The sequence below is a fragment of the Giraffa tippelskirchi genome, chromosome 2, assembly GCF_054371585.1.
Source record: "Giraffa tippelskirchi isolate mGirTip1 chromosome 2, T2T-mGirTip1v1.2.pri, whole genome shotgun sequence".
Classification (NCBI taxonomy): domain Eukaryota; kingdom Metazoa; phylum Chordata; class Mammalia; order Artiodactyla; family Giraffidae; genus Giraffa; species Giraffa tippelskirchi.
Genome location: NC_137276.1, coordinates 93,370,815 through 94,456,329, shown reverse-complemented (window position 1 = coordinate 94,456,329; position 1,085,515 = coordinate 93,370,815). Strand labels below are relative to the sequence as shown.

At 43.4% G+C, this 1,085,515-nt stretch overlaps 2 protein-coding genes and 5 long non-coding RNA genes across 12 annotated transcripts; 2 read left to right on the top strand and 5 right to left on the bottom strand.

Moving 5' to 3' along the window:
* Positions 1-145,007: 145,007 nt before the first annotated feature.
* Positions 145,008-153,995, bottom strand: LOC145539826 (uncharacterized). The gene is made up of 4 exons (XR_014077983.1): positions 153,391-153,995; positions 151,181-151,259; positions 150,238-150,319; positions 145,008-149,458 (listed from the first exon to the last, which is right to left on the bottom strand). It is a non-coding gene; the product is annotated as an uncharacterized LOC145539826 (long non-coding RNA).
* A 111-nt stretch (positions 153,996-154,106) lies between these two features.
* Positions 154,107-858,403, top strand: CLSTN2 (calsyntenin 2). Its single transcript, XM_081573999.1, has 17 exons — positions 154,107-154,396; positions 414,812-414,934; positions 686,522-686,717; positions 688,104-688,312; positions 695,021-695,170; positions 733,323-733,508; positions 746,426-746,674; positions 757,485-757,606; positions 814,408-814,570; positions 830,409-830,575; positions 841,209-841,357; positions 846,924-847,141; positions 853,084-853,254; positions 853,748-853,893; positions 854,023-854,146; positions 855,683-855,867; positions 858,133-858,403. The coding sequence occupies exons 1-17, from the start codon at positions 154,291-154,293 to the stop codon at positions 858,334-858,336; spliced, it is 2,868 nt and encodes a 955-aa protein (XP_081430125.1). The 5' UTR covers positions 154,107-154,290; the 3' UTR covers positions 858,337-858,403.
* Positions 185,888-192,249, bottom strand: LOC145539824 (uncharacterized). 3 transcript variants are annotated; one of them, XR_014077981.1, is made up of 4 exons: positions 191,778-192,249; positions 189,352-190,746; positions 187,914-188,069; positions 185,888-187,220 (listed from the first exon to the last, which is right to left on the bottom strand). It is a non-coding gene; the product is annotated as an uncharacterized LOC145539824 (long non-coding RNA). The 3 variants fall into 3 exon arrangements; XR_014077979.1 differs by having other exon boundaries at positions 191,873-192,177; XR_014077980.1 differs by lacking the exons at positions 185,888-187,220; positions 187,914-188,069 and having other exon boundaries at positions 188,667-190,746; positions 191,873-192,177.
* Positions 210,890-217,883, bottom strand: LOC145539825 (uncharacterized). Its single transcript, XR_014077982.1, has 2 exons — positions 217,794-217,883; positions 210,890-211,555 (listed from the first exon to the last, which is right to left on the bottom strand). It is a non-coding gene; the product is annotated as an uncharacterized LOC145539825 (long non-coding RNA).
* On the bottom strand, positions 852,311-858,331 carry LOC145539823 (uncharacterized). 2 transcript variants are annotated; one of them, XR_014077977.1, is made up of 4 exons: positions 857,899-858,331; positions 854,495-854,578; positions 853,646-853,887; positions 852,311-853,333 (listed from the first exon to the last, which is right to left on the bottom strand). It is a non-coding gene; the product is annotated as an uncharacterized LOC145539823 (long non-coding RNA). The 2 variants fall into 2 exon arrangements; XR_014077978.1 differs by lacking the exons at positions 854,495-854,578; positions 857,899-858,331 and adding an exon at positions 854,003-854,144 and having other exon boundaries at positions 853,125-853,333.
* A 62,552-nt stretch (positions 858,404-920,955) lies between the features above and the next one.
* On the bottom strand, positions 920,956-951,533 carry LOC145539828 (uncharacterized). Its single transcript, XR_014077984.1, has 3 exons — positions 951,357-951,533; positions 925,362-925,445; positions 920,956-924,801 (listed from the first exon to the last, which is right to left on the bottom strand). It is a non-coding gene; the product is annotated as an uncharacterized LOC145539828 (long non-coding RNA).
* A 100-nt stretch (positions 951,534-951,633) lies between these two features.
* Positions 951,634-984,106, top strand: TRIM42 (tripartite motif containing 42). 3 transcript variants are annotated; one of them, XM_081574001.1, is made up of 6 exons: positions 951,634-952,141; positions 957,439-958,139; positions 962,884-963,707; positions 967,492-967,716; positions 982,360-982,460; positions 983,858-984,106. In XM_081574001.1, exons 1-6 carry the CDS (start codon positions 951,801-951,803, stop codon positions 983,949-983,951), a joined length of 2,286 nt encoding a protein of 761 aa, XP_081430127.1. In that variant the 5' UTR covers positions 951,634-951,800; the 3' UTR covers positions 983,952-984,106. The 3 variants fall into 3 exon arrangements, with proteins under 3 accessions (XP_081430127.1, XP_081430128.1, XP_081430129.1); XM_081574002.1 differs by having other exon boundaries at positions 982,360-982,467; XM_081574003.1 differs by lacking the exons at positions 982,360-982,460; positions 983,858-984,106 and adding an exon at positions 977,973-978,241.
* Positions 984,107-1,085,515: the final 101,409 nt, after the last annotated feature.

Genomic DNA, 1,085,515 nt, shown 5'->3' with positions numbered 1-1,085,515 from the left:
AGCAAATGAAGCAACAGACAAACAATTAATCTCAAAAATATACAAGCAACTTCTGCAGCTGAATTCCCGAAAAATAAATGACCCAATCAAAAAATGGGCCAAAGAACTAAACAGACATTTCTCCAAAGAAGACATACAGATGGCTAACAAACACATGAAAAGATGCTCAACATCACTCATTATTAGAGAAATGCAAATCAAAACCACAATGAGGTATCATTTCACACCAGTCAGAATGGCTGCTATCCAAAAGTCTACAAGCAATAAATGCTGGAGAGGGTGTGGAGAAAAGGGAACCCTCTTACACTGTTGGTGGGAATGCAAACTAGTACAGCCACTATGGAGAACAGTGTGGAGATTCCTTAAAAAACTGGGAATAGAACTGCCATATGACCCAGCAATCCCACTGCTGGGCATATACACCGAGGAAACCAGAATTGAAAGAGACGCGTGTACCCCAATGTTCATCGCAGCACTGTTTACAATAGCCAGGACATGGAAGCAACCTAGATGTCCATCAGCAGATGAATGGATAAGGAAGCTGTGGTACATATACACAATGGAATATTACTCAGCCATTAAAAAAAATACATTTGAACCGGTTCTACTGAGATGGATGAAACTGGAGCCCATTATACAGAGTGAAGTAAGCCAGAAAGAAAAACAACAATACAGTATACTAATGCATATATATGGAATCTGAAAGATGGTAACGATAACCCTATATGCGGGACAGAATGAGAGACACAGATGCATGGAACAATTTTATGGACTCTGAGGGAGAAGGTGAGGGTGGGCCGTTCTGGGAGAATGGCATTGAGACATGTGTATTGTCATATGTGAAACAGAGCACCATTCCATGTTCGATGCATGTGACAAGGGCTCGGGGCCGGGGCAGTGGGATGATCCAGAGGGATGGGAGGGGGAGGGAGGTGGGTGGGGGGTTCGGGAAGGGGAACACATGTAAACCCATGGCTGATTCTTGTCAATGTATGGCAAAAACTATTACAATATTGTAAAGTAATTAGCCCCCAAGTAAAATAAATAAATTTATAAAAAAAAAAAAAAATAAAGTAGTTATTGGTAGGTATATAATTATTGCCATTTTGTTATTTTCTGACTCTTCTTTGCTCCTTTCTTTTTTCTCTTTTCTTTCATGTTTTGCTGGTTTTCTTTAGTGCTATGTTGGCTTCATGGTGAAAGAATCTGCCTGCCAATGCAGGAGACACAGGAGACACCCATTTGATCCCTGGGTCAGGAAGATCCACTGGAGAAGGAAATGGCAATTCACTCCATTATTCTTGCCTGGAGAAACTCAAAGACAGAGGAGTCTTGCAGGCTACAGTCAGTGGAGTCACAAAGAGTCAAATGCCTGAACAATTTAGCACATGTTTAGATTTCCTCTTCATTTTCTTTGTGTACTTAGTCTAAGTACTTCTTCCTTGTGATTACCCTGAGGTTCACGTCTAACTTCCTGTGTAAATAGCAGTCTGTTTTAAGTTGACAGTAACTTCAGTTTGAAGATGTTCCAAAGCTTTATCTTTTTATTCCTCTCTACGTTTTATTCTTTTTTCTTAATATGTACAGTTTATTGAAGTATAGTTGATGCAAGCAAGGTGGTGCACAGCAAGGTGATTCAGTTATACATATACACATGTATTATTTTTGAAATTATTTTCCATTATAGATTATTAAAGATATTGACTATAGTTCCCCGTGCTATACAGTAATCCTTTGTTGCATATCTATTTTTAAATTAGAAATCTAGCATTCTATTCATACTAAGTCAAATAAGTGGAATCAAGGTGTCATAAATATTTCGGTTAGGCAAAAATTCATAAGATTGCTAAAATATATAATTATACATATTATTTACATATATACGTATACAAAAGCTATTCTACTAACATTGATAATGGCTTGAGAAAGAACATCAAAAAAAAAGCAGAGATGGAGAAATTGGAAAGCATAAACTAAATGAAATGGGAGCACTCAATGTGAAATAGAAAAATTGAAAGTAAAAGATCATGATATAGTCCAGTTGTTTTTAAACATGACTGCTCATTATAAGAGCTTCCCAGGTGGCTCAGTGGTAAAGAACCTGCCTGCCAATTCAGGAGATATAAGGGACACAGGTTCGATCCCTGGGTCAGGAAGATCGCCTGGAGGAGGGCATGGCAACACACTCCAGTATTCTTTCCTGGAGAATCCCATGGACAGAGGAGCCTGGCGGGCTACAGTCCATAGGGTCGCACAGAGTTGGACACAGCTGAAACAACTTAGCATGCACGCTCATTAAAAAGATTTAGTCTTGATTGAAGCCAGTGCTATCCTAGGATTTTTCATTACTTGAATCAATAAAGTCAGTTTTTGCCAAAAAAAAAAAAAAATCTGCAGCTCTGGAGGGAAAAATAAAGCAATACCTGGGCATTTGTATTTTCCAAAAAATTCCAAGATAATTCTGATATGCATCTAGATTTTAAAAAGTGATTGCAGGTTTCTCTATTAAATTGTAGTTTTGATGATACAAAGTTCTGTTATTTTCCTGTTGACCAGTCATGATACAATGGTATTAAGTGAGTAATAGTTACAGAATCACAATAGTAAAGATGTTTATCAGTTTTCCCAGTCAATAGCCAGTCAAAAAATAAAAGATAATCACAATTTCAAGCCATAATGGGAACATGGTTAACCTAACAATATAAAATAGTTACATACAATCTAGCGGTCAGGCAGAGTGATGTGGTAAGTGGCAGTGCGTACATGCACATGTTTTCTTCCACCTGCCAGTCTATGTCTTTTGGTGGTGCATTTGACCATATTACCATTTTCTTAATTGTGTGGGGTTTATTTTCTGTAGATCTTTTCCTTCTCTTGTGTTTCCTGCCTAGAGAAATTCCTTTAGCATTTGTTGTAAAGCTGGCTTAGTGGTGCTGAATTCTCTTAACTTTTGCTTGTCTGGAAAAATTTGATTTCTCCATCAAATCTGAATGAGAGTCTTGTTGGGTAGAGTATTCTTGGTTTAGGTTCTTGTCTTTCATCACTTTAAATATATTGTGCCATTCTTTTCTGGCTTGTAGAGTTTCTGTTGAGAAATTAGTTGATAGTCTGATGGGAATTCCCTTTTATGTTATTTGTTGTTTTTCCCTTGTTGCTTTTAATAGTTTATCCTTGTCTTTAATTTTTGTCAGTTTGATTACTATGTGTCTCAACGTGTTCCTCTTTGGGTTTATCCTACCTGGGACTCTCTGTGATTCCTGAACATGGTCAACTATTTCCTTTCCCATGTTAGGGAAGTTTTCAGCTATTATCTATTCAAATGTTTTCTCGGGTCCTTTTTCTCTCTCTTATCCTCCTGGGACCCCTATACTGGGAATGTTCATGCATTTAATGTTGTCCCAGAGGTCTCTTAGGCTGTTTTAATTTCTTTTCATTCTTTTTTCTACATTCTGTTCTGTGGCAGTGATGTCCACCATTCTGTCCTCCAGGTCATTTATCCATTCTTCTGCCTCAGTTATTCTGCTATTAATTCCTTTTAGTGTATTATTCATCTCTGTTTGTTTGGTATTTAGTTCTTCTAGGTCTTTGGTAAACACTTCTTGCATCTTCTCCATTGTTTGCCCAAGATCCTGGATCATGATCTTCACTATCATTATTCTGAACTCTTTTTCTGGAAATTTGCCTACTGCCACTTCATTGTGTTGTTTTTCTGGGGTTTTATTTTGTCACTTCATCTGGGACATAATTTTCTGCTTTTTCATTTTGATTAACTTTCTGTAATGTGGTTTTTGTTTTAGCCCTGTGGGGCTGTTGTTCTTCTTGCTTCATCTGCCTGCCCTCTGATGGAGGAGAATAAGAGGCCTGTGTAAGCTTCCAGATGGGAAGGACTGGCAGTGGGAAAAACTGGGTCTTGCTCTGTTGGGCAGAGCCTTGCTCAGAAAAGCTTTAATCCAATTATCTGCTGATGGGTAAGATTGCACTCTCTGCCTGGTAGTTTTTTGGCCTGAGGCAACCCAGCCCTGGGGTCTAAGGGCTCTATGGTAGGGTTAATGGTGATTTCCAAGGGGGCTTACTCCAAGGGGGAGCTTCCCAGACTGCTGCTGCCAGTGGCCCCATCTCTGCACCAATCCCCTGCTAACCCATGCCTCCAGAGGAGACCCTCTAATATTAGCATGTAGTTTTGATTCAGTCTCCTGTGAGGTCACTGCTCTTTTCCTCTGGATCTTGGTGCATGCACAATTTTGTTTGTGCCTTCCAGAGTCTCTGTTTCCTCCAGTCTTGTGAAAGTCCTATAATCAAATCCTGATGGACTTCAAGGTCAGACTCCCTGGGATTCCTAGTCCCTTTGTTGGATCCTTAGGCTGGGAAGATTGACATGGGGTTCAGAATGTTCACAATAGTGGAAGAATTTCTTTGGTATTATTGTTCTCCAGTTTATGGGTCACCCACCCAACAGGTATGGGATTTGATCTTATTGTGGTTATGCCCCTCCTATAGTCTTGCTGTAGCTTCTTTTTTGTCTTAGACATGGGGTATCTTTTTTTTGGTGGGTTCCAGCCTCCTCTTGTCAATGGTTGTTCTACAGCTAGTTGCAATGTTGGTGCTCATGCTGGAGGAGATGAATGCATGTCCTTCTACTCTGACATCTTGAACTGGAAGCAATCTGCATTTCATTCTTTGATAACACATTTAATGTGTTAAGAGATACACATTTTATGTATTTATTTTATGTGTCTATTTTATGTATTTATTTTATGTATCTCTCAGCTAATTTATTCAGTTACTTTTATACTTTTGTTTTTTAATTATGTTTGCTTTGCAAATGATAGATTCACTACCTTTATTATATATTTACCTTTTGCAGTGAGATTTTTACTTTCCTGTGTCTTATTATTATTAATTAGCACCATTTCTTTTCAGCTGAAAGGAGTTTCTTTGACATTTCTTATAAAGCCAATTTAGTGGTGGTAAATTCCTTTAGCTTTTGCTTATCTGAGGAAGTCTTGATCTCTTCTTCATTTTTTAGTGATAACCTTGCTGGGTAGAGAATTTTTGGTTGTAAGTTTTGTCCTTTCAACACTTAGAATACATCATGCCACTTCTTTCTGGCTGTTAAAGTTTCTGCTGAAAAATCTGCTGAGAGCTTTATGTGGTTTCCTTTGTACATAGTTGTTTTTCTCTTGCTGCTTTTAGGATTCTGTTTTTATCCTTAACTTTGACCATTTTAATTTTAAAGTGTCTTGGTGTGTATCTCCTTGAATTCATCTTATTTTAAATTATCTGGAATTTCTGGGCTTGGATGTCTTTTCCTTCCCAAGGTTAGAGAATTTTATAACCCTCATTTCTTCAAATAATTTTTCTGGCCCTTTATCTCCCTCTTCTCCTTCTGGGACCCCTATAATACAAGTTATTCTGCTTGATATTGTCCCAAAGGTCAATTCAGGTTTTTTCACTATTTAACTTTTTTTCAATTTGCTGCTCTGTCTGGATGAGTTCCATCGCTTTGTCTTCTAGCTTACTGGTTTGTTCTTCTACCTCATCCAATCTGCTGTTGAACCCTTCTACTGTATTTTTCAGGTCCATTATAACTTCTGTTTGATGTTTTCTTATAGTTTTCACCACTTTGTTGAAATTCTCACTGTGTCCCAATTTCAGTGAGTATTTTTATAACCATTATTTTGAACTCTTTCTCACGTAGATTGTTTATCTCTGTTTTGTTTAGGTCTTTTTCTGAGGTTTCTATCTTGTTCTTTTGATTGTAACATATTCCTCCGTCTCCTCATTTTTCCTAATTCTTTGTGCTTGTTTCTATGTATTAGTTAAGTTAGTTACCTCTCCTAGTCTTGAAGGAATGGTCTATGTAGACGTCTTGTGGGGCTTAGAAGCAGAATCCCACCAGGGCACCAGAGCCAGGCATTCATGGAAATCCCTTATTCAGGCTGCATGCAGCGTCTGGTTGTGGTGGGGACCATGGCTTCTGCGGCAGTGTCCTGCAGTGGTATGCTGGTGGGCAGGGCTGCCCTCCAGAACAGCTGTTAGCTCAGTCATGGCTGCTGCCAGGTGCAGGTGGGCAATCCCAGTGGAGACATGGGGTGATTCAGGCTCTCAGCAGAGTGTTCCCATTGATGCCAACAGGTTAGAAGGAATTCTCAAATGGCACCCACTGGTGCTTGCATTAGCATGGTAGCCTGAGATTGCAAAGATGGTTCCCATCAGTGTCTCGGTATCTTAACTGGATACTGAGAATCCTAACTGGCTCCTGCTAATCTGGCAGACATTTCAAGGTTATTAATTGGGCTCCTTTCTATCATCTATGAGCCTCTCAACCCAGAGTTTTTGTACTGTTTTTCTGATTGAGTGATTCTGTACACAAGCCCTTTAAGAGTGGAGTTTTCATCCCTTGTAGTTCTATAATTTTTCTGGATGTATTCCCCACTGGTTTTCAAAGCCAGTTGTTTTGGGGCTTGTCTTCCCTGTGCTGAATGTAAGGGTTTGGATATCTGATGTGGAGCTCAGGTCTCTCACTCCTCAGGGAAAGGGCCACACCATTGTGTTCCTTCCTGATTGTGGATTATCATGACTGGGGTGTGGTTTTTCCCTTGGTGAGTCTGTGTCTATGTTTCTTCCACCCATCTTAATGCTATCCTTTTACTCTTTGTTGTAGAAACTCTTTTCATGCAGCTTTTCAGGTCCTTTTCAAAAGGATTTATTCCATATGCAGCTGTGGGTTTGTTTTACCCATGGGAGGAGATGAGTTGAGGATCTTATGCCACCATCTCAAACCCTCAGTTTTCACTTTATTTCAAACAGTCTAGTCAAACTATTAGAGAGAGAGAGAGAGTGGATAAATATGATATAATTATGTGGCAAATATAATTTCATTATAGTTAAGGTTATATGGGTCTTCCTAATACAATTTGTTTTATTTTCTTTAGATGAATGTTTTCTAAGTAGAATGAAAAACAAAGAATGGTTAAAAGCCATCTGATGCTATACAAAGTAAAAGTAGGTAATGCTAATTGTCAATAAACATCCTAAATCAGGCATGCATATATTTTGAAACTGACACATTTTTTATTAGGCATTTCAGGTATTTTTGTTGATCCATCTGGCATCGAGTCACATTCTCAGCATTCACAGCTTTAGTTCTGAACAGTTTGCCCCAACCTATTTCTCATACCTGCTGTTTTCTGCCTCTTCATACCCTTGGCTGTGACCTGAAAGTTAATTCTCCTCTTTCTACCCTTTCCTTCCCTGGCTTTGAAGGTAGGTCCTTGGGAGAGCAGATCTAGCTCTTGAAGCTGACCATGTTGTCTCTGGTGGCGTTGGTAAACCTCCTCCAAGTTCCTTGGTAAAAGTTTTCCAATTCCATGGAGGGTTCCTGATGCTCAGACAAAGTTTGTATAAATGAAACAAAGTTTTCATGTGCTTATCTGTTATTTAAAACATAAAAGTGGTAGGTTTGATTTTTCATCAAACTTACAGTTCTAGGATGAACTGCCTTAAAAAACAGACCATGGAAGGGCGGTCCTAAGATGGTGGAGGAATAGGACGGAGAGAGGACTTTCTCTCCCACAAATTCACCAAAAGAACATTTAGACGCCGAGCAAATTCCACAAAACAACTTGTGAATGCTGGCAGAGGACATCAGACACACAGAAAGGCAGATCATAGTCTTTGAAAGGAGGTAGGACAAAATATAAAAGATAAAAAGAGAGACAAAAGAGGTAGGGACAGACATCCATCCCAGGAAGGGAGTCTTAAAAAAGAGAGAAGTTTCCAAACACCAGGGAACACTCTCTCTGGCGGGTCTGTGGCGAGCCTTGGAATCACAAAGGGCAAAATAACCGGGAGGAAAAATAAATAAATAATTTAAACCTGCGGTTTACTTACCTAACAGCAAATCCCAGGGGGGCGCAGCCCAGATGTGCGCATCCCCAATTAGCAACCGGGGGCTGGGCAGGGAGGGGCGGGCTGCATTGTTTTGGGTTAGGACTGAGCCTGAATGCCCCGCGGGCAATCTGAGGGAGCTAGGTTGAGACAGCAACTTAGACCGTGGGATAGCTTTCCCATGAAAAGACTTAACCTAAGACACCACCAGGCCCGCTCACAGAACAAAGGACTGAGCAGAGTAAACAGGCTGTGGACCAGCCCATCCCCAGCAGGAGACAGGCAGGGGAGGGCAGCGAGAGCCGGAAGGGTGGAATCAAGGCCCCAGAGAGGCATTCTATACCAAACTGTAAACACACCTCGCTGCTAACTAGGACTGCTTGGGACTCTGGAGGGTCGCAGCCAGCGATCAGCTCCCCAGGGGAGAGCATGGCACACCTGGGAAACTGCACCCATTGTACACCCAGAAAACCGAGCGGCTGGGACGGGGGAAGGGAAAAAGACGCAGCTCCTGACTGCGCTAGCCAAAAACCTGGTCACCGGAGCTGCTCGGACCTGGGAAGGGCACAAAACCCAGGCTCAACCAAATCTGCGCCATTGTGAAGTACCCGGGAACCAGAACCTGAGCGGCTTAGACCTGGGAAGTACAGGCAACCCCAGGGGGCGCTTCAGACATTTCCCGGCAGTGCAACATAGAGCCTGAGCAGTGTAGACTGGGAAAACACACACGCCATAAGTGGGGCAAACCCAGTGTGGCTGAAACATTGTGAGCACACGCCAGTGAGATTTGTTTGCAGTGTTCCTCCCTCCCCACAGCACGACTGAACAAGTGAGACTAAAAAAAAAAAAAAGTGACCACCACCGCCCCCCTTGTGTCAGGGCTGAAATTAGACACTGAAGAGACCAGCAAACAGAAGAAGCTAAAAGAAACAGAAGGAATCACTTTGGAAATGACAGATGCAACAGATTAAAACCTTGTAATTAGCACCGACTACATAGGAAGGGGCCTAGAGACCTTGAGAAGTACAAGCTGGACCAAGGAACTATCTGAAAATGAACTGACCCCATGCAGTCCATAACAGCTCCAGAGAAAGTCCGAGATATATTTTTACTAGTATCATTTTTAAAATTTTTAAAACTTTTTAAATTATCTTTTTGTTAATTGTTAAAATTTTATTTTATTTTCTTATTTTATTTTTATTTTAAGTCCCCTATTACTCCTTCAATTTTCATTTTTATAACCTACTATTACCTTGCAAAAAAAAAGACCCTATTTTTATTTTATTTTATTTTTTTTCTTTAAGACATTATTTTTAAAGTAAACTTCATATATATATATATTTTCTAATTTTTGTGACTTTGGTGGTTTTTTCTTTTTTTCTCTTTCTTTTCTTTCTCCTTTTTTAATATGGTATTTTTGAGAACCTAACCTCTACTCTAGATTTTTAATCTTTGCTTTTTAGTATTTGTTATCAACTTTGTATCTTCAAGAACCCAATCTTCAGCATCCATTTTTACTTGGGAACGAGATCACTGGCTTGATTGCTTTCTCCCCCTTTTAACTCTCCTTTTTCTTCACCAAGTTGCCTCCATCTCCCCACTCCCCCTTTTCTTCTCTACCCAACTCTGTGAATCTCTTTGTGTGTTCTGGGCTGTGCAGAACACTTAGAGAACTGATTACTGGCTGGATCTGTCTCTCCCCTTTTGATTCCCCCTTTTCTCCTCCTGGCCACCTCTGTCTCCTTCCTCCCTCTTCTCTTCCTTTTGTAACTCCATGAACATCTCTGAGAGATCCAGACGGTGGAGAGCACATAGGGAAGTGATTACTGGCTAGCTTGCTCTCTCCCCTTTTGATTCTCCTCTTCTCCTCCTGGCCACCTCTATCTCCCTCCTCCCTCTTCTCTTCTCCATGTAACTCTGTGAACCTCTCTGGGTGTCCCTCACTGTGGAGAAACCTTTCATCATTAACCTAGATGTTTTATCATTGGTGCTGTATAGATGGAGAAGTCTTGAGGCTACTGTAAGAATAAGACTGAAAACCAGAGACAGGAGACTTAAGACCAAATCTTGAGAACACCAGAGAACTCCTGAATCCAGGAAGCATTAATCGATAGGAGCTCATCAAACGCCTTCATACCTACACTGAAACCAAGCACCACCCAAGGGCCAACAAGTCCCAGAGTAAGATATACCACGCAAATTCTCCAGCAACACAAGAATATAGCCCTGAACTTCAACATACAGGCTGCTCAAAGTCACACCAAACCCACTGACATCTCAAAACTCATTACTGGACACTTCACTGCACTCCAGAGAGAAGAAATCAAGCTCCACCCACCAGAACACCGACACAAGCTTCCCCAACCAGGAAATCTTGACAAGCCACCCGTCTAACCCCATCCACAGTGAGGAACCTCCACAATAAAGAGGAACCATAAACTGCCAGAAAACAGAAAGGCCATCCCAAATACAGCAATATAAACAAGATGTAAAGGCAGAGAAACACCCAGCAGGTAAAGGAACAGGATAAATGCCCTCCAAATGAAACAAAAGAGCAAGAGATAGGCAATCTACCTGATAAAGAATTCCAAATAATGATAGTGAAAATGATCCAAAATCTGGAAAACAAATTGGAGTTACAGATAAATAACCTGGAGACAAGGATCGAGAAGATGCAAGAAAGGTTTAACAAGGATTTAGAAGAAATAAAAAAGAGTCATTATATAATGAATAATGCAATAAATGAGATCAAAAACACTCTGGAGGGAACCAACAGTAGAATAACGGAGGCAGAAAATAGGATAAGTGAGATAGAAGATAGAATGATAGAAATAAATGAAACAGAGAGGAAAAAAGAAAAAAGAATTAAAAGAAATAAAGACAACCTCAGGGACCTCTGGGACAATGTTAAACGCACCAACATACAAATCATAGGAGTCCCAGAAGAAGAAGACAAAAAGAAAGAGCATGAGAAAATACTCAAGGAGATAATAGTTGAAAACTTCCCTAAAGTGGGGAAGGAAATAATCACCCAAGTCCAGGAAACTCAGAGAGTCCCAAACAGGATAAACCCAAGACGAAATACCCCAAGACACATAATAATCAAATTAACAAAGATCAAACACAAAGAACAAATATTAAAAGCAGCAAGGGAAAAACAACAAATAACACACAAGGGGATTCCCATAAGGATAACAGGTGATCTTTCAATAGAAACTCTTCAGGCCAGAAGGGAATGGCAGGACATACTTAAAGTGATGAAAGAAAATAATCTACAGCCCAGATTACTGTATCCTGCAAGAGTCTCATTCAAATATGAAGGAGAAATCAAAAGCTTTACAGACAAGCAAAAGCTCATAGAATTCAGCACCACCAAACCAGCTCTCCAACAAATGCTAAAGGATCTTCTCTAGACAGGAAACACAGAAAGGGTGTATAATCTCGAACCCAAAACAATAAAATAAATGGCAATGGGATCATACTTATCAATAATTACCTTAAATGTAAGTGGGTTTAATGCCCCAACCAAAAGACAAAGCCTGGCTGAATGGATACAAAAACAAGACCCCTATATATGTTGTCTACAAGAGACCACCTCAAAACAACAGACACATACAGACTGAAAGTGAAGTGCTGGAAAAAGATTTTTCATGCAAATAGAGACCAAAAGAAAGCAGGAGTAGCAATACTCATATCAGATAAAATAGACTTTAAAACAAAGGTGGTGAAAAGAGACAAAGATGGACACTACATAATGATCAAAGGATCAATCCAAGAAGAAGATATAACAATTATAAATATATATGCACCCAACATAGGAGCACCGCAATATGTAAGACAAATGCTAACAAGTATGAAAGGGGAAATTAACAATAACACAATAATAGTGGGAGACTTTAATACCTCACTCACACCTATGGACAGATCAACTAAACAGAAAATTAACAAGGAAACACAAACTTTAAATGATACAATAGACCAGTTAGACCTAACTGATATCTATAAGTCATTTCACCCCAAAACAATGAATTTCACCTTTTTCTCAAGTGCACATGGAACCTTCTCCAGAATAGATCACATCCTGGGCCATAAATCTAGTCTTGGTAAATTCAAAAAAATTGAAATCATTCCAAGCATCTTTTCTGACCATGATGCAGTAAGATTAGATGTCAATTACAGGAGAAAAACAATTAAAAACTCCAGCATATGGAGGCCAAAGAACACACTGCTGAATGACCAACAAATCACAGAAGAAATCAAAAAAGAAATCAAAATATGCATAGAAACGAACGAAAATGAAAACACAACAACCCAAAACCTATGGGACACGGTAAAAGCGGTGCAAAGGGGAAGATTCATAGCAATACAGGCTCACCTCAAGAAACAAGAAAAAAGTCAAACAAATAACTTAAATCTACACCTAAAGCAACTAGAAAAGGAAGAAATGAAGAACCCCAGGGTTAGTAGAAGGAAAGAAATCTTAAAAATTAGGGCAGAAATAAATGCAAAAGAAACAAAAGAGACCATAGCAAAAATCAACAAAGCCAAAAGCTGGTTTTTCGAGAAGATAAATAAAATTGACAAGCCATTAGCCAGACTCATCAAGAAACAAAGGGAGAAGAATCAAATCAACAAAATTAGAAAAGAAAACAGAGAGATCACAACAGACAACACAGAAATACAAAGGATCATAAGAGACTATTATCAGCAACTATATGCAAATAAATTTGACAACTTAGAAGAAATGGATACATTCTTAGAAAAGTACGACTCCCCAAAACTGAACCAGGAAAAAAATAGAAAATCTCAACAGACCCATCACAAGCACGGAAATTGAAATGGTAATCAGAAATCTTCCAGCAAACAAAAGCCCAGGACCAGATGGCTTCACAGCTGAATTCTACCAAAAATTTAGAGAAGAGCTAACACCTATCCTACTCAAACTCTTCCAGAAAATTGCAGAGGAAGGTAAACTTCCAAACTCTTTCTATGAGGCCACCATCACCCTAATACCAAAACCTGACAAAGATGTTACAAAAAAAGAAAACTACAGGCCAATATCACTGATGAACATAGATATAAAAATCCTTAACAAAATTCTAGCAAACAGAATCCAACAACATATTAAAAAGATCATACATCATGACCAAGTGGGCTTTATCCCAGGGATGCAAGGATCCTTCAATATCCACAAATCAATCAATGTAATCCGCCACATCAACAAATTGAAAAATAAAAACCATATGATTATTTCAATAGATGCAGAGAAAGCCTTTGACAGAATTCAACATCCATTTATGATAGAAACCCTCCAAAAAGCAGGAATAGAAGGAACATAATAAAAGCTATATATGACAAACCCACAGCAAACATTATCCTAAATGGTGAAAAACTGAAAGCATTTCCCCTAAAATCAGGAACAAGACAAGGGTGCTCACTGTCACCACTACTATTCAACATAGTTTTGGAAGTTTTGGCCACAGCAATCAGAGCGGAAAAAGAAATAAAAGGAATCCAGATTGGAAAAGAAGAAGTAAAACTCTCACTGTTTGCAGATGACATGATCCTCTACATAGAAAACCCTAAAGACTCCACCAGAAAATTACTAGAGCTAATCAATGAATATAGTAAAGTTGCAGGATATAAAATTAACACACAGAAATCACTTGCATTCCTATACACTAACAACGAGAAAACAGAAAGAGAAATTAAGGAAACAATTCCATTCACCATCGCAACAAAAAGAATAAAATACTTAGGAATAAATCTACCTAAAGAAACAAAAGACTTATATATAGAAAACTATAAAACACTGGTGAAAGAAATCAAAAAGGACACGAATAGATGAAAAAATATACTGTGTTCATGGATCAGAAGAATCAATATAGTGAAAATGAGTATACTACCCAAAGCAATCTATAGATTCAACGCAACCCCTATCAAGCTTCCAGCGGTATTCTTCAGAGAACTAGAACAAATAATTTCACAATTTGTATGGAAATACAAGAAACCTCGAATAGCCATATCAATCTTGAGAAAGAAGAATGGAACTGAGGAACCAACCTGCCTGACTTCAGGCTCTACTACAAAGCCACAGTCATCAAGACAGTATGGTACTGGCACAAGGATAGAAATATAGATCAATGGAACAAAATAGAAAGCCCAGAGATAAATCCACGCACCTATGGACACCTTATCTTTGACAAAGGAGGCAAGAATATACAATGGAGAAAAGACAATTTCTTTAACATGTGGTGCTGGGAAAACTGGTCAACCACTTGTAAAAGAATGAAACTAGAACACTTTCTAACACCATACACAAAAATAAACTCAAAATGGATGAAAGATCTAAACGTAAGACCAGAAACTATAAAACTCCTAGAGGAAAACATAGGCAAAACACTCTCCGACATAAACCACAGCAGGATCCTCTATGATCCACCTCCCAGAATATTGGAAATAAAAGCAAAAATAAACAAATGGGACCTAATTAAAACTAAAAGCTTTTGCACAACAAAGGAAACTATAAGCAAGGTGAAAAGACAGCCTTCATAATGGGAGAAAATAATAGCAAACAAAGCAACGGACAAACAGTTAATCTCAAAAATATAGAAGCAACTGCTGCAGCTCAATTCCAGGAAAATAAACGACCCAATCAAAAAGTGGGCCAAAGAACTAAACAGACACTTCTCCAAAGAAGCCATACAGAGGGCTAACAAACACACGAAAAGATGCTCAACATCACTCATTATCAGAGAAATGCAAATCAAAACCACAATGAGGTACCATTTCACGCCCGTCAGAATGGCTGCTATCCAAAAGACTGCAAGCAATAAATGCTAGAGAGGGTGTGGAGAAAAGGGAACCCTCTTACACTGTTGGTGGGAATGCAAACTAGTACAGCCACTATGGAGAACAGTGTGGAGATTTCTCAAAAAACTGGAAATAGAACTGCCATATGACCCAGCAATCCCACTGCTGGGCATACACACTGAGGAAACCAGACTTGAAAGAGACGCGTGTACCCCAATGTTCATCGCAGCACTGTTTATAATAGCCAGGACATGGAAGCAGCCTAGATGCCCATCAGCAGATGAATGGATAAGGAAGCTGTGGTACATATACACAATGGAATATTACTCAGCCATTAGAAAGAATACATTCGAATCGGTTCTATTAAGATGGATGAAACTGGAGCCTATTATACAGAGTGAAGTAAGCCAGAAAGAAAAACACCAATACTAACACACATATATGGTATTTAGTCAATCGGTAAAGATAACCCTGTATGCGAGACATCAAAAGAGACACAGATAAATAGAACAGTATTATGGACTCTACGGGAGAGGGTGAGGGTGGGATAATAGGGAGAATGGCATGGAAGCATGTAAATTATCATATGTGAAACGAATCGCCAGTCCAGGTTCAATGCATGATACATGGTGCTCGGGGCTGGTGCACCGGAATGACCCAGAGGGATGGGATGGGGAGGGAGGTGGAAGGGGGTTTCTGGAAGAGGAAAACATGTACACCCACGGTGGATTCATGTCAATGTATGGCAAAACCAATACAATATTGTAAAGTTAAAAAATAGAAAATAAACTAATTTAAAAAAATACAGACCATGTGGCCTCCGTGAAAGCCTCAGGGGCCCTGGGTGGCACCTCAAGTAGAATGTAGACTGCTCTACAACAGATGGAAAAATGTACAGGTAGAGGCCCGGGGGCTGCCGGCTGGAGGACACATGGCCTGTCTAATGAAACACTGCAGCCCCAGAAAGCAGGCATAAGTTCCCAACACACACTTTGAAATCAAAAATCCCCATTGCAGGTCTTTGCAAGTATACACACTGATTTGTGACTAAGCTGCTTCCCACACAGGTAATGTCATGTAGCATGCTTTTGGATCAGCCGCAGTAGGAATTTCATTGTTTAAAAACTACGGACTGTCACAAGCAACTCAAGGCAGAAGCTAGTGAGAAACCAGACGGTGAACCCAGATATCTGACAGAGCCTCCTCTCAAACAGTTCAGTTTTCATGTCCAACTGAGGTCCTCCTGTTCCCGGAAATCTTTCCTGTCTTCTTTGATGACCAGGAGCCATTCTCAGGGCTTTTTGTCCCTTTTACACCCTGTCGCCCTTCCCTATGTCATGTCTTGCCCAGAGTGACCATTCTGTGATTTTTTCATCAGCTTAAGTGAGCTACCCTGGCTGTCTAAAACAGGACCTTCACCTTGCACAACCTCGGGGAATTCCATTCATTCAGAGTACAAAGCTGGGGAAAGAAAAGAGTGGCTAAAAGCCACGTGCAGAATGGTAGCCCTGTCCCTTGAGGGGTAACATATCACTTCCTGAATATTGTGAACAATATTGAAGTCTTTTACTCCATCAGTGGAGATCTCTCACTGGTTGACTGAAATGTCTTAGTATCTATCCATCAGCAAAGTCTAAACTAAATTAGACAAACACAATCTTCAAATGGACCCTAGGGCAAGGACAGCACATGTTCAGAGGTCATGAAGCCGGGGCCTGCAGTGCTCTGTTCTTTTTTTCCCGGCTGTGGCTGGCTGCGACCCTCCTGTCGGGAGCCACTGCCCTTCCAGAGACAGGCAGTCTTGTGTGAGACTCATCTAGTGTCATGCTACATGACCGTGTATCCACACAGGTGGGTACTCACTTCCTCCACCAGCGGTTCTAAGATAAGAAAGCTCACAGGTTGGTGACTCTTTGGGGAGGCGGTATAAATGGTCTCCAAGATTGAGATTGTTCTCTTAATAGCTGCATTTTAGAGAAAACCATGAGTCCCTGCTTAGAAAGCAAGGCCTGGGAGAGGATTCCTTCCCTCTAGAGTCTTTCATATTGAAGAAGGTTAACCTGACCCACCAGGACTGGCCTTAAACCCTCCTACATCTGCCCTCAAGAGGGACCCTGGGTCTTTCCTCAGGGAAAGAGACTTGAGAAGGGACCCTGTCCCTCACTTGCCCCTAGAAAAGCCAAATGGGACATTTCATTTATTACACGTTCTGTTAGTTTCCTGGGATGGCTTAAATAAACTACTACAAACTAGGTGGCTTACAGCTACAAAAATATATCTCCTTACAGTTCTGAAATCAAGCCCATGCTTCCTCTGAGGGCTCTAGGGAAGAATCCTTCCCTGCCCTCCTAGCTTCTGGTGGCTCTAGATGTTCCTTGCCTTGTGCCACATCACTCCAGTGTATGCCTCCATGGTCACATTGCCTCCTCCTCTGCATCTTTTGCTCTGTGTTTCTCTCTTATAAGAATGCATATGATAGAAATTAAGGTCCACCTAGCTAATCCAGAAATGCCCTTCTTGAGATCCTTAATTATTCACATCTTTGCCATATAAGGTAATAGTAACAGGTTTCAGGGATCACAGCACTCACACGTCTTTCTGGGGGTCCACCATTCTGCCCACTATAGATGGTTAGCTACAGGAGGGGTCAGCATCCTATCTGACTCACCACGAGGGAGCATGGGTCTGGCAGAGGAGAGTGCTCATCTGATGCCTGCAGAAAGGATGGATGAAATGCATGCAAAGAATGGCCATGAATCTTAAGAGGTGTCAGTGGCTGGAAGACTATGTAAGTTCTGCTCCAGTCCCTGTGCTTGACAGAGCAGCCTTCATTCTTGGTCACAGGCTTTGCAAACAGACATGGCTTGAATCTTTTGGAGCTCAAGCAGAGCAGCTGTATTACATTCCACAAGTCATAAATATTTGGGAAGCCATATCACTTCCTAGGAGAAGGAGATGGCCACCCACTCCAGTATTCTTGCCTGGAGAATCCCAGGGATGGAGGAGCCTGGTGGGCCGCCGTCTATGGGGTCGCACCGTGTAGGACACGACCGAAGCGACTTAGCAGAAGCAGCATATCGCTTCCTGCAGCAGCGGTGGTAAGCTGGCTGCGGTGGCTGCGGTAGCGGAACCGCCTTGAGCATCCTGAGCCTTGGGGCCAATAGTGAGGCGGCTGCGCAGTACAACCTAGAGCTCCGCCCCCTTGTGCCCATTCCTCCAACATCGAGGCCAACGAGAGTGAGGTGGTCCTGCAGTTCCAGAGGCTCTTCGCGCAGCTAGTTGGAGATGACGTGGAGGTAAGTGTCACAGAACTCATCAACATTCTCAACAGAGTCATGATCCGACATCCTGAAGACCGATGGTTTGGGTATTGACCCATGTCCCAGTATGGTTGTTGCTTGGTTTTGATTCTGGCTTAATTGAAAGGACATGCATGTGTAGGAATGGGATGGTTTTTTCTTCCCTGCAGGGTGATTGCTATAGGAGCCAACTACCTGTGACCACCTGAGGTGAATTAATGACTCCCCAGGAGGTGAGGCTGTATCTCTGGCCAGGGGGCTCCTAGGATGGTGACAGAGGGGATCCAGTTTGAGCTATTGGTCCTCTGGCTCCTGCCAGCAGTGGCTGTCTGGGAGGACATCCCCAGAATAAGTTAGATATAGCCAATAAAGTTAGGGTGATAATAGATGTCCCTTTGGTATTCTGGGAGAAGATTAAGCCTGAGGAGAAGTGAGTAGAACTACAGGGAAGATGGCATGGCTTGAGAACCAAGGCTAGGCTGGGAGAAGTTGACAGGCAATGAACGATTCCTGAATGGCCCAGAAAATAAAGTCTGACTCCCTCCGTTGCAATGCTGGGTCTCTTCTCTGCACACAGCCCCTGAGCAGGGTTGGGAATGCTAATTCAGGCTCCCTTTGTGTGGTCATTCTGAGCTGCTACTTGGAATCTATCATGGGCTTCCCAGATTTGCTGTGGGATCTCCTGAGGCCTGAACAGGGAGCGGGACAAAGGCCCCTCTACTTTAGTTTTCCCTTAGCTTATGTATAGTCCTCCCCCATCTGGAGAATTTCAGAATAAGCCTCTCACATCTTCTTCTACTTGTTTCACTTTCCCTTTCTCTTATTTACTAAGGGTGGGATTTCTGATTCCAGTTCCTATTTAAAGGGAGTTTCCCATATGCCATTTCTGTTCCCTTCCTTTCTTCCACAACAGTGGCTGACTGGAGGCTGAGAAACAGGGTTTATGAAGGAAAGGGTGAGAAGTACATTAGCTTAATGTTTTCTGAATTCCATCTTTGACTATTCAAAAAATTATTTATTTATTTTTGGCTTCTCTGGGTCTTACTTGCTGTGTGGACTTTCTCTAGTTGCAGTAATCAAGGGCTACTCTCTAGTTTTAGTGCACAGGCTTGTCCTTATGGTGGCTTCTCTTGTTGTAGAGCAGGGGCTCTAGGGTGTGAAGGCTCAGTAGTTGTGGTACATGGATTTTGTTGCCTCCCGGCATGTGGGATATTCCTGGACCAAGGATCAAACCCGCATCCTTCATATTGGCAGGTAGATTCTTAACCACTAGGCCACCAGGGAAGTCCTTGAATTTTTATTTTGTCTATGAGAGTGATTATGCAGCATGCATAGAATTGTGTCAACAATGTTTTCTTTCCTTGAGGAGCTCACCATTAACAAAAGAAGAAATAATCTAAATATTTAAAAAAAAATCACCAAACCTGTAAGGGAAACCAACAGCCAAAGCTATTCATCCTAATCAAGCAGGAGAGCAGAGTTCTGGAGGACCTGTATCACTTTTTTGGAGCATGGAATCTCCAGCATGGAATGGAACTTGGAGATGAAGACTCAAAAAAGAACAGTTGCTTCAGTGTCCTGGCTAAAGACCATATATTTGCAATATTGAAGTACATATAATAAGCAAAACTGTTTATTGGGGTTTCCTTGGTATCCCCTTATCAAGGGGAATCATTTGCTTCCCTTGTATTAGAATCATTATTACTACTGTTCACTGTATATTGTGTAATGTATATTGTCTTGCCTTTCCTAGCAAAGATTCTGGTTCTGCCTGTGGTTTCCTGTGGCTCAAAATTTGAAGTCTCACTTAAGCTAAAAAATATCTGACTTTTCCAAAGGAAATATAAACAAAACTCTGACTTCCAGTTATTGTAGTCATTTCTGCTGAGGACATACATTGACTCATCCTCCCAACCTTGAACTCTTAGATCTTTATGGTGCACCAGATTAACTGGTTTGCAGTTAAGTCAGCCAGTTATATATTCTTCACAGGCAAGGGTTTAGCTTTTAATCTGATGCCAGATCCATTTCATGCAGATTTAAGATGGTCCAGTGATTTCACTACCTTAAAGCTTGCACACAATTTGATTGATAACCCAGAGCTCAAATGTTGTCAATAGGGAAAAAAAAGGTCATTTGACAAATCAATTTTACCACTTGTTTAACTTTCTTATCATGAGTTCTCAATTTAACCACTGGAACTGGATCATTAAAAAAAAACTTTTCTTTAGATCATAACACCTGAGAGACCTAGCATACTCCTTCAAAATAAGTGTTGAATAGTCTTTTAATGTCTCCTATTATTTGCATTTATTTTAATATATTTTTGTGATCAAGAGCAATGCATGCACATTGTGAATGAAATTTAACTATGAAAGAGCACAAACAATGAAAAATCTGTTTGAAAGCACCAGAAAGAGACCCACAATGAGCATTTTGGTGAATATTCATCAGATTTTTTTTTCCTGTCAGGTTGAACTGTGTGAAATTGTCGATAGTCAATCATTTTTGGTTTACAAAATGGCAGTTTCAATGGTTCTACCTCATATAGACACATGCATAAAAACCTCCATACTTATTTCAAAACTCGATTATATTTGCCTAATATCTCTGGAATAATTCTCCATGTTTAAACATATCCTTAATGAAAGAATTGCATAGATTTTATTAAGTGAGTCCCACCATTTATTTAGTTTTTTATTTGATATTTGTGTTATTTCCTCTCCTCACTTTTAAAATTTCCTATTGTAAAGATTTCAATATTCTTATATGGCTGTTTTCTAAGAACAGATTTTTAGAAGTAGATTTTCTGGGGTAAAAAAATTGAATGCTTGAAATAACATCAATCGTTGTTGTTCAGTTGCTCAATTGTGTCCGGCTTTTTGCAACCCCATGGACTGCAACATGCCAGGCTTCCCTGTCCTTCACGATTTCCCAGAGTTTCCTCAAATGCATGTCCATTGAGTAGGTGGTGCTAGCCAACCATCTCATCCTCTGTCATCCCCTTCTCCTCCTATCCTCAATCTTCCCCAGCCTCAGGGTCTTTTCTAATGAGTCAGCTCTTTGCATCAGGTAGCCAGAATATTGGAGCTTCAGCTTCAGCATCAGTTCTTCCAATGAATATTCAGGGTTGATTTCCTTTAGGATTGACTGATGTGGTCTCCCTTGCTGTCCAAGGGACTCTCAAGAGTCTTCTCCAGCACCACAGTTCGAAAACATCAATTCTTCAGTGCTTAGCTTTCCTTATGGTCCAACTCTCACATCCATACATGACTACTGGAAAAACTATAGCTTTGATTATATGGGTCTTTGTTGGCAAAGGGATGTCTCTGCTTTTTAATATGCTGTCTGGGTTTGTCATAGCTTTTCTTCCAAGGAGCAAGCATCTTTTAATTTCGTGGCTGCAGTCCAAATATTGATGGTGGAGACCAAAAAAGGGAGGGGTAAGTCTTGGAAAGTGCATTAGACAGGACTTTCCACAGGCCTCAGTTTGAAACCTCACTCATCTAATAGCCTAACCTGATTTTCTCCTTTGGTGAATTGTGTTATATTGACCTTAAAGGTTGATGTAAAGATTAAATAAGATATATTATGCAAAGTACTGCCTTCTTGGCCTCTGAAAGCTCAGAGGACATTAGGTCCATTCATACTAAGGCTACTTAATGTAGACCATGATGATGTTTTGTCCAGAGTAACATTAACTTTAATGATGGCATGTCAGGCTTCATGGAGACCCATAGGGAGCCTAATACCTTCTCTTCTTCTTACTTATTTTCAGCTTCTTTTGTCCTAAATCTCAAATCTCAGAGGCCAAAAAATCTTTCTCTCTCTCTGCACTCTTTGGAAGATAAAACTTTTGCCTAAATTCTCCACCTCTAACATGAGAAGAAAAAACCAGGAAGTAGTTAAGTGTAGGATTCATAGCACAGGGTTGCCTGGGACCAAGTCCCAACTTGTCCACTCTGATGCTTTATGATCTCAGGCAGGTTATTTGACTGTTCTGTGCTCAGTTTCCCTCTTTGTTAGCAGGACTAACAATAACAGTCCCGAGATCACCAGGAGGAATTAACACAGGTAAAACACTGTGAAGAGTGCCTGGCACATAGTTTGCATCCAATAAATATCAGGTATTACCAGAAAGCAAGCTCTGGAAGTGCAGAGATTTTGACTACCTTGTTCACCTCCAGTCCCCCAGTATCTGCAACAGTGCCTGGTATGCAGGAGGCCCTCATTCACTTGTTGAACAAATGAACGGTTCTCTGAACCTCTTCATTGACAAAGTATGGCTGTGGATATTGTTCGTACCACTTTTGTTGTCGTTTAGGATACAGCCATTCTAGAGTTTGCTCCTGACTTCTTTCTCTGTGGGAGAAAACGCAAGTTTCTCAGGCATAAATATTTCATGTGACTTTAGCTGCAGAAGCACATTCCTTTAGTGCATACAGAGTCCCTCTGTGTCTGCAGGATCAGGCAGGTGCTTGCTCTATGCCACAAGTATTTATGGATCTGAATCACACAGCACAATGGCCAGGTGTTTTGCTGTGGAGCATCACATGGGAGAGTGATCTCCAGCCGTCAGAAACCTGGCTCTGAGTAGAGCGAACACACCACACACACACCCGCCCCCCAGGTTTCCTGCCCTCAGCTGGGGCTCCAGTCTAGTGAGAGGCACTTCTCACCATGAACCATGAATGATGATGAGAGAGGAAGAGAGTGGCAGAGAGAAATTACGGGAGGATGATGATGCTGAGTGACATCTCAGATCACTCAGCTCAACAGGTTTTTTGCCAAGCATGTGCCATACACCAGGCAGGGACTAGTCTCAGGAAAAAGCTTTGAATTAGACACAGGGGAAACGAGAAGACCATAAGCCACTCAAGGGCAGGGTCCCTCTTTCTTGTTAATCTCTGTATCCCAGGGTTGTCACAGGGTCCAGCTCAGAGAACTCAGTAAATGTTGAGTAAAGGTACCAATGGAAAATGAGTGCTCAGTTGTTGATGGGTTGCACGAGCCCTTCAAGCTGTCTGAGTAGAAGGAACAGCTGTCTCTAAGGGGTTAGAGCTTGAGCATACCCATGAGATGCCTGAAATGCAGGGCTCTAGAAGAAAAGTGACCTTGAATTACAATAAGTAATTTTTCTGCACCAAAATAATTGGAATGAATATCTTCTGAGAATAGAAGAATTTGAACTGGGGCTGTATGGCAGTCAGAAGAATAGGTGATGTGGACATGTAATGCCTGGAACCTGAAAATATTTTAGATAGTATCTGCAAAGGGATTTTGCAGATGTGATTAACTTAAAGATCTTGATATAAGGAGATTCAGTTCAGTTTAGTTCAATCGCTCAGTTCAGTTCAGTCGTGTCTGACTCTTTGCAACCCCATGGACTGCAGCACACCAGGCCTCCCTGTCCATCACCAACTCCCAGAGCTTGCTCAAACTCATGTTCATTGAGTCGGTGATGCCATCCAACCATCTCATCCTCTGTCTTCCCCTTCTCCTCCTTCCTTCAATCTTTCCCAGCATCAAGGTCTTTTCCAATGAGTCAGTTCTTTGCATCAGGTGGCCAAAGTGTTGGAGTTTCAGCATCAGTCCTTCCAATGAGTACTCAGGGTTGATTTCTTTTAGGATAGATTTGTTTGATCTCCTTGCTGTCCAAGGGACTCTCAAGAGCCTTCTACAGCACCACAATTCAAAAGTATCAATTCTTCAGTGCTCAGCTTTCTTTCTAGTCCAACTCTCACATCTGTATATGACTACCAGAAAAACCATAGCTTTGACTATATGCACCTTTGTTGGCAGAGTGATGTCTCCACTTTTTAATATACTGTTAGGTTTGTCATAGCTTTCCTCCCAAGGAGCAAGCATCTTGGTGGTAATTTGTTACAAATGTAGTAGACAAAAGCAGAACATGGAGAAGCATAGACTCTGAAGCTCGAGGAAGGAAGGAGATTGGAGACACAGGTTTGAAGCTTATCAGGGCATTGGGCAGAGGTAAGTGCTAAGGGGTGATTAGAAATGGGTATCAGGAGATGTGGGTGAAGCAATCAGTCCAGCCAGACTATAATGACCCTATCCTCATGATCAAGAATTTGAGCTCCAATCCTAAACCATTAGAGGGTTAGAAACAACACTTCTTTGCATGCTGGGGAAGGAGTAGGGTGAGAGAGCAATGGCCAAGGTCAGCAAGGATGCTACTGTGGATACCCAAACCATGGGGCTGCAGAGAGGAAGCCACTGGAAGGAGCAAACAGAAGTGATTTACTTTCAGATTCATCCTCCAGATGTATGGATACCAATTTTGAATAACCTCCCTGTGAGCATTATGATTAACAAGTCTTCTTAACTGATGCTGCATAGGCTGCCTCTACCAGCCAGGGAAGAGTCTGATAGCACCCAAGTTCTGCTGGGGCTCCAGGACCCAAACAGCACCTCACATTGGGCTCTGCTGTTTCTGGATGCCTGTGTGGAATGCTTGGGCTCCACACTTGATGATGGGCTCTGTCCTGCATCTGGCCATCTCCTCATCTGCATCTTTAAGCCACAGAGCCAGAAGAAGGTGAGCTAAGGGTCATTTCAGAGTCAAGCAGAGGGGTGGAGTGTTTCTGTAAAAATGTCTTCCCACACTGGCCCATCCGTGGATGGTGAAGAAAAGAGATGAGAGGAAGAGAGAAGGAAAAATTTAGCAAACGCCCCAGGAAAGGGCTGGACCACAGGTGAGGCTGTGCTAAGGAAGACATTCTCATTGGGTCAAACAGAGTCTGAATGATGGTGGTCAAATGCAATCCCTACAATGATAGAAGCGGAATTTTCCAAAAGCACCTCATTGCTGAAAAAGAAAATCACTGATGGTAGGAGAAAGACTACAGGGCATGGAATAACAAACTTTCTTTCCACTCCTGGCTCCTTTATTTATCTCACCTCCTCCACTCATTCATTCATCAAAGTAAATGAATGACCCACAGCATGTTGAAAAATGAAGGGGGGGTAAAGGCAAGGTCTAGATAGTGCTCTGAAGCATCCAAAGTTTGGTGGGGAAGAAAAAGAGAAAACTGCATTTTGGCAGGTATGCTCCAAGGACAAGTGAGGATGCCTACTCAATAAAGGACAGCAAGGAATAGCTTCTTGCAGGAGCTCATGGTTGAACAGTGTCTCAAAGGATGCATAAGAATCAGGCAGGCAGAGAAAAGAAGAAAGGATATACTAGATATCTCTGATTATGCAACATATTACCCCAAAACTTAGTGGAGTGAAACAACAGTGAACATTTGTGATCTTATACAGTTTCTGTGGGTCAGGAATTTAAGAGCAGCTTAGCTGGATTGTTCTGGCTTGTGGATTCTCATGAGGTTGCAGTCTTCAGAAGGCTTTGTCTGAGGCTGGAGGATCTGCTTCCAAGATGGGTCGTTCATATGGCTGTTGGCAGGAGGTTTCTGTGGCTTGAGAGTCCTCATAATGTGGCTTCACTGAGCATAAGTGATATGAGAGTGAGTCAGAATCTGCAATGTCTCTTATGACCTAGCTTCAAAATCTCCCTACTATCATTTCTGTTATATCCTCTTGGTTATACAATCAGCATTGTTCAATATGGGAAGAGATTACATGAGGGCATAACTGTCTGGGAGTGGGACTCTTTGGGATAGGCTGCCATGACTGGTATTTCAAGTTAGAGGACCAGCATGAGGAAAGCCATGGGGCTGAGATCAGCATGGAGTAGGTAAGGAACTAGAAGCTGTTTGCTTTAGGGACAAAGGGTATAATTCACAGGGGTGGAGAAGCAAAGGCCAGACCAAGGAGGATATTGATTGCATAGTCAGTGAGAGCTTGGTCTGTATTCTGTAGGTGGGGGGGATGGTCAGCAGGAGCTCATGTGGGAATTGGGAAGGTCATTCTAGTGGTCATGTAGAGAGAACAAGTTCAGAGACAGGGAGAAGAGCCAGAAAGCAACTGTGGTCATCTGTGTTAGAGCTGAAGGGACTCTCCCTGGGGACTAGGGGTGGACATGTGTGTCATACCTAAAACATGGCAAGATTTGGGGACTAGCTGAATGTATAATGGGAAGGATGGGTGAAGTCAAGATTTTTTCCCCCTCTTTCTGGTTGTCTAGGTAGCTGGAAGTGCCATTAACTGAGACTGGGGTCCCAGGGTGGGGTAGCAGAAGGGTCTGCTTTGAGGGTGTGGATTTTAAGAGGCTTCTGGGGGTATTCAGTGGTTTTTCCGAAGATATTTTGAGGCCAAAGAAAGCTTTCTGCATTGAATATATAAGACCTGTCAAACCCTGGCCGTAGAATGTAGAACTTTTAACTGAAACTTAATTAAAGTGAGTTCGGTTATTAATGGTTTGGACTTTGCTTGCTCAGGGTCTATACCCTATTCTAGGATTCATTGGAAAGCAGGGAGGGAGAGAAAGAGAGAAATAGAGAAGAAACAGCCTTTGTTGTGCACCTACAATGTATTCAGCACTGTGCTGAGCTTTTTCATGTGTATCATCTAATTTAAAATCCTTGCAGCAGCTTGAGAGCTTATGCTTGGTCAGACACTCTCTGAAGAATTTTATGTGTATTAAAACAATGAATTCTCAGAGTGAAACTGTGAAGGAGGTACTATTATATATAAAGAAACTGAGGTACAGAGAGGTTCAACAACTTGTCCTAGGTTTTTGTTAGGCAATTGTTACAAATAATGAACTAGAGTCTGAGAGTTTGAGTATTGTGGCCCAGGTCACACTGTGATAAATAACGGAGCTAGGATATGAGTGAGTGAATCAATGGTTTTACATCTACTCAACAAAAATACTGAGGTGTGAGGCAATGGCTTTCTGGGTTTTGCCCATGGCATCAAGGGAAAAAGAAAAGAGGAGTGAAGAAAGACCATGTGCACACACACACACACACACACACAGCCAAACAAACAAACAAACAAAAAAACCTATTAGAACTAATAACAGAATTTGGTAAAGTAGTAGGATAAAAAATTGATACACAGAAACCTGTTGTGTTTCCTTGCATACACTAATAACGAGCTAATGGAAAGAGAAAATAAAAAAGTAAAGCCATTTACATTTGTATCAAACACAATAAAATATCTAGGAATAAACTTAACTAAGGAGGCAAAAACTTATATACTAAAACTATAAGATACTCATGAAAGAAATGAAGAAGACACAAAAAAACTGAATAATATTGTCAAAATGACCATACTACCCAAAGCAATCTACAAGTTCAATGCAATCTCAATCTAAATACCAATGGCATTTTTCACAGAAATAGAAAAAAACCCTAAAATTTGTATGGAACTGTAAAAGACCCCCAAATAACCAAAGTAATCTTGAGAAAAAAGAACAAAGCTTGAAACATTAAGCTCTTTGATTTCAAATGATATTATGAAGATACAGTAATTAAAACAGTATGGATTGGCATAAAAATGACACATAGATCAATGGAATAGAACAGAGCCCAGAAATAAACCCACATGTGTAAGGTCAATTAATTTATGACAAAAGAATCAAATATATATAATGGGGGAAGAACAATTAATTACACTGGGAAAACTGAACAGCTACATGCAAAAGAATGACCACCATCTTATACCATATGACTTCCCTGGTGGCTCAGATGGTAAAGCATCTGCCTATAGTGTGGGAGACTCCGGTTTGATCCCTGGGTTGGGAAGATCCCCTGGAGAAGGAAATGGCAACCCATTCCAGTACTCTTGCCTGGAAAATCCCATGGACGGAGGACCCTGGTAGGCAAAGAGTTGAACATGACTGAGCAACTTTACTTTCACCTTCACTTGCTTCTATACCATACACAAAAACTAACTTGAAATATTTCAGATTAAAGACTTGACTATAAGACCTGAAAGCATAGAACTCCTAGAAGAAAACATAGGCAGTAAAGCTCTTCAACATCAGTCTTAGTGATGATTTTTTGGATTTGAATACCAAAAGCAAAAACAACAAAGGCAAAAATAAACAAGTGGTACTACAACAAAATCAAAAGCTCCTGCATAGCAAAGGAAACCATCAACAAAATGAAAAGGCAACCTGTGGAACTGGAGAAAATATTTGCAAACCATATACCTGATAAGGGTTTAATATCCAAATATATAATGAACTTATGCAACTCAATAGTTTAAAAAGAGAAAGAAGCAATCTGATTTAGAAATGGGCAGAGGACCTAAATTGACATTTTTCTGAAGATGACATACAGATGGGCAACAAGTACATGAAAAGATGCTCAGCATCACTAGCCACTAGGGAAATGTAAATCAAAACCATAGCAAGATAACACTTCACATTTAATTATTATCAAAAAGACAAAAAATTACAAGCATTGGAGTGGATGTGCAGAAAAGGGAATCCTTGTGCACTGTTAGTAGAATGTAAAGTGGTAAAGTCACTATGGAAAAGGTATAGAGGTCCCTCAAAAAAATTAAGAGTAGAACTACCACATGATCCAACAATTCCACTTCTGGGTATTTATATGAAGAAATACAAATACTAACTGGGAAAGATATGTGCATGCACATATTCATTGAAGCATCATTTGTAATAGCCAATCTACAGGAAAAAATTAGGTGTCTATCAATGGAAGAATGGATAAAGAAGTTGCAATATAGATACACTGTTTTTCAGCCATAGAAAAGAATGAAATTTTGTCATTTTTGACAACATGGATGGACCTCCAAGACATCATGCTAAATGAAATGTCAGTCAGAGAACAATAAATGCCATACAACTTCACTTATATGTGGTCTCTAAGAACAAAAAAATAAAAACAAAAACAAAAGGCTAAAATAAACAAACAACTTTCCCCATCATAGATGCAGAGAACAGGTTGATGTTTGCCAGAGTTGGGGTGTGTAAGGGGGTGAAATGGCTGAAGGAGATTAAAAGATACAAATATCCAGTTAGAAGATAAGTCCTGGAGATGTAATGTACATCACAGTGACTATAGTTAATACTACTGTATTGCATATTTGAAATACATGCTATATATATATATATATATATATATACACACACACACACATACACACACACATATACGTATATATGTATATATATATATATACATACATATATATGTATATATATACACACACACACACACACATATATATGTAAGCCAAATATATATATATATATATAAGCCAAAGGTGCATAAAATACTTTTTAATTTAAAAAATAATTTGTATACAGTAAAACTTTGCTTGTGTTTATCAACATGTAGCTTATAGTTAAAATTTCACGATATAGATATAAGACATAGGAATATAGAAGAGCTACATGAATCCAAAAACAATGAATGAGGCACAATGAAGAGGGTGGAAAGCTCAAACTTACCTGGGAAAGGTAGGTCCAGTGGGCTATGCCATGTGGGAACATGGTCTTGGTGTTGCTGGATCTTTCAGATTCTCATCTAAAAGTCTAGGTATTAAAGTGAAAAACAAATTAGTTGCTAACACTGCAGGCAGGAAAAATATGTTTGCGATTTCACTGGATCCTCAGATCACCAGTATGTCATCTCCACAAAGACCTCTTGGGCCACATTATGTGACAAGCCACTGGATAACTCCTATAAAATTAGATTGTCCCTCAAGCCAGCTCCACCCACTCTGGGGAGTTTTGGGGTGGTCCTTGCTGCAGTGCTTGGAGCCCGAGGGGGTTCTACTGCTGGCTGCCTCTGATCTCGGAGATCTTATTTGGTTTTATTCATTCAACCAGTATTTATGGAGCTGAGGTCAGCACAGAAGATACGATGGGAAATAGGACAGACACGCTCTATGGTTTTAGGAGCTTGGAGTGTCCTGGGAGGTGTGCACAACAGACAGCTATAAGCATATCATATAGTTCTCAGAATTCGGTAACAAGAAAGCTTCTTTAATGTTGCCTTTTCTCAAACTTAAGTGACCACAATAAATACAAGATAACTCATGATAAATGCCAAGAGTGAAAGGCAGAGGCAGGAGAGAGGAATGTAATGGGGGTTTGATCTGAGAGTGGTCAAAGAGGGTCTGGGGAGACCCATGTGCTGAGGAGGGAGAGCCTTCTGGGCAGAGGAGCATGTGTACAGGACCACATGAGGCTGAGGAACTTGATGATGGAGTGAAGGGCTGCACAGCAGGAGCCTGAGGAGAGAGCAGGAGAGAAAAAACAACTGACCTGGGGGCAGGGACCTGGTGCCCCCCCCCTCCTTGGAGGGCAAGGTGGGATTTCAGCAGGAGATACCTGATCTGATGAATGTGTCTCAAGGGCCCCCCTGATGCTGACTGTGGAGGAAACAAGTGAATGAAGAGGACATGGTAACCAAGGCACAGATAAGATAGGCTAGAGGAAGGACATGGGTGGGGCAGTGGAGAAGGATAAAAGTAGTCAGAGATATATTTGGAGGTAGAGCCAACTGGGCACAATGATTACAATATGTTTCAATTACATATTGCTGCCTGAGATAAGCCAAGTTCCTGGTGGAGAGTGACATTTGCTCTTCCTTTCTTAAATGTTCTGGATCACTCCCCTTTCCAGAGAGAAGCCCTCTCACCCTGCTGCACCCACAAGCCTCATCACATGAGGGCTCAGTGTCTGCAGACTAATATTTGCCTTCTGGATCTGGCTTTAAGCAAGCAGGTGGTTTCCAAATACTTAACCGTTCTCCCCTTTAGGCTGAGTTCTGGGTGTGGGGAACACCCCAGAGCTTTCCACTCAGGAGATTTGCCTCCAAGGAGAGTACTGATAGTAGTTAGGTCACTAAGTGTCTGGCACTGTTCTAAGAGTTTTGCATGCAGTTGATCAATGGAATCAGGTTCATTATTACCCCTATTTTGCAGATGAGAAGACAGACCCCCAGAGGGTGAAGTAACTTGCTCAAGGATGCAGCTGAACCCAGACAGTCCATTGCAAATCTATGCACTTAAGCCCTACTCTGCAAGTGTGAGCAAGCACAGATGTTTTCAGAGGGCTGTCATGTGTAACTTCATTCTGTGTTGCTGTGAAAGACTCAGGAAGTGATTCTGCCTGCATCTCCCCCATTGGTGCAGCTGGCAATGCTGTCAGAGGGGATTTGTCCTGGACATGCCCATCATGGCATCTGTGTGACCAGAGTCCTTCTCCAGCCAGTGGGGCTCTGCCCTACTTCTGGTGGAAGAAGCAATATGGTGTTGCACCTCCTGCAGAGGGAGGGGAGGGGTGGGCTGTTGACTGGACCAGCTTTCAGCCCTTGATCTGGGAGGAATCTGTTTATAAAGTGCCAAGAGCCCAGGGGTAATCAGAAATGAAGGGCTGGCCTAGCAATTGGGATAGTTGTGAGCTGAGCCCATCAGCAGCTTTACCTGGAGCTTTGCCTGGAGGGTACAAATGCATTTGGCCCATAAGTGACAAGAGGCTACAGGGGAATGTGCAGAGCCCAGTGAGGAAGATGGACAAGATAGTAGGAATGATGGCAGAGACACCACAACCACGCTTCCACACCTGAGTTTGCCTTCCCAAACATCCACTCTGAACAGCAATGCATTTTTCTGATAAGGAGTTTTCTTAGATGGCTTAAATGCCTTCAGAAGCATTTTCCTGATGAGACTGTGGGGGAACTAGCTTGTCCAGCAGTTGATGGGGACTTGCCAGCTGCTCTCAATTTGCATGTCCAGGGAAGCTGGTGGAGATGAAACCCCAGATTTGTAAGCAGAAGAAATCCAGGTCCCTGGTTAAGGGCTCCTGTGACAGTGACCTGTGTTTCCTCATTCCAATAGAGGAGGGACAGTTGGGATGCTTGGCCCATCTCTTCAAGCTCCCCAAATGCCATCTCTCCTGGGGACAGCATGCTTCGCTTCCTCTTTCAGGTTCTTAAATTTTTGAGATGCAAGCCAGTCTAGGACAGTGTTTTTTCAAGTGTATTCCAGAGAACCCTAGTCGTCTGAGGTTCTCCCCCTTCTTTCTCAACCTCCCCCCACCCCTGACTTGGTGTCTCAAGTTTAAACAAATTTGGGAGGCCTTGATGTTGGTTTGTCCTCAGAAATTCACAGGGCACATAAGCATGTCATATAGTTCTCAGAATTCCGTAACAAGGAAGCTTCTTTAATGTTGCCTTTTCTCGAACTTAAGTGACCACAAAAATATTTTTTCATATAATAGCTAGTAATAACCCCTGGGACCAGGATTCCATGGAATAGACTTTGGATATTTTCAAACAAGGAGATCTCAGGCATGTTCATTCAACATTCAACAGACTGCTTGCAGCTGAATTCCATCTCAGGCTTTGTGCCAGACACTGGAGCCACAAAAATGTCAGGCTCAGATCCTGTTCTTAGGGAGCTTGGTTGGGTGAAGGAGACAAGGGGACACAGAGAGCAGCCCCCAGGCCATCTTGAGGCGGTGAAAGCTCCCTGGAGAAGGGGATACCTGAGTCTCTAAGAACAAGGAGTATCCCACCAGACAAAGACCCAAGGCCAGTAGGAGTTGTTCTTGGCACAGAGCAGGCAATTAATACAAGCCACTCCAGTATTCTGGCCTGAAGAATTTCATGGACTGTATAGTCCTTGGGTTCGCGAAGAGTCGGACACGACTGAACCACTTTCACTTTCACTTTCTTTCACTTTCAATCCAGAATGAACTAATACTCAGTGTAGTTCAGTGTAGCACAATACTCAGTGTAGTAAATGCTTAGCCATCATTTTCTAGTTAAGGGAAGAAAACTATGGATTTTGGTTCTCAGCTAAAGCACCTTTAATGATTAAGCTATAGACATTTTTCAGGCTCATTTCCTTTGTAATTGAGAAACCGGTGATTTGGAAGAGCCATCTTGGACCCCTCTGCAAAACTTACTGACCTGTTTCTGACTTCACTGGAGCATGTGGAGTTGATGGTGCCAAGGATCAGTTTAGATAAGACTGGGCTGAGAACCTGGCACAAACCTGTCTGCCTGCCTTTGCAGAAAGTCAGCAGATGGAAGAAGAGGCTTATGCTTTCTGAATGATCATTAATAAGCCATTTAGAAACCATATCAATCCATTCTGCAGAGAAACAATGTCTTCCAAGTGTGGAGGATATAATGTAATATTTCTGGTGCCTACTATGCACCTAGCCCTGTCCTGGATGATTTCACACCCGTTTTCTCATTTCATCCTCCTAATGATCCTGGAAGAAGGGAGATACTATGTTCATTTTACTCAAGAAAAAAAACAAAACAAAACAAAATTAAAGTGACCAGCCAAGGGTGTGGCCAGGACGTTGAGGAATGTTGGAGGCCAGATCTAGGTGTCCATCACACTGTTTCATAGTGTCTCCTTCTTACACTGTGAGGGTAAACTTTCACCTTGTCTAAATGTGGTTTATTGGCTCCTTTATTAGCATTTAGTAGAGAACACAGAAAATATTAGGGTCCTTCAGTTCTCTTTTCATTTATCATATCCTGGAGGTGAGTGGTGTACCTTTATATTTAGCATGTTATTAAGGCTAATTATACCTCTGAATCAAATGAGATTGTTCAAATTAGATCGGAAATGATTAAGTGTGGCAGAGCCTGATTTTCTAGTAAGATGAGGACCCAAACAAGCCTAGATGTAGAATTGGGATTTTCATCAACTGGAAAGATGTAGGCACAGCTTTCACACCGGTGGGGGGCATGAAGCTGGATTCTCTTGCTGAGTCTCCCCTTGAAGAGCAGTCCAGAGTTGAAACATTCTCGCACTGTCCTTGGTGCTGAAACTGTTTTTCTCCCCTAAGTGGTGAGGAAGGACTCAGAAATCATATCATGGCTTAGCACCTTGGATAAGTTGGGCCCTTGTTTCTCTTCTAAAGTCACAGGCACCTTCTGGAAAAAGAAATTTAATCAAACCCTCCTGACCTCACCACATCATTCCAGCACACATCAGCATGGCTGAATGGCAGAAACAAGACCCTGGTTGAGTCTGGGGCTCCATGGGACCTCTCCCCATCATAAACTGCCTCCATACCTCCAGTATGAGCTCACAAGCTCATGAAGCTTGCTTCAAGTTGGGAGGCACAGACTCTGGGATATGGTTTACTGGTTTAATGTTTTTGTTTTTAGATGCAGACTATTTGGTTGAAAATCTTAAGTTCGTTCCCAGGATATAAAATAGATTAAAATCCCCTGCTTTTGTTGAAGTGGAGGAAGTGTTTGAAACTCTGGCCATATGGTCCTACCCCAATGAAGTCCCTCTTTTACATTATATAACTTTGGATTAGAATGAAAAAGCAGGACCCTTGAGGCAGGGAGTTTTGTTCACTGCTGTATCCTCAATACGTGGAAGAATGTTTGGTGTATCTTAGGTGTTCAATGAATATTTGTTCATAATTGAAACATGTAAGACTATTGGTGGCATTCCCTGGACCGTGACACAGTGAATATGATACCAGAATCCATGTCAGAAGATCAACTGATTATCACTTGAGAGTCCTCATGCTTCAATATACATACAAGGTAAGATTTGCCCCCATCCCTTGCTCATGTCTGCAGGTGGGGAGATGACTGAGACAAGGCTAGTTTATTTCCAGAAAGGGCACCTATTAACAGGAAAGCCATATGGAGCCTTATAATAGGAAATAAAGAGTGGAAATATTGACAAAAATACCAGTGATCTTTCTTTTTTTTTTCTTTTTTTTTCCAATAAATTTATTTATTTTAGTTGGGGGCTAATTACTTTACAATATTGTAGTAGTTTTTGCCATACATTGACATGAATCAGCCATGGGTTTACATGTGTTCCCCTTCCTGGGCTCCCCACCCACCTCCCTCCCCATCCCATCCCTCTGGGTTGTCCCATTGCCCCAGCCCTGAGCATTTGTCTCATGCATCAAACATGGAATGGTGTTCTGTTTCACATATGATAATATACATGTTTCAATGCTATTGTCCCAGAACGTCCCACCCTCACCTTCTCCCTCAGAGTCCATAAGACTGTTCTATGCATCTGTGTCTCTCATTCTGTCTCGCATATAGGGTTATCATTACCATCTTTCAAATTCCATATATATGCATTAGTATACTGTATTGTTGTTTTTCTTTCTGGCTTACTTCACTCTGTATAATAGGCTCCAGTTTCATCCATCTCAATAGAACCGATTCAAATGTGTTTTTTTTAATGGCTGAGTAATATTCCATTGTGTATATGTACCACAGCTTCCTTATCCATTCGTCTGCTGATGGACATCTAGGTTGCTTCCATGTCCTGGCTATTGTAAACAGTGCTGCGATGAACATTGGGGTACATGTGTCTCTTTCAATTCTGGTTGCTTCGGTGTGCATGCCCAGCAGTGGGATTGCTGAGTCATATGGCAGTTCTATTCCCAGTTTTTTAAGGAATCTCCACACTGTTCTCCATAGTGGCTGTACTAGTTTGCATTCCCACCAACAGTGTAAGAGGGTTCCCTTTTCTCCACACCCTCTCCAGCATTTATTGCTTGTAGACTTTTGGATAGCAGCCATTCTGACTGGTGTGAAATGGTACCTCATTGTGGTTTTGATTTGCATTTCTCTAATAATGAGTGACGTTGAGCACCTTTTCATGTGTTTGTTAGCCATCTGTATGTCTTCTTTGGAGAAATGTCTGTTTAGTTCTTTGGCCCATTTTTTGATTGGGTCGTTTATTTTTCGGGAATTCAGCTGCAGAAGTTGCTTGTATATTTTTGAGATTAATTGTTTGTCTGTTGCTTCGTTTGCTATTATTTTCTCCCATTCTGAAGGCTGTCTTTTCACCTTGCTTATAGTTTCCTTTGTTGTGCAAAAGCTTTTAATTTTAATTAGGTCCCATTTGTTTATTTTTGCTTGTATTTCCAATATTCTGGGAGGTGGGTCATGGAGGATCCTGCTGTGATTTATGTCGGAGAGTGTTTTGCCTATGTTTTCCTCTAGGAGTTTTATAGTTTCTGGTCTTACGTTTAGATCTTTCATCCATTTTGAGTTTATTTTTGTGTATGGTGTTAGGAAGTGTTCTAGTTTCATTCTTTTACAAGTGGTTGACCAGTTTTCCCAGCACCACTTGTTAAAGAGATTGTCTTTTCTCCATTGTATATTCTTGCCTCCTTTGTCGAAGACACGGTGTCCATAGGTGCGTGGATTTATCTCTGGGCTTTCTATTTTGTTCCATTGATCTATATTTCTATCTTTGTGCCAGTACCATACAGTCTTGATGACTGTGGCTTTGTAGTAGAGCCTGAAGTCAGGCAGGTTGATTCCTCCAGTTCCATTCTTCTTTCTCAAGATTGCTTTGGCTATTCGAGGTTTCTTATATTTCCATACAAATTGTGAAATGATTTGTTCTAGTTCTGTGAAAAATACCATTGGTACCTTGATAGGGATTGCATTGAATCTATAGATTGCTTTGGGTAGTATACTCATTTTCACTATATTAATTCTTCCAATCCATGAACACAGTATATTTCTCCATCTGTTTGTGTCCTCTTTGATTTCTTTCATCAGTGTTTTATAGTTTTCTATATATAAGTCTTTTGTTTCTTTAGGTAGATATATTCCTAAGTATTTTATTCTTTTTGTTGCAATGGTGAATGGTATTGTTTCCTTAATTTCTCTTTCTGTTTTCTCATTATTGGAGTATAGGAATGCAAGGGATTTCTGTGTGTTAATTTTATATCCTGCAACTTTACTATATTCATTGATTAACTCTAGTAATTTTCTGGTAGAATCTTTAGGGTTTTCTATATAGAGGATCATGTCATCTGCAAACAGTGAGAGTTTTGCTTCTTCTTTTCCTATCTGTATTCCTTTTATTTCTTTTTCCGCTCTGATTGCTGTGGCCAAAACTTCCAAAACTATGTTGAAGAGTAGTAGTGAAAGTGGGCATCCTTGCCTTGTTCCTGACTTTAGGGGAAATGCTTTCAATTTTTCACCATTGAGGATAATGTTTGCTGTGGGTTTGTCATATATAGCTTTTATTACGTTGAGGTATGTTCCTTCTATTCCTGCTTTCTGGAGGGTTTTTATCATAAATGGATGTTGAACTTTGTCAAAGGCTTTTTCTGCATCTATTGAGATATTCATATGGTTTTTGTCTTTCAATTTGTTAATGTGGTGTATTACATTGATTGATTTGCAGATGTTAAAGAAACCTTGCATTCCTGGGATAAAGCCCACTTGGTCATGATGTATGATCTTTTTAATATGTTGTTGGATTCTGTTTGCTAGAATTTTATTAAGGATTTTTGCATCTATGTTCATCAGTGATATTGGCCTGTAGTTTTCTTTTTTTGTAGCATCTTTGTCAGGTTTTGGAATTAGGGAGATGGTGGCCTCATAGAATGAGTTTGGAAGTTTACCATCCTCTGCAATTTTCTGGAAGAGTTTGAGTAGGATAGGTGTTAGCGCTTCTCTAAGTTTTTGGTAGAATTCTGCTGTGAAGCCGTCTGGTCCTGGGCTTTTGTTTGCTGGAAGATTTCTGATTACAGTTTCGATTTCCGTGCTTGTGATGGGTCTGTTAAGATCTTCTATTTCTTCCTGGTTCAGTTTTGGAAAGTTATACTTTTCTAAGAATTTGTCCATTTCTTCCAAGTTGTCCATTTTATTGGCGTATAGCTGTTGGTAGTAGTCTCTTATGATCCTTTGTATTTCTGTGTTGTCTGTTGTGATCTCTCCATTTTCATTTCTAATTTTGTTGATCTGATTCTTCTCCCTTTGTTTCTTGATGAGTCTGGCTAATGGCTTGTCAATTTTGTTTATCTTCTCGAAAAACCAGCTTTTAGTTTTGTTGATTTTTGCTATGGTCTCTTTTGTTTCTTTTGCATTTATTTCTGCCCTAATTTTTAAGATTTCTTTCCTTCTACTAACCCTGGGGTTCTTCATTTCTTCCTTCTCTAGTTGCTTTAGGTGTAGAGTTAGTTTATTTTTTTGATTTTTTTCTTGACCAGTGATCTTTCATATCTGTTGGGATCTTCTTAGGTGCTTAGCTCTCCACATGAATTTTCTCAGTTGAATCCTCAAAGTAGCCCTACTATTTTAGAAGGACAACATAATTCACAAGCCAACTGTCTATCAGTAGCATAGATCCCCTCGGGGCCTGCCAAGCTGTGAGTTTCCTGAGGGCAGGATCTAACTCTGACCTTGGTTGAGTTGTTGCTGTGTCTATGCACAAAATTGAGCTTCGGGAAGATCCACTTGCCTGAGATGAAAGATATGGCTGAGAGCAAGGGCAACTAGAGATAGGGAGCCCAGGGGAGAAGCTGTTCTTATTCCCAGCTTTGAGGATGCTATGGTAACATGGCAGCATGAGAAGAAAAAGAATGTGTATGTGTGAACATACATATGTACATATACATGTATATATACAAATACATACATGTATATTAATAATAAATACAAATGTGTTTTTTAAAGCTAGTTTTAAATAAATTGAAATTAATGCTTTGAAAGCTAGGATTTTCTTAAGTCAGCTTATTCCAGGTATAATTCAATACCGTGAAATCCACCCATTTTAAGTGTACACCTCAATTTTGACAAATTTATACAGTCATAACCAATATATTGGGCTACTGCAATCAATATATTGAGCAACTCTGTCACCTCGAAAGGTTCTGTGTGCCTCTTTGCATCCATCTCCTCTTCCCACCTCCAGCCTCTGGAAACTACAGATCTTCTACCTCTCCCTATAATTTTGTCTTTTTCAGAATGTTGAATAAATTGGATCATACACTATGAAGCATTTGTGTCTGGCTTTTAAACTCAGCATAATGCTTTTCAGATGCATCCATGTTGTTACATGTGTCAGTAGTTTGTTTCTTTTTATTGCTGCCATTTCTATTTTCTAGAAGAATTTGTGTAATTGGTATTATTTCTTCTTAAATCCTTTGGTAGAGTTTTTCAACAAAGCCACCTAGGCCAGAACAGTGTATTTTGAGAACAGGAGCTCATTGGATATTTTGGATACCTTGACTTTGGTGCATGTTCACTTTGCTCTTTCTTCCCTTACCTAGGAGGGACTGGGGTGTCCACATGTTCCCGGGAGACTGCCCCCCTTCCCCCCATGCTGCCGCCACTAACTGCTGCTGGTTGGGTTGTAGATCAGAGTGTGCAGGTGGGGGCGGGAGAAGAGGGAAAGGTGAAGATTCATCAGTGATTCGGGGAAGAAACTGGTGGGAGGAGTGAAATCTCAGGGAAACAGCATCCAGGGTTTCCAGGACAGAGATCAGAAAACAGGAAAACAACATGCCAACCTCCTCCCAGCCTGGTTACTGGGGAGAAAATCACTTCATCAAGGTCGCATTGCTGTTTGTTTACTATTTTCATCCTCCGTAGAAAGAGAAAAAGCAAGCTTTAGAAAGAGACTGCTTCTCCAGGAGATTTTCAAACTTGTGTCCAGACCAAAGTGGTCTGGACAAGCTTTAGAGAAATATCTGATTGGTTTTAAGGGTTTGGTGAGGCAAAACTTCCAGCTGCTTTGAAGTGTTCCTGGTGCTACATGAAACTTCTTTGTATTTAACCCCCCAGGCTCTTCCCAATGGAAACAGTGTGAATTTGATCAACCCTGGTCTCATGTCCTGAGGACAATTCCCTGTAGCTTCTTCCTGGCAAGTTTGTTGAGATCCAGGCACTTATAGAACCTTTCTTTAGCTAAGGCTTGAGAGGATATGGATTGAAAAAGGGACATACTCACAACAATACATAAACAACTTACCAGATGGCTCATATGGTAAAGAATCTGCCTACCAATGCAGGAGATTCGGGTTCAATCTCCGGGCTGGGAAGATCCCCTGGAGGAAGAAATGGCAATCCATTCCAATATTCTTGCCTGAAAAATTTCATGGACAAAGGAGCCTGGTGGGCTATAGTCCATGGGGTTTCAGAAAATTGGACATGACTGAGCAGCTGAACACACACACAACACATAGGGATGGTGTAAAGCATGGCTGTCACTGATGTTCTGATTATAATGTACTACTCTAGGAGACAGGGGCTTGGAAATATCAAAAGGAGGGTGCTAGACATAGATAAAGGCATACCACTAGGGCAAGTATTTCAGAGTGCCTCGACCAGATGCCCTTAGAAATTTCTCTGAGGAGCTTGACCTCACCCCCCATTCTTACCCTCATCCCTCACTTTGGTGCCCACATTATACCTTCTGCCATTAGCCTCCCACCCATTCTACTTTCCCAGCTCTGCAGTAGAGTATTCTGGGGCTTTTTTAGTGGGGGATTCATTCAAGTAAGCTGCTAACTCATTCACTCTTTTAACAATTGTTTATTGAGCAACTCCTGTTTGTTTGATCCATGCTCAGTAAGGTGTCCTAGCTTTGTGCTCCCATAGCACCATCAACTGATATCTAAGGTATCATCTCCGAGGTGCACGTGCCTGGCTGATGGGTGAGATACTAGTGATGAAACAGCAGCTCACAGTTCATACCCATTAGGATGGCTATTATAAAACAAACAAAGTAAAACAAAATACGTGTTGGCAAGGATGTGGAGAAATGGGAACACTTGTGCACTTCTGGTGGGAATGTAGAATGGTGAGCTATTGTGGAGCATATTATATCAGTTCCCCCCAAAATTTGATGTAGAATTACTATATGACCCAGCATATCCACTTCTGGGTATATACACAAGAGACTTGAAAACAGGGACTCAAACTGATATTTGTATATCCATGTTCATAGCAGCATTTTCACAGTAGCCAAAAGGTGGAAACAAGTGTCTTTCAACAAATGCACAGATAAACAAAGTGTGGCATACATGTACAATGGAATGTTAAAAGTGAAAGTGTTAGCTGATCAGTCATATACAACTGTTTGCGACCCCATAAACTGTAGCCTGTCAGTCTCCTCTATCCATGGAATTCTCCAGGCAAGAATATTGGAGTGGATAGCCATTTCCTTATCCAGGGGATCTTTCTGACCCAGGGATCGAACCTGGATCTCCTGTATTACAGACAGATTCTCTACCATGTGAGCCACCAGGGAAGCCCAGTGGAATGCTAGGCATTCTTTAAAAGGAAGGAAATTCTGACATGTGATACAGCATAGATAACGGTTGAAGACATTATGTTGAGTGCAAGAAGTCAGTCACAAAGGGACATATATTGTGATTCCAATTATATCCGGTGCTTAGAGGAGTCAAATTCATAGAGATAGAGCAATAGTTGCCAGGGGCTGAGGGGAGAGGCTAATGAGGAGTTATAGTTTAATGAGTACAGTTTCAGCTGGGAAAGGTGAAAGAGTTCTGGGGATATTTGGCAGTGATGGTTGTGCAACAAGGTAAATGTACTCAATGCCACTTCAAAATGGTACATTTCACGTTATGCACATTTTCACCACAATAATAAAAAAAAAAAACAATCAACTCAATCAACCTTCCTCCTGAACACAAGACAGAGTAAAGGCAAAGTTGCCAAGCCACTTCTACACGGTTGTTGGCAGGACACATGAGATAAGAGCTGCAAGGGTTCTTCGACTTTAGGTGCTGTCCAGATGTAAGGAAGTAATAAAATTTCCTGGGGAACAGTGCTTTTTGGGCACTGCAATTAATGAGAAAGCCGACATAAACTATATTATAAAAAAACTACATTATATAAAAAAGGAGGATTTCCTGGGTCATATAAGTAAAAATATCCACTGGCAGGAGCAGTTCATCTGGGCTCTGACTCGGTGTTTCTGTAGAATTTTCTTCTACTCTCATTCATTGTCAGCTTCTCCAACTTCAAGGTTACCCTCTTGTAGCTACATGACAGTTTTCTGAAAAACGATGTCTCCTGTGAGCTGAGAGAAGCAGAGAAGACAGATGCAGAAACACTGCTCTTGGACTCCTGCTAGTTTTCCATTTCTGGTTATAGACTTTTCTGGTTTCCAATTGCTTCTGACCCTTGAGTGTTGAGAGCTGACCCATGCCTTTAAGACAAATTGTCATTTTCTGTTTAATCCAGCCTCAGTGAGTTTCTGTTACTTGCAACCAAACAGTCTTAATGAACATGGTATTTGTTGTTGTTTAGTCACTAAGTCGTGTTTGACTCTTCGTGACCCCATGAACTGTAGTTCACCAGGCTCCTCTGTCCATGGGATTTGCCAGACAAGAATACTGGAGTGGGTTGCCTTGCCCTCCTCCAGGGGATCTTCCTGACCCAGGGATAGAACCCACATCTTCTGTATTGGCAGGCAGATTCTTTACCACTGAGCCACCAGGGAAGCCTGAACATGGTATTACTCCTTTAATTTATGCCTTGCCTTTTTTCATCCCTCTCCTCCCAGGCTTTCAAATGAGTTATCTCTATGACAGGAACCATGCTCAGGAGTCAGGCTACACTCAGAATCCCTCATTAACTCTGCTCCAGTGCCAAACCAGCTCATTATCTGCAGGCAAGCTTGGGTGCTTTGCCACAGTTACTAGGAGCTTTCAGGTCCCTCCTGAGCACAGCCCAACTGCCCTCCTGACTACTTTAAAGGGAGTACATTTGGAGATCAAGAGGTGACCCTTACTAACCTTGTCTCCCCAAACTTATGGTAAATACAGAGAGTACAAGAGCTGGGTCAGCCACTTCGTGCCCACTCCCAGGGCCCAGCAGGCAGTTGAGCTCACACTTGAACTTTAAGATGGATTGATGGTGAAGAGATGGCCTTACATTTCTGATTTTTCACTAGCAACTGTCCTCCATTACAAAAGAGATCCCTTGACATGATAAGAAGTTTCATTAGTTTAAAGTAATTGCTTACACTGTTCAATTTGCTCTGCTTAATTGCGCCTAAAAGGCAATAGAACTCAAGAAGGGACAAGTCATAAAAGTTGAGAATGTTCTCCAACTGGATCCTCTTATAAGCAAACATGAGTGACTTCTAGTTTATAAGAAGCTGAATGACATAGAGCCACATTGAGTTTCCATTTGGCCCCAAGGGTAATGGAAAAAAGGAGATGTCTGTTCTGAACAGAAGATAAACTTTTGGTTGCTTGCTGTGCTTCGTCACTTAGTCAATCTGGCTCTTTGTGACCCCATGGACTATAGCCTTCCAGGCTCCTCTGTCCATAGGGATTCTCCAGGCAAGAATACTGGATTGGGTTGCCATGCTCTCTTCTAGAGGATCTTCCCAACCCAGGGACCGAACCCAGGTCTCCTGCATTGCAGGCAGGTTCTTTACCATCTGAGCCACCAGGGAAGCCCTTTGGTTGCTTAGTCTCTTATTACTAAACAAAATTGTAGAACACATTGGGGACCTTCTTCTCTCAGAAAACAGAACAAAATAAATTTTAAACAAACAAACAAAAAACAACAGGCTCACCTTGCTGTTGTTCTGTTGATTCTTTATATTCTCTGGAACTGAAACTCTCTAAGGAAAGTGGTCCTCAGAAACACTGTCTATCTATCATCAATCATCTATCTATCTTTTTAATGTTTAATGAATTGAAGTGAATTAAGCACTTCCACTGAGCAGATTAGACATGGAGTTCTCCAGAAGGGGATAGGCATAAGTATTAGGAAAAGAGTGTGATGAATTTTTGCATGTTGAGTCCAAGAACTCTTGATCTCAAGATGTGATAAAGAGAAGAGATGTGTCTAGGAGCACAGGGGAAAATTATAAGTGCCTTCCTTGAATTGGAAGAAGAGAGCTGAGGCAGAGAGAAGATCTCCCAGAAGTCAGCCTCCAGGGGCTTTCAATGTTGTTACCTTGGGAAGATAATTAAAATAATAGTGTGGTGATGGCAGGGGGCAGGGTGGGATGGGAAGGGGAGTGATAGGGAAAATGATGTCTTTGAGAAGCATTAGAACAAGAAGAGCAATTTACAGCCTTTTTTTGTGCAGTCTGAATAACATCTCTTATTTTCTCTGCAAAAATGATAAAAGACAGGATTCAGGAAGTAAAAGGCCCAACCAGCCTAACCTTCTGCAAAGGTTCTGAGCTGTTGACAAAAGATCCCATGGTTGGAAATGGCTGAGGTGTCAGCATGAGCCCTCTCCCTCAAAGCCACCACATAGATGTTTGTTGGAAGAGGACAGATGACCATCTGCTTGTCATGGCCATGCTTTCCTAGGCAGAGAGGAAATAGATGAAAATGTCACTGGCCAGAGTCAGTGTCTACTTCAGCTGATGAGGTGGCCAGAGGGTATCTGCAGTCCCACACAGAGGCTCCAGCGGGGCTGCAACTTAGGATGAGGGCTTGGAAGGGGGCACATGTCACCACAGAGCCTCCTGAAACATGAAAGTCTGTGTTATGGGCTACAGGGATTTGTGGGTTGACTCAGATCTCTCCTCTTTCCGAATTAGCTAGCCATTCACAGGTAAGTATTTCCTGAGGAAGACAAGACTTCAATTTTGAATACAGGTCTGTTTGTATAATCTGTAATATCAGGGTAAAAAGGAGCCTATCTCATGGGGTTGATGTGAGGAATGAATAAAACAATCTCAAGACACAACACTTGGCGTTTATAGATACTCAACAACTTTGAGATTACTGTTGGTATTAATGTTAGTGTAAGTATCTAATATTTTCTCAAGACAGGAGAAACAGAAATCACTTGGAATCTTATTGAGCACAGGAATTTAACATAGGGAATTGGCTGTGCAACCAATAGAAGAGCTGAGGAGCCAAACGATGGGATAGTGAGGAATCCCAGGGTTTAGCAACACCAGGGCACTGCTGTCAGTGAGGTCTTGAACAGTGAGAAATGAGACAGTAAAGGAAGAGTCTGTGTCTCTGGAGCTGGGATCACAGGAAAAAGCTGTCAAGGTTGCTAACCCTTGCTGAGATGCCACCAGAGGTGAGGCAAGACATTCTTGCCACCCTCCAGTCTTCCGCTCATGCCTCCCATTGTCTGAACCTACCTGGGAACAGGCTGGCAAGAGGGCCTGGGAAATGCAATTCTATATGCACCAAGCAGAGAAGGCAAAGCAGTGGGAATGGATACGAGGGCAAACAAGCCAATGACCACTATTCTTCATGACGGCTGAAGAGCTGACTTGCTGTAGTCCTTGGAAGGTGGTCAAGACGGTCTTTAGTCTTTGAAGCTTTCTTTGCCCCTGGGCTTGTCCTCTGCTCGTTATTTCATGCTTGTCTTTCTCATTTAAGCCTACTCCCGGAGCAGGCTTTCTCTAGATGTCCATGATTGGCAATAGTTTCTTTAAACTGCCTCTCAGGGAATCTACACTGTAACATAGACCAAGACCATGAAATAAAGGAAGATACTCTAATGGCGACCTTTCAGGCTTTAGATGCATGAGGCATTTTTATTTCTGTTTGATTTTGTTTAGTCCCAGGGCCTTCATTTCTAGAATCCTGAGAATTACAACATAGAAGCTCTGTTTATGTACACACATTGTTTCGTTTGTCATCACAATCCTGTGATGTGGGTGGATAGGAATTGACTTCTCTATTTTTTTCAAAGAAAGCTCAGAGAGTTGAAGAAACATGTTCAGTGTGACACAGCTTTAACTGGTAGAGCAAGGATTTAAATCCAGGTTTCTCTGATTCCCAAGCCAGAAGCTTCCTCACTCTGCACAACGTCTTTCTCGAAGGAAAGAATGGATTCAAGGACAATGTCATTCATTGGAGTAGTTCATTCTTTCTCCTAGTGAAATGACTACTTTCAGTTCAGTTCAGTCACTCAGTCATGTCCGACTCTTTGCGACCCCATGAATCGTAGCATGCCAGGCCTCCCTGTCCATCACCAACTCCCGGAGTTTACCCAAACTCATGTCCATCGAGTCAGTGATGCCATCCAACCATCTCATCCTCTGTCGTCCCCTTCTCCTCCCGCCCTCAATCCTTCCCAGCATCAGGGTCTTTTCCAATGAGTCAACTCTTCGCATGAGGTGGCCAAAGTATTGGAGTTTCAGCTTCAACATCAGTCCTTCCAATGAACACCCAGGACTGATCTCCTTTAGGATGGACTGGTTGGATCTCCTTGCAGTCCAAGGGACTCTCAAGAGTCTTCTCTAACACCACAGTTCAAAAGCATCAATCCTTCAACACTCAGATTTCTTCACTGTCCAACTCTCACATCCATACATGACCACTGGAAAAACCATAGCCTTGACTAGATGGATCTTTGTTGGCAAAGTAATGTCTCTGCTTTTAAATATGCTATCTAGGTTGGTCATAACCTTCCTTCCAAGGAGTAAGCGTCTTTTAATTTCATGGCTACAATCACCATCAGCAGTGATTTTGGAGCCGCAAAAAATAAAGTCTGACACTGTTTCCCCATCTAGTTCCCATGAAGTGATGGGACCAGATGCCACGATCTTAGTTTTCTGAATGTTGAGCTTTAAGCCAACTTTTTCACTCTCCTCTGTCACTTTCATCAAGAGGCTTTTTAGTTCTTCTTCGCTTTCTGCCATAAGGGTGGTGTCATCTGCATATCTGAGGTTATTGATATTTCTCCCGGCAATCTTGATTCCAGCTTATGTTTCTTCCAGCCCAGCGTTTCTCATGATGTACTCTGCATAAAAGTTAAATAAGCAGGGTGACAATATACAGCCTTGACGTACTCCTTTTCCTATTTGAAATGACTACTTTATCACATGTTAAATCCTCATATACATGGGATGTGTTTCCGGGATTTTTTTTTTCTCCCCAGTATAAACTACTTATCTAACCCTGCATGAATATCGTGCTTCTTTAATTACTTTAGCTTTAGAGGCTATTATAATATATGGTGAAAATGTGCCCCTCTCGCTTTTTCTCTTCTTCCTCTCTTTCTCAACCTTTTTTTTTTTTTTTTGGCGGTTCTTGCATATTTTCTTTTCTAGGATAAACTTGAAATCTACTCATCAAATTCCAAAAAGAAATCTATTTGGGTTTTTGATTGGACTACATTGAATAGCAAATTAATTTGAGAAGAATTTTCATCTTTGCAATAGCAAACCTTTCTATGTAACAACTTGGGATATCTCTCCATTTACTCAATTCTTTTTCATGTCCTTTGATAAAATTTTATGGCTTTCTTCAAGCAAGTCTTGCACATTTCCTGTTAGATTTATTCCTGGATGTATTACAGTTTTCGTTGTGGATGTAAATAAGGTATTTCCTTCCATGACATTTGGTAATTGGCTATTACTAGTGTCGAGGAAGCTTCTGGCTGTTGTATGGTCTTGTATCCAATCACCTTCCGACACTCACTTGGTTTTTATGGCTCTTCAGTGCAATAACCTGAGTTTTCTAAGTAAAGAATCAGATTGTCTTCTCTGCTGTATTTAAGCTGTTCTTCTTTTTAATGCCTAATAACCCCACCAAACACTCTGTAATTTATCTCATTGCTTTTATATCCTGTCTTGAATTATTGTAATGTCTAGGTACTTTATTGCCTTTAGTAGACTGTCTAAGAATAAAGATTGTCTTATTTATCTTCATGCCATCTCTCCCCATTCCCTCAAGACCTTCGCATATTACTTGGCATAAAGTATATAGTACATGCTCAATAAATGTTTCTGTAATAATTAGTCATGCCTTGTAATGTAGTGAGTTATTCATATTAACTTCAGATTGGATCATGTGTTAAAATAACATTTTCTTTCAACTAACTTCATCTAACATGATTTCCTTATATCCTGAGGTCGTCTCCCTAATTCAGGAAATCAAACTGGAATCTCATTGCCCTGGGGAAGGGGGACCTCAGAGAACAACAGGGAATAGAGGTGTCAAATTCTTGGCCCTGGAATTGAAAATTCAGGCCCCCACAAAAAAGCAAGCTTTGTGGTTCTATGAAGTTTCATTCCCCTTCCTACTCAGTCCAACACACACACACACACACACACACACACACTCTCAAGCCCTAAAACTAGACAAAGGCTCGAAGGGCAGGCTCTGTGAAGTTGCCCCCAAGCCAACCAGAAGAACCCTGAGCCTGGAGCCCTATCTGAGCAGGGCCATCAGTGAGCCCAGGGAAGCCATGAGGCCTTTTGTGAATGAACAGAGGACACTGCCCCGGCAGAGGAGCTGTGCTGGTTATCCTCTCAGATGTGGCCAGAGACATCATCCTTCAGGGTCAATCAGCAGGTCAGTGTTGGTACACTAGCAGGAGTGATGCTGTCCTGGGCCCAGGGCTTTGCTAAGTCTCCATGCTACCCACCCGAAGTCAGCACTCTGCTTCCTACAGGCCAGAGAGGAGAGAGGAGCTGGACACCTAGAGGGCTGACTGTGACCTAGAAAGAAAAGCCCTCTTCCTCTCCACCCAGCCAGCCCTTGGCAAGCAGCCTGAAGAAACTTGCTCCACATCTCCCACTTGGTGGAAGCAGACGGGAAAAAATTATGTTAAAATTTACCTCTTGAGGGCAGACACTGGCTGAGTCCATGAAGGATGTTTTGAAAGATGGAATACAGGAGAAGAAGGGGACAACAGAGGATGAGATGGTTGGATGGCATCACCAACTTGACAGACATGAGTTTGAGCAAGCTCTGGGAGTTGCTGATGGACAGGGAAGCCTGGTGTGCTGCAGTCTATGGGGTCGCAAAGAGTCAGACACGACTGAGCAACTGAACAACAACAAATGAAGGATGTGCATCTGCTGGGTGGAGGTGTGGAGCAGAGCCTGCCCTGGAGATGCCGGTGGAGTGATGGCTTAGAGACGCATGACCAGAAGAAGCCCCTTCCTCCCCTCCTCCTCCAACTGGCCACCTGTCCCACCTTTCCTTCCTATGAGGTACAAGTTGGGGAATGGGGCTCCCAGCTGTCCTGCAAGTGCATTCATGGAAGCCTACTGCACTAATGGTTCCAGAACCTCAGTCTAACTAGCTCTTAATCTGGTGGAGGAATTAGTCACAGGGACCTGGACTTGGGTTTCGATGATCCTGGGAGCCCCCTTCTATGTACGGTCACATGGAAATTCAGAAGCAGGGCTGGAATGAACACCTGTGTAGTCTGGGGAGGTGAGATCAGCACCACTAGGGTGTTTCAAGCTGGACCACAGCCATGACTATGGTAACTTTAGAAAACCAGAGAATGTCTAAACTGGGAGGGCATTAGAGATGCTAAATCCAAATTGATTTTTGTACTGCTGGGGCTCCAAGAGAAGTAGTGGCAGGCCAGTGGTCCCAGAGATGATCAATATCACCTTACAAGCCACCCCTCCCCACCCAGCCACTATATCTTCCCACTCCTCTGGTCCACACCTCTAGGAAGAAGTTTAGGGAAGGGCAGTGCATTTCTGGGGAACATTGAGGGCAGGCATGGGGCCTTTGGGGGACAGGAAAGCTACAGGCATGGAGAAGAGGGGCCCAGAATCAGGAAACTGGGAGGGGGAAGAGCAAGTGTCACCAACTTGATGGTGGCAACAATGGCAACCTGAGCCAGGGGGTCAGAAACTGGGAGGGTGAGAGCAGGCTGGAGGTGGGGGAGGGGCAGGGGGGTCAAGAGGAGAGAACTAACCCTGCAGCACTAGTGAGACAAGTGTGTTTTTAGGGGTGACACTGGCAGATGACACGGTGCAGGCAGGCTGCCTTGGTGTCCCATTCAGGGCAGCCTCATGCCCTGTAAACCATGACCTTGCCCTGGAAGATGATCTGATTAACAGAGGAGCACCAAGGCGGTCATGCCTGAAACCAGCTTGCAGGGAACCCTTCTGGCCACCTTCCATATTTCCCGAAGGATTTCAAAATGGTTAGCTGGAGGATGAAATTCCCACTCTGGCGTATCGGGTGTCATCCAGGAGTGGGAAAGTATTATCCCCTACACATGCAGCCTCTACACACCCCTTACATCACACCAGGGGAGCTGCCAGCCTCCTGCTCCACATTTGAGTAGGGTTTGCCCATCTCCACCCATCAGAATCTCCTAATCCTCAGGACATCTCATTTCCCAGACACGTTTTCTGTATCAGTGGGTAGTGTAGACAGTATGTTTAAATATAAACATTTAAAATTTGTTATTTATTCTATACCTATTCCCAATAGGGATCTGAGCATCTTACCCATGCATTAGGGCAGTTAAGACAGAGATTTTATAAAGAGCTTGCTGCAAATACATCAAAGAAGGAAAGGAGAAACTTGCATTAGGAAATCAAAATGAGAGATAGGGTTCTCTAAATTTAGCTCAAACTCATGGCATCCCTAGGCAAAAGGGGAGCACTATTGTTTATTTAATACTATGTTGCTGAGAAAAGCAAGCCCCCTGGAAGTAACCATCTCCTGAAATGGGGTGATGTGCCATACAGGAGGGGACAGAAGTATCTCAGAGACAAACAAAGGCCTGAGATCCAGGTGTGACACTGGGCAAGGTCTTAGCTTCTTTGAGCCTGAGGTTTCTTATCTGGAAAATGAAGGCTATTATTGTAAACAGGGTGCCTGATTGGCACACTCGCTTTCCTGGCTCCTAATCCTGGGAGGAAATGTGCCGGGGGGACCTTGTATTATATAAGAATCAGAGGGTGGCAAAAGAGACAGTGCCATCTGGGCAACTCCGCCTCCTCTCTGGCCTCATGGCCCAACCATCTCTTGGAAGAACATGCCTCCCAAAGGAAAGAGAAACATCCTCCTGAGCCCTGGACGTGGGAACAGAAGAGAGTTCTCTGCCTAGGACTGCCGTTTCAAGCCCCTGGTGTTGCTGAAGTGGGGTGATTCTGTCTGCCTCTGCAGCTTGTCTGGGAGCAAAAAGCTGGCAGCACTAGAACTGTTGAAGGTGCCTCTGCTGCTTCAAAAGCCCAGACACGACTGCACACCTCTGCCTCTGGCCATGCTTTTCTGTCTGGACCATCCCACCATGTTCTGTGGGCTCCTGCTCCTGCTGTCACCTCTGCTGTAGAACCTGTGTCCTCGTGGGACCCGCTCTCTCATTTCCCTTTTCATACCAGGCCTCCTGGGGCACAAACCAAGATGGTGAGATGATTTCTGCCTGCTCACCTCTCCTTAAAACTGTCTCCCTCCCACCCTGGCAAGACTTCGCTCTCTGCTAAAGACACTGAGAAAAGGAACAGAAAAACAGATTCTCAGTAATGTAACACCAGTATTCATAATAATGACAGGGACCAGCATTTGCTGAATGCTCAGGTGTTCTAAGCATTATATAGGGATTGTCTCATTTTATCCTTGATGCAACTCAAATCTGTCTTCATTTTGCATAAAGAAAAAGGCTCAGAGAACTTCAACAACTTGCCCAGGGTCACACAGCTAATGCAAGATGGGACAGGAAATCAATTTATGAACCTAAAGTATTAACACTTCTCTCATCAATGTAGTGGTTACTCTAGGCTTTTTCTTTTGAGAACATTGCAAAAGAGCTCTCCTCTTTGTTCTGCAAAGGAATGTACTAATCATAAAAGTGGCTACTAGTGGAAGAGGTATTTTGTGTTGAGTAACTTCCTAGGGCCCTTGGATGACTTTGTGGATATTTAGCCTCTTTGTACTTCAGTTTCCTCATCTATAAAATGGGTATAGTAAGGCACACCAGAGAAGGCAATGGCACCCCACTCCAGTACTCTTGCCTGGAAAATCCCATGGAAGGAGGAGCCTGGTAGGCTGCAGTCCATGGGGTCGCGAAGAGTCGGACACGACTGAGGGACTTCATTTTCACTTTTCACTCTCATGCATTGGAGAAGGAAATGGCAACCCACTCCAGTATTCTTGCCTGGAGAATCCCGGGGACTGAGGAGCCTGGTGGGCTGCCGTCTATGGGGTCTCACAGAGTCGGACACAACTAAAGCAACTTAGCAGCAGCAGCAGCAGCAGTAGCAGTAGCAGTAATGCATACATACTTCAGGGGTTGTTGAGAGGTTTAAATTAGTTGCTGTGTGTAAAATGCTTAGAACAGTGCCTGGGACAAGGTAGGTGTGATGTGAATATGACTATTACCCCAGTCATTATTGTCTGGGTGGTGGTGTCCCTCTCCAGCCATGTTTGGAGGAGCAAGTCTTACAGGGGAAGCAGATGGGCTCTCAAGAGGAGAACAGCAGGTGTCATATGCATTCCTCTGTTCTGATTCCTCTGGGAAACCAGACCTTGGCTGCCACAGAGAGGAGCATCCAGGGAGCCCTGGCCAAGCGTGGGTGAGAAGACTCCTCCTGCCGGGCTACTTCTGTTATTTTGCAGCATCCTGGGATACAGGCCTCTTGTGGTTCTGATGCTGGGCCAGGCTGGATGCTATTTTCAGTAGCAAGAAAAGAGAAGGATTCTCTGGCATTCTTTGTGTCTGAGGGAGACGGACTGAATGGTTTACAGAACTGTCTGTTAGGTGTCACCTCTTATGTTCCCATGTTCTGTCTCATCACAACCTTGGGTTCTAAGTTGGATGATTTGGGGCCCTGTGGACAAGACATGTGATAAGGAAACATGGGCAAAGGAGAACCACTATTGATGTAGTACCATGAATACCCATCTTCACTGATTAGGTCCCTACTGCCCTGAGTTGGGATACCACACAGATCTGGTCCTTCTGGGACATTCTTTCAGTGGTACTTATATTTTCATAAATCTACAACCCAATCAGCAGCTTCTGGGGGTAGTCATTGGACCCCTGACTCCCACTGTGCACATGGCCTTGGGCATCACAGGGCACTGAGGACCCTTAGGAGGTTGAGGCTTCAGTGGCCATTGGCATCCCTGATCCTGGGGAGTCTGGGCCCTTCTCACAGATTTGTAATACCTCAGGACACTAAGAAAATGCAGATTGATTCAGTAGATATGGATTCAAGCCCATCAAAGTTTCCCGATACCCCTAACTAACCTAACTGTTGTTTTTCAGTGGCTGACTGATTCTTTGTGACCCCATGGAGGGCAGCACACCAGTCTTTTCTGTCCATCACAGTCTCTTTGAGTTTGCTCAAAGTCATGTCCATTGAGCCAGTGATGCCATCCAACCTTCTCATCCTCTACCGCCCCCTTCTCCTCCTAGTTAACCTAATTAGTGAGATCAGTTTGGGTTCAGCTACCATGGTGCCAGCTCTTTACCTATATTATTATTTAATTCAGGAAATGCTTTCTGCTCATTTACTATATGCCAAGTGCTGGTAGGGCTTAGCCTATGGAGGAGAATCAAAGAGACACTAATTCTGTCTCCTGGGAGCTGAGACCTGGAGGAGTGGGAGCCAGTGGGGAGACACCCCATCACTAAGTGAAGACAGAGACGTGAGGGGGCGGGAAGGATAGCACCATGTGTAAGGCACAGCACAGTGACCAGTGCTGCAGTCACTGCTGCTATGGTTATTATTATTTTTATTGTTATTGAAGTTGCTCAGATTAAGGAGTGACTAATTCTGTTGGCAGGAAGTCAGGAAAGATCACATAGAGGAGGTGAGACGTTGCAGAGTTTGAAAGTGAAAAGTCGTTCACCAGGCTGTCCTCAGGGCGAGGAGCGTTGCAAGCCTTGAGATCCCCATGTGCTCAAGGCCAGGGGTGAGGCTCAATGTGGAGTGGTCAGAGAGTCAAGCAGCCCCATGCTAGCCTGACCAGCTGATCTCCGGACTTCTCAGTCCTTCTCCTCCTCAGGCTTGTGGGTGGGAAATGGAAAGAGCTTCCCGCCTGCTTCCCTAGGAGATGCTGACATCCAGCCAGTCCCATGTGGGCTCCAGCACAGGTGAGCTGATAAGTCCCTATGCTGGGGCCATTCTGTTCCATCCGTGGTTCTGGCCAGCCGAGCCTGCAGCCCGCACTCAGCCAGCCTGGGGAGAGCTAACTGGCAGATGAGACATTGCAGGAGGCCAGGTATCCTCGCCCCTGGCTGTCCTCGATGCGGCGGCAGATGGCCTGCCTTCTCCAGCCCTTCAGAGACACCCCCTCGCAATTACCACTCCAAAGCTGCCATGCGCGAGGGTTAGCTTGGTGCTTCAAATGTGTGCCTGGAAGATTATGTAACCTGCTGGCAGAAGAAAGCCGCCACACTTGGAGAGTTTAGCAAGATTAAATGTGTCAACAGTCGGCTTTGAATATGAAATAATGCAAATGTCTCCTTAGTCTCGTTTGAATTAAAAAAAGTCAAGATTGGTTCATGTTCTGTCTAAAATCCTATAGATCGAGAGCACATTTAACTCATTCATTCATTCCACAAATGTAGACTGAGGGCTTACAATGTTCCAGACAAATGTGACACATGGAGAATCAAATATCACAAAGGATTCCTGCCCTCAAGGAGTTTACATTCTAGCAGGTGAGACAGACAATAAACACAGTAATTATATACATAGCCTAGTATGACAGAAGCTGGAAAATGTCATGGAATAAATTTTAAAATGAAAGCAGGGGAAAGGAGCTTGAGAGTGGGGATTGGGAGCAGTGCTGCACAACAGTAAGACAGTCAGGCAAGTTTTCCCTGGGAAAGTAAATATATTGATATATATTGTGTTTAGGTGACTTTTCACTCTCCTGGTTTCCCACCATAGTAGGTCTGAGGGAAGTGGCTAAAATTGCCCCAGGATGTCTTGAGATCTCTATCCCAGTCTTCCTGGGAACCTCATCTCAACAAGATGCACATGATCCCCACATAAGATGAACAAATGTCCCAGGTTATCTGGGATGGAGGGATTCCAAGGGCAAGGGAAATTCAGAGATAAAACCTAGGGAAATGGGGGTAAAGGGTGTCCCTAGCCCAGGCCAGTGCTTCAGTAGAATCTTACTTGTAATTTGGCCCAGTGAGCCCTCAGCCAGTCACACAGAGTGGACTGGCTGTCCAGGGCTCCAGCTTTGCCTTGGTGGTGGTGGTTTGGTCGCTTCAGCCATGTCTGACTTTTGCAACCCCATGGAATGTGGCCCTCCAGGTTCTTCTGTCCATGGAATTTCCCAGACAAGGACACTGGAGAGGGTTGTCATTCCCTTCTAGAGGGGATCTTCCCAACCCAGGGATTGAACCCTTGTTTCCTGTGTTGCAGGCAGATTCTTTACCACTGAGCCACCAGGGAAGCTCTTTAAATCACCCTGTGCCTACTTAAAAATGTTTTAAGTCCAATCATTTTGTTTGATAGATAAACTAGAACTCAGAGAGGCTGGGGATTTAATCAAGACCAAATGGAAGAAGAGCATTCTCCTTCCCTCCTATGATTTCTAACCCACCATGGGTGGGGCCCAGAGGAAGGAAAATGAGCACTCATTTCCAATGTGCTTTTGAGTGTCTCTAGGATAGTTTTGCTTGCAGACATTGTAGAACAGAAAACATTTGCCTCAAGTGAAGTTTGAATTCCAGTTGAGCTATTTCAAATCCTGAAAGATGATGCTGTGAAAGTGCTGCACTCAATATGTCAGCAAATCTGGAAAACTCAGCTGTAGTCACAGGACTGGAAAATGTCAATTTGCATTCCAATCCTAAAGAAAGGTAATGCCAAAGAATGCTCAAACTACTGCACAATTGCACTCATCTCACATGCTAGTAAAGTAATGCTCAAAATTTTCCAAGCCAGGCTTCAGCAATACGTGAACCGTGAACTTCCAGATGTTCAAGCTGGTTTTAGAAAAGGCAGAGGAACCAGAGATCAAATTGCCATCATTCGCTGGATCATCGAAAAGAGAGAGTTCCAGAAAAACATCTATTTCTGCTTTATTGACTATGCCAAAGCCTTTGACTGTGTGGATCACAATAAACTGTGGACAATTCTGAAAGAGATGGGAATACCAGACCACCTGACCTGCCTATTGAGAAACCTGCATGCAGGTCAGGAAGTAACAGTTAGAACTGGACATGGAACAACAGACTGGTTCCAAATAGGAAAAGGAGTACGTCAAGGCTGTATATTGTCACCCTGCTTATTTAACTTATATGTGGAGTACATCATGAGAAACGCTGGACTGGAAGAAGCACAAGCTGGAATCAAGATTGCCGGGAGAAATATCAATAACCTCAGATATGCAGATGACACCACCCTTATGGCAGAAAGTGAAGAGGAACTAAAGAGCCTCTTGATGAAAGTGAAAGAGGAGAGTGAAAAAGTTGGCTTAAAGCTCAACATACAGAAAACTAAGATCATGGCATCTGGTCCCGTCACTTCATGGGAAATAGATGGGGAAACAATGGAAACAGTGTCAGACTTCATTTTATTGGTCTCCAAAATCACTGCAGATGGTGATTGCAGCCATGAAATTAAAAGATGCTTACTCCTTGGAAGGAAAGTTATGACCAACCTAGACAACATATTAAAAAACAGAGACATTACTTTGCCAGCAAAGGTCCATCTAGTCAAGGCTATGGTTTTTCCAGTGGTCATGTATGGATGTGAGAGTTGGACGGTGAAGAAAGCTGAGCGCTGAAGAATTGATGCTTTTCAACTGTGGTATTGGAGAAGACTCTTGAGAGTCCCTTGGACTGCAAGGAGATCCAACCAGTCCATCCTAAAGGAAATTGGTCCTGGTTGTTCATTGGAAGGACTGATGTTAAAGCTGAAACTCCAATACTTTGGCCACCTGATGCAAAGAATTGACTCATTGGAAAAGACCCTGATGCTGGGAAGGATTGAGGGCAGGAGGAGAAGGGGACAACAGAGGATGAGATGGCTGGATGGCATCACTTACTTGATGGACATGTGTTTGGGTAAACTCCGGGAGTTGGTGATGGACAGGGAGGCCTGGCGTGCTGCTATTCATGGGATTGCAAAGAGTTGGACACAACTGAGCGACTGAACTGAACTGAACTGAAGTGAAGTTTGAATATTCCCAAGGATTTCTACTGTTGAATCTCCTGGGGGTGGACTGAATTCAGAGCTCCTCCAAGACAGGTATTGCCATGTGCTCCTGGCACAGAGCAGATGGCCTGGCCTCTGGTTAGGATGTCAGCTCACACCATATTGGTGTTAACATCATTTTCATCACCCAGGCACTTCAAATTCAGCTTGAGCAGAACCAAACTCAGCAATCTCCATCTCCCTCACCTCCTAAACTTGACCCTTCTCGCAAGCTCCCACTTCAGGAAAGGTCTCAGCATCCTCTAATCACCCAAACTGGAAGCCTGGCTGACTCTTCCTTCTCTCTTATGCCCACAGTCCATGAATCACTCAGTCCTACCCCTGCCACCTCCCAAGCCAGCCCCTTGTCCTCCTCCCCTTGGCCACTGCTCCAGTCCACCATCATCTGGCACTTGGCAAAGCCTTCTCATTGGTCTCCTTGTTGAGGGCTTCCCTGGTGGCTCAGATGATAAAGAATTCCCCTGCAATGTGGGAGACCTGGGTTCCATCCCTGGATTGGGAAGATCCCCTGGAGAAGGAAATGGCAACCCATTCTAGTATTCTTGCCAGGAGAATTCATGGACACAGGAGCCTGGCAGGCTACTGTCCATGGGGTCACAAAGAGTTGGACACGATTTAGCGACTAACACACACACTTGCTTTAATTGGACTCATTAAGTTAACATTCCTTAGGAGACTCTGTCATTCTGTTTTTTCTCACATCACTCCCTCTAGTGGACCCACCTTTTCATATTTCAAGGCTTAGTTGATGTCACCCTGCAAGAGAATTTTCTTGACCCTTCTAGTTAGAACTAGTGTGCTGTGCTACAAAATGTCCACTGATGCTCAACATCTCCCCTGGCTTTCAAAGCTTGTCCTTATATCATAGAGTCTGGAAATCTGGAAACTACATTATCCAGGTTCCTTTGCCAGCAGAGTTCTAGTTTAAATTCTTCAAATAGAAGGCTGGTGCACAGGATTTGGAAGTTAAAAGAAGAGGACAAGTCATTATTTACTTCCAGGAATGGCAGACCCATGCATGAGCAGATGGTGGCTTTGGGCCATTCTTTCTCTTTCTCATTTCCCGAAAGCCAGCATCAATTTTCCATTATCATTACTTCCCCAGATCTCCCATCAGTTTTATAAATATTGAATCTCTTGCAATAAATCTCTCCCTCTTGAAATACGGAGAGTTATTTCTATTTCCCTAATGGACATGTGTGGCTCAGGTGGTAAAGAATCTGCCTGCCAATGCAGGAGATGCAGTTTCAATCTAAGGGTTGGGAAGATTACCCTGGAGAAGGAAATGGCAACCCACTTCAGTATTCTTGCCTCGGAAATCCCGTGAGCAGAAGAGCCTGGTGGGCTACAGTCTATGGGGCCGCAAAGAGTTGGAAACCACTTAATGACTAAACAGCAACAATGGATATGTGTGCTCCTTACTTTCTTAGGTGCAATTAATCTTTACATATCCAGCACTTGGTCCAGGATCTAGCAGTTAGGATTCTGGATTCAGTGACGTGAAATGTGGGATTTTCCTTTGAGAAATAGAAGATTATTTATTTATTTATTTATTTGGTCACACCACAAGGTTTATGGGATCTTAGAAATGACCAGGGGTTGAACCCGAGCCCTCGGCAATGAGAGCAGGGAGTCCTAACCAGGAATGTCAAGGAATTCCAAGAAATAGAAGATTTTTATCTGTAAATAGATAAAGAGGATTCAGGATTCAAAGTGTGGTGTAGGAGCCTGATTGGCTACAGTCCATGGGGTTGCGCAGAGTCAGACATGGCTTAGTGACTAAACACACATGTTAACTTCTGATATATGTTGTCTGAGTCGATCCTCATATAGTCCCTCAATTGTAGGTATAAAGATTGTAGAAGCATAAGGATTCAGATATACGAGGATTCAGATGGTCTTCTCCAGATGATGTTTCATTTTTTTGGACTGAGATGCCAACAAACTAAATGAGATTATTACAAACCTCATGCCTAAGAAAGGAATTGGAAGCTTTAGCTAGAAAGAATTTGTTCTAAAAGCAGTTGGGGAATTCCTGCCTGAAAACCAGGATGGATTAAAGAAAGCTTGCATAGATTTGAGAGGAAAGATGAGAATGACCCCAGAAGAATGATTCCAGCATGTTAAGGCAAATTTCAAGATGAGATACTTTTCGCAAGCAAGAAAGTGGGCCTGGCACAGGTTTTTGAAGAAATGGGTCAGATAGCATGTGGAGTTATGGTTGGAAGGGAAGCCGAGTGTAGGAGACTCATGGCTGAGTGAGGTCCACATCAGATGTTGGACTGGTATCCTGAGTAAGAGCCTTGGTAGGGCCTGCTCACCACCATGTCCTAGTATTCAAGGTGGTTCCTGGCACACAGTAGGTCCTCTGTGGATATTTGTTGGATGAGTGACTGTTGAGAAGTTGCATCCTGGTGGACTTGAACATCTTAGAGAGGAAGTGACAAAGATAGGCAGGATATGTTTGGGTAATGCGTACTTTTGCCTCTGACTCTGACTTTCCCTTGCTCTGTGGGGCCATGCATGACAACTCAGGAGAAGGCTATGACCACAAACATCTGGCCCTGAAAACAAAGAAATAGGGAAATAAAGCAAAGCATCAGGACCCAGAAGCAATGTTAATCCTACCCATGGCAGAGAAGGAAAAGGGCAAGCTGAAGAGGCAGTGTATATACATTGTAAAACTCAGCCTGAAAAGAGTCAGGGAAGTCCAGAGGGAGATGAGATTCCAGAGGGCTATCCCACTGCTGCAGGAAAGGAGACAGTGGGAAGAAAACCTTGGAAGATGAGGAGAGGCAAAGGTTTGGAGAGGAAACTATGGCAGGAAGAGATGGTCTTCTCTAGATGTCTTAATAGCAGCTTCGGTGCCTGGCATTTCTGCAGCTGAGTCAGAAACTAAGGAGAAGGAAAAGGCCGTAATAGGCAGGCTTTACAAGGCCTGCAAGGGGGCAGAAGCAGCAGGAAATACAGGGAAGGACAGGAAATACTCAGGTACGGGTGACCGTCCCAAAGCGGAGTGGGGGTGTCAGGAAGCAGAGCTACACACACCTGGCTTGGGCAAGTTCCTGCTCACAGGAAGGAAGGGGCAGGCAGGACTGATGGCCTGTAGCAGCTCCAGGGCTGCGGGGAACAGAAGGCTCAAAGGGCCAACAGGAATTTGTACGTGCATGCTCAGTCACTTCAGCTATGTCCAACTCTTTGGAGCCTGCCAGGCTCCTCTGTCCATGGAATTCTCTAGGTAATACTAGAGTGGCTTTTGGAGGTTTTGTAAATATGGGCTAGATGCGGAGGTGATGGCACCTCAAAGAAGACCTGGAGGCAGGGGGATTGCACATGCCAGTCTTCCTGGCAATTCTAATGAGTCTGAGATGCAGAATATATTCTTTCTGTGTCTCCATTTGTTTGCTCTAACTCCTTTCCCCCAGAGGTCTGGCCTGCAGCAGAAACATGGGTTCTGAGAACATCGCATGGCTTGGCTAAATTTGGTGGGTGTATGGCTGGGGCTGGTTTATTCTTGTGTGCCCTATTGACTTTCAAACTCTTTGAAAAGTGGGATACATGAGTAATTTGGGGATTGGATAAATCCCATCTCCTTGTTGGCGGGTGGGAGGACACACCCATTCTGGATACACTAGGCGAAGAGCAGCTGTTCTGGGGGAGGGGGCGAGACACTCAGACTCCAGCTGGGGGAGCTCCACTGACCAAGACTCCAGGAATTCAAATCTGGGAGGAAAGGTGTTGATTTGCTGGGATTTTAATTTGCAAAAGGATGAGAACTACAATTTTGAACTCCAGTTTCTCTGCTAGAATTTAATAATGGAGAGGGCTCCAGAGAGCTCGAGTTCAGGGTATTTTTAAATTGCTCCTTGGGGTATTTTTATGCTATCATGTGGTGTTTGTGGTTGGGCTTCCTCTACCAAGCTATATCTGACAGCATGGCTTGAAATTTGAGATGGGAAATACAACTGGGGTGAATTTTTGGCCTTGACAGCAGTGGGGCCTTGGAGCGATTTTATTTAACACCCTGTTCTGACCATTTTGGAAGCTTCTGGGGGTAACAGCTGACTGCCCATTCCATGAGCCCTTGGTGAGTGATGCATGGCATGTCCGGAAGTTGTGAAGGTCCTGCTCCTCTGCTGGCCTCCCTCCCTGCAAGGATAGGTGTCTCTGGGCTGACTGTAGACTTGACTGTTTAGCCTATTCAGATAAGTGGGCAAACTCAGGGTGGAATTAGGGCAGAACCCTGATCCGGCCTGCCTCCTGTTTCCATAAAGAAGAGGCTTCCTCCTGTCATCTGCTGACTCTGTTGCATCAAGGACAGTGGAGCCGCTAACATTCAGAAGGACATGCATTGACCAGGAAGCAAAGTGGGAGTGTTCAGAGACTGCAGACTAATGCTTACAGCAAGAGACTAGCTCAAAGTGCCTCTGTGTGAATTTGAAAATGATGCCCCATCTGGGCAGGCAGGGACCAACAGAAACAGAGGTTGGTGAATAGATAACAGGTCACAAAGACAAACAACAAACATGCCCTTTCCACTTCCATAGGATGCTTGGTGAGCAGGACTGGGCCTAGACTTCAGTTCCCACGTGCCCTGGCAGGGAGCACTTTTGTGCAGTGTACAACCTGCACAACCTACACAACCACACACAGCTGCCCTACATACCCTTTCCTGTTCTTGCACTGCCAACCTCCAGTCACTAGGGCACTTACATTTGAGAGTCTCTACTTGGGAAGGAGTCCCTAGCTGAGGTCTGTCCCTGGCTCATACTGCTCTCTCTGTTCAACTTATTGGGACTTGTGCTCTTCAAGTCACAGAAGGGCAGTGAAGAAAGCAACCTCTCTACCCCAGTCTGTTCAGGGGGCTCTTGTGCTTTTGGGGTGAGTGGGCTCCTCTCTGACCCAAGAGTATAACCTCAGCAAGTCCCTTCCTAACCAGAAAGGGCAGGAGGTGTGAGAGGAATAATGTACCAAACTTCACTCTAATATCTAACGATAATGCTAGCTAATAATAATTGTCCCTTACATAATTCTTCCCAGGTGACTCAGTGGTAAAGAATCCACCTGTCAATGCAGAAGATGCAATTTCGATCCCTGGGTCAGGAAGATCCCCTGGAGAGGGAAATGGCAATCGACTCCAGTATTCTTGCCTGGGAAATCCTGTGGACAGAGAAGCCTGGTGGGCTACAGTCCATGGGGTTGCAAAGAGTCAGACATGACTTAGCGACTAAACAGCAGCAGCAGCAGCAGCAGTCCCTTATATAATATCAACATAGAGCCTCATGGTGTTCAAAGCCTTTTTTAAAGATAATTTTATATCATGGCCTCTGTCAGGAATGAACGACGTGTAAACCCTCACTTGGATCCATGAGAGAAATCAGTCTGGTCTCTGCCTGGACCCTATCACTGTCTGGGCTGTGAAATCCTGTTTGCATAACAGGGACAGCTCTGTAAGGGTGATGCAGAGGTGGGGACAGACCAGGGGAGATTAAAGCAGAATTTGAACCAGAATGTTATTCCAATGGTCATACCAAGCCTGCTCACATGTGATATGATCCCAGAAAGTTTCTTTAATTAAAGGCTTTGTGAGATGGACAGAAAAGTGTATTGAACACGATGGAGCAGGGCCCACACACAGAGGGGAGAAAGAAGTACTCATCATATACATAAACTATGAGAGATACGTGGTGATCTCTGATCACCATTTCTAAGCCTTGAAAGGAATATTTGGAGAACCCAGGGGCCAGCCTGGACTGGTCTTTCTCCAGAGGTCCTATTGATAACTGTGTGTCCCTGGGCTCCAGAGCCGCCCGCACTTTCCCCCTCCACACATTCAGGGCCAAGCTGTTGGGTTTTCTTTCAGCCAGCCTTCTGCATCCATCATGAGCACAGCCTCTAAAGAGGCTCTGCAACCCTCCCTTGAGCTTTGCGTGATTCGTCTTGGGTTTCATTTGGGAATCACTGCTAAGGCTGCAGCTTCTGCTTCTCTCTCTGCATGGTGTCCTGCTGCCAAGGCTTGCCAGGGACTGAGAGGTTTCCTGAGACCAGGACATTTGGTGCTAGAAGGGGGAAGGATCTGAGCAATCGGAGGCGGGTTGGTCACTCCACCTACTGCTGTGACTCTCCCTTCATCACAGCGTCTGTGTTCTCTGCTCCCTGATGAGAGTTCTTTGCTCACTCTAATGCCATGTTTTACTTTCTAGCCCTCGCCACCAGCCAGCAGCTAAGACCTGAGTGGGCTGTGTTACAGTGCTTGCCTGGGGATATTGAATGTAAGTTACCATAGATCATGAAACTGAGCTTTTCCCTTGCCATGTGTTCAGAGTCTATGGGGACACAAAGCCTTGCAGACTAAGGTTCTCCCTAGGGTCTGCAGGGTCCTGCCTGAAAGACTGGTTCAGGTGTGCCCTAGCTCTCACTTCAGCATCAGCCTCATCATGCTTACAAGTTGTGCTGCTATTTCTCTGGGTTAAAATCACATCTCTGCTGATTCCATGCAAGATTGGACTTTCTCTCTGTTTCACATTTATTCCAGGTCAAACATTCCGAGGTCAGCCTAAGAGTTGTGTCACTTTCCTCAGTTTCTCTCGTTTCCATGGTGCTCACATGGCCAACTTCCAAACCTCTAGGATGTTTTGGTTATTTTTTAATGTAAGTGAGATGAGAAAAGTCTGATCTGTTGCTGTGGCATCTACAGCCATACAGAACTATCCAGCTGTCACCATGTCACTTGACAAGGTGACTAAAATGCAATTAATAGGATCTGCCAGGAATCAAGTGGCAAATCCATGTGTATGGATTTGGCTGGGGGCTGGTGGAGGGGGACAGTGTGTGGATACCATCAACTCCAGGGAAAAGGTAATCTGTTTGCAATTCCAAGTCTCATTATTTCTTTATTTGCATTCAGTATCACAAAGTCATTCATGAGAAACACATTTTAAAAGCATCATTACTATAAAATTTGTTAAACTGACTGCAAACACTTTATCAGCAATATGTCCTGAAGGGTTTTTATTTTTTTCCTTTCTTTCTTTCTTTCTTCTTTTTTTGTTTTCTAACTGAAACATTTCACAGCTGCCTGGGTCCTAGGCTGGGTCATGAGTTAATAATGTCTCTACCTTGAAATGAACTTGGAATGTTGCTGCCTGTCTTGTGAATCAGGCAGCAGTGAACTTTTCCTTCCTTATGGCTGTGGCAGGAAGCATTGCATCATCATTATGAAGCTTTCTTTTTTACTTTATCTTGTGCCATCAAGTGTAATCAGAGGACCAGGGGTGCCTGAGCTCCTTGGAAGGAGATTTGAGGCATATAAACATTTGGTTTACTGGTCTTGGGGGAGCCCTGGTACTCCTTAAGCGAGGGAGTCATGCAGGCAGCAGAGATGCTATTGGAAAGAGAGACTTAAAAGGGGGAGAAACAGATTCCTGTTTAGCAGACAGTGCCCTGGAGTTAAAATAGCTTTGACCCTTGGTATATTCTGATAGTACCACTGTTTTTAGTTTAGGTTTATAAGCGTAGAATTCGAAATCGTGTTTGCCTCTTCCCAGGCATGTGGTTTGCAAGCAGAGTCCAGGGCACCCCAGAGGACCAGGAGTGACTTGTGCCTGGAACAGTTGCTTCCACATCAGAGAAAATAATCTTCAGATTAGTGCATCCATTAGATTCATGAGTTTGAATCCTAGTTACATGTCCTGTGTGATCTTAAACAACTTACTGAGCCTCTCAGCTGCATTTTCCTTACTTCCAAAATGGAGATAATAAGTCTCAATCTGGAGGCTCATAGCGAAGATGAAAAGCTAAGCCGTATAAAATTTGAGTAGTGGTTATTTACCAGTATTATTAGTTTCAGCTGTTTTTAAAGCTGCCACCTGAGAAGATGCTCACACTGTTAGGGATCAATGTATTGGGGTTTTAAGAGCTAGGGCCACCATTTCCCTGGTGGTCCAGAGGTTAAGACCCCCTTCCAGTGAAGGGGGGTTGCAGGTTCAATTCCTGGTCTGGGAGGTAAGATCCTATAGGCTGCAGGGCCACAAAACCAAAACACAATAGAATTAACATTGTAACAAATTCAATAAAGGCTTTAAAAATAGTCCACATCAAAAAAAAAAGAAAGGTTGGGGCTTGAAGAGCATCTTAGATTCGCTCACTATTGATGGGAACAGCCTCATCTATTCTGGTCTACGTGACAATCACAGAAGAGTATTAGCTTCTCCTTATGTTTGTATAATCACTCCAAATAAACTTTTCTAAACTCACATTTCTTACTCCAGTTTGTGGGTAGGACAAAACTGATTAGGCACTTAGGTTTTAAGAGAAAAGATTACTTTGGGGAAGAACATAGACATTTATAGGCCATTTGGAAAGCAGTCACAGCCGGAGAACAGCTAGCTTTACTCTTTGCCTGCAGTTTGAAGACAGGCCCTTGGGGATTGTGTTCCTTACACTCACAACCTTCATGGGGTTTGGAAATGGAACACTGGTGTTTAGCTGTCCTTTGGTTGGCGTGAAGGGGTGTGGGACCCCAGAGGCTCTGGGCTTGGTTGTAATTAGCAGCTATCCATGGAGACTGATCTCACCCCAGGGACCCTTGTGGGTGGAGGCAAACAGCTACAGTCTCAAGCTCATTATTTGGGTCCTAGTTGGGCTCATTGGTGGGCTGAATCTTTTTTTAAAATATGCTGAATCTTTGTTCTCAGGATCCTGGTTGCAATGCCATCTCCCAGGACAAGTGCTATCCTATGTGAGCTATTGTGCAAACTCTCAGAGGCCATGGCTCCTGCCATCAAAGAATTTTATGGGGGAGATGCATGTGTAGATATTTAATTACCTTTTAGCATGATAATGCTCTGAAAAAGGACATGTTATGTTAGAAGAGAGGGTTAAATAGGTCCTGAGGATTCAGAGAGACTCTTGGAAGATAAGGCTTTTGAAAGGTGGGTAGAATTTGCTAAGTGAAGAGAAAGAAAAAAATGTCACAAAAAGAAAACAGTATATGCACTTTTCAGGAGGTGGAGAAAGCACAGTGCATTTGATGACTGAAATTAACTTACTGTAGTTGAAGGACAAGTGTTTGCTGGGGTTTGGGGTGTTGAAGAAGCAAGATGCATACTAGAGAGTATAGACTTAAAAAAATATTCACAACCCAAAAGTTGAGAGGCATGCTTTATTCTGTGGAAATTTTTAGGACTTAAGCCCAGGAGGCAGCATCTCAAGTAGCCCCAAGAAAACTTCTTTGAGGAGGTGAGGGGATGAGCTAGGTTATATAGAAATTTTGCAACAAAGGGCAGGTAGTCTTAATGTCAAAAGATTATTGTTAATTAAAGAAAACCAGATCTCCCAAGTTAAGAAATTTAGTGCTTTTCTACATATGGGAAGATGCAAGAGTCTGGGCTCAGTGATATCATTCCTTTGATATATACCTCACCCATCTGGGGCCAGTGTTTTCACATCCTGTGCTTCCTTGAGGCTCACCTTAGGGAGTGGATGCAGTCTGATGGCTGCTTAATGGCGGGTATTCTTTTCCTTCCTTTGCTCCTTTAGGGCTCATTAGCTCACATTGGAGGGTGGCAATTGCTGATGATGGTGACATCTTTGTTTACTGATATGGCAGAAAATATTCCATTTCTCCAGAGGAAAGCCAGAGCCAAGTAGCCCACAGGAAAGGGCTTGGAGCTTATTTTGAAGAGCAGAGCCACCAAATGAGTTTATGAAGAAGAAAGATCAGATTTACAATAGAGAAAGTTCATTCTGTGGAATGGAGTGTGGATGTAGGTGAGACATGAGGTTGCCTTTAATTAGGGAAGTGACATTTAGCAATTGATAGTGAAGCAGAGGTGTACTCATAGGCTGAAGAAGATGAAGGAATCAAAAATAAGACCTAAGTTTCTAGACTAAACAATAGCTTAGAGAGGTTGATGACCTGGAATTCCTATTTGATTTTTTTTTTTTTGACTGCAATTCTCTGATAAAATGGTCTATAATTTTATTACATTCTTGAACATAATATAGTTATTTTAAAGCATGTATCTGATGACTTCAATATCCAGAGCACCTGTGGGGCTATTGATATGAACTATTTTTCTCTTGGATTTCACTGATTTGGTCTTGTTTCCTAGCATGATTGGTAATTTTCTTTATGTAATTCTGGACATTGTGTTTAAAAAGTTTTAGAAACTTGAGATGATGTTTTCTGCCTCCAAAGAAGAATGTGTTATTTTCATCATCACCATCTTCTTCTTCCTTTTTTTTTGAAACTTTAATGAGAATACTGAGCTCAAGAAAATGTTGTTTGAGGTATTAGGGGGCCAAGGGTTGGGGTGTACATGATATAACCAGAAAACATGATACATATAAACAAGATACATATGGTCATAGAACAAAAATTTTGTGCCTGGTATAGTTGAATCTCAGTCTTCTCATCACTCAGCAAGCATGCTGGGAATCCCACTGCTGATGGGGAAGAGATGTCCAGGCTCTGGACGTGGCAGAGTTTCCTATAACATATTTGTAGTTTGTAATGTATCTTCCTCTGAAATTTCTCATCACATTCACACTGCAGATTGGCTCTCTGGGCACCTCGACCAGAATGCAGGGTATCAGCCACCTCCAGATGGGCTGCGCACTCTGCCTGGGGTGTCAAATGTGCCATAAAGCCAGGGTTAAACTCCTCAGGGTTGGTGTGGACCTTGGTGGACTGGAGGTGGGGGGAGAAGCCATGGGGTCCCACCCTCCTACATGTGAGTTCAGCAGGTTGTGGGGCAGCAGCTCCACGTGACCCCAACCTGCTCTCGCCAGATTGGAAACAGAAAGAGAATAAATCTTCCTGCAAATAGATAGGATATAGCAAGATCACTTTGATTCAATGCAGGATTTTCTGCTTCTGTTTGTCCTTAATTATGAGACATAGCTTTTCTGGGGTCTCAAATGAAGCTCTGAGTGTTTACCAGGGCCTCACTTATTACAGGCCCCAAACCTCAATTTTTGTCTTGCAAGCACCATGAGGTTTCAACACTCCGTGCTTAGATTTTTACTGTCTTGGCAACTTCTTTCCACATGGTTTCTCTGTGTCTCATCCAACATGTAGCTTGGAAATTGTAAAATGACTCAAGGAGAAATTCAGATTCAAGATCAGCTTTATCTCTTTGTGGTTCTTTTTCTCCAGGATCTTGGGTTGCAAGTCCTGGATTTTGGGTGGTTTCTTTGTGGCAAATTCAACTCCAGTTTGTATCCATCCAGCCCAGTGAAGCTACTGGATGCTTTAGATCCCTGATTTTTTTTCCTGACTCTGTAGTCCCAGCTAGGAATTTATAAATGACTCAAGGAGAAAAAACTGCTGAATGCACGACTCACCACAAAGTATTTCCCTCAAGTATTGGATACTTTATTTATTCTCTGATGCCACCAAACACTATTTTTGGATTTTTATCTTCCTCTTACATTTTTTTTTCTTAGCCAGAGAATTAGTCTGATACAGTCTATTCAGTCTCAACTAGAAGTGTGAGTCTGGACTTAAATTTAATATATTTCTTAAATGTGTATCAATATAAAGCTAGATTCCAATTCTTATAGTAATAGGCTATACAAACAAAGCAGAATTGATGCTTTTGAACTGTGGTGTTGGAGAAGACTCTTGAGAGTCCCTTGGGCTGCAAGGAGATCCAATCAATCCATCCTAAAGGAGATCAATCCTGGATGTTTAAGGACTGATGTTGAAGCTGAAACTCCAATACTTTGGCCACCTCATGGGAAGAGTTGACTCATTGGAAAAGACCCTAATGCTGGGTAGGATTGGGGGCAGGAGGAGAAGGGGATGACAGAGGATGAGATGGTTGGATGGCATCACTGACTCGATGGACATGGGGTTGGGTAGACTCTGGGAGTTGGTGATGGACAGGGAGGCCTGGCGTGCTGCAATTCATGGGGTCACAAAGAGTCAGACACGACTGAGCGACTGAACTGAACTGATACAAACAAAACTCAAAACCAGTTAAGAAATTTAAACCTACTGAAAACTTGGCTAACAAATTTAACCAGCTTTAAAAAGTGATTGCAAACAGAACTAGCAACATTAATTAGTTAAATTAGTATTATAAGTGAGTGGATTAAGGTATGTGATTACCTGCAAATGTCAGATTTTAATTGTGCTGTGGGATGATTCAATTCTCCTCTTTTCTCTGTTCTAGCAACTAAATAACTTAAACTCCAATTTACCCCATGAGCCGTGACATTATTTGGTCTTCACTTTGCATAAACATTATATTTATGCATAGATTCAAATATGTTCTTTTCTTTGGGGCTCTGAGCATTTAGAATAGTGTTCTTTGGCACTAACACAATGATAGAAATGAACACAAACGTAGGCACTGAAATGGCAGCCCTGGCATCTGGGTGGTCATCTTGATATTTCAGGATGTATTTTGTTAATTTCTTAGATGATCATTCAAATGAAAATTGAAATTTGAAAAATTATCCTTGTTGAGGATTTGAAAACTCTATGAAAGTGGCCATGGACTCCAGCTCTTGAAAATGCTCAGCCATGGGTCCCAATTCTCCTATCCTGTTTTTTTTTTTTTTTCATTCTTTTCACACTCACAAGTCAGAAATGCACCTGGCCCAAGAGTCCCTCTCTGAAATCTCCATTGCCCTTTGCAAGTACTCCACACTCATGGAAACCTTCTCCACCACCAGCCCTTGGCCAGCACTCATTACTCCTCCTTCTTAGTAATAAAGAGAGAGTGACTGAGACACTGGTTTCTCTTCCTGAGAAAACTTGGGACTCAGGAATCTCCAGTGAGACAGGTCCAGCCTCAGTCTCAAGAATTAATAGGTGTGTGTTTGTGTATGTGCCTGAAAGAGAAAGAGTGTGTGTGTATAATGAGTTGTTGTTTGTCCTTTAAAATTCATCTGTTGAAGTCCTAACTCCCAGCACCCCAGAATATGACTATATTCGGAGACAGGGTCTTTAAAAGAAGTGATTAGATTAAATGAGGTCATTGAGATGGCCCTTACCCAATGTGGCTGGTTAATGATCTTTCTTTACATAGATAGATAGGTATACATATAGATATAGATATAGGTATTCGGCTGTGCCAGGTCTTAGTTGCGGAATGTAGGATCTTCGATCTTCGTTGTAGCATGTGGGTTCTTAGTTGCAGCATGTGAGATCTAGTTCTTTGACCAGGGATCAAACCTGTGTCCCCTGCCTTGGGAGCATGGAGTCTTAGTCGCTGGACCACCAAGGAAGTTTCTGGTTTAATGATCTTATAAGACGAGATTAGGAGAGACACATGGAGTGTCACAAGAGTCACAAGTATCTACAAGTCAAGGAGCGAAGCCTCAGAAGAAACAACTCTGCTGACACCTTGATCTTGGAATATCAGCCCCTGGAACTGTGAAAAAAAAATTAATTCCCGTTGTTTAAGCCGATTGGTCCCTGGCACTTTGTTATGGCAGCCCTAGAAACTACTAGAAAGGATGGGGAGGGAAGATGGGAGAGAAATAAAATGAAAGAGGAGACAAGCTCCGGGTCTGGCCAGAGTGTGGACATGACCTGGCAGCTGACAGGCACATCCCAGCCTGGCTGCTCCCCACTCAGCAAGGGTCTGTGCTTTCAGGCAGGACACTGCCTGGGGATTCAGGCTTTCATCTGGGGATCTGCTTCACCACGGCAGTGAGAGGCAGCAGCCACCTTACTTTCCCTTAGCTCGTGCCCTGCTTTCTGAGTTAGCTGACCATGGAGACTGAATAGACAGGAAGGCAAAGCCACAGGCCCATAAACAAGAGCAGGAAGGAGACCAGGAGGCCGGAAAAACCAGAACTGACTCAGATCTAGGTGCATTTTAAAAACCTTAACACACACACACATCTATTGAAGCAAATTTTCCACAGCTGGCAATCAGTGTGGGGTCGTGCAAAAGATGGAGTCATCATCTCAGCGTCAAAGAGACTTGAATTTAAATTCCAGTTCGGCCACTGACTTGTGGGTAACCTTGGACTAGACACAAACTCTCTGAATCTGTGCTTTTGAATTTGTAGAATGGAGACACTGACACCTCTTTCATGACATTATTCAAGAATTAAATGAGAAAAATATGTAGCCAGAGGCTTAGCCTAGTAGTGTCTGGCACATAGTAGGAACTCAGCTGCTGTAGAAATAAAGCCTTTCTTCCCACAGTCCTTAATGCAGTGGCCTCATTGTTTAGCAGCCACTGTAAAGTGTAAATAAAAGACACCAGAGGAAGGTGTGGAGTGCTGGGACGTGATACCATCTGCTGCGGAGAGCAGAAGCATGCGGGAAGCAGATGGGGCTAAGGATGTGGGGACACTTCTTCCTCAGAGCTGGTCCCAAAGGGCTCTGGAGCCCAGAGACTTGAGACAAAGCCAAGCAGACCCTTCCTACCCTTGCAGAAATGCCTCAGGGTAGGACGGAACCAGGGGGAGAGGGGAGGCCAGGGGCAGGCACCTGGGAAGCTGAAGGAGAAAGGTGGGGAGGCACTAAGGTGGGCTCAAAGGGCAAGGGGTGCCCTAGGGGAGGGGGTGTGACGTGGAGCCGCAGGTGGTGTTCTCCGTCTGGTTCCGGAGACCTGGCCACCAAGGGACATGGAACAACCACAGCAGACAGAAGCAGAGACTAGGCCAAGTTTTTCTGTCTCAGTCACTGCTTCTCATCAGGAAAGAGCACACATAAAAATTCACTCCAGGGAAAAACCTGTGTGAGCAAAAGCACCCAAGGCTTGACTCCCACCACAGTGCTTTCAGTGGAAGAAAAAGCAAACAGTCCCTGAGGTATGATGGATCCTTACATATATTTATTCTTTTTTAAATGCCTGTTTGACATGAGAGAGACTGGAAGAGTCAAGTCATCTCAACAAGGCCACAGGTTGCTGACTCTGAAATGGAAAAAGCTCCAACTTATGAATGGGACTCCTGATACAGAATACATATGTTGTTTATCAGAAATTCATATTTAACTCGGTGTACTGTAGTTTTACTTGCTAAATCTGGCCACCATACTAAATGTGACATGGTCAGCAAGAGGCAGAGCAAGGAAGAATACTCAGCCTTTACTGCACTGTGAATTATCAATGTGCCAAGCATTTTTCTCTTATTTTTTGGTAAGGTACAGGAAATGTTCTGTGTTTGCTTTTGTTTTTATTGAGTTAACACCGGGTTTACCTTACGTAAAATTTATGTGCTCAACATTATAGTTTTACTTCGGTATATAAGCATTTTTTAGAGACATATCTTTGGCAACCTAACTTTTTCTGGACTGTTTAGGATTTCTACTTTTTGAGTCAGTTTTGTTAATTTATATTTTCTTAGGAAATCATCCACCTTTGGCCTGGTTAAGTAATTACAGTGCATTGACTTAAAATTCTTAAGCCTTCTTATTGTTTGCAATTTTATCTTTTTGGTCATTCCTGGTGGATCTACTGCCTTTTTTCTTGCCAAAGGCATAACCTATCCATTGGCTGAAACTTCTTCCTAAGAACAAACCTTTTATCTTATTATTTTTGACCATAGAGTTTTCTTTTTTTTTCTATTTTGATAATTACTTTTTAAATTTTATTATTTCCTTCTATCTCATTTTGTTTTATGCTGAATTCTTTTTATTTTCTTGAATTAGGTTTTAGTTCATTATTTAAACATATCCTTGTTTCCTAACATAACAGTAGGGTTGCACATTTTCTACTAAATATCACTATTTGGCTTATTCCCACAAGGTTTTAGCATGTAATTTTCTCACTTATTTCTAAATAAAATCCAAGTTTTTATTTCTTCTTTAATTCAAGATGATTTAGAAAAGAAACTTCAAAATTTCCAAGTGGACTTTTGTTTATTTACTTTTTATGGGCTAAGTTTTTCTTGACATTTGCTAGTTTTATTTTACGATTTCTATTTATTTTGTAAGCAACTGATGTTTACCTTGGGTGCTAATATACAGAGTTCTAAGGTATTTTAAAAGAATCTACATTTTCTATTTGTTGAGTATTAAGCTCCATGTCTGTATGTATTAAGTCATTTGTTAATTGTTATTCAAGTCCTCTATAGATTTATTTCATATTTATCTCCTGGATTTTATAAGTTCTGAGACAAGGATATTAATATTTGTTAAGTTCAGTTCAATCGCTCAGCCGTGTCTGACTCTTTGCGACACCATGGACTGCAGCGCACCAGGCCTCCCCGTCCATCACCGACTCTTGGAGCTTGCTCAAACTCATGTCCATCTAGTTGGTGATGCCATCCAACCATTTCATCCTCTGTCATCCCCTTCTTCTCCTTCCTTCAGTCTTTCCCAGCATCAAGGTCTTTTCCAATGAGTTAGCCCTTCGAATCAGGTGGCCAAAGTATTGGAGTTTCAGCTTCAGCATCAGTCCTTCCAATGAACACTCAGGACTGATTTCCTTTAGGATGGACTGGTTGGATATCCTTGCAGTCTAAGGGACTTTCAAGAATCTTTTCCAACACCACAGTTCAAAAGCATTAATTCTTTGGTGCTCAACTTTCTTTATGGTTCAACTCTCACATCCATACATGACTACTGGAAAAACCATAGCTTTGACTAGATGGACCTTTGTTGGCAAAGTAATGTCTCTACTTTTTAGTACACTGTCTAAGTTGGTCATAGCTTTTCCTCCAAGGAGCAATCATCTTTTAATTTCATGGTTGCAGTCACCATTTGCAGAGATTTTGGAGCCCAAGAAAATAAAATCTGTCACTGTTTCCATTTTTCCCCCATCTGTTTGCCATGAAGTGATGGGAATGGATGCCATGGTCTTCGTTTTCTGAATATTGAGTTTTAAGCCAACTTTTTCACTCTCCTCTTTCACTTTCATCAAGAGGATCATTAGTTCCTCTTCACTTTCTGCCATAAGGGTGGTGTTATCTGTGTATCTGAGGTTATTGATATCTCACCCGGCCATCTTGATTCCAGCTTGTGCTTCATCCAGCCTGGCATTTCTCATAATGTACTCTGAATATAAGTTAAATAAGCAAGGTGACAAGAGCCTTGATGTACTCCTTTCCCAATTTGGAATCAGTCTGTTGTTCCATGTCTGGTTCTAACTGTTGCTTCTTGACCTGCATACAGGTTTCTCAGAAGACAGGTTAAGGTGGTCCGGTATTCCCAGCTCTTTAAGAATTTTCCACAGTTTGTCGCAATCCACACACAGGGGCGTCCCTGGTAGCTCAGTTGCTAAAGAATCCGCCTGTAATGCGGGAGACCTGGGTTCGATCTGTGGGTTGGGAAGATCCCCTGGAGAAGGGAAAGGTTACCCACTGCAGTATTCTGGCCTGGAGAATTCCATGGACTGTATAGTCCATGGAGTCAAAAAGAGCTGGACATGACTGAGCAACTTTCACTTCACTCACACACAGTCAAAGGCTTTAGCATAGTCAATGAAGCAGAAGTAGATGTTTTTCTGTAATTCTCTTGCTTTTTCTACGATCCAACGGATATTGGCAATTTGATCTCTGGTTCCTCTGCCTTTTCTAAATCCAGCTTGAATATCTGGAAGTTCTCGGTTCACATACTATTGAAGCTTAGCTTGGAGTTTCTTAATATGATTGTAGATTTGCCTAACTGTTGTATCTACAGGAGTTAGTACACATATATATGTATATACTTTATATACATATACGTAATATGCACCTTTATGGCAGAAAGTGAAAAAGAACTGAAGAGCCTCTTGATGAAGGTGAAAGAGGAGAGTGAAAAAGTTGGCTTAAAGCTCAACGTTCAGAAAACTAAGATCATGGCATCTGGTCCCATCCCTCCATGGGAAATAGATGGGGAAACAGTGGAAACAGTGTCAGACTTTATTTTTTTGGGCTCCAAAATCACTGCTGATGGTGATTGCAGCCATGAAATTAAAAGACGCTTACTCCTTGGAAGGAAGGTTATGGCCAACCTAGATAGCATATTTAAAAGCAGAGACATTACTTTGCCAACAAAAATACGTCTAGTCAAGGCTATGGTTTTTCCAGTGGTCATGTATGGATGTGAGAGTTGGACGGTGAAGAAAGCTGAGCGCCGAAGAATTGATGCTTTTGAACTGTGGTGTTGGAGAAGACTCTTGAGAGTCCCTTGGACTGCAAGGAGATCCAATCAATCCATCCTAGAAGAGATCAATCCTGGGTGTTCATTGGAAGGTCTGATGTTGAAGCTGAAACTCCAATACTTTGGGCACCTCATGCGAAGAGTTGACTCATTGGAAGAGACCCTAATGCTGGGTAGGATTGAGGGCGGGAGGAGAGGGGGACGACAGAGGATGAGATGGTTGGATGGCATCACCGACTCGATGGATATGGGTTTGGGTAGACTCCGGGAGTTGGTGATGGACAGAGAGGCCTGGCGTGCTGCAATTCATGGGGTCGCAAAGAGTCGGACACGACTGAGCGACTGAACTGAACTGAATATGTATATATATACATATATATTAATATTTATATTTGGCTGTGCCAGGTCTTAGTTGAAGCACACATGTGATCTTCATTGCAGCATGCAAACTCTTAGTTGTTGCATGTGGGATCTAGTTCCCTGACCGGAGATCGAACCTGAGCCCCCTACATTGGAAGTGCAGAGTCTTAGCCACTGGATCACCAGGGAAGACCCAGTGCTTTGCATATTTTAAAATTATGTTATTGGTGCATGCAAGCTTTTTGTGTCTCTAGAATATCTTGTGGATGTTACCTTTTATCATTAAAATATACTTATATTGTTTTACAGTAATTTTAGCCTCAAAATCCACTTTGTGTGACGTAAATATTGCCATGCCTGCTTTCTATTTGTTTGCACTCACCACTCTTCTTTTCATCCTTTCTCTGTCTTTTTTAGGTATATGCATAAAACATAAAATTAGAATTTTATTTTTCATTCACTCTTAGAGTCTTTGTTGTTTCTCTCAAAAAACAGCTTTACTGAAGTATAATTGATATACAATAGACATACATATTTAAAGTGCACAGTGTACATCCATGAAATAATCACCAAAATGATTGTTTTAAATGACTGCCTAATGATGTTTTAATAGGGACATTAAATACAGTGTCCATAATTGGAAAAAGGACATGCTTGGCCTTATTTTATCTTCTTATGTGCTTTTTGTGCTATTATATATTATTTGTTCTGTTGTTCCCTGATCAATTTTTAATTCATTGAGAAAGTTTTTATTTTTATTTAATATTTTTATTTCTGGTGATTTGGATGCCTTTCTACATGTGTCTCTCTTTTAATGGGTATATGTGTATATATATGTGTGTATGTGTGTGTGTTTTAGTTCTTCAGTTGTGTCCGATTCTTTGCAACCCCATGGACTGCAGCCTGCTAGGCTCTTCTGTTCGTGGAATTCTCCAGGCAAGAATACTGCAGCAGGTTGTCGTTTCTTTCTCCAGTGAATCTTCCTGACCCAGAGATCAAACCCAGGTCTCCTGCATTGGAGACAGATTCTTTACCATCTGAGCCACCAGGGAAGCCCACACATATATATATGTATATATACATATATACATAAAGTGTATATTCAAATCTGTACTTCTCTATCAATATACTAACTGTCCTCATTTTTTAAGAGAAGACTTTTTAGTATAGTTTCATTCAACTCAATTCCAGCCACATATTCCACATCAGAATGAAGCTGTTAGTATGTGTTTACTTCACCATTGTCTCTGTTCCTCCCCCACCAACTGGGTTTTGTTGGAATAGTTTGGAATTTGATTCCCAGCTTTTAGTTTTTATTTTGATAGAATATCCTGTATCTTTCAATCCCTTACATTCTTCTATTCTGACTTAGCCACCACTATCACTTACTCAGTCCTCCTGGCTGCTGTCCTTACCCCTTGTCTATCCCTTGCTCGTTGATGCTTCTGGTACCTGGCTCACTGATCCTCCTTCTCCACTCTCATCATCATTCTGAGGGCTTCATCATCCGCATTGGTGACCCAGACTACATCCTTAGGGCCTCACACCCTCCTCTCCTCTGATGGAGTGTTCTCAGATGCCATCACTGTCACCCTCCCAGGTGCCCATTCCCCAGACTGTCATAATCAGTAATTGAACTCTGTCTGCCATGGTGATGTCAACCTCCCTTTCACCCCACCTCCTCATCTTCCTTGTCTGGTTCTTCTGCTCAACCACTCCCCTTTCTGATCTCAGCAGTTTCTATTCTCCATGACCGTCTCCTATCCTTCTTTCCCTCCCCATCCAGCTTGGATTCCATGATTCAGCTCTATAGCCCCTTTGCACATCCTTTTAACCAACTTGTCCCTCACTCCTGGTAGTGAGTTGAATAATGGCCCTCTCAAAGGTACACCCATTTGGAATCTTCAAATGTGATCTTATTTAGAAAAAAGGAATCTTGGCTGATATAATTAAGGATCCTGGATTAAGGCAGCTTCTAAATCCAATGACAAGCACTATTTATAAGAGAGTTAGAAGAGGGAGTTAGAAGAGGGAGGCAGAAATCAGAAAGAGTGCTATGTCTACAAACCAAAGAAAACCAAGAATTGCCAAGGATTTCTGGCAGTCACCAGAAACTAGGAGAGAGGCATAGAGTGAATTCTCCTTCAGAGCCTCCAGAAGCATGCAACACTGCCAACCCCTTGATTTTAGACCTCTAGCCTATGGAACTGAGAGAAAGTAAATTTCTAGTGCTTTAAGCCATCATATTATTATGGCATCCCTAGGAAACTCATGCATTCTACTTAAGTAGTTGATTGGAAAAATCCTGAATTGCTTAAAACTGACTATAGTAATTCCTCTACACAATGAACGAGTTCCGTTCTGAGAGCGCATTCATAAGTTCAAAGTGTTCGTAAGTCCAGCGGAGTTAGCCTAGGTACCCAACTAACACAATTGGCTGTATAGTACTGTACTCTAAGATGCTTATAATACTTTTCACACGAATAATACATAAAAAACAGACAAAAATAAAGAAAGCATTTTAAATCTTATAGTACCTTGAAAAGTACGGTACAACAGCTGGCACACAGGAACTGGCACTGAGTGAGCAGGCAAGAAGAGTTACTGACCAGAGGAAGGAGAGGAGGTGGGAGATGGTATAAATGAAGGATCATCAGCAATAGGAGATGGAGGGCAAGCTTCAATTTCATTCAAGCCTGATGTGATTAGGTATAAGAACGTACATTCGCATCTTTAAAAGTTCGCAACCTGAAGGTTTATATGTACGGGACTTACTCTGTGTGCTTAGTCCTCACTTACATCGGTGCAGTCGGACAGTGCTGGGAAAACCTCATCAAGCTGTGGGGACTCCACACTTCATAGGTTCTCCTCCTACCTTCTTGGCATACCTCAGTCCCCATTGCTGGCTCCTCCTGGGCAAGAGAACCCAAAATGCCAGACTCATTTCTAACAACACTCTCTCCTAAGAGGTCCCAGTCACAGGCATCAGAAAAACAGACACTGAGGGTTCCCCTTTACTGTGTGAGATGCCAGATTCATATATTTAAAGATCTCCCTTGGATATCTAGTAGACATCTCAGATTTAACAGAAACAAACAGAAATTTTCCATTCCTCAAATTTGCTTTCGACTGTAACTGTCCTCATCTCAGTAAAATATCTCAAACTCGGGAATCATCCTTTATTCCTCTTTCTCACATATCCCGCATTCAAAATATCAACTTTACCTCCAAAATTTCTCCTAATTGAATCACATCATGGCCTCTCAATTTCTAAATCTCTGCTCCAAGACACAGCAATCTCTCCCCAAGACCATGGCAATGGTCTCTTGATTGATCCCTGGCCTTAGAACTTAGAAGTTTGATCATGATACTTCCTTCCCGAACTTCTTCCCCCTCCCATCCCCATGATACCTCTGGCCTTTCTGATTATATCTGGTGAGAAAATTCAGCTGTGGACTATGATCCCATAAGATCCTGCCTGCCTGTGGTAGTCAGAGTGTTCTAACTGCTGAAACAAATTTACCCCAGTTCTCAACAATGGCTCAAACTGAAACAGAGCAGGATCCTATGGTCCTTGTCCCACATGTCCTCTGCTTGTTTTTCGTCTGTGGAAAAACTTTAGCCAAAGAATAAGTTTAATGAAAGAAGTGAAAACGTGCAGAAACAAAAGAAAACAGTAAAAGGAGACCAAATAGCAGTTAAGCATAGTCAAGGACATTTTAGTTCCTTGTCAAGAGCTAGAGGCAATATTTTGAGCTGTAGGTAGTATCCTGTAAGCTATATCATAGACATTGAAGCCTCCACCAGGTTTAAGAAGTTAATTACATCACGATCAGACTGTAGCCATGGCATAAGCTGCTACAGTTCCAAGAATTGACCTCAAGGAAATGGTAACAAACTGACCCTGGAACTGAAGACTAACTGTACTTACAACAATCAAGATGACACTGGTCAGGGGCTTCCCTGGTGGTCTAGTGGATAAGGACCCACCTTCCAAGGGAGCGGACATGGGTTCTATCCCTAGTCTGGTAAGAGTCCACAGGTCTCAGAGCAACTAAGCCCATGTGCTGCAACTACTGAAGCCCAAGCACCTAGAGCCTGTTCTCTGCAACAAAGAAGCCACCGAAGTGAGAATCCCCTGTACCACAACTAGAGAGCAGTCCCCAGCCCACTGCAACTAGAGAACGCCATGCTCAGCAGTGAAAACCCAGTGCAGCCAAAAACAAAAAATGATGACACTGGTCACACCACCAATGAGCAATTTCAAGATGTCTGTCAGAGCTCTTGGTACTCTTTCTGCTTAAACCCCCCTTTCTCAGCCTGTAAAAGCTCTTGCCCATTGATTGTCAGTGGGAGGTGTCGGCATTTGAACAGGCATCTGCCCTCCCCAATGGTTGCCAGCATTCAAAATAAAGCAAATTTTCCTTTCCACCAACCTTGCCTTTTTATTGGCTTTTGAGTGGCAAACAGCCAGACCCCACTTTCAGTTACAAAACTGTGGAGATGTTTGTTTCTTGCTCATATACCAGCACTGATTGGTAAACTTCAGGGATGCAGGCTGCTGTCATCTTCAACTTGTACGTCTCTTTTGAAAGTCAGCCTGGGGGTCATTTTCATTCTAACTAGCTGGAAGAGGGGAAAAAAAGCAGGGAGGAGTGCATATGGGTAGCATTTATGGGGCAGAATTGAGTGTCACTTCAGTTCACATTGTACTTGCTGGAACTCTCATGATCACACACACTTTCCTAGGAGGCTGGAGGATTGATCTAATGTGTCCTGGAATAAGAACAAAACTAGATTTCAGTGAGTTGGTGATGATCTCTGCTCCACCGCCTCCCTGACTTTCTCTTCCTCCATTCCTGCCCATGTTCCCCATGCCCAGCCACCCATTCTGTCTGAATGAGCAGAACATATCATGATTATTTTTGTTACAAAGACTGTTTTTTTTTTCTGCTCAGAATGTTCTTCTCCTATAAGTATGCAAGGTTGTCTCCTCCTTAGAAGGGGTTTCCCTGTTAGCTCAGCTGATAAAGAATCCACCTGCCATGCAGGATTCTATTCCTGGGTCAGGAAGATCCACTGGAGAAGGGATAGGCTACCCACTCCGTATTCTTGGGCTTCCCTGGTGGCTCAGCTGGTAAAGAATCTGCTGGCAGTGTGGGAGAGACCTGGGCTCAGTTAACTCAAATGCCATGCCCAATTCTGCCAAAGCAGCACCAGCATATCAGTTCCTTCTCCCCTAGATCACCCCCATAAAATCTTCACAACATTGAGCATCTGATTAGCAGCTTCTAGAGGGCAGGGCCCTGTCTTGCTCGCCACTTTATGCTGGAACAAAATGAGGGCTTAACTTTTTTTTTTTTGCTAACTGCTACTCTTTGAATATTTCAGCCTGAGAGTTTTTTGTTCTAATTAAAAAAAAATTAGAGCACTCCCTCAAGTAATTTACTTAGAAATATACTTGGGTGGCATCCATTATGAGTCTTCTTAAGCTGAAAAAATTCTTTCTCTTCCCACATGAACGTGTGTATTCTTAGTCACTCAGTCATGTCTAACTCTTTGCGACCCCATGCACTGTAGCCTTCCAGGTTCCTCTGACCATGGGATTCTCTAGGCAAGAATACTGGCATGGGTAGCCATACCCTTTTGCAGAGGATCTTCCCGACCCAGGGATCGAACCCAGGTCTTCCGCATTGCAAGTGGATTCCTTACCATCTGAGCCACTAGGAAATACTTTATTGAACAGTGTAAGATTCTTGGATCACAATGCTTTCCTTGAAAAACTAAACATACATTTTTCCACTGTCTTCTAGTGTCCAAAGTTGCAGATGAGAAATCTGTTGTGCTCTGATTCTCTTGCCTTTGAAATGAAACTTCTTGCCATGTTTGGAAGCTTATAAGCCAATCTCTTTATTTTCAAAGTTTAGAAATTTTTTCAAGTGTATCTTTAAAAATTTGTATCGTTTTCAACTCAGAGTTTTTCCTTTTTTTTTTTTTTTACCTTTTTGCTCCTCTTAGATCTGTTCATTTATCTCTTTCTGAAACTATGCATTTTGCATCTTGAGTCTCCTGGATTTATCCTCCACATCTCTTATTCTCTTCACTCTTTTTTTCTTTATATTTTCTGCTTTTGTGTAGTGAGATCATTCTTCTACTTGATGTTTTTGATTACTAATTTAGTTTTCAGTTGAATCAGTTCTATTTTTTAGTTCATTTCATTTTTAAAGTTTGACATCTTTATTATAAATATATAGAAATACAACACAAAAATTAAAATGTTACTGGCATCATATGACTGTGACCTTGTGAGATCCCTTAATTTTCCTTCAGCTTATTTTTTTAGAATTTTCTACACTTTTTAAAATTTATTTTTATTGGCATGTAGTTGTTTACACTATTTTTTTCGTTCTGCAACTGTATTTTTCAATTCAGATGTTTTTAAAAAACCCAAATTCCTTTTTGGTTTTCTAGGTATATAGCTTTCTGCAGTTTCTATGAAATTCTCTTTAATTGTTCTTGTTTCTTTCACTAAAGTTAATCCTTGGGAAGAAGTCTGGCTCTTTGCTTGGCCCCTCTTTATGCTCTTCACTTAGACTCATTCATTCCATATCCTTGTCTGTGGGCATGGCTCCCTCCAGTACATGAGCAGTTCAGGCTGATGGTCTTGCATCAGTGGAGGATGGAAGAGCAAGGCAGAGGACATGAAGGACTGGTTTTCTCTCAGTGCTGAAGGCAGTGGCCTTTCTCTCTGTCTTTGGTAGCTCATGGTCGGTGTCTTGGGCCAGTGCATCCTGCTGGGCGGTCAGATGACTTCACCCAGACTTGGCCAGAAAGGACTCCACTTCCCTTATCACTGGATCCTACCTCCTCCAGGTGATTGAAGCAGGTCCCACAGAGCAGAAGTTGACCACCATCCAGTCCCCGGGAACCTGAAAACTCAGACATGTGTTGGCTCCTCTTTAAGACTTGGCATTAGGACCACTCCTACCTATGTGTCATTTTTGCTTCCTTGTTGAGTTCCTGCAGGGAACGTGGTGAGAGAGGGCATCAGAAATAAGAGCGTGAGCTGCTATTCCTCACATCTCCTCTGTCACCCTGCTTTATGTGTAACTGTGATCACCCTCCCTCTGTTGGCCTCACCCCTGCCCCCAGCTTCATTCCTGGGGCTGATGAGCTCAGGTCTGAGCAAAACCCAATGAGAACAAGGGCCTTCAGGGACCATAACTCTCTCACCTGGGGAGTGGGGTGGGATAAAGGGATTAGGGCAAGAAATGAAAGGGAGGAAAGATGGACACCATGCATTATCTACCTCTTAGGAGCACTGCGGTCTGACAAGTCTGAGAATGCCTCCTGCTTAGTGGACAGTATCCAAACAGGAACTGGGGGAATTAGGGCAGGACTAGGACACTTGGTTGGGCTTCTGCAGAGACCTCAAACCAGAGAGGTAGAGGGCGTCCCACATGATTCTCACTCTCTAGCCTACTTCCCAGGCAGGAACGTAGATGGGAAGCAGCATTTTTCAGAAGCAAACTTTCCTGGAGTGATCATTCTGCTATTCTGCATGGAGACCTATCACGTACCGTGTGGGAAGAAGATTGGCCAGGGACTCGGAATGTGAATCTCAGCCATCTCTCTTTTCAAGGAATGTAACGAACATAGCTTTCTGGTTGCTGGGTAGGAAATGTAATATATTTGGAAAGCAGGTTAGAGTTCATCTTGGAAGAATAAATTGATTCTTCTTTAGCATTTGTATGTCTTTAAGGCTTAGACATTCTTTAAAGTTATCAAAGAACAGGGCCATTGCTTCCTTCCAAACCATACTGATAAAAATCGAAAGTCAAGGAACCACATTTGTAATGCAAGCTGAAACAAACAGATGGTCTCCAGGACCTATCAACTCAGGCCCTGCTGGTATCACTGCTCTAAGTTAAATTAGCTGTTTAGCTGTTTGTCTTCTATGTGCCTGGATCTACGTTTTGTACTGAGAATACAGAGATGTTTAAGACACAAATTCCTTTTCTCCAGAGTCTCTCATATTGGAAAAGGGATATGAATTGGGGAAAGGCAAGAAAATAAAAAGAAAAGCAAGTAAATGAAATGATAAAGGGAAACATGAGATCTTCGAGGAGAAAAGGGGCCCCCAATCCAGCCTGGGATGAGGGTCAGGAGTGTTTCCACGGAGACGCTCTGAGCCACTTGTGTAAATTTAGCTGAATGAACCTGTGATACTATCTGCAGGTCAGAGGACAATCCAGACAAAGAGAATCTGAACAACCTCCCCACAATTCTGCCCTTGACCCCTCCACAGAGGCACCAGATGTGTCTGGCCAGTGTTTGAATTCTGTATAACCACAACTAGGGCCAAGGATCTTCATGGGCAACCAGGATGAATGGGCCAGAGGACAAAGGATAGAGTAGAGATGAAAAGCCAAGTGCTTAGAAGGCAGGGGCAGATCAAGAATGGCAGGCAGAGACAAGATTTCAGGGTTAGGAACTTGAAGGGAGCAGGCTAGAGTGGGAGCGGGTGTGTCTGCAACGCCAACCACCAGGAAGCTGAGACTCCACACTTTCTATACAAGTAGCAAGGTGACTAGGAAACTGACTGGGACCTGCAAAAGATGGAGGGGAGGACTTGAATGATAATTTCACCAAAAACTCCAAAACCTGGGATAACAGCTTCGTGTAAAAAACACCTTTAAGCATCAAGTTTCAAAAACTCCTTAAACTTGCAAAGACCCTGAAAGACCCTATGTGATCTTGAGTTTCCAGTACAAATTTCCAAATTTGAAAGATATTCCCATATTTTGGAGCTTTTGCTAGTGTCTTGGAGGGACCGGTCAATAGCTAAGAATCACAGAACTCAGGGCTCCTTCTCCTCCTTTTCACTTCTCTTAATGGCTTTATTGAGATGTAGTTGATGTTCAATAATCTGCATATATCTAAAGTGTAAACTTTGGTAAGCCTTGCCATACGCAGGCACCCATGAAAGCGTCACCACAATAAACTACAAAAGCTTCATTCTGCATCTTCCTGCCCGTCAGCTCCAGGCAGCCACTAGTCTACTTTCTGTTATTACATGTTCATTTACTAGAATTTTATATAAATATAGTCATACAATACATACTCTTTTTTTCTGTGTGGCTTCTTTCACTTAGCAAAACTATTTTGAGAGTCTTCCATATTCTATGTATCAAAAGTTCATTCTGTTTTATTTCTAAGTAGTATTCCACTGTACGGATATACCATAACTTGTTATCTGTTCACCTGATAACAAGGGCATCTGTTAAAGGGCATTTAGATCACTTCTACTTTGAGGCTATTACAAATCAATTTACTATGACGCACATAGTAGGTTTATTTGTAAAGCTAGGAGCACATGTAAGAGCACATGCTTTCTTCTCTCTTGGATAAATCCTGAAGAGTCCAATGACTGGATTACATGGTAAGTTAAGTTTTACTTCTTGCCAAAGTGTTTTCCAAAATGATTCTTCTGTTTACATTCCCACCAGTAGTGTATGAAACTTCTAGTTTCTTACCAATGCTTGCCATAGTGTATATATTTCATTTTAGTTATTTTAACAGCTCTGTGGTAGTATTTCATTGTGTGGTTGATATGCATTTCCTCATGATAAATGCTGTTGAGTTCCTTTTTATGTGTTTCTTAGCCACCCGTATAGCTTTTATGGTGAAGTGCCTGTTAAAAATTTTGTCCCTTTAAAATGTTGTATTGTTTTTTTTTTTAATTTAATATATTGTAGATACATGTACTTTATCAGACATATGATTTGCTTCTTTTCATTCTGTTAACAATGTCAGCAGAAGTTTTTATCTTGATGAAGTCCAATTTATTAATTTTTTCTGTTATAGACAGTGCTTTTGGTGTCATATCTAAGAAATATTTGTCTCAACCAAGGCATAAATCTTATTTTAAGAAGGTTATGGTGTTCTAGTCTGCTCAAAATTGAAGCTCAGATGCATTATTCACAGAAAATCCCAAGTCTCTGATTTACTCCTATTTTCTTTGAAACAAAAGCATCCTCTGGAGACTTGCTTCATAGTCTGTATCAGCCTATGGAGCTGTCACCCAGAATTATTACCTCCCAGAGGCTCTATTCTATTCCAGGTTATCAAGGGAAAATGTTCTCTCTTGAGGACTAGAATGGGGGCCTTCACGGGTCTTGCCTTCCTATGCTACAGAGGCCAAAACTCAGCCTCAGTGCACTGCTACTGAATCAAACCTCAGAGATAGAGTTTTGGGTGAAGTAGAAAAGAAGAGCTTTATTGCTTTGCCAGGCAAAAGGGGAACACAGAGGACTCCTGCCTCAAATACTGTGTGTCCCAACCTGGAAAGATTTGGTGAGGAGTTTTATAGCAATGGTTCAAGGGTGTGGTTGCTGATAAGATTAACATATGTGAGGGGGGCCTTCATGCCTTTAATCTAGTTTCTAGTTGTAGGGTAGTCTCTTGATGAGTTTCTCTGGTTTCCTTAATCTGGTCTTAGATGGTCTTCTTTGGAAGCGTCTTCCATTTGTTTGGGGATTTTAATTCTATAAAGAGCGTAAAGATACTGTGTGTATCCCTTCAGGTGAACCATGACCCCACCTCAAGGCTGCACTATTTTTTCTTGGCTGCTCCTCCAACTGTCTCTTCATCCTCTCCCTTTCCTGATTGGCAGCTGTTCCAAGCATCTGCCCTTTGGAACTCAGAAAAGGTCGGGAGGGGGGCTGAAACATTCTTCCTACTAACAAGAAATGGGAGACATAGAAAGGCTCCATGCCCAGGAGTCCCACAGGATCTTGTTGGTTTCACTGCCCCCTCCTACCCATCTCATGGTCTTGATCGGTAGGGAAATGTATCTCATAGCAGGGAGTGTGATATAGTCTACTGTACTTTGCCTCAGGTTTTCCTAGTATGTGTTTTGTTTTGTTTTTTCTAGATTCTAGGCATAGGAGGAGAAGAAGCACGCTCCCAGCAATACTCAGGCTCCTATATGAAACTGACTATGTCCCTAGAAAGGGAAAGGTGAACCACTATGACAGTACTGTTTTGTCAGTCTGCTCACAGAATCCTTCTTATGACCAGTGAAGGTAAGTGTTACTGTCCCCACTTCCTAACCTAGGGCATAGAGTCAGAGATGTAAAATAACCTAAGTTACCCTGAAAGTAAGTGGAAGAGTTGGGACTGGAACTTGTGTTGCAACAGAAGGGAAGGGGGCAGGGCACAACACTTACAGAATGACATAGCCCTAGGACATGACATAAACTGATTAGAACCAAATAGATCCAAGATGGATGAAGAGTTGACTTTCACTAGACCTTGAGCCTCAGTAAAAGTGTTAGTGAAAGTTAGTTGCTCAGTCATGTCTGACTCTTAGCAGGACTACAGCCTTCCAAACTCCTCTGTCCATGGACTTCTCCAGGCAAGAATACTGGAGTAGATTGCCATTCCCTTCTCCAGGGGATCTTCCCAATCCAGGAATCTAACCCAGGTCTCCTGCATTGCTCATTGTAGCACATCAGCAAGTTGAATGATACATCCACAGATGCCATGACAGTTCTAAGTCCATAAAGGTTAAAAACTGGGCAGTGGCCCAATTCCTGGAAATCTCTACCCCTTTCCCCAAAATTCTTTTCTGGATCATCGAAAAAGCAAGAGAGTTCCAGAAAAACATCTACTTCTGCTTTATTTGCTACGCGAAAGCCTTTGACTGTGTGGATCACAACAAACTGTGGAAAATTCTTAAATAGATGGGAATAGCAAACCACCTTACCTGCCTCCTGAGAAATCTGTATGCAGGTCAAGAAGCAGCAGTTAGAACCAGACATGGAACAACAGACTGGTTCAAATCAGGAAAGGAGTACGTCAAGGCTGTATATTGTCACCCTGCTTCTTTAAATTATATGCAGAATACATCATGGGAAATGCCAGGCTGGATGAAGCACAAGCTGGAATAAAGATTGCTGGGTGAAATATCAATCTCAGATACACAGATGACACCACACTTAGGGCAGAAAGTGAAGAAGAACAAAAGAGCCTATTGATCACAGTGAAAGAGGAAAGTGAAAAAGTTGGCTTAAAACTCAACATTCAGAAAACAAAGACCATGGCATCTAGTCCCATCACTTCATGGCAAATAGGTGGGAAACAATGGAAACAGTGACAGACTTTATTTTCTTGGGCTCCAAAATCACTGCAGATGGTGACTGTAGCCATAAAATTAAAAGACGCTTGCTCTTTGGAAGAAAAGCTATGACCAACCTAGACAGCCTATTGAAAAGCAGAGACATTACTTTGCTGACAAAGGTCCATCTAGTCAAAGCTATGGTTTTTCCAGTAGTCATGTATGGATGTGAGAGTTGGACTATAAAGAAAGCTGAGCACTGAAGAATTGATGCTTTTGAACTGTGTTGGAGAAGACTCTTGAGAGTCCCTTAGACTGCAAGGAGATTCAACTAGTCAATCCTAAAGGAAATCAACAGTGAATATTCATTGGAAGGACTCATGCTGAAGCTGAAACTTCAATACTTTGGCCATCTGATGTGAAGGGTGACTCATTGGAAAAGATCCTGATGCTGGGAAAGATTGAAGGCAGGAGGACAGGGGGACGACAGACGAAGAAGTAGTTGGATGGCATCGCAGACTCAATGGACATGAGTTTGAGCAAGCTCCGGGAGTTGGTGATGGACAGGGAGGCGTGGCTTGCTGCAGTCCATGGGGTCACAAAGAGTCGGACATGACTGAGCGACTGAACTGAACTTCCCCAAATGGCTAGAATACTCCTCCTACTCATTAGTGTATGAAATTACCCACCCCTATAAAAACTGACAATCCCATATCCTGGGACCACTCTTGCCTACTGAGATGGTCCACACTCTGTCTGTGGGGTGTGTTTCTAAGTAAGTTCACTTCTTACCTATCACTTTATCTCTCACTGAATTGTTTCTATGATGAGACAGTCAGAACATGGGCTTCATTAAGTCCTGAAACCAGGTGTGTGATCTCAATTGAAAGACCATGGGTTCAACTCAATTTGAGTTGCACAGTTTCAGAGTCATTCACCCACTCCCTCCAAAGTCTCCTTCTGGGCATGGTTTACGTGTTCAAGGGAGTGGGACCAATTTGCAGGCAATTCATTCAAAGGAAGGAATATTTATGTTAAACAGCTTCATGGGCAGGCCTCTGTTTCCTCAGTCCATGAGTGTGTCTCTGACTGGGATTCTGGGGGCTGTGTGAAGATGACTTGCTGCCACTCTCCTTCAGAGTCACAAAGCATACTGGGCTTTGGAGTCAGAGAACTAGGTTTAAATCCCAGTATCATAATTTCTTAGCTGAGTTAGCTTCACAATGTCTCTGATTGTTCACAGATAACAAATATTGTGAGGAAATCTCTGAGCCTCAGTTTCTAGTCATTTAGAAAGAAATTTGATATATAAAGTCCTGCTGCTTGGAGTAATGACTGATGAAAAGCTGTCTTGCGCTGCCAGTGAGGTCCAGGGATGCAGGCCCAGGTTGGTCCCGGCCATGCTGACATTTGCTGCCTGACTGGAAATATCCAAAATATCACCATTGGAGAGGGACTGTGAACAATTATTATGAGTTTTGAGTTCAGAGACAGAGGTTGAGAAAAATAAACCTTCTCACTCAAGGTGAGATTGTAAATGAGAATTCCCAAACCTAAGAGAAAATAAGAGAAAGGTGGACAATTGTGAGCTGAATTTCATCCAGGCAAAATAAATCTGACCATGGGAAAATTAATTTTAAAAAGGCATATTTCAGGTCCTCAAAGAGATAAAGAAATGACCTCCATGAATAAAAGACATTTATGGAATTAAATAGGCAAAATGAAACAGGACCAGTGGATATGAAAAAAAACTATTTGCAACCCTGGAAAAATAAATAAATGGAATATTAAAATATTGATGGAATCAACTTTAGATGGGAAAAAATTAGAAGAGAGTAGACAAATTAATTCAGAATATGGCAGAAAAAGATTAAAATGAAAAATCAGTTAGGAGACATGGAGAAACTGTAAAGTGAGTTAGATTTTCAGAAAAAAGAATAAAGGAAATGGTGGCATAATGAAGTGTGCATCTTAAAAATTAAAAGAATAAAACATAGGTATAAATCTTTATGACCTTGTATTAGGAAATATTTTCTTTTATGACACCAAAAGCACAAGCAACAAAACAAAAAAAATTGATAAAATAGATATCAACAAACTTGAAATTCTTTGTTCTGCAAATGACACCATCAAGAGAATGAAAAGACAATATTTTTTCCAATTATATATCTGATAAAGGACTTGTATCTTGAGTTTATAAAGAACTCCTACAACTCAATGATATAAGGACAAATTGTTGTCCTTGTCGTTCAGTTGTGTTCAACTCTTTTGTGACCCCATGGAGTGTAGGCCACCAAGCTCCTCTACCTATGGGATTTCCCAGGCAAGAATACTGGATGAATTGCCATTTCCTTCTCCAGGGGATCTTCCTGACCCAGGGATTGAACCAAAATCTCCTGCATTTGCAGGATTCTTCACACTGAGCCACCAGGGAAACCCCATAAGGACAAATAACCCAATTTAAAATGGGCAAAGGATCTAAACAGACGTTTGTCCAAAGAAGATATATAAATGACCAAAAGCACTTAAAAAGATGCTTCACAGCCTTAGCCATTAGGGAAATGGAACTCAAAGCCACAACGAGATACCACTTCACATCCACTAGCATGGCCAGGATTAAAAAGTCAGACAACAAATACTGTGAGAATGTGAAGAAATTGGAGCCCTCATACACTGCTAGTGGGAATGCAAAATACCACTTTGGGAAATAGTCCAAAGTTCCTCAACAGGGTAAATATAGAATTACCACATGATCTAGAAATTCCTCTCCTAGAAATACCCCAGTGATAAAAGCATTTGTCCATCCAATAACTTGTACCTGTTTATAGTAGCATTACTCATAATGATGCCAAAATGGAAACAACTCAAAAGTACATCATTGATCAAATAATAAATAAAATATGGCATATCCATGCAATGAAATATTACCTGGCACTAAAAAGAGATGAAGTGTTAACATGTTATAGCATCAATGAACCACGAAAACATACTAAGTAAAAGAAGCCAGTCACAAAAGACCACATATTGTATGATTCCATTTATAAGAAATGTCCAGGATAGGCAAATCCATAGAGACAGAAAATAGATTGCAGTGGCTTGGGACTGGGAGGGAGGGTTCTGGGGAAAATGGGGAGTGGCTGCTAATTGGTATGAGGTTTCTTTGTAGGGTGATGAAATATTCTAAAGCATATTGGTATGTTAAGGTGATGGTTGGACAACTCCATGGATACCTTATAAATCATTGAATTGTACATTTTGAATGGGTGAATTATATACGAATTGTATCTCAATAATTTTTTATTAAAAAATTAAAAGTAAAAACAAATAGAATTTAAAAAGTCTATAGCATGTAAACCAGTTAAGAGGAGAAAGGGAAAAATAAAGAAAAATGTATTAATTTAATAGATGGCAAGAAAGTCAAGAAAGGAAACTGAAAAAAGTAAATTTAAAAATTACCTGGTAATAACTAAATCTAAATAAATTAGATCCATTCATTCTAAATCTCATCATTCATAAGTTTTGCCTATCAAAAGAAAAAACAATGGATTGATTACAAATAATAATCAAACTTTTTGTTTTTCATTAAAGCATCCCAAATATAAAATCGTAGTGAATATCTACAAATAAAAAGGGAAAGCTATACCTGAAAATAGAAAGCAAGCAAGCTATGTAGCATTTCCAATATAAGAGAAAATCTAATTTAATGGAAACAGTGTTATTAGAAATAAAAAGAAAACCCCCATATAGGTCAAATATTCTAGCAAGAAAGTATAACAATCATGAACACGTATGCCATGATATAGTTATACAACGGAATATATCACAGAAATGAAAATGAATGAGCTAGATCTTAAATGTATCAACATTAATCAATTTAAAAATACATTGAGTGAAAAAACAAGATATATCTCAAAACATGGAGAATGACACTTTTATGTAAGTTCTAGAACATAGAACAATATAATATTGCAGATGAATAAATACACAGTCCATGATTTCATAATTTAATGACCTATTTGAATGAATGCTTCAATTCAACCACTGCTGCTTTAATACAGGAATTGCAGGGGTTGAAGGAAGTGATCCCCACCCCCATAGAATCTGAATTTGTACAACTTTTACCAATAACTTAATCAAACTGACAATTGGATTCAAATTTCAGAAGATGCATGGGATGCCTCCAACACACCTGGGCTGCTGCTCTGTGCTGGGAGTAGAAAGATGAATGAGCCCTAGCTCTTGTCATGAGGGACCTCTCAGCTCTCGGGGCTGAAGGAAAGGTCAACAAATGATAGAACAGATAGAAGATTGGAAAACTCTGAGAAAGCACACTGGTTCCTCTCTGTGAGCTCAGGGAAGACTTTCTGGAGAAAATGCCTTCTGCACAGTCTTAAAGGATGAATGTAGCTGTCTAGGTGAAGGTGGTGGGTGATGCTGACAGGAACAAAAACATGCAACCAGAGCAGCAAGGGGTGCATGGAACCCTCCACCACGCATACCATACCAAAGTTTGGTATTTCTGGTTTGGGCAGGAAGTACAAGGTGCAGATAGCAAAGGAGGAGGGGGTATCTGTTCAGAGGAATGGATAGAGCAGATCACCAAGCACCAGATACGCACGCCAGAGAACTAGAACCTCAACCTACAAGGCAAAGGGACTACTGCAGGTTTTTCCAGCAAGGTGTGGTTAGATTTGTCTTTTGGGATACCTCACTCAGGCAGCCAGATGGGGACTCAGACCAGGACACAGGAGGTGACTTCAGAAAATGGGAGAGATCTGAGGGAGAACCTGGTATTGGAGAAGTACAAATAAACTTGTTAGGATTTGGTGAGATTGGCAGGAGGCAAAGAAGAATCTGGAAATACGGCCCACTTGGGTGACAGCATCTAGAGATGGGTGACAGGGTGAAGACCATCATGAGTTCATTCTCTGATATTTCACAGTCTCGAAGGCCATGAGGAGATCCATCAACTCCCCTCATTCTCCTGACTACTAATTGTGCAATTTTTGGAGGTCAGTGACAAGAAGCAGGTGTGTGTGTATGTTGAGGGGGGAGTGATTTGTTAATGATTTCAGCTTGTGGCTTTTTGATATTTCCTTGTAGTAATTATCTTGATTTCACATAATCTATGACAAGGAACAGTGACACAAGAATTGCAGTGGGAAGTTAGGCATCACTGAATTGTATTGAAATAAGAGAATTGCTAACATGTAGCCCTGACATTTTAGCAGTATCAAATCTGATTTTGTCACATTTACAGGGCACCGTGAGCTGGGATCCAGAGGTGGTGTGTTATCATTGCCTAACATAGTGTTCCTTAATTATCAGCACTCTCACACTTCCTGCATAGCAGATTGGAATCGCTAGAAATAGCACAAACTTGAAAATTAACGTTTTTCTCTTAAATAATCAGGATGCTATATTTATAATTTTCATGGGATTGGAGTCTTAACAAAGGTAAACTAATTTCACACTCTAAGGTGAGATAGTGTTTTTTTTTCTCTTCTTTTTGTGTGATTCCCCCACCCCTTTCCAGGGTCTATTTTTTCAGTTTTTCAAAATTTCCATAGCAGGAATAATCCTATCCATTTCCCCCTCCCCCAAAGGGTGTTTCTGCACTTGGCTTGCCCTTGTGATAATTCACTGTGATGGCAAGGAACCCATCATGGAATGGAAAATTTGGCTTTTCTTTATAGTTACTCACCAGCCTGTGATATTAGCAACCAGTGATCACAGGGACTGCACAATTTTTAAACATCAACAAAAGTCAAAATGCTTTGTCTAGATTGCTGAGCTCTAAATCACATATAAACTACTGCCCACCAACTGGCAATTGAGTGGGAAAGGAACAGAAATGAGGAAGAAAATTAAACAAGGGATAATAGATGGGTGGGATTCTGTGTGGTCCTTGGGACAGAAGTGAAGTATATAGAATCAACACTTGGAGGTTCCCTCCTTCTATGGGTTCTCTTTCTTCCTCTGTACCTACCTTATCCTGCATCACAGACACACGATGCCCTTGGGCAGCCCCATGCAAGCCCACCTCCCCAGCATGTATCCTTGCTCCAGACTCTTTCTCTCACCACATCAAAACTGCCATCTTTATTTAAAGTGATACTTTCTGTCTTAAGAAGCAACCTACCTTTTGGAATGAATTTGTCTTTCATTACAAATGCCTGGTGTCCAGCATCCTAGTAATTCTTGAGTTACTGGCATTTTTCAAAAGTGTAAAGAAATAAAGTGTGTTTTTTCAAGTCCTGGGAAGAGGAAGGCATCCTGGAGCTTAGATGCCTTCTTATAGTTACAGAAGCTTTCTGGTAATCTGTGTGCAAGGCCAGCTTTGGAAGAATGCAAAGACTGCACTGTCAGCACCCTTCATGTCGCACTTACATGTTATACTTTTGGGTTAAGCTTCGCCATGAATGACAGGTTCTCTCTGGCAAAGACATTGTAAACTTGTGGCAAAGGATTGTAACTAACACATTTTTGTTTTTACACCATTGTTGCTGTGCACACTGCCTGTTGTGGGTCTTCAATAAATAGATGCTGACAATGAAAGAGAGAGAGTGAGAAAGAGAGCGAGACAAAGCAGTAGAGAATACCAGACAAAACCCAGAGTTTTTAGGATGGGAAGATACAGGATGTTTAAACAGAACATTGTTGAAAAGAAGGCACAAGAGACTAAGAAAATTGGAGAAAAAATGCAATGTAAAACAAAAGAGAAATTCAGAACTCTAGGTTCTTAGGTTTAGGGCAGGAGATCTTAGAGGGCACTGAAATCTGCTCACATCCTAAACCAGAATTCTGTGCCTGAACTGTGGAAGGCTCTGTCTATCTTGGGGGCTTTCCTGATGACTCAGATGGTAAAGACTCTGCCTGCAATGCAAGTGATCAGGGTTTGATTCCTGGGTTGGGAAGATCCCATGGAGAAGGGAATGGTGACTCACTTCAGTATTCTTGCCTAGAGAATTCCATGGACAGAGGAGCCTAGCAGGCTACAGTCCATGGGGTTGCAAAGTCGGACATGACTGAGCAACTCACACACACACACACACACACACACATCTGAATGTCTAGATCATTCAGAACTCAGCAAGGTGAATGGTCAAGGAGGGTCTCTATGAGGCTGGTAGACATTGTAGGTGCTGGTCCTTGGCCTGTGATATAAGAGCTTAACCCTGGGGAATCACAACTCTGAAGAGACTCTGTAGGAAAAATTACCCCAACTCACTTGGGGATGATCAACCTTTTCCACTCTCACGCTAGGTGCCGTGGGAATTCATTTCCTCCCAGATTCTGGGAGTGGGTGGGGCATTCAAGTGTGACCAATCACAGCATTGCATTTCTCTGGCCATTGTGAGTGGTCCAGGGGTGGGTGCAGGACCCAATCCCAATTCCAGAAAGTAGAACACAGCCTTGGCACTTGCTGGGGCTGTTGAGAAAGAAACCCAACTCCAAATGATATACATAACAAGGGTTGACTAGAAACTTTCAGCATAGAGTGAAGAGATTGGTGAATCCTCTCCTCAAAATACAACTAAAATATGTGGCCCAAACAATCATTTGAGACTTCTGAAAATTGACCAGAGATAAAGAGCATATTGAGAAGTGTTTATTCATGAAAAACCAACTGACCTTCAGGTATAAAGGCATCTTGTCTGGGACTGTTCTTATTCCTCATTATTTCCTTCTGTCTTAATTTGGTTGCCTAGGTGGTTCTACCAGGATGAGATGGGGTGTCAATACCAACAGCTTAATCACAGCTGGGAGAAATATTTGTAAATCATATATATGCAAATAATTTATGTTAAAATATATAAAGAAGTCTTATAAGTCAATAATGAGAAGATAAGCAAGCCAACTTAGAAATAGGTAAAAGGTTTTAAGTATACATTTTACCAAAAGAAATATACAAATGGCTAATGAGCATGGGAAAATGTGCTCAACATCATTAATCATTAGTGAAGTAGAATTTAAAATCACAGTGGGACCTGATTAAACTTAAAAGCTTTTGCACAGCAAAGGAAACTATAAGCAAGGTGAAAAGACAACCCTCAGAATAGGAGAAAATAATAGCAAATGAAACAACTGACAAAGGATTGAGTTCCAAAATACACAAGCAGCTCATACAACTCAATGCCAGAAAAACAAACAGCCCAATCAAAAAGTAGGAAAAAGACCTAAACAGACATTTCTCCAAAGAAGACATACAGATAGCTAGCAAACACATGAAAAGATGCTCAACATCGCTCATTATTAGAGACATGCAAATCAAAACTACAATGAGATATCACCTCACACCGGTCAGAAAGGCCATCATCAAAAAGTCTACAAACAATAAATTCTGGAGAGGGTGTGGAGAAAAGGGAATGCTCTTGCATTGTTGGTGGAAATGTAAATTGATACAGCCACTGTGGAAGATGGTATGGAGGTTCCTTAAAAAACTAGGAATAAAACAACCATATGAAAAAACAACAACAACAACAACAAAAAAAACCCCCACCATGTGACCCAGCAATCCACTCCTAGGCATATACCTAGAGGAAACCAAAATTGAAAAAGACACATGCATCCCATTGCTCACTGCAGCACTATTTACAATAGCTAGAACATGGAAACAACCTAGATGTCCATCGACAGATGAATGGATAAAGAAGTTGTGGTACATATATGCCATGGAATATTACTCAGTCATAAAAAGGAATGCATTTGAGTCAGTTCTGATGAGGTGGATGAACCTAGAACCTATTATACAGGGTGAAGTAAGTCAGAAAGAGAAAGAAATATCACATTCTAACACATATATACGGAATCTAGAAAAATGGTACTGAGGAATTTATTTACAGGGCAGCAACGGAGAAACAGACACAGAGAATAGACTTATGGACATGGGGAGAGGCGAGAGGGTGAGATGTATGGAAAGAGTAACATGGAAACTTACATTACTATATGAAAAATAGATAGCCAACGGGAATTTGCTGTATGGCTCAAGAGACTCAAACAGGGGCTCTGTATCAACCTAGAGGGGTGTGATGGGGAGGAAGATGGGAGGGAGGTTCAAAAGGGAAGGGATATATGTATATCTATGGAGGATTCATGTTGAGGTTTGACAGAAGAAAACAAAATTCTGTAAAGCAATTATCCTTCAATTTAAAAAAAAAAGAAAAACAAACAAAAAACCACAATGGGATATCATTGCCTATCCATCAGAATGTCCCAATCAAAAGTTGTGGAGAGAAAGAGCCTCATACATCTCTGGAGAACGAATGGATATGTATAGCCATTTTTGGAAAAGTTTGGCACTTTTTAAAAAGTTAAACATAAATTTATTATATCTGCAGTTCCACTCAGATATCTGACCAAGAGAAACACAAATGTATATCCATACAAAGACTTGTACCCAGAGTTTCATACCAACATTATTTACAATGGGGCTTTCCCATGTGGCTCAGGGGTAAAGAATCCACCTGCCAATGCAGGAGATGCAGGAAACTCAGGTTCAGCGCCTGGGTTGGGAAGGTCCCCTGGAGGAGGAAATGGCAACTCACTCCAGTATTCTTGCCAGGATAATCCCATGGACAGAGGAGCCTGGCGGGCTATAGTCCATGGGGTCGCAAAGGGTCTGACATGACAGAGCCACTGAACATGCACATTGGTTGTACAACTCTACAGATTTACTAAAAATCATTCAATTGTACAGCTGTAATAGGTGAATCTTACGGCATGCTATCTGAAAGTGAAAGTGAAGTCGTTCAGCTGTGTCCGACTCTTTGTGACAGTCCATGGAATTCTCCAGGCCAGAATACTGGAGTAGGCAGCCTTTTCCTTCTCCAAGGGATCTTCCCAATCCAGGGATTGAACCCAGGTCTTCCACATTGCAGGTGGATTCTTTACCAGCTGAGCCACCAGGGAAGCCCAAGAATACTGGAGTGGGTAGCCTATCCCTTCTCCAGTGGATCTTCCTGACCCAGGAATCAAACTTGGGTCTCCTGCATTGCAGGCGGATTCTTTGCTAACTGAACTACCAGGGAAGCCTGGTATGCTATCTACACATTAATAAATCTGTTTAAAAAAAGAAAAAGAAAAATGCCTAGTTTCACTAGTGTTTAGAGACATGCAAATTAAGGGACCTAACAAATAACCTTTGTGATCTATCATATGGCAAAATACTAAAGGGTTAAATTACATACCCCTGGTAAATACTTAGGAAGAAAGTTGGAATAATTATTTTAGCTTTTTTATAAAGAAATGTGAAAAACTATTATAATTAAAATGATCTATATTTTTTGGCTCTGTAATCCCACACCTAAAAAGATATCCCATAGGAATAAAGATACAGCATTCAAGTATATATTTTAAAGGATTTTGTTACAGCTTTATATTTAGCAGCAAATTCTTTTATAAAAAACCTGGAAACAAAATGATTAATGTGGAATGAATAAGTTGTGATGCATCCATACTGTGTCTGTAGAGTTCAATTACAGCTAATTTGAGGATAAAGTGGGTTGATGTGGGGGATGAGATAGGCACACAATGCTTGGGAGCCTGGAGGAGTGGGTCTACCTTGAGTTTTCAGGGACGACTCTCAGGACACCAGCGCAGAGCTGGCCCACCAAGGTTGCTGCTCTCTTTGTCACATCAGACAGTGACAGTGACTGACTGTATTAGTCTCCATTATTTGCTCCCCTTCCTACAAGAGTACTATACAGTTCCACTCCATTAACATAAAGCTTGGTCACATGACTTGCTTTAACCAATGAAATGTGAGTTGGAGTGATGCATGTCGGTTCTTTACTCAAAAACTAGCCGTTTAAAATGGAGTAAGGGGAAACTGTTATGAATTAAAAGTGACTTAAGAGAAATATCAGTGAAATATAACTCAAGGACCTTCTTTAGAACCTGATTAAACAAACAAAGTATTAAAAAGCCTTTTTTAAAAATCGAAAAGGAAAATCTGAATAAAAATTATTAGATGATATTCAACAAATGTTTATTTTGTAAGATAAATTAAGTATTGTGATTATTTTTTAAAATCCTCATCTGCTAAAAATATATGGTAAAGTATTTATAGGCAAAATGTGATGATATTTGGAATTTACTAAAAAGAAAAAATATTGCAGCTCTCACTAGAAAGAAAGGAAGAATGGAAGGAAAGAGGGGAGGAGGAAGAGAGGAAGGAGGCAGAGGTGTATTAGGTTTTTGTTGTTGCCATATAAATTATCACAAAGTCTTTACTGAATTTGTTTCAATATTGCTTGTTTTATGTTTTGGTATTTTTGGCCCCGAGGCATAAGACCACCAAGGGATCTTGTCTCCCCAACTAGGGATCAAACTCACTCCCCCTCCATTGGAAAGGGAATTCTTAACCATTGGACTACCAGTGAAGTCCCTTTGCCTCTATATTAAAGCCAGCAAAGTTGTGTTTCTCTGGTCATTCTTTCCTGTTATGTCTCTTTTTTTAACTACAGTCAAGAAAGTTTCTCTGATTTTAAGGATTCACATGATTAGGTTTGGCACATCTTTATTATTCAGGAAAATCTCCTCATTTCAGTGTACTTAACCTAGTCACACCCTCAAAATCCCTTTTGCCTTGGAAGGTAACATATTCCTAGAGGACAGAATGTGAACATCTTTGGGGGCATCTTTCTACCTACAGCAGGAAGGATTAATGAAAGAAGATTGGTGAAATGTAAATATTGATAATTGTTGAAGCTGGGTGATGGAAATATGAGAGTTCATTACATTTTTCTCACTTCTTTTGTGTATGTATGAAAATTTCCATAATAAAAGCCTACAAAGAATGAGTTAAGTCTATTGGGGCTGACTGCAGAGGATTTACATGATGAATTATAAGGTGCGAGAAGCAAACTTCAGAGAAGTGTAAGCAATATAACCCTAGTTTTATAAAATACACAGGGACTGAAATTTTATATATTTGTCTGCTTGCCCATCTTCTCTTTCTCCTTCTCTCCTTCCCTCCCTCCCTTTATTCCCTTCATCTTATTCATCTCTAATTAAATGAACCTGGAAAAAGCTCAGATAGGATATTCAGGTAAACTGTTAATATATTGGTTATATAAGATGTGTGTATTAGATTAAGAGAGAGGCAAGCACAACTCAGAGAACTCAATGAAACCAGTCATTTGATTTTAAAACTGAATATGTAAATCCATTTATGAAAATGTTATATATGAAAATGTGCATATGTATATAAAGATATATGAGTGATTGGTTATCAAAATCTAGTCATTGCATGGTAGAGGGATTTTAGGTAACTTTTATTTTGCCCTTATGCTTTTCTGTACAGTTTTGAAAATATTTCACAATAAACATATATTCTAAAAAATCAAAAGATACAGCAAAGTGATTTTAACTGTGTTAAATAAAGAAATGTGAAAGAGCATTATTAATATTCCTAGTGTCAGGGGCTTACCCTCTACCTCCTATTTGTTCTTCTCTCCTACCTCCTCAACAGAGGTGGAGCTGAAATTATAAACAGCATCACCAGCGAAGATGATTTCATGTAGTTTAGAGAAAGGAGTAGGGTATAATACCTCCAAACTTTAGACTGTGTGTTGTTGTTGGTCGTTTAGTTGCTAAGTCATGTCCAACTCTTGCGACCCCATGGACTGTAGCCTGCCAGGCTCCTCTGTCCATGGGATTCTCCAGGCAAGAATACTGGAGTAGGTTGCCATTTCCTTCTCCAGGGGATCTTCCCAACCCAGGATCGAACTCAGGTATCCTGTATTGCAGGCAGATTCTTTACCAACTGAGCTACGAGGGAAGCCCTTAGATGTAAACTTATTCAGCTAACCTATTAAAATGCAAGGACTATCTACTATCATGTTGACAAAAAATCAAAGCCATGTTTTAAAATCCATTTATCTGCTGCTTCTAAGAGTCATAAATAAAATGAATATAGAAAGTTTAAAATAAAGGATGGAAATAGCATATCATGCAAATGCTAGCCCAAAAAAAGATGTTCTATCAGACAAAATAGATTTTAAGGTGAAAGCATTAAGATGCTGCATGACAAATGATGTAATTCATCAAGATATAATAATTATGACCTCACGCTCCTAATAATAAGGCCTAAAAATAGGCAGGATTGCAAGGAGAAATGGATGGTCCCAAGTCCTAGTGAGAGGTATTAATACAGAGCTGTCACAGACTGATGGATCAAGAAAACAAAATTTAGAGGCTTTAGGGTCCTTGAATCCCATGCACAGAGGTGCAATGCTTTAGACTAAATGTTTGTGTCCCTCCAAATTTGTGTACTGAAACCTAATTCCCAATATAATCATATACAGAGGTGGGGTTTTTGGGAGGTGAGTAAGTCATGAAGATAGAGCCTTCATGAAAGCAATTGATGCCCTTATAATATAGACCCAGAGATTCCTCTCGCCTTCCTTGCCTTAATCTTGGATATTGGACCTTGGACTTGCCAGCCTGGAGAACAAATGAGAAATAAATGTGCATTTATTTCTATGGTTTGTGTCAATGGTATTTTCCTAATAGTAGATCAATGGATCAAAGCTCATAGAGATAGAAGGGGAGGGAGGAAAGAGGTCCAGTCACCTCCAGGGACATCTCAGTGAAGATCATATGAGCCTTAAATTTGATCTTTGCTCTCAGCTCATCCTAGTTGTGTTTCTGAAAAAATCTGTCACCCCACTGTCTTGGAAGGTCAGCCAAGTCTTTAAGGCCAAATCAAAGCCAATACAGACATTGGAATACAGATTGGAAAACATTATTTGCTAACCAGGTACATTTTATCCAATATATATAAGCTTTGGATCTGGGACAGATGAAAGAAATGTTTCATCTGAAAATGAAGGATTGAAAAAAAACAATATTAACATGAATAATGTTTACAATGTGCTGTTAACATTCCTTGTGAGTGAAATTCAAATGCTAGAGTGATTATTCACTCTACAAACAGCTTGCTTGCTTTGCAAATGGTTTGCCACCAGGCATGTTTGAGTAATGAGCTCCTCAGTGCATTCTGCACAGGGCTCCTGTTCCCAAGAGTACTCAGTGGCAACTCTGGGGCTGGAAAGGCACTCTTCACCTGGGGTACTCTGCTTCCTGCAGAAAGGAGCAGGCTAGTTTCCTGCAGCTGGGAATGGAACCATAGCCTGGGGTGAGACTTGTCACCAGGCTGCCCACTCCAGGTGGTGCTAGGGAGCCAGGAGCCACTGGCATTGCAGTTTCTTCTCCTGAATTAGATGGTTTTTGTTGTTTAGTCGCTAAGTTGTGCCTGAGTCTTTGTGACCCCATGGAATGTAGCCCACAGGCTCCTTTGTCCGTGGGCTTTCCCAGCCAAGAATACTGGAGTGGGTTACCATTTCCTTTTCCAAGGGATCTTCCTGATCCAGGGATTGAACCCAAGTCTCCTGCATTGGCAGGTAGGATTCTTTACCACTGAGCTACCTGGGAAACCCTAATTAGACAGTTACAGGGCTATAAACCCGCTGCAGTAAAGAAACTGGAGAGGGTTATGGTTATGATGCCAGCCTTGATGAGCAGGGCCAGGTCAAGGGGACGGGGGAGTTTGGAGTCTACTTTGGGCAAAAATCCCCTGAGAAAGTTGCAAGCTAGAGAGATTTTCAATAGGATGGACAACCCTATTGTCCATCCAACAAAATCAGTAACATTTTGTTACTGATTCAAGCTCACTCTGCTGGTCACGTGACAGGTCAATTAACTGAGAGACAAAATGTTGAGGCAAGGAATATGACTTTACAGAAAGCCCACTGATGAAGAAGATGGCAGACTAATGTCTCAAAATAACCATCTTATTGGGGTCTGGATACCAGGTTCCTTCAAAGAACAGAGAGGAAGGGCTGTGAGGAGGTCAAGTACAAAAGGCCATTAATCTTACAAATATCTCCTGGAATAGCAAGCCTTGGGGAGGGGATGTGTTAATTTCTTCCTTTCTGTAGCCATCTATAGGCAGACAGGGTCCTGGACAAAGGCATCTTGGCTTAACATGCAGGCAAAGGGATGGGGGTTTCCTGAGGCAGGTCATTATGTATGGACAGTATCCTTTTAGAGGACAAAAGCAATGGGAAGTGAAAGTTAAAGTAAAATAAACAGACCCAGCATGGAGTCAGTTCTTTCCTGTAACAACTTTAAAGATTTAAATTAAATGCCTAATACAGGCCTATTGTGGAAAAATGAGATAACACAGACAAGCAAAAAGAAATAAAATATCTTATAATTCTCTACCCAGAGATAGATATTTGCAATGAATGTTTTGGATTTCCTTTTAAACTTTTTTTCAATTACTATATATCTACATATGTGTGTGGTTTCTTAACAAAAGTAGGAGTAGTCAACATTAGATACTTATCCTATATAATGCCATATGTAATATATGATACTTCATTTCATGTAAGTACTGTATTTCATCCATCTCCTAATGTTGGACTTTTAATTTGTCCCAATTTTTACCTATTGTACTAAAGGCACTTGTACACCCATCTTGGTACATTTCTCTGTTTGCTTAGAATAAACCCCGAGAAGTGTTGTGTCCAGATCAAAGGGACAAGTCACCATAGAGGAGATTGACCAACTGATTCTTTCTCTACCAAGAATGGGACGATTCAGTTCCATTTCACCAGTCCTGTGCCTCAACATTTTTTTCTCTTTCCAGTTTGATAAGTGCAGAAGGTACCTTGTCTGTGTTCAAGTTTGCATTTATTCAATAGCTGGTAAGACTGTACCATTTCTGAGCCAAGGCCTCAGGATACCTTGAATGTTTAGCATGCTCTCTTGTACCTCTGTCATCAACAGAAGACTATATCCAGACATATGAGAGACACATGGAACAGAGTCAAATCACTCCAATTGCCCTGGAATAGCAAACAGCTAAGTGGTCCCCATAAGTGTGAGCAAGCCCAAGCAAGATAAAATTACAGTTATTGCAGACATAAGAGAAATGGATGCTTATTTCTGTGAACACTAAGGTTTGTGATTGTTTGTTATGTAGCATTATTACAGCAAAAATAACTGATACAACTGGTGATGGTTGCTGCAAGAAAATTGAGATGGGTTTATGAGATGAGTGCAGCTATGAGAAGAAGGATGGCTGAAGGATGCAGCAGAAGCAACGCATGCCCATTACACTGAGACATTAAGGACTTGTCTCTCTCATCTTCAGTTGTTGAGATTTTAGATGCAGAACCCGAAGGCAGCAATACTTCATTCAAAAGGAATGAATCCATAGGATGGCATTGCAGGTGATGCTGGAGGGAGACTAGTCTGGTCTTCTTTTGCAGACCAGATGGATTTTGTAGCCAGACTAGAGTTCTTCCAGGGCTCCTAAGAACATCACTGAGTGTGGGTAAAAATGAACAGTGAATGTGCTTTTAGCAGAAAGTCAGTGAATTATTTGAGAAAAGAGTTTTCTCTCTTCCCACCAAGGAATCTCTCCTCTTAATGGTTCTATCAATAGTGTCCCTTAAGAAAGACACACACTAAGTGACATCTTTATGGAAGCTGATTGCCAAGCTCAGTCCCAAGAGCTAGGTTCGGAGAGCTAGCTGGGATTAACAAGAGACATAATTACAATCCAGGGGAAAATCTCTTATTTGATTGTGTAAATGATGTTAGATTTCCATAGCAATTTACCTCTTTATTTTTTTCTCAATTACACAATACATTTCTTGGAAGAAATGGGATTAAATTGTAGCAAGAGACATTAACACCTGTAATATGGCCAGATTTCTTATTGTAATGGTCTTATTGTGAAAGGAATTTTGTACAGCACTGGTGAAGTCTTTCTCCCTTGAGGCTCTTAGTTCAGGCATTAGATCATGTTCAGGCATTGATCTAAGGCTGGGGGAACTGATTGGTCAGTTTGGTTTTCATCTTTTTTGGAAACAGAAAGATCAGAGAGGTTAAAATCCTGAAATCTCAATGCCTGCTGGTTCTTCCTCCTATCTGCACTTTGTTCAGCTGCATCAGGTTCTGGGTTTTCCTCTCTCTGACTCACACACCGGCCACCTAGACCTTTGTTGTTGTCCGTATTTTTACCACACCCCCTTCCCCAAGCCCTGTTTGGGAGCTGTGAGTGGTACAGTGGAAAGAACATGGGTCGAGGCTCAGACATCTAAGCACCCATCCACACACACTGGATCTGGGTTTTCCCTGGGCCAGGGATTGTACAAAGTACATGATTCAGAGCAGTATTTTGCCCTCATCCTAATGTGGGAGATAAATATAAACCAACCAACAAAAATATAGATAATGTGCTGTCAGGTAGGGATAAATGGTAGAAGTAAAGCAGAGTAAGGCATTAAAAATGAAGAATAGAAGATGGTACATGATTGATAAGGTGGTCGGGGGAGGTCTTTCTTAGCAGGTAATATTTGAGCAGAGACCAGAGTGAAGGGATTGATAATATGATGTGAGAATGAAGGAAAAGGCTAGTGCAAAGTCCTGAGGTTGGACTGTCCTGGGAGTATTTAAAAAACAGCAAGAAGGTCAATGTGATAGCTGAAAGAGTCAGATGGAGAGTGATCAGAGATGAGCCTGGAAAGCTAGACAGGGGCCAGGCCATCCAGGGCCTTGTAGGACACAGGCATTTCAGATGTCATTCTGAATGATGTGGGACTGAAACAGCCTAGCAGCATTCTGAGCTGGGAAGTTTACATGATCTGACTTACATTTGCAGGGATTTACAATGATACTCCAGGTGATGTGTGGAGTAGAATATAGGGCATGGGTGAGAGCAGGGAGAATGGTGAGGAGGCTAGGGCAGCAGTCCTGGTGGGCAACCTTGTTGGCTTGGTCAAGGCAGTTAACAGTCAAGCGATGACTCATTTTGATACTGAGTCTGAAATCAGGCACAGCTTCTTACAAGTTGTTTAACTTCCCTGAACTTCAATTCCTTCTTCTAAAAAAACTGAAGATGAGGACACTTCCTTTGTAATCATTTGGTTAACGGTGGGCTCTTGGTAACCTGTTGACTTTATAGCCCTCACTCTCTCTTTCAGATAATAGGCCTTTCCCCAAGAAGGAATTCTTACAGATAGCTTTAAGTTGTAGGTGTAGAGGCTTGAGTTAGTCTTCTTTATCTGTGAGTCAAAACCACCTTGGTCCTTACAAGGTCTCTCTGTTGTTTCATTTGCTTCTTTATTCTCCATTCTTCTTTCCTTTCAACCAATCATTCCTTCTAAATTGTTAAATGCAAAGTGAAAGTGAAAGTCACTCAGTTGTGTCCGACTCTTTGTGACCCCATGGACTATTCAGTCCATGGAATTCTCCAGGCCAGAATACTGGAGTGGGTAGCCTTTCCCTTCTCCAGAGGATCTTCCCAACCCAGGGATTGAACCTAGGCCTCCCACATTGCAGGCGAATTCTTTACCAGCTGAACCACAAGGGAAGCCCGTTTAATGCAATACCTTTTGTAAATGGCGTATTATCATTTTGTGCGCCTGTATTTTAAATTTACCTAAATGACAGTGTTTCATATATTTCAATTCTCCTTATTTTACTGAGTTCTGTGTTTTCCAGATCCATCCTTGTTGCCATGTACACATATGATCCATTGCTACTAACAGCTGACTGGTACGTATGTCAGGATGTGCATTCACTATGATATACCTAACCACTCTTCCACCCCCCTGGCAACAACTCAGCATCCTCATACTTGTGCACCTTGGATTGTGTGAGAATTTCTTGAGATATATAGAGAAGAAACAGGGTAGCTGGGTCATAGGTATTTCAATATCTAATTTAAATTAATATTACTAGACTTTTCCAGAACGGCTGCACCCCTCCCACCAGCAGTACACAGAAATTTCCATACTCCAGTCCCCTCCAGTACTTAGCATTATCCAGTTTTTCAATTTTACCAGTCACTAAGTATAAAGAGATAGTTCTTTGTTAATGAGTATTTCCCTAGTAAATAATGAGTTTAAGCATTTTGAGTTTTCTTTCCTATAAATTGCTAAATCGTATCTTTGGACATTCTTAATATGGGATTGCTATCTATATTGCTTTTGATTTATAGGAGCTTCTTGTGTACTATAAATAATTAATTCCCTTTTGATATTAAATGCCACAAATATGTGCTTTCATTCTGTCATTTAATAACTTTCCAAAATACCTTTCATTGAATTGAAAAATATTTGATTTTGACATGGTCAAATCCAGCTAATTTTGCTGCATGGTTTGTATTTTTGAAGCGTTATTTAGGAATTGCTATCCTACTTCTACATCTTGGAATGTGAAGTCAAGTGGGCCTTAGAAAGCATCACTACGAACAAAGCTAGTGGAGGTGATGGAATTCCAGTTGAGCTATTTCAAATCCTCAAAGGTGATGCTGTGAAAGTGCTGCACTCGATATGCCAGCAAATTTGGAAAACTCAGCAGTGGCCACAGGACTGGAAGAGGTCAGTCTTCGTTCCAATCCCAAAGAAAGGCAATGCCAAAGAATGCTCAAACTACCGCACAATTGCACTCATCTCACATGCTAGTAAAGTAATGCTCAAAATTCTCCAAGCCAGGCTTCAGCAATACGTGAACCGTGAACTTCCAGATGTTCAAGCTGGTTTTAGAAAAGGCAGAGGAACCAGAGATCAAATTGCCAATATCCGCTGGATCATCGAAAAAGCAAGAGAGTTCCAGAAAAACATCTATTTCTGCTTTATTGACTATGCCAAAGCCTTTGACTGCGTGGATCACAATAAACTGTGGAAAATTCTGAAAGAGATGGGAATACCAGATCATCTGACCTGTCTCTTGAGAAACCTATATGCAGGTCAGGAAACAACAGTTAGAACTGGACATGGAACAACAGACTGGTTCCAAATAGGAAAAGGAGTATGTCAAGGCTGTATATTGTCACCCTGCTTATTTAACTTATATGCAGAGTACATCATGAGAAACGCTGGGCTGGAAGAAACACAAGCTGGAATCAAGATTGCCGGGAGAAATACCAATAACCTCAGATATGCGGATGACACCACCCTTATGGCAGAAAGTGAAGAAGAACTAAAGAGCCTCTTGATGAAGGTGAAGGAGGAGAGTGAAAAAGTTGGCTTAAAGCTCAACGTTCAGAAAACGAAGATCATGGCATCTGGTCCCATCACTCCATGGGAAATAGATGGGGAAACAGTGGAAACAGTGTCAGACTTTACTTTTTTGGGCTCCAGAATCACTGCTGATGGTGACTGCAGCCATGAAATTAAAAGACGCTTACTACTTGGAAGGAAGGTTATGGCCAACCTAGATAGCATGTTTAAAAGCAGAGACATTACTTTGCCAACAAAAGTCCGTCTGGTCAAGACTATGGTTTTTCCACTGGTCATGTATGGATGTGAGAGTTGGACGGTGAAGAAAGCTGAGCGCCGCAGAATTGATGCTTTTGAACTGTGGTGTTGGAGAAGACTCTTGAGAGTTTCTTGGACTGCAAGGAGATCTAATCAATCCATCCTAAAAGAGATCAATCCTGGGTGTTCATTGGAAGGTCTGATGTTGAAGCTGAAACTCCAATACTTTGGCCACCTCATGCGAAGGGTTGACTCATTGGAAAAGACCCTAATGCTGGGTAGGATTGGGGGCGGGAGGAGAAGGGGACGACAGAGGATGAGATGGTTGGATGGCATCACCGACTCGATGAACATGGGTTTGGGTAGACTCCGGGAGTTGGTGATGGACAGAGAGGCCTGGCGTGCTGCAATTCATGGGGTCGCAGAGAGTCGGACACGACTGAGCGACTGAACTGAACTGATCCTACTTCTATGTCATAACAATATTCTAGTTGCTTAGATCTTTTATCTATGTGGAATAAAGTGACATTTAAATGGGAATCCAGCTTTATTTTTCTTATATTCCTTTTTTTAACACTATTATTAAACTAATATTTTCTTTCATTTATAGTGTTATTTTGTTATGCAAAACATATGATAATGGTATATCTTGGCTCTTTATTCTGCTCTATTGATCCATAATCTATTTGTAGAACAATGTCAGGCTGTTTTTATTACTATAGTTTTATAGTATATTTTATTATCTGATAAAGCACGTTTTTCCTTGTTATACTTCCTTATTAAGATTATCCTATTTAACCACAGGTTTTTATTCTTCCATAAGATTTATTGAGCTGTAACTTGTATACATCAACATTTACATATAGCTTTCAAAATTTAACATTTAACTGAATACTTGGGATCTTTCTATGTAACATTATATCTCGATAATTTGTATGGAAGAATAAAATTCCAGAATTAGTTAAGACAACTTTAATATGTAGAGTATTTTTCACTGCCCCAGAAAATTTCCCTGAGTTCTTCTGTTAATTCCACCCCCAACCATGATTATTTTCTGTTTTGTACTATCACCATTAGTTTTATGTGATTTAGAACTTTATATAAATGGAGTTAGTCTGCATTCTTTTGTATCTAGTGTTTTTGATTCATTGATGTAAATATTAGCACTTCATTCCTTTTTGCCGAGTTGATTTGTGTTTCATTTGTCTCTTGATAAACGCTTGGATTGTCTCTATTTTTATATATTATGTAAAAGTTTTTATAAACATTAATGTTGAAGTCTTTTTGTAGACATAGATTTTTGTTTCTTTTTGACAGATACTTAGGAGAAGAATTGCTGGGTCTTAGTGTAGGCTTATGTCTAACTTTATTAAGACTTGCCAAACTATCCTTTAAAATTAAGGTAGCATTTTACCTTCCACCAATAATGTCTGAGAGTTCCAGTTGCTCCACACCTTCACTGATATTTGTTTTTATCAGTTTTAGACAGAAGCTATACTAGTGGATACGAAATGTGTCTCATTGTGATTTTTAATTTGCATTTCCTTGATGACTGATGATGTTGAGCACACTTGCATGTGCTTATTGCCTAATTTTTTGTGAAGTGACTTTTCATATCCTTTGCCCACTTTTCTTCTTGAATTATCTTTTCATTGTTGACTTGTAGACATTCTCAGCACATCTTCCTCACTTCATTCTGTTGGATCTGAGCCTTTTGTCAGATAAATATACTATGAATATTTTTTCCAGTTTGTATTTTGCCTTTTCATTTCCTTAATGGTTATTTTTGATGAGCAAAAAAACCCAATATTAATTTTGTGGAAGCCTGATTTATCTTTTTTCCTTTTATGGTTGGTTCCTTTTGAGTTTCAATTTTAAAATCTTTACTTACTCTTGGTCACAAAGATATTACTGTATGTTCTATCTTACTCAAGAAAATTTATTCTTCTAGCTTTTACATTTAGGTCTAAATTCTCGTAAATTATTTTGTATGTGTAAGGATTTGCAGTAAAACGTACAAAATTGGTGAAGGAGAAATCTTTGAACTATTCCCAATCTTCAGAAAAGCGTTCAGTGTTTCGCCATCAAAAGTAATTATTAACTGTATGTTTTTTCACAGATGCCTTATATTTTTAAAAAATTACATTTGCTAATTGGTTATCACTGGTATAAAGAAACATGTAAAGAAATGATACCGACTTTAAGGGTTTAATTGCTGGATTGCCTTTAATCCAGCATTTTGCTAAGCTTCCCTATACTGTTCGATCCTGCTAGTGTTTCTAGTTAGATGTTTATAATATTTCTGAATAGTGATCATTTTCTCTTTTTTTCAAAGTCTTTTGTCTTCTTTCTCTTTTCCATTGGCCAGGACCCTTGTGCTCTGTTCATCAGTAGCACACAGTCATTTTATATTACCTGACACTTACTTCCTTGCCCCAGCTTCAAGCTTTCCTGTCCATGGATGAATTGAACAAGAAATTAACATTTGAGCCAAGCTGGGCCAATCAGATCCTATTTCCCAGGAATCTGGAATTGGAATTCAGAGTTGGTGGTCAGTCTCGGTTAGGGCAGGCAAATCAGAAAATGGTATAAACATTGTATGGAGGCAGAGACCAAAGTCACCTACACACAGAACAGTGAGAGAAGGGAAAAGATATGTCAAAGGAAGCAGTTTAAGAGACAGTACTGCTGGAGAGACAGACCAGCTGAGACAGACAGAAGAGGGATGGAAGCACACAAATACTCTTGAACACATGAAGAGGATAGAGGAGAGAGCTAATCCTGGAGACCAAAGACCCAAAGAGAAACCCACACTCACTCCTGTAGATTCCCATAGACACACATTCAGAGGGACAGACATACAGAGGCAAATAGAGATGTGGAGAAAAATGCAGAAACACACACAGCAGACATCGAGAAAGAGGGACATAAAGACAGACGGGAGTCCCAGACTTAGCAAGTCCATAGGTATCCACCAAGTCACAGAGGCAGAGACACTGCAGGTTCCTGGCCTCTGGCCTCAGGGTTTGCTGGCTGCAGCTCCCTGAGAAGCCTGTCTGAAATCTGTGCCCTCAGGCTTGTTGAGAGTCCTCTGAATCCTCTTAACAAAACCACTCTATGGAAGCTCACTTTAGAGGCTTCTCCCTGCAATGAAATGTACAATTCAGCCCAGAGGTCTCCTCGGCACTCCAGTTTTGCACAAACCTGATTGTACCTAGAAAGTTCAAAGACATGACAAACTTAACCCTTCCAATTTGGAACTCTTAATTATTCCCTCCAGAACACAGTGCCTTCCTGCCTTCCCAGAAACCTAGGAGCCCCTCAGCCTCTGCAGCCGCCCAGCACACAGCACCATCTTGTCATCTGTATCTCTAATCTGTCCACATTTCTCCATCTCCACAGTCCTCCTGATCTAGCACCATTTCTCTCACCTAGAGACACCATGGGAGCCTCCTAACTGATCTTCCTGTGTTCACTCTGCTCTCTCTCAACCACTCTTCACACAGCTGCTGGAAGTTTCTTCTTAATGTTTAAATTGTCTGGTGACATACGTCTGCTTAAAACTCTTTAAAAGCTTCCCATTTCATGTTGCACAAATTTCAGCACCTACCATGGTTTCAGGCCTCCATGACCTGCCCCTGTCCATTTCTGTTCTCATCTCACATGGCCCTCCCTCAGTCACTGGACTCCATCTCGACCCACCAATCTCACATTGACCTCAGGGCTTTTGCACATGCTGAGTGTTGCCTGAAATGACACTTACCAGGGCCAGCTTCTTATCATTTAGGTTTTAAGTGTCCTCTCCCTAGAGACATTGGCGAGATGATTTACCATCTATGCAAGATCATCTAAAATAGCCCCTAGCCCCTTTCTTCTACAGTTTGATATTTTCCTTCATGGGACTTATCTTTACCTTTGCTGTGCTGTGCTTAGTCGCTCAGTTGTGTCTGACTCTTTGTGACACCATGGGCTGTAGCCCCCCAGCCTCCTCTGTCCATGGGGATTCTCCAAGCAAGAATACTGGAGTGGATTGCCACGCCCTCCTCCAGGGGATCTTCCCAACCCAGGGATTGAACCCAGCTCTCCCGCATTGCAGGCGGATTCTTTACAGTCTGAGCCACCAGGGAAGCATCTTTACCTTTACTGCTGCTGCTGCTGCTTATGCTAAGTTGCTTCAGTCGTGTCCGACTCTGTGCGACCCCATAGACAGCAACCCACCAGCCTCCCCCGTCCCTGGGATTCTCCAGGCAAGAACACTGGAGTGGGTTGCCATTTCCTTCTCCAGTGCATGAAAGTGAAAAGTGAAAGTGAAGTCACTCAGTCGTGTCCAACTCTTAGCGACCCCATGGACTGTAGCTTACCAGGCTCCTCCGTCCATGGGATTTTCCAAGCAAGAGTACTGGAGTGGGGTGCCATTGCCTTCTCCGTACCTTCACTGCTCTATTTATTCTGAGTGTGTGAGTTTCTTTCTGCTCTCATCATCCAAGAAGTCCATGAGGAGAGGGACTGCTATCTCAATCATATGGTCCTCACACAGTGCCTGACACATAGGAGTATTACAACAAGTATTTGATGCATGAATAAGTGAAGGAGGGAAGAAAAAAAGTTTGAAGGAAGAAGCCCTAAGATGGAAAGTGTGGTAGTGAATGAGGATTGAGTGGTTGTGAAGTTAGTCCTGGCCAACACCCATTACCTGTGACACTACAGGTCAGCTCCAGCAAGGCTGGGTCATGGAGGTAGTGAGCACAGCAGACGTAGCACTCCATGAGGAGTCTGGAAGAACCCCCTCTAGGCCCAGTTGGTCCCTGTGTTTGCACTGGATGATGCCTGTGGTCACTGCTAGGTCCTAGCCCTGAACATCCTCTATGGTCCTTTCAGGTCTGAAAGAACATGTTGTATCTTTTAGAATTATACACTGTGGAGATGGTGCTTGACACTCAGCTTCCTCATCTCTGTGCTGGGACCACCCCTGGGCAGAGCAGAGTCTGCCAGTGCCAACCCTCCGATCCCACAAAGGCCTTAGAGCCCCAGCTGCCCTGTGGGGCCCTCTCTGCTGCCAGTTCGGGTGCCTGCATGGTCATCTCTGAGGATCCCACCATGGCTGGTCATCTTGTGCCACAAAGTCTCCCAGACTGACTCTCTCCTTGAGACATTTATCCTTCCTCTTGGGGCAAAGATGCAAAGAGGCTGGTGTTGAGACTGTCAATGATGAAGTCATTTTCTGTTTTCCTCCTCTTTTAATTTGACTCTATTTGCAGACTTCATGTGAACAGAACAGTATTTAGTCCTTCATGAAAAGATGAAGCTGCACCCATTGGATGTGGTGGAGCTCCCTCCTTCCAAGTCTATCTTGCCAGTGGGCTCTTCCCCTCCTGCAGGTCCTTGACCCTTGAGGGCAGGAAGGTTCCAAGCACCCTTCAGCTGGGAGTGATTTATCCTCCTCTGAACCCCAAACAACTTGCCCTCTGAAGTCCTGAGATCACACTGGCAAGGGTGGCGTGTTAGGGGGTGTCTGTCTACCCCACAATGGCCTCCTGTTTGGACAGAGTGCCACCCACTGCCACAGGGGAGGGGTCATGGTTACACCATGTGACTCGTCTCCACCCGACAGCTGATTGGACCAGGCTGGACACCTGACCCTAATCAGGCTAACTGGGTTCTCTGTCCTGGAAATCCTACCTTGGGTCCGAAAGGCATTGACTTCAAGTGTTTCGAGGAGTGACTGGAAGCCAGTCATGTGGGGCAGCCATCTGTGCTGCAGTGTGGTGGCCACAGGCAAAGAATGAGGGGGTGGTGGGCAGGGTGAGCTGCCCCTAGTCTCTGCTGTCAGCCCTTGGGGAGGCTCAGCTGCTCTGCCCTTTCCTGGGTCCTTGAGTCACCTCTGTATCTTTATCATGAACACTTCCACGGCCTACATCTGTTACCAGTTGTAGCTAACTTGGGTAGGTTTCTGCTACTTCTGATCACACAGATATTTGTGTTACTATAGTCGCCTCATCTTTCCTCTGAGTGGTAAGCTTCCGGAGGGCAGGAACCTGCTTCTACACATCTTTGCACCCTCGTGGTGCCTGCTTCAGTGTGATGTGTGCAGTAGGGATTCAATTACAAATTTGTCAAATAAATGACCGTGTGTGTCCCACCTATGAAAGAGAACCACATGCCTCAATTCCAAGAAATAGTGACTATTCCTGGAAGTGCTTAGTATTTAAACAATGGATATTTAAGAAAGTTATTCTTTTAATGCAAATTTGGGCAATCTTGTCTTGTAAGTAACAGTTTTTGTCAGAAACCTCTGCTTCAGAGGGCTTCCCTGGTGGCTCAGATGGTAAAGAATCTGCCTGCCATGCAGGAGAACTGTGTTTGATCCATGGATCAGGAAAATCCCCAGGAGAAGGGAATGGCAACCCACTCCAGTATTCTTGCCTGGATAATCCCATGGACAGAGGAGCCTGGTGGGCTACAGTCCATGGGGTTGCAAAGAGTCAGACACAACTGAGTGACTAAGACTTTCACTTTTTCCCCTTCAGAAACTTCCTTGGCTCTCATTGCCTGCTAAATTATATTCACAGTCCTGGAGCTGCACTCCAGACCCCTCAGAACATGGTCAGTGGTTTACGTACACACTCTGTGCTGCAGTCACATCAGAGCTCTCCCGAGTCCCTCTGCTCTCTACTGTGCTCAGGCCTCTTACTCCTTCAATGTTTTCCCCTTGATTTCATTCTAAAAACTCTTAACTTTTTATTGGAGACCAGTCTAGAACCTCAGTACCTCTTTTTTAAGGCCTTTTCTGATTGATACCAATTCGACCTGCTCTGTCTCCCTCCAGAGCTTCTCAAAGCAGCAGACAAAAGACCACAACAGAGAGGGAAATATAAATGCTGGGATATGAGTTCAAAGAATTGAAGGACAAGAGGTGATTCAGGCCACAAACAAAATATTCCATCAATTACATAATTTCAACAAACTCTTCCTAGGAACTTGGAATATGCAGGCACGTGCCAGTTGGAAGTTTTTCTTAATGTTCCAGTGGCCCCTCCCTCCACAACTGTTGACATGGACAATTAGTCTTTCCTCAATCTTCTGTAAAAGGATAGAGAAATACAGCTCCAAGTGGCCTTTGCTCACCAGATTGAAGCACATTCATCCATTTTTGTAAAGACATTCTGGAACTTTCAATAAATAAGAGCTTTGAGAGTTTAAGCGTGGGAGACCATGGGGACACAGAGCTGACCTCCTAAGCCTATCAGGGAGGACTCCCTGGAGGAGGTAAACTGAGTTAACTTTGAAAATTCTGGTTGAATTGGTTTCCTGACAAGCTACAAGCTGCTTTTGTAGTCTTCTGATCTCACCTTTCCTCTCCTCCTAAGCCTGGAGAGGTGACTGAAGTTTGGATGGTTCTCCTGCAGACCCTTTAGAGACCAAAAATACCCTGGTGACTCTGATGTGAATTACTAACTCTTCTGTACTTTATTTGCTAAAGAGTAGCATCATCTCCTCATTTATTCCTGGTGCTAATTCAGACTTTCAGCAATTGAAGTTGTTGAAGGTGAGGAGTCACTGGACCCAGGGTGACACTTGGCCAGGATCAGCATTTGCTGTTTTCTCTATTCAGCACCTGAATGCAGCTGGCAAAAATCCATGCCACATGGATAATGCCTGCTCCACAAGTCTCTCTGGGTCATAGAAAGCTCTATAATATTCACTTTTTAGAAATCAAAGACTTCTTTTCAGGTAACGCATCAAGATTTACAGTACTGTGGACAAAATTAGGCATCTGATTAGGAATTCAATGCATGACAATCTATCTTCCTCCCAGAGAGATGTTGTTGCACAAATCAGAAAATCATAGCCTGGCTGTATAATCAGCAACATTCCATTCTAGAAAGCATAGTCTAGCTGGAATGATAAGGTCTATTGAAGCTATGGATGGCATTTCCCAAGGTATCCAAATAGCTACACTTTCTGGGAACCCTGGTGGCTTTTCCAAAAGTATCTGAAAATTTTCTAGTCAGCTCTGTTCCTCACTATGGAGCGGATACAGCCAAGGTCATAGGTTCATTTCAACAAGGGACAGTTTTCTTCATTTTCTACAGCTATATTTTCCATCTCTGCTTCAGTGAATAGATTCACTGAATCTATTCCATGTTAAAGAAACAAAGATAAATTTATGAAACATATATTCTGGCTCCAATCTTATTTCTCAGATCCTTTATAGCCAAGCAGAAGCAATAAATTCTTATAGTGTTTACCATAATTACTGTTTATTGCACACCTACTCTTTGTTCTGTTTACCATAACTACTGTTTATTCCATATTTGCTCTCTGCCAAACACACTTTTACCTGATTTTACTTAATCACAATCCCATATGATTAGGAACAGTGCCCCTATTTCTAGGTTAAAAAATGAAGGTTCAGAAGTCAAGAAGATTTTTTAAGGTGCTGCTGCAAGGGGTGGGGAATTTCCAGCCCAGTCTGTTCCTTTATGGAGCCACTACAGTGGTTCTCTCCAAGGGCATCAGCGACTGTAGCTAAATGCAATGGAAAGTTTTCCTTCCTTACCTCAGCTGACCTCTCTGCAGCATTTCCAACAGGCAACTTCTGTGGCCCCACAGCTTTCAAGTTTCCCTCCATCTCCTCTGAATGCTCCTTCTGTCTCCTGAGTGACGTTCCTAATCTCTTCACCTCTTAATGTTGGTGTTCCCAGGAGTTTTGTGCTGGGTCCTCTTCTCTTCTCACAGTGTCCACACCTGGGGATGGTCTGATACATTCCTGTGGCTTCAATAGTCACCTACCTGACAGCTGCCCACTCTTCAGAAATGCTCCATCTCTAGCTTGGTGCTCTCTTTTCTGTCTCAGACCTGTAGCTGCCACCACCCACTGGACATCAGTGGGTCCTGGGTGCCCTGCAGGCACCTCAAATTCAGTACACCCCAAAGAGGACTTGTGACACAGCAATCCAAAAGGACGATCAGGATTAATCTCATCACTGTGGACCCCAGGCACTGGGTCCCTTTCCTCATCCACACAGCCCTGGGTGGCCCACTCCCCACTGGCTAACCCCTTCTACATGTGCCTTAAGCCGCCTGGAAAGACCTCATCTCTGAATGGTCCCTTCACCTCCTTCCTTGTGCCAATAACGGACTTTCCTCCAAGGACCTGGTTTCCTCAGAAATCTTCTCAAGTGGAGACTGTCTTTTCTCTGTCAGAGCCTAGATTTGAGTTAGATGTCCTTCTCGCTCCTGATTGATGTATCCTAATCATCCTTTCTTCCTTCTTCCAGTTTGCCTTGCCTATCATCTGATTTGTTGCAATTATATACTGTCCTTTTACTCTTCTTCAGATATCAGTTATCCATCTGGCTCACAATATTTATCTTCTGCATGTGCCATCACCTTTGGTGACTTTGACTTTCGTGCAATGAGGCATCCAATTTCGTGAACCCTTAGTTGCTTACCTGCCTCAATTCCACTGAGATCGTCCTCCACTCCACCTCATCTTCCACTCCCATGGACACACTGAAGACCTTCTGTGAGTAATGATCGTAACCTCAAAGTCTTAGCCTAGAGCTTAGCAAACTCTTACCCCTGCCAACTTTCCCATCCGTTTCCTTTCCTGACTTCACCCCAGCAATTCTTTGACTCCCTGGGATCCTAACATGGAGCCCAGACACATTTTTACTATCTCTCACCCCTGTTTCCCTTATTTTCAAATTTAAATTTCATCACTATTTATTCTTGAATACACCCTTGCTTCTCATTCCTCTCATTGCACTCCCCTGAAAAGAATCTGATTCCTGTTGGTTAAAGTCAACTTTCTACCAATTCTACAGATGCATCTTAGAAGTTAACACAGCTGGTGAAAAACGTCAGGTATCGTTTTGAATTCATCATCGCAGATCTCAAGTAGGTCCCCAGATGTAGACAATGTTTCATACATTTCCTCTGTTCTCAAACTTCTGGCATCTCCTTACTTTCAGTCTGTAATTTTGCTTCTTCTTTCACTGATAAAACAGAAAAAATGAGAAGAAGATGGCTCCAAGTTTCCATCAGAACATCCACAACCTTTGCCTCTAAAGTCTCAGCCATTCCACTTAGGACAATGGAGGTATCCCTTTTGCTCCTGTCTGACGCCAACCATTCCACCTGAATCTGAGTTTTTCTCCTGGACTTTTCCAGTCTCTCTCTCTTAAAATATCAAAGTTCCCTTCCCTATCGGCTCATTCTTAATAGCATGCAAGCATGCGCCGTTTTAACAACAAAACCTCCTCTCTTCTGCCCAGTTGATCCCTTTAGCAGCAAAGCTCTTTGAAAAAGTGTATAGTTACTGTCTCCATGACCCTACCTCCCATTTTTATTTTTGAGCCCACTTCAAAGAGCTTTTGTCTTCACCATTTTTCCTAATTCCACTCTTGCTGAGATCCATGACATCCATGTTCCCAAATCTAAGATCCAGTCTCTGTCTTGGCATTCATCTCTTAGTAGCATTTGCACTGTCAGTCACTCCATCTTTCTTGAAGCCCTTTCTCCTCTTGACATCCAGGATACTGGAGTGGACTTCTCTCCTGAAATCTGGGCTCTGGCTATCTATCTGATAGCTCCATTTGCATGTCTAATTAGCATTCAAAACTGAACAGGATTGTTGATCTCCACCCAATCCATGTCTGAATCTTGGCTCAGTCACATAGGAGTTGTGAGATATTGGAAAAAAATATTCAGTATTTCTGTGCCGCAGTATCTTATTTGTAAACAAGGCAGAAAATATCACCTACTTGATAATATTTGCAATAATGAATGGCTCAGGTGGTATAGAATCTACCTGCAGTGTAGGAGACATGAGTTCAATCCTTGGGTCAGAAAGATCCCCTTGAGAAGGGAATGGCTACCCACTCCAGTATTCTTGCCTGAAGAATTCCATAGACAGAGGAGCTTGGCAGGCTATAGTCCACAGGGTCACAAAGAGTTGGACACAGCTGAGTGATCAACACTTGCACTACTTTTCAAGGATTACATTAGGTAATAACATGAAAAGCATTGATCTTAATCCTGGTATACAGTAAGTGCTCAATAAATGATAGTTCTTAAGTCCTGATCCCATCCTGGTGTCTCCTCTTGGGTATTCTTCATTCACAGAATTGACATCAACCAGTCATTCAACTCAGAACCTTGAATCAACTCACTCTTGATTCCTTCCTATTCCTAACCTCTCATATCAATTAATAACCAAGAACTCTCAAGTCTACTTTTTAAATGTTTCTCAATGCCCCCTTTCCTCCATTCCTGCTGCCCCTTCTCAGCTCCTCTCTTGTCTGGCTGTGGCTTCCTATTGGTTCTCAAGTCTTTTCTCCCCCTGCAGCCAGACTGAAGTGATTTAAAATGCTTCTCTGCTCATATCATTCCTCTTCGATTTCTCCAGTGACTTTAGAAAAAAGATCTGAATTGCTCAGCATCACTGTGCCTTACCAATATAATACAAGTCACTTCAGTTTGGCCTAGGCTCCCTTTTCAAGCTTCCTGGCTCATCCCTCCTTACCTAATCTTCTCTGAATCCAAGGTTCAGTTTTTCTGAACCATTTGTTATCTTCAAAACGTGCCATGATTTCTTATCTCAAGGCTTTTGTGATATATGCAGTACCTTTTTTTCTAGAACACCATGCTACCCACTCACCCTGCCTCTTTACCTGGCTACACATACATGAGGGCTCAGTCCAGATATTTCCAAATGTAAGAGGCTAGGATGATTTTCCTGTTCTGAGGTGACTGCCTGCTCTTGCTAGTGCTTGCACTAATTCCCATACTTTGCTTATTATTTCCTGTTTCAATTATCTGTTTCCTCACCAGACTTTGAGCTCCTGGAGGGAGGGACCTCATACTCAAAACCCTTAAAGGAATACATCTTTAATCCTTTGACCTTGGAATACTGTCACGTTTCTTGATATTTTAGGTGTGCTCTTAATTGGATGGAGCGTGCTCAGTTGTGTCTGACTCTTTGCAACCTTGTGGACTGCAGCCCTCCAGGCTCCTCTGTCCATGGGGTTTCACAGGCAAGAATACTGGAGTGAGTTACCATTTCCCATTCTAATCAGATGGAGTACACATGTACTTTAAAGTGTGCCTGAGCATTAGTTCTTTTGATATTTGTAATGAGACTATAGGATTCTGTGGTCTCAAAGATTCTTCAGTAATTCTAAAATGCCAGGAAGGACTCCCTGGCTATGTGGGGCCAGGGTGTCAACCACCAGAATGAAAAGGTTGAAGATGCTGGGGGATTCTGAGACCACACCTACTCAGTCTAAGATAACTGAGCAAGAGACTTTCTTTCCAGTTTTCCATCTACTTTAGAAACAATGCAGACACTGTCTAAATGGAAAGTATTTTCTTTGGAGAATGTCTAATATTCATTTTCCATCCCAGTTTCTCAGAATAATGAAGAAGACAAAATAAAACAGTTAAATGGTGCCACTCCCAAAAGACCACTTGCTCCAGTTCATAATCCTGCTTCTGCCACCCTTTAGCAAACAGGACTTCCTACAGCAACACCCCCGTTGGTGTGTTAACAAGGCCTCATGCTCAGCAATGGATGCTACTGCCGGCCTTGCTGACTGTTACAACTGTTGAGCAGTTGTCAGGTATTTAGATGAACCTCATGCCAGGGACACACACTCAGTCATGAGTTTTTAGAGAAATTAGTTTATCTATTCCTGATGCCTCTGTGGACAAAAACTGCTCCTGCCATATCAGTAAACAAAAGATGTTGTAGCCATCAAGCTAGCAGTCACTGCAGACCCGACTTGTGCCTACTGAGGGGATTCAAGATGGACAAAAACAGGATACGAAAGTGCCTATCAAAAGAATGATTTCATTGAGCCCAGACTCTTGCATTTGTCCATGCAGAGAAAAGCACTTAACTCGTTAATTTGGGGTGTCTGGTTTCTTTAATTAATGATAATCTTTGATGTTGCGACTACGTGGTTTTTGTGCAAAACTCTTGTGTATCCTGGCTCCTCCCTTTCCTCTTGGAAGCAGTCCCTCAGAGTTATCTGAGAGGCTGCCTCCTAGGCTTGAGTCCTCAGAAAGTCCACCAAACAAAATAAGATATAATTCTCAACTTTAGGTGGTGCATTTATTTTAACTACTACGTCTTACTGGGTCAACACTACTCCATGCTGGGTCTCTGTGCTAAGCAGTAGTAACATAAAGAGGGACAGGATGCAGCCTCTGGCCTTAAGGAACTCACCATCTAGAGGAGGAGACAGCAAGGGCAACAGTGTGGGATGTGACATGGTAGAGGGAAGGAAGGCCAGGTGTAGGAGTAGAGAAGCAAGATATCTAATTGACTTGAAGCATCAGAGATGTCTGGAAGAATCCGAAGGAGGTGAATTTCAAGATGTATTAAATAGTCTGGCAAAAAAAAAAAAAAAAATGGGAGGGGAGTTGATGAGAGAGCATTAGGGTTAGAGAAAAAAAAGTAAAGGCATGTGTGGATGTCTGATATGAGAAGGGATGGCACCAGAGATGTGCAGCTCCTATGCATTTTCCTGGGGTGTGACAGTGGGTGTGAAGCGGGAGAAAGGGAGAAAGAGTGGTGGCAGCGGCCACAACGTGAAGACCTTGCATAAGGCAGGGAGTCCTCTGGCATCCAAGAGCCTTCCCTTTACTGAAATTCTAGAACACACACATGCCTGGCAATATTGGGAGCTGGAATATTGCTCAATGTGATATAGGGGATGAAGATACTAAAGGATTCTGAAATCATCTCTATCTGTTCTAAAGTATCCAGGCAGCTGATCACACTTGTTCCTTTTTCCGCTGTGTTGTTTGAAAACCATGTAGACACTATTGAACAGAAAGTTATGGAATATCCATTCTGTAGAGGTTTGCTTGAATTATGAAGGCACTGGGGATCCATTGAAGATTATTAAGCAAGGAAGTAAACCGGTTTATGTAGTCTTGTAAAGAGGTCAGTCTGCAGGGGTAGAGAGGATGCATTTGAGGGCAGGGGCAGGAGTCTTCATGGACCATCTGCAAGTAATGGAAAAGTCCTGATGCCTTCACATTTCTTCAGCAGGCATGTGCAGGATGTCCAGCAGCCACATCCAGCATCATGGCTGCAGCCAGTGCTGGATGGCAGAGGGTGAGGTATCCCTCTCGAGTTCCACCAGAAGCAGACTGCAGCCCTTCCTGCTTGGGCAGTTTGTCTACCCAGTCACCCACTTCAGCCCCCATCCTCATGGTGACCTTGCCCTGCATCCTGACTGCCCCACCTCTGGCCCAATCCAGCTTGCTCCAGACCCAAGCTCCTTACTGTCCTGCCTTTCTCTTGCTTGTTCTGTTTCTGACACTGGCACCAGTCTCCACTCATCTTCCCACACTAGAAGCCCCGTCTGGATTTTTCCCTCCATGGTCTACATCCCACCAACCTTGGAGTTCTGTCGATTTTACTTACTGAATATTTTTGGACTCCATTGCCCTCAGTCCCAGCATTTGTTTCCCATGGACTGAGTTACAGCCAGAGATTCCTAGTTATTCAGCCGCTATAGGCTCTGTCTGTTAGGAGCTTGTCAATAATGCCTTTCTGAGGTGCCCTTCTGATTCCTCTTATTTCTCTACACCAAGTGAGTCCTATTCCCCTTTTAAGGCAAACTAGGAATTGAACCCTGCAAGAAACCCGACTGGGCCAGGGGACCTTCATGTTCCAACAGCCTCTTGGCTTCCTTTCTCATAGCACTCTCCAATGGCAGTGTAATTGGCTTCACTCTTCTCTTTATACATTCCCACAGGACAGGATTCTGTTGCATTTGTTCCTGTGAGGTCTAAAGAACATGGAGGCTTGACACCAGTCTTAGTAGACACTTATATATCTGCTGAAGAAATAAATGAAACAGTAGGCAACATTACTGAATCCTAGTGCCTGGTCTGGGCTTACTTGACTTAGATGGTCTCTTTGGGCTTCATATTACCCCTATCAGGGAGGTGTTATTACACTTATCCTCCTTTATAGGTGGGAAAATAGAGGTTTACAAGTGTCAGAGCCGGGATGTAATCCCAAGAAGACTTACCCTGGAGCTTGTGTTCTTTATCATAATTAAAATCATCCAATACCATACTGAAGAGAGCTGAGATCCCTAGGGCCATTATCACTGCGGAACAATTGCCCTCTGGAAATGAAATTTGGGGGATCCAATGGATTCAGGGGATTTTCCTGGTTGGCCTTCAACAGCTGGGGAACTGAGTGAATTTTTAATCCACTCCCTGCCTTACTCCTGGGCTACAAGTCTGACTGCTCTTCAGACCATAGCCAGCCACGTCTCACCTTTCCTCTTCCCTCCGCCTCTGGTCTGGGGATGGGAGTGTTGAATTACCTTTTCCTTCCAAGCTGCCTCAGATGTAACTTGCTGGGGACTCAGGGTGAATAGTGTGGAAACAAACCCTAAAACCTGACACGTCCCAAAGCCTGACCTTGCTGAGGTCAGGGAGCTTCTCTCCACAGCCTGGCTCACCCTGCTCTCCAGCTGGAGCCATCAATCCACCCTGCCCCAAGGCGAGGGAGGTGGAGGTACTTCTCCATCTTTCATCCTGCTCTTGGCTTAGCTCAGCTCAGGCCTGGGACACAGCAAGAAGCTCAATAAATACTTGCTGAATTCATTTGAAAACCATCCTGCAAGCAGAGACCAGTGATTTACTGTCTAGCCTGCTGGGGGATGTTCCAGCCATTCCCAAAAGGAGGGTTTTGTGTGAGATGTCCACTGCCTCTGCCTCCCTTACCAGGGAGGGTAAACTCCCCATGAGACCCAGAAGATTAATACAAGAAAAAAGTCATCATAATACCTTTATTGTTCCTATTGAAGCCATTTTCACACGTGGCAGTCTGTTAAGAAGCAGGATTGACTCATGTTTAATTCCACATCAGAGAATCAAATCTCAGTTTTTGTAAAGGTTTGGGCATCCTGAAAAAAATTGTGTGTGTGTGTGTGTGTGTGTGCATCTTGAGTATTTCAGGGCTAAAGGGATTAACTTCTCTGGGAGCACACAATTCTTAGGGGGTTTTGAGGATATAAGTTTAAGACTGTGATATCTGAAATATGATTCTCTGTTCAAGATCTAATTGATGGTCATCTTACAGACACTTGTAATTCAGTCCCCTTAATTGTAAAAATTTTTGAAAAGCAATAAGAAGAATAATTTCCAAGAAGAGGAAAGATTCCCAATATCTGTCCTCTTTAGCTTCCTCTGGAGTGAACTGCATTAGCCATGACCTTGTCTGCAGGTAGAGGAAGAGGCCAGCTGCTCACACTGCCGATTTGTAGACTTCTATTTATTTCCAAGCTGCCAAGTGGCTTGGGTAGAGCACTGGACTCAAAGGGAGGCAGGACTTTACAGTTGGGAGGGCGGAGCGCCTAGAGCTTGGCAAAGAGTACTCTGCTGGACCAGGCCAGGAGGCACTTGGCAAACGAAAGGATCTGATGGCCAGCAAAGCACATCATGGTCTGAGGACAGAGGCACGGTGTGGATTCCAAACTGCCTACCTCCAAGGACTTGGGTGGAAATGGCCAAATCAGACACTTGTCAAGCACAGCCAGCATGTAAGCAATTTAATTTGGAGATCTCTGTCCAGGCGACAGGAGCACAGCTTGACCAGAATTCCCATCTCTCTCTCTCTCTCTTTTTTTTCTTCGAGTTATCAGTTTTTGTAGGATATGTGCCCCAGTCTCTGAAACCCAGAAGACTATGTTTCATTGCTCAGAACCACAAATGTATCTCTTTTCAGAAGTCCATTTTCATTTCCCTCAACACAGTATCCAATTTTATTTTTGTTAAAAGTAAAAAATCTGTGCCTCTCGCCGATGCCTTTGCCATCTATGGAAGCATATTTTCCTCCTTATTCTTTGGACAGGTGCGAGATTTTGAGTTTCTCACCAGCTGGGGCCATCTCCACTCCACAGGAGTGCAGGTCATCTGGAGGGAAAGGTCTTGGTATGAATCGAGTCAAGTTGCCTCATGGGTTTTCTCAGCACCCACTCCATTCTATTCTTCTCTCATCTCAACAGCGCCTGGAGAGGCTTCCACCTACTCCCCACCAATCTCATCCTGTGCAAAAATCCCAGGTGGAAATAAACTAAGAGTTTCAGCAGAACGGCTATGATATGACTCAAAATAATGTGCTGCTTTGGCTATTTTCAGGTTTATAAGACAATTTGTTTTCCTAAGACCCCACTTTGTAGCTGGATGAGAGGTATTTGGAGAGGCAGCACTTGAGGGGATAATCCAGAACCGGAATCTCAATGTCTCTCAATCCTTTCTTGGATTGAAAACCCAACTGGCAGGAGGAAATCTTGGATCTGTAGATGGGAGCTACATGTGAGATGCCTTTGTTGCTCCTGTGGCCACAGTAGCAGTACACCTCTGAATGGTATATGGCTGCTTTCCTTGGTATTTTAAGAAACTGTCTGTTGTGGGCTCTAGTTAATCATAATTTTCCCCACAATTTAGTGAAAATTGGCAGGCAAAGATGGTCTCCTTTTTCATAGCCTTGATTACATGTTGAGCCCGATTCCAGGACATTAGCCCCTGGGGTCTGGAATCTTGGATTCTGAAAGGAAATTCTCTTCTGAGTCAGCCTCAGTTGCAAATGGTCCTGCCCCAGCTTTCCTACCTGCGTTGTTTGTTTTTGCCTCTAAAACCTCATCCAGGACTCAGCTTGCTCTCAGTTCAACCAGGAGTCCTGCCTGTGCTGGAAGCCTCTCTTCCATGAACTGGTGACAGCAACACAGCACACAGCTGTGAAAACACAACGGTGGGGGGTGGGGTGGTGGTGGAGACCTGCTGGACTTGGGAAATCTCTCTCTCGGAAAGTGACAAAACAGAGACTAAATCAAGAACATGCCCATACTTGTCCCCGACCTGAGTGTGACAAATTAGGCCGCAGAGAGCAATGGGCTTTTTAGACAGCACTCCACACACGTGTCCTGGGGAGCCACCAACAGTTGTCTCAAATACCCTTTGAGATATATTTGGAAGGCAGATTTTTCCAAGTCCCACGTGTCCTGCTTTGTGATCACCCACTGTGCCACTTACTCCAGCGTCCTCCTGGTCCTCCTGCTTCCTGGGGAAATGGAGACTGCTGGTGAGAAACAGAGAGTCCTTCTGCCACCCTGCGCTGACCCAAAGTCAGCTGCCCTGACAAAGCAAAACCTGCTGACTCCCTTCCTAAAACTAACTGAGGGAGGGGGGAGTGTCTGTAATGTGGGCATAGCTGGGGAAGGAAGGCAGGGTTTAGGAGCCTTGATTCCTGTCTTCTGATGCTCAGCTTCTCCCTGGGGACCCCTGGCAAGTCACTGCTGCCATCACCACCGTGGCCTCAGGTGGTGCCATTCTCTGTCTAAATTTTAATGACTTGCAGCTTTTTGCTTATTTCCCTGTGGGCAGCATCTGGTAACAGGCAGGAATATTTAACCAAGACTCCACTACAAGCTCCTGAATAAGACTAGGGAAATAAGAACACACAGTAACTGGCAGCGCAATCCATCTAGGTGTCCCACGAGATGCCTCCTGAACAACCTCCCATAGCCAGATGCCATCCCCACCTCCCACCCTGGTCAGCACACCGAAATCCCTCCTCTTCAGGCTCTTCTATGGACTCTGCTCCTCTTCAGTCCCTGTTTCTTTTTCCAAGATAGAGTATCTTGTCAGAAGAGTGTCTGTTTCCAAGGGGAATGTCCTCCACTCTCCTTCTCAGGTTTCCTGGTCCCTGACCCTCATTATCAAAATCCAACACACATTCCTAGCCTCTCCTGCAAACACCCAGCAGTGGGGTGGATTGGGGGGAGGTGGAGGTGAAAGGTAGGTGAAATCAATACGTCATGCCCTCCTCCAAGTGGTCTGGCCAAATAGAAGTATTGGTCTGACCAAAAAGTTCGTTTGTGTCTATCGAAAGCTGGTATGGAAAAACCCAAACACACTTTTTTTTGCCAATCCAGTGGTAAGCAGAAAGTAGCGTGGTAAACAGAAGTGCTAAGATTTGGAATACTAGCCCATCTCTCCTCTCCTCTCTGGTCGAATTGTTACATACCAACCTCCTTTGGGGGAGTGCCTGGATAAAGGATGGAAGGCTCCTGGTGAAAGCCAAACATTCTCACACAGGATGTGTCATGTATGTATTCAATCATTAGCGATGCTTCTATGTCTCATATTCTTTTGTCATGATGTGAGAGCCTTGTGGGGAAGAGCCATGAGTCATTTAAATTTTATTTTTAATTTTTGGAGGACAGAGGAGCTTGGCATGCTGCAGTCCACAGGATCGCAAAGAGTTAGACACGACTTAGTGACTGAAAAACAACAACAAATTGAAAGAGCTCTTGACAAACACTGCCAAGGGAGTCAAGACCAGCAGGGATAATTCTGTGATGTCCTGTCTGGGACCTGTGGCCTGGAAAGAAGACAAGTTTAGACCACAAAGATGTTTAACAATTACACTTTAATAATTTAAATTGTAGATACCACCCACAGTATCTAATGAAAAGAATAATGTCTTGAGTGCCACCTGTGTGTCTGGCCTGTGTTCGATGCTGGGGATAAAAATGAAAAGACTTGGCTCCTGGCTTCAGGGGGCTTCTAGCTCCAAAGGAAAGCCAATCCTGGTTTTTATCACAATCACCTCTGTGCTTTGCATTGTAATTTTGTCATATATGAATCCATTCTTAAGATATATAATTTTCCTTTTGGCCTAGGTTTGAAGTTTTATATGAACTGAATAATGCCACATATAGTCAGTCCTGTGTGCCTGACTTTTCTTGCTTGGCACGATGTTTTTAGGATTTATCCATGTTTTTCAAAGGTATAGCAGTGGTTTGTTCATTTTCATTGTCTTATTATATTCCACTGAATGAAGATGTCACAATGTATCTATCTTTTCTTCTGTGGATTGATGTTTGGACTACTTCCAGTTTGAAACTATCACAGAGTGATAATAAACACACTCCTGGGTTCTACGTGTACAAGAGTTTCTCTAGGCTAAATGTCTGGGAGTGGTTCTCTTAGGTCATGGGATATATATATCTTAAATTTTATACCTAACACTTTGTCAAAGAATTGTGACACTTTCTACCTCCACCAATAGGATAAGATAGTTCCCATTGCTTCACATTGTCATCAATGTTAGGTACTATCAGGCTTTTAATCTTGGACAATCTGGGTTTGTAATTCTCATAATAAGTAAGGATCTACATATAGTTGGGATTTTAGACCTTAGTCACTAAGAAATACCACAAATATCTTCTTACAGCTGAGGCTCCTATTTCACTCTCTTTATGGTACTAGATGAATACATGCTTTTAATTTAGTGTAATCACAGTTATTAATCATTTCCTTTGTGGTTAGTACTTCCTATGTATTGTTTAAAAAAAACCTCCTCTAGTTCAAGGTCATGAAGCTAGTCTCCCATATTATCTTTTAAATATAATTTTGCCTTTCATGTAGTGTTTTTTTATGTACTTGGAGTTGGTGTGTCCCTTTACAATTTATGGAAAGGCATTATGTCCTCATTGGTATCCAATATTGTTTTACCCATATTTACGTGGGTGTGTTTGTGCATGCTAAGTCACTTCAGTGCTGTCCAACTCTTTGTGACCCTTTGGACTATAGCCCACTAGGCTCCACTGTCCATGGGATTCTCCAGGAAGAATACTGGAGTAGGTTGTCATGCCCTCCTCCAAGTCATCTTCCTGAGCCAGGGATCAAACCAACCTCTCTATGACTCTCTAGGCAGGTTCTTTATCACTAGCACCACCTGGGAAGCCCATTTGCACAGGTATGTTTCTTCATACGCAATTCTACTCCACTAGACTGTTTGTCTCTATCTTAATTACCATAGCTTTGTAATATATTTTGATACAAGATAAGGCAAGTTCTACCAACAAGTTATGCAATTGTCTTGGGCTTTTTTGGCCATTATTATGAATATATTTTAGATTAGGTTGTAAAGCTCCATAAAAATCAAGAGAGAAATAATTCTTTTTGGATTTTTAAACTTAGATATAATTGACATGTAACACTGTGTAAGTTTAAGGTGTACAATGTGTTGGTTTGATACATTCATATATTGTGATCTGATTACCATAATAATGCTGGCTAACACCTCTCTGGCATCACATACTTATAATTTCTTTCTTGTATTGAGAACAATTAAAATCTAGTCTCTTAGCAACTTTGAAGTTTATATCACAGCATTGTCAGCTGTAATTGGTACACTGTGCATTAGATCTACAGAACTTGTTCCTCTACTAGTTGCAAGTCTGTAGCCTTAAACCACATCTTCCCAGTATCCCCACTTCCTTGTCCCTGGCAATCACCATTCCACTTTGTCTTCATGAGCCTGGCTTTTTTTTCAATCCTACATATAAATTATATCATATGACATTTGTCTTTCTCTGTCTGACTTAACTCACTTACATAATGCCCTTATGGTTCATGTTGTTGCTAATGTTAGGATTTCCTTTTTTGTCATGGCTGAGTAATATTTCTTTGTATATAGTATATATCATATCTTTAAAAAATTGAAACTTGAATCACCATATAATCTAGGAATTCCATTCCTGGGTATATATTGAAGGACTTGAAATCAATATTTTGAAGAGATATTTAAACCCCCATGTTCATTGTAGCAGGGCTTAGCAGGTGGCCCAGTGGTAAAGAATCCTCCTGCCAATGGAGGAGACACAGGAGACAAGGGTTCGCTCCCTGGGTTGGGAAGATCCCCTGGAATAGGAAATGGCAACCTGCTCCAGTATTCTTGACTGGAAAATTCCATGGACAAGGAAGCCTGGCGGGCTAGAGTCTATGAAGTCACAGAGTCAGATACAACTGAGCGCACACACAGGCACCTTCATTGTAGCATTATTTGAAAAAATGTAAGAGTTCATTAATGGATAAATGGATAAAGAAAATGTGAGATATATATATTATATATTGATATATTACCAGCATTTCTGAGTTCTTATGAGGATTACATTGAATTGGTATGTTCGTTTGGAGAGAAACATCTTTAAAATAAAAAAAAATACTTTGATCTCATAACTTGCTATCTCCAGACATTTATTTAGATCTGTTTAATGTTTCTTGATAATGTTTTATCATATTATCTGTAGAGATCTTTTACTGTAATTATTTTTGAGTTTTTTTTTTTTTGATGTTTCTATTTTAAAATGATTATTTTTGGCTGCTATATAGCAAGGCACATGATTTGTGCATATTATTTTTATATCCCATAACCTTGCTAGAGGCTCTTAATGATTCTAATGATTTTTCTATAGAGTCTTTTACTTTCCACATTCACAGTTTTATAATCTGCAGATAGTAAGACTTTGTTTCTTTTTATCCTCAATCTTTTTACCTTCTTTTTCTTCTTTCTTTTTAAATCATGCTCACTAAAGCCTCCAGTACTAAACTGGACAAAAGAGATAAGAGTAGCGTCCTTGCCTCATACCCAGTCACAGAAGAAAAAGCTTTCAAAGTTTAATACTTAAATATGACTTTTAACATGACTAATATGTACATTACTATATAACATATAGATTTATATATAGTACACATATAGGGATATTTACACAGATATACATACATTCATATTAAAAGATGAGGAAGTTTCCATCTATTCATAGTTTTCTGAGACTTTCTAAAAATCATGAATATATATTGAATCTTAAAAACACCTTTTTGCATCTTTTGAATTAGCATCCATTTATTTCTTTAAATATGTTAATGTGTGAATTACATTACTCTATTTTCTAAAATTAAATGAACCATGTGTCTCTGAAATAAGTCCCAATTTTTAATACTCTGTTAGGTCAGCTTGATAATTCTCTTTTTTGGGGAAGGAAAGTATTTCCATCTCTGTTCATGAAGGGGTTTATCTTATAATTTTTTTTTCTTCTGTACTGTCAGGTTTGGTTATCAAGATGATGTAAACTCACAAAGAAACTTGGAGCCATTCTTTCCTTTTTTAGAATTTAGGAAATTTTATTTAAGATTGGAATTATGGGTTTCTTAAATGTTTATTAAAATGTTAGCCTAGTGTTTTTATGAGAGATTTAAACTACTGGATCACTTCCTATATTGTTTGAGTCAATATTCTTGTTTTTTTATTGTATTGGTATTATAGATAATATTTATATTGTTAATATGTATTTAAATTATTATTCAGCCTTTCAAACCTTTTGAAAGAGTCTACAATACCTCAATGAGAATTCATATATTAATATTTCACCTAGATTCACCGCTAACATTTTGACTCATTTGTGCTTTACTGCTTCCTTTTTCTGTCTCACTGTCTCCATCTCTCCTTCACACGCAGACACATAACGCTATATATATACAAAATCACATATTTTTCTGTGCCATTTAAGAGTTAGTTGTATTATAGCTATATTTCACCTTTAAGTATTTCACCAAGTAGTGTTTTCTTATTACCATTCTTAGGTAATTTGCAATTGATATTACTCTCTTAACTGACATGCAATCTATATTCATATTTCCTCTAAAGTTCCAATTGTGTAATTTATAGGCTTTAAAAAAAATGTTTATTGACCTATATTCCAAAAAAACAGCACATATTACATTTTCATTTCTCCTTCATTTCTTTTAGTCACCTATACACAAGAATAATTCCCAAACCTGTTAAAAAAAAATCTATCATAACATTGACATTTTGAAGACAACTCTCAATTTTTTAAGAATGTATTTATTTACCGGAGTTTTAAAATGTATCATCATCAGTTTAGTTCAGTTCAGTTCTTTCACTCAGTTGTGTCCGACTCTTTGTGATCCCATGGACTGCAGCATGCCAGTCCTCCCTGTCCATCACCAACACCCGGAGTTTACTCAAACTCATGTCCATTGAGTTAGTGATGCCATCCAACCATCTCATCCTCTGTCATCCCGTTCTGCTCCCACCTTCAATCTTTCCCAGCATCAGGGTCTTTTCCAACGAGTCAGTTCTTCACATCAGGGGGCCAAAGTCCTGGAGTTTCAGCTTCAGCATCAGTCCTTCCAGTGAACACCCAGGACTGATCTCCTTCAGGATGGACTGGTTGGATCTCCTTGCAGTCCAAGGGACTCTCAAGAGTCTTCTCCAACACCACAGTTCAAAAGCATCAACTCTTTGGTGCTCAGCTTTTTTTACAGTCCAATGCTCACATCCATACATGACTACTGGAAAAACCATAGCCTTGACAAGAAGGACCTTTGTTGGCAAAGTAATGTCCCTGCTTTTTAATATGCTGTCTAGCTCTGTCATAGCTTTCCTTCCAAGGAGCAAGTGTCTTTTAATTTCATGGCTCCAGTCACCATCTTCAGTGATTTTGGAGCCCAAGAAAATAAAGTCAGCCACTGTTTCCCCATCTATTTGCCATGAAGTGATGGGACCAGATGCCATGATCTTAGTTTTCTGAAGGTTGAGTTTTAAGCCAAATTTTTCACTCTCCTCTTTCACTTTCATCAAGAGGCTCTTTAGTTCTTCTTCACTTTCTGCCATAAGGGTGGTGTCATCCGCGTATCTGAGGTTAGTGATATTTCTCCCAGCAATCTTGATTCCAGCTTGTGCTTCATCCAGCCCAGCGTTTCTCATGATGTACTCTGCATATAAGTTAAATAAGCAGGGTGACAATATACAGCCTTGACGTACTCCTTTTCCTATTTGGAACCAGTCTGTTGTTCCACGTCCTGTTCTAACTGCTACTTCCTGTATACAGGAAACCTGCATACAGGTTTCTCAAGAGGCAGGTCAGGTGGTCTGGTATTCCCATCTCTTTCAGAATTGTCCACAGTTTATTGTGATCCACACAGTCAAAGGCTTTGGCATAGTCAATAAAGCGGAAATAGATGTTTTTCTGGAACTCTCTTGCTTTTTCGATGATCCAACAGATGGTGGCAATTTGATATCTGGTTTCTCTGCCTTCTCTACATCCAGCTTGAACATCTGGAAGTTCACGGTTCATGTATTGCTGAAGCCTGACTTGGATTAATTTGAGCATTACTTTGTTAGTGTATGAGATGAGTGTAATTGTGCGGTAGTTTGAGCATTCTTTGGCATTGCCTTTCTTTGGAATTGAAATGAAAACAGACCTTTCCAGTCCTGTGGACACTGCTGAGTTTTCCAAATTTGCTGGCATATCGAGTGCAGCACTTTCACAGCATCATCTTTTAGGATTTGAAATAGCTCAACTGGAATTCCATCACCTCCACTGGCTTTGTTTGTAGTGATGCTTCCTAAGGCCCACTTGACTTCACATTCCAGGATGTCTGGCTCTAGATGAGTGATCATACCATTGTGATTATCTGGGTCATGAAGATCTTTTTTGTACAGTTCTTCTGTGTATTCTTGCCATCTCTTCTTAATATCTTCTGCTTCTGTTAGGTCCATACCTTTTCTGTCCTTTATTGTGCCCATCTTTGCATGTTTCAGAGACTGAGACTGAACTGTTTGAGTGTCTCCTGTGGAGGTATGGGTCAGCAGTGGACTGCTGCAGAGGCAGGGGCTCTTGGGTATGGCTAGGTGCAGCAGACTTGGCTATGGCATAAGCCGTCTTGAAGGAGGTCGCCATTAACTCTACCATAGAGCTGCCAGAACTTACACAGGACTGGGGAAATAAACTCTTGGAGGGCACAAACAGAACCTTGTGCACACCAGGACCCAGGAGAAAGGAGCAGTGATCCCACAAGAGACTGACCCAGACTTGCCCGTGAGTGTCCAGGAGTCTCTGGCAGAGGCGTGGGTCAGTGGTGGCCTGCTGCAGGGTTGGGGGCACTGAGTGTAGCAGTGGGTGCATGGGACTTTTGAAGGAGGTCACCATTATCTGCATCATCTCCATCATAGTTTGGTCCCAGGTAAATAGCAGGGAGGGAACACAGCTCCAACCATCAACAGAAAATTGGATTAAAGATTTACTGAGCATGGGCCCAGCCCGTCAGAACAAGACCCAGCTTCCCCCTCAGTCAGTCTCTCCCATCAGGAAGCTTCCATAAACCCTTATTCTTCTCCATCAGAGGGAAGACAGACTGAAAACCATAAGCACAGAAAACTAACCAATCTGATCACATGGACCACAGCCTTGTCTAACTCAATAAAACTATCAGCACAAATAATTCATAATATCATCTTATTGTCTTTTTTAATGTCTATAGCACATGTGGTTTTGCCCTCATTTTCATTTTTAATATTGTTCATATGTATTTTTCTTTCTTTGTTTCCTGGATTAATCAGGGCAGAGTTTTGCCTATTTCAGTAATTTTTAATTTTCTTTTTGAAAACTGAAATATAGTTAAGTATGTTAGTTTCAGGTATACTTCATAGTGATTTGTTATCTGCATACAATAAGTCTAGTACCTGTCCATATAGTTATTACAATATTATTGACAATACCATTTGTTACATCCCTGTCTTATCTATTGTATAACTGTAAGTTTGTAATGCTTAATCCCCTTTACCTGTTTCACCCACTACCTTTATCCCTTTCCCTTCTGTGAACCACACATTTGTTCTCTGTATCTATGAGTCGGTTTTCTTTTTGTTTGTTTTTTTAGATTTCACATATAAGTGAGATCATATGGTATTTGTCTTTCTCTGTATGACTTATTTCACTGAGCTTGGCATCTTCTAGATCCATCCTTATTGTCACAAATGGCAAGGTTCCATATATAGCGAGAGAGAAAGAGAGACAGAGTCTGATCTGACCTGTTATTCTGGGCCACTGTTTCCTTATTAGTACTCTGTTTGGTTGATCTGTCCACTGATGTACGCTGCCGTGCTGTGCTCAGTCAAATCCGACTCTTTGAGACCCCAGGGACTGTAGCCCACCTCTGTCCATGGGATTTTCCAGGCAAGAAAACTGGGGTGGCTTGCCATTTCCTACTCCAGAGGAATTTTCCTGACCCAGGGATCAAACCAAGTCTTCTGGGTCTCCTGCATTGGCAGGTGGATTCTTTATCACTGAGTCACCAGAGAAGGCCCTCCATTCATGTATATGAGATGTTAAAAATGCCTACTGATATTATGTTACCGTCAATTTCTCCCTTTATCTTTGTTAACATGTGCTTTATGTATTTAGGTGCTCCTAAATGGGTCCATACATGTTTAAAATTGTTAACTCTTGTTGGATTGTTCTCCTTATCACTACGTAATGTCCTTCTTTGTCCAATCTTTGTTTTAAAGTCTATTTTGGGTAATTCCCTGGTGGTATAGGACTTGGTGCTTTCCCTTGTTGTAGAACTAAAATCCCACAAGCCACACAGCATGGCCAAAAACTTAAAAAAAATAAAAAGATAAAAATAAATAAGAGACAAATATTATATGATATCATTTATACCTGGAATCTTAAAAAAGAGAGATATAAAAATAAAAAAAAACTAAAGTCTATTGTATCTTAATAAGTATTGCTACCCAGCTTTCTTTTTGTTTCCATTTGCAAGGAATGTTTATTTTATTTCACTTTAATCTATCCCTCAGTTTCAACTTGTGAGGGTTTTTAGGTCTGAAATGATTCTCCTGTAGGCAGCATATATATGGGTTTTGTTTTCTTCATCTATTCAGCCACCCTATGTCTTTTGATTGGAACATTTAGTTTTTTAATATTTAAAGCAATTATTGATAAGTATGAACTTATTGTCATTTTTTTTCACTGTTCATTGGTTATATTTGTAGATTTTTGTTCCTATCTTCTCTTCCTCTCTTTCCTTGTGATTTGAGGATTATCTTTAGTGTTATGTTTTGATTCCTTTCTTGTTTTTTTGTATGTATATCTATTACAGTTTTTTGCATTTTGGTTATTAGGAGGTTCATCTTTAACAACATCTATGTCTGTGTGTATATGATTATTTTAAGTTGATGCTCTCAAGTTCTTAAGGAGAAAAGGAAAGATATGTCCATTTGAATGCAGAGTTCCAAAGAATAGCAAGGAGAGATAAGAAAGCCTTCCTCAGTGATCAGTGCTAAGAAATAGAGGAAAGTAACAGAATGGGAAAGACTAGAGCTCTCTTCAGGAAAATTAGAGATACCAAGGTAACATTTCATATGAAGATGGGCTCAATAAAGGACAGAAATGGTATGGACCTAACAGAAGCAGAAGATATTAAGAAGAGGTGGCAAGAAGAACTGTACAAAAAAGATCTTCATGACCCAGATAATCGCAATGGTGTAATCACTCACCTACAGCCAGACATCGTGGAATGTGAAGTCAAGTGGGCCTTAGGAAGTATCACTATGAACAAAGCTGGTGGAGGTGAAGGAATTCCAGCTGAGCTATTTCAAATCCTAAAGGATGATGCTGTGAAAGTGTTGCACTCAATATGCCAGCAAATTTGGAAAACTCAGCAGTGTCCACAGGACTGAAAAAGGTCCATTTTCATTTCAATTCCAAAGAAAGGCAATACCAAAGAACGTTCAAACTACTGCACAATTGAACTCATCTCAAACGCTAGCAAAGTAATGCTCAAAATTCTCCAAGCCAGGCTTCAGCAATACGTGAACCGTGAACTTCAAGATGTTCAAGCTGGATTTAGAAAAGACAAAGGAAGCTGATATCAAATTGCCACCATCCGTTGCATCATCGAAAAAGCAAGAGAGTTCCAGAAATATCTATTTCTGCCTTATTGGCTATGCCAAAGCCTTTGACTGGGTGGATCACAATAAACTGTGGAAAATTCTGAAAGAGATGGGAATACCAGACCACCTGACCTGCCTCTTGAGAAACCTGAATGCAGGTTTCCTGTATACAGGAAGTAACAGTTAGAACAGGACGTGGAACAACAGACTGGTTCCAAATAGGAAAAGGAGTACGTCAAGGCTGTATATTGTCACCCTGCTTATTTAACTTATATGCAGAGTACATCATGAGAAATGCTGGGCTGGATGAAGCACAAGCTGGAATCAAGATTGCTGGGAGAAATATCACTAACCTCAGATACGCGGATGACATCACCCTTATGGCAGAAAGTGAAGAAGAACTAAAGAGCCTCTTGATGAAAGTGAAAGAGGAGAGTGAAAAATTTGGCTTAAAACTCAACCTTCAGAAAACTAAGATCATGGCATCTGGTCCCATCACTTCATGGCAAATAGATGGGGAAACAGTGGCTGACTTTATTTTCTTGGGCTCCAAAATCACTGAAGATGGTGACTGGAGCCATGAAATTAAAAGACACTTGCTCCTTGGAAGGAAAGCTATGACAGAGCTAGACAGCATATTAAAAAGCAGGGACATTACTTTGCCAACAAAGGTCCCTCTAGTCAAGGCTATGGTTTTTCCAGTAGTCATGTATGGATGTGAGCATTGGACTGTAAAGAAAGCTGAGCACGGAAGAATTAATGCTTTTGAACTGTGGTGTTGGAGAAGACTCTTGAGAGTCCCTTGGACTGCAAGGAGATCCAACCAGTCCATCCTGAAGGAGATCAGTCCTGGGTGTTCACTGGAAGGAGTGACATTGAAGCTGAAACTCCAGTACTTTGGCCACCTGATGCAAAGAGCTGACTCATTTGAAAAGACCCTGATCCTGGGAAAGATTGAGGGCAGGAGGAGAACGGGATGACAGAGGATGAGATGGTTGGATGGCTTCACCGACTCAATGGACATGAGTTTGAGTAAACTCCGGGGGGTTGGTGATGGACAGGGAGGCGTGGCGTGCTACAGTCCATGGGGTCACAAAGAGTCAGACACGTTTGAGCGACTGAACTGAACTCTTAAGTTTAAACACATTCTAACCACCCTGAATTTTTACTGCTCCCTTCCAACGTTTAATGTTTTCAACATCATATTTTATATTTTTTGTTTTGCATATTCCCAGAAAACTAAAGGAGATCAGTCCTGGGTGTTCATTGGAAGGATTGATTTTGAAACTGAAACTTCAATATTTTGGCCACCTGATGTGAAGAGCTGACTCATTTGAAAAGACCCTGATGTTGGGAAAGCTTGAAGGCAGGAGGAGAAGGGGACGACAGAGAATGAGATGGTTAGATGGCATCACCAACTCAATGGACATGAGTTTGGGTAAACTCTGGGAGTTGGTGTTGGACAGGGAGCCCTGGTGTGCTGTGGTTCACGGTGTCACAAACAGTTGGACATGACTGAGCGACTGAACTGAACTGAACTGAGAGAACTAAGATCGTGCATCCGGTTCCATCACTTCATGGCAAATAGATGGGGAAATAATGGAAGCAGTGAGAGACTTAATTTTCTTGGGCTCCAAAATCACTGCACATGGCAACTGCAGCCATGAAATTAAAAGACGCCTGCTCCTTGGAAGGAAAGCTATGAGAAACCTAGATAGCCTATTAAAAAGCAGAGACATTGGTTTGCCGACCAAGGTCCATCTAGTCAAAACAACTGTTTTTCCAGGAGTCATGTATGGATGTGAGAGTTGGACTATAAAGAAAGCCGAGCACCAAAGAATTGATGCTTTTGAACTGTGGTGTTGGAGAAGACTCTTAAGAGTCCCTTGAACTGCAAGGAGTCAAGGAGTCAATCCTAGAGGAAATCAGTCCTGAATTTTCATTGGGAGGACTGATGTTGAAGCTGAAACTTCAATACTTTGGCCACCTGATGCGAAGAACTAACTCTTTGGAAAAGACCCTGATGCTGGGAAAGATTGAAGGCAGGAGGAGGAGGGGATGACAGAGGATGAGATGGTTGGATGGCATCACTGAGTCAATGGACATGAGTTTGAATAAGTTCCAGGAGTTGGTGACGAACAGGGAGGCCTGGCGTGCTGCAGTCCATGGGGTTGCAAAGAGTCAGACCTGACTGAGCAACTGAACTGAACTAACAACTTACGGGCAGCAGATGATTTTATCACTTTTGTCTCTTAATCTTCCTCCTAGCTTTATAATTGATTCATCTACTACCTTTACTGTGTGTTTGACTTTACCATTGAGATTTGGGGGGGGGTAATTTTTATATTTCTAGTTGTAGTTTTCTCTTTTTTCCTTGGAGAAGTCCCTTTAACATTTCTTGTTAAGTTGATTTAGTGGTGCTTAACACTTAACTTTCTCTTGTCTATAAAATCTTGATCTCTCCTTCAAATCTGAATGATAGCCTTACTGGGTAGAGTATTCTTAATTGTAGGTTTTTATCTCTCATCACTTTGACTATATTGTATCACTCCTTCTGGTCTGAAAAGTGTCTGCTGAAAAGTCAGCTGATAGCCTTATGGGAGTTCTCTTGTAAGAAAATAATTGCTTTTCCCTAGCTTTTAAGATTCTTTCTTTATCTTTAATTTTTGCCTGTATTTATAGTGTGTCTTCTTGTGGACCTCTTTGAAGTCATCCTGTTTGGAATTTTCTGTGTTTCCTGGACCTGGATGTCTCTTTCTTTCCCCTAGTTAGGTTTTTTTTTAAGCTATTATCTCTCAAATAGGTTTTCTCCCCCTTTCTCTCTCTCTTCTCCTTCTGGGATACCCTATAATATGACTGTTAGTACACTTAATGTTGTGCCAGGGGTCTCTAAACTGTCCTCCTTCTTTTTTCTGTTCAGTTTGGGTGATTTCCACTACTTTGTCTTCCAGTTCACTGCTCTGTTCCTCTGGTTCATTTATTCTATCATTGATTCCTCCTAGTGTAGTTTTTATTTCAGTTATTTTATTATTCAATTTTGTTTGGTTCTTCTTTGTATTTTCTTGGAGAAGGAAATGGCAATCCACTCCAGTATTCTTGCCTGGAGAATTACATGCATAGAGGAGCCTGGCAGGCTAGTCTCACTTGTTCATCCATTCTTTTTCTGAGTTCGCTGAACATTTTTTTTATCATTACCGCGAGCTCTTTGTTGGGTAAACTGCTTATCTCCACTCTGTTTACTTCTTTTTCTGAGGTTTAGTCTTGTTCCTTCATTCGAAACATATTCCTCTGCCAGCAGCTTCCTCTTACACCTCCCAAATTCTGAGACTTGATGTTTACTTGATTGTGGCCTCTGCTGTCACCCCAGAGGATGGATCCTTGTATGTCCCACCAGTGCTGCACAGACTTCTCTGCTGTCCAGTGAGCCAAGTTTTGCTCTTCCCAGTGATGTTTGGATCTCAGTCCAGGCAAAGATATAAGTGACACTTCTTTGGATACTTTAACCTACCCAAGGGATAGAGGTTATTTCCTGTATATGCAATTCCTATATTCTTCTCTTTCATGCTCATCAGCCAATTCCAATTCATTACTCTAGTTCCCTGTTAATAATTCCTTGTATTAAATTTTCTGCATTCAAATCACTGAGAGGATTCTATCTCCTAATGGGATCCTGAGCAATACATAAGCTATTATTGCCCAGTATTTTAGTCCTATTTCCTTCAAATTTAGCATTGCCCTTGTTACTTTACCATGTGAATTTTGGTTTATATTTAAACTAGTATTTATCAACACCTTTCTTCCCCACTTGTCTTATTTCCTGTTACTGATGTAACAAACTCCACAAACTTAGAGGCTTAGAACAAGACAAATTCACTATGTTATAGATCTGTAGTTCAGAAGTACAGAATGAGTCTCAACTGGACCCACAACAAGGTTTTAGCAGACCTGCATTCCCATCTAGAAGCTCTAGGGAGAATCCCATTTTCTTGTCCTTCCCGGCTTCTAAAAGATGCCCACATTCCTTGACTGGTGGCTCTCTTCCTTTACTTTCAGTGTTAGTATGTTAGGCCAAGACTTTACCACGCTCTCATTTCTCCGATCTCTTCTTCTGTCTTCCTCTTCCACATTTAAGGATGATTGTGATTACAGTGGGCCCCCACAGATAATCCAGGGTAATCTCTCTATTTTAAAGCTGATTGGCAACCTTAATTCCATCTACTACCTTAATTCCCCTTTGCCATGTAAGGTAATATATTTGCAGATTCCAAGGATTAGGATATGGTCATCCTTGGGGGCATTATTCTGCCTACCACACCATTTCTTCTTATAACTCAGAGATTCCATTTTGGATTATTTCCCTGTTCCTTTGCAACTTTATGTTCATGTGAATAATTCTGGTGATAAATTAATTTTTGTCTGAAAAAGGCATTGTTTTATTTTCATTTTTGAGTAACAATTTTGACAGTACTCTTCTTTCAACATTGTGTGTCCTGGCTCCCACTATTGCTACAGAAAGGTCAGCATCAAATTGCCGTTTATTTGTAGGTAATCTCTCTTTGTGTATAGTGTTCTCAGGTTTTACTTTGATGTATTTTGGTATAGATTTTTTTAAGTACTTATCCTTTTTAAAATTGATTCGAATTTCTGAACTAAAGACTTGATGACTCTCAACAATTCTGGAATGTTTTCAGAAACTATTTATTTTTATATTGTCTTTTCCTTTTTTTTCTCTTGGCCTCTTCTGGAACTCTGCATCTATCTCTCATGTCTTTTGACCTTTTTTTTTAATGTATTTTACTCATAATTTCTCTGGCCTGAATTTTGAGTAATTATTTGCATCTATTTTGAAGTTCCAAATCTCTCTCTTCAGATATATATAATTTGTTGTTTAATTTGTTCTTTTTGTTTTATATCTCAGTAATCACACATTTTTATTTCTAGAGGTGTATTTTGTTCTTTCTAAAAGAAAAATTATTCATTAATGGTTTCCTCTCTGTTCTTTTCAAGCTTTTAAGAATATTTCTTTAGGTATATTAAACGTATTTAGATTTTTATGTCTCTAAATTTCAACATTTGGTTTCTGTGTATTTGCTTTTCCTACCTATGTGCTGGTTTATAATCATATATGTATACGTAGTTTTTTAATCTTTTGCTGTTGATTTTATTCCAGACTTTACCTGTGGTAATTCTTTGAGGGCTACACAAAATTTTATTCCTCAGTATATTTTTTCTACCAGTTACAGGTGATACTGGGGCTTCCCTGCTGGCTCAGAGGTAAAAAGTCTGTGGTGCAGGAGACTGCCTGCAATGCAAGAGATGAGGTTTAATTCCTGGGTCAAGAAGATTCCCTGGAGAAAGAAATGGCAACCCACTTTAGTATTCTTATCTAGGAAATCCCATGGACAGAGGAGTCTTGAAAACAAATCAAACATTAAACAGAAAACCTTTTTTAAGAACACAAATACATGAAAGGGCTGGTTTGTATCTATGGATGCTCAGGAGAGATTTTTCTCACTTATCTTGGTTTAGTCAGACAAGGGTTTAGTCAGACAAGTGTCCTTGCTGTCCCTTTCTGTAAGGTTTATTCCTCAGCCTCATAGTAAAGGTGTAGCCTCTTAAAGTGGAATATAGACTTCGGGTTCTGAACATCATAGGACCGGCAGACATTAAAGGTCTACGCGGCTGGCAAAATCACCAGGGCAGAGCCAGATTTGTGGCTCACATACTTCCCAGGGTTTCACATTTCACTGAATTTTTTATTTTGCAGAATCCTTATTTTTGTGTCAGCTCAGTAGTATATTTAAAACTTTTCTGATTTGCCTATTATTTTTATATCTAATCTATCATATTGTTGAAAATGGAAACTTACATCTTGTATTTTATTCTTGCCATGACATATTTGGTTTTCGCATTTGTTATTTCTACTTAATTTAATTTAACTGCTAATTAATATTCTATTGAATGAATATATCATAATTGAACACATTTTCTGTTGAAGGATATTTCTAGTTTTCTATTTTCATAATCTTGGAAAAATACTGCAATGAACACATATATACATGTTTTCACGTGCATGTGTGTATTTTTAAAATATATAACTAACAGTGATGGCTAGATGTTATGGGTGGAATTGTATCCCCCCCACCACCAAAAAGTCTCCCTTACTCTCAGTACTCAGAATCTGAACTTATTTTGAACTAGTGTCCTTGCAGATACAATTAGTTCAGTTAGGATGAAGTCATACTGGAGTAGGGTGGGCTCCTAATCCACTATGACTGGTGTTCTTGTAAGTAAACCACCATGTGAAGACACAGAGACACAAGAAGGCCACGTGACAACAGAGGCAAAGATTACAGTGATGCTGCCACAGTCAAGGAACAGGGTTACCAGAAACCGAAAGAGGCAAGTGGAGGACCTTCCCCTAGAGGCATTAGGGAGAACATAACTGACACCTTGATTTCAGATTCTGGCCTCCAGAAGAGTGATGGAATAACTTTGTCTAAGCCAGCCAGCTTGTGGTACTTTGCTACAGTAGCCCTCTGCAACTAACCCGGATCCCAGAGTATGTTTGAGTATTTAGTTTTAGTAGGTTCTGCCCAGTGCTTTCTAATGTGCAATTACACTCCCACTATCAGTGTATAAATATTACCATTGCTCTTCAATCTCACCAGTGTATGGTTTTATTGGACTTTAACAACTTTACTAAATTGGTAAGTGTGAAATAGTACAAAACGCCACATCTGGGTAGCGTCTAAACAACAGAAATTTATTTCTCCCAGTTCTGGAAGTCAGAAGTCCAAGATCAGGGTGCCAGCATGGTTGGGTGAGGGCCTTCTGCTGAGTTGCCATCTTCTCTCTGTATCCTCAATGGCCAAAAGAGCCAGGGGTGTCTGTGGGATCTCTTTTCTAAGGGCATCAATTGCACTTATGAGGGTGGAGTCTAATCACCTAATAATAACCTAACCACCTCCCAAAGACCCCAAATCCTAAAATCATCATCTTTGAGGTTAGGTTTCAATACTAATTTGGGGGGAAGGCAAACATTCAGATCACAGCAGTATCGTTTTATCATTTTTAATTTCTGTTTCCCTGATAACCTATGGTATTGAGCATCTTTAGTGTGTTAATTTGCCTTTCAGATTTATTTTTCTATAAATTGCCAGTTTATAAATTCCCCCTCATTTCTTAATTGCTTAGTTCATTCTTATTGATTTGCAGAAATTCTTCATATATTCTGATACCAATCTTTTATTAGTAATAAGGATTGCAAATATCAATTTTCACCTCATGGTTTCACATTTCATTTTACTTAGGGCTTTTAATGAACAAAGGTTCCTAATTTCAAAGTACTGAATACATCAGTACTTTTCTTCATGACTTGTGCTTTTTGTTTTGTGCTTAGGAAATTCTTCCCTACTTTTAAGCTATAAAAATACTCTCCTAAACTTTCTTTTAAAATTTATAATTTTGCATTTTTCAGATGAAGCCTTTGTTCCGTCTGAAGATCTTTCATTGCCGCTGATTGACTCATCATCTCTCCTTTACCTCACTGACTTCAAAGAATATATTGTTTTGTACACATGTTGATCTTTTTTTTTTAAGATTTTTTTTTTTTTTTTGATGTGGACCACTTTCACAGTCTTCATTGAATTTGTTCCAATACAGTTTCTGCTCTATTTTTTGGTTTTTTGCTGCAAGGCATGTGGGATCCCATCCCCCACTCCACCCCATGACCAGGGATCAAACCTGAACTCCACCCTCCACACTGGCAAGTGAAGTCCCAACCACTGGACCACCAGGGAAGTCCTGTGTTGATCTATTTCTAGGCTCTCTCTGTTTTTCCATTTCTGTTTGTCTATTGCATCGCACAATCCTAAGTACTATTATTGACCATTTTCTAACTTTTTGTGTTTGATGTTCAGTTGAAAAAAATCTTCAGATTTTCTCTTTCCCAACAAAAGCATTAAAGACTATTCCTTCTAAATATCATGTTAGCTTCTTTCTCTAAGTGTTAATATTTAGGAAATATGTTGTATTTTCACTATTTTTAAATTTCTAAATGTTTTTAAATTTTAATTTTCTTTTAGATCCATTAGCCATTTAGAAATTTCCCCCTAGATTTCTAAAGATGTGAGCATTTAAAAGCATGTTTATTATTAATTATATTTTAGCATAATGGTAAAAAATATTGTCTACACAATATAGATTTCTTAATATTTGCTGACATTTACTTTGTAAATATCCAATTTATGCTCTTTAATTGTTCACTGCTAGGTTTAAATTTGTTCATTAGAGAAGAATTTCTGACAGTATTGTTCACATTTTCTTTATTCTTACTAAATTTTAAATGTTTGACCTACAAATTACAAAATGAAGAACATTAGCATCTTTTAATTGTGAATTCATGAATGTTCTTATAATTCTGTAAGATTTTGCTTTATATATTTTGAGATTATGTTAATAAGTACATAGAATATTAGAACTATTATATTTTCCTGACAAATTTAACATTTTATCTTTATGTAATGATCCTCATTATTTTTAGTAATAAGGACTGTTTTAGTTATTTGTTCTGTATTTTTTAATTGAATGAAAGATTCTTCAAATTCTATAGTGCTTTACAATTTTCAGAAGTTTCATACACATTATTTCATATAATCCCATAATAATCCTTTTTTCCTGCCTACCCCTGTATTGTCCCTCCCCACTTCCTTCTAGCTCTGTGAGTCTGCTTTTTTTTTTATTCACTAGTTAGTTGTATTTTTTAGATTCCACATATAAGTAATATCATACAGTATTTGTCTTTGTTTGACTTATTTCATTTAGCATAATGCCTCCAAGTCCAACCATATTGCAGTAAATGGCAAAATTTCATTCTTTTTATGGCTGAGTAGTATTCCATTGTGCGTGCGTGTGTGTGCACGCACGCGCACACATGAACACACACACATACATATACACATTGTATGTGTTTATCCATTCATCTATTGGTCAACACTTAGTTTGCTTCCATATCTTCACAATTGTGAATGGTGCTGTTATGAACATTGGGGTGCATGTATCTTTCTGAATTTTTTTTTCTTTTTTAGGTATAAACCCAAGAATGGAATTGCTGGGTCATATGGTAGTTCTACTTCTGGTTTTTTGAAAACCCTCCATACTTCTTAATACACACATATAGCTATAAATACATATACTCTGATTTTCAACTTTTTAAAGGTGTTTTCCTTGTAAACAGTTTATGGCAGCATTTTAAAAATACCTACTTTTGAACCTCTATTAACAGGTAAGTTTAGTCCTCATACTTAGTAGTGGTATATTGGGATTTATCATATCAGTTAACTTTGTTCTAAAAAAATCTGCCTTTCTACACTTATTTCTTTTTTATTCCTTGGCTCTCACTTATTGGATTGATCATGTTTTCCTCAATCCCTTTTTCTCCTTAACATTTTTGGAAGTTATTTGTTCTATACCTTATTTTTAACTGCTTATCCTTAATGCTTTAACAAGCATTGTTGTTCAGTGGCTAAGTTGTGTATGACTCTTTGCGACCCCATGGACTATAGCATGCCAGGCTTCCCTGGCCCCCACCATCTCCTGGAGTTTGCTCAAATTCATGTCCATTGACTTGACGATGCCACCCAACCATCTCAGCCTCTGTTGCCCCCTTCTCCTCCTGCCCTCAATCTTTCCCAGCATCAGGGTCTTTTCAAATGAGTCAGCTCTTCGCATCAGGTGGCCAAAGTATTGGAGCTTCAGCATCAGTCCTTCCAACAAATATTCAGAGTTCATTTCCTTTATGATTTACTGGTTTGATCTCCTGCATCAAAGGGACTCTCAAGAGTCTTTTCCAGCACCACAGTTTGAGAGCATCAGTTCTTTGGCACTCAGACTTCTTTATGGTCCAACTCTCACATCCATACATGACTACTGGAAAAACCATAGCTTTGACTAGATGGACCTTTGTTGGCAAAGTGATGTCTCTGTTTTTTAAAATGCTGTCTAGGTTTGTCATAGCTTTCCTTCCAAGGAGCAAGCATCTTTTAATTTCATGGTTGCAATCGCCATCTGCAGTGATTTTGCAGCCTCAAAAAATAACATCTATCACTGTTTCCACTTTTTCTCCCATCTATTTGTCATGAAGTGATGGGACTGGATGCCATGATCTTAGTTTTTTCAATGTTGAGTTTTAAGCCAGGTTTTTCACTCTCCTCTTTCACCTTCATCAAGAGGCTCATTAGTTCCTCTTTGCTCTCTGCCATTAGAGTGGTACCATCTGCATATCTGAGGCTGTTGATAATCTTGATTCCAGTTTGTGATTCATCCAGCCAATATATTGAATGATGTACTCTGCATATAAGTTAAATAAGCAGGGTGACAATATACAGCCTACACGTGCTCCTTTCCCAATTTTGAACCAGTCTATTGCTCCATGTCCAGTTCTAACTATTGCTTCTTGACCTGCATACAGGTTTCTCAAGAGACAGGTAAGATGGTCTGATATTCCCACCTCTTTAGGGATTTAACAAGCATACTTGTGAACAAAAAACATTTTAATTCTGAACTTTCTATGCTGGTTTGCATGTTATTTTTGCCTAGTATTTTGCTGTTATTTTGTTTTTAGGTCACTCAGATTACTCATTAACTTTTTTTGTTTCATTGCTTAGGTCTTATTTAGATATATCCACATATTTTTTACTGTACACTCTTCCTTCTTCTGTCTTAGAGTTTCCTTCTATAAGAGACAGCTGATGACCTAGCATTGGGTGCCTGAAAGCATCTTGGTTTCATATTTATTTTTCAACAACAGCTCGGCTATTTAAAGAATTTATTAATTACAGGCATGTTTTAATCACTTTGAAGATACAGGCATCTGATCAGTTTCTATGAAGAGTTTAAAGGAAGCCCTAATCTCTGTTTGTAAAGTACAATTTCATATTCGTGTATATGAATCATGTTACATAAATCTTCAAAATCCTTAATCATTGTTTGCACATTTGCTCTTTGTAAAGCTCTCTCTCTTTTTCCTGCCCTCCCTTCCTCCCTCTCTCCCTCCCCTGCTCCAGGTAGCTGCAGTATTAAATCAACCTTTAGTCCAATTTTAGCAAAATGAATTTACTTTGGATTTTAGTAGTCTGATTTAAGAGTATTCACCTCCAAACTCTAAATCCAAAAAACAGCTTGATATTTTTTACAATAAAGTCAGCTTCCAACATTCAGTTGCTCATGGATGAAAGCAGGAAGGGAACCACGCTTTGCCATTTAGGAAAAGCATTGGGTTTTTAATGTCCTTCAATTCCTCTGCTGGCAAATATATACCGTTTATCATGTGCTACCACATGACACTGCTTTTTGACATTCCCAGATGCTGTAGAACATCATGTGAAGGTGCTATAATATATCCTGTCCCCTTTGGACACATGATTCACTACACATTACCATGCCAACCTGGAAAAGAATTTCTTAAATATTGAGAAATATGAAAGACATAAAACTTTAAAATTACTTGGGTGAAATGATTTCCTTGGAGCAGTCTAGCAAGCTTGGATGGCTGTGAATGAGAAAGAGCCGGCATAGGTAGCCCCTTTCCCTGAACCAGGAAAATAAAGAAGTGCTTACCCTTTCACTTCTCTCTTACTAGGACCTCTCCACTGGGCTGTTGGTGTGGAAGGCACTTCCTGGCTCCTGGTCTGGTCGGCTCCAGGCATTTTAAGCACTGATGTTTGTATACTTATTAACTCCCATGTAATTGGACATGGTCTAGATGAAGCTCTGGATGAGGAGTCAAGAAAACTAGAATCTACCCCAGGCTGTGTGACTTTAAGCCAACAGTGTAACCTCTCTGGGTTTCCATTACCTTCTGTATAAAATGAAAACAATACTTTCACCACACACCCATCAGCATACTCTCTTACTCTTTACCAACATCCCCACCAGTGAGAATGTTTTGAGTTTTCCAGCATGAGGCTGACAGAGCAGGTAGATTTAGATATAGCACACCTGAACTGGTCTGGCAGGGCATGTGAACTGGTGCTTCCTGTGCCAGTGGGTCTGGTGGGTCTGGCACTGATGTGGTCTCATGGGCGTCCATATATGTTCACCCTTTTCCTGCATAGATAACACCAGATACTGAAGAGTCAGAAAAAAACCCACCAAAAGCAGGAGTGGTTCTGGGTGAGTACCCACTCTCACTAGGGATTGGTTTCATTTACTGCATCTCTACCATTTGGCAGGGAAAGAATTCACCTATTCACCTCTTTACAATTCATTTAACCCTAAAAATAGTCTTGTTACATTAGGTCACATATTGCACCTCCATCTGTAGATGAGGAAACTAGGCTCAAACAGAATAAGCAGTTTTCTTGAGTCATATTTAGTTAGATAATAGTAGAGCTAGGTTTGGAATCTAGGCTTGTGCAATTTTAGAAATCATTCTTTTTCCATTAAGCCCCATTGTTTCCTTTTCTTGGCCTCTACAAATCTCAACTTTTGAGCTACAGAATGGGACTAATTACACATTACTCACAGGACTTACCTCACCACCTTTTCCTTTTCCCAGTCTTTGTTGTAGGGACCAAGTTAGAATAAGTATGTTTTAGTTACTCTTGACGCATTACAAACCACCCCAAAACTTAGTGGCATAAACAACTGTTACCAAGCAAAGATGCACTGCCTTATAGGCATAGAATATGGCATCAGCTTTTGAGAAAAGAACTTTTACTGAGAGATCAATCAGCAAGGAGACAGAAGACAAGGTTCTCAAATCTATCCTGATGTGGGGTTCCAGGGTGAAATTTAAGGAGTTAGGGGAATTTCAAACTTGGATGCTGTTTGGCTCATCTTGAATTAGTCCCTAAAAGCTACTTGTTGGTTGGTACCTGGTTTCCTTATTGAAGGACTTCCTGCTTCATAAAGACCTTTGGTGGCAACATCTTTGAGTTCTGCAGACTGAAGATTCTTGGTTCTGGGCTCATCCTCGAGATAGGGGTTTCTGTCTTGCACATTCACAGTTCTGTCTCTATAAAATAAGTCAAGATTTGATTAACAGCAACCTATTTAAGGAGGCAAAACCAGGGTAAGCTGGGCAATATTTTACATGCTGTTTCACAACAATTTTGTTACATACACTATTGGTTTCTGTGGGTCAGGAATATAGACAGGGTATAGTGGAAACGATTTGACTCTGTTTCATGATGTCCCAGGCTTTAGGTGGAAAGATTCAAACAGCTGATGGTGACTCAGCACCTAGGAAGTGGAATTACCTGGAGGTTCTGGGATGATGCAAATTTTGGACTCAGCTGGAGCTGTCAGGGCACTTACATGTGGCCTCCTCACGTGGCCTGGTACCTTCACAACGTGGCTGGCAGCCTCAGGTCATTGGACTTTGCCAATGGAGATTATACGTTCCAAAAGTGAGCAGCCCGGCGAACAACGCAGAATCTTCATCGCCCTTATGATCTAGTCTGGGAGGTCACAGAACATCGCTTCTGCCAAATTCTATCTGAGGAAGCAGTCACAAGCCTGTTCAGGTTCAAGGAGAAAAAATATAGATCCATCTGACAATGGGAGAAGTCACTGAATTTTCCGGCTTTTTTTTTTTTTTTAAACACCGCAGGGTATAAAGGTCCAAGGAAAGTATAAGAGAGTGTGCTAGAATAATTCCTTGGTATAATCAATGACATCTTTGTTTTTAGTCAGGCACTCTGCCTCACCAAGCATAGAACATTCATGTCTAAACAATGTCGAACATGAACTGGATTTGGTCGTGAACAAGCTTGTCTCGCTTTCTCTTGAAGATAAATGCGTAAACTTTAAAAAGCTCCATTGGCAGAGGCAGTGTCTGCAGGAGCACTAAAGCATCTGAGAGGTGTTGAAAATTCAGTAACCTGTCCAGTTGCTTGTGGGTAATGAAGACCCCAGCCTTGCCTGCCAACATGGGGGAGGGGAGCAATAAATGACTCCAGTTTTTTAAGAATCAGGTTTTTGACCTTTCTTTTAAAGTTAAGTATTTTTAGTTAAATTCAATTTAGGTCATGTAGAAAGCCGCAGTTTAATTTTCTTTTTAAAAATAAGTTTCCATAAGCTGGTATAATTTATTTTCCTCAATCAACCAGTTTAAACTATTCAGGGGCTGTGTTTTGGTGCTTAATTGGGCAAAGCATTAATGACCCTAGTGAAAATGAGAGGGAATGGCTGTGTTTATGTCAGGCCTGTTCCCGTTAGATTCTATTTTCTGAAACAGTAGAGTTATTTATTTATTAAAAACTATTGACCCAAATAAATTGTCTGAGATTCATTACCGCTTTGCCAGGTGGGGCCCTGGGCTTGGAGCTTAAAGTGACCAAAGCCTTACATCATCTTCTCACCAATTTTGAGCAAGATCTGTAAAAGAACACACCGCAATAGTTAGTCAAGAGTAAAGGGGGCGGCCTCAACAAATTCAGAGACTTGTATCACTCCTTTGGTTTCTGTTGGTTACTTAAACAATTGTTTAATATTCAGAAATGATGGTAGATAAAGATCTTTTTAAAAGCTGAATTCCTGAAGCTACCCTTCTGATTTGAAACTACTTTTAAAAAAATTTATTTTAATAGTTGATTTACAATGTGTTAATTTCTGCTGTACAGCAAAGTGATTCAGATATATATATTTTTTCATATATGGTTTATAATAATTTTTTCCATTATGGTTTATCACAGGATATTGAATATAGTTCTTTGTGCTGTAGAGTAGGGCCTTGTTGTATTTCCATTCTACATATAATATTTTGCATCTACTAATCCTAAACTCCCAATCCTTCCCTCCCCCTTAGGAACACAAGTCTGTTCTCTATGTTTGTGAGTCTTTGAAATTACTTTTTGTTGCTTACTTATCCTACATGCTTCTCTCAAAACAATAATGTGTGAGACAAAGAATTTCTACTAGGAAGACATTAATTCATATCCTGCACAATTAAGTTAATGTAGATAAGTTACTTGAACTTTCTTAGACAGTAACCCGGCCAGAACAAAGTAGGAAAATAACACCTGTTGTTGCAAGGATTAAATTAAGTATGGCATGCAAAACCCCCATTGCAAAGCCTGGCACGGAGTGAACTGGAACGTATTAACTGTTGGGTTATATTATTTACTTTTTGTATCTGCAATGGCTCAGCATAGGCAGAGGGCATAGCTGTGCTCCATACAGATGATGTGGGCTCAAGGCTCTTGTGGCCTGAGAATTTCCAAGGCTGAACTTACTCACCTTCATCCCTTCCATGCCGGGTCGTTGGTGCCTTTCTTGCAAAAGACATAACTCAGGTTTATGACTGGCATTTCAGAGACTTGGGAAGTAAGGATAAAATGGAGACATTTTTACAATTATTGGATGTTGACTATGTGCCAACACATAGTCAACATACTAAGAGTTCTACATATATTTTCTCATTTACTTCTTGTGATGACCTACTTATGAAGTAGGTGTGAAAGTGAAAAAGTCACTCAGTTGTGTCCAACTCTTTGCGACCCATGGACTGCACAGTCCATGGAATTTTCTAGGCCAGAATACTGGAGTGGGTAGCCTTTCTTTTCTCCAAGGGATCCTCCCAACCCAGGGATTGAACCCAGGTCTCCCACATTACAGGTGGATTCTTTACCAGCTGAGCCACAAGGGAAATGCTCCTTAATCAACCACCCCATGGAGAAGGCAATGGCACCCCACTCCAGTACTCTTGCCTTGAGAATCCCATGGACAGAGGAGCCTGGTAGGCTGCAGTCCATCGGGTCACGAAGAGCCAGACACGACTGAGCGACTTCACTTTCACTTTTCACTTTCATGCATTGGAGAAGGAAATGGCAACCCACTCCAGTGTTCTTGCCTGGAGAATCCCAGGAACGGGGGAGCCTGGTGGGCTGCCGTCTATGGGGTCGCACAGAGTCGGACATGACTGAAGCGACTTAGCAGCAGCAGCAGTAGCAGCAACCACCCCAAAATGTAGTGGCTGAATGCAACCATTGATTATTTTTCATGAGTCAGCTGGGCAGCTCTGATGTGGGTCAGGATTGGCTGGTCTTGGCTGGGCTTGCTCATGTGTCTGCGTTCAGCTTGTGGGTCAGTTGCTGACTAGTCTAGGACGACCTTGGCTGGATGGATAGCTCAGCTGCACTCTGTGTGGTCTCTAACCCTCCAGCAGGTCACCTCTTGGTTGACCTGGAAGAGGAAGAGAAAACATGCATGGTTGCTGTCCTACTGGCCAAAGCAAACCATGTGGAGAATATATCCAAAGGGAATGAATTCAGGGGGGATATAAACAAACAGGGGCCATTAGTGCACTGGAGATCTTCTCCACCCAGGGATAGAACTGGTGTCTCCTGCACTGGCAGGCAGATTCTTTACCGCTGAGTCACCTGGGAAGCCCTGGGTGGAGAATAAAGGGAAGAAAGTGAGACACATCTATATTCTTTCTCTATTTGCTGGCCTCCCTGATTTTGCCTGGGTCAACTTTTCCTTCTTCTCCATGCCATCCTTTCTGGATCCCACGTCTGCAAAGGGCAACAGCCTGGTGTGGGCCTGAGGTATTTTTTAGCCCTTTGACCTTGGACAAGGAAGTTTGCTCCATTTACTCCAGTGTGAAAGGAGAGTAACAGCACAGACGTGGGTTGTGCAGGTTAAAGGAGATGTGCAGACGAAGCACCCTTCCTGGGTTGAGGCTTCCTGCAGCCAATGTGATTCATGGCTGCACCCTAAACACCTCTCAGTGCCTGGAAATGCAGAAGAGTCCATCTGCACAACAGCAGTAGCTCTGGGTGAGCTGCCAGGTCGGGTGCAAAGTGACTGAGCAGCATGAGGGCTGTTAATGGGTTTTATGGCTTTGTTGAGTACCCCAAACCACAGTTATTAATTATAGGATGCTGTTTAGACACCGTTGCAGCATATACATTTTGTTAATTGATTTGTATAGGCTCATATCTAGCAACATTAAGAATGTGCCTAACACAAAGCATTGTAATTGCCTTTTACTGCCTTCTTTGGCTTCTCACACAGAAACAAAGACTTTAAAGAGAAGACGGACAACTCTCCTGGGTCTTTGGATGATCTAACATCTAATTTAGTGTCCAGTGTCAGGGTGACATTACCTGTCTAGGTGCTCAGTAAAAGGGATGAATCAATGAATAAATAACTTTTGGTTCTCTCTGGATTTCTCTACGTCCTTATTTGAACCCTGACCTGTGTGTGATATTGGCACTGCATACATGTATGCGAACATGGTCAAGGATTTATTGTGAGCCATTAATTAGTGTTTATGGAGTACCTCTTTGAAACCTCTGTGGCCTGGGGGTGGGGAGGGTCGTCAGGAGTGCATGGCCCTTGCACTCTGGGAACTGTCAATTACTCACGAGGTGTTACAAGGCATGACGTCAGGTGGCCTGGTCTTAAGATACGTGGAATGAAACAGAAAGGTGGTAACTTCTTGCCTGGGCACCATACTGCAGCGAAGTTTCTGTCCCACTGTAGCCTCGGGAGGCCCAGCGCCCCAAGTCTGCCTTCTGTGATCTGGTCCATCAGCCTCCGAGAGCCTTGGCTGTCCCTGCCTCTCAAGATGGTGCGGACTCTGGCCACTGCCCTTCCGGTCCGCGGTGATGCACACGGCTCGGCCACTCCGACCAGCACTCGCAGCCCGCGCGTTCTCCAACTCTAGCGTGGGCCGGGCGCCCTCCCCAGACCAGGCAGCATAGAACGTCCAGAGTCCCGGCCAAGGGCAGGACTCGCAGCAACGCCCCCGCGTCTCTCGGCGCGGATGTCAGCTCCAAGGGCGTGGCGGGGCCCGGCGCCCTGAGTCCCCGCGGGCGACGCTCAGGCTCTCGGGAACCACTTCTGAGGCAGCCAGTCATCCCTCGAGGCAGTTATTTGCGAGCCGGAGCGAGAAGGGTGCGGGGCCAGAGGGCTCCCCGCAGCCGCCCACCTGGCCCTCTGGGAGCCAAGTCCTGCCTGGAGCAGGAAAACTGGAGCAGGAGCGCCCCGAAAGCTCGAGGACGGCGGGGAAAGTTGGGGGCCGGGGGCGCAGAGCCGCGAGCTCACTGCCGCCGCCGGTGTCCGCGCCTCATGAATATGCAGGAGCCGCCTCCCCCCGTCCGTGACGTCACGGGCCGTCCCGGGGTGAGCGCCGGAGCCGCTCCGGGTCCGTGCCAGTGAGCGCGGCTGCTGCCGGCGAGCGGGCGAGCGGCGCGGCAGTGGACACCGGAGACCGAGCGCGGCGCCTCCTGAAGCGCACCCAGCGGCAGGGCGAGGCGGCCTGCGGCCCGGCGCGCACAGGGAAGGGAGAGCCGGGGCGGGCAGTAGGCGGCGGCGGCAGCTCAGAGGCGGCGGCGGCGAGGATGCTGACTGGGAGGCTGTGCTGGGTGCCGCTCCTGCTGGCGCTGGGCGTGGGGAGCGGCAGCGGCGGCGGGGACAGCGGACGGCGCCGCCTCCTCGCGGCTAAAGGTGGGTGCTGGGGAACTTTCTTCGTCTTCGAGGAGGAAAGCAGGGCGGGCTTGAGAGTGTAAGCAGCAGGGACCCGGGCTCACGCTGGATTTGCACACCCTTCCTTGCCGCAGCTTCCCGGCGTCCGTGCGCCCAGGATGCCCGAAGTGAGCGCCCTGCGCCGTAGACTAGATAGATTTTACCTGCGGACGCCGACCCAACCCCTGGGCGGGGCCTAGGGACCCTGGGGAAGGCGAGGTCTGGGGAGTCGGGATAAGTTTTGGGGTTGTCTGCCCCGGGGTGGGAGCGTAGTGGCTGAGTCGCGGGCTCCGGCCGGGGGACGGCTCGAGCAGGGCGCTGGTGCGGCGCGGAGAGGCAGTTGTCTGCTCCAGCCCAGAGGGAGGAATCAGCGGCGGCGCCTCTAAGGAGAGAGCAGGGCTTGTCTCCCAACTTGGGGATGGGGTAGAAACTTGTGGGCTCCAGAGAAGGTTCCCCCTGGCCGGCCTCAGGCTACCCCAGGGCGGCTCTGGCTCCCCTGGGAACGCGCGCCCTCGGGGTGGGCCGCCGAGTCCAGGTGAAGTGCGCAATGTGATGTTCCGCACAGCCTCTGCGACTGTGCTTCGGCATCCGAGCGCAGAACCTGGTGACCTCCCTCCCCGCTACTCTGGTTCGCTTGGAGTTTTGACCTCTCGGCTCCTCTTGCCTGGGAGGAAGCAAGATGCGGGCGAACGCCTGGCGCGGTCGAGAGGCTGTAGGCTGGCGAACCGCGGAATTTGCTGCCTTGGAGTGCGAGGAGGAGCGCTGGGGTGGGGGCGACCGGAGGGTGAACTGAAAACGGAAGGTCACGTGCTTGCTGGACGGTGGTGGGAGAGGCAAGAGAGGAGCAGAGCGAGGGCTGGGTGGCGGTGGGCGCCGGAGAGGCAGTTCTGGGCGGGGGCGTCCAGCTTTGTGGTAACTTGTTGATTCTCTGCGCTTTAACTGGGAGGGCGTGCGCTTGGTTTAATGGTTGTGGTCAAATTTGCCCGTTAACCATCTCGGGGAGGACCGTGGTCATTGACCGTCGACAGAGGAAGGAGGAGTTTGCTCCAGTAGATAAAGAGACGCCCTATTAGAGGCAATCTGATTTGCAAGCTGGCTTTGCACTGTGGCTTCCACTTGGCTTAAGAGGGAATGTTTTCTGTGTTTAATTACCTTTGGAGGGTGGGGAGAGTACGAGGCAGACAGTTCGCCGCCTGAGAACCTCGGAAATGCCTCTCCCGCAACTTGAGAGTGATACAATTGAGAAGGATAGTAGAGTTTCTGTTCATCCTGTAACCTTTGAGTTTTGTGGTGACATGGTTTTTGGTGACATGATTTTATAAGAGGCATCCTATTTCTTTTCATCCCATCCCCCACCCCCATCCTTGAGAAGTAGTTTCTCTTGGCGGAAGACAGCGGAAAACTGATGATGAAAATGCCTCAAACATGTGGCAAAGGTAAAGGAATGTGTAAAGAAGTCGCCTATCACCCCGAGAGACTGTTGTTTTTGTGAAAACGGAATTAATGAAGTTCCAAAGCTTTTGCTCTCGTTCCCTAATATAAAAACTTTGTTAAACAGGCGGATGATATCTATTGAATTTTTTCGTCACTTTGTAGCAGAGCAAATGGTGTATGGATGAGCAGATGTCTGCAAACAGGGGGCCTCACAGCAAGTGAAGAAAGAAGGGAAAACTTGTTTGAGAAGAAGACCTGGTATGCTAATGCATCGCAGGGTTCCCAGATTAGAATGGAAAACGGTACAGATAAAAGAGAAAGATTGAAAAGAAAAAAAAAAAATCCAGACTCTCAATGATTCACGCTCATATGAATAATTATGTGCATTTTAACCAACACTTTTCATCTTCCCCACTTAGAACATATTCATTTCGTGCTGAAAACAAGCCATTTGTCTTTCTGGAGTAAAAAGTTGATTGGTCTGCTGAGTGCGAGTTGCTTTCTGAATCCCCCGTCTTCCTTCTTTCTCTTTCTTACCACTGGGGGGCTGCAAAGGGCGTTGTTAGCTGCATTTTTTTTTTTTTTTTAAAGACAAGTGTGTAATACTCGATCAAAACAGAGACACTTACTATGACACTTCAGTTGGGAAGTACAGGGCTGACTTTCCTTATCACAATGCACATGCAGTTTACGTTTCCAAATTTCAAATCATCTCTGAAGAATGTTTGAGACACTGAAGGTTATGCTTTGTATATGATGCATCCTGCCACTGACTTTGCAGTTTCTAACGTTCATGTTGTTATTATTCCCTATTACTAAAGAGGAGAAAAGTCAGGAAGGCATGCAAAGAAGATTGAATGAAAAATACCCTTCTTCTCCCATACAGTTCCGAATTCATGTGTGGAGGAAGATTGGGAGTGGGGTGTCAGGCTTCCTGGTAGACTTGAATACATCCTCTGGACAACTGTCTGGAAGCACATCTTCCCGGTATGGGCTCCTGTATGATGATGTGTTTGAGGCACACAGCTGGTTCTGCCTTTGTGTTTCTTGCTTCTTGCCTATAGGAAATTGAGCAGCTAAGCCCTGAGAACCGTTCTTGCAAGATCTCTGCAATTTCAGTGCAAACGTATTCCCGACTTCAGAAATAATACAGTGGCCAGGGAGCTATTATAACCCCTTCCTTTTACTCTTCTGTATCTTGGCTATTCAAAATAAGCAAACACTTGCAGGACGCCGTGAAAAACCAGATTCTATGCAAAGCTGAGAGGGCATTGTGGAGCCAAGGAGTCTCTGGGGCAGAGAAAGGCATATCTTATTCAGGGAAAAAAGACAATACAATAAACATCTTAAGATTTGTGTCAAATTTGGTGCTTTATCAGTGGTCTCAGGTCTCATGGGCCTGGTACGCAAACCCTTTTCAGTTCTCAACATCCAGGCATTGGTTGTTCAGAACAATACTTGAGTATGTGCTTTGCTTAGTTGCTCAGTTGTGTCTGACTCTTTGTGACCCCATGGACTGCAGCCCACCAGGCTCCTCCATCCATGGGGATTCTCAAAAAAATAGAAGGCTGTTTTTCATTTTCCAAGAATACTGGAGTGTGTTGCCATGCCCTCCTCCAGGGGATCTTCCTAACCCAGGGTTCTCCTGCATTTCAGGTGGATTGTTTACCATCTGAGCCACCAGGGAAGCCCAAGAATTCTGGAGAGGGTAGCCTATCCCTTGTCCAGGAGATCTTCCCAACTCAGGAATTGAACCAGGGTCTCCTGCATTACTGGCAGATTCTTTACAAGCTGAGCTACCAGGGAAACACATACTTGAGTATAGACCATCAGTAATAACTGATGTTGTGTCTGCCTATGTTTTCAGAGCCTGGCTCAGTGCTTTGCAGGGTTCTTAGAAAATATAAGAAGACCACCCCCATTCCCATCTCACTACTGCCTTGCTTTGAGAGCTTTGATCTGGTTGAAGAGGCAAGATTTTTATGTGAAAACTTTAAGAGAATGACAGCAGGCTGAGTTTGTACCAAGTGTGGTACTGTACGATGGGTACGCAGACAAGGGAGATGTGGGTAGGAAGGGGCTTGCAAGTGCAGCATTTGGTAATAAAGAGGGGAGAGGACAGAGCGGAATTGTAGCAGGAGTGGTATAATCGTAGTAATTGCAGCTTGTGGAACCTCTCCTTAGTGGAACAGGCACTCTGCTAATCTCTTTACCTGGACTGTCTCTCATATTTACATGCCATGCAGGACTGATGTTGGTAGCCCACCTCACAGAGAAGAATATGACTTGCCGCGACCACCAGTGAAGGTTGTGACACTGGGGTGAGAATGAGAAGGCTCACCACGCCCAGTGTCCCCTGACTATTCATCACGTATTCTCCCCTTTGGGTTTAAAGGTAGATCTAGCGGCCATGGAGAAGCTGACTATCTCTCTGAGATCCCCAGGAGCCCTATGGTCCTGCTCACAGCAGGAGAGTCCAGGGCTATTGTCTCGAGGGGCCTGTCAAGAGGTGAAGGGAGTGGGCCTTGTTCTTACCCACAGAAACCTGCTTTGAGCAGCAGCCTCATCCTCCGTCTCACAGAGTCAAAAACCATCCCTGTCTATTCCAAAGTGCACGTGCAGAACATCCTACAGGGGCGAAAGTGCTGTGGGATTTTTATGGTGAATTGTCCTGTGTCATCTCTGGGAAAGTAGCATGTGACTTCTAGTGATGTGACAGTAGTTTCCCCAACAGCTGAAGCACAGTGACAAAACGTCCCCAGCAGTGCATCAGAGGGCACATGCTGACCTGCACTTGTCCCAGAGTACCTGTGGTTCTTGGGCCAGGATGTGCTCATTACTGCCCTGGGCCCTTTGGATTATGTCTTTGGGCTGTAAGGTCACCTTCCTCATCCTGATTCCTTCTGTGACTCAAGACATGGCCAGGGCTGGACATGGTCTCCCCTGGGAGCCTCCCCTGCCTGGTCCCCCAATCTGGTCCCCCAGGCTGCAGTTCTCCCTCTGGAGTACCTGTGCTCCTTGTGTGGTCCATCACCACCCTGTAAGCCCTGAGAGCTGGAATCTCATCCTGATTCTGCCTGCATCTCTGAGGTTATCCTTCTGCCTGGCCTCTGAAATATCAGCTGAACAATCAGCAATGATTGGCTTAGTGAATCCACCTGTTTGCGGTTGCAATGGTATTGTTTCACAGACATTTTGGATATTTTCGTTTTTCTCCTGTCCTGTAGGAAGGAAAATTTGAGCTTAGTAACCAGAGAAACCTGGGTTCTAATCCTGGCCCTACCCCTTCCCAGTTAGATAATCTTGGGCAAATCGGTTAATCCCTTTGAACTTCAATTTCTTTATCTACAAAATGGGGACACAAAGATCTGCCTTGCCAAATAGTTGACAGGATAGTGTTTAGAAATCACTTAGTGCAGTTCATGGCATGTAAACAGCATTAAATATACGGTGACTATAATTCCTGATCATTTAAACACTGGGTTCTAGCATCTGAGATTCTCCCTTTCTGAATGACTTCTTGGCAGTTCAGTAGGTTTGTTCATACCTTCTCTCCATTCAAACTCTGTTTTCTCTGTCTCTGTCCATATATGTGGACATAGTGATATATAAATATGTGTACACAGAGACATTTGACTTGAATTGTGAAAATACTACTCTATAAATGCCTTTGAGGCTGGGACCCATATCTCATCTCATTAATCTCTAAAGCCCTGCAATTAATGCAGGGTGAGCTCTGAGGAAGGACTCAGCAATGTATGTTATCTAAATAAATAAACATTTCTCAATGCCGGTGCTGAAGGTACGGGATTCTGGTCTCTGTTGTGATTTGGGTTGTTAAGAGACGTCCCCTGACCAGTGAATATTTTCCTCCCAGCCTTGCTGTCCCAGGAAACAGAGAAGCATTCTTGTTTGTTTGTTTGTTTGTTTAAGACATTGACAGTTTCTGTGATGGTGCATGTTTATGTGGAAAGGGGTAACTGAAGCTGTGATAACCAAATGACAATTTGAGACAGATTATTATTTTATAATTTATTATTTAGCCCACCACTAATTGGAGCCTGTGGAAATTGGAATGGTGGGTTTGTGGATGGATCATGAGAAGACTGAGCTGGGGGAAGCATGCTGAACTGAAGACACAGGCACTGAATAGGACAGGTTTGCTGTCTTAGTCAGTTGGAGCTCCTGTAAAAAAAATACAATAGATTGGGTGGCTTATAAACAACAGAAATTGATTTCTATGGTTCTGAAGGAAGGAAGTCCAAGATCAGGGTGCTGGCATGATTGGGTTCTGGTGAGAGTTCTCTTCTGGGTTACAAACTGCCAACTTCTCATTGTGTCTGATGTGTGGAATGCAGAGATAGGAAGCAAGTTTTCTCATGACTCTTATAAGGGCACTAATCCCATTCATGAGGGCCCCACCCTCAAGACCTCTTCTAATCCTAGTATGCTGCTGCTGCTAAGTCGCTTCAGTCGTGTCCAACTCTGTGCGACCCCATAGACGGCAGCCCACCAGGCTCCGCCGTCCCTGGGATTCTCCAGGCAAGAACGCTGGAGTGGGCTGCCATTTCCTTCTCCGGTGCATGAAAGGGAAAAGTGAAAGTGAAGTTGCTCAGTTGTGTCCGACTCTTAGCGACCCCATGGACTGTAGCCTACCAGACTTCTCCATCCATGGGATTTTCCAGGTGAGAGTACTGGAGTGGGGTGCCATTGCCTTCTCCTCTAGTATGCTACGATTTGGGTTTTAAGGAGAGGGTCTCCCAAAGACCTTCTCTCCTAATACCATCACATTGAGGGGTAGGGTTTCAACAGTACATTTTGGGAGAACACTGACATTCATCTGTGCCATTCCGTCAGGGAGCAATAGGCAGAAGGCAAAAGAGGGCAGTGATCAGAGGAGAATGCCTGAGAGAGTGAGGCCAACCCAAACATGCACTGGGCCCATTTTTAGCCATATCAGCCAATAGCTAGCTATTTCTCAGTCTCCTGTTATTCTGTGAGGGGAACAAAAAGATAAAGCAAGTTTCAGATGTCAGAGAGCTCACACCCAGTCTAGGGCAAACATCACACGTGACACAAACTATTGGAGAGCTCTATAGCTTCTGGGGAGAGGTCAGACTGTGCATGAAAGACCTTGAAAAGGTCTTTCAGGAAAGACAGAAATTGGCAAGGATAGGAGAAATGAAGAAAGAGTTATGGATTACATGAAAGAGGTCTTAATGGGTGAGTAGGCCTTTAGTAAGAAGATGGGGTTGGGGGATAGGACAAGTAGATGCAAAGAAAGAATGTCCATGTTGGTACACAGGCAGGAGTGAGGAGGGAGCCCAGCCATGGAAAAATATATTTCTGCACAGAGATTACAGAGCTAATAAAGGAATGAGTGTTTATTGAATGCATACCCTGTTCCAGGCACTATTTTAAGCCCTTTGCATGTGACAGTTGGTTTGATCTTAACCCCAATTGGATTGATCTACCAATGATACAGTTAGAATTACTATCCTGTATTTACAGAGGAGAAAACTGAGACTCAGAGAAGGGAAGTAACTTGCCCAAGGTCCCACGGCTTAGTGGTCATGGGACTGAGATGTGAACCCAGAACAGTGTGGCAGACATGGACTTCCATGTCACATGAGCGTACCTAGCAGCGTGATGTGTCTTCAGTCAGAGGAAAGCTCTGAGTGGGGCCAGAGAGGCTCTGCTGCCCTGGAAGGCATCTCCTCACAGTCTGAGAGCATTTGAGTTTCACTACAAAATTGCTGAAAGAATTGTTTTTCTGGAAGCCTCACTCTCTGGTTGACCTCCCCATCAAGAGTGAGCATAGCCTCTCTCTTCTCACCCGGGCAGCTGGAAGCCTTCCTCCATCCTCCCGCCCCGCCCCCATCATGCTTGGCCTCAAGCAGAGAAGGCAGCTGTCTGCATTGCATGGTCCATTGGCTGGGTCTCTTGGGCCAGGAAGGCCCCGCAGGACTCGTTCATTTGGGTTAATTATGGCCCTCCTCTGACTCCTGTTTTTTAAATAGCCAGGGTCAAAGAAAGCTACCACAGACATTTTCAAGTGTATTAGATATACTTGAAGCCTGGACTTGGGAGAATGAGGAGGTGAGTGTGGCAAGGCTGGGAGAGATGGTGTAGATGGAGTAGCAGGTAACCTGACTGCTCCTAAAGCCACCCTTCCTTCTGCTGTCATGGCTGGATTTTACACAATCAGTTGTCTTTTTCACAAGTACCCATTTTACACATTGGTAAATGAACATCATAGAATATGTTCATCCCAGCCCTCTAGGTCATCACAGAGCACTGAGCTGAGCTCCCTGTACTATATATATATAGAGTGGCTTCCCACTAGCTGTTTTACACATGGTATTGAAAACACTCTGTTCTACAGATGAATCAGGAGAACTCTAACCACACCAAGATGTGTGAGGGAATCAGGTGCAGCAGATGCTGTTGGAATTTTCACTGAGAAAGCCTGTAAACGCTACTCTCATTGCTTCTAAAAATGCTTAATTGGCTGAAATTTAACTTAAGTTATGCTGTTTTAAAAAAAATGCCCACAACACATCATTTTTGGTGACTTCTGCCACTTTGCATTTCCATGCTGTCTGTTGTATTGTAGAGTTAAACAAATCTCCAGTCTTCCAAGTATGTGCAACAGGAAATCATTGTGGAGAAGGCAGGAAAGGCATTTTCTCCCAGTCTCCTGATGTGGATTCACTGATCAGTGTGAGGCTCAGGACACATCACTCAGCCCTCTGATATCTGCTTCTTCCTGTGCCAAAAGGACACGATGGCATCTCCTTCCTTTATTCAAGAAAGTTATGAGTATCCATTTGCTAAGGACTCTGAATGCCCTTTGGAAGGATAAAGTGTCTAAGCAAATAAGGTGATCAGATTTAAGAGATTGTCTGTGAGACTTCAGGGCTCAAACTCCCCTCAAACAAAGCCCTACATCTTTCTTCCTTTATACTGTCTTATCAGTTCAATTAATGATATTTTCAGAAGTCTGAATTTAGAGTTAAGACTCTTCCTTGTTCTTTCACGTTTAGTCTGCATATGGTGCACAGCGGGTGGTCACCGTGCTTATGCAGCAGTTGCAGGCCCATAAATTTTCAGGGTAGAACCAGTCAAAACTGTTAATATGATGTCAAGTTGATGTGTCGCTTTCCAATTTGCATGTATAACTGCATTGCAGCAAATTAATTACAACAGATAAATGTTAATCTAATGCATGTCTCCTTGTAATTAATGAAATATAACCATTATATGGTTATATGATTTATTATTTTAATTTGTAAAATGCTGAATTCTCCTATAAAGTTAGATACAGTAAGAGGAGAAGCTGGCCCATATAAAGCATTAGGAAAAATAATCACATTTCTATAAATTAATCACCCTCTAAAAGGATATAGTTCATTAACACCATGAACTGAAAGTGTTAGATGTAAATTAGATTAACCTTTTTAGTGACACTTCCATTTATATTGCATATTCTCTTCAAACCCTAAGCACTTTACATATATTAATTCAATTAACCCTCCACAGACCCTTGTTAAGTAAGTATGTATATTAAAGTTGGAAAGGACGAGAAATGAAACCCTTCAAAGATATTGAAGTTCTGGCCTTAAAGTGCATTATTTGTGATTTCCTCTGCATCAGTACAGTTTGCGCTAGACTTCTGTAGCTTGAGAACATGGCTAGGTATTCAGGCTCTCTTGGGTTGTCAGCAAACACTTAGCATGTCAATCCACACCTGAAGCCAGAGATACTTCTGCCTGATGCTCAGGCTAGATGCTCTGAGGAAGCTTCTCCCTATTTCACAGAAGGCACCCCAGCACCCCTGGGTTTGGGTGTGGACAGGGCAGCCGCAAGTGGGTGTGGGTAACGGGAAGTTAGTGCCCCATTGGGGCGTGGAGGGTCATCTTGCCCTGGGCCCCTGCAGCTCCTCCTTTTCATTCTGCCTTTGACCGTCTGATTGCTGAGGTCGGGATAGTGAACAAAACCTTGAGAGGCTATCAGGAGAAGAAAGAAGGAGGGTCAGGTGGATGGGAATGGACCCAGACTTTTCATGTGGGATCTCTACTCAGACCTGTCAGGTTGGGGGCCAAGATCGCTGTCCTTTTACCAGCTAGGGTGGAGAGTGAGAGTGTGAGAGGAGTCCCTCTCAATCCAGCTAAAAGCCTGCTTTTCAAGGAAAGATTGCTGAGTGAGGACTTGGGTCTCTGTAGCAGCTTGTCACCTGCTCCGTCCCTCTCTCATGGGACCATGGAGATTGCACAAAGGGGAGAGGGAGCAAGGCTTGTAGTATAAACACTTATGAAGAATCAGGGGAGGGACTTCCCTGGTGGTCTAGTGGTGAAGACTTCACCTTCCAGTGCAGGGGGTTCAGTTTGATCCCTGGCTAGGGAGCTAAGATCCCACATGCCTTGCTGCCAAAAAACCAAAACATAAAACAGGAGCAATGTTGTAACAAATTCAAGAAAGACTTTAAAAATGGTTCACGTCAAAAAAAAAAAAAAAACAAATAAGAAGAAAAGGAATCAGGGGAGGAGGCTCTGTATGCATTTCCCTAACTTGATTGACTGTGTGTTGGATGTGTTTGGTGGTTTGTGGTTCTGAATGTTTGTTTTTCCAACTCGTTCTGCTTCTGAGTTCTCCAACCCGCAAGTGCTCTCCTAGGGACAGATTTTCACTCTGTTCCACAAACCCTTTGAAAGGCAATGTGTTTCAGATAACAACAGGCTGCCCTGGAGCTAGGGGTTCCAGACCTATCAAGGATAATGTTAATCCGAAGGAACGTATCACTGATGGTTAGACGTCACATAGAATGTGGGAGAACAATGTTGGAAAGTGTGACCGCTTCTCCCTGTTTCTGGAGTTCATATACTCTGCTGCTCATGCAAGGACAGAACCCACCCACTCCAGTCCTAGAATCTCAGTTCATAGTGCTCTGCTGGCTCTTCTTGGCACACTTATCTGCTGCAAAACGCTCAAAATTCTCTCCACCATACCCTGTATGGGAGGGACTCTCAGCCAAGAGCTAAAACAAGACATCACTTGGGAAATTCACAGAAATGCTAGGCAATGCGAGAAGATACTGAGTTTGCAGTTTATTGTATTAAGTTTATTCCTTCCTACTTTCCTTTCTTCCTTCCTTCATCTTCATTTTTTCCTTTCTTGTGTATTTTTGTTTGTTTGTGGAAGCGTGTGTTGTCATTTGGAACAGGGAAGGAGGCTAATCAGAGATTTATAGAGTTAAAAAGAATTTTACATTCAAGACCTAGATTTCACTTTCTTTTTATTGGCTGTTTTTTTTTTTCCCCAAAAGCAAACCAATGATTTTGGTTTTATTGCACCATCATCAGAATTATCAAGATGGTTGTATCTTGTATATTAATTTAAAAATGATATTTAAGTCTTTTTAGTGGTTTATTCCTCTTTTGACTAGAGATCATGAATAAAATATTTTCTTCTTGAAGAGCCCCCTGCCTCTCCTCTACCCATCTGCCAGTACTTAAATTCCAGCCCTTTTTCGTGGAGGAACTCAAGTCAGACACTGGCCAAGAATATTTGCTTGAAGGTGTTTTCCTGGAGTTTTGCTTTCAGATGCATCCCACCTCTTGTCTTAGAGCCCATGAGGGAGAAGGGGCAGGCTGATGAAATTGTTGGGTCACCTTCAGCATCCTTCTCATCCACTGTTTTCCCTCCTGAGATATCTCTTCCTGCTCCCTAGTTTCCACCAGGATCTCTCTCTTCAAGACCTTGGAGGCACCAAGGACTGCTTTTAGAGGTAAGGTTTGGCTGCTCCCTGGAAGCCACTCCTTAAAATACCGCCAGTATTAATGAGACTCATCTTCCTCCTAATCTTAAAATCTGTTTTCTCAGTCCAGTGGAAAATGTTAATAGAAATATCTTTTGAAGACTTGGCTACTTCTGTGGATCAGAACCATCTAATCTTACTAAAGACAGAGGGCTCACTGTGCAGTCACAGCTTCAAACAAGTCACCTGTTCATACTCCCAACCAAATGGGCTCTGATAGAGGGAATTTGGAGCTGCCACTGCCCCTGTCTCAAGTCTCCTAGACCTGATGCCCTGATGCTTTACTTACATCATCTTATCAGAGAGGAAACACTCAGACTTTCCTGTAAGCTAAGGTAATGGGACATGATGCATGATCTCACTTGGTGATGTGTACATTTAGAAAGAGGGAACACAGCTCCACCCCTAGGGTTAAGCATTTGCACACTGGCGGCATTTGGGGCAGCATGGCAGGCTGGCTGGAGGCTGTGGGGGACGTGTGAGACAGATGGGTCTCTGTCATGGCGCTCAAACCGTATTAGAGTGATTTAGCTCCTGTGCTCAAATTGTGGAAGCCCTCCAGGGATGAGTCTATTTGACTCATCTTATGTCATTCAAAAGCTGGCCGTGGCGGATACAGATCCTTAAAAAGCTGGGCTCCTGCCCGTGCTGACTGCCAGCTCTACTGGGTCTTGATGGCTTTTCACTCTTAGGTCCTGGCGTGGAGACACTATGGTGGTTAGTGTGTGTGGTTTCCATGGCTGTGGGTGAAGACGTGCACTTGAACATCCTTTCTCCCCAGAACTAAGGCAACCTTGATTTCTGGGAAACTCAAGCCCTGCCAATCCCCAGCCAACCCACCTGAACACTTAAGTAGGTACCCCAAGAGGCAAGGGAGGGAGTCAACGTCCATTGAAACGCAAGAGCCTCAGGTATGCAGATAGGGGTGCTCAGACTCAACTACAGAAGCACTGCCTGAATATGGTCATCCAGCCCAGTGTCTCCCCTCCATTAGCCGCAAGGACTCAACCTAGTTCTCTAGCTTGATTGCATCTGCTTAAAGTCAGGACAAGGTATCTCCTGAGCAGCAGCCAGCACACCTGACTCAGCAGTCTAAGCGCCCTGATTCTTCTCTGTCTGTTTTTCTCCATGTGTTCTTCAGTGCCCTGGACTGTTTTTATCTCTGGTCCTTGCTTCTTGTGACAGGCACCAACTATACCCCTGACTCTTTCTACTGCAGCCACCTCAGGACGGAAGGTGAGGCTAGGGGTGGTGGGGAGGCAGGGTGTCACTGCTCAGAGAGCACTTGGTAATTTGCAGTCTCCTGGCCTGACTGTACTTCTCTATCCCTCCAGCTCGTGGACTGATTCCTCTTTAATCCAATTCTATGCAGCCCTTGTCACACCCAGTCCATCACCCCCTGGTCAGAAGTCCTCTGTGTCACTTCATCACTTTCAGGGTAATGTCTACCCCTTGTGTACACTCAGATGTTCAGTCATATCCCACTCTGTGCGACCCCATGGACTGTAGCCCTCCAGGCTCCTCTGTCCTTGGGATTCTCCAGGCAAGAATACTGGAGTGGGTAGCCATTTTTTCCTCCAAGGGATCTTTCCTACCCAGGGACTGAGTTTGTATCTCTTGTGTCTCCTGCATTGGCAGACCAAGCCCTACTTTCCCTGGCTTACCCCAGAAGGCCTTTCTTTATTGGGTGCCCACCTGTTCCTGGGCTAGAAGGTGTGCTTATGTGCACAGGGCCCAGCTCCTAGTGCATTGCCTAAGCGACTGGATGAGTGAATCTTCTCTCACATTTTCTCCTCATGCTTCAGCCTGACCTGAGGAAGGAACTCAGTTCCCTGCCTCCTGGGCCTTCTTGTGCCTCTGTGCCAGTGTACACACTCTGCTCTATCTGCTTCTGCCTTGCCTGGCAGCCTGGTACCTCCTCTAAGATGCATCCCTGGGCTCTCCTGGAGGGGATTCTTACCACTCCCAACCCCCGCGTCCATTGCATAGCCCCCATATGTACTTTCACTGTGGCACTTAGCAGCTTGCCCACCTGCTTGCTCCTAAACTGTCTGATCCTTGAAGTCAGGGTCTGTGATGTCCTCAGCCTGTGTCCTCAGAAGTTTAGGGTCTAGCACAGGTAGGTGGGTAGGTGATGGCTGGAGTTCCCTAGAACCCAGCTCATTGCTTTGTGGGGATACAGGGCTGCAGCCCACCAGGCTCCTCTGTCCATGGGATTCTCCAGGCAAGAATACTGGAGTGGGATGCCATACCCTCCTCCAGGGGATCTTCTCTACCCAGGGAATGAACCTGAGTGTCCTGCGGCTCCTGCAGTGCAGACAGATTCTTTACCACTGATCCCCCGGGGATGCCCAACCATCAGCTACTGCAGGTCTGATGCTCTGCCCAGCGCACTCTCCTGTGTCTGTCAGTGGATCCTCCTTACTCCTGTCAGTATCCTCTTAAGCCCTAGATTGTAGAAGTCCTACATGTATAAAGCATGCCTCCTTTTCCAAAACAGATCATTAAAAGTGATTTACAGTTGATGATATCAGATGCATATGTATTGAGAGGCAAGGATGAGTTTTTAGTTGGAAAAGCTTTGTCATCAATGAGAGTGAGGTGGCTCCATTTGATAAGGCCCATGGAGTTCTGCCCCCAACAGGGAAGTGGGTGAGCAGGAAGAGATGCTGACTTCTGGCTGGGCTGAGATTCCCAGGATGCACACCTAGTTCACCAAAGATGAGCAAGTGGAATCTGTCAGAGTCAAAACATTTACTTCTGTATCTAAGGATATGCTGGTTCAGTTCTGAGCATTAAGGCTTTGATACTCTGCACAGGGAAACACCCAAATCCAGTGCTTCTGAGGCTGGTGTTGGGAGGGGAAGCTCCTGAGGTGCTTCTGGTGATGTGGACGGTGCGGGGGGGAGGGTGGGGTGGGCAGGAGGCTAATGGCCCTGCCTCTGACCTTGAAACCCTCATTCTCCTTGTGTGCTCTGTCACTCAGTGGGGTCTGACTCTGCGACCCCCTACTTCCCCGCCCCCACCCATGGACTGTAGCCTGCTAGGCTCCTCTGACTGTAAAATTCCCTAGACAAGAATACTGGAGTATGTTGACATTTCTTTCTCCAGGGGATCTTCCTCACCCAAGAATCCAACCTGTGTCTCCTGCATTGGCAGGAGGATTCCTTACCAACTGTCCTGGGAAGCTCCAAGTTTTTCTGTCAGTTATGCTGCTGGATCAGGGTCCTGGACAGGACAGAGCTGCCCCTTTCCCATGACTCTGGCTCAAGGGAAAACAACATTACCCTCGAGCTAGTAAGACTGGAGCTTGGACGCAACTGAGTTCGACTAAAGGGTCAGGGCACGTAACAGGGAAATAAGCAGAGAGGAACATGAATCTGGACCACTGGTTTGCATTGCTTCAGAACCAATGGCTCCTTTTTACAACACATATTTTGTAGTTCTCCCATTATTATCCTGAAATGAAATCTGTTGATATCATTGCTTGCTTGTATACTTAATTTAACAAATCAGTGTAATGCCTTAGCTGAAATATAAAGAAACCAAAAGGAAAATAATGTATTATAAAATAACATATGATGCTTGCACCTAGCTTATGCTAGAGGAGATAGTGAATTAGATGCTTGCTGTGAATTCCACAGCTACAAATGCAGATGGATCCAGGTGTGTTGTATCAGCAAGTCAGATACCATGGTCAGTGTTGGGGGAATGCGCTGTTAAGAAATGGTGACATTCTTCTGGTGAAGTTCTGAACAAGACAGTGTACTCTGGTCTTAATGCATAGGATGGTTATATTCCTGAGAAACTTAGAGTTTATTAAAGCTACACAAAGAATATTTAGCTGACTCATTCTAGTGCCATTAGTATAAAGAAGAGAACAGTGGAACTCTAGATGGCATGCTGGGGCCGAGAGGTGCCTGGGAGATACACGCCCCCCGCAACACACACACATACACACACACACACACACACACACACACACACACACAGAGGCTGGTAAGTTTCTGCTTCTAAGCTGGATTCCGTATATGCTTGCAGGTGAAATTACCTTCAAGCATAGACAACTTCTGGAACTGTAGTCTTTCTGGGGACCTTTTGGGACATGAGGGAAAATGTCACCAATTGGAAGACAACTGAAAGAGGTTGTCCCATTTCACAGGAAGACTTTTTGAAGCATAAGGTCTTTCCAGGGGGCATGTTGGAAGACCACATCATCCGTGTGCTGGAGCATCATTTAAGGGGATAGACCAGTGGAAGAGAGGACCGCTACTTTGCCTAAGACGGAGAAAGGCTGGGAGCAGGTGACATGTTGGGGGTGACACAGGTTGCATATGAGATGGTTCAGGGCCTTGGACCTCTGAGGCTGATGATTCTGGGGGCCATTTCCAGAATGTACATCTTTCTGGGATAATAGTGTAAATTAACTTTCCCATCAGTGAGAAAGCTTACTCATGGGCTCCCTCTTGCATCCATAGCACTGAATACCAACTTTTTGGGAGAACATATTTTGCTTTAGGTATGGAGACATGTCTTCTTCTTTTTCTTCTCCTGCTTCTCTTTCTCACAAGCAGAAGAGTAGGGGAAAAAGAGGAGGACAGGGGAGCAGACCACACTGGGCCCCTTCTTCAGGAGACTGGAATGCCTTGCCTTTTCAGGGGGAGCAGAAGGTCTGTGGATCAGATAGGAGATCAGAGTTTCAAAATGCATTGGACTAAGTCTTATTAATTGAATTAAAAGATATAGAACTGGGCTAGAGTCTCTTTAAGGCATTTGCTATCCAGTGGGAAGGAGGAACTTGACAGTACTGTTGGGGGCAAAAATAACAGCGTTTCATGTTCATATCTGGATGGATTAAATGCTAACAAACTGCCTAGAGTATTTATTATGGTCAATGCTAATATTTCAGAGATAAAACGTTGTCCTCTTGGGTGGAAAATTCTTCCCTAGTGTTCTCATTGATAATTTAGAGGGAAGAGCGTTTTTGTTTTGTTTTAATCCCTAGGTGTCTGTTTATTTTTTCTCCCTTCCTTCACATCAGCTTGAAGGTGCTCCTAAGAGAGAGGCTGAATTGCCAAAGAGAGTTTCAATAACTTTGAGATGAAAGTGCATTTTAATATTTTGATTTAATGGGAAATGGTATATCCCCATAATAAGTAGTTCAGTGACATTTGGTAGTTCTGTAATATTTGACTTGGAGTTGAGTTTGGAAAAATTTCAGCCCAACAGTAACTTCAGGGCACTAAGGGCTGTATGTCTTTCTGAAATGAGAAGACCTGGTTGACATTCTGATTCTAAAATCAACATCATCTCTTATGCGTCACCATATTTTCAATTATAATGGACCATGGGCCTTGCATTTAAAAGCCTTTTCCCTGCAAGCTCCCAGCACTGACTCACCTGGGAAGGGAGAGTGCTCACACTCACTCTTCCAACTTAACTTACTAAAATTCTTCCTTCTGCAAGGCTCTTTGGTTTTTTTCTCTCCACATTGGCTCCTTGGAGATTCTTTTAGAAAGTGGAGTCTTTTTTAACTTCATGGAGAATTTACATCCTGAGTCACCTGAAATGGTTGAACTTGGTTGGAAAAAGTAAAATGGCAGGAAGAGCCTCAGGTTGTATGAAATTGCTCTGACAGCCAGACAAAAGTATTTCTAACAAAATTTGGGGAGTAAAAGAGATGTCTAGGGCATGGTGTTCTGGTATCTTGGGATAATTCAGGTTCAGGATAATTCAGACCCTCTCTACGTTTATTTCTCATTTCAGCATTAGCTCACTCTTGAAGGAAAGCAATGCACTAAATAGATTATATCAAGAATCCGATATATCACTTGTAGGCAGCAATTCAGTTCAGAGGTTGCATTCAGGTAGTTCTAGGATGCAATGATTTTGTGGACTATTGTGGGTTTTTGCTTTTAATTTTTTAAATTTTTAAAAAATAAATTTGTTTTTGTAACTTTGTTGTTGTTTAGTTGCTAAGTCATGTCTGACTCTTTGTGACCCCATAGACTGTATGTAGCCTGCCAGGCTCCTTTGTCCATGGAATTTTCCAGGCAAGAATACTGGAGTGGGTTGCATTTTCTTCTCTAGGGGACCTTTCCCACCCAAGGATCAAACCCACATTTCCTACATTGGCAAGCAAAAGCAGACTGGTTCTTTACCACTGAGACATCAGGGAAGCCCCCCTGCCCCTGGCCCACTTTCTTTTCTTTTTTAGTGGAGGCAAATTTTATATATCATATAAATCACCTAGAGTGTATATTTCAATGATTGCTTAAATAAATTTACCAAGTGACGCAGCAGTCATCATCGATCAGTTTTGAAACATTCCTGTGACCCCAGTAAGATCCCTCACACCTGTTTACTCTGTGCAGTTTCTGTTGTTTCTTTGTTTTGCCAGGAGGCTCAGGAGCAGACCTCCTTCTATCAGAGGGTAGTCACAAAACCAGGTCCGTGACGGCCCTGTATTCTACCCGTAGTCAGCCCAGGATGGGGAAAGGCTGGCTCTTTCACCCTGTCCCCACCACCCAGCTGGGCTAGGGGAATAGAATAGCTGTCAGGTTCAGTGGGGCCTGCTACCAGTAACTTAGAATTAGGGACCTCCTGCCCAGAGGGGATGTGAACTCCAGACTGGACCACACAGCAGATCTCAACCCTGCCCGCTTCCGGTGTACACTGGCAACAGACTCAGTAACGTGCAGGTCGGGTGGAGACTAGTCAGTAGCCACAAGGTGTGTGTGGCCACTGAGGGTGCCCTGCCCACATTCCCTCTGCTCCTGCCACTTTCATGGATTCAGGCCCACTTTTCAGCAGTAATGGCCCTATGCCCGTGTGCTCTCACTAGCCAGAAGACTCTCCTCTGCCCTTGTGTGGGCCGGGCCAGGTCAGAAGACTCAAGGAATTAACACCCCCAGGAATGGTCCTCCGCCAGTGACTGACAGGAGGTAGTGGATCAATAACCCCACTCCCTAGTCCCTCAGATGGGAGAACATCACAGCCTCTCACATGGTCCCTCAGGGGTCCCTATGAGATCTGGGTTCCACTTGTCCAGCTTCCACTCTTTCTTCCTGAGTCACTTCTCTCCTCCACTGGTCTTTTTGAGATCATCTCCAAATAAACTGTGCATGCATGCTCAGTCGAGTCCCACTCTTTGTGACCCCATGGACTGTAGCCCACCAAGCTCCTCTGTCCATGAGATTCTCCAGTCAGGAATACTGGAGGGGATTGCCATGCCCTCCTCCAGGGGATCTTCCCAACCCAGGGATTGAACCCAAGTCTCTTATGTCTCCTGAATTTTCAAGTGGATTCTTTACCACTAGCACCACCTGAGAAGTCTCCAGATAAACCACCTGCACTCAAATCCTTGTCTCAGGAGGGGTCTGCTCCTGAGGGAACCCAAACAGACAGAAGGAGTGAACAAGAGAAAGCATTTTATAGGGAGCATTTGTGTGCTCTCTGTGGACTTCCCTGCTGTTCTCTATAATAAATCTGACAGGATCTGAATGCTGGGATTCCTTTGCACATTTAGTCAGAATGGCTTGGTAGCTGTGAGGTCTCCTGGGGCATTTGGAGGCCTATGTGATCCCTGACTGGTATTTCCCCTCACTGAACTTGGGGCATTCCCATGCTGTACTTCACCTGGTGTTCGATCCAACCCAGGGTGAAGAGGTTTCCCTGCAGTGAGGCTGTGTGCTGGGCTCTACAGCCCAGCAACCCTGGACCTGGTTGGGGTGGGCGGCTCTTTCTTGGAGAGCAGAGGCCTGGAACTCTGAAGGTCCCTTGAGGGCAAGGTTGCCCCAGCTCCTTAAGATCTGGGCTAAGGTAGATTCCCATGCCCCACCCCGGGGGGAATGAGTTAAATTAGGCTGATGCCCACAGCAGACATCATCCCCACATCTGGGGCAACATCTGGTGCTTCTGATCGCAGCCAGATTTCTCGAGAGTCTATTTTCAGCATTCTCACAGAGCACCTATGAGTGAATTTGCAAAGCAGTTACCTCTGTCTGCAGCGCTTCCTTCACTGATGTGGAGCAGCCGGCAGAGCTGAAAATCTCTCTTCTCCACCCACCCTGGCTTGCCCGTGTGTCTGGATGACTACGGTCATTCTGTCATTTCAGGGAAGGCAGAGAAAAATCTGGTGGATACAAATTCTGCCCTTTCTCTGAGAGACTTAGTGCACTGAGCCACTGTCGGCTAAGTGGGTTGACAAGAATTAGTCCATCCGCTTAGCTTCAGTCACATGGCTCGGCTCAAAGGTATGCAGTTTGGTGTTTTTTTATTTTTTTGACAGCCAGATGACTTTATTTTAGGGTCAGTGTTCTCAGCATATAAATATATGTAAATAGGCCATTTCAGGTACTGAAGACAACACCTGATTATTTTAAAAGTTGTCTTAATTCTGGGTGATAGACTGGTTCATGGTGTGTGAATGGTGTGTAAATCTTGATTTGGTATATTGGTCTTGATTATGTTACTTAGAAACAATGGGAACTTGGAAACTTCTCTGAGGGTCAGATTTCTCATCTTTACGATGCCTATAGTAAATCCTACCTTGAGACACTGTTGGAAAAATAATGTAAGCCAAGAACATAAAAACTTGGCGTAGAAGTGGCTGGTGTTCTGATTATCTATTGCTACCTAGCAAGCTGTGTGCTGTGCTTAGTCGCTCAGTTGTGTCCAACTCTTTGCAACCCCATGGACTATAGCCCTCCAGGCTCCTCTGTCCGTGGGGATTCTCCAGGCAAGAATACTGCAGTGGGTTGCCTTGCCCTCCTCCAGGGTCTCTCTCCAACCCAGGGATTGAACCCAAGCCTCCTGCATTGCAGGCAGATTCTTTACTGTCTGAGCCACCAGGAAAGCCCACCTAGCAAACCACTCCTAACTAATCCATAGTAGATTTACGATGCTGTGTTAGTTTCAGGTGTAGAGCAAAGAGAATGTTATACATATACATATATCCTTCTCTTTCAGATTCATTTCCCATATAGGTTGTTAAGAATAAGAATATTGAATAGCGTTCCTTGTGCTATACAGTAGATCCTTGTTAGTTATCTGTTTTATATATAGTAGTGTATATATGTGAGTTCCAATGTATTCTCATAGAGCCTGTGGCTTAGGAATTTACACATAGGGGTGGGGGTGGGGGGTTAACTTGTCAATGCTGTGTGATGACGGTGGCCTTGAATGACCAGGTCTTGGTTGGGATCACCTGAAGGTTTCTTCACTCCCGAGTGCCTAGGCTGGGATGACTCTGGACTGGATTTAGCTGGAGCTGCTGACCAGAGGCTGCACATGGTTCAGCTTGCTCCCTGCAGGAAGGATAGGCACACTTCTTACCAGTACACAGAAAAGAAGCTGCACAGCCTCCTATGAACCAGCTGCATCCCTTTCCTATGTCATCTGGAAATAGGTCCTACTCACCTCAGGGGTTCTCTCACTAGATGATGACTTGCATTTTCACCTTCACTCTCTTTTCCTTGACCTTGGCTTTAGCTAGAGTCATCTCTACTCTCTCACGCCCGGAGGGAGAGGACGGAGGACACTCATTTCCCAGGCATCAGGTCCTGAGCCCACACTACGAGGTGGACAGCATGCACAGTGGGATCTCTGGAGGAAAGATGGGGCCCCGAAGGAGATGCTACCCACAGGCTAGAGGGAAGAAGGTGATGGAGTAGCCAGACCTTAAGCATAGTTACACCCATCAACTCGGGTCAGCTCTTCCTCCAGGGACTCTGTGAGGTAGATCTGATAACTCCCCCACTTTATAGGTGAAGAAGCAGAGTCTCTGAAAACTCTCAATAAGTCCCTAAACTATGGTGTTTGGGTCTTAAGCTGGATCTGTGACTTCTGAGTCTCAGCTCTTAGTATCACTCAGCCTCCCACTTGGTGACACTCTCCATGTTTTGTTCTCTATTTATTGTGCATTCATCCCTTTCCCTGACTCCATTCTCTACTCACTGAGGGCAAAAGCATGTCTTCTCCTCTTACATCCCCCTGCTGTGCACTTGGGAGTCCCTCAGAAAATTGCACTGGGGCCAGGCAGAGAGGCAGTCATGACTTCCAGGAGGCCCCCTGGCGATCCTCTGTCTTATGAGCCCCACCAGCTGGCCACCGGTGGACTGAGTGCAGCAAAAGCATTGTTGTTTATGGTCTAGTCTTCAAAGGAAATTTTCTTCTCATTTATTGTTGAAGTATTGATTTTGAAATTGAAACACAGAAGGTCTACTAAAGGGATGTCCCATTTGGAATGCGCTCTCTTTTTTTTCCCGTTTTCAGGTTAAAGGCAATAACCAGGAAACAAATAGAAAGGAAACCCTCCAAAGAATTCGTGAATGGCTTTGACAGGTTAAAGCTGCTGGATAAATGTGGAATTTACATGACAAAAACCTGAGCACAATGCTGATTGTCAATCACCAGTAATAAGATTCCCTGAAAAGCTCAAGATCTTAATTAAAAAAAAAATCACTTAATTTATTTTTGTTGGTAAGTGTCCTTTTGCCTTAGGAACTTCTCGGGCTGGAATAGTACTTTTCGTAAACTTCACTTCACCAAGGCTGGGTCTGTTTCAGCCCTGACCCCGAAACACCAGCTCCTCTTCCTGGTTGAACAGGCTGTATGGAGAACAGAAGTCTTGGCTGAGGGACTTCCCTTGTGATCTAGTGTCTAGGACTCCACACTCCCAATGCAGGGGGCCCAGGTTCGATCCCTGGTCAGGGCACTAGATCCCACATGCTGCCACTAAAAGCTCCTTTGTGCCGCAACAAAGACCTGGTGCAGGCAAATAAATAAATATTAAAAAAAAAAAGTCTTGGGTGAATGTCGGATTGGAGAGACATAAGAAGATCTAAGAATTGATGCTTTTGAACTGTGGTATTGGAGAAGACTCTTGAGAGTCCCTTGGACTGCAAGGAGATCCAACCAGTCCATCCTAAAGGAGATCGGTCCTGGGTGTTCATTGGAAGGACTGATGTTGAAGCTGAAACTCCAATACTTTGGCCACCTGATGTGAAGAGTTGACTCATTTGAAAAGACCCTGATCCTGGGAAAGATTGAGGACAGGAGGAGAAGGGGACGACAGAGGATGAGATGGTTGGATGGCATCACCGACTCAATGGACATGGGTTTGAGTAGACTCCGGGAGTTGGTGATGGACAGGGAGGCCTGGCGTGCTGCGGTTCATGGGGTCGCAAAGAGTTGGACACGAGTGAGTGACTGAACTGAACTGAAGAAGATCTAAATTTTGATGGGGGAAACCAACAAGCTGAGAGATTAAAATAGTCAGTGATGATTCTGGGGAGAAGGGCAGCACAGACGTTGAAATAGACTGGAGAGTCAGGCTGGTGGAGGTGATGGGGGGAGGTGATGAGTGCTCTGAGCAGGAGGCCCTCCCTGCCTTGGAGCTGCCCAGCTCTCCAGCCTCATCTCTGGCCAGGGCCTGGTACTTTAAGGTCAGGGGTGGAACCAGGTATTTGCCCCTCCAGGCAAAGCTACTTCCTCCCCTGAAGGGTGTTGGAATGCTCTCGCCTCCTCCCCATGCACAGCCTCTATCCCAGACTTCCACAGAGGAGAGAGATCAAGTCTCCTCATTGGGGACTTTTCTGGGACACTTTGCCTTTCTCCCACAGTCATATCCTGGCTCTAGGAGTGAGAAGTGTTAGTCGCTCAGTCTGTCTGGCTCTTTGCGATCTGATGGACTGTAGCCCCCAGGCTCCTCTGTCCATGGATTTCTCCAGGCAAGAATACTGGAGTGGATAGCCATTCACTTTTCCGGGGGATCTTCCCCATCCAAGGATTGAACCCAGATCTCCTGAATTGCAGGCAGATTCTTTACCGTCTGAGCAGGGAAGCCTATGCTGATTCTAATCTGTACTCAAATAGAAGCTTGCTGTTTGTTTGTTTTGTTTTGTTTTAATTTGAAAATATGGATTTGCCTACCAGATAGTGAGGCCTATAAAGGACCACCACTCAACTCTTAATATATCCCTGTTCCCCAGTACCTGGTAACTGACAAACTGTTGACTGGGTGGGTGAGTGGACAAAGGAATGTGTGACTTGTTGATTCAATGAGATGCTTTGGTGTGGGGGCCTCTGAGAGTTCTGGAGAGGGCAAATGATGTCAGGGAAAGACCCAAAGTCAGCAGAGTGTGTGTGCTGTGTCAGACACAGCTGAGACCAGGCTACCTGCCATGGGTGCTATCTGAAGGCCTGGAGAGTACAGAAACCCCCTTTCTAGTGGTGAGCCTCACTGCCCTGGACTAGAGGGACTAGGCTGGCACGGGAAACATCCTCAGGCACTCAGGGTCTCAGGAACCCCATGGGAGACCATGTGTCAGACTCTTCAGAGTTATGGACTTTCTTTGTTTTTCTGATTCTTTTCTCCTGCTGAGTCACTGCCTGGGAGGGAGCTGCTGTCCACCTGCCGATGGGGAACCTGTGATTGATATTGATCTACACTACAGATGCAGCCAGGGCCATATGGAAATAGGGCTTAGCCAGAGTGCCCAGGCTGCTTGTGTTCCTTCTCAGGGAGCATCTGGGGCCAACTGTCACTCAGAAGGCTGGTCAGAGCAAATACCTGCCCCTGTCTGATTTGGAATCTGGATGCAGCATTGCCCCTGGACAGGACTGTGGCCTCTGGAACCCTTGCTGCATAATGATGTCTCCTGGGAGGCTGGGGGGTGGGGACTGTCAGTGAGGACTGAGAATGTTGCTGGTCCACTCTTGGGAGGGCTTATTGGCCACATGGGGTATTTGCCCCTTGTCCAGCACTTGTCTAGGAGGTGTGGAAGCAAGTGATGTGTGCTCACACCATCTTAGCTTTCTCTTTCTGCTGTCCCTGTTGTCCCTTCTTCTGGCTCAGTTATTACTTTTCTCCTTTGGCACAGTATGCATTTCTATACAAAAGACTGAAATCCACTGTAGAACGAGGTGGGGCAATCACCCCACCTAGATAAAATAATACACGTGAATTCTGCCCAAGTGGTCATGATGAACTTGAAGACATGATATATAATATATATATATAAAATGAATGTATACATATTTATATATACATAAATATAATAAAATATATAATAAAAATATATAAATTGTACATACACACACACTCTTAGGTCATAATTTACTTGATAGGCTGGGGAAATGGGCATTAGGAAAGGGAGATCCATTAAGAACCTGCAGAGATGCACACTTGGCAACTCTGTGCTCCTCCTAAGGGATCAGTATGTGTCCCCGTAGAGTCAGGATTAGACAATAATGTAACACAAACCCAACACATCTGGGAAAATAGATACTCCGTGGAGCATTGTGTCCTCATGCCATGTCTGCACAGGTATACCATGTCTCATCAATTCCAAGCTGACGATTGTTCTTTCCAATAGTAACATCTCTGAAATCAAGATGGGTCTTCGGATGGATGGTGTTGTAGATATGATGAAATGTGGTAAGTGACTGTGACATTCCTTTGCCTGTTTGCTGTCAGATCTGTCCTGTTGCTGGGCTCTGTAGGGAGGGCACCATGATCCCCAGTTGCCTTGCCAATTGCTTCTGCCTCGGGACAACCCATGGGAGACCATGGTGGAAGACTGGAGAACGTGGAGAAGGGAGAAGCCAGAGAGTTCTTCCCTCTGCTTATTGTCCTTGGCAGTCTCCCTGCTGCTGCACAGTTCCTGTCCCTGCCGATGGCCCCACCAAGATTCCAGGTTCTGTCATGTGGCTCCAGCCCCTGGGCTCTGGTGACCTTGCCACCTCTGTTTGCCCCTTCCAGACCTGAGTGGTAGTGGCTTCCTGTCTTGCCACTTGCTATTTAGTTTCTTTGTTCTCCGTCACTCAGGTAACTGATTCTCTGCATTAAATTTCCTCTTTTTGAATTATGTAGTCATTGGTTTCCTGGTTAGACCCTGACTGACACAAAGATGCAACATCACATGATTAACCATCAAGGAGCCATGATTACTCTTCCCCAGATCCCCACATTCTCCTGAACCTGGTCAAGTTCAGGTCACCAGGGGCCCCTCTGATGCCAATCTCAGAAGATACTTTGAGATCTACGGTATTTGGCAGTGTAGCATCCCTCTGTATTGAATCTCCCCTTTTCCCATGATTTAGAACATCCACCCCTCCTTCTCTTTGCCTCGTGAATTTCCTCAGTCTCCTGTGCTCAGTCATCTCTTTTGCAAGTCCTGTATTGTCAGGTTCTGCAAAGTCCAGGGTCATCCCTCTGCCCTTTACCTGCTCACACCTGTGGCTTAAGATGCACTCTCTCCACAGCATGGAACTGTCTCCCAAGCTGCAGACACAGAATTCCACTCTCCTCTAGCCAAAGCATGTGGCCTTCACATCCTTCAAAATCGAAGTGTTCTTGGCTGCACTCACCATCTTCACTCCTGACCCCATGCCAGCTCATCTTCCTGTGTTCACTGTCTTAAGGGATACAGCCTCATTCATTCTGGTATCTGTACGGGAATCATCAGGGGGTCACTGTGGACCCTTCTCTTCACTTTACCTCCTCAGTCCAGCTGCTTTCCAAACTCTATGTCTGGTGGTGAGTATAATTGTTTAACTAGCTATCTTGGACGTGGGTAGGTAACTTCTTTGATTTGTAGCATTTGCTGATATTCCCATAGTGGCTGTAATTGCAGGCTACCACTGTGACATCACTGAATGTGGACTTGGGAAGGGATGTGCACAGTCAGTTTTTGTGAGCTATTCTGAGCCAGCTCTGCAGCCACCCTCTTATCCCCATCTTCTCTGTCAGCCTCGTCAAGCCCCTGTTGATATGTCTTCCCTCATGCAGGCATCCTTCCCCAGATTGGAGCGTATCAACCCCCAACTAGAAAGCTTTGAGAGTTTCCCATGGCTTAGAAGAATATCAGAGGCAGAGTCTGCTTGGCCTTGATTCTGGAGGACATGGCCATCTCTCCACCCTTAGGTCTCCTCCCAGCCTTAACACTGACCTTGAACCCCCAAGGAGCCAGGATACACCTGCTGGCTCTCTTGACATTTTGCTTTCCTTTTCCTTACCGTCCATAATTTTACCTGTTTTGGGTGTTCAGCCATCTTAGAATATTTGCTTGGGCTATATGTGACAGTGACCATGGAAGAAGCCATGGGGTGAGTCAGTTTTGTACCTGGGGCTCTCAGATTTGTATAAGGGGCAGATCTCAGTGTGTCAATCATTTTAGGCACCTGCAAAGATGCTTATGAAATAAGTGACAGTTTAGAGGGTCACATCTTTGGGAAATTATTAAAGAAGTCTTAAAAACCTGAAGATTCTTTTGGATGTATTGGGTTGGCCAACCCAGTATATTACATTAGAGAAAACAGGTTCAAATACATAGCTATCCCTTTGCCCAATGGCTAACCCTTTCTTCTAGAAATAACACGAATTGGCTGAATATCTCCCTGGACTGGGCATTGGCAATATAGGGAAGAGCAGGACCTGGCTGACCCTCACAGACTCATGAGTGACCATGGAGTCCCAGTACTTCTGTCTTCTGTCCATTTAGAGGTGTCAGGGAAAGGCTTCTGGAATTGGTCTCAGCCAAGGGTAGTTAGTGCTTTGGTCTCATCTTTCTCTTTAAAAATGGAACCCAAATCTCCCCAACCTTACCACCCATCTCTTGTTTTTGTTGTTGCTCAGTCGTGTCCGACTCTTTGCAACACCACAGGGCTCTTGTTTTGTTGGCATTTTGATTAAATTAGATGACTCTGAAAAGCTGACTGCATAAGAACATGATATGACATTATTATTCATTTATGTCATCATGGGGTGTGTGTGTGTGTGTCCCTGCTCTCTCCGTCATTCCTGGATGTTATGGTCCAGTGGGTGGGAGAGACAGGAGGTATAAACAAAGGGAAAGACCCCACCTCTGCCTTTACATGGCTTACACTCAAAATGTGGATAGAAATGGAGTGCTAACAAAATAGAAAATGCAAGTAGGTGACAACATATGGTGTTCTTCGGTTGGTTCTCTAGGTTTCCTAAAAGGAAGGAACATGGATTCAAGTTCCAGAATGGCAATTTGCCTTAAAGACACATCTACATTTTCACAGATGGGAGGGTTAGAGAAATGCAATCTGGTTCTTATCCTTATAGTAGGGCTTGCTTTTTCAAGGAATAGGAGAGACTAGATGTGTCCTTGAATGTTATTTTCTTTTATAATTAAAAAAATACATTCTTCTTTTAGAAAATTAAGGAAAAGCATAAAAAATAGTAACAACATTTACAATTTTACATTCAAAGTTTAAAAATTACTGTATTTACCATCACTCAGAGATAATCCTCAAGGTATTTCTGAGATTTTTCTGTGCATATTTTTGCATAGTTTAATTCATATCATATATACCATTTATATCTTACATTTTTAACTTAATATTATCACATAAGCATTTTTCCAGGTTATTAAAAATGCCTCATAAACATTGCCTTTAATGGCTACATGGTGTTTCAATATGTGAGTATACCGTAATTTATTTGAGCAGTCATTTTGTCAGATATATTAGTGGTTTCTATTTTTGTTGTTGTTGTTTAAAATAATTCTGTAGTGAAAATTTTGTATCTCTTTTTGTGTCCTTAAGGTACAATTCTAGAAGAGGTATCCAAGGATAAGGACATATTAAGGTCCCTTATATATTTAGCCAAACTGCTTTCCAAGAGGGGCTTATGGTTTATCTTCCTATTTATATCACTTTATTTCCCTAGCCTCTATTATCATTTTCTTAACAGGTATAAAAACTACACATACTTCAAGTGTACAGTTTGATCAGTTTTGACATACATAGGCACCTATGAAGCCATCCCCACAACCAAGACAATGAACAAATCTATCGCTTTCAAAAGTTTCTTTTTGCCCCTGCAGAATTCTCCTCTGTTTGCCCTTCCCCACCTTGCTCCCACCCCATGTAAAATTGTAAATGTGTGCACGCATGCTAAGTCGCTTCAGTCGTGTCTGGCTCTGCAACGCTATGGACTATATAGCTCGCCAGGCTCTTATGTCCATGGAATTCTCCGGCAAGAATACTGGAGTGGGTAGCCATGCCCTCCTTCAGGGGATCTTCCCAATTCAGGGATTGAACCCATATCTTTTAATGTCTTCTGAATTGGCAGGCGGGTCTTTACCACTAGGGAAGCACCACCTGGGAAGCCCTCCCACCCCACAGACAACCACTATTCTGCTTCCTATCATTCTAGGTCCATTTATTTTATATAAATGGAATTATGCAAAATCTACTCTTCTTTTTGTCTGGCTGTTTTTTACTTGGCATAATGATTTTGAGATTCTTCTATTGTAGCATGTATTAATAGTTTATTACTTTTTATTGCTGAATAGTATTCCATTGTATGGGTAGACCAACATTAGTTTATCCATTCAACTGATGGACATCTGGGTTGTTTCCAAATAAAGCTGCTGTGAACATTCATATATCAGCTATTTGTGAACATATGTTTTGCCTTCTGTTGTGCACATACCTGGAAATGAAATAGATGAGTTGTATGGCAGTTACATGTTTAACTAATTGGTGTCTTTCATTAGTAGTAATTATCTCGTAGGGCAAAATGTTGATGCATTATAATGATGATAATGATAATACTTATGATTATAATTATTATTTGCTGTTGTCCAGTAACTAAGTCATGTCCGACTCTTTGTGACTCCATGGACTGTAGCCCCCAGTGGAAGGCTTCACCTTCACCTTCCATGGTGAAGGATACCTTGTCCTTCACCATCTCCTGGGAGTTTGCTCAAACTCATAACCTTTGAGTGGTGATGCCATCCATTCATCTCATCCCTTTTTTGTCCCCTTTTCCTCCTGCCTTCAATCTTTCCCAGCATCAGGCTCTTTTCCAGTGAGTCGGCTCTTTGCTTCAGGTGGCCAAGGTATTGGAGCTTTGGCTTCAGCATTTGTCCTTCCAATGAATATTCAGGATTCATTTCTTTTAGGATTGACTGGTTTGATCGTCTTGCTGTCCAAGGGGCTCTCAAGAGTCTTCTCCAGTATCACAATTTGAAAACATCAATTCCTTGGCACTCAGCCTTCTTTATGGTCCAACTGTCACATCCATACATGACTACTGGAAAAACCATAGCTTTTATTATATGAATCTTTGTCAGCAAAGTGATGTCTCTGCTTTTTAATGTGCTATCTAGGTTTGTCATAGCTTTTCTTCCAAGGAGCAAGCGTCTTCATATCATGGCTGCAATCACTGTCTGTAGTGATTTTGGAGCCCAAGGAAATAAAATCTGTCCCTGTTTTAACTGTCTCACTGAACACTGCACTTGTTCCCTGTCAAAGCTGAGGTCGAGGAGGAGTGGAAATGAGGAGGGAGACAGAGACCTCCTTCTTGTCACTCTTTTAGGTGTTCAGCAGAGAGTGACCACGGGGGATCCTCTGTGCACAAAGTGGTTTCTAAACCCCTGCTTCTCACACTGGGTCTGTAGCCCTGTCTCTGCTCATTATACCCCAGCCCCCTCCCCTTTTCCTCAGAAGAGTAGACTCATGTCCTTCTGCCTTTGATTGGCATGTTCTGCTTTGATTCAACTTTCTCCCTCTTTACAATACTTTGTGTGGAAACGACATAGTCCTCTACCAATCACATCATCTCCTTTCTCTCTTCTGCACTCACTACCCTTCCTAGTATTAAGGGGAGAGTAGAAGTGGTAGGTGAGGGACTGTGGAAGAAACTGCACTGCAGGAGTGACTGGGAATTCCATGAAGCCAGTCTGGTCTTTCCTGCTTGCCGTCCTTGGCTGGGAGAGACAAGATATTCAACAAAGAATTGTTGAACAAACGAATACATGAATTTGCATAAGGGGAAAACTAAGTGTCATCAGTGATCAGAGGACAGAATGATCAAGTCTACTTATTTGGGGCAATCAGAGAAGGTTTCTGGAAGCATATGGTACACAGAATGCAATACAAGATAAAATATGAAATGTTAGATTGTATGCTTCAGAAAGCATTAGTAGGGGTGGGGAATTGCACACGCCATGACATTGAAAGCTTATACATACATATGGGCTAGAATTATATCCATTTTTCTGGTGAGCCACCGAGACTTGGAGATTAGAGGAAACCTGCCCAAGGTCTCAGGAGAAGGCAATGGCACCCCACTCCAGTACTCTTGCCTGGAAAATCCCACGGACGAAGGAGCCTGGTGGTCAGCAGTCCATGGGGTCGCGAAGGGTTGGACACGACTGAACAACTTTACTTTCACTTTTCACTTTCATGCATTGGAGAAGGAAATGGCAACCCACTCCAGTATTCTTGCCTGGAGAATCCCAGGGACGGGGGAGCCTGGTGGGCTGCCATCTATGGGATCGCACAGAGTTGGACACGACTGAAGCGACTTAGCAGCAGCAGCAGCCCAAGGTCTCAGCTAATGTAAGTGAGTTGACAGTGCACACAGCCTTGAGGGGCTGGGGTGGGCCTTGAAACAGCAAGAGAAAGGGTGAGATTGTTTTCGTCCTTTAAGTGGTATGAGACACTTGCTCCTAGTCCACTGGTCCTGCAGACGTGAACCCTTGTCCTCTGCTGGCTGTGGCCAGAAGGGCCTGAAGGCCTCTTCTGCCCTTCCTCCCAGGAGCACAGTATGTAGTGAGGTATGGGCTGAGACTGTCCACTTTGCCCATTGTGGCAGCCCCAGGATGCCAACTCTTGCATGGCCTGTCTTGGGGCCTTGCACCCCAGCATCTCTGGGTTTGCTCATGAGCTGGGAAGATGGACAGAGATTGTCTCCATGCTCGTCTGTCCTCATCTTTCTCTGAGCCACCCGCCACGTTGATCCTAGAGAGAGAAGATCCTAGAGAGAATTTCTGATGCGTCTGATAAGGACTCCTGTTGAGTTCCATCTACTATTGTTTTAGGGTTTGTTTCTTTGGGAACTACAGTCATATCCAGAAGACCTTTGCTTTCTGCTTTGCATTCTGGCCTGTGGGAAGGAAACTGTCTGTGGTGCGTGAGTCTCTTGGCACAAGTTGTCAGGGAGCTCTTCCTGGACAGTGTCTTGGGCTGGGAACTGGAGCTGACTCACCCTTAAGAAGCCCGTCCCAGGCTGAATGCAGTGTTTGGCACATGGTAGCAGCTTAATGGCTATGGGAGTGAATAGTCTTGTATGCTGGCTTGGATGACATCACCAGGGCAGAGGTTCCCAAACTTTCTCAGTTCAGGACTTTTTTCCCACAGCACCCCCTGCGCAAAAAAACACCGACCAGTTCTGCTTATTAAATTGAATTGTCCCCCAAATTTAATAACTATTTATTCCCTAACAATTTAGTGCCTTCAAGGTGCCACACAACGTCTCAGGCCATAGACTCACACTGGACACTGCCATCCTCCTGTCTTGGTCCACATTGATTTTTACACAGTTTCTGCCTTTTATCACAATAATCCTGAAATTCATAGTTCACAAAGATGGCATCATGAAAGGAAGGCAGCCATCTAACGTTGAAACTGAAATGCCTCAAGCTGGTTGTTTGTGTGGCACCTGGCAGATGTCACACGTTTAGAAAAATCTAAAACATCCAGGGGCATCTCTGGGAGGTTGTGGTGGCTCCTCAGGGTGCCTTGGCACACGGTTTGGGAACCACAGCTGCAGCATCACTGTCCTCTCTCAGCTCACCCTGGTGTCGGGTGGATGCTAACAGTGTCCTTTGTCTCAGGGCTGGAGCCCTGCAGGAACTGCTCTCAAGTGCCTCCTGGTCTAAGGGGAGGAAGATCCTCATAGAGTCTAATCTGGACCAGTTCGGGGTCAGGGCAGTTGTTCTCCATGGCAGAGGAAGAGCCCGTTTCATCTAAGAAAGTGCATGATTACAGGACGAGAAAGGGTGGTGTGGGACATGGTGTTGAGCATGTGTTCCAACCGACCCGGAGAGCCAGAGAACGCTTGGGTGGAGGTGATATCTGAGCTTGGGCTCAAAGCAAGAGCTGGAGGAGGCATTCCAGGAGAAGGGGCTGCTGTCTTGAAGCAGACTATAGGGCAGAGCCAGCCAGAAGGAGCTCCAGGAGGGTGATGGGGTGGGGAGGGATGGTCTGCATTTCCTGGCCAGGATGCCGTCTGATGGGGAGTGAGACACAGGCTCATGCCTTGAAGGGCAGACTCCTGTGTCCTCTCCCCTGTCCTGCAGGCTGTGCGGCCCCAAACCTTTCCTGGGATGCTTTGTCTTCTCTCTTTCTTCCTTTTCTTTAAACAAACGAGAAAGCCATTTTAACAAACGTTAGAAACTGCTGTTTCCAGGAGGGTTGACTCCGCTTTACAGCCACACGTCTCTGGCTCATGGCAGCGGCCTCCCTTTTCTTCTCTCGGGAACGACCTGCTTTGTCCTTCAGAACCACGAGTTGACAAATGCCATCTGATGCTTCTCCTGGGCACCTCCATTCATCTTGATGGCAGGCTTCAGACGACACCACCATGGTGGATATTTTCTACTTTGAGACTTTCTTCAGTGATTTTGTTTTGCATGCTTCCACTTTTACTGACACCTTCTCTAGGTCTCTAGCAAGTTTACATGGTATCATTTAGTAAAGAATATATTCTTCTGCAATTTGGTTCAATGGCTGTTTAAAAGAATGAATAAAATGAATGAATGAAATGAGCTCTATCATTTGCTCAAGTTTGGTTCTGCAGGTGGGGCAATGATTGATCCTCTGACAATGACACTGTCTGAACCCACCTCTCTGCCTTTGTATCTGGGGCAGTACCTCTCTCAAACTTGTCTGTGACCTGGAAAAGAGGGGCATGTGGACTTGTGAGCGAGCCATGGGTCCTTTGCAGCTCTGAGCAGAAGCCAAGCTGATCTGCTTCTCCTCTCATCGGGTGTGGGAGCAGCTCCCATCACACCTGGGGCTGGGGCCTCTGCTTATGGTCTTGGGGCCTCTGCTTTGCTGAGTGCTGAGGAGGGAGGTGGGTGGGTACAGGGCAGTGCTTCATCCAGATTGGAGGCAGGGTGGCCTGTTCTGGTTTATGGTATCAAGACAGGGAGGCAAACACAGGCCTTTCTCAGGGCTGGCCCAGCCCTCTTGAACTAGGTAAGGCACCAGATTCCAGCTTTTTTCCATCAGGGACCTGCCTGCCCTCTGGCAGGGAGGGTAGAGCCCTCCCACAGTGTCCTGCTCCTTCCACATGCCGCCCCCGCGTCCCACTGAAGTCCCAGGATGCTCCTACGGTATTCTGCAGTGTGCCCTTCTCTTACTGCCTCTGTAAATCCCGTGTCCCGCTCATGCTGCTGCTCTCTTTCATAATCAACTTGCCTTGACCACCTGTTGGATGGTGGTATGATGGCTGACCCACTGAGCTGGCGTTCTGCTGTTTACTTCCTCTGGAAGGTGCTGGCACTTTATCTGCACTGGCTCCTCAGACCAGGAGCATGGACCAGGTAGTGGAAGGGTGCCCTGGGCTCTGACTTCCTGTGACCAAAAGACAGAGGGAGACCTGGACTCTGGGGGGCCAGCGTTGCCATCCGAGTCGGTCTTGGCTCTGGGTAGGGATGATATCGAATTCCAATCTTAGCCCTGCTGTGTCTGGGGGAACTGCGGCAGCCTCCTACTCAGGCCATAGCACTGTTATCCCCTCACAATCTCTAACCCCCTTTACCTCTGCAGCCATAAACTTTGTCCGCAAACCCACATCCCAGTGTGCCATTCTTTGTTTGCATCCCTTCAGCTGCTCTAATCATATCGAGGGTGGAGTCCAAGCTCCTTAACTGCATCTCTGGTCCTTTATGAAGTAGCCCCAGCCCAACACTGGACCCTGGGAGTGTCATTCCCACACATACACCATGACTGCTATTACCTCCTGCTCTGCTGACACTGTTTCCTCTGCCTGGGATGGCCGTTTGTCCCCTCCCCACTCACATAGCCTGCTAATTCCTATTCATCTATTCAGATTCACCAGGCAAGGGCTCACTCATTCTGGAAAGCCCTCCCAGGGTGCTGCAGCCCTCCCAGGGGCCTTCTCTCTGGGCTGGCACAGAACCCTGCAGTTCCTTGGAGCATGGACCACACTGAACTGTCATAGTTTATTAATTTGTCTAGATCTTACTAGAGCATGGGATCCTTGAATCAGTGACTACAGTCCTCAAAGGTATATGTGTGTTTGTTGATGGACTGAATGAGTGAAGGGAAGATGCCCAGAGTCAGGCATGTGGTTTGATTTTTGGGTGTCTGTTTGTGCTTGGGGCCTGCCAGAAGCAAAGGACTGAGAAAGGTTACTAGTTATAGTGAGATAGGGAGTCTGCCCCCAAGTCAGGTTCCCAGACTGTCCGCACTGAGAATCCAGAATATAAATCAGGAGAGGAGAATGTGAAGGGGCATGGATGTGTTTTAAGTACACTGAGGGTGGAGGAAGCCTGCAGCTCTTTAAGCTTCAGCCTGATAAATGCCACCATCCCTGGTAATGGCCTTGGCAGGGCTTGTTTCAGGCTGGTGCTCCTGAACACCTTCCCCTGATCATGGCGGCAGTCAGGGACTGGCTGGATTACCCAGGGATGTTGGATGAAGGGGATGGATTTCTGGAAGAGAAGAACAAGGACTACTCTTGAGGGATCTTGTGAGTGGGAGGCCTCCTGCCATTCCTCTCCCTTCTTCTGTGGCTGGTCCAACAACAACCTGCAAGATGGTCTTGTCTTTTGAAGCTTTGAAATCACACCCATTAAGATGTGGATAACTTTTCAGTTGGTTATGCCTCTACCTGAGCTCTTAGGTATTGAGGTCAGATCAGCTGTCAGCAGTGGCCACTGTCATCTTCCATCTGCATCACAACACCCAGGCGTCCAAGGAAAGACCACCAGAGAATGGTCGTGGCTGCCACCCACATGTGTCCTTCAGGAACAAGCCAAGGGAATTTGGCCCATGAGGCTCAAGGTGGCTACAGGACAAAACCTCATACATTCTCTGGAAGCCTAATTGTATTTCCTTTGTATAATTGTGTTTCCAAAACTGTGGATGCCTTTCCCTCTTCCCTCCTGCTTTAGGAAAAGCTGTTTTGTTATTAAAAGTGGCTGCCAATTTATTCTTTGCCTAAAAATGAGAACTCCCAGTTTTCCAGGAATATTATACTCCAATTGTGTTTTGGATATTTTGAAGTTGTAGCAAAGAGCTGTTTAAAAATGATGAAATCACTCCATGTTTTTACACATTGGACTAATATTAACATGTGAGAACACGCATGCAGTCACTATCTGTTTGTCAGATGGTCTGTTTGTCAAGTGGGCCTGCTCGTTCTGTGAAAGTGAAGAGAATCACATGAGATGATTCACACCTCTTAGGGCCCAGGGTCTCAATATTCTGGTTCTCTAGAAATGGAGTGAACACAGGGTGTTGGGTGTGCTGAAATGTTTTGTAACATAAAAGCCATACCATGTTACCCTTGGCAAGTTGTATAATCTCTTCTTCTGTAACGTGAGTAACAATAAGCCTAGTTTGTTGTGAAAATAAAATAATGATGTCTATATCTATATAGGTATCACACATATATACATATATCTGTATATATGTGTATATACATAAAGATATATACACACATATATCTGTATAGCAGCAAATGTTATTAAATATTTGGTATAATCAAAGTACTTAATGATTGATAATTTGGTTTAAAATAGATTGAGAAACATAAATGGGTCTCTCCACTTGGGTGGCATTGTATGCCTTCTTGAACATATGAAGTCTTTGAAGAATTTAGCACTCACATTGGAGGCCATGGGGACCAAAGAATTAACTGGAAGCCACAAAGTAAACTGGAGGTTAGCATTAACTTGAAATCCACACTTGTAAGAACTGGATTCCTTGGGATTATGGAATATTAGTTAATGAAATTCTGGGGATAACAGAGGGTTAATCTTCAAACTTGTTCTCTTCTGCAGTCCCTTTAGGATGTTACCAAAGTTTCAAGAAAAATAATCCATTGAGGACCCTTGGCATAAACATTATGATCCTCATGACCACAGTCTTCTGAGAGCTCCGTTAACTTATTTCTTTTCTCTTCTTCTTAAACGGAAGACAGAAGGTAACTTTTTTATGACTTTGTGTTCTGGTTAGTTTGGATCTTGAAGTATTCCAGAAACTCAATATGTGGAATATATGGCTGTATAAAGTCAGGGAAAAGTATAAAAAGAAATTAAATATATTTTAAGAAACTCCAATGAAAAATTATTGACCTTTTAATTCAAATTCATGTTGCTAAGTCTGTTCTCTAGCAGCAGCAAAAGACATAAACTCTTTTTATTTGTTCATAACTTTGAGCTATAAAAAAGATCATTATTAACATTTTTTTCTCATATGGTAGTATAGCCTTTAAGTTTAAGAGCTTGGAAAAGTAAGAACATGCAGAGTATTAAAGTCATCATGAAATTGTATAGAGCTTTGTATATACTGCTCTTTTTACTCCTTCAAACATGTTCTTATGCATTTTCTTATGTGAGACTCTCACAACCTGCCTGTGAGATGGGCAGGGAGGGTTTGTATATTCCCATTCGTCAGAGCTGGATACCAAGCCATGAGAGTTAAATGACTTGCCCAAGGTCACCTAACTAGTAAATGTCAGGGCCACTACCAAAAACAAGGGCTCCTGAGTTGTCAGTCACTGCCAAGTCCTGTCTATTCTGCCATCAGATAGCTCTTACTCCTTCTAGTCTCATTGTCCTAGCCTGGCCCAGTTATTAATTCTTGGGAAGGCTGCATCTTCCTCCTAGTTGAACTACATCCCAACCCACCCGATCTCTTGGTCATTTTCTTATTCTGTGGTAGACCTTGAGGGCCACCCCTGTGTTACAGCCAGATGTCTTTTGCAAGAGCATCTTCATCACCACTGGAGAATCTTCCTGGGCTTCCTGTTGCCCACCGCATAATCATATCCTCCTGCCCCCACCTGTCTTTCTGTCCTGCCTCTGCCTTCTCTGTTAGGCCTCTCAGCTGCAGCCTGCCTGAGTGATTGTCCTCACTTGGGTCCTGGCTGCTTCGCTCTCCTGTGGCATACGTGATGTACAGTCCACCTGCACCACCACGCTATGGATCTGTGCCTCTGGGCATAGAGGCAGATAAGACTTTCCCAAACAAACCATCATCCACTTGCCCCAGATTCAAGGATCTCTCCTCCCTTGATCTCTGTGTACTCACATTGTAGAATTGATTGACTGTCTCCTGCAATGCTGTAGGCTGGCTTTGTTCCCCTTATAGAGCAACTTGAAGGCAAGAACCTTGGTATAGATTACCTAAAGCATGGGATGCCAGCCTTTAAGTCAGACCAGGTCACTCAGTCCCTCTTCAGCCATGGGAATTTCAGGCAGTCATTGGGTCTTTACTGGAGTCATCTGCAGGGCTTCCATAAAAGGAGGTCTGTATCCCGCTCTGAGATCGTCCTGTAGGTTGGGCTGGAGTGTGGCCAGGGAGGGCATCAGGATCCTAAAAGGCCCTCAGATGACTCTGATGAGCAGCACGGGTTGAGAGTCACTGATTAACTCTGAGCAGATAGACTGGGGCTTCCCTGGTGGGTCAGATGGTAAAGAATCTGCCTACTACACAGGAGACCAGGGTTTAATCCCTGGGTTGGGAAAATCCCCCGGAGAAGGGAATGGCTACCCACTCCAGTATTCTTGCCTAGAGAATTCCATGGACAGAGGAGCCTGGCGGGCTACGGTTTGTGAGGTCACAAAGAGTCAGACATGACTGAGTCACACACACACACAGACACACACACACACACACAGACACAGACACAGACACAGACACACACACACACACACACACACACGGATAAAACACCTCTTGCCCAGAGTTCCTGGCATTGCAGGCAACTGCATGTGTAAAGCATCTGGCGTGAGGTGCTCTTTTTATGCTGCCGGTACATGGAGGTCATAACAACAATGATTCAACGTTGTAGACTCCACAGCACCTCACACCCTGGCCTGAACAAGGCGTGTGCTCAAAGCCCAGTTCTAAAGTATAAAATATGAGAACAGTGTGTGCTTTGTGACAGCAGTGTGATGTGTCAGTAACCTCTGGTGACCATTTTGGTGACAGCGCTTGTCGCAAGTGGCCTAGTGAGGCTCATCCTGAACACAGCTACACTTGGCCCCTGTTGGCTGCATCTGCAGGATTTGCACACAACCCTCTCCCTCCGAAAGCCGCAATCTTTCAGCAAGAGCTGAAATCTTGCAATCCTACTGGGCCGGCAGGAGTTTACAGGTTCTGATGCTGTGGTTTCTGAGGGGAATTGCGGCCTGTCTCTTTACCAAGTTGTGATGGGCCAGTGGCTGAGAGAGGATGCTCATTTTAGAAATAGTTCTTAAACATAATGATGGGAAAAAGCTTTCCGGAAAAGCTAAAAGAACAATGACAAGCTCCATCAAACCCCTGCCTCTTGCCCCATGTCAGATGCATCGCACAACATTATGGAGGGCCAGTGGTCTCTGTAAAAACCCTGGGCAGTCAACGGCTGCCTTTAATGGCAAATTTTTGCCTTGAGGACATCAATCAAGGGGAAGATTGTGGTTTAGAATTATCAGGCTTTCTTCCTGGCATGCATATGCTCTTCTCGGGGCTGAATAGCTATTAGTAGTCCTTCCTGAAGCCAGAGAAAAAGAATGACCACTGAAGATTTGGGCTCTTATTAAATGAAATGCTTATAGAATAAATACACCCCTGATTAGGAGGGGTGCTGAGGAGCCTCAGTACTCTGCAGGGCTTGAGAGGAATGAGATGAGAGGCCTCATAAAAGAGCAGTCAATTATTTTAAAGATGAGTTGGCATCTTTTAATTCCTCACCAGATAATGAAATATCTATTTGAGCCTGAGGCCATTGTATCATTTCTGGTGTGTTCAACAAAATTTATTCAACAGTCATTTATTGAGTGCTCCTCTGTGCCAGGCCCTGGGCTGGGGCCTGGAGACACTTAGAGGAATGAGCTACAGTTGCTGGCTGTGGAGAGATGACTGTCTCCTGGGGATGAAGAGCAGCACGGGGCTGCCTGGAGGAGGTTGTGGCCTCAGCCAGGCTTGAAGGAAGGGGAGGGGTTATACCCAGTGGGGAGTAAGAGGTCTCTGTCCTGGTGAGCTGGGCTCACCCAAGGACACAGCTGTGCCTTCACAGGCGGGCAGGTGCTCTGGGTTCTGAGCCCACCCATGGCTGCAGAGTGTAGACCTGGCCCACCGTTAGCCGCCTGGACAGGACTGAGCCTCCTCCATCACTGGGCAGTGGACCAGGAGGACAGGAGACACACATCCCAGCCCCAGCTCTGCTTCATGCCTGCTTATGACTTCAGTCAACGAGGCTCTAGTGTCACCATCACCATCTGTGCAGCCTCCGATCATCTCCTAATCGCTGACCTTGGGGGCTGAAGAGGGTCGGACACCTTCTGTGTCTGCAGGGGCTTCCTGGAGGAAAGGGCCTGATGTGCCCTGAGGGATGCAGGTGGTGCAGGTTGGAAGGTCCTCATTTATTGGGAGTCACGTGATTATGAGCATCTTTCCGAGGATTTGAGTTCCCCATAAGTTCTAAGTCTAGTGAGAGGAAAGAGTGCAGCCATGGATCCCAACTGTGGGCTGCATAGTCAGCTCTGTCAGTTGCTGACAGTGCCACCCAGCTCCTCCTCAGAGCCCAGCTTTCTCCTCAGTAAAATGAGGTCAATCTCAGTTACTGTAGGGTTTATGAAGATTTTATAAGACTATCAATGCAAGCCCTTAGCAGAAGGTCCCCCCCCCCGCCCCATTGCCATCTCTCAGTAAATTGTGGTTAGTAGCATCCATTATCCTGTGACAAATCCCATGGTGCAGGGGGTGCCTGATGGGGAATTTGGAGGTGATGATGGAGGTACCCCCAACTGCCTCTATCAGGGACAGTGTAAGGATTGTAGAACCACTGCTTTCTTCTGCCTCAGCCCTCAGTTAACTCCCAGCAGTGGTTGTTGGATGAATGACTGGATGAATGAATGAATAAATAAAAATCCAGAACTGGCCATCTGGTATTTTCTGCTAGGAAACATTGCTAGCACATCTGTCTTTATTGTTAGAAATCAACAGTTCCTTTCTTCTACCTTGAGGAAGGAAAAGGACTCCTGCAGAATTTTGTCTATGAGTGAGATGTTGGATAGTTGGGTCCTTGATCAGATTGGTGGGAAAGGGAACACATACTTATTCAGTGCTTGCTGTGAGCTGGGCATTGGAGACTTTCCTGATGGACACCAGGGGCAGGACCTTGAAGGCAGGGTCCCTTGATTCTGAGGCTGCAGCCCTGAGTTGGGTGCTCTAGTGGGGCGTGGCCTGCCTGGAGCCACGCCCACACCTCTGCCAGGTGTCCACATCAGACTCCGAGGACTGGTGGCCTCCTCTTAGGCGATGATTTCAGGAGGGGACATCTGTCCTACCTAAAGACATGGTGTTGGGGGCAACGAGGTAAAGGACTTGTCCTCAGGAGCAAAGGGTTTATCAGATAGCCTGTGACACCTGAAATTGAGCTGTGGGCAGGGGGAAACCAGGAACGTGGAGTTCCCAGCCCTGCTTGGCTGGGAAAGTGACATTTCCAGAAAGCTGATATTACTCACTGGCAGGTTTCTGGGAAAGGATGGAGCCTGTGGTTATGTTGGGAGGAAGAGCTCAGCTTGGAATATGTGCGATCAGGTGCTGGGACTGGCAGAAAGCGGCTGGATTGTCCAAGACACTCAGTTTTTGTTGTTCCTGTCACAAGTGGCTGATTTTGTGGCTCTGCCCAAACCAAGGTGCTTGTTTTGTTGTTGTTCAGTTGCTCAGTCGTGTCTTACTCTTTGCAACCCCATGGGCTACAGTACACCAAGCTTCCCTATCCTTTACTATTTCCTGGAGTTTGCTCAAACTCATGGCCATTGAGTCGATGATGCCATCCTCTATCACCATCTCATCCTCTATCGTTCCCCTCTCCTCCTGCCCTCAATCTTTCCCAGCATCAGGGTCTTTTCCAATGAGTAGGCTCTTTGCATCATGTGGACAAAACATTGGAGCTTCAGCTTCAGCATCAGTCCTTTCAATGAATATTCAGGGTTGATTTCCTTTAGGATGGACTGGTTTGATCTCCTTGCAGTCCAAGGGACTCTCAAGAATCTTCTCCAACACCACAGTTTGAAAGCATCAATTCTGCAGCGCTCAGCCTTCTTTGTGGTCCAACTCTCACATCCATCCATGACTACTGGAAATACTTGGGAGAAAGCAATTTGATATAAACATTTTGAGGAAGCTTTGCAAAGCCATGAAGCTGCAGGTTTGGGGCTTGAAGATGATGCTGTCCATCCTATGAGAACTGGTTTGGGAAGGGGAATCACAGATCAAGGACTCAAATTTCTGGTCCTCTGGATGAAACCAAGATACTTTCAGGTCCCAAAGACATTGTCAGCTGTCCCGCTCGGGGTGGGGAGAGGTGACACACCCAAGCTGTTTCCTGCTTCCTCGGAGGTCAGTGGGTGATCTCCACAGAGCCCCCCAAGGTGGAGAGGAGGTTTCTGGGGAAGAACAGCAGCATCCTGCAGTGACAGCATTTGTGCTCTTGCTAAATGTTTTACAGCATGTATTGCACTGAGTAAATTGAAACTGGGCAGAAAGGCTTTTAGCCTATTCATCAATCCAAGTGAACCCCTGTTAAGAGGTAGAAATGAGCTCTTATGGGGATAATAGTTATAAGAAAACAAAGTACGATAATATTCTTCTCTTTCCAAATGACATATAAAATCAGTTGCTCATGAGCCCAACTTCTCCTGCTGTAATTTATTCTGGGAGACCAGGCCTGGTGGGGGAGGGGCTGGGCAGGTTGCATGCTGGCTGCCGGGGTACAGAGGCCCCAGATACTTGTCTTAGAGAGGTGAACTGAGGAGGGAGGCTTAGAGGGTGTGCTGGGCACAGGGGTTCAATAGGCCCAAGAGTGCAGGGCTCTAAGGAGAAGATGCGGCTCTGCCTCCTCTGAGCACTGGCCCAATTCATGCTGTGGCTCATTTAATCCCCAGGGTCCTGAGTCTGCAGAGGAGGAAGCTGAGACTCTGGGTGACAAGTGTTTCCTGAAAAGCCTCTCAGCTGCCTAGAAACAGGCTGGAAGTGATCACTTGGCCCTTGGGCCTGGAACTAGAGCTTTTAGGAGCCCTAATGAGGGTGGGGGACAGACAGAGCCTCCAGTGTAGGAAGTGCAGGAGTTGAGGGTGGGGCTGAGGAAGTCTGCTAGGCTGCACTTGGCAACAGGAAGGAGGTGGAGAGAGAGATTCAGAGGGAGCCATGCCCTGGGGTGGGGAGAGGGGAGGGCTATGCTTGACTGTGAACTCCCTCAGGGCAGAAACCACAGCTATGGTGGGCCCTCTGGCCCTGGGGAGCACAGAGTGGGTGCTTGTTAAGTGTTCATGAGCCGAAGAGTGATGCTGTTATTCTCAGTATTAATTGCAAATATGAAATGGCACCCTGAGTAGAGGTCATTCAGTTGAATCAGAACTAAGCGACTGATGGAGACTTTCCAAAGTAACACTCAGGAGATCTTGATTCTAAGAAAGGACCTGTGACATCAGACCCTTAGGTGTGGTAATAGGAGTGAAAAGCTTCAGACTTCTCAAAACGCAAGGTCATGCAGACCAGGTACCGGGTCTTGGTCATCCATGGATTCCAGCATCCAGGCCAGACACAGAGCATGGGGCTCCATGAGTGCTCGTCCAGTGAGTGGATGGATAAATGGACCATTCCCCCATCACTCTTCCATAGTGGGTGCATCCTCAGTGAGTCAGAAGGCCTTGTATCACATGTGTGGGCCCTCCTCCCTGGTCCCTGGTAAGCCAGCTGAATCATTTGCTACAGTCTTTGCAACAGGCACAACCAAAGGTCTTCATCAAGCTCTCATAGGGTGTCAGGCACTTGCTGAGGGCTTTGGACATCTGGCACCATGTAATCCTCACGACCCAGTTAGGAGGCGGTGGTTAGGATGCAGAGACTGAGACTTGGGGTAGTGTTAAACTGACTTTTCCATGGAGCCGTGGAATGAGTTCACATCAAAAGGCTGAGGAATACATGACAATACATGGAATAAATGACCGTGACCGCTCCATGTACATTATGGATGTTTTATAATTTATCCCGGACTGTCGTCAAATATTTCTGCAGAGCAGTCAGCTGACAGCCCCACCTGGAAACTGCAGTGAGAGTGTGTTCTGCTGCTCTTTGGTCAAGAGGCTTTCCAGTGACAGTGCTGTTAGCTGCCTCCCTCTCTGGAACCACCCAGAGATGAAGGCTCAGCCAGGATGGACCACACCATCTAAATTTGCCACAAATCTGAATATTAAGGTGAGAATTACTAACAGCTACCACTTAAAGGAACAAGTGCTGTGCTTGGGGCGCTGGGCCAGGTGCACAGACGTGGAGTCCCACAGAATCCTTGAAACAATGCAGGGAGAGGTAATGCTGTCCTCAGTGTATGGAGGCTTGGGGAGCGTCAACAACTCGTCCAAGGCCGCTCAGCCAGTGGTGACAGAGCCAGGATTCCAATGGAGTCTGTCTGAGCCTAAAGCCCCTGCCTTTTCCACCTACCCCCACCCCAATGTGCCCACCAGCAGGCCTGTGATGGATTCACCCAGCAGGCAGATGGCTGGGGCGGGAGAAAGAGACATATGGTCTCAGGTCCTGTCCAGCATGCAGGCTGCCGTGAACAGGTCACCTCACCTCACCAGGCCTCTTTTTCCACATCTGTAGTATGGGTACATGCAGTCATGCTAAGTCGTGTCTGACTCTGTAACCCCATGGACTGTAGTCTGCCAGGCTCCTCTGTACATAGGATTTTTCAGGCAAGAATACTGCAGCGGGTTGCCATTTCCTTCTCCAGGGGATCTTCCTGACGGGAGATTGAACCCGCATCTCTTGCATTTTCAGGCAAGTTCTTTACCACTGCACCACCTGGGAAGCCCCTGTTTGTAGTACAAAGGGAGCTAAATATGCTTTGGGTTGATGACTCTGGGGGTGCGAATCTGTAGCTATATGTCTGTTGAAGCGCCTGCATATGCCTTGGCGAGTTAGAGGCTTAAAACCCTCCCCAGCAGACATACTTCCTAGAATGCAAATATGCAGTCTGCTCCTTTGGAGACCTCCAGTAATGAAGTGCCCGCCCCCTCCATCTGCCTTATCTTCCTGCTCCAGCCTCTTACCTCCTGGGCCTGGGGCCTGGGAAGGACCAGCAGTTGCTTGCAAATAGGAATCAGTGGGAGAGAAAGGACAAAACCTTCCACCCTCCAGGGCCTGACTGGCAGCACTAACACTGTGATTTGTAGGTGAGAATGGGAGTTGGTGTGTTTCCTGCTGTTTTTTCTCTTCTTCCTGCATCCTTACCTGATAGCTATTCACACCACAATTCCTAAAAACAAAGGGCTGGGCAGTGCTTCAGAGCCCCGTGGGCAAGCCCACAGGAGGTCTGGACAGGGATGGGACAGGGACCGAAGAAAGAAGGGACCACTGAGGAAACCAGCTCCCAGTGGGCAGAACCCCATTGCTGACAACACTGGGGCCCCAGCCACCACAAGACCTGAGACTCACCATCTGCCCTCTTTTCTCTTGTTCCTTTCAGAATCCCACAGTGGTCTTGAGCACAATGATGGTGTTAGTCATAAGCAATGTCAACTGGTGTGGATTTTTATACCTGTGCCTTTTCCCCTCACCTGTGACTCTCTAAGGCACCTGCTAGATTAATGTTCTGGTATCAGGATTACCAAACTCCAAGGGCATCCTTCTAATTCACAGGCTCTACAGCCTTTTGGGGATTGTCCTTGCCTTGTGCCGACTTTTTATCAGGTCTGTTTGGCCTGGAGACTGGGAGCCATGCGCCCAACCAGGCAGCCTGGGCACTGCAGGAAAGCCACTACCCAGCAGAGAACAGACCTGCAGTTGCTTCTGTGTACTGGTCAGGGAAGGGGTCAGTCATATTATTGTTTACTCTTAACCTGCTGAGAAAAATAAAGCTTTGGATTGGAGGTTATGTTCCCATACTCTTTGCTCAGCGTGTTCCCAGTGTTTCCCTGGCTGACCTGTTTCCATGACATGTGGTGACCCAAGGGGCAGGGGCACTGATAGTTCTCCTTTTGACAGTGGGAGGGGCTGGTTCTGAGGAAGACCCCCAGACATAGTATCAGCTCTATGTTGAGTTCAAACTCCAAAGGAAGGGCTGGTGTCAAGTTGAGGGAGTACTGAAAGGGACCCTTTTCTCAACAGAGCAGAAAAGCAGAAAAAAGCAAGGGACCCTCTGAGCTCATCTATTCAATTGTTCCAAAAACTTGAGTCCAATGAAATGCAATACCTACTGTTGCCAGGTGCTCAGCCGGGTCTTTTCCACACAACTGGGGAAAACTGTTTTCTCAGGAGCTACTTGTGAATTTGTTTTTGAAATGTTGCTCTGGGGCCACTATTTCCTTTCTCACTAAAAACTCCCTGAGTGCAGGAGCCACAGAGAGTCAGAGAGAGAGTGAACTCATGAACTTAAAGATTATAGGTTTAGATTCTGCTAAATAACTTACTAAAGGTAGAAAACAAGAAAGGCAGAAATCAAGAGTTACTATGTTTGAAAATACAAAATGTTGTACAGAAAAAGTGAGACATCTGTATGATTTAGCTGGGAATGACATTTGCACAATAATAATCATGTAAACACTGAATAGAGGGCGACAGAGGATAAGATGGTTGGATGGCATCACTGACTCAATGGACCTGAGTTTGAGCAAGCTCCGGGAGATGGTGAAGGACAGGGAAACCTGGTGTGCTGCAGTCCATGGGGTTGCAGAGTCAGACGTGACTTAGTGACTGAACAACATTACCCACTTGTCCAAGCCATCCTTTAGTTATATTCTTTGACTCTTGTCTTTTCCTCTCACTCCGCATCCCATCCATCAGGAAATTCTGTGAGTTCTGCTTTGAAAATGCATCCACGATCCATCCAGTTCTCCACCCCACCAGTCACCACCTTGGTCCAGGCCATCATCATCCCTCTCCTGGATTGCTAAAGTAGTCTCCTGACATTTCCCTGCTCCCACCTGGGACCTACAGTCTGCAAAAGGAAATCTTAAAACTCAAATGCCTTCTAGGGGTGCCTAGAGCAGAACCTAAAGTTCACACAATGATTAGCAAGGTCCTGTGTGACCTGCCCACCTGTCTGGCTTCATTGCCTGTCATTCTGTTCCTAGTTCACTGTGCTTCAACCACGTTGCCCTTCTTAAGGCTCCTGACCACTTTAAGCTTGCTCCTGCCTCAGGCCCTTTGCACTTGCAGTTCTCTGCTAGACTCGTCCCCTAGATAATCATGTGCTTTTTTTCAAATAGATCTCAGCTTCCATGGAAGCTCGTTGGACAGGCTTTCCATGGCTATCATGTATAAAATGGCAGTGCTTCTCCCCCACATCAAGGTCTCTCCCCTTCTGCTTTATATTTCTTAAGAATGGTTTCCATTTCTATGCTATATTACAAATATATTTATCTTTCTCTTTGACAATCATCTCCATGAGAGCATTTGTCATCTCAATCCGCTGATACAGCCACAGTGCCAGCACACACTAGGCATTTGGTAGATATTTGTTGACCATCCCAGTGAGTGAATTGTGCACCCACTGTGGGAAGAGCATTTCCAGGGACTATAGGATATAAAGGCATTAGACTTGTGCTGTGCAAATGATTCGTAACACCCAGTGACCACGGGTAGTGACCCTTACTAACTTCCAGTGTTATAGCCACGCGTTTTGGGAAACAAACTCACTCAGAAGGACAATGCAGGTAATGGAGTGCAGTTTATTACACCGGCGGGCCCAAGGCAGAGTCTCCTCTTAGCCAAGGACCTCGACCAGCATTTGTGAAAATCTTTTATACCCCATGTGTACGTGTCCGAACTCACCACCCCAAATTCCTTGAGACTTACATAAACAAAGGAAGGGTAAATATAATCACAATAATCTAATCATTTAGGTGTTATGTGTTCAAACAGTTAAACAATTGGCCAATAATCAATAAGCCCGAGGTTACACTCCGATAGGTACAGAAAATTTACGGCCTGTCCAGAGACAGGGGTGATTAGCGTATGTTTTCTCTTAGGTGATGAGTAACCTGGATACGATCTTCAAGGTTCCCCTGTCCGGAGGGGGTCTTATCCTTCTATTGTCGTTTCCACAGGCACTAAGCACAGAGTTCAGAGTCCATTAGAGAGGTGGCTGAACATGATCAGCACGAACAGGCCTAAGATGGAGTCCAGGCCCTATGAATTCCTTCTTCACCAGCAGCAGTTGTGGATGTATAGAAGCCTTCTTAGTTGCCTTTTGTAACTCTCACCTGGATCTCTGGAATGAACAGTGTGTGGTGCTATGGAGGGTGGGGCAGAAAATAGAGCCAAGAATATCCTGCCATTGAGAAACCTTTATGTGTATGTTTGATAGGGCAGATCAAAGTGATCTCTGTCTGTGGGTCACCTGCACATATTGGAATCTTACTGTTATTTCTCTGTGGCATCATCTCTTTTCTTTCAAGCTTTCTGGAAAATGTCATGTTCTCAGCTGACTTTCCGAGATAGTTTGCCTGTGTGCATGGAAGTGATACAGCCCCCACTCCCGACTGACCTCTTTGTGAAAATGTAGTGATATTTAACAAATATTTTTGAGCATCTGCTGTATTCATAGTTCTGTTCTAGGAAATAGAGTTGTAGATGGAATTAGCCTCTTTATAGGGGCTAAAATGACCCATGGAAAAGAGCATACGTCTATGTGGGTTTAATGCCCTTTGAAAGTATATTCTTCCCCGATAACTTTTATCATTGCCTATGCTTCAGGGTGGCTATGTTAAGTTCCCATTAATTGGACTTTCTTCTTCAACAAATGGAATACTAGACATTAATTAATGGTCACTGACTATTCCTCAGCTCAATTTTCTGGCTATATATAATTAGAATTAAATGGTGAGAGAGATCAGGCAGACTAAAAAGAACAAAAGAATCTGGGCTTCCAAATTGTGTCCCTGCATTTGCTAAATCAACTTCAATTTGTTGCACAAAGATGTTTGGGCTGCTTTGTGAACGAAGATGGTTGCCTTTTCAGAGAGAATCTTTGCTCTTCCCAGTCATCCATGTTGACTTTGGACATTTTCATGGCCTGGAGAGCCCATGTCTTGCCTCAGCTCATCTTGCAAGGTAAGCAGATGAAAAAGTAACTTTCTAAGGAAGGGCTTCCCTGTTGGCTCAGACAGTAAAGAATCTGCCTGCAATATAGGAGACCCGGGTTCAATCCCTGGGTTGGAAAGATCCCCTGGAGAAGGAAATGGCAACCCACTCCAGTATTCTTGCCTGGAGAATTCCATGGACAGAGGAGCCTGGTGGGCTACAGTCCATGGGATGACAAAGAGTTGGACACGACTAAGTGACTAACACTTACTTACTTAGGCTGGGACTCACAGGTGGAGACGACAATTCTGTCTCCAAAGCTGCTGCCCCCTGGCCCCTCCCTCTCTTGCTGGTCAATATCTGGCCTCAGTATTAAAACGTGGCCTGTAGGAGAGTTGCCATGATTTGTGTATTCCTTTCCTGCTATTGGCAGAGCAAAAAATAGGCCCTGAGTGATGAGGAGCTTGCTAATTTAGCCAATAATAACTTGTTTTCTATTTAGGAGAAGTTGAGTATACTGTGGGCAGCTTTTCCTAACCAAATTTTAAGTGTTCATCAGCAAATTAAAATATACTGCTAATTTCTTGTCTCTTTGTGTGTTTGTTTCTGGTTGAGTTTTTTTTTTGGGGGGGAGTATTATTGTTTTAATTTTTATTTATTTATTTTAATTTTTGTTGAAATATAGTTGATTTGCAGTGTTGTGGTACTTTCAGGTGTACAGTAAAGTGATTCAGTTATATATACAGGGAATCTTCTCAACCCAGGGACTGAACCCAGGTCTCCTACATACATTGCAGACAGATTCTTTTAACATCTATGCCACCAGGGAAGCCCGTATACATACATATATACATATGCATATATATACACACACACGTATATACATGCATATTCTTTTTTTACATTCTCTTCCATTATAGGTTAGTACAAGATGTTGAGTATAGTTTGCTATGCTATGCTGTAGGTCCTTGGTATTGATTTTATATATAGTAGTGTAAATCTGTTAATCCCAAACTCCTAATTTATCCCTCTCCCCTTCCCCTATGGCAACCCTAAATTTGTTTTTGTGTCTGTGTGTCTATTTCTGTTCTGTAAATAAGTTCATTTGTATCCTTTTTCTAGATTCCACATCTAAGCGATGTCACATGGTATCTTTCTGTCTTACTACATTTAGTATGATAATCTCAAGGTCCATCCATGTTGTTGCAAATGGCATTATTTCATTCTTTTTTATGAATGAGTAATAGTTCATTGTATGTATATACCACATCTTCTTTATCCATTCATCTGTCAGTGGACACTTAGGTTGTTTCCATGTCTTGCCGATTGTAAATAGTGCTGCTGTTATTAATATTGAGGTCCATGTTATCTTTTTGAATTATGATTTTCTCAGTATGTATGCCCAGGAATTGGATTGTAGGGTCGTATGGTAGTTCTGTTTTACAAACAGAAGTCCAGGACCAGATGGCTTCACAGCTGAATTCTGTCAAACATTCAGATAAAAGTTAACACCTATCCTTCCAAAACTATTCAAAAAAATTGCAGAAGAAGGAACACTTCCAAACTAATTCTATGAGACCGCTATCACCCTGATACCATAAGCAGACAAAGATACCACACAAAAAAGAAAATTACAGGCCAGTATCTCTGATGAACATAGACATGGAAATCTTCAGCAGAATACTAGCAAACCAAATCCAACAATACATTAAAAGGATCATACACCATGATCAAGTGAGGTTTATCCCTGGGGTGCAAGGATTTTTCAATATCTGCAAATCAATCAATGTGATACACCTCATTACCAGAAGAATAAAAGCCATATAATCATCTCAATAGATGCAGAAAAAGCTTTTGATAAAACGCAACATCCATTTATGATAAAAAAAAAACTCTCCAGAAAGTGGGCATAGAGAAAACATACCTCAAAATATTTGTTGTTATTATTGCCATATATGACAAAACTCCAGCCAACATCATACTCAACAGTGAAAAGCTGAAAGCATTCCTTCTACGACCAGGAACAAGGCCAGAATGTCCACTCTTGCCACTTCTATTCAGCACAGTTTTGGAAGTCCTAGCCACATCAATTAGAGAAGAAAAAGAAAGGAATCCACATTGGAAAAGAAGAAGTACAACTGTCACTATTTATAGATGACATGATGCTATACATACTAAATCCTAAAGATGCCACCAGAAAACTACTAACACTCATCAGTGAATTTGATTAAGTTGCAGGATACATAATTAATACACAGAAATCTGTTGTGTTTCTACTCTAACAATGAAAGATCAGAAAGAGAAATTAAAGAAATAATCCCATGTACCATTGCACCAAAAAGAATTAAATAACTAGAACAAAACTTATCTAAGGAGGCAAAAGACTACTACAAAAACTCTGATTATTTTATTTTTAGATTATGAGTGGCCTAATGAACTTATCATATGCTCCGGTTACACTTGAGAGAAATCTTTTGGTCTTGGTTTTTAATGTGTTTATACTTGTGAATGACAGTGTATCATAGTAATATTAAAACATCATAATTTTTTTTTAATTTAAAAGCTTTCATAGGTTCCTAAGTGCTTCCCTGGTGGCTCAGCCAGCACAGCATCTGCCTGTAATGCGGGAGACTCAGGTTTGATCCCTGGGTTAGGAGGATCCCTGGAGAAGGAAATGGCAACCCGCTCCAGTACTCTTGCCTGGAAAATCCTATGGATGGAGGAGGCTGGTAGGCTACAGTCCATGGGGTCGCAAAGAGTCGGACACGACTGAGTGACTTCACTTCCTCACTAAGTGAATGTACTATCCTTGGTATTTTAATACTTATGTGGGGACTTATTTCTGCTGAAAGAATATTGTTGAGAGTTAGAAATGCCAGGAGATCTTTTAATAATGCTTGGAAGGGCTTCTTTATTTGATATCTGCAACCTAACAAGCTTTCATAGATCTGAGAAATAGCTGTGCACCAGGGTAAAGACTGCCAACCTTGCCCCACCATTGGGTGATGGGATCTCAAATGTAACCCGTTAGTGAGTAGTCATCCATTTATAGTTCATTGCGTAGCTACTAAAGTCCATCTGTGACTTTAGTAGCAATGTAATTAAATCATTGCATTTAATGTATTGTAATGTAATTACATCACGGCTAAAGATTAAAAGTAGATTTTGCTTCATCCTATGAAGAAGAAATGTGCCTACAACAAAGGCACAAGAGAAAAAAAATCATTAAGGACTCAATAAAAATTAATAGGAACTAGGCATAACCAGATACTATTGAGATAAGTTGATTAACGTTATTAGGCAGATACCAGATTTTGGTTGAAAGAAAAATATGTATTTTGCTGGTTCCCTAGTAAAAAATACACTAGAGCATCATGAAAACTTAAGAAACAAAAGCAGCCAATAAAAACCTCAGAGGTGAGCTCTTTCTGATATAAAGTCTGCCTCTAATCTCCTATTTTTTCCTCTGATGTTACTGAAAGGACTTGGGGTTGGTTATGGCATGATCTGTTTTGATCAGTGAAACTTGATTATGTGTGTGTTACTCACCTTTCATAAGCAGCCACTCATGTGGAAATCTGTTTACAAAAAAGAGTGGTCTGAAAAAAAAAAAAGATGGGAAGGGTGGTTTTCATCTGATTTAATATAATCTAACCACATTAAAATCTTAATTAGGAAAGAGGTTTTAAGCTGTGGGTCTCATCTGGAGAAATATGCCTTAAAGCACTCCTAAGAGAGAAATGAGCTTTTCCCTTAATTCAGTATCATAACTTGATTCACATATTCATTCCAAGGCCTTGAAATAATCCCCTGTTTTAACCCTACAGCCACAAAAATCCACATGTGATTATATTAAGAACTTGAGGGACAGGAGAAATTATTGCATATTACTAAGACTATTTTCCTTTGGATTTCTAAAAATACAGAATTTTACATGTAGAGTTCATTTTTACTAAATCTTCACATGCCTATGTGACTTAAATTTCTTGCAGAGTCAAAATGCCACTTTTCTTTTGCTGCATTATAGTATTAAATGGTAATAATTTAGTATATAATTTTTAATGTATTTTACAGTCAACTCCCAGATTACTTAGAAGATACTGTGTATCGTGTTTTGTTTTGTGTAAAGTGCTTCACATTTTAAATGGGAGCTTACCCAATCAATAGCATGTTATTAACTTTGCATATTTGTAATAACATGAAATTAAGATCCAGCAGTCTAATGCTTCTGAAAATGAATATATAAAGCAGTATTATTTCTTAATCATTTGTAATTTGATTCAGCCTCCCCAAATGGTCTCCCTTCATTACATTTCTTTTTTTCCTCTCTGGATTCTCTCTCAGAGCCAAAAGTAAAACTCACTGGAGTCACCCCATATATTAATCCATCTCTTTAATGAGCCAAGTGATGGTTATTGATGATAATGGCATGGTCAGAAATCCTCGTCATGGATTGAGCAGAGAGCAGGAGGTACCTGGTGGGGAAATGTGTTTGAGGAAGTAGTGGGGACAAAGGTTGGCAGGTATCCAGTGCATGGTAACCGAGGAGACTAATACACTGTGATCTAACCCAATAGCACAGATTCTTACCCTGGGACTATTCTCCAGGACAATCTGTAGTTATGGAGGCTACAGATGGTCAGAGTCCCTCACAAATGAGGAGTAGCATCAAAGATGCTATTCCAAGACAGTAGAGTGTCATCTACCAAAAGAGACACAAAGAGATGTGTCTGGTCACTCTGCTCGCATTTCCCCTTCAGCCATTCCAATTTCAGTTTTGTAGTCATGTACCATCTATGCTGGGCTTCCCCGGTGGCTCAGAGGTAAAGAATCAGCCTGCAATGCGCAGGAGTTGTGGGAGATGCACATTTGATCCCTGGGTCAGGAAGATTCCCTGGAGGAGAGCATGGCAACCCACTCCAGTATTCTTGCTTGGAGAATCCCATGGACAAAGGAGCCTGTCAGGCCACAGTCCATGGGGTCACAAAGAGTCAAACATGACTGAAGTGACTGAGCATGCATGTAGCATTGATGCTGTTCTCTACCACTAGCTCACTCCAGTGGGCCCTTCTTTCTTGTATTGCTGGACCTCACAGCAGCATTTAAATATAGATGACCACCTCTTCCTCCCTGAAGTGCTGCCTGCTAGGGCCCCAGACTTTGCATTCCTCTTCCTTTCCACACTCCTCCATGGAGTAAACTTTCCCCTTTCCAACTCCTCTGACCATTTCACATGGCATTTCCTTAGGTTCTCTCCATGGTGCTCTTCTCAGCCCTCCCTGTACCACCTCATCCCATCCATTCCTGTGGTAAGACATCAATATAATCATTACATGAAAGTTTCCAAAAGCTGCACTTTAACTCCAGCCTTCCATCTCTAATTCTCTGCTTGATATTTCCACTTGGGTCCCAGTTGAATATCTCAAGCGTTTTCCTTTTCGTGTTTGCACCATATCCTTGCTCCAGTCAAAAAACTTTTCAAAAAACATTCCAAACAAGCAACAATGCCATCAGCTTTGCCTCCAAAATGTGTTCCAAGTGTGCCCACTTCTGATCACCTCCACTGCCACTGCCGCTGCTGCTGCTAAGTCGCTTCAGTTGTGTCCGACTCTGTGTGACCCAATAGATGGCAGCCCACCAGGCTCCCCCGTCCCTGGAATTCTCCAGGCAAGAACACTGGAGTGGGTTGCCATTTCCTTCTCCAATGCATGAAAGTGAAAAGTGAAAGTGAAGTCGCTCAGTCGTATCCGACTCTTGGCGACCCCATAGACTACAGCCTACCAGGCTCCTCTGTCCATGGGAGTTTCCAGGCAAGAGTACTGGCGTGGATTGTCATTGCCTTCTCTGTCCACTGCCACAACCAAGTATAAATCACTGTATTCTGCCACTTTCACCTGCATCACCTGTTACCTGGTCTCCTGCTTCTGATTTCCACACCCTCTCAACGATTCATTGTTGTTGAGTCACTAAATCATGTCTGACTCTTTGCAATCCCATGGGCTGTAGCCTGCCAGGCTCTTCTGTCTATAGGATTTCCCAGGCAAGAATACTGGGGTGGGTTGCTATTTCCTTCTCTAGGGGATCTTCCCAGGTGAGGGATTGAACCGTGTCTCCTGCATTGACAGGTGGATTCTTTACCAATGAGCCTCCAGAGAAGCCCCTGACAACCATTATCTGTAGGTAATTGTCCACTCAACAGGTTTTTTGGGGGGCTGTGCTCAGTGACATGTGGGATCTTAGTTCCCTGACCAGGGATCGGACCCGTGCCTCCTGAAATGGAAGTGTGGAATCTTAATCAATGGACTGCCAGGGTACTGGCGACAACAGAAGCCACCTGCAACAGGGACTGCCCACAACAGAAACCCAGGCAAATCACACAAATGTGAGTGTGTTTCCTCAATAATACTGGAGAGGAACACATGTCCGATCTACCTCCCAGGGTGAGGATGACATGAGAGGAGAGATGTTGAGGAGTTGGAAGGGCTGAAGTGCTACATGACCCCCAGGTGATTCTCTACTACACTACACTTGGGTGACCGGGCTTGAGGTTGCACTGTCCAATGTGCTAGCCACTGGTCATGTGTGGCTGTCTTAAATTTTTTTTGAAGAAGAATAAGATCATCTCACATTACTGCTTAAAACTCTCCAGCGGCTGCCTGCTGTACTCTGCCTAAAGTCCAAACTCAGCTGAGATAAATGAGGCTCACAAGGGCAGAGTGGAGCAGACTGAGCTTAGCATGAGGAACTGACCATTTCTGGGAAGGAACATCCCAAATAAAGTGATATGGAACAGAAATAGAGCTTTTTGAGCTTTATTTCTTGTAAAAACCTTCCCAGATGGTAAAGAATCTGCCTGCAATACAGAAGACTGGCTTTGATTCCTGGATTGGGAAGATCCCCTGGAGGAGAGAATGGCTGCCCACTCAAGTATTCTTGCCTAGAGAATTCCGTGGACAAGGAGCCTACTGGGCTACAGTCCATGGGGTAGCAAAGAGTCGGATAAGACTGAGTGACTAACACTTTCTTAGGTATTCCTCCCAGCTTTACATCAGTCAATCATTAGATAAACAGGCCTTCTATGTTGTTCTCTAGATTGAGATTTCTAACCAAGAATCCATGAGTGTGTACCTCCTGAAACTCTTGACATTGTTTGCAAAATTGTGTGTGTGTGTGTGTGTGTGTGTATGTGATTGTGTTTATTTTCTCCTGTGCATTTTTTTTCCTGGAGGGAAAATCCACTACTTTCATCAGCTTCTAGAAGAGGTCTATAGCTGTCACTAAAAGTAGCTTATTTAAATATAGTGACTTAGGGATATTGTTGTTTAGTTGCTAAGTTGTGTCCAACTCTTTGCGACCCCATGGACTGCAGGCAGTCAGGCTCCTCTGTCCATGGAATTCTCCACGCAAGAATATTGGAGTGAGTTGCTGTTTCCTTCTCCAGGGGATCTTCCTGACCCAGGAATCAAACCTGTGTCTCCTGCATTGGTAGGTGGATTCTTTACCACCAGGGAAGCCAACTTAAGGACAGAGTTAGGGAAAAAAGGTAGTAGAATCTTGGTTGCCCTGAGGTTCATTTAGGTGTCTGTATTTGGGGCCTAACTGCCCTGAGGTCAAGCTTGTGTCATCCAGTAGGACTTCTGTGATGAAGTAAATGTTATACATCTGTGTCATTCAGTATGACAGCTCCTAGTAACTTGTTCACTTGAAATGTGACTAGTGCATCTGAGGAACTGAACTTTTATATTTATCTAATTTTAATTAATTTAAATTAAGAGAGCCACATATGGCTAGTGGCTAGCACATTGGACCGTGCCACCTCAAGCCTGATTGTCCAAGTGAAGTAGACATGAATGAATCACTCAGGTGTCATGCAGCACTTCAGGCCTTTCAACTCCTCAACATCTCTCCTCTCGTGTCATCCTCACCCTGGAGGTAGATGTGTTCCTCTCTGATATTATTGAGGAAACACACTGACATTTGCCTGATTTGCCTGGGTTTCTAAGAGATGACTGAATTTTTATAGAGTAAGTTCCAGAATGTATTGAAAAATTTACAGTAAGTTATTACATGTGCATAAAGGCTTCTGTTATGAATCATTACTATAATTATTAAAAATAACAACTAGCCTTTATTACATGTCTTTATTGGATAGTTACATATTCCTGGGCATTATGTTGTGCTAATTAGTTTTCACCCACCTCTTTGATGGGGCCCAGAGAGGTTCAGATCTTGCCCACTGTAAATGGCAGAGCTGAGCATCTAACCTTGGGTTGTCACACTCCTGTAGGCAGCCTCAGGCCCCCTGTTCCCCTTCACTTGACCCTCGGTCTAGCAGACAATGGGGATGTTCTGTTCACCCTGCTGCCCTGTTTGTGGAGCACGTGGCGCTTTCTGTCAGGTCTAGTAATGGAGACTGGTTCTCCTCCCAGACTGGTTCCCCTCCCCTTTAGCCCAGGCTATTTAGAGCCTGATAAACTTGCTCTGTTGCTCTGGGCAGGACTCCCTCTCCCTGTGTTTCTTTATGAAGTTGTGCATTTCTGTGTTGCTTGATTGTGCTCATCTCTGCCCTTAGCAGCAGGTCAGTGTTGAGGCATTCTTGTCTGGGTGTAAGGAGTGATAATTCTCTTGTGATTAACACAACTCTGGCATCAGAACACGGAGCACCAGAGAGCTGGGTTTGTCAGCAGCATCTGTTGCACGCTCAGGGGCTGACTATGGGGTGGTGTTACTGGACCATATTTGAAAGGTGACAGAGATGCTGGAGAAACAGAGTTGCTTTGAGAGATAGGTGTCTGCCAAAAAAATAAAAAAGATACATCTGATTATCCTCAGTGACTGTACTTATGTACATTCCTTGACTTAAGAATAGATCATACATGCCTATTATCTAGCTTGAAGTTGTTGAAAAGAGCCCCCTTGGCATAGCAATCCTAAGAAGAGAAATCACCTTTAGTGATGTCAGTTCCTCTATCTTTTGGAGAGCCAAGTATTTTTTAATAATCCAGCAACCTGAAAGTATAGCTGCCTTTTCTTTTCTGCTTATAACATTTGCAAAGATCTTAAGCAATTGCTGTGCCCGGTGCCGGGCTCTTACAAACTGCTGGTGGCGGGTACTTTGGCAGTATGGATTAACTGGTTCTTAAAATGTTGCTACCCCTCTGAAGCCATAGAAATTTACCCTAAGGAATGAATATGAGACATGGGCATACACTTATGTTTAAAATGTTAATTATGACATTATCTAGTAACAGCAAACACTGGATGATAAGGAAAGTGGAACCACTAAAAATAGTCAATAAAATTCATTATTCCCATATTTTAGCTCAGCTCCCGTGTAGTTCCACCTTTCTCACCATCCAAGGTCTCTTTGCAAGGGCTGCGTGTCATTTTGTCATTGGATTGGAACTTATATTTTATAGATAGCTGAGACAGAAAAGGAAAAGCACTTCTTTAATACAATTTTTCTGCAAACCAGCAAACAGGATGGAGATGTCACTGCTGGTGGTGGAGTTTACGAGCGGTAGAAGGTTAGCAGGTCTCTTGCCTCCAGCACCCTCGATCCTCCTGGTGAGGCTTGTTGACATGCCAGGCACACACAAAAAACAAGTTGCACACCTTGAGGGCAGCAGGAAAGTCACCAAACCCCTCTGAGTTCAGTGTTTGAGCTGCAGAAACTGGAATTAATTAAGGGTTTTCATTTTGTCCTTGGAAACCTGTCCTACCTGTGTGGCAACTACAGTTGTTCCTGGACTTGTACTGCACTAGTAATCTATAATATACTCTAGTATTTACCTGAATCAGTTCAGTTCAGTCACTCAGTCATGTCCAACTCTTTGCAACCCCATGGACTGCAGCACACCAGGCTTCCCAGTCCATCACCAACTCCCAGAGCTTACTCAAACTTATGTCCATCCAGTTGGTGATGCCATCCAACCTTCTCATCCTCTGTCATCCCCTTCTTTTCCTGACTTCAATCTTTCCTAGCATCAGGGTCTTTTCAAATGAGTCAGTGCTTCGCATCAGGTGGCCAAAGTATTGAAGTTTCAGCTTCAGCATCAGTCCTTCCAGTGAATATTCAGGACTGATTTCCTTTAGAATTGACTGGTTGGATCTCCTTGCAGTCCAAGGGACTCTCAAGAGTCTTCTCCAACACCTCGGTCCAAAAGCATCAGTTCTTCGGTGCTCAGCTTTCTTTATAGTCCAACTCTCTCATCCATACATGAGTACTGGAAAAACCATAGCTTTGACTAGATGGACCTTTGTTGGCAAAGTAATGTCTCTGCTTTTTAATAGGCTGTCTAGCTTGGTCATAGCTTCTCTTCCGAGAAGCAAATGTCTTTTAATTTCATGGCTTTAGTCACCATCTGTAGTGATTTTGGAGCCCAAGAAAATAAAGTCTGTCACTGTTTCCATTGTTTCCCCATCTATTTGCCTTGAAGTGATGGGACGAGATGCCATGACCTTAGTTTTCTGAATGTTAAGTTTTAAACCAACTTTCTCACTCTCCTCTTTCACTTTCATCAAGAGGCTCTTTAGTTCTTCTTCACTTTCTGCCATAAGGGTAGAGTCTTGATTCTCTTTTCTCTAAGTTGGGTTAGATTCCATCTTAGCACTGAGAGGGTGATGCTAGCCAGCTCCCAGCTTTTCTAGCTGTATTAACATTGTAGAACTGGCATTTTTCTAAAGACATCTGAATAGGAATGTTTTTTGGTGGCCTAGGGGCGTTTGCTGAGGAGGATGGAACTGCTGTAGCTCCTGCCTTTGCCACCCTGCTCCATTTTCCTCTCAAGGAAGCACTGACTTAGAGCCACCAGCTGGTGTGAGAAGCATTCCCTTCATCTTATTTGTCCCAATTAGACTCTGCCTTTCGTTAAAAATGGGCTTCCCTGGTGGCTCAGCTGGTAAAGAATACGCCTGTAGTGCAGGAGACCTGGTTTGATCCCTGGGTTGGGAAAATCACCTGGAGAAGGGAAAGGCTACCCACACCAGTATTCTGGCCTGGAGAATTCCATGGACTGTATAGTCCATGGGGTCGCAAAGAGTTGAACTTGACTGACCGACTTTCACTTTCATTAAAAACAAGTAACAGAGAAACAAGAGGGGAAAAAAAGAAAAACAAATCATGCTAGTCTTCAAAAAGATGGGCAGTCTTCAGCTGGGTGAAATTTTAAAGTACATTGCAGTATTGAGAGCAAAGTCCTAACATAATGAAAGGAACCTCCAAATATCGTGACTCCACCCAAGGGCCATATGCCATACTATTTGTGGGGTTTAAGTACATGGTCAGTTTTCACTTCTCAAAAGTTTATTGAGCACAGATACACACTACTGTATTTAAGATAATAGGACCTTTGTATAGCACAGAGAACTATATTTAATATCTTGTAATATCCTGTAATATGAAGAATCTGAAATTCAGTTATATATATACATAAAATATATAAACATATATGTATATACAACTGAATCACTTTGCTGTACACCTGAAGCATTGTAAATCAACTATACTTCAATAAGAAAGAAAATATTAAAAAATAAAGATAAACATAAAATCTTTCTCCCCAAAGTTTATTAAGCATCTACTATATGTTGCTTGTGGAGAGGGCAATGGCACCCCACTCCAGTACTCTTGCCTGGAGAGTCCCATGGATGGAGGAGCCTGGCAGGCTGTAGTCCATGGGGTCGCAAAGAGTCAGACACGACTGAGCGACTTCACTTTCCCTTTTCACTTTCATGCATTGGAGAAGGAAATGGCAACCACTCCAGTGTTCTTGCCTGGAGAATCCCAGGGACGGCGGAGCCTGGTGGGCTGCTGTCTATGGGGTCGCAGAGAGTCGGACATGACTGAAGCGACTTAGCAGCAGCAGCAGCATATGTTGATTGCTCTGCTAGGTCATGAGATACAAGGATGAATAAGATGTAGTCCTTTCCACAAGGATTTCATAGTTCCACCAAACTATGGAAGCATGGAGGAGGAGCAGCTAACCTGGCCTGTTTGTGGGATTTGGCAGGTTTCTTAGAGAGGCAAGGTGATCCTGTAATAGGGGCCTGGGCATGGAAAGCATGTCCAAGCATAGAAAGTTTCAAGCATCATCAGAGTTTCAAGCATGGTGTGGCTTGAATCCTGGATACTAAGTATTATCCTTGTGCAGATGGAAGTCTGCTGCTGTTTGGTGGGGACTTGCCTGCATTTGGAGATTTTCATATGAATAAAGGTCATGAATAAACATCTACTTCTGCTTTATTGACTACACCAAAGCCTTTGACTGTGTGGATCACAACAAACTGTGGAAAATTCTTAAAGAGATGGGAATACCAGACCACCTTACCTGCCTCCTGAGAAATCTGTATGCAGGTGAAGAAGCAACAGATAGAACCGGACATGGAATGATGGACTGGTTCCAAATTGGCAAAGGAGTATGTCAAGGCTGTATATTGTCACCCTGATTTTATAAATTATATGCAGAGTACATCATGAGAAATTCCAGGCTGGATGAAGCCCAAGCTGGAATCAAGATTGCTGGGAGAAATATCAATAACCTCATATATGCAGATGACACCACCTTTATGGCAGAACTGAAGAGCCTCTTGATGAAAGTAAAAGAGGAGAGGGAAAAAGCTGGCTTAAAACTCAGCATTCAAAAAACTAAGATCATGGCATCCAGTCCCATCACTTCATGGCCAATAGATGGTGAAACAATGGAAACAGTGACAGACTTTATTTTCTTGGGCTCCAAAATCACTACACATGGTGACTACTGCCATGAAATTAAAAGACATTTGCTTCTTGGAAGAGAAGCTATGACCAACCTAGACAGCCTATTAAAAAGTACGAACAGTACTTTGCCAACAAAAGTCCATCTAGTCAAAGCTATGGTTTTTCCAGTTCTCACGTATGGATGTGAGGGTTGAACCGTAAAGAAGGCTGAGTGCTGAAGAATTGATGCTTTTGAACTGTGTTGTTGCAGAAGAGTCTTGAGAGTCCCTTGGACTGCAAGGAGATCCAACCAGTCAATCCTAAAGGAAATCAGTCCTGAATATTCATTGGAAGGACTGATGCTGAAGCTGAAATTTCAATACTTTGGCCACCTGATATGAAGAACTGACTCATTTGAAAAGACCCTGATGCCAGGAAAGATTGAAGGCAGGAGGAGAAGGGGATGACAGAGGATGAGAAGGTTGGATGGCATCACCAACCTGATGGACATGAGTTTGAAGAAGCTCTGGTAGTTGGTAATGGCCAGGGAAGCCTAACATGCTGCAGTCCATGGGGTCACAAAGAGTTAGACACAGCTGAGCGACTGAACTGAACTGAATGGTCGCGATGCTGCTTTTCCGTGTCGCATCACAAACTCACGCTTCCTCTTCTGCTCAGTTTTCTCCCATGCTCTGAGGCTGTGGTTTTCCTCTCCTCCTGCCTATTTGAGGGTTTTCACTCCTGTGTGGTTTTCTGCTCCTCACTTGCAGAATGCCTCTGCCCAACCCTTGTGCTCCTTCCCTCCTCGTGGCCTGTTACTGAGCTCTCTCACTCCCCATGCTCTGAATCTCCCTCTGCTCTGTCTGCTCTCATTTCTCTTGCCTGAAGTAAAGGCTACTTTCTCCAGGAACCAGAGTTCTTAGGACCTATGCAGGTGAGCATGTCCCTGAACCTCCTGAGCCTTCTGGTTTCTTAGCTCTAAAAGGGGGAAGTGAGAATCAGTTGGGATCATGTATTCACCAGTTCTGCACGGAGCCTTACTATATCTGAGGGGCCAGCAAGTGACAATCTCTCTCTCTCTCCTTTTTTTTTAAGAGAAGAAATTTAGGCCTTTAATAATTATAATTAAAACATAATTTTAAAAAAGCTTATAAACAGCAATACCACATTTCCTCCCCACTTCATAGTGATGGGATTGTAGCTGGTAGAGGATGCAATGACTCAGAATCAAAAATGAAAACAAAAACTAAGTCAAACCCTGGAACAACCCACACTGTCAATGGCTTTCCATATGGAATTCAAACAAGTAGTCAAATGTCAACCACTTGTGGAGAACACCACAGAGTTCCTTGGGTTTTCATAGTGGTTTTCTTTTGAAGGTAAAATAAAATAGGGCACAGATAAAGTTGTACTGGACCAACTTTCCACTGCAAAGTATCACCACAAAGCTTTTCCCACCCACCCTCCAGTCCATGGTTTTTCCCATTTTCCTCCTTTCTAAAAGGTTCCTGCCAGCAACAGTGTAATCCATGTGCAGGGCAATGAGGAGATATAATGAATGAGATATAAAGATATATAAAGAATGAGTTTTTAAAGTGTCACTTTATGTACAAATTCGGAAATCATTTTGCCCTTCCATATTTTTTTTTCCTTACAAATTGCCTGATTTCCAAGCCAGAGGGCTGAACTATAAACTGCGTTCACCCTTGAACTGGTAAGCAGAAATGTCCACATCTGGGGATCCTTTTGTTGGTTGCATGCATTAGCAGGCTGCAAGGCATTTTCGCTAACCCTTGTGCTGTTACTTTAACATTCACTGTTATTATCATTGGAATCCTTTTTTAAAATACCCTATGGGAGTATAAATGCCATGGATGTGTTCATTAAGAAGCATTGTTTGTCCTGTAAGTTGCATTTAAATATCAATAGGTTTGGGCCTGATAAAATACCAGGAGAAGGCCAGGCTACTGCCATAATATGTTGCATGGTAACAGAAGGGTGACCACTCCATGGAATATTATGACCATGCTGAGAAAATAAAAAGCTGGTTCAAAATAAAATATGCAAGAGTATTTGCAGATTTTTGTGCTTCTAGGATTCATCCCCCTTACTTTGTATTTATCCATAGGTCTGGAAATGTGCCTGATTTAAATTGTCTGACACCTTCAGAATTATACCCTTTGCAATTGTCTTGCTAAATCAAAGACGTTACCCACTATGTAAAAGATGAGCCTAGCCTTTTACTGCCAAGTTCCTGGTCTATCAATAAATAATGAAATGCTTCATAAAGAGAAGAAGGCTCACTACCGGGAGGTCCAAGCTGAAGGCCCTACCTGGATGAGTTAGAGGCAAACAGGTAGCTGCTGTGTGAAACAGGTGAGCTGAGGAAGGTGCCAGACAGAATGCCCTTGGAGTTCTCACTGGAATGGTTTAGCTCACATTTCCCCCAAACATGCCATGGTGACCATTGTTGGCACACAGAACGGCCTTAAATGAGTGTAGCGATAAACTGGTTTTATGTTAATAGCTGTGTCTTTATTTTAATATTGTCTTAAAGCATAGCTAGCATATCAAACTCATGATATAAAGTTCTCTTTTAAAATAAAATTATTTAAATGAACAATGTGGCTCTATTTAAAGAAATATTTTAAGTAAACGATACTACAGGTGGCACATGGCTATAGTAGAAATCATGAGAGTGTTATGCAAATGATGGTATTCTGGAAAATGTTGGTTTTAGCTTGTTTAGGTAAATACGGGTGTCATGTTGATGGAAATCCTGGCAAGCACATATTGTCCTTTTGGGGCAATATATTGCATAATTGGATGTACTGCTATTTTATATGTGGCTAATTTCAGAAGCTAAAACAACCATATCTATTAAATGCTATTTTATTTGATTAATAAAAATGCTAGATTGTTTTAGGATTGAATAAATATAAAATGCTAATTGGATATAAAATGCTCATTTATGTGATCGTAGGCATTGCCATAAAATTATAAGGCAGTTATTACTGTTTAATATTGCCTTAATTAGAAGTGCTCTTCCAAAAGTTAGAAGACAATAAGCTTCTCCCCATAGCAGTTCCTGAGGAATCAATGATGTTGCAATGAGATTAGAAATCAAAATAAAACAGGGGGAATTTCTTTTTCCCAAGAGGGCATAGGGCGATGTTAAGCTGTACTTTTGGAGGCCAGTGTTTAAATAGACTGCCATTGTTAGATTTAACTTATTTATAGAATGTCCACTATGTGCCATGCTGTTAGGTCTCTGGGGAAGTGATGATGGTAATGTGAGGGAGAATTGTTTCAGGAGCAAATAATGAAAAAACTAACTCAAACTGGCTCAAACAACAGACAAAAGATTTATAATTTCACACAATGAAAAGCCTAGGGGTAGAGTTCAGGCATGGCAATATCCAGGTGCTCAGGAAATGTTATTGGGACATGGCTTCCTCCATCTCTCTGCTCTACTTTCTTCTTAACTCGCCAAGATTCTGTCCACTGTGGTGGCCCCTAACAGTATGAGCTCCACTTGAGAGAAGAATCTCAGAGCACACTAGCATCTATCAGCGCTCAAGACCACATGTAGTGCAGAAGAGTCATTGTTTCTCCTCTCCCACTTCCACTGTTGCTTGTTGCTCTACCTCAGGGTGCTCATGTACCGTTTAAGGTCTCTGCTCTTGCATCTTCTCTTCTTACAGTATTGCTTCTCTTCCCAAGCCCATCTTCAAGTCCTCTGTAAGGGAGGAAGACTGATGGCCTGTGCCTGAGATTGGGAAACAGTTCCTGATGTTGTGTGGTTGGGCATGGTTTGGCAGCAAAACTGGTGAAAGGCTGTGGTGCAGCCCTTCTTTCTATCTTTTTCTCCAATAGAGAGAACTAGTCTAGTCTTTCCTCCTTTTCCAAGAATACCTCATGGATAATTTAAGCCAAATCCTTCTTCTGGGCCTGGGGGTCTCCCTTCCTCTGTTTGTTTCTACCTGCAGAGGTTCTGGAACATACTCGTTCCAAGATTCTGATCCATGTGACTCTAGAGCCACGTGGCATCTGCCTTACGTCCCAGCTCAGCCTGCACCACAGACCTCTGTACTGGGGGACCCTGTGGTTCCCATTATTGCTGGTTCTTCTCCTGACCTGAAAAGGATAAGAGGGGTAAGTGATGCTAGTACCCAGCTAATCCTGACTCTGTGGATAATGAGCAATTGGGCACCAAAACCTCACTTTAACCCCCAACACGCCCTCTACTGAAGGGCCTTTTGCACGAATATGTCCCCACCTCTCCCACCCCAGCAAAAAAAAAGAAACTCATGTACTGTGCCTGCACCTTCGTGAGTGTTAATTTATTCACACTGATTGATTTATTAACACAAATTCCCTAAACAGTGGACACAGTTGTGGGCTTTATGGACAAGCGTATCTTGGTTTAAACCCTGACTTTGCAACAAACCAATTATGTGGTTTTGGACCAATTTATGTCTTAGTTTCCTCACCTGTTAAATGAGATTAAAAATGCTGGCCTGGTGGTGTTGGGAGAAATTGACAAAAGTGTGTGACGAGTGAGTGGTAAATGCAGGCTGCTGCACAAAGAGACTTGTGGATGGTGCTGGGAATCTGTAGAAGAAGGACTTGTCTCCACAGGCTGCTTGCTGGGGCTTCCTGGGCAACTAAGGACTTCTGTGGTGAGATCTTCCCTGGGATTTCAGGAAGGTCTCCCAGTGGAATTCCGGCTTAGCCTGGCTTAGTCCCCAGGGATGCTGGCCCATCTGACCGTTGTACCTGCCAGAATCCAGATGAAGAGCAAAGCTCACTCACAGATGTTTGGGCAGACGCAGAACTTTTGTGCTATTCCTGAAACCATCCAAATCTTGGGATTGGACTCTGTGTCTTCCTGTAGAGAAGTGCATTTGCCTCCCAGAAGTTTCAGCTTGCTTTTACCCAGTCCCACCTAAAGGGCTTCCTTGGTGGCTCAGATGGTAAAGAATCCACCTGCAATGCAGGGGGTCTGGGTTTGTTCCCTGGATCAGGAAGATACCCTGGAAAGGTCTGCAACCCACTCCAGTATTCTTGCCTGGAGAATCCCATGGACAGAGGAGCCTGGCAGGCTACAGTCCACCAGGTCGCAAAGAGTCAGACATGACTGAGCAACTAAACACTTTCACTTTCTTTTTCATCTTTGATTTGGCTTAGGAACTGCCAGTAACCTCTCCTTGTGTTTCTGTAATGTTCCATACTTTTCATCATACTTTCACATCTGCATTACCTGATCCTTACACCACCTTGGTAGATACTATACCATTTGACAGCTGAGGAAATTGAAACGTGATGTCTTACTTTAGATCTCCTAATTTCTGATCTCATGTTTACTATATTACTCTGAGTCACACATCTGGTATTCTGTCTTTATTATTCCTACATGGAGACGATGTTTTATGAAGTCTTAACACTTTTATTATTCTGCCCTAGTTGAGATTTTGGACTGTAAGCAAACCTTCCAGAATATGCAGTGCTCTTGAGAGGACTGATTCTCCTTGTCTCCCGCTTGCTAACCACCCTTCCCCCAGCCTCTGCTCCTATTCAATGCTTATATGATATTAACACCAGGTGCATCCTTTCTGCATATTTTTTATTGCTTACTTGAGACTTTGGGATTAGAGAAGTTGATTAGGCAGCCAATAGCATTTAGTGAGAATATACTCTGTCCCATACTCTGCTATGAAGTGAAGATATTATCAGAATTATGAGATGTTTTCTTTGCCACTGGGGAGTTTACAAGAGAGATAGATAGTCCCTTCCATATGATTTCTTCCTCTTCTTTCCTTCTTTGGGATCCTGATATCCTTCCTAAATGACTGTGGTCTCAGGCTCAAGACTTTGGCTTGGAACCAAAAGAACACCATTCATTACTGGTGTCCTGACCTTTGTCTCTCTAACATTTGTGGGATGCCTGTTCTTAGCTGTGCCTCTGACTTTGAGGAGCTTTTGGCGGGGATTTGGAGACTTGAAGGCTGATGCTTCAACTATCCAGGCTGAGGTCCTTCTTGCAGTGAGCATTCAGGGATGGGTTAGAGGGATTACATTTCTTTGCATAACTTCTGCTTCCTCTCTTGACCTACAAGGAAGAAGAGGGGTAAGTGATGCTAGTACTCAGCTAATCCTGAGTTTATGGATAATGAGCAAATGGGCACCAAAACTTCTGGGACCCCAAATTACCCACTTGCCCATGAACGGAGATATTTCTTTGGGAAATTGGTTGTCATTTCCAGCCTCCACACCTCACAGAATAGCATATTTCCCATGTGTCAAGTTAAATATGCTATTGTTTATTCTGATTTTCCCTTTCTCTTGGGAACCAAGCAGGAAGGGGCTTGTGCCTGGGGCTTTGTCAACCAGGGAGCCACATGGCAGTTTTATGGACTTTGCACCTTGCTACATCAGCTGACTTTTCTCTTCTCTCTTGCTTATGATCCCTTGAATTTTTCTTCTCTGAATTGTCTGAGGTTCTGACATCCTGATTTGGCTTCTTTGTACAGAACTCGGCCACTTTTCCACATGCTTCATCCCAGGTTGACTATGGGAAGAGCTGTGTGAAGAAGGAGCTTGAAGTCTCAGCAGATCATTGATGTCTGTCATGGGCATAACAAGGAAAAGTAGCCATACATGCTATCTGTGTTAAGGTATGAAGGGGGATGGAAAATCTCTGGCTACAGTTTTCTAACCTGCAGCAGTGTAGGTGGTAGATAGGCACTTTTTATAGATGGCAGTGTCTGGCAGTCATCAATATTCCATTGCACTTGTAACCCAGATTTTTACAACTGGACCTTAGATATACAGAACTGGATTAATCATAGTTCTTTTCATGACACACTGTTATCACTCACTCTCTTTTATTTATTAAAAATATAATAAACACTATGAACTCACAACTCTAACCAAGAATTGTATATTACCATAACTTACACCTGCCCACGTGCTCCTCCCCTACCTCAGCTGTATGCCTCCATTACCCCAGAGAGGTGACCGTGATTCTGAAGGTTGAGTTTATTACTTCCTTGTTTATTTTTTTAAGTTTTTAAAATCACACATGATGCCTAAACTCCAAACTGTTTGGTTTTACTTGTATTGAACTTTTTATAAAAGCATGTTACTGGATATTGTCTCTGGGACTTTTTTTTCCAGCCAACTTTAAGATGTTACTGTGTGTATCTATATTTCAGTGTGACGTGTGCGTACTTTATTTGTCCATTTTCCTGTTGATGGCCTGTAGGGGGGTGACTGTCCAAATTTACAGGATGATTCCAGATTGCTTTTCAAAACACTTGCATCATTTTATAACCCTGCTGACAGTGTGTAAAATAGCCACATTACACTGCATTTTCTTGAACACTGAGTATTGACTGCTTTCTTATTTTTCCATTGAACAAATGTAAAATGAAATCTTGTGACCTTGATTTCCAGTTTCTTGATTGCTGCTAAGGCCTAGCATTTCTTCATATGTTATTAGCTGTAAGTGTTTTTGCTTCTGTGAAAATTCCTGGTAATGTTTGTTGCTCATTCTCCTGTTGGGTTGTTTGTATTTTTTTAAATTTTTTTGTAGATACTTTTTATAATAACACTAGCCCTTTGTTGGCTGTCTAGTCCACTGATACCTTCTCTGGGTTGTAATTTGTCCTTTTTCTTTCTTTGAGTTATCTTTTGATGAACAAAAGTTTTTCATTTTGATGAAGTCATATGTATCAATTTTTCTTTTATTGCTAGAACTTTCTTAATCTTGTTTAAGAAATCATTTTCTGTTCCCCAAACAGAAAGATAGATAGCTAAACACACACACACAGTGTTGATTTTGTGAATGATGAGTTAGAGATCCAGTTTCAATTTTTACAAATGGAGAGCTACATTTTCCAGCTCTGTTGACTGAATTATACCCTCCTTTCCCCTGTATGTTCATGTCTCTTTTATACATTAAAGTATTAAAGTTCCACATATGTGAAGATCTCTTCCTGGGCCCTCTGTTCTGGTTTATTATTTTGGTCATTTTTCTACTCCTTTATCAACACCCTTCTGTCTTAGTTATCACACCGCTATATTTAATCTCTGTAGTCTTTGTATGTGGTACGTTTTTTCATTGTATCCTTTTGCAAGTGTGGTGGGGGCTGTGCCTTGTCTATTTCTCCTTAATATACATTTAGAGTCAGTTTGTCAAATCCCTTAAAAAAGGTTGCTGTTGTTTTTGAATGGAGTTGCATCAAATTTATAGGCCATTTTGGAGAATACTGACATCTCCTTAATGATGAAAACGTTCTTTCCATGAATGTGGTATATGTCTCAAAAGAAGGAAAAACCTGGAGATAATAGTTTTCTCAGGATCCTGAAAGTACAGGGAACACGTTTAGATCACAGTGACCCTTCTTTCTTCTTGCCAGTTAGAGGTTTTTATGGTCTTATACTGAAAAACACGTTTATGGCCATCTGGTTTAAAGTTTTCTCTCCTGTTCCCAGGGAGATAGATTGTGAAAATTAAGATAAAACCATGTCTGTAGAGTGCCTGGTGCATTGCCTGGCCCAGGGCGATATCTCAGTAATGGGAACAGAGTATGCTGCCAGGAAATGAGGCTCCCTGAGCTTAGAAATCATGCAGACCTGGCTTTGCATCTTTGCATCTACCAGCTAAAAGACCTAGGTCAGGGACCTCATGTCTCCTAGCATCAGTTTCCTTTATGGAAACTGGGCTAGTAGAGTTCATAACACAGGGCTCTGGAAACGTTCTATAAGGTGTGCAGTTCAGGGTTTGGCACTTGGCAAAGATGGGAGGTCAATAAAGAGTGCTTCCTTCCCCTGAATTATGGTCAGACTAGTGGCTCAGATGGTAAAGAATCTGCCTGCAATTCAGGAGACCTGGGTTTGACCCCTGGGTTGGGAAGATCCCCTGGAGAAGGGAACGGCTACCCAATCCAGTATTCTTGCCTGAAGAATCCCATGGACAGAGGGGCCTGGCAGGCTGCAGTCCATGGGGTTGCAAGAGTCAGACAGCACTGAGCGACTAACACTTTCGCTTTCAGGACATTGACCATCCTCCTTTAGCTTTGGGAACTGCAGGGGCCCTTCCCATTAGGGTTCTGCCATCTGCTTTGCCCTGGCCCAGAGGGGTCTCAGAAGCTGGAAGCCCTATTTCCTCAACTGATGTTCTGATTTATATTCTAGTCACATACAGAGGCAACACCAGATCTAAATAGGTTTCTGGAAACCTTGAGGCCAAGTTTCAAACGAAATTGCCTCTGATGGGAAGAGCAGGAGCTTCAGACTCAGCTTTTCTCTTCCCCAGGACCTTGTGGTTTTTGTGTTCTGAAGCCTGCGGTGGCCCCATTACATTTGCCTGGCCCCATGGCCTGCCCTGCCTGGGGCAGACATGCTGCTGTGCCTGCCCTTCGGAGAGGAGCTGTCTCCAGGCATCAGCCACCTGGGGCAGTCTCCATGGTGATGGCCTGAGGAGCCCTGACGTTTTCTGATCCTGACTTCTGGGGAACCTCAGCATGGGGAATAGATCTGCATCCTGTACCTGCCTGCCTCAGGCCCCAGGGCTTTTCCCCAAACTGTGCAGCTCTATAAGGAGGAAGCTGAGTCTTGACTGGGGCCCTTGTGGTTATCAGCTTCCTTAGAGAAAAGCAGCTGTTCTGGGCACCTGAAATGGACCTCAGATGTGCTGGCCGGGATGGGCTGGGCTAAGATAGTGTGTGTGATATATCCTGGTGAGCTCTGATGCTGTTGCTGACAACCCTTAACCAAATTGGATACAGACACGTTTGTTATTTATTTCACTTTCATTAAATAGAGGAAAAAGTGCAGCCAGAAAAATAGATGTTTGCAACTTACCATGAGAATTCTATGGATGGAATTTTAAAAATTCCAGATCTTCCCTTTTCTCTGAGCTCTCTGTTGTCACACAAATGAAAGGTAACAGACAGCACATCTAATGAGAGTTGACAATGTGTTGATCACTGTGATGGGCACTTTATATAATCATCTCCTTTAAGCTTCACTGCAGTGCTGCAGGGACAGCGATGGTTAACAACAGAACTGCATTGCAGATAAGGGGCTGAGCCCCAGATGTTGCTGTTTGGATTCAATAAGCCCAAGTAGAGACAGGTGCTAATATACAGTGGCACTCATCAGATAGTACCCATCCCTTGGGTAGTAGTGGAGATTTGACACCTCATTAGCTTGGGTGACCTTAAGGAAGCGATTTAGTGACTACTTACCTTAGAAAGGGCTTCCCTGGTGGCTCAGTTGGTAAAGAATCTGCAATGCAGAAGACCTGGGTTTGATCCCTGGGTCGGGAGGATCCCCAGGAGAAGGAAATGTCAATCCACTCGAGTATTCTTGCCTGGGAAATCTTGTGGACACAGGAACCTGATGGACTATGGTCCGTGGGGTCTCAAAAGAGTCGGACACGACTGAGTGACTAAACCACCACAGGTGAGATCATACGGTATACCTTAGAAGGCTGTTGTGATAAATAAATATAATGAATTAATGAAATTAGTAAACGTATGAAATGTTAAGATAGTGCCTGGCACATAGTATACATTCATTTAATGCTTGCTATAAATTAAATAATATGTAGTAAGTCATAATCATCAGTAATTAATATAATTGTGAATAATGTTATCAAATATTGGAATTGTTGTCTCATTTTATCTGTGTCTCAAACCATAAAACAGGGGTTGACCAAATGGAAAGGATCAGATAAGAGACTTAACAAAGTGTCAGGGTCCAGATGAGTTTTGTTCCTTCTAGAGTCTATAGATGGTCCTGTTTCAGCCGTCGTCACTGGATAATGGCAGTGCAAAGCATCTCTAAGAGCTGAGCTGTTTTCATGTGATCTCTGGGCCCTAGGAAGGGGTGACACTTCCTCTGGTGGAGCAGCCTGGGCTTCTCATCTTGCTTTTCCTTAACCAACATTATCTCTTCTTTCTTCACTTTCCCATCTTGTGCTCTCTCATCATGCCTGGGAGATAGGAAAAGCCGCTTCATGAGTCCTCATCCCTCTCTTTCCATCTTCCACGCTGACCGAGGTCTTGTGAGCCTAGGAGTTCAGTATTAGGACCTTTATACCAGGGTTCTGCAGTTGTTGGCATGTTTCTTGATTCTGGGGCAGAGATGGTTGGAGAAGCACACAGATGAATACTTCAAACTATCCTCCTGACTCACTTAAAAAAGCACACAGGGACTTCCCAGGCAGTCAGGTGGTTAAGACTTTGCCTTCCAATGCAGGAGGCGCGGGTTTGATCCCTGATGGGGGAGCTAAGATCCCATATGTCTTGTGGCCAAAAATCAAAACATAAAACAGAAGCAATATTGTAACAAGTTCTGTGAAGACTTTAAAAATGGTCCACATCAAAAAGAAATCTTAAAAAGCATACAGTGTTGGCTCATTTGTTCCTGTTTTATACATGCAGAAACTGAAGCTCAAAGGTGTTAGTAAGCTCACTTACCAAGCATACCATTTACTCATCCAGTATGTGACTCAGTAAGTAACCTCAGAGGAAGATGAGGTTCAACCCAGGTCTCTTGAAGGTCAAAACATAGTTCTACTTTAATTACATGTGTGTTAGACCTGTTCAATGTTTTCCACATGTTTTTCTCATGACTCTTTTTTCACCCTGCACATTAGTGTGACTGCCTACTCATCTTGTCTTCTGCTGTGTCCAGTTTGCTGTTAAATACACCTGATGAATTCTTGATACATTGCATATTACAGTTCTAAAATACGTTTAAATTTTTTTTATTACACATTCCAATTTCGGTTGCAGTTCTTCATTTTTTCATTCATTTTGTTCATCTTTTCTTCTATTTTAAACATGTTAATCACAACTATTTTTAAAGTCCTTATCTGCTAACTCAATATTGGGATAGTACATTGGTCTATTTCTGTGATCTTTCTTCCCTTGATTGTTGGTCAATTTTTCTTGCCTCTTCATATGTCCTGTAATTTTTTATTGTATGCTGGTCATTGAATGTAGAAAACTGTAGAAGCTCTAAAATTATTTTCTACCAGAAAGGACTTCCCTTTCTTTGTTAGGTAGATAAGGTGAGAAAATGATGACTTCAATCCAGTAAAACATACACATTCATATATAATGCATCAATCAGTGCTCAGTGCCTCTTTGATATTTCCATAGTCAGGCAGTTTCCCTCATGGTAAAGATGAAGCTACAGTTTCTCTTATGCCAAATAATTAAACAAGTACCTTCATTAATATACACTCTTCTTGCTTATTCACATAATTAAAGACAAAGAGTCAATCAGTTGGAAGGTGGCTTTCTTAATGTAAGCAGATGACTGATCTGACCTTGATTTCCATTTATGACAAGTGCCATGTGGAGAGCCCTCCAGGGGAGGGCAGACCCTGATGGGGTAGGATGTGGGAGAAGTCAGTAGAAATTCACCTCTGGCCATCTGGATCCCAATAGGGAAACCCCATCTAGCAGTCAGTGTTAAGAGCCACTCATAGGGGCAGCAGGAAGGGTGAACCTTTAGAATTATTTGGGAGGTCTTTCTCTAGAGACTTTCTCTGAGGTTGGGGCCCTCTCAGGGACCAAATTTCTTGCCTTCATGCCCTTCTAGTAATTCACTAGCATGATGAAGCTCTTCATCTGGGAACGAACACTTCAGGAAGATGTTCAAACTGAAAAAGAAGAAATTTTTTTTAGCAGGAAGAACTGGTTTGTAGCCTCTCCAACTAATACATGTAAAACAAAATATGATGGGCTTCTTGTAATAATTTGATTATGAAGTGAAAAGAAGAAGTGAAAGTGTTAGTCACTCAGTCGTGTCTGACTCTTTGCAACCCCATGAACTGTAGCCTGCCAGACTCCTCTGTCCCTAGAATTCTCCTGGCAAGAATACTGAAGTGGGTAGCCCTTCCCTTTGCCAGGGGATCTTCCTAACCCAGGAATCGAACCCGGGTTTCTTGCATTGAAGGCAGATTCTTTACTGTCTGAGCCACCAGGGAAGCTGACCTTTGGTTGATTCACTAAAGACCCATTCAATTTATTTGTTGGGACTCCATAGTTTCTTTTTGGCTGCTGAGCAAAATATTGAAATCCAAAACTCTCCTGCATCCCGGAGCAGGCACTGTTGTTCAGTCTTCACAGCATGGCCATCTAACATTCCCCTTCTATTGACGCACTGAAACCAACAGTTGTGATTCATAAAGGAGTATCATTACATCAGGTAGCCCCCACCTCCTAAGGGCATTGGAGAAGGCTGTGGAAGAGAGAATGGTAACCAGTAGCCAGCCCTGGGTATTACCACAACTGGGAAAGGTGGCCCCAAGAACCCAAGAGTAGGGGAGCTAAACCCTACAGACATTGGCCTGGGGATGGTGGTAGCTCTGGGTAGAATAGTCCTGAGGAGGACAGTCGGTTCAGTCAGTTCAGTCACTCAGTCATGTCTGAGTCTCTGTGACCCCATGAACTGCAGCACGCCAGGCCTGCCTGTCCATCACCAACTCCCAGAGTCCACCCAAACCCATGTCCATTGAGTCGGTGATGCCATCCAACCATCTCATCCTCTGTCATCCCCTTCTCCTGCCCTCAATCTTTCCCAGCATTAGGGTCTTTTCCAATGAATCAGCTCTTCGCATGAGGTGGCCAAAGTATTGGAGTTTCAGCTTCAATATCAGTCCTTCCAATGAACACTCAGGACTGATCTCCTTTAGGATGGACTGGTTGGATCTCCTTGCAGTCCAAGGGACTCAGTGCCCCATAATTCCATGGCTATCACTGTGACCACCGATACCCTCATGTCAGGCAGGGTCTTGGTCTTAAACTACATGCATGGGCTGGTTTTTGTCCCCCTCCTCACTCCAGATCCTCCCAGGATCTGTGTTGTGATTATTGGTTCCCATGTTCACAGTGTTTCCTATTTGTTCTCTAGCTTCTCTCCCTGTCTTTTGTGTTAATCCAACCTCTGGCTACATTTTCTCTGGGTCCCCACGTAGTCCTGCCAGGCTCCTGACCTCCTTTCACCCTTTGCCCAACAGGATTCATGCACGGAGGCCCCCACATGCCCTTTTTTGTGTCTCCTTTCACTCCAGTAAACCTTTGAACTGACAGCCTAATACATGCTTATCCCACACTGTGTGCTGTGAAAGTAAAACAGTGAAATGCTGAAATTCTAAAATTCAAAATGCTGCTGAACAGCTCCATTCTACCTGAGGAGACACAAGTTTCTCAGTTCCTTAAAAGATGGGGCTTTATTTATTTATTTATTATTTGTATAGATTTTTAAAACATGTTATTCTTGGAGTATAAGTGGTTTACAATGTTGTGTTCGTTTCTAATGCACAGCACCATGTATTGGATATATGTATACATATATCCTCTCCCTCTTGATTCTCTCTCGCACCCCACCCCCGATCCCACCCCTCTAGGTCATCATGGAGCACTGAGCTGAACTCCCTGTGCTGTACAGCAGCTTTCCACCAGCTATCTATTTTACACATGGTCATGTATATGGAGGCTTCTTAGTGGCTCAGTAGCAAAGAATCTGCCTGCCAATGCAAGAGTTGTGGGTTCTATCCCTGAGTCGGGAAGATCCCCTGGAGGAGGAAATGGCAACCCACTCCAGTATTCTTGCCTGGGAAATCCCATGGACAGAGGAGCTTGGTGGGCTATAGTTCATGGGGTCACAGAGAGTCAGACACGGCTTAGTGACTAAACAACAACAAAGTGTATGTTTGTCAATACTGCTCTTCCAATTCGTCCCACCCTCCCCTTCCCTGCCTGTGTCCACATGTCCATTCTGTATATCTGTGACTCTGTTTCTGCCCTGCAAATAGGTTCATCTATACTATTTTCTAGATTTCATACATATACATTAATATGCGAAATTTGTTTTTCTCTTTCTGATTTACTTCACTTTTTATGACAAACTCTAGGTCCATTCACATCACTCCAGATGACCCAATTTTGTTCTTTTTTATGGCTGAGTAATATTACATTGTGTGTAAGTACCATATCTTCTTTCTCCATTCAGCTGTTCTTGGACATTGAGGCTGCTTCCATGTCCTAGCTATTGTAAATAGTGCTACGATGAGCATTGGGGTTGTTGTTTAGTCTCTAAGTCATGTCCAAGTCTTTTGTGACCCTATGAACTATAGCCTGCCAGGCTCCTCTGTCCATGGGATTTCCCAGGTAAGAATACCAAAATGCGTTGCCATTTCCTTCTCCAGGGGATCTTCCCAATCCAGGGATTGAAACTGTGTCTCCTGCTTGGCAGGTGGATTCTTAACCACTAAGCCACCAGGGAAGTGAACATTGGGGTACATGTGTCTTTTTGAATTATGGTTTTCTCAGGGTTTATGGAGCTGTATTTAATTATGTGCTAAATGGTGTGGTGCTGATAAGTGCTGGAGAAAATCTGATGAGGGAAAATTGAATATAGTTTGAAATGGGAGAAGAAGTAGATCTTGATCTGGCGGGGGTGTCTTCCCTGAGTGTTGGACTTTGACCAATGTCATCACCAACTGGCAAGGTGGCTGGCAAACAGCTATAGTAAAAGAAATGACATGATAAACAGAGTTGTAGGTGTGCCCACTGACACATACCAGAATGGTGATCACTCACAGCCTCTGTTGTTAACAGCTTTGTTGGAGCAATATTGTATATTTGATTTAGCCTGGAGTTAACAATATCTAAGTTCATTCAAGCTACTGCTACTACCATTAGCAAAATGATGGTTCAGGAGCCAGAATTGATATATTGACATTCAATATAACAGACACATTCTTGGAAAAGCAGCTCCCAATGCAATCCCTGTGGAGCTTTCATGGTTTCTCAGTGGGGTTTCCATGGATCTCTGGGTCTTAATGAGAATGTGGTATTCATGAGCAGATTAAGAAGGCTGACTGATAGCTTTAAATCAAATCAGACATTTTTCTTGTGAGATATTTTGTTTTCTTCTTTCTGAAAAATTCAAATTGCAGGAAAAAGACTCTTGGCCACAGATTTCATAATAATCTTTGTTCCACAAATCTAAAATACTCTTATGAAAAATTCAAAGCCTGGTTTCTTAAAAACCTACCAGGCTTTCTTCAGTATGTGGATCCTCTAGCTGGGAAGACTTTCCTTAGTTCCTACGCAGATGTCCATAGAAGAAGTTGTTCTCCAAGTCTCCGGAGCCTTAGCAGACATCATGCTGCTGCTGCTGCTTAGTCGCTAAGCTGTGTCTGATTCTTTGCAACTCCATGGACTGTAGCCTGCCAGGGTCCTCTGTCCATGGGATTTCCCAGGCAACAATCGAGAGTGGGTTGCCATTTCCCTCTCCAGGGGATCTTGCTGACCCAGGGATCTAACCCACGTCTGCTGCTTGGGTGGCGAATTCTTTACCACTGAGCCACCTGGGAAGCCTGCAGGCACCATGGGATACATTTATATCTCTCTGGCTGGCTGTAGAGCGCCTCACCATGTTTGCTGCATACCATTTCTCCCCTGAATAAGATACACAGTAGGCTGATGTTTTCTAATCAGGCATGGTCCACTTGATTTCCTCTTGAATTTATATCTTCACTACCTCTTCCCAGGTGTGTGACACTTTCTATTCTGTGAACATTTTGTGCCTCAGTTTCCCCACTTGTCACATGGGAATGATGGGAGTATTGTGAGGCTGATAAGCATTGATAGGAGTATTGTGAGGCTTGTATTTAATTTTTAAGCACAGTTAGGAATGATAATAAATACTAGCCATATCATAAGGACTAGGGTAAGATGAATAAAGGACCCATCTGAGGGGTAAAACTTATGGAGACACACACACACACACACACACACACACACATTAAACCTTGGAAATAAAGCTTAATACTATTTCAGTGCTACATTTTAGAAAATCAAAATTAATGCTAAAATCCAGGATTTAAAATGTCAAGTGTTTAAATAGGTATAAGATTGGTATTACTGATTTTTTCTTTTGACTCCAGTACAGCTGGGAATGGCCCTGGTATGTAATTATACATCTATATATCTGTGCCTGTTCCTGCCCTTTTTTTCCTGTTTGGCCCACCATGAAGCCTCTCTTCCTCCATCATCCACTAGGGGATCTGAAAGTGAAATAGAATGGAGTGGAGGGATTGTTCATCTTGCAGGATGGTTCCCCCAAGCCATCGGGCTTGCTGAAGAAATAGCATTTAGAAAAGCATAGGTGTGTCCAGGAGGATGCAGGGCTGAGCTGGGACTGAATAGTTCAAAGTGTAAGTCCTGGCCAGGGTGTGGGGTGGAAACAAGACACGAGGAAGCAGAAGAGGTAGGTGTTCTGGCGGCTGGTGTGGTTAGCACAGCCTGAGTGGTACCCAGAAGGCCACTGGCCCTGGCTGCCCTCTCAGGGAGTAGCCTTTTCCCTCCCCCATCCCATCCCATCCCATCCCATCTCATCCCATCTTCTTTTTGAGTTTATGGTAATCCAAGTAGAGAAGTATGGAGTCCCATCATATATGAATTTAATTCCTTCATTTATTCATGCTTCCAGCAATTTTGGAAAAGCAGAGAAAGATCAGTTGAGTTAGTGCTGGGGATTCCACCATTCCACTCCAAGCAGGTGGGCTACAGAGTGAGCAGATCTAGGGGCAGCAGGAGGCTCAGCCTGGCCTAGGTTCCCAAGTACCCCCCATGGTGTGAGAACCTTGCAGAGCCAAATGTGTCCTTGTGTTTGTGGACCTGTGTGTGCATATGGGAGGCTGTACTCTGTGGTAACTCTCAGTGAACCGGTAACCACTCCCTTTGGCTTCAACGCAAGAACCAGTGACCTTGCCCTGTAGTGGAGGAAGGATGCTGGCTGGTTCTGTATGCCGTCTGGACAGATTAAGGAATTTCCTGTTAATCCAGCTTCTGGAAATGAATCCAGGTTCATTTCCTCATGCTTCCCTAAATTATCCTACCATTCTCCTAGATCTTCTTTCACCCTCTGCACACAAGGAATCATACACAGAACCTTACCTGCCTGACCATCCATGAGTTTCATAGCATATGCTGTGTGCTTAGAACCTAGCATTGGGGGAGATGCAAGTTTTGTTTTAAGCATTCATCTACTCATTTACCTGCTGGTAGTTACTGAGTAAAGACTCTTGGGCAGAGACTATGTCAGCCTCATGGATGCCAAGCCTAGTAGGATACTATCTGAGCTTTAGGAGCTCATGTTTCAGCGGGGAATGACCACATGTAAATAGCTGCTTCTGGCACAGGGCAGATAGTGTTGGAAGCATGATTCTGTGGGGTGATGGCCCTTCTTTCCCAGGTCCTTGTGTTTGCCCCATGAGTGTCCCATGCTTCTTTAAGGGAGCAGTTATGAGCCATCCAGCTGTCCCAAGAGCTACAACCTTGTCTTGTCAGTGGCCGGTTTATCATGCCCCTGGCATCCTTTTCCCTTCAGCTGGTGTTCCAAGGCTCAGCTCACTTCCCGCTCCTGCAGTGTGCATCTCATGACATTTTCAGCCTCCTGTGAACTCCTTCCATGCTGTTCTGAGTGAGGAGGTGCAGCCTGGTGGGTGAGGCACCCCAAGATGTTTGTGGGACCTGGAAGGCCATGTAATATATAGATAGCTGTTCTTATAACTTATAGGGGTCCCCAGGGCTCAGGGGCTTCCCCGGTGGCTCAGACGGTAAAGAATCCACCTGCAATGCAGGAGACCTGAGTTTGATCCTCGGGTTGGGAAGCTACCCTGGAGAAGGGCATGGCTACTCACTCCAGTATTCTTGCCTGGAGAATCCCAATGGACAGAGGATCCAGGTGGGCTGCAGTCCATGCGGTCATAAAGAGTCAAATACGACTGAGCGACTAAGCACAGCACAGGGTTCTGGGCCGAATTTGGCAGGCTGTCCATGGCACTTGCTGTCGGCTTTCTTCAAATCTGCCAGGATCAGAGCCAGTGCTTTGCCTCCATCAGGACGTCGAGAGTTTCAGAGTTAACAGAATTTTCCCAATGATATGAACAAGCAGTGGATTACAGTTTGTCTGCAAAAGACATCAGAGAGTTCAGCTCAGTTCAGTTCAGTCACTCAGTCGTGTCCGACTTTTGCGACCCCATGAATTGCAGCACGCCAGGCCTCCCTGTCCATCACCAACTCCCGGAGTCTACCCAAACCCATGTCCATCGAGTCAGGGATGCCATCCAACCATCTCATCCTCTGTCGTCCCCTTCTCCTCCTGCCCCCAATCCTACCCAGCATTAGGGTCTTTTCCAATGAGTCAACTCTTCGCATGAGATGGCCAAAGTATTGGAGTTTCAGCTTCAACATCAGTTCTTCCAATGAACACCCAGGATTGATCTCCTTTAGGATGGATTGATTGGATCTCCTTGCAGTCCAAGGGACTCTCAAGGGGCTTCTGCAACACCACAGTTCAAAAGCATCAATTATTCAGCGCTCAGCTTTCTTCACCGTCCAACTCTCACATCCATACATGACCACTGGAAAAACCATAGCCTTGACTAGACGGACTTTTATTGGCAAAGTAATGTCTCTGTTTTTAAATATGCTATCTAGGTTAGCCATAACCTTCCCTCCAAGGAGTAAGCGTCTTTTAATTTCATGGCTGCAATCACCATCAGCAGTGATTTTGGAGCCCCCCAAAATAAAGTCTGTCACTGTTTCCACTGTTTCCCCATCTATTTCCCATGAAGTGATGGGACCAGATGCCATGATCTTAGTTTTCCGAACGTTGAGCTTTAAGCCAACTTTTTCACTCTCCTCTTTCACTTTCATCAAGAGGCTCCTTAGTTCTTCCTCACTTTCTGCCATAAGGGTGGTGTCATCTGCATATCTGAGGTTATTGATATTTCTCCTGGAAGTCTTGATTCCAGCTTGTGTTTCTTCCAGCCCAGCGTTTCTCATGATGTACTCTGCATATAAGTTAAATAAGCAGGGTGACAATATAGAGCCTTGACGTACTCCTTTTCTATTTGGAACCAGTCTGTTGTTCCATGTCCTGTTCTAACTGTTGCTTCCTGACCTGCATACAGGTTTCTCAAGAGACAGGTCAGATGGTCTGGTATTCCCATCTCTTTCAGAATTTTCCACAGTTTATTGTGATCCACACAGTCAAAGGCTTTGGCATAGTCAATAAAGCAGAAATAGATGTTTTTCTGGAACTCTCTAGCTTTTTTGATGATCCAGCAGATGTTGGCAATTTGATCTCTGGTTCCTCTGCCTTTTCTAAAACCAGCTTGAACATCTGGAAGTTCACGGTTCACGTATTGCTGAAGCCTGGCTTGGAGAATTTTGAGCATTACTTTACTAGCATGTGAGATGAGTGCAATTGTGCGGTAGTTTGAGCATTCTTTGGCATTACCTTTCTTTGGGATTGGAACGAAAGCTGACCTTTTCCAGTCCTGTGGCCACTGCTGAGTTTTCCAAATTTGCTGGCATATTGAGTGCAGCACTTTCACAGCATCATCTTTGGGGATTTGAAATAGCTCAACTGGAATTCCATCACCTCCACTAGCTTTTTTTGTAGTGATATTTTCTAAGGCCCACTTGACTTCACATTCCAGGATGTCTGGCTCTAGGTGAGTGATCACACCATCGTGGTTATCTGGGTTGTGAAGATCTTTTTTGTACAGTTCTTCTGTGTATTCTTGCCACCTCTTCTTAATACCTTCTGCTTCCGTTAGGTCCATACCATTTCTGTCCTTTATCAAGCCTATCTTTGCATGAAATGTTCCCTTGGTATCTCTAGTTTTTTTGAAGAGATCTCTGGTCTTTCCCAATCTGTTGTTTTCCTCTGTTTCTTTGCATTGATCGCTGAGGAAGGCTTTCTTATCTCTCCTTGCTATTCTTTGGAACTCTGCATTCAAATGGGTATATCTTTCCTTTTCTCCTTTGTTTTTCGCTTCTCTTCTCTTCCCAGCTATTTGCAAGGCCTCCTCAGACAGCCATTTTGCTTTTTTGCATTTCTCTTCCATGGGGATTGTCTTGATCCATGTCTCCTATACAATGTCACAAACCTCTATCTATAGTTCGTCAGGCACTCTGTCTATTGGATCTAGTCTCTTAAATCTATTTGTCACTTCTACTGTATACTCACAAGGGATTTGATCTAGGTCATACCTGAATGGACTTGTGGTTTTCCTACTTTCTTCAATTTAAGTCTGAATTTGGCAATAAGCAGTTCATGATCTGAGCTACAGTCTGCTCCCGGTCTTGTTTTTGCTGACTGTATAGAGCTTCTCCATCTTTGGCTGCAAAGAATATAATCAATCTGATTTCGGTGTTGAGTGGGTAGTGTTAACTGATGCCTGGCCATGCTATTAGTGATGGGACAGTGTAGCTAGCTGGCTGTGATTCTGCCCAGCCACTGGCTTGGTGGTCTAAGGCCATATTCTGTGTTCTGCTGAAACATCTGGGAGAAACATGGATGATGCAGTCAGTCACCCCAGAAATTGATTCAAATGACATTTGTTTGCAGATTTGCCCAAATATTTAATTGTTTGGCATACATAAAATTTTTTTTAATGACTTTGTTGGCAGTGTACAAATGCAAGCCTGTTGACTTCATTTTTGCATCAATGTAAATATTTTCCTTTACCAATATTTAACTAATGTGCTGTGTTACAGATAGCTGAACAAATATGAAATATGTCATGGACTTCTGCTGAACAAATTCTAGCTGTGACATTGAAGAAAGGTTCATTTCTCTCCAGTGTTTACAGGAGGAATATGTTCTTATCTATTATGCTTATCCAGCCACACTGTTTTCTGTTCTGTCTTAAGGTTCTGTTTTCTAATGATCCGTCTCGATCTTAAAACTGACCTAGTTGAGTCATTGCTTGCTTTGGAAAGATTTCTTTTTATTCCTTTTTATAGTGTATGTAATTCATGTGCATGGTACAAAAAAAGTTCAGATAAACAGATCTAAAAAACAATTTAAAATCATCAATAATCCCATCACCCAGAAATAATGACTGCAAACATCTTGTTTGGTGTTTATCTGTTCAGAGGTATTTATTTGCCATTCGCTCAGTAAATATTTTTTGAATTCCTATTTTGTACTCAATACACAGGAAATCATCCTCTATATATTTTTTGAGGCCCACTTATTTCTTCTAAGCATGTACATCTTCTCAAGTCAATAAATGTGTGTTTACATCATCTTTTATTTTTTTTAATTAGTTTATTTTCTATTTTTTAACTTTACAATATTGCATTTGTTTTGCCATACATTGACATGAATCCACCATGGGTGTACAAGTTTTCCCCCTCCAGAACCCCCCTTCCACCTCCCTCCCCATCCCATCCCTCCAGGTCATCCCAGTGCACCAGCCCCCAAGCACCCTGTATCATGCATTGAACCTGGACTGGCGATTCGTTTCACATATGATAATTCCCATGCTTCCATGCCATTCTCCCATATCATCCCACCCTCGCCCTCTCCCATAGAGTCCATAATACTGTTCTGTTTATCTGTGTCTCTTTTGATGTCTCTCATACAGGGTTATCTTTACCGATTGACTAAATACCATATATATGTGCTAGTATACTGTATTGGTGTTTTTCTTTCTGACTTACTGTATAATAGGCTCCAGTTTCATCCACCTCATTAGAACTGATTCGACTGTATTCTTTTGAATGGCTGAGTAATATTCCATTGTGTATATGTACCATAGCTTCCTTATCCATTCGTCTGCTGATGGGCATCTAGGCTGCTTCCATGTCCTGGCTATTGTAAACAGTGCTGCGATGAACATTGGGGTACACGTATCTCTTTCAAGTCTGGTTTCCTCAGTATGTATGCCCAGCAGTGGGATTGCTGGGTCATATGGTAGTTCTATTTCCAGTTTTTTGAGGAATCTCCACACTGTTCTCCATAGTGGCTGTACTAGTTTGCATTCCCACCAACAGTGTAAGAGGGTTCCCTTTTCTCCACACCCTCTCTAGCATTTATTGCTTGTAGTCTTTTGGATAGCAGCCATTCTGATGGGCATGAAATGGTACCTCATTGTGGTTTTGATTTGCATTTCTCTAATAATGAGTGATGTTGAGCATCTTTTCATGTGTTTGTTAGCCATCTGTACGTCTTCTTTGGAGAAGTATCTGTTTAGCTCTTTGGTCTAAGTGCATATCGATATATTCTGTTATTTTAAAATTTAAGTTATTGTAAGTTTCTATTGTTATAAACATTGCTGCCACAAAGATTCATGTCAATATTTCTTGGCACGCTTATCTGATTATTTTGAAAAGATTTTCATATTTGTATTTATATCCAAGTTATAAAAGAAGGTGTAGAATCTGCCCTGCTCCCCTCCACCTCCCTGCACACAAGTGGGCCCATATGCTTGAGTCTCTGGTAATGAAGTTGCTATCTCAGCAATGCAGTCTCACTTGTGCTGTTGTACCTGCCCAGACTCAGCTTCCTGAGGTTTGCATTTGATCATCCTTCAGTTTCAATTTAAATGTGACATTCTCAGAAAATCTTTGCTGACTCCCCATTAAGTTAGTTCTGTATTATTATTGCAGCCACCCCCAGCCCTTCCAGAGTGTCTGTACTTCTCCTGTCTTATTAAGATCCCTGAAGACAGGGATCCTGTTGTTGGGCTGTCTTTCTAACCAATTAGTATGGCGCTTGGTTGGATTCAAGTATTTTTTGGATGAGTGAAAGTACTTGTCTATGCTTGTCTTACATTTTTCTTTGATTTTCACTTCCATCTTTTGGGAGATTTCTGTGCTCTGCCGCCCAGTTAGGAGGCTTTGCATTTCTTTGTGTTGGTATAGAGACTTTTTCTAAGATTAGAAGATATTGGTTCACATGTGTGAAAATTCTAGTGGTGGGATGGGCTGCAGATATGGCTGGAATTTTGTGCTCTATGATGGTTCCCAGATACCCATCTTCCCATTTCCAGGCCTGTAACCTGGCCTCATTCTCTGGCAGGTATTCTCGGGAGGGCGGTGACTCTCAGTTGCTCTTTTGCTCTTTCCTGAGAAGTCCATCAAACATGGGTGGAGGATTCTGAGTGGCCTGACTAGGGTCCCAAGCCCTTCCCTGAACTGTCAGTGGGCCCTAGGAGGTGAGATCCTGTGAGCCTGGGGTCCCACTGGGAAATGGAAGGAAAGTCAGGATGATAAAGTTGCCCATTATCACTGTCCTCTCCACTGCACTCTTAAGATGTCATGTGGTCCTCAGCATGTCCAACTTCTCAGGATCTTACTTTGTGGCTATTGTTGACACTATTCATGCAGAGCATTAGAAAAATAGTGCTGGTTTGATTGTTGTGAAGACCTGATGAAATAGTGGATATGAAAGCACTTTAGTGTTTATAAAACGATTTGAAAAAGGAAGGGGCTCTAAAAACATTGTAAATTTGGACATCCCTTTGGCTTTGCCCCAGAGGTGCAGCTGGGTGGCCTGTGTGTCCCAGAGGTGTCCCCTGGAAGAGGGATCTGCGCTCAGAGAACCCGGTCCCGTCCCCGTCTCCCCACAGTTAGAGCCTGAGCTCTAGCCCAGGCCTCCTCAGACCCTCTTGGACAGAGTCAGAGACCCTCTCTGGGCTGGAGCCCCGGCACTGCTAATAGGGCAGCAGGTTAGAGTGCAACATTTCCAGGGATCAGCTGTCCCCTGATTGGTGGGATGGTTGTATTAGAGTTAGGTCTGTTACAGCTACTCTGCTGGCATTTTATTGGGTGTCTGGTGTTAGGAAGGCGGTCCCAGCAGAGCTGAGGAGCCAGTGATAGAGCACGAGGAAAGGGCCATCCTCCACTCCCAGATGTGCCTACCTGCAGCCTTGACCTACAGACCACCTGTTCCTCCAACTCCATTTCACTCTTCCTCAGACCATGGATCTGCCCATTACTTGCAATGTGACTTCAGACCCACTGCTGAATCTCTCTGAACCTTGGAATCCATCCTCTGTAAAGCCACCCCAATGGTGCACTTTAAAATGAGATAAAACATGGATGCCACCTGGCTCCAGGCTTAGCATAGACTGTATGTTTGCTTATCACTCATGATCTGCCTGGCTTGGTCCGATGACTCCCACAGAACTGTTTGGCTCTGATGGTATGCCAGAATATAACCCTGATCCTTCCTGAACCCTTGAACCCCTGGGGCCACTTTCTCTGGCCACCGCCACCCTCACACTGGGGTTTCACAGAGCCCTTCCAGGAGGGGTGAGTGTCTGGAGAAGTGGGATCTAAGGGCTCAGGTGGCCAGGGCAGTGGGGGTGGCCTGAGAGGGGACTATGAGGGAGAGGACCCCAGATCTGGGATGCAGAACCATCCTGGTCAAGAGATTGAGGCCAGAAATGCCTCTGGGGGAGCTGAGGGGCATTACTGTCCATCAACGGAGGAAACCCGAGGTGCTACTTTGGCTGGAAGGCAGATGGAAGCACAGTGGGAGATGTGATGACACTCAGCCCAGCAGAAGATGTGCCAGGGCACCTAGCCCATCACATTGCCTCTATGCACCATCTGCACTAAGGATGCCACAGCCTCCTGTGTTCTCATAGTACAGAGCCTGTCCAGAGTGGGTGCTCAGAAAGCAAGTGCTTATAGAAACAATGATGAGAGATAGGAAGGAGGAAGAGAGAGAAACAAGGGAGAGAACAACTGAATGAGAAGGTCTGCTGAGAGCAAGGGGGTGGTGTCGGAGGGAGAAGAGGTAAGAATGAACTAAGTGCATCAATAAAACCATAAAGAAGGCTGAGCTCCAAAGAATTGGTGCTTTTGAACTGTGGTGCTGGAGAAGATTCTTGAGAGTCCCTTGGACAGCACGGAGATCAAACCAGTCCATTCTAAAGGAAATCAGTCCTGAATATTCACCAGAAGGACTGATGCTGAAGCTCCAATACTTTGGCCACCTGATGCAAAGAGTCGACTCATTAGAAAAGACCCTGATGCTGGGAAAGATTGAAGGCAGGAGGAGAAGGGGACGACAGAGGATGAAATGGTTGAATGGCATAACCGACTCGATGGACATGAGTTTGAGCAAGCTCCGGGAGATGGTGATGGACAGAGAAGCCTGGTGTGCTGCAGTGCATGGGGTCACAAAGAGTCGGGTACAACTGAGCAACTGAACAACAAAAGGATGCATCAGAAAACATGATGCACACATCCTTTTCCCTTTCAGGACAAGCTATCTGAGGCAGGCTGTTCAGAGCTTGAGGGACCACTCAGCCATGCCGCTCAAGTCCCTGGTGTTCTCTTTCTCCCTTCAACTGCTGACCGTGTACTTGCTGTCTTTGGGGTCTCAAGACTACTGCCTCAGCTCCAGATACTCATCAGGGTTAGGGGGATGTAGAAGGAAGGGGCAGCTGAAGGGAGGAGGGGGTAACCAGCTGCATTGGTCCATATTTTCAGGAAAGGAAAAACTTTTTCGGACACCCAAGCAGACATCTGTTTCTAACTCATTGGATGGAACTGTGTCTCCTGACAATCTCCAGCTGCAAGAAAGGCAAGTCACTAGCTTTTGCTGCCTCTGTGATAAGACAGTTGGGTCAGAAGGGTTGGAAAAAGTGTGGGGTGAGCGACAGCCAGTGCCCTTGATCCCACGCGCTTACCCCGGATGACTGAGTGGCTGCAGGCTGAATTAATCCAGTGAAGGAGGTTAGGAGGCAAGAGGCACTTTAGAGGGAAACTGATGAGCCTGAAATTCCAAAGTGCATCTCTATAGAAGCAAAGCTGGCCTTGGAAATGCAGCCTGGAGGTGGGGCTGGGCATAGAGTCTTGGAGGTTGGCCATCATAACTGCACAACCGTTGGTGAACACGGAAAGATTGCTGTCCTGATCCAGGTGGCAGGAAGGCGACAAGTCAGGGTTATCAGGAGTTAGCAGGAGTCAAGTGGATGGATGGTTCAGGCATGGCTGTGGGAGGGGAGCCGTGTCAGGAGAGCATCACTGGGGAGTATGGCAGGCCCTGAGTCAGGAGGCAAGCCGTGTCACTTCAGGCAGCCTCTTTGGAGTTGATAAATCTAATTCTGGGTGAGGGAAAACAGTTGAAGGGGCTCTGGGCCTCGGGGTTGAGGCCAGAGTCTGCAGGCTGTGCTGTCCATGGACCCAGCCCATGGGAGGTGCTGAGATGGTGGGAAAAGGCATCTGAGCTCTGATGGCTTTGAATGAGAGACCTAGATGCTTCACCCAGCTCTGTGTTTGGGCTCACAAGGATCTGGAGGGTGTCACTGAGTGTGGGAATAGAAAGAAGTGCATGGAAATGGGTGGGTGATATGGAAATAAGGGCTTTGGGTGCCAACTATTGAAATATCTTCTTTTCCTGAGGCTTTTGCAACCCAAATATATATAAACTGCCTATGTGAACACACCGTGGCACATGACAGACAATCTGATGCTTGGGTCTAAAGTTTTAATTTAAGAAAATTTAATTGCAAAACACTAAAAATAATCAGAAATATAAATAGCAGAGCAGGCCTGTCATCATCACCAAACTCAAAATTGTGAACTGGAAAGAGTATGAGATGCTGTAGAAAATGGACCAGTTGGAAAAATAAGCTGAGTCTCCCAGACATCCCCAACCTGTGCCAGGGGTCAGGGGGTCGGGGCAGGGTCCACGTGTGCCTGAATCACTACAGCCTCCTTCCAGCTGCCCAGCCAGAGTTCAACCCTGGGCCTCATCTCCCTCCTCAAGTATTCCTGGGTGCTCCTGTGATACAGATGTTTATACCAGCCGGTGCCCGTCACCCCTTGCTCCCTCTACCAGCATCCAGGACCAGCCAGTGCTCTGCCCTTTTGCTGATGGGGAGCTGCTTCCTTCTCTCTGCTGTTATGTCCCTGGTGGCCTTTCCCTCCCCCACAGCTGAGAGAACCTTGGGTGCCCTCCTGAATCATCAGATGTTATCAGGATGGGGCTATGACCAGGGCAGTGTCGCAGGGGGCAGGGGTGGCAGTGAGACTTGTAAAATGACCCAAGAAGAGGAGGGGCCTGTGCAGGTGGGATGTGGGTGGTCCACTGGGAATCCAGGGCTTAGGGAGGTAGCCTTGGGGGTCTGCGATGGCAAGGAGGATGTGGTTTTAAATAGGGGTTCAGGATGGTCTCAGTGAGAAGCTGACATTGAGCAAAGACATGAAGCAGGTGAGGGAGGGAGGGAGCTACATGGATGTGGGAGAAGACTATCGGGCTGTATAAAGGCCACAGTAGCACATGTGCCGGAGAAGGCAATGGCACCCCACTCCAGTACTCTTGCCTGGAAAATCCCATGGACGGAGGAGCCTGCTAGGCTACAGCCCATGGGGTCAGACACGACTGAGCGACTTCCCTTTCACTTTTCCCTTTCATGCACTGGAGAAGGAAATGGCAATCCACTCCAGTATTCTTGCCTGGAGAATCCCAGGGACGGCGGAGCCTGGTGGGCTGCTGTCTATGGGGTCGCACAGAGTCGGACACAACTGAAGCGACTTAGCAGCAGCAGCAGCAGCACATGTGCCTGGCATGTGTCTGAGGGACAGTGAGGAGGCTGCTGGGACTAGAGGAGAGTGAAGGATGGGGGAAGAGAGGAAATGAAGTCAGAGGTCTGGTGGAGATGGAGGGTGGGCTTCTGCAGGGCCGTGCAATCATTGTGTAGGGACTTTGCGTTTCCCTCTGAGTGAGATAAAGGTCATTGCAGGAGTTTAAGTAGAGGAATGACATGACCTGACTTAGATAACAAATGAACACTTGGGCTGCTGTGTGTCAAAAATCATGAAGGGTCCACTTCCAAGCTAACAGATTTACCTGCCACAGTCTCATAGATGTTGGAAGACACAAGCCTCCCAATCAGAGATGAAGGGTTTTATTACTCACAGGATAGCAGGCAGCATGGCTCCTGCCTCTTGTTCACATCCGCTCCCTGAGTTGTACTGGGGCCATTTGGTGGATGGCGTGCACACAGTAGGTCTGCGTCACAGCTGAGGAATCCCACATTTAGAAACCCATAGTCTTATGAGGGGTTATTGAGCAAAGCGTCACCAAGTTTGTCCTGGAGTGAGACAGCATCTTTATTATCTTGTTCAGAAGACAGTCTGCCCTCTGTCTAGGGAGGAGGTACTGTCTCTGTCCTCTGAAGTCTGTTTCTATAACCATCCTTGAAAAGATAGTCCAGGACAAACAGTGTCACAAAACACATGGAATTAGCATGAAGAATTACCACCTTCCTCCGCTGTCTGGTGACAGTAAACTAAGAGATGGGAAAGCCAGAGGACCCAGAAAGAGGATGTTGCTTGGAAAAAGATGATAGTGTTTGGACAGGGTCATAGCAGTGCAGGCTGTGCGAAATAAAAGCCAGATTCCTGGTAGATAGTGCAGGTAGAGTCACAGGATTTCTTGACAGGTCTGGTGAGGTCTGTGAGAGAAGAAAGAGATCAGGAGGACTCCAAGGTTTGGGGGTGGAGCAATGGAAGGATGAAATTTCTGTCAACCCAGCAGGGAACATGGTGGGAGGAATCTGGCGGGAGGACCAGACGTTCTGGTCATGATGTGTGTGATTTGCCTATTGGTAAATGGCTCTGAGAGCAAGGCTAGAGACTGAGCCCAGAGACCACTGAACTGACCTGTCTGCCTTGCTGTTCTGATCAGGAGGGAGGACTCCAGGCAGAAGATGCTCTTAGTGGCTGGTTCAGCTTTCCGGTCACCTATCCTCTTGAGCCTTGGAGTAGACTTCCCGTTTCAGTTCCCCGTCTGACCCCTGCAGGGCTGTGCCAGGAGGTTGCAGAGCAGGGTACCACATCAGTCTAGGAGGAAGGGTGTCTGGGAAGGTGTGCTGATGCTGTGTGGGGTCTGGGGGATGTGGGCTGTTAGCCGGGGGCAGCAGTGGGGAGGGTTCCCTGTACAGGGAGTGACATGGACAGAGGCTTGGAGGGGAATGAGAGCTTGAGTCTTCCAACAGTTTCAGGATCCAGAGACTTCCCCCAGCTCTCAGGCACACATGGAGGGCTGTGCACCCTCCAGAAGCCCATAGAGACTCAAGGCACAGGGTCAGGAGTGGGGAGTGGAGTTCCATCAGCCCCTGGAGTTGAATGTCAAGCTATGCCTTCCTAGGAAGGAGGAGGATGGCAGTGTTCCAGAGGCAACCAAGTGGAGAGGAGATCTGGACTGTGATGTTCTTCATTGCTAGAGCCAATCGCACAAGCAAGGCTGGCCACAGGACTGAGTTGGGCCTTTTCTTCTACCTTCAAGTGATACAGACAAGTATCCCTCCAAGGGAGCCTGTTCCAGGGCCTGGGAGTACTTTTATTGTCTCATCCTATTTTTAAACATGAAGCCTATGCCAGAGATTTCTTTTCCCAAATGAGCCCAACTGTGTGGGGAGAGGCTTATCTTGGTTGGTACCTTTGCAGATCAACCAGTGTATGTATATATGCTTCCCAGATGGCTCAAGCAGTAAAGAATCTGCCTGCAATGCAGGAGACTCAGCAGACGCAGGTTCAATCCCTGGATCAGAAAGATCCCCTGGAGGAAGAAATGGCAACCCACTCCAGTATTCTTGCCTGGAGAATCCTATGAACAGAGAACCTTGGCAGGCTATAATCCATGGGGTTGCAAAGAGTCAGACATGACTGAGCAGAAAATTTAGTGTATATATGTAAAATATATCAGTGATAAAGAATTTGCCTGCCAATGTAGGAGATGTGACTTTGATCCCTGGGTTGGGAGGATACCCTGGAGAAGGAAGTGGCAAGCCACTCCAGCATTCTTGCCTGGGAAATCCCATGGACAGAGGAGCCTGGTGGGCTCTAGTCTATGGGGTCACAAAGAGTTAGACACAGCTAAGCAACTGAGCACACACACATAATATATATATCATATATACTTATATACACACTATATATATAATGTATATATATAATATATATACACAGTGTTTATATTTGTTTTTGTGTTTGTTTTCTTCCTTAAGAAAGGAAGGAATAGAATGGTTTGTCCTTGAAGAATTGACCTATGATTATAAATTATAATCTCAGGATACTCCTTTCCCCACATTTTTAAAGAAAAACATTTTCTGATATTCCATTGTAGCTGCTGAACAGTCAGCTGTGGTCGCATCAGATGTGTGTCTGGAAGATGCTCTAATCTGGTGTGATGCATCCATTCATAGGTGTCTAATCCCCAGATGAAAACCCACTTGCAGCTGTGACATGATGCTTCCCTCCCCGAGCCCTCAGTCTGAGGGGGTGCGTTTTGCAGTAATTGTGGGAACGGTGGTATTTATAGCAGACTTTGCTGAAGAAAGTACCTCTCCTGGGAGGGGTTGGGGGTTGCCTGTGATAAGAAACTTGTACGAAGCTGGGAGGCGTTTGATTGGAGTCAGTTAAAGGAGTGCCCTTTTCTAAGGCTGCAGCCTGCTCTGTGGGCAGAGTGAAGGATGCCTTGGGGAGCTGTGGGTCCCTAAGAATCAGTATGCTCTGGTGGCTTTCTGGGCAAGAATGTGGAGGGGAACAGGAAGAAGAAAGAGTCTGAGGTCAGCTAAGGGTCAAGGCTGAGCTCCACACTTCCCACCTGCGTGGCTTTAAGTGGCTATTTCCATCTGTGTCTGGAGTTCTCCCCCAGTTTGTGTGTCAGCAGTGGCCCTTCCAAGTTGGGAAGGTGTCACAGGGGCTCATTCTTGTCTTAACATTCTTTGGTCAGCTGTATATCACTCCAAGTAAGGAGACTGCTGCTGCTAAGTCACTTCAGTCGTGTCCGACTCTGTGCAACCCCATAGATGGCAGCCCACCAGGCTCCGCCGTCCCTGGGATTCTACAGGCAAGAACACTGGAGTGGGTTGCCATTTCCTTCTCCAATGCATGAAAGGGAAAAGTGAAAGTGAAGTCGCTCAGTTGTGTCCGACTCTTAGCAACCCCATGGGCTGCAGCCTACCAGGCTCCTCCGTCCATGGGATTTTCCAGGCAAGAGTACTGGAGTGGGGTGCCATTGCCTTCTCCGAAGTAAGGAGATACCTGAGTAGAAAGTGTATGTTGATGATGGAGACACAGCTTGAGGGCAGGTTCTGCTGCCTGTACCGTCCCCTTCCCACTGGATGGCTACCCTTAGCCCTGCCTTAAAGGAACTCTCATCCCCACTGTGCACACACTGTGCCACATGTACCGCACACAGCCTGGCACTTGGTAGGTAATGCTCAATGATGAGTACTCAGTGATAAGTACCACATCATATGAGACCCTCAGCTTTCAGGGTCTTTTATGTTATGCATGTTTTAAGTACTTATTGCACTGATGTACATACAAGGTGCCGCATCTTCCCAGTTAATGAATTGTTACGTGTCTGTGAAACCTTGAGCCTCTCTGGCTCCTCTCTTCCTATTGCTTTATGAGGGGTCTGATCTGATGATCCTGGGGGGAGGGGGTGTCTCTCCATCTTTGATGGTTTGGTTTCCTCTGTGTAGAGCCACTCAGAGGACTCTTCCCTGGTCATGAAGGAGAAAGATCAGTCCAGCTTGCTTCCTGAGCTTCAACCCATCGATATAGAAGAGAGACTATGTGACAGTTAATTTTATATTTCAACTCGGTGGAGCCACAATGCCCAGATTTTTGATCCAACATTAATCTGGATGTTTCTCTGAGGGTGTTTTTCAATGAGATTAACGTATAAGTTGGTGGACTCTGAGTAAAGTAGATTGCTCTCCTTAGTGTGCTGGGCCTCATCCCATCAGTTGAAGGCCTACCTAGAAGAAAAGACCAACATCCCCTGAGCAAGAAGAATTCTGCACAAATGGCCTTCAAATCTGAACTGGCCCTTCCCTGGGACTTCAGCCTGCTATCTCACCCCCAGATTTTGGACTTGTCAGTCTCCATAATCCCGTGAACCAATTCTGTGTCTATCTATCTGTGTGTGTGTGTGTGTGTGTGTGTTAGTCGCTCAGTTGTGTCCGACTCTTTCCGACCCCGTGGACTGTAGCCTGCCAGGCTTGTCTGTCCATGGGATTCTCCAAGCAGGAATACTGGAGTGGAGAGCCATTCCCTTCTCTAGGGGATCTTCCCAGCCCAGGAATCAAGCCCAGGTCTCTTACATTGCAGGCGGATTCTTTACCATCTGAGCCACAGGGAAGTCCCTGTCTGTACACACACACACACACACGCCCCTTATTTACTCTGGAGAAATCTGACTAATACAGATGGCTTGGCTGGTTCTTTAAAAAAAGTAAGACAGTTCTTAAATACATATTCCCAGGCAAAGCAGTTTGAGCTTCATCTTGTTTTTACTGCAAGTCACTGAAGAGTTTAAAACGAAAGAAGGCCATTTATGATTGGATTTATATATTAGAAGGATGCTCAGAGGGTTAGACAGTGGGTGGGGAGCCTAGGGGCTGGGGAACCAGTGTATTTATCCAGGTAGGAAATGACGAATTTGGTAGCAGATGTGGGAATGCAGAAGAGGTCTGGAGTGGGGAGATATTTAGCGAGAGGAACTAATAGGGATCAGAACCCATTGCATTGGGGATGAAGGGAAAGTCAGGGTGGGTCTGGTTCCTGGGTATCTTGGGGATGCCACTGCCTGATGGTACAGAAAAAGGATTGAGCTGGGGTAGTAGGTGGAGGAAGATGATGGGTTTTCTGGGGGGCATGTCAAATTGTGCTCCCTTATCCTGAGGGAGATGCCCAGGGAGCACGGGTTTGGGAGATGTCACAGCTTGGGGGGCTGAAACCCTATGGAGGATGTAGCGCTTGTCTATGTTGCTCCCAGAGCATCATTTGCATGGGACACCTGTCTGAGCGCCTTGCCCACCTCTTTCAGTTTAGTTCTCCCAAGGGCCAAACACAAAGAGCCAGTTAATGCTGAGGGGGAAATTCAATACCCGTCGCCAGAACTTAGCAAAGGCATTAAACACCATCTGATGCCAGCCAAGTAAAACAAATGAAAAAAGGCTCTGAGACAACCCCACCCTAGAGGGAGGCAGTGTCTTGCTTGTGCTGGAAGGAGTAGGGGAAGGGTTTTCCATGTGGGCACACATGTGTACTCAGGTAGGACCCTCATTCGTGTACACACATGCATTTATGAATAACTGAGTCTCTGTAAACCAGCCATCAAGTAGCTCATTTTAACTTCACAGACCCCTCTCTCTGCCCTCTTTGACAGCTGTTTTGTTCCACGGACACATGAGGAGAGTGAGGGCCCCTGCCTGCAGACAGGCTCAGAGTGCTGTGATGGGGGTTGGGAGGTAGCAGCTCTGGCCCTAGTCTTCCCCCTTGGGTGCCCTGTGGGCTGCATCCCTCCCAGATGTCAGCTCCAAGGTCAGCAGGCTTTCTGTTGTGACTGGGAGCCACGTCCCTCCTCCCTCAGGCTGGCCGGCCTCTGAGGCAGGACTCTGACACTGGGGTTATAAATGTTTCTGTCTGGGTGCATTATCTAAATTGTTATGTATCACCCTGGGTAATGGCAAAAGTAAAAACCGCTGTTAGCTCAGTGAATAAATCCTCGATGTTGATCAATCATCGCGTGGCGTCGACTCTTCTAATAGGCACAATTTACATGGAGACTTGGCAGCCTGCTCCGTCTTCTAATTGCAGATGGAAAACGGATGCCGATCTCTGCTGTGCCGTAAAAATGTAAACTATAAATGACTTAAACGCTTGCGTGCTCCCTTCTCCACCCAGCACTCATTTCCACCTCGTATTTAGATACAAATTGGAGGAAAAAACTACTCTCCTGTGACATAATAACTTTTATGACCCGGGGCTCCCAGCTTCTCCCATCTGATGCCCTCAATCCTTCTTGGAGCCATGGTTTCACCGGGTGTCTCTCCACGGGGAAAGCATCGTTTGTAGCTACACAGACAGTCCCCTGCCTCTTAAGTACTTTGATATTGTTGCATACTGTTAAGTACTCTGAGTTTCTGCCCCTGTGCTCATTAATGTTCCTGGGGGCTGAAGGGATTGAAATCTTCCAGAAGAACTGAACTCCAGCACAGAGCCCTGAGAAGAAGTGGATTCTAGTGGTGGCTGTGGTGATGATGGGCTGAAAGCGAGTCAGGAGAGCCAGGCTTTTTTCTTTCTACACTTAGCTCTGGGACACCTGCAAGCCCTGTTCTGTTAGAAAATTCCCCATCAGAGGTATATACCTGATGTTTTAGTAGAGGCTGTGTGGGCTGTGTGTACATGAGTGTGTCTCTGTGTTTTGGGGCTAGGTTCTGTATTCCAAGAACACTAAGGGTGTTCATGGGACTTTTCTGGGATGATTTGAGGGAGCCCCGTGAAGTCCTCTCTTCTTATGGGTCCAAATACTTTCTGTCACCCACATGCCACTGTACCTGCTATTCTACCCATAAGGAATGCATTTCTTAGGGATTTAAGGCAAGAAGACCCCTTTTTACATCCAGAATGGAGTTCTCCCTTGTTGATACATTAGTTCAGGGACTTCCCTGGTGGTCCAGTGGTTAAGAATCCACCTGCCAATGCAGGGGACACAGGTTCAATCCCTGGTTTGGGGACAATCCCTCATGCCTCAGAATAGTGAAGCCCATGTACCACAACTACTGAAGCCCAGGCACCTAGGGCCTCGCTGTGCAATGAGAGAAGCCGCTGCAATGAGAAGTCCACGAACTGCAACGAAGAGTAGCCCTTGTTTGCTGCGACTGGAGAATTCCAGCATCAAAGACCTAGCGCAGCCAAAAATAATAAATAAAATTTTAAACAAAAATAGATTAGTTCAGATTACAGTATGGAGCCATTGATCGTTAAAACCATTTTTAGAAGGCCATCCAACACACTTCTGGGGAGAAGCACAAAACCAGAGCCAGAGTGCAGTGTAGCCAGTCAGTGGGCGGAGCTGGGACCCAGGCACTGAGCTTCAGAAGATGTAGCCTGAACAGATGCTAAGGGAACGTGGTGCATGGTGGTCTGTAATGATGGGTGAGGATCCAGAGCAAGGCTCAACAGAGCTCACACCCCCGACCTGAGAACTGTGCTGCCTCTGGTCTTTCCTTCTTGGCTTGGGACTGGTTCTCTTCCTGAAATGCAACTACAATGAAGCTCAGACGGAAATCTCTCTAATACAGGAAACTTGGTGTTGTTTTCTTGAGTCTGAAAGAAAAATTGCTGTTTGGCCCTGGACTGGCCCCTTGCTTTCTCTGAGCCTGTGTCGCCTTTTGTAATGTGGAGAGCAGACTGGATGGTCCTCTGAGGGTGGAGCTGCTCTGGGTCCCTGATACTCTGGAGCATTGGCCTCCCCATCTGGGGGCCACCTCAAGCCCTCAACAGGTCCCGGGCCCATGTGTGACTTTGGGGGGGACACTGCCCTGGCTTCACAGGGCAAAGGAGCCTGCTGGTACAGCTTTCAGTGGCATGAACTGCATCTGCTGCCCTGGGAGGTGCTCAAGCTGGGCACCAGGGCACCCTCATGGGGGCAGGGGTCCCAGGGAAATGCTGACTCCTTGTTTACCAGGCGGCTCTCCAGGGACACTGTGTATCTCACCCCACCCTGCTCCTCTTAGGCACTGATGCTTCCTGGTAGGAGTCTGGTCCCAAGGGAAGAGAGCTCAGACTGGAATTGCTGAGCCAGCCTCCACCTGGCCCCAGACCTGGGGTTCTGGGCCCTGCTCGGGGCTTTGGTGCTACCCTCCTCCCTGACTCACAGTGACAGGGAGGGTCCTCTGGGGATTGATGGGGATTGGAGGCCATCAGCAGAGGTTAAGCACTCAGCCTCTGAAGCCAAACTACCTGGGTTCAAACCGCGGCTCCATTCATCATAGACTATAACCAGTCTGGGATTCAGTTTCCTCATCTGCAAAATGGGGATAAGTAAGGATACCTACTATGATGAAGATGATTCAGTGAGGGAGTCCATGCAAAGCTCTCAGCACGCATCCTGATACAGCATTAGTGTTCATTAAACTCCAGCTATTTTCAGGCCATTTACTAATAAGATGTGTCAAGTCTGAGCATGGAGATGGCTTCCATGCTCAGTGTTCTACATGTGGGCATCCCACAGCACAAGGGGCCTCCTGCCCAGGGTCCCACCCTTTGTCCTCCCCTGTGTCAGTCCCTCACACGTGTGGGCAGCCTGGGGAGTCTGCCCCGGGAGATGTGGACAGAACCGCAGGCAGGGCCTACCTCAGCCACGTGTCCTTTTCCCCGTGCAACAAGGTTTTTTTTCCTGGAGATCACCAGTGGATTGAATAACTTTTCTGCAGCCCTCTGGCATCTTCAGCCTGGCCCCAGTGGAGGGTTGGTCACTAGCAGATGTTCTCTGGTGTAGACAGCAGGCTGGGCTAGAGGGTACCCAAACCTCACATAGCGGGGTCTGTGTGATGGCTTCTTGTCACTACAGGGCTATTCATTTTAAGTCTCACAGTGGTGCTGCGGGTGAAGGAGACACAAACATTGCACATAGAGATGCAAAGATCCAAATCTCAGCCCTGTGGCCTCGAGGCAGTTACTTGGGCTTTTTGGGACTCAGTGTTGTCATCTATAAAATGGGGATGACAACCCTTATCTTGCAGGATTGTTTTCTGTCTCAAGATGCTACATGTAAAGCATCTGACATATATTTGCTGCTCAGTAAATAGTGGTTGCTATTTTTGTTAAATGAATATATCCAAGGCCAGGGATTTGGCCCTTTAGAATATACTCTGGTGATCACTTACAAAATTATTTGAATTAGGCTAAGAATTTTAATGCTGGGAGAAACCTACTCAAATGCTTGCATTTGGCAGATGAGAAATTAAGGACCACAAAGGGCTGGTCCTTTGCCTCGGATCTACCCAGTCAGGAACCTTGCTGTTTCTCAAATTCTTTCCCTTCAGCTGTGTATGATTTGTCAGTAAACAGGAACTTTGAAACTGAACACAGTGTTGTTCCTTAAGTCATTTAATTTCGTTTCCACTTACTATGTGGGGTACATAAGAATTTTGATCAACAAAATTTTATTCATGGGGATGCTGACCCAAACTAAAGCTGTGTCCATCCAGTACTAGGTCTTAAAGTACACCCACAAAAATGGGGGTGTGTGTGCAGAGAGAGGATTCATTTTTTTCCAAGTGTTTACTTTGTAAGGCAGAGGTTGGGATTCGGCTCCTCCTCTGCAGGTCTCCAGCCATGTGACTGCGGCAAGGTGCTCATTCCATCTGAGACTCAGCTTCCCCATTGGAGATGAAAACAAACAAATAGCACATCTGTGCAGGTTTTGTTATCCTTGCTATTGCAGATGGTTATTTCTGACCTCCCACTGCCTCCCAATGGATGTCGGTGGGTGGTGACGAGGAAGGGTTAAATCATTCTTCATGAGCAGAGTAAGAGGAGAAGGAGAGGGTGACGAGAGCTGTGTGAGGAAGATGTAAAAGATGTGTTCAGTGTGATGTATGATGCAGGCCTCTCTGACATCTGCAGTAATGTCCGTCTTGCTGGGTGTCCTTCCTGAGGATGGGTTTGCTTTACTGGGATAAAGATGGAGTTGATTGTGGGATGGACATGGAAGCAACTCACAGGTCATGCAAGAGGGAAAGGATGCATGGCTCAGAGCGAGGTGCTCGTGGGAACAGAGGCGGTACCTCCATGGAGTTTCTGGGGTCAAGGACAGTGGTCGTGGTTGTTGTTGATAATAGTGAAGGGCGGACTTCCCTGGTGGTACAGTGGATAGGAATCTGCCTGTCAGTGCAGGGGACATGGGTTCAATCCCTGGTTCGGGAAGATCCCACATGCCGCGGAGCAGCTGAGCCCGTCAGCCAAACTATCGAAACCCACGCACCCTAGAGTCCACAAGCTGCAGCGACTGAGCCCGTGTGCCGTAGAGCCTGTGCTCCACAATAAGAGAAGTCATCAAAATGAGAAGCCCACGCACCACAGTTAGAGAGTAGTCCCTTCTCTCCATAACTAGAGAAAGCCCTTATGCAGCAACAAAGACCCAGTGCACCCTAAATAAATATTTTTAAAAAACAGTGAAGGGCATCCCTCTCCCTGCCCCCTCCAGGCAGCCCATCCTGCTTCCTAGGCAGGGGTGATGGGTGCTGTCCGTAGACCAGCTCGTCTCCAGCATCTCCCCTCACCCCCTGCATCTCCCTGGTGATGGGCGGGAGGAGATCGAGTCCCTCACCCCACTGGCAGGGTGTCGATGAGCCCTCTTGGATGAATTCAAGCCTCGGCATTTCAGTATTCTTGACATGAGGATATATCGCTATGGAAAATATTGGAGTTGGAAACTATTAAAGTGTTTTCTGAAGTCAGGCTGCGGACCACAGATTTATAGGGAAGGGTTTTGTTAGGGGGGAAAGTGCCGAGAGCATAAAAGCCAGCCATACCCAATATCTTTCCCAGACAGAAATGATATTTCAGTAGGTAAAATAAATAGTATATGGAAGTGCTTGCAAATACATCACCGCGCCCTTTATGCCCTGTGTGGGGTGTGTATCTGCAAAATGTGTCCCAAGGCTCAGAAAGCAGAAAAAGAACTAAACAGACAAAAAAATTTGCCTTCCCATAAAGGGCCATCTTTCCTCTGCTTCGTCTCCGTGTCACAGAGTGTTACCAGCTTTGAGGAATGGAACTGCCACTTGTTTCTTGTTGGATTGGTCGCTGAGACAGGAGGAGGGTGGCTGGAATTGACGTTCCTGCCCCTTAGGGCCCTGAGCCAGCGCCCTACTGCAAGGTGACCCTCGGAGCCTGGGTGGGACCTCTGTCCCTATGGTTCCCCTTCCTTCACTCACTCACTGTTCCCTGCAGGAGTGTCTGAGATCCAGAGCTGGCTCATTGTTTTACAGATGGGTACCAGGGACCCTCAGAAAGGTGAGGAGGCCCCCATCTCATTCCCTACTCCACACCGCCCTGCTTGGGGAGCCTCCCTGCCTCCTGGCCAAGAGCCTAGATTCCTGAGTCAGACCTGTGACAGTGACCTTGGGAGCCCCAGCACACAGCACCCCCCGGGATGACCTCCCCCTGCTGAACGGTGGCCCAGGCATCACAGGTTAGATTCGGTACCACGATGAGGCTTCCTGTTCAGCTGCATGTTTCAGGAGAACCTGGAAAAACAAACGTAGATCCTTCTCCTGTAGCTTTCAGCCTAGGGGCTTCATCAGAGCCCATCTGAGCCTACAGGCCAGGTGGAGGAGCCCGAGACACAGCTTTGCCTTAGATGTAGCAGTGGGTTCCCTAATGTCCACCCAGAACCCCAGAAAAGAAAGTGAAAGTGTAGTTGCTCAGTTGTGTCTGATTCTTTGCGACCCCATGGACCATAGCCTGCCAGGCTCCTCTGTCCATGGGATTCTCCAGGCAAGAATACTGGAGTGGGTTGCCATTCCCTTCTCCAGGGGATCTTCCCAACCTAGGGATTGGACCCAGGTCTCCCGCATTGCAGGTGGCTTCTTTACTGTCTGAGCCACCAGGGAAGTCCCCCAAAGTGGCTTTAACTGGAAATGGGATCTTTGCAGGTATAACTCGTTAAGGTGAGGTTCTGCTGTGTTACACTGGGGCCTAAATCCACCCACTGGCATCTTAATGAGGAGAGAATGTAGAGACACAGGGCAGGCAGCCCAAGTTGAGATGGGGAGCCCCCAGAAGCTGGAAGAGGCAAGGAGGGGACCTTCCCTAGGGTCTTCTGCCTTCAGAAGCCCCAGCCAACACCTTGATCTGGGGCTTCTGGCCTCTAAAACTGTGAGAGAATGAGTTTCTAACCCACCCAGTGTCTGGCAGTTTGTTCCCGCAGCCCTGGAATCTCCGCAGGTAGAGAGGGACTGCTCCTGGATCTGCCTCTTTGAAGAAAGCAGATGGGATGTGGGGGTTTAGCTGAAGGGTAGAGTTTAAGGAAATGAGAATGTTTCAGAATGGGTTTTCTATATCAGAGGCTGTGTTAGTCAAGGTTCTCCAGAGAAACAGAACTGATAGGATGTGTGTACACACACACCTCACACATGGAAAGATTTGTTTTGAGAAATTGGCTCATGCAAAGATGGAGACTGAAAAGTCCCACAGTCTACTGTTTGCAAGCAGAAGACCCAGGAAAGCTGGGGGTATAGTTGAGTCTGAATCTGAAGCCTGAGAACCAGGAGCTCAGATTGCAAAAGTTCCATGTCCCAGCTCTAGCAACCAGGTGGGAGGGGACACCTCCCTCCTTCCTCTGCCTTTTTTTTATCAAGTCTATTTTTTTCTTTCTTTTTTTCCTATTTTGTTCTATCCATGCCCTCAGTGGAGTGATTGATGCCCACTTGTGTGTGTGCTAAGCCAGTTCAGTCATGTCTCTTTGCCAACCTATGGACTATAACCCACCAGGCTTTTCTGTCCATGGGATTCTCCAGGCAAGAACACTGGAGTGGGTTGCCATTCCGTCCTCCAATGAGTCTTCCCAAGGAGGGATGAAACCCGTTCTCTTAGGTCTGCCTGCATTGGTAGGTGGGTTCTTTAACACTAGTGCCACCTCAGAGGCCCACTTGCACTGAGGGCAAATGACTTCTCAGTCCACTGATTTAATGCCAATTTCATCTGAAAACACCCTCCCAGACACACTCAGAAATAGTGTTTGAAAGCTTTCTGGGCACCCTGAGGTCCAGTCAAACTGACACACAGAATTAGCCATTTTAGGAGCTGCAGCTAAGTTGAGCATGGGCCCTGCAGAGTGAGTGGTGGGGCTCCCGTATCACATTTTAAAAGCCCCACCAACAGTTATGGGGCAGCAGACTATTCAGGATGCTGAGTTGAGGTCTTCCTTCTGAAACTGTGCAATGAGTTCAGTGGATCACTTCCATATTCATGCTGTTTTATCTTAAAATTGATTCCATCTCCTCTTTTCTCTGCCTCCTCCCCAAACTTCCCGGATCTGGAACATTCTCATTCTGAGACTCCAGTACATTCTCTCAGGCTTTTCTAGAGGTTTCTCTCCATCTGTCTGGAGTGCGAGTGGAGTTGGTCTGCAGTAAATATAGAAAGGAAATGTTAATTTTTGAAGATAAATGAATTCTCTCCTCTGTTGTTTTTTCCCCTGCATTTTTACATTTTAAGTATGGCAGAAATAATGAGTTTTGCGATTCAAAGTCTGGTGTCCATATGGTATGTAAGTGTTCTTAACATTCACAGTTGAATTTAGGTCTGTAAAGGATGCCGGGGGAAAAGAGAACACCCATGAGGATGTCAGGCCCACAAGTGCCCCACATGTTGACTTTTAACTTTATTGTTTGAAATTTGAAGTCATCCTCATAAAAGCATCATCAGGCCTTTAGAATAGTCTTCCCCAAACTATCTGACTCAATGAATTAAGAACTCGGTAGGGAATTTAGGCTTGGATAATATCTGTATGTAAGAAATGCACAGATACAAAACACACAGATGAGACGTGCTGTATGCCGATGTGTAAATATTGTAAATTTTGAAGTTAAATTTCCCCCAGAGCTTTGGCGTTTGTGTTATTTTCATCTCTTGTGTTGGGATCATTAACATTTGATTCATCTAGGATTCCCCCTTATTTCTGCTCCCCATCTGCTGCTCCCTCTGCATCACCTGGTTAGTCTAACACTGAGCTCTCCAAAGACCCAGGTTGGAGACCTCAATGAATTTCAAAGTTTCCAGAATGCAGCAGATAGAGTTCCCAAAGGCCAAGTTCAGAGAAGCCAAAGCTATTTCCGAGAGGTCACAGCCTCAACTGCTTCTTTTAGCACTTCACCTTGGCCCTGCATTTTCTGTTTTTTTGTTCAGTGATAAAACACACTGTCCATCATTGCATCTGGCACCACTAAGAATTGTCAGGAGCTGTGCGCTGGCAAAAACAGCAGAGTGGGGTGCAGCAACAGAGCTGGGCTGAAGTCATGCTTTCCTGTCCGGAGGGCTTGCTGAGTACTGGGCACATACTAGCTGCATGCCATACCCCATGTCACCTCATCCACTTGTGGGGTAGATAATATTACAGAGATGGGACTGGAGAGTTAGGTCACTTCCCCAGTGTTAGGCCTCTGGTTAGAGGTACCATACATGCCCCACAATGACTGCTCACAGAGTCCCTGTGCTTTCCTCTTTCCCTCATACTCTCTTTCTCTTTTAAAATTTTTTGAATTAACTTTTTATTGGAGTAGACTTAATTTGCAATGTGGTGTTCCTTTCTGCTATATAGCAAAGTGAATCACGCATACGTATGTAAATATCCACTCTCTTCTAGACTCCATTCCCATATAAATCATTACGGAGCACAGAACAGTGTTCTTTGTGCTATACAGTAGGTCCTTATTAGTTATCTATTAGTTTATATATAGTAGTGTGTATATATCAATCTCAGTCTCCCAATTTATCCCTTCCCCCTTTACCATAAGTTTTTTTCCCACATCTGTGACTCAATATCTGTTTTGGTTCATTTGTACCAATTTTTTAGGTTCCACATATAGATGATATAGTATAATATTTGTCTTTCTCTGTCTGACTTACTTCACTCAGTATGGCAATCTCTAGATCCACCCATTGTTACTGCAAGTGGCATTGATTCATTCTTTTTTAAGGCTGAGTAATATTCCATGGTATGTCTATTCTTTACTCTTTCCTCTATTGATGGATATTTAGGTTGCTTCTATGTCCTGGGTATTTCTTTTTTCTGGCTATTTTAAATGGTATCTTTTCGATTTATGGTTTTCTCCAGATATATGCCTAGGAGTTAGATTGCTGGTATGGTAACTCTATTTTTAGTTTTTAAGGACCATCCATACTGATTTCCATAGTGACTGTACCAATTTGCATTACCACTAACAGTGTAGGGGGAGTTCCCTTTTCTCCACACTCTCTCCAGCATTTATTGTTTATAGATTTTTAGGTAATGGCCATTCTAACTGGTGTGAGGTGATTATCTCACTGTAGTTTTGATTTGCATTTCTCACCAATACTGACTCTTGAAAGCTGGGTGTATGCTGAGCTGCATCATTGGGGACTAAGAAGTAGACAGAAGTGGAGAGTGTGGGCCACACTTGCAGCCTCCATTTCCCCTGTCTTCTAATGGATCCAGGAGATCTCCTCTCAGCAGGCAGGTGGAAGACTCAGAGAACATGAGGCTGAAGAGGCGGTGGAGACTCACCTCCTACATTCTTCCGTTGAGGAAACGGCCCCAGAGTGGGAGGACACAGGGCTAGACGGGTGTCTGACACTGTGTTCCTTCCTACCCCTCTTCAGTCTTTTTATAAGAAAAATAGTCTTGTCCCCTCGCTGGAGATGATGTAACTGAAATCTACACTCCTGAATTCACTTTTGGAATTTTTCATTAAAACTGCATGCCAACAACGTTTTCTCTAAGGACCCCGAATGGCAGATAAATGGCATCTTCCTCCTATGTCCCCTTGGTGGGACACGAGATTACAGTCAGAGAAACAAGGTTAAGGGCTCTGCAGCATAAATTAGGCTCAGGATGAGCAGCCCCGGATGAATGGTGGGTGCATTTCCTCCCATTTCCTTCCTTTTTCATGTCAGCCCTTCTGCTGTGGAGATGTCAGCTTGACACTGCCTCTTCTAGCTTTTATTCATCTTGGAACAACTTGACAGCCCCATGTCAAAAGGTTAGGACACCCTTCTGCCAAAGACCTCAACAGCTACGCCTGAATCTTTTTAAAGGCCTCAAATAAATCCAGGTAAAAGACTGACATTCTTAGGAAGCCAGTGGTGGTGGTGGTGGTGGGGTCATGCTTTGCTTTGGTTTCATTTTGCTATAAATCAAACTGAATTTTATATGTGGTATCTGGAGAGAAGACAGTCTTGGACTAGGAAGATGGGCAGAGCCTTGTTTTGTCCTTTTTGGCTATTTGCTAATGAGCAACATACAGTTCTCAATGGATTGGGGTGGGGTATACCACCATTTCCCTGGGGTGGTGGAGATGTGGGCTATCCAAGTCCTGGTGGCCACCTGGAAGGGTCCTGGGGAGGAGTCCCTACTACATCAACTCTTGCTGTCCTAAGTGAGGAGATTAATGGTTTGGATAAAAGTTCTGAGTTAGGACAGATATCCTTTGCTATCCGACATCTTGAACTTTGCTGTCTAACTTTTGGGAACCAAATCAGTTCAGATAATTAAGTGTGCATCTATATTCGAGAGAAGCATATAAGTAAATGGGAGAAATATCTAAGTGTGTGAGTTCGAAGATCAAGGGATATTTGTAGTTTCCTAATTCCAGGCAGCTCATGACAACAAGGATGGCATCCATAGGTTGGAACTTGGTGTAATAGAGAGGAGACAGACTCAAGAAGCTGTTTGTTAGAGCTGGGTCTTCACTGCTACTACAAAGTGGAGTGGTGTCATCCAAAACTGACCTTGGGAAGAAATCAGGTGGCTGGCAGCTTGCATGATTTGAGATTGCCCTGGGGAAGATTCCTATGTCTTCAAGTAATTTTCTGCTCAGCCTGAATGATCTGTCTAAACTTAGAGAGGCAAAGCTGGCTTTCAACCCAGGCAGTCTGCTTCTATTCTCTGTGCCCGCAGCCACTGCACAATTGACTGGGGACCTTGGATGAGTTCCTTCTCTTTCTGGGTCTCAAGAGCCCTCTGTAAAATGCGGAGGTTAGATTCCAGGAGCTCCAGACTGCTCGACTGTCCTGGCGCTCTGTAGCTGAGGGGACAATGTGGCACACTGCCCTGAGCCCAGAGCAAGCGCAAGTAGGTGGGAGGGATCCTTTGACCTCATTCTCCCTCAACCCAGACTAAAGGAGAGTGCTGCCCCTGGAAATACTGCGTGGGGCTTGTCCTGAAAATTATGTCTGTGCAAAATGAACAGGCTTGCTGGGGCAAATGGGCCCATAAATATATTCAGTGGAAAAATTAATTTGTGAAACAAATATTTTCCATGTAGCCTTTTTGTGAGTCTGTGTCAGATTTATTCTTGTTCTCCTGCTCTGTCTTTGCTCCCACCAAGCTTAGGTTCCAGGGCCAGTGAGTACCATTTCTGGGTAGTTCACAGGAGGTGTAGGTGGCAGAAGTGTGGGCACACCTGTCTGCTTCCTGCCAGCTGGGCATCAGGTGTGGTACAGGGTCTGCAGTAGCTCAGGACCCAGGAGACCTGGCCTCCAGCCCCACATCTACATATGTATGATGTTGGGCTAGTGGTATGGTCTCCTTGCTCCTCATGTTCCCCATTTACCAAGTCAAAGGTAATGAAATACTCCTCTGGGTTAGTTTTTGAGAATGAGTTGGTATGTGTGTGTGAGCAAAGTGAAAAGTGCTGTTAAGATGGCAGAGAGAGCCTGGCCCTTGGTCCAGTAGAATCTGGCTGCAACACTTAACAGCCAGTAAGCCAGCATGAGTCCCTTTACCTCTCTGAGCCTTGGTTTCTTTATTTGTATGATTGGAATCATGACCCCTACTCTAGAGAGCTGTTTCCATATTAAAAAAGAAATAGGCCTGGCACCTGGCAGATAGCATATAAAAATTATAAATATGCTCTGGGACACAGATGAAGAGAACACTGAGGCTGCACAGACCTCCTTTGTAGACAAAAGGGATGTAGCATGGTGGCGGGGTCAGCCTAACCGCATCAGGGACCAGGCAGCAGTCTGTCGTTGTGCTCTTAAAGACAGTGGCTTCACAGTGATAGCCAGAGCAGCTTTATTCAACACCCACCTTGGGCCAGGTGCTGGGCTTCAGAAAAGAGCCTTCCTTTTCTGCTGTAACTTTCCTGGGATGCCAGGCATGATATTCCCCACCCCCACCCCCCATTTCAGTGATGCATTTGTCTGTCTTCTCCAGAGGCCATGAGCATATTCTTAAAGTGCATGCAAAACACCCAATAATTTAGTGTGAGAGCAGAAAATAAGCACAAATACTGCTTATCATTCTGCATGCCTCCTTTGCTCAGCCCCAATACCACTGATGAAACGGGCAGCCATCAGTTTAATAAATAGTTGAGTAGACTGAAAAAAAAAGAGAATATTCCTCAGGGCTCTTGGGATCTTAGATGAGGCAGGAAATATCTGAAATTGTGTTTTATGCCTGTGCAAAATTCCCTTTTTGTGTGTGTGCATGTGTATACTGGGTGAAATGCTGCATTTTACCAGGGAGAGGGTTCATGGCACTCTTCATATTCTTAAAGGGCTGAAGCTCAAAAGGTTGCAGCCTATTAATCTACTGAGTCACTATTTTTTTTAGACAGGAGGAGGTTGAAATAATTAGTTGTATCTTGATAAACAGAAGAAAATGTCTCTCATTGCCCTTTAACAGCTTGAAAGGGTGCAAACTTTCAAGACTTCAATGAATGTTTTCAATTAATGTTGAGTAAATTTGCATTTTGTAAATGTGATCAAGTGTGTATTACTCTATATTATAACATTTTGAGATTCTGACAGAAAGCACAAATTCAGAGCATGGGGGTTAACACTGACAATCTCAAGTCAACTCTCTATTTGTTTTAGAGATGGCTTTGCAGCACATAGAAATTAATAAGTAATTTTTTTGGTGACAGCCTGAGGCAACTGACTGAATGCTTAAATCCAAGTCTCTGCCATTTGGAAAGGAACAAATGATTTTTGTAGAGGTTGTCTCTAGCAATGAGGGAGAGGGAGGTGCTATGGGGGAGCATCTAATGGGAATTCTCATATTTTAGTCATTAACCTAGAACTGGGATGTCACCATCCGGTCAGAGAAGGAGGAAGTAAAAATCTCAGAGGCCACAGGAGTCTCAAATGCCAAATTGAGATCAAAGTTTGAAATAAGGCTGACCCTCCCTACAGAGGCTCCCTGTGCTGTTTCCTTGGGAAGGATCCCCATCCTGCCATAAGGCATCCCATGTGGATAGTATGTCTGCAAGTGCTGACTCCAGGGGCCTTTCAGGCTTAGGGAAGCCTGCCCTGCCTTCCTCTCCTTCATCAAAACATTTCGTTCAGCTGGAATTCTAGCCTCTGGAGGTCCAAGAGAGTGAGGAGCATGGAGGAAGGGCAAGGAGCAGGGAGGAAGGGCAATGTTTTTAGAGTTTGATATCCATTGATATCAATCAACTCCCCCCCTCAATCTCTTCATTCAGTAATTCATTTATTCTAGAGGTAGAGACATACATGAAATTAAAGGATGCTTTCTCCTTGGAAGAAAAGCTATGACAAATCTAGGTAGCATATTACAAAGCAGACATCACTTTGTCAACAAAAGTTCATATAGTCAAAGCTATGTTTTTTTCAGTAGTCATATGCAGATGAGAGTTGGACCATAAAGAAGCCTGAGCACTGAAGAACTTATGCTTTCAAACTGTGGTGCTGAAGACTCTTGAGAGTCCCTTGGACAGTAAGGAGATCAAGCCAGTCAGTCCTAAAGGAAATCAACCCTGAATATTCATTGGAAGAACTGATGCTGAAGGTGGAGCTCCAATACTTTGGCCACCTGATGTGAGGAGCCTACTTGTTGGGAAAGACTCTGATGCTGGGAAAGGTTGAGGGCAGGAGGAGAAGGGGGCAACAGAGAGTGAGATGGTTGGATGGCATCACCAAATCAATGGACATGAGTTTGAGCAAACTCCGGGAGACGGGTGAAGGACAGGGAAGTCTGTGGGGCTGGGCAGAGCCAGACATGACTTAGCGACTGAACAACAATTCTTACCTGGTTTAGGAATTATTGACACATGAAAGACATCATTTTCTGCCTAATCATACATGTTGAAATTTTTTAATGAAGAAAAAATTTCCCTGAGGAATTTTCAATTCTGGCCAGCTTAGATGCTAGTCCTATGGTCTATGTCAGTGAAGGAACTTTTACTGAATCTCTGCCTCCTTTGCAATTCTCATCTATCTCAAGACTAGAAGAGGAAAAAAAATAAAAAAAGATAGGAAGAAGGCTTATAGATCCCAGTGGCACTTTGTCAAAGGAATCACTAAGTACATAGGATGGCCCATTAGTTGGAATGCCTTTCTTCCATGATACTGTAAGCTTTTTATGAAGTATACAGGGTGAGAGCCTCCTAGAAGACCTTCATTCCCCCCGCTCTCTGCCCCTGCCGGTCATTCCCAACACAGCAGCGCTGTGAACACAGAGGGGACAGAGCATGGGCGAGAGGGCGGACTTTGGATTGGGGCTTTGAGTCCCAGCTCTAAATCTTACTAGCTGTGGGAAATTGCTCCATCTTGGATAATAACAGAGCCTGCCTCCCAGGGCTGTTCTGTGGGTTAAGTGAGAGGATCCACCACCCTCTGCCTGCCTCCTCAACCTCCTCCTGAGCTCCCTGCCTGGGGTCCAGTCATATCTGTTTCCTATTCATCCCTGGAAAGTACCACCTTAAGACAGCTCCTTTCTGCTTCATACATCTTCTCCCCAACTCACCTCTCCAATTGCGTGGGTGCGACATGCTTTTACATCTTTCCCATCTCAGCTGGACGGCCCCTGCCCTGAAACACAGCGTTGGACCAGGCCCCCATCCTAGGCTCACAAAGTAGCTTGGTCTTTGGCCTTGGTGCATTTATCACCACTTGTAATTATACATTTGTGTTTTCTTTGATCGAAATCTGTCTCTCCCAGTAAATTCTGAGCTCCAAAAGACTGGGGACAGCTTTGTTTGTCTGTTTTGCTTCCTAGTGCTTGGCCTGGGACTCAACACCAACTATATGCTGGATAGTATCTACTGAATGAGTGGCTGAACATTTACCTTCTGAAGCCCTGGCAAGCATATACATTCCACTTATGTTTTGTTTCACTTTTCAGAATGGTTTCCATTCCATTACAGGCATAACTCTTCTTATTACATTTTGCTTTATTGCACTTTGAAGATAGATATTTCTTTTTTTTTTTTTTCTTTTACAAATTGAAGTTTTCTGGCAGTTCTTTGTTGAGCAAGTCTGTGGGCGCCATTTTTCCAACAGCATCTGCTCACGTTATGTCTCTGTGTTGCCTTTTGGTAATTCTCAAAATATTTCAAACTTTTTATTGGTATTATACTTGTACAGTGATCTGTGATCACTGGTCTTGGATGTTGGTATTGTAACTTGCAGATAATGGGTAGAATTTTTTAGCAATAAAATATTTTTAATCAAGGTATGTGGTTTTTTTTTTAAGACATACTTAATAGACAAGAATAGTGTAAATATAACTTTCATATGCACTGAGAAACCAAAATATTTGTATGAGTCCCTTTATTGAGATATTTGCTTTATTGCCAGAGAAGGCAATGGCACCCCACTCCAGTACTCTTGCCTGGACAATCCTATGGACGGAGGAGCCTGGTAGGCTGCAGTCCATGGGGTCACGAAGAGTTGGACACGACTGAGCAACTTCACTTTCACTTTTCACTTTCATGCATTGAAGAAGGAAATGGCAACCCACTCCAGTGTTCTTGCCTGGAGAATCCCAGGAACGGGGGAGCCTGGTGGGCTGCTGTCTATGGGGTCACACAGAGTCGGACACGACTGAAGCGACTTAGCAGCAGCAGCAGCAGCAGCTTTATTGCAGTGGTCTGAAGCTGAACCTGTAGTATCTCTGAGATATGCTTGTATCTAAAACCTTCCCAGTCCAGCCCCAAATCCATAGGGTGATTTACACTGACTTTAATTAGAATCAGCTCTGAGACAGCTTGGCTCAAGTCTAGAAGAATCCCATGGCCTTGTCAAGTGTTTGCCCTGAAGATTCAGATGGCATACTTATTAATAAATCTGAAGTAAGTGGGAATTAATGTTCAAGCTGGTTTTAGAAAAGGCAGCGGAACCAGAGATCAAATTGCCAACATCCGCTGGATCATCGAAAAACCAAGAAAGTTCCAGAAAAACATCTATTTCTGCTTTATTCACTATGCCAAAGCCTTTGACTGTATGGATCTCAATAAACTGTGGAATATTCTGAAAGAGATGGGACTACCAGACCACCTGACCTGCCTCTTGGGAAACCTGTATGCAGGTCAGAAAGCAACAGTTCGAACTGAACATGGAACAACAGACTGGTTCCAAATAGGAAAAAGAGTACGTCAAGCTTGTATATTGTCACCCTGCTTACTTAACTTGTATGCAGAGTACATCATGAGAAACGCTAGGCTGGAAGAAGCACAAGCTGGAATCAAGATTGCCAGGAGAAATATCAATAACCTCAGATATGCAGATGACACCACCCTTATGGCAGAAAGTGAAGAAGAACTAAAGAGCCTCTTGATGAAAGTGACAGAGGAGAGTGAAAAAGTTAGCTTAAAGCTCAACATTCAGAAAACTAAGATCATGGCATCTGGTCCCATCACTTCATGGGAAATAGATGGGGAAACAGTGGAATCAGTGTCAGACTTTATTTTGGGGGGCTCCAAAATCACTGCAGATGGTGATTGCAGCCATGAAATTAAAAGATGCTTACTCCTTGGAAGGAAAGTTATGGCCAACCTAAATAGCATATTAGAAAGCACAGACATTACTTTGCCAAAAAAGGTCCGTCTAGTCAAGGCTGTGATTTTTCCAATAGTCATGTATGGATGTGAGAGTTGGACTGTGAAGAAAGCTAAGTGCCGAAGAATTGATGCTTTTGAACTGTGGTGTTGGAGAAGACTCTTCAGAGTCCCTTGGACTGCAAGGAGATCCAACCAGTCCATCCTAAAGGAGATCAGTCCTGGGTGTTCATTGGAAGGACTGATATTGAAGCTGAAACTCCAATACTCTGGCCACCTCATGCGAAGAGTTGACTCATTGGAAAAGACCCTGATGCTGGGAAGGATTGGGGGCAGGAGGAGAAGGGGATGACAGAGGATGAGATGGCTGGATGTCATCACCGACTCAATGGATATGAGTTTGAGTAAACTCCTGGAGTTGGTGCTGGACAGGGAGGCCTGGTGTGCTGTGATTCATGGGGCTGCAAAGAGTTGGACACGACTGAGCGACTGAACTGAACTGAATGATATCCTGGGATACATATCAAAATACAGGTATGTACGTAAAAATTCCAACCTACTATAGAGCACAGGGAACCCTACTCAATATTCTGTAATGACCTATATGGGAAAATAATCTGAAAAAGAGTAGATATATGTATATGTATAACTGATCCACTTTGCTGTGCAGCAGAAACTAACACAACATCATTAATCAACTATACTCCAATAAAAATTAATTTTTAAGAAAGTCCAAATCTGAGCACAACTAAGATATTTGGAAATATTTAGATTTTTACTTTAAAATTCTACTTTTTTTTTCTCCTATTGTGCGTGAAGTGGACTTAGTATTAATGTCCAAATTGCAATATCACATCGAATGCTCTGTCCACCTCCATTATCCTTTTTTTTTAAAGTTTTTATTGAATTTGCTGCAATATTGTTTCTGTTTTATATTTTGGATCTTTGACCATGAGGCATGTGTAATCCTAGCTCCCTGACCAGGGATCAAACCTGCACCTCTGCATTGGGAGGTGACGTCTTAACCACTGCACCACCAGGGAAGCCCCTCACCCCCATTATTCTGATCATGTCAGCAAGGACACTAGATCTGTTTTTACAGGAGGTTGAGGATCAGGTAAAATGCAAGACATTCTGTCACTCATCAGAATGTTTCCAGCATTTAGCATGTTGTCATTAATTTTGACCTACATTTTAGATCATATTTATTTATAAATGAGAGTAATTTAATCTAATTCTTAAACATTGTGTACACTGTGAGAGGTAAAGGGCAATAATATTTTTGGATTAAAATGTATATGATAACTATAAAGAAGTACAAAATACAGAAATGTATAAAGAAAATAAAAGTTTTACATAATCCCTGCACCCTAAGATAATTACAGTTTGCATTTTGGAGTATATAATTTTAGCCTTTTCTCTTGTGTCATATGTATACACTTATATACCAATTTGCAATTATACAGTACGTATAATTTTGTAACATCTTTTTTCTGAAAATGAATATTTTAGGGACACATTTTGCCAATCTTAATTATTGTTTTCACACTTTTAAAAAACTTTTTGAGATTGGAAAACTTCAAACAGATACGACCAGAAACACACCACTGTTATTAACCTTCACGTACCTGTTTCTCAGTTTCAACACTTTTGATTCATCTACCATGGAGGTATTTTTAAGGAGCTCTTAACCATCATATCCTTTCTTTCATCAAAATATGAACCTGGATCTCTAAAAGATAAGGGTTTGTCTTATTAAATGCATACGCACAGTGTCATTGTCTTACTGAAAAATTAATAGTAATTCCTTATTACCATGAAACGTCATTTACTGTTCAAGTTTTCCCAGTTGACTTATAAAAAATTTTTACAGTTCATTTTGTTTGAATAAGGTCCAAATAAAGTCCATACTTTGCATTTGGCTGATATGTCTCAAAAGTGTCTTTTAATTTAAAACTTCCCCTGCGTACATGTGTGCCCCGCCTTTTTTGTTGCAGTTTATATGTTAATTTTTTTCTGTAGAGTTTCCCACAGTCTGAAACTATGTCCCTATGGTATCCTTATAACATGTTCCTTTCTCCTCTTTATTTCTTGTAAATTGCTAGTTAGCTCTAGAACTTTGCTAGGTTCTGGCTTGAAATTTTGGCAAGATACCCTCGTGTGGCATAGCAAATATCCATCAGATGGTATGTAATGTCTGATTGTCCTTAATTTTGTGGTGTTGGTAGTCATTAATTATTATTGCCTAAGTAATTATTTCAGTGGGGACTGTGGAACAGTGATATTCCAGTTTATTAGTCAAAATACTTTTATTAAGATAAGTTTCTCTTTAGTAACTGTTTGGCAGGTTTAAAGTGAGGAGCTGGTTTCCTTAATCTTCCTTACTCAAAGGTAGCTAATGTGTGTTTTATGTTCTGTGAACACATGATGGAGGCACATTTGATGTGCTTTTCAGTAATAATTCAGATAATAATGTTTCAGTTAGCATTATTATTAATACTCAAATTGTGCCATCTGTGGTCAGTGCATCACCCTCCCTTCCCTCTCTTAGTCTCCTAGCTTCCCTGGAGACATTTCTAGAACAGGGACTGTTTTTCATCTGTAAGTCAAGCACCTCCCAATGTAACACCCCTCACCTCTTATATCCGTGATGTTCCAGCTCCAGGCCTCCCTCCAGACTCATTTCCTCCTCCTCCCATGGCAACACAGAGATGTTAGGCAGCAGAAGAACAGCCAGAAAGATGAAATCCAGATACATGTATTCTCTGCTGGGGAGAAAGTCTCACCATGACTGAGATGAGGAGCAAGATAGAGGCTCTGCCAGACAGAAAGTCATATTAACTAAGAGAACCAAAAGCCACCTGGACCTGACCACATCAGGTGAGCAATTGCCTCCAGGTCACACCTTCAGTCAGACCCCATTTCCTTAGGAAACAGATACTCCCCCAAGATTTCTTTTTGCAGAGAAGATACAGGAATCTGGATTTTCAGCATAGCACTTTCAGATTGGCGCTGCATTCCCTGCCAAGAAGATATCTTCACAGCCAAACAGCCTCTGCTTAATGTCCTTGCCCACCAGGCAAGCAGGGGAAGGGATGACTGAGGCGGTCTTCAATGCCAGTTCCTACCTGAGGAGGCTCCATGAGTGGGAGTCTTAGCAAGTTGGCACCTGGGCTGTCTTTCAGCACTGGTTTGTCTCTCTCAGAGGAACTATGTAAATGGAAACCAGACCCACTGCCATTGAAAAGATAGCTTCAGGCTGGTGCCTGGGTTCCCAGAGACACAGTACCATAGTCTTTGATGACATCCTTGCTTTTTGTCCTGGCAATATACATAGGCTGCACGTGGCTCCTCTTGTTCATCTCCTGTCCCAGACCTAGAATTAGACATTTTTCTAAAGAGTCTTTATTGGAAAATGTTTTTTAGGTAGTAGGGATGCCATTGCTGCTAGGTTTTTCACTGTTTCTCGTCTTTTCATTAGCTAGAGCTTGAGGAAATGTATTTAGTTAAACTCTATGAAATTGTCATGTTATTGGTTAAAGTGATCCAATATTGGCAATTTCACATGGCTTAACCTATTTTTAGAGGAAGCACATTATGAGTCCAAACTGATCTGTTCCAGTGAATTTGTCTTTACTTAACTTCATTGATTCTGACAGTCTGAGCCACTTATCCCCAGATATCTGGTGAGGCTAGTTCCTGCTAACTGCTCTTCTTCTCTTAAGGGTTTCTGGGCAAGTGTTGATTTTGAACTTCCTTCCTCCCTCCCTTCCTTCTTTCATTCCATCCTTGTGTAATGACTGCAAATCTGTCCCTTGCATCCACCATAATTTGATCCATTTCCTTTTCCTAAATATTTTAATTCCATTTTTTCTCTTTATAAATATGGCTGTGGTGAATATGTTTGAATATAAATCTTTCTTGTGTTATTCTTTCTTTTTTTAAAGAATAGTTTGTTTATTTATGACTGCGTTGATTCTTGATTGCTTCTTATGGCTTTTCTCTAGTTGCAGAGAGCAGGGGCTACTTTCTAGTTGTGGTGCATGGGCTTCTCACTGTGGTGGCTTCTCTTGTTGTGGAGTGTGGGCCCTAGGGTGTGGCACATTAGTTGTGTGGCTCGGTAGTTGGGGCACACGGGCTTAGTTGCTCTGTGACGTATGGAATCTTCCCGGACCAGAGATCAAACTCATGTCCCCTGAATTGACAGGTAGATTCTTAACCACTGGACCACCAGGGAAGTACTCTTGTGTATTTCTGATTATGTCCTTAATATGAACTCTTTTGTCCGTGGGATTATCTAGGCAAGAATACTGGAGTGGGTTGCCATTTCCTTCTCCAGGGGATCTTCCCCATCTAGGGGTCAAACCCACATCTCTTCTGTCTCCTGCATTGGCAGGCAGGTTCTTTACCACTGGCGCTGGCAGACTGCAGTCTATGGGGTCGCAAAGAGTCAGACACAACTGAAGCAACTTAGCACACACACAAGATGAGCTCTTAGAATGTGGAATTTCTGGGTCAAGAGGTAGAGGCCTTTTAAGGCTCTTGGGTACATTTTGCCAACTTACTTTCCTCTCCTGCTTCCACCACTGGAAGGTTTTTGGTCCAGATCTTCATTCCTAGTGGCATGTATATTTCTAGTTTGTATGTCCATCTTTTGCACATGAATACTTGTGTTATTTACTGTTGTACTAACAATAGTAAAAAAAAAAAAAGCATGTGACTCTATTTGTAAATAAATTAGTGTTTTAGTTTATAACCATGCGTGGCATTCCTATAGCTAATTCAGATTTAGGGCCTATCTTAGAAACACTATTGATTTCTTTTTCCACAACATGCCCTATATCTCTCCCCTGCCACCAGGTAATTTGTGGGGTTGAAAACAACTTGACAACTGGGATTCTAAGGGGGAGGAAAATTCTGTTTTATGTGTGTAGATGTATATTACATGTGTTTGGACATATATAGAAAGTAAATGCATATGTATGTTATAAAGTATTTAATTTATTAAATAAGTAGGAACAGATAAATAATACCAACTAGATTAAAAGATAACAATAAAAACTTCTAAATGTCAAAAATATCAAACTATGCCTAAATTATTTGGAGTTAGATAAATTAGGGCTTTCCTTCTTTTATTTTAAGCTGTCTTAAGAAATCAAAGCTCCAGTATTCAATCAATATTCCTTGTCCAATAAAATTCATTATTTGTCTCCTGTAAGCCAGGCATTGTAGGTGAGCTTACACACTTCATACCATTGCTTTCTAAGCTGCTAAAGCTGCCGGATTTTGCACTCGCCTGGTCAGTTTCTCCTGTGCCTTGCACATGAACTGTTTTCCATAGCTGTGCCTTCCTCACCTCATTCCCTTTGGTATCTTTCCTATGCTTTGCTCTCCTGAGCACAGCTGAGGCAGTCCTGGCTGAGGCAGGCTGTAGTCCTCAATCTAACTTCTCTGTACCATTTGTCATAGAAACACAATAGAAGTTGTAGTCTACATCTTTGGGTGCCAGTGTGCAAAGAAAAGAACAGCCTGAACTCTTTCAAGGTGCCAGAGCATACATTACATATGTTAAATAGAGTCAGCTCATCCAACAGAACCATTACAATGTGCAGATTTCCACTCCTGGTATTATTTTCATATGCTCTCTCTGTGCCTGGGAGGTGGGAAGAGGAAGGCTAGTGATTAATGTGCCCACACTTGCCCGTGTTAGTATTCCTCCGCAAGCAACCCAGTCTGACCTTATGCAGATGCTACCAGGGCTCTGGTTTTTTTATTCGGTGCTGATGTCTTCTCCCATTGGCGAAAAGAAAGTTCGAGTGGCCAAGCAGTTTGAAGAGATTAAAGAAAATGGACCCCTTCTTTAGAAATGTGCTTTTACTTCTCATTTAGTTTGAACCCGGTGGTGAAAGGAAACGAATCAAGTCTTGCCTTGGAGGCTGTTGATAATGCAGTGCGGTGACAGTCCCGATGAGGGGGAGAGAGTATTTTTCATGATTACAAGGTGGAGCGTGCAGGATCTGGCTGTTAGACAGGCCTAGCCATGAATCAGTCATGTCTGGCATGATGAGGGGATGAGGGAAGAAAATGGGGCTTTGTCATCCAACTCCTGTTGCCAATAGCGGTGATAAATGAAGGAACTGAGCACCCTCCAAATCAGGCAGCCCGTGTGGAGAAGAGGCAACGTAATAAAGATTGGAGATACCTTTCTTTGTGCTTCTGTGAGCTCTCCGTGTGATATATCAGCCCTGCCATTTATCACGTTACATCCGTAGAGCAGTGGGGTGACATAAGAGCTCATCTTTATCATCTTGAGATAGACAAGATGTGGCCGTGACTTTAATTAACAGACTCACAGCAAGTTTATTTAGAGTCTCTTCCCAAGGCTGTGTAAGTACTGTCTGTGAGGGTCGCTAGGCCACGTGGAGCTAGCTGTGGCTGAGAAGGCCATCTGCTTTGCATGAAGGACTGTCTGGTTCATATATGATATGCTCAGTCACTTCAATTATGTCTGATTCTTTGTGACCCTATACACTGTTACCTGCCAGGCTCCTCTGTCCATGGGATTCTCCAGGCAAGAATACTGGAGTGGGTTGCCATTTCCTTCTCCAGGAGATCTTCCCGACTCAGGGATCAAATCCGCATCTCCTGTGTCTCTTGCATTACAGGAGGATTCTTTACCCACTGAAACACCTGGGAAATGAACTCTCTGGAAAATGAACTCTCATATATAGAGAGTTCATTTTACAGAAAAAAAAGAAGATTCCAGGAAAGTTCTGCTCTCTCCAGGAGGTCGGAGCCTATAAGAACTCAGTTCCATTTTAGACAAGATCTTTGTAGAAGGCAGTCCCGGAGGAAATACAGCTTTCCTTTTATACTATGTGGGGAAGGGTAGGTGGTACAGGAGGAAAGATGGGAAACCAGGTCTTGTCTGAGGTTTCATCACGTGCGAGTCCTCGGCTCTTCTGCCCCTGGCCTGTCTCTTTATAGCCAGCTCCTTTCAGTGCTTACATTTTGCCTAAAATCCTTGAAAACCTCAGTCTCTCTTGCTTCCACACTTTTGTACACATCGTTCCCTCTGCCTGAACAATGTTTCCTCCACCTTCTGGGTCTGACCATCTCCCACAAGGTTTTTAAAGCATCTCTGTGTCATTGTAGACCATCAATGCTATTGCTTCCCTCTATTCATCAGGCAAGCACCAGCTCAGTGGCAGGGGTCCTGTCTGTCTGGGTATCTGTTGTGTCTCAGCATCCCCAGCCTAGATTATGCAGAGCTGGACAGAGAAACCTTTGCTAAAGGAGGGAGACAGACTGAGCTGTTTGGTCATGATCCCTCCTGCTTCGTCACACCCTAGTCCTGAGTCTTTATTTTATTTTAACATAAAAGCCTTATTGAAATAGAATTCACAAGTCATAGAATTCACCCATTTAAAAAGTGGTATTAAGTGATTTTTATTATACTCACCGAGTTGTGCAGTCATCACCACAATCAATTTTAGAACAATTTTATCAACAAAACCCCATGCATATTAGCAGTCAATACACAGTTAAGTTCATTTGCTTCATTATGCATTTGAAACTAAAAAGAACCCCATACCCATTAGCAGGCCCCCTGCTACTTCCCCAGCCCCTGCCTCCCCTGACCCCTGCATACACTAACCCACTTTCTTCCTTTGTGGATTTTCCTATTTTGGCCATTTCATAAAAATTGAATTATACTGTCTATGGTCTTTTGTGTCTGTGTCTTTTACTTAGCACAACATCATTCAGGTTCATCTGTGTTGTGGGATGTCTCAGGACTTCATTCCTTTTATTGCCAAGTAACATTCCATTGTGTAGATATATCACCTTTTATTTATCCATTCATGGGTCCATGGGTCCCAGCTGCAATTTTTTTTTTTTTTTTTTATTTATTCTAGTTGGGGGCCAATCACTCTACAATATTGCAATAGTTTTTGCCATACACTGACATGAATCAGCCATGGGTTTACATGTGTTCCCCTTCTTGGACCCCCCACCCACCTCCCTCCCCATCCCATCCCTCTGGGTCATCCCATTGCCCCGGCCCTGAGCCCTTGTCTCATGCATCGAACATGGAAAGGTGTTCTGTTTCACATATGATAATATACATGTTTCAATGCTATTCTCCCAGAACGTCCCACCCTCACCTTCTCCCTCAGAGTCCATAAAATTGTTCTATGCATCTGTGTCTCTTATTCTGTCTCACATATAGGGTTATCGTTACCATCTATCAAATTCCATATATATGCATTAGTATACTGTATTGTTGTTTTTCCCAGCTGCAATTCTTAATGATAGCTCTGCGGCCACCTCCTCCAGGAAGCCTTTCCTGGCTCGTCTCTGACACAGTTCTGGGACAGTTTCCTTTCTGCATCAACCACTTGAGGAGGACACTGTGACAGCTAGGACTCATCTGTCATTTCTGCATGCTTAGCAACCAGCCGCCCTTGGTGTTGCCCCCTCCAGCTGTCCCTTCTGAGTGATTTTTTTCACATCTGCCTACCTTCTATGTTATTTTTATTGAGAAATTTATAAAATAAAGGAAAAGGCAAGAATATTTGGTAAATGTCTGTGTTGCTTCCATCCAGACTGCTGCATCATCTCATATTTTCTTCAAGTCACTTTGTCTCTCCTGAATAAAAAAAAAAAGGATTTAAAACTTTGAGTAATTTATATCCCCTTTGACCATCAGTCTTGGCCATACTCCTCCCTCTCCCTTTCTGTGGAAAACATCATCCTGTTAGTTTTGTGTGTCTATTCAGTTATATACATTTAATCATGAAAAATATCAGTAGTCATCTTTAGGGTATATTTTAAGTTTTTTTTAAAATGATGCCACAGCGTATATATTGAGTCCATAACATTGTTTTCATTTTAGCCTAACTCTCTATGTTGATATATAGATTCATAGTTCCTTCTTTCTAACTGCCATATAGTATTCCACCTGTACTTTGCATTTACATAATATTTTCTGTTAACAAGTTCACTTCTTATGGAAATTAATTTAAGAAGGAAACTGTGTCACCTCTATAAATGGAAAATGATTATTGCTTGCCTTAGATAAAGTTACAAGGAAATAAAGAAAAGCATCGCTATTAAGTATAAAGTATAAAAAATTGACCAGAAGAATATTGTTCCCATGGTGACTGCACAGGAGTGGGGAGAGAATAAAGCTAAGAATCATGATCTAAAAGGACACACATTTGTCTGAAATATTAGCATTATTTATTTAAATGAAAGCTGATAGGGCTAGCCTTAAATATTGATATAAGGAAATTAAAAATATACATAGCCTTTAAAATTAAAATAACACTCTCCAGGGTAACCCCTGCTGTCAGCTTGTATGCCATGGCTGTACATGGAAATTGCTTTGGGAAATATGGCTTAGTTCAGCGTTAAATGATCAAATGAATGAAGACATCCAAGAATGAGTAGTCTATAGTGGAATTTCCGGTGTCATGCCCACAACCCACGGGTGATTTGTGGTGAGCATGAAGGCTTCCTCAACCTCCACACAGAATGGCCCTCAGACTTGGCTGCTGCTGCTGCTGCTGCTGCGTCGCTTCAGTCGTGTCCGACTCTGTGCGACCCCATAGACGGCAGCCCAACAGGCTCCCCTGTCCCTGGGATTCTCCAGGAAAGAACACTGGAGTGGGTTGCCATTTCCTTCTCCAGTGCATGAAAGTGAAAAGTGAAAGTGAAGTCACTCAGTCCTGTCCGACTCTTAGCGACCCCATGCACTGCAGCCCACCAGGCTCTTCTGTCCATGGGATTTTCCAGGCAAGAGTACTGGCGTGGGGTGCCATTGCCTTCTCCTCAGACTTGGCTAGTGTCCTGCTAACAGGAATGGCAACCAACCTGAAGTAGCACTTATAGGAGCAAGCACTGTTGCATGTTCTTCTCATATATTAGCTTATTTCTCATGACAACTCTAATAGATAGATACTCTCATGATCCTCCTTGTTGTACAAATAAGGAAACAGACAAAGAGGGGTTAAATAGATTGCCTCGGATCACACAGCTAGGGAGCAGCGGAGCTGGCTGTGGGATTGGGAAGGGGGACACTGGGCTCTGGATCCTTCTCTCTGCTCCATGGGGCTTCTGTCCCGTTAGTGGAGCCACGTGAACCCCTCTTCTGGGGGTGGTCCTGTGGTTAAGGCCTCAGTGCAGGTTGGAGAGGGTGCCGGCAAACTTAGCATCCACACCTGCTGGGGCCAACGCCCTCCAGGGGCCTCAGCCCGCCAGCCTGGAGACAATGGCCAGACTCAGCTCCCACCCACCACTCTGGCTCTCCCAGATACACATCTCCTGGTCTCTGGCCCCACCTATTTCACGTCTCTGTTCCCTCCTCGTCTGACCAGCGGCACCTCTCTGGCCAGCACTGCCCCATCTCTTGGGAAAGCCCAGACAGGTGGTACTGGCTGGAACTCGAGTTTGAGCCAGAGAAACAGTCAAGGGGACCTGGCAACATGGAGAACAGGGAGTTAACTCTGACTGAGGCATAGAGGGCATCTCCACGGAGGACACAGTGAACAGCAGGCCCTGCAGAGGGCCAGCTCTGAAGAGGAATAAATCGCCTTCAACTCGCCCCTCTCTGGGTGGCCTTTGACTGACTTCTTTGTCTTCCTGAAGGCTGTTGCCAAGGAAATCCTGAAATTTCACAGTAAAACCAAGAAAACCGTCTTTTAAGGCAAGTTTTCTAGTCCCAGGTGCATAAAATCAATGTGTGATAAACAGTTTTAGCCTCTCTTTTTAAACCATCAATTATAATCTCCAGAATAAGAGTGATTATTTCCAGAAGGAGAGACCAAAACCAGCCCTTTATCAAATGCTCGTAGGGACTACATGTTTTACCTTTGCTATCTTATTTCATTGTTTCAGTCTCTCTAAGGGGGGGGGGGGGTGCCTTACCTCTCTGAAGGGTCGGATGCTGCGTGTAGGGGGCCAGGTGAGGGGCCCAGGGCACAGAGCTGAGAACCCTGGGCCGTGGTCTCCATGACTCCAAAGCTTCCTGTCAATTGCTTTGGTTTGGGAGGAGCCCAGTGGGATCCCAGTGGCTAGATGTGAACTTAAAAGGGTCATGGGGGGACTTCCCTGGCAGTCCAGTGGTTTAGACTCCATGTTCCCAATACAAGGGACACAGTTTCAATGCCTGGATGGGTAACAAAGATTCCACATGCTGCACAGCGAGCCCAGAAAAACAAAGGGGAAAAAAAAGTCTTGGGAAGGCAGGCAGACTGTGCCCCAGCTCAAAGTCTTAAGACAGTGGTGATAGTAGTGACCCTGGGACGGTGAGCCACCCACCTGGCATTCTCCAGGTTCAAACACCACCTGTGGTCCAATCACCTGCTAAAGCTGTATTACTTACTGAGTCTTGTACTAAATATGTCAGGGGCCTCTGGTGAGAGGGAGCAGGCATAAAGAAGAGAGTGGAAGGAACGGCAGGAGCAGCACAGGCTTGAAGGTTACAGCCCGGCTGTGATTAAGGGTCTGTGGTAAGGCGACCGCCCAGAGCTGGGCCCACAAGTTTTCTCCTTCTATCTGAAGTCAAAGCGCGGGAGCTTGTTAGCCCCTTCCTGTCCCTTCAGGCCTGTCTCCACTGTCTCTGCCCCATCCTGAGCCCTAGGGGACTGAGCTCTGGAGGTGGTTCCTCCAAGTGCCCTTCCCTCTGGCTTCTGGCCGAGTTTGGGGAAGAAGTTACCTCTGTAACTTACCCAGGCCTCCATGTCCCCATTGGTCAAAGGGGGAGGATACCAGTCTCTACCTCAGAGTTTTGAAGATTAAATGAGATCACCTGTGTACACTGTTAGCACAGTGACTGATCCACAGTAAAGTCTCGACTGTATGGCTTTCTCAGCCTTACACTAGATGACCTGGGCTGAGTCAGCAAAGACCTTTGCGTCTTTGTTCTCAACCTGTGCATGGAGGTGAATAGTATCTCCCAGACTTGCCGTGTGGGTTGAGTAGGACATGGAGACCCACTTGAGGGATTAACTGAAAAGAGTTAAGGAAAGAATTCTTTACTACATGAACCATATGGAATTGCCAGTGATTTGGCCATTTCTGACCTACAGACAGCAGTTTCACGTGGTTCCTAAGTGTGAGCAGTGTTAAAGGGGTGTCACTGTTGAGGAAGGGTGAAGCACCCAGGCCTAGCAACATTACAGCCATAGCACCCCAGCTGCAGGGGTTGGGGGACAGTGGTCAGCAGCAGCGGTTACTGGGCCCTACCAAGAGCTGTGACTGTTGAGACAGGCCAGCCCCCAGCAGTGGAGACCCTCTGTAAAAGAGCAGGGACCACACTGGGACCAACAAAGGGACAGAGAAACGAACACCCCTGCTGCTCACTCCTGTTGCCATTTCTGAATTCCCCTGGCACCTCCCTTTGGTTAAACCCAACCAGACAAAGGGCACTGGGGGCATGGATGAATCAAACCATAGACCTCAGCCTCCCGGACATGAAGGAGAGGTGGAGAATGGGTCTGCGGGCAGGAGAGGGGAGTCACCAGCTTCCGTACTTCTGTTCAGGTGAGAGCCCGACAGTGGGTGGCTGCTTCCTTATCATCCTTATCCCTACTATTGTTGGGGGGATTGAAGATCAGTCACAGTGAACAGGGATGCAGTAAAAATCAAAGAAAGAAAAGCACTGGACCAAACGCAAGGAAAATCCACACAGAGAGGCCTTTAGAGATTGTCTTGGATTTCACACAGGATTTGGCACTCCCTGGCTAGGACCCAAGGCCAAGGGAGGCAGGAAACACAGCATCTAATCCTCATTCAAAGCCCAGGCCCAGCTGATGGTGTGAACAGTTTCAAGGTCTTCAGTAGAACTGGACTTTAAATGGCAAATTGCTCCAGAGAGAGGCTGTCAAGAAAAGCCATCAATCTTAGGGCCTCTGCAGTTTGCACAAGTTTGCAGACCTTCAGGACTTTTTCTGATGAATGGAAAACGACTGGACCAGATAAAATATCACAGACTTTTATGTGCATGTGTGCTCAGTAACGGCCGACTCTTTGCAACCCCATGAACTGCAGCCAGCCAGGCTCCTCTGTCCATGGAATTTTCCAGGCAAGAGTACTGGAGTGGGTTGCCATTTCCTCCTCCAGGAGATATTCCTGACCCAATGATTGAATACACGTCTCTTGTGTCTCCTGCATTGGCAGGTGGATTCTTTACCAATGTGCCACCTGGGAGGTCAACACTATAGGCTTTTATGAAGCCCCATTACAATCAAAGTTGAAAACCCTTCCTGCCTTTGGTCAGTGTCTGATCCATCCTTGGCATGGCCGCTGGGACTCTTCCTAAAAGTGCCCTCATCATTCATCCATACCCATACTGTACAGTTGCTGGGCCCTGACCAACAGGCAGGGGAAGAGGGAGGAGCAGTGAGCTGTCTGTGGGCTCCAGGAGCCATCAGAGGGCTTAGTTCACACTTGTGTTTCTCCATCTGTACTCTTAGACGTGGCACTCCCTTCTTGTAAGGACCATGTGATCATTTCCAGAGAACAGTACACCTGGTATAACCTGAAAAGCTTCAAGAGTATTGAAGCCCAGGTCTCACCTCATTTACATCAGAGATGGTGATGCCATTGACTGGAGGGTGGCTTGGGTTCTGGGACTGTTGTAGACACTCCCCAGGTGACTCTAGTGTGTACCCAGCATGAGGATCACGGTCTTCAAGCAGGGATGCTCTTGAGCTGCATCAGAAACCCCTACAGGGCTTGGAAACCTGGATTGTGTGGCCCCATCCCGAGAGTTGCTGGTTGAGTAGATCTGAGGTGGAGACTGAGAATTTCTCTAAAGTTCCAGGCAAAGCTGATGCTGCTTGTCTGGGGACCACATGGTAGAACTACTACCTTAGTGGAAACTGAGGTTTTGAGAGTTTAAAGGATTTTCTTGAGGTCAAATGACGCTCGGTGGACAGAGAACTGAAGTCTGTCTGTCCCTCTTCGGGCCTGGCTGGTTGAGCCTATGCAGTGGGCCAATATTTTCTTCAAATATTTCTGGTGTCAGGTTATCACAGGAGCCAAACCTGCTCCCCATCCCATTCTAGATTTAGTCTTTTAAGTCTGTGTTTACTAGACTTACCAGATCAGAATAATCCCGGTGTAGGGGAGAGTGGGAAGGGAAGCACTTGTTTAAAATATTTATTTCTAGCCAGCTGTGTCTCCCACCACCATGAAGTGGATTTGGAAACATCCCCTAAGGGAAGCATTGGCCTTCCTGAACTTCTCTTTGAAAGTGTTGCCTTTCCCTTCCCCTGCTTGGAAGATCCTTGACGTGGGCTTGGAGCCTAACAAACCTGGGTTCCAAGCACAGCTTGTCAATTCATAGGCTGTGTGGTCCGAGACATGTGACCTAACCTCTCTGAGCTCACTTTCTTTCTCTGACAGCCCCACTTCTATTGCAGGAAATGGGGAAGATAAAATAGCATGCCCTGGGTGTGGGCACAGCACCTCATTTCTGCCCCCCACACCAGGCTGTGTGGTAGGGACAGACATAGCTGCCACCAGGAAAGCACAGCCAACCATGGCCTGTAAGAGTGAGCAGTGACCCCTCCTATGGGTGGGGCTCACAGTCAGGTCTCCCAGTACATCCACATGGGCTCCCTGTCACTCCTGGGTGCAGGGAAGATGGGCATTGAACACAGCCGGCCCTGTGCCAGAGGCTGACCCTCCCAATCAGCAGCCCTGCTGTGCCCTTGCTGTGCCTCTGCCATCCTTTGGGCCCTGGGTAGGAGGTAATTTCACACCCCTGACTCTCTGTACCCCTGTGATGGATGTGTGTAAGTGACCTTGGCCTCTCAGCCACCATTGGCACACACGATGATGTAATTGAATTTGTGTATACTGTAAATTTTATTAGAGGAAAGCAATCTAGTTCCAATTCTTATTCTCTAGAGTTACTGGATTGTATCGAGGATAAACCAGCTGCTCAGCTGGGTAGGGACAGAGGTCGGGGCCGTGGTTACTCTCTCACTGGCCTTCTCTGGGTGTGATAAGCACAAGTGTAAGCCAGTGCCAAGAACACTAGATGCCTCTAATGTGGCAGGGAGCCCAAAGGGAAGGTGCCATCTGAGAACTGCTCATAACAGGGACTCCACAGGGAGGAGTCCTTCCTCCTGTCTGACCCGCTGCCTCCGTCTGCCCCATTCACCATGGCCCATCTCTCTTTCGCTTACTCCTCATGGTTCTGCCTCAATTCCTATCCCTCAGAGCCTCACAGCTTTGGGCAAACAACTAGCTCACCTCCATGAGCCTCAGTTTCTTCATCTGTGAAATGGATTCAATAATACTTGTCTCAGAGGGATGTGGTAGGAGAGAGTGAGATGATTGCTTTCAAGTGCTTGGACATAGTCAGAGTTAATGAACCTGAGGAACTTCTCCATCCTGGAAACCCTTCTTGGGTGATTGAATGGCTTCTCTGCAGACACAGGTATTCTAACTATCTGCTCAGAAGGAGGCTTGAGACTGATCCCAGTGGATCACAGTTGGTTCTCTGCCTGGCTGGAAATTCCCAGAACACAGGACAGGGTGGTGAGTGACCACAAGGGGCTGGTGGTAACCAACGGTACCATAGTGCTCATGGGAGGGAGAGATACAGTCAGCAAAGGCTTCCTGGAGGAGTTGAGGGTAAGCAGGGCCTTTATGTAGAAAATAAATTTATGGTTACCAGAGGGTGTGGGGGGGGGGATAAACTGGAATATTGGGATTGACATTTACACATTACTGTATGTAAAAGGTTAACTAATAAGGACCTACCTGCTGTATAGCACAGGGAACTCTAGTCTTACTCTGTAATGATCTATATGGGAAAAGAATCTAAAATAGTGGATATTCCCAGGTGGCCCTAGTGGTAAAGAATCTGCTTGCCAATGCAGGAGATGAGGGAGATGCAAGACCTGGGTTGGGAAGATCCCCTGGAGTAGGAAATGGCAACCCACTCCAGCATTCTTGCCTTGGAAACTCCCACTGATAGAGAAGACTGGTGGTTATAGCCCGTGGGGTTTCAAATAGTTGGACATGACTTAGTGACTGAGTGTGCACGCCCCCATGGGTCTGTCTGTAGGAGGCCCTGAACACTGTGTGTGTGTGTTTGTGCACGCACGCATGTTCATCATGGACAAATTTATTGGCAGAGCTTGATTCACAGAATTCTTGAGTAGCAGGGACTAAGCTCACCCTGAATTTGATTTCCACTCAACTTCTCAGAAACCTGGCTATTTCTGGAACACACCTGGGAAATGCCTGTAGGTTTATGGACTGTTGTTTCTGAACTTGACAGAAAAATTGGCTTTGATTTTGTTGAAGGTTTTCTGTTTTATTAATGTTGGGTTTTCCCTCTAGATAGGAAGGCAGTGATGTGTAAACCTCCATTTTCATCATTTTTTTTTCTCTCAGATTTCATTCTACTTCATCACCCGATGCCTGCTATCTCAGGCTTCCCAGAGATGGATGACAGTGTCCAGAAACCATTTTCTTATTCTTTTTATTGTGTTTGCTTAAACCCTGGCTCAGAGGGGCCTTCCTCTCCCTTGAGGAGGCCCTGGGTTTTCACCTGATGTTGAGCCACCATCACACAGCAAACAAGTTCTATGGATCTTTTAAGATTGCAGCATTTAAGCAGGCCTTTGGAAGTAGACAAAGGTATGTGTTCATGAGGAAAGGCTTGGTGGAGGAAGAGGAGCTTAGATTTCGGAAACACAGAGCTCTGTTTAAATCTTGTATTGCTTCTTACTAACGGTGAGACCCTGGGCAGGTTAACCTACCCCCCTAAGCCTTGGTTTCTGTATTTGCAATGAGGAAATACAAATACTTGCCTGCAGGCTTATAAGGGGGAAGGTTAAAATGAATGGTAAAACAAAAATATCCAGTATAGTACCTGACACATAGTAGATGCTCAGTAAATGAGGCCTTTTTCCTTTTGATACCTTAGATGAGAAAACATAAACTGCAGACAGAAATGGCAACCCACTCCAGTATTTATGCCTGGGAAATCCCATGGACAGAGGAGCCTGGCGGGCTAGAGTCCACAGGGTTGCAGAAAAGTTGAACGTGACTGAGCGACTGAACAACAACACCCCCTTTTCCTTTTTGTAACCATAAGTTTGTTTTCTATGTCTGTGAGTCTGTTGTCTGTTTCATAAATAAGTTCATTTGTGCCATATTTTAGATTCTACATACAAATGATATCACATGGTATTTATCTTTCTCTGACTGACTGACTTCATTTAGTATGATGATTTCTCGGTCCATTCGTGTTGCTACAAATTCATTCTTTTTTATGGCTGAGTAATATTTTATTGCATATATATATATACATATATATATATATGTATATATGTATGCCACATCTTTATCAATTCATCTCTTGGGAGCTGACTGTGGCTCAGATCATGAACTCCTTATTGCCAAATTCAGACTTAAGTTGAAGAAAGTAGGGAAAACCACTAGACCATTCAGGTATGACCTAAATCAAATCCCTAACGATTATACAGTGGAAATGAGAAATAGATTTAAGGGACTAGATCTGATAGACAGAGTGCCTGATGAACTATGGACAGAGGTTCATGACATTGTACAGGAGACAGGGATCAAGACCATCCCCATGAAAAAGAAATGCATAAAAGCAAAATGGCTGGCTGAGGAGGCCTTACAAATAGCTGTGAAAAGGAGAGAAGCCAAAAGCAAAGGACAAAAGGAAAGATATATCTATTTGAATGCAGAGTTCCAAAGAATAGCAAGGAGAGATAAGAAAGCCTTCCTCAATGATCAGTGCAAAGAAATAGAGGAAAACAATAAAATGGGGAAGACTGAGATCTCTTCAAGGAAATTAGAGATACCAAGGGAACGTTTCATGCAAAGATGGGCTCAATAAAGGACAGAAATGGTATGGACCTAACAGAAGCAGAAGATATTAAGAAGAGGTGGCCAGAATACAAAGAAAAACTGTACAGAAATAATCTTCACGACTCAGATAATCACGATGGTGTGATCATTCACCTAGAGCCAGACTTTATTTTTGGGGGCTCCAAAATCACTGCAGATGGTGACTGCAGTCATGAAATTAAAAGATGCTTACTCCTTGGAAGAAAAGTTATGACCAACCTAGAGCATATTAAGAAGCAGAGACGTTACTTTGCCAACCTAGGCCCTTCTATTCAAGCCTATGGGTTTTCCAGTAGTCATGTATGGATGTGAGAGTTGGACTATAAAGAAAGCTGAGCGCCGAAGAATTGATGCTTTTGAACTGTGGTGTTGGAGAAGACTCTTGAGAGTCCCTTGGACTGCAAGGAGATCCAACCAGTCCATCCTAAAGGAAATTGGTCCTGGGTGTTCATTGGAAGGACTGATGTTGAAGCTGAAACTCCAATACTTTGGCCACCTGATGCGAGGAACTGACTCATTTGAAAAGACCCTGATGCTGGGAAAGATTGAAGGCGAGAGAAGAGGACGACAGAGGATGAGATGGTTGGATGGCATCACTAACTCAATGGACATCAGTTTGAGTAAACTCCAGGAGTTGGTAATGGACAGGGAGGCCTGGCTTGCTGCAGTCCATGGAGTCACAAAGAGTCAGACATGACTGAGTGACTGAACTGAACTGATGCCACATCTTTATCCATTCATCTGTCGATGGACATTTAGGTTGCTTCCATGTCTTTGCTATTGTGAATAGTGCTGCAATGAAACTAGGATTGCACATATCTTTTCAAGTTAGAGTTTTCTCTGGATGTACACTTAACATTGTGCATTCTTGAGGTAGAGAGTGACATGTTAATATTCAGAGTTAGAGTTCTGGCATTGAGAAAAATGCTTTGTATACAGTAGGTGCTCAATAATTAGTTGTCGACTGCTGAGTGGATGAATATTTGGTTGTATGGCCAAGGCTCAGTTAGAGTATCACCTCCTCCAGGAAGCCTTTCCTTACCCTGCCAAGCCCCTCTCTGCCTGCAGAGCCCCTATGCACTCTCTGTTGTAGACCATGCCCCATGGGGTTGGCCTTGTCTGTCTCTGGCCTGTCAGCCCCCACCCTCCTGCATTGCAGTCTTCCTGAGGGCAGTTCCACTCCATACAACCTGATTCATGGAACAAGTGGGTCAAATCAATGCCCACAGACATGGGTTGAAAAGATAGAATGCTACTCCTAAATGGGGAAAATTTGCAGAACTTGGAGGCCCTTAAGAGCTGCAAATAGGACTATTTAATTGCAGTGTAATTACAGGCAAGTAAGCTGTGGACCGAAACCCAAATAAGTGGCGAATGGGTCATATTTGGAGAAATTCAGGCTAGTTAGTAACGAACTACTTGTAAAAAAAAAAATGTGAACTATTCTGTAGCCTTGAACAAGGCTGGGTTCTTAGGACAGTGCCTTGGAAATCATTTAGGGAAGTGCTGCTGTTTTATGGATGTTGAAAGCATGACACCAAAGCCCAAGATCACTTGGCTGGAACTTGAAACACAGGGTAAGGCCTAAGATCCTGACTCTTGAATCCTCCTTCCTAGAATCCCCCCTCATGCCAGAGCCTCTTCCTGGAACAGGGGGTTTCCATGCCCTGCCCCCCAACTCTGCAGCTTCAACAACAGTTTCTCTAGGACACACTGGCCTGCTCATCTCCATACCATGCACTTTATATGCATTGGCTCATGGAGCCTCCTAATTCATGGGACAGATGTCTCCATTTCACAGAGGAAGAAATTGAGGCCCACAAGCATAATATGGACCATCCAAGGTCACTTAGCTGTAGCTGGTGGTGCTGAGATTTGAGCTAAGGGCTCCTGGCTCCTGAATTAATGCCTTTCTCATGGTGCCATGTTGAAAAGAATTGCTGGAAGCAGCCCACATGTAGGAGCCACATGGGAACATTTGCAACAGCATCTGTTCCATAGCTGAGCAGATCAAGTTAGAAAGAAATGGGCACTTTTCATGCCCTCCTCAGCCTTCCCTGACAGTAGCAATGCCTTTTCTTCCCAGATCCCTTTGGTCACTGATGCCATCAAACTGAATTTTTTAGCATAGAAATGTTACATTCCAGGAGCTGATACTCTAGCATAATATTTCTAGAAAAGTTAATTGTCTCATTAGTCATATTTGCATTCTGTTTTAATTGCATCTTGAGAGCAAATGTATTCATTTTCCCCCTATGTTATAGTTCTCTCTTTAATGGTCTTTTAACACAGCAGAGATCAGAACACACAAAGAATATCTTGCTTTCTTAAAATATCCCACCTTCCAAAAATGTAGGGCCCGATTTTCACTGCAGCTGTAAGCTAATTATCAGATACAAAATATGGATCACAACTAATTAATCAGGATCTGACCTTCTTTAGAAGCCGTAGATTCCTATAAACTAGGTTACCATTACTAAAGACATGGAGATTTAAATAGGAATTCAAGAACTGCAGTAACAAGTGGGTATGAAATGTTTATATTTCTAACAAATGGCAAAGGCAAGAGATCATTTTCCTAGGCTTATGTCTGGTGAAATTTTCCAGAAACCCACTGTCCGCAGAGCCTTATTAGTGGGACATAGATAATGAAACAGCCATTTCATTAGCATTCTAGAATCTTCTATTTGAAAATAAGGATGGCTGCTTTCAGTTTTCAGATTTTCAAAAAATGGACACTGTATACCTGCTGTTTACAAGAGCTCTGTGCTGCACGAGGTGAAAGACTGTGAGGCAGCTAAGCCAGCCTCCTTGCCCTAGAGGGGTCCATTTAAGTAGGTGGAAATGAGGTGTGGTCCCAAATTCCAGGCAGGGATCCCTGAAATCCCACGAGGGCAGCTGGCGGTGAAAGCATCCAGGAAGCGCACTCGCCTAGCCTAGTGACAATGAAGCTGGGTTTGATGGGTCATGAGGATTTCATTAGATGGAAGAGAGGGTGGAGGAAGCATCTCGGGTGGGAGAAGATGTTGAAAGGGAGATGGCAAGACACACGTTTAAGGAATAGAGGAACAGTATTAAGATTCAAGTGTCTATCACCAAGGTCTTCATGGTGGCATTGTGACTGTGCAGAAAACAGGTGCAGATTGCAAGAAACGTTCACACATGTTTATTGTCCTGGGCAAGGATGCTGTAACTTGTGGTCATCTTCACAAGAAGGCCAGCGATTCCTCTAAAGTTTAGGCTCTCTGGCCTAGAGGACAGTTTTTGTGAACTGAGCATTTGGGGAGCAGGAAGAAAAATGCAGAAATGCATTTTAGGGACTTCCCTGGTGGTCCAGTGATTAAAACTTTGCCTTCCAATGCAGGAGGTGCAGATTAGATTTCTGGTGGGGGAGCTAAGATCCCACATGCCTCAAGGCCAAAAAACCAAAACATAAAACAGAAGCAATATTATAACAAATTCAATAAAGACTTTAAAAATGGAAAGAAAAAGAAGAAGAAGAAAAAAAAAAAGAAATGCATGTTTCAGCAGAACTTGGTGGGCCTTGAGGCCATGGTTCCACACCTGGACTTTTTGGGACTCAGCTGGGGTAGGAGGCAGGATGGGGTAGAGGTGAGAGAAGTGGGAGCTGGGCAGAGGCTGAAAAAAGCGGAGAGGCCAGAGGGAGGTTGTGCTTCTAGAAGGACAAACAAGGGCCTGGGCCAGGGAGAGGAGGCTACCAGAAAGGAGAGCTGGAGAAGACTGGACAAGCTGTGGAAGACAAGGTGAAAGGCTTTGGTGTCAGAGGAAAAGCAGGTAGACATGCAGAAGCAGGGAGTGATGGTGGTGTGTGAGCTCTGGGGCCAGACCGCCAAGTTCCAACTAAGTTCTGCTGCTTTCCACCCCTGCCACTTGGGGCAGCTTACCTAACCTTCCATACCTCAGTTGCCTTAGCTGTGATACTGGCTCCTCCCTCAGAGTTGTGCAGGCAAGCATCAAGTGGACAGAGAAGCACCAGGTACCTGGACCAGCCATGATGAGAGCCCAGGGAGCCTGGGCTCTCATCCTCTGGATGCCAGCAGCTCCATGCGGGCAGGGCTTCAGTGCTCATGCACTGCTGTCTCCCTAGGGCCTGAAACCATGCCTGGGACACAGATGTGTATCCAAAAAGTGTGTTCACTGCTGAATAGATGACTCATGGTGATGTACCAGGAGCTGGGACACAAGGCATTCTCTTGCTGGAGGTACGTGTGATTCTGAGCAGGGGCTAAGTGAAAGCCACACAAGAGGGTCCTAGGGGACCATGTGACCTCACCCCAGCCTCCTCCTCAGGACTGTGTGTCAAGCCCTTGCACACTTGCCATCATGTCCAGTCCTCCTGGTAGCCTCCTCTGAGCATGACAGGATAGATATGATCATCCCCATTTTTCATGGGAGAGGCTGAGGTCTGGGCAGTGAAGGAACTGGCTTGGAGGCAGCTGGGTGGGCTGCTCCTTGGCCTTGGGTCTTCCCATCCCATGCTGCTTTTTGGATCCTCAATCTGTGATTTCCCAAGTTGCAACGGAAGCGTTTAGTTTACTAAAAAAATGTCCAAAGAGAGTGCCAATAGTAAACAACAAAAATTAGGGACTCATAGTAATGCAGAAAGAGCTTATTCAGGATCTAAATGTTTCACGGAATGATGGGGTTAAGAATAACATTGTCACAGGCGGAACTCGAGAGGAGCTGGCATCGTGCCTCAGCCCTGCCCCAGCAACTCTGTGGCTTTTGACAAACTGCTTCATCTCGCTGAGCCTCGGTCTCCTCATCCATAAAATGAGGATAATGAGACTCCTTCACGGCTGTTAGGAGAACTAAATAACATGTTTATAAATAACTCGGCAAGGTTCTTGGCATATAAGAAGAGCTCAATAAAGGGTTATTATCCTTCTTTCTTCTATTATTATGCCTTATTTGTGCAGATAGCCTGGCTTTGAGGGAATAATATATGTACTGTTGTGAAAGCTGAAAGGCTAGTCCTCTAGCTGTAGGAAAGAAATATGGCAGTGAGGGTCAGCTGTGATATTCCTGGAGAGGCGGGGTGTGAGGATGGGGTGTGTGGATGGAGGAACCTGGGTCAGGAGAGGAAGGCTGTTTAGGACTATAACCAGGGCTGCCTGGCTGCTTACCTGCCAAATTGTTGAGGACTTACCTTGATAAAATCCCCAAAGTCCTTTTAGGAGTGAACTCAGCAAGGGCAGCCTGGGCTTTCCCAGACATGGGGAAACCCTGTATCTCAGGGGTCCCGGCTCTGGCTGTTTGAGTGACTGAGCCTCGCAATGGCAGGGCCAGATGAGATAGCTAATGTGATGGGGCCTCAAGAATGCCTGGTCCAGAGGAAGTGCTTCCCATCTGGCAGTTAGAGTGAGCCCTTTGGAGTCTGAGCCCACCACCAGTGGGCTGCCCTCTGTGGGTAATGAGATTTGTCATTGCCCTGGGTAACTGTTAACCACAGTGGTGAGCAACACAGGGAAACATTTGGGTTTCACAGGCATACATACTGAGTTCTGGGTCTGAGTTTCATGGTGTGCCATTCCTGTCACTCATTCAACATTTTCTGAGCATCTGTTAGGGCCAAACCTGTGCCAAGGGAACCTGGAAAGGATGAACCTTGATCCCTGCCTTCAGTGAATTTCCAGCCTGGAGGACAGAGGAGGAAACAGACCAGGACTGGACACTGACACTAGACTAGTGCTTTGGCAAAAGGAAGTTCTGAGCAGAAGGAAACAGGAGGAGACACCCCCTTATTCTGCCTGGGGGCCAAGAAGTCTTCCCTGAGGGAATCCCAAGCTTTCCCCCAAGATTCCAGCCGTCTCAATTTACATGAAAATAGTAAGGCTGATCATTTTCTCAAAGTGAGCTTTTCTGGATCAAATTCTATTTTGTAAGCAATGCAACAGTTAAACCTTCAAAGAGAAGAATTAAAAGGCAGGCAGATAAATGCATGTGAATGGACAGTTTCCTTTATCTGGAACATCAGTCAGTTATTAACACAGGTCCACAAATCCACTCAGCACCCATGCTCTGTAACATGGAAATGAGAAGCTCACTGCAGAGATTCAGTTTGCACACTCCCTTTTGGATGTTCCTGAATTTATAAGTAGCGGATGTCTCCAGATCTCCCCAGGGGGCCCAGGAGGTGTGGGATTCCATGGCTGTAGACAGCACACAGGAACCTGGCTACCCTCATCACAGCCCAACTTCTCTCCAGATCTGAGGCAGGTATTCTTCTAGAGCAGAAGGTGGGAAGTCCCCTGCACCACTCTTCTGAGCTGGAACCCCCTCCAAGAGTACTTTCACCACCCTTCCTTTAAGACCTGAATAAAGCCTGCCTTTCCAAGAAATCCCATCCAGACTGTTGTAGCCTACTGGGATTTGAGACTGCCCTATTCTGCACCAGGCAGATGGGAATGGACTGAATGGACTATGCTGCCAAGGACTGAATGGACTATGCTGTGTCTTGCCCCATTGTTTTGCATCCGCTGTTCTCTCTGCCTGAAACTCTGTTGGCACCCATGATGGTTCTTCAAGACTCACCAAAGTGCCCAGAAGCCTGTGCTCACTGGTCCCGACATTGATCACACAGTATTTTTAAATGATTGTGTATGCAGCAGCTTCCCTTACAGACTGAGAGTTCTTGCCTATTAGCAGTCCTCAAGCTGTAGGAATTGCTACCCCATAATTATGACAAGTGGTAAAGAACCTGCCTGCGAATGCAAGAGATGGTAAGAGACACGGTTTTGATCCCTGGGTCAGGAAGATCCCCTGGAGAAGAAAATGGCAACCCACTCCAGTATTTGCCTGGAGAATCCCATGGACAGAGGAGCCTGTCGGGCTATAGTCCATAGGGTCACACAGATTTGGACACAACTGAAGTGACTTATCATGCATGCAATTATGACAATAGCAACAACAATAATAATAGTTGTTATTATCATTAATAATGATAGTGATGAAGTATAGAGAAGAAATTCCAAGTGAGGGCTCATCAAGAGATGAGTCCGGCATTTGGGAAAAGCCACGAGAATGGTGGGTGTGTATTGGGAGTCCCAGGCACCCAGTTTGCAAAATGCTGGGTGCAATGACCTAGTCCCCTCTAAACATGTGAACACTCTTGTTTGAGAAGCACCTTCTATCTGGTTCTAAGTTACCAACCCCAGCAAGTCTCAGGTAGCCGGGAAAAGGAGCATTCTCCAAGGGGAAAACTTCCTACTCTATAGACAATCATGCCCCTCACCCCCTGCCAGGTATTATACTGAGGGATTAAATTCTCTCCATAAGCAGCTCAAATACAATTATAAAGAACACATACACGTGATATGGGTTTTAATTGCAAAGACAAATCAAGCCCCACCATCCTCTCGTGTGGCCACTGAAGGATCATTTAATCTATTGCTTGGTTCCATGTGGGCAGACTTCAGGAAAACAAATAATAAATACTTGTAATTGCTGCTTTGAGGCCCTCTCTGGCTGAGCAGGCAGGACTGCAGACTGTGCAGTCTTCCCTTTTCCCTTGCCCTGCCTTGGCTCAGCCTCACCTTTCCTCCCACAGCTGTCACAAGTCGTCGTAAGACTAAACTCTGTGCTTACAACCCTCGCCCCCAGGTCCCCCTCATTGTAAAGTCATCCTGTGCTAGTTGGATTGGAAGATGGTGTCTGGTCCCAACTCTGCCATGACCTTGGGTGGATCACTTCTTCTCTCTGGGCCTGTTTCCTTGCCTATAACCTCATCTATAAGGCTTTCTTTTTTATTTTTAAATTGAACTTCCAATCCCAAAGAAAGGCAATGCCAAAGAATGCTCAAACTACCACACAATTGCACTCATCTCACATGCTAGTAAAGTAATGCTCAAAATTCTCCAAGCCAGGCTTCAGCAATACGTGAACCGTGACCTTCCAGATGTTCAGGCTGGTTTTAGAAAAGGCAGAGGAACCAGAGATCAAATTGCCAATATCCGCTGGATCATCGAAAAAGCAAGAGAGTTCCAGAAAAACATCTATTTCTGCTTTATTGACTATGCCAAAGCCTTTGACTGTGTGGATCACAATAAACTGTGGAAAATTCTTCAAGAGATGGGAATACCAGACCACCTGACCTGTCTCTTGAGAAACCTATATGCAGGTCAGGAAGCAACAGTTAGAACTGGACATGGAACAACAGACTGGTTCCAAATAGGAAAAGGAGTACGTCAAGGCTGTATATTGTCACCCTGCTTATTTAACTTATATGCAGAGTACATCATGAGAAACGCTGGGCTGGAAGAAACACAAGCTGGAATCAAGATTGCCGGGAGAAATATCAATAACCTCAGATATGCGGATGACACCACCCTTATGGCAGAAAGTGAAGAAGAACTAAAGAGCCTCTTGATGAAAGTGAAAGAGGAGAGTGAAAAAGTTGGCTTAAAGCTCAACGTTCAGAAAACTAAGATCATGGCATCTGGTCCCATCACTTCGTGGGAAATAGATGGGGAAACAGTGGAAATAGTGTCAGACTTTATTTTTTTGTGCTCCAGAATCACTGCTGATGGTGATTGCAGCCATGAAATTAAAAGACGCTTACTCTTTGGAAGGAAGGTTATGGCCCACCTAGATAGCATATTTAAAAGCAGAGACATTACTTTGCCAACAAAAGTCCGTCTAGTCAAGGCTATGGTTTTTCCAGTGGTCATGTATGGATGTGAGAGTTGGACGGTGAAGAAAGCTGAGCACTGAAGAATTGATGCTTTTGAACTGTGGTGTTGGAGAAGACTCTTGCGAGTCCCTTGGACTGCAAGGAGATCCAATCAATCCATCCTAAAAGAGATCAATCCTGGGTGTTCATTGGAAGGTCTGATGTTGAAGATGAAACTCCAATACTTTGGCCACCTCATGCGAAGGGTTGACTCATTGGAAAAGACCCTGATGCTGGGTAGGATTGGGGGCGGGAGGAGAAGGGGACGACAGAGGATGAGATGGTTGGATGGCATCACCGACTCAATGGACATGGGTTTGGGTAGACTCCGGGAGTTGATGATGGACAGGGAGGCCTGGCGTGCTGCAATTCATGGAGTCACAAAGAGTCGGACACGACTGAGTGACTGAACTGAACTGAACTGAACTGATTTATAATATTGTGGTAGTTTCAGGTATACAGCTGTAAATGGGAATCTCTCACCCTTTTTATGGCTGAGTAATATTCCATTGTATATGTACTATATCTTTATGCATTCATTTGTCATATTAGGGTGCTTCCATGTCTTGGCTAGTATAAATAATGCTGCTTTGAACATTGGGGTGCATATGCCTTTTTGAATTAGAGTTTTCATCTTTTGGGGGTATATGCTCTATTTTTAGTTTTTTAAAGAACCTGCATCCTGTTATCCATAGTAGCTGCACCAACTTACATGTCTGCTGTTGCTGCTGCTGCTAAGTCACTTCAGTCATGTCCGACTCTGTGCGACCCCATAGATGGCAGCCTACCAGCCTCCTCTGTCCCTGGGATTTTCCAGGCAAGAATACTGGAATAGGTTGCCATTTCCTTCTCCCATGCATGCATGCATGCTAAGTCGCTTCAGTCGTGTCCGACTTTGTGCGACCCCATAGACAGCAGCCCACCAGGCTCCTCTGTCCACAGAATTCTCTAAGCAAGAATACTGGAGTGGGTTGCCATTTCCTTCTCCAAACTTGCATGTCTACTAACAGTGTAGGAGGATTCCCTTCCCTCCACACCCTCTCCAGCATTTATTACTTGTAGACTTCTTGATCATGGCCATTCTGACCAGTGTGAGGTCATACCTCATTGTGTTTTTGATTTGCATTTCTCTAATAATTATACCACCAGAGTTTTTAAACATGTGTTTATACCATAGACCTCTTGAGGAGTCTGTTGAAACATATAAACTCCTTCTCAGAGTCATGGTTTTTAATTAGTAAAGTAAAATATATTGGATTATAAAGGGAACTAATATTGAAATAGCTATCAAAGATTTATAAATTGTGATGGTGTAATATATATGCTTATTTATTAACACATTAAGTGACAAAATCTAGTTGTGAGTATAATACCTATCCTAATTCTCAAGTACCAATGGATGTAAATGATATTCTGATATGTCTGTGATAACTGTGATAGGACACACAAGCACCTGTGATTTCTATTAGTCACAAAGTCCCAGGTCCCAGTCCACAGCTAGGACTGCTGGGGTCTGCTGCCTACATGCACAATGAAGAAAATCCTGAACTGCTGTGAGATTAGTGAGGATAAAGATGTAAATATTTCCTATTCAAATTTTAGGCACCCCCTGAATTGTACCCACAAATGCCAGTAGTGACCCCTGGACTTCATGGTTTCTCTGGGCTCTTTCAATCATAGCACTTTACTGGTGTCAGACTCTGCCAAAGGTAGGCCATGTCCTTCCAGCTTGATCCCCAAGCTAGAGGAGAAAAGGGGTGATGGAACCCTCCCAGCCCCATGTTAACTGAGCACCTGCCACATACTGGATGTCATCCTAAACCTATAGTTAGGGCTGGGTAAAGTCCTCCCTCATCTTAGGAGGAAGTGTTATAAATAAATCATATAAAAGATAAATACATAAACGGAGGTTCAAAACCCTCAATGAACTTCTACCAGAAGCTTGCTCTACAATAGGAATATCTCAGCCACTACCATGTTCTCCTGCCATGTCTGGTCACCCTTTGAAGAAGTGCCATCCTGCACCATCATTCCTGCCCTGGATATGTTCCCTCTCTGAACCTCGGATTCTTTTTCAGTGAAGGGGGCTGAGAACTACTCCATAGGGTTGAATGACAAACACTATTAGGTAGAAATACACCTGCAGTGATATGGGCACTGGTCCCGTGTGGACAAGTCTAGCCATGGCCTCTGGATGCTGGAAGTCTTGCATCTGGAACACGTGTGTCCTGAGACTCCCCAGGGCCTTTGCTCCTGCTGGTCTGGAAGATGGAGCACCACCATTCATCACCTTGCACCCTAAGCAGTGATGGAGCATGAACAAGGTACACAGCACTCTGGGAGGTGTCCTCCCAATATCGCTAAGGGAGGACTTCCAAGGCCCTGTTAGTAAAGGCCTTATCTCTAACTGTTGGAAACTCTTTACATCCCTCCCCAGCCCTAGAAAAGTCCACTGATGATTGTTTGCATTCCCAGTTGCTGAATAAAGATTTTGGGAATTATCTTTCTTACGCAAAACATTTTGGATATCATTTCTGATTTTATTGTTTATTATCTCAGAAGCTTCAGGCTGGTTGCTTAACCTCACCATGCTTCTGGTTAGTCCTCTCTGAAAAGTGAAATAAATTATCTTTCCTGCTGATGGAACTGTAAATGGGAATCTCTCATTCTTTATACGGCTGGGTAATATTTCATTGTAAATGTACTATATCTTTGTAGTACAAAGATATGTTGCAAAAAATGTACTGTGTTGCAGGATTAACCAGGAAAATCAAAGCAAAATGAAACCTAATCACATGGAAAGAAAAAAAGAAAGTTTCTTAAACAACTTTTGGGTACAAATGAAAATCAAAATCACAATTACAGGCTATTAATAGAGCAACACTATATACCAAAACTTATGGAATGTGACCAAAGCTATCCTTCAAAGCACATCTATAGCCTTAAATGCTTAATAATAAATGAGAAAGAATGAAAATAGATAAAGCATTCAGTACAAGTTAAAAAGGAGAAATCTAAGGAAATTAGGGAGCAATAAACCATAAATATAGTAGAAATTAATGTATTAGAAAAATTGAAAAACATTAGAATTTATAACTGAATCTAAAAGCTAATTCTTTGAAGAAACCAATAGTATAGACATGTTCTTCTTAGATATAATCAAGAAAATAAGAGAGAAAGCACAAATACAGAAGATTTAAGATGAGAAATGGAATATAACCATGACTATAGAGTTGGGCCAGGGCTTCCCTGATAGCACAGTTTACCAACTGAGAATCTACCTGCAATGCAGGAGACCCCAGTTCAATTCCTGGGTTGAGAGGATCTGCTGGAGAAGGCATGGGCTACCCACTCGAGTATTCTTGGGCTTCCCTTGTGGCTCAGCTGGTAAAGAATTTGCCTGCAATGTGAGAGATGTGGATTCGATCCCTGGGTTGGGAAGATCCCCTGGAGAAGGGAAAGGCTACCCACTCCAGTATTCTGGCCTGGAGAATTCCATGGACTGTGTAGTCCATGGGGTCGCAAAGAGTTGGGCACAACTGAGTAACTTTCACTTAATGTATTAGAAAAATTGAAAAACCTTAGAATTTATAAGTGAGTCTAGAAGCTGATTCTTTGAAGAAACCAATAAAACAGACAGGCTCTTCTTAGATATAATCAATAAAATAAGAGAGCAAGTGCAAATGCAGAAGATTTAAGATGAGAAATGGAATATAACCATGATTATAGAATAGATTAAATTAGAAGGCCATAAAACCTGCAGCTCTAAGCTAAATTATTAGGAAGATTCTGAAGTATTTGGCATTCTGCGAAAATGTATATGATCAGATTTGACTCAATAAGTTAACTTGGCTAATAGCCATGGAAGCAATTTAAAATGATGTTTAATGAATTATCAAGAAAAATACAGAAGTTTTCAGAGAAGGGTCAAAACAGACTGAGTCAGGGTTTTACTGGAGCAGGTGCATGAATGGGCAAGACAAGGAGCAGGACATGGTCAGGGGCACAGAGATCAGAATGAAGTCAGGTGGTCAAGGCCAAGGGCAGGTATGTGGGAGGTGAGGGCAGGTGAGTCAGGGTCTGGGACAGATTGGATCTAGAGACCTATCCAAAGTGTGCTACTTTTGAGGCTCAGATCTGGCCATCTGGGTCCTACCCTTATCTTCATGGTCATCCTGAGAGAGAGCCCTCACCAACTCCTCACCCCTGAGTTTTGTGACTATCGATGGGAAAGGGTTTTGAAAAGCTTGAGCACTTGTACTGATGCAGTTTTAACAGTAATTTGAGGGAAAGGCCTACTCTTATCATGGTCAAGAAATTGATTCCTACAAAGCCATTGTGTTGATAACTTCAAGACTTGCAGGTGCTTCCTATGGACTTGAATATTTTATCCTGAGAGGCCATGCCAAGAGGGCTGGGGGCAGAGGGAGATGCTCCGGGAAGCAAATCTTTTTCTGAGTCACCATCTAAACTTAACTGGCCTCCCAAACTCTCCTTATAGTCTATCTGGAACCAGAAGGTCAGAAGATGTTGGGAGTTTAAAGGTTCAGTTCCCAGAGACCATTAAATGCATCATCATGCTTTGCTTCATTCATATAAAGCATGATGTTGGCAAATACAGCCTTGGGAGTGAGGGGCACCAGACCCATGAGTGACAAAATGCTGTGTGGGAATGCTAGATCTTAACTGACTGCTTTTACTATCCCATGGAAGTTGACCTATGAGGGTTAACTTTCTCTCTCCACCATGGCTGAACAGATCATTTAAGATTAATTCTTCCTTTTTCCATGGAAGAATTGTTCAGCCATGGTGGAGAGAGAAAGTTAACCCTCATAGGTCAACTTAATGGTTTTTAATTTCCCATGATTTGCCACCCATGTTACACTCACTGTTCTACATAACACTCGCCATCACTAACTGATATGCAAATATTCTTATCCCCACTCAACAGAATGGGTCAATGAAGGAATGAAATAACTTGCCAGTGCTCTTTGAGCTAGAAAGTACCAGAGATGAGACTTACACCTTGATTTTAAGATCCTTGACTTTCCTTCTCCATCGTCCAACAATTTTTCAGATAGGCCCAAGCCCAGAAAGAATCTTTTCTAAAATGCTCCATCCTGTTCTCCACGGCACCTGTCAAGAGTCCCAGAGCAGCCTGTTTATCTTCATGAACAGATGGGAGCTGGAAATGCAGTCTCCCACTTTCTGCTTCTGCAAGGAGGCTACACAGCCTCTGTCCTAATGTGTTTCCAGGGCTGTCTCTCTAATCTTTCTCTGATGCCTGAAGTATTGTTTGCAGGCACCCAACTTTTGTTGCATAATGAGAGAAAAGGCTAAGGGAGAATATGATCTTTTGAAAGAAGATAAGCAGATGTATATTAACATAGAAGTGTGGCTGATTTAGGAGATACTTTCTGGGAAGAAGGGCTAGACAGGAAAGTCAATAGGGCTGAACGCACCAAAACTTTTGTGCAGGAATGTTTCCATCAGAAAGGAAGAAACAAAAACAGGAGAGGCTGAAGATTGTCAAGACGGAGTCTTTCCAGGCTCTTGCTACCTGCGGGAAACAACCCTCTACTTAGGCTTCTGGCACATTAAACCAAAGCAGTAGGTTGTTGGTTTATGTTAGTCTGTGACCATTGTGACCTCCATATCCTCTTCTAATGCACCAATTCATCACATTCATTGTCCTTCACCCACAGGCACTCACAGATGCGTAGGAGTCAGAAAAGGATGACAAGGAGGCAGGCTGTGCATGGCTATTCTTTCTCTTTCTGTGACAGCCACCCTGGACCAATTATTAGCAGCGCTCCTATTACTCACATTTCCACATAAAGGAGTTTGGTAATTTATCATCTGTTTATTTTAATCAGAGCAAGAGATGTCTGGAGTGGATTTCATCAATCTTGGGGGAGGAGAGGTTTGACCCTTGACTCTCCCTGTACCCCTAGCCTGTGACTTCATGAGGGATTAAACAGGTTAGTGTAGGGTAATAGGAAGGTGTCTTACTAGCTCAGAGCAGGCGCAGTGATGCTCCACAAGTTCACTGGGTCTTGGCCTCCTCCTCTCTAAACTGAGGACGTAGTCGCCAGCTTGTAGGATGGTTCTGAAGACCATTGAGTAAAGCTCCCAGTGCAGGGCCATCACATGGTTCAGGCTGAATGGCCATGGGTTCCTTATTTCTCTTGGTTTTTGTTTTTAGAAGTGACTGCTGTCATTCCCTGTAGCTATCAATTTTTTTTTTTCTAATTTATTTTTATTGAAGTAGTTTCAGGTGTATAGCAAAGTGATTCAGTTATACATGTGTATATTTTTTTCAGATTCTTTTCCCTTATAGATTATTACAGAATATTGAGTATAGTCTCCTATGCTATACAGTAGATCCTTGTTGGTTATCTGTTTTTATATAGTAGTGTGTATGTGTTAATCCCAAACTCCTAATCAAATTCTCACTCAGTTATCCGGCTCTGTTGATGGAGTGATGCTCAACCTTCATCTGCTTCCCATAATTTCAGATAGATAATGTCCCTGGGGTCTCTGAAGTCCTACATAGCTGATGCTGCTTCAGTCTGGAGGAAGAAATTGCCACATTGAGACCCTCTTTGTGGCAAGCATGTTACATAAATGATTTTATTTGAATCTCCAGAAAGTCCAGGAAAGTAGGCATCACACTTATTTGAGAGAGGAAAAGATGGAGTCTCAGAAAGTTAAATGATTTCCCAATGATCACACAGAGCTACAAAGGATGGATGTAAATTTGAGTGTGCCTGACATGGAATTCTGGATCTCAGGTGCTGTCATCCCCCCTGATCACAAGGGCTCCCCTGTGGGTAGCCATTTGAGGAAGGACATTTCCCTGGGAGAAATGGGGCTGCTTCCATTGTTTTGATGTTGGTATCTTTGCCTCATTGGCTTCAGAAAATGGAATTCTTGAAATAATGAGTCTCTTTACTTCATCCCACCGCTGCACTAAAAAGATGAAAATTAGTGATGTCTGTTATCTTCTCTCCAACATGAATGCTCTGCCCTCTTGGCAGAGGTTGTGTCTGTGCAATCTGGACACTGTTTGTATGAGACTTTGGTTCTATTCCAGGCTCTGGGCACTGTGGACACAGCTCTATCTCTCTCAGACTCCCAAGCCCAGGGTAGTGGCAGACATGTACAATCAGGTACTCCTTGGAAGATGATTTAAAGTGAGGCAGAGAGTCTGGTTCAGAGCAGGGCCAAACTTGTTTAGTTATGCAGGAGGCAGGGTTTGTCCTGGGCATACGCACTGTTTTTGTGGGATCCATTTCAGCCAAGCGGACAGTGGTCCTGAAGTTTGGAAGAAAGTGCCTGGGGTCGCCTTTGTTTTTGACTGCCTCGTATAAGGGCTTCCCTGGTGGCTCAGCTGGTAAAGAATCCATCTGCAATGCAGGAGGCCTGGGTTCGATCCCTGGGTTGGGAAGATCCCCTTGAGAAGGGAATGGCTCCCCACTCCAGTATTCTGACCTGGAGAATTCCATGGACTGTGTAGTCCATGGGGTCGCAAAGAGTCAGACACAACCAAGCAACTTTCACTTTTTGCTATAAATACCAGGAATCCAGACAATTCACTTAACCTCTCTGGGCCTTGGGATCTTCATCTGCAAATAGACTCAAGGAAGCCTTTCAGAGTTAAGCCCAGATAAACTGATACCGGGAGCTTCTTGGCACTGTGGCTAGCATGTGGTAGACTGTCCTCAGGTTCCATATGGACTGTTCATGTCGAGTTTATGTCTCTGTTCTTCTTTGCATCCAGATGGACTTTCAGATTCCCTGAGTACTTGGATTTTAAATGCATTTGGGAGCAGTATGCTTCGTTTCTCTTTCCACTGAGGAACGGTGCATATTTGTTGAGTTGAAGGCTACCTTCAATTGAAGGCTACCTTGTGATATGTTGCTTTCTGGGCAGACTTTAGCTAGAACATGACCTTTTTAAGTTATCTTGATGGAATGACTGATTTCTGATGATGACCAGTTCTGATGGGATGTCTAATTCCTGATGGAGCTGTTAAGGAAATGTGAGGTAGCTAGGAGAAAAACTTCACGGTCTTATGAGGACAAAAATGAAGCTGCAAATAAATGAAAGGAAAAAAAAAGTTCTTGGATGATAAGAGTCAATGTTTAAAATGTAAATTCTTCCACTATTAATCATTAAATTCTAAGCAATCCCAACCAGTAGTCTAAAACTGGTTTGGTTGCTTAGGTGGGAAGACTTTCAACAATGATACAAGAGTTTATTTAGAACAGAGGTTGGCAAACCAGGGCTGACTGCCAGCCCACTGTTGTTCTTGTAAATAAAGTTTTATTGGAACACAGCCTCACTCAAAACTTTTTTCCATATGACCTGTGACTGCTTTCCAGCTACAAAGGCAGAGTTGAGTAGTTACTATACAAAGACTGCACAGCCCACGAAATGCCTAAAATATTTACTGTTTAAGAAAAAGTTTGCAAACTTCTGATCCAGTAAATTAAACACATAAAAATATCTATTTAAATATAAGAAAAGATGGATATGAGCAGACCAGCCTTACCAGATTTCAGAGTGCTTGATAAATACACACTACTTAAATCAGTTTGGTATTGACATATGAATAGAAAATTGTTCAGTGTTATGAAAGAGCGCAGAAATAGGTCCAAATATTGGTAAAACTTACATTGAGTGTTAGATAAGATGACATTTAAAGTCAGCAGGAAAAGATGAACTATTCAGTAAACTGTTTGGTATCTAGAAAAAAGGAAAAATCTCAATAATTTGTTTATGCCTTATATGAAAGAAATTGTAGATGAATGCAACGTTTAATAATAATCAGTGGAATCATTTAAAGCTAAAAGGAAACAATGGTACAAAAGAAAGTAAGTTGATATATTTTACTTGAAGATTTTTTTTGAAGCCTTCCCAGTAAATTTACTAGAGCAAAGCCAAAAAACACTTGAAAAACAAGGCAAAATATCCTTGCTATGACCAACAGAGGTTGTAAGCAAAGAATGCCAACAAATCAATGAGGAAATAATAAAACAGTCTAATCGGCAAAGAGCATCAACAGACAGTTCCTACATAGACAATGAAGAAGTGAAAAAATTCAAATAAACAGATGGAAAAATGCTCATTCTTCTCCTGATTGAAGATGTGTAAGGTACAACAACTCTGATGTATCTTAATTTACCTGTCAGATTAGCAGCTTGGCAAAGATATAAGAAGTGTCAAGGGTGTCTGGAAACAGATATTTGCATACAGAGTTTGGAAAGAGCAATTGCAATCTCACTCTAGGGTAATTGGACTGCTCTTACGAGCATTGCAAATTCATCTACACTTTGACCTGTGTTGCCACATTTAGAAGTTTATACTATAGATATCATCAAACACACAAAGCTACTTGAAAAAGGAGATTCACTGCACATTGTTTGTATCAAAAAAAAAAACAAAAAACAGGAAACTACCTAAATATCCATCATTAAGGTTTCATTGTGTCAATGTTTCTCAAACTGAGTAATGCATCCGTTCTGTTTAAGGTAAAAATAAATTCTCAGAAACGTGTTCTATTGAATTTAATTATTTTTATTATGTTGTTGTTCAGTCGCTAAGTCTTGTCTGACTCTTTGTGACCCCATGGACTGTAGCCTGCCAGGCTGCTCTGGCCTCTACTATCTCCTGGAGTTTGCTCAAATTCATGTCTATTGAGTGGGTGATGCCATCCAACCATCTCATCCTCTGCCGTCCCTTCTCCTTTTGCCTTCAATCTTTCCCAGCATCATGGTCTTTTCCAGTGAGTTAGCTCTTCCAATCAGGTGGTCGAAGTATTAGAGCTTCAGTTTCAGCAAGTCCTTCTGATGAATATTAAGGGCTGATTTCCTTTAGGATTGACTGGTTTGATTTTCTTGCAGACCAAGGGACGGTCAAGTCTTCTTCAACACCACAATTTGAAAGAATCAGTGCTTCAGTGCTCAGCCTTCTTTATGGTCCAATTCTCACATCCATACATGACTACTGGAAAAACCATAGCTTTGAATATGCTGCTACTGCTGCTTTAGTCATTTCAGTCATGTCGGACTTGGTGTGACTCAATGGATTGCAGCTTGCCAGGCTCCTCTGTCTATGGAATTCTCTATCAAGAGTACTAGCATGGTTGCCATGCCCTCCTCCAGGGTGTCTTCTTGACCCAGTGATCAAACCTGAGTCTCCTGCATTGCAGGCAGATTCTTAACTGCTGAGCTGCCAGGGAAGCCCCAACTTTGACTACACAGACCTTAATTATGAGGTTTCTCTAAAATGTGGAACTATTGAACTAAGTATAAACCTCATACATTTATAGTTCTTATTATCATATAAGTTAAAAATGTTTATGAGTTTTCTTAATTTTATAAGATGTCTGTATTCTCCTAAAACTGAATGTTGAGTGTATTAACAGTGGGTTGTGTACATACACATTCAGTTTTGTATATAAAATCTGTACTTTCGGTTCAATAATATTAATAAAAGGAAGGCCTGTTTACATAAATAGGCTTTTAAATTATATAAATACATTTTGGCTTTGCTTGTGAGTTCAGGCTATTCAGATCCATGATTAATCAGAACCTTCAAATGCCAGTTTTAATGAGCTGTCAGTGATAATCCTGTGAAGCTATCCAGTTTATTTGAAGATAAGGTTAGCATCCTGGCTTATTGAAATGTATGTTAAATAGTAATAAATCTAATTATCACTGGAACTGAGACCTTAAACATTCTTCCTGGGGTATTTACTGTCATGCTTACTGCTAATGAGTGGGAGGCGGGGCTGTGTATACTTGCACGCACGCAGACTTCTGCAGCCCATGTGAATTGCGGTTTTGCATGATATACACACAAAAGGACTCAAGTTCCCCACCATTTTTCTCTTTTCGACTTACTTTGACATCCTTATTTCCACAGACTGCTATGATGTCATTTGACCTTCATTTGCAATGACCCTGCGACTCAAACAACGGGGCTACATCTTTGGGCAGTTTTTGGTTAAAAGGTAGCCATCCAGGTGATCCCAAACATGGCTTTGACTCCTTGACTTCGGAGATTCCATCAAAATGAAAATGCATAATCACCAAAGTCTGAGCTCCTACCCACCAGGCTCACTGTAAGGTGGTGAAATCTCAGAGTTACAGAGAAGTTGCTGGAGAAGGTGGTAAGAGGAGAAGTAGTAGTCCCAGCTCCAAAGTCGTAGTCACGGTTACCATATGGGACGTCTCTCCTGGGAGCCTGTGGTGTGCATGTTGAAACTGTGCCTGAGCTTTGGAGCAGGGACAACTCAGGCTTGGATCTGTGCTCAGCCACTGACTCACCAGCTGACTGATTTGGGGCTTGCAGAATGGTGAGTTCCAGAGCTGGCATTGGAGCACCTGGACCCACAGCTGAGGGTTACCAACTTCTTTCTGCCAGGCCCTAATTGACCCCTCCTCCTCACCCATGATGCTGCCCAGCACCTCATCAGTCAGAGTCCCCTGAGGCAGTGGTCAGGGCCATGGAGGGAGAGAGATGCCAGGCTTGCTTCAAAGATCTGGCCCAGGCATCTCTGGATGGTCAAGTAGATGTTGGCAGAGAGCAGTTAAGCATTTAAAATCTTTACATCAGATGTTTTCATGCACTTCCCTGCCGAAAAGTGCAAGGGGTACTTGGTTTAACTGTGGTTATTTACGGCCTGAAGCAAGTGGATGGCTGTTCGCTAGAAGCCAAGGGTTTTATTTCTTACTCCTGTTTTCCATTTCTGGGATTTATGGTCCTTGGGTCTGGCAGAACTCGCCTGAAAAGCTGTGAACTCAGTCCACCCCTGCCTAGCCCCACTCTCTGCAGGCTCTCTGAGGGTACAGGCATGAGGCCCCAGTGCTGGGGATGCTGCCGGTGGAGGCTGGTCAGGCAGGTTATCCTCCTCTATTTTTGGCACAGGAAACACCAGCCCCAAAGTTCTCAGCATAAAAACTGAGGTCAAAGCTGCAACTTGCTGTTGTTTTTGTTTTTTTTTTCTTTATTCATCTGCCATATGACCTTTGATTTTCCTTAGGTAAAATGTGTAATTTCAAAGAATTGCCCACTTCTGCTCAGGGCTATTATCACCGATTTTTGTCTTGATTCTTTGGCTCTTTAGCATCTGAGAGAGATTTTGTCACCTGGCCTACCTACCCCTGCTTATGAGGGTGTTGCACAGCAGGCCCAGTTGGGAGTGTGCCTTGGCCTGGGCGGTGACTGAAGATGTTCTTCCCTTCTGGGAAGCTCCTGGACCACCTGGTGGAAATGGTAACTGTTACTGGCACATTGGAGGTGCTTCATAGGTAACTGCTCAGGGCGTGGGGAGTAAGTGGTCCCTGATTGTCTGGGTTTGTCCACAGAAATGCAGTTCTGCCTCCCTGCCCAAATTGGCACATTAAGCTCTGTTCCTAGGGGTGTAAATACAGTAATAATAACCTTAGTAATACTTAGTGCAACTGAGCATGTTCTCTGTACCAACTTCTAAGGCTCACAACAACCTTGTAAGAGAGGTTCTCTTATTACTCCCATTTTACAGATGAAGAAATAGAGGCCCAGAGAGATTAAGTGATTTGCACAAGGTCACAACTAGTTAGTTGCAGATGAAGACTCAGTTCCAGTTGACTCTCGAACCTGCACTCGTGGCCTATATGAGATGTAGTCTTATTGCAGGAAATAATAGGGGTTCTGCTCTCACCCCTGTTGAAGTCCCTTCTCTAGCTTCCCAGTCAGAGGCTCTCTCTGCCCTGAACCTCCTGCCTGGAGCCCTCACTTGCCCCAAATCTCATCCTGGTACTTTTTCATGGAACATATCTTGTCTCTCCCCTGCATGGTCACCATCCTGAGGCAGAGGCCAACTCTGGGAGCAGCAGTCACACTCAGCAAAATGCCTTCACTAGTATCCTGATGCCGGTTATTTCCTCCTCCTTTTTATCAGCAACACCAGACAGAAGTTGATCATTTTTATTTGCCTTTTCTTGATCCTCTGTACATTATGCTGATTATTTTATACGCTGTGGCTTTCATCTGTTTTTTTTTTTTCCTTCTACTTTCTTTGGGTTCAGTTTACTCCTCTTGTACCTGTTTTAAGAAAAAGGGTATTTTAGCATATTAATTTCTTCACTTAGGGCTGTGTTTTTTCATCTAAATATTCCTTCCACTGAATGCTGCATGGGTTGATGTGTACTTTTCATGTCCTTGAATTTGGAATATTTTCTCTTTGTGTCATATCTTCTTTTTTGATGCATAGGTTATTTAGAAGTGTATGTCTTAACTTCCAAATAAGTGGGTTATTTTTTGGGTTTACCTTTTGATGACTGATTTCTGTTTAAAGGCTAATGCTGTTATATCCAAACAGAAACACCCTCCCGTTTATCACTCCTGACCCTTGGGCAGGAGCTTACTCCTCCTCTCAGCTCCTACCCCCATCCTGCTCAGGGAGTGTCAGTGTCTCCATTTCACAGATGAAGATCACTTGATGTCACACAGTTATTATATGCGAGCTCCAGTTGGAGGGCAGAGAGAGGAAGGCAGTCCACTGAAACCCAGTTCTTCCTGGTTCTGAAGTTTAGTTCTGCCACCGTCTCATCTCCAGTTCACAGTCACAGGGAATGTGAACAAATAAAGGCTTTGGCGTTGGTAGAGGGATTGGGGGTCCATGTCATCATCCCTCGGGTGGGCACCAGCTTCTTCTGGCCTGCACTTATTTTATGTCCTGCCTTGCACTCATTTTCACTAATTAAAGTTCTCCCTTTAGATTGCCCGGGTGACTTTTGACAAACTCATGTTCTGGCCACCAGCTCTCCTCATTTCAGCCACCCAGTCAGGCTCCTACAATCAGAGTAGCAAAAAACGAGTTATAAAAATGCAAAAATAGCTTGGAGGGAAGGGTCTGCCCCAGGATGTGAGTGACATGTCATTTGAGCAGCCAGTGGATGTCAGCGCCTGCCTCCCACACCCCACCTGATGAGCAGGCCTGCTGGCAAGCAGCTCCTTTATGATTCCATCATAAAACAAGTCCATCAGGGTGGTTCATCCTTAGTAAATATTAAGGAGAAAAATGAGGACTCTGGTCATTATTTGGCACTCAGGCTTTCATTATTGTATTGTCCCCTGGCCTGTTTTTTCTCTGCCCTCCTGGACGTAATCTCTTTGGTGTCAAATTATCCAAGGAAACTGAAGAGAGAATTTGCTTCTTCACATGTCCTTTCTAGAAATCATCAATAAGTAACAAACAAACTCGAGAGTTTCTAGAGCCTTCTGTTCTATAATGAGGTCATTTGAGCTCCAAGTAGTGAGAGGGTAAGTTCTTTAAGAAGAAATGCAAAGAAGATATAGTCCAGATATTCTGAGTGTTAGGGATCTAACCTGCCTGTTGTCAGTTCTTAAAAAACTTGTAAATGATGGCGTTCAATGCTGTATTCACAAATTGGCCAGGAGCTGGGGCAGGCTTGGGGCAGTTGATCCCAGCCACAGGGCTATCCCCGGGGAAGACAGCCCTGAATGCCATGGAATCTTCACTCGCTTGGCATGAGCTAGATGGCCAGTTTAGTTTGTGGTGAGTGTGTATGGGATGGGAAGGACTGTTCATTTTTTATTAAAATAACATATTTCCCTTATACAAAAATATGCATATTCACTCTGGATAACCCTGTTATAATCTCATCATTTACAATCACTTTAAATTTCTTGAGTATTTTTTTTTCAAATATTTCTCAAAGATAACCTATACTTGTAAAAATAAAAACAGATCTTACAGTATGCATTTTCTTTGAATCTTACATTTTCAAGTAAGTGTATACGGGAGATATATTTCTGTGTCAGTGAATAGTCTAGTATAGTGGTTAATGGTTGCATGGTATTTCATTGTCTGATGGTACCACAACTTGTTTAACCAATGTTGTTGTTTGGGCTCCTTTCCTTTCTTTTCATTTTGCTGTATACAGTGCTGCAATTAACAACCTCTGAGTTAATTTGATATGTACACCTTTAATCTTTCTAACCCTGGGATAAATTCCTAGAAGGACTGTTGGGCCTAATGCTAGGCCTTCCTTTCTAATGCTTTTGATCTGCACTGCCTAAGAGCATTGCACTAGAACCGAACCCATTATGTTCTCACTCCCATAGTGGAGACAAAGCCAGCCTCTGTACCCCAACACCAAATTGAATCTCAGAGGCAGAGTTTTGGGTGAAGTAGAAAAGAATAGCTTTATTGCTTTGCCAGGCAAAGGGGACCACAGCAGGCTAATGCCTTCAAAACTGTGTGTCCCAACCTGGAGGATGTGGTGAGGACTTTCACAGTAATGGTTCAAAGGGCATGATCAGCTTGTGGACATTCTTCTGATGATTGGTGGTGAGGTAAGGGGGAATCAGCGTCATCACCTTCTGGTTTCAAACGGTTTGGGGTCTGAGTGCTTGTGGGCAGCATACGGTTAACTTCTCTTACCTGGTGGGGGTTTCAGTATCTGGATGCGTGCTAAGTTGCTTCAGTCTTGTCAGACTCTTTGAGACCCTATGGACTGTAGCCTATCAGGCTCCTCTGTCCGTGGGCTTCTCCAGGCAATAATACTGGAGTGGGTTGCCATGCCCTCCTCCAGGGAATCTTTCCAACTTGGGGATCAAACCCGTGTGTCTTACCTCTCCTGCATTGGCAGGAGGGCACTTAACCACTCGCGCCACCTGGGAAGCCCAACTTCTCAAAGATATTGTTGTGTATCCTTTGGGGTGGAACCGGGACCTGCCCCAAGGCTTCACTATTGTTTCTTTTGACTATTCCTCCCTTGTCCTCACATCCCCTCCCTTCCCTAATTAGCAAATGTTTCAACCTGCTCACTGGAACTCAGGGAAGGTTGTCAAGGCTGAATGAGGTCTTTTCCCTATAATCAAGAAATAGGGAGGTACAGAAAGGCTTTTGTGCCCAGGAACCCCACAGGGTTGTGCTCGGTGTCAATAGTTTAAACATGAGGACTCTCTATGTCTATTCCCAATACAGGACACAGCAGACAAACTAGGTGAATATTCCCAGGACTGGAGGTTTGTGTGTCCTGAGCACAGCTTCATGATAGCACCTAACACTAAATGAGAATCATTTGCTTACTCTTTTGTCTCTTCCGCTGGACTAAAAGCCCCTGGAGTGAAAGATTCTTATTAATTCTTTCAACCCCAACCCCTCGTACCTAGTGGGAGCTCAGTAAATATTATTTCATTCATTCACTTAATAAATATTTGTTGAGTACCAACTCTCTTCTGGGTGTTCTTCTAGGCCCTAGGGAAACCTCTGTGAGTGAAGCAGATAAACATCCCTGTTATTATGGAGCATTTGTAGACCTGAGCTGTGTGGTCCATGACTGCCTGCTCGCCACCAATGGTTTCTCTGCCCTTCCAGGCCCAACTTCTCTCTGAAGTCTTCCCTGACCCCGCTGGGCTTCCTGTGAACTCAACAGCAGTGAATGCCTGCATGATTTATTTGACATTTTGTTTGTGCAGTGTGAATTGTTTTCTATATTTTTATGGCTCATAGCCTCCCTGGCCGAACTGAGGACACCTTGAAGGGTAAGGAGGCCGTGAAAATGGAGGCCACAGTTTCTGCATCCATGGGTTCATGGCGCCAAATGCTGCCTTGCCCGGAGCTGATTTACAGGGTGATGCTCTGCCCTCCCAGCCAGGCACTGTGCTTTGAAGCTGCTGGTTACACCTCTTCTCTACTCTGGCTCCCCAGGACTGACACTTGAATTGCATTTTTCATCTCTGAACTTTAAGGACAACTAACTCAAAGATGACTAGGAAAGGGAAATTCTCTCAGTGAAATAGGAGCATCTACATTGTCAGCTCAAAGTTCTCTTAGACAGTCATGGCTAGAGCTGGATTTCTGGTCCTATTTGTGTTCTGGGTCTGTTCTGTCCTAATAGTTATCTGCTGACTCTTCATTCTTTGCCAAGATGTCCTGTCCTCTGATCTGTTTCAGGCCATCCCGGGCTGGCTGACTGGCTTCCTCATAGATAGCTCTCATACATATCAACTTCTCCATCTTTCTGTGAGCACCTGGTAAATGTTCCTTCCTTAAAGCAAGGTTCTTAAAGAGCCTAAGAGTTCTACCAGTGTTTCTATGCACTAGTTATTTCTATGTCTGTTGGTACCATGCAGAAGTTTTCACATGTAAGAGATAGGGGAAGCTTGCTCTTCTCAGTGGAAGCAGGCCCTGCTAATGCCCTGAGCAGAAGGCCTGCCCTGCACAGCTGGTGCGGCCTTCCTACAAAACCCCATCAGGCCTTCAGTGGGAGGGGTTTGGTCAGCATTCCCTTCATTGGGAGGTGAGAAAAAAACTGCTCAAATCCTATGACTTGAAAATACTCAACCCTAGAACCTCCTCCATCCACTGCCCACGCAGCCCTTTCTTCCCATGCCCTTTCATCCAACATCAAATGTCCACCTGCTATCACTGCCAGTGTTTGGTATGGCTGGGTCACTCCTCTGCTGGAATTAAACTCATTGACAGTTTATGTGTGGTGTCTCCTAGAATCCAGTCCAGATTGTGATATGAAAGCCTGTAGCTCCATCTCAGGCGAAGTGGATGAAACTAGAGGGAAATGAATCAAATATGAGAAGTCACTGGCATTGGTGAAGAAATTCCCCTGCAAAAGGTCATTTGAGAAGCTTAATTGGGGATGACAAGGGAGGAGAGGAAGGACAGAAGACAAAAGGGAAACCCGTCTCCCCTCCACATGCCCCGTCCTGCTTCAGATAAATGTTAGGAAATGCTCAGAGCAGCTCTCCAGTGATAGACTTTGCATCTGTGGTTGACGTATTTTCTCAATGAGGTAGTAAGTGCAGAGGCACTAAACTAGCTTCTGCTGGTGGACTGTTTACGATTACAGAATTGGGAATTTGAACCGGAAGCTGTCCAGTGCACAGTGTGTGTCACTAAGGTCTGGGGGAGACGGTTGAGGCAGAGCTGACCCATTTTTTGCCAACGTGGAGCCAAGTGTGATACAATATACTGCTAGTAGTAGTAGAAAATTAAAGGTGACTTTTCAGTCCAGGATTGCGAGCCGACAGCAGCTTGGGGAGCTCCATGTAACGAGTATATTGTCTCCAACAAGGGGCCTTGATGACTGATAGGTGAAAAGCTGTGCCGCAGCCTCGAATTATTATGCTCAATCACAAAAGAGGGTGGGGGTGACAGCATAGTGATGGATTAGTGCTGTCTGTGGGGTTAATGGTGAGTTTTCCTCCTGCTAGTGGTCTGTAAAGAGAGCAAAGAAAAGGGAAATGATGCAGGGGGGAAAATCAATAGTATTAGCAGGGTCATGATAATAAATGCAGTCGTTTATTTCTAGGGTGGTTTTTATTGAACTGGTTATGAACTTGATACTTTTTCCTTTCAGTTTATAACTTGGTTGGAGAAAATGAGAATTGGGGGAAAAGAAATCCAACTTCCTGGTAGACATAGCAGCTATGTTGGGTTGAGTAAGTCTGCAGTTTTTGTAGTCTTTGAGAAGGAGAACTGAGGAATGAATGTTTGTGTGGATGGAGGCTCCAGGGATGCTGGGGGGAAGAGGGTGATCTTTGATGTTAGACCTGTTTTTGCATCCTGGTTCTGCCTGTTATTAGCTGCATGACTATTGGTCAGTTACTTCATCTGTAAAAAGGGATAAGTATATCTCCCTAGCCAAGGTGGTTATGAGGCTCAAATAGCATCATGTGTATTTGTAAAGGTGTCTCAGCTCCTGGTAGGAAACAGCTACACTCAGTAAATAAACTGTGGCTCTGGTTTGCTAATGCCATCACCGTCTTGGTATTCTTATTTTGTTATAGTCACACAGGTCAATGGTCTCAGCCATAGGCCAAGAAGGAAATGTGTGGCATATTTGATTTTTGAGTCTGTTGATTAACAATAATCATATTAGTCTCACTTTGAAGGAGCAAGCTCAAGTCTCTAAAAGATATAGAAACCTCATCTAAAAGATAATAATAAGCCTTGGAAATACTCACGCAGAAATGAAAGGCTCAGCTATCATGGGCGCTATAGAAAACATTACCTGGGTGGATGAAAAGGAGGAATGAGTCTATAAATAGATACTTTTTTTCCAATATGAAGTTCAAAAAGTTATTTTTAAAAAGCTAGGAAAAAATCTGAGGAAGAATACATTGGTTTTCATGTTTAGCCTTTTGGACCAATGTATATAAGCTTGATTATCCTTGATTATTTGGTAGGGAGGAATTAATATATACCTATTTTGTGGCAGATGTATTCACATACATTATTTTCACAATTCAGTGATAGGAGCTATTTTATCCACATCTTATAGATGAGGAAATTGAAAATAAAATATTTAACATAGACTCAAGTTGCATTGCTGGAGTGAGGCCAGGGTTCACACTCCACATGATCCTCCTGCTGCCTCATGGAAAGGAGAAGATGTTGGCACCTGGAACATCTTCTTGAAACTTCTTCCCCTCCCAGGCCCAGTGGGTGCCCCTTCCTTATGCTCTGACAGTAGTTGGGTCTCTGCCACCACCCTGAGGTAGGAAGAGGGCAGGGTACAGCTTTAAAAGAATGACAGCCATTGAGGATATTACATAAACTGGTTAAAACCACCTAGGTCCTAGACGGTGGGTGATTGGCTTCCACTAGACCTTGAATCTCAGTATATGATCACTGAAATACATCAGCAAGCTAAATGACACACCCATAGGCACCATGACAGTTCTAAGGCTGACCACAAAAGGCTAAAAAGTGAGCAGTGGCTCAATTACTGGAAATCCCCTCTCCTTCTTCAAAATAGTTGGAATAGGCCTCCCTCTCATTTGCCTGTGAAATTACCTACCCCATAAAAATATGACAACCCTGTACCCTGGTGCCTCTTGCCTCTGAGATGGCCTACACTCTGTCTATGCTGTGTGTATCTCCCTGAATAAACCTTCTTTCGCTTTACTGTGTCTTGCTCTTGAATTCTTTCCTGAGTGAAGCCAAGAACTCACACTTGATGGCCATTCCAGGGACTCGCCTGAGACCTGGGTGGTGACCATCCTCTCCTCTCACACCCTTCCTTTCTTTCCTGCAACAACCCCATTTAACTCACTGTACTGTACTCATTTCTTCACTAGACTTTATCTCTAGAGTGAATTCCAAAATTTCAAAAAACTGAGTACTCTTCACCTCTGAACCTCCAAGACCTTCCTGTGAGTGGCTGGCACATCATGGGTGCCTAAGAAATGTTTGAATGATGTTAGAAGATAATCCCCATATGCCTGGGTCTCAGCCTTTTCCTTTGAGCCGCAGTGAGTCTCAGCCTCATCTGTTCAGGGTCCTGCTTGGGCTCATGCTTTTCCCAATTCCACCTCCTTTCCCTGGTCCATGGGTTTTACTCATCAAGACTAAAGCTCTCCCAGACTGACTCCTGAGGTCTTCCAGGATCCTCCGCTTCTCCAAACCCAGCTTTTCTCTGATGCTTCCATCCACAGTGTTGCCCCCTTCATCGACTTTGACAGCCCCACCTGCAGCTCGAATTCTTGGCTATGTTTGCTCATCTGCTACTGATGACAGTACTGCCCCAGACACCTTCCAATCAGTGTTCTCCCAGGGGCTGGAGCTCTGTGAACCCACCTGGATGAAGCACCCCAAGGTTTGCCATAAGAATGAGGTGATTACAAGGTGCGTAACAAGGATAAGTGCAGTCGTTGTTGAACTTGAGATTTTGTGCCCCAATGCAGTCAAGCCAAAAAAACAGAAACATCAAAGTTTGGAGCAGAGAATGTTTTTTTTGCAAGGGAAAAGCAAGGAGTATGAGTGGCTCATGTGCAAAAGGTACAAATTCCTTGATGGTTTTCAGGGAAGAGTTTTTATAGGGAGAATTTAGGGGAGGAAGCAGGCTGCAAAGTGTGTGACTTTTCTGACTGGTAGAAAAATTCAAAAATATATTGTTACATGTATCCCTTGTGAAGGAAATGGGACTCTGCTTTATTGCTGCACTATTGTTTCTTGATTTCTTTTCCTTTGTTTCTGCATTCCCTCACCTCCCTAATGAGGAGCTGTTTGAATCTGCCCTTTGAAATTCCAGGAAGGGATAGGAGTCTGAAGCCCTTTTCCTACAAACAAGAAACAAGAGATAAGGAAAGACTTTCATACCTAGGAGGGCTCCACAAGATCCTGCTAGTAATGCGGGAAGTTTCAGTTTACTTCTGTCACTTATCAGCTATGGGACCCCTAATTCTCTAAGCCTCTTTCCCCTCCTCTCTACAATAGGGCTAAAGATACATATTATGTAGTTAAGTTTACCAAAGCACAGGCTGGTTTCTGGCATTGTGAGGAGGCTGTTTTCGGAAGAGTTACTGAAGTGGAGATGGAGGCTGACTTACCTCCCCTGTGCTCATCTTCACAACATACACAGCGATTCTAAAGATGTCTTAAACATGCTATTTCTTTGTGGAGTGTGGATCTCCAAGAGAAAAGAAGATGCTTCTGTTGATGACAGCCTAGGACAAGAGGTGAACCTGTGTGAGAAAGTGATGGTTCTCTGTGAAAAAAGACACCCCAAGTGGGGGAGTTTTGTCCTATAGCGACATTTTCCATTTGGGTTTGTTTCCTCCTCTTAGGGCAAATCCCTCACAGCTGTCAAGATACTGCTAAACATGAAGGACAAAGAAAAGAGAATACCAAAGTATTGAAAGCGTGGGTCAATTTCATGTGTTCTTTTTTCTTGGCAACGAGGTTGATGTTCCTCCTTTCTCAAGTTTGCTATTAGTATTCTGCGTGGAAAGTTAAACACTTGAAATGGATAGAGATTACCTGCCAATGCTTTCCCTGTGAATCAGATTGAAAATACAAACTGTGACAGGAGGCAGAAACATTGATTTTATTTAGTAGGGAATAGGGAGAGGAAACTGCTGGCTTTGTGGCTGCAGCCCCAGGCAGTGGTAGGTCATCCAGACAAACTCCTTAGCTCCCTTCTCCTGGCCCCACCCTGACTCCTGTCCTCCCCTTCCAGCCACTTCTTTCTTTCTCCTTCCCATTTCCAAGCTGCTCCAGCCACCTCTATCTCCCTTAGCAGCACTTTTTATTTTTTTTTTTTTTATTTTTTATTTTTTTTTATAAATTTATTTATTTTACTTGGGGGCTAATTACTTTACAATATTGTAATAGTTTTTGCCATACATTGACAAGAATCAGCCATGGGTTTACATGTGTTCCCCTTCCCGAACCCCCCACCCACCTCCCTCCCCCTCCCATCCCTCTGGATCATCCCACTGCCCCGGCCCCGAGCCCTTGTCACATGCATCGAACATGGAATGGTGCTCTGTTTCACATATGACAATACACATGTCTCAATGCCATTCTCCCAGAACGTCCCACCCTCACCTTCTCCCTCAGAGTCCATAAAATTGTTCCATGCATCTGTGTCTCTCATTCTGTCCCGCATATAGGGTTATCGTTACCATCTTTCAGATTCCATATATATGCATTAGTATACTGTATTGTTGTTTTTCTTTCTGGCTTACTTCACTCTGTATAATGGGCTCCAGTTTCATCCATCTCAGTAGAACCGGTTCAAATGTATTTTTTTTAATGGCTGAGTAATATTCCATTGTGTATATGTACCACAGCTTCCTTATCCATTCGTCTGCTGATGGACATCTAGGTTGCTTCCATGTCCTGGCTATTGTAAACAGTGCTGCGATGAACATTGGGGTTCACGCATCTCTTTCAATTCTGGTTTCCTCCGTGTGTATGCCCAGCAGTGGGATTGCTGGGTCATATGGGAGTTCTATTCCCAGTTTTTTAAGGAATCTCCACACTGTTCTCCATAGTGGCTGTACTAGTTTGCATTCCCACCAACAGTGTAAGAGGGTTCCCTTTTCTCCACACCCTCTCTAGCATTTATTGCTTGTAGACTTTTGGATAGCAGCCATTCTGACTGGTGTGAAATGATACCTCATTGTGGTTTTGATTTGCATTTCTCTAATAATGAGTGATGTTGAGCATCTTTTCATGTGTTTGTTAGCCATCTGTATGTCTTCTTTGGAGAAATGTCTGTTTAGTTCTTTGGCCCATTTTTTGATTGGGTCGTTTATTTTTCTGGAATTCAGCTGCAGAAGTTGCTTGTATATTTTTGAGATTAATTGTTTGTCTGTTGCTTCATTTGCTATTATTTTCTCCCATTCTGAAGGCTGTCTTTTCACCTTGCTTATAGTTTCCTTTGTTGTGCAAAAGCTTTTAATTTTAATTAGGTCCCATTTGTTTATTTTTGCCTGTATTTCCAATATTCTGGAAGGTGGGTCATGGAGGATCCTGCTGTGATTTATGTCGGAGAGTGTTTTGCCTATGTTTTTCTCTAGGAGTTTTATAGTTTCTGGTCTTACATTTAGATCTTTAATCCATTTTGAGTTTACTTTTGTGTATGGTGTTAGGAAGTGTTCTAGTTTCATTCTTTTACAAGTGGTTGACCAGTTTTCCCAGCACCACTTGTTAAAGAGATTGTCTTTTCTCCATTGTATATTCTTGCCTCCTTTGTCGAAGATAAGGTGTCTCCTTTTCAAGATGGTAAGCTGTGTGTTGAATGTGATCTATTTTGTTTACCACTCTATGCCTAGGACCCGGCACAGTGATAAATCCACTATGTTGCTATTTGATTAATTTGTATCAAATAAATGGCAGAAAAAAAGGATAGAGGGATGGATGGATGGATGAATGAATGGATGGTTGGTTGAATGAATGGCTGAAAGAATAAAATTAAGCCTTCCCAAACAGCAACCATGGTCATTCAGTGACATCTAGATATCTGCCTTTCTTTTCCTCTCCAACCAAGCTTTGTCCTCCAGTCTTTCGTCACTTTTGGACTCTTTGATCCTGAGTGTCTTTGTATTTCCAGGGGCAGAAACCTGGTTCTTGTGTTGAGTGGTACATGATGAGTCTGTGTTTTCAGTGTAGGGTTTTTAGCACAGCTGTCCTAAGGAGTTCTTGCTCAGTACAGAGATGCTACCCAATTCTAGTGGTAACACTGGCTAAGAGGCCTCTGTGTACAGGACACAGCCATGGGTGATGAACAGGAGGAAGAATATCAGCATTCATGTATCCTAAGCTCTGTGATCTTTGTTGAGGATTTCTTTCTTCCTCCCTTCCTCCCTTTCTCTTTCTTTCTGTCTTTCTTTCTTTCTCTTCCTTCCTTCCCTCCCTCCCTCACACTTCCTTCTTTCCCTTCTTTCTTTCTTCCTTTCTTGCCTTGATCCTCTGGCTCCATTCAGTACTCATCAAAGGTGAACTTGATACTTATATTTCTAATGTGTCACATAAGCTAGAGGTCAATGGAAGTTGTTCTTCATTACATTTAGAAAGTTCTTACCAAAGAGAAGTAATAAGTTCTCTTGATGTGGAAGTGTAGAAACCAAGCCTGCGGACAAGTGTTACAGAATATGCTGCTGTTTTTAAGGCTATTTTACTCAATTCTCAGGTTCAAGGAGACCATATTTGAAGGTTCTCTGATGTTCTACACAACACTGATGTAGGATACAGTGTATTGCTGAACTTGAACAAGTTCCAGAAACAGAGTTTTTAGGGGCTTGAGGGAAGCCTAAAGGCAGACTTCCCATCAGACCTTTGAATCCCCCTCCAACATCTGCAATAAGTGTTTTCCATCCCTGCCTACCACCTTCCAATGACAGGGAATGCAATGCCCTCCTAATGAAGCCCTGTTGATGTTGGAATTAGGTAGGACTCAATGAATGTGTATGTGTGAGTGAGTGTAAGTGTGTAGATGTGAGTGTAAGTGCGCTTATACACACTTTGTGTAATCCATGAGTTTGTTTCCAGTGTGTATGGCTGCATCTCCCACCGTTTACCCGCATGCCCCCCCACCATTTCCAAAGAGAAACAGAATCTTTCTAGGATTGTCAGATATTTTCGATTCTTAGAGCCTGCCTCCTCCAGTACAGTTAATTGAGGGCTGAATCTGTTAGCAAATGTTATGCATTCTTCATCCAGGGTCTCTGTGGACACCTCATTTCCTGCCTTATAGAAAAGAAATCAACAAACATATGGGTGTCATTGCTGTTACATTGTTGTGCTGAAGGAAAAATGATGGATCAAAGCATTTTGTTCTACTCAGCACAAGAAGTCTTTTCCTGCCAGCAACTGGAAAGTGTTTCTGTCTCCCAGGCACAGTCCTTCTGACCAGCATTCAGTCCACTTACTTTCTTCCTTACATCAGTGCAGATAGGGCCATGTTATGAGCTGTATTCAACAATTTAGAGACATTGCTTACTGTGCTATCTACTGGGACCACCCTGGCCTGATGTGGGGAGGAGTCAGTGGGCTGTGGGCATCTTTCATGAGAATCCAAATCCTCTGGGGTCAGCTACTCTCCCCAGAGAGTTGATATGACCAGTGGTCTGTGGCTGGGTGCTGGGGTCCATCTGATGAGAGACTCAGGTGTCACTGTGATATACCTGCTTCCTAGCATCTTGATTGCTTCCTTTGATGCTTTCTCCCTCCTTTGCTGCACCCAGGATCTCACACAAGCTTGAGTGGCTATAGGCTTAATAGAAGTTGGTTTAGAGACTGAAAACTTGGCCCCTGCAGATACCCTAGAATTTGTAGCCACAGGGGAGGTTTTGAACTTTGATCTCCTTTGTAACTCAGTTGTGTATCTTCCAGATCCTGTGCTTGTACAAGTCCAAGATCAATCATGTTGGATAGAACCAGCTACAGTACAGGTCATTTGGGATAACTCCTAGAGATCCCCTCAGATGAGCATTGAGCCCTCAGTGAGACGTATGAAGTTTTTAAATATGTTCATTCAACTGCAAATCTGTTTTGGGGCTCCCCCCCCACCTAATTCATAAAAATATCATAATAGACTTTGCTGATAACCCTGTCGACATTTGACATGTTATGCCAACGGCAGGAATGTCAAAAGAATATCCTCTGGTATGACCAGGCCCAGAGTAGGTGTGGTCCCTCTGAAATACTGTCTGGAGAAGATTGTTGAGGCTGTATCTCTGTGCAGTGACAAGGAATGCTGGGATTGACTAGCAATGTCTGCTGTGGGTGTGTGGCAGCCGAGTGGTAGTATGTGTGCTCATGCTCACGCCCAGTCGCTTCAGTCTTGTCTGACTCTTTGCCACCCCATGGACTGTAGCCCACCAGGCTCCTCTGTTCATGGGATTCTCCGGGTTGCCACGCCCGCCTCCAGGGGATCTTCCCAACCTGGGGATCGAACCCACGTCTCTTGTGTCTCCTGCATCCCCTGCACTGCAGGAGGATTCTTTACTGCTGAGCCATCCCAGAAGCCCAGCATGTGTGCTGAATTTAGTGTAATGCATGGAACATAGGCTGTGGAGCTATACTTCTTTCACTCACATCCTAGCTCAGGTACTTCCTACAATTGTATGATCTTAAGCAAATCACTTAAACCTTCTGTGCTTTAGTATCTTCATCTGTAAATTGAGGATACTGACAGTACCTACCTCATAGGGCTTTCCCATTGATTGAATCAATGTGAGTCAAAAGTGATTGCATGTGATTGAATCAAATGTGAATCGAATGTGATTGAATCACATGTGTCAAGTACTTAGAATGGTTCCTGGGCACAGAGTAAGTGCAAAATAAGTATTTGCTATTATTGTAATTATTAATGCATATCCCTGACCATACATCCAATAAAAAAATTAAGGTTAACCTGATGTATTTATCACCAAAAGTCCATTTGGGGTCCTTAGGATTTCTGTTTTTCAGTGCTTATAAATCTCTATAAGATATTTTCTACAATCTTCTTGGACATTACTGTGTACTGCATGACATGTATTTTTAGATTCATGCTTTCTCATTTCTTAAAAATTAAGACTTTTACCATTACTTGATCTTTAGGCATTGCTTTCATTCTATTATTGCACAGCTGTCTTTGACAGATCCTGGTGACATATGCAGTGTCACTGTGTATCAGGAACAGTTTTAAGAGCTTCTCTTTTGTTGTCTTATTTACTCCTCATAACGGTCTTTTCAAGTCGACACTGTGATCGTCTCCATTTTACAAATGAGAACACTTAAATGGCTTGGAGATTTTCAAATATATCTACGGTTTAGGGAACTTCAATATCTTGCCTGAGACTGCTCAGATGGCAAATGGCAAAACCTGAATTCAAACTCAGATCATTGGCTCATGTGAAAGGTGAATTGAAGACCTTTTGTTTGGTGGAGATTTTTGAAGTGGAAGGAAGAGGATCCCAGCTGATATCTGAAACGGGGTTTGGAAGCTGGGGGTGAAGTTCTGGATCAGGAGCCAGTGTCACTGAAGACCAAGCAGATAGGAGTTGGCATGCTCATTTTCTCTTTATTGAGTTTAAGGGAAGGGGGTAGAAAGAAGACCTTGATTTAGATTAAGTTTCTTCAATAGGTCAAGGGACAGGTAATTGAGATTAAGATAGAGTCCAGATAGATGGATGGTCAAGTTATCAAGCAAGCCCTAATAAGCCAATTAGAGATTAAAAATATGAATTATGCACATGCTTTTAAATGAATTTATATTTTTTATATCCTAGTTCAATTTGTGGGCTTCCCTGGTGGCTCAGTGGTAAAGATTCCTCCTGCAATGCAGGAGACACAGGAGATGTGGGTTCAATCCCTGGGTTGGAATATCCCCTGGAGGAGGGCCTGGCAACCCACTCCAGTATTCTTGTGGGGAAAATCCCATGGACAGGAAATTTATATTATCCCCTGCCTTTATAGCTGTCTCTTAGTGTCCTGCATTAGAAGGGTCCATTTCTCTACCTCCGAGAATCATTCTTTCAGGATGTGTTCACCCTTCTACCCACCCAAGACTTCATCCATCCAGGTATCTCTGAGTTGGTAGTTGTGTTGTGGGTAAAGAGGTGAAGAAGATAGACTTGCTGTTTGAAGAATGCATGTTCAAAGTTAAGAAAGAAAAGAAAATAGGTAAACATACCTGCACAGTAAGGTGAGGCTTATATGGAGACCACCATTAATTTATGTAAGGTTCCCAAGGAAACACCTAACCCAAGCAGAAATGGGGGAAGAAAGTCACTGAAGGTGTCTCAGAAGAGGTGAGTTTTGAGTTAACCAGGTAAGGTTAAGTTCTTTGTAGGTGGCAAGGCAGGGAGGTATAGTGATGTGTGAAATATTTGGAAACTTCAAAATGCTGGTGTGGTTAGAGTGTAAATTTCAAGAGTGGCAGGACCACAGGAAAAGACTCAGACCATACCCCTGTAAGTCTCAGAGTCCAGGTTAAGGAGTCTAGATTTTAAGGAATTTGGAGCTATTGTTCTCCATGGGTTGGATGTAAGGCTGAAGGCAAGAGAGCTTGTTTTCTCATCAGCCCTTTGTTATGCTCTGACATCTCAGACACATTGGGTTTTGGGGGCCCGTTATTCTTTTTCTCCTAAGAAAATCGGATGCAAATAGAATCTCTTGGTTAAAATAAGATTTAGAACACTTTTATCACAGAAGAGATGGTGCGACCATAAACGTCTTGGTCCCACAGGCAACATTTTCTATTAGAAGCGGAAGATTTAACAGATGTCCATTATCTGAGAATGAGATTTGTTCTGATAATGGCCAGACAATGAGTTCAAGACACAGTTTATAATCTAGAGTCTCCTTTATTCTTGTACAGAGCAGATAGATCAAGGTTCACTTTTATGTGACACCTGGACATGACATAACTTGTTGGGGGAGACACTTTTCTCAAAGTCTTATATTTTTTAATCTAGAATACAGCTGAGCCCACACCCCCATCCCATTTCCCATTTATGTCCACCAAGTCTACATTGACATTCAAGGTAATTTGAACTGACCTTCCCAGAATTATAACTGCAGAAAAACAAAAAAAGCCAGCTTTCCAGGGCAGCTGTCACTTGGCCCCTTCTTATTACTTCCCCAACACCAAATCTTTCACCCAGTGTCTCTGAGGTGCCAGGGAGAACTTCACTACCAGGGTGACAGGGTCTGCCACAATGGATGTGGTGATGTCATGCCTCATCCCTGGGGCTCCCCCTGGGCTGCTGGAGAGACCCTCACACCTTGCAATAGGTTATCTGAGGCAAGACCCACAATCGGGAATTCATGGATGCTTTCCCATTCTTCTATTCTCTCAGCCTTTTTAGTCTGTGTCCAAGCTTCCTGAGGCCTATCAGCTTAGAGGCTACTCATGTACCACTCAGCCTGAACTCAGTGGTCCCCTCTCACCCCCTTACTTTCTGTTCCACTTGCTCAGACCTCTTGGGAGTTTTACTTGGGGCTTGTTTTCCTACATGTGACCTTGTGCACCTTTCAGAAATAAAGCACAGCCCTTCTGCTCTTTTGCGGTTTACCTCTGGCTTCCCTTCTTGTCCAAGGTTCAGATTTGACCTTGGACTACATGGTCCCAGGGCTTCCCTGATAGTTCAGTTGGTAAAGAATCCACTTGCAATGTGGGAGACCTGGGTTCAATCCCTGGGTTGGGAAGATCCCCTGGAAAAGAGAATGGCTACCCACTCCAGTATTCTGGCCTGGAGAATTCCATGGACTGTATAATCCATGGGGTCGCAAAAAGTTGGACACAACTGAGTGACTTTCACTTTAGGTGGTCTCTGAGTGCCCTGATTGAACACTTAGGTGGTTCCCCTAAGTGCAGGCCTTTGAGTCTAGGCCCCAACCCTGACATCTCCAGGAAGACTCTGTCCCAGGCCAGCCCTCTGCTGTGCCCAGTGGAGAACGGGACATATTCATGAAGCAAGCTCAAAACACCCAAGACATTGAGAGAGCAGTGAAGAAGGTTACTTGGTTCTGGCAGTCTTCCTTTTCATCTTCTTTATATCAATCGATCTACTCCATCCAGGATCAATGAGAAAAGACAGGGATGTTATCAAAGAATGAGCAAATGCAGGTCATATGCTTCCTGGTGTCTAGTGTAGGGTCAGGAGATATGAGGGAAGAATGAGGTTAGGTCCTGACACCTTTGCTCTGGGAACTTGACCCCTGTTGGAGACATAGCACAAACACACAGACCATAAGTAGGGCACAGTGAATTCTCTTGGAAGGAGAAGTCAAGATCAGCAGAGAAGTCTTCCTGAAGGACCCCTGGATGAATATGACCCTTGAAGGGCAAGGCAAGGGGCAAATTCGCCTAGGGAGAGGGGAGAATTCTAAGGGGAGCAATTTGGGCTCTGTGGCAGGCTAGGCATAATATGGGTAAGAAAAGCAGGAAAAGAGGTGGGAGAGCAGAGGTTCAGGGGGTGCGGAACTGAGCTTTGTAGTAGGAAGTTGGAGGCTCTCATGTGCCAGGTTGGGAGTGTGAACCAATTGGGAGCATTGAAGGATGGAGGCTGAGCAAGCTGGTGAAGGAATCTCCATGATGCTGGACTCTTCCTGATGGGCTGTAGTGGGTTTGTCATCAGCTCTGGTGCCTTGGGCAAGTTTTTCATTCAGAGCCAGTCATTGTTTCTTGATTTTAAATGTGGGCTGATGACAGTGACCCATTGTGGCAATTGTGAGGATTGCTGTGGATGAACTTTAGGAACAGCCTGGTGCCCAGCAGATAGTTGTTGTTCAGTCAATAAGTCGTGTCAACTCTTTGCGACCCTATGGACTGCAGCACGCCAGGCTTCCCTGTCCTTCACTATTTCTCAGAGTTTGCTCAAACTCATGTCCATTGAGTTGGTAATGTCATCCAACCATCTCATCCTCTGTTACCCTTTTTTCCTCTTGCCCTCAATCTTTCCCAGCATCAGGGTCTTTTCCAATGAGTCGGCTCTTTGCACCTGGTGGCCAAGGTATTGGAGCTTCAGCTTCAGCATTAGTCCTTCCAATGAATATTCAAGGTTGATTTCCTTTAGGATTGACTGATTTGATCTCCTTGCTGTCCAAGAGACTCTCAAGAGTCTTCTCCAGCACCACAGTTTGAAAGCATCAATTCTTCAGCACTCAGCCTTCTCTAGGGTCCAGCTTTCATGTCTGTACATGACTAATGGACAAACCATAACTTTGACTAGACAGACCTTTGTTGGCAAAGTGACATCTCTGCTTTTTAATATGCTGTCTAAGTTGTCTTAGTTTATCTTCCGAGGAGCAAGTGTCTTTCAATTTCATGGCTGCAGTCACCATCCAGAGTGATTTTAGAGCCCAAGAAAATAAAATAAAATCTGCCACTGTTTTCATTTTTCCCCCCTCTATTTGTCATGAAGTGATGGGACTGGATGCCATGATCTTCGTTTTTTGAGTGTTGAGTTTTAAGCCAGCTTTTTCACTCTCCTCTTTCACTTTCATCAAGAGGCTCTTTAGTTCTTCACTTTCTGCTATTAGGGTAGTATCATCTACATATCTGGGGTTCTTGATATTTCCCCTGGCAATATTGATTGTGGTTTGTGCTTCATCCAGCATGACATTTCACATGATGTACTCTGCATATAAGTTAAATAAGCAGGTAACAGTATACAGCCTTGGCATACTCCTTTCCCAATTTGGAACCAGTCTGTTGTTTCATGTCTGGTTCAAGCTGTTGCTTCTTGACCTGCATGCAGGTTTCTCAGGAGACAGGTAAGGTTGTCTGGTATTCCCATCTCTTTAATAACTAACAGATAGTTAGTGTTCCATAAACAATTGGTGTGAAATAGACTGTGTACAGAGTGGCTGGCAGGGACCAGACATACCCAGGGCACCACCAGGCTGGATTGAAGGAGACACCTTTGTGATGAGACTTCAACAGAAAGTCTTCAGTTTGAAAAAATGGTGTAGAATCTAGAGACAAAAGAAAATCTAAAAGATGTGGTATACTTATGCTATGGAATATTACTCAGTCATAAAAAGAATGTAATAATGTCATTTGCAGCAACATGGATGGACCTAGAGATTATCATACTATGTGAAGTAAGTCAGACAAAGACAGATATCATCTGATATCGCTTATATGTGGAATCTGAAATATGCACAAGTGGACTTATTTATAAACAGAAAAATACTCACAGACATAGAAAACAAACTTACACTCATCAAAAGGGACAAGGAAATAGGGGAGGGATAAATTAGGAGTTTGGGATTAGAAGATACAAACTACTATGTATAAAATAAAGTCCTACTATATAGCACAGAGGAGTATACTATATCCAATATCTTTTAATAAATCATCATGGAAAAGAATATGAAAAAAAGATATATATGTTTGTTGTGTTGTGCTGTGTTTAGTCGCTCAGTAGTGTCTGACTCTTTGCGACCCCGTGGACTGCAGCCTGCCAGGCTCCTCTGTCTATGGGGATTTTCCAGGCAAGAATACTGTCACTTTGCTGTATATGGAAAACTGACACAATATTGTAAATAAACTATACTTCAAAAAAATAAAAATAAAAAGGGAAATCTCCTTGACTGTACTCTCAGAAGGCTGGCTTCCCAGGAGCTGGAGCAGTGAACAGGTTTTCCCCTGTTTCAGCCACTGTCTGTGTCAGTCCCCAGCTGTCCTTGAGGGAAGGCATTCCTGGTAAACACCCTGGCCTGCTGGGGCAGTATGTGACAATCAGAGAAAAAACCTGAGCATTTCATTTCCAAAATCTGTTTACAGTTTGAAGACATTTTGAAACTGTTTCTGTTGACTTGCTGCACTTCCTATGAAATTATTTTCCTAAATCACTCTGTGAATGGAAGCATTTTCCTCACTTTTTATTGTTGAAATGTAACACACATGGTCCCTCCATGACTCCAGGTCTTCTGTGGTTTCTCTGAGCCAAGCACAAAGCCTCAGAAACAAACACAAAAAGAAAAATATCCCATGAGAGATTCTGTTGATTATGTGCTTAAAAGTTTTGTTTCAAGAACGCACACGGTCCATCATGACTCCAGGTCTTCTGTGGTTCCTCTGAGCCAAGCACAAAGCCTTGAAAACAAACACAAAAGGAAAATTATCCCATGAGAGATTCTGTTGATTATGTGCTTAAAATTTTTGTTACACTTTCAAGTTCTGTTATGAATGGGAACAAGAGCCCCTGTTCACCTTTCCTTTATGCCTCATCACACAATCCTGTGATTTCCATTTGTTTTGTCTATTCCTAGTTCTCAGTCAGTGCCCAGCACATAGTAGGTACTCAGTAAATGTTGGATAAATAAATAGTGATGCAGTCGTTCTAGCTGGAAGTGCTTTGCTATCACCCATGGAACATTTAAAGACAGCGTGCCCTGGGCTTCCATCTTGACCCCTAATCACCCTGCTGGGTCAGACTCACATTCTGACATGGGTGAGACTTTGAGGCTCCTGAGAGCGCAGTGTGCCTCTCAACCCTCCTGGCCCTATTTAGCAATGTTTAGAGCTGAGGTGTAGTTTTGCTGTCTGGTTCACTGAGGAATCTTCCCAGAACCCATCCCCCTGGGAACATACTTTTAGAAAAGCTGGGTGATCCCGCTGAGAAAAGCATGCACCTTGATAAGAGAATAAGGGTGACACTGATGCCCTATGTTGCTCGAGCCCAGGGCAGTAGTTCATGACAAGAAACTGTTGTTCACTTAGCATGTGCTTGGTATTTACACACATTATTCCTTTCTTCCTGACAGGAACCTTAATGGGAAGTGTCATTGCTTTTCTCATGGGGAATCATGCCTTCAGGAGGCTGAGGGTCTTGCCTAAGGTCTCAGAGCTGGAAGGCAGAGTGGGCTTCCCCTACAACCCCCCACCAGGATGTCTCATCTGGGGCCAGTGCTTACATTCAGTGCTCCAGGCTGGCCGGGCTGGGTGACAGAGGCAGAGATGAAGTCACTTTGCAGAGAGCAGTGGGCTGAGAGTCAGATGACCTATGTCTATTCCAGTCTCTGTGGCATCAAGCAAGTTAATTACTACACAAGGGGATTGCATCTACAGTGAAAGCTCTGCTCGCTGTGAGCTTACTGTGTGTTTACTGTCCCTGGGGTGCAGAGAGGGGACTGTGCACCAGAGTAAAGATAATCCTGAGAGAGCCTCCATCAGCCCCCTCGCCCCCACGCAGCTCCACAGTGTGACTCTGACCATCACCTGGGAAGGGTGAGTTGGGCACTGCCTGGTGGGTGGATGCTTCTCCTAGCAGGGGTCCTCCTCTCTGAGTAGGCTGGAGGGGGCCAAGGGCCAGGAATGAGGGATAACTGGACACCACTCTGCCCTTCTGGAGGCCACCAGATCCATCCGTCCTCCCCACGGTGTGTCTGTATCATCGGGACCACTGGGAGGATTTAAGCCATTTGTTACCCAAGGTTTTCAAATGGGACCTTCAGAACCGGAGAGAAAGAGACAGAGAGATAGAGAGAGGGAGAATGGATACAGGTCACAGGCTCATGTGTCCATTCTACCTGACTCCCTCAGTCACAGCCTAGCCAGGCCTCCTCAGTGAAGGGATGAAGGGACATTGCCCCCCATGGTTGCTCACTGAACCGTTGTTTCACAGATACTATTATTACTACAGTTCAGTTCAGTTCCGACTCTTTGCGACCCCATGAACTGCAGCACACCAGCCCTCCCTGTCCATCACCAACTCCCTGAGTCCAACCAAACTCATGTCCATTGAGTTGGTGATGCCATCCAGCCATCTCATCCTCTGTTGTCTGTCCCCTTCTCCTCCTGCCTTCAATCTTTCCCAGCATCAGGGTCTTTTCAAATGAGTCAGCTCTTTGCATCAGGTGGCCAAAGTATTGGAGTTTCAGCTTCAACATCAGTCCTTCCAATGAACACCCAGGACTGATCTCCTTTAGGATGGACTGGTTGGATCTCCTTGCAGTCCAAGGGACTCTCAAGAATCTTCTCCAACCCACAGTTCAAAAGCATCAATTCTTCGGTGCTCAGCTTTCTTTATAGTCCAACTCTCACATCCATACATGACACTGGAAAAACCATAGCCTTGACTAGATGAACCTTTGTTGACAAAATAATGTCTCTGCTTTTTAATATGCTGTCTAGGTTGGTCATAACTTTCCTTCCAAGGAGTAAGCGTCTTTTAATTTCATGGCTGAAATCACCATCTGCAGTGATTTTGGAGCCCCCCAAAATAAAGTCTGACACTGTTTCCACTGTTTCCCCATCTATTTGCCATGAAGTGATGGGACCGGATGCCATGATCTTAGTTTTCTGAATGTTGAGCTTTAAGCCAGCTTTTTCACTCTCTTCTTTCACTTTCTTCAAGAGGCTCTTTAGTTCTTCACTTTCTGCCATAAGGGTGGTGTCATCTGCATATCTAAGGTTATTGATATTTCTCCCAGCAATCTTGATTCCAGCTTGTGCTTCTTCCAGCTCAGTGTTTCTCATGATGTACTCTGCATATAAGTTAAATAAGCAGGGTGACAATATACAACCTTGATATACTCATTTTCCTGTTTGGAACCAGTCTGTTATTCCAAGATGGACGGGTCATGGTGGAGAGGTCTGACAGAATGTGGTCCACTGGAGAAAGGAATGGCAAACCACTTCAATATTCTTGCCTTGAGAACCCCATGAACAGCATGAAAACGCAAAAAATAGGACACTGAAAGATGAACTCCCCAGGTCGGTAGGTGCCAATTATACTATTGGAGATCAGTGGAGAAATAACTCCAGAAAGAATGAAGGGATGGAGCCAAAGCAAAAACAACACCCAGTTGTGGATGTGACTGGTGGTAGAAGCAAGGTCCGATGCTGTAAAGAGCAATATTGCATAGGAACCTGGAATGTTAGGTCCATGAATCAAGGCAAATTGGAAGTGGTCAAACAGGAGATGGCAAGAGTGAACATTGACATTCTAGGAATCAGCGAAGTAAGATGGACTGGAATGGGTGAATTTAACTTAGATGACTATTATATTTACTACTATGGGCAGAAATCCCTTAGAAGAAATGGAGTAGCCATCATAGTCTACAAGAGAGTCCAAAATGCAGTACTTGGATGCAGTCTTCGTTTCCAAGGCAAATCATTCAGTATCACGGTAATCCAAGTCTATGCTTTGTCCAGTAACACTGAAGAAGCTGAAGTTGAACGGTTCTATGAAGACCTACAAGACCTTTTAGAACTAACACCCGAAAAAGATGTCCTTTTCATTATAGGGGACTGGAATGCAAAAGTAGGAAGTCAAGAAATACCTGGAGTAACAGGCAAATTTGGCCTTGGAGTACAGAATGCAACAGGTCAAAGGCTAATAGAGTTTTGCCAAGAGAACGCACTGGTCATAGCAAACACCCTCTTCCAATAACAAAAGAGAAGACTCTACACATGGACATCACCAGATGGTCAACACTGAAATCAGATTGATTATTACTTAAGTCTAGGTAAAACCAGAGTGTACTTAAAGTCAAGTAAGTGACAGTAGAAGTAATAAGTAACAGTGCCAGGCCAGCCAGCCAAGGGGACCCAGCTCCAGTCCACACCCTCTTTGGCCTGAAGGTGTCCTCTCTGCCTCCCTCTTTTCAGTCTCCTCTTTTAACCTCTCTGCCACTGACCCCCAGGCTCTTTTCCCACCTCCTTCCCTCTTATCCTCAAACAACAGAGTCCAGTGAAGTTCCCACTGATTCTCTGGATTGTGCACATCTCATATCCTTAGGTGTCGAGTCTCATTGTCTCCCAAGGCCAATAACTGAGGGTCTGGGGTGCAGGGTGGGCTCTGATTCAGCATCCACAGAGGCCAAGGGAGGGGCACAGATCTGGTCATTTTAAGGGTGGGCTGGGAAGAAATCATGATAATCTTCCATTCTCACTCTCCCCTTGAGAAGAAGTATTTCCCAACAAGCAGTGTGCAAAAGGATTTGGAATGGTACAGGCTGAATGTGGCTGATTTATAGTTCTGTGTTGATTTCATCAAATATTAAAATACATGCAAGGAACATGTCAAGTCAATTATTTCTCAGATACAAGTAATAATATCTTAAGACAAGAATAACTCAATAAAGTGAGTTGATAAGTCAATAATAAGAACATGAGCAAATAGAAGTACAAAGAGTGTCCAGATAGGGCAAGAACCTGAGAAGGGAATCTGGGTGGATCTTAAGTGTTGGGGACATTGCCCAGGGGGATCCACTACAGAATGTGTAGTTCCTTCTGAAGCCAGCCCATCTGCTCCATAGGAGAAATTCAAACAATTACCTGAGCTTGGACTGCATTTTCCATCGCTAATACTATTCTTATAAAAGAGACACCAGCTCTCAACCCCCAACACCAGGACAGAGGAGAAGCAGAAGCATCTGCTGCATGAACTTGACAGTCACTCATAAAACCTCTTCCCAATCCAGTGGGGTAGAGAACGGAGGACCTTGTCCAAGGTCACAGAATCAGACAGACCCAGAGTCAAGCATCAAACCCGCATCTATCTGACTTCAGAGTCCATGTTCTTTCTCTTCCTTTCCAAGAGGACCTTCAGACTTTATGAAGTCTACGACTTGAATTAAGGGTATTTTAATTTCTCTCCATGCCCTTTGAAAAATAAAATTGACCTATTTTCCTGGGGCTGGCTGATTCCTTTAGCTCTCCCAGACATTTTAATTAGCATCGATTCCATGTATTCAAGGAAATGAGTTTTTATTTCAAATGGTGTAGGAGCCTCTGCAGGGAAGAAGGGGAAAACAGGTTAGCAAATGAACTGTTCCGTGCTCAAAACTCTAATTTAAAAAAGCAACATCTTAAGTGCTGAAATTAAGGGACTAGGGTGCTGTGCAGTATTAATACTATATCCTTCAGTCTGTGGCAGCAATGACAACAAACATTGGAAAAAGTCAGAAAAAACTCCCCACTGTAAAGTCTATGTCCCCAAGTTGTAATGTCCAGATGCTCCCTTTGAGTATGGAAATTGGCCACGTTCTGAGGTCTTGTGAGCACACTGTCTTTTCCTTGTGGCAGGTTTCATGTGTAGCAAACTAACTTTGCGTGAATGATGTTCTAATACATCAATGATTCGACTGCAGCCAGGACTTCAGAGTCATTGCCAGGACTGGTGTGACTTTCAGTGCTCTTTTGAGGCCTTGAAGTTCCTTCAGTTAAGACCAAGATGGATTCTTAAAACTAAAGCAGATTTTATTGACTGCATGAGGTCACCACATTATGGGAGGCAGGCGGTGTCCTCAACCCTATGTGAGATTGTATGAGCTCAGTTTCTCTGTCCCTTTCCAATTGAGTTCTGTCCCTTCTCCCAACATCACATCAAAGCTGCTTGCATATTAAGAGTATTTGGGAGTTGGAGCAGTCATGGTGGAATTAATGGAATACATGGAATTTGCAACATTGCCTTTTGTTCTGAAGGTTCTTCATGAATGACCACCACCCAGGGAGGACGGTCTCTGAAACTGTCTTGTCATGTGGCCCTGCTCCTTAATTTGGTGCTGCAGGGTGCTTGATTGTGCTCCCTGATGTCCTTAAGTTAAACATGAAACATTCTTTAGATCTCATAGTTGAGGGCAGGAGGAGACAGAGGATGAGATGGTTAGGTGGCATATTGACTCAGTGGATGAGTTTGAGCAAACTCAAGGTGAAGGTCAGGAAAGCCTGGTGTGCTGCAGTCCATGGGGTCACAAAGAATTGGATACAACTGAGTGATGGAGCAACAATAACAATCTCCTCCTAATAGGGATGGTGTGTGTAGACGGGGAAGCCCAGTGTTACTGGAGAATGGACAGAACCAGTGGGCTGTTAACAACTATTCTACTCCTGAAAGTGTCTGCTGATGGAGAGCAAGTGACATGCATTTTCAGCCTTACACAATTATTAGCATCAAGCCTTGGCATGATTATTAATAGTTTTCCTCTTCAGCTGCAAACACCCCCGTTCTCAGAAAGAAGACAGAGATGTTGTCTGGTGTCCTGGTTGTGAGGCACTGGTCATGCTATCCTCAAATTTCTGCAGAAACAGTGGCTGGGGACCATGTCAGTGATTGGTAACAAACATCTGTGTCTCTTTAGTGCTATGTGTTTTCCAAGGGCAGCGACAGCCACTTGCAACCCTGTAAATTAGCTTTAGGACTTGGAAATAATTGAGCTATAAGCTGGCACCCACACTGTTGGTGAGTGGGTTGCTGTTGATTTGTCTGTGATGGCTCTTGTTTCTAACGCTTGTGCAGTTGTGTCAAGCTGCTCTCCTAGGAGATAAAGCACAATGGGTAGATGAGGAAATTTAAGGACACTGGATGACAATTTAGTCAACTTCTTGAAAAAACAAAAGCGCCTTTCCCAGAGAATAGATTCTAAGAGAAAGCCATTTGATTTTACCAAATGACTCCAAAGTGTAGTTTCAGAGTTCTCAGAGCGCATCATATTTCCTCCTGCCATCCTGCTTCTGAAATCTCATTTTCTCTATGCTGTCCAGTGGTTTCCTACCATCTCCAGCTCCCCAAATAGCTCAGGGCATAACTGATTCTGCTGCCTCTCCTGCCCCTTTCAAACTGGTGCTATCTAATGAACATGCTGTTTTACTTAGAAGTTTCCCAGCTTTCTCGGTGGAAGGTTTCTGATATCCCAAGTGACATTAATGGCTTACAGGACATTGTGTGTGCACACATGCATACTCAGTTGCTTCAGTCGTGTCCAACTCTTTGCGATCCTATGGACTTTAGCCTACCAGGCTCCATTGTCCACGGGATTCTCCAGGCAAGAATACTGGAGTGGGTTGACATGCGCCCCTCCAGGGGATCTTCCTGACCCAGGGATCAGAGCCGCGTCTCTTGCATTGCAGACAGATTCTTTACCCTCTGAGCCAGCTGGGAAGCCCTATAGGATGTTACATCTCCTCAAAGCTTTTGTGATGTGCTGGAGGATAAATGGCATAAGGGAAGGAATGAAGCTCTGCTGGTAGACTGTGACATTGGTGGTAGGGTGCTGGGAGAGGGTCTTAGGCAGAAATACCTTCCTGGTATTCTGCTCTTCTGATGAATGACTGGCTCCCATCCCATGGCTTCTTCTGGGGGTGATAGGTTGTGGGAAGTCTTCTAAGTCTTGACCCAGGACCATATCAGTTAGGATCACTAGCTGATGTGTGTCTCAGTGCTGAAGGAGGTCCACCAAAGCCTCCTTTGAAAATGCCCAGAGATAGATATGGCCCGTGTTGGACACTGGGCAGGGGACTCAGGCCCTTGACTCAGAGTTGGTCTTGTTTCATCTCACAAGAGATCTGTGGTCTCTTAGCCTGGACTGGTCTGCTGTGCTGTGGAGAAAACAGAAGAGACAGTTCTAATTCTCCTGGACTTGGTATTCTGTTGGAAGAGGCAAGAAGTGAGAAGGGTAATGAGCAGGGTAAACAGAGCCAGGGTGTGAGTGCAGGACACTGAGGTTCTAGCCCTTCCTCTGGGATTAACCCTGGGCAGTCTAGTTCCTGGTTAAACTTGGGCAGTTCATCTTCTTTCTCTGAGCCATGCTTTCTTCATTTATTAGAGGGGAGTTTGGATCAGCTGAGGTCTCAGATTTCTTCCAACCCCAATATTGGGTGTATTATAGTTTTAGCATCTCAAATGAATGGATACTTTCTGAGTACCTATAATGTGCCAGGGACTCTATGTATATTTTTCTAATATGAATAACAACTATGCTATTAAATAGAGTATTGCATATACATTATTACATATAATAACAACTTTATTATCACCTTCCCTTTACACATAAAGATGACAAGTCTCAGAAGGTTTGGGTGGTTGCATTTACAGTGAATGAAAGTCACTCCAAACTTTGGGTTTAAATGACTTTCTAAGATTAGAGTGACTTCCTGTTTCCAAGCCCAGCAGTCCTTTTTTCTCTCTACTCCATCTTTAAACTGGACAGATATACCCACTCTCTGATCTCAACTTTTTGCTTTTCTGCTTAGGGGCTTCTTTGCTCAGCCTTACTTAGGGGACTGCCATTTCTGTTGGAATTACCAGTGTCATAATAATGATCATAGCAGCTAATATTCTTCAGCCTTTACTATGTGCCCTTGAGCAGCTTATGGTCAAATTGAGATAAGACATGCTAATGTGAAATATGTAGGTAAAACCACACAAATTATTCAAAACAATACATAGTTGCACATACACTTTCAAATTCTTGAAAAGAATTAGATGGGGTGGGCCAGAGGGCCCACACAGACCCCCTATTCCCATCTATCCTCAATTCCAGTGCAATTACAGAGCTGGAAGGCATTGTGTTTAAAGTTCATAGATGGGATTCACTGACTACTTTGTGTGGTTGTACATTTTCATTGTCACAGGTGTTGGAGGTTTTCAGGAAGTGATTTAAGACCAGGAAATAAAGAATGTAATTATGTCCCCCAAATGCAAATGGGCAGCTTTGATTACATTGGATGGGAGTTCTAGTATTTTTATTCTTCATGTAAAATCCAATGAAACTTTATTTCCTGCTATTCCTCTTAGAGAAATGAATTTCTCAAATGCTTTGCACATGCAATGATATAAGATATTTAGAGGACCATTTCTGAAAACACCATTGGGAAGAGACTATAAACTGAATAAATTTGCCTATTCAGCTTAAAGGCCAATAATGGTGAAGAGCATAGGGAGAAGAAGTAGAGACCAGTGGGAACTTTATTCTGTGCAAGGGTAAGAGCCAATAGGAAGTTTTAAGAACTCCACAAAGCAAACCACAGTCAGGTTTACAGCTTGGTAGGTACGGACTTCTGCAAACTCCTGTTGTTTTTACAACCACACTTGGCCTTCCATAATCTAAACTGGTATTTTCTACCAACTTCCAAAAATATGGTACAATCTGCAAAGTTAGAATAAGCCTTTTCTGCACCATTAAATCCTAACATTTCACATTTCCAAGTATTTGGCTACTAACACAGCATTACTTTTAATGAGAAATCTCAAAGCTGATTTCTCGCCAGCTGTCACTGTTGAATTGCTTGATGTTAAATCCTTCAGCAGGACATAGGGAGAGAGAGAAAGAGCTATTGCGTGACATTAATGATTTAATCAAAATATGTTTGTTTGGAAATGTATTGACACTGCATATTTACTATTTTGAAGGCAATAAATTTTTTTTCTCCTGGAGATTCTATTCATTCCTCTGGCTTTGGAGAAAATTACAAAATACCAAAAAACATATAATCCTCTTTGGATGTAGTTCACTGTTTCATAGTAGACATGAAGTCCCTTGATTTTTTCCTATCTGGCTTCTAAAGAACTTACTCCATGGTCCTAAATTACTTAGCTATAAACTATATGCTCCTAAAAGTATTATGATTTATTATTATTATTTTATTTTATACAGAAGCTTTAGGAAAACCCACTCCGTAGCAGGGGGAGAGGTGAAATTCACTGGACTGCCATGTCAAAAAGAAAAGAGCAAACACTTTCTGGGGTAGATCACAAACCTAGGGTTAAACCAGATTCAAGTGATACTTAGAGGTGAGATCATATGTACACACTTGAGGCAAGAAGAGTCCAATGTTGGGACAATTAGCTGAGTGAGAGGTGAGCCAGATGCCAGAGCCCAGAGAAGGACACAAGAACTGCTGGCCCATGCATGGCTCAGACAGTCTCATCCAATAGCGGCTTTCTTCCCTTGGGCAGATTTGAATGATCTGTGCTAGCTTTTAAGGAGCTCTCCTGAAAGTCCCAAGCTTGCCTGGTGGCTCAGTGGTAAATAATCCTCCTGCCACTGCAGGAGACACAGGTTAGATCCATGGGTCAGGAAGATCCCTTAGAGGAGGAAATGACAACCTGCTCCAGTATTCTTGTCTGGAAGATTCCATGGACAGAGGAGCCTGGTGGGCTACAGTCCATGGGGTTGCAAAGAAACAGACATGAATTAGCAACTGAACAACAGCAAAAACAACATCCTGCAAGTCCCGCTAAATTTGTTTTCCAGGACTGCAGTAACAAATTACTGTGAACTTGATGGCTTAAAACAACAGAGATTTGTTCTCTCATACTCTGGAGGCTAGAAGTCTATAATCAAAGTGTCTGTAGATCTGGGGTCCTTCAAGGCTCTAGGGAACAATCCTTTCTTGCTTTTGGTTACTCCAGGCAGTCCTTGGTTTGTGGCTGCATCGCTCTCATCTCTGACTCCTGCACCTGGCCTTTTCTTCTCTGTGTGCCTCTCCTCGGTGTGTCCTTATAAGGACACTTTAGGTTTAGGGTCCATTTGGATAATTCAGGATTGTCTTATGTCTAGATCCTTAACTCAATTACATGGCAAAGACCCCTTTTCCAAATAAGGTCACAGTCACAGGGTCCTAAAAGTGTCAAAGTGTTAGTTGCTCAGTCGTGTCTGACTCTTTGTGACCACATGAACTGTAGCCCACCAGTCTCCTCTGTCCCTGGAATTCTCTAGACAAGAATACTGGAGTGGGTTGACATTCCCTTCTCCAAGGGATCTTCCTGACCCAAGGATCGAACTCGGGTTTCCTGCATTGCAGACAGATTCTTTACCATCTGAGCCACCAGGGATTCCTCACAGGGTCCTTGACACGGCCATATCTTTGAGGACGTATTCAATCCACTATACTCACCAGATTGCTGCTTCCATTTCAACTGCAAGAACTGGGCCCACGGCCATCCCTGTCTGCGAGCGAGGGTGAGAGATGCACGTTTTTAGCTGTCTAAAGCATTTCTGTCATGGATTTCTCACAGTGTGATACCTCATGTTCAATTAGAGCTGGCAGAGCAGATGAAATCTGTTTGCCAACCTAGAATAAAATGACCGTCTCAGGTTAAGGGGTGAGGTGAACACAGGAACCACAGGTGGATTGAGGAGACGGGGGAGTTCTGTTGGCAGGACTCTGGGACACCCTGTGAGGAGATGTTCCTGAGGCAGTAGCATGCTGCTCTTGCTCCTAATTTCTTTGGCAATCAGATCTTGCAGGGACCTGTCTAAAGGCTGAAAGTGTTGGACTTTTCCCCTCAGGTGTCCTTTCAGCCAACCCAAAGCTTCCGTGAGCTCTGCTCTTTTGTTGGTCATTTCAAGCCAGACCACACATGTCATGTAGAGGTCTCTGAGGTGACCAAGTAGCCAACTTCAGGACATTGGAAAGTAGGGCAGGGTGCAGATTGAGAGACATGTTGCAGAGAATCCCGCCTCTAATTCTAAGCAGAAACTTTATTAATCATACTGTGCATTGCCCAGCAAGATTTCCTGTAAGTGGGAGGTAATTTCTTCATAAAGACAACAAAATCTCCACTGGAAGCCGGTGTCTTCCCATGACCCAGATGGCTCCTTTGTTATTTCACGTTCTTAATGATACTGGTGTTAGAAGCTGGGAAATAGAAACCTCAGCTCCACCCAGCTGGAGGTGGAGAACTTGGAAAGAGAACTCTAAAGATAGGAATCAGAACTGAGGTACATGCAATTATAGGAAGAATTAGTAGGTGTAATTGTTACAAAATGACCAGTCATTGAAAAGAGCAGTGGAGTCAAGTTGGGGTTCCGTATCTAAGGTCTAAAACATACTGTGAGATCAACAATTTACCCAATTCTTTTGACTCTCAGGTTCCTCACCTATCAGATAGGGATATTACTATCTTTGTTGTGAATATTTGACATGAAGTATGAAAATCACGTAACTCATTGCCTGAAAGAGAATAGATACTCCGTTAAAGGTGGCAGCTGACATTATGATTTCACAATCCTTTGAAGGCAGACCTCTCCTGGGCCTGACCATGCTCACAGAGTCCAGACATCAGTCATAGCTCAGATTGGGGTCTTCAGCAGCTGGATGGAATGCCTGGAGAAATCTCCTTTTGACAAGATGCTGGCTGTCCCTTTAGCCAAGCCAGGGATTGCTAATTTCTGCATTGCCTTCACGCTGCCTTCACACACCTGCTGCAAAGCTGAGTAAATGATGCACAGCTGGCTTACTGTGAGTAAAGGGGAGGCAGCCACATCCTCCACAGTGAGCTCTCAGGGGAAACAGGAAGTCTCTGGTCATAATTTTCCCTCAACCTCCCCCTGTTGCCACAGTGCCTCTAGCTCTATCATCACAGGCTCTTTGTGGCATCTTGTAGACATTATACATTTATCTTTCCATCAGCAGCATGGATAAGTGACTTATACATTCACCTCCTTTTGAAGAAAGCATCTTAGCTGTGATCTCAGAATCTTAGTTACAAGACATCAAATGAAGTCTGAACCAGGAAGTATACTCAGCCATGTCTAGATTGTCAAAAATAATATACAGTGTCATATGCTGGAGGGGGTGTGGGAGATATTCTTTCCTCTTGTTTTCCATGGCTTTGCTGAAGTCTTTGAGAATCACAGTCAATGGGGCAGGCCTTTATAGAGCACCTACTGTGTACTCAGTCCCAGTTGGACTCTCAAGGAGTTTTTGAACTAGTTGGGGAGGGAAGATAAATACAAGCAAAAAGACTTCACAATACCAAGACCTTGCAGCCATAGAGAACAGAATACCTGCCAGTCCTTGAAAAACTGTGGTACAAACAGTATTCTGATCTCCAGGGAGCTGGAGCATGATGGATGGAGTTGGTGGCAGGAACCGTGGAAGCCGATTAGAACTTTATCTTCACCTTGTTCTTATCAGGGAACAAGGAGATACTTGTTCACAGTAAAGACTGGTCATTTTAGCCAGAATGGAAGGAAGTATACCACTTTAATCAGGATATTGCCAACTTGTGCAATTCACTCTCATGTGGTTGGTAAGGATATCTTTCACCCTGCTGACTGCAACCGAGATAAGGGTCTAATGGCCCCCTTCAAAGGATAACCTGGCTTCTTCCAGAGATAGTCCCTCCCTTCTGTCCTTTTCTTTACAGAAACACAAGCTAGGGGCATGGGAGAAAGAGAGAAACTCTCTGCGTTGTACCACCTACACTTGGAGGGTCATTGTTCTCCAATGGAGAGCTGCCAGCTGTAGACATTTCTCTTCTGTTCTTAGCACAAATGTGACAAAAGACCTAGGATTCTTTCATTGTTTCCAACTAAGAAATGGCTGGCAGAGAGGATCCCCCCCGCTTTTCTTGCTTCCCACCCCAAGCCTGCTGGCTTCACAGTAGAGCAGGGTCGTTTGGACTGATCTTAACAGCCACATCATTTACACAACATGTAATAATTCTGCTCATACCAAATACACATTGATTGATCCCCAAGAGAATTGTTGTTCATAATTCAGGAAAAGCCCAAAGCCAGGACAAAAAAAAAAAAAAAAAGAAGCTGTTGCTCAAACAGAAAACAAAAGGCAAAACCTGAATTTCTGGTGGTGACATGGAATCTTTTTCCAGGGCAAAGACTTGGGTGACTGAGAAAGAGGTACTCTATTCAAAGCTCAAGATAGTTCCAGGTTTAGGTTAAGCAGTGACTAAGAGCAGTTAAGAATTAGTGAGATAAGTAACACTTTTATTCAGACACTTATTTCTTTAAATTCATCCTCTTAAGATGCAGCATCTTTAAATACTCTGATCTCTCTGACTTAGCTATTTTACTAAAGTTCTTGATGAAGTGCATTCAGGCACCTGTTAATAACCATGCTCCTGACACACCCTGGTCGAACATCAGATTTTTGTCAAAGTTCATGCCCCAAGTATGAACAGAGCTCCTGGAATGAAGGCATTGTATCCTAAGTCAGCTGGAAACTCTCTCAACCCAAACATTGGAGGGTCCCACACGTGACACACATTTTGGTACTTTTTGTAATAGGTGGTCATGGATGGTAACTGCCATTCCTCCTCATCCAGGCCTGCAGTCCCCTAGACCAGGAGAGAACATGTTACATTTCTCCCAAGCCACTGAGCTTCGTGCTCTCCTGTCCTCAGAGCACAGTGAAAGGTTTGATCCCTGGCATCAACATCAGGCTGATTTCATAGAGTCGCTCATCAGACAGATATTTGCTGAACATCTATTCTGTGCCAGGCTTCTTCCATGAAATGGGTGCCTTCCCCAGGAGTGGCAGGCTATGTTGATGCTGTTTGACCAGACCCCTGGTACCCTGGTTTCCTGCTAGCCCAAGACTGGAGGATGTAGCAGGCCTCATATACTCCTGGCATTGACCTCTGTGTCGGGGGACAAGACCTGCTTTCCCTCATTCTTTGACATCTGTACCACCCCCGAGCGAGGGCTACTGTGGGTCCATTGGTTGCCATGCAGCACATAGGGTCCCCTTTGAACACAGATCCTACCCTGCGATCTAAGAGATGGTGGGGCCTGAGTCCCATCTCCTTCCGTGTAACCCTCAGCACCCCCACCCCACTCAGTCTGTGGGGGCCAAGGTGGCAGGCCTGGGGTCACCTACAGAGCATCTGCAGAACACGGTCACTACCTTGGGGAAAACCAGCGGGGGATCCTGTCTTTCCATGTGTATGGCAGGCATTGGAGGCTGCCTTCCCATATCAGATCTGGTCTCTAGAGCCTCCACCTATTCTTTCTCATAACATGATACAACCCTAAGCAACACACCTTGCAGATAGACAGGTTCTCCAAGTGATAGATGACCGGGCCCATTTCTGCTCGGGAGAGAGGTCCGCCTGGGACCCACCCACATCATCCCTGGCACGCACTTCTTCCAGCGAGTCAATTCCAGGAAACCTTTTCAAAGCCTGCTGGAACTCCCGCAGGAAAGGGCAGGTTTGATCCGAAAGAGCTTTCTTCCCATGGCAAAGAGAGCCCAGAATTGTGTCCTGGTCCTCCATTTGGACCGTGCCGGCTGGACACCTGTCATTCTGGAGGGCTGCCTCCCTGACTCCCAGGACGGAGCAGGAGGTCTGGCTTAGTTGTCCCTGTGTCCTGTGTCCTGGGCACAGTACCACATTCTAGTTTCTTCCTGGGATTCTAAAAAACAAGGTCCCTCTCCAGGATGGCCCACAAGGAGATGGGAGGGTCAGTTAAGTCTCCCCAAACCATCACACTGTGGTGGACAGTGCCCAAGGCCCTGTATAATTTATACAGAAGAAAGGCCACTTTCAAAACGGACTTAGATAGCAAAATTTCAGAATGGGCATTTAGAACACTGTCATGAAAAATAGAATTAAAAAGTATAGAAGCATGCTCACTTTCTCTTATATTTAGTAAAAATGGTGTTATGCCTGTGCCTGTGTGCTAAGTGAAGTGTTGAGTATTTTTCCCCAACTCTCTTGTTGAGGGATGGGGGAGGGGAGGCTTTTAAGTGGGAACTCACTTTGTTCAATTAGGGATGTGACAACTTTGCCTTTTTTACACTTTTACTTTCTCAGTGTCGTGAAGTGATGAGAAAGGGTCTGTCTAAAAGGACTAGCACTCTAGATGGAGTCTTTTACCGAGTCCTGGAACAGCTGTGAAAAGACAAGCGAGAGAACAACTAGAATTTCTGCATGGTCTCCAGGGCACTTCCACAGTGATGCGGTTCTTGGTAAAAGCATCTGTCTGGAGGGTCCCCACATCCCGCCATGGCTCCCCCAAAGTAGCCTGTCCTTTGGACTCTTTGGTTTTGACTCTCTACTCTCTTATCAGAGTCTTCCCTACCCTTTTCCTCTAACACAGGAGGTGGCTTTTTCCCTGGACCCTCTTCCCTAGCTCTCCTGAAGTCTCCCTCCTTCAGAGGGGAGGAGCTCTGGGTGTCCCTGTTGTTCTGGGACATCTGAGGACAGCTCCAGGGAAGGGTCTCCTGGGGCCAGTTTTCAGGGGAGTGTTCCCTGTGCCCAGTATGAGTGCAGACTCACCTGGTGCCTTAAGCAAGGACTCTTAGGTCAGACATATGCATATTCATCTCTCCAGGGTGACAGGAATATTCTGAGTACACCTGTATCTAAACCCTCCAGCAGGAGGAAACTTCCCTGCTTGTCTCATTAGCCAGTGGCTCCTCTTTAGGGGGCATCGCTGAAGTCCTAAGGCAGGGGAGGGTTTGGGTCCTCACCCCTTCACCTTGGAGCAGAACCCAAGGAAGGATACAGGAGCCAGAACACTCTCTAAGTTTGCTCCCCTTGTTACCCCAAGAGGAAAGGATTCATCATTCTATTGGGAATTAATAAAATGATTTTTTTTCTCCTTGTTCTTTTAATACAAAAATGCAAGAACATCGGCATTCTTCTCCCATTCCATAGCTCAGAAAAAGGAAGTTCAAAAGAGTTAAGGAACTTCCCTGAGGACAGACAACTGAGCTGAGCCCACCATTCCCATTACGCTGCTATACCAGACCAGTGAAGGATGGATAAGGGTGCCCTGAGAGAAAAGGGTGTGCATGTATGTTGTGTTCCAGGCACTGGATGTTTCTCTCCAGTTTGCAGAAAATATAGAAATGGATTCTCCACGTGGGATCTTCTTCTGAAATGTTAATGTTGATTCTTTCAGTAATTATGCACATATGGGTAGAACTACCATATCAACAAGTCAGGAAGTTGACATGGGCCATCTCAAACCTTCCATCTTAGCGCTCATGGAGAAATTGGAGGGTGTTTGGCAATAACTATGTTTGCTCTTTAAAGTTTTAAACTTCAGTACTTAATATCATATTATGTGTGATTATTTAAAAATCACAGCCTCCATCATACCTGCCCAAGCTTTAGGGAGGAAGCTCTTTAGAGATTCTTGGAGCCAATGGAACCTGGGCAGCTGCCACAGTAGCAGTGAGGCTAAGCCACCCTCCACCACCCACCCCTCTCCAGCATCCCTTTTCCAGACAGTTCTCTCTCCTGCCAGCCCAGTGCTGCCCCTGAGATTGAAGTCCGATCTCTTCTTGCAAGGAACCCTCACCTGAATACACTTACCAGGTATCACCCTCTTTGGACATACGCACTTTAAAAGATAGGCCCAGAAAGGGAAGCCCTTCAGCCAAAGGGAAAAGGAAGGGACCAGCATTGGTTGTATTCCTACTGGATGCCAGGGAGAGCTCCCCTTATGCCTCTCATCCTGGGGACAGCTCTATGAGCTGGGGATCATGATATCATGATCCCATTTTAAAGGTGGGGACAGTGTGCCTCAGAGGGGTCCAGTAACTTACTCAAGCCAGGCAGCTGTGAAGTGTTAAAGCTCAGATTTGAACACAAAAGATGAGGACAGGTGGGATTCCAAAAGTAGAATCCCAGGCATTGTGGTTCATGGCTAAGGGCATTGGGTTCTGGGCACATGGACCTTTCTTGGCTCTCGGCACATTGCATATGGACGTGACTGCTTGCTGTCTCTTCCTTGTCCAAATAGGACAGGAAACCATGGCACCACTGTCTCGTCCCTGCTGTGAGCTTGCTAGCCTCAGGGGGGCGCTCTCTACTGCCCCAGAAAGTCAGGTGTTTCTGAGACAACTGAACTCCTGGCAGGCTGTCTCTTCTTCCCGGGAAAGTCTAGGGCTCATACTTGGGGGAAGTCTTAGGGAGACCTGTGCCCTGAGGAGCCTTGATTTGTTCTCATAAGAGAAGGGCTCCTGCCTGACCAAGGAGATATTTGGCTCCAGATTAGGAAGAAGTGGGTGGAGAGGCTCCTTCTTACTGGCTCTGGAGGTGAGTGGTGAGTGTGATGGGGCCATGAGCCTTTTCTGAAAAGATGGCTCCTTGGTCTTTCCAAGGCTATTAAAGTTTAGGGAATTCCCCATGGTGGTTCTACTCTATTAAAACACTGACTTCGGTGTAGCTCTTCAGAAGGGCTGGGAAAATTCTGAGGGAACTAAGGAAGTTCCCAGGGTGGTGGAAAGGCCCCCTGTCTCCAGAAGAAGAATTTCTGGCAGCATAGAGACAGGAACCAAAGGCTCAGCTTAGAGCAAAAGTGACAGTGAAGACTTGGGTTTCATGTGACCTAGTCATGAGGCCATGCTTGGTTCTGACTTTGAGATCAACACCCACAGGACCTAGGGAAGCCATGCTTTTCTCTGGGGCTCCTTTTCCTCTGTAATAACTGAAAGGAATTTGTTAAAGCTTTCCAGGTTTCCTCCCAGTTTGGCCATTTGATCACAATAATCCCTCTAAATCCCTTGTTTTGCTAACCCCCATCCGATTCCCAGAACCGTGATTCTCAGACTTGTGTATGCCAATTTTATGTCCAGGTTTTCTAAAATATTTGTTTATGTTAAAGGGCTGGAAATTTTAAGTCATGCTCACCACTCATCTTCAAATCTGCAAATATCAAAATAATTCCACCTTAATAATGACTTTATTTTGGGGGGCTCCAAAATCACTGCAGATGGTGACTGCAGCCATGAAATTAAAAGACGCTTACTCCTTGGAAGGAAAGTTATGACCAACATAGACAGCATATTAAAAAGCAGAGACATTACTTTGTCAACAAAGGTCCGTCTAGTCAAGGCTATGGTTTTTCCAGTAGTCATGTATGAATGTGAGAGTTGGACAATAAAGGAAGCTGAGCACCGAAGAATTGATGCTTTTGAAGTGTGGTGTTGGAGAAGACTCTTGAGAGTCCCTTGGACTGCAAGGAGATCCAACCAGTCCATCCTAAAGGAGATCAGTCCTGGGTGTTCATTGGAAGGTCTGATGTTGAAGCTGAAACTCCAATACTTTGGCCACCTGATGCAAAGAGCTGACTCATTTGAAAAGACCCTGATGCTGGGAAAAATTGAGGGCAGGAGGAGAATGGGATGACAGAGGATGAGATGGCTGGATGGCATCACCAACTCAATGGACATGAGTTTGGGTAAACTCCTGGAGTTGGTGATGGACAGGGAAGCCTGGTGTCCTGCGGTTCATGGGGTCGCAAAGAGTCGGACACGACTGAGTGACTGAACTGAACTAATGTTTTTGAAAATGTTTTTTCCACCTTAATATTCAGGTTTTACCTTGAATTTCTCAATTCTTTTATTTTGAAAAGCATGGTACTTAGATGAGTCTGTGCTTCCTTGGGCTATTTAATCAGGATGAGCTTCTTGAGTTCCAAATTGATGTTAAGATGATTAGCCTCTTCTCTAAAGAGTTGCCCACTCCTGACCACTCATACAGGAAGTGCAAAAGATCAGGGAATGGGCCATTTTGCAAGCGTAACCTCAGAGCATATTTGCACAATAATATCTTGGCAATAAGCAAAGAGGGAAATGTAAACATTAAACACAATGGGGTACCATGTTACTGAATTAAGAACTTAATTTCTACACTTCAGTGGAGAGAAGAGAACTTTAATTCTACGGTCAGGACTTTTCGTTTTGCTATTCCTCCAAATGCTTTTATTTGTTCTTATTAAAGAAAAATTAAAAAGCTAACTGTGAATGTTCTAAAATTATTCCCTTGGAAGGTAAATGTATTGCTGCAACCACTGGGATGATGATAATATGATGATGATGGTTTCTATCATAAATATAGGAAAACCAGTGTTCCTCAAGGTTCACCGACCTCAATCATGCAGGCAGGAAGGACTTGACTTACTCTCAGTCCTGAGTTCTCCCTGATGCCCCTCAGCCTCTGGTAACGCTGGCTTCCCAGCCAGACAGTGACCCTCTGGAAGGCCAGGTGATGGCTTCTCGCCTTGCTCCTCGGCCAACTCCTAGACCAGGATAGAATTACAGACTGTACTCTCAGAAGGTCCTGGGATCCTCAACCCCGTTCTCCTCAAGGGATTAAGTTGCATCTTCAAGGCTTAGCCTGTCACTTCCCATCCCATGGGCTTTCTTTCTGAGCTCCACGGAGGGACAGTGATTCTGCTGGATAGTCTGAAATAGTTTTGTGCCCAGAGATGACATCTCTCTTTTTATTCTGTTATCCCTGTCCCCACAGGCGCAGACCCTGTCCTGTCCCATGTGTCATTTCTTCTTGCTCTGCCCTCCGTGTTTTGTTGTTCATCTCCTCCTGACAGGTCCCCCAGTCCACGGGGATGAGCTCATGGAGGTGGGCTCAGGAAGACTCCATCTTTGTTAGCCAAGTCGGAGAGATGACCTCTCCAGTGAAAACTTGGGTCACCAGGGACTTGGGGCGGTCCCTTAAGCAGAGGTTGCTTTGAGACAAGTCTGAAGCCATGTGGTAGAGGAAAGGAGTCCCTGTTTAGGTCTGAGCCAGGATGTCTCAGCATGGAAAGCACCACCACCTCTACAGAGAAGACACCCCCTTCCCTCCCTGAGGGCTTCCTTCTTACCTAGGCTCAGCTCTCTCTCTTCTTTTCCCTACCTCCTGATTCAACAACACATCAGTCTGCAAGGCCTTGCTTAGCACCTATACTCATGTGTTCCTGGAATCTACGAGATGAGAAAAATGGCTCATCCCTTCAAGAAGTCAAAATAAGGTTTAAAGACAAGGTACATGTATTGGAGCAGCTAGCAAGAAGCAGCATAATAGTTTATGGAGTTCTTGCTCTGCACTAGCAGCCACTGTACTAAGGGCTTATGTGCACTCTCTTATTTGCTTAATCCTTAGAACATCCCTTGGAGAAGAAAATGGCAACCCACTCCAGTACTCTTGCCTAGAGAATCCTGTGGATGGAGGAGCCTGGTGGGCTGCTGTCCATAGGGTTACACAGAGTCGGACACGACTGAAGCGACTTAGCATGCATGCATGCATTGGAGAAGGAAATGGCAACCCACTCCAGTGTTCTTTCCTGGAGAATCCCAGAGACAGAGGAGTCTGGTGGGCTGCTGTCTATGGGGTCACACAGAGTCAGACACGACTGAAGCAACTTAGCATGCATGCATAGAACATCCCTGGAATGTTGCTGTATAGATGAGGAAACAAACTGAGGTTTAGAGAGTGCAAGTAACTTACTCATGGCCATGCAGCTGGTGAGATGCAAAATTTCGCTTCAAACCAAAGTCTGACCCCCAGGCCTGTGCCCTTTTTTTCATAAGTGTCTTTTTAAATTAACGTATAGTTGCTGTATAATATTATATAAGTTACAGGTATAAAATAGTGATGCACAGTTGTTAAAGGTTATACTCCATTTATAGTTATTATAGAAATTGGCTATATTCCATGGATTGTACAAAAGTACTTACAGCTTATTTTATACCTCATAGTTTGTACCTCTAACTTCCCTACCCATATGTTGCCCCTCTTCCTCTGTCTTCTCGCTGGTAACCACAAGTTTGTTCTCTATATCTGTTAGCTGGCTTCTTTTTTGTTATATTCACTGGTTTGTTGTACTTTTTAGATTCCACATATAAGTGATATCATGCAGTATTTATCTTTCTTTGCCTGACTTATTTCACTTAGCATAGTGCCCTCCAAGTCATCTAATTTGCTGCAAGTGAGAAATTTTCATTCTTTTTTGTGGCTGAGTATGTGTTCCATTGTACATATGTACCACATCTTCTTTATCATCTGTCGATGGGCAGTAAGGTTGCTTCCATATCTTGGCTATTGTAAATAGGGCAGCTATGTACATTTGGGTGCATGTAGCTTTTTGAATTAGTGTTTTTGTTGTTGTTGTTGTTTTTCAGATATATACCTAAGAGTAGTATTGCTGGGTCATATGGTAGTTCTACTTCTGGTGTTTTGAGGAACCTCCATAATGTTTTCCACAGTGGCTTCGTCAATTTACATTCCCGCCAGCAGCATACAGGGATCCCCTTTTCTCCACATCCTCTCTAAGGCCTGCATGGATTAACCCTCACTATGCAAAAGTATGTGCAAAACTAGGAATAAAGATGCTGAGTGTCACTGGCCTGGCTCAGCTCAAAATCCATGAAAGAAATGGGAGGAATCCTTAGCTTGTTGAATCCACTGTCTTTCTTGAAAACAGAATCTGCTTTCCTTTCCTGCTTAAGAAGAAGATAAAGCACCATTTTGATGGGATATTCACCTCTGTTCTGAGAGGAGTGGCAAAGAAAAGAGAAAGTTTACTCTAATGGCTTATCTTCTAAGAGATTTTAGGAATACTTGTATTTTTAAAGCTTATTTTGCTTTTGAAATCACCAGTGAAGCAAAGTAACAGGGAAGAGGAGCAAATATGAAAAGCATGTTTTTCACTGTGCTCCAAATAATTGCTTTTCCTCTGAATTTCTTGGTGTGATATATACATCTTTGAAAACTACAATAATAAGGAGTCTTATAAATCACAGGAACACATCTTCATGGAGAAATTTCAAGGAGAATGTGGTGGAGGTGCAGACAGCCACATACTGTTTACTATGTACAGTGTCATAACTTCCTTTGTAAACTCAGTAATCAGGAGAGTCTTTCATCCCTCTATTAAGTAGAGCTTCTCATGGATGCATATAGACCTGGGAAAGTGTTGGGTTCTAAGCAAAGGCAAGAGAAACTTGGGCTAAGATTGCATGTCTGACTGAGCAAGCATCATGACAGAAAGGCAGCTGTCTGCTCTTTAGGGCTCTGGGCAGAGCCTACTTATTGATGCTATGGAAGAATCATGGAATAAAGTTTCTCTTTGCAAACATGCTTTTGGAGCCAGAACATGAGAAAAACAGACCATAAAAAAAATCCCTTTGAACCTACTGTATAGACAAGGAACACTACTCAATGTTACGTGGCAGCCTGGATGGGAGGGGAGTTTGGGGGAGAATGGATATTTGTGTATGTATGGCTGAGTCACTTTGCTGTCCACCTGAAAATATCACAACATTGTTAATGGGCTATACTCCAATATAAAATAAAAAGTAAGAAATATCCCTTTGAGGCTGATTTTCACTTAACCAAAGTGAAGTACAAATGCTTATCACAGAAAATGGCTCATAATCTGTTGGTGGTAATTTTCTGGAAAGGCTGTGAGATGCCAACTCCACCCTTCTGATGTCTGCCTCAGAGTCCTGCTGGAGCTGGCTGTGCCAGCATGGGGAATGCAATTGTTAAGCAGTCTGAATTTTGGGAGTCAGTTCTTAAACCACTGGTGGCTTGAAACTGGCCAAGATTGGAGTTTTTATACTGTGGAAATAGGTCAACACTACAGATGGAGAGTTTTGCTTTTGTTTTCTGGAGGGCTGGTTTCCTAGCACACCTGTGTGCCAGCTGATATCAAATTCAGAATATCCAGCAGCACCCCGACTATGCTCCTCAGAGGTCTGTTGAGACCCTGTGAACCTGGGGGTCCAGCTGCAGAGAACCTGCAGGCTGGCTGCAGACCCTGACTGTCTCCCTCAGTGATACAGGCTGTGGGTCTTCACTCTAGCTGCTGGTGGGAGCTGCCCCCCAGTCAGCATGGCCAGCGGGGCTCCCACTGCATTCACCTAAGCTCCTGTCTCAGGGCTGTGCATTCTGGTGCCCTGATTCCAACTCGCAGTGCTGCACCATTTACACAGATGGGAGTGGAACTGCAGGGGTTAGAGTTTCAGTCATACACTTCCGCTAACCTGGGGTCAAATTTTTCAAAGTTTCCTGTTGGTGGTGGTGGTTTAGTCTCTAAGTTGTGTCTGACTCTTGCGACCCTATGTATTGTAGCCTGCCAGGCTCCTCTGTCCATGGGATTCTCCAGGCAAGAATACTGGAGTGGGTAGCCATTTCCTTTTCCAGGGGATCTTCCTGACCCAGGAATCAAATCCAGGTCTCCTGCATTGTAGGCAGATCCCTGAAAGTTTCCTGAAAAACATCTTATTTCCCTTTATAGTAACCCTCCAAGTTAAGTTGGGCATGACCATGCCTCTCTTTCAGTTAAGAACAATAAGGCAAAGAGTGATTGGATGGAGAGATTGTGCAAAATTATGCTATTCATTGGTAGTAGTGCAGGACTCAGATTGAGCCAAGAGTTTAATTTTAAAAATAAAATGAATGAAGAAATTGTGTGTTTATCATATATGAATCATGACATAAAATGTGAGAAGTTATTTACAACCCTGGGAAGGTACCAGCTGCATGGGATAGCTGTGGAAGGTCACGCCAGGGAATGGGGGATTTTCTGGAGCCCTGCTCTTGGGCCCCATGATGGCCTATAGTCACTTACAGCTGCCTCTGAGCAGATGTTGCTAGTTACAGTCCATCCAGTTCTCCTTGCTGGCCTTCAGGATAAAGCCCAGATCTCTAGCCCCTGCCCACAATGCTCCACATATACCCTCTCTGGCAGATCTCATGTCAATTTTCCTTGTCTCGGGAGTCCCTGTCTCAGTGGCTGTACTCATCACTTCTCCTGCCTCGTCCCCAGCTCTACTGAACTGCTTTAGAACTTGGCATCCATTGGTTCTTTGGTAAAGAAACTCCCTACTAGACTTGTCCTCACCTGTATGCTGGGTTAGGTCTGCCCAATGGTGCTATGAGGTGGCTCAGTGGTAAAGAATCTGCCTGTCGATGCAGGAGATATGTGTTCGATCCCTGGGTCTGGAAGATCCCCTGGAGGAGGAAATGTCTACCCACTCCAGTATTCTTGCCTGGAGAATCCCATGGACAGAGGAACCTGGCAGGCTGCAGTCCATGGGATCGCAGAGTCAGACATGACTAATCATGAACGCTACTATGTTGTAAGGACGGTGAGCTCTTAAGTGTCTAACTTATGGTGCTCCCACTGCCCCCTGCATCTGTCATGACCCTCATCTCGTAGCACCCTGTCTTCTCTCTCTTCTGTTTGTGTCCATCCTGTAAGCTCTGGGGAACAGGCTTGAATGAGGCTGGTCTCTAAAGCTTCATCCCCCAGCCCAAGCTACTCAGTACATGTTGTGTTGGGATAATAAAGAGATGGTCTTAGACAAAGGGGTAATAACTGTTACAATAAGATCCATCTGATTTCCATGAGAAAGCTTGTGCAGTCAAGTGAATACATCCCTCCATAGGACTACCAGATTATAAGGATCTTGGAGGTAGGATATCGTATGTCTATCATTTCTGTTCCTGGTGCCTGACACACAGTAGGTGTACCATTCAAGTATTTGTTGAATGAACCAAAATAGTGAATGAATAACAAATGGGTTGCTATTGTTCACCATCATGGCAGCACAAAGACCGTTACTCTCTGCCCACAGTTCCTCCATCTAATATTAACATGTTTAATTTTCCTTGATGCCGGATGCCAGCTCTTCCAGGAGCCATCCCTGGATCCTTCTCAGGGAAAACAGCTGCAGCTTCTCACCTGCTCTGATGGAACTTATACCTTGACTTTTCCAGACCCACTTCTGGGTCTGCGTACTATTTGTTTTCCTTCTTTATAATAAAGAAAGTGTTAACTGGTTTGGCCAACACATCTTCGTTTCCAGTAGGCCTTCTGAGGATGATATCAGTTGTTCCCAGAAGGGAGGAAGCATTTTGCAGTTGAGGAAACTGAGGCTCCTAGAGTTGCAAGGCTCATTTGAAATCACATACTGTGAGCAAGTGAGAGGTGGACCTGGAAACAGCTCCATTCTTCAGCCCCTAAGCGTATTTCTTTTCTTTTTTTTAAAAAAAATTATTTTATATTGAAGTATAGGTGGTTTACAATGTTGTTTTAGTTTCAAGTGTGCAGCAGAATGAATCAGTTATACATATACATATAGCTACTCTTCTTAGATTCTTTTCTTACATAGGTTATTACCGAATATTGAGTAGTGTTTCCTGTGCTATACAGTAGATCTTTGTGCCTATTTATTTTCTTTCTGCAATTCTGTTTTTGTCTTCCCAGTTACAGGGATTCTTTAGTGGGGTGCAGGACATTTCCCTAAAACATGCATGACTTTTTTCTGTGTGTGTTTACAGTTTTAAAAGGTATAAAGTTATGACTGCTGGGCAGTTTCATCCCTTGCTTCTTTGGGGGTGTCACATATTACCTGGACCCCCAACCGTTCCTCTGCTCACCAGGCTAGAAAGAGAGCTCATTCTTCACTTCACTGGTGCAGAGATGGAAGAGGAAAGTAAGAATAGAAGGTCATCCACAAAGAGCAAGCAGAAAAAGTCCCTGCTTCTGATTAAATTTTGCTCCCCAAACAGGCTTGTCCCCTTCTGATCTCTGCACCTTGGCAGGACAGCCTGGGGCAAAAGATTTTTGTGTTTTGTATTCTTTTCAAGGGAAGACACTGGAGTCATACCCTCTTTGGTCCCCAGGGTGTCATTCCTGAAGAGTTGGGTTGAAACAATAAAGACATCTTTACCAAGAAGCTGTTCGCGTTGTATTGTTCTCAATGAATGGTCACTTGTTAGAGATTTTCACTCTTCAGGAAAGATAAAGTAGCTTTGCAGATTTGATCAGAAATCTGCATGGAGGAACTTGTTAAAGTGACTAAGACTGATCCTGTTGGTTACACTGACAAGGTCTAGAAGCAGCCAGCTTCCTGCATTTTTCTGTGGGATATGTAAACCCAGTGTCATTGCTGGACCGGAAGCCTGCGTTCCCCTGTCACGGGCAGTCATGCCTTCTAGTTCAGTGGACGGAGTGTCTGATGTGTGGGTGCTTAATGCCAGGGACGTGAGCTTTCCTTGCCCCTGGAAGACCAACCTGTTACATTGGAAGAACAATTGAGTGGGAAATCCTGGTGTTTGCCAGCCCCAGCCCCATGGTCCCCACCTCCTGAGACTTCTCGTCTGCAGATCCACTAATCTATTATTGACCTAATACTGGCTTGACCAGAAACTTTGTTCAGGTTTTTCCATATCATTGTAAGAAAAATCTGAACAAAGTTTTTGGCCAACCCAATATTTTTCTTCAGAGGCACTTACTTTTTTTAATTCAAATTTATTTATTTTTTTCCAAGCAGTGGAAAATGGAACTGATTGCCATTTCCCTCTCCAGGGCATCTTCCCAACCCAGGGATCGAACACGAGTCTCCTATATGTGTCTCCTGCATTGCAGGCAGATTCTTTACCACTGAGCCACCAGGGAAGCCTTTTTTTATTCAAAGTTATTTTAAAGAGGAACTTTCTGTTTGGGCCATGAGTGGAAAATTAATACCACTCACTATAAATCCATGAAAGTAAATATGGTGAAATCAAAGCAATAGTATTAAATTCTAGCCAGACACTGGTGTGCAAGAGGTTGAAAGCATTAGGACTGCTCAAAGCCAAAGAGAGGGCAGACAAGTTTTCAGACATGTGGCCATCAGACAGACTTGATTGATTCTGAAGTGAACAAAGACCAATTTTCTCCCTTCCAGCAGGGCCAAGCACAGGGTGAGATAAGTGCAGTTCCTGAGCACATAATTAAGGAGGCACTTGATCCCAGGGATGGCCCTGCACTTACGGCAATGCAGGGAGGGAGCACCTCCTTAAATTTTGCCCCTTGGCTCCCTCACTTTGCCTTACTCTGGTCTTAGCCTTCTGTGAGTGGGCATCATTCATCATCTGGACCCCTTACCACTTAAATTTGTTCCTGGAGCACCAGCCACAGATGTGGGAAACACTGACTCCTTCCAACCTCCTATGCTATCAGAAGAGAGTTGGGGTGAGTGTGTTTGTGCTCAGGTAACTCTTAGCTGTGGTTAAACCCTTTGCTAAGACTTCACTCATGCCTGCCAGATGCACAGAGTGATTTCATCCGGTTTTCCAGCCTCTATCATTTTGCCCCTTTTGGAACCTGGGTGCTCTTTGCTTTTGGTCCTTCTGACATCACTCCTTTGGCCCTGACTCCCCCGCTTCTTCCCACTCTGGAGCCCCAAGCAGGCAGGGGAATGGTGCTGCTAGGATGGTCCTGAGTTTACACTATGCTGTTCGTGTGTCTGAAATGCCTTTCTCAGTCTGCTTCCTTCTCAGCCCTCAGAGCCCTGCTCAGCGGTCCCCGCTCCCTGACTGGGTGTTCCTCTGCCATCACACGATGAAAAGTGACCCTTGCTCAGTCCACTTCTGCTCTTCTGTACTGGGTGTTACATCATGGGGGCCTTTGCAGCCTGGGAGTCCTTGAATGTGGAGATGTGTCTTACACGGTGCCAATAACCAGGGCTCAGTCCAGCACAGGAACTGGGGCACAGGCTCTAGAATCAGACAGTGGGGGTTCTGTGTGCTCACCCCACCTACACCCCCTGAAGCCTGATTTTCCCCTCCCATAACACAGAGCTAGCAGTGCCTCTGCCAGGGAAGTGATGAAGATGTCATGAGGCAAAACAGGCAGATCCCTTGACCCAGAGCCTGCCCATGATAGCACCCTTGACTGCTAGTTCCCCGGAAAGGGGCTCATTGAAGAAGTGGGACTCTGGTTAGTGTAGGGAGAGGCTGCAGAGACCCACATTCTGTAAACCACACTTATCACTGCCCCTTCTCCTTTTGATGGGAATTTTATTATCAACTCCATAGGTCCATGCTTCTAACTCGTCAAAGAACTTTCATTGACATAGATTCATAGGATGAGCAGAGCAGCTCCGGGACAGGAAAACAAGATGGGACATACCCATGTTACAAAAGAAAAAAATCAGGGAGGTGAGGCGACTTGCCCAAAATCGCAAAGAGAGCTGGGGCAGAGTCAGGCCTGGGCCTCTGTTCTCCTAACTGGGTTCCATATTCCTTGCATTTGGTCCCTTTGCCTCTAGGAAACCTTATTATTGAGATGTCCTGCTGCTAATTGTCTCCTTCTTAGGCCATGTTATGGGCTGAATTGGTGGTAGTTTAGTCTCTAAATCATGTCTGACTCTTTGTGACCCCATGGATTGTAGCCCACCAGGCTCTTCTGTCCATGGGATTCCCCAGGCAAAAATACTAGAGTGGGTTGCCATTTCCTTCTCCAGGGGATCTTCCGGACCCAGGGATTGAACCTACTTCTCCTGCATTGCAAGCAGGTTCTTTACTGCTGAGCCACCAAGGAATCACATGGGCTGAATTTTTTCCCTCCAAATTCATGTGTTGAACTCCTAATCAACTGCATCAAACGTTTGGGCCTTTAAATTGGTATAAAGGTTAACTGATGTCATATGGGTGGGCTGTAATCCAGTGTTGATGGTGTTCTTCTAAAAAGAGGAGATTAGGATATAGACAGAGAGACAACCACGAGGAGATACAGCAAAAAGATGTCCATTTGCAAGTCAAGGAGATAAGCCTTGGAAGAAACCAAAACTGCCAGCACCTTGATCCTAGGACTTCTAGTCTCCAGAACTGTGAGATTTCTGTTGTTTAAGCCATCGAGTTTTGTTATGGCAGCCCAAGCTAACAAATACAGTCACATGTTGGAACTGAAAGACAATAAATAAAGAATGGGCCACCTGGGCAAGGGGAATGATGGAAAAACTTGGAAGAACTTCCCAGTTCCAGAGAAGACCCTTGAGCCATCATTTGGTCTCACCGCTGCTGGGACTTTCTGATGTTGTTCCTAAGCTAAATGCTCTGGAGCACCTGGCAGTGCTGAGGCCTGGGGAGGACACTGTAGGTTTTCTCTCAGAGTTGACAGTGGTTAGAAGAGGCAAAATGGACATAATTCAGTGGAGTAATCTGGGTCTTGTCTTGGAACTTAGGCCAGGTAAAAGGACGGAGGGGTGGTGGGCCTCAGAATAAGGTCTGTCGGGAAGTTTGTGTGAGGATGCACATGGTTCAATTTCAGATACCCCAGGTTAGAATTCAGACACTGGCAGGTTACGTAACCTCTTCAAGGCTCAGGTTCCTTATCTTTAGAAGATGGACAATATGTTCTCTCCTAAGACAGAAGTAGGGGTCATATCTGGGGTAGAGAAGAGGCAGTGGTGCAGTTGTTGTCATCATTTCATTTGCTGAGTTCCTCTGATGGTCCCCTTGCATTTCCGGAACACCAAGTAGGAGGCTGGGGCTGAAGGTAGAGAACCAGACCCACAGCAGAGCCACAGGTGGCCACAGCGGAGAAGACAGCAAGGAGCCCAAGAGGGCATGAGGAAGGGAGAGACAGGACCTAGCTCTCCACTAGTTGTGGGGCCAGAAGGAGTCAGATGTTGGCTCAGAAAGTGGGGCGGGGTGTCACAGCTCAGAGTTTTCACAGCTCATGCTCACATTTCTTCCCTTCCCACTGCCTGTCTCTCTGTACTGCTTCCTCCTGGATCAGGAGCAGAAAACTTGTGCTAGGATTCCCTGGCCCACACTCAGCAGAACCCCAGGACTGAGTCAACCCAGGGCAGTGAGTCCTTAGTGATGAGCACCATTGTGTGCCTCGAGCTCTCTTTGTGATTTTGGGCAAGTCGTTTCATCTCTGTGATTTTCCCGTTTGTAAAATGGGTATGTCTCCTCCACCTTCCTCTCCTGTCCCAGAGCTGCTCTGCTCATCCTGTAAATCCATGATTATCAAAACTCTATGAGAAGCTAAAAACATTGGACCTGTGTGGTTGATAATAAATTTTTCACTAAAAGGAGAAGAGGTGATGATAAGTATAGTTTACAGGAAACTGGTCTCTGCTGCCTCTCCCTACTCGAAGCAGATAGCACCTCTTCAGTGAGCCCCTTTCCAGTGGAGCGAGCAGTCGTGGGAGCTGTCATGGGCAGGCTCAGGCTCGGTTTTGCTTCATGACATCTTTTGTTTGTTTGTTTGTTTGTTTGTTTGTTTTGTAAATTGAGGTATCTTTGCTTTACAGTGCTGTGTTTCTGCTGTACAGCAAAGTGAATCAGCTATACATATACATACATCTCCTTTTTCAGATTTCCTTCCCATTTAGGTTATCAGAGCTCATTGAGTAGAGTTCCCTATGCTATGCAGTTGGTTTTCATTAGTTATCTATTTTACACATAATAGTGTATATGTGTCAATCCCAATCTCCCATTTCATCCTACCTCCCCTTCCCCCTTGGTATCCATACATTTGTTCTCTATGTCTGTGTCTGTCATACATAATGAAGTAATTCAGGAAGAGAAAAGCAAATATCATATATTAGTGCATATATGTGGTACAGATGAACTTATTTGCAGAGCTTCATGACATCTTCATCATTTCCCTGGCAGAGACACTGCCAGCTCTGTGTTACAGGTGGGGATAAGAAGGCTCTGGGAGTGTAGTGTGGAGGTGGGCAGGGCATGTCTAGCTCTAGACACTGAGAAGTGGGAGGAGCGAGAAACCTGGGTCCCTCCTGTCACCCCAGAGAGATGGGTGAGGTGTCCAGACAGGACACAGTTCAGTGAAGCAGTGGGTGCAAACCAGACAGCACACAGTAAATGTTGGGTTTATATAAGCCACGTGAGTGCAGTTAGTTGCTGGAACACATGGGCAGCAGGCATTCTGCATCTCAGAGAGAGTGTTGCCTTTGGAGTTTTCAGACACCACGTGGTGCTGAGTGGAAGGATGGTCCCATAGCCTCGATTTGCTGGTACATAAAATGGATGCCTTCAGGGCTTCTTCTCTGCACTTCCACACGTTCTCAGGGGAAGTGCTCTTCCCATTCAGGGTTGGAGAATTCCTTGGTAGGAGGACTGTCCCCAGCAGGGGAAGGCCCAGCCCTTCAAATCGGCCCTGGAAGAGTGAAACCTGGGCATTCAGGGCAAGGACGATGCTGCCAGCCCAAGTGGGCCAGCACAGTAATCCTGTGGCTCATATCACCTTCCCTCCTGAGAAAACAAATTGGTGAGAAAATACTTAAGTCTGCTGGTTGAAGTTAACACCAACTTTAGAGAGAGTAAATAAACACAGCTGTAATAACACAATGACACAACCATAATGTAGTTGTTCAGTCACTAAGTTGTTCGGACACTGTCTGACTCTTAGCGATCCCATGGACTGCAGCACGCCAGACTCTACTGTCCTCCACTGTCTCCCAGAGTGTGCTCAAGTTCATGTCCATTGAGTCGGTGATGCTGTCTAACTGAGAACACAACCATAATGGGGGTTGTTAATTGTAGTTTGGATTCATTCAGGAGCAGTATTAAAGCCAAGCATGAGGCATCCCAGTGGCTCTCTTGCTGTCTTGCAGAGGACACTTCTTCACACCCCTCAAAATGCTTAGGTGTGATTACAGTGCTGATGTCCATGAGTGTGCACTCACCTTCAGCGCAGATTTTGTGGCCAGAGAATGCCTCTCCCCACTGCATCAGCTTGTCAGTGCATCCTTAACAGGATGAATCTATTAGCTGTGCAGGGCTGGCATTTATGAGACAAGCCTGGACAGCTCCTCTTCACTTCAAAACCAGCAAAACACACTGGATGGGTGTGAGGGGCAGAACGTTGGGTCCAGAACAGAAACTGGACTCCTGATTGATTCACAACATAACTATGATATTGTATGATAAAGAATGCCTTTACTCCCAAGAAAGGGCTTCCTTGGAAATTCCCATGAAGAGCCCTCTTGAGCACTCCGCCCTGCCCCACATTAGCTCCCCAATGGGCTGAAAACATAATTAATGGTGCAAGGAGAGTGTGCATAACTTGGGGTCATTGGGAGGCAAGTGTCTGTCTGAAGTGTGTAAAGCCATTGGCACAGCATGCTCTGCAGAGGGCCCCAGAGAGAAAGGTGCATACACCACTCATGTTTGGTCTCCTAGTACAGGGTCCACACACTTTTTCTGTAAAGAGCCAGATGTTTTAGGCTTTGTGACCCTTAGTTCTGTCACACATTGTTTTTAAATGATGACCACAGTAGGTTTACTGAACATCCATTATTTTATATAGATACAAAATTTAAGAAATAGAAAAAAAATTCCTTGTGATAAGAACTCTTAGGACTTATTCTCTTAACAGCTTTCATATGCAACATACAACAGAGTTAATTATATTTATCATGTTGTACATCATGGTACTTATTTTTATCTTAAAACAGAAAGTTTGTACTTTCTGATCATCTTTATCCTATTCCATGTCCACTCACCCCCTGCCTCTGGTAACCACAAATCTGATCCCTTTTTCTTATGAGTTTGTTTGTCTTTGAGGAATAATTGACCTATGACTGTATGTTAGTTCCTGTTACATAACATAGTAATTGAATATTTCTTGTGGTTGGTTGCTGTTGCTACTGCTGCTGCTTTTTCTTCTTCTATTTTACTTCATCATCCTCTTCCTCTTTCTCTTGTTCTTTTACAATTCATTGAAAATGCAGATACTATTCTTAGCTTATAGGCTGTGAAAAACCAGGCCACAGACTGGGTATGACCATTGGGAGGTAGTTTGCCCATCCTTGTCATAGAGGTTGGTGAGCCAGTCAGTTCATGAGCCTCAGAGGTGGGGGACACAGCCTGATGGAGCCTGTGTGGAAGTCACTCAGGCATTGCATTGCTGAGCACCTTCTGCATGCCAGGCACTGTTGTAGGACACATGGAATATGCCAGTGGACAAAGTAAACAAGGACCTCTGCCCTGTGAGGTCACATTGTAGTGGGGAGAGAGAGACAATGAAAAAACATAAGTATGTAGGAGGGTGATAAGTGCTAAGAAGTAAATATAAATAGAAAAGTAGGAACTGCTAGAGGAAGGAGGTAGGGGAAGAGAGGGATTGGGTCTCCCTTCTTTCAAAATCCTTCTTGACCAGTTCTTAGTTGTATGATTTTGGGTGATTTTGTTCACCTCTCTGAGTCTCAAATTTTCTTTTCTATAAAATGAGGGTAACCTTCAAGGGCACTTGTGGGGACTAGATGAACCTATGAAGCACAGAACCACAGCAGGAGACATTTAATACAAACTTCCCAATACCATCATCTTCCTTATGATATTATAAGTTGTATTAGTAGTCATAGTGATGGTGGTATTAGTAGTGCCTAGAGCACTAGTTGCTAAGATCCCAGAACATCTGTCCATTATGTCAAGGCTGCCAAACAATTGTGGTGATGGTTGGAAGGCCCATGAAGTCATCAAGTCCAAAGTTTTCATTTTACTGATGAAGACCCTTCGAGAGAAAGGTCACCCAGTAGATCTTAGAGTTCTTTCTACTCCTAGCCCAGGGCACATCAGACCACTTCACTCTTATGCTAATGACCTCTCTTCAGAGTTATCCCCCACCAGGCAGGGTCTCTGGAAGTCATACACTCCAATGCCTTCACCTCAGTGGTAATCCTGACCATGACATGTGCCAGATATAAGACCTTGTGCAAGTAACTTAGTTTCTTTGTGCTTCATTTTCTTCATTGTAAAAGGGGGATAATAATATAACAAATAGCATGTGGTTAGTGGGAAGTTTAAATGTGGTGCTATTTGTAACACTCTTAAAGCAGTGCCTGGAGCATGGTAAGTGCATTGTGTTTGTTAAGTGCTACATAGAAAATAAGATGAATGACACCAAGAGTGAGTGGTCAGGGATGGCTTCTCTAAGGAGATGGCACTTGATCTGAGATCTGAAGGCTAGGATACTGACTATGAAAAGATAGAGGGAATAACATCGCAGAAAGAAGGAACAGCACATAAAAAAAGACCCTGGGTAAAAACTGTTCAGTGTTTTGAAAAATAAGCCTACTCATACTTTGGGTTGGGTGGACAATGAGACAGAGGGAAGCCAGGGTCAAATCAGGGAGTGCCTCATAGCAGCTGATCTTTGATGTTACTGTATGAAGCTAGCAGGGTTCTAAGCAGACTACTACAGAGGTGTTGAAATGTAGTGAGCAGTGATGAATGCAGGGAGATCAGAGTCTCTCTACTGCAATAGCCCAGGCAAGCGGATGCTAGTTGTTGTTTAGTTGCTAAGTCATGTCCGACTCTTTGTGACCCCCTGAATTGTAGCCCACCAGGTTCCTCTGCTGTGGTGTTTCTGAGGCAAGAATATTGGAGTGGATTGCCATTTCCTACTCCAGGGGATCTTCCTGAACCAGGGATCAAACCCATGTCTCCTGCATTGCAGGCAGAGTCTTTATCACTGAGCCATCTGGGAAGCCCCATGCAAGTGCCTTGCAGTGGGGTAAAAGCAGTAAGAGATGATAAGAAATGGATAAATTTATGGAAATTTTTGAGGGTAGAGCCACAGGGGTTACTGATGAATGAGATATGCAGGCAGCATGAAAAGAGAAGTAAAGTATGACTCCCCAGTGTTTCCTGCATCTCGCACATTGGGATCAGGAAGATCCCCTGGAGGAGGAAATGGCAACCCACTCCAGTATTTTCACCTGGGAAATTCCTTGGACAGAAGAGCCTGGCAGACCATACTCCATGGAGTCACAAAGAGTCAGATACGACCAAACAACTGAGCATGCACGCATGCACCCCAGTGTTTGGCGTGAACAACTGAGTGGATAGTGTTGCCAGTAACTGGCATAGAGAAGACTGGGAAAGGATCAGATTTAATAGAGGCCATCAGACCATCACTCAGGCCATCTAATCCTGAGCATGTTGAGATGACATTGATACATCCAAGTGGAGCCGTTGGCAGAGTTGGGAGTTAAATACTCAAGTCTGAAGGTCAAGCCTGGGGATGAAATGTTAGCATCACCAGCACATAGGAGGTAAAGTTTCCTGCAGGGTGAGAACATGCAGGAAGTGGGTGCATATAGAGAAGAGGGCCAAGGACAACACTAAATCCAGGAGAGAGGACTCAGAGGAGGGAGCAGCAGCCATGAAGTAGGAGGAAGCCCAAGAGCATGTAGTGACCTAGAGGAGACCATGATTCAGTGTGATCTTTTCTGACGCTGAATAAGGTGAGGCTCAAGAACTATTCAATTCAGCAGGACAGAGGTGACCTGTGACTATGGAGGAATGGCCTCAGTAAAGCAGTGGAGACAACCCAGCTGGAGTGGGTTTGAGGTCAGATGAGAGGGAAGATGTGAGAACCATGAGCATTGTCAACTCTTTTGAGAAAGTTTGCATGAATAGACACATGGAAATGAGGCAGTGTCTGAAGTGGGGAGTGGAATTGAAGGGTGAGGAATGTTTCAGAGAGTCAATGTCAAGGCATGGTGAGGACAAAATTGACTATTTGGGAGAAAGAGGACACTTGGAGGCACAAAAACTTTGAGTGGAAAAGAGGGACATGTCTAAGGTCTACAGAGAGAGCATGATCTTAGGAACAGGGAGGTTTTTACTGTGATAGGAGGGAAAGCAGAGTATGTGAGAACAGATGCCAGTGAGCTAGAGTTTAGAAGTGGGAATATGAGGTTGTTCCTTGATTTCATCTGTTTTCTTCATGAAATATGAGGCAGACTTAACAGCTGAGAGAGAGTGTTGAAGTTTTTAGGTAGAGAGAGGAAGGTGTGAAATAATCAGAAGGGGAACAAGACAGTGAATTTACTGGGGAAAGGCTATAGCACTGTCCATGGTTCTGACTACCTACTGGAAATTTGGACTCATAGTCTAAGCTAGAGCTGTTTACTTGTTCTTCTCTAAGCACTTCTAAGTGGGTGCAGGATCTGAGAAGGGGATTTTTGAGTTAAACTAGGATTGGCTTGAGAACCCCATGAACAGTATGAAAAGCAAGAAGATAGGACACTGAAAGATGAACTCTGCAGGCCGGTAGGTGCCCAATATGCTACTGGAGATCAGTGGAGAAATAACTCCAGAAAGAATGAAGAGATGGGGTCAAAGCAAAAACAACAACCAGTTGTGGATGTGATTGGTGATGGAAGTAAAGTCCGATGCTGTAAAGAGCAAAATTGCGTATGAACCTGGAATGTTAGGTCCATGAATCAAGGCAAATTGGAAGTGGTCAAACAGGAGATGGCAAGAGTGAACATCGATGTTTTAGGAATCAGCGAACTAAAATGGACTAGAAGGAGCGAATTTAACTCAGATGACCATTATATCTACTACTGTGGGCAAGAATCCCATAGAAGAAATGGGGTAGCCATCATAGTCAACAAAAGAGTCCAAAATGTGGCCACAGGACTGGAAAAGGTCCATTTTCATTCCAATCCCAAAGAAAGGCAATGCCAAAGAATGTCCATACTACCACACAAATTTCTCTCATCTTGCATGCTAACAAAGTAATGCTCAAAATTCTCCAAGCCAGGCTTCAACAGTACGTGGACCAAGAACTTCCAGATGTTCAAGCTGGATTTAGAAAAGGCAGAGGAACCAGAGATCAAATTGCCAACATCCTTTGGATCATCAAAAAAGCTAGAGAATTCCAGAGAAACATATACTTCTGCTTTATTGACTATGCCAAAGCCTTTGACTGTGTGGATCACATCAGACTGTGGAAAATTTTTAAAGAGATGAGAATACCAGACTGCCTTACCTGCCTCCTGAGAAATCTGTATGCAGGTCAAGAAGCAACACTTAGAACTGAACATGGAACAGCAGACCAGTTCCAAATTGGGAAAGAAGTGTGTCAATGCTGTATTTTGTCACCCCACTTATTTAACTTGTATGCATAGTACATCATGAGAAACGCTGGGCTGAATGAAGCATAAGCTGAAATCAAGATTGCTGGGAGAAATATCAATAACCTCATATATGCAGATGACACCATCCTTATGGCAGAAAGCGAAGAAGAACTAAGAGCCTCTTGATGAAAGTGAAAGAAGAGAGTGAAAAAGTTGGCTTAAAGCTCAACATTCAGAAAACTAAGATCATGGCATCCGGTCCCATCACTTCATGGCTACTAGTTGGGAAAACAATGGAAACAGTGACAGACTTTATTTTTGGGGGCTCCAGAATCACTGCAGATGGTGATGGCAGCCATGAAATTAAAAGACACTTGCTCCTTGAAGGAAAGCTATGACCAACCTAAACAGCATATTAAAAAGCAGAGACATTGCTTTGCCAACAAAGGTTTGTCTAGTCAAAGCTATGGTTTTTCCAGTCATCATGTATGGATGTGAGAGTTGGGCTATAAAGAAAGCTGAACATCAAAGAACTGATGCTTTTGAACTGTGATGTTGGAGAAAACTCTTGAGAGTCCCTTGGACAGCAAGGAGATCCAACCAGTCCATTCTAAAGGAAATCAGTCCTGAATATTCATTGGAACGACTGATGCTGAAGCTGAAACTCCAATACTTTGGCCACCTGATGCAAAGAACTGACTTCATTGGAAAAGACCTTGATGCTGGGAAAGATTGAAGGCAGGAGCAGAAGGGGTCGACAGATGATGAGATGGTTGGATGGCATCACAGACTCAGTGGACATGAGTTTGAGTTAACTCCGGGAGTCTGTGATGGACAGGGAATCCTGGCGCGTTGTAGTCCATGGGGTCGCAAAGAGTCAGACATGACTGAGAAACTGAACTGAAATGCAGATTGGAGTAGGGCAGGTAAGGAAGAAGGAAATAGAGCCAAGGAGTTAGGCAGGTTTGTGAGGGAGGGATTATGGTGCTTGCCAATGGGTTCTAAACAGAATAAAGATGGAAATGAGAATGTGGGCATATGGTTGAGAGCAACAAAGTGTCAGAGTCAGTGGGTCAATGTAGGTCCCTGTGGGGGGTCAAATAATTGTTAAGGCATTTATGCCAAAGTGAATGAGTAGGAGGGGTGGGAGGTGATAGTCAGGAATGGATGATAAATAGAAATTTTGTAGTTAATTCAGTGATTGATGATGATGTATGACCTTAGGATTGAGTGCCCGAGGTGTGAGGAGGCAAAAGATTGAGTCAAGGAGGTCAAGGAACTCAGAGGCCATTGTAATGGACAAGACCATTCCCATAGATGTTGCGGTCCACCCACATAAAGGCAGGGAAGCAGGTCTGAAGTCATTGGTGAGTGATAGGGCACGAGATGACTGGGGACTTGGCTGATGACAGCAGTGTGATGATATGCTTCAAATGAGCTGGCGGTTTTGAATGAGGAGGTCTGTGACAGAGTTTGAAAGTGGCAATGGAGAACCAAAAAGAAGCTTCCCTCTTCCAGACCCCGAGCTGTGAAAAATTAGCCTCTACCACTAGAAAGTCCTGTAGAAAGACCCTAAGGCCTTCTGGGTTTCCATTAGAATAAGAAGGTGAAGGAACTATCCAAAGCTGAGGATTGAAGTGGGTTTGCTTTCGATATCATCTGAGTTCTACAGGGACTGGCCAGTGTTTTTGAGGATCAGGAAGGGACTCTGGGTGGAATAAGGGGAGCAATGGGCTAGTATGGTCTCTTCATCACTTACTTCTCCTTCTAATCCTTTTGCAAATTTTTTTTCTTATTACCTGATTTCTGAAAATTGAGGATCTGATTTTTTTTTAATTAGTTTATTTTCTGTTTTTTAACTTTACAATATTGTATTTGTTTTGCCATACATTGACATGAATCCACCATGGGTGTACATGTTTTCCCCTTTCAGAACGCCCCTTCCACCTCCCTCCCCATCCCATCCCTCCGGGTCATCAGAAAAGGGAACCCTCTTACACTGTTGGTGGGAATGCAAACTAGTACAGCCACTATGGAGAAGAGTGTGGAGATTCTTCAAAAAACTGGGAATAGAACTGCCATATGACCCAGCAATCCCACTGCTGGGCATACACCCTGAAGAAACCAGACTTGAAAGAAGATCTGATTTTTAACTTCATTCATCCATTCATGCATTTGTTGTTCAGTCACTAAGTCATGTCTGGCTCTTTGCAACCCCATGGAGTGTAGCCCACCAGACTCCTCTGTCCATGGGATTTTCCAGGCAAAAATACTGGAGTGGGTTGCCATGCCCTCTTCCAGGGGATCTTCCCAACCCAGGGATGGAATCCGTGTCTCTTATGTCTCCTGCATTGGCAAGCGGGTTCTTTACCACTAGCGCCACCTGGAAAGTCCTTCACGTATGCTTGCATGCCTTCATTTTAATGAGAGCCTCAGCTGTGCTGGGGACACAGAAATGGTCATATCTGGATCCTGCACAATATAGTGGATCCCTGACATTGTGTAGAGATACACAAGTAGGCTGGCATTTGTCAGGAGGAGCAAGTACTCTGTTCCTGGCAATGGTTGCTGCTAAGTCGCTTCAGTCGTGTCCGACTCTGTGCGACCCCATAGACGGCAGCCCACCAGGCCCCGCCGTCCCTGGGATTCTCCAGGCAAGAACACCGGAGTGGGTTGCCATTTCCTTCTTCAGTGCATGAAAGGGAAAAGTGAAAGTGAAGTCGCTCAGTCATGTCTGACTCTTAGCGACCCCATGGGCTGTAGCCTACCCAGCTCCTCCGTCCATGGAATTTTCCAGGCAAGAGGACTGGAGTGGGGTGCCATTGCCTTCTCCGCCTGGCAATGGTTAAAATAGTGCAATTAGCAAATTGTTGAATTTTTTAAAAAATTCAGAGCAGTTTCAGAGTTATCATGATAGTGTCGCTCTTCTTCACTTGCATACCAGGATGCATTCCTGAGTGGGGGAAATCAGGGTGATGTTAGGGACAGAGGGCTGGGGTGTATGGGAGTGCCCCGCAGTATTATTTCAACCGTGGAAGGCAGTAATAATCTGAGGAAGCCTCCTAGGGTCCAGATCCCAGGTCCCGTACTTACTAGTCATTTGACCTACTCCAGATTGCTTAACCTGTCTAAGCCTCTGCTTCCTCATCTGTAACATGGGAATATTAATATTCCTATTGATAGACTTGTCATGAGGACTAACTAAGTTGTAATGTCTATAAAACTCTAAGGATAGGATTAGTCCTGTACAAAGGAAGGTCTCAAAACATGGTAGGTCTAATTATTACTGTTATTAACATGCTGCAGTCTATATTCTGAGTCAGGTGCATGACTGTGGGAAAGATTTTGAAAACCACTGGCAAGGGCAGTGCACAAACAGATTACTGTAATGCAAATGACTGAACAAAATGTCGGAGGAATTGAAGTAGGATGAGCAGACTGTCAGGAATCATGGCTCTCAGATCCCTCCTGAGTCTAATTCCCTAGTCAAGAAATTATTTCCCTAACACTTATGAATGAAAAGAGCCAGGCTAATATCAAGGGCTTGAGGAGACTAGGGAGAGATAAGAATAGGACTGTTGGGTTATCGTGAGCATTAAATGAATTAATATTCATAAAGCAGTTAGGAGAGTCCCGGGCAAAGCGTAAGGGCTATCTAAGTGTTCCTGTTGTTACTTTTCTTTCTGGTCATTTATGAGTCTAGAAATTTTGTTTCATCTCAGATCCTGGGAATACACACTGTAAATCCAAGCATCAGTTCCATTTAATAGTAATAGTAATAATAATAAATAATCATCATAAAACATTTAAAACTGATTATGTCTTAGAATTAAGAAGCAAATACATTATAATAGAATCTTTGTTTAATGGATAATGGATCGATTGCAGGGGTTCTTTGTCTGTGCTTTATGAACTGTCTGAAAATTTATGCACTGTCTGAAAACTTATGCAAACATTTGCAAAAACATTAATTTGTATGTTTTGCTAGGTTGAAGGTCTATAGCTTTCATCAGATATTTAAAAAAATCCGTGTCCCCAAAATAGATTAGGAAACATTGAGCTCTCCCAAATAAAATAGAATTTCATTTGCAAAAAAAAAAGAAAATCAATTTAAGTAGACTTGCCACAAGTCCAGCTCTTGGGCAAGTGAGGAGACATTCATTCAGGCAATTCCCACCAACTGTGGGCCTGACTGCTCTGTGGCTGATACTGCAGGTAATGAAACAATGCATTAAATATGGTTTCTGCTTTCAGAGATGACATCAGACAGCATCCTGGCAGGAAACAGATGGCACATTCAAATTAGGTAGTTCGAAGAAAGGCTAACAAAAGGATTATTTACAAGCGTATGGGCCGGATGATGTGAACAAAAAAAGATAGTGTGGTACCCTGGTCTAGACATGGTGAGGTATGTGACCACCTTCAGACTTGAAGGAGAGGGACTCACTGCTGGCCCTGAAGATAAAGTTGGGCAGGGAGGATCTCCTAAAAGCTGTGACCTTCCTTTCAGTGGAGGGACTTGGCCACATTTCAGGGACCTAGGGAGTGATTGCTAGGACAGTAAATGTCCCAATCTCTCCCATCCCTTCCTCAATCCCTGCAGCAACCCCTATGGCTGAACCCAACCACAAGGGGGCAGGCAGGGAAGCTCACTGATATGATCTATTTTATTATTATTATTATTATTTTATAAATTTATTCATTTTAATTGGAAGCTAATTACTTTACAATATTGTAGTGGTTTTGCCAGACATTAACATGAATCAGCCACGGGTGTACATGTGTTCCCCATCCTGATGTGATCTATTGTCTCACGGAGAACAGAGCTGGGCAGAGAAAGAAAGGTCCATCTGGAGGGGAAGCTGAAGATGTCCACAGGGATCTTGTTGGGAAGATGAGACAGTGGACAGTGGATCATGTGAGATTACTGAGTGGATCATGTGAGATTAACACATAAAATCATCAGAAATGCAGACACCGTGCATAATTAAATTCTCAGCAGGAGAAGTATTAATAGATACTGTCTCCACAGTCAGAAGGTTTGAAAACATGAAGTCATCATATTTTATGGAATGTGAATCTTATATCTAAATACTGTGATCCTAGAAACAGAGTAGCCATGTCATTTTTCCCTGACAGCAGCACAGAGCTGATCCAATTTGAGTGTTTGTCAAATTGAATTGATTCCTATGACTTTAAAGGGCTTCCCAGGTGGCCTGAATCTGGCCACCAGGTGGTACAGAATCTGCCTGCCAATGCAGGAGATGCAGGTTCAATCCCTGAGTTGGGAAGATCCCCTGAAGAAGGAAGGCAACCCACTCCAGTGTTCTTCCCTGGGAAATCCAATGGACAGAGGAGCCTGGCGGGCTACATTCCATGGGGTCGCAAAGGAGTCGGACATGGGCTTCAGTAGTTGTGGCTACCTGGACTCTAGAGCACAGGCTTAATAGTTGTGGTACATGGGCTTAGTTGCTCCCCAGCATGTGAGATCTTCCCGGACCAGGGGTTGAACCTGTGTCTCCTGCATTGGCATGCGGATTCTTTACCACTGAGCCACCAGGGAATCCTAGTTTTCCCACTTTTTAAGCAGGGATTATACCTACCTCATAGGGAAGTGATGAAGATTCAAGGAGACGAAGCCCATACAGGGTCTGGTAAACAATAATTGATGCTCTTGTTACTGAATGGTAGGGAAGGACCATACTTTCCTTCTCTATCTGCAGCATCTGGCCAGCACTGGCTCAGAAAAGGTGCTCAGTCAATTGTTGACAAGAGAAAAGGTATATGAATGACTGGGTCTTCAGTGGGTTGGTGTTCTGGAACCCCTAAACAGGTACCACATCAGCTGAACCTGGTATGTTGAAGCTCGGCACTGTTTATCCATGAGCCCCATTCATCACTTCTGACTTGCGCACACCAGCACAGCAAGTGATGCATCACCCAGCCTCTTATCACGTCTGGGAAGCCCACTCTCATGTAAATGCAACACAGACTCCATTCATCAAGGGGATGGCATGTTCTCCTGGTAAACTCGGCTGCCTAATATACAGTGAACACAAGTTCCGCAGCATACTGAGCAGCCTGAGCCAGGCACCCATTGGGATGGATGCTGAGTGTGGCCTGCTGACATCCAGGAGATAAAAGTCCTACGTGTCATAATGTGATCCTCTCTCACACGGGTTTCCAGACGAAGACCAGGGCGAGAATATAGAGGTAGAGCGAAGATTTCACAGCCAGAGAGATGCAATCAGCTTTCATGCTCCCCTCACAACATACACTTAGAGATGTATGAGGCTCAAACAACCCTGGTGAGCCTCAGTTGCTATCTTTGCCTCCTGCGAGTGGCAATAATAGACTTGCTGTGTAAGGAGTGCCCCCCTACATTTTTTAGGGGGCTGCTGAGGGAAATTCTGCTGATGCTCAGACAAAGTATTAGATGCACATGCCATGAAACCCTCCCTGAAGCCCTGCCAGAAATCAAAGATTCCTTTACAGAAGGTTGCCTGGGGGTATAATAAAGGAACATCATGTTTTTCCTTATTCATTCCTTCAATAAGCATTTACAATTGCAATCTATATGCCACATTGTGGGGCAGGGGTGGGAGACACCAATAAAATAGTGCCTGCTCATAGGGGCTCTGGAGAAGGCAATGGCACCCCACTCCAGTACTCTTGCCTGGAAAATCCCATGGACGGAGGAGCCTGGTAGGCTACAGTCCATGGGGTCGCTAAGAGTCGGACACGACTGAGCGACTTCACTTTCACTTTTCCCTTTCATGCACTGGAGAAGGAAATGGCAACCCACTCCAGTATTCTTGCCTGGAGAATCCCAGGGACAGCAGAGCCTGGTGGGCTGCCGTCTATGGGGTCGCACAGAGTGGGACATGACTGAAGCGACTTAGCAGCATAGGGGCTCACTTTCTAATGATAAAGGAACAAACATGAAACACACATGGTGAGGAGGTGAGTGTTATGATGGAAGGAGGCAGGGGGACAGGGAGGAGGGGTCCTGATCCAGCCAGCAGGAAGCTGGAGGGGGAGATGCTTTGCTAGATGCTGATTTTATATTTTGTAGCTTTATTTTCAAGAAGTTTTGGCACTTGCAATTTTGTGGCCCAGTTCAAAGCAATGTTTGAATTCTGTGATTAACTGTTTTCAGCATGGAGAGTCCTTTTATACCCTGTCTAGCCTCTTAATTTTATGCCTGTTGATTTGATTGGACGAGTTCATTCCCATAGACATACTTTGATACTGCATCCCCCAGGAAATGCACATCAGGGGCAGGCTTTCTGGACTAAAGCAGATCTTTCCACTTCCTTCCTCCATGAAGGAAAACGTGGCTTCTGTTCCTCTGTTGAGTCACAACCACTTTGTCCCTCACAACTTGATAGATCTGGGACTGGCAGTTAGTGAATCAAAGGTGAAGTCTAAGAGTGCCTGGTTCTATTTTTTTGGCAGCATATCATAAGTTTTTTGCTCAGGACCATATTTTGTCCTTTCAAATCCAAATTTACCAGGTTACTGAGACTGAGTTTCTTCAACGAATTTTTTTTTAATGCAACGGTCCTCTTAGGTCATTTTTTTGGCTCAGCAAATGTTTTCTTTTTTTATATCTATTTGTTGCTTCTATACTGTGTACTGTACTGGTGTTTTCTTTTTTTTTTTTTAATAAATTTATTTATTTTAGTTGGGGGCTAATTACTTTACAATATTGTAGTGGTTTTTGCCATACATTGACATGAATCATGGTGTTTTCTTTTGGAATGCAAGTTACATGTGTGTTTGATGATTGTAGCTGTCTATATATATCATTTTCTCCATCCTGACTTTTATCTTTTTGTCTTTTCTTTCTGTATTCTAAGGGAAGTTGTCAAGTTTGTGGTTCACATCCAGAGTTGTCACAGCCTCTTAGAGGCAACAGGTTGTCTTGGCTCTTTTTGACAATTTTTAGCCTGATGTTAACTAGCCTGATGTTTTGGTGTTGTCTTTAATTCTGCTTCTGCCTGGAAATGGTAGAGGTATGAGATAACGGGGAGAGGTGTAGGTGATGGCTGGATGGTGAGAGGTCTTGTATCCTGTTGATGATGGGGAATCATTCAAGGGTTTTGTACAGGGCATGGCCCAGTGATTTTGCCTACTAGTAAGCTCACTCTGGCATTTGTGTAGAGGAAGATGGACTGGAAGGGAAGAAACAGAGGTAAGAACAAAGCACAGAGAAGGCCCTAAAATTGCTCTTCAGTGGACCAGTGTCTTCTGAACTGGCAAGATGGGGAATTAATGTAGACACAGGTAGTGATGTTTAAAACATTGAAGACTAAATAGATCATTGAGGCTATACTTGTATGTGATTTAAAAGCAGGTGATACAACACCCCCAAAGTAATAAGCTTCTCTCAGAGATGAATTAAGATTCAGTCTGGCAATTACATTAAGTTTTCTGATAGATAGCTCACAGGGAGAGCTGCATTTTTGATACATATCGCTATTCTGCATGGCAGGCTCATATAAAACTTATCATGTTGGTTGAAGTTTAACAGGAGGAAAGAGTGTAAAAGACACTTCAGTTTAAGAGGAAATGCCTTCCTTTGACTTCTATGATTTTTACTAGGAGCACTTAAAGAATTCTTTTTCCTTCTGCGTTTAAAGGTGAATAATAAATATATCCATATATCCCTTCCTTCTTAGTTTTTCAAGCTAATACAGGTAACCTCACTTAGAATACATAAATCTAAAAGTACTTTTTAGGGACTTCCCTGGTGGTCCAGTGGTTAAAAATCCACTTGCAATGCAAGGAACGTGGTTTCAATCCTGGGGAACTGAAGTCACACATGCCATGGAGCAGCTAAGCCTGCTCACTGCAGCTACTGAACCCACGTACTCTGGAGCCCATGTGCCATAACTAGAGAGCCTGAGGGTCACAATGAGTTTCTAAGGCTGCAATGAAGGTCGCATATGCCATAATTCAGACCTGAAACAGCCAAATAAATAAATAAATAAAAGTACTCTGTAAACCAACTTCATATCCCTATGCAGGAAAAGAAAAGAAAGTAATTCTCCCATGCTGTGAAATGCAGAGGAGAGGAGGCATGGAAAGGAAAAATGCCTGGACCCTGGGCTTTGGTAGACCCAACTTCTGGTCTCGGTTCTCTCTCTCTCTAGGTGTGGGAAGTTGTTTAGTGTGTCTGAAGTTCAGTTTCCTGTCTGGACATTGAGCACCTTAGGCTGCCTTGAGGATTGAAAGAGATGACATGTGAAAGTACAGCACAAAATAGGTGCTCCAGTGAAGTGAGCTCTTTTAAAACATTTTTATAGTTCTTAAAGTTGAAATACATGATTGATACCAACAGACTTCTCAGATAGTTCTTATAAGAGCAACTCAACTCAACAGCTAGAAAATGATTAGTTCCTTGTAATTGCATCTGTGTCCCTGTGGAGATAGCTACAGCCCCTAGTCCTTCCCAGGGAAGTCTCATTTTGAAGATACTCTAGTAAAAAGTATATTCAGTGTCTTTGGAAAATGATAGATTTTTGTCATCATTTTAAAGGATTTTAAAATGGAGATTTGAGGGTAACTTCTTAAAATGTTTGCTAAATTGAGCAAGTTGTTGACCTGGAGACCACGCAGATGTCTTATTCTTCAGTGGAATCATAGACAAGGTCTTGGTCTATACCTCGTCTACTGTGTTTATAGCCAAGGTATTTTTAGAGAGACCTGGGGTCAGCTGACACTTGGCAAATCAGTAACTGGTTAGAAGCGTGGCCAAGATTATGTTTGGAAAGACCTAGGTCACTCCCACATCTGAAGGTTGACTCCTGGAGAGGGGCAAAGGTGGGGTAACCAGGAGTTCACTGACAGGTTCAAGAACATGCACAGATGCTGCTAGGAGATCAGTCAGATTACACAGTACTGAAGAAACCTTGGGAGGTTGGAAGCCAGGTACTCCATGCATGGCATTCAGCACAGCATAGAAAACCTTGGCTATTCTCCCTGGAAATGTGGGAATAGTATGTGTTCTCACTAGAAGAGCCACAGCCCACCATGGAGGCAATAGGACACTTACGGCTGCAATTTGAACCTCAGGTGGCTAGAGCTATGATGGGATGTCCTTCTCCCCATGTCCCTTGGGTAACTGGTTGCAGTTAGAGTGGAAAGAGCAACTGACTTGAAATTAAAGCCCTCACCTGACCTGGAGCCCCATGTCCATCATATAGCTTTACTGCCTCTGAATCTCAGTTTCCTCAGTTAATCATATAGTGGTGAGCACAGAAGACATCTTTATTTTCCCCTCTTGCTTGTATTCACTTACCCGGAAGGTGTTTTCCTTCTGAAAGTAGAAGTCTCTCCCCTAGAGCCCCAGAGCTCTCACAGCCCATCTGTCTCAGTCTCCTGTTTGGATGGCTCTCTGCTCCCTGGCCAACATCAGACTGGATTGCTCTTCTCCAGTCAGGACAGTTCAGCTCCACCCCAGACAACCGACTTCTTGGGAGAAGCAACCATTCACGAACGAGGCTCATCAGACCCTCCAAAAGGTCTGGAGAGCTGACTCAAGACATACTCCTTAAAATAATATTTTCTTAGAAACCTGGACTGTGCTAAACCTGAGAAAGCTTAGGTCTCTAATCAGACCTCTTGGGCAGAGGGAGTTATCACTTGGGCATCAGCTTAGGAAAAGATAGTTTGACCTTTACAAACATCATCTTTATGGATTTCTCCCAATGTAACACAGAGGGCACCAGATAACACGTTGTGTGACGCAGGTCATCAGTGCCAAGCTGAACTGGGGCAAAGACGGGAGGGCAGGGAGCAGCTGTCACTCAGTGCCCAAGATGCATGCACTGTCATTCCACTAATCCATCAGGAAACATATGTGTCAAAGCTCCAAAACACATAAATACCTGCAGCAAACCCTAGGTAATGGCTTGTGAAGAGTTTCCCAAGCTAGGTTGCAAAAAATAGAAGGTTGGAAGGTACATTTAAGAACATTTTAGCATGGAGAACACATGGAATTTCTTGTGCCAGGTGTGATCCCTTTGCAAACAAGAATGGGTTCAAGAAAGGTTTAGATAGCATTTTCATGAGAGTGTGGGAGTAGTCCTCATAATAACAACAGTCCAACGTGATGCTTTTAAAAAGATATATCGGGCATATACTTCCTTGGAGTTATACAATGCCTATTTGCATATAAAAGACTCTGAGACCTGTAGTAAAGATACTTGTTTGATTTTGTTTCATTCAGAGTTTCCTGAACTTATTGATTCTGAAACCTTTCTGATGTCCTTCATCACACTCCTCCCCTGTTTGGGGTCACATAGTTGGGAAACCTGGAGAGTTTTCACTACAGTTTTCCTCTGTGTTGCCCTTGTGGCCATACTCAGAGGTGGGGTTTAGAGCTGAATGGAGAATGAGGTTGATATGATATATCCTTCTGACGTGTTTCTAGTCTCACATTCTCTAAACGTAGGTGACTTTGGGTAGGAGAAATTCATGAGCACCTAAACTTCTAGGAACATCAAAGAAAAGCATCTTGGAAGGGGGATGAAAGCAGATATGACAGGATTGTATGGATAGCCCAGGGCATTGTCTCACCCTACCCTGAGAGCAGAGCCATAGCAGAGTAACCAAGATCACACTTGGAGCAGGAAGATTTAGCTTTTTGACAAATGGGCTTGTTAATCTGGTGGTGTATGTATCTCAATGTTTTTCTTCTTCTTCCTTCCTTTCTTCTTCTTCTTCTTTTTTGATAGCCTAAGTTTATAAAATAAATGACCTGTGTTGTATGAGCCTCTTTCTCTCCAGAGCCCCTCCATTTTAGGAGCCTGGCTTAAATCCTTATCTCTAAAATCATATAACCCCAAACCAAATTCTATTTCTGCTTTTCGCCTTGAGAGCACTGGTGAATGCAGGCATGCATGCAGGAGATTTATGTCTCTATCTTGGAGCATTAATATGGGTAAGTCATTTATGTACCTTGGACTTAAGAAGATTCGAAGGTTTTAGATCCAGAGAGACAGAGTGAGGGTCACTGTCATTCTTAATGAACAGTTCCTTCAAAGCTTATCAAATAGAGTGAGGCTGATTATGTCTTATAAGCTGAGCTTCCCTGAAATGATTTTGATGGATAACAGTGCTCTAGTAATTAAAAATATATATCACTATTCATCATCAAACCCCAGTAGGACCTTGGATTCCTATTGAAAATAGACAAATCTCCCCCTCGAGTCTTGCTGGCTTGCAGCTGGCACTAAAGTGATAATGTGGGAAGAAGACCGGCTTTGGAATTCCGCAGAATCGGTGTCACGACTTAATAGTTGTGCTTTAGAGAAAGTTACTTAGCCTTTCTAAATGTGAAGATCCACATGTGTAAAATGAGGACAGTGGTATTTATCTTAAGGGAATTGTATGGATTAAGTAAGATGACAATTAGTGCCTTGCTTTGTCGATGAGAGGTGTGACATTCGAAATATACTAGTTATTTTTGTTGCTACTGTCATTATCATTATTTGGTCCCTTGGCCACACCTCCTAACTTTAGCCCAGGAGGAAACTTGACCGTGGATGTGGCAAAAAACACGGGTTTTAGGGGTGAAATCTGTGTGACTTTGAGAAAAATCACTTGGCCTCTCTGAGCTTTAGCTTGTCCATCTAGAAGACATGGTGACTCTAAACCTCTCAACTGCCATGCAAAGTTTTTGGAAGAATTGGATGTAAAAACTTAGCGAACCCCATGAGCATAGACCTGGCTGACAAGCGACTACTCTTCTTACTTTGCACTTGGAAAAAGGGGAGTTGTGGGCCAATAGAGCCAGGGTAGCTGGGTTTAATGTCAGATACAAACTGTGGAGATTGAATAGCAGAAAATATGACAGGTCACTGAAAAGATAGCTGAATTCAGTTTCTAAATGATATGGCTAAAAAAATGTAGAACTGTTTGATACTCTGTACTTTTCTTTTTATCATAACCATAACCTGCTACTTCTATCTTATATTGAAGGCTGAAGATGCAATTTATTCAATAAATACTTATTTAGAACCAACAAATTGCCAGGATTTGGGCTAGGTACTGAGGGTGCATTGATTTATTCTGAATAAATCATTGATGAGGTTGTTGTTGTTGTTCAGCCACTACGGTGTGTCCAATTCTTTGCAACCCCATGAACTGCAGCATGCCAGGCTTCCCTGTCCTTTACCTTCTCCTGGAATTTGCTCAAACTGATGTCCATTGAGTCTGTGAGTCCATTGAACCATCTCATCCTCTGCCACCCCCTTTTCCTCCTGCCCTCAATTTTTCCCAGTATCAGGATCTTTTTCAAAGAGTTGGGTCTTCACATCAGGTGGCCAAAGTATTGGAGCTTCAACTTCAGTATCAGTCCTTCTGATGAATATTCAGGGTTGATTTCCTTTAGGATTGACTGGCTTGATCTCCTTGCTGTCCAAGGGACTCTCAAGAGTCTTCTCCAGCACCACAGTTCGAAAGCATCAATTCTTTGGTGCTCAGCTTTCTTTATGGTCCAACTCTCATTTCCATGCATGACTACTGGAAAAATGATAGCTTTGACTATATGGACCTTTGTCGGCAAAGTGATGTCTCTGCTTTTTAATACACTGTCTAGGTTTGCCATAGCTTTTCTTCCTAGGAGCAAGCATCTGAATTGCATGGCTGTAGTCACAGTCTGCAGTGATTTTGGAGTCCCAGAAAATAAATGTCTGTCACTGTTACCACTTTTTCACCATCTATTTGCCGTGAAGTGATGGGACCAGATGCCATGATCTTTGTTTTTTCAATGCTGAGTTTTAAGCCAGCTTTTTCACTCTCCTCTTGCACCTTCATCAAGAGGCTCTTTAGTTCCTCTTTGCTTTCTGCCATAAGAGTGGTGTCATCTGCATATCGGAGGATGAGGGCTAGCTCTCTAATCAGGGGCAAGAGGAAATTCATCTTCCTTTTGTCCTAGCCTCAACAGGGCTCACGAGCCTAGTGATATGAAATCACTTAGATGAGCTGGGGTCCTTTGCAGATATCAAATTACTGTAGTAGACTTGGTCTTTTTTTCTGTTTCATATACATGCTATCTGGTTGTCTGAAAAGTTCCCACCATCCCCACCCTCTCAAGCCATGTCCCACTTATGCATCCTCTTGGGTGAAGCTCAAGGGTCACTGCCTCCATGAAGCCTTCTTGGACCATAGTCTAGGTCAGATGTCCCTCTACCAGAATCTGAATTACTTCCCTGTGCTCCCTTCTAACATTTTTAGTGCCCACTACTCTGTGTCATCTGGCAAGGGAACCTCTTTCTCCTAGACTATAAGCTCTTGATGGCAAAGACTGTCCCTAGCCCAAGAACTGTAATGTGTTAGGGGCAGTGCTGATGTGATCTGGATGTGTGTGGCATAGCGTACTTGCAAATCACAAAGAGATGTAATAATGGTAGCTGTTATTACAACTATGCCAATATTTACATAAAGCTTTGCAGTTTACAAAGCACTGCCTCGGTCTTTCTTCACTGAGTTCTCACCCAACACAAGGCAGACAACTTGAGTAGAACAGAATAATCTGCTTGTCTGTCCCCTGCCCTGCAGACAAACAATTGAGGAGGGACTGATAGGGTGGACTGTGGTGTTTCAGGGCTGGAATTCAAATTCAGTTCTGTGCGGTTCCAAATCCTTTTGTCTCCTCTTGTTGTTGTTCAGTCGCTCAGTTGTGTCTGACTCTTTGTGACCCCATGGACTGCAGCACTCCAGGCTTCCCTGTCCTTAACTATCTCCTATCTCCCAGAGTTTGCCCAAACTCATGTCCATTGAGTTGGTGATGCCATCCAACCATCTCATCCTCTGTTGCCCTCTTTTCCTCTTGCCCTCAATCTTTCCCAGCATCAGAGTATTGCATCAGGTCAGCTCTTTGCATCAGGTGGCCAAAGTATTGAAGCTTCACTATTGCCATTTGTTTGTTAATTTTCTTGCTTAACAGACATATGCACTTGGAAACACAAATTCCAGTAGACAGTGCAGCAAGTGCTGGACCACCAGTAAAGGGTCCACTAGCTGGCAGCTCTCCTTCCCTTAAATTACTTACCTTTGCCTAATTTCCTGAGACCTGGCATCTCTCCACAAAAGTCTAACATAATACAATAGTGTTTGGCTTGTGAATATTGCAAATACCCAAAATGCAGAGAGCAGATTTCTCCTGAGACTCTGTGCTTGAAGGGAGGACAGAGTGCTATGTGACAAGGGACAGGACAGAAGAGGAAACCAGCTTTACTGCCTCCAAAGTGCTGCTTCCCATGCATGGGTCCTTTGCTCGGTTAGACCACCTATCTGGTCCTTGTCCAGCAAATGGGGACCCCATGCATCAACTGGGCCAGTATAGGAATGAGCATCCTTCCTGGGTCAGACTCACCTGAGGTAGGTGCATTGTCCAGGTGCCCTGAGGCAACATGGCTGGTGATGTGCTGAGATCAAGGCTGAGTGAAACCAGGTAGACTTGAGAACCTGTCTGAACTTCAACTCTGAATGACATGTTCATTTTGGGAGGCCCTGGAAAATATGTCAACACCTACTCCTGGAGCCTGGCAGCCCCTGGATGCATATGAATGGCTTTCTCTTTGAACCCTTCAATCTCTGGTCTATCCTCTACTCTCATCCTGGTCAGTATGGCCATATGAGGTCCTTCTCTGCTCCTGGTTCACCCAGGACTTGTAGAAAAGGTAGAAGAATGTGCAAAATTGGAAGAATACATGGGCCTCTTTCTGGTTCTGAGTGACTTTTTTTGTGATGGCTCCAAATCAAAGTCCATTTTGAGAGGCTTTGTTGGAATTTTCTTAAGTCCTTTCACTCAGGCACGGAAAGAGCATTAAGGACACAGAAGATCCAGGTCCAATTTCAGCTCCATCGTTTACTATCAGTATGAGATTGGGCAAGTTAATTGCTTTTCTTCTGCACTTGGGTTTTCTTTTTATAGAATATGAATCACCATAGTTGTCTGGATTAGGGATGAGTCAAGTGCCTACCACATGGTAGGTGCTCAGTATATGGCTGCTTTCTAGATGAAAGGAGGAGAGCATGTCAGGATAGAGCAGAGTCTGGGGATATAGAGAACCACGGCCAGGGGTCGAGTCTCAGCTCAGTTCTGACCACCCCACAACTCAGGCGAAGTACTGAACATATCTCAGAATCTCACAAAGGCAGTGTTGTTGTTGTTATTTTGATCCACATTGAAATAACACTTGCCCTTCATTTCTCCAAAGGTTTTTCTGAAGTCCAAATGACTTCTTCCAACTCATGAGTTGGCTTTCTGCCTCTACAGTGACAATGGCTGAGTCTATGACCTGAGGGTGGGCACCAAGAGAACGGAGGAGTGGGGACGAAGAAGACAAGGGGCTGGCCTCTGCTTCCTACCTGCCTTCAGCTTGCCAGCGTTGCATACTGACCTATCTGGTTCAGTAGTTTGTAGCCCTGTACTGCACATTGCAGTCACCTTGGGAGCTTTAAAAACTACTCAGGCCTGGATCTTACCTTCTCTCAGAGATGCTGATGTGAGTGGTCTGGGGTGCAGCCTGGGCATCTGGATTTTTTAAAACTCCCCAGGTGATGCTAATGTGTAATGAGGGATGAAAGCCTTTGCTTTGAGGGCAAGCAGATCTAAAGAAATGTAAGTGGCAGCCCATATTTAACTGGCTCTAACTCTGTCCGCGTGTATGGAATACTTGCTTTAAGGCGAGTTCATTACTCTGTGTAATAGCAACCACTCAAAAATCTTACTGGATTAGATTGAGTTGGACATACTCTTGACTCATGTTCAAGTCATTAGAACCAGACTCTCGTCCTGTACCCAGTGACTTGTCCCAAATGATCACCATTATGTCAAGACTGATCTGGCCACTGGCCACTTCCTTCCTTCAATTCTGTGTCTGAAAGTCAGTACAGAAGAAGGTCTAGCTGAGGACAAACTATTTACTGAGTACCTACAAAAGTTATTAAACCTTCAGATGTATTGAAATCACCCATAGGTCTTGTTAACAAATGCTAAGCACCATCTTAGAGTTTTTGATTCAGTGGATTTGAAGTAGCATCAAGAATCTGCATTTCTAACAAGTTCCCAGGTGATGCTCCTTGTCTAGGGACCACACTTGGAGAACCCCTGGTTAAGGCAGCCTCGGTTCGTTTTATTATTTATATCTAATCTCTCCAAACTCTGTGAATAGATAGGCACAACCACCTCCATTTCAGAAAGCTTAGAGAGCCAAGCAACTTGTTGAGAGGCACACCTTTCAAGTGGCAGGATCAGGCTTGGAACCCAGCGCTGCCTAACTGCCGAGTCTGCCTCTCTCCACCTACCTCTGGGCCTCCTCCAGTCTGTCATTCGCTTCCTGCAATGATCTCAACATGTTCCAGGCAACATGGAAGTGACAGGGGACTCCTCCCTAACTAACTTCAAACCTTTCTGTAGTCTGCATCAAGAAAAGAAACTCAGAGAGCCACTCCAGGTATTCAGCAAAGCAATAGCAATAGGAGACAACCAGGGACCCAGCGCCTGAAGGCTCCTTTCCACAGAATAGCTCCGGGGATGGGGAGGGCTGTGGGTTGCCAGGGTCAGGAAGGGCTCGTGGAGGAGGAGGAAGGAAAGTGGATCCTAAAGGACATGAGGTTCTCCGTTCTGCACCTGCTTCATTGTGGCTTTCATCACAAGATGAGGCTTAGAGTACCTGGGGTCTCTGCTCCAGTTTAATACCTGGTCCCTGGACTGTGTCCCCGCACCTGCCTCCTGCCTGCTGGGTGGAGTCCTGATGCTGGGGTCCCTCCAGGCCTGGTGCTCCATGCCTGTGCTTTGACCAGGTGGACTGTTTGCTATCAGCAGAACTGGGCAGTGCCAGGGTCCATGCTGGAGCTCCCCTGGAGAAGTCACAGGAGGAGTGACAGGGACAAGGTCATCACAGGGGCTGCTTTAGAGGAAGCGTGACTGATGCTGTGTCTTCCGGAAGTCACTATGGTTGAATTTCTGGGAAGTGGCTTGTCTTAGGAGAATATTGGCAGTGATAACATGTGGGAGAACCACTAGCCTGGCCAGCACAAGGAACAGCCACTAACAGAATCCCCCATGAGCCCTCAAAGGTGGTCGCTAGGCTAGAGTGCATGCACAGTCCCAGAAGTGGGGTTGGTCAGCTCCTAGCCACTTCTGCTGCCTGGAAACCCAGCTGCTAGCCCTGCTCACACTTAGCAGTGCCCCTCACATAACATATATTCTGTGCACAAGTAATGGGGCTTCACCCACATGCCCTGAGGATGAGGAGTGGTCTCTATGCTCCATCCAGCTTCACTGACACAAAGGACCTTCTCTTGACTCATTGGTGTGAGTTCTGTTGCTCCAAGAGCCGTGCTTCCTCCAAGAAGGGGGTTCTTGTCCTGAGGAGTTTCCAACCTTGCTCCCTTAATTAATGGAGAAACCAAGAGGCAGAAGAGTTGTTCCATGGGGGCAGAACAAGACAGGGCTTGTGTTCTAAAGTCCACTTGATGGCCCTGAGGTTCTGGACACCTCACTTCCTTCTTCTCAGACTCTTTTGCCTCATTTGTCTGATGAATAGAATCATTTGTGACTTGTCTAAGGAGGTGGATAGGTTCAAGGGTCCTCATCCTTCAATAAATCTTGGCATCCAGGTGTGTATTTGCAAAATCCCTATTTGGCTCCTATGACTTCCTGTGTGTAGACATTGAGAACAGAGTTCATGGTTTTGTTGATGATGTCATCAGGACTATGGAAGTAGTTGTTGGGAACACTGGACACCTAAGAGCATGAAGGCTGCTCGCAGAGGACCCCCAACCTACGGTGAGGCGCTTGAGGACCACACTACTATCCAGGCTGCCCAGTCTGGGGAACCTCTCAGCCAGAAGTGTCTGCCCCAGGGGTTTGAGGGAGCTGGATGACCATGACAGAAGCCGGGGAGTTGTCCCAAGCCTAGCCCCCAGCTAAACCCACACCAGATGCCAGGGACCCCTAGGTTCCATCTCCATGAATTACAGAAAGTGTCAGGAGTGACCAAGTAATACACTTGGATTTCTGTGATGCTTTTTCTTCTTATTTTCAAACTCCTTTTCATGTGCTAAGAATTGCCATCATCTTGTCTTTGTCTCTGGATATTCCTGCCCAAGTAATAACTGCTCTAATGCTGTGGGGCCCTTGTGTGACCTGGAGAGAAGTCCTGAGAGGCATGGAGTAGCATTCTGGTTTCGCCTGTTGGGATCTCAGGTAATAAGTACCTTATCTCTTTGGGCCTCAGTTTCCCCAACTGTAATATGGGAATAACACCTGCCCCACTCACTTCATGGGAAGCCAAAGGTGATGATGATGCCTTTGAAAGGGAACTGGAATCTTTCAGGCAACTTTAAACTCTGCAAATGTAAGGAGCACCCGATCAACCTGGACTTGAATGCACTTCCATTTTTTGCTAGTGTTAGTCACTCAGTCGTGTCCAGTTCTTTGCAAACCCATGACCTATAGCCCGACAGGCTCCTCCTTCCGTGGAATTCTCCAGGCAAGAATACTGAAGTGACTAGCCATTCTCTTCTCTAGGGCATCTTCCTGATCCAGGGATCCTACCTGGGTCTTCTGCATTGCAGGCAGATTCTTTACTGTCTGAGCCACCAGAGAAGCCCTCACCTTTTGCTAATATTATGACAAATGTGCTCCCAGAGTCCCATTTTCTCATTGGTCTGATAAAGATAATAATTTCCTCATTACAACAGGACTGTTAAGCCACTATGAATTAAGATAATGTGTGTATAGGCTCTAACAAGTGCCTGGCATATAAGTTACAAACCCAAAACAGCAGCAGCTGTTATGATTGTCTTCATTAGACTGATTATAATCTTCGTAGATAGGAATTCAGATATTTTTGCCAGGTAGACCCAATTCTTTCATGGAATTCCCTCCCCTCCCCTTTCACTATAATGGTTCTTAGTTGTGGTTCTGGAGAAGACTCTTGAGAGTCCCTTGGACAGCAAGGAGATCAAACCAGGCAATTCTAAAGGAAATCAATCCTGAATATTCATTGGAAGGACTGATGTCAATGCTCCAATTCTTTGGCCATTTGATGCTAAGCACCAAATCATTGGAAAAGACCCTGATGCTGGGAAAGATTGAAGGTAGAAGGAGAAGTGGATGATAGAGGATGAGATGGTTGGATGACATCATCTACCCAATGGACATGAGTTTGAACAAACTCTGGGAGATAGTGAAGGACAAGGAAGCCTGGCCTGCTGCAGTCCATGGGGTGGCAAAGAGTCAGACATGACTGAGCAACTGAGCAACAACAACAAAGTACATCTGTTTAAATCTAGAATCAGCCTTGTTAAGCCTTAATGGGCCCTGGGCGAAGAGCATCTTCTAGAGGTCCATAGCTCACTCTCTCTGAAGTTCACCCCACTCTGTTATTTAGGGGAAGATGTTTCTGCATGCTGGCTGAGCCCATCACCCCACGAGGCAGGACAGACTCTGGTCAGAAAGCTTAATGATTTGTGTAGGAATTTAGGATGCTCTGATAGCAAACCTTCAATCACTTCTTTACCTGAGATCTTTGAGGAAAGTGAGCAGAAAGACTTGTTATGATTCCAGCTTTCCTAACCCATGAAGGCACGTGGAGGGTGCTGTGCTCATTAGCATGCCTGCCGTCTCCCTCCCAGAGTGCCTTTGTGCTGCCTGTCAGCTTCTGCTTGGTAGATATTAAACACTGTGAAGGCAAATGATATCATGACTGACAACTTAATAGATGTCTTTTTCAGCTGGATGTGCTCCCCAGCGCTCTAGCCAGATAAAATTAACAGAAGCCTTCAAGACCATTCTTTTGAGGCTAGACTTGGGAGAGAGTCTTGCTAGCAAGAGCCTCCTCGTTCACTTGAAAGGCAAAGAATTCAGTCTGATTGGAGACTAGGGGCTTGGATGCTTGTCAGCGGGGCTGCTGGCTGTCTTGCAGGAGAATCAATATTTCCTCAGGTCTTTCTAACAACAGGTAAAAATTATGAGAGTTGGAGAGAAATATGATCCCTGTTAATGTGAGCAGGCCCCCAAATGAGGATTGATGTTTAAAGTCATCCCTTTAGGAGATGGTTCAATTATTCTGATTACATTGAACATTCTTAAAATGTCTCTTTTTTTTAAGATTATTTTCAGAGTCCATAAAACCAAAAATCCTAAAGTAGTATGGTTCAGATTTACCAGATTAGCTCAAAGTGTTATTTGTTCTTGAAGATAGTGATGCTGGGCTCTTTCTTTCTTTTTTAACTTTATTGGAGCATATCTTTTTTAAAGCTTTATTGGTTTGGAAATATGCACACACCCATGATACCAGCATCACAGCCAAGGTACTGAATATATCTATCATCTCCAAAAACTTCCTTATGTTCTTTTGTGGGGTTTTTTTTTTGTAAGAACATTAAAATCAATATCTATCATATAAGCATGTTTTAAAATGTACAATACTGTACTGTTAACTATTGGTACTATGTTGCGCAGCCAATCTCTAGTTCTAGAGATTAGTCATGTTGCATAATGGAAACTTTCTACCCGTTGAAAAACAAATGCCCCTCCCTACTCCCTATAGCCCCTGGAAACCACCATTCTATTTTCTCCTTCTGTGTATTTGACTAATTTAGACACATCATGTAAGTAATAATCATGCAGTATTTGTCCTTCTCTAACTGGTTTATTTCACTTAGTGTAATGTCCTCTAGGTTCACTCATGGTATCACAAATAGCAAGATTGCCTTCCTTTTAAAGGCTGCATCGTAAGGGATAAAGAAGATGCACTAGGCTCCTCTTTTACATCCCCAGCCCCACGCTAGCTTGCATCATGCTAAACCATTTTTATTCACCCAATAGGCTGTATATTCACCTTCTCTGGGTCTTTACTTGTGACCTTTTTTTTTTGGCCTGAAACAGCTTTCCTTTCTGTGGGGACTTGATAACTCCTTGTCATCTTTGAAGAGTCATTTCAACTAATTTCTCCCATGAATAAGGTTCACAACTCCAGTTTTCCCCCAAGAAAAACATTTCCCGCCCTTGTACCCTTGCTGCTCCATGTCTACTCCTTGGCAGCTTTGTCATCTTAGAAAAGTTGCATTATGGCATTGTTCTTTACACTGTGCTTTCCTTTAGATCAGAGAGCAGACCTTTACTAAACCTCTTAATCCAGCCTCCAGTGGAGCATCCAACACATGATGTCAGCTCAGTAAATGTTTATTCAAAACTCTAGACCTTTAGAAGTATGGGTAAATGGGAAGAGTTTAGGCTCTGACATGAGACAGCCTTGATTTTGAAGCTGTACAACTCAGATTGGGACTTTAATCTACTATCTTTTAATTAAGATCACACACCTGGTCTCAAGACTTAATGAGACTCAGGTTCTTTATGTCTTATGGCAGAAAGAACTCAGTGAGAAACGATTTAGTTAGAGAGATACACATTCCATAGACAGAATGTAGTTGGTTTCAAAGGTGAGAGTGGCCGTACGGTGTGGGGTCATCTCAGAAGGTGAGAGGCTCCGAAATGTGGTATGGTTAGTTTTTATGGGCTGGGTAATTCATAGGCTAATGAATGGGAATAGTATTCCAACTATTTCTGGGAAAGGGCAGAGATTTCCAGGAGTTGGGCCACTGCTCACATTTTACTTTTTATGGTCAGCCTTGGAACTGTCATGGCACTTGTGGTCGTGTCATTTAGCATACACTAATGTATTACAATGAGTGCATAATGAGGCTCAAGGACTAGTGGAAGTTGAATCTTACGCCATCTTGGACCTAGTTGATTCTAACCAGCCTATGTCATATCCTCAAGGGCTATATTCTTTTAGAGCTTGTGCCCTGCCTTCTTCTCTCCTGTGTCAATTTCACCTTCCTTCCTGGCCCATAAGAACAGGGCAGGGAGCACAGGGAAAGACTCAGCATTTCTGAGCCTAATACCTCTTGATCCGTAGAAGGGAGAAAATGATTGCTAAAGGTGTGGGGTTTCTAGGAGAAATGAATGGCATGGGCCAGGTGCTCTGCACAGCACATACAGGCTGTGTAAAACATTTGCTGGAAGGATCATAGCTTCTCAAGGCAGTTCTCAGAGAGAAGTTCTTCAAATGGTCCAGCAAGGCTGAATCTGTGGAATAAGTACATAGGCTCTCAAGGGACTACTTAGAAGAAATCTCTCTGAACGGTCTGAGCAGATGCTAGTGTGTGGTGGGAAATACAGCTTTCCTTTCCACTAGCTGAGGCTCATGATCAAACAGCCTGCCCAGGGCTGCCCCAGCCCCCTATCCAAGGACCACATTGGCAAATTCTAACACATTTCCAACTTTGTCTGCATGCTCTGTTCAGCCTTCTGCAGTTAAACAAGTTCCAGGCAAGATTCCAGTGCCTCTTCCAAGCACAGGAGGGTTTCTTGGATTCAAAGAATATCATTCCTGGAGCTGGCAGGATGATCTTTCTGATACATCTCACCCATGTGGGACAGATGGCATTACAGAACATTCTATCTGATGAAAACCATTGCCCATGAGTGAGATGGTACAGCTTTCACGATGGCCTGCCATTTCAAAACACTTTCCCGCAAGAAGCCTTCTTTGTTTCTGGGAACTGGTTAGAGGGACTCGAATGTGTGGGGAAGATCCCCTGGAGAAGGAAATGGCAACCCACTCCAGTACTCTCGCCTGGAAAATTCCAAGGATGGAGGAGCCTGATGGGCTACAGTCCATGTGGTTGGAAAGTGTCGTACACGACGGAGTGACTTCACTTTCTCTCACTTTCTTTCTTAAGTTGATAACTTACAATAACTGGGATGCCCAAAAGTTGCTGAACACACAATAAGGGAAGAAGAATTTAACTGTAGTTAAATGCAGTGTGCAACGCAGGTTGGCTTTATTAGGAAAGGGGTATTATAGAAACATCAAAAACTCAGCAGAGCGTTGTCAGGATGGTGCTGAAAAGCCGAAGGGTGAGATCGCTCAGGCAAAGCGAGAGAGTGAGTTGCAGCGCCAGGAAAGTGAAATGTCAGGGTTTCGCCAAGCAGGCCGTGCCGTGGAGACAAATGGACCAGCATTTCTCCTCGAAAGCTCCTTCAGGTTTTGCTAAATAAAGCAGGTGGGTAATTCAGAGGAAGTTCAACTGGGGGAAATGAAAATTCAAAAGAAATTGTGTTGTACCTCCACAGTGGCAGCGGTAATCTGGTAAACATTTTACTGGCAACACACAGATGAAAATTTCTTAATCCAAAAGAGTGATGGAGCTGAGAGGAAAAGAGTTTCTGTGTGCTGGGAGGAACAGCGAGAGAGACACTGCTGGTCAGCTGGGATGTTTATGTCGGTCTTGAATCTGAGGCTTTAGCCACAGTGACATCCTTTTCGGCCATTTTCTCCATCCCTCCAGTGATAGGATCACCTGGGGATGCAGAACAAGTCCTCAGGCACCTGGCATTTATTCATCAACATTTCCCTCAAACCTACTATGTCCGAAACTCTGTTTCGAGTGCTGGAGGCGCAGAGACAAACACTTGGCACTATGAAAGGAACCTGCTGATTGTCAGTCTGCTGAGGGAATTAATGATTAAATGGATGGAGGGATGGATGGAAGAGTGAGAGTGTATGGTACTCCCCCACCCTAGCAGAGGCCAGGGTCTAATAGATGGAAACAAGGAAGTTCAGCTAAACTATTTCCAGGTAACTCAGATAGGAGTCTGTGCAGGACCCAGTGAGTGCCCCAGGGTGGGGGCTGCTCACCTTGGGCAGTCAGAGAGCGTGTCCCTGAGAAGGATGGACGGCGTCCTGAGGCACCACCTTCCAAGACGACCCTCCTGTCCCCAGGCCCCCCTTCAGTGAGCCCTAGCATCTAGGAATAGTTCTCCGCTGGGCTCTTGGCTTGACTGCTTGCATGGTTTACCCCTTTCTCACACATTCAGTCTCTTTCTGGCCACTCCCGAGTAACTGACCCTGGTGTCTGCCCAAGGCGTTGACCCACACTTCCCATGGATGTGACAGAGTCCCCAGCAAGATGACAAGGGGGTAATGTGCTCGCTTAACAATCATCCTGTGTCAACTTCCCTGGTGGCCCAGTGACTAAGACTCTCCACTCTCAATGCAGGGGACGTAGATTCAGTCCCCAGTCAGGGAACAAGATCCCATGTGCCACAGCTAAGAGTTTGAATGTTGTGATTAACAATCCTGTGTGCCACAACTAAGACCTGGTACAGCCAAATAAATAAATAGATACAAGTAAATATTTTTTAAAAATCATCTTGTGTTAGGAGACAGTGAATGTAGCTCATTCTAGAATCACCTAGAACTCACAAAGGGAATCACAGTAGAAACAAACAAAAGAGTGATAAAGGACAGGATTAAAGAGGGGCGGAGGGTCCATCACTGCTCATGTCCACTATATGAGCAGTGGCTCCTTACCACCCACTCTGGTCCTCTGAGAGTTGCCAGGCTGCCTAGAACCCTGTGAGGACCACACAGGGTCTGCTCTTTCCAGCTGGAGGCTGAGTAGGAAGGTAAAGACAGTGAGTATTGTCACAGGCCAGTGAGGAGTGCTCAGAGAACTCTCACTTAGCTGGAGAGGTGGGGGTGGACATCTCCTTTTGCCTAAAGCCTTTAATTGCTAATGACTTTGAATGGGATTTGTTAAAGTGATTCTTTGTGTTCAAGCCTCCTTTTGTTCAGAGTCATTACTCACTGTGGTTCCTCTGGATACTTGAGACAGCCCAGCCTGGCATATTCCTCACCATGGCACTTTATAAATGTTCATGCTGATTAGAACTTTTATTTTTCATAATGACCCTCTAATGTAATGATAGCACAAGTAATAGTCCATATCTAATGGCTTCTTGTCCAAAGGCTAAGGGAATTCATTTCATGTATTTAGTGCCAAAACTCCTAAAAGAAAACTGTTTAAGCTGTTGCTTTCACTTATGTGTTTTTATGAACCTCTGGATAAAAAAGGGAATGGCTTATCTAGAAAGCTGGGAGAAAAGAAAGATGTTTAGGTCACTTCTGATGCCTTTTGGATGATCTACACATTGTTTACTTATCACAGAGTTGCTAAGAAATATTAGGATGTAGGCCAATGACTGGATGAGGAGACTCTGAACGGAAAGCTGGGAGGTTTACAATACTTGGGTCTATTTTGGACACAGTGGCACTAGGCCACTGGACCCTTGGTGGTCCATAAACAGGCCATGGGTACAGCTGGTTGCTAGTGGGCAGGAGTTTATTGTGGGGGTGGGAATAGAGTTTTCTCCAAGTAGAGAGAGAAGAGCTCAGAAACCCACTAAGCAATTCTAGAAGACTAAGACCCTCCCTCTCAGGCAGTCTGACTGAGAAAAATGGAGGCTTCCCATTTCTCACCAGGCTGTCCCGCACACCATCAGCCTTTTCTTTCATCCTGAGCCCTTCACCCCTTAGGGATGCATACTCCTGGTATTCCTCCTCCCCGGCTGTGTTTTCTGTATGTAGTCCCCAAAATCTGCTCTCAGTAGTGTCTTGAGAGTGAGTAAGTGTAGCTCAAGGGTCCCCTCTCCCAGGGTACATGCACTTTAAGTGTGCAATGAAACACTTTGCGTGCAGGAAAATGGATTGCAGACTGGGAGAGAGCTTGGTCTGAGGAAGCTTTCGTGTCACTGAAATCATCTTGCAGATAAGGAGGCATGTCTTCTACTTCACCCATGACAAAGCTTGACAGATACAATACTAGGCACCCAGTTAATTTAGTGTCAGATAAGCAACAGATGATTTTTTAGCAGAAGTGTGTCCCAAAGACTGTATGGCATAATGATACTAAATTAATCATTTGCTGTCTGTTTGAAGTTCAAATTTAACTGGACTTCCTGTATTTTTATTTAAGTTAGATAATCTCATCCATGAGTCCTAGGAAGTTCAATATCACAGTAATCCAAGTCTATGCCCCAACCAGTTATGCCGAAGAAGCTGAAGTTGAATGGTTCTATTGTTATAGCCACGCGTTCCGGGAAACAAGCTCACTCAGAAGGACGATGCAGATAGTGAAGTGCAGTTTATTACACCGGCAGGCCCAAGGCAGAGTATCCTCTTAGCCAAGGACCCCGACTAGCATTTGTGAAAATGTTTTATACCCCATTATGTGTTCAAACAATCAATTATCAATAAGCCCGAGGTGACAGAAAAAATTTATGACCTGTCCGGAGGTAAGGGGATTAGTGTATGTTTTCTTTTAGGTGATGAGTAACCTGCATACAATCTTTAAGATTCCCCTGTCCGGAGGGGGTCTTATCCTTTTATTGTCGTTTCCACAGGCACTAAGCACAGAGTTCAGAGTCCATTAGAGAGGTGGCCGAACATGATCAGCACAAACCGGCCTAAGATGGAGTCCAAGCTCCATGAATTCCTTCTTCACTATGAAGACCTACTTGACCTTCTAGAACTAACACCAAAAACAAAGATATTCTTTTCATCGTAGGGGATTGGAATGCAAAAGTAGGAAGTCAAGAGATACCTGGAGTAACAGGCAAGTTTGGCCTTGCAGTACAAAATGAAGTAGGGCAAAGGCGAACAGAGTTTTGCCAAGAGAATGCGCTGGTCATAGTAAACACTGTCTTCCAAAAATACAAGAGATGACTCTGCACATGGACATCACCAGATGGTCAATACCAAAATAAGATTGATTATATTCTTTGCAGCCAAAGGTGGAGAAGCTCTATACAATCAGCAAAAACAAGATCGGGAGCTGACTGTGGCTCAGATCATGAACACCTTATTGCAAAATTCAGACTTAAATTGAATAAAGTGGGGAAAACCACTAGGCCATTCAAGTATGACCTAAATCAAATCCCTTACAATTATACTGTGGAAGTGACAAATAGATTCAAGGGATTAGATCTGATAGAGTGCCTGAAGAACTATGGATGGAAGTTCGTAACGTTGTATACGAGGTGGTGATCAAAACCATCCCCAAGAAAAAGAAATGCAAAAAGGCAAGATGGTTGTCTGAGGAGGCCTTTATGAATAGCTGAGAAAAGAAGAGAAGCCAAAGGCTAAAGAGAAAAGAAAAGATATACTCATCTGAATGCAGAGTTCCAAAGAAGAGCAAGGAGAGATAAGAAAGCCTTCCTAACTGACCAATGCAAAGAATTAGAGGAAAACAATAGAGTGGGAAAGACTAGAGATCTTTTCAAGAAAATTAGAGATACTAAGGGAACATTTCATGCAAAGATGGGCACAATAAAGGACAGAAAGGATATGGTCCTAACAGAAACAGAAGATATCAGGAAGACGTAGCAAGAATGACCCAGATAATCGTGATGGTGTGATCACTCACCTAGAGCCAGACATCCTGGAATGTGAAGTCAAGTGGCCTTAGGAAGCATCACTACATACAAAGCTAGTGGAGGTGATGGAATTCCAGCTGAGCTATTTCAGATCCTAAAAGATGATGCTGTTAAAGTGCTGCACTCAATGTACCAGCAAATCTGGAAAACTCAGCAGTGGCCACAGGACTGGAAAAGGTCCGTTTTCATTCCAATCCCGAAGAAAGGCAATGCCAAAAAAAATGTTAAAACTACCACACAATTGCTTTCATTTCACACATTAGCAAAGTAATGCTCAAAATTCTCCAAGCGAGGCTTCAACAGTACGTGATCTGAGAACTTCTAGATGTTCAAGGTGGATTTAGAAAAGGCAAAGGAGCCAGAGATCAAGTTTCCAACATCTGTTGGAGCATACAAAAAGCAAGAGAATTCCAGAAGAAAACATCTATTTCTGCTTCATTGACTATGCTAAAGCCTTTGACTGTGTGGATTACAGCAAACTGTGGAAAATTCTTCAAAAGATGGGAATACAAGATCACCTTACCTGCCTCCTGTATGCAGGTCAAGAAGCAATAGAACCAGACATGGAACAATGGACTGCTTCCAAATTGGGAAAGGAGTACATCAACGCTGTATATTGTCATCCAGCTTATTTAACTTATATGCAGAGTACATCATGTGAAATGCCAAGCTGGATGAAGCACAAGCCAGAATCAAAATTGCAGGGAGAAATATCAATAACCTCAGATATGCAGATGACACCACCCTTATGGCAGTAAGTGAAGAGGAACTAAAGAGCCTCTTGATGAAGGTGAAAGAACAGAGTGAAAAAGCTGGCTTAAAACTCAGCATTCAAAAAATGAAGACCATGGCATCCCGTCCCAACACTTCATGGCAAATAGATGGGGAATTTTCTTGAGCTCCAGAATCACTGCAGATAGTGACTGCAGCCATGAAATTAAAAGATTCTTGCTCCTTGGAAGAAAAGCTGTGACAAACCTAGACAGCATATGAAAAAGCAGAGACATCCCTTTGCCAACAAAGGTCTGTATAGTCAAAGCTATGATTTTTCCAGTAGTCATGTACAGATATGAGAGTTGGACCATAAAGAAGGCTGAGCACAGAAGAATTGATGCTTTTGAACTGTGGTGTTGGAGAAGACTCTTGAGAGTCCCTTGGACTGCAAGGAGATCCAACCAATCCATCCTAAAGAAAATCAATCCTGAATATTCATTGGAAGGACTGATGCTGAAGCCCAAGTGCCGATACTTTGGCCACCTGATACAAAGAGCTGACTCATTAGGAAAGACTATGATGCTGGGAAAGACTGAAGGCAGGAGGAGAAGGGGACAATAGAGGATGAAATGGTTGGATGACATCACCGAGTCAATGCACATGCATTTGAGCAAGCTCCAGGAGATGGCAAAGGACAGGGAAGCCTAGAGTGCTGCAGTCCATGGGGTCACAAAGAGTTGGACACAATTGAGGGACTGAACAGCAATGAATCCTAGACTTGGTACCATCCCCTGGGGTCCTGACTGTGGCTTAGATGAGACCCCATCCTAGCAACAGAGGTACAGGTGAATATACATAGTGGTCTAGCCCACTTGTGCCTGGGCTGATCTGAACATGCTGCTTCCACCTTCATCCAACTGCTTATCTCAGTGAAGAGAAGGTCCTCCTGGTCTATTGTAAGCCCAGGCTCTGATCAGGGAGGGGCACTTGCTTGGTAGGAATGAACATGGCAGTGAACAAACATAAGGTGTAAAATCAGAACTGAGTTCAAATCCAACTGTAGAACTTTGGTCTGGGGGTACTCTCTCCATGTCTGAACTTCTCATCTGTAAAACGGAGATAATATCTACCTCTCAGGTTGTCATGAGTTTCCAAAGTGAGATATGGAAAGCAGCTGTGTAGTGAACCCCATGTTGTTTCACCCAGACTCCTCTTCAGTAAAGTACCAGTTGCCCCAACTTCTAGGAGAATTATTGACAGAAATAGCTTCCAGCTGTCAGCCCCTTCAGGCCCTGCCTTAGCTACAAAGCATCATGTTCCTTCCTGGGAATGGCCCCCATGCAGTAACTGATGGATGCAAGAGTGTGAAGGCCTGTCTATTTCAGCTCAACCCAGGACAATGCAGAAAGGGCCATTAAAGCTCTAGAGCATCACTGAAGGGGGTCACTGAGCCTGCATCACTTTCCCCTCTGCCCTTCCTACTTCTCTTCATTCTCTTCCACATCTGTGACCCCAAGGCCACTGCTAACAAAATATGCTGCGCAGTAAACTATGTCTTAGAGTCTACTTCCCTGGAAACCCCTCCTGCCACAGCCTGGTACCATTCCTGGCACATAGCATAGGTGCTCAACTCATGGAAACATGGATGGCAAGAGCCCAAGAATGGCAACAGCAGAGTCAGATGTACAACTATATACATGGATCTAGTTTTACATGGCAGCTCCTGCGCCTTCTTAGAAAGGGCTTCCTTGCTGGTGGTGATGTCATTTGACATTAGATTGTGATCAGTGCAAGGCCCATGACTGCCTCCATGCCTTTCTTGGTGGCTGACATGGGCTTGGAAACACAGAGGTGCTCAATAAATGTTTGGGCAACATTTAGCCACTTGGCTTCAGAAGATTTGAAGGAATAGGCATCTTTTTTGGGAAAGTCATTTACAGATATGAATAGCTTTAGGAGAGTGTGTAGAAGAGACACATGAGTGGGTGTGGCACGGGAATGTGGAGTTTGAGGATACCTTTGGTCCACAAAACAAGGTCATGAGGCAAGAGTGATGGATTGCCCAGAGACTCGGGAATAGATGGGAGAGAAGCTCTGGGCTATAGGCATGGCTGGAGAGAGAGCAGAAGTCAGAGGCATATGGAGGTTATAGAATGAGAAGCCCTGGGCCAGGCTCAGGAGTGTGATCTTTATTTACAGGGTGAGCTACTAGAAGGAGGGGAGCTCCTTTATTTACAGGAGCTACTAGAAGGAGGGGAGCAGGGGGTGGTGTGAACCAACCTGCATTTTACAGGTCACTCTGCCCACAATAGGGAGAATGCTTAAGGGACCAGGGTTTGGCCTAGGTTGTGGAGGTGGAAAGCAGACACACAGGAGTCACTTCTGTGAGGGACATTATATATAATATGTACAGTAAAAGATGGATTAACAGATGAAAGAGAAGGGAGCCACAGAGGTAGGTATGCAGAGTTTTGACCTTCTATCACCACTCTACCTACCCAGTTCATCATGTAAGACCCAGCTGAGCTCCAGCTCCATCTCCTGGAGGTCATTACTGAGCTCCCCTTCCTCTGAAGTTTCTACAAAATTACATCTGAGTCCCCCAATCACATAGTTAGTTCTGAACCCTGTTCTCATTTTCTTATGTCATTAGGAACTTCTCCAAGAAGAAGCCACCCTTATCATCCTAAGCACACCTGATTGTCTCTTTTTAATTCTTTCTCACATTGACCAGCTGTGCTTCTCTCAGTTTTTCCCTGTGTAATTCTCTCTTCTTGGAATGTTTTGTCTCTTTTAACTGTCAGATCTCAGCTCACCTGTCTCTGTTGAAGAGTGGTCCCTCCAACAACTTCAAATAGGTCACTTCCCTTGACGTGTATCCTCATGGGATCCTGTATTTGTCCTTCTCGGCACTGATCCCAATTTAATTACCAATGTACTTCCTTAGTTTTGTCCCTCCAATACCTAGCATCGTCCCTCCCACATACAATAGTTACTCATCAAGCAGATATTTGTTGAATGAAACTGTTCCTTATTGCTTCTGTCATGTACATGGGCAATCAGTGTTCATATTCCATTAGTCCAGCCCCCATGTGTGGCTGGAAACCATTTGAAAGTTATTTTCAGGGGGATGACTCTACTGTCTCTTTCAGCCCCCAGGATGAAGCAGCCATCATATCATAAAGCTACGTTTCATAGCTTGTTCTCTTTCCTTGTGCTATAGGAACTGCCATTTTCTCCCACTCCATGCTCAATAGAGTTAGAGGCAATCTACATACCCAACGTAGATTCATAAATGCTTCATGAATCCAGCAGGTATTGAAAGAGAGCCTGGTAGGTACATCCCCTGGGGACAGTCCCTGGAGCCACTGAGTGTCCCCATTGGCACTGACTCCAGCTCAGATGTTCCCGAAGGAATCGGATCCACCTGTGACTGGGGCCATGAGGACTGTGGAGCTTGGGTGCCTGCTTGGTGTATGTGGCATGTCCAAGAGCCTGGTTTATGAGGATTTCAGAACTGCATGCCAGCACATGGTGTGGGGCTTGTTAAACTCCTGCACAGGAAGAGACAAGGTCTCAGCCTCCACTGCTGGGGAAGGGGGGCAGGTCCTGACACCTTGTTACCTCCATGGCCCCTCTCAACTTTGTTTCTGGATCCTGTCCCTCAGCCTGTGTAGACAGAAGCTGCTTTATAAAGCTGTAGGGGTGGAGCAACAGGTGTGCCCGTTGGCACAGGGAAGACAAGGGGCTGCCAGACCCCTATAAACACAAATCACCCTACATAAAAGCAGGGGATGCTCTGCCTTTGCTTGTGTCAATCTTCAGGCCTGGAGCCACCTCCCTGTGGAGGGAAAATGGCCAGAGCTCTGGCCTGGGGCTTCAGCAGTCTGCTTAGCAGCCGTGCGGAGCAGGCCTGCCCCCTCCAGTGCTGGGGTGACCCCTGTCTGCTAGCCTCTGCCAGCTCAGGCTGTGGTTGCTGTGGAAAGAGCTGTGAGGGCTGGGCATACCTGTGTGTGTTTGGGATTAGGGGTTAAAGAGGAAATCAAGGGTGGTCCGATGGTCCTCAGTTCCACTGCAGGGAGCACAGGTTTAATCCCTGGTCTGGAAACTAAGATCCCACAGGCTGTGCAGCACAGCCACATGAATAAATAAATATAAATAAAAAGCAAAAAAAAGAAGTCAAAGCACAGGTGAATCAGAGAAGTCATTCTCAAAATCATCACCTCGCCCCTGAATTCCTCCTCTGAGAGCCATATCCTCTGGAGGTTAAAAGGCCTTTGGAGTTCTCAGATTCTCTCTAGATGAAAATGAGAGCCTGAAGATGAAGAAAGTCTTAGCGTCACCCACCAATGGTGCCAGGTGATGGTGGGGGCAGGGCAGTGGGGAGAGCAGGTAGAGTGCTGGGATGTCAGAACACTTCTGGGAGGGAGCTGACCTGAGCCAGGAAAGGGCTGGACAGCAGGGGCTTCCTGTCAGAAACTTCCCTCACTGTGTCTACAAGTCTGTTCTCTACATCTGTGTATTCATTCCTTCCCTGCAAACAGGTTCATTGGCACCATTTTTCTAGATTCCATATTTATGCATTAATAGAAGGAGAGGGTGGAACAAATTGAGAGAGTAGCATTGACATATATACACTGCTGCTGCTGCTGCTGCTAAGTCGCTTCAGTCGCGTCCGACTCTGTGCGACCCCATAGACGGCAGCCCACCAGGCTCCACCGTCCCTGGGATTCTCCAGGCAAGAATACAGGAGTGAATTGCTATTTCCTTCTCCAATGCATGAAAGTGGAAAGTGAAAGTGAAGCCGCTCAGTCGTGTCCGACCCTTCGCGATCCGGTGGACTGCAGCCCATCAGGCTCCTCCGCCCGTGGGATTTTCCAGGCAAGAGTACTGGAGTGGGGTGCCATTGCCTTCTCCGATATATACACTACCGTGTGTAAAATAGATAGCTAGTGGAAAACTGTGCTGTGTAGCACGGAGAGCTCACCTTGGTGCTCTGCAATGACCTAGAAGGGTGGGATGGGGGGAGGGGTGGGAGGCTCAACGGGGGGGATATATATATATATATGTATATAAATATATCGTTATGACTGATCCACACTGTTGTATAGCAGAAACCCAACATGACTTTGTAAAGCTATTTTCCTCCAATTAAATAATTAATTAAAAAAGAAAGATATTTCCTTGGAGCCACTGACAGTCCTGATGGTTCCAGTTTATTCACTGATTGGGCATGTATTTATCAGAGCCTATCCTGGGCCAGACATTGTCTCAGCTCAGAAGAAACAGTGGAGGGCAAAACAGACAGGGCACCCTTCCTGGAGAGGGCAGACAATCACAGAGTCTTGCAGAAGGTGATGCTGGGTGTGATTTCTGTGATGGAAAGACTAAAGGATGGGTTGTTGGGGCAGGGAGAGATAGTTGGGATGAAGTCGTCAGGAAGGGGCTCTTTGAGGTGATAGGGAGGAGCTAGTCGTGCTGTTGGGGCAAGGTATTCCACACAGTGGGAAGAGCAAGTACCTCAGGTAGGACTCAGTTTGGTAAATTTAAGTAATAAAAAGGAAACCACTGTGGGTGGGGCATAGAGGGGGAGAAAAGGTTATGGGAGATGAGTCAGGACTGGCCCTGATAGATCATGGGAGGAAACTGGAGCTTTATTCCAAGTGTGATGGGCCGCTTTGAGAGGATTTCAGCAGAAATAGCCAGGCCTGCTTTATTATCAGGTTTTCTTTTTGAAACCATCACTCCAGAAGCTCTTTGGAAAAGGGTTTATAGGGGAGAAGAGTGAAAACACAGAGATAAAGTTGAGAGTTCTTGCAGAGGCTCAGGCAAAGGATGGTATTGGCTGGGGATAGGATCACGGCAGGTAGAAGGAAGAGAGGTCCCATCCACATTCTAATATATTGGTGTAGAAATGGCAGAACTTGCTGATGGATTCTGTATGTATATGAAAGGACTATTGGTTAGGAGAAGGCAGGAATCAAGGCACCTCCTGGGGTTTCAGCTTGAGCATCTATAATGGTGCCATTTTCTGAGATGGTGCCCATTCGGTAAGGGGCATGTCTGGGGAAGAAATTAAAAGTTGTTTCCTGTTTTCAAGTGGCAGCCAGAGGGAAGGGCTTCCTGGACATCTGAATGGAAATGGTCAATTCTACCTGGTAAGGGGCTCATCTTTCAGACATGAGCAAGTAACAGATTCAGAAGCTGAACATCCTTGCCCTTCCTTTCTCACAAAACCAGGGGCTAGGAATTGAATATCTGGCCACATCTTCCATTGGTTGTTCCTATGGAGTGTGGGGCCGCTGGGGAACACTAAGTGTCCTGGAAGACGTAGGTCTGCTCTCACTGCTGACTTTGGCTTGAGGAGGAAGCCCAAAGGCTTTGGCTTTGTATAGTCCCACATAGACTACAGGACAGTATGAGACACTTTCATCCAACCTTTTCTTTCCTTTCTCCTGTGCTGGGAATACATTTGTACTAAGGTCAAATCTACATGTTCCCTTATAAAATTCTTGCACACTGAGTCCCATCTTGGGTCTCGGTATCTGTTTCTTGGAGGGCCTGGACCAGCACACCTTGCTGACTTCAGAAGAGACAAGGGTCATATGCCGACAGGGCAGCAGTGGATTGAGTTCTTGGAAATGTACAATGGGAGGAAGCATCACTGTTGGGAAATTCAATCCTCATTTTTAAAAAAGGATATGAGAAAGTGATATTGGGAATTAATGTATAACTTTTAAAAATAAATCTCTCCATTTTCATTAATATGCAGCACTGTGAATAACACACTATCAATAGCATGATGCCCATCTTAAATTCTGCACAATTAATTGCATTTATCATTCTGTACTCATAAGAATCTTGTAGACTTTCCCAACCCTAAATCACTTCATTGCTCATACATTTATGTGCTTTGTTACAGATAATATGTGTGTCTTGTTCCCCACCAAATATTCTGTGACAGTTAGATTTCATAAGTCAGAGTTCCTCCTAGGACCTTCCTTTCTCAATTCCCTTGAATTCTCTTTTCATACTGAACTGTTCTAGGCTGTTGTTTATCTTCTGCCAATTTCCTTTATCTACCTGTCCATCAATCTGCTTTGTTTTTCTTTATTTTTTCCTTGTTTAGTTGTCCCCAGAAGTAATGTCAGTGTATGTAGAAACCAACATTCTCTTGATCAACCAAAGTTATTCAGAAGTTGTTATTGTTGTTCAGTTGCCCAGTCATGTTCAACTCTTTGTGACCCCATGGACTGCAGCACGCCAGGTCTCCCTGTCCCTCACCGTCTCCCGAAATTTGCCCAAGTTCATGTCCATTGCATTGGTGATGCCATCCAGCCATCTCATCCTCTGATACCCTCTTCTCCTTCTGCCCTCAATATTTCCAAGCATCAGGGACTTTTCCAGGGAGTCAGCTGTTCACATCAGGTGATCAAAATACTGGATCTTCAGCTTCAGCATCAGCCCTTCCAATGAATATTCAGGGTTGATTTCTTTTCAGATTGACTGGTTTGATCTCCTTGCTGTCCAGGGGACTCTCAGGAGTCTTCTGCAGCACCACAGTTTGAAGATATCAATTCTTTGGTGCCCTGCCTTCTTTATGGTCCAGCTCTCACAACCATATATGACCACTGGGAAGACCATAGCCTTGACTACATAGACCTTTGTCAGCAAAGTGATGTCTCTGCTTTTCAACACATTGTCTAGGTTTTTCATAGCTTTCCTGCCATGAATCAATCATCTTCTGATTTCATGGCTGCCGTCACTGTGTGCAGTGATTTTAGAGCCCAAGAACAGGAAATCTGTCACTGCTCCCACCTTTGCCCCTTCTATTTGCCATGAAGTAATGGGGCTGGATGCCATGATCTTAGCTTTTTTAACCCGGCTTTTTCACTCTCCTTCTTCACCCTCATCAAGAAGTTCTTTTATTCTTCTTCACTTTCTGCCATTAGGGTGGTATCATCTGCATATCTGAGGTTGTTGATATTTCTCCCATCTATCTTGATCCAGCTTGTAACAGACCCAGCCTGGCATTTCTCATGATGTGCTCATCATATAGGTTAAACAAACAAGGTGACAGCAGACAGCCCTGTCGTACTCCTTTCTCAATCCTAAACCAATCAGTTGTTCCATACAGGATTCTAACTGTTGCTTCTTGACCCATGTACAGGTTTCTCAGGAGACAAGTAAGATGGTCTGATATTTCCTTCTCTTTAAGAGATTTTCAGAGTTTGTTACGATCCACACAGCCAAAGGCTTTAGCGTAGTCGATGAAACAGAGGTAGATGTTTTTCTGGAATTCCCTTGCTTTCCCTATGATCCAGCAAATGTTGGAAATTTCATCTCTGGTTCCTCTGCCTTTTCTAAACCCGGCTTGGACATGTGGAAGTTCTTGGTTCAGGTAATACTGAAGCCTAGCATGCAAGAGTGTAAACATGACCTTACTAGTATGAGAGACTAGTGCAATTGTTTTGGTTTTTGAATGTTTGGTTTGAACATTCTTTGGATGAGGATTGACCTTTACCAGTCCTGTGGTCACTGCTGGGTCTTCTAGATTTGCTGACATATTGAATGCAACGCTTTGATAGCATCAACTTTTAGAGTTTTTAATAGCTCTACTGGAATTCCATTGCATCCACTAGCTTTATTGACAGCAGTGTTTCTTAAGGCCCACTTGACTTCACACTCCAGAATGTCTGGCTCTGGGTGACTGACCACACCATCATGGTTATCCGCTTCATTAAGATCTTTTCTGTTTGATTCTTCTGTGTATTCTCTCTATCTCTTCTTGATCTTGTCTACATCTGCTAGGTTTCTACCATCTCTGTCCATTATTGTGCCCATCTTTTGGTGAGATGTTCCCTTGATATTTCCAATTTCCCTGAAGAGATCTCTAGTCTTTCCCCTTCTGTTTTTTTCCCCTATTTTTATGCATTGTTCATCAAAGAAGTAAATTGTTCATATTCAGAAGTAAATATGTTCAAACTAGAAGTCTTGGTTAAGAAAATATATAATTGTGAAGGAATAGTGATTCCATGTAGAGTGCTACATGGGTCTTTGTGCAGATAATTGACACTAAGAGCATATTCATTCATTGATCTTGTAATTACATTTGTTGGGTACCTGCCACATACCAGATCCTCAGGGTACTTGGAAATCATCAGATCAGAAATCCCTTACATTTCTTTTGAGAAGGGTGCCTTAAACATTGAGAGACTCTTCCAGTTGCCAAAGACCTGTTCTACTTACCTCCAGGAGAAATTGATACCTTAGTAGTGGAGTTACTCTCTAAAATTGCTGAGATCATGATTTCTCTATTGAGATACAATGATTGCCTCCCCAACTCTCTGAAAATTCGGAGTCCAGATTTATTTCAGAAATTCATCATGATGTGTTTAACCTTTGATGCCTTTTACAGGAATGATTTATGAAGTTTGTTTCTTTTTATGGCAGTTTCTCCAACTATGTTGCAAGTGATATAAGGATTGTAATTTCAGACAGTTATTCTCTTGACAGCATGAGCTCAAGTTCATACAGCAAGAGAGGTTGCTCCTCTTTCTTTTTTTCAGAAAAATCAGAGGCTTTGTTACTTCCATTGCATTGCAACAATTGGTGTGCAAACTGCTGAGTCAACCTGTTGCTTGTCTTTCAGAACCAGAGAAAAGATTAATCTTGTCACCATGTTAATGGACTTTCCCCCAACTAAGTTGAATATAAGAATTGATTATGTGAATCTGTCCTTGACAACTTCAGGTATTCTTTCTTCCTTCCCTCAACTCTGTCTCTTTGTTCTCTCTCCCCTCAGTTCCTCTGATCACACCTTTTATTCTTATATGAGTAGCAGGTTCTATGTTTTAAGTCCACTGCCAGGTCTCACAGCCAACTCTTTGGTCTCAGAACACTGCAACATTATTTTTATTTATTTATTTACTTTTAAATTTAGACTGCACTGAGTCTTCACTGCAGCACATGGGCTTTCTCTAGTTGGGGTGTGCTGACTTAGTTGCCCTGTGGCATGTGGGATCTTGGTTCCTCCACCAGGGATCAAACTAGTGTCCCCTGCATTGAAAACCAGATTCTTAACCACTGGACCACCCAGGGAAGCCTCCACTGTAACATTCTTAAATATCATTAACAGCCCCTGAGCTTTAGTTTTTGTGGATCACACCTATTACTATTTATTTCATTAGTAATTAGAGGTAATAAAATCTAACATATATATCTTTATTAATTCAGTTAAAATAATTTAAAAACCTATCACATATTGATGAAAATGGCATACTTTTTATTAAAAGAGAATGACATCATCCAAAATTTTAAAATAATGAGAGTACCATTGTTTTACATTTTTGCAAATGTCTGGCTTTTTAGAAGACAGATAAATTCTCATATCTGTTTCCAGATTTAATCTGTTATGGAACCTTTTATATAGCCTCTGGAAAACTGCAGAGAGAGTGAAAGAAAAGATAGCAAATAGTATCTCAGTACTGCATGAAAATAGGTTTGACCTTGTGAATCTCAAAAAGAGTCTCAGGGACCCCTCAGAGCTCCTGAGCTATACTTCAAGGACTGATGTACTAGGGTTAGAAATACAGGCATCTTTCCTCACCATCTGGTAGTGGAAAGGCACAAAATGGTATTTACAGCCTGGTTTAGTTGTTGATGTGCTAGGGATAGGCAGGGAGCTATGGGAGGACAAGGAGAGAGCTAATTCAGTTTGGTGGTGTTTTTCAGGTTGGAGAGGAACAGGGAGTCAGAAAATGCTTTCCTAAGTCAGTGGTGCCTGAGCTGAGCAGATAATTAAATTTGAATGCAAATAGACCACCTTGTCTGATACCTTGATATTCAGGGCTGATCATGAGAGTGACCTAGGGCATTTGGCTTGTGGCTTTATGGTGATTGTGTGTTTGGTGATGGTGGAAAGGAGGCTTTTCTTTCCTATCCTCTACCTCTGGTATTCCACAACTTCCTGGGAAGGAGCCAGAGCTGGAGAAATGCAGATAACTATCCACATAAATAAGAAGTGAAATTGACCTGCCAATGCTTTCTTTCAGAAGCACTGAGAAGGAGGTGAGCATTTTGCAGTGAATATACTGTAAACCAGATAATTGCCATTCATTGTTCTGAACATCTTGGGATCAAAGGCATGAAATGGAATTTGCAATAAAAATGTATCGCACATTTGCTACCCTCTAGAACGAAGTTGATAGCAAAAGCCACAAAGGTTTTATTTATTAGTTTTCCAGTAGAGAAAGAAGAATTTGGTGTTTCTATCTGAGGTTAAAAGGAATTTGCACTGCTGTATCCAATCTTCTCACTCATTTTGAATATAACATTTTAAAAGATTCTTCAGTGAGTATGATGGTTGTTTTATGTTTCCATTTGGCTGGGTGATAATACCTAGTTATTCAATGAAACACTCATCTAGGTGTTGCTGTGAAGGCAGTTTGGAGATGTGGTTAATGTCTACAGGCAGTTGATTTTAAGTACAGGAGACGATCCTCAATAATGTGGGTGGGCCTCATCCAATCAGATGAAAGGCTTTAAGAGCATTCTGCCTCAAGTGTGTGTGTGTGTGTGTGTGCACGTGTTAGTTGCTCAATCATGTCTGACTCTTTGAGACCCATGTACTGTAGCTCGCCAGGCTCCTCTGTCCATGCAATTCTCCAGGCAAGAATACTGGAGTGGGTAGCTATTTCCTTCTCCAGAGGATCTTCCCAACACAGGGATTAAACCCAGGTCTCCTACACTGAAGGCAGATTCTTTACTGTCTGAGCCACCAGGGAAGCCCAAGACTGGCTCAAGACTGTAGCATCAACTCCTGATTGAGCTTCCAGCCTGCAGGCCTACCTCATGGCTTTCAGACTTTCCAGTTTCCACAATTGTGTGAGCCAATTTCTTTATAAGTATATGTATACATACATAGGCTTCCCTTGTGGCTCAGCTGGTAAAGAAGCAGCCTGCAATGCGGGGGACCTGGGTTTGATCCCTGGGTTGGAAAGATCCCCTGGAGAAGGGAAAGGCCACCCACTCCAGTATTCTGGCCTGGAGAATTCCATGAACTGTATAATCCATTGGGTAACAAAGAGTCAGACACGACTGAGCAACTTTCACTTTCACTTCACTTTCATATACATACATACATGTATATATATATATATATGCACATGTGTATATATCTGTATATGTATGTGTATATCTCTACCTCTTTATCTATCTCTATCTCTCTGTCTCTCACTGGTTCTATGTCTCTGGAGAACTCTGGCTATTCTGGAGAACTCTCTGTCTACTCAGAGCACTTGGTCCAAGACTTAACCCCCAGGGTTGGAATGGAAACAAATATGTGCTGCTGCATTGACCTCTGGTTGGAAGAGGAATGACCCAGGAAATGGGAACCTCAGTTCTTCCATTAGAGACCACGGCCTTGTATGATTTCCTGAAGCTTCCTGAGCCTCCATAACATCATCTATGAGATGACATCCTTGCAGCCTTCACAGGGGCAGTTGGAAGGATTTAATGAGATCACAGCTATAAAGTCTGGCACACAGTAGGCCCTCCAGAATGGCCATTCCTGATTGGTTACATGGTGGTTGTGGTTGAACAATGGCAATTACAGAAAGAGTTGTAGACAGTTATATTTAGTAGCATCAATTCCAAAGTAAGTTACAGGCTAGTTTTAGGGGTTAGAGATGCTTAAAATGCAGTGAAGGATGAGATATTGAAGTAATAACAATCTTGGGGAATTATAGATATAACAATTTAGTGCACACTTCAGTCCAATAATGTTGTTCAGTAGGTAAGACATTTTGTGTGGAAAAGCGAGTTGGCTTTAGCAATTGATGGGAACATTAAACCTTCACCGTCTCTTCCCCCTATCTTCGTGATCTCGGGTGGCCTCAGCCTGCAGCGGCTTGAAGCAGGGTTTTGGTTTTCAGCTAGAGACTGAGGTCAGATTGGGGTGATGAGGGCACCAAATGTTAGCCATTAGACCAGTGGTCAGTGAAAAGGCCCTGGCCCTTCAGTTTTGCAGGAAAGAATTCTCATGAAGATGGAAAGCAGTGAAACAAGTAAAGTGTTTATTAGGAGGAAAATAAGGCAGTAAATGTGGATAGACACACAGTGGACTCAGAGTCTCACCCTTGTGGTAATTTAATTCACTTATATGGAGCATTTCCTCTGGGTTTTCTCTGACTAATCATTTTGATTTTCCTGGTTCTGAGTCCATACATGGTATACCTCAGGATCCTCCCATGTATACCGGAGCATCTCTCAGCCAAGATGGATTCCACCAAAGAGGCCTATGGGTTGGTAGGCTTAGCATCATTCCCCTTTTGACCTTCAAGGAACTTTCTAGTTGGGAGGGTTTCCTTGACTTTGAGAATTAGAAATTTGTGGTCTCTTATCTCTTATCTGAGCAGGGCCCAGCCTTCTCCCTCAATTGCCTTGCTATTGATATTTTGGAGTTTCTGTCCATAGGGAATGAACTCCAGCCACTTACCCCTGGGTTGGGGGGCATCTTCTGCCTGCCACATTCCTATTCTAAAAGATTATTTTCTTGATTGGGCTCCCAATCGTCTTCTGAGACTTAATCTAATCTTCCCAGCCCACCACTAGACTTATTGGGTAATTAGGACATTGCCTGTCTGGGGGCATGCTGGGTCCTGTGTGGGTCTTGACAGGCTGTGGGTGTTGAGATTTAGAATCAAAAGGGCCTCTGCTGGGAATATTTAAGATGCTCATCTCCACTGAGTCAGCTCTGATCTGGCACTTTGTTTTACCTTCCTCCTGATAAATGGAATATTGCCTGCCATATCAGTAAACAAAGGATGTCATAGTCTTCAGCAATTGCAGCCCTCCATCTTGAGCCAGCAAGCCCTAAGGGAGCTCAGGAAGGAAAGAGTACCTGCCATCTAACAGCTATCAGACTGCAGCCACCTCCCTAAGGTCCTCCCTGGGAAACTCAGGATAAGAAGGCACAGGACACTGGCCCCAGATAGCTGAGGTGCATATCAAAGGAATGATGTCAGCGAGTCTAGACTCCTGCATTCTTCTATACATAGAAGAGCGCTAAATTCCTTAACTTGAGATATGTGGTTTAATTAATCATCTTTAATTGAGAGTAATCTTCTGATGCTCTGACTACCTGCCCTTTGTTGCAAAACTCCTATGTTTCCTGGCTTTCCCCCTTGCCTCCTGGGAGCAATTCTCTCAGGGTTACTTGACTGGATAGTATTTTTATTTTTATTTTTTGGCTACACCACATAGCCTGTGGGATCTTAGTTCCCCAACCAGGAGCTGAACCCTTGTCCCTTACATTGGAAGTGCAGAGTCTTAACCACTGGACCACGAAGGAAGTGCCTTTCAGGGTTACTTGAGATGCTGCCTCCTGGTCTTGATGTCCTAAAAATTCCCGCAGAATGAAACATAATTCTGAACTTTTAAGTTGTGAATAAGTTTTTAGTCAACATTCCCAATAACCCTGTGAGATTCGCATTACCTCCATTTTATAAAGGAGGGCAAACAGAGGTCTAGGAAGATTGAAAGAATTGACTAACATAACCTGTTGGTTACATAGTGTCAGGACCGTGGCATGAAGCCCAGAACTCCTTGAACCCAATCTCAAGGTCTGTCTTAGGGCAAGCTTTGGGTAATTGGCTAATATTTGGATGGCTTCTTTAGAGACAACTGAAAAATCTCACTTTTGTGAGATTCTACAATTCTCCTGTACACACAGACGTTGCTAGCCTTTCTCCTGATCCTCATGCCAGTATGCACTGGAATAGTGGTATATGGGTCATCCTCAGGCTGGGGCAATTTAGTTCATGACTTTGAGATAACCCACACTCTAAACAATTGAGTATTTATGGATAGCAAATGACAGATGGAAAGAAAGAAAAAACAGGAATGGTGGATACATGTATGGAAAGGTGGACAGAAGGAAAGTGAAACCATGAGGTGGCATCTTCAGGGGTAGGGGGACTATGAGGAGCTCCAGTCCTTCATGTCTCAGCACAGAAAGAATTCAGTGAGAGGCGAGATGATAGATAAGAAGTGATTTATTAGAATAGGACGCTTGTGAGGCTTACAGGTAGGTGAGCAAAAGGGTGCCATGCCTTGAGAACTTAGTGGGCTACAGTTTTATGATCAAAGGAAGAGTGGGGAGAGGGAAGAAACCACCTTCTTCCTCATTCTTGAGTAGATGTCATGCTTCCATCATCAGCCCCTCTCCCAGATGGTTAAAGGAGTTATTTTGTCCCTGATCCATGATCAAGCCAAGACTGTCATGGCACTGTGGAAAAATTATTTCAGGTCTCAGTACAATGAGGGTCTTTGACTTTGAAATGTCACCTTTCCATAAATTATTGGTTTTTTTATGTGTACAGAGAGCATATCCTAGGGGTCCTTACCTTACTGACCTTACTGGGCAGGATGTGGGTCTTATGCCACCATTGTTTTACTATTTGGGGCATGTCTCTTGCTTCTTTTGCAGAGTTTTGTTGCTAAGCAAGCAAGCTTGGTGTTGTGGTTAAACAAACCTGCTTTCTTGAATAATCATTAACTTACAGGGGTTTCCCATACTTTTTTTTTTTTCTACTTTGATCTTCTAATGAGGTTAACTATTAAATGATCTGCTTTGTCCCTTTACTCTGTCCCTATCAAAAGGAGAGAGGAAGGGAAGAAAAGCACTGGTCCATTCTCACTGATTGCACCCATCAAGTAGATAAGGATTAATGACTCAACCATCTCTCCCTCACTTTTTCAACCCAATTAAAACAGTGTAACTTAAGATTCATCTTCTGTGAATCTTGCCATGTGTGAGTCACACACATGGGATTTGCATTTAAAACTCTCTAATTGGTACCTCTAGCAAGAGATATATATTGCCACTAATTAAGTGATGGCAAATGTCACCCTGTTTTGAGAGACACACCCTCTTTCTATTTGGGTAATGTCAGAATACCTGCTCATTGGGACTAAAGTGCTGCTAATTGCTTTAGGCTTGGAGGTGCTGGGAAAGCAAAGGAATGCTGACTTCATTGGTCAAGGTGCTGGGCATTGTGCCAGGACCTGTGGACATCATTGTAACTAGGATGCTCCCTCTCCATGAATTGGGGGAAGGAGAGGCAAGGAACCAGCTAATGGCAATGCAGCAGTCCTATAACCTGAGAGCGGGCAGTGCAGGAGGATGAGGGGTTCAGAGGAGGACCGCTGGAGGAGGCGGGGCTGGTGTTACATCTGGCAGGATGAACAGACAGGAGCCAGGAGAAAGGAGTGTGAGGAGAGGGGTAGTCAACACCATGAGGGCAAAGCCGTGGGTCATGGAGGGAGCCCGAGTCTTTGGGTGGCTTCCGTGATCTTGTGGTTGGAGGACAGGAGAACTGCTGATGGACCTGAGGCAGGGAAGCACAGGACCAGATGTGCCCTTAGGCAGGCTTACCTCCACCGAGACAGAGATCCTATCCCACCCTCACTCCCAAGCAAGGAATAAAAATACTTTTTGAAATGCTATGACATTTATTGTAGTTAGGAATCATTTTATTGTAAGAACAGACACCCACTCAAACTAGTACAAATTTTCAAAAACGATGGTTGGGGGAGGAATTACTGAAAGGCTTCACTTGGCAGCCTAAGACACCCTGCAGCAGGCTGGCAAGTTAGTGAAGGTGTGATGAGCAGGTCCTGGACTGGAGAACAGGAGTGGGGAGCAGCCTGTATATCCCCTGCAGCCTCTTAGGGTACTTCTCTTCTCTCTGTATGTTGGCTCCCAGATCCTCTGTCTCCTGGCTGATTAGCTTTCTTGGATTTTAATAGCTTTCCAGCTCCTTCTAAATGTTGGGTTGGGTGATCACTACATGAACACCAGCCCCAACTCCTTATGAACTTTCACCTCAAGTGCCCATTACCAAACACATTATAGTTTCTCACCCTCTTAAATGAAATTTTAAAGATCCAATTAATTGGCCCAGCCTACTCTACTCACGGATTCTCTGGTCTAGGCAGCTCTACCAGGGGATGAAGTCAGAAGGGGAAATTGGACATAACAAGCAAAAGAACAGTCTGTCATTAGAGTGACCTGTTTACTAAGATGTAGTTAAACTCACTGGAGCATTTTGCAAGCAGTATGGTATGTTTTTACTCACAATTCACTTTTACCCAGGGAAAAGCATTGTAGTTCTGAGGTTCAAGGAGCCTAGCAATGGGCAGAGGGTCAACTATAGGGTATAAGTAGGAAGAATCAAATAATGAATCATCAGCCACTTGGCGCTGGGGCTTGGATTAAGTGTTAGTGCAGTGTTTCAGAGGTGGAAGCAGAGAAACAAGAGCCAAGGAGTATTCTCAGGGTGCGTCTGTGCTCTAGTTAAAGGTGCATGGGGGGAGGGGAAGCGAGACCTAATTTCTGTGTAAATGGAGCAGAAATATCACACTGATGTTTCCTCTATATAGATGCAAAGATGCAGGCATTTTCCAGAGGCTGAAACGTTGTGGAAAGGACAGGGTTCAACCTTGAGAGGAGTTGTACAGCCAACAGGAACGTTGTCTTATGAAGAACTGATAAGAAGTCAGTTCTGAAGTTACAACCAAATGGAGCAAAGCGTGTGCTGACTGTCCTCGGTCTGTTGAAACACAAAGGCAAAACATTTGTCAGGGAAGGGAAGAGATTAAATAGGAAATTATGGCCAAGTCACCAGTGTCAGTATCTATTACTTCTTTCTGGAAAAGAGATGGTTCTCCAGTGTAGCTTGAAGACAGAGTTTGGAGGCAGTTCCTGGATGATTGTGTGCAAGACAGTAATCCCTAGTTGATGTAGATGATATCCATCAGTCCCACCTCTTGGCTGGCCTTGCCCCTCAAACTATAGTCTCCAACCAAATGTAACTATTCATATTCCTCCCTCCACCCACTCCGCATGGTGTAGCAGGTGCTTTACCATTGAGTCCTTGCCCATGCAATGTTCCTTTGCTTGGAACCCTCCATATCCCGTACCCCTGCTTAATTCCTCCTGCTTTTGACTTCAAATCTGCTTTCTCCAGGAGTTAATTCTGGATTACCATGGTTGGATGAGTGCTTCTCCTCTTTTTTTCCATAGCATTCTTCTTTTCCTCTTCTTACCTACCTCTTACTATCCTGGTATCCTGGTATCGCGGATCCTTTTCCACTCTGAGAGTCCCTTGAGGATAAAGACTTTGTTGTTGTCCCATATTTATTGAAGTATAATTTACACACAATACAATTCACTCATTTTAAATATGCATATTGGTAAGTTTCAACAAGGCACACAGAGGTGTAACCATCACCACAATTGAGATACAGAGTAGTTCCATCATCCCAGAAAGTTCCTTGTACTCCTTGGCAAACGGACTCTAGCAATTACTGATCTGTTATCTGTCCCAATACTTTGGCATTTTCTATGGTATGCAGTCTTTTGTGTCTGACTTCTTTCATTTCACCAGTGAAATACTTTGGAGATTCACCTATTTTGTCATCTGGATCAGTTGTTGATTTCTTTTCATTGCTGAGTAGGTGTCCATTATATGGATATATTGCAATTTGTTTATCCATTCGCTAGTTGATGGCCACTTTAGTTTCCACTTTCGCACTATTCTGAACAAAAAGTCTATGAACGTTTACCTGCAAGGGTTTTTATGTAATTTATGTTTTCATTTCTCTTGGGTAAATACTAGGAATGGAGTTGCTGAGCCATTTTATAAGAAATTGCTAAACTGTTTTCAAAGTGATTTCATTATTTTACATTCTTACCAGCAATGGGTGAGTTTCAATTGCTTTATATCTTCATCACAACTTGGTATTGTCAATCTCATTTTAACCATTCTATCAGTGACATGGTGATACCCCCCAGTGGCTTTAGCTTACGTATCTCAGATAACTATTAATGCTGAATATCTCTTCTCATTCTTATTTGCTGTTTATGTATTTGCTCTGGTGACAAGTGTGTTCAAATTTTTGCCCTTTTGAAGACAGATTATTCATCTTTGTTTTGTATGAGTTCTTTTTAAATTTTAGATACAAGTCCTTTATGAGATATGCTTATTTAATGTTGTCTCCTATTTCTTTTATAAAGTTGAATGAATCAGTTTTATCTTTTATAATTCATACTTGCTTTTGTCCCTTCTAATAAATCTTTGCCTAACCTAAGGACACTCAGGGTTTTTTTCCTATACTTTCTTTTAAAGGTTTTGTAATTTTAACTCCTACATTTAAGACCATGATCTATCTAGAGACAGTTTTTGTGTATGATGTGTAGTAAGTAGGATTGAAGGGTTTTTTATTTTTATTTTTTTTTGCTTATGGATATCCAAAACAGCATTTAATGAAAGGATTATCTTCTCCCCCATTGAATTATCTTGGAACTTTGTCAGAAGTTAATTGACCATATGTATGTATGTCTGTTTCTTTACTCTTCAGTCTTTCTTTTGTTCTGTATGTCTATCTTTATGTTAGTATCACACTGTCTTGATTAGAGTAGCTTTACAAAAAATCTTAAAATCAAGTAGTTTAAGTCCTCTAATATTGCTCTTCTTTTCAAAATTGTTTTGACTATATCAGGTCTTTTTCATATAAATTTTAGGATTAGCTGCTTATCCATTTTAAAAATTCTGCTATTATTTTGACTTGGGTTGCATTGACACTTACAGATCAAGTAGAACAGAGTTTACGTCTTAACTGTATCAAGTTTACTAAATCGTGAACATTGCCTATCTTACCACTAAGACCTCTCCAGGTCTTCATTAAATTCTCTCAGCAATATCTTAGTGTTTTCAATGTATAGATCTTGCATGTATTTTGTGAAAGTTTTTTAGTATTTTGTGAAAGTTATTTCTAAATGTTTGTGTTTTTTCATGCTATAATATTCATATTTTTAAATTTAAACTTCCAACTGTTTATTTCTAATACATAGAAATACAATTGATTTTTATAGATCAACTTTCTATCCTGTGACTTTCATAAACTCATATATTAGTTCTAGTGGCACTTTTGTAGATTCCATAGAATTTGCTTCACTGATGAGCGTGTTCTCTGAGAATAAAAACAATTTTACTTTTTCATTTCCAAACCAAGTGGGAAAACATTCACTCTTTAATTATTATGATGTTAGCTATAGGTTTTTATAAAAATTGTTGAGCTAAGTAAGTTTCTTTCTACTGCTTATTTGCCAGTGGCTTTAGTTATAAATGGATGTTGAATTTTGTCAAATGCTTTTTTCAGTGACATTTTTCCCCATTTTGCTGCCAATGACTGTTTGCACATTTTAAGTACTCCATAGATATTTGTTGAATGAATGAAGCTGGGCTAAATACCTCTGAAGTGTTAGGTACATCTCAGCCACTCAGAGCATGAGATGAGCTAGGGGGACTTAAGAGTATTTAAATGCCTTGTTGTACTAGGGGTACTAGATTTGTCTAAATGATCATGCAGTTTTTCACAATATTCCAATGAAGTAAGTGTCTCTATTTTACAAATGAGGGATAAGTAATATACGGAAAGATTAAAATCTGTAATATTGTCAGGATGTGGGGAAGAATTCCTGTGTTTCGTTACTTGACAAAAATAAAAAAAGACAATCATTAAGTTCAGAACACCAAAAATATACAAAGGAGGCTGGTTCCAAATATGATGCAAGTTAAAATGGAGGACAACTCAGCCATTTGATGGAATAAATGAATCAAAAATCCATCTGGTCTGGATATAAGGAATGGTGTTCTTGAATTGACAGTTGGACCTCTAAGAAGGAAAAGTAATCCTTGCCCGATAGTTGGATTAGCCATGACCTGTATCCTCATAATCAAAATAATGTCAATTTTGCGTACTGATTTGCAACCCTGAGGATTTGATCTATACACAAAACAAAGATTTCATTTGGGTTACTCATCAAGATGCAAATGTTTATCAATGTTGACAAAACAGAAGTTGAGATAGATCTGAAGGAAGTCAGAAAGTAGGAGAGGAATGAAGAAATTTTTGGACAACAAACCTTCCTATTTTCTAAAAATGGAACGTTTAGACCCCTCTGAGACTCAGTTCCTCACCTGTACAATGATATGAAGGGGTATCTAGAGGGGTTGTTGGGAAGACTAAAGAACGTATCTTAAATGCCTAATGTGTGGTAGGAACTTAACTAACATTAGTAGTGATAAAGAGGAAAATCCTCATTAATGAGGAAGAAGTGTCAACTTCTCAACATTAGGGTCTGTAAAGCACCTTTCCTGTAGACATTGTCACTGCCCAAAGAGCAGGGGTGAATCTGAGTGAGGAAACGTCAGGGGCTATGTATCCAGCCCAGGACACCTGAATGACATGACAGCCCTGTGGGTGGCGTCATCATCCCCACTTTACAACTGAGGGAGTTGAGATACTGAGTGGCCAATGGACTTGCAGGGGATCAGCCCTCAAGTGACTAAGCCAGGGCTGAAACCCAGCAACTATGACTCTAGATTCTGTTGTCTGCCACTGAGCCGAGTGGCACGTGAATCTGAAGCATTGGGTGAGCTCTTGGCATATCTTTTGTACACATTTCTAATGAATAGGCCCCTGGGTTTAATTAAAGGAAAAAAAGATTAATTATTTTTCCCAACAATTGCAAATTATTTACATTTCATTTGTGTTGATGGCTAATAAAAGAGCAGAGGAGCATGGGGACAGCCCAGAGTGGCTGTAATTCTTCCAGAGTCCATAATGAAGCGCTGGTTTGAATGCCAATGTGTGAGCATGGATGAGCCCGCTGACACATTAAGACCTGTTCTAGGCAGAGGGGCTCTCTTCCCTGGGCTTGACTCAGTCTTCAGAAATAGGTTTCAGGGATTTATTGTCTCACAGTGCTAGGCCAAAAGTCTGAAATCAGATTGTCAGCAGGACCGTGCTTGTTCTGAAAGTCTCCCTTGTAGCTTTCGGTAGTTCCTCGGGTGTGGAAGCACAGCTTCAGTCTTCATATGGTGATCTCCCTGTGTGTATGTCTGTCCCTCTCTGTGTGCAGATTTCCCCCTTTCATAAGGACACCAATCATTTTGGATTAGAGCCCACCCTAATAACCTCATTTTACTTGATTATCTCTATATAAAGACCCTATCTTCAAGTAAGGTCACATTCCAAGGTACTGGAGGTTAAGAATACAATGTTTTGGGAGGATATACCTCAACTACTAACATATTTTAAATGTATTAATTGTATATTATATAGTGTATCATTCAGCTGGTCAAATTATTGAAGAGCAACTTCAAATGCTAGGTGATTTAGATAATTTAGATAGACTCAATCTTTCATTGATCAGAAAATATTCAAATGTGTGCTATATTTTCACACATATTTTGGTACTTATCCATATATATGTATATAAAGTTCAGTGATAACTCCTAATGATGGATCAGATAAGGTCAAGGTAAAAAATCCCAGTACACAGTTGTAATCTGCTATTTTGTTGATTGATAAACAAGCTTTAACTCTGAAACATCTATGAATAGATAGTAGCACTTGAGAAATAAAGCTTTGGGTCAATTATTTACAATATCTATACTAAGCATCTGCATGCTTCCCTGGTGGCTCAGACGGTAAAGAATCTGCCGGCAATGTGGGAGATCCAGGTTTGATCCCTGGGTTGGAAAGATCCCCTGGGAAGAAAATGGTAACACACTCCATATTCTTGCCTGGAGAATTCCATGGACAGAGGAGCCTGGCAGGCTACAGTCCGTGGGTTGGATAGTCACAAAGAGTTGAACGTGACTGAGTGACTAACACATATACACACACATGCTAGGCATCTAGAAATAGAAATAATGGGATTTTAGCAAATTCATAATATTATTATGGATTAGTTATTCAAATGATGATATTAAAAGTCAGTTTTTGTTTTATTGTTTCCATTGTTTTCCAGTGAACAAGCACAAGCCATGGATTGAGACTTCATATCACGGAGTCATAACAGAGAACAACGACACAGTCATTCTGGACCCACCATTGGTCGCCCTGGATAAAGATGCACCGGTTCCTTTTGCAGGTGAGATGATGGCTTAGCATGGTTGGGCTCCACTCACTTGAGACATGTGTCGAGAAACCTCCACGAAGATTTTTTTGCTGTTGTCACTACCTGTGCCTTTCACAGATGAGTTTGTGCTTTCAAAGCTGGGCGTTTCTTCTGATTCCTGGTGTAAATTCTGTACCTCCTTATGGTTTCTCTCCTTGGTGTTGCCTCCAATGCAAGACCCTTATATCTTCTTCTTCTGAGAGATGGTGTATGATATATTGCTGAAGAGGTCCCTGGAGTTGGAAAAGTTGGGCCATCAAGGTCCATAGGGGAATTTTCTCTCTAGAAAGATGACTCATACACATGAGAAGATGTGTGACCCACTGTCCCCACTATTCATGATCATGGGCAGTTGAAGACTTGTAACTTGGTGGATTGACAAGAGAAAAAGGAAAGAAAAAAGTATCAAGAGTTATTTGTTAAGGGTCATGTCCTTGAGCTTCAAAATGGGTGTCCCATTTGGAGAAGGAATCTGGAGGTGGGGCATTTTGTCCTTGCAGCTTGTAGCTAAAGTGTCATCTCAGTGTCATCAAGATGACCACTACTTCCTCCTCTAACCTCCTGCAAGGGCCAAGTCCCCAGAAGGGTGTGTAAAGAAGATGGCTATGTTTCATGTTTCCATAGATTTTGGCAAAGAAAAGGGGATGAGTGATGGCAGGGGTAGGAGGGGTTGGACAAAGAATTTCTGAAAAGGCCTACATCATGAGTGATATTGTTAACATTTTATAACTGTCAGGAGGAAGACAGGAAATTTAATGAAGGTTTTCAAGATTTCTGGAAGATTGCTTTATGATAGATGGGTGCCAACCTGAGGTTTTCACCATGATGAAGTCTATTTTTTCTGACAGTTTGTCTGTTACTTTATGAGCTACTTGGGCAGAAAAAATTGGCTCTTTCACATTTCTAAGAGATAAGCTTTGTGAAGGCCTTTTTTTTCATTACAGAACATTTTATAAAGTAAGGAATGAGGGGTGAGTAGAATAGGGAAATGCAGCCTTATGTGAAGATAAAGCCATAAGCATTCTTGCAGAGCATGGGGGAGACTCTCAGAAGAAGGCTTCATCTTTATTTTATGCAGGATGATAGCCACAAAGAGTACCTAACTGTGACTTCCATAGTGTTTAGAGTTGGGGCATTTCCATATATTTTCCAGCCATTCTCAGAGGTCCCAACTCAACCAAATGCCACTTGGCAGTGTAAATCCCAAACTGTCTTTTCCACAAAAGATGAAATGTCTTCCCCAGACCTTCTTTGCCAGCCCTGGGAATATTCCAACTCATCACCTTCTTGGACATAACTAAACTATATTGGGGTTAATCAGCCATTCTCACCAAACCTCTGGAAACAAACACTAGCAAAATTGTTTGGGATTTGGGCATGTTTGAACTGGCATGTGATGTGTGCTTTAAAAAATGAAATAGAGACAACATTTAGAAGTTGAGATATTTTGCATAAAACTGCAGGATTCTGGTTTATCTTGATGAGTCAGATCTGAAGTATCTGAAGTACTGAGTCGTGGCTTCCCTGGTTAGACAGAGTATGTACAGGTCCTTTATTCATCTTTCCATTCAAGTGTGTGAACCCTGTTTAAGACATAAGAGAGAAAACTAATGACTTATTAAATGAGAAGTATATGGATGCTGTTAAGTCACTGTAGTGTAGTGAGGCTTACACTTAAAAAGATGAAGGATGTGTCTGAGTATTCATTGTGTCTGCATCAGTGTAACCCTATTCTCATCCAGTAGTGAACTAGGAAACTGAGGTTGTTGATTAAGCTGTTCTACAGTAAAGTTATAGACTCTATAATGGAAAGACCAAAGTGGGAAAATTTTTTTTCAAGCAAATTTGGTATTGGGAAGTTTGGGTTTACAATGACTTACCTTCCTTGGTTGTTGACCTGAAGGACACTTAATCATTTCACCTAAAGATTAACCAAAGGATTTTCTTCAATTCTAAATCCATCAAATACTCTAAACTTGGAGTTGAATTCTAACCATTAAATGTGACCACAGGTTTCCTGACACTTCTTGAAAGTAAGGTTGGCTTCTAAGTGAAGCCCTGAGTAATCTCTCTGAAGACAATCCCTATACTCCTCTTGATATTTACAGCTGAATTAAAAAAAAAAAAATCTAGCTTAACACATCAAAAATATAATCTTCCAAGCTCTTAAGAGTAAAAAAATCAAGGTGCTTTTTAGAATGGTCAAAGCTATTTTTCTCAGTATTATTTATGATCGGCTCTAAGACAGGACACAGACACTAACCATCCATCTATGCTGCAGGCGTTTATTTTAAAACATTTATCTTAAAAAGAAAATGCTGAAGATTTATTTCAGATTCCTATCATTCTCATAAAATTGAAAAATTCGTATCTACCAGCTGCATCACTTCCCGAAGTCACCTGCAGCTCTCGGTGCCCCTTCTCAGCTGCTCTGGTGTTGTGTGTCAGGTTTCCCACCCTCACCCCAGTGGTCTTTATTTCCACTTAGCCAGTGAGATGAGCTATAAGCTCACGGGGGGATGGTTCCAACCATGTCACTTTTGCTCTGTCTTGCTTCTCTTGAGATGTCCCCCCTTTAAAAAAAGTTTTTTAATAGAAATTTCCTATGTAAGGTACCATTTATTTAAATAAAAATCATGATTGCATTTTGTGGATAAACACAAAGTCCAGGGATATAAAATAGCTTTTACTGTGTATCTCCTGATTATGACAATCATGTTTATTATAGAACATGTGAACATTTCTTACTCCCAGAGAGAGCCTCTGTAACATTATCACATATTTCCTTCCAGTCATTGTTCTACTTTGTTTTAATCTAAAAATTTTGATCACACTTCATATTCAATATTATTTTTCCTGCTAAACTAAGGAATATATACCATTTTATTAAGTACTCTTCTGTAACTCATTAAATGGCTGCATGATTTCTGACTCAATGAATATTCTATAGTTTACCATTATTTTATTTTTTCCAACTTTATTGAGATATAATTGACATATAACGTGTAAGTTTAAGGCATACAACATGTTGCCTTGATACAGTTACATGTTGCAAAATGATTACCCCCACATATTGTTAACTAACATCTCCATCATCTCACATAATTACCACTTATTTTTGTGGTGAGAATATTTAAGGTCTACTGTCTTAGCAATTTTCAAGTATATAATTCAGTATTGTTAACTTTAATCACCATACTGTGATCCATTAGATCCCCCAAGTTTATGACTGGAAGTTTGTACGCTTTGACGGGCATCTCCCTATTTCCTCACTCCCAAGCCCTTTTAACCACCATTCTGCTCTGTTTCTATGAGTTCAACTTTTTTAGTTTCCACATATAAGTGAGATCTCAGTATTTGTCATTCTGTCTGACTTATTTCACTGAGCGTTACTGCTCTCAAGGTCCATCCATATTGTCACAAATGGACAATGTCTTTCCTTCATGGCTGAATAATGTCTGTATATATTTCTTTATTCATTCATCCATTGACTGACAGGTAGTTTCTATATCTTGGCTATTGTGAATAATGTTGCAATGAACCTGGGAGTACAGATACCTCTTCAAGACTCTGAGTTCATTTCCTTAGGATATATAACCATAAGTGAGATTGCTAGATCATATGGTAGTTCAGGTTTTTAATTTTTTGAGGAACCTCCATACTGTTTTCTGTGATGGTTATACCAATTTACAGTCCCATCAACTGTACTTTAGGGGTTCTTTTTCTCCACATCCTCACCAGCACTCATTAACTCTTGTCTTCTTGATGATGGTCATTCTAACTGGTATGAGAGGATGGACAATTTGTCTATTTCTGGTCTTATTACAACATGTGTCTGCATTTCTGATTCTATCACTTGGATGGATTTCAGGATTAGAATTAATTGGTCAAATATTTTAAAGTTCTGAAACACATTAAATTGCTTTCCGGAAAAGTTGAATGCACTTGCAGTCACATTCACACAAATCTCTCATTCCCTGACCCTACATGCCTCATTCTAATGGTGTGGAATCTTATTTCATGGCAATAAGATGCAATCACCAATTACGTAGTCTCAGTCTTTTTTTTTTTTTTAATTGTTTATTTATTTGGCTGCTTCAGGCCTTAGTTGCAGCACATAGGATCTTTTGTTGTGGTATGTGTGATCTAGTTCCCTGACCAAGGTTCGAACCCAGGCCCCCTGCGTTGGGAGCATGAAGTCTTAGCAATTGGCCACCAGGGCAGTCCCAGTAGTCTCACTCTTTTCATTCGTTGAATAAATACATAAGCTTCCCAGGATTGTTGTGTTGGTTAAATTTAAAGAATGTTGCAATGATTCAAGTTATAGTAAAACTTTTGTTGATCTGAGTTTCCTTTTCATAATGCTTGTCTTCCTTTCATAGAGGAGATCACTAACTCATAGGGAGCCTGAGAAAATTGCTCAGTGTCCCAGAGTAGGCCAGCCATGGGGCTGGGAGTTGAGTGTGGGACTCTCATCCTTGCTGTGAGTTCCCTTTCCCTGTGATATTTCTGTTTGATCCCTGCCCCAGCTGATTAGCAGAGACACTCTCTCTCAGTCAATGAAACCTCTCTCAGACCTCAGTCAAGTCCATTAGTCCTGACTCAGTTCTCAACCTGGTGTCTAAGCTCAGCAGATCAACCTGGTGTCTAAGCTCAGTGGACACAATCTTAGAGAATCAGATACAGAAGAATCCTTGAGTCATAATGAAAATTCTGTCCACTGCACGGCAAAAAAAAATGATAATGAAAGCAAGCTGGGCACACCGTGAACTTAATAATTTCTGCATGAGCCCCACTGAGGCCTGTTAGGAAACTGTGGAGACTTTTAAATTTGAAGGGAATTAGATTGCCTTTCAGAGATAATAGAACTGCTCATTTGTCTACATTGGGCCAGTCTGGACTTGCCTTTTGTGAGGATAGGGCTGCAGAGAATGATCAGGCATAATTGGCTGGCTTCTCAGCCTGGGTGACTCTCTGAAGGCTGCCCAGAAAATTGCCTGGGATTTGATTTGGCCTGGTTTGATTAGCCGGTTATAGCAGAAGACACCTTTTCCTCCATATTTGTCTCTCTGGGTCCTCCTTGTTCTGCTCAGCATCTACCAATCTATCTCCCTCCTTGTCTTTGGACCCACCCAGGGCCCTTGTTCATGCTTTGGACTCCACAGCTGCCTGATGGCAGAGACCCTTCTTGGGGGTCTGTACAGCAGTGGTGTCTTATGATGATAAAGGAATCCTACTTGTGAACAGTCCCAGGCTCTGATCAGACACACATGGATTCACAGTTTGGCTCTGCCATTGACAAGATGTATGATCTCAGATAAGGAACTGAACTCCTCTGAGGGGTAACTTGTTTATATTTAATAAAATAGGGGTAAACACAGTACCTGGGGCTTCCCAGGTAGCTCATTGGTAAAGAATCTGCCTGCCAATGCAGGAGATGCAGGTTTGATCGCTGAGTTGGGAAGATGCCCTGGAGAAGGAAATGGCAACTCCTCCATTATTCTGGCCTGGGAAATCCCATGGACAGAGGAGCCTGGCGGGCTACAGTTCACTGGGTTACAAGAACCAGACACGTTTTAGTGACTGAATGACAACGAACATAGTACCTACTCCTGGGTTAATATGTGGATTAAATAAGATACTAATACCAAGTGCCAAGAGCACTAGCAGCCAAAGGATGCCCAGTGTATCATGGTTCCGATAATCCTAGCAATGGTAGTACTGAGAGTAATCAAGAGTAACAATACTTCTCACAATCATCAATAAGTTGTGTTTTATTCACTTTAGCTTGATTACAATGAGGTGATATAATCGGTGGTGCTGATATTAAGGAAAGAAGAAGAAAAGCAAGTTCAGGGATTTTTGGAAGGCTTGCTGTAGTCACCCACTTGTACCATCAAGCTATGCTGCCTGGATCGTCTGGTTATGTGGCAACCAGTTAACTAATGCTGGGGGAAAGCATTTATGAATTGTGTGGGACTCTGGAAATTTTAGTTGAAAAGTAATATTCTTGTGTTCTAACTATCATTTATCCCTGTGGAATAACCTATTAGTTGCGGACTGTGTACTCTTTTGTTATAAATGCACACGCGCACACACACACACACACACACACACAGGTGTGTGTGTGCAGGGTGCTCCATGCACAGAATTACATCCAAGCCTTTCACCAACCTTGTGGAACAAGTAGGTCAGCTATTATGATTTTGTTTTGCAAATAAGGGCATTGAGACTTGGAAAAATTAAGTAATTGCTCTAGGTTGCCAAGCTAAGCCCCGCCACTCAATTCCAGACCCTCAGACTCCAAGTCCTGCCTCCTTTCCCCTCTGCCAATTTTCCAGTGTGTGAGGCATATCTCACTGGCAGTACAAGATTCCCATGGTACCTGGACATACTGTTAAAGAAAGTTGAATTCCGTGTTAAGTCATTACCATTTAAGTTCTTTTTTGAATCTTTCTGAATCTATCAAGGAGAAAGGTGCAGTTGGGAGGATCAAAATGTCTTTAGCACCCTCAAGTACTTGCTAATCTGTCTTTTTTGACAAAGACAGAGCAAGCTCCATCCCATAGCACTCCACGGGCAACCATGTTGTGCTAGAATTTTAATAACATTCTGTTCTATTTTATTTAGATTATGCTCTATTTGAGGCACGTATTGCTGGCTTTTTACTTTTCTTTCTAAATACATTTGCTGAAGTTTTAAAGCCCCAATTTAAAGAAAAAGTATAAGTAAATAAGTATTTAGGTAGTTTATGGCAGCAGCAAAAACTGTGAAAGAAGTCTGGCTCAGTACCACATGGGATACTGTGGAACAGCCACATCTGGGCCTCACTGCCCCATCCAGCAACCTCAGGACTACCTGCACCGGACACAGCCATCTTCAGTTTGTCCCACCCCGCAACTCTCTGAGCTCTTGTCCAAGCAGTAGAGGGGCCATCTATGTCAGCCTCACTGTGGATGTGCCTTTGTGTTCCAAGTTGGTTGGTGTACGGGGTTATTCCTGAGGACCAGAGGCTGGTGTCCCATCCTGTTCTCTGAGCATCACTTGGTCTCAACCAGAGCTCAGTGCAGAGCAGGCCAGGCAGAGAATTGGGTTCCGACTTAGCTCTGAAATCTACAATGTGGGCTGTTGCCTTGGACCTCACAGAGTTGGAACCTAGCATAAACAGGAAACAGAAGAATATGGACCAGCATCTATGCATTCAAATACTGAACATCTTAGGCTTCCCTGGTAGCTCAGCTGGTAGAGAATCTGCCTGCTATGCAGGAGACCCCAGGTTGATTCCTGGGTCGGGAAGATCAGCTGGAGAAGGGATAGGCTACCCACTCCAGTATTCCTGGGCTTCCCTGGTGGCTCAGCTCGTAAAGAATCTGCCTGCAATGCAGGAGACCTGGGTTTGATCCCTGGGTTGGGAAGATCCCCTGGAGAAGGAGATAGTATTGGGCTTCCTTGGTGACTCAGATACTGAAGAATCTACCTGCAGTGTGGGAGACCCAGGTTCAATCCCTGGGTCGGGAAGATCCCCTGGAGAAGAGAATGGCTACCCATTCTAGTATTCTTGTCTGGAGAATCCAATAGACAGAGAAGCCTGACAGGCTGCAGGAATAACCTGAACAGACTTTTTGGCCAACCCAATACATGTGAATAAAATAAAAATAAAGAACAAAAGAAAAAGAATAAAAAAGAATAAAACAGTATACCCATACTTCTAAAACCCTGCCAGACTATTTTTATTCATGTCTAGATACATAGTTCTTATTCATCTGGAGTATATACGGTTCAGTCTTTGTGGTTTTTTTCTTTTCACTGAACATTTTCCAAGCAGATTGAAACATATTCAAAAATACTAACGTGTAGGCATAATTATATATAATATGACCATATCATGGTTTACTTCACCTTTCTACTATGTTTTGTATATTTGAGTTGTTTACACGATTTTTCCATTAAAAAAATAACACTGCCATGGGCAAGTTTGTTTAAAACACCTTTCTTATATAAACATAGGAGTCAGGATTTTATGTTTATGGTTTAGTTCATAGATTGTGACAAAAAAACAGATATGTTCTATTTTCAGTGACAGATTTGAGCTTGTGTTGTCAAATGTTTTTGCTGATATAATCTGTGATTGCCCAATTTCCAAGCAAATGGCAGGTTCAGATTAGACATAGACAGGGAAGTAAGGGCTAGACAGGAGTCCCATACCTGTCTGCAGCCTGTGGCGAGTCCTTGGTCCCATCTCCATAGTCCTCAGGCCTTCATCCCTATGGTGAATTCTCCCCCTCACTATAGTGATTATGATCTGAAAGTTTCCAGTTGTAGGTCAGCTGTGATTTGAGAACAATACAGGAGTTATTTGAAAGCTGAAAAAAAGTGAGGGTGCATCAACCAGTCAATAAACCAGAAGATCTGGTCAAGTTGATGCTGTGATCATGGGGGAGATGGGATGGGGGTGACTATGGAAAGGTTCATGTGTAGTCCCCAGAAGCAGAAAAGCTTATCAGACTGCATCTATGCTCCTGATTCTGCTGCTCCTGGAGGGGTTTGCCAGGCATACTGGGAGAAAGAAAGACCTGATGCATCCATCACTCTGGAGTTAAAGTGTTGTTTGTCTCTGCTCCTTGGTTCTCTTTGTTCTACCCACTTGGTAGTTGCCAGCTTTGACAGTGATTGATCCAGAATTGGGGGCATAATGGGGGTCCTTTCTTGGTCATCCCTTCACAGGTGCTGCATTCATTCCAGTTTTCTCCTTTCATGCATTTTCTGTCTCTCTTCTGTCTGCTGAGGGCTGAGCGCTTCAGGAGGCAGATCTTAGCTCCATAGGGGTGGACAGGGGCCATCATATCATCCTCAGATGCCAGGAGACTGGGATACGAAGCCCTCGCCTCACTGAGCTGAGAACACAGCACCCCTAGTGCCATACTTTGTAGGGTGAAGCCACTCAGCCCAAGGGAAACTAAGGAGCTTCCCTGGATTTCTGTTCCCCATGACTTTGGGGTCTTTGTCCTGAATTGTTTCTCTCAGTTGTGACAAAGCCTTCCACTTTTTTCTTCTTGTTAATTATTCTCTTTCTTTGTCCACCCTAAACTGAAGCTGTCTGTGTGTCCCCTGCCATGTGGCCTTTTGTGGTTATTGGTTTTAACTTGTTTCATGTTGCAGGCTATGTATCTGCTCAGCCTTGGTAAGTTTCAGATGGCCCATCTCATCTTAAAGATTCTACTGGTCAGTTTTCCTCTATCACACTCTGTGCTTAATCCTGGTATCCCAGGCCTCTCCACGGGAGCCTGGTTGGACTAGGTTCTTGGGCAGCAGCTGGAGACCCTATGATGTGGTCACACAAGCTCTCCTGGTGTTAGAGGGTCAAGGATAGCTGGAGGAGGAACTCGAGCCAGAATACAGGGGAAGGAGCATAGGAGCAAGGGGGTGGTCAGTCAAGGAGGAAGAAGGGGATGACAACAGGGACTGGACTTCATGGTCTGACTGGAAGTAGGAAACAATCTACCAGTGACCCTGACCTTCTAGATGAGAAAACTGGCGAGGTTGTGTTCCAGGTAAAACTAACACTTATGGGGGAACCAGTGGATACTGTGGGGTGTTCTCCATCAATAAGACTAAATAGTAAGGGACATTCAGGGAGAAAAACGATGCTGGCTTAGCTGGGGCTGCAAGTTTCCTAGGTTGTGGGACTTCTGTTGCCAAAACTGAGAAGGTCCTGATAAAATGGAGTGAGTTAGTCACCCCAATAGGAGGGAGGTGGAGTCCCAGGTTGGAAAACTTGCATGCTGGCCCTAGGAGAGATCTTGAGAAAAGCCCTTGGTTGTGAGAATTTCAAATTTCCTGGATTCTGAATTAATGACAATATACTAAAACAAGATGAAAAGTGAATAATGAAATCAGTAACAATAGCAGAGCTATTGCCATCCATATGGTAACTGTGCCAGTTAGAAACAGGTGCCCTTTCTTTCAGATAGACACTGTCCTGCACCAGAGCACATGACTTAGCAAGTAGAGGAAGGGGTGGATTTTAACCGTAAATTGTCCCCTTGATCATACATCCTCATATAGGAAATAGCTTGCACACAGCACTGAAAGTTAAGTAACATTTATTTATTTATTTTATGGGGAGGTTTTGGGTATTTTGAGTGGGTAGGGGACTGCATCGGGTCTTAGTTACAGCATGAGGGATCTTTCATTGCAGGGTGAAGACTCCTCTATAGTTGAGGCATGCAGGCTCAGTAGTAGTGGCAGGTTGTGGGCTTAGTTGCCCTTTGGCATGTGAGATCTTAGTTCCCCAATCAGGTATCAAACCCATGTCCCCTGCATTGGCAGGCAGATTCTTAACCACTGGACCACCAGGGAAGTCCCTTACCTAACACTTATTGAGCCCACACTACATTTCAGGCACTGTAGTAGATATTTTACACACACTGTATTATTTACTTTTTACAGCAATTCTCTGAAATAGGCATTCTCCTTATCCCTATTTTATAGAAGGAGAGACTGAAGTTAAATCAGATTGTATGATTTGCTCAGACACAGTAATAAAGGTGAAGTTGTAATTCCAAATGGTGAAGTTGATATCTCAGTAAAGTTTTGCTGTCCAACAGCCACTATAAAACTTAGGAGCATCGAACAAGAGCCATTAACTCTTTCTCATGGGTCTACTTATTGACTGGGCAGCTCTGCTCATCTGAGTCAAACTCAGCTGATCTCAGCTGGACTCACTCGGGTATCCATGGACAGCTGGTGGGTAGACTGTAGGCTGGCTGGGCTAGGATGGCCTTGGCTGGGATGACACCATTCTCTGCCATGTAATCTTCCAGCACACTGGCTTAGCACGTCAGCAGGCTGGCCAGAGCATATATATTCCTGTTATGATTGAAGAAACTTTTTGACAGTTTGTTACTGTCCCAGTAGCTAAACAAGTCATGTGGTTAATCCCAGAGTAGGAGCAGACTACCGTAGGGCCTGGAGAGGTGACAACTTAGGGTCACCAGTGCAGTCATTCTCTCCCTACCCTTAGGCTACAATTATCCACATCCCTTCTTCATGCAAAATATGCTCACTGCATCCTGGAACTCCCAAAAGTGGAATCCAATCAGGTGTCTGGCTTGAAGCCCAAGATTTTGTGATCCTCATCAAGTCTGGATGTAGCTCCTCTTGATCCAGAGACTTGTGAACTAGAAAGATCTCTTCCCTCACAAAGCCTCCAGGGAAAGGCAAACCTCAGTAAACTTCTCATCAAAGGGGGGAGAAATGGAGGCACACAGCCATCACTTGACTTACCTGTAGCAATCTTGATATTCCTGCCAGAAAAATAGTGCCAGATTCCCCCATTCTGAGGGTGAGTCTTTTCTGTAGGAGGGCTCCTCAGTTCACTGTTCTCTACTGCTCCCTGCGAACCACTGTTCTCTTTCACCATCATTTAGTTCTGCTCTATCCCATGACTAGTGGACTCAGTGGAAGTGGCCACAGTGCCCCTAAGGTGAAGGTCCTGGCCTCAGTCCCTGGGGACACTCTTAGCTTCATTCATCTCCATGTAAGTGTCCCTGACTCTGTCCAGCTCAACCAAAGACAATGGGCCAAACCTAACTCCAAAGTTAGGGTCTCCTTATATAATAAATCAGTAGACACACAAAATAAAAACAAAGCCTTTTTTGTCTGCTGGAGAAACAATTCAGAAGACACAGGTATCCACCAAGCTTCAAGCCCAAAGATATCTGAGCATAAAGGACTCCCAATCTATGGCCTTATTGACAAGCATGATATCACAAGTTTATGGTACTTTCACACTCACTGTCCCTGGTGGCTAGATTCCAGGCCATATGACCCAGCCCCCTTGCCTGACTGTGATTGGACACGGGGTGGACACTTGACTGTAGCTGGCCAATGAATCAGCTGGTTCCATCCTGTGACCTGCTACCTGAATAGAAAAGACCACGTGGGCCAGTTGGCTTCTGTTTGCATGCTGAGGTGCCATGCTAGAGGGTGGGGGTTGCAGGTAAACCTTCTGTGACACATGCAAATCACAGTATAAGAGCTTGGTCAGCAGACTGAGAGGAGGCAGCTGTCCCAGAGAGAAACAGATGTGACCAGAGGGAATGGAGTCTAAGTGGTCCCTGATGGGAACTGTGGCCTCAGTTCCCAAGTGGTCCTGGTGTCCTGGTGATCTTGCTGTACTTGTATTTCCACTCTCTGCCCTGATATAACTGAGTATGTCTCTGTCTTTGAAAACCAGAGGCCAAATAAAAACCACTTGTCAATGTGGTTTTCTATGTTGAGGGCACAGGGCATTGTTTGAGCTACAGGAGAGAAAAGAGCCCAAGACAGTTAGGATAAGGGTACAGCATAGAGAGGAATGAACTGGGAATTTGAAAACAGTGAAGAAATCCTCTTAAAAAGCTGTAACCAGTGATCATCACGGTGAAATCAATGATGATTGAAAACTAGCTCCAACAGTCTGTAATTGGACTATTTAATAGCCAAGCTTAGACAAGTTAATACTGATTCTAATCCCTTTTCTAGAAGCTATTTCTGCAGCTTATGACAGTGGCCATATTGAATAGGCCTGGAATTGAGCCCCATCACAAATATTAATTATGAACATGGATTTGTAAGGTCAGTGGTTTGACTTTAACAGGAATCGGGGGCCTATGAATGCAAATCTTAAATGTCTTAGCTTGTTTTGAGATTCCAAATCAAAGAACAGGAGCACAAGCAGGCATTTATAGTTCAGTGCTTTTGCGTTGGCACAGTGTCCAGCGTGAGATCACGGAATACCTTGGCGTGAGTTCAGAGCTCGATTTTATGATCTTGTAGCTGCCTGTAATCACAGATGAGGCATCGAAGGCCAGCTGTCCTCCATGAACCTTGACAGTCTGTATAAACTAATTAGTTTTTTATGAGCCATCCTTTTAGAGGTTTGGAGAGAGGGCCTATTAAGTCAAGTTCAATATGATCTACAAACTTAAAAAATTATCATTATTTATCTAAGTTCCTGCTGAGCACCATGGTAAATGACATCCCTGGCAATGGTCAGCTTGGGTGGCTGTTGACTTTATTAAAATACAAATACTTTGTGTTTTTTTTTAAATAGAAAGGAGAATCTCAGTGTGGCAGGAGTTCTTTTTGCTCATTAATGATACTAAGAGCAAAATTTCAAGGTCAGGGAAGAGTTAAAAAAAAACCCGTATTTGAAGAGTGTGGGCATATTCGCAAAGCTGCCGCCTGGCTCATTTTGCTGAAGGTTGCAAGGGTAAAAACATGACACTCTTTGGACCCAAGTTCAGTGTCCAGGAACACCCCTTGGCCCTTTGCCTTTTTTCATGTCTCTCCTAGAGTCCTTAAGATGCCAAATGTAACAGTCATTGCTGCCTGCCCCTCTGCCATGTCTCTATCTGGGCTATCTTTGGGCCATCCTTCTTGGTGCTGTTCCCTGTTCCTATGGTATCTGCCCTGGACTAGCCATACCATTTGAGGTGTATTCTACCTTGACCTCCACCAGCGGGTGCTCCATCACCCCCCACCTATGGATGCTTGTTACTCTAGCACTGTCCTCAGGGGTCCACTATATTGTTGATGGGCCCATGTAATAGGGCTTCATCACCTCCCCTCATCACCTCTCTCCCAGCCCAGGAAGAAGTAGCATTTCTCCTCTTCTGGTCCACTTGTGCTTAGGGTTCCCACAGAAACATTGTTTGGACTCCTAGTGTTGACATCTCTTTCTGTTTTACTACAAAATCTTCCCTTCTCAGAGATGGAGGGTTCACGTGCAGGCCAGAGATGTGCTATGGCACATAACCTTCCACTCCAGTCTGCCCCTGATTCTGCCCTCTGCCATCTGACTTCTGTCTCATTTATAGTGATTTTTTACTTCTGTCACAAGCTCAGATATCCCTGCCTGCTGTCTGGTTTCCACTGAGTGTCTCCACTCACCCCCCTTCTCATGTCCACATCTAATCCATCAGACATGACTTAAATGTCTGAACTTAATTTACAAAGAGGGTCCTGGGACAAATGCAGCCCAGTGTGTACAGGCAGAGAGCAGGGGAATGGTGAGAGGGGTCTTATAATTCTGAATGCCCATATCAGGATCACCCCTCTGTCAGGGCTCCTACATCATGAGAAATAGACTCTTGTCTTCTGAGTGGTATCCTCATGGCCCCAGGGTCATGTAGTTCTCTCCTCTGCCATGGTACTTGCCACAATGGGCTGTGATTGTATTCATGAGCCTGCTTGGTCGTGAGCAGCTGTGTCTCAGTCCATTCTGTGTCCTTAGTACCTGACACTGAGTAGGTGTTCAGTGAAAGTCTGTGGAATGAATGAACGGCAGAGTCATATTACATCACATGCTTAAATTGATCTAACATCCTCTATTATTGCTTTGGACACATTTGCTCCTGGGCTCATCTTGGGCTCTGTTGTGCTTTCAATGCAATCTCTTTCAATATCTGCTCCTTACACCAGAGCTTCTGTTAGGTCCATGCCATTTCTATCCTTTATTGTGGACAGGAGCAGAAGATTTTAAGAAGAGGTGGAAAGAATACACAGAAGAACTGTATGAAAAAGATCTTCATGACCCAGATACCACGATGGTGTGATCACTCACCTGGAGCCAGATATCCTGGAATGAGAAGTCAAGTGGGCCTTAGAAAGCATCACTATGAACAAAGCCAGTGGAGGTGATGAAATTCCAGTTGAGCTATTTCAAATCCTAAAAGATGATGCTGTGAAAGTGGTGCACTCAGCCAGCCGCAGCCAAGTCGCTTCAGTCGTGTCCGACTCTGTGCGACCCCATGGACTGCAGCCCACCAGGCTCCTCCGTCCCTGGGATTCTCCAGGCAAGAACACTGGAGTGGCTTGCCATTTCCTTCTCCAATGCATGAAAGTGAAAAGTGAAAGTGAAGTCGCTCAGTCGTGTCCGACTCCTAGCGAACCCATGGACTGCAGCCTACCAGGCTCCTTCCTCCATGGGATTTTCCAGGCAAGAACACTGCAGTGGGTTGCCATTTCCTTTTCCATTGCATGCATGCATGCTAAATCGCTTCAGTCGTGTCCAACTCTGTGCGACCCCATGGACAGCAGCCCACCAGGATCCTCCATCCACAGGATTCTCCAGGCAAGAATACTGGAGTGGGGTGCCATTTCCTGCTCCAAATATGTGCACTCAATATGCCAGCAAATTTGGAAAACTCAGCAGTGGCCACAGGACTGGAAAAGGTCAGTTTTCATTCCAATCCCAAAGAAAGGCAATGCCAAAGAATGTTCAAACTGCTGCACAATTGCACTCATCTCACACGCTAGCAAAGTAATGCTCAAAATTCTCCAAGCCTGGCTTCAACAGTATGTGAACCGTAATTTCCAGATGTTCAAGCTGGATTTAGAAAAGGCAGAGGAACCAGAGATCAAACTGCCAACATGTGTGGGATCATTGAAAAAGCAACAGAGTTCCAGAAAAACATCTACTTCTTTATTGACTACGCCAAAACCTTTGACTGTGTGAGTCACAACAAACTGTGAAAATTCTTAAAGAGATGGGAATACCAGACCACCTCACCTGCCTCCTGAGAAATCTGTATGCAGGTCAAGAAGCAACAGTTAGAACTGGACCTGGAACAACAGACTGGTTCCAAATCAGGAAAGGAGTATGTCAAGGCTGTATATTGTCACCCTGCTTATTTAACTTATATGCAGAGTACATCCTGAGAAATTCTGTGCTGGATGAAGCACAAGCTGGAATCAAGATTGCCGGGAGAAATATCAATAACCTCAGATATGCAGATGACACTACCCTTATGGCAGAAAGTGAAGAAGAACTAAAGAGCCTCTTGATGAAAGTGAAAGAGGAGAGTGAAAAAGTTGGCTTAAAACTCAACATTCAGAAAATAAGATCATGGCATCTGGTTCCATCACTTCATGGCAAATAGATGAGGAAACAATGGAAACAGTGTCAGACTTTATTTTTCTGGGCTCCAAAATCACTGAAGATGGTGACTGCAGCCATGAAATTAAAAGACTCTTGCTCCTTGGAAGAAAAGTTACGACCAACCTAAACAGCATATTAAAAAGCAGAGACGTTACTTTGCTGACAAAAGTCCATCTAGTCAAAGGTATGGTTTTTCCAGTAGTCATCTTTGAATGTGAGAATTGGACTATAAAGAAAGCTGAGCACCGAAGAATTGATACTTTTGAACTGCAGTGTTGGAGAAGACTCTTGAGAGTCCCTTGGGCTGTAAGGAGATCCAACCAGTCCATCCTAAAGGAGATCAATCCTGAATATTCATTGGAAGGACTGATGCTGAAGCTGAAACTCCAACACTTTGACCCCCTGATGTGAGGAACTGACTCATTGGTAAAGACCCTGATGCTGGGAAAGATTGAAGGCAGGAGGAGAAGGGGACGACAGAGGATGGCATCACTGACTCCATGGACATGAGTTTGAGTAAGCTCTGGGAGTTGGTGATGGACAGGGAAGACTGGCATGCTGCAGTCCATGGGGTTTCAAAGAGGACACGAATGAGCTACTTAACTATACCAAAGCAGGCTTGTTTATCCCTATGTTCTGGCACATAATCTAACTTAGAGGTTCTTGGGAAATATTTGCTGATTTGAGTTGAAAGGACCAAGTGGCTTGCAACCTACTGCTAAGCAGCATAGGTGTAGGGATATAGTATCATCATTTTGCCACTAAAGAGGATAAGGCTGACTCCTGGTGGCCCTCTGGTTTACTTTGGAGAAAAGTCACCCACCTTGTGTGTTGCCCAGATTGCTACACCCACACCCATAGAACCAGTGAAGGAAGAGCTCTGGCTCAGGTGAATCTGAACTAGAGGGAACTGTGACGATCCAAAAAGAGCCTTTGTGCCAGTGGAGGGTTACCTTGCCTAAGGGAAGATGTAGCTACTACTCAGGCCTGGCTAATTTGTTTTAAGTTCATTGTTTAAATTAAATGCTTTATTTTGAGGTTGTAAAGAATAACACAGGAAGATCCTGTGTACACCACCCAGTTTCCCACAGTGATAACTTCATGGAACGATAACACAATATCACAACCAAGGGATTGGTATTGGTAATCAAGATACAAAGCATTTCGTTCATCACAAGGATCTTTCATGTTGTCCACCTATAACTTCAGTGACTTTCCTCCACCCAGTCCCTCCTTAACTCCTGGCAACATGATTATGTTCCCATTTCGATACTTTTGTTATTTTGAGTATACTGAGTATTTTGTATATATTGAATCACAGAGTAGGCAACCTTTCAGAGTTGATGCCTTTTTCACTCAACATTATTCCCTGAAAGTCCATCTAGGTTGTTGCCTGTATCAATCATCTATCCTTCCTTTTCATTGCCAGGTGGAATTTAATGAGATAAATGTACTAGTTTGGGTCATACTCAGTGTTTATTTAACTGTTCACCCACTGAAGGACATCTGGGTTGTTTCCAGTTTTGAACTATTATAAATATGGAGCTGCTATAAACATTTGCATACAAATTTTTGTGTGAACACGAGTCATCACTTCTCTGGGATAAATGTCAGAGAGTGCAATTGCTAGGTGGTATGGTAGTCACATGTTTAGTTTCTTAAGAAACTGCCAAAGCATCTTCCAAAGTGGCTGGACCTTTTTATTTTCCCACCAGCAATGTATGAGTGGTCCAGTTTCTCTGTATCTTCACTGACACTGGATATTATCACTGTTATGTTATTATAATCATTCAGATAGACTATGCAGTGTTACTTCATTGTGGTTTTAATTTGCATTTCTCTAATGGCTATCGATATTAAACATCTTTTCACGTCCTTATTTGCTGTGTGTATGTCCTCCATGAATTGTTTCTTCATATCTTTTGTCCATTTTCTAATTGGATTGTTTGTGTTTTTACTATTGAGGGTTTCATTTTAACACTGAGCTTTGAAAATTCTTTACATATTCTAAAAACATGTCTTTTGTCAGATATCTGGTTTATAAATATTTTTTCTCATTATGTAGTTTGCTTTTTCATCCTCTTAACAAGGTCTTTCTCTGAACAAAAGCTTTAAATTTTCATGAAGTCCAATTTTTATTGTAGGGATTGTGTTTTGGGTGTCCAGGTTAAGAACTATTTGCATAGCTCTAGATTCTAAAGATAGTCTCTGATGTGTTTTCCTAAAAGTTTTATAGCTTTACATTTTATGTTTAAATGCATAATCCATTATGAGTTAATTTTTGTGTAAAATAAAACACTTAGGTTGAGATTCCTGCCCCCCCACCATGGATGTATAATTGCTTCTACATCATTTGTTGAAAGTATTTTCCTCCATTAAATTCCTCTTGGACATTTGTCAAAAATCAGGTGGGCATGGTTGCGTGTATCTGTTTTTGGGTTTTCTCTTCTATTTCATTAATTTGGATGTTGTTCCATAAAAATTATGCAGTCTTAAGTATTGTAAATATATAGTAAGTCTTAAAATTGGGTAGATTCCCTGTTTATTTATATTAATTTCAATTCCTTTAGCTTTCCATATCAACTTTATTTTTTAATCAGAGGAAAATTGTCTTGCAGTGTTGTGTTGGTTTCTGTTGCACAACAATGCGAATCAGTCATAATTATATATTTATGACATAAATATATATATTTATATATTTATGACATAAATATATATATATATATATATATATTTATGACTGATTTGCATTTTGTGTATACATCAGTTCAGTCACTCAGTCATGTCCGACTTTTTGCGACTCCATGGACTGCAGCACGCCAGGCTTCCCTGTCCATCATCAACTCCCGGAGTTTACTCAGACTCACGTCCATTGAGTCGGTGATGCCATCCAACCATCTCGTTCTCTGTCATCTGTCCCCTTCTCCTCCCACCTCCAATCTTTCCCAGCATCAGGGTCTTTTCCAATGACTCACTTCTTTGCATCAGGTGGCCAAAGTATTGGAGTGTGAGTGTATATATATATATAAATATATCCCCTCCATCTTGAGCCTCCTGCACTGTCCATATAAATGTTAGAATAATTTTGTCTACATCTACGAAAAATCCTGCTGATACTTGATAGGAATTGAGTTAAACCTGCATATCAATTTTGGGAAAATTGACATCTTTACTAAGTTGAGTCTTCCAATCCATGAACTTGGTATGTATCTCCATTTGTTTAACTTTTCTTTGATTTCCTTCAGCAGTGTTGTGTAGTTTTTAGCATACAAATCCTATACATGTTTAGTTAGATTTATACCCAAATATTTCATTTTTACAGTGACTGTAAATGGTATTATATTTTTCATTTTATTGTTTATATATTCATTGCTGTTGTATAGAAATGCAGTTGCTTTCATATATTTGTCTTTATGTTTTGTGTCCTGCAACTTTGATGAACTTCTACATAGACAAACATGTAATCTGTAATTAGGAACAGGTCTGTTTCCTTTTATTGCCTTACTGCACTAACTAGAGATGAGAGATTTTCTTGCCTCGTTCTAGATCCTAGGGGAAAGCATTCACTCTTTGACCAATAAGTATAGTATAACCGAAAAGGTTTTTGTAGATTTTCCTTATCAAGTTGAGGCAGATTTTTATTCCAAAGTTTCTGAGAGTTTTCTTTATCATAAATGGGCTTTGATTTTTGTCAATTTTTTTCTAATATGGATTGTTATGAATGTGTGCTTTTTTTTTCTTCAGTTTGTTAGTATGGTGATGATGTTGATTGATTTTCATGTATGAATCTACTTTGCATCTGTAAAGTAAATCAAGTTTACTTATAGTGTATAATTCTACTTATGGACTGCTGTATTGTACTTGCTAATATTTTATTAAGGATTTTTTTCATCCATATTCATGAGGGATATAAGTCTGTCATCTTCTTTATTTGTATTGCTATTATCTGGTTTTATAGCAGGGTAATATTAGTTTCATAAAATGAATTGGGAAATATTTTCTCCCTTCTATTTGCTGGATGAGATTGTGTAGCATTGGTGTTAATTCTTTTGTAAATATTTGATAGAGTCCTCCAGTGAAAATGCTTTCTAGAGAGTTTTACAATTATAAATTGTTTTCTTAGTAGTTATATGGCTATTCAAATTATCTATTTTATATTGTGTGACTAGTTATAGATTATGTTTTTCAAGGAATTGGTTTATTTTATATAAGTTGACAGATGTATATGTGTGGAGTATTGTTTTTAGTATCCTGTTATCTAATTCATACTCATATTTCTCTTCAAATTGAACCTTTTGCCTTTTCTTATCTGTTGATATCTATGTGACACTGTGATTATATATACTAATTCATTCTTGATATTGAAAGTTTATGTCTTCACTCTTTTTTTCTTTGTCAGACTTGCTAGAATTTTATCGTTTCTTGATCCTTTTGAAGAACCAACTCTTTATTTCACTGATTTTTCTCTATACTTTTTCTATTTTCATTTTATTGACTGTGTTCCTGTCTTAATATTTCCTTCATCTGCTTGTTTGGATTTATTTTGCTATTCTTTAGCTAGACTTTTGAGGTGAGAGTGTACTTTATTGATTTTAGATTGTTTCTCTTATCTAATGTATGCATCAAGTATTATCTGTTTTCCTCTCAGCACTGCTTTACCTGTGCCTTGCAAGTCTTGATGTATTTTTATTTAGTTTGATGTATTAGTTTTATTTACATTGAGACCTCCTCTTTGAGCCGTAAGTTATTTAGAAGTGTGTTGCTAAGTTTCCCAATGTTTGGAGATTTTTCTGTTATCTTTCTGTTGTTCATTTCTTCTTTGGTTCCTTTTTGATCCGAGAGCATACTTTGTATGATTTTAATTTAAGAAAGTTCGAGGCTAGTTTTATGGCTCAGGATATATCTCCGTATATGTTCTCTGGGCAATTGAAAAGAACATATAGTTTGCTCTTATTGGGTGAAGTGTTCAAAAATGTCAATTGGATCCTATTGATTGATAGTGTTGCTGATTTTTTTCTATATCCTAACTGGTTTTCTGTCCAGTTCTATCAGTTATTGAGATAGACTGTAGAGAGCTTCAGCTTCTCTATTTTTCCTTTCAGTTTTATCACTTTTTGTTTGATACATTTTGCACCTCTGTTGTCTATTGCATACATATTTAGAATTGCTATGTCTTCATGCTGGGTTGCCCCTTTAATCATTATATAGGGTCACTCTCTGCCTCTAGCATTTCTTTCCCTCTTAAGTTAACTCTGTCTGACATTAATATTGCCACTCTGCTTTGCTTTGATGAATGTTCTCATGCTACATCTTTTTCTACTGTTTTATTTTCAATCTGCCTCTTTCGTTATATTTAAAGTGAATTTCTCATAGACAATGTGTTGGGCATTTATTGGTCCAATCTGTTTAATTTACTCTCCCAATCTCTGTCTTTTAATTGATGTATTCACACCATTTATATTTAGTGTAATTATTGACAGTTTTAGGTTTTAAGTCTGCCATTTTATTTGCTGTTTTCTGTGTGTTCTTTTTGTGTTCCTGTTTTTTGTCCTCTCTTCCAGTTAGTTACTTGTATATGTTTCAAATTTCATTTTGATATATTTATAGTATTTTGAGTGTATCTTTTCATATAGTTTTTTTTGTTGTTCTTGGTTGCTCTGGCTAATATATATATATATATATATATATATATATATACCTAATTTATCACAAGTCTACTTGTGTCGTTATTTTATCAGTTCAAATGGCATACAGAAGCCTTATCTCCACTTATGTCTCTTTACTCTCCCCTGTTTATAATTGTCTTAAATATTTTACATGCATTTAGAATCACATCAGATAATGTTATGATTTTTGCTTAACTGTCCAATATAATTTATAAAATTCAGGAAAGGCTATTATATTTACCTGGATTTTTGTTTATCACGTTCTTATTTCTTTTTTTCTTTTTTTCAAAAACTTACTTTAGCCAGTTTTTCAGAATAGGTGTTCTGATGACCAATTCTCTTAGTTTTTCTTCCTCTTAGAGTATCTTTATTTCCCCTTCATTCCTGAAGCATATTTTCATTGAATATCAAATTCCAGGTTGACAATTACTTTCTTTCAGCACTTGAATAACATTGTTCTTCTTCCTTCTGACTTGCTTGGTTTCTGGTTAAAATTCCTTAGTCATTCTAACAGCTTTTCTCTTATACATAAAGTGTTGTGTTAACTACTTTCCATATTTTTTCTTATATTTTCAGAAGTTTAGTTATATCACCTTAGGTTGGACTTCTTTTGAGTTTATCTTGTTGGACATTCACTCAACTTCTTGAATCTATAGGTTTGTGTCTCTTGTACGAAAGGGGAGTTTTCAGCCCCCAACATTTTTTGGGCCACACTGCGTGGCATGCAGGATCTTAGTTCCCCAACCAGGGATCAAATCCATGCCCCCTGCAGTGGAAGCATGGAGTCTTAACCACTGGAGTGCCAGGGAAATTCCAAGTCATTATTTTTTTGAATGTTTTTTCACCACTGCTCTCTTTTTCCAGAACTCCAGTGACATGAATGTTAGATCTTCCATTGTAGGGCCCCACAGGCCCCTGAAGCTCTCTCTTTCTCTCTCTCTCTTTTTTAAGTGCATTTTCCCTCTGTTGCTCAGGTTAGGCATTTCTATTTTTCTCTCTTCCAGTGCATTGATTTCTTCCTCCATTCTTCTGATAAGCCCATCCAGTGAACTTTTTAATTCACTGGGTTTTTCCATTCTAAAATTTCCGTTTGGTCCTTCTTTATATCTACTGTTTTTTTACTGAGGTTTTCTAATTCCTTGTTTAGGCTTTCTACTTTATTTTGATTCATGCATGTCTATAATTTGCCTTTCAAGCATTTCCATCACGCCTGCTCTAAAGTCTTTGTCAAATAAGTCTCATAGGTCCTTTTTCTCAGCAGTACTATCTATCGATGTTCTGTTTTTCATTCAGTTTGGGGTTTTCTTAGCGTTTTCCTATTGAAACCTTAAACATTTTAAATTATTCTCTGAGACTCTAGATCTTATATATACCGTTTGTTTTAATTGGTTTTTTCTGACAGTGAGCAAAGGAGGAGGATGGGCACTATATCCTTAGTGCCATCTGGAGGTAAGAGTCTAGAGAGTCTTGGCTTTCATTGATACCTGCGGGTGCAGTCTCATTACTACCAAGTTGGGCCGGGAACTCCAGCTTCCCACATCATCTCCAGTGATACTGCAATGGAGATGGCCTCATTACAGTGGGGCAATGATGAAAGACCTCACTTTTTCCTAAGTTTATTCTGACAGTGGGGAGCTGGGAGGGCTCCTCATTACTGCCAGGTGAGGGTGGACACCCAGGCTCCCCACATGGTCTTCACTGACACTGTAGGATAGTCCTTGTTACTGACTGTTGAAGATGGAAGTCCCTGGTTCCTACTTGATCTTCTCTGACAATGTTTCAGCCAGGATGTTGGGTACTTCAGTGTAGCCTCATGAGAGGGGTGGTCTAGGATCCCTACTGAGCCTTTTTTGGCATAGGTAGAGGTGAGGTCACAGTTTTTTATGTAGCATTTATCTGAGTAGAGTGGTACTTGTTCAAAGGTTATCTATTTTGCTAGATAGCTCTGTTTTCTGGTCCTTTGGCTAGAGAAAGTAAACTTTTGTTCAGAGGTTGTTTTTTTTCCTGTGTATATTGGCATTTCGGAATTGCAGCCTTCTTCAGCTCCAGTTTTGGGATATATGAGGCGAAATGAAAACCCAGGGAACTCATTATCATGCTGTTTCTCTGCTCCTGAGCTCCCTAACTGACTGGTTTGTCTTATTCTCTCCAACTTTCAGAATCTTCCTAAGTTTTATATATATATACCCATATATGTATACATGCACATATGTATATATCTCTATGATATGTATTCTAGGATCTTTATGCTTAGTGGGAAAAACAGGAAAAAGTCTAATATTTTTCATCTACATATGTAACCTCAAGTCTACCAAGTTTTGTCATTTTCCAAAAGAAGCCAGAAATCCAGAATTTTGTGTGAAATTTCCAAAACATTTTTTAAAAAGTAAATAATTCAGTTTTGTCTATAGAGCACTGTGTGGACATACAATCTACAGATGAAACATCACTGCTAGCTAAATTTTTTCAAAGACCACCATTTTGTGACCTCTAGTTTTAGGCTACCCAGGCAATGAGGGATGATGGACTGTGAGTTTGGTACACTTGGAGGTCTGCACACTGCCAAAGAAGGGTGTTTGTCCTATCCCACATTTGTTCCTTGATTCATTCATAAGAAAATTTTGAGTGTCTATTGCACGTGAATTACAGTGGTGAATGAGCCAGTCAGGGGCTTCTCACCATGGAGCTTACATGCGCAAACAAAACACACCTTCCTATAGTGGACATCATGATGGAGAAAAGATTTTCATAAAGAGATGTGACTCTGTGGGCAGCCTCTTAGGTGAACCATCTCTCTAATAGTTAATCCTAGTGAATTTCTTCAGGAATCCAAAGTTATCTTTCTTATTATTTAAGAGAAATACTTGGGGGCAGCCACACTGGCTCCAGTAACAGTGAAAAGAGAGGGAACAAGTGTCTCCTAGCTATCAAGGTGCCCTGACCTGGAAACTGGCCATAGTCAGAGATACCAGAGCTTTCCCAAACTTCATGGTGGTTTGGGGAAAAAATATCCGGAGTCACACTAATGAAAGTCAAGGAAACAGGAGGGCTGACATCTGGATGTAGGGCATGAGTTACCACTGCATGGATTGGGAGGGGCTAGAGACGGAAGTGAAAATTAAGAACAGCTGTCTCAGCATGCACTTGTCTGGTCAAACCAGGGGCTGGAATGGAGTGGGTACCACCTGCCATTTCCAGGGTAGAAAGGAGAGAGGACTGAACCCAAGAAGGCACCATTACAAACTCTTTTGACCTTTTTTGGTCATTAGGGTGGATACAAGATTCGTCTTGCCTCCGAAAATGCTTATGTGTCTTCAAGTTCCCTGAAATCCCAAACAGCATAAACACCCATGGTGGGGTGGAAACAGAGAGGCAGCCTGAATAGCACAAGCTGTCCCACTCACATGTATTGTACAGTATTATATTTATATTTCTGCACACACAGATTTTGTGGTGAAGCCGAAGTTTAAAAACCCCAGCATTGAACTTTCTGTTTACATTCATGTCTGAACATTATCTGTGATCCCAATGACAGCGTCGTTATTTTCTTATGAAAAAAAATTACTTCTTTCCTCTTACACTTGGGCCTTTCCATCTCAAAACCTTGAAATCTTCAGAGCTCTTTGGCAATTCCGTATTTTTTATGAGTTTCAGCCGTAAAAGAAGTTGACTTACTCGGCTAGGAAAAGGATGATAAATACTAATTGAATTTTATTTTGCAGAATCCTGCAGCTGGAGATAAGGAAGCTTAAAGACATGATGAAAACAAACAAAGAGCACATAGTTTGTCTTCCTGCACAGCAAATACAACCCCACCTGACTCGCAAGAACTCTCCCTTTCCTCCAAATGTGAAGAGTCCCCAGCCTCAGCCTCAGCCAAGGCAGCTGTCTCCACTAGGGAATGATTGTTCATTGGCATTTACAGCAAACTGCAGAGGGGAGCAAGCTTGCTGGAAATAGCCTGGTGTCATACAGTCAGGTCTCATAAAAATCATAGCGGTTGCCTGCCTACTATGTGCTTGGCACTTTACTGACAAACTTACATACATGATTTCATTTACGTTTTCCAGTCATGTGAACTTGTAAATCTGGCACTATTTTTACTTTAAAGATAAGGAAACTCAGTCTAAGAAAGATTATGTGACTTGTTGAGATCACACAGCCAGGTACATCTTAGAGCCAGAATTCACATAAGCTGGCATCATTTGTTCAGGTCATTGGTTCTTCACTGGGGCAATTTTTGCCACCCAGGAGACACTCAGCAACATTCAGAGATATTTTTTGGTTTTCTTAATGGGATGGAGGGTTGCTATGGCATCTAGTGGATAGAGACCAAGGATGCTGCTAAACATCCTACAGTAAACCTGAGAGCTCCCCACACCAAAGAATTATTTGACCCAAAGCATCAGGTCATAGTGTTGAGACTGCGAAACCCTAGTCTGGAAGGCAGGAAGCTTCAGTGTTAGATTCTATTCTGCATCTAGCTCAGAATTTAACTTTGGAAAAGTTACTTCCTCTCTTTGAGCCTCAATTTTCTTGTGTGTAAATCAAAGGGAACAGACTATTAGACCGAATTACCTCTAAGATATTTCCAGCTTTCACACACTACAGATCCTGAAAAACTTTAGAATTTTACTTGTGGTTCTTGAAGTAGTCTTAAAAATGCCTGTCAAATGGACTGAGGCTTTAAGCAAAAGTAAGGAGAGTTTTTGATGGCCTTGGTACATTATATAGTGTGGATGCTTTATGCGTTCTACAGTAGAAAAAACTGTCTTCACCTTATTGTAGCTGGGTCTTCATTGATGATCCTGTTAAATTTTGACTTCTTACCATAATTAAGTTGCCCATTCTATGCCAACTAGTGATTGTGTCACCATGGCTGGCCCAGCTTTGTGTTTCATGGTATGTTGGTGCCTTTGGGGAAGACACAGCAGCTAACAGTGGGACTAAGGTATTCATGCTACCAACAACTGTCTGTATTATGGACACACACACACACTGTGGCAACCACAAGAATGGCTGAGCCCTTAACATGAACAGACCACATAAACCCTACCATGGCTCAGTTCTCCTGGACTGACCCAGCTGGCCAGTAGAGGTCAGAGGAAAAAATTACTCCAAGGCCAAAAAATTATTGCTTTGCCAGCATGCTATACACATATACACCTACATATGCACAGATTTACCCACACATTTGGCAAAGGATTAAGCCTTTCAACCACTTCACTTGTGTTTATTTTATGAGGATTTAACTTCAGTGTTTTATAATTGTGGAGAGCAGACCTTCAGTGTTTTAAAGATTCATTGCTAATGCTTTTGTGAAGGTCAGTGAAAGAAAGACAGGGATTTGTTTAAATTTTAGAGAAGAGGGCATTTGAGAATTGGTAAATTAAATTCTTGGAGAAGGCAATGGCACCCCACTCCAGTACTCGTGCCTGGAAAATCCCATGGACGGAGGAGCCTGGTAGGCTGCAGTCCATGGGGTCGCTAAGAGTCAGACACGACTGAGCAGCTTCACTTTCACTTTTCACTTTCATGCATTGGAGAAGGAAATGGCAACCCACTCCAGTGTTCTTGCCTGGAGAATCCCAGGGACGGCGGAGCCTGGTGGGCTGCCATCTATGGGGTCGCACAGAGTCGGACACGACTGAAGCGACTTAGCAGCAGCAACAGCAGCTCTACCTGAACTAGCAACTCCTTGAGGGAAGATCCTTGGCTAGCTTGTGTTAGTATCCCCTGCACCTGGCCCAGGGAATCCCTGAGGAATGGATGAAGTCATGCACAGCTGAATGGCATGCCCAAGAGCCTGTAGACCGAGGGTGGCAAACTCCCTGAGAGTGAGGGATAATCAAGTGTGGCTCCACAGGTGGCAGGGAACCTGAAAGTTAAAGCAGAGAAAAGTAGATGGGAGACTTCTAGAGAGTGAGGGGAAAGTCAGAATGCCTTTATCTGGTGAGAAAAGTCAGAGTTTTGGTGTACAGAAGCTTATCTGAGTTTTCACCTGCTACTTAACAAAAGATCACAAATTACTGCCTTAAAACAATGTCTACTTATAATCTCAGTTTCCTAGAGTCAGGACTCTGGACGTGGTATGGCTAGGTCCTCCGGTCAGGGTCTCACCCAGCAGAGTCCACGGTGTCGGTTTGACTGTATTCTCACCCAGAGCTAGGGTCTTCCTCCAGCTCCCTGGTTGTTGGCAGAATTCAGCTTCTTGTGGCTGTAGGACTGATGTCCCTGCTTTCTTGCTGGCTGCCAGCCAGGAGATGTTCTCGGCTCCTAAAAGTTGTTGTAAGTAATGTAATATATGCCAGGCTTTTTACATTGATTATTTCATTTAACCCTCTAAACCAGAGGTCAGCAAACTTTCTTACAGAGCCCAGTAGTAAATATTTTAGGCATTGCAGATCAACAAGCAACATCAAACCTATTAGTTAGGTACTTAATATAACCATTTAAAGTATAACTATTTAAAGATATAAGAGGCATTCTTACCCTGCAGGCTATAAAAAGCAAGCTGGCTGAATTTACTAGTGTGTCTGCTCCTTGCTCTTAATAATCTCATTAGGCTAAAGTTAATACTCATCCCCTAGATGAGTAAATGGAGACACAGGGGCTTCAGATCATTGCCTGACTGTCAGCTTCCAGATAGGTCTGGTTCTGGTTCCCAGACCTAATCAATCCATCTGGTTCTCCAAGAGCTAATCAAAACCCGCATGTGCAATGATTTATCTTCTGCTCATCTTCCATCTGGATGCTAACTCCCTCCCTTTCTCTCAATCCCCACATGGCCAACAGGGCCAGAGGTGGAGAATCCATCTACCACAAACAAGCCGTGTGGTCTTTGTGGCTGGCCAGGCTTAGTTCATCAGAGTAACTCTTCATCTAATCATCCATTCCCTTACTTGAACATCAGAATCAACAACAGATCTAAAACTTATATTTCATGGGTTTCATCCCTGAAGAGTTCAACTCAGTAGGTCTAAAGTGGCCCTGAGGATCAGAATTGTCTTGAGACCTTCCAGGAAACTTGATGCAGAGTCACATTTAAAAACCACCAAATAGACCAGTGCTTCTGATCAGCTGGGTGCTTTTCAAACTTGAAGCCACTCAGGCCCCAGGTGGTTATTGTCACCAGGGATAATGGGGACACACTGACATCTTTTCTCCCAATCTCTTTCCATCCCAGAGTCCCCACACTTGCCTGAAGCTGGCCTTCCCAGAGATGTGGTCAGTGGGTCTGGGTGAGCTCTTGACAGACAGATGGCTGACAAGCACTGCAGGTGAATCTGATGGTCTCCAAAGTTGTTTTCCAGAGACCTGCCGGGATGAATGAACAAAACACATGTACCTGGCCGTTAGGTGGATGCAGCAGAGTTCACCTCCAGCAGTCACTTAGTTAGACTTAAAAGACATTTCATTCAGCTCAGACAATGAGTGTTAGAAATTGCAAAGGTCTTTTAAATTTAGTGGCACTGAACCCAAACACAGTGCACAAATAGAGTTCAAGTTCTGGCTGAAGGGCATTATGCATGTTAGGATTGGAGCAGTGGGTGGTTCATTCTGGGTACTTCCTAGGAGGCCTGTAGTATAGGCACAAAGGCAGTTCAGTGCCGAGGAGTCTATATTCTACGTGTAGCCTGGTGCTTCTTCACATGGAGCTTCATTCTAGGTATGAGCTGTACAAGCCAGGCCCAGGTTTGTCCTTGGGCAAGATCATCATGAAAGCCAAGATGTCCATGTTCTTTCTAAATAGAGCTTGGTTGTAGTATGGTGCAGAAGTGTGTACATATTTTAAAATCTCAGTCCCTGTGAAATCTTATGAATGATAGAGAATTTAGTACCCTGAAAAATGCTGAGAGAATTTCACATAAGTTTTCAGGGACTCTTGAAGCCCCTAAACCACTCCATCCTTAGATTCCAGATAATAACCCCCAAACAAAGCAGAGAGTCTTTTTTTTTTTTAATTAGTTTATTTTCTATTTTTTAACTTTACAATATTGTATTTGTTTTGCCATACATTGACATGAATCCACCATGGGTGTACATGTTTTCCCCTTCCAGAACCCCCCTTCCACCTCCCTCCCCATCCCATCCCTGCGGGTCATCCCGGTGCACCAGCCCCGAGCACCCTGTATCATGCATTGAACCTGGACTGGCGATTCGTTTCACATATGATAATTCCCATGCTTCAATGCCATTCTCCCATATCATCCCGCCCTTGCCCTCTCCCACAGAGTCCATAATACTGTTCTATTTATCTGTGTCTCTTTTGATGTCTCACATACAGGATTATCTTTACCGATGACTAAATACCATATACATGTGTTAGTATACTGTATTGGTGTTTTTCTTTCTGGCTTACTTCACTCTGTATAATAGGCTCCAGTTTCATCCAACTTATTAGAACTGATTCGACTGTATTCTTTTCAGTGGCTGAGTAATATTCCATTGTGTATTATGTACCACAGCTTCCTTATCCATTCATCTGCTGATGGGCATCTAGACTGCTTCCATGTCCTGGCTATTATAAACAGTGAGCAGAGAGTCTTAGGAGAGGAAGAGAGTGGACCCTTATTTAAAGCAATTAGCTTGTCAACGTTAGCATGCCATACATTTCCAAGTTTATTTCTAAATCTGTGAAATGGGAGTGTTCTTAATATCTACAGGATAATAGTTAAAAATAAAAACCAAAATGTATCGTGAATGTGAAAGCATCTGGAAGCATTAAAGAGGCTATTCTGAAATGCAAGATCTTGTTATTTGCTTTTAAAAAAAGTGTGTCCGGTTCTAAGGCATCTGAGTTATTCTTCAGTCTCATTAAGGCATTGTATGAATGTGCTCAAACATTTAAAAATGCATCAAAGACAGAACATTTCTCAAAGATTGAATTGAATTGAACAAATACCAGTATTATTTTAAATATTTTTGTTTATGTATTTGGCTGCACTGGGTCTTAGTTGTAGCATGCGGGATCTTTTAGTTGTGGCACGTGGGATCTAGATCCTAGATTGCGGATTGAACCTGGGTCCCATGCTTTGGGAGCGTGGAGTCTGAACCATTGGATCAAGAAGGAAATCCCGAACAAATATTATTGAGTCCCTCTCTGGTCTCTAGTCTAGAATACCCACTCCTCTACCACCTGGCTCTTCTTTTCAGCACCTGTACTGTCTTCAGGCCATAACTGAGGCATCATCTCCTCTGCTAAGCACTCCCAGCCCCTTCCCCCCAGCCCATTGCCCCATCACCCGATACTTCCCTCTACAGGACCTTGGAACTGCTTATTCATCTAGCTCTCTCCTCTCCCAACAGGGACCACCCTGAAGTCGGGGAGGGTGACCAACTTGCCTTTTGATCCCCGTACCTGCACAGAGCAAAAATGTTTGTTAAATGAAAGGGAAATGCTGCTGCTGCTAAGTCGCTTCAGTCGTGTCCGACTCTGTGTGACCCCATAGACGGCAGCCCACCAGGCTCCCCCGTCCCTGGGATTTTCCAGGCAAGAACACTGGAGTGGGTTGCCATTTCCTTCTCCAATGCATGAAAGTGAAAAGTGAAAGTGAAGTCGCTCAGTCGTGTCCGACTCTTAGCGACCCCATGGACTGCAGCCTAGCAGGCTCCTCTGTCCATGGGATTTTCCAGGCAAGAGGACTGGAGTGGGGTGCCATTGCTTTCTCCACAAAGGGAAATAAATGAGTTTAAAGTCCTGTCCTTGTTCCTTGAGGTGAGCATAACAAAAGCCCTGCCCTCTAAACATTTACTCAGAGAGAAAGCTGACATGAGAGATGCCCTCAACTGCACTGTGGCCTTTAAAGAGTGATATGGCCTCAGTTCAGCTTCATCATGGAAGGTAGTTCTTGAAATGGCCATTGAAAGACAACTGAGTCCCAGAGGCTCATTCAAAACGAGACTGGAAGCCAGGAGCAGAGACACAGGGGGAGAAAGATGTGGTCTTTACCTTTGCTTGGAGCACAGGCTTTTCATACAGCGGAAGTGGGAGCCACAGCCAAGAAAAAACAACAGAACAAAGACATGGAGCACATTCACTGCCAGCCAGGGAGTTTGTACTCAGTGGGGAGCCAGGAAGGTTTTCAATTGACAGGACTGGAATAGAGGCATGGGAAGTCAAAAATCTTGGCCACTACAAGAGTTGCTGCGAATACTCTATACATTTTGGTGTTGCGAAACTAATTGTTTATGCAAAAAACTATTCATTGAGCACCTACTATGTGGTCAGCTCTGTTCTAGAAACTTAGGATTTATATTAGTGAACCACAAAGAGCCCCGTGCCCCTGTAAAGCTCACATCGTAGCGGAGGTGAGAAAAAGACAATAAACAACAGAGCAAATATGCTAATTATATAGTGTTGCTGTTTAGTCGCTAAGTCATGTCTGACTCTTTTACAAGCCCGCCAGGCTCCTCTGTCCAAGGGATTTCCCAGGCAAGAATACTGGGGTGGATTGACGTCCCCTTTTCCAGGGGATCTTCCCAACTCAGGGATCGAACTCACATCTCCTGCATTGCAGGCGGATTCTTTACTGCCTGAGCCACCAGGGAAGCCCAAATTATACAGTAAGTTGGATAGAAAAATGAAAAGGGAAAGAATCCTGAGAAAGCAGAGCAGGGAGATGGAGATTGGGAGTGTCAGGTGGCCTCACTGTGAGAGTGATATTGAAGGGAAGAAGGGGATGTGCCCTGTGTCATGGAGCGGCATGTATTTCAGGCAGAGGGAATTATTAGTACAGAGCCCTGGAGATGGGAGCCTGCCTGACTATTTAAGGAAAGGCTGGAGGTCAGAAAGATGATGAAGGTGAGGAAGATCAAGCATAGCTTGTAGTCATGGTGAGAACTTTGGCTTTTTTTTTGTTTGTTTGTTTGAGTGACGTGGGAGCCATTTCAGGCTTTGGAGCAGAGGAGTATAATGAACTGATATACCTTCTGGTAAGATCTCTTTGGCTGCTGCATTGAGAACAGATTGTAGAAGAACATGGGTAGTATCTGGAAGGCCAGGCAGGAGGCCACTGCAATAATCCAGCTGGGAATGCTGGTGGCTTCTAACAGGAGGTAAGAAATAGTGGGATTTATTTTTGCGGGGTGGGTATGCTTTGAATGTAGAGCTAGCAGAATTTCCTGATGTGTTATATGCCAAGTGAGAGAAATCTAGGAATCTAAGACGGCACTAAGTTTTCAGGCCCAAACTGGAAGGATGGAGGTGCCATTGCCTGAGCTGGGAAAGACTGGGTGGAGTGGATTCGGGAAGCAATACTGGGCATTCACTTTAGAATATTCCACTGCTATGTCTTCTAGCCACTAAGTGGAGATGTGAAGTAAGCAATTGGATACCCAAATTTGGGGTTTGGGAGAAAGGTCTGACTGGGGAAATAAATTAAGAATTGTTGGTATACAGCTAGTCTTTTAAGCCATGGGCTGTTAAGATGTTCAAGAGAAGAAATGGAATAAGCACAGGAGACTGAGAAGAAATGGCCAGTGCATTAGGAAAAAACCAAGAGAATAAAGTATCTGGAGATAAAGTGAAGAAATTGTGGAGGAGCATGGATGAGACTGGGAAGATGCTCCCAAACCAGCTCCTTTTGTTTCTGGGAATGGGATTATATTTCCCACACTCCCCTGAAATTAGATGCATCCAAGTGACTGAGTTCTGGATAGTGAAATGTGGGTGGAAGTGATGTATGCTACCTCCAGGCCTGGCCACTAACATCTTCTGCTCCCTTAGAGCAGCAGAGGACCATGGCCTCAGGGGAGAGTAGAGACTGTGGATGGGAGGATCTAGGCCCCTAATGACTCTGTGGAACAACACCCCCAGCCCTGTACACATACGAGCCACACCCTTTGGGATGTATCACTGGTGAGAAATGACCCTTTATGATTTTTAGCCACGGAGATTTAGGAATTGGTTGTTACAGCATTTAGTATCTCTGACAAAGAGACTGATCACATGGTCAAGGAAGATGAGTGAGGACTGAGAAAGGGTCCTCCCATGAAACAACATGGAGGTCTTTGATGACCTTGAGAAGGGTAGTCTCAGGGGAGAGTGAAGGACAGTCTGATTGGAGTTGGTCCAATAGAAAAAAAAGGAAAGAAATTGATGACCATGAGTTCAGACGTGCTCTCTGTTGGAGAAAGAGGGGTCGGGAAAAGGATTGTTTTAATATGGGAGAAATAAGCACACCCTGTGCCATTTGTTGGTGGAAAATGTCAGCTCTTTGCTGAGACGGTGGTGCAATTTGGCCCATGGCCCGTGCCTCTGCCGCTCACCTGGGAGAGTTATTTGTTTCCGCCTGAATAGCAAATGATATCGTTTTGAAAGGCCTCGTGGTGTCTGATTGATTTGTTAGGTAACCTGACAGCCTTAATGGACTTTTCTGACAAGACAATGGCTTCTCCTGGCAGTGCTTGTCTTGGAGAGGATCCAGGGATGGTAATGAACAGCATTACGCTCAAAGACAGAGGATGAAGAGGAGGAGGAGAAGGAGGAAGAGGAGGAGCAGGGGGCGGGGAGAGGGATGGGAAGGGAGAAGGAGGCAGAGGAGGAGGAAGAGGGAAACACTGAAAAGATTTTACTTAACATGGAACCTGAACTTAACGTGGGAAGGAAATAAGCTCCCAGGTTCTGCCTAACTGGCAGAAGCTGGCGGAGGGAACGAAGACATGAGAGAAGGGTCTTGGTTAGTAGGAGGCAGCCAGGACCACCCTATGAGAATAGAGGATACTTCCTTTTGCAATTAATCTCCATGGATCTCCCCTGGCTCTCCATTTCTCAAAAGAAGGTGTCCTTCGGGCTGCAGTGTGGCATGTTAGAAGGCTTGACTTTAAATTCCCGCTTCATCACTTTCTGCCTGTCTGATCTCGAGTAAGTCACTTAACTTTTCAAATCTTCAATTTCCCCTTCTGAAGTATGGAGATTGTAATATCCGAAAGAACTTCTGGCATGAGGCAGGGATCTATAAGTAGGGGAACTATGTGGTGGTCCAGAGAAGATGAACTAATGGATTATCATCCTGTTCTTTCTCTCCAACCTTGCCCAGGTTACTGAGCCTCTCTGTGCCTTCCTCTCCTATCCATATATGAAGGTCATCATAATACCTATGCCCCAGATTGGAGGGGGTTATTAATGAGTGAATACATAGAAAAGAGTGTCTGGTGGTGCATCCTAACTTCTTAATGAATTAGTTCTTAGAATTATTTGCACATGTGTGTGGTTTTGTGTTAATTTGGAAAAAGACACATTCCTTGTCTGGTTGGTTGTGCTTAACATGGCACCTGGGCAGAACCTGGGAATGTGGCAAAGGATCTGAAACTTGCAGATCTGTTACTTCTGAATAACAGTGCCTGTCACTCGAGGTATGTCCAAATGTCCTTTCCTGGGGGAAACTAGATATGCTGATGGGTCTCCCCATCATCTGAGGGGCCAACATGAGCCACCATGAGGTTATTGCAGCACCGGGGTCTTATTACCCTGGTCACTGCCCTACAGGCAGCCAAGCTGTAGTAGTGTTCCTGATGGGTCAGTCCTGCTTGTCCCCAGCTCTGGCTCTATGAGGCATTGGAAGGGACTGATAATACCTAATGACAGTGCATTGACGATGATATTATTGATCTGCTAATGATTCTTGGGGGCTCAAAATATGGTGGGGGTGGGGGAGTCAGGAGGTGTGTGAGAAAAGACCAGAAATTTTCTATGAGATGTGACTTCTGTCCTGCCCATGACAGGGTAAACATTATCATGTGCATCTTAAAAGCTGAGAAAAGTGGGAACTTCCCTGGTGGTCTAATGATAAAGAATCCACCTTCCAATGCAGGGGACGTGGGTTTGATCCCTGTCAAGGAACTAAGATCCTGCATGCCATGGGGCAACTTAGCCTTCGTGCCACAGCTACTGAACCCATGCACTGCAACAAAAAGCTCACATGCTGCAACTAACACCTGGCACAGCCAAATAAATAAATAAAATAAATTGGGCTCTTAAAAAAAAAAGTTAAGAAAAGTAAAAGTCAGAGAGACTGTAAAGTGCCCAAGATCACATAAGTATCCCAAGGTATGTGCTGGGCTCTGAACCCAAGTCCCGCTGACACCCAAATATTATGTTTTTTAAATTTCTTTTTCATTATTCCCATGTATGGTTAAACTCAGTTCAAATGCTTATGGAGCTCACAATGAGTCCTTGATGCCAGAAGGCAGAACATATATGAATGCAGAAGATATTACGCCCACCATGAGGCGTGCTGAGTGTAGGCCAAGAAGGCACGTTGTACTCAGGGAGCCCCTGAGCACACAATGAATGGTCAGGTGAGCCAAGCCATAGAGCAGTGTGTGCTTGTGTGCTTTTGTGCTTGTTCTTAGTCACTTAGTCATCTCTGACTATTTTCGACCCCATGGACTGTAGTCTGCCAGGATCCTCTGTCCATGAGAGTTTTCCAGGCAAGAATACTGGTATGGGTTGCCATCCTCCAGGGGATCTTCCCAACCCAGAGATCAAGCCCAGGTCTCCTGCATTGCAGGCGGATTCTTTATTGTCCGAGGCACTAGGGAAGCTGTAAAGCAGAGATTTCAGAGAAAAGTGATTGCAGGTACCTCCTGGGTCACAAAGGTGGGGTTAATCAGAGCCATATTAAACTGAGGTTGGAAAGCAGATAAGGTGAGGAAGTCCACAGAAGGAGGGGGGAGAAGGCTGAAGATTGGGTGTCCTTGCTGTTCAGACTTGACTGCACAAAGCTGTGCTCTATGCATGCTCAGACACCCCTAGGGCTTGGTCAGTACAGGAGCTCATCAGTCAAAGCACTGCCTCTGCCACTCCATGACAACTAAGCACCCACCACATGCAGGCACCATGGCTGGGGCTGGAGCACAGAGGACAATGAGGCAAGGTCCCTGCCCTAAGGAGCTCTTACTCCCCGATCAATGCAAACAGCCAGGCCTCACAAAGCTCCAGATCAGAAATGCCAACTGGTCAGCCTAAGGGGGTAGATGGAATGTGTGCTGTGCCCCGGGGGGCTGGAAGCTCTATCTTCTGTTCCGGAAAAAAATGCACCAGAATGCACAGGAGCAAGAGATTTTATAATCAATACAACTTTGAATCTGCTCCTACTTAAAGAAGAATAGAAAGGAAATAATTTGCAAACTAAAGAACGTTTGCTTTTATTAGTAACAAATCACTGTCTGTGGAAATACTGCTGCTGGGATTCACAGCTGTAAACAACTCCAAATTAGTCTGTTCACGGGAGTAGGAAAGGGTGGGGGCAGGGTGGGTTATCCATAGTGGAGTCGGGGTGTTGAGGGAGGCAGGGAGGTAATCCACAGGACACCTTCTCCAGGTGGAAACCTGAGCTCAGCAGGAGTGGATGTCTGGAGGGAAAGGCACGCTCTGGTGGATGGGGCCGCCCTTCCCCAGCTTAGGAGCAGAGGCTAAGGGGGAGACGAAGGCTGAGTGGCAGGGCAGGGATTCAGCAAAGTATCCCTAAAGGAACTGCTGGAGGAATTGCGGCCCCAGCCATCAGAAAATGAGCTTGAAGCACGCCAGGCGGGATCTGGCTTTGTGAATATCCATCTGCTCTTATCAAAGAGGAGGACACCTGACAGTAAAAGCCAAACCTGACTCATCTTCCAGACCCGAATTAGCTCCCCAAACCAATTCTTCAGGGCTTTTTCTTTTAAATAATGAAGGATCCCATAAATGTACTACTAAGTGGATTCCGAGCAGCCCAGGAGAGAGGGTGAGATCAGGTTTAAAATCTCCCAGGGAACCTCCTCACAGACTTGCCAAGGAGACATCCCTACTTGCTGTTAGCATCTCCAGTTAGGGATGGGTTTTTCTCTTTGGAATGCTGGTGGAGTGCTGTCCAGGGTCCTTCCAGGCAAATCTCAGGGCTCAGCAGGCACTGGTTAGCCTGAAATGGCAGATGTGGGTCCACAACACAGTTGCCTGACCCAGGAATTCCTAGTCCTGGGAGATGTCAGAGCCTGCCCTGGCCTGAGCTTGCCATGAGCAGCTGAGATTGGTTCTCGCCTTCTTCTGTTCCTCCTTCTTTATTCATCCCCAGGATCACTGAGTGACCAGAGCCCTCCTCAGTGGAGATGGAAGGTTGGGAGATTCCCAGACCTTTTCTTAGACCTCCCTTAACCTCCTTTTTCTCCATGTCCTATTTCCAACTTCTTGGATGTCTGCGTTTTAAGTAATAACCTAGCAAACAGTAAAGAGAAGGGTTTGAGAGCAGGTCCTCCTCGCCAGGAATGTTTGTGCTTTTCAAAGAGTTAGTGTTCCAGAATCACCATGTGAACCTCAGTAAGAACCTTCATCTCTATAAATGCCAGTTGTTAATTTGTAGGAGAAAGGATTTGGTCTAGGTCCCCATGCTTCCCATTCTATCATTATATTTTCATGTCTTGGTGGCATGATTTCAGCCAGCAGAGAAAACTTTCTGTGACCTTGAATTCGGACTACATCAGCCTCTCCTTTTTGTCTTTAAGTGGGGATAATGATAATGCCTTCCTTGGTGAGTTGTTTCAAAAATTAAAGAAGATGACATTGGGAACATGATCCATAAATTCAGAAGGTCAAAACACCTGTGAGGACTGAGGTTGATGGTAGTTTTAAAAATAATCTAGAACAGAGTAGATCAAGCATCCTGGGATTGAAGAAATCCTCCTGGATACCCCTTAATGCACTTGATTATTTGTTTAAATATTTATTCGTTTGGATGTGCTGGGTCTTAGTTTTGGCACTCAGATTCTTCAGTCTTCGTTGTGGTATGTGGGAGCTTTAGCTGCAGCATGCAAACTCTTAGGGATCTAGTTCCTTGACCAGGAGTCAAACACAGGCCTCCGGCATTGGGAGTGTGGAATCTTAGCCATTGGACCACCAGGGAAGTCCTGATGCACTTGTTTTTGTTTAAATATTTATTTGGTTGCACTGGGTCTAAGTTGTGGCACTCAGGACCTTCGATCTTTGTTGTGGCATGAGGGATCTTTAGTTGAAGCGTGTGAATTCTTAGTTGTAGCATGTGAGATCTAGTTCCCTGACCAAAGATCAAACCCAGGCCCCCTGCATTGGGACCTCAGAGTCTTGGCCGCTGGACCATCAGGGAAGTCCTGATGCACTTGTTTTATTGGTGCATGGGATACATTTCTAGGAGTCGAATTTGTGGGTCAAATGTGTACACTGTTCGTATTCTTGGTACCCAGTGCAGAACTGGCTTCCAGAAAGGAACTGACTTACCAAAAGTTAAGAAACAAACTACTCTCTCTTCTGTTTTGCCCCTTTGATAAGCAAAACTGCAGTTTTGTTTTGCATTTTGTTGATTACTGAGGACTTTGAACATTTACAAAATGTTTATGGGTGTTTTGTCTTGTAAGTTTTATATTCATATATATTTGTAAATGAAGTGATTATTGCTTCCCTATTAAAATGCAAAATATCCAGCTCTAATTTCCTCTTTTTAATAGTAATCCACTGCTATATTTTTGTAAGAAATATTACTCTTTTGTGCTTTTAAATCTTGATTAGTTTGTTTTGGATATACATTTTAAACTGTGTTAGTCAAATCCATTGATGTCTGCTTTTGTGATTTTTTTTCCCATTAATTTTTGCTCTAAGCAAAAAGAAAGAAAAAAAGGTTCTTCATCCAAATATCCAAACAATACTAATACATTTTCACCCCAAGGTTATACATGGCTTATTTTTAAATTAACTCTTTAAACTACAGGTTTCCCCCACTATCCAAAGGTAGAGCATTTCTTTGAAGCCTTTCATAAGCCAAAATGGCATAATGCAAAGAGCAATTCTTAGGACATATCTTGCTAACAGATGTGCAAAATAAATCAAGATAAATTACAGATGCTCACTGACATAGCTCAAAGTTATGGTGCCTTGATGTTGAGGCACTGAGTCTAGTTTCCTGGGAAAGAGCTTGGTGGTGTCATTCTGGTCCAAGTGCATAAAGGCTCCCTGCAAAACAAACCCTAGACACTATTTTCACTTTTCACTCTTTTTTGTTATTGTTGTTGCAAAAGTGAAAGCCCTCTTTGTATTTCTTTCAGTTAGCAAATCAAGTGCTAATGTAGGTCTTCCAAAAAAGCAAAGTGGCATAAAGCAAACTTTTGAAAAGCAGAGATACCTGTATTTGAAATTTGTTTTGATGTAGGATTGATGAGATTCTAACTTAATTCTTTATGAAATGGGGACTTTCCTGGTGGTCCAGTGGTTAAGAATCCGCCTTGCAATGCAGAGGATGTGGGTTCCATCATTGGTCAGGGAATTAAGATCCCACATGCTGCAAGGCAGCTAAGCCCATGTGCCACAACTACTGAGTTTGCACACAGAAACTAGAGAGAAACCTGTGCTTTACAAGATTCCCATGTCACGAATAAGACCTGATACAGCCAAATAAATATATAAATAATATTTTTAAAAATTTCTTATGGGAAAAAGTATTTTACTAATTGTCTTAAAATAATTTTATTAATTATTTATTAATAATAATTTCATTAATCCCCGATTTAGTAAATTTATCTGACTGTATCCAGAAAAAGTTTCTTTTTACTGATTATGGAATAAAATAAGATCTTTTAACCTTACAACTATGGTGAATCTTTTGTTTGTTTGTTTCAGCTTTTTTTTTCATTTTAGCCAGGAAGAATTTACAATATCTTTGTTTACTGATTCTGTTTCTCCCCAATACAGGTAATGCTTAGGACCTCTGCCCTCTGCATGTTATGTGTTCTGATATTGTCGTATGTTGCTTTGGCATTTACCTGCCTTCTTAGATATCTTCCTGTTTTATTTATTTTTTTCATCACTGACAGTTTTCCAGTGTTCATTTTGCTTTTCTGTGCTATGAATACAAATTTTCATTATGATCCTACATTTTGGGGTTCTGTTGCAATTCTCTTATATTTTACTCATCCTGTTTTAATGAACTCTGCTGGGTTTTCACATTATTTGTTATCTTTTAACCCAGTTCTGCACCTAAAGACCTTGTGACTTCAAGTGAGCTGTGTAACTTCTCTTTGCTTCTCAGCGGGTGATTAGGAGAATAAAATGAATCAATACTCATAAAGAGGTTGTAACCATGCCTGGCACACAGAAAGGGTTCAATTACTCTTACCTATTATTATCAATACCCACCACCACTTTCTGGTTATTTTACACTCTGAAAGTATGCAATGGATAGAAAATGACAATTCCCAGTGTGAACTGCCCCCCAAGTTTCTTTGTATCTTTGTGACCATCACAGCACCTTCCTAGGAGAACCATTTATTTAGAAAAATATAACACTGCGATTTCATCTACTCCACACCCATTTCTTGCTCTCAGATTTTTAAAACTCTGGGGCTTCAACTATCTATTGATTAAAAACCATGATGTATGTCTCTTGGTAGCTGTCAGCAGGAGTGGGGGTGGAGAGTTGAGGGTGTTGCCTGGAGGAGAACCTTCTGCTTATCAAACCAAGAACTACTTAGTAAAACAAAGATGGCTTAGTCTTTGGGTAGATACTGATTTTGCATTTCTGGATGGGAACTACATGGGGGGCTGAGTGGACTCTTGGATCAGCAGGTCGTTTCCTTTCATCCACAGAGCTTTGGTGGCCATTAATGGATCTTTTTTCATGTTCATTTTATTGGTGAGCAAGAGGACTTTCCTCTCAATTCTGGCAGGAGGTTAACTGCCAGGGCCAGATTTGAGTGCTTTTATGAGGAGTGATCCTTGCTGTGTCTTCATACATACTTCCGTGGGGGTACTGAGGGAGACTGCACCAGCTGTTGCTAATCAGGGACCCTTCCAGAAGGTAGTTGCCTGAAGTACAACAACATCTGTATTGCTATCTGAACCTGAAGTTCCCCAGGCTGAGCTAGCAGAGCACCCTGGTATTTAGTGGTGGAGAAGGTGACCAGGCCCCTGCTCACCACTCTCTCCTGGGGGCTAGAAGCTGGAAAGGAGCAGTGGCATAAAGAGGCCAGCATGATGAGAGGCAGTGGACTCTTAGTTCAAGTGGTGGAGGAAGAGGGCTTTTCAGCGGTTCAACCTTGAAGTGGTTCTAACTTTTTAAGTGTAACTTGAAGCCTTAATGAATGGAGTTCTTACATAGATTTCAAGGGTTTTCTAAGTACCTGCTGCTGCTGCTGCTGCTGCTGCTAAGTTGCTTCAGTCGTGTCCGACTCTGTGAGACCCCATAGATGGCAGCCACCAGGCTCCCCTGTCCCTGGGATTCTCCAGGCAAGAACACTGAAGTGGGTTGCCATTTCCTTCTCCAATGCATGAAAGTGAAAAGTGAAAAGGAAGTCGCTCAGTCGTGTCTGACTCTTAGCGACCCCTTGGACTGAAGCCCACCAGGCTCCTCCGGCCATGGGATTCTAAGTACCTACAGGGCTGCAAATCAGAGGCCATTCAGGTATTCATTCATTTCCTCCCTTTTTCATATTTATTAAGCTTCTGCCACGTGCTAAGTGCTGAAGATACAGTGGTGAACAAGACAGAACCTTCTCTGTCTCCTGTGAGAAAATCCATCCTTCACTGCATACCTATCATGTCACCCTCTCTTCCTAAAATTTATTTTGGCTGTGCTGGGTCTTTATTACAGCACATAAACTTTTCTTCTCTAGTTGTGGCACTTGGGCTTAGTTGTCCCACAGCATGTGAGATCTTAGTTCCCTGACCAGAGGTCGAACCTGCATCTCCTGTATTGCAAGGTGGAATCTTAACCACTGGACTACCAGGGAAGTCCCTCATCCTCTTTTATTAGGCGCCTTACATGTATCACCACCACATCTGTGTAATAACTCTGGGAGGTTGCTACCATGTCTCTGTTTCACAAATGAAGACCTGGGACAAAGGAACTTGCTGGTTGTGTCAGTGGAGAAACAGGATTTGACCATCTATTTACCTGACTCTAAAGCCCTTACCTCATGCTCCCTAAATCCACCAATCCCCAAATCCTGTGAATGATGAGAATATGTTTGCGAGGATGTGACTTGAAACAGAGCCATGATGTTCACATTGATAGAAGCAGCAGTAGCTGGAGAATGCGGTACAGCTGGATGCTAAGAAACATCTGGAAATATTACTCATTCTTAGGCAGGTGTTTGGCATCAAGGAGCCAGTCAACTGGCATGACACACACCCAGCAGGAAAGAGGCTTTCTCGCCTGGAGGATAGACTTCTGTAGTCTGAGAGAAATGTTCAGTTTTGCTCTTGTAATCCTCAGGGAAATTGTGCAGTAGCCTGAGCTGAGGTCGTAGAGGATCAAGAAGACATCAAGTTGCTTCTCTTCTGGATAATTCATCGCAGTGAAGCCATCCGTGTCCTGACCTGTCTTTGCCCCATTCCTCAGGGAAAGTGTCACTTTTCTGGATGTTTCTTCTTGAGTAGATCTTGGTATGGGCCCTGTCCATGCAGTGGGCTCAATGGAGACGAGTATTTATAGAAATCTGCAGAATAAACCTATTTATTGATATAACAATTGGGGTGAAAATGGTGGAAAAGGGAAGGTTTTATGAGAAAAAAAATACATAAGATATCTATGAAGCTAAGAATACCACAGCTTCCTAGGAAGCGTCAAGTCTCCAAATTCATAATACCCTGCCCCTCCCCCACTCCCAGTACTTCATCAACAGTAACCAGAGCCTCTGTTGCCTATATCAATATGAGCATAACTTTTAGAAGAGTTGAAAGAGGTTGCCTCATTCCCTGATCAGACAGAGCCAGGCTCCTGTGCAGGCTTTGCCTGGTGGAACCAGAATCTGACTGTCAGCAAGTTGGGGCCTCATCTCAGGCCCGTCACTCACCAGCAGTGACAGTGTGGCTCTGGTACATCAGTCCTCTCCCTGGCCTCAGTTTCCTCCTCTATAAATTCAGCAATTCAGTTTAGATTATTTTAAAGAAACTTTCAGCTCTGTTATTTAAGATACATTCTAGAGTAATTGTTTTGCAGGGATGAGCAATCTGTTCTCAATTATCTATTACCAGTAGAGAAAAGGAGAGGTCCCAAACAACATAAGATATGCTAGGTAATTCATATATATCCATTTAATCCTCACAAGAAAAAAACTTTTGTTGTAATACCTACAGTGGAACAGTGGAGCTGAGTTATCATACAGATTTAATTTACCTAAATGAAAGCAGATGTGAATTGTGAGAGAGGACCTGGCTTTATCTCACCTCTACATCCCCTGCCCCCCACCCTGTTCCCCAGCTCTCCCTCAGCCTTTCAAACTGGACCTTCACCTCCAGTAATCAGGAAAATATGGGAAAATAAAAAGAAAAAATATGGGATCTTTCAGGTTTCCAAGTGCCTGATGCTCATAATTCACAGAGGATGTAAGGTTTTGTTTTTTTTTTTTTATTTTTCAAGTAATTTTGATTGTGCTTAATTTTCAGTTCTCAGCATGCCTGTTGACTTTTGATTCTTAATTTGCATAGATTTCCCCTGCATCACCCTTATTAGCTATCAGATGAAAAGACTGATGATCAGGGGTTAAGGATCTAGTGAGCAACCAGGACTCAAGTGCAGTGACACCAATGATGAGACCCCTTCCCTGTCCCCAGCTTTCTGCATGGCTGAGCAGAATCAACCACGGACATTGGACTCCTCAGGAACGTGATGGGTGTGTGCTGTGGGCATTCCTCTGAATAATCACTCAGTTATGCTTAGCTTTCTTATGCATTATTTTAATCATTTTCAGCAGATATTCTCTTTCTGCATATGGTTTAGTTCTATCCACCATTAAAATGAGTTTGCAGGCCTAGGGGAGTTGGTGACTAATGACAGAAAAGCAGCCATCTGTGTCCTGTGCAAGAATGGAATATGAGTTACAGGTTAACATTTTTCATTTGCCACTGGTAATCTACAAAGCAATTAATCTGCATACAGATAATTACAGGTTGATTTGGTTGTACCTCTTCGAAATCCAGACTGTGATGTATATAAGTAGAAAGCTTATGTGTTGTGTTCTGAGGACCACCCAGAGCCACCCAGCCTGGAAACTGCCTTTAACTAGCTGGAAGTTCCACCTCTTATCTGCTTATAATTCTTCAGTGAATCCCTGCTGACTTTGGCTGAAGTCTAAACTCTTTAACATGACCCATAAGTCCTTCCAGTATCTGCATTCTCTCTGTATCTTTAGCTTCATTTCCCTCTGTTCCCCTTACCTCCCAGCAGCCTAACATACTTATTTCATATCTGCAAATAGACTGCCCTTCTGTTCACTCCAGACCTTGCCACATAATATTGCTTACGCCAAGGATCCTCATCCACCACTCTCTGATCCCCCACCCCACATCTCAGCCCTCAGTCTTTGGGAAGCTAGTTCTGATGCCTTCTGCCTGGGCTTTGTGCTCTCCACACTCTCTATTGTAGTCCCTGATTCCTCTACTATAAGCTCCTTGAGGGTAGAAACCTGTCTGTCTTTCCACCATGCTGTCTCCCCACACTGCCAGTGCACAGGGGTACTCCATGGCTATTGATAAATGAATGAACCATCCAACCAATCAACCATCAACCAAGGCTAAACTTCAAATTCTCTAACTAGAAGAAATAGTTTCTTAGTCATTGACATGAAAAAAAAAACAATCCTTTCATTTTTATAACCTCATAGCCATCAGCAAATTTTCCTTTCATTTTTAATACCAGAAGTAGTGCATTAATATATTCTCCTTTTTAAAAAAATAAAAAGAACAAAGAAGAGAAACATTGCAAATGAGGCTAAATTCCTCTTACATACCATTTCCAGTCCCAGACTCCTCAACTATTTTTCATATTATTTTTCCTGACCTGTGTGTGTGTGTTTGCAGGTTTGTATTCATGCACCCACATACCCTCCAAAATGTACAGTATTAAATGGAAACATCTCTTTGCAGCTTGCTTTTGGAAATGTATCAGTTCAGTCACTCACTCGTGTCCGACTCTTTGCGACCCCATGAATCGCAGCACGCCAGGCCTCCCTGTCCATCACCAACTCCCGGAGTTTACCCAAACCCATGTCCATCGAGTCAGTGATGCCATCCAGCCATCTCATCCTCTGTCGTCCCCTTCTCCTCCTGCCCCCAAATCCTTCCCAGCATTAGGGTCTTTTCCAATGAGTCAACTCTTCGCATGAGGTGGCCAAAGTATTGGAGTTTCAGCTTCAACATCAGTCCTTCCAATGAACACCCAGGACTGATCTCCTTTAGGATGGACTGGTTGGATCTCCTTGCAGTCCAAGGGACTCTTAAGAGTCTTCTCCAACACCACAGTTCAAAAGCATCAATTCTTCGGCGCTCAGCTTTCTTCACCGTTCAAATCTCACATCCATACATGACCACTGGAAAACCCATAGCCTTGACTAGATGGACCTTTGCTGTCAGAGTAATGTCTCTGCTTTTAAATATGCTATCTAGGTTGGTCATAAACTTCCTTCCAAGGAGTAAGCGTCTTTTAATTTCATGGCTGCAATCACCATCAGCAGTGATTTTGGAGCCCCCCAAAATAAAGTCTGACACTGTTTCCACTGTTTCCCCATCTATTTCCTATGAAGTGATGGGACCAGATGCCATGATCTTAGTTTTCTGAACGTTGAGCTTTAAGCCAACTTTGTCACTCTCCTCTTTCACTTTCATCAAGAGGCTCCTTAGTTCTTCTTCACTTTCTGCCATAAGGGTGGTGTCATCTGCATATCTGAGGTTATTGATATTTCTCCCGGCAATCTTGATTCCAGCTTGTGTTTCTTCCAGCCCAGTGTTTCTCATGATGTACTCTGCGTATAAGTTAAATCAGCAGGGTAACAATATACAGCCTTGACATACTCCTTTTCCTATTTGGAACCAGTCTGTTGTTCCATGTCCAGTTCTAACTGTTGCTTCCTGACCTGCATACAGGTTTCTCAAGAGACAAGTCAGATGGTCTGGTATTCCCATCTCTTTCAGAATTTTCCACAGTTTATTGTGATCCACACAGTCAAAGGCTTTGGCATAGTCAATAAAGCAGAAATAGATGTTTTTCTGGAACTCTCTTGCTTTTTCGATGATCCAGCAGATGTTGGCAATTTGATCTCTGGTTCCTCTGCCTTTTCTAAAACCAGCTTGAACATCTGGAAGTTCATGGTTCACGTATTGCTGAAGGCTGGCTTGGAGAATTTTGAGCATTACTTTACTAGCATGTGAGATGAGTGCATCAGTTCAGTTCAGTTCAGTCGCTCAGTTGTGTCCGACTCTTTGCGACCCCATGATTTGCAGCACACCAGGCCTCCCTGTCCATCACCAACTCCTGGAGTCTACCCAAACCCATGTCCATCGAGTCAGTGATGCCATCCAACCATCTCATCCTCTGTCTTCCCCTTCTTCTCCTGCCCCCAGTCCTACCCAGCATTAGGGTCTCTTCCAATGAGTCAACTCTTCGCATGAGGTGGCCAAAGTATTGGAGTTTCAGCTTCAACATCAGTCCTTCCAATGAACACCCAGGATTGATCTCCTTTAGGATGGATTGATTGGATCTCCTTGCAGATGAGTGCATAATATGTTGTAAATTTGGCTTTAGCACCCTTAGCTCTGATTCATTCATTTTAGAGGCTATCAGGATTTCCCAACATGGATAGAAAAGTTTATTTAGTTACTCTCCTATTGTCCATTAACATCTAAGTATGTTGTAATCCTGGGATCTTTAAGAGAGAGAGACATCAGGGATCATATGATCAGATCTTCTCTAGAACCTGGAGTCCCTCCAGTAGCATCCCTGGTCAGACATCTCCTGCTGTTGCTCAGATTTTGTAAGAAACAGAATGCTCAGTACTAAAGAAGGCAACCCTAACTAGAATTTGTTCCCACAGTAAATAAAGATCTTCCCCCTTGTAATTCCCACCCTTCTTTCTCAGTTCTGTCCTCTGGAACCACAACCACTAAGTGTACCTCCTCCCCATTGCCATACTTGCCCTCTGAATGTGTGATGGGAACTGGTATATCTCCCACTAACAGTCTTCTTAGACTTTGCCAAATCCTCTGCCCTTTGATTTCTAGACTCTGTGAACATCAGGCAGCCTCCTGAAGGCAGACAGTTTGGGAAATCCTCTCTCAAAGTGTCACTCTTAGGAGGGAATGCAGCATGCTAGATAAAGCCAAACCAGCTCTGACCTCTTTGGGATTATCCTCCCCCTTCATCTCACCACTAGATTTGTGTTATGTCACCTGGTATCTGCATAGCTTCAGGCCCCAAAGAATGAGGAGGCAGGATGAGCAGATTTGGTCTTGGGAATGAGTACCTGATGACCTTGGGTGAGACCTGTTCCCCTGGAATGCAGGCCTGGGGGAGTGGGGAGGGACAAGAGGATGCTGATTGCCTTTAGAAAATGCCAATGAGCAAAGGGGACAGAGAGCATAATCTCTCCCACAGATCATTTTACTTGGCATGAGCCATGGAGGAAGTCAGTTCCAAGGCAGTAGTGATGCCTACTGATTCTTATTGGAGTGAAATGAGGAGCACCTGCCCCCTGATGCCCAGAGATGCCCAGAATACCAGGCAGGAGCACTGTCCTGGGTAGTAACTATTGGTGCCCAGTGTCATCTCCTCTCTGTTTGGTCCAGGAGAACATCTAGTCGACCCTCATTCACCTAGTCTAAGGTTTGACCTGGTGATGTGAAAGTAGGGCCCCTGGTGGAATTAGCAGGAGGAGTCTCATTTCTTTCACAAAGAGTTAGTATTGGCTGCATGAAGATCAGATCTCAAATCCAGCTCTGCTCTCTATCACCCAGTTCGCTTTGGTTGCAAGCAACAGAAACAGACCCTTCTGGCTGAAGCAGAAGAGGATTTATTGGAAGAATATGAGAGCAGAAGGAACTCACATACCCTCCGTGAGTTCTCAGAGAGAAGGTTGAGGATCCAAATTTAATTCCCATCCTGGAGACAATCTATTCAAGATTTGGTGATCCAGAAAGTTCAGTCGGCCTGGCAGTTTGGTTTATGGTTCCAATCTAAAATAAAGAACAGTGACTATAAGACATCCCAAGATAGCATTTCTAAGCCTATCTTAGATAATGTTATCCAAGCCCCAGCTTTCTTATCTGTTATATATTTTTTAAAAAAGAGAGAGATGAACATGCCCACCTACTTTGAAAGGGCTTTCAAAGTGCCCAGCACAGAGTAGGTGGTCAACATTCTTTAACTTCAAGATATCCCAGGGCTAGAGTCAGAGCTTGCATCCTTTCCAAATAGTCTGAGACAACATTTACCAGCTTGTCTGACCTCTTTCTGACACATTCTCATTGCTTGCAGGTCTTCAGTAAAGAATTCCCCAATTATTTAAATGTAATTTTCAAGGATCCCGTCCAGAGATCGAGGGAAAATTCCCACCTCAAGTGATTGCTCATGTGGCAGACAGCTTTGAGACCAGGGAGAGTATAGCATAGGAGAAAATTCAATAACTGCATAATTTAATGAAAGCAATCTTTCTTTTACTGTCTGAAGCCTTATCTGTTTTCTTACACTTTGGAAAATCACAGACACCATGTATTTTGGAAGTCTTTATACAGCATAATAAAATTAGACTATTTTATGTGCATTAATCTGAATGTATCAAATTTTTATCAAGCAACCAAAATAACAAACACTTATGGATTGTGCATTATGATGTAAATCTAGGACAGAAAGATGAATATTTTAGTAACTCACTTAGTCTTTGCAATGACAGGGACATGGATCCCCTGGTAGAAATAAGAGGTAGGAGGATTCTCTTTCCACCCTCGCTCTTCTGTGCCACTGTTAGCTTTGATGATCAGAAAAGCTGCCCCTCACTTTGCCTTCCTTCCCCCGCCCTCTTCCTCTTCTGGCCTCATCCTTTTCCTTCATTCTTTCCTTCACTCCTCTTACACCATTCACCTCCCATTCTCTTCATTCCCTTTCTCTTTCCCTGTTTGCCCCAACTTCTTTCTGTGCCAATCACAAACTCTCCCTGGCCTTCAAGTCCCACCACTACAGGCTTGTCCTTTGGGATAAAACAGTTTCCTCTGTAAAATGCAAGAAGCACACAGAACAGGAGGTGGACAACTAGTTCTTAGCCAGACACCCTTTAACCATAACAGTTTGATGTCTTTATCTCCATGATAGGCTTCCCAGCTGGTGCTAGTGGTAAAGAATCTGCCTACCAGTGCAGGAGATGCAAGAGACTTGGGGTTGATCCCTGGGTCAGGAAGATCCCTGGAGAAGGAAATGACTACCCACTCCAGTATGTTTGCCTGGAAAATTCCATGGACAGAGGATCCTGGCAGGCTATAGTACATGGGGCTGCAAAGAGTAGGACATGACTGAGCACGCACACATACACATCCCCAGAAAGGTTGTCTCTATGCAAGAGGTATCAAAGGTTTGAGAGAAAGAAACCCTGGATGTAGATTTGGGGAGGAGTGGGGATGCTCGCTTGGCTCTTAACCACCTGTATTACCTCAGGAAACCTGAGACTCATTGTTCCTGTTGGCATTTAGCACAATGCCAGGCATAGAACAAACATGCCATCAATTAAGAGGAGAGTCTGGTGATAATCATGCACAAGTAACATAACCTCTCTGTGCCCCAGTTTTTAAATTTGAAATATCAAGATAACAGTGCTGCTATCCAAACTGCATTATTGGTAGATTTAATAAGTACTTTGTATGAAAAGCTTAAAACAGTGCTTAGTATATAACAATGTGAATTATAACAATGTGTGGCACCCAGTGTAAAGTAGGTATATCAGTCTGGGTTTGGTCAGGAAAATTGCAAATACATCTAGTGTTTCCAACAGGAAGGGATTTCATAGAGGGGATTAGAAGATATAAGGTCTTTAGAGGAGCTGTGGGGTAAAAAAAAGGGAAAGCCACCACTAGCATTTAGGAACTCAGGGATTGCAGCACCGGCAGAGGTGATTTGCAGGACGATGCACAATGTTCCTGGCATCAGTCCATCCATCTCTGCTGGAAAGCCCATATGTCTGCCCACCCCCCATGGCTTTAGGAGCAATAAGGTTCTACTCCTCCTCTACCTTCAAATCCTCCAATATGTGCCTCTCTTTACAAAGATAGAAATCTATTACCTGCTGGTTAAGATTCAAGGAAATCTACTTTTCAGAACTCTAGGCCTGTGATGCAGGACAAAACACAGAGGAGAGAAAGTGATGTTAAGTTGTTCATAACACTCAGGCAGCGTGGGGATGATACCTAGGGTTGATATAAGGAGCACATGAGGTTTAGAGTGTAAGAGCATTTTGTCAACTTCAAACTTCCATGCTAGTATTAGATTTTGATGGTAATGGGAGTGAAGTGGGAGGAATATGCCCTGGCAATGAATCCAAGACTAGATAAGAAAACCTGGGAAACCAACTGACAGTGGAGTGTAAGTATATCCATAGATAATTTGACACATTCAAGACTTTACCATGCGCCAGGCTCTAGTATAAAGGCTTTACAGGCACTAACTTACTTAATCCTACAAAAGCCCATGTGGGAGGTACTATTATTACATTTTACAGATGAGGAACTATGGTCCAGAGAAGTAACTTGCAAGCAAGTAACTTGCCCGATGTCATATTGCTAGTAAATAGGATTTGAATCCCAGCTGGGATGATCTCCTGGAGAAGGAAATAGCAACCCACTCCAGTTATTCTTGCCAGGGGTCAGTTTCTTAACTGCCAGGTAACAGAGAAAGGAGAGGATGTTGAGTTGGAGTTGGCTGACTTCATAATTACCTAGGAGCTGGCTCTGGTTGGAACTGAGGGTCTATTATGCACCAGTTTGGTTTCTATATCCTTAGAGAAAGGTTATTTTAAAAAGCACGCGTTGTTATTTTGCTCTTCTAAAAACAATTTGGGACCAAGGTTGGGAATGTTTTCTCTGATCAAAAATAATTTGACAAGCCAAACTAAGCCACTTTGTCCCAAGACGGCTGTCCATGAAGCAGAGTTATAATTTGCCCTAAGAATTGACTTTTCCTACTAGAATTCATTCCCATTCAGCCCATAGTGGCACCTCCCCTATGGTTTGCTGAGATCCAGGAAAAACTGATCATCGTTAAATAGTCACCATTAAAATACAGTTTTGTTAATTACTTTGTACCTGACAAAAATTAAAAAATAGGAAAATGCAAAAAGCAAAATGAATCTTGCTCTACAATATTTTCTGTACCTTTTCAAGATCTGAAAGGAATAGAAACGGTTGCCGTCTTGAGAGAGGGTTTTGGCCCTAGGACTTGAATGTAGCACATTTCTTCTAATCGCCTCCCCTCACCTTTGGTTTTCTCCCAGTCAGATGCTTCTAAAGCAAATAAAAAAATCCATATTTGCTTTAGAAAGCAAGAACATTCTTGTTGGGATAGAAAATGAAACTTATTTAAGAAATGTCAAATACAGAGGAAGCTTGGAAATTATGTTTTAAATTTTAAATATCTCTGAAGCAGAAAGGAAGGAAGAAACCAAATCATGTTTTGCTTCAGCTCCAAAGCATATTAGCAACTCTCATGGCCTTGGAATGAACCAGACCCTTCTCAAAGTCTTAATTAATGACTCAGGATAGAAGAATTGATCCATTTTCTGAATGCCCCAAGCAGAGAGATGACCATTTATAGGACCTTTGGTCATTTTTCAAGAGTTCATCACGGAGCTGGAACTCAGGAAATGAAAACAAAACTAAATAAATGCTGATAAGAAACATAACAGTTATTATTTTGTAAAAATGGAATGTCTGCATAACTAAGCTCTCATCAGCAGAAATTTCCCAGTTCTTGTCAGCAAAACGACCACCACTGTTAGCTGAGAGAGTTCAGTACCATCTGAGCCACCAGGGCTTCCCAGGCTCAGATGGTAAAGGATCCATCTGCAATGCAGGAGACCCAGGTTCAGTCCCTGGGTCTGGAAGAGCCCCTGGAGAAGGGAATGGTTACCCACTCCAGTATTCTTGCCCGAGAATTCCATGGATAGAGGAGCCTGGCAGGCTACAGTCAATTGAGTTGCAAAGAGTCAAATGCGGCTGAGCGATTAACGCTCTCCAGTATTTGGGAACAAAATTCTTCAGTCATTAAAGTTGCTAATGTTCTGCCTGCATTCATCCATGCTGTGTCAGCAAAGATGGAACCTCACAGATCTCCTTAGTTGCAAAGCTGTTAGGGATCTGGGGGTGGCGCTCTCGATCCCATCCAGGCATTCATAAACATTTGTTCATTTATTTATTGTTTTAACTATTTAAAAATATTTATTTACTTACTTGGCTGCTTTGGGTCTTAGTTGTAGCACACAGGATTTTCACTGTGTCATGGGGAATCTTTTGTTGAAGTCCACAGACTCTCTAGTTGAGGCACTCAAGTTTAGTTGCTGCATGGCATGTGGAATCTCATTTCCCCAGACAGTGATAGAACCACATACCCTACATTGCAAGGCGGATTCTTAACCGCTGGACCACCAGGGAAGTCCGTTTGCTCATTATTTAGTTCTTACTTTTGGGGTTGGAAAGACCTACCCCAGGACCAAATAGAATGTGAATTCAAGTGAGGCAGCAGTGTATAAGACAGAGGGGCCCTGCGATCGTGCTGAGCTGAAGACAGTCTGCTCTCAGGGAAAGTGGACCAAACATTTGTTGCCTTGTTGGCCCAGATTGCTAGCTCTCCTAATTTTTCAGAGGAATCTGAGTTGATGCATATAAACTTCCTGAATTTTACATATCAGTAAGTAGTTCACATTTTTTGAAATACTGAGCAGGTCAAGCAAGCATGTCTTCAGGCCAAATTAGCCCACAGGAGCTTTCTCCCCAGAAATCTTTTAAGGTGGGTGGCAGTTTTACCAAATAGCCCAAGCCTCATGACACCTGGAATAAAGACAGTGTTTGAGGTGAATCTGTTGTAGGAAATGATGACTTGCATTTGCTCCTAAAAACAGAGTATGTAGAGGCTCTTGGGGGATGAGGATATAGTAACAGGCTTCACCAACATGGTCATATGCAGCAGGATTAAATGTTGCAATCATCTGAACCATCTCTGTGAACCACAGGAGCAGCGATGGCAGAGTGGTGACAGATGGGGACCCAACCTGGGTGGAGCAGGAAAGCCCAATTGGCAGCATTTAGTTTGCACACAGGATTTTCGTAGATAGTGCCTGAACCTATTTTTTATTTTAATAGTTGAGAGTTTAAAAAAAATACCACCGATGCATCAACTCCAGCCACACTGTAGTCCATTTGGGTAGCACCATAGCAACCATCATACACAAGTTGCAGGGATGATGGACTCTCGGATGGCTGGGTGCATTCACCTCTGAAGAGTGGAGAGTACAGCCTTTCCTAAAGAGTGCAAATGGAGACAGGGGCACACAGGTCTCACATGTGTGCCAAGGACTCGGGAGTTTCTCATCTCTTGAAAGCCCTTATCTGGCCTGCCTTCCAGAAGAGCGCTCAGAGGACCTCTGGGCTCACACATGAGTTGCGCATGAGTGAGCTTTAATTAAAGCTCAGGGCTTTAAAAGCTCCAGGTTTCCCAAAGGTAACTTTTCAAACCACAGTTCCTTCCTTCTGAGGATTCTGAGCTCCTGAAGAAAACAGGGTGGCTTTTTATCTAGGAGCAATCTTGTTTCTAGGGTTCTTTTTCTTGGTGTATTTTATTTAATGTTTTATGGATGCTGCTCACTTTTCCCTCAGAGCAAGTCTTCTCATGGTGTCCTGGATGCTGGTAAATACAGTGAGAAGGAGTCCATGGTGCCTTGATGGAGGGGCAGTGTCCAGTCCTTCCAGACTGGCCAGTGGATTCAGCTCAGGCCTCAGGGCAGCTGGGATCCTGCACATCTGCTTGGTAAAGTAACTCATCAAGAAAGTACCTGCTTGATTGTCGGTGGGAATGCAAATTGATAACAGCTACTATGGAGAGCAGTATGGAGATTCCTTAAAAAACTGGGAATAAAACTACCATATGACCCAGTAATCCCACTACTGGGCATATACCCTGAGGAAACCATAATTGAAAAAACCACATGTACCCCAGTATTCACTGCAGCACTACTTATAACAGCTAGGACATGGAAGCAACCTGGATGTCCGTCGACAGATGAATGGATAAAGTAGTTGTGGTACATATATACAGTGGAATATTCAGTTCAGTTCAGTTCAGTCACTCAGTTGTGTCCAACTCTTTGCGACCCCATGAATCGCAGCACGCCAGGCCTCCCTGTCCATCACCAACTCTTGGAGTTTACCCAAACCCATGTCCATCGAGTCAGTGATGCCATCCAACCATCTCATCTGTCGTCCCCTTCTCCTCCTGCCCCCAATCCTTCCCAGCATTAGGGTCTTTTCCAATGAGTCAACTCTTTGCATGAGGTGGCCAAAGTATTGGAGTGGAATATTACTCAGCTTTAAAAAGGAATGCATTTGAATTGGTTCTAATGAGGTGGATGAACTTAGAGCCTATTATACAAAGTGAAGTGTAAGTCAGAAGGAGAAAGACAAATATTGTATATTAATGCAAATGTATGGAATTGAGAAAGATGGTACTGATGAACCCATCCACAGGGCAGGAATGAAGATGCAGACATGGAGAACAGAGTTTTGGACACAGTTGGGGAGAAAGAAGGTGGGATGATTTGTGAGAGCAGCATTGAAACATATATATTACCATATGTAAAGTAGATAGCCAGTGGGAATTTGCTGTATGACACAGGGAACCCAAAGCCAGTGTCCTGTGAAAACCTAGAGGGTAGGGTAGGGAGGGAGATGGGAGGCAGGTTCAGGAAGGGGGGGACATATGTATCCCTATGGCTGATTCATGTTGATATATAGCAGAAAACATCACAGTATTTTAATTATCCTCCAATTAAAAATTAAATTAAATTAAACAAAAAGAAAATACCTGGAAACCTGGCTTTATAAAAGCTTCTTGGCAGAACTTGGCACCTCCCTGGGAATGTTCTATGTCAGGTAGGCAGGAATGTCTCTGAAATATGGCATGGCACTGTCACATCTGCTGCTAACCTATGGCATTGTTTTGTTTTTCATTTATAGAAATTTTATTTTTAAATTTAAAATTTTACTTTATATTGGAATACAGTTGATTTACAATGTTGTGTTAGTTTCAAGTATACAGCCAAGTGATTCAGCTATTCATATACATACATCCATTCTTTTTCACAAGATTATTACAGGGTATTGAGTAGAGTCCCTGTGCTATACAGTAGGTCTTTGTTGCTTATCTATCTTATAGTATTGTGTGTATGTTCATCCCAAGCTCCTGATTTATCCCTCTCTACTTGCCCCCTGCCACAGCATTTTCCTTTTGGTAATTGTAAGTTTGTTTTCTAAGTCTGTGAATCTGCTTCTGTTTTGTAAATAAGTTCATTTGTATCATATTTTTAGATTCACATATAAGTGATATCATATGGTATTTGTTTTTCTGTCTGACTTACTTCACTTTTTGATAATCTCTAGGTCCATTCATGTTGCTACAAAAGGCTTTATTTCATTCTCTTTTATGGCTGAGTAATATTCCATTGTATATGTGTACTACATTTTCTTATCCATTCATCTGTTGATAGACCTAGATAGGTCGCATCCATGTCTTAGCTATTGCAAATAGTGCTGCAATGTATACTGAGGGGCATGTATCTCTTTTAATTATGGTTTTCTCTGGATATATGTCCAAGAGTGGGATTGTGAGATCATATGGTAGCTCTGTTTTTAGTTTTTAAGGAACCTCCATACTGTTCTCCGTAGAGGTTGTACCAATTTACATTTCCACCAACAGTGTAGGAGGGTTCCCTTTCCTCAAAATCCTCTCCAGCATTTCTCATTTGTAGACATTTTTGATGATGGCCATTCTGATTGGTGTGAGATGACACCTCATTGTAGTTTTAATTTGCATTTCTCTAATAATTAGTGATACTGAGCATCGTCTCATGTGCTTTTGGCTGTGTATATGTCCCCTTTAGAGAAATGTCTATTTTGATCTTCTGTCCATTGTTTGATTGAGTTGCAGGTTTTGTGCTCCATGCTGTTCTGAGATCTTTGGCCATATTTGCTCATTCCACATCACTGCAACCTCGGGCAGTGGGCACTTTTATTGACCTTATTTTATAGGTTTGGGGATGGAAGACATAAGGACTCAGGTATGTTGTCAACATCTGTAAGTGTCAGAGTCAGGTAGTTTGGCTCCAGATGCTATGCTATCCTGCCTCTCATGGTTTTCCTACTATCAAGAAGATAACACCCAGATAAAAGCAATCAAATGCATCAGTTCAGCTTTAAGCATCTGAAGGGGCACAGACTGCTGTGTCACCTGTTGCAGGAGTCCTCAGAGACCCACAGGCTGCCCACAGTGCCTTCTGGCAGAGCTGGCTCACCTTCCAAATGTCATCTTCCTATGCTCATCATGCTGTACGTGTGTCATGATGTATTTGTTCACCAGTCTGTCATACTGGAGGGAGCAGGGAGTACAGGTTCCCTGGGAGAATAGAACTGTGGACATTAGCAGGACCACATGTGGAATTTGGCCTCTTCTCTTCTTACTTGAGCCCCATGGTTAGTCAACAGACAGCTTCCAATTTTAGCCTTAAATTGGTCTAGATGTCTTTAGCTTTGGAACCAAACATCCTTGCCTGGACGGCGTAGCAAGTGCCCCTCCCCGCTATGTCAATGACTATTAACTCCATCACTCATGAAGAAGATTCTGGGTGCATTCAGAGACAAACTTGCCAAGAGCCATTTCCATTCAATTCAGTAGAAATGTCTTCAATAGAAATACATCATGGAGATACGTGAGCAGAATTGGTGTCTGCTTCCATAATGTTTTCCATCTAATTGAAAATCAATAAGCAAAAGCCAACACATGAACTCATAGGAGAGAAAGAACAGAACAAGACCAAATATCATTTTGTGCTGATCTGTAATAGAGACAAGGCAATTTCCATCCAGGGAAAGATAGGAGGATGATATTTACAGATTCCTCTGTGTGCCCAGACTGCCTGCCCAGCACATTGACCTACATGGTGTCCTTGGATCCACACAAACAGCTGGTGAGGTCAATATTATTATCTGCATTAGTAGATTTGGCCTCTGGGGCCAGGAAGGGCAGAAAGTAAACAGAGGTGCTGGCTCTGTGGGACTATGGGTTTGGGACTGTAAGAAAACCATATTGAGAGCAGGTGGAGCTCAGGGGACAGGTAAGGAGTTAGCCAGGCTCTGGACACACATGAACCCAGTCCCATACTGGGTCTGACTTCAAATGTACCACCAATCAAAGCAGACATCAAGAGCCAAACCTATTCTTTGTATCTCAACAATGTTAGGCCTTTACCGTTTGCTGAGAAAATGTTTTATATTATTGAAAGAATGAATTAACAATATCATTTGAGGGCTCTTCTGGCTTGAAACATGAAGGATACTCAGAAGGATAACAAATTTAAACTCCTGATTGCTGTCCTCAAGTCTTTGCCTATGACTTTAACTCTCAATTATTACTCTAGATACTCCTCAGATTGTGCCTGCAGCAAAGAACTAAACATCTCATCAGAATGTGGGGCAAATGCTTGAGACCTGGAATGTTGGGAGGCAGGAGGACAGGCTAGATTTGTAGCCCCTGAGGGTCTCATTCTGATGCCAGCACATCTTGGGAATCTTCCCAGGTGGCGCTAGTGGTAAAGAATTTGCCTGCAAATGCAGGAGACATAAGAGACCCAGGTTCAATCCCTGTCTTGGGAAAATTACTTGGAGGAGGGCATGGCAACCCACTCCAGTATTCTTGCCTGGGAAATCTCATGGACAGAGGAGCCTCGTGGGGTCCTCTGGGGTTGCAGAGTTGGACACGACTGAAGTGACTTAGCATGCACTACATCCTTTGGGGGTTGATGAGGAACTGTGCTGAAGGTTGGCTGGCACCTGTGTTGAGATCCAGGGTCTGCAAGACTCACAAGGCAGCCAGAACTGGAACCCCAGCACTGCAGCTCCCCAAACCAGAATTTATCAGTGCTCTGGAGCTGATCCAACACTGAGAAATTGCCTCTCCACCCTAAACACACAAAGGCTGATGTGAAAACCAGAGGGCCAGCAAGACTTATAGTCATGCAGAAGATGAGTCTCCACATGTAAACATCTTACATCTCTTGTGTCTTTTAATCCTTGCTATAATCTTAAGCGATGCTGTCATTTTTATCCCAATGATATAGATTGGAACACTAAGGCCCAGAGAAATAAGATAACTTGCTCAAAGCAGACCCACTTAGAAAGTGGAAGGGTTAAGAATCAAGCCCAGGCAATCTGGCTTGAAAATCTTTCTTCTTAACCACTGTCCTCTGCTGAGTTGCAGTCATGTTGACCAAGAAATGTCCTATTCACTCTGGGTCAGAGGTGACTTCTATGTGGATCTGACACTAGATGCATGGAGAAATCATTAATAGGAAGAAGCAAAGGTGCGCTCCCAGCACCAGAGCTGGCCTCTGGAGTCTTTTGCCAGTCTTTGGACAAAACTCAAGAGACCCTTGAGTGTTGGGGCACTAACTCATCACTTTCTGAGAAACTTCCTCTTTCCAAAGAGGGATCCTCAGAAGGTCTCTCTGCACTGAGCATTTTACCTTATTGACATCCTCCTTCCTGGGCAGGTGTGTTATTTCCTGTCTACCACAGTCAGGTAGAATCATCATGTAGACTCACTGGAAATATTGAGAGGCTGAGATGCCCTCTCTCCTGGACCTCCTTCTACTGTGATAAAATAAATGCTCCTAATTCATGAGGGGCTTCACTCATAGCTCAGTTGGTAAAGAATCTGCCTGCAATGCAGGAGACCTGGGTTTGATTCCTGGGTTGGGAAGATCCCATGGAGAAGGAAATGGCAACCCACTCCAATATTCTTGCCTGGAGAATTCCATGGACAGAGGAGCCTGGCAGGCTACAGTCCATGGGGTCTCAAGAGTCGGACACAGCTTAGTGACTAAACCACCACCAATTCTTGATTGGAAGCCTTGGTGATTGCTTCCAAGGCTTTCATTCCCCCCATCCCCCCACCTCGTCACACCTGTTGCTATGGCTGTTTTATTCCAAATGCCACCACGTTCAGTGTGGACTCTTTGAAAGAGACCTGCCAGCCTCTGCAGCCAGGAAGATTCTGGAAATGTATGTTATTCCTGAGCATTCTGTAAGGTCATGTCCAAGGATCCATTAGCTCAGAGGAGTGGGGTGATTAGGTGGGGCCCCTTGGGCTGGTTCCCTTACTGTGAGTGATTCCTACATGGGCTCTGGATTCATTTATCTACATATCTGTTTCTTCCTAGAAGAAGCATAGAGACCCAGTTACCAGTCTGGGCTTGAAAACTCATATAATCTGAATTCAAGCATCAACCTGCTCCTTCCGATCTGGGTGAACTTGGGAAAATTATTGAACCGTGGTAACTCTCAGTGTTCTCATCTGTGGAAGGAAGTAACGATGAGGCCTAGTTCTCTGTATTGTTTTGAGGGTTAAAATGAGATAATACCTGAAAATATTCACCATTCCTAGACCTCAAGCAATAATAGTTACTATTTTTAGTCATTCAACCCACATTCAGTGGGCACTTACTATGTAGGGGGTGGAGATACATCAGGGACATAATGGGAAGCCCCCAGGCAGGAATCAAGGAACTCAGCTTTCCTCAAAGTGGGACTCAGAGCACTTTTGTCTGGGTAAAGCTTCACAAGAAAATGAGGTCTCCTGGTCCGATAGGCTAAAAAAAAAAAAAAAAAATCCTGATTATAATGGTATAATCAGTCATTGTAACTGTGTAACCTTACAATAATCTGTAGATCTCCCATGCACAGCCTCTTATCAAAGGATCTGAGTGGTCCTGTGATAAAGATGCCTGCTTAACTTTGATTAAATCAGCATTCCCCAAACTCATATGACCACAAAACCTTTGTTTGCTAATTCCTATTAGACTGACTGCCTGTGTTCTATGTTCTGAGAAAGACAAAAAGGAAAATACTGGCTAGAGATGACTGAAAAAGAAACTCTAATGTATGATGAGAAATAATAGAGTTTGTTCTTCCACCAAGAAGCCCAAGCAAGGGGCTACTTGCAAAGAATGACACTTCTCCTTGTGGCCTCACCATATCCTTCCCTGACAGAGTCAGTCCTGTGGAGATGTATAAGGCAAGACTTGAGCTCTAAATGCTAAACTACCCTCCTCTTGTAGAGGAGTCTGTAAATCTTTGACTGGTGTTTGCCCTCTTTGGAATAAATTACTAATTGATTTCTAAAGATTGCTGTTTGCAAATTAAATTACACTTCCCTTATACATTATATAAGGAAGCATAAACCAGTCACCTCTGCTGGGCATACACCCCCCTCCTTGAGTTCCTAGGGTGTGATTACATTACTTCAATTGCACTGCTTCTGTTCAACTCAAGCTACATGAATTGTTTCTCTTGCTTGTTTAATTGCCCATGTCTTATTACAGAGAGAATTTATTGTTTTAGTGCAGCGTAAAGTTCAAATATTTTATGCAAGATGAATATGGCCACTGACATTTTTATTCCCTTTTCAAGTTCACACGCACAGAAATCATATTGGAAACTTTTCAAAACATTTGTGACCAATACCACAAAGTGTCAGAACCACCAGAAGGTGATTGTTTTAAAAAAGGAAAGACTCTAGAGCATATGTTTCCTTCTTTAACATCGCAAGGAATTTCACTAACTGACATTGACACAAGCTCATGAAGAAGTTCCCCTAGGTATGAAAAAGCATTTGAAAGCACATTGGGATTGAACTATTGATATTTACCTGAGTCTCCAGAGCATGATGCTAAGTGAAAAAGCCAATCCCAAGAGGCTATACTGCATGATTCCATTTTGTAACATTTTTGTTGAGTATTTATTTATTTTGGCTGTGATGGGTCTTAGTTGAAGCGTGCAGGATCCTAAGTTGTGGCATGTGAATTCTTAGTTATGACACGTGAGATCTAGTTCCCTGACCGGGGATCAAACCTGGGCCCCCTGCGTTGGGAGCTTGGAGTCTTAACCAGTGGACCACCAAGGAAGTCCTATTCTATAATATTTTTGAGTTGCAAATTATTGAAATGGAAAAGAGCTTAGTGGTTGGGAAGATTAAGGAGGGAGTGGAAAAGGAGGATAGTAGGTTGCTTCAGCCTCTTAGCCATTGTGAATAGTGTGGCAGTGAATGTAAGAGGGCAAATATCTCTTGGAGATCCTGATTTCAATTCTTTGAATAAATATCCAGAGGTGAAATGGCTAAATCATATAGTAGTTCTATTTTTAATGTTTTGAGGAGCCTCCACACTATTTTCCATAACAGCTGAACCATTTTACATTCTCATCAGCAGTGCACAAGTGTTCCCATTTTTCTACATCCTTGCTGACACTGACTATTTTGTTTGTTTATTGTTTGTTTGTTTTGGTTTTTCTGATAGTGGCTATCCTAACAGGTGTAAAGTGATAATTGTCATGATTTTTATTTGCATTTCCCTAATGATTAATGATGTTGAGCATCTTTTTATATACTTGGCAATTTGGCAAGTATATTGGCAATTTGTCTTCTTTGCAGAAATATCCTTTGCCTATTTCTTAATCAAGTTATTTTAATTTTTGCTATTGAGTTGTCGAAGTTCCTTATACTTTTTGAATATTAACCCCTTAGCAGATATATTATTTGCAGATACTTTCTCCCATTCCATAGGTTACCTTTTGAGTCTGCCAATTGTCTCCTTTTCTATACAGGTTTTTAGTTTGAGGTAGTCTCACTTGTCTGATTTTTCTTTTGTTGCCTATGCTTTTGGTGTTGTATCTGAGAAATCACTGTGAAGACCAATCTTGTAAAGCTATTGCCCTACATTTTTTTCTAGGAATTTTTAAAGTTTCAGATCTTATGCTTAAGTCCAATCCATTTTAAGTTGATTCTTATTTATACTGTAAGATAAAGGTTCAATTTTATTTTTTGTGCATGTAGATATTCAGTTTTCCCAGCACCATTTGCTCAAGATACTATTCTTTCCCTATTGTGTAGTCTTGGCACCCTTGTCAAAGATTTTTTGATTGTATGTGCGTAGATTAGTTCTGGGCTCTCTCTTTTGTTTCACTGCTATGTGTGTATGTAAATATATATATATATATGTATATATATATATAATATATATATGTCAATACAATTCTATTTTGATTGCTGTAGCTTTATATATGTTTTGAAGTAAGAAAATTTGAAGCCTCTAGCTTTTTTCTTCTTTCTCAAGATTATTTTGGCTGTTTGAGATATTTTTGTGTTTCCATATGAATTTTTGGATTTTTTCTATTTCTGCAAAGAGTAACATTGAAATTTTAATAGAAATTGCATTGAATCTATAGATTGCTTTGGATAGTATGGACATTTTAATATTAAGTCTTCCAATTCATGAACATAGGACATCTTCTCATTCGTTTGTATCTCCTTTAATTTCTCTCATCAGTGTTTACAGTTTTTCATACATGTATGGAAACATGTATGATTTTTACATGTTGGTTTTATAACCTGCAACTTTACTGAATTTGTTTATTAATTCTAACCATTTTTTTGTGGAATAGTTAGGCTTTTCTACATATAAGACCATGTTGTCTGCAAATAGGGACAGTTTTATTTCTTTTTATCTGATTTATATCCATCTATTCGTTTTTCTTACCTATTTGCCCTGGGTAGAACTTCTAAGACTGTTGAATAGAAATGATGAGAGTGGACATCCTGTTCTTATTCCTGATCTTAGAGAAGAAGCTTTCAGGGTGCTTTTTTTTTGCCTTTGATTATGATGTCAGTTGTGGTCTTTTCATATATCTTTATTATATTGAGGCAATTTCCTTTTATTCCAAATTTGTTCTATGTTTTATCATGAAGAAGTGTTGAATTTAAAAAAAATTTCCTACATCTATCGAGATGATCATGTGCTATTTTATTCTTCATTCTCTTTAAGTGGTGCATCACATCAACTGATTTTTTCATATATTGAAGCATCCCTGCATCCTAGGGATAAATCCCTTTTGGTCTTGGTGTGTGCTCCTTTTAATATATTATTGAACTCAATCTGCTAGTATATTGTTGACGATTTTTGCATCTGTATTCATCAGAGATACCAGCCTGTAGTTTTCTTTTCTTGAAGTGTCTTTTTTTCTGGCTTTAGCATCAAGATAATGCTGGCCTCAAAATATTAGTGTTCCCTCTTTATCAGTTTTTTGGAAAAATTTGAGAATGATTGGCATAAATTTGGGAGAATTCTCGAGGGAAGCCATCCTGGGCTTTTGTTGGAGGTTTTTGATTACTGGCTCAATCTCCTTACTACTCATAGGTAGGTTCATATTTTCTAGTTCTTCATAATGTAGTCTTGGTAAATTGTATGTTTCTATGAATCTGTCCATTTTTAATAGGGTATCCATTTTTTTGTTGTTGTATAATTGTTCATAGCAGTCTTTTGTAATTCTTTTTATTTCTGTGGCATCAGTTGAAATGCCTCCTCTTTCCAATTTTATTTATTTGAATCTTTTCTTCTAAGTTAGTCTAGCTAAAGATTTGTCAATTTTGTTGATATTTTAAAAAATCCAGCTCTCAGTTTTATTGATTTTTTTTCCTATTGCGTTTCTATTTTCTATTTCATTTATTTCTATACTACTCTGTATCATTTCTTTCTTTCTCCTAACTTTGGGCTTATTCTCCTTTTTATAGCTTCTTGAAGTGTACATTTATGTTGTTTAGTTGAGATTTTCTTCTTTTTTAATATAGGTGTTTATCACTAACCTTCTCTATTAATACTGCTTCTGCTGCATCTCCTTAGTTTTCACATGTTGCATTTTTATTTTCATTTGTCTCAGGATATTTTCTAATTTCTCTTTTGATTTTTTCTGACCCAGTGGTTGTTCAAGTATGTGTTGTTTAATTTCCACATATTTGTGAAATTTTTGATCTTCTGCCTTTGATTTCTAGTTTTATCCCGTTGTGCTCAGAAAACATTTCAATCTTATTAAATTTATTAAGGCTTTTTTGTGGTCTAAAACAATGATATATCCTGGAGAATGTCCTATGTGCACTTGAGAAGAATATGTATTCTGCTTCTATTGCGAGAAATATTCTTTATGTGTCTGTTAAGTCTACTTGGTCTGTAGTGTTGTTCAAGTCTCTTGTTTTTTTATTGATCTTCTGTCTGGATGTTCCATCCATTATCAAAAGTGGGGTATTGAAGTCTCCTACTATTATTGATTACTGTCCACTTCTTCCTTCAATTCTGTCATGGTTTATTTCACATACTTGGGTGCTCTGTTGTTGGGTTCATATATATTTATAATTGTTATATCTTCTTGATGAATTGTCCTTTTATCATTATATAGTGTCCTTCTCTATCTCTTGTGACAGTTTTGACTTAAAGTCTGTTTTGTCTGATATAAGTGTGGCCATCCCTGTTCTCTTTTGTTTGACATTTATGTCAAATGTCTTTTACCTCCTTTTATTTTCATTATGAAAAGTGAAAGTATTAGTCACTCAGTTGTGTCTGACTCTTTGTGACCCCATGAACTGCAGCCCACCAGGCTCCTCTGTCCATGGAATTCTCCAGGCAAGAATACTGGAATGGGTAGCCATTCCCTTCTCCATGGTATCTTCCCAATCCAGGGATTGAACCTGGGTCTCTCACATTGCAGGTAGATTCTGAGCCACCAGGGAAGCCCTCATTTTCATTATATGGGTCCTTAATCCTATAGTAAATGTCTTGTAGACAGCATATAGTTGGATCTTGTTTTGTTTAATCCATTCAGCCAGTCTATGTCTTTTGATTAGAAGTTTAAACTATATTTGAAATAGTTAGTGATAGGGAAGTACTTACTTTGCCATTTTGTTCGTTGTTTTCTGTCTGTCTTATAGCAATTTTGTCCCCCCTTTCCTCTCTTGCTATCTTCCTTTGTATTCTGTTGATTTTTTGTGTAGACATGCTTTGATTCCTTTCTCATTTTCTTTTGTGTATCATCTATAGGTATTTTTCTTTGTGGTTACCATGGGTCATACATAAAACGTTTTACAGTCATAACAGCTGGTTTTGCACTCACTTGGAATACTGTATCCTTTTAACTGATTTCTGGTTTTCTCACAAAGGGGATTCATTCATGTTTTGTTGCTGGGTCAGTGTCTCCATGGGAGAAGGAGGCTCTGAGGGTTCCATTCCACAACCTTTTTCCCTAGCATCCTAAGTTGTTTTCCTTTGACAAAACAAAAAACATACTGATGCTACTTATGTGGTTATTCAAGAGAACTAAAAATCGTCCAGGTGTTTAAGAAGTAAGTAAACAAGGAAGTGAAGGAGGAAGTGGGGAAACTGCCATGCTCACTCTGAAAGCCTTAAAATACTGTACCTACTTTTGCCTTCTCCAGAAATTCCTCCAGGGCTCCTCTAGACCCAGCTTTCCAGCTTACTCTTTATCAATATCTTCTCTTACAAAGGCAAACTAAGATCTTGCTCTGTAAGAGGTAAAGCTCTAATGAGGAAGAATTTCTTTTTGCACTATGTGTGCATAGACAGAAACTTCTGCTGACGAGTTGTCTCACACTTGTTCCCTCTCCCATGATTGTCACTCTGAATAGGATGTGAGATGGGAGCTCAACCTAATTTTTTGTTTTTGATGTTGTTGTTGTTCAGTTTCTCAGTCGTACCCAGCTCTTTGTAACCTCATGGATTACAGCATGCCAGGCTTCCCTTCACTATCTCTTGGAGCCTACCCAAACTCGTTTCCATTGTTGTCCCCTTCTCCTCCTGCCTTCAATCTTTCCCAGCATCAGGGTCTTTTCTAATGAGTTGGCTCTTCGCATCAGGGGGCCAAAGTATTGGAGCTTCAGCAGCAGTCCTTCCAATGAATATTCAGGGTTGCTTTCCTTTAGGATGGACTGGTTGGATCTCCTTGCAGTCCAAGGGACTCTCAAGAGTCTTCTCCAATACCACAGTTCAAAAGCATCAATTCTTTGACACTCAGCTTTCTTTATAGTCCAACTCTCACATCCATACATAACTACTGGAAAAACCATAGCTTTGACTAGACGGACCTTTGTTGGCAAAGGAACATCACTGCTTTTTAATATGCTTTCTAGGTTTGTTTTTGATACATAGCTATTATAGAATCAATTGCACTGGATTGAAATTATTGCTTTTCTATCTTCTCTAATAGTCTCTGAGCATCTTGGAGGATGTGTCTGATTCATCTCCTTGCCCCCATAGTAAAGCTCAGTAAATTAAATGCTCATCTAGTGTTTCCTGGATCAGTGAGACGGATGGATGGACAGATGGGGCACTGATGAAGTATCAGGCCTCAGTGAGCAGGGGCAGGGGTAGTTTTGACATTGATTTCTGATGTATGGAACAATACGTCCTGACAGCACTGATATGAGGCAAATGTATTTGCTGAGAAGGTTGCACACAGTAATATTGTGTGGTCCAATACATAGCAAGCCTAAGTGCAAAGAAAGAGATCAAACCCATGGGTACTTTAGACTTACTTGTAATACCCTGAATAAATTTAGTTCAGTCCTTGAAGTATATCTCAAGTAGTAAATACAGCTATTTCAGAAACCACCTTTGGTCATTTGTAGAGGGAACTCCTCCCAAACCACTCTTAGGATATTGTGGTCTCTCCGGGGTCTCTCCTATTTATATGAGAACAAAGAGCCTTATGGGTTCTCAAGAGACTTCATTACCAGGACAGCCTGTCAGTTCCTAAAGGCAAAGAGATAGCTGAAACTTGGCTTTTAATAGAGGAATCATTTTCTAATTTTTTATAAGTCAAATACTATATCTCTACAATGAAATATATATTGTAGATCCTTCCTAATTCAGACCTTTCTCATCTCCATAACAATGGAGTCCCATGGTGAACATTGGGGAAAAGAATTATTATCCAGAGGTAGAGGAGACTATTATTAACAAGAAACAAGGATCTTAACTGCTTTTAGGGGAGGCTCTCACTGTCCCTGGTGGTATCACCCAAGAGTCCTTCCCGCCTGAAGTAGACACTCTTTCTCTTCCTGGCTCCAGAGTTGTTAATATCCTCCCAATCCCCTTCAGCCCTGGATGGGCTCCATGATTCCATAAATCCCACCTTTCTAAATTCTAAACATCTACATCTATTCCCATCATAAAAAGGATATTAAAAAAAGCTTTATGACTTTTTAAAAAGTGCAGATTGTCTCATGAACAGTGAATTAACTATCACAAACCATCACATCCACTGGAAAACATAAGAAGAGAAAACTTCAGGTCAAGGCAAGTCTGAAATATCCTTAAGTGATGGTGCTCTTAAACTAGTTTACCCAGTATAGCTCCTCTGAAGTCTAGAGAAGTACTGCACACTGAAGTATTCAATAAAAGCCTGCATTTCTCTCAACAGTCCTGAGTTCAAGTTTTGTCCATATTCTGTCACTCAACTCTATTATCTCTTCATTGTTCATCTTCTCTAAATATGATTGAGGATCAATTCTAGGAGATACTGAATTGTAAGATCTATTTAAGTAGGAATTTTAACATTTTAGCCCATTTTTGAATTGCCAATTTGGACATGATGCCTCGAGTGCAATTCTCACTCCATTGTGCTTAGTCACTCAACCGTGTCTGACTCTTTGCAACCCCACGGACTGTAGCCCACCAGGCTCCTCTGCCCATGGGGATTCTCTAGGCAAGAATACTGGAGTGGGTTGCCATGCTCTCCTCCAGGGTATCTTCCCAACCCAGGGATCAAACCCAGGCCTCCCACATTGCAAGCAGATTCTTTACCATCTAAGCCACCCCATTAGCCTGTGCTGAATGAAAGGTTTTGGATTAATTCAAGTTCTATAGCATAGTGGTTAGGTACACAGATTTGAAAGTCAGACTTACTATGTTCAAATCCAAGATCTGCCTTTTTTTAGCTGTGCGGTCTTAAACAAATTTGTGCCAGGGTTTTCTCATTTGAAAAATAAGGAAAATTATGGTACTGGATTATTGGTACTGTATATCATTGGATTACTTTGAGAGTTGAATGAGTGAATATATTGTAAGTGTTTATAACAGTGTCTAGAGCCAAGTACATATTTACAAACAAATATCATTCATTTTATTATTGAAAGCTGTGATGTAGCTTGTGGGACAGAAATATATAGACTGTTTCAATCCTTACTGGTAAACCTTACTGGCACTACAAACCTAGTCAAGTTACTTTCCCTCTTTGATTCCCAATTCTCTTATCTGTAAAATAAGAATAATCAGGTCTAGCCATACAGCTGTTGGAAATATTACAGAAGGTAATCCAAGTGCCATTCTTGACAACTATGTTATGCTGGTCTCTCTTGGTCCCCCTTGCCTCATCATGGGTGCCCTTTCCCTTCTCCCTCATGGTCTCCCTACTCTGACCATCTCTCCCCTTAGAGTCTTCCTAAGCCCTCTGTTCTTACTGTAGGCATTCCCCGTGTGTGGTCTCCTCTCTGCCATCCCTTTGATCACATCTCCTACAGGATGATGTTCCAAATTCCTACCCTCTGCCCAGATCTCTCCATAATTTTCAGTCCCATATACCTACCTACTAAACATCTTCACTAGTCTATTCCACAGACACTCAGAGTCAAAGACTAACCTCACTTTGTCTCCACTAAACCTGAATGTTGCTAAAAATGGCACAAACACTCACCCTGTTACTCAGCTGGAAACTTGAGTGTCTTTACTCTCTCTCACCACTGACATTTCAACATCCCCCAAGCTCCACCAGCTCTCCTTCTATAATTCTTCCTTCTAGCACTACCTCCTCTCGCTGACCACTGACTCTTCCTGATCGGCCTCTCCTTTGTATTGCACCCCACCCTCCACATCTTCAGTCTTATACATTTTCCACAGTGAAACCTTAGTAAAATTTCTTTAGATTCTTAAAAATCCATGCATTATTTCTTTCTGATTTAAAAGGCTTCAGTGAAACCCATTGCCTTAAGAACTGAGCCCACCTCCTTCAGAGGTTGCAAAGGTCTTTGATAATCTGGCTCCAGATTCTCCCTCACCCATTACCCACCATTTGCTTTTCAGACTAATTCTTTGGTTTGGCAGTCAGATTGCTTTAGCCTCCTGCCTCTTAACCTTTGAACATTGTTCACTCTGCCCCTCTTCCTTCACTTTGTTGATTCTACATCCTCCAAGACTTCAAGTGTCAGTAGAGGCTTATCTTCTTCCAGAAAGTTGCTCTGAGCCCCTTCTCCTGGTGCGTGTAAGGTGCCCTCCTCCAAGCGCACACCATGCCCCGTGGTATCTCTGTGCCAGCATGCATATAGGTAGGCTGCCTGTTTACATCTTCCTCCCCACTGGATTATGAGCTCTCTGAGAACAGGAACACTGCATAATTTATCCTGTGTTTATTTATATTGCTGCTGCTGCTTAGTCACTTCACTAAGGTCTGACTCTGTGCGACCCTATGGACTGTAGCTGGCCAGCCTCATCTGTCTATGGAAATCTCCAGGCAAGAGTACTGAAGTGGATTGCCCTGCCCTCCTCCAGGGAATCTCCTCAACTCAGGGATCGAACCCAGGTCTCCTGCATTGCAGGCAGATTCTTTACCACTGAGTCACCAGGGAAGTCCATGTTTATTTATACTACATGGTATATGGTAGTCATTCGGTAAAGATAAATGAATAAAAAGAACTGACAGATGTTAGTTGACATTTCCCTCTATAGAGCTCATCTAACAAAGAGTTGGATATGAAGGGGCAAAAAGTCTCCTTGCCGTAAATAGTCTGAAACTCTTCTTCACCCTTTTAGTAGCTGTGATATTCATCCCAGACACCCAGAATCCAAAGATTTTTTTGTCTCTCATCGAAATGTTCTGCATCCAGGTGGCTAGTAGAAAGTCCATTAGCTTGAAGCATCCTTTCTTACCTTTCCCTCCCTTCCACATTCCCTCTTTCAGAGAGTAATATTTGGTGCTCTAGAATAGGAAGGACAAGCTGTAGCCTGAGGGCCAAATTCAGCTCACCACCTGTTTTTGTAAATAAAGTTTTATTGCAACTCAGCCACCCTTGTTCATTCATATGCTGTTTATGACTGCTTTAATGCCACCATGGCAGAGTTGAGTAGTCGTAACAGAGACCATATGGCTTGCAAAGTCTAGAACATTTACTCCCTGGACCTTTACAAAAAAAAGTTTGCTTTAGAGTTTTGCTTGAGAGCATCTGGGCCCATTTAGCTCTGGGCTGAGATTAAAATATGCAAGGCATAACCCAAGAAAGGGTCATGGTCTTAAATCCAACTTCCATGACTGGGAGGCATTCCTAATACTTTTCCTGTGATAAAGCTTTTTGTTTGTCTAAGTACTTTCATATTCATTAAGGAAAAGGTCTTCAAATCCAAGTATTACTGCTCCCAGGTGAGGCCCCTGTGCCTGCTCTGCGGCCTACACTTTGGGTTGTGAGGCGGTGGTGCATAGGCTCTGCTTGTGCCTACAGTTGATTCACTATTCAGTGGTGTAAACTGGAGCAAATAAGGTACTTAACCCCTTGGGCCTTGTTTTCCTCCTCTGTGAAATGTGTTTAATGAAAGTAACATCAATTGCCAAGGTTATAGTGGAGAGTAGATGGGACGTGGGAAACTATTACTGCAGTGTTTTTTTTAATTTAAAATGCTTAATAAATGTCAACTGTTACGATTTTCTTCAGTTGTGTTCTAGGACTGTAGCAAAAAATTCCAAGGAGATCTCCTGAATATTGGACTTCCCTCCTTAAAAGGAATAACTTAGCTCTCTAGGAACAACCAGATTTCCTAAAACTTTCTTGTTTGCGTGAAATTGGCTATATATCTCAGTGCTCATGTGGGAAGATCAAAACTGGCATCCATCGTTATCCATTCTGATGTCATTCAGCCAATGTCCCCAGCAGTGGGCTTTTTCCCTGCCCTGATCCTTCTTGCTCTTTTGCTTTATCATACTGTTCCCCCAAGTTCACATTCTCTCACTCCACCTCTCAGCCTCCTTCTCAAAGACCAGCTGCCATGCCACTTCCTACAGGAAGTCATCCAGGACTATGGTCCCCACTCAGAGTGTTATCCTCTTACTCAGAGCTCATACAGCCCCAGGACAAACAACTGCTCTGTCTGTGAGAACTGCCTCCTCAGCCTTTATTTAACTGCATGACTCATTGAACATCCCTGAGCCTCAATTTTATCAACTATGAAATAGGAAGAATCTTTATCTTTTAAGTTTGTTGTAAGGCTTAACTATAATTTGTTTCTAGTACATGGTTTGCTTTTAGCGCATGACTTTTTGCACATAGCTGGGCACCTGGACTGATAGGTGTGAATTGCCCCAGATAGCAGTGCTGCTCTCAGTAGGGGATGGCCTCAGGGGGCTGGCTGGGGGTCCTGACACTCCCCCATCTGTTCTTTCCACCTTTTCCTCTCCCTAAAGACTTTCTGGGTTAGCATATAACCCCACCCTCACCCTCAAGAAGAAAGGTGGTGGTAAAGCAGAGTCTCAGTGCTTCTGGGAACAGAAACGGATCATTCTGTTTGGAGAGACATTTAAATGCATGCTCAGTGAACACAGTAGGAACAATAAATCAGAACTTGAGATATGTTCAGTGCCATGCAGGTCTATGGACCCACCTGTTGGTTTGTGTGGCATTAGTTAATCTTCTGATCTGCTGTGACTGGCAGAGGGCTAGTCTTACCTTTCCGCTGCACTCTGGTGAGGAGTCTTTGCTGCCTACCTAGTCTGTGCCAGCAGGTTCAGAGGTGGGAGAGGTAGAGGCCCCAAGGGGAAGATTCAGACCATCCTTGGGGTTCCTAAGCCTCCTCCCAAGTGTGTAGACTAATGCATTCCCAATCCATGAGTGAATGGGAGGTTTGTCTTCATCCAAGGTTTGAACCTTGCTTGGAGCTAGGTGATTAAAGAAGGTGAAGACACTTTACTTGCTGGAAGGAAAAGAATGGAGAAGAATAAAATACTTGGGAAAATTCTGAGAAAAGGAAATTTTAGAGAAAAGCCACAGATATGAAGAGGAGATAGCAGTGAAGAGTAATATATATCTATCTACTTACCTATCTATCTAACGTCTACCTAATTTTCCATCTCTTTTCTTATCTGCCCATGCTTTCTTTTCTTTACTTGTTAAACATCTGAAACATATTTATAATATTTGCTTTAATGTTCTTGACTATTAATTTTCTGTTTCTATTAATAATCTTTCTATCAACAGATTATTCTCCATATATATTTTTCTACTTCTTTTGCATGTCTGGTAAATTTTTACTGGATACTGGACATTGTGAATTTTATGGTTTTGAGCTGTGGCATGTTTTTGATACCTTTAAATATATTCAGACTTCATTCTGGAATGCAGTTAAGTTTCTTGGAATCACTTTTAGCTTTTCAAGCCTAGCTTTTCAGCCTCATTAGGTGGGACCAGATCAGCTGTTCGTCTAGGGATAATTTGTCCTCATTACCCAGGCATTATTCCATGCCTCTTGCATTACAAGGTTTTCCCTCACTGGGTGATAGGAACACAAGCTATTCCTAGCACCAAGCTCCAGGGATTATTCTGTCTGCTTTTTTTTTTTTAGTAGTAGTTCCCCACCCCCCCAGCCTTGGTAGTTTTCTCATGCTTCTCTTCCCTCAGAAATCACTATGCAGTGTTGTCTGTTGTACAATACCTGAAAACCACTGTGTTTTATATCTTGTCCCAGTGTTCTAGTTTTTTAAGGCTGTAGGTTCTTATTATTCCATCATGGTGGGAAGTGGAATTTCTATTAGATACTATTTTTATCCTTGTTTTATGGATGGTGAATCTGAGGCATGAAGAGTTTGAATAATTTGCCCAAGCTTGCATGGTTAACAATTGGAATAGACAGAGATTTGAAGTCATGTTCTTAAATCTGAGGCACTGCTTCCTCAAAAGTATTTCTGTAAATCAAGTCAAAATTCTTACCAATTATAATTTGTATTTCCTTATTACAGAAGAAGGAAATAAGCATGTGTTTTCACATAAATCATCCAGCATTCAAAGAAACCGGCCCATTCTTTTCATCCATGTGCTCAGAGCAGCTAAGCATGGTGCTTCTTCAGGCATCACCCCAATGCTGTATTTGCATACTGTCTCAGTTCTGTGGACAGAAGACATTTCTCTTGACCCTTTGGGGCCACAGGATAGATTGCTAGAGCCTCCATTTGTGACAGATTCTTGTATTGAAAAGAAATAGAATCTGACTTTTCACTGCTATCTGGAAAATTCCTGTTTTCAGAGCACAAACCATTTAACCAAACAGTAAAGAGATTATGGTTCACTCTCTATGCTGAATTATGCATGGTTTTCAGCTAGGTAAAGTTCTCTGTGTTCTATTTTAAGAATATTTTCTGCACAGAGTAGAAAAAAAAATCTATACTGTCCAGAAGCAACTATTTTTGATGTATTTTACTTCTACTAGGGAAAAGAAATAATAAGTCTGAACGTCCACTTTCCTTGCATTGTGTTTTGTAATTGGTAATAAGAGATATCTCTTCATTTTAGAAGTGGAACTTTCCCTTCATGTTCCAAGACATTAAAGGGAAAAAAAATAGAAGCAAATTTGGCCCAAGTTTTAAAACATCTATTGCAGCATACTCATTATGACATTTTTTAGAATTAGGCTGACTAATCTTGCTTAATACATGAGAAGTGTTTGCTGTTAAGCACTGTGCCTTCTCAGAACACCATGTCAAAACCATTTTAATTTGAGTTAGGGGTGATTAAAAAATGTCAGCTTTAAAAGGACTATTTCAAGAATGCCTCAGAGCCTTGGATTCAGCTACAAAGAAATTTGTAATGCATTGAAATAATAGAATGACTAAGGCAAGGACTTAAATTCCAGAGTTTTAATTCAGCATTCATGGTGTAAAGTACAATGGATGTAAATCTAAAAGGGAAATCAGATTCCCCAGCTGAATTAAAGACATTCATTTGGGGGAGGGGGTGAAATCAAAGTGGAAAAAAAATCTGTACATTTCTCAAAAGTACTCTGCCTCTCATCATTGATCCCAGCAATCTTTGTCACAGTTAGATTGCAGGAATGCCCTAATAATTGTAGTTTTTGCTGCCAGTCTCTTCAAATGCTGACTGTAAGGGTGGGGTGGGGTGGTTGGTGGCATGAAAAGCAAAATGAGATAACTTCACAGTTTTGATTTAGCCCAAACCTGCTACTTAGTTTTTCTTCAGTGGTTTTCAGATATTGTATAAGGTTGGAGAATAGACACACCCACATATGAATACACACACAATACGTATGTTAGCTCTATTTATCAGAGTTAGGGTGCCATCAGATATCAGATGCACCATTATTTGTACTACTAAGAAAGGGAAAACACTGCTAGGTAAACTATGGCATATTTTCCTAATAATTTGAAAAAAATTTATTTCATACTTTTTGAAAGACTTATTAAAACAAATAATAGACTGTTATCCCTTGTATGCATACTTCAAAATGATAATATAGGTGAAATTAAATGATTGAGGAACCTTCAAATCATCTTTATATGTAGAGGCTGAGGTTTCTAATGACATGTCATTTAGAGTTGTCCAATCCAGTTTTTACATACAATATTATGCCATTAGAGCATTGCTCATTCAGCATTTTTAAAAAGTGCCTCATTATTATATCCAGCACTTTCTCCAAGTGCTACAAGCCATTCTGCAAATTTTGATATGTATATGCTGGCAGTGAAAACTACAACTTGACTATAGCCTGGCCAGAAAGTGTGAGATGCCATAAAGTCACTGATTTTAAAATTAATTGAGATTTCAATGATGATAAAATATAAAAACTATGCATCCTAGAAAACATGAAATGCTATATATATTTATATATATTTCTGTATATGCATATAAATATGTGTGTGTATGTATGTATATATAATACACACATAGATATATAAACATTTATAAAAGAAACAAAAGATTTCCTGTTTTCTAGGAACTCACACCAGAGAATAGGTTGCCTTTATTTCTTTCCTGTGCAGAACATTCCATCTGTGCACTTACTCTGGCCTTGGCATTTCCATAGCCCTGGCCCCAGCTTCAGCCATAGTTCTATATTAATTACATCTGGATACCTTGCTGTTTTTATGGCAATACTTACAGAGAAAGTTATCATAAACAAATAAAGTAAACATGAGTGGATACATGACATTTTGGGGAAAGAATGAGGTTTAGAAACAAAAAGACAAGATTGAGCCCCACTGAGCTAACCCTTATGACTATACAGTAGAAGTGAGAAATAGATTTAAGGGACTAGATCTGATAGACAGAGTGTCTGATGAACTATGGATGGAGGTTCGTGACATTGTACAGGAGACAGGGAGCAAGACCATCCCCAAGAAAAAGAAATGCAAAAAAGCAAAATGGCTGCCTGAGGAGGCCTTACAAATAGCTGTGAAAAGAAGAGAGGCGAAAGGCAAAGGAGAAAAAGAGAGATATACCCATTTGAATGCAGAGTTCCAAAGAATAGCAAGGAGAGATAAGAAAGCCTTCCTCAGCAATCAATGCAAAGAAATAGAGGAAAACAATAGAATGGGAAAGACTAGAGATCTCTTCAAGAAAATTAGAGATACCAAGGGAACATTTCATGCAAAGATGGGCTCAATAAAGGACAGAAATGGTAGGGACCTAACAGAAGCAGAAGATATTAAGAAGAGGTGGCAAGAATACACAAAGAACTGTACAAAGAAGATCTTCACGACCCAGATAATCAGGAAGGTATGATCACTCACACTCACCTAGAGCTGGACATCCTGGAATGTGAAGTCAAGTGGGCCTTAGGAAGCATCACTACGAACAAAGCTAGTGGAGGTGATGGAATTCCAGTTGAGCTATTTCAAATCCAAAAGATGATGCTGTGAAAGTGCTGCACTCAATATGTCAGCAAATTTGGAAAACTCAGCAGTGGCCACAGGACTGGAAAAGTTCAGTTTTCGTTCCAATCCCAAAGAAAGGCAACACCAAAGAATGCTCAAACTGCTGCACAATTGCACTCATCTCACACGCTAGTAAAGTAATGCTCAAAATTCTCCAAGCCAGGCTTCAGCAATACATGAACTGTGAACTTCCAGATGTTCAAGCTGGTTTTAGAAAAGGCAGAGCAACCAGAGATCAAATTGCCAACATCCGCTGGATCATCAAAAAAGCAAGAGAGTTCCAAAAAAAAACATCTATTTCTGCTTTATTGACTATGCCAAAGTCTTTGACTATGTGGATCACAATAAACTGGAAAATTCTGAAAGAGATGGGAATACCAGACCACCTGACCTGCCTCTTGAAAAATCTGTGTGCAGGTCAGGAAGCAACAGTTAGAGGTGGACATGAAACAACAGACTGGTTCCAAATAGGAAAAGGAGTATGTCAAGGCTGTATATTGTCACTGTGCTTATTTAACTTATATGCAGAGTACATGATGAGAAATTCTGTGCTGGATGAAGCACAAGCTGGAATCAAGATTGCTGGGAGAAATATCAATAACCTCAGATATGCAGATGACACCACCCTTATGGCAGAAAGTGAAGAACTAAAGAGCCTCTTGATGAAAGTGAAAGAGGAGAGTGAAAAAGTTGGCTTAAAGCTCAACATTCAGAAAATTTAAGATCATGGCATCCAGTCCCATCACTTCATGGCAGATAGATGGGGAAACAGTAGAAACAGTGGCTGACTTTATTTTTCCAGGCTCCAAAATCACTGCAGATGGTGACTGCAGCCATGAAATTAAAAGACACTTACTCCTTGGAAGAAAAGTTGTGACCAACCTAGACAGCATATTAAAAAGCAGAGACATTACTTTGCCAACAAAGGTCCTTCTAGTCAAGGCTATGGTTTTTCCAGTGGTCATGTATGGATGTGAGAGTTGGACTATAAAGAAAGCTGAGCACAGAAGAATTGATGCTTTTGATCTGTGGTATTGGAGAAGACTCTTGAGAGTCCCTTGTGCTGCAAGGAGATCCAACCAGTCCATCCTAAAGGAGATCAGTCCTGGGTGTTCACTGGAAGGACTGATGTTGAAGCTGAAACTCCAGTACTTTGGCCACCTGATGTGAAGAACTGACTCATTTGAAAAGACCCTGATGCTGGGAAAGATTGAGGGCAGGAGGAGAAGGGGAAGACAGAGGATGAGATGGTTGGATGGCATCACCAACACAATGGACATGAGTTTCTTAAACTCTGGGAGTTGGTGATGGACAGAAGGCCTGACGTGCTGTGGTTCATAGGGTCGCAAAGAGTCGGGCACGACTGAGCAACTGATCTGAAGTGAGCTATAATGTTTACCAGCTGAGACCTTAGCTAAGTTACATATCCTCCTTCAACCTCATTTCCTCATCTGCAAATGATGGTGCTATCATTACCAACTTGGCAAGTTTGATGAGTATGCAGATAAGATAACATTGATAGAGCTATAAAATGATACACATATGAATCTCACTTATACATATCCTGTGTACCAAGAAGTGAAGACTGCTGATGGTAGATAATCCTTAACTTCACTTCTAGAAAAGCAAAAGAATAGAGAGCTAGAGAGCAGCTTCGAAAGATTGAAGTAATAGGACTGAACAGGGCATAAGGGCTGTTTTGAAGCTGGAATAGACAAGGAGGGCAAAGTTCTTTTGTAGCAGTAAGGTTCTGTTACTCTATACTCACCCTCTCCAACAGAGAACCCTCCTGCTCATAGATGACATACTGACCATCATCTCGGAGCCTCAGAGTGGAGGAAGTGGTATGTGTCCCCAGTCATCAGGTGTAATGTACCAATATTCCAGGGATGGGGAGTTGTAACTGTTGACAATGTGACAAAACATGAAAAATGATAATGCTTGAAATCAGCTGTAGAAATTATGATTTTTAAGTTATTTTCTTGTGTTTGGTTTCTCATTATTTTTAACAAGGTAGTTTTAAAAAAGCAATGTTAAGAGTGCCATCTCATGGTTGTGATTTATATCCATTTTGTCTAGTAGTGCCTGCCTGTTCCTGTCACCTATACTCAGGATAGTAAGTAGGTTTTATATCTACCATCATCTGCAAGCAATTGGCAGTGACTTCTGGGAGTACTCTGTTGTAAAATAGTCTCAGGCCATGTCCATGTTCAGCAAGTAAGTGTTCTGTAAGGACTTAAATTTTAGTATCTGTCATGGATGAGGAAGAGGATAATGGAGTCAGTGTTCCACGAATCCACTGACCCTTGCCTGTGCTCCAGGTCACTTGTTCAAATCTGTAGATTGGAATAAACATTTAAGAGTCAACTGAGGAAGAAGTTAATCCTGCACTTAATTCTCATCCTGGTATTAATGTCCTATAACTGTTCCTAGGCATCTTTCCCTGATTCTTCTGCCACAAGTGATTCGATTATGTCTTCATTCATTCATTTAACAAATTTTGTTGGGTGCTCATTGTGATCAGATCCTACTGTGCTAGGATCTGAGGATAGATCAGTGAATGAGACAGATGGAATCCTGTTGTAAGAAAGAAGGTGTTCAACAAGCACACATGCTATTTAATACTGCTCCCTTGGGAATTCCCTGACAGTCTAATGGTTACTACTCTGAGCTTCCACTTCAGGGGGCATGGGTTTGATCCCTGGTCAAGGAACTAAGATTCCACATGCCAAGCACAGCCCCACCCCCAAAATACTGCTCTCTTACCTGCTACAGAGGAGGAAACTTGTATAGTATATTATGAATACATAAAAATAGGGGAACCTGACCTATTCCACGAAGCAATGAAAGTTTCCTTGAAAAAAATGTTGTCGTTTTTAAATGCATCTTTAATATTTTTGAAACCTGTCTATGAGACATATGAACAGAATATTAAGAACATTTGTAATATAGTATTGGTAAAGGCGGCCATGGGGCTATCATGGGCCAACTTCTGAGAGTATTTTTTATTCAAGTTGACTTTACATTTTGGGCCTGGTGTGCCTTATTCCAAATGTCCATTCTCTGTGCTCTGACCTCCAGGAGACCAGAGAAGTTAACTTTTCCCTACATGATGTAGGAACACAACCCCCACCACAGTGTCTTCCCACTTGGCTGGACACTAAGGGTTTTTATGGACCTTGAGGGATTTTGACACTCAGCCATCACCTTCCCACGGGGAAACTTACAAGCAGTGCACACTCACAGGACCCTGAGCTTTATGAGAGGACATGACTCTCATTCCCCAGACTGACATGTCTGGCATTCACAGGGGCAGTGGGGCCTGTCGGAGTCCTTACTGCCCAACAGCCTGTGGAGGAAAAACACTCCTTTCCCAAATGATTCTCTCCCAGAGGACCGCTGTAGTGCCTCCATGTTCATCCTGGATGAAAGACCTGGGCTAACCCAGGTAGCCCTCATTCTGGACTCACATTTGGGAACACACAATAATTTCCAGAGTTATCTGTACTTTTTATGTGCTTGATTTTGTCAACACACAGTTCTTTCTTTTCTCCCTGACTCACTGTTAAGCTCTGATTCTTCTAGAACCCTTGCCAAGCCAGTGCAGCCCACTGCACTTTTTCCTTTGTTGATCCTCAAAAGCACATGTTTGCTTATGGCATAAATTCTGTTTTCCAAAATACACCCCTGGGGCAGAGGTCTTCTTGATTCCCATTGTTCAGCTCATCTCCATCACACTAGAGTGTAGCACAGAGCCAGCAACACATGAGGTGTATGTGACAAAGCCTACTGGGAATAGATAGAAACAGCAGTGTGCTTTGGCCTTCACTTCCCAAGTCAGGGTGGGATTGCTCACTACCAAAGGTGCAATATTTTGATCCAGACTTTGTACTCTTGCCTGGAAAATCCCATGGACGGAGGAGCCTGGTAGGCTACAGTCCATGGGGTCGCTAAGAGTCGGACACGACTGAGCGACTTCACTTTCACTTTTCCCTTTCATGCACTGGAGAAGGAAATGGCAACCCACTCCAGTGTTCTTGCCTGGAGAATCCCAGGGACGGCGGAGCCTGCTGGGCTGCCATCTATGGGGTCGCACAGAGTCGGACACGACTGAGGTGACTTAGCAGTTAGGAGGAAAGCCCTTGATGTGTAAATGATCAACTAGTGCTGTGCTTCCCACAAGTGGGTCATGAATTGTGTCAGTGTCCCAAGGCATCCTAGATTATGATGCCCTCATGTGTCTGTGATTAAAGAGTGGAGGAGGGTTTTGGTGAACATGGGGTGGAGAAGACACAGGACCTGTGGCACGTGTCAATACATGTGAATGATTGAAAAGAAGTGCGTGCTCTATGGATACCTACTTGTTTCCCATGTCAGTAGAGTGAAAGTGCCCCATATGGGTTGTGTGTGGCTGAGACACACAGGTAATCTCTACTGTATACGTGCAGAGTCCCCACAGATTCCCTGGTCTCCACCTTTACCGGGAGTGCTGAGAAACTGCACTGTAGACTCTGGGAGAGGGAAGGGAGTTTTCTTTTTTTGTTTGTTTGTGTTTATGTTTCATTAGTCTTACAGTTCTAGGTTGATGTAAATTGTGATCAATTCTCTGTAACACTTGCTCCTACAGAATGTTCATTTTGTATTATATTTTTAAAAGTTCTGTAGCCCAATAAATTCTGAAGCATCGGGTTCAAAAACATGATGGTGTGTCATGCTGCAGGACTGCTGAGCTGTGCTCTCAGGAAGCAGGGGTGGAAGCGTCTCCACACTGACCTCACCATGGACCCTCTTCCTCACAGTGTCTTGGGTTCTCGAAACCTACTTTGGGAAGCACTGATCTATTTGGCCTACTATGCATGTCATTTGTCTCCTAACTTGACAAGTACACGTTACAGGAGTGGCAAAGTGCTGTGTACTTGGCTTTTAGTCCTCAAGACAGAGGGCACAGTAGATATTTAGGGATTGTTGGTCTTTCTTTTCTGTTTTAAAAAAAAAATTTATCAGAGTTTATATTTGCTTAACAATGCTGTGTTATTATCTGCTGTACAGAAAAGTGAATCAGCTATACATGTACATATGTCCCCTCTTTTTTGAATTTCCTTCCCATTTAGGTAACCACAGAGCACTGAGTTCAGTTCCCTGTGCAATATAGTAGGTTCTCATTAGTTATCTATTTTATATGTGTATCAATAGTGTATATATGTCAATCCCAATCTCCCAATTCATCCCATTTCTCCCTTTCTCCCCTAGTATCCATATGTTTCTTCCATATGTCTGTCTCTATTTCTGCTTTGTAAATAAGATTGTTTATACCAATTTAGGGAGTGTCTATTGAATGAATAAGTAACTTGATAAAAATATGCCTGTGAGAAAGTCAATAGATGTAAGTTCCAGGGTAAAACATATTCCATCAATGTGGTTCTAATCCAATGCAGTGCACATGTGCAGGTCACTGCTTTTGTGCCAGACACTGTGCTAGGCATAGTGAATATAAACATGAAGGAAACTCAGCCATGTCCCTGAGAAGCTCAAAGCCTTGAAGGAGAGACAGGCATTTAAATAAAGAAATCACCCAACTGTGGATAAATTGGACAGATGATGGATGTATGAGGCTTGGAGATTGCAAAGGAAAAGGAATATTTAACCCTTTACCTTCATGATGACTAAAGCGGATTTTGGAAGGATAACAGTGAGATTACCAGGTTGACAAGAAGAGGGGTGGGTAATGCAGGGAGAGGGTCCATGCTGGTCCAGGGCTTCCAAAAGGGAAAATCTAATGACTGACAAGTACTGGAGTTGAGATTATCCTCAGTCACAGTGTGTACTTCCTTGCTTCTCTAGAGGCAGTACAGCTCTGCAGGGACATGGTTTCACCCTGATTCTGGAAAGTGCTACACTCCCTGACTCCAGGGATCCGTGGTGGCTTTGAACAGTGGCCTCGCTGTTTGTGAACTCTCGCTCAATTGCTGTCCTTCTGGGACTGAGGAAGGCTGCTGTAGAGTGTGGGCCCTGCTCTAGCACGTGGCTGATGGCGTCTACTGAGGGATGTATATCCACAACATACTTATTTGCTTAAAATCTTCTTATTATGCAGTACAGATATGTGTATCTTTTTTTTTTCAGCTTACAATCAATAAACTGTGAATCTGTGACTATAAATAAGACAACTTGTAAAAATACATTTATGTTGATACTTCCAACTTAAAATTTATTTTGCTTTTACTTTAGTTTATTTATGAGCCAGGAACGGCACTGATGGAGAATCTGTTTCTACACTAATAACACTAAAATAGATTTAGATGCCTATCAGATGGAAGTTGAGTATCATTTTTAATTATGATTAAGGTGACATTCTATTATTTTCCCCAGGAGATTCATGAATTTTCACTTTGCATGAATTGTTAATTGAATTCACCTCCTGCCCCTTCAATCAGAGGATATCCCTGCTCAGTGGTTCTGAGTGGCCAGTTGCTAATGGGGGAACTTTCACTGCCATGAGTTCAAAGCATCATTCCAGATGCCTTTCCCCAACACAGCCTTTCTGAGCCAGAAGGAAGAATCAGAACTATGTGGTTTTGATTAGGTAGCTGTGCACACCTTGATGATTTACTTCATCTTTCTAAGCCTGGGTCTCCTCAACTCAACATTGGCCATGATACCCACGTCCCCAGATGAGGATTTCATGAAACATGTTGTAAAATGTGTTGCAAAATGCCTGGTACATAGTAAATGCACTTAACACTGGTATTGGTGGTATTCTTATGATAATGATGATATTATTATTATTATGGAACCCACATCTTCTGCATTGGCAGGTGGATTCTTTACCACTAGCACCACCTGGGAAACCCCATATTATAGTATAGTAAAGAATACAGCTGCAATGCAGGAGACCTGGGTTTGATCCCTGAGTCAGGAAGATCCTTTGGAGAAGGGAATGGCTACCCACTCCAGTATTCTTGTATGGAAAATTCCATGGACATAGGAGCCTGGTGGTCTACAGTCCATGGGGTCGCAAGTCAGACACGACTGAGCTTTCACACTTTCACTTTTTTCCCCATAGATATTATATTGTATTATACCTATTACTGAGCATCCCAGGTGATGCTAATGGTAAAGAACCCACCTGCCAGTGCAGGAGACACAAGAAATGCGGGTTCAGTCCCTGGGTCAGGAAGATCCCCTGAAGGAGGGCATGGAAACCCACTCCAGTATTCTTGCCTGGAGAATCCCATGGACAGAGGAGCCTGGTGGGCTACAGTCCCTGGGGCAGAGAGTGACGGGCATCTCAGGGCAGGGAGGAGGGTGAATTTAGGGAATTCCAGGAGGGGGTGTTGGGCTCCTTAGCAGTCATCCAGGGGTATTGCTTATGCCCTGGGGACACTCACTTGTTTCTGAGAGGCAGTAAACATAGTAAGCAGAGCATGGGCTGTGAATTCAGATAGACCTGGGATCCAATCCTAGGGTTATTATTAAAATGGGAATAATAGTGCTATTTCCAGTTACTGAGGGACTGTGAGTAATGAATGAAAGCATCATGAACATTTTTGGCACCTGAGAGTTCCCTAGTGGTGGTTAGGATTCAGTGCTTTCACTGCCAGGGCTTGAGTTCAATTCCTGGTCAGGGAACTAAGATCCTGCAACCTGTCTGATGCTGAAAAAACAAAACAAATTCTTGGTGCCAAATACCCTGGGACTGTACTTATAAAATGATACCTGAAAATGTAGAGTGGGGAACTCGTCCACCATGACAGGCTTTTGAAGATTCCCCTTCTAACCAGGAAGGAATGCGCTTGAGATCTTAGTTGGTTTTCAGAAAAATGAGTGGTTGATCATGAATGGCCCTTGACACTGACCTTGGGTCATGACTTGGCTGTCAGTGATATCTGTTCTGTGCATGCTCAGTCACTTTAGCCATGTCCGACTCTTTGTGACTCCATGGAGTATAGCCAACCAGGCTCCTCTGTCTATGGAATTCTCCATACAAGATTACTGGAGTGGGTTGCCATGCCCTTCTGCAAGGGATCTTCCTGACCCAGGGATTGAGCCCACATCTTCTACATCTCCTGCATTGCAGGTGATTCTTTACCCACTAAACCACCTGGGATGCCTGGTATCTGCCCCACAGGGGCCTATTTTTAACCACATGTCTCCTTTGTGGCCCATGTTGAGAACCCAGTCACTCAACAATTAGGACTTCACTCTTAACAGGGTGACCAACTTATTTGATTTTCTTGGGACTTTCCCAGTAAGTAAGTTTCCCACTTACTCCTTGGGAGAAAATTTATGACCAACCTAGACAGCATGTTAAAAAGCAGAGACGTTACTTTGCCAACAAAGGTCCGTCTAGTCAAGGCTATGGTATTTCCAGTACTCATGTATGGATTTGAGAGTTGGACTATAAAAAAGCTGAGTGCTGAAGAATTGATGCTTTTGAACTGTGGTGTTGGAGAAGACTCTTGAGAGTCCCTTGGACTGCAAGGAGATCCAACCAGTCCATCCTAAAGGAAATCAACCTTAAATATTCATTGGAAGGACTGATGCTGAAGCTGAACCTCCAATACTTTGGCCACCTGATGCAAAGAACTGACTCATTGGAAAAGACCCTGATGGTGGGAAAGATTGAAGGCAGAAAGAGAAGGGGACGACAGAGGATGAGATGGTTGGATGACATCACCAACTCAATGGACATGAGTTTGAGTAAGCTCCAGGAGCTGGTGATGGACAGGGAGGCCTGGCATGCTGTGGTCCATGAGGTCACAAATAGTCGGACACGACTGAGCAACTGAACTGAACTTCCCAGTTTTAGCACAAAAAGTCCTGCGTACTGGGAAATTATTTAGTTCCAGGAAAACTAGAAGGCTCATGCCCCTACTTGTCACCCTACAGATGAGAGGTGACCTTTGGAAAGCCCTGGTATCCTTGTAGTGTTCAGAACTACACTTGTGTTAAGCTACCTTCCTCCTAAACCTAAAAAATCAGTGTCAAACCTGTATATTAGACAGATTTCTTTCATTTAAAAAACAAGCATGAGAACACAGAACACCTGGGTCTCAAGAGTAAAACAAAATGATGTGATTTATGTCCTCTGCTGCTATTCTCCCCTCCTAATGGTTTCTGGTGTGCTTGCTGGCTTTTTTTTGAATGGGTATTATTTAAGTGGAAAATGCAGGCATTTGAGTGTGTAGAGGGCCATGGGGCACCTGGGCAGTGAGACGCCTCCTCTCCTTAAACCCTCCTCAGACAAAACCTTTGCCCCTTTGTGTGACAGATGAAGACACAGTCCCACCACCCTGGCCGGCCTCCCACACCCCAGCCCAACTAGGCCCCACAGGACCCACCGTCCCTGCATTCAGAGCTTGGTAAACACACTGACTCCTAGGCCACACCCACAGAGACTCTGTTTTAATTAAGCCCAGTTTGGGCCAGGCCTCAGGATTCCTTCGAAGTCCCCTGAGGTGATTCTAACATGTTGCCAGTACTGCCAGGACACGTTTCTAATCAAACAGGATGTACAAGCAGTAGGGGTTCCGGACATCAGCACATTTCAGACCCTCTACTTTCCAGGCATCTAAGGCACAAATTGATGGTCATGTGAGGGGCGAACCTCAGAGACCTGTCTGTGGGTGTCTGAGAGGAGATGAGAAGCAGTGATGTCCATTCCCTGGGCAGAACGAAGCATCTGATTTGATATACACAGAAAATTTGGGTATATGTTAAACCAAAGGGGCCATTTTGAAGTGAAGACACAAGTGAGGACTTCCTTGATAGTCTAGTGGTTAACAATCTGCTTTGCAGTGTAGGGGATATGGGTTTGATTCCTGGTCAAGGAACTAAGATCTCACATGCCTCAGGGCAACTAAGTCCAAGCATCCCAACTACTGAGATGGTGTGCTCCAGAGCCCAGGCACCACAACTAGAGAGTCCCTGCACTGCAATGAAAGATCCCACATGCAGCAACTAAGACCCCACACAACCAAATAAAATTTTTTTTTTTTAAAAAAGGACACAAACTGTACTGCCTGGGGCCTCTGTGGGGGAGTGCACTAGTCAAGAACAAGGCATCTTGTTCTGATTCCTGCAGGCAGCAATGGCTGAGTCTGCAGAGCAGAAGTGGACCCAAGCCCAGAGGAGGAGGAAAGGGTGGCAAGTCTGGGCAGAGATGGAGGAGACTAAGAATCTTCCTGAAATGCTGCATTAAGTGGCCTTGCTCTCCAGCTCATATGAGGCTCACTCGGAGAACTTCAGCAATAGTACCTGGGAAGACCTCCATCAGCAGTCAGAAGAGGGACAGCTGAAATGCTGGGATGGAAAGTTAGGGCTGAGGCTCCTGGGACACTCAGATATCAGTTCAGCTCCCATCTGGTAACAGCAATTCCACCTGTGCACACTACTGCAGGATCTGCACACGAATAAAAGGAAAACCTCTTCAACTGAGGGCTTCCATAATGCATTTGAAGATCAGTTTATGATCATTGTCTACACACAGGAGAGAGAAGGAGGTACATTGCACAGATTTGGAGGGCAAGTTTCAACTTCGGTTTCCCACTCCCACCAAGTAACTGTATGACCCTGGACAGGTCACTTTCCCTCCCTGTGCCTCTATTGAGCCAATTTTGAAATCAGAGATGTGGATCAGATGATTTCTAGGAGACAGCTTAGTACTGACTCTTTAGATATTCATGCTTTTTTTAGCTCAATGTCTGTATTCATCAGGGTTGTCCAGAGAAACAGAACCTGGGGGAAGGGGGGCGGGGTGTGTGAATGCATTGATTCATGCAGTCGTGGAGGCTAAGAAGTCTTATGATCTGCTGTCTTCAAGCTGAAGATTCAGAAAGGCTGGAGGGTTAATTCAGTTCAAGTCTGAAGGCCTGAGAACCAGAGGAGCTGGTGGGGTAAAACCCAGTCCAAGAGTCGAAGAGGATGAAAAGAAATGTCCCAGCTTAATCAGCGATGCAGAAAAAAAGGGGACAAATTCATCTTTCCTCTGCCTTTTGGCCTAAACAGCTCTAAAGTGTTGCGAGAAACCCACCCAGCTTGGGGAAGGCAATCTACTCTATTGAGTCCTCCACCAATTCAAATAACCATCACCTCTGAAAACGTGCTCACAGAAACCCCCAGAAATAATCTGGGTACCCCATAGTCCATCAAGATGACACATGAAATTAACTACCACAGGGAATTCCCTGGTAGTTCAGTAGTTAAGGGAATGGGTTGAAACTAAGATCCCACAAACCACAGGGCAATACGGCCAAAAAAGAGAAATTAACCATGGATCACACAGTAAATATGGAAAGAGAGAGAGGTCCTGAGGAAGGATTTACCCATGAGGTCTTTGATTCCTCATTACCAGCCACAGTCGCCCTCCCCTACTCCGCTCTCCTAAGCACATCCCTACAACTCTGGGAGCCACAGAGGGGCGGAGATACCAGTCAGCTTGTGCAAGTCCAGCCCTACCTCTGTTAAGATGTCACTTCCATGGACAGAACCTCAAGAGAGAGAGACTGTCCTGCCTCCTAAGTTATTTCTTTGTTCAGACAAGTCCAGCTGAAAATCTGAGCTCCAGTGAAGATAAATTGACACAGACAAATGTTCCAGCCAGAGCAATTGCCCTGCAGCTCACATAAGAAAGTTTAGTTGACGTGCCCAGCCTTTAGACTGAGAAGTCTAACAAGGCCAAGGGTTGAGCAGAGGGCTTATCAGGCACCGTATTGCTGTGGGGGCTGGGATTCTCAGGAGGGAATGGGTAAGGGAGTCAAGGGCTGTGTGTTCTGGTCTAACTAGCTGACATGACCTGGTGGGAGATAATAACACATGACTTCCGTATTGGGTACCTATAATGTCCCAGGTACAGTACTGGTACTTTGCAGATTTTTTCCAATGTCTTCCAAACCTTAGGACATTATTATCTCCATTTTACAGATGAGAAAATTAAGGTTTGGTGGTTTAGTTGCTAAGTCCTGACTGACTTGCGACCCCATGGACTGTAGCCTACTAGGCTTCTCTGTCCATGGGATTCTCCAGGCAAGAATACTGGAGTGGGTTTCTATGGGTTTCTAAAGGGAGAGTTCCTTTGTGCCACAAGTGGTCTGGCATGAAAGCCTATTTCCTTTCCTGTCTTACATGCTAAATGCTAGGTACGCTTATCACTCACCATTCCTGGAAACTGCTGTAATTCATGAGTCCCAGCTAAGATAACTTGGGAGTACAGGAGGTTAGAGGTGTCAGGGAGGAGTTTGAAAAGGCCCGAGTTTAGGACAGTCACCAGGGAGCCTCGCTCAGCAGGGCAGCAGGCTGGCAGCAGCACCAGTACCAACCCAGCCACGCCTCCTGGCTTATGGCCTGTGGCTGGCAGGGAGAGCACAGAACATCAGCAGTATGACTTCGGATGCTAGCTGAGAATCAGGTCAATTTAAGAAACAGCAAGAGCTCCTTTCAAAAGGTGCCTGCTTAATTAAAAAAACAAAAAGAAAAACAACACTTTTATTTGCTTTTATTTTATGCTGAATTTATTCCTGAGCCATAAGTTTTTCTTATTCTTGTTGTTGTCGTTTATTTGCTAAGTTGTGTCCGACTTTTTTGTGACCCCATGGACTTTAGCTGGACAGGCTCCTCTGTCCATGGGATTTTCTAAGCAAGAATAATAGAGTGGGTTGCCAGTTCCTTCTCCAGGGGATCTTCCCAACCCAGGGATTGAACTCTCGTCTTCTGCATTGGTAGGTGGATTCTTTACCACTGAACCATGAGGGAAGCCCTCTTTTGGGGTATCTTTTTCTTATTACATTTTTTTGGCTGTGTCACACTGCATGTGGGATCTTAGTTCCCCAATCAGAGACAGAACCTGCACTTCCTGCATTGGAAGCTGAGTCTTAACCACTGGACTTCTGGGAAAGTCCCAAGGTATTTTTTCTTCCATGAAGCCTCCTCTTGATGTTTAGGGACAATCTGTTCTTCTTTAATAACAAGCGTCTCAATGTTGTGGCAGAGCTCATGTAGGGCTAATCCAACCGTGAGTTTTATACATACGGTAGCTTTGGTCACCTGAATGTTCTCAATGACCAGACAATCTACCTCCAAACCTTTAAGTTTATCATCACTCTTTGTACTTTTAAGCCTGTGCAGCAAACGGAACTCTTTTGGGGCCACTGACCCTGTGTCTGACCCCACTGTTTCACCTGGACACATCTGCCAGATCCGCCATTGTAAGGATAGAATAGCATCCATTGCTCCTGTAAAGTGACATCTTATAGATACTTGGTGGCTTATTGGATATACAAACATGATGGCCTGGGCAGTCACATGGGTGTTCATAAAGTGGACATAAAAATTTGAATCTCTTGATTGACATGATTTTGTAAGATGTTCTTGATTAAGCAAATACCAATCCAGTTTCAGAGATCAACTCAGTTGGCTTACACAAAGAGCCTGCTTCATTTTTTATCGGAAACTTGGAACTAATCCGTGCTGTGGTGGGATGTATTAAAATAAGACTGACAACACACTGGGAAGACAGACATTACTCAAGAAGCAAACATTCAGGGCCGGCAGCAAGCCTGTCTGTGCTGTGTGCTTAGTCTCTCAGTCATGTCCAACTCTTTGTGACCCCCTGGACTGTAGCCCACCAGGCTCCTCTGTCCATGGGGATTCTCTAGGCAAGAATACTGGACAGGGTCACCATGCCCTCCTCCAGGGGATCTTCTCAACCCAGGGATTGAACCCAGGTCTCCTTCATTGCAGGTGGATCCTTTACTGTCTGAACCACCAGGGAAACCTGTCTGACCATCCCGTATTCTCTCAGCGCAGTACTGAGAGAGCTGGATCTGCTTCGTCATTCCAGGAGCCCACACTCCTCCAGGGCCCCCCAAAGAATATGGCAAACTGACAGTGGAAGGGGAGTCCATCATTGGAGAATATACTAGAGATTTCCATGTTAGAAGGTTTCAACTGAGAGTCACAACTACTTGGCTGTGCCTTTCTGGGCAGCTGGGACTTAGGCTCCATGAAGTTTTCATAGAGAAAAAAATGAGAAAAATCTATTTTAATTACATTTTAGAAGTCAAATTTACATAATCGTTTGACATAATATCATTTGTTTCAGGCTTCCCTGGAGTGGCATGGGAGCCGCTGTCCCTGTAAGGGACTCAGCGCCTGGGATTGTGGCCAGACTTTTCTCTGCACTGGGGAGGGGTGGGTAGAGCCAGGGTGCGCTCAGTTGCAATGGGATGGGCCCCCGGTCAGGGATAATTAGGCCGAATGGTTGTGAAAACCCACCCAGGGGGAGAAAAGAAAGAAAAGCCATCTCTTTAATTAATCACTCTTTTCCCCAAACTTGTGAGTAAAACACTAAAATTAAAATCCATTTTCATAATATAGTCTTCATTAATGTGAAATGTGGTTTTAGGCAGACCTTAATTCAAAGCCTGCTTTTTCAGTGGAAAAGAATATTGCTTTTTGGTGACCTTTAATAAATCCAGAGCTGACGATATGGAATTATAAAAGATTTCTTAAGAATTCCGAGAAGAGCCTTTTCTCCCACGGGCTTGGTTCTTCGTGTGGCAGGTGTGTTCACGCTGTGACATTGTGCCAAGCACATGTTGACTATGACTCCTGCAGGCTGCACGCGTGTGGGGATGCCTGGGCGCTCGGTCCTCTCTGTGAGTGCCAGTACCACATCCTTCCTGGCTGGCTTTCTCTGAGTCCTGCCTGCTGGGCATTCAGGCACTGTCTGTGGAAGGAGGGAAGGAAGGAGGGAAGGAAGGGAAGGAGGGAGGGAAGGAAAGAAGGCAGGAAAGGAGGGAAGGGAAAGAAGGAAGAAGGAAGGAAAGAGTTACATTACCAAAGAGTAACTTCATTGTTCTCAATACTAAAATTTGGCATCTCCTTTGGGGCAAGGCCATTGAGTTTTTGACATTTATAAAATTTTTTGAGCAAGAATCATCATAAGTACCTTCTTCCATTAAAATTTGCTCTGGCCTATGTTATTTATTCAGCATCTGTTTCTATACTTTTTCAGTTTGCCGATTATTAAATGAGTGTTTTGTGACTAAGAGTCTGAAGAGCTAATTTGCTTTCTTCAAAATGTTGGCAGGTAAAGCTAAAAACGTTTCATGAAATTTGGAGACATCTTTATATTAGCTTGGTGCTGGACACGTGGTTCCTTGACTAGGGTGGCAAGGGGAGAGGAAGGTCACCAAGAGCAGCTGCTAATTCCCTCCCCATTTCCCGCTGCCTCCCCCTTTCCCTCCCTCTCTTTCCTCCCTCCTCCCTTCCCCTCTATGCCTCTCTCGTTCCTCCCTCCTCCCTTCCTCCCTGGAGAGTTACTGAGCACCCTCCCTGAGCCAAGCCCCTGATCTGTGCTGTCAACAGTACACTGTATACACAATGAAGAGCTTCCAGCTCCCACCTTCACAAAGCTCTGTCAAGTGAGGAAAACAAAGAAGTAAACCAACAGCACAAAGGCCTGAGCCTAGTACCCGGAGGCAGTGGCATCTATGTCATGCCTGGGAGAAGGAGTGAGAGTTGCCAAGGTGGAGAAGGGGGAGGTGGGAAGGAGGTGGTTTCAGTGCAGGGTACCACACTCAAAGCCTAGAGGCAGACAGCCGTGGCACACCCGGGACTGCGGTGTGCTTGCTTTGGCATCTGCTCGAGGTCTGAAGACAGCAGTGGGGAGATAGGGCTACGTTCTAACTAGTCACAGATGCCACATGAAGAAATTCATGCCTAAGCACTGTGGAGAGGCCCTGAAGAGTGTTGAGCAAGGGAGTGACACAATGAGACATGGGTTTTATTTGTAGAGAAGACCTTGGAAACAGAACTGAGGGGAGCAGGGGCAGATGAGGGTCGAGCAGAGATGAGATTAGGAGTCAGGTTCAGTGGACAGTGAGGGGAAAAGAAGGAGCAGATTCTAGAATAAAGCCCAAGGTTTGAAATCCAATCCTGTGTAAAGATGTGAGCTCACATGTCTACCCTTGTCAGAGGTCCCGTGGTAGCACTCAGAGACCCTCACTGCGTGAAGCATGGTCCACAGACCACCAGCATGGGCCTCCAATGGGGGACCTCAGTCCCCACCAATTCTGCATTTGAACAAGCTCTCTGGGTCATCAGGATCATGTGGAAGCTGGAGATTCATGTCTGCAGAGGATCGTGGGAAGGAGCACAACTCTGTAAGGCACAGGCATTTAGGAAAGTGTGGCGTACAGATGCACCCTGTAGAGCTGATTATGTTGTTCAGGGAAGTAGCAGCTTTAGGCTCAGAGACTTGAAGAGATACATGGGCAGCTGAGGAAGGGTCAGGCTTGATCTAGGCCATTTTATGAAAGCCAGTGATGGCTGGATCTGCTGGCCTGTGTGTCTCCAGAGGGCCAGGGAGATCCAGCCAGCATGCTAACATCAATCCCTTGATCTCCCCCACCCCCAAACTAAACTCTCTTGTTGTTGTTGTTCAGTCACTCGGTCGTGTGCAACTCTTTGACCCCATGGCCTGCAGCACGCCAGGCTTCCCTGTCTTTCACTATCTCCCAGAGCTTGCTCAAACTCACGACCATTGAATTGGTGATGCCATCCAACCATCTCATCCTCTGTCATCCCCTTCTCTTCCTGCCTTCAATCTTTCCCAGCATCAGGGTCTTTTTCCAGTGATTTGGCTCTTTGCCTTAGGTAGCCAAAGTATTGGAACTTCAGCTTCAGCAACAGTCCTTCCAATGAATATTCAGGGTTGATTTCCTTTAGGATTGACTGGTTTGTTCTCCTTGCAGTCCAAGGGAGTCTCAAGAGTCTTCTCCAACACCATAGTTCAAAAGCATCAATTCTCAGCACTCAGACTTCTTTATGGTCCAATTCTCACATCTATATATGACTACTGGAAAAACCATAGCTTTGACTAGACAGACCTTTGTTGTCAAAGTGATTTCTCTGCTAAACTATCTCATTGTCCACCAAATGTGTGTTCCCGCCTAAGACTGTTTTCATGTGTGTGAGTCTGATCACCAGGATCCTTCTGACTCACAGTGTAGTCCAGGTACATCAGGCAAGGGACGGGGGAAACCCTACCCTAGGTCAAGGCAGAGGGATGGATGGAGAGCAAAAGGCCGTTTCGAGATCACAGTTACAGTTGCAAAGACAGAATCAGTGAATCTTAGGCATGGGCAAGATGTAGGCGTAAGAAGGGGGCTAGCTGGTAGGCTGTAGCCCATGGGGTCGCTAAGAGTCGGATATGACTGAGCGACTTCACTTTCACTTTTCCCTTTCATGCACTGGAGAAGGAAATGGCAACCCACTCCAGTATTCTTGCCTGAAGAATCCCAGGGACGGTGGAGCCTGGTGGGCTGCCGTCTATGGGGTCGCACAGAGTCGGACACGACTGAAGCGACTTAGCAGCAGCAGCAGCAGCCAAGGTTAGCACTTGAGCTCTGCCAAGGTCACTGCCAAGCCCTTCACTGGCTGGGAGCATGCCGCATGGGAGTTACCTCCATGGTGACTTGCAGGAGCTGTCTCCCTACCCAGGAAAGCTATCTTTAGCTGCTCTGAGCTCGAGGGCACCATGCATGTGGTACCCAAGGAGTTGATGCCCCTAATTAGTGGCAGTGATTGGCATCACTAATTTGTTTATGACATTACATAATCAAATTTATGTAATTGCTCTTTTATAACTCACTTAAAAAATTCGAAACAGCACAGTGCAGAGAGGGAGAGGATGAGCAGGGGTGTCTGATAGGTTGGCATTCCTGCCTTTCCTCCCAGGGCAAAGTGTGTGCTCTAAGAGAGAACACAGGAGGAACAGGAAGCAGAAGGGCTGTTTCCAGATCTGCCAGAATCAGGGATGGCTCCCTTCTCAGGGTCAGACCTTAGTTGAATTCTTTTCATTACAAGGAGATAGGGCGTTCAGGATCCCGGGAGACAGGGTCCCACCAAGAGTTTCAGTCTTTGCTTTTTTTCTCGCATCCTCCAGACATGACCATTGCCATCACCCCCTGACAGATGTGAGAATCTTTGATTGAATGACTCCTGGAATTGGAATCCCTATGCTTGATCACAGGAGGCAGGGCCGAGCAGGCCTTTGTTGGAGGTAGTTGGGTAACTCTTCACCGCCGTCAGGGAGCCCCATTCTGCCTCCTTTGGAACTACCCTTGGGGCAGAAATTGTGAATCCCTTACTTCATTTGGGCACATCTCTCCCCAGTTTTCTCTAAAAATCATAAAATAGGTAAGGAAGGGTTCTTTACAAGATATTTGCAGACTTCCTATAGTCGCACCTCTCATTGCAAATTCATGACAGATCTAAGAAGAGATGCAGATCCTTGCAAACTTTATGCAAGAGGTGGAAATAATCTTCTTGGCTTCCAGCAAGAAGGAAAAATTATTGCATATAGGGGTGAGGAGGTCTTGGGCCCCATGGGGAGGAATTTTATGAGTTTCCCATAACTAATTTATAAGAGTTTCTCAATCTAGGACTCACTGTGGCTTCAGGAATTCCATAACTATCTGAAATAATTGTGGGTACAATTTTTGTATGTGTGTATTTGTATGTTTTTATGGGAATCATATCAGGTAATTCATAAAATTGTAAAGGCTATGATTTAAAGTAGCTTAAGAACTTAGAGTTTTGGGGGTTTTTTTTTCTTGTTTTTTTTTTTTAAGTTTAAGAAAATCCTTCAGATATGGCCCATGTGGTCCTCATGTCATCCTTGTGAATGAAGCAGAGTGGAGACCATTATCTTCAGCTTATCACGAGGAAACTGAGGCATAGAGGTGTTCAGTGCTCACTGGCCACATGCCTCTTGGTTTTTGGAAATTGTACATATAACCTAAGTTCTGACTCCTGTTCCTTCGATTCCAGCACAAACTTTAAGAACAGAAATTATCAACTCCAAGTAACTCAGGACAGCTGGACACTTGGAAACTTAAGATTGTTAAAGTCTGAAAAACTGTGTGTTCACGTCAGATCTCTGCCAACCCAAATATTCCCTTTCCCTACATTTTGCTGATACGAAGTTATATGCAATGACAAAGCTTTTTCTAGGTCAAAGTTAACCGTGGGTATAACAGCTAAAGATAAGAGAGTCCTTCCCACCAAAATGTCCACAAAGCCTCCTTGCCACAGTCCTCTGCTGGGTGTTGGGATTCTTATCTCAAAATGTAGATGCTTACCTCTCTTTTGATGCAGGTGAACATTAAAGTTCATTTTGAGCCACACTTCTCCAAAAAGCAACCTTAAGAATACTTTGTTTTTGGACATAGAGAACAGACTAATGGCTGCTAAGAGGGAGGGGGTTAGGGGAGAGGTGGAGTGGGAGGTTGGGGTCAGCAGATGTAAGCTTTTATATGTAGAATGGATAAACAATGAGGTCCTACTGTATGGCACAGGGAACTGTATTCAATATCCTGTGGTAAACCTGAATATGGAAAATATAATTATCTACGTGTAACGGAATCACTTTGCTGTACAGCAGTAATTAACACAACATTGTAAATCAACTAGACTTCAATTAAAAAAAAAAGAATGCTGTATTTTAAATTCACGAGCAAACTAATTCCTAGAGGAAAATGTGTATTTGAATGGTTGCAACCTGTTCCAATACGTGAATGGAAATCTGATACTGCACCTCTCCAAGCTCTACGGGATAAGTGTCATCACATCAGTCTCACTGGGCTATTTGTACAGACTGAGTGACATGAAATGAGAGCATGCCATCACTCTGAGTAGTGGTCATTTGCATTGGCGCTCTTCAGAATAAGTTTCAGGTTGGTAGTTCCATTCTCTGTCTTCCCTGCTTGACATCATAGAAAAGCATGTGCTGGACCTGACATTCTAGGAAAGGCGTGTTTCTCCAGGCTTTGCAGTACTTATCTTTTCAACTTGGTTGTCCTTGGGTTAAAATTTTCTTTTTTCTTTTTGTATTTATAAATAGATTTTTTTCTGAATGTTAGAAAGTAGCCAATATAACAATAATTATATTTTCTTCTTCTTTCAAATTGTAATTTTCCAACTTAATTAAAATGGCAACTTTATCAACTAGTCAGTTTCCAAATAAAAATGGAATTTTTTTCTTGAGACTATTCACTTTCTTGAGACTATTCAATATTCACTTTGATGAGATATTTTCCAATAATGACTTTTGAGAATGTTTTAGTATATTGCTTTTTTTCCATATCCCCTCTTATGTTTTCCCACCCAATAAAAGTTCTTCTTTCTCTTTGAATAAATTCCTTTTCTTGTGGACTGAGAATCAAAATCTCTACTTCCCCCAAATTATACTATTGTTCTAACTTTATTACACTTAATCACTTCCTCTGGATGGAAATGAACTCATTAAAATGTTCTAATCATTAATAAAGATGATATTTCTCTATTTAATTGGAATTTTATTTCCTCTCAATGCTTTAGAGTTTTTTTTTCCTATATTGCATTTGTTTTAGAAGTCATTGACTTGTCATTATTTTCATTATTACTTTTTCTACTCATTTGAGACTTCCATTTGATTCAGTCCAACAGAAAGCCAAAGAAACATCAATAACTAAAATATCATCAGCACTATTGCATGACATTTGTAATGCACTGCTTATTTGTTTTTAATTTGCATTCTGATGTGAGAAGTGGGTGTCTTTCCAAGCAAGGCCACACCAGACGTGTAACTCCATGCTGCATACTGGAAGTTGGACATCACACCCCCAGGGTGTGATGGGGTGGCAAGCTTGATGCATGGGGGGCTTCTGAGAGCAATATATGTAGTGTAGAAAGGCATATAGTGGATGCTTAAAAAATGAATGTATTCATGGAACTGAATTCTGTGTTCACTGGAACGGTTGAAGAAGCGTGTAGAGGATCAGTTTCAAACTTTGAAAACAGACATTCATCAGACTAAGGAAAGGCTCCATAAGAACTGAGCATGTGCTCCATAAACAGCCCTCCATGCACAGTTGCAAGTGGGAAAGTCTCTGGGGATCACTTAAGAGCGTAAAATGATTTAATAAGGGAAAGTGTTAAGTGATAAGTAGAAAACCATGATCTAGTGGTCAAGACATGATCAACAGTAACACAGTTTGCCTGTGTAATGAGGAAGGTCTTGTTTACTTGGAGAAAAGATGAGAAAGATTTACGGTAGATCATAAGTGTCATGATAGTAACTTCTTGTATTTTAACTGTGTTGTTATTAAATTGTTTATAAAGAAGAAAATTAAAATAGCTGGTAGTCTCCCTGGCAAGGGATGGCAAGCATTGTTGGTATTCCAGCCTTTTTCAGTGCTCTGTGTGTAGCAGTGCATATGTGTGTGTTTGTTATAAGATCACATTCTATGTACAGTTATTTTTCTGTATATTAAATATTCCCATGGCATTAAAAATGTATTGAAAATGTGCTTTTAAATGGCTGCAAACTGTTCTGACATATAGATGTGTCACAATTTAATTAACAGTTCTCCTGCTCCTGGGCATGTAGGTTGTTTCCAAACCTTTGCAGATAGAAACATAAATATTTTAAAAAGTATTGCAGTCATCACTCTCGTGCCAAAATATCACTCTCTATTTCAGATTCTTTCCTTAAGATGAAGTCCCCATAGACAAATGGCTAGGTCAAAGGTTATAAACATTTCTAAGACTCTCTCCACATCTATTCTTTTCGGGTTTGTCATTTTATTTTTCCACTAACAGTATCCAGGTATTCTCCCTTTCATAGATTCTGCCAGCATTGACTATTATTATATATTTTTTTCCTATGCTGGTCACAAAGTGATCTCATCTTTGTTTTTCTTTCATTATTGATTGAGCACTTTCCCCAATGCTTAATCACATTTTTAATTTCCTCTTTTACACATGCTCGGTTTGTAACTTTTCATTGTGTTATGCCTTTGTGTTAGGCTGGCTTTAGTAAAGTTATTTAAACAAACCTTGAGATTAGGAAAAGAAAGCCCAGCGTGGAGACCTTTATCTATCTACTTGCTAATTTCACCTGGCAGTGACTTCCTCACTAATGTTTGTAGCTGAAATGATTATTTCAGTGCTTTGTGCTTAGGTCAAATATTTATACATAAGGTTTTTATTTGACAGCTAATCCATGGCTCAGCTTTGGGAAAGCATGATTTCTTCCATGTGGCCATAGATAATATTAATAGATGAGGTCATTTCCAGTTCATTTGTCTTTTCGTTTTTTCTTCTTCTGGCTCTCTTTAGTCAAATCCTTGGAAAAGCTGCAAATGCACACAATGAGAATGAAAAGTCATGTTTCTGATAGGAAGTTTGTCATTTCCCATTTGCTGCTGAGATATGTATTCTTTTCAAACCTGAAGTGAGGATGAATTTTCCTACTTACTAAATTCCATTACTTCCTCCCAATTCATCTTTTTCTCCTTCTTTTAAGGTCTTTTGTGGAAACTTCCATCTTAATATCTTTGAGCTTTGAGTTTTCTACGGGGTGCAAGACCTCTTTGCGTTTTAACAAAATATTGGAAATTTCCATTCTTCTGACATTTGCCGTGTGATTACCAGAAGCTGTCTGATGACAAGGAGTGCTTAAGAAGGGTCTTCTGTTGTTTATCCATCCAATATATCATAGTTTACATAAGGTTCTACTGTATAGCACAGGGAACTATATTCAATATCCTGTGATAGGCCATAATGGAAAAGAATATTTTAAAAAGAATATCTATGTGTGTATAACTGAGTCACTTTGCTGTACAGCAGAGATTGACACAACATTGTAAATCAACTATATTTCAATTAAAATATAGATACAATTTTTAAAAACTAACAACAAAGAGGGTTTTCTGTATAATTAATTATCTTTCTTTTCAAAAGAAAGAAAGTGAAGTCGCTCAGTTGTGTCCAACTCTTTGCGACCCCATGGACTGTAGCCTACCAGGCTTCTCCGTCCATGGGATTTTCCAGGCAAGGATACTGGGATGCTATAACTGGTCCACAATATCAGCTTTCTCATTGATGAAAATCATGATACGTATATAATGTCATGACTGTCTGTGTAGGGAGATGTAAGCCGCTGTGGACATGTCTTCGGTAGTAAACAGATAACCTCACACATGTGATGTCGGTATCATACTATTGACACACATTTGGGTCAGTCCCTTCGGTAATTGTGTAATAGCTCCATGTATCTTTATAGCTTACCTTGGCCAATGGAATGTCTTCAGAGCTTCCTCTGCTAGTTGTCATTGTTATTGGAAGTTATCTCAAGATCAACCATATACCCAAGCTAATTGGGATAATGCTATAAGAATTATAGATTTTAGAGTTGCTCTGTTCTGCCTGATAAGCTGTGTGACCTTGGTAAGTGTCTTAACCTCTCTGAGGCATGGTTTTGAAAAAAGAGATTAGAGTAAAAACTTTGCAGGATAATTGTGTTTATTATATACACTGTGTTTCTGTGAATGTTTATTTGCAGATAAAATGATCCAGCAAAGTATGAAAAATGTGTTTGTATGTGTTTGGAAATGATGTCGCAGACTATGAAAAATGTAGTGTGGCATTAAGAGGGGCTGATGGCTGGGATGAAGGCAAATGGTGATCAGATTCAGCCTGTGAATATTGAGGCTAGCCTTTGAGAGGAAGAAAGACACATCTTTCCATCCCTCATTCGGACAATGAGACATTTAGATTAACTATTCATTGATGGTTCCAAGAAGGAGAAACTTACTTGAAGGAAAATTTAAAGCTGAACTTGATAGTCTGAGAACATTCAAAGCTACAGTTTACAGACATTCATTACAAATGCCACACTGAGTATTTTCCTTCCATATTTCATGCTCATACAGACTCCGTATTCATCTTTCATGGATTCCATATTTGCGAGTTCACCTACTTGCTAAACATTATTTGTAATCCCAATAAGCAGTAGTCACAATGCCTTTAAAGTCATTCGTGGGTATGTGCAAAGTGGCAAAAGCTTGAGTTGCCCAGTGCACCAGTTTCCAGCTGAGGCGGAACAGCATGACGCTTTGCCTTTGTGTTTCAGCTCATCTTGTTAACAAATGTCCTTTCCATGGTCGATTTAGTGCTGAGTGTTATTGCATTTTTTGTGCTTTTTTGTTGGTAATTTTGCTGTTTAAAATGGCCTCTGGGACTTCCCTGGTAGTCCAGTGGTTAAGCTTCTGTGCTTCTACTGCAGGGGGCATGGGTTCAATCCCTGGTAGGGGAACTAAGATCTCACACGCAGTGCAGCATGGCCAAAAAAAAAAAAAAAAACAACAACTAAAATGGCCTCTTCCATAGTGTTGAAATGCTGTCTAGTGTCCCTGAGCACAAAGTGTTAGTGATGTGCTTTATGGAGAAAATACTTGGGTTAGATGAGCTTCATTCAGGCGTGAGTTCTAGAGCTGCTGGTCATGAGTTCAACGTTAATGAATCAATGATGTATATTAAATACGGTGTCTTTAAACAGAAACAGGTCTAAAATAAGCTTACATGTTTATCAGTTGAAAATGTTATGACCAGAGGATCTCAGGAACCTAATCCTGTATTTCTCCCCTAGGGCAATGATTCAGTATTCACTACTTCAGCATTTTTGGTGGCTTCATGGGCTATAACTATACGGCAGATGACAAGAATCAACTATGGTTGGTGATGATTCCCCTTGAGGGGTGATCCCCTTGCACTGCCTTCCCCTGACCTGCCAGCAAGAGATCTATCATCTCTAGCCTGTGAAGGAAGTGCCCCAGGAGCCTCGGACAGAAGGAGAAGAAAGTGAGAACTTCTCAGGGATTTCTAGGCACCTAAAAGCTGGAGAAGGCAATGGCAACCCACTCCAGTACTCTTGCCTGGCAAATCCCATGGATGGAGGAGCCTTGTAGGCTGCAGTCCATGGGGTCACTGAGTCAGACACGACTGAGCGACTTCACTTTCACTTTTCACTTTCATGCATTGGAGAAGGAAATGGCAACCCACCCCACTGTTCTTGCCTGGAGAATCCCACAGACGGGGGAGCCTGGTGGGCTGCTGTCTATGGGGTCGCACAGAGTCGGACACAACTGAAGTGACTTAGCAGCAGCAGAAAAAGCTGGCAGTTCTCCTTGAACAAGGCTATTAACTGAGAACTAAGCCAGTGGGGGAGATCCAAGTGAACAGGCCAGCTTCCACATGCATTTGTGGGAAGCTCTCTCTGTGTCAGACTAGATGCTGAGATGACAAAGGTGACTTAGAGCCCTGCTCCTGAGGAGCTGGCTGTCTTTGGTCCCTACCTCTCCATCCCAACACTGATCAAAGAATTGGGGGTGTGTGCTGAGCTGCCATGTAATCCATCACCATTGTAGTCCACTTAATCTTCATCTCCACCATAACTGTATGAGGAGATACTATTATTTAATACTACTGTCACTTTTTAGAGTGGGTACCTGAGGTCAGATAACTTGCCTAAGGGTTTTTTAATTAATTTTATTGGATTATAGATAGTAAAGAAACTGCGTACAATGTAGGAGACCTGGATTTGATCCCTGGGTCAGAAAGATCCCCGGAGAAAGGAATTACAACCCACTCCAGTATTCTTGCCTGGGAAATCTCATAGACAGAGGAACCTGGTGGGCCACACAGAGTCCAGGGGTCCGCAAAGAGTCAGACACAACTAAGTGACTGACACTTTCACTTTTCATAGTTGCTTTATAGTGTTGTGTTGGTTTCTACTGTACAGCAAAGTGAATCAGCTATATGTATACATATATCCTCTTTTTTTTCTGGATTTCCTTCCCATCTAGGTCACCACCGAGCATTGAGTAGAGGTTCTCATTAGTTAACTATTTTATATATAGTATCAATCGTGTTTCTATGTCTATCCCAATCTCCCAATTTATCCTACTCCCCCCTTCTCCCTTGCTATCCATCTTGTTCTTTATGTCTGTGTCTCTATTTCTGCTTTGCAAATAAGATCATCTATACCATCTTTCTAGATTCCACATATATGCATTAATATACAACATTTATTTTTCTCTTTCTGACTTACTACACCCTGTATGACAGTCTCTAGTACGGAGCTTCCTTAAAAAACTAAAGATAGAACTACCATATGACCCAGCAATCCCACTGCTGGGCATATATCCAGAGAAAGACATAATTCAAAAAGACACATGTACCCCATTGTTCATTGCAGCAATATTTACAATAGCCAGGATGTAGAAACAACCTAAATGTCCATCAACAGAGGAATGAATAAAGAGGATGTGGTACAAACATACAATGTAATACTGTTGCTGTTTGCTGTTTCGTCACTAAGTCATGGCAGACTCTTTGCAACCTCCTGGACTGTAACCCACCAACCAGTCTCCTCTGTCCATCGAGTTGTCCAGGAATACTAGTTGTCCAGAATACTAGAGTGGATTGCCTTCTCCAGGGGATCTTCCTAACCCAGGGATCGAACTTACATCTCCTGCATTGGCAGGAGGATTATTTACCACTGAGCCACCAGAGGAAGCCCAATTTAACACTACTCAGCCATAAAAAGGAATTAAGTTGGGTCATTTGTAGAGGTATGAATGGAACTTGCCTGAATTTACACAGTACGTGATGACAGCTGCAGGAATTTGGTCCAAACAGTGGAGCTGCAGACACCCAGGTCTTCAAATGCTGGTCTTCACTACCCTTCCTGGTTAGGGGATGGGTGTGGAAACAAAGACAGTTCCAGGTAAAGGTGCTCTCTACTGGGGGTGCTCCCAGGGGCTGAGGGAACCCTAGGCCAGCGTTACCTCCAGAGTCTCAGATAGTAGTAAGAGAAAGTGTGAACTCAGAGCTTCTCAACAGAGTGGGGAGGGCTCAGAGAATCAGTGCCACTGCACAGCCTCCATGAGGTCAAACTCTAAACCACAGCTGTGCGTGGGCCATCTGAGGCTCCTTAAGGCCAGCCTGCAAGAAAACAAGCTTTCATCAAAAAAAAGGCAATCACTCTGGCTAACCCATCTCCACTGAGTGTGATTAAGTGCCGTTTGAATGCACTTTCCATCGACATTGACTTTTAAGAGTGATTCTCCTGCTGCAGATAGGAAATAAAAACTGGTTTTATCTGGAAGAAAGAGAAAGCCATCAATGCTTTGAGTTTTCTTCTGTAAGGGCTAGATTTTCTTCCTTCTTCCCACTCCCACACAGAGCTCCTGAAGAGGGAAGTAAGTCAGCAAGATTGTTCCACATCAAAGAGATCATCAGGGCTAGAGGCCCAGGAAAATTAGGCAGATAGAGGCATCTATGCAGGTCTGTTTTCCCTCCTGTGAGCCTCAGCTATAAATTCAGAAAGCTCTCCTGCGTCAGGAAAGCTAGGCTCTAGGGTTCTCAGGCCCCTGGCGAGGTGGGCATAGCTGGTGCAGATACCAATACTGCATTGCCTCTGCTTAGCCAGCTACAACAGATCCCCGTGACTCATGGGTGTTCCAAACAAATCTTCCAGTACTGCACCTGACACCTTTCAATAGCCTAATGCCAGAAACAGGGGCACTGGACTTCTGAGGGTGACTTAATCCATCACCCGACTATCTGGTCCCTCTCTCTGCACTCACTGTTGGCTTGCTGACCCCACAAACCTTTTGTCCTTTCATTTTCCCAGTTTCTAGAGGGAACACAGAGAAGATATGGTTCCCTGAGTAGATGCTCCTCAACTTTTAGTCTTGTAAGTGAATGGAACCGATAAGACATGTAAAGGAAAAGCAGTAGAAATCACACCCCAACAGTGAGATCCAAAACAACCACAGAAAACTTGAAAAAATATTGAGTGTGTTTATATAAAGTAGTTTTGATGTTCTAATAAAACAAAGAGAATATCTTTCAACTTTTTTCCACTTAAAGTGTAAGAAATGTTTGCCTTCGCCCACACATGCATGCCTAAAGAACGATTCCTATTCACAGCTCCTAGAGGACAATTTGAAGATATATCCATTGGTATCCTGTTTACATGTTGCTGCTGCTGCTAAGTTGCTCCAGTCCTGTCTGACTCTGTGTGACCCCATAGATGGCAGCCCACCAGGCTCCTCTGTCCCTGGGATTCTCCAGGCAAGAATACTCGATTAGGTTGCCATTTCCTTCTCCAATGCATGCATGCATGCTAATTCGCTTCCAACTCTGTGCGACCCCATGGACAGCAGCCCACCAGGCTCCTCTGTCCATGGGATTCTCTAGGCAAGAACACTGGAGTGGGTTGCCATTTCCTTCTCCCTTCTGTTTACATACTGGTTGCTTAAACCCATCATTTGGTTTAAGTAGGTTGTTCTGCTTCGAGTAGAGGATGAATAAATGAAAATGCGTCTGAATTTCCATTGCTCAGTTTTCGTTTCATTATCTTGTTTGTGCTGGCACTGAAGGTCTGACAGTTTATTGTGGGGCTGTTGGTCACTGTATAGGATGTTGACTAGTCTGACAAGTGAACATCCTTCATAGTAAATTTCAGTTCAGTTCAGTCGCTCAGTCGTGTCCAACTCTTTGTGACCCCATGAATCACAGCACGCCAGGCCTCCCTGTCCATCACTAACTCCTGGAGTCTACCCAAACCCATGTCCATCAAGTCGGTGATGCCATCCAACCATCTCATCCTCTGTCGTCCCCTTCTCCTCCTGCCCCCAATCCTTCCCAGAATTAGGGTCTTTTCCAATGAGTCAACTCTTCGCATGAGGTGGCCAAAGTGTTGGTGTTTCAGCTTCAACATCAGTCTTTCCAGTGAACACCCAGGACTGATCTCTTTTAGGATGGACTGGTTGGATCTTCTTGCAGTCCAAGGGACTCTCAAGAGTCTTCTCCAACACCACAGTTCAAAAGCATCAATTCTTTGGCGCTCAGCTTTCTTCACCATCCAACTTTCACATGCATACATGACTATTGGAAAAACCATAGCCTTGACTAGACGGACCTTTGTTGACAAAGTAATGTCTCTGCTTTTAAATATGGTATCTAGGTCGGTCATAACCTTCCTTCCAAGGAGTAAGCGTCTTTTAATTTTATGGCTGCAATCACCATCAGCAGTGATTTTGGAGCCCAAAAAAATAAAGTCTGACACTGTTTCCACTGTTTCCCCATCTATTTCCCATGAAGTGATGGGACCAGATGCCATGATCTTAGTTTTCTGAACGTTGAGCTTTAAGCCAACGTTTTCACTCTCCTCTTTCACTTTCATCAAGAGGCTCTTTAGTTCTTCTGCCATAAGGGTGGTGTCATCTGCGTATCTGAGGTTATTGATATTTCTCCCGGCAATCTTGATTCCAGCTTGTGTTTCTTCCAGCCCAGCGTTTCTCATGATGTACTCTGCATATAAGTTAAATAAGCAGGGTGACAATATGCAGCCTTGACGTACTCCTTTTCCTATTTGGAACCAATCTGTTGTTCCATGTCCAGTTCTAACTGTTGCTTCCTGACCTGCATACAGGTTTCTCAAGAGACAGGTCAGATGGTCTGGTATTCCCATCTCTTTCAGAATCTTCCACAGTTTATTGTGATCCACACAGTCAAAGGCTTTGGCATAGTCAATAAAGCAGAAATAGATGTTTTTCTGGACCTCTCTTGCTTTTTCGATGATCCACCGGTAAGTTTAAATAGACCCATTTCCCAGGTCCACTGGTTATCCGTCCGACTGTGGATGCTATGGCCGATTCATGTTGATGTATAGCAAAAAGCATCACAATATTGTAAAGTAATTATCCTCCAATTAAAATTATTTAATTAAAAAAAACAATGATCTGTCTTTAGCTCTATGGAAAGCAAGAAGAGAACCATGGCTTTTTATGTGCCATCTCTGATTATTAGTTATTGTCTGGATCATTGTACTGGAAAGAATTCCAAGTCTGAAACTGGCTCAGTAGGGAACAGTATCATGATCAATTAGTGATGTTTACCATGAGTGCATGTAGAGAGAACTGGGACAATGGACACCCATGTTTTGCATCCCTGGATTAGAGCTGCAACATTTGAAACCAACCATAATGGGGAATCCTAGGAAGATGGAAGATCGGCCAGGTACCTCTCAGGGCATCAAGTTGAGTAGGGAGGAGATTGTGTATCCTTTTGTCTGTTACAGCACTGGGATCCCCCTTTCAAGATTCCAAGGCTCTTCTGAGCATCTGTCACTCTCCAGAAGTCTCTGATCGTTCGTTAGCAAGGAGGATGAGAATACAGCCTAAGGAGCAAATATAGATAAATGAGATTTGGAGCACACCCAGCTCCACGTTGCTCCTCTGTGTAAGTATTTTCTGATGTTACAGAATGCCTCTGCCCTTGCCTAAGCACCTCTGTCCATAGGATGCTATCCCCACGTCTGCTGCACATGTCTGTGCTTCAGAACAAGACGAAATCCTATGGGTATTGAGGAAGCACTGTAGGTCAGGGAGAAAAGGTGAACCTGGCTGAAGCAGAAAGAGTCAAGCAATAACGATCACCTAAAGAAGCTGAGAGTGTATGGATGCATCCTTTGATCGATAGGAGCGTACCTACATTCTCCAGGTTCAAGCTGCTTAAAATCACTATGCTGCCTCCTTCTGATAGAAGTCCAGGTGGTCTGCCACACCCCAGGCTAGCAGACATGTAAGTAGAAGAAACCTGTGAAAGTACAAGGGAAAGCTTCAGTGATTGCTAGCTTGCTTGGTCTGAGGGAAGTCATTGCCATCTTTTTGATACCTCAGTTTCACACTGCACTGAGCTTTGGAGGCATGGGAATTCTGGTTTGGCTCAGAAGCCCCAGCGTAGGAACAGTATGGTGTGGATAAAGGCTTTGGAAAACAGCACAGAAGACGGGATTCCTGGAAGGTGTAGTTTTTCTTGGACTCTGATTGATTCTGTGAAATGAAATTACACCAAACTGATATCCATTAGCTCCTGTCACATATGCATATCATTTGTCCTTGAGAAACATACAACATAAAAACGGGGAATGAATTGGAGGCAGAGGGAAGGAGAGGGAAGTGATATGTGATGTCAAGCTTTGAACTTGGTGGTGTAAAGGTTCACTGGCATGCCCTGTGGATGCCTTCCAGGAAGCCCCCTCATGTAGCTTACTGTCTAATAAGAACACAATGACCTGAGACCCAACCAGGAGGGACCTAGGTCTCTGGGTCTTCAGAGGAGGGGCTCTCACCCATCAGAGGGCTGGGCCAAGAATGGACAGTGAAAGGGGCACTGGTTATGCTTTTATGCATTTATTCCTTAGCCCTTTAACCAACCTTTCATTCATGGGGTTTAGAAAACCCATGAGCATTGGGGTCACAGAGATGAACAGACGCAGTTCTCCCCATCAGGGAGTTCAGGGAGTGCATGTAGTCAGGCACATGATGATAGTGTTATGGGTGCTAGGATGGATCTGATGGGCCAAAAGGTGGGCAGGCTGGACTGGCTGCTCCATGAGGCACTTCAGGGCACATTGCAGAATGGCACCTCTTCTGGACAGACATCACCCACAGACATGTGGCTTGACAAGCAGAAGCTTCATTGTGGAAATTAGAAAGAGCCCCAGTCTTCTGACTGAATCTGTACCCAGCCATGGTGTTGCCTTAGCCTGTGAACAATGGGAGCACTCAGGCACTCTTTGTGCAGTGTGCAACCTGCGCTACTGTACGTAGTGTCCCAGTGGCAGTGGACTAGAAGCACACTGCCTATGTCTTGACTTGATGTTGTGTAAACCTAAGCAGCACACTTGAGCTCTCAAAGTCTCATTGTCTGTGAGCGCAGAATGGAAACCATAATATGCACCTACCTTGATTACTGTGTGTGCGTTAGTGTATATGCTGGTACTCTGGGCCCTGGAAGGCTCTACACAGATGTTAAATATTATTAATCAGTTGAGATCTGCCTATTGATTTATGGACCAGGGGAATCTTTACTAAATCTAGCGGTGGGTAAACCTTACATTCACTACCTCTACTTGCTTCTCTCCTCTCCCTTTCCCTGCCCCCATCTCTGTCTCTCCCTCACACTCACACCTACCTGCCACCATCAGTTCTGCCAGTTCACAGGCTTACTGTCTGCTTGCTGAGAGACCCATATCTTTGTTTTTAGAGTTTCAGTCAAGAGGCAGGTTTTCTATGGAGTCATAGAGTCACGTACAACTTAGCAGTGTCCTTAAGTCCCTAGCTTCCTTAGTTTTTACAGAAAGGATTTTTTTAAGAGGACATAGAAAACAAACAGTCAGGAAGGGTTGGTTTCCAATAGCGAGATTGGAAAGCATTATTGGGACAAATGAACCGAGCTGCGTATTTGCATTAATTAAATTGACCATAAACCCAGCTTAATGTTTTATTTCACCTTTCTCCTGGCATGATGGTGCCAGAGTGTTTTGGAACTCAGATACATACCCGCTGGCAGGGATGCTGAAAGATCAGCAATAATCAATGTTTGTAATCAAAGAAGATTAAACTCCATACTAATTAACGGGAATCTAATGATGGACACTCTTGTGGGGCAGAGTGGTCCAAACCTGCAGTGTGTTCACAGACATGGAGGTAATTAAACAGTGGACCCTTCTGGAAGGAAAAGCTTTCATTATTATTGAGTTCAACACTACACATAGCGCAGTTTTCTTACCGATAGGGAATCAAACCAGGTGTTGTAGGAAATGGAGACCTGCTGACAAGCAGCTCCTGACCTGCATCACCAGTATGCTTCTGGCCCCACAGGAACTTGGGGTAGTATTAAGAGAAGGGGCTTGCTTACTCCTAAGTTCAAATCCCAGCTGTGTGATCCCAGGAAAATTACTTGACCTCTCTGTTTCCTCATTTGTAAAATGGTAATAGTAATGATAATAGTAATTATACATGTGTCAGACAGGTTTTATGAGGATTTGATGAGTTCAAAGTGGTAAAGATAGAAAGATGGAACACAAAGGGGAGGAAGTGCTGGATGGTTTCATGAGCAAATGCTCATTACTGGACCCTGATCTTTACAGACAGGGGCACGTTTAAGCTCAAAGTCGATATATGAGGTGCGTGTTATTAAGCCCATCTTCACTGATGAACATGCCAAAGAAACTGGGAAACAGTGAATACCAGAACTGCTTGCATGCCCTAGTGAGTGAGGATTGCTGCCTCCCATTTACCAAGAGGACTAACCACATGTTCTCAACAAGGCACTGTTCATTCATTGCCTGCATCCTTACTTATAGTACTTGGGACCTTCTGACACAGGTAAGATGGAGACTCAAGAAGGTCAGGCAAGAGTTTGTGCCACAGCTGGACTTGCGCCCAGAGGTACCCGGCTCCCCTCTGCCAGGGGGTGTCTGCAGAAGGGAGGAGGCTAAAGGGAAGATGACTGGCACCCACTTTCTTTGTCAGCTGCCCTTGTGACAAAATGAGACAGGATCCTTGCTTGGAATGTGCCCGTGGTCTGGTTGTGAGGATGGAATTCAAAATCAGAGAACGGAAGAATGTGTGTGACCCACTATCAGTTTTGTGTCAACCCCTGTGGCCCTCACCTGAGCAATGCACACTTTGGAATATAAAGAACAGGATCCTCTACTGTGAAGCCAGGCTGTGTGGGTGCAGAAGGGGCAGAGGTACTGGGGTGCAGGGATCCACCTGGTCCACCTTGAGTGTCTGTGGATCTGTGATTGGAAATCCTGGTCCAGAAGGTGGCAAGTGCTACAGGGACCCAGCATTTCCAGATGATTTTATTATAGCCTACACAATGGTTGGATCTTCATTTTACTTGAAAAGCACATTCATATGGTCCAGTGGCTAAGATTCCACGCTCCCAATGCAAGGGGTCCAGGTTCGATCCCTGGTCAGGAAACTAAATCCCACATGCTGCAACTAAAAAGAAAAAAAAAAAAATCCAAGCGCTGCAACCTGGAGCAGCTAAATGAATGAATATTAAAAAAAAAAAAAAAAAGGAAAGAAAAGCACATTCATTACCTGGCTGCTGCTAGCAGAATTCTAGAACCTGCAGTTCAGAGTGGTCCCAAGGGAGGGCTTACAGCTCCTTCCCCAACATTACTCATCTCCAGCAGACCCAGTAAGACATCTGCCTTTGACCTCTCATCCCAGCACAGGGAAAATTTAGCACCCTTGCAACAAAGTCATAATTTAAGAGAAATTACTCCCTGATATCCTCATGCCAGATAATTCTTTCCCAGCATCTCTGGGTGATTTCCTTCCCAGAGAGCAGCATAATCACTTTGTACTGGCTCACCAAACAGCCGATGGCTTGGTGCATCATTGCTGCCAATCGTATGGATTTAGAACGCCTTTGCTTTCTGCAATCATTTACCCCCAAATCTCTTGGAGGTCACCTCCGCTCATCAGGGCCCTGACACCCAAAACAGCATAAGCCCCAGTGCCAGCTAAGTCCAAGCAGGGAAGAGCAAGTGGCAGGATAGGCGGGGTGCTTCTGTCTGCTCACCTCCCTTCCAGACAGCCCATTGATTTCATCAAAGGATCTGCCAGTTTTATAGTGTGTGAAGCTGCTCACTAGGTCTGACTCATTTCAAAAGAAAATCTTGTGACATTGGAACTAAATGTGCTGATGTAATACAGACTCACAAATGTGTGTGCGTTCCCAGCTGAGGCAAGACATGTTTACTCAAACCAGTGAACCCTTAGCTTCTAGAATCAAAGTACACACAGAAACCAACTCTGCATTCTGCAGTCTCCTTTCCTGCTCGTCATGATAATAGCACAATGTTTAATGCAGCTACCCTGCTTTGGTTTTTTTGCTTACACTTTGATCCATAAAAGCCTTTGGAGTGATGTAGGATAAGAAAATTTAAGAGGTTTTTGAACAAGTTAAATCCAGAGCCACAACCCAGCTCCTCCAAGTCTAGCTGAGAGATCTTGGGAAAGTTATTTCACATTGCTGGCTTCAGTTTCTTCCCCTCCCTTGTGAGACAGAGTGACAATTTAATCAATATGCATAGGACATGTAAAAGGTCAGCAATTAAGACCTCACAGGGTGTGTGAAAAGAAATAAGATCCTGAAAGGATGTGCACAGTGTCCAGAACACGAGAGCCACTCAATACGATTAGTATCATTGGCATGACTATTTAAAATGTAATATTATGTATTTTGCATTTCATTGTATTGATCACCAGATGGGAAAATCATAGAATGTTTAAGGAAGGTTGTGATTGGCAACGTTCCTTTTTGTCTCGGTTCATTTGAAAACCTTGAGGGAAAAGCTCTTACACACATGGACCCAGGTATTTTGGGGCTCAGACCCCCACCCCATGCCCCCCTTGGCTCTATCGCTCCCCTGTCATGAATGGCATATTCAGGTAAAGACAGAAAGCACAGGAGATGAAGGAGTGAGCTCACACTTTGAGGGCAAACTTCCTGTAAAATGACTACACCACTGAAATCAGACTTCTGATCTTTGAATTCCTTCTGGTTGGAGAATATACTCACTTCTCTCTTTTCCTTAAAAATCTTGATCATCCATGATGCTGCAACTTGTGTTCATTCATGCAACCTTCACAGAAATGTTATAGCTAAGGCAACTGAAGCCTCATAGGTATATGTAGCCTCAGGATGACTTCCACATTCATATTTTTTCCTGTGCTAAGTCGCTTCAATCATGTCTAACTCTTTGCAGACCTATAGACTACAGCCTGCCAGGCTCCTCTGTCCATGGGATTCTCCAGGCAAGAATACTGGAGTGAGTCGCCATTTCCTTCTCCAGGGCATCTTCCCAACCCAGGGATCAAACCCATGTCTCTTATGTCTCCTGCATTGGCACTCCAGTTCTTTACCACTAGCACCACCTGGGAAGTCCATATTTCCCATATCACATAGAAAAAGGATAATATTTTTATAAATTTATAAAAATTATAGGGCTGACAATATCAAGGTGCAGAGGAAAAATCTGAAAGCTGTTGGGAGAATGTAAAACAGCTGCCATTTCAGAGCCCCCGGCCTGGTATAAAGTCAGTTCCAACCTTCCAGATGCTCACTATTGGTTTCCCATACCGCCAGACTGGGCCCTCCTCACAAAACCCCAGAAACGATCCCTCTGGATAACTCACCTGCTCTACTGACTCCTGGTGGTGGAGTCAGAGCACTGGCTCTGAACAAATGTTGAAATACTGATAATTTAGTTGTAGGAAGGTGTTTTACTTTTTAATTTATTTTATTAAATTATAGCAGATTTACAGTGTGTTAATTTCTACTGTGCAGCAGTGATTCAGTTGTGCATATATACATTCTTTTTTGTATTCTTTTCCATTAGGAAGATGTTTTGTAGATATGTAGTCACCTCACTCTCTCTTTGCAACATCTGTGACTTGGATGGGGGGTAGGGGTGGGTCTGGATTAATTCCAAAAGGGAGGTGGAGCTAGAGCCGCTCACGAAGACTCAAAGGATGTCTGACAGTTGAACTCACAATGCCACGGCCCTGCAGCATGCTCAGGGGACTGGTGTTAAGCAAAGGTTAAAGTGTAGCCCCACCCACTTCCAGGGCATAGCCAGCAGAAGTCTGCACACTTCCCCTCAGAGACCCCTGTCCTTTTGGCACTTGCTCGTTGACACTGAGCTGAACACACGAGGCTTGGGGGCCTTTGGGCCCCTCGCACAGGGGAACAAACCACGCATGCACCAAGGAGAGGCCATGCAGGTTAATACGGGCTTTCTTCCTAGATAAGGAATGTCAGGGAATAGGGAGCCTTGGTCCTGCTTCTCCTGAGCAGTTAAAACTCTGACCGAGGGCAACTTAGACCCAGACTCTGGCTCATCAGAGAGGCTGGGACAATCTCCCAGGGTCTGCTTGATGCTACCCCAGCTCTGTCCATTCAGCCAATTTCAATAGTAATCATTCATGTAAATTTGCCTTATTAGGGCTTACTCTGTAAAATTACCAAGCATGGGCCACATCTTGATATAGTAATAGGAGAGAAAGGCAGACCATTGTGTTCACAGGCTCTGAAACACCTGGATGGCCAGGATGTTGGGAGAGTTGAAACAGGGCAGGTATGTCAGGCATGTCTGCCCCAGGTCCTGGGATGGGATGCAGTGTGGATGGTTCCCAGGGCTACCGGAAGTAACTTATTCAGAGGGTGAGTGTGGCCCTCTTTAAGGAGGCAAGTCAGAGATTTGGGCCTGTGAGACAGTGGTCTCATCAGATCTTGGGAGTGAGGCAAAGTTGTTGGGGATCAGGGGGTAAAGGGTGTGGATAGCAAAACAGAGGGTAAGATGAGCTAGGGGAGGTGGGTCAGAATTTAGGCTGGAAACTGGGGAAGTTTCAGATACTTGCCTTTATGAGGCAGCGACTTTTGTAGAGCGTGGAGGTTGGTGTGCCCAGGTAGCCAGAGCAGGCAGCTGGTACCTTCCTTGGCTTTGTCTCTCGGTGGCCAGCAGCTGAGTCTCTTGGGAGGACTGCCTTTGGGCTCCTGGAAGTGCTTTGCCTGTTGACAGAGAGAGGGAGGTGCCTGGAAATCTGTGCATCTCCCCCCCAGGCACCCTGTACCAGTGACTGTCTACAGAAGTATGAAAGTCCAGCCCCCTTGCCTCAGGTCAGGACAATTCTGAGCTGTATCATATACTCCAGAGACCCCTGCTGGATCCGGATCCGAGTGAAGTCACCCTCCGTGGCACTCTGCGTGAAATCACATCCTCGCCTGATTTCCTCCTTTCCCGGCCAGCCAGCCCACTTTCTTGTAGGTCTCCCTTGGGAGGATTTCTTAATGAACCACTTAACACAAGAACCTCTGTCTCAGGGTCTGCTTCTCAGGAGCCCCCTTAGGAGGTATCTGACTCGTGTCCATGATGGCACATCACTTCCTCACCAGCCCACACTCAGTCTACGTATGAGTAGGATTTGCAGTGGAGCAAAGACCAGAAGTGGGAAGAGAACCACCTCGTAGCTGAGTGCTACCTCAGTCTGGGCTTCCCCTGAGACAAGGATGGAGGTGGTTTATTGGGGGGGGAGGTGACCCCAGGAAGCTCAAGTACAGGAGTGGGGGACCTAGGACAGAGGGAAGAAAACCAGTGAATGGAGCATAGCACACAGGCTCCTGTGGCAGGTTCTACCCCACCTGGCAACCCTCATAGATATTGATTTGGCCAAAAAATTTATTTGGGTTTTCCCATACCATCTCTGAACAAACTTTTTCGCCAACCCAGTATAATGAGAATGACCAATCACCCAAGTCTGCCAGACTGACCCAGCGTTAGCACTGAAAGTCTCACATCCCTAGAATCTCCTCAGCTCCTTGCAGACCAGGATGGCCACTGATGTCACAGGAATATACACCAAAGAATGCAGAGATTGAAGCATTTATTGACACAAGTCCCTCACTGGTTGAGCATTGCCTTTGGGGATCGGCACTTCTGGGCTGCCCCACATAAGCAATTGAGCAAGCTATCGATATTGTGACACAGGAGAAATCCCTCAGGCAGAGAAGCTGGGAGATGCAGGCCATTGAGGTAAGAAGCCATCTGCATACACTGAACAGTCCGTGGAGCTGCAGGTGAATTCAGATGTGGGCCAGGAGGATGTGGGTGGAAGCATCAGTAAAGTCAGTTGCCAGTACCTGTGATCTTAGGTGTGGAACTCTGCAAGGTAGGACCAATGAGGTAACTTGCAGGTCTGAGGAGTTAAGTTGCTTCCCCTGAGGTCACTGGCTTTGTTCTGGTAGCAAGAGGTGTCCAACCTCAGAGCCTACTCACCTTGCCTTTCACCTGTGGTTTCCAGTCATCTAGTTATCCTCTATCCATCTCCAGCTGCATCTAGCTTGAGACACATCCCTTCTAAATAGCTCGGCAGACAGCTGCTACAAAGAGAGGCTACTGAACGCCATCCTAGAATTGAGTTAGTAATAACTCACCTTGAAAAATAACAAGGTTAAGGCTGAAGAATGCTCTATTTAATTCTGTTGTAATTAAGAGAACTTTTCTGCATTGCATGCTGCATAATTGAATTATACCACCGATTAATTTTTTTAAATAATTATTTGTAGATTTGTTTCCCTTACCAGCACACTTTTTTTTAACTAATATACTTTGCCACTTAATAAAGTAGATAGATGCTGGGGGAGAGATGGTAGAGGAGATATTGTTTGTGTTCAGTGGTTCCATCATTACTATTGATTGCTCAGCCTTATTATTCACTTCAAAGACATGGCAATTAATAAAAATGGAAATGAAGGAATATCCATGTTCCATGAGGCTTTATTAAAAGAGGAAATAAACAATACATGTAGACAAGGAATGATTCTTTGTTGGCCATGACAACGATGCTTGCAGAGGAAGAATGAACCTGCATCTTAAGCAGCTGAGCCTCTCTCTGCAGGTGCTGGTAAAATATCAGGTCTGAGGCCTGTCCCACTGGAAACCAGGCCCCCTGACCAGTCTGTGGCCCGCTGAAATAAGGCAGAGGCTGAAATAAGGTGGAGGGTGTGATCTGGGTGGTCTGAGATGGCCCTTCCCTGAGCTCCTGCATCTACTTGGTATTCAAGATGGGTGACTCTAAATTGGATTATAATAAGTCATCCTTGAGATCCCTGGAGGGTCTTGGCCTGAATAATGAGGTGAGATGAGTGGGAGCGGCCCCAGGTACTCATAGACATTACCCTGAAGTCTGGCCCTGCTCTCCCTGCCCTCCTTGCCTTCATGCAAACACCACTGCTCCCAGTGGCTTCTCTCAGCCGCTCCTCATCCAGGAAGCCTGCCTTCACTGCATCCAGACCCGTGGCTGCTCACCCTCCAGGCCTGGCCTGCAGCTGAGGCTCTCTGCATGGCCCATGGCTGTCTCAGTCAGTCCATGAACTTTGTGAGCATCAGCCCTAGGCCTCTTCACTGCCATACTGGGCCCCAGTGCAGTGCCAGGAGCAGCCTGCAGGCTCCAGGGAGCTTATCTGTGCATATTTATAATGACCTCTTTGCCAATGCCTCCAAAGGTGTTTTTTTTTTTTTCCATTGGAGGTATAATTTACATTAAGTTCACTAATCTTGCAGGCACACAAGGATTATGTTTTCCATGTCTATGCCAGCATGTAGCCATTGTACAGATAAAGGTATGGAACCCTTATAGCACCCCAGAAAGCCCCCTCTTGCCTCCCACCCCCAGGGTAACCATGCTTGTGATTTTATCACCACTGATCAGCTTTGCCTGTTGGCAGCCTTTATAGAAGCAGAATCACGCAGCAGGGACTATGTCTGGCTTCTTTCCCTCCGTTATGTCTGTGAGGCTCATCTTGATGGCATTTAGTGTGCCCTGAGCTCATCCCCTGCAGGGCTCCCCTGTTTGATCCTGCTAGGGGACCCCCTATTGTGGAAGACAGGGACAAGCCAGGGCTGCAGACAGAGCTCCCACTAGCTGCTGCGGGTGCAGCACTGGAGCTCAGGGCATGGGGACAATGGCCAGGTCACTGCTGGGTGACCAGCCTGTGGGCTGAAGCTGCCACAGGCCCTGGCTCTCTGAGAAGAGGCTGTTCAGTGTATCCTCCCAGGAACTGGGCAGGGAGATAATCAGAGGAAGATGGAGCCATCGTGATGAATATGGGCAGACGGCTGTGCCCTCAGGAAACCTCTGATTTGCTCTGCCGATCAGATCACTGCCTCTGAAGGAACCCGCCTTCCTGTTCACTGTAGCAAAGCAGCTATGTTTTCACTCAGGTCCAGCTGGGTGAATTTGGGAAAGCAGGTGACCATCTGCCTATCTGAAGTGGACATGAGCCTCTCAGAGCCAGCAGACTGCCTGGTACACGGCATGTGCTCAGTTAACGTTGGTGCCAAATGACCAAAGGAGGGGGAGAATAGACCGTCCTGCTTTGAGGTGATGATCAGTCCTCCTTCCTCATACTGCCATGGGGGATCTACACCCATCAAGCCTTCTTGCCCTGTTTCAGAGGTGAGCAGGCCTTGCTAGAGCAATGAAGGCCATGACCTGACAGTGAACCCAGCGCCAGCCTGACTCCACATTCGCGTCAGCCCCCAGGCAGTCTGCTCCCAGAGCCACGGTCCTGCTCTATTCATCCCTGTACCTGCAGCCCCAGCACAGGGTCAGGCCAGAGCAGGGAGCTCAGGAAATTGTGTGGGCCTCAAACTAAAATATTCATGTCTTCTCTTAAATAACAGGAAGCTTTAGCAAGGAAGAAGGCACGTCCAAAGTAGGTGACATTCTGAAATTCCTGAATCTTACATAATCATATATGTGCAAAAAGAAATAAATATCATTTCATCAGGTCCTGGGCTTTTTTGTACAGAATCACAATAATAGGTAAGTGGGAAAATTGAGGGACTGGATTTATTTGCAATGACAGAGGCATAAAATGACTGGTGGAATGAGTAGGAGATACCTGAAAGGTATAAGAAAAAGGGACAGCCAAAGGTAGGGGTCAACTGAGAGGAGAATTTGTGAGTTAGGAGGGTGAGGAAAGTAACTAGGAAGTGCCTGCCGTGTCTGTGAGGAACTGAGAAGGAGAATGTTCAGAATGTTTTGCTGTGCGTTATGGAGGAACTCTCCTTGGATGACTTCCGAGACATCTCAGAAGAGACTTGCTTTTCTGTTCAGTTGTTCTGGGTGTAGAACTAGGGCATCTTCTAGTGCGCCATGATGCAATGTGCGCTGGAGGAGGTGGGCGGCGGTGGGGGGAGGGGAAGCAGGTGGCTTTATGTAGATATGACATACCTGGAGATCATAGCTGAGGTGCCCCGGGGGCAGGAGAGTCCAGGTTGCATCGAGGGACTTTGAGAATGGATGCTAGTGACTGAACATGTCCAGGGTTGGCCCCAGTCTTCATAAAAATGAGGGCTTTGGTACATTTAACTTGATTTGTGATGGTAAATAACTTTCATGCATTCAAAAGCCAGTTAGGCTTAATTGGTAGAGTCCTCTGGGGAATGTATGGAGAAGGATTTTGAGGCAGAATCTGAGCTCAGTAAGAAAGTGTCATGATTGACATAATTGGCTAGGCAGCATCTGTCCTGGATGCCGTGGAGAGGACAGTGGCCCGGGTTTAGAGTTTCCCTAAGGCTCAAGGTCAAATTGTGAGTGTAAGTTCGTGTGCGGTGGATATAGCCTCACAAGGGGAAGGGCAGCGTCATGAAATATTTAAAATCTCATTCAAAGAGTATGTTGTATAGAGTAGGAATTCTGTAAATGCTTTTGAGTGAATTCTTAAATGCATGTAGGTGCCTGGAATGTTGTTGCTATTTAGTCACTAAGTTGTGTCTGACTCTTTGCGACCCCATGGACTGTCAGGCTCCATGGTCCATGGGATTCTCCAGGCAAGAATACTGAAGTGGGTTACCATTTCCCTCTCCAGGGCATCTTCCCAACCCAAGGATTGAGCCCACTTCTCCTGCATTGGTAGGCAGCTTCTTTACCACGGAGCCACCTGGGAACCCTGGGTGCCTCAAATACTAGAACATAGTAGGAATGAATTCTTTTCATTTTAACAAATACTGATTTGGTGCCAATAAAGTAACAGGTACAGTGAAAGATAGCAGAAAGGAGAGTGTTCCTGCCCTCAGTGAGCTCTTGGACTTTGACGACCTTTCAGAAATGAAAAAATAAAACAAACATGAAGTTCACCATGATCACATCAGCCTCAGGGCAACTGGTGTTGGGAAAATGTATCTTGGTAGCTGCTCACTGTAGGTGGAGCAGGTTTGGGGTTCTGTGATCACCACTCTTTTCTGTCCATATCTCTAATTCCAGAAACATGGGGAGATACTTCCTGTTACCTGCTTAGTTTGCTCTGAGAAATACTCCCATTCACAGTCCACTCATTGAGCTTTTATGGAAAAAACAATCTTTGATTTTAAAATCTTGACAGTCTGATTCCTCAACCCATAACTGATTAGAAGCACAAATTTTGAGGTTGCGAGTAAGGAGTGGAGAATTTTAGAGGGAGCCCTCTGATCAAGGTTAGAAAAGAAACTCAAAAGAGACAGCCAGAGACAAGCCTGGGAACCACAAGCAGAAAAGAGGACATGAAACCAAATGAAAGCCCAACCTTAGGGGAACCACCCACCCCTCTCAACCACTGGCCCTCCAGGCACACACTGCTGCATCAGACTGGCTAACTGGTCCAAGGAGGACACAAGCATGAGGACAAGGATGCTTCTTACAGGAGGCAAGCAACTGGCCATGTCAATCTCAAAGAAATAAAGCTCAACAGTGGCATTATTTAGGCAATAAGCACACCAGCCAGAAACTATATCCTACTTGACAAGGGATGATGGAGATGCAATGCTAAGTTAGATCCCTCATACACATTCCCCCAAGCATCATGGAGAGGGCCTCACCCCCAAGTGGGCAGGTGCAGACAGGTGGCACAATGGCTGCGGTGGGCCCACAGGGTCTGGGTGGGCCAGAAAGCATGTGGTGCCCATAGGACTGCAGACTTCCATGTGATGAGGAGGAGGGCTAGGTGAAGAAGAACTTCTGATTCTCCAAGAAGCCGGACATCAGGGCTTCTTGGGAAATCTCCCAAGTTTAAAATATTAGCCACTAATTCAGTTTTTTAAAAGCACTCTATGGACCAATGAGAAGGGAATGGCAACCCACTCCAGTATTCTTGTGAGCCTGGGAAATACCATGGACATGGGAGCCTGGTGGGCTATAGTCCATAGGGTCACAAAGAGGTAGACGTGACTTAGCAACTAAACAACAACAACAACATGGACCAAAGAACCTTGCCTGTGACCTTTTGTTTTCTTTTTTCCCAAATTCCTTCTCCCCCATCCCCTTCCCCATGTGTGATCTCCATCTGCTTGAAGGGGTATTATTCTGTGTATACCAGTGTGATTTGCTGAAGTTCCCAGAGCTGGTGGGCAGAGGAACTGAAAACTGCAACTAGGTCTGTGTTAAAAGGGATTTACTTTATTTTCCTGGGCTCCAAAATCACTGCAGATGGTGACTGCAATCATGAAATTAAAAGACGCTTGCTCCTTGGAAGAAAAGCTATGACAAACCTAGACAGCATATTAAAAAGCAGAGACATTACTTTACCGACAAATGTCTGTATAGTCAAAGCTATGGTTTTTCCAGTAGTCATGTACAGATATGAGAATTGGACCATAAAGAAAGCTGAATGCCAAAGAATTGATGCTTTTGAACTGTGGTGTTGGAGAAGACTCTTGAGACTCCCTTGGACAGCAAGGAGATCAAGCCAGTCAATCCTAAAGGAAATCAGTCTTGAATATTCATTGGAAGGACTGATACTGAAACTGAAGCTCCAATACTTTGGCCACCTGATGTGAAGAACTGACTCATTGGGAAAGACCCTGATGCTGGGAAAGATTGAGGGCAGGAGGAGAAGGGGACGACAGAGGATGAGATGGTTGGATGCCATCACCAACTCAATGGACATGAGTTTGAGCAAGCTCCAGGAGTTGGTGATGAACAGGGAGGCCTGACATGTTGTAGTCCATGGTGTTGCCAAGAGTCAGATACGACTGAGTGCTTGAACTGAGTGACACTTCTTTCACTGTGCTGTTTGTATAGTGTGTGCGTTGCTTTAAAGTGTCAGGCATCTTTACTTTTATCATTTGCAGCCCATCCTCACCAAGCTGAGGGTGGGTTCCATTGCAAGTCTCTGAGCTGCTGTTTCCAGAGGGGAAGTGATGATCACTCCTCAAAATGGCTTTCCCCCTAAAACTGAGCTGTCGTCTCCCAGAGAAATGACATAAAGAGACGCTCAGCTGCAGGTGAGGTACAGTCCTGAACTAATGGTGTCAAACCTCTGACTTTCCTATCAAGTGGATACACTTGGGCTAACCCTTTGTTCTTTATATAGACAGATGATAGATGATAGAGAGATGGATAGGGAGATAGAGATAGATATGGACACAGAGTAGAAAGATAGATTTAGATAGATTTCAAAATACAGAAGGTTCTAAAGACTAACACAGCTAAACTCTGTTTTCCTACTAACCAGCTTAAGAAATAAAACATCACCAATTCAGGTGAAGCCCTATGTGCCTCTCTCTGACCAAATCTTTCAGATTTAGTCAGCAGAAAGTTGGTGTTTATCATTTCCATGCATCCTCCTCTTTCCAAGAGCCAAAGTCTATGTATGTTTCTAGGTTACACACGTTTATGCAGATACTGGTACACATGTACACTCACACATGTATACCATATATATACACATGTGTTCATGCACCCACATCCACATATAGGGTTTCCACTTTTCCTTACAGGAGATTCATGCTTCACTTTCTGCCTCAGATCTTGTCTGGTCTCTTCAGTGAGCCTGTGGGGTTAGTGGGCAGATTGCATTTTCTCACTTTTTGGAAGAGAAATAAGGACTTCAAGAGGGGGTAGGAGATGGGCAGGAGCTCACAGGTGGCAGAACCAGACTTGTACCTGGGCTTCCTCTGCTTAGCTCTAGGGCACCCCCCACCCCCGCCCCTGCCACCAACTCTAGCACCCACAGCAGGGTCTCTGCCTTGCTCTGGGTCACTCAGTCACAGGCAAAGTTGGATGAGTCCGAACAGAAAAGTCATTTCTTCACCGACTGAAAATAGCAAGTCTCAGTTGAAATTTGTCTTTCCAATTTATGTAGTACACTCTTTTTCCCTTTTAACTTCTCTCATTAATTGATAATGTTCCCTGCCCAATCAGTTTCTTTGATTACTCCCCTTTTTAAACCTTAGAGCTGGGAGCTGGATGGGTTGCATTAAGTTATGACTTATTTAGGAAATTGATATTGGCATTTTCTGCATGACTTGCCTTTCTTCAGTGAGTTACTTTGCTCTAATTCTCTGTGAGAAGCTCCAACTGTAAAGGAGATACAGGCTAATTAAAAATTGGAAGCTGGTAAATTTCACCTTGGGCAGCTCAAGCTTGTGCTTTTGGCAGGAGCTGATGCAATTATTGATCAAATAAAATTGTCATCCAAAAGAACATATCTTTTTTTGCTTTAAAAGAGAAAGCAGCGGGATATTTATTATTGAAATCAAGGTTTTACCAAAGATGCAGTAATGACAGATGAAAACCGGGTAGGCTTTTGTCAAAATGAGTTACATATATTTTAAAATTTAAATGCTATTAGATTTCTTTAAGTGAAAGAATAGATTGGACTTCTAATTTATTGTTGGGCTAAAAAGCACCATACTGGGCCCACCATAATTACTCAGTAAATGCTTGTCAAGTTGAACTGAATTGAAAAGACCTCAAGACACAATTACCCTTAACCAGGCTTTTAAGATAACAGAAATTGTAGGCCTATTCCTCCTATATAATGTTAATGGAGTCCTAAAGAAAATATGAGTGATTTTTTTCCCTTAGAAAATCACATTATTTATACACTGCAGGGGACTGTGGGGATCAAGTTATCAAATCAGGGGTACGTGTTACCAACTGTGGATTTCTTACCACAAGATCAATTTGCCTTGGCTGCACCTGCCTCGGGTGTCCCCTTTCTGTGCAAAGACAAGCTCCAGAAGCACAAGTCCTCTCAAAGCCAGTGCAAACCTCTGCCCGAAACAGTTCATGCCGGAGGCTTTGTTCTCCAGTAAGCTGCAGGTCATACTTCTCAATGTAGAGACACCTCTGTCAAAAGCCTGTGTTTGCTGGTCTGGTGGCAGAACCTGTCCAAGCTCAGCTGGCTCAGCCAGGACGGAGGGATGGACAGAGCTTGGGACCAGTGGAAGGTGAAGGCAGGACGAGCTTTGTCCTCGAAGCTGCCAATCCTGACTGGCAACCCCCACGTCCCTCCCTTCCTGGAGAAAGCTGAGTGAGACAAAGGCTTACTGATTCCAGGTGACAAGATGAGGGCTGAGTGGCTTGCAAGAGGGAAGGGAAGAAAAGCCCATACAAAGGAACACCCTCCAGATGGTCACCACTGTGTGCAAACTGGGGCCCAGGGATACTTCCTGTGATATTGAATATATTCTCATATTGTCCAGTATTGCATCCACTAGCCACATGTGACTGGTGAGCACCTGAAATATGGCCCGTGAGATTGAGAAACTGATTTTTTTGCATTTATTTCTTTTTATTTAATTTTTATTATTGATTATGTGGTGGCTCAGTGGTAAAGAATCTGCCTGCCAACACAGGAAACGAAAGTTTGATCCCTGGGTCGAGAAAATTCCCTGGAGAAGGAAATGACAACCCACTCCAGTATTCTCACCTGGGAAATCCCATGGACAGAGGAGCCTGGTGGGCTATAGTCCATGGGGTCACTAAGAGTCAGACACGACTCAGCGACTAAACAACAACAATGTGTGCTTTCAAGTTGCCAGCCCAGAGGGTGGAAGAGGGTGTCATTGCCTCAGTGGCTCTGTCTCTTGTTGCTTCAGCGGGTATTATATCCCAGAGGGTCTGTCAGCCTACATGGATGCAGGAGGTTCCTAAAGGAACCCCCTCTGCCCCCCGCCCAGCACTACTGCTCCATCAGAGGGGCTGGAGGTACAAAGGAGGGGCTCTGGCTGGTGTAGCAGAGGCAGGAGTTGCTTGAGGCTATTTACAACAGACCTGTGGACTGTAGACTGCCAAGCTCCTCTGTCCATGGAATTCTCCAGGCAAGAATACTGAAGTGGGTTGCCATTCCCTTCTCCAGGGGATCTTCCCAACCCAGGGATCAAACTTGGGTCTCCTGCATTGTAGGCAGATTCTTTACCATCTGAGCCACAAAGGAAACCCAGTGCCTACAGCAGTTGTTCTCAAATCAGCACGAGCACCAGGAGCTCCAGGAAGGCTTGTTAAAACAGATTGCTGGTGGCCAGCCTGGGGGCTTCTGATACCCATGCTGCTGGCCACATTACCAGATCCCTGGGCTCAAGTCAAAGCTGGACCAGAGTTGGAACTGAGGTGACCAGCCACCCGGTTTGCCTGACACCGCGAACATGAGACTTTTAGTGTTCAAATCAGAACAGTCCTAGAGAAGCCAGACAGGGTGATCACCCTCATTGGAGGCATCTTGGCACTTGGCCACCTGTTCCTCAGTGACTTTGCCAAGTGGGAAGTTTAAGCCCAGTCCTGCTTGCCTCTCAGGGCGGCTGTGGTGTGTGATGCCTAGGAAATTATAGCATTGGGCTTTAAGATATGCTGCTTCTCCAATGGCAGAGGGTGCAGGGAGCCTCTGGAGCAAGAAACTTGATCTGATCCCCAGCCTCTGAGCAGCATCCAGAAGTGTAGCCCTGGCAAAGAAATGAGCCCCACTGTCTAGGTCCAGATCCTCCTGGGTAAGGCTGGGAGGTAAGGCTCCTGTGGTATCAACCAGGGTGGGGAGCTCTGCAGGGAGCCTTTGATTCCCACCTGGTGGTAGGTTTATTTCCTTGTTAGGTGTGATGTTTTCAAGGAGAGACTCTCTGGACCATTTCTTCTTCCAAATCAATTAAATATTTTTATTTATTTATTTATTAGTTTATTTTCTATGTTTTAAATTTACAATATTGTATTTGTTTTGCCATACATTGACATGAATCACCATGGGTGTACATGTTTTCCCCTTCCAGAACTCCCTTCCACCTCCCTCCCCATCCCATCCCTCTGGGTCATCCCAGTGGACCAGCCCCGAGCACCCTGTATCATGTGTTGAATCTGGACTGGAGATTCCTTTCACATATGATAATTTACATGCTTCAGTGCCATTCTCCCATATCCTCCCGCCCTCGCCTTCTCCCATAGAGTCCATAATACTGTTCTATTTATCTGTGTCTATTTTGATATCTCGCTTACAGGGTTATCTTTACCGATTGACTAAATGCCATATATATGTGTTAGTATAATGTACTGGTGTTTTTCTTTCTGGCTTACTTCACTCTGTATAATAGGCTCCAGTTTCATCCACCTCATTAGAAGTGATTCGACTGTATTCGTTTTAATGGCTGAGTAATATTCCATTGTGTATATGTACCACAGCTTCCTTATCCATTCATCTGCTGATGGGCATCTAGGCTGCTTCCATGTCCTGGCTATTATAAACAGTGCTGTGATGAACATTGGGGTACACGTGTCTCTTTCAATTCTGGTTTCCTCAGTGTGTATGCCCAGCAGTGGGATTGCTGGGTCATATGGCAGTTCTATTTCCAGTTTTTTGAGGAATCTCCACACTGTTCTCCATAGTGGCTGTACTAGTTTGCATTCCCACCAACAGTGTAAGAGGGTTCCCTTTTCTCCACACCCTCTCCAGCATTTATTGCTTGTAGTCTTTTGGATAGCAGCCATTCTGACGGGTGTGAAATGGTACCTCATTGTGGTTTTGATTTGCATTTCGCTGATAATGAGGGATGTTGAGCATCTTTTCATGTGTTTGTTAGCCCTCTGTATGGCTTCTTTGGAAAAGTGTCTGTTTAGTTCTTTGGCCCACTTTTTGATTAGGTCGTTTATTTTTCTGGAATTGAGCTACAGGAGTTGCTTGTATATTTTTGAGATTAATTGTTTGTCCATTGCTTCATTTGCTATTTTTTCTCCCATTCCAATGGCTGTCTTTTCACCTTGCTTATAGTTTCCTTTGTTGTGCAAAAGCTTTTAATTTTAATTAGGTCCCATTTGTTTATTTTTGCTTTTATTTCCAATATTCTGGGAGGTGGGTCATAGAGGATCCTGCTGTGTTTTATGTCGGAGAGTGTTTTGCCTATGTTTTCCTCTAGGAGTTATATAGTTTCTGGTCTTACGTTTAGATCTTTAATCCATTTTGAGTTTATTTTTGTGTATGATGTTATAAAGTGTTCTAGTTTCATTCTTTTACAAGTGGTTGACCAGTTTTCCCAGCACCACTTGTTAAAGAGATTGTCTTTTCTCCATTGTATATTCTTGCCTCCTTTGTCAAAGATAAGGTGTCCATAGGTGCATGGATTTATCTCTGGGATTTCTATTTTGTTCCATTGATCTATATTTCTGTCCTTGTGGCAGTACCATACTGTCTTGATGACTGTGGCTTTGTAGTAGAGCCTGAAGTCAGGCAGGTTGATTCCTCCAGTTCCATTCTTCTTTCTAAAGATTGCTTTGGCTATTCGAGGTTTTTTGTACTTCCATACAAATTGTGAAGTTATTTGTTCTAGTTCTCTGAAGAATACCATTGGAAGCTTGATAGGGATTGCATTGAATCTTTAGATTGCTTTGGGTAGTATACTTACTTTCACTATATTGATTCTTCCGATCCATGAACACGGTATATTTCTCCATCTATTTGTGTCCTCTTTGATTTCTTTCACCAGTGTTTTATAGTTTTCTATATATAGGTCTTTCGTTTCTTTAGGTAGATATATTCATAAGTATTTTATTCTTTTCATTGTGATGGTGAATGGAATTGTTTCCTTAATTTCTCTTTCTGTTTTCTCGTTGTTAATGTATAGGAATGCAAGGGATTTCTGTGTGTTAATTTTATATCCTGCAACTTTACTGTATTCATTGATTAGCTCTAGTAGTCTTCTGGTGGAGTCATTAGGGTTTTCTATGTAGAGGATCATGTTATCTGCAAACAGTGAGAGTCTTATTTCTTCTTTTCCAATCTGGATTCCTTTTATTTCTTTTTCTGCTCTGATTGCTGTGGCCAAAACTTCCAAAACTATGTTGAATAGTAGTGGTGAGAGTGGGCACCCTTGTCTTGTTCCTGATTTTAGGGGAAATGCTTTCAGTTTTTCCCCGTTTAGGATAATGTTTGCCGTGTGTTTGTCATATATAGCTTTTATTATGTTGAGGTATGTTCCTTCTAGTCCTGCTTTTGGAAGGGTTTTTATCATAAATGGATGTTGAATTTTGTCAAAGGCTTTCTCTGCATGTTGAAATAATCATATGGTTTTTATTTTTCAATTTGTTGATGTGTTGGATTACATTGATTGATTTGCGGGTATTGAAGAATCCTTGCATCCCTGGGATAAAGCCCACTCGGTCATGATGTATGATCTTTTTAATATGTTGTTGGATTCTGTTTGCTAGGATTTTGTCAAGGATTTTTGCATCTATGTTCATCAGTGATATTGGCCTGTAGTTTTCTTTTTTTTGTAGCATCTTTGTCAGGTTTTGGTATTAGGGTGATGGTGGCCTCATAGAAAGAGTTTGGAAGTTTACCTTCCTGTGCAATTTTCTGGAAGAGTTTGAGTAGGATAGGTGTTAGCTCTTCTCTAAATTTTTGGTAGAATTCAGCTGTGAAGCCATCTGGTCCTGGACTTTTGTTTGCTGGAAGATTTCTCAGCACAGTTTCAATTTCCGTGCTTGTGATGGGTCTGTTGATATTTTCTATTTCTTTCTGGTTCAATTTTGGAAGTTGTACTTTTCTAAGAATTTATCCATTTCTTCCAAGTTGTCCAATTTATTTGCATATAGTTGCTGATAATAGTCTCTTATGATCGTTTGTATTTCTGTGTTGTCTCTTGTGATCTCTCCGTTTTCATTTCTAATTTTGTTGATTTGATTCTTCTCCCTTTGTTTCTTGATGAGTCTGGCTAATGGCTTGTCAATTTTATGTATCTTCTCAAAGAACCAGCTTTTGGCTTTGTTAATTTTTGCTATGGTCTCTTTTGTTTCTTTTGCATTTATTTCTGCCCTAATTTTTAAGATTTCTTTCCTTCTACTAACCCTGGGGTTCTTCATTTCTTCCTTTTCTAGTTGCTTTAGGTGTAGAGTTAGGTTATTTATTTGACTTTTTTCTTGTTTCTTGAGGTGAGCCTGTATTGCTATGAATCTTCCCCTTAGCACTGCTTTTACCGTGTCCCATAGTTTTTGGGTTGTTGTGGTTTCATTTTCGTTCATTTCTATGCATATTTTGATTTCTTCTGTGATTTGTTGCTTATTCAGCAGTGTGTTGTTCAGCCTCCATATGTTGGAGTTTTTAATTGTTTTTCTCCTCTAATTGACATCTAATCTTACTTCATTGTGGTCAGAAAAGATGCTTGGAATGATTTCAATTTTTTTGAATTTACCAAGACTAGATTTATGGCCCATGATGTGATCTATGTGACCCCAAGACACATAATAATCAAACTAACAAAGATCAAACACAAAGAACAAATAGTAAAAGCAGCAAGGGAAAAACAACAAATAACACACAAGGGGATTCCCATAAGGATAACAGCTGATCTTTCAATAGAAACTCTTCAGACCAGAAGAGAATGTCAGGACATACTTAAAGTGATGAAAGGAAATAATCTACAGCCCAAATTACTGTTCCCAGCAAGGATCTCATTCAAATACAAAGGAGAAGTCAAAAGCTTTACAGACAAGCAAAAGCTCAGAGAATTCAGCACCACCAAACCAGCTCTCCAACAAATGCTAAGGACCTTCTCTAGACAGGAAACACAGAAAGGGTGTATAATCTCGAACCCAAAACAATAAAGTAAATGGCAGTGGGATCATCAGTTCAGTTTAGTCGCTCAGTTGTGTCCGACTCTTTGTGACCCCATGAAGTGCAGCACGCCAGGCCTCTCTGTCCATCACCAACTCCCGGAGTCTACCCAAACCCATGTCCATCGAGTCAGTGATGCCATCCAACCATCTCATCCTCTGTCATCCCCTTCTCCTCTTTCCCCTAATCCTATCCAGCATTAGGGTCTTTTCCAATGAGTCAACTCTTCGCATGAGATGGCCAAAGTATTGGAGTTTCAGCTTCAACATCAGTCCTTCCAATAAACACCCAGGATTGATCTCCTTTAGGATGGATAGATTGGATCTCCTTGCAGTCCAAGGGACTCTCAAGAGTCTTCTCCAACACCACAGTTCAAAAGCATCAATTCTGCGGCGCTCAGCTTTCTTCACTGTCCAACTCTCACGTCCATACATGACCACTGGAAAAACCATAGCCTTGACTAGATGGACTTTTGTTGGCAAAGTAATGTCTCTGCTTTTAAATATGCTATCTAGGTTGGAAAAAACCCTCCTTCCAAGGAGTAAGCATCTTTTAGTTTCATGGCTGCAATCACCATCAGCAGTGATTTTGGAGCCCAAAAAAATAAAGTCTGACACTGTTTCCACTGTTTCCCCATCTATTTCCCATGAAGTGATGGGACTAGATGCCATGATCTTAGTTTTCTGAACGTTGAGCTTCAAGCCAACTTTTTCACTCTCCTCTTTCACTTTCATCAAGAGGTTCTTTAGTTCTTCTTCACTTTCTGCCATAAGGGTGGTGTCATCCGCATATCTGAGGTTATTGATATTTCTCCCGGCAATCTTGATTCCAGCTTGTGTTTCTTCCAGCCCAGCGTTTCTCATGATGTACCCTTCATATAAGTTAAATAAGCAGGGTGACAATATACAGCCTTGACATACTCCTTTTCCTATTTGGAACCAGTCTGTTGTTCCATGTCCGTTCTAACTGTTGCTTCCTGACCTGCATACAGGTTTCTCAAGAGACAGGTCAGATGGTCTGGTATTCCCATCTCTTTCAGAATTTTCCACAGTTTATTGTGATCCACACAGTCAATGGCTTTGGCATAGTCAATAAAGCAGAAATAGATGTTTTTCTGGAACTCTCTTGCTTTTTCGATGATCCAGCAGATATTGGCAATTTGATCTCTGGTTTCTCTGCCTTTTCTAAAACCAGCTTGAACATCTGGAAGTTCATGGTTCACGTATTGCTGAAGCCTGGCTTGGAGAATTTTGAGCATTACTTTACTGGCATGTGAGATGAGTGCAATTGTGCGGTAATTTGAGCATTCTTTGGCATTGCCTTTCTTTGGGACTGGAACGAAAACTGACCTTTTCCAGTCCTGTGGCCACTGCTGAGTTTTCCATATTTGCTGGCATATCAAGTGCAGCACTTTCACAGCACCATCTTTGAGGATTTGAAATAGCTCAACTGGAATTCCATCACCTCCACTAGCTTTGTTCATAGTGATGCTGTCTAAGGCCTGCTTGACTTCACATTCCAGGATGTCTGGCTCTAGGTGAGTGATCACACCATTGTGATGATCTGTGTCGTGAAGATCTTTTTTGTACAGTTCTTCTGTGTATTCTCGCCACCTCTTCTTAATATCTTCTGCTTCTGTTAGGTCCATACCATTTCTGTCCTTTATCTAGCCCATCTTTGCATGAAATGTTCCTTTGGTATCTCTAATTTTCTTGAAGAGATCTCTAGTCTTTCCCAATCTGTTGTTTTCCTCTATTTCTTTGCGTTGATCGCTGAGGAAGGCTTTCTTATCTCTCCTTGCTATTCTTTGGAACTCTGCATTCAGATGGGAATATCTTTTCTTTTCTCCTTTGCTTTTCACTTCTCTTCTCTTCCCAGTTATCTGCAAGTCCTCCTCAGACAGCCATTTTGCTTTTTTGCATTTCTTTTCCATGGAGATTTTCTTGATCCCTGTCTCCTGTACAATGTCACGAACCTCTGCTTATCAATAATTACCTTAAATGTAAATGGGTTGAATGCCCCAACCAAAAGACAAAGACTGGCTGAATGGATACAAAAACAAGACCCCTCTTTATGTTGTCTACAAGAGACCCACCTCGAAACAAGGGACACATACAGACTGGAAGTGAAGGGCTGGAAAAAGATATTTCATGCAAATAGAGACCAAAAGAAAGCAGGAGTAGCAATACTCATATCAGATAAAATAGACTTTAAAACAAAGGTGGTGGAAAGAGACAAATAAGGACACCACATAATGATCAAAGGATCAATCCAGGAAGAAGATATAACAATTATAAATATATATGCACCCAATATAGGAGCACTGCAACATGTAAGGCAAATGCTAACAAGTACAAAAGGGGAAATCAACAATAATAGTGGGAGACTTTAATACCCTACTCACACCTATGGACAGATCAACTAAACAGAAAATTAACAAGGAAACACAAACTTTAAATGATACAGTAGACCAGTTAGACCTAATTGATATCTATAGGTCATTTCACCCCAAAACAATGAATTTCACCTTTTTCTCAAGCGCACATGGAACCTTCTCCTAATCAATTAAATATTAATTGTCATCTCTGTTCAATCCTGTATAGATGTTTGATTGGAAGGGGGTGAAGAGGATCAGCAAAGCTTGATTCCTGCTCTAGAATGTCCCTGGCCAGTTGGTAAGGAAAGAATGGTTTGTGGACACCCATCCCTAGTTCCCAATCACAGACAAACATGTATGCACGGCCTCTCCCTCTTATTCTATTTTCTGTCTACCCTTGGGCTTGATGGAGTGTTTGTCCGCCTCCCTGCCCAGCCATAGACTGTGAGCACCATGAGGGCCGGGACCATATTACCTGTCTCCCAGATTCCCAGGCTCAGCTCAGAGCCTGACAGGGAGCTGCCAATTGGAAGCTGTTCAGCCAGAAGAGAAACTGAATGGTAGCCAGGGAGGCAGCAGGGGACAGGAGGAGGTGAGGCAGGCCCTGGAGCAACGTGAAAGGTAGGCTTTTTAGAGGCAAGTTGGTAAGAGAGTGCTCTTGGCTGTGAAACAGTATCATCAGGGCACAGACACTGGAGAGACCCTAGAAAGTATGGGTGACAGGGAGTGGCCCAGCCTGGCTGGAGTGAGGGATCAGGCTGGTCAGCAGAGGGGAAAGAGAGTGGCCCAATCCAAGGAGCAGATAATGAAGGGCCTTAACAGCCCAGCTGAGAAGTGGGCTGTTAGATCATGTATTCAACTGGAATATAATGGTAAACAAAGTTTTCTGAGAATTAAGGACAATACGATCTTTCTGACTTCCTGATTTTTCCAAGATGTTGTGTGATTTGTTAAGGTGGCCTTAGTAGCTAAATAGTACAGTTAAGGAAACATTACTAAGCAGTACAAAGCAGTGAATTAATTTTTAATATTTATTGATTTATTTGGTCATGTCAGGTCTTAGTTGTAGCACTTGGAACCTTCGCTGTGTCATGCAGGATCTTGCACTGTGGCACATGGACTTTCTAGTTCTATCTCAGGCTCAGCAGTTGTAATGTGTGGGCTCCAGAGTGCTTGGGCTCAGTAGTGGTGGCCTGTGAGCTTAGTTGCTACACAGCATGTGGGATCTTAGTTCCACAACCAGGGATTGAACCTGCAACCCTTGCATGCCAGGAGTATTCTTAACCACTTGACCACACGGAAGTCTCCAAAGCAGTGAGTCATTGATAGACCCAACAACATGGATGGATCTCAAAATCATTGATATACTGAGTCAAAGAAGCTAGGCCATAAATAAAGAGGAAGGCATCCTGTAAGATTCCATTAATATCATTTATACAAAATTCTAGAAAATGAAAACTAATCTCTTAGGACAGTAAGCAGATCAGTGTTTGCCTGGGATGGGAGCAGAGGGCTGGGTTAATTACAAAGGGGCATGAAGAAATGTGGAGAGCTGATGAAATGCTTGTTATCTTGATTGAAATGATGGTTTCACAGTGTATACACATACACTTTAAATGTGTGCAGTTTCTTGCACTTCAATTATGTTTCACTAAGTTTTTTTTTTTTAAAGGTTATCCACCACAACAGCGTTAGTGGAGAAAACATAGTATATTTTCTTAAGTAAAATAGAATACTTTATATATGTCAATCTTACAATTCTCTCAAGCAACCCAGTGATGTAGGTATTAAATTCCCATTTCACAAATTCTGAACTGAGGCTCAAAGATGTTCAGTGACTTACTCAGGGTCACACAGCTTGTGAGTAATGGGCGGAGCCAGAATTCCAACACATGTCTATCTGATCTCCAGATCACTGTGCCATGTTCTGTATCTGTGCCTCTCAAACTAGATTCTCCATCTGAAAGCTTCCCCCGTGCTCAGGAGGAGAGGGATGAACTGATGAATCAAACAGCGCTTCCAAAACCTCTGAGGACACTGCATCTCATCTTTCAGAATGGGTTTGGTTTGGGGGTGGGGTAATCTTACATAATGATTATCACAGTGATTTTAGCTCAAATTTTTAACCCAACCACTGATTGCTAATCATTTCCTCTTCTAAATAGGCAAGGCATAGCCTTCATGTGAAAAGCAATCAGCATAACAGAAACAAAGAGTCAGAGATGGGTGTGGGCCACTTACGTTTCAGATATAACCCCACTGTAATCTTTGAATGATTAATCATGAACATGTATCATATAAAAATAGAAGTGAAATGTTGAGGAAAGTGAGAAAGGGGAGTAGAAAGAAATGCAGAAGGAAGAAGGAAGGAGGGAGAGAGAAGAGGAAGAAGAGATGGAGGAAAATTTCTCTACTTGGGGATGTACGTCTAGATCAGTGCATAGTCAACTTATTCTCCTGGCCCTTCTGCTCTCACCCAAGATGCTTGGCACTAAGAAGTGATGATCACACCAACTCCCTGGGATCCTCAGAGACCCAGCTCTTTGGAGAAAAATTCTATTGCAATCACTGAACACCATTTCCTGGATGTTTAGGAAAGAGTCTTCAATGGTGCCTAAGAAAAAAATGCAGCTGATTGGGACCCTTTGATTTCCTGAGTTTTTTCGTGGCATTCAGCCTCCTCAGTCCAGGACATAATTTCTGAGGTTTGTATATTGGATTGAGGAAATGCCGATCGATTGTTTTGATTTTCTTTCTCACTGTGCTCCAGTTAGCAGCCTGTGCTTACACCAACACCACTGACTAATTAGTGCTCCCAATGCCATCATCGATGCTGTGGAAGGTCCCATTAGCACCTTCTGAGGGATTTACATGAAAATGACTGTGAACCGGACTTGGACACTAATGAATTAATCTATTAGTGAGGAAACTCCAATCTCTTCTGAGCAGGTAGGGGCATTCTCCACAGCTGGATTCTTTCCATCCATCCTTCATACCCACCTCCCCAACCCTGACAGCCTCCCCAGACACTTCTCCTCTCCCACCCTGTTCTTCCTCACTTGGGTCAATGCTGCTGCTAGTACATTACTGCCCTGAGCACACTCTGCTGAAGTCCTCTGGAATCTCCACTGGTTGCTCCTTGAGAAAGACCATAGTTACTTCCTTTGTATCCACAGGACCCAAGAAAAAGTAGCCCCAAGATAGTCAGTATAAGTGTCCACTGTGGGCCAGGTAGGCCCCAAGGACTTTACCTGTATCCAGTCCTCTAATCTTCAGAATTCTATGAAATGAGTTGTAGTATTATTACTTTATATATAGTAATGTGTATATGGGGCTTCCCAGGTGGCTCAGTGGTAAAGAATCAGCCTGCCAAGCAGGAGACATGGATTCAATCCCTGGGTCAGGAATATCCCCTGGAGAAGCAAATGGCAACCCACTCCAGTATTCTTGCTGGAGAATCCCCATGGACAGAGGAGCCTGGCAGGCTACAGTCCATGGGGTTGCAAAGAGTTGGACATGACTGAGCAACTAAACAGCAGCACAGATCTATTGACAGGTGAACTGAGGCACAGAACAATTCAATTACTTGTCGAGGGTCACACAGCTAGGACACAGAGGTGCTGAGGTTCAAACCCAGAGAGTCTGCTATAGAATCCAATTTCAAAAAGTTTGTTGGCATACCTTGACTTGTATTTTTAGAAACTGAGATCTTTTTTCAGATACCTATTAACAGTTAATATCTGGACCAAAAACTTAAGCTGAAGGAATGGCACCTATGGGGGCCATAGCCTAATTCTATAGCTCAGTCCCAGCTGTTGCCAACCAGGTCTCTGTCCTATTTCAGACCCTTTCCTCATGGTCTTCAGAGTCAAGGTCAAATGCTTGACTAAATCTTTACCCTCTCTTCAATGACTGGCGCATCATAAGTGACTTAATTGACATTTGTTAAATGAATGAATGAAGAAATAAGCACATGCATGCACCAAAACATATACCTGTTTAAGGACAGAATTTAGCAGTTGTTGCCTTTCTAAAATCACAGCCCTGCCAACTTGCTCTTGAACTAAAGATATAACCCTGTCAATAGTCTCAATATATGTTTCTTACACATCAGACAAGATTTAAGGACCTAAAACATAGGATTTTATCAGGATCTCATATATGCTAAATGATGACAAATTTTCATATTGAGTCAGGCAAAATTGTGTTTTCAGGTAGAAATGGGGCTTGAGAAGCATGTAAAATAGTCTCTGAAGCCTCTTTGACCAGACTACTAGATGCTGAACAGACATTTTTAAGACTTTTAAAACCAGACTTTATGTAGAAGGTGGAGAAATAAAGATCAAAAGTCCCTTAAGTGCTCTAATTTTGCTAATAGGCATCAGAAAAGACTTTCATTATCTTTTTGCATGTTTAAGATAATGAAGGATTCTGGAATTGGCTACAAACTCCCATTTTATGAATTTTTTTGAGCCTGGTTTGGTGTGGGGTTGAGTTCATCTTGCAGTCATTTACAGAGCCATTCCCATAAGTCAGGCACTGCAGTCAGTCCTGGGTGGGGATTAGGGTGGGGGAGGGAGCTGGTCATAGAGTGAGCTTTCAAGGCAGCTGAGAGAACAGAGTCCTGCCCTCAGGGAGTTTCCTATCCCTGGGAGGGAGCATTAATGTAGCAGGAGGAGCCTGCAAGTTGTCTCTCTGGAGAGTGTTCTTTGATGTAAACACAGAAGACCCAGTTCAGTCCTCTCAGAGGGGTGGTCTTCCAAGTGAGGGTGAGGGACAGGTGGAGAGATTGTTGCAAATGAAGAGAAAGAGAAGCGAAGAAAGGGGCATCCCCATGTCTTTTGAGAAGTTCATGGTCCATTGGGGAAAACAGACCCTAATGCAACCAACCATAGTGCAACAGACAGATAACATAGGGAAAGTTCTTCCCTGATTGAGATCCTGGCAGGGTGCTGGCTTCCTGGCTCCCCTTCCGCTTGAGAGTGTGGTATGGATAATGCAATGTGTAGTCATATCTGATTCACACTTCCTCCTCTGTCGTCAAACCACCTTTAGCCTCTACTCCTCTAGCTGATGACCCCCACTCCATACCTTACTGTGAAATAGAAGCCATTGGAAGACAGCTTTCACATTTTCCTACCCTTCAATGGAGGCAAGTCCTTCCTCCTCTTGGGGTCAATCCATCACCTGACCTGCAATGATACTCTTTTTCATACCCCTCAGTAAGGTACCACTCCCATCAGAATACAAACAGGCTCAAGTATCTGATACTAAAGGAAAAAATTAAATCCCTCTTTTTTCTTCACCTTCAGCTGCATCCAACGATCTCTGCTACCCTCCCCAGGAAAGTACTGCTCATTTCTCTGCACCCCAGTTTCCTCATCATTCCTCATAAAAAGAGCCTATCGTAATCATCCCATAGGGTCGCTGAAACATTAAATCAGCAAATCCATATGAAGTATATAGAGAGGGCCCAGCCTGGGATGAGTTTTCACTGTTAACAGTTATTAAACTCCAACAAGTTGCCTGTACTAACTTCTTGACCTCTTCATTTTATTAGTCTTCACTCCCCTCTGGTCTGTCCTTCCCTCCTAATGTGCAGCTGAAGTGGCTTTTGTCAAGGTCACCAGTAGATGAGATGAAGCTCAATCAGATGACCACTCCCCTGTCTGCTCCCTGTTGGACCCCACATCATTCCACAATGCCTGCTGCCCTCTCCTGTTGGAAACACTTCTCCCTTGGACTCTGGGACTCCGTGGTTTTTCTAGAAGCTCCTGCTCCATTGCTCTGCTGCCTCCTTCCACTAGGTAGACAGATATTTGAGTCTTTGACATACTGTTTTGGCCTGTCTACCCTCTCCAGGTCAGACCTCTCATGAACACTAGACCCGCATATTCCCCTGCTCACTGGTCTCTGCTCCTCTGTGTCCCAGTCACCTTGAATCTCCTGTCAAAAGCAGAGCTCTGCCCCCCCCCACCACCTCAGATGGTCATCCCTCCATCCTCTCCATCTCAAACACAAGCTCCAACCCCTCAGACTCACAGCCAGGGCTGAGTCCTCCATGCCCATCCACATCCATGGCCACATCGACCCCACCAGGAGGACCCCATGAACCTCCCCACTGGTCTCTGCTCCAGCTCTTGTCCCTCCTCAGTACATTCTTCTTTCAAAGCTGGGGGGTCTTCTTAAAGCAAATTCCAGATCATGTTTCTCTCTTGTTTAGTTCAACTCAAAGACTTCCCAGTGCCCTGAAGATAAAAACCATCCCTTCCCCCAGGGACTGCCAGAGTCCTGCCTCCTGTGCCCTTCTCCTGCTGATTTTGCCCTTACACAGGACACTCAAGCCCTGTGGTCTCTCTCTGTTCCTCCAACAGTGGGGTCTTTGCCCTTGCTGCTCCCTTCCTGGGATGCTGTTGCTCTGTCCATCAGCTCTCAGCTGCTTTCTTCCTGTTATGAGCATCTTAGCCAAAATATCTCTTACTCAGTTAAGCCTTCTGGGTGATACAAGTTAGCCATGCCATTGATGTTAATTTCTTTTCTATCTCCCCTTCTAAAATAGAGCCCTACACACAACATGAAGAACAATATCTGCCTTGAACACAACTGTGTCCTGAGCATCTTACATCATGCTGGCTATGCACTAACTCCTTCACATGTCTTTGTTGAAGAATGAACCAATTAACAACCCTGCCCACCTGCTACAGCATCTGTCTCAGCTTACCCCAGCATTCCCGAGTGCCTGTTAGAACAAGTGCTACACAGAAAAGAGAATCATACAGGATGCAGAGTCCAAAGACTTGGGTGTACAGTGTAAATTCATTTCCCAACCTTTATTAGTCAAGTGACATTAAGCAAGTTACTTAACCTCTCTCAGGTTCAATTTCATCATCTGCCAAATGAAGGTGAGGATAACGATATATCACTGCCAGTGTTGTGGACAGAGCTGTACACAGGAAGGTGTCTGACTATGCTTTATAAAATTATAGACTACTTTCAGTACTGTGTATTTCAACTAGTAACAGAGCTTGCAGGTAGCTATTGTCATTTTCATTTGTAGCTGATGGCGAAGGAGGGACGTGAGTCTGGGGACCAATTTTCATCCCCACCCACGATGTGTGAGTGTATCAAACCCTGTCATCAATGAGCTTTCATTTTCTCTCTCCTTCCCTCGTTTCTCTCTGAAACTTTATATCAACACATAGCTTTATATGTATGATTTTGCCAGTTTTCTAGGAAAAAAATATACCTTGTTTTTCTTTATATTTATTTTGTCATAAGCAAAGATGTACATGTATTTATTGACTGTTTATAGTTCTACTATAAATTGCCTATTTGTTTTCTTTGTCCATTTAGGGAGAAGCATATTGAACTTCTCTTTATAAATTTGGAATAAGTTTGTATATTAGGGATTCTAGTGTTTTATCAATTACATATGTTAAAATATTTCCCCTATCTTTTAAATTTATCTTTTAACTTTGTTTAGCATAGTTGTTCCTTTACAGAAAGACTTGTAAAAAATAATAAAAGGATTTACCCTCGTTTTTGTCCAATATTTAGGTACTTGTGTTATTTCCATATAAACCTTTGATCTATCTGAAATTTATTTTGGTTTGAAAAGTGATATAAAGATATGACTTTTTTTGGCCACACTATGCAATATCTGTGAGATTTTATTTCATTTTTTTACACCAGTATACACACTCATTTATTTTTTAAAAAGAAACACGGGAAAGATAAACTAGCAACTAATGAAAATAATTACCTAAAGGAATTGGTTAGGAATGGGGTGGAAGCATAGGCATGAAAGCTAGGCTAATCTGAGTATATTTTTTATATAGTTTTGGACTCTAGCCCACCAGGCTCCTCGGTCCATGGATTTCTCCAGGCATGAATACTGGAGAGGGTAGCCATTCCCTTCTCCAGGGGATCTTCCCAACCCAGGAATCAAACCTGGGTCTCCAGCATTTCAGACAGATTCTTTGCCATCTGAGCCATCAATTCAGTTCAGTTCAGTTTAGTCACTCAGTCATGTCCAACTCTTTGTGACCCCATGCTCTGCAGCACACAAGGCCTCCCTGTCCATCACCAACTCCTGGAGCTTGCTCAAACTCATGTCCATTGGGTCGGTGATGTCATCCAACCATCTCATCCTCTGTCGTCCCCCTTCTGCTCCTGACTTCAATCACTCCCAGCATCAGGGTCTTTCCCAAAGAGTCAGTTCTTTGCACTAGGTTGCCAAAGTATTGGAGCTTTAGGTTCAGCATCAGTCCTTCCAATTAATATCCAGGACTGGTTTCCTTTAGAATTGACTGGTTTGATTTCCTTGCAGTCCAAGGGAGTCTCAAGAGTCTTCTCCAACCCCACAGTTCAAAAGCATCAATTCTTTGGCACTCAGCTTTCTTCATAGTCCAACTCTCACATCCATACATGACTACTGGAAAAACCATAGCCTTGACTAGATGGACCTTTGTGGACAAAGTAATGTCTCTGCTTTTTAATAAGCTGTCTAGGTTTGTCATAGCTTTTCTTCCAAGGAGCAAGTGTCTTTTAATTTCATGGCTGCAGTCACTATCCGCAGTGATTTTGGAGCCCAGGAAAATAAAGTCTCTCACTGTTTCCATTGTTTCCCCCATCTATTTGCCATGAAGTGATGGGACTGGATGCCATGATCTTAGTTTTTTGAATGTTGAGTTTTAAGCCAGCTTTTTCACTCTCCTCTTTCACTTTCATCAAGAGGCTCTTTAGTTCTTCTTCACTTTCTGCCGTAAGGGTGGTGTCATCTTTATATCTGAGGTTATTGATATTTCTCCTGGAAATCTTGATTCCACCTTGTGCTTCATCCAGCACAACATTTTGCATAATGTACTCTGCATAAAAGTAAATAAACAGGATGACAATATATAGCCTTGACATCCTGCTTTCCCAATTTGGAACCAGTCCTTTGTTCCATGTCCAGTTCTAACTGTTGCTTCTTGATCTGCATACAAATTTCTCAGGAGGCAGTTAAGGTGGTCTGGTGTTCCCATCTCTTGAAGAATTTTCCACAGTTTGTTGTGATCCACACAGTCAATGGCTTTGGCATAGTCAGTAGAGCAGAAGTAGATATTTTTCTGGAACTCTCTTGCTTTTTCGATGATCCAGCAGATGTTGGCAATTTGCTGTCTGGTTCCTCTGCCTTTTCTAAATCTGGCTTGAACATCTGGAAGTTCTTGGTTCATGTACTGTGAAGGCAGAGCTGAGGGGGATCCTTGGACAGGACCCCTCATGCTCATTGTTCTCTGGACCTCTTTACATGCTTTAAAAATTATTGAGGACCATGAAGCACTTATTTATGTATGTTCTATCTATTAGCACTTATATTATTAGAATGAAAATTGACCTATTTTAGTTATACTTATTTATTCATTCCCAGTGGCTCAATGGTAAAGAATCTGCCCTACAATGCAGGAGACGCAGGAGACATGGGTTCGATCTCTGGGTCGGGAAGATCCCTTGAAGGAGGAATTGGCAACCCACACCAATATCCTTGCCTGGAGAATCCCACGGACAGAGGAGCCCTTGGGGTCCCAAAGAGTTGGACGTGACTGGGCAACTGAGCACACTTATTCATTCATCGGTAATCAACCCATTAGATGTGAACATAAATAACATCTTTTCTGAAAACTAACTATATGATCCCAAACAAAGTGAATCCAGTGAGAAGAGTGTCATTGATTTTGATTTACCTGATGGTGAATCTTTAGGATCTAGCTTAGTAGAAGACAGCAGAATTCTCATTGCTGCTTTTCCATTTGATCTGTTATAATATTATATCTTGTGTAGCTTTTGTAAAACTTCACTGTATATTCATGAGTTATGAAAAATAAAAAAGACAAAAACATCTTCATGAAATTATGAAAACAGTTTTGAATTCACAGGTTCTTCCTCCAAGGGGCCACAGGCAAACCCAGGGGCCCTGGATTGCACTTGAAGAATTTCCCTTTTGGAGACAAGAAGGTCAAGGATGTGGGACTGGCTAACTTGCTAGGTGTTGGACTTCTGCTCTGCAAGCAAGGGACCTACTCCTTTTCCTGGAGGATACCCCCTACTTTCTGCCCAACAGGGCAAATGGGGAATGTATAGACACAATCCCAGCACAGAGGTGCAATTTCCTCCAACTCTTATAGGAGTTGTTTTGGCATAGAACCTTTGCTATCAGTGTATACAGATTCCTGCAAAAGAGGTCTGTTTTAAAAGCAAATACATTTTTAAGAAGGAATATGTGAAAATACTCCATGCATGGACTGGCCTTTGTTTTCCATCAACAACAGAGTTTCTATGCTATTATAGAGAACAGCATTAACATTTATTTGATTAAAAAGCCAGTAGGCCCACATCTTAATATTTGGAACATTGTGATCATTTAAGGCTTGGTTGGTTTTTGCTAGCTTTTGTTGTTTTTTTTTTCCCTCTCTGAAAGCAAAAAGAGAAAAAGACTCCCATACTTACAGCCATAACTCTGTTATTGCAAGACTGGATGAGCTGTCAGAAGGCCCCTGACATTGGAGACCGCTTGTTAGCTGTGCTGACATACGGGGGCCATATTTATAAGCTACATAATTGAATAAAGATGGGTTTAGAGATGGAAAAAAAGAATGCCAGTGAAAATGGTGAATAACTGTATTCATTTGGCTCCCTTGGGATTGGGCTTGTTTTCTGCTTCCTTGCTATTAATGAAAAGAAATCCAATTTGTTCTACATGGTGAGGTTTGTAATTTAGATGCTTATTAATTCTGCCTTTGCATAGGAGCTCTTTGAAAAATATGGTCTTCAAAGCAGTTACTCTCAAAGGCCAACAAACCTTCACTGAAAACAAACCAAACACATGTGGCTAAAATGTTTTCTGTGTTAACACAAACTTCTGGAGTACCTGCCATGTGAAAAACCCTGATCTAGGTGTTGAGGTGGTTGTAGATATAGAAAGAGTGCCCCACAGTCCACATGGGGGGTGAGACAGGTGTACAGATCAGACAAGGGAGGGTTCCTCTCTGGGAGGCTGGGTGGTAGGGTGGGGTGGGAGTGGTGGCTTGAGGGAGGATGGTTTGGGCCCAGTGTGGAACCAGGAGGGCTAAGATGCCAAATGAGGATGCCAGCATTCTGGCATGGGCCAAGGGTGTGCCTGCCTCAACGAGGCTGTCGGTCTCAGAAATGATGTAGGATTGTGATTCCTTGGCCACTGCTGAGTCCCCAGGCTTTGTCCAGGCCTGTGATGTACACAGCAGGAGAGGCTGAAGCAAGAGGAAGGTCTCTATCATCAACCAGTATGTGATCTTGTTGAGGATACTGATGAGCACAGGGGGCACGAGGACAGGAAAGCCTAGGGCCTTCTTGGATGAATTCAGGCCTCAGGTAGGCAGTTTATGCTCTAAGTGTTCATAAGAGGAAACAAGAATGTGATCACGTATAAGACTTCCCTGGTAGTCCAGTGGCTAAGACTCTGTGCTCCTAATGCAGAGGCCCTGATTCAATCCCTGGTCAGGGAATTAGATCCCACACACTGCAGCTAGGACTAGGTACAGAGAAATAAATAAATAAAAATAAATAAATATTTTAAAAAGAGTGTCAGCTTGTTTGAGTTTAGCCACTCATATAGCAGTATTTCTCGAGTGCATGCATGTGGCATGCTAAGTCGCTTCAGTTGTATCCAATTCTCTGCGACCCAATGGACTGTAGCCTGCCAGGCTCCTCTGTCCATAGCATTTTCCAGGCAAGAGTACTGGAGTTGGTTGCCATGCCCTCCTCCAGGGGATCTTCCCAACCCAGGGATTGAACCCTCGTCTCTTACGTCTCCTGCATTCACAGGTGGATTCTTTACCACTAGCTCTTGAGTGCATATTTGGTGCCCAGCCTACCACTAGGCTTGGAGAACTGGAAGAGATTATCTGTGCTCCCCCTCCTTCAGGGACGGACGTCTTCTTCTCCTATGAGCCTAGGAGGATGCTGGGTACACAGTAGGTGCTCAATTAGTATGTTACTGACCTGAATCCAAAAGAAAGGTCAGACTCTGGTCTCATCTATCCCGTTGCCCAACCTCACCATCTTTGACAAGTCATTAGCTCCTTTGGACCGGAGAAGGCAATGGCACCCCACTCCAGTACTCTTGCCTGGAAAATCCCATGGACGGAGGAGCCTGGTAGGCTACAGTCCATGGGGTCGCTAAGAGTTGGACACGACTGAGCGACTTCACTTTCACTTTTCCCTTTCATGCACTGGAGAAGGAAATGGCAATCCACTCCACTATTCTTTCCTGGAGAATCCCAGGGACGGCGGAGCCTGATGGGCTGCCGTCTATGGGGTCGCACAGAGTCGGACACGACTGAAGCGACTTAGCAGCAGCAGCAGCAGCTCCTTTGGACAATTTTCCATTTATAAAAGAGGGATAATCTCTGTAACGATCCTTCCAGAATTTTTTCCAAGTGCAAATATAATAACATCCTCCAAGCATAGCGCTTCCTGCAGTTTACAAAACACGCTTACTTCCAATTTTTTTTTTTTATAATGGCATAAATTTGTGGTTTAAAATTTTTTTTTCTACAAATAAGCACTTACTTATTTATTTATTTTGGCTGTGCCACACAGCTTACAGGATCTAGTCTCCCAGCTAGGAATCAAACCTGGGCCACTGCAATGGAAGCACAGAATCCTAACCACTGGACTGCCAGGGAATCACCTTCCAAATTTTAAAGTGAATCCAGTCTATGCATGAGACAGGGTGCTCGGGGCTAGTGCACTGGTATGACCCAGAGGGATGGGATAGGGAGGGAGGTGGGAGGGGGGGTTAGGATGGGGAACACATGTACACCCGTGGCGGATTCATGTCAATGTATGGCAAAACCACTACAATGTTGTAAAGAAATTAGCCTCCAGTTAAAATAAATAAATTTATATTAAAAAGAAAGAAAGTCAGTTGTTGCAGACAAGGTAGGTGTCTAGGGATCTCTGCAGAAGCCATCAGAGCAAACTTGAGCCTGAAGGGACCATTCAGTGTCCCAGCCTGGCCCTGGGTCATTGTAACCTGAAACTACCTTACAATGGCCCTGGGCCATTGTAACTATCTTAGATGTTCTAAAGGAGGGAACACTGACCTGCGTGCTAGGAAGTGTCAGCCCTCTCTGGCTGGATGTGTGAGGAGACCAGCCACCATCAAGACCCCCACTCTGACCTTACATGAGGTCACTGTCACAGGGCGGGGCTTGTGGCCCTGGCACTGAGAATCCACAATCTCGGGGGAAGTAAAGTCTACAGCAGTGCATGCTACTCTTTCTCTTTGATTTTAAATGTTACTTCTATCTCTGAGTTTCCTTTTCTTTATCTTTGAAATGATCAGAAATGATCCTCATTAGGGGAATTGTGTGGATTAAATGGCCAATATATGTAAAATTCAGAAAAGGATATAGGCAAGCTAGGTGGTTACCTTGGAAATTGACAGTGAGAAGATTAAATGGCTCCCGACTGTAACTACATAAAACTTCATTTTTTTAAAAATTTTCTGATAACTGTGGCCAACCTCAAAGCCCTGCATGCTTCTTTCTTCATCCCTAATAATCTTCCAAAATGCCAAGTTCAGTTCCAAATGGAGTCCTTTGCTGACAGTGGGACTCTGACTTGAGCTGCAGTTGAAAGTCTGGCTGCTACCACTGGCTCTATGTGGCCATGGTGATGGAGAGAGAGGATGCCTCTAATCTACTTGAGCCAGCTCAGGGGTAGGGGGTGGTAGAGAGTGGTGTGGGAAGAAAGCCAACTTTGCATCCAGGCAGACCCAAATCCTCATCCCAACCCCACCACTTGGTAGGTATGTCATCTATGTATGTGGGCAAGAGGCTAACCTCCCTATATCCTCAGGTAAGAAGAGCTGGCAATGTTCTTTTCATGCCTATTGTTATAAATCCAAGGAAAAATTATCTCTATCAAGTGCCTGGTGCCCCACATGTCTGTAAATAGTAGGTGATGCGTGATGGTCTGCTTCTCCCTGCAAGGTAAATTCAGATGAGCGCCCACACACGCGCGCGCACACACACACACACACACACACACACACTGTATGCAATGCTCCCTCCCTCCTCATTTCCGATACTGATCAAGGGGCAGCCTCTGCTCTGTGGTGAGGACCCTATAGACAGATCCAAGCTGTCACCACAAAAACCAGGGTCAGAAGGGGCTTCATTTGTATAGTAATAGCTTGTTATGCTCATTTCCAACAGGAGTTGAGTTAGAAATCACATCTCTTATTGCTTCCAAAAACCTGAAACAGGTTCATTTTTTGAACTTTTTATTTTATATTGGAATGTAGTCAATTAACAATGTTGTGATAGTTTCAGGTGGACAGCAAAGTGATCCAGCCATACATATACATGTATCCATTCTCTCCCAAACTCCCCTCCCATCCCAGCTGCCACATAACTTTGAGCAGAGTTCCCTGTGCTGTACAGTAAGTCCTTGTTGGTTATCCATTTTAAATACAGCAGTGTGTGTGTACACGTTCATCCCAAACTCCCTAACTATCCCTTCTCCCTATCCTTCCCCGCCGGCAGCCCTAGGTTTGTTCTCTAAGTCTGTGAGTCTGTTTTGGACACAAGTTCCTTTAAACTGTGTTGTCTCTAGGAAATATACAACTAAAACCAACACAACATTGTAAATTAACTCTGCTCCAATAAGTTATTTTTTTTTAATATCAAAAAAATAAAAATAAAATCCTTTAGTCACTGTGTTTGCAAGTGTGGTGGGATGAAGGCATTTTGGGACCCTTGCTTCCAAAGAGGAGGTAGACTGCTCCTCCTATTTCCTTTACATTAGTAGTCCCCAACCTTTTTGGCACCAGGGACAGCTTTCATGAGAGAAAATTTTTCCACGGACCAGGGGGTGGGGAGTGGGTGTCCGCATGATTTACATTTACTGTGCCCTTAATTCTATTACCTTTACATCAGCGCCACCTCAGATAATCAGACATTAGATTCCAGAGGTTGGGGACCCCTGCTTTACATCACCCCAAGCTTGGCCAGATGCCGTGGGAGGAGAGGGGAAGGGGAGCACAGTACAGTCAGGGCACGGGAAGAGATAAATGAGCCCTCAAGCAGTGCCCAGAGCCAAGAGGGCCTTGGTGAACCAGCCTCACCATTCCAGAAAGCCACATGTGTATCAGCCAGTGCAGGGCAACACACTGTCAGGGCCAAAGAAGAACTCGGCAGGCCTTCAACCAAGCCCGTGCAGCCATGACTACCAGATTCATGAAAAATATTTTAGGAGAATGAAAGGCTTCCAATATTTTGACAAGTTAAAAAAAAAAAAAAGCAAGCCAGGGAAATGTCTGTGTAGTCTGATCATGGGTTAGTTTTTTCTTTTGGTTTTTTTAATGCATAGAACAAAGCCTGCCAGGATAGACACCATACTGATGGATGACTTTTTAGTTATTCCTTTATGCTTTTCTGTCTTTCCAAGGATGTTTGCAGTGAGCATATGTTACTTTTACAATCAGGCAGGGAATGGTGCTTTGAAGCATCCATCTCTTGGCTTTGACTAGAGCGGGTGGTGTAGACAGTAGTCGTCCCTGCCCCCACCGGTGGCTCACGCTGTGCCCCTCCCCACCACAGAAAGTTCTCCTCCTCCAGAGCCTATTCATCTTTCACCCAGTCTCTGCCAGACTGCCCTTGCCAAATAGACTCACAGCACGCTATCTGTGCACCGCCTTGATTTCACAGGCATCCCAGTGTGTTCGGGATCAATGCAAAGTGCCCAGGACAGTTCTGTGCACCCAGCCGGTGCTCATCAATACTCTGAATCAATGACCCACCTGCCATGTAGAATCTCTCCTGTTCTAATTGTTTCCCTTTGTTACAAACACCCACCATGACCTCTCCAATTAGGAGATATATTCTTCCCCACAGCATCATCCCTCTAAGAGGATGGCAACGTGTTCGTGCTTTAGTACCATGGACTCGTGGCTACATTGACCGCTCATCCTGGCTCCACCTCTTTGTGGTCTTGGGCAAATTGCTGAACCTCCTGAGTCTCTGTTTCCACCTCTGTCAAGTGGAAGCAAAATACAGTCTGATTTGCAGGACTTGAGAATGAGAGAAAAATGAATGTTATGAGAGCAATGCCTGCCCCACACATTTTTGTCTCCCACCCCTGTGTATTTACCTAGATTTATGGGTTACCCCCGGTTTCTTCACCTGCTCCAGACCCACAGCCCTATTGCTGCTTGGCCTCTGGTCTCAGCACCCACAGAAAGTGGCTTTTCCAGCAAACTGATGTCTCTGTTGCAGAAGCAGTTTTCTGCCTATTCAAGGCAGTTTCATCTTCACCAGATTTCTGGTGCTTTGGGATCCATTTTTGTTTTTCTTTTTATAAGAATTTATTTTCTCATTGGTGTTGTTTGAGTACTCAGAGTCCCTTGCCCTGTGGGACGTCTCCCCGGTCGTCTCCAACGAGCCAGTGTGAACCCCCCCACAGGATCCGTTACATCTTTCCTCTCGCCCTCGTTGCTCTTCTTTCTGGGGACTCCTGGCTCCTGTGTTTCCCTGATCCCTTCAGCAGGGCATATAGACTGTGCCTCTTGACAACCCTGCATCCGTGCCTCACTTCTCCATGCTGTGCAAACAGAAGGGTGAGGCTGATCATCTCTAAACAGTCCCCTCAGGACTAGGCATAGAAGTGTGAGGTTACACAGTAAGTGCTCACCTCTGCTTAGTCACATCCATGGAACCATGCCTGACTCAGGGAAAAGCACGGAGTGAGTGCCCATTAAAAGTTTGTTGACTGAATATTTGTTCTTTTAAATGGGTTCATTGTGTCTTGCTCCTTCATCCGTCCCAGTATTCCCTCTGTCTTATTGAAACCAACTTCTCTAAAATGGCCAGACCCTAGTTTGGGAATGTTATGCTTTCCTCCATCACTCATGGGAACAAAGGTGTCTCAGCCATTTCTACTTCGTGAAGCTTCTGGTATATTGAAAAATAGAGCAATGACAAACCCATTAGAAACACCGTGATACAATGCTGTCTGGCACAGTGCTATGTGCTAAATCACTTCAATCGTGTTTGACTCTTTGTGACCCCACGGACTGTAATCCACCAGAGTTCTCTGTCTATGGGATATGCTAGGCAAGAAAACTGGAGTGGGTTGCCATTTCCTTTTCCAGGGGATTTTCCCAACCCAGTGATTGAACCCTCATCTCTTAAGTCTCCTGTATTGGAGGCGGGTTCTTTACCACTAGTGCCACCTGAGAAGCCCACTGTCAAAGATTACATTGAGAGTTATGTAGTGACTGCTTCCTATGGAGTTTCTCGAGGTGTCCCTTTAACATGGTCCACAGGTGTAACCATGCAGACCAGACATCAAGTCTCTTTATGAGGCTCTTCTTGAAGGTGAGGAGTGGACCAAAGGAACCTCCCTCAACAGCCCATAATAAACCTCCCCTTCCACACTTGGCTAAACTTTGAGCCTGTAAACTCCATCTTGAGCCTCCTGGCATCACTGGAAGGCTACAGAACCCTCAGTTCTGGAACACTGATGGTACCAATACCAACTCAGGAGCCAACAAGATAGAGCTGGTGGATGAGCACAGGCTTCAGGGCCAGAGGGCCTCAGGTGCCCACCTGCTCTCCTCAGGTAGGTGTCAGGACCCAGGCAAGTCACTCACTATGGCAAAGGTGTAAGAATCACCCACTCAGAGACAGCTGGTCACCAGGTGAGGACACACCGGGCTGGCTCATAGTAGGCTCATCATATATGACCCTATGGTTATCAATCCTTTGCAGGCTCTCCTGGAATGCATGCCGCATCCTGATAGATAAATGTGGTCCTGATGGAGGAGCCTGCATCTCCTCTGGGAGAGCCTACCTACTTAATTTTGGCAAGCACATTTTTGCAGTGAATGAACGCAATCCAAATCATTGTGTGAGGTGCTAAAATCAGATTAGTCGGCCTCTCCCAAGGGAACTGGTGAATTTTTCAAAACCACCCTGCTCATTTCTCAGCCAGCCGAAAGTGCCACGCATTCCGTGTTGACAGAAACCTCTCATCGTATGGCACCAAATTATTAAATAATGTTTAGCATTTCAGAAGCATAGCCCTCACTCCAGTTTTGTGCTAAGCCATCCAGGATTCTCAGAAAATCAGTATGCACGTCATATCCCTTCTCTCCCTCCCCCATCTCGCTGCTTCCCTAAGCACCACCCTAACATAGATGTAAAAGCGAATTCTCTGCTAAAAATTGGTTCTTAACTGAATTGGCCTGTAGCCTATGCAGAATAGGCGATTTGCATCCTGATTTAACTGGCTGTGTGATCTTTGAGCCATGGTTGCGTTCGGCATTCATTCATGTATATTCAGTAAATATTAATTGAGCACATGCTATGTATTTGGCTCTATTTCGAGTGCTGGGGATAGAGCAGTGGATAGATCAGCCTGGCCCCTGCCCTCACAGAACTTAGAGTCAGACACTAAATACATGATTAAGGAGCTGGTTATTTGAATTGTCATCTTGACAAGTGAGGCAAAGCAGAAGTAGTGGGTACAGGGAGTGCCTAACTGGGGCTCCAAGGGAAGGCTTATCTGAGGGAGGCCTGCTTAGGCCCAAACTGAAGATTGAATAGGCGGTGGGGGCAAGGTGGCCATGAACATACCTGTGAAGGGTCAGAGGCAACGAGATGCTTAGGACACACGGGTACTGGGAAGATGTCTGGGCCGCCTGCTGCTCCCAGGGGCAGTGGTGCCAGGTGAGGCTAGTGAGAGGCGGCCTCAGGTTACTGAAAGGTTGTTGCAGAACCACGAAGAGACACTGGGATTCTTGGCCTCCGGAGGAGAAGAATTCAATCTGGGGCCAGAGACAAGGCTTGATTGCTCAGAGCTTTTGTGTAATAAAGTTTTATTAAAGTATAAAGGAGATAGAGAAAGCTTCTGACATAGGCATCAGAAGGGGGCAGAAAGAATACTCACTTGCTAGTGTTAGCAATGGAATTATATACTCTCTAATTAGTTATTACACTGAATCAAAAGAACCTCTGGAGGTTGTAAAGACCTCACTAGACCTACTCTCATAATTTACATTTTAAGATAACAGGATTAGCCAGAAGGTTTTTTCCAGAGACTTTACTCAACCAGGATACATTGTTGTTATATAATCTTAAGGAATGTAGAGGAGAAAAAATGTCTGTCCTTTCTTCCTCCTTGAGAATTCCAGACCCCTCTCTCCGTGGGGACCCCTAGACTTCTTATCAACCTGCCTAGGAAATGACTCTCTCATTCCTCAGGCCTGGCAGGCCCTGAGCAGGACTGTGGTGTGCACTGGTGGATTACCCCTGGTGCTGAGACAGGAGAAGGTGGGAAAGACCCTGGGCACTGGGTGTCTGAAGAGGGCGAGGAGGCAAGTGGCCCAGATGGCTCAGGGATGGAGCAGGATGAGGGGGAGCTCTGGGAACTAGTCTTACCATAAATGTCACAATACTCTGGAGGGCTACTCTTCTGAACAGGACATAGCCAGTGTTAAGGTAGACAGGCCAGAGGATGCAGGACCTGGACATGCCAACAGACCTGTTGGGCATAGTAGGATCCCTCTGTGATCAGGGCATTCAGTCAAGGATTTCAGGTCACAGCTATAACAGCTGGCAGCCACAAGAATCTCCCCACAGGCCCAGCCAGAAATTATCCCCCGGGGACTAAGTCTTTCCTCAGCCCCTCCGCTCTTTCCTTGTCCCTTGAATGTCTGCACCATGCCCTGGCACTTGGCCCTGTCCTCCCACTTCTTTAGGCCTGGGTTTTGCACCCCCCCCCCCCCGCAACCATGCACATGCAAACACACAGGCCCAATTCTCCCAGGACACAAGCCTGGGTGTTGGACTGATGCTTTTGAGTGTTGCTGTTTGTGGCATGGTCGTTTTGCTGGGCCCCTCAGCCCTGACTTGCCATTATCACCTCCAGAGAAGGTCTAGCCTTGGGGCTCTAAACCTCCATGCTCTCTCCCCTTCCTCCTCCTGCTCCACCTTCATCTCCTTCCAACTTGGCCTTCCTCCCCTTACTGCTACAGCTGCAGAAGCTCAGGTCTGAACATCTGTCCCCTGAACTACTAGAGGGGTCCTCCCCACTATTCACCTCTCTCCTGCCTGGTCCCATCCCATCTAAATTCAGTCCTGCGGCCAGAGATGTGTTTATGTTTGGTCGTTGACTCTTAAAGATTTCTGTGAACGCTCAGGTTGTCCTGTAGGCCTGGGCAGGTCTGGCTGGCCCCCAGCTCCCTAGCCCTTTTCCGCCCCTCCCTAGAACTACCACTGACTTGTTTCATACACTGGTTAGTTTCCCAGGCTCTGGTGAGCCTTCATGCTACTGTAGCTGCTTGCTGTTCTTCTTTCTGGAAAGACCCCACCTACTTCCTGTAGAAGCAGGCTCCCCTACTTGTCCTTCAACACTCTTTTCAGGATTTGGTCCCCTCTGTGAGATCGTCCTCAGTGTCTGCAGACACAACTGAGGGGTCACTTCTGGGCTGCTGCCATGCTCTCTGCCCTCCCTAACTGTGGGGTGAACTCACTGATTCCAGTGGCCTTTTTCCAGCTATCCTTCCCTTAGTGGCTTAGCCTGGGATCTCCTCTCCTACCCAGTGCTATTCCAGTACTTTGTTCTCCAATTATTCTATTACCTGCTATTCAAGCTGCAGTGGATATGAGATTATATAAGAAAAGCATTTAGAACATTGTCTTTCACAGAGCAAGCACTAAATAAATGTGAGCTAGTACTATCATGTTTTAGCACTGTCTTATGTATTGTTTTTTAGTCTTTAATTCATTGATCCATTAGTTCAATGACTGTTAATTGAGCACCTGGTACAAACCAGCCTCTATGTTAGTTGCTACGGATTCAGGAAGAAACAAAAACAGATAGAGATTCTGCCTTCCTGAAGCATCCCAGCCTGAGGGAAGAGTCTGAGCAATGGCTCTCGGGAGCAGGGAGCATGGCTGATCAGAGCTTGGAGGGAGGCCAGTCTTCCCAGAGCACAGACAGGAAGGAACAGGTGAGCAAGATGTGGCCGCAGGTCAATCGAGTCTTCATTTTAAAAACAGAGTTACCATATGACCCAGCAATCCCACTCTTGGGCATATATCTGGAAAAGATGAAAACTCTAATTCGAAAAGATGCCTGCACCCCAATGTTCATAGCAGTACTATTCAGAATAACCAAGACATAGAAGTGTCCTAAGTATCTATCAACAGATGAATGGATAAAGAAGATGCATATATATTCAGTCATAAAAAAGAATGAAATAAGTCAAAGACAAATATCAAATGATATCATATATATAGAATCTAAAAAATGATACAAATGAACTTATTTACAAAACAGAAACAGATTCACAGACATAGAAGACAAACATAGTTGTGCTGTGCTTAGTCACTCAGTTGTGTCCGACTCTTTGTGACCCCATGGACTGTAGCCTGGTAGGCTCCTCTGTCCATGGGGATTCTCCAGACAAGCATACTGGAGTGCATTGCCATATTCTCCTTCAGGGGATCTTCCCAACCCAGGGATAGAACCCAGGTCTTCTGCATTGCAGGCAGGTTCTTTACCATCTGAGCTACCAGGGAAGCCCAAACTTATAGTTATCAAAGGGGAAAGGTGAGGCAGAGGGATAAATTAGGAGTTTGGGATTAGCATATACACACTACTATGTATAAAATAGATACCAAGAACCTACTGCATAGCACAGAGAACTATATTCAATATCTTGTGATAACATATCATGAAAAAGAATCCAAAAATATATATGTGAATATAAGCATGTATATTAATATATTTGTGTAGAATTACTGTACATCTGAAACTAACACAACGTTGTAAATCCACTCTAGGTAGAAAAGTGCTCCATAGCCAGCCAGCCAGTATGTGCTCAGTTGTGTCTGACTCTTTGTGACCCCATGGACTGTAACCTCCACCAGGCTCCTCTGTCCATGGAATTTTCCAGGCAAGAATACTAGAGTATTGCCATTCCCTACTCCAGAGAATCTTCCCCACCCAGGGATCAAACCCACATCTCTTGCATCTCCTGCACTGGCAGGCAGATTCTTTATCAACTGCTCCACTTGTGAAATCCACTATACTTCAATTAAAAAAAAGATTAGTGGGAAGCTGTTGAATTGGGGTTGGTGTGACCAGACTTGCTTGTCCCAGAACTAGGGACCTTGAAAATACCTAACAAAATTGTTTGAGTAAATAGATGACAACATCTAAAGTGCATGAATATATACTATGTTCTAGATACTATCCTCAGAGAAGGCAATGGCACCCCACTCCAGTACTCTTGCCTGGAAAATCTCATGGACGGAGGAGCCTAGTAAGCTACAGTCCATGAGGTCGCTAAGAGTCGGACATGACTGAGCAACTTCACTTTCACTTTTCTCTTTCATGCATTGGAGAAGGAAATGGCAACCCACTCCAGTATTCTTGCCTGGAGAATCCCAGGGACAGTGGAGCCTGGTGGGCTGCCGTCTATGGAGTCACACAGAGTCGGACACGACTGTAGCGACTTAGCAGCAGCAGCAGATACTATCCTAAGGGCTTTAAATGTAATAACACATATAATCCCCACTAGAACCCTATGAAGTAAATGCTATTTTAATCATTTGTGTTCAGCGGATGAGGAGAGAAAGAGACACAGAGTTCAGTGACTTGCCCGAGTCCCATAGCTAGTGAGAGTGGGTCAGGATTTCTACCCAGGCCCAGGACCCAACCCTGGGCTCTGTGGACAGGAAGATGGAGGAGCAAGCTTGTACTAACAAACCATCCAGGAAATGAAAAGCCTTATCTAAAGTTGTATCTCTAATACTGAAGATTATTCCAGTTATTTTTCTACACGTGCATCCAATGTTCTCCGTTCTCATTAGTGGCACCTAATTAGCAGTAATCCAATTAAGCCTGGTTCTGCTTTCTGTGGTTTATCTGAACCCACAGGGCTTTCCTTTCTCCCTGCAGTCTGTGCCTGTCATCTCCAAATGCTGAGAAGCAAGGTAGACATTTATTTTTAATGAGAGGGCCAAGAGTTTCATTAGGACATGAATCTGAGCTCTCCTCCTGGTCGCTGTTTGCTCTGTGCTAGTTTTGCTAACAAGTAATTGGTTTCAGATCGCTAGGTGGGCATTACTTTACAAATTGGGATCCCAGTTACCCAGAAATAAACGATTTCCTGCTTCCGGCGGGGCCACTTATTCTGTGTACGGTGACCTTCCTCCAACAGGCTGCCTGAGGAGCCATCACTCGGCGATTCCCCCCAGCACTGGGCCCCTGACCTGCTGTTTCATGGTCACGTATGAGGTGTTTGACTTTCCTTCTCTTTATTTGTCTTTAAAGTCTTTCTCCCTGAGGGAAATAGACACACTGTTTTGACAGCCATGTTATCCCCTTCAGTCTGCAATACTTTCTGGGTTTGAACTGTGAGCTGGTTTGAGGCTGTCTCTGTGCCTTGGGAACGTGCAAGACAACCCTAAACCCTCTTTTAAAATAATGAGATCTATGGAAACTGACCACCTTTGGGTCCCACCTCCTCTCAGATGGGCCTTGTCAAGAGTCAGGACAAGCCAGCCAGTTGCAGTCAGCAGTGAAGTCACCTCTAAAACCACAATGAAATTGTAATTAATTGAGGTCAAGGGGAAAATGGATGGGGTAGGGGGGTCGTTATTTCAGAGGAACACTGTTTGGTTTGCCTTGGTTTTAGAGCCTGACAACAAGTATGTGAGAGAAATAGAACTGGGAACTTGCATTTGTTTTAAAAATTGAGAGCAAAACCCCTCAAAGGGTGACATTTTCAGCAATTGGATTCTTTGTTAGCTTGTCTCCAAAGGTCTCCACCCTAATCCTGGGCAATTTTATTTTGTGTTATTGGTTTATGTGTTAATTTTTTTTTAACATAAACATTGGAAAGAAATAACGCAAAGCCTCTGGTGGGAGTGGGGGTGGAGGGGGGAGGAAGTTCAGGCAATTACAATGAATGAATGAAACAATGTGCCAATTGTGGTGCTAGGTGCTGGGGTTATAAAGATGGATGAATCAGATTCCATCACCATCTGGAAACTGGTTCTTTAGCAGAAGAGACAGAAAAACAAGTGCAACATGTCATTTTACAGCTCTTCATTGAATCCCTTTATGTGTCAGATGCTATGTGTTGTGGATGTCTCATTGCTTGATCTTCATGATCACCCTGAAAATGAAGGACTACTAGTTCTTTTTACAACTAAGTAGACTGGGGCTCAGAGTGGTCGGCCAGAGTTACTGAATGCAGGGCTTTCTAAGTCTAAGGTCCATTGCTCTTTCCTCATTCCAGTGTAGACTCCATGCCCTAAGGGGAGGACACAGCTTCTCTGTCAGGGGAGGGTCCTCCTGAAAACTCCATAGAAGAGATGGCAGTTCAGTGGAGCAGAGTGTCATTTTGAATTATATGACAAATTACTGCTGAGAGATGCTGAGAGCAGAGGCGAGCAGAGAACGCCTGGAGGAGGCAGCAGCTGTGGTCAGCGCTTTAGAAGAAGCACAAATGGATTATAAAGTTGTAGCAAAGGAGCATAATGATTCCAGGAATAGGACAACTCAGAGATTGACAGGGTAGCTTTCACAATTTCAGGTGCATCAGTACCAGCTACTCAGGGACTCTATACTCACAATGTGAAGTGTGTCATTTGTAAAGAGTCTAGACCTCATAATGGCTTTGTGATACAAAGCACAATGCCCCCATCTCCAGATCCCAGCAAATACACCAGAAGCTTCCTCGGTAAGGTCCTCAGCCCTTTGGGAAGTTACCTCTGCCAGTTTGGGAATGTCAAGGGCAGCTCAAAGTGGAGATAGAAATAGGCCCTGCCTTCTGAGGTTGCCTTCTTTGATCTAACTCCATCCCAGTCCTTGGGTGACCACAGGACCAAGGAACTAGAGTATGCAGTACAGACAACCTGGTTCAATGCAAGGGAATGCTGTGGGCTGTACCATGACCTGTAGGGCACACATTACATCGGCAAGTGACAGGCTCTGGACATTTCCTGAGTATGGTCTCATGGGATCCCTACAACCACACCATGAAGTGAGATTTCTTTTTCCTTGCTTCCATCTTCCCTTTAAATTAAATAGCTATCCTTAAGACCAAGCTTTTAGGAGGAATTTGGATAAGAAGGAAATCTTATGATGTTGATTCAAAGCCCCTAAATTATTCATGATACATGAAAAACCCTAGGCTTCCTGACATGGAGGTTCCCTTAGCTGCTGCCCTGGCATTCCTCATGGGATGGCTGTTCACCTGCAAGACTCCTGGGATGGGGAAGAGGTCAGGTTATCCCTTGGAACCATGATTTTGCACATATTCTTTCTTATGCCTTCTACCTGTCTTTACCTCCTTAATTTGGATGAGAATTGTCTGTTGTTAAGCCTAATCCATATGGCTATTCCCCTGGAGACTGCAGAGGACTATCCATGTATCCATGTTCCTGTGTTGTTGCTTTTTTTAATAAGCCAGTTTAGAAAAACTAATAAGCAACAACAAAAATGGGGCTTTTTGTATAAAAATCTGGATTTCTAACCTTTGGGTAAACCTAGAACTTCTAGGAACTGGGGCATGGATCCCTGACAGGAAACCATCATGGTGAGTTAGTAATGGTCACCTCCTTAGAAAGGAGCTTACAGTTTCACGTTTAGTCCCACCTCTCCCTGTTTTTCTTACATGAGGCTTACTTTCTGGTTTTGTACCAGGCCTGGCCCTTGAGGGCATTGGAATAACTGTTAATATCTCTGTAAAATGTCTGTCTTCCCAAAGGAAGTACATCTGTGTTCCTTAGTGCAAGACCTCTGCTCACTCATGGACACCCTCTAGCACAAAGCCAGCACCAAGAAATATCCCTTAGGGAAATTGAGCTTGAACCAAGCTTCTCTTTATCTCAGTCAGATGAGAGCATTCCATCACTTTCTAGCCTCAGCCAAGGAACTACTAGTACAGTGACCCAGAAGTTGTGGATGCTTCCTGGTGAGGGCATGATGTGGAGAGCAGAGAGCACTGCTGATAAGGGACAGGGTGAAGACAAAGGAGACCTGCCTTTACTCACATCCCTGATCCTGCCTTGAACCCCAGGAACCACCAGTTGCACCAACCAAGTTCAGAAATATGGAAAGCCTTCCCTGAATGAAACAAATGAAAGCCTTGAAACAGGCCCCTGCCAGAGTCCAGTTCTGAATGACACCTGTGATTTCTCAGCTGATCATGAACCCCGTTATTGGGAAAGGTGTACGCCAACAGGATTTGCTTGGAAGAAATCACGTCAGATCTAATTAATGACTCCAGAGTCATCACCTCTGATTTAAAGCCCCATAGACCAGTCCACATTAATTGGATTTGATAGTATTTGCTATTTTAACTGGTAGGCAAATTATGAAAATATTTATTTGTTCATGTAGACGCTGTTATCCCTCACTACTGGGGCTTTTTTGCCTTCCTCATGTGCCAAATGTGAGACCGTCCATTGTTCCCTTGTTCAAGTCCTTCAGTTATTAAACTGGTTTTCAATTATTAAAGGGCAATTAAAAGGTTCCAATGTCCTGGGGGGTACTCCAGGGAGTGGTTGTTTCCTGAAAATGAAGCATCCTCCTTGCAACTTGGCTTCTGAGGGACCCAGGGACCACATCTGTCTGAGCAAAAGTCTCAAGTCAGAGCTGACGTCTTTCATCAAGGTCACAATCCAAGTCAGTTTCCCAAGTCTGTGCAATGGGCTCAGCGTGGTACAGAGTCTGGGTAGAAGGTAGAGAGGATAAAAAGTGGAGAATGTTTGGTCACTACCTCCATGATGACTTCTGTCTCACTGAGGTGTAGGAGGGGAGCTTGGCAGAGGGAGAAAGAGGTAGGTTGGGCTTGCAAAGGAGCGTGCAACTACCCCAGCCCTGGAGGAATTAGGTGTTTTTAGACTCACTTACTCATTTCATGGGCATTTGCTATGTTCCAGCTGTGTGTCAGGCTCTGTTGAGTTGTCACCAGTGTGATAGTATTAATAAATGAAACCCAGCTATGAGCTTCACAGCCTGGTCTGGGGGTAGACAAATTAACATATGATTACAATTCTGTGTGAGCAATAGTGTCAAGGAGAGAAGCCCTTTCTAGAGGACAGCACAGGGAATGGGATCTCACCTGGCCTGATTCATGACCCCAGATCTTAGGTCCTAAAGGAGAACCACAGCCCTGCCAGCTGCAATGATGATAGCTGTTTGAGCTTGGATGAGCTTCAGACTCATAGAATTGTGATCAAGTCTGAATTCAGCAGCATATGTCAGATGCCAAGCATGGTGTTGGTGCAAGTAGCATTTGTTAAATGGTGCCTGTACTTTTACAATTTTTTATTGTCTTTTCTGTGGATCCACTTCTTCAACCCACACTATCTTCTCTTCTCAACATCTCCTGGTGTCTGTGTCACCCATTTTGCCTCTCGATCACATGCCATTTTAATCATTGGTTAGTTCCACTGGTATGTCAGCTCCCTGATGCCAGGGACTATATCTCAGGTCTCCCAGAGCTGTGTGGGACAAAAGCAGGTGTTCACTGAATACCAGCTGGGGAGTGATTGACAGGGGCTCACACATTTCCCTGGGGTGGTGGTGACATGTGATCAGAAGCCATAATTGCCTTGGAGGCAAATGATATTCTAATCTGCCACTGTGTTTGTGGAGTTAATATTTCATTTCATATAGTTAGTGGAGGCATCGTGAAATTGTTATACCACTCAACTTTTGAAGAGACACCTCATATTAATCTCATCAAACTACTCCAAGTTTTAAACTCACTGTGAATGCAAATAAAGACTTCCATGGAAAAATGCAGAGTAGGCTGTCAGCATGATGATGGGAAAATTGTCTCACTTTAGGGATAACTTGAGGAAATCAAGAAAATAAGTTCTTAGTGCTAGTCAGAGTCATTAAATAAAGTGAATTATTAGAGGCATTTCCGTTTGAGAGTTTCAATGATTTCCCTGATTAGTGGATCCTCTGGGAAGAATGTGTCTTTGTAATGAAGCTGAGCCTTTAAAAAATAAACAAACAAACAAAGAAAACAATCTCCATGAATTATATCCAAGAAGTGGTGAGTGGACCAGATGGCTCATTTACCAACAGGTTTGTTGCTTTTTGTATCATCCTTGGAAAGTGCAGGTGGTAAAGTATAAAGAATCTTCTGGGAGGGCACATCTAATAAGCCACCTCAGTGTTTGGAAGCAGCAGTTTTATGGCTTTCTGATGCAACTGGGCTTCCCAGGTGGCTTGGTGGTAAAGAATCCGCCTGCCAGTGCAAGAGACACAGGTGTGATCACTGGGTCAGGAAGATCCCCTGGAGGAGAAAATGGCAATACACTCCAGTATTCTTGCCTGGGAAATCCCATTGACAGAGGACCCTGGCGGGCTACCATCCATGGAGCCTCAAAAGAGTCAGATACTACTGAGCAACTAAACAACAATGATGCAACCAAAACTAAGAGGTGAGGTGACAGAGGCCAGAGACCTCTGCTGGCTGCCCTGCAGCCCAGTGGCCTCAGGCCCCCAATTCAAGAATAAGACTCACAACTCACTGTGTCAGGAGTCACCACGTCTTCAGAGTTTTTCTTTTCCTCACATCAAAATATGGAAACTCTCTGCTCTGATTTTTTTTCAAGGACACAAGGAGGTTCACCTGAGACAGTTGCAGGTGACACCTTGGGAACTAACTGAGTCTCTCAATACTCAAAAGGCTCGTTAAGAAAGAACTTATTTACAAAACAGAAACAGACTTGCAGACATAGAAACAAACTCTTGGTTACCAAAGAGGAAAGGGAATGGGGGTGGGATAAATTAGGAGTTTGGGATTAGCAGATACAAACTATTGTATATAAAAGAGATAAACAACATGGCCCTACTATGTAGTACAGATAAGTGGTCAATGTCATATCATAAACCATAGTGGAAAAGAATATGAAAAAGAATATATGTATTCTTCAGTTAGTCAGTTCAGTCAGTTCAGTCACTCAGTCGAGTCCGACTCTTTGTGACCCTATGAACTGCAGCACGCCAGGCCTCCCAGTCCCATCACCAACTCCCGGAGTCCACCCAAACCCATGTCCATTGAGTCGGTGATGCCATCCAACCATCTCATCCTCTGTCATCCCCTTCTCCTCCTGCCCTCAATCTTTCCCAGCATCAGGGTCTTTTCAAGTGAGTCAACTCTTTGTATCAGGTGGCCAAAGTATTGGAGTTTCAGCTTCAACATCAGTCTTTCCAATGAACACCCAGGACTGATCTCCTTTAGGATCGACTGGTTGGATCTCCTTGCAGTCCAATGGACTCTCAAGAGTCTTGTCCAACACCACAGTTGAAAAGCATCAATTCTGCACTCAGCTTTCTTTATAGTCCAGCTCTCACATCCATACATGACTACTGGAAAAACCATAGCCTTGACTTGATGGACCTTTGTTGACAAAGTAATGTCTCTGCTTTTTAATATGCTGTCTAGGTTGGTTATAACTTTCCTTCCAAGGAGTAAGCATCTTTTAATTTCATGGCTGCAATCACCATCTGCAGTGATTTTGGAGCCCCCAAAAATAAAATCAGCCACTGTTCCACTGTTTCCCCATCTATTTGCCATGAAGCGATGGGACCAGATGTCATGATCTTAGTTTTCTGAGTGTTGAGCTTTAAGCCAACGTTTTCACTCTCCTCTTTCACTTTCATCAAGAGGCTCTTTAGTTCTTCTTCACTTCCTGCCACAAGGGTGGTGTCATCTGCATATATGAGGTTATTGATATATCTCCCGGCAGTCTTGATTCCAGCTTGTGCTTCTTCCAGCCCAGCATTTCTCATGATGTACTCTGCATATAAGTTAAATAAGCAGGGTGACAATATACAGCCTTGACGTACTCCTTTTCCTATTTGGAACCAGTCTGTTGTTCCATGTCCAGTTCTAACTGTTGCTTCCTGACCTGCATACAGGTTTCTCAAGAGGCAGGTCAAGTGGTCTGGTATTCCTATCTCTTTCAGAGTTTTCCACAGTTTATTGTGATCCACACAGTCAAAAGTTTTGGCATAGTCAATAAAGCAGAAATAGATGTTTTTTCTGGAGTTCTCTTGCTTTTTCAATGATTCAGTGGATGTCGACAATTTGATCTCTGGTTCCTCTGCCTTTTCTTTTTTTTTTCTGTTATTTATTTATTTATTTTTCTTTTTAATTGGAGGTTAATTACTTTACAATATTGTGGTGGATTTGCCATACATTCACATGAATCAGCCATGGGTGTACATGTGTTCCCCATCCTGACCCTCCCTCCCACCTCCCTCTCCATTTCATCTCTCAGGGTCATCCCAGTGCACCAGCCCTGAGCACCTGCCTCATGTATTGAACTTAGACTGGTGATCTATTTCACATATGTTAGTATACATGTTTCAATGCTATTCTCTCAAATCACCCCATTCTTGCCTTCTCCTACAGAGTCCAACAGTCTGTTCTTTACATCTGTGTCTCTTTTGCTGTCTCGCATATAGGGTCATCGTTACCATCTTTCTAAATTCCATATTTATGCGTTAATATACTGTATTGGTGTTTCTTTCTGACTTACTTCGCTCTGTATAACAGGCTCCAGTTTCATCCACCTCATTAGAACTGACTCAAATGTGTTCTTTTTAATAACTGAGTAATATTCCCTTGTGTATATGTACCACAGCTTTCTTATCCATTCATCTGCCAATGGATATCTAGGTTGCTTCCAAATCCTAGCTATTATAGATGAGGACAAACTCAGAGACCTCTGGGACAATGTCAAACGCCCCAACATTCGAATCATAGGAGTCCCAGAAGAAGAAGACAAAAAGAAAGGCCATGAGAAAATACTTGATGAGATAATAGTTGAAAACTTCCCTAAAATGGGGAAGGAAATAACCACCCAAGTCCAAGAAACCCAGAGAGCCCCAAACAGGATAAACCCAAGGCGAAACACCCAAAGACACATATTAATCAAACTAACAAAGATCAAACACAAAGAACAAATATTAAAAGCAGCAAGGGAAAAACAACAATTAACCCACAAGGGGATCCCCACAAAGATAACAGCTGATCTTTCAATAGGAACTCTTCAAGACAGAAGGGAATGGCAGGACATACTTAAAGCGATGAAAGAAAATAATCTACAGCCCAGATTACTGTACCCAGCAAGGATCTCATTCAAATATGAAGGAGAAATCAAAAGCTTTACAAACAAGCAACAGCTGAGAGAATTCAGCACCACCAAACCAGCTCTTCAACAAATGCTAAAGGATCTTCTCTAGACAGGAAACACAGAAAAGGTTTATAAACTCGAACCCAAAACAACAAAGTAAATGGCAACAGGATCATACTTATCAATAATTACCTTAAATGTAAATGAGTGGAATGCCCCAACCAAAAGACAAAGACTGGCTGCTGCTGCTGCTGCTAAGTCGGTTCAGTCGTGTCCGACTCTGTGCAACCCCATAGACGGCCGCCCACCAGGCTCTCCCGTCCCTGGGATTCTCCAGGCAAGAACACTGGAGTGGGTTGCCATTTCCTTCTCCAATGCTCGAAAGTGAAAAGTGAAAGTGAAGTCGCTCAGTGTTATCTAACTCTTCGTGACCCCATGGACTGCAGCGTACCAGGCTCCTCCGTCCATGGGATTTTCCAGGAAAGAGTACTGGCTGAATGGATACAAAAACAAGACCCCTATATATGCTGTCTACAAGAGACCCACCTCAAACCTAGGGACACATACAGACTGAAAGTGAAGGGCTGGAAAAAGATATTTCATGCAAATGGAGACCAAAAGAAAGCAGGAGTAGCAATACTCATATCAGATAAAATAGACTTTGAAATAAAGGCTATGAAAAGACACAAAGAAGGAAACTACACAATGATCAAAGGATCAATCCAAGAAGAAGATACAACAATTATAAATATATATGCACCTGACATAGGAGCACTACAATATGTAAGGCAAATGCTAACAAATATGAAAGGGAAAATTAACAGTAACACAATAATAGTGGGAGACTTTAATACCCCACTCACACCTAAGGATAGATCAACTAAACAGAAAATTAGCAAGGAAACACAAACTTTAAATGATACAATGGACCAGTTAGACCTCTGCCTTTTCTAAAACCACCTTGAACATCTGGAAGTTCACGGTTCACGTATTGCTGAAGCCTGGCTTGGAGAATTTTGAGCATTACTTTACTAGTGTGTAAGATGAGTGCAATTGTGCGGTAGTTTGAGCATTCTTTGGCATTGCCTTTCTTTGAAATTGGAGTGAAAACTGACCTTTTCCAGTCCTGTGGCCACTGCTGAGTTTTCCAAATTTGCTGACATATTGAGTGCAGCACTTTCACAGCATCATCTTTTAGGATTTGAAATAGCTCAACTGGAATTCCATCACCTCCACTAGCTTTGTTCGTAGTGATGCTTCCTAAGACCCACTTGACTTCACATTCCAAGATGTCTTGCTCTAGGTGAGTGATCACACTATCATGGTTATCTGGGTCATGAAGATGTTTTTTTGTATAATTCTTCTGTGTATTCTTGCCACCTCTTCTTAATATCTTCTGCTTCTGTTAGGTCCATAACATTTCTGTCCTATATTAAGCCCATCTTTGCATGAAATGTTCCCTTGATAGCTCTAATTTTCTTGAAGAGCTCTCTAGTCTTTCCCATTCTATTGTTCTCCTCTATTTGTTTGTATTGATTGCTGAGGAAGGCTTTCCTATCTCTCCTTGCTATTCTTTGGAACTCTGCATTCAAATGGGTGTATCTTTCCTTTTCTCCTTTGCTTTTCGCCTCTCTTCTTTTCACAGCTGTTTGTAAGGCCTCCTCAGACAGCCGTTTTGCTTTTTTTGCATTTCTTTTTCTTGAGGATGGTCTTGATCCCTGTCTCCAGTACAATGTCACGAACCTCCGTCCATAGTTCATCAGGCACTCTGTCTATCAGATCTAGTCCCTTAAATCTATTTCTCACTTCAACTGTATATTCTTATATATACATGTATATACACACACATATGTAGCTGTATCACCTTGCTATATACCTGAAACTAACACATATTATGAATCAACTACACTTCTATTAAATGAATAAATAAGAGCTTGTTAAGGTTACCTGATTCCATGTCCAGTTGTTAGAGAAGTGAGAAATACCAAAATTCATATTAAAGATGCAGCTAGATCCTCCCTCACATTTCATGGCAGACTTGTTAGTTTCATAGGAAGCCTCACAGTTTTGTACTTCTTGTTATCAAGGCTCCTAGAAACTGGAACCGCCCCCCACCCCAGCTATAGTAATATCCATGCCAAACATAGCACTGAGGGAGTCTAACCCACTTGGTCCCCTTCTGTAAGGACATAATAGCTAGAGGCCAGCTGGGATGGCATAGATGACTGGGAGGATCCCAGGGAATTTAGTCAGTAAAAGTAATAATAATGATAATAATACCTAACATGAAGTATGGATTCATTGCTTGCTTCATGCAATTCAGGGCCACCTTGATGTGCAGACTGTGCACACACTGTGCACACACCCTCCAGGGCTGTGCAGCTCATTACTCTGTGACTGTGGGGCAATGAATATTAGCAACATAGGGCAAGGACTGTTGCAGCCCCCGTGTTAGATGAGGACCATGAAGCACAGGAAAATGAAGTGATCTCTCCAAATTCACTCACCTTGTGAGTGATGGAGCTTTGTGTACTGGCTCTGGAGGCCATGCTCTTAGCACCTATGCTATGTCATCTCTCAGGAAATCTCACAGGAATAGTGCTCTCCTGGAAAATCTCAGGTGCCTTGGGCAGAGACAGACATTTGGTCCAATGACCAGCCAATGCCATTTGACAGAAAACAGGGGTAAAGAGGGGGCTTGGGAGGCTAAGTGGTGAGATGAACCCCAAGTGTGGTAGAGCAGAGGGCAGAGTCAGGTACAGCAAAGACAAAGCAGGTGCATCACGAATCCCATTTCCTAACAAAGGATGGGGTCAGGATGCTAGGTTTCTGCAGAAGCTGACTCATGGTACCCAGCAGGGCAAAGCAGTTACTGAAGAACCCCCCTGGGATGCTCATTCCTAGGGAATTAACAACGGTCCCTCAGGTCTCAGGCTGTGACCTGAAAGTGATTACTTGTGAAAACTTTGCTACTGCTGAAAGCTGATTATTTTCTTCATGCTGGAGTTCCAGAGAATTATTGTGATGCAAAAAAGAGTCCAAGGACCCGAGGCCCCTCCTCAGAGCCACCATTCCCTGCTTGGGGAGCTGAGACATGTCATTTAATAAAAACAGATTGAGTGTCTACTCTGCACCTAGCTGAAGAGGAAATGAAAGAAAAAATAAAGTAGAAGATTTGAACCTGTCCCTCTGCTCTGCTGTCGTCAGCATGGATACTAGGCTAAGGACAGTTTGCTGAGATGCCAAGGTGGCCCCTGGTGGCACTTGGATCTGTGTGCTACTCTCTTCTCATGCTGGGGGAGAGTGAGAGAGAGAATCAGGTCCCCAACCATGCCACATGTGTCTTCATCCTCAGGGCCATGGTCATAAGTCCCCTCCTAGTCGAGCTACAATGGCCAGAGAAACGCCATGCACCAATTTACTTAAGTCACTAGGCTGCCCCTGTGGGGCTGGAGCTGGGGTGGCTGTACATCAAATCGTGATCTAATTAGGAAGAGGGGTGGGGACATGGATACTGGGAAGGCATCCAACAACAGTGTCCAGCACAAGTACTGTGACCGAGGTTTGTCACAAAGAATAAAAGGATGACACGTGAAAAGTTCTGAGCTTGCACCTTAGCGTGATTGTAGATCACTTTAATAATAAGCACAGGCACAAACCCTTCTAGGAATTTCTGTCTCCTCTTCAAGTAATAATCGCTTTGCTCTTTTGAAACATGCCCCAGGCACAGCACTATGCTGACGCTTTGGAGAAGTGGCATCTGAGCCACTTCCCCTTAGAGAAAAGGCCATTCTCACTGCAAACACTTTGTGGCTGCTTTATGGCTTTTATACTTTATTGCAAGTGCATTCCCAACAGTCTCTGAATGCTGTGTTCTAGTGTCCTAAACAGGCATCCTTGTCCTGCCGTGAGATGCCTTCTCACGTGAAGTGTCATCTCAGGGTATGATGTACGTCCAGGGTCTGACCACAGGCAACCGTGTGTTGCATCTTCCCTCAGCCCAGCTGCTCTGACAGCCCCTTGTCATTGGGTTCCCTGCAGCAGCTCTGCATGGTGCAAGCCAGCCAGGCTATCCCGGGGATGGGTGGAGGAATAGGGTTACCAGGACAACCTCTCACTGGGAGTGCATCACAGATTGGGGGACCTTGTCAGAACTCACTCCGATTTATAGTTTCCAGGTAGAGGGTAGGGAGACCAAATAAGAGGAACACAGAAAAGGGAGTCCCAGCCATGGGTTCAAAACTGAAAGTGATGGCCCTATTGCCTTCTTTCAAAGGAAAGAGGGTATGATAGGGTTGCTGGAAAATAATGGAGTGATAAATGACATGGTCTTGATTTGATGATTTTAGATGCAGGCATCACATGCTTCAGGGTACACTGTTGGTGCTGAGTAGACACCTCAGGCCTAACCATGCAAAGTCAGACTGGCCGTGGTCCTAAGAGAGCTGGGTGCCCACCAGACCCGACTTCCACATAAGTAATACCCATACTTCATTTTTATCTGAGAGGACTCAATTTATGTATCTTCTAGATTATACCAGATTCAGGAGCATCTCATTATTAGCTGGAGCTCTGAACTAGGTCAAGTAGGAAAAGACCATTTGGGGGAATGCAATTGTAGCCTTAAGTCACTCCAGAAATGCAAGAATAGATGGCAGGCTTGTGAGAAGGCAGAAACAGAAGGTAAATGTAGTCACTAAGAAACTGAGTTGCTTACGTTTGCTTTTCTATTTGATGGGAGGTTAGCAGGGGCAATGGAGAAATCATATCTACTGAATGCCAAGAGCAAGGCTTCACCAAATAGCCCCATACAAAGGATGCTGGGAAATTGCAGGTTGTCCCCTTATCTTCTGGGGGCTGTGAAGCTGAAGTCAATGGGCTTGGTTACAACAGATAAAGGGCAAGGGTGTCTAGATGACTGATGGCGAGTGATTGTGGTGAGCGATTATGGGAAAGGCTGGCTTCCCTGACTGTATGGTATACCTTGGGCAGAACACAGCTTATTCCTGGAATAGGGGCCTTGGGGTTTTCAAGATGAGTCTAGAAAGGACATATCCTGGGACTCTGCATAGCCTTGGACCCGAGGTCAGCCCAAACTCACGCTCAAGCCTCCACATCCTGCCTCTCTCCTCTCTGCCAGTACCTTCGATACATGTTACCCAGTGAGGTCAACCTCCTACATAATTACCTGCAAAGCCAGGTGGGGGGTCTGGCCCAGCCAGTTGGTGAGCATGTGTGCCTCAGCCCCAAACTTGCCTCCCCTTCCTTCTCTCTGCTTCCTTCTAGGCAGCTCCTACCAGTGGCCTGTGCCATCCAGCCTGTGCCACCTCCTCTGTGCTGGCTTCCTACACCCTCAGGTGTGGACTCCACTCATGACCTCTGGGGACCCTAGAAGCTAATAACTTAGCATCCCTTCAAACCAATAGTCCTTAAAATGTTGCACTTTTAATAAAGAGTGAGGCTGTGGGAGGGGGTGCACATCCCCCTGAGAAACCGAGGCCTCGGATAACCAGAGCCTTCAGATAACGAGAGCCTTCAGATAATCAGCACATCCTTCCAAGAAGGTGGTTAGGAGATACCAGTGCTCCTTCAGCCCCATACCACCCCCAGAGGTGATCAAGTTGTTCTCCCTGGAAAGAGTTCTGGGAAATACATATTTTTCCCACTTCTGCTATTTCAGTGTCCAATTCAAACTGGCTTTCAAGGGGCCATTACTGTTCCCAGCTTCTGGGGGAATCTAGGGACTATGCAGGTGCTGCAAGATTGTCCAGCACAGGATCGGCACCTGGAGCAGAGGGGCTCAACTAGCGTCTAACTCTAGAGCAGACCCGAGGGCCCTGGCCAGCACCTTCCATCACCTTCTGTGCATCTATCTCTCCAGGCTGCAGGCCCCTCCAGGAGAAAGGAAGCACTAGGACAGGGTTAATTCACAGGGTAGTGTCTTACTCATAAGTAAGTTCCCAGAACAGGGACTTTGTTATTGAAGAGAAAGAGACGGAAATTCAATGCTGGGTAGAGGCAGGACTTCCTTTGGTCTGTGTTTTACATTGCTGGTTTCCATCAGGCTGAAGTAGTCTAGCTACAAATTCTCAGCCGAATACTGAGATGTGAACACACACTGGATCGTGTTCTGCGTACCACTTAGGAGTGATGGACTGAAGAACATGCTGAACACTTATCCCCATGGCAAGCTCCATGCTAAGGGTTGGTAATACAGTTTCTGATTAAAGAACTTGAGTCTAGTGGAGGACATGAACAAGAAAACAGTCAGTGAGATGCAGAGTGATAAATGCCAAGATCATCTCCAGGGGTTGTAGAAATATAGAGGAGAAGCCCCAAGCCAGCCTGAGGGTGGAGGGAGTCAGGGGAATTTTCTAGAGCAGATGACAGTAAACCAAGTCTTGTCTTTTAAAGGGAACCTTTTTGTTATTTCTTGTTGAACCTTAAAAAAATTTTTTTTTTATTAAAAATAAGTCAGCAAAAAGATTTGTCCAGATGCAGGTTTTGAAAGACTCAGAGTGAGTGAGAGAGAAGGTGATGTGTGTCTCAGACTCACACACCCACCAGGATGCTATCATCACTCTTGGAATCTCTAAGTCCCAGGTGGAAAACCACTAAGGGATGTCTGGATTACAAAGTTCCAATGGAATCAATGAATCAAAACTAAATCCCTTATTTGCAAACCAGTATCCCTGTCATGCAAAGTCCTGTTTCCCAGAGCCAAAGTTTCTCACTCTCAGAAAACCATGTACATTATCTGAATTAAAATCAAAGGGAGAAATAAAAAGCACACTTCATGCTGGGTTGATTTTCTCTAATAATCTGATCCCTGCCCCTTTTGGGGTGGGAAGTTATTGCAGCCATAAATATTTGTAGTTCTTTATCTGATGTATTATATTTGTTAACATCACCACAGGGTAGATGCTGCGCTTAAAAAAATAAGAATATTGAATGGTGGGACTAAAGAGAGAAAACCAGGAAGGAGGATGGGAATCTTCTCTTGAGCAGACTTCCCCAGCAGTAGGTTCTAGTGGAGGAAAGTCTGGACCACTGGTCGGGGAACTTGGTTTCCAGTTCTGATGCCAGTTAGGACTGTGCCTGGGGATAGGAGCACTTAAACCTCTATGGTCGACCTGTCTCCTCTTCCACAAGATGTTTGGGGGAGACTATAATAGACTAACAGAGAAGGCAATGGCACCCTACTCCAGTACTCTTGCCTGGAAAATCCCATGGATGGAGGAGCCTGGTAGGCTGCAGTCCATGGGGTCGCTAAGAGTCGGACACGACTGAGCGACTTTACTTTCACTTTTCACTTTCCTGCATTGGAGAAGGAAATGGCAACCCACTCCAGTATTCTTGCCTGGAGAATCCCAGGGACAGCAGAGCCTGGTGGGCTGCCGTCTATGGGGTCGCGCAGAGTCGGACACGACTGAAGCAACTTAGCAGCAGCAGCAGCATAATAGACTAATAGATGTCAAAAGATTTCAGAAAGCAGTGAGTTCCACACATGCACATTTCAACAAAGGGCACAGATGCTAAGAAAGCTGTCCGCTTCCTCTTCACCCTCATGAACAATGTTCTTGACACTGTTTTCTCTCTGATCTCCCCATCAACAAGGCTCCACCAAACATGGATTCAAATCCCAGATCTGTGATTTGGAGCAAGTTGCTTGGCTTCTCTTATATTCAGTCCCTTTATCTGTTCAATGAAGAGAATCACTGTTCAGTTAAAGATAAAGTCTGTAGAATGAAACCAGAAGTGGAGAGTACAAAATGGCAGTTATGTGCTCAAAGGTAGACCTCTGAAGACTCATGATACCTAAGGAAGAAGCCCAAAAGATGAGAAAGAGGAAAGAAAAGGAATCAGGAATGACTCTTCCTCAGGCACAACAGGAGTCATGTCCAGCACATGTTGATGTACACAGTGACCAGACTGAAGTGTTAATCTGAGTACACTGTACTGCATTCATTCAATATTTGTTCCAGAAGATACATACAAGAATGTTCTTCATGGAACTTAAAATGAAAACCTGGAGAATAAATGAATTCCCTCTGTATAAAAACACATATGAATGCAATAAAACCCACTCAAGGGTCCGGCAATGCAGGGTGATCATGGTTGCTGGATGATGATCTTCTGACAACAAAGATTGACTGGTAGAAACAAAGTTAGCAGGAAGCTTTTTTCCAAAGCTTAAACTCCCCATGGATGTGATTATATTTGGTAGGAATAGCTTTTCAGGACTTCCCTGGTGGTCCAATGGCTGAGACTCCGCGCTCCCAATGCAGGTGGCCCAGGTTCAATCCCTGGTTGGGGAACTAGATCCCACATGCTGCAACTCAAGGGTTTGCATGCTGCAACTAAGACTTGGTACAGTCAAATAAGTGAATAAATAAAAATAAATATTTTCTTTAAAAAAGAATAACTTTTAAATTACATCATACATTTTAAAGACAAAAAAAGATAAAGTCTGTAAGATAGGTTTATAAATGGTAGCTGTTGTTATGACATGTGGATTTTACTCTATTAGGATACTTTCAGCAAATAATAAAGAAACCCAACTCAACTGGAAAAAAAAAAAAACTAGCAGAAGAAAAGTGTATTTCTCATGTAATAAGAAGTCTGGGGTCAGGACATAACCAGGATGAATTGAGTATCAATCAACTCAGTGACATCACCAAAGATCCAAATTCCAATGTTGGCTTCCAAAGGCTAGTCCCTTGCTTTTCTTCAAAGATGCCTGCAACAATTCTCAGAATCTTATGCCCACTCAACAGTGTTCACAGGCCATACCCAGAAGTGGATGTCCTCCTGATATCAATAGACTAGGAAATCTACCAATAAGGAAAATAGGTGGATCTCTAAGGAACAGCCAGATAAGAGCCTGTGCCCTACCCTCTTGAATAAGGCTTAAGGCTAAAGATATGATCTCATAGACTTCAAATCTCTCTCATACTACTTAGAAAAGGACTGCACACATTAGGCCTTTGCTAAAGTGTTACTTCTAATTAAAAACAGTGAAACACTCCATTATTTAAAAACTATCATGCTTATAGTATTTATTCTTTATGTAGAAAGCTGTCAACTATGGTATAATTTCTAAAAGCAAGAAAGAAAAGGAAACAAGTTAATTGTTTTACAATAGAGGGATGGTTTGATAATCAATAATGCACCCCTCTAATTCTGAAGTATTAAAAATGATTTTAGATAACATATAAAACTTCTCTATAATGTATAAAAGTGAAAGTGAAGTCGCTCAATTGTGTCCGACTCTTTGCAACCCCATGGACTGTTGCCTACCACTCTTCTCCATCCATGGGATTGTCCAGGCAAGAGTACTGGAGTGGATTGCCATTTCCTTCTCCAGAGGATCTTCCCGACCCAGGGATCGAACCCAGGTCTCCCGCATTGTAGGCAGACACTTTACCGTCTGAGCCACCAGGGAAGCCCCTATAATGTATAGTGAGTAAATAAAAATGCATATACATGACATTGTTTCTACTAAGGAAACAAACATAGTTGTAAAATACAAGTATGTATAGGAAAAAACAAAATCCACTAGAAGAAATCAGACCAAAATATTGGCAGTGATTTTTATAGCATATGGGGACCTGATGGACTGGTTTTCTTTTTTCCCTACAATGTTCAAAATTTCTTTTTTTTTAATTTATTTATTTATCTATTTTTAACTTTACAATATTGTATTGGTTTTGCCATACACTGACATGATTCACGTCTTTACACTTTTAACAGAGAGAAAAATAATTTTAAAAAATAATGGTGCTTAGCCTGACCACAGAGAATGCCTTCTTAACATGGATCTGCATATATATTTACATCTCTCTATTCTGTCAAAATCAATGTGAAAAGTCAACTCAGACTATGTGGAAAAGTCTCTGCATCTCATGCATTTTTAACAGATTTATTGAAACAAGTGAGAGATGAGGGAGAGGACCTCTTTGCCCTGAGAACAGGTTATATAAACAAGAAGTGATATTGTGGTGACAGTGACCACAGAAATGCAGGTTAGGAGACCCTTCTGAGACTTCAAACATGTCATGAAAATGCTGGAAACTTGGGAAGCCACAGTTATTATATGTGACAAATTAAAGAGGATTGACATGCATCTTTATTAAGACATTTATTTCAATTACAAAGAGATTAAAGAGCTGAGGCTGCCTCCAAGACAAGAAGTTTGATGAGATGGATCAGAAAGCATGAGATGAGGTTTCCAGAGAACCAGTTTTATGTCTAAATGGACAGTGCAGTTCACTTCACAATGGATGAGTTGCTCATGAAAGACCCCCTCCCTTCTCCAAATGCCTCATCTATAACTTATTACTGAATCAGTTTTTAAGAAGCCAAATGTGTGCTTTTATTCCTTACAGTCCTACCCCACAATGAAATGTTAGCCACAGAAAGAAGTACCCTTTTAATGCATTGTAACAAACTCTGTGTGTGTCAGAATTTCACCCAGCACGTTTCATATCCAAACTCTCCCCTGCTGCTTGGCATCATACCTGAAATGCCACCATTATCGCTTTACTCTTTGACCCTTGAATAACCACTCATTTCTTAAGATTCCTCAAACAATGCTCTCCTTCTGGGGTGTAAAGCTTTATTTGACTATCAGAGCAGCTCATAGATTAGAAGAGGACCATCAGTAACAACACTAATCATTAAGGAAAGCATCTAGATATGAAGTTGGAGAGGCAAAACAAGAGGAGGAAGTAGGCCCCAAAAGGCAATATCATCACAACATTGCATGTCTTGTGCCTGAAGCATCCAAATATCGTGTTCTCATTGATTGTTGCTGTGAATTACCTAAATCTTCCATGAAACTGAGAAACAGGGAACTTTGTATATTGAGCATTTCCCATATATCATTGCATCATCCCAGCTTTTCTTCATTTTCAGAATAAAATCAGCTCTAATTAGTTAAGGAACTTAGATGTTTTCATGTTAATGCATAGCAGATTTTGGCAAGAAGTCGAGAGCCTGGGAGACAGAATTCTCCAAAAGCTACCACCGGACTCTGACCAGTTGCCAGTTTTATCCAGACAAGTCTTGCCGTGCTGCTGGCCGTGGTACTGAATGCTGTGAATTTACACCAGTTATGAGGCACCAAAGGAACCGAAGCTTTGGTCCTCCTTAGAAGGACAGTAGCTTTCTTTTTGCTTCTGCACCTTCAGACAAAACTCTCTCTTTGACCTGTGCAATTTGTTGTGACATTTTCCCAAAGTGCTCTCTACAACCACATTTGCTTTAGACATCAATTTAAAGAGGGAAAGGTCAACTTTTTCGATGTGAAATATTTTATATGTGACCTTTTGTCTGTCATTGCTATTAATACAGAGTGTTTGCCCTGAAGAGTAACTAAAAATGCAGTCAAATAAGATTATCTATTGCATAGAAAAAATAACATCTCATTAAAGAGACAGTGTATATAGCTCTTGGCAAACAAGTGAGTATCATTAAAGCAATGCTAGAAAGCACACAGCAAAGAGAATGAGTTTACCTTGTCTCATTCCTAAATGAGCCAGGACTCATTCTTATGGGAAAAACTGAGAATCATTAGAATTGAAGTCAGGCTTACTGATATCTAATCAAAATCTGATGCTCTATCGTTCACTGTGGTAACAAAGGCTCTTTTTGCCCTTCACAACATAGCCATCATTGTGCCCTCCAGAGGGACAATAACAGGCATGGTAACCTCAGACATTCACAACCTGCCCCTGTTGCTGGGGCAACAGGTGCAACTTATGAAATGCCTTCATGCAGAAGAACGGAAAGCCTCTTTGAACTCATGTAGGATCCGTGCATTGCTGGTCTCAAATTCGGGGTGCAGGTCTTCTGTAGCCAAACCTCCTGCATACTTCTCCCCAATTTTAGAAGATGGAACCTGTGAAAATTCTATACACACTGCTTGCTGTGCTCAAGAGAATATGGGTTTCCGAGTCTAACAGATTTCTGTTCGTGTACTGGCTCCACTGACAAACAGCTGTGCCATCTTTGGCAAGTCATTCTACCTTCATTCACTTCAGATTTCTAATCTATAAAGTGGACATAACTGTAGATACTACCCTCTAGTGTTTCTGTGGGGATTGATAGAAATTAGTACCATGCACTCAATAAATGTTGGTTTACTTGCCAATCCAGGGAATACTATGGGATCTGAGAATTCAGTGTAGCATGTTAACTTCTTGCTATTGTTTTCAGACATATTTAGTCACAGGCCCATTTGTTTAGTGAAACTGTGAGGGTGGGAGACCTGGGGCTCCAGCACCTCAGGCCAGGTGTACTCAACCTCAGAACTCTGAGACGATCCCACGAGTCCGTGAGAATCATGGGTTTCTGAAGGATGGTGTATCAATTGCTCTGGGTACTCACTGTGCCTTCTTTCCACCTATACTGGCCTTGTGACTGGGTTAGATTCTTCAGAAAGAAACTAGGTGTCTTCTATAGTTTTTAGCCCTAAACTAGAAAGTTCCAGGAGGTGGACCCTATTTCCAACCAAATGAGTGTAGACAGACTTTTCCTAGCATCCTGGAAAGTAAATACATGGCATCTGTGTTTTGATCTTCTGCACAGTTCCCAGGGTGGGACTGCACATCCCATATTCAGGGCATAGGCCATACCTTTAAACCAAGTCCTGTTCATTCGTCAAAACCCAGGGCAAATTGACCCTCCAAAGAGAAGTTTCACTGAGCTTCCCAGTCTACACAGGCTCTTCTTTGAGTGAGCTTCTCACTGGATTGTAAAACATCTGGGACTTGGGGGACATCATATCTTTGGCTGTTTCTTCACAGTTATCAACTCCTCTATTTTTCATTTTGCCTACACTAGAAGAAAGCCCTAGGGAGCTCAGTATATACACGATGGACAGAAGAGAACTAAGACATTTCCTCACAGTACTGTTCATTATATTGTTTGTATTTGGGAAGACTCCCCTGAAACATGGGATGCTAGGAATTCTGTTGAGAAAATAGAACAGTGGATTGGTTAAGTCAGTGGACTCTGGAGTTGAATTCTCTAGATTCAGCCTCTGGGTCTGTCACTGGGTGGCTTGGCACAAGTTATCTAACATCTCCCTGCCTCAGTTTTCTCATGTGTAAAATTTAAATAATAGTATTAATAGTTCTTTCCTCACAGGGTCATTATGAGCATTCAATAAATTAGAATATGTAAAGACATCAGAACAGTGCCTTGTGTGCATTAAGTGTTCCATAAACTTCTCACTGACATTTTACAGTGTTTTATAATGAAATGAGTTAGTATGGGATTATCAAAGAACACTGGACTGACAGTCAGGAGCTATGTCCTAGTCTTAGGTCTCCCATCCACTTGATGTGTGATTTTAGTCAAGTTACCATTGCTCTTTGGGCCTTTCTCACAATTATATTATCAGTGGGTTGAAGAAGATCATCTATAAGGCCTCCTGTCATCTATATCTTTTATTTATTTATGTTTTTGTTAAAGTAAAATTGATTTATGATATTATATCAATTTCAGGTATACAACATAGTGATTGAATATTTTTGTAGATTATACCCCACTTAAAGTTATTATAAAATATTGGCTCTGTGCTGTATAATAAATCCTTATATCTTATTTATTTTATACATAGTAGTAGTTGGTACTTCTTAATCCTGTATCCCTGTCTTCCCCTTTCCCCTCACTCCCTCCCCACTTGTAACCACTAGTTTGTTCTCTATGTCTATGAGTCTGTATCTGTTTTGTTATATCTATTCATTTGTTTTGTTTTTTTAGATTCCACCTAAAAGTGATATTATACAGCACTTGTCTTCTCTGTCTGATATCTATATATACCATATCCTGTGATCCATTCATCTATTTATGAACATTTAGCTTGCTTCCACATTTTAGCTTTATTTCAGTTCAGTTCAGTCACTCAGTCGTGTCCGACTCTTTGCGACCCCACGAATCACAGCATACCAGGCCTCCCTGTCCATCACCAACTCCTGGAGTTTACCCAAACCCATGTCCATCGAGTCAGTGATGCCATCCAACCATCTCATCCTCTGTCGTCCCCTTCTCCTCCTGCCCCCAGTCCTACCCAGCATTAGGGTCTTTTCCAATGAGTCAACTCTTCGCATGAGGTGGCCAAAGTATTGGAGTTTCAGCTTCAACATCAGTCCTTCCAATGAACACCCAGGACTGATCTCCTTTAGGATGGACTGGTTGTAAGCTAAATAAGCTATGAGCTTTGGGGTTTATATATCTTTATGAGTTATTGTTTTTGTTTTCATCAGATACATATCCAAGAGTAGAATTGCTAGATCATGTTGTTGTTGTTCAGTTGCCCAGTCATGTCCAACTCTTTGCTACCCCATGGATTGCAGCACGCCAGGCTTCCCTGTCCTTCACCATCTCCCAGAGCTTGATCAAACTCATGTCCATTGAGTCAGTGATGCCATCCAACCATTTCATCCGCTTTCATCCCCTTCTCCTCCTGCCTTCAATCTTTCCCAGCATCAGGGTCTTTTCTAATGAGTCAGCTCTTCATATCAAGTGGCTAGAGAATTGGAGCTTCAGCTTCAGCATCAGTCCTTCTAGTAAATATTCAGGATTGATTTCCATTAGGATTGACTGGTTTGATCTCCTTGCAGTCCAAGGGACTCAAGAGTCTTCTCCAACACCACAGCTCAAAAGCATCAATTCTTCAGTGTTCAGCCTTCTTTATGGTCCAACTCTCACATCCATACATGACTATTGGAAAAACCATAGCTTTGACTATTCGGACCTTTGTCAGCAAAGTAATTGTCCTATTTTTGCTTTTAGAGGAACTTCCATACCATTTTCCATAATGCTGCACCAGTTTATATTCTCACCAATAGGGTACTAGTATTCCATTTCTCTGTATCCTTGCCAACATTTGTTATTTGTGGTCTTTTTGAGAATAGCCATTCTGACAGGTGTGAGATGATATCTCATAATGGTTTTGATTTTAATTTCTCTGGTGATCAGTAATGCTGAGCATCTGTTCATGTGCCTATTGACAATCTTATTTGGAAAAATATCTATTCAGGTATTCTGCTTATTTTTCAATTGGGTTGTTTGGGTTTCTTTTTATATTTATTTGTGTGAGCTGTTTACAGATTTGGATTCATAGGACATATCATTTGCAAATATTTTCTCCAATGCAGTAGGCTGTATTTTCATTTTATCAATGGTTTTCTTTGCTGTGCAAAAGCTTTTAAGTTCATTTAGGTCCCATTTGTTTATTTTTGCTTTTGTTTCCTTTGTCTGAAGAGACTGATCTAAAAAAATATTGCTACAACTTATGTGAAAGGATATTCTGCCTGTATTTTCTTCTACAAGTTTATAGTTTCCAGTCTTACATTTAGGCCTTAAACCCATTTTGGCTTATTTTTGTATATGGTGTGAGAAAATATTCTAATTTAATTCTTTTACATGTAACTTCCCAGTTTTTCCAGCATGACTTATTGAAGAGACTATCTATTCTCCATTGTATATACTTGCCTCTTTTGTCATACTTTATTTGACCATGTGTATGCGGGTTTATTTCTGGATTCTCTATTCTGTTCTATTGATCTATGTGCTTGTTTTTGTTTCAGTGCCATACTAGTTTGATGACTATAGCTTTGTAGTGTAGTCTGAAGTCAAGGAGCATGGTAAGCCCAGCTTTATTCCTTTTTTCCCCCAAGACTGATATTCAGATCTCATGTGTTTTCATACAAATTTTAGGACTATATGTCATGAGTATTTTAATAGAGATTGCATTAAATATATAGAGTAGCATGGACATTTTAACAATATTAATTCTTCCAATCCATGAACATGGGATACCTTGAAAGATCTTAGTTTAATTGAGCTTTTCTATTATTTTGTGGTCTATTATTTATTTCCTCTCTGATATTTATTACTTCCTTTTTCTGCTGATTTGGGGCTTTATTTCTTCTTCTTTTTCAAAATCCTTTAGATGGGAGGTAAGGTTGTTATTTGAGATTTTTCTTATCTCAAATAAGAAAAGGTAGCCCTGTATCACTATAAACTTTACTCTTAAAACTGCTTTTGCTATGTCCCATAGACCTTGGAAAGTTGTGTTTTTATTTTCACTTGTCTCAAGATATTTTTTGATTCCCCCTTAATTTATTCACTGGCCTTTATTTTTAGTAGCATGCTGTGTAGTCGCCAGTGTTTTTCCAATTTTTCTTCCTGTAATTTATTTCTAGTTTCATAATGTTGTAGTCAGAAAAAAATGGTTGACATGATTTTTGTCCTTCTAATTATGTTGAGACTTGCTTTGTGGCCTAGCATTTGATCTATCCTGGAGAACATTGCATGTGCACTTGAAAAGATTGTGTGTTCTGCTTTTCTGGGATGGAATGTCCTATAGATATCTATGGATATCTATAAGTCCACCTGGTCTAAAATGTCATTTAAGGCCACTGTTTCCTTAATTTCTGTAAGGATCATTTGTCCATTGATGTAAGTGTTAAAAGTTCCCTACTATTATTGTATTATGGTCAATTTCTCCATTTATGTCTATGAATATTTGCTTTATATATTTAGGTGCTCCTATATTGGGTACATATATTTTAATGAGTGTTACATCCTCTTCTTGTACTGATCCCTTTATCGTTACATATTATCCTTCTTTATATTTCACTATAGACAGTTTTAAAGTCTACTTTATCTGATATGAGTATTGCTACATCAGTTTTCTTTTCATTTCTGTTTGCATGAAATATCTTTTTCTGTCCCTTCATTTTCAGCTTGTGTGCCTCTTTAGATATAAACTGAGTCTGTTGTAGGTAGCATATACATTGGTCTTGGTTTTTTAATTCAATCAGCCACCCTGTGTTTTTTGGTTGAAGCATTTAGTCCATTGACATTTAACGTAATTATTGATAGGTATGTAGTTATTGCTTTTGTTGTTTATTTTTTGGGTGTTTTTATAGTTATTCTCTATTCTTTTCTTCTTTTAGTTTTGTGATTTGATGATTTTCTTTAATGGTATGCTTGTGTTTGTTTCTCTCTGGTTTGTGTTGATATTGCATGTTTTTGATTTGTGGCTACTATGGTGGGGGGTGGGGTCATATATGGGCTTCCCTGGTGGCTCAGGCAGTAAAAAATGGCCGGCAATGCAGGAGACCTGGGTTCACTCCCTGGGTTGGGAAGATACCCTTGAGATGGAAATGGCAACCCCAGTATTCTTGCCTGGAGAAGTCCATGGACATAAAAGTTGAGATATAACTGTATCTACTTGTTTTAAACCAATAGTCCTTTAAGTTCAAACACATTCTAGAAGATATACATAAGATACACATTTTTTATTCCTGTTGTCCACCTTTTATGTTTTTGATGTCATGTTTTACATCTTCTTATCTGTCCCTTAACTGTTTGTTGTAGTTTATAATTCATTTTATATTTTTTGTTTTTTTAATCTTTATACTTGCCTATTTAATTGGTTAATCCATAGCCTTTCCTATATATTTGCCTTTACTAGTGGCAAATTTGTATAGATTTTTACTTCTTGTTGTAGCCTTTCCTTTTCCACTTAGGGAAGACCCTTTAACACCTTTTTTAAGGTCAGTTTGGTATTGATATACACTTTCAGTTTTTCCTTATCTGAAAAGTTCTTTTTGTCTCCTTCAATTCTGAATGCTAACCTTGCTGTACAGAGTATCCTAAGTTGTAGCTTTTCCCCTTCAGCACTTTAAATATACATTCCACTCCCTTCTGGTGTGCAGTTTCTCCAGAAAAATCAGTTGATAGCCTTATGGGGGTCCTTTGTGTATGACTCTGTTTTTCTCTTGCTACTTTACAATTCTCTCTTCCTCTTTAAATTTGCCATTTTATTTATGATATGTCTTGGTGTGAGTTTCTTGGATTAATCTTGTTTGAGACTTTCTGCGTTCTGAACATGGAAATCTGTTTTTTCTTCAGGTTCAGGAATTTTCCAGCCATAGTTTCATCAAATACATTTTCTACTCCTTTCTCTCTGTTCTCTCTCTGGGAACCCTACAATGAAAATATTAGTATGCTTGATGTTATCCCAGAGGTCCCTTAAACTGTTCTTTCTTTTATAATTTGTTTTTCTTTTTGCTGTTCTGAGTGGGTGATTTCCATTATTCTATCTTGCACATTTCTTATGCATTCTATTTTATAAATCACTCTGCTCATGATTCCTTCTAGTATGTTTTCATTTCAGTTATTGTATTCTTCATTTCTGACTGATTCTTTTTATATTTGCTAGTTCCTTGTTAAAATTCTTGCTGTGTTCATTTATTCTTTTCCCAAGTTCAGTTAGCATTCTTATTACTGATGTTTGAATTTTTTACCTGTTAAATTATTTATCTCTGTTTCATTTGTTGTTTTTTCGGGTTTTTTCTTGTTCTTTCATTTGAAACAAACCCTTCTCATGTTTGTTTGACTTTCTCTGTCTTTATGAATTTAGGTGAAACAGTTACCTACCTTGGTCTTGAAGGTGTATCCTTATGTGGGATTATCGATATGCAGTATATATGTGCCCAGTGGCTTTGCTGGGAGAGCTTGATCTGAAGTGAGCATGTGTCACATCTTCCCTCTCAGTGTGCTGGCAGCTACCACCTAGGTAGGAAATAGGGCTGCAGACGGAAGGGCTAGAGCCAGTATGAGCTGTGAGCCAGGCTTCTATGCTCAGTGACTGTCACTGCTCTACTGGGGGCAGGGGCAGTATCCAAAGTGCTGGTGCAGAAGCCCTGAGGGTCAGATCCAAGGTGGTTCCATTCCCTCTAACTGTACTCTCCCACCACCGCCAACAATGGCACCTCCACTCTAGTGGAGATCAGTGCCAGAGCAAGAGGAGCTGGAGTGGGCACCTAGTGCATGCTGAAGTGTTGGCTGGCATGGTCCTAGCAAACCAGCCAAAGCCCCAGGCTGTTTCCAGTTCTCTGCCTCTGTGTACTTGCCAGAAACAGCTGCCCTCACCCCATTCAGATGCAGGGCCAGGTCCAAGCTGGCTCTGACCCCCCAAGTGCATACTCTCCTTGGCAGTAGCAGTCTTCTCCATTCGTGTGACACTGAACCAAAGTAATAGGGGCTGGAGCAGGAACTTAGTGCTGTCTGGGGTGCATGCTGGTGACATTTCAGACTGGCCAGAACCCCAAGCCATTTTTAATCTACTTCCTCCACCTTACTTCCAGGAATAAGCTAGTGTGTATGCATATTCTTCATAAGCAGAGTCTTGGCTTCTTACAGCTGTCCAGTAAGACCCACTGGTTTTCAAACCAGCAAAAGGGACTTATCTTTCCAGTGTCAGACCCAAGGCTGGGGTGCCAAATATATGGTTTGAACTTCTCACTCTCCAAGGAGGATCTCCAAGTCTGTGATATCCTCCTTCCCCCCTGTGTCCCCTGCTAGGACCCCCAGGTTCTGATCTGATCACGTCTCCCTTAATACCCAGTTCCCTATAGATCTTTCTCTAAAATCTTAGTTGTAGAGGAGACTTTCTGGCAGTCTCAAGTTTGTTTTCCACAAGAATTGCTCCACTTGAATATGAATTTTAGGTGTATTCATGCAGGGAGGTGAGCTCTGTCTGCATCCCCCTTCTTGGCTGTGTTGACCTCCCTTCCAATATCTATTTTTTAAAAAATTTTAACTGTGGTCAAACATATGTAACATAATATTTACCATCTTAACCATTTTAGGTGCACAGCACAGTGGCATTAACATTCTCATTGTTTACAGCCATCACACCATCCATCTCCAAAATTCTAAATCTTGAAAAATTGAAACTCTGTTGCCATTGATCAATTATTCCTCATTCCCTATTTATACCAGGCCTGAGTAACCACCATTCTACTTTCTTGAATCTAGGATTTTAAATACTCTAGATACCGCATGTAAGTGTAATAATGCAATATTTGTTCTTTTCTGACTAGTTTATTTTATTTCAGGTTAAATACATATTTAAAGGTTAATCCTTTAAGGTTAAGGTTAAGAAATAAAGGTTAATCCACACTGTATCACATGTCAAAATTTTCTTCTCATTTAAGGCTGCATAATATTCCACTGTGTGTATGCACCACATTTTGTTTATCCATTCATCCACTGATAAACATTTGGGTTACTTTCACCTTTTGGCTACCTATGAATAATGCTACAGTGGACATTAATGCATAATTATCTCTTTGATTTCCAACTTTCAGTAATTTTTGGCATATACCCAAAAATGGAATTGCTGGATCATATGGTAATTCTATTTTTAGTTTTTTGAGAACCCACAATATTGTTTTCACTAGCAACTGTGCCATTTTATATTACCACAAAACAGTACTTGAGAGTTCCAATTTCTTCACCTCCTCAAAGCATTTGTTATTTCCTGGGTTAGGTTTTTTTTTTTTTTTTAAGTGGCTACCCTAAAGATTGTGAGGTGTCTTCTATATCTTCTGACTTTGTGACTTTCTGCTTGACATGGCAGAAATGGACTGGTTATGGGTTCTGCTGCCCAGCACATTGCTTGGGTCCTTCTTCCCATGTCAGTTTCCTATGCTAGGTACTCTGTATTCACAGAGCAATCTCCCAATCTTCCCTGAAAGGATTGTGATTGGGGCTTATAAATATACGTGACACACCTTGAATTAAAAAAAGAAATTGAGCCCAACCTCATAAAAAATCAGCCTCTTCCTTTGATTTCATAGGCATAAGCACTCTGGGTCATATTTATGGGGTTAAAATCCAAGCTCTGATCGATGGTTTCTCATCTGCTTCCTGTATTCATGGCATGGCCCAAGAAAAGCCAGCATGGGAAAATCTATGACTGGATGCCACTGAAATATAAATGTTCCCTCATTTCTAATGGATGCTGAAGAATGAAGTTTATATCATTACACCTACCATAAAATATTAAATGTAAGTAATTCAATGTTACCCAGAGGCCAGAGCCAAGTTGGAGCATTTTCCTTCCCCTGTTCAGGGATGAATGGCCCTGAGTACCCTGCCTGGCTCCCAAATACTGGTGAGTTCCTGCACCTTTACTGTTCACAGCTAGAAGCTGCCTTTCTTAGGGTCCCATGATGCTTGGTACTGCCGGGAATGATTGATAGAGAGCCAGGTCTGCACCCAACATTTTTGTCTTCTGGGATAAAGAGCCAAAGGGGCTGCTCCTCTTCCTGACCTCTTCAACTAAAAAGAAGATTCCCAATGTCTGATGAGACTTAAGGATAGGCTGTGTCATATGCTCTTTGTACCCTGAAATCCTGCCCCCTCAACCCATATGGTCTCATTGCAACCACAGTGGACAGGTTAGTGCACACTGCCAGAATCCCTTCATCCACTGGAGCACCCACCTCACGCTCAGACACAGCCCAGAAATGTGGGAAAGGTCCTGTTCCCAGTAACAACTCCCCACTAGTGGAGCAGAGGGTGGGATGGTTGATTAACATCTCAGCTGCTCCTCCTTTAGAGGGACAGTCTCGATGTGCATTCTACATGATTCTCAAAGGGTCCCCAAAGGGTTGAGTCTTATTTTGCCCACAGCAGTAACTTGTCCAGTTCTGACCCTTTCCAAGGTTCCTTATCTTGTTTTCCTTGCCCCATCACTCCACTTTCCTGCGAAACCTCCCAAGTAAATTACCTGATCCAAGTCCTTGTCTCAGGTTCTGCTTTCTGAGGACCCATTCAGGACACAATATGAGGAGGATTTATGGAAGAAGTGAACTTTGAGGCTTAGGAGCTGACAAAAAAACCAAATATCTCTAAAAGTCAGAGTCTATGAAAAGAACTGGGCTTCAGTTGTGCATCTTGTTCTCTATACATCTTCCCCAGACTGTCCAGGTCAGGCCACAGTTGTGCAGGCCGGGTATCATACAAGAGCACTTAACACAGGAGTTTGAAAGTTGGCACTTGGTCTGCTCTGCCCCATACTGGGAAAGGGACCCTCATGTTCACAGAGCCCTTGTTCCGTGAGCATCAACCATCCCACCCTCTGCTCACAGAGCCCAGTGAGCCCTTGTTCTGCTCACCAGGCCACGCCCTCAAGTGCTGGGCTGCATCCAGCAGAATAAAAGTTTCCTGTTTCTTAACAGGATACTGATCACTCATTCTCTAGGTCTTGTGGCTTCAGTTGGCATCTACACCAAGAAGGTACCTTTTTCCATTCCACATAAGGTTCTGCCCTGTGTCTGACTACTTTTATCCACACACCTGACACTGTAACCAAGGCAGTCTCTCTCCCGTGTTCCATATGACATTTTATCATTTTATTTCTGCATCTACCCTCGGCTGATACTGACTTTGTCCCTCACTTTTCTCCCAAAAGGTACTCCCATGTTCTGCAGTGTTTGTCTTCCTGTCTCCACTTGTTCTATAAGCTTCCAAGCTGACTTGGGTCACTACAGTGCTTATTAGGATTCATCCATTTGTTCATATGTTTATTCTTCAAGAATGTATTCAGTGTTTTTTAATAAATACTTGGCTCTGGGTCTGCAGACATGAAGCAATCTAACCCCTGTTCTGGGGAAAGACAGACAGACAGAAACAGAACAGTTGACAGTGCAGTGACAGAAGTGCACAGGGGCTCTGTGAGCATGAGGGTCCCTTTCCTAGCCTGGGGCGGAGCAGTGACAGATAGCTGTCCTCACATGAGGCAGAGGTGGAGGGTGGGAGATGTGGAGAACATTCCAAGAGAGAATAGCAAGTTCAAGGACAAGGAGAAAAGAAAAGTCCACAAGGGCCTTTGTTGGAGTATAAACTGGAGATAGAGAAAACAGAGAGATGAGGCTGAACTGCGGTGGGGGGATGGTAGGTGCAGGTGGTAAGCAAAGTCCTGCCTAACAGGATAAACCCAGTAAGGTGCTGATAGTAATCAACCCTGTAAGGTTTGGAGAGACACCCCAGGTGCTCAGCAAGAGCTTCACCCTTGCTTCTATTTTACGAATAATAAAACTTCAATTGATTTTCCCCCCCAAATCTACCTGTGTTCCTAGATGGTAAGCATGTAGAGTTGGAGTTCATTGGACTGGGATGAACACTTGGCCATAATGAGTGGATGAGAAATGTCATGGATGTGGACTTAGTCTTCTCAACTTGGAAGATGCTGAGTCATGAGGATCGGAGGCTGTGATTATCCCTGTTGATCCCTGTCCCTTTCACACAGTAGATTTTCTGGTCTACGCTCCTCCTAGGTGAATTCCATTGTCTTTTCTGCTGTGAAAGTCTATAGGAAGAGACTCCTTTCCCTCCTGGACACAGGCATGAGACAGGAGCAAGAAGAGAGGCAGGCAGGGGGTTAGCAGTGGGCTGGGAGGACAGGGACCTATTCCTATTTGTTTGCTCAAGATCTTAGCATGACCTTGTAAAATGTAGGGAACCTCAGATGAGCAGGAAAAAAATGTGAGGTCATTGTGTCTTACTGGCCTTTATTCAAAGCCAGATTCAAGCTCAGGTAACTCATCAATCTTCTCTGAACCTCAGATCTCCTTCTCACGGGAGTTCATGGTCCTTGCCTTCCTGGGCTGTTTGGACAATGAAAGGGACAAAACAGAGTGCCTGGCCCAGAGCCTGGTTCTGATGGTGACCCCTGTTGAAGTTTATTAGATGTTGGTGCCTTCCTCTCTCTCCCTCCTTTAAGGATCTCTTTCCACTTCTCTCAGCCTCCTTTTCTTTTTCTTTTTTTTTCTTTTCTTTTTATTGATTGATTGATTGAACTCACCAAGCAGCATGCAGGATCTTAGTTCCCCAACAAAGGATCGAACCCATGCCCCCTTTAGTGGAAGTGCAGAGTCTTAACCACTGGACCACCAGGAAAGGCCCTCACCCTCCCTTTGTAAATATACAAGCTCTATGCCAAGATATGTCAGCATCATCCTACTCATTCGTCTCTCTACAGGTTAATCTACTGTGTCACCACCAGTGAGGATACCCTGAATCAGTGCTCTGATTGTGCACTATTTTTGCTAATAATTTGCCATGTGACTGTTGGCAAGTCACATTTCTTGCCTGGGCCTCAGCATGTCCATCTGTAGAATGGATGAGTGGATCAGATAGTTTCTGAGAGTCCTCCCAGCTCCAACATTATATGACATTATGATTCCATGGCTATACACTGTCCTGGAACTAAAGCTCAAATGCTTTATTTAGCATAGCATGTGAGCTCTCACCAGGACCCTTGCCCCATGGTTTGACTACAGTCTTACTCATATCATCCCTGGTTTTCTCTTTTCCGCTATCCAATCCCTTGCTTTCTCACCCCAGTAGAATTCTCTGCTCCCACTTAGGACCCCTATCACACTAGGTGTTTCCTCCTCACTCAATCTGTTTCATTGCAGCAATTAACAGTATTGAGTAGAGAGGAGACATGCAATATTTTTTTTCTGTTGTGTTCATTTGGAATTTTATTCTGAATATTACTGCAGGGAAGACAAAGAAAGCCTGAGCTTATAATCAGAGATATGGTTGCTGAGTTCACTAGACCGAGCAGTCTACACAGTTGTTAGGGCAGAAACACTGGCCCCAGAAGTACCTACAGCTCCACATTCAACCTGCTGTTGAGACTGTTATGAGCAGATGACATGAAAATCACACATGGATTCTGGGTCTGGATATGTCACTTTGATCAAGGGTGGGCAGACTGGAGTTGTGGACAGTGTAACAGAAGAAGGCAGAGGTAGAAGCCTCATTTCAACTTTATCTTAAGTCACCATATGCCCTTGAGTCCCACTGCTTAACTTCTTGGATCTCAGTTTCCTCATCTGCCAAGTGAAGGTGCTCTTATCTCTGGAGGGTGCCCTGATTGAGACATTGCACACAGAGATCCCTTGGGAAAAACAGCCAAGTGCTACCCCCAAAGAGGGACAAACAGTATCTGAAGTCCCTGCTTGTCCCCCGTTACAGAAAGGCTTTGTATAATGAGCAAAACCTATCATCCACCCCAGCCACTGAGAAATGACTCATTCTCATGGATGTCCTGAATAAATGGAGGAAGTATAGCAGCTCTAAAATATAAAAATGCAGAAGCAGGCTGGTGGCCTCATTTGTCACTGCCCACCTGCAAGTTTCTGCTTTGTGTTACTCATGCATTTACTACCCTACGTTCATTCACTGAGTGCATCACAACATGTGCTGAAGCCCTGCTCTGTGCCAGGCCCTGGACTAGGCGGTGTAGGCATGAATGGAAGGCCAAGGCCCTACCTTAGACCACCTCCCAGCCACATGGGGAGGCCCAGCCAAAGCATGTGCAATATGTTCTGATCAGGGACAGAATGAAGGGGTGGGAGACCAAGAGAAGGATCACTAAATCATCCAGAGGAATCCAGAGAGGTTCACAGAGGAGACAGAAGTTAAGAGGAGTCTTACAGGAAGGGTGAGGCACTTGCAGAAGGGCACGGGGAGCCGGCAGGTGGCAGGGGAGATGAGCCTTGAGTTTGGGCTGAATGTCAGTAATAGGCAGAAGGTGTAGGGAAAGTGTAGGAATGGACCAGCATGCAAGTGTAAAGCCAAGCCAGCAGTCTGCCTGTTGACCCTGGAAGTCAACCTTTCCTTTACCCCAGAGCTTCAGGGATGTGCCATCATTGATACTACTTGGTGCTACCTTGTGGGCAGGTGGGCACAGGGCCTGGGTGTCCAGGGAAGTTGCTTATGTCCAGGAGACAGAGTCGGACATGACTGAAGTGACTTAGCAGCAGCAGCAGCAGCAGAGGAGTGGCCACAGGAGCTTCTTTTTCATTCATCTATTTATTTATTTTGGTTGTGCTGGGTCTTCATTGCTGCACACAGGCTTTCTCTAGTTGTGGTGTGCGGACTTCTCACTGTGATTTCTCTTGTTGCAGAGCAGGGGTTATAGGGCATGTGGGCTCAGTAGTTGTGGTGCACAGGTTTAGTTGCCCAGAGGCAAGTGGAATCTTCCCAGACCTTCTGTATGGAACTGTTGTTGAGTGTCTTGCCCTGTGAGTAGTAAGTTACATCCTAGTTTTGATTAAAATCCAAGTGTGGGGTAGGCAGCCTGCCTCTGGCCACATAAGACCTTTGGACCTGGTGACCCATTTGGTGGCTATGGCTGGAAATGGAGCAAGGCACATGGCAGACTCATCTGTTAAAGACTGTTAACTATGAAGTTAGTGGCAGTTAAAGAGAGAATAAACTTCAGCACAACCTTCCAATTCTTAGAAAGGATCAACTACCACAGGTAGCAGGTGGGGAGAAGTTGTCAAGGGAACTCAGAGCAGTGTGTCCTTGCTCAGAAGATGAAGAAGGCAAAGAAAGCCCCATTGAGACTTGAAGTGGCTTTTTTTCTGACATGAATCAAAGGACTCCATGCATTCTTCTGTTCTGAGGCCCTCTCTTCTTCTGCAGGCCTGGGTCCACTGTGCTTGAACACAGAAGCCTGGGGACTGCCCTGGTGGTCCAGTGCAAGAGGCATGGGTTTGATCTCTGGTCAGGGAAATAAGATCCCACATGCCATGTGGCATGGCCAAATAATAATAATAATAATTTTAAAAGCTTCCTTAAAAAAACAAAGAAACTCTGTCTGGTTACCCCTGATTGAGACAGCCAGAGTCTCAAAGAGAGTTAAAGACAGGGTATATCAGATCAGAAATCTTCGAGACTGCATTTCTGACTGGTTATCATTATGTGTAATAAAGACAGAAGGGAGAACATTATTATGTCAAAAGTTCTTTTCAAATGGCTGTTGATTCCCACCATGCTGACATTAATTCAGTCAGACACCTAAAATTGGGTGGCCATGAGCTTCAGGAAGTCAGTTCTTCCAGGAAGAGGGAGAAAATGAATTTGCAAAAGACTTGACTATGAGTCTGTGTGTGTGTTTGTGTCTGTGTGCCTGTGTGTGATTTGTATGTGTGTCTGTATACGTGTGTGTGGATGTCTGTGTGTGTGATTTGTGTGTGTATCTGTGTGTGTGTATGATGTATATGTGTGTCTGTGTGTGTGTGTCTCTGTGTGTGTATGATGTATATGTGTGTCTGTGTGTGTCTCTGTGTATGTGTTTGTGTATGTGTGTCTGTGTGTATGTGAAGAGCAAAGAGCGGGAGGCTCAGAACGGCCTCCTCTTCTCTGACCTTTACAGTGCTCAGAACTGAGGCTCCAGGCCACACCAGAGTCTAAGTTAAGCTAGACACTAGATAGCAAAAAAACTGCTCTTTCGTCCTTTCCAGAGTCACGGTTGGGCCTTTGGAAGCAACAGTGTAAGATTCAATGAGTCAATGACTGCTTTTTTGATTCTGATGATTCTGTTGTCAATCAGTGGACTTATCTGTAGGTTAAATACTGTTGAATTAACCAGCACAAGAGTTACTGATGACCAATAATAGCTTCTCCCACTTACTAACTGTGCATTGGGAATCGTGAAGGCCCTTTGAACATTTTACCTCATATAATCCTTATAAATAACTAAAAAGAATAGACATTTGTTTCCCCATTTTACAGAGATAGATAGAAAGATAGATAGATAGAAACTGAGGCTCAGTTTCTGTCTTTGTAAGCTTGCAAAGCAGGTATTGGAGACTGGATTTGAATTCAAGAATAATCCCTTGCTCAGCTTTTCTGGAGCCTGGTGTGTGAGAAGAAGAAGTAGATGAGGGGTGGCCTGCAGCTGGAGATGAGTCATGAAAGGTTATTCTAGAGGAATCATTCTAGGGGGCTTGGCCTTCCTTCTTTCTAGTTTCCAGATTCTGCCTCTGGACTGGCCCCTCCCGGGCATCCCCTGAAATGTGGACAAGTCCATGGAATGGCAGAGCTCTCCCCCTGCTCAGGACTCATAGGCACAGAGTCCCCACCAAACAAGGTAGGGCTAGGAACTGACTCTCTGCCAATCTCACAGTCCCCCCAGCTTTCATCGGCCTGTCAGAGCCAGTGTAGGCATGCCAAGATTTCGCTGAAAACCACCTGCTCTCAATGTATTAAAAGCTGAAGTACTGAGGAGGGGGACGTCTTTTGTGTTTTCTTAATGGAGCCATTTGCTGCTGTTCTTTGTGAATTGTGCTGCAGAAAATCAGCTGCGAGAGACTTTGACTGGCAGCTTTCACTGAACGATGGGCTGATGGGGCTTCTGTTGTTGTTTAGTGGCTAAGTCATGTCTGACTCATTGCAACCCCATGAACTGCAGCATGCCAAGCTTCTCTCCTGCTGCTGCTGCTGCTAAGTCGCTTCAGTCGTGTCCGACTCTGTGCGACCCCACAGATGGCAGCCCACCAGGCTCTCCCGTCCCTGGGGTTCTCCAGGCAAGAACACTGGAGTGGATTGCCATTTCCTTCTCCAGTGCATGAAAGTGAAAAGTGAAAGTGAAGTCGCTCAGTCGTGTCTGACTCCCAGCGACCCCATGGACTGCAGCCTACCAGGCTCCCCTGTCCACGGGATTTTCCAGGCAAGAGTACTGGAGTGGGGTGCCATTGCCCTCTCCACCAGGCTTCTCTGTTCTTCACTATCTCCCTGAGTTTGCTCAAATTCATGTCCATTGAGTCAGTGATGCCATCCAAACATCTCATCCTCTGTCACCTCCTTCTCCTCTTGCCCTCAATCTTTCCCAACATCAGGGTATTTTCCAATGAGTCAGCTCTTCCCATCAGGTGGCCAAAGTATTGGAGCTTCAGCTTTAGCATCAGTTCTTCCAATGAATATTTAGGATTAATTTCCTTCAGGATTGACTTGTTTGATCTCCTTGCTGTCCAAGGGACTCTTGAGAGTCTTCTCCAGCACCACAGTTTGGAAGCATCAATTCTTTGGTGCTCAGCCTTCCTTATGGTCCAACTCTCACATCCATGCATGACTACTGGAAAAACCATAGCTTTGAATATATGGACCTTTGTTGGCAGTGATGTCTCTGCTTTTTAATACATTGTCTAGGTTTTCATAGCTATTCTTCCAAGGAGCAAACATCTTTTAATTTCATAGCTGCAATCACTGTCTGTATTGATTTTGGAGCATATGAGTACACTCCATTATCATGAACCAGATTGCACAGCTTCACAAGCAAGGAAGGGGCTGGTGGTCCTGGCAATATCACCCTCCATCACCCCCTGGATGAACAGTTGAGAAAAGTATGGAGCAGCTGCCATTTTTCAATCAGCAGCCATGTTACAGTCTCCAGAAGTGCTGCTGCCCATTGGGGCTCAGCTGGCCAGATCCTGCATCCAAATTTAGGAATGTAGGGCTTCCTTCTGGGGAGCTGCCATTCATCTCTGTCTACTCTAGGGCCCAGTTACTGCCCTTTCTGTACTGGCAGATGTATTAATGTCCAAAGGCTACTGTAACAAACACAAACCAAATGGCATAAACAACAGAAATTTATTGTCTCCAAGTTCTAGAAACTGGAAGCCTGATATCAAGGGGTTTTTGTTCCTCCTGAGAGCTGTGTGGGAAGATCTAAGTCTTCCCTATGGTTTTTGGTGGTCTCCTTGGTTTATAGGTGACGTTCTCCCTGGGTCTTCATATCATCTTCCCTCTGTACATGTCTCATCTGTGTCCAAATTTCCTATTTTATTAAGGATGTGGACATGTTGGATTGGGCTTCCCAGGTGGCGCTAGTGTTAAAGAACCTGCCTGCCGGTGCGGGAAACATTAGAGGCGTGGGTTTGATCCCTGGGTTGGGAAGATCCCCTGGAGGAGGGCATGGGTACCTACCCCAGTATTCTTGCCTGAAGAATTCCATGAACAGAGAAGCCTGGTGGGCTATGGTCCATAGGGTCACAAAGTCAGACATGACTGAAGCAATTTAGCATGCAAACGTGTTGGATTAGGGCCCACCTTAATGCCTTCATCTTAATTTGATCTTCTATAAATACTCTATTTCCAAATAAGGTCACATTCACAGGTGCCGGAGGTTAGGACTTCCAACATCTTTGAGGGGGACACAGTCAACCCATTAACAGCCAAGATGCTGCCTTAGTGTCTGAATCTGCATGGGAGCTATGGATACATAGGCTGCCAAGGTGATGGAGAGATACTCAGGGTGTGGGACAGCCTTGTCTGAATTGCAGAATAGAATCCTCTTCACTCTGAGATCTTGAGCTCCGGACCAGCCCATGAAGAAAGCATCTGTGCTTGGAGGGAATGGAGCCTGAGCCTCCACCAGCTGACATTCTATCTGCATTTTTCTTTTCAGAAGTAGCTGGACACTAGTTGAGCTCTTACTCTTGGCCTAGAACTGGTTCAAGGGATTTATATATGTTAACTGATTTAACACTTATTATTTCCTTAGGAGGTGGATACTAGCATGAGACCTGTTTTATAGATAGCAAGTGACTTTCCTGGCTCACTAATGTGACAGAATTGGGATGAAAACTCAGGCACTCTGACTGCAGGATCCAAACCTTTAATCCTGAACTCTTGATAATGCAGATTTTAACCACCTCCTCCTCCCTACACTACCCCCTGACCCAGAGATTCTGATTTAGCAAATATGAGATGGAGCTCAGGAATCTGAATTTTAAGAGTACCTGTAGTGATCCTGCTGCAGAGTCTACAGTTTATACGTGGATTAACAGTGTCCTCCTGTTTCCATGGAAATGACTTTGTTAGAAAAGGTCGTTCATCTACAGACCTTGGAGTAGCAAGGGTAAGCACCATCGTTTTCCTCCCTCTTCTCTGACTGCTATCTCTCTCCTCTCAGGCACATGGTAACGGGTCTCCATACACCACCACTCCACCTTCCTCCACACAGCAGCCCAAGGAATCTATTTGCAAGGCAAACCTGAGGCCACAGATCTGTCTGTGACCATGTAGCTCCTAGAATAAAACTTGTATCCACAACACTGCCACAGGCCCTCCGGGAGCCATTCCTGCTCGTGCTTGGGTTTAAGTTCCATCTCTGCCAATGGAGCAAGTATTTTAAGCCCTCTATGCCTCATCTATAAAGCAGAAATGTTTAATAACATCACTTCACAAGGTGGCAGCCAGAATGGAACATTGCGATGCATGGAACATGGCCATGCACAGAACATGTCCAGTTCCACTCCTAGCCTCTAGGTGGCGAGCAGTCAGAGGCAGCTTTCTGGGTAAGTGCACTCTTGGAATGTTCAGCATTGCATGACTCTTAAGAGTTCTTAACTTGTGGGACTCTAGAAGGATGTGCAATAATTGTGCAAAGACTAGTGTTCTTTACTGCACAGACCTGGCACTAGCTCCAGAGGAGCTTTTGATATCCGAGACTCGGGAGGACACACACCTAGTAGAACAAATGGGGGAAGGGTGGACCATCCTTCCTCCAGGCCTAAAGGTTCTTAGTGTACAGATGCCCCTTCCTCCCCATCCTCAACCTGGTCAGCTGCTCTGTTAATCTGATGTGCACGGTGCTTGTCTGCTTTTCCCAAACAGATAGTGGGGCATATGAGCTTTTAGCTAACGAGGTGGGGGCAGAGATGAGGGTTCTGGGCTCCTGACACAGACCCGCATGCACTGCTCCTTTAGGAGGGAATGGGGATATGTCACGCTATGCAGTGGCTTCTCTCGGCAAAGCTGCCCTGTGTCAGCAGCCATGACTAGCAGCACCGTGCCATCTGCTTCTCGGACAGTGGCTTGTGGGTTTGAGGAGGACAGTCCACATTTGAATGTGGCCCTTGGAACATTAGTACCTTGTCTGTATCGTAAGGGGCTAAATTGAAGCATCTCAAGATTTTTCTTTTTCCATTTGGATTATTTTTGAAATCCGAGGAAGAGCCCTGGCCCTAGGATCAATGTTCTGTGCTGGCCAGCTATGCTTCTCTCTCTCACTTTCTCCTTCTCTCTCTCTCCGAACCCCCTACCACCTCATTATTCAGGGAAAATGTATTATGAAGACCAGAAGAGACCCTTTGGAATTACAGTGAGGTCTGTAAAGAGTAATTACAGGAATTTAGTTTGCTAGTTAATAGCTCTTAGAATCTTAAAGCTACAAAGGATCATCTAGCTCAGTGGTTTCCAAAGCTCACTGTACATGAGCATCACCTGGGGAACTTTAAAAAGATGCCAGTTCCCAGGTCACAAACTAGACCTGCCAAATGAGATCCCTGGGACTGGAGCCTGTGAATCTTTGCACTCAGCCTGGCATCATGCTTCCACAGCCTTGGGGGCCTTGAAATGTAGCTGAGAAGTTTTCATCATTAGCTGAACTGCACATGTCCTGTGGTTCCCTTACATAGAGTAGAAGCCCTAGACCACTCAGATATTCAAACTATGCAAGACAAGTACTTGGGGCATATGTTACTTTACAAATGTTATTCTAGCAGCTGCACTGAGGTTGATTATAAACCCATCTGGCCGTGGTTTCCTCCCCTCTGGACATTAGCCCTGGTCTAAGCAACAGCACTGCATTATGCAGGAGAAAGAGCCGAAGTTTTGGAGGTTGGACTTGGTTCAGACACTGGCTCCATCACTTACTAATTGTCTTGGCAAGGTACATATGTCCCCCAGTTTCCTTTCCTGAAAATAAGGGTAAACAGGTCCAACCTTGAAGGATTTCTATAATAATTAAAATAGATGGTGGTTATGAAGTGTTGTTGTTGTTGTTGTTCAGTTGCCAAGTCGTGTCCGACTCTTTGTGACCCCGTGGACTGCAGCACGCCAGGCCTCCCTGTCCCTCAGCATCTCTAGGAGTTTGCCCAAGTTTATGTCCATTGAATCAGTGATATCGTCCAACCATCTCATCCTCCATCACCCCCTTCTCCTCCTGCCCTCAATCTTTCCCAGCATCAGAGTCTTTTCCAATAAGTCAGTTATTTGCACCAGGTGGCCAAAGTATTGGAGTTTCAGCTTCAGCATCTGTCCTTCCAATGAATATTCAGAATTGATTTCCTTTAGGTTCGACTGGTTTGATCTCCTTGCTGTCCAAGGAGCTCTTCCAGCACCACAGTTTAAAAGCATCAATTCTTCGGTGCTCTGCCTTCTTTATAGTCCAACTCTCACATACATACATGACTACTGGAAAGACCGTAGCTTTAACTATATGGACCTTTGTCCATAAAGTGATGTCTTTGCTTTTTAATATACTGTCTAGGTTTGTCATAGCTGTTATGAAGTGAGTAGTGTGTAAAACAGCATCAGGATTCAAGTCTCACTCCCTTGGTTATGGCTTGAATGTGTCCCTTTAAGATCTTGTTGAAACTAGTACTTGCCTAGCAGATGTCTTCCTAAAGCATGCTTTTCATCGTAGTCCAGATTACCTTGTAAAGTACACCTGACTTTCAGGAGCTCTAATTTACTTCTGCATAATACACATATATCACCTTCCCCTGTATGTGGAACATTGTAATAATCTACGCTGAATAGATTTGGAAATGAGTGAATTAAAACAGTTAAAAACTTACAGAATATTCCTAATTTATATTTTTAAAAATGTAAAAAGAAAATAATAAAAGTATGTACACAAATAGAATGATTGTATATGCAAAGAGAAGGTTGTACAGCATAGTATTCATAGTAGCCTGGTGGGGTACAATTGTAGAGGATTCTCATTTCCTTTTTGCTTTTTAATAAACTTAATTTTTTAGAGTAGTTTTAGATTTACAGAAAACTTTCACATGATAGTACAGAGAATTCCCATAAACCTCACACTCAGTTTGCCTCATTATCAGCATCTCACATTAAGATGGTACATTTGTTACAATTAATGAACCGGTATTGATAGATTCTAATTAACTAAAGTCCATACTTTATTCAGATTTTCTCACTTTTTTACTGAATGTTCTTTTTTGCTGCAGGATCCCATCCAGCACATCAAAATTACATTCAGTCATCCTGTCTCCTCGGGCTCCTCTTGGCTGAGACGGTTTCTCAGACTGTCCTTGTTTTTGGTGACCTTGACAGTTTCGAGGTAGACTGATCAGATATATTGAAGAATGCCCCTTGATGGGTCTTTGTGTCACGTTTTTCTCATGATTAGACTGGGGCTAAGGGTATTGTGGAGGAAGATCTCAGAGCCATTTTCATCACATTGTCTCATGGGCACATACTGTCAACCTGACTCACCACTGTTGATGCTGACCTTGATCACCCGACTGAGGTTGCGTTTGTCAGGTTTCTCCACCATAAATGCAGTTGTACCCCCACTTTCTGTACTATACTCTTTTGTTTACTCTTCCATATACTCTGAAGTTTTTTTCTTTCAATGATCATATCAGTAATTACTTAGATAATCAGGGAGAAAAAATATATTTTTGTTTCGGAAAAAGTCTCATAAAACTTTCATCCTTTCTCTATATATTGTGATGGCTTGATTTTCACACTATTGCTCCTGATTCCTCCAGAAGACCCTGCAGGGAGTGGTCTGGTCACAGCCTCGGTTCCTCCTGAGTATGACCCTGACCTTGACCCTGGCTGACCACCTCACGGAGAGTGTATCGTGCAATGTAACTTCTGATGATGCCATGTGAGCAGCCCCATAAATCAACCAGGAACTTTATCCTCACTGTAAAATTAAAGAGGACTTTCAGCTGTAGCTTCTCCTTGCTGCCCAAGGTAAACAGGGCGTAAATCTTGCTGAAGGAGAAGTTCTTATCCAGCCACCTGAAAACATCCCAGCAGCTTGGAAGACAACCTGCTTCTCAACTCTGTCCTTTCAGAACACCCATTCCCTGCCCCAGGCCAGGCAGATTGTGTTCAATTTTCAGTGGGATAAATGAGTGAATTGTAGCAGTTTCCTCCCTCCTCTCATCCCTGGCTTTTTGTCAAAGAAGCAAAGGAGAGTGATGCATGAAAATGAGACAGCTTTTCCTATGATACCAGTTTCCTGGCCACCTGGAGCAGCCACGCTGTCCTGAAATTTACTCTTCTTGTTTTTTGTTTGTTTGTTTTGTGAAGGAAACAGTTCTCCAGAGTGAGTCTGAGAGCAGGTGGCTGATTTCTCTGCTTTAAAAGGAGCCTGATGCAGAAGGCAAAGTTCAGAAAGGACACTGTTGGGGCTGGGTTCCCCAGGATGGTTGACCAGTGAAGTTAGCTTTGTTTATTTAACACCTAAAGGAGAAGAAAAGAGTCTTCAGTCATACCTTGTCCTGGCCTGTCTTCCTGGACCAGGTAGCATTTCTTTGGGAATATGGAAAATTCTCAGCAAATTTCATAGCTCTGTGTGGTTGCTGTTTTCTCACATAGAGGTTCTCGACCTTGGCACTACTGACACTGTGGACAGAATAATTCTTTGTTTAGAGGACTGTCCTGTGCATTTAGGATGTAGCAGCATCCTTGGTTGCCACCCACAAGAGGACAGTAGCACCATTCTCCCAAGTTGTGACAAACGAAAATGTCTTCAGACATGGCCAAATGTCCCCTGAGGGGAAATCACCCTCCACTAAGAACCACTATTGTAAAGGGCTGGGTATCTGTCTAGGTCCTGTACAGTGGAATGCATTTACACCTCTTGGTTATGCTTGTGTTTCTGCTTGAGGACTAGGAGATACAGGTACTTCCTGCCTGTATAGGGCAAATGACTTGCTAACCATTAACTGCAGAAAGTACAAGGGTTTGCAACCAGGAAGGTAGTCCCCATCATGGTTCCTGTTCCAGTTATCTACTGTCATATAACAAAGCACCCTAACCTTAGTGCAATAAAACAGTAACCATTTCTGTATGCCATGGTCTTTAGGAGGGGACTTTTTCCCCTGCTCTTGATGTCTGGGGCCCTCAGCAGGAAGATTCGAAGGCTATGAGGGGCTTAACACCTGGGACCTAGAATCATCCAAGGCTGTCTTCACTTACATGACTTTTAGTTGATACTGGCTGTCATCTGGAACTAAGCTGGGACTGTAGCCAGTGTATGTTCTTGTGACCTCTCCATGTGATCTGGGTTTCCTTACAACATGGCAGCCTCAGGGCACTCAGATGCTTATGTGGTGTCTTGGGGTTCCAAAAGTGACTATCAAAAGAGGAGCAGGGGGAAACTGTCTTGCCTTTTATGACCAGGTGTTGGAACTCACATACTGCAGCTTCTACTGTGATCAGAAGCACTCCCAGATGGCAGGTATGTGTGAAGAGCATATGGGCAGGGTATATTATCTGCCCAAGTTCCCTCCCTGACTTTATCTTCCTAAAAGAGGGTGTTTCCCTCACCCCATCCCATGGGCCCTGACTCCTGACTCTCTTCTCTCAGGCTTTCTCCTCTCTTTTATTTCATCATAGAGGCTCCCCCATAACCAAAAAGATTGAGTTGAAATTACCCTCCAGATCAGCTAGAAAGGATAATACTGGGGTTTTGTTTGGTTTATTCCCTCTCAATATCTCCAGTGGCTGTGAGAACCTTTTGATCTTCAATTCTAGATGTCCTAAGAATAGCTAACTCCATTTCACCTTGAAAAAGCTCATTTTAAGGCAAAAGCCACCAGCATTGGTTGCTGTGAGGTTAGCTCGATAAAGAATTATGAGACTGGTATACTTGAAATAAGATTGCACACAAATCTTTGCGTTTAAGAGACTATTCTAAAGAGTGAACTTATGTCTTCCAGAGTCCAGCAATACACAGTGCACACACTGGGTTCTTAGTGTTTACTGAATAACTGTTTCTGACCTCGGTGACCAGGCATTTTATTGAATTTAGTATTGTCTATATCAGAGGCTTGTGATATTTTCCTTAAGCCTGGAAGATCTAGACAAAAGAGAAACAGAATATAAAGTTTTACTTTTATTTAATCCTCATGCAAATCCTGGTTGCACTGAGTAATTCACATAATTATTCTGAAATAATATAACTTGAAAGAGTTTCTAAGCTGTGCTGTGCTTAGTCACTTGGTCGTGTTCAACCCTTTGAGACCCCATGGACTGTAGCTCACCAGGCTCCTCGGCCCATGGGATTCTCCCAGCCAGAAAACTGGAGTGGGTAGCCATTTCCTTCTCCAGGGTATCTTCATGACCCAGGAACTGAACCCAGGTCTCCTGCATTGCAGGTAGATTCTTTACCATCTGAGTTGCCAGGTGGCCATAGCTAAATTTTTGCCTATGGTAATCTTGAGCTGATGCTACAAATAGTCTGGCATTGCTGATGTACATGCAACTCATTGTTTGTTCCTGGCTGAGGACTCCCTGGTTTGATTGTTCAACTGTCCTTTACTGCCTGCTGTGTGCTTAGACTCATCCTAAGTGGCAGGCATGAGTGGCTATCCAAAAGAAGGCAGACATCAAGTCTTAGGGCACTTTTAGCTTTGTTTATCTGCTATATTTTTTTTACAGTTGGTTATGATTAGCATATTCTTCCTTCTCCAGCCTCCTCTATTCCCATTCTTTGCCTTGCCTGGTTTATCAGTCTGCTATAGTTTTGGTAATCCTGTTTAACAAGCCACCTCACTTCTTGTTGGCATACAAAAGTAAGCATTTACCATTATCTGGAGTTCGGCTGATTTAAGCTGAGTTCAATTAAGATAGGGTTCAAGTTTGCTTTACACATATCTCATGGCTGGGCCTGAAGCTAGCTAAGACATATTTTCATGACAAAGGCAAGAGCACAGAAAGAAAATCTCACTCTGCAAGTGTATTTTAAGCCTCTGCTCATATCATGTCTACTAACGTGTGTGTGTGTATGTGCTAAGTTGCTTCACTCGTGTCCAACTCTGTGACCCTGTGGATGGTAGCCTACCAGGGTCCTCTGTCCATGGGATTCTCCAGGCAAGAATACTGGAGTGGATTGCCATGCCCTCTTCCAGGGGATCTTCCTGACCCAGGGATTGAATCTTTATGTCTCCTACATTGGCAGGCGGGTCCTTTACCACTAGTGCCACCTGGGAAGCCTATCTACTAACTTACCAGTGACCAAAACAAGTCATATTCTCAGCCCAAAGTCAAGTTGCATACCAGTAGACTCCTCCCAGGAGATAGGGGGAAAGTGCTTGAATATTTATTAAGCACACCCAGTACTTCTTCTACAAGAGCCATACTCTTTCTGGCCTCTGGACCTTAGTATGCCATCACCTGGACCTGAATACTCTTCCATTGGAGGTTGAAATATCCGATTCCCTGACTCATCTTTTGAGGTTCCAGGCCAGAGCCACCTCCTCTAGGACACCTTCCCTGATAACACACTTGGGCTTCTGGACTCTTCTCCAGGTTCCCGTAATATCCTGCACATCCTGAACCAAGTGGATGTATCTGTTGGTCTCTATCACCCCCACCATTCCATTCATGAGTGTTAAACCACATCTGAGTCACCATTCTTTCCCCAGCATACAGCACAGACTCAGAAGTTGGTCCTGTTTTTTGTTTGTTCTTATATTTTATGTATGTATTTATTTATTTTTGACTGTGTTGGGTCTTCACTGATGCAAGGGCTTTTTTTCTAGTTGTGAAGAGTTGGGGCTACTTTTCATTGTGGTACTCAGGCTTCTCATTGTAGTGGCTTCTCTTGTTGAGGAGCATGGGCTCTAGGGCGCACGGGCTTCAGCAGCTGTGGCATGTGGGCTCAGTAGTTGCAGCTCCTGGGCTCTAGAATACAGGCTCAATAGTTGTGGACACGGGCTTCGTTGCTCTATGGCATGTGGGATCTTCCCGAACCAGGGATTGAACCCATGTCTTCTACATTGGCAGACTGATCCTTTACCACTGAGGCACAAGGAAAGCCAAGGCTCAAAGGACTTAAAAAGCAAAGGCACACTGTATCTGTGGCATTGGATGAAGGCTTGTGATCTTTCTACACTGACAGCTCTCGGGAAGAAACACAGATAGAACTGGGGTTTCAACATTTCCAAGGGGGAGGGCCATTTGGAGTGAACTATCCAAGCTGTCTGGGCACATCTAACTGTGTCCAACAAGTGCCATCTGCTTTGGAGGCATGTGGAGACTGGGAAATCAGTGTAGATTGTGTGGCTTAGGTTCTGTTCTGGAGGGCATGAGATCCTCACTTGCCCGTTTTGAATTTTGTTCCTCCTATCCTGACTTAGATGGGGAGTGGGTCTGATTAGCTGCCAGTTTGCTCCCCAAGGAGTAGGCTTGGAGAATTTGAGGCCAAGAGGCATTGGGTAGATATGGGCTGTTTTATGCAGGATCTGTCATCGATTTGCCATTGATGTTCCTGTGTTGATTTTTTGTTGTTGTTGGTAAAGGTTGTGGAGCTGGGAATGTGGAGCAGAAGGCTGTGCATGTGGTTAAAGGCAGTAACATATGTGGCCATCGCTCATCTCTGTTTGGAATTTTCCAGAGGCAGTAAGGAGGGTGAAGGGGACAGACTTACAAGCTTTCAACCCTCTTCAACTTCTTCAGAATGAGGTTGGAAATGGGAATTTCTATGTTTCCCAGGTGGTGCTTTAAAGTCACAGCTGTTCTTCATTTAAAGAAATCCAAAGCCTTTCTCTGTGAAGGATCAATTTGAAGGTAACGCAATTATCTGCATTTGCTGGTTCAATATGGTGCTCTTAGATGTAATAACCCATCATCTCAGCTTTCTGAAACAACGCATGGCTTCCCAGGCTGGGTCTCCATCCAAAGAAGTGAGTGGAGACGTTCAAAAGCCTCTTCCAAATCAGTACACAGAATATGAGTGATCAGAGGGAATGGCAGAGCCCCAAACCCTGCTACCTCTTCTTGTGTCATTTTTCATCCCCCTAGGCATACAAATGTTCAGATGAGTCTCACCATCTCAAAGGTATTTTTTTCCATGCCAGTTGAATTGCCATGAAATTCATCAGACAGATATTGCATTGTTTATTCAAGTTTATAATTTCTTGGTAGCCAAATCCATGCAGCTACCCTGCATATAATGGCCTAAACAAGTTCTTTTGGGTATTCTTATTTAGGAACAGGCCTCAGGGAGCTATTCTAAGAACATAGGGGATAGAGGTACAGGGCCTGTCTGGCACCTTCATCTCATTTTCAGTGACCCACACTGCTCATTGCTCCCATTTGACTTACTCTATATCCACAGCCCTGGGCTGTGCTTTACCTGCCCACTTCCCAATTCTGCCCACTCAGATCTTCTGGGCAGCATCCCCTGCTAGTCCAAGGGCATTGGACAGAGAAGTTATTCAAAAAATGTGTAGGATTGAATTATGAGAATTAAGTACACTTAGGAACAAAAGTCCAATATGCAGAAACTCTGAATTGAGCCATTTTCAATCCTATTTATCTAAAATTGGGGTTGAAAACTCTTTGAATCTGTTTGTATAGTCAGCCTTTCACTTTCTGTAATGACTCTTAGCCACTGACTTTATCCTATAGCATCTTACGGTACTCACCAGCAAAAAGTGAGATAATAACAACCTTCATTGTGGCTGTGAGGTTTATGGGTAATGGATAGAGAATGAAATGCATGTGACCCTCATTATATGATCTGGAATCTGAAATAAAGGTTAAAATTTATCTATCTACCAATCTATAACTACCAATCCACTTAACCTGCCTCAGCTAATATCAGACTTCCCTGTACTAGTCCCTAGGTTATCATATTTTTATTTTCTTCTAATATATAAATAGTAAACACTGAAAGAACATCTTTTCTAACATTTTTTTATAACTTTTCTCTCCTGAGAGAGATTTCACAGCTCTACCAAAGTTTTGCTTTATTTTCTTTCAAGGGGCCCAGATTCTGTTTTCTTCTGAGAATGATACACACATTTTGAACAGAGTTATTTTCTTGATGCTTTTCTCACAAAGTACCATTGAGTAAAATGTGTCATTTGAAGTCTCCTAATTGACCGGAAAAAAAAAAAAACACAACCCTAAAATAAACACACAAAAATATTTTGCTCTTGAACTTTTCCGTGTTGAACAGGAGAGATTGAATCATTCCAATGATGTGAAATTTGAGTGAGCTGGAGATCCCAGGCAGGTTTAGCTTAATCTTGAGTCCACTGTGGCTTTGTTCAGTAGATATTTACAGGATGGTACTACAGAGTCTACCATATTGGTGAGCTGTCATTTTCCTGCCATCCTAAATCAGAGAGTAAACAAAGGTGAGTCACTTGTGATGGACTTACTACCTCGTCATGGTTCCTCTGTTGTTTGGTGAAGCAAACATCTGATTAATCACTAAAACACAGACCACAGCACTTCTTTACTGCTGCTCTGTGTAGATAAGATCTCCATGAATCATTTCTTCTCTCAAAGCAAGAGAGAGTTAGCAGTCATAGCAAATATACTTTTATGATCTCCAGGTAATGCTTCCTTCAATCTGCCTCTCAGCAATCATTATTAAAAGGGTCAATGGTGTGTGCTTGTTTTCATATGAGTTTTTATCAAATGCTCATAGACCTACTGCATATCTACTAAGGTGCTCTCTCCTGAATTGCTTCTTCAGGGAAAAATAGCATAGAGATGGAAACTTTGGAGAATTTATATGTAGAATCTCTTCATTGCACTTGATGGAGAAAAAAATATTAGATTTTGACCCTAGAGCCAAGTCCCATCTACTAATTCTGGCAGCATAAAGAGGTGAGTTGAGAAGGATCTGCTGCTTAATACTGACTCAGTACAGAGGATACTGCAATGAATTGGGATTGACTGTCACTTGGGTGAAAATTTTCACTTATGAGCAAAATTTGCACCTACTACAATTCTCACTTCATACTGTTTCACTGTTTTAAAAGTTAAACACAAATAAAAAGTTGTTCAACAAGTTGTCTCATGGAAGATAGAATTGAAGTAATTAAAATTCTCCTTCATCTTTACAATCACTGGGTTATTGTTGCTGGGTTTTTTTTTTTTGTAATCTTTCACATGCATGTAGAACTCTATAGTACCTTTGTACTTGAGGGACACTCACTGCTCTAACCAAGTTTGGACTGTTCTGTCCCACTTAGAGGGCTTCCCAAGTGTCTCAGTGGTAAAGAATCCACCTGCCAATGCAGGAGACAGATTGGATCTGTGAGCTGGGAAGATCCCCTGGAGAAGGAAATGACAATCCACTTTAGTATTCTTGCCTGGGAAAGCCTATGGACAGAGAAGCCTGTGGGCTACAGTCCATGGGGTTTCAAAGAGTTGGCCATGACTGACCAACTGAGCACACGTGTCATTGGGTAGAAAGGGAGACTCATGGCACAGGCATTGGGTATTGGATCTGCCTCTTAGACTTGCAAACCTAACCAGTTGTGGTCAAGTTCTCAAGCTTTGGCCCCTGGAAAAGTTCCTCTTGAAATGGTTGTAACCAAGATGTGATGTGGCTGTAATTCTTTGGCTTCAAACTCTCAGATAGAAACTAATTCATTCAGTCTTATCCCACAGGCCTGGACAGGCTGAACTTCTGAATGAAATGAACCCTGATGCCCCAAACCAAGGTTTTTAACTTTTAAAATTAAATTTAAATCTGTTTCAAGTTATAAGGGCATTTTCTTTCTCTGACCACCTTTATATCCATGCTCCCACTTAGGGTCAATCAGTAAAGACTGTCTTACTTGCCTTGCATTCTCACTTTTCTGTGTCTGGGTCCTTGTCAGCCAGAGCACTTTTCCTGCCAACCAGGCTTCAGCACTTGTCTGCTCTCAAGAAAGGATTTGCTGTTAGTCATTTACATCTCAGCTTGAGTTTCACTGTTTTTCTTTCTCTCGGAAAATAAAGTTTGAAATTTCTGTAAGGAGTGAAAGACCCTTATTACAGGAAGGGCCCCCATGTACTCTTGCTAGCTTTCCTTCCATGGCTGTGTTTCTCTCTCCAGCAAGACTCTGAAGATACACAGGTTCAGGGGGAATGAGCAGCCACACGTATCCCCATCTATCACTCTGCACTGCTGGCTGGCTTGCAAACAGAGGACAAGCATTCTGTATCCCAGTATCTCTCTCCAAAGCTTCCTCTGACTCTCTCCACCCCCTCACTTTCCTGACATGTCTCATAAGACTGAGGGGTTCATTTCGATGACAGTTTTTGAAACTTTGCCAGAAGTATAGGAAGGAGAGCCAAGAGTCAGGCAGTGGCTGAGGGCTAATGAACCTCTTTCTGCACATAGGCACCCTGCCATCCCCAGGGGAAATGAGCTGGCTGCAACGGCAAGTGAGGTCCTCCCTCTTGGCTTGGCGGCAGCTTAAGAAAAAAGATAATAACTTTGGAAAGCTGAAAGGAGCACATCCAAGAAAAGCAAATCTTTCTTAAATGATGCCAAGAACACTCACATTAATCTCAGAAGGTAATAACAGCTAAAGAAGTGTCACTCATGTAAAATGAATTTGCAGGAACTTCACTGGCCATCCAGTGGTTAAGACACTGCACTTCCACTGTAGGGGGTGTTGATCCTTGGTTGGGGAACTAAGATCCCGCATAGCTAGCTACAGATTTCCGCCTTCAACACAAAGCTTTGGGTTTCTGAAAGTCTGGTGGTGAGGGACCAGCTCTCATGCAGAAAAACAGGATACAGGGCAGGGAGAGAATGACTTGTGAGAGCCCCTGTGTGTTACAAGTTTCCAAAAGTAAAACATTGAAGGACACATTAAGTAATGAGTGTATAAGTGACATAGTGCCAGCTCAAAGTCTTAACAGTGGCTGCTCTGTATGATTCTGTTTCATTTACTCATGTACTGCTTGCTTGCTAGCAACTTCTTGGGTTCTCTCCTCCCAGATGTTTTCACAAGATACTTTTAAGTTCATGTTAATCTTTGCAAGTGGTATGCACAGAATGAGGCACTTATTTTGCTTTCTTCCTTCATCTAAGTAATCCATGACTTTCTGCCTTAGATTCCAAGTTATTGAAGCCTGGGGCTCTCGGTAGTTCTAAAGAGTGAGCGATTAGCTGTTCAAGATGGAGAAAATCATTGAGTAAAGTTATCATAATGCTGATTAGGTGTTTGACAAACACTGAACCCTAACTAATCCCCACCCACCTTCTCCTGCCAACACCTGAGTAGTTTATTTTCTCAGATCCCACAGAAAGCTTAGTCTTGATTGACCCAGCATCCCTTGTTTTACCCCTAACCTAAGAGGATTAGTGCTGGTGGAAGAAGGGTTCGCAGGATGCTTCAGGGGCAGAGAGAGGGGCCAGTAACCAGGATAAGGGAAAACTGCCCAGAGAGTGGGGCAACATAAATAAATATGGAAGTATGATTAGAAGAGGCTAGACAAGCTTGTCGAAAAACACTTCTCAGTATGAAGGGTGGAAAGAGAGAGAGAATGTATCAGAGTTTTATTTAACTTTTCAACGAGGGAACCAGCAAGATGAGAAAATCAGTACAAAAGAAAAATGAGCACTGGGATTTTATATAACTTGTGAAATAAAAAGGAATGCTGAAAAGAGATAGATAAATTAGATGCAAAGCCAGGTAATTCCTGCAGGGCCATGAAACTATAACATAACTTTTCAGTTTCTTTTCTACCAGCATCTCTTTCTTATCAGAAAACTAATGTTTTCTATATGTTAACCTTTATCCTTTGTAGAATACAAAATACTCCGTCCAAATCAATAGTAAGCAGTAAGAAAAACACAGCCAAGTCCTCCCAGAGCAAAGGTTAGTAAACCATATTTATAAAGGCTCAGAGAGTAAATATTCTAGACTTTGTAACTATTGTAACTACTCAGTTCTGCTCTCATAGCACAATAGTTAAATAAATAGTTTAACTAGACAGTAGTTAAATAAATGGGCATGGATGGGTTTCAATAAAATTTTATTTGTAAAACCAAGTAGCTCTCTAGATCTGGCCCACAAGCCATGGAATCCTCTCCATGATGACCTTAAAAGATCGCATAATCATCGATGAACTTACTTTCAATCAGAAAACTGACATTTTGGTGTTTTTTTCTTAACAGGTTTCAAGTAAAAGAAACAACAGATGCAAAGGCATAGGGCATGAGCTCACACATTGTATTGGGAACTATGACCAAGTTAAAATTCCTGGAACACTGATAGGGTGTATTAGGAATTGTTGTTGTTTTAGTCGCTAAGTCATATCCAACTCTTTGTGACCCCATGGACTGTAGCCCACCAGGCTCATCTGTCCATGGGATTTCCCAGGTGAGAATACTGGAGTGGGTTACGATTTCCTTCTCCAGGGGATCTTCCCAACCCAGGGATCAAACCCTGGTCTTCTGCATTGGCAGGCAGATTCTTTACCTCTGAGCAACCTGGGAAGCCCATATTAAAAATAAAGCTGGATTATTAAGGAAAAAAATCAGCCATAATTTTACCCATAGTTATAAGTATACCTGAGTAATACACCTGGGCAAGGAAGAGAGCCAGACCTGGTTCTAATCCCAGTGAGTGACCTGTGAAGGTTGAGTGAACCTTACTAAATCTCAGTTTTCCTGCTTCAAAAATAAGGATAATATTGAGCCCATCAGAGGTTGCTGTGACAGTTAAAAGAAACAATGCATGTCCTAATACTCAACAAATGATAGGTTTTAATTATAAAATCATCATTGATATTCTTTATTAATCAAAGCCAATGGGATGTCCTAGGGCTACAGTTGAATTATTTGTTGGGAAGGATAGCTGCTGGGCTCATGAAGGAGGAATGGCAAGTCCTATTGCTCCCTTCCTTGCCATTTAAGGTATTCAGTATTTGAGGCTTTGTCCTAGACCAACTCAAATTCTCCCTTCAATATCCCTTTCCTGGAATTCCTATAAAGAATCTCCTTACACTGCCTCCCCACCCTTTTTAGCAATTCATAAGCAACAGCGCTCTGGGGACAATAACTTTATAAACAAGCCCAGTGAGTGTACTTTGAGCAATGCTGCTGGGTTACCAGCTGTATTTGCATTCAGACAATGGATGTGCTAATTAAGAATGATTCCAACCCATTTGTTAAAGCCCTAAGAGATTCTCTAAGAAATATAGCAGCCCTTTTTGCTTGTGGCCCTGTCAACAGCCTCCAGCACTTACTCAAAGCCACTCTTTAAAACTACCTATTATTAGCTTTTTTGTTTGTTTGTTTGTTTTGCTAATTGGGACCAGTTATCTCCTTCAAAGCAGAGGAGTTCATGTCTTCCCACCCAACCTCCTGGCAACCTCACCCCCACCCCATCTTTTCAGGGAGCTACCTCTGTCTCATTGAGGTTGCTAGTAATATCTGATCTCTGTTTGCAGCTCTAACACTTGCTCACATTGCCTAAATGAAATATTAACAAATAATGATGATAAAATATTTGCTCCAGACCAATTATGTATTTCTTTGAAATGTCTAAATAGTAATGTGCATGTGTGCGCGCTAAATCATGTCAAACTCTTTTGAGACTTTTAGCCCGCCAGGCTCCTCTGTCCATGGGATTCTCCAGGCAAGAATACTGGAGTGAGTTGCCATGCCCTCCTCCAGGAGATTTTCCAGACCCAGGGATTGAACTGTCATCTCCTGTGTCTCCTGCATTGGCAGGTGGGTTCTTTACAACTAGTGCCACCTGGGAAGCCCCCACTGTTAGACTAATGGTACAGATGCCACACAGTGCTGTCCATCTTTGCCTGGGTTCAAGCCAACAGGCTGCCTAGTGATCCAGGGCAGAGGAACAGCCCCAGTGCTGAGTCCACATCAGACTGCAGACTCTGAACCACAAGAGTGGACCTAAGGCAGTTCTAAGGATGAGCCCACTGGAAAATGGTCAGCCTGGGCCACCAGCCTCCTATTCATCCCTCACACTTGACCACTCAGGAGGAGTGTGCTGGCTTGTTGTGAAATGGCTCCTTGTATTTGGAGAGTAGCTGGGCACATAGCCTTGCTATCTAGGAGATAAGGGAGGTGGAGAGGGTGAGGCTGAAAATAGTTAGGAAAGACCGTCCTGAAAATGGCAACGGATGCTCATACCTGACTGCATCCAGTCTCCAGGTCATGTTGTCACCCTAGTTCCATGGATCAGGGCAGAACTTTGAGCCACAGGTGGATGCTGGACTTCCATCCGGGAGTGTTTGTGTACCTAGCTTTGTAAGATTACTTATCATGTGTGGTTAAAGACACTTTATGCCCTTTAATTGTACAGAAACTTTACAGCCTTTGTAGTCAATGGTACCCGCCACAGTGCCATCTTTGTGACAACATGTAAACTTCATTTTCATGTCATTCTATGTGTGATTGCCCCCACATCAGCCCACCCTGCCCAGTGTTCTAGCACTTTGGATGGTGCTGCTGGGGGAAGAGGCTTTCTGCCTGCTTTGCATGCTCCCTGACTCCCCCACCGTGCCCCAGCCCCTTGGGCATCTCCTGAGATTCTGTGAGGGTCTGCTTTCAAAGGAAGCAGTCCCAGCCTGCGCTGTAGCTCCAGGTGTGTCGTGTTTTAATGTGGTGGGGTGAATCTGGAGTGGCCCATGGTTGGTAGGAATCAAGTACATAAAGTTACCCCTTTTAACTTTCTTCTGCAAGAGAGTCTTGAAGAGAGACTTTGCTTTCTCACCCACTTCCCCTTGCATGTCTTCCTCACCATCTTCACAGTTACTTTGCTAGGCTGCACCTCAGGTGGGGGGCTGCCCGCTGCACAGGTGTACTGCTCACGGGCAGATGCTCTTCATCTTGGGCGTCTCTTCAAACCCTGTCACATGCTCAAGCCTGTGCCACACTCTGAGGTGTCTGAGGTTGTATACACCTGGTCCCCACCAGTCCTGGTGAGGTCCAGAGTGAGTTAGGAAGGAGAGGCCGCACACCTCTCACTGTGTTATCAGAAGAACACCTAAGCTAACATGTAGGTCTGAGGTGTTTTACAGTGAGAAGGGGCTTTGCTACCCAATTGTGTGTGGACGTAAGAACTACCCATCTTAGAATGGCATTATTAATTTCAAAATGGCACCTCTTATTTTCTTTCTTTAAACTTAAATATGAACCTTCACTCTCCTGAATAAGCAGTTTGACTCAGAGAATTCATCTCTTTTCACATGCTTGTTTTGATTCTTTAGGCCTCTCTTTGTTGATCTGTAAAATGGGCATATTAATATCAGTCACAGAGGATTGTTGTGAAGCTAAAATGAGAAAATACCCCTCCCATCCCCACCTCAAATGGTAAAGAATTTGCCTGCAGAGTAGGAGACCCAGGTTTGATCCCTGGGTCAGGAAGATCCCCTGGAGAAGGAAATGGCAAGCCACTCCTGTATTCTTACCTGGAGAATCCCAGGAACAGGGGAGCCTAGTGGGCTACAGTCCATGGGGTCGCAAAGTGTCGGACACAATTGATCGACTTTCACTTTCACACATCCCCACCAGTGGTCATGGAGCACCAGTTGTGTGTTCCTCTTGCTGCTTGGACACCTCCTCCAGGAAGCCTTCCAGGCCTCAGGCTGGGCTGGGAGCCTTGAGTATGTGGCCCTGTAGCACAGAGATTTTTATTAGTGTTGTCACTTGGCATTTGCCTAGTTGTCCCAGGATGGTCCCTTCATGTGAGGGAGGCAGGCACAGACAGGGATGCGGAGCCTGGGCAGAGAAGAGGCAGCGGGAGATGCTGCTTGCAGGGGTCAGAGCTCACCTGAGGCTCGATCGTCTACCTCATCCTGTCCTTTTTTCACGTGCCTTTAGAATGAGATTCTTGGAAGGGGATATTTGGGACTCAGACTGTCTTACACAGGGCACAGAGGACTGTGGTTCAGGGACATATAGGTACCATCATTTCCAGCCCAGCTAAGGATCACCAGGATGCTCCAGGGGCTCAGACTTCTCCGTCTGAGCCATTAAATCCAGTGCTGAGCCAACTAGTCTTGTCAACTTAATACTGAGGAAAGTATGATGCGTTTCTGGATTGCATGGCAGAAATGCAGGCTTTTTTATGGATTCTGACAGTCCATTAGCCAATAGTGAGGGGTGAAGTATGAAGTGCCCTCGAGAGAATGTCTCTTCCTGTTACAGCATGAGCCAGGCTGATGCTGAGGGAGCCTGCTCTCACCACACCCACATGGGCTAAGATGTCTTTGATCCTCCAGCAGACCAAGGGCAGGCTAGGGCTCCCCATGCTGTGTGTCAGGAGGTGGCCCATCAGCAGGTCTCCTCTGCTGAGTATTCTGTGAAGCCTGGGTCCTTGGTCTCTCACAGTGTCAAGCAGACATGGCCAACCCCATACCACCTCCCCTTGGAAAAACTTCCTAGAAGTTTCCTGGCTTTAGGGAGCAGTGAGAGCTCCTAGAAGGGGCTCTGAGCTGAAAGTCCACAGCCTGGCTGGTCTCTGGTCCCAGTTTGTGGCTGAATAGTTGGTGACCTTGATAGAGGACTGTGCTTTTGAGGAGGATTTTTCATCTATTAAAAACTGTCACCTATAAAATGGCGAAAATAGCCTATCTTCCTGTAATATTACTATTTAAAGATCATTCCCTTAATGAATATGAAAGCACTTAGAAAAGCATAAGCCAATATCAAAAGTAAGGCATTAAGAATGCCTTTTGGCCATGGAAATGATTTGAGACTGTGACCCTTTCTTAGATCATGTCTTGTATATTTGAACCTCTGCACAGAGATGGAAGGGACCCAGAAGATTATTTTAGATTAATATTATTCTAGTTCCCAACCCTGGCGGCTCTTGGGAGCTTTTTCAAAAGTACCATTCCTCTACCACCACCTCCCAACCCATCACTCCAACCCTCCAACTCTCACATTTTGATCCTATTAGTCTGGAGGTGGGATAACAACATGAGTGGACTTTAAATGCCACAGATGTTGTGCACCTGGGGAGGGAAAGACTGGCTTGGTTCAGCCCCTGGGTTTGGAGGTACTGATGCAGTGAATTTGGGAGCAGTGGAACCCCCTGCACAGGTACACAGGAGGCAGTCACCAGGGGGTAAAAAAAAAGAAAACACAAGCTCTCCCAGGCAGGCCAGAAACCAAACCCTCTGACATCCAGGCATCTACACCTAGCAGCAGAAATCCTGTCAATCAAATATATCATCTTCAAGTCTGCAGTCACCCTACCACCACCCTCCTCAACAACATCTGCCACGAATATTGCTCTGGGAATTAGTGCCATTGCAGGAGATGGTGGTTTATTTGCTGGTGTTTGTGCGTAAAACAGCCTGTTGTCCTGTTCTCCCTCTGGACTCAGCTCTTCAGGGCAGGAGCTGAATGTCCTCATCTCTGCATCCCCCAGCAGAGGAAATCAAACCAGAAAAAAACATTTGGTGGGCGAATGAGTGAGAGATTAAGTGGACGAACAAAAGCATCTGAAGTGCTCAAACACAAGGCTTAAATTTAAACCTTGAACATCATATAATGAAACCATTTCCACACTCAACTAGCTCTTCTGTCCTAAATTTTAATTAAGTCAGCATAAAAATAATTTTGATAGTTAGCCAGGGCTGCACTGGTGCTAAACATTATGTGTACTCACATTAAGGAAGGAAAAGGAAAAAGAAATGGGGTTTTTGATTCTCTGCCTAACTCGCAATAAACCATTTATGGTGTTAATTGTTTATAATAACTTAATGGCATAATTACTCCCATGTAGATTGCTGGGAATAATGAAAACACAGAAACATCACAAATCTTCTGAACCAGGTTTAAAAAGAAGGCTAGCATCACCTTTTATCAGTTGGGTGAGATTGGTCATCTTGCTTATTAACCTCTGACCCTCAGCAGTCTCATCTCTAAATATCTATCTTACTGAGTTAGGACAGTCAAGACATAACAGGCTTCAGTTCAGTTCAGTTCAGTTGCTCAGTCATGTCCGACTCTTTGTGGCCCCATGAATCGCAGCACGCCAGGCCTCCCTGTACATCACCAACTCCCGGAGTTTACCCAAACTCATGTCCATCGAGTCAGTGATGCCATCCAACCATCTCATCCTCTGTCGTCCCCTTCTCCTCCTGCCCACAATCTTTCCCAGCATTAGGGTCTTTTCCAATGAGTCAACCTTCGCATGAGGTGGCCAAAGTATTGGAGTTTCAGCTTCAACATCAGTCCCTCCAATGAACACCCAGGACTAATCTCCTTTAGGATGGACTGGTTGGATCTTCTTGCAGTCCAAGGGACTCTCAAGAGTCTTCTCCAACACCGCAGTTCAAAGGCATCAATTTTTCGGCGCTCAGCTTTCTTCACCATCCAACTCTCATATCCATACATGACCACTGGAAAAACCATAGCCTTGACTAGATGGACCTTTGTTGGCAAAGTAATGTCTCTGCTTTTAAATATGGTATCTAGGTTGGTCATAACCTTCCTTCCAAGGAGTAAGCGTCTTTTAATTTCATGGCTGCAATCACCATCAGCAGTGATTTTGGAGCCCAAAAAAATAAAGTCTGACTCCGGTTAAATTCTACCAGTCACTTGGCCCCAACCTAACAGCAAGGGAGGCTTAGAAATGTGCAGTAAATGTCTACTACCACCCTTGGGCAGTAAAGCCCCATGTATGTTAGTTTTCCCTCATTGTGCTCCTGGGAACACATTTATAATTTAGAAAAGAGGAGCAGAGGATGGGAAAACCACTGATCTGGAAATCAAGGCCTCAGTCCTCCTATAACCCTTCCTTTCCTTTTTCCTCCATTCCCTCATTCATCAGAAAATATTTATTTGGCTCCTCAAGGTGCCAGGCAGCTGTAGATAGAGTTGAAGGCAGCCTCTGCCTTCATGGCACTAATATTCTGTCAGAGGGGCTTAAGGGAGGCATGGGACAAGAAACAGACAAACAAGTGAAAAACTGGAGTAGATACATGTATATGTATGGCCTAGTCCCTTTGCTGTCTACCTGAAACTATCACAACATTCTTAATAGGCTATTGTTGTTATTCAGTTGCTAAGTTGGGTCCGAGTCTTTTGCGACCCCATGGACTGCAGCACACTGGGCTTCCCTGTCCTCCACTGTCTCCTGGAGCTTGCTCAAACTCACATCCACTTAGTCAGTGATGCCATCCAACCATCTCATCCTCTGTTGTCCCCCTTTCCTTTTGATCTCAATCTTTCCCAGCATCAGAGTCTTTTCCAATGAGTTGGCTCTTTGCATCACGTGGCCAAATCATTGGAGCTTCAGCTTCAGCACCAGTCCTTCCAATGCATATTCAAAGTTAATAGGCTATACTCCAATGTAAAATAAAAAGTTTAAAGAAAATAAGTGAAAAACTGACTGACTAAATTGAGTAAATTCTTCTAGTAATCAGTGCTATGATACATTACAACTGATTGATGTGATCATAAGTACCTGGAAAGAAGAGAAGTGAGGAGGCTTTTGAGAGGAGAGTGACCAAGAAATGCCTCTCAGAGTAGTTGTCATTTGAACAGAAACCCAAACATCTGACTAGCCATCCACACTAAATCCTTCACCGAGAAATGAGGATATGGTATCAGAGCCGGAAAAGAAGCATGTGACTTCTGGAATGGTGGAGTGAGGAGCTTGGCAAATGCTCTCACTCTCCTCAAAAAGGAGTATAACAAACAATAATAAAAAAAAAGTTTTAATTTTAATTTAAAAAGGAAAAATGATAAAAAATGTTAAAGACATTAAAACTAAAAAAATTATAAATAACAACCATTTCTGGACTCTAGAAATTGACCAAAGGCAAACAAAAGGTTGGGGAACTATCATGAACAAGTTTATGTCAATAAATTAGATAACTTCAGTGATGGAAAAATCTCTAAAAAGACGCAAATAATTAAAACGGACTCAAAAAGAAATATAAGATCTTAATAAACCTCTAGCAAGCAAATATATTGAGTTAGTAATGAAATATATTCCCACAAAGAAAGCCCAGGCCCAGCTGATTTCACTGGTGAATCCATCCCATCACATATTTAAAGAAGATAACACCAGACCTTCACAAACGCTTCAGGAACTAAAGGAGGAGGAGACACTTCTCACCTCATTTTATTGGGCCAAAGTCAGACAAAGACATAAGAAAACCACAGACCAACATCTCTCATGAACATAAGTAAGTGTTAGTAACTCAGTCCTGTCTGACTCTTTGCAACCCCATGAACTGTAGCCCACCAGGCTCCTCTGTCCATGAAATTCTCCAGGCAAGAATGCTGGAATAGGTTCCCAAAATATAGATGCAAACATTCTCAAAATATGACAAATCAAATCCAGCCACACATAAAAAAGATTATACATCATGACTAAGTGGAATTTATCCTGGGAATCAAAGGCTGAGTTAGTGTCCAAAAACCAATCCAATTAATATACTACATCATCTTACTAGAACAGGAAAAAATGGCAAGGACAAAGGCCACATGATCATCTCAATAGATACAAAAAAAGCATGTGAAAAAATTCAACATCCACTCAAACTAAAAATAGAAAAAGTTCTTTAACCTAATAAAGAGAATTTACAAAACATTATAACTCTTATTATATTTTATGATGAAAGACTGACAGCTTTTCCCACAAAATGGAGACAAGAATGTCTGCTCTCAACACTTCTATTAATATTCAGCATTGAACTGATGCTTCTAAGTCAGTGAAATAAGACAACAATAATACAAAAGATATTAAAAACATTCAGATTGGAAAAGAAGAAGTAAAAATTGTCCTTATTCACAAACAGCACGAACCTGGATGTAGAAAATCCTACAAAATCAATAAAATTCTACTAGAACTAATGAATGAATTTAGCAAGTCACAGATACAAGATCAATATTAAAAAATCAATTATATTTTTATATACCAAAAATGAACACTACAAAAGTGAAAATAAAATGATTCCATTCAAAATAGCATCAAAATTGATAAAATATCTAGGAACAAATTTAACAAAAGAAGTGTAAGACTTTCACACTGCAAATTATTTTTTAAATTGATGAGAAAAAAATAAGAAATATCAAAATAAAGGGAGAGATATTCCAAGTTGATGAATTGGGAGATTAACTATTATTATGTGGCGTGCATGTGTGCTAAGTCACTTCAGTCATGTCTGACTCTGCGATTCTATGGATTGCAGCCCAACAGGCTGCTCTGTCCATGGGATTCTCCAGACAATACTGGAGTTGCCATGCCCTCCTCCAGGGGATCTTCTCAACCCAGGGATCAAACTCACACCTCTTACATCTCCTGCATTAGTAGGCGTGTTCTTTACCACTAGCACCACCTGGGAAGCCCTATTACAGAGGCAGTTCTCCAGGAATGAATCCATATATTCAATGCAATCCCTATCAAAATCTCAGCAGGCTTATTTTTGCAGAAATTGACAAGCTGATCAAAGGACTCAGACTAGCCAAAACAACTTTGAAAGAGATGAACAAAGTTGGGAGAGTTAGACTTTATGACTTCAAAATTTACTATAAATCTCATGATCCTAAATTAGGCAAAGAATTCTGAGATATGACACCAAAGGTATGACCCATAAAAACATAGATAAATTGGACTTTATCAAAATTTTAAAAGTTTGTGCTTCATGAGACACTACAAAGAATATGAAAAGATAAGCGATAGACTTGGAAAAAAAATTTGCAAATCATATATGTGATAAAGGGTTGGAATTCAGAATATATAAACTTTGATTTATGAGTTGGCATAGTAAGAGATTAACAACAATAATAATAAAATAGAACAATTAGAGCAGACAGAATGAAAACCACAATCACAGTAAACTAACCAAACTGATCACAGGGACCACAGCCTTGTATAACTCAGTGAAACTATGAGCCATGCCCCAGGGCCACCAAGTTGAATGGGATGGGAATGGCAAACCACTTCAGTATTCTTGCCTTGAGAACCCCATGAACAGCATAAACAGGCAAAAAGATAGGACACTGAAAGATGAACTGCTCAGGTCAGTAGGTGCCCAATATGCTACTGGAGATCAGTGGAGAAATAACTACAGAAAGAATGCAGAGATGAAGCCAAAGCAAAAACAACACCCAGTTGTGGATGTGACTGGTGATGGAAGTAAAGTCCAATGCTGTAAAGAGCAATATTGCATAGGAACCTGGAATGTTAGGTCCATGAGTCAAGGCAAATTGGAAGTGGTCAAACAGGAGATGGTAAGAGTGAACATTGATATTTTAGGAATCAGCGAACTAAAATGGACTGGAATGGGTGAATTTAACTCAGATGACCATTATATCTACTACTGTGGGCAGGAATCCCTTGGAAGAAATGGAGGAGCCATCACAGTCAACAAAAGAGTCCAAAATGCAGTACTTGGATGCCGTCTCAAAAACGACAGAATGACCTCTGTTCATCTTCAAGGCAAACCATTCAGTATTACAGTAATCCAAGTATATGACCCGACTAGTAACACTGAAGAAGCTGAAGTTAAATGGTTCTATGAAGACATACAAGACCTTTTAGAACTAACACCCAAAAAAGATGTCCTTTTTGTTATAGGGGGCTGGAATGCAAAAGTAGAAAGTGAAGATATAACTGGAGTAACAGGCAAATTTGGTCTTGGAGTACAAAACGAAGCAGGACAAAGGCTAACAGAGATTTGCCAAGAAAATGCACTGGTCAGAGCAAACACCCTCTTCCAACAACACAAGAGAAGACTCTACACATGGACATCACCAGATGGTCAATACCAAAATCAGATTGATTATATTCTTTGCAGCCAAAGATGGAGAAACTCTATACAGTCAGCAAAAACAAGGCCAGGAGCTGACTGTGGCTCAGATCATTCAGACTTAAATTGAAGAAATTAGGGAAAACCACTAGACCATGCAGGTATGACCTAAATCAAATCCCTTACGATTATATAGTGGAAGTGGCAAATAGATTCAAGGGATTAGATCTGATAGGCAGAGTGCCTGAAGAACTGGGTGGAGGTTCATAACATTGTACAGGAGGTGGTGATCAAAATCATCCCCAAGAAAAAGAAATGCAAAAAGGCAAAATGGTTGTTTGAGGAGGCCTTACAAATAGCTGAGAAAAGCAGAGAAGCTAAAGGCAAAGAAGAAAAGGAAAGATATATCCATTTGAATGCAGAGTTCCAAAGAATAGCAAGGAGAGATAAGAAAGCCTTCCTCAGTGATCAAGGAAAAGAAATTGAGGAAAATAACAGAATGGGAAAGACTAGAGATCTCTTCAAGAAAACTAGAGATACCAAGGGAATATTTCATGCAAAGTTGGGCACAATTAAGGACAGAAACAGTATGGAACTAACAGAAGGAGAAGATATTAAGAAGAGGTGACAAGAATACACAGAACTTTACAAAAAAGATCTTCATGACCCAGATAACCACAATGGTGTGATCACTCATCTAGAGCCAGACATCCTAGAGTGTGAAGTCAAGTGGGCCTTTGGAAGCATCACAACGAATAAAGCTAGTGGAGGTGATGGAATTCCAGTTGAGCTATTTCAAATCCTAAATGATGATGCTCTGAAAGTGCTGCACTCAATATGCTAGCAAATTTGGAAAACTCAGCAGTGGCCACAGAACTGGAAAAGGTCAGTTTTCATTCTAATCCCGAAGAAAGGCAATGCCAAAGAATGTTCAAACTACCGCACAATTGCACTCATCTCACACACTAGCAAAATAATGCTCAAAATTCTCCAAGCCAGGCTTCAACAGTACATAAACCAAGAATTTCCAGATGTTCAAGCTGAATTTAGAAAAAGGCAGAGGAGCCAGAGATCAAATTGCCAACATCCTTTGGATCATAGAAAAAGCAAGAGAATTCCAGAGAAACATCTATTTCTGCTTTATTGGCTACACCAAAGCCTTTGTGTGGATCACAACAAACTATGTAAAATCCTTCAAGAGATGGGAATACCAGACCACCTGACCCACCTCCTGAGAAATCTGTATGCAGGTCAGGTAGCAACAGTTAGAACTGGACATGAAACAACAGACTATTTCCAAATCGGGAAAGGAGTACGTCCAGGCTGTATATTGTCACCCTGTTTATTTATGACACCACACTTTGGCAGAAAGTGAAGAAGAACTAAAGAGCCTCTTGATGAAAGTGAAAGAGGAGAGTGAAAAAGTTGGCTTAAAGCTCAACATTCAGAAAACTAAGATCGTGATATCTGGTCCCATCACTTCATGGCAAATAGATGGAGAAACAGTGGAAATAGAGAGAGGCTTTATTTCCTTGGGCTCTAAAATCACTGTAGATGAGGACCACAGCCATGAAATTAATAGATGCTTGCTCCTTGGAAGAAAAGGTATGACAAACCTAGACAGCATATTAAAAAGCAGATACATTACTTTGCCAACAAAGGCCCATCTAGTCAAAGCTATGGTTTTTCCATTAGTCATGTATGGATGTGAGAGTTGGACTATAAAGAAAGCTGAGTGCTGAAGAATTGATGCTTTTGAAATGTGGTGTTGGAGAAGACTCTTGAGAGTCCCTTGGACTGAAAGGAAATTCAGTCAGTCAATCCTAAGGGAAATAAGTCCTGAATAATCATTGGAAGGACTGATGCTGAAGCTGAAACTCCAATACTCTGGCCATCTGATGCCAAAAACTGACTCATTGGAAAAGACCCTGATGCTGGGAAAGATTAAAGGCAGGAGGAGAAGGGGACGACAGAGGATGAGATGGTTGGATGTCATCACTGACTCAATGGACATGAGTTTGAGTAAGCTCCAGGAGTTGGTGATGGACCAAGAAGCCTGGTGTGCTGCAGTGCATGAGGTTGCAAAGCATCAGACACAAGTGAGCAACTGTACTGAACTGAACTGATTCTAGTAAAAGCTATATATGTAATCCCTCTCCAAATATCTTCTTTTTAGGGAGGGCCACCCCACACAGTTTGTAGGATTCCAGTTCTTAGACTAGGAATCGAACCCACATCCTAAACAGTAAAAGTAGGGAGTCCTAACCACTGGACTGCCAGGGAATCTCCTCAGAATATCTTACTGTGGTGTACTCTCCCTCTTCTTGTGATAATGTGATATGATAAATTGCCCACATGATGAGAGGAAGTGAGGTGAATGATGTACGCACCGTGACACAGTGTTAGGCTGCTACTGACCTTCTGATGTTACATCAGAAAGAGGATTATCTGCTTAGGGCAATGCTGAGTAATCAAGCCATGATGATGTCCAAGGTTGGGTGTCTGGAACAGAGAATGTCGATGGAGATCCCAGACAGAGTGGGATGTATGAGATATTATCATGCTACTCAAAATGGTGCACAATTTTAAATGATTGAATTGTTCATTTCTGGATTTTTTCCATCTAACATTTTCAAGCCATGGTTGACAGCACGTAACTGAAACCGTGGATAAGTGAGGACTACTATATTTGAGTTTTTCTCTTACAGCCTCTGGGACCAGCTGGCACCTGGGAAAAGTGGAAGATGCCATGACCTGATTGCTAGGAATGACCCTGATACTCACACTGACCAATGCAGAGCAGAGGCAGTACTGGGATGGGGCTGGACAGCATGTGTAGGAGGGTAGGGAGAGCCAAACTCACATGACTGGTGTGACCATATGCAGCCAGAAAGAAATATTCTAGGTCACTCTACACTCAAAAGAGCGCTTGCCAGGATGGCCTGACAGTGGGCCTGGTGGTTAAGAACTTGGATGCTGAGGCCACCACCCAGATTCCAGCCCTCTCATTCAGGGCCAGGTTACCCAGGAGGGATATCAAGGGGTGCTTCAGGCACCAGCAAAGAGGGGAACACACAAAAGGGAGAGTAGTCCAGCTCTAGAGATGTGTATCCAGAACTTTAGAATTCTAAAACTCCGTCATCTACATTGGTTTTGTGTCAATGTTTTATTTATATTTTGAATTGGGAAGATTGTGGCTGTGGCGCATTTTTAATGCACGAAGCTCCAAAAGTGCTCACCCCTGTCCTGGCTCTACCGCTTAGTAAATGTGTAGCACTGGGTATAGTGGGGAACCTCTGCTTCCTCATTTGTCAAACTGGAATGGTATCACTACCTCCTAGGATGTTTGATGAATTTGGTAAGCCTATAAGTTCTGAGCATGGGAACTGGAGAAAACCAGAACTGTCATTACTCCTGTCTGGGCACAGGAGGCAGTTGTCATGGTTACTTGTGGCATCACTAGGGTAAAGGAGGGAATTAAGTAAGATCTAAGACTCTCCAGAATCTAAAAATCTCCAGAACCTGAAATCTAAACCATGGAGGGCTTTGGATGCCTATTTGACATAGAAAATAGTAAATATGTGAAGCTCATTACCCAAGTTGGAGGTGAGAAGGGCCACCAGTGGAATGTAAATACATTCATTCATTCATGTGCTCAGTGTGGCTTCTCTGAGCCCCCAAGCTGAGCCAGTCATGGAGCCCTGAGAGCACAGAGGAAGGACCCCTGAGTTAGCTGAGGATGGAGGATGGAGTGGTCAAGAGGGCCTCCTAGGCCAGGTTGCCTGGCAGTTTTAATGGATGTGTAGAGGGCTAAGTACAGGGTCTCTTGCTCATCAGAGTCCTCCTCTCCTGCCTTGCTCTGTGCCCTGCCCTCTGGCTTCCAGCTGGTTCAGTCACTGGGGCCATGCAGGAGCTCAAGGAAAGGAAAGAGAGAGATACCAGGTTATTCATTGCCCAGATACCCTCCCTGCTTGGCCACTGCCAGCGGATGTGCACTTGATCAAGGACCAGAGGTCCCGTCAGATGGCCTGATCATCACAGCCTCTGGTTTCAGACCTCTGAGACCACTTCCTCACCCTGACCCAGGCCCCCGGTGCTGTCTGTGTCCCTGGCTGCTGCTCCAGTCTCTGTGCTTTCTCTCTGTCTGAACGTCGTCTCCCTGGTCAGTAGTCCCTTTGCCCACTTCTCTTTCCTCCTGGGACTGTGGCTATTAGGTAGAGATGAGATGGAGAGGGAGGTAAAGAGAAACCTACATCAAGTGAAAAGACAAAAGCTGGCCTTGGGCCCTGCAAAGCCCTCTGCATGGGAGGCTGGTGGGTGGTTCTACTGGAGAAGAAATCAGGAACTCCATACAGAGAAGCTAACTGTATGAAGAAAAGTTCATACAGTTATGAAATTTTGAGGTGCTAAAGCTAAGGAAGTTGGAGTATATTTGAAGGTAATGCTAACCACTAAAGGATTTTCAACACTGGGGTAGCATGATCAGCTTAGCTTTATAGAAAGAACTTTCTGGTGACCTTATGAAGGTTGAACTGGAGGGGAGACAGTTAGGAGGCTACTGTAATAGTCCAGGTAAACTATAAGGTGAGACAAAGGCACTTTGATGAGATGAAGAGGAGGTGGGAGTATGGGGATTAATTACATGTGAAGTGTGAGGGATAGAGGAAAGGGGAAAATCTAGGAAACTTTCTGAATTTCTGGATCAAAACACTTGGTAGATGGTAATTCCATTTATCAAGATATTAAAAATAAAAGAAAATTTTTAAAAAATTTATTTATCTATTTTTTTTTACTTTACAATATTGCATTGGTTTTGCCATACATTGACATGAATCCACCATGGGTGCACATGTGTTCCCCTTCCAGAACCCCCCTCCCACCTCCCTCCCCATCCCATCCCTCTGGATCATCCCGGTGCACCAGCCCCGAGCACCCCGTATCCTGCATCGAACCTGGACTGGCGATTCGTTTCACATATGATAATTTACATGCTTCAATGCCATTCTCCCATATCATCCCACCCTCGCCCTCTCCCATAGAGTCCAAATACTGTTCTATACATCTGTGTCTCTTTTGCTGTCTTGCATACAGGATTATCTTTACCGATTTACTAAATTCCATATATATGCGTTAGTATACTGTATTGGTGTTTTTCTTTCTGGCTTACTTCACTCTGTATAATAGGCTCCAGTTTCATCCACCTCATTAGAACTGATTCGAATGTATTCTTTTTAATGGCTGAGTAATATTCCATTGTGTATATTCTTTTAAAAAAATTTTATTTATTTTTGGCTGTGCTGAGTCTTCATTGCTGCACACAGATTTTCTCTAGTTGTGGCAAGCAGGGGCTATTCTTCACTGCAGTGGCTTCTCTTGTTGCAGACTATAGGCTCTCGGGTGTGCCAGCTCAGTAGTTGTGGAACATGGGCTTAGCTGCCCCATGACCTGTGGAATCTTCCTGATGTGTGAGTGTGCTCAGTTGCTTCAGTCGTGTCCAACTCTTGGCAACCCTATGAACTGAAGCCTGCCAGTGTCCTCTGTCCATGGAATTCTTCAGGCAGGAATACTGGAGTGGGTATCCATGTCTTTCTCCCTTCTCCAGAGGATCTTCTCAACCCAGGGATCGAACCCACATCTCTTGCATCTTCTGCATTGCAGACAGATTCTTTTTTTTTTATTAATTTATTTATTTTAATTGGAGGCTAATTACTTTACAACATTGTCGTGGTTTTTACCATACACTGACATGAATCAGCCACGGGTGTCCCCCATCCTGAACCTCCCTCCCACCTCCCTCCCCATCCCATCCCTCTGGGTTGTCCCAGTACACTGGCTTTTCGTGCCCTGTTTCATGCATCGAACTTGGACTGGTGATCTGTTTCACATATGATAATATACATCTTTCAATGCTATTCTCTCAAATCATCCCACCCTTGCCTTCTCCCACCGAGTCCAAAAGTCTGTTCTTTATATCTGTGTCTCTTTTGTTGTCTCACATATAGGGTCATCGTTACCATCTTTCTAAATTCCATATATATGCGTTAGTATACTGTATTGGTGTTTTTCTTTCTGACCTACTTCACTCTGTATAATAGGCTCGTTTCATCCACCTCATTAGAACTGACTCAAATGTGATCTTTTTAATAGCTGAGTGATATTCCATTGTGTATATGTACCACAGCTTTCTTATGAGTTCATCTGCTGATGGACATCTATGTTGCTTCCATGTCCTAGCTATTGTAAACAGTGCTGCAATAAACATTGGGGTACATGTATCTCTTTCAATTCTGGTTTCCTCAGTGTATATGCCTAGCAGTGGGATTTCAGGGTCATATGGCAGTTCTATTTCCAGTTTTTTAAGGAATCTCCACACTGTTCTCCATGGTGGCTGTACTAGTTTGCATTCCCACCAACAGTGTAAGAGGGTTCCCTTTTCTCTGCACCCTCTTCCAGCATTTATTGTTTGTAGACTTCTTGATAGCAGCCATTCTGATAGGCGTGAGATGGTACCTCACTGTGGTTTTGATTTGCATTTCTCTGATAATGAGTGATGTTGAGCATCTTTTCATTTGTTTGTTAGCTATCTGTATATCTTCTTTGGGGAAATGTCTGTTGAGTTCTTTGGCCCACTTTTTGATTGGGTCGTTTGTTTTTCTGGTATTTAGCTACGTGAGCTGCTTATATATTTTTGATGCTAATTCTTTATCAGTTGCTTCATTTGCTATTATTTTCTCCCATTCTGAAGGCTGTCTTTCCACCTTGATTATAGTTTCCTTTGTTGTGCAAAAACTTTTAAATTTAATTAGGTCCCATTTGTTTGTTTTCGCTTTTATTTCCATTACTCTGGGAGGTGGGTCATAGAGGATCCTGCAAGCAGATTCTTTACCACTGAGTCACTGGGGAAGCCCGAAATCTTCCTGGACTGGGGATCAAACCAGTGTCCCTTGCTTTAGCAGGCAGACTGTTAACCACTAGACCACCAGGGAAGTCCCAAAGAAGTTTTAAGTGAAAGAGAACACCTTAAAAATTCTTTAAAAAATAATTGAGATTTTTTTTTTTGTAGATGGTATAGTTGTTCCTGAAGGAAAGGCTGAAAGAAGCACCATATAGAAAATGAGTGACTTCTCTCCCCAAAGGGAAAAAAGTATGAGGTCAAACTCCATACATACCACTTAGCAGCTGGGTGGCCCTATCCCTTGTGGTGCACTTCTCTGACCCTCCATGTTCTCTTCTGTGAACCTTCTGTGCTGGGTGGTGGTGAGAGTGAGTTCAGTTCAGTTCAGTCATGTCTGACTCTTTGCGACCCCATGGACTGGAGCACACCGGGCCTCCCTGTCCATCACCAACTCCCGTAGTTTACTCAAACTCATGTCCATTGAGTCAGTGATGCCATCCAACCATCTCATCCTCTGTCGTCCCCTTCTCCTCCTGCCTTCAATCTTTTCTGGCATCAGGGTGTTTTCAAATGAGTCAGTTCTTCACAGCAGGTGGCCAAAGCAGGTGAGAGTGAAAGAGGCTAATTAGCAGATAAAGTACCTTTGATGTGGTAGATAGTAAATACATGTGTACAGGAGCTTCCACCAGGGAACTGAAGTATATAGGAAGGGCTCCTGAAGGAGAAGGCTCCATGGGACTAAAACTGGCCTTGGAGGTAGATGACTTTGGGGGATGTGCAAAGAAAGAGGCAGGGCCACTGTGGTTCCATGAGAAGAGGCTCAAATGTGGGAATAACCCAGTAGAAGGACACAAGCCAGCCTGGCTGGAAGAGACAGTGTTACCAGAAGGAAGGATGGGACCCAGAACTATCCTAGAGACCCTATTGGAAGACCCAATTTTTGGCCTGAATCAAGCCCCATCCCTCAATGTGTCAGAGCAGAGTCTCATCTTTCCTGCTGGTTCCAAGTGGCCTTTAATTCTCAATCTGTGCTTGTCCCTGCCTGTGCGTGAAGGCCCTCAAGATGACCCATGTTAGTTGTCAAAAAGCTGTTCCAGCACCCAGCATGGACTCAGGTCACTAAATTTCACCTCCACCGTCCTTCTGCCTCTGTCTCACCTACGATCAGAGAGCAAAGGAATTGCCATCTTTCTCCACAGTGCCCACCACCTGCTATTCATTCACTGGGAAAATTTAAGATGTAGTACATATATACAATGGAATATTACTCAGCATGAAAAGGAATGATATTGGGTCATTTGTAGAGATGTGAGTGGACCTAGAGACTCTTGCAGAGTGATGTAAGTCAGAAAGAGAAAAACAAATACTGTATATTGTGGCATATATGTGAAATTCAGAAAAATGGTACAGCTGCAGGGCAGGAATAGAGTCACAGACATAGAGAATGGACGTGTGGACATGGAGAGGGGGATGGGGGTTTGGGGGAATGGGAAGAATGGGATTGATCTATATACACTACTATGTGTAAAGTGGATAGCTAATGGGAACCTGCTATACAGAACAGGAAACTCAAATCAGTGCTCTGTGGTGACCTAGAGGGGTAGGAGGGAAGTTCAAGAGGAAGGGGACATATGTATGCAAATAGCTGATTCACTTTGTTGTACAGCAGAAACTAACACAATGTTGGAAAGCAACTATACTCCAATTTTAAAAAAGAATTATTTTTTTATAGCTTTAGCATTCATTGATTATCTTACAGTGTTCTATGGAAGCATTAAGTGAAAAGAACAATCTGGAAAGCAGAAGGAAAGGTGGGTGACTCCTTTTTTTTTTTTAAATGAAGTACAACATGACCTTTATTAAACACTTGGATACTCTTAAATACATTTAAGATATTTAAGAGATTAAATTTTCCATGCTTATTACAGTTCCTTAAAAAGCAAATTAAGATTCATATAGTCTTTAGAACCGAGGTGTTGCAGATTTCTCCCACTAGATCTGATTTCATCCATTAAATCTCTATGGCATGGAGGATCAATCTAGAAAACACAACATTTGCTTTCAGTGATTCCTCAAAAAACTGGGAATAGAACTGCCATATGACCCAGTAATACCACTGCTGAGAATACACCCTGAGGAAGCAGAATCGAAAGAGACTCATGTATCCCAATGTTCATTGCAGCACTATTTACAATAGCTAGGACATGGAAGCAAACCAGATGTCTATCGGCAGATGAATGGATAAGGTAGTTGTGGTACATATACACAATAGAATATTACTCAGCTATGAAAAGGAATGCGTTTGAGCCAGTTCTAATGAGGTGGATGAACCTGGAGCCTGTGGTATGGAGTGAAGTAAGTGAGAAAGACAAACACTGCATATTAACGCATATATATGGAATTTAGAAAGACAGTACTGACTATCCTACATGCAGGGCAGCAAAGGAGACACAGACGTAAAGAACAAACTTTTGGACTCAGTAGAGAAGGCGAGAGTGGGATGATTTGAGAGAATAGCATTGAAACATGTACATTACTATATGTAAAACAGATAACCAATGTGAGTTCAATGCATGAAGCAGGGCACCCAAAGCCAGTACCCTGGGACAACCCGGAGGGTTAGGGTGGTGAGGGAGCTAGGAGGGGGGTTCAGGATGGGGGGCGGGCACATGCACACCTGTGGCCAATTCATGTTGATGTATGGCAAAAACTGTCACAATATTGTAAAGGAATTATCCTCCAATTAAAATAAATTAACTAAAAAAAAGAAATGTAAGCCACATACTCAACCTCTTGACCCATAAAAGAATGTAATTTATTGTGTAGATTTCCAGAGTTAGCCTGCCCCTCTCACAGCACAGTGGAGGCATTTTGATTGACAGTTGTCTCTTCTCCTCTAGGAGAGTGTTGACTTTGCCATCCCATCTGGGTCATAGTACCCCCTTCCCACCTTAAGCAGAGGTTCAGTAGTAGTTTTTCAGTAAATGAATGAATTTCTGGCTAGACTGTGACTCCAGCATTACCCAGCAACACTTAAGACCCATCGCTGAGATGAAAAACCGTAACTAGCAAATTCATCAATTGGATTCTAGGCACTTCCATTGTTACAGCTTCCTATTAAACTGTCTTGTGTAAAATTCATCAGTAACCATTGTAAGTCAATACCGATTCAGTGAGAGAGATTTTCACATCATGGATCTGTATGAACTTCATACTTGCATTTCGCATTGGGCAGCAGAGGAATGCCAGCTATGGGGCTTTCCTGCCTCTAACGTCAAGTAATTAACCCTAGGATCCAGCAGAAGTCACCAGCAATGATCCATAATGGAAGATCTGTACTAGTTAGAGCCCTGCCTGGCCAATGTACTTTCCATCCTTTTGGTCCAGAACTTGAATCAGATCAGTTGACAGTCTGACTTGCATTGCTCAGTGTGGTATTTGCTTGTTTGTTTTAAAAAACTAACTAATTAATTAATTTTGGCTGCACTGGGTCTTTGTTGCTACATGAAGGCTTCTCATTACAGTGGCTTCTCTCGTCGCAGAGCACAGGCTCTAGAGCACAGGCTCGGTTGTTATGGCGCATGGGCTTAGTCGCTCTGAGGCATGTTGGATCTCCTCAGACCGAGGGTTGAACCCACATCTCCAGTGTTGGCAGATGGATTCTTAACCACCTGACCTCCAAGGAAGCCCCTGCTTGTTTGTTTTTAATTAAAAAAAAATGATTGGCTTTTAATATTTAAAAATCAGGAGATATCTTATAAAAATCTGCAAAGCATCTGTAGATGTCAACATCTACAGTTGACATCTCAGTCTTTGCTTGTCCAGAACCAATGGGAGCTAAATACAGTCCAACCACTTTGGACCCGGCATCAGCACTCCTATGGCCAACCTCCCCCTTGTCATTCTTAACTCGGCCTGCCTCACTCACTTCTGTTACCCAGCCTTGTATTACTACCACCAGGAATTGAAATCCCTAATTGCAGGTGGTTGAGGATCAAGGCTGGAGATGGACACACAGGCCTCGCCATGGGAAGCACCACGTGAAGCTGCAAGTAGGGCCCCATGTAAGTTGTTTCTAGGGGTCACTTTTTGTTACAGATGTATACGGTATATTAAAAGCTGAAACTACGTATTTATCCTAGGAGTGAATAGGACTACTGCCATAGGATTGTGAGAACGTGTCTTCGGTCTGAGAGTCCCCTACTCCAGGAAGAGTTGATTTCCATGTCTTGTCTAGAAGCACCCCATCAATCATGAGAACTAACCAGGGTGACTGAACTAACAGGGGACAAGACATGTGTTTGGATTGTCTAAAGAAGCCCTGGGATGGTCCAGGGCAGGCTTCTCCACCCTGGCTCTGTATTAGAATGCCCAGTCTGACTCAGCTGCTCTCAGGGGAGGCCTGGGACCCACATATGTTTTGATAAAAAGTCCCTCGGTGATTCTTATGGGCAGTCGTGGTAGAGAATCACTGATCCCAAGGAAGTCTGTCTTCTTAAGGTCAGTAATCATGGGACTGAAACACAGTCCTAGGTTGAAAGCTTGGGGGTTTTGCCTGCCCTGCCAGACCAAAGACCCAAGATGATTTGGTGTTATAGCCTTCTCCCAGCACAGTGCCTGGCATATGGTAGATACTCGGTTTATACTTATGGAAGGAAGAAAGAAAGAGAGGGAAACAAGGCATTATCATGGAAAGCTTATGATCCAGCTTGGCTCTGATTTTGTGTTTCTAGAATATTGTTGCCATGTCAGGTTTGAGGAGGAAGACCTCAATATGACTACACTAACTTGAGAGAACTGTGTTTACTCAGCATGCTCTCGCCCTGGGCAGTCTGGAGTCAAGCTTACATGGGAAGGACATGTAGTTGGAAAAAGAGAATCCTTCATACTTACAGAAGAATAAATACATGTTTTAGAGATGAGCTGACTTCTTCTGATACCCACCTCCCAGCAGGGACCATGCTGAACCCATGAGCACAAGATGTTTCTTCCATGAGAAGAAACATCCTAGTACCACCCCTCCCCAACCAAACAGACACCCCACACCACCTCCAGTCACTTGGCTGGGAAACCACGGTGACTCTAGATAACAAACACCCATCTGAAAGTCTGCGATTTCCACAAGTTTGTGCATCTCATAAAAATTTAAACACCTGCTAAGTGAAAACAATACCTTTTGCAGGAATTTTCTCACTTCTCAGAGGTGACATATTCCACCCAGCAATTCCCCTGGCACCGAGGCTGCTAAAAGACAAAGAGGGCCCGGTATGACGTGCCTTCTACAAGTCCTGGCAGGGATCTCTGGAGCCAGGGGTCTGCCAGGGCTTTGGGAAGCAGAGAGCTCAGCCACAGGAAGCATGTAGCTTGATCTTTGAAGTCAGGAGTGGCTGGGCCTGGAAGACATGGCCCTAGAAAATTGTGGCAAAAAAACAAAATTTACAAGAGGATTAAAGAGAGAACATGCTCACCTGGAACATAGGGAGTTAGGGGGTGGCTGACAAGGAGCTGTCGTAAAGACTAGATACATGCTAGACATTCTGTGCACAAACTAGTTTTGCAGACCGCACCAACCTTTGGTGGCAGTGGAGCCTCCATACCAGTAACAAATAACATACTGTCACACCATCTGATGTGAAGAGCCAACTCATTGAAAAAGACCCTGATGCTGGGAAATATTGAGGGTAGGAAGAGAAGGTGGCGACAGAGGATGAGATGGTTGGATGGCATCACCGATTCGATGGACATAAGTTTGAGCAACATGACATTTAGGCTGTTCAAGACACTGGCACAATGCAGGCTTCAGACCATGCAAAGTCCTGCAGTTTCCAGGTCTCATATGAACTTCCTAGGTCATCCCACATTCCTCCCTGGTGTGGGTTGAATTGTGTCCCTTCAAAATTCTTTCACTGAAGTCCTATGCCCCAGTACCTCAGACTGTGACCTTATATGGGAGGAGGATATTTGCCAATATGATTAGGTACGATGAGGTCATCCTGGGGTAGGTAGGCCCCTAGTCCAATGTGACTGCTGTCCTGATAAAAAAGGGGAATTTGGACATGGACACACAGAAGTGAAAGTGGAGATTGGGGTGAAGCCAGAAATTCACAGAAAGCTGAGAGAGAGATGTGGGTAGATTCTCCCTCACAGCCCTCAGAAAAAAACAACTCTGCCAACACCTTACTCTCAGACTTCTAGCTTCCAGATCTGTGAGGCAATGAATATTTGTTGTTGAAGCCACCCAGTTTGTGGAGCAACTTGGCCCAATGAATACACTCTCCAACCCTTGCTTTCATCGGGGACACCAAGTGGTCACCCTGGAACCTTCCTGTAAATCATCCTGATGCCTACCCTCCAGTGAGTCACCTATGTCCAGGTATGTTGAGTCCAGTCTAAGCTTGGACTAAAGCCTCAATGCCCATCATCCAATATAATCCATCCTAAAGAAAGCCTGAGAAAGAACTTGTATCTTTACTTTCAGCTGAGTAACTGCACATCAGCTGAGTAATGGGACCATAAAGAAGGATGAGCACCAAAGAATTGATGTTTTCAAACTGTGGTGTTGGAGAAGACTCTTGACAGTTGCTTGGACATCAAGGAGATCAAATCAGTTATTCCTAAAGAAAATCAACCCTGAATATTCATTGGAATGACTGATGCTGAAGGTGAAGCTCTAATACTTTGACCATCTGATGCAATGAGCCGACTCATTGGAAAAGACCCTGATGCTGGGCAAGATTGAAGGCAAAAGGAGGAGGGGATGACAGAGAATGAGATGGTTGGATGGCATCACGGACTCAATGGACATGAATTTGAGCAAACTCTGGGAGATAGTGAAGGGCAGGGGAGCCTGGCATGCTGCAGTTCCTGGAGTCGCAAAGAGTCGGACTCAACTTAGCAACTGAACAACTAACAACTACCTCTCAGGAAAAGTATAGGACTCAGGTAGAACCACACATTTTCATCAATTTCAGGATTTCTCTATCAAACCAGTTAGGGTACAATGGCTGAGTAGCATATGCTCAGCAAATCTGTGCTCAAGGAGCTTCACATTAAACAGTAGTACTGCCACTAAGTGGGCAAGCTGTCCACATCAACCCTAACCCTAGAAGGACACCCACGATGTCCACCTCACCCTTCCTGGAGCGCTTGTAATACATTGATGCTTCACGATGGGCCTTGGGTGGAGAACAGAGAGACCAAGCCAGTAACAGCTGCATGGCAAGGGGGTTTGTAACTGGGGGATCTGAGTGGAGCAAGGGCATAGGATGAATGTGGAGAAAGATGTACAGCAGGTGAAGATATAACCAGCCTGGGAAATCCAGCTTGGGGAGGGAGGAACAGGAGCTCAGTTTACTACTGTTCCTCCTGGAATCCCACACTTAAACACGCATGCCTGTGTCCCTGGCCATAATACTTTCATAGTTTCCAGCATGAAATCCAATCTTCCCTAAAGGTACCCTGTGAAGTGCTAGTTGCAGGAGATGCTCTATAAAAAGATATTAATAGTTCCAAGGATGCATAGTCTTAGGAACACCATTTCTCTTAGAAATCCCCAGTACAAATTAGCATATTAAAGTCTCTGAGAAGCCTTGGAGTGAAGAAACCTGTTTTAACCCAACAATTTCCAAACATAGGTCGTAGCATAAAGGAAACTATAAGTGTATGTAATATCCATTTAAAAACAGCAGAATATATTTTAGCAAACATGATCATAAGACTACTTTAATATTAATAATATGAGAGAGAATTTCACTGAAACATTGAGGACTGTTTGTTTTTTATTCTTGGGAGAAGCTCAGCTCAGTCATAGAGAAATATGACCTCTTTCCCTGTGACTGCTCTGTGAGTGCCCACCGGCATGAAAACATGCCCAATGTGAGCAGCCACACTTGGAAAGCGATCAGCTTTCTCCTTCACTGCGCTCCCACGTAAGGTCCATTCTGCACCCTATGTGCTGTCTATTGAGAGGAGACTCAGAGACCAACAGCTCAGAGGGAATCTCTTCAGCTTTTTCTCTTTTGAGCCATGGGGCTGTGCATCCAGGGTGTGCAACCGCCTTTAGTGGGAAGAGCTCTCTGAGTGTGCAGAGTGCTGGCAGTCAGGACTGTTGGCTCAGGAAGGAGCCAACTGTTGCCTATTTAGGGCAATAGGAGCAGTCACTCTGACCTACACACACTGTCATGAGTGGGCTCTGACAGTGGGGAATGGTAGGGGTGTGATCATGTCTTTGAAGAGTGAAGTGGAGCCTCACTCCCCAATCTGCCCAAGGGAAAGGGGTCAAACTGAAGAGGCTGAGGCTCCTGTCAGCACTGGGGCGCTAAATGGGCCACTCTCTGGAGCCCTCCCTCTGGACTGGCCATCTCACGTGCCCCCAGCTATTTTCCTTCCCAATTTCTCAGGCTCTAGACCCTTCTCTCCATCTTCTCTGCAGGCTTCCTGCGGCCGGACCCCATCCTTGGGCCCGGACGGCCTTCAGTGCCACTAGCAACCTCCCTGTCCAGCTGCTTGCCCCTCCGCTCCTCTGCAAAGAAGTCCTTCAGGGCAGCCTCCTTCATCCATCAGACTCCTTCAAGGCCCACTAACTGTAGGATGTGCCACAGCCCTGCCCACTGGCTCTCACATCGCAGCCCTTTGTGACCTGGCCTTTAGTTGCTGTGTAATTCTGTGCCTTAAATCCTAGCAGAGGAACCAGGTCAGTCAACTTGTCTGTTCTATGCCTTCCCCTGCTCCCCCTCTTCCTCTTCATCCTCCCTGCCCCTCCTCTTCCTCCTCCTCTCAGACTATGCACATCCTATCCTTCTCCACAGCCCACCTGAAGTTCCACATCCTGCCTGGTGTGTCTTTAGAGTGAACTCTGATAGGACCCATTATTAAACACTATATGAGTGTTCACCTTCCTCTCCGTGTTGTTAACTGTTTTATAGATCTCCTCCCCAGCCACCCCAAATAAGCCTCTCTACTGGAAGTTTCTTTGCTGTTTCCTTGATTTCTGTTCTTTGGATTTGCTGGTTCTTTGAAAACACTGATTAAATGGATCAGTTCAGTTCAGTTCAGTTCGGTCGTGTCTGACTCTTTGCGACCCCATGAACCGCAGCACGCTAGGCCTCCCTGTCCATCACCAACTCCCAGAGTTTACCCAGACCCATGTCCATTGAGTCAGTGATGCCATCTAACCATCTCATCCTCTGTTGTCCCCTTCTGCTCCTGCCTTCAATCTTTCCTAACATCAGGGTCTTTTCAAATGAGTCAGCTCTTCGCATCAGATGGCCAAAATATTGGAGTTTCAGCTTCAAAATTAGTCCTTCCAATGAACACCCAGGACTGATCTCCTTTAGGATGGACTGGTTGGACCTCCTTGCAGTCCAAGGGACTCTCAAGAGTCTTCTCCAACACCACAGTTCAAAAGCATCAATTCTTCAGCACTCAGCTTTCTTTATAGTCCAACTCTCACATCCGTACATGACTACTGGAAAAACCATAGCCTTGACTAGACGAACTTTTGTTGACAAAGTAATGTCCCTGCTTTTTAATATGCTGTCTAGGTTGGTAAACCTCTGCTAATGATGAGCAGGTTAAAAAGAAGACATAACCTATAGCAAGAAGAAAAGAGGGGACAGCAGATAGTACATGATAATCCAATGGTATTAAAAATGACTATGACAATAAATTTGAAAATATAACCAACATAAACAAATTTCTAATATGGCTTTTCAAATTGATATAAAAATAAATGGAGAACAATCATATAACACTTAAATAAAAGGAGCCAATAATTGTCATAGTCAGATGCCTGTTTCCTACCAGCTTTGCTGTCAGCTCCCTGGTAACTCCTTGATTGCATCAGAAGGTATATCGGTATCGCCTGACTGAGGTTGGCCATCCTATCCTTCCCAGTACTCTGGGGAGGGTTAGGAGAAGGCCAGCTGCTCCCAGACAACTCTGTTGCTCTAATGGTTTCCTCTGGCCACCCCAGCCTAACGTAAAGCTTCTGTGTCTTTTGCAGAATTTCAGATAAGGCCTTTAGCCTTCCAGTTCCCTTTGCCCATCTAGAAGCAGGATGACCATTCTGAATCTTTTTTTTTTTTAATTGAAGTATAATTGACCTACACCACTATGTTAGTTCCAGGTACGCAACATAATGATTCAGTATTTCTGTACATCACAAAATGATCTATCCCCACAATAAGTTTGATTACCATCTGTTGTCATACAAAGAGATTATGCAATTATTGACTATATTGCAAACCACACTGTACATTTCCCTGTGACTCATTTATTTTGCGACTGGAAATGTGTATCTTTTAATCTCCCTTACTTTTTTCTCTCATCCTCCCACCTCCTTCCCTTCTGGCAACCAACTGTTTGTTTCCTTATCTATGAGTCTGTTTCTGTTTTGTTGTGTTTGTTCATTTGTTTTGTTTCTTAGATTCCACATACAAGTGACCTTATATGGTATTTGTCATTCTTTGACTATTTCTCCCTCCAGGTTCATCCATGTTGTCAAAAATGGAAATACTTAATTCTTTTTTATGTCTGAGTAGTATTCTATTATAGATATACACACACACACGCCTTCATCCATTCATCTATTGATGAGCACATAGGTTGCTTCCATATCTTGGATATTACAAATAATATTGCAAAGAATACAGTGTTTCTGTTTTTCAACGGAAAACAGAAATGAGTGTTTCTGTTTTCAAATGAGGGTTTTTGTTTTCTTCAGAAAAATAGAAGTGAAGTTGCTAGTTCATATGGAATTTCTATTTTAAGTTTTTGGTAAATCGCTATATTGTTTTCCATCATGGCTGCACCAGTTGACATGACCACCAACAGTTCCCTTTCCCCTATCTCTGGTGGTTCTGAATCTTGACATCTTGACTCTCTAGTGAACTGAATGAATGAGCTCTAGTCCTTGCTGGTCACAATGCGGTTGAGCGCCCGATGGAGAGCAGCTGCCCTGGTGCAGGTTTCACTGGGGTGCGTTAAAGAGGGCAGCCTGGGGGGGGAGGTGCAAATTGAGGGCGAGAGGAAAGAAAGGGAAAAGGGGAGGAAAGAGGGCTTCTGTCTGATCCTGGGGTGCTCTAGTCAGAGAAATTTGCTTGGGAGCCGGTTGCCATCGGGTGACAGTCTTGGGAACCTGTGCCCCAGCAGTGACTAATGTGGCTGGAGAGGCCCTGATGGTCTTTGTTCTTAGGGACTCAAGACTTTGGCATATGCACTGGAGACAAATGAGCTCTATCTTCTTATCTATTTTGTTTTATTGCCTGATTATCCTAGTTTTATAGTTTGTAGATTATATTCTTCATCTTCACTTTGCTCTTCAGTTTCTTATATGTTAATTATTCTCAACTGATGTAGGATTTAATGACTTTCTTTTATCTTGCTTATACTTTTATCCCTGGCTTATATTTTATCTACCAGTTCTCTCATCATATTCAACTTTTATTTTGAGCTTTATCTTTATGTTGTTCTTTTTTATTTTAGCCTTGTTATTTGCCTTTCATGCTGTTTTAAAATGGCTTTTGCCTTGATTCATCTCTTTTGTTGATAGCCTACTGTTACTTTATGTCTTGTATGCTCTTTAATTACCAAATGGTAAGTTTGAGAAAAGTCTTGAAAGAACCAGATGTGAGGGTTTGTCCGGTGTCTCAGAAAGGACACCTTGAGTGGTCAGAAACAGCAAGCCACTCATGCTGTCTCCAGTACAAAGAAGGCTTGTTGAAAGGATATGGGCTCATACCAAAGAAACAAAGTGCAGTAAGGATATTCAAGCCTTATTAGAAATGGAAAATTATCATCAACAGCTGTCTTCTCTGCCTGTCTCTCATTATGGGGTCCCTTGTTCCTCCCTCTCTGCTCCTCTCTTTCGTATGTCCTCTTCCAACAGTTCAGATCTGCTTTCCCAAAGGGCCAACCCCAGCCCCCAGCTCAAGTCTGCATGACTTATAGTCCAGAACCTATCACCATAGAACTGACTCAGTCACTATCAGTCAGTTCCAAACACCCGGAAGAGACACTCTGATTGGGCAGTTCAGCTTGGCTAAGTTTTCAACTTCTGTCTCTTGCCCCACCGCTACATGCATCAGCCATCAGGATGGTGGCAAGTAGTACTCAAGACTGTACTTTCTAGGCTGTAGCAGGCAGGTTCCCTGCCCAAAGGCCATGATGGATAAGGAAGGGAGAGAGCCTGGATGCTTTTTTCCTTATAAATGATTCCACAGAGGGACTTCCTTGGTTGTCCAGTGGTTAAGACTTTGCCTTCCAATGCAGGGGGTAAGGGTTTGATCCTTGGGTGGAGACCTAAGATCCACTTTCCTCTCAGCCAAAATATAAAACAGAAACCCTACTATAACAAATTCAGTAAAGACTTTAAAAATGGTCCACATCAAAAAAAAAAATCTTTAAAAATAAATAAATGATTCCACTGAAACATGACAACCTCACCCCAAAAGTGCCCCCTACCCCCATTCTGCATCATCCCTCTATCTTGTCTTGTCTGGCCAGCTGTACAGTGGAATGCCTATCAGATTGACCACCTTGAGAGACAGCATGTAACAATGAAGTAATAATGATTTTATTTATAGTCCTTTTATGGAAGTTCTTGACAATTTATTTTTTTAAGTCAGCAATTCCTCCAAATTTTGGAAACATGGACAAGGATTTTCATTTCCTCTTGAAAGAAATCTAGTCAGAGGCACAAAACCTAGTTAAGCACCTTCAACCAACTCTGGAGGGCTTTTTATGGTGACCCTAGCCTCCTGCCCAACCCCCTCAAGACACCCCCTGGTTGGGCTCCCCTGCCTGGGCCTCTTCAGCCACCCCTGTGGCAGACTCTTCATTTATTTAACAAACTTACTCTGAGCACACTGTGTGCTGGATTCCCATCAGCTCACATGGGGCTTGTGACATTGAACAGGATACACATATGACAGTCATGGCTGGACTGCATGTCCTTCAAGGACCTTCTTTCCCTCTGCCTCCCCAGGGTCCCCACACAGGACCAAGTGGACCTGAAGGGCAGCCGAGCAAAAGTGTGTTTGTGGGCTTTGCAGCTCAGAAAGCAGAGAGTATCAGCCTCCTGGTTTGATTTCTGTATCAGTTTCCAAGGACTGCTATAGCAAAATGCCATGAGCTGGGTGGCTTAAACCAAGAGAAACTTACTGTCTCAGGGTTCTGGAAGCTAGAAGTCCAAAATCTGGTGTCAGCAGGGCCTGCTTGCTCCAGTCTCTAGGGAGGGTTCCTTCTTTGTCTCTTCCAGCTGCTGGTGTTTGCTGGCGGTCCTCATGTTCCTTGGCTTATGGCTGCATCACTCTAGTCACGTGGTCCTCTTCTGTGTGTTCGCATCATCTTTATGTGCATGTCTGTCTCTGCCTTGGAATTTCCCCCTTTCTAAGCACACCATCATATTGGACTGGAACTCACCCTAATGACCTCATTTTAACTTGATTACATCTGTAAAGACCCTAATTATAGATACAGTCCCATTCTGAAGTTAAGGCTTCAACATGCTTTTCAGTGGAGGGATACAATTCAACACTCAGTTGTTTCTATGGCTGATTCTGTCACCCACTAAGTGTATAGCCTTGGAAATCACTCAGTCTCTCTTCAGCTCAACCACCTCCTACTATATATCTAGATAGATATAAGCCTAACACCAAGGTCATTGCAAGGTCTAAATGAAATTCTGTGTGTAACGCATACAGCATGATGCCTGGCTCATCCTAGGTGGGACTTCTCATTGTTATGGAGTTACATTTATTGATCACACAGTTCCTCCACTCAGAGCTGACTCTGTAGTTTTGATTCCACAGTGAGGAGAGTCTGAGAGTGACAGGCCATCAGGAGCCTCCCAGATTGTCCAGCTAGGTGTCCCCAGCAAGAGCACAGTGCCGACCCAAGGTTGGTAATGTATCAGAGTTTGTTGAATTGAACAACTGGACCTTGCCATTTTAAAACAACATCACTGAGGCCACCTTTGCCACAAAGCCTACTGAGTAACAGAAAACAAGAGGGCTTTAAAGAATAAATTTAGGGTCAGACCAGAAAGCCTTGAATTAGAAAACATGTCTATACTTACCTCTCTGACTCTTCTCGTGCTACTGATCACATCCTCACTGTATTCAGACTCCCTTTCTCTTCCTTAAGAAGAGGCTAGCACACTCCTACCTCAGGGCCTTTGCACTGCTGTTTCTTCTACCCCAAATGCCCTATATATCTACCCTCCACCCTTCTTCCCTGTCTCCCAATATGTCTGACAAATTTCTTCTCATTTTTTACTCACCTAGCATCCTCCCTACATGCAGTTACTTTCTTGTTCATTCCCATCCTAACATTAAACCCAGTGTGTAACCACATCATCAGCCTTGTACTCATTTGATACCTATCTTTTCCATTGTTTTCCATTGTTCCAAGTTCATATGCCTGACACACAGTAAGACCAAACAAACCAAAGGAGAAAGAAGTTTACTGAATGAGAAGGTACCAGCTGAGAGGATGGGAAACTTCAGTTTGTCTCAGATCCATCTTACTGGCTGGCTGGGGTGTGAGTTTTTTAAAAACAAAAGGAAGGAAATGGAGGGGGTATCTTGGGCTGTGTGATTGGCTGGCACACAGCTCTCCGATTCATGCATGGTGAGGTAACCAGGTGATATTTGGGGAGTCAACATCATCAACCTTCTGGGGCTAACTGGTCTGAGCTCTACGTGCTTGTGGTCAGCAGTTTCCATCTGGTGGTAGTCTGACTTCTGTAAAAAAACAACTCAGGAATGCCTATCAGAGACTGTTATCTATGTCCATCAAGGAGGAAGTAAAGATTCTGTGAGTCTGCAGTATGGCTGATCTGAGGTTTAAACTGTTGCCCATTCTTCTCGCCCAACTGCTATTTTTTGTTACTGCATATTCACATGCTTACAATCACTCACTCTTAAAAAAAAATTAGAGTATAGCTGCTTTACAATGCTGTGTTAGTTTCTGCTGTACAACAAAGTGAATCAGCTACATGTATACATCCCTCTTGGACCTCCCTGCCACCCTACCCCAATTCCACTCTTCTAGGTCACCACAGAGCACCAAGCTGAGCTCCCTGTGCTATGCAGCAGGTTCCCACTAGCTATCTATTTTACACTTGGTAGTGTATACAGGTGGAGAAGGCAATGGCACCCCACTCCAGTACTCTTGCCTGGAAAATCCCATGGACGGAGGAGCCTAATGGGCTACAGTCCATGGCGTTGCTAAGAGTCGGACACGACTGAGTGACTTCACTTTCACTTTTCACTTTCATGCATTGGAGAAGGAAATGGCAACCCACTCCAGTATTCTTGCCTGGAGAATCCCAGGGACAGGGGAGCCTGGTGGGCTGCCGTCTGTGGGGTCACACAGAGTCAGACACAACTAAAGCGACTTAGCAGCAGCAGCAGCAGCAGCAGTGTATACAGGTCAATTCCAATCCTTCAGTTCATTCCACTCCCACTCCCCTGTCTCATGTCCATATATCCATTCTCAACATCTACACCTCTATTCCTACCCTTCAAATAGGTTCATCTGTAGCATTTTTCTAGATTCCATATATATGTGTTAATATATGATATTTGTTTTTTTTTTCTGACTTCACTCTGTATGACAGGCTCTAGGTTCATCCACATCACTACAACTGACTCAAATCCACCCCTTTTTATGGCTGAGTAATATTCCATTGTATATATATACCATATCTTCTTTATCCATTCATCTGTCAATGGATATCTAGGATGCTTCCATGTCCTGGCCATTGTAAATAGTGCTGCTATGAACTTTGAGGTACATGTGTCTTTTTGAATTACAGTTTTCTCAGGGTATATGTCCAGTAGTGGGATTGCTGGGTCACATGGTAGTTCTATTTTTAGTTTTTTAAGGAGCCTCCATTGGAGAAGGCAATGGCACCCCACTCCAGTACTCTTGCCTGGAAAATCCCATGGACGGAAAATCCCATAGGCTGCAGTCCACGGGGTCACAAAGAGTCTAACACGACTGAGCGACTTCACTTTCACTTTTCACCTTCATGCATTGGAGAAGGAAATGGCAACCCACTCCAGTGTTCTCGCCTGGAGAATCCGAGGGATGGGGGAGCCTGGTGGGCTGCCGTCTATGCCGTCACACAGAGTTGGACATGACTGAAGCAACTTAGCAGCAGCAGCAGCAAGGAGCCTCCATACTGTTATTCATAGCCTTTAGCCAGTCTTCTGAGACTCAGGAGAGGCCTAGGAAACTAAAGCTTTCCAACAAACAAGAGGTGGGGGGCACGGTGGTGGGGGTGAGTAGAGATCTGGCCCTGGGAAGCCTCCAGAGGGTCCTGCTAGGTTTCAGTCACCCCTTTTCTTTGATGCTCTTCATTCCTGGGGGAAACAGGCTGGGGACAAGGAGAGAGGGAATAACATTTTAAACAGAGAGGTTAATCATAAATTTGGCAGAGGAACTTGGTTTCAAGGAGACTTAGTTTTACCATTAGACCAGATTCAAGATTACAAGGTCCTGCCCAGTTTATTATCCATGGGTTACTGCCACCTAGCTCAGACTGTGCTCATAGTGGTTGCTGGGGACTCTTTTGTGGATCTCTAACAGATGGAAACAGTATTTACTCTAGATAACATGTGGCCCCATAAGGCCAAGGGATGCTGATCATCCAGGGAAAATGAGTAACTCATAGTCTCTACTTTCAACTGAGTGATTCAGTCGATATGATTTGCCAAGGAAGTCTGCTTGTTTTCATGGAAGTTAACAAGCACCCCTGCAACCAGCACCATCTTCGTCAATATCCATGGACTATGCTCTACTTCATTCCTTTTGGGGCCCAATTTACTAGGATAACCCTGCTAAAAACCTCCTGCTACAGAAAAGTAATATGAAAAACAGGAAGCAGCAGAGGTTGTTATTCTTTGCATAAACTTCAAGCATGCTTCACATAGGCCCTGTGAGAAATGAGATGATTCTGTGCCCTCAGGAGGAGAAATGGAGGGGCTCCAACTAAAAGGCTTCAGGGGTTTTCCCCTATATGACAATCAGATGACCAGAAAGTGGATTCTTCAGTTCCAGGAGGGAGGTCACCACAACCAAGTCTCCAGGCATCACTACACTTCATGCACTTTGAAAACTGGGATGTTTGTGGCAAGCTAGAGACTGAGCTTCTGATCCTAACAGAGGATCAGAACCTGGGGAAAGTGGGAATAGCCGATAATGTGGTCTTTAAATCATAACAATCAAAACACATGAGAGATGCTGAGTGTGAAAATAGACTTTTTTGAGTTGTTTCACAAAAGAAATGATCAGATCATGTCACAGTAACTGCTTAAGCAATTTGAAAGGTGCTGGTGCAAGTCAATTTTGATGTCTATGATGGATAGTCAGTAATTTATTTCTCTGCATTATTCCAGAAAGGATGACAGGTAAATTAACACCAAGACATCTTGGCTGGTGCCAGAGACACAAGGAAAAGCGCAAGGGAATATGGAAGTTTTTCTTGTCTTCTTGATGAACTCTAAATCATCTTTCTAGCCCAATTTAGATGCCCCCTCCTCCAGGAAGCCTTCCCCATCCTTACTGTTGACTAGCTTGTCTCTGTTGTACTTCTCAGACGCTATATTAAATGGGTGGGCCTGTGTCTATTTCCTCACTATGCGAGTAACACTGTCAAACTGGAAATCATACCTAAGCAGCACTTTCTGTTTGTGAATTATTGTGTTGCTTATCAAACTGTAGTAATGGTTAAAATCTCCTTTATAAATAAATTTAGTCACTAAGTCATGTCCAATTCTTTGCAACCCTGTGGACTATATAGCCCACCAGGCTCCTCTGTCCATGGGATTTTCCAGGTAAGAATATTGGAGTGGGTTGCCATTTTCTTTTCTAAGAGATCTTCCCAACCCAGGGATTGAACCCTCATCTCCCTCTTTGGCAGGCAGATTTTTTTTACACTGAGCCACCAGTGTGTTCTCCTTATAAATAAATTTAAGTAAAAATGAGCAAATCTAATTGAAATTATGAAGTAAAAATGTTGTAAGTCTTTGTGGATTATAGACAAAAATCACAAAGGTGATACTTGGGAAACTGAGGTTGAGAAACATTAAAATAAAGGCCTGAATCTTTCTTTGGTCTAAAACTTCACACGGCTATGTGCATATAGCTCCTCTTCCTAAGAAGATGTCAGCTTATATTCTATTTCTTTTGCCTTTTCTGCAGTGTCTGGAATATAACAGGTGCTTGTTAATTATTCCTAGTATCCCATGCATGAGTGTGATTGGCTAGGAGAGTAACAAGTGACAAAAGATGTAAGTAGTTGTACCCTAATCTTATCCTGGTAGTTCTAAGCCAAATGCCATTCACCAAGCAGGAGGAGGATGAAAAACTATGGCTGATAATTTTGTGCAGAAATGTGCAATGCAGACTTCCTAATCGATAAAAACAAAGGTAATTCTGAGTATCTGCAGAAATGACTCCTTCTGTCAATTTTATTTTACTGGGGTGTGCAGAATTTTGGATTTCATTGGAGATAGTATAATTATGTGACCTTTGCTGCTGGCAGCAAGGGAATTAAATTCTCCTGGGTCTTCTATAAATAACTCCTACCTAGAGAAGGAGGAATTCCATTTCTCTTTCCATTTCTCTGTAGCTTAAAAAAGTGAACTACATCCACATATGTTTGCATGGAAGGTATGAAGAAGCAAAGGGGTATTTACTATACAATGAGATAGATCATGAAGCTGTAATTTATCTTGCATTGGCCCAAGGGGAAAATGAAGCATCCTATTAACATTGCTGGTCCGTGTGACTCACAATCAGCAAATTAGAGCCAGAGCACAGCACCGATAATACAAATATCTGTGTGCAGCAAAGGAAAATGTCAAAGCAGAGTTTGGCTCTGCTGGAAATGGGTTACATTTAGAATGCATTAGCTCCTGACACCCAGGGCCCGGGCAATATACAACTCTCTCAAGTTATTTACTGTAAACTTGGAAGCAGCCAACCTTTCACATTTGCATTGGCTTTCTGTTGCCAGGAAAAAGGGGAAAAAAAAACAGTACATGAAAAGAAAATGAGAGAGATGTTTCAAGTCAGTTCACTGAAAGGCTGGTTTACTGGAGTGCACGTCCTGTCCATGAACTTGGAATGGCTTGGCCATGGTGGCTGCCATCCTGCAGAGCATGCTCAGACCTCACATTGCATCCCTGCTCCCTCTGATTCCTTGGGGATTGATGGTTTTATTTTGCCCCAGAATTAGAAAATGAAGCAGCTGAAGTTGGGAGTTACAAGCCTTAATTATCTTCCCTGGCCTTTTCTTCAGGAACCTCAAATTGATTTTCAAATTTCTCTTCTGAGTTTGATTTAACATTTTAATCTGCCTGCCTTCTGTGGGGGCTTTGCCGGCACTATTGATGACAAGGAAATGAAGAATTAGCCAACCACATCAGAGGCACTTGTTATCAGCCAGGCAGCCGTGGTCTTGATGAGCAGTATCCAGGGGGTCATTGGGTCCTTGTGTAAGAAGGTCCTTCATCTCCCAGCCACCTTGATCAGAATGAAAGCTGGAGTCATGCCTGACAGGCAGTGGCCTCTGAACTTTGGTTTTAAGCTGTGAAGCTGTCCCCCAGGAGGCTGACTTATTAGCTCCCAGAATTGATAGAACAGTAAAAAGAGTCCATATACTTCTGTAATATTGATTGGGCTGCCATTTCTCTTTTTCTGCAGCTGGAAATATGGATTTTCCTGACACTTGCCTTAACTTGAATTAAACATTTAAAATATGCCTCTGCCCCTTTGGGGTTCCCCACCTGAACACTTGGGAACTTCAGTACCAGATATGGATTATGGGCAGAACTTGTCAAGAAGTGAAAATGTGAGGTCTTGTACACCTGCAGTAGTTTGTCAGGTTTCAGAGGCCTTGCTGTACAAGGAAGCAGCTTGATGTGGAGACTGAGCACCGGAGCTAGGAAACACATGGGATCAGATCCCACAGTGACTTGAACAGGTCATCCAGTTGCTCTGTGCCTCAGTTGACTCATCCATCAAATGGGATGAATACCTACTGACAGTGGGGTTGCTGGTAAGGTGATGGTTCCTACTGGCAGCTTGCCCATTGACTAGACCTGAATTTCGGAAGGATGCAACGGTGTATCCAGCTAAGAAGAAGCAAGCCATGGGGCAAGCTTATTGATAGCATCAGGCGTTAGAGGAGCCCTGGCACCTGGAAGGACAGCCCACCAGAGATGTCTTATAGGACAGAGCCCCAGACACAAACTGGGATCTGAGGTAGGGGCTAAACAGACTTTGAAATGATCAGATAAAAGAGAAAGGGGCTTAGTAACTGGCTAAGAGAAACCTGGAGGCAGGGTCCTAGTGATGACCTTGCTGGGATATTTCTGACACCAGATGGTGACTTCTGAGGCTCTTTCTCTCCTGGGAGGACAAAATCCAAAGGAAATGATTTTGCCAGCTTTAGTACAAACGTGCCACCACTGATGTGAGCAGTTGCCAACACCTACTGTATACTTTTTCCATGCCAGCATCCTGTAAAGTGCTTCCTGCACTTTGCTTTGTTGATTTATAGTTTACAAAGCCCAATATAGTAGGTTCTGTTATTATTCTCATTGTATGGATGAGAAGATTGAGGTTTAGAAAAGTCCATACATTTTGGCCATGTTCACAGAGTTAGGAATGTTGGAACTGGTACTTGAAGCCAAGTCATCCTGATTCCAATGATTCTTAACCATCATCCCATTTTTTCCTATGAGTTGATCAAGACTTTGACATCCAATAGATATTCCCTGAACACCTATATTAAGCCAGGTCTTAAGCTAGGCAGTAAAGTCAGGAAGATAAGTATAGATTCTTACTTCCGGAAGCTCCAAAGGGAAAAAAAAAAAGATGTGTGGAAGCAATTCATAATGCAGAAAGTGCAGGGAGCCTGGGAAGCATGGGGCATGGAGTAGGGGCACCAAGGAGGTGATGACCATCTCAGCTTGATAAGTCAGAGCAGGCTCCTCAAAGGAGATAACTGGGTTTTGAAGCTTGTGTAGGAGTTCTCCCAGTAGATACTTATAAGGGAAAGTTCTCTGTTAGTTGACCAAGAGCAACTTGGATGGCCCTTTTTCCTAGGAATAAAGGCTGCTGATGGTAATATCGGCTGCTTACTAACCTCTCAAATGTGCAGCTTGCAAGCCTTTCTGTTTCCACAGGTTTCTGTTTGCAGATAATCTGCAGAAGCCTGCTTGTTGGGATATTTTTGTTCCTTGATTTCCAGATTAAAAAGCTTGTGCATTAGTTTGCCATTTGGCTTTCTGATATCCTAACCTTCAACCAGCAATTTCTGAGCAGAGCTTCTCTCTACCTGAAGTGGCCCTTGCCAAGCAAGTCGGGAGTTGCCAGATAAGCATGACACCTTTTCTCAGAATGTTAATTCTACTCAAAGAGACACGGATAAACAACATTAATTTCATAGTCAAAGGTATTTATTTATTTAGTATTTGCCTGTGCTGGGTCTTAGTTGTGGCCTGCAGAATCTTTTTAGTTGCATCATGCATGCCATAACAAAGATCTTGAGTACCACAATTAAGATCTGGTTCAGGGAAATAATAAATAAATAAATACCTTTGACTAAGAATAAATATCTTTGAATGTGTGGCATCTTGAGTTTGTGGCATGCGGGATCTAGTTCCCTGACCAGGAATCGAACCCAGGCCCCCTGCATTGGGAGCATGGAGTCTTAACCACTTGACCGCCAGAGAAGTCTTAAAGATATTTGGATATTTTACAGAGTGAATTGCAAAATTAGCATGACTCTTAAGAAATAATACATTAGCTTTGTTAGAAACATCACAGTTAACACAGGCCACTTTTTGGCATAGCATTAGTGAAATGGCTGGATGGGATTAGGATTAAGTTTGTCAGTTTCTGGCAGTCAATCCTCTTCTAGCCCCAAAGCCTCCCTCCTCCTTGTAGAAAGGATGAGGTGTCCATTCCCTACTGTAAAACCCAGTAGGACCTGCTCTTTCATTAAGATGAGCACCATGGTTGTTCTTCATGCTTCACCAGCAATGGCTGAATTCTTACAGCAGTTTAATGTCTTGCTTGAAATTAAAATAATGGGAGACAAAACCGTAAGAAACCCACGATAGGCTGTGTCAAGTCATAAACCTGCAATGTTGCGAAAGCACAGTAGCAAGAAATCACTGGTGATGTGAAGGGAGCAAAATAAATATCAGCTGAGTTTTTAATTAACCGCCTCTAAATAATGAACATGAGCAAATTAGACTCACTTTGAATAGCAAAATACCAATGTAATGTGAATATTGCTTTGATGGAGAGCATGGCGTCTTTGATGGAGAGGTATAAATCAGGCAGCAGCTCTCACTAGCATCTCCTAAGAACCATGTACCTTTCAACCCGTGTCAGCTTTGTGCCCGGTGGACAAGTGTCAGCAGTCATTTTTGCCTCTGGGCCTATTGGGGAGAGGGGAAGCGGAAGGAGCCAGATACAGAGGCTTTTCCCCACCTCTAGGTTCTATCCAAGTACTGCATTTCGGAAGCTTTTGTTGACCATGATGGCTACTCCTTTTCTTCTAAGGGATTCCTACCCACAGTCGTAGATATAATGGTCATCTGAGTTAAATTCACCCATTCCAGTCCATCTTAGTTCCCTGATTCCTAGAATGTCGGCGTTCACTCTTGTCATCTCCTGTTTGACCACTTCCAATTTGCCTTGATTCATGGACCTAACATTCGAGGTTCCTATGCAATATTGCTCTTTACAGCATCGGACTTTGCTTCTATCACCAGTCACATCCACAGCTGGGTATCGTTTTTGCTTTGGCTCCATCCCATCATTCTTTCTCGAGTTATTTCTCCACTGATCTCCAGTAGCTTATAGGGCACTTACCAACCTGGGGAGTTCATCTTTCAGTGTCCTATCTTTTTGCCTTTTCATGCTGTTCATGGGGTTCTCAAGGCAAGAATACTGAAGTGGTTTGCCATGCCCTTCTCCAGTGGACCACATTCTGTCAGACATCTCCACCATGACCCATCCGTCTGGGATGGCCCCAATGGTTTGAAGGCAAACCATTCAATATCATGGTAATCCAAGTCTATGCCCCAACCAATAATGCTGAAGAAGCTGAACTTAAACAGTTCTATGAAGACCTACAAGACCTTTTAGAACTAACACCCAAAAAAGATGTCCTTTTCATTATAGGGGACTGGAATACAAAAGTAGGAAGTCAGGAAACACCTGGTGTAACAGGCAAATTTGGCCTTGGAGTACAGAATTAAGCAGGGCAAGAGTTTTGCCAAGAGAACGCACTGGTCATAGCAAACACCCTCTTCCAACAACACAAGAGAAGACTCTACACGTGGACATCACCAGATGGTCAACACCGAAATCAGATTGATTATATTCTTTGCAGCCAAAGATGGAGAAGCTCTATACAGTCAGCAAAAACAAGAACAGGAGCTGACTGTGGCTCAGATCATGAACTCCTTATTGCCAAATTCAGACTTAAATTGAAGCAAGTAGGGAAAACCACTAGACCATTCAGGTATGACCTAGATCAAATCCCTTATGATTATAGAGTGGAAGTGAGAAATAGATTTAAGGGACTAGATCTGATAGACAGAGTGCCTGATGAACTATGGACAGAGGTTCGTGACATTGTACAGGAGACAAGGATCAAGACCATCCCCATGGAAAAGAAATGCAAAAAAGCAAAATGGCTGTCTGAGGAGGCCTTACAAATAGCTTGGAAAAGAAGAGAACCAAAAAGCAAAGGAGAAAAGGAAAGATATTCCCATCTGAATGCAGAGTTCCAAAGAATAGCAAGGAGAGATAAGAAAGCCTTCCTCAGCGATCAATGCAAAGAAATAGAGGGAAACAACAAAATGGGAAAGACTAGAGATCTCTTCAAGAAAATTAGAGATACCAAGGGAACATTTCATGCAAAGATGGGCTCGAAAAAAGACAGAAATGGTAGGGACCTAACAGAAGCAGAAGATATTAAGAAGAGGTGGCAAGAATACACAGAAGAACTGTACAAAAAAGATCTTCACAACCCAGATAATCACGATGGTGTGATCACTTATCTAGAGCCAGACATCCTGGAATGTGAAGTCAAGTGGGCCTTAGAAAGCATCACTACAAACAAAGCTAGTGGAGCTGATGGAATTCCAGTTGAACTATTTCAAATCCTCAAAGATGATGCAGTGAAAGTGCTGCACTCAATATGCCAGCAAATCTGGAAAACTCAGCAGTGGCCACAGGACTGGAAAAGGTCAGTTTTCATTCCAATCCCAAAGAAAGGCAATGCCAAAGAATGCTCAAACTACTGCACAATTGCACTCATCTTACACACTAGTAAAGTAATGCTCAAAATTCTCAAAGCCAAGCTTCAGCAATACGTGAACCGTGAACTTCCAGATTTTCAAGCTGGATTTAGAAAAGGCAGAGGAACCAGAGATCAAATTGCCAACATCCATTGAATCATGGAAAAGGCAAGAGACTTCTAGGAAAACATCTACTTCTCCTTTATTGACTATAGCAAAACCTTTGACTGTGTGGATCACAATAAACTGTGGAAAATTCTGAAAGAGATGGGAATACCAGACCATCTGACCTATCTCTTGAGAAACCTGTATGCAGGTCAGGAAGCAACATTTAGAACTGGACATGGAACAACAGACTGGTTCCAAATAGGAAAAGGAGAACGTCAAGGCTGTATATTGTCACCCTGCTTATTTAACTTCTATGCAGAGTACATCATGAGAAACGCAGCGTACATCATGAGAAACGCTGGGCTGGAAGAAACACAAGCTGGAATCAAGATTGCCAGGAGAAATATCAATAACCTCAGACATGCAGATGACACCACCCTTATGGCAGAAAGTGAGAACTAAAGAACCTCTTGATAAAAGTGAAAGAAGAGAGTGAAAAAGTTGGCTTAAAGCTCAACATTCAGAAAACTAAGATCATGGCATCTGGTCCCATCATTTCATGGGAAATAGATGGGGAAACAATGGAAACAGTGTCAGACTTTATTTTTTTGGGCTCCAAAATCACTGCTGATGGTGATTCCAGCCATGAAATTAAAAGACGCTTACTCCTTGGAAGGAAGGTTATGATCAACCTAGATAGCATATTTAGAAGCAGAGACATTACTTTGCCAACAAAGGTCTGTCTAGTCAAGGCTATGGTTTTTCCAGTGGTCATGTATGGATGTGAGAGTTGGATGGTGATAAAAGCTGAGCACCAAAGAATTGATGCTTTTGAACTGTGGTGTTGGAGAAGGCTCTTTAGAGTCCCTTGGACTGCAAGAAGATCCAACCAGTCCATCCTAAAGGAGATCAGTCCTGGGTGTTCATTGGAAGGACTGACGTTGAAGCTGAAACTCCAATACTTTGGCCACCTCATGCGAAGAGTTGACTCATTGGAAAAGACCCTAATGCTGGGAAGGATTGGAGGCAGGAGGAGAAGGGGATGATGGAGGATGAGATGGCTGGATGGCATCACCAACTCGATGGACATGGGTTTGGGTAAACTCCGGGAGTCGGTGATGGACAGGGAGGCCTGGCGTGCTCGATTCATGGGGTGGCAAAGAGTCAGACACGACTGAGTGATTGAACTGAACTGAACTAGGTTCTATAATAATAATTATTACTATACTATTGAGAAGACAATGTGAGCAGAGGTGAACTCTGTAGTATCTGAATGTAAATGTTGGCTTATGATTACTCTGTGATGTTGGGGAAGTTTCTTAAGCCCTCTGTGCTCCAGTCTTCTCATTTCTGCTGGCACAAAGAGTTGCTCTAAAGTGACTGGCACTGTACCTGGCACAAAAGAAGCACCCAAGAACAACTGAGTAGCTAGAGTAGACTTCCCACCTTGTTCCTGATTTCAGGAAGAAAGGATTTGTTATTTCACCATTAGCGTGATGTGTCATAGATGCCCATTAGCAGTTTGAAAAAGTTTCTTCTACTTCTAATTTACTTAGAGACTACATTTCCTATGGATACTGAATTTTGACAAATTGTTTTGTCTATTGAAAAATGACCATGTGGTTTTTCTCCTTTATTCTGTTAATAAGTTTGGGTGAATTACACTGACTGAACCTTGCATTTCTAGTATACGTTCTACTTAGTCATAATCCTTTTTTAGAGTTGGATGAAATTTGCTAGGATATTGTTAAGGATTTTTGTGTCTGTGTTCATGACAGAGGTCTGTCATTTCCCTTACTTATAATGTCTGTTTCAGGTTTTGGTGTTGGGATAACATCAATCTCTTAAAAAGAGACAGTGTTCCCTCCTCTTTTATTTTCTAAAAACAAGCCATGTGTAATTGGTGTTATTTCTTCTTTGGATATATGATAGAACTTATTAATGAAACAATCCAGGACTGGAGTTTTCCTTGTGGGAAGACGTTTTTACAAAAATTCCAAATTACTTAACATTTGATTAAATGTGGTAATAATAGGGTTTTTAAAATACACTTTCTGTGGATTACTTTGCTCCTCTTTTCCTGGCTTCTTGATATCAGATCTTTTTCTTTTATTATATATGCACTTAAAGCTATATTTCTCTCTGAGCACAGATTTATCTGTTACGCACACATTCTGATATATTGGTTTTATATTACCTTCAGTTTTAATTTTTTACTAATATCGCTTTCCATTTCTTCTTTGATTCATGTACTGCCTAATTGTGTATTGTTCGATTTCCACATGTGTGGGGTTTCTCTAGATCTCTTATTGTTAAATGTTAGTGGTTTCCAATTTAATGCTATTGTGATCAGAGAACAGACTCTAAGATTTCAACCTTTTTGTTTGATTGGGTCATTTTATGGCCCAGAGTATGCTCTTTGTCAGAATAACTTGTGAGGTTGAACTGAATGTGTATTCCACAGTTGGGTGCAGTTCGGTAAGTATCAGCTGGGACAAGGCAGTTGGTAGTGTTATTTAGATTACCTATGACTTTATTCATCATATTTGTTTTGTTGTTCTGTCAATTACTAAAACTCTCCTACACTGCTGTGAAATTGTCTATTTCTCCCTTTAATTCTGTCCATTTTTGCTTCATGTGTTTTGAGGATAATAATTCGGTGCATATGTTTTACTATCATTGTCTCTTCCCTTTATAATTATAAAGTGTTTTTCTTTAGCACTAACCTCTGTTTGCCATCAGTTTCATCTGCTATTTGTTTAGCTGCTCCAGCCTTCCTATACTTGCTATTTATGTTGGATTCTTTCTCAGTCATCTCTTTTGACCTATCTGTGTTTTTATACTTGGAGTGCATCTATTATAGATAGCATGCCTATTGTTGGGTCTTGAATTTTTATCCATTCCAATAACCTCTTTTTATTGGAATAGTTAACATAATTATTGATATGATTAGAGTTACCACTAGCGCCACCTGGGAAGCCCAGAATTAAGACTACCCTGCAAAGGTTCTCTCCATGTCTACACTTCTCAAGGAGAAATTAGGTGCTTGTTGCTTTGTTTTCTCAGTTCCCAGATCACTCTGACCTTGATCCTGCACTCATTTGCAAACATGGTTTTTAGCAATGACTATTACCCCTAATGGAGAAGGCAATGGCACCCCACTCCAGTACTCTTGCCTGGAAAATCCCATGGACGGAGGAGCCTGGTAGGCTACAGTCCATGGGGTCGCTAAGAGTCGGACACTACTGAGCAACTTCACTTTCACTTTTCCCATTCATGCGCTGCAGAAGGAAATGGCAACCCACTCCAGTATTCTTGCCTGGAGAATCCCAGGGACAGCGGAGCCTGGTGGGCTGCCGTCTATGGGGTCGCACAGAGTCGGACATGACTGAAGCAACTTAGCAGCAGCAGCAGAGTCAAATCTACCGTTTTATTACTTTTATTCTGTTTAGCCTCTGATGTTTGTTTCTCTATTGCTCCTTTCCTGTCTTCTTTGAGATTATTTTAATATTCTTATAATTTCATTTATCTATTGAGTTTTCTGCGATGTCTTTTTTCTTTCTTTTAGTGATTAGTTTCTCTTTATATATATCTCTATAAATTTTCACAGTCTTCCTACAATTATATTTTATAACTTTGTGTAAATTGCAGAAAGCCTGCAACCATATAGGTTCATTCACAAGGCCTTTCCTGCCATCCTTATAAACCGTAGAAACAATGTTATAATTTTACATTAAACAATAGTTTAAAATACATACTTTAAGCTAGTTCAATGGTTCGTGAACCGTGAACTTCCAGATGTTCAAGCTGGATTTAGAAAAGGCAGAGGAACCAGAGATCAAATTGCCAACATCCATTGAATCATGGAAAAGGCAAGAGACTTCTAGAAAAACATCTACTTCTCCTTTATTGACTATAGCAAAACCTTTGGCTGTGTGGATCACAATAAACTGTGGAAAATTCTTAAAGAGGTGGGAACACCAGACCACCTGACCTGCTCCTGAGAAATCTGTATGCAGGTCAGGAAGCAACAGTTAGAACTGGACATGGAACAACAGACTGGTTCCAGGTCGGGAAAGGAGTACGTCAAGGCTGTATATTGTCACCCTGCTTATTTAATTTATATGCAGAGTACATCATGAGAAATGCTGGGCTGTATGAAGCACAAGCTGGAATTAAGATTGCTGGGAGAAATATCAATAACCTCAGATATGCAGATGACACCACACTTATAGCAGAAAGTGAAGAAGAACTAAAGAGCTTCTTGATGAAAGTCAGAGAGGAGAGTGAAAAATTTGGTTTAAAACTCAACATTCAGAAAATTAAGATCACGGTGTCCAGTCGCATCACTTCATGACAAACAGATGGGGAAACAATGGAAACAGTGAGAGACTTTATATTCTTGGGCTCCAAAATCACTGCAGATGGTGATTGCAGCCATGAAATTAAAAAGTGCTTGCTCCTTGGAAGAAAAGTTATGACCAACCTAGACAGCACGTTAAAAAGTAGATGCATTACTTTGCCAACAAAGGTCTCTCTAGTCAAAGCTATGATTTTTCCAGTAGTCATGTATGGATGTGAGAGTTGGACTGTAAAGAAAGCTGAGTGCCAAAGAATTGATGTTTTTGAACTGTGGTGTTGGAGAAGACTCTTGGGAGTTCCTTGGATTGCAAGGAGATCCAACGAGTCCATCCTGAAGGAAATAAGTCCTGAATATTCACTGGAAGAACTGAGGCTGAAACCAAAACTCCAATACTTTGGCCACCTGATGTGAAGAACTAACTCATTTGAAAAGACCCTGTTGCTGGGAAAGATTGAAGGCAGGAGAAGGGGACGACAGAGGATGAGGCGGTTGGATGGCATCACCAACTCAATGGACATGAGTTTGAGAAAACTCCAATAGTTGGTGATGGACAGGGAGGCCTGGCATGCTGCAGTCCATAGGGTTGCAAAGAGTCGGACACAGCTGAGCAACTGAACTGAACTGAAGCTAATTAAGAAGAAAGAATTGTCTTTTAGATACTTACAATTCCTATTGATCGTCCTTTATCCCTGAAGACCCATGTTTCCTTAGTATCATTTCTCTTTTAGCAGAAAAAAAATTCCTTCAATATTTCTAGTAGCTCCAGTCTAGTGGAGAAGAACTAACATGTTTTCATTTCACCTTCTTTCTTGAAGGCTATTTTTGTTTGCTGAAAAATTAGAGACTGATAGATCCTTTTTCTCTAGTTTTTTAAAGATGTTGTTCTTCTATCTTCTAGTTTTCATGGTTTATGCTGCTGCTGCTGCTGCTAAGTCGCTTCAGTCATGTCTGACTCTATGCGACCCCATAGACAGCAGCCCACCAGGCTCCGCCATCCCTGGGATTCTCCAGGCAAGAACACTGGAGTGGGTTGCCATTTCCTTCTCCAGTGCATGAAAGGGAAAAGTGAAAGTAAAGTTGCTCAGTCGTGTCCGACTCTTAGCGACCCCATGGACTGTAGCCTACCAGGCTCCTCCATCCATGGGATTTTCCAGGCAAGAGTACTGGAGTGGGGTGCCATTGCCTTCTCTACATGGTTTATGATCAGCCCACAAGCATTCTAATTATTGTTCCCTTGTATATGTCATTCATCTGTGGCTGCTTTCTCTTTCTCTTTGGCTTTGATGTGCACAGGTGTGATTTCACTCATATTTAGTCCTCTTGGGATTTATTGGCCTCTTTAACATGTAAATATATGCCATTCACCAAATGTGGAAAGTTTTTCAGCCATTATTTCTTTGAATATTATTTTTGCCTCATTCTCTCTCTCCTCTCTTTCCTGAGACCCCAGTTACCTGTTATGTTAGCCTTTTTTGTATCACTCCATACATCCCTGAGGTTTTATTTTTCTCCAATATTTTTTTCTTTTTCTACTTCAGATTTCCCACAGGTCACCAAAGCACTGTTCCTTTCCTTCCAAGCTTTGTTCTCTCTTTCCTTCAGATTGGCTATTTTCATACTGAGCTGTCATGCACTCACTGACCTGTCCTTCTATCATCTGCATTCTGCCATGAAATCCATCCAATGAATATTTTATTTCAAATATTATCTCTTCTAGTTATAGAATTCGTTTTTGATTTTTTTCTATATTTGTCTTTTCATTCATTACAAGCATGTTTTCTTTTATAGCCTTACACATCTTATAAGAACTTAATGTACTTGTTTGAAAATACAAATATCTGAGTCATCTAGAGATTTGGCCCCTGCTTTTGAGAAAGGGTCACATCTTCCTGGCTGTTCATGTGTCAAGTAAGTTTGGATTGCATCCTAGACTTTTTGAATGTTATTTCAAGAAGGCCGTAGATTGTGATATCCCTTCAAAAAATGATGATATTTTGTTTAATAGACAGTTTACTTAGTTCCACCCAAACTGTGAACTCTCTTTTGCCTGCTGTGGGCAGCAGTTCAGATCTCATTGCAGATGGCTTTCAGTCTGTCCCCAGCGTGCATCGTTCTGGGGTCAACTGGTAGGGTTTAAGCATGGAATTTGGGCTTTCCCTTCCCTGCCTTGCTCCTCTCTAAGATTCTCCCTCCTACTCTAGCAGGTCTGTGTACTTGACCAGACTTTCTTCTATTAGAGTTTCAGCTCCCCCTGCACCACCAGGGCCACAGTTGCTCCCAAGGCACAGGATCAAAACAGAAAACTCATGAATGCACTTAGTAATGCAGAAATACACACTGAAAAGTGGTTAAGATTAAATTTTAGGTTATATGTATTTTACACCAATTTTTTTAAAATGATTTTAAACCATAAAAAAAAAAAATCACACAGTGTGTGTAGCTTCCTCTAATTTCTACTCCCCTCCAGTATCTACCTGTTTCGAATCATTCTCCAGACCATTAGGTTTTTTGGGGGGGTTGGGGAGGAAGGGTGGTATTTTCCAAGGATTATGGATGTTCCTGTGAGAGAGTCTCTGTTCGGAGTCTTCTCATCTCCCTTTATGTCCCTTTGCTTGTAGCTTTTACAATCTCAAGTGTTCTATCCTTTTACTCACAGGGAAAGGAGCACAATGCATTAAATTTGTGTGAATCTGAATTATTATAATTAGGAAAAGTACAGTCAGAATATTGACATAGTATCACTTTTACAATATATATTTATTATTTTATAAAATTATTATTTAGTATTAATGACTAGTGTAATATTAAATTTGTTTTATAAAAATAAAATTTTCTTTATAAAGGGCGATGCATTTTGAATTCTAGTGATTAAATAAATTGTAAACTAGAAGCTTATTGTCAAAAGACTTCTACCTTAGGTGGTAATTAGTATTAAAACCATTTATCAGTGCATACATCTGAATTTATAAAAGTGACCACTGTGCTATTATTTAAATTTTTACTGTCATTAAAATTTCAAATTTTTTTGTCCTATAACAATGCCATCCAAGCAGTGATTAAGATGCAATGCTAATTCAAAGCCTGACAATGAACACTTTGGGAACTTGAGCTAAATTTGGATTTATCATCTGAAGAAGGCCAAATGGGCTGTTTTTTAAGAGGGAGCATTCTCCTAAATGTTAGGAGTCATGCTAAGAAGCAAAAATCAGTTTTAAAGCAGAACAGTTCTACAGTTACTGTAGAGTGAATCTCTCTACATTTATTTTTATGGGAAAATTAGCCTTTAATGATGTATATTATTAATAATGTAGAGCAGCATTGTCCAACAGAAGCATAATTCAAACAAATACATGATATATGTTTTCTAGTAGCCTCACTGAAACAGTAAAAAGAAGCGGGTGAAATTGGTTTTACTAATATACATTATATAACCCAAAATATCTAATATAATCATTTTGATATGTTAGCAAATAGAAAATTATTGAGAAATTTTACATTCTATTTTTCATTAAAAAGATCTTTTTCCACAGTGAAAACTATGAAGTGTTCAAGAAGTCATTCTTTGAAGAGAAACTTTCATCCTGTGTCTATCCAAGTTCTAAAAGATACTGCAGATAAAAAAATTTCAGAATAAAGGAGGCGGGGAAAATAAAAACTGAGCTTGAACCTCTGACTGGTTCAATCTTGAGGCCATGTCTGAGCCCTCTGTCTGGACACTGAGAAAAAGGGGACAGAAAGAGATTCCAAAGATTTTAGCCGTCAGCATGATTCTACCAGTTCTATTTGAATGTTAGGTCTTCCTCTGATTAATTGAAGAGGCTGCCATATTCAGCCCTTATATCTTGAGAACTCATTAGCACTTATTAACCTCAAACATCTTTAAATATTTGGTCTGATATATAGCTTCTATTTCTGAAACTCAGTTGTGAGCCCCAGGAGAGTAAGGACAGAGTCTTGGGGTTCTGGGGACATCAGCACCTAGTAAGTTTCACTTCTGACAGCAAGTAGGTGCTTACAGAAATTTTGTTGATGGTGATAATTGGACAGTAGTGAAAGGCCATTATATTTGTATGTGACTTTTTCAATTTCCGGGGTGCTTCAACATCCATTTTATTTTCTGTAAGGGAAAAGAAGGAGTTAACATCACCTTGAGATAAGGCTCAAGGTGAAGGCTCACTGTGAAGTGTGTCTGACTCACCTGTCAGTTCAGTTCAGTCACTCAGACATGTCCAACTTTGCAGCACGCCAGGTTTCTCTGTCCATCACTAACTCCCAGAGTTTGCTCACACTTCTGTCCATTGAGTCAGTGATGCCATCCAGCCATCTCATCTTGTCATCTCTTTTCCTATACCTTCAGTCTTTTCCAGCATCAGAGTATTTTCCAGTGAGTCAGCTCTTCGCAACAGGTGACCAAAGTATTGAAGTTTCGGCTTCAGCATCAGTCCTTCCAATGAATATTCAGGGCTGATTTCCTTTAGGATGGACTGGTTGGATCTCCTTGCAGTCCAAGGGACTCTCCAGAGTCTTTTCCAACACCACAGTTCAAAAGCATCAATTCTTTGGTGCTCAGCTTTCTTTATGATCCAACTCTCACATCCATACATGACTACTGGAAAAACCATAGCTTTGACTATATGCATCTTTGTCAGCAAAGTAATGTCTCAGTTTTTTAATATGCTGTCTAGGTTTGTCATAGATTTCTTCCAAGAAGCAAGAGTCTTTTAATTTCATGGATGCAGTCACCATCTGCAGTGATTTTGAAGCCCAAGAATATAAAATCTCTCACTGTTTCCATTGTTTCCCATCTATTTGCCATGAAGTGATGGGACTGGATGCTATGATCTTAGTTTTTTGAATGTTGAGTTTTAAGCCAGCTTTTTCACTCTTCTCTTTCACTTTCTTCAAGAGGCTCCTGAGTTACCCTTCATTTTCTGCCATAAGCGTGGTGTCATCTGCATACCTGGGTTTGTTGATATATCTCCCAGCAATCTTGATTCCAACTTGTGCTTCATCCTGTCAGCATTTTGCATGAGGTACTCTGCATAGAAGTTAATAAGCAAGGTGACAATAAACAGCCTTGACATATTCCTTTCCCAATTTGGAACCAGTCTATTGTTCCATGTCTGGTTGTAACTGTTGCTTCTTGACCTGCATACAGATTTCTCAGGAGGCAGGTCAGGTGGTCTGGTATTCCCATCTCTTGAAGAATTTTCTACAGTTTGTTACAATCCACACAGTCAAAAAGGCTTTGGCATAGTCAATAAAGCAGAAGTAGATGTTTTTTTCTGGAATTCTCTTGCTTTTTCTATGATCCAATGATGTTGATAATTTGATCTCTGGTTCCTCTGCCTTTTCTAAATCCAGCTTGAACATTGGAAGTTCTTGGTTCACGTACTGTTGAAGCCTAGCTTGGAGAATTTTGAGCATTACTTTGCTAGCATGCAAGAGAGAGAAATTTGTGTGGTAGTTTGAACATTCTTTGGCATTGTCTTTCTTTGGGATTGAAATGAAAACTGACCTTTTCCAGTCCTGTGGCCACTGCTGAGTTTTCCAAATTTGCTGGCATATAGAGTACAGCACTTTCAGAGCATCATCTTTTAGGATTTGAAATAGCTCGACTGGAATTCCATCACCTCCACTGGCTTTGTATGTAGTGATGCTTCCTAAGGCCCACTAGACCTCACATTCCAGCATGTCTGGCTCTAGATGAGTGATCACACCATCGTAGTTATCTGAGTTGTGAAGATCTTTTTTGTATAGTTCTTCTGTGGATTCTTGTCAGCTTTCCTTAACATCTTCTGCTTCTGTTAGATCCATACCATTTCTGTCATTTATTGTGCCCATCTTTGCATGAAATATTCCCTTGGTATCTCTAATTTTCTTGAAGAGATCTCTGGTCTTTCCCATTCTATTGTTTTCCTCTATTTCTTTGCATTGATCACAGAGTAAGGCTTTCTCTTCTCTCCTTGCTGTTCTTTGGAAGTCTGCATTCAGATGGGTATATCTTTCCTTTTCACCTTTGCCTTTAGCTCTCTGCTTTTCTCAGCTATTTGTAAGGCCTCCTTGACAACCATTTTGCCCTTTTGCATTTCTTTTGGGGATGGTTTTGATCACTACCTCCTGTAAAATGTTACAAACCTCTGTCCAGAGTTCTTCAGGCACTCTGTCTTTCAGATCTAATCCCTTGAATCTGTTTGTCACTTCCCCTCTATAATCATAAGGGATTTAATTTAGGTCATACCTGAATGGTCTAGTGGTTTTCCCTACTTTGTTCAATTTAAGTCTGAATTTTGCAATAAGGAGTTCATGATCTGAGCCACAGTCAGCTCCTGGTCTTGTTTTTGCTGACTGTATAGAGCATCTCCATATTTGGCTGTAAAGAATATAATCAATCTGATTTCAGTATTGACCATCTGATGATGTCTATGTGTAGAGTCATCTCTTGTGTTATTGGAAGATGGTGTTTGCTATGACAAGTGCATTCTCTTGGAAAAACTCTGTTAGCCTTTGTCCTGCTTCTTTCTGTACTCCAAGGCCAAATTTGCCTGTTACTCTAGGTATCTCTTGATGTCCTGCTTTTGCATTCCAGTCCCCTATGATGAAAAGGACATCTTTTTTTGGTGTTAGTTCTAGAAGGTTTTGTAGGTCTTCACCTGTATCCAACAGGTATGTGCAAACAAGATCCCTTCATTTTTATATAAGTTTCTATACCCTTATTTTACAGTCCTCATTCCCACTGGCAGTGGGAAAGGTACTTATCCCCATCCTGTAATTGCATCTAGGCCAGTATTTTTTGATACACTCAAAAATTAAACACTCTGTTGTAAATATTAAAAATCCAGCCACTATAAACAGTCACTGTCCTGGTCAATGAGGTTTTCTTGCTCATTCCCTCCTCCTGCCATCTGTCCACATCTGATCTGAATTGTGGACACCTCAGGATCAACCAGTGAGGTCAGCAGAAGGACTGGGCATTACTAACATTGGTAAGATCACACAGTGGAACTAGGAAAGAGTCCATCTGATATGGCCTGCCATCCCTTTCTGTTGCCTCCCTCATTCAGCTGTGATGAGAATTCCATTCTATAGCTTTTCACAAATCACTCAACCCAGTTGATGCCATCGTAAATTCTCAGCTTCAGAAAGAAAAAAGTACTATTCTGATTCTAATATGGTGGCCATTTGGAGGGAAATTGCTGTATTCCCATTTCACAAATGGAGAGATGTAGGTATAGGAAAGATTAACTTTCTATAAATTTTAGAGAAGACAAGTGAAGAGTCAGGGTTTGAATCTAGGTTTACCTTACCCTTAGGCACTGATCCTTCTGCTGGGAAAAGCAGCACCAAAACCTTTGCAAAGAGAAAGACACTGCCATGTCTACCGAACAGGGTCTTGTCTCAGCAGAGGCTGAAAGGTTTTCCTTCTTGTAGTTATGGTGGTGGCCACATGACAACTATGACTAATCCTGGAAGTATTTAGGAGAGAGATTGACTGATCCATCATCATTTATGTTCTCACAACACCCAGAACAGACAGCAACTGCAGCTTCAACAGTACACTGTCGCACTCATCTCTTTGTATGTCTGCCTCCTTCTCCTGTACTCAAAGACAGAGCTGGTCTCTGGTTCATCTAAACCTCCCATCCCTGGCCAGGCTGGTCAGCACACAGAGAGAAGTGGGCTACTTGTTTTCACTGTGAAGTGAAAGTCGCTCTGTCATGTCCGACTCTTTGTGACCCCATGGACTATACAGCACATGGAATTCTCCAGGCCAGAATACTGGAGTGGGTAGCCTTTCCCTTCTCCAGGGGATCTTCCCAACCCAGGTCTCCCTCATTGCAAGCAGATTCTTTACAAGCTTAGCCACCAGGGAAGCCCAAGGATTCTGGAGTGGGTAGCCTATCCCTTCTCCAGTGGATCTTCCTGACCCAGGAATCAAACCAGGGTCTCCTGCATTGCAGGTGGATTCTTTACCAACTGAGCCACTAGGGAAGCTGTAGCCCTAAATAAATATCTGGCTCACTATAAATACCCCATAAATGTGAGCTAGAGTAAATTTTATAAATTATTATTATTCATTTTCTTCTTACTATATTTTTTTATACCTGGGGAAGATTTGATGAGTGAATGATAACTACAGCATGTTTTTGTACTTGGAAGTCCTTCACCTCCAGACCATGGGCTCCAACCAGACAAATGGTTGCCTGACATCTCTCCAAACACTTTGTGACCCAGTTGTGACTCACTGAACCCTGGGGATCACTCCAAATCTCTTAGCATATATGTTGGTTGCTACACCATTTATTCTTTCAACAATATTGTTGAAGAAGGAAAAGATGCATTAACTTCATTGGTTTTTCAGCAACAACATAACCGCTGTGTTAATCTTTCAAAAGGGGGATTTTGATTTAGCACAAAGCTTTAGGAAATGAAAATGACTTTTGAAATAAGAGAGTATATTTTATTTTTGCTCAATATTGAGTAGGTAACTGTAAATGATGACATTCCCCCACCACCACCTTTGGTTTCTAATAGAAACAAAGTAAGTTGCCAATATGCTTCTAGCTGCTACAGGTCTTCAGGCAGGATTTATTATAATTGTAATAATAAAAAGTAGGTAGACTTTTATGCTTTCCAAAGTTCTTTCACATTTAGGGTATCAGTGCATCCTCACTGAACGTTCAGGATCAGGCATGGCTATATCCTCAGTTGTGAAGAGGAACTTGGGATACACTCAAGGTCATACAGCTGAGAAGAGCCGAGCTGGGGCTCAGAGCAAGGCCATCTGCCTGTGTTGGTTGATCTGAGATCTTCCTGCCACCGAGGTACATGAGGGGGCAGCCAAGTTCAAGGATACTCCATTGAACCTTTCCCTTCAACTTTTCACTTTTGGAAATTTCAAGTTTTTATTTGAAGTCTGAGGGCTTAAAAATCAACCTTTTTTTTAACGTATAAATTCATCCCTAACTTGATATTCTGGGCATGATTACCGCTTGGTGTGATTAGCATTTGTCCTGTCCCTTTTTTATTACACCTTAAGTGACTACAGGTGGCTCCACATAGAGGTGTGGAGTACACTTTAAGAAACCCTTCTGCCCAGCCCTCAGGTGGTGTGGTTAGTATTCCCTGCCTGCCGAGTGTGTGTACTGGGAGGACAGAGCATGCAGCTCAGAGCAGATGGTTCCATCCTCCACTGGCAGGGACCTCACCAATCTGAAGCAGAAGCCTTGACAAGATCTATCATTTTCCTCAAACCTGGGGTCATGAACCTGGCCTGATGTTTGTTCCAACAATTCTATCTGCGTGCTTGGGGTGCAGTGTTTCTTAAGAAGATGCTATGGCCATTTCAGGTGAGACTGTTCTCAGTGGTAGAAGACTGGCCCGCTCAGGACAGGGCATTTAGCACCTTTACCTGCGTACATGCTCAGTCGCTCAGTCATGTCTGGCTCTTTGGAACCCATGTACTGTAGCCTGCTAGGCTCCACTGTTCACTGGATTTTCCAGGCAAGAATACTAGAGCTAGTTGCCAACCCCTTCTCCAGGAGATCTTCCCACCCCAGGGATCAAATTTGTGTCTCCTGTGTCTCCTGCATTGGCAGGCAGGTTCTTTACCAAACGAGCCACCAGGAAAGCCCTTAGCACCCTTGACTCCTGCCCGGTAAAGGCCATTAGCAACCTCCTGTCGCTGTGATGAGCAAAATCAGACAGACACACAAACCCTACCTCCTCAAAATCTCTCCCCATGAGGCAGGACTGGCCCTGGATGAGATTTTGCAGATTCATAGGATGCAGTCATTGGCCAACAATATCCAGGAAAGTTGTTAAGCTGTGACTGATAAGTGTAAAGTACTTCAAGGAGCCAGACTGTTGGCTTGTTAGGCAAATGTTCCTTTTTTTTTTTAACTTTTATTTGCTTTTGGCTGTGCTGGGTCTTCATTACTGCACATGGGGCTTTCTCTAATTACAGCAAGCAGAGGCTACTCTCCAGTTGTGGTGTGCAGGCTTCTCATTGTGGTGGCTTCTCTCGTTGTGGAGCACAGACACTGGTGCATTCGGGCTTCAGTAGTTGTGGCCCAGAGGCTTAGTTGCTTCATGGCATGTGGAGTATTCCCGGACCAAGGGTCAAACCCGTGTCCCCTGCATTGGGAGGTGTATTCTTAACCTCTAGACCATGAGGGAAGCCCCTAGACTGTTTTTAATGACGCATGTGACACACATTGAAAATATTTATGATGGTGAAATGAACTCCACATTTGGCCTCTTCCATTCTCAAACATGAACAGGGAGACTGCCAGAGGGTGTGGCTTTTCTTCAATATAATAACAGTGGTAAGCACTGACGTATATATAGTACTTACTTCATAGCAGGCACTGTTAAGTGCCTTGCATGTTTTAACTCATTTAATCCTTCCAACAGCCAAGAATGTTGTGAATAACTGTTACTAATATCATGCCAATTCATAGATGAGAAAGCAGTCACAGAGAGATAAGTGACTTGCCCAAGGTCACACATGTAGATAATGGAGGATTTGAGTCGAGCCTGTCTGGCTCCAGAGCCAGATGTTAACCATCCATGCTTGAATGAAGATGTGGAAATGAAGCCCCACCCCTAGCACCTTGTTGATATCAAGGTCTGCCTGGTTCTTCTAATTACAAATCCCGTAGCTGTGCAATGCAGAGAAAACTTAGTTGCTCTGAGATCAGGAGTTTTCTGACAGGTGGTGGGTCATGTTGTGAGTACCAGGAATAGAATATGGAATCATGATCTGGCTGGCAACTATGGTTGGTAAATGATAAATGTTTGGTTTCATGACCACTTTATACTCTTAAACATTGCTAATGACACTTTGGGCTATATCTACTGATATTTACTATATTCGAAACAAAAATTGAGAAGCTTCCAAATGCTAATTTATTAACTTATTTTTTAAAAAATCACAATAATAAACTCATCACAGGTTAACATATATAACTGATTTGGCCCAAAAAATAAATTTTCCAAAACAAAATTAGTGTGAAGAGTGGCACCATGCACATTTTTGCAGTCTCTTCAATGTCTGCTTCAATAGAGGACAGCTTGACCCTCATAACTTCTCTCCCTTCAATCTGTTGTGATATGCTGTGTAGGTTAAAGTATGTGAAGAAAAAAATAGGGCCTCACTCAGGTATATAGTTGGAAAAGGGAGGAGTATTGTAATCTTTTCAGATAATTGTAGCTATTTTTCTCTGATACCTCACCAGAACGCTGTAAGTAATAACTTCTTTTTAAAATTATTTATTTATTTCGGCTGCACTGGGTCTTCATTGCTGCAAGCAGGCTTTCTCTAGTTGCCACGTGCAGGGGCTACTTTCTAGTTGTGGTGTGTGAGCTTCTCATTGTGGTGTCTTCTGTTGTTGTGGCCCGAAGTCTCTAGAGAGTGGGCTCAGTAGTTGTGGTATATAAGCTTAGTTGCTCTGAGGCATGTGAGATCGTCCCAGACCAGGGATCGAACCCATAACCCCTTACATTAATAGGCAGACTCTCAACCACTGGACCACCAGAGAAGTCCCAGTAATAGTTTATTAAAGTTTAGCTACCATAAAGAATCTGAAATCACATCGATGAACTTACTATATACTGCTGTATTAAAATCCATTGGTCCATTTCACACTTTGAATGAATCTTTTACTCATACATTCTGCATAACAATATGCATTGGTCATTTAGGAGATATTGATTTCAGGTTAAGTAGATCTTTCAAAAGTTTACATATTTCATTATACCCTATCAACTTTTACATTCCTTAATACCATTACTCATTTCATTAGAAAAGTATTAAAGCATTGGTAAATTGTCACACTGTCTGTGGCAGACACCGATTTTCCAAAATTGAAGTCTCAAATTTATCACTGGTAACAAGAGGAGAGTGAAAAAGTTGGCTTAAAGCTCAACGTTCAGAAAACTAAGATCATGGCATCTGGTCCCATCACTTCATGGCAAATAGATGGGGAAACAGTGGAAACAGTGTCAGACTTTATTTTTTGGGCTCCAAAATCACTGCTGATGGTGATTGCAGCCATGAAATTAAAAGACGCTTACTCCTTGGAAGGAAGGTTATGGCCAATCTAGATAGCATATTTAAAAGCAGAGACATTACTTGCCAACAAAAGTCCATCTAGTCAAGGCTATGGTTTTTCCAGTGGTCATGTATGGATATGAGAGTTGGACGGTGAAGAAAGCTGAGCGCCGCAGAATTGATGCTTTTGAACTGTGGTGTTGGAGAAGACTCTTGAGAGTCCCTTGGACTGCAAGGAGATCCAACCAGTCCATCCTAAAGGAGATCAGTCCTGGGTGTTCATTGGAAGGACTGATGTTGAAGCTGAAACTCCAATACTTTGGCCACCTCATGTGAAGAGTTGACTCATTGGAAAAGACCCTAATGCTGGGTAGGATTGAGGGCAGGAAGAGAAGGGGACGACAGAGGATGAGATGGTTGGATGGCATCACCGACTCGATGGACATGGGTTTGGGTAGACTCCGGGAGTTGATGATGGACAGAGAGGCCTGGCGTGCTGCAATTCATGGGGTCGCAAAGAGTCGGACACGACTGAGCGACTGAACTGAACTGAACTGAACCACTATGATGAGTTATTTTCCTTGAAGTGACAGACTTACTTTAAAAGAAAGTCTGCCACACACTCATTTGAATAAACATAGTTTGTCTGTCAGTCATTCTTTCAAGTAAAAGTAGCATCTCCTATGAAAACATCCTAGTTTAGCTCCCACTCAACTTAAATCACACGGATGCTTTTCCTACCAAACTTTGCTGTACAAAGATGCTTTATGAGTACTTTCCATTTTGTTATGCAGAATATTAAAATACATGTACTCAAGGATTGAGATTTATGAAAATTGGTAATATTTACTGCATCATTAAAGACATTCTTAAGTGAAATTGGACTTCTTCCTTTATTTTTACAGTTGACTACCTGTCACATAGAATGCAATCAGGCGCTACTAAGGCATCAGCACTTTTATTCACCATTGCTTTTTTACCATCAGTGCAAATATCAACAGGGAAAAAGTCACATAATATCTTAGTGTTAATATGATGATGGTTTTGATGTTGAGGACCTTATAGAAAGGGCCTTAGGGACCCAAGGGGTGTACAGATCACACTTCGAAAACCCCTCTCCTAGAACATCATACCCACTCAGTGATAAGCAACATGAAAGGACAGAGGGCACAGGATTCAAAGGGTCTAGACCTCAGTTCCTGATCCACTCCTTACTATCAAAGAGACCTTGGGTCAACCACTTAATCTCTCTGAGGCTCAGTCTTTGCACCTGAAAAATAAAATCAACCCAATCTGTTGGTCAAGGGTATTCAAGGGTATGAAGAAAATATATTCTAAAAATCAGTTTCATTAATTCATTCATTCATCAATTTCATCTGTTTTTTCATTCATTCATTTTCCCCAGAATCTTATGGGAGGAATTAAGAGATTGTTTTTTCTCAAGAGATAACTACACCAATTTCTGCTGATGTGTCATATGGTGTGTTACTGCAGAGGAAAAGGTATTTGTGAGAAAGAGGCAGGTGATGAGGGGCTGGAGCCACATGACAACCGCCCCCCCCGACACTGCAGGGGCTCCTCTACTGGTCTGGCCCCTCCAGGGGCTCTTGGTGAAGCAGAGTTCAACCACCTTAGGCCACAGCTAATGCCCCATGCTGCTGGCCCCATATCACCACAGAGTCCATTGCTGATCCCAACTGCCTGTGCATCTGTGCATTGAATTCCCACACACAGGTCACACACCAACTGTCCCACCCAGGAAAGCAGATTGGAAAGCAAGATTTTAAAAGTGATATTTTTTACATGGAAGCCATTAGGTCTGATCTTGTAAGTACATCACCCTCCTACTACTGTGCTTTATTAGTAGCAACAAATTCTGGTGATAGGCCTCACAAAAGATCAAGACAGCCTAATGTGTCACTCACAGATGTTAGGAACTGCAATTTTAAATATGCTTCTTCCTCAGGACTCTGTCCCAGCACATTCCTGTCTTTCAGTCTCTCTTTCAACTTGCTGTGTTTTTAATTTGCTTTGGATGTGATTCTAAGTAAAGAAAAATTAAAATTTTCAATTATTAGCATAATTTCTACCATTTATCTTTATACTATGCAATGGCAGTTTCAAATGCAAATAGAAGAGCAGTTAACTGCTATGCAGCATCTCTGAAAATTACAGAATTTGCATGTCCTAGCTCAGGTATGCATACGTATTTTATTCTTCACCAGAGCAGTGTGAATGCTACGCAAGCAATACTCAACTGTTTTCATTTCACTTCTTCATATGCATATATTCTACCAACGTTCTGTACCTTTGGCTTGCTGGTAGTAAGGATGGTGTGAAAAGAAAAGGAATAATGGATGGTTTTATCTTTACTCTCTGTCATCCTTTTCAGCCTAAGTGATTGGCTACTACAGGGAAGAACATAGTAAGAGAGGATATGACAAGGTTCTTTGGTCACTTGCCTTCATTCTGTGTTCAATATTGGTTTAAACAGAAAGGGTAGCCTCATAGGGTTATCAGCTCCCTGCCTAGTGGATTACTCAGTTGTAGATGTCACATGCTCACCTTATTCTCGCTGAGGTTCCTGAATCTCCTTCTCCACATCATGGGTCCACGAGAATATTCTGCTCGTGGTGTATCCTGTCCACTAGATACGAATGGGGAGCAATGAATAGGGAGCACCTCCATTGCTCAAGAAAGACTCCATTGTCCCATCAGATTTCATTTACAAAACCCAAGTTCAAAGATAACATTATTAAGAATTTCAGTGTGGCAACAGCAGAGATTTCAACCATCCTCAGGGCCCGCTTGAGCACACAGCCCCTGAGTGCCTCTCCAGTTGCAAATCCGTGAAGCTGGCCCTGCCCCATTGCTTCTACTCCTGCCACACAGGTCTCTGCAGTCCCTTCCTGCTGAAGGACACTCCCATGTGTTACCGCCCTGCTTGAAACTCAGTTCACTCTCCTGTGGCCTGGGTGTCTCCCTTTTTCTCTTCCTGTAATCTCAGCTCAGCTATCACATCTAGCTTAGACCTCCCTGCCCAGTCTGCCCAGGTCAGGACTCTCAGCACCTCCTTCAATGCACATATCACCATCACCATCCTTCCTGACAGCGGGTAATCATCCAATTCCTTAACTTCCTCCTACACTGGACTGCTATCAGCTTATAGGCCAGGACTGGGTGGGGTTTGATCATCACTATTTCATCAGTGCTGGGAGCATAGTTCCTAATAAATATTTATCAGATGGATGAATGGATGAATAAATGAATGAATGCTTTTGCAGCCAGAACACAAGAGTCAGATGAAGAGGTAGGATCCATGAGGGTGATGTGTTTCACTAGGGTGAATTCTAGTTTTTGTTCAAAGGAGGCTAAGTCTCATCTCAGTCTGAGCTGGTGCAGACTAGTGAGCATGGCATAGCCCTTGTGAACTTCACTATCTCTTCTAGGAGGCAATGAGGACTCGAGGATTGGGTATCTTTATGCCTTAAGGGAGAGATCCCCAACCTCTGGGCCACAGCCAGTGCCTCTTGTCAGATCAGTGGTGACATTGGATTAGAAATGGGGTGCACAATAAATGCAATGACTTAAATCATCCTGAAACCATCCCCCCCACATCCCCAATCTGTGGAAAAATCATCTTCCACGAAATCAATTCCTGGTACCAAAAACACTGGGGACAACTGCCTTAAGGTATCCAAGTTGTTTTCTTCGTGTCTCCAGGTCCAGCACAGTGCCCTGCACTTACTCTGTTCTCAAAAAATACTGGTTCTATTGAGTTGAATTGAGCTGCATTTGGTTCCATGAAAACATGTGGCCCTGAGGTTTACTTTTCTCAGCCTCCCTTTGTGTCTGGATCTCTCCCTCCTCCTTTGCCTTTTCCTCCTTCCTCTCCTTTCTTCTGGTTCAGAATTTCTGAGCCTTGAGGACTACTCTAGATGAGATCGAGTGTCTCCAACAGAGAATTGCCCTCATTTACATTCAGTTTAGTTGGACTCTTCAAAGAGAAAGGATCCAATGAGTCTTAGAATTGTGGCAGTAGTTGGGAATGTCAGAGAATACCTTAGAACTAATCTGGGCACATTTACCGCTAGTATTCCTGTAACTGGCATTGATCTTGAGATAGAATCTCAAGGCAGGCATGTCAGAAGTCCATCCCTTCAAGCCCAGCCAATTCAGAGCAGAAATGAAACTTGAGGATGGGAAGAAACCCCTTCTCCCTCCTTGAAGGCTGTAGACCTAGTCTTGTCCAAGAGGCAGTGCAGTGACAGAATGGGAAGCAGCCTTCTTGTTAGAACCTGGCCCACAAGCTGTCTGTCTTGTTCATTATTCCATGACTACATTTGAGAAATGGCCAGGAGGGAATGTAGTGAAAATGGAGTGTTCATAATGAAATTGAAGATCGATGAAATAATAAAAAACAAAAGCCTAAAGGTAAAATTGGTATTGATTGACCATCTCAGAAAACATTGTTAGTAAGAGATCAGGGCATGCTTCCTCTATGTAAAATGGGGGCTTTCTCTCCCGAGTGAGGCTTGAACAGGATTTTAGAATGTTACCGGAAGCAATTCCTGTGGTGGTCTTCTGAGAAGGCTGCTTGGAGATGGTACAGTGAAGCAGAAAGGGTGTGGAGTTAGGACTCAGCCATACCTGGGGTTTATACCAACTTTCACTCTGTGACCTTGAGCAAGCAATAACTTCTCTGATCCTTTTTGTTGTTAATTTGTACAAATTGGTATAAAACGTCTGCCTTGTGGGTTTGCTGGGATGATTAAACCAGATCACCTGGGTGGAGGTACAAAGCTGGATGCCTGGGCAGAGCAGACATGCAGTCATGTTATCCCTTCTTCTCATGGTGTCTGTTCTTTGGAGCAGCTGGGCAGGTGCTTGGTCACTCTGAATGTGAAGACCCCATTAAAGTATATACAGTGGGCACCTCACCCTGGTCCCAGCAGTGCAGCTGGGACAATGTCAGACCAGGGTTGGGGCATGCCAGGTAGATGCTCTGCCTGCGACATCATCTCCTGGGTGCTTTTACTGATGACACAGTTGAAACCCAGTGAGTCAACATAATTTGACTAAATCAGTTAGTAAGTAGCAAACCTAGAACATGATTCAGGCCCTTGGGCTCAAGCCTACATTTTATTCAACCAGCAGCCTGGACCCCTTGATGCCCGTGTCACATGATGCTCATCCAGCTCTTTGCACTATGAATGGTCCTTCTGGACATCTACACATTGTCTCCCCAACAAGTCTGTAAGCTCCCTCAACACAGGGAGAGAATGTGTCTCAAACCTTTAGTACTTTCCAGAACACTTACTACAGGGCTCACAGTCAAGGTTCAAGAAATCAACATTCACCAATAGAGGTAAAGAAGATATTTTCATGGCTTTATCGTTTTAATGCAGAGAAAAAGGTATAATACATATGAACCCAGCTGGGGGAGAGAAATGCATTCATTTTACAACACAGCCAGTTCTTTAAGAAAGTGGTTTCTCAGGCTCCACGGGGATTCTGAAACTCACATAGACTCACCTCCACTGTTTGGAGAGAAGATGGCAAATTTGGAGTGGTGTCTGTCCCAGTCCCCACAGAGAAGTAGTGGGTGAGAGACGTGAAGGGGAATGCAGCAATGTGGGGTGCTTAAACCAGGAGTAAAGAACAGAGCAGAGCAGTGCTGCTCACGTTTACTGAGCAAACAGGTCACCTGTGGACCCTAATTAAGTTAGCAGATGCAAACTGTTGTATATAGGATAGATAAAAAACAAGGTCCAACTAGAGCGCAGGGAACTATATTCAATATCCTGTGATAAACTGTAATGCAAAAGAATATAAAAAAGAATATATATGCATATATACATATGTATAAGTAAGTCACTTGGCTGTACAGCAGAAATTAACACAACATTGTAAATCAACTATACTTCAAAAATAAAAACAATATCATGGACATACTAAAAAAAATAAAAATAAAAAAGATACAGCTCCTGACTCAGGAGGTCCAGGGTCCAGGTCCTAGGAGTCTGTAATCCTAACAAGCTCCCCAGGGATGCCCAGGTCACTGCTTCACAGAGCACACTTTCAAGAATCGAGGATGTTGTCACAGAACAAAAGACAGTGAAAGCTTTGGCCTTTTTCTCCTTTCCTCTGCAGTCAGTTGTCTTTTGACTGTGGTCAAATTCCTTAATCTCATACTGGGCAGAGGGCAGGTGAGAAGCCTGCCAGGAAAACTGGCAAACTATGATGAACAGCCAGCTCCCCTGCATGATGACCACCCTCCCCACCCCCTTGCTTTTTCTGCCAGCTGCCCTGGATGGGGGACATCCCAGTGTTACCATCCCAGAAAAGAACAAGTTGGGCTGGCTCCCTAAAGGCTGCTTCCGGCTTGACAATTATCTGCAGTGGAGGGAAATGGCCTAGGGCTTTTGGGTTTGTAAGTCTGGTCCAGTCAAAGCTCTGTGTGCAGTCTGGCCGTTCTTAAGACACTTGCTCTCTCCTTCTGTCCTCCTGCAGGAGAAATCTGTGCATTCAAGATACATGGCCAGGAGTTGCCCTTTGAGGCCGTGGTACTCAACAAGACGTCCGGAGAAGGCCGGCTCCGTGCCAAGAGCCCCATCGACTGTGAGCTGCAGAAGGAGTACACGTTCATCATCCAGGCCTATGACTGTGGCACGGGGCCCCGGGAGACAGCCTGGAAGAAGTCTCACAAGTGAGTGACCTGATGGAGCTCCCTACCTCCCTCCCCTGCCTGCCTGTCTGTTTCGATATGCATGCATGTCACTCCTTGAAGCTCCAGCTTGCCAGACCACTGGCTAGGTCCACAGGCCCCTGCAGGCATCAGCGTGGGTCACTTTCTACCCTTGGAATACTCTACCCCTCTGCTTCACATGCAGACACTCCAATTTTACTATCAGGACTGAGGTCAGTTGTCACTTCCTCTAGGAAGCTTTCCATGATCCAACCTATCCCTGCAGAATGGTTGGGACCTTTCCCTGGATTTCTGCCAGGCCATATGCTTCTGTCTGTCACAGCGCCTTTCATTTTGGGGTTATAGAGTGTGAAAGTGGTAGTCACTTAGTTGTGTCCAACTCTTTGCAACCCCATGGACTGTAGCCCACCAGGCTCCTCTGTCCATGAAATTCTCCAGGCAAGAATACTGGAGTGCATTGCTATTTCATTCTCCAGGATATCTTCCTGACCCAGGGATCGACCCCTGGTCTCTTGCATTGCAGGCAGATTCTTTACCATCTGAGCCACCAAGGAAGCCTCATTTGGAGTTATAACTCTCTCAAATTGGGTCAGAATAAGAGTGGCTCAATACTTTGCCCACCTGATGCGAAGAACTGACTCATTGGAAAAGACCCTGATTCTGGGAAAGATTGAAGGCAGGAGGAGAAGGGGACAATAGGGGATGAGATGGTTGGATGGCATCACCGACTTGATGGACATGAGTCTGAGCAAGGTACGGGAGTTGGTGATGGACAGGGAAGCCTGGTGTGCTACCGTCCATGGGGTCACAAAGAGTTGGACACCACTGAGCAACTGAACTGAACTGAAGAGTGGCTCAATTCTTACTGAGTGGAGTGTGAATAGACAAATGAGCTAGAGAGATGCAAGGATTCCTAACCTCCAGGATCTAATGCCTGGTGATCTGAGGTGGAGCCAATGTAATAATAATAGAAATAAAGTGCACAATAAATGGAATGTGATTGAATCATCCTGAAATCATCCCCTCCCCACCCCCGGTCCATGGAAAAACTATCTTCCGTGAAATTGGTCCCTGGTGCCAAAAAGCTTGGAGACCACTGAATTCTAGAGGAAATATGAGCCCTAAGGCTGGGTAAAAAGGAAGGTCAAAGAAGCTGGGTGAAGGATATCTCTCTGGGGTGAATGCATCTCAAAGGATTGGAGCAGGACAGGCAGAGGCATCTCAGTGGAGGGGGGAACAGAGCCCTCAGACAACAGCCACCCCAATTATCATATGATTTCTCCACTCTCTTGGCTTTGGGACCTGAATCAATGCCCATGGGAAGTGCAGGAGTCTGGTATGATTCTTTCATTACTGTCATCTCTTCCTTCCTGTGTGTTGTCCTAGGGCCGTGGTCCATATCCAGGTGAAGGATGTCAATGAGTTTGCTCCCACCTTCAAAGAGCCGGCCTACAAGGCTATCGTGACGGAGGGCAAGATCTACGACAGCATCCTGCAAGTAGAGGCCATCGATGAAGACTGCTCCCCCCAGTACAGCCAGATTTGCAACTATGAAATCGTCACGACTGATGTGCCTTTTGCCATTGACAGGAATGGTGAGTGTCCTTAGAGGACCCCAGTGGATGGGAACAGGGAACAGCTCTACCCCCCACCCCTCTGAAGGCCAAGTTCAGGCTTTGAATGTACTTGGCCAGGTGATGCCTCCCTGCCACCCCTGATCTAGGCTCTGTACCCAGAACGTGAGTACACTCCCTGCACTAGAAGGGATGACTTCACATAATTAGCAGCCCAGCCAGGTCTAAAGTGAAAGTGTTAGTCGCTCAGTTGTGGTCCGACTCTTTGTGACCTGGTGGACTGTAGCCTGCCAGGCTCCTCTATCCATGGAATTCTCCAGGCAAGAATACTGGAGTGGGTTCCAATTCTCTTCTCCAAAACACCCCAAGACACCTCGTAAACCTCTTTAGTGAATAGTCTATAGAACTCACGATGCCGTATAGCTGGATGCTGAAGACAGGTTGGTTTTCTGGTAGAATTTTCCTGTTGTCATTCAAGTGTGAGCCATACCATCAACTCAGCCACATCTTAGCTTCCTGTATAACAAACTGTAACATCACTTCTGCACCCAAACGGTCTGCTCCCAAAGAGACGCTAAAAAAACAGGTGGAGATTTTGGAAACACCTTCTAAGCTGTAGATTTTCTAATCTGTAGGAATCTTTAAAGCTCTTGCCAATTTTTGGGGGGTTTTGGTTTTGTTTTTTAATTTTTATTATAGTTGCTTTATGATGTTGTATTAGTTTCTGCTGCACAGCAAAGTGAATCCCCTGCACATGTACATATATCCCCTCTTTTTTGGATTTCTTTCCCATTTAGGTCAGAGCATTGAGTAGAGTTCCCTGTGCTATACAGTAGGCTCTCATTAGTTATCTCATTAGTAGTGTATATATGTCAATCCCAATCTCCCTAATCATCCCACCCTCCCTTCCCCTCTTGGTATCCATATTTTTTTCTCTGCATTTGTGCCTCTATTTCTGCTTTGCAAATAGTTCATCTATGCCATTTTTCTAGGTTCCACATGTATGAATTAATATGCAGTATTTGTTTTTCTCTTTCTGACTTACTTTACTCTGTGTAACAGTCTCTAGGTCCATCCATGTCTCTGCAAACAGTACAGTTCCATCACTTTTGTGGTTGAGTAATATTCAATTGTATATATGTGCCACACCATCTTTATCCATTCTTGCCAATGTTTTTTTAGAATTTCCACCCTAGTTGGAACGAGGAATGAAAGACCCCTCCCACTACACCCCAATCTCAAACTAAACTTAGAAAGCCATTTGGATATTTCCCCATCACCATTATTTTAAAAACTCATTCCAGTATAAACACCATAAGCAGAGGCCCAGGCAGCTCAGCCCACTTCAACTCTCAATAATTTGATATTAATCAAATGATAATTATTTGCCAAGTATGTCCTTTCATTATTAGCATGAGTGTGTGGTTATATGTATATTATCCTCATTTTATTTCAAACAGGATTTAACTGCTCAAAGATGTAAACTTTGTATAACCTGAGGTTCATCCACTCTGTCAATGTTTATTAAGTGCAAGGCACAGTCTGGAAACTGAGAATAGGGAGACAGGGGAAGTCAAAGCATAAGCGGGCCTGTCCACATGGAGCTTACCATCTAGCAAAATAAAAATAAAAACTAGAAAGGCAGCATCAGGGATGAGGGTGGTGCACAAAGCATGCCCTGAACCAGACCCAGGGGTAGGCAGTGACTTAGCCCTGAGCCTCCTGGTAGCCAGTGCCTAGAGAGAAATACCATCAGTCACCTGCTTGCAAATCTTCGGTGCTTCCCAGGCTTCCTGATGACCAGGAGAAACATACCCTGTAACAGAGTGCTGTACATCCTGGGAACTGTTGCAGATTCCCTCATCCTTGGCCTCCAGGATTTTATCATCTGTCTCGAAAGATGAAATCAATATTCATAAAGCAGATAACATGATAATAGAGGCATTTTATTTTATAAGATGCTCAAGCACATGGCCAGTGTCAGTCACACACCTGGGCATCACTCACTAGAGGTTAATTCTGTGGGATACAAAATCAGTGCATGAGAAAATAAAGGAGAAAATACTGTACCGTAATTAAAGTTTGGCTCAGGATTAAGAAGCAGGTAATTTCATTTGTAGAGCCTGCCAGAACTGCTCTGGATAGCTTTTCCAACAAGGCCCTGTGACGTAGCTGATCTGTCCCCACCACACACACACAGGCCCTCACACCCTACTGTATAAAATATGGAATAACGCTTTGCATTTTTCTGGTCTCCTATGATCAGCTGTGCAGTCTATGACTCTGAGAGCTCTGGAACTGGGAGAGTGACAAGTCCTTGCTGTAGAGCTGGACTGGATCGGGGGAGGGCATCCAGAACGAGTGGTCAAGCTGCCCTTGGCCTCCTGCCTTAGTTCTGGAGAGCCACAGCCCCGGGAGAGAGGAGATGCTAATTCCTTTATCAGAGGGTAAACTGCCCCAGCCATGAAGATAATTACTCACCTTGATGAGCCATTTCACTAACATATGCCAATTTATTTCCCTGGCTGTCTCATTAAAAGTGAGTAATGGTCCTTCGCCAGGCCTCTGCCTCCAACGTTGGTTTACAGCCTGAGATGTAGTGGAGAGCAGGCACTCCCAGGGATTGTGGGCCCTTGACGGCAAGGTTTACAAAAGCAGTTCTCCAGTAATGAAGGCAGGACCTCAGGGCAGATGCAGAAGCAGCTCCCATTCTAATGAGCTTTCCAGTTGGCCCTTATCCGTCACTTCTCCCAGCGACCTTCCCAGCTCCTTGAAGAAGTTCTTCACATGCACATTAGAAGAAGTACTGCTGAATTGGGGTCCACTCATTCAGGCCCCAGGACTTTAGGGAGATGGCTCCTGGGCCCTCACACCTGCCAGACTCTTTGCTTGTGGGGGAAAGAAGGCGAGCAGGGCATCAGGGAGGAGAGATGACATTACGTGGAAGTGGCTTGACCCATCTGAACGCAAGAATCAACCTCTTCCAACCAAGGGTCCTTGGCCTCCCTTTCCTTGAATTCCTCCCCTGAAATATCATGGCAATAGTAGTGAGGCCTCAAGGAGAGGCAGTGCCTGTGGATGATGTTATTGGGGTACCTGGCATAGAGAGTGTTCCATTCATGACACCATGATTATCAGATACTTGCCTGGGTGACTAGGACATGAAGGTTACTCACTCCCCATGGATTTTCAAGCTGAAATTATGAGCAGGTAACTAAGTTGGTGGCATTGCCACCTCTTGGGATACTCTGGATCCATTTCAGATGGCTTCCAGCTCCCCTGTATCTTATAGCACTTGACTAGTCTCTCTCAGATTGGTAGGTCCTAGATCCTCACTTCCATTGAACTGATGGAAAAACTGATTCCTAAAGAGTAAAGAGCTGGCAGAATGGGGACTGGAGCCAGGTCCCCTGAATGGTGGTCCCAAAGCTTTTTCACCAGTGATATTATCACTGTCCTCAGTGATATTTGACAGGAATGTATGGCAATGATACTTAAGTTCAAAAATACAAAGTTTCATCTTAATCCTCTGCCCACCACTGTGAGAGAGAGAGGAAGAAGGAGATCCTTGATAAATTACTTAAACTTGATGTCAGATCCTCATTGTAAAATGGGAATTAAATACTGTGCCTGAGGGACTTCCCCGGTGGTCTAGTTATTAAGAATCAGCCTTCCAGTGCCGGAGACACGGGTTCAATCCCTGGTCAGGGAACTAAGATCCCACATGTTGTGGGGCAGCTAATCCTGCACAGCACAGCTAGAGAAGCCCACATCAGCCACAAGTAGAGAAAGCCCGAGCACCACAGTGAAGACCCAGCGCAGCCAAAATAAACACTGCCTGTGTAAGAGGGCGGATCTCACAAGGCGTTCCTCAGACTGTCAGCACAGAGCAAGCACTCAACCCGGGGTGGGGATGACCGCACGGGGAGCTGCAGGGCTCACCAGGACGCCCGCCTCCACTTAGCAGGCTTTCATACCTTCCAAGTGGGCCAAGTCTCCACTGAGCCCTCCGCAGGCCACCCTGGAGAATCAGGGCCCTTGGCCACCTAAGAGTGAGATGTGAGCCCGAGTCTGCTAATCTCCAAGTATGTGAACATACTTCTCTTCCACCGGAATGGAAGAGGAACTGCACGCCCCTGGTGGGAAACTGGGCCGCACAGAAAAGTATGAAGAAGTCACTTTTGTAATCCCACCAAAGAGAACTACCACTGACATTTTGCCAGCACTTTTTCTATGAAGTTTGGAAACAAAAGTAAGGTCACAGTTTCCCTTTTTCACTTATCATTCGATTGTATGGATTTTTTGCATCCATAAAACACTTTATAATGAATACTTGACTGTGAACAGCAGTCCATCGAAGCAGAGATTCAGGCTTAGCTTGTCTCCTGACTATTAGGCATCCAGTTTCTTTACTCTTTTTCAATGTTTTAATAATAAATAATGCTTAGGTGAACATATTTGTTCATTTGCAATTTGTATCATTTTCCTAGAGTCAGTTTTTCGATGCTTGGCTAAAAGGTATGAGCAGTTGCAAAGTGACCAACCTGTGTAGCTTTCCAAAACGGCTGCTCCAATTTAAATTCCGGCAGAAGGAGGGTGTAGGTCACTGCACTTGTCTCATTGCATCTGCCACCCCAGCTGAGTTTTCAAAAAATACTTTCACTGTGACACATGGTAGATACTGATAGTTCTTTGAGAGTTAGCTTCCCAGGTTCATTTGGAACAGAGAAGTACACACAGAGATCAGTGCCCACCTGGGGTAACTGTGGACTCAGGTCTCCTGAGAAGATGCCACTAGGAGAAATCATTAACAAGTTGGGAGAATAATAACAATTGTCACAAAAGCAAAAGGATGGTTTTTTGTGATCTTGCAAAAATTTTTTTAAAGTGTCACTTAGCCAAATACAACCCTTCCTCCACAACCATCGGCAACAGTATTATACTCTCATGTTTACCTAATACTTCAAATCCTATCCTCTGAAGCCCATTCTCCCTTGTGTGAAGCTGGTGGTGGTAGAGAAAGCAAATTAGTTTCTCAGACAGTTTCATTAAGACTTCTTACCCAAGTGGAGCTGTGGTAAATTGAGCCAAAGATTGCGGTCTTGTGTGTTTATTTTTCTCCCACAATCAATAGTGTTGGTCTGCTGAATGTCACACGGCCTGTAAACCTTGAGCCTTCCTCTTCTACAAGGTGTATATCTTTTGAGAGCCATTTAACTTTAAAGAAAGAGAAAGTTAAAACTTTTTGTTCAAAATTCAATTTGATGTTGCTGAAGCATATTCTCGTGGTCCTATTACAGTGCTTCCACCTGGCAGAAGTACTCCCTTGTGATGGCTATAACCATGAACTAGTTTGTTAACAGAAGCCAAAGAGAACATTACTAAACCCACACTGAGCCCTTTCACACATGCGCAGGGCCCTGAGCTGAGACTGAAACAAATATATACCTGAGTCACACAGTCGTAGAGAACAGACTAGTAGTTGCAGAGGGGGAAGGGATGTGGGGGAGGAAAGGACTGGGAGTTTGGGATGAGCAGATGCAAACTAGTACATATAGGATGGATAAATAACATGGTCCTAGTGTATAGCACAGGGAACTATATTCAATATCCTATGATAAACCATAATGGAAAAGAACATGTAAAAGAATATGTATGTATAACTGAATCACTTTGCTGTATAGCAGAAATTAACACAGCATTGCAAATCAACTATACTTTAATAATTTTTTTAAAAAATTCAACAAAGGTGCACAGAAATTGTATACCTGAGTCAGTGATTCCATGTTTGTGTATTTGCTTGTTGATTTGTTTTTTAATTTCCATCTTCTTGATTTTGCTTCTAGCAAAGTATGATGATATCATTTGAGTTCTAATTTGCTGTCAACTCTAATTTTCATTGGAAAAGAAAAGCCAGAATGAAATTATTCTTCTAAAAGGAAGACTTTAATCTCTGGGAATCAAAAAGTTAAAAGAATTAAATGCACATCAGGCCTGATTCATTTTTGAAAACAAAATTGTATTTCAGCAAAAATAGTCAAATAACAGCTTGCTCATTAATTGTCAAATATTTCTGAACCATTGTATCAAACCCATAGGAACAAAAACACACAAATGGCTCAGAAACAACATCTGATCTCTCTTGGATAAGAAAAATGTCTTTGCCACCGGGGCAAGGAATCTATTATTCTGTGTAGCTTTTAGAAGAGAGGTCACACATTTTCTCTTATTGATTTTGCTTCCTATTTGGTAGCAAAATAATGTGAGAAGAGGCAGCGAATGTTCCTGGCAAAGAGCCCAGATGTTTAAAAAAATACATGTTGAGAAGTTTCTGAATTCCGTCTTTTTCCCAGAGATTTCGTGTAACGTGAGCACACGACACCCTATGTTAGGGACATAGCCACATGGGCACAGTTTAGCGTGGTATTCTGACAACCCCATACTTAATACAACCAGTTGGATTCCAGATGTGTGCACAGAATTCCCTACCAGTTCTGTCCCACAGCTGGAGTGGCTCCAGCCAGCAATTTCTAGGAGTCTGCCACTCCTAAGGTTCAAACAGGCCACGTGTGGAAGCCACGCTCCCTACGTGCCCTAGCTTTTATAAAGGGATAGGAAAAAGGGGACATTTTATTCTGGTAAAGGCTGGAGGAGGGCAGAAGGGATTTTGAAGAACTGCAACTTGGTTCACTTGATCTGAAATTATTTTCAATGTCCCTGTGTCCTCAGGCAACGTCAGAAACACGGAGAAGCTGAGCTATGACAAGCAGCACCAGTATGAGATCCTAGTAACCGCCTACGACTGTGGACAGAAGCCGGCAGCGCAGGACACCCTGGTGCAGGTGGACGTGAAGCCAGTTTGCAAGCCTGGCTGGCAAGGTGGGCCTGCTCTTGTCAGTCTTGTTGGCTGAAGGCAGCTTGGCTGTGTGTCTCAGAGGGGCTGCACCTGCCTTCTGATCATCACAATGTATCACTAGAGGAGTTTGTAAAGCACAGGCACTCTGCTGTGAGAAATAGAGTAGTCTATTTGTTCTCACAACTCCTGGGTGATATATTACCCCCATTTTACAGCTCAGAATGTCCAAGGCAACTCATCTAATTCATGTGCCCAGTTTGTCCAAGGTGCCCTTTCTCAAGTCTTATGACATCTTCCAATCAATAGTAATTATCCGACAGTGCTCAGGAGAAAGTGCCGGAAAGCCTACACACTTTATGTAAGGATGCAGAGTACACATAGTGCGTTTCAAGTTTTGACCACCGCTCAGCACCCAGAGAAGGTTGCGTGTTCCTTGGGCTTGCACGGAGGACATACAGGCAGAGGTTGGAGATCCAGAATGCAGCTTCTGTGTTAGCAGGTTTCTAAACTATTGGATCTGGCAATGGAGACACAATAGCCTTAAAAGGATGAGGATTTTTGTTTAGATCTTTTAGGATGCAAAGACAGAAGATTCAGCTTACTCTTAGGTGATGGTGATATAGCAATGAATGAAGGAGAAATAAGGATGGGAAGGCTAGTGCACAGAAGGAGCTCACAGAGGACTGAACAGTTTATGGAGTAACAAGAGTTCTAGTGGTAACATCAGTAGTTCAGCCGGCTGGGCAGGGATGCTGGAATCATCTCTGTACTGCCTTTGGTTGCTGCTGCTGCTGCAGCTTCTGCTTACTGATAACTCATGGTGTTCCATGGACTTCTCTGCCTTGTGGCCTTTATCTGTTGCCTTCCCTTCACACGGCTTTAAAGCCCCTGTTACATTCTACCTCTTTCTCTATCTATGTCTGTCTGTATCTTTCATTGTTCACCTTCCTGGTCCCATCAGTTAGTCAGTTTAGTCACTCAGTCCTGTCTGACTCTTTGCAACCCTATGGACTGCAGCACGCCAGGCTTCCCTGTCCTTCACCATCTCCCGGAGCTTTCTCAAACTCATGTCCATCGAGTCGGTGATGCCATCCAACCATCTTGTCCTCTGTTAGCCCCTTCTCCTCCCATCTTCAATCTTCCCCGGCATCAAGGTCTTTTCCGATGAGTCAGTTCTTTGCATCAGGTGGCCAGAGTATTGGAGTTTCAGCTTCAGCATCAGTCGCTCCAATGAATATTCAGGGCTGATTTCCTTTAGGATGGACTGGTTGGATCTCCTTGCAGTCCAAGGGACTCTCAAGAGTCTTCTCCAACACCACAGTTCAAAAGCATCAATTTTTCGGCGCTCAACTTTCTTTATAGTCCAACTCTCACATCCATACATGATTACTGGAAAAACCATAGCTTTGACTAGCCGGACTTTTGTTGGTAAAGTAATAGCTCTGAGTTTTAATATGCTGTCTAGGTTGGTCATAGCTTTTCTTCCAAGGAGTAAGCATCATTTAATTTCATGGCTGCAATCACCATCTGCAGTGATTTTGGAGCCCAAGAATATAAAGTCTCTCACTGTTTCTGTTATTTCCCCATCTATTTACCATGAAGTGATGAGACCAGATGCCATGATCTTAGTTTTCTGAATTTTGAGTTTTAAGCCAATTTTTTCATTCTCCTCTTTCACTTTCATCAAGAGGCTCTTTAGAAGAAAAAAAAAAAAGAGGCTCTTTAGTTCTTCTTTGCTTTCTGCCATAAGGGTGGTATCATCTGCATATCTAAGGTTATTGATATTTCTCCCAGCAATCTTGATTCCAGCTTGTTCTTCATCCAGCCTAGCATTTCACATGATGTACTCTGCATATAAGTTAAATGAGCTGGGTGACAATATACAGCCTTGACATACTCCTTTCCTGATTTGGAACTAGTCTGTTGTTCCATGTCCAGTTCTAGCTGTTGCTTCTTGACCTGCATACAGATTTCTCAAGAGGCAAGTAAGGTGGTCTGATAGTCCCATCTCTAAGAATTTTTCACAGTTTCTTGTGATGCACACAGTCAAAGGCTTTGGTGTAGTCAATAAAGCAGAAGTATATGTTTTTCTGGAATTCTCTTGCTTTATTTATGATCTAACAGATGTTGGCAATTTGATCTCTGGTTCCTCTGCCTTTTCTAAATCCAGCTTGAACATCCAGAAGTTCACAGTTCATGTACTATGGAAGCCTGACTTGGAGAACTTTGAGCATTACTTTGCTAGTGTGTGAGATGAGTGCAATTGTGCAGTAGTTTGAACATTCTTTGGCATTGCCTTTCTTTAGGATTGGAATGAAAACTGACCTTTTCCAGTCCTGTGGCCACTGCTGAGTTTTCCATATTTGTTGGCATAATGAGTACAGCACTTTTACAGCATCATCTTTTAGGATTTGAAATAGCTCAACTGGAATTCCATCACCTCCACTAGTTTTGTTCATAGTGATGCTTCCTAAGCCCCACTTGACTTCACATTCCAGTATCTCAGGCTCTAGGTGAGTGATCGCACCATCATGGTTACCTGGGTCATGAAAGTCTTTTTTGTATAGTTCTGTGTATTCTTGCTTCCTTTTCCTTAACATCTTCTGCTTCTGTTAAATCCATACCATTTCTATCCTTTATTGTTCTCATCTTTGCATGAAATGTTCCCTTGGTATCTGTAATTTTCTTGAAGAGATCTCTAGTCTTTCCCATTCTGTTATTTTCCTCTATTTCTTTGCACTAATCACTGAGGAAGTCTTTCTTATCTCTCTTTGTTATTCTTTGGAACTCTGCATTCAAATGGATATATCTTTCCTTTCCTCCTTTGCATTTAGCTTCTCTTCTTTTCTCAGCTATTTGTGATGCTGCTGCTGCTGCTGCTGCTAAGTCGCTTCAGTCGTGTCCAACTCTGTGCGACCCCATAGAAGGCAGCCCACCAGGCTCCGCCTTCCCTGGGATTCTCCAGGCAAGAATACTGGAGTGGGTTGCCATTTCCTTCTCCAGTGCATGAAAGGGGAAAGTGAAAGTGAAGTTGCTCAGTCGTGTCCGACTCTTAGTGACCCCATGGACTATAGCCTACCAGGCTCCTCCGTCCATGGGATTTTCCAGGCAAGAGTACTGGAATGGGTTGCCATTGGCTTCTCCAGCTATTTGTAAACCCTCCTCAAACAACCATTTTGCCTTTTTGCATTTCTTTTTCTTGGGGATGGTCTTGATTACTACCTCCTGTACAATGTCACGAACTTCCGTCCATAGTTCTTCAGGCACACAGTCTGTCAGATCTAATCCCTTGAATCTATTTGTCACTTCCACTGTATAATTGTAAGGGATTTGATTTAAGTAATACCTGAATGGTCTAGTGGTTTTCCCTACTTTCTTCAATTTAAGTCTGAATTTTGCAATAAGGAGTTCATGGTCTGAGCCACAGTCACTATCCTATCCACAAAAGATAGGACACTGAAAGATGAACTCCCCAGGTCGGTAGGTGCCCAATATGCTATGGGAGATCAGTGGAGAAATAACTCCAGAAAGAATGGAGACAGAGCCAAACCAAAAACAACACCCAGTTGTGGATGTGACTGGTGATGGAAGTAATGTCCAATGCTGTAAAGAGCAGTACTGCATAGGAACCTGGAATGTTAGGTCCGTGAATCAAGGCAAATTGGAAGTGATCAAACAGGAGATGGCAAGTGTGAACATCAGCATTTTAGGAATCAGTGAACTAAAATGGACTGGAATGGGTGAATTTAACTAGATGACCATTATATCTACTACTGTGGGCAAGAATCCCTTAGAAGAAAGGGAGTAGCCTTCATAGTCAACAAAAGAGTCCGAAATGCAGTACTTGGATGCAATCTCAAAAACAACAGAATGATCTCTGTTCACTTCCAAGGCAAACCATTCAGTATCACAGTAATCCAAGTCTATACCCCAACCAGTAATACTGAAGAAGCTGAAGTTGAATGGTTCTATGAAGACCTACAAGACCTCCTAGAACTAACACCCAAAAAAGATGTCCTCCTTTTCATCATAGGGGACTGGAATGCAAAAGTAGGATGTCAAGAGATAACCTGGAGTAACAGACAAATTTGGCCTTGGAGTACAAAACAAAGCAGATCAAAGGTTAACAGAGTTTTGCTCTGAGAATGCACTAATCCCATCATTTCATGGCAAATAGATGGGGAAAAATGGTAACAGTGGCAGATTTTATTTTCTTGGGCTACAAAATCACTAAGGACAGTGCCTGCAGCCATGAAATTAAAAGTAGCTGGCTCCTTGGTAGGAAAGCTATGACAAACCTAGACAACACATTAAAAAGCAGTGACATCACTTTGCCAACAAAGATGCGTATAGTCAAAGCTATGGTTTTTCCAGTAATCATGTATGGATGTGAGAGTTGGACCATAAAGAAGGCTGAGCGCCAAAGAATTGATGCTTTTGAACTGTGGTGCTAGAGAAGACTCTTGAGAGTCCCTTGGACTCCAAGTAGAACAAACCAGTCAATCCTAAAGGAAAGCAACCATAAATATTCGTTGGACAGACTGATGCTGAAACTGAAGCTCCAATACTTTGGCCACCTGATGCGAAGAGCTGACTCGCTGGAAAAGACTCTGATGCTGGGAAAAATTGAGGGCAAGAGGAGAAGGGGATGACAGAGGATGAGATGGTTAGATGGTATCACTGACTCAATAGACATGAGTTTGAGCAAGCTTTGGGAGATGGTGAAGGACAGGGAAGTCTGGCATGCTGCAGTCCATGGGGTTGCAAAGAGTCGGACATGTTTTGGTGACTGAACAACAAGAGAAAGGGTGTGATCAGCTGTGTTTTTCATTCATGTCCCTATCAGGCAGGCTGATGCCAGACCACTGGTCAGACTTTGAATGGCTGCCTTTTAGTCAGGCATTCAGTCCTAATCCAGTTCAGCCGGCCAGCCTGGCGGGACCTCATGGTACAAAGCAAGGACACCTGAGGACCACCTGAATCTCTGCCCTCAGACTTCCCCTGCACAACCTTATCTCCCTTAATCTTGCAGCTAGAAAGATGGAGGGGTAATTAAATCCACCCTTGGAGAGAGCCAGAATCATTAGCTCTTGAACAAAGTTTGCTGTTTTTTAGTCACTCAGTCGTGTCTGACTCTTCTGTGACCCCATAGACTGTAGCCCACCAGGCTCTTCTGTCTATAGGGTTTCCCAGGCAAGAATACTGGATTGGGTTGCCATCTCCTTCTCCAAGGGGTCTTCCCAACCCAAAGATCAAACCCCCATGTCTCCTGCATTGGCAGGCGGATTCGTTGCCACTGAGCCACAAGGGCAGCCCCTTTAAACAAAGTAAAAAAGATGAAATGCTCAGTAAGAGGAGACACAGGTGAGATACATGAGATGTAAGGAGCGTGGTGGGTCATCTCGGTGTCCGTCTATTTAGGATCAAGCCAGAGGCAGAGAAAAGAGTACCAACCAGAGTGGGAAACTGTGTGTTCTCAACCTCAGGAGGCCTGAGCTCTGGTTGAGTGTAATTTACTAGACCCTTAGGATCCTGAGGACAGGATTCTGTCTCTCCTGTTCATAGTAGAATTTCTCAGGCTTAACACATGTCTGGCCCCAATGGTAGGTGCTCAAGAAATGGGCCTTGAATGAATGAATGAGTGAATGGAAAGCTATTTGAGTAAAGAACTTGCCTTGTTTTATTTTGACATGTAACAACTAGCCCCAGTGAAAGTCTTGCTTTTGAAAAGAAAGCCTAGAGAGAATATAAAAGATTTCTAAGCCTGGACCACGTTCTCAATGGGATTTTAAGTGAGGAAGGCAAAACCCAAAGCCATATCTGGAGAATGATCCCAATCTGTTTTGTCTTTGATAAATGAGATACCTACAGATTTGGAATCACATTTCTGTACTTAAATTTAAATGTAATTTCCAAACAGAGTTTGTACTTATTTCAGTGTTCAATGTATGCAAATAAATCATGTTGATAATGTTTTGTTCTGTATATGAAAAATCTGTGGGGCCCCTACCTTGGGGCACAAGGCTATTTTCCGCTCTTGACAAGGAGGCCAAGGAGGCAAGGATGCCATCCATGTGTTGGTGTGTCTGCAGGACCCAGCACAGGGCCAGGCACAAGGCAGGTGATTGGCAAGCATTGAGTGGATGAATGAATGGTGGAAAATGTAACTTTGTGTGGAACAAAGACAAGAAGGAAGCAGCACCTCCCTGTATCAGTTCACCATGCCAAGCAAAGTGATGTAAACAGATGTAACATTAGGACCAATGACTTGATGATGGCTCCCTGCCTGAGTCTGCCAGCTTTGGGTGGCTGATGCTGATTCTGCATCACTCCCCTCTTCCCTCAAGCTTACTCGCTGTGGACAGCATTAGGTCTATCTCCCCAGCCATCACCCCAGCAGGCCAACAGATCACAGACAGGCACTCCTGGTTTTTTGATATGTGTGGCAGTGGTCAAAATCAAAATGCTTTCCTGGAATTCCTATCCCAGCCCCCAGACCGAGAGCAGAATCTTGCCTCCTTCTACCATACTGGCCCACTTTACTCCTCCACGGGGGCAAACTCCATCTCTGACCGCCCCCCACTTGGGGCCAGTTCTCTCTTCTACTGGCTAGGGCTGCCTGGGAACTGGAAGTACTCCTTTCTCCAGGGAAGAGCATCACCACTTGTCCCAGATATATGTCTCCTGTCCAGCCCCTTCTCCCAGCTTTTTAGAGCAAACTGGAGTGAGCCATGTTTTACCAGGTTGGTTTTGTTTTGTTTTACTGATCACAGATGAAGCAGGCTGTCCCTCAATGGGGGAGGCCTTCCGTTCCTAAGGGAAAGGGCTGGCTCTTCCTGAAGCAGGTGTAGGGGTGGAAGCTGCACTGTAGGAGGCTATTCAGGGCCCAGTGAGCAGTATCGGGAAGCCAGTCTGGCTTGTGGAGTGGGTGGGGACTAGGGAGAAATGGGGAGTGAGTTTGGAGTGATCAGGGGGTGGGAGGGTTGACAGTCAAGATTTTGGATGCCAGGGTGACGAGCTGTGATGAGCCCCAAGCCCCTGGGACCCAGCTCTGAGTGAGGGATCTGCAGATATGTGCCAGGCGTAACTGCCCAGAAGAACAAGCTCCTCCCTGGGCTGGCTTCTGGCAAGCAGCAAGGGCTACCAAGCAAACACAATTTGGCAGTTCAAATTCTTGTACCTGTTTGAAGTCATTTCCCTCCAGGCAGGAGGGGACTGCAGCATACTGAAAGCAATCCATCATGCTCAGAGCCTTCTGTCTCCCCTGGACCACTCTCTCCCAATCTGCCCTTGAAGCCTTACTGTGCTTAGCTTCTCCCTGGGAGCTGTCCTGGGGAAGACAGGGACCTGCTCACAGTTAGAGCCCTCCCTTCCTCCCAGACCCCAGTGATGCCCTAGGGCCCTGGACCATTTATCCGTCACCATAACCCCTTCTGGGAATGTAGGGCTGAAGCTTTCCCAAGGTGATGCTGGCCTTACCCAGCTGTATACGAAGGACCTCCCATCCCCTGGCTTTGCTTCCACCTACCTTTTATACCTTGGCTGAGGCATCATCTGCTTGAGCTACAATATTCCATTCTCTGACTTTCTTCTGTGGGTGAATCTTGTCTTCCCAGAAATGATATGGGCTCTGTCTGTGGGACTTCCCACAGACACTCACTGAATTTTCCATCCATCCCCTAAATGTAAACTTGCTTACCACCAACACTCACCAGTGGCAGAGCAAGACTTAACAGAGGCTCAGCTGACAGCAAGGGAGGAAGGCTTGGCATCCAGAAATGACCCCAGGATACTGGGGGCATGTGTCTTGCTCTTACATTTTGTCTTCTCTGCTGTATTCTGAGATTGTAATTCTGAAAAGGTGTTAGGGGTCAGCTCGCTCTGCAGGGATAGGTGGAGATTTGCCTGAGGTTGTGTTACTCCCATTTCTCAGCTACTCAGGGAAGAAAAGGGTCCTCAAAGCTTCACTTAGACTAGTGCAGATGGAAGGGAAAACTAAATCTCTGTGCTTTGTCCTGAGCTCAGAGAACTCAGAGGGGCCTGATAGCAGCTCATATTCATGGAGGTGAACGATTCTAATAGGAACCAGGAAAACAGTGTGCCTGCCACACATACACTGAAGACGAGCTTGTGCCTTTCATGCCAGGCATCTGGACTTGCAGTCTTCTTAGGGTCTCTTTCCCTTCTGCCAAGCAGTTGTTCGTGCCCACACCTGAGGACTTCAGGAAACATCTGCATCTATCCATGGGTCAGAGCACCACAGAGGATGCAGTGCCCTCAGAGGCTCTCAGGGTGATGGGGGCAGTAACAGCAATGGACTTTGAGAAGGTCCTGCTGACCTCCCCTTATAGGAGCCACAGACTGTGTCCTGAGGAGCATTTGCAGTTCAGTTGCTGATTGAGGGTTTTGTTTGTTTAACTTTGACATTACGTGATGGACTATCATCTCTTCCTTTTTATTGTTAAAGATTTATTTATTTTTCCTCATGCTGGGTCTTCGTTGCTATGCAGAGGTTTTCTCTAGTTGCGGAGAGTGGGGGGCTACTGTTCGCTGCAGTGCTTGGGCTTCTCATTGTGGTGGCTTGCTCTTGAAGCACAGGCTCTAGGGATGGAGACTTCAGTTGTTGAGGCTTTCAGGCTCAGTTGCTCTACCACATGTGGGATCTCCCTGGACTCGGGATCAAACCCATGTCCCCTGGACTGGCAGGCGGATTCTTAACCACTAGACCACCAGTGAAGCCCCACATCCCTTCTCTGTCCCTCCCTTTATTGTTCTTTATAATCCCTTGGCCCATGTCTCTCTACATTTCAAGCTGAAAGTATCGTCCACACAGCACTTACTTAGGACATTTTCCTTTTTATTGTTGCAAGTCAGATTTTGTATTTATTACTTGCTCCTGCCAGCTGAAACCCAAAGTTCAGTCTGCTACTGTCCCCTTTATGCAAAATGGTGGCTTTCTTGATGGCTCAGACAGTAAAGAATCTATCTGCCTGCCATGCAGGAGACTCAAGTTTGATCCCTGGGTTGGAGAGATCCCCTGGAGAAGGGAATAGCAACCCACTCCAGTATTCTTGCCTGGAGAATCCCATGGATAGAGGAGCCTGGCGGGCTACAGTCCATGGGGTCGCGAAGAGTCAGACACAACTGAGCGAATAACATTTTTACTTTTTCACTTTATGCAAAACAGCTCCCCTCTGAAGAGAACCACTGTACGCTTCCCTTCTAGGCCTTCACCCTTTCTTCCCAGGCATGTTGCTGACCAGGCATCCAGCCATTTTGTATCTGAAGTTCCCACATCAAATCAGCTTTCCAGACTCCAGCCCCCGCAGAATTTGCCTGCTTCATCCCTGAGCACCATCCCACGGCAGCCAATTACACCTCACCCAGTATCAGTTCACCCAGCGCCGGCGGTTCCTAGATCTTCTCCCTCGGGCCCAATTCCGGCTCCTTTTACCTTTACCTTCACAGTAAGGTGTCCTATCTAAATGGATAGAAAAGGAGATGGCCATCTCTTCTCTGTTCTTTTGGGATTGACTAATTCTCCAGGTGCATCAAACTGTCAAGGTGTTTCTGCTGCTGCTGCTAAGTTGCGTCAGTCGTGTCCGGCTCTGTGCGACCCCATAGACAGCAGCCCACCAGGCTCCGCCGTCCCTGGGATTCTCCAGGCAAGAACACTGGAGTGGGTTGCCATTTCCTTCTCCAGTGCATGAAACGGAAAAGTGAAAGTGAAGTCGCTCAGTCGTGTCCGACTCTTAGCGACCCCATGGACTGTAGCCTACCAGGCTCCTCCATCCATGGGATTTTCCAAGCAAGAGTATGGAGTGGGGTGCCATTGCCTTCTCTGCGAGGTATTTCTACCATTCCACAAATCAGGGCTTCATTAAGAAGGAGATGGATGTCACTTAGAGAAGTGCTTCTCACGTCTGAGTGTGCGCATGAGCACCTGGGGGCTGGGCGCAATCCAGATTCTGACTCAGTAAGTCTGGGGTAGACCTGGATGTTCCTGGTCCGTGGCTTTCGCTTGGAGTCAGATGGTCAGGCAGAAAATATTACTGAACACCTAGAGGATGTCTAAGATTCTTATGTTGAAAAGACAGCAGCCTGAAAGCTGTTGGATGAGATTCATTTTCCCTTAGTTATTTGCATTGTGAGACAACTGAAATTGACACACACATGACCTAGTAGGAGATATTCTGCAATAAATTCAGTCCCCCTTTATTGAAGGCCCATGGTGTGCTGCAGGCTGGGGATATAGAGGAAAGAGACCTACTAGGATTCATAGTATAGAAGGCAATAAGAGGGACACAATTTCTCCTGGAGGGACCATTGGGGACATGAAGGAGAGACACTTAACTTTGCAGAGGCCGTGGAGGAGATGTACCTGGGGTAGATCTTGAAGGATAGTCGTTTCAGCACAGAGAAGAAGAGTGTTCTAGATGAGGGAGCAGGTGTCAGGAAGGTGGGGGAGAGCATGATATGGCCTGGGCATGGGGGAGAAGACTGGACAGGCCAATGGGGACCAGATCAGGAGGGGGACTTCCTATGTTACCCCAAGGGCAATGGGAAGCCTAGAGGCTCCACCAGACATGATGAAGGGGATACTGAAGCAGAAACAGTGCTTGGCTGACCATGTAAATGGTGGCTGGGATGCAGAAACTGGGGCAGGGAGACCACCTGAAAAGATTATTATTCCTGAGTATACTAAGTAGAACACTTCTAGAAAAATATCTAAAGTCATATATTTATTCCAAAACCAATCAAAATACTGAGCAGCAAAGGAGGTTCGATTTTCAGGCAAATCCCATGAGACTCCATAGGCAGGGGGACAAGGCTGGCAGTCAGGCATGTCTAGGGTAGAAAAGATGCCTGCTAAGCCTTGTCACATATATATTCTGTCCCCTCTGCATCTGTCCACTTCCCTGCCACCTTGCCATGTAGAACAATTCCCAGGTCCCAGGGGTCAGCTGGCTTCACCCTCTGCCTTGCAAAAGTCAGATCAGTTATTGATCAAGTATAGCAAAGAGCTGACTTAGATTTTACCAGTTGAGAGGCATTGATTTTGAATCATAAAGTGATAAGCTCACAAAAGTGCCCAGATTTGCTTAGAGAAACAGAAACAGATGGGGTTCAGAAGTTGGAGATGTGTCCACTGGAGGATTTATGGCGATGTCAGGCTTGTTGCAGGCTGATTCAGAGGGCATTTCCAGAAAGACAGAGGAAAGGACAGCTCCTTGCCCTCTGTTCCCTCCTTCATTGTCCTGCCAGGAGGTCCAACATTCCACTACGAGGTACCAACTTTTTGTTCTAAAAGATTGTCAAAAAACAAAACTCAGTGTAGTAAATATGAAGATCTAGTTGTTTTATTCAATAATTTATGAGTCAGGCAGCATCCCAACTACTGTTCTCAGAGGTTGTACAAAATGGAGAATTTTTATAGAAGGAGGGAGGGGCAAGGAAGTTATGAGCACATGAAGAGAAAGAATTGTTCCAGGTCATGTCACCTTCTTTGAGGGGAAAGGCAGGGGTCTATTGTTCAGGTTATCTCTTCTTCCTTTGGGGGATGAAAAGGGTCCCTCTGGCAAATCACTGGTGCTGATCAGAAAATTCCAGGTTGGCCAATTAAGATTATATCCCTGTATATATGTTGTGCACCTGAAACTAATATAATATTGTAAATCAACTATACTTTAGAAGAAAAAAAGAAAGAGGGAGGGAGAGAGGGAGGGATGGAGGAAGAAAGGAAAGAAGGAATGAGGCAAAGGGAGAAAGAGAGAAAAAAGGGATTACATGCCTGGGGAAGGTCAAAACCTCAGTCAGTTCAGGTATTAAATCTAGGTTTGGTATTAGGGCTTTAGCACAAGCAGTGCCCTTTTGAGTCTGTGATTTTCCCTTTAATAATTCCCTGTTTTTGGTCAGATGCTCAGTCTGAGAGATCAAAAGTTCAGGCATAAACACCACTCTCGCCTATTGCTCCGCAGTTCTCACAGCCTTGTTGATCCTTGGTGTGGTATCCACAGTTCATGATGTCTTTGCTTAATCCCTGTGACATTCACAGGCCATGGTTCTAGCTTCATGATCCTTAAGTTGATCAGTCTCCTCATTTTCTTTTTTCTGATGTTCTAGTTTTAGGGAGATCATTTGCTCAGTGGTTAGCAACTGCAAACATGCATTTAAGACTTTCAGGAAAATAAAACACACTAGAGTATTACTGTGATTATAATAAGCTGGTTAATTCATAATGTTCAGAGTGCACTTTAGAGCCATGGTCTCCAGGACCCAAACCAATCAAAGAAAGACCCCACTGAAGCAGTCACCCTTTTAAGCCAAGTGGTTTGTTCGGTAATTTTATGTAACTAAGTTTCAACTTCCCTAAAGTGTCAGTCCCGGTATAGTGCAGACAACTTGTTCAGCTGTTTGAATAAAATAGGATAAAAGCCTATTCTATTATCAAGAACGATCTTGACCAGAGAGCCTAAGGATCTTTGCTGGGCAGCTAGTGCTTTTGCCACAGAATCTGCAATGTCTCCAAGAGTTAAGGAGAGATTTATTATTATATCTCATTTGTATTTACTCCTAACCGAGAGATGGATTTATTCTCTGCCTTTATCTGCTCAATCCAGGGGTCAGTGAGGTTTTTAGTGCATGTGGAAAGAGAATCTCCTTTGTCATTTTAGCAGATGAAAGAAAACCAAGTTTTAGTTTTAAGTAAATATTAAAGCATATTTTAAAATCCATATAATATCAATTCAATTTTAGCCAGCTTGATTGATTATAAAAGGTAAAATTCTTGCTTTTTCTCTTTCTCTTCAACTTTTTATATGCATTTAGTTTGTCTTTCATAACCAGAAGTTCTAGTTTAGGCAAAATTACTTTCACTTCCCTTAACAGGTATGCATTTCCATACCTCATATCTTTTCTTAACCAAGAAACACATACTACTTTCCTTGCATACAAAATTGTGTCCCTTATTATTACTAATAACTTCACATATGTTGATTAGGATTCTTAACCCTTAGAAACCTTAATTTTTAGTGAAAACTAAAGAAGTAAGTGATTGTAAACCACATGTCAGACAAGCATTTTATTTTAGATTGGCAAATTTACAAATATATTTCATTTCTAGAAACATGTCTTTTTTTCACAGTACAGTCTTTCAGTGTGATACAGAACACGTTTACTAATAGAACCAAATTTATCTTGAGTTTCTCTGCAATCGAAAGCCAAAAGTAGGTAAACATGTTCAGTAATAACTATTTCATGACTCTCTTATTTTAAATGATCTAGATATGTAACAAATTTCTATCATTTAACTTAAGAAAATTCAAAATTTTCAAGATACCAAAAAGATTTTGGAGGCTATTCTTAAGTACATATACAATAAAATATAAAATTGCTGTATAAATTCTTATCCTGTTTTACACCTACATAACTTATTTGCTGGGCTTCCCTGGTGGCTCAGCTGGTAAAGAATTCACCTGCAATGCAGGAGAACTGGGTTTGATTCCTGGGAAGTTCCCTGGAGAAGGGAAAGAGGATTATCCAGTATTCTGATCTGGAGAATTCCATGGACTGTATAGTTGTCGCAAAGAATAGGACACGACTGAGTGACTTTCACTTTCACTTCAACTCATTTGCTGCCATCAATTATGTCTAAATCACCCACCAAAAACTTCATGACAAAATCAGCCATTGTCCTGAGTTATTTTAATTTTTGCTGACAAATTTTGTGACTAAGAAACATGAATTTGACTAGTAAACCTGGGAAGAATAAGTTATCTGTATTATATTCACTATTGATAACTTTAAAGACAGATCTGTTTAAATTAAACCAACCAACTTAAAATAGCTTTTATTTGCTGAAAATTATCCCAAATCATGTGCACTTGAAAAATATTTGAGTTTCTGTTATATATCTGAGAACTTCAGAATGACCAATTCGTACAAGCACTTGCCTTCAAACCAACTAAATGGCGCTCTTTTACAGATTAATATTGGTGATACCCCCCCAAAGGTGGGGAAACATAACAAATCTACAACATACATATAATATAGACACACAAACATAGAGCTGCAGAGAGCTTATAGCCCAGTTTCCAAATACGTGTTCTCTCTGTCTCTGTCTCTCTCCCTTTTTGTCTCTCTTATTTCTTCTGGTGAGAAACTCTCTATTAAGTTTGCATTTCAAAGAATGGCTCTTTGGTCCTAAAGAAGATAGGGGTAGGGAATTTACATCACAAAGGCACAGATTAAGTGCAGGACAATTCTGTGTCCAATGTCCTAATTTTTTAAAGCATTTTGAGAGGAATAGGTGAGGGTTAGGGGTTGACAAGACCAAAAAAAAAAGGGTCCTGCAGTGATTTGCAACATATAGACAGTTGTTTTCAATTCCTTGAAGAACTGAGGTGTAGCTTTTGTTTTAGGTACCATTTATGTCTTTAATTTTTTCACAGGTTTTGCAATAAGTCTTTCAATGAAGCTATTTTGGAATTTCAAAAATTTTTGAAGACTTCTGCATACCTATCAAAATAGATATCCCATTCTGTTTGTATGATTTTGGAGCCCTAGCTTTTATGTAGGGTTTTTTAGTGATCTATCTATCCCTCATAATGGCCATTGTAATTCCTCTGAGAGATGACAGCAATCTGGTAGATCCCTGGCTACAAATGGAGTTTAGCCCACATTTCTATCCAGCTATCTCTAGTCACAAATGGAGCATAACCTACATTTCTGTTTGGTCATATTTTGGAACCCCCAAGCTGATGGCTACTGAACCCAGCTCTCAGGACACAAAACAAGCTTAGCAAGATTTTGCCATTCTTCAAAATATCTACAGCTTCTGGAATCACAGTTCTCAGATATAAAATAAGAAGGTATGCCAGAAGGTGGCACACTCAAGTTTTGGATATAAAGGATCTCATTAGCAATTAGCCTTTATCTACACAATCAATACAAAACAAGACAAACATGTTCATGTTAACATAACCAAGAGATGACTCTGTATCCTGGCTACAAGAAGGCCCTGTATGCAACAGCAACAATTCCCCTGGAGGCTTGGGGAAAGGACTGAACCAGCAGACCCCAAGGACTGAGGCATTGAGGATTGATTCCAAACAAAACGGAGAACTGCAACTGTTACCAGCAGTTCCCAACATGGAATTTGGAGAATTCCAAGCAAATGTGGAATTGCACACTAAACCTTCATCAGTTCCCAATGCGGAATCTGGAAACAGAATCAAGGGCTGGGGTTTTCCACTCAAAAATCTGAAAATTGTAGTCTGGAAAGGCTAAGGTCTTGGCTCCAGGCAGAGTCATCTGCTAGCTTTATTGGCTCCAGGCAGAATCATTTACCAGCTCAAGCTGACTTGCCTTATAAAGGAAAGCCAATTATACTGGGAGCTTGAGAGCAAAGTGACTGAGAAGAACTTACCAATGGCCCTCCGAAACGGTGAGAAAGAGGGTGAACTTAAAAGTGTTCACAGGGCACCATGCCTGTGTTTCCTGCTGTCCCCAGATGCCATTGAAAGTTTGCTTCAGTCCCACTACTGCCATCAAATCTGTTAAAAAACAGAATGCCACCAAGTAAATGTGAAAATCTAATTGGTTTTATTCAATAATTCATGAATCAAACAGCATCTCGTCTAGTACCTAGACAGATGCTCCAAGGAGTTGTACAAAATGGAAGGTTTTTATAGAAGGAGGGTGGAGCAAGGAGGCTATTAGCAGAAAAAACAGAGACAGAATAGTTTCAGACCAGCTCACTTTCCTGGGGGGAAAGGGCAAGAGTCTACCATGAAGATTGCTTCTTTCTTTGGGGGATGGAGAGATCTCACATGACAGAGTACCCTGTTAGTGCTGCCAGACTGCCCGATTAAGATTGCATTTCTTGACAAGATTGGAACTGCAATTAGGTCAAATATTAAATCTAGGTTTGATATCCTGGGGCCTTAGCCTAGTGATGCCATTTAGACTCTGTGGTTTTCTTCTTTAAGAGGATAATCCCCACTTAAATTGCAAATGCCAAATGTCACTATTAAGCCAGGATTCACCAAATCTAGTCGACCTGATTTTGTGAAAAGGTGAGCTACAAAAATGGTGAGCACATCTTAAATGGTTGAAAAAAATCAAAAGATGAGTAATATTTTGTGGCACAAGAAAATTACATGAAATTTAAATTTTAGTGCCCATAAATAAAGTTTTTGGCATACAGTACACTCATTCATTTACGTATTATCTCATGGCAGCTTTTGCACTACAACAGCAGGGCTGAGGAGTTTCATGGGGACCAGATGGCCCTCAAAGCCAAAATATTTACTATCTGGCCCTTTCCATAAAATGTTTGCTGACACTTGCATGGAGCTATTATTGTCCGTTGACACCTTAGTTAGTAGTAGTTTATCAGAGTATCTAGGGCAGCCTAGAAAAAATAGAGCAACAAATGAACACATTTAGACAGAGGCAAAGAAGTATTGATACAAAAGTCCAAAGCAACGTTCACCACACAGAAGTGCAGTGCGGTGCTTAGTCGCTCAGTTGCGTCCAACTCTTTGCGACCCCATGGACTGCAGCCCTCCACGCTTCTCTGTCCATGGGATTCTCCAGGCAAGAATACTGGAGTGGGTTGCCATGCCCTTCTCCAGAGGATCTTCCCAACACAGGAATCAAATCCAGGTCTCCTGCATTGCAGGCAGATTCTTTACCATCTGAGCTACTAGGGAAGCTCTCACCAGAAGACAGAGAAGCAATTCTAGCCCATTTCACAGATGAGGAAAACTTGGGCCAAGAGAGATTGACTGACTTGCCCAGAACCTCACAGCTAATAGATGGCAGAGATGGAATTCACATTCGTGTCAGTCTATCCCAGAGGGACTAAGGTGTCAGGAGGAAGGAGGAGAATAGAACAAGGAGGTTGGGAATTTCCAACGCGGCAGCTTTATACAAAGGGCATCTGAGAAAACTGTTCAAGAGACACATACGTCCTTTGGTAATATATGTAATCTCTTTATCACCTTATCTACAAAATGATGATGAGACTTACCTTGAAGGAGCAGCTCGAGTTCAATGAAGCAATATATAGTTTGCATCTAAACGGTGCCCAGTATTCTTTTCCTCCCTTCTCCATGCCTGACGCTTTTCACATTTCCTTAACTGAGCCTCATCCAATGCCCTGTTCCCTTGAGATTGCAGTTCATATGAGAATAAGCCCCATAAATAGATACCATTTGTCTGAGCCTCAGGTTGCCTCTGGTGATCTCATGTGCCAGAGAAACCCAATGTGAGCCTAAGACCTGGGTGTTAGGTTTCAAACCAAAAGATGCTGGCCCCAAGCTCAGCTTCTCACACCAGAGTAGGACAATGCCTTCTCCTGTCAGAGACATAAGCCTGAAGATTATCCACCATCTACCCTTCTGCTCAACAGGACAGAACTTGGCTTTATTTGAGGTTCATCCCAGGGGCTCAGCTCTTTCGTCCTCTGTGCCCTCCCTTCATTGTCCTCCTGACTCTCCTCTTTATCAGGATTCTCTACCACCCCCCACCCCACATCCCTGCAGAGGAGAAGATGATCGGGGCACAGGGATGCAGAAGTTAGGTACAAAAACAGTGCAGACAGAGTTAGATGGGGATGGGAAGGGCTTCATCAACACTTAGCTCCATCATAATTTGCAGGCTTTGCTGAAGCCCCTTCCCTGGCTAGCTTGGGTTTCCTCAACTATAAATTAAGAATCATGACCCTTGGCTCAAGGGCTCTTCTGTATGATTTAGGAAGACCACAAGAGGCTCTATGTGTAGAAGTGCTTTGCAAAATTTAAATCATCAGGCAAATAATGTTGTGATCAAAATTGATAAAATAGATACTCTCATACAAATAGGTACAGACGCATGCACACACTGAAATCCATAGAGTGGGTAAGGCTGTGTGGCATAAGCACCATGTCCTTGATTTTGAAGGCTAAGACTAGAACCGAAGGGAAACAGTGAGGTGGGGTGGGAAGAACACAGTCTATGGGGGCTGAGAAACCAGGTCTCAGTCCCAGCTCAGCTCCAACCCAGTCTTCAACCTTGAGAAAGTCACTCCTGCCTGGCTGGGCTTCCCCCAAGTGTAAAGGGCACAACAATGCTTTCTTGTAAGTATGAGATGAACGGTTATGGGTGCAATACCATGCTCAGAACCACACGTGACAGGGCTTAATGAACAGCAGCTCTTTTTTTAGTTTCCTTTATTTCAATTCTTAAGATCACAATGGAACATTTTGCCCCCAACACCAGTAATTAGAATTCCACTAACCCCGGGACTGTGGTTGTTGAGTCAGCTGAGATCTGCCAGGTGCACCTCTGTGCTCCCAGAGGGGCTTCGTGGGGCTCTCCTGCTCTGTGAAGAATGACCTGTTGGGACACCGCTGACACAGTCAGTCCTTAAGATGCAAGATAGTTCTGAACAGGATGCTGATTTACCTACTCAGTGACTTCTTCTTTATTTGGCCACGCTGTGCAGCCTGCATGTGGCATCTTAGGCTCCCAACCAGGGATTGAACGCTAGCCCACTGCAGAGAAAGTGCAGAGTCTTAACCACTAGACCACCAGGGAAGTCCCTCCATGACTTTTTAATGCACTTAAAGACCTGCTGGATAAGTGTGCGCACCCGAAAACCCGGCTCCCCCAGGCTCCATGTGAGCCTGGGGGGAAATGAGCCCCAAGGTTTCTGGGTCCATAATCTCAAGCCTGAGGGGGAGGGGTGAGTGGACTGCACTCCCCACAAGCAGCACTCAGCCACAATAATAGTCACTGCTGACCGAGCACTTCCTGTGTGCCGTGTGTGGCTGAGGCAGGTACTCGTGTACCCAGTCACTCTTCATCACACCCTGAAAGCTGTGTTTTTCCCATTTTGCAGATGAGGACTTGGAGGTTGAGACTCTTGCCAGCCAGCTAGTAATATCCCGGACCAGCCTGCAAACCCAGTCCTGTCTGCCTGCAGACACAGGACCACTGCTCATTCAGCTGCAGTGTCTCAAAGCAAAGGAAGACACTGGCCTCCTTGGGAGACCTTTGGAAGAGAGCTGTCTTGGGGACAGTCCCACAGTTGGAACCCTTTCCTCATGTTATAAAGAAAATGTGTTGTTAGGCAGTAGGGCACCATGAGAGAGGACGATGGCTTGCCAGGTAGCAGTGGGGAGAGTGCCACTCCTGCCATACAAGCCTACAGGTGATGCCTGCCTTTGTTCAGGAGGGCAGCGCATCTCTAGGCCTTCTTGGATGACCCCTTAGACCCTAAAAAGGGGATGGACTTACCCAAGGACATCCAGATGCTGAGAGGTGTAACCAGGGCTGGTATAGGTCTCCTGACTCAGTGCCCCAGCCCACCACCCCATCTCTCCATGGATCTGGTCTGCCCCAAAGCCACTTGTAATCAGCCAACTCCCTCTTCCATGGACAGTTCTTTTAAATACTTGCAGGCAACTTGAATTTCTCCCTGAAGGGAGTCAACAGAGGATGGGGCTTGGGAGGGCTGCTCCAAAGCCAGAAAGATCTGGGTTCAAATCCAGGTTCCATCACATCTTGGCTCAGGGACATTGGGCAGGTCACTTACCTCTTTGAGCCCTTGGATGTGGTGTCTGCAAATTGAGACTAAGAACAGCACTTGTCTCAGAGGGTGGTCCCAAGGCAGAACTATGTGCAGCTCTCAGGAGCATCTCCGTGTGAACTACAAGGGAGATGAGGAAACAGAGGCCTCTAGGAATCAGGCCAGCTAGTTGGTGCCATTTGCTGGGGGTGTGCTCTCAGGCAGGTCATTTCACATCTCAGCCTCAGTTATACCATCGGTGAAATGGCCCTCCTCCTTTTGGAGGGCCTGCTCCCTTTCTCAGTTGGATACCAGGCAGACTGATAGCACTTATAAAAAGCCCAGCCAAGAGTTTACTAAGTGGTGGTTTCCTTCTTGCTCTGTGTTACTGAAATGCATCATCAGCCTAGCACTGATATTTGTCATCTGAATATCAACCAGACACTTGGTTCTCATTATGAATGTGACCACAGCCAACCACTCACCTCTCCTTGCCACGCTTATCCTCATCTCTAACGGGGGCAGAATAATGCCAGCAACCCCTCTCTGCATCCTCATCATGTGGCTCTTGGTGGACTGAGCAACAGGCTGGAGAGCTAGAAGTCCACGCTGGACTCACAGAGTGAAGCGTGTAGTGACCCTGGAGATGCCAGGACAGTGGCCTAGAGCACTAACTCCGCTCCAGCCACGCAGAGGGGTGGCTGAGGTCCCAGCGCAAAAGAGATGTTCTCAGTGCTTCCATTAAACACAGGGAGCTTCCCCCAGGGCCCACCCTGAGCCAGGTGGATGGGGCACCCTGGGGCTGCGAGCTGGAAGAGGGATGAGAGCAAGCAGGTGACCAGATCCTGAATATATGATTCCAATCCAGGGAAGTCAGAGCAGGAACCGGGGCCCAGAGCCTGGAAGACCAGAGAGCAGGGGTGCCTAAGCATTTGGCAATGGACGAAGTGGCACTGAAGCTGTATTGAGGGGCCAGTACAATTTGCCAGGTGCCCCAAGGGGTTAGGGATGGACTCTGTGATGGGAAGAGGCAGGGAGGAGTGCTCCAGCAGAGCCTGGTCCTTCAGAGTTGCACCTGCCAGCCATGGGTTCTCGTTCATGTCCAACTCAACATTTCTCGCTCTGTGAGCGAGGGGAGACGAGTTTGAGTTGCAGATAAGAGTGTGGAGAAAACTCGGCATTTCCCGGTTTGTTTCCATGACAGATGCAGTCAGATTTCCAAAGCGGACAGTGAATGAAGTAGACAGAACTTTACAGAGAGATTCTGCTGGGCTGTGGGTGTACCAGCCAGACTTCACTGGAGCCCAAAGGAGCATGGTGGGCCTCAGCAGGTGGGAGGGGGTCCCTTCTCCCTCCCTTCCCTTGGAGCCGAGTCAGTCGCTGAGGTCTGGGGCCTTCAGAGCATCCGCAGTTGGGATCCTCAGCCAGGAAGCTGGTCACCCTGGTCAGGAGGGCAGGGCGAGGCATGGACACATGGGCCCGGAGCAACGTGGAAGCTCAAGGGCTCTTGGGGAGGGGCGGTGCTTGGAGCTCCCCTGTCAGACTGTGGCCAATGTGGGGTATCTGTCTGGGGCTGTAGAAACTAGCACACTCTGAGGATGATGAATTTCTGATAACCTCGTTGATGGAAATAAGTATCTAGAGTTCAGTGTGACCTCATTTTCAGCCTGTCTAAGACACATGGGATGTTAAGCCTTGTTTCAGCAATGAGTCATTTGCAGGAGGCCAGAAGCCCCTCTCTCTCTCCCAGTACCGGGTCTGTCTCTGGCCCAAGACCCTGCATCCCTGGGTGACAGCAGCCAGTAGCACTTGGCAGCAGGCGTTGGCAAGGAGCAGAGCAGGGCCCATCTACCCTCTGAGGTCTGGTGAAAGGTAGCCACACGGGGACTGACTCACCCACCTTCTTCCAGGCTCCAGGCTCCAGGCCCAGAAGCAAACAGTAACAGCATGTCACTCCCTGCCAACCACCAAGGCTTTTGCTGTTCAGGCTCTCAGTGCCCCATGGATTTGTAACACCCTTCATGCCTGAATGCAAAACAAAGCACCCCATGCCTAGTGTGTGGGTGGTACTCAGACCTGCCAACAGGAGCTCTGTGGCAAAGGGAAGCAGCAGGTTGTCTGTCTGCCCAAGTGGCCAAGGGAGAGGGATGGTTTTCAAGCAGCATTTACAAGTTCTGTATGATAAGTAGCAATCGGACCACTGCAACTTTTTAATATAAATATATTTTAAATTATAAAGTGTTTCCTGCTCATTTGAAAAGAATTTTTTAATATATATATTTAAATTTTATTTATTTATGGCTGTGCTGGGCCTTGTTTGCTGAGTGGGCTTTTTTCTAGTTGCAGTGAGTGGAGGCTCCTCTTTGTTGCCGTATGCAGTCTTCTCATTATGGTGGCTTCATTTGTTGTGGAGCAGAGGCTCTCGGGTGCGCCAGCTTCAGTAGTTGCAGCTCCCAGGCTCTAGAGTTGTGGCACATGGGCTTAATTGCTCCATGGCATGTGGAATCTTCCTGGACCAGGGATTGAACTTGGGTCTCTTACATTGGCAGGCATACTCTTTACCATTAGCACCACTTGGGAAGCCCTTGAAAAGAAACTCTTTTAAGATAATAATTACAATAAAAGTTCCCCATGATCCAATGAATGCAGTATTATTAATATTACAGTATACTTTTCTCCCTTCATACATAGTCATTTGAACTTTGCGTGTTTTCCACTTAACTTTGTGCCACATGTATTATCCCACTTCATGAAACCATACCACCCTCTCATCAGCTGCGTAACATTCTTTCAAAGAAGGTCAAGTGTGCCTGATGGGGTTCTTGAAGTCAAATGGGGCAATGTGATTGTCCAGCTTTAGCTCGGTTCTGCTTTTCTGTGTATCTGTGCAAAAATCTTTGTCTGCATTTTGGATTACTCTCTCAGGAGTATTATCACCTGGGCCAAAGCATATGGTCATTTTGAGGCCCAAGATATGTTTTTCTGAGCATCAGTCTAATCATCTGTGATGACTCCCACTGCCCATACATGTGAGGGACACCTCTCCCCACTCCTGGGCACTTGGACTCTGGTTTCCAGTGTATTTGATGGACTCTGCAGATTTGTGCCATATTTTCCAAAGAGATGATAATTTGATTCCAATTTTAGAAAGTCACTCATTGAAATGAAAAACCCTGCAGTCTTCTAATATCACCTGGAGTTGTGGTCCTTTTGTTTAAAAAAGTAAATTGTGCAACCATGTGCCACTGATCTATCGATTAAAGAGATTTACGTGACTGGAGTCTGAAAAGTTTACATAAGCCATCTTTACAAAAAGACTGAAAGTGTGTGCTTGAAAAACCATATGCTTGCATTGTAAATGCTTTTCAAGGCTATAAAAGTAAAGATTCTTGAAGAATAGCTACTCCATCTTGTACCAATAATGCATTCATCCCAAGATAAGAAAATTGCCTGGAAAATGCTCATGTTTATTGGACATAAGAGAGAAGAGTTTCTATAAATCCAAGAGAAAGTACCCTGGTTGGTTGAGTTAATGATTTCCCCCTTGGGAGACTTGTCTTCCAGAATGGCTGCTCCTAAATTGCCTGGTTTCTGCACCTTTCCAGCATCAATTCTACTGGACATGTTTCTGCATGTGAGCTGAGAATCTCTGGGAATGAAAAGGGTGGGAATTAAGAGTAGCCAAATTTGGTGTGGGGCCCTGGTTTTTGAAAACCATATGGTTCACGTCTATGGCAGCACTGACAATCCTGGAGAGTGTGGAGCCAGGGTGAAAGGTGGAGGGACCCAAGCTTTAAAGAAGTGGCGCCCACATCAGCAAGCTCAGAGGCTTGTTGGAAAACTAAGGTGCTCACAAGGGCATCAGAGAACCAGTGAATGGATTCCCTGCTAGCATGCAAACAGCCAGGGGCTGACCAGATTGGGGTGCAGTGCCAAGGGGGCCTGTGTCAGGCATGGGAGCAGAACAGACCCCGCCCAAGTGCTGTGGGCAGATCTGGAGAAACAGTGAACAGAGTGAACCCCAAAACCAGCCCAGCAGAAGAGCGGCAACATCCTCAATTCAGAGAGGCTGGAAGGAGCAGGAGAATCCAAAAATAAAGACAACAAGAAGAAAGTCTGACCAGAGCAAAGGGTCAGGAGAATTCCCAGACACCTTCCACGAAGCAACCATAGCATTCATTCCCCAGATACTTAGTGAGAACCAGCCATGTTCCAGGAACTGTACCAACCACTGGAGATTTCAAATCTAAGCAAAAGAGACAGACCCGCTCTTGTGGAACGTGTGATGGTAGATGGAGATGGAGGTGAGGGGTGAGAGTTTCAGGTGGAAAATAATCACAGAAGTAAATGAACAGCTTAGGCTACTGTTCACAATCAGTCACGTGGCCAACCCCAAAATCACCAGGGAAGGGAAGTGTACTCCTTCCACCGGAGGAGGGTGTCAATGAAAATAGTCAATAAACAATCAATAATAACAATAGAAAAGAGTTTTATTTGAGTCAAACTGAAGACTAAACCAGAAGCCGGGTTCCTAGATTTCTCTGAGAAACAGCTCCAGAGAAGCAGAGTTTTCATCACAGTTTTGTATCTTGTCAGAACAAAGAATATTAAACAAGTCATGGTTACATTTCTTTAAGGTTTCCAAAAAAAAAAAAAAAAAACCAGACCAGCATGTACACAGCAAGTCAGTATGGCTTTGGCATCTGGGAAGGGAGTCTTATCATCAAAGGAGTACCAGCATTGGTGTACCAGGTAGAGGGGCATTTAATCCTTATTTTTAACATGGACATTGTTTGCTTCTGGCCAGCATGCCCTTTGCTTTCATAATTAAAGCAGATGTATACTGTGTGTTTGATAGGCCACAAACAGGCTATTTTAGTTAGCATAAACTTCGAGTTACCTCACGTGTAAACCAAAGTGACTTCCCTGTATCTCAATATATGAAAAAGTGTTTTATCAATCACATGGTCAGGAGGTATAATCTAATGCCTCACAACTGGAAGTGGCTCTCTCTCCACTGAGAGCCCTGGTTCCTGCATCTGCAATTCTTCTGGAATCGGAACCCACACAATGTGAAGAAAAAAAAGAATGCTTGTTCTAAGCTCATTTGGTGTGAACTCCTACTCTGCTGGGTCAGCTTTCAGGCAGCAAACAGATCTCCCTGTGGGCATCCTGCATAGGGAACAGAAATCCCTTCTCAGGCCCCTCCCTGACTGTTGGCACTCATGAACGTGGGGAGAGATGGAGTGGGAGTTTAACGCCCAATATTGTTTTGGCTGAAGCTCCAGTACTTTGGCCACCTGATGCAAAGAGTTGATTCAGTGGAAAAGACCCTGATGCTGGAAAAATTGAAGGCAGGAGGAGAAGGGAACGTCAGAGGATGAGGTGGATGGATGGCATCACTGACTCAATGGGCATGAGTGTGAGCAAGGCCTTCACTGGGAGATGGTAATGGACAGGGAAGCCTGATGTGCTGCAGTCCATGGGGTTGCAAAGAGTTGAACACAACTTAGCGACTAAACAGCAAATTGTTTTGGCTGGTCATTTCCAAGTCTGTCTCTGCATCCAGATCACTTGGGGGAGGGGGGGGTTGGTTAAAATGACAGATTCCAGGGCTTCCTCCTCAAAAACCTTCTACTGGAATCTGCCAAGGTGAGACCCAAAAGGATGTCTTGAGAACTTTTACAGGTGATTCTCCTGAAGCCAGCCCTGACACTGAATCTGTGTATAGACAAGAATTTGGGGAGCACAGTGTGAGCTCCATGTAGATGAGGTAAATTGCAAGGCCTGTGAGTTGAGGAGGAGAGAGCACAGTCTAGGTTGGAGCAATCATGGAGGATTTCCTGAAAGAAGAATTGGATATATTGTGGTTAGGCAATGTTAACCATTGTAGATTAGAAGGTCAAAAAGAGAGGTAAAATAGGAAACTGTTCTAGTGATTGGTCCAGGTGAGAAGCAATGATGGCTGTAAAACTGGAGTGGACTGGGACATGGAAGCAACCTAGATGTCCATCAGCAGATGAATGGATAAGAAAGTTGTGGTACGTGTACGTAATGGAATATTACTCAGCTGTTAAAAAGAACACATTTGAGTCAGTTCTAATGAGGTGGATGAAACTGGAGCCTATTATACAGAGTGAAGTAAGTCAGAAAGAAAAACACCAATACAGTATATTAACACATATATATGGAATTTAGAAAGATCTTAACAATGATCCTATATGCAAGACAGCAAAAGAGACACAGATATAAAGAACAGACTTCTGGACTCTGTGGGAGAAGGTGGGGTTGGGATGATTTGAGAGAATAGCATTGAAACGTGTATATTACCATATGTGAAATAGATGACCAGTCTAAGTTCAATGCATGAAACAGGGCACTTAAAGCCGGTGCACTAGGAAAACCCGGAGAGATGGGATGGGGAGGGAGGTGAGAGGGGGGTTTAGGATGGGGGACACATGTATACCCTTGGCTGATTCATGTCAATGTATGGCAAAAACCACCACAATATTGTAAAGTAATTAGCCTCAATTAAGATAAATAAATTAATTTTTTTAAAAGAATTTAAAAAAAACCTGGAGTGGAAAGAGTTTGATCTCAGGAGTCATCTAAAATTCAGAAGCAGAAGGGCGTTAGTAGCCCTGTAGATGTATAGGGTAAAATGTTACAGTGCTCTGAAGTATTGCCTTCTAGATTTGAAGTCTTTGGATGTAAGTTTTAGGAAATAGATAGGATATTATCTAAAGTATTGCTTCTGGACTGAATCTAAGCTCATGTTGCTCACTGCCTGACAGGTCAATAAATCAAGGGACAAGTTGTTGAGGCAAGGAATAACAACTTTATAAGAAAGTCAGCAACCAAGAAGATGGTCGACTGGTGTCCCAAACAACTATTTTATCAGAGTTAGAATTCAGGCTGCTGTTATACTAAAAGGAGAGGTGGTGGTGGGGGTGGTTGGTTGTTGCAAACACCTTGGTGTTGGAATCCTTTGTTCTTGCAGCTATCCATGTAGGTCAGGTCATGATGCTTCTACAGACCTCCAATAAGACAAATGTTATTCTCTGTTCTGCAACTTCTTATCTCTATATAAGTGGAAAACTTTTATATTCTTAAAGGTTAGAGCACTGAAAATAGGTTATCATGTATATTTCAGGGTATAAGCAGAATTCTTGTAGCCAAAAACTAATAAAAGAAACATCTAATAGACAGTCAGGTTTGTTCTTCCCTATTGTACTTCTCAAATCACCTATGGTGAAGGATTGTTTTTTTTTCCCAATCATCATGGACCTTAATTTTATAAAAACAATAAGAAACAAATTTCTAGAAAAATGAATAAATAGCAAAGACATTCAAAATATAAGACAATTTTTAAAGTATTATTAGATTCGATAAACATAAAATCACCCTGTCAAATTGCTATAAAATTTTTTTAAATGTTATGCTGGATTTCTGTGGCAGACCTATAACAAGCAACTCCAAGGGCACACCCGTGTATAGACCACAGTGAGTAGCATTGTCCCAGAATCCGTTGTTTCCTTTGCCCTCCACAAAATCAGAAATGGTTTAGGCTTGGGATTCCCAGATGGCACAGTGGTAAGGAATCTGCCTGGCAAAGCAGGAGACCCTAGAGATGTGGGTTTGATCCCTGGATCAGGAAGATCCCCTGGAGTAGGAAATGGCAACCCACTCCAGCATTCTTGCCTGAGAAATCCCCTGGACAGGGGAGCCTGGTGGGCTACAGTCCATGGGATTGCAAAGAGTTGGACACAAATGAGCATGCACATGCAACATGAAAATCTTTTCAATTTAATCTGATCATAAGCATCTTTATATGATCCTTACTTACCTCACGGTACTGGTTTTCCTGGTTGACAATAACAGGCCAGGGAAGAGGGTATGACAGAAGCCCCAGACTTTGTCAAGAAGCTATTGGGCAGGAAACTATCTGCAGTTGCCCAGATGCTTCCAGAATAAGGCCTGAAAGTGTCCACCCACATGCCTGACTTTGAAATCGCCCAGGTGATGATGTGAGGGTTTTCTCAGACCGAGGATTTGGTAATCAAGGTGGTGACTTGGGATGAAATTAAACCCCTTCTATCATCAGGAAAGTAAAGACAACTTCACAGGCAGGACAAAATTCGAGGACAAATTACTGGTTGTCTCATTTGACATTTATTGAGACGTCTTGGGGGACTAAAAAGGTTGCAAATACATGAGAGTTTCCAAAATTGGAGTCGCATGTAAGTGCAGTTTCATCATCATACACACTCATCCACAGACACTCAGGCTGAAGTGTGTATGTATGTGTGTACACACAAACACACGCACACACGCGCACACACACACAGCAGCTACATCTAGGATCCTCCCGTTTTAATGCCTGGAAGTCTAGCTTCCCTGCATTAGGCAGCCAAATTAGAATGTGTGTGTGTGTCAGTGTGTGTGTTTTGATTTTCATATATCTAATCATTCGCTCATTTCTTATTTATTGAGCACCAGTTATGTGCCAGGCCCTGCAGAGTGATGTAAAAGTTATGTTCCAGTACATGAATAAATAATACATAATTCTCAGTGGGGAAGACCAGGCAGGAGTTGGGTCGAGGTAGGGGTCATCACCAAGATGAGACCCAGACAACCTCCTTTACAAAGTCACATGTGATTTGGGACCTGGAGAAAGAGAAGGACCAGCCACAGGGGTGGCAAGGACTGAGCACCAGGCAAAGGGCTGCTCCGAGTTGTACCCCCTGATCTGAACTGTGGGTATTTTTTTTCTCTCCCTCCTTCTGTTTTGTAGTTAATTAAGATCTCTCTTTTTAGTAAGAATTAAAAGGTAATAAAATGCTCTTGTGAAGATAAGTATAGTAAATGGAAAGGGGTCAGTAATGAAGGAAGGGAGAGAATTCCTTATATCTGTAATTGAGTTCAGAGAGTTTGTGTTTTCTTTCTTTTGAAAGTGTGCCTGCGTGTAATTGTTTTTAATTGGGGAAGGGAAAAATCACATAATTTAATGCTTAAAAAGAGATGTACGTCTTATGTATTGGGCCCAGGCTAAGTAGTTCGCATTTATCATCTGATATAAACCCTTTCAACAGCTGTGAAATAGGTGATAATATCACCAGTGTTTGCATGAGTAAACTTAGACGGGGAAGCAACTGACTGGCCCCCCAGTACATGGTACCAATAGGTAGACCTAGGACTTATACCTAAGTCTGACCCCAAAGCCTGGGCTCCTCTCTTTGGGATAGTTAATTAATATTCCCATTCTACAGATGAAGAAACTGAGGCTCAGAAACATTAAGGGACACGCCCAAGGTTATTCAGCTGGAAAGCCAGCTATTGGGATCAAAATGATTTTCAAGACAGGGACTGCCGAGTGTTACACCAAGCCTGGGGCCCTTCTGTACATGAAGCTGGTCTTGGAGCCAGGACTGAATGCCCAGTCTCTGACTCCTTCCAGCTAAATGTCCCATCTCGTGCTTATAGACCCACAACAGCAGTAGAGAAAATGCTAAAAGAAAATGAACTCAGAAAAGCCAGCAATCCTTTTGGAGGTTGAGTTTTGGAGTCCAGTAGGCCTGGCACAAGTCCTGGCTTTACCACTTGTATGATCTAACCTAATCTCCACACCAGTTCCATGGAGTATAGTTGTAATTTCTCCCCATTTTACAGACAAGGAGTGCAATAGCTGGCAGGCAGAGGAGGCTGGCATCTGACTCCTTCTCCCTCATGTCTATACTCCATTGTCTAAGCATCACTATGGCTTTAACCAAAGTCAGGCTAGGATTCTGAGGACTTCACTCCAGGAGCCCTGGGGGGAGAGGAGACAGGAGGAGAGCCTCAGAAGCTGGCTCTTTTCACTCTTTTATGAAAAAGCTCACTACCTGGCCCAGCACTCAAGTCCCTTGTAATCTGGCCCCAAAGTTGCTTTCTGGCCCATCTCACATCAGGCCTCCTAGATGCCCACTCCTGGCCTTACATTTGTCTCCACTTGCTGAGTCCCGCCAGGCAGCTGAGTGGGGTGCACCATTCATATCATTTTCCATCTCTGTAGCCCTGCTTGTTGTTGTACAGCCCCAAGGCCATGGTGGTGACACCCTTGAATTCTCTGTGCCCACTGTGTGCCCCACATCCGGCAGTGCTGTGTTAACCATGCCTTCTACTGCCTGCATCCTGATGCTTTGACAACCAGGGCCTGGCTGAGCCTGGCAGGACTGCCCCCTCAATCAGCTAATTCCTAGAGAGAACGAACAACTTACCCTTTGGCTTTTCAGGCGCTGACCAACCAACCCAGAACCTACATCCCACCCACCTCTTTTTTCAGGGTCTCACACTCCAGCCAACATTTACTTGTACTAATCACCCCAGGGCCAGTTACCATACAGCTAGGGACAGCTCCATGCCCCAGAAGCCACTGAAATTATACAAACTAGGTGATTCTAAGGCTGCTTACCTTGCCTGACCTCTTCCTTCCATGCAAACCATAACACGGGCTCTTGCCCATGGTTTTCTCCTCTCCCTCCGCCTCCTAACTATCCCTGGTGATTCTCCATGCATCCCCAGTGGTGGGGGACCCCTCCTCCTCTATTTGGGACTTGTGAGTATAACAACTCTTTCAATGGCAATTGTATCCTGATCTGTTGGCCTTATCACACTTAAATAATAATACAACCTATGCTAAAACAAAGTCCAGGTCACTTCCTCCAGTAAGCCTCCTTTGTTCACTCTAGTCAGTATAACTTATCTCTTCTTTGTTCTCTGGGCTCTGCTTTTTGTCCCTCTGTCTGCCTTAAAGCTGGCTGTGTGTCTGTCACTGCCCTTACCTGACTGTCAGTGCCTTCGAGTTAGGGCTCATGAGTTACACTTTTCTGTCTCTCATGCCTGGGGCTCTGCCTGGCCCATAGTAGGTGGTCAGTAAATGCACAGCATCAGAATAATGATAAGAATGATACAAGACTGATGATAGGAGCAGTAGCTCTCTGTTCCTGGTGCTTTGGGTTTGTTATTATTGTTGCTTTGTTGCTAAGTCATGTCAGACTCTGCAACTCCATGGACTGTAGCCCACCAGGCTCCTCTCTCCATGGGATTCTCCAGGCAAGAATACTGGACTGGGTTGCTATGCCTTCCTCCAGGTGATCTTCCTGACCCAGGGATAGAATCTGCATCTCCTGCTAGGCTAGAAAATTCTTTACCACTGAGCCACCAGGGAAGCCCTGTGCTTTGCATACCTTTTCTCCAATTCCCAAAGCAACTCTTCAAGATAGATTTATGTAATCACCATTCTTCGGATGTGAAAATGAAGCTCAGAGAGGTTCAGTGATTTACCCAGGGCCACACAGCCAAAAAGTGGCTGAGTCATGATTCAGACCTGAGTCTGTCCAACTGCAGAATTAACACTCTTGAATTTAGCAGAATTGAACTGAAGTTAATTTCCCCATTGTGTGACCCTGTCAGTGGTGACCCTCTGTGTGGCTTGATCGTGAGGTGGCAATCGGAGATATTTTAGTGTTCTTCACACCAGACCTAATCTAGCTGCTAAGTGACATTTCCAAAGCACAGTCTGGATTCTTCATACCCTCACTAAACACCCATTTATAGCTCTTCACTGGTCCTAAGATGAAACCCAAACCTCTTAGCCAGCATTTATCCTCTGACCTCCACTTACCTCTCCAGCCCATCTCTACCTCTTCACTCACCGCCAGCTCAGGTGCACTGGATGCCAGTGAAGACAAAGATGCTCCCTGTTAAGCATGTATACTGCCTGAGCTTCTCTCCCAGTAGGAAAGGAAGTCCCTGAGTGCCAAATCAAAGTCACCCATCCCTGGAAGAAAGACTTGAAAGACACCAGGTGGTTGACACCTACAGAGTCTGGTTAGAATACCAGCTGCCTGAACAGTCCCTGATCAGGACAACCCCTTTCCTATCCCTCCCCTTCCCCAGCATCCCCACATCCAGCCATTTATTTTGTATGAATGCAGAAATTTCCTGGACAACCTGATGCTTCTTCCTCTGCTAGGAGCTTAGACCAGGAAGAGCTGGAGGCCCTTGAACATACGCAGTTAAGGAAAAAGAAGCATCAGACACACTTGTGTCTTTCCCTTCCATCCTTCTGTGTCACTTCGGAGTACAGAGTTGGAACAATTTACTGAGTGTCTTGAATTACAAGAGCCCATAAAGCCTGTGCTTTCCAGAAGTCTCAGCTTAGCTTTTTTCCACCTCCAGGCATCTAATAAGGGAGTTCTAAGTAGTTAATCTTTTCCTAATGAGAAAATATATGTTCCCCAATTTAGCAGGAGTTATAATACATTCATCCCATTTCTAAATCTTTAATCCCCTGAGAGGGAATTTAATTCCTGAAGGCATTCCAGGGTAACCTTTCCAGGAATGCTTATGATGTCACTGAGCCCGAGTATTAAAACAATAGGTGGTCTACTTCTTTTCTCTTTATTTAAGAAAAAAAAATGAACAACAGTTCATTAACTAGTCTCTAGATCTTTCATGAATTGAAATGATTTTCTTTCCAAAACGATTTTGTTTCCAGGTGGGATAGTTCAGAGAAGTTTATGAAGCTTGTGAACCAAAATGGGATGTTTCTATCATGAGGTGTCAGGGGAAAGGTCGCTCTGTTGGACCCTTAGCCTTCAATGCATACGTCAAGCCCGTGAGGAGGTATAAGTATCTCAGATCTACAGATGAGGCCACAGAGGCCCAAAGATAACTGCTTCGCAAAGGTCACATGACCTGAATTTGAGTGAGATGAGATTCAAACCCAGATTTCTTCAAGTCTTCGGTGTCAAAGCAGCCCCTCGACCCCTACAACTGCCCCCAAGTCCAAGCATTGATGAAACTGACAATATTCCTTGATCCTTTACCATCATCAGAGATTATCATTTAAAAAAATAATTTATCAGTGTAAATTGAATATTCAAAAATGAATCTGTAAAAATCTCCATTCTCAGTCCCAGAAAATCCTCAGAATCATAGAGGAATTATTGTAAAAGAACTATATAGCCTTGAGAAAGTCACACCAACTCTCAGCCACAGTTTTGCCATATGCACTATTAAGATAGTAACACCCATTCTCTGGGTCACTGGGAGGATTAAATGAAAGAACAGGTGTCAAAGCACTTAGCATCTTGTAGATGCTAATAATTGTATGTCCTCTTATTTCCTGCAATAAATGTTATTGAATATATGATCAATTAACAACATTAATACTATATCTGATGAATGTGTCCATTGTGTTTGAGGCTGAAATGATTCAGCATTTACTCTCCCCAAATCCTGGGTGGTAGGTGCTACTTTTATTCAGGCTCAAGGTGGGTAAGTGGTTTACTTGGAGTCTACACAGGAAGTGAGAAGGCTGGAATCTGAATCCAGGCACCCTGAATTTACAGGTCATAATTTAGTCATCCTGCCATCTATCCTCCAGAAAATGAAAAGGAATAGATATTTCATGTGGCAAACACTGAGTTTGATGACTTGCCTTTTGCTCTCTTAAACCCTCACCCTTTCTTGGAAAATGAAAGATGTCTGTGGGAAGCTCACACAAGTGAGCTTCCCACTATGTCAAGGATGCTACACTCAGAAAGCTTCATTGATTTCTTTTATGATATGGTTGCAGTTTGCCTGCTCTCCATAAACCCTCAAAAACGAGCCTCATGAGATCACAAAAGCTACTGGAAGGTGTGATGTTCTTCAAGTTCTTTTCTGCCTGATTTCTCCTTGGAGAGGGCCTTTCCCCCTTAACCAAAGGCAGAAAAAGGACTGAAAACTTTGCTAGGACTCTGTCTCCGCTGTTCAGTTCAGTTCAGTCGCTCAGTCGTGTCCAACTTTTTGCAACCCCATGTACTGCAGCACACCAGGCTCCTCTTCACCAACTTCCAAAGTTTGCTCAAACTCATGTCCATCAAGTCAGTGATGCCATCCAAACATCTCATCCTCTGTTATCCCCTTCTCTTCCTGCCTTCAATCTTTCCCAACATCAGGGTCTTTTCCAATGAGTCAGCTCTTCGCATCAGGTGGCCAAAGTATTGGAGTTTCAGCTTCAGCGTCAGTCCTTCCAATGAATATTCAAGACCGATTTCCTTTAAGATTGACTGGTTTGATCTCCTTGCTGTCCAAGGGACTCACAAGAGTCTTCTCCAACACCATAGTTCAAAAGCATCAATTCTTTGGCACTCAGCTTTCTTTATGGTCCAACTCTCACATCATACATGACTACTGGAAAGACCATAGCTTTGATTAGATGGACCTTTGTTGGCAAAGTAATGTCTCTGCTTTTCGATATGCTGTCTAGGTTTGTCATACCTTTTCTTCCAAGGAGCAAGCATCTTTTAATTTCATGGCTGCAGTCACCAACTGCAATGATTTTGGAGCCCAAGAAAATAAAGCCTATCACTATTTCCATGATTTCCCCATCTATTTGCCATGAAGTGATGGGACTGGATGCCATGATCTTGGTTTTTTGAATGTTGAGCTTTAAGCCAACTTTTTCACTCTCCTCTTTCACTTTCATCAAGAGGCTCTTTAGTTCCTCTTCTCTTTCTGCCATAAGGGTGGTGTCACCTGCATATCTGAGGTTATTGATATTTCTCCCAGCAATCTTGATTCCAGCTTGTGCTTCATCCAACCTGGCATTTCACATGATGTACTCTGCAAATAAGTTAAATAAGCAGGGTGACAATATACAGCCTTGTTATTTATTTTCTCCAGTACTTACACTCCTTCTAAAAAGACTTGAGCTGGAATTTCTCATCAAAGATAAGCACTAACATATCTGGATGAGAAAGAGATGCCCACGGCCCCCACAGAACACCAATACCAGGGATGTCTTGGGCTTCTCCAACAGAAGAGGCTTTCTGAAGCAGATGTTGTGAGGAATCTCTCACCCACTAGCAGGAGAGACTCAAGAACTGGTGATGTAGGGCCATACCATGAGCACCCTGCACAGAACCATTTCTCTGATCTTTTTAAATTGCATCTCTAAAGAGAAGGATGATGCAGAGAGACAGGAGTGAGGAAGGGAAGGAGAGCAGCCTCCTCTTTGATACCATGTCTTGTTACTGGGAAGAGATTCTTCCATTATCATTTCTGGACCAATTGCCTTACTGAGAACAAAGAAAAGCAAACACCTGATGGCTTCTGTTGGAGTGGTTGTTTCTGTAGGATGAGAGTAGGGCCAGACAGGGGAAGTACCAGAGAAGCTACAAATAGGCTATGGGTTCTGTCTGTGCCTCAAGAAAGGCTGCCATGGCTGAAGTCAAGGTTAGGTCTCTGCGGCTCCCCAGATCCACCTGGAAAATATTTCCTGGGCTCAGAGCTTGGTGTGGAGGGATCAAAAATAAACTCACAATTCCTGCCTTTAAAGAGTTCCTAGTTACAAGAAGGGGAAGGCACACAAATGGATCATTCCAATGATATCCTAAAAGATCCATTCATGCTTCCTACCACTGTCTAGTGAGTATCTGCCCTGTGCTGGGCATTGTGCAGCATGATGGGGATTCAGAGTTACCGTCAGCTTGGACTCTACCATTGAGGATGCTGTGAGGGAGCAGAGAAGGGTTTCTATCCAGACTGAAGATATCCTGAAAGTTATGTGGTGGACATAACAGACAGAAAGGAATAGGAAGGGAACTCCATGCAGAAGAAATTGTGTGACTGAGTGCACAATGGTATGCAACATTTTGAGCCTAGGTTGAGACGAGCCTGGTCATGTGTGGACCGCTGCTTACAGCCCTGTGACTTTCAGATGTATCAGGCAAAAAGCCCTCCTGTCTGCCAGTGATTTGTCCTTTAGGTTGACCTTGGGGCCACATGGGCTATAGCAACTCCATGGTCTTATCCTCCAGGAGGTAATGGGCCATTCCAGACACAGCTCCTGGGGGCTCTGAGTAAAGACATATAATTGGGTGTATTCTCTTTTACCTATAGTCATTGTCATCTAAACATCCTTTCAATGGGAAGGAAATCCAAAAAGGAGTGAAAATATATATATATATATATGTATGGCTGATGCACTTTGCTGTTCAGTGGAAATACTGTAAAGCAAGTATATTCCAATAAAATTTAATTTAAAAACAAACAAACAAAAATCATCTCATAGCAAGTTCCCTGGTGATAAACCTCACAACGTGGTGTTAAATCTTTGCTCATGACTCCAAAAAATACATTAAAGGGTGTTTGGTTAACGTGGGGGTTCAGAGCTAAACCCAGATTGCTGGGTTATGTGGAATGTGCAGGGGGTGTGAGCATCTCCTTTCCTCTCTGGGGAAGGAATAGCAAGGATTGGAGCCCTGCTGCATGCCAGGCCCACATGGTTGCACCTAGTCCTCACCCCCACACTGTGGTCCCCACTTTGCTGATAAGGTGCCTGAGGCTTGAACCTTCACTAACCTGCCCAAAAACTTTCTGACCTGATGGAGTCAAGCCAAGATCGTTGCTGCCTTTACTTCAAACAAGCTTCTCTGAGGCTCCCCATGGGCTTTCATCCTTGACCTTCAGGCGTCAGCTCAGACAGGAACTCTCTCCATCTAAACAAGTTCCTCTCTGCCACCACTTTTCTTTTCATAGCACTTACCCTCCGTGATAGGGCAGCATGGCATATTCATCGCTTGTCTCTCTCTTAGCTCCACAAGGCAGGGACCCCTTCTAACTCCCTCACTGCTGTATCTGTGATGCTCTAAGCAAAGCTGGGTACATAAGAAGCTCAAACACCTACTTGCTCACTGAACAAAGCCATCTGTCTCTAAGCCCAGCCCTTTCACTCCGCTGGCTTCCTCAAGGTGGCGGCCAGTGGCCAGTGGGCGTTATCAGGGAGCCCCTTGGTAGCTGATGAATGATCCTAAATGCAAGACTTTGAGTTTCCCAAGGGTGAGGCAGGCAGTCCATAGATTTTCATTTTTACCTTGGCATAAGGATACCGTCTAGGGACTTCCCTGGTGGTTCAGTGGTTAAGACTGCCTTCCAATGCATGTGGTACAGGTTCAATCCCTGGTCCAGGAGCTAAAATCCCACATGCCTCCAGACCAAAAAACCAAAACATAAAATAGAAGCAATATTGTAACAAATTCAACAAAGACTTTTAAAAAATGGTTCACATAAAAAACTTTTTAAAAAAGAGGTACCATCTAGCAACGTGACAAACGTTTGAGAGTCATATATAATGTTATCCACAACTCATGTTCCTTGATGATTCAGACTTCTACCCACAAGTCTGGTTCAGGCCTACATAGACTTCTCAGGCAGGCATCATTGTCAGCAAGCGCTGTTGCCAGTCACCATGAGCATGGCCTTGCCTAGGGCTGACTCTCCACTATTGTCGTTTCAATCAGTTCATGTGTACACGCACTCTCAGTGTTTATTTTTGTTGATTGCTCTTTTTTGTGTGGTGTCATTTTGATTGTGATTTTGTTCCTCTCCAACACTTTGATGTCTCTCAGTTATTTTCCCACTAAGATGCAGGGATAAGACCTACTTAAGTCACAGTCCTGAAAGGGAGTGAATCCTTGTGCCTAACCCCATGGCCTCATGGAATCCTGAATTACCTTGGTCTCTTTTTTTGTTTGTTTGCTTGTGGCAAGGTGTATGCATTCCTGAAAATCACCTTGCTGGGAAAAATGGGACAAGGGACTCAACAGTCAAAAACATCATCAGTGATGCATAAAAAGAGACAAAGGGACTTCCCTGGTGGTCCAGTGGTTGGGAGCTCACCTGCCAAGGCAGGGGACACAGGCTTGATCCCTGGTCCTAGAAGATCCCACATGTGCCCCACGGCAATAAGCCAGTGCACCACAACCACTGAGCCAAAGTTCTAGAGCCTGTGCTCTGCAACAAGAGAAGCCACTGCGGTGAGAAGCCTGCATACGGCAACTAGAGAGTAGACACCACCCCTTCACCACAACTAGAGAAAGCCCATGCACAGGAACAAAGGCCCAGCATAGTCAAAAATAATAATAAAATAAATTAAAAGCCAACCATATTTGAAAAAAAGAGACAAAAAAAAAACACTAGCAGTTTTACATAGGTTAAATGGTTAAGAAATATATAAGTACTACAATAAATACAGTACTTTACCTTGAAGAGACCTGAGGTTTGCTTGTGGTGGTGGATATAGGAAGGGCTGAAGCCGATGCATTATTGTAAAGAGGGTTTTCTGAATGACATAGAAAGTTGTAACTGCGTTGCAGGCAGGTGTGACTCAGTACACATGGCGAGTGGAGTAGCTAGTAGACGTTTTGAGGTCTGTACATGTGTCTGTTTTGTGCCTTCCTATGTGGCTTAGCTCAGCTAGGCTTGGATTTCTGAATTCACCTAGTATTTCTTAGGGACAAAATCTTGCATAAGCACATGTGAAATCCCTGTTATCCTCGAATCATTTCCTAATGTATCAGTTGTGGTGGTTTAGTCGCTAAGTCGTGTCCGGCTCTTGTGAACCCATGGACTGTAGCCTGCTAGGCCTATCCTTTGTCCATGGGATTCTCCAGGCAAGAAGACTGAAGTGGATTGCCATTTCCTTCTTCAAAGGTATCAACTGTGTTGGAACAAATGCACATTTTCAAAGCACATGTTACAGCAGAACTGTCTGCACCTGACTGACGGTCACTCTTTCCTTGTTTACTCAGACTGGACCAAGAGGATTGAGTACCAGCCTGGCTCAGGGAGCATGCCCCTGTTCCCCAGCATCCACCTGGAGACGTGCGACGGGGCCGTGTCCTCCATCCAGATCACCACAGAGCTGCAGACCAACTACATTGGGAAGGGCTGCGACCGTGAGACCTACTCTGAGAAGTCCCTTCAGAAATTATGTGGTAGGCTTCCCCGTTCGGGTTATTTTTTAATTCATTGTTTTAAACAATATATACAAAGCATATCTTACTATATTATGAAGGAATCAGCCCCTCCCCACTGCACTGTACATGTAACCCCTGGATGAATATTCAGTTCAGTTCAGTTCAGTCGCTCAGTCATGTCTGACTCTTTGCGACCCCATGAATCGCAGCATGCCAGGCCTCCCTGTCCATCACCAACTCCCGGAGTTTACCCAAACTCATGTCCATCGAGTCGGTGATGCCATCCAGCCATCTCATCCTCTGTCAAGTTTACTTATTATGGTTAAATCAGCAATGCCCAACCTTTTGGCACCCGGGACCGGTTTCACAGAAGACAGTTTTTTTAAGTTTTTTATTTTGTATTGCTGCTGTTGCTGCTGCTGCTATGTCGCTTCAGTCGTGTCTGACTCTGTGCGACCCCACAGACGGCAGCCCACCAGGCTCCCCCATCCCTGGGATTCTCCAGGCAAGAACACTGGAGTGGGTTGCCATTTCCTTCTCCAATGCAGGAAAGTGAAAAGTGAAAGTGAAGTCGTTCAGTCGTGTACGACTCTTAGCGACTCCATAGACTGCAGCCCACCAGGCTCCTCCGTCCTTGGGATTGTCCAGGCAAGAGTACTGGAGTGGGTTGCCATTGCCTTCTCCAATTTTGTTCTGGGGTATAGCCAATTAACAGGCTTCCCAGGTGGTGCTAGTGGTAAAGAACCCACCTGCCAATGCAGGATACCTAAGAGATGGGAGTTTGGTCCTTGGGTCCAAAAGATCCCCTGGAGGAGAGTATGGCAAGTCACTCCAGTATTCTTGCCTGGAGAATTCCATGGACAGAAGCCTGGTGGGCTATGGTCCACAGGGTTGCAAAGATTCGGACACGACTAAAGCAACTGAGTACACATGCACACACACAGAGCTGATTAATAAACAATGTTGTGATAGTTTCTGGTGGACAGCAAAGGGACTCAGCCATACATATATACATATCCCTTCTCCTCCAAACTCCCCTCCCATCCTGGCTGCCACATAACATTGAGCAGAGTTCCCTGTGCTATACAGTAGGTCCTTGTTGGTTATCAATTTTAAATATAGCGATGTGTACATATCCATCCCAAACTCTCTAAATCCCTTTTCCCCTTCCTTCCCCACCGCCCCCCACCAGCAACCATAAGTTTGTTCTCTAAGACTATGAACCTCTTCCTGTTTTGTTAGTAACTTCATTTGTATCATGCCTTTTTAGATTCGTGGAAGACAATTTTCCACAAACTGCAAGTGGGGGTGGTTTTGGGATGATTCAAGCGCATTACATTTACTGTGCACTTTATTTCTGTTATTATTACATCAGCTCCACCCCAGATCATCAGGCATTAGATCCCAGAGGTTGGGGACCCCTGGGTTAAAGGGCTGGAAGGCACAGCTTTCAGCACCAACCATACCTGATCAGACCCCACCATGTACGAACTCTAAGGCTGTGGGCAAGTGCTGTGACAAAGCCTCAATTCTTCATCAGTAACATAGGGATGTTATGTTCCTGTGTACGCACACAGGCACACACGTGTAGACACAAGCATCAGGTGTGGAAGAGCACCTAGCATGGGACCTGAAGGAACACGGCTCCCTTGTACTGTGTTGATTTCAGAGAGGTGCCTTCCCAGGGGCCAATGTGAAGGGTGGTGCCAGCCTCTTAGGGAGAGGTGGGTCTCCTCCTCCAGGACCAGCTATGGAACACGACGGCTTACTGCAAATGAAAATGCTGGACCTATGATCCAAAATTATGAAGACTTTTAAGGCAGAAACAGCAAAGCACGAAACCAAGCTGGGGGCCCCGTGTGACTCTTCAGGTCACATGCTGGTGAAGCCAGGCCTGGATGCCCATGTTGGAGAAGAGCTGGGCTGGGAGGAGAGATGGGGAACGTGAAGGATCCAAGTATGGGGTACAGAGGGCTGACTGTCAGTGGGCTGAGAGATGGTGCCCCAAGAAAGAAGCAGGCTGGAACAGGGAGCCTGGCAGATGCAGGTTCTACCCGATGAAGCTTAGCTTTAACTGAGCACCTGCTGTGTGCACCTCACAAGTGTGTGTGTGTTAGTTGCTCAGTCATGTCCGACTCTTTGCGACCCTATGGACTGTAGCCCACCACACTCCTCTGTCCATGCGATTCTCCAGGTAAGAAAGCTGGAGTGGGTTGCCATTCCCTTCTCCAGTGTGCTTCACATGCCCTACCGTAATTCACACTGAGGAGGGTCTTATTCATCCAGTTTTAAATGTGGACAATTAGAAGCCCAGAGAGGAAAATTTTTTTTAAGGTCACACAAGGAGTGACAGAGCCAGACTTTGAAAGTAGGTCTATGGGAGGGAAGGGCTTTTTGGCTCTGGATCTGTAATGCTGGGTCAGGCCTCTGGAGCTGGCATGGAAATCTCTCAAGTCAACTGCAGAATAAGACACAGTGTGGCGGGAATGGTCCCACGTGCTTGGTAAACCAGACCGTGGGTGTGTTGATGGGCCTCTTTCCTCCCCACCATGTATATTTCATTTCTTTCTTGATCTCTCCAAGACTATTCAGGCCCTCACACAGACTCTCCAGCTGGACTGTCGGCAGCTCCAGAAAGAGCTTAGTCTTAAGACGGGGCCTGTACTTGGGGGTAACTCCACCTCCCAAGGAAGATGTGACTTCCTGAACACAGCCTGCAGCCCCTCCTGGGGAACCCTCTACTAACTGTCTTTGGAGCAGTTTTCCTCCCTCACCATTGACACACAGACACATGCACACACACTTATGTGCACATACACACAAAGTGCAAATACACATGTACACACGTACAGACACACACACATTCACACACAGGTGCACACAAGTACACACAGGCACACAAAGTGCACACATGCACACAAGTACACACACATTCACACAGACACACAAAGGGGGCACAGGCACACACACATGCACACTTAAATGCACAGTGCACACAAGCACACACATGCACACACAGGTACACACACAGGCACACAATGAACACACAGGTACATACACAGGCACACACTCACACCTTCAGGCACGCAGCTCTTGCCCAAGGACCAAGTGACAATTTGAGAACCAAATGTGCAGTATGCCCTGCTTAGGTATCACAGGGCCCCATTTATCATGTTGCCAGGCTGGAAGGAGGGCCCATGGGAAGGCAGGTTTTCCTAGAATGATGCAGGAGATTGGGGAAAACAGCACAACCTAAGTATTCCAAACAGCTCTTGTAAAAATGGCCATCAGAAGCCCGCAGTACTGAGAAAGCTGCCTGCGGTGCTCTTTGCTCCACACACAGAGAAGCTGTCTCCGCCAACATCTCATTTTGAATGAATATCCCATCTCGCTCCCCGTGCACCTGAATTATAAGTCGGCTCAACCCCATGCCACCGCAGGTTACAGTCATTTCCTCAACTCCTCCAGGTTAGGAGATGATGGAGTCAACTTGTTAAAGATCAGATGAGCCCAAGGGCACACACAGGTGATTTGATTCTGAATGTTGCTGGGGGGAGAACAGGAAATGGAGAGAAGGAGAGGATTTTTCAAGGGAAGAAACTTTAGAGCAAAATTGCATCTGGTTGTTAATATAGCTCACTCCTCTGGGTTGCCAGCCTCGCCTGGCAGGAAGGCAGGTTAATTCAGTCAGGAAAGCATTTACCCTGAGATGCAAGCTTATCTGGTACTGGGAGCGACCCTTTGTCAAGCTCAGCTGGCAAAAAATCTGCCTGCCATGTGGGAGACCTGGGTTCGATCCCTGGGTTGGGAAGATCCCCTGGAGAAGGGAAAGGCTACCCACTCCAGTATTCTGGCCTGGAGAATTCCACGGACTGTATAGTCCTCACTTTCACTTCCCGGTGTGCACTTCTGGGAACCCCGAGTGAGCCTGACGGGGCGGGTCCATTCCTGCCTCCAGATCAGGAGTCTGCCTCTTGAATCTACAGAGGAGAAAAGGCAGAAGCAAATAAGTGAGACACATGCCCATCTGTGTTAGGTCTACTTCCTCGGGCCGCACACTCCCTCCAGACTGTGAGGGAAAGGCAGACCAGATCTCTTCTAAAGCAGAGCCTGGGTTGTGATTCCTGACTCATGTGGGGCTCCTTAGGTTCTGAAGACAAGCTTCTCTGTGTTTTCCCTAGCTCGTAGACAAGCTGCTGGCAGGGTTTCCCAGCCAGAGGGCTACCCTGACACTTTAAGCCCCAGTGTTCATGCATTTTTCATTCTACATATCTTCATTGACTTTGGGTGGTAACAGGGAGACCAATTAGGATGTTATGGCCATAGTCTAAGCAAGCGATAATGATTTCTGAACTAGGGGAGTGGTGGTAGGGATGAACCTAAGACAGATTTAGGAGGCAAAATCAGTAAGAGTCAACCATTGATTAGCTGTCAAGCAGTGAAAAACAAGGAATCTTAGAAGATTCTAATGTGAACATCTAACTGGATGAGAATGCCACCAACCAGAGCTAGAAATTCCAGGCAAGGGTGGATTTGAGGGACAGTGATGACAAATACCTGTGGAACAGCCAGGTGTGGGTGCCCGGCTCTAGAATGAATCCCCACCCTCCCGAGCTCCCGAGGACCTGCCACCATCCCACTGGTCCATTGTTAGAGCCCATTTCTTCCCAGTGTGCTGCCTCTTCTGGGCCAGAGTACCCCATTTGTCCCCATCCCCAGCTCATTCCCATCCCTATGCCTTTGTTCATGATTGTTTTTCCTGCTAGAACCTCTCTCTCCTTTACCGTTCCAAACCCTTTCCTTAAGTCAATTTTTGCCTGCCATCTCTGCTACCAGAAGCAGTGCTGGAGGGCTCCTGGGTGCTTTTGAATTCTGGCATTGATTCTGTGACACTGTCCTTGTGAGGTAGCCCAGGCAAGGCTGTCTCCCCCTCTGAGAGAGGTCTGATCAGTGCCCACCCGCTTCCTCTTCCTGCAGCATCATTCACAAGGAGCAATGATGGCATCCCTGAATAAGGAGCCATCAGACAACAGCCGAGCAGAGCCACTGTCAGGAAGTACCTGGCAGGCGTGATAGCACCAGAAGAAAGCCTCTTTGTTTCCAAGGGAGCACCAGACGTCAGCCATATTGCTGTCTGAGGTTTGCGCGCTGAGACTTTGAAAAAAATGATGCAAGGTCCTGCACCTGTGTCCCTTTCCACTTGTAGGAACAAATTTAGCCTAACACGGTCCCCCACTGACCTTCCTGAATGTGAAGCCAGGTCTCGTGGGGAAGTTGGACAATCACTTCCTCTGGATTCAGAAATTCAAGATGAAGGACTCTGCCATCTCAGTCCCAGGCTTTCCCAAGGGGAAGTGTCACACAACTGCTTTGAGAATGAAATGTACGATGAGGCCCCAGTGAGGCTTCCTGACCAAATTCAATTTGACATTAACCCGAGCCTAAGAAAAGGCCTGCTTCCATGCCCCTGAGTCACTGCATATTACAATAAGCAGCAAAGCAGTTTGTGACACACGTGTCTGTCGGAGCCCTGAGGCCGGGACTGCTTCTTCCTGAAACCACAGTCTCCTGGCATCTGTCCAGCACCTCCCCATATGACACCTGGGGTCAGCTGCTCTGTGTGTGGACTCAAGAGCTCCGAGGACAGGTCCTGTTGAAGGAAAGGCTGCAGTGTGACAGCCTGCTGTTAAATCAAGAAATGGGTCCATCAGACCAGCTCAGATAATCAGACAGTGAGCTGTTCTCAGAGTTGATACACTTGTGAGCACAGGAGATTTTCATAGAGAATCTGTTCATTCATTCATTCTTTTTTTTTAAGTCAGGTTCAGCTTTCTTGCTTATTTAATTTATTTACTGATTTTGACTGTACTGTATCTCTTTTGCTGCTAGGCTTTCTATAGTTGGGACAAGTGGGGGCTACTGATTAGTTGCAGTTCATGGGCTTCTCATTTGTGGTGGCTTCTCTTGTTGCAGAGCACAGGCTCCAGAGTATGCGGGCTTCAGTGGTTGTAGCACACGGGCTTAGCTGACTCACAGCAGTGTGATCTTGCCAGACCTGGGATCAAACCCATGTCCCCTACATTGGCAGGCAGATTCTTCACTACTGGACCACCAGGGAGGTCCTCATTTGCTTATTTCTAATTCAGCAACTATTTGTTCAGTGTCCAAATGCTTTCATTCATGAGGTTATCTAGAAGTTAATAAGACCACTTAACAGTTCAAGGTAAAGACAGTCATGTAAAAAATTTAGTCCATAGCTTTCTACTACACTAGGCAGCTTAACAGAGCCTGTCCTCACTAAGAATCACAATTCAAGGTTTTATACCCTCAGGATAGCCCCACTATGGGAAACCATTGTCAATTCCTCCAAGATTCTTCTAAAGAGCCAGAGTGTCCAAGAAGGACAGCACCAGTTCCCCAGTCATAACCAGTTCTTCCATTCTCAGAGCTGAATTGGGCCTTTGACTCTAAGGAAAATTGATGCACACATGTTGGGAATCCACTTAAATCACTATTCATACATGAGCAAGGGTTGCACACACTGAGAAATGGGTAATGACAGTAGGCAGTGGGCTTCTTTCTGGTTGTGACTTCTTTAAAGTCAATGAAGTAGCCACCATATAGCATGCCCTTCTATTCTGGGGAGAAGGATTTTGCCTGCAGTGGCCTTGCCCAGGCTGATCAGCAACTGGGTATACATGGCCCTGCCCCAATAGTATGGCTGACCATCTTCATCCAAAGCTCAGCTTGCTTCGCCTGGAGATTCCAAGGCCTTTGAAGAAGCACTTTGTCTAGGATTCCAGAGGTGGAAGGGTAATCTGATGGTAGGATCAACAGGCTGTGAGCTTTGGAAAGGACATCAAGAAGTCCTCCACCTCCATCCTGAAGGTATGCAGATAGAAAAGTGGTTATGGTAGCCACTGCTGTCAGTCACTCATGCAGTATCAGTCAGGACAGGGCAAGTGAGGCTGTAGTAACAAATGATTCCAAAGTCGGTCGGCTTAAAATAACAAAAGTTAATTTCCATTCCTACCACATGTCCTTCTTGGATTGACTGTGGCTCTGTACCATGTTGGTTTCCCACCAGGATCCAGGCTAACAGAATAGCCTCTATCTAGAATATTGTTGATCTCATGGCAGATGGAAAAAATACATGTGGTGAACCTTGGACTGGCTCATAAAGTTTCTGCCCTAAAGTGGCACATATCATTTGCATTCACATTTTCTTGGTCAGAGCAAGTCACACAGCCAACTGTGATCAGTGAGTCACTGAAGCACGTTAAGAACAGAAGAATGCTTTCTACCATCATGCAGTTAATGCAGTTCAAGTATGGCCTTTGTCAAGAGGGCCTCCCTGGCTTCCACCAAGACTTTCTACCAATGAACTATTCCACCCACCAAAAATAAAAGACTTTCCATTGGGTCTCTAGAGGTAGGGCCATTGCTGCATGGTTCATTGCTGTATTCCCACCACAGTGCCTGGCATAACTAAGACATTATATAAGCATGTAATGAAAAAATATGGATTTGATGTTGCTAATCATAGAAGATGCTACAGAATGAGGCCTGTGTCCTTGACTCCAATGGTTCCTCTCCCCTGAGATCCTCCCCTTCCCTCCATCCCTTTCTGCATCCCATTGTGGACCATAAGGAGGCATGACTGAGGCTCCATGTCTGTCACCATGGCCAGAGGCCCACTGTGAAATGCTGAGAGCACTCTGCCTTCACCAAGGCCATCCTTGGTGAAGAACAGCACACAAACCCTACAGTTAAGAGGTCTAGGGACTTCCCTGGTGGTCCAGTGGCTAAGATTCCCTGCTCCCAATGCAGGGGGTCTGGCTTCAATTCCTGGTCAGGGAACTAGATCCCACATGCCACAACTAAAGACCCCATGTGCCAGAACTAAGACCCAGTGCAGCCAAATAAATAAGTAAACATTAGAAAAGACCAGATGGTGACCCCCGCCCCCAGGCTCCATGTGGGTTCTCACTCCACTGTGTGTCCTGAAACCTGCCTGATTCACCCCTGTCTTTATCTACTTGCTGGCTCGGTGAGGCTTCTCCACCTTGATAGGGCTCAGAGACCTCAAAGCAGACTTCATTTCTGGTTACAATCCCCTTACACTCAGGCCACAGTTTCTGTGCACCAGACCAGTATGAGCTCTCAGCAGCCCAGTGGGTCCCAGGGATCTTTGCATCTTAAATATACCCCAATATGCAGACCATGCCACACTCTCTTTGCAAGTTATGCATCCTGTTTACCCACTGCTTTCCGTGGGATACCCTGGGGAGAGGAGAGAGAACTTTAGGACAAAAGAAATCTCTCTCATTTTATTTAAGTGCACCAGAAAATGAAATTGTTGCTCAGTCGCTAAGTCATGTCTGACTCTGCAATCCCATGGACTATAGCCCACTAGACTCTGCCCATGGAGTCTCCAAGAAAGGATACTGGAATGGGTTGCCATGTCCTCCTCCATGGGATCTTCTTGACCCAGGGATCGAACCCGAGCCTCTTGCATTGGCAGGTGTATTCCTTACCACTGAGCCACCTGGGAAGCCCCTAGAAAATGAAATACAATCAGTTAAGTCTGTGGAAGTCTGCACCATCTAGTGAAACACAGTGTCATGCTTTCCTGAAGGCAACATCTGTGGGCTGGGCAGAGTGACATGCTGTTTCCCTCATCAGGGATGACATCAATGGTCTTGCCAGGGCACGTGCCTTTCTGTGGACAGCCACCTGTACAGGGAGATGGGGTCCTGGGAGCTGGGCTGAGCTTGGCAGGACACTGTGCTGTATGGTAGAAAGAATATCACCAGGTGTCTGACAGCTGGGCCTGCCTCTAACTAGCTGTGTGGCTTTGTGATCCTGGTCAAGTTATTTCCCCTTTCTGGACCTCAGTTTCCATGTTTGTAAATGTATAGGAGGTTGGGAGTGGGTAATTGGGGAAAATGGGATTAACAGATGTACACTACCATATGTAAAGTTGATAACAGCAGGGTTTTACAGTATAGCAAAGGGAGCTATATTCACTATCTTATAATAAACTATAATGGAGAAGAATCAAAAAAAGTGTATAGATACATACATATATATATGTAACCAAATCACTTTGCTATACACCTGAAACTAACACAATATTACAAATCACTATACTTCCTTTTTTTTTTAATGTGCAGGAGATGATAAGATATTCCTCCAGGTTGATTGAGGTGGTGCAGTGGGGAGTGTAGGCTTTGGGGCTGGAAAGTTCTGATGATGGGTCCACTCACTCGCTGGCTGTGATCCTGGGCCTGCTGGGCCTCGGATTTCTTACTATAAACTGGAATCACAATAATATCCACCACTTAGATGAATAACTAAAAAAAAAGCATTGAATACTTAACTCAAGTCTGGACCCACTCAGTGTCCAATAAAATGTTCCAAGGAAAATAAGAATAAATGTCTGTTGAGAGTATAATTCAAAAGATGTATGCACCCCTATATTCATAGCAGCACTACAGCCATCTCTAGGAACATGGAGGGACCGAAAGATTGTCACACTAAGTAAAGTAAGTCAGACAGAGAAGGACAAATATCATATGATATCACTTATATGTGGAATCTAACACAAAGAAACTTATCTACAAAACAGGAACAGACTCACAGACATAGAAAACAGACTTGCACTTAAACCAAGGAGTAGAGGGTGTGGAGAAGGGATAGAGTGGGAGTTTGGGTTTAGCAGAAATAAACTATTACGTATAAGATGGATAAGCAAGATCCTACTGTATAGCACAGGGAACTATATTCGATATCTTGCGATAAACCATAATGGAAAAGAATATAAAAAATAATGTATACATATAGATAACTGAATCATTTTGCTATACAGCACAAACTAACATAACATTGTAAATCAATGTCAAAAAAAATAATAAAGGTCTGTAACTATGAAAAGTAAAGTTCCCTAAATACACATACATAAAATGACGTGTAACCAATTGTTCCTCCTAACTTTTTCTTTCTGTTTTCTCTCCATCACCCTCCACCTCATCCTTGCTCTAAACCTCCCTCCCTCTATCCAAACTTGCTTTGGGGAAAATTAGCAATCAGCTCCTTCACTAGCCTAAATGACTAGTGAATTCTGCAGGAACACTGGCTCCTTAGCAACAGCAAGGTCCTCAATCAAAAGGGAAGCTCAAGAGGTGGAGCTTTGAGCTATGTCAGTGTCATCCTGGTTCCCTGGTGTGGTGGCGAAGCTGACCTTGATAACGGCCAAACACACATCCCTGTATTGGGCCCTGCCAGATTGTGTTGGGAGCACTGGCTTGAGCTAGAAGTCAGGAGCCCTGCATGATCAGCCTGCATCTCCCTGGCCACCTGAAATTTAAGGAATGACACACATTCTGTGTGAGCCCTAGTCACCAGCTGTTATCCTGGACAAATCCTGGTGTCCGAACCAACTCATTTATGGGACAGAGAAGTTGTTACCAGGTTGCATTATTCTGAGAGATTCTAGGAAAATGAACTTATCCCAAAGACCACGTATGTCCCACTCCCCAACTATCCCCAAATCTTTACCTACCACTTCCTTGGTAGATTTCTTTCTTTCAAATACCTGGGGACGTTCATAGCCCTGAAGGCTTTGCTAGTCATTAAAATGTTAGTGTGAACTAGCTTATCAGATAAGTAAAATGGATATCAAATAAGGCTCTAGGAGTATGGATGAGAACAAATAAAATTTCTTTTTTAATATTTATTTACTTGGCTGCACCGGGTTTTAGTTGTGTCATGCAAGTTTAGTTGTGGCATGTGGGATCTAGTCCCTGACCAGGGATTGAACCCTGGCCCCCTTGCATTGTGATCACCGAGTCTTAGCCTCTGGACCACCAGGGAAATCCCAACAAGTAAATATTGATGAGAGATGCAGGGTATGGACTAGAGGCTGGATGAATAAGCTCAGTGGGTATTGAGTAGGGGCCAGAAGCATCTCACAGAGGTACTCTGCAGAAGGAAAGGCAGTTATAAACATTAATGGAGCACCTACTATGTGTCAGGCATGCTACCAGGCAAAAGCCCTAAGAAACATGCTTGTTAGTAACAGACTGCCCACGATTCCCCTTGATAAGCATAGCTGCAGCTGCTAAGTCGCTTCAGTCTTGTCCGACTCTGTGCAGCCCCATAGACGGCAGCCCACCAGGCTCCTCTGTCCATGGGATTTTCCAGGCAAGAGTACTGGAGTGGGGTGCCACTGCCGCAGGGTGACTGTGAATTAAGAGACTGGAATCTCCACCCCCTACATCTCAGACACTGTAGTTCCCCGGAGGCCTCTCCTAAGGTGAGCTTCTCACCAGCTAAGCAGAGCAGCTGGCTCTAAGGATACAAATGTTTCACGCAGCCAACCTTCAGTTGCAAACTAATAGGTATGTGTTCCAAGGTTAGAGAGAAAACTGGCTGGGTGAAACATTTTCAAAGTACATTGGTTTCTAATATGGCACCTTTCTGAGGAATTTTCAAGGGTCATTTCAACTCTAGGGGATGTTTGTGGTGGCCGAGGCTGGAACGCAGTCCCCAGGTGAGATGAGTCTCTGATATACAGAATTCAGAAGTCCAGTGATCCCTGACAAATGGTAGGTTATATACACATAACTGCTGTCCATTAAACCCATTTATGACCGCCTGGTTGGTACTGTGCCAAGAGGGAGCCTCACACACCTGGTCCCGTGCACCAGGCACACCCTGGACTCCCTGGTTCTTGTTCCCTGGTATTAGGAAGCCCTCAACCTTCCCCGTCCCCTGTGTACTGAGCTCTGCTCCTCTGCAGAGCATAAGGGTGCCAAGAACACTGCTGGCAGCACCTGAGCTTCAGGGAAAAGGCCACGGCAGCCCAGTTACCCACCTAGCTGTGTCATTCTACCTTCTGGGCCAGCTCCTCTGGCTCACTCAGCTCCACCCTCCACAAAGCTGTTGGTGTAATTCTTCCAAAACACAAATCTGCCTATCGCACTGCTACTGCCTCAGGTTATCCTTAGCCTGGAGTCGTAGTGGTAGCAGAAATCATAACTCTAATAATAACGATGGAGTTATAGCTAACGTAGAGTGAGCTCCACTCATGGTGTGCCAAGCACAATGTCAAGCCAGGATGCAGTCTCTCATCCAGTCCCCACGACACCTTGGAGGGCAGGTGGCAGAGAAGGGGTTGGAGGGTCAGAAAGGTGAAGTCTCTGCTCACAGTCACGAGGCTAGAAAGTCAGGCCACCACCAGGCGTCAGATTTAAGTTCTGCCAACTTCGGAACCCGTGTTCTCAACCCCTATACCATTTGGCCTAAACAAATGATTGGAAAAAAGTGTGATGAGTGCAGAGTGATTCACACTCCTCTTGGAATCTGGTTGTGTGTCCTCTATCACAACCCTGATCTCCCTGCATCCCAGGTGTCCATCAATTTGTGGGGACCAAGCTCCTCCAGGTCAGGGACTGCGCTGATTCACTTTTACTTTGCCAGCACCCAGGAGGGGTCTTGGCACCTGGTCGGTGCTCAATAAATGGCTGACGGGTTAATGAATGGATAAGTGCGTGAATGAATCCATCAATTGGAATCAAGCCCTGGCCTTCTCCAGGAACCTTGCCTGCTTATCGAAGCCCCCAGGGTAATCTCATTTCTCTAAATTCCTTCAGCACTTTTTTTCTTGTATAATGGTTAATTGCACTCTGTTTTCCCACATGCAATACTTTTGTCTGTAAGTTACTGATGCCTCCCCAAGCCACCATAGGCAACTTGGGCAAGGATGGCATTTAACCCTTCTTTTCCCAAGTCACCTAGCTCAGGGCTGAGCTCTTAGCTCTGGGTGAGTACGCAGATTAATTCATTGTGAACCTGAGAGCAGAAAACAGAACATGAGGACACCTGGCCTGGGAGGAATAACCCGTTGTTCTTTCTGTCCCCACCCCCTGTAGGAGCCTCCTCTGGCATCATTGACCTCTTGCCATCCCCCAGTGCTGCCACCAACTGGACCACAGGACTGCTGGTGGACAGCAGTGAAATGATCTTCAAGTTCGATGGCAGGCAGGGTGCCAAGATCCCTGATGGAGTTGTGCCCAAGAACCTGACCGACCAGTTCACTATCACCATGTGGATGAAGCACGGCCCCAGCCCTGGCGTGAGAGCCGAGAAGGAAACCATCCTCTGCAACTCGGATAAAACCGGTGAGCCTCGCATCCAGCTCTCCTCGCAGCTGTCCATTATGTCCCAGCTGGTCAGGCATGGCCACGGCCACCAAGAGTGTGAGAGAAAAACAGGAGTATGAGAGGAGACCTGGGAAAATATTCTGGTCTCTGGTTTTCCGCCTGCTGACTTCCTGGGCTTGGGGTAGGGCAAGACTACAAATGGGAGGTAGGGTACAGACACAAAAGAATCGAAAAGGTGGCATTGGTGGTTTTCAGACTGGGTTCTTCAGAACCTCAGCCTCCCCAGAAGTAACTTAGGGCTGCTAGACCAGGGGTTGAGGGTGAGGGAGGAGATTTCATCTTTAATTCAAGCAAAGCAGCTCCACCTTCACTGTATTATATATAGGCATATTTCCATTAAGATCATTTTCAATGAAAGGGTCCTGCTAACTTACAACAGTAGTTTGAAAATCACTGCTGTGCATAATAAGGATAGCTAAGTCTTGTTAGCTATTTTTCAGCATGCTAAGTATGTATAAGGGGATTCACAGCTTGCTCCACCACTTATTGGCTGTGTAATCTTGAGCAAGTTGTTTAACCTCTCTGTGCCTCAATTTCCCAGTCTATAAAACATGCATTTTATTAATAGTATTAATAGTATGATCTACCTCATAGGACCCCACGTCCAAGGTAAGAGAAACCCAGGTAAGACGGTGGGCACTGAGAGAGGGGATCAGGGGGCAGACAGGCTGAAACTACAATCACGGACAACTAGCCAATCTGATCACATGGACCACAGCCTTGTCTAACTCAATGAAACTAAGCCATTACGTGTGGGGCCACCCAAGATGGACAGGTCATGGTGGAGAGGTCTGACAGAATGTGGTCCACTGGAGAAGGGAATGGCAAACCACTTCAGTATTCTTGCCTTCAGAACCCCATGAACAGTATAAAAAGGCAAAAAGATAGGACACTGAAAGATGAACTCCCCAGGTCGGTAGGTGCCCAAATATGCTACTGGAGATCAGTGGAGGAATAACTACAAAAAGAATGAAGGGATGGAGCCAAAGCAAAAACAACACCCAGTTGTGGATGTGACTGGTGACAGAAGCAAGATTCGATGCTGTAAAGAGCAATATTGCATAGGAACCTGGAATGTTACGTCCATGAATCAGGGCAAATTGGAAGTGGCCAAACAGGAGATGACAAGAGTAAACATCGACATTCTAGGAATCAGTGAACTAAGATGGACTGGAATGGGTGAATTTAACTCAGATGACCATAATATCTACTACTGTGGGCAGGAATCCCCTAGAAGAAATGGAGTAGACATCATAGTCAACAAAAGAGTCCAAAATGCAGTACTCGGATGCAATCTCAAAAATGACAGAATGATCTCTGTTCGTTTCCAAGGCAAACCATTCAATATCACGGTAATTCAACTCTACGCCCCGACCAGTAACGCTGAAGAAGCTGAAGTTGAACAGTTCTATGAAAACCTACAAGACCTTCTAGAACTAACACCCCCAAAAGATGTCCTTTTCATTATAGGGGACTGGAATGCAAAAGTAGGAAGTCAAGAAACACCTGGAATAACAGGCAAATTTGGCCTTGGAGTACAGAATGAAGCAGGGCAAAGGCTAATAGAGTTCTGCCGAGAGAATGCACTGGTCATAGCGAACACCCTCTTCCAAAAACACAAGAGAAGGCTCTACACATGGACATCACCAGATGGCCAACACTGAAATCAGATTGATTATATTCTTTGCAGCCAAAGATGGAGAAGCTCTATACAGTCAGCAAAAACAAGACCAGGAGCTGACTGTGGCTCAGATCATGAACTCCTTATTGCCAAATTCAGACTGAAACTGAAGAAAGTAGAGAAAACCACTAGACCATTCAGGTATGAACTAAATCAAATCCCTTCTGAATATACAGTAGAAGTGAGAAATAGATTTAAAGGACTAGATCTGATAGACAGAATACCTGATGAACTATGGATGGAGGTTCGTGACATTGTACAGGAGACAGGAATCAAGACCATCCCCAAGAAAAAGAAATGAAAACAAGCAGAATAGCTGTCTGAGGAGGTCTTACAAATAGCTGTGAAAAGATGGGAAGTGAAAAGCAAAGGAGAAAAGGAAAGATATACCGATCTAAATGCAGAGTTCCAAAGAATAGCAAGGAGAGATAAGAAAGCCTTCCTCAGCAATCAGTGCAAAGAAATAGAGGAAAACAATAGAATGGGAAAGACTAGAGATCTCTTCAAGAAAATTAGAGATACCAAGGGAACATTTCATGCAAAGATGGGCTCAATAAAGGACAGAAATGGTATGGACCTAACAGAAGCAGAAGAGATTAAGAAGAGGTGGCAAGAATACACAGAAGAACAGTACAAAAAAGATCTTCATGACCTAGATAATCATGATAGTGTGATCAGTCACCTAGAGCCAGACATCCTGGAATGTGAAGTCAAGTGGGCCTTAGAAAGCATCACTACGAACAAAGCTAGTGGAGGTGATGGAATTCCAGTTGAGCTATTTCAAATCCTCAAAGGTGATGCTGTGAAAGTGCTGCACTCAATATGTCAGCAAATATGGAAAACTCAGCAGTGGCCACAGGACTGGAAAAGTTCAGTTTTCATTCCAATCCCAAAGAAAGGCAATGCCAAAGAATGCTCAAACTACCGCACAATTGCACTCATCTCACATGCTAGCAAAGTAATGCCCAAAATTCTCCAAGCCAGGCTTCAGCAATATGTGAACCACGAACTTCCAGATGTTCAAGCTGGTTTTAGAAAAGGCAGAGGAACCAGAGATCAAACTGCCAATATCTGCTGGATCATCGAAAAAGCAAGAGAGTTCCAGAAAAACATCTATTTCTGCTTTATTGGCTACGCCAAAGCCTTTGACTCTGTGGATCACAATAAACTGTGGAAAATTCTTCAAGAGATGGGAATACCAGACCACCTCACCTGCCTCTTGAGAAACCTGTATGCAGGTCAGGAAGCAACAGTTAGAACTGGACATGGAACAACAGACTGGTTCCAAATAGGAAAAGGAGTACGTCAAGGCTGTATATTGTCACCCTGCTTATTTAACTTCTATGCAGAGTACATCATGAGAAACGCTGGGCTGGAGGAAGCACAAGCTAGAATCAAGATTGCCAGGAGAAATATCAATAACCTCAGATATGCGGATGATACCACCCTTATGGCAGAAAGTGAAGAAGAACTAAAGAGCCTCTTGATGAAAGTGAGAGAGGAGAATGAAAAAACTAAGATCAGATTCAGAAAACTAAGATCATGGCATCTGGTCCTATCACTTCATGGCAGATATATGGGGAAACAGTGGAAACCGTGGCTGACTATTTTTCTGGGCTCAAAAATCACTGCAGATGGTGAATGCAGCCATGAAATTAAAAGACGCTTACTCCTTGGAAGGAAAGTTATGACCAACCTAGGTAGCATATTAAAAAGCAGAGACATTATTTTGCCAACAAATTCCGTCTAGTCAAGGCTATGGTTTTTCCAGTGGTCATGTATGGGTGTTAGAGTTAGACTATAAAGAAAGCTGAGTGCTGAGGAATTGATGCTTTTGAACTGTGGTGTTGGAGAAGACTCTTGAGAGTCCCTTGGACTACAAGGAGATCCAACCAGTCCATCCTAAATGAGATCAGTCCTGAGTGTTCATTGGAAGGACTGATGCTGAGGCTGAAACTCCAATGCTTTGGCCACCTGATGCGAAGAGCTGACTCATTGGAAAAGACCCTGATGCTGGGAAAGATTGAGGGCAGGAGGAGAAGGGGACGACAGAGGATGAGATGGCTGGATGGCATCACCGACTTGATGGACCTGAGTTTGGGTAAACTCCGGGAGTTGGTGATGGACAGGGAGGCCTGGCGTGCTGCGGTTCATGGGGTCGCAAAGAGTCGGACATGACTGAGATGAACTGAACTGAACTGAACTGATCTACCTCATAAGGTTTTTTATCAGAATTAAGTGACTTTATGTACGTATAGAGCTTTAGAACAGTACCTGACACACAGGAAGTGCAATCTGTGTTAGCTCTTCCTGTTCCAAACAGTGTCTCACATCTCTACAATTGACTTTATAAAAGCAATATTGTGTTTTCTGTTTTAAGGATAAGGAAACATCCTTGAGAGGTTAAGTAGCTTGTCCCAAATTATATAGCAAGTAGATATCAGAACTGGAAGGTAAGCTTAGCTCCAGCTAACTCCAACCCCATGTTCTGCTCATCACACCCCACATGTAAAGACACACACACACAAATACTCTGATATCTTATGAAAATTTGATGCCCACAGTTTTCCATTTCAAATGCTACTCTTGTTAAAGTACTTCAAATAAATAACAGCAGCCCATGGTGTAGTGAGAAGACAGGAGAGAAGGAAGTCTGCATGCTCAGCTCTGTCGCTGGACCGCCGCAGTTCACATGGAAGATTTCCCACTATTTAACATATGACCTTTGAGAACTTGCTTGCTACTCAGCTTCAATTCAGTTTTCCCATATGTAAAATGGGGGAGATAAACATGAGACAATGTATGAAATCACTTAGCAGATCCAGACATAAAATCAGTGCCAATTTACTCAATGTGGTTGTCACTGTCATTATTATTTCTGGTTTTATTCCACATTCTATTATTATCAGGACCCCACATTTCCTATTTCACTAATCTTTGCATTACATGTTAAAGTGTTTTTTGGATGTAGAAACTGAGACAAAGGAAGTTGCCCATTTTCCTAGGTGTAAGGTGTCAAAGCCAGGGCCAAGGATTGGTTTTCCTGGAATCTTCCTCTAGGAAGGGCCCCGCAGACCTGCGTAAGGTGCCACTGGAGATTGGGACTGGGTTCAAAGCTCAGCCCAGGACCCCAGGAACCACCCTGTGGCCCCATCTTTGCAGTGCCTGGCAGGGTGCTTCCATCATGAACCCAGGACCCCAAATGCAAAGCATCCCCAGCTGGGGTTAGCAGCCACACACGGAGTCCTTTCTAAAATGTATCAAATGCCCTTGGGAGGCAGGTCAGACAGATAGAGACCTTTGGGCTTCCAGAAAAGGAAACTGGAATATGAAAGGTTGAGCAACTAACCTAAGATAACACAACTGATAGCCAAAGAAACAGGCTTAGCCCTAGTTCCTCTGGCTCATGTTTCAGTTCAGTTCAGTCACTCAGTCATGTCCGACTTTTTGCAACCCCACGGACTGCGGCACGCCAGGCCTCCCTGTTCATCACCAATTCCCAAAGTTTACTCAAACTCACATCCATTGAGTCGGTGATGCCATCCAACCATCTCGTTCTCTGTCATTCCCTTCTCCTCCCGCCTTCAATCTTTCCCAGCATCAGGGTCTTTTCCAGTGACTCAGTTCTTGCATCAGGTGGCCAAAGTATTGGAGTTTCAGCTTCAGCATCAGTCCTTCCAATGAATATTCAGGACTAATTACACATTTCAGGACCATGCTATTGGAACAGCAGCTCTCAACCCTAACTATACACTAGAATAACCTGGTGGCCCTATAAAAATAGATGCCAGGGCCCTGCCCCAGCTCAATGAGTCAGCGTCTGGGGGATTCTTTCGTGTAGCCATGGCTGAAAACTCTGCATTAGATGATGATGCCTCACTTTCATCAGAGTAGCACCCCCAATAGGCATTTCAGCCCCTTCAACCAGCAAGTTGTGGCACTGCTGAAGCTTTGGCCTCAGCATGAAATAACACTGGGCCAATCAACTCAACACTGGCACAAAAGAGATGGGGAAGATTTTCTCATTTCTCTGACTTGAAAATAAACCTATATATATCTCCTCCCCTTAATAAAAAAAATTGTCAGGATCAACTAAAGCTTGATTAGGGCTTTTATGTATCAGGAAAAGAATTGTCAAGTTATAAAAGCAACACATGTTTATAGCAAGTAACCTAAAAATCACAGAAAAGTAGGAAAAATATATGAGTCACCTAAAATTCTAATAATTGGAGGCATTTTCTGATAACAGTTGGCATATTTCACTATGAAATGAAATCTTATTTTTATTTCTATGTATATAGAGTATTCTTACAATTTTAAATCTATTTTTATAATACCTGTGATACCATTATGTTTCTCTTAAATAACATTACATGTACCAGGTCATTTCTCTATGTGATAAATTATCCTTTAAAAATATGAATTACATGACAGTCATGAGGCTTTATTATACTTCATTTAACTGGCTCCCTTTTGTTAGACATTTAGATTGTTTCCTTTTAAATGCAACTGAAACAATGCTGTAATCGGCATTATTGCAATATATAATAAGCATTCTTATATATACCTGTATGGATAGTTCTGATTATTTCCTGACCAGAAGCTGAATTATTGAGTTAAAGAATATATTGAGTTGGCCAGAAAGTTCATTTGGTTTTTTCCCATAAGATGTTATGGAGAAAAACCAAACAAACTTTTTGGTCAACCCAATAAATGTTAGAAAGGCTATTGATATAAATTACAAAATTGCCCTTCATGAAAATTGCACTAGTTTCCGAAGTAAAACTCACCAATGCTAGCCTATGATGAAGTAGTTTATTAATAGTTGGATAACAGAACTGATTAGCTATCAAGGGTTAATTTCAGTTTTATAAAAGAAAAAAAACACTCTCAGCACAACCACCAAGAAGCCTCACGATGACTAACACCCTTTCATTAGTTTTCCCTCCTGTCACTGTCCAGCAGCCCAAGATGGAGCTGCTGGGTGAGGCTCAGCTTTGCCCAGTCATTCGGGGACTCGAGATCCTTCCATCACTTGTCACTGCCATTTTCAACCACGGAACAGAAAGTTAGAATAGAGGGTTGAACACAGAAAGGTTTTATTAGCTAGACCAGCAAGCCACATACTCACAGTTTTCTGGTGAGAATTTGATCTCAGTGTTCCATCTGACCATGAGAGAAGCAGCAGTATGGCTTAGGCCATGTTTCTAAGAGTGAGGATACAAGGTTAGGTAAATACATAGCAATGGCTCTAACACATGGTATTGTGAGGGGCACTTGTGCTCCCTCCAAGCCCACCTTTGTTGGCCCTATCTCTCCATTCCTGGTGTGAGCGATGTCCTTTCCTGGCCTCTCTTAGAAACTCCTCTCCCCCCACACACCCGCCCCTCCTGTGGGACCCTTTCTTCCTGGCATCAGCCCTCTCGCTGCCTCTGAGTTTCATTTGAATATGATGTGCCACTTGCAGTGCCAGCTACTTTCATACAGGGCCTTCTAAGACAGAGGGGCCAACCAGTCCAGAAATCACCAAGTGTTGGGGGCAGAGTTGCCAGCCTGGTAGAGAGTCCTAGGATGGTCCCTCAGCCTACGGGACAAGGAAAGGATGCTCTCACACATCCAGAGGTGCCCCGAAAACCTCTCAGAGGGACCAAAGTTGTCTAAAGTAGAGAGGAGGTGGGAATGAGATTCCCACCTGCCTGTTGGCTGAGCTGCAAACACTTTTACTTCTGTTCCAGGCTGCTGTCGGAGCAGAGCCCAGGGGAGCTCTGGGCAAGTGTGACTTGTGTCCTAGGAGTTTAGGGTGCAGGAAAGGTGGACCTGGCTCTGACTCTTGCCCAGATGATCTGAGAGCAAGAGGCTAATGGGGGCTGCCTCTGAGGGGGGAGCAGTGAGGAGCGAGGGGCAGCAGGGGGAAGGGCTGCCCTACTACAGTTTAGCAGAACATCAGTGTTTTTATTCTTATTCATGGGAACCAAATGGACATCTAGAAATGGTTGAGACTGGAGCCAAGAGGGTTGAGTCCCAGGAAGAGGGAATCCAGTAGGAGAAGCAGATTGGCAAGGGGGCAGGGATAAGTAACCGAGGGCAGGAGCCAAGATCATGAAAGGTATCATGAAAATCATGAAAGGAATCATGAAAAGCATGGCTTCGAGAAGTAATGGAGAGGCGGTGGTGGTGGTGGTTTAGTCACTAAGTCGTGTCCGACTCTTGAGACCCCATGGACTGTAGCCTGCCAGGCTCCTCTGTCCATGGGATTCTCCAGGCAAGAATACTGGAGTGAGTTGCCATTTCCTTCTCCAAAGGGAGAGGTAAGAGCCAACAAAGGTGGGAATGGAAGTTGTGTGAATGCCCCTGCTGTCCGGAACAGGACTGTGTCATGTATCAGATCAACTCCTATGTGAAGATTGTAACAGACCCTTTCTTATTGAGGGTGTTCTTATTAGGGATTGAAGGGGTGGTGGGGGGAGAAGGGCTGAAAACATTTTTTAACCAGGGCCCACACCCAGTTTCATGGCTACAGGTGATCCCTGCAAAGCCTCTCCAAAAACTAGCCAACGCACCCGTAAAGGAACCCGTATGTAGACCCACATGACAGAGGACACTGGACATCCCTGAGAAAATGAAAAAGTCCATTGCCTCTTTAAAGAGACTCCACTTCTCTCCTGATCTGCCTTCCCTGCCCCTGACCAAGACTGGAGCTGGGAGGAGTTTGGGGGAGGAGGCAGTGGGACAAGAAGAGTCTTTTCCCCACTGGTGGCCAATGAGCCACGGACAAGGCTGAGTGGGGAAGATCTTTTAACTAATGACACTCTGGTATTTGATTTGGAGAGAACCTTTCTGGACTACTTTAATATCTGACAGTGCCAAGAAGCCTTTAAGATATGCCAGAGATGTGGGCAAGGAGAAGGAGGGGGGCTTCCGGGGAGAACACTGAAGGACAGCAAAAGAGGAGCTGAATTCTGAGTGTATCATGTCACTAAGGCATTGAGGGACCAGTTACCCTGGTGTGGGTGGTGACTCCAGGGATCCAGCTAACAGAGGGTGGGGGAGGGGGACCTCTGGAGGGAGGCCAGGAGATGCTGTAAACCTCCCATGAGGTCTGTCCTTGCATCAACCTCTCCTGATGCCAAATGAAGCTCAAGGGGAGAAATCTTTCTGTATCTTCCTAACAGTTATCCATAGAAACTACAGGAAATCAGTTAGGCAATAGTGTGGGAGACAAGAACTGGTTAGTAAAATTCCTATAACCAGGTCTGTGTATTTCAACAATATAAAGACCAAGTAGTCACCTGAATATTGGCCTTGATCAATACTGCCACATTTGGCAACTGACCATTCTCCTGTCCATCTTTTGGTTGCATCCTGAAGAATGGTAATGCTTTTGTGAAAACAGCATCTGACTCTACTCTGTTATGTTGTCATGGTCAGGAGGCAGTGTAGTAGTCCTTATCATAACCAACAGCCATTGAACATCTGTTCTGGGCATATGGTTTATACACATTTCCTCATTGTATCAATTAAGATGCTTTCAGTTACAAGGAATGGGAAATACAGAGCAAACTGATATTGGATGATTAAAAATCAAAATTATAAAGGGAATGTGGGCTTCTTGTAACTAAAAGTGCTAGAGCTAAGACAGACAGCTTCTGATAAAGTGTGATCAAGGTCCTGGCTGCTTTTCTCCACAATTTTTCAGATCTGCCACCTTATATGTATCAATTTCATGTTAGCAAACATGGCTGCAGCAGCTCCAAGCCTCCCAGTATATACTGCAACTTCTTGAAAGAGATGGGGGTCTCTTCATGCTAGGTGCTAAAAGAGGGAGAGAGTTCTTTCCTAGACTACTTAGAACAGCTCCAGAGTCACTGGCCTGACTCGAGTCACTTTCCTGACAGAAGCCCCATGGCCAGGAGAATGGTCTGCAGTGCTAGATGTGGACCTGGGTTCTGAACCAAACACTGTGGCAGGGGGTGTTTCAGGAGCCCCTTTGGCTGAAACCAACTCGGAGCCCATGCCTTGAAGTAGGATTTGGTGTTGATTCCTCCCACTTATTCCTCCATAAGCAAGGTGTGTACAGGATGTGCAAAAATCAATCAATCACAACATCCTATTCTCGTGACACATTAGGGTAATCCAGCATCCCTGTCATGATACAGCTAAGGAAATCAAGCCTCTAAGAGGTTGAATTACTTTTCCAGCATCATCCAGAGGTATGGCTTCACTCCAGGTCTCTCTGAATCCAGGGCCCATGTCCTTCTTGCTGTATCTGCTCATTTCCCCAATACTTACAGAACATGTGCATCATACTTGACTTCTGCATGTGGTACTTTGTGGTACAGTGTGAATTCTCTGAGTATTGATCAAAGAACAGCTCCTCCCCTCCCAATGGCTATTATATTGTGACTAAAGGATGTCATGGCTGGGACCCAGTTGATTGTTTTTTTAACCAGAAAAGGAAGTTTTAGCAGGGAAAAGAAAAGTCCCATCTGTTGTCTGTGTGTTGGGAAAGAAGTATTTATTCATTGCCTTGGAAATTCAGGAAACTGTGTCTAGTGCTGGAAAATCAACCTGCCCTCTCCTCTCAGCAGCCAGAAGTGAGGCAACTCTCCTTAACTGCACACAGAAATGGAGGCGTCCTCTGTGGTTACTGTTGTCAAGCCTGATGAAATAAAATAAGAGCCCAGAACTCTGGGAGGATCCAGCTGTGTTAAAGGAAACTGGAGTGGCCGATGTGATTGTCAGAGTGTCCTTGGCCCTCCCAGAAGTCTATGTACAAAAAAAAAAAAAGTTTGTAAACACATGTAATTTTATCCAGGCGCTAATGCAGTAAAGGTTGGTTTTTAAGGCCCGAATGCCTTCTTGGCAGCAGTTTTCTGTGGGCTTTCTTGAATCTACCTCTTCCATTTCAGACAGCTCCACCATGTGTGTTCTAGAACTATTCATTAGATCAGTTGGAAAAGAAAAAAAACTAGAATGCCCGTTTCTTTGTTTTCTGGGGTTGTGCTAAGTGATGAACTGGGAAGACTCCTCTAGGGGAGATGGGCTTAGGGATTCTGGCACCACTCAAATCCTCTTTCTGCTTTCCAGAAATGAACCGGCATCACTACGCCCTGTACGTGCACAACTGCCGCCTTGTCTTCCTCTTGCGCAAGGATTTTGACCAGGCAGACACCTTCCGCCCCGCAGAGTTCCACTGGAAGCTGGACCAGGTATGGGGCTCACCTCACACCTGCCCACCCCCCACCCCCCACCCCTCTGCAGGGATGGTTGATGTGGTCCAGGGATGATGGGAATGGGTAGGTATCTCACGGTTCTGGTCACTTGCTGATTTGGAGGAAAATCAACTCTGGGAGACACATAGCGTCTTGTAGTCAGGATGGAAACTGCCGTCTTAAAGACCAGTAGGAAGTGGGGAGGACCACCCTGGCTGGGACCTTCACCCATCAGTGGACTTGCCAGTGTGCATCTTGTCGACTTGCTCCACGTGGAGCTCCTGAGAAGCTGATCCTCTTGACCCCCAGGCCCAGTTTCTGATCTTTGTTAGCACATCTTTTTGTCACAAATGCTCTGTGTCTCCTCTTTGATGCTCTCCTTTGGGTGACGGTGCAGCCTTGCCTTTGGTGACACAGGTTGAGAGCAGGGGCCTGAGGACTTTGAAGTCATCAGTGACACAGTGCCCTGTGAGCAGTGCATGTTCTCTTCTGAAGCAGGAAAATCTCTGACTCCTGACTTGTGATCACAAGGGGTGCTGTGTCGTACTTGTCAATGACAAATGAAGTGTCTGGTTGGAATGAAATGCTTTGAAGTGTCTATGTCTGGGGACTGTGCAGTGAGGAGATTGAGGAGGTGGCATTTCTCCTCCATGGGTGGCTGTGTTGCTGAAGAAGTGTCAGTGCAGCAAACCTAGAATTGTCCTCTGCTTCGATTTGGGGGGGGGGGCATACATTTTTGTTCAATGGTTTTACATTGTCAAGAGGGAGTGTGGCGGTTGGCAGAGAAGAGGGTCATAGCATGGGTGCTGCTTAATGAAGCAGATGAAATGATGCTCATTCTACTGCATCTCTTATTTGCTTTCTTTCTGCCCAACCCATATTCTGATAGCTTCTGGGGCCCTCGACCTCCTTTTCTCCCTCCAGGTGGATGCCACCTGCCTCATGGTGCCTAGGGCTGAATGTTTCATAATCCTCTCCCTTCTCTTTCCTTATTACCTGTGTCTACCACTCCCCACTCCCTTTTCTGCTGAAGCCCCAGGCACCCATTGGGGCTGATCTCAGAGTGTGTCACTGGAAAGCACGCCAGAAGGAACTCATTTCCATGAGACGAGAATGATTGCTACTGCTCTTCCTCTATATGGAAGTACTGACATATGCTCTTTAGGAGAGAGATTCATTACTCTCAGGGAATGTCTCAATGGTGGGACATCAGGCAGTATGGCAAGGTCAAGGATGCCAGGCTGATGGGAAAGATGTTTGAGGGAGCCCTGGGGCAACTGCCTAATCCATTCTCAATAAATCCCATCCTGCTGGACCCTAGGGTTTTGGAAATATGGCATTTGGATTAATATATGTTCTTCTGAATTAGGAATTCTGGGCCTTACAGAAATTGCGCTATCTTGACATTGTTTATCTGATCTCCCAGCAACCTCTTGGCTACTTTCTAAAATGCCATATGGTTTATATGGGATATTTTTATAAATACATAATATGAATTGAGGTGAATTAGAATAAATTCCATATTGTGAGGGGTTTTAATAAAAACATTTCTATACTGGCTGAGATCATTGTAGATGCCCTTCAGTATTTCCTAAGATGGGAATGAAAAGCACTGTTACAGGCAAATGAAAGTCACAGGCTTTGGAATTTAAACTAGGTGAGGAAGGAATTCTGGCAAGAATACTGGAGCGCGTAGCCATTCCCTTCTCTGAGGGATCTTCCTGGCCCAGGAAAGATCTTGAACCCAGGTCTCCTGCATTACAGGTGGATTCCTTATCATCTGAGTCACAAGGAAGCCCTATAGTGAATCTAGGAATTCTGAAATCTGTTCCCAAACTGATGACTTTAAGGAGGAGCTGAAACTTCTCTGATCTCATTTACTACCATTCATGTGTGCCTGCTCTGTGCCAGGTACTCTGTGTGCAGAGCTCATTCTCATCTCTCCCAAGTCCTGCTGGGTGGATAATATGGAGCAGGAGACCATGATCCAGCAACTTGGCCAAGGTCACACAATAAACATGGCCAGGACCTCCTTTTTCCGTATGCTCTAGTGCTCTTTGGTGAGCGTGCTAATTAAAATGCAAAATGTTTGCATTTTTAAATTTCAAATAATTTTTATTTGGAGATCGGAATTATGCAAAGTGCAAAATGTTTATCCTGATGAAACCCTATGAAACTGTCAAATCTTCACTTCGCTCAAGCTCTGTCTTCCGTGTCTTAGTCAGCTTGGGTTGCCATAACCGAATACCACAGCCTGGGTGGCCTGAACAACAGAGATTTATTTCTCACAGTTCTTGAGGCTGGAAAGTCCAAGATCAAGGTGCTAGCCAGTTCTATTTCCCCCATGAGGACCTTCTTCCTGGCTGTAGACAGCAGCCTTCTCACTGTGTTCTCACATGGTGGAGAGAGCTTGGGTACCTTTCCTTTTCCTTATCAGGCAGGAGCCCTATTGGACTAGGGCCCCACCCTGATGACCTCATTTAACCTTCATTACTCCTAATGAAAGTTAGACCCTTTCTTCCAATACAGCCGTGTTTGGGGTTAGAGCTTCAACATATGAATTTGAAAGGATGCAGTTCAGCTTACGGGGCTTCCCTGGTGGCTCAGTGGTAAAGAATCCACCTGCCAATACAGGAAACGTGGTTTCAGTCGCCGGGTTGGGAAGATTCCCTGGAGAAGGAAATGTCAACCTACTCCAGTATTCTTGCCTGGAGAATCCCATGGACAGAAGAGCCTGGTGGGTTCCAGTCCATGGGGTTGCAAAAGAGTCAGACACAACTTAGTGACTAAACAAAAACAACAAACAACAATTTAGCTTTAGTATTCTTCTACTAAAGAAATTAACATAAAAATGTAAAGCCTGCCTATTGATGGTCAGAAGCCCCAGCTCACTTTAACAGTTGCCCATACCCCGAGAGGAGCTACAGTGGGTGGGACTAGGGAACCTCCACCAGACACATACTAGCAATCCAGTGGTATGTATAGACCAGCCCAGATTCCTCTGTCCACTATTTAGCTCTCTAGCTTCTCTCTGTAGACAGAAACATATCAGAAGTTTCTTGGATGTAAATCATTTGATGCCAAACTGTGTATATCAGACAAAGTTGCCTCCCTCAGGAAGCCATTCTGGGCCACCTCTTGTATAGCTTGCCTCTTCCCCATGCTCCTCAGACTCCATGCAGAATCCATCCCAATACTTACCTACATTAGTTACCCATTTATTTGTCCTGCCTTTCTGCCCACTTTGTGCCAAGATCCTGGAGGGCAGGTCTGTGTCTTACTCTCTCCAAATTCTTAGTGCAGATTAGAGCCCTGAGCACACAGTTGGTGTCCAGTAAATGTTTGCATAAAAATGAATGGATATTGAGATCAAAAGAAAGGAGAGACAAAATGAGGGAGGAAGAGAGGGAAGTAGAGAAGAAAAATCGAGATCTTTTAAAACCTCCTGGTGATTAATTGATCTTTTGATCCATTTTTATGGAACATTTTAAAATTCTAAAATTTTGCCCTTTTTCACTCTCTGGATCTCAGAGGTTCAGCTTTGATCTTGATAATTTTTCTATTTCAAAGATCTCACTGACTTTACCCCCAGTGGTTCTGTAACTGTTATAAAACTTTCTGGCCTTGAGTGGAAAAGGCTCAAGCCAGTCTAATGTACTGTGTGTATTCAAATTGCTGGCCCACCTTAGGGGTTCTAAAAGCATAATAAATGTCCTACTGCCTGATGAGACCTCATTTATTCTGAGCATAAACTATGTGCCAAACTCTTTGCTGGATACCAGAGATCAGCTAAAATAAAGCCTCTGCTCTCTAGAAGTATCCATGACAACAAGGCAGACAAACACATAAACAGACAGTGTACAATCCTATGTGATACGTGAAGAAGGCAGGGAACCAGGTAGGGGGAGTCTGTCGGGATCAGTCTGGAGGATCCTGCTACGTCCCTGGGTATAAGGGCCTGGGAAAGCTTCTGGAAGAGGTGGGAGGGTTCAGAGGAGGTAGAGCCAGGTAGCCAAGCTTGGAGAGAATGAAAAGGAGGGTCTTCAGGGGACTGTAAGCTTTCTGTGTGTCAGGGCACAAGGACAGGGTGGAAGGGGAAGACGTTGACAGTGTTATTGAACCTGGACTTGGGTCCATTCGTCCAAATGACACAGGTTATGGTGGAAAAAAGTACAGCATTTATTCTAAAGCTCCAAGCAACGAGAATGGGCAGCTCATGGTCAAAAAACTGTGAACTCCCCATGGCTTTCAGGGAAGAATCTTTTAAAGGTGGTGTGAGGGAGTGGGCCTCAGGGTACGTGATCAGCTCATGCATAGTTCTAGTTGATTGGCATCAAGGTGAAGTTTTAAGCATCACCAGTCTTCTGGTTTCAACCTGTCTGGAGTCTCTGTGCTTTTAGTCAGTAATTTTCATCTGATGGGGGTCTGCAACCTGTGAAACAACTTAGGAATGTGTGTCAGACCTTTATCTGTATTTTTCAGGGACCTGGGAGTTTGGTGACACTGCTTTGTGGATGGCTTATTGTCTAAATTGTTACCAGTTTGTTGGCTCAACAGCTAGTCTTTGTTTCTACACTTTCTACACTTTCTACACTTTCCTAATCATTAACCCTTTGAAGCCAGTCTGATGTATTGTGTGGGCTTCCCTGGTGGCTCGGTAGTAAAGAATTGACCTGCCAATACAGGAGATGGGTTCAGTCCCTGGGTCAGGAAGATCCCCTGGAGAATACTCCGTATTCTTGCCTGGCAAATCTCATGAACAGAGGAGCCTGGTGGGCTACAGTCCATGGGGTTGCAAAAGAGCTGGACAGGACTTAGCAACTAAACAACAATAGCAATGTATTATGTGCATTCAAATTGCTGGCCCACCTTAGGGATTCTTTTAAGACTGAGAGGTGACCTGGGAGACGAAAACAAAATAGTTTTACTTCAAAGGACATGGACACAGGGACTTGAGTACACTTTCAACAAGTGTTAGGACCCAGTTTGGAGGAGCAGTGGGAATTAAACGTCAGGAGGCTTTTTATAGCATGTTATTGAGTTGGTAACTTATCCCCAAAGAATGGGCCACAATCAAAGCATTTTGTTATTCAAAAGAAGACTGATAATTTGGGGACTACAACTGCAAGGAATGCTAGTATGACATTCATAAAATATCACATTCAAGCAAATGTAACTCAGGCCAGGTCATTCACTGGGGTCAGTAGCAGGGGATATGATAGAATCAGGGTCTCCCTCTTCCTTTCTCTGCAGCCAGAAGACTAAGCACATGACAGATGCTGCTTGTGAGCATGGAAACGAGGGCATGATAGGTGGGCTGGCTTCTACATAGCTCTTCAAGTGTGTGCCCAGGGAGTGTGGTAATTGTCACAGAGGAGCTACATGCTTCCAAAAAGCCCATCCCTTTCCCCTGCACCTCAGAAAGCCTTTGCCAGGGTATATAGGCTGCCAGGTAAATCCATTACCAGGCAACCCCAAGAAGTGCCCCAACTACCCAGTGTACCTCTTGAAAATGAATCCACGATGAGGAGACTGTCATTTTAATGGGATGTTTCCTTATGATCTGCTAATGCAAATCCCTCAGGCCTGCTCTTAGTCATGTGCAAACCCAGACAGGAGCAGAGGAGAAGGCCAGTTGCCAATTCACATGGGAAAAGTTTATTAATTTACAGCCCTCCCAGCTTTCATGTTATTTGGATATGGTTGACTCAGCATCACAAATTCTAATGATCTTCCCTTTGGACTTATTGGTGCCTGGAGGGAGACAGCACACTCACTTATTGGAAGACACAGCTTGAGTGACAGCCTTAATGGACCAATAAGAGGACAGGCGCCACAGGCTCAGACAAGGAAAAAAAAAATGTATCTCTGAAAAATTGCAAGGAAGTGAAATCCATTCTGTTGGCCCTCATCTTCTCTGTGCCAGAAATTGCAACAAGCACCAGGGGAGAGAAGAAGGACACTAAGGATCCTGCCCTAGGAGCCCACAGCCTGCCTAGATTATGCCCAATTTTAGAGACCTGAGGATTATTCTCCTGCAAGAGTCCCAAACTCTAATAGTCATGGACAGGAGAAGCAGTCAAAGTGAGTGTAGATGCCTGGCTGGGTGGCTGTAGTTCCTCATTCAGACTCACCTACCACACAGATCCAGGCCACACAAGAATCCAAGCCTGATGCTGCACTTCCCGTCGTTCACAAATGGGGAGTCAGATTGCCATAGAAAACCTTCCAAATTGAGTATTTTCTCATTTAAAAAACATACCATCAAACCAGATGTTCCGTGGTATACTTTATAATCTGGTCACTGATAAAAACAAACAAAAGATCAGTCACCAAAAAACCCACTGTCATTTGGACACAGGAAAACCACACCATAACATGACTGTTTGAGAAGTTTGATCTTCGTCACTAAGGCCCACTTGTCCTTTCTGAGCATCTCCTGTCCTAGTCCCGTGCTCCACCCTCCATGAAGAATGCTGGATTCCCAGTATCAAGTGGTGGTGGGGGGGCATTTTGTGTCCCCAGTGGCCCCTTCACTACACCCAGGAAGAAGGGACAGCTGTGAGTGGGGCAGGGTCCCTTAGACTCAGATGGTCTTTTCTTCTTCCTGCATAAAGGAGAGAATAAGCACAGGCCCAGGTTCCTCTGGAAAAAATGACAGAGTTGGGATTTGAGTCAAATACCCACATTTGTAAGACCATCACCTTTGCCCATTAAGTCCATTCTACTTGCTTAGAAATCCAAAGTTCCTGGGAGAGGAGAAATCTTTTATTCTTGGTGAGGAAAGTGTGTTTGAATGATGTAGAATGAGTTTACTCACATCTGCTCTTTCAGCCACACTGAGAGTCAAATGAGTTAGTTCAATCATTATTATAGCCAAGTGCCAAGGAGTTAATTGGAGAATGGTCAATCCAGTCCAGACCAGTCGTCTTAATGAGCAAAATAATTGGGCATCGTCAATGCTCTAATTCCACAGTTAAAGACTGATTCTTGGGTGCAATGGCCATGCTTCCTCTAATGCAGTGACACACCCCACTCAACACCCCACCGGGCACACTGGCCTTTGGTAAGACCTGCTTCCCTTTAGGAACATGTGTCCTAATCAGATGGAGAGGAAGAATGTCCAGAACCTCTTTTGTCTCTCCTTTAGGCAGAATCCCAAATGACTTCCCTTAAGATGCCAACTTGCAGGGTTGTTCACAATGGATAAGGAGATGGGGAGAGTCACAAACACAGTGATTCTTACTTCTTTTTCTGTAATACATAAGGCCCCTTTATAAGCCCTCACTTTTTTTCAGTGTCCCTCTCCCTGCCTCTTCTCATCTCCAAGAACTTCTAGAGACATCTGGGGAGAGGGGGCATCTGTGATTTCGTGCTGTTGGCAGAGAACGGTCCTCAGATGCCCTCGGTCCTCTTGGGTCAGGCAGGTGCAGTGACCGCATTTCCTGCTCTCTGGAAAGTGACTGCTGACATGGTTATCCCAGTCATTCTGTTTTCTTTAGAGACGGTACCAACATCCTGGAAATCCATCCCTTCAGCCCATTGCCTGAGCCATGTTCTCTCCACCTTGAAGCTCCTTTCCTGGCAGCCTTTCATCCTGCCCATCTCTGCTGCGCTGGTTACCTCCATCCCACAACACCTCACCTGGGCTCCTCAGGGCCCCCAGCGAACCACCTATGATGCATGTTGTGTCCCCAGTGGCCTCCTCACCACACCCAGGAAGAAGGGGCAGCTGTGAGTGCGGCAGGTCCCTTAGACCCAGGTGGTCTTCTTTCCTCCCACATAAAGAAAAGAATACATCACAGGCCAAAGTTCCTCTGGAACTTTGGAAAAAAATGACAGAGCTGGGATTTGAGTCAAATACTCACATTTGTCAGACCAGTGCCTTTGCCCATTAAGTCCATTCTACTTGCTTAGAAATCCAAAGCTCCTGGGAGAGGAGAAATCTTTTATTCTTGGTGAGGAAAGTGTGTCTACCTGTGGTAGACAGAATAATGGCTCCAAAGGTGTACACCTCCTAATCCCTAAAATCTGAATGTTTTAGCTTTCATGGCTAAAGGTCTTTATAGACCTAATTAAAGATCCTGAGCTAGGGAGATTATCTTGGGTTAGTCAAGTGGATCCAATGTAACCACAAGGATTCTTACAGAAGGGAGGCAGAAGGGTTAGAGTCAGAGAAGACATGACAGGAAGCAGAGGTCAGAGTGATGTGAGCCAAAGAATGCACCCACTTCTATGACCTGGTGGTTAAAAAAAAAGGAAACAGATTATCTCTTATAGTCTCCAGAAGCCACCTTGATTGAAACCCAGAGAGACTCATTTCAGATTTTTTTTTTACCTCCAAAGCTGTAATATAATAAATCTGTGTTGTTTTAACAGAAAGGCTGAGGTTATTTTTTATAGCAGCAGTAGGAAACACATACATTGTTCATGACCCTTTGGGAGATCACTTCCCATCTTCCCACACTTAACTGAGGTGACCCTGGGCCCAGCTTTCCAGGCAGGTTCAGAGACTCTTCTGTACCCCCAGTGTGGGGCCTCTGTCCAGGGTCTCTATAGAACCCCTCCCCTTGGAGGCATGGCCGTAGGAGGGAGGGATGAAGAGCCACTGCCTTTAACATCCCCCATTCACCGCCTGCTGTTCACCAAGCCTGCTTCCTTACAAGCCTCTGGACTAGGATCCCCAAGGGGCAGATTGAGCCTTTCCTTCTGCCCTAAGCCATATTTTTCCTCTAACCTAAGGTGCCAGTCACCTGACCAGCCATGATCAGTGGGAAAGGTACCTCTCTGCCTTAAGGGAAGAAGCATGAGTCCTTTATGCTTGGTTCTGAAAAATGCTAAGACAAACTTAGAAAATCCTCCTTCTCTTGACAGAGCCTCACTTGGAACCTTAAGAATGACAGAGTTGATACATGAATGAGATCCTCTAGATAATACCTGTCATTCCTCTGAAGAACAGAAACCTGCTTCACTGGAAGGTCTCTACTGGAGTTCACACCTCACCCCACTGTGCTCTCAGCTTGGTGCCTCAGGGCTTGCTCCCAGGGTAGAGAAGCCTGCTGGCTCCACGGGACCACAGTCCAGGAGCAGCAGCCTTACTGCCCTGGGAGCACCCCTCACTCAGAGGGCATGGGAGCAGCCAGGCGTGAAGGTGGGGAGCATTTCTTGGTGACCTCTTTCACTCTTCTTAGGAGTCCTACTGATAGCCAACCCCCTACCTCACCAGCCACAGCCGTAACCTTGTCCATGCCCCCTGTCATTCTCTGTCCCCGACTTGTTCTCCAACTTCCTCTTTATTTCTCCCTGGAATCAGCTCCCAAATGAACTCTCTGCTCTGGTTTGGCCAGCTAGCATGCACAGGTAGAGTTTTGATCTACAGTGGGCCATTAGCAAACAGCCACTGCTATTATTATTGGAAAGAAAAGGACTTCTGCAGAGTTTCAGGGGCAGAACCATGACTAAAAGGAGGAAATTACCAAGAGACCAAAATGAAGTGAGCCAAAGGAAGGAAAGGAAGGTTAGCAAGGTGCAGATCAAGGCTGCCAGGGCTGTGAGTGGAACTGATCTCAAGCCTCACCTGCAGTATGATCTGATGACAAATAGATAATTCCATCTGTCGTACTGGGGACATAGTCTCCACAAACCTGCTGAGGGTCCCCTTAGCCTTGCTCATCAGTACATCCTGAGTCATTGCTTAAAGAGGGGGTTTTGCAAGGCTTTCTTGGATTTCCATTATTACTCAAAGGATTTTCTTTAATTTTTCTTCTGAAGAGCCTGTGCTAAAGGAGAATCCAGACTCTTGGTGAATCAAGAGCTGCAGGAATGCAATTATGTTACCAAACCAAACTTGGGTTGTCTGCATGCAGTAAAGCCAATTTACAGACACTGGGTTGTGGTGAAAGAAAGCACAGCATTCATTGCAGGGTGCCAAGCAAGGAGTCCAGGCAGCTTGTGCCTAAGAGACCTGGATTCCCCAATGGCTTTCAAAAAAATGTTTTTAAAGTCAAGGTGATGGAAGGGGGTTATGAGGTGCTTGATCAGCTTTTGGACATTTTCTGATTAGTTTGTGGTGAGGTAATTGGGAGTCGATATCATTGGGCTCCTGGTGTCAACTTGTCTGGGGTCCATGTGCTTATGGGCAACATACAGTTAACTTCTTCCACCTGGTGGAGGTTTCACTACCTGCAAAACATCTCAAAGGATATTTCTCACAATATTATCTATGGCTCTTGAGGAGGATCGAAAGGTCCTTGACTTTGTTTAATGGCTAAACTATTATTTTGTCTTGCTTGACTGTTTTCCTTTCTTTCTGCATTTCCTCATGTCTCTGATTAATTTTATTCTTTGGAACTCAGGGAAAGCCTAGGAGGCAAAAGTTTTTCTTCAGATAAGATGCAAGCAAAGGACTTGGGGGAGGTGGGGAAGGGGGAGTTTGTTCCAGAAAGGTCTCATAGGGTCCTGCTCAGTTAGAATTCTCTTCTCTGCTGCGATCTCACTGGCTTCTCCCACTCTTTTATTCCATCTTGAAGTAGAAGGCTATACCGCTGGTAAATTTAAACAAATCAAAGATGCTAATTATACTATACTTTCTCCCTCTGCTGGCAGGCATGGCTCCTCTCTGGCCTCTTTTCCCCAGATGAGCATCTGCTCAGTAATTCCTTTTGCTCCTGTGAAATCATTATTTGTGCCTTAGCCTGTACCTCTGCCCAGAGGCAACAAATGCATTTTCTGTTCAGTAGACATCCTGTAATACATATTTTAAATCAGTCTCATTTTACTGTTAAAAAGACAAAAACAATGTCAACATAATTACAAATGCTTAGTAAATCAAATCACCATTTCAGTAATAAAATGCTCAGACCTTGGGGTTGTCCCAGTAGAAGTAGCTTTGACTCAGTTACCACACTGACTGTGACTTGCTCCTATCTTTCTAGACTGCTTTAGGGATTAGGTACCGGGGGGTGGGGGGGAGACTCCTCCTTGCCATCAAACCCAAGCGTCTGCATTTGTCGTATGAAAGATATTTTTCTCTCTGTGTCACTTCCACAGTATAGAAAATAAGAAATTGGCATAATTGAAACCTAATATAAGATGGCACATTCTAATGCTAACACCCCCGTTTAGGAGACAAAAGGCAGAGGCACTGATGACCACGAAATTGCTGTATAGTGAGGAGAATTGGATTGAACATTATTTCTATTCTTACTTTACTCCAGACATTTTCTTTTTTATTCTAACAAAAATCTTGCAATTTAGGCAAAACACCCAGGTTAAGGATGAAGAATAGGAGATATAATAGGGTGCTTTCCACATCTCTTATCTAATAAATGTGCCTAGTCACTTCAGTCGTGTCCAACTCTTTGCAACCCCATGGGCTGCAGCCTGCCAGGCTCCTCTGTCCATGGAGTTCTCCAGGCAAGAATACTGTAGTGGGTTGCCATGCCCTCCTCTAATAAATGGAAGAACCTTGAATATGACCTTGACACACATGTGCCAAGAGGGTAAAATGCACTATTATTGACTTGGGAGGATTTACAACCTTAGTGAATACACAGCATGAGAAAAATGAATCAATATCTGTGCTGATACCTAAGTGTTTAGAACAGGGCATGGATGTCCAGCGAGAAACAGATTCCAAGATCAGCTTATCAGGAATCATGTTTTAGCATCTTTTGCAGTAAAGATCAGCTTTCTCCTGAGGTACAGGGTTGAGAGGGCTATTCATCCAATAAAACAAGAAAAGCCAGTGAAGCTGACTTCTCAGGGAAGAACACTCCTCCAGGGATGTCCTGCAATGCAGTAACCCTGGAGGTCCTAGGCAGTGAGATTAATTTGCCCTACCTTTCCTGCTTCCTCCCATTCTCCTATGAGTCATCTGTTTCCATCCTTAATGTCTAAACATGCAAGCATTGCTGCACTTTCTGCTCATTAGTTTAGCTAAAGGAAGTGCCCTTTAATTATGCTTTTAAATAATGAACCTCCTCCATCACCTTGACAATTAGTGCATATTTAGAAGGAAGCAAGGCCTCATTATGAAACAGCTATTGCACCCCTTAGTTACTAGGAAGAAGGTACTGTTCTTAACAATAGAAATAGGAATCAAAAGACAAATAAGCCTTGTGATTGCATTAACTTCTTGTAGCCCTTATGTGCAAGAATGGCAAACAGCCAATGTGTGAGGGAAAGAAGGAAAACTGGCATTTTTTGAAAGGCTGTTATGTGCCAATCCCTAAATACAATGATTTGCATACATTAAGTCTAATCTGCTCAGTTACTTTTGAAGCTATTTCTTAATTCAGTTTTTTAGATACTGAAAATGAGGCTCTGAAAGATTAAGAAATTTGCCTAAGGTGTTGGACCAAGTCCACTATTCTCCAAAAGAACATAGGTTATTTTCCATTATGTGTTTATCTTGTTGAGAACTATTTACATAGCTGGCATAATGGGGTATCTGCCAAGTTTTCACCATATTTCTCCATCCATTGATCTCAGCAGACACTCACAGGAATAATTTGCTTCCATAAAATTCCAAGAAAAAGACAGTTTGAACAATACTATGTTTACACCTATCTGCATAGCTTTTAAACATAAAACAGAATTTGTCATGGCAAAGCAAGTTATTTCCACTATCTTACTGACCAATTACTTGTTCATCTTTTAAGACCATCTTTCAAGACTCAAGGATCACATCCTTTATAAGACTTTTCTGTAATTCTCTCTCCCATAAAGAATTAGCCTTAACTCCATGCTGCTGCTGCTGCTGCTAAGTCACTTCAGTCGTGTCCGACTCTGTGCGACCCTGTAGATGGGAGCCCACCAGGCTCCGCCATCCCTGGGATTCTCCAGGCATGAATACTGGAGTGGGTTGCCATTTCCTTCTCCAGTGCATGAAAGGGAAAAGTGAAAGTGAAGTCGCTCAGTCGTGTCCGACTCTTAGTGACCCCATGGACTGAAGCCTACCAGGCTCCTCCGTCCATGGGATTTTCCAGGCAAAAGAGTACTGGAGTGAGGTGCCATTGCCTTCTCTGTAACTCCATGAGGGCTCCAGAATTTTATCACACCATTTTTCACACTTCATTACACTTCTTTGTTTGTTGGTTCATTTCTTCTACTGTGCTGGGATATCATGTCTTATTCACCCTTTTAACCTTTAACAGAGCATATAACACAAATATGTGTCCAAAATATGCTTCTTAAATTTGAAAGATGAGTCCTTATCTGAATGTCATAATTTGATTTTCTACACCATGATTCCCAAACACTGGTCCATAGATCTACAAGTACCAGTTGGGCTATATAAGTATTATCTGAGGAACACTGAAAAAAAGCTTCCAAAAGCAAAACAAAACAAAACCAAGATGTCCTTTAACAGGTGAATGAAGAGCCTATTGTATATCCATACATGCAATGCTGTTCAGCAATAGAAAGGAACAACATATTGACTTATACAACATAGATTAATTTCAAAAACATTATGCCAAAACCAGAATTGAAAGAGACGCGTGTACCCCAATGTTCATGGCAGCACTGTTTACAATAGCCAGGACATGGAAGCAACCTAGATGTCCATCAGCAGATGAATGGATAAGGAAGCTGTGGTACATATACACAATGGAATATTACTCAGCCATTAAAAAAAATACATTTGAATCGGTTCTACTGAGATGGATGAAACTGGAGCCCATTATACAGAGTGAAGTAAGCCAGAAAGAAAAACACCAATACAGTATACTAATGCATATATATGGAATTTGAAAGACGGTAACGATAACCCTATATGCGAGACAGAATAAGAGACACAGATGCATAGAACAATTTTATGGACTCTGAGGGCGAAGGTGAGGGTGGGACGTTCTGGGAGAATAGCATTGAAACATGTATATTATCATATGTGAAAGAGAACACCATTCCATGTTCGATGCATGAGACAAGGGCTCAGGGCCGGGGCAATGGGATGACCCAGAGGGATGGGATGGGGAGGGAGGTGGGTGGGGGGTCCAGGAAGGGGAACACATGTAAACCCATGGCTGATTCATGTCAATGTATGGCAAAAACTATTACAATATTGTAAAGTAATTAGCCCCCAACTAAAATAAATAAATTTATATAAAAAAAAAAAAACATTATGCCAAGTGATGAAAACTAGACAACAAAGACTAGATAGTACATGACTTTATTTACATGAAATGTCTACAAAACACAGTTTTAAGATGGAAAATGTTATAGATCAATGGTTGCTTGGGACTCAAAGTCAGAGGAGGAGTAAACTATAAATGAGCACAGTCATTTTTTGGTGACAGAAATGTTATAAAACTAGATTGTGATGGTTGTTGCACAACTTTATAAATTTATTTAAAATTATTGAATTGTACAGTTACAATGAATAAATTGGATGATGTATAAGATAGCTTTTATCTATGAAGCTATTTAATAAAATTATTAAAAATAAAAATTTTTTAAAGTGAAGAAGAATGAAAAGAGGGAAGGAAGGAACTAAGAAAGCAAACCACAGTTCCTTGAGCTTGAGGTGTCATAAGATGAAGTTCATCTGTTCCAGAATTCCTGGAAATTTAGGGAGTTAACACCAGAAAGGCTTTGGTGACTCAGATGGTAAAAATCCGCTTGCTGTGCAGGAGACCCAGGTTCAATCCCTGGGCCTGGAAGATCACCTGGGGAAGAGCATGGCTACCCACTCCAGTATTCTTGTTTGGAGAATCCCAACAGAGGAGGCTGGGGGGCTCCAGTCCATAGGGTAGCAAAGAGTCAGACATGACTGAGTGACTAAGCATACATACAGCATACGTAACACCAGAAAGGAGGGATATATAGGAAGATATCTCACACTCTGAAAGCAAACTTACTTCAGATCCTTGACTGACCCCTGAACTGTGGACACACAGAGGAGATTTTGGAAACCCAGTGAAAAGAGATAGCACAAAAGATGAAAATACTGATCAGAGATTTTAGTTACTGTCTACTTCAAGTGAGACAAATTTTAAATTCCTCCAAGTTATAAGGACTAAATAAACATTTATAGTTTTCCAACAAAATGACAGAATAAACATATATTAGAAGTGAAGTTCATATATCAGAATTATGGGACTTGTTCAAGAGTAAACCTAAACACTAATACCCTTATATAGTATAAAATCAAAGTCTACAGGTACAAAGTGATCTTTAAATAATTTATTAAAAATCAACAGTCTCAGAGAAAGATAACAAGAATCCAGAGTTTCTGTTATGTACAATTCAGTCCCCAGTATGAGATACAAATTATTAGACATGTGAGGAAAGAGGAAAAAATGTGACCTAAGGTTCAGAGTTGGAAAAGACCCTGGTGCTGGGAAAGATTGAAAGCGGAAGGAGAAGGGGACGACAGAGGATGAGATGGTTGGATGGCATCACTGACTCGATGGACATGAGTTTGAGCAGGTTCTGGGAGTGGTGATGGACAGGGAAGCCTGGTGTGCTACAGTCCATGAGGTCGCAAAGAGTCAGACATGACTGGGTGACTGAACTGACTGACTGAAGGTTCAGAGTAAAATCATTCAGAAGAAACAGTTCCTGAGATGACACAGATATTGGAATTTTCAGAAAGCAAGTTTAAAGCAGCTATTTTAAATTGTTTTAAAGTAAGTATTGTCATAATGAATGAATAGATAGGGAATATCAGCAATGAAATAGGAACTATGCATACATGTAAAATCTAAAGTGGAAAATACAACATCTAAAATGAAAGGAAGGATTTAGTGGCAGATTGGAGATAGAAGAGTCAGTAAACTGGAAGAGAGAGCAAAAGCAGTGGTACAATATGAAGAGAGAAGGGGAGAGGAGATAGATTTTTTAAAATCTAGAGTCAGTGAGGGGGAAGGGCAAGAGAAGAAAAAAGGAGGAGAGAACAGAGAAAAGTCTCAAAAGGACCAAAGGACAAAAATAAGTGAATGGAGCATAAAAGAATTAACTGAAAACATAATGGTTGAAAAGTTTTCCTAACTTGGTACAAAACATCATTTTTAAATTTAAATAAGATAAACATGCTCCAAACTGGATAAATACAAAGAAGACCACACCTAAACAAGTAGAAAATGCAAAATAAAGAGAAAATTTTGAAAGCACTCAGAGAAAGAGAAAAAAAAACATTTTTTCTTCCATGTGGGAGAACAATAATATGAATTACAGCTGACATTTCACTAGAAATGATGGAAACCAGAAGACAATGGGATGACAGAGTCTTCAAGATAGAAAGGCAGTGGTATCAGATGGAAAAACAAATCTATAGGAAGGAAAGAAGAGAACTGGAAATGGTAATATGTGAGTGAACATAAAAGAATATCTTTACTTCTCTCCTAATTTCTTTAAATGACGACTTTTACTGCACCAGTTACAAGTGTGCTGTGGGCATAAAATGTACATAGATTTAAAATACGTAAATGCAGTAGACCAAATGATGAGTGTGGGAAATGGAGTTATACTGTTGCACGCTTCTTACATTTTATGTAAAGTACTTTAATGTTAGCTCTAAGTATACTATGATAAGCTAACGATGCATGTGAAAGAAGGCCTACTTTAGAGTAGAGACCATGAAATTAAAGGGATGCTCAGAAAAAAAAAAACAAAAAAACGAGCCCAGGATGGTGTAGGTTTCTTGAAACAGACAAAATTGGATGATGGTGGTGACAATGGGAAAGAACAATTGATGTGCATGGGTCACAAAAGGAGTGGATAAATTGAGCCTGGGATTTTTAAATAATGCTTAAAAAGAGTGCTCAAGGGATGGTATGAATGATGAAGGAGGGCCTGATTTTACTTCCCAATCTTTAATTGGAATTGGGCACAATATTTAAGAATGTATGGTTGTCTGTTTGCCATGAAACAGAGTTGTCATGTTTTAGAGGGCCTAGCGAGAAAATTCTGAGGTTTGGGTTTCAGAAAGTAAGCAAGAGAAGCAACAGGTGAAAGTTTAAAGGATTTGAAAAATGACCTACAAGTGTAGGAATAGAAAGAAAGGTGGAATTTGCTGTTCTTATGGCTGCAAGCAGTTGTGTCAACCTTGTCCCTTTGTGTATCGGTCATGGGGTTTTTTCCCTATATTTTGATGCTTTGACATTTGGGGGCTTTGTGAACCCATGAAGGAAGTGCCCCCTCAGAGCTAGTTTATTTCTGGAGATAGTAAATGACTTGTCTGTCAGCATTTCTTTGTCATGAAAGGTGTGCTGAGTTCCTACCCCACCTGCCTCCTTTGATTGGACTTCTGCAGACCAGGACACTATACACCTGCCCTAAAGCATTCCAGAACCAAGTACTGGACAACTAGGGACCACACTTATAGCCTAGAGCCCACTGGAATTTATTCAGCTAATTTCTCCTCTCACCCCCTCTGTCTCCTGAGCAACCCCAGCGCTTCCCTGTGTAGCCCTTCATGGTGTGCCACGTCTCCTGTTTCTAGGGATCTATGAGTATAAAAACTTCTTTCACAGGGGTATCTTACCATACCTGATTAAAATGAACCTTAGGTTCCGTTTACACCCATGTCTGATTCATGTTGATGTATGGCAAAACCCACCACAATATTGTAAAGTAATTAGCCTCCAATTAAAATTAATTAATTAATTTAAAAAAAAACTGTGTACCATAGAGGCCTTGAGGCCTGTGTGTGTGATCTGATGATCAGCATACCCGAGATGGAGTAAGCGTCCTTTCCATTTTAAAACATAAGCATCACTCTTTATTTAAATAAAAAATAAATGAAGAGGGCTACAAAAGCAATGATTTTAGCCATAAATTAGAGGTTAAAGGGGGGAATTATAAATAGTATTTATGAGTTAAGGTATTCACAAAGATCTCAAAAATAATCCCTCATTTACATCAGGAGTCTCCCATATTTACTTGGCATTTCCTTAAATCCCTCATCTCTCACCTCCAGACCTTGTGGCCATTTTGTCTTCAAAAGCCAAACTAGCCTCTATGAACAGTCCAGTGGACGCTCTGCAGTCAATTTCCTTATAATCTTCTAGGCTAAATAAAGGTACAAACATGTTATGACCCTCCCTCATCTTTATCAGAGGGGATAAATTATTCTTCCTAAAAACACTGTCCTGATTTCATTGTCCAAGACTAAAACAGGACAGTGCTGGAGCCGCCCCGGTGCTTGACCCTGTGGATTCATTGTCTTTTTCTCTTTAGTGGGTAGGTGGTAACTTACATGTGCTCATGGGGAAGAGAACTCTTTCCTATCCCAATACGAAAGTCTAATATCTGCCTTCGTAACATTACACGAAATGTTAGACACCAAGCACCCCTTATCATTCTATTTAGGTTTCCCAGGAAACAGAGCTTTGTATCAGCTTTGTAATGTGGTCTGCTTCTATTAAAAAGGTCACATACCCTTCCATCAAACAACCTTCTCAAAAGGTTCCATTACCATCACAAATATAAGGGGACAATGAGGCTTTGGCTATGTGGGCACAAAGCAAAGAGAAACTCATAACTATTATTTAGACTCAAATAAGTAGTGAGCCCATAAATGGTGCATACATGAGAATTGAGACATGAGTGACGTGAAGATATCATTCACTTATTTTTATATCTGTAAACACTTGAATAAAATGAGCCTCACAAGCCAAGAGTGAAAAATATACCTTCAGGTTTATTCCCGAATACTAAAAATATCCCTCTGCCATATCCAGCCAAAATATGTCACATTAGGGAACTAAAAATAAAATAAGGAAGGAAAGATTCTTTCATGGGCTGAGTGCAAAGCTTGATTGTCTATACTTGGCCCCATGAAGTTAGGCTTATTCAATCACTCATTTATAACAAATCTCAACTGAGATTAAATTTTTAAATGAACATACAAAATATTTCAGGGGCAAATGCTCATGAAGGAGCAGTGGAAAGCAGGCAGGCTTTGGAGTCTGTCAGACTTGAGTTTGTGGTTGAGCTCTGCCCTTATTAGCTGTGTGATCTGGATGAGGCACTTCACCGCTCTGAGCCTTGGTTTCCTCATCTGTGAAATGAGGTTAGTTGTAAACACCTCGAGGTTGTTTGTGAAGATTAAATGATATAATGACTGTAAAGGAAGGTCAATGAAGGAGTGACAGCAGAACATTCAGATCCATGTAAGTGTGGTATAGGGCCAGCACTGCCATGATATATATATGAAAGGGAAGTCGCTCAGTCGTGTCCGACTCTTTGCGACCCCGTGGACTCTAGCCTACCAGGCTCCTTCGTCCATGGGATTCTCCAGGCAAGAATACTGGAGTGGTTTGCCATTTCCTTCTCCAGGGGATCTTCCCGACCCAGGGATCGAACCCAGGTCTCCCGCATTGGAGGCAGACGCTTTAACCTCTGAGCCACCAGGGAAGTCCCTGATATACACATGGATAAATAATGAGGTAGATAGATGCAAGCATGTTAAGCTGTGTCTGATTCTTTTTCAACCCCATGGACTGTTGCCCACCAGGCTCGTCTGTCCATAGGATTTCCCAGGCAAGAATACTGGAGTGGGTTTCATTTCATTCTCTGGAAGGTCTTCCCAATCCAGGGATCAAACCCGCATCTTCTGCACAGGCAGGCAGGTCTTTTTACCATTGAGTAACCTGGGAAGGGAAGGAGATAGATAGATTAGATAGATAGATAGATAGATGATGTAGAATAGGCACTCTCCTACTTCTAAATACACAAGCATTTAACACATGCTCTTTTAGCAGCTTCTCCATGCCAGGCACTGATCTGGTGAAAACAACTTTGATAGGTCTCTGCTCTCATTATCCAGATTATGGTCTTAGCATATCATTTGTGTCTAAAGAAACTAGCTTTTCTGGAAGAAATAGCTAATTCCAGGCTTGGGGCAGAAAATGAACAATACAAATCTGGATCCAGTTGCCTATTTGCAGGAAATACTGGGACAGAGCTGAACGTGAGTGAGCAGTTAATGAAATCCAGACTGGGAAACTCGTCAGGTCAATATCCTGTGTTCTTTTGTTCTGAGGGGGTGACTTTTTAAAAATTTATTTATTTATTTTAATTGGGGGCTACTTACTTTACAATATTGTGGTGGTGTTTGCCATACATCAGCATAAATCAGCCATGGGTGCACATGTCTCCCCATCCTAAACCCCCCTCCCACCTCCCTCCCCACCCCATCCCTCTGGCTTGTCCCAGAGCACCAGCTTTGAGTGCCCTGCTTCATGCTTCATGGTCATCTGTTTTACATACGGTAATATACATGTTTCAGTGCTATTCTCTCAAGTTGTCCCACCCTCGCCTTCTCCCACGTAGTCCAAAAGTCTGTTCTTTACATCTGTGTCTGTTTTGCTCTCTTGCATATAGGGTCGTTGTTACTGTGTTTCTAAATTCCATATATATGCATTAATATAGTGTATTGGTGTTTCTCTTTCTGACTTACTTCAGTCTGTCTAATAGGCTCCAGTTTCATCCATCTCATTGGAACTGACTCAAATGCATTCTTTTTTATAGCTGAGTAATATTCCATTGTGTATATGTACCACAACTTCCTTACCCATTCGTCTGCTGATGGACATCTAGGTTGCTTCCATGTCCTGGCTATTACAAACAGTGCTGTGATGAACATTGGGGTACATGTGTCTCTTCTGGTTTCTTCAGTGTGTATGCCCAGCAGTGGGTTGCTGAGTCATATGGCAGTTCTATTTCAAGTTTTTTTAAGGAATCTTCACAGTGTTCTCCACAGTGGCTGTACTAGTTTGCACTCCCACCAACAGTGTAAGAGGGTTCCCTTTTCTCCACACCCTCTCCAGCATTTATTGTTTGTAAACTTTATGATAACAGCCATCTGACCAGTGTGAGGTGGTGGTTTTCATTTGCATTTCTCTGATAATGAATGATTTGAGCATCTTCTCATGTGTTTGTTGGCCATCTGTATGTCTTCTTTGGAGAAATGTCTGTTTAGTTCCTTGGCCCACTTTTTGATTGTGTCGTTTATTTTTCTGGTATTGAGCTGCATAAGCTGCTTGTATATTTTGGAGATTAATTCTTTGTCAGTTGTTTCATTTGCTATTATTTTCTCCCATACTGAAGGCTGCCTTTTCACCTTGCTTATAGTTTCTTTCACTGTGCAAAAGCTTTTAAGTTTAATTAGGTCCCATTTGTTTATTTTTATTTCCAATACTCTAAGAGGTGGGTCATAGAGGATCTTGCTGTGATTTATGTCAGAGAGTGTTTTGCCTATGTTTTCCTCTAAGAGTTTTATAGTTTCTTGTCTTACATTTAGATCTTTAATCCATTCTGAGTTTATTTTTGTGTATGGTGTTAGAAAGTGTTATAGTTTTATTCTTTTACAGGTGGTTGATCACTTTTCCCAGCACTACTTGTTAAAGAGATTGTCTTTTCTCCATTGTATATTTTTGCCTCCTTTGTCAAATGTCCTACGTTCTTCAGCAGATACATTCTGAGGAAAAGAGCAATAGAGGAGGAATCTTCAGATTAAAAAAAAACTTAAAAGCATAACAAATTAGTTTTTTAATGGGAAAAACTAAACCATAGTATCTAGGGACACAAATTTGAATGATAATGCGTGTGTCACCACGCATGCTAATTTGCTCAGCTGTGTCCATCTCTTTGCAATCCTACAGACTGTAGCCCACCAGGCTTTTCTGTCTGTGGAATTCTCCAGACAAGAATAATGGAGTGGGTTGCCATGCCCTGCTCCAAGGGATCTTCCTAACTGAGGGATCCAACCCAAGTTTCTTAGGTCTCTTGCATTGTCAGGCAGGTTCTTTACCACTAGCACCATCTAGGAAGCCCCACGTGAATGATAATACTGTACGAGTAAAGACTTTAAAAGTCAGGACACCATACTCTTGAGAGGAAGAAGAGGGTACTGACAGGTGGGATCCACCAGTCAGAAGGGATCACCAGAAGGGTGAGCTTCTGGGAGATTGTAACTGGTAAAGTTCTTTCTCAGCCTAAACAGTGGCTGGAAGGATGTTTGCTCAATAATGTAAATAGTTCAGTAGGTTCTACACTTGATCTATGTGGCTCTTGGCATCTTATTTCAAGTTATGGTAAAAAAAAAAAAAGGTATTTAGGGGCTTCCTAGTGGAGAAGGCAATGGCACCCCACTCCATACTCTTGCCTGGAAAATCCCATGGACGGAGGAGCTTGGTAGACTATAGTCCATGGGGTCAATAAGAGTCGGACACGATTGAGTGACTTTACTTTCACTTTTCCCTTTCACGCACTGGAGAAGGAAATGGCACCCCACTCCAGTGTTCTTGCCTGGAGAATCCCAGGGATGGCGGAGCCTGGTGGGCTGCCGTCTATGGGGTCGCACAGAGTCGGACACGACTGAAGCGACTTGGCAGCAGCAGCTAGTGGTCCAGTGGTTAAGACTCTGCACTTTCATTTCAGGGAGTATGGGTTCAATCCTGGTCAGGAAACTAAGGTCTCACACGCTACACAGCTAGGGCCCCCAATTTTTTTTTTTTGATAAATTTATTTATTTTAGTTGGGGGCTAATTACTTTACAATATTGTAATAGTTTTTGCCATACATTGACATGAATCAGCCATGGGTTTACATGTGTTCCCCTTCCTGGGCCCCCCACCCACCTCCCTCCCCATCCCATCCCTCTGGGTCATCCCATTGCCCCGGCCCTGAGCATTTGTCTCATGCATTGAGCATGGAATGGTGTTCTGTTTCACATATGATAATATACATGTTTCAATGCTATTCTCCCAGAACGTCCCACCCTCACCTTCTCCCTCAGAGTCCATAAGACTGTTCTATGCATCTGTGTCTCTTATTCTGTCTCGCATGTAGGGTTATCGTTACCATCTTTCAAATTCCATATATATGCATTAGTATACTGTATTGGTGTTTTTCTTTCTGGCTTACTTCAATCTGTATAATGGGCTCCAGTTTCATCCATCTCAATAGAACCGATTCAAATGTATTTTTTTTTAATGGCTGAGTAATATTCCATTGTGTATATGTACCACAGCTTCCTTATCCATTCATCTGCTGATGGGCATCTAGGTTGCTTCCATGTCCTGGCTATTGTAAACAGTGCTGCGATGAACATTGGGGTACACGCGTCTCTTTCAATTCTGGTTTCCTCGGTGTATATGCCCAGCAGTGGGATTGCTGGGTCATATGGGAGTTCTATTCCCAGTTTTTTAAGGAATCTCCACACTGTTCTCCATAGTGGCTGTACTAGTTTGCATTCCCACCAACAGTGTAAGAGGGTTCCCTTTTCTCCACACCCTCTCCAGCGTTTATTGCTTGTAGACTTTTGGATAGCAGCCATTCTGACTGGTGTGAAATGATACCTCATTGTGGTTTTGATTTGCATTTCTCTAATAATGAGTGATGTTGAGCATCTTTTCATGTGTTTGTTGGCCATCTGTATGTCTTCTTTGGAGAAATGTCTGTTTAGTTCTTTGGCCCATTTTTTGATTGGGTCGTTTATTTTTCTGGAATTCAGCTGCAGAAGTTGCTTGTATATTTTTGAGATTAATTGTTTGTCTGTTGCTTCGTTTGCTATTATTTTCTCCCATTCTGAAGGCTGTCTTTTCACCTTGCTTATAGTTTCCTTTGTTGTGCAAAAGCTTTTAATTTTAACTAGGTCCCATTTGTTTATTTTTCCTTTTATTTCCAATATTCTGGGAGGTGGGTCATGGAGGATCCTGCTGTGATTTATGTCGGAGAGTGTTTTGCCTATGTTTTCCTCTAGGAGTTTTATAGTTTCTGGTCTTACGTTTAGATCTTTAATCCATTTTGAGTTTTTTTTTTTTTTTTTTTTTATAAATTTATTTATTTTAGTTGGGGGCCAATCACTTCACAACATTGCAATATTTTTTGCCATACATTGACATGAATCAGCCATGGGTTTACATGTGTCCCCCTCCTGGACCCCCCACCCACCTCCCTCCCCATCCCATCCTTCTGGATCATCCCATTGCCCCGGCCCTGAGCCCTTGTCTCATGCATCGAACATGGAATGGAGTTTATTTTTGTGTATGGTGTTAGGAAGTGTTCTAGCTTCATTCTTTTACAAGTGGTTGACCAGTTTTCCCAGCACCACTTGTTAAAGAGATTGTCTTTTCTCCATTGTATATTCTTGCCTCCTTTGTCGAAGATAAGGTGTCCATAGGTGCGTGGGTTTATCTCTGGGCCTTCTATTTTGTTCCATTGATCTATATTTCTATCTTTGTGCCAGTACCATACTGTCTTGATGACTGTGGCTTTGTAGTAGAGCCTGAAGTCAGGCAGGTTGATTCCTCCAGTTCCATTCTTCTTCCTCAAGATTGCTTTGGCTATTCGAGGTTTCTTATATTTCCATACAAATTGTGGGATGATTTGTTCTAGTTCTGTGAAAAATACCATTGGTAGCTTGATAGGGATTGCATTGAATCTATAGATTGCTTTGGGTAGTATGCTCATTTTCACTATATTAATTCTTCCAATCCATGAACACGGTATATTTCTCCATCTGTTTGTGTCCTCTTTGATTTCTTTCATCAGTGTTTTATAGTTTTCTATATGTAAGTCTTTTGTTTCTTTAGGTAGATATATTCCTAAGTATTTTATTCTTTTTGTTGCAATGGTGAATGGTATTGTTTCCTTAATTTCTCTTTCTGTTTTCTCATTCTTGGAGTATAGGAATGCAAGGGATTTCTGTGTGTTAATTTTATATCCTGCAACTTTACTATATTCGTTGATTAGCTCTAGTAATTTTCTAGTAGAATCTTTAGGGTTTTCTATGTAGAGGATCATGTCATCTGCAAACAGTGAGAGTTTTACTTCTTCTTTTCCTATCTGTATTCCTTTTATTTCTTTTTCTGCTCTAATTGCTGTGGCCAAAACTTCCAAAACTATGTTGAATAGTAGTGGTGAAAGTGGGCATCCTTGCCTTGTTCCTGACTTTAGGGGAAATGCTTTCAATTTTTCACCATTGAGGATAATGTTTGCTGTGGGTTTGTCATATACAGCTTTTATTATGTTGAGGTATGATCCTTCTATTCCTGCTTTCTGGAGGGTTTTTATCATAAATGGATGCTGAATTTTGTCAAAGGCTTTTTCTGCATCTATTGAGATAACCATATGGTTTTTATCTTTCAATTTGTTAATGTGGTGTATTACATTGATTGATTTGCGGATGTTAAAATTTTTTAAAAAATTTTTAAAGGTAACTCAGGATGCAGCATGTGTTGGGGTAGGGCTGCTGTGCACTGGAGACTCTGCCATGTGCTCTGGCGATGAGGGACGCTCTAGCCTGGCCCTGAAGGAGGTTAGAGTTGAGTGGGAGAGAAGGTAGTTGGATTATCACGATCAGAGCTAGGTGAGAGGGAGGGGCGCCTAGCTAGCCCTGAGGGGCAGCTGAGGCTTGTCGTGAACAGCAGGGACAGGACCTAACAACTGTGAATACCAACAACACACTGGTCCAGTGTGGGCACACGGGGTGGTGGTGACTCTGTCTTGGCTCTAAAGGAGCTTGAGTGTGGTCTCACTGCGGTGATGTGGGCAGATGATCTGTTCAAAGACAGGGAACCCTGCCCTGAACTTCACACCACTTCTCCTCTGCGTCTCGTTAATTCCTGCCGGACATTATTGCCTCATTACTCAGATGGGAGGTAACTGAGGCTTAGACAAGATATAGAACAATTTGCCCTCAATCAAGTGGTCACTGACTAGAAGGGCTGAGAGTTGAACCCAAACCTACACTCTTGAACCAATGACGTTACCAGGGAAGGCTGAGACAGGTTCCCTGACAGGTCCAGCTGGTGTGTCTGGGGGAGTGGGCTGACCAGGACTTGGAGGGGTTGGCAACAGAAAAGCACAAATGATAAAAGTGAAAAAGTCATTGTTACCAAGTAAAACAACAAAGTAACACAGCTTTTTGTTTTAATGGGAGCACCAAGCACAATCAGAGTACATTACACGTGTGCCAACAGGGCACCTATGAATCCGTGCAAGCTTCCCAGGGTTATCCTGGCACCTCAGCCGCTTTCCCAGGTGACAGATGACACTTTTCCATTCAAACACCCATGGCAGAAGAAGAACAGATGTGTGTACACTATTCTTGGAGAAAATATACAGCTTCATGAAGGCAGAAGAAATCATATAGGAGTGAGAGTGTAATTTTTGAACAGGAAATCTCAAATTCACATTGCACCATGGCCACCCTCTAGCAGTGGGAACTTAGGAATGTTACTTAATCCCTCCAAGTCCCCATGTCCTCATCTTAAACATGGGTTAGTGAGCATTAGCTGTGTCCATAAAAAGCACCTGATTCGTGCTGGATGATAATAAATTACATTGTTTTATCTTTGTTCTTGTTTTTACTTGGTCTTGTCCATCCTAGAGATCAAAGTCTTGGCCTAGCCAGTTTGAATCTGTTCTGGAGAATTATAGAATTCTGAGCTTAATAGAAACAAGAAGTCATGCCCTCCGGTGTACCTGGCAGTGCATGGTAGCCTGGCTTAGTGGTGAAGTACACAGATTTCTGAACCTGATTTTCTGGGCTTGAATCTGTGCTCTGCCATATGTAAACTTGAGAAGTTTACTATATCTCCATTTCCCAATTTCTAAAAATGGGGATAAAAATAACACCCCATAGGATTGGGAGGAACAAACGTGGTAATATAGTGTGTTGTACCCTGTGTAGCTTTCTGACTCCAGGCTTTCTGCATCCCTGTCAATCTGACTGGCACCTTCCCTGGGCATCACTGGCTCCTCTGGGGTTTCTCAACTCCTGTTTCCATAGCAGAGGTTCTGACTTTGCTAAGCGGTGACTCAGCGCAGGCTAAAGACATGAAGGACTTGAGTCTCTGCTTCCTCCTATTGCTCAGCCCACTGGACAAGCATGGCAGCCTGGGACTCTGCTCTGTGGATCCTGTGGGCTCCACACCAATCAGTTCTTCTCTGTGTATGTTTATACCCCCAATGAGGTGGGAAAGGGAAGGTCGTGGCAACCCACTCCAGTATTCTTGCCTGGAGAATTTCATGGACAGAAGAGCCTGGCTTGCTACAGTCCATGGGGTCACAATGAGTCAGACACAACTGAGCAACTAACAGTAACTAACTAACATGAAGGAAGGAAGGATACCTTCCTACTGGAAGCCGGGGCTGTTCCTACTGGAATGCCCCTTGGGGCCTGTGTGTTAGACACCCATTCCCAGAAAAAAACAGTTAATAGGCATCACTGAAGAATCATTTGCCCCAGAGTAGGAGCTCCACTGACTATCATTTCAGAACCCTAAGCCTGAGCTACAGAGAAGGCTTTTATCCAGTCTGCTTGAAGTGCCCTGGACCACTTCAGAATGTGGCCCATCCCCTGGGAGTATGTTCGGAACACAAAGGATTCTGTGACTTGCCACCTTTCAGCTATGCACAGTCTGCTTACCCGGCAGCGTCGTAGGCTGAACGCTGACACCATTATCAGCTAGATCACCATATGCAGACCCCACACCTTGCAAAGGTCCCACAGACCAGCCTTCCCGGCTGTGATGTCAGGGCAGGTTCACATGTGGTCAATTAAAGAAGCCTAGGAGGCTTCCTCATTACACTTTATTACTGGTGACTGCTCCATTTCTGCATTTCATCTAACAGCCGCTTATCTAGGGAGAGAGAGGCTGAACATTTAAAGGCTGTTCATTTAATAAGATTTTAGTACAGTCTCAATCCCCTGCAAGTCATTTGTCTCTGATAGATTTCATATCCGGGGAGGAAAGCACGATTAGTCACTTAAAATCTTGGAAAACATGTTTTACATCACAAGCATTCAGTTCAGCTCAGTTCATTTGCTCAGTCATGTCCGACTCTTTGCGACCCCATGAATTGCAGCACACCAGGCCTCTCTGTCCATCACCAACTCCCGGAGTCTACCCAAACCCATGTCCATCGAGTCGGTGATGCCGTCCAACCATCTCATCCTCTGTCGTCCCCTTCTCCTCCTGCCCCCAATCCTACCCAGCATTAGGGTCTTTTCCAATGAGTCAACACTTCGCATGAGGTGGCCAAAGTATTGGAGTTTCAGCTTCAACATCAGTCCTTCCAATGAACACCCAGGATTGATCTCTTTTAGGAGATCAATCTTTTAGGATGGATTGATTGGATCTCCTTGCAGTCCAAGGGACTCGCAAGAGTCTTCTCCAACACCACAGTTCAAAAGCATAAATTCTTCGGCACTCAGCTTTCTTCACCGTCCAACTCTCACATCCATACATGACCACTGGAAAAACCATAGCCTTGACTAGACGGACTTTTGTTGGCAAAGTAATGTCTCTGCTTTTAAATATGCTATCTAGGTTGGCCATAACCTTCCTTCCAAGGAGTAAGCGTCTTTTAATTTCATTGCTGCAATCACCATCAGCAGTGATTTTGGAGCCCCAAAAAATAAAGAAGAAAGTAGGGAAAACCACTAGACCATTCAGGTATGACCTAGATCAAATCCCTTATGAGTATACAGTGGAAGTGACAAATAGATTAAAGGGACTAGACCTGATAGAGTGCCTGATGAACTATGGACAGAGGTTCGTGACATTGTACAGGAGACAGGGATCAAGAAAATCCCCATGGAAAAGAAATGCAAAAAAGCAAAATGGCTGTCTGAGGAGGCCTTACAGATAGCTGGGAAGAGAAGAGAAACAAAAAGCAAAGGAGAAAAGGAAAGATATTCCCATCTGAATGCAGAGTTCCAAAGAATAGCAAGGAGAGATAAGAAAGCCTTCCTCAGTGATCAGTGCAAAGAAATAGAGGAAAACAACAGATTGGGAAAGACTAGAGATCTCTTCAAGAAAATTAGAGATACCAAAGAAACATTTCATGCAAAGATAGGCTCGATAAAGGACAGAAATGTTATGGACCTAACAGAAGCAGAAGATATTAAGAAGACATGGCAAGAATACACAGAAGAACTGTACAAAAAAGATCTTCATGACCCAGATAATCACGATGGTATGATCACTCACCTAGAGCCAGACATCCTGGAATGTGAAGTCAAGTGGGCCTTAGAAAGCATCACTACGAACAAAGCTAGTGGAGGTGATGGAATTCCAGTTGAGCTATTTCAAATCCTCAAAGGTGATGCTGTGAAAGTGCTGCACTCGATATGCCAGCAAATTTGGAAAACTCAGCAGTGGCCACAGGACTGGAAAAGGTCAGTTTTTGTTCCAATCCCAAAGAAAGGCAATGCCAAAGAATGCTCAAACTACCGCACAATCACGAGCATAGTCATGTTAATTTGTGTTACCATGTCTCCACGTGGCTTACCCATCTGCCTGCTCACCCCCATCCCCCTGCCCCCAGCCTTTTGTCCACTTGGCTACCTTGCTTTGGCAATTTTTCTAAAGATGTTGCAGGGGCTGCAGCAACACTGTCTGACCTATGCATGTTTCCTGATCCCACTTCACCCTTGCCCTGAATGCTGATGTGGTTCATATACCACTGGTATAGAGGGAAGCTGGGCTTCCCTGGTGGCTCAGATGGTTCAGAATCTGCTTGCAGTGCAGGAGACCTGGGTTCAATCCCTGAGTCGGGATGATCCCCTGGAGAAGGAAACAGCAACCCACTCCAGTATTCTTGCCTGGAGAATTTCATGGACAGAGGATCCTGATGGGCTAAAGTCCATGCGGTTGCAACGAGTCAGACACAACTGAGCAAGTAACACAAACAGGAAAGCTAGTCATACCCAACACATAAGAGCACTTAAATGTTCATGGGGATCAAATCATTTAATTTGGGTGATATTAGTCTATCACCAGTGGCATTAAGGGAAAAAATTAGAAATACATGAGTGGATTTTTTTTTAAATTTGTTGCCCATTTATTTTAATGTGTAAGAGGAAAAGTGTTACTTTTATATTACAGCCATGATTTCAGAGCTATGAAGTGATATTAAATTACTTTTAAAAAGTCAGTTATTTAAGTAAAAGTAAGTTGACTTAAGGGGCTTCCCTCATAGGTCAGTTGGTAAAGAATCTGTCTGCAATGCAGGAGATCCAGGTTCAATCCCTGGGTCCAGAAGATTCCCCTGGAGAAGGAAATGGCAAGCCACTCCAGTATTCTTACCTGGAGAATCCCATGGACAGAGGAGCCTGGCAGGATACAGTCCATGGGGTCACAAGAGTCCCACATGACTTAGCGACTAAACCACCACCACCACCACCACAAGTTGACTTAAAGAAAAACTATTAGGGAAATGATGGTAGAAAACGTATGTGAATTTGCACGTTTACTTAACAAATACTTCCTACAAGCACCTAGTACGTGGCACGAGTTGCTCTGGTCCGAGAATGTGCAGTGAGCCAAGCAGACAGAAATCCTGGGGCTTCAAAACACTAAAGTAAGCACTGCACTAAAGTTATCTGAATGGCCAGTAAATGCTTAAAAAGGGGCTTAACTTTATTAGACATCAGGGAAATGCAAACTAAGTCCACAATGAAGTGCTCTAAACAGCCACAAGAATGGTTAAGGAAAAGAGGAGAGAAAAGAACAAAAGACAATACTCAGACTTGGCAGGAGTGCAGAACAACTGGAACTCTTGTGTATTGCTTATGGGAATGTAAATTGGTACAACCACTTTGGAAAACTGCTTGGCAGGATCTCCTAGTAATTCTCCTAGTAGTCTACCCAGCAAAAGCACATACATATGTTCACTGAACAACATGTACAATATTTGGAAATGAACAGGTCTCGGGAAATGCTAGTAGAATTAAAACCTACCTGCACTGCTTTGTGCAGAGGCAAATAAGACAATATGCTGGTCCTTGAGTAGCCCCAGAGTAGATTCTCTTCTCTAAACACTTTCCTGAGTGTGTACGGTACCGGGTCTCATGCTAGGCACTAGTTAATACGTTCTAAATTAGAGATGGGCTGTACTCTCTTGGGAAAACACAGTCACTTCCTCCATAACCAGGAGATCTTGGCCTTTTGCACTTAGCTCAAGGAAATTTGGTTGCATGAATGTCAGTATGGACAATTCTGGTTTATATTCTTTAACTATTTGTTTATGTAGTTATGTCGTCTCTCTCCATGAGAGCAGGAACCCCATCAGTCTTTTTTTCCTGTTGTGTCCCCCTGGACTTTAGCAGTGCCTGGCTCACAGCAGGGGCTCATGGGGCACATGCTAGAGGCAGCATGGATGGATGGATAGGTGGATGGATGGATGGATAGATGAGTGGGTAGATGGGTAGGGAGGTGGATGGATGGATAAGCGAGTGGGTGGGTGGGTGAAAATGACCATAAATGGGAAGAGGTTAGTAGTCTGTAGGTAAATTCTGCTCCCACTGGAGGTAGAAACCTCTCACCATGTAAGGAATATTCCACAAAGAGTTTGATAAACTCACTCATCTCTACCAAGAACATCCATCAGTAGTTTGAATTGTTACAATCAACCATGGACTATTTTTTTTTTACTTACAACATAGATTAATATTTTAGGAGAACACTGTTCTAATTTACAGTAAAGAACTTTGGTTTAATCAGCAAAAGAAAAAAAAGTCTGTGAAGATCATTGGCCCACTTATGTTTTCCCATTGCACTCCTAGCTGGGTTTACCTCTTTGGCCTTTAATTATTTTATTCTGTTGCATGCCTTTATCTCTGACACTTCGGGATGAAAATGTGATTTGCCATTCAGAGGTTTCAGCAAAAGTCACACTCTAGTCAGCAAATTGAGAGGCTGATAAAGGAACAGAGGGATGAACTGAGGCTTTGAAAGGATGTCTTTAAAGTGTTTTTAATTAAATCTGTTATTATTTAGGATGGTGGAAAATCATTTACGTGCATTACAGGGTTTATTTAGAATCTCAGTCATGCTGTTCTTATAACTGTAGTATTAGTCATGGAACCTAAGGGCAATGTGACAAGTTTGCTTCTTCAGTAGAATATGTTGTGAGCAGCACCTACAGTGCATGCCTGCTGTATACTAGTCATTAAGCTAGGTTCTGAGGGAGTCACAAAGAAATTCTTGGCAAAACTGCTGCCTACCATACCAGGAGCTGGATGGCATCACCAGCTATAATTCAGCAGAAGGGAGGAGGATGAAGGACTGAACGCTACTGAGATTTCCCATACTGTTATCTGCTGTAGGCACTTTGCCTGCATTCTTTCTTTTAGTCATCACAGCAGTCTACACAGGAGAACCATTACCCCCTTTTCACAGACAGGAGACTTGAGGCTCAGAGCACTGAAGTGGCTGGTCCTAAGCCACACGACTCTGTAGTTAAGCTGTCTAAAAACCTGTGTTCTTTCAGCATACTGTCTCCTAGAGAGGCTGAGGGACCCCCATTCGTGAAGGCTGGCCTTTTCCACATTTGTGAATCACATTGCCCATCATGCTAGTCTGAGGAGGGAGGCATGGCCCTAGACTTTTTCAGCAAGCCTTCTCCAATCCCTAGACTACAGGACTCTTTCTTCAAAGCATTTGTCATGATTTAAAATATATTGTTACCCCCTGGCAGTGGGCAAAGAGGCACCTGATTGGTGGTGTTGCTCTTAAAAAAAAAAATAAATAAAATAAAATAAAATATATTGTTGTTTGTGTGATTATTTGAAAATATATCTATAACACAATAGCTACAACACAAAATACTCTACACTTAATCCTTGAATTAAGACAGACTATCTGAGAACCACATTGTTCTTAGATTTCATCCCAGGGTCCCTCTCAGGACAGTTTTATCAATAGCGAGTTCTCCTGAATACTCACTATGTGCTGAGTATCATACTGAAAACATTTTGTGTGTTATCTTATTTGTCCTTTCCACAACCTGTCTTATAGATGAAGAATACTGAGATTTAGGGGATTTAATTTGCCCAAAGTCACAGAGGTGGTTAGTGGCGGAACTGGAAATCACACTAAGCTACTTCAAAGCCCTATTCTCAATCTTATACTACACTATCTTTTCAGTTATATATTCTTATTGGAGTGTACCTTAATGTTAAGCTTTCAGACCACATTGAAGGGTGTTATAAGAACCAGTCCCCAAAACTCATTATCAGATTTGTAAAGGGTGATGTTGAGTATAGTGTTGTCTCCATCACACAGTGCCTTCTTTTGAGAACCACAAGAGAGATCTCTGTCTAGACTCAGTACAAGGAAGAGCTCTGCTTCTCTTTGACAAAAGCTGCCTTTTGATTGCATGGGTGTGGTGCAGTAATAGGACTCAGTAGATTTCCTCTGTGCACTGGCTTCTTTAGCTTGTAGAACAAGCTGGGGGCCCCTTTGCTAAAGAATGTAGACCCTTTCAGCACACATTTAGGGGCAAACCACACATACTCCCTCCGAAGCTTCATCTTAACTTTCTATTTTCACCCGAGTCCCTGGAAAGCAAAGCCCAAAGTGAAAACGTATGAGTTTCTCCTTTACAATAAGGAGGATAAGCTCAGGGAGATGAGTGCGGGGGAAAGGAGTGAGGCACAAATAAAGGAGATAAATAAAGAGGGTGTGTTCTAGGCAAGACATGGAAACAACCTGAATATCTTAGCAACAGATGAATGGATAAAGAAGATGTAGTACATATATACAGTGAAATACTACTCAGCCATAAAAAGAACAAAATAATGCTATTTGCAACAACATGGGTGCAACTACAGATTATCATACTAACTTAAGTAAGACAGAAAAAGAAAGACAAATACCATATATCAATTATATGTGAAATATAAAACATGACACAAATGAACCTATCAATGAAACAGAAACAGACTCACAGAAAACAGACTAGTGATTGCCAAGGGGGAGAGGGTTGTGGGAGGCATGGTCTGGAAGGTCGGGGTTAGCAGATATAAGCTTTTATATATGGCTTCCCTGGTGGCTCAGATGGTAAAGAATCTGCTTACAATGCAAGAGACCTGGGTCACCTACATTTATATATAACTTTTATATATCTATATGTAAAAAATCCAGCTTTTATATACAGGATGGATAAAAACAAGGTCCTTGTATATAGCATGGGCTTCCCAGTTGGCACTAGTTGTAAAGAACCTGCTTGCCAATGCAGAAAACATAAGAGACATGGGTTCAATTCCTAGGTTGGGAGGATCCCCTGGAGAAGGGTATGGCAACCCACTCCAATATTCTTGCCTGGAGAATCCCATGGACAGAGAGATCTGGTGGACTGCAGTCCATGGGGTCACAAAAAATCAGACATGACTGAAGCGACTTAGCATGCACGCACACACCATATAGCACAGAGAACTATATTCAATATCCTGTGATAAACCATAATGGAAGAGTATTAAAAAGAATGTATATGTATACACTGGATCACTTTGCTGTACAGCAGAAATTAACACAACATTATAAATCAACTATACTTCAATTAAAAAATATTAATACAATGAAAAAGAGAGTATGTTACAGGCGTGGACACTGCTTACTATCAAGTCCAGGTGATGGCGCTTCCAAAGCAGTTATTAACTTTGAATAATAAACTACGGTGTCTTAGGCAAGGAGAGGAAGGAAGAATTCGTCCACAGGCACTTGCCTCCTCTTTGCCCCAGGAGCGTTCACCCCTCTTGTATGTCTGGGTGGCATGAGTCCTGCTGTGTCTCATGGCTCAGAGATGGCTGGGGAGCCCATAGCAGGGGCAGAGCTGTGGGTTGTACCCTTGAGAAGCTCACTATTGGTCAGCAGCTGGGCAGACCACGCAGAGATAGTTGCCACACAGCTGGAGCCAATGTGCGGCCATGTCCCTCCCCACCACCACAGAGAGGTGGTACCAAGACCCAAGGTGGGTCTGACAAACTGTTCTTCCCACATCTTCCTTTCCATGGCTTCTTCCTATTTTCTGACCTGCTTTCTTAACCTGTATTGATTTTATCCTCATAAGCCACATGCAATCTGCTTTTGGATGGGCTGAGGTATACATAAATCCCAAAATCTTTGCTGTGTGCTAATCCAGTCTCTCCAGTGAGAGTCATATCCTCAAGACAGCCCTTCTCTTTCGTCCCTGAAGGTGGCTAAAGTGGGTGCTCGAGGCTAAATTGGTGCAACCACTAGCCATTGTCATCACCTCTCTACACAACTTGGTAACCTTAAACTCTCATGCCAAGTGTAAGGCTTGGTTTCCTGAACTGTTTCCTCTAAACCTTGGTTACATCTGTTATTGGAAACCCCATGAACCTGCAAGAACAATATTCCTTGGAGTCCCCAACACTGAGCACTTGATGAATGTTTTTGAAGTAACTCAAATAAGTAACAATACCTATGTACTAATAAGAACCATTTATTGAGCATTTACTATATGCCCAACCCTGCCCTGGAACAGGTTTATGTCATTGAATTTCACAGAACTCAGCTCCTACCATCTGTGGCTCAGCCGTATAACCTGATGGCAAAACCAGATTTCTATGATGATGGATTTTGCTAGAAAAAAATTTATATACTACCTCCCTGACTCTGAAAATGTCAACACAATATTGAGTCCTTGGAGAATTTGCCATCTTGGATGCTTCTCTTTCTCCGGTTGCCTTGGTCTCCAAGTTTCCTTTTCACTGCGTGACTCACAGCCCCACCTACCACCTGCACTAAAAACCATCTGCCTTCCAGAACTCAGCAGTGAGGAGCCTTTAATTACCTAATGTCTTCAGTGTCCCAAAAGTGTAATTAGTTTGACTGGACCTTGTAATTAAATGGTCAGACAAACACGTGAGAGGATACCACTCACTTGGGATTCTTTTCTGTCTTTTTCTGGGCTGAGGCCCTGAGAATTGCAGTCCCACAAACAGAGACCTAGCCGGGTGCTGAGCTGCCCTAAGGCCTGAATGCTAGGGCAGCATTTAGAGATGGAGGGGCTGGTCTTTGTGCCAGGCAGCTGGGTTCCTGGCAGAAGTGCCCTTGGTGGAGTGGGTGGTACAATTCCTCCGTCTCTAAGTATTTCTTGTGGATTGCCTCTCACTGGCCTCCCCGGGTGTCTGAGGTTCACCCCTTGCCTTGCATGGGGTAGATATTTAAGGCCCCTGTAAAAAAAAAAAAAATACACATGTTCTTACCAAAGGGAGGACAGGGTGTGGATATCATGGCATTTCATAGGGATCTAGAAAGATCCAGGTTGTGCTGTGTGCATGCTCAGTCGCTTCAGTCATGTCTGACTCTTTGTTACCCTATGGACCATAGCCTGCCAGGCTCCTCTGTCCACAGGATTCTCCAGGCAAGAATACTCCAAAATATACAAGCAGCTTATATAGCTCAATAACAGAAAAATAAATGACCCAATCAAAAAGTGGGCCAAAGAGCTAAACAGACATTTCTCCAAAGAAGACATACAGATGGCTAGCAAACACATGAAAAGATGCTCAACATCACTCATTATCAGAGAAATGCAAATCAAAACCACAATGAGGTACCATCTCACGCCAGTCAGAATGGCTGCCATTACAAAGTCTACAAACAATAAATGCTGGAGAGAGTGTGGAGAGAAGGGAACCCTCTTAAACACTATTGGTGGGAGTGCAAACTAATACAGCCACTACGGAGAACAGTGTGGAGATTCCTTAAAAAACTGGAAATAGAACTGCCATATGACCCAGCAATCCCACTGCTGGGCATACACACCGAGGAAACCAGAAGTGAAAGAGAAACATGTACCCCAATGTTTATTGCAGTGCTGTTTACAATAGCCAGGACATGGAAGCAACCTAGATGTCCATTGGCAGACAAATGGATAAGGAACCTGTGATACATAAATGCAATGGAATATTACTCAGCTATGAAAAAGAGTGCATTTAAGTCAGTTCCAATGAGATGGATGAAACTGGAGCCTATTATACAGAGTGAATTAAGTCAGAAAGAGAAATATCAATACAGTATATTAATGCATATATATTGAATTTAGAAAGACAGTAACAATGACCCTATATGCAAGACAGCAAAACAGACACAGGTGTAAAGAATAGACTTTTGGACTCTGTGGGAGAAGGCAAGGGTGTGATGATTTGAGAGAATAGCGTTGAAACATATTTATCACCATATGTAAAACAGATGACCAGTGCAAGTTGATGCATGAAGCAGGGCATTCAGAGCCAGTGCTCTGGGACAACCCAGAGGAAGGGGATTCAGGATGAGGGGACATATGTACACCCATGGCTGATTCATGTTGATGTGTGGCACAAAACACCACAATATTGTGAAGTAATTAGCCTCCAATTAAAATAAATTAACTAAATAAAAAAGAAGATGAATACTGGAGTGGGTTGCCATGCCCTCCTCCAGGGGATCTTCCCGACCCAGGGATCAAACCCATGTCTGTTAGGCCTCCTGCATTGGCAGACAGGTTCTTTACCACAAGCACCACCTGGGAAGCCCTAGGTCCAGGTTAGGGGTCCCCAGGGCGGGGTTCAGGAGTTCAGAGTCAGCTTATGACCCTTGAGGATTCTGAACATAAATATCTCCTCCTTCATCCACTTAGCGTAAGAGGAAGGCATTTCTCATTAAATATCAGAGGCTGGTCCCCAAACCAGTCTTTCTGATCAATGTCTAGGGAGACAGAAAATATCTGGGAAATGAGCAGACTAAGCAGCACATACATATATGGATGACCACAGAGGAAAAGCATATTTGATGATACAAGTGGGCTTATTTATGAAACAGAAATAGACTCATAGACATAGAAAACAAACTTATGGTTAGCAAAGGAGAAAGCAAGGGAGGGATAAATTAGTTGGGATTAACATATACATACTACTATATATAAAATAGGTAACCAACAAGATTCTACTGGATAGCATAGGGAACTATATTCAGTTTTTTGTTCTTGTTGTTCAGTCGCTAAGTTGTGTCCAACTCTTTGGGACCCCATGAACTGCAGCATGCCAGGCTTCCCAGTCCTTCACTATCTCCTGGAGTTTGTTCAAACTCATGTCCATTTAGTCGGTGATGCCATCCAACCATGTCATCCTCTATCGCCCCCTTCTCCTCCTGCCCTCAATCTTTACCAGCATCGGGGTCTCTTCCAATGAATAAAACTATCTCCTGGAGTTTGTTCAAACTCATGTCCATTTAGTCGGTGATGCCATCCAACCATGTCATCCTCTATCGCCCCCTTCTCCTCCTGCCCTCAATCTTTACCAGCATCGGGGTCTTTTCCAATGAATAAAAGCCCCTCAGTATCTTGTAATAACCTATAATGGAAAAGAATCTGAAAAAGAATATGTAAAAATATATGTGAATCACTTTGTTGCACACCTGAAACTAATGCAATATTGTAAACTATACTTCAATTTAAAATAGAGAAATGTATTTGAAAATTAGAAATACACCCCTATCTGTGAGGGAGAGAAGCTTTCTAATAGATGTGGGCAATCCCACAGTGGAACCAAAGCAAAGCATTCAAGCAGGAGCCTGCAGTCGTGAATCGAAAACATGGCGCGTGATCAAAGGATGGGGAACTGGGGAAAGTCTTCCTGAATCCGGGGCGGGGGGGCCTGCTCTCTCTTTTTGCCTGCGTTGAGCTAGTGTTGTATTGTTACTGCTGGGTCTGTTTTCATGTGTTTACTGGGTTGAAGGAAATACCAAGGAAGCAGTGTCATCTAGAATCAGGAGCCCTCCAGCTCCCTAAGCTGCCTCTGATGGAATCATGGCACTTCTGCAGGCATGTATGGTTCTCATTTGTAGAACACGTAGAACACTCAGGCATTCATCCTCCCTGGGACTCGGAGGAGAATGTTGGATAACATGAGGGGCACTTTGAAAATGATAAGGCGTTAGTTCATGATGAGTGCTGTTGCCATTAATGATGGTTATTAAGTATCTATTATAAATACAAATTAATCCTAAATCTGGTGAGGAATGAGGTGGGTATAAATAAGTAAAAGAGATCTAAGTGAATGGGTTTAAAAGGCAGTAATGATAGCAACTGAGAAGCAGCCTGGCTCCTCCAATCTCTAGGTGAGTGTTGTGGGGAGGGGAGACCTCCCTGACCCGCTTAATGGAGGGAGTCTATTGAGAGAGCTGGCCCTGTACTCAGCACTGCTGGTGAACGAGGCATCTTCTTTCCAAAGTGACCCATCCCCTCCCCTGACCTACTCCTATTCTCCCTCTCCTTACTAGCTAGCTTGCCTGAATTTCCATCCCTTTCTCCTTAGGCTAAGGGACTGAAGGTGCAGTCTGGACAGGGGTGTTTGCAAGGGCACTCGCCATCACTCTGACATTCGAACACCCTTTGCAGGTCATCTACCTGCAGCCACCCCACAGGACCAAAAGCGGGTATGGTGTCAGGCCTCCAGCAAACCTGCAGGAGCGGCCTCCCCTGCCCGGCCTGCAGGACACCCTGCTACTCAGTGCTTAAGGATGAAATGGAATGCTTTGGGAAGCCGCACCTCCTCTCCCAAGGCCCTCCAGCCTCCAACAGTGCCTATGTCCACTTGATCTGCAAGAACCGTGACAGACACCCTCTTCAAATTCTCATCCAACAATGAATTGATCTTTCTTGAGTGAGAACACCGCATCTTGGTGTAGAGCTGCTGCTGCTGCTGCTGCTAAGTCGCTTCAGTCGTGTCCGACTCTATGCGACCCCATAGACGGAAGCCCGTCCCTGGGATTCTCTAGGCAAGAGCTTCTCAATTCTCATGTGGAAGCCCATCACCTGGAGATCTTGTTAGAATGTGGATTCTGATTCAGTGTTGGGGCAGGATCTGAGATTCTCATTTCTGACCAGCTCCCGGGGGACACCTTTGCTGCTAGCAGGTGCTGTTGCTGATGGATGACTCATGTTTTTCTCAGCAAGGCTTTCCAGCCAGATTCTGGACACAAACTCACTGTGAAACCTCGGGCCAGTTATTTAACCTCTCTGAGCCTCCCTGGATCTGTAAAGTGGCAAAAATAATAGTATTGCCTCCAAGAGCTGTTGGAAGAACTGAGTAAGGCAATGCCTGCAGAATTCTTGGCCCTGGGAGTAGCACAAAGCAGATGAGAGAGGGTGGGACTTGCAGTACCAACATTGCATGGGGTCACAGGATGATGGGGGGAACCCTTCTCCTAAGGGTGCCTTTCCCTGGGGAGATGTTTCAGAGATTTTGAGGGGCACATCATTCAGGTTTAGTACTGCCTGGAACCAAGGCCAACCATTTCCACATCTCTGAATGTAAAGACTGTTAGCATTTCAGGAAAATTTACCCCTATTAAACAGCATTTAATTCATGGGGAAACTAGCTTTGGAGAGATTCAGTAGGTCCCCAGTTGTGTGGCGTGTGGCCAGCCCATTTAAATGTCTTTAGATACATGGAATTCTTGTTTGTTTGTTTATTTCAAGTGACCACAGATGACATGTAATGAGAAACACTCTTTAAAATGCTGAGGGCAATCAGGGATCACAGTAACTGTGCCTGGTATCAGTGAAGGATTTGGGGCTGGGGTGGGGAGGTGGAGAGCTGTGTAGGGTGTACAGGTGGGAACTGGTCTGGGTGGGCCGAACAGGGTGAGAGAAGTAGGAGAAGGAGGGGTGACCAATGAAAGTGAGATGCAAAAGTAGAGCTGACTACCAAAAGAGGACAGTGAGGAAATGGATGTGTTTGGAGAAGCAGGGATTATGGGTTTAGTGAGATGGGTATATTGGTTTCCTATTGTTACTGTATAGGTTGCCACATACTTGTAGTTTCAAACAACACAAATTTATAATCTTGGAGTTTGGAGGTCAGATGTCTGAGATCAGAGCTATTGGGTTGACCAAAAAGTTTGTTCGATTCTTCCATAAGATGTTACAGAAAAACCTGAAGGAAGTTTTTGACCAACAGAATAAAATCAAGGTGTTGGAAGAGTGGTGTTCCTTCTGAAAGCCCTGGGGTGAATGGGACTCCCTTCCCTTTCAGGCTTCTGGAGGCTGCCTCCACATTCCTCAGCTTGTGGCACTTCCTGCATCTTCCAGGTTAGCAGTCGCATGGGCCTCTGCTTCATCACATCACCTCTGACCCTCCTGCCTCCCTTTCACTTACAAGGACCCTTGAGGTTGCATTGGCTTTACCTGGATAACCAGGCTAATTTATCATCTCAAAAACTTTCACTTAATCACTTGTGAAAAGTCCCTTTGCCAAGTAAGAGAACATAGTCACAGATTTTAGGGGTTAGAGTATAGACATCTCTGGGGCCATTATTCTGCCTACAGGTTCAGTTTAGTCACTCAGTCATGTCTGACTCTTTGCGACCCCATGGACTGCAGCATGCCAGGCTTCCCTGTCCATCACTGACTCCCGGAGCCTGCTCAAACTCATGTCCATGGAGTCGGTGATGCCATCCAACCATCTCATCCTCTGTTGCCCCCTTCTCCTCCCACCTTCAATCTTTCCCAGCATCAGGGTCTTTTCTAGTGAGTCATTTCTTCACATCAGGTGGCCAAAGTATTGGAGTTTCAGCCTCAGCATCAGTCCTTCCAATGAATATTAAGGACTGATTTCCTTTAGGATTGACTAGTTTGATCTCCTTGCAGTCCAACACCACAGTTGAAAAGCATCAATTCTTCAGCACTCAGCTTTGTTTATAGTCCAACTCTCACATCCAAGCCTACAAGTTGGGGGTGACTTTAATGTGTCTCTCTTCCAGGATTTTGTTAGAAATGCAACTTATTAAAGAAGTTCCTAAAAAAAAAGAAAGAAAAGAAAAATTTTATCCAGGAGTTTGGGACAGAGGGAAATTTTTTTTTTCATGACCCAATATTACTGTATTAGCAGATTTGTAAGGAGAACTTCCCCTTTACACAAACACTGAGGACCAAGGTCATACATGGCATCCTGGTAGAGTTGCCTTCATCTGGGATCTCTAAGGAAGAGCCACAGGACAGGAAAGGCAGCCTGTAGGCCATGAGGACCTGGGAGAGTCCTTGTCTTGGTCTTCCCTCCCTCTTCTCAGCACTACCCTCCCCTTACCTGATAAATTCAACCCCTCCCCCTAGAATCTCAGTGTATTAAGAAAAACTCTCCTGTGTCCTTTTCCTTTACTCTCATACTACACCACACTCATAACTTTTCTGATATTAGATGTGCTTTTTTCCGCCTTTTCCATACAAAGCAATTCTCCCCAGTATCAGGCAGATGTCCTACCATTTGATTCAGTTCTGTCACTAACTAGAATTAGCACAGACCACAGAGATTAAGGGCTCAGTCACGTGAGACACACCCACTTCAGATGCCAATCACAGGTAGTAAGTCCCCAGGTTACCCACCACTTCTGTCCAGCTAGGCTACAAATTGAAGGTCCCCATGACCCCTTCCTTGGATTTGATCATTTGCTAGAACAGCTCACAGAATTCAGGGGAACATTTACCTGTGTTAATCAGTTTTATGTAATAAAATATATAGATAAAGGATACAGATGAGCAGTCAGATGAAGAGACACATAGGGTGAGGTCTGGAAGGGTCCCAAACTCAGAAGCTTCTGTCCCTGTGAAATTGGGGTCTGTTACCCTTCTAGTACATAGGTGTGTTCGCCAACCCAGAAGTTCCCTGAACCCCATACTATTGGGATTTTTATGGAGGCTTCTTCATGTAGGCATGATAGATGAGTAACTCTGTCTGCAACCCCTTTCCCCTCTCCCTCCTCCCTAGAATAGTGGGTAGGACTAAAAGTTCCAAGCTTCCAATCATGGCTTGGCCTTTCTGGGGACTGACTCTCATCCACCAAGAGTAGCCCTGTTAAAACAAATAGCATTTCTACCACACAGGAAGTCCTAAGACGGTGAGGTGCTTGGTCTCAGATGCTTTTATCATTGAGGAAATCACAAAGGTCTTAGCTCTGTGTCAGGAACTGGGATCAAAGACTAAATGTTAGGACAAAAGATTCTCCTAGCACCCCTATTTACAAGGATTTTTAGGTCAGGAACCAGAGGCAGAGACCAGTATTTTACACACACACACACACACACACACACACATATATATATAGTATTATCTTGCTCATATTCAGGCATAATAATAAACGCTCGATGAAGTGGTCTTAAGTCTGAGCATCTCCCCCACTTCTGCCAGATCACCAGGAAGAGAACCTCAGAGGCCTGGCCTTGTAGAGCCAAGGCTCCAGGCTCCCCCAAGCAGGACCTCAACCTCTTCCACACAAGGCAGGATGCCTAAGCACATGGCAGGCTGCGTGTATATTTGTTGGATGAATGAATGAATATAGTGTACAGACCTTTCAATGGGATTCAATTATTTAATTATTGATTCTTCTTTTATGTACATTTCCAGAACACCTATAACATGTCCCAGCTTACCATTATTACACAGGATTGAAATAGCCTTTCCTCATCCCCAAAACAATGGTGACCTATGTGGCCACTTTGCTGTTTCTGTCAGGTACATGGTAGGATAGAATGCTGGGCACAGCCTTGAAGAACTTTCTATTAATAAGTCCCAGCCCTGCACTTTGGAAACATGGCCGGAACAAGGCTGTTAAGGGTTGAACTGGATTTCTCCAAAACAGTTGTTAAAGTCCTAACCTCCAATACCCCAGAACATGACCTTACTTGCAAAGGTTGTTACAAATGGAATTAGTAAGATGAAGTCATACTGGAATATGGTGGACCCCCAACCCCTAACCCATATGACCGATGTCTTAGAAGATGACCATGTGAAGATGGAGGATTAGAGGGATGCATCTGTGAGCCCAGGAGAGGTCTGTGGCTACCTGACCCTAGGCATGGAGCAGACCTTCCCTCAGAACCCTCCAAAGGACTAACCCTGCCAACATCTTGATCTCAGACTTCTAGCCTGCAGAACTGTAAGATCAATAGTTCTTGGTCTTAGGAGACCAGTGGGTGGTCTTTTGGTGTAGGACCCCTTGTTGTTGCTTAGTCGCTAGGTCATGTCCTACTCTTTTGTGACCCCATGGATGGTAGCCCACCAGGATTCTCTGCCCATGGAATTTCTCAGGCAAGAATACTGGAGCAGGTTGCCATTTCCTCCTCCAGGGGATCTTCCTGACCCTGTGATCAAACCTGTGTCTCTTGCATTGCAGGTGGATTCTTTACCACTGTACTACCTGGGGTCCCTAGCAGCCCTCGCAAACTAATACAAAGGCTAACACAGAATTGTGCACTTAGATCTCCCTGGTCTTGTTTGAAGACTATATAGCCTGGTCCCCACACAGTGTAGCTTGGATAGAGGCCAGGGTGAATGAACCACACGTATCTCTCTTAATGTAGTGGCCCATTTGTATTTCCTGATATCTGCAATCAGACCCAAGGTTGAAACCAGCAGGTGCTTTGCACCTGATCAGCGCTTCATTGGTGCCCCAGAGTCCATGCTGAGTGTCTATTCTGGGCATGGAGCTGGTCAGAGCACACCACCTTGTCTCCAAAACAAGAGAAGGTTGGTGCTGGCAGGTTCCTATGTTTCTTTGGGTGTTCCAGTGGGGAAGGAAGAGAAAGTAGGGAGGGGGAAGAGATATTGCTGGATCTTAAAAACTGTTCCCAAAGCTTTGTGTGAGACTAAAACCCAGGAGTGCAAATTCCAAGTGGTGAATCTCCCTAACAGACCGGTCTTAAGATCTTGAAGTGCTGATGGATTTAAAACTGCAGTTGTTCCCTAAAGATTTCTACACAATCTCCCAAACTTAATGGGCTGACTTGTTCAGACAGAGCACCCAATTTCTTTGCTGTGGAATTCCTAGCAGAGGCAACCTGTTCACACGCCTTCCCTGGAGGCCCCTGTGAAATGCAGATCGGCCCCTCCCTCTCCAGAAATCACTCTGCGGGTGGGGGCAGGGGGAGGAGCAGGTGATACATGTGTGGCCAGGATGGATCTTTTCTGGACCAGCCATGTGAAGTTTATAGCCAAGGTGCACTGAAAGTCTGTAATTATAATCAGGCACTCCAGAGGCTACCAGGGCAAAATCAGAGTGGGAAGCCCATGTGGTGGAGTGTCTGTGCTAGAAGTTCAGCCGCTCTGTTTGGAAGGCACGCTTGTCTCAGCCACTCTCCTGGAGAGCTGACAGATACATACCAGGCGGGCATGTGACCAAAGGTGAGACAAGCTAGCCACGTGGCACCTGGTTTGTGGAACCAATACCTAAGGAGATCCCAGTGAGATCTGAGATACAGGAGGCATTGGCTGACTTGGCATGTGCTATGTCTTTGGAGATGGAAACACTTAAATAATTCCATTCAAGATCAGCTCAATTTTCCAAGGGGGCAGAATTTATTATTTGAATTATTCAGGGGAGTTTTATTCATCCACACCAAGATATTAATAAATGTCAACTAAATTATAATTATGTTTCTCTAAAGATATCTGCTGAGATGCCTCCTCTTTTTTTAACTTGCAAGGAGGAGTCAAACCGTGTATTTATGGACAGCCAGCCTTAATATTCCGAGTGGCAGGATGAAAAATTAATTTTCTTCAAATGCATACATTACTGAATAGTCAGCTGCATCTGAGCAGCCTGGGGTCCCCTTCAAAGAGCCTATGATTCATTTTTATCTTTGCTGAAGGATAACATTCAAAGGCACTTGAGGACAGGAAGCAGGAGTTCTGCGCTCCAGCTCTGCCTCCTACAAGTTCCTTCACCTTGACTGAGTCCCTGATATTCTCTGGCCCAAGGCCGGTCAGAGGATCGAGGGGACCCTCCCACCTACTCTTCTGCAGCTCCTCCAAAACATATATTCCTCCCTCTCTCCCTGAAGTCAGGAGGCTGAGGGCTCCCGAGGACAGGGTCTATCCTCCTTGACACAACATGAATCTTCGCCAGCCCCCTCTCCTTCTTTGCACATCCCTCCTTATGGTGCTCACCCTGTCTCCAGGTCCTTTAAGTTCTCCCCTCACTTTCTTTTTGGAAAGGTCACTGGGCACTTGGTACCCAGGACTTGGTCCCCATCATGGCTGAAAGGCTGTGTGCCCAGTAACAGAAGAAGAGGCCTCAAAGGAGAGCAGACGGGGCTTTGCAGAATATGGCACCTATTCATCCATCCATCCATGCTTTAACTCATGCAATCTGCCATTACCAAGAACCTACCACATACCTGGAGACAGACATGGTTCTTGCCCTCATGGATCTTGGAGTCAAGGACTGGCTTCACCAATAGGACAGCCACCAGCCACATGTGACTGTTGAGCCCTCAAAATGCAGCTAGTCTGAACTGAGATGTGCTGTTAATGTGACAGACACAAAGACTTCATAAGAAAAACATAATGGAAAATGTCTTACTAAGTTTTATTATTGATTACATGTTGAAATGATAAATGATATATCAGATTAAATAGAGCATAGTATTAAAGTTGACTCACTTTTTTCTTTTTTTTAGATTTTTAATGGAGCTACTAGAAAATGTAGGATTATATATATGCTTTAAGTTTTGAGAGGGTGGAGGTGGGCAGGGGTGGGATGGGCTGATACAGAGTAGCCTGGGTAGCCTGAGGGGGCGAGAAGGTGGGCATGTCCTGGACCACCTGCAGGGAGGGCAGAGGAAGTAGTTGAAGGTAATGAGGACCAAGCAAGCACCAAGAATAGCCCCCACTTTTTTAAGCACTCACTATGTCAGGTCATTTAATTTCATGGCTGCAGTGATTTTGGAGTGCAAAAAAATAAAGTCTTTCACTGTTTCCATTGTTTCCCCATCTATTTGCCATGAAGTGATGGGACTGGATGCCATGATCTTAGTTTTCTGAACGTTGAGTTTAAAAGATTCTGCTCCTTGGAAGAAACGTTATGACCAACCTAGACAGCATATTAAAAAGCAGAGACATTACTTTGCCAACAAAGGTCCATCTAGTCAAGGCTATGATTTTTCCAGTAGTCATGTATGGATGTGAGAGTTGGACTATAAAGAAAGCTGAGTGCTGAAGAATTGATGCTTTTGAACTGCGGTGTTGGAGAAGACTCTTGAGAGCCTCTTGGACTACAAGGAGATCCAACCAGTCCATCCTAAAGGAAATCAGTCCTGAATATTCATTGGAAGGACTGATGCTGAAGCTGAAACTCCAATACTTTGGCCACCTGATGCAAAGAACTGACTCATTTGAAGACTTTGATGCTGGGAAAGATTAAAGGTGGGAGGAGAAGGGGACGACAGAGGATGATATGGTTGGATGACATCACCAACTCAATGGACATGAGTTTGAGCAAGCTGCAGGAGCTGGTGATGGACAGGGAAGCCTGGCATGCATGGGGTCACAGAGTCGGACACGACTGAGTGACTGAACTGAACTGAACTGAACTGAACTGATGTCAGGTCATATATATGAGGTACTCATGAGGTGGTTACTAATGTAATTATTTCCATTTTATAGATGAAGAAACTGAGGCACAGAGAGGGAATGTGACTTGCCTGTCACCTGTCACATTGTGTGATGACAGCCAAGAAGTAGTCAAATCAGGATTTGAGTGTGGGGGCCAGACTCCAGGGCCTCAGCATTGAACTTGCTACAGCCCCTCTCTAGGGTTGGGCTGAGGAGTGAGCCCCTGGTGGGGAATGCACACCCTCATAGGTTTGGAGCAGCAAAGAGCTCGGTCTGAGGAGACAGGAAGGCTAATCTGGGTGCAGGGAGTTTGGAGAACACCCTAGTGTATGCTGGCAGCAGTGGGGCTGGGAGAAGGGCCAAGACTGGTGCTTCCATGGTGCCTGCTCTGCCAGGTCCTCTGCCCACCCTGTTACAAGCTGTGCCCTCATCCTTGTGTTCCAGCCACAGGGCCACCACCTGCGCTGTTCCTCTGCCTCCAACATTCTTACTGACCCCCTCACCTGCCTCCTTCCTTTCACCATCACTTCCAGCCTCTATAACTGGATAAATCTCCCAATTATGGACTCATTTTGCACCTGGTACATCCCCTTCATGGGCTTTCCAGGTGGCACTAGTGGTAAAGAACCTGCCTGCCAATGTAGGAGACATAAGAGATGCGGGTTTGATCCCTGGGTTGGGCAGATCCCCTGGAGAAGGGCATGGCAACCAAATCAGTATTCTTGCCTGGAGAATCCCCATGGACAGAGGAGCCTGGTGAGCTATGGTCCATAGGGTCGCAAAGAGTTGGACATGACTTAAGGGATTTAGCACACATGCATGCACATCCCCTTCACAGTATTTCTTTCAGATATAAAGTTACATTTATTTATGTGAACATTTCATTTTCTGTCTATTCCCTTAAGGAAGGAACTGTGTCTATTTTTGCTCACTTTATATATGCAACACCTAGAATAATTCCTGACCCATTGCTGCTATCAGTAAGTATCCATTTGATACATAATCAGATCTTCCTGCAACATGGATGTTCTATCCACTGTACAGATGAAGAAACTGGCGCTTAAAGAAACTTGCCCCAGGTTCCAGATCAGACAGGCAGTTTCCCCCACTACAAACCCATTGCCTGTCAGTGAGACTGCAAGGAGGCAACCATGCCTGGCGGTGGGATGGGGGGTGGGAGGCTGATAAGACAGTCCTGGGTCCTTTCCAGCCCGGGGTCTTCCTGTTACTAGGACTCACTTATATCTGATGACCTTCACCCTCCTTCCTTTACCTCATGAGGCTCCCACCTTCCAGAACTCTCTATGGTCTGCTGAACTTTTGCAACCCTTCCTCTTGGGCTGCCAGCCTAGTGAGGTCACCAGGATTCCAAGTGTTTGACACAGATATGGCCTCATCCCCATGATCATGATCATGCTCCAGCTTCCTAATCTGGACTCTCATCACCTTTTTCTAGAGGAACCATTTCCACTGTTGCTGGCTTATAATGTAATCATTCATTCATTCAGTAATTGTAAGTCGCCAATGTTTCCCTTAGACCATACCTTGAGAAACTCACAGTCTTTTATGGGAGGGAGTTTCACTCATGCAGTGGAACTCTAACTGCCTCAACCCCATCCTAAAGTGATGGGGTTCACTCACTTTCAAGACAGTTCCTTTCTGGAACCAAATGATCTGTCTTGGTGCAGTCAATTGTGATCAGGGAAAGAACCCTAGAAGAGGAATAGTCTCTTTCCTAATTGTCAAATTGAAGACATGTGCTCCTGGCCTGTTAAATATTAAAGTTGCTCTGTACACAGTCGCTTACAACCTGCAACAGGCAGGCCATGCCTCCAAGGCTCCGATCTGAGCCCCAGGGTCCTGACAGATGTCAGCTATTTGGGGAATTCAGTTGGAGAATACCTGCAGATGAATTCCATGGCATGTCCTGGAAACAAACACCAGGGAGGAAGGGGAAAGCTGGGCTTGAGAGGCTTTTTGTTTCGGGGGTGTGAGGGAGTGCTCAAATGTGTGATCAGAGGCAGGAAAGCTTCCAGGTGGGGCAGGAGGGGTGGCGGGAGGAGAGGGTGTGCAGAGAAAGGAGTATCTATCTGGTGGACAGCGAGAAGGCGCTGGCGGAAATCTTCCTGTTTTGTTTGTTGTCACATTCCCAGTTCCAGGGAAGTGCCTGGGACATAGTGGGTGCTCGATCAGTCTGTGTTGAATGAACTGAATGAATCTCACAGTATGTCTCTTCTGAGAGTTTTGTTCCAGCCGATATTCATAGGTGCCCCAAGGGCTTCCCAGGTGGTGCAGTGGTAAAGAACTCGCCTGCCAATGCCAGAGATACAAGAGTTGTGGGTTCAGTCCCTGGATCAGGAAGATCCCCTGGAGTGGGAAATGGCCACCCACTCCAGTATTTTTGCCTGGGAAATCCCATGGACAAAGGAGCCTGGGGGACTACTGTCAATGGGGTCGCAAAGAGTTGGACACAACTGAACGCGCACACACACACACCCGGGAAAATAAAATAAAGGACTTCAGAAATTTGGCAAACTGACTATTCTATTCCCCACAGTAGCACAGTAAGTTCTCTGCAGCAGTGGTTCTCAAACTTAGCCTCTGTAAACCACCTGAAGGGCCTGTTAAAACACAGACTGCCAGGCCCACTCCCCCTCAGTGGTCTAGGGTAGGGCTCGAGAATTTGCATGTCTAGAGCTTCAGGTTCCTAAATGTCTCTGCTCAGGCTGGTATAACAAAATACCACAGATTGCCAGTTTAGACAACAGATGTTTGTTGTTGTTGTTGTCCAAACACTAAGTCATGTCTGTCTCTTTGCAACCCCATGGACTGCAGCACGCCAGGCTTCCCTGTCCTTCACCATCTCCTGGAGTTTGCTCAAACTCATGTCCATTGAGTCAGTGATGCCGTCCAACCATCTCATCCTCTGTTGTCCCCTTCTCCTTCTGCCTTCAATCTTTCCTAGCATCAGGGACTTTTCCAATGAGTTGGCTGTTCGCATTAGGTGGCCTAAGTATTGGAGCTTCAGCTTCAGCATCAGTCCTTCTGATGAATATTCAGGGTTGATTCACTCTCACTTTACTGAGAGTGAGATTTCTGCCCTACCCTCTGACTCTCACATCAACTCAGCCAACTCTACCTCTGTGCGGCTTTGCAGAATTTGCCAGTCAGCCCCAGGCTGGGCAAGAGAACCTTTGTCCTGGTTGAGGGACTAATTGAAGTACACCTTTTCATTGCATGGAAATAAGACCCACCAGTAAGACCTGGAAATTAAAGGATCTCCCCAGGGTGTCATGCTGGGGTGACACCAGCTGATCAAGTAAGCTGATCACACAGGCAAAAATCATATCATGGTGCTAGGGCACCAGTCTTATTATTGCTGCATAATAAAGGTGTTCCTCCCTCCCCATGGATAAATTTAAATCCTGGGTGCTAGCAATTCTTGATTTACACTCTCAGCACAAATTACAAGGGCAACCATTCAGGATGGTTTTGAGGATTTGCCCAAGTGTTCCTCAACCAAATTGCAAATGGGAGTAGTCTCTTTGACACAGACCACCTTTTTTGTTTCCTGCTCCCCTGGGCTCCATTGCCCTGAGTCAGCAATTGCTTTTTGACAGAAGACCCAGCAGGTGCTTTCCAAGCTGTCATAAACACCTGCTGCTGAAAAACCACTGAACTTTTCCCTGCCAATTCAGAAGTGCAGGCGACCTCCTGGGGAGATCTTAAATCGATTTGCAAATAAGAGTGGCATCTTTGCCTTGGCGTTAGGTTGATCTTAGCACTAACCAAAACCTCATCTTTCTAATGTTCCAAAACAGTGCCCTGGGGCCAGGTGGGCTTGCAAGTCCTCAGTGAGAATGCCGTTGGTTTCAATCCTCTTGGTTCATTAGCGTTCCATTTCAGCAACCGAAGTTCAATTTTGATCTACACTTCAAATATGTCCTGTGGCGCAGGAGCTTATGAAGCTTATGTATCCACTGTCATCTAAATTTAACACATGAGAAGGCTGCTGCAGTGAAGAGTGGCTTTCTAGAACACAGCACTTACTTAAACAAAGTAACATACTCCTTGGCATGGTGTACAAGCTTCTCAGGATCCCAGCCCTGCTGCTTTCCACCAGCCTCGCTGCTTTCCACCAGCCTGGCCTCCAGCCACACACATCTGATACAACGCTGGTTGGAAAGTATTTTTCTATCAGGCACAGAATCCATCTCTCTTGATTGCTTTATCAAACGTTTCATTTTGCTGTAATCTTATCTTTCTTCCAATTCACTAACTCTGTCGTCAGTTTTCTTGATTTATTTCAACAACTATGTCTTTTATTTCTGAAATTTCTCTCCGGTTCTTTTTCAAACCTGCCTTCCCCTATCTCCTTTCCAATTGCTCCATTTTCTCTGGTTCCTGGAATGTGTTTGATCATCTGTTTTGTCTGCTTTTTCTCATGCATGCAAAGGATTGTTCTCTCTATGTTTTATTGGTTTTTACTCTCTGTTCATCTCCAACAGGAATTGTCCTGCTCATGCCCTGGGTTCTGAGCACATGTCTGTCCAGAGGTTTTGAGTATGTCTTTGCTAGAGGCCTAAAGACTTCAGAGGTGCATTTTTAAACTAGAGTCTAAGTTCTGGATTTCCACGTCAAGTGGGTTGTTTACACTTGAAGCTAATGTGCATGCTCAGGAATGGCTTGGAGGGGTAACATCCCAGAAGAGATGCTTACCAGAGTGGTTGGCTGGCTTCCCCCTACATCCCTAGGTGAATGTTGGCAGTTGTCCCAAGACCCAGGCTTCAGACAGTCCCAGACTTTATGCAGACATGCCAACTCGAGTTTTCTTTGCACAGAAGACTTGAGTCATTCCTGATTCCTGTGGGCTTTGAAACCACAGCTGATAGGCTGAGCCTTTCTCTCTTATTTTTGTTTTATATTGTTGCTGTTGTTGTTATAGTTTATGCAGCATCTCAATGTGTTTGGAAAAGGGAAGGAGTTTCCATATCTGTTCAGGTTGAAAATATGCTCTAAGTATTTTGAGTGCTTTGTTTTAGCTCAATTTGTACAACAACCCCATGATGATCCTTTCTCTACAGGTGAAGGAATTAAGGATCAGGAAGCTTTAAGTACTTTCCTGAAGTCCAGAACATGGTTCCCCAGAAATTCCTAAAGCCAGTGTGATACCCACCCTGTGACCCCTAGGCTCACCCTACAAGGACTCCCCACCCCCTCCTTGGTTGTCCTGCCCACTGCACTCTGTGGCTGCCTTCTACCCCAGGGCAGCCCCTCACTTTGTCCAACCCACACTCACACCAAAGCTTTCTCACGCTTCTCCTGCTACATTTGGTCCTCTCCCCCCGCTGAAATGCCTTCCATCTTACTGTAATGTCAAACACACTTTCTCAACCTTTCCCCTCTCTAGTACATACTGTAAATTCTAAGGAGAAGCAAGGGTGGTGGGTGACAACAAATGAGAGAAGCATCTTTGGAATTTGGCAGTAACTTAGCTGAAGGGAGGGACAGAGGGAGGAAGTCAAAAGCAGTGCCCAGTGTACTGGCTTGGATGACAGATTGGATGAGGGAGCATTCGCTGAGGCAGGGGACACAGGACAAGGAGCAGGAGAGGCTGGGGCACAGGGCTATAGAGCTCGGTTTTGGACATGATGAGTTTGAAGTGCCTGTAGGACATTTAGCAGACCACTTGGGCAATCTGACACGTGAGTCCATCACTCAAGAGATAAGTGTCTGGGACTTCCCTGGTGGTCCAGAGGTTGAGAATCCACCTGCAAAGGCAGGGGACATAGATTCTATCCCTGGTCTTGGAGTATCCCACATGCCAGGGGGCAGTTAGGCCCATGCACCACAACTACTGAGCCTGCACGTGCTAGAGCCCATGCTTCACAACAAGAGAAGCCTGCACACCGCAGCTAAACAGTGGCCTCCATTCACTGCAACTAGAGAAAGCCCACACGCAGCAATGAAAATACAGGGCAACCAAAAAAAATTAAAAGTAAAAAATTAAAAAAAAAGAATAAGAGATAAGTATCTGCTCAAGACCCTGATTTGGCGGTGAGCATGCCGAAGATGCAGGTTCCATCTTTGGGTTGGGAAGATCCCCTGGAGAAGGAAATGGCATTTCACTCCAGTATTCTTGCCTGGGAAATCCCCTGGCAGAGGAGCCTGGCAGGCTACAGTCCATGGGGTCACAAAGAGTCGGGCACGACTTAGCAACTAAACAACAACAACAAGGGAGGATTAAATGGTACAAGGAAGAGGAAAAGCTGCTTTGATATTGAGAAGCATGTTCCAAGATTGATTGTTGCTTTGACTAACACCTTCCTCCAGTCCTCAAAGACTGGTACCTCGTACTCCCTGTAGAAAGAAAAAAAAAAAAAACCTGTCCAAGTCCTAGCTATCAGTTCCTAGTCAGTTCCAAGCTATCCTTGTAGCCTCATCTCCCACTCCTCACCTTTCCCAAACCAAAGTGACTGTGTCTGTGCTCCTTCCCTCCTCACAGGGCAATCAGACACCCACCCCATCCACCACGTCACCCTGGTGCCTCACACAAATCTGTGGGCATGAGTCACATCTGTTGCAAGCCTTTTTGTCAATTCTGTGTCTGAACTGGAAGCTCCATGAGGGCAGGTGCTTTCTTTCCTTCACAAAGCAGGATATGCATTTAGTAAATGTCCGCAGGACTGAATGGATGAGTGAATCTCCATTCGTCCCAAACCTGGTATCTTTTTTTGGCAATAGGGCTGATGAATGAAGGATTAAAAGATTGCTGCTCCATTTTCCTGGAATGTTTTCCTTGCCATCTATTCTTAATGGAGTCTTAGCAGTTCTAGTCACCCTACATGCCACCTTCTCTCAGCCAGAAGCCTGGGTCTCACAGTGCATTGTGTCTTGTCTGTAAGACTAATCTCAATTCCCATTTCATTCGAGTCTCTTGTGTATTTGATACCTAACCACCACTACCACGACCACCACCCCTGCCCCAAACTGAAAATCTGAAGGCAAAGCACATACCTGATAAGTTCTGCATTCCACACAGCCTCTAGTACACTCCCTCACACATTGGTTTGTAGGTAAATGCATCACACATTGAATAACTATGTTCAAAAATTACCTCATTTCCTGAGGAAACCAACTCAGAACTTCCCATGTGGCCCTTTCTAGGCCATTTAGACCAACTCCTGGCAGCCTAACTTCCTCCCCTCTCTTGAGAGGCTTCTCCAGTCCCCAGCTCACCCTGGAGTACCACCCTGCTCCCAGCCCGGACCTCCTTGGCGTTGTTCCTGCTACCCACCCTGTAAGTGATGTGAAAGAAAGGGGGCCAGAGGACCCAGCCTCCACCCAGCTTTGGCAGACATGGAGCAGTGTAGAGTCAACCAGCATGTGGATTCAGTGTGGCCATCAGGCCCGAGAGCGTGGCCGCTGGAAGTGGGGTGATGGCGACCTGGGCAAGGGAGCCCCCTTGTGCTGCCCAATTGACTTTTGTGTTCTGTCTACATTTCAAAGGGCATGAGGTATGGAGAGGGTTACTGCACCTCCACCTGCTCCCTTCCCACCCTGGACTGGTCAGAGGTTTCCGGATGCCTCAGAGAATACCCTGGGGGTGGGGGTATTCTGTCTAGCCATCCTTGACTTGCATCCTGGACTGCAAGTCCAGGGTACGTTGTGTCTCCTTAGATTGGAAGCTTCCTCTTAGTTCCTCATTCTTCTGTTGCCCCCAGACCCTGTATCCAGGTCTTCCTTTGTACCACACCTATACCCCTAGGTCAGCCTCACCTGGGTCCCAGACCCACCCCCAGACTCCTGTACCCAGTCCAGTGTCTGATTGCAGGCATCAAGCAGAAGGGGAGTTGGGTTAGGACCTCTAGTGGGATATACGCAGTACTGAGCTGTATACTCAGTTAAGTGTAACAGGATTTTGGAAATGTCTGCCTGGACCCCTCCTGCTTACCTTCCAAAGGTCCCTAAAATATTCATCAGGCTTTATCAGGTTAATGGACTTCAAAAGGAGTAATTTTCTGAGACATGAGACAAGACAGTATAAAATGAACATTAAGGGAAAAAAATCTTACTCTAAAATGAAAGGGAAAAGATCATTTAGCATCCCTGTTGGTGTTATCTATTCATGAGAAACAGCACATTTAATCCAGAGTGGGGTGTAGGGAGGACTTTGATGCCCTCACTTGGGGTCACCTTCCTGCAGAACTCATCTGTCTCCACTGCCACAGATGACAGGGGCGATGAAGACAAGAGGATGCAGAAGGATCTGAGGGGGAGGGAGCGGGGAAGAGTCAGAGTCTAATGTGACTTCTAAGGCACTTTCTTGGATTGGAGGGAGGGGGCGCCATTCCCCAGCCTTGCCACTTTTTGTTCTTCCTAGCTCCTTTCCCAAGACACGCCATATTGGTTTCTAATTTGGATCATACTGCAAAGAGATCAAATCAGTCAATCCTAAAGGAAATCAACCCTGAATAGTTATTGGAAGGACTGCTGCTGAAGCTGAAGCTCCAATACTTTGGTCACCGAACGCAAAGAGCTGACTCACTGGAAAAGTCCCTGATGCTGGGAAACATTGAAGGCAGAATGAGAAAGGGGCAACAAAGGATGAGATGGTTAGATAGCATCACCAACTCAATGGACACGAATTTGAGCAAACTCCGGGAGATAGTGAAGGACAGAGGAGTCTGCCATGGAGTCGCAGAGTCAGACATGACTTAGCGACTGAACAGCAAGTGGGATTTGAGTACCTTGAGGTCAGGAATAGTGACTTTATCCTGGCTCCAAATGTCTCTACCCACCCATTAAGGTTAGGTTTTGGGTCCCAGGTCTAAGACCAGAAGTCTTAGGTACTGAAATTATGAGGGGACATGAATGTGAGTGTGCTCTGTACCAAGTTCAGCCAGGAGGACTCATCTGTCATCCTTCTTTGGCTTCCCAGGGACTCTAAGGAAGGATGGAACTGAATCTTCTTGGGAAGACTGTCTGTCTCAGAATTTATTTTGCTTCAGTTGAAAGGAGCATGAGACTACAACAGCTCCTTGGGCAAGCGTTAATATAGAGACAAAGGAATTGAAGGTTTTCTGTTCTTATGAAACTCCTTCTTCCTTTGTCCGTTGCCTTGTCCTTGCTCATAACTCCTAATTTCTTCCTCTTCTATTTTGTTCTTTCTCTTTCCCTTCCTCTGCCCCTTCTCTATCTTCATCTTCATTTCTACTTCCAGTCTAGCATCTTTCTTTTTATAGCTCCATCCATCCCCAAGCTTCAAAAAACAGTTTTCATTTAACTTTTTCTCTATTGAGGAACTAAGTAAAAATTTAATACAGAGCAAATTTAAGTTGACACCCCCACCTGTCCACCAAGAACTTGCCAACCTAGACAGCTGGTAATTATGTAACTAAGATTATCTGTCCATAGTCAGATATTTACCCAATGATTAGTTTCCCAGATGTTCCTCTACCCCATGGTTTGCTCCATCATGTTTGATGTGAGTTTCTATAACCTCAATGCACATCAGCCATTATGTTCACTGAGTTCTTTGCAATAAACATTGTTAACCTAAAGGTCTCTTCTACCTCTTTCATAATTAGAATAAAAGTCTGTTGGATGTTGCATTGCGTATTCAATTTTAAGTGTTGCTTCTCTTTCTTTTCACTAGATTTGTGACAAAGAATGGCATTACTATGTCATCAATGTGGAGTTTCCTGTGGTCACCTTATACATGGATGGAGCAACGTATGAACCATACCTGGTGACTAACGATTGGCCCATTCATCCATCTCACATTGCCATGCAACTGACAGTCGGCGCTTGTTGGCAAGGTAACCCTTAAGTCCAGCCCTTCTCCCTGGCCCAACTGTGTACAGTCCATGAAAGGTACAGGCAGAAAAAAGGGCAAAGCAAGTGGTATGAGCTTCAGCCAGGAAAATTTACTATCCCCAACTAATAAAACAGGACTTAAAAAGATAAGGATGAATCCAAGCACTAAGCTTGTATAGTAATAAAGCACTTGGCTTGAGACAAGATTTTGCCTTTAAATCAAGATGAGCAATTTCAGGATTGCCTCTGAGCTGCTAATGCATTTTATTGTTCTGGAACCTTATCTGGTTTCAAACTGGGGCTGTGTAGAGAAAAGCTTGCAAGTGGAATCTGGTATCAAAATTGCCACTTGGCTCTGTTGCTCTCTATACTGGTCAGGAGCCAAGGATCTCTCTTTATCCCCACTCAAATTGTCTAAGACCCTGACCCTCTGTTCTGGGAACTCACTTCCTCTGCTGCTGCCTCTCCTCCAGTCCCCAAACCCAGACTCATCATCTCTTTGGAAGTAGGAGAGCCAGCTCTCTGAGCATGCATCTAGCCTTTCTGTTCCCCACTCAGATCTGTTGGCATCTTTATCTTTGCTCCCTTAACAGCTGAGGTTCTTTGAAGTATCAGTGAGAGACCAGAGGGGAAGTTAAATGCTCCTCAAATAAGCAGATCAGTACTTTAAGACGTCGGCTCAAACTCCTGTTGATGCCTTCTTTGAGGATTACTAAGATTTGAGACTTTGATCATTTGCTGTGGGGGCGGAGGAAGAAGGTGGGTTGTGGTACAAGATTATGACTTTGGAGGACTGGCTCCCTCTAGGGGAGACATAAGTCCCTCTGGGTTGGGACAAAGAGTAAGTTCTGGGCAGCTCCATGAAGGCAATGGCACCCCACTCCAGTACTCTTGTCTGGAAAATCCCATGAACGGAGGAGCCTGGTGGGCTGCAGTCCATGGGGTCACTGAGTCGGACACGACTGAGCGACTCCACTTTCACTTTTCACTTTCATGCCCTGGAGAAGGAAATGGCAACCCACTCCAGTACTCTTGCCTGGAGAATCCCAGGGACGGGGGAGCCTGGTGGGCTGCCGTCTATGGGGTCGCACAGAGTCGGACACGACTGACGCGACTTCACAGCAGCAGCAGCAGCAGCAGCTCCATGAAAGAGAAGATGGCAAGAAGGGCACATGGTGCAGCCCTGGGAGCACTAGGGATACAAAACCCAGGAAGGAGACAAAGCAGGAATGAGACAACGGAAGACTGTATTTTTTTAAAAATTGAAGTATAATTGATTTACATTGTTGTATTAGTTTCAGGTATACAGCAAAATAATTCAGTTATATATATATGGTTTTTTTTTTTCAAATTCTTTTCCCTTATAGGTTATTGCAAAATCTTGAGTAGAGTTCCCTGTGCTAAATAGTAGGTCCTTGTTGATTATCTATTGTGTTTATAGTAGTGTGTATATGTTAATCCAAATTCCCCCCTTTCCTTTTTTGGTAACCATGGTTGTTTTCTGTCTGTAAGTCTGTATCTGGGTTTTTTTTTAAGTTTTTAAATATATTTGTTATTCAACTAAAAGAATTTATTTAGCATTAATTTTTTAAATTTTTAATTGGAGGATAATTGCTTTATAATGTTGTGTTGGTTTCTGCAGTGCAACAATATGAATGAGCTATATGTATATGTATATCCCCTCCCTCTTGAGCCTCCCTCCCACCCCACCCCCAGCCCAACCCTCTAGGTCACCACAGAGCATCAGGCTGCGCTCCCTGTGTTATATAGGAGCTTCCCAATATTTATCTGTTTTATACATGGTAGTATATATATATATGTCAATGCTACTTTCTCCTGTTTTTTGTTTTGTATGTAAGTTCATTTGTATCTCTTTTTTTTAGATTCCACATATAAGCATTATCAATGACATTTGTCTGGCTTACTTCACCTTGTATGATAATGTCTAGGTCCATCCATGTTGCTACATATGGCATTATTTCATTCTTTTTTATGGCCGAGTAAGAGTGTATTTTTGAGTAGAAGTCACCTACTTGAAGTCTGATATACATCACATGACAGTAAAAATCTTCTCAAACATTTCATAGAATGTGATAAGAGCTCCCTCAGTATTGCAGAATTCCCCAGGGTATCAGGAGAGGAAGACTGTGTCATCTGGCACGAGCCCATGAAACTAGTTAGTATAGCAAGGCACTAATTCAGAGGTTGCTCCGGAATTGTTAGTCACTGAACACAGTGTTGGAACAACGGCCCTCTCATGTGGCTCATGCCCCAGCTAGACGCCACAGCCAGCCCGTAGATATTCTGGAACATAGATTGGATGCTGCCCATAAGAAAGAGTGCTAAGAATGCATTTGAGTCAATTCTAATGAGGTGGATGAAACTGGAGCCTATTAGACAGAGTGAAGTAAGTCAGTAAGAGAAACACCAATACAGCATTTTAATACATATATGTGGAATTTAGAAAGATGGTAACAATGATCCTATATGCAAGACAGCAAAAGAGACACAGATGTAAAGAACAGACTTTTGGATTCTGTGGGAGAAAGCGAGGGTGGGATGACATGAGAGAATAGCATTGAAACATGTATATTACCATATGTAAAATAGAGGATCAGTACAAGTTTGATGCATGAAGCAGGGCACTCTAAGCTGGTGCTCTGGGACAACCCAGAGGGATGGGGTGGGGAGGGAGGTGGGAAAGGGTTTCAGGAAGGGGGGACACAAGTGCACCCATGATTGATTCATGTCGATGTATGGCAGAAACCACCGCAATATTGTAAAGAAATTATTCCCCAATTAAAATAAATTAACTTAAAAAAGAAAGAAAGGGCCCTAATCATGTCATCACCATGAACCTTACCATGACTTCCCTAGAGGCCCTCAGGGACCACATCTGATACCTATCATCCCAGCCTGCAATGGAAACCTGCAGAATCTCTAACTTCCTTGAGCTCCTATTAATACTTTTCACCTATTTCCTTATATAGAGTAATCGTATATTGCAAGGTTATTATAAGGACTCGGTGGCAGGCACTTGGAGTGTGCTCGGCATGTTTCATAGAATGAACGTGTAAATTTGAAAACATCTGCTGGCCGCCTCCTCTACCTCCTTCTCTGTTCTTTGCACCTAAACCCTATATGGCAGATTTTCCACAAGACCTTGGTACACTCTGGCCTCTGTGATTCCGGCTTCCCCACGGCTCCCTGAACGTACTGACCTTCTCCCCTTCCCAAGGACTAACCCTCACAGACAGGCCTTGGCCAGCCAGGTCCATCTCTAGGTCAGAAAGAAGGTCACTGAGCCTGGAAAGAGTCAGTCAGAAGACAAGCCCTGGAAGACGGGGCTGATGTTGTACGAGAGAACTCATCATCCAGGCTTCTGAGTGCGGAGAAGATTTAGGTATCTTTTCATTGGTGAATTTTCAGCATGGGAGAAAAATCCCTTAAAATCTTTAAAATTGAGCTTTATGGGATGAGTATGAGTTCACTAGGATGATAAAGGTAGCAACGGCATATGCCATGGCAGAGCAGCTTGACGTCAGCATGCCCAGGGTGCCCTATCACTGGAATGTGCGTGGATCGGGATGAGTAGAGATGAGGCTGAGATAGAGTTGAGACCAGACCATAGGGTGCATCTTGCCTTGTTAGGAGCTTGGATTTTCATAAATATTTACATGCTCCGTGGAGCCATGTTTTTGTCTTGGGTGGTGGTTTAGTCGCTAAGTCGTGTCCAACTCTTGCGACCCCACGGACTGTAGCCTGCCAGCTCCTCTGTCCATAGGATTCTCCAGGCAAGAATACTGGAGTGGGTTGCCATTTCCTTCTCCAAGGGATCTTCCCGACTCAGGAATTGAACCCAGGTCTCCTGCATTGCAGGGAGATTCTTCACCAACTGAGCTACGAAGGAAGTCCCCTTTGTCTTGGGAGGAGACATCAAAAGGTCTTTCAATAGGACACAGTGCTGTGAAATTGATGGGCTGTAATACAGCCCTTGTAATATAGCATGTTTCTAAGCCTTCCGATGTCCACTTACATACACATTATAAACCCACTGCGTGAACAGGCCCCTTTGGGCTTGTAATCGTGGGGAGTTTTTCAGGTACTTTTGAGGTTGGCAAGGGAACCAGTTGCCATTTGTGAAATTTCCATTCAGGGGGTTAACAATGGGGATAGAAAATAATGTGTTAGCAGCTGCTTGCTAGGTGCTCCCGGGAACTCAGAGCTGGAACTCAGAGGCTCCAGCTCAGAGGCTGGGCAGGACTCTGCCGCCCCAATTAGTCTCCTGTGTCCTGTGATTGAATCAGAAAGCCAGAGTAATCAGTGGAACTTCATTTTCATTGGTATTTTTCCAGTAATTAAAAAAAAAATGAGATTTCATTTACACTTAAGAAATATTGCCAGTATGGCCTCAAGCAGGCAGCATATCTTAATTCTAGAGAAGGGCTTTTGAAGTCAGGAGGGACCATGCATCTCAAAAGAATCCTTCTGTCTCTGTGCAGCTGCTGGTTGCCACCTAGCCATCACCTCTGTGCTCCGTGTCAGTGTTTTCAGGATGGAGTCAGACCCTCTCTCCTGGCCAAGATCAGTCTGTGCTGACTAAGAAACTGCTGCCTTTAGACAAATACCAGGTCCCTTGTCTCTTTCTGGGTCATGCCATGCGGGAAGATTGTTTAAAAGACTAATTAATTTGTCCCTTTCCTTAGAGTCCCTATTCATCCATTTCTAACAACAAAAATTCAAGTTCTACTCATATATGATAAAAATTATATAATCTTTTTTGTGCCTGGACCTCTACCCTGGGTCCAACCACCCAGGGCCTATAACTCAGTTGTCATGGGAGTGAGTCAGGAAGGCTACTGATGCGCCAGCCACAGAGATGCCCCAGCAGGTGACACTCCAGAGCACCTCTCCCCCAACATGATAACCAGAGAAGCTCTGACTTACTTATTTTATATGATATCAGAGCTAGAATTGTTTTAATGAAATGGCTAAAAATGTTTGAAGAAGCATAGCTATAAACACACACTTAAGAAGGTACCACCCTGTCCCCTGCCTGAGCCTTATCTGCTCTTGGCAGAGCTCATCACTGTCTTCCCTGCTTGTGGCTCTGTCCCCAGCGACCACCTCATCTCTGCCTCCGCTGGGGACTCTCCTCCTGTGCTCTGGACCTTGGCCTTCCAAGCTTCGCCTTCCTTGCCTTCCTTGGCCTTCCGGCTTTGCCTCTTCCTAACGATGGCACCCCCCTGGTCTTGGATGAGGAGGGCTTTCTACCCTAGCTTCTGGTCTGGCTGGGTCCTACTCGCTACTTAACAAACAAAGCAACAGGAGATAGAGAAGAGGATGGTTCTAAAAATTAGACTCTGTTAAGGAACAGACGCAGAATCCCCACTGCCTTGTGGCTCTTGGGAGGGGCTGAGGCAAAGAATACGAATGGCCAAAAAAAGGATAAAGAGGCAGAAATGATGCTGAAAGTTGCAGTAATCAATAGCATCTGTTCCTCAGACAGAGGGGAATTGGAGCCACATGTGGTGCTGAGATCTGGTGTACATTTTCAGGTCATTATTTTTGCCAGACACTAAAATTAGCACAGACTTGGAGTGCATGTCATCGCTTAATAAACTTGGTCTAATTTAATACAAATTCTCTTAATAAAGTCTGTGTTGAAATTATTTTGCATCCCTAGAGGTCTCTGCTGCTGGGAGAGAAGCATGTGCTAGCATAGTCTGCCTTACATTCAAATGGCATTTCCCAAGGGCTTCATGAAGCTTGGGTCCCCCAGGTTCCACAAGGAGGCCAAGGTCAAGTTTGGGAAACCATATAAGCCATCCCCACAGCCCCACACTGAAGAGTCACAATGCACCTTTGTTTATTCAAAGCTCTCAGAAACCCACCAAGAAACCAATCAGTTTGACATTACCTAAACTATGTTTCTCAGTCTTATTTCACTGTGGAACTTACTCTTTGTAGATTAGTGTTCCTGGAGCACTCTTGGGGAACCATCTCTTTGGAGTTATTAATGGAGGTCTCTTATCACCCACTAAGACATGGATTTGCAGAAGGCAAGGACTATCTGCTCTCAAAGATTCCCCTTCCCTCCCCTTTCCTCCTATTTCATATCCTGGAGAAGGTCAATCATTATTGGTTATTGAATTATATCCCATTTTTCAGTTTGTTTTGACAAAGGTGTATGGCTCATGTCTAACACACAGGGGTGACTAACACGGTGTCTCTTAGCATTGTCTGTATTTAAAAAATCAAGTAAAGATGATTCTAGGCCCGAGATTTCATTTAACATAAGGGAATATTGGTCTAAAGACAACACAGATGAAATCAGCTTTAAAATTCAGTGATTTATGTGTGGAAACACAGGATAACTGAGTTACAATTTTAACTTTGAATCTCATTCTGAAAGTTATATTAATTAGAAAATTTTAACAAGGGTCTTAGAGCAAAAAGACCATTTTAACTCTAAGCATCATTTTAACTTCTCTGAGAGACACACTAGGGCAAGGAGAAAAAAAAAGAGAAAGAGGCCCCTGAAGAAAGAGAAGACTACCATGACATCATCTCATCTCAGAGTTCCTTGGTTCTTGCTGGCACCAAAACTGACTGCTAGTTTTGAGTTCCTGCACTGTGCTCAGCTCTGGCTTGTCTTCTCTTTAACAACCCTATGTTGTGGATATCATTATCATCTCCATTTTGCTCATGAGGAAACTGAGACTCAGAGAACATAAGGACCTTGGGAAGGGTCACCTATAGCCTGGATTTGCACCAAGAACTGTGTCACCCACAGCCTTAATTACACTGCTACACCCACCTCTGCTTCTAGAGATGTGTAGAACCAGATGACATTCGATAGCCAAGCAACGAAGGCCAGAAGATTCTGGAATCTGCAGTCAAACCATTTGCCTAGACTCCCTGGGCATTCTTCCCCAGGTCAGACAAAGTCAAGCTGAGGCCAAAGATAATGACTGGCCCATTGGGCATCTTGGTTTAATGGGAGGGCTGAATCTGGAGTCAGAAAAGAATTCCAGACCCTCACTGCTGCTGCTTACTTCCTCTGGGTCTTTGAAGACTGTGTCTTGCCTCTGTGCTCCTGGAGAATGGCAGGCCATTCTGGCTGATATATGAGGGCCCTTCCAGCTTCGTGAATCTAGGTTGCCTAACCCCAGAGTACTGACTTTTGGGGTCATCCCATAAGTCATATGTTTCTTATGAACTTAGAACCCACCATGTAAATGTTCACTGAAAATGTTGGAAGGATGGAGACATAACAACCAAAGGATCAAGAAAGCCTGCTGAGACTGTGTCATGGCCAGCCCTGAGGGCAGAGCATCCCTGACCACCAGTCTTTACAACTACAGTTCTAAACCCTGGGGTTGTGTGCAGGTTTTAAAGCCACAGTTTGTGGGAGTCTATTACACACTTCACTTAGTCTTTGCATTCAGTGGGTATCTCCATCACTGAAATGAGAGAAAGCAAGATTTCCAATGGTCTTGCCATTTGCATTGCTCAAAATTGATAGCCAGCCATCCATGAAATTGTGTTCATTGAGGAGCATCCCCCTGCGCATCCAACTCAAGCAGGAGGGGACATGGCCCCCGCTCCTTTCCATGTGCTTCTCAGACTAAATAGCTGTGGGAATGACAGCAGGGGAAAAAAAAAAGACCAGCAGCATCCCACACATACTTTGCAAAGGGAAGATACTTTGTCCATTCATACAACACAGGTCTTTTACTCAGAGGAAAGTGAATATTACTGATTCTAAAGCTATGTGTATAGTTGGTGGGCCCACCTCTCAGTGGAAAGAAAGCTGAATGAAAACTCTGGCTCAGAATAACACGAGTTACGTTAAATCACTTTTGCCAAATACTATTATTTTTCATGAGAACTGTGTTTCCCAGTAAACTTGATACAAATCATTGGGAGTTGCTGCTGGAATCATTCAGTGTCTACAGAACTCCATGTAATTGGACGTTCTCCCTCAGCCTTGTATCAATCCCAACCTATCCTCATCTTTCTGAAGCAGCCCAATTATGAGATCCTCCAAGAAATTCTGCTTGAACCCTCCCAGCCATATGTATTGTATGGCACTCAGGTCAAAGGCTTGAGAGCAAGCAAAACCTGAGTCTGAATCAGAATTTCACTAACTTCTGCCTGTAGGGCCTTAGGCAAGTTACCGAGCTGTGAAAACATCATCCGTAACCGGAGTTGTAGTTGAGCAGGTAAGAATCTGAATTCACAAAGAAAACGTCATTTTTCCACATCCATTTCAGTGTCACTTCCAGTCCCTCTTCTATCTGAGTGGGGAGGAGATTCAACCTTGGCAAATTTGGAATTCTCCCATTTCTTTAGTCACTCAGTTGTGTCTGACTCATGCAACCCCATGGACTGTAGCCTGCCAGGCTCCTCTGTCCGTGGGATTCTCCAGTCAAGAATACTGGAGTGGGTTGCCATTTAGGGTGCCAGCTGATTACACGGGGATGTATAAGGTGCTGGGGTGTTGAGGGGCCTCCAGTCATCCTTCCATGCAGGTGTCTACTGAAACTGTCCATCTCTTTCATCCTCGGTCATTAACGGTCCTTCAGGGTCATCAGTGCTCTGTGTAATTCCTTGTCTTACTTAGGGACACAGAAACACCTCTGCTGCTTCTCACACCCTGTAAAACCATGCTTGGTCCCTCTCTCCATCTCTCCAGATGTGCCAGGTTAGCTTTCCCTCCCAACCTCACACACTGTTTCCAGGGTGTGTACCCTCACTCTGCATCTCTGTCATCCTATCCATCCACACCTTCCTGCCACCCCCTAGCCTGGGGTATCATCTCCTAAACTGGGGAAAGGCAGGTTTCTCCCCCTCTATTTTCCACGGATGTTGAAGATACATCTTCCCCACCCTTCTAAATTTAGGACTCGAAATGAAATTGAGGAAGAGACTCAGCTCCAAGCCCCATCTTCTCTCCCTCCTGTCACAACCGTTCTTGCAGCAATGAGCACAAGGCAGAGATGTGTTTAAACTGAGGGTAACATGGAAGAAATCAGAAGAGAGAGACTATGATCTCAAAGGTACTATCCTGCCACTTAAGCATTATTAAATAAAATACCCTGGGGAAAAAAATCGTCATGTTTTAAAGACCTAATGTGTGTGTGTTAAGTTGCTTCAGTCACACCCAACTCTTTGCGACCCTATGGACCGTATCCTGCCAGGTTCTTCTGTCCGTGGTATTCTCCAGGCAGGAATACTGGAGTGTGTTTCCATTTCCTTCTCCAGGGGATCTTCCCAATCCAGGGATCGAGCTGCACCTCTTGAGTCTCCTGCATTGGCAGGCGGATTCTTTACCACTAGCACCACCTGTGTGTTAGTAGCTCAGTCGTATTCAACTCTCTTTGACCCCATGGACTTAGCCCACCAGGCTCCTCTGTCCATGGAATTCTCCAAGCAAGAATACTGGAGTGGGTAGCCACTCCCTTCTCCAAGGTATCTGGACCCAGGGATCAAACCCAGGGCTCCTGCATTGCAGGCAGATTCTTTACCATCTGAGCCACCAGGGAAGCCCTGGGGACTTAAGAAATCCCTTAAGAGCATCACCTGGGGACTAAATAAATCACAGCTATTATTTTTTCCCTCTGATCTGTTGGATATATTTTCTATATCATGTGTTTGGAAATTAATCATGCACTGCCTTAGGAAATCAACTGAACTGGCAATTTACTCTTATATTTTTATTTTACTTTTCCCGTGTCTATACTTTATTCTCCCAACTGAATAGTGAGCTCCTGGAAAACACAGTCCTATCTTATCATCAGCTGAATCAAACAGAATGCTAGGCAAACAGCAAACACTTTAAAAATGTGTGCAGATCTAGCCTCAGGAATCTGTGTTTGTAAATATTTGGAGAAGGTTCTTTGTGTTGGAAATCGGGTTATTTTCTTTTCTTAAAATAATTCATGAGCATGTGTATGTCTAAATGTTAGCAGAGAAGCCATGTGGTGTGTGCAGACACCCTAGATATTAAATAGAAAGATTTTTCAGTATATGTATCCACTATTTTTTTTAATCCTGCATCACAATCACCTCTAAGTGCAAATATATTTCTAGTTTTTGCTAACCTCCTATCGCACAATGCTAATTGAATTGCTTTCCTGGAGTCGTGTCATTAATAAATAGAGTGCAATCACAGGTCTAGGATTCTTAAGCCAAAAATAAGAAACATGAATGTTTTGCTGAGTGAAAACACTGTGTAGGAAGATGTTCTGGCATCCAGGAGAGTATGAAGGATGGTGAATGGTGAGTGAGCCGTTGAGGGGCTCTGGGTGGCAGACCACAAGGGCTCTCTCTCAGCCACACTCTATTTTTTCCAATTTGATTTTAATTGGAGGATAACTGATTTAAAATATTGTATTGGTTTCTGCCATACATCAACATGAATCAGCCATAAGTATACTTATGTGACCTCCATCGTAAACCTCCCTTCCACCCGCCACCCCATCCCACCCTTCTATGTCATCACAAAGCACCAGGTTGAGCTCCTTGTGTTTTATACAGCAACTTCCCAATAGCTAGCTATTTCACACATGGTAATGTATGTGTTTCAATGCTACTCTCTCAATTTGTCCCTCCCTCTTCTTCCCTCACTGTGTCCACAAATCTGTTCTCTATGTCTGTGTCTCTATTCTTGCCCTGCAAATAGGTTCATCAGTACCATTTTTCTAGATTCCATATATATGCATTACTATGTGGTATTTGTTTTTCTCTTTCTGACTTACTTCGCTCTGTATAACAGGCTCTGGGTTCCTCACTACACTGACTACATCAGTGTAGTCTACATTCACCTCACTACAAGTGACTCAAATGTGTTCCTTTTTATGGCTGAGTTATAGTCCATTGTGTATCTGTACCACAACTTCTTTATCCATGCATCTGTGGATGGACATTTAGGTTGCTTCCACATCCTAGCCATTGTAAATGGAGCTGCAATGAACATTGGAGTACATGTCTTTTTTTCAATCATGGTTTCCTCACGGTATATGCCCAGTAGTGGGATTGCTGGGCCATATGGTAGTTTTATTCCTAGTTTGTTTTTTTTTAAGGAATCTCCATGCTCTTCTCCATAGTACCAGCCACACTCTAGACTGGGCTGCCCAGTACCACCAGGAGGACCAGCTGGTCCTGAGCATGGATGAATGCACTCACTCTCTAGAAGCCTACATTTCACCAATTACTCCTCAGGTGACCTTGGCCACTTTCTTCTCTCTAAACCTGAGTTTGTTCCTCTTTAGCTGTAGAGGAAATGCCTGCCTCTCAAGAGTTCTATGAAGGTTCAATAAGATGATGTATGTTGAGGACTTCACACAGTGTCGGGCACAGAGTTCATGCCTAGTCATTGAGACTTGTTGGATCTGCTGCACTAAGTGGGAGACAAGGCAGGGAAGAGATAACCACCTGGATGCCTTGGAGTGTGGCAGTCTGCCAATCAGATCCAGGCTCATACCCTTCTTCCTGCAGGATAATAAAAGTGTTCTTTCAGTAGGGCAGGAGCATGCTAATGGCTGTGAGGAGCACCTTAACCATGATGGCTTCAGGGACCTAAACCCAAAGACCCCCAGATTGGCTCCCCCACACCCAAAGCCATGGCCTGAGAGATCACCTCAGGTCCTCTCTCAAAGTCAAACCTGTGGACGGAGCACTTAGATAGAGCCTTGTCCATTCATTTCCAACGTGAAGATGTTCTAGATAGCGTGAGTCAAAACAGCTTAAACCCTTAAAGATGGATTCTCGGCTCCCACAGCTGAAAACATCCCGCAGTAAAGCAGTGAGGTGATCTCAGGATTCGCTCAGCCTGCTGTACCCTCCTGGCTCTGCCCCTGCTCCAGGCATTGCCTTAGTTGTCCCTGGTGTGCTTGCAGGATGGCTGCAGCCACTCTCAGCCTTCTATCTTCACAGAATGATCCCCAGGGAAAGAGAGCAAGAATAGGTTCCAGAAACCTTCTAGAGAGAAGATGGAAGCTCTTGTCCCAGAGGCTGCCAGCCAGTTTCTCTGCTCATCTCATTGGCTTAAACTTGATCTCTTGATTATCCCTAGACCACCCCTGTGGCTTTTTGGATGCCAGGTGCTGACTGGCTTCACCTGGTACGGCCAATCCCAAGTCCATACCTGATTCAGTCACTGGAGCAATGGAGACAAAACAGCCTGATTGAAAGTGAAAGTCGCTCGGTCATGACCGACTCTTTGCAACCCCATGGACTATACAGCCCATGGAATTCTCTAGACCAGAATACTGGAGTGGGTAGCCTTTCCCTTTTCCAGGGGATCTTCCCAACCCAGGGATTGAATCCAGGTCTCCTGCATTGCAGGAGGATTCTTTACCAGCTGAGCGACAAGGGAAGCCCAGCTTTGACTAAATAGAGGATCTTTCTGACTCAGGACTCTAACCTGTGTCTCTTGTGCCTCCTGCATTGGCAGGTGAATTCAAAGTTATACATACATATATATATATATATATATATATATATATATATATATATATATATATATGTTTTATGTATATATATATAAAACATTAGCTTTGAATAAATAGAGTCCATCCCTGGAACTCGAGTCAACCCCCCAAACCTCAGTGCTGCCATTGCAAGAGGGCAGGAGTGAGGTGGATGCTGGAGAGATGCCACAGGTCAGCTACTCTGCTGGAGCATCTCCTTCAATCCAGCCAACAATTAGGAAGTGTCCACTGTGTGCCAGACAGCATGCAGGATGCCCAATGACACTGGGACAGGGGCTCATGTTGTTGAGAGGGATAAATGAGCCAATGTGTGCAAAGTGCCTGGGACAGTCCTCAGTTCCCCTACTACCTGCCCACTATTGTCTTCATTACAATGAATCATGCATCACTGCTCCCTTCCAACCAGGAGACAGACTTAAATAAATTCTAGTAATGTGCCAGGATGGGCAAGAGTAAGCCACCAGGTGGCATGAAGGAGAGAGATCACTTAGGAGTAAGCAGAAGCCTGGCCTCAAGAAGCTTATAGCCCAGTGGTTCTGAACCTTGACTTCATGTTTGATTCACTTAAAGGAGATAGACAGATGAATGGATAAAGAAGGTGAGGTATGTATATCAATACACATATATTAATATAATGTTATATATACATATATATATATATGACTTTGAATCCACCTGCCAATGCAGGAGACACAAGAAACACAGGTTAGATCCCTGAGTCAGGAAGATCCCCTGGAACAGGAAATGGCAACCTGCTGTAGTATTCTTGCCATGGAAAATTCTCTAGACAGAGAAGCCTGGTAGGCTACAGTCATGAGGTCGCAAAGAGTTGAACATGACTGAATAACTAAACAAACACACACACACACACACACACACTGGAATATCACTCAGCCACAAAAGAATGAAATAATGCCACTTTGCAGCAACATGAGTGGACTTAGAGATATCATACTAAGTGAAGGAAGTCAGAGAAAGACAAATATAATATGGTTTATATGTGCAACCTCAAAAAAGATACAAATAAGTGTATTTACAAAAGAGAAAGAGACTCAGAGACATAGAAAACAAACATGGTTACCAAAAGAGAAAGAGAGGTGCAGGGGAGGGATAATTTAGGAGGTTGGGATTAACATATACCTACTACTATATATAAAATAAACAAGGACCTACCATATTGCAAAGGGAACTATACTCAATATTTTGTAATAACCTATAAGGGAAAAGAACTTGAAAAGGAACATATATATATAACTGAGTCACTGTGCTGTATACTTGAAACTAACATGACATTGTAAATCAACTATACTTCTATAAAAAAAGAAAACCTCCCCGCACCAGCGAGGTCATAACTTCTGTGGGTGGGAAACAGCACCAGCATCTGATTATTCTTTTAAAGATTCCCCAGATGATTACAATGTGCAGCCAAAATTGACAATCATCCCTTACAGGCTCTTGAAGACATGAAACACACGTACATTAACTAACAGTGCTGAGTTCTTAGAGGTGCACTGAAATGAACTATCTCTGTTCCAAGGCTCAGGACAGGGAGAAGGCAAGGTGAGCAGGGAGCTTGAGGGGCCTTGGAGAACCAGTGGGATCTTCCTGACCTGAGCACTTTGGAGGTGGTATCTCAGTGTGGGGAGGAATGGGTGAGAGCAAAAGTATGTGTGCAAACATAGAGGGTGTGTCAGTCTGGACCCAATCAGAAGAGAGAAACCACACAGTAATTTCAACAAGAAAATATAAAAACTCACTGACTGTAACAGGCCACTAGAATAATGAAGGATTAGCTGCTAAGAGAGAACTCTGAAGACTATAGGAATGCAGGTATCAGGATGCCCACTCCCGTAAGACTGAGACAGGGCCCCCAGTGGAGAGTCCTCAGCCACCCAGGCTGAGGTCCAGACTTTGCTGACACAGCATGGTTCACTCATGGGCAAAGAAGTCACTCTGGTGTTACTCTGACAGAACCTTCCAGAAACCTGCCCTCCAGGTGCTAGAGAAACTGATGAGGGGGCCACTTAGGCAGCACAGGAGAACCAGGAGGCAAAACCCAGTAGTGTCCCCTACAAGTGAGTGGAGGCTCAGAAAGGCTACAAAACCTCCCACAGGGAATTAGCAAAGCTGGAGTTCTGCCCAGATGCATCTTTCCTGCACATTTGGCTACCTCTCTGAACGAACTGAAGTACAAGATCAAAGCTCAGGTTGTTGATGTAGGCTGCCCCCAGATCAAACAGTGTTTGTGCTCAATGAAGTCAGTGGGAAGGGGCTCCTGGAGGAGGTGAGGCTTCCACTGGACCTAAAGGGGCATTGATGTTAAGGAACTTTGGGGAATGAGGGACAGAATGGGAGGAGGCAGCTTCCAGGCTGCCTTTGCAACACAAGCCACACTGAACAATTTCCCCAGCTGAAGAGCGGACTCGGGCACAGACAGTAGAAGGACATAGGTGAGAGGAAGAAGGACAGAGGTAGAACAGAATCAAGGAAGCCCCTATATGACAAAGAACTTGGATTTGAGCAGATATGAAAGCAACTCTGTGAGAGTCAGAGCCCAGGGACTCGGGGTTCTAGGACCCATCAATCACATGCCAGCCTCTCAGTGAAATGAACACAGGGTAGCAGATGCCAGCTCTGCAGTCACACAGACCAGAACCAGAGTACCAGCTCCAGCGTTTAGCTGTATGTCCTAGAGCAAGTCCTTCTACCTTTCTGAGTCCCAGGGCTCCTTATCTGTGATTTGGAGACAATGATTCCTCTTTGCAAGCTCACCCCGATGAAGTCCCCAGCAGACAGCCTGACACACAGCACGTCTTTCATCACTGGTAGACTCCCTCTCCCCTGCTTTTACTCTGTAGGCACTTTCTGTCTTCTAAAACAGGGGTCCCCAGCCTCCAAGGATCTAATGCCTGATGATCCAAGGTGGAGCTGATGCAATAACAATAAAGTGCACAATAAATGTAATGTGCTTGAATCATCCTGAAACCATCCCCCTCTTCCGGTCCATGGAAAAATTGTCTTCCATGAAACTGGTCCCTGGTGCCAGAAAGCTTGGGGACCGCTGTTTTAAAACATTCTGTGCCTCTGAAAGTAAATGTTTTAAATTCAAGAATTCCAGAATCCTAAATAGGTGCAGCTGGGGAATGCCAAGGTCCTGGCAGCCAATAACATCCTCTTGACATTCTGTGTTCACAACTCTGCACTCTCCACTTGGAAGGAAAAACTCGCGTTTAAGGGACACAACCACTGGATCCTTGGCTCCATGGCCAGATGGCACCATGAAGAAATGTTGCCTGCCCAATCTCCACAGGGCAGATAATGGTGCTTCTTTATCTTTTAGGAGGAGAAGTCAGCAAGCCACGCTTTGCTCAATTCTTCCACGGCAGCCTGGCCAGTCTCACCATCCGCCCTGGCAAAATGGACAGTCAGAAGGTGATTTCCTGCCTGCAGGCCTGCAAGGAAGGGCTGGATATCAATTCCCTGGAAAGCCTGGGCCAAGGAATAAAGGTAAGAAAGGAGCCAGCCTCGCCCCCGGTCAGATGGGGCTTTGTGAGAGGGAGCACCAGTGCAATCCTGGAAGCCGAGTCGCTCCTTGCCATGTGACACAGAGACGGTGCCACGGCGACGGTGTGGCCACAGTGGGGAGAATCATGACCATGACTACACAAAAGACTTTGTGCCATCTCCTGAAATTCCTTGATGAAGCCTAAGGGTAATCAGTTCAATGCACAAAAGCAGGCACACGTTCAATGTCTACCTGAAGGGAATTGTTATATTTCACTGATTTCCTTGGTGGTGGGCTGCTTTGTTGTTTATTTGCCCAAAGGAACTGAGGGATCATGCAAGCATACCTTTCAGAAATATTAAAAAAAGGGGATTTAAAAGTTTGGACCATGGAGAATATGAATTAGCACAGAAGGTCATCCTGGTATGGGGTGGGATTAGAAAGCAGATGCTGAGGTCATTGGGTCCTCCATTATTAAGTTGAGGCCCAGATTGGGCTCCAGGCAATGTCTCCCATCAGAGATAATACTAGCAGATTTACGATATTTGTCATCCATGCACAATATAACTAAAGTGATCCCAGGAAATCCCAGCTACATTTTGAGAAAAGCTCCTCCAAGGGGGCAGTATATGGCTGACTGTCCTCATCAAGCCCCTCAGCCCCGATGGGCAGGGATAGCTCTGGCCTCACCTGGATCAGGGAGCACATGCCAGCCTCAGGCCTCAGGGTCCTGAGCAAAGTGTGGGGGTAAACATCATTATGGCCTGCGCTCCATCATAGCGGATCCCAGTGGGAACAGGCAGTCCCTTGGCCTCCTCTCTGGAAGTCAGGGTGGCCCGCCCTCTGCCTCTGGAACACAGGAGAGCCCTGAGAAGTTTTCCCAAGGAGGCAGTGACCAGAGCAGAGGTTTCCCACTGCTTCCCATCTGTCCCCACTCAGCACTGTCCATGGAGTTGCCCTGCCTTCCTGTCCCTAGCCAGAGCCCAAGGAGTCACCCCTCCAACAGAGGAGCCTCTTGTTTACATTCTTAGTGGCCAACTGCTTGTGGGGCTGTGATTCAGGCTGGCCTTGAAGGAACCAGTGGTCTGGGTACATCATGCTTCTCTTTCCATAGCAGTCACTTCAGCAAACATTCCATAGACAACCACAGAATTCAGTTCTGGGTGGAGTAGAGGGACACAGAAGTGAATGGTCCAAGCTTACTGTCTTTGGGGAACTCAATGGTCCAAGCAGATACCTGTAATTTACAAGCACCAACATTTACTGAGGGTCTCCTAGGTGCCAGGCACTGATCTAAAAGCTTTATGGATTTAACTCCCTTAAGCCGCAGGACAACCCTATGATAAAAAGAATTATACCATGAATATTCCCATTTTGCATATGAGGAATGGAGGCCTGGAAGAGAAAGTTTCCAAGGATCTCAGAGTGAGTAAACAGCAGAGCCAGAATGTGAACCCAGACAGCTCTGCTCCAGAGCTTCAGAACCTGGGGCACGGGCAGTGAGGGAAGGTTTCTTGGAGGAATTGGACTCCTCAGGCAAATTTGGTCTGAGCACATTGTTAAGGATGAGTAAGAACCAACCAGGAAAAAGGCAGAGGGTGGTGGGGGAGAGGGCAGGGAGGTCACTCTAGGTGGAAGGTCAGTGTTACGAGTACCAAAATTGCAGGAGGAAAGCTAGAAAGACACCAGAGAGGTAGGCAGAGGCCACATCATGGGGCCTTGTTAATGTCTGGTATTTCCTTTTTTGGCAACAAGCAGTCATTGAAGGGCTCCATCCATGCAAGGGAACATGATCTGGACAGGTGTGGGGTTCAGAATGCTCACCCTGGAACCTGGGTCAGCGGGAGATGATGGGAGGAGTACCTGGAAAATGTAAAGAATAGCTTTCCAGAACACTGTTTAACATGCATGAAAATACACACTCAGGTGCTCTGGATACATAGCTGTCATCGAAGGAAACTCACAAGACCACATGTATTGCAAAGGCCAGCTTTCCACTGGTCAGTTTCATGGCAACTGGCCCAGGCAAGGCCCTCATGGCACATTTCATAGAGGTATTCTCACAGGCAGAGCCTGGGGTTTGATCCTTGATCTCCTGTGTGTATTGTTCTCTCAGTGTTTTGTCAAGCCAGTGATGCAGAAATCTGTCCTCCAGTAGATCCTGAATCTGTCCCCTCTCTGACTCTGGATTCGCTCCCTGCCTCTGGGTGGATCTTTTCTGCTCTGGACCATCCCCTGGGCCTCAGTGTCAGGACTCCAAGCACTGCAGAACAAATCAACCAAAGATGCTGCACTTAAAATCCACACATTCTCAGAAATATAAATTAAGAACCATAGCAATTCCTACCTAGTGATCGTATCCTGTGAAAGAGGAAGTGCTAAATTCAGTGGCACCCATAGCTGTGGGGGGTGGAGGAGGCTAATCTGACATTTTTTAGGATACCACCTGCTGAGAACCAGCCGCTGCAAATGATCCTGTTCCATCCTTGGGACACAGCAGGCAAGAACTAGATCACGTATGAAAAGTTAATGATAACACACACGACTTACACTGCACCCACTGGGAGCTATTTTAGGTTCATTATCCCTACTTCTCACAACAAATTAAATATTATGACCTCATTTCAGATATAAGGAGATTAGGGCTCGGGGACTTGTCCAAAATAAGTCTAGGCTCTTTCCTCCACACAGCTCAGATTAGAAGACATTCTTGAAAATGATTAAAATTGCTTCCTACCTGTATTCCCTCTTTTAACTCCTTTTGTTTTTGAATAATGACTAGTGTTTTCTCTGGGCTTCCCTGGTGGCTCAGGGATAAAGAATCTGCCTGCAATGCAGGAGACAGCAGAGACTCAGGTTCAATCCCTGGGTTGGGAAGATCCCCTAGAGAAGGGCATGACAACCCACTCCAGTATTCTTGCCTGGAGAATCCCATGGACACAAGAGCCTGGCGGGCTATGGTCCAGGGGATTGTAAAGAGTTTCAGACATGACAGAAGCGACTGGGCACACATGCACAATGTTTTCTCTACTGGCTCCCGGCCTCCACCTTGCTTTCTGGCTAGTCCAAAAGAGCCAGAGCCTCCCACGAACTAAGGAAACATCTTGATCGCTCACATGGACCCAGGTGGGTTCCTCTTCTCACTTGTTTTCCTCTGGAAAATGTACATTTCTGGATATTTCACCAGCTTGTCTGGAGTGAGTAAATGGCCAAGGTGGTTGCTGTTATGTATCCATACAAGACACGGTGGAATCACCACATTCCTGAGGAAAATCTGCTTCTGATTTTCCTAGCCTCATCCCTGCCAATTTGTCATCTCTAGTGTGGAAGTGTGGGAAAGAAGAAGAACTTTGGGACAAAACACTTCTAGATTAAAAGCACAGTACAGATATTTCTGAGCGGGGTGACCTTGGGCAACGTACTTTAATCCTTTAAACCCCAATTCCCTCATGTGTAAAATGGACTTAATATCATTGTGTAGCAATGTAAGAATTGAATAATACATATATTTTATATATTCTTACTTATATTTATATATCAGATATAGCAAAGATATCCATATAGATGAGGTATACATACAAATCTCCCCTAGAAAACCTGATAAATAGGCTCTGAACAAATCAGTTCCGTTCTCCTGCTGGGTTGACCTTGCAGTTGGCATTGCTGCTGCCCCCAGCTTCTTTTGAAAAGTAAGTCTGGGTGATATTTGCAACAGAATAGCCTCTATTGTGGTGAATCTTCCTCTGGCCCAGCACAGAAAAGCTGGCAGGTGCCCAAGGGAAGGGTAACATGCCCAGCGTGCCATGGCCAGTCTGTTCCCCAAGAACAGGCCAGGGCTTTGGGCAGGGACTTCACTGATGTCCCAGCCTGACCCTCCAGGACAGCTGACTGTTCTGCAAAGGCCATCTGTCTAATCACTCCTTGGTTCAAAAAAAGGAACCACTGGCTACAGACCAGCTTTCCAGGCTGAGTGAGTGCTGATTCCCAAGAAGCCATCTCCTGCCCCTGTGGCAATGCCAATACCATTCTGTGTCCTGTAGTACCAGAGCCTGACCTTTGGTCATGCCACAAAAGACAACACAAGCATACAAACAAAACCTACTCTAGTGGAGGATTTTATTGATCTTGTAAGAAAATGTGTTGGTAGCTAGGCCAGTGCCTACCTTACGCCCTGTGGCAGTCTTTGGAATGCTCCGGAAGCCAGAATTGTGCATTTACTAGAGATCCGACACACTCCCTAACCCACCCTCTCTCTAGGAGGCTGCAGTGGGAATGCCTTCTGCTGATGCCGATGCCACAGGTTGCTGCCAGTCCGTTCCTCTGGAAGCACTGCTTGATTTTCCTATGCAGCTCTCATGCAAGGCTCAGAAATCAGCCTTTTCTGCAGGGGACATCATCTTGTCTCATGCATATTGTGTACTGGACCTTGTGGTGATGCTGAAAAAGTCAGCCGACCCTGCCCTGGAGGTGCTTGCAATCTGCTAAGGGAGGAGACAGACAGCAAAAGCACCAGAAGACTTCTATAGCAGGGATTGTAGAGATGAGGGCAGGGAAAAACACAGAAACTTAAGTGGTATATTTAGAAGGATGATCTTGAATCTGCTCAGATCAGAAGTGGATGATTTGTACAACACTGAGAACTACTGATGATTCACCAGTGTGTGGCATCTCCACAGCTGAGCACTCTAAGCTAATGAGTCAGCCCCAGCAAGAGAAAAGCCAGCTAGGGGCTTACTGAAGCATCACCCAGAGGCTGTCCATATGCCCAGAGGCTCCCAAATCCAACACAGGGAACAGTGCTTGGGACCACATGTCCCAGCTCAGAGAGACTCTGCTCAGGGCTTTGAGGATGGGAGAAAACTGGATCATAGGGAATGATGAACAGTGAGGGCAATGGTACCAGCATAGCCAAAGCCTCAGTGCAGAAATAGTTACAGTATTAAGAGTTATAATAAAAGCTATTATAGAATGAGTACCTTTTTTTAAGTGCTAGATACATTACATACATTATCTTACTTAAGCTCCAGACACGTACATATGAATATCCCCCTCATTTTAAGTGGAGAAATGAAGTCCAGAAAGAGGAAGTGAATAGTCCCAAGCTGCATTCTGTAGCTCGTTCTAGACCTGGGGTACAAAGTCTACATAGCCCATGACCTTTCAAAAGTACCACATAGCCTTGGGGATGTGACTCATGCCTGGGAAGGAAGAGCTGAATTCTTCCAATGGATCAAACAATTGCAATAGCAAATGACTTCAAAACTCTATCACTTAGTGCTTGAAAGTTTATTTTGCTCCCACACTAAGTCAGGGAAATGAGGTAGGTTTTCTACCTAGAACACCAGAGTTGAGAAAGAAAATAGCTGGGGCATCCAGCAGGGCTCATCACTACCTCAGCCCAGAGTGCCTGCATTACTTCCTCTCACATGCCATTGGGCAGACACAGTCACATGGCCCACTGCAGGTGGCTTGAGGCACCTGAGAAGTACAGCCTCCAGGAAGTCCAGGAAGGAAAGGAGAACATGGTTTGGGAAGCACTGATGATGATTTGCACCAAGGCTTGACTGAAAAGACAAGTGACTGGAAAAAAGTCCTTTTGAGGAGTAAAAAGAAATGACAGTAAAATATGGGTTGGAAGACCATTCACTCATTCATCTAACAGGGGCTTCTGGGCACTCAGGATGAGGTTCTGAGATTCAGGGATGAGAGTCACAGCTCCTGTCCTCAGTGAGCTCACAGTCACTGCGCTATAATTATACTACCACTTCATGTGAGCTTCCCAAATAGCTCAGTAGTAAAGAATCCTCCTGACAATGCAGGAGTCGCAGGTTCAATCCTTGGGTCAGGAAGCTCCCCTGGAGAAGGAAATGGCAATCGATTCCAGTATTCTTGCCTAGGAAATCCCATGGACAGAGGAGCCTGGTGGGCTACAGTCCATGGGGTCCCAAAAAAGTCAGACATGACTTAGTGACTAAACAACGACAAACCATTTCATAGGCACTTTAGGAACCCAGTGGGGACATAAGTGAGGGAAGCCAGGGAGGCTTTAAGGAGAATGTAACAACGAAACACTAGTGTAATACTTGAAAGAGACAGAGATTGAGCATCTGTTGGCTGGGGGCCACCATGTGCATTGTGTGTGCTCAGTTGTGTCCGACGTTGCAAACCCATGGTCTGTAGCCCACCAAGCTCCCCTGACCATGGAATTTTCCAGGCAAGAATACTGCAGTGGGTTGCCATGTTCAATGGCTCCACAGTGCTCATGAGACATCCACCTCCCAGTGGGGTCCAGACACAGAATGAGAAACTCTTGCGAAGACATCCAGGTCATATCAGGGAAAAGCTAAAATAGATGTTTCCCTTAAGCCCTTCAGAATATACTGAATCTACTTCATGGAAAGAGCAATGCAAAATAAAACTACACTAGGATAGTATTTATCACCTATCAGATTGGCAAAAATCCTAAAGTTTGACAGCATGCTCTTTTGTTGAGGTTTTGAGAAAAGAGCATTCTCATACACTGTGAGAGGGAGGGTACAGTGATAGCAGTTCAGTTCAGTTCAGTCGCTCAGTCGTGTCCGACTCTTTGCAACCCCATGAATTGCAGCACGCCAGGCCTCTCTGTCCATCACCAACTCCCGGAGTCTACCCAAACCCATGACCATCGAGTCGGTGATGCCATCCAACCATCTCATCTTCTGTCATCCCCTTCTCCTCCTGCCCTCAATCCTACCCAGCATTAGAGTCTTTTCCAATGAGTCAACCCTTCGCATGAGGTGGCCAACGTATTGGAGTTTCAGCTTCAACATCAGTCTTTCCAATGAACACCCAGGATTGATCCCTTTTAGGATGGACTGATTGGATCTCCTTGCAGTCCAAGGGACTCTCAAGAGTCTTATCCAACACCACAGTTCAAAAGCATCAATTCTGCGGCGCTCAGCTTTCTTCACCGCCCAACTCTCACATCCATACATGACCACTGGAAAAACCATAGCCTTGACTAGACAGACTTTTGTTGGCAAAGTAATGTCTCTGCTTTTAAATATGCTATCTAGGTTGGCCATAACCTTCCTTCCAAGGAGTAAGCGTCTTTTAATTTCATGGCTGCAGTCACCATCAGCAGTGATTCTGGAGCCCAAAAAAATAAAGTCTGACACTGTTTCCCCATCTATTTCGCATGAAGTGATGGGACCAGATGCCATGATCTTAGTTTTCTGAATGTTGAGCTTTAAGCCAACTTTTTCACTCTCCTCTTTCACCTTCATCAAGAGGCTCTTTAGTTCTTCTTCACTTTCTGCCATAAGGGTGGTGTCATCCGCATATCTGAGGTTATTGATATTTCTCCCGGCAATCTTGATTCCAGCTTGTGTTTCTTCCAGCCCAGCGCTTCTCATGATGTACTCTGCATATAAGTTAAATAAGCAGGGTGACAATATACAGCCTTGACGTACTCCTTTTCCTATTTGGAACCAGTCTGTTGTTCCATGTCCAGTTCTAACTGTTGATTCCTGACCTGCATACAGGTTTCTCAAGAGACAGGTCAGATGGTCTAGTATTCCCATCTCTTTCAGAATTTTCCACAGGTTATTGTGATCCACACAGTCAAAGGCTTTGGCATAGTCAATAAAGCAGAAATAGATGTTTTTCTGGAACTCTCTTGCTTTTTCGATGATCCAGCAGATATTGGCAATTTGATCTCTGGTTTCTCTGCCTTTTCTAAAACCAGCTTGAACATCTGGAAGTTCACGGTTCACGTATTGCTGAAGCCTGGCTTGGAGAATTTTGAGCATTACTTTACTAGCGTGTGAGATGAGTGCAATTGTGTGGTAGTTTGAGCATTCTTTGGCATTGCCTTTCTTTGGGACTGGAATGAAAACTGACCTTTTCCAGTCCTGTGGCCACTGCTGAGTTTTCCAGATTTGCTGGCATATTGAGTGCAGCACTTTCACAGCATCACCTTTGAGGATTTGAAATAGCTCAACTGGAATTCCATCACCTCCACTAGCTTTGTTCGTAGTGATGCTTTCTAAGGCTCACTTGACTTCACATTCCAGGATGCCTGGCTCTAGGTGAGTGATTACACCATCGTGATTATCTCGGTCGTGAAGATCTTTTTTGTACAGTTCTTCTGTGTATTCTTGCCACCTCTTCTTAATCTCTTCTGCTTCTGTTAGGTCCATACCATTTCTGTCCTTTATCGAGCCTATCTTTGCATGAAATGTTCCTTTGGTATCTCTAATTTTCTTGAAGAGATCTCTAGTCTTTCCCAATCTGTTGTTTTCCTCTATTTCTTTGCACTGATCGCTGAGGAAGGCTTTCTTATCTCTCCTTGCTATTCTTTGGAACTCTGCATTCAGATGGGAATATCTTTCCTTTTCTCCTTTGCTTTTCGCTTCTCTTCTCTTCCCAGCTATCTGTAATATATAGTGATATAATCCCTAGCACAGGGAAATTTGGCAACATTGTTAAAATTTAAACTGCATATACCCTTTGATGTAGCAATTTCACTCATAGGGATTTATTCTACAGATAAATTTACACACTTAAAAAGTGTTATATATAGAAGATTATTCATTGTGGCATCATTAGTAGAAGACTGGAAACAACCCAAATGTTCATATTAGAAGACTGGTTAGATAATTTATTTAATATTAAATAATATTATACAACTTAAAAAAAAAGAACGAAAAGACCTCAGACACAAGCTAAGTGAAAAAGAAAAGTACAATATAGCATGTAACAAGCTATCTTTGGTGGAAGAAAGAAGAAAAATGGGAATCTATATTCATTGATTACACATTCATTAAATGCTTAAATACAACTGTCAGGATAGGCTATGTTATACTGCAGTAACAAATGACTTTAAAATTTCAATGGAATATATAGAAATTTTTTTTATAGTACACACTTCATGTCCATTAAAGATTAGCTGCAACTCTTATCCATATCCCCCTCACTGTGAGACCCAGGCTGTTAGACCACTGGGGAACTTTGCAGGTTTCATGACGGAGGGAAAGGGACATGGCACCATGAATTAACTGGCTGTTAAATCTTCCACCCAGGTTGTGAACCAAATAATACATTGGCCCACTTTTTGTTACCCAAGCAAGTCACATGACCACTATTGAGTGCAACAGGACAAAAATGTATACCCTATAGAAGGGTACTGTAAGTTACATGATCAAACCTGTTGACAGGCTTGTATAAGCCTTTCAATAGGAGGAGAAATAACTAATTATGAATAATAATGCAATTTGTCACTAAGAAATTAATGGAACAGTGATCACCTGTGGGATGGGGTTGGGGAAATTAGTTTCACAGAAGATAGAAATAAGATGGACAATTTCATTTAGCATACACACACACACTGTTGTTGCTGTCTAGTCACTCAGTCACGTCTGACTCTCTGTGATCCCATGGACTGTAGTCTGCCAGGCTTCTCTGTCCATGGAATTTTCCAGGAAGAATACTGGAGTGGGTTGCCATTTCCTTCTCCAGGGGATCTTCCTAACCCAGGGATCAAACCCATGTCTCCTGCATTGACAGGCAAGTTCTTTACCACTGAACCACCAGGGAAGCCCCATATATATACATATATATAGACACATATATTCATATATATATTTGAACCATGTGGATATGTTATATATTCAAAAATATAAATAATTATTGGCAAGTAGCTACATTAAAATATATCCATGTCTCTCTTTCCTATGACACGAGTATTGGATACAAAATCTGAATCCACAGATAAGTCCCTGACATATTATTGATAGAAGTTCCTAATAGTTATTACTCAGAAGTGTGTCAAGGTCAGTAACTCAGATTAGTACAAAAGCAGTTCTCCATGCTTCATTCAAAAATAAAGTAACTGCTGGAAGATGGAATAATACCATGGAAGAGACAGAAGTTTGGATTGAGTTCATCTGGTTTGAGAATGCAAGTGACTCAGTGGGGAGCATCGTAGCCCCTTGACCTTCACTGAATGTGAGATACCAGGGACCCCAAATAGGATGAATAGGCAGCTGAAAGGTATGTAAATATCAAGTGATTAAAAGTCCTGGGAAACCAAAGTTTAGCACCAAGAAGGCAAGATCAAGAATCAGATCTATGAGAAAGAGAAGGCCATTAACTTAAAAATGAACTTTATGATTGGAAGCTGAAAAGATGGGACATGGGGTGAGGACGTGGAGTGCAGGGTGAATGGAGGAGCAGTTCAAGGTCAAAGTCAAGACAGCAAAAGGAGCTGAAGCCCCTGATTTCCAGGCTGTCAGCTGAAGGGGTGGGCAGTCCAGGAGCTGAAAGTTTCTGAGAAGGACCTCATAGTAGCCTCGAGCATGAGCCCACCAAAGGCTGGACCACAGGAGCATGATGACTAAAAAGGATTCATCCTGTGGCTCCGGGTGGTTATTATCAGGAGTTTATAATCCCAGGGAATCTTACAGAGGAGAGTCCCAAAGTCCACCAGGGGAGAGCAGAGATTGTTTGAGGAATTAAAACAGTCACTGTGCACACAGCTGCTGCTCTTCCACAAGCTCTAGAGATGCCTCAGTGGCCTTTGTATGGAGATGGAGGGTCTCCGTGGAACTGTGAACATGCCTGACCATTCTCTCCTGTGATACCCCTGTCTTCCAGTATCATTTCAACCCCTCGCAGTCCGTCCTGGTGATGGAAGGTGATGACATCGGGAATATCAACCATGCTCTCCAGAAGGTCTCCTACATCAACTCCAGGCAGTTCCCAACTGCGGGTGTGCGGCGCCTGAAAGTCTCTTCCAAAGTCCAGTGAGTGGACGCTGGGCAGCCTGGGGCCCAGCCAAGGCATCAGGGATAGTCCCTGGGGAGTATTCCCTTGTAAACTAAGATGCACCTCTCTTTAGCTGCCAGCAGCTTCTCTGCTGTTCCTCTGAGGCCACCCCAATGGATTTTGTTCTCCTTTTGTTTTGTTTTTTAAGTGAAATATAATTGATGTAAAATATGATGTTAGTTTCAGGTGTACTGCATAGTGATCTGACATTTGCATACATTATGAAATGATAACCATGATAAATCTGGTAACCATATGTCACTATACAAATTTATTACAATGCTATTGAGCATATTCCTTATGCTATATGTCACATCACTGTGGATCTTTTATTTTATAACTGGAGGTGTGTACCTCTTAACCTCCTTCACCTATTTCACCCCAACAACAACCCCCACTCTCCTGGCCACCACCTGTTTGTTCTCTGTATCTGTGTCTGGTTTTGTTTGGTTTTTTAGATTCCACATATAAGTGAAATCCTACAGTCTTTCTCTGTCTGACTTATGTCACTTAACATAATATCCTCTATTCATATTGTTGCAAACTGTAAGATTTTATTCTTTCTTATGACTTAGTAATATTCCATTGTATATATATATAATTTATTATTGCTATAGTATTAATATATGTATTAGATATATGAGAGTTGGACAGTGAAGAAAGCTGAGCGCCGAAGAATTGATGCTTTTGAACTGTGGTGTTGGAGAAGACTTTTGAGAGTCCCTTGGACTGCAAGGAGATCCAATCAATCCATCCTAAAAGAGATCAATCCTGGGTGTTCACTGGAAGGACTGATGTTGAAGCTGAAACTCCAATACTTTGGCCACCTCATGTGAAGGGTTGACTCATTGGAAAAGACCCTCATGCTGGGTAGGATTGGGAGCAGGAGGAGAAGGGGACGACAGAGGATGAGATGGTTGGATGGCATCACCGACTCAATGGACATGGGTTTGGGTAGACTCCGGGAGTTGGTGATGGACAGAGAGGCCTGGCATGCTGCAATTCACGGGGTCGCAAAGAGTCGGACATGACTGAGCGACTGAACTGAACTGAACTGATATAAATATACACCATAAATATGTCTGTCTAATTATATTTTAAATATATATACTTTATATATATACAAATATGTATTTACCATAAATATATAAATCCACATCTTCTTTATCCATCTATCCTTGAGCAGTTAGACTGCTTCCATATTGTAGTTAATGTATGTAAATAATGGTACAGTGAACATTAGTGTGCATCAGTTCAGTTCAGTCGCTCAGTCGTGTCCGACTCTTTGCGACCCTGTGAATTGCAGCACGCCAGGCCTCTCTGTCCATCGCCAACTCCCGGAGTCTACCCAAACCCATGTCCATCGAGTCAGTGATTCCATCCAACCATCTCATCTTCTGTCGTCCCCTTCTCCTCCTGCCCCCAATCCCACCCAGCATTAGGGTCTTTTCCAATGAGTCAACTCTTCGCATGAGGTGGCCAAAGTATTGGAGTTTCAGCTTCAACATCAGTCCTTCCAATGAACACCCAGGATTGATCTCCTAGTGTGCATATATCTTATCAAATTAGCACTGTTCAGGAAAATACTCAGAAATGAAATTGCTGGGTTATACAGCAATCCTATGTTTAGTTTTTATGAGGACCCTCCATACTGTTCACCATAGTGGCAGCACCAATTTGCATTCCCACCAGTACTGCATAGAGGCTTCCTTTTCTCTGCATCCTCACCAACACTTATTATTTATTTTATTTTTGATATTAGCCATTCTGATAGGGGTGAGGTGGCACCTAGTGGTTTTGATTCATATTTCCCTGATTATTAGTGATATTGAACATCTTTTCATGTGTCTGTCGGTAATCTGTAAATCTTAGCAAAAATGTCTATTCAGGTCCTCTGCCCACTTTTCAGTTGGGTTATCTGATTTTGCTGTAGAGTTGTATGAGCTCTTTGCATGTTTTGGATGTTAACCCCTTACTATATAGTGTGTGTGCTCAGTTGTGTCTGACTCTTTGTGACCCCGTGGACTACAAGCCACCACGCTCCTGTGTCCATGGAATTTTCCAGGCAAGAATACTGGAGTGGGTTGCCATTTTCTACTCCAGAGGATCTTTGCAACCCAGGGATCAAACCCACATCTCCTGCATCTCCTGCATTAGGAGGTGGATTCTTTACCACTGTACCACCTGGGAAGTCTCCTTTACTATATACATCATTTGCAAATATCTTCTCCCATTCATTAGGCTGACTTTTTATATTGTTGAGAGTTTCCATCACTGGGCAAAAGCTTTTTGGTTGGATATAGTCTCATGTGTTTATTTTTGCTTTTGTTTCCATTGCCTGAGGAGCCAGATCCAAAATACTATTGCTGAGACTGATGTCAAAGAGCATACTTCCTGTATTTTCTTTTAGGAGTTTTATGGTTTTGGGTCTTACTCATTCTGAGTTTATTTTTGTGTATGATGTGAGGAAGTAGTCCAGTTTGTTTCTTTTGCATGTAGCTGTCCAGTTTTTCCAACATCATTTATTAAAGAAACTGTCTTTTCCTCATTTTATATTTTTGCCTCCTTTGTCATTTACTAATTGACCCTCTCTGCACGAGCTCAGTTCTGAGCTCTCTATTCTGTTGCATTGATCTACATGTCTTTCTTTGTGCCAGTACCATACCTGTTCGGATCACTCTAGATTGGCAGCATAGGCTGAAGTCAGGGAGTGACTTCAGTGACCTTTAGCTTTGTTCCTCTTTGTCAAGACTGTTTTGGCTTTTTGAGATCTTTTAAGGTTTTACACAAATTTTAGAATTTTTTGTTCTAGTTTGGTTAAAAAAAAATACCCTTGGCATTGTGATAGAGATTGCGTTGAATCTGTAGATTGCCTTGGATGGTCACTTTAATAATATTAATTATTCCAATCTATGAACATGCCATACATAACTTTCCATTTGTTTGTAACATCTTTAATTTCTTTCATCAGTGTTTTGTAGTTTCTGAGTACAGATATTCTACCTTCTTAATTAGATTTATCCCTAGGTATTTTATTCTTTCTGATGCAATTGTAAATGGTTTTCTTTTTCTTTTTTGGATAGATCATTGTTAGTGTATAGAAATGCAACAGATTTCTGCATATTAATTTTGTATCCTGCAACTTAATGAATTCATTTATTAGTTCTCATAGATTTTGGTAGCATCTTTAGGATTTTTCTATGTATAGTATCATGCTTCACAAATGTTTATTAATTGAATTAAATTAACCAACCTAGCCTTGATAGAGTTCCTAAATACAATAAGTATGCGAAAGAAAGAGAAAGCATAGTTCTTGTCCCTAGGGATCAGAGTTAAATTAAGGAGATGAGACTATCACTGCAACATTTAGATAACACCTTTACTGGTCTATCAAATTGTTTCTCAGCCAAACATCTGCCTGGGAGGGCAGCTAAGAAAGGGATCCCAGATCAACTCCTGAGAAGCACAAAGGGAATCACCTGGCACCTGGAGCCATCAGGAGGAGCCAGAAAGACAGCAGGAAGGGTGGGAAAGATGGGTCTGCTGCCTACCATGTTGCTGGGGCCTGGGACAGATGCCAAAACAGAGCTCACAGATGGCAAATATGTCCAACAGTTCTAGTGATGGAGAAAGTGCTCCCACCTCCACACTAAAGGCCACCCCTGGAGGCTATGATAGGGAGCAGGTAGCTGACCTCCAGGTCAGCCCTACACTGTAGTAAAGAAGAGAGACCAGACTGCTGGTCTCCAGCTCTGGGACCAGGCTTCCATAACCTGGCAAGCAGAGGGGCTGCTGGGGCCACAAAAGCCAAAAAAAAAGTGGGAGCAAGAGCCCACCACCACACCCACACCTAGCCCACCCTGGAGAAGAAGATGGAGTGGCTAGCCTACCCTGCCCCCAGGAACCTTGCCAAAGGATGTAAGTTGATGACTGCCATCAGCTGGAGTCCACCATCACTCCCAGAGCATCCATCTAGACCCTTGGGTTCTCCATGGAGCCTGGGTCTTGGTCACAGTGAGCAGCAGAGTATGCCAGTGACACACATGCCTGATGAGGTCTGACAAGCGTGTTAGTCTGTCAGCATTTACTGAGCTCCAACCATGATGCAGGCTCTTGGATGGCTTCCTATCTACATGTCACCGGCACTCAAGTCTTACTACTATAAGGTAATTATTGTCCCATTGTATAGATAAAGAGATTGAGGTTCACAGGAGTTGTGCTTCCTGCCCAGATCCTCCGAGCCCAGGGGTAGCAGAGTTGGGTGTGGACCCTTGTCTCTCACGTCCCAGGCTTTGTTCTTGTTGTCACACCACCCTGGCTCCCAGACATTTTTGTGGCAGTACATCAGGACAAAGGAGTGTGGTTACAATAGCAGTCCGCTGGTACATCTGGAACAGGCACACATGTGTGTGATATCCTCACAGAAAGAGAACACATACACTACTCCAGCAGACAGGGGAGACTAGCCTTGGGGTCTCACCTGGTAAGATGGCTGTAACTAACCAGCGAGATGACAACTTGTTTACCAAATCCTTATGCACAGAGCAAGCAGTTGCTGTCTAAGTAATGTTGCTGTTGATTACTTTGTTACAGGATAATTAAAGGTTTAATAGTTACTTGTTGCTAGGTTTAGAAAATTCCCACTTCTCCTAGAAGTCAATCTTTTTTTACATCCCTAGATTGCTATTATAGATAGCATATTTAAAAGCAGAGACATTACTTTGCCAACAAAAGTCCGTCTAGTCAAGGCTATGGTTTTTCCAGTGGTCATGTATGGATGTGAGAGTTGGACAGTGAAGAAAGCTGAGCGCTGAAGAATTGATGCTTTTGAACTGTGATGTTGGAGAAGACTCTTGAGAGTCCCTTGGACTGCAAGGAGATCCAATCAATCCATCCTAAAAGAGATCAATCCTGGGTGTTCATTGGAAGGGCTGACGTTGAAGCTGAAACTCCAATACTTTGGCCACCTCATGCGAAGGGTTGACTCATTGGAAAAGACCCTAATGCTGGGTAGGATTGGGGGCGGGAGGAGAAGGGGACGACAGAGGATGAGATGGTTGGATGGCATAACCGACTCGATGGACATGGGTTTGGGTAGACTCCGGGAGTTGGTGATGGACAGAGAGGCCTGGCGTGCTGCAATTCATGGGGTTGCAAAGAGTCGGACACAACTGAGTGACTGAACTGAACTGATACGTGTTTGTACTCAATTATGTCTGACTCTTTGTGACCCTGTGGACTGTAGCCCACCAGACTCTACTGTCCATGGAATTTCCCAGGCAAGAATACTGGAGTGGGTTACCATTTCCTCCTCCAGGAGATCTTTCCAACCCAGGGATCAAACCCTGTCTCCTGTGTCTCTTGCACTACAGGGGGATTCTTTACCACTTGAGCCAATAATGTAACTTTAAATTTGAATGTCTACTGACGTCTTCAGAGGCTCTCAAGCAGTCAGGATGTCTCATTGAGGGCTAGAGGTGGCTGCAGGTATCCTCGTCCATATCGGATGATGGATGATTTCAGAAATGACTGCTGTTTCCCCAGGTGCTTTGGAGAAGATGTGTGTATCAGCATCCCCGACATGGACGCCTACGTGATGGTGCTGCAGGCGGTCGAGCCCCAGATCACCCTCCACGGCACAGACCGCTTCTGGAGACCCGCTGCCCAGTTTGAAAGCACGAGAGGGGTGATCCTCTTCCCTGACATCAAGATTGTGAGCACCTTCACCAAAGCTGAGGCTCCCGGTGACTTGAAGACCACAGGTATAGGTGCATACACTGGGTCGAGGGTGGTAGGTCTTAAATTCTCACATAAAGTATGCTTCTTGTCAAATCACACTTCAGGACAACAGTATTGGTCACCATAGTGGGGTAATTTATAACAGAACAAAAAATCCTAGAGATAATGCAGATAAATAACAGGGTGGGGGAGTGAATGCCTTAGCAAATTGTGGTACCCCCACATAAGAGGTGATGCCATGGCATCACTGAGTCAATGGACATGAGTTTGAGCAAACTCGGGGAGATGGTGAAAGACAAACACGGATAGGTGCGCTGGAGTCCATGGGGTCGCAAAGAGTCGACACACCTTAGCGACTGAACTACAACAACATATAAGAGGTATGATGCTGGAGGGGAAGCACTTATACCAAACTGTAAGTTAAAAAAAAAAAGCAAGAAGTGAATTATAGAGTATTTACACACATACTGATCACAACTATGTCAAGAAAAAACAAATACATAGAAAAATCCCCAGAAGGAAACACACCTAGTGCTAACAACGATATTCTCTGAGAAGCAGAATGATAACTCATTTGTTTCTACTGTTCACTTTTCTACAACTGCAAAATGTTCTATAGTAGGAATGTATCATTCTGGTGATCAGAAGAAAAGCTAAAGAAGCATGAAGAAAAAAACAGAGCTGCATCTTAATATATACATTGTAAACATGTCCTTCAGTAATATCACTCTCAACTCTAAGGGAACTTTGCAATTGTCCATTCCAGTGGTTTCATTGTTGGGAGGGCTGTTCAGTAAAAGTAATTTGAATTATCTGCTAGGAAGAAACACTGCATTGATCTGAAAGCTATAGTATATTCAGCTGGTAGGGGAAGAAGGATGGAAAGATAAAGAAAGAAGGCAGGAAACCTCTGGAGCCACAGCTACGGGAAGAATATGTTTGAGAACCATCTTTGCCTCCTCCAAATGAATATTTTCAACTCTCCATTTCCCCTTTCAAAAGCAGCTGCTAATGATGTGCTAGTGCCAGTGGGCCTGAGTCCCTGAAGGACTGCTTCTATAATAATCCTAACTACCCACTGCCTTAATCCATTGCTGGTGTACAAAAAAGATCTTCATTACCCAGATAATCATGATGGTGTGATCACACACCTAGAACCAGACATCCTGGAATGTGAAGTCAAGTGAGCCTTAGAAAGCATCACTATGAACAAAGCTAGTGGAGGTGATGGAATTCCAGTTGAACTATTTCAAATCCTCAAAGATGATGCTGTGAAAGTGCTGCACTCGATATGCCAGCAAATCTGGAAAACTCAGCAGTGGCCACAGGACTGGAAAAGGTCAGTTTTCATTCCAATCCCAAAGAAAGGCAATGCCAAAGAATGCTCAAACTACCACACAATTGCACTCATCTCACATGCTAGTAAAGTAATGCTCAAAATTCTCCAAGCCAGGCTTCAGCAATACATGAACCATGAACGTTCAAATGTTCAAGCTGGGTTTACAAAAGGCAGAGGAACCAGAGATCAAATTGCCAATATCTGCTGGATCATCGAAAAAGCAAGAGAGTTCCAGAAAAACATCTATTTCTGCTTTATTGACTATGCCAAAGCCTTTGACTGTGTGGATCACAATAAACTGGAAAATTCTTCAAGAGATGGGAATACCAGACCATCTGACCTGTCTCTTGAGAAACCTGTATGCAGGTCAGGAAGCAACAGTTAGAACTGGACATGGAACAACAGACTGGTTCCAAATAGGAAAAGGAGTACGTCAAGGCTGTATATTGTCACCCTGCTTATTTAACTTATATGCAGAGTACATCATGAGAAACGCTGGGCTGGAAGAAGCACAAGCTGGAATCAGGATTTCCGGGAGAAATATCAATAACCTCAGATATGCAGATGACACCACCCTTATGGCAGAAAGTGAAGAAGAACTAAAGAGCCTCTTGATGAAAGTGAAAGAGGAGAGTGAAAAAGTTGGCTTAAAGCTCAACGTTCAGAAAACTAAGATCATGGCATCTGGTCCCATCACTTCATGGGAAGTAGATGGGGAAACAGTGGAAACAGTGTCAGACTTTATTTTTGGGGGCTTCGAAATCACTGTTGATGGTGATTGCAGCCATGAAATTAAAAGACGCTTACTCCTTGGAAGGAAGGTTATGACCAACCTAGATAGCATATTGAAAAGCAGAGACATTATTACTCTGCCAACAAATGTCCATCTAGTCAAGGCTATGGTTTTTCCAGTGGTCATGTATGGATGTGAGAGTTGGACGGTGAAGAAAGGTGAGCGCCGAAGAATGGATGCTTTTGAACTGTGGTGTTGGAGAAGACTCTTGAGGGTCCCTTGGGCTGCAAGAATATCCAACCAGTCCATCCTAAAGGAGATAGTCCTGGGTGTTCATTGGAAGGACTGATGTTGAAGCTGAAACTCCAATACTTTGGCCACCTCATACGAAGAGTTGACTCATTGGAAAAGACCTTAATGCTGGGAAGGATTGGAGGCAGGAGGAGAAGGGGACGACAGAGGATAAGATGGTTGGATGGCATCACCGACTCGATTGTCATGGGTTTGGGTAAACTCCAGGAGTTGGTGATGGACATGGAGGCCTGGCGTGCTGCGATTCATGAGGTCACAAAGAGTCGGACATGACTGAACTGAACTGAGGAATGGGAGGCCTGGCAAGGCTGTCCTTCTAAACTCACAAAAATAGATGGTGTTGGGCCAACTGTCCGGGCAGAACCATTTCCCAGTTACACTCCAAGGTGCACTGGGTCATGTGGTCTTCCCTCTGGCCCTCATTTGTGGCTGAAATCAGACAGAAAAAGAAGAGACTATGATTGCAGGGGCTGCAGGCCATAGCTAAGAGTATTTGAATTCTCGAGGCCTGACATCAGCGTACAGGTAATCCAGCGACAAGCAATTATATGGGTCCACGTGTCACCTTCTGTTTATTAGTAGCGCATGCAAACCATGTAGCAAAGTGCCTGAGAGCTATTATCAGTACTTTTAAAATTTTACTCTTATGGTTGTAAGAATACTCATTATTGTGGGTGCAGTAAACAAGCAGGCTGATGGCCCTTCCACCAGTGACCCTCTCAACAATCCTTCTTCTGCCCCCATGGATTCACTTACTGTGCTGTTTCAGTACCAATGACACACACACCCCTTTCTCCCCCCACACCTCTGTGTTAGTTTACACGTCTGCTCATGGTCTGTCCTCAACCTGGAAGGTCCTTCTCTGTCCTGTTCCCTATTATTACTGAAAAAACAAAGTCTACCTTCAATGTCTCCTCCAGAGGGCAGCCCCCAACCATTGGGCCAGCCCCTAGTCTGACCCAAGACTATACACCCCCAACCACTCTGTATGCCCCCCAACCACTAAGGCTCCCTCTCACACACATTGGCAAGCCCATGGTTTGTGATTATCTATTTACTAATAACCAGACAAGGAGCTCCCCCAGGACCAACCATGGCTGATTTTCCAGTAAGTTCCTCAGCCCAGAACAGTCCCTTTAGGGCAGTGGGAATCAGGGAAACTGCCATTGGAACATTTATCCCATTATGCAAGCATGAGAGAACAAGAGAAGATTGTGGGGTCAACACACCTCTGCCTAGGGGGAGCAATCAGTCAACCACATGGGGTCCTAGGAGGAAGGATAACCCACCCTGACCTTAGAAGGATATGGCTCCAGAGAAACCCCAGAAACCATATGCCATTTGAAAGAGAGATATATGTGCACCGTTATTAATAATAGACCTTGTTAAGTGTTTATCAATGTGCTTTTAGATTTTGCCAACAATACACAAAGCCATTGACATTGGCAAGCATTTCAAAATTAAGCATATGGAATTATTTATTAACAACATACATCCTGGGAGAATAGAAAATATTTTGGGTATTCCTTAAAAATTAAACAAAATAAAATAATTATTTCAAAATAGCTCTCTCATCTTTTGTGAAGCCTTTTAAAATTTCTGTTTTCATAAATGTTTTATCATGCATGAAATACAACAGTCTGCTTAATGAGGAAATATACTTATTTAAATGATCTCAGTTCACAAATTTTTTAATAAATGCCTGCAACATCAAAAACATTTGAAGAGCAATGGCCCAGAGGCTGAGACTTTCACAAAGTGTGAAATGAGAAAGTCATGGCTGGGAACTTCCCTGGTGGTCCAGTGGGGCTTCCCAGGTGGTAAAGAACAAGCCAACGCAGGAGGCATAAAAGACATGGGTTCCCTGGGTCAGAAAGATCCCCTGGAGGAGGGCATGGCAACCCACTCCAATATTCTTGCCTGGAGAATCCCACGGACGGAGGAGCCTGGAGGGCTATGGTCCATAGCATCACAAAGAGTCAGAAATGACTGAAGCGACTTAGCACGCAGGTACTGGTGGTCCAGTGGTTAAGACTTTGCCTTCTAATGCAGGGGGTGCGGGTTTGTTCTCTGGTCAGGGAGCTAAAAGCCCACATGCCTCTTAGCCAAAAAAAAAACCAAAAAACAAAAATTCCACACGTAAAACAGAAGCAATATTATAACAACTTCAGTAAAGACTTTAAAAATGGTCCACATCAAAAAAATCTTTAAAAAATAAAAAGGTCCTGGTTGCCATCCCAGCTCCTCCCCAGCTGTCTGTGTAACCCCAGGCAATCTAGCCCAGTTCATGGACTGTCCATTCCCCCCTCAGGGAAATGGGGATAATAATAGTATCTCCTCTAGTGTCTGTCAGGATTTCCTTTGCCACTGTGCCTAGCATAAAGCAAAGACTCCACAAACACCCACCACTTTTATTTTAAAGTAGGAGTTTAATTTAGGACTACCAACCTGTCCAGCATTCTAGTACTCAGACATCTTCTGGGAAACTTGGGTGTCATAATATCAGTCAAGGACAGCTAGGCTGACCAGTAGCTTGCCAACTAGCCTAACCAATTTACTTATTTAATTATATCAACAGTGCACCTCCACTTGAGCACTGTGTCATAATACAGTGGTCTGTCAGCCTCTGGGTCACATACTGAGGAGTCAGTCATGCAAAATGCTTTGGAGAAGCTCAGAGTCCATTGGAAACAACAGAGACATACACCATAACCACGTGGGGAAAGCTATGAGAGCCTCATGGAGGGGCACTCACCTCTGGTCCCAAAGGAGACCAGTTCTTGAGCGTCTATTCTGTGCCAGACACCATTTTCTTTTTTTCTTTTTCAAATTACAGAAGTATGATAATACATTTACAGGAGACTTGGAAAATACACAACAAAGTTACATACAGTTCCACTATTTGTTATTCACTCACTCAGTTGTGTCCAACTCTTTGTGACCCCATGGACTGCAGCTCCACTATACATTACAATTGCTTTTTAATAATATAAATTAAGATTTTTAGTTGGGAGTTTCAATATCAAACTCTCAAAAATTAATAGAATGTATAGAAAAGTAGAGGTGATACAGTAGACCTGAAAAGCACTACGAACCAACTCAACATAATTAAGATTTACACAACTTTCACACAACAACGGGATACAAATTCTATTCAAGTTCCCACAGACTATAAACCCAGAGACATAGAACATATTAAATAAGGTGCAAAATTTCATAGTTTAAAGGTACTGAAATCATACAGAGGCTAGACACTGTTTTCCATCCTCTCAATGCCTGCCCTCTTTGTGGATGAGGAAATCAACGGGTAAACTAGACAGGTTCTCAGGAGCAGTGCTAGTACTCAGAGTCACATCTTCTGACTGCAGTATTCATGCTCTTCACACAAATTCACACTGCCCAGCCTCAGGAGTTGCCTGGACATCCATCCGAGCAGAGATGGTGACCTGGGGGGACTTACAGCCTCTCCTCCTGACCCAGCCTGAACCTGGGGTACAGACACGGAGGAGGAGGGGGGTGTGCAGGCGCCAATATCTGCGCTGTCCTCATGCCCATATTTTTCATTGTCTCTCTTCCCACAGCCCCCAAATCAGCAGTTTTAGAAGAAATGCTTCACAACTTAGATTTCTGTGACATTTTAGTGCTGGGAGGGGACTTGGACCCCAGACAGGAGTGCTTGGAGCTCAACCACAGTGAGCTCCACCAGCGACACCTGGACGCCACCAACTCCACAGCAGGTTACTCCATCTACGGTAAGGCGATGCTCAGTCCTGGACCGGGTGGGCCCCTCTCACGTCCAGGGAGTCGTGAGTGCAATGGGAGCTCCATCACCTGTGGAGGGGGGTCAGGAGGGAACACTTGAGCTTAAAGTGTGGACTTCTAGCCCCTCTTTGGACAAGATGCTCCAGCCTCCTCTGGTCCTGGCTTCCATTCCATTCCTGGGGAAGTCTTCTGTAGAAACTAGGCAGAAGCCTGCTCTTATCATATTTGATCTCAGCAAGTATCACAGCAGCATTTGGCAGACTGAGGTCAAACATTCCAGTGAGAGCCAGTCTACATGGAAAATCTGTGCTTCAGCTTAATTGGTTCCTTGGAACCTCTGCTTTTGCACATGGTCTGCCCCTAAACACCCCGAGCTCTCACCTTGGCCGAATTCAGGGAGACCCGCGCTCCCCATAAGCGCAGTCTGTCTCCACAGCATCTCCTCTTCTGCCTTCTTATGACAGGTGTGGTCTCTTGGCACAGGTGTGGGCTCCATGAGCCGCTACGAGCAGGTGCTGCGTCACATCCGTTACCGCAACTGGCGTCCGGCTGCCCTGGAGTCCCGGCGCTTCAGGATCAAGTGCTCAGAACTCAACGGGCGCTACACCAGCAATGAGTTCAACCTGGAGGTGAGTGAGTTCTGTGGTGATGAGGGAAGCCCCAGCTCACCCATTTACTCCCTCATTTATTCAGGAAACTGCCACCACTGGTCCACCAGCCACTCCCAGTCAGCGGCACCTTCTCCCTGCTCTTCCCAGGTCAGTGTCCTCCATGAGGTCAGAGTCTCGGACAATGAGCACGTCAACCACCTTATCGCACAGCCACCCTTCCTCCAGTCCGTCCACCACCCAGAGTCCCAGACTAGCATCCAGCACAGTTCAGGTAGGTCACCTGAGGAGAGGGACCTCAGGATACTAGGTGGTCATTGTGACTCAACAGTTTGGGTGCAGCAGCCAGAACTGAAGGAGGCACCCCGCTATGGAGAAGCTATGAGCCTTGCTCTGAGATGCTCACAGCCTTGGGAGGGAGCTGGTCAAGTACTCAAGAAGTTACGGGCAGTGTATAATAAAAGATGTTCGTACACAGGGCTAGGGTAAAATTTAGCATCTTTTTAAGCCCAACTCAAAGCTATGTGCTGCGTGGCACTTTCCCTGAACACCTCACGTATGCTCACACATATGTGCACCATACTGAAAAGGCTCCTACCCTTCCTTCTGTTCCAGCACTCACCATATTGTCTTCCTGTCTGGTGGGCACTTCTCTCTGTCCCGACTGAACTCCACAGTTCCTGGCTCTCAGGGCAACTGCCCTATGCTTTGATGGAAAAAGCAAGAGATAAAAGAGAATGTGCAATTATTAAGCACCTACTGTGTGCCTCTGTGAAAATTCACATGATGATTTTATTTACTTCTCACAACTACCCATGGAATAGGAATGATTAAGTCTACATATATATATATATATATATGATTATAGTTGCTTTACAGTGTGTTAGTTTCTACTCTACAGAAAAGTGAATCACTTATACGTAAACATACATCCCCTTTTTTTGGATTTCCTTCCCATTTAGATCACCACAGAGCACTAAGCAGAGTTCCCTGTGCTGTACAGTTGGTTCTCATTAGTTATCTACTGTATACATCAGAGAAGGCAATGGCACCCCACTCCAGTACTCTTGCCTGGAAAATCCCATGGACGGAGGAGCCTGGTAGGCTACAGTCCATGGGGTCGCTAAGAGTCGGACGACTGAGCGACTTCACTTTCACTTTTCCCTTTCATGCACTGGAGAAGGAAACAGCAACCCACTCCAGTATTCTTGCCTGGAGAATCCCAGGGATGGCGGAGCCTGGTGGGCTGCCGTCTATAGGGTCGCACAGAGTCGGACACGACTGAAGCGACTTAGCAGTATACATAGTATCAAATTACAGGATTGTTTACAATAATCAGGACATGGAAACAACCTAAATGTCCATCAACAGAGGAATGGATAAAGATGTGGCATACGTATATGCAATGGAGTATTACTCAGCCATAAAGAGGAACAAAATTGGGCCATTTGTAGAGATGTGGCTGGAGCTAGAGATGTCATACCGAGTGAAGTAAGTCAGAAAGAGAAAAACAAATATAGTATACTAAAGCATATGTGGAATCTGAAAAAACTGGTATAGATGATCTTATTTACAAAGCAGAAATAGAGACATAGATGCAATAAACAATAAACATATGATTAAGTCTATTACATTATCAATAGATGACAAAAGTGAAGCCCAGAGAGACTAAGGTGCTGACCAAGAGTTCCCCAGCTGAGGTAGGTGTAGGCAGACTTTAAGCTACATGTGAATGTTTCAATCATGTTCCATCCCAAGCGTAAGCTAGTCCTTTGCTCACTATGTCGTGCAAATTCTTTCCTCGTTCCAGTGGTCCCAAGCATTGCCACAGTGGTCATCATCATCTCCGTGTGCATGCTAGTGTTTGTTGTGGCCATGGGCGTGTACCGGGTCCGGATCGCCCACCAGCACTTCATCCAGGAGACTGAGGCTGCCAAGGAAGCAGAGATGGACTGGGACGATTCTGCGCTCACTATCACGGTCAACCCCATGGAGGTGATCCTCAGGCAGGGACTGGGAGCTTGAAGTGGGATGTCTCTCCTCCACTGGGTTCCATCCATCCTGTGCCAGAAGCCCTGTCCAGCTAGCCTAATCCCACTCATCCTTCCCTTCTCTGGGCTCCTCCAGTCCTCTCAACTTGAACGCTCCACACTTTCCCCACCCACTGCATGCGCTGCTCAAAAACCTGTGAACTGCTCTCAGCCAACAAACAGAACCAGACATTTCTTAAGCCAAGCAGCAAAGTGGTGTTTGTCCCTGGCCTCTCCCATAGTCTTTAACTCAGAGCTGACTCATACTCAGGGACTCAGGATTGAATTTTTGATTAGCTACCAGTATAAATTAGGTGGCTATGCTCCATCTGCCTGCAAAGCTCACTTAGAGGCTCAGAGTAGGTAAATACAAAAACACAATGCTAACACCTGCCAATAATTGAGCCCCCATCATGCCAGAATTGCACTGGGTCCTCAGTACACATCACCTCATTTAATCTTCCCAGCAACCTGTGATGTAGGAGTCCCCATCCTCATTTACCAATGTGGGACCAACTCAGGGAGGCAAAGTAAAGTGTTCAGACTCCCATAACTGGTAATGTCAGCACCAGTATTCAAACTCACCACTGCCTGATTCTAAAGTTCTTATTGTCTCAGTTGGCCATCAGCTCCCCAAATCCACCCATGAGTGTCCAACGCTCCTGATATGGGCGTATGAATACCAACAAAAGCCACTTCCATTGTGCCCTCTGGTCTGCCCATGGGTGCTGGGTGGAGGGAAAGGCTGGAGCAGGAAAGCAAGGTAGCCACTGGCCATCGAGGCGCCACTGAGGAATGAAGTATCCTAGCCTGTCCCCAGTTTCCCCCTCACCTGGCTTCATGCTCCAGTTTCAGAACCAGCAGGCTGATGCAGCTTCCATCATATGCTGAGGTGTAGTGCTAAGTGCATCACTGTGGGACCCCAGCATTTCCACCCTCAAAGAACTAAGCCTTGGGTGTGGGATGCAAGATCGTTATGCCTGAAGTAGTCTGATTACCTGACCAGAATGTGCTTGCCAAGGGCTAACCTGGCAGTCAGTGAAGCAGGAGTAGGGCAAGCCTTTGGGGCTGGAGTGTTCAGGGAAGACTTCTTGAAGCCTAAGAGAGACCTTGAAGAATGGGATTTAGGGGGAGGTAAAGGTAGAAGAGAAAACACTACAGAGAAGGGATGAAGACAGGCATGGGTGTGTGTCTTTTATGGCTAGTTCATCACTCAAAGCATAAATCCAGATCAGATTTTACTGGAATCACCAAAAAGCTCAGGGGAGGGGATAACACTGGAAAAGAGTGGGGGTGGAGTTTAGGACACAAGTCAGGTGATAAAGGGCAGGCAGGGAAAATGAGGACCATGAACTCTGTCCTTCTGGAAGGAGTATTTTTGAAGGGCAGCACACCTGAGTCTTGGCTTAGAAGACCTTCTGCTCCCAGAGACATTATTTTCCCACCTGGAAAAGGGGTACAAACTTAAATGTCATTCTTTCATTGAGAAGCAAGTCACTAAAGACTTGGAAAGTTCCATGTAGATAGGTTGCAGAAATGCCAGAAACCAAACCTTAACCCAGGACTTCCCTGGTGGTCCAGTGGTTAAGACTCCACCTTCCAGTGCAGAGGGGTGCTGATTTGATCCCTAGTCAAGGAACCAAGGTCCCACATGCTGTGGGGTGCTGCCAAAAATGTAAGTGTGTTAGGGTTAGTCACTCACTCATGTCTGACCTTTGTGACCCCATAGACTGTAGCCTACCAGGTTCTTCTGTCTGTGGAATTTTCCAGGCAAGAATACTACAGTGGGTTTCCTTCTTCACGGGATCTTCCTGACCCAGGGAACAAACCAGGTCTCCCACATTGTAGGCAGATTCTTTACCATCTGAGCCACCGGGGAAGTCTCACCAAAAATTTAAAACAAAACAAAACAACAACAAAACTTTAGCCCAAAAGATTCACTGGATGATGGATGGGATCAACTTAAATGTGCAGTACCTAAAACACAATAATTTACCTTGAGTTTGGGTCTTAGAATTCGCCATTTCTTGTCTTTTCCTTAGTCCTCCAACTGGTCTTTCTCCAGAGGACTTCCCTTCCCAAGTCTATCTTCTGGCGCAAGGGTTTAGCATTAAGGGAAGGATTTCCAAGGGGCCCTAATTATCTCCTTAATAGAGAGCAAGACATAAGCGTCAACATGGCTTCTGTCTGATCCATGATGAGCGTTTCCCTTCTCTCTCCTGACATCCAGAAACACGGAGCCCCAGGGCATGGGGAAGAGGAGACCGAGGAAGAGGAGGAGGAGGAAGAAGCGGAGGAAGACCTTAGCTCCAGCAGCAGCGAGTCCGAGGGCAGCGAGGAGGAGGAAGAGGAAGGGGTGGGCAGGGGAAGACACGGGCAGAGTGGAGCCAGGCAAGCCCAGCTGGAGTGGGACGACTCCACCCTGCCCTACTAGTGCCCGAGGCCACGCCCACCCACCCGTTCGTTTTGTAAGCCCCGCCCTGATGTACGCCCCAGCCTATCACATGTCGCCTCTGATTTCCTTGATGGTCCGGGCAGGCCTTCCCCAGCATTCTGGAACCCACGTTTGATGCCCTGGGCACTGTTCGTGTCCCAGTCCTGAGGCAGTTTCCAGAAGCCCAGCGTCACCCTCAGTGGGGACTTCAGGGTGAACTTTTTCCTGTAGCCCCCACTTCTCTGGCCCTGGGCTCGCCCAGCATCCTGTTAACCAGATCTGTGGGTACTGTCTCTGGTTGCTCCAGTAGGGGAGAAGGTCAGCCTTTATGTTGCTCCCCAACTGGAGCTCCGCGTCCCTAGGGCTGTTAGGTTCCAACCCACTGTGCGAGCACGGACTCCATGTTCTCTCCTAACAGTCTGGCAGGTTCTCCGCATCCCACTCTCTACAGACAGGGTGGTCAGACTCCACACACCGGAGGTCTAAGTCCTCTACACGTCAAAGGAACATCCTTACCCAGGTGGAATTAGGTTTGCAGGACAGGTTTGCTTGGGCTTCCCTCACCCCCCACACACATCCGCTCTCTCATTTTGGAGAGCCTTTTCCTTTGTTCTTTTTGAGGCCATAGAAGCTTATATGAAAAGTCCAAAACCAAGAATAGGTCCTTGGCCACATCAGGGCCTGGTTCCCGCCAAAGCGCTCCAAGAACCTGCCTTGCTGGCAACCATGGAGACCAGAAAGCATTCTACACAGCTACTGCCCCTGGCAGCAACTGAGACAAGCTTACAGCTGGGGAGCAGAAGGAAGGGCTGAGGAGATGGTACAGCTGGGCTGCATGATGGACACAGAGCTGGGTGACAAGGGTGGCTGGACCCGCCCAGGCCAGAAGGTGGCCCTGAAGTGGACAAGGCTCTCACTGTCTAGTCTTAGGGTCCCTCATCCCCTAGTTCACAGTTCTGCCTCTTGAGAAGATACATTCCTCTTGGATGTATTGAAACAAGCATGGACTGCGTCAAGTCTAAAACAAGAGTTTGGAGATTAAACTGCTAGAAATTAGAAGTATGTTTGCCATAATAACAGCTTCTTTTTTCTTCACAGAAAAGGACCAGCGCTTTAGGTAGATGGCAGATATATCCAAAAACCTAGTTTCTTTCTTTCTTCTTTTTTTAATAAGAAAATCTTTTCCATCTGCATCTTAATGTGGACACTTTTGGAGGAGAGTTGTTGCTATAGTAACTGGTCTGTGATCTTTTGTGGCCAAGAAGATAGCAGGCAAGAACTAGAGCTGTTATAGGACTTCCACGAGGCTCTGCGAATGTCTGTTTCAAATGTCTTGGGCTTTTTTGTCCTTAGTATGTATGATCTGTCCCCGAACTGTCCCCACACCCATCCCCTAACTGTCTCATATTGCCTTGGCACAGCAATGGACCTGGTCCATAGGCACAGGGCATTCAGGTTCAAAAGAAAGGTTCAGAATCTATTCACTCTACTTTGCTGTGTTACCAACTCAGAGAGAACTTATGAAGGGGGACCACCATCAGTGTCCTTTAGTCTGACCTCCACCCAGTGAGGATCCATGACAGGTCTTTCTGATTCGAAGAAACCTTCTGATTTGAGGAAACCACCTTAGGCAGCTTTCCCCATCGCCTAGAGTGTCTTTTTGCATCTGTTCTCTCCTTTGAGCCTCCAGTAATCCCATGTGGTAGTGGGGACATCTATTATTAGACCCATTTTCATGTTGAGTAAACTGAGCTTCAGAGATTCAGCATCTTGCTCAGAGTTTTTCTGACGCATCAACTAGATGGGACTCCCCACCACCCACCGCCTGCCTAGGGCCTGCCACTCTGATTCTACTTATTTGTGTTCATGAGCTAAGAGGCATTGCTGGGAATCTGCTGTGTGCTAAGCACTCTACCAGCAGCTGTGGAAAAGGGAGAAAGCAGACAATAAACCCCTCCTACCCTTAGAGGACTTGATAGTTGCAGAAGAGAAATAGGCATAGAAATCATGTAAGAGACAAATGCAGAGGGAGAGGGAGGAGTCACAGGAAGAAGAGGGACTCATTCACAAACTCAACCTATGCTCTCATTTTTCCTTTCACAGAAGAAGCTCTGGCAGAAGTTTGGGATTTTCTGTTCATTGAATGGAAATAGATGCCTCTGTGAATTTCCCCAATAGCCCTTTTCTATCAGGCTGGGTCTATGCATCTACTAGAAGAAAATCTCGGGTTTTTACTCCTTACAATCCCCTTAGTTAAATAAAGAGATCCTTTAGTTGGGCCTTCAGGAGCTAACAGAATTCTTGCAAAATTATGACAGTAAAATGAATACTGTATGGATATGTTTAAAGCCAATTCTTTTGGAATTGGATTTTTATTTAAAATATTTAAGTCTGGTGTTGAGGAGAGTGCTTTCTTCTGCTAGGTCTTTCGGTTTGGCTGGGGTGGGGAAGGTGGTCTCCATGCCCTCCACTGCCTCCAATGGCTACATCACTTATTTACGGCTGAGTGAGCTGTTTGGAGCACATGAAACCATTATACGTTTGGGGGCTTTTGGAGGGAAGGGAGCAGGTGAAAGTGGCACTTGGCCAGGGCAGCGCAGTTGATTCACTTGTGACAGGACTCATATGTAGGGAAACAGTGGGGTCAAGTCAGAGCCCTTTCTGTCTACTCCCACTGTAGGAGATCAGCCTGCATTGCCAGCCCTGAGGACGAGGCACTTGAGATGCTGCTGCTGAGTCTGTGGGCATTTATAGAGTTCCCAGTGCCAAACTCAGCACCACAGGTGAGAACAAGAAGGGGCAATTATATAAAAGTAGCAGAAGCTGGACACGACTGAAGCGACTTAGCAGCAGCAGCAGAAGCTTCAGGAAGTATCCAGGTGAGCAGTGAGTAACATAACTTGCCATCTCCCAAGGATTCTAGCCACAGGTGGAAAATGCCATTCATCAGCCCAGCAGTTTCCAGTCTCCATCTGCTGGCATCTGGGAACCCAAACTCCCAGATGGCCGGATACCCTGTGGCCTCTTACCCAGACAGCAGCAGCAGCAGATGTCCATCTGGACAGGGAGGAATAGCTGACCAGTTTGTCCACAGGACAGACCATTGCTTGTCTTGCCAAGCAGATGACCAGATCCTGCCTGCTCTCTGGAGGTTGGAAACACATGGGCTGAAACCTCAGGTGACAAGGAAGAAGAGAAGGAGGAGATTGATGGGAAAGGCTGGTACAGAATGAGTTGCCCTAGTGAAGTAAAGCAATCAACTAGTTGGCCACCTGTTTTAAATAATACTAAGTACACTCTAGTAGGTTTAATCAAGTGCTATAAATCTGATCGATGCCTCAGTTCATTTAGTTACCAAAAATGTAATTTCAGTGGGTTCTGCTTTCACCACCTCTGTCTTAAATATATACAATCATTCTATCAAACAGGGCTTAGCCCACACAGCCCTGCTTGTAGTAAGGGCTGTGGCCTTGCAGATCTGGACCCTGCAGGGAGATGGACAACAGGAAGGGAAGTAATGTATCCTGTTCTTATATGTATGGCAGGATCGGCAAACTTCACCTGGAAGGATCCAGTTGGTAGATATTTTGGATTTTTCAGGCCATAAGGTCTCTGTCGCAAGTATTCTACCCTGCCATGGTAGCATGAACCAGCCACAGACAATATACTTAAATGGATGAATATGGCTATATTCCAAAAAAGAAAAACAACTTTATTTATGAACACTAAAAAAATCAGGCCGTTAGAATTCATATTATTGTCAGATGTCACAAAAAATGTATTACTTGTTTGACTTTTATTTTCTGGTTTTTAAAAACAGAAATAACTTTCTGAGTCCATGGGCCTTACAAAAACTAGCAGCTGGCCAGATTCAGCCCTGGGGCCACAATTTGCACACCTCAACCGTGTGTGTATGGAAAGCAGCCTTCCAGCCTTTCATTTGCCAAGAGAAAGCAGATATCTTAGGCCCTCCCATAAATTACTCAGGGGTCTTTGCCTCCAAAACGAATAGCAAACAATGCACAGTCCTTAACTAAACTGTTTTTAAAATCCATGTTCCAGAGGGCAAACAAAAACCAAAACCAAAAACTAACTTGTTACTTGTTGAATTGACTCAAGCTCAGGCGAGCATTTGTCAAGAGCCAAAAGCGTGGGATCCAGGAACCCGCTGACTACTGAGCGCAAAGCCACTGAGCTAAGTGCTGACTCCCAGGTGCAGGGCCTTTTCCCAGCAACTCAGCCCATAATGATTTCTAAGCAGGAATGTTCATTATCTCAGACTGATTTCCATTCAGCCCTGCTCATGCCATTGCTATAAAAATGATCTTAAAGACTTGTGACTGTTTAAATCAATACAGCATAATCAGTAGAAAGCCCAGCCAGGCACACTTAAAAATTAGCAGTCTTCTCGGCTGTATGAGTCAACATTAGCCAAAGGAAGAAAAGGAGAACAGGAGAGCTTCCTTCTTAACCATCCCCCTATTTGAATTAACCAAATCAGTTTTAATTAAAAAAAAAAGAGCGGGTCTAATCCTTTGAGAAAACTGTACCAATGCAATGTAGATGCTTTTCAGGGAAGACCATCCTGAGGCCTTTAGGGGACCCCCAAGCCTCCTGTGATGCACCCTGGCAGGCTGCGGATGCTATAGCATTCTCCATTGGCATCAGACATTTATCGAGGCTGAGAAGCCAAAGCCCTGGGCACCATTTAATTTTCATGTAACCACTTTCTGTTGTCCAGCTGTAGGCAAAGGCAATGAGTAATGAAAGTTTTGAAGTCTACTCCAGCACCTTCATTTCCCTGCCCTTATTTGCTTTACTTTATAAATTTATTCTGTACCTGCTTTATAGATCTTGCTCTAGTTTTCCTTGGGGCGCCAACCCGAAAGAAGAGTTGGCTTGGTAAGAAGTGGGTTAGAAGCCAAACTTGACTCTTCCAGGGAGATGAAAAGAGACAGAAGATGTTACCATCACGAGCGCCCCAGAAAGCAATCAGACACCCCCTGTATGCCATGAGTGAACAGATGGGATTCTGTGTTTGCAGCTCTGTTCAATGTAATTCAGCAAACCCTTGCTCAGCCCCTGTGGTGTGCCAGGCCCTGTGCCAGGAATGGGGAAGGGAGGATGGATGAGTGGTGGCCCTACCCGTGAGGATCTTTCGAGCTGCTGGGATGTGTCCTCTGTCCTGTTGGAGGCTATCCACAAGCAATCAGGATGGTGGGGCAGAAGTTGGGATTGGGAGAGGGGGATACCTTGCTTTGGCAGTTCTCCAACTATGTCAGATGGTAGGTGGGAACCCTGCCACACATTGCTGAGGCCAAGTGGAGAACTTTCTAGGTATGTAGGCAGTCCTATACTACATGTTTCTTAATTCCACTCCAGGCTGATTCAGCTCACCAGTAAATGGAAGCCAGTCACCCTGCCTACAGGGCAGAAATAGCATGGCCAAGGGCTGAGATTCAGTGAAACCAGCCAAAGGAAGTTCTTATGTAGAAACAGCAGGCAGCCAGACATTGGAAGTTAGGAAGGGTAACCCAGGTCCAGGAGCCAGCATGAGCCTAGATCTACAGCCATGGAACAGCCTGGGGCTTGGAGGTCCCAGGTTAGAGCTGAAGAAGGAAAAAATGGCTGAGTTGGGAGGACCTACTGTGGGTTCATACCCCATCCTATGGAATCCAGGCTCTCAAGGTGTCCTTAGGCCAAGGCAGTAGCATCACCTGGGATTGAATGAGAAATACAGATTCCTGGGCCCCAGCTAAGACCTGCTGAACCAGAAACGGATGGTGTCTGGCGCCTATGCTTTAAGGAGCTCTCTGATTCTGATGCACGCTAAGGTTTCAGAACCACTGATCCAGAGGATGAGAAGAAGGATTAAAGCTGGCATTGGGAGCCAATGTTTATTAACAAGATGTAAAAAGAAAATGTGTACTGATGAGAATGCTGAAGTAGACTGCCCCACCTCTCTCCTGGGCCCTCCAGGCTCTAATCCATTCTCTCTGAGTCAGTGGTTTCAGAAAACCCTGGTCCTAGTCCCAGTTCCGCTCCTCCCCTAGGGCACAAACCACTCCCTGCTGGTCTGGCCCCACTCATCCTGGAGAAAGCCCAGGAGAAGCTGCAGTGAGGCCACCCAGCCCTAGGGAGGCCACCTTCCAGGGTCCTATAACCTGAGTGGCCTCCTCCACGTCTGTATTTTAAGGGGAAACAATTAAACTGCAGTACGCTGGTGGAGTGGCCCAGGGCCTGGCAAGAGTGGAGCCGGGTCAGTTAAGGACACAGCCAGGTGATTGTAGCATGGCTCCATTTGTAATGAGATGGGGGCATGCGATGTCACATGCAGCCACTAAATTGGATGGGGAATGAATGGCTTTTTTTTGGAAGGGCAGTAACTCACTCTGGATGCTACTGAAAGTAGAAAACAAAACCCCAAAACAAACCTACAGCCTTCCGCACAGACAATGTTTTGGCCCTCGAATTTCTAAGACCTGCAAAGATTTCAGGCTCCTCCAATGCCCTTTTCCCCCATCAAGTGGATCCCTGAAGTCCACCTTTTATTGATTTAGCTTCTTGATTTAGGCTTTAACTGTGAAGGTCCACAAACCTTTGGAAGGAACTAGTTGGTGCCCTATTAGTCATTTACACCTAGCTCTGGGGTACTGAATCTGTCTTCATGTATGGATTTTTGGGAATCAGAGAATGGGGTGCTGGGCCTTGGGGCGGAAGCACAGAGGAGAAACGGGCTGGGAAGGAGCCTTGATACATGACCTCAGAGATCCAGCATCTACTGTTTAACTCCTACGAACCCCCATCCGCTCCTGATCGGACTCATTCCTGGTCCTCTCAGCCATCTCCTTGCTGATACCTCCCAAATGCCACCACCCCCCTCCGCAGGACACCTCCGTTTCCCCAATCCAGCTTGGAAAAGATCTTCTAATTAAATGTCCAGTTTCCTAAGACCACAGAGATCCTATCGGGAACAACTCATCTCTCATAGATTAGAATGTACTAACAAGGACAAATGGGGCTGGCCAGTTGTGTGCTGGGGGGGAGAGAGAGGGGAGAACCAGCCAGACCCAAGAGGGGAAGGTAAAGCATTCCTTCATGTCGCTTAGATTCAGGAGAGCCTCTGTTCACAGCCGGCCTCTCTTTGTGAGTTCTCTCATGAAACATTTCTCGCCGATGACCTTAAGGCAACGTTATATGTTTCCCTGAGGTTAGTCACTTATTACAAAGGCTCCCGTGGGACAGAAGCTCCCGTGGGGGTGGCAGAAAGAGGATGGAGAGGCCTTCAGCAGTTCCAGGAGCAGGTGGGTTTTGTTCTTGTTGGCAGGCAGGACAGGGACACACCGTGAACTGAGGGTGAGGACTCAGATCCGGCCACGACATCAGGTAGAGTGAGTGAATAACGGGAGTGTTCATTGAAGCCCTGGATACAGGTGGGACACACACAGTGTGGCACTGGGCAGGACATAACAGCCATTTACATTAGCCAGAAGCACTAGAGAAAATCATGTCCCAATACCAGCAGTTCCCCCCATCTTGAGGAGCAGGGGGGAGCTGGTACCTCTGGACCACTGAGGTGCCACATCTCCAGAATCAGGGGCCCACTCCATGAAAACTTTCTGTTGAGTGAAAAGGAACCACAGCCCTCATTTCCCAGGCACCAGATAGGGTGACTAGGACACTAGAAAACATGCTTGTGTAAGGCTAGTACGGCTGCCTGACTCTGGCCTCCTCTGCTGCCCCAGGCCCCCTCCTCAAAGCAAGAAGAGAAATTTATCTATTGCAACACCCTGGGTGTCTAGCAAGGCACCTTGGCCACAGCATGTGCTCTATAAATGCTCAAGTAAGTGGAATAGCAATAATCACTTAACCTCCATGAATTCATGGGGTTTGAAAAATTAAGATGTTCCAATGGAGGAAGATGGCTCAATCTTTTCTCTCCATATACAAGTTCAGGTCCTTTATAAATTCAGGTGGAGGAGAACAGAAGTGCAGTAGAGGAAGGGGAGCACTCCTGCTGCCCCAGTGGAAAAAGAAGAGAGTGGGGTTTTTTGGAAAGGGATCCCCTCCCACCTATAACCCGTAACAGGAGCCCCTCGGCAAGGAGCAATGGTAGGTGGGCATTGATGAGTCAACTGGCTTTGCCCCAAAGGTCATGGGCAGCATCCTGACCAAGGAGAGAAAGTCATACTCTGTTAATGCCTGTGCTGCTCTTCAGGCCCTTTTATCAGATTCACTGCAGAGGAGATTCATCAAGATGAAGCTCAGTTCCCTATAGAATAATGAAAAGAGGGCAACAGACATGAGAAGAGCTGAAAGGCAGACGGTGTGTATTAATCACAGGCAAGAGAAACATGTCAGCTCTAATGTCTGTTTGCTTTTATCTTGAAACAAAAATGCATCTCGGTTGCCAAGACCTTTTTTTTCCTGAGCATTTCAGAGCAGAAATGGGACACACACATGCGTGCATATGCGCGCACACACACAAATTGGAGGGTTCTTTTTCCCCAATGGGAAGAACTATCAGAGAAATGAGTTGACAGGTCGTGTGTATTTGCAGAAGCAGAAAACCAACCATGAGTCTCAGCGACAGGTTCCAGCCCCCATGCAGAAAAGGGGGTGAAAAGGAGGAGGAGGCATCAACCCTGGGAAAGGGTTAATAAGCTCTTTGATGCGGGGCTCCGCCTATGCCTGAGGGAGGGGGCGGGGTCACAGATGTGAATGTACTGCGCACAGCCTCCTAGGAGATAAAAGTACATCCATCCTGGTGGATATGGAACGCAAGGATCAGGAGCCCCACCCCCACCCCCAACTCCCTTACATGGCTGCAGAGGAGGCACTGACATGTGGGATTCGGGAGAGGTCGTGCCCATTTTCACTAATTTCAAATGCTGGAAATAAAGCAGAAGCATTTAGGAGATCAGGAAGCCAGACTTGCTACCCAGGACTGACTACTCAAAAAACAAGAGAAGAGATTGAGGGGAAAGGTGACTCAAGAATTGGGAGAGGGAACAGGTGAGGCTGAGTAGGAGTGACAGTAAGAGGGACGTAGCTCCCTGGGGAAGCCAGAGGATTGCTCTAGATTGAGAACTGTAGTTTCCAAGGTTCAGCCAAGTATGGGTGAGTCTGGTCATGTGACTGCTGACGCAAACAAATCAATTGCTTCCAAACTCTGAGACATTTGAAGTTGATTTCAGTTCTAGATGAACTAGTTATTATGGATCAATCCACTTGACTGCTTCCAGCCTGACCTCAGTGGCTTCCAAAAGGGGCTGATGGTGGTCTCTACTGGACAGGCTTGATAGGAGATTGAAGAAAAACAGTTGATGAGTTTAGAAAAGAAACTATGTGCAGAAATAAGTTGTTTTCAAAGACATCTGTAGGTAGTAGATTGGATATGTTATATTGGTATGGATGGTATAATGTCAGTAAGGTAAGCATCAGAATGATTTGTTGGGACATATGTTTGGAAAATTAATATATTAAATATAAATTTTCAGACAAGTAGCTAAGGACAGCTAAATATGTGTCATATATATATACACACACACACACACACACACACATATATATAAAATGAAGAAATAAGTGAGATGTGAGATGTAGAATGAAGATGTCAGTGGTTGAGGTGGATGTGCGCAGTACATTCACATCTGTGACCCCGCCCCCTCCCTCAGGCATAGGCGGAGCCCCGCATCAAAGAGCTATTAACCCTTTCCTAGCGTTGATGCCGCCTCCTCCTTTTCACCCCCTTTTCTGCATGGGGGCTGGAACCTGTCGCTGAGACTCATGGTTGGTTCTCTGCTTCTGCAAATACACAGTAGCAGCTGCAATGCAGCTGCTGCTGTTGCTTAGTCACTAAGTCATGTCTGACTCTTTGCGAACCCATGGACTGTAGCCTGCTGGGCTCTTCTGTCCATGGGATTTCTCAGACAGGAACACTGGAGTGAGTTGCCATTTCCTTCTCCAGGGGATCTTCCCAACCCAGGGATGGAACCTGCATCTCCTGCTTGGCAGGCGGATTCTTTACCACTCAGTCACCTGGGAAGCCCTAGAATCAACACACCCAAGTTAAATGAGTTGCAAAGAAGCAGGTCAGCCATATCCCCCTTGTAGATTATCACAGCTGGCTGAAGAGAAGCTTTTGGGGATTCACAGATTCAGATTCAGCATCCTGTCAGCCAGCTGCAGGTCTTGGGTCAGGCTCTCTGGTAGTGATCAGTGACAGAATGTTACAGTAAGTGAGTCAGTACCACTAAAGCCACATCAGCATAACTCCCAGCAAGATATTTCTACAGGGAACGGGGCTAGGGGCTCTCTTCCTGTGGTCTCTGCCATTTCCTAAATACTCAATGAAATGCTGTTGAATTTTGCCAACTTCAGTTCTGGAGCTAAATGAAAAGGTTCTGGGCTCAGCTGATCTGAAAGGTCTAGAGATTTCTTCTGCCTTATCCGGAGCTGCCACCAGCCAGCATTTAGAAGCCTTGGATGACTGTTTATTCCAATCTGCCCAACCACAGTGTGTGGGGAAAATGTCCTGTGAGCTTTCTCTCCTCAGAACCTCTGTGGTGTTGACACTGTAGACAGAGGAAGGGCCAGCAGCATCATTCTCTAGAATCACCTTTGATCGCCATTACTGTCTGGACAGTTTCTGCCAGTGTGGCCAAAGTGCCTCTCGCCGTGGCCATCTGCAGCTCCATGGCTGGGCCAGTGTGTACCTGACACATGTCAGACTTATGAGATCTTCCAGCTGTCTCAGAGTGAATTCCTTCAATTTAGAAAATGGGTTTATTTACTAAATATACTATTGTGTGTGTACAAGTGTGACACAAGGCAAACTCTGGAGTATCTCATTAGAAGGATGCATTTATAGAATACTGAATCTAATTTCAGGAGATCATGCTGTCATCTTGCTCATTGAACGAGATTGCCCAGTCACAGAGGAAAATGCCCTTTCGCCTCCCCTCACCCTCTCTCAGCTCCCCTCCCCCGCCTAACTGAGCTGTCAGATCCACTCCAGGCTGACACAGAGTGAGGGGCACCAAGAAGTTGTATGTATATAAAGATAGAAGAAGAAATAAGAACCATCATAGGAATCTGTTGGGCTCCTTCCCATGACTGTGATCTTACCCGTGTGTGAATCACAAACTTTAAATTTCTAACAATTCAGATTCTTGCTGTTTCCAAGTAATTTGTTAAATGCCTATTCAACACAGACAGATATTTATTTTCAGCCTTGGCTTGTAAATGCCTACAAACTGATTCATGTTGGTGGTCATTATGACACTTTCTGTGAATTGGTGAATAAATATGATTTTCGAATTTCACAGTAAAGGTGACCTCGAAGAGCTTTTTATTCTCGAGACTCTCTGATGAGGTGAGATGCTAAGAACAGCTTTGACTGGGTCAGTAGTCTCTGGGGCTCTGTCCTAAATCCATGCCTGGGGGAGAGAGGAACTTGGGATGACCTGAGGGATGGTGACATGGCAAACTGGCCCCTATCTGGGCTCCGTCAGGGCACCCTGTTACCCCCAGAGTGGAATTGGGCAGCGCTGTTACTGGAGACCAATCCAAAGGCGGTGCTAAGGTAGTTACTGAGCACCTCCAAAGCGCTGGAGCTCTATGTGTGTGATCTTAATTCAGATGAAGATGGGGCCCAGGGGAGCCGGGAGCAATGAAGAGGGCAGGCGGGGCTGAGCCCGGCACTCTCCCTCTCTCTCTCCCCCAGCCCATAGCTTCCTGCTCTTCCATTCCCGCTGACCTTCCCTAACACCCAGGTGCCGGTCAGGGCCACATTGTTCTTGAAACCTGAAGATGGGCTGTCTTTCCATCCAAACCCGGGAGACAGCCAGAGGACTTTCATGTGAGTCACGGGTACAGCTGCCGCTCCCTCCTAATTTATATTGGGCCCACCCACAGGTTAAGTCTTACCTTTTGCTTCCAGAGAGAAGGAAGGAAAAGTCAGTTTTCTTGGAAGTTTTGAGGTCATGGAGGGGATTCGCATTCCATGCAACACAGCAAACATCACCAATAGACACTTTTTTTAATTTATTTATTTTAATTGGAGGCTAATTTACAATATTGTAGTGTTTTTTGCCATACATTGACATGAATCAGCCATGGGTGTACATGTGTTCCCAATCGTATCCCTCTGAGTCATCCCAGTGCACCAGCCCTGGCACCCTGTCTCATGCCTTGAACCTGGACTGGCGATCTGTTTCACATATGATAATAACATGTTTCAATGCTATTCTCTCAAATCATCCCACCCTCACCTTCTCCCACAGAGTCCAAAAGACTGTTCTATACATCTGTGACTCTTTTGCTGTCTCACATATAGGGTTATTGTTACCATCTTTCTAAATTCCATATATATGCGTTAGTATACTGTATTGGCATTTTTCTTTCTGACTTACTTCACTCTATATAATAGGCTCCAGTTTCATCCACCTCATTAGAACTGATTCAAATGTATTCTTTTTAATGGCTGAGTAATATTCCATTGTGTATATGTACCACAGCTTCCTTATCCATTCGTCTGCTGATGAACATGTGGGTTGCTTCCATGTCCTGGCTATTATAAACAGTGCTGCAATGAACTTGGGGTACACGTGTCTCTTTCAATTCTGGTTTCCTTAGTGTGTATGCCCAGCAGTGGGATTGCTGGGTCATATGGCAGTTCTATTTCCAGTTTTTTATGGAATCTCCACACTGTTCTCCATAGTGGCTGTACTAGTTTGCATTCCCACCAACAGTGTAAGAGGGTTCCCTTTTCTCCACACCCTCTCCAGCATTTATTGTTTGTAGACTTTTGGATAGCAGCCATTCTGACCAGCATGAGATGGTACCTCACTGTGGTTTTGATTTGCATTCTCTGATAATGAGTGATGTTGAAAATCTTTTCATGTGTTTGTTAGCCATCTGTATGAATAGACACTTTTTTTAAAGCAGCTCTGGCTACCCTCCTCCAGCCATATGCCATCTACCTACCCTTGCCACCCTTTCCTTTCCTACCCCTGCTCACATCTCCCCATCTATGATGATCCCCCAAATACAGGCTATTCACACCCTAAGAGGAGCTCTTCTGTTCTATGTGAAGACAGCACGTTTATCACAATGAACTATATTTTTAGTTTTATGTCTCAGAGAGGCAGCAAGAAGCCTGAGAAGATTTTGTCTGTTTGGGGGATCCTTCCATCTTCATCTGGATATGGATATAATACACACACAAATACACATATACACAAGCACACACACACACACACACACACACACACACACCCTATCCTTGGGCATCTCTGGAGCCCTATACATAGAGGGCCCTTGACAGTTCTCATCATTCCTTTGTTCCTGAAACAATCGGGCCCATGTTCTTGCTATCTGATAAATGGACCCTTCATTTTCTTTCCTGCCTATTTCCTCTCATCTCTTTCAAACACATCCCCTCACCCCTCAGCCTCCACAATGGCCTGCTCCTGGCCTCCCTCTCTGACTCTGTGTCCACGTGAGATTGAAGCTCCACTGGGCAGTGCCCTCCCGGGCAGACAGGCTACAGAGACTTCTAGGAACTTACCTCTCATATGGAAATCCACTGGAGCTCCAGGGCTTTCCTTGTCCCTCAGGTCAAACAAGAGATTTTTTTAAAACTGAAAATGTTCTGGTTTATCAGGTTCGAATAAAGGGCTTTACATTAGGTAAACCTGATGAGGGTCCATGGCAAACACACACACCGACAAAAACCAACTTACAAATGACTACGCTGTGGGTAAAAGTTCTGGATAGAGGTTTCACCTCAGTCAGACCTGTGTTCATGCTCTAGTGGAGAACCTGGGCTAGAAAGGGCTCAGAGAGCATTGATGAAGCTAAACTGAATTAAACCTCAAATCCAAAGGGCTCTGTGACCTGACCTGGTCTTCGCTTTCACCCTTGTATCACCCAATTGCCTAGCAGAAATCCTAGGCCTTGGAATTCCCAAAGCACATGTGAACATTCTTATCTCCATGCTTTTGCTCCTGCTGGTCCTATTACCTAGAATGCTATCTATCCTCCGATACCCAAGATCATGGAAGTCTGATCTCTGATAGAAAGTTCCCCCCTGAGCTTCAGGGCTATAGATCAGTAATGCCACTTTGATTTCCCCAGTGGAAGATGATCCTACCCACCTCTGCACCCTGGAGCATGGCCTGCCTTATTGTAAAGCACCTCAAGCCGACTGTGGGAGGAACGGAGAGTAGGACTGATTTGTTGTTATAAGCCAAACTCATGTGCCTACAGAGGTAAAGGTAGGCAAAGGGAGCACAGTTATCTGGATGGGGCCTTCAGTATAAAGACAAATGTGTGCAAGTCCATGGGGGTGACTGGCTCTCAGCCCCAGCCCCTATCTCAGTGCAACAGTATTGCTCATGATTGCCAGAGCTTCTGATTTTCTCTCTTGAGACAGTCAGAAACCTGGGTTTTCATGTGAAATAGACCAGATTTTAAATTTTGGCAACTAATTCCTAGGTTTTAACAACTGCTGTATGGACTGCATCCCCCCCTTCCCCCCACAAATGGATTAGCAGGCTGACTTCAGGACTCAGTTGACCATTTTGTGACCTCTATTCTAGACCATATTAGTGTGGATCAGGTGAGTTCAATTCATCAGAAACAAAGAATCATCACACCACCCTTGATTCAGATTATTTAGTCCCGTGGGTCATGGTCAGCCATGTGGGTACTCAAAGGCATGACCAAGGTGAGCAGGTCTCTGGGCTGTGGTGTACAGGAGGATGGCTATCAAGCAGTTCTGGGGGGAAGAGTTCAAATTTGTAGCATTTGCTGACTCCCATGACATTAACTACTCCCTCTTTGGCTGATTTGAAGCCACCAACGTGACATCACTAAAGTCAGGGTTAGAAAGAGATCCTAATAGTGAGCTTTTTCAAGGCCACTTTCACACACCACTGTTTACAGTTCAGGTATCAAGAGGATCCCAGGAGCACCTGTACCCATGACCTAAGGCCAGAAAGTTTCAGAACATGCATTGGGAATCATCTGGAAGAAAATGTAGGAAAGAGAGTTTCTCAAACTGATTGGACTGTGGAATGCTTGCCCTCCTAAAGCATCCTTCTGACCAGCATTCACTTTGGGAAATGTTGCCTTTAGCCTGAGATAAGGACCTGGAGCCCAGATCCACAGTTCTTCCCTTTGTCGGTGCCTCATCCAAGAGAACGATCCAGAACCAAGCAGTTAATTTCATCCCAAGCATGACACCTCTGAGTCCCTGCTCCACTTCCCTCAATACCTATCTGCTCCAACAGCCCACTCAGTATCACACCTTAAATTTCCAGTGTGAATCCTCTTTTTTGGTTGTTGTTTTTTGTTTTTTTGGCCACGTGGTGTGTGGGATATTCGTTCCCTGATTGAGGGTCGAATTCAAACCCACAGCATTGGAGATGCAGAGTCTTAACCACTGGACAACCGGGCAAGTCCCTCCAATTTCTATCCTCTTGATCTTGCACATGAAGGCAATATCTCAGGTTCAATCAGCCAAGAAAAGTTGTGGAACGCAAGCATGTACAGATTGCTGCTGATAGCACAGCACCAGTGTGGGGGTGTGATGTCAGCAGTGATGCCTGGCCAGCAGAAGGGTGACATCTACAGGCTGGAGCTGGCTGGTGTCCTGCACACTGAGACGATGGACTGCCAAAGGGAAATAGAAAAGATAAAGGGCTCACTGATCTTCAAGACCAGGTACCACAGGTGGCCAGAGCACCTGCAGGAAATCTCTTCCTCGCCACTGGTTGGTCACCATGTTAACACCCTGGTTTGAAACTCTGTGTCAGTCCCACCCAACTGAGACCAGAACATGTTAGCAAAGTAAATCAAAGGACAGGACTTCAAAGAGCCTCTCTGTGTTTTTGTAATGATCTTTTAAAAAATATTTACTTGACTCTGTCGGGTCTTAGTTAGGAGCATGGGCTCTGTTGCCCCACAGCATGTGGGATCCTGGTTCCCTGACCAGGTATTGAACCCATGTCCCTGCATTGCAAGGCAGATTCTTAACCACTAGACCACCAGCAAAGCCCCTGTAATGATCTTAAAATAAAACCGAATGGACTATGGCTTAGAAGTACTTCCCATTCTAACAAATTTTGTCATGGGAATCATTATTAATATATCTATTTTATTAAGCACTAACTAGGTACTTGGAACTGTGCTGTGCTTTATATGCATTATTTCATTTTAACCTCAGAAAAATTTTATTAGATTTATATCTCCATTTACAAAGTACAGAGAGGCCAAGTGCATAATCTGAGGTGATATGATGCTAAAGCTCAGGGTCTCTCAGGCTCAAACTGGTGTTTTTAACTCTCCTAGGCGGCTCATTGGTAAAGAGTCTGCCGGCCAATGGAGGAGACCCAGGTTCAATCCCTGGTTCAGGAAGATCCTCTGGAGAAAGAAGTGGGAACCTGGAAAATCCCATGGGCAGAAGAGTCTGGTGGGCTATAGGCCATGGGGTCATAAAAGAGCTGAACACAACTTAGTGACTAAACAAAAATAACGTCAGTCCAAAAGCAGATATCTATATTCTATGAGCTCCATATTCATGGAGTTACTCGAAAACCTTTAAAAGGAAATGTTCTGGGTGCTCGTATACACTGGTCATATTGAAGAGACTTCCACATGTGCCCATGAATCTCACCAGGATGCTCGCTGGACACAAGCCCCCCAGCCATGGCTCCTGGAATCCTAAGGCACACCCCTCCGACCTTGCTCAGGACCTTCAGTCCAGTTTTCTCTACCCTAAAATATAGGAAGGCAGCCCTGGAAGTCTTCCATGAATTGATCTTGAGTTCCCTTCCTCAAGGCCACATTGTCAAAACCATTACTCCTGTTCTACCCTTCCCTTCATCTGCCTTGTCCCTTCTAATTACCACCACATTTATAGTCATCTAATCATTGCACAAGCATGTCATCAGGGCCTACCATTTTCTTGGGATGAAGTTAAACACCATCAGTTCAGTTCAGTCACTGAGTCATGTCCGACTCTTTGCGACTCCATGAACCACAGCACACCAGGCCTCCCTGTCCGTCATCAACTCCCAGAATCCACCCAAACCCATGTCCATTGTGTCGGTGATGCCATCCAACCATCTCATCCTCTGTCGTCCCCTTCTCCTCCTGCCCTCAATCTTTCCCAGGATCAGGGTCTTTTCAAATGAGTCAGCTCTTCGCATCAGGTGGCCAAAGTATTGGAGTTTCAGCTTCAACATCAGTGCTTCCAATGAACACCCAGGAATGATCTCCTTTAGGATGGACTGGTTGGATCTCCTTGTAGTCCAAGGGACTCTCAAGAATCTTCTCCAACACCACAGTTCAAAAGCATCAATTCTTCAGTGCTCAGCTTTCTTTATAATACAACTCTCACATCCATACATGACCACCGGAAAAACTATAACCTTGACTAGATGGACCTTTGTTAGCAAAGTAATGTCTCTGCTTTTTAATATGCTGTCTAGGTTGGTTGCTGTCCTTCCAAGGAGTAAGCATCTTTTAATTTCATGGCTGCAGTCACCATCTGCAGTGATTTTGGAGCCCAGAAAAATAAAGTCTGACACTGTTTCCATTGTTTCCCTATCTATTTGCCATGAAGTGATGGGACCGAAAGCCATGATCTTAGTCTTCTGAATGTTGAGCCTTAAGCCAACTTTTTCACTCTCCTCTTTCACTTTCATCAAGAGGCTCTTTAGTTCTTCTTCACTTTCTGCCATAAGGGTGGTGCCATCTGCATATCTGAGGTTATTGATATTTCTCCCAGCAATCTTGATTCCAGCTTGTGCTTCATACAGCCCAGCATTTCTCATGATGTACTCTGTATATAAGTTAAAAAAGCAGGGTGACAATATATAGCCTTGACGTACTCCTTTTCCTATTTTGAACCAGTCTGTTGTTCCATGTCCAATTCTAACTGTTGCTTCCTGACCTGCATACAGATTTCTTAAGAGGCAGGTGAGGTGGTCTGGTATGCCCATCTCTTTCAGAATTTTCCACAGGTTATTGTGATCCACAGAGTCAAAGGCTTTGGCATAGTCAATAAAGGAGAAATAGATGTTTTTCTGGAGCTCTCTTGCTTTTTCGATGATCCAACGGATGTTGGCAATTTGATCTCTGGTTCCTCTGTCTTTTCTAAAACCAGCTTGAACATCTGGAAGTTCACGGTTCACATATTGCTGAAGCCTGGCTTGGAGAATTTTGAGCATTACTTTACTAGCATGTGAGATGAGTGCAAATGTGCGGTAGTTGGAGCATTCTTTGGTCTTGCCTTTCTTTGGGATTGGAATGAAAACTGACCTTTTCTAGTCCTGTGGCCACTGCTGAGTTTTCCAGATTTGCTGGCATATTGAGTGCAGCACTTTCACAGCATCATCTTTGAGGATTTGAAAGAGCTCAACTGGAATTCCATCACCTCCACTAGCTTTGTTTGTAGTGATGCTTCCTAAGGCCCACCTGACTTCACATTACAGGATGTCTGGCTCTAGGTGAGTGTGAGTGATCACACCTTCATGATTATCTGGGTCATGAAGATCGTTTTTGTACAGTTCATCTGTGTATTCTTGCTACCTCTTCTTAATATCTTCTGCTTCTGTTAGGTCCATACCATTTCTGTCCTTTATTGAGCCCATCTTTGCATGAAATATTCCCTTGGTATCTCTAATTTGCTTGAAGAGATCTCTAGTCTTTTCCATTCTATTGTTTTCCTCTATTTCTTTGCATTGATTGCTGAGGAAGGCTTTCTCATCTCTCCTTGCTATTGTTTGGAACTCTGCGTTCAAATGGGTATATCTTTCCTTTTCTCCTTTGCCTTTCCCCTCTCTTCTTTCTACAGCTATTTGTAAGGCCTCCTCAAACAGCCATTTTGCTTTTTTGCATTTCTTTTTCTTGGGGATGGTCTTGCTCCCTATCTCCTGTACAATGTCACAAACCACTGTCCATAGATCATCAGTCAGTCTGTCTATCAAATCTAGTCCCTTAAATCTATTTCTCACTTCCACTGTATAATCATAAGGGATTTGATTTTGGTCACACCTAAATGGTGGTTTTCCCCTCTTTCCTCAGTTTCAGTCTGAATTTGGCCATAAGGATGTCATGATCTGAGCCACAGTCAGCTCCCAGTCTTGTTTTTGCTGACTGTATAGAGATTCTCCATCTTTGGCTGCAAAGGATATTATCAATCTAATTTCGGTGTTGACCATCTGGTGATGTCCATGTGTAGAGTCTTCTCTTGTGTTGTTGGAAGAGGGTGTTTGCTATGACCAGTGTGTTCTCTTGGCAGAACTCTTATTAGCCTTTTCCCTGCTTCATTCTGTACTCCAAGGCCAAATTTGCCCGTTACTCCAGGTATTTCTTGACTTCCTACTTTTACATTCCAGTCCCCTATAATGAAAAGGAGATCATTTTTGGGTGTTAGTTCTAGAAGGTCTTGTAGGTCTTCATAGAACAGTTCAACTTCAGCTTCTTCAGCATTACTGGTTGGGGCATAGACTTGGATTATCGTGATATTGAATCACAGCCTTGGAAATGAACAGAGATCATTCTCTCTTTTTTGAGATTGCATCCAAGTACTGCATTTCAGACTCTTTTGTTGACTATGATGGCTACTCCATTTCTTCTAAGGGATTCCTGCCCACATTAGTAGATATAATGGCCATCTGAGTTAAATTCACCCATTCCAGTCCATCTTAGTTTGCTGATTCCTAGAATGTCAATGTTCATTCTTGCCATCTCCTGTTTGACCACTTCCAGTTTGCACCATAGGCACATACATATACCCACAAATACCCCTATGCACACATGTTCATATCTAGGGCCTTCCATTTTTGTGATTCCTTAATAAAACCACTTACTGGTCATGGCACCACTGTTATGTGACCTTCTCCATGAGCTTTCATTTCCTCATTTGCAAAATGGTGATAATGGTACCTTTCTTAAATGATTCTTGTGATAATTAAATGAGATAATTTCCATTAAGAATCTGCCAAACAAAAAGACACATGGACCCCCAAGTCATTGCAGCACTGTTTACAATAATCAGGACATGGAAGCAACCTGGATGTCCATCTAGAGATGAATGGATAAAGAAGATGACATACACACAATGTAATGTTACTCAGTCATAAAAAGGAGTGAAAGTGGGTCATTCGTAGAGATATGGATAGACCTATAGTCTGTCAAACAGAATGAAGTAAGTCAGAAAGAGAAAATATCACATATTAAAGCACATATGTGAAATCTAGAAGGATAATACAGATGAACCTGTTTTCAGGTTCATCTGTAGAGAATAGACATGGAGACACAGGGTGTGGGGAAAGAGGGTTGGGTGAATTGGAAGACTGGAATTGACATAGATACACTACCATGTGTAAAATAGATAGTGAGTGGAACCTGCTGTAAGTCACAAAAAGCTCAGCTCAGTGCTCTGTGATGACCTAGATGGGTGGGATTAGGGAGGTAGAAGGGAGGTCCAAGAAGGGGATATATGCATACATACGGTTGACTCACTTCATTGTACAGCAGAAACTTGTGCAACATTAAAAAGCAATTATATTCCAATAAAAAAAATGTCTACCACAATGTCCAGCTCTACAGGTATTTACTGAGTATTTACATCACGGTTCTAATCTCCAATCTCCGTTAGTCAGAGATAGTGTGGGTCACACCCTCACTCATTCAATCTGTCCTTTGTCTATTCTCTCATCTATTCATTTAGTGGTCCTGGGGTCTGTCCTGAACCACACTCTCAATAGGTATCTCCACTTTATCTCTTTGATGTGGAGGTTTTCGGAAAGAGAAGGTATTTTGCTGTGGATCAGGCACTTCATTGGTATTTTCTAACTGAATCCTTCCAGCAGCCCCATGTGGAAAGAACCTTCACCCTCATCCTATACATGAAGGAACTAGGAGAGGAGGTCTCCTGTCAAGGTCACACAGCTGGTGAACAGCAGAATCCAGATTCCCCCACAGATGTGGTTTTCAGAATGTGTTTGGGCTGCTGAACCAACTGTCTGCCCATGCAGCTAAGAAGTAACCAGCCTTAAAGAGTAAAATATTGCCTTTGAGAAAGCCAAGTGGCAGGTGCCAGAGCCCAGAGACGAATGCTCTTTTCCTTTTTAGTGCCTTGGGCAACCACCATTCCCAAAGCACACAGCAGATAGGAACTGAAAAGTCCTGATTAGCCAACTAGAGTTCCAAAAATAATAGAAATGCTAAAAGTATGTAAACCAGAGGAAGCCTAAAAACCAACAGGAAAGCAAACTATGTGAAAATACATACTTAGAAACAAGGGCAAATGGGTCTCCTTTCCCAGAGCAGTAATGCCAGCTAACTGTCCTCAAAGTCTCTGTTGACCTCTGCATCCTGGAATCTACGACAATGCTGAGAGCAACTTGGAGTCTTCACTCATTCATTTGTCTGTTAGTTGCCCAAAGCTGTTCCATGATCCTAACAGCATCTCTTGTGAACCATCCACCATGCTAGGTACCAGGATACCAGCAACACCAGCTTCCCACCTTCACTGGATGACCAGTCAAGTGGAGGACAGAAACAATTATTAAATAACTCATAAGTAGGGTATAATTGCACTTATGAACACTGCAAAGGAGGCACCTCTGCAGCTACGGGCATCTATGCCAGGGTAGATTACCTTCATCAGAAAGCCAAAGTTCCCAGGATTAAGTTGAGAAGAAGGAGAAAAAGGAAGTGAATTGGTCAAGGTTTCTATTTGCAAACAAGAAAGTCACCATCAACTAGTGGAAGCCAGCAGATATTCATGAACAGAATGATTGGGGCGACAAGAGAAACTGAGCTTCCAGAAACACCATCCAGCAGTGCCTTCTCCAGCACGAATGAAACGAGGCCAGAGTTCAGATATGGGTTGCAGATCCGGAAGGATTTCCATCTCGCTTTCCCCTCTCCATTCCTCCCCTAACAATTTCACTCCAAAACTCCCTGTGACTCCACCTCCTGAAATGCCATGTCTCAGCCTGGATGAGCCCACTGGTTGAGAGTCAGTGAGAATGTAGACTAAGCATGGGGCTATTCTAATCCAAATGGACTCAGATTTTGTCAATTAAGATTATGCTACTTCCTTGCTCAAAATCTACCAAGAGACCCCCATAACCACAAGATAAAGGGAGACCTACTGCAAGGCTTATAATACAGTTAATAAGCTAGCTACCACCTACTTGTAACAGACATGCATCCTCCACTCCTTCCTGTGTGGAATCCTGCAGTCCAGAGTTCATGTGTGTGTGTCCATCAGAATTAACTGATATGGGGTAAGGGGGGGGGGGGCCTGAAGTGATCTCAAGGAAGAAGCTGCTTTCTGGAAAATGTAGCTATTTACCTGTAATGCCGGTGATGGGCAGCCATGAGCCTTCTCAGTGTTTAAAAAATTGAAAAACTACATTGTGTATTTTCCTCCTGCTAATGAATGATAAGAGGGGTAACTTTTCACTTGACAAAAATATGTCGACTCTGTCATTTGGCAGGAGCACACTTTGATTAAAAAGACCCTTTGGTGCACACTTTCTGCTTCTCAACAGTAGCCAAAAGGTAGCATGAGAGACTGGTGCTAGCAGATTTTGACCCAAACACAACCGGAAACATGCTTCTTTCACTAGAAGGTACCTCTGGCTAGGTTTGACAGAGGGACAGTGGGGCAGAAGGCTCTGGTGAGCACTTTCTGAGATGCGCACCCTGGGCGCATGTCCACCATCCTTGCCAGTTGTGCTGCCAGACTTTCCCAGTTCCTTCATCCAAGAGGAAATATGGTGTCTAGACTCCAGAATAAAGGTGGTATCAATGAGATAAATAGAAGCCACTTCCAGCTTAGAAATGAATTTAAGGTACCAGTTTCAGAACTGTGCACTAGGGACTCCCCTGGAGGTCTGCTGGTTAAGACACTGTGCTTTCACTGCATGGGTTCAATTTCTGGTCAAGGAACTAAGATCCCACATGCCATGCAGCTTGGCCCAAAAATAAGGGGGAAAGGAATTTTTTAAATATTGTGCTCTAGCTGGAATAGTTACTCTGAATTTTCCTGGGTGTGGGAGGACACAGTCTGTACTGTCAGCCCATCTTAAAGACAACCCAGGCTTCTGCAGGAAAGACTGCAGGAGGATTTGGTCTGTATTCAGTGTCTTAACCCAAGACAGAAGGGTGTGAATAGATTCATTCCCTGACATAAACTTCCCCTGGGGAAAGCTGAAGCAGACCATCCTGAGGATGTTTCTCCCCCATGTGGGAGATGAGCTATGAAAGTGAAGTGAAAGTGTTAGTCACTCAGTCATGTCCTGTCCAACTCTTTGTGACCCCATGGACTGTAGCCCACCAGGTTCCTCTGTCCTTGGGATTCTCCAGGCAAGAATACTGGAGTGGGTTGCCGTTCGAGCTATGAAAGGATTGTCTAAAGATGAACCTGTTCAGGATCGTGGCCCATCATGTGTCTGGAAAGGCTTTACATTTTCTGGGATGAAAAACATTTCCCTCAACTATAGGATATTCTGTTTTAGATAAAATCATGTACCTTAAAAACATTCCCGAAATTATAGAATTCAGGGATTCCAAGACCTTATTTTGACCAATATACCGGAGAGAGACAGAAAAGAGGAGAGCAGGGGAGGCTGCAAGAGAGATAGGAGAAGAAATATCAGTCTTTCTACCTCCTTCAGTGCATTTATAGATTCAATTGACTATAAGTTGAGAAATTCTAACCCCAAAATGTTGAAAATATTATAAGTTTTTGTAGATTTAGATGTAAAAGGATTAATAATAGGCACAAAGAATGCAGTGAGACTTAAACACACACACATACACTGTCAGCCACTCCAAAGAAATCCTCAGCTAAAATTAACTAGACAATTGTTATATAATCTTCAAAAATACTTCATAATAAACAGCATTGTGTGTGAGAGAGAGAGAATGGTTAGTTAATATTGAAATATTCTGAACAGGAATCCATACTCCAAGGAGGGCTGCTTAAATTCTTTAGATAAAAATCTATACAAGAGGTTTGTTTACCAGCTAAAGGAGATCAGAAATATTTTTAAGAACCCAAGAGGAAATGGACAAAGAATGTGAACAGACGATTCAAAAAGGAGAAAACTCAGGGGGCTAAAAGGCATATAACAATATTCTCAAACCCATTAAAAATGATAGAAATGCAAATTTAAACCAAATTCAAACATCACAGACCCATTGGAATGGCAAAAATTAGAGAGCTATATAACTTCGAGTTGATGAAGCCTAAACACCCTTGTGCACCGCTGGTGGGAATATAGGCACCCAACACCATCACCCAGAACTCCATTTGACAATCCCCAGGGAAACATCTTGGATCCACCTAATAAGTAGGGATGTTTGTTGCAGCATCATTTCTGGTACCAGGGAGTCGAGGCCATATGAAACCATGCAAGTAAACATGGTGGGATGTGAAGCACATCTTAGAAAGAACAGCCTGGACTTAGCATGTAGCGTGGCAGATAGTAGAGTGTGTTCTGCGGCCTCTCTCAGAACAGAAGCATTCAGAACTGAACAGTTCTTCCAGCTCCTAGAACTGTTGGCCACTGATACTCTTACCCGCAATCCTCTCTGACAATTGCTGTTAGCCAGTGCAAGCCCCTCTCCCAGTCATGCTCCCAGAGCAGCCCAGGTCCAATAACTGGTTGATGCCTTGAGGCTGGACCCATTGCCTTAAGTCAGGCAACTCTGCTGGAACGTCCCAGCTCCAGAGCTCCCCATGAGGTCCCCGTCATCTGGGTCACAGGTCAGGTCCACCCACTGCCCAGTCCTGCTTCTCTCCCTCCTCCTCACTCTCCCAGGGCTTGTTCCTGAAGCACAGAACATTCCAAGTAAGCTTCTTTCAGGCTAATCTCTATCTCAGTCTGTTTTCTGGGAAATCCAACTCAACATGCATAGCAACATGTAAGAACATATCATGTAAGGACAGTGGTAAGAGCAGAAAAAAAAAAGAGTAGAATGAGGTCTCTGATCCAATAGAGTAAATATAAAAATTTTGAAAAGGCATACAAAACTATACATGCTTTCAAGAACACATACAGATAAAAGAACATTACATGGATTACCTACGCAACGGAGAAGAGAACAGGAGAGGAACAGGACTTTAAACAGAGAACAATGATGACAGCACGACAGGAGCTGAAGGGTGCACTGGGTCAGCCCTTTTGCACCTGAGGTCCAAATTAGTATTACTGCTACTATTACTCATAACAATAAAGGAACTTGAATAGATGAAATGAGGGTTGGTTCTGGATATATGGCTGCCTACCGAGATGGTTTGGATCTCCATGGCCCTTGTATTAAAATCAGTAAGAGGACTTCCCTGGTTGTCCAGTGGTTAAGAATCCACCTGCCAATGCAGGGGACATGGGTTCCATCCCTGGTCCAGAAAGATCCCACATGCTCCAAGGCAGCTAAGCTCATGCACCACAACTACTGAAGCCCGCATGTCTAAAGCCCGTGCTCCAAAACAAGAGAAACCACCACAATGAGGAGTAGCCCCCACTCACTTCAACTAGAGAAAACCCAAGCACAGCAACAAGACCAAGCACAGCCAAAAACATAAATAAATAAAATTATTTAAAAAAAAAAAAAAACAATGAGAAAGCAGGCATGGCAGCCCACTTCCTTCAGACCAGCACTAAGGTCTAGAGTTCCCTGGTCCTGGGAGCACCCACTTTATAGAGCACTCCATCCAGCCCCCTAGCTTTATGGCTGGCTGCTCCTGCCATCAGAATATTTGAGTATTTGGGGGTCTGTCCAGGAGTGAACCTTTCACTCAAGGTATTCATAGCAGTCATTAAGGACAGAGAATGAGGACTTTCTTTTTTACAAGCAGAGCTCATGTGACTGTTTTGTAACTTCTCGTACATTGATCAGAATTGAGTTTAAAACATCTTTCTGTGGTTCTTCTGCAGCAAAATTGTGGAGGAGAGAAATATAGCCCCACCAACCTTGCCAGACTCAGCTAGTGTTTGCCAAAAGATATTGTTGACCAGGCAAATCAGTTATGTGACAGAGCCCAGCTCTCCTTCTGAACCCCTTTGCTCTTCTTCCTGGCAAACAGTTCACAGTGCCCCGTCCTTGCAACACAGCTCTTAACAGGTCCTAAGATGAAGTTCTAACCAGTAGCATGTGCATGGACAGGTAGCCAGCCACTGTTAGAAACTGGCTGTTAGAAGCTGGCTGTGAACAGTTAGTTCTGCAGGCTCTTTCCCTTCTGCCATCGGGTGCAGACTGACATGCATCCTTGGCTGATGATGGTAGAAACAGGAGATGGACCACTTGAGGCAGAGCTGCCCACTGATCAGGAACACTTGCTTTGGACTTGACATGAGAAAGCTCCAAAGAAATTAAAACATATTATTGAACAAACCTGGGAAATATAACATTTCAGGCTGGTAATCATTCGATACACTTGGATCTGTGTTAAGACTTCTGTTAATTGTTGTTTAGTCGCTTAAGCCATGTCTGACTCTTTTGTGAACACATAGACTGTAGCCCACCATGCTCCTCTGTCCATGGGACCTTTCAGGCAAGAATACTGGAGTAGGTTGCCATTTTCTTCTCCAGGGGATCTTCCTGACCCAGGGATGGAACCCACAGCTCCTGCAACTCCTTTGTTGGCAGGCAGATTCTTTACCAATTTACCACTGAGCCACCTGGGAAGCCCCATTAAGTTTTCTAGCATTCCTTATTTAGATCTGTTTATATCTGCCTGGTTATCTCATAGGTTAACCGAAAGAGTTCTCCTCATTCAATTTTAAAAATAAACAAAGATCATTTTATTTAACAGAGAAGGCAATGGCAACCCACTCCAGTACTCTTGCCTGGAAAATCCCATGGATGGAAGAGCCTAGTGGGCTGCAGTCCATGGGGTCGCGAAGAGTCGGACACAACTGAGCGACTTCACTTTCATGCATTGGAGAAGGAAATGGCAACCCACTCCAATGTTCTTGCCTGGAGAATCCCAGGGACAGGGGAGCCTGGTGGGCTGCTGTCTATGGGGTCGCACAGAGTTGGACATGACTGAAGCGACTTAGCAGCAGCAGCAGCATTGTATTTAAAAGGGGGTAAATACCCAGGGGTCAGACATAGAAAGATAAAAGACTGGAGCTGAGAAATGCTCCAAGATGGCTCTCTTTACAGGAAGGCCAATTATAAATAACACTGACTGTTACCCACTGGTCAAATAAATATGTACTTGTTAATTTTTTAGTTACATAAGTAGCTTTATTTTAACTCCTGTAAGTTCAGCAAATGTTACTAATTGCCTATAAGGTACCCACTCTCACTTCTCTGCTTGTGGACAGAACAGTTAAAATTATACAACCTTCCTGTGCCCCTGCAGCTAAGCATGGTCACTTCACTCAGTTTGGGCAATTAGATGTAGCTGGAAGACCCTGAGGAAGATGCTCTTGCCTGAGTTAAAAGGCAAGGCTGAGGTAGCCTTCGACTTCACCCTTCTCTCTTCTTCCTGCCTGGAACAGAGATGAGAGGACTGGAAAGGGCGGCAGGCAAGAATACTGGAGCGGGTTGCCATTTTCTCCTGCAGGGGATCTTCTGGCCTGAGAGATTAAATCTCCATCTCTTGTGTCTCCTGCCCTGGCAGGTGGATTCTTTACCACTGAGTACTTAGAATGCCCTTTGATAAGTAAAGGTACCTCTTAAATATCCAATATAAAAATGGTAATTGAATGTCTAAAACCCCATTTGTAAAATTGTTTATTAAAAACTTCTTTCAAAAAAGCATTCTTGAGAAATAAATATGTTTTGACCAGGGAAAAAATGGCCTATGCGCAAGTACTTTTAAAGAGCCGCAAATCACAACTTTCAGAAATTTCAAGATAAATTGAAAATTAAAAAATAAGATGCTATTGTAATTAAGCTCATTTTAATTACTAATTTGAAAGTATGTCATTGTTATTCAGTCACTAATTTGTGTCCGACTCTGCGATCCCATGGACTGCAGCACGCCAGGCTCCCCTGTCCTCCACCATCTCCCGGAGTTTGCTCGAACTCATGTCCATTGAGTTGATGATGCCATCCAACCATCTCATCCTCTGTCACCCCCTTTTCCTCCTGTGCTCAATCTTTCCCAGCATCAGGGTGTTTTCTAGTGAGTCGGCTCCTCGCATCAGGTGACGAAAATGTTGGAGCTTCAGCTTCAGCATCAGTCCTTCCAATGAATATTTAGGACTGATTTCCTTTAGGATTGACTGGTTTGATCTCCTTGCAGTCCAAAGGACTCGCAAGAGTCTTCTCCAGCACCACAATTCAAAAGCATCAATTCTTCAGTGCTCAGCCTTCTCTGTGGTCCAACTCTCACATCTGTATGTGACTACGAAAAAACTATAGCTTTGGCTATATGACCTTTGTCAACAAAGTGATGTCTCTGCTTTTTGATATGCTGTCTAGGTTTGTCATAGCTTTCCTTTCAAGAAGCAAGCGTCTTTTAACTTCATGGCTGCAGTCACCATCTGCAGTGATTTGGGAGCCCAAGAAAATAAAATCTGTCACTGCTTCCACTTTTTCCCCATCTATTGGCCATGAAGTGAGGCAACGGCACCCCACTCCAGTACTCTTGCCTGGAAAATCCCATGGATGGAGGAGCCTGGTAGGCTACAGTCCATGGGGTCGCTAAGAGTCGGACACGACTGAGCAACTTCACTTTCACTTTTCCCTTTCATGCACTGGAGAAGGAAATGGCAACCCACTCCAGTATTCTTGCCTGGAGAATCCCAGGGATGGTGGAGCCTGGTGGGCTGCCGTCTATGGGGTCGCACAGAGTCGGACATGACTGAAGCGACTTAGCAGCAGCAGCAGCAGCAGCAGATGGGCCAGATGCCATGATCTTGGATTTATGAATGTTGAGTTTTAAGCCAACTTTTTCACTCTCCTCTTTCACTTTCATCAAGAGGCTCTATAGTTCTCCTTGCTTTCTGCCATTAAGTGGTATCATCTACATATCTGAGGTTGCTGATATTTCCTATAGCAATCTTGATTCCAGTTTGTGGGTCATCCAGTCCGGCATTTCACATGATGTACTCTGCACTTGAGTTAAATAAGCAGGGTGCAAACATATAGCCTTGACGTACTCCTTTCCCAATTTGGAATCATTCCATTGTTCCATGCCTGGTTCTAACTGCTGCTTCTTGACCTGCACACAGGTTTCTCAGGAGGCAGGTAAGCTGGTCTGGTATTCCCATCTCTTGAAGAATTTTCCACAGTTTGTTGTTTTTCACACAGTCAAAGGCTTTAGCATAGTCAATGAAGCAGAAGAAGATGTTTTTCTGGAATTCCCTGCTTACTCCTTTCAATAAGAAATAATAAACATAATAATAAGCAATAATTCCCTTGCTTTCTCCTTTCCATATGCTATGGAAACTGGTAAAATTCTAAAATTATTCTGTGCCATAGTAATATGAGCTTTAAATAAACATAAAATAACATGAAAATTTCCTCAAGGTGTGAAATAATAGAAAATACATGTATTGGTCTCTGCACCTAGTTCCTGACAGAGGGCTCTTAAAACGCTTAGTATTCCCTGGGTGATAGAAGTGTCTTTTGTTCTAATGAGGTGACTCTTGGTGTGCTGCTGGTGAAGGCCAATCACCAGAAAGAACAAGTTGTGATTAGAAGCTTGGGAAATATATAAATGTAATGTCATTGGGGTAGTGTTACAGATAATGTGTCAGCATCTAAATAACTAGGGTTTTAAAGAAGTAAGTTGCTTCTAATGAAACCAGACATAGATGCACTTCCATTTATGTTTGTTTAGATTTTCAATAAAAGCATTTTACTAATTTTTGCTAATATTAATTGTAAGGTATTTTATTATTGCTTTGTATATATATTTTTTGATGTAGATTGGCTTTGGGGACTTTGGATTTTTACAATATGGAGCATGGCAGAGACGTGTACCGGCCACCAAATCCTCCACATTTCCCAGCTCCATGCAGTTATATGGGCAGTTACATGGCCAAAGGACTATGACTTTAAGTGGTTCCCTTCTGGGACAAGGCAAATTAGAGCCAGGACATGACAAAGCCAGGACTTCTCTTCTTCCCTAGTAAAGTGACTGCAGAAGTCAAATGTTCCAAATGGTGTAGCTTCAAGATGGTAGACTTTCTGCCAGCCTGGATCCTGAGTAACCATGTGGGGCTGAGCTCACTGACCATGGTAAATATGAACTATGCGTGGGAAATAAACCTTCATTGTTTTAAGCTATATAGCATTATTCTGGCTAATTTAAGTAGAAGAATGTATAACTGTATTCATCTAAACAGAATGCAATGTAAAACTATAACTATCTTGTATTTGTCTATGTTCTCTATTGATTGCATGGATGTCTAACTCAGATATTGAGAGTCCTATTGTTTTGTATTTTCTTGAGTCCCCCTGGAGAAAAATACGAATAAAATGGAAATTGTTTTCTCCTTTAAATTACTGGCACAATAAACCAGATGAAGCCAACATAGAAAATTAACCTGGACTCTGTTTACAATAGCCAGGACATGGAAGCAACCTAGATGTCCATCAGCAGATGAATGGATAAGGAAGCTGTGGTACATATACACAATGGAATATTACTCAGCCATTAAAAAAAATACATTTGAACCGGTTCTACTGAGATGGATGAAACTGGAGCCCATTATACAGAGTGAAGTAAGCCAGAAAGAAAAACAACAATACAGTATACTAATGCATATATATGGAATCTGAAAGATGGTAACGATAACCCTATATGCGGGACAGAATGAGAGACACAGATGCATGGAACAATTTTATGGACTCTGAGGGAGAAGGTGAGGGTGGGACGTTCTGGGAGAATGGCATTGAGACATGTGTATTGTCATATGTGAAACAGAGCACCATTCCATGTTCGATGCATGTGACAAGGGCTCGGGGCCGGGGCAGTGGGATGATCCAGAGGGATGGGAGGGGGAGGGAGGTGGGTGGGGGGTTCGGGAAGGGGAACACATGTAAACCCATGGCTGATTCTTGTCAATGTATGGCAAAAACTATTACAATATTGTAAAGTAATTAGCCCCCAAGTAAAATAAATAAATTTATAAAAAAAAAAAAAAAAAAAAAAAAAAAAAAAAAAAAAAAAAGAAAATTAACCTGGAATTCTAAAATGGAAATCATGCTTGCCATTTTGGGAGCTTCCCCAACCATCTGTGGGCTTCCCTGGTGGCTAAGACAGTAAAGAATCTGCCTTCCAATGTCTGAGACCTGGGTTCGATCCCTGGGTTGGGAAGATCTCCTGGAGAAGAACATGGCAACCCACTCCAGTATTCTTGCCTGGAAAATCCCCATGGACGGAGGAGCCTGGCAGGCTACAATCCATGCGGTCATGAAAGAGCCGGACACAGCTGAGCAACTAACACTTCCCAACCATCACTGGTTCCTTGGAAGCTCTGTCTGATTCTAACCTGTCCTAGGATCACACCCAAATTCAAGAAAACTTCTCTGGAGACTGATCTTCCTCCTTCACTTTGACCATTTCTTCACAATCTCCAATGCATATCCCTCCACTTCTTTGCCTTCACTGTTACTGTTTCAGGGTTTGGTGCTATGTCCTCAGCTCTTGCCATGCCACAGACTCTCCTTGGAAGAGTTTGCACATGTTTGTAGCTTCACTAACTTCCAGGAGTCACTGCAAGCGCCTCCCCAGCACTGCAGATGCAACTGGTTCATCTTCACCAAGATGCCCTGTAAGAATCTCAAGCAGCTCATCCAGCCTCCCCAACAAAGCCACTCTCTTCCTCTGCCACTCTCAACATCACACCAGCTTAGACACTTAGATCACTATCCTTGGAAATCCTCACACATACAGTCTCTTTTCTCATCTTTTTCTTATTTTTTTTCCTAACATTTGGACCTTTTCTTCTCACACAAAGCTACTCTTATCCATATTAACTGCACCGGCCCTGGTTTAATTACCCCACTTCTATGCAATTCAACATTGCTCTAAGTGAGCTTTCTGAATGCAAATCTCATCCATCTCTTTCAAAGTCTCCCCCCATAACCCAGGGTAGAATCCCCTGAGCATGGTCCTCCAGGCCCTTTGTGACTTCACTCCTGCTTTTTTATTGAGCTTTTCTGTCCCGTTCTCTCCTGACACTCTGAGTTATAGCACAAGCTATTTGTGCATCCCTGGACTCTGTGGACATCCACACCTCTGGACCCTTGCTCATTCTGTGCCCTCTACCTGAAACATCTCTCTCAGCTGGTGTGTCTAGCTAAGTGCTGGACATCATTCAGGTTCCAGCTTGGACACTCTCTCCCCAAGAATACCTTCTCTGCCACCCACACTGACTTAGGTCCCCTCCTCTTTAATAGCCCACTGCCATGTGCTTTCCCTGGACATAGAAGGGTCAGATTATCCTGCATGTCTGTCTACTAGCCTCTCTCTCCACCTCTCTCCCTCTCTATGGAGGGACAGAGGTGGATACTCCATGAGGCTGAGGATGCTCTGGTCTCAGGGCTCCTCACTTGCCCAGCTCCTTCCCAAGGTTCTGCCAGGGGCCCCAACAATGTATCCTCATGGTCACGCAGTTTGTCAAAAATAAGATACTTAAATACAGCGGGTTCACACTGCCATCTTTCTCCATCTGACTTCCCCCTGTGTCACTTCCTTTCATGCAGGTAGCACTGAAGTGGCTGTGGGATAGAGTCAGTTTGGATTGAGTGGGACATTTTACCAAAGTGCTACAGTTTCTTCTGTGGGATACGCTTTCATCTATGTGGGTCAACTCCTCCAGCATCAGGGACAAAGGTCCAGAGGTGAGGTGACAGTATAAACATGTTCCACTGCATCTGCAGGTGAACAATAACAAAAAAAGGTTAAATTACATGGAGCCAGGGACTTCCCTGGTTGTCTAGTGGTTAGGAATGTCCCTTCTAATGGCACAGGACATGGACTTGATCCCTGGTCGGGGAACTAAGACCCCACATGCCACGGGGCAACTAAACTCCCAGGCTGGAACTAGAGAAGCCCCCACACACTGAGATAAAGACCCACCACAGCCAAAAAAAAAAAAGAAAGCATGGAACCAGAGCCAAATGTGTAACGCTCTTATCATCATAGGAAGAAACAGTTGTAAGCAAAGGCTTTGGAGCTCATCCACGCCCAGATAAAAATGTCCATCTTCTCAGGATTATAATTAATAATGTTGTATACACAATTATCAACTTGGCACACATTTTAAAATTCCTTTTAATGGAACGTAACAGTAAATTTTATCTCAATTCTTGTGTTATAGGGCACAAACCTGTAGCAATAATGCAAACAAAGAACATGTCCATGTGGGAAATACCGTGTCTGAAACCTTCCCATACATCAGGTACAGCTTAGTACAGCTGATGTAATTTGTCGTCCAAAAAGTCTGGAAGTTTCAGATAAAACTGCATACAAAATTACCACTGACACAAAAAAACAACCTGAAGAAACTTGTCTGGCCAAACTCCTACACAGTCAGTGTACAGAGTATGAAAGTAAGTTTATTTCAAAATTATGCAGTTAAATACAAAGTACTGCCATTCAAACTACTGTACAACTGCACTCATTTCACATGCTAGGAAGGTAATGCTCAAAATCCTTCAAGCTAGGCTTCAACAGTACGTGAACTAAGAACTTCCAGATATACAAGCTGGATATAGAAAAGGCAGAGGAACCAGAGATCAAATTGCCAACATCTGCTGGATCATGGAAAAAGCAAGGGAATTCCAGAAAAACATCTACTTCTGCTTTGTTGACTACATTAAAGCCTTTGACTGTGTGGATCACAACAAACTGGAAAATTCTTAAAGAGATAAGAATACCAGACTACCTTATGTGTCTCCTGAGAAACCTGTATGCAATTCAAAAAGTAACAATTGGAACTGGACATGGAAAAGTGGACTGGTTCAAAACCGGAAAAGGACCACATCCAAGCTGTATATTGTCACTCTGTTTATTTAACTTAGATGCAGAGTATGTCATGTTAAATGCCAGGCTGGATGAATCACAAGTTGGAACCAAGATTGCTGGGAGAAATATCAACAGCCTCAGATATGCAGATGATACCACCCTAATGGCAAAAATTGAAGAAGAACTTTAGAGCCTCTCGATGAGGGTGAAAGAGGAGAGTGAAAAAGCTGCCTTAAAACTCAACATTCAAAAAACTAAGATCGTGGCATCTGGTCCCATCACTTCATGGCAAATAGATGGGGAAAAATGGACACATTGACAGATTTCATTTTCTTGGGTTTTGAAATCACTGCTGACAGTGACTGCAGCCATGAAATTAAGAGAAGCTTGCTCCTTGGAAGGAAATCTATGACAAACCTAGACAGCATATCAAAAAGCAGAGATGTCTCTTTGCTGACAAAGGTCAGTATAATCAAAGCTATGGTTTTCCCAGTAGTTATGTACAGGTAGGAGAGTTGGATGATACACTGAAGAATTGATGCTTTTGAATTGTGGTGTTGGAGAAGACTCTTGAGAGTCCCTTGGACTGGAAGGAGATCAAACCAGTCAATCCTAAAAGAAATCAGTGCTGAATATTCACTGCAGTGACTGATGCTAAAGCTGAAGCTCCAACATTTTGGCCATGTGATATGAAGAGCCAACTCATTGGAAAAGACTTTGACCCTGGGAAAGATTGAAGACAGAAGGAGAAGGGGGTGGCAGAGGATAAGATGGTTAAATGGCATCACTGATTCAATGGACATGAATTTGAGCAAACTCCAGGAGATAGTGGAGGACAGGGGGGCCTGGTGTGCTGCAGCCCATGGGGTCACAAAGAGTCAGGACTGAGGGACTGAACAACGATAACTGGCATCACAGAAGTGGATTTCAATGTCCTTTGTGTAATTCTTAATTATAGATCAATTTTGTATAAGTTTCAAAATTAACGATCACTCTAAAACAAAAATATGACAGAAGGAAACTGTCCTAGGGGAAGTCAAAAGTATCAACTGAAAGACAGACTAACACAGGCTTCAAAATGTCAAAACCGCTTATATCACTCCAGACTAAAACATTGATGGTCCAGAGGAAGAAAAGGAAGGAATTATGATATTTAAAATGTATAGATTAAAAAACAGCAGAAAAGATAAAAGAGATGATGAGAATCAGAACATTACTGAACAAGAAAAAAAAACAGCAAGGGAAATAGAATATACAATCCTTACACTGGAGATAGGTTTCCCCTAATTCACAATTCTCCCACTTACATGCCATTACTTTGATGATACATGAGGATGAAAGAAACTTTCCTCAACTACCAATAATATAAAGCAATTTTTGACAAACTAGGCAAAAGGAATGACTGGATCATCTCTTTCTTCCTTAGAAAACAACATTATAAAATTGTTGCCACATGAAGAGATGATCAAAGTATGTACTATCAAAATATGTTTGTGACAAGCATCACAGAACTGTGTCTGATTGTTGATTTAAGCTCAATGCTATTTTTCTGATTTTGTCAGCTTTTAAATATATGAAATGCGATGTAATTTCTGTCTTATTATAAATAAATATCCATTTTAATCTAATTTTGTAGTCATAATCAGTAAAAACCAAGCAAAGGCTGGATCCACTCCCTGATGGGAGAACTTGCTGTTTCCAAGTTTCTATGTTACTGACTCGGGTCCTTGGACTCTTCAATCAACAGAAATTGGTAAGAGGCCAGATGAGGAATTCAGGTAAGTCTTCACTGGGACTCATGCTGCAGCATACATGAAGTTATTTTTAGTTCCTTGTAGTTTCTTTGTGTTCTGTTGCTCCAAGAGATATTTGTCCAGGTGCAAGCACCAAAGTAAAGGATCTTAGGTCCCAGGTCCCAGTAGGGCTCATTCGCACTGTCTCAGCTTGTGCGGGCACCTCAGCATTTACCCACTGAAGGAAAGAGGAGCAAGCTTAGGAGCCAACTAGATTATTACTGCCCTGTCCCTGTGACTCCCTAAGTCACCTCACAGTTTATTCCTCTGCAAACACAGAGTCCTTTCTTGTCCCAAAGGCTAAGTTACCTGGAGTTGGGGGATCCGCCTCAGCTCCTGCCAGGTCATCAACCCTGAAGATGCCTCCTTCCTTCCACAGATGGGCAAATGTTCTGGGAATGCTTGTCTGCATGTACACAGTCCAGCAAAGAGCCCTACCTCTGTGTTGGCTAAGCCAACATCGTGGAAATGAATAATCCCCTGAAATAGAATCCCCTGGTGCATGTGGGTGGACAGTTACAGGTTCATGAGCTTGCTCATGAAACTGAGAGCTTTCTTTCTGACCCAATAAAACAGTGAGCAGTCTCCTCCTCTCCTAACGCTGGCTCCTTGGAAAAGGTGGCTCTGTTAAGTTGCTCAGACTCCCATATTGCCAGGTCTTGACAGTCTGTTTTCCTGTTTGCTGCCTGAGTCTCAGACCACAGCTGTTATGAATGCTCCCGCTTCAGGGCTTTAACAGATTTTGAAAGGCGTTCTCTCCTGGGCATGTTTAAATGGCCCTGGGGCATGGTTGCAATGACTTACCTCAAACAGTACTTTCCAAAGGGAGGCTGCAAACTTGATCGTTTCTTTGAAGTTTTGCGTTCTGTTGCTTTCTCCTCGCTCCCCAAGTGCTGAGCAGAAGCTGTGCTTGAAGCCAGACCTCCACCATGGAGACCAATTCCATGGCCCAGGACAGAAAGGGACATTCACACTGAGCATGCAACTGTCAGAAAACTCTACTGGCTACTCACTGAAGGCTCTTCAGTCTTTTCTGCTCTGAGGAATATAACTATATGGCACTTCCTGTAAAAATAACCACTAGAGGGCACAAGCCCAATCTAAGTGCTTATATTTATAGTTAATCGTCTCAATGATCTATGAAGTTGTATTCTTATTCGCCCCATTTTGCAGATGTGGAAATTGAGGCCCAAATGGACGAAGTGATTTGCCCAGGGACAAGCAGCTGGAAATATTATAAAGGAAAATTAAAACCAGTGTTTAACACTGTTTTCTTAATTGTACAATGAGATTGTTGATAGCAACCATACAATCACACACCTACTTAGGATTCTGTGCTAAGACAGTGGAGAGTTCATGATGAGAAGGACCATTTTCTTCTCCACTGCCTTTAAGGAGCTCATAGGGTGTGGGTGGGTACGGGGACAGGGACAGACCTTTGAGCAGGGGATTTACAAAAGTGGAAATACAAACACAGCATGTGTTAATGGCAGGAAGCCTGGTCTAGTAAGAAAATGTTTGCTGATGAACAACTGAAAAGGAGCTCTTTTGCTTCTTGCAATCATTTTCTACAGAAATCCTTCCATATAACATTTAAAATGGAGATAGTTTTAAAGAAGGATGAGGAAACAGAGATACAGAACCAGCATCAAAGGTTCATTTCTGTCTTTCCTTGTTATTCTTCACAGAAATTCCCATTATATCATACTATATTATCCCTATTTAATTATCTCTGTTTCTCAGGTTTAAAAAAAAAAACAAACCCTAAGGTTCAGAGACGTTAAGAGAACAGGGCCAGCTGACACAGCAGAATTCAAATCTAAGTGCAAGTCTGTAAATTCATCGAGTCCACTTGTTGCCCAGCACCCAACACTGCCTTTTCTGGAATGCAGCCACTACCTGATGCAGGGACCATGAGTAGGACCTGGGACCTGAGAAAGCCCAAGGCTGGTGGAAGGTTTGAGCCCTGCTTCTCCCCTGCTCACTCGCAGCTGCCTCACCTCACCATGCCCAAGATTCATCACTGCCACCATCCAGGTCTGAGCTCAGCTCTCTGGGGACCATGTCTGAGGAGTTTAGTGACTCAGGGCCTCCTCTGTAAATTCCTATTAAGCACTCTAGATTTAATAGCTGCTATTAATACAAATTATGCTTCGTTAAGCGTGACGCTAAGGAGAACTTGGCTCAGAGGCTCCAGTTCAATACAGAGCTGAAGGACAAACAGAACGGCTATTTTTAATCCTGGCAATGTCAGCAGGGAGCCAGCAGCCTGACACTGCATGTGCCTGTCTCTTCTGCTACAAATGGAGTTTTTCACATTTCAAAGAAATATCTTTTGTTTTCAGCTCAAGGTGTATGAGGGAGGAAAATCTTTCCAATCTTTGAGGGATGGTAACACCCTGAACATTTTTCCCTTTAGAAAAACTTTTCTCTAGAATGCCTGAAAAGAAACAGGGAAAGGGAAGCTCTCAACAGGTCCCCTAGCAGACTCCTGTTTCCACAGCTCCGAGGAGGCTCTGGTTCTCTGAGATTGGGGGATTAGCAAGGCTCACCCTGCTGCCTTCAATGTCACTTTGCAGTTTATGGTGCATCCAGAGGTGGCTTAAGAATAGACAAAAATCAGACCTGGATTATTTTAGATCAGGGGTCAGCAAATGTTTCCGGTAAAGGGCTAAAGAGTAACTATTTCAGATTCTGTGGGCCCTATGGCTCTGTTGCAAATATTCAGCTGTGCCCTGGTAGCACCAAAGCAGCCATAACATCGCACGTAAAGGGATGTGCATGACAGTGTTTCAATAAAACTTTATTTACAAAACTCAAGATGGGCAAGCCTGTAGAGTTTCTCACCTCTAATTCAAATTTTCTGCTTCATCTTAGATGTTTTTTGAATGGGGGTAACCTTAGTCTTTTATGAGCATGCTTACATTGGCTCTATCTATTTACCTACAAAGTTGTGACAAGTGACATTCTTTAAAAAAAAAAAAAAAACAAATCTCTGTACCTGATACCAGTGTAGGATTATGGCATTACAACATTTGAATTGGTTAAATCTATTTATTATCTCCAACTGGCTCAGCCTTGTATCACAAATCTGTGATATACATTCATGGGGGTGCAATTTGTAATCAGCACTTTTGCTGAGAAGTCAGTTTGCACGCTTCTATATTTTATATAATACATGATCATTTTTATTTGTCCTAGGAATCTGACTGAGTGCACTGCAGTGAGAACTGCTGGTGAAATGCCCCGGTTGATCCGCTGTGGTTGGTGTATGAGTCAGAGTTCTCCAGAGAAACAGAACTAATGCAAGAGCTATAGAGATACAGAGAGAGAGAGACACAATACAGGTATAGATGTAAATGCTGGGATGGATAGATAGATAGATAATATTGGCTCACGGGATACTGGATGCTGAGAAGGCCCACACTCTGCCATCAGCAGGCTGGGCCAGGAAGACCAGTGGTATAGTTCAAAGGCCCATGGGCATGAGAGCCAATGGCGTAGATTGCAGTTCAAGTCTGAAGGCCTGAGAACCAGGGTGCTGAGGGCAAAGACTGCTGTTGAGCTCCGCAGTCAGGCAGAGGGTAGTCTCCCTTGTCTGCCTTTTTGTTCCATTCAGACCCTCAGTAGATGGCTTAGTGCTTACCCACATTGGGGAGGGACATCTATTTTACTCAAGTCTCCAACTCAAATGCTAATCTCATCCAAAAACACCCTCAGGGACACATCCAGAAATACTGTTTAACCAGCTATCAGAGCACCCCAAGGCCCAATTAAGTTGACACCTGAAACTAACCATGACAATAGGTTAGATACTTATTGAGCTACTATTCATTCCCACTTCCTTTGCCCTAGCATTTGAGGAGATTTTCTTTGGCCAATGGGATGTCAGAGTCCATTAAGGGAGAAGGGGCTTGAAATTACAAGCTGGGGCATAACTTTCATCATAACTACATGCCAGTAAAATGGTATAGCTGTTTCCAAGAGTATGTGGGAGCACAGTTTGTACCGTTCATCAGCAAAAGTCTTTCTAAAAAAAGAGTGCTCAAATGAAATTGCTGGGGGAAAGGGGGGGAGGGGAATTAAAAGACAATTGCTGTGCCAGATGTAAAACTAGTTACTGTTTTAATGAGCAATAGAATCACAATTTGAGGGCGGGGAGAGCAGCAGTGATTATCAAACAGAATTATAAGTCAACATGTAATTTCACAACGTCTCAACTCTAATAAATAACAAATACCAAAGCCAAATACAGGAACATTCTCATAAATAATTAAGTACTCCTTGGTTGAGCCTGTTAGCCATTGAAAGGACATCTTACATCTTTGCCTTATTTTTAAGCTTCAAGTAAATTTTCTTTACTGTTGTTTGAGGAATACACCACAATCATGGAGAATAATCTTGAGTTGTAAAGATAAAACCATGTCCTGAATCAGAGTCCTTGAGAATTTCTTAGGTACAGCACACCTGGTGATGCTCCTGCAAGGTACAGTTGGTCATTGTAAATAAACCACATGTTTTGTGCACCGTGTGGCCTCAGCTGTTCTACCCAGGACCAGGGATGAACGGGCAGAAACCCAACAAGGAAGGCATCACTTACTCTCCCAATGTGGTGTCTTTTGTGGATTGTCCTAGGTTGTGGCAGTCCACAGCTCTGCTGTGCTCCTTGACCTTGGGGCCACCAAGGGGGTTTGAACTCCTACAAATGGGTTGGGGTGGGTGGTCAAAGAGTTCATGGCCTCATTATGTCTAGTGAGGTGTCACCCTAAAACCTTCACAAAGATGCAAATAATCTCAAAGTTCTTTTGTTTCTAATATTACAATATCATCTTTGGTTCTGTCCTTTCCCATGAGCATCACATCCCTTGGAAGGAACAATGGGCACAAGCCAACCAGGAGCCTCCCTCAGGATGTCAGATGCGGGCAAAGTCACACACACTTAGGTTCACTTTGGTACGTGGCTACCATCACTCGTATCTCACACACCCAGAACAGATACTTTAAAGGATGCTGGACAGCCATCAGGAAGCCTTCCTGAATCTCTTCAGGCTTTGCTGGAAGCCTCAAGTTTCCTCTCCTCAACAGACTGAAGACCAGGGATTGGCACACTTTTGATGGAAAGATCAGATAGTAAATACTTTGGAATCTGTATGTCACGCGATCTCTGGTACAACTCCCTGACTTTGACATGAAAGTAGTGACAGAATATGTAAACAAACACCTGTGTCTGTAGTCCAGTCAGGTACGAAAAGTGGTGGCAAGTTGAATGGGGCCCGTGATCTATATTTCCTCAACCTTTGCTCTAGATCATAGCAGGCTTACTGTTATGGAAAAAACCCTCCCATGTTTGCATGCGCCCTGACAGGCCACTTCCTACGTGCTGTACCTACAACCTCCAAGTGAAGTAAACCATTGATTTGTTTTTCCCAGCACCTGAGTGAGGGTCATCATTTACATACAATGAGCACACCATTCCTCCAGCAGGCAGCAGCTAGGGGGCTGCACACAAAAATAGCTCCTTGAAAGTGGGGAAGGGGAATTTGAAGGCTGGGAGACAGTGTGTACCTGCAGGAGACAGAATTTTAGAGCTTCTAGTTATAGGTCAACTGATCAGAAAGCATCAGATACCCAAGTTGTGGTGGTTGTTGTTCAGTCACTCAGTGGTGTCCAACTTTTTGCCACCGCATGGACTGCAGCACACCAGGCTTCCCTGTCCTTCACTATCTCCCAGAGTTTGCTCAAACTCATGTCCATTGAGTTGGTGATGCCATCCAGTCATCTGTTGTCCCCTTCTCCTCCTGCCTTCAATCTTTCCCAGCATCAGAGTCTTTACCAATGAGTTGGCCACATCAGGTGGCCAAAGTATTAGAGCTTCAGCTTCAGCCATCAGTCCTTCTAATGAATATTCAGGGTTGATTTCCTTTAGGATTGACTGGTTTGATCTCCTTGCAGTTCAAGGGACTCTCAAGCGTCTTCCCCAACCCCACAGTTCAAAAGCATCAATTCTTCGATGCTCAGCCTTCTTTTTGATCCATCTCTCACATCTGTACATGACTAGTGGAAAAATCATAGCTTTGAATACATAGAACTTTGTTGGCAAAGTGATGTCTCTGCTTTTTAATACACCATCTAGGTTTTTCATGGCTTTCCTTCCAAGGGGCAGATGTCTTTTAATTTAATGGCTGCAGTCACCATCTGCAGTGGTTTGGGAGCCCAAGAAAATAAAATCTATCCCTGCTTCTACTTTTTCCCCTTCTATTTGTAATGAAGTGATAGGACTAGATGCCATTATCTTAGTTTTTTGAATTTTAAGTTTTTTGAGTTTTAAGCCAGCTTTTTCACTCTCCTCTTTTACCCTCATCAAGAGGCTCTATTGTTCCTCTTCACTTTCAGTCATTAGAGTGGTATCATCTGCATATCTGAGGCTGTTGATATTTCTCTTGGTAATCTTGATTCCAGCTTGTGCTTCATCCAGCCCGGCATTTCACATGAGGTACTCTGCATAGAAGTTAAATAAGCAGAGTAACAATATGCAGCCTTGAGGTACCGCTTTCCCAGGTTTGAACCAGTTTGTTGTTCCATGTTCAGTTGTAACTGTTGCTTATTGACTTGCATGCAGGTTTCTCAGGAGACAGGTAAGGTGGTCTGGTATTCTCATCTCTTGAATTTTCCACAGTTTGTTGTGATCCACACAAAGGCTTTAGCATAGTCAATGAAGCAGAAGTAGATGTTTTTCTGGAATTCCCTTGCTTTTTCCATGATCCAGCAGATGTTGGCAATTTGATCTCTGGTTCTTCTGCTTTTTCTAAATCCAGCTGGTACATCTGGAAGTTCTCAGTTCATGGACTGTTGAAGCTTAGCTTGAAAGATTTTGAGCATTTCCTTTCTAGCATGTGAAATGAATGAAATTGTGCAGTAGTTTGAACATTGTTTGGCATTGCCGTTCTTTGGGATTGGAATGAAAACTGGCCTTTTCCAATCCTATGGCCACTGCTGAGTTTTCTAAATTTGCTGGCTTATTGAGTGAAACACTTTAACAGCATAATCTTTTAGAATTTGAAATAGCTCAACTGGAATTTCATCACCTCCACTAGCTTTGTTTGTAGTAACACTTCCTAAGGCCCAGTTGATTTCACACTCCAGGATCTCTGGCTCTAGGTGAGTGACCACACCATTGTGGTTAACCAGATCATTAAGACCTTTTCTATATAGTTCTTCTGTGTATTCTTGTCACCTTTTCTTAATCTCTTCTGCTTTTGTTAGGTCCTTACCATTTCTGTCCTTTATCGTGCTCATCTTTGCATGAAATGTTCCCTTGGTATCTCTAAGTTTCTTGAAGAGATTGTTAGTCTTTCCCATTCTATTGTTTTCCTTTATTTCTTTGCATTGTTCACTTGAGAAGGGTTTCTTATCTCTCCTTGCTATTCTCTGGAACTCTACATTCAGATGGGTGTATCTTTCCCTTTCTCCTTTGCCTTTCACTTCTCCCACAGAGATGACTTCAAAGACGCAGTCTCAGCTGATGAAATGAGAAGGTGGGGTACGGATGCTGCAGGCTTTGGATCTCATGGAGGAGCTGTGGGGTTGAGGTAGTCTTTGGCCAATCCCAAACCAGGCTAGAGGCCAGAATGGATATGAACATGAAGGTGGATGTTGTCAGAGGCTGAGTTGGGGCCTGGGTAGCAGCCAGAAGCCGAGCAGCTATAAAGCTGGACCCCAGACTGTGAGGAGGGGTAATAAGATGGCAGCTACAGCCCCCCACCCCAAAGTCACAGGCTGAAGCCCCTTTCTGCTTGAATCCAGCAGATGAGGAAGTAGGGGAAATTTGACAATGAATACTTCTGGCAATCCTGAAAGAAACTGCCCACAAATCCCTATAGAAGAACTTCTTTTGTAAACTGTATAGATCTAACTTTTATCTTTAAGGGAAAAAAAAAATTGGAAAGAAAAAAGTCCTGAAAACAAAGCCTTTGAAATGCCGAACTTCAATTCCCTTGGAAAAGCTGCTAGTAAATAAACTATACCAAACTACCATCCACCCCCCCCACCCCCCCACCCCCCCCACCCCCCGCCTTTGAGAGCAAGAGGGGGAAATGAGTTCTGAAAACAAAGCTTTGAAAGAAAGCCTTTGAAATAGCCCCGCCTCTGCTCCAAAACTGGTCTAGCCAGTCTAGAAAAGCCAGTTATAAACAAATAGGTGCACAGGAAACTCAAAGTGTTATTTGCTTGCTCTGTTATACCTTAATCTGCAAAAGATGTCCTCTGGTGATGGGGGTGGGGGGAGGTATGAACTGGGAGTTTGGGATTAACAGATGCAGACTAGTATATACAGAGTGGATAGGGAATTCCCTGGCAGTCCAGGGATCAGGACTCTGTGCTACCACTGCAGGAGGCACAGGTTCAAATCCCTGGTGGGGAAACTAAGATTTTTCATGCTACGTGGCACAGCCAAAAATAAAACAAAGAAGGGATAAACAACAAAGTCCTACTATATAGCACAGGGAACTATATTCAATATCCTGTGATAAACCAGTATGGCAAAGGATATGAAAAACAATATACATATGCATAACTGAATCACTTTGCTGTCCAACAGAAATTAACACAAAACTGTAAGTCAACTGCACTTCAATAAAATTAATTTTTTAAAAATGTCCTCCCACAGGAAAGTTACAGAAAAAGCCCTCTAATTCCCTCTACCTGACAACCCCTCCCCACCCCCCATCCCAGGCCTTGTGGAGTAGACATAAAAAACTACTGGGCAGGGGAAAAAAAGAATTTATGGGTCAAAAGGTTGACATCTTACCCCTTGTTGCTATTCAGTCACTCAGTCATGTCTGACGCTGCAATCCCATGGACTGCAGCATGCCCTTCCTGCCCTTCACTACCTCTTAGAGTTTGCTCAAATTCTTGCCATTTGAGTCATTGATGCCATCCAACCTATTTCATCCTCTGTCGATCCCTTCTTCTCCTGCCCTCAAGCTTTCCCAGCATTAGGGTCTTTTCTAATGAATTGACTCTTCACATCAGGTGGCCAAAATATCAGGGCATCAGCTTCAGCATCAGTCCTTCCAGTAAATATTCAGAGTTGATTTCCTTTAGGATTGACTGGTTTGAGCTCCTTGCTGTCCAAGGTATTCTCAAGAGTCATTTCCAAATAGTAAGTCACATTCCAGGTAATTAAAGTGAAAATTAAATAATGTGAAATATTGATACTCTCCACAACCACCGTAGCATAACTAATTCAGAGTTTAAGTAACAAAACTTCTGGCTTTAGTAGTTGACTTTGGAGCTCAGGTTCACATGGAAAGTATATCTGGGCTTAAACTCTGCCCTGAAGTGTTAGTAAGCTGAATTAACAGGCGTGTCCTTTCCAGGTAGGTATGTATCTTGTGCAGGGTGTTTATGTCTTGTTCTGAGCTTCACCTGTGCCTCACACATGCACAAGGGTTGTACAAGCTGGCCCTCTCCCTACCATTCCCCTCCGGTCCACATCCTTCAAACCAAGTAAATTTTATTTCCATAAGATGTGTGAGTTTGATCATTGACCCACCATGTGTTCACATCCCATAATTTAAAACAGAAAGGAGAGTGGGACTTGGGTCAATGTAGCATTATAAGTACATAATTTGAAGCCCTCTTTCTTTCCTCCAATCTGAGTACAGAGTAACAGGTGAAATATAAAAGAAAACTGCTAAAATCATTGTTCTTTAGTCGCTAACTCACGTCCTGCTCATTTGCGACCCCATGGACTAGCCCACAAGGCTCCTCTCTCCATGGGATTTCCCAAGCAAGAATACTCGAATGGGTTGCCATTTCCTACTCCAGGGGATCTTCTTGACCCAGGGATATAATTCGTGTCTCTTGTGTCTCCTGCATTGGCAGGTTGATTCTTTACCACTAGCACCACCCCACCTGGTAAGCCCAATGTAGTCTGTGTGGCTCCTTTAAAGCATTTTAAAGTTCTCATTATTTTTTCTCTTTTGCCTAGTGTCAAGCGTTTCAAGGATGCTTTAGTCCAGGGGTCCCCAACCTCCGAGATCTAATGCCTGATGATCTGAGGTGGAGTTGTAATAATAAAAGAAATAAAATACACAATAAACATAATAAGCTTGAATCATCGTGAAACCATCCTCCCGCCATGGTCCATGGAAAAACTAACTTCCATGAATTGGTCCCTGGTGCCAGAAAGGTCGGAGACCACTGCTTTACTCAATTCCTCTAAGGGCATATCAATTTGATTTGTTAAAATTCTTAGAAATATTAAAACAAGGTAGAAAAAGATGCCTCAAATAATGGAGGAATACATAAAGGACAAAACTATTCAATTTTGTGATATCTTACACAAATATTTAAGCAAATATATCATTAGATGAGACAATGTGAAAAAAAAACGTTGAAGGTTTTCCAAATGTGACAACCCTAAAAATTTACATGATGTGTCCTAAAATAAATTCTTCAAATGAAAGAAATATTTCTAAAACAATCAACATTAAAAAGCAAATTTGGATCCACCATGCTAGAGGAAACCCTGAATTACCACTTATTTAGTCTGTAAGCAATATTACAAAATTATTAACGTGTAAAAAGACCATCAAAGAGTGTGTAGTCAAAAATGTACCAACGCAAGCTCAGGAAATGTTCTTATTTAGGAGATGAGGATGCCAAGGGTTAGAGTGGTTGCTTCATGTTCTCCACCGACACCCTCTTGGGAGTGGATCAGTTTCTTAACTGATCAGAGCTGGAAGCTGGACCTCCAGCCCTTGAGCACAGGCCCCTGCCACAACCTTGCAGAGCACAGTGTGTACACTGTACATGGGGACACAGGTCATACTCTGAGCACTAGTGGTTTGGTCCAGTTTGGCTCTTCTACTCAGCATCTTCAGGCAGCTATTTTATCCATTTAAAGCCTGAATTGACAAATAAATTATTCTTTGGCTTATAAAATACATGCAAATCAAGGTATTCCGTCCATTGGCCAAGTATGATCAACAGACCTGCAGGCAGGTAAAATCTTCACTCACTGACTCACAAGTGCTAGCTTTCAATCTCCAACTTCCTGGCTTTTAGCCCTGAGTCTGTTCAGTTCAGTTCAGCTCAGTCGCTCAGTCGTGTCTGACTCTTTGTGACCCCATGAACCACAGCATGCCAGGCCTCCCTGTCCATCACCAACTCCCTGAGTTCACCCAAACCCATGTCCATCGAGTCGGTGATGCCATCCAGCCATCTCATCCTCTGTCATCCCCTTCTCCTCCTGCCCTCAATCTTTCCCAGCATCAGGGTCTTTTCAAATGAGTCAGCTCTTCACATCAGGTGGCCAAAGTATTGGAGTTTCAGCTTCAACATCAGTCCTTCCAATGAACACCCAGGACTGATCTCCTTTAGGATGGACTGGTTGGATTTCCTTGCAGTCCAAGGGACTCTCAAGAGTCTTCTCCAAAAACACACTTCAGAAGCATCAATTTTTCTGTGCTCAGCTTTCTTCACTGTCCAACACTCACATCCATACATGACCACTGGAAAAATTATAGCCTTGACTAGATGGACCTTTGTTGACAAAGTAATGTCTCTAATTTTTAATATGCTATCTAGTTGGTCATAGCTTTTCTTCCAAGGAGCAATCGTCTTTTAATTTCATGGCTGCAGTCACCATCTGCAGTGATTTTGGAGCCCAGAAAAATAAAGTCAGCCACTGTTTCCACTGTTTCCCCATCTATCTGCCATGAAGTGATGGGACCAGATGCCATGATCTTAGTTTTCTGAACGTTCAGTTTTAAGCCAACTTTTTCACTCTCCACTTTCATCAAGAGGCTCTTGAGTTCTTCTTCACTTTCTGCCATAAGGGTGGTGTCATCTGCATATCTGGGGTTATTGATATTTCTCCCGGCAATCTTGATTCCAGCTTGTGTTTCTTCCAGCCCAGCATTTCTCATGATGTACTCTGCATATAAGTTAAATAAGCAGGGTGACAATATACAGCCTTGACACACTCCTTTTCCTATTTGGAACCAATCTGTTGTTCCATGTCTAGTTCTAACTGTTGATTCCTGACTTGCATACAGGTTTCTCAAGAGGCAGGTCAGGTGGTCTGGTATGCCCATCTCTTTCAGAATTTTCCACAGTTTATTGTGATCCACACAGTCAAAGGCCTTGACATAGTCAATAAAGCAGAAATTGGTGTTTTTCTGGAACTCTCTTGCTTTTTCGATGATCCAGCGGATGTTGGCAATTTGATCTCTGGTTCCTCTGTCTATTCTAAAACCAGCTTGAACATCTGGAAGTTCACGGTTCACGTATTGCTGAAGCCTGGCTTGGAGAATTTTGGGCATTACTTTGCTAGCATGTGAGATGAGTGCAATTGTGTGGTAGTTGGAGCATTCTTTGGCATTGCCTTTCTTTGGGATTGGAATGAAAACTGACCTTTTCCAGTCCTGTGGCCACTGCTGAGTTTTCCATATTTGCTGACATATTGAGTGCAGCACTTTCACAGCATCATCTTTCAGGATTTGAAGTAGCTCAACTGGAATTCCATCACCTCCACTAGCTTTGTTCATAGTGATGCTTCCTAAGGCCCACTTGACCTCACATTCCAGGATGTCTGGCTCTAGGTGAGTGATCACACCATCGTGATTGTCTGGGTCGTGAAGAACTTTTTTGTACTGTTTTTCTGTGTATTCTTTCCGCCTCTTCTTAATATCTTCTGCTTCTGTTAGGTCTCTACCATTTCTGTCCTTTATTGAGACCATCTTTGCATGAAATGTTCCCTTGGTATTTCTAATTTGCTTGAAAAGATCTCTAGTGTTTTCCATTCTATTGTTTTCCTCTATTTCTTTGCATTGATCGCTGAGGAATACTTTCTTATCTCTCCTTGCTATTCTTTGTAACTCTGCATTCAGATGGGAATATCTTTCCTTTTCTCCTTTGCTTTTCACTTCCCATCTTTTCACAGCTATTTGTAAGGCCTCCTCTGACAGCCATTTTGCTCTTTTGCATTTCTTTTTCTTGGGGATGGTCTTGATTCCTGTCTGTACTGATTAACAAAGTTGTTCCAAGCAGCAACAAACTTCTGACTTCAACCTTTTCCTTGAAAGTTATTGTATTAAGGCTGCCAAGTCTGGATAACAGGCTGCTGTCCCCTTTTTCTAGTTTCCTAGATGTGTTCCTTGTTACATTCTAGAGACAGTTGGTATGGAACACAGTCCCAAATGTAAGACTGCTGCTCACAGCCCAGATCAATCCCTGCTCCAGGCCCTTAAGGAAGCCCAGCCCTACCTGTCAAAACTGCCCCTCAATTATGCATATTACCAACTGGGATGGTTAATTTTATGTATCAACTTGGCTGGGCCACAGCACCCAGATATTTGGCCAAACATTATTCTGGATGTTTCTGTAAGGGTTTCTTTCTTTCTTTCTTTTTTGGATGAGATTAACACTTAAATAAGTAAACTTAGTGTGAAGCACAATGTCCTCCATACAGTAGTGGACCTCATACAATCAGTTGAAGGCCTAACTGGAACAAAAGACTGACCTCCCCTGAACAAGAAGGAATTCTGCAGCAGGAATTCTGCAGGAATTTGTCAAACTTGAGCTGCAACTTTGGCTCTTTCCTGGGTCTTCATAATCACATGAACTAATTCCTTAAAATAAAGATATATCTCTCATATATGTTGGTTCTGCCTCTCTGGAAAATTCTGCCTAATGCAACTGCCAAGATGGTTTAAAGTAGCATGTCATCCAAAAATTCAATATACTCTTCCAGATCTTTGAATATAGCATATGGCAAAAAAATTCCTTTTTTTGGTTCTTAATCTTAGATTAAAAGAAAATTATATTGGACAGATCTTGCAAAATTTGGGGCCCAATCTAACTCATAATGTGTTTAGCTAGGTCCACACAAAATTGTTCTTAATTTTCAAGCTATAAATTAGAACCCAGGATATTTCACTTTAAAGATTACTTTTAAATTCAGATTTGGCTTCTCCTGGAAAACAAGAGCTGGCCACATGGAGCGGCACCCCTGCTTGGCAGAACTTGACTGGAGCTGACAAGCTGCTGGCTTTTTAGGTGGGGCATGTTCCTCACAACTCCACCCATTAAGCAGTCTGACACCCAGGCCTCCCCCTCTTCTACATGACCTACCTACCTGGCTCCTAAAGGCATTTGGGTTTGCTGTTCTTGATAACAATAACAAAGCCAGGATAAGACTTGAAGATAAAAAGGGCGGGTGTCCTGCTTTCCTAATCATCCTTCACTCCAGTCAAAGCTCACTGTCCAGGTGACTTGAGAGGTATATAACTACCAGGAGCTTCATTTTTTTCCTGAGAAAAATGAGGCTAACAGTACAGATCCCACATGATGTATATGAGGATTAAATTGTATAATGTTTACACAGCTTGCATGTGTGCTAAATCACTTCAGTCATGTCCAACTCTTTGTGACCCTATGGACCATGGCCCACTAGGCTCCTTTGTCCATGGGATTCTCCAGGCGAGAATACTGGAGTAGGTTGCCATTTCCTACTCCAGGGGATCTTCCTGACCCAAGGATTGAACCTGTGTCTCTTGTGTTTCCTGCATTGGCATGTGGGTTTTTTACCACTAGCACTACCTGGGAGGCCTGATAGTTGTTACTATGATTAGTTTATTCAGACAGAAGCCATACTTCATTTGGTAATGATGGGCCTGATGTCAGAGGCTTCCCTAAAGCTGTGGACACCTTCCCAGCCCAAGCCACTTCCCTTTATTCAAAGTACTCCCCCTATACCCTATCCCAAGCCCTCCAGCATTCTGATGCTGGATCCACTGTCCAACAATATGGAAATATTACAACACAGAAAACACTAAAACAGTTTGGAAAATCAGATTTATTAAAGTCTAACTTTGATCATGTCACCTGTTTCAAGTGCACAGTGTGAGAAGTTTCAACAGAAGTATACTATCTTGTAACAACCACCACAGTCAAGATATAGAATATTTTCATCATCCCCAAAAGTTCCCTGTGGAACCCCCCAAAGTTCCTGGCTGCAGGCCACCACAATCTGCATCCTGTCACTAGTTTAGCTCTCTCTAGAATGTCATAAAATGGAAGAATAGGATCTACGTTCTTTGGAGCCTTCTTTCATTTAGCACAATGCTTTTAAGATTCAGGGCCTTCCCTGGTGGTCTAGTGGCTAAGACTCCATATTCCTAATGCAAGGGGCTCAGATTTGATCAGGGAACTAGATCCCACATGTTGCAACTAAGAGTTCATGTGCCACAACTAAAGATTCTGCCTGCCACAACAAAAATGGAAGATCCCACATGTTGCAACTAAGATCTGGCACTGTCAAATAAATAAAATACTGATAAATAAATACTTAAAAAGATTCAACTATGTTGTTGCATCTATCCTCAGACTGTTTCTTTTTATTACTGAGTAGAATTCCATTGCACACACATATCACCATTTCTCCATTCACCTGTTGAGGGACATTTACATTGTTCTTAGTTTTTGTCAATTTTAAATAAAGTTGCTATGAACCTTATGTACAAATATTTATGTGGAATATAATTTAATTCCTCTAAGATAAAAATCTAGAATTGGAATCACTGAGTCTATGGTACGTATATATTTAACTTTGTACAAAGGCGCCAAACTATTTTCCATAGTGGCTAGGCCATTTTCCTCTCTCATAATGTGTGTGTTCCAGTTCTACATCCTGTCTTAACAGTTAATATTATTAATATCAGCTTTTCAATCCAGCTATGCTAAATTGTGTGTAGTGATATTTTGTTGAGGCTTTAATTTGAATTTATTTTCTGACAAATGGTGTTGGGTACCTTTTTATATGCTTATTTGCCATTTCTTTATCTTCTTTAGTAAAGGGTCATCAAATCTTTGTTCATTTTTTTACAAATTGGGTTCTTTGAACTCTCAAAGCTAAGTTTTAAGAGTTCTTTATATATTCTGGATGCAAGTCCTTTACCCAATACATGGCCGACAAAGTTTTTCTCCCAGCCTGAGACTTGCATTTTTATTTTCTTAACAGAGCTGCCAAAGGGCAAATCCCTAATTTTCATGAAGTCCAACTGATCAAATTTTTTCTTTCATAGATTCTGCTTTTTGTGTTTTATCTAGGAAATCTTTATCTCAGCCATGGTCATAAACATTTTCTCCTATATTTACTTCTGGAAAAGGTATGGTTTTAGCTTTTAGATTATAATATGTTCTGTTAGAGTTTAATCTTTACAGATAGTATGAAAGTAGGATCAAGGTTCATTTGTTTCTCCATATGACTTTCTAGTTGGTTCCACTCCATTTGTTGAAAAGACTAGCTTTCCTTCATTGAATTATTATCACACCTTTGTTGAAAATCAATTGACCATATACACATTGGTGCATTTCTGGACTTTTCACGCTATTTCATTGAGTTACATGTCTATCCTTATGCCAAATCCAAACTACCCTGATCATTGTAGGTTTATGTAATAAGTCTGGAAAGTAAGTACTGTATGTCCTCTCTTGTTATTCTACACTGTAAAAGTGGCTTTGTCTATTCTCAGTTCCTTGCATTTCTATAAAAATCATAGAATCTGCTTCTTGAAGAAGCTATAAAGAACCTTTTAGGATTTCAGTTGGAATTGCTTTGGATGTATAGATCCAAAGAGGTCAGTTCTCCTCTTAATATCGAGGCTGCAAATTGGTATAGTATATTATTCCATTTCTTATGTCTTTTTAAAGTATACATAAGCATATATATACAAATAAGTTAATATATACATAAGCAAATACATATATATATATACATATATACATAATCAAATACATTGTGGATGTTATTTCAAATATAACTGTCATATATTCAACCAATTAAGAATAAGAAAAACTTACGTTTTTATTTCATCTTCATGTATTTCTTCTTCAGTGTGCTTCCTTACTTTATGTAGACCCAAGTTACTGACTTTGGTTGTTCCTTTTCTCCAAAGAACTTCTTGCAAGTCAGACTACTACTGGCCACAAGTTCTCTTAATTTTCATTTGTCTGAGAAATGAATTTTTGTTTGTCTTAATTTCTCCTTCATTTGTGAAGATTAATTCCACAAAGTATAAAATTCTAGTCTGATGGATTTTTTCCCAGCACTTTAAATATTTCTCTCCACTCTTATTTCTTTCATGGTTTCTGAGAATCTAGATGTAATTCCTTGTCTTTGTTCCTCTATAGATAACATTTCCCCTCCTCTGCCTTCTTTCAGGATTTTATTTATTCTCTCTTACTTTCTGTAGTTTGAAAATGATATGCCTATGTATAATTTTGTTCTCTGAGCTTCCTGGATCTGTGGTTTGGTGTCTGACATTAATTTGGGGCAAGTCTAGTCATTATCGTTTCAGGTATATCTTTGGTTCCCTCCTTTTTTCTCCTTCATGTATTCCCATTTTATAGATGCTCATCCTTCTGTAGTTGTCCCACAGTCCTTGGATATTCTGTTCTGTTTTTTTCCAGTCTTTGTTCTCTTTGCCTTTCAGTTCTCAAAGCTTCTATTGTTACATCCTCTAGCTCAAAGATTCTTCCCTCAATCATGTCCAGTCTACTAATAAGCCCATCAAAGTCATTCTTCATTTCTGCTACAGGGGGTTTTATCTCTAGCATTTATTTTTGGTTCTAACTTACAATTTCTATCTCTCTAGACTTCCCTGGTGGTCCAGTGGTGAAGATTCTGCGCTCCCAGTGAATACAGGAGCATGGGTTCAATCCCTGGTCAGGGAAGATCTCGCTTGCCACATGGCCAAAAAAAAAAAGATTTCCATCTCTCTGCATACATTGCCCATTGTTCTTTAATTTTGTCTACTTTATCCATAGGACCCTTACATTATTGATCATATTTGTTTTAAATTCTTGGTCTGATAATTCCAGCATCCCTGGTTCTGCTGCTTGCTCTGTCTCTTCAAATTGTGTTTTTTGCCAAAAAGGCAAAGGCATGCAAAATGTATGCTTTGTGATTTTTCTCCCTGACAGCTGCACATGATTTACAGGGTAAAAGAAACTCTAGTAAACAGGCCCTTAGAGATGTAGTGGGAAGGTGTGGGGGAGGGGAAGTGTTCAACTGTACAATGTTCCTGGTCTGTGGACTTCATAAGAGTTTCTCCGTGTTTTTCTCCTCCATTAGGTGGGACAGGATAGGCTAGAGCTAGCCTGATTTGTCTGTTTTTCTTTCCCTAGGTCAACTGGGCTCTGAAAATACCCCAGCAGTTTAAGCTCTTATTAACTAGTTTCCCATCAATGCAAGCTTTGTTAGGAAGAACAAAATGATCTGCAGATTTCAAAATGACTCCTTTCCCCTGCTCCTCTGGGAAGCACAAGGGAATTTTCTCTACTTACTATGGGAAGCTGGTCAAGCTCCTGGAGGTAAGTCTCACATTACCCTATGACTGCGTTCTTTTAGAGATTTTAACTTTCAGATTTGTCCACGGGAAGCCTCTGGCAATTAGTCAATTACAGTTCAGGTTTTCCTACTCCCAAGCACTGGTTCCCTTGGCAATTTCCATTAGTGAGTCTCTGCTGCAGTGAGCTATGACCCTCTACATTCCTGTGTCTCTTCAGTCTTGGGGGCAGAAGTTTCCCTCAGTCCTGGGGGCAGCAGTTTTCTTTGTCTCCTCTCCTCTTTTACAGATTCAAGAAGAGTTGATTTTTCAGTCTGGTCAGTTTTTCACCTGTTGTTAAGACAGAGCGATGACTTATTTTTATAATTTTATTTATTTATTTTATTTTTGGCTGTGCTAGGTCTTCGTTGCTTCAAGGGCTTTTATCTAGTTGTAGTGAGCAGGGGCTACTCTCTAGTTGCTGTGTGCAGGCTTCTCATTGCGGTGGCTTCTCTTGTGGAGCATAGGCTCAGGGCCCGTGGGCTTCAGTAGTTGCGGCACATGTGCTCATTAGTTGCAGCTCCTAGGCTCTAGAGCACAGGCTCAGCAGTTGTGGTGCATGGGCTTATTTGCCCTGTGGCAAATAAGAGTTTCATAAGAGTTTCATCTTCTCAGACCAGGGATGGAACTCATGTCTTCTGAATTGGTAGATGGAGTCCTTACTACTGAGTCACCGGGGAAACCCTGGAATGATTATGTCTGCTCCTTACAAGCAGAACCAGAAACTAGAAGTCTCATAAGTCTTCTAAATTTTTTCCCAGCAATAACTTTCCAGTATACTAAATATATATTCAGTACATACAGATTTTGTGTGTATTTTAAAATTTCCCCCCAGTGTTCTATATTTTCCCTAAATAATTTGTGTTTTCAATACTATTTTAAATAACATTTTTAATTTTAATTCTGATGTGTTCACTGCTAGTACAAGTGTTGGTTGCTTAGTCGTGCCTGACTCTTTGTGACCCTATGGACTCTTGCCTACCAGACTCCTCTGGCTATGGAATTCTTCCAGGCAAGAATGCTGGAGTGGGTTGCCATTCCCTTCTCCAGGGGATCTTCGCAACCCAGGGATCAAACCCAGGTCTCTTGCATTGCAGGTTGATTCTTTACCATCTGAGCCACTAGGAAAGCTAGTATATAGAAATACAATCTAGTTTCATGCATTGACATTCTATCCTGCAACCCTATAAATTTTTTTTTAGTTTAATAGCTTTTTAATAGGTTTATTAAGATTCTCTATGGAGACAATAATGTTATCCTTGAATAAAAACAATTTTACTTCTTCTTTCCCAATTTAAATTCTTCTTATTTCTCTTTCCTGCCTTATTGCAGTGGCTATGACTTCCAGTACAATGTTAAAGAGATGTGGTGAGAGGGATCATGCTTCCCTTGCTTCCCAAACTTGGGGGAAATCATTCAATCATTCACCACTGAGTATAATGTTAACCGTAGGTGTTTTGTAAATGTTCTATCAGGTTTAGGAAATTCCATTTATTCCTAATTTTCTTTTTTCTTTTTATTTTGGCTGTGCTGGCTCTTCTTTGTAGCACGTGGGCTTTCTTTAGTTGCAGTGTGCTGGCTTAGCTGCCCTGTGGCACGTGGGATCTTAGTTTCCCAACAATGGATCAAACCTACATACCCTGCATTGGAAGGCAGATTCTTAACCACTGGACCACCAGGGAAGTCCCTTATTCCTAATTTTCTGAGTGTTTTCATCATGTGTTGTTGTAATTTTGTCAAATATGTTTTCTGTGTCTATTAAGAGAAATATTTTTTTTCTGTGCTAGTCTGTGACTAATATATGAATTATGCTGAAAGATTTTAAATAAACCAGCTTGCTGCTTTATCCCAAGCTGGAAATGACCACATGTCAATAGGATAATGGTTAAACACATGGTAGTTTGCACATACCCTTCTCCCTTATTTTCGCTACCATATCAGTGATAAAAAGGTAAGAAACTTAAGAACAAATATAGACAAATGATGTGGGAAAACCACAAGAAGGGAACCACAAATTGCTGATGAGTATATGAAGAAATTCTCAATCTCACTGGTAATCAGAGAATTGCACATTAAAATAAGAAAACACTAGACTGCCCTGGTGGTCCAGTGGTTAAACACTGGATTTTCCTGGTGATCCACTTCCCAATGCAGGCACGCAGGTTCAATCTCTGGTCAGGGAACTAAGATCCCACAAGCCACAAGGCAACTAAGCCTGCCCACTGTGACTAGAGAATCTCACCTACCACAGCTACTGAGCTCGCACACATGTTCTAGAGCCTGTGCTCCATACCTAGAGAAGCCCATTCACCAAGAAAAGAGAAGCCCATGTGTGCTGCAATGAAGCACCCTCTCAGCCAAATGAAAAAATAAATAAAGAAAAGAAAAAGAAAGAAAACACCATGTTTTACCCAATGAGCTCAATAGCCACAAGCTTCTGGTTGCTTCCCTCTCAGTGGGACACAAGAGTTCTTGCTGTGATAAGACACCCGATTATTGACATAAATTAAACCACTACTACCTAGCGCCTGGCTGGGAAGAGAAACTGGTGTTGTCATGTTTGAGGACAATCTTGAAGGTCTGAATGACAAGAAGTACCCCATATCTTGATGCTTATCTGGGAGAAACTCTTACATAAATCCAAGTATAAGGAGAAACATGCAAAAATCTTTATCACTATGTTGTTTATGATAACAAAGAGGAGAAAGCAACCCAGTTGTCCCTCTGGATAAATAACTGTGGAATCTGCCTATGATAGAATGCTCCAAAGGAGGAGAAAGTAATAGATTTGATTTTAATATGGCAACATGGATAAGTCTAAACAACATATTGAGTGGAAAAAGTAAACAACAAAAGGAGATCTAAAGCACAGAACCAATCACATAAATAAAAAGAAACTGCATTATGGATCTTTAAGAACAGACTTATCTGAATAAACACATGGAAGGTGGACTGAATGGATGGACATAAAATATTCTAGAATGGGCTCCTATAGAATAAGGGAAATGAAGTGGGCTTATGGGATAAAAGGGGAAAATGGAGATAAAATAAATGAAAGAGAGTTTGCACCAAACAGGGGATGATAATGTGCCTTGAGCTGAAGGGTATAATCAACAAAGTCTGAGTACATGGGTCTCAAGGACAAAAAAAAGTTATTTTAAATAAAATTTCTACTCCTGAGACAGACTAGTGGGGGACAGATTTGGGATCCCAGGTGTCCTATGGAGCTCTTCCACAGATGAGAAAGAAAAAAGTCACTTCCTTGACAAGATCTAAAGCTACAAACCATCAAACTCTATCATCTAGGTGATTTGTTGCACCATTCTGTCCCCAGCACATGGCTCAGTCCCGTCTCTTCAGAGGTGCTATTTTGCTGATGCTGATGATTATATCCCAACATTACGGAACGGCACATTCCAAAAGGGCTTAAAAATCCAACACCGTTGCAAACTCCTCTCATTTTGATTTCCTTGAACACGTAAAGGAAGCCTCTCCACACCTACAACAGGAAAGACCCATCTTGAGTTTCTTCATCTCCTGAAGAAGTGAGGGACCTGTGGGTCTTCTGTTGCACCTGCTGGGCCTATTGCAATGACTTTCCCTACCTGTATCAAATCATCTTAAAGACAGAGAGAGCAAAGAAAACATGTGTACGTGCGTGCTAAATCACTTTAGTTGTGTTCGACTCTTTTTGACCACGTAGAGTGTAGTCTGCCAGTCTCCTCTGTCCATGGGATTCTCTAGGCAAGAATACTGGAGTGGGTTGCCATGCCCTCCTCCAGTGTATCTTCCTGACCCAGGATTGAACCCACATCTCTTATGTCTCCTGAATTGGCACATTGGTTCTTTACCACTAGCGCCACCTGGGAAGCCCAAGGAAAACCTGAAGTGAAGTGAAGTGAAAGTCACTCAGTTGTGTCAGACTCTTTGTGATCCCATGGACTGCATAGTCCGTGGGATTCTCCAGGACAGAATACTAGAGTGGGTAGTCTTTCCCTTCTCCAGCGGATCTTCCGACCCAGGAATTGAACTGCGGTCTCCTGCATGGCAGGCAGATTCTTTAGCAACTGAGCTACAAGGGAAGCCCCAAGGAAAACATACTAGTTTTCAAATTAATTTTACATAGAGTGATGCTGTGCTCTAGGCTTGGGTGGGTGAACAGCTGTCATTAACTTTTCTGTGTCTCATCAAAAGGGAAGCAACCAGAAGTCTATGTCTGTCAAGATCTTTAGGAAAAACATGGTAAAGGGAGATAATTCACCTTATCCATCAATTTATCTATTTCTGTAACAAGAGTATGGAAGTGTCATAGAGCAGATAACTCTGTATAATTGCTTTTGCTGAAAATGGTATATTTTTATGGGAAAAAAAGAAAATATTATTTATTTAGACACTTCATTTTCATAGTAAATTTGTGTTACTTACTTTAAATATTCAATGACTTGGCAAACACCATTACATACTCAAGTAATAACCTACATTGAGCAAACAGCTCGTCTGTAAATGCCATATCTAGACCAACTGTTTAATATGAATTATGGTGGCTCAGATGGTAAAGAAACTGCCTGAAATGCAGGAGACCTGGATTTGCTCCTTGGGTCAGAAAGATTCCCTGGAGAAGAGAATGGCTACCCACTCCAGTATTCTTGTCTGGAGAATTCCAGGGACAGAGGAGCCTGGTGGGCTGCAGTCTACAGGGCTGCAAAGAGCTGGGCATGACTGAGGGACTAACACTTTCACATTCACTATGTTTAGAAGGCAATTCATTAATTTCAAAAAAGAATGATGGCATTGTGAACTGTACGGCATTTTCATTGCCATGCATACCCATTCCACCTGTGGTCCTGGATCTATATTGGTATAAACATGAGTTTTTTTTATCTCTTCCACACATGCACCCCAGAATGAATGTATTTGTCCTCTGCCCTAATAAGAAAGTGACCAGCCTTGCAGAGGACATTGTTAGTTGCCCCCTCCAGCCACAATATCTATCGCTCACCATCCTATTGCATTAGTAGGCATAAGGTCTGACTAAGGTTGACCTACCACTCTCATTCCTGGTGTGTGTGTGTGTGTGTGTGTGTGTGTGTGCACCAAGTCATGTCAGTCGTGTCCAACTTTTGCAACCCAATGGACCATAGCCTGTCAGACTCCTCTGTCCATGGGATTCTCCAGGCAAACATATTAGAGTGGGTTGCTGTGCCCTCCAGAGGATCTTCCCAACCCAGGGATCCAACCTGGGTCTGTTATATCTCCTGCACTGGCAGGCCACCTAGAGTCACCTGGGAAGCCCCTCATTCCTGATATCAGCCCCAAATGTCCTGAATCTATCAGAATAACTCCCTCCTTTTCACCACAGTAACTGATCCAATTAAGATACAACTCAGGACTTTGGGTGGTTTGGAAAAGAACAGCTCTTTTGCTCTGGATGGAGTGGTGTATGGATATGAAGGCTACAACTACTGCATCCAGCCTGAACTCAAGCAAGCCAGTCTGGGAATGCAGTTGACACACAGCAGAGCAGAAGAAATGCTGGAGAAATGGAGCCAGCACCCTGGTCAGACTGAGCCTGAAAATGGAATTTTCTACCTCTAGACATTTCAGTCATGCAAGTCACTATTTGTTAAAGCCAGTCTTTTTTTGTTTCCACATTACTTTGAAACCAAATTCATCTTTGCCACACTAGTCCCAAAGTGCTAAAAATAAGTAAGAAGTGGGGTGGAGAAAGTTTATGTCTTGGAAGCCATCTTTCCCATTTGTTTATCCAGAATGCCACCCTACCTCCAGGAGCTGTCTTTGCACATTTGCAGTAGACTAGCTAATAAAGAGCCTTTTTTTTTTTTTTCTTTCTAAACCCTTTCTTCTATTTCCAAGATCTCTTCCACACTTAAGATTCGACTAAATCTAGCTATAACTTGACTGTGGGGACTCTGGAACATCCATCAAGAGCCCTGCGACTCTCAGCTTCCTCTAACTAACAGTGCTGAGGGCAGGCTGGGAGCTGCACCTCCTCAGACATGGGCCCACAGGTCCCCAAGGCAGCAGGAAGAGTCAACAGCACAGTCTTCTCTGAGGCAATAATGGAAATGGAGCCCAGTGGATAGACTTCTTGTCTGTAAAGGTGTCCACCACAGTGGTCAGTATGCTGCTGCCCCTGACATTCTGTTGCCATCACATCCCCCGTCTGTTCAAAGCTCCCAGACTATCCATCTGCTTCCTAAAGATAGAGTCCCATCCTGGTCACCTTTTCTCCACCAAGACTTTTCATTTCTACGGCTCCATGGGCCTCTGGTCCCAGCACCGACGTCCTCTTCAATCATCCTTCCACCTTTCACGCTTAGCATACCCAGGGCCTTTTCATCCTTCTGCCTATTCTTGCTCTTCTGCCCTCTGCTGGATCTTCTTTCCCCATCCCTCTGCTTTTCTAAATTCTGCCTGTACTTCAAGCCCTTACTTCTGAGTAGCAAAGGAAAAGGGCATGAGTTTGACATCAAACTGACTTGGGTTTAAATTCAACTTAGGGTAATTATGAATGATGGAAAGAGGCTGAATGTGTCTGAATGAGAGTACAAAATATTCAGGATCCATTTCTGCATATTCATCTGTCTCAGTTTCCCCTCCTTCCTACATATATCCCAGGGGTCATATTCCCAGGACCAACCTCCTACAGAGACACGTTATGTGTAATCATGAGACTATGGCCCCAAATTCCATTCAGTAAACTAGGCTGAACCATGCAGAGGACTTCTGTTACCTGAGAAAGACACAGTTGTAACTAAAACCATCTGAGATGCTTCCTTTTAGGGTCTTACCTCTCTCCAAAGGGGAGGAAAGTTATTCTCAAAAGAAGCCACCCCAAAAATAGCTGGAAAGAAATTTCTAATCTGGAGAGTAGAACTGCCCTTCTCAGGTCACCACCCAGGCCTTTTCTAGGTGAGGCCCTTTCCAGGCAGAAGGTGCCCTGACCTTTACGTGTAGGGACAGGAGAGAAGTGGGAAAGGAGAGCTAAAACCTGACTAGTTTTTTAGGACTTACAGCTCTAGATCAGATAAGGCTACTAGCATCTTCTGCTTTTAATTTTTTTCTTGGCCACCTAAGTCCCTAAACTTGTCCTTTAGAAGACCTCAGGACCATAGGAATGACCTTTGGCCTTTTGACATAAAACCTTTCCAAAAAGTAATACATCGTGTTAATTTATTTATAAAAACAAAATGAAAAACATAAACTACCCAGCCCAGTGTTTTTGCCACCCAAGGCTCCAAGAGACAACCCTCAAAGTTTATGGGCCTATGATTCTCTAGGAACTACCAAGGTTTTGTCTTTAATCAATCTGCCCAAACACTTCCCCTTGGTGGCAGGGAGACTTTTCCTCTAGTGGAATGGAAGTTTCTCGGGGAGACTCCTGAATTAAATGGCTTCCACTCACCTGTATCCATTTCTCTGCTACACTGTTTTCTGGTCTATGCAGCCTGATTCTCTCTCCCCAACACTATCAGATCACTATAGAACAAATTCACTGTTTCGTGTTCACTCTAAAATATGTGCCATGATTAATAATTTTGCTTGCCTTCTTGGAAATCTGATGAGCTTTGGAGGAAATCACTTGGTTAGCTTGAGTTTACTCGTAAAAGATGCCCCCCCTCACCCAAAATTTGTGCTGAGATCTCTTTTTCACACTGTAAAGTTCTGTTCTGCAAGCAGAGACACTCCAATGTCTTTGAAACCATGAGTGCTTCCCTTCGAATTAAAATGATGAAGGTGGCATCTCTCCCTTTGAAACTATTGGTAAAGGGCTTATTCAGCATTCCATGCCTTTCTTCTCTCCTCTTTCCTTCCTCATGTCACCTGCTCAGATTCAGATGGAATGAAAGCTAATGGGAAACAATAACGTCTTTTCCAAGGTTCTCTACTTTTCTCTGGCTGACTTGACATTTTGTTGGCAGCCTTCAGGGCACGTCACACTTCTCTGGAAAACACTGAGAGCAATTTATAGGCTCTCAGCCCATATAATAAATAGGTTTTCAAAACAATCTCTCTTAAAATATCCAACATGATCTAGACTGGGTGAGATTCGGTTTTTTCTCTGTTGGTTTCCCCTGGAAGATATCACCAAATAATTATAAAGACCATAGGGACTGAGGTAACAGTTCAGTGACCGTAAATCACTGATACTCTGTGACAGGCTTGTCACTGAACGAAAAATATGTTCCAGAAATGACAATACACTGGCATCATATTACTTCTCTCAATCTGGCTTTAAGTCTGGAAGTTCAAAATTCTTGGTCAGTTCGGGTGTGGTGAGTATCTGTACTTTTGCTCTTTACCATCTATCTGTGATGGTACTGGTAACCCCACCCCATCCCTGTATTTCTCTGGGGAATCACCCCCTCCCACACTCAGTCCATGTGCTCTTGGTAGGTTCAGCCAATGCCCAGCTTCAGGAGTGAACATGTAAGTTGGGTCTAAGTCCGCCAGCACACTGCATTCCTCTGGCCACAGCGATTGGCTTAGGAATGGTCACATGACCCAACTCGAGCCAATAAGATGCTGCTAGGGCTTGCCAGGTGGCGCTAGAGGTGAGGAGAAGGAAATGGCAACCCACTCAAGTGTTCTTGCCTGGAGAATCCCAGGGACGGCGGAGCCTCGTGGGCTGCCGCCGTCTGTGGGGTTGCACAGAGTCGGACACGACTGAAGCGACTTAGCAGCAGCAGCAGTAGCAGCTAGAGGTAAAGAACCTGCCTGCCAATACAGGAGACATAAGAGAAGAGAAGCAGGATTGGTCCCTGAGTCGGGAAGATCCCCAGGAAGAGGACATGGCAACCCACTCCAGTATTCTTGCCTGGAGAATTGCCCATTGATAGAGGAACCTGGTGGGCTATAGTTCATGGATGGGGTTGCAAAGAGTCAGACAAGACTGACACAAGCACGTAGGTCTTCTAGGAGAGAGACAAGTGTCTTCATTTCTGGATTTAAACTGTAAGGAGAAAAGAGTTTGAGACTTGTTGCCACCATCATGTTACCATATGGAACCTGAGACTGTCAGCCAAGTCAGAGCTGAAACACGGAGCTGAGATGTGGGGAGAAACTGAGTCTGATATAACAGTGTTTGAATCTTTAAATCCATCTATAACTCTGAAATAAATCCATCTATAGATGTCTGAAACCATCTGGGCGGTTCAGTTAAATGAGTTAAATGAGTCAAAATTTCCTTTTTTCTGCTTAAGCAGGTTTTGAATGGGTATTATTTTACTTCAATCCAAACAAAAAATCCTGAGTGCCCCACCACGTTCACTGATTTTAAGTTTGAAAAATACATTCAGTGACAGTAAAAGTGTAAACTGAGTAACAAAGTGCTTGCATTTCTGTATTTCTTGTGCTCTCACTGGCCAGACTCTTGACAAGGCCAAAGAGAGAAGAGCAAAACCTAAGGGAAGGCTTCCCTCTCAAGACAGGCTGGGACCTGGGACCCTTTGCTGCAGTCCTTGCACCTGGACAAATATCTCCTTGGGCAACAAACTACAAAAAACTACAAGGGACTAAAAATAACTGCATACATGTGCAGTTGGAGTGAATTCTGGACAACAAGATACAAAAATCCCCCCAAAACCCAACTACCACTTATGAAGAACCAGGAGCAAAAATAGGGTACTGTGCATGTCCCCTGCACTCAACACCACCAAAGGGTGGTGAATTGCCACCAAACCACCTAAGCCACCCTCCATCTTGACCCCCTGGACACACCCCTACCCTAACCCTATATAAGGAACCAACTAACACCCTACTCAGGGAGCAAGCAAAGGAATCTGTTGTTTGTTCTCACTCCTTCCTGTAGCTGCAGGAGTCCCAGTAAAGCCCTGCCTGAATATCTTGTCTGACATCTTATCAATTTCTGTTGACTGGGGAGGACCAAGAGTCCTGGTAGGTATCACTCCCACTTCCCCATTTCAGATGGGCCTCTGGAGCAGGGAGCAATCAAATTCAGGGCCTCAAGAGTGCCTCCCATCTCAAAGGGGTGTGGGAATGTGGGGTGAAAAAGGCAGCATGAATTTATGGAAGAAACTCATTCAGAGCCAGAGGTCCACGGCAGAAAGAAGCTGGCTTCCTTCTGACACAGGTCAGGTAAATATTCCTGGCAATTCAAGAGCTGGAAGGCCCTGGACTCCAGGAGAAGGGAGTCTTGTAAATGAAGGAAGAATCTGTATATAAGCAGGAACAGCTTTAGAAAACTGTAAACTGAGCAAAGTTTGGCTCTCACTCACTGAAGCCTGTGTTCCCCTCTCAGCACCTTCTTCCCAGAGGTCCAGGGTTCCAGTGTGGATTCAATCACAAGAGATGGGTTAGGACTCCTTGGCACAAAGGAGCTGGGGATTTATGTGAATGAAGGAACAACAGGAATGGAAAACCAAAGAAAAACAGAGATGATGAGAGGGAGGCCAGCCTTCAGTTCAGCTCCAGAGGTGAAACTTCTCAAGTGTTGAATGACTCCCATCTCTAAACAAGGAACAGAATTCCACCACTAGAGTTGCATTCTTTTAGCCTCTGACTTTAATCTCATTAAAATCCAGATCTCCTTGGAGAGAAAATAACTCAGACTTTAAACTGTTGTCAATCATTTGCTCTTCTTTGTGAAAGCTTTGTTACTAGAGCAGAAAGTGTGGTAACTAAAAACGTAAATACATGAAGAGGATAAGGAAATGGAACATTGTTGAGGGGAAAATGGCATTTGGGCAAGTGGCACAATAAAGTGGGCAGAGCATAGACTTCCAAGTCAGAAGAACCTGGATTCAAATCTTGATTCTATCACTTACTAACTGTTACCTTGGGCTAATTATTTCATTCCTTTGAAATTCAACTACCTTCTTTGTGACACGAGTATATAAATACCTATCTCCTTGCCTTTGATCATTACATCCTCTCTGTCTTGAAAGTCCACATATTCCTTGCCATTTGCCTGGCTATCTTCTATGGAGGCTGTATGTCACCTGTGTCACCTCCTCAGGAAGACTGGATTGGGGAGGCGCCCTGTGTCCTCCCACACAGAACAGAGGCTGCATCAGAGGTAACTCTTGCTATTCTCTAGTGTGACTTCTCCCTCTGAATGTCTCCCAGGATCTGGGTCTTATTCACCAGTGAATACCCAATGCGAGGTAAACTTGAGAAGATCGGGAAAGGGGACCTGAAGAGCCCTCAGCTGGGAGAGATGGGGACATTGGGCTTTCATGGGCCAGGGGAGAAGCAGGGCCCTCTGCAGGATGTTGTCCGTCCACCACACAGAGAAGCAATGTAGGCAGGGCAGAGGGAGACAGATGGGCAGCCACACCACTTCTCCTGTTCCCAAGCCAGCTTCCTAACCTGGAGCAAAAGCCTAAATGAAGACGAGGCAGGAGCTGTGACTCTGCTGTTAGATAAAGTTGAATTCAAGGTCAAAAGCATTGCATGAGGGCAGAAGCAATCACTTCATAATGATGAAGGCCGCAATCCACTTTACAGATAATACTGTCACGAACCATTGGGAATCAAATAACAAAGCATCAACCTTTGTAAAGTAAAACTGCAGGAAATACAAAGAGAAACTGACAAAAATATAAAACTAATAGATTTTTATGTACCTCTTTAGATCTGTAACAGATCAAGTAGATGCAAATGAGGATATAAACTATATGAACTATATAATTGAATTTATGTTTTCTCAGGAAGCTATGGTACATTTATAAAAATTACCATCTTTTAGACATAAATTCCAAGAAGTTGTTATAACGCAAACTACATTCTAAGAATGTAATACAATAAAACAATAATAAGTAGCAAACAGAAACGAAGAAATGCCAGACACATGGAAATTAAGGGGGAAATATCTCTCTTAATTAACCACTGGGTCAAAGATAATAGATAAATTACAATTGTCAAATATCTTAAAAATGAAATAATAGCATCACAAATTAGAACTGGGAGACATTCAAACTGTACCAACAAGGAAACTCATAACTTTAAACACATATTACAACAATAAACAAGAATGAATATAAATTAAATTAGCATGAAACATAAAAAGTTTAAAAAGAAAGAAAAAAGAAGTTCAAGGAAAAATAATTAACTTGTGATCAACAAATAATAGAATTAAAGATTTTTAAGATCAAGTTCTTTAGAGAAAAAAAATCAGCACAACTACAGCAACCCACTCCAGTGTTCTTACCTGGAGAATTCCGTGGACAGAGGATCCTGGCAGGCTACGGTCCATCTGGTCACAAAGAGTCAGACACAACTGAGTGACTTTCACTTTCACAATACATTATTGCTGGGCCTAATTAGGAATGAAAGAAAATGCAAAATTGTAAAAATTAGAAATGAATAAAGAAGAAAACACAAATGCGGAGGAAAATTCAAAGGTATATTTTGCCCAATACTGAGTTAGTAACTTTGAAAATGCGAACAAAAAGTATGATTTTTTAAAGAAAATATAAATTACCAAAACTTCCAAATTAAGGAGAAAATCATGGTAGAAACTAAGAAACATGTCAAAGAGTCACCCTGTCAAGATCTCACATCTGCCCAGAATACTATAGCCAGGTGATTTTACTAATGAATATTTGAGGGGTAGATAATTCTCATATTTTTTTCAAAATTGTTCTAAAGTAGGTCCAAAGTAAGGGAACAAATTCTCTACCACTAGGTGACAGAAGTCACAGGTTCACATTTTAAGAAGAGCATATAAGATGAGAGATACTGTCCTGTCTATAACCGGAAAATATGTCTCACTTTCATACCACAGTTCTGGTATCCTTTGCAGAACCTGAGTTGCCCTTCAAAGCTCTAAAAAATAGACTTTTGACTAGTGTGAGAACACCATGAACAAAAGCATACCTGACGCTGTCCTTCTGTATTTACTGTCCTACATCCTTCTAGTCAAGGACTTTCCAGGTGGCTCAGTGGTAAGGAATCCATCTGCTAATGAAGGAGACGCAAGTTCAATCCCTGAGTTGGGAAGACCCTTTGGAGAAGGAAATGGCTACACACTCGGGTATTCTTGCTTGGAGAATTCCATGGACAGAGGAGCTGAGTGGGCTACAGTCCATGGGGTCACAAAGAGTCAGACACAACTGAACAACTAAGCAACAACAGCAATCCTTCTATTTGAAGCTGAAGCCAGCTGTGCCTGTTGAAATCAGATGAGCACAATTGTCAGTTTGAGTCTAAGACCACGAAGAAAGGCTTTGTCCTTCGTAAGTGTTTTTAAGTTCTTATTTTACTCTTGAAGAAATCCAAATTGGAAGCTGTGGACATACATACTCAAAAAAGGAACATACTTGAAGAAAATGCAATGGCCTCTCTGAAAAACTTGGTGAATTTATGTGCAAGTATGTATTTTATAGTAAAATTTAAATTTAAAGTTTAAGGTACAGGGATTCTGCTTCTGTAACAAAAGTAGCTACTATCAGATAAACTCTCCCACGGATATTAATTATAAACTGAACAAACTTGAAGAAAATCTAATCTACCTGAAAGCATTAAAAAGCAATCAAAACAGGCAGATACTGGAGGAACTTGTTAAAAGAGGACAGCGCTGAATAATGGTTTGTGCATATTTTCACCTTCAGGCTTTCCCCAGTCCATACAAAGCCGGGCTGGAAATCTAGCAAACATCCATAGCCCTGCAGCCTTACCGACTCAGAGGATGGAGTTCATGGCTGCCAGAGTGCCTGGAAAGTAAGAAGGCCACAGAGATAAAGCCTACAATCTGCATGTAAAGCCTACTCAAATCCTCAGTTGACCCATGAATTACATACAAGTGGGAGAAAATACCTGGAGCTTTGGCAGGATTTCCCTTGTGGCTCAGCTGGTAAAGAATTGCCTGCAATGCGGGAGACCTGGGTTTGATCCCTGGGGTGGGAAGATCCCCTGGAGAAGGGAAAGGCTACCCACTCCAGTATTCTGGCCTGGAGAATTCCATGCACTGTATAGTCCCTGGGATCACAACGAGTTGGACACACTGAGCAACTTTCACTTCACTTAATAGTCAAAAGACAGAAAGAACTGAATGCATATTTCAGCTGTTGCCAATCATAGAAGAGATAGAGTTTGGAATCTGAGTTCAAATAAGAAAACTGGTTCCTAAAATTAAAAGCCACCAATCTTTGGAGGAAAATAAGAAAATCTACAGTTTGAACAATGTCTCATCCTAATGTTCAGTATACAGTCTTTTTAATATTTATTTATTTATTTGAATGTATCACTGCAGTTCATGGGCTTGAATCCAGGAATTGAATCCACGTCCCCTTCACTGGAAGGTGGATTCCTAACCACTAGACCACCAGGGAAGTTCCTACAATTATATCTTAACTAGACAATATGAGGAAACAGGAAAATGTGAGCCATAGTTAAGAAAAAATTATCAATCGATATCAACTGAGGAGATGATATTGGAATTACCAGATAAGGATTTTAAAGTCGCTATTATATTTTCAAACTCTTAAAGGTAAATATAAAAATGGATGGACAGAACAGGATCCTCTGCAGAGAAATGTAAAAGAACCAAATAGAAAATTAAAAACTAAAACAGTATAATCTCTGACATAAAAATTTTCTGGATAAGCTTTACAGAAAATTAAAAATAGCAGAAGAAAGAGTCATTGAACTTGAAAGAGATCAATATCAGTTTTCCAAATTGAAAAGCAGAGAGAACAGAGAATTTTTTTTAACGAAAGGGTCGCAGTGTCCTATTCCTATGGGACAATAACAAGCAACTGCAGTCCCAGAAGAAGAGATGGACAACAGGGAAACAAAGGAACATCTGAAAATATGATGGATGAATTTTTTTCAAATTTTGTTAACATCAACTTATAAATTCATGAGGGCTTCCCAGGTGCCACTAGTGGTAAAGAACCCACCTGCCAATGCAGGAGACATAAGAGACGAAGGTTCGGTCTCTGGGTTGGGAAGATCCCCTGGAGAAGGCATGGCAGCCCACTCCAGTATTCTTGCCTGGAGAATCCATGGACAGAGGAGCCTGGCGGGCTACAGTCCATGGGGTTGTACAGAGTCAGACACGACTGAAGTGACTTAGCACGCATAGATTCATGAAGCTCAGAGAAACCAAACCAAAACAAAACAAAAAAAATACTAAGAAAAGCAGAGCTAGGCATGCCATGGTCAAACTGCTTAATCCAAAGATAAGTGAAAAATCTCAAAAGCAGCCACAGAAAACAGTACACTAGATAAAGGAAAAATGTATATGAATAATAACCAGTTCTCTTTAAAAACAACCAAGATCAAAGTACTAAGAAGTGACATCTGTAGAGTGCTGAAAGAAAAAATTCACAGTTTTATATCCTGTGGAAAATATTCCTCAAAAAATAAAAATGAATAAAGACTTTTTTAGATAAACTAAGATTGAGAACATTTGTTATCATGAGAATAATACTTCAAGAAATGCTAAATGAAGTGCTTCAGATGGAAAGGAACTGATATCAGATAGAAATACAAGTCCACACAAAAAGACTGAAGAGAACTGAAATAAAGATATGTGTAAATACAAGATATTATGCAAATCTTAAGATTTAAGTTTATGGCCTACATTTGTTAAATACAATGCACAAAACTCAAAAAAAAAAAATTGTGATTCATTATATTGTATACCTGTAATTTATATAACATTATACATCAACTATACTTCAATTTTTAAAAAGTCAGAGGTTGTCAAACTGAATAAGAACCAATAATATACTGTCAACATGTAATGCACTTTAAATATAAAGGAAAAATAAGTTAAAGGCAAAAAGATTTTGTATTTGTCCATCAAATATTGAACATTAAAAAATTGGTGATTAATTAATATAATGCATATAGCTGATTCAGTCTGTTGTACAGCAGAAATTAATACAACATTGTAAAGCAATTACACTCCAATAAAAAATTAAATTAATACCTATTACAGAAAAAAAGAAGGCCATTATTATGATAAAAAAATCAACTCATTTGGAACTAATAACCACCATATATGTTTATATGCATAATATCTGAGCTTCCAAAATAAAACAAAATCTGACAGAATTAAAGAAATAAATAGATAAAACCATCATCATTGTTGGAGACTTTCAACATACTTCTCTGAGTAATTTATAGAACTAGCCAAAAAAATCACTAAAAATACAGATGATAAGAATATTATCAAGTGCCTTGGACTAAATAATATTTATAAGACAACTGAAGAATGCATGAGTGGGATGTTCTTCAATCTAGACCATAAGTTGGGTAATATAAGGCTTAAGACATTTCAAAACATTGTAATTGCAGAGTATATTCTTGACCATAATACAATTAAATTAGAATCTATGGCAATATATATCTAGAAAAATCTTAAATATTTGAAATTAAACAACATATTTTTGATAACTTTTAAGTCAAAATGAAATTAAGGGGTTACAAGAAAAATTAAAAATATTAAAAACTGAATAATAATGAAAATAAAAGATAACATTTATGGGATATAGCTAAAGAAGTGATTGGGAAGTTTATAGCTTCAAATGCTATTATTAGAAATGGAAGTTTAAATGAATACTCTAAGTTTCCTTAAGAATATAGAAAATGATGAGCATATTAAACCAAAGCAACTAGAAGGAAAGATACAATAAAAAACAAGAATAGAAATCAATAAAATGGAAAACAAATAGCATCAATAAAACAAAGTTTTTTAACTAAGAAATTTAAAAACTGCTAGTGAGAATGACAAGAAAAAAGAGACAAATACAAATTACCAGTTTCAGAAATTGAAACATGGATATCACTATAGATCTTGTAAATACTAAAAAAAAAAGATTATGTACATTATGCCAATACATTCAAGTTAGAAAAAATAGATAAGTTCCTTTATAACCACAACCTACCAAAACTGACAAAATTTAATATATAATATGAAAAGCCCTATAGCTATTAGAGACATTGAATTTATAGTAAAAACAAAAAAAGTTCCTGTAGTGAAGGACAGATGGTCTCTTTTGTGAATTAAAAACATTTTTAAATACCATTTATTGTCTCAATAAAAGCAGGAAATTATTTGATAAAATAACATCCATTAACAACTTTAAAACTTGGAATAGAAGAAACTTATAAAAGTAATATAATTTTAAAACTACAGTTAATATCAACAAAACTACAGTCAACATCACTCTTAAGTGTAAAAGATAGAATACTTTCTCCCTAAGCTTGGGAACAAGGAAAGCATGTCCACTATCACCACCTCTGTTCAGCATTGTACTGGAAGTTCCAGTCAGTGCAATAGGAAAGAAAAAAATGAGATGGAAAAAGTAAAATATTTATGCACAGATGACATGATAGCATAGAAAATCTTAAGAAATCTACAATGAAATTTATTAGGGTTAATAAGTGATTTTAGTGAGTTCATAGGAAACAAATTCAACATACTAAAATCAGGCTCAGCAGAAAACAATCAGAAAATGAAATTAAATTTTCGGTTACAATGCAGTCAACAAACTTATTCCTTTAAGAATATATTTAATATAAAATGTGCAATACCACTGCCATTTTAATGATTCCATTATTTTAATGGAAATAATGGTATCTGGAAGAGGCAGAGAGGCCAGGTGGTAGAAATTAATCACCACAAACAAAGTTGGTGTAACCACTGTGATGGGAAACAGAGATAAAGGGACTACCAATGTTTTAACTCCACGGGACTTTTGGCGATGGATAATTGATCACAGCATTCCTTGAAATGAAAGAGTTTGACAACCTACTGAGGAATTAATGTTATCTACATAGCTGTAAATACTCTAGTTCAGGCAAAAACAAGCCTGATGAATCCCATTACAGAAAATTAGAGCCTACATTGATTCAGAAGCAATGGCTACAAGTCTGGCTATAAGGTCAGTGTTGGGAAAGAAAAGAATTGGTGACCGGGAAGTCTGCAGGGAAAGTTTATGGATGGCCCTCTCAAAATGGGTACAAAATCTGGATATTTATGTCCTATGTGATTGCTCATTCAAAGGCGATTGCTATAATCAAGTGGACAAAATATTGGGTTGGCCAAAATATTCATTCAGGCTTTTCAGGAAGATGTTACAGAAAAACTCTAATGAACTTTTAGCTAACCCAATAGAATCTGTTGATTTGTCAACCTTTTTCCCCGGCCACTTCAGTGCTTGCTCAATGGGCTCCTGAATGCAGCGACAAGGAGGGAAGCTATATGTGAGCTCCAAATGGACCTTCCCTACCAATCCTAACCCACCTAAACTACTGCTGAGAGTGACCTGCCAACAGCAGAGATCAGTGCTGAAATCCCAACATGGCACTGTTCCCTGCAGAGTCGTCCAGTCACCCTGTGGTACTGGGATTGCCATGCTGCCCTTCCATCCTAGAGGGGCAACAATGTGACCTCACTGAATTAGGTCCTTCTACTGAATCCAGATCAGCCCTACTGAGCACACAGCCATCTGTGAACTTAAATGCTTATTCATTATCTCATTAACCATCACCACATTGTTTCTGACCAAATAACTCATTTTCATGGCCAAAGAAGTACAACAGGTGGCTCATGCTCACAGAATTCCAACACATCCTAGCATTTACCCCATCACCTAGAAGCAACTAGACTCAGAATCATGGAACAGCTTGCTGAAGACTCACCACAGAGCTAGCCGGGAAACAATACCTTACAAGACTGGGGTACCCTCCTAAAGGCTCTTTTAGGAGGGTAAACATCCGATAGATGGTAGTTTTCCGCCATCGGTATTGTGCCTGCATCTGAGAATCACAAGGTGAAATAGGAGTAGTTCTTCTCATCAGCATGCCTGGTAATCCACTTAGAGAATTTTTACTTGCTGCCTTACACCTTTGGGTTCTGCTAGCTTAAACAGTCTTAGATTCAAGAGGGAAATCTTGCTGCTAGATGACACATTTCCTTTGACTTAGAAGTCAAGATGGAGATCTGGTTGTGTTGGACTCTGCATGCTGGTGATCCAACAGGCAAAGAAGTGGATCACAATTTTGTCTGGAATGATTAATCCTATCTCTTGAGGAGAAATTTTGTTGCCACAAGGAGCGTCAATGCCTGGAACCCAAGTACTAAACCTTTTCTACCCAGTAAAGACAGTGTTTTCAGTACTGGCAAGTATTCAGATTGTTCCAGTAAATGACATTGACCAATTACTGTTAAGCTAACTCAGGGCTGTCATAAAGTGAGGGCTCTGAATAATAAGGCTAATGTTCCCTTTCATATAACTAACACAAGAGAAATTTGAGGTTTTGAGTGTAGCTTGGAGCTAATACAAAGTCAATAGTTTGTTTACTTAATTCAATCAAGAAAGTACTTAGTTTCCTGTGGAATTCAAAACCTTTCCTTGCAAATTAAACATACGAATATCTCATAAAAAATGTGCCTCACCCTTTGAGAGTATAAATGTCCCCCAAAATTGATTAATGAATAAAAATCACACTAGAATGATTTCATAATAAGGAAACATCACATTGGAAAACCTGGTTCCCAACCCTGAGACATAGTCCCTGTCTTAGTCCATTCACACTGCTATAACCAAAATTACCATAGACGGAGTGGCTTAAATAGCAAACATTTATCTCTCACAGTTCTGGAGTCTGGGAAGTCCAAGATCAAGGCCCAGATGCAGGATCTGGTGAGGACCCATTCCTGCCGTGTTGAGGACAGCAGTCTTTGCTGTGTCCTCACCATGGCAGGAGGGGCAAAGTATTATTTGGTCTCTTTTTAAGGGCACTAATCCTGCTTGTGAACTCTCCACTCTCATGACCTAATCACTTCCCAAGACCCTATCTCCAAATACCATCCCACTGGAGATTAGGTTTTAATGTGTGAATTTTAGTGGGGACACAAACAGTCAGTCTACAGCAGTTCCAGACTGACTCCATGTTTCTTTGAGCCTTACTACATCTTAACTGAGAAAAATTGAAGGCAGAAGGAGAAGGGGATGATAGAGGATGAGATGGTTGGATGGCATCACTGACTTGATGGACATGAGTTTGAGCAAGCTCTGGGAGTTGGTGATGGACAGAAAAGCCAGGCATGCCGCAGTCCATGGGGTTGCAAAGAGTTGAACATGACTGAGCAACTGAACTGAACTGCACATCTTAACTTAAAAGAGCTTCCCAACTGGAGACCTCACAAATTGAACAAAAATGGACTTTTTTTGGCAGAAGGAAGAAGCTCCCCAACACTAGAGGAGTACAGGGAGAAACTGAGGGTTCATGAGTCGGGGATGCTGGGGGAGTGTTCCCGTATCAACAGGGCCTGGAGCAGATGACTGTTGAGGTCTATTCCAGTCCTGCTGGTACAAGCCTTTTATTTTAAGCTTGAGCCAACTGCCAGCCCTCTCCCCACCTTACCTCCTCTCCAACTGCCCCAGAAGTACACTAATCACTATTAAGACTTAGTACTAACACAATGTGGTAGGTTGTGGTTTGGAAACCAAAGATCCATCTAATACTTTGATGTGAAACAGGAACACAGAAGTAGCTTTCCTTTTCCCAAACTGTCACATTAGTTTTATTTACCACAGGCTTACTGCTTCTGGACAGCAGGCTCTAGAAAATTCTAATAGCGATTCCTCAAATGCCAAGCCAGGATGAGAGTCTCTGCAACATCTCACTGGTATGTAAAAATGACCCACAAAATAGGTACTCCTATGGTCATCCTTCCCATTTTATAGGTGAACAAACATCAACTTTAAGAAAGTGATTTCACCCAAAGCTACATAGCTAATTACTAACCACACTGAAGCTCGAATCCAACCAGACTGATGTCAAAGCCCCCAAACTGGAACTGCTGGTCCAGCGGCTACACTTGGCCTGTAAGTCACATCTCTATTCTGCCTCTGAACAAAGTGGTTCACTATTTATCACCTACCATACCCAGCTATGGCTTTCCTTGTGGCTCAGTCAGTAAAGAATGTGTCTGCAATGCAGGAGACTGCCTGCAATGCAGGAGACTTGGGTTTGATCCCTGGGTTGGGAAGATCCCCTGCAGAAGAGAATGGCAATCCACTCCAGTCAGTATTCTTGCCTGGGAAATCTCATGGACAGAGGAGCCTAGTGGGCTACAGTCCATGGGATTGCAAGAGTCAGACACAACTTAGCGACTAAACCACCACCATAGCCAGCCATGGCATAAGATGCCCTACAGCCTTCATTCCCTTAATCCCCACAACCATCCTACGAGGAAGATATTATAATTCCCATTTTACCAAAGAGAAAATTAAGGCATCCAGAACTAAAGCACTCACCCCAAGTAAGAGAGATCTAAGAGGCAGAGGTAGAACCCACAGCCACATCTGGCCAACCCCCAAATTGTCTTCTTTACCCTTTACCAGGTTGCTCTGATTCACATGTACCCATGGGAGCTGGCAGGTTTATTTATAGTGCAGTCGTTCGTGGAGTAAAAAATGAAATATTCCCCCAAGAAAATTAGGAGGCCACAGCCAATAATGACTCCAAAAGAAATATGACTTCAAATGGTGGTATAATCCTGTGCTTTTGATAATTCTCTCAAGGGAAGATGCATTATGCTAGTTTATCACTTTAAATAAATTCTCAGCAACATATTTATCTGCCAGTTTGTATCTGTGGAGACTGTTTTTGCAACATCAGATAAATGAGCAATTAGAGACTTTAAAAGGCTCTTACATGTGGTGGAGCTTATAAACCTGAACTCCCAGGGATGGTAAATGTCACATCAAATGTCTTCAGTATTCATTGCATGTCTACCCTTTGTTTCAACAGCTGTGATATGGCACTCCTTATCCTAATCTGAGGACACCTACCTTCTAGCAGGATGTAATGAGAAAATTGGGGACCTGGGACATAGGTTGCTTGGATTCTAGACCCAGCCATCGGATAAACTTGACCAAGTCAACATTTCTCTCAGTTATTTGTTAATAAAATGAGAGGATTGAAACTAGAGTATTGTTAAGAGCTCTCCAAGGTTTAACATAATGGCTTCACAAATCTATGCTTTGACTATGAGTAGCTTCATTCTTTATAATTCCTTGGCAGGATCCTAAACAAGGGCAAGTATAGCCCAGAATTAGTATTAGTTATCATTGCTGTCATCATTATTATTGGGTGAAGTCAGAAAAAATCTGTTTGCCGCAAAATAAATAGAACCATGATCTAAAATTCTACCATTAGAGATTCATTTCTTTTGAGTTAGGGGGTTTTAAAATATCTCAGACAAAAGAAATGCTCTGAGGCAATGGATTACTTTTAAGAAGCAGAAATCTTCTTGCTTTTAAATGAAATTCTTGAATGTGCCCCTCTATACAAACCATGGGGCTTCCTTGGTGGCTGTAAAGAATCTGGCTGCAATGCATGAGACCCAGTTTCAATCCCTGGGTCAGGAAGATACCCTGCAGAAAAGACTGACTACCCATTCCAGTATTCTTGCCTGGAGAATTCCATGGACAGAGGAGCCTGGCGAGATACAGTCCATGGGGTCACAAAGAGTTGGATACAACTGAGCAACGAACACTTTCATACAAACCATAGGTATTGAATTTTCTGGATAAAGTGAGAAATGGAGTAGGCACGGGGGAATGGGCAGGAATCCCTGAGAGTTCCTCCATTTAGGATTTCCTGAACCCTCACATGGCCCCAATGTACTTCTCCAAAACCTGGGATTCATTGAGCAACCATTAAAACATTTCTATAAGCCACTACCAGCTCACATTCTTTAAAGATTAAAGAACTAATAGAGAGCAAGTTGAGTGATGGGAATGGAGAATGATGGGTGGTTGCTGAGGAGACCAGATTCTGGGATGGAAGGGAGAGGAAAGAAAAACTAACCTGTACTGAGAATCTTCTGTCCACCACATACTTTGCTAGATTCTTTAAATATGTCATAAGGGGAAAGTATTTAAATTAAATACATTCACCAAGGCCAAGTACCCATGCCAATCCTTCTACTTGTGCACTGGACCGATTCCCCTTCTCTACTCAGGAGATTGCTCCAGCAATTCTCCCCTCTCTCCTAATTCAGTCATTTCCCACATGGATCACAGACATGGCTTCTTAACTGCTTCCCCATCCATCTACTGTGTCTATCAACACAGCCACTCTGTCCAGAACCACCGATCATTACGTTCCAAGTAAAAGCCAAAGTCCTTCACATGTGTCCAAGGGCCGCATGCTTAGGGCATGATCCCATCTGACATCTCCTGGTTCACTCCTTCTCTGCTGCAGCCACAGTGCCTTCCTGCTGCTCCTAGAAAATCTCAAGCACACGCTTGCCAAGATGTCTTTGCATTGGTTGTCCTCTCTACCTGGGATAGTCTTCAGTTCCCCAGATAGCCACTTGGCCCACTCCCTACCTTCTTCAAACCTCTCCAATGTCCCCTTCTCACCAAGTTTCCCAATTTAATACTGCAGGCTGCCCACTATCTTGGGCACTTCCACATCCCTTCCTGTTCTGTAAATTCGTTTGTTGAAGTCTCAACCCCCAATAACTCCAAATGGGACTTATATGGAAATAGGGTCATTGTCAATGTAATTAGTTAAGATGAGGTCACACTGGAGCAGAATGGCCCCTAATCTTACTGATGTCCTTAGAAAAAAATAAAATTTGGACACCGAGACACACATGCATAGAGGAAGAATGCCAGGTGAGGATTGCAGTTAAGGTGCCACAAGCCAGGAAACTACCAGAAGCTAGGAGAGTTCCCTGGAACAGATCCTTCTCTAGATTCGGCAGAGGAAGCACGGTCTTGATCCCAGACCTCCAGGCTCTGGACCAGTGAGACAACACATTTCTGTTGTTTACGTCACCTGGTCTGTGACACTTTGTTACAGCAGCCCTAGCTAACTAATACACTTCCTCTGCTCTGCTTTTCCTCTTTCCCACGAAACTTTAATGAATCATCAGATTTACTCATTTATTCCTTTTCATGTCTAGTGTCTGTCTCCCCTTTTTGGACTATCACTTCTGAAGGGGCACAGGTCTTCGTCTACTTTGTTCACTCGTGTATAGGTATTAATATAAAGAATTAAGTGAATGGGCCTCCCTGGTGGCTCAGATGGTAAACAATCTGCCTGCAATGCGGGAGACCTGGGTTCAATCCCTGGGTCAGGAAAATCCCCTGGAGAAGCGAATGGCACCCCATTCCAGTATTCTTGCCTGGAGAATCCAGTGAACAGAAGAGCCTGGTGAGCTACAGTCCACAGGGTCGCAAAGAGTCGGACATGACTGAACGACTAACACACACATTCAGTTATTGAGTGTTAGTCTTTTAGTCATGTCCGGCTACTTGTGACCCCTTGGATTGTAGCCCGCCAGGCTCTCTGTCCATGGGATTCTCCAGGCAAGAATACAGGAGTGGGTTGCCATTTCCTTCTCCAGGGGATCTTCCCAACCCAGGGATCGAACCTGGGTCTCTCATATTGCAGGCAGACTCTTTACCGTCTACACCACTGGGGAAGCCCACACACACAGATTAACTGAATGCTTTCAAATGAAGGATAAATGCACACATTTGCCTCATTTCTTCTATGTTCTCAAGAAACCATCATACAATTCTACCTCCCTCTTCTGTCTTAGCTCTCAGACTGACTCCTTGACCAACACTCTCCCTCACCTTGTGGGCTCTCAGGGTCCATCTTTCTGCCCCTGGGGACAATACCAGCAGGTTGCTAGGGCCTTACAATGAGAAGGTTGTGGCCCAAGATGGTGCAATTAGATTCATGTTGTACATATTTAAACCTCAAAATTACCCTATGAAGCATATGTCATAATCCCATTTCACAAATAAGAAAACTGAGGTTCATAAAAGTTAAGCAACATGCCCACAGCACTCTGCAATTTACGCATGTTGACCTTTCAACCTTCCCTCCTCAACATCTCCTTCCCAGAGATAGGAACAACATTTTATCTTTTTTATTCCGGCTAAGCTGGATCTTCATGGAGGCATTCAGGCTTGGTTATTTTCAACACGGGCTTAGTTGCTCCAAGGCATGTTGGATCCTAGTTCCCTGACCAGGGGTGGAATCTGCATCCCCTACACTGGATGGTGGATTCTTAACCACTAGACTTCCAGGGAAGCATCTATATTGCTGTATCATCAGCTGCTAGGCCAGTCAGGCACACAGGAAGTGCTCCATGCACACTGCTGAACTCTCCGTAGTGATACCACTAGTGACAAAGTTGGACCAGAACACAGTCTGACCCCACAACCGGGGCTCATACTTTCTCAATCCCCAGCCCCAAGGAAACCATGCTAACGCCCCTCTGGACACCCTCTAATATACACTACACATAGTAGACAAATAGGCACACGTCTTTTCTTTCTTTCAAAAAGTATACTCCTGTGTGCATCTTGCTTTTCTCATTCAACATTATTCCCCAAAACTCCTCCAGGTGAATTGGGTTGGCTCTAAATTATTCTTTTTAATGACAGTATGCTATCACAATTCATTCAACCATATGTCATTGTTGAGTATTCATTTTATTTCCAGGATTTCTTTTCTTTTTGTTAGTGTTGCTACATTAAGAATCCTTATACCTATGGAAGATTTCCAGGAGTGAGATGATTATATTAAAAAGTAAATGTGTATATGCTTCTATTTGTTATAATTAAAAATTTCAAACACATAAAAGTCATGGAAATGGTATAAAGGACCCCCATAAGCCTAGTGGCCAGCTTCAGCAGTTATCAGGTCATGGCCAGTCTTTAATCTCTCACCCACTTTCATCTCTTTCATGTAATCTCTTACCCACTTCGCTACAGTCTAGATTATTTGGAGGAAGGGGAACAGATATTTTATCACTTAATCTATAAATGTATCTATCTTTACCTGTAAAAGTTAAGGACTCTCCTAAATAATATAACCACAATACCATTATCAAACCTGAAAAATTAATAATCATTTCTTCCTATCATCCAATCTTCCAGCAATATTCAAATCCCTCACTTGAATCATGAATAATAAATAGTTTTACAACTTGTTCAAATCAGGATCTTAGACTCAAGAATTACAATTGGTTTATATGTCTCTTGTGTCTTAGATCTCTTTTAAATCAGAAATTTTCGCCTTTATATCTGTGTATGTGTGTGTCTCCCTTGCAAAGTCTCTGTTGAAGAAACTAGGTCATTGTGTTTTCCACAATCTGCATTTTGCAAACTGTTTCACCTTGATATCAACTGTCTGAACAACTGGTAGTTAGATCTAGAAGTCTGGTTAAATTCAGGTGAGAACTTTTTGCAATACTTTATAGGTTGTGCTGTGTACTTCCATCAGGGGGCTCACAATGTATGATGGTCTTTGGCACTATTAGCTGTCCCTGGTGATATTGTCTAGATCAGTAGTCCCCCAATTTTTTGACACTAGGGACCAGTTTCATGGAAGACAATTTTTCCATAGAACAGGAGGGTGGGGGATGGTTTGGGATGATTCAAGGGCATTACGTTTATTGTGCACTTTATTTCTACTATCATTACATCAGCTCTACCTCTGATCATCAGGCATTAGATCCTGGAGGTTGGGGACCCCTGTCTAGATTCACCTTTTCAGTAGGAGTTGCAATGGATGATATCACAATTCAACCTCTCTTCGATCCTCACAGAAGCCAGGATACTTCTGTGAAGAGAAAATTCCCCTTATACAGTTCATATAACAAAATCTAGATAAATTATTCTCTCCCTTTATTTACCAGGTCTCAAAATATGTTAGTTTCCTAGTATCATCCAAGAGAGGATTGTTGGGATTTTTTCTTTTGTTTCAGTTATCTTTGTGATTATCTTTAAATGTGAATGGTTAACAAACTCACTCTCTTTCTCTCCAGAAAAATGACCTTGAGTTAACTTCCTAGCTCTGTTCCCCTGGAAACATGATAAAGGTGGAAGTCGTCTATGTTACCAGGCAACATTGCTTATAAAATGACTTCTAATTAGTTAACTACACCTGGCCTTGGATGATTCTTATAAAATGACTTCTAATTAGTAAACTACACCTGGTCTTGGAGGATTCTTATAAAATTACTTCTAATTAGTAAACTACACCTGGACTGAGAGAATTGTGAATTAACTATAAATATCTAAATGGGATCCATAGTTTGAGCTTCTCTGAAAGCAGTGCATTCTTGTAACTACGTGTCCCTTGCTAGGACCCCTGGAAACAATTCCCCTGGGAGGAAGTAAACCATATTGTTTCATAAGGGAAATGGTGCTCATAAGCCGGAATGGCTCCCTTACCCATCAGTTCCCCAAGAAACAGACTATGAGATGGAAATTTATGCACTAGAGGTGCACTGGAGGGGGCTCATGGGGAGTGAGGGGAACAGGACTGTACAGAGAGACAAGTTAAACTGTAACGTAGTTGAAACTAGAAACCTCAGCCAATCTAATTGGAATTCCTCAGTAGCTGGTGAGTGAAAGTCACTCAGTCGTGTCCAACTCTTTGCAACCCCATGGACTATACAGTCCATGGAATTCTCCAGACCAGAATACTGGAGTGGTAGCCTTTCCTTTCTCCAGGGGATCTTCCCAACCCAGGCATCGAACCCAGGTCTCCCACATTGCAGGTGGATTCTTTACCAGCTGAGCCACAAGGGAAGCCCAAGAGTCAGCGAGTGGGTAGCCTATCCCTTCTCCAGCAGATCTTCCTAACCCAGGAATCAAACCAGGGTCTCCTGCATTGCAGGCAGATTCTTTACCAACTGAGCTATCAGGGAAGCTTCAGTAACTGAGGTGGCCCCAATTTAGGCAGGACTGCTCCCTGAATTGGAGCAAGGCAGCTCTCTTCCACTGAAAGCAATTCCCAGAGGAAGATTCAGGCGTGGACTGCAAGCAGCCAACAAGAGGAATGAGTATCTCAGTCTTAACAAAGATACCTGGATAGTGGATTACAGCATCATTGTACCCACTCATTTGGTCTCATTCCTTTGTACATGAGCTGACATACCTGCCCCTGCCCCTGGCATGCTATTCTTCTTGCCCTGTATCCTCTAGCAAGGCTAAACAAGCTAGTACCATAAGGGGACTTGTTGACTTCTGTAAAATGTATATCCAAATCCACATTTGTTTTATGCATTTCTTGCCCTAGACCTGGGACCATCATTTGTCCAAAAAGTCCTGGTTTGTTTTGCTGAAATTCAGAGACCATAATCTAGGAGACAAGAGGGTTCATTAACCTGGAATGTTAGGTCCATGAATCAAGGTAAATTGGAAGTGGTCAAACAAGAGATGCCAAGAGTGAACGTTGACATTTTAGGAATCAGTGAACTGAGACAGACAGGAATGGGTGAATTTAACTCAGATGACCATTATATCTACTACTGTGGGCAAGAATCCCTTAAAAGAAATGGAGTAGCCCTCATAGTCAACAAAAGAGTCTGAAATGCAGTACTTGGATGCAGTCTCAAAAATAGCAGAATGATCTCTGTTCCTTTCCAAGGCAAACCATTCAATATCACAGTAATCCAAGTCTATGCCCCAACCAGTAATGCTAAAGAAGCTGAAGTTGAACGGTTCTCTGAAGACTTAAAAAGACCTTCTAGAACTAACACCTAAAAAAGATGTCCCTTTCATTATAGGGGATTGGAATGCAAAAGTAGGAAGTCAAGCAATACCTGGAGTAACAGGCAAGTTTGGCCTTGGAGTACAGAATGAAGCAGGGCAAAGGCTAATAGAGTTTTGCCAAGAGAACGCACAGGTCATAGCACACACCCTCTTCCAACAACACAAGGAAAGACTCTACATGTGAACATCACCAGCTGGTCAATACCAAAATCAGATTGATTCTGTTCTTTACATCCAAAGATGGAGAAGCTCTATACAGTCAGCAAAAACAAGACTAGGAGCTGACTGTAGCTCGGATCATGAACTCCTTATTGCAAAATTCAAACTTAAATTGAAGAAAGTAGGGAAAACCACTAGACCATTCAGGTATAACCTAGATACAGTAGAAGTGACAAACAGATTCAAAGGATTAGATCTGACAGACAGAGTGCCTGAAGAACTATGGATGCGGGTTTGTGACATTGTACAGGAAGCAATCATCAAGACCATCTCCAAGAAAAAGAAATGCAAAAAGTCAAAGTGGTTGTCTGAGGAGGCCTTACAAATAGCTGAGAAAAGAAGAGAAGCTAAAGGCAAAGGAAAAAAGGAAAGATATACCCATTTGAATGGAGAGTTCCAAAGAATAGCAAGGAGAGATAAGAAAGCCTTCCTCAGCGATCAATGCAAAGAAATAGAGGAAAACAATAAAGTGGAAAAGACTAGAGATCTCAAGAAAATTGGAGATACCAAGGGAACATTTCATGCAAAAATGGGCTCAATAAAGTACAGAAATGGTATGGACCTAACAGGAGCAGAAGATATTAAGAAGAGGTGGCAAGAATACACAGAAGAACTGCACAAAAAAGATCTTCATGACCCAGATAACCATGATGATGTGATCACTCACCTAGAGCCAGACATCCTGGAATGTGAAGTCAAGTGGGCCTTAGAAAGCATCATTACGAACAAAGCTAGTGGAGGTGATGGAATACCAGTTGAGCCATTTCAAATCCTAAAAGTGATGCTGTGAAAGTACTGCACTCAATATGTCAGCAAATTTGGAAAACTCAGCAGTGGCCACAGGACTGGAAAAGGTCAGTTTTCATTCCAATCCCAAAGAAAGGCAATTCCAAAGAATGCTCAAACTATCACACAATTGCACTCATCTCACACTCTAGTAAAGTAATGCTCAAAATTCTCCAACCTACGCTTGAACAGTACATGAACAGAGAACTTCCAGATGTTCAAGCTGGAATTTAGTAAAGGCAGAGGAACCAGAGATCAAATTGCCAACATCCATTGGATCATAGAAAAAGCAAGAGAATTTCAGAAAAACATTTATTTTCTTCATTGACTACACCAAAGCCTTTGACTGTGGATCACAACAAACTGTGGAAAATTCTTCAAAAGATGGAAATACCAGACCAGCTTACCTGCTTCCTGAGAAGTCTGTGTTCAGGTAAAGCAGCAACAGTTAGAACTGGACATAGAACAACAGACTGGTTCCAAATTGGGAAAGGAGTATGTCAAGGCTGTATATTGTCACCCTTTTTATTTAACTTATATGCAGAGTACATCATGCTAAATGCCAGGCTCAATGAATCACAAGCTGGAATCAAGATTTCCAGGAGAAATATCAACACCCTCAGATATGCAGATGACATCACCCTAATGGCAGAAAGTGAAGAAGAACTAAAGAGCCTCTTGATGAAAGTGAAAGAGGAGAGTGAAAAAGTTGGCTTAAAACTCAACATTCAGAAAACTAAGATCATGGCATCTGGTCCCATCACTTCATGGCAAATAGATGGGGAAACAATGGAAGCAGTGACAGACTTTATTTTCTTGGGCTCCAAAATCACTGCAGATGGTGACTGCAGCCATGAAGTTAAAAGACACTTGCTCCTTGGAAGAAAAGCTATGACCAATCTAGACAGCATAGTAAAAAGCAGAGACATTACTTTGCCGAAAAAGTCCATCTAGTCGAAGCTATGGTTTTTCCAGTAGTCATGTATGGATGTGAGAACTGAACTATAAAGAAAGCTGAGCACTGAAGAATTGATGCTTTTGAACTGTGGCATTGGGGAAGACTCTTGAGAGTCCCTTGGACTGCAAGGAAATCCAACCAGTCAGTCCTTAAGGAAATCAGTCCTGAATATTCATTGGAAGGACTGATGCTGAAGCTCCGATACTTTGGCCACCTGATGTGAAGAACTGACTCACTGGAAAAGACCCTGATGCTGGGAAAGATTGAAAGTAGGGGAGAAGGGGCCGACAGAGGATGGCATCACTGACTCGATGGGCCTGAGTTTGAGTAGGCTCCAGGAGTTGGTGATGGACAGGGAAGCCTGGCATGCTGTAGTCTATGGAGTCTCAGAGTCAGACACAACCGAGCGACTGAACTGAGTCATGGTTTCAAGGCCTCTTCAGAGGCTAGAATTAAGAAATTTTCTTCAGGTAAAATACATCAGGAGTTGATATTGATATTTTTAATTCATATCAGGACTACCCAATGTTCTTAACTTCAGCAGTCATCTCTCTGTATGTTCTTTCTCCCATGCCTTAGATTATGGTACTCACTGACATCAAAAAAATTCCTCATTTATTGAAAAATACACACACAATCCTTTCAGATGAACAATACTAACACTACCATTAACAACATGATTAGTGAAAGAACATAAGCTTTCTCCTTGCTTTGTTTTGCCTCTACTTAGGGATCAATCCCACTGGGAAAAAATAAAATTACTGTGTTTTAAACTAACTGAAAATAATTCCTCATGGTATGACTGTACCACCAACTCAACTCACAGGCTCATTTTTTTTTTCATTTTGCTTTAAGTTTTAGGATTGCTCTTTTAGCTTAGTTTTGCATTATAATTATACAAATTTAAGTGATTTCTAAACATATATTCCCCCTCTACCTTACTCTTGCACTCCCTTATAAATCTAAATTTTTGTTTTCTCTTTCTATCTCATGTGTCAAGTTAAACCAACAACTTAAGACCTTTTCTGAGATGAATGGCCGCATATCATACACACATTGCTACACCTTTTTGCACTCAGTAACATATTTTAGAAATCATTTTAAAACAGTCACCAGAGGTCTTTCTCATTCTTTTATGTAACAGCATTAAGCACCATTGTGTGCTTTAGCTTATTTTATCAGTTCCCTGATGATGGACATTTGAATTGTTTCCAGTTTTGTGCTATTACAAATAGTGCTGTAATAAATAACACCATGAATGAATCTTGCTTGTAATTTTGTCAGTGTATCTTTGGGAGAAATTCTTAGAACTGAAACAGCTGAGTCAACAGGTAGATGAGATTTTGAGAGTTATGTCAAACTCTCCACCCCAGTGTAACATTCCCATCAGTAACATAATACATGAGAACTTTTGTTCATCTAGAGCTTTGCCAAGAGAATATGTTCTCAATTTTCTGTTTTTTTTTTTTTAATTTTGGTAATCTAATGGGTAGAAAATGTTGATTTTTCAGTGTTGATTTATTTTGCATTTCACTTATGATGAGCAAAAGTGAGAAACTTTATATATCATTAAAGGCTAGTAAAGGCTTCTCTGGGCTTCCCTGATAGCTCAGTTGGTAAAGAATCCACCTGCAGGAGACCTGGGTTCGATCCCTGGGTTGGGAAGATCCCCTGGAGAAGGAAAAGGCTACCCACTCCAGTATTCTAGCCTGGAGAATTCCATGGACTTTACAGTCCATGGAGTCACAAAGAGTTGGACCCGACTAAGCAACTTTCACTTTCAAGGGCTTCTCTGGTGGTTCAGTCAGTGAAGAATATGTCTGGAACTCAGGAGACTTGGGTTCAGTCCCTGGGTCAGGAAGATCCTCTGGAGAAGGGCATGGCAACCCACTCCAGTATTCTTGCTGGAGAATCCTATGGATAGGGGGAACTTGTGGGTGACAGTTCATAGGATCACAAAGAGTTGGATGTGACTGAAGTGACTGAGCATGAGCATGCCAAGGCTAATAACATTTTTTCCATCAACTTTATATTTTTAGCTCATTTTTCTGAAGGAAACTTGATCTTTTTCATATAAAATTTTTAGAAGCTCCTTAGATGTTAAAGACATCAAATCTTTGCCCATAGGCTACACATGGTTTTCAATTTTTCATCATCTTTCTACTTTGTTAATGTGAGTGGGTTTGGTAGTTTTGTGGGGGGGGGTTGCTTCACTTTTTTGTTTATGTTTTGTTTCAATCCTTTAAAATGTTTTTATTTATGTAATCAAATTTACCAATCTTTTTTCTTTATTGTGTTTGCATTTTTGTCATAATTAGGAAGGTTTACCCCACTCCCAAGTTACAAAGCAATTAGTCCATGTTTCCTTTTTTTTGCATAATTTCATTTTTCACAACATGTAAACTTCTGATCCATTCAGCATTTATCTTGATGTGAAGAATGGATTCAATTTTACTTTTTTTACAGAAGACTGTCCAGTCCTCCTAACCATATACTTTAAATACCTTGTCTTTTTCTCCATTGACCTGAGATGATACCTTTATATACATATTAAATTTCCATATCCAATATTGTCTATTAGGATTTTTCTATTTCTCTTTCAGGGTCAGTCTATTTCTTCAACAACACCAGTACTGTTTAATTATAGAGGCATACAAAATTTTAAATATTTAGTACAAGTGAAAAGTCAAAGTGTTAGTTGTTCAGTCGTGTCTGATTGTTTGCAACCCCAATGACTGTAGCCCACCAGGCTCGTCTGCCCATGGGATTCTCTAGGCAAGTATACTGCTGTGGGTTGCCGGGCCCTTCCCCAGGGGATCCCAGGGATCAAACCCAGGTCTCCTGCATTGCAGGCAGATTCTTTACCTTCTGAGCCACCAGGGAAGTACAAGTACACCCCTTTATTTCTATTCTCCATCAGAATTTCCTGGCTATTCTTGCTTATTTGTTCTTTAAGTAAACATTATAAGCAACATCTCTAGCTTCAGAAAAAAAATTCTATTCTTATTAGAATTACATTGGATGTGTTAATTTAGGGAGACCAACATCTTTAGGATGTTGAGTTTTGCTATCCATAAATATGGTACATATTTCTATTTGTTCAAGGCCCATATTTAAGTCTTTCAAGGGCCTTTTAGAACTTACCCAATATAGATTTTGAACTTTCTGGTCAAGTTTATACCTATTTACTTCTTTGTTTTTTGCTTTTAATTTGTTTGTGAATGTAAACAGGTAGTCCTTCCTTTTATATCTTCTGGTTTTTGTTTGTATATATGAAGGTCATTGATTTTTGCATGTTAATTTTGTTTTTCCCCTTGTTTTATTGAGGAACAATTGGGCTGCAAAATTGTATATATATAAAGGATACAACATGATGACTTGACACACATATAAGCTATAAAATGATTACTACAATCATGTTAATCAATATATCCATAGTCTCTAGTGTGATAAGAATACTCAAGATCTACTGTCTTAGCATATTTCAAGTATATAATATTAACTATAGTCACCATGCTGTACATTAGATCTCCAGAACTTATACATCTTATAAATGGAGGTTGTACTCCCTATTCCACATCTGCCCATGTCCCTACCCCCAACTCCTGGAAACCATCATTCTACTCTCTGTTTCTCTGAGTTTGACTTTTTTTTCCAGATCACATGATAGCTGTCTTTCTCCATCTGAATTATTTCATGCAGCAGAACATCCTGCAGGCTCATCCATGTTGTCACACAAATGGCAGGATTTCCTTTTTTATGACTGAATATTCCAGTGTGAGTATGTATGTGTGTGTATCCCATTTTCTTTCTCCATTCATCTACTGATGGACACTTAATTTGTTTCCATATGTTGACTATTGTAAATAATGCTGCAATGAATACAGGAGTACAGACATCTCTTCAAGATACTGACTTTTTTTCCTTTAGTTACATAACCAGAAGTAGGCTTTCTGGGATTGCTTACATTAGTTCTATTTTTAATTTTTCAAGGAATCTCCATACTGTTTCTACAGTAGTCATATCGTTTTACATCCCCACCAACAGAGTACTAGGTTTTCCTTTTTTCCACATCCTCAACAACACTTATTATGTCTTGTCTTTTCAACAATAGCCACCCTAACTGATGTGAAGTGATATCTCACTGTGGATTTAGCTTGCATTTTCCTAATGATTAGCGATGTTGAGCACTTTTTATGTACTTGTGGACCATTTGCATGTCTTCTTCGGAAAAAAAAATATTTATTCAAGTCTTCTGCCCATTTTTAGTTGGATTACCTGGGGTTTCTTTTCTTTTCTTTTTTTTTTTTTTGCTCTTGAGTTATATGAGTCCTTCATATATTTTAGAAATTCACCTCTTATCAAATACATGGTTTGAAAATACTTTCTCCCATTTCTATTTTTTTCACTTTCTTGCATCATTTCATTGATTGCCTCTTCATTCTACTGATTGTTTCCTTTGCTGTGCAGAACCTTTTTAGTTTGACATAGTCCCACCTGTTGATTTTTGCTTTTGTTGCCTATGCTTCTGTTGTCATATTCAAAAAAATCATGTAAAAGTATATCTATTCACAGATGACATGAAGTTTAAAAAACTTTTTTAATTTAAAAATATTAGAGCTAATAATGAATTCATCAAAGTTGCAGGACACAGGACCAGTATATAAAGATCTGTTACATTTCTATACCCTAAAAATGAACAATCCAAAAGTAAAATTAAGAAAAAAGTTTATTTATAGTAGTATCCAAAAAATATGCTTAGGAATAAACTTAACCATATAAGTGTCAGATTTGTACACTGCAAACTAAAAAACATTGTTAACAGAAATCTTTGAAGACCTAAATAAATGGGAAAGTATCTTGTGTTCATGGATTGGAAATTTTAATTTTAATATGAAAATACTTCTGCAAATGATTTACAGATTAAATGCAACCCCTATCAAGATTCTAGTAGCCTTTTGTAAAAAGAATAAGAAAGCTGATCCTAAAATTTATATTGAAATATACCAGGCTTCAATTCAGTTCAGTTCAGTCACTCAGTCGTATCCGACTCTTTGCAACCCCATAAATCACAGCACACCAGGCCTCCTTGTCCATCACCAACTTCTGGAGTTTACCCAAACTCATGTCCATCAAGTCACTGATACCAGGCTTAGAATACCCTAAATAAGTTCTACAAGGAAAAAAAAATATGGAGAGCTCACATTTCCCCATTTTAAAACTTTCTACAAAGTTGCCATGTCAAAACAGTGTGGTTGATATAAAGATAGACACATAGAACAAAGGAACAGAATAGAGTCCAGTAGTAAACCATCTATGGTTAATTGATTTTCTCAAATCAAACTAAAAAATTAATTCAAAATGAATCAAAGACCTAAGTGTAATAGTTCAAACTATAAAGTATTAGGAGAAAATGTAGGTGTAAGTCTTCCTGATCTTATATTAGGCAAAAGTTTCTTAAATGACACAAAAAGGTCAAGCAATAATAACAAAAATATAAATAAATTAGACTTCAAAATTAAAACTTTTGTGCTTCAAAGGACACTGTGAAAAAAAAATTTTTTTAAACCTAAAAACAGAATGGAAAAAATATTTACAAATCTTGTATGTGGTAATGGTGTAGTCTCTATATTATTCAAAGAACTCCTACAACTCAACAATAAAAAAGACAAATAGCTCAATTTTTAATTGGGCAAAGGATATAAATAGACATTTCTCCAAAGTGTTGTGTTAGCTGCTCAATCCTGTCTTACTCTTTGCAATACCATAGAGTGTAGCCTGCCAGGTTCTTCTGTCCATGGAATTCTCCAGGCAAGAATACTGGAGTGGGTTGCCATTTCCTTGTCCAGGGGATCTTCCCAACCCTGGGATTGAACCCCGGTCTCCAGCACTGCAAGCAGATTCTTTACCATCTGAGCCACCAGGGAAGCCCAAAGAAGATACACAAATCAACATCATTAGTCATAAGGAAACTTCAAGTCTAACCACAACAAGAGCCCACTTCTAAACCCACCATGATGGCTATAATAATAATTTTTTGGGGAAAAAAAACATGTTTTGATAAAGATGTAGAGGAATTGCAACCCTCATAACATTGTTGGTAAGAATGTAAAATGTTAAATGATGTAGCTGTTTTGAAAACAGTTTGGCATTTCCTCAAAAAGTTAAACATAGAGTTACCTTATAACCCAGCAATTCCATTCCTGGGTACATACTCAAAAGAATTGAAAACACATGTTCATATTTAGATGATTAATCCCTTTTCTAATGCCCACATGCCTAAATCATCATAGCAGAGATGAATGATAGTCATGCAATAAGCATTATGTTATCAATTTACCTATGTTATTTTTTAATATTTTAGAACAACAATCCTGCAATAGAATAGTACTTTTTCCCATTTGGGAGCTTAGGAAACTAAGGCTCAAAGATTACATTAAGTTCAGGCAGTAGTGGGGCAACGGTTACCACCAAAACCCAGACAGATGCAAAAGTCCATGGGATTTCCTTTGCAAGAATATGGAGTGGGTTGCCATTTCCTTCTCCAGGGGATCTTCCTAACCCAGGGATTGAACCCGTGTCTCCTGCATTAGCAGATGGATTCTTTACCACTGAGCCACAAGGGAAGCCCCCCATACAATATTATTCAGTCATAAAAAGCGAAACACTGTTACATGTATGAACCTTGAAAACATTATGCGAAGTGAAAGAAATCAAATTCAAACACCTACATATTATATGGTTACATTTATATGAAATGTCCAGAATAGACAAATCTATATATATACAGACAACAGATTAATCATTGCCAGGAGCTATGGGTATGACAGCTAATGAGTACATGGTGTCTTTGGGGGTGGTGAAAATGTTCTGGAATTAGACAGTGGTGGTAGTTACACAATATTGTGAATATATTAAAAACCATTGAACTATTCACTCTAAAACAGTGAGTTTAGGGCTTCCCTGGTGGCTCAGTGGTAAAGAATCCGCCTGCCAAAGCAGGAGACAAATGTTCGAACCCTGATGCAGGAAGATACCACATGCTGCGGAGAAACTGAAGCCCATGCACCACAACCACTAAGCCTGTGCTCTAGAGCCTGGGAGCCACAAATACTGAGCCCACGTGCTGCAACTGCTATAGCCTGTGTGCCTAGAGCCTGTGCTCTGCAACAAGAAGCCACCAAATTGAGACACCCACGCACTGCAGTGAAGAGTGGCCCCCACTCACCCCAACTAGAGAAAAGCCCACACAGCAATGAAGACCCAGCACGGCCAATAAATAAATAAATAAAACAGTGAGTTTAATGGTCAGTGAATTTTATCTTAATAAAAATTTTAGAAACATTTTTTTTTAAAAAAGAGAAAGTCTTGCCGAGAGCAATGATGCAAGTAAATTCAGGAATGAAATGCAAACCTCTGTGCATGGAGAACAGATAAGAATACTGACAAAACTGAGTTTGGGAAACTATGTGGGGAAAAGTGTCTCATACACTGCTGCTGTCAGCATGAACTGGCATATTCATTTAAGTAAACAATTTATTAATTACAAATAAATACATAAAGCACATAGCCTATGATCCAAAATTTTCATCTGTAGGAACCTAGAATCGAAGTGTGGATGGAACAGCTAGCACTCAATGAATGTTCTTTCTTATTATAAAGGTGATAATCATAGGGAGAGATAATATATTATGCAATAAATTCCCACAGCCAAATTGGCTCTCACTTCTCTTTCTTTTTGGACAAAAAATAAGACAGTGTTCATACCATATATATGGTATGATCATGAAATTTCTGCTCTTTTAATCTTTGCAAGCTGCATAAAGTGGAAAGCAAAATTCTCCCCTAAAATAGAAGGTCATTTCTAGAGATACTGAGCATATATTAATGATAAAAGCAGAGATAAAGAGTCTTGTGTAGAATTCCAGCCTCCTGATAGAAGGGATACAGTAGGATGGGACTGGGGAGGAGAGCAGGGGCATAGGAAACAGCCTGAGTCTCAGCCAAACTCCATGAGCCTGCAAAAAAAGTGCCAAGAAATATTCAGAGTGACTTATGCCTGAAACCTCATGAAAATCAGCAGTGACTATGCAGTGACTAACAAACTCAGTGACTACAGAAAGAAGTGCCTTAAAGAACCTATATCTTTTTTTTTCCTTTGATTCTTTCTACAAATGGTACTTCCCTTTATATATGGCATTATTATTTGTAAGCACTGCAGTTTGTTCATCAAATAAAGAGTTCTAGCAATGCAAAAACAGCCCAAGGAGAGGAATATCATGTCTGCTTTTCCAATGCACCATACCCAGGTCTTTCAGCCCATGAAGACACACCCCTGCCTCAACTTGCCCAAGTTCCAAGGAAAGAGAAATAGCTTCTGAAATCCAACTCATAACCCAAGGTGCCAAACGACAGCTAAACGTCCAGGATACTCTCCGCATTGACACTCTTCTGGAGCTGGTCCTCTGAAAGCAGGGAGTGTCCATCAGCCTTCCTGCCACTACCCCCCAGATCCCACCCTCCCTCCTACCCTTTATGGTGAGACATGGTGGGGGGACAGGGATTATGACATAAGCAAATGGCCTGGGGCTGATCTATGTAAATGCCAGCGCATGGGCTTCCTAGCAGGTACACCACCTGTGAAGGCCTCATAACAGCCAACCTCTTGCAACCTCCAAGCTGACGGGCCTCATCAGGGGGAGGAGGGACCCCCTTCACGGGAGAACTGACAGCAGGATCTGGTAGAGGAGGCCTCCTAACGTCCAAGGAGCGGGTGGCCATCATGTAGGCGCCATGGATACTGCTATGTGTGTTTGCTCTCCATGCTGTACGTGGCAGAGATGTTGTCCGCGGCTATGCTCCTGCCTGTGCTGCAAGTTCCTCTTCACCTCGGAGCGGAACTGCACCTGCTTCCCCTGCCCTTACAAAGATGAGCGCAACTGCCAGTGCTGCCACTGCACCTGCTCCGAGAACCCCAACTGCCATTGGTGCTGCTGCTCCTGGGCCAATGACCCCAACTGTAAGTGCTGCTGCACGGCCAGCAGCAACCTCAAGTGCTACTACTACGAGAGTCGCTGCTGCCGCAATGCCACCATCACCTTCCGCAAGGGCCGCCTCCGGAGCATCCGCACCTCGTAAGTGCTGCGCACCTGACATGGGCCACCGTGACTCCGGAAACCTGGGGGGTGCCCTACCAACCGTGGGGACGGGGCAGGCCAGCCACCCCGCCCCAAGCCCACCTCCTTATCTGGAAACGAGAAGCCAAGAACTTGCTAACAATCAACTCTAGTTACAATGCTTTTTTTTTTCTTTAGCTGCTCAGTCATGTCCGACTCTTTGAAACCCCATGGACTGTAGTCCCAGGCTCCTCTGTCCATGAGATTTCCCAGACAAAAATACTGGAGTGGGTTGCCATTTCTAGGGGATCTTCTCCACCTATGGATCCAACCCATGTCTCCCGCATTGGCAGGTGGATTCTTTACCATCTACCCACCAGGGAAGTCCCTAGTTACACTTTGTCATGGTACAGATATATCACATGGTCTTTGTATGGTGACAGATGGTAGCTAGACATCGGTGGTGATCATTTGGAAATGTACAGAAATATCAAATCACTAAGTTGTGTAACAGGATCTAACATAGTGTTGTGGGTCAGTTACACTTCAAAAAGAAACAAACAGGGGAAAAGAGTAGATGTGTGGTTATCACAGGCAGAAGGTGGGGATGTGGCATTGGATGAAGGCAGTCAAAAGATACAAACTTCCAGTTATAAGATAGATAGGTACCATATGTAAAATAGATTGCCAGTGGGAGTTTGGTGTATGAGGCAGGGAACCCAAAGCCAGTGCTCTGTGACAACCCGGAGGGATGGGGCAGGGAGAGAAGTGGAAGGGGGGTTCAGGAGGGAGGGGACACATCTATGCCTATGGCTGATTCATGTTGATGTATGGCAGAGGCCATCACAATACTGTAAAATAATTATCCTCCAATTAAAATAAAATAAAAACTTTTTAAAGGTAGGTACTAGGGATATCATATACAAGAGGATAAACATAATTAATGCTTCTGTCAGTTATATATGAAAGTTGTTAGGAGAATAAATCCTAAGAGTTCTTAGCACAAGAAAAATTTTTTAATTTTTTTCCATTTCTTTAATTTTTATCTGTTGGAGAAGATGAATGGTCACTAAATTTACTGTGATAATCACTTCCTGATGTTTGTAAATCAAATCATTATGTTCTAATGATTCTAACCTTAAACTTATACATTGTTAAATGTCAACTACATCTCAATAAAACTAGAAGGGAAAAGAAGAGCTAAAAAAATACTACAAATAATCTGTTTTGTACTTAATGTAACAATAAAAATATATATTGAATGATGTTATTATTTTAAATATTTTTGTTTGCATTTCAAAATGTAGCAATAAAAATTACTTCCACTTCAAAAAAAGAATTCTGTAGCAATGAAGTGTCCAAAACAGCCACTAACCAGTATAGACCTGAGTTCCAAACAAAGCCCCACCCCGTATGAGTGCTGAGATCTCCTGAACCCCACCTCTCTCACCTTTACAAAATAATAATAGCTGATGCTTAGTGCAAAAATAACTTGCCAGGACCCATGTGCATGACCCCAGGTAATTCCTGCCCCATGGCCACCATACCTATGAGGAAACTGAGCATTTAAGATGTTGAATGACCCAAGATCACACCACTAGTAAGATGTAGTCAGAATTTGAACCCAGAGTTTGTGTGCTTAAATTAAAATTAAATTGAAATGCTGTCTTTCAAAATGCAGAGTATGGTATGTGCAATGATTCAGAGGGTATGAGGATTAATACCGCTTTGAAATCTCTTATGTGATATAAAAATATAAATTGCTCTTCCTCTTTCTCCTCTGAACCCTTCATATCTGCAACACTTCTTGGAAAAGCAATAGCTTCCACAGGCTGCTTTTGACCCTATGGCCTGAGTAAGTACCCCAGATGGCCATGAACTCCTGCTAGCCTTCTCTTTGTTCCTAACCAGACGTCATAGCATTGAGAGTCTCAATTACTCACTTAGGGTATTAAACCACTGTGTCAGGCACTGAACATCCTGTTCCTGCTCTGACCACAGCAGTCTATGTCACTTTGTCTGGGATGGCAGAGGCACGCTTCTTACAGGGGAAAGACCAAAACTCAGCCCTCTAGGATGACAGCATTTGGAAAGGCAGAAAGATGGGAGGCAGGCTGGAAGCCTTTCAAGGCTGGAAGAACAATCCTGTAAGCAAAGGTTCAGTGAATTCAGGGAAGGATATGCTCTCTCTCACAGGTCAGCACTTAGTAGATGCTTAGTAAAGGTTACTCTCAACTCATGGACCTCTTGTGATCTTTGATGAATAGAGAACCCAGGGGTTCTCAATGCAAGTCCTGAAGGTCTAAGGAGCAGAAAGTAGCTTCCACACCCCTCTCTCCTCTCAACTGCCCCATTTTCTGCAAATCAGCAACGGAGCGTCTTGGAGCCATTCCAACAAGAGGGGGATGACATTGGTCTTTTGGGAGATGCTTAGACCAGGAACTCCCAAAGTTTGTTTTGTATGAGAGTCACCTGGGGATCTTTACAAACTACTGATGCCTGTCCCCCACCCCCAGACATTCTGATTTCACTGGCTTGGGGTAGGACCTGGGCATCAGGATTTGAAAAGCCTCCCCCACCCCCGATGATGCTACAGTGCAGAATGGCCTGGAGGGAACAAGAAGGGAAGCCAGGAGACTTGCAGGTGATATGATGGGAACTCAAGTACAAAAGGAACAGGCCTAAATCTGAGAGAAGGCAGTCATTGTACAGAGGAGCAGAGGCCATTATCTCAACAAGAAGGCAAGGCTGCTTGGCTTGGTAACTGTTTTGGCATGGAACGATGGCCACTGAATGACTGAGTCCAGGCCTGAGGCCTTCTGATGATGGTCAGAGATGCTACCACAAGGGTCAGGCGGCTTTGTGCTGGGTACGCTGAGATATATTCCTTCCATCTGGCCTCTTGCCTGGTGTCTGATCCCTGCCTCCCCTGTTCTTCATCACTGCTTCCTGGTCAGCATCTTCCTCATCCCACCTCACTCTGAGCTCATTCATCCTTCCTTGCCTTACTGGTCTCCTTTTCCCACTTTCATTTTCACCTCCAGGCCAGCTCCCTGGGCCATTAATACCTGTCTCCTCACTGCATCCTCTTTTCCTCTTCCCCCAACACCCTCGTCTCTCCCTGTCTCTTTCTGAATTCTCTTGCTATCTCTCTTCATATCACACCCTGAATCTCAGAGTCCCACCTTATCAAACTGGAGTAGTCTATCCAGCTGCCATATGTAAAACTAGCCTGCTTCTCCAGGTGACTGACCCCTTCAGGACCTGGGCAGGAGAAAGCAGAGAGGCTAGGAAAGCAGAGGAAGAATGAGACTGAAAACACTGAGGCTAGCAGGCTTGGATACCAGCATACAAATCTCTAAGAGAGAGCTTCCCAGGTGCCCAAGTCTCCATAGGGGCACTGTCACCAAAAGGCCACTCCATTCCAGCGTGTTTGGGCATCACATTTGACTGTCTGGGCTCTGAGACGTAGGTCCCTGGCTAAGGGAATGGGGAAGAAGCCAGGGGCATATAGGGACTACAAGAAGGCAAAAGTAAAAAAAGAAACACAGGCATAATGTCAAACTCAATCCCCAGACATCACTAATACAGAGGATAAGAGAGACAGGAATAGTCACAAATTAAGTGTCTTACCATACTTCCATCTAAGTCACTTATTTTCACAAACTGCTTCTGCCCTGATTATAGTTTCTTAGAATATGCACTTGAATTTTACAAGTATGCACTTACTTCATCCACAGTTCTTACAATATATGAAATCAGCCTCAGATACTAGATAAAGTTTCAACACACACATACAGTAGAAGCATACACTTCTCACAGGCTTGACCATTGTTTTTCTCTGCTGTGGACATGGGCTGGCTAGGAGCAGAATGAAGTCATTACAGTGCACATTTATTGAATGCTTACTATGTCCCGGCAGTTAAGCACGTATCATGGATTATCCCATGGAGACTTTAAAATCCTCATGAAGGAAGTAGTATTGTGAGATTTGATTTATAGAGGAGGGAACTGAGGATGAGAGAGGTGATGACACATCTCAGTGGTGCAACTCTAGAGCAGTGCATTCCATCATGTGCGACCTTAAGGGGGCTTCTACCCCCTTAAGTCACAGTTGTGGTCTGATCATTAGAACACTCAAGTTCTGGGCTTGGCTGAGAGACTGACCTTCTGGTGCCTGGGAAGAACACTTTGCCCATCTCTGTGTTCCCTCTCACACATAACAGTAATAATGATGTCAGTGCCCTCTAGGTAAAACCCACAAAGAACACAACCTGTAGCTGGGGGAGATTGGATTCACTGTCCCACTGAAACGAGAGAGAGGCACCGTGAACAAATTTGAGTTGTCTCGGTAGGAAGGCATCACTAAGATATTACAGTATTTATGCTCATGGTAGGTGAGGTTGCTGCTAAGTCGCTTCAGTCGTGTCCGACTCTGTGCGACCCCATAGACGGCAGCCCACCAGGCTGCGCCATCACTGGGATTCTCCAGGCAAGAACACTGGAGTGGGTTGCCATTTCCTTCTCCAACGCATGAAAGTGAAAAGTGAAAGTGACTTCGCTCAGTCGTTTCCGACTCTCCGCGACCCCATGGACTGCAGCCTACCAGGCTGCTCCGTTCCATGGGATTTTCCAGACAAGAGTACTGGAGTGGGGTGCCATTGAGGACACAGGGGTAAATCTCCTATTGGGTATCTTAATAAATCTTGCATAGAAGATGGAAATAACAGGGTTGAGCCTGTTATTGGATTGGAAAAAAAAAGCAGCAGTCACCACTTTTAATCAGGACAGGGGATGTTTGGAGATTTTTGTGGTTTGGACAATGTTCTTGCTTCTGAGTTCAAACATGAGGAAGTGATTTGTTTCTGCTTTGCTTCACCACAGTCCCAGAATGGCCTTGTCTGCTGTGGGTGTTCTGTGAGATTATCCATGGCCAACAGAATCCCAATACCCAGCTGAAAGTGCCTGCCCCTCTGGGCTGTTTTTCTCTCGCTCAAAAACAACAAGCAGTTGCATATCAGGTACATCATTCCAGGGACTGCTCAAAGGCCATCCAGGTATTCAGTTCCATTTTAGTTTTCTCAAGAAGCCCCATCAAGTGATTCCATAATGAGGAGACAGGCAGACAGAGGTTAATTAACTTAAATGCGTGAGCCCAGCTAAAGGATGGTGGAGGCGGGTTTAGAACCAGGTTTGCCGGACAACCCGTGCTCCTCCCCATCATACCGCGCTGCGACTCAGCGATGCACCGGTTCCTTCCGAGAGGGAGAAACGGAGGCAGCCTCCTGAGTTCGCACGTTTGCTTCTCCTTGCAGCTCCAAGACGGCGCTGCGCATCGGGAGCAGCGACACGCAGCTGGAGGAGGTGAAGATGATGCCGACGGCCAACAGCAATCTGGTCAGCCACCTGTCGTGCCCCATCTGCGGCCGCCTGCGCCTGCACTCCTTCATGCTGCCCTGCCACCACAGCCTGTGTGAGAAGTGCCTGCGGCGGCTGCAGAAGCAAGCTGAGGTCACCGAGAACTTCTTCATCCTCATCTGCCCGGTGTGCAGCCGCTCGCACTGCATGCCCTACAGCCACAAGATGCAGCTACCCGAGAACTATCTGCGCGGCCGCCTCACCAAGCGCTACATGCAGCAGCACGGCTACCTCAAGTGGCGCTTCGACCGCTCCACTGGGCCCATTGTCTGCCAGGTCTGCCGCAGCCAGCGCATTGCCTACAAGCGTTGCCTCACCTGCCGCCTCAATCTGTGCAACGAGTGCCTCAAGACTTTCCACTCGGATGTGGCCATGCAGGACCACGTGTTCGTGGATACCAGCACGGAGGACCAGGACGAGAAGATCTGCATTCACCACCCGTCCAGCCGCATCATAGAGTACTGCCGCAACGACAACGAGCTGCTCTGCAGCTTCTGTAAGACCTCCCTCCACAACGGCCACGACACCATCAGCCTCATCGACGCCTGCTCGGAGAGGGCTGCCGCGCTCTTCAGCGCCATTGCCAAGTTCAAAGCAGGTCCTGATCCCTTTTTCTCTCTCCACTACTTCTAGTTCAGGAACTGATGAGAAAGGTGATTTGGGAGGATCTGTTTACAGAGAGCCTTAGCTCCGCCTGGTGGAGGGGTCCAAGCCCTGGGAGACACTGAGCCAGGCTGCAAGTCAGCGGCCTGGTATTCACATCTGGCAACTACTGCCAGCCATTTAACTCCCTGTGCCTTGGTTTTCTCAGCTGGAAAATGGGGATAATAGTGTTACCCAATGCGAGTTCATGTGCCCAGCGCACAGTAAGGCCAAACAAACCAACGAAATGTTGGAGTTTGGAACAGAGAAAGGTTTATTGCAGGGTCATGCAAGGAGACAGGTGGCTCCTGCCCCACCCAACTCCCGAATTCTCCAAAGGGTTTCAGCAAAGCACTTTTCTAAAGGCAGAGTAAGGGAGGGGCAAGGTAGGGTGCTGCAAACTTCTTGGTGTCTATATCCTTTGTTCTGGCAGCTGTCCACCTAGGTCAGGTCACCATGTTCTTGCAAACCTGCAACAAAACAAACGTTATTCTCTGTTCTGCAACTTTTAATCTCTATATGAATGGACTCTTGAAGATCAGAGTCTTGAGAATAGGCTATCATGTATATTTCAGGCTACAGGCAACATTCTTTTACAAAATGTGCAGAGTCAGCAGGACTAACCACAGGTTAACAAAACACAAAGGTTAAAAGGAAAGGAACAGATCTAATATGGAGTCAGATTTGTTCTTCCCTGTTACAATAGTAATAACTCCCTCATTAGATGCTTGTGAGGATTAAATGAGTTACTCTACCTGAAACATGTAAAAACCGATCTCATACATAGTAAATGCATAAAGATTCTATAATCTTGGTTGTAATTTTCATGACCTTGGGGCTCATATGGCTCTTTGGAGACTGAAGGAGCTTGATCCTGTAGTATTCTGAAGTTCTGTGAGCCTGTCTAAGATGTTTTGTCCTTAAGGATGGATTTCTTGCAGTATTTTCCCAATTTGAAGGGGAAAAGAATTAAGTGATGTTGAGAGTTACCTTGATTTTAAATTTTCCCCAAAGCTGCAAGCAGTAAAGTAAATGAACTGGTAGCAAATACCCAGAAATGGCCAATAATGTTCTAGTGCACAGCTTGCTATTCCTCTGCATACCTGTTCATGGTATATGTAAATACTACATATACCATAGTTGTAGTTTCTGTAAGGGAAATTGACTCAAGTTCTCATAATGGAACCTGGTATAATGATGTTTTACAGATATCAGCAAAGAGCCCAATAATTTCTGTGTGTATATCCACCAGGGTAGACATGAGGACCTCATTGACCCTTTTAGGCTCTTTTATCAGTGGGAAGGGATAGCTTCCTTGAACAGAGGCCTACTTTACCCAAGTCTTTCAGAAGAATTGTCTAATCTTTTCAATAATCTTATAGGACAGGCATTAAAATTCCCTCCATGGATAAGACAACTGGGATTCCAAGAAGTAATTGGCACAAGGCCCCTAGTAAATGGTGACCTAGTCTCTCTGAGTCCAAAACCTGTGTTAATTCCACAGTATTCATTTCACAACCTACTTTGCTAAACAGGGGCCAGAATCTAAAGACAGAGAGACTGAAAACCAACAGCGACCACCACCACCACCTGCGCCTATTCCTCTAAGTGGTAACCTAGAGTCAAGTGACCAGAATGCCCCAGATCAGCCTAGCTCTTCCCCTGTCAGATATGTCAGTGTCCATAGAAGCATGTCTGAACAGATGACAAGGGGGCAGCTTTCCCCTGAACTGCACAGAAAGGTTCCATTGGACAGAGAGGTGGATCAGAGACAGACCTTGCTAATTATGCCTATCAGGACCTCTCACCATCTTATTCCAGGAACACCTTGATTTCTCAATTGCTCCATTCCTAGAAACATGGTTTGTCAGTGGACATTTATTGAGTTTGGGACACTACCAGGGAAGCACTTATATTAAAGAAATCCTACTGGAGCCATGTTGCCAGGCCAGTGGAAGCCCCACTGGTTCCTACAGGGTTTTCTTAAGGTGAGACCCATGGCCTGAGCTTGACTGGGTTTTCCAGAGCCTCGGTTTAGGGAAGAGGATGCTGCATGTAGCCTGCTATGGGCCTAATGCAACCATAGAAAGCCTGGGTCTTTAACAAAGTCATGCTGGGATCATTTTCTCAAAGTCCAGGACACCTGAAAAACAAGACAGTGAAGGGACATTGCTACAAATTCCAATGAGCCCAGCCATTGGGAAAGGGCCACCTTTGTGACATATCCATTCAGATATAGGGGAAGAATTGAGCCTGTCCATCCTTGTTAAAAATTATTTTTAAAACCAGGGCTCAAACTTGTTCTTAAGGACTCAATTCATTTTCAGGGAGGTGCTGTAAATCTGCATTGTTAACAGATCTCCACATAATTTAAAATCAATCAGGTGATCTGAGAACACACTTTGGGAAGCTCTGGGCTCTGAAGAGAAGGTTCAGTTTGGGTCGATGCTGTGCAGTGTCCGGCTGCTCACTGGGACCAGTGGGAAGCTTTACTAACAACTGATAAATGTATCCTGTCCCCATAGAGGTATAGGCTAAGCAATGAGCATTTTTCAAAACTCCCATGTAATTCTAATGTGACACTAGTGTTGAGAACCACTGGCTTCAAGGGAGCTCAGAAGTTTAGTGCCTTGCCACTCAAAGTGTGGTCCAAGTCCAGCAGCATAGGAATCACTTGGGATCCTATTAGAAATGCAGAGCCTCAGGTCCCACCCCATCAGAATCTGCATTTTTAACAAGACCCCTTGAAGGTTCCCTGGATTAGTTTCTAAATCTAGCTGCAGACAGTCTCACCTGGATTCATAAGCCTCAGCTCAGCCTGATTCACTGAGCAGGTAAAGTTAAGAGCTTTCTTTTTTTTTTTTAAGTTTCCCAGGTGATTCTGGTGCTCACAGAGGGCTGAGAAGGGCAACTGGGGCAATTAAAAACATAAGGCTCTGGAGTTAGGCAAATAGAATTAGGAACAGACCTTGGTTTCTACTTGCTGTGTGACACTGGACAGTCGTTTAACCTCTCTGAGCCTTAGTGTCCTCTACAAATGGAAATGGTATCTTCCTCATAGGAAATTATATGCAGTATATAATAATATATGGATATGATTCAAGGTGTGATACACAATAATGTATGGATTGGATCTATAATAAATGTTTAATAAATAGTAGTTAATTTTAAATACAGTGCCTGAAAGAGACCTTGCTCTGAATTTGTTCTAAGAAGAGCTCTTGCAAAGCTGCATTTGGAGGTGGTGGGGAGGAGGGTAGTGCTTCTGGTCTCTCCTCTCTTTTCTCCTCTCCTGGTACCCCCCCCTTCCCCCTCATCAAGACATTTTTATCTTGTCTCTCTGGACTCCGCTCTACAGATATCTAACTAATCCCTAATAAAGCAAGGAACTTCCTATTCAAATATTTTAACAGTGAGTAACTGCTGAAGAGTCAAAGGAATCAGTGCATCATTAAGTGGAATTTCTGGGCCCTAAGTCACAAGCAGGGCTTGCATGTGGGGAGGGCAAGGAGCATTTCTCAGCACCACTGCAATCACATCCTGATAGTCCCCTGTTCAGCCCCCATCTGCATTGCCTCTCCATCCACCCCTCTGGGCCAGTGTGAGGAAGGAGGTGGGCAGAGGAAATGAGGGCTTCAGAAAGTAGACCAGAAAGCAACACTGCTGACATTCACCCTGAAGATGTTAGAAAACACAACAGAATGGCTTACACTCAACAAACACCTTTCCAGCACCTCTACATATCCTAGTCACGGTGGTAACCAAGACAGTTGTCGTCCTGTTCTCACAGTCTGCCAGAACCCTAGGGTTTAATGCACATCATTGGACAAAGGCCACCACCCACAGAGATCCAACTTACTGTGGATCCAGGACCATGTTACCAACCAAGATTTGGTCACCCCCACGGCTGAGTAAAATCTGGAAAGGATTGTAGCCCATCAATTCACTGTAGGGTCAGCCTTTCCTAGAGAGGACCTTACCTCTAGAATAGGCCACAAAAGGTTGACCTGTATTCAAATTGCTGTCTAATGCCTAAAACCCTGTAAAGCCAATGAAGTTGCCATTTCACAGATAGAGATGGGCCTCATGCTCACCCTGCCCTGGCATCCTCCGCACTGCAGTATCATTGGGTTTGTGCATTCCTGGAGCATCAGTGGCCTCTCATACTCATATCTTTATTCCTAGAGCTTAGAAAAGTTTATGATATGGAACAGGTGTCCCATAAATGGTTGTTGAATGGTTGAGTGGACTTAAAATCCAAATGCCATGTCAAGGCTACAGGATGAACTTGGTTTTCCTTGACTTGTAACAGCAGACCCTTTCTGGAAAGGAAGTGGGAGGTGGGGCAGGCAAGACAGGGAGTCCAGCTGAACCCAAGGGAGTCAAAGCCCCCAGTAGAGGAAAAGGACATGTCAAAGAGAAGCCACAGCTAAGAGGAAATTTGCTGATTTGCCACCATTGTCTAGGGCTGGGTTTTGGTGAATGAGGCAAAGCAATATTTAAAAGTAGTCATCAGAAATTTATTTCTTCTCCCACCCCTGCAAAAGCTTATAGCATCTTTCAGCCCAGCAACAAGTGGTTTCCCTCTCTTTCCACCCACTTCTTTGGAGCCCAAGTTAGTATGCTCCAGTTTGCCACTGGCTTTGATATCTGGGGAAATGAAAAATTTAACTGAAGTAACTAACTTGGTTGTTTTGCAGTCCGCTATGAAATTGATAATGACCTCATGGAATTCAATATTTTAAAAAACAGCTTTAAAGCTGACAAGGAGGTAAAGCGAAAAGAGATCAGAAATGGATTTCTCAAGCTGCGCAGCATTCTCCAGGAGAAAGAGAAAACCATCATGGAGCAGATAGAGAATCTGGAGGTGTCCAGGCAGAAGGAGATTGAAAAGTATGTGTATGTCACTACCATGAAAGTGAACGAAATGGATGGCCTGATTGCCTACTCCAAGGAGGCGCTGAAGGAGACAGGCCAAGTGGCATTCCTGCAGTCAGCCAAGATCCTGGTGGACCAGATCGAGGATGGCATCCAGAGCACTTACAGGCCCGACCCACAGCTCCGGCTACACTCTTTGAACTGCATGCCCTTGGACTTCGTTGAGCTCTCCAGTGCAATTCATGAGCTCTTCCCCACAGGACCCAAGAAGGTGTGTTCCTCTGGGGACTCCCTGCCATCCCCCTACCCCCTGCACTCAGAAATGATGATCGCCAGGAAGGTCACTTTCAGCACCCACAGCTTCGACAACCAGCAGATATACCAGCGAAGCTCCTCCTTATTATCCTTCAATGCCCCTGCCTGTGAGAAGACCAAGATAGGTCTGGAGGCCTATGGGCGAGCCCAGTCAGCTGCACCTGCCAAGCCCACAGATGGCCTCTACACCTACTGGAGTGCAGGAGTAGAAAACCAGTCTGTGCAGAATAGCAGTAGCTTCCACAACTGGTACTCGTTCAACGATAGCTCTGTGCAGACTCCAGGCCCAATTATTATCTACCAGACTCTGGTGTATCCAAGAGCTGCCAAGGTAAGAAAGGCTCTGGGCCCTGTAGGGAAGATGGGAGGGTGTGAGCTATGGCATGACGGTGGGTAGTCACTTAGGTCATTGACCACTAGGATCTGGTCACTCAGATCTGTTCCTCTGGACTCTGTGTGGTCAGTCCCTTCAAAAGGGATAAGTTCCTGAAATCTTAAGAGCCCAAGATTGGCTTAAACCAAACAATATATTTAACTCATAGCCAGAAATGCATCTGAAAGCCCCAATTCCACTTCAAAGGCAGCTTCTCTATTGAAAGAGACTGCAATTTGGGAACCAAAGTAATCTGAAGAGACTGCTTGAAGAGGATAATATTTCCCAAAGGAAAGCCTTTAACAGTAGAAAGAGAACAGAAATCGGAATTAGAAAAGCAGGCTCCATGATCTATCAGCTGTGATTCCTCTTTTTCTAAAGAAAATATCTTGACTGTCATGATTTGGAAAGATTAGAAGGATAATCCCCAATGGAATTCCAGTTCTTATCTCCTGAGATTCAGCTTTTAGTGAGGGGGGGGTATGTATCTCTCACAGGCCTCTGCAACTGCCATCACTCAGTGTCAAGGGATGTGATTCTTCCTTGACCTTCTTGGCCTAACATGAACAAATAGCCCGTCTTTTAACATTCCTTTCAAATCTAGCTGAATGACTCTAAATTGAATAGTTTATATAATGTTCTATTAGCATCCAGGGAGGAAAAAAATGTATTCTATGAGAGCATATCTTGCCTCCACTTGGGGTCACTAGAGGGACAATTCCCAAGCCAACCCATGGCCTGCTTCCATGTAGCAGAATCCACCTTCTGTCCTCATGATCTGAGAACACTCACAAAGACACTTAACATCCTTGAAGCCTAAACTAGTGGTTCTCAAACATTAACATGCACCTGGGAATCTTGTTGAATGCAGAGTCTGCTTCAGTGGGTCTCACTGGGGCCTGAGATTCTGCACTTCTAACAGACTTCCAGATGTTGGCATTGCTGCCAATTAGCAGACCACACTTCAGTATCAAAGGATCTAGAAACAAGAAAATTAAAGGGAGACACTGACCAAGCTTTACTTTTTTATCTCCTGAAACATAATAATCTATGTTTTGGCATTTATAATTGACTCCAAGAATGACCTTATGTTGCAAGGTAGAACATACAGAACATATCCCCCCATGGGCTGTCAGACACACAGCAAATGTATCTCTGCCCTTCACATAATAGGTACCCACAACCAAGCAGCTGAACCTACACCTCCAAATGATACTAGATGAGCAAAACCTGCAATATATGTGACATTGTATCAGGGTTGCATTAGGTCTCATCTCCACGCAACTCAGACCACCTGAGAGGTTGGCAAGATCTTGCTCTGGATGGGAGTGACTGGTGATATCTGCTCTGCACTTGGGCTTGGAGAATAGTCTCCCTATGCCACCTGTAAATGGTCCCTTGATGAATTCAAGAAAGGAACGTACATAGGAAAACTCAGTGAAGTCACTGACTTTCGAAATAGGACACCTAAACCTACTGCCAGACAGTGGTATTTGGTGTAAAAATATCATTTTTTTTTTAATATCTTCACCTGAATAGGTGAAATACACCTATTTCAGGATCATGGGATATAGTTCACACAGGAATCATACTGTCCAGTGATACAGAAGTTGAAATCAGTGTTGGCATCTCTCTCAAGTGATTATTGACTAACAGTTCTCTTTTGTTTGGGGATATTTGTTTTTGTTTTTTTGAATTTAATTGGAGTATAGTTGATTTACAACGATTTTTTAGTTTCAGGTGTACAGCAGAGTGATTCAGTTACAAATATACATATATTCATTCTTTGTCAGATTCTTTTTCATATAGGTTATTATAGAATATTGAATACAGTTCCCTGTGCTATATAGTAGGTCCTTATTGGTGATCTATTTTATACACAGTAGTGTGTGTATGTTAATCCCAAGCTCCTAATTTATACCTCCACCCCTACACATTTCTCCTTTGGTAACCTTAAATTCATTGTCTCCTTTTGGCACAGGAAATACTCTTTAAGTTACTCTTATGAGTTGTCACTAGGTATCTTAAAAATCTTAAAGAGTTTTTAATAAAAACTCCATTTTATTTCTAGAAATCCCTCCTGAGGAAATGATTAAAACTGTGATGAAGATCCATGCCCCAAAGTGTTCAATGCATCATTATTAGAGTATAAAATTAGAAGTAACCTAAATGTTCAACTATAGAAGGACTAAATCATTTATGAGACAATTATTAAAATGGTACTTTACTGAATTTTTAATGATATAGGGGCATATATAAAATGCAATAAGTGAAAAAAAAAGCAGGAATCAAAGCAATATAATTCAAATTATATAAATTTTTGTGTTTGTGTGTATTCTAAAATTGGAAAGAAATAATAATGAGCTATTAACTGAACTGTGAGATTATAAGAGATGTTTATTTTCTTTCTTTCTTATACTTTTTAGGTGTTTTCCAAGTTTGTATTTAAAATGGATACATTTTGATAATCAAAAAATGTTTAAAAACTTTATACATCTATATGACTTATAATAAGTCAAGCTTTTTATACTTTCAAAAGTGTAAATATATAAAAATAATTATAAATTAATCATACAAATTCATAGAAACTTTAAAATATGTATACTTATAAAAGTAGTTATAAATTAGCTTTGTTTTATACACAACGTTTTTAAATTTTTAATTGGTGGATATTTGTTTTCCAATGTTGGTTGATCTCTGCCACACAGCAGCATGAATCAGCCATAAGTATACACACATCTCCTCCCTCTTGAACCTCCCTCCCACCCCACCCTCCATCCTGTCCCTCTAGGTCATCACAGAGCAACTGGGCTGAGCTCCCTGGACACACAATAACACTTAATTTTATGAAAATTTAAATAAAATATGCAATGTATAATTAAAAATACAGTTATTATAAAATATGTATATGTCAGGCACAATCTACTAATTAACATTTGTTAATATTTCTCTTCCCAAGAGTTGACATTTTATGCTTTGAGTGTGAAAATATATTCTCCATTACTTGGATGAGTCGTTTCACCTCTTTGTGACTCTTTTGTATATAAATGAAGGGTTGAAATGTATACCCTTTACAACTTCTAGTTGAAATTGCTAAATGTAACCTTTCTGAGCCTCCACTGTAAAATGTCTGCATACATGCTCAGTCACTCAGTTGTGTCCGACTCTGCAACCCCATGGGTTACAGCCTGCCAGGCTCCTCTGTCCATGGAATTTTCCAGGCAAGAATATTGGAATGGGTTGCCATTTCCTACTCCAGGGGTTCTTCCTGACCCAGGGATTGAACGCGCATCTCTTGTATCTCCTGCATTGGCAGGCAGGCTTTTTACCATGGCACCACCTGGGAAGCCCCCCACTGTAAAATGGGATAATAAAATCTCCCTCCGAGGGAGTTGTGAGGACCACATGAGTCAGGCAATGTCTGACACAGAATCTGATGCATAAAAGGTGTTCAGTAAGTGGTAGACACTTTGGTTAGTGGTGTTCAGAGGGCAAGATCACCTGCACGTTGACTGATAGGAAGAGAAGCCAGAGGAGCATCCATCTGTTCTTAAAACGCATGGTAAGCATCATGTCAGGACACATCACCCAGCCTTTCAAGACTGTTGCACAAGGTCTTCAGCAGCTAGAGGAGCTGAGTCAGTTTAAACTTACCTCATGGGGTCAACAACACAGATCTTCAAGGAATAGAAAACTGCATGGTGTGTGCTAGTACCCCACTGACACATCCATTTCTTCCTAGGTTTACTGGACATGCCCAACAGAAGACGTGGACTCTTTTGAGATGGAATTCTACGAACTCATTACTTCCCCTCCTAACAATGTACGGACAGAGCTCTGTGGGCAAATTCGGGACATAATGCAGCAGAATCTGGAGCTACACAACCTGACTCCCAACACCGAGTATCTGTTTAAAGTGCGAGCCATCAATGATAACGGTCCCGGGCAGTGGAGTGACATTTGCAAGGTACTGTGCACGTTATTTCTCAGACAGATGTTCTTGATCCACTCTGGATGGAGCTGTCAGGATGATCGTGAGATCATGGAACTCACCCTGTGACAGGCCCTCTACTCCCAGAAAACTTGTTACTCAAGGACACAGAGAGGGCCCCTGGCCTCAACCAACTTTGCTAATGAGGCCTGAGAATCATCACTTCAGTCTGGTACAGAAAACATTCGTGCCAGGTATCAGGTTAGAATGTAGAGGTTCCAAGGAAAACAAGACATAATTCTTGCCTTCAAGGAGCTCAAGGTCTAGAAAACAAATAATCTTGGTTTAAGAAGGACAAAAAAATGACACATTAGCCCCAGTGGTGACTCAAGCAAAGATAGTGTATCAGATTTAATCAATATAAATACAGGAAGCATGCAATGAATAAATTTTTTAGTGTCAGTGTGTCCCATGCCATATTTAGGAAATACTTATACTAAAAAAATAAATGTATTTGTTGTGTATCTGAAAGTCAAGGAGTTGCCAGTGAGCAAGCCAGGAAAGATTCCAAAAAAGGAAGGGGTAAGATTATTCCTATCTTTTTTTGTGATGCAAGGCTGGTTCTTCCTTGTATCTCCAGAGGAAATACATTCATGGGCATAATTTTATAGATATTCAAAGGACAAAGGGAAGAAAAATGCCAAGACTGCCTAGAACTATCTTACTGTACAGCCATGATGGTGCTCTTAGGAATCAGAGTAAATTATATCTTAATCAGAAATTCTTTAGAAGTAAAGAGAATAAATCCATTCCTTTTGACTTTTGAAAAGAGAAATTTATAGTACAGAGAGAGAGGACTGTCATGAGACCACTTCCATGTGGGACACACACCTGATACACAAGAAAACTGGCAAGTCATCAGTTTTTCTCAGTCTCTCCAGCAATATCTTGTCCTACTCCCTCCCACACACACCCTTCTTCCATCTCTGCTTCTGTCCAAATCTGCACCACTGTTAGCTAGCCCATCATTTCTCCTCCCCTAAATTCAGCTTGCATGTGGTTCTGGAGGTTTGTGGTGCAATCTGTGTGTGACCAACACAGTCTGACTAGCTCCACGCCCTTGAACTCCGGTCAGATGTTTGCAGAAGAGAATCTGACTGGTTGCTCCCTCTGGTGATAAAGGGAAGTGAGAGGTAGGGTGGGGCAGGATCGTGCTGTTGCTCGGTACACTAGAAGCAAGTCTCCTGGGGGGTGGAGAGCCTCTACTCCACCCCGATGCGCTGTTTCTGGAGCACAGCACCTCTATGCATCCCCTCCCCCTCCACAGAGGTCAGACACTCACATGGGAAGGCAGAGTGAGTGATGAGAAAGTTGCCTGGCCACTCCCCCTGTTAGACCCCAGCCAGGTTCCCTGTCTGTCAATTGCCCCACAGCCCAGTTCTTGCTGGTACCCTTCTCTCCAGAGCAAAGAACACACTCTGCTGCCACCACATTTCACAGCATGTCCTTTTGATTATGGATTTTTCCTTCGATCTAATTCCATCTGCCTTCTCATTTTTTAGAAATTCCTCTGAAATGTCTTGCCCATGAAGGGCACTCAGTGCTGTTACTCATTTTTTTTACATGTATCTTAAGTCATTTTTAGATGCAAGGGACGAAGATGTGGGTGGAGAGACCAAAGAGCGTCAGCCTTCCTTAGGTAGATATTTTGTCATCCCTCTTACACTCTAAACTGCTTGAAAACAAAATGCACATTTAATTCATCTTTCTTTCTCCCACAGTGCTTACCAAAGCACTGTGCATAGAGCAGGTTCTTAATGGTTATTGAATGAACACACGAGTGAAAATGTGACCAAACAAATAAATATATGAACAAATGTCTGCATAAAAGAGTGAGGAAAGAAACTGATACCTAAAATTAATAATTGCAAAATACTGTAAGAGACCTGAAAGTTGTTATGTGCTATTTTACAATCAATCAAGAAGCAACATCCCCCTGAAACTGTTTATGTCAAGCATTTGCACTCCCTATAAGGGAAGAAAACTCATTCCGTTTCTTTTCTTTTTAACACAATTTCTAAATAAGCAGAGCACTAATTAATGAGCTTTTCTGGAAGCTTCATTTTTATCTGACTCACAAGGCTGCAATATAGATTTTTCCTTCAGAAGTAATTCTTCCTCCTTCTTTGTGATTATATTAGCATTCCAGGGGAAACTCAGCTTTCCTTAACATTTGTCATGATTTGCATAAGTAAAGGCTTCAATAGCAAATGAAAATAAGATGGTATGTTTGAATGACATTTATAAAGCTTCATAAAAGTAATGACTTCAGCTCTTTCCTATAAAATCGAAATATTTTTCCTTTGGCATCAGTGCTATGCAGGTATTCCTGAAAGGTTTCATTTAAAGTGCCGTAATGAGGCAGCAGAATCATTTCTTATCCAAAATGCAATATTCCCATCCTTTTGTTAAGGAAGTGAAATAACACCTTTTATATTTGATTTTCATAGTCTGTGGCTTGTTGATTTTATTTTTTAGAGATTTTATTTGCAGTCTAATACATGAAGCATGAAAATTAACTTTAACACTTTTTAAAGGTCTCATTCATTGCAGGCTGACTCTGTGTCCGACACTGTATATTCATTATCAGTGATCATCCCAACTGCTCGAAGGCAGGGAGTTACTGCCTCTAGTTTACAGAAGAGGAAACTGAGGCTCAAAGAGGGAAATTGACTGGCCTCATGTAACCTGAAGGAGTTGAGTGGGAATTTAGGTCTCATCCAAGGCAGGAGTTCTTCGTCCCAGGCCCCGTAATCAGATAATGAGATGCAATGAAGTCTGGGCAGGGTGGGCTCAGCCACGGGGACCTGGCCTCATACTCTGGAAGGATGCTGTCCAAACAACAGCAGTGAGTGGGACTTTCTTTTATGAAGCAAAATCATACATCAAGAAGAGTACTGGACTTGAGCAGTGTACCTGGGTCCAAGCCCCAAGTCCACTAGGCAGCCCACTCAGTGAGGTCAGACATCATGCTGGCCTTGCTCACCCCTCTTGGCCCCTAGTTCCCAGGTGAGAGCTTCTAACATCCAAGAGCTTCATTGATGTTTGAGAAGGAACGGAGACGTGGTTTTGGATCAGTCATGTACTCTGTGGCCTCCGTCCCTCCTGCTCTTCCTCTAGACCTCAGTGCACCTAATGACCACTGCCCCCATTCTCACCCCATTGTCTCCCTCTGACTTCAAATCTCCAGGGAAGTCTTCAAACTTCTGGGAAGTCTTTCCATGACAAATCTAACTTTTCCCCTGTGCCTGGGTTTCCTATTGCTGCTGTAACAAATTGGTATCTTAAACAACACAAATTTCCCTATTAACTCACAATTCTGGGAATCAGAGATCTAAGGTGTGAGCAGGGCTATGTGATTTCTAGAGGCTCCAGGGGAAAATTCATTTCCTTGCCTTTTCGGGCTTCAAGCAGCTGACAAATTCCTCGGCTCATGGCCTCTTCCTCTATTTTCAATGCCAGCAACTTTAAGCTGAATCCTCACGTCATCATCTCCCCGGTTCCCTTCTGCCTCTCCCTCTTCAACTTCAAAGGACTCTTGTGGTCACATTGGATCCACTTGATGATTCAATATAATCCATCTATCTTTTTTTTTTTGAATATTTATTTATCTGGCTGCACTGGGTCTTAGTTGCTGCACATGACCTCTTCAGTCTTTGTTGCAGTACACAGGATCTTTATTTTATTTTATTTTATTTTTTATAAATTTATTTATTTTAGTTGGGGGCTAATTACTTTACAATATTGTAATAGTTTTTGCCATACATTGACATGAATCAGCCATGGGTTTACATGTGTTCCCCTTCCTGGACCCCCCACCCACCTCCCTACCCATCCCATCCCTCTGGGTCATCCCATTGCCCCGGCCCTGAGCCCTTGTCTCATGCATCGAACATGGAATGGTGTTTTGTTTCACATATGATAATATACATGTTTCAATGCTATTCTCCCAGAACGTCCCACCCTCACCTTCTCCCTCAGAGTCCATAAAATTGTTCTATGCATCTGTGTCTCTTATTCTGTCTCGCATATAGGGTTATCGTTACCATCTTTCAAATTCCATATATATGCATTAGTATACTGTATTGTTGTTTTTCTTTCTGGCTTACTTCACTCTGTATAATGGGCTCCAGTTTCATCCATCTCAGTAGAACCGATTCAAATGTATTTTAGTTGCAACATGTGGGATCTCATTCCCTGGCCAGGGATTAAACCCAGGCCCCTGCACTGACAGCGTGGAGTCTTAGCCACTGGACCACCAGGAAGTCCTTAATCTCCCTATCTTAAAACCAGCTAACTAGCAACCTTAATCCCCCTTTGCTATGTAACAGGGCTTCCCTGGTGGCTCAGACGGTGAAGAACTTGCCTGGATTGTGGGAGACCTCGGTTCGATCCCTGGGTTGGGAAGATCCCCTGGAGGAGGGCATGGCAACCCACTCCGGTGTTCTTGCCTGGAGAATCCCACGGACAGAGGAGCCTGGCGGGCTATAGTCCATGGGGTCACAAAGAGTCGGACATGACTGAGCGACAGCACACACAGCGCAGCTATGTAACAGGACATTCACAGGCTCCTGGGATTTGCACGTGGGCATCTTTGCAGGGAACATTATTCTGCCTACCACAACCCGACATAAACCAGATGTCCCAGATTACATCAGATCTGGGGATAGATATTCAGGCCCCAGAATAGTCACAAACTGGTACTGTTCTTTGTCATTCCCTATAGTTCTTAAGGAAATGCACCAATTCCTGTCCCTACCCATCCTCTCAAATTCGTTCTCAGTCTGTACTGGGTCCCGCCCCTCAGCTGTGCCTCCTGTGTGCTCAGCAACTGCTCCTGCCAGCTACCCTGAGTATCCACAGGGCTGCTTCCTTCCTGCTCAGGCTGCGCTGAGGCTGGAAGCCCAGCCACAGAGCAGGGCTACCTGGCCTTCCTGGACATGTTCGATTTCACAAAAGCGTCCTTCTGGTTTTCATTCTGTCCCTACTGCAGACACCCTGCCTTAGGGTGACATATACATCTTCAGGGGCTGGAGTTAAGGATAATTTGAGTGCCCAACACTAGTACACATTCAAAATAACTACCCTGAAGCTACCCACTCACTCACCCACATACTCACAGTATATACTCCATGCCCTGATATGAAGTTGAAGTGGTTTACATGCTCTGTCTCCTTAGAATTCATTATTTTCTAAAGGGCCCCTTGATGGTTCATGTAAAGAGAACCCTATTGGTCCCTTCCTATTTTCCCTGCCAATAAGTTAGAACCCTGGAATGAGTATAATTTAGGCTCAAACCTGATCTATCATTTTTTAACCTCACACACAGAAGGTGGAATTAGTCAGACACCTCAATCCATGGTCCATTATCAACATGGGTCTATGTAAGGCCCTTTTCTTTTTGTTTGTTTGATTTTTTTGTATTAGGGGGTGCTTTTGTTCTTGAGAGTTATGTTTTATTGGGCAAAAAAATCTTAGGACTTCAAGCCCTTTCTTATTTATGTATTTAATTCCTTTTTTGACTATTCCTCCCTAAATATCTGTTCCAGTATGTTTTCTGTGCATCTTGTTGCTTTTATGTGTTCTTACATGGTATGTATTGTTTTGAATGTATTATTAATTTACACAAACAATATGGTGTTACATAACTTACTGTGTCTTACCTTTTTACTCTGAACACTGTTTTTATGAACCACCATGTTGTTGGGCACATTTAGCCTCTAACTCCTAACACTGCCCTGTCCTTTATAATGAGCTGGTGTTCACCATATTTTACCTGTTTACTCAGCAGAATAGACACTCAGGTGACCTCTAATAATGCTCGGTTAACAGCCTTATTCATATTTTGTGGCTGGGATGGGGATGTGAGACTTTCTCTGGGACATTTTATTAGTTTACTAGGGTTGTCACATAAAATGTAACTGACTAGTTGGCTTAAACAACAGAAATGTATTGTCCCACCGTTCTGGAAGCCAGGAGTCCAAGATCAAGGTGTTGGAGGATCTGGTTTCTTCTGAGCCCCTTCCCCATGGTTTGCAGATGTCTACTTTCTCCCCACCTTCTCCCTGTGAGAAAAGACTCACAGGGTTTTTTCTCATGCAAGTGCACCTCGGGTGTGTCTCTGTGTGTCCAGACTTCCTCTTCTTATAAGGACAATCACATTGGATTTGTTGCTGTTGTTCAGTCGCTAAGCCATGTCTGACTCTCTGTGACCCCAAGGACTGCAGCACAACAGGCTTCCCTGTCCTTCACTATCTCCTGGAATTTGCTCAAACTCATGTCCATTGAGTCAGTGATGCTATGTAACCATCTCATCCTCTGCCTTCTCCTCTCCATCTTCTTCTCCTCCTGCCTTCAGTCTTTGCCAGCATCAGGGTCTTTTCCAGTGAGTCAGCTCTTCGCATCGGGTACCCAAAGTACTGGAGCTTCAGCTTCAGCATCAGTACTTCCAATGAGTATTCAAAGCTGATTTCCCTCAGGATTGACTGGTTTGATCTCCTTGCTGTCCAAGAACTCTCAAGAATCTTCTCCAGCACCACAATTCAAAAGCATCAATTATTTGGCGTTCAACCTTCTTTATGGTCCAACTCTCACACCTGTACATGACTACTGGAAAAACAATAGCTTTGACTATATGGACCTTTGTCAGCAAAGTGATGTCTTTGCTTTTTAATACACTGTCTAGGTTTGTTAAGACCCTCCATATGACCTCATTTTAACTTAATCAACTCTCTGAAAGCCCTGTCTCTAAACACATCACATTCTGAAATACTGAGAATAGGACTTCAACATAAAAATTTTCGAAGGACACAATTCAGCCCTTATCAGACATAAACCATGAGTGAAATTGCTGGGGATAGAGTGTATGGTACTTGATCTGACTGGATTCATGTACATTCCATAAGGAATGAATGAGGGTCCCTATATCCTAGACCCCACCTAGCCCATTACCATTTTGTTAGCCCAATAGGTATAAGATGCTGTCTCCTTATTATTTAAAATTTCTTTTCTTATGTTTGTTTTCAGGATTCCTTCTTCTGCAGATAGCCTGCTAAATATCATGTACTCATTCTTCCATTGCATTTTTCTTTTTCTAGATGATTTGCAGTATGACCTTGTATATTCTAGATCATGGTTTTAGATACTGCTAATATCTTCTCAGTTCTGACATTTGTCTACTAACTTTGTTCATTGTGTACTTCATGAAACAGCAGAAATCTTCGGTTTTGATGTGATCAGTGTCACCAATTATTTTTTTCATGGTTTGACCTTTTGAGGTTTTGTTTAAAAAGTCCTTAAGAAGGCTTAGATCACAAAGGTAATCTTCTACATATTCTTTTATTAACTTGAGTTTCACCTTTCAAATTTAGGACTTTAATCCATCCAGAGTTCACCTTTGTGTATAGTGCTAGGTATATATGTTCTACTTTTTTTGGACATTGAATGGGCCAGTTTTCCCAATATCACCTACCTAGCAATATCCTCTCCATTAGAATACAAAAAAGATGCCACTTTGATCTTGTATTAAATTGCCATATATTTAGAGGCATTTCTCTGAGTTCTCTGTTGTATTTATTGGTCTGTTTGCTCTTACGTCAGTACCACACTACTTTATTGTTGATTTCAGTTTTGTGCTATGTCTTAATGAACTGCTAAGGTAAGTCTCCCTATTGTCCTTCTTTCTTTTGTAAGATCTATGTAGTTAATCATAGAAATGTATTCCTTTACATGAAGCATGAAAATTAATGCTTTTTAAAGGTCTCATTTATTGAAGGCCAACTCCATTTTGGAGTAAGTAAATTGAATTCCTAAAAAAAAGAAAGAAAAGATAAAACAAGTATAATTCAGTTGGGGAGGCATTGAGTCTCTAATTTGGAGACAATTAATATTTTTGTAATATTTCTGATTTTTGTTCAAATCACCTGTGTGCTTTACTAAGGTTTTAGAATTCTTCTTGTAGAGGTACTACATGTTTCTGGTTAAACTATATATTTTAAAGACTTAGTTTATATTATTAATGTTATTTTTATTTAATTATATTTTCTAATGTATTGCTGGCTTAGGAAAAAAACTACTGTGTTGATAGGTTAATCATGATTCTAGCAATCTCAATCATCTCTCATTATTCTGAGAGTCTATCTGTTGATTCTGCTCTTTTTTCCAAGCATAAGATCATATCAGCTATAAATAATGATAGTTTTATCTCTTTCCATACAATTCTTGAACACTGATTTCTTTTTCTTTCCTTATACCTTTGGTCAGGTCTAGTGGTCCTGTAGAAACGGCAACTGTAAGAGTTGATGTCTTTGTCTTATTCCTAATCTTAATGTTTTTGCATTGAACCCTGATGGGTTTTTTTATTTAGTTTTTGTGATGTATAATCTTTATTAAGTTAAGGAAAGTTCTTTCTACTTTTAAATTTTTGAGAGCTTATGCAACTTTATAATTTTTTATATCATTTAAGATAATCGTGTGATTTTTCTCCTTTAGGCATTAATGAAATAAATCACATTAATTTTTCTGATGTTAAACTCTACTTTAATTCATGGAATAAACCCTCTATAATCATGATGCATTATTTTTCTCATATACTTGGTTTTAGTTAGCTCATATTTTGTTTTGCAGTATTGCATCTATGATCATATATGAACTGGACCTATACTGTTTTGCTTATGTGGTTTTATCTGCTTCTGGAACCAATATTTTACTAGCTTGATAAAATGAACTAGGAAGCTATTTCTATTTTCTAAAACTACTCTTTTTCAAAAGCTTGATAGAATTGATTTGGAAAGCCATCTGAGGTTTGGGGCAGGGGAAGGCCTATCAGGTATCATTTCAATGTCTTTAGTATTTAGTATCTCAAGTTCTCTTCTCTGTTTCTTCTGTCCTGTTTCATCTGATCCTCTTGTTCATAGACACACCTCAGTCCCCACTGCCCCATTCACATGTCGTACTCAGTCTTTATCTCTGAAGATCCTGTCCTTTAAGACAGAGCTTAAATCCCCTATTTTTATGAGTCAATTCCCAACGTGTCACAACACTGTTATTTCTTCCTCATTGCCCCCAATAGCTCTGTGTGCGTATCTTACACATTTATATAACCCTTATCAGGGTTATCTCCATGTATTATTTCCATTTCTATCTAGGAATGGGTAATCTAACACCATACATATAATCTTTATCTTGCATGAAGCCCTGTTTTCTCTAAAACTAAAAATAAATTTTGCAAAACTAGAGAGCATAATGGTAATAGTGTCTAATTTTTGTCCTTTCCCCTTGAATACAAACATAAAAATCTTTATATAGACAGACTTTGTGCTTTGTATAAACTTTGCTCTTCACAAACCAAACTGCACCCCCACTTCACCTCCCCCATGAGTCCTGATCCATCAAGACTGAGCTCATTGATCCTGTGTGCTGTCTATCACACCTGGATTTTGACCTCACTCCCTAAATGCCTTCTCAGTAAATGTGTATTGGGAAGGAACAGAAATTCCACCAGAGCAGGATCTGGTAAGTCCATCACCCTCAAGGTAAGGCACAGAGCTCCACATCTAAGCTGAATTGGTGAGACTTCTAGGAAAGTCCTGCTACCCAATGCAAGCTGCCTTTTCTAGGCAGCACTGACTATGCACTGTGGTCAGGGATAGTATGAAGCATCAAAGAGAAACAGTTGGCAGATGTACAAATTATGGTTCTATTCACCTTTCATTCACTTTTCTAAGACACTTCTCTGTACCATATCTGATGTTGGCAATACAGAGATGACTGTCATTGCTTCCACATCCCAATCAAGGTGCTCACACTCTGGTAAGAAAATGAAACACACTCACTGAAATGTACAAATGATAAGAGCTGTGACAGAAACAATTTCCAGGGGTTGGGTGGGGAGCACCCTGGGGCTACTCTCTAGTGAAGCCACCTGGGGTCACAACCTCAACACAATAATCAGCACTCAGTCCCATGAGCTGCCTTAAAGAAGTGGGACCTTCTCTATGAAATCCCAAACCCACCACATACTAGCTCGGAGACTTTAGGAAATCTACCTGGTTCTTCTGAGCCTCAGTTTTTTCATCTTTGAAATGGGATCAATGGCACCTGCCTCATGTGATTGTTGACATGAGGAGCTAATCAGATAATATGTGTAGTGTCTGGCCCGCTGCAGACGCCAGGCTTCTGGGGGCTGCTGTGTCCTTGTGGTTGGTACCAGGGCTCTCTGCTTCTGATTGCAGGTGGTAACACCAGATGGGCGTGGAAAGAACCGAGCTAAGTGGGGCCTGCTGAAGAATATCCAGACTGCCCTCCAGAAACGCTTCTGAGCACCCCTGCAGAGCAGGCAGCAACCTCAGAGATGCAACACAAAATAGACACGTAGAGACACACACATATGTAAAAGTATTTTTCTCACCACATTCTTCAGTGAGGTTGTAGACGATATTCCCTGGACCTCTGAGCCATTTCAGCAGGAGTCTACTAAGAGCTAATAAAAAGAAATGCCTGATGTCTTGGCTTGCTGTTTGCTCATTAAATTGAAACTAAGATACAAAACAGTCAGCAAGTCAGTATGTTTTATTATCTCAGGTCTAACCCTAGGCTCAAAATTCTGTAGTGTTTTGTAAGAGGCAGCACTGGTTGAGAAAAAAAAAAAGTCACTCTCTTTGAAGTCAGGTCCCTGGGTGTGCATTCTGGTCCTGGCCTAAGTAGTTCTAGTTACTAGAACTAATGTTTGGGCAAATCACTGATGGATGGGGAGGCAGAAGACGTAGGAGACACAGGTTTGATCTCTGGGTAGGAGATTTCCTGGAATAGGAAATGGCAACCCACTCCAGTATTCTTGCATGGAAAATTTCATGGACAGAGGAGCCTGGCAGGCTACAGTCTATGGGGTCACAAAGAGTCAGACATGACTAAGCACATGGCACATATGAACATATGCCTATCACTCCCTTCCTATTCAGTCTGTTTTAATATGAAAAAGCCAATATTGTTAGAATGCACTTCCTAATTATTGAGCCTGGACTTGCCTTCCCATAACTTTAACCCTATGGTCTGAGGCATGCCTCGGAACCAAAAGAATGAGAGTGCTCCCTCTTCTCTTCACTCCTTCTGGTTCCCAGAGGAAAGGAGGAGCAGTAGAATGCTTAGTAGGAGGCCCCCCCTACAGTTCTTTGAAGTAAGGCAGTGAAGAATGGCAGAGTTATGTGTCATCTCCAACCTCGCTGAACTTGGCCAGGCCTTCAGACAATAGGAAGCCTCTAGAGCTTCTTGCCTGACAAGGACCCATGGCTGGAACGACCCTCTCCTGAACTCCACCCCATTGCTGATTAGAAGACATCACCAGTCTTACAGGCCCCAGCTCAACCACCTCCTTCAGGAACTCTTTGCTGATTCTCCAAGTGGTCTAATTTGGGATGATACCTCCTTTTTTTCCCTGGGGTCTCACTAAACACAGAGCACTTCTTCCCCACCTCATTCCCCACAGAGATATCTATTCCAGTCCATGATGCTCAGAAGCACTCATTGGTCCCTAGTCTCTAGGGCAGGGAGAGCATCTCATTTATTCTGTTCCAGTGACTGATTTAGTGAAGCTCACATTGCACATTAGAACCAGGGACAGAGGAACTAGTGTTGGAAGACAGGTGCACAGAATGACCCTCCTGTGAACCCCCCCACATGTTAAATTGCACCATGAGGGTCTATACACAGAAGTGGGAGAGGGCATGGAAAGGGACAGGTGGTCAGCAGTCTCCCGTTTCTCTAATCCCATTCTTTTCATGAGCTGTCCATGGACATGTGTGGCCAGCCAACCTAGCTTCACCCATAGGACCATGGCATTTGCAACCCATAATTTTGCTCAGAGGCTCAGCATCAGAGCCAGAAAAGGGCCTTTCCCTGTGAGAAGTCCCTGGTGATGATCTTCTAACAATATAAGATGAAGCTCAGCTGATTCCTGCCCTGCCCCCCAACAGTATTAGAAGAAGCAGTACCGCAGGGAGCTTCGCCATGATCTTATTACTATAAATGATGGCGTGAATCCATCATCAGATTTGGTATTACCATATAATCATTTCTGTAAAAGGCTTCAGAATCATCATTAGCACAGGGAGCAAATTAAATGACATGCCAGCAGGGATTTTGCTACTGATAAACTAGAATGAAATTAGATGAAAAAAATTGAATGATACCAATTTTGCATTACAATGATCACACTTACTCAGAGCCAATAAGAATGACCAGAATCAGATAAGCCTTAGCACCCCATCTTGCGTATCTAGAGAACATGTAAACTTGCATTCAGCAACCAAGACAGTCAGTGAGATTCTCTGAGAAGCCCACTTCACTGGTAGCTGAACTATTCTCCCAAATGCAAGATGGAGTTTCTTAATGGTGCAGAAATCCTTGCACATCATTGGGTCCTGGGTTATGGTTTATATAGAGTGCACCCTCCCGGGACTCTTCCTGTGGTATAAAAAGGGAGGCAAGGATCTGGTGTAAAACCAGCACTTCCCTCACCTGCCGTGTGGCCTTGAGTGAGCTCCTCTCTCACCTTCCCTGAGTCCCTCTCATCTCGTAAAGCTGGATGTTGGCTTTATTGTCTATATGATGATGTGGTTTGTTTAGGTATTTTACAGCTAATCTTTAATAAAATAAGAATAATGTTCCTTTTCCCGCTTCTTAGGACTGTTGTCAAATGCAAATGAGTAATAAACATGAAAACATGTAACAAAGTAGAAAATACTATTAAAGAGGACCCTCCCACCCCCCAAGCCCAACCCACTCCTGTAAGTTGTCACAGAGCACTGGGTTGAGCTCCCTGTGTTCTATAGCAACTTCCCACTAGCTATCTACTTTACATATAGTAATGTGTATGTCTCAATGCTACTCTCTCAAGTCCCACCCTCTCCATCTCCCTCTGGGTCTACAAGTCTGTTCTAAAGAGGAAGTTTTTTTTAATTGAAGTGTATTTGATGCACAGTATTTCATAAGTTACAGCCATAAAATACAGCGATTTATAGTTCTGCATGTGCATAGTAGTACATATGTGTGTACTACTAATATAACCAAGAGATTCATAAATATATACCACTATGTTTTAAGCAATAATCTCACTGTGTATCTGCATATTTCAACATCCCTGTCAGTCTTTCTTTAGAGAACCATGTTTGAGTACAGGAACAGATAATTAGTGGCTGTGTCTACTTGAAAAGACCTTGTAGTATATTACTATAGTTGCTAGCTAAGAAAATGGTAGTTTTTGAGCACCTCTCCTCTTCTTTCTTTTTTTTTTTTTCTTTTCACTCTAAATTCATTCATTCATTTAACACATCTGTAATGAGACCTGGGTACAGGGAACACAGTGGGGAATTAAACAGGCATGGTCCTGCCACACATATTTTACAGTCTAATGAATAGGAAAAGGAGTACGTCAAGGCTATATATTGTCACCCTGCTTATTTAACTTATATGCAAAGTACATCATGAGAAACGCTGGGCTGGAAGAAACACAAGCTGAAATCAAGATTGCCGGGAGAAATATCAATAACCTCAGATATGCAGATGACACCACCCTTATGGCAGAAAGTGAAGAAGAACTAAAGAGCCTCTTGATGAAAGTGAAAGAAGAGAGTGAAAAAGTTGGCTTAAAAGCTCAACGTTCAGAAAACTAAGATCATGGCATCTGGTCCCATCACTTCACGGGAAATAGATGGGGAAACAGTGGAAACAGTGTCAGACTTTATTTTGGGGGGCTCCAAAATCACTGCTGATGGTGATTGCAGCCATGAAATTAAAAGACACTTACTCCTTGGAAGGAAGGTTATGGCCAACCTAGATAGCATATTGAAAAGCAGAGACATTACTTTGCCAGCAAAGGTCAGTCTAGTCAAGTCTATGGTTTTTCCAGTAGTCATGTATGGATGTGAGAGTTGGACTGTAAAGAAAGCTGAGCGCCGAAGAATTGATGCTTTTGAACTGTGGTGTTGGAGAAGACTCTTGAGAGTCCCTTGGACTGCAAGGAGATCCAACCAGTCCATCCTAAAGGAGATCAGTCCTGGGTGTTCATTGGAAGGACTGATGTTGAAGCTGAAACTCCAATACTTTGGCCACCTCATGCGAAGAGTTGACTCATTGGAAAAGACCCTAATGCTGGGGAGGATTGGGAACAGGAGGAGAAGGGGGCGGCAGAGGATGAGATGGTTGAATGGCATCACTGACTCGATGGACATGGGTTTGGGTAAACTCCAGGAGTTGGTGATGGACAGGGAGGCCTGGCGTGCTATGATTCATGGGGTCACAAAGAGTCGGACACGACTGAACGACTGAACTGAACTGAACTGAGGAAGACAAAGATATAAGTATGCTGATGACTAGAAATGATGAAAAATGTTAGGGAGGAAAGGAGCATGGAGCTGGGAGGTATTAATTCAAAAGAGGGTGAAATGGCCTGAATGTTGCATTGTCCAAAATTCACCTGTTGAAACCCTAATCCCAATGTGATGGTATTTGAAGGTGGAGCCTTGGGAGGTAATTAGGTCATGAGGGTGGGACCCTCAAGAATGGGGTTAGTGCCTTTATAAGATGAAGCCAGAGAACTAACTCACTGTCTTTCTATCACTCGAGGATGCAACAAGAAGACAACCATCCACACCCACAGAAGAAGGGTCCTCACCAGAAATTGATTATGCTGGTGCCCTGATCTTGGAATTCCAGCCTCTAGAACTGTGAGAAGTAAATTTTTGTTATTATAAGACACCCAGTCTATGATGCTTTGTTAGTAACGGGCTCCCCAAGAAGTAAATTTAAAGCTATCTCCTTAAGAAAGGGAATAAACCAGCCATGTGACAAACAGAAGAAAAAAAAAAGTCCCAGATAGAGTGGCAGCAGTGCTAAGGCCCTGATGCAGGAAAAAAACAGGAACACAGCATTCCTAGAGGCTTGATTGCAGGAAATTAGGAGAAAAGAAGGGTGGTAAATGGCCTTGGCAGAACTTAAAGGCCATCACAGAGGGTGTGCATGTAAGGAAGCTGTAACCCAGGCAGTGTTACAACCCTATTTATATTTTAGTAGTGTTACTTTCGGTTCTCTGTGGACAGTGAGTTGCAAGGAGCCAAGAGAAAAGGCAGGAGGACTGTTAGCACCAGCGTGGTTACCTGGGCTGAAGGGACAGACTCAAGGTGGAATCAAGAGCCTTTTCTGACCAATGGTGTATATGGGTGAGCAGGCGAAAGTGACCAAGGATTGTGTCAAAGATTCCAGATTAAGCACTGGGTGGATGACAGATCCAGAAAGGGAAGAAGAGACAACTTTCAGTTTCAGGGAAACATTCGAGTTCTGCCTTGGGTGAAAGAGGATGCTTGAACGATTAGTGAGTGGAATCAGCAGCACCTGGGTGCTGTGTCAGTCTGATTCAGTCTGGAAAACAGAAACCACACCAGTCCTTTTAACAGAGTGAACTGAACACAGGAATTGGTCAACAGATGCTGGAAGACTCAGGACAGAAAAGAGACACTGGGATAACACAGAGGTGGCAACTATCTTCCCTAGGTGCCACTGTCACCCCCATGAACAGGGAAATTGAGGGAAGAGGGTGCGGTTACCAGAACCAGAGGCTGTGAGGAGGAGCCCTGCTGAGCTGGGACTCAGATCTCTGAGCAAGGGTCACTACCAGGCTGGTGCTGTGTCTCTGGGGGAGTTCTGGGAGGCCAGCTCTAGGGTGTGGGGAGAAAAGCTGGAAACTGTCAGTGACAGCTGAACTGCCACAGCCTGGGAAGTGACGCTGCCCAGAAGAGAGAGCAAGACAGGAAGAAACTTTTTCCTACACCTCCTCCCAGGAGCCCAATCTTCTTCTGGTGTCCCCTAGTAGCAGAGCATCATGGAGTCAGCTGGCAAAAAAAAAAAAAAAAATGCTATCTGCAGAGCCACAACCTCAGCATCAGAGACCAAGTCCAGAAAGGTGGAGTAGAGGCTGAGAGACATTAGCTAAATAATTGGCACAATTATGTGAGACTAGGACCCAAAGGATAGGCCTGGACTGGGGACACAAACTTGAGTCATCAGTGGATGTGATTCAGTGATTTGCTAGAATACTAATGGCATCAATTGTCTCCAACTCAAATAGGCTCTGCAGGAGAGACCAGAGAGACAAGAAGCTAGTTCCGGTCTTCAGGTTGCTTACTAACCACCAGGCCACCTGGAAAGCACATGGGTGTTGAATCTGTTCTGTGGCCTCTGGAGCTATGGGGCCCCATCCAAGAAAGCATTGGAATCACCTATGGAGCTTTTTAAAAATAAAGATGCCCAAGGTCCACCCCAGAGCCACTAATCAGATTTTAGGGCCCAGAGACCTTGGTTTTAGTGTTTTCTAAAAGCCTCTGAGTGATTGTGAGGAATGGCCCTTTCCCAGACCAGCAACACATGTGGGACCCACTAGATTTGCTGAGTTGCTGGAAGATGATTCCAGGCCTGAGTTGCTGGAAGATGGTTCCAGGCTGCAGGAGGACCAGAGTTAGCCTTTGAGGGATGGGCAGGAATGATAGGCACAGGCCAGAGGAGAGGCCACCATGAAGATGGCTTGCAGAAGGGCACGGCAGCGGGAGTGAATGGAAGCTGGGCACAAAAAATCCTCAGAAAATGTTCATTGATTTGAGTTGTTGAAGTCTGAATTTACCCTGTGCTATTTATCTTTATCTCTCATTTTGCTCTGAGAGATAATGAGAAACAGGGTATGTGGGGAAATATTGATATCATTTCAACAGTTGCTTTCCTCTGAAACAAATAAAGGGGTATATGCAGGGAAAAAAAGAGATAATATGAACCAAAAATGGCAGGAGCAATGTTATACACAAGTGCCCCTATTTCTGCCCACTGACATGTCTTCCTGGTAAAAGCCATCAGCAGCACCCAGCCACACACACTCAGCTGTGCCACACACACACATATACACGTATACACACATACACTTGTATGAACGAATATATGTGCACACAAACACACATATATGCACACATGCACTTCAGATTCACTGCCTTTGAACCATATCATCTCTCCCAAAAAACTTGAACCAATAGGAACTTGTCTTAGTTGCTCAGATGATAAAGAATCTGCCTGCAATACAGGAGACCTGGGTTCACTCCCTGGGTAGGGAAGATGCTCTAGAGAAGGGAATGGCTACCCACTCCAGTATTCTTGACTGGAGAATTCCATGGACAGAGGAGCCTGGTGGGCTACAGTCCATGGGGTCGCAGAGTCAAACATGACCGAGCAACTACCATATTCACTTTTCACTTTCACTTAGATTTGAAGGATTAGAAGATCAAAGAGGCATGGTTCTTAAATGTCCATCAACAGATGAATGGATATAGAAAATGTGGTACATACATACAATGGAATGTATGCCACAAAAAAGCAAAACATTGCCATTTGCAGAAACATGGATAGACCTAGAGATTATCATACTAAGTGAAGTAAGGCAGACAGAGAAAGACAAATGTATAATAACCCTTATATGTGGAATCTAAAATATGACACAAACGAACTTATATATGAAACAGAGATAGACTTATAGACACAGAGAATAGATGTGTGGTTGCCAAAGGAGAAGACGGGGGATAATTAGGAGTTTGGATTAATAGATATACACTATATAAAATAGATAAACAAGGATCCACTGTATGGCACAGGGAAGTATCTTCAATATCTTGTAGTAACTTATAAGGAAAAAAATGTGAAAATATATATATAACTGAATCACTTTGCTGTACACCTGAAACTAACACAGCATTGTAAATCAACTATTTGTTTTTGTTGTTTAGTCGCTAAGTTGTATTCAACACTTTTGCGATCCCATGGATTGCAGCCTCCAGGCTCCTTTGCCCTGGGATCTTCCAGGCAAGAACACAGGAGTGAGTTGCCATTTTCTTCTCCAGGGGATTGTCCTGACCTAGGGGTTGAACCCTGGGTTCAGGGTTCAATCAATGCATCTCCTGCGTTAGCAGGTAGGTTCTTTACCAGTGAGACACCAGGGAAGCCCAAATCAATTATACTCTAATGTAACTCCAGTTCTGCAATGGGAGGCGGACAGGGAGGAAGGGAAGGTCTGACGTGATGGAGGGATGATGGTAGACCTTTCCCTGTCACCCTGTTTTCCAAAGGATTCACAAAGACATTTTGGTTTTAAATCAAATGATTTCTTTGCCAGAAAAACAACCAGAAGTCAGGTTGTGTAGAAGCTCTCAGAAAAGCCAACATGCTCCAAGGCAAATAATTGACTGAATCTAGGGGAAAAATGCAATTTAGGGAGAAGCCCAAGGGACACGGGTTACTGCAGAACTGAACTGGGCCCAGAAGCTTGAATTTTTTACAGCAAATTGTAGAAGTTAGCAAAATAGAGTCCCGAACAGAGTTCTTCAGCTGCTGTGAATCTATGCATGACTTCATTTACATTCCTTTAATTCCACCAGGAGCTACAATTTCTAAATATTCCTTCAGGAAAAAAAAAAAATCATTTAGCTCAGAAATAATGCTTTCTATATAAAAGTGTAGATGTTTCAGGGTTTATTTCTTTGATTTTTTTTTTTTTTACCTTCCAAGAAAATCAAGATAAAGGGAGTCTTTCATCTTAATAAAGCCAGGCATAGCAAGTTTCTTTACGAGCCCCAAAGTAGACAACAAAGTCACTCCATAAAAACTGATCAAGGGTTTTCCTGGTGGTCAGTGGTTAAGAGTCTTCCTGCCAATGCAAGGGACATGGGTTCGATCCCTGCTCCAGGAGGATTCCACATGCTGCAGAGCAACTAAGCCTCTGCCCCACAACTACTGAGCAGGTGCTCTAGAGCCCGAGAGCCACATCTACTGAGCCTGCATGCTGCAAGTACCGAAGCCGGAGTGCCTAGAGCCCATGTTCCACAACAAGGGAAGTCATCACAATGAGAAGCCTGTGCACCGCAACTAGAGAGTAGTCCCCACTTGTCACAACTAGAGAAAGCTCCAGCACAGCAACCAAGACCCAGAGCAGCCAAACATGAAATTAAATAATTACTTAAAAAATTAAAACTGTATCAGCCAAATAGAGGAACTGATAGAGGACGCTCTACCTTCCATGGGTTTCCATACCGGAAGCAAGAGGAGAAATTCAAAGCCACCCCCACTGGGCTCTGTGTCCAGACCAGGTTTGGTTGAAGGCATGGAACATCCACCCCCAGGGCCATGAAAGTTGAAGGAAATTAAAGGGCCAGAGAAACAAGCAGTAGGCAGAACAGGTAGAGGAACAGCATGGAGAAAGAGGTAGAAGCTAGATTAGTGTATCAAATGCATGAGTGTGAAACAAAAAGAAATACATACATTGGTCTCTGCCCTCGGCTCCTGACACAGAGCTTCTAAAACTCTTGTAAATAGGAGTGCTGGGAGGATCTTTTATTCTGAATAACCTTTGACCCCAGTTTCTGATGCACAGCTCCTAAAATCCTCATAATTTCCTAAGTGATGAGAGCATCTTTTGTTCTATCGAGACAACTCTGGGTGGGCTCCTGGGTGGCTCCCAATAGGGGTTGATCACCAGAAAGACCAAATCATGTTTGGAAGCTGGGAATTTTTCAGCCCGACCCCTCCCCATCCTCCAGAGAGGGGAGAGGGTCTGGAAATGGAGTTAACAAGCAAACTTGCTTTCATGATGATGACCCATAAAAATCCCAATAGTACATGTTCTAGGAGCTTCCAGGCTAGTGAATACATCATGTGCTTGGAGGGTGATGCACCCCAACTCCACGAGGACAGAAGCACCTGAACTCAGGACCCTCCCAGACCTCTCTACTATATCTCAATCTGGTTGTTCATCTGTATCCTTTATGATATCCTTTATCCCATACTAAACTAGTAAACATAGGGGATTGTTTCCCTGAGTTCTGTGAGCTGTTTTAGCAAATGATCAAGCCCAAGGAGGAGTTGTGGGAACCCTGATGGTTGGCCAGTGGCTCAAAAATGCAGGTGACCACCTGAGAACTGCGGAGGCAGTCTGGTAGGACTGAGCACCTCACTGCTGGGATCTGAAGGTAGACAGGGTAAGATTTGAAGTGAATTAGAGGACACCCAGCTGATGTCATGGAGAATTACTTGGTGTTGGGAAACCCTCACACAGAAGGAAAAAATACACAGAAATGTGTTTTTCCTCTCCAAGGAGTGATAAGCCTAGATGGGGCATTTGTGGCCAGATAAGAGAGGTAAATGAAAAATTTCAAGTTTATTCTATGGCTGATGAGGTTGTTAAGCTGGAAATAAATAATAGTAGTAACCATAACCGAAAGAGTTGACGCTTACGACTCTTTCCAGGCACTGTACCAAGCATTTTACAGGTACGGGATCATTTAATTTTCACAAAATTCTATGAAGTAGGCCTTATTATTAATATTAGAGCTTTCCAGCTGGTACTCGTGGTAAAGAACCCACCTGCCAAATAAAGGAGAAAAAAGAGATGCAGGTTCAATCCCTGGGTCAGGAAGATGACCTGGAGAAAGAAATGGCAATCCACTCCAGTATTCTTGCCTGGGAAATCCCCTGGACAGAGAAGCCTGGTGGACTACAGTCCATGGGGCTGCAAAGAGTCGGACACAACTGAAGCGACTTAGCACAGCGGGCACTATTATTATTATCTCCATTTCACTGACGAGGAACTGAGCCACAGAGAGGTTAAGTAACTTGCCCACAGTGACACAGCTTATATGTGGCACAGAGACAGAAAGCAGCCTGGCCCTGGAGAGGGCCCTGCCCTGCCTTCACCCTGTGCCCTGTCTCATGCACAGCCATTCTGAAAATGAAGCTGAAAAATGAGAGGTAGATGGGTACCTGGGGATGCTTCTGGGTCTGATCAGGATCCACACCACCCTCTTAAATCCTCTGGTTGGAGTAGGGGTCCTGCCACTTACATAAGCTTTCACTTCACTGTTTACTGTTTTCAGATTGGGGCTTTTCAAGTGCAACCCTGAGTGGGTCATGATCTAAGCAGGTCCAAGATGCCCTGGGAGTAGGGAAAGGCTCTCAGAGGAGGCAGGTGAGGAGGGTGAGTATAGTCTGCCAGGTGGCCCTAGGGGAACAGAGACACTAGGAGAGGAGCCCAGGTCCTGGCCTGGACCCAGCGACACCCACTAAGATCTCGCGAGCAAGTTCAGACGGGCTCTTCCTCTGCATTCTTGTCTCATCTCAGCAGAGGCTTTGGGCGTGGCCCCCCACAAGGGACACTGAAAGAAGGGCCACTGAGGTCCAGGGTCACACATTAGGGCCCTGAGCTCAAGTGTGTGTTTTCTACTTTAAAAGCAGGTAAGATCTTATGGGGGCAAAATTGAAGGGCTGAGCTGTAGAGAAATGGTCTCTTGGGACCAGCCCAGTGCTCTGTGGGTTTAAAGGCGAGAACCCACCAGCTGATTGGACCTCGCCTGTAACGTGTGGATTGTCTCAAGGGATTGATCCCAACTCCAAAAACATGATCTCCCTCCCAGCTCTCCAGGAAGAGCTGCGACAGGAAGGGGAGGTCCCTCACACATATGCAGAGATTCCCATGGAGGACACCTCATTTGAACAGCTGTCACCTTCCCTGGGTGATTCCCCAGAGAGGCACAGCCTAGGAGGCACCAGAGCTGGGCCCCTGTGCTGTCTCAGCCACTCTGTGTCTGTAGGACTCTGTCAGGGTGTTGACATTCTCTGATCCTCAGGGGTTCACTGTTAGAGGGGAGAGTAACACTGGAAAGGACTCTCATGAAGACCATGGGGTATAAGGAGAATACGTCCCCACAACCTCAAGTGAAGTGCTGACCTGTGATGGATGCCCAGTAACCGGGATGTATTGCTACAATTGCAATAATAATCCACACAATTGCCATCATTCCATTCAGCCATGTCTGGATGAGAACTGCCTCTTTTAAGGCAGAGCAGTTCTGAATTTTTTCAAAATTCCTAGTCATAGACACACCTTAGCGACTGAACAATAACAACAACTTTGAGAATATGGAGAAATGACAACTTTGGCATAAAGCACATACCCACAAAATTTGGAACAGGAAGTCAATACAGTCCAGAAGCCCATAATCCCACCTTTGTACCCTGTGGGAGTCTGGGGGCTCCAAGTTCAAAGGCTCTGCATTCAGGAGAATTTGCCTATCTCTGAGCTCCTTCATTTTGCCCTGAGATGAGGGTAAGGGTGCCTCTTGGCACTTTTTTCCCAGGGCAGTTTCAGGAGGCCCATCACCATCACTGCCATGAAGCCCAGTACTGGGCCACAGAGCAACCAAAGAGCCCTGGAGTCAGCATGCTCACCAAGCAGTGAGTGCAGCCTGAAAAAATAGCAGCACCTGTTCCACAGGCAAGCTTGCATTTTTCGAACTTGAAGCTGCTGTGGCAATGAACAAATGCAAGATACAAAGAGCTTCTGAAAGCACAAGCAACAGCCTGTGCAGGTACCAGAAACAGTCTGACATTTAGGGAAACCCTCAAACTTGACAAGGTCAGAAATCCCTGCTACCGTCCAGCTGCCCTTCCGCCAGCCCCAGCCCAGCATCACCATCCATGACAGAGGGTTGCCTAGCAATGCCTGAGTATTGGGCCTCCTGTGGCCACTAACCTAATTAAAGTGGAAATCTTTTAGCTGCTGCTGCTGCTGCTAAGTCGCTTCAGTCGTGTCTGACTCTGTGCGACCCCTGAGACGGCTGCCCATCAGGCTCCCCCGTCCCTGGGATTCTCCGGAAATCTTTTAGAGCATGGTTTAAATGGAAGAAAATCATGCCCCTTTATTTAAGCCCTGCAAATAAATCCCATTTCCAGGATCTCCTGGTCATGGAATATCCGCATAGCCACTTTGCCAGTTCTCCATAACTAGACTCTCATACACAAAGAAGAAGGTTGTGGTTGGGTTGATTTGTCTTTGTTTCTTTTTCTTTCATCTTGCTCTCTTAAAGTCATGGAAACTTAAGTTAGAATGATTAAATAGTTTTGCCTGATTTTCAAATGTGTAAAGCCTATGATTCAATTTTCTTCCAAAGAATACTCAATCAAACTAACAGGTTTACACTATCTCCAACTTACTATACTGTAGCCAATGAAAATAGGGAGAAATTGAATAATAATAAAAAGCAAAGATGCCTTAGGGCAAGAGAGTTGAATAAATGAAGCTTTTTTCTAAAGCCCTCTCCATCACCTCTGTGTTCCTCCTCTGAGTCCATTCCTGTGCTTCTTCCATCCCCTCTCCCCAGCTCTTACCGAATCTTCCAAGCAAAGGAGAACAAAAAAGTCTTGAAGCAAAGGTGAACAAAACCTGGTCCACTGGACCTGACCTAAATCAAATCCCTTATGATTATACAGTGGAAGTGACAAATAGATTCAAGGGATTAGATCTGATAGAGAGACTCCCCGAAGAACTATGGATGGAGGTTCATGACATTGTACAGGAGGCAGTGATCAAGACCATCTCCCAAAAAGCAAAATGGTTGTCTGAGGAGGCCTTACAAATAGCTGAGAAAAGAAGAGAAGCTAAAGGCAAAGGAGAAAAGGAAAGATATACCCATTTGAATGCAGAGTTCCAAAGAATAGCACGGAGAGATAAGAAAGCCTTCTTCAGTGATCAGTGCAAAGAGATAGAGGAAAACAGTAGACTGGGAAAGACTAGAGACCTCATCAAGAAAAAAAGTGATACCAAGGGAACATTTCATGCAAAGATGGGTACAATAAAGGACAGAAATGGTATGGACCTAACAGAAGCAGAAGATATTAAGAAGAAGTGACAAGAATACAAGAAGAACTGTACAAAAAAGATCTTCATGCCAGATAACCACAATGGTGTGATCACTCACCTAGAGCCAGACATCCTGGAATGCGAAGTCAAGTGGACCTTAGGAAGCATCACTATGAACAAAGCTAGTAGGGCTGATGGAATTCCAGTTGAGCTATTTCAAATCCTAAAAGATGATGCTGTGAAAGTGCTGCACTCAATATGCCAGCAAATTTGGAAACCTCAGCAGTGGCCACAAGACAGGAAAAGGTCAGTTTTCATTTCAATCCCAAAGAAAAGCAGTGCCAAAGAATGTTCAAACTTACGCACAACTGCACTCATCTCACACGCTAGCAAAGTAATGCTCAAAATTCTCCAAGCCAGGTTTCAATAGTCCATGAACTGAGAACATCCAGATGTACAAGCTGAATTTAGAAAAGTTAGAGGAACCAGAGACCAAATTGTCGACATCTGTTGGATCATAAGAAAAAGAAAGAGTGTTCCAGAAAAACATCTGCTTTATTGACTACATCAAAGCCTTTGACTGTGTAGATCACAACAAACTGTGGAAAATTCTTAAACAGGTGGGAATACCAGACCACCTGACCTGCTTCCTGAGAAATCTGTATGCAGGTCAAGAAGCAACAGTTAGAACTGAACATAGAACAACAGACTGGTTCCAAATAGGAAAAGGTGTACGCCAAGGCTGTATATTGTCACCCTGCTTATTTAACTTATACACAGAGTATATCATGCAAAATGCCGGGCTGGATGAAGCAAAAGCTGAAATCAAGATTGCCAGGAGAAACAGCAATAACTTCAGATATGCAGATGACACCACCCTTATGGCAGAAAGTAAAGAACTAAAGAGCCTCTTGATGAAAGTGAAAGAGGAGAGTGAAAAAAGTTGGCTTAAAACTCAACATTCAGAAAACTAAGATCATGGCATCCGGTCCCATCACTTCATGATAAATAGATGGAGAAACAATGAAAACTGTGAAAGACTTTATTTTGGGGGGCTTCAAAATCACTGCAGATGATGACTGCAGCCATGAAATTAAGACACTGGCTCCTTGGAAGAAAAGCTATGACCAACCTAGACAGCATATTAAAAAGCAGAGACATTACTTTGCCAACAAAGATCTGTCTAGTCAAAGCTATGTTTTTTCCAGTAGTCATGTATGGATGTAAGAACTAGACTATAAAGAAAGCTGAGTGCCAAAGAATTGATGCTTTTGAACTGTAGTGTTGGAGAAGACTCTTGAGAGTCCCTTGAACAACAAGGAGATCCAACCAGTCAATCCTAAAGGAAATCAGTCCTGAATATACGTTGGAAGGATAGATGCTGAAGCTGAAACTCCAATACTTTGGCAACCTGATGGGAAGAACTGACTCTTTGGAAAAGACCCTGATGCTGGGAAAGATTGAAGGCAGGAGGAGAAGGGGACAACAGAGGATGAGATGGTTGGATGGCATCACCAAATCAATGGACATGAGTTTGAGCGAGCTTCCGGAGTTGGTGATGGACAGGGAAGCCTGGTGTACTGCAGTCCATGGGGTCGCAAAGAGTTGGACACGACTGAGTGACTGAAATGAACTGAACTGAAAGGTGAACAGATCTATTACTTCCTTTTCCTTTTTTACATTTACATTTAAAGTTGCTCCGTCATGTCCGACTCTTTGCAATCCCATGGACTGTATAGTCCATGGGATTCTCCAGGCCAGAATACTGAGGTGGGTAGCCTATCCCTTCTCCAGGGGATCTTCCCGACCCAGGAATCAAACCGGTGTCTCCTGCATTGCAGGGGATTCTTTACCAACTGAGCTATCAGGGAAGCCAAAAATCTGACACTTGTAATTTGTTTCCTCCTGTCGCTAAGAGCCAGACACCACTGAGCGACTTCACTTTCACTTTTCACTTTCATGCATTGGAGAAGGAAATGGCAACCCACTCCAGTGTTCTTGCTTGGGGAATCCCAGGGACGGGGGAGCCTGGTGGGATGCCGTCTATGGGGTCGCACGGAGTTGGACACGACTGAAGTGACTTAGCAGCAACAACAGCCGCTTAAGAGAGAAAGAAAAAATGTCTGACACTTGCAGCCTATTTCCTCCATTTGGAGACCCCTAGCCTTCCTGCCTGTTACTCTCTCATTCCCCCCTTTACTTTTAGGAGAATTATGTTGCCGAGGGAAAGGGGTGTCGTTTTCATTCTGAAACTGCTTCCTAGCTGATAAGCTTCTTTTCTTGTTTCTCTCTTAGTAAATGATTGGTTATCTGCATTACCTGCAATTCAGGAAGCTTCCACAGGGGGTGATACCCCGTTTTGCAGACTTAGCAATAATATTAGTATAAATCAGGGCCAAAATAACAACATTTATTCTATAAACCTGTAAGTGGTAAGATTATGGGGGTAAATCTCTTCCTGCATCTTTATACATTTCTTCTACTTTCAGAAGAGAATATGTTTCTTTGATAACCAGAAAAGAAATAAATTGAAAATATTTTAAAGTTATTACAATGTAATAATATTACTCAAAGAACAAACACAGAAAAATAGTTGCTGGGATATTACCTTTTATTACTATTCAATATAAGAGTTTATGTTCCATGGTGTACATGATGAATTCATGGAATCTGGATGCAATCATGATATATAGATTGCCTATCCCATTAAGAGGCCATTTATTATTTGAACAGTCATCCTTGTCACTTCTGCATTCAGCATGTTAGTCTGGCTCAGAAGACGCCAAATGCTGCTGCTGCAAAGAATCTGGAAACCCTGAAGGAAACAGAAACTCCAATGTTTGGTCTCTCCTTTGATCGTAAGACATCTTTCAATCTGGTGGTCAGCACATGTAGAACAAATTTAAAGAAAAGAAAAGTAAAGGAGCAACTGAAGTGCTTTTCTTTCCTGTGTCTTCTCAACTCTAAATCAGATTTCCCTTTGGGACTTTCTACTTTCACATCAGAATTAGCCAGTCTACCAAAATGTAAAAGAATGATGCCTCTAGCAATAGCTGTTGTAAAGTAATGTTATATGGAAATATTATGTTAGGTTTTAAGTTCTCCATGAAAAAAACAAAAACAAATTTTTGGAATTTATTGCAAATTCAGCAATCCCACCATTAGAAATATATTCTATGGAAACAAGTGTATAAAGATGCATGTCAGGAATACTTATTGCAAAGTTGTTCAAAATAACAAAACAATAAAGACAAGCTAAATGCCTACGATTTAAGAGCTTGAGTATTTAAATAATGACATCTCCATACTTTCAAATACTCTAAAATCGTTATAATAGTAATTGGCACGGAAAGGTGTCCACTGATGGGTGTTAAGGGAGGTAGGAGAGAAACAGATAATCTGAGGGGAATTATAGCATAATCATTTTGAAAGAGACGGGTTAACTGGACTTTTCTTCTGGTTGGCTGAAGCTCTGAAGTTGAGAACCAAAGATGACATGTATTCACCTATTTTAAAGAGAATCTCTAGATACATCCTTACAGGTCTTGCTAAAAGACAGTGACCCATTCAGTGACCACTGCTCCACCCCAATTATAAATTAGAAGATGAGTTAAAGAGATCTCATTGAATGTAAAGTAGAATTAGAGAATTGGTCTCCTCCCTTCCTCTTCCCTGGAGTGGAATGTGTGTGCCCCCTCAGGGCAGGAGGAGAACTTCCTGGAGAGACTGAAGGAGGGCTGGCAGTTTTCTCTCCAGCTAGAAGCTGAGTTTCAGAAACAAAATCCTATCTTAATGACTGTGGTAAACTAGATTTTTATTGAGCAAATATTCCCTCCAATCAGCCATCCCCATAGGAGTGTTCTTTCCCACCCCATGGAGTTTGAACTTGGTCATGTGACTTGTTTTGACCCCATAGTGAGCAGAGTATGCCTACCTCCTTATCTCTGGATTTGCACTAAGTCGTGGGGCTCGTTCTGACTAATGAGATAATAGCAGATGTCGTAATTAGCAGATACTTGAAGTGTGCAGGCATGATTTGATTTTTTTCTCTTGTACTTCTGTCGTCTCTTGGGCTTAACTTCCCAGGGAAGCTGCTCCCCCTTTAGTTTTGGCCTTGAAGGAGCAGACATGAAACAAACCTGAGCCCACCCAGCAGCAAGAAGCCAAGACCACCTAGAACCATCACTTGAAGCTGAGCTGCAGACAAGCCAAACTTGTATCAGTTGAACAGAAGTCCTGTGATTGTGAAAATAAATGCTTAATAAGTGTAATAATCTACATGTTGCTCAGTTTGGAGGTGAGTTGTTACACAGCCTTATTGTACATCTAGCTGACTGATACAATGGTGAGAGTTCTTCAGACACCTTGATAATTTACTCTGGGGTTTGATACATGAGCCTAGAGATTCACGCCTGGAAAATTATGAGGGCAGCACCTGGCAAAAGCTGCCCATAATGTCAGGACAAAGAGAGATGGGACACAGTTGGTGGCTACAGTGCCACCATTTGGTGGGGCGAGGATATATGAGATTCCCATACAACTCCAGTGGACACAAGTTAGAGGGCTTGAGGCAGCCTGATGAATCTCATTCAAAAGCAGTGTCTGCCAGGTGAGTTAGAGGCTATGGGTGTACCTTTGGAGGAAAAAGCAGTGGAAGCAGGAACCAGTGGCAAGGATATGAATGAACAGCAAGGAAATGTGACAAGGTCACCATGCCCCCTTTCCCATTATAGAGCCCTCAGCTTGGCTCATTCTAACCTGGAAGGAGATGCGAAATTAGAGTCTTTATTTAGATTTGACTAGACCTTTTAACACCTGAAAACAGGGTTCTTGTAACCAAGAAGTGACTAGAAAGCTGTAAAATCTTCTAGAAGTAATGTTAGGGAGAGAGAAAGAGATGAGACAGAACAATTTGGAAGACAATAATAGGGATTTAAACCATTTATAAACTAAGTAATTTACGTTATAATATATAACTATTAAATAGCATCTATTAAGCATGTCACTTGAGATTTATATTTTTATTTCTATTTTGAGAAAACCAACAGCCAGAGCTGGGTCTGGGCAGGGTGTCTGAAAGAGGGATCTCTGGCTGTGGGAACAGACTGCTGCCTTCTCTCTGCAGTTCCCTTGGCTCTAACAACATGGCTCACGCTCAGCAAATTTCCCTTCAAATGTTCAGCCTGTGGCAATGAGATACTTTTATAGCTTTTTATTTAACATCCCCCTGAGAATGATCATTTGCTTTTACAGGGTATTACCAAGAAACAAAGGCAACAAAACACATTTTAATTGTTCAAGCAATTTGGCTCTTTTTCTTTCAGATAATAGAGAAATCAGAAGCCCGTAGGGCAGAGAACTGGACCTGGACCTGGAGTTAAAAGATGGGGATTATTGTCTGTTTGGTGGCCCAGACTCCCCAGGTGACCTTGAGCTAGGCCCCCAGTCTCCCTGGGCTTCATTTTCTTCTTATGTAGATCCAGTTGCAGTATATGCCACAAGCATCCTATGTGCCCCGATGTCTTTTGTTGTAGAAAAACCTCTGAGCGAGGCTGATAATCAGATGTGTGTTCAGCCCTTTCTGTGGCACCAAGGAGCACTGTGATCCCAAGCAAAAGAGTTAGTGTCATTGAGCATCAGTTTACTTATCTTTAAAATAATAAGTCATGCTTTAGCTACCTCCAGGTGTTACTGTTGTTTTCATGTGTAGTTATCTAGTACTACCTAACACTACAATGAGACACAGTGGCTAAAAACAACCATCTATTTTGCTCGTGATTATATGGGTCATGGATCTGGGGAAAGACCCAGCTGGATGGTTCACCTTAACCCTACATGGAATCAACCGGGGCCTCTGGGGCTGGAGAATCCAGTTCCATGATGCTTCTATCACTCACTTATCTGGTACAATAATACTTCTTAGTCTCTCTCTCTCTCCACATGGTATCTCAGAACCTGAACACAGCCCACAAAATGCACTCAATTAAGAGTTACTCTCAGAACTGGTGAAGCACAAATTCCACTGGACTTACTCTCTTGGTAAGAGTACTCAAAGTCCAGCCTGGAATCAAGAACTGAGAAATCAACCTCATCTCTTATTGGAGGAAGGGCAAGATCACATTGCAAAAGAGCAAATGGAATATTAGATACAGAAAAGTAGAATCTGTCTCATATAACTTTTGTCTGGAAAATTAAATTCCCATGTACCAAGTTCCATTATGATCCTCACTTCAACTTTCCATTTTTAAAAAAACATCATTTACTTATTTATTTATTATTGGCTGTGCTAGGTCTTCTTTGCTGCTCAGGCCTTTCTTCAGTTGTGGCGAGTGGGGCTACTCTCTAGTTGCAAGGCCAGCCCTCTCATTGCAGTGGCTTCTCTTGGAGCACAGGCTCTAGGTCATTGGGCTTCAGTAGTTGCGCTTCCCAGGCTTTAGAGCTGAGGCTCAACAGCTGTGGTGCACAGGCTTAGTTGCTCCATGGTATGTGGGATCTTCCCAGACCAGGGATCAAACCTGTGTCTCCTGCATTTGCAGGCAGATTCTCCACCACTGAGCCACCAGGGAAGCCCCTCAATTTCCCATTTTTAATCTACTTTGGTTCAGGTGACTTTGAGGTAAGCAATGGGTCCATCCCAAATCCAACTACTGCAGTCTCCTAAGCATGACCTGTCCTCTTGATCAGGTTCAGTTAGAGATGTAGGGTAATTCTTTCATCAGGGAGACAGAGAGACTTTTTAAAAAGTCTTTTAAAAAGACAGAGAGATGCATCAGTCATGACTAATCAGTCATGACATCGTGATCCTAGTAACAAAAATTCCAAAATCAACAGCCTAAGAAAAGTATAGCTCTCTCTCACTGCATGCGTATCACAGATTGACTGGGCTTTGCCACTCTGAGACACAGGCTGACAGCATGCGCCAACTGCAGCCTGCCCAGCCCCAAGAAAAAGGGGCGGAGCATGGCTTCCATCCAGAAGTGAGACATGTCACCTCTGCTCACATTCCACCAGCCAACAAAAGCCCCATGGCCACCCCTGACCTCAAAGGGGCAGGTATGTGCAACTTTGACTTTGTCATGCCCTAGATGGAAGAAAATCAGAGGACCGCATTCCTAATGACCACACTGGGGTTAGCTTTTCCTAGAATTCAGCTCAAGGCTGCTTTCAGAGCCCCTTCTCAATGCAATGTACCTGTATGAACAGGCAGAGAGAAATTGCATTCTGTTATGCTACATTTTCCTGTTCTGATATGCTGCTTTTTTGTTTTTTTGTTTTTTTTGCTAAGCTTTTCTTTGCTATTTCTTGTAAGATATTTCCCAGAGGAGTGACAGTAGTTGAAATCCTAATCTTGCCTGGAGATTCACAGAGATCAAAATATTCCCCAGTTGGCGTGGGGGAAGGAGGAATTTCACAATAGTATCCATCTGCCAGCTCCATAGAGCACATAGAGATGCCACATGCCACCCACACAAGTAAGTCTCCCCACCCAGAGGGTCATGTCATTGACCTAGGCTGTAGTGTGTTAACAAAAGTCAGCTTTCAGAGTGCAGAGTTGGAATCACATTACCTTGGTTCAAAACCATCACTTTTTAGCATATGACTGTGAAAAACTGACTCAACCTCAACTTCTCTGAGGTAAAGAATCCACCTGCCAATGCAAGAGGTGCAAGAGACACAGGTTCGATTCCTGGGTCACGGTAATCCCCCAGAGAAGGAAATGGCAACCCACACCAGTATTCTTGCCTGAAAAATCCCATGGACAGAAGAGCCTGGTGGTCTACAGTCCGGGGGGTTGCAAAGAGTTGGATGCAATTGAATATACAACCTCTTTGAGCCTGTTTAATCAGTTGCAAAATGACAATAGTACCAGTACTTAACCTTTTGGAACTATAGTGAGAATCACAGGAGATAATATGTGTAGAACACTTAGAAGAGAGCCTGGAACTTTTAAAATTGCTATCCTTGCTATTGTTGGTGTTGTTATCTGGCCCAGCTTTGCAAGCCTGTAACTGGTGTTGAACTCTGTGCATTAATGGCCACACTCATATAGCCAGCTCTTGGTGCTTGGTACAAGGGCATAGCCAGTGAGAGCTATGAGGATGAAATGAAAAAAAAAAAAGATATGAAAAGCAGTGGTCCCTCACATTTAATTATTATGAGATGCAATAGTTTTATGCCTGGAACAAGGGCATAGTTATCCTTCTCACCTCCAAAATATCTCCTCTGCTACTGCTAAGTCACTTCAGTCGTGTCCGACTCTGTGCGACCCCACAGACTGCAGCCCACCAGGCTCCACCATCCCTGGGATTCTCCAGGCAAGAATACTGGAGTGGGTTGCCATTTCCTTCTCCAATGCATGAAAGGGAAAACTGAAAGTGAAGTCGCTCAGTCGTGTCCGACTCTTAGCGACCCCATGGACCATAGCCTACCAGGCTCCTCCGTCCATGGGATTTTCCAGGCAAGGGTACTGGAGTGGGGTGCCATTGCCTTCTCCAAATATCTCCGCTATCAACCTGCTATGATGCCTGATATTTTATCATTAGAAATTCGTTCCTTTGGCTTAATCATTGCCTTGTGTAAGTACCTTATAAGCACTGATTGAGTAAACGAGGAACAGAGGGGAAGGGTTTAACAAGAGTAGCCAAGGCATTTCTAACATGTGTTTTGGTGAAAAGGAAGCAGGAAAGACTGAGAGGGAGAGAGAAAGACCTTATTTTCATCCTTGAATCCAGTCACACTTGGTGTGATAAATTTAAAATATGTCTACAAATTATTTGGCACTCCTCCCTTCAACAGGTGGAGCTAAATCAGGGAATTGTGTGGCGGGCTGGATTTGGTGAGTCGCTTCTAATATATAGAATGTGGTAGAAATTACAGGGTGAGACTCCAGGGTAGGTGGCTTTTATCTTGCTTTCTCTTGGATCTCCTGCTCTGGGAGAAGCCAGCTACCCTGTCAGAGGACACTCAGGCAGCCCTAAAGAAAGATCCATGTGGTGAGGAACCCAGGTCTCCTGCCAACAGCCAAAGAGGAAGTGACGGCCCTTGCCCACAGCCATGTGAGTGGACATTTCAGCCCTCGTCGAGCCTTCGTATGGCCCATCCAGTGTCTTGTCAGCACTGTCTTGTCAGCTCTCATAAAAGAGCTAGAACCAGAACCACCCACCTAAGCCACTACCAACACTCTGTAATGACCTATGTGGGAAAAGAATCGAAAAAGGAGTGGGTATATGTACACATATGACTGATTCATTTTGCTGTATAGCAGAAACTAACACAACATTTTTTTTTAACACAACATTTTAAATCAACTATGCTCCAATGAAAAATTTTTTAAAAGACAGATGAATGGATAAAGAAGTTGTGGTACATATACACAATGGAGTATTACTCAGCTATAAAAAGAAATACAATTGAGTCAGTTCTAATGAGGTAGACAAACTTAGAGCCTATTATACAAAGTGAAGTAAGTCAGAAAGAGAGAAACAAATATTGTATGTTAACATATATATATGGAATCTAGAAAGATGGTACTGATAAACCTATTTTGGGGGCAGCAGTGGAGGTGCAGACATAGAGAACAGACGTGTGGACACACAGCAGGAAGGCGAGCAGCGGACAAATAGAGAGAGTAGCATGGAAACATATACACTACCATATGTAAAATAGAGAGCCAGTGGGAATTTGATGTATGACCCAGGATGCTCTGTGACAACCTAGAATGGAAGGTAGGGGGGAGTTCAAGAAGGAAGGGACATATGTATACTTATGACTAATTGACACAATATTGTAAAGCAATTATCCTCCAATTAAAAATAAATTTTATAAAAAAGAAAAAATTAAAATAAAAAAAATGAATGAGTGAATAAACTATGGTTAGCACAACAGCAGATTTTATAGGCATATAGGCAACACACCAAAAGGCAGTATGGTAGGAAAAAATAGTCTATTCACTTCAACCAAGCATCTGTTTTATGCCTCCACCACCAGAATGATCTTACAGAGTGGAGAAAAGACGGTGTGACCCAAAGCTGACCACACTCTGCCCAGGGGCCACAGAGAGAGAGAGAGGAAGCCCACTGTCCATGGACACAGGACATGATGGGGAAGCCTGCCTGCAGGCCGAAGGCATGGTGACCCTGCCCCTATGGTGACCCCATCTGACCCAGAGGCTGTCATTACATTCATAGAGGAAATCAATGCAGAATGAGCGGCAGGTTTTAAATGTGCCACCTTAGCTCCTCCCTAACAAACAAAAGCTGAAATACAAGGTGAGGGCGAGAACTTTCTCCAGTCCCTCTGCACGGAAGTGACAGCCAAACCAGGAAGTCCCACGATGCTGTTCTCAAAGGCAGCCCTCCTCCTCAGATGGAGACCACGGGACGTGTGCCCAGCCAGCAGGCCGCCTGCAGGTGTGAAGCGATCAGCATCCTCAGCAATGTCTCTCTCCTTGGGCTTGAATCCATGGCCCCAGTGCCCATGGGAAGGCCCCTCAGGGAAGGAAGGATGTACATCCTCCTGTGGGCTTATTTACAATTCTAGTCCAAGGAATCACTCTGTTTTCCCCAAATCAGGGTACAGAATGCCCTTGCCCCTTGCCCTGAAGTGGGAGGAAGGGACCTGGGGAGTAAAATCAGTTCTTCCCTCTTTCTTCCAAGAGTACAGACTACCTTCCTAACAATGGCTGCACATGTGCTCATAGTATCTCTATTTCAGTGGCTCTAGCCCAATTTCCTTATCTGTTTGATAAGGGGTTAGGCTCAGTAAAGCTTCCTTTCAAATCTTAAATCCGTGGTTTTTATGTCAGTGTGATAGAGTGAAGTGAAAATGGATTCACCCATAGAGAATTACCTATAATTTCTTCATTAGCATTATTCTCTGCTGCTTTCCATCCCAGGAGTCATTACGCTTTCACTGGTACTGTTTGAATCCCTGTTCTACCACTGCATCACCTTGGGCAAGTTACTTAAAGCTCTGAGGCTCTGTCTCCTCCTATGAAAATGGGGTTGACATTAGCCGGCTTGCAATGTCATCACAAAGATCAAATGAGATCATGTCTGCAAAGCATGGAGCTCAGAAAGTACTCTGGAGATGCTCAGCCAATGTTAATCCATTCTGGTTTGGCCAATACTCCCTGCTCAGAAACAAATCCCCACAGGAACATTCCTGACCTTACCAGCCACAGCCCCTTTGCTATGAGAGCAAGTGTTCTTCTGCTCCATCTGTGTTCTTCCTGAGCAGATGGTGGTAGCCCCAGCTGGCTCATACCAGCTTGCAGGCCAGTTCCTGCCCACCAGCAGCATCTCCTCACAGTTCCACATTCAGGGACCTCAAGCTGGCTGTCTGAAATCGGCCGTGGTAGTACTGTTTACACTATAGCAATTGGTAATGCTACACATCAAAGCTCCCATCCTGGGACCTGTTTATCTGCTTAACTTGCTGGCAGGCTACACTTCTCCACCAAGCTACTTACCCAGAACCCATTGGCAGGTGGCTGGACATTGTGGGGAACTTTGGACCTAAGGCATAGCTTCTCTCCAAACTATACAGAGCTTTCCCAACAGCTCCCATGGGGCCATCACTGATTCTCCAACAACAGGAAAAGCCAACAAAAAAGAACGTGTACCCAGAGGCCAGCCAACTTTTTCTCAGATCAGGTAAACCCAATTGGAAAGCAAATTTGCTGGGAATTCTCTAGCGGTCCAGTGGTTAGGACTCGGCACTTTCACCGCCACAGCCCAGGTTCAATCCCTGGTTGGGAACTAAAATCCCGCAAGCCTTGTGGTATGGCAAAAAAAAAAAAAAAAAAAGAAGAAGAAACGAAAAAGAGAAGCAAATGCCAAAAAAAGTTTTGACCAGGACTGGATGATAGGGGCTGTTTCTGAAATAAAACCCACTTTGTTGTTTAAATATACAAAGCTGACAGGTTCTTTTCTCTCCCTGAACAGAAAAGAAGATATCCTAAAGAAAATTTAAAAACAGACAGCTCATCTGCAAAGAAAAAAAATTAAAGGCCACAGATCGTTCACCACAATATTAATACCTATACTTACATGGCCCTCACGGCTCACCAGGCCTTGTTTTAAACACTTTACAAATGTTCACTCATTAAATCCTCACAATACACTAGCATTGGTCTCGTTTTATAGATGAAGGGACTGCAGCAAAGAGAAAAACTCTGTGATGTCAGGATCTACAACCTTTGACAAGGTCCCTGACAGGCATTTACTGAAGCAGGTGGAGGTGGGGTGAGAAGGGGTCTCTGGCGAGTTCACATCTCCCCAAAGTGTTTCTTTTCTCTGATCATCTTCTTTGCCTGGACCACACACCCTTCTCTTCCATCACACAGTCCTGCTCCTTTTCACTTTACATCCTCATCTGCTGTGGCAAAAAAAATGAGGTCTGCTTTTCCTTTCTTGGTCTTCTTTTTTTCCAGCTACCCACCTTCCTGGAGAAGACGTTAATATCATGACAGCTGGAAAATGCTATTGAACCTAGGAAAAGAGATGGACTCGCTTGTCTTGTGGGGCTCCCTGGAAGAGTCTGAAAACTCTAAGTTCCCCATCTGGTTGCACAAGACTCCAAGTTCTCTGGCAGGATGTCCAGGAGGGTGTGACCCTAAAGGAGACAACAAAAAGAAAGGGAAGACTGAGACTTCCCTGGTGGTCCAGCGGTTAAGAATCAGCCTTGCAATGCAGGGGGCGTGGGTTCAATCCCTGGTTAGGGAACTCAGATCCTACATGCTGCAGGGCAACTAAACCTGTGTACCACAGTGACTGAGCCCACACTACAACAAAAGACCTCACAAGACTTAATGAAAATCCTGCATGCTGCAACTAAGACCCAAGATAGCCAAATAAATATATAAAAGGGAAGACTGAGCCCAAGGAGCCCCTGAGTACCCACCATGACCCACTTGTGAGAACAGTTTGCATCCAAGTCCCAAAATCTAGGTGCAGCGTTCATCAGCAAAGACTTCCAGACATCATGGCCCACTGAAAGTGAAAGTGTTCGTCACTCAGTCGTGTTTGACTCTTTGTCACCCCATAGACTGTAGCCCACCAGGCTCCTCTGTCCATTGGATTTCCCAGGCAAGAATATTGGAATGGATTGCCATTCCCTTCTCTAGGGGATCTTCCCTATGCAGGGATTGAACCTGGGTCTCCCACATCACAGGCAGATTCTTCACCGCTGTGCCACCAGGAAACCCCATGGCCTACCTAAGAGGTAACTAATTCAACCAGCACAGTGAGCTGCAAGGTGAAATACAAAACTCAAGAGTATATTCATGTATGATTTATGTAAAAAGGAAAAAATTGTGAAAGATCAAGAAATAAAAAAGAACGTAAAATTTTAATAAGTTATCCATTGATTTTTACATGAATGGGAAATTAATCTTGAAGTACAAGAAAATGGAAAAGTCAATATTCAATGATTATGATGAAAAGATATATTTTAAATAATGAATCATAAGTCAGGAAAAGTAGAAATAAACACTCTCATTTAGGCTTTTACTTGATGACTGAGCTATTTTCATTAAATTAAGAGTGTCACTTAAGGGTCAAATTTTGGAACAACTATATACCAAAAATGTACTGGGACTATTCTATAAGGAAAATATATCTGTTACTCCTTTTCACCTTTTTTTTTTTACACTAACACAATATTCCTTCATTTTAAAAAATTAAATCTCTCTTAAACTTGTTCCAGTTTCCAGAGAAATTAGTGATGACCTGGGCCAATATCTTCATTTACACACAATTGGAAGCATACTGTACACACTATCCTGTGAATCAGTGCCTTGGAAAACTTCCCTGTCAATACACGCAGACTTTGTTTGCCATTACATTGGATTCCATAACATCATAGAATCATGGAATTCTCCAGGCCAGAATCCTGGAGTGGGTAGCCTTTCCCTTCTCCAGGGGATCTTCCCAACCCAGGGATGGAATCCAGGTCTCCCACATTGCAGGCAGATTCTTTACCAGCTGAGCCACAAGGGAAGCCCAAGAATACTGGTGTGGGTAGCCTATCCCTTCTCCAGCGAATCTTCCTGACGCAGGAATTGAACTGTGGTCTCCTGCATTGCAGGCAGATTCTTTACCAGCTGAGCTACTAGGGGAGCCCCATTGAAGAATGTTAGACGGTTTCCAATTTTCTGCTAACACAAACTATTGCAATGAAACTTGGATGAACTCATGATTAAGTATTGCTAGAGGATAGACTCCTAAAAAAGAAGCTATGACAAATCTAGACAGCGTATTAAAAAGCAGAGACATTACTTTGCCAACAAAGGTCCATCTAGTCAAAGTTATAGTTTTTCCAGCAGCCACATATGGATGTGAGAGTTGAACCATAAAGAAGGCTGAGTGACGAAGAATTGATGCTTTTGAGCTGTGTTGGAGAAGACTCTTGAGAGTCCCTTGGACTGCAAGGAGATCCAACAAGTCCATGCTAAAGGAGATCAGTCCTGAATATTCATTGGAAGGACTGACGCTGAAGCTGAAACTCCAATACTTTGGCCACCTGATGCAAAGAACTGACTCCTTAAAAAAGATCCTGATGCTGGGAAAGATTGAAGGTAGGAGGAGAAGGAGAAGACACAGGATGAGATGGTTGGATGTCATCACCGACTTGATGGACATGAGTTTGAGCAAGCTCTGGGAGTTGGTGAAGGACAGGGAAGCCTGGAATGCTGCAGCCCATGAGGTTGCAAAGAGTCGGACATGACTGAGCAACTGAACAACAGCAAGACTCCTAAAAACAGAATTGTTTGGTCAAAGGCACAATAGGGTAAATATGACCACATTTCTTTCCAATCATGAGGTAGCAGCAAGTCTCATACTAACAATGAACATGAATTATTGAGTCTATACAATAATTTGAGAAGAACTGCCATCTTTAAAATATCATCTCCTCCCATCTAGTAGCATCTACTCTGTCTGTTTTCTCCAAACTTCTCTCATATAACCTCTTGTTTTCTAATCCAGTCATTCAGACTTCTGAACCTGCTACTGGTCCTAATGGTTTCTGAATTGCTTTGACTGAATTTTACATGAAAATCACCATGTGATGTCATCTTTTCTTGTATGATTGTATCAACAATCTTCATCTTTAGATGAAGTCTTCATTAGGGCTTCTCTGGTGGCTCAGATCACCTGACTCAGTCCCTGGGTGGTCAAGAAGATCCCCTGGAGAAGGAAATAGCTACCCACTCCAGTATTCTTGCCTGGAGATTTCCATGGACAGAGGAGCCTGGTGGGCTACAGTCCATGGGGTTGCAAAGAGTGGACATGACTGAGCAACTTTCACTTCACTTCACTTCAGCCTTCATTAACTCCTCATTCTGCTTCCCTCAAATGTAGACAACACTCAGCACATGAACAGGAATTACCCTGTACCAGCATCTTCCCAGTTGCAAGCAAGCTTCTTATCAGCACCATTGTGTAACGTGCCAGGGACTGAGCTAAGCAGTTTACCTTCATTGCATTATTTCATTTTGATATCCTACCTCTGAAGACATTATTATTATCTCCATCAGTGTGGAAACTGAGGCTCAGAAAAGTGGTGTGGGCTTCCCAAGTCCACAGCTAATGGTTAAGGAGCTGAGATTTTCACTCCCATCAATTGTCAGGAGCCGGCACCACCCCCTCAGCTGTGGTACCTCCTTAAGGACAGGAACTCATGTTGTATTCATCTCCTTATCCTTTCTTCCAGCACAGGGCATGACGCATCCCAGATCCTTGCCCAATGTCATTCCCTTGCTATGTCAATTAGCACAGAAAGGTTCTAAATAGTTTACTGAGCTTGCACAAAACCCATCAGGTCTCTACTTGCAGACTCCAATACTTGGAAGATGCTTTTAATAACAAGACAGAAGGGAGGTTTCAACACCAACACAAAAGTCCTTCTGGTAGGAGGAAGTGGTGCACACGTCTTCAGCCCTGTCTCACATACTCTTTGCCTGCCTTTTCTGCCCCCATCACTGCAGCCACCAGCTCTAAACACCTGCCTCCCCAGCTATGCGACTCCCTCTCCTGCCCCCAGCTGCCCTGTCCCTGCCTGTGAACCTGCCTGCGGCCAAGCAGCCAGGCCCTTGGTAGCATAAACCATGTGAGATGGGTGAAGGCCATTGACACTGTCACCAGTGATCCTCTCTCCCACCCCCGACAGGGACCAGCCCCAGGCACACCCACCCAAGGCCCCTTGAGGCCACTGCCCACGGTAGTGACCAGCTCGATGACACACCCTCGGACTAGCTTTCCCACCTTCTCTGTTTAACTTCTCTGAGTTCCCCACTCCTGCTCCCTGGAATCATCTGCCAAAATAAGCTACCTGCATGCAAACCTTGCCTTGATTTCTGAGGCTTCCAGTCCAAGCAAACAGAGGATATGGCACTCATGCCAGCTCAGTCAGATGCAGCACACCCATTCTCACCTGCACCACCTTTGGTCATGTGTGCACATGTACACTTCACACACTTTTAGATCCTTCAGGGATTTTTATCTGCATAGAGGAACTCAACTGTAGTCAAGAAAAATGAAGCATTTGTCCTTTTCAGCCTCATCAGGGCCTGATTTTAGATGCCATTATTTCTTATGCTACAGTAGATTACATCACTAAAAATCCAAGACCACTTCAATGTCAGCAGAGCCCATGCAATGTTCATTTAAGAACAACCCTTTTTTCTTTCTCAATCTGTGCCTGTGGGAGGGAGGAGAGCTAAAAGTCAAAGAATAGTGGTGGATTTGGTGATTGGCAAGATAGGAAGGAGCATTTGACCATACCTTACTTACAGTGCTTACTATCACTTGACTGGTAAGGCTGGAGATACAGTCAGAAATTTCTCTGAGCCTGTTTCCCAATCTGTAAAATAATGAGCTTCTTTTTTTTTTTTTTAACTGAAAGCCTAGAATTCAGATTTTTTTGACTAATTCACAGTCACCTCCCCAGTTACTCAGAACATCAATACCTTGTGTGTCTGTGGGGAGAGGGATGAGGGATTTACAATAAATGGACCAGGCACTGAGCTCACCATGACTCCATCGCAGCCCTTAGTTCATTTCATGTTCACAGCAGCCTGCACTGTTAGCTCCATTTTCTGCTGCTGGGTTTCAAGGGTTCACATAACACTCTTGAAGTTGATCAGATGACAGACGGCAGCACCAGCCTTGAACTGGCATCTCTGAGCCTACACCCTTTGCCCTCAAGCCTCAGCCCTGCTCCACTCCACTGCTAAGTGTGGTAGAAAACACTATGGTGCACAGTTAGTACTCAGAGATCCCCGCGGGTTTCATCTCACCTCCTGAAGTGGAAGCCCCCTTAAGGGCCAGGATCCCAAGTGTGAAATTCCCACCTCAGCCCATGTATTAGTTTCCTGTGACGCTGTAACCAAATGCCACAAACATGGTGGCTTAAAGCCACATATATGTATTTTCTTATAGCTCTGAAGGTCAGAAATCCAAAACGATTCCGCTAGCCAAAATCCAGGTGTTGGCAGGGCCATGAGACTCTAGAGAGGATCTGCTCTTGTCTTTCCCAGCCTCTACAGCTGCATTCCTTGGCTCGTGGCCCCTCCTCCATCTTCAAGGCCAGTACCTTCTCTCTGACTCTCTGGCCTGCCTCTCTCTGCTTCTGTTACGTGGGCCTTCTCCTCTTGGTTTATAGCCAAGTCTCCCCCTCCCTTCACCTTCTAAGGAAACTTGTGACTACATATAGGGGCCACGTGAATAATCCAGGATCATCTCCCCGTCTTAAGATCCTAAATGGAATCATAAAGGCAGAACCCTTTTGCATTTAAGGTGACATTCACAGATTTCAGGGATTAGGGCTGGATATCTTCCTTTTTAATTACTAATTTTTTTTGGCTGTGCAGCATGGCGTTCAGGATCATAGTCCCCTGACCAAGGATTGAACCCATGTCCCCTGCAGTGGAAGCACAGAGTCTTAACCATTGGACTGCCGGGGAAGTCCTCAGGGCTGGATCTCTTTGAGGACTTTCTGAAGTCATCAAAGCCAACCAAGTGTGGAGTCAAGCTATAAAAGTAACTCAGAAAACTACTAAATAGTCAAGGCTACAGCCTCATCAGTCATATGCATACACTTTTGACCTATGTAAGGAGACCATGGGCTCCCCTGGTGGTTCATCAGTAAAGAATCTGCCTACCAATGTAGGAGATGCAGTTTCCATCCTTGGGTCAGGAAGATCCTTTGGAGAAGGAAATGGCAACCCATTCCAGTTTTATTGCCTGGGAAATCCCATGGAAAGAGGAGCCTGGCGGGCTACAATACAGGGGGCTGCAAAGAGTCAGACATGACTGTCTGAGCATGCATACAAGGAGGCCAACCTACAATGCACCATGAAACCAGCAAGTGCAAGGACATCTCTGATAACTTGCCTGCCTTGCCCCACCTGCCCACTCTCCCCAGTTGCTCAGGTCTCTCCTCCATAACAATGGACTTTCAGAGGCAAGCAGTATCAGGAATTTACTCTGCCAAGGGTATGCAGCCTGAGCTTAGTTTTAAATAGTAGGATAAAAGGCTTTATCATCTGCAGAAGGAATTTCCAGAATCAGAAATCAACTGGGGGCTTCCTTCTATTCATGCAGCCGGCCAGTGAGACCCTTTTAGCTTTCTTTTCCCCCACAAGGAAATACTCAGTTTTAAGCTAGAGATGTCTTTCCCCCAGAAAATGCATTTCCATTGCAGGATCTTCAGCCAATTGAAGATCCTACTGAAGACCTGTCTTCCCTCCTCCATCTCACATCACTAGCAGCATCTGCTCTTCCTGTTTAACAAACCACTGTGTCTGGAACTCCAGCTGCAAGACTGGCGGCCTCAGGGAATCAGGGTGCCAAGAACAGGTGAAAAGCAGGGTCCTGAGAACTCTGGTCCAAATCCAAAGGCAGGATTCTCCCTGCCTTCCAGGATCCCCTTCTGCCTCCTGTTGGCCTCATCCTTGGCCATGAAGCAGAAGAGAACTAAAGCTGTCCCCCCAGCCCCCTGCCACTTTCAGGCACCCACCCTCCTCCCAAATGACTCACAGCCATCTGTTGCCAGGTGTGATAAATCATAGAGAATTTGTTTAATTAATTAATTATTTGGCTGCAATGGGTCCTAGTTGTGGCATGTGGGATCTTAGTTCCCTAACCAGGGATTGAATCCATCTTCCCTGCATTGCAAGGCGGATTCTTAACCACTGGACCACTAGGGAAGTCCTGTCGCAGAAAGTGTTGACAGACTGAAAAACATTTTAGACTCAGAGGAAATGAGAACTAAGAACTAATGGTGTTATGGGGCACCATAACATGCCAGAGAGGGAGATATTTGGGAACAGGGAAGTCCCCCTGGTGACTATGAAATCATAGGCAATGTGGGCAATGATATATCTTCTTTGCACAAATTTTACTGGGCAAATACATTCTACTCTCGGCCTTGTCTGGTTCTTACTGAAGGACAGTTTGAGGGTTTCACTTCAATCAAGGTCCTCAAGATGCACCACTGTGGCCTCTACCAGGCCAGTCCTCCCGCTGCAATGCTCTCCATACCCCAGGGGCCCTTCAGGAGTCAGGTCTGATGAAGCTGTAGCCACACATGGCCCCAGCACATGAGTCCCTATGAAAGTGACTTGAGTTATCCAGTCCTACAGTCAACCCCACAGAGCTTGGCCAGCACCAACTTAGAAACTTGAGCAGGTAATTTTATCTTCCTCAGCCTTACTTTTTCTCCTGTGGAAATTAGAAATAATGCCTCCTAGATAGTTGGGGGAACTCAATGAAGTAGGTTTGTAAAAGGCATAGCACAGGACTACTATATATCAGGAACTCAATAAATGCACCTGTTCTTAATGTTATTTACAACAGTATTAATACAAAGTCACGCTGCTAGTTTACAGATTACAATCTAAGACCATAATCTATAGCTATCTGAAAATAAGAGGAATGACCCGCAGAACTCTCCTTTTATGTTTTGCTATTGAACATCTCCCAGATCCTTGACTATGGAAGTAATGTCTTACTTCACTCTTCCACATCCACAAATATCGACCCAGTGCTCGCTGTGTGCAGGAAACAACTTCCAAGTGCAGGGGTGTGGTCTCAAGTGAATTACTAGCCAGATGCAGAGTCAAGAAACAAAAGGTACAGAAATGGGAGGGTCCCTGTCCTAGTTGTCAGCGGTCATCCAATCAGAAGAGCTTCCAGAATTCAGAGAAAGTCTTAGTCCCTGCGGTAGGAGGTGCACAAGGAGCCTCTTTGGGAACTGGACCTTGAAGAAAGTGTACGATGTGAACACGTGAAGAAGAGCAGAGGGGCGTCCGAAGCCAAGGGGAGGAGTGATGGGAATTTAGGTAGGGGACCCTCCCTCCATTTGTCCCCCGCTGCCTGTGTGACACCCACCGAGATAGCGCACGGGGGCTGGAGGCAGTGAGCGCTGCGGTTCTGTGAGGCTGCACCTGTGTGCACAGCCCAGCCTGCAAGCAGATTCGTGACTCCGCAGAAACTGCTCCCACCTTCTCCTCCAGCTCAGGGAACGAAGCGTCTTGGAATTCACTCCCTGAAACAGATTTTCTCAGTTCAAATTAGCTACAGTGATGTTGTTAATCCCCTTGTTATGGGATTAGAATATATCACTGCGTTGAGATTAGAGCCTGACAGGTTGGAGGAGTTTGGAGTCAACTCCAAGTTCCAAGCCATGTGGTCCTGCCCACAGGCTCTGCGGTCTTTGGCCGGAACAATGGCGTCACCTTGTGGAGAGAAGGATCTCTACTGGGAAGCGTTTCCTCTGGGACGCGTTTTGTACGCGATGGGGGCAGAAACACAAGGAATACTAAGGCAGGCTAACTCCCCCCTCGAGGCGCTGGTGGGCCTCACTAGTCCATGGACTGTGGTCCCCGGGGACTGCTTTTCCGAACCCCGGAGCCGACCTTGAAGTGGGTGTGCGCGGAGTGGGATTTCAGGACCCACCTACTCCCTAGCACCTTAAATCCCTTTCACAGCTGACAAAACCCATTCCTGCACTTACTCATTCATCAACACGCATTTACCATTTGCTTCTATGAGCTGTGCTCAGGGCTGAGGCATAGAAATATATAAGAACCAGCCCCTAAACACCGTGCTTGGCCAAACAGACGAAGACAAGTGTGCTGTTGTCTTTGCTCCCTGCACAGACTGCAGCGCCCCCTCCCAGGCAGGCCGAGCCCTGCATCAGCTTCCCCCATTTCTCCAACCCAAGGCTCCTTCTGCCCCATTTCCCACTGCTCCTGGGACGCCCAGGCTCCTCCTGCCGCCGCATTCTTCCTTGGCTGCTCCAACTGCAGGAAAGGAATGCCTTCCCTCTCCCCTCAGGATAGCTGTTTCTGGAGGCTCCGGGCAGAGAGAGCTGAGCTAGTGCTGTGCTGTCGGAGAAAAATGACTTTAAACAGCAGAAACTTGTGGGAGTGGCTGCAAAAGGGTAGCCACAGCTCCAGGTGGACTGACAAGGCTGGACCTGGAAGAACAGAGACAGCAGCCCCAGGGGCGGATAGGGGAGTAGGACTTTGTAAGAGAGAAGCCATAGTTCCACACAAGGACTATGAAAGGGGCAGAAAGTGAACATCCATGAGCTACTAGGCAAAATAAAATGGAGAACTGCATGCTTTTTGTCTGAATTTCAAGAGAAGGTAGGAAAAGGAAAAGGGGAGGTCTGCAGATGGTGAGAGGCAAGGAGACTCTATCGGGGGAGGAGGGCAAGGAAATGTCCCTGAGTGTGGTCACCATACATAATGTAAGAGTGGGAGTGACTCAGACTATCTGAATGGCCAGGAGGAAACCATTTTCTACCCACCTCCCAGTGTTCAAGGAAGGATTACATTCCTACGTTCACATTAACGAACACTTTGTGTGAATAGGTTTTACTTAGGCTCAGGGCATTACCTAAGAAAAAAAGTGTGTTTCCACGGCTGGTTTGAGGCTAGGTCACAAGGAGAAAGCACCCACAGGCCCAAGAACCTGGGTGACAAGGGGACCTGGAAATTCACAACATCCAGGGGAGGACCATGACAGTCCACAAGGCACGGAATAGGTTATAAGCCCATCTGAGGTCCTAGTGGCCAGAAATCTTATCTGGTCCACAAAAGCATTTTTACATCCTGTCTCATTATGAGCCCACTTTCTTCTCCATCATTTTTGTTTTTTCCTTGTTAACAACCTGGTCTCCAGATATGATGCTGTATACGATGTTATCAGTGTGTGTTATGACATAAAGGCTTTAAAAAAAAATAGATAATTGGGCTTCCTTGTAGTCTAGTGGTTAAGAATCCACCTGCCAGTGCAGGGTACACGGGTTTGATCCCTTGTCCAGGAAGATCCCACATGCCGCAGAACAGCTAAGCCCAAGTGCCACAACTACTGAAGTTCCAGTGCCCTAGAGCCCGTGCTGGGCAACAAGAGAAGCCACCACGATGAAAAACCTTCACACAGAAATGAACAGTAGCCCCTGCTTGCTGCAACTAGAGAAAGCCCATGCACAGCAATGAAGACCCAGCACAGCCAAAAATAAAACACATAAATAAATCTCAAATAAATTAAACAGATAATCAACAAGGACCTACTGTATAGCATAGGGAACTCAATATTTTGTTAATACTCAATAATGGAAAAGAATCTGAAAAAGAATATAAAGAACTGAATCACTTTGCTGGACACCTGAAACTAACACAACATTAGAAATCAACTGTACTCCACTATAAAATATAAATTAAATTAAAAAATAAATAAAGGCTTTAAAACCAGAAACATGCGAATGCTTGTCCCAGTCCCCCTTTGTCCTGTCTATGTGACCTACACAAGTTCCCCAACCTAGAGCCTCAGCTCTGCATCTGTAAGATGGGCTGCTATCTGGCTGAGAAATCGTGTGCAGAAGCAATGTTTCTGAGGGACAGCATCAGGTGGCCGGGAGCTCCTGGTTTGTTGTGGATATCACCTAAGGAGGAGCCACTCTGAGGAGAGAAAGGGAACCATGTGTGTGGGGAGGGTTGACCCCTCAAGACTAAAGCAGCGGCACAAGCTCTCAGAATAAGGTGGCAAATGTCAGGGACTTAGGGCTTCCCTGATAGCTCAGTTGGTAAAGAATCTGCCTGCAATGCAGGAGACCCCAGTTCGATTCTTGGGTTGGGAAGATCTGCTGGAGAAGGGATAGGCTACCCACTCCAGTATTCTTGGGCTTCCTTTGTGACTCAGCTGGTAAAAAATCTGCCTGCAATGCAGGAGACCTAGGTTCGATCCCCGGGTTGGGAAAATAAGCTGGAGAAGGGAAAGGCTACCCACTCCAGTATTCTGGCCTGGAGGATTCCCTGGGCTGTATAGTCCCTGGGGTTGCAAAGAATCAGACACGACTGAGAGACTTTCACTTCACTTCACTTCACTAGGTCTAGTCAGATGTTCACATGGAAACACAACCCTTTCTTCATAAGCAGATATTTATGGGTTTCCCTGTTGGAACTTGAATCCTAACATGGCAGGAGACCCTGAGCTTCCTATCCATTTGTGGGGTGACTCTAGGCTCTTGCTACCAATGTAATGGACACCCCTTGGATTACCTTCTATATGATGACTTTTCTAGGAACTGACCCTTCCCCAGTCCATCCAGGATGTTGTAGAAGAAGCCCTATATGATAATGCACCCCACCCTCTGCTTACTGTGGATGGTCCCGGGAGCAAGCACTACATTGAGCACTGGGGGCTGGTGTGTAGTTCGCAAATTTGGGAGCTGGAAGGGGTGACAAGGCCCCACCATGAGAACTGGGGAACAGGAGAAGGCTGGATAACAGCAAGACAGAAGGTCAAAGAGAAGAAACTGAAGATGGACAAGGGGTAGAGACTCCTGGGTTGGGACCACATTCAGACCAGCTCTGGTCCTGCTGCCCAGCTTTATCTCTGAGGTTGGACTCAGCAACACACCCAAGATGCTTCTAACCAAGTCCTTTTTCACTTCAGGTAGATGGAGTGAAGTTCCCAGAGCTGACATCCAGACTAAGGTTTCATTTGGGGGAGAGGAAAGACATTGATGTTGAGTGCATGTCTCCCCAAGTGATGAACAAATTACCTCCAAGCTTGGCGATTTGGGTAAACCTCCTTCAAGATGGACCCCCAGGGGGACTGACACTTCCCACGGATGATCTTCCAGGCAGGCAAGACAGTTACATTTTACTACTCGATGGGCTGCTTGTAGAGTTTTACCTCCACAATGAGAACATTTCCTATTACAGGAGCAAAATGAAAAAGGAGTTATTCATTCCACATGAAAACAGGCATGTTAAAAAAAAAAAGGAAACACTGTCAACCAGGCTGAATCACAAGCTGTGATTAAAGCCTCCAGATTTTTTCCCATTCATATGACTACATTTGAATTTTAGCCCAACACCGAGCCTGTATCATAAAACGTCTGATGCAGTCTGCTTTAAACCTAATGCCAAACAGGTCAGAGAAGTAGAATACTTATCGCCTAAATTCAAGCAAATTGGGGTCTTTTATTCAAAAAACAATTGTGGTATCTCATTTACAACCTGAACTCAGAACTAGGTCTTCCTAATCAAGGAACTGAAAATAGAGCTGGGGTCTGTTTTCACTGTCCTGCTGGGTGTGAAAAGGAAACTGAACAATGCTACAAAAGGAAGCTGAAAATCTCCCCAGCCCGCTGCTGCTGTGGCCATTGGTGGATGCATTGTTGGCTTCACTCCAAACAGGGACAAGGCCCCCTGGATGGGCGCTGGGAGTAGAAAGGAGACACGGTCCCTGCCCTCGAGAAATTCTCCAGCTCAGAAAGGATGACCCTCAAGTAAAGAAACAGTTCATGTAGAGGCTGTGGGCACTTAGAGGGGAGGCCTGAGGTGGGAAGGGCTGGCAGAAAACGCTTTGAGGATGAGCAGGATTAGAATCCAGAAGAGAGCCAAGGTCTTCTAGGTATGAACAGGTCCCAGGTGAGAGCCTGGAATGCCGGGAGAAGACCGTGTCCCATGGGAAGCACTCCCCCGCCCACGCTCACCCCGAAGCTTGTGATGCCCTCTGCCCCACACCCAAGACACCCAAGAACTGAGGAGCCTTCCCACCCTAGGAGGCATAGCTCTTCTGAATGGCAGGTGGGCCTGAAACGAAAGAAGTAGATGGTAGCCTCGAGTTTCCTTAGTGAGCTGCAGAGGTGACCTTAGCAACGTGCTTCCAGAGGCGGCTCTGGCCGGCTGTTAGGGCAACTAGGAGGAGGTCAGAGGGCATTACCCCAGTGCTCAGGTGAGATGAAGGGACTGGCCAGGATGGCCTCCGCTCAAAACTTGCTGGCCTTGATCTCTCTGTGGTGGATGCCATCACTGACTCCAGTTGGGGCCTCTGCTGAACGCAGAGACGGCCAGATCACCACTTCCTAGAAAATCAGGTTTCTCTCTTGAATCTGTTTCTTCTTTTGTACCCCTCCCCCCAAATTCATCAGCAACAGCTCCACTGCCTCCAAAATACACCCCACCTACTGTGCCTGTCCCTCCTCGCTGCCCCCACCTTAGTCCAGGCCACCCTCAGCTCTCACCTGGACGACTATGACAGAGGGATGTTGTGTTCCATTATGAATCTGATCACAGTGTTCCCTACTCAAGACCTTCCAAAGAATGTTCTTGCCACTTGGAGTAAGTCTAAGCTCTTTTCCATGGTCTATCTGTCCTATCTGTTGGTGGCCCAGCCCAGCCCTCCAGCCTTACCAAAGACCACCCTGTCATGCTCACCAGGCCCAGCCCCATCACCCTCTTTATGCACCTTCCTCCACCCTCTCTTGGCCCTCTGCTTGGAATGTGCTTCTTACCTAATGTTACTGCCTCAAGAAGACAACATAATGCCTAACAGTCTTCATACAACATTACTGTTCTTCACTGCCTGCTCTCCCATCCCTGCTGTACCAAAGGCCCGGTAAGAGAGGAGACTTGTACGTCTGCATTATTCATGACTGTATTCTTATAACGAGGTCCATCCCATAAAGGATCCTTGATGTACATTTGCTAAATGAATGATCCTCTGCATCTGCTGATACCCCTTCAAAGCTTTGGACCCAAAGGAAGCCATGGTCTTGGGAATTTGCCAGGGCAGGGTAGGCTGCCATTCTGGGACCTGCTCTGATGCTAGGGAGGGTTCATGTGCCACAGGGACTCCCAAACAACGGGATCAAAGGCCCACTTTCCTGTCTTGGTAGAATCTTTGTGACAAAGCACTCAGACGTCCATCACCACGCTGATCACTCTACTTTATGACTGTGCTGTATTAGGTTCACCAAAGAAACAGAATCAACTGTGTGTGTGTGTGTGTGTGTGTGTGTGTGTGTGTGTGTGTGTGTGGCTGAGACCCAGGACAGCCAGTGGAGTAGCTCTGGTCTGAGTCCGAAAGGCTGAGAACCAGGGGAGCTAATGGGGAAGTTCCAGTCCAAAAGCCAAAAGCCATCAGGCTTTGGGAGGGGGAGGGATAAATCAGTAACTTGGGACACACTACTAGATATAAAATAGATAACCAGCAAGGATCTACTGTATAGCACAAGGAACTCTACTCAATATTCTGTGATAACCTATATGGGAAAAGAATCTGAAAAAGGATGAGTATACGTATATGTATAACTGAATCACTATGCTATACACTGGAAACTATCACAACATTGTAGATCAACAATATTCCAATAAAACTTTTAAAAATAGACTATTAATCCACCATCTTTTTAAAAAAGGCCATCAGGCTCAATACCTAGAAAGAGTTGATGTTTCAGTTCAAGTCCAAAGTAATGAAAAAAACAATCTCTCACTCAAAGTTAGCCGGGAAGAATTCTTCTTCCTCATCTTTTTTTCCATTCAGACCTGCAACTGAGATATCACAGATCTAGGACTTGGTCCCAGCTCTCTGAATTCCCCTCCTGTTGGCTTCTTTCCACACGATTGTTTTTCCTGTCTGGGATTATAAACTGGTGTCTAGGGAATAGCTTGTCAGTGAGTCTTTAACACGCACAGCGGAGTGCTGGCCTTGCCTTAGAGACCATCAAGGCTCAAAAGAGAAGCCTGTCCACTGAGCCCGAGGAATTCACACCCCAGTGAAGCCGTGCTTGCTGCCCAACAGAGGAAAAGGCTCTGACTATGCACCCTTGACTGGAAGCCTAGCCCCATCTGGAGAGCCAGTGCCAACAGCTTCAGAGGGGCTCCTGGGAGGTGGTCAGGGGGCCCTCCCCAGTCCTCTTAGTCATCATGGCACATTGCATCAAGCTAGGCACAAAGCAATTGCAGTTCCAAGTCAGCCCCATCTTCCCAAGGACCCAACAGCTGTTCTGTCTGCTCCAAGAAACTGCAGATCTTGCCAAGTCAGGAGGACCATGGAATGCCATCTGCATCTAAGAAAACAAAAGTCACATAGTCACATCTGCTAACATATATAGAGCACTTAATACATGCGAGAACCAGCTCCTGTGTATTACATGTGTCCCAGGAGTAGCTGATGTTTCCTCCTGGTTGATTAATTGCTCATACAGTTGGGTCATTTGGTTGTTTTGTTGCTGTTATTGTTGTTTTTATTGTGGGTTTTGTTTGCTTGGTGGCTGTTATCAAATGTGTTCGTTCTATCTGAAGAAAATATTCAAGACCTTCCTAAAGTTAAATAAATTCAAATCCTTGAGCATGAAGAAGTTGCTTGTATTGGAAAAGATAAGACTTTGTTTCTCTGGAAAATGTAAACTTCACCTCACTGATTCCTCTCGCAATCTGAAAAGTTCCTTCATTGGATCATTGGGTCTCACCACTGATCACGGCAGGAGATTTTAGGGGTGGGGGAGCCCTCTGAATGTCAGCTGTGGTTACCCCCACTCTCAAGCAACTTCAAGGAAGATAATCTAATTCTTCCTGTAGAGTTTGCCCCATTAAGCCCACCCAACTCCCATCATTCAGTTCCTCTGTCAATCACTCAAATATTTATTCAATGTGTATCTGAGTATCTAGTGTGTGCAAGACACTGTGGAAGGCAAAACAGACATGATCTCTGACCCCATGTAGTCATAGTTTAGTGAGAATTACAACATTAAACAGGTAAGTACATAAACGCTTTCTTTGGAACTGTGGTGACTGCTAGGGAGAGAGAAATACAGCATGTCTATTCATTCAACCACTAGATATTCACTGAGCACTCAAACAGGCAAAACCCTGCCTTGGGCATGCATGCACAGTAGCTTCAGTTGTGTCTGACTCTTTGAAGCCCCATGGACTGTAGCCTGCCAGGCTTCTCTGTCCATTGGATTTTCCTGGCAAGAATACTGGAGTGAGATACCATGCCCTTCTCCAGGGGATCTTCCTGACCCAGGGATCAAACCTGCACCTCCCACATTACAGGAAAATGTTTTTACCGCTGAGCCACCAGAGAAGCTCCTGCCTTAGATGCTCACCAAAATCTGTAACAAGACAAAAACTGGAAGGGAAGAGATGGTCTTCAAGGAAATGTTGCTCAAGCTGAGACCTGAAGGACAGGTAGAATTCACCAAGCAAGGAGAAGGCAAAAAAGCATGCCCATCAGAGGAACAGCATGTTGGGTCCTAGGGAAGGATGTGTCTCAATGAATGGGTGGGGATTCCCCTTGGCCTGGAGCACAGGGGCTGGGGCAGGTGAGGCTGGATCAAGGAGCAGTGCCAGGGCTCCAGTGAGAGCCGTTACTTGACCCCAAAGGCAGAGGGGAGCTTCTGAAAGATTTTAAGTTGAGAGGTCATGTCCTCTTCATTAACTCTATACCATCCTTTTTATCAAGATTCAAGGACAGGTCAAATTTCAGCCTGTGTGAATCCCAGCAGGTAAAGTCATATTTGAGATATGATGTACTCCTTACCTGTGTGCCTTTCTATTTTTTAATTTTTTTTTAAATTGAAGTATAGTTGATTTGCAAGGTTGTGTTAGTTTCAGGTTTACACCATAGTGATTCAGGTGTGTATGTGTGTGTATGTGTGTATATATAGATGTGTATGTATATATATTCTTTTTAAGATTCTTTTCCCTTGTAGGTTATTACAAAACACTGAGTATAGTTCCCTGTGCTAAATAGTAGGTCCTTGTTGGTTATCTATTTTACATATAGTAGTGTGTATCTGTTAATCCCAGCCTCCTAAATTATGGTGCATTTCCCCTTTGGTAACCATAAGTTTGTTTTCTATGTCTGTGGATCTATTTTTGTTTTGTAAATAAGTTCATTTGTATCTTTTTTTAGATTCCACATATAAACAGTATCATATGATATTTGTCCTTTTCTGTCTGCCCCCATGCCTCTCAGCATGCTATTTCCTCTGTTCTATTTTTGCCCGTTTCTTCCTGGTAAACACCTTTGGATACCTCAGAATTCAGCCTGGCTATCGCCTCATCTGCAAGGCAGTCTGACCACCCCAGGCCTTGGCCGCAACTTACACTCACCTCCAGGTAGCAATTGGCTCAGAGAGGGGGCTGGCACCAGGGACCAGGCTGTCTGTTCCCCACCCACAGAAAGTGACACCAGGACAGAATATGAGAGTCAGTGTCGAGAAATTTTAAGAGCAATTTGATGACTACTGAATCTAACAATGAAAGAGTGGGGCTTGGATTATGTATGTCTTTCACTTTTCTAATGATTCATTTTTATTGTATTTTATAAAAGAATTGCTCCCACAATGGATTGAAATTTATTCAAAAGGAGAGGGGTGGTGGTTCAGGTGGTAGTGCCAGCAATGGGGAACAACCTGGGGGCTGGGGACCCCCTGGTCCAGAGCACCTGATGCCCAAGACCTTTCCCTACTTCCTTCTTCCTCTTCCCCACTTACCAGACCTCTGCAAACTCACTACTTCATTCACCCACCCAGCAACCTTACAGAAAAGCAGTTCCTAGCCTGCCTTTCCTTCTCTAATTAGAAATGAGATAACAGATGCTAAGAGAGGGAAAGCAGGCTGGCATCAGTCTCCTACTGCTGCTGTAACAAAGTACCACAAACAGTGGCTTAAAACTACACGCTGTATTGTCATATGGTTTGGAGGTCAGACAATCTAAATGGGCTTCACTGGGCTAAAATCAAGATGTCAGCAAGGCCATATTCCCTCAGAGGCTCTAGGGGGATTCTTTCCCTTGCTTTTTCCAGCTTCTAACCGCCACCTGCATTCCTTGGCTCATGGCCCCCTTGTCCATCTTCAAAGACAGCAGTATAACACCTTCTAATGTAGCTCTTTCTCTCTTTCTCTTTCTGTCCTGTCTCTCCCTCTCTCCTCCTTCACCACTCTCTCTCACCCTTCACTCCATCATCACATCTCTTCTGACTCTATATCTCTCTTACATGGATGCCTGGGATGACAATGGGCCCACCTAGAGAATCCAAGATAGTCTCCCCTTCTCAAGATTCTTGCCTTGATCCCATCTGCAAAGTGTCTTCTGCCAAGTGGGGTAACACATTCAAAGGTTCCAGGGATTAGGGCATGGATTCTCCAGAGGGCCATTATTCTGTCTACCACAGTGGCTAAGACCACACAGCCAGCAGGCCAAATAATTTCAGGATTCAAATTTTGATCTCAGCCTCAGAATTCCATGCTTATCGTTTTGCTTTGTTTTTCCTCACTACTCCACTCTACCTTCTAACATAAGCACATATGCTGGTAGAACTACTTTGTTTGAAAGCCTTAGAAAATTGCGAGCCATGATGCTGCAGGTAGAAAGAAGACTCATGCAATTGTATTGCCCTAAGCTATGGAGATCTCTGAGTCCCCTGCAGAGAGTCACGGCAAACGTGCACGGGCTGCCCCATTTACTCTCTAATCCAGACAGAACACCAGAAATGCACGCAGCCAGGGTCCAGGAAGACTCGTGATAAGTCATCTGGGTTGCACTCACATATGTCTCAGGAAAGACAGGGTTTTCTCCAGCAAGGACAACCGTGGCAGTGTTGAATTGTTATTCCTGGGCAGATAGATAAATAGATATGATACTTATTAGCAAGAAGAATAACCTGCACGAAGTTTCTCCAGGAAGACATTAAGATAATCCAGCACCAGCCATCTGCTGCTAGCCCAAAGCAATCCTTCGTGGGAAAGTTTTATAAATCAAACACAGATGACTCCAGAATCCCTCAGGAGCTGGTTCCGTGAAGTGCTGGGGGATGTGGGTCTTGGCACAATCCACTCCCAGGTGGGTGTTCATTCACCCCATTGATTCCAGCTTGTCTCACCCAAAGCCCCAAGAGCATTGGTCCCTCCAGGAGGCTGTGATGGTCTTCTGGGACAGGACCTGGGAGAGCACTGAGTAACTACTGGTTTATGTTGTACCACGCAGAATAGATGGTGGAAGGCATTGGGGAGGGATGAGGTGGAGAGACTTTTGAGCCCAGGGTTCTCTCTGCAGAGGTAGCTTTTGACTTGAGGCCTGAGTGATAAGAAGGAGCCCTGAATACAAATACAGGAGGCAGGTAAGGAGGGACTGGGCTTGGGCACGTGGGGGAACAGGAGGCCAGCGCAGCCGGAGGTCCATAAGGGAAGTGCGGGTGGGGTGGGGGAGAGCTCGAAAAGGTGGGCAAATAGCTACTCAGACATATTATTGATACTTCCACTAATGACTACCCTGTTTTGAGTGTTTGCTGTGGGCCCTACACTTCGTTAAGTCCTTCACCTAAATTACCTTATTTAATTATCATAATGGTTCCCAAGATGGCATTTATGAATCCATTTACCAGATACTAACAAGAATGATGTGCTCAGTCACATCTGACACTTTGCGACCCCATGGACTGTAGCCCACCAGGTTCTTCTGTCTAGAGAATTTTCCAGGCAAGAATATTTCCAGGCAGGAGTGGGTTGCCATATCCTACTCCAGGGGATCTTCCTGGCTCAGGGATTGAACCCCCATCTCTTGTGTCTCCTGCATTGGCAGGAGGGTTCTTTACCAACTGTGCCACCTGGGAAGCCCCACAAGAATGACATATAGTTTCTACTATGGGCCATGCACCAGGCTGAATGCTTTATGTGCATCATCTCACTAATTCCTTACAACAGCCTTATTTCTCCCATTGTACAGGTGAGAAAACTGAGACTTGGAGCATCTGAGTCATTTGTCCAAGGTCCCACCATATCGTCAGTTCATACTGACTTTAGGCATATGACTGTCTACACCACATGGGTTCTCCACATACATGTCCCTGCCCTCCTGTCTGCTTGCACTTGACGTTGGACTTTGGGAAATGAGAGGAAGATTCCCACCAGAGGGAAGCACTGGAAGTGTGCAAGGACTCATCCTTCCACCCAAGCTCTTTCTGGAGCCCCAAGAAACCCATGCTGTGAGAGGTGCAGAGTCCTCTTCATTCAGCAGTAGGTTCAGGCCTCCCCAGAAGTGGGCTTGACTCACACCCCATCTCCAGAGATTCTGTCCAATCTGCTACCACCTTTAAAACCTCTGCCACATTTGAGGAACTTTCTCCAAAGCAAAGCTCCAGAGCTGCTCCATTTTCATTCTTCTGAACTGTCACAGCCCAGACAAAACCCAATCGACTTTAAAGCAATTTGCCTCCCAGAACTTTCCCAGTCTCCCCCACAGTGTTCAGGCCCATAGATCATTCGAAATGTTTTTATAACATAAAAATCCAATCCTTTATAGCAGGCAATCAGCAGTCTTAAAATAATTACCCATAACTAAAGAGAAACCAAAGTAAGATCAAATGAAATCTGATTAGTGGGTAGTAAAGACCAACGTTCTTTAAATAATTCCTTAAAATAAATTTCAATGAAATAATCTCTCCATGAAGATATTTCTTTAGGGGCTTAAGATAAATAGACTTTTTTTTCTTCCAAAGCACCTCACGACCAAATTACATAGCATTTTGGGGAAGTTCTGGTTATTTTTCCTAAGTAGAAATTTTTCTCTGTGCTTCTATTTTTCCTCCAGGCCATCACAGAAAGAGAATAAAATTTTTCCCCTGCAATTATGTAGCTGTATTATTATTTTTGTAATAGGCTTATGAAGAATAAACTCCCTAAACACAACTCTCCAGCTGAAGTTCACAGGGTTGAAATTGAGAGACAAATCCTCTTTTCTTCTTACCAGGCTTCTTTTTTAAGGTCAAATGTTGATGACAATTCAGAAAACTCAATCTCTCTTCAGGTGTCCAGGTTTTCTAAGACATACTTGGTAGCAATGTGGCCAGGGCCAACCTGGTGCATGAATGAAACAGGGGTCTGGAATTCTTATCCAACCCTGGCCCCCATTGGCCTCATGGCTTGAGCTCTGAAGACATATAACACAGGGGTTATTGTTGTTGTTCAGTTGCTAAGTCATATCCGAATCTTTGCAACCCTATGGACTACAGCACGCCAGGCTCCCTGTCCTTTACCATCTCCTGGAGTTTGCTCAGACTCATAGCCATTGAGTTGGTGATGCCATCCAGCCATCTCATCCTCTGTCATCCCCTTCTCCTTCTACCTTCAATCTTTCCCAGCATCAGGTTCTTTTCCAATGAATTGGCTCTTCACATCAGGTCGCTGAAGTATCGAAACTTCAGCTTCAGCATCAGTCCTTCCAATGCACATTCAGGGTTGATTTCCTTTTGGATTGACTGGTTTGATCTGCTTGCTGTCCAAGGGACTCTCAAGAGTCTTCTCCAGCACCACAGTTCAAAAGCATCAACACAGGGGTTGGGGACCTTAAAAATGGGGCAACCAGGAAGGGATCTTGTCCAGCTGAGAAGAGCAGGGGTCAAGGATGATCATAGGACCCTTCCAAGATGAGGAAAATGTGATGGTCAGAATTTAAACAGAATGTGCAGAAAAAGGAAAAGTTGGGACCCAACTGGAGCAAGTGGCCTTACACCAGAAAAGAGAGCTTTCTCCTGTGAGACCAGTGGGAAGGAGACAAAGTGAGTGGAGGTGTAAGGGGTTTTGGAGATGGAGCAAGTTTTGGAAGGATGCCCTTCTGAGCAACTATTTTCTCAGCTCAGTGAGAGATCAAGTCAACCCCCAAGGGTGAATGGAAAAGTATTGGCGTGGCGGGTTTGATGAGAAAGGAGAAAGCATGAATGAGCTTCTGAGAGGAATAGAAGGGAGCACTGCCAGGGAAATACGATCTTTCCATGCAAAGCTGAGCACCTAACTCAAGTCACAAGTCATGAGTTTCTAGTGGCCCACCCAGCCAAATTGTGTAATTGTGCCCAGTCACACTTGGAGAAAGTGGACAGCCAGAGTGAGCCATCTGATGTAGAGCATGTTCTCATGCATGGATGGTAGTGAGGGAAAAAAAAGTATGAAAGGGAGGGAAAACCTTGGCAAGAGAGAGATTGCGTGATAGACTCTAAGGTAGAATGGAAGTGATCACATAAAGGGTGAAAATAGAAAGAAGTTAATGATCAAGGGGGTTGAAATCTCAATATGGACAAAGAGCAGGTGCTGTGGGAGGAGCCTAGTGAGAGTGATAGAAAGATTGAGAGGGATGGCCAGAGCATAACCACAGTTTGGGAAATCAGAACAGAGGAGATCCATGTGAAAGGAGGGTATGGACTGTGGAGTGGTCACTGGACTAGATGGGTGAAATGGAGAGGAGATGAAGGTTTCTTGAAGTCCGGAGAGCAAGACTTGAAGAAGCAAAGCATAGAATGGACTGTCCCTGAGGATCTCGGTGTTCCCAAGAATGACAGCAGGACTTACCATTGATGTTAATCCCAAAATAGGTCTTAAATCCACCAGCCTCTCTTTCTCTGCATGTCTCCTGGTCCCTACTCCAAGTTACCACAGTCCCCTGCTCTCCCAGAGGCCTCTCACTGAACTTCCTACTCCCAACACCCCCATCCCTGAAATTCATCTCAGTACTTCAGTCCACTTGATCTTAAAATGAAAATCTAGTCATCTCTTACCATGTTGGTGGTTCCCAAACAGCCCCACCCCAGAGGTATCCTATGGAGAACTTACATACATTGTATGTAAGCATGGAATTTATTGGTTGAAAAGGAACAGGGACTCAAGAAATCTGTGCCCAGTTAGACTCCCCTGCACATGGCCATCTGCAACACCATGAGCTTTTATGCTTATTTTTATACCCACTTAAATAAAAATAAGAATCATGGCAAATACATGTGATACAAAATAATACAGCAGGTGTGTGCACAGTTCCTGCTAAGTTGCTTCAGTCATGTCCAACTCTTTGCAACCCTGTGGACTGTAGCCCACCAGACTCCTCTGTCCATGGGATTCTCCAGGCAAGAATACTAGAGTGGATTTCCATGCCCTCCTCCAAATAGAGAAGGTACCATCCTATTAAGGGTATCATAAAGAATCCACTTGCCAAAGCAAGAGATACAGTTTCGATCCCTGGGTCAGGAAGATTCCCTGGAGAAGGAAATGGCAACCAGCTCCAGTATTCTTGCCTGGAAAATCCCATGGACAGAGGAGCCTGGAGGGCTACAGTATATGGAGTCGCAAAGAGTTGGACATGACTGAGCGACTAACACACACATTCTGGCCAAAGCTCCAGGGGGCTGGGAGACTTCTACCTGAACATCCACCAGCCAGCGGTTAATGGCTGACCCCAAGAGGATGTTAATTCAATGGCACTTCCAGCCCAGCGGTGCACAGAGACAAATGGGGTCCCAGTAGCCCAAGGGCAACCCTAACAAAGATGCAGGTGCCGTCTCCTGGATGTTGGACTGGGAAAGGTGGAAATGATTAAAACATCTGAGAACATAGGAGCAGAGCGCCCACTACAGCTGCACTCATTCAACTTCCATGGGCTCTCTCAGTGGGATTACGATTCTGATGCAATTGTCATAAGATGCAGCTGTTGTTCTTAACTCTCAGCCACCGCCCTGCCCCTCCACTTCCCTGGAGACCCATGTGATTGAATTCAGTCAGTTTTCACATGAGTGTGCTCGCTCAGCCTTGGAGGAGGTACTGCTGAGAGCGCGCAGTGGGAAAGCAGCCTGGGTTCCCATCAGTACAGGTGAACTCTGCACAGCATTGATGCACTGATACCCTGATGCTGTGCCTGGAGCGCTCACTGTCACATTCTTCACAATGCCAGTTAGGGGAGATGGGGAAAAGACTGAGCCAGGAAGCAAGGGGAAATCATATTTGTTGAGCACCTACCATGCGCCAGTGCTGTTCTGAGTCTCTACACCTGATGGAATGCACAGCCAGCCCTGAATGAAGCAGTAGGCAGCCCTGGGAGCCTGCTGACCTGAAGGGTGACAAGTGATTCATCTCCGTGCAGTTTTGACTTGAGTTTGCCTGCTTACAAATGAGTTTGACCAGCATTTCGAGTTTATGGTTCCCCATGCTTTTAGTGTGTATATCATTGCCTTCTTCAGCATGCACATACTACTCCTGGCCTGGTTATAACTTCATTCTCCTGGGAAAGCCAAACTTTGATCCAAGATACAGTTTTGAGGAGCCAGCTGTGCCCCAAGTCTTTCATGCTCGTGAAAGAACCAAATTCAAAGGGCAGAAAAGAGGGGTTGAGGCAGCAGTTTCTCCAGTGCCTTTGGGATGGGCCCCCTGCCACCCCTGACTCTGACCTTGAAGAAGATGGAAGCCGGAAGCAGAGCTAGTGGGGCTTATTCTCCACTTGCAACCACCCTCCCTCCACTCCCCATCCTGCCCTATGCCCAGAGGCTGACCTCGAGGTGACTGCCCAGCTGCTCCTTTGCTCTCTGTCTTCTGGGCATGGAGGTGTCTGTCCAGTGCGAAGCACCGTCATGAGAGAAGAAGGCAGGAGAACAGAGCTGATGGAATTTTTTCACCCCATTCTGTGTTAGTTCCCTGGGTTGCCAGAATGAATTACCAGAGACTTGGATGGCTTAAAACAACAAAATGGGGACTTCCCTGGTGGTCCAGTGGTTAAGAATCCACCTTCCAATGTAGGGGATGCAGGTTTGATCCCTGGTTGAAGAACTAAGATCCCACATGCTGCGGGGCACCTGAGCCAACACACTCCAGAGCCTGTGCTTCGCGACCAGAGAAGCTCGTGTACCACAACAAAGACCAAGTGCAGCCAATGAATAAACAAATAAATTTCAAATTTTTAAAAAATAAAAACTAATTTTAAAAAGTTTGATATATCTGTCACAGTTATGGAGAAAGGATGTCTAAAATCAAGATGTTGGCAGGGGGAGGGGGCCCTTCCTTGGTGGCACAGTGGGTAGGAATCCTCCTGCTAATGCTGGGGACACAGGTTCGATCCTTGGTCTGGAAGGATCCTACATGCTGCAAAGCAACTAATCCCATGAGCCACAGTTACTGAGCCCACGCTCTAGAGCGCAGGAGCCACCACTACCAGACCCACGTGATGCAACTGCTGAAGCGCACATGCCCTAGAGACTGTGCTCTGCAGCAAGAGAAGCCACTGCAATGAGAAGCACGCACACCACAACGAAGAGTGGCCCCGGTTCACTGCAATTGGAGAAAGCTGCACACAGCAATAACGACCCAGCACAACCAAAAATAAATTAATACAAAAAGAATGCAATCAAACTTGTTGGTACTTTAAGTCATTAAACACACACACACACACACACACAGATGCCAGCAGGGTTGCTTCCCCCTGGAGGCTCAAGGGAGTTCATTGCTCCTCCACTAGATTCTGATGGTTGTCAACAATCCTTGGTGCTCCTTGGCTTAAAGATGCATCACTCCAATCTCTGCCTCCAACTCAACCTTCATTACCTTTTCTCAGTCTACATCTGTGTCTCTGTCTTCTCTTCTTATAAGGACACCAGTCATAGTGGATTAGCACCCACTCTAGAGACCTCATCTTTTTTTTTTTTTTTAATAAATTTATTTATTTTAGTTGGGGGCTAATTACTTTACAATATTGTAATAGTTTTTGCCATACATTGACATGAATCAGCCATGGGTTTACATGTGTTCCCCTTCCTGGACCCCCCACCCACCTCCCTCCCCATCCCATCCTTCTGGATCATCCCATTGCCCCGGCCCTGAGCCCTTGTCACATGCATCGAACATGGAATGGTGTTCTGTTTCACATATGATAATATACATGTTTCAATGCTATTCTCCCAGAACGTCCCACCCTCACCTTCTCCCTCAGAGTCCATAAAATTGTTCCATGCATCTGTGTCTCTTATTCTGTCTCGCATATAGGGTTATCGTTACCATCTTTCAAATTCCATATATATGCATTAGTATACTGTATTGTTGTTTTTCTTTCTGGCTTACTTCACTCTGTATAATGGGCTCCAGTTTCATCCATCTCAGTAGAACCGATTCAAATGTATTTTTTTTAATGGCTGAGTAATATTCCATTGTGTATATGTACCACAGCTTCCTTATCCACTCGTCTGCTGATGGACATCTAGGTTGCTTCCATGTCCTGGCTATTGTAAACAGTGCTGCGATGAACATTGGGGTACACGCGTAGAGACCTCATCTTAACTTGATTACATCTGTAAAGATCCTGTTTCCAGGTAAGGTCACATTCAGAATACTGGGGATTAGTGCCTCAGCATATTTTTTTGAGAGGACACAATTCAACCCATAACATATCACTATCTGGCTATGGCTGGTTCCCCGTAGCCACTGCATCGGTCCGGCAGCCTGTCTTTCACAAGTTCACCATTCCCTCCCCTACCCACTTCAGGGCACGATACTGGTATCTAGGAGCCTCACTTTATTTTGTTCTTACTCTGCCACACCTCTATCCGTAATCCCTCCTAGGTTGCTCTCTGAATGTCCACAGCCAAATAGTGATGTCAACAAGATCCAAAAAGGGCATCATAAGAATCATTTGGGAAGTTGACTTTGTGCTTTCAGTGTGTAACAGGTACAGAGACAGGTGTAACACCTTAGTCTAAACAAATGTATGAGAGATTTGGCTTGAGCTGGCCCAGGAGCAAATGCCTTTGACCAACAGGGGGACAGAGATGTGTATTGTGTCTTGCCTCTAGATTTCATTATGGAAGCTGAGGTTCATATTGCAAAGACCAAGACTCTTTCTATCTTAGGACAAAGCAACCTCAGCCAGGTAGGAGCTTTCCTACCCCTTATCTTCCATCCAACTCAGGAGGAGCAAGGGGCAAGCTGGGAAAAAGGGTGGGAGGTGGCTAGAAGCGCAATTCAAGGCAAAAGAGATGCTGGCTGCACCCTCAGTCCACAATTCCCCACCAAGGTCCCCATCCAGAAGTGAGCTCAAAGCTGGAGAAGTTTAACCTGGAAAAAAGTTCTGAATTTCAGTTACTGCTCTGGAGTGAACATTCTAACTATTAAAATGAGACTTACGTTGATGGAAAGTGAACAAAAAATATTTTCCCCTAAGAGTGTCAAGGAAAGTTACTGAACTTCACAGGGATTTCAACCAAGGCGCAAGGAAGTACAAGACACAGAGCAGGTCTGATGGGAACGTGGTGGGGAAAAAAAATACATATAAATACTTATCTCCTGCTAGCACCCTGTTGGATTCTACTCATTATTTGTGCTTGATAGAAGTGCCTAGAGCTGGAGATATGAATACAAATATTTTGTGGTTGGTGGTTAGTTTCTAAGTCACGTCGAACTATTTTGCAATCCCACGGACTGTAGCCTGCCAGGTATACATAAAATAAAAATCTTTCAGAAAAGAAGTGAAAATAAAATAGAAAGATGATCAAGGGGACAGCATACATAAATATAGGTTCACAGGGTCATACACTAGTACAGGAAAAATGGACTGCAAATAGGGCTCTGAGTTTCCTGGCAGCCAAAGCAAGACAATCAATTACAAAATTGAACCTGTCCATGAAAAATAAATCATAGTAGTTCTTCAGATGAAACAATGCCTTTCTTGTGCTCAAGCTTTAAATTTTTCATATGGCTCTTCAAACAAGGTCCCCTGATTTAGTGGACAATATCCTCACTCACCAGCTACAATAAATACCATAGAGGGCTTTACTCATCTATGTTTCTTATATCATCCATCACAGAAGTTAAGAGCAAAGCAGAAGAAAAGCACGTTAGTAGGAAGTTAACACAATTGGATACAAATATGTGGCTCCCTGATAGGTTTTTACTGTTTTGGTTGCAGCAGCCATTAGAACAGTGCTCACCCGATGAATTTCACTAAGCAGGAGATGGGAGCAAGGGGGCAATTAGAAGGATCCCGTGCAGGCAGTCAGGTCACCATTTTTCATCACCCACCTTCCTCTGTGCCCAGGAAGGACACATCCATCACTCGTAGCCAACACCGGCACAAATAGCCTAAGATGCTTGGATGACTGAAATAATCTCAGGCTTTCCAGAATACCCAGAAGGCACCATATATAAGAAGTCTTTTTCTTTTTGAGACAAAGTTTTACTTTTTTGTGGTTGTTGTTAGGCTTTAATTCTCAAAACGCAATTAGGATTTCCTTCATGTTCATTCTAGCTACAAGTGAACACCGAGGCTGAATGGTGTCAGGAAACGGATTGATATTCCACCAAGATTAAATATGTGTATCCTCAAAGACAATGTTTCAGAAGCAGAGAGTCATTCTAACAAGGAATTGATTTGGCTGTACAAGTATACTCTTATTCAAATAACTTTCAAACATAACGGAGCTTAAAGAAAAATGCCATTTTCTTTCTCAGCAGAGCATGTAATGGTTTGCCACTGCACGTAAAAGTTTAATTTGTACAAAGGCTCAATGTCTCTTCACGCAGGCCTCCCTCTCCGAGACCCACACCGGGTTATCTGGACCTCCTTTCTCCTTTCTGTCTGCCGTGAAGTTTTAGAAACAAGTGACCGACTAGGAGACTGTAGGTCACCAACAGGGCTGCTTCCAACTCCACTTAAACTAAAAGAAAGGGACTTCCTCGGAGGTCCAGTGATTAAGATTTCACCTTCCAATGCAGGGGTTGTGGGTTCAGTCCTTGGTGGGGGAGCTAAGATCGCACACCCACGTGGCTCTAGCCAAAATACTAAAACACAAAACAGAAGCAGTATCGTAACAAACTCAATAAAGACTTTAGAGAAAAATTAAAAGAAAGATTAAAGGTGGATCCTAGGAGCAAGTTCCCAAAGCCCACAGGGATTGCCATGGTTAGGAAATAAGTAAGAGTTTGCTAGGCGCTTCCTTGGTGGTTCAGTGGTAAAGAACCCACCTGTCAAGGCAGGAGATGCAGGTTCTATCCCTAGGTCAGGAAGATCCCCTGGCGCAGGAGATGGCAACCCACTCCAGAATATCCTTGCCTGGGAAATCCCATGCACGAGGAGCCTGCTGGGCTACAGTCCATGGGTCGCAAAGAGCTGGTCAGGACTTAGTGACTGAACACACAGGCACACAAGAGTTAGCCAGACGGAGAGAGGGGCAGTGGGGGGAGCACATAAGGCCCCCCAGACTGAGAGCAGCCTGTGGACAAGGCCGAGAGACGGCAGAGCACTGAGGCCAGGGTGTTTTCAGGGACTCTGAAAGGCTCCATGTGAGTGGAAGGTCCCAGAACACCCAAGGGCCAGGAAATAGGGTGGGAGTGATGGAGGGCAGTCAGATCTCAAAGGGCCATCCTTAGGTGCCCTGCCAAGAAGTTTAAGTTTTCTTTCCCCTGAAGGTGATGTGAGACAGGCCAATGAAGGGTTTTGAGCAGAGGAGTGACACTGACTATCAGAAAACCTGGACGAGCATGTCCCCCACGCCCCACACAGAAGAAGCTGATGTCTAGAATACCAGCTGTATCTCTCCCTTCAGCACAACAGCACGGTCTGTTTGGTCAGTTTGGTCAGTTCATTGACATTTATCTCAGGGGTGTGGGTTCCACCCCAGGTACACTGTCAGCTCCCAGAGGCAGGAGCCAGGTGTTCCTCTGAGTCCCCAGTGGTCCCCAACCTCACAGCTCACACTCCCTTTGTGTGGAGATCCCCCATCTCCCTGCACACATGGCCTTGGGTCACCCTCCAGCCTTGCTCCACTATTAGGGTGCTCTGTTCCCTTCCCTAGCTCTGCCAGTAAGCTGGACCTTTCTCAGGGAGACAATGCCTTTGTTGTAATTATGAAAAAGTATCCCTCCATCCAGGGCATCTTGCCAGGCACGCAATCATGGCTTGTGCTTGGGCAACAGGACCTGGGCAAGTGTTCTTGGACAGAGCACAAACTGCACAGCCACGTCCAGCAGCCATGTTCCTCCACGTGTGGTCAGCTTTCCTTGTCTCTTTGCCCTCGGGGACTAGCCGGTCTCACTCCAACCCACAGCCACATGCAAGTATTTGGTGAAAGACTGTTTAAAATCCTTCAAGCCAGTACACATGGGATAATCTTTAAAAAAAAGAACAAAGAAAAAACTTTGTGCTTTATTTGTGGTTCAGATGTGTGCTTATATATACATTTTTTAAAAAGACCTGGGGGCAATACAGAGCAAACTGTTATGAGAGGTTATCCAGAAAGTGAGACTGGAGGGATGGGAGTTTTATTTTATCCTGTGGTTGTTTTTTATAAGAGACTTATATAACTTTTATAATGTGATTTTTTTTTTTAAGAAAAAAAAATCTTCTGAGGCACGTATGAGGTCCCAACTCCCATGGTAAACTCCCCCAGACTCGCAGATCTGTTGTCCCAGCCTATCTCTGAACATCCCTTGAGCATTGCAAAGACCTCCAGCCAAGTCCACTGTCACGGGTGATTTGATGCTGCCCATTCATCTGTGCATGAACAGAAAGATGAATGAGATTTTCCTGCTTAGTTCAGAATCACAGTCCCACGGCTGAGTGTCTAGTGTTAAGTGCCTCTAATCATGGAGAAAGCCCCGAGGTGCTTATTAAGAAACAAGCTAGAGGTCCTGTAAGACTGACCCCACCACTGCACCCTCTCATGTATGCATATATACAGCCCAGAAGGTCAGAGAAGGTCACTGATGGGGCCCTTGGAGGAAATGGCCTTGAAGAAGGACGTGGGTGTCCTGATCCAGCTGAGCCAGGTGAGGAGGGCTTTGGGGGCACTACTCAGAAAGGTGGAGGGTGCTGCTGAAAGGGAGCCTGTCCACCCCTCCATCCAGCTGGACTCCAGCCCCAAGGCTGCTCTAGTGCAGAATGTGGGGAGACTGTTCTTGGGAGGCTTGGCCAAGCGTTGCCTGTACTTTGGGAGGGAGGGGCCGCAGTCTCCTGAGTGCCACCTGGAGAATTCTGAAGGTGGGAGGCTGAGCAAAACAGCCCAGGACAGCCTCATGAGGTGAGAGAGGCACAGAGTTTGGAGGGACAAGGGTGTCCCTCCCATGGTCCTAACCAGTGCCACGGGAGAAAGTGGGGAGCACCAGCCCAGGGATAGGCTACCAGAGCACGGGGCTCCACCAGAAAGACTAGGAGGGTGGGCAGGAATGTCACAGAGGCCAGGGACCTGGGCAATGAGGAACACCTTCCTGAGGGGCTTCATTTACCTTCAAGACAGCCAGCATGTCCCTGCCTATCCTTGGAGACCATCCACGCCCATTCCTGGGAGCAGAAAGGGGACCACAGGGGCAGGCCCCATTAAGCACAAAGGATTTGGCCCTTGTCTTAATTCCCCTTTGCCTGCCCACTCCAGAAAAGCTGAAGATGAAGAGAGAATAAAAGAAGACCTGTCACAGACCACAACTGAGCCTGGGGCAGGAGTGCCTTTGGATGGGAGGGAGGCTCAAGTGGGGATATGACCAGAGGACTTGCTGCTGCTTGAATGTGTCTTGATTGTCAGGGTAACCATTTCTACAGTTAAAGGGACCATAAAATCAAGGGATCTGTGGGAACTGTTGTCCCACAGATGAACTGGGGAAGGGAAATACAACAGAGCAGGTTTGAAGGCTGTGGTTAGAAAGAAATAAATTTTTGTTTTGTAGCCCTGAGATTTCGGCCAGGATTTCAGTTACAGGTAAGTATGTGTATCCCCAACAAGACAAGATTTCTTAGTGGGAAAGGATTATGTAGCCTGTGCCTCTGACATCAGCTGGTCCAGCATGGGGAGCCCATGAAATGCCTAAGAAATCTATGTTGATCAGGGGCTGGTGATTGGATCCTGCAAAAGTCACCACCCAGATAACCTCCCTCTGTTTGGATACCCTGACCTCAGTGAAAAAGTATTTAACATTTTTAACGAGAGGAGCCTTTCCTATGGTGATGTGCATCTTAGGTCTCCTAGTGGGGAATGAAATATGTAACTTATTCAAACTTACCTACACACAAACCCTCCTTTTGTTAGAATCTTTAATAAGTTCTTATAAAGCAGCTGAGAACATTTAGAAAATACTATTAATACCTTACGTATCACTGACCCAGCATCTGCTAGAGATGACAACTCACAGCCCCCAGGCCCTAGATGTGGGACCCTCCTGTCTCCTCTCATTCATTTACTGCAGAAACACTAGCATATGTAGTCTGTAGAAATGTACTAAGTGCCAGAGATACAGCAGAGGACAAAGCAGACGCTACTATTTTTCTTCTGGAGCTTGTGCTTTCATTCAGGAGCCCGATCATGGCATGAATATTGGATGGGAATGGAGACATTCGTGATGAGGAAGTGGAAGCTACGGGAGCCATTGACAGGATGACCTGATCCATTTGGGACTGTGGGGGAGGGCTCCCTGAAGAAAGGACATTCAAACTGAAAACTGAGAGGATGAATATAAGCAAAGAAAAGAGAGAAATGGAGGGAATTTCAGGCTGGAGAAGCAGTATGCACAGAGATGAGAAAAAACTCAGCTTCTTTCTGAAAGTGAAAATGTTAGTTTCTCAGTTGTTTCTGACTCTCTGCAATTTCATGGACAGTGGCCCGCCAGGCTCCTCTGTCCATGGGATTCTCCAGGCAAGAATACTGGAGTGGGTTGCCATTCCCTTCTCCAGGGGATTGTCCCCACCCAGAGACCAAACCTGGTTCTCCTGCATTGCAGCCAGATTCTTTACCATCTGAGCCACCAGGGAAGCCCTGGCTTCTTTCTAAACCACCCCTAAACCCAGTGGAACCAGATACTTTGGAGGAAAAAAAATACAAAAAAGGAAAACTTCACTTTAAAAGTTTCTTGAAAGTTAAAATAAACATCAGCAATCTGTTTTGCAGGAGCCACTAAGATTTTCCCATATTCCCTTTCCATGCAGAGTCTATCGACTTTACTTTCTAGCTGTGTTGGTGCCAGCCTGGGAATCTCATATCTCCTTGGGTGAGGAGGTCTGATGAATGTGCCATAGTTTTCCTTTGCAGTGTGGTTCAATCTATCATTATGAGTTTTATAAATTAGTATTCTTAAATTCCCGTCGTACATCTGTGTCTTTGATTTATATAATACAGATCTGATTTATGGATCATTGCAGTAATTTATAGCCCAGATAACTAATTTGTCGACCCAGCACCAAAATGTACAAGTCACCTAGCACTTTTTTCTATGACACAGATGGGTCCTAAATGATTCAGGTGATTTATATGAGCAAGGGACTAATTCAGAGCATGAAACCATGGAAAGCCCCACCCTTCGCTCACTCTGAGGAGCACTCTTCTCCTCAAAGTCCTCAAAAGAGAATGATCAAATGTCCTTGAACTCCCACACCCAACTCCCAGGAATTTACTCTATGGGAAATGAATAGCCTAGAAGAAAGAAATGGCTATGAGCATGCCTCTTGTAGTGCAATTTAAAATGTAAAATGTTATAAATAGTATAGATGTCCAGTAATAGGAAATAGTTTGGCAAAGTATGAGTCTTTAACTAAATGTATATAATGTTAGGAAGTGAATAAAAATGATGCACAGAAATCAGTGGTCCTCAACCAAGGATGATTTTACCTCTCAAGGAACTTTTGACAAAGTCAGGAAACATTTTTGATTGTCACAACTAGGGGGTTGGAGACTACTGGAACCAAGTAATTAGAGGTTAGGGGTGCTGCTAAGCCACCTACAATGCACGGGAGAGCTCCCCACAAATAAGTCTGGTGCAAAATGTCAGTAGTGTCAAGGTTGAGAAAACTTGCCATAATACATGCAACATAAACAGGGTGTTTTACTTATACAAGAGAAAGACCAGAATGCAAAATTGTATCCATGTTTTAATTTCAGCTACAAAGCTGTTTATGAATATGCACCAGGACCACAAAGGAACAAAATTTTAAAAATGCAGATGTATTGTTTCAAAGGGGAAACTATGGGCAATTATTTAAGTATTATTTTATGTTTGCTAATTAGTTTTTCAAGAAATAAAAATGAGAAAAGCACTTTATAACAAATTAATAATATTAGAGAGGAAGAAATCAGATGAGATGTGAGAGGAAGAGAAATAAAAATGCAGAACACAAACAACAACAGTTGATTTAGGCAACAATTTTGATTGAAATTCAGAATCTTTATTAGAGATGTTTAAACAAAAATCAGTCCCTCACAATGAAATGACCCACTTTATTTCTGGTAATCCTCTTTCTGGGGTAGAAATATAGCCACACCGGCTTTCTTGTGCTTAGTATTTACATGTCATATATTTTCTTTCCTTTTGTTTTAACCTCCTTGTGTTTTTGTATTTCAAGTGTATAACTTTTAAACATCATAGACTTAGGTCTTGCTTTCTATTTGGTCTGAGAATCTTTGCCTTTTAAACAGCCTGTTTAGTCCATTTACAGTTAATGTAATTCTCATTTTTTACTTATCTACTCTGTTTTTTTTTCTTTTTCACCTTTCATTAGGGGTTATTCAAGCATTTTTCAGTTCTGTATTTCATTCATTGGTTTTTAAATTATGACTCTTTATGATTGCTCTCATAATTAAAATACATATCCTTATCACATTCTGTTTGGAATCAATATTACATCACTCCTTTACAACAAAGAAACAAAGTGTATTTCTCTTTACACCCCCTCCTGCCTTTGTACTCTTGTTGTTGTATATTTCACTCCTACATATATTTTAAATGCCACAATACACTTGTCGTCATTTTTGCTTTAAACAGTCAGTTAGTTTTAAGGAATGTAGAAAATAAAGGAAAAACAGTATGTGCTACTTACCATTTTCAGAGTTCTTCTTCCCTATAGATTCACGTTTTCACCTGGTATCATTTCCCTTCCACTTGAAACTTTCTCCGCATTTGTTGTTGAGCAGGTGTGCTGACAACAAATTTTCTCAGGTTTTATCTTTTTTGTTTTACCTTTTTTAAAAACAATTTTTCATTATAAAAGCTTTCAAATATACAAGAAAGTTGAAAAAATGCATACTATATATTCACTACCTAAATTCTACCACTGACATTTAATTATAATTGTTTTATTACAAATCTACCATCTATCCATCTCTCTATCCATCATTTACCTTATTTTTTATGCAAATAAATTGCAGAAATCAGTAAACTTCACCCTAAGTACTTTAGCATGTGAACTTTAATTAAAGTTAATATTAATTGACTTTTTTCTGTCTAGGTAAACCTACGTATAATGAAACTCACAAATCTTAAGTGTACCATTTGATGAATCTGACATGCATGTATACGTTCAACCCAAATCTCTTTGAAGATAAATAACATAAATATCACCCAAAAAAATCCCCTTATGCCCTTCCAGTTAAACCCCTGTCCCCTTCCCAATAAAGTAAGTTGCTGATTTTTTCCACCATAGACTCAGTTTAGAACTTTAGTACTTCTTATAAGTGGAATTTGATAGCTAGCTAGCTAGATAGATGGATAGATAGATACAGATATAAAAAATAAAGATTCACAGTATGCATTCTTTTTTATGCTTATTCTAGACAAATTTAAATATCTATCCATATTATTCCATGTATCAATGATTCATTTATTTTATTTTTGAGTAGTGATTATCAGTATAAATATATATGGGGCTTCCCTGGTGGCTCATTTGGTAAAGAGTTTTTCTGCAATGCAGGAGACCCAGGTTCGATCCCTGGGTGGGGAAGATCCCCTGGAAAAGGAAATGGCAACACACACCAGTATTCTTCCCTGGGAAAATCCCATGGGACAGAAGAGTCTGGTGGGCTACAGTCCGTGGGGTCACAAGAGTTGGACACAACTTAGCGACTAAGCCATCAAGCATTTTTATGTGATTTGTTTGTGTTCTCTGGTTTTTGTTCCTTTTCTCCTCTTTTCCTGCTTTCTTTTGAAATAATTTAATAATTTTTAGAATTCTTCTTTGGCTTTTTAACTATGTCTCTTTCAATTATATTTTTAGTGGCTGTTGTAGGGATTATGATATACATCCTTAAATTTTTCAGTCTACTTAAAGTTAGAATTGTATGATATTTTGTAAAAATATAGAAACCTTGCAATAATACAAGCCATGCCCTACCTCTCACTCCCTTCCCTATTTGAAAAAAACCACTAATACAGGAAAACCTCAATCAAATCTATCTATGGAGCCCTGTCATCAAGACATGGTTTTTCCGTCTAACTTGGAAATCGATGGAATTAATAGGCTATGGCTACTTCCTGTTACTCTTAAGCAAAACTCATCAAAGATCTGTGTACTCATTCCCAGGAAACACAAGGCAAATGGAACATAGGGAAGGAGCAAGTAATGTTAGTGAAGTTCGTGCAAGCCCTCCTTGGTCTGGTGTCAAAGGACATGACCCAAAATTTCTGCACCAGGAAAGCAGGAAGGAGAGTGCCAACCCCACGCAGCTTTGAAGAGGTTGCCCGGAAATGCTGGCAGAGACTCAGGAGTAGAGAACAGGACCAGAGAGCAGCAGAGACTCACTTTCCTGCCCTCCCTGAGGGCCAATTACAATGACAGTAAATCCTTACACAGCACTTACTGTGTGCCAGGCACTGCCATAAGTATTCAATACTTTAGCTCATTGATCCCGTTAGCAACCCTATGAGGTTGGTATAAATGTAAGTATCTCTATTTTACAGACCAAATAAACGGAGACACAGAGATTAAGTGACCTGCCTAATGCCACACACGAGGAAGTGTCTGAGCCAAGATTTGAGCCAAGAGTCTCTGTTCTAAGTCCTGGACCAACCAAGTAACTGACTACCTGGTAACATGAATGAGAGCCAGTTATGACTTGACTCAATTGTCAGTGTCTGTCCCTCTGCCTCCTAAATGGTCAGAAGGTATGATGTAGCCATGAAAAGGGAGGTCTGAAGACCCCCACTGAGAGGTGCATGACTGGCAGACACCAGGGTAAAGCTTTTGCCCTTTAACTAGTGGGAAGAGGGAGCTAAAGAGATGAAGGGAATAGAGGGATTCCAGCTATGATCCAGAAAAAATCTGAAAATATTTGGTGTTGAGTGGCGGAGGGAAGAAAGGTTCTTATTAAGCCTACTGAAATCACCCCAGTGGGCAGGCTACAGCTGTGTTCACCATGACTGCCTCGTATGGATACTATGTTCAGTTTAACTGAATTTCACTATTTATATTTATGAGCATCCATTAGGTATTGGAAATTATATTATGTGTTATGAATAAGGCCCAGGACATAGTCCTTATGGAGTTTGGAATCCAGGGATAAACAGACCTCTCAAACAGAAACACTTGCTTGTAGTAACCAAATTGGAAATAAACCAAATGTCCATGAATGAGGATTACTAAGTATGGTACATTCATGGAGTAAAATGCAGCTTTAGAAAAGAATAAGGATGCTTTCTATGCACTGGTATGGATAGGACTCCATGAGATATTAAATAAAAAGAGCAAGGTATAAAATATAACATATTACCTTCCACATAAAAATGGAGGGAGGGCTTCCCTGGTGGCACAATGGTTGAGAATCCACCTGCCAGTGCAGGAGACATGGGTTCGATCCTGGTCCAGGAAGATTCCACATGCTACGAGGCAATGAGGCCCATGAGCTACCAACTACTGAAGCCCAATCACCCTAGAGCCTGTGCTCTGCCACAAGAGAAGCCACTGCAATGAGAAGCCCATGCACCGCAATTAGAGAAAGCCCATGTACAGCAACAAAGATCCAGTGTAGCCAAAAATAAATAATTTTTTTTAAAAAATTAGAAATAAAAATGGTGGGAAATTTGAATATATATATCAATGTTTGCATATATAAGTACAAGGACACTCTGGAAGGCACCCAGAAATCTAATAACAATGGCTTTTGTGGTGGGAGGATGCGGGACTGGGCAGGGGCTAAAAGTGGAAAAGGAAGTTTCACTTGTTTATATTTATTTTGCTTCATTTTGGACTTGAATGTCAGAACCACTGAAAAAATTAAATTAAAAATAGATGTCATGGGACTTTCCTGGTGGTACAGTGGATGGGAATCTGCCTGTCAATGCAAGGGACACAGGTTTGATTCCTAGTCCAGGAAGATCCCGCATGCCACAGAGCACCTAAGCCTGTGCTCCACAACTGCTGAGCCCGTACTCTAGAGCCCCCAAGCCGCAACTCCTGAGCCTGAGTGCTACAACTACTGAAACCCATGCACTAGAGGCTGTGCTCCACAAGAAGAGAAGCCACTGCAATGAGAAGCCGGCACACCGCAACTAGAGAGTAACTAGAGAGAAGCTACAGAGTAGCCCCTGCTCTCCGCAACTAGAGAAAGCCTATGCGCAGCAGTGAAGACCCATCACAACCAAAAATTAATTAATTAATTTTTAAAAATAGATGTCATTATAGCCCATGAAAACAGTCTTAGCACTGCCTCCCCATATGAAGAACACTCTTTGTTTCTTCCTTTTCCATCAGCTCCAGTGCTGGGTCCCTGGAAGATTAACTAACAGTGGTGGGGAGACTCAGTAAATAACAGGGAGCCTGCTCCTCTTCTTGCAGGGAGGGGTCAGAGTCCCATCAATCTGACACCCCTAGTGACTGTCAGTTTGAAATGTCGCGCCAGCTCTCTTCATTAACCTCATGCCCCCGTCAACAGCTTAAGGGGATGATTTCAAAGCAAACCCTCAGAGCCTTCCTGGACTCTCAAAGGCAACAGAGGACTCTGAAGGCTGTGCTCAGCTAAATGTTTTTGCTTCTTGCCTCTTTCCTCTTTAATTACAGCATAATTTGCATTTATATGATTTCATCCTGCCATTTTGTGGGCAGCGTTGATGATGATCGACACTCCATAACTTCCCATCATAGTTGGAGAGTCAGGAGGGCGGCCGCCATCTCCGATAAAATCCTTTCCAATTAAACAGTTCATTGGACACATCATGGTTTGGGGTTCTCACTATCCTCTGATGTGCACATCTCATGGATATTTCTTTACATCATCGTAATAAGGTCTTACTGGCGGAAGATGCTTGGAAAATTATGTTACCCCACTGAGTGACTGTAATGACACTGACTTGAAAATAGGCCTCCTTAGACTTGCACACAAAGCAGAGCTATTTCATTAATTGGATCATTTGGGGCTTTACTTTCCCAGGTCTCATGTCCAAATGGTATCAGATGCTCCATAGGATGAAACACACAGTGATATTGACAAAATGATGTCAGACCACTAAGTGAAAGTCACTCAGTCGTGTCTGACTCTTTGTGAACCCATGGACTATACAGTCCATGGAATTTCCCAGGCCAGAATACTGGAGCAGGTAGCCTTTTCCTTCTCCAGCAGATCTTCCCAACCCAGGAATTGAACCGGGGTCTCCTGCATTACAGGCAGATTCTTTAACAGCTGAGCTACTATTGTAAACATGCGATCCGGGAAACAAACTCACTCAGAAGGACAATGCAGATAGTGGAGTGCAGTTTATTACACCGGTGGGCACAAGGCAGAGTCTTCTCTTAGCCAAGGACTCCGACCAGTTTTTGAGAAAACCTTATATACCCTAAACGTACATGCCTAAACCCACCTCCCCAAATTCCCTGAAACTAGTCTGAACAAAGGAAAAAGAAAGATACAATCAAAGTTAACCAGTGGTTCATATGCCTTAAGCCTAGGGAGTTCAGTTCAGTTCAGTCACTCAGTCGTGTCCGACTCTTTGCGACCCCATGAATTGCAGCACCGCCAGGCCTCTCTGTCCATCACCAACTCCCGGAGTCTACCCAAACCCATGTTCATCGAGTCGGTGATGCCATCCAACCATCTCATCCTCTGGTGTCCTCTTCTCCTCCCGCCCCCAATCCTACCCAGCATTAGGGTCTTTTCCAATGAGTCAACCCTTCGCATGAGGTGGCCAAAGCATTGGAGTTTCAGCTTCAACATCAGACCTTCCAAAGAACACCCAGGACTGATCTCTTTTAGGATGGATTGATTGGATCTCCTTGCAGTCCAAGGGACTCTCAAGAGTCTTCTCCAACACCACAGTTCAAAAGCATCAATTCTGCGGTGCTCAGCTTTCTTCACCGTCCAACTCTCACATCCATACGTGACCACTGGAAAAACCATAGCCTTGACTAGACGGACTTTTGTTGGCAAAGTAATGTCTCTGCTTTTAAATATGCTATCTAGGTTGGCCATAACCTTCCTTCCAAGGAGTAAGCGTCTTTTAATTTCATGGCTGCAGTCACCATCAGCAGTGATTCTGGAGCCCAAAAAATGAAGTCTGACACTGTTTCCACTGTTTCCCCATCTATTTCCCATGGAGTGATGGGACCAGATGCTATGATCTTGGTTTTCTGAACGTTGAGCTTTAAGCCAACTTTTTCACTCTCCTCCTTCACCTTCATCAAGAGGCTCTTTAGTTCTTCTTCACTCTCTGCCATAAGGGTGGTGTCATCCACATATCTGAGGTTATTGATATTTCTCCCGGCAATCTTGATTCCAGCTTGTGTTTCTTCCAGCCCAGTGTTCCTCATGATGTACTATGCATAGAAGTTAAATAAGCAGGATGACAATATACAGCCTTGACGTACTCCTTTTCCTATTTGGAACCAGTCTGTTGTTCCATGTCCAGTTCTAACTGTTGCTTTCTGACCTGCATACAGGTTTCTCAAGAGACAGGTCAGATGGTCTGGTATTCCCATCTCTTTCAGAATTTTCCACAGTTTATTGTGATCCACACAGTCAAAGGCTTTGGCATAGTCAATAAAGCAGAAATAGATGTTTTTCTGGAACTCTCTTGCTTTTTTGATGATCCAGCGGATATTGGCAATTTGATCTCTGGTTCCTCTGCCTTTTCTAAATCCAGCTTGAACATGTGGAAGTTCACGGTTCACATATTGCTGAAGCCTGGCTTGGAGAATTTTGAGCATTACTTTACTAGCATATGAGGTAGTTAACAGTGGACAATTATCAATAGCTTGTGGTAATGCCCCAATAAGCATAATAGAATGTATGATTCTATTTGGTTACACAGATAATTCGGGTATTCTTTTAGGTGATGGAGAGCCCTGGGGCTCTTCCTTCCAGGGGGCTGGTTTTCCAGTTGGTATGTTGTTTCCATAGATGGTGGGCATATAGCTCAAAGTCCACAGTCCATACCAAGATGGAGTCTTGCTTTCAAGATAGAGCCTGTTCTGTTTCCTCCTTCACTACCAGGGAAGTCCTAACAAGGTGCATCTACTGAGAGGCAATGTATCTAAAGATTTCTGCAATCAACAGTCCAGCTGGAGATCTGTTCTAGATGGTAGCTTACCTGGCTGATCTGGTTCATACCTACCTAGCATGGCTCACCTGGTCAGCTCACCTAGTTGAACATATATGTCCAACAATTGTTTCTTTGCATCCAAAATACCAATGCCAATTATCTCTGGGAAGCCTTATTCCTGGTATATTTTTATTTTCTTCTTAATTCTCTTTAGTGCTTTTGAAGTTGTTATACTTTTTTTTAAACCATTCAGCACATTTTATTTTTATAAAATAATATGTTAAAGTAATACTTATAGCTATAAATGGGAAAATGTACAAGTTGAAAATGTTGTTCATTTAAAACAGATTCTATAGCCATAGGGCTTCCCCCAGTGGCCCAACAGTAAAGAATCTGCCTACAATGCAGGAGATGCAGGTTTGATCCCTGCGGGGGGAAGATCCCCTGGAGGGAGGAATGGCAACCCACTCCAGTATTTTTGCCTGGAGAATCCCATGGAAGATGAGTCTGATGGGCTACAGTCCATGTGGTCACAAAGAGTCAAACACAACTGAAGCGACTGACCACACACACCATAGCCACAACCATGTCAAAGACAGAGGGAAATAAACCCTGAGAGTCCACCTCAATATTGTCTGACTGGATCCTCTACCTTCAGGACCACCTAGCAAGCGTATCTACACCAGTCCCCAACTCTACTCCAACAAACAAAGCTAAATTCACCCACACCAGTGGCAGCCAGCAACCACCTAGGACCACCTCACTTTGTTCCAGAAACACTTCCATTTCTTCCACCCCCAGCCTGACACTTCAATGTCCACTTAAGCCATCTTGTATATTCCTCCCCCTGTGCCATGGTCTTGGTGTTGATACTGGCTCTGACTCAAAACACTGGTCTTTGGTTCTTTCTACCCCAGACGACTATAAGAAGCCCCCTCCTAGTACTGTCCTTCTCACTGGTACTCTGTCTTTTGTTTGGGGGTGTGGGGTGGGGACATTTTCAGCCAAAGGTAATCTTGTGCCGAATGACTTGAACCATGCTGTCTGGGGACTCTAATTAGTAAGGGGCTTGGTCAGGTAAAAGGCATAAAGGCAATTTCTCTTAACTTCCTCCTTCAAACACTCATTATGGTGCTTCTTTAAACTTGAGCCCTCAGTTAGGATTACCATAAGAATGTTTCCTCGGGAGGGACCCTAGGGAAAGAAAGAAAAGTTTGGGAGGCTTAGACATGTCCATCAACCCTGGTGCTGCCCCCCTACCATGACTAAATGGTACTTTAATTATTTTCAATTAGGATAAAATGCAAGTTTTCAAAGCTGTAGGTGACAGACACTAGCCAAGGTCTCACACGCCTTTTAGATATGTCAAACACAAAATCCAAGCAACACCTTGCTATAATCTGCATGCTACCCAACCATTTCCCTAACTAGCAGAATGTCTCCTTATCTAAAATCCTTGACCCTAGTTCTGACCTTTCTCCCTCACTGACCAAAGCCAGTGACAAAGAGGTTGCCTGAAACTTACGTCTGAATCCCCACAGGCCCAAGCAAATTGTCTCAGAAAAAGGCAGACTTGAATGTCATGACCCTTTGTATTAATTTTGCTGGGCAAAAACTGTGAGTTCAAGGCAAACTCCAACTGCAATTTCCCTTTGCTTTACTTTTTTCTCCCAGAGAGCTGGTGTGCCTACACACCATCCAGGCTCTTCTGTCCATGTAAGTCTCCAGCCAAGAATATCGGAGTGGGTAGCCATTCCCCAGTGGCTCAGATGTTAAACAATCTGCCTACAACGCAGGAGACCCCAATTCGATCCCTGGGTCGGAAAGATCCTCTGGAGAAGGGAATGGCTACCTACTCCAGTATTCTGGCCTGGAGAATCCCGCAGACAGAGGAGCCTGGTGGGCTACAGTCCATGGGGTCGAAAAGAGTCAGCCACGACTGAGTGACTAACACTTTGATTTATTTAGGAGTCAGAGGATCACATTTCTCTTTAACATTTTTGTTTGCTTCATTGAGTGGTAAAAGCCACATATAAATTCTTTTTTATTAAAAGTATATATATGTCAATACATTAAATAAATAGGATTGCTAAACAAAGGAGCTTTAAACAGGAGAATGAGAATAATGTTCTTCCTCCCTACTGTGGATATGCAAGAAAATTTCCAAGCTGGGGTACAATGGTTTTGGCCTCCCTTACATAAAGACAAGAGTCTAAAATTATGATTACTATTTGTTCTTTTAAGAAGAGAAGATTATATATCACCACATTAGGAGTTTCAGGACCCACTTAGGGACTCTGTAATACTAGCGACATCCTTTGGTTACTGCAGGCACCAACTGCCATTTACACCTCAGCAGACACCATGATTTAAGCAAAAACCTCATATTTCTAAAGACTCTGGTAGCAAATAACATGCATAGCATGTTCAAAAAAAAATCTGCCTATAAATGATCAAGAAGGTAGCTTGTATAAAATTATCACTGTTTGCAGATGACATGATACTATATATGGAAAACCCTATAGACTCCACCAAAAAACTGTCAGAGCTAATAAGTGAAATCAGAAAAGTTGCAGGATACAAAATTAATATACAGAAATTTGTAACATTTCTATATACTAATAATAATCTATCAGAAAGAGAAATTAAGAAAGCAATCCTATTTACAATTTTATCAAAAAGAATAAAATACCTAGGAATGAATTTGATCAGGAAGTGAAAGACTTGTGCTATGAAAACTGTAAGACAATGATAAAAGAAATTGGAAATAACACAAATAAGTGAAAAGATATACCATGCTCATGGATTGGAAGAATTTATATTGATAAAATATCCATGCTATGCAAAGCAATTTACAGATTCAATGCAACACCTGTCAAAGTACCAAAGGCATATTTCACAGAAGTAGCAAAAATAATCCTAAAATTTGTATGGAATCACAAAAGACCCCAAATAGCCAAAGCAACTTTGAGAAAGAAGAGAAAAGCTGGAAGTATCATACTCCCTGATTTCCAACTCTGCCACAAAGCTCTAAAAAGGAGAATATGAACACGTGAGATTTAAAAGTCACTGAATGAGCTCAAAAACTGATGGAGATGATGGAGGAAAGAGAAAGCAAAATTATATCATAGAAATGAACTAGTCTAAACAACAAAGAAAATAAAAGATTTGAAAAATGAATACAGCCTCAAGAATCTATAGGGAAAATATCAGAAGGTCTAACTTTTGTGACACTAGAGTGCCAGGATTAGAGAAGAAAGAGTCTAGTACAGGAAAAAAAAATTTTTTTGGGGGTGATCACAAACTTATTTAACTTTGTGAAGGATATGGGAAATGAGTCTTTTCTACGAATGGGCACAGGATGGAAAGGTATTTATGTTCTATGTGAATACTCACCAAAGAATATCTACCATAGAGGAGACTCTTCATAACATGGACAAGAGGGAATGCTTTGTGGATGTCAATCACCCCAATGTTCGCTCTACAGATGATGTACGAAGTGCGATGTTGGCAGGAATGGCAGCTCTACATAAGTTCAACAATATGAACGTCCCCTCACTAAGGCTGACTTAGTTACTCTTACTGCCAAAGGTCTAACTTACCAATAGCTCAGCACAGCCCCAAGCCCCTGGTATGGCACAATTTCCTAAGGGCACTGGACAGTCACCTAGCGGCAAGTTGATTACATTGCATCTCTCTCATCAAGGGGTGGGTGGCAACATGTTTCACTAGACTAGGTACATATTTTGGATATGAAATTTGTCTTCTCTAACTGTCATGCTTCTGGCAGTTTAGCAGCTTCTTTAAAAATGACACTAGCTATACCAGAACTGATCCCACACCGAAGCAAAGTGGATTCATTGCCTCCTGTGTCAGGCATTGACCTAGGGGGCAAGGGAAAGGGCATGCTGTTTTTCAGGCAGAGTGGCTCACTTTGGCCAAGGGCAACACTGTAGAAAAAGGGGACAGCTGTGAGCTATTAGCAGCAAACACTCAGTAGCTAGGAGATGATGCCAATGTAAAAAAAGAGATTTAGGCTGGACACCAACAGCACTCACTACAGTGACCTTCGATGACCTTCCCAACAAACTGGTCTGTTTTCATCATATCTGTGATGAAAACCATCAGATGAGGGACTTCCCTGGTGGTCCAGTGGTTAAGACGTGGCCTTCCAATGCAGGGGGTGCAGGTTCAATTCCTGGTCAGGGAGCTAAGATTCCACACGCCTTATGGCCAAAAAACCAGAACTTAAAACAGAAGCAATATTGTAACAAATTCAATAAAGACTGAAAGAAAATAAAAACTATTAGATGATTCTAGCTGCACTGGACTGGGGTGGAAACATACAGCCCAAACTCTCCACAACCTAGTCCAAATCAAATTCCTCTCTAGTTCATTCTCTTCACTCTGTCTCTCCCCACCCTGTCCCTTCCTCTTCCTTCCTGTCTTCGTCTCCCTCTCCTCCTCCTTCTCCTCACTCTTATCCACAGAGGTGAAGTTGGCTAGCAAGCTGAAGCAATCATCCAGATAATTGCATTTTCTAATCTGTTCGTTTTACAGCAATGCCAACTGCCTGCATGGGTAGATCAAACAAAGCTATGAGTGCATGCTCTCCTCTGTCACTTAGGCATTGAAGATGCTTCACCAATGACCAGTTTTCTTGCCTCCAGCCTCAAAGGGCTCAGAGAAGGTGGCCTGACACATGAACAGACCATCAGGCTGCCAAGTATGACATTCTGGCCCAATGCTCTCGATCCCACACATCTAACTGGGCTTCATTGCGATCACAGCCTTCTAGGAGGACGCGAGCTGATGCGATCTGATGGGAGTCAGAAGGTGCTGTCAGCTCCTGTCTCTGGGGCTTCGGGACCACATCAACATGTTGATCCCAGACCAAGGCCACGGCCTCGCACAGAGACGCCAGGATGAAAGCAGGGACAGTGTCACCATTTAACAATATCTGCATCAATAAGGTGTAAAAAAATGCTAGTGCCCTGCTTCACAGAAATGGACCTGTCCCCTGGGAGCCGGCAGAGCCAGCCACTCAGCCCAGCACCTCTGGGTCAGATGCCCACCCAGCAGGTACCCAAATTAACCATCACAAGTAACCATTGCAGCTTCCCTCTGGAAAGTGTAGATCGTGAAGCCTTTCCCCATGCCCTACAGTCAGTACTGTCCTCCCCTTACATAGGGCATGACCCTGAGGCTTGGAGAGATGCAGTCACCTGCCTAAGGCTACCTGATACTCTCCTAGGACTTCAGACACATGTTCAAACCTATTTTCCTCTCTTAACCATTCTACTCCAGAGAAATGAAAACCAAGGAGAAAAGAAAAAGATTCAGATGGGAGACTGGGCTCACCCGATTGATCTTGGCCCAGGTAAGAAAGAGGCGTTGAAACAGAGTTTTCATGGCCCCCAGCACTGCCTTTTCTATGCCATTCCTCATGAAGTGGGGGAGGAGACAGGGTCTCTTTGTATAACTTTGGGGTCCAGAGAAGAAAGCCTGGGAGGAGGCCTCCTACAGAAGAGATCAAAGGCACAAAAGTGCGGGATGAACCCTTCAGGGTCTTCACGGGGTGGAAGATGAGAGCTGAGTGGGCAGGAGGAATGGAGGGGCAGGCAGCACCAGACAGGAAGGGACTCAGAGGGATAAGCAGAGCCTTTGATGGGATCCATCCGGCAGGGGCTTCAGAAGCGGAGCTATGACCACTGCTCCTTCCCCAGCACTTAGTGCAGCACCAAGTACACAGAAGACTACAAATGAGTAAGTGATGGGAAACTTCTGGGACACAGGTCAAAGTGTGACTGCTGAAAGCCATCCTGCTGAAAGCCAACCCCATCTATCACATCACTGATGGGAGAAAATTATTCCCCAGACAAGGCAGAACTGGGGCCGTGGCTCCCCTAAACCAGCAGGGCCACTGCACAAGCCAGGGCCCAGGCCAGCTGCTGGCTCAGAAGTCCTGGGGACTGCCTCTGCCACCCTTAATGAGATGTGATGGTTGAAGGGAAGCAGCTAATTGCATGATGTTTTATTAATCTTTCCTCCATGAAATATTAATTGGGACCTTTCACAAATACGAAGATCTGTCTGCTTTGTAATGGCTCAGGTTTTCAGTCTCTCCAGGTGAATGTGAGGGATGATGACGCCAAGCATGAGGCCAGACCCTGTAGCCGGAGCAGAGCTGATAGCCTCAGACACCTGGGGCTGCCAAGCATGTCTTCACCGTAGAGCTGCTCTGCCCAGCAACCAGGGCTCTGTCCACAGGGACTAGGGGGAGCATTGCTACTCAGTGCTATGCAGTGGCATAGACTAAGAAGAGATTTATAGGGCTTCCCTGGTGGCTCAGTGGTAAAGAAACTGCCTGTCAATGCAGGAGAGCTGGTTTGATCCTTAGGTCAGAAAGATCTCCTGGAGGAGGAAGTGGCAACCCACTCCAGTATTCTTGCCTGGGAAATCCCATGGACAGAGGAGCCTGGCAGGCCACAATCCATAGGATCACAAAGATTTGGACATGACTTAGCAACTGAACAACAACAACAAAGGAGAGATTTACATCCAGACATCCAGCCCACTGTGGGCCAAAAAGAGACAGGACATCTGCAAGATGGAAGCCATCAGCACAAACATGGTGAAGATGTTGTTTGAGACTCACATCTGCCTTCCCCTCTTTTCCCTGAGATCGCTTTACCTGGGAGGAAAATCTTCCACAAGGAAGCACACATCTCAAGTCAGGTGTGTTGACTGAGTTCCTAAGGTGGTGGTTCCTGGAAGCAGGAGGGGAGAAATTGGTTTCTGGGCATGGAGTGTGATAGGTGGAGAGAGTCTTATGAGGAGGCTTGGCCCACTTCCCGCCGAGGCCTGGAAGCCTGCTGCGGGATGCTCAGTGGCCCAACACTGGTCCCAAGTATCACATCCATGAGAGGGAGAACCCGGGATGGCCGCTCCCCTTGACTAGCCCCAGAGCCAGGACCCAGCACCAGACACAGAGGCTGGTTCCACGGGAATAGTTGGTTTCAAGGCCACACGAGAGGATGTCCAGCCTGACAAAAGGGTATACCCCCAGGAGCCAAAGGGAAGGGAGCCTCCCCTCTGGTCTGTTCCCAAGAGATGGAGGAGCCCCGGTGAGCACTGCCCCAAAACCCCACACAGCACAGTCAGGAGAAGCCAGCAGAGGGCCCCAGTGACAGCTGGCGCTGCCTGAAGAAGCAGAGTGGTATCTGCAACACTTCCCATGGCCATCATGGAGGAGCCAAAAGAGAGAGACTTCCCCTCCCCACCTCTACTCCCTGTCTGACTCCAAGACCCCTGATGAGATGCTCTTGCAGGGAGCAGGGGTAACTTCAGGACCAGACCTCATACCTCCTCCCCAATCTAAGAAGGTAGGATCATGATTCTAGTCTTCACTGGAGAAAGGAGAATTCATCCCAAAAGTCTGAGACTAACAAATTCTTGAAACCATTATTTTAAACTTTTAAAAATAAGGAACAGGATGAATAAGCTTTGACTTCTAGAAAAAGTAGAACCTGCAAGTGTTGCAAAGTGTTAAAATAGGACCAAGACTATTTACGGAACCACAAAGGGGCAAGGGACATTCCATAAAGTAGATTTTCTTGTTACTCCAAGTGTGGCCCACAGACTGGCAGCATTGGCTTGTTAGGCAAGCAGAATTTCTGCCTTTAGCCTGAACCAGAATCTGCATTTAACATGATCCCCAGGTGATTCATAAGCACATTAAGATTTGAGAATAACAGGTATAGTTGGATGAAATACAACATTTGATGTTTATACGCCAATGAATTGAGATTTCTAAATTAGTTTGTTACATTAGACAAGATCTGTTTCTGTTGTTTGCGACTAAAACCTTAAGTGAACAGAGAAATCCTCACTATATACAAAGGGTCTCCCAGGATCAAAGTGATAAGTGGGAAAAATTGGTCTTAGGGAATATTGAACTTGTCTTTGTGGCTTCCTGATGCCCAGTGCTTCCATCCAGTCTCTCCCTAGCACAGAGCCCATTCTGCACCACTCCCACCCAGAGTCAGCATGTGGTCACAAGGACCAGTTCTGCACACTCTGGGTACCAAAGTCTAAATCGACATGGCAGCCCTGCTCTTCACCTTCCTGAAAGCCTGCTCTCCCTAACACTGACCTTTGTTTAAAAAAAAAGAAAAAAGTAAAATTAGTATCAGAATTAGAGCACAGGGACTTCTCTGATGGTCCACTGGCTAAGACTCTGAGTTCCCAATACAGGGGGCCTGGGTTCAATCCCTGGTCAGGGAACTAGATCCCACATGTCGTAACTAAGGGTTAGCATGCTGAGACTAAAGGTCCTGATTATCACAACTAAGACCTGGTACAGTCAAATAAACTAATTAATTAATTTTTTTAAATACGGCACTCAATAAAATTTTTTTTAAAAGAATTAGAGCACAAAAGTGGATTTCTCAGCTCAGATTTTTCTCCTCTCCAGAATTATACCACTCTATGGAGCACTGCCAAAGGTGTCTCACATATGCATGTGAACAGTCTCTTCCATTACCCTTTAGAGTCCACCATGTTGCTCCTCTCTCCTCTGGGTCCCTGCCGTGCTCCCTACAGACTTGGGGCACAGCAGTCCTGTATGCTCAGTGGAGCTGTACTGGAGGTTTTGACTGAAGGTACCTTCGCCCTGTAACCTGGGCACAAACCTGCATGGAAAGAGAATAGAGGACAATCCCAATTATAGATCCGTAGTGTTCTCCAGTCACTCTCACTTGAAACTTCTCAAAAGATGTATTGTTTTCCATATGTGTGTGTGTGTGCGCGCGCACACGTGCACGTTCAGTTGTTTCCAACTCTGTAATCCCATGGACTGTAGCCCACCAGGCTCCTCTGTCCATGGGATTTTCCAGGAAAAAATACTGGAGTGAGTAGCCATCTCTACTTCAGTGGGTGGTCCTGACCCAGGGGTCGAAGCTGCGCCTCTTGTGTTTCTTGTATTGGCAGGCAAATACTTGACAACTAGCACCACCTGATATATAGTTAATCTTCATCTTTCCACTGGATGGTAGTCTCTGTGCGAGTGATCTAGAAAAGACAGCAGCAGTGAGTGGTGGCTTGAAGTGAGATCTTAGTTTCCTGCCCAGGAATTGAATCTGGGTAGCCGGAGAAGGCAATGGCACCCTACTCCAGTACTCTTGCCTGGAAAATCCCATGGATGGGACAGCCTGGCAGGCTTCAGTCCATGGGGTCGCTAAGAGTCGGACATGACTGAGCGACTTCACTTTCACTTTTCCCTTTCATGCACTGGAGAAGGAAATGGCAACCCACTCCAGTATTCTTGCCTGGAGAATCCCAGGAACGGCGGAGCCTGGTGGGCTGCTGTCTTTGGGATCGCACAGAGTCGGACACGACTGAAGCGACTTAGCAGCAGCAGCAGCAGCAGCCTGGATGAAAACCAGGAATCCTAGCCATGAGACCAGCAAGGGCTAGAGGTTAGAAGAAAATTTTCCCTGGCTCTTGCTGCCACAGAAAAATGCATTTCTCAAGGAGGTAAAAACTGCAAATGTAGGTTAAAAAGTTTATTATTAGAGACACAGAACAACAAGTGGGAGAGCACAGAGAAACTGTTTCATTAAGACAAATCAAGCCAGAGATGCATACCGGGAGAGAAAGGGTGTGGGTGTCCTCCTTAACAAGGAAGAGCATGGTAAAGAGGCAGTTAAATCTTTCATATATGGTAGTTCTTCTGGGTCTTTGCTTACCTTTGACCAATTGTCTGATTTCTTTACCACACCTAACCTGCCCTAGGACCCTCCCCAACATGCATGCATAACTTCTTCCAAGATGGATTCCAGCCCAGATGCCTATGGGGCAGCCTTGGGGTGATGCTCTTCTTTTTGAACCCCAAGGAGCCTTTCTGCACATGTGCAATGTCTCCCTTGTGCCAAGGATGGGAAATACATGACCTCTTGATCTTTTACTAAAGCAGGGTTTAGCCCCTCTCTGCTCCTGCCATGACTGTTATCTTGAAGAGCTGCCAAGAGACAAAGCTTGGCTATTGACCTTGTTTTTGTTGTTACTTCTATTCTGAAGTGCAAACCAGAGGCTAGTTGTAAATATCTAGACTGGAGCCCATCTATCTCCTGCCTCGGGGGTAGATCTAGCTCTCCTTGGCCCACCATTTTTTGTCAGCACCAACCACATTGTAGGTGTTCAACCAGGGCTCCCTGAGTGAATAAGTAAATGCCTGAATTTGTTAAATAAGTAATAACTTCCCACTTTAGGAAAAGCTCAACCACTCTGAGCCTCAGTATCTTTATCTGTATAATGGAGATTGGTTGTCAAGAAGTTAACTTCTGTCCATGGAAAGTGCCCAGCATAGCACTTTGTACCAAGCAGACTTTCAAAAATACTTGTTTCCTTTGTATGCGATGTGGGTAAAGTGGCATACAGGCCAGTTAAATGCTGAGTGAGACCTAAATAAGCACATTTCTCTTACTTGGTACAGTAAAACAGCTTCTCCTCTCTGATGCCTTCCCAGGACATCACCCTATTCCCAGATAACTTTAGCTCTGCCTCTTCTGTGTTATCCTAGCACTTTATGTTACCTCTGCTGGAACCTCCTAGCCTCTGCTGGAACACTTAGCATACTCACTATACTCAGTTCTATATAACTGTGACCTTCTTGAGGACAGGGCCTTGTTCTTCACACCTCTCCAGGCCCCACACTTCAGTAAGTATCCAAATGAAGGAATGGTCTCAGGCCTCTTCTCTGTTCTCCAGCTTTTTATGTTGAGAAATGTGCTTACTCATTTTGAACATGGGTTTTGAAATCTGACAATCCAGAACTTGAACCCAGGGTCAACTAATTACTATTTAGATGACTTTAGGCAATTTCTTCTCTGCTCCACACCTTCACTCCCTTGTATGTAATGTGAAGTTCATAATATCTAACTTTCAGAGAGGTTTATGGAATTCAGTTAGATAATGCATATTAAGTGATTAAAAAATATTGGTCATTTATTAAATGCTTCATCAATTGGAACTTATTCTTACTTGGCATACTAAGGTACACTTAGATGTGAATGGTAAATGAGTTCTCAATTTGCTCTCATTCCTAGGGTATCTATAAAGCTCACCTTGGGACTCATAAATTAAATACATTTGCCTTAGTCTTTACAAATAAATCAGGAATACTGAAATTACAGGTACTTAGAGGATTTTGGAACTCAGTGACCTTGGGGAAACATCACCCATGAATGTCATCAACATTTCATGAGGCTGCCAATAGCATTAATATACCCACCAACAAATATTTCCAGAGTCCCTACCATACCAGTATAGGTGGAGCTGAGAGGAGGGGACAGCTGGACACCAAGCTGAGGGCTAGCATGATTTGCACCTTCAAGAAGGCTTAAGGGAAAATAAAGGACCAGCGCAGATAGTCATTTCACAATTCAGAAATACTCTGCACTCCTTGCTCTGAGCTCCCATAGTGCCAGGACATATATCAAATACAGCATAGGTTTTTAAATGATGTTCAAATTATATTCATCAACATTTATCCAGCACTTACCATGCACTAAACACTGTTCCGAGCACTTCACAAGTTTCAACCCTTTAATCTTCTCATCAACCCTCTGAGGTCGATTTTAGGATTAAATGTCATTGTACAGATGGGGACACGGTGGCCCAGAGAGATCAAGAGGCTCCCAAAGACCTCACAGCTAGTAGATGGCCCAGCAGGGATGCCGCACCATCTTCATCCTGCCTCTGCCCAGCAACAGCCACTTGCGATCAACGCCAAAGGCAACGGTGATGAAGATGACAAACTCCTCGTAGACAGATGAATCATAATGGAGACTTCGATATCCAAAGCATTGAAAAGATACCTATGCTTCCATTCCCAGATATCATTAAAAATAAAAATTATAGGAACTTCCCTGGCACTCCAGTGGTTAAGACTGCATGTTTCCAATGCAGGGCATGAGGGTTTGATCCCTGATTGGGGAACTAAGATCCCACATGATGTGTAGTACAGCCAAAAAAAAAAAAAAAATATATATATATATATATATATACACACACACATATATATAGTACTCTAAAAATAAGTCATGAAATTTTCATATATATTGAAATAGTTTTACTTTAGATATTATGGTCATAAAATTCTGGAGGAGTTATTCAAGGTGAACCTTTTGCAGTGTTTTTTCTGAGACCCTATTTGGCTGGTGTCCTAAATACATGTTTGGTACTCCCAGCCTAGAGCACAGGGTCCAGGACTGATGCTTCTACTTTAGTGTCCAGGAGGGGGTATGTTCCCTCTCCACAAAGGTTTGTTGAATGAATGCTTAACTGTGTGTTTCCCAATCTCATTGGGTTGCTAGATAAAATGCAAGATGCCTAGTTAAACTTGCATTTCAGATAAACGATAACTTTTTAGTACAATTGTGTCCCATGTAACATTTAAATGACATCCTGTGTTTTTGTTAGCTAAATCTGGCAACTCTGCCCTACAGGTTAGGAATTCACAGAAAGGAAACTGAATGCACCTTGGAGCCAAACAAGGGACTAACCTGGAAGAGATAGAAGTTGAGCAGACTCAGGAGGGAAACATAAATATTAATGACACCCCCTGGAGTTCTACAACCCCAAGACCCTGAGAGATGGAGAGCATTCCCAGGTGGTGCTAGTGGTAAAGATTCCTCTTGCCAATGCAAGAGACACGGGTTCGATCCCTGGGTCAAGAAGATCCCCTGGAGAAGGAAATGGTAACCCACTCCAGTATTCTTGCCTGGAAAAATCTCATGGACAGAGGAGCATGGTGGGCCACAGTCCATGGGATTGCAAAGAGTCAGACAAGACTGAGTGCATGCAAATGCACACACAAACACACAAACACTTGTTGAGAATATAGCCCTGTGCTCCTGACATGAGTCTGATAGTGATGTTCAATACTGTCTGGAGAATCCTTCTTCAAAAACATTCACTGCAAGGGTTTCAGTTCAGTTGCTCAGTTGTGTCTGTCTCTTTGAGACCCCATGGACTGCAGCACACCAGGCCTCCCTGTCCATCACCAACTCCCAGGGCTTGTTCAAACTCATGTCCATCAAGTCGGTGATGCCATCCAACCATATCATCCTCTGTTGTCCCCTTCTTCTCCTGTCTTCAATCTTACCCAGCATCACGGTCTTTTCAAATGAGTCAGCTCTTTGCATCAGGTGGCCAAAGTATTGGAGTTTCAGCTTCAACATCAGTCCTTCCAATGCATATTCAGGACTGATTTCCTTTAGGATGGACTGGGTGAACCTCCTTGCACTCTAAGGGACTCTCAAGAGTCTTCTCCAACACCACAGTTCAAAAGCATCAATTCTTCGGCACTCAGCTTTCTTTATAGCCCAACTCTCACATCCGTACACGACTACTGGAAAAACCATAGCTTTGACTAGACAGACCTTTGTTGGAAAAGTAATGTCTCTGCTTTTTAATATGCTGTCTAGGTTTGTCATAGCTTTTCTTCCAAGGAGCAAGCGTCTTTTAATTTCATGGCTGCAGTCACCATCTGCAGTGATTTGGAAGCTCAAAAATAAAGTCTGTCACTGTTTCCATTGTTTCCCCATCTATTTGCCATGAAGTGATGGGACCAAATGCCATGATCTTAGTTTTCTGAATGTTGAGTTTTAAGACAATGTTTTCACTCTCCTATTTCATTTTCATCAGAAGGCTTTTTAGTTCTTCCCTTTCTGCCATAAGGGTGATGTCATCTGCATATCCGAGGTTACTGATATTTCTCCGGGCAATCCTGATTTCAGTTTGTGCTTCATCCAGCCCAGCATTTCTCGTGATGTACTCTGCATATAAGTTAAATAAGCACGGTGACAAAATACAGCCTTGACCTACTCTTTTTCCTATTTGGAACCAGTTTTTTGTTCCATGTCCAGTTCTAACTGTTGTTTCTTGACATGCATATAGATTTCTCAGGAGGCAGGTAAGGTGGTCTGGTATTCTCATCTCTTGAAGAATTTTCCACACTGTGTGATCCACACAGTCAAAGGCTTTGGAGGAGTCAATAAAGCAGAAGTTGATGTTTTTCTGGAACTCTCTTGCTTTTTCGATGATCCAACAAATGTTGGCAATTTGATCTCTGATTCCTCTGCCTTTTCTAAATCCAGCTTGAACATCTGGAAGTTCATGATTCACGTACTGTGGAAGCCTGGCTTGGAGAATTTTGAGCATTACTTTGCTAGCATGTGAGATGAGTGCAATTGTGCAGTAGTTTGAACATTCTTTGGCATTACCTTTCTTTGGGATTGGAATGAAAACAGACATTTTCCAGTCCTGTGGCCACTGCTGAGTTTCCCAAATTTGCTGGCATATTGAGTAAAGCACTTTTACAGCATCATCTTTTAGGCTTCTAAATAGCTCAACTGGAATTCCATCACCTTCACTAACTTTGTTTGTAGTGATGCTTCCTAAGGCCCACTTGATTTCACATTCTAGGATGTCTGGCTCTAGGTGAATGATCACACTATCGTGGTTATCTGGGTAATGAAGATCTTTTTTCTATAGTTCTTCTGTGTATTCTTGTCACCTCTTCTTAATATCTTCTGCTTCTGTTAGGTTCATACAATTTCTGTCCTTGATTGTGCCCATCTTTGCATGAAATATTCCCTCAGTATCTCTAATTTTCTTGAAGAGATCTCTAGACTTTCCCATTCTATTGTTTTCCTCTGTTTCTTTGCATTGATCACTGAGGAAGGCTTTCTTATCTCTCCTTGCTATTCTTTGGAACTCTGCATTCAAAAGGGTATATCTTTCTTTTTCTCCTTTGCCTTTTGTGTCTTTTCTTTTCTCAGCTAAGATCTGGTTTACCCAGTTAAACACTGTCCTGACCCAGTCTTCCTGGACTATTTTTTAATTCATGAGCACTTCCCTAAATAGGACTCTTGATGTTACCCCCAAGAATGTCTCGTGCTCTCCCACCCTCCTAGATAGCCACTTTCCTTTCTCCTCTCTCCTCCCACCTCTGACATCTCCTCCCCATCCTCATGCACAGCAGAGAACCCAACATCTCATTTCACCAATAAAATAGAAGCCACAGAAGAGAACTCACACGCCACCCACCCCAGGCCCCCACCTTCTGCCCTCCTGTTACAGGAATGAGCTGCTGCTGCTCCTTCCAACCTGGTCACTGGATGCCACATCCTCTCCCCTGCTGGATATAGCTCCAGAGGTTGTCACTGTCTCCTGAATCATCACTTTTCCTCTCTACTGGATCATTTCTGCAAACTCAATGCTTTTCTCCCACTTGGAAATACTCCTCTCTTGGCCCCACCTCCCCTACCAGGTACAGTCTCATTTCTCTGCTTCACTTTTGCAGCAAAATTCCATGTAAGAGGTGACTCTAGTACTGTCTCCCTTTTATTCCTCTTGTCCTCTTTTGAGCCCACTCTATCACACGTTGGTCCCACCACTCCATCACACCTGCTGTTGTCCCCAGTGACCTCATCTCCACTGACCTCTCAGCAGTGTCAGACAGAGGCGGTCATTCCATCCTCTTTGAAACACCTTTTCTTTACTTGGCTTCTAGGGTAGCATGCACTCCTTGACTTTTCTATCTCATTGGCTGCTTCCTCTTCATCTCTTGTTAGACCTTTTATCTCCCCAACCTATAAACCATAGATAGAGCCCCCCACGCACACAAGGCTCAGCTCTCAGACCTCATTTCTTCTCTCTCTGAGCTCACCCATTTGATGATCTCAACCTCTCTTATGGCTTTAAATGACAGCTTCCCAACTCTCCCTTGAACTTGTGGAATGACCTGCCTATGTAAGATCTCCACTAGGATGATTGCCGGGTATAACAAACTTAACATGTCTTTGCTCCCCCAAACCTGTTCTTCCCATGCTCTTTCCCATCTCAGTCAGTGGCAAATCCAGTCTGCCAAAATCCTTGGAGTCATCATTGAGCTGTTTCTTCTCTCATTCTCCCACCAAATCATCAGCAAACCTGTCCATTCTGCCTTTGAGAATCCAGCCAACTCTCCCTCTTCCAACCTGTAAGCTACCAGCATCTCCTGCCTGGATTATTACAATAAGTTCCTACTTGACCTTGTTTCCACTCTTGTCCCTCTATTATCAGATCTCCACACTACAGCCAAAGGGATCCTCTTAAGTGTAAATCTTGCATGGGACAAGACTCTATCTGGCCTTCAGGGACCTCTGCAACACCATTCATCTCTATGCTCTTCTTAGAGCTCTAGCCACCTGGCCTTTCTAAAGTTTCCTGAACACTCCTAGCACACATCCTCCAGGGAACCTTTGTCGTGGTTGCTCCCTCTGCATAGAACGCTGCCCCCTCCCCACCGCACACCCTACCACCCAGACAGCCACGTGACTCACTCCTTCAGTTCATCAGTTCTTGCTCAAATATCCCTTAACAGAGAAGCCCAGACCACCCTATTTAAAATAGTACATACTCACATACACACATGCAAGAACATACATTCTCTCATCTCACTGTTTCATTTTTCCCCCCATAACATCCAGAATATTACATATGTGTACTTATTTATTCACTGTCTGCTCTTTCTTACCAGAATGTAAGCTCTATGAAATCAGGTGCTTTGCTTGTTTTGTTTACAGCTGTTTGGTTCACAGAGCCCAGGACACTGTTTAAATCACAGAACTGCTCAAGAAATATGTATTGATTGAATAATATGTGATGATATGTGTTAATTTCCTATGTGTGATGGTGGTGACAACCAAAGGCAATCGAGAAGCTTAAGTATCTAGCAGCACCACAGATCAGACAGGGGTCCCTCTCAACAGCTTTCGGAAGAATTTAGAACATCTCCACTCATGCTTTTAGTTCTGAATTTTATGTCATTTCTTTTCTGACACTCTCCTCCCCTTAATAAAATTAAGTCCTCTTGCTATCAGCTCCCATAGCATCCTATGTTTCTCATTTCAAGGTATTGTCACAATATATTGTGACTGTGTCTTAATTGTCATCTTGTAAGGTTGTCTATTTTCTGAAAATGCTATGGAATCCTCAGTAAGCACTTGCTGAGTGAGTAAATTAATGAAGTAGAATGAGCATTGTGTTACCGCGACATTGCAGCTAAAAGAACTGAGTTGAGCATGAAGGAAGAGGAGAGATTAAAAGGAGCAGGGACAGAATGATAAGCTTGATATATTCACAATAGGAAAGGAGGATAGGGACTTTTCTGGTGGTCCAGTGGTTAAGACTTTGCCATCCAATACAGGGGATGCAGGTACGATCCCTGGTTGGGGAATGAAGATCCCACATTCCTCGTGGCCAAAAAACCAAAGCATAAACAGAAGCAATATTGTATCAAATTCAATCAAGACTTTAAAAATGGTCCACATCAAAACAAAAATCTTTTTAAAAGGAAAAAAAAAAAGGAGAATGGGAAGGAGGAAGAGGAAAGGGAGGGAGGGATGATGCCAAACATCATCACACTAATTTGGGCCGCACCAGTGTCTACTTAACCTAGCTGGCATAATCTGATCAAATCATCTTCACGTAGCCTGTCTAGCAATGGTGCCTTCAGCTCTTCGTCTGCTATTTTGATAAGATGTTCCCATGGGCATTTTTTTCCTCTAGTCAGGGTGCTCCCAAGAGGAATGGAAGTGACTTATATAACAGAAGGAACGTGGGAAAGCAAAGAGATGCAGAGCAAGAGACTCCTGCAAATTCTGTGGTTCTACTGGCCACCTGCAAGCCTCTTTGGTACTCACCACTTCCAACTAGCCTTCTCTCTTGCAATCTACACCCTCATACTGAGAAATACAGCCTGGCTCATTTCACGAAAGCATTCCTGTGAACAAGACCCAGCACAGACCTACCTTCTCTAGGGACCTTCATGACTAATCTAGTAAATCCATATTCCTCCTTTTTCTGATCTCGTCAGCATTCATTTTGAAATATGTTCTATGAATCATTTCTTAGTATATTCTATTGGTATGCACACTGTTGTTGCTCAGTCTCTCAGTCACATCCAACTTTTTGCGATGCCATGGACTATAGCCCACTGGGATCCTCTGTCCATGGAATTCTCCTGGCAAAAATACTGGAGTAGGTTGCCATTTCCTTCTCCAGGGGATCTTCTCCACCCGGGGATCGAACTGGGTCTCCTTCATTGCAGGCAGATTCTTTACCATCTGAGCCACCAGGGAAGCCCCACTATGCACATTGTAAGTGCTAAACAAAATAAATGATAGTAATTAGCATCAACATCACATAATCATAATTAAAATGGCTTTTCTCCCCAACTAAATGGTAGGCTCATTGAGAGTAGAGATTACTTTATATTTTTGTTTTAAAGCCCCAGAGAACTTGCCCAAAGGCTGAACAAAACTAAGTACCCAGAAAATACTTCTTTAAATCTGTCTCCTTTAAAGTTATTGTAGAATAAAACCAAGGAGCCATAGAAATGCTTTCTGTGTTATAAAAGAAGGAAGTGATCTCAAAGATGTTTTTAAAATGCTGCCTGTTGCCCTGGCCCTATCTGAGGACTGCATGGTTCATTCCAGGAGAGATGCCGTAATGGATGGAAGGTATGTTTCTGCTGAGTTAGGGGTTATCATGTTCCCCGCATCCAGGCACCAGATTGATGGGATATGCCTCTATGATTTATAATACACTAATCTCACTGGAGAGTGAAACACAATTAATCTTGGAATCTTGCAGTTTGCACTTAACAACTTTAGAACCTTCCCTGTGCACTTGGCCTGCATAGCAAACATCTGCCCCTCCCCCAGCGCTGGGACAACAGAGATGAGAACACAAAGACACCCTTCTCTGCAAGGCAATTTCCATGATGTTTCCAAAGAAAAGAGACTATATAGTGGTGGTATTTTATATTAGAGTTGCAATATTCAATTACAATAATATCATGAAGCATATATAAAATCAAGACCACGGTATCATCCAATGTGTCAGAAATGTAACTATTCATCTTCCTTTCCTTTCTGCTTTATGTCCTGGCCAAACATAACTTCGGTGTGGTCCTAGCAATGGCCACACACGTAACCTACCTGGCATAATCTAGTCAAATGACCTTCTCCGTGTGGCCTACATGGCCTACACAGCTGCAGGGCATTCTTCACTTCTTACCTGCCATTCTGATGAACTGTTGCCATGGGAATTCTCTTCTTCCAAAGAGGAATGGGGCAGCTGAGATCCAGGAAAAATAGATTTCCAGGCAACGGATATAAAGCAGATATGACCAGGTCTGTGCACTTTCCTCATGGGAGAGTCCCTCATGTCATGCCCAACATGAATTTACTTTTGCCATATATTAATATATAATTCCTCCCTGGTGGCTCAGTGGTAATGAACCTGCCTCCCAATGCAGGAGACACAAGTTCAATCCCTGGGTATAGAAGATCCCTTGGAGAAGGAAATGGGAACCCATTCCAATATTCTTGCCTGGAAAATCCCATCCACAGAGGAACCTGGCAGGCTTAGTCCATGGGACACAAAGAGTTGGACACAACTTAGGGACTAAACAACAACAAAAACAATAAAATTCCAGCAATATTTGTTGTCTGAATGCTGAAAGTGAAACTGTTAGTGGTACAGTCATGTCTGATTCTTTGCGACCCCGGTAATCCACCAGGTTCCTCTGTCCATATAATTCTCCAGGCAAGAATACTGGAGTGGGTAGCCATTCCCTTCTCCAGGGTATCTTCCTGACCCAGGGGTCAAACCTGAGTCTCCTGTATTACAGGTGAATTCTTTACCATCTGAGCCACCAGGAAAACCTGTCTGAATGCTGAGCCTTCGTCAAATCCAAAGGAGGACAATGACAGGCAAATACAAAGCTATAAGAAAAGGCACCCATAGAAAATCTACTCACCAGAAAAAAAGGGAAAAACTATGTGTGACAAAAGCTCCAAACATACATTTTGGAGCCTCTTCTTATATATGTCAATACTCTCCACTCCTTCAATGAAATAACTTTTTTAGTACAATATAGTCATAATACTATATGAGTCGGACACAAAGAGTCAGACACGACTGAGCGACTGAACTGAACTGAGTCATAATAACCCCTAGTATCCAATCATATTCATAGAGTAGGTTCTTTAAGCTCCAAGAAAGCAAAAAATGTTAGTATTTCGAATGATTTCCTTCCAAAATGGTTCCAGTGGAAAATTTTAGGCTTAAAGTTTTAACTCAGATTTAGCTAAAACACATATTCTCTAACTTTCTTGATAGCCAGAGGTATGAGGCTTTTTAAAAATCTGTAATCTCCTTTATTATTAAGTCAGGGCAGAGGCAGGGATTTCAAGAACCCAAAGACCTCAGTGCTCCAGTGTTTCAAACAAGAAGAACCCATGATGGGAGATAACCTTAAAGTCATTGTAAACAGTAAACAACAATGACCTACTGTATAGTACAAGAAAGTATACTCAATATTTTATAATAACCTATATGGTAGAAGAATCTGAAAAAGAATATATATGTGTATAACTGAATCACTTTGCCATACACTTGAAACTAACACAACATTGTAAATTAACTATGCTGCTGCTGCTACTGCTGCTCAGTTGCTCAGTCACGTCCAACTCTCTGTGACTCTATGGACTGTAGCCCTCCATGCTCCTCTGCCCATGGGATTCTCCAGGCAAGAATACTGGAGTGGATAGCCACGCCCTCCTCCAGGGGATCTTCCCCACCCAGGGATCAACCTGAGTCTCCTGAATGACAGGCAGATTCCTTACCGCTGAGCCACCAGGGAAGCCTGTAAATTAACTACACTTCAATTTTTAAAAATATGGCAGCACATAGTAGTCTTTCAACAAATACTTAAAGGACAAATTAATAAAACAAAGAAAACTAAATTGGTCATAACATACATCATTCTCTTGGGACACTAAAACTTTTGCTAAGGCAAATAGGAAGAGAAAGCAGTTGATCAGCTTCATTTGGTTGAAGCAGAGATCTATATACATTTTAAAGTCTAAACTTAGAGCAGAAAGGCCGAAACCTCCCTGCAGTTAGAAGATCAGTACCAATACCAGAAACAATCAGAATATATATACATACATATATATATATATGTGTATATATATATATATATATGTATGTATGTATGTATGTATACCACTGTTGTTCAGTCACTAAGTCATGTCCAACTCTTTGCAACCCCAGGGACTGCAGCACATCAAGTTTCCCTGTCCTTCACCATCTCCTGGAGTTTCTTCAAACTCATGTCCATTGAGTCAGTGATGCCATGCAACCATCTGATCCTCTGTTGCTCCCTTCTCCTCCTTTCCCAGCATCAGGGTCTTTTCCAATGAGTCAGCTCTTTAAATCAGGCAGCCAAAGTATTGGAGCTTCAGCATCAGCCCTTCCAATGAAGATTCAGTGTTGATTTCCTTTAAGATTGACTGATTTGATCTCCTTGCAGTCCAAGGGACTCTTGAGAGTCTTCCCCAGCACCACAGTTGGAAAGCATCGATTCTTTGGTGTCACTGGAAAAACCATAGATTTGACTATACAGACCTTTGTCAGCGAAGTGATGTCTCTGCTTTTATTGTCCCTCTCCCCACCCCCAGTCCCTGTGTTCTGAACAATCTGGAGGCACACCTCTTGTTACCTGATATCTGTTTGTCTGATTATAGCTTTGCCCAACTTGCTGGTTACCTGTACCCATCTTAAGTCTTGTGAGGCTGAATTTTTAGGATCATCTTAAGAAGATTGGAATGAAAGGAAGGAAGAACAGGGATTCACTTCTCTTATTCTGGAAACTGATGACACAGCACCTAACGCACTGCTCAGGTGAGTTCTTTAAAAAAAAAAAAAAAAACCTTTTATTTTGTATTGGGGTAAAGCCGATAACGGAAGCAGAAGATATTAAGAAGAGGTGGCAAGAATACACAGAAGAACTGTACAAAAAAGATCTTCATGACCCAGATAATCATGATGGTGTGATCACTCACCTAGAGCCAGACATCCTGGAATGTGAAGTCAAGTGGGTGTTAGAAAGCATCACTACGAACAAAGCTAGTGGAGGTGATGGAATTCCAGTTGAGCTATTTCAAATCCTCAAAGGTGATGCTGTGAAAGTGCTGCACTCAATATGCCAGCAAATTTGGAAAACTCAGCAGTGGCCACAGGACTGGAACAGGTCAGTTTTCGTTCTAATCCCAAAGAAAGGCAATGCCAAAGAATGCTCAAACTACTGCACAATTGCACTCATCTCACATGCTAGAAAAGTAATGCTCAAAATTCTCCAAGCCAGGCTTCAGCAATATGTGAACCGTGAACTCCCAGATGTTCAAGCTGGTTTTAGAAAAGGCAGAGGAACCAGAGATCAAATTGCCAATATCCGCTGGATCATCGAAAAAGCAAGAGAGTTCCAGAAAAACATCTATTTCTGCTTTATTGACTATGCCAAAGCCTTTGACTGTGTGGATCACAATAAACTGTGGAAAATTCTGAAAGAGATGGGAATACCAGACCATCCGACCTGTCTCTTGAGAAACCTGTATGCAGGTCAGGAAGCAACAGTTAGAACTGGACATGGAACAACAGACTGGTTCCAGATAGGAAAAGGAGTACGTCAAGGCTGTATATTGTCACCCTGCTTATTTAACTTATATGCAGAGTGCATCATGAGAAACGCTGTGCTAGAAGAAACACAAGCTGGAATCAAGATTGCCGGGAGAAATATCAATAACCTCAGATATGCGGATGACACCACCCTTATGGCAGAAAGTGAAGAAGAACTAAAGAGCCTCTTGATGAAAGTGAAAGAGGAGAGTAAAAAAGTTGGCTTGAAGCTCAATGTTCAGAAAACTAAGATCATGGCATCTGGTCCCATCACTTCATGGGAAATAGATGGGGAAACAGTGGAAACAGTGTCAGACTTTATTTTTTGGGGCTCCAGAATCACTGCTGATGGTGACTGCAGCCATGAAATTAAAAGACGCTTACTCCTTGGAAGGAAGGTTATGGCCAACCTAGATAGCATATTTAAAAGCAGAGACATTACTTTGCCAACAAAAGTCCATCTAGTCAAGGCTATGGTTTTTCCAGTGGTCATGTATGGTTGTGAGATTTGGACGGTGAAGAAAGCTGAGCGCCGAAGAATTGATGCTTTTGAACTGTGGTGTTGGAGAAGACTCTTGAGAGTCCCTTGGACTGCAAGGAGATCCAATCAATCCATCCTAAAAGAGATCAATCCTGGGTGTTCATTGGAAGGACTGATGTTGAAGCTGAAACTCCAATACTTTGGCCACCTCATGCGAAGGGTTGACTCATTGGAAAAGACCCTAATGCTGGGTAGGATTGGGGGCAGGAGGAGAAGGGGACGACAGAGGATGAGATGGTTAGATGGCATCACCGACTCGATGGACATGGGTTTGGGTGGACTCCAGGAGTTGGTGATGGACAGAGAGGCCTGGCGGTGCTGCAATTCATGGAGTCGCAAAGAGTCAGACACGGCTGAGCGACTGAACTGAACTGAACTGAACTGAAAGCCGATTAACAATGTGATAGTATCAGGTGAACAGCAAAGGGACTCAGTCATACATGTACACATATCCATTCTCCCTCAGATCCCCTTCCCATCCAGTCTGCCACACAACACTGAGCAGAGATCCATGTGCTATACAAAAGCAGCATGCATGGACCTAGAGAGTGTCGTATTCAGTGAAGTAAGTCAGACAGAGAAGGAGCAATACCATGTAACATCCATTATATATAGAATCTAAAAAGAAATGATACAAATGAAATTACTTACAAAACAGAAAGAGACTCATAGACTTATAAATCAAACTCATGGCTGCCAAGGAGAAGGGATAGCTAAGGAGATTGAGATGGTCATGTAGACACTGCTATGTTTAAAATGGATAACCAATGATGCCTCTGCTTTTATACATAATTGAATCACTTTGCTGTACACCTGGAAATAACTCAACATTGTAAAATAACCCAACATTGTAAATTATACTTCAATTTTAAAGAATAAATAAAGTCATTGAAAGGGCCTCTGGTATGAACATGGCTGCCCATATCGGCTTACTGTCTTCTTCTCCATTAAAATCATGTGAAAGGAGCAGGAGAATTGAAAATAATATATATCTACAAACCCCATTTTCAGTGAAACATGAAACCAAATATAATCTGCCCACTCCAAAATATACTTAAAGGTTGACAAAAGCAACTAAAATCAGACAGAAATCACATGGAAAGAAAGGGGAAAAAAGGAAAATTGAGTTGTGAAAGAATATAATGATGGCAGATCTTACAAGTGCCAGTAGAAATAAAATTCCCGAACGCAAGCAACTCACTGTGAAGTGTGTAAGCTACCACCCTATTTGCAGCAAGTTGCAGGGACTAAGGCAAGCAGAAAGCATAGGAAGAGTACCCCTGGGGTTCAAAGAAACAGAGGAAGTAAGATCACACAAAGGAGTACACAGTAAAACCATATTTCCAGCAATCAATACATTTTGGGAAAAGCAAAGAAAGCTTTGATTTGTTCACACATCAAAAACTATATGCAAATAGCTGGAAATAAAACATTTAGCACATTTATTGATAGATGTTTTTTTAACATAAACTGGCATTGCATCTATATAATGTTACTGTAAGGTAAAAACTTGAAAAGTAGCAAAATTTACCAACAGATGAACAACATTCATCCCAAAAAATCTTTCTATAAAGCAAAAAATCACATAAATATTTCACCATGATATTTTAAAAATTAATAAAGCAACCATCTGAAAGAATACCACAAAATACAAACACCAGAATTCAGGGAGGTTGTAGCAAGAAACAGGAGAAAATGAATTGTGAGCTAGCAGAACTCTGTAAAATGATTGACCAAAAGTTTAATAAGCCATCAGAAAAATTAAGACAAAATTGGAAATTTACAAGAAAGACTATAAGCTGTAGAAAAGACAGGAAAGAATATAAAAGACAAATACAAGAAATACAATCAGGATTGAATGAAATAAAGATAGAATTTAAGGGGATTAGAAAGAAAAGTATAGCTACAGCAGTAAAGGAGATCCGACATGTACAAAATCAGAGTCCATAAAGAGGAAAACAGAAACGATGGAACTGAATACATAAAAGAAGCCCTGACATTACATATTGGAAGGGGATGGACTTCCCTGGTGGTCCAGTGGCTAAAGACTCTATGTTCCCAATGCAGAAGGCCTGGGTTCAACCCTTGATCAGGGAACTGGATCCTACATGCCACAACTAAAGATCTCACACACTGTAAAGAAGATGGAAGATCCTGCATGACACATTTAATATTTTGTATAGCCAAATAAATAAACAAATATTTTTTAAAAAGAAGAGTATACCATGGACCAGGGAAAATTAAATGGGAGCTGTCAGCCATGAGACACATCCCACAGGGTTGGAGGGTGAAAGAGAAAGAGGGAGAGAGAGAGATGGGAGGGCAGAAGGGAAAAGTGAGAGAGCAGGGGATAAAGGAAGGGAAAGAGAGAAAGAATCTTCTGGGGGTTCAGGCAAAGAGACAAGCCATTAAACAGGGAGATTCAGACATGTCTCAGATTTCTTCAACATTCAAAACAAAAAGATAATGTACTTAACATCTACAAGAGAGTCAAAGAAAGAGACCTGCGTGCCAAGGATTTTATACCCAGCAAAGAATGTCCTTCCAAAACCAAACAAAGCTAACAGCTTTGAAATCTTCAAAATTATGTAATGTTGTCCCATGAACCCTTCTTCGGGAATCTACAAGAGCTCAACATTCAGCCAACCAGGTGATTATTGAGGAAGCAAACAACAACAAAAAGGCAAGTTAAGGGTACTGCGTACTATGGACCACAACCACAAAATTAAGATTAAACATCAAATGTTAACTAGACTGAATGTGGTGATCATTTTGCAATATATACAAATAATGAATCATTATGTTGTACACCTGAAATTAATATAATGCTATATGTCAATTATAGCTCAATAACAATTAAAAATTAATTAATTAGGACTTCCTTGGCAGTTCAGTGGTTAAGACTTCGGCTTCCAGTGCAGGGGATGTGAGTTCAAACCCTGGTCAGGGAGCTAAGGTCACACATACCTCATAGCCAAAGTACCAAAACATTAAAAAACAAACAATATTGAGCTTCCCGGCTGGTGCAGTGGATAAGAATCTGCCTGCCAATGCAGGGGACACAGGTTTGATCCCCGGTCCAGGAAGATTCCATGTGCCACGAAACAACTAAGCCCATGCACCACAACTACTGAGTCTGTGCTCAGGAGCCTGCAAGCCACAAGTACGGAGCCTGTGTGCTACAACTACTGAAATCTGTGGGCCTAAAGCCCATGTTCCACAGCAAGAGACATCTCTGCAAGAAGAAGCCCACATACCACAACAAAGACTAGCCCTCACTCACCATAACTAGAGAAAGCTGGCACAAAGCAACAAAGATCTAGCACAGCCATAAATAAATAAACTTTTAAAAAATTAATTATTAAACAAAGGTGGAGGTAGAGGTGATAGAGTTTAAGTGTTATATACCTTTATAATGTATAAATGACACAAATAATAAAAAATGGAAAGGAGAGGGGGTAGAGAAATTCAGAAGCAGGGTAAGTTTGCAGCTTGTTACATTTGTAATAGGGGAGCCAAAGAATATAGTTCAAAGCTGACAAACTAAGGTAAGGCGTATGTGTAAACAACTTTATAAGACAATGGTAAACACTAAAAGTGGGTGATAGAAGAGAGGGTAAGGAATATGAAGCACATTAATTTTATCATTATTCACACAAAAGAACTAAATGATTCTATCTGGAGAAAAAGAGCACTCACAATATTATCACTTCAGATCAGTAGCTCAGTCCTGTCCAACTCTTTGTGACCCCATGGACTGCAGCACGCCAGGCCTCCCTGTCTATCACCACCTCCCAGAGTTTACCCAAACTCATGCCCATCGAGTTGGTGATGCCATCCAATCATCTCATCCTCTGTTGTCCCCTTCTCCTCCTGTCTTCAATCTTTCCCAGCATCAGGGTCTTTTCAAATGAGTCAGCTCTTTGCATCAGGTGGACAAAGTATTGGAGTTTCAGCTTCAATATCAGTCCTTCCAATGAATATTCAGGACTGATTTCCTTTAGGATGGACTGGTTGGATCTCCTTGCAGTCCAAGGGACTCTCAAGAGTCTTCTCCAACACCACAGTTCAAAAACATCAATTATTCAGTGCTCAGCTTTATTTATATTCCAACTCTCACATCCATACATGACTACTGGAAAAACCATAGCCTTGACTAGACGGACCTTTGTTGGCAAAGTAATGTCTCTGCTTTTTAAATGCTATCTAGGTTGGTCATAACTTTCCTTCCAAGGAGTAAGCGTCTTTTAATTTCATGGCAGCAGTCACCATTGCAGTGACTTTGGAGCCCAAAAAAATAAAGTCAGCCACTGTTTCCACTGTTTCTCCATCTATTTGCCAGAAACTGATGGGACCGGATGCCATGATCTTTGTTTTCTGAATGTTGAGCTTTAAGCCAATGGTTTCACTCTCCTCTTTCAATTTCATCAGGAGGCTCTTTAGTTCTTCTTCACTTTCTGCCATAAGGCTGGTGTCACCTGCATATCTGAGGTTATTGATATTTCTCCCAGCAATCTTGATTCCAGCTTGTGCTTCATACATCCCAGAGTTTCTCATGATGTACTCTGCACATAAGTTAAATAAGCACGGTGACAATATACAGCCTTGACCCACTCCTTTCCCTGTTTGGAAACAGTCTGTTGTTCCATGTCCAGTTCTAACTGTTGCTTCCTGATCTGCATACAGATTTCTCAGGAGGCAGATGAGTTGGTCTAGTATTCCCATCACTTAAAGTATTTTCCAGACTTTGTTGTTCTCCACACAGTCTAAGGCTTTGGTATAGACAATAAAGCAGAAATAGATATTTTTTTTGGAACTCTCTCGCCTTTTTGATGATCCAACAGATGTTGGCACTTTGATCTCTTGTTCCTCTGCCTTTTCTAAAACCAGCTTGAACATCTGGAAGTTCACGGTTCACATACTGTGTGTTGAAGCCTGGCTTGGAGAATTTGGGGCATTACTTTACTAGCGTGTGAGATGAGTGCAATTGTGCGCTAGTTTGAATATTCTTTGGCATTGCCTTTCTTAGGGATTGGAATGAAAATGGACCTTTTCCAGTCCTGTGGCCACTGCTGAGTTTTCCAGATTTGCTGGCATATTGAGTGCAGCACTTTCACTGCATCATCTTTTAGGATTTGAAAGAGCTCAACTGGAATTCCATCACCTCCACTAGCTTTGTTCATAGTAATGCTTCCTAAGGCCCACTTGACTTCACATTCCAGGATGTCTGGCTCTAGGTGAGTGATCAGACCATCGTGGTTATCTGGGTCATGAAAATCTTCTTTGTACAGTTCTTCTGTGTATTCTTGCCACCTCTTCTTAATATCTTCTGCTTCTGATAGGTTCATACCATTTCTGTCCTTTATTGAGCCCATCTTTGTGTGAAATGTTCCCTTGGTATCTCTAATTTTCTTGAAGAGATCTCTAGACTTTCCCATTCTATTGCTTTCCTCTGTTTCTTTGCATTGATCACTGAGGAAGGCTTTCTTATCTCTCCTTGCTATTCTTTGGAACTCTGCATTCAAATGGGTATATCTTTCCTTTTCTCCTTTGCTTTTGGTTTCTCTTCTTTTCACGGCTATTTGTAAGGCCTCCTCAGACAGCCATTTTGCTTTTTTGCATTTCTTTTTCTTGGGGATGGTCTTGCTCCCTGTCTCCTGTACAATGTCATGAACCTCCACCCATAGTTCACCAGGCACTCTGTCTATCAGATATAATCACTTAAATCTATTTCTCACTTCCACTGTATAATCATAAGGGATTTGATTCAGGTCATACCTGAATGGTCTAGTGGTTTTCCCTACTTTCTTCAATTTAAGTCTGAATTTGGCAATAAGGAGTTCATGATCTGAGCCACGTCGGCTCCCGGTCTTGTTTTTGCTGACTGTATAGAACTTCTCCATCTTTGGCTGCAAAGAATATAATCAATCAGATTTCAGCAATGACCATCTGGTGATGTTCACGTGTAGTCTTCTTTTGTGTTGTTGGAAGAGGGTGTTTGCTATGACCAGTGCATTCTCTTGGCAAAACTCTATCAGCCTTTGCCCTGCTTCATTCTGTACTCCAAAGCCAAATTTGCCTGTTACTCCAGGTGTTTCTTGACTCCCTACTTTTGCATTCCAGTCCCCTATAATGAAAAGGACATCTTTTGGGGGTGTTAACTCTAGAAGGTCTTGTAGGTCTTCATAGAACTGTGCAACTTCAGCTTCTTCAGCATTACTGGTTGGGGCATAGACTTGGATTACTGTGATATTGAATGGTTTGCCTTGGAAACAAACGGAGACCATTCCATCGTTTTTGAGACTGCATCCAAGTACTGCCTTTCAGACTCTTTTGTTGACTATGATGGCTACTCCATTTCTTCTAAGGAATTCTTACCCACAGTAGTAGATATAATTGTCATCTGAGTTAAACTCACCCATTCCAGTCCCTTCACAATATTATATAAAGTTACAATTATAAATGTATACTTGAGAACAAAAATACAAGTTCTGCTGAATGTCAGAATTGCAACTGTTCCTTTTTACTTTATATTTAAATTTTTATTTATTTTAAAAAGTTTTATCAGCATATAGTTAATTTACAATGTTGTATTGGTTTCAGGTGTACAGCAAAGTGAATCAGTTATACACATACATGTGTTCAGTATCTCAGTTGTGTCAAACTCTTTTTCAGTTCCATGGATTGTAGCCTGCCAGGCTCCTCTGTCCATAGAATTCCCCAGGCAAGAATAGTGGGGTGGGTTGCCATTTCTTCCAGGGGATCTTCCCAACCCAGGGACCGAACCCACATCTCCTGCATCTCATGCATTATAAAGCAGGTTCTTTACCACTGCGCTACCAGGGAAGCCCTAAGATGCCATAATAAGTAAAAGAAATACTCAGTTTCTTTCATTCGAGCACAATGCCTTGAATAAAGCATCCAGTGGGCTAGATATCACTGACAGGCATTTTAATGTTTTATGTTGATGTACTTCTTAAAAATTAGTGACCATTTATTTAGCTTTTGTAGTGGCAGGTGACTATGTTGAGTCCATTACATATTATTTGTATAATTCAATGTTCATGGGCACAAACACATCACAGGATGTGTTATGCAACGTAAGACAAAAATACATCCACTCTTTTTTAGATTCTTTTCCCATAAAAGTCATTACAGAATGTTGAGTAGAGTTCCCTATGCTATACAGTAGTTTCTTACTAGTTATCTATTTCATTATAGCAGTGTGCATATGTCAACCTCAATCTCCCAATTTATCCCTCCACCCCCCAAGTTGTTCTTTGCAAGCAAATAAAATTCATTTTGTAGCAACTTGTTGATAAACCATATAAAAGAAACAGAACATAAAATAATATGCCATACTAAGGTCAAATATTAATAATTTTCATTTAAAAATATATTTCAGATAAGATCACAAAGCAAAGCTAAATCCTAAATTATATACAAGGTATATATAAAAGACAAAATGATTCAGAAAATTTGAAAAAAACAAAAAAGCAGAGGGCATAACCTAAATAGCAGACAAGGTTAAGTTCAGTGCATAATACATTAAGCAATACAAAGACAGGCACAGTTTAGAAGGCTAAAGAGTGCAACTCACAGTGAATATATAGCAGTTATGAATATCAACGCAACAGACACACAGAAACAGCAGTCAGAAAAAAAAAAAAAAAAGCAGTATTTATAGCACCTGCAAGGAGAAATGGGCTTAAAGAAAAAAAAAAAGGGTAGGGAAATTTTAGTTCCTCTCTCAATCTACAACAGATCAAGCAGATTAAAATATTAAATCAGTATATAGATGACCTAAATAACATAAATGTACCCTAGATCTGGTTGATACATATTAAGCACTATACCCATAATACTCTAGCAATTCACAAGAAATCCATTCACCATTTAAGTCACAAAATGGTACCCACAACAAAGAGATCTCAGTTAGATGTTCTTATTGAGCTCACCTAACATCAGTCAGTCCTCCAGCATCAGGTCTGTCCAATCAAGGCTTTCTTGATTTCATTGTCCCTCATCTGTATCTTGTCCACTGGGGAATGGGGGATGAGAAGCAACAGGACAATGGCACACAGGCATCATGGTTGTGATGCCACACAGGGCTCTCTTGAAGCCTGTGTGTGTGTCTGGTGCTGACCCTTACATCCATCTATCTAGATCCCCATTTCTCTTTGAACCTCAGTCTCTTCATCAGTAAAACAGTACTTGTGTTGCATGCATGCTAAGTCACTTCAGTCATGTCTGACTCTTTGCAATCCTATGGACTGTCACCTGCCAGGCTCCTCTGTCCATGGGATTTTCCAGGCAAGAATACTGGAGTTGCTTGCCATATCCTCCTCTAGGAAATCTTCCTCACCTAGGGATTGAACCCACATTTCTTATGTCTCTTGCATTGGCAGGTGAGTTCTTTACCATTAGCGCCACCTAGGAAGCCCATTTACACAGTTAGTGTAAAAATGCAAACCAGCTCTGCCATTGCAAGGATAACAGGAGATAATATGTTAAGTCATTAAGAGTTAGATTATGAGAAACGTCATATTCTAGACTTAGGCTGACAATAGAAATACAATGCAAACCACATGTCAATTTTAGATTTTTCTAATATTTCTATTAAAATTTTAAAGTAAAAATTATTAATTGGAATCATCCTTTAACTCTACATATCCAAATATTATAATTTCAACATGCAATTAATAAAAAACTTAATGAAGCATGTCATAGTCTTGTTTTTTTCTCCTGTACTAGGTCTTTGAAATTCTGTGTGTATTATACACTTATCACACCTCTCATTTCAGAGTGAACACATTTCAGGTGTTTAGTAGCTACATACGGATGCCACTGGACAGCCCAGCTCTAGACTGAAGTTGGACTTCATTCTATGGATGACAGAGAACCATGATGAATTCTCATCAGAGGAGCAATAAGCACAAACAAGCAATTTAGGGATCTTTAATCTGGCTTGGGCTAGGGGCAGAGCTGTTCTGCTTCAGTGATCCAAGCAGTAGACCAAGAGACAGCAGCTCTATTTTCTGTCTCCCTGGCACCTACACAAGACCTGAGAAAGAGAGCCCTGAGTAATTGGTTGGATGCAGCCATCAATCAGCAAGTCACCTGGCCCAGTGGCTGCCTAGATCCGTAGAGCAAGTTAGAGAAGGGTCAAGATGAGTCTGAAGGTCAGAGCCTGGGATCAGGGCAGAAGGATGGGAGCACTGCAAGTGAATGAGACTAGACGAGGACCTGGGAAGGCGGCAAAACGACCCTCCCCTCAGACCTAGTAGTGCTCTGCAGGACAGATGCTGCTGAGACTGAGTGACTGGTGAGAGAGGATGAGGAACTGGAGCTCAAAAGATGGAAATTACTGGAGCAGCCATCTCTAGGGGGCTTATATGCATGTAGCAGTGACCAGGGAAAAATTCAAGTTCATGTGGACATTCCAGTTCTCAGACGCTTGGGACAGCTAGGAGGGGTTGGCTGGAGACAGGAAAAATGGTTTGGAGAAATCTTGAGCAGCGGGTTTTAGACAGCTGACGTTTGCTGAGGGAGGCAGCGCATCCTCCACCCCAGAGCCGTGGTCCAACTATTTGCATTTCATGATCCAATCGTGTTCTTCAGGGACCTGGGGTGAGACCGCTCAGGCAAGCAGCTGTTTTCACTTTAAACAGTTTTAGATCAAAGCCTGCGGCCCATGAGCTGTCTGTGTGACACAGGTAATAAGTCAAGGATGGAAAACGAGCTAACACACGCGGCCATTCCCCGAAAGCGCATGCTCAGTGTGCTGCCCGTGATGGAGACACCAGCAGGACACCCCCACTCTCTGCCTTTTGTCTTCCCTTCGCTAGCTTTGTTCTCTTGGGCCCCCTGCTGCAGGAGCTCCAAGCAAACATCTTATAGCCTCACAGCTAATGAGGAAAGAAAGTCTTTCTGCCAGCTGCAGTTAGCAGAAACTTGGAGAAGCACTCCGGAGAAGGCAATGGCACCCCACTCCAGTACTCTTGCCTGGGAAACCCCATGGACGGAGGAGCCTGGTAGGCTACAGCCCATGGGGTCGCGAAGAGTCAGACACGACTGAGCGACTTCACTTTCACTTTTCATTTTCATGCACTGGAGAAGGAAATGGCAACTCACTCCAATATTCTTGCCTGGAGAATCCCAGGGACGAAGGAGCCTGGTGGGCTGCCGTCTATGGGGTCGCACAGAGTCGGACACGGCTAAAGCGACTTAGCAGCAGCAGCAGGAGAAGCACTCGGGCTGGCCAGGCTTGGGTCACATGCCCTTTCCTAGGCTGCAACTAGGGCCATGTGATGGAGAACCACTGCTGGTCCAGCAAGGTCAACATGCTGTATCCACTCTTGCCTGGGTGTGTTTCTAGATGAAACAAGAGTTTCAGGTGCTAAGCAACCAAAACATCAGCTTCTCCAGTCACTGATAGGAAGGCTGCAACAAACAAGGAGGCCAGAAGTCCAACCACCTAGCTTAGATCTCATTCATTACTGTTGATTCAATGAGTATGTATATTGCATCGGATACAGGGCAGTAACTAAAAGAGACATGATCGCTGTGATCGTGGTCATACAACCTACTGAGAGAGGCTGTGACAAGTGCCTTGAAAGAAACCAACAGGGTGAAGTGAGGAAGAAAATTAGGCAGCTATTTGGGTAGAGGTTTTAGAGAGAACTCAGAGGAGAAGCCAGTAAGCTGTGATCAAGACTAAAAAGGAGCTGAAGGGAGAATAAAGGGAAGATGGTTCCAGGCTTGGGGAGGAGCTCTGTGTTCAGAAGCCCTGAAACAGGAAAGATCCTGCCCCACATGGGAGACTGAAAGAAGTCCATTGTGGCTGGAGCCCAGTGGAAAGGCAAGAGCGGAAAGATCTGCCTCTTGAAAGTAGGCAGAGTTCAAGCACACGGGGCCTTCCAGGCAGGAAAGGAGTTCAGGTACTGCAAGGCTAGGAAAGGACCTTTAATCCTCAGAGTACTATGAAATGATTTGTATTTTAAAAGAGTGGAGGGGCTCCCCTGGTTGTCCAGTAGTTCGGAATCCACCTTCCAATGCAGGGGATGCAAGTTCAATCCCTGGTCAGGAAACTAAGATTCCACGTGCCATGAGGCAGCTAAGCCTAAGCGCCACAATGGGAGAGAAGCCTGCATGCCACAATGAAGATTCCGTGTGCTGCAACTAAGACCAGATGCAGTCAAATAAATAAATATTAAGAGTGGAAACAGATTAGGTAAGCAGCTGTGATTGCTGGAATTCAGCAAAGTTGATGTAGCTGAAACTACAGTAATGGCAGTGGGAAAAATTGGAAAGATGAGAAATAAATTTGGGAAAAGGAAAGGAGGCAGGGCTTGCAGGGGTGGCTGCATGGTTTGAGGGAGAGGGAAGAATTATAGGAGATTCCTTGGACTAAGCAGTTGGATGAATGGTGGGATCATTTACTGAGAAGGGGCAAATTGGAGTCAAGTCATTTGGATACGGTAGAGATGCAGAGCTCAGCTTTGGACAGCTAATTTTGAGATGCCAAAATGTTAAAGAGACATTTGGATATTTAAGCCTGCGTTCATCAGAAATTTGGGCTGGTGATAGAAATCAAGTATACATCAAAACATAGAAGATATTTAAAAGTGAGGGCATCAGTGAGATTATTTAGGTAGTGACTATGGGGGTGATGAGAAGATCTAAGATGAACTCATAGGAAATTCAAAACCTAGAGTTGGAAGAGGATAGACAACAAAAGAGATGGAAGAAGATGATCAGTCAAATAGGAGGGAAACAAGGAGAGAACGACTCCATAGACGCCAAAGGGGAGGGTGTTTCAAGGAAGAGGAAGCAGTTTATCAGCACTGCTGAGAGGTCAAGTACAGGGTGAACAGAAGAGTGCCATTGAATCTGGCAAGATGGAGATGTTGGAGAGCTTTGCCAAAAGCAATTTTCAATGGAGGATAAGGGTGACATCTGGACAGAGGTGGTTGGAGAGCCAGTGGGGATGTAGAGCGTGGAGACAACATGTGTATACACCCTTTCAAGTTTTGTAAGAGAAGTGGATTAGTGAAATGGCAGCTGGACAGAGATTCAAAAGCAAAGAACATCTTTAAGTAATTGGAGAGAGATACAAAGAAGCCGGAGAAGGCAATGGCACCCCACTCCAGTACTCTTGCCTGGAAAATCCCATGGACGGAGGAGCCTAGTAGGCTGCAGTCTATGGGGTCGCTAGGGGTCGGACACGACTGAGCGGCTTCACTTTCACTTTTCACTCTCATGCATTGGAGAAGGAAATGGCAGCCCACTCCAGTATTCTTGCCTGGAGAATCCCAGGGACGGGGGAGGCCGGTGGGCTGCCGTCTATGGGGTCGCACAGAGTCGGACACGACTGAAGCAACTTAGCAGCACAAAGAAGCACTTCCTTTATCTGTTTTATAAACTGTCTGCAGTAAGTTCTTATTTGAACACTGTGTTCTTAGTAGTATATTCCATGGGACTAGATGTTCCCCAAGGTCCTTTCCATATCTGTCATTCTAAAGTTCTACAACTATTCCTGTTTCAAAGGTCAGAAAGAAAATATTCAGGACTGGTGTCAGTCTATTCAGGCTGCTATAACAAACTACCATAGACCAAGTGGCTTAAACAATAAACATTTATTTCTCACTGTTCTGGAGGCTGGCATTCAAGACACCAGCAGATATATACCATCTGGTGAAAGCCCTCGTCCTGGTTCATAGACAGCTGTTTCTCATTGTGTCTGTACATGATAGAAAGATGAGGGAAAATCTCTGCAGTCTCATTTTGTTGTTTAGTTGCTAAAGCTGTGTCTGACTCTTCGCAACCCCATGGACTGTAGCCCACAGGGCTCCCCTGTCCATGGGATTTTCTAGGCAAGAATACTGAAATGGGTTACCATTTCCTTCTCCAGGGGATCTTCCTGACCCAGAGATCAAACCCGTGTCTCCTGCATTGGCAGGTAGATTCTTTACCACTGAGCCACCAGGAAAACTGGGTTCTCATTTATAAGGGCACTAATCCCATTCAAGAGGGCTCCATTCTCATGACCTAATCAGCTCCCAAAGACCCCCACCTCCTAAACCATCACATGATGGATTAGGTTGCCATATATGAATTTGGAGGGGACACAAACATCCATCTATAGAAACTGGTATCTAAACAGCAATTTCTCCACTTCTCAATTCATTGGGACCTTAATTTCCCCATTCATTTCCCTACAAGGTGAGTCACAAGGGCAATGAATTTTGTTGTTTCTCACAGATAAGCACATAACAAGTGCTTAATAAATATTTGCTGAATGAATAAACAAATGGGTGGATGTTATAAGCCATCAGAATGCCTACACATGCAGAATTCATTCAACACTTACTCAATAAACATTAAGCATCTGACATGTGCCAGACTATGCTAAGCACACCTCAGTCGGCTCCTCCTTAAAATGAGAAGAAAAGACTCACAAGACCATTGTGAGAATTCAATAAGAATTGTGGGCTTTAAAAAAAAGAAAAGAAACAAAAAAACCTTGGCAAATGGTGTAGTACCTTGGAAAGATAAAATGTTATTAAACATGGCTCCTGCCCTCAAGCAGCTTGTGGTAAAATTAAAGAAGTGAGAAACATAGGAAGTGGATGAATCACTGCTTCAGTTCAGTTCAGTCACTTCCTGTGTGACTCTTTGGGACCCCATGGACTGCATGCAGCATGCCAGGCCTCCCTGTCCATCACCAACTCCCAGAGTTTACTCAAACTCATGTCCATTAAGTCGGTGATGCCATCCAACCATCTCATCCTCTGTCGTCCCCTTCTCCTCTGCCCTCAATCTTTCCCAGCATCAGGGTCTTTTCAAATGAGTCAGTTCTTCGCATTAGGTGGCCAAAGTATTGAAGTTTCAGCTTCAGCATCAGTCCTTCCAGTGAATATTCAGGACTGATCTCCTTTAGGATGGACTGGTTGGATCTCCTTGCAGTCCAAGGGACTCTCAAGAGTCTCCAACACCACAGTTCAAAAGCATCAATTCTTCCTCACTCAGCTTTCTTTATAGTCCAACTCTCACACCCATACATGACTACTGGAAAAACCATAACTTTGACTAGACGGACCTTTGTTAGCAAAGTAATCTCTCTGCTTTTTAATATGCTGTCTAGGTTGGTCATAACTTTTCTTCCAAGGAGCAAGCGTCTTTTAATTTCATGGCTGCAGTCACCATCTGCAGTGATTTGGGAGCCCCCAAAAATAAAGTCAGCCACTGTTTCCCCATCTATTTGCCATGAAGTAATGGGACCAGATGCCATGATCTTAGTGTTCTGAATGTTGAGTTTTGAGCCAGATTTTTCACTCTCCTCTTTCACTTTCATCAAGAGGCTCTTCAGTTGCTCTTCGCTTTCTGCCATAAGGGTAGTGTCATCTGCATATCTGAGGTTATTGATATTTCTCCCGGTAATCTTGATTCCAGCTTGTGCTTCATACATCCCAGAGTTTCTCATGATGTACCCTGCATATAAGTTAAATAAGCACGGTGACAATATACAGCCTTGACCCACTCCTTTCCCTGTTTGGAAACAGTCTGTTGTTCCATGTCCAGTTCTAACTGTTGCTTCCTGACCTGCATACAGATTTCTCAGGAGGCAGGTGAGGTGGTCTAGTATTCCCATCACTTTAAGAATTTTCCAGACTTTGTTGTGGTCCACATAGTCAAAGGCTTTGGCATAGTCAATAAAGCAGAAGTAGATGTTTTTCTGGAACTCTCTTGCTTTTTTGATGATCCAACAGATGTTGGCAATTTGATCTCTGGTTCCTCTGCCTTTTCTAAAACCAGCTTGAACATCTGGAAGTTCATGGTTCACATACTGTGTGTTGAAGCCTGGCTTGGAGAATTTTGAGCATTACTTTACTAGCGTGTGAGAAGAGTGAGTGCAATCGTGCAGTAGTTTGAGCATTTTTTTGGCATTGCCTTTCTTTGGGATTGGAATGAAAATGGACCTTTTCCAGTCCTGTGGCCACTGCTGAGCTTTCCATATTTGCTGGCATATTGACTGCAGCACTTTCACAGCATCACCTTTGAGGATTTGAAATAGCTCATCTGGAATTCCATCACCTCCTCTAGTTTTGTTCGTAGTGATGCTTCCTAAGGCCCACTATACTTCACATTCCAAGATGTCTGCCTCTAGGTGAGTGATCATACCATCATGATTATCTGGGTCATGAAGATCTTTTTTGTACAGTTCTTCTGTGTATTCTTGCCACCTCTACTTAATATCTTCTGCTTCTGATGGGTCTATTACAGTTTCTGTCCTTTATTGTGCCTATTTTTGCATGAAATGTTCCCTTGGTAACTCTAATTTTCTTGAAGAGATCTCTAGACTTTCCCATTCTATTGTTTTCCTCTGTTTCTTTGCATTGATTGCTGAGGAAGGCTTTCTTATCTCTCCTTGCTACTCTTTGGAACTCTGCATTCAAATGAGTATATCTTTCCTTTCCTCCTTCACCTTTCGCTTCTCTTCTATTCACAGCTATTTGTAAGGCCTCCTCAGACAACCATTTTGCCTTTTTGCATTTCTTTTTCTTGGGGATGATCCCTGCCTCCTGTACAATGTCACGAACCTCCTTCCATAGTTGATCAGGCACTCTGTCTATCAGATCTAATCCCTTGAATCTACTTGTCACTTCCACTGTATAATCATAAGGGATTTGATTTAGTTCATACCTGAATGGTCTGGTGGTTTTCCCTACTTTCTTCAATTTAAGTCTGAATTTGGCAATAGGCAGTTCATGATCTGGGCCACAGTCAGCTCCCGGTCTTGTTTTTGCTGACTGTATAGAACTTCTCCATCTTTGGCTGCAAAGAATATTATCAATCTGATTTCGGCATTGACCATCTGGTGATGTCCATGTGTAGAGTCTTCTCTTGTGTTGTTGAAAGAGGGTGTCTGCTATGACCAGTCTGTTCTCTTGACAAAACTCTATTAGCCTTTGCCCTGCTTCATTCTGTACTCCAAGGCCAAATTTGCCTGTTACTCCAGGTGTTTCTTGACTCCCTACTTTTGCATTCCAGTCCCCTATAATGAAAAAGACATCTTTTGGGGATGTTAACTCTAGAAGATCTTGTAGGTCTTCATAGAACTGTTCAACTTCAGCTTCTTCAGCATTACTGGTTGGGGCATAGACTTGGGTCACCATAATATTGAGTGGCTTGCCTTGGAAAGGAACAGAGATCATTCTGTTCTTTTTGCGATTGCATCCTAGTATTGCATTTCAGACTCTTTTGTTGACTATGATGGCTACTCCATTTCTTCTAAGGGATTCCTGCCCACCATAGTAGATATAATGGTCATCTGAGTTAAATTCATCCATTCTAGTCCATTTCAGTTCGCTGATTCCTAAAATGTAAATGTTTACTCTTGTCCTCTCCTGTTTGACCACTTCCAATTTACCTTGATTCATGGACCTAACATTCCAGGCTCCTATGCAATATTGCTCTTTACAGCATCAAACTTTACTTCCATCACCAGTCACATCCACAAATGGGTGTTGTTTTTGCTTTGGCTCCATCTCTTCATTCTTTCTGGAGTTATTTCTCCACTCTTCTCCAGTAGCATATTGGGCATCTACAGAGCTGGGGGAATTCATCTTTCAGTGTAATATCTTTTTGCCTTTTCATACTGTTCATGGGGTTCTCAAGGCAAGAATACTGAAGTGGTTTGCCATTCCCTTCTCCAGTGGACCACGTCTTGTCAGAACTCTCCACCATGACCCATCCACCTTGGGTGGCCCTACACGGCATGGCTCTTAGTTTCATTGAGTTAGACAAGGCTGTGGTCCATGTGATAAGATGGGTTAGAATCACTGCTTAATGCGGACCAAAGTGTGTGCATCAGGCACTGGGTGTTTTACATGCCTTCTCTCATCTAACTGTTATACCCACACCCTGAAGTGAGCACTGTCACCCTCATGATGTAGATGCAGAGACTGATGTCTGAGAGGGTAAGTAAATTGCAGAAGCTACTCAGAAAGAGGTTAAAATGCATGAACATCTAGATCTATTTTCAAACCCCTTACATTTTCAAAAAAATATTTTCTTTCACACAAAAGTAAATCTTAGGAAGCATTTAAAACTGTGTCCCAGGACTTCCCTGGTGGTCCAGTGGTTAAGAATCTGCCTGCCAATGCAGGTGACACAGGTTCAATCTCTGGTCTGGGAAGATCCTTTATGCCGTGGAGCAGCTAAGCCTGTGGGCCACAACTATTGAGCCTGTGCTCTAAAGTCCAGGAACCACAACTATTGAGCCCACATTCCACAACTACTGAAGCCCGGTGCCCTAGTGCCCATGCTCCCCAACAAGAGAGTGAGAATGAGAAGCCCTCAAACCTTAATGAAGAGTAGCCCTCATTGACTGAAACTGGAGAAAGCCCGCTCACAGAAACAAAGACACAGTTCAGCCATACATGAATAAATAAATAATTTTTAAAAAAGAAAATCTTGTCCCTAGATAACTAATAGGGAGCCACTGTATAGTACAGGGAACTTCACTCAATACTCTCTAATGACCTATATAGGAAAAGGATTAAAAAAGAGGGAATATATGTAAATGCATAACTGATTCACTTTGCTATACAGCAGA

Excerpts from the sequence above, each read along its gene's own strand:
- CLSTN2 (XM_081573999.1), top strand. The coding sequence starts at position 154,291 with ATGCTGACTGGGAGGCTGTGCTGGGTGCCGCTCCTGCTGGCGCTGGGC. Across the intron at positions 814,571-830,408 it reads AGTCGGCGCTTGTTGGCAAG|GAGGAGAAGTCAGCAAGCCA; the intron begins GTAACCCTTAAG and ends TTTATCTTTTAG. Across the intron at positions 853,255-853,747 it reads AGCAGGTTACTCCATCTACG|GTGTGGGCTCCATGAGCCGC; the intron begins GTAAGGCGATGC and ends CTCTTGGCACAG.
- TRIM42 (XM_081574001.1), top strand. The coding sequence starts at position 951,801 with ATGGATACTGCTATGTGTGTTTGCTCTCCATGCTGTACGTGGCAGAGA. Across the intron at positions 952,142-957,438 it reads CTCCGGAGCATCCGCACCTC|CTCCAAGACGGCGCTGCGCA; the intron begins GTAAGTGCTGCG and ends TTCTCCTTGCAG. Across the intron at positions 967,717-982,359 it reads AGTGGAGTGACATTTGCAAG|GATGCAACAAGAAGACAACC; the intron begins GTACTGTGCACG and ends CTATCACTCGAG.